We start from the raw sequence: 1,153,433 nt of genomic DNA, 5'->3' as shown, positions 1-1,153,433 counted from the left end.
CAATGCGTTCCAATGGAGAACCACGTTTTGCAAGTTGATGTTTTCTATGGACGATTTTCGCAGGATGATTTTTTTCTCATTGGAACACATTAATTAGATTTCAATGCATTCCAATGGGGGACTGCGTTTCGCAAGACGGTGTTTTCACAAGACAACGTTTTTCGCAGAATGAATTAACATCGTCTTGCAAGGCACCACTGTATACCTCACCATAATTCTTAAAGCACTCTTAGGGCAGTTTGCCAGTTAATTATGCAGGCTACACATTTCCCCACATGTGTGGAGCACTAACACAATTTCATCTCTAATCACAAGTTACTTGTAACATACAGTTTAGATTTAAGATTCTACTGCTTGCCGAGTTGACTTCTGTACACAGAGTGGGGTAAAAGCACAGAGAGCACAGTGCCTTGACTGAATCTCCTTGATATTCTGATGCATAGATTTTGAACAGAGAATAAGAGCTATGGGGACTCAGTCCCAGTGGTTGCCTCCCATTTCATGGCAACTGTGTCTAGCATAACCAAGGGATGGAAATAACCAAGCTGTTTTTGACCTATACGACCTACTCTTTAAGAACACAAAACACAAGCAAGAAAAAAAGATGAGAAGGGAGAGGAAGAGAGAGAATCAAGTCTGTTACCTCGAACTGAGATGAGGAGTGTTCTTACGAAGCTCAAAGGACAACAGAGGACAACAGTAAAACTAGAAAGTCATTTACATGGTAATGGTCTTTCCTCCCTACTGTAAACCACACAGAAGGTTACTCGCTTTAATATAAAGCAGCTGTAACTACCCTTGTGTATAATCTAGCCTTTTGGTGAAGCCCTGTGGCTGAATTCCCAAAGGTTCCAGTTAGATAGAGGCAGCACTCATTACACTTAATCTAGGCCTTTTCACACACTTTGAAATGTCCCTACTTCTCTTCCATCACCACCCTCTGTATTATTAAAGTTGGCAGCCTCCTGAAACCATAATAATGCCAGGAGAGATGCATTATGATCAGGCTCCATACATAGGAAAAGGGACTGAGGGAAAGGATGGCTCTAAGGGAGGAAGTTATGAAAATAAAAGCATAAAATATTATTTTCGGTTCAAGCTGAGCTTGTTGGTTTCAGAAGAGATGGCTTATCCCAGAAGTTATTAAAACTATTGCTCTCCTGAGGAGTGGCTGAGGTAGCACTGTAGAAGCACAGTGTAAATTGGCTCTGGCAACTTGTCATTCCAACAGTGACACTGGGAATCTTGCTTTAAAATCTGCTATCAAGGATAATCTATGCCACCTACTGCATGCAGGGCCAGAGGTACACACTTTGGGAGTAATTCATAGGCTATAAAACTGGCAAGCATTTCTGCTCTGCAGAGTCAATATTTCTTTACGCTCAGTGCTTAGTAAAATTTGCAGAATGATCAGGATGCAATTGCTGTTATATATATCTCATTGGCACTTATTTATCTCGTCATTTTGGAATACGGATTTCCGATGGGGATCTAGTTGTGTCGGTGAGAACAAACTACTAGGAATGTGCCATTCTTTTCCTTCCTTCCTTCCTTCCTTCCTTCCTTCCTTCCTTCCTTCCTTCCTTCCTTCCTTCCTTCCTTCCTTCCTTCCTTCCTTCCTTCCTTCCTTCCTTCCTTCCTTCCAATCTTAAAATGGAGAATTCCGAGATTTGCAGTCCAATAAAAGGGAAACACCTACGAAATACTTTACAAGAAACAAAAAACAGCAACTATGTTGGCTCTTTTTCAGTTCTGCGTCCCAGCTATTAGGGACTTGTGACTATTTAATTTAATTTATAGTAGTTATTTATTTTATCCATGCAGTTGTTGATATATATCCCACATTTCTTTCAAGACGCTCAAGGCAGTGCATATACCTCTCCTTCCCATTTTTTCCTCACACCAGACTTCTGTGGTATGTTAGGCTGAGATACAATGGCTATCTTAAAGTCACCCAGAACTAGGGTTGCCAGATACATGGGTACCAAAAGGAGGACATAGAAAGACAAAAAAGAGGACAGCTGAGGACATATCACATTTGAATCATTCCAGATTAAACCTGCAATCAATACAATTTTAGTACAATAGCTGCCAATAAATATCTTTTAGTGAACCGACCAAGAAACAATCATGTTAAAAAATAAAAATAAATTCAATTGAGGTTTTTTTTTCAAAATACCAAAAAAACCCACAAAACATTATTTAAATGGCCAATTGTACCCAAACCCACCCTGGCCCGGCTGTGGGATCCCCCACCCGCTTGCATTCTGCACAGGCTCGGGGTCAACCTTGCTAATCTGGATGCCCAAACAAGGCTCCGGTGCAGGCAGGGGGAAAGCAGCACTGGGCAAAGCCAAACGAGACAGCCTCCCCTCCCCCAAGGGTCATAAGGTCAAGGCTGGTGTGTGTGGGAGTTGGAGTCCCTGAAAGGGACTTTGAACACACACAGTCCGGGCACTCACCTTCCCATTGATGCGCTCGGGCGCTGCTTGCTCCTGCCTGGCTAAGAGGGCAGCGCTCTGCTTGCGCTGCCTTTCTGGGCTTCATGTGGGCTGGGCGGGCATGGCGGATCACTGAGCAGCCACTGCCACAGTGGGAGGGGCGAGGGCTGCGCTCTGGCACTGGTGGCAGCTAACGGAGGGCAGGTGGGGGCAGGGAAAGACAGGGGGGGCCTTCCACCTCTCCCCTTCCCATCAAAAATTATAACATAAAATATGCAAAAGCCTGACATTTTAAAGGTTTTTATCTTTGCCTGCCGGACGGAGGACATTAGGCTATAAAGGAGGACACGTCCTCTTTTTGCCTGACGCCTGGCAACCCCACCCAGAACTAAGTGGAGATTTGACCATGGATTCCACCAGTATTAGTCAAGCACTCTAACTGTTATAGCACACTGAGAGTGCAGTCAGCTTGTGAGAAAAGTGTATGTCTTGTCACACAAGAAGGGTCACTTTTCAGGGAGCAATCTCCCTTAAAGTGATCCTTCTGTCCCTTAGGGCAGTGGTCCCCAACCTTGGGCCTCCAGAAGTTCTTGGACTTCAACTCCCAGAAATCCTGGCCAGCAGAGGTGGTGGTGAAGGCTTCCGGGAGTTGTAGTCCAAGAACATCTGGAGGCCCAAGGTTGGGGACCCCTGCCTTAGGGAATCATTCCAGCTTGGCCCCAAAAAGCAATAGTCCTGCTGCTCAACCAAAAAGGTCCAGTTTGGGTGCTGATTGGGTTCAGGCTGGAGCACTATTCTCTGTGTGTTGTGTGATCACCAGGAAATAGCTCACATTGGATCACACCAAAAGCAGTTTAAAATGTGTGTGATGTGCCCGTGTGATCATACCCTGACCCATGCAAGTAAATTCCATGAATCCCATAAGCAGAGTTAGTGGGATGGAAGCTTATCTTATCTGCTGTTGGATGGATTACCAGCAAGACTAAAGCTAAAAACTCAGTCTTTCCTTTTTCCTCTTTTCAGGTGAGGAGGAATAAGTGAGGAAAGCCACATCAAAACATTTTGCAGACTGAGATGAAGAACAGGATGGAACCTCTCCCACTTCTATTCTGGGTAAAGAAGCTGACTGGAATGGCAGTTGAGTCTTACCTGGGGGCAGCAGATTCTTTTAGACCATGATGGGCAACCTTCAAGAGGTTGGAGGGTAGCATATGCCCTCCCCTGGACCACTGAGGGCACCCCTTCAATTACTTTTCTTTCTAAAAGCTCTTTGGTTTAACTGGAAAAGCCACTTCATACCCTGTAGAGAGGCTAGTCTCTTTCTATTGAATAGCTCAGTGGTTTAGTTCTCTGGTTGCAGAGACAGAGGTTCGGAGTTCGATTCCTCACTGTGCCTGATGGGCTGGACTCAGTGATCCATAGGGTTCCGCTCTGTTCTGAAATGGTAGTTGCTTCAGAGCAGTGTTTCTTTCCTTCTTTTGTTATGAGTGTCATATGAGCTAATTGCTTTTCCATTGAGTCTCTTAATAGTGAGCCTCTAATGAAATATGTTATGTAACTTTGGCTAAAATCCTACTAGTTACACTTGCCAGTGTAATGCATTGCTGTTGCTCTCTGAATCACATGATTGAGCATGGAACAGGAAATGCTTATTTCTTAACTTGCCCGTGAGATTTACACTAATTGTATTATGCCAGTGTAAAAAGTCAATAAGATCTTGTCACATGATATTGGTAGTCAGTCTTGTTAAATGACTTGTTAGCATGTAAGTTTTTTCATGTACATTTTTACATAAATTGTAATTAGGAGTGAATGACTACCATCCATACACATAGGGACCAACCCACCCTGAGCTGATCTGGAGGTGGCCTGAACTGGTTTGTTCTTGGATTTCTGGAAGTATTTATAGGTATGTGTATGTTTCTGGATTGAGGGGGGGGACCCAGAAACTGTGGAGATTAGAATTATAGACTCATATACAAGAGGACTACAAGACCATCAAGTCCAGCCCTCTGCTCAATGCAGGAATCCAAAACTACGTAAGTACCTCTGACAGATGGTTATCTTTTTTTTTCTTGAATGCCCCCAGAACTCACCACCTCCCAAGGTAATTGGTTCCCTTGTCATAACGTTCTAACAGGACATTTTTCCTGATATTCAGTTGAAATCTGGCTTCCTGTAATGTGAGCCGATTATGATTGGTTTTTCACTTTGGAATTAACAAAAACAGATCCTGCTCCACCTCTGTATGGCTACCTTTCAAGTATTTGAAGAGTTCTATTAGATCTCCTCTCAGCCTTTTTTTTCTCAAGGCTAAACATGCCCAGTTTTTTCAGTCTGTCGTCATAGGGCTTGGTTGCCCTCCTTGACGTTTGTTTGCATCCTTCTGCAGTGTCCAGAATTGGATACAATACTCTAGATGAAGCCTAATCAGTGCTTAATAGAGAGGAACCAGTACTTCACATGTTTTGGAGAGTATCTTCTGTTAATACAGCCTAAAATACCATTTGCACCACTCTGTTGGCCCATATTCATCTGAATAAAGGGTTGTGACATGAGATAGGATACATAGTGCCATCAACTCTGGGAATATAGTGAATCTTCAGTTTGTAGGCAAAACTCACCAGCTTGCTTGCTTGCTTTCTCCCTCTCCCCCTCCCTTACTTCTGCCATCCTCCCCCCCCCCCTTTGAGAGCTGTGTTCAGGGAAAATGTGTATTGAGGTTGCTAAAGATGTCCTTACGCTGTCGCCAGTCAGTAAAGTGACTTATCCCAGTGTACACTCTTACAAGATCAAGTCATTCTCTTCCTCATACTAATTTCAGCAACAGGAGCCATTCCAAAATCTTTGGCTACCAATTTTTAAAAATTGTGAATAACTAGTAACTTGCTTCTTGACATTCAAAATTCAGTAATGTTGTGTTTCTAAAAATCTTTGAAGTTGACAAGTATGGAATTCTGTCTGTCACCAAAACAGTCTGTGTGCTTATGAAATCTTTAGAAATCCTTTAAAAGAAGGTTTCTTCCAACCTTGGTTTTTAAGTTATAGCCTGAGAAAGCCAACACAAACCACATTCTCAGAGCTTACAAATAAATGTTAGCTATGTCATAACGAATGGAGCATCACATTTCATGTGTTTTTATTGTTGTGTTCTGTTATGGGTGTTGTGCAGTCCTACCATTGACTTCCTGATGGCACCATAGAATTTTAATAGTCCCAATTTCAGGCACAATTTGTTTTGTGTTGAAGTGTCAGCCCTATTTTAATGGCGCTAAAGCCATGCAACTAGTCAGGTGCAAAACAGCTTAGGGGGCGAAATCTAAGTGAGTGGAAATTGCTTTGACAGACAATCACTTACATGGACATATACACTAGTTCTGGTAAATACACATTTCAGAAAGAACAAAGGGAACCTTTCTCTGCTCCTTACGATGCCTACTGGCACAGGATACCTTTGTTCAATATGATGCCCATCTCTGATGCCTGATATTAGAAACAAAACATCACATCCTAACAACAAAAATCCACCAAATAGATAAATGTTACTCACTATGGGCCTAGAGGTATGAGATAAAGGTAAAGGTTCCCCTTGACAATTTTGTCCAATCGTGTCCAACTCTAGGTGGTGGTGCTCATCTCCGTTTCCAACCCATAGAGCTAGCATTTGTCTGCAGACAATCCTCTGTGGTCACGTGGCCAGTGTGACTAGACACGGAACACCGTTTACCTTCCCACCAAGGTGGTACCTATTTATCTCCTCAAATGTTTGCATTTTGCATGCTTTCGAACCGCTAGGTTGGCGGGAGCTGGGACAAGCGACGGGGGCTCACTCCGTCGTGTGGATTCGATCTTACGACTGCAGGTCTTCTGACCTTGTAGCACAGAGGCTTCAGTGGTTTAACCCGCAGCTCCACCACGTCCCTCAAATTAAAACTCAGAAGACAACCAAAATGCTAGTGTCCGAGGTCTTCCTAGCAATGCTTGTGATGTTACTCAAATTGGATGTCAGAACTCTGATTTCACTGCATTGTAAAAAACATCAAGGCGTCTGGCAAAACAGGTGTGCAGGACTCAAAGGATGGTCGAGGGGTGTGTGTGTGTGTGTGTTTGTGTGTGTGTGTGTGTGTGTGTGTGTGTGTGTGTGTGTGAGTGAGTGAGTGAGTGAGTGAGTGAGTGAGTGAGTGAGTGAGTGAGTGAGTGAATATACACATGGCCACCACTCCCAGAAATCATGCAGACCTTTGCAGGTTTGGTGGGCAGGTCTGCACAATTCTGCAAGCTCATCCAGCAGAAGCTGCTTATAGCTTTTCATGATTGGCAGCCCTGAAAAGGAGTATAGTCAGAAATAGAAGCTAAAAGGGAAAATGGAGCTAAATGTGGCAAGTTCCCTCACCTTTTATAAAGCTCTGCCCTGATTGTTTTTAATGTTTTGCATATGTGGCAACAAGAAACTATATGTCACAGGATATTATATCTCACTTTGTATGACCCACTTCATCAGTTATAACAATTGATCTAAATATTAAAGGCACTGAGAGGGTTAAAATGCTTGTATAGAAGAATTATTATTTTCCCCTTCCAGCAACAGTTGGAATGGGAGCTGTTGGTACACCTGTGAGACTAATATCATCATGCTTCAGTGCTTATACACAATAACTTCTGAATAGGTGAGCTAAACATGGGAAGGATCTAAACAATGACAACATCACCCTGCTCATAGAGTCTTCACTGGTAGTTTCAATCCATGGGACAATTTGTACACAATGACACTTGGAATCACATGTTTGGGGACCACCATTTCTGCAACTTAATTTAATTTCCTTCAGGACCAGCCTAATCTAATACAGAATAATAAATGAAGGTGGAGTTTGAAATGGAAACAATGCTGCTTGGTCACAAACTAAGCACAAGGACCTCAATGTTTTGACTGTGGTGCAAATGCATTGTTCCTCTGCCTATGGGCAGTTCAGTTGTCCCAATTCTGTCTCAAAGCCTAGGATGTGATCAGACTTATTGTGCTGGACAAGGTTACTTTGCTGAGATCAATGTCTCTTGAAGTGATTCCCCCCCCCCTGCTCATCGGGGAATCGCTCCAGCCCAGCACGAAAAAGTAGTAGCCCTACAGCTGGACCAAAAGGTTCAGCAAGGGCACAGATCAGAATCTGGCTGCAGCACAATTCCCCATATGTTGTGTGATTGGCAGAAAACAGATCATACCAGATTGCTCCACAAATAGACCAAAACATGACCATACCCTCAATTATATCCTAGAAAAGCTAATGCAATTCTCATATGTGTCAACCAAAGTTCTAATCTTCAGATCAAGAGAAGTTAGAATGCCACACTTTTCTGGTTTGGCCAGACCTCATCTGAAACAGTTTAAGAAGGGTATCAACAAGCTGGAACAACTCCAGAGAAGGACAAGCAAGACGTTAAAAAAGGAAGGGATAATCTGGAAGACTTGCAATATGTGGAATGGTTGAGACAGCTGGGTGTGTTTAGCATTGGGAAGATATAATTGAGAGGTGATAGGATAGCCATCTTCAAATATTGAAAGGATTTCCTGCCTTTCTGGCTGTCTGTGGTATCTCTAAGGCTCTCCTGCAACACCAAATTTCAAATAAGTTGATTCCCTCCCTATCTTTCTATACAGTCTTTCTTTCACATCTGTGGATGATTTTGACCTTGGTTTGCTAACTCTGAGGGGGGCCCCACTTGTCTTATTCAACATCTACTCACTAATGCCTTTGCTTCACCCCAGTCCAAAAACAGCCCTTCAAAATATTTTGGCACAGAGGCACCACAGCCACATCCCAGTTGCTCTTGCTTCTGTCCTCTCTCATCAACCATATTACAGATTATGTGTTCCTCTTCTGGAATCCTCCAGCACTGGGTAATTCCATGAGGGAAGTTTCTGTCAGAATTTGTGCTATTGTATGTATACGTAAACTTCCAATTTAAAAAGCCAAGAAATTCAATTCTTCAAAACATCTCTGGCTTATGAAAGTGGAATATTGTGATATTCTGCTTCTGTATCCACAATATCATGCCTGCATTGCCAGCAGGGAAAAGGACGCCAAGCTTTACATAGCAGCCTGAATGCTGACAAGACCAATGGCAACAGTCAAGATGATCTATAGCAGTTGTCCCCAACCTTTTCCGAACCACAGATTGGTTGGTGGGGCACCCCCTGCGCTTGGGGGTGGATGGGGTGTGTCGCAGGTGAGCGGGACGTGCTCATCGGTGGGTGGGGCATGCTCATGCGCATGAGTGGATGGGTGAGGTGCACTCACAGATGGGCGGGGTACGCTTGAGGGTGGGAGGGGTGTGCTTGCAGGTGGGCGGGGGCACTCGCACGCATGCATGGATGGGCAGGGTGCACACATGCACAAGTGCAGGTGGGCGGGGCACCTGTGCATGTGAGTGGGTGGGCCATGCGTGCGAGTGGGCATGCATTGGAGGACTGCATGTGGGGGGGGCGAGAGATCTGTCTCCGTGGCCCAGCCTTGCCAAGGCCATGGACTGGCACCGGGCCACGGACTGGGTGTTGGGGGGCCCTGATCTATAGGATATTCTCTTGTGCTCATTACCATTCACACTTGTTGAAAAACAGCCCTGACAACTGCATTATGTGAGAAGTGGTTAACTGAAGAAAAAAGACCTTCCTTTGCTTGGTGTCAGTTTGCAAAATCACATTTTGTTCATGCAGTGAAGTGAAATCAGAAAGTTTATGCCACATGTATTTCAGCTTTGAAGGTGCCACAAGGGTCTTGTTCATGGCTTCTGCTGCAACAAATTATCATGGTTGCTCTCGTGAATCATCTTGCAGGGTATCTTTCCTTGCAGTCTATGACACAAGGAGGAAATCTGAGTAAATGTTCCCAATGCCCTGTATATGTGTAACATATCACTGTATTGTGAATAAGAATGCTGCAACTATATTTTTATTCACAGTGGCTAAAGGACTTGCTTTCTGAACAATAGTGAGCTGAGACAGGTATATGTTTGCTTAGTGAAAGCATTTCAAAACGTTTCACAAATACTTAAGTACCAGCAAAGCTCAAAGTGCAAAAGATGGTCACAATAGCATTAATAATGTGTTTATGCTTTACCTTTCATCATTATAGAAGAATACTGTCTTCAGGGAATAGATGTGAATAGCCCTATTTATTATATTTTAAAGTGGCCTAAAATGATTCAAGGTAATTATCCTTGCAATTTTATGTGCTCCTCTTTTGACACTAGTGCTACATCTTCACAATAATTTTCTTTCTCAAATTTTGTTACTTATTGAACTTCCTAAAAACAAGAAATAAAGTCAGATCAGAATTCTAAGGGAAACTGAAGATATTCTTATTATTCTGTGACTCAGCACCTGTCCAGATGGGTATATAGATCACTGTTTGGATTGCTGTTGGTACAGTTTGGTGTGAACCAAATTATGGCATCTACATGTGTTTCTACTTAGATCAGTCCATCCTGCACCTTTAAAAGTTGTCCTACTCCAGAAGTGCTAGGGGCTTTTGTGGGGTTTTGTTGTTGTTGTTTGTTTGGTACAATTCAGCATGCTTCTAATTGTCCTATTGTGTAGCCTGTGTGGATAGCTAGTTTGCACCAAATGGAGCTGTGGGTGGCATTAAAAGGGAGGATAGAGGGGGAAAAACCTCCTCTCTTTTCATCCTTTTTTACATATACAGTGGTGCCCTGCAAGGCGGGCGCTCTGTTTAACGACGAAACAGCTTGACATCGATGTTTTTGCGATTGCAAAAGCGATCACAAAACGATGTTCCCTATGGGGGAATTTCCTGCTTCGGGAACCGATTCTCGCAAAGCGATGATTTTTTAACAGCTGATCGGCAGTTTCAAAATGGCCACCGGGTAAACAAAATGGCCACCCGCTGTTTCTGGGACAGATTCCTTGCTGCACAGGCAGCGAAAATGGCCGCGCTATGGAGGATCTTTGCAGGATGGTGAGTTTCCAGCCCATAGGAACGCATTAACCAGGTTTTAATGCGTTTCTATGGGCTTTTTAAAATCGCTTTACGGCGTTTTCGTTCTACAGTGATTTCGCTGGAACGAATTAACATCGTAATGCGAGGCACCACTGTATTTTCCTGACACAGTAAAATTCTAATACTATGCTAGATTGATGCATCTCTATTGCACTATGCCACTTACTTGAGAATTGAAGATCTGGCTCCTCCGCCAGGCTTTCCCAGAGCACTAGGATCCTGCCCTCCTTTTTGCCATTCTTTTTGCTATCTTCTCCATCACCCTTTAGACTACCTTACTGCCATCTGTTTTGATTTCTGATTTGTTATGTATTAACTTATTTTTATCATGTTTTTAACTAATTTTTTTCCTCCTTATATTGTTGTTAGCCGCCCAGAGTGCCCTGGTTGCCGGATGGTGTGGGATATAAATTCAAATAATAAATAAATTAATAAGTAAATAAATAAATAAATAAATAAATATTTTAAGTTGCTGCAGCCTGCTGAACAATAGCCACAGGAAAACGTAGAGAAGAGGGCTGGTCAACTCCATGGATTCCACCCCCACAAGGTTGTATAGCCCCAGCAAAGTGATGGCTGAGGAGAAAGGCAGGAAAAGAGGGCTTAATTCCCTTCCATCTCCCCAGTCTTCACCAACATTTTCCCCTCACACCACCACCGTATTCCACTGGTCTTGTGGCTGCCTTCTTACTCATGAGGAAACTGAATAAACTTAAACTGTCTAAATTTACACATAAGTAGAACAGATAAATCTGTCTCATGAGTAAACTAAGCAAACCTGCTCACAAGTAAACCAGACATCCAAAGACCTGTGTGGACCCCTCTTATGAAAAAATAAACATCTTTGGTGTGAACAGAAGGATTGCTCAAGTGAGAGATAAAATAGATCTGACTGAAGGTAAGCCTGAGCCAGACTGCTCCAAATGGAACCAGTTACCTCGGGAGCTGGTGAGTGCTCCAACACTGGAGGCATTCAAGAAAAACTTAGATAATCACCTGGCAGAGATGCTTTGATTGTATTCCTGCATTGAGCAGGGGGTTGGACTTGATGGCCTTGTACTGTAGGCCCCTTTCAACTTCACTTTTCTCTTATTCTCTGATTCTCTGAAATTCCCCTGTCTGGAGAGGCACTTAGAAATTTATTTGAAAAGGGCATAGGGAGGAACCATCAGTTCATAGTAATGGTTAAGCCAGTCTTTTCCCCTAAAATTTAATAGAGATGTTAAAGATGCTGTATATCAGAAAATAAGGTAGGCATTTCATTAAACCTCTATCATTCAAGACAATCCCAAAATATGTGGGATTGTATGACTCTTGGGGCTCTGTAGCGCCAATCCTGCTAAGCTGATGTAAAGTTATGCAGTGCAGTGATGCAATAGTGAGGGTACACCTGCATGACTGTGCTCATTTTGTGCCTGTATTTATGATATTTGTAGACACACCCTAATGTTCCCAAGGTGGCTAACCATACACAAATCTCAGAATAATTCAGCTTTAAAAAAAAAGAATTTCGAGCTGTTAATCAAAAGTAATTGAAAATGCAAGAAACAAAACTCATAGCACCAGTGAAATTAAAAATATTGCCCACTAGTATCCTACCTAGGGACATGGTGGCGCTGTGGGCTAAACCGCAGAAGCCAGTGCTGCAGGGTCAGAAGACCAGCAGTCGTAAGATCGAATCCACGCGACGGAGTGAGCTCCCGTCACTTGTCCCAGCTCCCGCCAACCTAGCGGTTCAAAAGCATGCAAATGTGAGTAGATCAATAGGGACCACCTCGGTGGGAAGGTAACAGCGTTCCGTGTCTAAGTCGCACTGGCCATGTGACCACAGAAGATTGTCTTCGGACAAAACGCTGGCTCTATGGCTTGGAAACAGGGATGAACACCGCCCCCTAGAGTTGAACAAGACTGGACAAAAAATTGTCAAGGGGAACCTTTACCTTTACGTTTAGTATCCTACCTGGAGCATAAAGCTAGTTATGTAAACATTTTCCAACACCCCCCCCCCCATGTGTCTGATGCAGCAAGCAGTGTAAGACCATGTATACAACAGGGAAACTGCTAGAACTGGGGAGGAGGGAGACACGAAGGGGAGATATTCATCATTACCCTTACATAATTTCATACTACAGCAGGATACTGGCCAAAGCTTTTAGAACTGAGAATCCCAGAGTATACTAGTTATTTAAAAGCCTTAGGGGACCGGAAGAGTTTTTAGTAGGCATCAAAAATAATGGTACCAGATGAAATTCTTTGGGACAGTTGTTCTATAATTGGATGGGTGGGGGGAGATTTTGCTCTTGGTGCTTTGGTAGTTACTTCATAAAAATCGTGGACTCATAACAATGTAGACCTGGAAGGGACCCCAAGGACCATTGAGCCCAAATGCTGTTGAAGCAGGAAATCCACAGCTAAAGCATCCTTCACACATGACTAACCAACACTTGATTAAAAACGTCCAATAAACAAAGGTCTTCTGAGCTTATCCATTTCATTGTGAGACAGCTCTTGTTTTCAGAAGGCTCTTCCTAATGTTTTGTTGAAATTGCCTAATCTTTTGCCAAAATTTATGCATTCATATCCTACCCTCTGGAATCACAGAAAACAAGTTTATCCATATTCCACCTAACAGCGATTCTGATTTTTGAAAACAGTTACCATCTCACTTCTGGGAACCAGTGCAGCACAGTGGATAGAGTGCTGGAATAAGCCTCAGAAAACCTGGGTTCAAACAGCAGCCCAAGTATGGAAACTCACCCTGAATGGCAATCAATGATAAAGCTACTCCTTAAATATCTGACAAACCTTGAAAATCTCTTAGGTTTGCTTTGGTTGGGACTTGATGGCACATAATAACAGAATCATTACTTCTCAGCCTTCTTTTTCTCCAGGCTGAACATAATTGAAAGTTGGTCCCTAGAAGTCAGTTCAACTCACTGTTAAACAAATTCTTGCTTTGACAGTATGCAACGATTACTCAGGGATGTTCTGTCAACCATGCTCAGTGCTACAAAAAATCTCATAAAAACTGGTAACACAGATCTTGTTCTCTTTATCAAATAAGTAAGTTTACTAATGTTTCACACTGAAGCAAACATTTTCTTTCTTGCCATTAGCTCTACAGCCCTGATTTATAGGCTTAGAACCAAAATCCCATTAGGATTTCGGCTGGAGATAGATGAGAGAATTGAACTTAGTTTAGCAGAATTGTTACAGAGATGATACATTCAATAGTGTAACAAGAAAACAGATCACAGGCCCCAGGAGGTCACAGTCTAAAATCTGAGACAGGTATAACAGCAGAAGGATGTGTGGGAGTAGGGACAGGGAAAAAGAGTCCAGAATGATTAAGGTCACACAGAGACATACCTCAAAAACCCTATTAGGGTCTCATATAACAACTTTAAGGTTTTTTTTTTTAAAGTAGTAAGCAGATGGTGTTTTATTCACTGTACCAGCTTTTTAACCTTGACTGCTGCTTGATTTTTCCCTCAGTCCTGGCATGGTATAAATGAAACCTCACCCTAGCCCAAGAGCTTTCCAAGTATATAACACAGGAACTGGCATTTTAAGTAACCTAGAACAACAAAGGGAAATCTAGCCAGTTTAGGGCCTTTTAGGCAGAGGGCAAAGTAATTATGATTAATGAGAGAATATTTCTAGCACCTTTAAACATCCAAAATATCCTGGCAATTGTGGTCTTGTTTAAAAGAAGAAACAAGATGAGGGAGCTAAATCAAGTGGTCAGGCAAATGTTGCCGGTATGACCTTACAGCCTTATAAGTCATATTTCTTCTCCAAACCAAAGCAGCGAAATTAATATTCTTGCTGCACTTTGGACTGCTACTTCCTGTGTGGCAAAGCACACGGAGTTTAAGAGATTTTTATATCGAGCCGGCAAGGCTACACTTCATCTTCGCAACAAGGTTCTCCAAACAGTGGTCAAGTGTAGTCTGATTAAACAACATACAGCTGAACTGTACCATGATGAAAAAAAAAAACCTACCTCTTCCTGCAAAGGGTAATTTAGACTTCCTCTGAGAGATTATTCTTTTCCTGAACATTTGATGTCTGGAAAAATGCAGTTGTGGTCTTCCTGCTTGCTCATGTGTCCAAGGTTTCATTATGCTGATATCAAAGGAGTATTAATTGGCAAGCATTAGACAGACAATTGCTATTTTGCAAAGCTTTCTAAAATAATAATTGCTAACCTTTGAATGTGTTATCTATATTTATACACATATTCATATTAAAATAACATTTTGGGCTACAGTAAGTGAACTATTATGTCAAGATGCTGGAGGTTGGGGAAAAAAATATCAAAATCTTGAGGTAAATCTACAGGATTTGTTTTTAACCTCCCACAAGCATTAGTGCACTTTACTCTTGAACATAGAACAAACAGGTCTTCATAAATATTCCACTTTAGCATATTTATTATATGTTTGCTTCTGAGCTTTTAGTCTGTGTTCCTTGATTCCTAGTTCCATTGTGAAGCACCTAGAACTACCCCTTGTATACAATTATTTTTAAATGTCCCTGTGGCCCCACCCTAAAGCTTTCAATTTAAGAGATAATGGAAAATGAAATAAGAGAAGAGAACAGAGAAGACTGATAGTAAAATCAAGTGTATGTGATTTGCAAAACACATGCAAATGAGACAGTCTTCTTTAGAAAGCTTAGAACTGAAAAACAAAGGGATCAAGGAGGAGAAGAAAGGGCAATTGAAGAAGAAAGGTACAGTGGAGTGAAGAAGCTGGCGCATTTAAAAGTTAATAAAATCTTGAATAGGTGCTGGAAGAATAAGATAACCAATGAAGAAGGAAGGGGAGAACACAAAGGATTGGATGACAGGATTGATTTTACAACCCACATGTCACCCCCCTAGGAGATATGTGAAAAAGAGCAAACTATGAGGTGAAGAAAGCAATAATCCAACTAAGATAAAATCAAAGAAAACCTTTTTTTTTTTAATGAAATGTTCATTGGAAGGAAATGCTTAATCTGAGAAAGATTTAATTCTTCAGTCCTACACTCACTTACCAAGAAGTAAACCCTCTGGAATTCAGTGGGACGTGTTTCTGATTAGTAAGGTCAGGCTCCCAAGAACAGAAAATTACAACTTTAGGAAGGGAAGAAATAGTAAAAGAAAAATAGTAAGAGAAAAATATACCAGCTCCACCAAGTTACTCAACTTTCTAGTAATAGAAAATGAGATAAAAAATACCAGGAACAGCCAATGATGGAGTTTGTGGAGGAAGTTACCAATAGTTCTGTTTTAGATAAGTTACGTAAATGTTAGATGTTTGAGTAGACAACCAAGAGGAAACAGAAACAGGTCAGTAAAAAAGATTTGGTGAAAAAAGTAAGGGGAAAAGACTTTTCACTTTTTCTTCTTTATGCTTCCCTCTCCCTAATATTCCTTATTCTCTTTCTAATAATCTTTCCTCCTTTTTTACTCTTTTGCTTGAATTTTTCTCTTTATCTACTGATCTTAAATCATTCAGGTCTCCATATTTTCCCTTTTCCTTTTCCTCCTGGTGTTCTGCCATTTATCTCATGTCTTTGTCTTTGATCCTCTTACTAGTTCTATGCTACTGAACAATACCTCTGTGCTGATAACTGAGATAAGGGGACTTAATCGGAATCAGATGTTTGATCAAAATGCAAATTAAAGCCACCAGACATGCCAGAAAAAGATCTGAATCTTCATTCAAAACTGGACAAAAAGTAGACAAAAAAGGAATAAATAATAGCTAGAAACATATTATTTCTGCCTCTTAGATACACACCTTAACATAGTTAGGGGGGTTGAGTGTGTCACAGAAGCAGAGAGCAATATTTTCAGTAGTTACACTCTGTTACAAACAGGGACCTAAGGCAAAATGGTCAAAACTGAGCTAAGTTGTGTCCATCTTCAGGAATAAACAATCACATAATAGATGTGAACTGAAATTGTGATGCAGGCAGAGAAAGTCTTGAAGGGCACTTACTAGACAGCAATACTAGTGGGATATAATGCTACAGGAGGATGTTTCACACACAACAAAAGTGGCACCCAAGCAAACACATCACAGAAGAAGAATGGTAAGCTATTCTGAATATTTTGTATTTCAAAACCCTATACTGAGAAAGTCCTAAATGAAACAAAGATAGTGCTGGAAGATGAGACCCCCAGGTAGGAAGGCACTCAGTCAGCCACTGAGGAAAAGCAAAGTAAAAAAGTGTTCCTGCAACAAAAATAAAGCCAGAAGGATACCTATTTACTGAAGGAAAAGGAGAAAAGAAAGTCTGCCACTGCATGTCATTTATAGTTGGAACATAACATGTGAGAAGTGTAAAGCTGAGCTTAAAAATAAAAAAAAAACTATAAATAGTATGTATGAACATTGCAGTATTTAATGTAAGCAAACTAAGCTGAACTGGAAGAGGGCACTTTCAAACAAATAATTATAAAAGGTTTTACTCTGAAATAACAAACTCAGAAGAATCTGTGCTTTTAATAGTGTGGAAAGATTAGTACTAGTGTCGTGATTCCCACGTGCTCCCTGTTTACCATTCTCAAACAAAGGCTCACATCACATTCTCTCTTCACTGCCACCAGTGGATTACTTCAATCCACAATATAAATAACGTATGTCTGAACACTTGTCATGTGAACAAAACAGAACTTATTTATTGAAGGGAAGCAGAATGAACAATAACAGAAGTCTTTCAGCTATTCAGTGTACACAAGCGTTTTCTCATCAGTTCCCTCAGTACATAGTTTTTCTCCGCTTACAGTCTCATTGCCACCCTCTCTAACTATCTCCCTAACCAGCCCTATCTGACTCCTTATTCTCCAGCCAAGGCTCATGTAGCTGCTGACTCTGCCTCTCCAGGCCTCTCATAAGTTCATGTAAATCAGGTCATGAATATGAGTGACATGGGTTGATCGCCACAACTAGCAATTAGGGGTTAGAATGTAAAGTCTAACCAAATAATTTCACTATGTAATATTCCTGAAAACTTTAAACAGCATGTGAAAAACATTGCATTATGAAACTCAGTTCCCTCAGTCTCTGGATCTTCTGCTTCCAATTACAATGTTTGTTTGATTTATACAGTATATTGGCCATTCAGTCATGTCCAGAGGCAAAGTCATCTGTTTGGTTGCCTGAAGCATGTATTTGCAATAACTGAATGTTCAGTTTTACAGAATTCTATAAGTTGTTCTGCTGCTTCATATATGATTAATTTATGATTCCAATGATGTTTGGTGCTGCTTTTCTATTTTTGTGTTCTAGTCACCTGCAATTATCAGCAGATCCTATTTTGGTGTGTGGCCAATTTCATCCTGCATACTTACATAAAAGTTTTCATCCCATTCATCAATACAGTATTTGTGGTGGAAACGTAGATATGAATGATAGTTATGTTGTGAGTCTTTCCACAGACTATATTGGCTACTGGCACATACAAAAGAATTTAAGAAGAACATCTATTTGTGCTTCATGGATCATAGCAAACCTTTTGACTGTGTGAATCCAGAAAAGCTATGGACATGAGGTTTCTGTTAGGACAAATGGTTTTCAAATGGCAAAGTTGTCAGACAAAGGTATATTTTATTTCCCTATCTGTTCAGACAATATCATTTGAAAAACTGGATTCAAATGAACGAGGAGTAAAAAGCAATAAATTAAGGTATGTAGACAAAACTGTATTACTGGCAGAAAATAGCAATGAGTATGGAGGAAGAAGGAAGGGTGAAAGAAGGAAGGGTGAAAGAAGGATTGCAGTTGAATATTAGGAAGACAAAAATAATGACTACAAAAGAATTACGTAACTTTAATGCTTACATGGACATCAAAATGCTTTAAACAATTCTATATTTTGGTTTAATCATCAATCCAAATGGAGCTTGCAGCTAAGAAATTAGAAGATTGCACCTTCAAAGTTGCACTTTCAAACTGCAAGAGATCTTTAAGTGTAAATATGAGCTGTTTGGAGTATTCCTGATTAGAATGTACATGTGTAAAAACTAGACAATGAAGGAACCTGCCGGGGGGGGGGATAGTTCCTTCAGGAGAAAAATTAGTTGTAGGAGAGCTTTACAGATACCATGAACTACTAGAAATACAAATAAATGTATTCTAGATAAAGTAGACTTTGAACTCTCACTTGAAGCTGCATTGACTAAACTGAGGCTATTGTACTTTGAGTACATCAGAAAATAATAATGCCGGGAGGAAAAGGAAGGAAGGAAGAAAAGAGGAAGTTCTAACATAAGACAGAGAATATGATTAATGTATCCATTTGTTGTTAAAGTCCAGAGCAGCTTGTCACTAGATGGGTGAGATAGGTAGGTAGGTAGGTAGGTAGGTAGGTAGGTAGGTAGGTAGGTAGGTAGGTAGGTAGGTAGGTGTGTGTGTGTGTGTGTGTGTGTGTGTGTGTGTGTGTGTGTGTGTGTATGTATGTATGTATGTATGTATGTATGTATGTATGTATGTATGTATGTATGTATGTATGTATGTATGTATGTATGTATGTACAGTGGTGCCCCACATAGCGACAATAATACGTTCCGGAAAAATCGTCGCTATCCGGATTTGTTGCTATGCGAAAAGAAAAAGCCCATAGGAATGCATTAAACCCCGTTTAATGCGTTCCTATGGGCTTAAAACTCACCGTTCTATGAAAATCCTCCATACGGCTGCCATTTTCGCTGCCTGGTATGCGAGGAAACGGTGCGAAAACACTGTGGGCGGCCTCCTTTTTCCTGGCGTCTATTTTGGAACCGCCGATCAGCTGTTTTTAAAACATCGTTATGCGAAAATCAGTAAGCGAAACAGCTTACCGATCATCGCAAAGCGATTTTTACCATTAAAAACATTGTTATGCGATCGCAAAAACGATCGCAAAAAATCCGTCGCTATGCGGATTCGTCATTAAACGAGGCGCTCGTTAAGCAAGGCACCACTGTATGTATGTATGTATGTGTGTGTGTGTGTGTGTGTGTGTGAGAGAGAGAGAGAGAGAGAGTGAGTGAGTGAGTGAGTGAGTGAGTGAGTAAATAGATAGAAATGAGGCAAAGGAAGCCATGGCATTGTGATTTCAAGAGGTCATTAATTTATAGTGTCACCAGGAATCAGACGTGAGTTGACAGAGACATCAATATTATATGTTGTTTGCAGGAGAAAACGTCTGAGAGTATGGAATTCAGAAGTACTACAGATGCGGCAACCCAAGTTGGAAAAATGTATGTTCTTGGGCCCAAATCTCAGTACTGACTGCTGGCTGTAACCCAGAAAATAACTTTTCCTAGCTCTGGAAAGAAACAGCAGGGGAAATTACTCCACTCCTTTGACAGACAGGAAGGGGGTGAAAAGAATAAAGAACTGGATGATAATGCAGCAGGAATAATAGTGTAAGAAGCAGAGATCCAAGTCTCGAGAAGCAAAACAAGTCAAATGAGAAGAAATACATAAATCATGAACAAGAGAAACCTTGTTCACTGCCGAGTGGAATGGCTCAGAAACACAGACAAAAAGAAGGATATAAAGTCTGTATGTGTGTGCACACGCATGCATGTATGTGTGTGTGTATTGAAAGAGGGATAAACCAAATTATATGTAGGACTAGATCACAGAAGACCAGGATTTTTTAACAATGTATCCCAATAAAAGCCAGGGAAATAAAGACCACAGCATAACAGCCAGTCCCTAAGGGCTGGTAAAAGGAGCAGAAGAGAGAGAGAGGAAAAAAGAAGTAAACACTCATAACTGAGACGGAAGATCAATTCGACCAAGTCTTCAAAAAGCAAGAGGAGAACAAAGCTCTCCTTCTCAGTATTCTAATGGTACATTTCAAAGTGCAGCTGCTCAGTCCTTATCGGCAGCCACCCAGGGAGACAGGTCGCCAAGCTGTGTTCATCCACAGTGTGATATAGGTGAAAACAGGTAGTACTGGTTGGTGTGGATTCCACACCAACTAGTACTACCTGTTTTCACCTATATCAAGGGTAGGCTTTTTGTAAAGCTAATGGACCTTCAATACCAATTGAAGACTCCCTTCTCATTCCTGTCCTGTAAGAGTTTGAGTAGAGTCATGGTTATTTTAATTTGGGAATGAGACAAATTTAAACAATGATGTTCCCTTTCTATCCAAATATTTAATTTTTGCTCAGTCAAGACTAGAGATGGGCACAAAGCACTTTGGGCTGGGTCATCCTAAGTCATGGTTGTGTTACCATAGGTGCTGTGCATTCCCTGCCCCCACCCTCTCTCCTGCACCAGCACCCACTAGCCAGCGCGTGTTGCTCGTTCTTTCCCTGTTGTGTGATCTTCCAGTCCTGGCAGAAGCACAGCCTTCCTTTCTCTGCCTGCTCCAGCAGCTAGCCACTCTGATGAGGAGGTAGGGCAGGAATTCCCGCAGTGCTGCCTGTGAGTGGGCAGCTGCTAGAGGAGGCAAACAAGGGAAGCCCGTGCTCCTGCTGGGACTGGAAGATCGTGTGACAGGGAGGGAATGAGCAATGTGTGCCAGGTGGTGAGTGGCAGTGCCAGTGAAGGGGCTCGGGGCAGAGGATGCTTGGCACCTGTGGTGACACACCAACAATTTAGGACAACCCAGCATGGAGTGCTTTGTGCCCATTTCTAGTCAAGACATTTTGCCCCTTCTTGCACATCTATTGCCATCTGTTTTTACTTTTAACAGTCAGCAGTGGGCATCTGTATTTTTTTATTTCTCAGTACATGACTGAAATAGCTTAGGTTTTTGATCATGTAGTCACAGTATTGTTTTGGTTTAGGCAAGTTTAAAACAGAGAATTGCATATGCTCCGAATTATTTACTTTTAAAAAATTATGATGCAGACTGTTTCTGATGTTTGCTTGTTTCTTTGTATGTTTTGTAGTAGCATATCAGGAATGTTGAAGGGTAGAGGTGGGAGGCAAATATGTGATAGCTGTGTGTTTCACAAGTGATGTAGCACACACGGCCATCTAATGGGGTTTCCCATAAGGCCATTATGTCCAGGGTCTAGAATTGTGGGAGAAAGACAGGTTAAAAGTAACAGCTCTGCATGGGTTAAAGAAGTATCATTTTGGAGTTGACACCTTCCCACACACAATGAAAATCCCTTTTAAAAAAAGATATACTGCGTTGTATTCCCAAAAAAGATCTGTTGGGGAGGTGATTTTGTTCTTCTTCTGGGTGTGAGTGATGATGGCCTCTGTGGCAAAAGGTAGCAGGTGGAAGAAGCATGACATATTGTAAGAAACCATTAGGATGTCCAGCGCCAGGGAATTTATGAAACAGTCAACAACTGCCGGGTGAAGAGTCTTGGGAACTCAATGCCTCATCTGTTTATGGTATCCTAATGTGCTCCCAAGTTTGGATTTTGTACACAGACTACACAAATACATTTCTTGTTTGCATTAGGGAGATGGTTAAAAGGTTTGTCTTTTCTTTCTTAAAACCTTTATTGGCATTAAAAGGGGATAAAGCAGCAGTAACAGTTTATGTCATAGTATTACAAACCAAAAAGGACGATCGTGAGGGTAAGAGCTGGGAAGGAGATGCGGGGGGAGGTTGGGGGAGGGATTTTGGCTAGTTTGTAGATAATAAACTAGTTATATAAAATCTTCTGTTTCTAAATATCTCTTTTGTACCACAAGATACGGTCCACTTCCTAAGAATCTGGAATGGTTTTCTTCTCAGGTACTTTCCCCACTGAAAAGCAGCTAATTTCTTCACATAGTACATTGCACCCCACAGGCATTGGAGGAAGTAGGGAGGCCTTTGTGGGTAGGTCATCCAGCCTTTGGGTGATTGGATGCTCTTCTAGTCTCTTTCAACTTTATGATCCTAGAGATTACTTAAATAAGACGGCAGAGATGGAGCTGCAGCATGTGTAGCCTGCTTTATTTCAGCTTAAAAGGCAAAGGAAAAAATGAAAAAAATGAAAGAGGTTTCAGGAGTGTGGAATGAGGGAAGCAAAACCCAAAGGTGTGTATTTAGATATGCACCACATTAAATCTCAGATCACTTCCAGAATTTGTGACTGACAGGACCATGTCTTCCCCTACACCTAAGTGCAGGAGACTAGCTTAGGCAGACATGAGACAGAACAGGGGGGCAGTTTTGTTTTATTTTAGTTCTTTTTTAAAAAAGAAGTTTCCAAATTCTTCATATGTGGTATGGAAAGGACTTGAGAATAAAAATAAATTAAGTATGGGAGAAACTGACTTGGATGGATCTATCTAGGCCCAAGCTTTTGAATCCTTGACTTATAAAATGCCTTGCTTTGAACCAACTATACTGCTGAGGAACTACAGTTGCCATCCTTCTGCTTGTTGTTGTTTAGTCGTTAACCATGTCCAATACTTCATGACCCCATTGACCAGAGCACACCAGGCCCTCCTGTCTTCCACTGCCTCCCGGAGTTGGGTCAAATTCATGTTGGCAGCTTCAAGAACACTGTCCAACCATCTCATCCTCTGTCGTCCCCTTCTTCTCTTGCCTTCACACTTTCCCAACATAAGGGTGTTTTCCAGGGAGTTTTCTCTTCTCATGAGATGGCCAAAGTATTGGAGCCTCAGCTTCAGGATCTGTCCTTCCAGTGACCACTCAGGGTTGATTTCCTTCAGAATGGATAGGTATTATCTCCTTGCAGTCCAGGGGACTCCTCCAGCACCACAGTTCAAAAGCATCAATTCTTCAGCGGTCAGCCTTCTTTATGGTCCAGCTCTCACTTCCATATATCACTACTGGAAAAAACCATAGCTTTGACTATGGGGACATTTGTTGGCAAGGTGATGTCTCTGCTTTTTAATATACTGCCTAGGTTTGTCATTCCTTTCCACCCAAGAAGCAGTCATCTTTTAATTTTTGTAGTTGTTGTCACCATCTGCAGTGATCATGGAGCCCAAGGAGGTAAACTATGTCACTGCCTCCATATCTTCCCCTTCTATTTCCCAGGAGGTGATGGGGCGAGTGTCCATGATCTTAATTTTTTTTTGATGTTCAGCTTCAGACCATGTTTTGCGCTCTCCCCTTTCACCCTCATTAAGAGGTTCTTTAATTCCTCCTCACTTTCTGCCATCAGAGTGGTATCATCTGCATATCTGAGGTTGTTGATATTTCTTCTGGCAATCTTAATTCCAGTTTGGGATTCCTCCAGTCCAGCCTTTCGCATGATGTATTCTGCATATAAGTTATATAATCAGGGAGACAATATACAGCTTTGTCATACTGTACTCCCATCCCAATTTTGAACCAATGAGTTGTTCCATATCCAGTTCTAACTGTTGCTTCCTGTCCCATATATAGATTTCTCAGGAGATGGATAAAGTGTTCAGGCACTCCCATTTTTTTAAGAACTTGCCATAGTTTGCTGTGATCCACACAGTCAAAGGCTTTTGCATAGTCAGTGAAGCAGGCGTAGATGTTTTTCTGGAACTCTCTGGCTTTCTCCATAATCCAGCGCATATTAGCAATTTGGTCTCTAGTTCCCCTGCCCCTTCAAAATCCAGCTTGTACTTCTGGGAGTTCTCGGTCCACATACTGCTGAAGCCTCCCTTGGAGGATTTTGAACATAACTTTGCTAGCGTGTGAAATGAGTGCAATTCTAAGGTAGTTGGAGCATTCTTTGGCACGGTCCTTCTTTGGGATTGGGATGTAGACTGATCTTTTCCAGTCCTCTGGCCACTACTGAGTTTTCCAAACTTGCTGGCATATTGAGTGTAGCACCTTAACAGCATCGTCTTTTAAGATTTCAAACAGTTCAACTTGAATGGCATCACCTCCACTGGCCTTCTTGTTAGCCATGCTCTCTAAGGCCCACTTTACTTCACTCTCCAGGATGTCTGGCTCAAGGTCAGCAACCACATTATCTGAGTTGCCCAGGACATCCAGATCTTTCTGGTATAATTCCTCTGTGTATTCTTGCCACCTCTTCTTGATGTCTTCTGCTTCTGTAGGGTTCCTACCATTTTCGTCCTTTATCATGTCCATCTTTGCATGAAATATTCCTTTAATAGATCCAAATTTTTGAACAGCTTTCTGGTTTTTCCCTTTCTAGTATTTTCCTCTATATCTTTGTATTGTTCATTTAAGAAGGCCCTCTTGTCTCTCCTCGCTATTCTTTGGAAGTCTGTGTTAAATTTTCTGTAACTTTCCCTGTCTCCCCTGCATTTTGTTTCCCTTCTCATCTCTGCTATTTGTAAAGCTTCCTTGGACAGCCACTTTGCTTTCTTGCATTTCCTTTTCTTTGGGATGGTTTTCGTTGCTGCCTCCTGTACAGTGTTATGAGCCTCCATCCTTAGTTCTTCAGGAACTCTGTCCACCAAATCTAGTTCCTTAAATTTGTTCTATACTTCTACTGTGTATTCAAAAGGGATTTGGTTTAGATTGTACCTGACTAGCCCAGTGGTTTTTCCTACTTTCTTCAGTTTGAATTTTGGTATAAGAAGCAGATGACCAGAGCCACAATCAGCTCCAGGTCTTGCTTTTGCTGACTGTATAGAGATTCTCCATCTTTGGCTGCAGAGAATATAATCAATCTGATTTCGGTACTGCCCATCTGGTGATGTCCATGTGTAGAGTTGCCTCTTGTGTTGTTGGAAAAGAGTGTTTGTGATGACCAGCTTGTTCTTTTTCACAAACCTCTATTAGCCTTTGCCCTGCTTTGGTTTGAAGTCCAAGGCCAAACGTATCTGTTGATCCTTTTATCTCTTGACTCTCTACTTTAGCATTCCAGTCCCCTATGATGACAAGAACATCTTTAGTTGGTGTCAGTTCTAGAAGGTGTTGTAAGTCTTCATAGAATTGGTCAATTTCAGCCTCTTTAGCATAGGTGGTTGGTGCATAAATTTGGATTATTGTGATGTTGAAGGGCCTGCCTTGGATTCGTATTGAAATCATTCTATCATATTTGAGACTGTATCCCAGTACAGCTTTTCCCACTCTTTTGTTGACTATGAGGGCTACTCCATTTCTTCTACAGGATTCTTGCCCACAATAGTAGATATGGTAATCGTCTGAAATGAATTTGCCCATTCCCATCCATTGTAGTTCACTGATGCCCAGGATGTCAATGTTTTTTCTTGCCATCTCCTGTTTGACCACATCCAACTTACCAAGGGGTATTCTTGGCAAAGATACTGGAGCGGCTTGCCAGTTCCCGCTCCAGGTGGATCGCGTTTATTCACTATGACCTGTCCGTCTTGGGTGTCCCTGCATGGCATAGCCCATAGCTTCTCTGAATTACTCAAGCCCCTTCACCATGACAAGGCAGTAATCCATGAAGGGGCCATCCTTCTGCACATTCCTATTAAATATAGGTATGGACAGACAGGTATAACATGATCCTCCCCATGTTTACAGTAATGGAACCTATTGAATTTGGCCAGTGCAGATGGGTGACAATTTTGTTCCAATTCATTCTTAAAGAATTTAGCAAAAAATTGTCAAATCATGTAAAGTATTCCAGCATCCCTCCAAACTCTGAAGCAAAAAAAATTTCAGTGAAAAGTGAAACCAACAGATTTCCCATCTCTAGATAGACATTTTTGTCTTCTAATACCTTGCCACTAACTATTCTTTGTCACACCCAGAGTTTGGCAGCAGTGAGTTACAAATAAAGCAGTTACCTGCAACTACCTTTTAAGAGTAGTGTGGGTGCAAGGATGCTGTATTTCAAAAGTAACATAAAGAGTATGTATGTGTAACATGTAATATTTACTTCTAAGTCACTTACAAAAGTCGTATTTACTTTTTAAAATTACTTTTGAAAGTATTTTAAGGCATTGTAGAAGCACACTGACAAGATTTTTTTTCTTCTACTTTTACGTCATTGTATGGTGGGCCCTGTGGTGCACTGGTTAAGCTACAGTAATGTAGTTATTCTGATGGATTCAGGTAACTGACTCAAGATTGACTCAGTCTGAGGTGATTAAAATGAGTACCCAACTTGAGTTTCAAGTTGTTGCTTGCATGATTATATTGTAAACTGCCCAGAGAGCACTTTAGCACTATGGGGTAGTTAGGCATCCTTCAGTCTCAAAAGACTATGGTAACGTGCTCTGTATGGAGGACTTGGAACAGCGTCTAGTGTGTTTGAGAAAGCCAATTCAAGAGTGGCAATCCCTTGCACACTGAAGACAAATACAATCTGTCCCCTGTCCAGCTTCCTGATTTTGCTGGTTTCGGGACTGCCTCTTTGCCTCGGCCTGCTGGACAAAGGAAAACAATCCCAAATTCCTCTCCAGAAGTAAGAAATAAAGAATAATAAGTAGTGGGACAAGCAATGTATCGGTTTTCCATTATTGAACAACAATCGGCACTGGTTATTTTGTAAGTTATGCAAGAAGCAACTTTCAGTCTTTGATTCCAGTCCACATCTACCATCTGAGTCAGCTGCCTAAGTATGTCGGTCTTGCTCGTGTTCTCATGAAATGGTGAATGTGGGATACCTACAGGGTACTTAGTCAGATCCTCCATGGCAAAATATTTACTTAGTTTAGATGTACCTGTTGTGGAACAAATTGTTTCATGATTTATGGGGTGTTTTGTAATGTAAGCAAAAAGCTTTTCGACAATAGACGAGTTTTGTAGAGCCAGTCACTGGAGCAGGCAGCAAGCTGTGGAGAGGAAGCCTGGAACTATTATTTCCTTTCAAAACATGTATGTGGGTACCCAGGGGCCTTCTTTCTGCCTCAGGCTATACATATAATCAAAAGTAAACGTTTATTGCTGTTAACCTCAAAAGTAGGAGGGATAAACAGAAAGTGGTGTGCTTGCTGTTCCAAATCTGGCATTTCTTGCAGAAATTAAAACAGATGCACAATGGTGGATATTGAAAATAACCTCACCATACATTTTTCACTTGGCATCCCTCATATTAGAATTATCTAATTGTTCACTAAAGAACAGTTGTTGCACAAAAGAAATACATCTTATTGTTATTATGCTTTTTCCAGGCAATTAAAGATGACTTAGTGTCACTTAGTCAATCGTGGGAACAAAGAAACCGATTGATGGATCAAGATTTCTTTTTCTCTTCCATTTTTCTCCCTTTGACATAATTTACTTTATTAGTTTAGTGAATTTTAAAATATAAGGGATTGGTAGGACTAAAGTGTAGAAATATTTTACCCAATCAGGTCATACATATACATCTCTGTTAAAACTGAGGCTAAGACATTGTCTGCCTTTGCATGTTATTTGAAGTTAAATTGTCCTTGGAAAAGACAGTTGTCTGTTTGGTCTATATTATGACAGTTGTATGAGGCAATAATGTATGAAACTCAAAGATACAGCCTCATATTCTTTGAGGGGTGTGTGAGAGGGGCAGGAAAGTATAGTCATGGTGCCTAAAAGTCACTATGGCTGTTTTAATGCCTCCCTGCTCATCTCACCCCCCAAACATTGTTTCTTCCTGAAACATACAGTTCTAGGCTGTTCTTAGAAGTAAGGTTTGAGGGCGTAAAATGCTGCTGCATCAATAACAGAACTGAGGGGCTTCAGGAAGCAGCCTAAGTCCTGACACATCAGTGAATGGGAGGTAGGCAGATAGGATGATACTTATGTCAAAAGAAGTCCCTCTGTGTGCTAGCAAAATGCTTCAATGTTCAATTCTCAATGTGAAGAATACGTCGTCGTTTAGTCATTTAGTCGTGTCCGACTCTTCGTGACCCCATGGACCAGAGCACGCCAGGCCCTCCTGTCTTCCACGGCCTCCCGGAGTTGGGTCAGATTCATGTTGGTTGCTTCGGTGACACTGTCCAACCATCTCATCCTCTGTCGTCCCCTTCTCCTCTTGCCTTCACACTTTCCCAACATTAAGGTCTTTTCCAGGGAGTCCTCTCTTCTCATGAGATGGCCAAAGTACTGGAGCCTCAGCTTCAGGATCTGTCCTTCCAGGGAGCACTCAGGGTTGATTTCCTTTAGAATTGATAGGTTTCTTCTCCTTGCAGTCCAGGGGACTCTCAAGAGCCTCCTCCAGCACCACAATTCAAAGGCATCAATTCTTCGGCGGTCTGCTTTCTTTATGGTCCAGCTCTCACTTCCATACATCACAACAAGAAAAACCATAGCTTTGACTATTCGGACTTTTGTTGGCAATGTGATGTCTCTGCTTTTTAAGATGCTGTCAAGGTTTGCCATTGCTTTCCTCCCAAGAAGAAGGCGTCTTTTAATTTCGTGGCTGCTGTCTCCATCTGCAGTGATTATGGAGCCCAAGAAGGTAAAATCTGTCACTGCCTCCATATCTTCCCCTTCTGTTTGCCAGGATGTGATGGGGCCAGTGGCCATGATCTTAGTTTTTTTGATGTTGAGTTTAAGACCGTTTTTTGCACTCTCCTCTTTCACCCTCATTACAAGGTTCTTTAGTTCCTCCTCATTTTCTGCCATCAGAGTGGTATCATCTGCATATCGGACGTTGTTGATATTTCTTCCGGCAATCTTAATTCCAGCTTGGGATTCCTCCAGTCCAGCCTTTCGCATGATGTATTCTGCATATAAGTTAAATAAGCAGGGAGACAATATACAGCCTTGTCGTACTCCTTTCCCAATTTTGAACCAATCAGTTGTTCCATATCCAGTTCTAACTGTTGCTTCCTGTCCCACATATAGGTTTCTCAGGAGATGGATAAGGTGGTCAGGCACGCCCATTTCTTTAAGGACTTGCCATAGTTTGCTGTGGTCCACACAGTCAAAGGCTTTTGCATAATCAATGAAGCAGAAGTAGATGTTTTTCTGGATCTCTGGCTTTCTCCATAATCCAGCACATGTTAGCAATTTGGTCTCGAGTTCCTCTGCCCCTTCGGAATCCTGCTTGTACTTCTGGGAGTTCTTGGTCCACATATTGCTGAAACCTTTGTTTGTTTGTTCAGTCGTTTAGTCGTGTCCGACTCTTCGTGACCCCATGGACCAGAGCACGCCAGGCCCTCCTATCCTCCACCGCCTCCTGGAGTTGTGTCAAATTCATGTTGGTTGCTTCGATGACACTGTCCAACCATCTCATCCTCGGTCGTCCCCTTCTCCTCTTGCCTTCACACTTTCCCAACATCAAAGTCTTTTCCAAGGAGTCTTCTCTTCTCACGAGATGGCCAAAGTACTGGAGCCTCAGCTTCAGGATCTGTCCTTCCAATGAGCACTCGGGTTGATTTCCTTTAGAATTGATAGGTTTGTTCTCTTTGCAGTCCAGGGGACTCTCAAGAGTCTCCTCCAGCACCACAATTCAAAGGCATCAATTCTTCGGCGGTCAGCTTTCTTTATGGTCCAGCTCTCACTTCCATACAACACTACAGGAAAAACCATAGCTTTGACTATTCGGACTTTTGTTGCCAAGGTGACGTCTCTGCTTTTTAAGATGCTGTCAAGGTTTGTCATTGCTTTCCTCCCAAGAAGCAGGCGTCTTTTAATTTCAGGGCTGCTGTCTCCATCTGCAGTGACCATGGAGCCCAAGAAAGTAAAATCTGTCACTGCTGAAACCTACCTTGTAGGATTTTGAGCATAACCTTGCTAGCGTGTGAAATAAGTGCAATTGTGCGGTAGTTGGAGCATGCTTTCGCACTTCCCTTCTTTGGGATTGGGATGTAGACTGATCTTTTCCAGTCCTCTGGCCACTGTTGAGTTTTCCAAACTTGCTGGCATGTTGAATGTAGCACCTTAACAGCATCATCTTTTAAGATTTTAAATAGTTCCGCTGGAATGCCATCACCTCCACTGGCCTTGTTGTTAGCCAGGCTTTCTAAGGCCCACTTGACTTCACTCTCCAGGATGTCTGGCTCTAGGTCAGCAACTACATTGTCTGGGTTGTCTGGGATATCCAAATCTTTCTGATATAATTCCTCTGTGTATTCTTGCCACCTCTTCTTGATGTCTTCTGCTTCTGTGTGGTCCCTTCCATTTTTGTCCTTTATCATGTCCATCCTTGCGCCAGAGGGTCCTCTGATATCTCCAATTTTCCTGAACAGATCTCTGGTTTTTCCTTTTCTGTTATTTTCCTCTATTTCTTTGCATTGTTCATTTAAGAAAGCTCTCTTCTCTCTCCTTGCTATTCTTTGAAAGTCTGCATTCAATTTTCTGTAACTTTCCCTATCTCCCCTGCATTTTGTTTCCCTTCTCCTCTCTGCTATTTGTAAGGCTTCCTTGGACAGCCACTTTGCTTTCTTGCATTTCCTTTTCTTTGGGATGGTTTTTGTTGCTGCCTCCTGGACAATGTTACGAGCCTCTGTCCAAAGTTCTTCAGGCACTCTGTCCACCAAATCGAGTTCCTTAAATCTGTTCTTCACTTCCACTGTGTATTCATAAGGGATTTGATTTAGATTTGCTCTGATCCATGTGGTCACGAAGAGTCAGACACGACTAAACGACTAAACACACACACAGCCCAGTGGTTTTTCCTACTCTCTTCAGTTTAAGCTTGAATTTTGCTAAGAGAAGCTGATGATCAGAGCCACAATCAGCTCCAGGTCTTGTTTTTGCTGACTGTATAGAGATTCTCCATCTTTGGCTGCAGAGAATATAATCAATCTGATTTCGATATTGCCCATCTGGTGATTTCCATGTGTAGAGTCATCTCTTGTGTTGCTGGAAGAGAGTGTTTATGATGACCAGCTTGTTCTCTTGGCAAAACTCTATTAGCCTTTGCCCTGCTTCATTTTGAACTCCAAGGCCAAACTTCCCTGTTGTTCCTTTTATCTCTTGACTCCCTACTTTGGCATTCCAGTCCCCTAGAATGAGAAGAACATCTTTCTTTGGGGTCAGTTCTAGAAGGTGTTGTAAACCTTCAAAAAATTGTTCAATTTCAGTCTCCTCAGCAATGGAGGTTGGTGCATAAACTTGGATTATTGTGATGTTGAAAGGTCTGCCTTGGATTCGTATTGACATCATTCTATCATTTTTGTGATTGTATCCCATTATAGCTTTACCCACTCTTTTGTTGACTATGAGGGCTACTCCATTCTTTCTACGGGATTCGTGCCCACAATAGTAGACATGGTAATCATCTGATTTGAATTCACCCATTCCTGTCCATTTTAGTTCACTGACGCCCAGGATGTCAACGTTTATTCTTGCCATCTCCTGTTTGACCACCTCCAGCTTCCCAAGGTTCATAGATCTTACATTCCAGGTTCCTATGCAGTATTTTTCTTTGCAGCATCGGACTTTCCTTTCACTTCCAGGCACGTCCACAGCTGAGCGTCCTTTCGGCTTTGGCCCAACCACTTCATTAGCTCTGGGGCTACTTGTCCTTGTCCTCCGCTCTTCCTCAGTAGTATGTTGGACGCCTTCCGACCTGAGGGGCCCATCTTCCAGCGTCATATCTTTTAGCCTTTTGTTTCTGATCATGGGGCGTTCTTGGCAAAGATACTGGAGTGGAATTGCCGGTTCCTACTCCAGGTGGATTGCGTTTAGTCGGAACACTCTACTATGACCTGTCCATCTTGGGTGGCCCTGCACGGCATAGCCCATAGCTTCTCTGAGTTGCTCAAGCCCCTTCGCCACGACAAGGCAGCAATCCATGAAGGGGGTGAAGAATACACATACAATTAAACTAGGAATTTTAAAAAACTTTTTATTACCTGTTAATAATGTTCACCAACGGCGTTGTAGACAGCATACAGTTGAAAATCTAAGCTCTGCTTTAAAAATGGAATTTGCTTTTGCAACATACATTCATAGCCCCCCCTATTCAAAAAATTTCGTTTGCCTGTGAGATAGTATTTCTCATAAGCATTTGGTTGGCAGCAGTAAGAAACAAGATGGAGGCCCAAACTGGTCTCTGGTCTCATCTAACAAAGCTTTTCTTGAGTTCCTATGGTTACAGAATATGCTGTTTCAAAGAAAGTCGTTTTTAAGCTTTAGTCTTGCACGTATTAATGAATTTGCACAACAGAATTGTGACTGCAAAGGGTGGGGAACCTCTGCCAGCCCCAGTGCTTTTTTGTGTGGCTATATTTGTAAATATGAAGAGAGATACTACCACTCAAATGCTAGTCTTGGTGGTCTCCCAAGTGTAAAACAACAATGGATTTCTTGTAATAGAGAGCCCGCCTGCTGATTTTTTAAATGTTATTTTATTTTTTAGTATTTACTGGAGTAGAGAAGGTAAAGTACAGTAAGTAATATTTAAAAGGAAGGAGGGCATTCTGTCTTCTTCCATATTAGAAAAGGAGTCAAGCTGGTAAATGGTAACATTCTGATCTGAACATATTTCAAACAGTATTAATCTCATGGGCTGCTAACAACAGCATATGTAAGCCTGGCTGCTCCTAAGCAATCATGAGAGAAAAATGTTGGTGTGGTCTTTGCATCCAAGGTACAAATGGGTCTTCTGGAAAGCCCCACTGAAATGCAGGGGAAGGGGAGTCTGTGTCTTGGTGTAAAAAGACATACTAAAGAAAATGCAGGTACATTGGAAACAAAGGCAGCTTCTGAATCCATATTAAGAAAGTGCCAAGCGCCATCTTATCCCTACAGGTCTCCTGCTGACACGCCATTTTTCAGGATCCCTTTTCTTGTCAAAGCAACAACATCACATGCAGCCCCTAAGAAAGGGCAGCATCTGCCTGGGCATTACGTTCCCACTTGCAGTTCTGTAATAATTATTCCGTTTGTATTTTATTTTATTTTATTTTGCTCCTACTTGATGTGCTTAAGGACCTTGCTTACATAAATAGTTACAGAATAAATAATGCTGAACACAGTACTGACAGTGTCTCTTAGAATGATGATAATTATAGATTACTGCACAGCAGGCAAATATATGATAGGCCCCTAAGATGATATGATTAGATAAAGCTCTTTAAAACAGTAATTCATGTTAAGACTTTTTAATATTTTACTATACTCCACAATGGTATTTCTTAGCTATGAATTTCAAGATTTGTTTCTGTTCTCTCTTTCTGTATCTGTATCTCTCTCTCTCTCTCTGTTTTTCTTTTCCTGCTGTACACAGTATTTGTGGGCGATGGCAACCAATCCCCTTGGGCTTTCTTTTGCCTTAATTTGCATAAACACAGGCATCATATGAATATTCAGTGAGTGGCTTTGCATTAAGTAAGTGCCCTTAATCAGCTTTTCAGTTCAGTTTTATTGGTTGCACCACAGTCAGTTATTTCATCCAGAAAATCTGAGGGCCCTACAAAGCTAAGCAGGTAAGGACTGTAATTCTTTTTATGCATTTAATGAAAGAGTATTATCATTTGATTATATAGGTTCTAGGGAATGCTTAAAGATTGTGGTTTGCTTTCTGGTTTTGTTTTTCCGTATGCATGAATTTGGGTCTCTTTTCCTCCCCTTCGTCTTACTGTTATTAACCCATGGTGGTCAGGTGGGCATACGCTTCTGAAATTTGCATAAACAGCAACTCTCAATGAATAATTCATCAGGGTTATTTTAAACACTAGCAAGGCTTCTACTTTGGATGGCTCTATAGCATCGCAGTTTGATTGGCTGTATGGTGTTTTCATCACCAGTAGAATTCCTATAACATAAAAGCCAGTGAAAAAAAGAAAGAAAGGAGAAAAGGGGGGAGGGAAGTGGTGTTGGATGTAGTGTATAAGGATGGGGCTGTGCACTGAGATATTTCTCTGTTTTTCACCTCAAAACAAATTGTGCAGGAGTTTCCCACTAGCAACGTATTGGTTTGAGGGTTTTTTGGGTGGTGGTGGTTTACATTAAAATGAGAAATCTTACGATTTTGGCAACGGCTTCCATTTGCAGTCTGTGTTGCTGATTTGCAATGGACACTGCTACTGTTTTTGCCTTTACCTTGCATAAACATGGGCTACATGTAAATGAGACGCTATTGATCTCATACCGCATGGATTACCAAACACTGTGCTCATATATTCCTGTATTAGAGACCACAGCTTTCCCATCAGAATTTCCAGTGTGTCTAAACAATGATGGGGGGGGGGGAGTAGTCACTCATCAAGTAGATTTTTTAAATAGTTGTTATTATGGCAGAAATTGACATTGCATTACTTTGAGGAAGAAATGGGTAAAACAAATGACAACGCATTGAGAAATTAGAGGACAACACCTTTGCGAGAAATAAATGCCATCTCTAATTTTCCTTTTCCTTCTGGTAATATAAGATTGAGGGTATGAAGCATTATCTTTTAGTAGGTGTGTGCAAGCCAAACTTAATCAGCTCTAGCAGCCAAACTCCAGTTTGCTTATATAGATGGAGCTGCTCAAGAGCTGCTCAAAAAGAAGGATGCCTGTTACAGTAACTGAGATATCAGTGTGGGGTGGGTGGGGGTTGATTGATTGGTTAAACAATTAGGAACAGCAAGGGATTTTATTTGCATATTGGAAATAGTAAATCCTACAGCTACTCTTTTGTCAGTGACACAATGTAAAATACATAGGTTTGGGTCAGTTTCGGTAAAAGGGTGGTGCTGATACTGTAGTTGGTTCAACAAACCAAATGTACAGCTTGTATTTATGTGATTAATAATCCTTGGTACAGATGTACTGCACATGCTGTTATAGCTTGGTTATCGACATAATGTCATGCAGAAGATGCAGATGTATGCAGATACAGTATGTTCCTTTATCTGGGAATCTATAATGATGTGACGCCTAATCTAAATAGAGAAAGCGCTTTTCAGGTCTGGTAACAACACTGCTCATGATCTAAGGGAAAAACAATTCCCAAGAGAGAGAAACAATTTGGGGATGATTTTAAAAATTATTATTATTATGGATTTACTTACCTCTTCCTTAATTACTCTTTCTTCACTAGAGAGAAATCAAAGACATATTTCCCAGACATCTGACTTGAGTTCCTCAACAAAGCGGATATTTTAAAACAACCATTTAATTATTCCCCCTCCCCTGCCAACGCCTCTAGTATCCATACGCCTTAGTGCATGGATCATTAAGAAGGGAGGGAAATAGATTACGATTTTAGATGTTTAAAGCAAATAATGCCAATCCTTTCTAAGAACAGAGGAAACAATAAAAATCATATTGAATGCAGAAAAATTAATATTAATTCTAAACAGATTGCTTTTGCAAAGTCTATTAAATTAGATATTTGCCAGTGTGCTTTTAATCTTCAGCCAATAGATGTTTACAGCTTTAATAAATGCCAACACGTTTATTTTAAATATGTTAAATAGAAATTAGAGTTGTGGTAGTTTACAAATCCATACAAACAAATTTAGTTGTTGTTTGGAGTAAAAGTTAAAATAAACTATATAACATTCCCAGAATAATTAGTGTTCTATGCAGCATGTTATGCATGTTTGCCTCCATTTTCATTAGAAGGCTCATTACTATTCAGATCTTATTGAAAGAAAGAAAGAAAGAAAGAAAGAAAGAAAGAAAGAAAGAAAGAAAGAAAGAAAGAAAGAAAGAAAGAAAGAAAGAAAGAAAGAAAGAAAGAAAGAAAGAAAGAAAGAAAAAGAAAGAAAGAAAGAAAAGTAATAATTTTGTGATTATTCATGTCTCAATTTCTAACTTACTACCTCCATAAAGCTTGAGGATACACACTAAATATGACCTGTAAAATATATACGAAGGGTATCAAGCTTTTTTAAAAAAAGGACTTTCAGGGTTTTCCTGCAGTTCTTAATCAATCAGAATTGGTCTAGATTTCTATGGGAATTCCACTTGACAACTGTCTCAATCCTAAAACTTGCTGCAATAGCAAATGAATGTGAAATATCTGGGCATGCATACCATGAACAGCTGGATGGTTTTGGGGGGGGGCAATGCCGGCAAGGAGACAAGGGAAAATTTGAAGTGGGAAACTTGCGTAGTGCCAGTGGTTTCACTGTACTACTTAAACAAAGGAGGATACTTCATCTTTCTTGCTCACACGGGAAAATAATTCTGTGTTAACTACAGGATTATCTTCTAAAATAAAGAGAAAATAGAGGGACAGAGTTTTTGAACAGATTTTCATACAGCCAGTTGCCAGTCTGCCGTACTGGGCCACAAGCTCTGTGGGCCACTGCAGCAGGTCCAGTTTAGAAGGCTACTATTGCACGCCATGTGTTTTATTAAAGGGAGATTTTCCACTTGTTTCCTTTCAAATGTTTGAATGTCTGGTGTATAGAGCAACATGCCATGGGATGATGATGATGATACACTTTTTGTTTCTCAGTATTGCTTATAACGGGGGCAGACACAAGGGTGAAGCCTAAAAAATTAGGACTCAAATCCTATCTTCTTCATCGTCATCTTCCTCCTTCCTAATCCAAGAATGCTTCCTGAAGTCTAGCTATAATTTAAGTCATGAGACTGGTCCTGTGCACAAATAGGTATGGCTATATCAAAGATAAAATCCTTAACTCAGCTGCTTTCAATTTTTCAGCTTAAACCGTGGCTTTCTCACGTTTGCACCCACGTGCAAGTTCTTTATGGTGTGCCACTTTGGGGATTCCGCAATGACTTTAAAATTGTAATCCTGGAAATTACTTTAAAAGCTCCTGAACACAATGGGGTTTCTGCCAATTACAGCGGCACAGGATTGCACTGTGAATTCCTAAAGTACCAAGCCACATAGAATCCATGTGTTGCATTGACCAGGCATGAGTATTCATATTTCATAGTGGGCTTATAATTTTCCTCCTTCTCATGAATCATTTGAGGTGAATGGCTACAATTTAGAGTAAATAGATGCATAAACAAAAGTACAGAGGTGTATGTCTGTAATCATTTGAGGAACCAGATGGTGTGGAGTGGGGCAATGGGGAGGCTAAAGACTTACGGTACTTGCTATTATTATTGTTCTCCCTAGATATCAGGCAAAAACAAAAGAAAAATAAAGAAGAAAAAACATTGTGGCATCTTAAAGACTGATATATTCTAATGTGACCTTTTGTGAGCAAGTCCACTTCTCCAGACATAAGAGGAAGATATGCAGATATGTATTCTGCAAACCCCTTCTGTAGAGAAGGGTCACAGAAGGATCAAACAGGTACCATAAACTGGTGTCTGTTTAGCCTGCAACAGTCGTAGCTATACAGTGGTGTTCAGGTCATTTTGGTTTATTACAGATATCTTTTAGTCTGCAATACTGGGAAACCAGTATATATTTTTCGTGCTAATACTTTCCCCTTTCCATTGAGTGGTCTTCAGCACCAATATTTTACATTCAATGCCCTGGAATCTAATTGGTAGTCCCATCTAGAGTAGACCTTTTGAATCAATGGGATCGTCATCTCTGTTAATTCACTGTCTACAGTTGATTCAATACATCTATGGTAGTCGAGCAATAGGATTTAGGCCAACAGATGTTTGTTTTCTTTTGTTTTCACAATATAATTAAAAAGGAGGAGGATAGAAGTAAAAAATAAATCACTTACCATTTTCCCCTTGCCATTAATAAAGCTACTAATTTCTGTTCAACACAATGAGAATAAAGCTGCAATTTTCAACACAAAGGTGATTTGTGCAATGCAGATTTTCTCTGTATATCTCACAGCCTAAACATGGTTTTATGTTTTGATTTCTGAGTATCTTATACTAGCACAGTTGATGATACAACCTTGAATGGCAAGCTGCTGAGTGGATATGGCCATATGTTCTAGATGAGACTAACTATCAGAAACAAACTATTTTATGTTTCTCATGCATCATTATGATGCCACTAATATTTCACATTTAGGATGACCTCACACATTTTTAACCAACATATATAACAAGACAATTGATCTCAGAGGTCAACACCCATTATTTGTAACTGCTTAGTGCATTAAGAACAAATGGGCCATGATCACCAATGGGGTGATTACTTTCATGGGATTTTCACAAATTCAGGTTATCAATAGAGAAATTAATTCATTGTGCTCATTAAGCATAACATAAAAACATCATCTATCTATCTATCTATCTATCTATCTATCTATCTATCTATCTATCTATCTATCTATCTATCTATCTATCTATCTATCTATCTATCTATCTATCTATCTATCTATCTATCTATCTATCTATCTATCTATCTATCTATCTATTTATTTATTTAATACTGCACCATTTAGTGGCCTTGCCACTACTCTGGGCAGTTTCCAGCAGTAAAATAAACATGCAAATAAAAACCAAATTCCACCCGAACCAAAAAAATAAAATAAGATATATCTATATAAGAAAACAACAGATCTAAACATTGAGATGGTGGCAGCGGACAAGATAAAGGATAGAGGGCATAACCATCAAAATAAAACTAAATGACCAACAATTGTTAATCGAGGATATCCTTTACATGACATGCCCGCATGCCTACATACATACAAAACATTCTTTGAAATAAAATAAAAACCAAACCACGGTGTTTTTTTAAAAAAATCTCACTAGTATGGTCAGCTTTGGGAATATTCAAGCACTCAATGTCCAGCATCAATTAGAAAGTTACGTTAGATTACCTACAAGATCATTCTTATGAGTTTAAGCAGACACAGCAGTTTCTCATAAATCTGAATTTCAACACAGACTGAAAGTCAGCTAAATGTTACAGACAACCTGTCACTTCTTCTTCCTCACTTGCCAAGCTTAAACATTCTAACGTGGGATGTGGCAACAATAAACAATGATGTTTGTGATGCATCCAAACCATTCTCCAGGGTTTCTTAGCCACTGAGTTCCTGTCATTCCTGCACCTAATTTCCAGTTTATTTTACCTTGAATGATCAGTTATAACAATTCATACCTTTTCTTTCTGTTTTATATGACCAAAGCATTCCAGTTTTCTGCATTTCATTTATTATATGGTTTCAAAGTCTTTAGTCACGGCCTTAGTACTTCTTCATTGGTAACCTTCTAGATCCAAGAAATTCATAGCATCCTGTGACAAATCCACATTTCAGATGTTTCTATCTTTTTATAGTACAGTAGACTGTTTTAAAGTCCACATTTTCACACCATATCAAGATCAAGAACACCAGATCACAAACACACAGTGTCCTAAAATGCACATTATTTTATTTTATTTAAGATACTTAATCTCGCCTTTCTCCTTATAAAGGACATCACTAAAAGACAGTATTTAAAACTAAAACCAGTAAGTATACAAATACTGAAAAGGATCAAACAAATATCACACTAAAAAACGGGAAGCAAAAACAACACAAAAAACATATTGAATGGAGTAAGACACAACAATTCATTTAACAATCCTACTTAGGCAGCCATTCACTGAGGGAAAGCTTACCTGAAGAGAAAGACCTTCACCTGGGTTTTGGAAGAACAGCAAAGATGGGGCCACCCTGGCCTCCTGTGGGAGGGAGTTCCAAAGTCTGGGAGCAGCAACAGAGAAGGTCCTTTCCTGTCTCCTCACCAAATATACCTGTCACTAAAAGAGGAACTTATGAGCAACTGATTTTGTGTGGTGGTCACTGCAGGAGGGTTTCCTCACCTCCCACAATTTAAAAAATTGCTTACTTTGTTTTGTGATAGGTCTTAAGACCATAAGCATGTCCTTCGTTTGTAAGGGATATTTGTCAAAAAATGAAGACTGCCTAATGTAATTTTAGTTCTAATGATGGGTTATCTGTAGCATATAGTTTGGCTCCAAGGTTCCAGCAGCCTCCTACCTCTATTATATGTGTCTTCCTGAAAGCGTCTATGGAGATATAGCTGATTTATCTCAAGAGAACCAGGTCTTACATTTTACAGTACTTCTAGTGACCCAAAGCAAATTAATTCACAGATACAAACAAGCCATGGTCTTTGAAATGCCAAACTATCACACACTATATGAAATTTGGTCAACTTTTATTCCTTTCTCCTTCCCCTCCCCCTTAGGGGGAAAAGATTACTGACATGTAGCAAGTATTTTCAAACCATTTACACCCTATTTTATTCTTCTATAATGCATTTTTCGTCATTTAATTTTCTGGTGGGAAAATTTTTTCTATTTTCTTCTGACAGCATCAAAAATTTAGCACTTTTGATGGCATTTTCTTTCAAACTGCTGATAATCAGGATTGGAAATGAAAATTTTGATGGATTATTAACAATAGAAAAATAGCTATGATGGGTTGGGGTTATTTTACCATAATGAAGAAATTGTTAGGATATCCAGATTTTCATAGCTGATCAAATTCACATAATTTCAGTTTCTTTAAATACCAACAGTTCAGATTTTTATTATAGCTTTTCTTCTAACAAGTACAGCAGGTCTTATTAAACCATGTTGTAACTTAATATTGGCACAGTTTTACAAGAACAAAAGTTATACAGAGCTGTTCCATCCTGCATATATTGTGTATGTATATATAGGGGAGGGAGAGAGAGAGAAAGAGAGAGAGAAAAGGATATACTGTAGGATAATTATAGTTTTCTGTGAGGCATTCTAAAAGGATTTATTTTTTTAAAAAAGATGCTGAAATACAGACATTCTATTAGTAAATGTATACATATATTTCACTTGTGAAATATATTTTCTGCCCATTTTTCCTTAAACATCTTCACAGATATGCCTAATTTCATTTTATGAATGGCTCCTTCATAAAGTAGGTGGAGGATAGCATACTTTGATATTTATTTCACCGTTCCCTATTCTTCAGCCATTCTTCTCTAGACAGTACTGATTCTTAGCAGCCAATGGATAAATGTTCCTATACACAGGGATAGATGACTGGGTTACCCAAGTTCTACAATTAGCCCCCATTGTGGTCCTTTAGGCATATCATTCTATTTTTGGTTCTATAATTTCTATTAGAGAAAACATGTAAAAAGCCAGAAGGATAAAGAGAAGATTAAATCTGTTGTGCTAAAATAAATCTGTTAATCTTGAAGATGTTGTTTTTAGGAATTGAACAATTTGATTATAATAATGAATAATTATTTACTGTCAAGTTGAGTCCAAGTTATGGTGACCCTTTCCAGAGTTTCCTAGGTAGTAGACTAGTGGTTAACTTGTCCATTCTTCCGGGACATTTAGTTTGCCCAAGACCGCACTGGCTGGTTCTTCTAGAAGGCACCCTGGAGAACTGAACTCCTGACCCCTACTGTGATTCAGTGAGCTATCCTTCAGATCAGGACTCATTTGACTGACTCTTGGAGCCTTGTGGCGCAGTGGTTGAACTGCTGTACTGCAGCTAAAACTGTGCTCACAACCTGGGGTTCAATCCGAGGTAGCTGGCTCAAGGTTAACTCAGCCTTCTATCCTTCTGAGGTCAGTAAAATGAGTACCCAGCTCGCTGGGGAGGGGGGACAATGTGTGACCTGCATAATTAACTTGTAAACCACCCAGAGAGTGCTTTAAGCACTATGGGGCGGTATATAAGCAGCATGTTTTTTTGCTTTGCTTTGGAAAATATAAATATGTCCCTGGTGTTCACCATGTCTCCTAATTCCACAGATATGTTGGTCACTTGCGTACTTGGCATAGGACACATCTGCCCGCACCCACACACAACAGTTACACAATCATTTTTGACATGCTCATGAGTAGCTGATGAAAGAGGTCAAGATCAAAGTGAATGCTATAAGGAAAAGTAGATGGGGTTCTCTTCCTCAGATCCCTGTTAAAAGTAGTGTAGGGGTGTGTGCAGGGGGAAACAAAGCCTCAAGAGAATGACCTGTTTTTGATTTTGGCCACTCTTGGGGATCTTCCCTGTGGTCACTCTAGAAACCCACAACTCAGCCCTGTTGAGTTAACATTTCAGCATCCAGTCAAATATGGTGAGCAGCCCCAATCTCCTCCTGTGCCACTAATGGGAGTTTGATTTGCAGAAATCAGCAGTTTATGGTATTTATAATGTCATCATTTTTAAATTTTATTTTATTTAAAATATTTTAGCCCACCTTTTTCCTTGAAAGGACCCAATAAATCTGTACCATCAACTACTTTAACTCTGTATCTACTGTCTACAGCTACTTTATCATCTGTTAATTCCTCTCTCTGACAAGAGACTATATAGTACAGAGACTAAGCACAAGCTTTACACAAATAAATTAATGTTCAATGTACATTGATTGATTGATTGATTGATTGATTGATTGATTGATTGATTGATTGATTGATTGATTGCCCCTGTAGTAGACACACTACTGTTCATGGTTTAGAAATTAAAGACTCAGATCCCCACAGAACAGTCATTATGAAAGACCTTTTACTGAGAACTTTGAAAAGCTTGCCAGCACAGAAACAATACATTTATTTGATTTTTATCCTTCCTTTCTGCCCGAGGGGAAACCCAAGATGGTGTACCAAAATTTAAAATGACCAATTAATTAAAACAAACCAATTAAATTATGAAACTATAGTAGACAAATATTTTAAAACATTATTTACAAAACTATAAATCAGCTATTAAAAGATCTCCCCATCTCCATTGCCTGCTGACTCTCCAGAAGCCTCTCTGAAGAGAGAAATCTTCAGCTGCTAGCCGAGGAACAGGAGGGAAAGGGCCAGCTGTGCTCCTAAGGAAAGGAGTTCCATAATGTAGGAGGAACCACATAAAAAGACACATATAGGTACTTGTGAAAGTGGTGGGACTGAGGGAAGCCACTCCTGGAGATTCTTAATATTCTTGGGGACTCACACAGGGAACGATGGTCTTTCAACCAGCCTGAACCTGAGCTGTAAAGGGCTTTAAAGGTCAGAACACTGAATAGGGCATGTGTCTCTGTGTGTCACATGATACTAGTCACCAGCCCTCATCAACAGTCTGTCTGCAGCATTTCACACCAGTTGGTCTCAGAAGCACCTTGACAGGCAGCTCCATGTACAGGACTTTGTAGGGATCTGAATGGGAAGTCAGCAAGGCATGAGTCACTGTAGCCAAATCAGGCTTCTTAAGGGATGGACACAGCTGACACGTGAGGTCTTCTGGCTGCTGTTGAGAACTGGGCCTCCAGGCTCAGCAAGGAACCAAGAAATACACCCAGGACACAGACATGAATTTTCAAAGAGAGCATATTCCCATCCTGCACAAGCTGAATGCATATTTCCTTGTCTGCATTTTGACTAACTGGGAGCACCTCTGTCTTGTCTGGATTAAATTTCAGTTTGTTCACCCTGATCCAGTTGCTTACCAACCTGAAGCACCAATTTAGTATAGAGACAGCTTTCTAAGATTTAAATGGAAAAGAGAGATACAGCTGAGTGTCATTAGCATACTAAACTCCAGAACTCCAGACAACCTCTCCCTGAAGTGTCATTAGGTATTAAATAGCATAAAATTAAACCCTGAGAGGCCTCAAAGGCCAAGACCCAAGATGTCAAATAGGTGTTCCTCAGCACCACTTTCTGGGTTCAGCTCTCCAAGAAGGTCCAGACCTCCTGCAACACGGTGCTTCCAAGTCCTACCCTAGACAGGCAGCCCAGAAAGATACCATGGTCTGTTAGTGGACTAGAGATGGAGACATTGATAGAATGGGTTAACAATTACCATGGAACTTGTTGCAAAATGTATGGTTGTTTTCTTTTCTCTTTTCTTCTTTCTGGATGGTAGTCAGATACAGCTGACTATACACATAAATCTTTTGCTAAATGAAAAGACTCGTAGACTTCCATGTTTCAAGCAATAGTATTCATTTTGCTGGTTTTCAACTGCATGAAAATATATTTCTAGTAATGCAAGCTTTTATATTTACTCCAGAGTCAGCCCATGTATTTGCTGAGGTTTGCCCCAGGCAGTTGTGTTTTGGATTGCAGCCTGCAAGGAATCTGTTGACTCTGGAAGAAAACAGCATAACATTTTTGACCTACATTGACTGAGCTATTTGGATTACACATCAGTGGTGTAGTGGAATCAGGGGTCCCAGAGTTAAAGCCCCATGACTTCCTACATAGTAGGGATTATTATAGTTTCCTTGTTCCCTTAAGCATAGCTACAAACATCACGATAGCTCGGAAATACACTGATTTTCCCAGAATACGGTGGTGGTATTATTATTATTGTTGTTGTTGTTGTTGTTGTTGTTGTTGTTGTTGTTGTTGTTGTTGTTGTTGTTGTTGTTGTTGTTATTCTTCCCATTGTACTGCAAAGTATTTGAGGATTGTTTGGTCCCAAATGGGCAATTAGGAGTCATTAACTTTACAGAACACCTGTCCCTCATTTCAGGATACGGGCCAATTCAGCTGTCTTTATATTTAGATCCTTGAGTATGAGGTGGGGATGGGGGTGTTGGCTATGGGGAATGTCATGGTGAACACCTGCACTTCCAGATTTATCACTATACCATGGATTACCACAGCTAGTTTATTAATATGAGAACTTTGGAGGACCACTTTCACAACATCAGTGTCTCTTTTTGTTGTTATTTCCCACTTTTAGCAGCACACATGCTCATCTTATTTATATCCAAATGTGCACACAGAAAAAGAGAAACTGTAGTCTTTTATAGTGTCAAAATGGTTTGCCTGTCAGTGGAACCTAGGTCTTATGTCTTTCTCTTATAAAACATGGCAATTATTAAACGACAATGCGTAATGTTAAGACAGCATGTGTCCACATTAGCAGAAAAACACATATCCACTAAATCACAGAAACTAAACAGAAAATGGGAAACACCGCTTGCCCCACATTTTATGCTACGTAAGCTTTAGAGACAAAATGGGTGCCATAACAGTCTTGAAAGCCTTCTGTCTTTTTTACCTTCTCTTTCTCTTTCACTCACTCCCCCCCCACTCTCTCTCTCTCTCACCAAGACACAGTTCTTCCACCTTGACTTATTTCAAATGGGAAGAACATGAAATTCCTCAAGAATGGAGAAAGGGAGGCAGTACTTCTTTGATGTGAGCTGCTTAATAGAATATGTTGGCGCTTTTCTTAAATGTTATTATTTCTGGGATTTGTGCATAAAATTATTCTGCAAGGCTTTCCAAATGTACCCTGATGTGTCTTTACATGATTACAGATGTATATGACATGATGGGGCATGAAATGAATAAATATGGACTCATTTAAATCGCATAATTAGCTATTCTCTTTGCAGCTATTTAGATCTGTCTAATTTGTTGGCAACGGCTTTTCCAGGTCCTTCCCTCACTTCTGCAAATTAGAAGGAAAAACCAGTAAGTAAGACCATTTGGGATTTTCTGTCGGCATTACCTGCATTTTCACCACTCTTTAAAGAATTGTAAAGAGATAAATCTGCTTTTTGTTCTAAACAAGACACTAAAGTGTGTTTTTTAAAATATTGAAGGGGTCCAGTTAATACATATAAAATATAACTTAGCCTAACCATAGCCATTTTTGCTTTCTGTAACTTGCTTTGCTATATGAATGTTTTGTTTAGGCAGGCAAGAATGAACAAGGGAGGAGGAGAGGGTGTCCATCAGAGGTTCTTCCAATTTACAATTAAGGTATTTCTAAACAAGAAATTTGACCTTGGGGAAGTCTGAGTGTCTTACAGGGGCGGGGGAGAAATAAATTATATAGCCTTTTGCCCAGGCACATACAGTCCCTCTTGTTTTCCTCCTTCTGCACACCCCTTTGCCTCCCTCTTTTTCGTGTTGGACTTATAAAAATGTATGCTTTGGTATGTGGGCCGCCTTCTCCCTCTCATGCTTTTCTTGTGAGTGGCGTTTGCCTTATTTTGCTTACTTTCAGCTGAAAATAAACAAATACTATACAGTGGTGCCTCGCATAGCGAGGTTAATCCGTTCCAGATTAACCTTCGCTATGCGAAAACATCGCTAAACGGGTATAAAAACGCCATAGAAACGCATTGAACTTCGTTCAATGCGTTCCTATGGCTTGAAAACTCACCGTTAAGCGATGTTTTTCCATAGTGCCGCCATTTTCGCGCCCTCGGTAAGCGAGGGCAGGGTGCGAAAATGCGGCGCGGACCTTCCGGCGGCCATTTTGGAACCGCCGATCAGCTGTTCTCCCCCGCTTCGTTCTGCGAAGATCACTAAGCGAATCGCTTAGCGATCATCGCAAAGCAAAAAATCGCCATAGGGGCCATCGCTGAGCGAACACTCCAGCGATGGCCCGGACCCCCTCGCTATGCGAATTCATCGCATAGCGAAGCACTCGCTAAGCGAGGCACCACTGTATTGGATCTCTCTGTCTCTGGTTGATTTTTTTTTTTTTAATAATTTTATTTTATTTAGAAACAAGGATAGAGGGTACAGAAAGAAAGAGGGGATAGGAAAGGAAAAATAGTTTTTGGGGGATAGGAGAGCATAAAGTATAACATCATCCAATCAATTCATATTACTAATACATATCAACTTTTTGCTTTTTCACAGTTTGATTACCCTCCTGCTTTTATCTTATCATTTAATTTTAATTTTATTCTATGTTATTCCAACATTGTCTGGTAGCTGCTGCCATTTATACAATACATCCCATCTTTCCGTTTCTTTTTGAATTGAACAGTCTTTCAGCCCATCTGACAGAATATCCATTTTTTTCACTTCCCATATTTTCACCATAAAATTATCTGGTTTCAGTATCTCTGCCTCCTTAAGATTTTTGTCATAGTGCTTTTTAATTTTGGAAGCTGCATAGGTCACTGGATAACTCTCTACTGCATTCATATTACCTGGTGTCATGTCTAATACAGACGATTCTAAAGTCTGTACAACTTCATTTAAGTTTTGTTTGGCATCTACTGTCCCCTCTTTCGTCCCTTTCATCAAATTTTCTATTTTGCTAAGACCTGCATTCACTCGCTGGAACCCTGTTAATATTAGCCTTTGTATATTAATCTGCCATTCCTTTTCTATTTCTTGCACCACTATTCCAGAACTTTGGGATTGAACAGACCAAGCCTCCATTTGTTCTTTTGAATTTTTGGGGTCCATCTCAGGCTTTGGAGTTTGTTTAAATACCACAATAATCACCCCCTAGAAATCCTTCCAGTTTCCACAATTTTATCAACAATTCAAACCCCTCATCATAAACCTCCCCTTAGATCTCCCTCCAATCTTTGTCCAAATATTGTAGTATAAAAATCAACTTTTAGCCCAGCAAATACAATATCAATTAGAACCGTGACGCAGTTATTTCTTCTTCTCCTGAGTTCAGCAAGCTTCTATTTTTAGACTCACACGTGGTCACAAACAAAACAACAGTCACAGAGTCTCAAACTGTCCAGTAGATTGTCCTTGGAGCTCGTCTTGTGATCTTCATTAACCCCTTAATGCTCCTTAGTCCAGTCAGCCACGTCAGCTCCAACCACCAGATTCTATTATTTATAGTTCACAAAGTCCAGAGAAGGCAAAGAATAGCGTATCCCAACCACGCTGCATCCACCGAAGTCTCTTAAATCCAGTCAGATGGTGTTGCTGTCTGGGATTCTTCTCCAGAAACATAAGATTTATTTTTCCATCTCAGACTCTCGGCTTTAGAATCAGCCTGGCGTTTTAATAGTTCACTTGGAGAAGCTTAGTTTCGCTTTTGAGTCAGACTGATAAGATAAACCTGCCGCTGCATTTATTCTTTCTGCCAAATAATTTCATTCTTATTTCAGCTTAATGAGGCTGTTTCATAAATCAGAGGCTTCGGCTTACTTACTTGTTATATATTTTTAGTTTATATTGATTGCTCTCCTCTCCCCCGGTAAAGGGTTCCTCGCGGCTCAGTGCCAAAAAATGGCGCCCGCTCCGGTCTGTGCACGGTGATTTCTTCAGAAGAAAAAAGTCCGGGTCTGCCTCCCTTTCTTCTCCTTCTGCTGCTCACCATCTGCTTCAGAGAGACTTCTTCTAGACTCTCCTTTGATCCCCATTTCAAAAAGAGGATCCTGGACCGGAGGGTTCCAGCTTTTCCAGAGAGAGCTCCTCTCTGGAGTTGCTGGCAGCACCGCAACAAAGCCCCGCCTCCCTCTGTCTCTGGTTGATTGATTAATGTGTTAGAGATGGGCAAAAATCCGGGAATTAGTCCTGGATCCTTCATTGATTGATCTTGGTACACTTTAATATCTACATATGCTGTTTCCACTTCACCATATATTTCATCCAGACTTAGGCCTTAGCCTGTTATTCAAGAAAGGTTAATTTGAGAAGGGACAAAGTTCTGGCCTCACTCACTGCTAGTCATCACCTCCAGTGTCTGAAGAAAGCTTTTGCTACATGTGGAGTCTCCAATTGGTGGGGACCCTGACAGTGCGGCGATCTCTCATTCAGCTGTAATGTCATGCTTTTGTTATCAAGAAATAACAGGAATTAATTACAAGTAATCTGTTATTTTTAATGAGTCACTTTTCCAGTCTCTGATGTTTGAAAACGAGTGGGCAAATCTGTCCTGATGAAATTAAACCACACTGATTTCTGGGGGCCTACACTAAGCCCAACGAAGCTTGGATCCTAGCAATTTAGTAGAGGGCTTTGTGCATTTTAACGATTGTTAGAAGATTTAAGAGTTGCTAATGTTCGTAAACTAAGCACAGCATGCAGAGCAATAGAATCGTTCATGGAAGAACTATAGTCAGTTTCCTAATAAGCAGTGTTATTCTGTCCCCATCTGTAGCTGTTCTACCATAAGCCTGGGATGGGCAATTCTGCCAGGTCCCATGATCCATCATCATTGGCTATGCTGGTGAAGGCTGATGGGCGATGCTGTTCAAGAATACTTGAGGGATCACAGCTGTCATTGGGCTTGTGCCAACATCCTGTGTAAGGAAATGTGTGCTTACTTCTATATTGCTCTATTTTAGGTTTTTGCATCATTATGCTTGTTGAATTTCTCTACTTCCTCTCACATAGCACAATTTATTCTTTCATATAGCATATTCTGTGTTAAGCAGCTGTATTCTTTTTCTCATGCAACTTTCACTTGTACAGGGTCTGTTATGAGGGCCACTATGTCTCTCAATAACTGCTTTTGGTCTTCAAAATATACAAGACCACAAAAGGATCAGGTTTCTGCTCATATATCTCTTTTGAGGGAATAGCACGCAGTTTGTATACACATGGTGTACATGGGCTGTTCACCTATTTGGGCTTCCATTCTGTTGGTTAGTGTAATGGCCCTGTTGAATCAACAGGTATTTTGTGAGTCAATTCCCCTGTAATTCCATTGATTCAAATAGGCCTATTTTAGTTATGACTTACCACACCAAGCAACAGGACTTCAACCATTGTATAGGCGAATTCATTTCATGTTGCACAATGTATAAAGGACACCTGAGTTGAACAAGGATCTCTAAGGTCCTTATACCTGTGCAAATCCTAAACTTCATTGAACAGGGCAACTATCAAAGCTATATCTGTGGCAATGAGAAGTATCCAAACAACTCTAAGAAACAGAAAGCCTTCACATAGCTGGAAACAAATGAGAAAGACTCCTGGAATAAAATTCAGTCCAGTCAGGTGACTCTGTTGGTGCATTGCTCTGTTTCAGAAAATCCACAGCCATTAAACTCTTTGTTGGATTCAAAGGCAAGAATGTATTTTACTCACTTTTTAGACCTCTAGGCTAAAGTGAAGGACAAAGGTAGGATTGCAATACACTTTTGTCTGATGTAATGAGGATTGGTAAGAAAATAAAATCCTAAAATAATGTCACAGATTATTTCCTCCTTTAATTATATAGAAAACTGCCTGTGAAGATTCTGTCTGGGTGTATGTGTAGGGACCTGTAAGGCAATGTTCATGGAAGCTGTAAAAATAAAAATGTAAATAAAATAGTAATGATAAAATACTCTTGGAATTTATAGTCAAGTTTGTTTCAAAAAAATTACCTCTCCTCCAACACCACATTTCAGATGAGTTGATTTTTGTTCCTGGCTTTCTTCACTGTCTTCCTTTCATATAGTATGGATGATTTTGACCTTGGTTTCTACTGACAATCTTTGCTAACTCCCAGATCTCGATCTCTCTCTTTTTTAAGGCAAGAGGATTTATTTTGGAAAATACACAGAAAACATTTTCGCAGAACTTTTTGTCCAATATAGCTTTTCTTCCTCAGCTTGCCTATATCACAGAAAGGGTTCGGAAATTGGAAAATAGCTTTTTAGTCTGCATTCTGTGGGGCACAGTAACATTATTTTACCTGAGAGATTAAAGGGCTTGTATGTTTGTTGTATGTGTTGTGCTCACAGTTTGGCTTCACCATTTTAAGTCTAAAATAGCCCTTCAAGATATTTTGGCACAGAGGAACCCTAGCCACATCCCAGTTGTTCTTGCTTGTGCCCTCTCCATGCAACCATAATACAGATCATGTGCTCATCTTCTGGGACCCTCTAGCACTGGGTAATTCTACATGAGGAATTTTCTGTTGAAATTTGTGTGTGCTGCATGTATACTTAAACTTCCGTTTTCAAAAGCCAGGAAATTCAATTCTTCAAAAAAACCTCTGGTTCCTGAATGTTGGATATTGTACTTGTGTATCCATGATTCAAAACACCAGGAAAGAGCCCATTATTGCTGCACAATATTGTGCCTGCATTGCCATCATACTTGTCAAAAACCAGCCTTGACAATTCCTTTTTGTTTGGTTGAGAAGTGTTTAAATGATGAAAAAAGGATTAAGCAGGAATCTTCCTTTGATATATTTGTGAAGGCTTTCACGGCCGGGATCTAATGGTTGTTCTGGGTTTTTCGGGCTCTTTGGCCATGTTCTGAAGGTGTTCTGACTTCAGAACATGGCCAAAGAGCCTGAAAAACCCAGAACAACCAATCTTCCTTTGCTTAATGTCATTTTATGAATGGTCATGAGCACATCCTGTAGGCCATCTTCGCTGCTGCCATTGGTGTTGACAACATTCAGGCTGCCATTTGCTTTGTATAGATTGATATCCCTTTTCTTGCTGGCAATGCAGGTGCAGTATTGTGCAGCAAAATCAGACCATTTCCTGGCATTTTGAATTGTGGCTACAGAAGCACAGTATCCCATATTCATAAACCAGAGGTGTTGTTTTTTTTTTTAAAGGATTGAATCTCTAAAACATTAAGATCTGGAATGTTCAAATTAATTTTTTATTAGCTGTAGGAGTTCATATTTCAGAAATTATCTTTTCTTTCTTGGAAAATTACAGTGCTTGTTCACTGAAAGCAACAAAGGTGTACTGTACTGTACAACAGGGGAATGTTCATAAATGGGAAACTGTACAGGATCATTGGGTTGGTTATCCCTGAATATTTCCATATTCTTTTTGAAGTAATATCATTGCACACCAGAGGACTTAATTGCAATATTGTGAATGGATAAACTCTGAAACACACACACACACACACACACACACACACACACACACACACACACACACACACACACACACACACACACACACACACACACACACACACACACCTTTTGAAACAGACTGGTAGCCTTGAACAGTGTAAGATTTGAAATAGAATGTCATACCTTTCTTGTGAGTTATCTCAATATCATCATAAATGTAGACACTGAGAGAGAGGGGAGCTTATTGGAAAATTGACAGCTTTGTGGATGAGCTGAAAGCAGAAGCAGGATATATATTTTTTTTAAAAAGAAAGAAAAGAAAACAGAGAGGGAGAGTGAAGCATGGAAATGCAGAGAACCCAACGATTAAGGGTGTTGTCAATAGAGTCTGACAGAAAGCAAGTGCAGAAAGCCAGCATTTTTCAAACACCGATACTATCATGCTGGAAGGGTAAACACTCATCTCTTGTGTCTCATCGGTTTTGACTTGTCTTTCTTGCCTTGGTACCTGAAGTCAATGAAGTCAGGTGCTAAATGAATAAAAGGAAAATAATTTGGCCATAGTGCTGGGAAGCTGTGATGCAGCCTACAAATGGAGGCCCTGTATTTTTGGTTATAGCTTAATAATAGTTTATTTCCTTGATCACAATGATCTGAGTGTTTTATCATTTAAACTAAGAGAAGGTTTTGAAGTAAAGGATGGTATGTAATCCCTCCACTGCTTTAAAAAAACCTTTCTACTCTAAGCTGCTCTAGTTATCACCTCAAAAAGGATGTACAAGCCACTAGGAAAAAAAATCTGTTTAAGTAACATTCAGCTTTAGATGCTAATTATTCCCTGTCTGTTAAGTCTAGAATCCTGCCCCTAGCAGCGGCCAAGTTACGTTGGTTGCCTCAAGGCATGCACAGCAACACCTTTCATAATCCATCCCACCAATTGAGTAATGACAAGGGAGGCCATTCCAGCTAACCCCTGCAGGTAATCAGCTTCTTGCCTAATGCATTTGGTCTAAACTCCCTTGTATCATTCTCTTCAGCCACATAAGAGCAAATGTTAAAAGCTTATAAAATTATATCCAGTGCTTTGAAAGGCCTGTCGAATTATTTCTCCAATGACCTCTTGCAAGCCTGACTGGAACAAATTGCAAATTCCACAGTTTGACTTTAGTGCATTGGACAGGGAAGATTTTCTCTCCCCCCCCCCCACACAATTTCTTTTCTCTCTTTCCCCCTCCCCAATTTATTCCCTTTTTCTTAGGAAAATAAAAAAGGGAGGTTTTAATCAGGGCCCTCCATTTCCTGTTCTGGTTTTAGCTGCACCTGTGATGCCCTCTTTTCCTTGTTAATAAGCTGTCTTTCATTATGAGCATAATCAGAGCCATAATTAATCTTTTTTTTTTAAGATCCACGAGCCCCTGCAATTGTGCACAGGGTCAATCTTCTTTAGACCAAATCTTACAAGGCATATGTTAAAATACCTCCCACCCCAGGATAAGTTCAGTTACTACAAGCAGTGTGCCGTTTCTTTGCCAATGGATAATTTTAATACACCAAGGGTTTTGCCTATCATTTCTTCTCTTTTACAAAGCTTTGCCTTTACAAGAGAGAGAAAGAGAGCTCTGTATTTTAGAATCAATTCTGTATGTGATATGCATGGAATTCATTTTTCCCTTTTGTGACATTCCTTTATTGACATCATTATCCTCCATTGACAGCTAATAAACCTTATACTCAAAGAAACCCTTAAATCCATAAATCCTGAATTTTTGTTTGAAAAAAAGAAGAAGAAGAAGGAATATCATGATCTTTGAGGTATTGCCTCAGTCAGTTGTTTTATGAGAAAGGCTTGTGTTGTGTGGCCTTTTCAGCTGCAATAGTCTTGGCAACTGTGAAGGTATAGCAACTTACATTTGGAAAGCTAGATGCTAAACAAGAAAGCTAGTAACTTACCGCATTTTTCACACCATAAGACACACTTTTTTTCAAAAAAAAACCATTGGGGAAAAAGTATGCGTCTTATGGAGCGAAATTCCCAGATTATTTTTCCTGTTTTCTTCGCCTAAAAATTTGGTGCGTCTTATGGAGAGGTGCATCTTATGGAGCGAAAAATACGGTTATTTTACATGTGGAAGGAGATCTGCATGTAAGGGGTGAAGAATGGGTGCTGCAAAATTCTTGAATGGTTCCAGATGATGGGATTGTGTGATGGTCCATTTCCAAGTGTCGGTTGATGCTGTTCACACCCTGAACATTCTGTCTGACTGATGTAGGGTAGCTGTATATTCTGCAGAGGTTATTTCATAACTTTTATTTCACATTTTAAACCTCATAATCATAACATTACTTCATAATGAAGTAAGTGAACTCCAAGATAAAATGTATTATATTTATTAAAATGCTAACCAAAGATAAATTCAAAACCAGATTATTTAAAATAAAATAAAATAAAACAATGGGGTGTGTGATATGTCAGTACATCAGCTAATGCCACCTGATTTATTCCACTGTATTTTTAAGGTGAACAGTTAAAAAAAACCCCAATGTGAAGCTGATATAGCAACTTGCCTGTTATATCCATTCAATGAGTGAAGTTTATTCAGTCAATACTTTTGTAAGTTTTCATTCAATCAGCAGATCTACTATATTTTGGACTACCAATTGAATTTCTCCTCCAGATTTTATCTGGTGCAAAAAATTGAGTTTTTTCCCCCACAAGTCCTATTAGTATGTGATGAATTCCAATACTACCACCATCACTATCACTGATACTACTGTTTGCTTAATTGATAAATGCTTCAATCCTATACTTTCTTACCTGGGAATAATGTTGTTTCTGTGAGATACTGAGCAAGTGCCCACTGAGAGAAATTCAGTCTATTCAATCAAATGCCAGGGAAGACCTTGAGATGTGTCTTTAGTGTAGTGCCATCAACTACTGCTGGACCGCCAGTGTACATGCAAAGCTCCCAACAGTCTCCTTCCTTCTTGCCATCCGTGGTCAGGAGGGGTGGAAACTGGATAGCTGTTAGGTCCTATTCCTAATGCTACTGTGGTCTATGTCAATAAAATCTCATGCAATGGAACAAGTTTCATATACCTTCTGCATAGGAGCACAAGAGTGCTAAATGAACGGTACCTCTGAGCATATATGTTTAGGATGGCTCTGTGAACATTTTATGGTTACTGTAGTTTGTTAGTTGAAGACAACTAAGGATCTGAAATTTTAATTTCCCTTTTTATGGGCTTTTTCTGTATCTGACAAGTATCATCATTAGCTAAAATTTATTTATAAATGTATAAATAAGGTGGTTGTAACTTATGCATACATAAACTGTTTGCACACAAACCTTGGCTGAAATCCACTAGTAAGTTGCAACTAGAATAGCCCCACTGAATCACTGGGGATTTTGGAGAGTTTACACCTATGTCAATTCCATTGATTCTACGGGCCTACTTTAGATGTGACTTAGTTATGGATTTCAGTCTTTATTAGCCAACATCACTATTGTCTATAACTAGGAAATGATTTCAAATTTATATCTGAATAAATAAATTATTAAAAATGGATAAAAAAGTAAATATGTTGACTTCAGTATCTTTCCTAGATATGTATAAAAAAGATAAGTGTTTATTTAAGAGTCAAAGTTGACTAGATTAAAAATACAGTAAAAAGTACAAGGCAACAAAAGTTATTTTACCTTTTCTAGTTAGTATATCAGTGCTTGAAACTCTCATTGTAAAATTTTAAAAAAATTCCTATGAAAAATAATAAGTATGACTTCTAGAATTGGCTGGGGTCCTACAAAATGCTAGAAAGAAAAGTACTCCTTGGCCACTTATATGGACAATTTAATACAAACTGGATTGTCTACCTCCCTAAGTCTAGGGATACTGTTGTGACCTTATTTGTGTTCAACACTCAATGAAGAACTGAGAGCTCTAGCTGTGTACCGTCCATTGGCACTTGTATCACCCTCTTATAAGTAGCCAGTGAAAAGTCTGACAAGGAAGGCACCCTGTCAGACAACTTATGTGGAGAATATATATTCTCCACATGAGTTGGGTTCCTAGAAAGCCATGGCTGCTGTTCTCATGGAGAATGTACATGGAGAGTGTGACTTTCCCTTTTCAGACTACCCATGTTGGAGGATAATGAAACATGGAGAAAGAGGGTGGGACTAGAGCACTCTGTTCTCCCTGTTGTGAGTGTGCACAAATTCTAGTGCCTGAATAGAGCTACTATCTCTTTGGTCAGCATGAGTGTTAGTGAATCTTCTTTCCTAGGAGGCGATGGTAAGTAAAGGCAAAACTATAGGAGGCAGAGTGATAAAAGTAAGCAGAAACAGTAGGAGCAATAAAATATATCCTAAAAAACCAACAACCCCACAACAATGTGTACTACAATACAACATATACACAGCACGATCTATATTCTTGCTTTTTGTTTTTTGCAGTTTTTACTTCAATCCTATATACATGTTAACCTGAAACTAAGATGCATTGAATTCAGTGAGGTGTTCTTCTAAGAAGACTTGCAAAAGATCACATTGTTAATCAGAGGCAATATGATTAATCAGTTTATACTTGATTAACTAAACCTAGTTAAATCTAGAGGTGTTTATCCTCTAAAAATGGCAATGGCCATTAGGCAGTTTAACACTATTTACCTTCCGAAATTCGAGATCCCTTCTTCTGGAAATCTAAATGCAACAATGCTCAGCATTCATGAGTGTAGGCTACTATGGACTTAATTTTTCTTCCATTTGTGCAGCTAAGTCAATAAAATTATTGAAATGGAAAGAAACCCTCATGGAATGAAATCTTGATTTTCTGCTACTCAAGATTTTCCACTGTTATGAGAAATTATTGTGCAAGCTCCAAACATATTAATGATAATATGATGTCTCCATTTATACTTCATCTTTAAAAATAATATAATTATAATCTAGAGAATAATTCCATTTGACACCACTTCACAATACTGTGTTTAAAATAGTGTCATGTCTGATCTTCAAAAAACATCCTGTTACAGTATTCTCTCCAGATAAGTCTATGCCTCTTTCTTCAATCTAAAATGTGTTGACATTTATTTAAATCTGTTCTTAAATTCCACCCAATAAACAGTTTATCCTGTTATACAAATTCAGCACAAGTCAATTTAATGTAAACTTTGTCATGACCAGTGGTGTATCCTTGAATTTTGTCTCTGGGCCTTGTGTTTTAATCAGGGGAGGGGATGACTTTTTTTTTTTTTAAAGGATGTGTATGTGGTCTCTGATTCAGTTTAAACTTTTTTTTAAAATGGATTTCACCTTCATTGAGTTTGAATTGATCTGATCTGTACCCAGGTCTGAAGTGAAATCTTTAAAGCTGAACTTTCAAGTATTCAATTGTACTGCATTTGGGAATCAAAACGTCCAGACCTTTTTCTTTTTTGCACTCTGGTTGTGTGTAGTGTGCAACTGGCACAGGCACAATAACAAAACAGAACAAACCTAAACAAAATTGGGTGTAATGGTGGTCAGGTGATAAGGTAAATGCCACTGCCTTGAAAAATTATTGCTAAAACAATATTGAAAACAAACACTCAGATCTATGCTCTTCCGGGTGGGCCATATACACCTTCACTTTCTTATTAAGCAGGGATCTTAATAATGATGACATTCCAGATGACATTCATCTTATATTGGTTGACACAATAATACATGTGAATTCCCAGACCTTTTTGTCTCTACCAAGCCTCTTGGTTTATTTTCTTCTGATTTCCACAGAGGCAGAATTTAGGCCTTCCTTTTCCAAACCAAAGCCCCCCCCCCTTTAAGGATCCAAGTCTATCTTGCTTTCATGCAAAACAGAGAGGAATTTTCACTAATCTAATCAACGAAACCAATAAACAAGAACATGAGGGAAACACGAGGAGGTGAAGGAAGAGATGATGCAGCAGTAGCTTTGATTTTAGAGACTCCTCCATGTCTAACTATGCATGTTCTATAAGGTCAAATCTTTTTCGGTCCCAAGTGGAGTAATCCACAATATCCTATGGCTGCTGGGATTTCCTCTTCAGGATTACAGCCTTAGAAGGACCTAACATGAAACAGAGTCATGTGCTTCATGACTCCTTAAATCTCTGCGTAGAACAGTTGCATAAATCAGTACATAATACTCTTGTTTTGTTGACTTTTCTGTAGAGCCAGTGAGCTTTTGATACTTTCAAGAAGTGAAGGAAAGCAGAATTCCTACAATTATGAGAGGCACTTAGGATAGTTTGCATAAAGGGATGAAAGACATTGGTATAAGGAGTGAAATAAACCTTTGGGAAATAGTTATTGCTGAACAGAAGACCAAGGGTCTGGTGGAGAAATAGTTTTGAAACTAACAAAAAGGAGTAGGACTAGCATCATGATTGGGAGATTGGCTAGCATCCACTATAAAATTGTGCTTTATCTGTATGTTTAATATAACAAGGACCTTTTTATAGAAACAAATTACAATGCATCATTGTTGCTGCTGCTGCTCTTGTTCTCTTGAAGGGTATTTAGAAAAAGGAAGTTCTAATTCAGCATAATTTTTGTTGTCCATGTAGACCAGAGGTGTCAAACTCAATTTCATCTTGGGCCGCATCGGCATTATGGTTGCCCTCAAAGGGCCGGCTGTATCTGTAAGACAACATAAATGTATCTACTCTTTATCATGTTAGATATAATCCTCCTCATTCAATTATTACTTCATTTTCTGATTCTTTGCTGCTTGGAATGCTGGGATTAGAAGTCCCGCTGGGCAGATTCCCAGGATTCTTGTGGAGTATTATGGGTGACCGAGTAAGCGCCGGCATATTGTGTACTGCACAGTAGCAGGCAACACTGCAAGGGCCACATGAAATGGCCTGGCACGCCAGATTTGGCCTACAGGCCTTGAGTTTGACACATACATACCATTATTTGCTCTCCACATCTACTATACATACCATTATTTGCTCTCCACAGATCCCCAATGCAGTGGGTCCTATAGCATTCCATCCTTGCCTTCTATTGATTATTTCACATTCTGTCCTGGGCAATTCTGAATTCTAGAAACAGCCCCTTCTTGCACTCGTAGAAGAAGCAATATTTACTTTACTTGGAACTGTACTCAGAAATAATAATGACAATAAGGTGAACAGAAAGGGAATCTGAAACAGCCTTTTCAGTTCAGGAGCAAAGATAAAAAGATTTTTCTGTATACTTTGGAGAATTATTAGCCTACAAAAGGAGGAGACTTAGGTTGGTTGTGAATCAAAGAAACTCTTTGGAAATACGTGATTATCTTTAATATATATAGTGTCACATCACATTTATCCCAATCAAGCTGAGATTTGTTTCAGAATGAATGGGTTAAATTGTGGACTTCTGGGATATTAGAGGTATTAATGCTTTTTTAAAAAAATGAAATTTATGTGGGATTGCAGAGCAATGTAGTTCTTTGAAACTTTCCCCTCTCCTTCTCTTCATCATCCACATTTTAAGAAATAGCTTTCTACTCTCAAACTTAGCTAAAATCTAGATTTATGTCATAGCTACTAATCTATGTATTAATTTACAGAGTTAAATGAAATGAATAAAGTTTGCTGTGAAAAGTGCCTATCATCTGTCTATAACCTTTTTGTCTACAATTTAATTGATTTGGGAGCAACAATATGGTATGTATGCTGTGTTATCCTTCGCTGTTCCGGGCTACCAAAGTCAGCTTACATAAAAATGAATCATACCAGTTCTGAAAGGTATAGAGGCTGAAATCCAGTAGTAAGTTGAAACTAGAATGAATCAATGGAACTTATAGAGGAGTTGATTCACCAAATCCCCCACCAAATCAGTGGATCTGCTCTAGTTGCAACTTACTACACTACAGGATTTCAGCCATTGCCTTGTACACTGAGAAGGCTCAAAGAGAAAGGTATTCTGATGTGGAGGGAGAGAGGGTCACCAACAATATTTCCATCTGCCCCATTGCAGACTTCATTTGATACATGATGGTGTATTTAATAGAGAATAAAGATGGAGAGAGACATTTAGGTATGCTAGCTAAATTCAAGCAGTTTAGGGCTTTTTGTATCTGAGGCCATGATCACACTGGCAATTTGTATAGATTTCTGTTCAGATTTTTTAAAAAAACATCAGGTTCAAATCATATGGTATTTAAACTGGTGGCTGTGTTCACATGCACTGAATGGAAATTATTTCTGGTGACTTAGGGCTTGTTTATATTTGCAATTACCTTTCAATAATCCATGTTCTAAATGGAACTGATGTATAAATCATGTGGTGTCACATGGTATTTGGGTCGTGTGTTTGTGTCTTCTTGGGAAAATGTTTAATCCGTTTTCAGTCTGAATTGTATATCAGTAGAAGGTGCTACACTGGCTTTTAGAATCCTTGCATTTGAGGCTTCATCCTGTGCCTGCCCACCCAGCCCCATGCTGGGCCCTGCCTGCCCTGTCCACCCTGCCCTATGCTGGGTGAGGGATGGAGAGAGCGAGTCTACTAGCAAAGCTGCTTGTCCCTTTAGAAGGCTTGGTTGCTTCTTCCCTTTAAGATTACTCCTGCTGTTCCCATTTGTACCCACAGAATACACCACAGAAATGAGAGATGCCTGGCTTTTCCGTGGTGCAGAAACACTGATGCAAGCATATCTCCTCATGAATCCCCATGATATTAACATGGGATCATCCCCAAGCCACTGTTCCATCTGTGGACACAGATGATTCCCATGATTGAGATTGTTTGGGAGATGATCCTATATAAAAATAATGTGGATATATGAGGAACTAAGCCTCTGATCTATGTTTTGTCCAAAGACAGCTCTTCACCCCTCCAACCCTGCACCGGAGTGGCCGCATCCTCCCCTTCCTCTCAGGTTCCCTGCACCCTTCCATCCTCCCTTCCTCCTCCCACCCCACTTCAGCACTTGTTGCTTCTGCAGCCTCTCCCACCACCTCTGCTGGTTTTCCAAAGATGCAATTTTCAGTGACAGAGGTGTTTGGATACATGGAAATGATTGAAATAAATCAGGGTTTCATATGCATGCTAAAATACATGGCGCTCTGGTGGAAGAGTATTTTACATCGCTTTCCAACTGGAATATACACCTCCCTGGCAAAGTAATCTGTGCTTTTGTTAACATCATGGAGACACCTTATATTAAACCACTTTTATGTTTTTAAAAAAATAGAACTTGGAGGTGCCACCTCGTGTCATAATAGTCACTAGAAACCATGGGGGAAACACAGGAGAGGTGACCCTCGCTGATTAATGATGAAAAATGAGGAGGGGAGGGGAAAAGCTTCCAGCTTTTTTGCAGGGTGATGCTCCTAATGGCCCATTCTCCATTACCATGAACACTTGCTATGCATCTGCTCAGGGCCTGCTCTGTGTCCAGTCGTCTTCTGCTGCCGCACAAGATCCTTCATTGGCGAAAAGGAGAGAATGTGTAGATGGTTGTAATATCTAATGCAATGATGAAGTGATGCAACAAAAAACATTTGTAGGAATTTAAAAAAAATTAAAAGGAAATCCAGTGGTACCCCTGCCACCCAAAATCCACATACTGTAGGCATAAATTAAAATCAAAGCGCCATTCACATCTAGCAAACTGCATTGAATTGAACCAAGCTTAAAAGTGAATTATTTTGAAAAGCCTCTGCCAACCAGTTGAAAAAAAACCTCACTTTGCAGCCCATATAAACCAATTTTATCCTGTGCTTCCATTAATGTCGTGGAGACACCTCCATATGTTGTGTGCACGCAAAATCGAAATCAATTTAAATGTGGTTCTTATTGCCAGTGTGACTGCAGCCTGACTTGAACTTTACTAGTTCTACAGGCAAGATGGTATAGCAACATTTGATGTGTCAGCCCTTTTCTTTGTTTCCATTTATATTATAAAACTCAGCGCTTTAAAATGGTGGCTGACTCTTCAGTGGATGGCTTTTTCTGCAATCAAGGGAAGTTTCTAAATACATGTGGACTCCTATTGCTGTTTGTGCGCATTTTGTGTAACTTTCTGCTGCTAATTGTGGCTAATCAATTAAGTGCCTGGGTGTTTCTCAGTCAGGTGTTTGGGCACATTCCCAATTGAGCAACTGGGATGCAGCCCTGCACCGCAACAATTGTGTATCAACAACTGTGTACAAGTGGCAGCTGTATATGCACATTTTATGTGAACTCTAAGAAGATTCTAGCCATAGTCAATGCAAATGAATGCAATGTCTCAATGCACTGTAATATGGCTAGAGCTGTACTGGACAATGCTTATCATATTTGTACATAAATATGTATTGTTTTTTGCATTGTCATCTGGACTTTGGTGCTAAGGTTTATGATGAAAAAATTGGAGTGAGAAATGTGATAGAGTAGGATTCAACCCAGAGTGTTAGTATGCTGAAAGAGTTTACTACAAGAAAATCATTCCTACAAATGATTTCAAATGAAACCTAAATTTATGGGTAGCAGTTTTCACAATGATTGCTCAGGGGAAGGTGTCTTATCAGGACTGCAAATGGGCATTTTCCATAACTTTGTAATAGTGCCTTTCGAAGAATGTGAAGTATCACATTGAGTGCAAAGGGCTTCTATCCCAAAACTCCCCGTCACATTTGCTGACTTCAGCCTTTAGCATCCAGGTATGGAAACTGTAGACACAACTAGCTGACTGACTGAGTGATTTAATTTTATTTTTCTCCCTAAACTGTGACTCAAGATGTCTCAAGAGGATTAAAGGGGTGGGGGCAGGTTGGCAAACTGCCCTGCCTTCAGTGTGTTACTTTCCCCTTCTCTTTTTTCCAGCCTCTGCAAGCAAAAGGGTAAAATCCTACTGTGGATAGTCTCCTCTGTTTATGGAGACTTTTCCACATCTTTTAGAACCCTGTTCATCCCATCTCTGCTGGCAATGTTTTGAACAGACAAAACATCAAAAAGCCACAGTGGGGCAGACCTAAAGCCTATCTGGTCTGTTATTCTGGAGCTAACCAGATATCTATGGGTTGTCCAAAAAAAGGACATGGATGCAAGGGTGCTGTTCTGTTCACCTTCTGCAGCAACTGATACTCAGATGCTTCTGATACTGGACATGACACATAACTATCACGACTAGTTAGCCATTGACAGCCCATCCTCCATATATTTGTCAAACCTCCTTTTCAAGTTTTTGAAGTGGTAGCCACATTACTCCCTACAAGCATATCAGACAACAAACATAGAAGAAACAAAAAGAGACAAAAACATGGCACCTGAAATAGCTATAAACTATAACTAGCTGTTATAGTTTAAGGTGAACTTTTTGTAGAACAAGTCTACTTCCTCAGTCATAAATAAGAATGAGGCTATATGACAAACATTTCTACATGGCTCCATGACCTGTTGGGGATAAAGAAGGACAATGGTTAGTGTTATAGACACAAGTTGCAAAGTGTGTGAGTCAATGAAGCATTTCACACTTGATAGTGACTTAAGAACTCTGACTGATATTCAGTTCTTTTAAGTGGGTTTCTTTCCCTTTCAAGCCTTGTTCTATACAAAGCGACAATGGTTTGTTGGTAAAAGAACATCAGGCTATGAATAACAACAGCAGAGTTCATATAATCACTGGCTAATGACTCAAGAACCCTTGACTGATATTTAACCCTTTCAAATGGGTTCCCAATATGCATATATATCCATATATCCATATATCAAATTTTACAGAATGTTACCCTCAAAATTCCTAAGAATATTGACTAAGCCATATTGGACCTTCTCTTCCCTCTGTTTGCCTCCCCCCGCGAGCCAAAAGGAGAGAGAGAGAAAGAGAGAGAGAGAGGTTATGCATTTGAATTGTCACATGGATAAACTAACATGTTTCTTAAAAAAAACCCTGCTCTTGGAAAATCTCCTATGAAGAATGAGCAGAAAGTTGAAGGTGGAGAATAAAAGTAAAAATCAGAAAGAATGTTCCTCTATTCCTGTGATACCTTAGACTAGGAAATGAAATCTTCAAACCTGAAATGCAATGCACTAGTCAAGTCAAGTCAAGTATAGTGATGAACACTAGAAGGATTTTTTTTCTTAAAAAATGTATCATTCCTTCACTTCTCTCCCCTCTCTTCTGACACGAAAACTGCAAGCAAACGTAATATGTTGCTCTCAGATATCCCTGTCTGTTGTTCAGTACCTGATGAGTAGCAATGCAACCCTCCTGGGATAAGGCAATTCTCAACACTTAGGATCATCTGGAGGAGAACTGGTCCTGGTTATTGTCATTTATTCCTGAAAACTAAAGACAAAGCCAGACCATTGATAGTATATGAATTTTGTAAAAATCACTTTAGCAACATATTTTAAAAACTGGGAAATAGCGGTAAAATAGAATTACATTTCAAAAGTAAAGTAACAAGTGAGAATATTGTTTTGAAGGGTGTTTTCAGTCAGCCTTGTTTCCAGCTTCTTAAGGTAGCTCTCCCTTTCCTAGCCATCCAGATTTTCAGGAGGCACCTTTTCAGCAGCAAACATCTACCACTGGGATTGTGCCCTTACAGCATCAGATATGTGAACCCTCTAAATCTCATTCATCTGGGTCAAAACCCTAGTCATCCCACCCTAGTTAGTGCTCTACAGCCTATAAAGCTTCTCCCTTCAACAACATTGGTGTTAGGGACCCCCATGTTGTTCAAATTCCACATATAACACTTATGCTCCCAGGAATGTAACTACAAAGTATAAAAAGTTGATTCTCTCTCTCTCTCTCTCTCTCTCTCTCTCTCTCTCTCTCTCTCACACACACACACACACACACACACACACACACACACACACACACACAGAGGGGGGGGAGGGAGGAAGAAGAGTCCTCTCTATCAGGGTTCTCTTCCATAGCATTGAAAATCGTTATCATACAGCACCATGTGTAATGAGCCTTAAAGGTCCTTATTGCCCCCTGATCTAGAGTCTGAATTAGAAATCCTGTGTTTGGGGGCAAGTAAACCACTTTGGCACCTTCTGTGTTGAACTCACGAGGTTCTGTGTGGTTAGGGGCACAGGATTGGTTGGTTGGTTGAAAAAAAAATCAGTGTATAACCAAAACCCTGCTGTTCAGACTCATGCAATTCAGGGGAGAAGTGTATATACATCAGATATGAGATTTCCCTATAACAATAAAAGGAGCATACAGTAAAGGCGTCTTTACCAGCTCTTCCTTTTCACAGAGTGAGCCATCCGATTTGCATTTCTGATGAAAGAGCAGGTTATTGCTGGTTTTTAATTTATTGTCATTGTATTTTTCTTGCCAGAGGTTAGGCCAGTGAGATCATCCAAAGATCATGGAAATGAGGTGTAGAATTCTCCAGCCAGCATGGCTGATCATTGAGCAGAATGCAGCACTGATGAGAAGAATCCATAGTTAAACAATGCAATTCACTTCCACATGTGATGGCTACTATGTTGGGTAAACTTAAAAGGGTATTGGACAAATTAATGAAGGATGTGGCTTTTAGTTATGATAGGTGTATGTACCTTGCACTACTAGGGAGAGTATGCCTCTGCATATCAGGGGCTGTGGATTCATCAAGGACCTTCTTACATTTTTATGTTCTCTGTTTTGCAGTTTAATTCTTCTTCTTCTTCTTCTTCTTCTTCTTCTTCTTCTTCTTCTTCTTCTTCTTCTTCTTCTTCTTCTTCTTCTTCTTCTTCTTCTTCTTCTTCCAGGTGAAAATATTATACCTGCCATTGCCCTGAGGTGCCTCATCTTCCGCCATTCCTCTCCTCCATCATCTAAATATTCCAAATTTGCTTCCTTAGTTCATATAATTTATTCAGAAAATACATGTTGTGTTTTCATGGTGCCAAATTCTGATACTCTTGGCACCATCCTGAAAATGATACAGTTAAGGTTTGAGTAGAATTGATTTGAAAAGAGACATCTGCTTCTATTAAATATTTTTCATCTTTCGTCAACATTTCATTAGAAGCTTTTCCAAGCAGCTGTCATAGCAAGGCCTTTAAGATTTGGTCTTTTGATACTGTCCTAGCTCAAATAGAGAAAATGTGAAGATAAGAAACTTGGGGTGATTGGATTGAATTGTGACAGCAGAGAAGCTGTTTTAGAAACTGGTGGATCACCCCCCCCCCGTTGCTATGCAATTTTCCCAGAAGAGCAGGAATATCATTTGCACTTAAGACAAATTCATTTGAAGGAAGTGAATGACACAAGATGGAGCTGCTAATGACAGAGTCTAACTTCAATTAAGCAAACAACAAAAGCCCAGATATCACTGGTGATTGAAAGACGCTTACCAAACTGAATGGATTTGTGCTGTTCCAGACAGAACGTATTTTGTTTTGTTTTCATCTTGTTCGTGTTCTCTTGTTGTCTGTTGATTTGGAATTCACAATTCTTCAGTCACCTATCCTGCATTTGACTGCAGCAGTTCATATGGAGAATTGTATCACTAGAGGAAATATTGAAAATGCAGTACTGACAAATGTGTTGGGTAAATACAGAGACTGAGCCTCACAGCCCTCTTCACGGCCCAGTGAACTATCCTGAATCCACAAGGTTTTCACGAACAGTGAGAATAGTCTCATGCTCTGAGCCAGGAGCCCGCACCACAGAGTTAATGGGAGAATTTTTGGCTGCAGTCCTAAGCATACCTACCAAAGAATTGGCCTCACTGGATGCCATGGGACACCATGTTAGATATGTATTCTATGATTGTGCTGTTGCTTTTTAACACACAAACAGAGAAACTAAAACAAATTTGGTTAATACAACATACCATGTGGAAGACAGTTATTTGCAACTAACAGGCCTTCAAATGTGGCCTGTTTAATTTGGATAACCCAGTAAGACTGTGTTTTCTTGGGACCACAAAAATACATAGTCTTAAAGATGATAACTTAAGGATGTTAACTATCAGTTACTGATTTGTTCTTTTGCTTCATCAGAAAAATAAAGAACCAAATTTCCCCCCAGTGTAGTATTTTCTGCACAAGAGAGTTATGCACCTGATATTTCTACCAGCAACCCCTCCACATACAAACCTTAACTTCAATGTAACATATCTTGCATGGGATGATATTAGACATGGGAGATTTGTATTACGAAGCCCACCAGCACAGGTGTCCTGGCAGTCCTTCCCCACCCCCCAGAACCAGCCCAGCCCACTTACTGGGCTCCTCAGCACACACGTGCCCATCGGTTGCAAAATTGTTCCAATCGCAGACGTAGTCCCGCTGGCGCTTCCCCAGCTCTCCGCTCAGCCAACCTCTCAGCAGCTGAGCAGGGAGGCATGTTTTCTCGCCTCCTCACTGGAATGTTCTGCTGCAAGGAAAGGCAGGGCAGTGCTAGCAAGACTACATCTGCGATTGGCACGATGTTGCCACCACTGGGAGCACGCATACCAAGGAGCCTGGTAAGTGGGCTGGGCCAGTTCTGCAGGGTGGGGAAGGACTGCTGGGACACCTGTGCTGTCAGGCTTCACATTAATCTCCCCTGAGAGACAAATACGAAGCTCCCATGATATGATGCAGTAAATGCAGTTGAAATTATTTTTTTCATGTATAAAATGACACTTTTTCCTAAAATAATTAAAGAAAAAAATTGAAGGTTGTTTTATACACGTAAGTAAGGAGGGGGAAGGGATCAAAGCGCTTTGATCCCTGCTTTCCCCCTCCATGTTTTACAAAGAAAATGGAAGGGGAAAGCGATTCCTGCTTTCTCCCTACATTTTTGTTGCAAATGTTTTGCACAAAGAAAAGTAGGATTCTTCAATCTACAGAAATTATAGATATAGAGCAGGGGTTCCTAAAATGTGTGCTGTGGCTCCATGGGGTAACTACGATCCGAGCCAGGGGCACCATTGTAAAATGGATAGAACACTATGAAGGCTGTAGAAAAGCTGTTCATAGCTTTGTGTAGAGGAGCGGTGTTCAAAAGGGACTAGAAGTGTGGGCAGTGGCCCTCTTCTTGCCCTTTCTCTATGGTCCCCAGTAGAGTTACTTGCTGGGTGGCCTTGTGAGTTTCATGTAGCAGGACCCGGAAGAAAATGGGAAGGAAGGAAATGGGATGGCTTGGGAGGGATGTCAAAATTGTGCCCCTGGTGGAAATGAGACCTCTGATGACCCCTCTGAACTGTGGCCAGTGGTCAGTAAATCAAGGGAATCACAAAATGTTTGGGAACCACTAATTTACATATAGATATAGATATAGATATAGATATAGATATAGATATAGATATAGATATAGATATAGATATAGATATAGACATGCAACCAGTTCTAATTATTTTTAGACTCAGTATTCTGCTTTGTTCATCATAAGGAGTTTATAAAGTTTATACAAAGATCTGAGGACTTGCTATCTTATTAGTGGGAATTCTGCTCTGTGAGTATGCATGTATGTGGACACCACTGAATTCTGCAATTTGAACAACCACTGCCCACATACTCTCATGCATGTCTTGTCAGTTTAAGGACTAGAAATATATGTCTGTTCTTTTAAAAGCAAAAAAAAAAAAAAAAAAAAAAAAAAAAAGCAGGATGCTGAATAGTATTCTTTTCCTACTGGCCTGATAGTTTTAATTTTGTTCCTTTAGCATAACTGCAGATTTCTGAAATTAACAAACTTTTGTTTTTGTTTTTGTTTTTATTATTGCTCCTTTTCAGCCAGATTTTGTACGATGCGTAAGAAGCCAACCAGCTTCTATGTTGGAAAAATAAATTGACTCAAATCAAACACTAAAATTGAAAACATTCAGGACTAGCAGAGAGAACATTTCATTCTGCCATGACAGTTTATAGCTGACCTTAGAGTCATCATACTTAAAGGAAAAGCATTCAGAGAAAACCTGGAACGTGAAGTTGCTGAGTTAGAGTTCATTAGCAAATTTGATACTCTTCTCCCTTTGGGTTGAAAAGGCATTATGAATAGTTTTCTCACTACGGTCAGTAATTGTCCCCATGTGGTGCTAATGCTATCTTCCTAGCTATGCAGATTGAACACTAATTGGCACAAGTTGCATGCACTATATGCCCTCTGGCAACAGTGGGAGTGGGGCCCACCTACATCTGAATGAATCACAAATTCATCTATCATTGCAGAGTATTATAAAACTGGAATGCCTCATTCTGATTGTCTTGTATTCATATATGGTTAATTCTTGCACTTTGTCTTTGAGCATCATGATGTTTTCTCTTACCTGAACCTCTGTTTATGTATTTTCCACCATTCTAGAATACCATAAGCCACTCTGGTGTAGCAGTTTGACTGCTGACCAAGGATTCAGGAGGCCTGGATTCAAGTCCCCACTGAGTCATGAAACTCTGTCTCTGTGATGTTGGGTCTGTCACTTTCTCTCAGTCTGGCCAACTATGCTCATTTGTATTGGGGAGGAATACAGCCATGTACCCTTGAACTCACTGGAGGAAGTGGAATATAAATGTAACAGACATATAAATAGAGAAACTGACAAAGCAGAATCCAACCTATGAATCTTGGTGTTATCAAACTTACTAAGACAGAAAGTCTCACTAAGGAAAGCAATTGGCAACAGGATTGGATATTGGACAGATACTTAGATGAGCTCATTTGTGCTTTCTCGTTGTCACCTCTTCTAGATATATGTGTAGATTAACATGGCTGACTTTCTTCCCTCCTTGTCCTCAGATGTCTCTTCTTGCTTATAGTTGTAGAGAGGCAAACTATTATGACTTCTTCATAAATATCAGACTCGTACTTTAGAAACTTCCGTAAATTTTTTTTAGTTTCTATATTATCCCTCAAATGCACTTCCAGGGATATGTGCTTGTTTCAAAACTGTTATTCCTACTTCAGTAGTTACAAACTCAGTACTAAGCCACTGCGTTCTGTCAGTAAGTACAAAATGATGAGTGAGATTTGCTTCTGAGTAAACATGTGCTGGTAGTCTCTACATCAGGGGAAGAGAATGCACAGTGAATAATAAAAGATATGGGGCGTTCCAGCCCAACAATACATGAAGGGACACCCATGACCTCATCCTTTCTTTAGAATGCAAGAGGACTCCTTCTCATTGTTTTCCATGAAATGTTAACTCAAAATAAAGCTGAAAATTCAGGCAACACAAAGGTGCAGCTGCAAATATTTATTTATTATTTTATTAGACTTATATATTGCCCATCTAGAACATGTCTACTCTAGGTAGGAATGCCAATTAAAAAATAAAAGGAGAAGTGAATCTCATTTAAGATGTTGTGAGCTGGCTTTAGGGACATTTGGAATGAAGCCCACTGAGCAGAGAAATCACAAACTACTGTGAGAGTCTGGATGTGTTAGTTATGAACGTGAATCACAGTCTTATTTATTGGAATATGGTCAGAACCTTGAAGATCTTCCACACAGGAGATAACCAATAACTTAGGCATTGTGCTTGCAGCAGTTGCTAAATTTATGCATAATGTGACTTCATGTGAAGATATTCCTAGCAATAATTTCCCAGGACCCTTGCACTGCTGCACAGTCCATCTTTGTGATTTCTCCTTCCTTGATTATATCATCTGACAAATTAACATGATCATAATGGCCATTTCCCCCTTCATTGTTAGTTAGATAAAATGTTGGTTATCTCGTTGTACCAGAAGCATACATTCATTCTTGTCTTCCAAAACCTCTCAAGGCTAATTCTGACCTTTTTTGTCATTTAGAGACCATCTTGCTTTTAAAGATCTGACCAAAGACTTGTTTGAGAGAGCAGTATCCTAGTTCCTGAGATGCTGAAGTCAAAACTGTAAACCAACTTATGATTGTCATGGGGTGGGTCCTTGCCATGTCACAAAGGAAAATTAGGCAAAAATTGGCAGCGGAAGCCACTTTCTTTCTGGGCCAGCTAATCATGGAAATGGGCACAAGGAGAATCTGTCTAAATAGACTGAGAGTCAGGTAATACTCAGGTAACTAATTATTGAGATAACTGAAAGCAACTGTTTTGTGTGTGCGTTCTTCCTGTTTTAGCTGCTAGTCAGTTGTCAAAATATGCCCGGCAGCTGCAGACCTTGCTTCCATTTTTGATAGGATTCATATCTCATGGAATCTTACCAACAGCATACATAACCAATGGGTTTTTCCCCCTCCCAGGCCCTATACTTCTACTGAGAATTGTAGAAAGCCCTTTGCCACCCCACAAGGCCTTCCTTCCTTCCTTCCTTTGCAGCCTCTGCATACTGACAAGAGGACCTGTGCCAGTGCGAGAGTGACCATATATTCTTTGAGGAGGCTAATCCATTGAAATATCTGTCCTCCTTTTTAGTGCCATGCCAGTGCCCATCCCACCCCTCCCCATGAATTTCCCTGGCCAAGCAGGGAAAACAGAGACTTTGATTAGTAAATGGATCTAATAAACCTTCTCATTTTTTAAGTAAAAGGGTTCAGGGAGGATCATTTTGGAAGAAAAGACGCAACCACATATAGTGATATAATTCTACTGATACATGGTAGGTAGGCTATGGCACAACATGTCAGTTCTGTATGAATGTCTGATATGAGGTTGGTCCCAGGAATAGCTGTTCTGAAAGCACTGTTGAGGGCATCCCTCTGAAACAACTGATTGTTGCCTAGCTAGATATTTCTACAAAACTACAGTGACCTCTTTTTATTTTCTTTCTGTACATATTCATTTTAATAAGTTGCAGAAAACACAAGGCACAGACAATTTAATAATTTCAGAGTGTTATTAAATCCTATGACTTATTTATTGGTTTTATATCCTACCTTTCTTTCAAAGCTATGTCCCAAGGCAGTTACCTAGTCAGAATCTTGTGTAATATGTTAACCACTAGTGTATTTCCACTTAAATTTTAGTTATAAGTCTAATTGTGATGATAACTGCGTATATTAGTTTAAATTAACAAACACAAATGTAATGCAAAACTTGCTTCTTCTTTGGTGTTCCTTGTCCTTCCTGTCCTCCGTTTTGGTGATGTCTGACCTCCTTTTTGGTAAAGGAGCAGTGCCATAAGAAAGCTCTTGCGTGGTAGGGTTCATGCTCTACATAGACATTTGTTCCAAGTACTATATTTTTCATTGTATAAGAGTATACTTTTGTCTAAAATCTTTAGACTAAAAATGGAGGGTCGTCTTATACACCGAAGTAAGCTGAGGAGAGAACAAAAACAAGTCGAGGGGAAAGCAGGGATCAAAGTGATCCTGCAGGGCTTTGATTGCTGCTTCCCCCTCCACTTACTAAGCCCCACTTAGGTTTCTTAATTTTGGGTTAGAAAAAAGGGGGACGTCTTATACATGGGGGCGTGTTATACATGGAAAAATACAGTGAGCCCTCTCGGCTTTTTGGTGTGCTGACAATGTTCAAGCACGTCAAATGTATAAATGTCTTCTTGCCAAGCCAGTGAGCTAGGGTGCCACCTGGGAATGGTTGGTTATGGGGGTTCAGGCTCTAAAGCTGTCTCACACTCAAAAATCAAAGTGCATTTTCTCTTTCAGTGCATCTTGTCCTGAGATTTGTCACCTGCCTGGAGACCTAGAGAGGCATAGCAATTCCCTGAGATGCCAGTCAGCACCTTGAGTCTTGGCAACCCTACTGACAGTAGTTCCTTCTCCTAGTGAAAGAGGGCAGAATCTTATTGCCCATTTGTGCATGCTTAAGGAATTTGTGTAAGTCTAGACAGTAAATTGCTGCTCATTAATAAGATGCTGGTTGCATTCCTGGGTGCCTTCCTGACTGCACATTTAGATGCATGCCGGGATAATAACACAACCAGAGTCTTGTTAATGAGTGGCCATTTGCCACCAAGAGTTACACTATTTTCCATATGGAACTGTAAAGTTGCAATAGGCTTCTGGTCATTCATTTGTTTGATGGGTGGATAAAATGAACTGTATATGTGCATTACTGTTATAATAAATGAATTTGCCTGGTATTCTGAGAGGACAAAGGAATGAAAGCAGGCCTTCTTCACCTCAGTTCCACAAGCAGTAACTCCATAACTCTCCAGTCATTTAAAGGCATGAACACTTAAGTCCATGTTACAGCCCCTGAAGTGAAATATTGTGCCTCAGCAGTGCTGTGCTCCATGGGGGCACCTTTCTCTCATTTCTCCTGTCACTAATGCCATTTCAAGCATACGCTGTCAATGTACAGATTCACCTCTTTTGGACCCTTGCAGATGTTTTCAGGATGCTTAACCCTATCTCCCACGAGCAGTTCCTGACCTAAATGAGGACTGGAGGCTATACTGGGTGGCAAGTTCCTATCCATTGCTGTCCCTACACTTTCTAATGTGTGGAATGACAGGTGTAAATGTACTATAGCCGGAATTTTATTTATGTTTCCCATGAGCGTTAACACAGTCATTGAAGTTGTGGCAGCTCATTGGGGGCAAGCTTGTGACTTGGCACCATGTGGATTAGCTTTAAATAGCCACTGTGACTTTTGAAATGTTACTACTGTATGGGGTAGGGGACCCAAAAGGATGTTGATCTATGCAAACAAACACTTTGTTGACCATTCATAGAATAATGGATCATTCACAGAATCACAGAGTTAAAGGGATAGAGACCAATCAAATCCAGTCTCTTGCTGAGCAAAAACCAAGAGCTGCAATTCCTCCAGCATACAAGGTAGCCATGTGTCCTCTTTTACGGAGGAGAGTCTTCCATTTGAAGTGTTGATAGAGGATAATGCTCTTTTCAAAAATATCCTCCTTTTGAAAGACTTCCCAGAATAAGCCTGATTTAAAGATAATGAAAATGATAATGAAAGCTGAAATGACCAATCCAACAATAAGCATCTAGACAGCAGGCTCACTAGTCACAAAGGTCACCCAGTCCCATTCTTCATGACTGAGTGAGACACACTGTAATTCTATTTAAAACTTCAAAAACACTTAATATTTCGTGTTTATCCAGTTTTTTATAGGCATCAATTTACTATAAACTAGCATAGCATATGCAATGCTATCAGCTTCCTCTTCTATTTTCCTTTTTGTTGATGGCCTCCTTCCCAACATATGGTTCTCCAGTCTTCACTTGAAAACCTCTAGCATGTGACATTTCACTATCCATCTAAATAATTGGGTGTAATGTCAAACTGCTTTTCCCTACAGTGAGTTTCTCCAAATGTTCAAATGAACTAAACTTACCTGTAACTTTATCCCATTAGGTCTCATCTTGCTGTCACAACAGAAAACAAGTCTTCACCATCTACTGTGTGAGTTCCATCAGGTATATAATGTCCCATTCGACATTTAATACTGTTATTTCTTAAAATATAAAATATGAAAATATTTGGAGCAAGGGAAAAGGACCTGAGCATTTCAGATGTACCTGTGCAATAAAAATCTGTTTAGGAACATGTGTACTTATTAAATATTGAGGTAAATGTTGATATAAAATCTCCCTGCCTTTTCTCCATCCTTCCTACTCTGCTGCATTTCCTCAAACAATTTCGACATATTATTCATGTTTTGGAAATTGTATTCTAATCTTTCAATTGTCATTGTTCAAGGTTGTTTATTAGTTAGTCATCAATACCAAACCTTCCAATTTCATTCACTACATTAGCTACAGTGAAATGCAAACCCGTTTCTGACATGTGTAGTAGGAAGTAGGAAGCTGACATAAATTGTGCCTGTTTGATGAAACAGAGCTGGGAAAGGTTTCTTGGGCTATAGTGCCTAGGAGACTGTGAAAACTATAGTCCAAAAACAGTGTCTAAACTCTGATCTGGAGGCCTTGGGAAATTGTTCGATTCGTGTCTGTGTGTTCTAAAAATGACAATTTTCCAAAAGGCTTCCAAACCTCTATGGACTAATACAGTGAACTTCCACAGATCTAGTGTACATTGGCTTGAAATTGTTAGGTTGATTGATAAAAATTCACCATGAACTGATCTGATGTACAAATCATCCTGCCTCAGTGCTCACTAAATATTTTTAATGTAAATGTCTCTTTCCTTAGATTTATGCAATCATTTATATCTTTATTCTTGAAGTAGATGGTGGATCTAGTGAAAGACCAAATAATTATCCTGCTTTCTCATTTAATAATGCCTACGTTGACCTGAAAAGTGACTTAGGTTTTCTGTGATGGACTCTTCTAGATGGCTAACCCTGAGGAGAAACTTGGCTCATATCTTCCCAGGCTTCTTTTTACATCCCACAGCCATCTCCTTCTCTAGTGTGAGGTAAATATATTCCCACTGGGGAAAGGAAAGAGAACAACAGTGGCAACAGCCATATCATCACTGTCCTCCACAATTTGTGACCATTTTCTTGGAAAGCTTTTGTCTGTATTCCAAGCCTAAACAGAACCTACCTAGATAAAACTAGAGGTGTGCAGATGTGTGTTTTAGCTGCCTCAGGAATTTTGGGAGTTGTGGTCCAAGAAATATGTCTGCACACCTCTACAGAGAGCTATTAGCATGTAGTTGTGATATCAAGCTGGCTTTCCTCTTACCCTTCCCTTCCATTTCTTTCCTTTCCTTTCATTTTTTTTAATGTGTGTGCAGAGTTATTTGACATGGTTTAAATCAAGAAGGACATCCTTAGGCAGCTGCATAGACCTTAAAGATGTCAGGCCTCAGAGTGCTGGTTGAAGTTTGCTCTGTTTCCCCAAGTCCCCAGACAAGAAATCAAATCTAAATGTTTGAGAAGAACAACGTTTGGTTTTGGTGTATAAAGGGCCATTAGAGATTGGACATGCCTTGGCCATGCTGTTCATTTGGCTACTCCTTTTTAATGTGTCATCCTGTGCACAGATAAACAAAAGGTGATGGGTTTCTATTCTCAGAAAAGTGATGTGATATTATTTCTTATGGGAGAAACAGAATAGATCCCATGTTGCACATATGAACATAACGGGAAGCAGATTTTTATCAAATAGAATCCACTGAAAATTCATACGGGGGAGGGACAATGAGTTTATCCACATGTTAAACATGGTCTCATTCCTTCTCTCCCAGTTCTTTATTTCATGATTCCATTCACGTTTGTATGTCCTGTACCCCAACTGGAGATGACCTGTATGTATGGTGCACACTCAGAGATGCACACGCACGCACGCACGCACGCACGCACACGCACACACACACACACACACACACACACACACACAGAGAGGAACAGTAATGCTGGATAGTACTGAGAATTTGGAGTGGTTAGCATCATATTGAATAAGTTAAAATTTACAGATAAAGCACAACTCAAAGGAACAACAAGTAGGATTCTTGGATTTAGCAGCACTGTATGCATTTTTAAAAGAAAAAGAAAAAAGAACCTTAATGGCTACAACACCATTTAGAATTTGAAGAATTTTCCTACTAACTTAACCCTTTCCCCAAACTAGACATGATCATATACCAGGTTTTCAGTTCTGAAAACGAATAGACTCCAGAGAACCAGTTAACTACAACTCCCATCTCTTGGCCCCAGTTTAATGTCTTTATTGCCCATTCAGGTTTTTGCTTTTTGTGTGTGTTTTCCTTTTTGCCCCCTATGCAACCAAGAGAGGTGGTGTAATGGGGCTAATTTGGGGACCGTTACTGTGTTAATATAGTCCTTACAATTACGCAGCGGACCAGGTGGCAAAGACAGCATGGCTCTCTGCCTCGCTAAGGTGCAAAACAAATTCAGCGTTCAATCAACCTGAGAGAAAAAGGACAATCCTCATTTACATAAACATGTAGCCACGGAAACTGGAGGCACAGAGGTATAAGGAAAAGAGACCTATTTTACATGATGTGCATAGAATATTTGACAGTTTAGATTGGAGGCGTCATTGATGTGCGTAGGAATGGTACGGTTGGTTGCCATGGATATGGTTTTCCCTACTGGCAGCACAAAGATTGGCAGGGATGGCGGGGAGGGGGAAGAAGACACATGTACACATACAAATGCCTCAACCAGCGCAACTCCCTGGCAGAGCCATTCTTTTGTTGAATAACTATGCATCCTTTCTATGCTAATGACAGCTCATCTAGTATGCTGTGTAATCTAGCAACACTGATATTTCTATAATAAATCATTTATGTGTAATATGTATTTATATACTGCATAAACATATATAAAGTCTAATTTTATACGTACATATTTTCATAAAGCAGGTGACACAGACAGAGACAGTAAGTGAGCTGCAGATGCATAATATATAAGGGAACATACGTATATTTAGTTTAATTTGTCTCCCTGATTTGGCATATAATAGCAACACACAGCAGTATGTTTCTTATTATTATTTAAACACATGCACAATGCACATTTTAATAAAAACAGCAACCTGCAACCAATTTACACTGGAGTAACCCTATTAAAGTCTGAACCTTTCTAGAGCACTTAGAATGTAGTGGATTGAACTAAATAGCAAGTGAATATAATCCTATACAATGCAAGTAACCCCAAAGAACTAACTTTTACTGTTTAGTTTGACACTACAGAGTAACACACATTTTGGAGGAGATTTGACTCCTTAAGTATGATAGAAAGAGTATTGTTATTTACTTTAAAATGAATAAGAGATTTCACATCTTGATATGCAGCCCTTGTTAAGCTTGCATAACTCAAATTAAGTCAAGAGAATACATATGAATGCTTCTTTTTATTGTTTGCCTGTTGGGGCTATATGTAATTTCCTAGTGTTATTCCCATTATTTTGATGCATTGGTAAGACTGGCATTGTTTATGAAGCCAAAATGGTGCCCCTCATACTGAAAAGAAGTCTCAGTGGCCCAGGAAGAACATTAAAGTTTGTAATGGGGGAAGAAGTATTTTTGAGAAAGAAAGAAAGAAAAACACAGTGATGCTGAAGTATGCTTCAGTGGGAGTGAAATGCTGCATGGCTATTGGAGGAGATAGAAAAAGAAAACCAAGGGCAAATGAAATGGAATGGAGTAGCCTGAAATGAGATAAGGCTGGCTGGTGGACTCCACGCTGTCTGCAGTGTTTTGTTGAAGGTTCTTTTGTCAAATTATAAAGCCAGCATGGAGTCATGAAGGACATAGAACATCATCTTTTGTGAATCCAGTATTCCTTTGTAATTTATTTGAAATTAATCAGTTCTATAGTTTAATTGTTTTAATGTATATTTTACTGTGTTTTTAATTCTTTCTTTTTAATACTGTGAGCTGCCTTGGGGCCCCTTAATCTAGAGAAAGGCAGCCTATAAATAAATAAATAAATAAATAAATAAATAAATAAATAAATAAATAAATAAATAAATAAATAAATAAATTGGGGGGGACACCTGCAGTCATATATTTACAAAGTGACATCTATCTTAAATCTGCGCCAACCCATAATGATGTGCCCCACCTATTTTGCTAGATCTGCCTTATTGATCTATACAGCTCATGATCACAGGAAAGGCGGTGCCCTCTCTAATCTTTTGGAGAGATCTACTTATTTGGCCTATGAACCATCAATGGCTGATGGGAGTGTACTAGATTTGTTTGAGAGTTGTAGTATGCCATTCTTGGGAGTGACCCAAATAAATAGCACTGTGATATAATACAAAGGATGAATATATATTAAATGGCAACAGATGGCAATCTTTCATAAAATCTGAGTTATACTTTTCCCAGATCCTTCTGCTTTGTTATTGCTATGTGCCATCAAGTTGCTTCCAGCTTATGGTGACCCTATAAATTAATGACCTCCAGAAATTCCTCTCAAGAACAGCACTGTTCAGGTCTTGAAAAGTAGGCCATGGCTTCCTTTATGGAGGCAATCCATCATATGTGCCATCTTCTTCTTTTCCTATTGCCTTCCATTTTTCCTAGCATTACTGCCTTTTCCATCTGATCATTGTATCTCTGAAGTGCAATCACCTCAGTTTAGTCATTTTCATTTCTAATGAGATCATCAAAGTGCTTTCTGACAATCCATGGTATCCACAAAGCTCTCCTCCAGTATTATAATTTGAATGAATCTTTCCCCCCTCCCTTTTGGGTTTCTTTATTGCCCAATTTTCACAGCACAACTAATAAGATGGAATGCCATGGCATGGAGGATCTTGGCCTTCATCTTCAACCACACATCCTTATTTATTTTTTTTAATTTTATTAACAACTTGGGATAAGGTAAGTGATACAGAAGGAAAAGGGGGATATGAGGGGAGAAAAAAAAGGGTGAGGAGAACACAAAATGTACTGACATCTAATCTATTCATGTTGCAATATCAACTCGACTTTCCGCTTTTCTACTATTTGATTGCCCTCCAGGTTTTAACTTACATTTACATCCTAGTTTTAATTTATTTTATTCAAGTACTATCTGGTGACTTGAGCCATTTATATAATAAATCCCATCGTTCCGTTGCCTTTTGTATTGGACAGTCTTTCAACACTTCTGATAAGATATCCATTTCTACCGCTTCCCATATCTTCTCAATAAGTTCCTCTTCTTTCGGTATCACCGATTTCTTCCAATTCTTGGTATAAAGAATTCTGGCTGCAGTGATTTTATATATATAACTAAGTAGTTCTTTGTCTTACCTATATTGTCTGGTATAATACTGAGTAAAAACAGTTCTGGGCTTAGTGGAACCTTACAAAGCAATATTTTTTGTAAGAGTATGTACACCTATCCAGAATTGTTTTGCTACTTTGCAAGTCCGCCACATCTGGTAAAAATTTTCCTCATGTGCTTCACACTTCCAACAAACATTTGACACATCTGTATAAATCTTTGATAATTTTTTGGGAGTCATATGCCACCTGTAACATCCTTAAGGATCTTTTCAAGTTTGTTCATGGCTAGTCTTCAACATGTTTATCTTATTGTGACTTCTTGGCTGTCAAATGGAGACAATGAATCAATTTATTCATTGTCAAAGGTAGTTAATGTGTTCTCCTATACTCAAGATTGTTGTCCTCTTCATGTTCACCTATAATCTTGCTTTTGTACTCTCTTGTTTCCTTCTCAGTAGTTATTCCAAATCACTGCTATTGTATGCCTGTAATAAGATATCATCTGGATGTTGTAGGTTATTGATGCTTCTTCTTCCAATCTTCTCATTCATCTGACTCTAACATATTCTATCTATTGTTTGAATGGTGGTAGTGATGATGTCAAATCAGTTCTGAATAAACCTAGAATGGTACTCTAGGTACAAAGTCTTCAGAAGTGATTTCCGAGCCCCTCATTCTGCTGTTTTTTCTAGGGATTTGCAGCATGCTGGAAGCTGTACAGGTGGTGAGAGCATATACTAGATCAGCCACACACACACACACACACACACACACACACACACACACACACACACACACACACACACACACACACACACACACACACACACACACACACACACACACACACACACACACACACACACACACACACACACACACACACACACACACAAGTTGATCTCAGCTTGTCCCTCTCCTCAGAAGCACAGTTGGGATATGAATTCTAAGCTCCTGGCTCTGCAACCAGGTGTTTTAACCTACCAGGCTAGGGAGATTAAATACTGTATGCCCTTATCAATCACATTTGCTATTTGGAAACACTCCCAAGCTATTTTTGTAATAATGTCACTAGTGCTTCATCCTTTTCAGAACTGAGCTTGAACATAAATTTTTGGACATTACTTGGCTTGCATGGGGATCTAATACAGTGGTTTTATAGTTATTGCAGTTTTTTGCACCTCCTTTCTTGGGGACTGGATAGCATACAGAGCATTTTCAGTCTGTGAGATTTTGCTATGTTTTCCTTATTTGCTGGCATGTTTTTCTCAGAATTTTGATCTGTATCTGTAGTTTATAATAGCTCTATTGGTGTACTACCTACTCCTAGTGATTTATTTCTTCCAATTACTTTAACAATAGCTTACACTCCACTTTCAAAAACTGCAAGCTCTTTATCAAATGAATTCTGCAATCCTTGGTTATTGTAATAGTTCTCTTTGTCCCTATGTGCATATCACTAAAAGGTTGCATTTAGGATGACCAAACTTCTATTACCTTTTATTTCTGTTTCTCATCTCATGTTAACAATTATAAGAGTTTTATCAGCCATCTCTCAAGGATCCCGCCCCCCACCCCCAATTTGGACTTCAGGAAGACTTCTGCCTGAGGTCTTTCTGTTACAAATAGATAATACTGAGGTAGATTGAGAAAGACTCTACGTTGGTGGCTATTTGTGTAAGCTCTTGAATAGCATACAGGAAGTTTTAGTTTTTATTTTAAATAATACTAAGGAATTTGAAGTTTGTTTCTTAAAAAAGTCACTGAGATAGGAAATATTCTTTTCTGTTTTCTCATTTCTATTTTGCGATACTTCGATCCATGGTTGCCTGAGGACAGTATATTTCTGTTCTGTTTTTTTTTTAACTCCACTTTGTCTTATCAGGCTCCCCCCCCCCCCAAAAAAAAGGGAACAGTAAACCACATCAGAGTACTCTCTAGCTAGAAAACCCTGTAAAGGATTGCCATAAGTCAAAATTGACTTGACAGAAAACCAGTTAATATTATGACTTTATCTGGAGTTAAATATTGGTGAGAGAAAAGGAGCATAAATTTCTCAGAAAGCCAACACACTGTAACCAAATTCTTAATTCTGCAGAAGCACAGCAAGAATGTCCTCAATGTGTTGGATAACCACCTCCTGTATTTCAAGCTGTGATCATAATTCTTAGCATTCAGAAGAGAAATTCTGCACAGATCTGCGACTTGTGGACAAGTATATGCTTGCATGAATTACAGCCAAATGTTGGCATATATTATCATGCAGAGTTCTTTGAATATTATTCATTTGGAAGCCATCATCACTATGAAGGGACTTATAAAAAGATCAGGGACTGGACTGTCATTTAAACTCAGAACAAGCCCTCCTCTTCCAGTTATACTGGTTGATTTACTCTTGAATCACTCCAAGTGTCTACTCATGTAATGCCCTCTTGTCCCAATCCAATTTACACAAAGCATTTGGTTCACATCAACAGTGGAATGAGGGAGTAAACCATAGATTTGTGTGCCTAAGTGTAGTCATGTTCTAGTCATAGTAAAACAGGATGGGCAACATAGGCATATCACCATTTCAATGGGAATAAAGTCTGGCTAATTTTGAGAGAGTGTTCTTATTCACAGTATATACAGCTTGGGACATGGTGGTGCTGCAGGTCAGAGAAGTCTCTGTGCTGCAAGGTCAGAAGACCAGCTGTCGTAAGATTGAATCCACGTGATGGAGTGAGCTCCCATTGCCTGTCCCAGCTCCTGCCAACCTAGCAGTTTGAAAGCATGTAAACATTCGAGTAGATAAATAGGTACCACCTCGGTGGGAAGGTAACGGCATTCCGTGTCTAGTCGCACTGGCCACGTGACCACGGAAACTGTCTACGGACAAATGCTGACTTTACGGCCTGGAGACAGGGATGAGCACTACGCCCTAGAATCGGACATGACTGGACTAAATGTCAAGGGGAACCTTTACCCTTACCTTACAGCTTGCACACTAGAGCCATGTGTGAATATCTGTATAATTGATAGTCTTCTGGTTACTTATGTTAACTAAAATCTTTTATTTGAGCTGAGAGTTCCGCTGCCAACACTAGAAGCTGTATTTATAACTGGACAACTCTGTAAATCTAATCTAAGATCAGTAATAAAAATCTGAGCTATCGCAACATTCTAATTAGCCAGGAACTCTTCATAGATACACAATATAGAAAGTGATCTTGAGGATACTGTACATTGTGAAGCATTAAGGCATCCTTCCAAGTTTTTGTTTACTCCAAGCAAACATGAGTAAAGCACAACAAAAATTAGTTTAAAGGGAAGAGAAAACACAGGATTAGGTGAAAATCCAATACAGCATTTGCAGGAGAGACTATACCCTCAGGCACAGTTGTACTGGCTCACATCTTTATGCAAAAAGTTGTGTGAGGAGTTGTGCAAGCAGCTGCAACTGGTTGAACAGGAGGTTGTATGTCTTCTTCCTCAATTATTCAGTTGCACAATCACTCACACAACTGCTTATGGAATTCTGTAGTGGATGTCACCCTTTTGCTCCCTCAGAAAATGTGCAGCTGCTAGCAGAGCAAATCTTAGATCACAAATGATCTCATCAGAGGGAGGCCACAATATTTAAAAAATTAAAGGAATTCCTTTATAGCAGGGGTCAACAAACCCTGGTCCACGGCCCGGTGCCGGTCTGTGGCCTTGCTGGAACTGGGCTGTGGATACGGATCTCCACCCCCCACATGCACGTGTGGTGGGCGTGTCACGCTCTCTCAGGGGGGTGTTGTGCCCACAGTGGGTGTGTCCCGCTAGTGCGCATGCACACAAGTGCGACACCCCCATGCATGACACACACACTGCGCTTGCGTGGGGGTACCCCTGCCCCCTGCACATGGAACCCGCTCCCCCCAGCTGGTCCATGGCCCCAAAAAGGGAGGGGGGCCACTGCTTTATAGTATTTGCATCTCAAAATGACAAAGCTGGATTTATTTATTGGGAGAGGATGGGAGAATGTGTGTGCATACATGTGTATATGCATACGTGCATGCGCATGCACATTTGTGTTGCCATTTTGCTGTCTTATGTTACGGATCTCAGCTTGTGTTATTGGATTCTTGACCAATGGCCATGCTGTCAGTGGGTTTTTGCAATCCAAAAACCAAAAATGTCCTATCTCTGTTCTTCAGAAAGTCCTTATGATTTATCCTTTTCAAAATTTTCCTTTTCCTAGTGAACAGATCCATCAAGAAAACGCATCTTACCTAAATAATCTGTTAATTTTGTTTATTGAAAATATTTTTTCCTGCCTTTCACCTTGAGAAGAACTCAAGGCGGCTTACAACAACGAAAGACAATATTTAATGTTGAAAACAATGAACATATAACGGTGGTTAGCATAATTAAAAAGTGATATTTATAAATTATGAACAATGAATAAGGAAGCATGTTACATCAATTTACAAGCAATATTAAGGCGAAGATCAATAAGTATAAAAACATTTTCAAAATGTGACTCTGAGAGCAAAACACAAGTAGTACTAATAATCCAGTCAAAGGAGTAATGCATCTATCTTAAAATCACACACAGGTAGCTGGTTACTGAGGGAAGCCTTGCCTGAAGAAAAAGGTCTTTGCCTGCTTGTGGAAGGACAGCAAAAAGGGGGCCTGCCCGACCTCCCATGGGAGGGAGTTCCAGAGTCTGGGAGCAGCAACAGAGAAGGCTCTCTCCTGTGTCCCCATCAGACGCACCTGTGAAGGTGGCAGGACTGAGAGGAAGGCCTCTCCTGATGATCTTAACACCTGAGCTGGCTCATAATTGGAGATACGGTTTTTGAGATAGCTTGGACCCAGGCCATTTAGGGCTTTATAATTTAGAACCAACAATTTAAATTGAGCCTGGAAACCAATCAGCAGCCAGTGGAGCTGCTATAGCAGGGGAGGTTATGTGATCCCTGTAACCGGCCCCAGTCAGCAATCTGACTGCTTCATTTTGGACCCACTGAGGTTTCCTTACACTTTCCAAAGGCTTTATTCTTTCTTGCTTTTTAACATAATCGTGCCAATCCAGCAAAAAGAAACAATACAGTGGTGCCTCGCACAGCGAGGTTAATCCGTTCCGGATTAACCCTCGCTGTGTGAAAACATCGCTGAACGGGGCAGGAAAAGCCATTGGAACGCATTAAACATCGTTTAATGCATTCCAAAAGGCTCCTTTACTCACCATTCAGCAATGTTCCAGGATGGCCGGCAGCCATTTTCGCGCCCTCCCCTCGCTTAACGAGGGCGTGAAAATGCTGCGCGTGGCCATTTTGGGGCTTCCGGCGGCCATTTTGGACCCGCCGAACAGCTGATCAGCGGGTCGCAAAGCGAAGGTCGGTAAGCGAACCACTTACCGACATTCGCTCTGCGATCTTGAGCCATAGGGGCCGTCGGTGTGCGATCACATTTGCAATCGCTAGAACGGCCCCGTTGTGCGGATTCGTCGTTCTACGGTGCACTCGTTGTGCGAGGCACCACTGTATCTGTTTTACAAATATAAATTTAAATATATAAAATACAAATTAAATTAAATTTTAAAAAATCTCACAAAAATAAGTAAATATTTGAAATCTTAGGAATTTTGGAATGCCTGTTTCATCTTGGCATAACTGGAAATTTATTTATTTTGGATTTAAAGTCATATGTGTGACTTTCTGATTGGCATTGAACTGTGCCACCCAGGATGAGTCAAGTTTCATGCCTCAATATGAACTTTCCCTTATCCGTCCATTGACACTGGATGATGCTCTTCTCCATTCAAATTAAATCTGGACTCCTTGTAAGTGCGCCGTGTGTCCATTTTTAATATTGTCTTATAATTCTACTGTGATATTTCAAATAATGTTTATCTCTGTCCTTAGTTTTCGTATAGATAATAGTAACACCTAATGATACAATTTAACGCTGAACAGAATTTTTAAAATAATAAGATAGGGAAAAATTGTTAAAGTAACTAGTCAATTTGCAAGTGAACTCAATTTTCAGCTTTTCTGTTGGCCCCGAGTAGTTTAACTGATATTATTTGAGGAAAATCTAGTCTGGTGCTTTCCTGCCCTGTTCTATTTTTAATACACATCAGTCCACAGCTTGGAAATATGTGTTGGAATTAATGTGTTAACATTAAATTTGTCATTTTTCTGGACCAACACTAGACTTTTAAAACCAAAAATTTAAAAAATACAGTTCCCAAGTACTAAACTCGTTAGTTTTGACATGTCTTCTATAAAGAACAGCAGTCTACAATCACCCTCTATCTTTCTTTCAAAATTAGATTTACATAGGTTGGCCAAACTTTTCCTGCTATAAAAGCATTTGGACTGAACACCCAGGAGACTTAGTTAACACAGAAAAGAGCCTGTTTTGTATGTGAGAGACACGCACACACACAGAGAGAAATGTTATGCCAGTTAATTACTTCATTTTCTGTTTCATTCAAGCAGGCAAATGTAAAAGACCCCAAATTACCAGGTAGTTATATTTGGAGTCTGGCAGGGGCAGAGGTAGGTGGCATGGTGGGTGCCATTTTAGGGCTGCCAGAAATCTCCTTCCCATGAGACAGTGTGGCTTTGCAGGCTTTTCCCCCCACCGTCTTGGCCAAAAATTTTTTTAAAAGCCAATCAGGGAGGGCATGGTAGGGTTTTCTTCACAGGTAAGCCAAAGTGGGCAGGTTTCCAATCTGGTCTATCTGTGGAACATGGAAGCGACTTGTTAGGCCCAGAGCAGTCATTCTCCTTTGGACCTTCTCCCACAAACGTTTTCAGTTTTAAAAACTGTTAGCAATTAGTTAATTTTCCCAATTTAATCTCTGCCAAATTAATTTTCAGATGCAAATCCCAACCTCTGCACCAATCCAGTTATTTTTCCTCACAGGATTGTTGTCTGAATGGGGAGAATCGTGTGTCCTGCTTTGACGTCTGTGGAGGAGAGGAAGAAGTAAAGCCATCCAGCTACAGATTTCGGTGGCTTTTACAGTACTACAGTACAGTATTACAGTACTACAGTCATGACGATATCTGGTTGCCTTACATAATGCAAGACATTTCTAATTAAATTGGAGTAACAAAAAGAAAGTCTATTATTGAAAGTCTCAAAATTCTATTCTTTTAAAAAAGTGTTTTGTTATGCTACTTTAGTATGCCTGAAGAGATCTAGTTGTGCTAAATTTCAGATTGATCATGACTGCCACCAGTTCCTGAGTAAAGCTCAGCTTCCCTCAGCTTCCTAAGGGGAAATAGCCTTGAGACAATGCGGGACATCTTTGCTGATCCCAGGCATCCTATCATTACTATCTACTGTAGACTTGAAAGTCTAAGGCAAGGTTTGCATTCATGGAGAGTTACATTGTAAACAGGCACAATCCGTAACACCAGTCTGAAGTCAGAACTGGCTGATGACAGCATTAGGTTTCATTGAATCCTGCCCCGGTTGGAAGGATGCCCTCAAATTCACGGGGCTCAGTGAAAGGCCTGATGGACTTGTGAATTGCCATTCCTTCAATGCTGACCACATTAGCGCATTTCATGAAGAATAATCCTAAAATTCATCTAGTTAGAGAGAATGATGGTCTTAAAAGATTCAGGCATGTTGTGTTTTACTTCTTCTCACATGCACTTTATCACACAAATAGCTCCCCAAGGGCAACTGAAATAGTAGAATTTCCCTGTGAACAAATAATCATGTCAAAAATTTATGATGAAAGCCAGGCCGTAAGTCAGGCATCAAAAGCTGTTCGACAATGGTACATGTTTTCCACAAGCCAATACAATGTTAAATACAATTAAACTCATGGAGAGAAGTAGATTTGAATGTGTTTAGCTCTGTTGGATTGTGACTGCTCGTGTTCACCAGTACACACACTTCAGGCAGAACTGAAATAGAATAAAAGACCTTAAAATAATTCCCTCTGTTTCTAGTATTCAGGCTTCTGTGCCATAACACATTTATCCAAATTTAGACGTGTAATTTTGAACAACAGCTCTCAAAATTCCTCTGACAGCATGACCACTGGACACACTGCCCAGAAAATTCTGGGAGTAGTACTCCAAAAACACAAATTTGCACTCTATAGCTAACATGGTGCCATCCTCACAAGAGGAAAAGGATGTCCGCAGGCTTGGAGAGAATCCAAACGTTGGCAGAAACACGGAAGATTAAAAGGACAGAAGCTAAAGGAGAGAATCCTCAAATCCAACAATAAGATTGGGCCCTCTCTTTATGTCTCACACAAAATGCAGTAAGAAGTACTGTTTGTATTAGAGGAGATGTATACTGTTGAGTAATACAGAACTAAGAATTCTCACTGTTGTGTCACTCATAATGAGAACTTAATTTGTTCTAAAATATGATTTCCCATGATATTTTCTGCAAAACAAACATGTGGAGGGATAGATCAAGAGATGGTAAATAGAAAGGGCATTATTAATCTAAGTGAAAGTTTGCAACAGAAGAAAACTCTATAAGTGGTTTTTCCATTCAGGAAGTCCCTCAGGAAAATTCATACAGACTACCAAGAAAGGATAAAACAGGCCACTCCGTTCTTCTGATTTTGTGCAGTTTTTATATGGTATGTAACACTTTCCCAAGCTGTGGTTTGTTACTTCTGTATGTAACCTACCCCTGACAAAGCCTGAAGTTTTCAGAAAAAGAAGTCTTAATCCACTTACATTTCTTCCGTTATCTCTTTCTACAGCTTTGCAGTTCCACTTTTTGCACCATTTCTGGAGACATTTACTTTGTTCATTTCTTGTGCATAAATTGCACACCTTAAATATTCTGTGTTTACATAGACACAAAATCGTGCCTCTATAAATGAGGGTGGTTGCACTTCATTGCAGCTCACTGCAGACTTCTATACACTGCCTGTGTGTTTGCTCAAGTTTCTGAAAGCCTGCAGAGTCCCTTGGGTAGTGGGAGAAAACCTGCTGTATAAATTCTTGCTTGTGGGATGGCAAAGGAAGAGGAACAATATTGTTAATATTCCAGAGATAGGCACGTTAATCCTGTTTACCAAACCACTGAGATTAACTTGGTACTTCATTTTCCACCACTGCTTCTTCGAAATGTGCAGTTATGGATCAAAATCTGAAAAGCCCAGTATGCACCTCTAAGGCTTTGTTTTTGTGAGGGAGAGAAAGCACAGAGTATGTTGCTATGCAGTGCTACCTTGATCTGTTTGTATTAACCTGACCTAAAAGAGCTAAGCACTGCACATAGGACAAATTGAGAGCTGGAGCTGAATGTATCTTGAATTAATTATGTTCACAGTAAGGTGGCAATGTGATTATTTCCACTCACCATTACTATTCTTCCGCTGGGAGACAGTGGTTCGGCGATAGCAGGGTAGATACAGATCAAGTTGTGGAACTACAAGGGAGGGGACACAGTCAATCCATCATGAAGAGACAAATTAACAGGGTATGCATGTAATCATTGGGAAAACCAGCTGCCTGTTTTGTACAACCAAATGGTGGGGAGGTACCCCATTTCCACAGCTGATCAGAAATGCGGGAAAATAAGGGAAGTGATAACCCTCTTGTAAGTGCTTGGCAGATGGATACTGATGTGCCAAGTGGTTGCATGCACATATACTAAATAACAACATCATAAATGTTTGTCCCTTCTATTTGCTTTGAGGAGGCAAGAAATGAGTTTGAATTCCTACTCAGTTATGAATTACAGTGGGCTCTTGTAGTTAATGGCTGAAATCCCGTTGCTTAGTATAGTAAGTTGAAACTAGAGTAGGCCCATTTAATCTTGCAGAGGAACTGACTCATAAAAACTCCATTGATTAAATCAGCCTTCTCTAGTATAACTTGCTACACTCATCAACATAAGGTAACTCATGCTTTAGTATGTGACCATGGAAAATGTTAATCACAGAATTGAAGAGATCATAAAATATAAACCAGTTTTACTTAAGTTTGATGTACCATTTTCTGAGTTCAAAACATAAACTGCTCTTTAAAGTCTAACACATTTTATTATGATACAACTAGAGATGTGCAATAAGGTGTCCTCCAGAAGTTTTGAACTGCAACTCTAATAGCCCTGGTCATTAGCCATACTAGTCAGGGTTTTTGGGAGTTGCATCAGGTTATCTCTGATGCTTTTTTGACCTCAGGACCACTTCACCATAGACGTATGGTTTTGCTCTTCAAACTACAGTCGGATTATCTGATGAAACTGATGTAGTCCATGGGAGCATATGTCACAATAAATACTTTTGTTTCTCTTTAAGGTACCACAAGGTCTCTGTCATTTGCACCCAATCCACTGTGTCATAATGATTCCTAAAGATGACTGAGACCAGCATCAGTGGCCCAGAGATCTGGACAGCTAGCAAGACGAGCACTTAACACTCTTGCTTTTCTCCAGTATTTTTAATTCGCTTTTGTTGGTCTCTGCTAAGACAAGAAGTAGCTAACGCAGAAAAATCTGATGTGAGGAGAAGGTTTTACATCCATTGAACTGTATTTATGTTAGTCTTCAGTGACTCCTCTGTGTGCAGGAAGACTTCCATTCATAAACCTAGAGGTTAGGTACATTTGTTTTCTTTATTAAGTTTTGATGAGTGGACTGCGATACTGTAGATATTGGGCAAAAACCTTATACATAAAGTTACACTGTGCGTGCAGGATTATGTCATTTACCAATGTTGGCCATTTTTATTTTAAATCAATTGAACACTTCCTGTCCATACTCTTTCATGTTCCAAGACAACCTAGGGCTCTCTTTTCCCAGGGGAAGCCTTTGGGAGCCTCAGGATGGGGAGGAGAGGTATTATTAAGGAAGAGATTGGGTCTCCTGTGTGGAGAGAGGTGACATACGAATGAATGAATGAATGAATGAATGAATGAATGAATGAATGAATGAATGAATGAATGAATGAATGAATGAATGAATGAAAAATCACCATCAGGTTCCCAGAGCAAAAAAGGCGCCTCGTCGTTGTTTAGTCATTTAGCCTCAGAACCTGAAACGAGATAGGAAGCTTTCAATTAATTTAAATTAATGATTACCAGAGCTGGATGATGATATCTTCCAGTTTCAGATCATAACTTTATACCAACAGAATTTTGCCCATTTCCTACTACTTCCACTGCTTTTGAACTTATTGATCTTTTAAAAGTTGTCTGTTGTCCATCTCCTGTCAAATGTGATGTGTTTTGATGTTGGTTTGAGTTCCGAGTACAGTTTACTAGACAAAGGGGACATGATGAAATTACTAACTAATTAAATATCTGCACTTACTGATTACAGTAGCATTCTGCACTGCCAAAGCCCAGGTCACTTTGTGATACAAGGAGATGGCCCAGGCAGTTGACACGATCACACCTAGGCACCCTCTCCCTGCCTGCAGAGCCTATATGGCTCCATGGTACACAGGGGAGACGGCTTGAGCGCAGATGGAGGAAATATAGCTCTGACTATGATCTAACACAGCTTAAAGCCCAGTATCAGGCCTACTCTGTGGAGATATGGCTGATGAAATGCCAGCATTTCTCCAGTCGTATTGCTTCCTCGGCATGTCATCCAGCAGAACTATTTTGAGTGGTCCGGGACCTTCTTCAACCTAATGGTTCAATGAAGGTCCTGGACTGCTCAGTGGTTCGCTGTAACGAATTTCTTACATACTTTACGGGAAAATTTGCTCAGATTCGTAAAGAATTGGACTCCACTGTTGATGCAGAACCTATGGTTGTGTCCAGTGCTCTGGACTTATGTCATAATTTATTGGATGAGTTTCAGTTGTTACGCCCTTAGGATGTGGACAGGGTGCTTGGATCGGTTCGTGCCACCACTACGCAACTCGACCCTTGCCCATCATAGCTAATAAAGGAATCTGCCAGGGAAGTTTGCACCTGGATCCTGGAGGTCATCAACTCGTTAAGAGAGGGAGTGGTCCCTGCCCTGTTAAAGGAGGCAGTGATTTGCCCACTTCTAAAAAAAACATAATCTGGACCAAGGTCTACTGATCAACTTCCGACCAGGAGCGAACCTCCCTTTTCTGGGCAAGGTGTTGGAACGTGTGGTAGCTGAGCAGCTCTAGGCTCTCCTGGATGAAACGGATTATCTAGATCCATTTCAATTGGGTTTCAGGCCAGGTTATAGGACGGAGACTGCCTTGGTCGCCCTGTTTGATGACCTTTGCCAGGGGAAAGACAGGGGGCATGCATCCCTGTTGATTCTCTTGGACCTCTCAGCGGCTTTGGACACCATCAACCATGGTGTCCTTCTGGACAGATTGGCTGGGATGGAAATGGGAGGCACCGTTTTACGACGGTTCCACGCCTAGCTGCCTGATTGAGTCCAGAAGGTGGTGCTGGGGGACAGTAGCTCTGATCCATGACGGTTGTGTCATGGGGTTCCTCAGGGCTCTATACTGTTCCTCATGCTATTCAATATCTACATGAAACCGCTGGGGGAGATCGTTAGGAGATCTGGGCTGAGGAGTCAGCAATATGCTGAGGACACCCAGCTCTGCCTCACATTCTCTACCAATCCAGATGTGGCAGTCGCCCTTCTGAACTCATGCCTGGACTCGATAATGGACTGGATGAGGGTCAATAAACTGAGGCTCAATCCGGACAAGTCAGAAGTGCTGCTGGTAGATGCTCTGCCAGATAGTTTAAAGGGACATTTCCCTGCCTTAGACAGGGTTACACTTCCCCTAAAGGACAGGTTCCGCAGCTTGGCGGTGCTCCTTGACCCGGGTCTGACCTTGGAAGCCCAGGTGGACTCGGTGTCTAGGGGTGTCTTCTTACAGCTGCGGAGAATATATCAACTTCGCCCTTACCTGGATGAACGTAGCCTGGCAACAGTCACACACGCACTGGTAACAACCAGACTGATCCAGCAACTACAACTGGCACAGAACCAGACTGCACGGCTGGTAAGTGGTGCCGCCACACAGACTCATATCACGCTGGTTCTGAAAAATTTACACTGGCTGCCGGTTGCTGCTCGGGTCCAATTCAAAGTGCTTACTTTGACATATAAAGCCCTAAATGGCTTAGGACCTGGTTACCTAAAGGGCTGCCTTCTTCCATACGAGCCTGCCCGTCCTCTACGATCAGGCCAGGAGGCCCTTCTGAAGGTGCCATCCCTGAAAGAGGTGAGGGGGGTGGCATTCTTAAATAGGGGCTTCTCAGCTATTGCCCCCCAACTTTGGAACACCCTCCCTATAGAGATCTACCTAGCTCCAACACTTCTGGCTTTTCAGTGCCAGGCAAAGACCTTTCTGTTTAGCCAGCATTTCAATTAAATAGTATTCTTTAGCTGGCCATATGAGCAACAGGATTTATTAATATTAATGTTTTAATGATTGCTTTTAATATAGGATATTATTATAACATTGCCTATTTTTAATGGTTTTAATGTTTTTAAAGTTTTAATATTGTTGTACGCCACTCAGAGACCACTGGTCTTGTAAAAATCTTGTAAATAAATAAAAAAAATAAATATCAGGAACAAGCATGCCATGTGTGAGGCAATCCACTGATACACATGATACTCTTCCATGTCTTTTGATCATCATGACATTTCTACTCACCCACTACACCAAGAGTTCGCATTTCTCATTACGGTTCTTCTGATTACTGTACTTCTAATCACTTCCATTTTAAGCCAATGAGGAGGAAAATGATTAGGTTCACAATGAAATCTACTCCTTCATAATTTGTAGAAAAATGAGAGCAAAACATTAAAAATTGAGTGGTGCTCAATAATTTATAATTCCTCGAAAGTGAAATCCATCACCTAAATTCAAAGGCTTTACTCTTCACGAGTTACAGCACTGATAGTGCTTGAGAAGCTCCAGGCCAAATTTACCAACAGTGGATAACAAATTATTATTTTCTCAGCTTCTACACTGCCGTAATATTGCTGAGAAAGAGTGTTCTGGGATAGATCTTTAAGAGTGCATCTATTTCCCCCACCCCCCAGGGCTTGGCTGCCCGAGAAACACATCTCCATCAGACCTCAACAACCTCCTTTAGGCTACATTGAAACTGCAACCCCAAACTGAAAGTTTAGGTTCGGGCTGGGTCATACAATTGATCATATGATTAATTGATTTAAGAACTTTTGTACATAGGAAGGAGAATCTTTGCATTCAGCTTGTTAGGTTTCTATGGGAAGAGTCTACCTTCTTCAGTGAAGCAAGTCAGAGAGCATCATGGCTCAAAGCAAGTTGGACTGGCATTTTTGCTTCAACGTTTTTGTCATGATTTCTCCTCTCTTTTAAAACAGATCCCCTCCCTTTGGCTTGTTTCTTTTTCTTTTACATGTTTTTGCCTCCAAGTTTATCCCAGCACTCCTGTTGGGATTTTTGTGATACAGTTGTCATCTCATCTTAAGAGTCCAACATACTTCAACAAAACTTGCTGTTTTCAAATATACATAGCACAGAATAATTATTTTCACGTCTTTCACATACAGATGATTCTCATTCCTTTTTAATTTGCTCTATGTCCCTATGCTTGTACATGTGCATAGATACCTGAAGCTGACTGAGAGTGAATCAAACCATATCTAGAATCTGATTCAAAAATCTCTCCCAGTTCTGTTATTTGAACCCTGGAGGTGTCAAGATTGAATTTACAAACTTTTGCACAAAAAGCCAGTGATAGGAAGTAATGTATGTAAAGCAGTTAGATTATGAGTTAAATTGGAAATTTGCTAATAGAAAGGGGTAATTTTTTAAATAAACTTGTGTGCCTTAAGGTTGCATTTTTGCATTAAACATTTCTGCAGCATTAAATTCAGTTCAGTTAAGGTGGCAATCTTTCTTAAAGTAGGGAAACTGCAGGGTATGAAGTACAGCAAGGAGTCTTCCCAGATTGTTCAGAGGAGATCAAACAGTTAGTTGGAGAAGAAGTCCATACATCATTGTTAGATCCCACCAGTGGTCCACCCAACAAGTATTGTGTTTTCAGGTTTTGGATTCAAGAGTGTAATGGAACCTAAGCTTGGCAAAATTGCAATGCAGGTAATTCTTAATTAGTGGGAATGAGACTCAATGGGGATTCAGTCTGGGAACTTGAGCTATCTAGCTCCTAATCCCCATTGAGGCATGAAACTTACTGGGTGACCTTGGACAATTCACCAGGTTCTTAGAGTAAGTGAGGAAGAGAGCCATGTACACCACCTTGATGTCATTAGGAGAAATGGTGTGAATAAGTGTGTACCCAAATTCTAAGTAAGCAACAAATGTGCTGATGCATATTTAAATTCTTAGCCTGTTCTGCAAGTTCGGTGATGACTGAAAAAGCTATGGATTGGAGTAACACCACGGATTTTCACTTTCCTTTTGCTAAGGCTTTTAGTGTATTAATATAACGTCAATGTCATCGTAAATTTTACTTAATTGTTAAAACATCCAGTTTTCAATAAAAATGTACTTTAGTTATTTTAGCTTATTAATGATTAACCCTTTCCCACCAGTTTTTCTGTCTCTGCAAAGGGCTCAACGCTAGCCTCTCCCACGTGGAATGCCCCCACAAGATGCAAGCTGAGGATGTGACCTATTTGAAGGAGAGAAGGAGAAACCAAGCTTGCATTAAATTCTAAGCTTTGGTCATGCTTAAAATTAGGGTGTGACTTTCACTTTCTGTTCTTCATAGCAAAGTTTACCCAAAAACATCTGTTATGAAAGACAAAATTGAAAGTTGCAATAAAAGCATTTATTTGTTTCCATTAGAAAAGTCTTTTGGATGGTTAGCATTGTTGTTAATGAAAGTAATGGCTGTCTTTGAAAATTAATTGTATTCTTGCCACCCTTTTTTCCCCTGAAACAACTGAGAAAAATAAAGTGATGTATTATACTATGTCATCTTGACCAAGTGCACAATTTGGAATGCTTATATTATTTCTGAATGTATAACCTCATTCTACTGCAACAGTTGGTGGGATTAAATCTTCCTTAAATGAATGCCCTTTACTTTTACATGGTAACCAATTGTCTTCTTTACAGTTCTGTTCATATTAACCCTCAGCTATAAGCAGTATTTGAAAAACATTTTAATTTTTCACTGTCCACATAATAATGTATGTATTCGTAACTGACATATTGAAACAATGTAAAAGATGAAAGACAATTTATAATTTCTCTGCTTTGCTTGAGTTCATTGTCCAGGAAGTTTATTTGTATTTTGCAATGTGCAAAAATGATGTCTGTGTTGAATTCTGGTCCTAATGATAATTTCAGATTCTCGCTTCATAAACTGTATTAATATGTAATTGAAATAAAAGAGTAGCAAATTTTCAGAATGTGCGGTAATTCTAATCAGAGAAGCTTTTTAAAAACTACCTCCTGCCTTATTTCCTAGGACAAAGAAAGAAAAAGAGAAACAACAACAACAACAACAAAGGTGCTTATCGTACAAACCAGATAGATTTGCCAATAATTTGAGCAAATACCCTTGAATATTATTTTGCCACACCAGATATCCTGGTGTTCAAGAATTTTGTGCCAGATAATCCTTGTATTGTGGATGAATCTGCATATAGACATGTGGGTGTGAAGAACAGAACCATCGTTGCCGACCATTTTCCACTCATGGTTCAACAACTGACTTTGAACATAGTTTTGTAGGGTTTTATTTTAGTAACGTTAAAATATTGTGATAGATGGCAGTTCGTCTCCATTAATTGCACTAAAAGCAAAAGGGCCCATTCGTTAGGAAAATTCACAGCTTGTATAAATATGATTCCCCCCTCCTTTTCAATATATGTACTAAGCCTCCGTTAGTCTAAAGGATAATTCTGTCTGCAGTCACAGTCCTTGGTAAGCTGCCAAGCACAATAGGGCATTAATTAACATGTGCCAGGGATTCATCAACATGCACAGTCGTAGACAGCCAAGGCAAGCTACCCCCTCCTCCACGCCCCTCTGCTTCTTTGTCCATGTAATTCATGAGAGATCCTCTCCAGTATGTAAATCACTTCTGGGTAAACACCCTGCAGTACAGCTCCCTTTTATTTTCCAGAACTATTGTTGGGTTTCTTAAACATCCATGAAAGACATTGAATCTCTCTTTCTCCTAAAGGAAAAAAAGGACACAAGGGAATTATATATACACATATATACACACAGAGAGAATATATATCTATACATCTATGTTTCATGCCCCTTCTTTTCATATGTGTGTGTGTGTGTGTCGGTGTATGTGTGTATGAGGAGGACAATGACAATGTTGATTATGATCATGTTGTTGTTGATTATGATAATGATAAATACTGCCATTTGTTTATTTGCTGTATTCTGCTACATAAATAAATCACTCAATAAACTATAAGTTTAGAAGGAAAGGAACAGTATGAGAATCATTTATACTAAGAGGAATTGTGGGATTATTCTCATTAGCTCAGGGTAAAGGTAAGCAGCGCTGCTAAAAGCGAAGACAAAGAAAATTGTAAGCCATACTGTATCGATGTGAATGAGTAAGCAAATCAAGCAAAGAGGTAAATTAAATTTCAATTAGCTGTTGGTTTGATCCCATTTCCTTTAGTGCTGAGGATTGCCTAACTCCCATCTGATCTGCTGAGGTGCCGTTAATGTTTCAATAACATTTTGTCTGCATTTAAGTGAAATGCATAGGATGATGAACTATCCATATCGCTGCTTGAATTTATTTATTTATTTATTTATTTATTTATTTATTTATTTATTTATTTATTTATTTATTTATTTATTTATTTATTTATTTATTTATTTATTTATTTATTTATTTAGCTTTACTATTATTTAAACAATGTCCACACTCCTTGTCTGAGGTATATTCCCATGACAGTCTATGTATAATGTGGGTTAACCTGTATTGTGGCTATGTGTCGTGCAGATGTGAGCTGATAACACATGAAATACCCTTCTCGAGAGTAGTGGTGGAAGGGAGTATATTATCTGTGGGTCAGCCTCCATAGGATCTCCTAAAATCTCCAGAGATCTTGTTTTTTAAAATGAAACTGTGAACTTCATGCTAAGGCAGGACAGGTGTTCTTCATTGTTCAGCTGTTCTCTTGGTCTTCAGAGATGCAAGCTGAGAATAATTCGAAACACAGAAATACTAGCAGAAATTTGGAATTCTGCTTTACATCTATTGGCTTCACTGTTATTTTATCAACAACATCTGTTAACTCAGAATACTTCTATTATTTCAGTGAACTGTTTACATGCAGAACACTTAATAATCTAAGCATATGGAAGGTGGAAAAGTACTTTTTTTAAAAAAAGGCTTAATAGCACATTTCTCCCCTGGCCATAACTTTTCACAGGTCTTTGAGAGTTATGATCTGATGTGTGGACAACCCACTACCCAACCCATAATAGTCACTTTGCAAAAGACTGGTCAGTTTGTATGTTGCCATTCAAATCTATATCTAATAGTTGCTTGCTTAAAGCCCAGTAAATCTAAATTAGCATTTACCTAGTATAAACAAAAAGCAGGAAGATACTTTTATTGATTACCATCTAGAGAGCTATTATAATGTCATGGTACTTAACCTATAAAAGAATATTTGTAACAAATGAGGACAAAGTAATTTCAAACCTTTCATTTGACCACAAAATTGTCTGGGAAATGGGGCAGGGGTGGGTGGGGAGAGGTATAGCTTTGCCAAAGTTTGAATATCCTTTCGCAACTTAATGTTCATGCCTTTGCAAAATGTTGGGTTCTTATTTTATTTTATTTTATTTGTATAGCACCCATCTAGCCAGACTACTCTGGGCGGTTCACAACATTCTCAAACAAAAAACATTATTACAAATATAAAATAAAATTCAGAATATAAAACATAAAATATAATGACAATAAACAAATACATATTGAAACATCAAATATATAAAAATATATGATGGGGGTGTGGTTGTCTTAAGGATGGTAATTTCAACAGATTTCCATTGATGGGAATGCCTGCCTAAACAATCATGTTTTAGAGATTTTTTAAAATGTTAACACTAAGGGGGCCTGCAATCTGCATCACATGCTTTCCAACTGATTCATTGGGACTTATTTTTGAGAAACATGTCTAGATTAAGCGTGCCTAGCTCTGTGTTAGATTACAGACAGTACATGGATTTTGTTTTTTTGGCAATCAGAAAAATAATATGGACAGTACAGTAATATTATTTCAAACTAAAACAGACTATTTGGTACAACAGTAGTTGCTGTTTCCTAGCTGCATTAACTCCTTTAACTAAAGTTTTTAGGAGGTAAATTGGAGACAAACCAAAAGAAGAAGAAAATATATTTGCCAAAATGGTTTACTGTGTTGTATTTAACTAGAACAAGATGCTCTCCTGTCAACACTCATTTTCTCGTACTGTTTATTTCAATTGTTGCTGTTACAAAGTCAGCGTGTGCTTTCATTTTTACGCACAGTGATATATGGAAAATAATGCCAGCATCTTTTGTTTCTACTTAGAATAGCAAATAACTGTGGTAACTATACAACAATACCTGTTTAAGGAAGCTGCCATGTGTGCTTGTGCGTGTGGAGGTGGGAATCTGCTAGCTTTAGTTAAAAAAAACCTCACAGAATTAATGATCAAGTAAACAAATTTAGGTTTCAGGTTTGTTTGTTTTTTAAGGCAGGGTACTGATGTACTCAGAGGTACACAGGAATCAAACATATTTCTGTTCCTTGTATTTCATACAGACATTTTTTATACATTTCATAAAGTATAGAAACTGATAGTGGCCCAGTGCAGTGCAGCACATTCACATATTGTCACAATAATCAACAGCCTTACAAGTGGACCCTTATATGGGGTCCTACACAAAGAAAATGCCATGAGTGTAACTAGATATTGTTCTCCTCCTAGCCAAATGTCTTAAATGTGTGTATTAGATAGAGTATTAAGATGTGTACAATTGCTTGATATACAGAGATGCAAGAATAGAAGAGCCCCAACATTGTACTCACACAACTGCCGGTCAGTTGCCTGAAGGAAGCCCACCAGCCATCCAGGGATGCAACTGCACTGACTCACCTTGCCCAGTAACTGCTATGCACTGACCATAGCAGAGCTGCTTGGCTTTAACAAGGTTACTGCTGCCAGTCTATTCCCTTTTTCTTAGCGCGTTGTCTTGTGTCCAAAAAAAGTCATATAAATACATACAGTATGTGATTGGTGGCCCTGAATAGCACTGCCAAGCTGAATGTGAATTGAAATCTTGTTGATTAGCATAGTAAGTTGCACTAGAACTGGCCCATTAAATCGGTGGAGATTTGGTGGGTTAACTCCTCCACAAATTGAATGGACTCAATTGGGCCTATTTTAGTTGCTACTTACCACACCAAAGTAAAGTGCAACTAGACTAGGCCTCTTTGAATTAAGTGAATTTATAAAAGAGCTGACACACCAAATCTCCTCAGATTTAATGGGCCAGTTCTAGTGTAACTTACTATGCTAAGCAACAAAATTTCAGTGTTCCTACTCCACTGCAATTTATGGTCCAACTATAGTGACAAATAACGCAGCAAATGCTCTGGGACTGGGAGAGCCAGAGTTGCATTCTTTTCTGTTAACTACACAATGTACAGGTCAATCAGCCCAGAATTATTCCTCTTTAATCCATTTTTTCCTCTGCCACTGGACCTTTTATCAATGCTTTTTTTTCTGTAGCAGATGTATTCACATTGGTTCAGATAGTGTGATCATTTGAGCTAACTGTAGCTGTTCTATTTTTAGCCATTCCACCCAGCAATAATGAGAGAGGCGGAGCAATGGAGAAACTGGCTGCCATTTGCATCCGTTTCTCCCCAGATTTGATGCCAGGGTCTGCTCATTTTCCTCTTCCCTTCCCATTTCATTCCATTTCTTTATTTCTTTCTCCGTAAGGATTTGCTGCCTTAGCACAAATACAGATTTAAAAAGAGAGAGCAAAGAGTCAGCTGAGAGTATGAAATTATCAGTCAACCTTTTTTTCCCAGTTTGTTAAAGTACCTCTGCTATAACTGTGCCCCCTGCAAATCTGGGTGCCCATAGAACAGCTATCTTAAGTTGCAAACAATGCTGCCAATCCCCCACTTCCACTGAGATCTCCCAGGTACTATTTAACAGCAATTCCATGTGCTTTTTCCCCACCGTGTAGTTGCACCCTTACTATGCTAAGTGATTGGACTTTCATCCAGTGAAAGGTATGTCGAGATAGCCTCATACCTTCAACCAAGTGAGCTCCCTTCACAACACAGATGCTTCACAACTCTGGTGTGTTCTCTCATATAACACTACTAGGATTTATTGGAAGGCAGGGCCAAGAAAGTTATTCATAATAGCCCCCCACACTTGCAAAGAGAGAGCACTGCATTCACACAAGGTTCTTATAATCCAGTTGTCTCCTTGTCAGCACTCCCATTACAGAGTACCTAGTACACAAGCTAATATGTTGCTGAGAAAATCCGTTGTCTACTGGGAGCATTGCAGCTAAGATCAGTGAAAACAAGGAAATTTGGAAAAGGGTGATATTTCATCATCCCTGCTAATCAAAAACTCCTAGCTCTTTGTCTATGGCTCCACATTATTACCACCCAAAACACTTGAAAGCCCAGAGAACTCACTGACATGCAGTCCCAGGAAATCACCACAAGAGGCAGTGGTACAACAGTCTGCCCAATAGATACTTTTCCATGTAACAGACAGCAGTGGAACCCAACAGAAGATGTACAGCTCTGAATTTCCAGATATCTTTGACTATCCATTGAGATGCGCTACATCCTACATTGCTTACAAGCTGAAATTTCTACCAGGGGGAAAATTACTGTTATATCAGTGACAATAATGTCAGTCACACAGCAAGGAACTGTCAGTTTGCATTATGATTTGTGGAAGAGTGCATTCAAAAGAATAAAATAAGGAGAAGACACACTGAAACACACATTCCCTAGGAGGTGAGATATTGAAGTCTCTCAAAAAGTTGCAATTACTGACCTATAGATATCCAAACTAGCTAACAAACACACCTAGAGAAGAGCTGGTGGGCATAATTCTCACTGCAAAAAGCCAAGGCACTGAAGTCAGGCATGACAGGGACTTCATGTTTGGGAAAGCTTCTGTCAAATAAAACACATCGGTTCTTTTAGATGTCATAAGACTGGTATTTCTGCTGCAACAGGCCGAGACAGCTATCCCTCTCGAAATGCTATCCTAAGGGTACTATGTTTTAGAACATCATAGTGCCGGCATTGGTGTCTGCAGGAAATACTTTCTCTCTGAATCATAAATTTCTTTATTATTTTAATGTACATTAACAGATGCAGTATCTTCTAGTGCCATAGACTACACAAGTAATTACACTAGTTTACCACTATGCAGTTCTGTCTCCCTCCCCCTGGAAAAATTATTGTGGACACCCTTGGGTGCCAGCATCACTGAAACAAGCTTACATGGACAACTTATTGTATTAAGATATAGCAGGATTAATTTGGACATTGTAGCTATGTCAAGAGAAGCCACTTTGTCAGCTGTTGCAGCCGCCCAAGCATTTAGGATCCAGACGGTGATGTATTGCAATGTCCTTTTCTAGTCATTTTTTTTCTTTTGTGGATTACGCATAGCCAGTAGCTGGCTGAAAGCAGGTTTTTAAAAAGGAGTATTGTGAGAAAGGTGAAGTAATCTTTAATAAAAGCAGATAAATTCTAGACCAAGGAAGGGCCCTAATTATAGTACCGATAGAATGGCACAGTTCTGCTGCTGGTCATAATGGCCAACATGGAAAGTGACTTTAACGTGTAGTAAGTAGAGACCATGCAGTGGTGTGGGCTGTACAGGGCATGCTGTCATAAAGAGCTGAAGTCTGTGGCATGCTTTCCTGTATAATAACAATTGAGAATTACTTGAAAGAAAAACTGCCTGCAGTCTGGAGCTGGCGAAGGAGATGGAGTGGTCAGGAAATGAATATTAGCAGAGCACAGAGGGTAGGTGGATGTGATTGCCAAGATAAGCAGGGGCTAAGAAGGTAGGATAGCCTTGAAAGTAAAGTGTAAACATGTAGAAGAAAAAGAAAAATGAAGAGGGCAAGTAAAATAAATAGCCAAAAGGAAAAGAAACCACAAAAAGATAGACACAGTCATAGTCATAATAATAACTGTTCTTCTTGTTGTTGTCTTCAGTGTGTTGAAATATTCAAAATGCTCCACATAATTTATTTTAATACCCCTTACAGCAATTTATTAAGGTGGGCCAGGATTAACATCCTCCTATTGCAGACAGAAAAATGAGAGATCAGCCCTCTGCAGAGGTTTGATCTCTTGGCGATTAAGATCAGCAGAGGAGGCCCTCCTCTTGGTCCCATTGCCAGCACAAGCACAGCTGATGGGGACACGGGAGGGGGCCTTCTCTGTGGCAGCTCCCAGGCTATGGAATGCTCTCCCTCGGGAGATCAGGACGGCCCTTTCCCTGTTATCCTTCCGGAAAAAAGCTAAAGATCCATCTCTTCAGGCAGGCGTTTAACAATTATAATTGAATCCCTGAACCCCATTTCAACAGAAATTTAAATCTTTTTTATGCTTTCATGTTTTAATCTTTTAATTGTATCTTAAATCATATATTGTTTAATTTGTCTTTTAATATTTAACTTAATGTATTTTTAAATTGTGTTAATTTTAGTGTTGTGAGCCGCTTTGGGTCCCTTATTGGGAGAAATGTGGCATATAAATAAAACTAATAAATAATAATACAGAGCCTATCTCTGGACTGCACTAAGCCTAGAGCTTCTTTGCTGTCAGTTATTTTTGGACTACAAATACCATTAGCCTTAGCCGGCAGAACCAGTGGTGAACCATGATGCAAGTAACTTCTGAAGAGTTTTATGTTCCCAATCCCTCCTTTGGATGAATAGTTAACATTTTCTCTTTCACAAACTGTTCTTCTAAGGATTCCATCTTGAAATGCCTTTACCAGTTCTAGCTATTTAAGGACTAGCTATTTAAGGAGCTACTCAAGCTACTGAGTAGTACCAGTGGGCTCTTACACATTCCCAAAATGGAGGGCACACATAACAATAAAGAGAACAGAAGGAGAAACGGATGTGTCTAAAATGGCACATGACAATTCACTGAGGTACTAGTTACTCATCAGGCTCCTCGTTGCTAAAATCCTCACAGCCATGACATGAACTCTAGGAATACCTTACCCCTCCTAACCTGCACCTGCCTTATCTCTGTGACAACAGAAGGACTTTAACATCCTCATATTGCAGGTAAGAAAGTAAAAGATCAGACCTCTGAAAACCTTTGGTTGTCCCATGTTGGAGCCCTGAGGGCTCAGGGAGTGGGATGTTGTTGATCTGGCAACTCCTAACATCTGCTCCATCTTTTGAGATTATGTCACAGATTATGAAAGAGAGGGTTGCCTCTGAAAGTGACTAAAATTCAGATAGATTAGTCTGGGACCAATCTAGTGGCTGAAATCCAATAGGAAGCCCCCACTTGAGTGAAGAGAATTCACAAAATCCTCAACCCTCTTTCTGGCTTGTGATCGGGACATGACTTCTACCAGCATTCTCCCAGTGAGAGGTAAATGGGAGCTGGTAGGTTTCCTAGTGCTTGTTCCCAATTACCCTCTGTGGATCCATTAGGATTCTGACCAGTGTGCTTAACGTCCATTATAAGTATGTTATTATTTTATAAGTTAGGTCAAATAATAATGAGTTGCAAACTTCAAAACTTGCAAACACAAGTTGCTCTGTCAATATAGTCTACATTTATTTAGGATGAGCAATATCTACTGCACAAAGAACTTTATCTTCTTGTTGGTTGCGTCAACATGACAGGAGATAACACAGAGATGGGAATCCCTGGATGGACTCAGCACTGATGCTTAGTTCAGCAGAGTCTGGTGAACTGCCCTCCTACGGAAGTTATCATACAAACTCAAAGGACAAAAAAGGATTTCAGCAAGCGGATGAATTCATGACAATTTGGACTCCTTTTATTTAATTCATTAAAAATCATGCTCCAGTATATGCACTGCCTGCTACATATTTGGATCTTTGGAGAGAGACTTTTTAAAAAACTAGATCAACAATGTAATTGAGTGGGTTTTGATAATGTGTTATGCCCCTCTTCCTTCTTTCTATTTTAAATCTGCTTGGAATGTATGTTTTTTTTTAAAAAAATAATAAATATTGAAAATAAGTAAACAAATGCTGGAGAACCTTGTTGTTTTGCTTGCAGTACTTTGTTGGTATGCATTTTCTCTGCCATACTCTCTCAGCTCACATGCAGGCACTTCATTAATAAATGCACACACAGACAGACACTTCCTAATCTCATTTGCACACATTCATATTCCTCACACTAGCCATTCACACACACAGTCACCCAATTCACACAACCTGATGAAAGACATGCCCACAGACACACAAGCGCTCTATAACTACAGTCATGAACAAAAGGGATACTTATTGTCCCGTCTCAACTTGGATCAGGCATGGATTTTGGCAGAGAGACTGCAGCCCTATGTACCCTATGCCCTTTTGGAGATACTCCAGCCCAGTCCTCGTCCACATCCATGCCAGGATTTCTGTGTTTCTTGATCACAGTGAAAAAACACCATTACTAATTTGACGTGGGGCAGGGAGTCAAACAAATCAAAATAATTTCTGGGAGAACTGTTTTCATGAACTTTGGCAATAATATCAGAAAAGCAAAAAGAAGAGCAAAACCAAAGGGAGACTGGAAGCAGGAGAGCCACAGAGTGGCTCACATCCAGAACTGCCATCCCAGAAGTCTCTTAAGGAGATGGTGGTTTGCACTGGGTGGGCATGCAGGGCCCCCGATTAGGTGGATCCAACCCAATGCCTGGCCAGGACGACTGCTGCTGTGATCAATGAAGTTGTGGCCTCTTTTTCTTCCAATTATGTTGTACAGTATGTGTCAGTTAATTCAGGCCCAGCCAGTTCAGCACTAGGCCATCAACTGTTTTTATGAACATTGGCAATGATATCAGAAAAGCAAAAAGAAGAGCAAAACCAAAAGGAGACTGGCAGAACTTAAGGTCCTAAAGTGTTCTGACTTGACCACAATAATGTAAGCATTCACCTGCTCAGGTGTTTTTGTGAGCACATATGCACACAGAGCTAGGTAGTGTAACTAAGTACAGTTGTATAAAGGAGATGGGGAATGTATATCTGGTTTCTGAAGCATATACCAGTATATATTTCAGTTGCTTTCATGGTTATGAATTTTATGGCATTACTGAATGGTGAAAGATTAATATCATCAAATGCTGCCTCATGCTGTGTTGTGGGTGTTGAAATAATGACAAGGTAGTTGGGAAGAAAGTGTGATTTGTATCCCAGGTCAGTAGTTGCTCACAGCATTATCATTTTATTTTTAAACGAATTATCTAGTTGCATCTGTGACCCGAAAGAGTTACTACAAACATTGGTAACTCTATGCAACTATATACTTTTTGGGCTCCAGAGATATAGCTGTAACTAATACAGTAGTGTGGTGCCTCGCTTGATGAGGATAATTCATTCCGTTCAAATCGATGTTAAGCGAAATCCTCGTCAAGCGAAATTAAAAAACCCATTGAAAACCGGTTCAATATGTTCCAATGGGCTAAATACCTGCTCGTTTTGCGAAGATCCTCCATAGGGCAACCATTTTCTGGTGCCTGTAAAGTGAGGAATCTGTCCTAAAGCACAGCGGGGAGCCATTTTGCACAGCGGGCGACCATTTTAGAGCAGCTGATCAGCTGTTTTAAAATCGTCGTCTAGCGAAAAATCGGTTCCCGAAGCAGGGAACCAATCATCGCTAAGTGAATTTTTTCCCCATAGGAATATCATTTTGGGATCGCTATTGCGATAGCAAAAACTTCATCGTAAAGCGGTTTTGTTTAACGAGGTAATCGTTAAGCAAGGCACCACTTTCCAAGCTCTGCACTCCACATGTTTCATTCATACATGTCACAGTTTCGGAAGGATTCAGGTTTTTCAGGTCAGATTTTTCAAAGGACCAACCCTCAAGCCACATACCCTATAATTGTCAGGCTGTAATAATTGGCACTTCAACATCTCTGGAGCACATAGTTTGCAGGGGCAATTAGATTACACTGTTGTAAGTGTTTTAAGTGTTCAGTGAACTGCTTCATAATCTTCAAATCTTCTCTTGCTTCATTGGGAGTAGGATCACAATACTGTAAGTGTTCTGTCATGTATATGTTCATTGTATTGAGCAGAATAGGCCTTTCATTCAGATTATGGCATCTAAATGCAACTGAAACACAAACAATAATCAAAAAGAATATAACTAATGAATCAAGTGTGTGCCCCCATTTAGAAATACACCGTGCATATTTTAAAAGGCAATGACATGAATGAATCAAGGTACGGACTCAGTGTCATTTCAAAGGTTTAGGTTCCAAGCATGTAAGTGACAGGATAATTGGACCCTAGGACTTTGAGGCTAAAGAAGAATCCAGCTACTAGGATGATGGGCAATAAATACAGACAGTTTACTTTGAATCTCTAATGATACCTTCTTTAGAAAAGTGCTGGCTTCCATGAATAAATAGATATCCTCACAACCATAATGGAGTGGCAGTAGCAAATAATGGAGAAGTGTATCTGCAACCAACCAGACAAAGACATACATTAGCATCAAAATGTTTAAAAAATAAAGAAATGATTGGAAATAGATGATTTCAGCAGTATAAGAAAATGAAAGAATGAGAAAGGAAAAGGCTGAGAGAGAAGGAGAGGGAGAGAGGGAAGAATATGTGGGTCTGACCTTTTACCTCAACTTAACATTCATTTACGTCCTTCCTGCATGAAAGTAATTTTTTAGCCTCTTCCCTAGATCAGGGTGTAACCAGATATTTAACGGGAGTGTAAATTAATGTAAGAGTCTTAAGTTTCATCTACTGACTTGAAACCATTTGAGGCAGGGCTGTGCTTCAGGTTTGGAAATCATTCAGAACCTGAAGTGAAGAAGGGGAATTTGTCAGCTTTCTGAACTGTTCTGAAACAAAGCAAGGGAGTCTTAGATTGAATCCGGGGTTTCCAAAGCACTGCATATTGCTTGAGTTTCAAAAGCTGAAGAATTAGAGCGAGAGCAAAAGCAAGAACTTCGGTGCCTTTGAGTTTTCCTTGGAAAATGGAAGCAATCACTTAAGAGAGACAGGAGGCTGAAAGCAAAAGGAGGAGAGCAGCCCAAGTACCAGTGAAAGGCCATGTGCTCCTGGAAACCCCAGTTATGGAACTCTTGAGAAAGGTCAGGTTGATAATATAAATTCTCTTGTCCTGTGATCAACTGCTATTTCACATCTTGATGGGGCAAGGAAATGTTTTTAACCTATTAGAGTCTGCTGTTTGAATTATTTTTATTTTCAGTAGAGTGGATGTGCATTGGGTAATTTCTTTTCTTTTCTTTTAGACAGCTGCAGATATTTTAAATTGCACATTAGAATCCAACTGACTGTCCCTCTGTGTGAAATGTTTTGAAGGTATCTTGACTCTTTTCTGCAGATTTCAATGGTATGAGTCACATTAGCATTAGAATTAGGGCATAAAATATCCCCAGCTCCTGTTCTGTACATAACTTTTTAAAATACCTGCTGCTGACTTTTATTTTTAGAGCATTTCAGCTTTTTCTTTTTTTTTTCTTTTTTGTGTTTGCGTATGTCCCATAAAGGGTGTGTGACAAATGTGACATGCAAGGCAGCAATCAAGTGTTCTGCCCACTGGGACATCACAGCTACTCACTGGGGGTGTTCCTTCCATCTTCAATAAATATTTTTGGTAAGTATGTTTGTGTAGATTTCTGGTAGAGAAGGGAGGCAGGAACAAATAAAACTGGCGAGAGCTTTTTTTGCGCAGTGGGAGTCAAACAGTAGACAATGGCACTGGCTTTCATCCCATCCCAGGTTGGACCCTTTTCTTTTCCTCATTTCTGTTTTTTCGCTACTTGGACCCATATATATGTTTCCAAATATGTGGATACAAATTGAAGTGGACAGGTTACAAATTGGCTCAAAGTGATGGTTGCCATTTGTATGATAAATAATTCAGACCAGACTGGTATTTGCATCCTCCTCCTCCTCCTCCTCCTCCTCCTCCTCCTCCTCCTCCTACTACTACTACTACTACTACTACTGCTACTATTACTACTACCACCACCACCACTACCACCTCTTCTTCTTCTTCTTCTTCTTCTTCTTCTTCTTCTTCTTCTTCTTCTTCTTCTTCTTCTTCTTCTTGATACCTGGAAGAAGGAATCAAAAGCTTAGACTTAACTTATCGATACTTTTCCATTTGTGTTTTCCATGGCCTTTTTCAGCAGCAATACCTAGTTAATGTCAAGGTCTAATGAAAATAAGGGACACAGTAAACAATATACTATTTTTATCGTCACTTATTTGTGCTCTTCCTGGATTTACTTTCTGGTGAATGAATGCAAATGACAATAAAATCAGAAACGGTCATCCGAACTATGAAGCTACCCCTGCTGTGAATAACTCATGGCAAAGGATTCCCTTTACTCTTAAAAAAGACAATCTCAATGTTATTTCCCTAACTTCCCCCCCCTTCAGTTCTTTAGACTACTTTTTGTAGAAGGAAACAAATATCAAGTTTGTCATTATCTTAGCAAAATATTAAACTATCCTGTTCAGATTCACCAATGAAAATTTGCCAGACCTTCCTTGAGTACCTAAACCCTCTGTATATCCAAAACATCAGTTTTTGCTGTAATTATTTAGAAAGAAATTGAACATCTTAGTTAAGTGCTGGTGGTGCAGCATATTTAACGCTTATTTCAGGCAAACAATGTGGTATCATCCAATGGCGGCCTCTTCATGGTCGGATGTACTGGTATCTGTAGATATGTACATACATGTTATATTGCTAAAACTTAGAACTTAAGTAGTTGACAACATGGTTGCATTTTAGGGGGTCTTCCATTTCTGAAAGACTTAACTTCAAGGATGGAAGATAAGATAAGATGTCCAACAGTCAGTAGATCTTCTCCTCTTCCTCCTTCATACCACCAACAACAATACTTTAATTATGAATGAATGTCTATTCTACCAATAGCAACTTCAACAATAAATTCAGACATTAATAGCTAGTCCAGGATTATACTCAATATATGTTTCATGGCTACTTCTCCTCTTCCCCTTCCTTCTGTTCCTGCCTTTTTCCTTTTCCATCACCTATTGTACAGTTTTTTTTTTAAAAAAATCTATTTTTAAAATAATAAAAGTTAATGTATCTATGCCTGCTCACCTCTAGACTGCTTTTCCTAAGTAGCTAAACAATATATAAATAGAAGTTACATGCTTATCTCCCATCTTGTTTGACCTTTAGGAAAAAGGAAACAACAACATGAATTTTGGTGAAAGCTCTTTTTAAAAAACATTTATATTCCACCTTTCACTAAAAGACTGTTCAAGGTGGCTTACAATGTTTTTTTTTTGGGGGGGGAGAGGAACCAGATAAACCCAACACTTAGCTAAAATCTTAATAAAATAATTTTATATCATTATTTGTTTGAATAAATAATATTGAATCATTTCAATATTTCTTGATTATTTTAATAATTACTATGCTATAATTAACATTATGGGGAAATATAAATTACTACAAATTATTAATTAATTTTATTATTAATTTGATTTTTCATCCATTCCATCAAAATTCCATTAATTAAGCTAATTAAATAACGATGGTTATGAAGTTTGCACTCAACTGTTCAATTTTTAAACTCTGGTCACACTCCAAAACACCTTCAGTGCTCTATGAGATTTATTCCCAGGAAATGTATTCACAGGATTTCAGTTGCCTATCAGTGCTAAATAATAAATCCTAATCCTAATCACCAGCATCATAATTCACATGCCATAGAAGGGTTCTGCTCCTGCTTAAAACACTGAGTTGGGTAACTCAGTTTATTTTTCAGTTTTACTGGTCTTGTTCCCTAAAAAGCATGTTTAGGATTGTGACCTTGAATCAGAGTAAGAAGTGAAGGAAAATAATCTTCATTCCTCAAGTTTCTCATAACTTCCTAAAATATACTCTAGAATGCCCTCCAACATTCCAGAGAAGATTTTTGGGAACAAGAAAGTTCAAAAGGAGGTGAGGACATCCCTGAAAAATCACCCCCTTCCTTCTTCTGCTGATGGAAGTCCTCCATTGGCCACAGTTTACGAGTGCTGAGCAGGGCAGTTGAGAACAGGACATTTGGGGATGGCTCATTCATGGGGTCACCATAACCTGGAGGTGACTTGACAACACATAACAATTATCTCACTTCTGGCTGTAATTTATATTGACTTTTTTTTGATAATGATTTCCATTGGAAACAGATGCATTGGAGCTTAAAGCACACACGAAAGGAAGGCAATTGGCCACAAGTGCTGTAAAATGCAAAAGATTGTATGAGAACTTGTAATAGCCCACACCCTGAAGCATTTACTCATGAGAAGTCACTGAACACCTTGCACAAGAAAGAGGACTTCAACAAACTGAGCTTCATTTTGTTCACCATCAATCTGGTGCAAGAAAACATGCATGAGACGAAGACATAAGGCTCTGTGTGTAGAAGGGTAGCTTTGTATCCAGGGTTTTAATAGTGCATTTTGCTCCATTTAGTCATCCATTTCTGTTACTGAGCTGATAATGGCAGAGAATTTCATATCTCAACTTTTACCAATTTGAATCAGCTAGATTTACATATTATAAAAGCCTTCAGATTCCATGATCTTAAGAATATTTTTTTTAAATGGAAGGCAATTATTTCTATATTTTCCCTACTTGAATGAAAGAATAAAGGGAAGTTAATGAAACTTGATACAAGGAAAGAACTAAGAGCCGCATAATAAAAGTTACAGATTTCTTTTTCTACAAATTGAAACCCAGTAAGGAAAGATGAAATGGTTCAGTTGTGGTAAGAGTAGTCCCACCACCTGTGGCTAAGATTAACAACAATAAGAAGAAAAAGCAGGAGTATTCTTATAGTATTCTTATTTATAGACAATAAAGAGCTAGAATGTGTAAAGCAAGGGTGAACAAAGCTTACATTAAAATGATGATGGTGATGAGAATGGATTTTCCCTCAAGTGTACTTAAATGATCAGCAAATGAACAAAGAAAATGGCAAAATTTTAAAAAATAAAAATTATTTAGATGTGGATGTTGACTTTACTCTGTTAATTAATTGCACCTGTTTTTGACCTTGTCTGTTGACTATTATTTGCTTGTGTTTAAAATGTGATATGCTGTCTGCCATGAAGTTTCAAGTAACAGAGATTACTCTTGCTAAAGTTCTAAACAGACCAAGAAATGGATATTTTCCTATGCATTGTTTCCTATTTAAACTTGGTGTTTACTCCTGCAAAATTTCTGACCCTTGCAGTAGGGACTACAACGATAAGTATAATCTGTTAAGAGTAGGATAGAGTAGGAAGTGAAATCAGTACAAGCTGTGTTTGCTGGTGCTTTTAATTTTTAAATGCCAGATTTGTTTTCATTATAATTGAAAAACGGTTGCATTAATGTTTAAGCTAAAACAGATGTTCTGTTTCCAGTGCAAGTTGGATAAATTCCCTGGCATGCCCTAGGTATCCACTTGGAAATCTCTCCTCAATGTAAGATAAAAAGATGTGATTCTGAGTTCCTGAGCTAAATCCAATTTTTGCTTGCTTATAGCTTATCCTCTATTTACCCAGACTATGCCCTAATCCATCAGGCCCAAATCTAGATAGAGACAATGGGATTTCTGGAAACAACAAAATTCCCAACCTTGTCCTAGTTCAATAGTGCCTTGCAAAGGTTCTTAGATTTACTGTACTCCCTAGAGCTGACCCCAAAACACATGTTCCAAGTATCAAAATATTAAATTGCTCCTTTTTTAAAAAATTACATTTTATCCCACTTGCTTCCTCAAGGAAACTCCCCAAGTTAATTTATGTGATACTCATCTTCTCCTTATTTATCTGCACAACAACTCTAGAACTTGTAGAAGGTGACTGAGGATACAGCAGAGTTCTGTGTATAAGCTGTGTAAATTTGTATGGAGATCAATGAACCATGCATGTAATTAACAAGACTTTCAGTGTATGGTGACCCTATGAATGAGTAACCTCCAAAGGGACCTGTTAATAGCCATATTCAGGTCCTGAAAATTCAAGGTCATGACTTTATTTACGGAGTTAATCTATTCCATATTCAGTCTTGCTCTTGTCTTACATCTTTTCCAAACATTGTTGTCTTTTCCAGTGAGTTTTGTCTTCTCCTGATATACCAAAGTATAATATCCTCAGTTCAGGATTTTTTTTTTTCTTCTTCTAAAGAGCATTCAGATACTTGAATCCAACACCTATGTAATTGTCTTTCTGGTGGCCCCGGATATCCATAAAGCTCTCCTCCCATGCTACATTTTGAATGAATTCTTTGGTATATTTGCAATTTGATTTCTAGTGCCTCTTCTTTTTCTGAATCAAGCTTGAAAATCTGGCATCTCTCTCTTCATATATGGCAACGGTCTTTTTTTCATCACGTTGACCATCGCCTTGCTTGTATAGGAGGTTAATGCCATGATTATATAATTATTACATTCTTTGGCATCTCTGTTTTTTAAGGATTCAAACATATGTTTATGAGGGGGGTGCCATTGCCATCCCTGGCAAGCTGTCTGTCTCAGCTTCACATACCCCAGATACCTTGGTAGCAATGGATCCTGAGAAAGAAATGGAGATGAGGAATAGCTGCAGCAAGGGGAGAGCACTGATGGGGTTGCAGAGCAGGGAATCAGAAGGAAAAAAGATGGTAAGGGGGAGGCATGGTTGGAGGCCTGGGGGAAAAAAACCTGTCTTCTGTGTCCTGGGGGAGACCCAGCTGCTGAGGCTAAAAGAGTTGGTGAGCTTGATCCAGGGAAGGGGACGTAGAGGCTGCAAACCCATCTTACAATCTGAGGCACCAGTGCACTGACAAGGCCAATAAGGAGAGACTCATGTGCCCCAGCCTGAGGTGCTAATGGTGATGACACCAGCTCAACTTGCTCAAGGGGAGAAGGAGGCATCCCAGCAACCATCTGAGACCACCTGCCCTCTTTGAAGGGTGCTGGAGCATTGAGGCTAGAGATGGCGACTGACCTCCCGTAACAAGCAGCAGGCGGACAAGGGCCAGTGATCACAACTGGACCCCAGATAGCAGCACCCTGAATCCGTTATCCTTGCGCCTCTTTTCTATAGTGCTTCAGCAGAGTGAAGAGTTTCATCAAGGAATAGACTTTGTGCATTCTTTCCTCTTAATATTTCTAGTTTTAATCCACAGCTCTTCAAGTTCTTGGCCAGTTAAATTTAGTAATGCAAATCTGTTCTTTACAAGGACTTATAAAGGGTATACTTTCGATCGGTCAAGAACTCCCGGGGGACCAAGGTCCAAAGGCTAAACACATGAGGGCAGCAACAGCCTGCCAGGTAGGAACTATATCTGTATCTTACGGAATGTCTCTTGTTTTTTTAAAAAAAGACAAGGGTCCAACCCCTGAATTCGCTTCTTCCTCAGGGTCACAGCAAAGACCAAATTTAGCAGCAAGCAAACAAGCAGAAGGCTTTAGCACCAGAAGCTTCCCATACTTATACATACAAAAACAAACAGCCTGTGAAAAAGGCTGTTTTTTATTTTATTTTATTTTGATAGAATAAGGAGAAAGAAACATATTACAGAAATGAGCCAGAGAATCTCCTTTTGAAAGAAATAAACAGGACAAAACAAGAAATCTAAATTGCCTAAGCTAAAAGTTACATATTAGCGTGGAGATTGGTGAAACAACAAAACCAGGATATAGGAATCAGAGCATACACCGAGCACAAGCAGAAACAAATGTGAAGACCTAGAAAAAGGAAGTCTTATAATGACACTGACATAATCCAACAACCACTCCCACACCTGAAAGTTTAGAAGTTTCAAGAACTGGAATACAAACTGGTTCTCACAGAAAAGTTAGCTGTAGTATCTTTTCCTTTTGGGGGGACTCACTAAATAGTATTGGCTAGTCAAAGGAATAGATAAGCAAGCGGGGTAGCTAGAGAACAGTCTTCAAAATGATCACAGCAGAGATTCTGTCCAGGTGCAGACACTTGATTTGTTTACTCTGGACCTGCTCAACTCAGGACTAATAATTGGATTTAGTCCTCTGTTGCTAGGTTGAACTACTCCACAAGGACAAGTTTGTATTTTTTTTTAAAAAAAAATAACTCCAGATTCTGGCCAGTGACATAAAACCCCACCTTCCAGGCAGTCTCCCATTCAATACGAATATTTCTGCAAAGAAAGAAATGTGGAAATGTAGGCATTCAAGTGAAAATTCAATCCTTCACAGTACAGAGCTTCTGCAAAGTCTTTTAAATGACCCTTTTTATCATGGTGCCATGTCTTTACTTTTCTGAATAGTGAGACCTGGTAAGAAAAATAGATGTATGTATACAAGTGGTTGAGTAATGTATTACTCATGTGCACTTTGTTCTTTTTGGCAAACTGACCTTATCAAAGGCAAGAAAGCTATACATTTTGACAAGAAGGGCCCTACTGAGAAGTCTGAATTAGAAGCCAGAGAGATTTTACTGTTATCTTGTTTCAAATTATGATGAGTGAGAAGCATTTTCCCTTGTTCGGAGAGGTGACAATGCCAATGTAATGCCCTCCCTTCTTTTTTCTTTATAAACAGTAATAATAAAAAAGCAACAGCACTGATAATAATATAGAAGGTAACTACAGCCCCACAGCCACCCCACACACCTATACATGTACAGATATAGAAAACATGTTTTCTTTTACACATTAGTTTTGATAGCAAACATAAAACAGAATTTGTCGTTAAGACCCATGCACTGCTTTTTAATAATACAAGTTGCAGTGTAGGGACGTGGTGGCGCTGTGGGCTAAACCGCAGAAGCCTGTGCTGCAGGGTCAGAAGACCAGCAGTCGTAAGATCGAATCCACGCGATGGAGTGAGCGCCCGTCGCTTGTCCCAGCTCCTGCCAACCTAGTGGTTCGAAAGCATGCAAATGCGAGTAGATAAATAGGTACCACCTCGGTGGGAAGGTAACAGCGTTCCGTGTCTAAGTCGCACTGGCCATGTGACCACGGAAGATTGTCTTTGGACAAACACTGGCTCTATGGCTTGGAAATGGGGATGAGCACCGCCCCCTAGAGTCGAACACAACTGGACAAAAATTGTCAAGGGGAACCTTTACCTTTACCTTTGCAGTGTTCATTATTATACTCAGACAGGAAAACTGTAATGTTATTGATAGTTTACTGGTCGAAAAACACACACAGTACCATAAAGGCTCAGGGTACATTCACAGGTGCTAGTAAAACTGCTGTTTTTGGTGATGCAGATTCATACTCAATTCTCACTAAAACAAAGTATATCAAGAAGAAAGCTAGGCAAAAATCACCAAGCCCTAATTCATCAGATGAAGGGAATTTTTGTTTTGGAAAATGTTCAAACATGCCATGTGAAACAGGTGCTGTCCTAGAAGGACTTTTCTTAGTTCTGTTTCTTAACACTTGATGTACTTCTAAAAATTCTTCCCATAAGACAACATCTTGATCTGACACATTATATTTCACTTGTAGACTTACTGTGTTTCAGGTCACCAGATGACGTCCCATGGAATAGTTATCTTTCTGTAGGTCTTCAAACAGAGAGACCAATCTCAGGGCAAATGGTGCAGAAGGAGACGATTTGCTTTTATAGTGTGCGGTGGTGTCAGTGTTGGTCTACTCATATCCTAATTGGTGCCAAAGCACATTGGCCTATTGCAAAGATGTTTATATGCATAGCACAGAGATAATATTTATTTAGGAGACAGTGCAGGAAATTCACATTGTCTGTCTCACTCTGTCATGCACGTACACATATAATTCTGCCATACTTACCAAATATATATTATGCACTTGCCTTGGCATCAGAAGACCTTTTGACAAACCAAGGTCCCACCTCCTGGTATCAGAATTTGCCTCTAAAATCTCAGGAAATGGGAAACTACTGGCCTGGGATGCCTGTTCAATTGGGGTCTTAGTTTAGTTGGTTTAGTGATGATTCTTGTACATTCATCACTGAGCTTTCCTTGAACAACCTCACAACTTGGAAGGAATGTGGCTTGTGTAATGTAGATATTAACAATGAGCTACTGGGCTGTTGCTTTTCAATAAGATGAGCATAATGAAGTTATATTTCAAAAATAACACAAGATGTCATAATTATTATTATCATTATCTGTGGAATAAGAAATTAACAGCAACAATTGGGAGCTGATGATATGGCTTACAACATGGGATAAACTAACCAATGTTATCATATGAGGCACCTTGAATAAGCAGAAGATTTTTACAAGACGTGACAAAAACTGATTATCTACATTGATAAACTTGGTCATTGGGTGACCTCTCTTCCTTCCCAGACCTCCATCTATGGAAGAATACTCTGTAAAGGGAATTTCATCCACAGGCTGTATTATTTTCTCAAAATCCCTTTTTGCCCCCTATGCAGTTTTCTCCTATTTGTTGAATTCATGTGGTTGTGCGTTTTGTTTATGGATATGTATTGCTGCTTTTTAAATAAAATTCTAGCATTTCTTTTTGAAAAGAAGTGGGAGTGACATTTTTCAGTGTGTGTATATATGTGTGTAAAATGTAATGTTTTCTACCACTATAATAAGATATTTTACAGTATTTTTGGTATTTTATGGCCATTAAAAGTAGAATTATTCACATTTTATTGTTATCAATGGTAAATCTTTTAAAAAGAAAAGATTTTTTTAAAAAGCAGTTCAAAATTAACAGAAAATGAAATTAGGTTTTAGATCAGTGGTAACAGATCAATTAGAGGGCTTTGTAATTAATTACAAAATGGATTACTCTGAAAAAGAATAATTCCCAAGCTCTTCTGAACAACCCAAAAAAGCAGAGGCAAGGAACAAAAAAGTGACTGATTGTCTATGCCTCCTCCTCCTGCTGCTTCAGAATGCACAAGAAAAATTAGCTATACTTGCTTTGCATTCAAACCGTTTATTTATTTTAAGATTTTCTAATAGTGCTGTGTCAATAATTTAGGAGACTTCTTGCACCTGTTTCTAAGGTGGAAAAATATATGTGCATATGTGGCGGAAAATACCTCTAAAAATAAGTGAATGGGGAAGTACAGAATAATTTGGAGAAATGCAGAAGCTTCATAGTTTAAAACTTAATCAAGTTAGAAGGTGGCCAAGAGGCTGTGTGTTTTCTTGCTTAAAACAGTTTCCTGGGTTGCTTGCACTTAATGAAAGCTCATAGCATGGCTGCTATTAAATTTGAAATTATTTCCTTTTAACTCCCCCCCACCCCCGCAAATATATAATTCACAGAAACTACACAAGCAGCCTCCTAGACTGCCCATTCTTCATAAAATTCACCAGGAAGATATTTATTTTATGATATCCTCATGATGGCTTCTGGAATGTGTGGACAGTCCAGGATGCTGTGGAACAAAGATTGTTGTAAGCTAGAAAACACAGCAACGGATCACTTCATAAAACCATTAACCTTTGTGATATACATTACGTGTGTGCACGTGAGTGCCAAATTCTAAACTAAATCACGACTGCTTGTATCAATCCTGGAACACCCAGATCTGAATTAAAGTTCCAGTGCAGACTGGAAGAATCCTAGATTATGTAAAGGGGGGGGAGAAAGAAATCAACATTTGGAAGGTTAAGAGTAAAGAAGAACTGCTTAAAAATGCAGAATGAGAATAGGAAGTTAGAAAACCATATAAGGCAGACAAAGAAGTGACGTGAGATGACGAGAAAGAGGAGGAACTGGGTTTTCCTGACTGACAACCTCACCACTACAATCACCTTCTGAAGACTTCTTTTGCACTCTCCAATCAATGAAAGTGGGGGGAGGGGAGCTGGTGTGAGCTCTTTTGGGTTTTTTTCAGTTTGTTTAGGTGGTAGCTATGTTAGGTTACATACTACGTGGGCTTGTTCAGGGCTGAGTGAATTTGTGACTGAACAGAATGTTTTTTTTCCTTGTATGAGCTTTGAGTGATTAATTATCAGGTATTGATATTGTAGCATCTCTCCCTCCACCCCTTGGAATCATAGAAAAGTGAAGTTGGAAGGGGCCTACAAGGCCATCAAGTCCAACTCCCTGTTCAATGCAGTAACACAATCAAAAGATATCTCCCAGGTGATTATCTAAGTTTTTCTCGAATGCCTCCAGTGTTGCAGCACTCACCGACTCCAGAGGTAAGTGGTTCCACTGTCTCTGAGTTGTGGGGTTTCTTTCTTTGATTTGCTACTACCCTCTTCTGGGCTTGCAACTTTGCCTAATGTTATCCAATAAACAAACAAACCTTTGAGCAGAATCTACCCCCAGTCGACATACATGATCTGACATCCAATGCAAAGTGTGTCCATTCCTGAACCAGGAGGACTGAGCAGCCAACACTGGTAGCGTTCAACAATTAAAAAGAAGGAGGAAAACAAAAAGATGCTTACTTCACGTTTGGCACAGAGAATTCTCTCTTTGTGGTCTACTGTCTTGCTGAGTTTCACAGCAATTTGTACTAATCCCTAAAATTAGTATTATTTGTGTATCCACTAGGTGTTCTGGCTATTCTGAAATCAGATAATTGCCTCAGAATTGGACCTAGATCATATTGGAGGGGAATCAAGTCAAGCCAGGTTGAATTGGATCCCAATCTGAAGTGTCAAGTTGACACCAGATTCAGTCAGGTAATCTGTGCACAGCCCTGGTACACACTCATGAAAGAGGCAGGAAAAGGAAAAGAATTGCCATAAATGGGAGAGCAGGATTTGGCACAAAGCTGACTGTTTTTCTGCTCTTCAGCAGAGAAGCTTCCAGATCAACAACCCCAAAGAAGAAACAAAGAAACAGTTCCAATAGTCCACAAAAAGCACTTTGTGTGGAAACTACACAAGCTTAACAATCAAAAGGAAAAACCTCAAAACAAAAATGTACGGAGAGGGAAGAGCAGAAAACAAACTGAAGTACCACTTCCTAATTACAGTTATTGGGATGAACACGTGGGATAACAGCAGTTCAATCAGTCTTGTGCAATTAGTGTCAGCTGATGCCAGGGAAGAGGGACGAGCCAAAACTCTTCTCTGGGCATTTCCTTTTCTCTCTCTCTGACCTAATGAAAAGGACTTACCATACATAGCAATCTTATGTATGGCTACTCAGAACTAAGGACTCTAAGCATTTGAACCCTTTCCTCATTAAGGCCTGATCTTACTGGAAGCCTCTTCATCATGATATCTGTCTCATGGGAGGAATGAGAGAGATGGGGGGAAAGGAAGTGCTGGTTGGCACAGGAAGAAGCAACACATAAGTAACTGTGTCTGGAAGTCATGATGTAAAGCTTTGTTGTTGTTTTCCAATGGTTCTGCCTTGGATTAATTTTGGGGGCAAGGTGGCATATATAAAATAAATTAAAATAAAGCAGGCTTGCAACCAGTTTATTAGACTGTCGAGAGAGACTGGGAGCTGGGTCCCCAACCCAGGACGCGAAGACTGCATGATGAAGCCTGTTGACTGACAAGAAGGACCGATGTTTGTGTTGCAGGAGCTGCCTGGCTCCCTGCCTTCATTTCATGGGGAAACTAGACATGTGCACTGACCTCAGACAAGCATGCAAAAAGGAATCAAGTGTATCTTTGCAATCTTTACAATTCCATGGTGACTACGGAGTGGAGCAACACCAATACCACCAATCCTTCATGTCCCATTCAATACTTGTTGGGGTAAAAATATGGTCAGCAATTAGAAGGGAGGAAAAAAATCAATCAAACGTTACTCAGCAGAGTGAACAGTTGGTGGCAAGGAGGACAGGTGATAGCTGAACCTGTCAACAAAGCCCCACATCTCCCTTGGATAGTCCAACCACTGAGGTGCTAGGGAGGACTTAGACTAAGGTCACTGTGAAGGGCATCTATCCCCTTGCAGCTGCTCCACCAGCCATTTCAGAGAGCGGTAGGCTGAAGAGGAAAACTTGTGTCACTTTTTTGTTACTAGAATATTCTGTTTATTGTTGCCTCACTCAGATTATCTCACTAAGCTTTAACATTATTACACTATTTGGACAGCATGTATGAGAGAGACTGCGAAAGGATGATTGTTGTATGGGTTTTCAGTGGTTTAGTCACACAATTGGGATAGTGCATGCCCCCCATCATAGTTGTTCCCCCATTGGATTTTTCATTTTGTTTTTGTGTTTCTCGTTTAATGAAGCTCTAGAAATACACAATTAATGTCACAGACTCTGGGATGTCTCCCAAAGAGTACAAGATGGACCGATCCCGATCAGTATGCTTTGATTTGAGCACAGAACAGGTTGGAGGGCTTCCACACACCTCAATGGACATGACCAGTTCACCCACCTGCAGTTTTGTTTTATTTTCTTTTTCTAGATTATGCTTAAAGCCTTAGGAAGAGCAGCTTTGATTCTACCTCTTTCCAACCATGTTACGTTGTGCTTCTTTCCATAGTATAGTGGTTTAAAAGTCTGTAGAATGGAACAACTTAATTGCCGGTAGCAAATATGATAATTAGCCTCAGACATCCAACAGGATGATACCACAGAACCTTGTGTCACAACAGTAGCAGTATGAGGGTGCATATTGAACGTACTAACTAAGTATGTCTTGCTGGATTACTTTCTAGCATAAAACCTCTTAGCATAAGGAGTTGAGATAGTGTGAGTATATGAGAAGGGGGCTGACATTATTGTTATAAACTGCTCTGGTTTCTTTTATGCAGAACAAAATGCCAATTTTTAAATGAATAAAAGAATGAAGATTTAAGAGACATTTTTCAAAAATACCATCAGCAGATTTCCCTAGCCACTTAAATGTGTTACAAGCACAAGATCAATCATATTGAAGCATTTGCATTGCATATTTAGCTTTGATCCTACAAACTGGGTATTATTTTGCACTTCTAGCTTCAGACATGTTTTCATTTAATATGACTGTTACATAACAATTAGAAGAAGCAGCACACTAACTAGGAAAAATTATGAAGGAAAAAAATATTACACCCTGTTCCCAGATTAGGATCAAGAATAGTAAGCTACAATTCACAAGGCACAAATTGAACTGAGAGGGAGATACATTTGGTTCAAAATGTAAAAATCTGCACAGGTGGAAAAAATTCCAATGATTCACAAACAATTTAGAATACCCACTAAATATGTGTTTAATCTGTTCCATTGTGAGGTCAGAAGATTTCCATTAGGCCACAGAACAGAGATATGCACCTTGTGGTCCTTCAGCTGCTATGGAAAGCAACATCCATCAGCATTGAGGGTGTGATGGAAACTTCTCAGTTCCACACCCTAAACTTACTCCACACCCTAATCATTCATACAGAAATGTTTAATTATGCTGGCAAGGTGTGTTTCAAGTCTCCACATTTCACACAACCTCTCCTCTCTTCCCTGCCATTTCACCACATGCCCCCCCTTCAGTACCCCCTTGCCATACAGGCCACTGCTGCCTACTGTTGTGGCTGAAAACACATGTTGTATGTACATACAATACATACAAAAGTCTTGTTCCTTTTGCCTATAACTAGGCATTCAAATGCCTTTCTTTTCTTTTTTAAAAATTGAAACACTACTGAACTGCCAAGCTTTTGAATCGGTACTGTAGCAGTTTAGAGCTATAGCTGTATCACTAAACTAGGAGGGAAAAAAACTACTTCAAAAATATAGTTCATAAACTGCGTGGCAGTTGTATTCCTTAAGAGTGTGCACAGAGGGTACATGAAAAGAGTAGGGTTCATTCAAACACCACATCCAATTTTGCACATCATTGGTGATGTCATCTAGATATGCCCAACAACTACCTGATAAAAGCAATCACACTGGCCAAAAGTGAGACAAAATAATGTGATGGCAAACTCTACAAGGAACACACAATAGTAATGTCAACAGATCTGCTTGCAATTAGTGCTAATGTTATATAGCTAACAGGATAAACAACAAAAAGAAGCATGAGGAACACAGCATAAGCAGTGGGGAAAATGCTTGTCTAGAGGCTCCCTAGTATTGCCGTTGAGATGGGATGATGATCACTTAGTTCAACATCTGAAGGGCCAGGCATTCATGCTTTTACCAATTTACTCTCTGGACTTAAGGTCTATTGCCCCTGCTTTTTAAAATTGTAGCTATAATTTAATTACTATAAAGAGAAGGGAGATATTTTCACATTAAATGGTCATTCCCTCCAATATAAGTTTCATAGCTGAATTACTGATGTGAAAGATGGGGGAACAGTCTTTTGAAAACAGGCCACAGTTCTAATGTCTAACCAAATTTATCATTGCCTATCTGAGAATCCCCTTGGTTTCAGTGGCTGTCCAACTGATGTTCCAATTCTAAGCCCTTTATTTTGACATTATTCCAGTAAGGTGCAGTGCATCAGGCTTTTAAATAAGCATCTTAGGTCACAACCTTAAAATCCGGCACATGGGCTTAATTGAGTTCATTATTATTTTTCTCACTGATCTTTCTAAGACTGGTAACAATAATTATGTGCCATCGAGTTAGTTCTGACATGTTTTCAGAAACTGTTTCCACAGTTTTCTAACTATAGAGCATTCAGAAGTTGTTGGAGGTGTTCTGGAAATATTTTTTAGGGTGCTCTGGGAGTGTACAGCTTGCCCAAAGCAACACAGGTCAGCTCTTCTCCTGTAGAATACAGTGGGGAATCAAACTCCTAAACTCTGGCTTCACATTCAGGTATACAACTCACTAAGCTATCAAACCAGCTAATGCTTCATATTGCACCAGACATGAAAAATGCTATAAAAGGATTTATCTGAGGATAGTAGATGCTAATTCTTGCAGTGCAAGGTTAAATTTAAGAACAATGAATATAACAACTCTTTGAAGGCATCTATACCTGAGTGGAGGTAAAATGACACTTGGGATGCAGAGCAACATCCTTCCACTGTTCAGTTGAGGATGGCTTCAGAGTGTCCTTATATTCATTATCATTCTTAATAATAATAATAATAATAATAATAATAATAATAATAATAATAATAATAATACCTTTCCAAGCTGGGTTACTATTTTTTATACATCATTGGTAAAATTCAGCAAGTATGGCTATGAAAGGGAAACCAGGCACTAACGTCAGGCTCTTACCAACTGGAGCTATGCTGCATTAGATTCCATAGACAAAAAAACTAGTAATGAATACAAATGTGACAATACAAAGAACAGTCTACTTAACAATTCTCCCACAACTCTACAGCATACAAAGTGCTTTACACAAATTGTTTCAGTCAGAGTAATTGTGCCTATCCAACAGCCCAAATTGCAACATTTTAAAGATGGTGTACATGGTTTTATACCTATTTAATACAGCTGACTACTTCGGGATGTGGTGGTGCTGTGGGCTAAACCGCAGAAGCCTGTGCTGCAGGGTCAGAAGACCAGTAGTCATAAGATCGAATCCATGCGACAGAGTGAGCTCCCCTCGCTTTGTCCCAGCTCCTCGCCAACCTAGCAGTTCAAAAGCATGTAAATGCAAGTAGATAAATAGGTACCATCTCGGTGGGAGGGTAAAACGGCGTTCCCTAGTCACGCCGGCCCGGTGGCAATGGAAACTGTCTTCGGACAAGCGCTGGCTCTACGGCTTGAAAATGGGATGAGCACCGACCCCTAGAGTCAGACATGACTGGACTAAAAATGTCAAGGGGTACCTTCACCTTTACCTAATATAGCTGACTGGATAGCTCAATGAGATGAAACAAAGGAGTTGCGAGTTCAGTTCCCTATAATACCTTCAGGCAGACATGCCAGCCTATCTTGCCTTGGGCAAGCTGCACAGTCCCAGGATGCCCCCAGAAGAAGAGAATGGTAAACTATGACTGAGTACTCACTACTTAGAAAACGCTAGAAATAGTTGCCTTACGTCAAAATTGACTTGATGGCATATGATGATGATGATGTGGTGACATTGGGTATCTAGGTCTACCTTCCAATTTAATTTACCACAAGGCTCTTGAAGTAACCTTGCTTTAAAGCATTTGGAGGAATTTAAATGGGGGTTCTCGACTGTGCTTGGGCCCACCAACAGGTGTGGGGCTCATTTGAGTCCATTTTGATCATGGCTCCCTCAAAGCTAGAGTCTGCCAGACTAGATCTTCAAGCCTCCTTGAAGGGCTTGAAGATAAGATGGTGGCTTGAGAGGTGGCCTTTTCAGATGTGATGCCCAGGTATTGAATTCTCACTGTTGGAGACTCACTTTTCCAATCTAGCCAAAGACATTTTCTAGATCTGTAAAAGTCTCTATAATGCTATTTTTTCTGTAGTGTTCATGGACTGCTGTAACAGCAATTGTGTTGTATCTTTCTTTATGAGAACCACCCTGAAAAAAATTGAAGGGAGATTTAAAAATCCATACCATAAATACCATACAGTATATAATAAAATCAACACAACAGACTCTGACTGCTTAGTGAGGATTCTGCAGCTACCCTGAGGAATGGCCTCTGATACAGAGAAAGTGATCTGTACACAGAAGTGGATGTTTACTACTGGATTTTCCCTTACTGCACATGTTACATGTTTGACACCTATGCAATGTGTATGATATATGCATGTGCAACCTGAAATTGATTATTAGTATTGTAATGCCAGTGTAGCATGAAATTGATTACTAGTATGGTCTGCAATGATAGTGCTAATTGATGTGCTCACATTGTTTCATCTGTTTTTAATTTGGCTTTTAATCTACTTTAATTATGTTTCTTAGCCACCTTGAGTGCTTTTTCTTAGTGGAAATGCAGGATATAAATGTAACAATAATAAAAATTATAATGGAAATGGAAATGATTATAGCATCAGCAGCAGTAGAACTGATAACAATAACAGTAACAATAATATCCTCTTGGTGGTGGACTCTCTACTCCAAAAGATGAGTACTTCTTGTTCAGGGTTAGGACAATGCCATCCGTAGAACAGGGTATATTTAAAATCTTTGGATCATGGTTATTTACTTATTATACTTACCCCCAATGAACTTATCTCCATGTATGTCTTTAGAATTCAGTAAGGGTTTTCCAGCATAGACTATAAAGATTTGGCCACATTTTGTAGTTTAACAAAGTCACATACCAGGTTATAAAGCAGTTTTCCTTCTAGAGTTAAAGCCAGCCATATTGTAGTCTGAGTTCAGGATGCAGTCAACAGAGGTCCACTTATGGTTTTACCATATAATCTAGTAATAATTAATCTTCTTATATTAAATGGACCCTTTTAAAGGAGAAAGGTGGGATAAAATATTATAAACAAACAAACTGTTTAAAACCAGATGATATAATAAAATTAAAATTAATTCCACACAAATATTGGTAAGCTGAACAAAAAAGTGACTCAGTAATATAGGAAGTTGTCTGTGACTTTCTAGTGACATTAAGTAGGGAGCAGATCCTTGAATACAGCTTAGAAGAAATCTTGGGTCTTTCAGAGCAGAGATCAGACTTATTTCATATTTGGGATAAGATAGAGACAAAGACTTTGATGCTTCTTGTGCCCACTGAGTGCATATTACATTTCTAGGGGGTGGAGGGGCAATTTAGCCATGTTTTGTAGGGAGCTTGTACTCCTAGGAGCTGAAACCTCTCACTTTTTATTTTTTAAAAAAATAGCCACTAGAGGGCTGAAGAGAGCTTTTAAAGTTTGAAACCAAATTTTGTTAAGAAAAAAAAAACCCAGGGTAAAGATTGCAGGTATGGCTGTTCAAGGTTTAGGGATGGCCATGTCGGGCTCCAGGACCATGGGAAGGTGCCCATGCCAACTTGAAACAATGGAAAGGAAACCCATTCTCCTTTACCACTCATCCAATTACTCTGAGGCTTCCAGCAGTGCAGAAAGAGTAGGCTGAGGGAAATATACCCTGGTGTAAGCAAACCTGTTAACCAAAAACTGTGGAAACCCTGCCTTCACCACACCACTGCTTGCATAGACTGTGCTTGTATCCTTTTCAGGCATGACAGAGTTAATGTACATTCCTTGAAATAAATGGAAATAAAAATTAGGTCAAGAAATTGCTATGTCATCTCTTGTGCTTTTGGAAGAAGGCAGACTTTAACTGTGTGAACAGAAAGGTGGGGAGAGAGAACTATAGTTTGATAGATAAATACATGTACCACAAATCTAATTGAGAAGTTAATCAGATGAAATCTGATGAGCAGCAAGTCCTCTGGTTTGTGAATCTTTTTGTCTGCAACCTCAGATTCTCTGAGGAGGGACAGGGGAAATTTTGTTTTTGATATCATACTGTATGTACTTAATTTACACTTAGGAATGCAATTCTTTTATAATAAGTGACAAACTTAGAAATTGTCATAAGGAATATTGCTGACTGAGGGAAAATACAGTACAAGGAGGAGGGTGTGCAACGCTGCACCTCAGTCCAGTATGTTCACAACTGAGCTACTGAGAAATATAAGCAGTTTTATACTATTGCCATTTCGTCTTTCTCTGCCTCCGATCCTCTCTCTCTCTTTCTCCACTCCCTTCCCTCTTTGTACACAAACACATACAAGAGAGAGCAAGAGCGGGAGCCAAGAGCTGAATGAATGATTTCGCTTGCTGCTCACAGCCAATTCAAACTACCCCAGAATGCTGACTTGGCTCCTTGCTGTGCCTGTTTTGTGAGCTTTAAGGATTTAGCAAGATTTCTTGCTTGCTTCCACTAGATGGCACGAAAGCACTGCCCCTGCGGTTTCGTAGGCGGGGAAGGAACTCTGCAAACCATTTGTGTGCACCTGCTCTCTGAACAGTGTTTAGTCATGTATGCTTCTCTGAGGGACTTCACTCCCTGTGACTGATCTCCCACACATGTACACACAAGTGTGGTAGAGAAATCATTCTAAACTTTCTATACCTTATGTTTAGCTCTATTTTCCCCAAAACATGAATAAAATAGAACAAAACCTGAATTAACAAAATTAACGTGATAGCCATTATCTTGCATAGTAAAGCATTTGAGTTTCCCTTAATATTATTCTGCATAACAAAGTGATGAGGTAGCCAGCCATATTTAACAGTGACTTATTTTACATATGATGGTGAGTAAGTATAACACACATGCATATATGCATATACACACACAAACACATATACACAGGAAAAAAGGGTGGCTTTCTTCTTAGTGCAGACCACATCTTTCCTTCATTTAGACTCAGGTTGGAAAAATAAATTAATAGGTATCAAAATAAAAGTTCAAATATACCGTTTTCATGCCAGTGCGTCTCCGGAACATTTCAGCTGCATTTTTTGGATCAAGGTGTGTATTGCCTCCCCTAGGGGCGATGTTGGTTTAAGCCCCTCTTTTTCTTCTCAGGTGGATTTGAGGGGATGGATAACTCAGTGAATTGGAGTACTTGGCTGCAGAGTCAGGAGTCAAGAGTTATATTCTCTATTATGCCTCTGAAGTGAAAAACCAACCTGTGTAGCCTTGGGTAAGATTCAGAGTGCCCCCAGAAGAAGGGAGTGTTAAAACACTTTTGAATACTTTTTATCTAGGGAACCCCAGCAAGGGCTGCCAAAAAGTCAAAACTGATATGGCATCACACAATTAAAATTAAAATAATTCAGAAAGGAATTATTTCTGTCCACAGGCCACAAGAGTCTCTGAATCTTGCATTCAGGACTGGGCACAATTTTGCTTTAGGATCTCAGTTTTCCAACAGAGAATGGGAGTAGGCAGCTCTGCAAGATCACACAGTAAATATATATGTGGGGTTTTCTTCATCCCTCCCACCCCTGATATTTCGTTTTGACTCTTTAAATTTCTTATCCTCAGTCTGAATGTCTGGATAGAAGCTGAATGTTGAGTTCTTAGCACATTTCTATATAGGTGCGTCCCAGTATGGACTGATAGGGACATCTGCGTGCTGAATGATACTATTTAGATTTCTAGAAGGATTAATTTGACCCAGTGTAGGTTTATGTTCATACCATACCTATCAGCCCTTTACCGGTACCTATCTTTTTTTCTGCTGCAGGAAAATTATCATATTCCTCCACATATTATCCTTTTCTCCATCACAAAAATGTCCATTTAAAAGCTGTTTTGATCTTTTGGATAAGTGCCTTGATTTAAAATAATAGCAAAAAAAAGTAAAATTAAGCCTCTATGCTCAGCAGTGCATGAATGACAAATCTGTTGTAGTTTGGAGTATATTTTAAGCAACTCCTTTTAAACCTCTTAAAGCAAATTTACATATGCTCAGAAAAGATATTACACCCTGGGAAAGTGAGCAGAATAATTTATTTCCCTATGCTACTGATATCGTTATGTTTATACAGAGACTGCATACTAAATTTCATAATTTTTTTTAAAACTGGTATATGATTTCTTAGAATCTGTGAGTTGTTTTTTTCTTTTTTTGCAAGTACATTTATCTTTAAGGATCTTTGATGACTGCAAAAAACTCAGTTCCTAACCCACCCAAGGAGTTGAACTAACTGGCTGTGAGACAAGTTAAGATTGTGGCTTGAATCCTAATGCAACTTTATGCAACTTGCTATGGTTTATGCAACTTACCATGGCTAATTTAGGCTAATTGCCAAGATGCCGAGGTGCAACTTCATTACATACCTGGTCACAGGCACCTTTGTGCAACGGAGATGTGCTGTAGCACCTCATCAATTAGAAGCAAATGATGATGGCAAGTTATTCAAACTTTATGTCTGTAGCAACAAGATTCTGGCCATTGATAATTCCTCCTAGGCCAGTGGTTCCCAACCTTAGGGAGCCCAGATGTTCTTAGTCTGCAACTCCCGGAAACCCCAACCAACACAGCTGGTGGTGATGGCTTCAGGGAACTGCAGTCCAAGAACACCTGGATTAGCCAAGGTTGAAAACCACTTGACTTAGATGTGGAACTAAAGCCTATAGTGTTTGCTGAAATATTTGTGGACATTCTTTCGAAGTTCTGCTAGAATGAAAATAAAACAAAACACTAAGATGATGCCATTGTGGTGCCATTTGAGATGTGGCAGTAAGACAAAAAACTATTTTTTAAAAAGCCTATTAAATTATTTTAAATGTGTTTAAAGCTTGAAAAAAATCTCATAGAATTTGTGAATATTCAGCAACATAAGTAGTTGGCCAATGCTGACCAATGAACTATGGCATTGGTAGCTCCAGGTTTGGGGTAGGAGTCCATGAACAAAGTACTTTCCTCCACCTCCCCAATTTTGCCCACTTTCTCTACTTCAACAAACAGAGGCAAGGCCGGTCCTACATTAGGCTGTGGGACAACTACATAGAGTAGCCTTTGCTTGGGGATATATAGCAGCCTCCAGGTTTTTGCTCCCCTTGCCCCATCTTGGTAGGGCAGACTTGTGTGTGCCACATAGCTGATCTTCTTCTCTCAGGTATGGTGTAGGACTCAGTCCCATTGCCAAAGCTGATGTAAACTTCAGCTGGAAATCCAGTCAGCTCCTATACAAGGAACTGCAGGAATGGGGCTCCATGCTTGTCCTTTGCCTAAGGTAGCAAACTGTCTTGTGCTGGTTTTGCCCAGAAGAAAGTGACATGGCAGTGCTGTTTCTCTTCAGCAGAAAAAGATGAGCAGGCCAGAGGGTAGCAGTGGCAAGAGAAGCAAGGCCAAGGGGGTCCACTGCACTAATGACAATCTCTAATGACAACTCAGACATGGCCTATTAGTGACACCACGTGGAATGACAGCAGCTATCCATGAGCTCAGAAAGAGACTTCAATGTAAATAAGGTGATGTGGCATTCAATGCACTGTGGATCCTTATACGTATGTTATAAAGAGAAAACAATAGGTCAAGTATGAATACTTCTACAAATGTATATTTTGTGCAAACTGCTAGAAACTATTTCTGTAAATATAGAGACATTTTAAACATATACGAATGACCTTATAAATGTATAAGCTAGCCTGCTCTGTTCCCTACCTCAGAAAGGAGGAAGCTGCGTGAGAGATACATGGTAAACGAGGGAACAGAAAGGAGGACAGTGATGGTTTAAATGTCAGCTCGGGACTGGTTTATTGGTCACATTTAACAGTACATTCCATCATATTGGCCAAAATCCTGTCACATAGTTATGCAAAAAGTGTAACTTTTAGCAGGAAATTGTAGTAAGTTAAGAAATCTCTGCAGGCATTACCTGTTGCAAATTGAGTCACTTGATTAGCATACCACAATTCTCTGCTAAAAGGATTCAGTCTTTTTCTTCTATCAAAGCTATAGTACTTTCATATAGTCAGACCTAATTAATCATATGCATATAAGGGCTTTTCACTCACGTTCACACCATATGTGTACTCTGACATGTGCATGGCATAAGGGCTCTGTCCTAAGTCCACCTTTGGCTTTCTATCCAGTCTGTGAATTTTTTTTCCTTAGCAGAACTCCGATGGAGGCAATGGCCTCAGCTCAGTGTAAAGCACAGAGGCAGGAAGTTATGGGGATGTCAGAAATGGACAGCCCTAAACATCCCCAGATTTAAAACAGATCACATGAATTGAAAACATCAATCTTGTTTATCCTACCCATTTTTTATTTGGAAAGAATCCAGGCTGCAGGTGCTGAAATATTGATCCCCAAAAAGGTGAACATTTTGCCATGTAACTTTAGTAAATATTCTCCCATGATTTCAGAGACCAAACAGTTTCCTCACAGGTTTTCATATGGGAAATCAGCTCTAATTCTGGAGCAATCTGAACTCTGAACCCTGTCAAAACCCAGTTAGCTCTTACAGTAGCTAACTTTAACCTTCTTGGCCAAATAGGCTCATCAGAATCATGCTTGCAAAGGGATTCTGTGTCTGGTTGTAAAAATGGAGACACAAAAAGAATATTAAAATCTTTTAAAAATACAGATATTGAAAATATTTTTAAAATATATATTTAAAAAAACACAGAAGATCACTCCTTTAAGGTGTAAAATTACTGGAAGGGGAATGATTTGTGACTGAGGATAGTCTTGCTTGATATTGGCAGAGCTTTGGTGCCTGTGTCCTATCATAGTCTCCCGTCATTCCAACCATTTATTTATTTATTTATTTATTTATTTATTTATTTATTTATTTATTTATTTATTTATTTATTTATTTATTTATTTATTTATTTATTTATACCCTGCCTATCTAGTCATTTCGACCACTCTAGGCAGCTTACAACATAAAGCATAACAAGTTCAAGAAAAATTTATAACAATTAATTAATTAAATGATGATCTTGTCCTTAAACAATTACTTGGTAATTAAAAACAACAATTCCAAAGATGTTTGTCGTCTAGTTACTTCTGATGTGTAGTGACGATCCGAGTTAATGACCTTGCAAATGTCCTATTATTAACAACTTTGCCAGATCTTACAAACCAATAGCATCTCATGTTAGGTTGTTCTCTCTTCTTATTGCTCCCCTCCTAGCAATATTGTCTTTTCCAGTAAGTTCTGCCCAGGTCTTGCAAACTAACAGTTGTGTATTCCTTAGTTAAGTAAATCCATTGCATGTTAGGCCTTCCTGTTCCTATTGCTCCTCCACCACCAGTTTTCCCAGCAATATGTATGTATCTATGAGAGAGAGAGAGAGAGAGAGAGAGAGAGAGAGAGAGAGAGATCTTTTATGTGCAAGGTGAGATAGCCTCAATTCACAAATTTTTGCTCCAGTGAGAGTTCAGACTTTACTTCATTGAGCTCCCACTTTTCTGTCTTTCTGGTGGTCTGTGGTATCTGCATGGCTCACCTCCAACACCACATTTCAAATGAGGCAATTTCCATAACTCTCCACATTCTTCTTCACTGTCTGTCTTCTGCATAGTATGGATGATTTTGACCTTGTTTCCAGTGAAAATCTTTGCTAACTCCCAGCTTCCTTTTTTTATTTCAAAAGATGAGGGTACATCTTTTGGAAAAGATGCAGGCAACATGTTTGTAGCTCACAGGTTTGGAAATTAGCTTTCTGGCCTGTATTCTGCTAAATAGGCATGAGAACATTGGTTTTCCTAAGAGGTTAAAGAGCATCGCACCCACATTCCAACTGTTCCTGGTTCCGCCCTTCCCCAGCAACTACTGTACTGTATATCATGTGCTCATCTTCTGGGATCCTCTAACACTGGGTAATTCTGCATGAGGGAAGTTTCCGTTGGAATTTGTATGCAATTTTCCCTTTTAAAAGGCCAGGAAATTCAATTGTTAAAAAAAATCTGGTTATGAACATCAGATATTGTGCTTCTATATCCATGATTCAAAAAGTCAGGAAATGGCTTGATATTGCTGCACAATATTGTGTCCACATTGCCAGCAGGGAAAAAGGATGTCAAACTTCACATAGCAAAGAGCAGCCAGAACACTGATGACACCCATGTCAGCAGCCAAGGGGGCCTATAGAAAACCCACTTGTGCTCACTAACATTCACAAAGAGATATCAAGCAAGGGAAAATCTCAGAACCTGACTCCTTTTTAAAAATTAGTTATCTGTTTCTCAACCAAACACAAAACAATTGTCAGGACTGTTTTTCAACAAGTCCCCTGGATATCTGTTGCTTGGAAGCACAAAGTAATCAAAATGCTTAGAAGAAATGCTACTGAGCACAAGAGGGTATCCTTTTTAAAAAAAATATTTATTTTTTAACAACTAAGAACAGGGTAGGGAATACAAAAGGCAGAAGGAAGTAGGAGGAAAGGAAAAGGGTTAGGAGGATAGGAGAATACAAAGTATGCAATCATCCAATCTATTCATATTATAATAACAAATCAACTTTCTGCTTTTTTACAATTTGATTACCCTCCAGCTTACAGTTATGTTTTAGTTTAAATCTATGTTACTCCAACACTATCTGGGAACCGAAGCCATTTGTATATTAAATCCCATCATTCAATTTCCTATTGAATTGGACAGTCATTCAGCATGTCTGAAAGGATATCCATTTCTACCGTTTCCCATATTTTCTCAATAAGTTCCTCTTGTTTCCGTGACTCTGCTTTCTTCCAACTTTTGGAAGAGAAGGGTGAATCCAGGACAACAGTCCAATTTTTAACATAACATTTTCTGACTGTAGTAGCTAAATAGATCACTGGGTAACTCTTTAGCCCATCTATGTTACCTGGTATCATACTCAATAAAAGCAGTTCTGGAGTTAGTGCAGCTTCATTTAACTGTTGTTTAACATCTGATGACCTCTCTTTCATCTGATCTATCTGGCTAAGATGTTCATTTACTTGCTGAAATCCTGCTGTTATTATCTTTTGCATGGTAGTCTGACATTCTTTGTCTGATTTTTGTGCCACTATTCCCAAATTTTGAGTTTGGGCAGACAAAGTCTCCAACATTTGATATTTAAATTTTTAAGAGGCCATTTCAATCTTTCCAATGAGTAGGTTCTGTATAAGTAATACTATATCCTTCACCAAAGTGGCCATCCCTCAAATATCTTTGTGAAGTTTCCACTATTTTATCAACAAACCAAACCCACAATCATACAGCTCCCCTAGGTTCTTCTTCCCATCCTTACACAGATGTTATAATATATATAAATCAACTTTTGCCCCAACAATTTAAAATACAACTGGCAAAAATATCCTTTTTCTCCAGAAACCTAACAAATTTCACAGTCCAGCCCCCCCCCCCAAAAAAAATCCAGACTAAACAGCAGTCACAGGGTTTGAGTCTCTCCGATAGATATCCTTATAATCCGTCTAATGTTCTTTTTATTAATCCAAAGATTCAATAAAAAACTCCAGTCCTGGTTTTCCTAGCTCCTCAGTCCAGTCAACCACGTTGTCTTGATGTTATCTCGATGTTATGATTCTCAGTCTGTTTTCTTGCTTCTAAAAGCTCATTCCTTCTTCTCCAAAAATGTAACAAAATTCTATTATCAGAGTCCCACACAGTCTAGGGAGAAAAGTCGAGGCTAAACAGCATTCACCAAATTTCAGTCTCTTAAGTCCTGTCCAGTGGTATTTCACTCTGGGATTTTTTCCAGAAACAAATTTTTTTTCCATCTCACTGTCTCTCTTTTGGCCTTGAACCAGCCTGCTGTTTAAGAGCCAGTTTCGCTTTTGAAGAAGCAGGCTGGTAACCAAAACTCACTGCTCCTTGCCCTCTTTTGGCCAAATATTTTCACTCTGATTTCTTTTTCAGCTTAGTGGGGTTGTTCATAAATCAAAAGCTTCAATTTGTTGTTATATATTTTCAACACTGTTTGCTTGTTCTCCTCTCCTCTGGGGAAATGCTCACAACTCACTGCCAAAGATGGCTCCTGCATCTGATCTGTGTTCGGGTGAATTTTTTAGAGGGAAGAAATACCAGCTTGCTCCCCAATCTTCCTCCTTCTGTTGCTCACCAAGTGCTTCAGAGAGACCTCTCCTAGTCTCTCCTTTGATCCCTCTTTTCTAAAGTGACCCCAGACTGGGCAGTTTCCAGCTTTTCCCGGGAGCTATTCCTGGAGGCTGCTGGCAGCACCACGATGAACCCCTGCCTCCTACAAGAGGGTATCCTGTAGAACATCTTGACTGCGGACACTGGGGGGATACAGAAGTGCAATACCCTACATTCAGAAACCAGAGCATTTTCCACCCCACCCTTTTAAAAAAGAATTAAAATGCTTAATAGAGGTCCATAAACCCATGAGGGATATCTATCTACTAGGACAGTCTTTGACTAGAACCTGCTTACTCAGTGGCCTGATCTGCTCAGAAATGTGTCATTGGGAATTACATAAAGCAATCCTCCCTTTTTGAGGAACAGTCATTTTGCTGCACTGTCTGAGAAGCAGCACATGCAGAAATGAAGGGTGGTGACAGAAGTACAGGGACACACAGAGAGATTTGGGAGATCCATGATCTCTCCTGAGTACATGGGTAGGTTTTAGAATCAAATCTTTATGCATTTCAGAACCTCCTCAATCTTAGGCTGAGGTGGTCATCTTGGATGGCAGATGTTGCGGTACAGGAAACAGTAGAAACGCTGTTATACCGGAGGCCTGCTACTTGCTGATTCTATGTGTTGGATGTTAAAGTTATGAGCATAAACTAGGTACTGTACTAAACAAGTCTGCCACCCTCTGGCACAACAGGAAACCCTGTCCTCTAACCAGTTGCAGGGATTTGAAGCTTGTTTACTTCATGCAACACAATGTTTTGTGGCAGCCCTGCTTCAATTACAAATATATTAGAAGGTGCTCCAGGTATGATGAATGTTGGATTTTGCCTGCAGCACTGAAATGAATGGGAAGGCCCCTCTGCCCATGAGAATGTCTGCTATTTATGCAGAGATTCCAAAAACGAGAGACTTGGGGAGATAGACAATGGTGAGTTCACACACATATTATACCATTTTATTTCACATCACTTGGTTACACCAAGGTGACATGTGCAGCCCCTGATCTGTTGTTGTTTAGTTGTTAAGTCATGTCTGACTCTTTGTGACCCCATGGACCTGAGCACGCCAGGCCCTCCTGTCTTCCACTGCCTCCCGGAGTTTGGTCAAATTCATGTTGGTCGCTTCAATAACACTGTCCAACCATCTTGTCCTCTGTCGTCCCTTCTCCTCTTGCCTTCACACTTTCCCAACATCAGAGTCTTTTCCAGGGAGTCCTCTTCTCATGAGATGGCCAAAGTATTGGGGCCTCAGCTTCAGGGTCTGTCCTTCCAGTGAGCGCTCAGAGTTGATTTCCTTCAAAATGAATAGGCTTGTTCTCCTTGCAGTCCAGGGGACTCTCAAGCGTCTCCTCCAGCACCACAATACAAAATCATCAATTCTTCAGCAGTCAGCCTTCTTTATGGTCTAGCTCTCACTTCCATACTTCATTACTGGGAAAACCATAGCTTTTACTATGCAGACCTTTGTGGGCAAGGTGATATCTCTGCTTTTTAAGATGCTGTCTAGGTTTTTCATCGCTTTCCTCCCAAGAAGCAGGCATCTTTTAATTTAATAGCTGCTGTCACCATCTGCAGTAATCATGGGGCCCAAGAAGGTAAACTCTGTCACTGCCAAAGGTAGCCCTTGATCTACCTTTGGCCAATGTGATTAAATATGTGTGAGCCTGCCCAAAGTCTCTGAACAGTATTTCAGTGCTGTTGTCAGATCTAAGCACACTTCATGCGGTTTACTCAGCAATGGATACTCAATATGGATAGAGTATGGACAGGGTTCAGATCACTACTTAGCCATGGCAACTCACTGTATGTGTGGAACTGGCAAAACCACTCAAATATTTCACTTACTTTGAAAGCCCTGTTATGGTCACTGTAAGTTGGTTCCAATTTGAAGGCACATAACAATAACAGGCCACTATATTTAAAACAAACTGGTGTTCTACTTCCCTGTCCTTACCTAAATGATATGAAATAATTCAAGCGGTCAAACAAACATGGACCAGTTGACCTTCTGTTCTGAGGCAAAATCAAGTCTTGGGTGCTGAAGCATACAGCTTAGTTGAGTGAATTTCCTGCATAAAGTCAAGGCCATGTTTCAAAGGATCTCTGTCTTTTTTGAAGTAAACAAGCCATAACAAGAAATAAACAGGTTTGCTAAAATGTGTGCATTCCTAGACTATTTTCCAAAAATCTGTGGATTAGCACCTTAAGGGCATTAACTGAAATGGGTGTTGGAAGGATGGATGTAAAACAAAGAAGTGTCCGTTTTATGGTTTTACCATCTCCCCCAATGCTTAGGGAAAAAGAGGGACATGCCAGGAGGATTTGTGTTTAGTCTCTGTGCATACCAATAGTAGTTTAAGAAGCAGTGTTACTTTCTAGAAAGACAATTGTGTCAACAAATATTCAGCACAACATGTAGGAGAGTCTATTGTTCTTTCTTCTCTTGCTTCTCTCTTTACATTGAATTAACAGTAAAAATTTGACTAACAACAGCCCTTGGTCTCATACGCCTCTGTCTGAAGCAATCTGCCAATCATTTTTTGTTGAAGAATACAAAATCTGACATAGACTCAAAGGCCTTGTTGGCATGAATGAAACTGAGACCACAGCATGACTCATCCCATCAAGACAGTGGTCTGGGGTGGAAGGCTATCCTTACAAATACAAGCACCAGTGAAGGCCACAGTCCTAAGCCTAGTAGTATTAATTGTCACTGAAGGCATGTTTCCTTGTTGTTGCTGATGCAACATGATGAAGAAAATTCTTTTGCTACACAGTATTCTCTTTACTTCTAGGGGAAAACAAATGTATCATGCTCCCCAGCATCTGCATGGTCAAGTACATGAACACACACACACACAAAGAGAGAGAGAGAGAGAGAGAGAGAGAGAGAGAGACTTTTCTATGGAATGAGCAAATTTAAATAAAATTTAAAATAAAATCTAAGGTCTTAATCCACAGATCTTTGCACAAGAGGTACCAGAGGGGGCGAGCCAGGAGGTGAGGCTGAGGAGCCTAACGCCGAGGGAGGCCCGGAAGGTAAAGACAAGAAATCAGGCCTTCTCGGCGGTGGCTCCTCGCCTTTGGAACAATCTACCTCCTGAGATTCGCGTGGCACCCTCGCTGGGTATCTTTAAAAATCAACTAAAAACATGGATGTTTCGGCAGGCCTTCCCTCCAGACAATTCCTGATGCCCTCTGCTCTCCCTCTCCTATTGTTTCCTCCCTCTCCTAAGGTTTCTTCTATCTAAAATTTTTTATACTATTTTATGCTGTTAGCCACCTAGAGTGGTCTTAACCGACCAGATAGGTGGGATATAAATTAAATAAATAAATAAATAAATACCACTTGTTATTTAAATTGTGCACATACTTTCGGAGTAAATGACAAGTGGTTCCACATTTGGTACCTCTCCCGCCTTTAGATGAAAGTAAACAGGATTAGATCTAATCCCTGCCTGTCTAAACATCGCTATTGACACTACCAGTGCTCCAACCATTTTTATTGCTTGTACGTGCAGAGGTGGCTGTGTGTCCACTCACAGAATCTTGTAAGGATGGCCATACATGTATGACTCTGGATGCTTACAGATTTTAACTGCAACCATTCAGAAACCATTTTTGTAAGAAAAACAGGCATGTAACATAACTTTAGAATCAATTAATTACATAGTTAACTTCAAAGACTGATTTGAGCAAAGTGTTGCCTGTAGACTGAGTGTATGCTCCTGGCATGCCAGTAACAGTGGCCTGGAGTGCAATGTCAGTAATGGTGACCCAGTATAACTGTGCAGTTGTCAATATTAAGGACAGGTCTCTTGTGTTTTTTGTTGTTTGCCAAAAGAGAGCCTCTAAAATATGAACAATTTGTATTTATAAAAGAGGGCTGCATGAAAGTTTTATGTTTCTTTCATGTTGTCCCTTTGCCATTTGTCTACCAGATCGCCTCAGAAATTCTTACCCAACAGCATCATGAGAGCTGTTAGCAGCCAGTTAGAATGTCCAAGGCAGGAGCTGGAATTTTATATCTGTAAAAGTGATGGGAAACCAATGAAGAGGGATCTCTGCATCAGCTGTTCCTTGTGGGTGAGATTACTATGTACTGAGCTACTGGTGCCTTCCATCCTGGATTGCTGTTTGCCTGCTTGCTGTGTGTCTATCTTGGATATTTGCCTTTTTTCCGCTTGATGTTTTGGGGAATGTTTTCCCCATTTCTTTGAATTATGTTTGCTGCTGCTAGGCAGCCTGTCTCTGGCAGTGTTCCTCCTTGGGATTTTTTAAAAATTCCCTCCCCCAATCTTATTGCTTCAGCAATTTTTTTTCACTTTATTTTGGTGTTGTTTGTTTTGCTGTTTTTCCCATTGTGTGGGAAGGAGTGCTTTCCCTGTTTGAATGATTTTTTTTAAAAAAAAGCAATTAGGTTAATTTATTGTGTACTTGTTCTGTTACAGATGTACATTTTTTGGCGGTGTCGTTGAGACTATTTTGCTTTTGTGGGAGTGTCTGGGCCAGGGTGTGTGTGGATTTTGTGACTGTGATTGTGTCTGTGTGTCACTGCCTGTGTGGTCATTTCTGTCTTGCTTTTGGTGTTGTGTTGGTGGTGGTGATTAACAACTGAGTGCCTCCTTGATTTTCTTTTCTTTGTTTTTGCCATGCTCAGACAGTCGCTGTTGTGCTGAGTGGGCAGTACTGAACTCTTATTGTTGGTAAGTTGTAAAATGAAAAGGCTAGTATTTGAAAAATACAGAAATGAAGTAAAATTAAACAGGCACCCACAAAAGAACTCAAAACAAGAGAAATATGAAAAATTTTCACTTTACACATTCCTAGATGGTATTGACCATGCTAAGAATTCTTGTCCAGCTAGTCTCATCTGAAAGCCACTGTCATCATTCAGCCCAAAGCCACAGTAGTATAATATTGCTCCCAAGTACCAAATCCATGTTTTATACTTGGAAAGAACTCTCTAATTTTCTGAAATACAAGCTAGACATCAAAGAAACTATTATATCTGTGGTCTATCATCTACTGATTTATACCCTATATTATTCAAGTGAATGGTTGACCAACATGATGAGGAGATGGGTTGAAGAAGTGTGTAAACCGGTTCTGATGCAAATGAAGTTAAAGCTGGAATATTAGCTGTGTAAATGCTATTTATTCACTTCATTTAATCTGCCAGGTTTACATACTTTGTCAACTTTATTTAACAGGTGATAAGTTATTTGAACAAAAAGATATGATTCAAATGGTTGAGCACTACTCTCAGTGTTTAGAGCTAACCAGATTATGGCATTCAAAAGCATCAATTCTTCAGCGGTCAGCTTTCTTTACGGTCCAGCTCTCACTTCCGTACATCACTACAGGAAAAACCATAGCTTTGACTATTCAGACTTTTGTTGGCAATGTGAGGTCTCTGCTTTTTAAGATGCTGTCGAGGTTTGTCATCGCTTTCCTCCTCAGAAGCAGACGTCTTTTAATTTTGTGGCTGCCGTCATCATCTGCAATGATCACGGGGCCCAAGAAGGTAAAATCTGCCACTGCCTCCATATCTTCTCCTTCTATTTGCCATTAGGTGATGGGACCAGTGGCCATGATCTTAGTTTTTTTGATGTTGAGTTTAAGACCGTTTTTTGCACTCTCCTCTTTCAACCTCATTACAAGGTTCTTTAGTTCCTCCTCACTTTCTGTCATCAGAGTGGTATCATCTGCATATCGGAGGTTGTTGATATTTCTTCTGGCAATCTTAATTCCGGTTTGGGATTCATCCAGTCCAGCCATTCTCATGATGTATTCTGCATATAAGTTAAATAAGCAGGGAGACAATATACAGCCTTGTCGTACTCCTTTCCCAATTTTGAACCAATCAGTTGATCCATATCCCGTTCTAACTGTTGCTTCCTTCCCATATATAGATTTCTCAGGAGGCAGATAAGGTGATGCTAATCTGAAAGATCAGCATCTCTTCAATGTCTCCTTTCCTTCATAGTGAATCCAGAGCTAAAGAATCTCCCAGTTAGTCAGAGCACTTACTTTTACACAGACTTGGTGGAATAGGCTTTTTGATACAAAAGTAAAATAAACAAACTGGCTGGATAGGTATCTGACTGCAGAGCCAGAGCTTGGGAGTTCAATTCCCCACCATGCTGGCTGAGAGTAGAGCCAGCTTAGGTAGCCTCAGGCCAGCTGCACAGTCTCATGGTTCATCCAGCAAAAGGGAATCGTAAACAACTTCTGGGTATTCTCTACCTAGAAAACCCTTAGAAGGGTTACCATGAATCAGATAGATAGATAGATAGATAGATAGATAGATAGATAGATAGATAGATAGATAGATAGATAGATAGATAGATAGATAGATAGATAGATAGATAGATAGATAGATAGATAGATAGATAGATAGATAGATAGATAGATAGATAGATAGATAGATAGATAATAGCGTACTTGGTGGTGAATTACATACTAGTTCTATAAGATGGAAGAATGCAAAGTCTGAAAAGGCTTTGACTGCCATCTATGAGAAACTGGGTAAAGAGTGGATTTTTTTTTTTTAAATGAACGTTTTGTTGTTTTGAACTCTTGTAGCAATCTTGTAATCTCTCTTTTGAGACCCTGGGAATTCTGAAAAGGGTGGGGAGGGACAGTGAAGGCTTGTAATGAAGGTAGCTGATGAAGGTAGCCGCCTAGAGTGGTCGAAATGACTAGATAGGCGGGGTATAAATACAATAAATAAATAAAATAAATAAAAATGAAATTGAAGCTGGAATATTACCTGTAAATGTCATTTATTAAGATACAGTTAGGGTTTTTTCCTGAAAATTAACAGAAACATTGTGTTGTGTTCATGCTTATTTTCTTTCTGCTTTTTTCCTGATGAATATTTTGGAGTATTCATATCCAAATGTTTCACTGTTGAGAGGGGGCACTTTTTGGATAAGCTGCATTTCAGAATTCACATTCCTGCATTTGCTCACAGTAATTGTAGTTCAGACATACTATAGTTTGGTGAAACCGTGTGCCCTCTGCAGCAGTATCCCATTACATCACACAGGTATTATTCTCTCCAATATTGCTGGTTGCTTCAGGTTAACTACCAAAATTATTTGCCTCAGAAGCAAGATTTAATTGTCTTACAACTACCTCTGTGAAATACAATAGGGATAACAAGTACCCATTGATTATACTATTGGATAGAATACAGGACTCTTTTGCTTCCCTTTCTCATTCATTTTGTCATTGCATTCTCTTTGAAAGAGACCAAATGGATCCCAGCAGGTGAAAGCAAAGAAATGTGAAAGGGCCCCTTTGATGAGTGACAATAACACAACTGCCTTCCCCCTCCCCTAACTCCCTTCATTTTTGAAGATTATAAAACCTTATTAAATCATGCCCTGTTAGATATTGATTGAGAGGGAGCTAAGCTAAAATCAACAATGGTAGCATGGTTCAGAGAACCCTGCTTTTTTAATGGGCACTAAATCCAACTCAGCTTCTTCCCAGTGCTTTTTGGCATGGCTACTGGGGGGGGGGAAGGGAAGCCCACGAGGTTTTCCTTTACCATATACATTTCTACCAATATTATTGGAATGGAAATTTTTTCTTCCTTGCAATTGGAGTGGTAGGAAAGTGTGGCCATAATGTTGTAATCAGAAAAGCCAAGCATTGGGCAAAAGGGCATTGAAATATTTTTAGACTGAACACCTGTTGCTGATTTCAAGACATATGACAAAGTGGCATATAAATAGTTAGAAAGACAGAGGTGCAGAATAATTCCAAGATCCTACTAGAATAATAGGCCAATTGTACTTCACGGTTATTTTTATAGCACGTCTATGAACCTTAGTGCAAATATCCCCTTTATGACAATCAATTTGGTTGAACTTGAATGTGTCAGCTTAGAGGAACATTTTATAATAACAGTGTGTGTTAATTAACTGTCAGAGATGGATTTTCTTTTTATCACCGTGCATTTCAAACTGTAGCTGGAAATAACATAACAAGACAAAAAGAATCTTCTTCTACATTGTGTCAAAGTCAATGCCAACACTCTTGGTTGCCAATAGTTTCTGGTTTATACTCAGACTATGTATGTGCTGTGAAGATCTTTGCCCCAGACCTACATTTACATGTGCTGAGTGCTTTGTTTGTGTATTTTCCCTGCTAGAGGGCTATGTTGTAGAAGTAGTTCTTGGATATGGTTCATGGTGGTGAGGGGGACTGATTAAAACAATCTATTTCAAAAAAGACACTGTACAATGCTATAGTGTACTACAGCTAGATTCAACAAACTGTGCAAAAGTGATACTTCTCAAATTAGCCATTAGTGCGGAATCAAATAATTGTCCAGATAATAATCATACTGATATTAATTCTGCTCCTAGTATGTAAAGATAAGGACTTCTTACTATTCCTTATTAATAGACTGATTTGAAGCAACAGCACACATCCAGCACATGCACACACACTAGACGAGGCCTGGGAAATAACTGCACAGCTATAAAAATTAGGAGAATAAAGCAACGTGGCCAGGAGTTCAAAGAAAAAAATGTGTGTCACCTTTCTAATAGCTAAACTCTTTTGATGTGTGATGGTTTAAAAACCCCATAAATATGCACTCATCAATGAGGTAGCTGCTTATACCCATGCAGAAAATATATTAGGGCTTTTGTTGTCGCTAACATGGTGCATGTTTAAAATATTAGTATCAAAAACCATCTGACAGATGAAAATCCTGGGAAGGATAGAAAATACAGCAGTGATAAAAGAAGTGTGATGAGACATGAAAGAGATGCATACAAAGTGTGATGCTTTTCAGAGGAAGGCATACAAAAGAAAAGAGTTAATTATCTTTTCACCATATGTTTATGCCCATATTGATATTTTTGATTGAGCTATATGCTTTTTATTCTAATAGTTGCTTTCCCTCTGTTTATTTGTCTTCCCCGTGTGACGTCTATCAGTGTTCACCTTTGATTTCATACAATGCCTTTTGCAATCCTCCCCTTGCATGATATGGTGATATACCTCTATCTCTGTGAAATGTACACAGTGAATAAATATTTTGATTATGATTTGAATAAAAAGTTTTAAATTTTTTTTAAAAAAATCTAGCAGTGCAAAAGGGATACATTACACATAGCAATAGCAATCACAGGCTTTAAACCTTATATTCCTTAAAACAGCCTTCAAGCTCTCCAACATGATTTCTGGAGCAAAAGGCATCAATACAAAGGGATTTATGGAGATGTTATTTCTTTAAATGCCACTCCAGATGAGGTGCCTCGGTTATAATACTATGTGCATTTTCATTTGGGTCAACTTTTGGAAAGAAAAGGCATATTACATTATCAGTAGCTGCTGAGGTGACAGTGTCCAGTATCATGTTCCTTATTTTTCAAAATGTATAAAAATGTGCTAATTCATCTATTACTTTACAAGGGTATACTGTGCTTAAAGAAACTGAGTAAAATATATGAAATTAAAGCTGAAAAAAAGAATCTGATTGGCTTTTTCGAGCTCCCTATCTAGAAAATAGATTCTAATACATCTTTCCTTCAAATTACATTATGTATGCTGAGAAATACAGTTGTCAACTAATTGAGGATAAGCTGTAATGAACTATTGTGCTTGCCCTTATTCCCTACCAATTATCTACAGTGATTATAATTAGACCAATATTTTTCTTTTCTTTGGAGCTTATGGGCAATCATTTCCTTATAGTTATTTTATTGTTGCACTATATTTTGACATTTTTCTCCAACTAAGGTAAAAGGTGAAGAATCCATATTCTATCAATTTCTTTATTTCTTTTCTTTTTTGTTTTAACAAAAGCAATCCCAAGACAAATGAATACATATTTCATCCATACATAAAAATTTTAATAATTTTCAGTACGTTTAAAACATAAATGTCTTACTATGTGTAAAACATTTTTTTATTTATCCAGATTTTAAGACTCCCCCCCCCCTTGATTGGAGATTGTATGTGAATTTATGTCAGCTACAATACCTACCAATGAAAATCATATATAATTAAGTTCTCTTATCTTATACAGTCTTGCACTAGTGAAACGAAAGCAGCCACCTGCATTAAACTAAAGTGTTTAACAGCTATGACTTGAAAATCAGTTCTTACCAATATTATTTTTTTAAGTGCATTTATATATTTTGCTCAAGGATAGTGTAGCCCATAATAAATCTGCCAGATAACTCTTTTAAAAATTGGATTAAGATTCCTGTTTTACATGACAAAGTTCATTGAGACATGCAAATCTTTCCTATTTTTTGTTCTCAAAGGCAGCTTTGAAAAGTTAAAAAAATTCTCCCTGCTGAGTGAAATACAGTGACAGTAATGTTTGTGCAAAGAAGGCCTGTGTTTTGTGCAGAAAATCTTGTGTTTCGCACACTCTTCTTTTTTACACAGAAAACCATATTGTTTGCACAATATAGAGGGCTTTTAATTGCACAGCATAAGGTGTTTTTTTTTTTTTAAATCAAAATGCACAAGTTTGGTTTTGGTTTTGTAAGTGCTGTTGCTGATTTTTAAAAGTGCTGGCCTTTTCACAGTTATGTAGGAGTGTAATATATATGTATATATGGCAGGGAGTGTTGATGTGTCCACAAATCCTTTTTCATAGAGGACAAGAAAGTTTGCCTTAGCAGCTTGTCCAATGCGTATCTTCACTCTCATAATATTTAGTGAAAAATCATCTCATGTTCTATACCAGTTTGCATGAACAAAATGCATTTACTGCCAAGCACATTTTTTCAGAGACTGCAATGCACATTGACAGACATGCAATACAAAATCAATTCATCAATCCATTTTTATTAGATTCACAGATCAGACAAGATATAGACAAGACAAATGCAGTTTACTGGCACAGAGAGGACTAAGAGGATACACAATAACCAGTTCATAACCTCACTACAGGCAAAGTATCTAATGTTAATAACAAAATTAATAAGGGGATTTGATCAGCTGTTTCCTGCTAAAACACAGAATACATAGTAGAGAATTGCCGGAAGCAAATAAGTTAGTGTAGGATTTGCTGTTGTGTGTTGGCTCACAATGCCTATGCTGACCTCTTCACTTCTGTCAATTGGCTACTGAGATTTAAGCTGACTGAGCTATGCCCGCATGTGTAACTGATAGGATTCTGGCCAGTAGGTATACATGTTTTTTGAATACATCTAATGACTGTATTGAGTGTAGTCAAACTCCTATTAAATGTTTATGCCAGTGTAATGCAATTGGCATACATATCATTGGTCCATTGGTATGTGATAAGCAGTTGGTGTAGGCACTTAACAAGTCATGCCACTTGGTGCGCAACAGCAAATGCCTACACGAACTTCTTAATCTGTGGCAGTACATCCACAAGATTTACACCAATTGTGTTACAATGACGAGTATAACAAACAGGTTTTTGAGCATAATATGATTTGATTTGACTGTTCACATAAAAATGATCTTTTACCTGTTTCTAGAGAATGGTCTCATATTTTGTTGTTGTGCATGGGATGAGAAGTAGTAAGGAAACAAATTTAATAAATAAGAACATAAATGATGGATAATCAATCACAAACCAGGCTGAGAGGCATCTCTCCCCCATCTCAGCCTGCTTGTGGCTTAAGATAATGAGGAGATGGTCTTCTGCAAGCACTTTGAGTACATCATGTGCCAGCAAAGGAGAGAGCCTTCTTAGATTTGGTGAGACTACAATGCAATGCTCTCCTCTGGAGTCACAACTGGTGACAGTACTAACATGGCTTCAGTGTCAGCTCAGAGTCTTTTGTTTGGCCAGGCATTTTAATTGGCTGGTTCAGTCTGTTGTACTGTAGTAGCTGCTTTCTTTTCTGATGACAATAATGATGTGTTTCTGGAGTTTTTGTTATTTTAATTACAGTGGTATGCCATTTTAGTATCTCCAAGGGTGAAGAGCACTTTAAAGACATTTTAATAACAAATAAGTAAACAGTATGATTAAATATGGCACATGACAAAAAAAAAATAGGAAACTTGATTGCACAGTGATGCAAACCACCCAACTACTTCACAATGTTCTGTGGAGGAAATAAAATGTATTTTGCATTTTGTTCAGCCCACATTTTCCAACCCAAATGGCCATACCAATTCAGCCTAAAATTCTTTCCTTGTCCCTCATAATAAGCTTTTCCAGTGTTCGAATAACAATCACAAAATGTGTGACACATCACACCTTTTCCCAGTATGCATCCAGTTTTCAGCATGAGGGAAAAACTGGGTGAAATATCACACTTCTCAGGGTTACCAGTGTAAATTACCTCATGGACAGGAAGAGGGGAAGGAGATCCCCTTGAGAATGTCTGTCCTGCTTCTTACTTTCAAGTAATATGAAGAGGAAGGTGTAAATTGTTCTAGTTCTTTCTCCTCATCAGTGTGAAAACAACATACCTACAAGTTATTTCAGCATGAAGTAATAGAAATTCAAAATGAATATAAAATATTGATTCAGTAACTGGTAGTCCACTTATAAAGTTTAGCCAAGGTTTTTAATCGAACACATTTGTCTCCACAAAAGTCCATCTGTGCTGGGAAACCTTAGTTCTGCATTTGAATCTCCATTATTTTTTTCACATCTGATTACACATCCTCTACTTGCTACCATTGTGTTTCACTCTAGATTAATTAATTTTTACTAAATGCCAATTTACACATGTGCATCAGAGGCAGATTATTCCTTATAGGCCAATTAACATTTCCTATGGAATAACTAAAAAGAGAGAGAGGTTTTGCTTAAAGGCAACATGTGAATGTGTGTGCGTGTGTCTGTCTGTATTCCTCATCATTTGGTGTATCTCTAGCTAGATGATTCCTTTATTGTAACAACCTGGATTATTCTCTTAACTTGCTTTTGGCACTTCAGCAGTCCTTCATACACAGTTATTTTTCTTGTGCTACCATAACAATTGTTCTGCTATTATAATACTTCCCCCCAAAGCTTCTTCTCTATACTGAGTGAGCTATTCCAGGAATTTCTGTCTATACTATTCTCAAGATGTCCTCAAATGACCCATAGAACCAGAAACAAACAGAGCAGTTCTTAGGTTCAGGGAAGAGATGAAAGGAAATTGTCCAGATGTACTTCTAGGAAGCACACACTGAAAGCATCTTAGGTTCTTTGTAGTTTTTCAGGATTCCATGAAAAGCAAAGTACATTGTATTCAAAATGGACTCAAAACATGCATAGTGTGCATTAATTGTCTGTGCTTCCCCTCCCCTGTGTCACACAGAAACAGGAAGTTATGAAAAGCAAATGTATGCTATGTTTACTGAGAACATTTTTCATTTGGAATTGAATGAGTTTCTTATATATGAGCTAACAAAGACAAATAACCCTGGAAAATCTTTGGGGTGATTATGTGATAACTGTAAAGAACACAAGCAACAATACTTCTACCATTATAGAATCCACAGAATAGTGGAGTTGGAAGCAGACTATAAGTCCATAAAACCAACTTCCTGCTCAATGCAGGAATCCAAATCCAAGCAGATCTGGAAAATTGTTATCCAATTTTCTCTTGAATGTTTCACTTCCACCTAAGAATCAAATTCTGTCCTTTGCACACCACAAGAAAACAGAACCTCAGTTGGGAATCCTAGCCTTGGTGCACAGAGAACACTTTTCTCTTACTTATCATCCTGTGACATCGCACTGAATTACATAGAGTAGCAGGTGTTGGACTCTGTAGCAGTCATTTTAGCAGCCAATTCGTGCTTCCATTCTAAAGCCCATGGAATATGGACCAATGCTGACATATGCTGCCAATTGTAGAAAACAATAACAAAAACATGAGGAACTATTGGCTCTCTAGTTGTTGTTGGGCTGCAATTCCCACATCCCTCACCACTGGCTATGCTGGCTAGGACTAACAGGAATTACTGTCAACATTTCCTTTTGCTTCTGGCAGATAGCAGCTTCCCTTCTTCCTCAAAAGATGCCAATACTTACATTGCAAATTCAATGGTATCCTAAAACTTAGGATAGGATGAAGTGTATTTTGAAAAGAAACAGAGAAGTAGATCCACGATTCAGAGGGACATCTAACTTAGTCCAGAACCTATTAACCATGTCACTCTGTGTGACTCTTTGAATGAAGCTATATGCTAGATTGAACCTCATAAAGAAACCACTTCACTTAATGTCGAAGTCACTGGACTTTTTGGTGTGGGTGGGTGGAGAGAAAAAACATGATTCTGCTTTTGCAACTTCTCTGTTACACTTCTGAGCTGCACCATTACATTACCACAATTTGTGCATTTAATTTTCTCTGTTAAAACTAAAATAAAGTTGATGATGCTTGTATAACACACATTTAATGTGAATGCTAAATTATACACTGTTATATTGAGTTAACATGTTTCACATTGATATATTTTTATTCACTTGCTAAAAGTCCCTCTTCCATGAATACTTCTGACGATGAAGCGTTTATCCACTACTCTTGCATGCCAAAGAGATGGTTATTCTAGTCAAGAAACCCAATTTCCATACATTACAATTATTTGGGATTGTTACTAATGTATGATAATGTAAGGAAAGTGTAGGCTTTCTTCTTCAATTTCTAGGGAGGAGTTATTTTATATCATTAAGTTACAGTACTTTCGCTTTGCACCAAATTCTCTAGATCAGTAAATTTATTGCTCGGTGATTATTCAAACAGAAAAGAACTAAAGGAAAATATATCCAACTAGCTTTTCTGTTCCTTTAGCAGGAATATTTAACTCCACACTGGCCACCGCTATAGCATTTAAATACCTCAATTCTATTTGAACTAAATTCAACAGCAAAGACATCTTCTATGAAGTTGTTCAGTATCCTGACTCCAATACAGGCCTCTGTTAAAAGGCTTTTTAGATGGTATAAGTTCAAATAAGATTAAGTGGCACAGTTAGCTACCAGCAAAAGGAAAAGCAACCAGTTCACACAAGCCATTAGGACCTCTTGAGATGCTAAAGAATTTCCCTGCTACAACCAAGGGGATGGAGGACTCTTTCTGATTGCATTTAAAAAGCAAAGTAAGTATTTAAGTCAAATGTATACCATAAGAAGAGATATAGCACACAGAACTGGCATCATTAGCTCTCTACTGGGAAGGTCAGTCATGCTGCTCAAACCACCTTCAGGACTGCATCTAACTCTCACTCTTAGAGTAACTGCTTTAGGGAAAGGTAAAGTTTCCCCTTGACATTTTAGTCAGTCATGTCCGACTCTAGGGGGCGGTGCTCATCCCCGTTTCCAAGCTGTAGAGCCAGCGTTTGTCCGAAAACAGTTTCCTTTGTCACGTGGCCAGCGCGGCTATACACAGAGTGCTGTTTACCTTCCCACCGAGATGGTACCTATTTATCTACTCACATTTACATACTTTTGAACTGCTAGGTTGGCGAGGAGCTGGGACAAAGCGATGGGAGCTCACTCCGTCACGTGGATTCGATCTTACGACTGCTGGTCTTCTGACCCTGCAGCACAGGCTTCTGCAGTTTAGCCCGCAGAGTCACCACGTCCCTGCTTTACTAATTTAGATAAATAAATAACAATGATACTCATGGCCCATCAAGTTACAGCAACATGGGTGGTTTCCCGTTCCCTTCTTCTGGGGGCATCTTGGAAGGGAGCAGCTTGTCCAAGCTCACACAGTCTGGTTCTACTTGCAGAGGCACAGAGGGGAATTGAACTCCCAACCTTTGGCTCCGTAGCCTGATACCTAAACCACTGAGCTATCCAGCCAGCTAGATGGCTAGCACTTAGTTACAGATGCCATCAAATGTTATAATCATTCTTCTTAAAAGTAACTTTGCAGTGCAAGTACAGTGGTGCCCCGCATAGCGACGTTAATCCATTCCAGGATTAACGTCGCTAATCGGATTCGTCGCTATGCGGGGGTGGGGAACCCATAGGAACGCATTAAACTCTGTTTAATGCATTCCTATGGGGCGAAAACTCACCGCTATGTGAAGATTTCCCCATCCGGCTGCCATTTTCGCTGCCCGGTAAGCAAGGGCAGGGCGCGAAAACGGAGCGGACGGCCATTTTTCTTCCGGTGGCCATTTTGGAACCGCCAATCAACTGTTTTTAGAACATCGCAATGCGAAGATCGGTAAGCGAAACGCTTACCAATCATCGCAATGCGATGTTTTGCCATTCAAAACATCACAATGCGATCTCATTAGCAATCGCAAAAAAAGGGTCACTATGCGAATTCATCGTTAAACGGTGTGCTCGTTAAGCGAGGCACTACTGTATTAGCATCTACTGTTCTCAGACAGCTACCGAGGGACCGTGTGCCTTTATGCAGAAAGATAAAAGCTGGTGAGGCATTAACAATGCTGGTAGATAGGGGTACACTATACATAGTGACTCAAATGATGAACTTCCCTAGTCTTTCAGCTACGTTTCCTTCTTTTTTAATGCAATGTGCATAAAAGTTCAGCTGATGATAGACTAAACATTATATTTTGTCTTTTGTTGCTTGTGTTCTACATTTTAACCTAAATGGGTCATGTGAGTGTATTAAATAGGCTATGCTCTTCAATGAAATCAAAATACTACTTGACCTGGCCTGGCGTTTTGGGAACTCAGTTCACAGGCTTAAGAGAAAGCATGGTCTAAAAGCAGGTTTGGCCTGACAAGGAGAGAAAGTAGTTTGCCATATGGGTTTATATTCTACCCCTCCAAAAATGACTGAATAGCTTACAGAAAATCAAATGTAAAGTATATGCCAAAACAAATCACATAAAAATGAAAAGTACTGCAGCAGCAGAAAACAAAATCCAGTTGAAATCCCCATTTTTAAAACCTCAAGTAATAAAAGTAGTAGCAGCAGCAGTAAATACAAGCCATACTAATACAAGAAATTGACGATCTAGGAAGGGGGATTATTTGCAGCCAAATAGACAGGCATGTCAGCACTAGTTATACAAAATTTGAGATAGAACTCCACAAATAGAGTGTCACCACTTAGAAGACCTCTTCACCAGCCTTCACCTGTCAAAATTTCTGCAGGAGAGAGAACTCCAGGCAGAACTTTATACAGCCAATGCTGGTGAGTCTGATTTCATGGGAGTAGTTAATCCGCTCTCAGTTTTAATCTGAACTTTACAATATCCAAGGATCTCTTAAAAATCTAACACTTTGGATATCTTCTGCATGTTCAGATTAAAACCTGGAGTAGGTTCACCATCCATGCAAAACTGAAGCACCTGCCTTCACTGATCTCCTCTGTTGATCTAAAGGAGTGGCTTCCTGTGAAAATTTCTGGACACACAATTTCCGGACTGTAGTTGTGACCAGATTGTCCCTGGCTGTTGGGAAGTTTCCCCCACCCCCACCCCCACCCCCACAAGTAATTACAATCAGGTTTTTAAAATGTTGTTTGATCTACTTAACCTCTCCCTTAATCTCTCTCTCTTTTTTCAATGCCAAATTCCTCATGAGCCAACAGCACAGAATGTAATGGAAGTACAATACCAGTATCATAGACTGCAGTAATGAAACTGACCCCAGTATTTCTACTGTCTGAAAGCTGCTCTCTCCAAAAGGTGTCCTTTGTATTGTTTAACCTGTTTTATTGTATTAATCTTAAACTATTCCTCCTAGTTTTTCCTGTTTCTAGATACCTTTTACAGAAAATGTTAGTGAGTCACAGATAAGGTTATGTTGCTAGGTTATGCTGAAGATACATATATCTTTTGTCTGTTTATGCAATTTTTGTCTGTTTTTTAAGTGCAGCATTATCTTTTTAAATTTTTGTTATATTTATATGTGTTATAACAAAAAAAGTAAAAAAGTTAATGTCACACATTTTTATAAAACTGCATATTCTAATTTATATTAGAATAATTTATTCTAATTTATATGAATCCATGTGGAGGGTTCAGACCAGGTGATCTGTATGCCTGCCCAGGCTCCTGATTAAGTGGTACCAGCCAATGAGTAATTTTGAAACTTCCGCTCTATCTTCCTATGGTTCCGTACCTAAAAACAACATTTGGAATGGATATACCTTCAAATGGAAGGTGGCTTCAGGCAGAATACACCTTATTGGAAGCCGCCCAGAGTGTTCGACCAGACCAGATGGGCGGGATATAAATTAAATAAAATAAATAAATAAATAAATAAATAAATAAATAAATAAATAAATAAATAAATAAATAAATAAATAGAAGACCACATTTTGATAGCTCTTCAAACAGAGGAGTGTCCTTTGTGAAGTAGGACACATAGCTGAACAATAGAAAAACCAATTATTTAAGGGTTTTAGCTTCCTCACCATTCAGGTTTATGCTTGCTAGCATTTTTGGTCTTAATCATAACCGTATCATATCTAAATAAATGTAATAAATGGTTTAACTGGGCAAATATGGGTATGCTAGCATATATTTTTGCCAGCCATATATTTTGCCGCCCAGAGTAGTTCTTTGGTCTAGATGGGTGGGGTAGAAGTCTATTAAATAAATAAATAAATAAATAAATAAATAAATAAATAAATAAATAAATAAATAAATAAATAAATAAATAAATAAATAAATAAATAAATAAATAAAGTAGACATGTAATAATGTTGATAGACACCCAGTGACAGCAGAGGATGTGCCAAGTCACTGATAACTGGGCTTGTCCTCAGGATTCCTTGATAATCCATCAAGCATCCTTTCTGGTTCTGGTACTGTAGTTCTACTAACATGGAAAAGAATCCTATTCGCTTCTACTATACAATCAAACATCACATTGAGTTTCCATCTTTGGGTTAGTACAGGTAGTTTAATGCAACCTATAAACAGTTGGGAAAGAAAGAATACACACTTGGGTAGGTTTGCAGGGCAAATTCTTCATCTCTGAAGCACACCATCAAGTTTGTTACAGGCAAACATTATAGATTGGAAGACCAGAAATCTCTGCAGATGTGTTTGCTTGTTTGACATGTGCTTATCTTACACTCCTCATTTAATTTAATCTCTTCTGGAACAAAACCAAGGAGAGTTCTAATCCCAACCCAAATTATAGGGGCACTCATCATCAACCACTGCTCTAATATGTTCTTAATTTACTCACAGAACCCTAAATCTGTATACGTAGGTGGAACATAGATGGTTAATGGAGAGAGCAGAAGGGCATCGTTCCCAAATTGAAGGGTGGGAACCTCCATGCTCATCCATGAAATGCTACTTTAGCCATCTTTCTACTTCTGCTGCTCTGGCAGAAATGTTCCTTTATTAAAAGAGCAGAATTGTATCTTTACTTGCTTCTCTTTTCAGGCATAGCTGTAATATTATTGCAACCCAATCTAAGTAAGGAATGGTTAGGGAGAAGGCAGGTTCTCCAGTTCTGTCTTTCCAAGCAGTTGCTGTACTTAATGGTGAAAATAAAGAAACACAAACAATGAATTAATATATTTTTCTTTCACTCATTTTTCTTGATAGAAATGATGGTTGTATTTAATTTTTATATGGATTGTGATTCTCCCCATCTATGTGGCCCTAAACCTTTCAACAACAACAATTTTCTACCAGGAGCTCAAATGGGATATGAGTTGCATCCTCCTAGGAATTTTTGGATTTTCTGACCTACAAATATGATAATTCTCCATGCTGGACTTCTGCCCACCTTACGAACACCTCGATGGGATGCATCTGGGAGAAAGGACTAAATGCTTTAAGGCCTTGATAGGCTGCATTTACCCCCAGGTGAGCACATATACACTCTATGATGTTGTAACTAGAGATGGGCACAAACCTGAAAAATGGTGGGTTGTGATGGTTCATGGCAGGACCGGACTGGGACCAAAAATCGGCCCTGGCATTTAGAGCACACAGGCCCACCTGTTGTGGGCTCCATTCACGATATTGTGGCGCGCTGAAAGGGCGTTGCTGGTATAGTGGTATTGGTACATGCTTACGAGTTCTCCCTGGTTGTATAAATAACAAGGAGCATCAGGAAATCTAAACCTATAAAATCATTACGTTTAACAAAAAGTGTAATTAAAATTTTATGTTTAAATTTGTCAATGCTAGTGCTCTCTAAACAAAAAACACCAACAGTACAATGTGAGATCTTATAGCTATTTTAATGTATTGAAACATTAGATCATTAAACATAACTGCAACAAAACGTTCAATGTGAACAAGCCATAAGTAGCAGATCCTCCTACATCAACACTTCCACCAGGAACAAAAGGCTCGGCTCAAGAACTTTCCACCTCGTTTATGATTTGAACATTTTAAATTTGAACCCTACTAATACTGGAAAGACTTAGGAATGATACGTTATCAAGGAATAAGAAGACTTTGCAGGGCTTCACTACTCTCTGCAACTCTGTTGATGATGGCATCCACATCAAGACTCATGAGGATTTCTTTTTCTGTAGCCATTAACATGAATGAATCCAAATGGTCCTGGGATACAGTATTCCTCAGTCGATTCTTGATGAACCTCAAGGTGGAGAAGCTTCTCTCACAAGTAACTTGAGTAAATGATAGAGTCAGTAGGAATTTGTAGGCTAGACCTATCACATTATAGGCATCTGTTAATAAATTGTAGCGCCGTAGAATTTGATAGCAACAAATGGCACAGTTCTTACATGTTGCACACGGCTTATTTAACGCTCCATTTCATCAAATTGTTGACTTAGATCTTCCATGGGCGTTTCTCTTGACACCCTTAGAGTGTATTCTTCTAGCGCTGATGTCTTCAATTTGTCCCAATGCAAAGCTAGACTAGTTAATTCACACCGCAAATTTTCAGCTGTGGCATTCTCATTAAATTTGATCAAGACTTTACTTAAATCTTCCATTGCAGATATATGAAGCCCTTGTTCTCTTATGTTTGAAAAGTTCTTAGGGTCTAGGCATGCATAGTTGGCATACAGTGTTTCACTAGCAAGAAAATGTCGAGTTATGCTCTCCGTGATTACATCAAGGATCACATTGTGTACTTGTATCTTATATGCCATGATGGCATCAGATATTACTTCATCTTGAGAACATTCACCAGCCATGCTTTTCTTCTTTCTTAACCTTTTATGAGGCAAGGTGGCCTGTACTTCAAGTTCACAATCTTCAAGTTCTTGTAGTTTGTCATTTGCCCATCTTATAAAATCATCTGCAGTGTTCTTGACCCCTTCAAAATCTCTGCCAAGCTTTTTGAGATTTTCCTGTGTCCCTGTGACCATGTGATGAGCTTGTAATACATCTAAGCCACTTGTTTGTAGATATTTTGACAACGGGGATGTCAGCTCAAAAATCCGAAGAAATATATGTGCTGTGAGAACGGTCTCATATTTAAGCAGTGATTCTACGTACGTTTTTGCCTTTATTCATACTTCTGGCTTAGATCTTGAGTTTTCTTCAATCTTTGCCAATGTTACAATAAGGTCAACATATAAAGCCGAATCAGGTTGGGAAAATGATCCAAATATTTTTCTAAGTGCTGCATCTTTGGACCACCAGCGTGTTTCCCCAATCACAGAGTCTTCGATGGTGTGGGTCCTGACTGACATTTAGCCATACATTCATTTATTGGTAAGACTCACGAATAAAAACTCCAACATCATTTATTAGATTAAATAACGATGCACTTGGAATTAGAACCTTTGTGGTGTCAGCCAGTACTAAATTGAGTACATGTGCATAACACCAAACATGAATTTGGCCTGGAGATTCTCTGGACAACCATGTAGAGAAGCCTCTATACTGTCCTTGCATGTTAGCTGCTCCATCGGTAGAACTACCAGTGCAATTTTTTATGTCAATTTTACATGACTGCAGAACTTGCCTTAGTAAGGTAAGAAAGTATTCACCTGATGAAGACTCACAATCGACCACTGCCAGGAGCTTCTCATGAATACAGTCTGTCACACTCCATGTGTTCCTGGTCAGTCTTAAAGCACATCCAAAAGGTATCTTGGACTTAGACTTGGGCAGAAGGTCCCTTAACCAGGATGTAAGGAAATAACAGAACTGCCAGTGTGGTGTAATGGACAGAACATTGGACTAAGATCCTGGGTTCAAATCCTTGCTTGGCCATGGAAACTCACTGTCACTGGAGGGGGACACTGGCAAAGACACTCTTTAAATATCTTGCATACCTTGAAAGCCCTGTTAGGATCACCCTAAGTCAAACATGCCTTGACAGCACACAAAAACAACATAACAGGGACAGAAAGTCACAGCAAAATCCTCAGATTATGAAATTATAGAGATGGTAGCAGGGAAGGAGTCTCACCTTATCCCAACCTTGGCCAACTTTCACCAGCCTAGTAACCCAGTCCTTGGCCATTTTGAAACAGAACACAGTATGCGCCCTTTGTTGGAGGGGCACCACAGTAGCCCATAACAGACAAACAAGATTCTCCCAGGCTTTAGAAAGAATTCCCCATCTATTTGCTGCCTTTTCCTTCCCTTTTATCTCTACTCTCCAGCTCCTATTGTTAGTTCCTTGCCTGAAAGCCTCTCACACATTACACTGGAGCACACCCAGATGCTTGCTTACCCTCGCCAGCCCTATGGAAACCTTGCCAACGGGAATTTGCTGCGTTCCCATCTCTCCCCCCCCCAATAGGTGTTAGAAATGTGGCCACGACTAACTTGTCCTGGTGGTTTCTAGGGAGTTCACTCATAACTCAAAGGCTGATGGAAAGGGGATCAAAACTGCATCCAGTGGGGGAGGTCTGTTGCAGCCCTTGTCCTTCCACAGATCTGTGCCAGACCTTGACATTTTTCCTTTTTTGGGGGGGGGGGGGGAAGGGGACTACAATGCCCAGAATTCTCTAGCCATCGTTCTTGGAAAAGGAGATTCCCAGACCGAACTTTTCCAGCTTGCCTGAATTCTATATACTTTCCCCTAGCAATTCCAAGAGATTTTTCCCCCTTCTCCACCACAAAAGAGATGCATTTGGGACCTCAGCCAGCCAGTCACTCCGTGGGCTGTCCTCTTCTCGCCCACCCCCCAGTTGAGGCGGGAATGAATAAGAAGTTTCCAGCAGTCTCGGGGAGCCCCGGGTGCCTGGGCAGGGAGACGTGTTTGCCCGCTTTCGAGTTAGGGCAGAAGAACAGGTCCCGTGCCCGAACAGGTGGATGCTCCCGCACGCGCTTCCCTCCAGGCGGTCTGCAGAGCCACCAAAGGCGAAGCTGACGGGGAGACAGGGCTCCTTACCTGCCGCCTCTGCGCTGTTCAGGAAGCGAAGCCAGCGGCGGCCGGTGCTGCTCCCGCTCCGGGTCTCCCATTGCTGAAACCCGGCGGCTCCATCTGAACTGCGGACTGAGCCCCCACCGAGGCCGGAGCGAGTCGGCCTGACCTCCTCTGCCTGAGGGACCGCTGGCGTTTGGTGTCATTGGGCACCCAGGCGTCACGTGACCCCCTTGCCGGGCACCCCCAAGAGACTCCCTAGGCCGAGGAGGGGGGAAAGGCAGGAGGCCTGCAGGGCTGAGCCTCCCGGGTCCATAAGGGGTTACCCCTCAGGACCCGAAGGAGGGGTGCGCCAGCGGAGGGCTGCAGGCACACCCACCCACCCCCCAGGTGCGCGCAGGGACCGCCGCGGTCGCTCTCCCTGCCTCTCCCCGGGGCGGCCGGGCGGCAGCTCCGAGGGGGAGCCGCCTCAGAGGGACGCCCTGACCCTCTCTCCGCCTGGGCTACAAACCCGCCCGCCCCGCCCCCGCCAGCAAGGGAGGGCCCTTGCAACTCACGGCTCCCCCCTGGCCTCCTGACCCGGGGCACCGGCGAGCGGGGAGGGGGCGGCGGAGGGCCGAGCCCTCCCCTCCCCCGGGGCGGGCCCATGGCCCCGGCGGCGTCCTGAGGGCTCCCCTAAAACGTCCGACAGCCCGAGCGCCTGCCGCTCGCGCCCCGCCCACCTACAGAGGCGCGCCGCCACAGCCACTCCCCCCCACCCGGAGCCCCGGCAGCAACAGAGGGCACCACCTGACCGGGCCAGGGCGCCCACTCCCTCCCGCGGCACCAGCCGGGCCGGGAAAGCAGCGGAAACCCCCCCGCGCGTGCGCCCCCACCTCCCGCTCGGACTGGTCAGGCCAGCGACAGCACGGAAGATTCCGCCTCGCCCGCCCCCCCCGCTCCCGCACAACAGGCGGCCGTCTCCGCTTCTCCTCCGGGAACCCCCACCGGGAATCCCGGCCAGCTCTCCCCAAAGGCCCGCCGACTGCCGAGCCGCCGCCCACCTTCCGGGCAGCGGCCGTTCTGACCATCGGCCCTTCTGGCATTTGCCAGAAGTGCCAGATGGCCAGTCCGGCCCTGGTTCATGGTTAATCATCTTCAGAGACAGCAGACCAGCTCACCTTGAAGGGAATCCGGGACAGCTCTCTCTGTGCATGCACTCACCTTACAACTGATAGGTGGACAGTCATGCAGGGACAGTAGGCCTAGCTCCTGGGAGAGATGCCAAATAAGCTTTCTCTGGTGGCAGTGGAGCAGGAGTTGACCAGACCAGGTAGGGAGGCGACAGGGGCAGTGGGAAGTGGGCTGAAGCAAAGCAAAACACTGAGCAGAAAAAAGTTTGGTTCTTCATTTCATTTTGGCAAAACAGGTTGCATCAACTAAATTATGAACCAGCCCAGTCTGTGTTTTTTTACAGTTTGTAGTTCGGTTCGTGCCCGTGTCTAGTTGTAACCTAAAAGTTCTTTCCATCTGCATTTAATATAGACGTTGGGAGAGATAACACTGTGTCTTTGCCTTGAGTGTAATTTGCTTAATAATTTTCTAGCTCTTTATGACAGTCAGGCAAAGAAGGTAAGCTGGTCACCAGTTATATGTTGTCCTATTTTATTTCCATTAACAGTGTTTGACACATTGAGATCTTCTCCCTGCTTCTATATTATTTTCTGTTGCAGAGAATCCTCAGTCTTTCAGGCTCCTGCTGTTTTCTCTGTTCTGTCAGCTAATTAAACACACAAACCTGTGAGAGAGGCCCTGTGAAATCCTCCTTGCTAACAAAGGAGATTTCTCAATAGGGCTGATGTCAAATGCATTTTGAGATGTCTGGTGAAACCTCTTCATGAAGCAAAATGTTTAGCTACTCTTCTGCCACTTGAGGTTTCTGATTGTCCAGAATTACAGGCTCCACACACATCACCAGGTGGAAAACATCACAGCTAGTCTAAAACTATGCTTCCAAAAGTACATGATTTGTGCATCAGTCTCAGCATATGAATATGAGGTTCTCAGCCCATAAAAGGCAGAAAAGCTATCCCCCAGCAGCCACATTTTATTGACTACAAGGGATGTTCACTCAGTGGACCTTCTCTCCCCTGGTTCCTTTCAGATAGTCCTTATATGGTCGCCGCTGAATGCTGTCTGTTTCAACTCACAGGGTCCAAGAATCACAGCATGACGTGCATGAATTTCTGTTATTTGTGTTGTGTAGTTGTCCTCTAGCACATGAATTCAAAGCAAGTTACAGATCAGTGAAAACCCCAAAGAAATAAAAAAAAGCAAACACATAAGATCTGAGAAAGTGAGTGGATATTTTCTGTCTACAATTTGTTCTCTGCGATTGTTTTTTGGGAAATAAAAATAAGTTGGCAGAAATATTTTTTACTTCATTTTTATTACAGGAAACAATGTTCTAGAAAAAAAATAGTCAACTACAGTAAGTGTTGCTGAAATTTAATATAAATAATTGAAAACTGGGAAATGCTAGGGAAAACGGAGTGTGAAATATATCCCATATTACTTTGTGAAGTGGGAAGAGCAGTTAGAAAACTGAATTTCAATTTTGGCATGAACAACTAGGGAAATCAGATCATTTTGGAAGGACATGTTTCTGCCTAAAGCACATACATTCTTCAAAGTCTGCCAGGCATGAGAAGCTGACCAGTCTGTCAGCTGAAGTATCTTATGTAGCATTTAAAAGAAGTTAAATAGTATCAAATGGATTTCTATATTATCGCTACCCCAAAAAATCTGTCTCTAAATCCACTTGGTTCTTCTCAGTCATTCTCTAACCATTGTCTCCCTTGTACTGAGTAAAATTTTGCTGTCCTGGGAAGAAATGTCCTATGGCTGCACTGCCACAGATGGAGCCACCACAGCCGCTGCGTGTTTGTATTCCATGCATGCTCAGATGCAACTAGGGAAGCTGAATCAGAAAAGACATCAATACATAGCCTTGCTAAAGTCCGGTATTTGTTGGAGAGGTTGCTGCACTTTGAAGCTCATGCTAGAGATGGAGAATTTATGATCCTCTAGATTTTGTTGCACTACAGTTCTCCAGCCCAGACCATTAGTTATGTTGGTGAAGTTTGATGGGATTTGTAATCCAACAACGTATGGAAAGTCCCAATCCTTCTTATCCCACCACGGACTGGGCAATTTCAGATGATTCAGGGGTCAATTTTATGCTCCCAGGATGCACCCAGACTGCCAGAAATGGGGGAAAGAAAAAAAAACTGGAAGGAATAGAGAATTCCAGTTCAAGATTCGAAAATGTATGTTTAAAATCAGAGGTGAATCACTCCTCCTGGAGACATCAGGAGGGGGCGGCTTCAAATTATTTTATTCTGGGGAAAAACATTTCTTACAGGTATGGTGTGGGAGAGTCTGATGGGGCTTGAGCTACAAAAATAGCCTTTGGGGCCATATAAAGTCACGGCTACACATGTTGCCCACCCCTGCTCTATGCCATGGAAGACGGTGCTGTCTAAATGAACATGGACATTGGTGTGATCACTTTTTGTCCTGTATTCCCGATGACAATACATGTGACCCTATCCTGAGCAAGGCTTGCACACCTAGTAAAGAGAAGAGGAATATAATATGCATTGAAAAAAGCTACCTTACCCTACTATTCAGGACTTCTGAACAATAATGTATTCTTAACAATATGACTGATAAATTACAGAAATTATTCTGTGGGATTTAACTCTGTTTTCATCCCGTCTGTGCCAAGGAATCTAAGGCCCAGCTTGAAGCGACTGCTGAAACACAGAAGTTGTGTTGCACCTTCCAGAGCTCCAGGGTATGTATAAATGATGAGCCATATGGATGGGGCTAATCACCAGACAGTCATGAAGTGGTGGTTTTAAGGCCATGTGGTTGTGTCACATGGTCATAGCAGTCAGGCCTATTATCTTAGGGTGTCCATTGTTCCATCATTAAAGGACGTTATCAAAAAGGAGGACATGGAGGACAAGGAACACCAAAAAGGAAGTTATTTTTCACAAAAAATAAACAACAAAAAACCTTTTTTATTAGATTTGCACATACTAATTTAAGCTAATATATGCAATTATCATCATAATTAGATGCCTTTACTATAATTTTTGCTACTGCTTACTATATTGCACAAGATTGTGACTAATAATAATATGCCTTGAGACACAGAACTGAGAGAAAGATGGGATATAAATTAGATAAATCAGTAAGGCATATTGTTTTATAGCTCTTCGAATTCTTCTCTGTCATGTATTTTTTGCAACTTATTGAAAATGATTATATACAGAATATCTATAGAAAGAAAATAAAAAGAGGTTGCTGTAGTTTTGTTGAAATGCCTCCCTAGGCAACAATAAGTAAATTCACAGGAATGTTCTGAACAGTGCTTTTGGAACATCCACCTCTGTAATTGACTTCACATCTGAAGTTCACACAAAACTGACATGCCATATATTTCATCAGTAGCTTTATCTGTTACCGGTCTCAGTCAGTACTTTCCTTCTTGGTCTGGGAAACTCCTGGAGAGAACAGCTGCTCTGACACATCACCAAAAAGGAGGACAGTTCTTCAAATGGATGACTCTCCCCATCCCACCCCGTGGAGGAGAACATATGGCCATTCTATTGCTCCTGCCGCCCAGTAAGGTTTTATTTATTTTATTTTATTACTGGAAAAAATTATATGCCGTCTTTCTCCCAAAGGACCCAAGATGGCTTAGGGTATTAAAGGATCATATCACAGAGAACCAGCTTCTGCATTTCTGCAGTTTCATATGAAGATGCCAAATTCCAAATGCTCTGCTGGCTGAGGTTTTTAAGTCCAACACCATCTGCAAGCTCAACTGCAGCCATTCTCAACCTCTTTTTGGCCATGGCTCTTTTAGGACCTCTTCTCTGATTCCAGCCCCCCCCCTCAGGCAAGGATACATCATAAAGAGATGGATAGAAAAACAGAATAGAAAGTTTCTCAGTTTGTGGCCCCCATCAAATGTGCCATGGCCTCCCAAGGAATCGTGGGGCCCCTGTTGAGAATGGCTGGCCTACATGTTGTCTCTTTCTATAAAATAAGGCTCCAGATTAGAAGATCCACTTGTTTCTCCTACCTATATCTATTTTTTTCCATTCGGGTGTTCATATTAACTCATTCCAAACAGGAAATAAGTGACTATTTCCTATTAATTTCTGCCCTAGAATTTTCCAAAGACAGCCACTAATTCTTCTTGGCTTACATTTTCCAATCAGTTACAGAAGCTTTGAACAATACAACATTTCAAGTATATCCGAGAGCCTAATGAATTGCAGACCTCTTGATTAATGGCACTTGTTGAGCATCACATCAATGGAGTATGAAATGTAAAAGAAGGGAGGGAGTGGTAAAGAACTGGTGCTTCTGCCTAGCATGTGTTTTTCCCCCATGAGAGAGGCAAAAGCTCATCAAAGTGGGCCTCTATTACTTTCTGTTCTATTCATCTGCTCTTGTGCATGATGACAACGACTATGATGACAATGACAGTGATGATGATGATGATGATGATGATGATGATGATGATGATGATGATGATGATGATGATGATGATGATGATGATTTTTCAGCATTGCTGATGCTTGGGGCAGACCAAAGAGTCAACCTAAACATTAGGAATAAAGTCCTAAAAATTTGTAGATGAGATGAGATGTTTTCAAAATAACTGATTTTTGCATTTCAGGAAGCAAACTAGCAGTTATTGGTAATTCTTTTAAATTGTTCAGCATGAATTTTAATGATTCCAGCTTCTGAAATCTGTATAGAGAATTGGAATGCCTGATCTTGCTTCCATATTTCTTTAATTTATTTTTAATATTTGGTACTTTGCAATTTTTACATTGCTCTTTTACACTGTTCTTTTGAGGTTGCTTGTTGATGAAACTCCAACCCACCCAATGGCACAGTGGTTAAACTGCAGTACTGCAGTCAAGCCTCTGCTCATGACCTGAGTTTGATCCTAATGGGTTCAGGGATCTGGCTCAAGATTGACTCAGCCTTCCATCCTTCCATAGTTGGTAAAATGACTAACCAGCTCACTGAAGGGCAAAGTGTTCTCTACACAGCTGGGTTGTAAACCCTCAGAGAGAGCCCCAGCACTCTGGGGCAGCATATAAGTCGAAATAATAAAGGAAACCATAGACTGCCCAGGAACAGTACACAGTAGGAGCAGTTGGGTGCAGGTTCACAAATATATGTGCCACTTTTTATTCTAATATTCTCTCTCTCCCTCAATCACACACACTTTTTAGTGGAATAACCCATGTTTATTAAACAAAAAGCTGTGCTCTTTCACAACTTTTGCTTTCTTCCACAACCATTTGCTTTTGTTTTAGGCCATCTGTAGCACATCATACAGTAGAACAAGACATTTTCATTAGGCTGATGCTGTCATCAGAGAAAGTAAAACATAAAATTAGAAAGTGGGGTTATTAGTTTTTAGGAGGAGAGAGCGAGAGCAAGAGAGAGCACAAGGTCTGTGTCTAAAATACTGTATACGGAAAGGTTTTGATTTGGGAGTTTTGTTTCTTCTTCCTTTTTTTGTCTTTGTGTATGTTTGGAGAGGGACTGTGGAAACCTGAATAAATACTGTACATCTGTTAGAACAAATAGGAAAAATTCAGCTGGGGAAAATAAGTACCGGGGGTGGAGGACACAACAACCACAAAGGCATGTTAAAGTAGCTCCCCCCCCCAACATTCCTGTTCCTTAACTCTGGTGCTCAGGTCAGCTTTGACGGTATCTTCATCACCACCAAATAACAGGATTGTAGCATGAGAAGGGACACCAAGGGTCACTGGGTCCAAGTCTCTGCCAAGGGGAGTCTCTTCTAGGCCTACAAGTCTGTGATTCCACCCTGGGGTCAAAATGTTAGACCTAAAGCATGGGTGGGGGGATATCAGGTTCTCCAGCTGTTGATAGACTTTCACATCACTGCTACTCCTGAGGGGAACTAAGAGATCATAATATGGAAGACCAAAGCTCCCCCATCCCTTATCTAAATGCACTGGAAGTTTTGGCAGATTTTGATAGCCTTTCAGTTTAGTCTATGCAGGAAAGATGCTGAGATGAAAAATAATGGAGTGTTAGTGGGGGAGGGAAAGAAAGATGCAGACAAATAGGCCTCCTCAATTCGCTGGCAATGTATAGTGCACACGCTGGAAAGGAGATTAAGGGGAAAGGGGACAGAATATATGCAGTGGTGGGATTCAGCAGGTTCCCACCAGTTCTACAGAACCGGTAGCTAATGTATTATTGGTTCTGCAGAACCGTTTGTTGGCCTGCTGAATCCCACCACTGATCCTGGCCAGTGGTGGGATTCAGCAGGTTCGCACCAGTTCTACAGAACCGGTAGCTAATGTATTATTGGTTCTGCAGAACTGTTTGTTGGCCTGCTGAATCCCACCACTGAATATATGCCATAACAACAAACCAACAAACCCAAGTACAGTACTATATAGGACTATTTCTAGAGGAAAGTTCATCAAAATATCATAATCTAGGGGTGGGCACTAGGACTGATCAAGAGCTCAGAGGCAGATGGGAAACCCCACAGGGGCAGTGGTTGCAGTTGCTACTGCTGCTGAATTTGCTGAGGTGGCCCCAAAAATGTCTTGGTGAAAGCATCCCATTTTCCAGGCACTTAGAATCTTCTGCCCTGTGTGGGAGCCAAGCCTAGACATGAGCCATCTTCTTGCTCCTTCTCCTGACTTGATTCTCTTTTGAGCCACCTTTTCCTGATGCCTCGTTATCTTCAGAATGGGTCCTCGAGAACAAAAACAAGTTGCTCCCATTGTGCACACATCTTGTTTTCAAGACTAAAGGTCTTTCTGAAAGGCTTCCAGGAACACTGGTAGTTTTGGAGAGAGAGCCATGCTCTATGTTCTGATTTTTTTAAAAAAAAAAATTAAGGCAGATTCGATGGGCTGAGGTGGGGCTGATCGGAGGGGGGACTTGTATTGTCTACCCCAATCTAGTCTGGTATATTGACTAGTAATCATCTCAAATGTGAATCTTCTAAAGCTACAGAGCTCACTAGGGGGAAGCCTCCAATCAATTCCTTTTCTTAAGAGATCTGAATAGCATTGCAGATCTCTTGCTCCAGGGTTATCTGGCGCTCTGAACAGGAAACACTTGTGTTAAAGCAGCACGCTTTTTGTTAGTCAAAACAACAAAGCATCTTGTGGCACTTTAAAGACTAGCAAGGTAAGCGTAAGCTTTTGTGCTCTGCAGCCTCAGTAGAAAGACGTTCAGCCTGGTAGGCAAACACTTCAACACCTCCATACAGAGGCTTTTCACCATGAACCTGAAGACATGGGATACAGCCGATTAACATTTATACAAAATAAGATGTGTCTGAAGTGCCACAGAGCCCATTATTTTTTCTCCAACTGAAAAGCATCATCCTTCCTCTAGAAAATTCATCTTACCGAGGCTGAAGTATGCTGCAACGTTGTGTTGGGGGGGGGTGTCTCACCCATCAAAGACCACTAGACATGATGGCAAAAAGCACAGAAAGGGAGTTGACTTTGTTTACTGCTATGGACATCTCAGAAACCTTTTCTTGGCAACTGATTGAAAAAAGGACACTGGACTAAACAGGCCTTTGGTGTGACCCAGCAGGTCTCTACTTATGTTCAACAGAAGAGCAAATTGCCAGTAGTGGCTTCTATTGCAGCAACACTATCTAACAATCCAAATGTGTGTGTGTGTTTTGGGGGGAGAGAAAAGAGAGGAGACACATTACAGTTATTGCTGTTCATAAATGCTCTCTCTCTCTCTCTCTCTCTCTCTCTCCCTCTCTCCCCCCCCCCCCATCATGCAGGTTACAGCAAGGCTGCCGATTGCATTTTTACAAGAGCAACAACAATTTGCTTTAAGAGATAACAGAATAACTGGTTTTACAGAGACTAGGCTGTGCTAAGAATAAAATGCTTCTCAAGGAAACAAGCTACAACTGCTTTCTTCTCCCTTGAACAAGTTATAACACAGTTTTATTTTGTTATATAGACAGGGCCTTGGCTGTATTGCACATACAGTCTGAAAGGTCAAGGTATCGGCTGCACAGCACAACGAGACTGTGTTGTAACCAGGTCCCCTGGCACAGCAGTATTTGTTGCAAAGCAAAGCCTTCAGTGTGCTGGATGCTATAGATCACATTGCCTTTTCTTCTCTCTCCTTTCTTTCCATACACATATGCACACACAGAGGCACACTTATGCAGTGCCCTGAGGACATCTCGAGAGAATCATGCTCCTCCGTTTGCTGTAATAGGAAGTGCTTTGATTCAATGACAAAGTCATTGTCTGTCAAAAATCTGGCGATCTGAGGAAGCAAAGTTAAGCTTTCTGCAAGAAAGAAGAAAGGAACACATTTCAGGGCTGTGGCAAAATAAGCAACACAAATAATTAAGCATATTGTGGGAAATCACGATTATGGACAAAATCATCTGGCATGTTGCTGTTTTTCCTTTTGGTTTATGTCCTCTATCTAAAAACACCATATTTACCGGTAGTACTTTGCAAAGCTTCTGGATAGAGAACTCTTAGCAGTGCTGAACAAAAGCCATTGTGTACCCATTCCACCTTTTCCTCCTTGACAGATTTTTTTTTCCTTTTCTAGTAAGAAGAAGAAAAAGAAGAGAAGGCCTAATCTTTAAAGCTCAACTCCAGTTTTTGACAGACCATTTCTACTTGTCCTCGTTTCCGACGCTTCAGGTGAACAGGGTAGAAAATTATGCCACAGGTTTTGCAAGGAAATTACACCCTTACTTGAAATATGAGATTAGAGCTTGTTGTGTTCTCTCCAAAAGGTTATCAAGCTTCTTTTTAAGAACTACTGAGGTTCTCCGCTCTCATTATTATTCCAAAGACACAAGTTCCACATTTTGTCTTTACTGGGCAACTTCGGGAACAGTTGGAAGTCTCTGTGCCATCAACTGGAGAAGCTTCGATTTTTCTTTCAGCTCTGCCTGACTGTAAATTTGGATGTGACAGAAATTCTTAAAAATGAATATTGCAGTGTCATAAATTGGATCTTCCTAATTTATTCAAATCTGCTCTGGACTTTAAAGGATTTTCTCCCTACTCCCCCAGCCCTAATCACATCATCCCTTCCAGATTTAATTCCTTTAATGCTAAATGACGTACCAGGATTGTGTGGCAAAGAACTCTCTGCCTTTCGTATTTTACCTTTAGAAATATCTTGCGGAGCGTCACAGTGTTCCGTTCTACTCAGCAGATAAATATTGCAAATAGTCCTTTTGGTCTACTGTAGACAAGGCAACCCAAAGTTACTTTAAGGTAATGACTGGATTAAGAACAATTTAAAAACTCACCAAAAAAAGTGAGCAATCTTTCAAGTTCATCAAAACTCACCAGGTAGAATATTACACATAAAAATTGTGTTATAAGTAGCCAAAGCAGCTTCCTCCAGTTTTTCCTCTACTTTAGAGAACTCCAAATTTAGCCAAAAGAACAGGGAGATCTGAGCAACATTTGTAAGAGTTGTTTGTTTGTTTGTTTGTTTGTTTGTTTTTGGACCACAGCCAGTGGCCCTGTTGGCTGATAGATTCTTGACATTCAGAGTGGTTTTGAAAACAGTAACTGGTCGAGGCTTTGAATCCTAAAACTGGGGAAAGATTATTTACTTCCACCTAGTGATGAAAATTTGTTCACCAAACTCCCTCCTAACATTTAAGCCTCACAGTCCTGTTTGTCTTCTATAGAATTAATGCCTGAGGCACTATATAAAAATTAATCACAAGTATAGTGATTAGAGGTGTCTACTAACTTCAGAAAGAACTGTCTAAACCAGGTGAAGCAGTGATACCTATTACTACTATTATTGTTGCATTATTTAAAATACTTATATCCTACCTTTCTACTGAAAAGCACCCAAGGCTTATTATTACTGTTACCAAACCAGATACAAGGCTGATAAAGAAATTCCTAATTATGCTCAGATCATTTAGGATCACTATTGTTCTGGCTATTTAGATCTTAAAACACCAAAATGTACATTAAAATATGTGGTCCCAGATGCTGTAGCTACACAAGAAAGTGCCAACCCAGTGTGGTGACTGCTTCAGGCAACAGATGCTGGTAGGTAGCAGCCACGCCATGGAGGAGGAAATCATGTGCAGTGTATCACCTCTAATCTGAATTAAAGGAAGCTTGAATTGCCAGTCTCCTCTTTGCCTGAGGTGACTAGATATCTCCATCTGGCCCAGACTCATATTACCAGTAATGGCCTCACCCTAGCAGTTTTTAGTTAGTCCAAAGGATGTGATCTTATATGATATCTATTTCAACCCCTGTTTGATACAAAAAATCCAAAACCAGAGCATCCACAGTACAACACGGGAAGAGTCCTCCATGACCAGACCAGAGGCATACAGTGTTCACCATTCTGCTCTCACAGTGGCCTCCCAGTTTTCTGTGTGAAGACCACAAGCAGGACATGAGTCGAACTGTATGCTCCCTCTCACATTCCTTAGCAACAGACATAGAGATGCATATTCTTCCAGTTATAGAGGGTTGCTTGATTTACCAGTTCTGTTTTTTTCTTCTTTTTTGCACCTTCCATTCATTTTAAGGAAGCTGAAGCTGCTCACATTCATGGTGCCTTTAAGGTGGACCTAAAGCACATTCTACAATTAAATATACTGTACCAACATGATGTAAACCCAACATGAGTGACTTTGGACCAATTCCTTCATGACCGTCATGGATACTCATACAGGTTTTAAGAAGAAAATCAAACTTTTGTGGTGTTCACAAAGAAACTTTTACAGAGCAGTAAAATTCTAGTGCTCAAAATTGGGGTGGGTTCATTTGGGGTTTCCAGTTCCATAATGAACTCCTCCTCCTAAAATTAGGTAGATCGTGCTTTGTCCTCCCTTGCCATTTAAGTAATTGAACCATCTTAAATGTTTCTAATAGAAGAAGTGGGTCATAAGGCATGTCATTAAGCTTAAGAGTAATTTGTTCAGTTTCTTCAAGGTCTCTAAAGAGTGTTCAGAGGGTACATTCTCATAGCCTCTGTATAGAACAAGAGTACCACAGAACAGTCTTTTAAGATCACAGCGTCACATCATACAAGGTAGAATATATTTATTTATTTATTTAACGGTTTTCTATGCCACTTCCCAAACAGCCAAAAAGATAAATATTAGAACATATTAAAAGAAATATGTTAGAAACATGAAATAACCATTAAAAAAAAGACCAATAAATTGCTTACACTACATGCCCTCAAGGTCAACATCATAATATTTCCAGAGGAAAAATATGTTGCAGATGACTGATAAATAGAGATGATGGGCATGAACTGCTGGTTTGGCAGTTTGTGTCAGCTCATTTTTAAACCAAACAAGTGTTTGGCGCTTCCCAGCCTTGCTTCTGGCAGGCGCCCTTTTAGAGGCGGTGCCCTGGCTTTCCTGCTCTGCCTACTCCAGGTGCCAAAAATGAACTGGCAAGAATAGCTGAACTGGCAGCTCATGTCGATCTCTAGTGGTAAACGTAAGCAAAAGCACTGCAGTTGGCCAATGCTTCTGGGAATGCTATTAGAGTAGCTTAAATCTGAGGCCCAGTTCACATGCAAAGGTAAATTCCTTCGGTCCCAATGTTATCCTTCCAGAAATACACATCTTTCAGGGCTATGTGTCTGAAATATCAGACATCTAAATAAATCTATATGGTCTCCCAATGGACTAGTTACAGAATAAAAGCAGATTAATTTGCCAAATCCTGTTAGAATAAACAGATGGTCTTTTCCTCTTACAGGACTTCTACTTCCAGTGAAGTGTTGTGTATCATCTTGGCCCTAAATTGCTTTTCTTTTCACAGCAAGAGCAGGGTGTTTTGTACTAGTGGACCATCATGTCCACTGTCCATGTTCAGTCATAAAACTTTGTGGATATATAAACACCAATATTGTATGTCATGTGAAGTAATGGTGTAGCACAATTCTGCTCCTTAATTCTAAAAGTAAAGGTTCCACTTGACATTTAGTCCAGTCATGTCCGACTCTAGGGCACGGTGCTCATCCCTGGTTCCAAGCCATAGAGCCAGCGTTTGTCTGGAGACACTTTCTGTGGTCACGTGGCCAGCATGGCTAGGCATGGAACGCTGTTACCTTCCCACCGAAGTGGTACCTATTTATCTATTCACATTTACATGCTTTCGAACTGCTAGGTTGGCAGGAGCTGGAACAAGCGATGGGAGCTCACTCCACCACATGGATTCGATCTTACGACTGCTGGTCTTCTGACCCTGCAGCACAGGGGCTTCTGCAGTTTAACCCACAGCGCCACCATGTCCCTGTATCCTTAATTCTACATTTTGCCTAAATACCTTTCCACTCAATACAGTAGATCTTGTGGGCTTAACTAATCTTCTTCCCTCCTTAGTTTTGTTCTGATTCTTTCATGGTTTCTCTAGAAATATCAAATATTGCATTTTCAAACCACAGTTCTCAGAACACTGGATGAAGGACTGAGGATAGTGACAAAACATCAGACAAATACCTTAAAAATATATTGGCCGTCGTGATTCCCACATGGCCCCTGCTTGTTTCACCAAACTAAGAGCTAAGGTTACATGCCTCTCAGCTGCTACCAGTTGATTACATCAACATTACCTATTATTAATGATAGATATCCAGGACATATGTCATTTTAAAAAAACCAAGCAAAAATTGTGTATTGTTACAGATGTTGATAGAATAAGCAATGTTGTTAACTCTTAAACATTCTCCTTTATCCCTCTCAACCACCACTCTCCTGCCCAAACTCCAAAATTTTCAATCTCTTCAACTCTAATTCCCTAACTCTCTATCTGAAACTCCCCCTCCTCCTGCTGAGTCTCTTATATCTTGTGACTCCGCCCCTCCAGCACTCTCATTGGTCTATGCAGATAGCATATGAATATTCATGACCTGGGCAGATGCTACATTCCCCCCCCCTTAATAAGTTTGTTTTAGGAGGGGAAACTTAACAGTTTGCCCTCATGAACAAACACAGGTTTATGGAAGAATATAAACACTAACCTCTTACATTATTTACATCACTAAGGATACATTACATTACTCTTAGATCAGTAAAGACATACTAACCTCTTGCATTACTTACATCAATAAAGATACATTACTTGCATTAATATGAATTACATCGCTTTTACTTAAATAACGATACTCACCATTATTTTTACTGTCACTATACACACCTCTCAGTTCATCAACATCCAAGCAAACTCTGTACTTTAAGTATATTCCACAACCATTACACAAAAAGAAAAGTTAATACAATATTACAAACTTTTATCCACCCATTAGTTATTTGGCCTTCGAGACAAGGTGTCAGCAGCCACATTCTGGGTCCCTTTTACACTGTGGATCTCAAAGTCTTGCAGAATCAGCATCCATCTTGCAAGTTTGCTGCTATTGAGGAATCAGCATCCATCTTGCAAGTTTGCTGCTATTGAGTTTCATAGTTCGTAGCCACACTAAAGGGGAATGGTCGGTGCAAAGGACGAATTTCCTTCCCCAAATGTAGGGCTTCAGCTTTTGCAGCATCCATACGATAGCTAGGCACACCCTCTCAATGGTGGACAAATGTCTCTCACCAGATTGGAGACTCCTGCTGATAAAAGTCACTGGGTGTAGACTCTGGCTGTCGTCCGCTTGGCACAGCACGGCTCCCAGCCCAACGTTTGATGCATCTATGCAGATGATGAATGCCACAATCATTATCCTACTGAAATGCTTCTGTGCACTAAGGATCACATTGCTTGATTCATTGCCATTGGACAAGTTCATTCTGCAAAGGCAACAGTTGTACAAGTGGCACAATTGTGTACTACTAGGCTGGTGGGGCTTTCCACTCAGCAGAAGTTCTGCAGTGTACTGAACATTGTTTTAAAAGAAATAGAAAAAATTCTTCCCAGAAGAAGATAAAACATGCAGGTGCAACATGCACCAACATATGGTGCATGTTGTTCTCCCAACATAATGCACCATATTTCCCAAGAATGTGTTCTGCAGCCAGAATTTAAAAGGTCTGCCTTTCATTTAAACAATATGACCCATAACAAAATATTGCTACGTAAAGTGCTGTGCTTCCATGTTCCTTCTACTTGGCCTTGCCCTCCTTCAGAATACTCTGTATGACTCCCAACGTTAGGTAATCCAGGTGTTCTTGGACTGCAATTCCTAGAAGCCTTCACCACTAGCTGTTCTGGCTGGGATTTCTGGGAGGTGCAGTTGAAGAACACCTGGATTACCCAAGGTTGGGAGCCACTGGCCTATTGTATTCTCCACTTCACCATAGTTTATGGGATTATTTGTTCCTCTTGCCTGAAGGCAGTCATCATTAATGATCTGTAATTCTATACCTAGCCCGGTGATGTAGTGGATAGAGTGACAGATTAGGACTAACCACTCCTTAAATGTGAAATCTCTATTAGTGTCACTATTAAGGTTACAACTTGATGGTACATAACATAACAAATGGTTGTATATCCAGTATTCATGAGGCTGATGTTTATGTGTTTGGTCAGTTTCCTAACGATTTTTGGTAATCCAGAGGTTTCCTCAAGCCCATTAACCCTTTTTGAATATGAACATTATTTTTCTAGCTACGTATGCAATTGGGAAAGATGGAGAAAGTTACTTTTCTGGGCTACAGCTCCCAAAACATACCCGTCAGATACTCCAATGAGAGCTGTAGTTTTGAAAAGTAAACTTTCCCCACATCTGGCCACAGCAATCACCTCTGTGCATTGAAAGAGCAAGTGTGGGCAAAAATGTGGTCCTGGCATTGTGGAGGAAACTCCAAACATAGAAAAAAAATAGTACAGTAGTTAATTGTTTACTGAAACTATGGCTGTAGGGGAAGTGGAGAGCAATGCTCAACGAGTTCCAAAGCAATGCAGAGTGTAAAACATTTTTATAGCCATTCATCTACATATGCACATTTAGCTTGTTCACCCAGAAGCAACGTGGGCCATTCTTATTTCACTTACATGCTCTTACTTGAGATAGTTCTTGCTAGCTTTATTTTTTTTTTCAATCAACTTGAATGCTACTTTCATCTTGCCTCCCCTTCTCAAGCTGCCTTTATAGCCTCATCTGCAGCTAATGGCTGCTTACCTTCATTTTAATTCCTCAGCACAGCATGCACCATTGCTAGTCTGTTTTTTGCAGTTCCTTGGCCCCTAGACAATCCCCCTCCCCCCCCAAAAAAATCCCTTAGGGGAGAAAACATGTGTTGCTGCTTCTGGAATCCTCCAGCTGCTGTGATTCATCTATTAAGCAGGCCACTAATCCTGCCTGCACCATTTAGCTCTAATAGAATACCATTTTATTTTATTTTTAAATCACAACTTCCAGCTATTTCGTATTTCATTCTTTCCTCTCCCCCTGCCACATTCTGGACAGTTTTGATGGCCCACACAATCCAACAGAGATCTGGGAACAGAACACTTGCCATTAGATTCCTTAAAGTTGCCCACACCTGAAGGAGGAGGTGTGATGATATCTCTTATTCTAGATTGTCACAGTTTGAGGAAGGATACTGACTTTAGACAGAGAAGCTGTTCATGTGGAGATCCACACAGGCCTATACAGAAGAGCTAACTCAGGTCTGCCTAAATGTTTATATTATGTTTTAGCAAAAATGGCTTGCCTGCTTAAGCAAGGAAATCAAATTTCTATCAGCATGCGCACATAAATGCAGTCCTTTTATTTCCTATTGTACATAGTTCATGAACCTAGAGCAGCGATGGTGAACCTATGGCATGTGTGCCACAGCTGGCATGCAGAGCCCTCTCTGTGGGCATGTGAGCCCATAAGTTGCTGGATCGCTACCCCCAGCAGCCAAACTTGAGGAGAAGGCTGCAGCCACTGTAGTAGTGCCCTGACAGGCGGCAGGCCAGGCTCCGGAGCAGTTGGCTGGAAGCAGCGGGCCAGCCGAGTTATAGGTAGTAGCTGGATTGGGCACGACTGGAAGCAGATTCGGAGTGCGGTCTGGAAGCAACTTCATTCCCAGAATTCCCACTTCAGCCGCCACTTCCACTTCTGCCACCACCACTGCCCTCCGGGTTGGATTTTTTTTTTCTGTTTTGTTTTGTTTTGCAGTTTGGGCACTCAGGCTCAAAACACTGACCCAGAAGATGGTGGTCCTGCATTCCAGAAGCCCTACATGATCTGTTTATCGAGACTATGAGAGAACCAGTTGGGAAGAAATATATAATAAGAACGTCAGACAACCATTACTGTCTTAGGTTTACATAAATTCTCTACATACCAATATCATCATATATCCATCCAACATATACATATATGATGAAAATGATGGCTCACCCTATCGTTGTTATTCTCCCCTAAGCAGGTGAAAACCTTTTTCTTCAGTTTTAGGAATGCTTTTCTCTAACATTTTAAACATAATGTTATTAATGCTTCTTCAAAATATTTGCATAATTTATTGTTTTTAGCTTTTCATATTGTGTTTTTAATTATGTAAGCTGCCTTGGGTCATTTTTAAGGGGAAAGCTGGGGTAAAAATACATACATACATACATACATACATACATACATACATACATACATACATACATACATACATACATACATACATACATACATACATACATACATACATACATACATACATACATACATACATACATACATACCCTATCTAGTAGAAATTCCAAGTCAAAAGATTAATATGTGAACAGATGTAGGATAACCTAATTATCCAGAGGTAAGATATCATAATGCTTCCAAATGTGAACAAGAAAGCCCTAGGTTCATATCCAACTAAAACTCTGAACTCATGAAGTAGTGTGAGTGGGGTGAAAACACTCATGCTTAACCTTCTCTCATTGTTCTGGGGATTACAAAACTGCCCTACCTTGTAGAACTGTTGTAAAGATTCCTGAAATAATCCAAGTGAAGCACTCCAAATATGTTATGCAGGTACCAAGGACAGGGATATTTTATATCCCTGTCCTCCCCCAAGAAATTGGAATAAATGCTAGGATAATTTTTGCTAGGATAATTAATCAGGTGAATCTATTAAGTTTTAATCCAATGACAGACAAATGCCAATAACATAGTTTAATTAGGCCTTAACTAGTTTAATATGAACATTATTAAACTAGTTAAGGCCTAATTACATACAGAGCACGTTACCATAGTCTCTCTAGACTGAAGGATGCCTAATCAATCAATTAGTTTAATATTTATCCTCAACTTTAATAACTGTTTAATCGTTTTCATTTAACTATTTTGTTGGGGCTCTATCCACCAGTGACAGTATAGAATGAGTCTGAGCCACAGCCTGGAGAGGGAGAAGGGGAGCAGATTGTAGCAGCTGAAACACCTTTGCTTTTTGTTCTACATTTCCTAGCCGCAGCATGGAAGTGCTGCTGTTCCAGCGAAGTAGCTAGAAACAGAATGGAGTGACACAGATCCATCTTTACATAGATTATGAGGGGGGATCAAAGGAAAGCCAGGAAAGCCTCCATTTTTTTTCAGAGGAAAAAGAGGGTAAGGACTTAGGAGATATGCAGAAAAAGAAGGATAGGAGATCTGCAGGTTACCATTCAGCTCTCTCCCTCTCTCTCTCTTTGAGTCATGACATGGGATTTTCCGTTTGAACCATGTTTCTTCATTGTACATGAGTGAGGAGACAGAGAAGGCAGTTATTTAATAGTGCAGGAAAAAATGTTTTGCATATGCTCAGAGACACGAAAAATATTTCTGACAGAATCCTCCATCCTTGATCTTTACTTGGTGATCTTTGTAGTCACCTGCTGCAGCACTTCAGTATTGCACTAGATCAGTGTTGTGTCATGGGAATAAACATAGCCTTATTTTCTTTACTCGAACTGCCCACAGCATTTGAAGGCCAAGTAAATAATATAAGTATTGCTGGCATTAGGTGAAAATAGAAGGCAGTGAGACAGACAACAAAATGCCTCTACAGAAATGGCTTATATGAGTCATTCATTTCACAATTTCCTTGTACAATTTTCTTTAAACTAGTTAATAGCTAAATGAAACTAATTAACTAGGGGGCCTTGTCTTGACTTTGGTCATACTGTATGCTAGTTGTCCAGCCAGGCTTTCACTGAGATACACAATCAGCAGCTCATTAATTAGCTTCAATTAGACCCACAACAATTGTGTTTTCACTTGCATGCACATAAAAACCCTCAGTGTTTAAATCAATGAACTATAAATATTAGCAACCAAACTTTATCTAAATTAAATAAGGTTTGGTTTATCTCTAATTCAAATCTTAACTAATTAGGCCTTTTGTACTAAGATTCCAAGCAATGCCTTTACATGCCCAAACAAACACATATTCTTCAGACAAAATAAATTTATATTAGGTCTGATGAATCATTTGTAGAACACTTATATATTAAGGCTGGTTCATAATGTATCTGTATCCTGCCATTAAAGCAAAATAAGTTTTATGGCCTATATTCAGTCCAACATTTTGATCTGAAATTTAACTATCTAGAAATGGTAGATTTGGAGTAGAAAGCTTGTCTCACTCCCATATGCTACATATACATGCCCCAAGGACTCAGTAAGGTGTCTCTCCTGTTTACACATAAGGACAACTACACATTGCAGGCATTGTGGTTGTATAATGTCATCTGTGAAGGAACTGTCAAAGTATCCCCTGTAAAATATCTAATGCAGTCCAGATCCTTTTTAAGTCGGTGATCCGGGACTGCATGTGTTAAGACAGGTCAGTGGGTGCACTGCCAAACGCGTTAGAGATGCCACCAACATGCACTGGGTCTGACCAAGAAACTACTTTGAGAGATTATAATTCTGATCACAAAAGCAAAGCGTATTTCAACTGCTATCATGGAATGTTTCATAAGCTCCAGATTCATGTCCACCCACTAATAAATTATTTACCCTTATCTAGTCATGGATTAACCTTAGGTTTCATTTCAAAAAAAAAAACTAGCTTAGTAGTTACCTCAGTGAGGTAACATTTGGAAAGTTACATCCAAGCAGAGGCACCAGCCAGCAGAATCACATTCCTTGAGATTTCTGAGCAACACCTGAGACCAGAAGAACAGTGATGTCAAAGAGGCAGGTGGGGGTTGGGGGAGGGGCAAAAACTGCCTCTTGGCTATCTAATTATGGAAAGGAAAGGGGTCTGAGGGCATCTGAGTAAATGTGCCCAGGATCTTAGTCAAACATGTCAGGGCAAGGAGGCTCCTCCATTTTTTCCTAAACAAGCAGTCAATCATCTGTAGCAGTTGCTGCCGTTCCTCCTGGGGCCTGCGTTTCCTACAGTGTTACTTACAGAACAGATGATATATAAAGAGTTCTCCCTATGTTGTTGCTAGAGCTTGGGAAAGGCCCTGTTAGCCATCTGCATCTGTACAGTATTAAGATGATGCTCCAATTCTCTGGGCATCAACCTACCAGTGTTCAATCATGGATGGCTTCAGCATGTTGTTAACAGTCATTTCTATTAAAACATTCCACACTGCTTTGTTTGCCTTTTTTTAAAAAAAAAGTTGTGTGCTACCAGCAAGACTTAGCCCATGCGGTTTTATTTCTCACGTGTGATCCAAAAGGATTGTCCACCCGAAGAATGGGTTCTCTTTCTCTAATTTTTCCAACATTCTATTTCAAATGCAAAAGCTGCATGTTTTGGAGCCAACTACAATTATTCAAGCCATAGGAGTACACAAGGAAAGGCTAAGCCTAAGGTAGACTCCATGACAGAATACCAATAGGCAATTAAAACTGCTATTCACTGCTAGGACTTATAGCATTTCTGCAAGGCATGCAGAATAAGGAAAGCTTTGGCTCTCAGAGGGCCTGCTCACATTGTATGCCAGATGGAGCCCGCTCAAAACGATTCCCCATAGCAACTGACTTTCTGAGACATGTCTCCCATGTCTTCCAACCCGCCATGAGAACAGGACACAGCCATTTTCATCTGTGTGGAGTTACCATGTTGCCCATTAGTGAGGGTTTATCTGGACTTCAGGCATGCTAACTATTATCCATTGGGGCTATTGCTGCTTCAACAGGGGATGGGACTCGGTGTAGAAAGAAGCTTTATCAGTGAGAAGTGCAAGTAAAACATGAGAGGGTTGCCCTTGCTAACACTAGCTTTGGAACATATATTTTTTTTAATGACACATTGAACCCTCTTCTAAAGTATTCAGGGGGGTAGTTGTGTTAGTCTGTTGTAGCAAAACCAGCATGGAGTCCAGTATGATTGTGAAAACTAAGAGGTTTAATTTTGTAGAAGTGTTTGTGGACTACAGCCCACTGTACCAGATGTGTGGATTATTATACACACACTTATGTGAGATGATAGGGAAGGGACTTTAGGATTTGTACGACTCCCACTCCCAGAATTCACCCAGAACACACACCCCAGCAGAATTCTGGCAGTGAGAGAGCAAAAACAAAAGGCAGTGTATGTGTTTCATTCCATGTGTTGAAGAAGGAAATGGCCTGGTGTATGCTGAGAGTCCTAGGGTTTGCCAGAAGTCACCACAATGCTCCATGGGAAAGGTAACCTCACTATCGAAGGAGCCTTTCATGGAACTATAGGATCCCTTCTCATGCTCACTAACATTCACAGACAGACACCAAGCAAGGTAAACACCCAAAACCCAAAAAGCAAGGTAAACACCCAAAACACCCAAAGCAGGGAACTTGTAGCCCTCCAGATGTTTTGGGCTCCCATATTGGATTCCCATCAGCCACAGATGTCATAACCATAGTCAGGCATAATGAGAGTTGTGGTCCAACAATCATTGGAGGGCTACAAATTCGCCAACCCTCATATGACCAACAAGGGAGTGTCCTAGAATGTCTTCATAACAACCCTGTATGGTACCTTCAATGTCCTCCCACTCCACAAACAATAAAGTACCAGAATAGACAAAATGTGGCCCTCCATATGCTACTGAGAATCAGCTCTTGCTAGTATAGCCAGTGGTGAGGAACAGTGGGAATTGTAGCAGAAGAACATGGGTTTGGGCACATTTCCCTGCCCTTGTACTTATGGCACAAGCTTATACGTTTGCTCGGTTAGGCTGAGTTCAATAGAGCTTACACTCTGATGCATACAGCTGCAAACTCAGCTAGACTATTTGACTTTGAGGAATGTTTTTGAGTGCATCCTTTTCCCTTCTATCAGTCACCCATTACCTTGGACAGAATTGTGAACACAGAGGAGAAGGTTGAGTCCTGCCCCCTCCACTGTCATTTTCCTCATGGTTTCAGGGCCTAGTCTGAAAAAGTAGGGGTGCTGCTTGCTTAAAATAAGAGCAAGACTCAGCTTCCCCAGTGAACAAAGTAACAATGGAGAACCTGTAAGCAAAGCAACAACAGAAGGGGAGGGGGACATGAGCACTCCTTTAATTGTGTTCAGAATATAGGCTAATTATAGTGGCTGAATAGGATTTACACAAGGGTTAAATGTATGTGAAGATCAGTGTGCAGATTTATAATGATGGTTTATTTCTCATTAATTGTAATAAATATAATACATATGTGGACTTGACACTTGAAACTTCATTGTAATTTTGATCAGTATCATGGTTTGAATAGCATGTTTGCACTTGTTGATTTTTAGAGAGTCGTGCTACTTGTTTGCCTTTGTTTCAAAACAAGACATTATTCTGGAATGGAGGCATTTTTTGCCCTAACTTTACAGCTTCTGGAAATGATCTCTGCTTTGTTTAACATATGCTTTCCATTAGACAAATAAAGCAATAAATTTGTTGCAGTCTTTAATTTGAATGTTATTGTCTGATCAAAAGATTTCTTCACCTGTTAGCCTCACAGCTAATTAATCACAATTTAATTTCTTTCTCGTTTTAATAAGAACAGATATTATCATGTGGCACCGTTGGTTCCTTTTTATTGAAAATATTTCATATCAGATTTTCCCCTCGTTTGAAAAGGGCTCCTTCTCTTCAGTACAGATGGATAATAACTAAAACCTGCAATGATTGCTTGGCTAGTTCAAAGAAATATGCAAAACATGGCCCACAGCTATTTGGCTCTCCTTGCTACCCATAGAATTGCTACGGTGACAGAAGGAGGGTCAAGGGCTTAGACCAAGTCTCCCCAACACAATGTGGTCCCCCCCGCCAGCACTATTGTGTATCCCAAGTTCTAGAAGGGATGGTCAGTAGTGAGGAAGCTTTTTGCTTTTGCTGTGTGGCCAGTATTTTTCTCTAAACATTGCCACTTCATCTTCTGTGAAATAGAGATTTCGTGGTTCTGTGAGAGCAAAAAAAATTTTTTTTGGCAGTGAAGTTCAGGCTCACTTCTGTCTTATGCTCAGCTTTTTGGCCAAGTTATTTACCCTGGAATCTCAGGTCACCTTCTGTAAAACGTAGCTTCAAAAAAGTGTTTTTGATCTCAGACCCACACTCCTTCCCATCTGTGCTTTGTATCCCGATTTTTGAACAAGTTGCTTTCATTTAGCCACATTAGTTTACCTTCTGGATAAGGGTTTTGTGGCTACCTACACACATTCCAATGATTGCCATTTCATTAGACTGTCTCAAAATTCTAAACATGCCTACCACCCCCAAAAAGTTGCTTTTTAAGACAATGAACTATTTGGCATCTTCTTGACTCCATTACCGGCATGCTCTCCAAATCTGTCTAGTTGACTCACTTACTTCTCTCATTGGCATCAGATCTTCTGGTTACCAACACCATCCCCACTCTTCTCAGGCCTCCTATAGGTTCAGAAAAATTGGAGGAAGTGTCTTGCCATTTGATTTGGACCTTGGAAATGCTGAGAAACCTGCTGGAGAATTATGAGAAGAGAAGAAGGATATGTTTCTCCCAGCCAACACAAATACTTCAGGTTTTTGTCTTGTCTTGAGTTCCATTCTGTCACTCTGTCCACTGCACCACTGTCATTGTCTGATTCAGGTATATTCCCTTAAAACTGAGGAGCTGATAATTTGAGACTTGCCTTAAAAATGCATGTTGGGCTATTATGAGAATGGGTAAGTACTGGGCAAAGGAACCATATATTATGAAAACTTTCTTATCTATGTTAACATTTTCAACACACTGTGATAGAAACATTATTTGCTTTATGAATCTTCTAAGGTTCATACATTACCTTTTCTTAATGTTTAAAAACAATTCCTAAAATACTCAAATTTCCTGAATATTTATATTCTGGAGCAAAATTAAATCCGGTGACCACATATATTCTGAAATGAACATTTCAAAATTATCATCCAAAATCTTAAGTCCAATGAATAATAAATTCTGTGACTTGTAGAATCTCATATTCATGCTGTAAAGATAGCACAAATGTTTTTGAGTGGTAATCCTCGATTGTTATTAGTACAGTACAGTATTTCAGATGCTTTGGGTTTCTGAATATTCACTTTATTTATGCAAAAGAAAGAACTAACTTTTTAGGGGCAACTATATTAGCCATTTACTCTGCAATTTACCTTGAATTGGGCAATGATGAATTCAAAATAAAACCTAGTGTATGTGCAACATAAAGCTCAATACTGGGATATCATTTGTGGAATTGTCTGTGTTCAGATAGTTTGAATTTGTCGCAATCTGACATTGTTTGTGTCTATTTTCTGCCCCTGCGATTCCCTGATCCAAAGTTCCCTTCAACTGAACATCCCTTGTCTCCAAATGGTATCTTAAAAATATTTGTTAAGGTTCCAATTCAGTGGAACAGAGTTTTGCTAAACAGAGTTTTGCTGGAACAGAGTTTTGCTAAAGCACTTAGGAGAATGATTAGAGAAAGAGAGAGGAGGAAATTGCCAATTAGTACTAGTTAGCACCTTGTTAAAGCAGCTTCTGCTGTTGGTGCTCAGCAGAAATAGAGCTCTCTGTCTCTGCCCCTGCTGAGTCCTGCAAATCTGGATACCTGTCACAATTTCACTGAGAAATGTGTAATGTTCAAGCTGGATTCTGAAAAGAAAGAGGCACTCAAGATCATATTGCAAATATCTACTGGATACTGGAGAGCACTAAAGAATTTCGGAAGATCAGACTGTACTTTATAGACTACAGCAAAGCCTTTGACAATGTGGACCATGAGAAATGGTGAGTTGTACTGAAAGAAATTGGTGTGCCTTAGCACTTGATTTTCTTGATGTATAATCTGTATGGCAGACAAAAGGTCACTGTTATAACAAAATATGAAGAGACAGAGTGGTTTTCTATAGGCAAAAGTGTCAGACAAGGGTGCATTTTATCCCCTTATCTGTTCAATCTATACACAGTACACATCATATGGAAAACCAGACTAGATTCAGATGAAATAATGAAAAATGGTGGAAGAAACATCAATAATTTAAGATATGCAGATTACACCATCTTACTGGCAGAAAGCAGCAATGACTTAAAATGACTTTTAATGAAAATGAAAGAAGGAAGTGCCAAAACAGCACTGCAGTTGAATACAAAGAAGACCAGAATTATGACTACAGGAAAAATACACAACTTTAATGCTGACAATGAAGACATTGAAATTGTTTAAAATTTTGTATACCTTGGTTCCATTATCTACCCAAATGGAGATTGAAGCCAAGAAATCAGAAAAAGACTGAGACTCAAAAGGGAAGCAATGGCAGAATTAAAAAAGATCGTCAAGTGTAAGGATGTGTCTCTGGAGGGTAAGATCATTCATACTCTTGTATTCCTGATCACTATGTATGGGTATGAAAGCTGGGCATTAAAGAAAACTGATAGGAAATAGATTTATTTGATATGTGGTGCTGGAAGATAGCTTCACAGATACCCAGGACTGCAAGAAAGACAAACGAGTCCCAGAACAAATCAAGTCCGAACTTTCTCTGGAGGTAAAAATGATGAAACTGAGGCTATCCTATTTTGGGCATACCATGAGAAGGCAGGATTTTCTGGAAAAGACAATAATACTGGGAAAGGTGGAAGGCAGCAGGAAAAGAGGAAGACAAAATACAAGATGGACTGAATCTCTAAAGAAAGCCACAGCTCTGAATCTACAGGAGCTGAGCAGGGCTGTTGAGGACAGGGCATTCTGGAGATCCCTCATTCATAGGGTCATTATAAGTTGGAGGTGACTTGAAGTCCCATAACAACAACTGTGATTTCACCCAGAGAAACCCAGTTTCCACATGTTTGAATCATACCTGACCCATCCATATTTTCTCTGCTGTGTAGTCACAGATATTTTCATGACCTGGAAGCAGGTATACTGCATGTAGCCAAATATATGAGAGAGCTGTCTTAATCACCTAGTCGGAAAGAGCATATTACCCGTTTGATTAGACAAGTGAATTATAAAGCTTAGTTGTATTTCATTCAACAGATGATACAGCTTACATATTTGTGAACCTACCTTTTACCACACTGCTGTGAGTGTTTGTTTTCTGGATTTGACAATGTCATGCATGGTGTATCTTTCGCACCAAAAGTTCACGGAACATTTTTATGTTTAGTATAAAATGTAATGAAATTTCTATGTGGCTGCTGTAAAGGGCAGCCTGGACTTTTTAAGTCAAGCTCACCTTCAACAGCTCCAGCAGCCATGCATCTTTTTTTACAGTCCTCTATAGGTGTTCCCTTTTTTAAGGCCACTGTGGTCCAAATCCAGCTGACAGGTGGTAAACCATAAGAAAGGAGAGCAGGGACCTTGAATTTGCCCATCAACAATTGGGCATCGGGCTACTATTTATTTATTTATTTATTTATTTATTTATTTATTTATTTATTTATTTATTTATTTATTTATTTATTTATTTATTTATTTATTTACCGTTCACCTAGAACGGGTCTACTCTGGGTGGCTTACAGATAATATAAAAATTAAGCTAAGATAAAATCCAGATTAATCCAAGATGGGAAAGGAAAAAAGAAAGAGGGGGAAAAAGAAGAGGAAAAAGAAGGAGAGAAAAGAACAGGAAGAAAAGGGGAGCTAGGCTAGGTAATGGTTGTCGGGAAGGCCTGCCTGTATAGCCATGTCTACTAGATATGAAGGTGTCCTAATCACAGTCTTTGTCTTGCTGCATTTCTGCTTAGATTAAAGCGATTATTTCTAAATGTGCATATGGACATATATATGCATACATATGTTATGTGTATTGATATTCCTTTATTTCCTCTTTTTCATATTCTGCTTCATCTTGTTGGCAATGTATGAATGGCCATCCTGTCACTAATTCAGAGCACAGATCTTACTCAAAGCACAAATTCCCTTTGGGAAAATGTCACAGAAGTTAATATTGCAGTGCCATATCAAATAAATAAATAAGAAAAGTCTTAAATGGCCTTAAATTGATCAAAAATGGGGCGTTTGCTGTTTAAGAATATACCTTTTCTTTAAAGAAAAGAAAAGACAAAAAGGGAGTGAGAGGGAGGGAGATGATAAAAATTATGAGAAGTGTAAATCCTTAAGAGATTATCTTGAACTGTAATGTAGATATTTTCATGACTCGGAGGCAGACATATATATATATAACCAAATATATGAGAGAGATACCTTAGAGATCCTGTTGGAGCTCAAATATAAGTTGCACCCTGAAGGAGCAAATTCCTCCCCCTGCATTTGCACACATCAATTTTAATTTCTTTAGCTGACTTCCAGATTGGTCGAATTAACTCCTTTCCAATTAGACTTGCCCTTAAAATAAAATGTCCTTGATCTTTGCTAATATTTGTAATGGAATCCAAATCCCCAAGGATAAAGATTTGAGAATTCAGGCACGTCTATTCTCCCTTTTTTTGCTATTTACCCTTTATTACTCTTCCATGGAATTGATTCATATATTCCTGCTTCAGCTGCAATTCATCTTGGAAGACCAATCACATCTACCTGTTACAGTTTTACACAGACACAGACACAGACACAGACACAGACACAGACACAGACACACACACACACACACGGAAAAGAATAGGCAGAGACCTCAAATTCCATGCTTCTCAGAAGAGAAGTGACTAAGAAGGTGGTCAGTTGGGAAATGTGTATGTGTGTAGAAACACTTGGCACAATTCATTGTGATTGTGGACCTATTTCACACATGACATAACATCAGCCTAGGGTGGTTGCTGAGCTTGCTGCTTTGACATGAAGCTTCACACAATCACATCTGTATGATCTGACTTGTGGATATAGGTTTATCCATTCACAATTTACACAGGCATAGTTAAATTGATCTCAAGACTTGAAAACACCTCTACTTGACCTCTGGCAAGTTGCTGCCTACTAGACCAGACAGTCCTGAGCTAGAATCTATTGCTCAATCATCTGACTCAGATTATTGCTAATTTGTAGCCAGGGATTCTGGGAGCTGTACTCTAAAAAAAGTAATTTCCCTGATGTGTATAAGCAGAGAGAGAAGATTGTATTCTAACACTACAAATATTCTTTCTGTAGTGGATTATGAAGGGAAGATATTTACTTAATAGGTTTAGGAATGCAGTGGTGCCTCGCTTAATGGCGATAATCCGTTCCAGGAAAATCGCCGTTAAGCGAAAACATTGTAAAGCGAAAATAAAAAGCCCATTGAAACACATTGAAAACCTTTCAATGCATTCCAATGGGCTTAAAACTCACCGTCCGGTGAAGATCCTCCATACGGCGGCTATTTTCACTGCCTGTATAGTGAGGAATCTGTCCCTAAACACAGCAGGAGCCATGTTATTTACCCAGCGGCCATTTTGAAACCGCCGATCAGCTGTTGAAAAATCATCGTTTTGCGAAGAATTGGTTCCCGAAGCAGGGAACCGATCATCGCAAAGCGAAATTCCCCCATTTAGACCATCGTTTTGCGATCACAATTGTGATCGCAAAAAGATCGTCGTAAAGCAGATTCGTCATAATTGCGGGGCAATCGTAAAGCGAGGCACCACTGTGGTTGGTTTACACTGTAAATGTATATACAGCATTAGAATTTAAGAAAGCTCCTTTTTTGGAGTATAACTCTCAGAAGCCCCCACGCCACAGGGAATCCTACAAATTGTAACCCAAAACATAAACTTTTCTGGTCTCCCCTCAAAACATATAGAGCTTTTGTCAAAAAACTTATTTAGCCTTAGAGCCCAGATTGGGTTGAAACAGACCTCTAGTTATGTAGGTAGAAAGGCCTCTTCCAATGATAGAAAAGAGCTTGGTCCCATGGAAGCTGCTATTTCGTTAACCAGAGTCTTCAGCTGTAAGGTGCGAAGGCCATCTTACAATTTTCAATTCCCTCTGTAGACCACCTGTACACCAGAGTAGTTTTTTAGAGTCACAGAGATCTGAAGGCATTTGGGGTGATTGGCAAAGATTGCATGACTTGAGGCAGCATCCAGTCTGTTGACTTTCAGTGAGAATGAAGATAGAAGAATAGAGTAAGACCACACCATTCCTGAGTCATGCTGCTCATCCTAGAGATTCTTAGTGTCTGCAATAAAACTGCAGCTGAAATGCTTCTGTCTTTTACAAGTGGCCTGTAATGAAGTCCACAACCACATGCCATGCAGCAGACCTCAGGATACAGAGCATTGCTCAATACTCATTCTCCAAACTGGTTTGCTTGTTTGCTTGTTTTATTCCCGATAAAGGCACTTGAGGCAGCTCAAAGTATTTTTAAAAAACAATTGAAACATAGTATGACATACCACAGGATGCCTGTTTCTAGTGGCTAGTTCTCATAACCTCATCATTGAAAAAATATATTTGGTTTTTTTCTTTAATTTTTTAAATATTTTTCAGTGAATCAGCGGATACTGATCCCATGAATAAAGGGATCCTACTGTACATTAAAAATAAACCATAAAACTGACCAAAATACATCGAATAATTAAAAGGAGCTAAACTATTAAAACGATCTTAACTTAAAGTTTATGTTCTTCACTGCTATAGGTGGTTTCTATTTGGAAAAGGCCCTTTGTCTACAAGCCGTCCCTCTTACCTCCTTAAGGGATGGCTCTTTCAAAAGGGCCCCCTGGCTAGATCTTAACTGTCAGGTAGGTTCATATGGAAGGAGGCGGTCCTTCAGGTATCCAGGGCCCAAGCCGTTTAGGGCTTTATATGTCAAAACAAGCATTTTGAATCGGGCCCAGCAGCAACTGGTAGCCAATGTAACTTATACAAAATCGACTTGATATGTTCCCTGGTGGTTGCACCACTCACCAGCTGCACAGCTCGATTTTGGACCAGTTGCAGTCGCCGGACCGTCTTCAAAGGCAGCCCCACGTAAAGCGCATTGCAGTAATCTATGCGGGATGTTACCAGTGCATGTGTAACTGTCATGAGACTCTGCTCGTCCAGGTAGGGCCATAAATTCTAAGATGCACATATTTATCAACATGCTCTATGCTTCTATTTTGATCTTTGACTGCATTTCTTGGGTTCCTTACCTTTTACTGATCACAAAGAGCTTCAGTTTCAATTTTATGACATTCAGTTTTACCCCATGCTCATTACTCTCTTCATCGACTTGTGAGGAGTCTTTGAGATCCATGTGTTACTTCACTGTGCTTTTTATTCTGACATTCAAGAAGTCCATGTTAACCCTTACCTAAGGGCATTTCCTGGACGATCAGAGGCACATTACAGACTGCTTTTGCTGACAGGGCGATGCCCTGGCAGATATACTGGGCTAAATTCAGATATGCTGACAAAAGTAGCTAAATTCTGTGCTGCTGCAATCAAAATCTGTGAAGGAAAGGTTCCACCTAAAGCGCAGCTACAGAATCTGTAAATTGATGTATACCAATTTGGAATAATGATCACATGGGCTCTATGAGCTTCAAAGTAACAATTTTGGCATTCTATGCAAGCTGCAATAGCCCACAGATAAAGCCTATGATAGGGAGGTAGGAGATATTTAGTAAGATGTATGAATGTAGTTATATATATATGTATATAGATGTTTTTAGTGCTTTGGTGTTTTTAGTGTTTTTAATGTTTTTAGATTGTTTTTATTTCTCCTAATTTAAATAATGTATCTTACTTTTGCTGGTCAATTACCGTAATAAAACATTGTTGTTGTTGTTGTTGTTGTTGTTGTTGTTGTTGTTGTTGTTGTTGTTGTTGTTGTTGTTGTTGTGAGGAGTCTCTGCAGAGTATTTAAATTATCAGCTATAAATGTGCTTCTGTCTGCATATTGGTTATTATTAACAAACTTTCTATTAGCAATGATTCCATCATTCAAATCAGCAAGTGCTTCTCTAAATAGTTTCATGAAAAAAACAAAAATATACATCCTTGCCATATGAATTTTCATATCTCTATATTCTTTGTCATTTGATTTTCATCTTTAGCTCCCGCTTTTTGTTTCCAGTATAAATTGCCAATTATACAAACATTTCTTCAATCAAGATTTTTGTTTCCCAACAACTCTATCAATGTACCATATTGGACTTTGTCCAAAAGTTTCTCATAGTCCGTAAAGCAAGCATAAATATCCATGTTCATATCATGCATATCTCCCCAGGTACGTGTAGGCAGAACAGTCCTTTCTTCATTCCAAGTCTCCTCTAGTCCAAACTGTATGTCTCTTGCTTCTTCTTTGAACTTTTTATTAATGCTGTCATACATAATGTTTAAGAAAATCCCAATTAAAAAAATTCACTAATCTTATTCTGTAGTCACTGAAAGCTCAGCCATTATCTTTTTAAGGTAATATAATCAGGGTAAATCTGAGCCCAATTTTAGAAATAATTACTAGTTTGTACATTTGCAATGATTCACAAAAACATCTAAGAAAAAGTAAGGCTTCATGGAAACAAAGCTATAAGAGAATATTTCACTAAATTGAAAGCAAAGCATGAATCTTTTTTGTTTTTTGTTTTTTAATATTATAATAACACTTCTACAGTACTACTAAATTTCTGTGAATAGGACTGTCATTATGGGTTATCTTAAGGTAACACCCGGCATGGTGCTGGACTTGGCACGGAAGTGTCGGTAGTGGCTCAGGATATCCAGGCAATGTACATCTTTGGGAAGTAATTCTGATGTAACTGCTTTTAAAATGTATATCTTCCTATATGGTGCTTAGATCCACATTCAGGATGTGGAGTTTCCTTATGTTCCAAAGGCATCCATTTGTCCTAGCTTCAGCTTTCCTCAGCTACATATCTCACAAATTAGCTTGCTTTGTTTTATGATTGGTCAATGGGTGGTAAACACTGATTTCATTTGATTCTTAGGCATGATGCTGTGGAAGACTAATGCTGAAGGACTGATTCTTCACCAGGAGAAAACCACTGAGTCACTGGGCTGTTGATAAAAGCGTGGCAGTTCGAATCCACACAACGGGGTGAGCTCCCGTTGTTTGTCCCAGCTCCTCCTGCCAGCCAGCCATTTGAAAACATGCAAAAGCAAGTGGACGAATAGGTACCACCTCATGGGAAGGTAATAGCATTCTGTGTCCAGTTATTCCAGCCACGTGGCCACAGAAAGTATCTATGGACAAACAATGGCTCTTCGGCTTACAAACAGGGATGAGCACCTAGAGTCTGAACCGACTGGACTTAATTGTCAAGTCGACCCTTTACCCTTTACCTAGCTCTCACTATCTAAATTTTACATCTACTGCATCTTTCAAAACAAGGAGAAAGCAGACATTCTCCCAGTTCCTTGCTAACCCTACAATCTACCTGTCTGAGAAAAGATATGAAAGCTAAATGTCTGTTTTCTGACAAAGGATGAAGATGAATGTCAGAATCCTATAAAGTCAGAGAAAGAACATTCTTTGGGAAGATGGCTCTGTCTGGGAAAGTGATGTGGACCAATAGCTCTGACTAATTCCCGGGATTCTTAGGTTGTACTTCCATCTATAACAGAGGTGGGCAATTAATTTCTAGGGGGGGGGCACATGAAAAATCTGAACTGTGTTTGAGGGCCGAACCAACTTTACTTAAAAATAAAATGAAACAGTGATGTTATGATCGTTTTTATTTTAAACTTGTTAATCTTCACAAATACTAAAGAGGTTATGAAACAGTGATGCTATGATTGTTTTTATTTTAAACTTGTTAATCTTCACAAATACTAAAGAGGTTTTTTGTGGTATGTTAAAGATAAGCAACTGATCAACTTTAGACAAAAAGCTATAAATGGTTTTGATGTCCGGCGGGCCACACAGGAGCAGCTCGCGGGCCGTATGTGGCCCTCAGGCCATACTTTGCCCAGGTCTGATCTATACGTAACCTGTATGTTTGTAAATAAACAAATATGTTACAAATGCTTTAGTGGCCTTCTTCTAAATTAAAAAAAACCTGGATAAGTGCCAATGATTTCTCATAACTGAGAAGTAGGACACTGTAATAGTGTGTAACACCCAGTACCCAGTATAAGACAAAAGGGATAAATTTCCAGAAAAGGTCACTGGGTTTGACAAGCACAATATTTTGATTCCTTTAAGGAACCATATTGATGAGTTTATCAAGGTACACAGTTTCCAAAACATTCAGTAACCAGAGGGTGGGACCAATTTCAGCCCTGAGTCAAGCAGTCTGTAGAATGACCGAAAGATTTTGCAGCGTGAATGTAGCATCGTATAAAAGACGTTTGCTCTGGAATAATTAAAAAGCCATGTTAAAAATCAAATTGTGTCCTCATTCTCATCATTTCAAAAATAACAAACTCTTCAGATCAATAAAGTTGCATCTGAGGGCAAGCTAAAAAAAACAACATGAATCTGTCTGTGGAGGTTAGATTTCCAGCAGCACCCTAAATATTTCATTTAGTTTAAGAAATCTTGTGGAGCATTTATGAAGTACCATTTACAAAATATAATAAGCCCCAAGAGAAAACAGCAAGGTGAACATTGTTTATTGGCAAATAAATCTGCCCCCGTATCTTATTTAAGATAAGCAAGTGAATGTGTAAAAGCCGTAGTACGCCTCTAAAACTCAAAGGGGTCTCTTTTGTGCCCTAGAATTGTATGTAATCTTACAATGCCTTCACTTGTTCTAATGGCCTTGGACAATGAGTCCAATGAAAGGGCATGGAAGATCAAGGCCTGAATTGTAGGGCAACCTGTTGCTTCACACACACTGCTGAGACCTTGTCATTAATTCTCTGCCCTTTCACCTCTAGAGCAGTGTCAAATGCACTGAGGACTCAGCTAATCAGTAGCACTTAGTGTATACACAGACTTTCTGTCATTCTTGACTGCCTAACTACATCTTTCTCTTTGCTGAGTATAAGCAGCCAATGCACAGCTTTCAATATGCTGGTTCCATTCCTAGATAGGAGAATCTGATAATTAGGGGGAGGATGTCTATGACATTTCACATTTTCTCTGCAACCTACATTTGAACCCATAAGCAAATTCAAACATGTTTATGAGTAATCTGGCTTTTCTCACCTGATTACTCATAAACAAGTTCAAACCCACCCATAAGCTCAAACATAGGTTGCAGAAAAATTATGGCATGCCATAGAAATCCTTCCCCTACTGATAATGTATGGGGGAAACAAACCTTCCAATTTAAAATGCATTTCAAATTCTCATTAACAGACCAAAGAACAATTCACGTATGTTTACAACTGCTACGCAGAAACCATTTCATCTTCCGATAGCCCTCTTTCAATGTCTGAAGAAAGTGGACAATGCAAGCTAAGTTACAATATTTTGACTGGTAATGTTTCATGTGTATTGCAAAGGTTATAATTAATAGCATCTATGGCTACTGGCCTCCTGGGGCTAATATAGGGATGATTTTTGCCAAGATATTGGCATGGAGAAACTCCCACCATCCCTTCATGGCCCTGACAACACCTGTTCCTTTTTAATTATTAATAATCTTAAAAGAACTACAGCAATCCAAGTCAGTTTCAATATCATCGCTTTTTCGGCTTTGTGATAATGCTTTTATGCAGAATACATGATGGAAGATTTTAAATCAGGAAAAACTTTTCCTTAGACCTCTGAAACACCTGAAGGGCAAGTGAAATGTTTTTTAAAAAAGATGTTTTGGAGTGGGAAACAGAACAGAACAAATTATTGACTGAGTACAAATATACTACTCAGTTAAGATTCAAGTTCCAAATACTAAGGTCATCAACGAGTATTAACATTAGGTAGCTAAATTAATTAAGCTACTGTTTGTACGACTACAGCTAAAGCAGACCCACAGGATCCAACTGCCTGACTTCAGTGGGGTTAAATCAGCTTAAATACAAATAATTCAATTGAACTGAGATGTGAATGAGGTCGTGCGATTCCTTTGACACTCCGTTGGCACACAGCAGCTGCAGAAGTTTTCAATGGAATTGAGATGAATTGACCAATGCATATTCATGAATGGAATTTTGCTATTCATGTGCCTCTGATCAAAACACAAATCCAGATTCATGCAACACTTTTTGCAAAGGCTACAAAATGAATGTGCATTTTGCAATCTAAGTACTTGATTCTCAAACATTTCTGCACTTTAGTTTACATTTCACCATTCAAAGCGGTGTTCATCATTTATTTGTAGACCAGTGAATGGCTGTATTAGATGTGCACAACAGCCCAAACATTACTAAAAAAAATGAAAATCATGATAGTGATGTTTGGAAATCTTTCATCCTCTGAACACAAGCATTCTATTTGTACATTCTCAGCAGGACTGGACTTAGAAGAGAATTGAAAATGAACTCAAGCACTCAGAATCTTCTTCCAGATTCTATTTGCAGATCCATTTAATGTTGGGTTTTATTAAGGATGTGCACCAGCTCCAGAGTCAAGCATTCAAATGAGGGTTACCTGTTCAAGTTGTCATTTTGCATCTACGCATGCATCCTCACCACAAGAATGCTGGGACCGAGAGAAGGTATTCCTCTGAGGAACTTACGACACACGGGGGCTTTGGAGTTCCAGGAACTTGTATGGGGAGAAACAGTCTTTAAGATAGCCCAGTCTTAAGCCGTATAGGGCTTTAAAGGTCATAAGCAGCACTTTGAATAAGGCCTAGAAATGTACTGGCAGCCAATGAAGCTGTTGTAACTGGGGAGGGCACAACATCACAATAACCAAACAGTCTAGCTGCTGCATTTTACACCAGTTTAAAGTTTCCCATCTGGCTTTACAGGTAGCCCCACATACAGTGATTTGCTGTAACCCAACTGGGTGGTAAGCAAGGCAGGGATCACTGTAGCCAAGTCAGGTTTCTAAAGTAATAAGCATACAACTGCTATACTATTTTTAATTGTGCAAATGTACCTCTAGCCACTGCTGATACCCAGACATTCAGGCTCAGGTTGTGCATATGAGTTTTCAGGGAGAGCGTAACGCACTCCAGCCCCCATCTAGTTCCCATTGTAGATCATTCATCAAGGTTATAACAGTAAGACACTAGGGGATATTTTCCACACCCCAGAACATGTTTTCCCTGAGTACTACTCCAAAGGGGGGAACAGAAGAAAAGAAAGAGTCTGAAAAGATTATTGCTTACACTGAAAGTCCATCATATTCCCTGAGCTAATGGTGCTGTGTTGCACCCCCAATCTAGCCACCACAGTTCATAACCCTTTAATTTCCCCATCGCAGTTTTTCCCCCTCACTCATTACTGCATGCAAATGTCTGTAGAAACCAAATGACAAATCATTTCAGGTCAACACCGAATAAACATGGAGTTGGTCAATTCCAGTTTGTCCAGCAAATGTTTGGATACAGATCAGGCTGCGTGGTACTTGCACGCTCCTTGTTCTTATATTTTCCATGGGCGTCCCTCTGTTTCAATAGGTATGGAATCATTTTATAAACATGAATAACCACAAAAGAATTAAAAGATGGCAGCATGGACAAAAGCAAACCAACGTGTTGTACAACTGTTTACATGAGTCTAAAATGAGACATGGGCACAAAATGAACCACAAATCAAAACCAAACCAAAGCAAACCACCAACAACCCATGAACTGGACTGGTTCATGGTCAGCTTTGTGGGCAGTTTGGGGAACCCCATTTTCACAAAATGAAACAAAACACTGAACTTTTTCATTATTGGCCTCCTTCTCCCTCACTCATCCATCACTGCTGCTGTCCAGCTGAGTAGGACAGTAAATTGTCTGGTGTCTACTTCCTGCCCTAGTGCTTCCTGGGGGGCTTACGATACAATGGTGAGCTGTACTCATAGTGGACCAACTGCCCACTCAACAGCATGTTGTTACATGGTACTGGCTACAAGACTCCACATGCTGACCAGAAACTGCCTGTACCTGAATATACAGCATGTTGTGGCAGGTAGCAGTTTTATTGCCACTGGCAATGGTGCGGCTAAAAAATATTGCAAATAAATAAATAAATAAATAAATAATAAAATCTTGCAAAACTCTATACCAGATGGTTCTTGTTGGTGGAAGTTAAGAAAAGTGCAACAACATTCTGCATGAAGAACTATATGCCTACAAGGGGCAGTGGTGGTGGGAGTAAATAGGACGATAGGTTTCCCCAAGTGTTTTCTCCCTTACCCATCTGTTCTGACCACTTACTTCTTATAGACTAGTATTCTCAGTAATTATGTTTAGGGCCTCGATACTTGGTGGAACACCTTCTACCACCAAGATCTACCCGTGTCACCCGCGCGAGCCAGGGGGTGAGGCAGAGGAGCCTAACGCCGAGGGAGGCCCGGAAGGAAAAGACAAGAAATCGGGCCTTCTCGGCGGTGGCTCCTCGCCTCTGGAACAACCTTCCCCCTGATATTCGCACGGCCCCCTCGCTGGGTATTTTTAAAAAGCAACTAAAAACATTGATGTTTCGGCAGGCCTTCCCCCCTAGTTAAACCTTGATTCCCCTTCTCTTTTCTTTCCTAGTGTTTAACTCAATTGTTGAAAGTTTTCCTTTATGTAATTCTGTTGTATTTATTGTTGTACCCCTTGCTGTAAGCCGCCTAGAGTGGTCTATTGACTAGATAGGTGGGATATAAATTAAATAAATAAATAAATAAATAAACAAACAAACAAACAAACAAACAAACAAACAAATAAATATGTCATTTCCTCTGTCCACACTCCATGCCAACTTTCTCCCAAATACGTACCAAGACATCTTGAGTAACTATCCTATCTCAGATGGAGTTCCTACACTGAAGTCTATTGTCTCAGTGTCTCCTAAACCAGGCTTTGTACCTTAACCATGTCTTACACACTACAATGCTCTCATTACTTATGCCTGTTTATTTTTTTTATTTTTTAATATCTAGGTGTGACTGCTATGAAAGGTTGATCTCCTTCTGGGACAGACTAAATGTATGGGTTATAAATCTGACTACGCTACATCAGAAAAAGAAATGAAATTTTAACTGTTATTTTCTTATCTGATAAAGAAGTCTGAGTTTGGTTCCCCCCCCCCCCTGAAGCTGAATGCAGTTGAGGAGCCAATGAAGAGAGGGGCTGTGTCAAAAATGAGAGAAGTTTGAACATTTGGCTGAAAATAAAACACCTAAGGATAATGAAGCTAATAGCTAATTAAATGAATGACAGCATTAAGATATACATTGAATGACTGGTCAGCTGTCTCACTGACAGAGACAGTTTAATTACATTTCATTATGATAGCATCAGCACATGCTAAGCTGTAGTTAGGAGGCTGTCAGTCCCATTTCTAAACCATGGGTTTTAGTATTTAAAATATTGGCCCGTTTCAAAATACAAGAGGCTGAAATCTAGCACATTGTCTAAATTGACAGCTAGATGCAATTTTGCCTCTCTCCCCAAGAAGGTGGAGTGGAGTGGTTTGGTGTGAGTAGGGAGGAAAACCATGCTTTGGAACAATGAAAAGAAAGAACTTTCAAGATGTCTTCATGTGCAGCGCTTCCCAGCTTTAAAAGCACTGAAGTTATTAGTCAGCTTTAGCCAGACAAAATGTTTGTGCCATTCTCTGAGAGTTTGGTTTCCTTAAAACTGCTTAGACTTAACTGCCATCTAAAGGAAAGGTGGGGTCAACTTAGAAATTGGACAGTAATCATTACTAAACTTTTCTGAAAAGCATAGAATCAATTTTTAGATACATCCATTTATCTACAAATGAAACAGAGAAATGTAATTGCTTTCATTCTTGAAGTTGCTTGCAAGCTGTGCTGCATTTTATGTTTTGTGTTTGTCTTTTCTAAGAGAGGATGGTAAGGATGGCCATAATCTTTACAGATGTTCTGTTTGTTTCTAAAATTCCCAAGTTGTCTTTCCAGCCAACAAAATGTATGTGTTGTCTTCACACTAAAATAAAAATTATTATTAAAAAACTTGTTCAAAGCTATTCAGAGAAAAACTGAGTTAGCAAAATTATTTATTTTATTTTTAAAAAAAATTATAATGCCTTTCTCCTTAAAGGAGCCCAAGGCAACTTACATCTATAAAAGATAATATTAACTCTAACAATAGTGAGTATACAAATACTAAAAAGGGTCAAACAAATACTATACAAAAACATAAACAACATCAAAACACAGTCAAAGCAGTAAGGCACAACAATCCATTAAAAAATCCCACTAAGGTAGCCAGTCACTGAGGGAACACTTGCCTGAAGATAAAGGTCTTTGCCTGTTTGCGGAAGGACAGCAAAGATGTGGCCAGTTCCTGTGGGAGGGAGTTCCAAAGTCTGGGAGCAGCAAAAGTGCCATTTGAAAACAGTACCACATTTGCAAGGGATGGGTATAGCTCAGTGGGAAAGCTCATGCTTTCTGCAGATGAGGTTCAAATCCTAATATATGAAGGCAGATGAAAGAGAGACTTCTTCCTCAACCCTTTGAAGCCACTACCGATCAGTTTAGACAATGCTGAGTTAGATGAACCAATGGTCTGAGCCAGCATAACGCAGCTTCGTATTAACTGATCCTGGGAGAGCTTTCACTACAGCATTTAGACAATAAATATGTCTTGAGGTGAGCTTCTGATAAAAAGCAAACTTAAAAGAGATTTCCTATCTTGGTATGTGCTAGATAATGGAAGAAGAATGATATCAACAAGAGAAAGGCCGGATGGAAAATAATGACTCTGTTTTGGCATGTGTGAGTGCAAGGAAGTATTTGTAGCTTAATGTCAATTTACAGTATTAATGTCTGGTACTTCAAAAACCAAAGCAATCCATTGTCAGTATTCTGCACTAAGTGCACACTCCTATAGCAAAATCAGAGTGCTGAAGACAACATTCCCTGTAAATACCAAAATAAATGTCTTAGGTCTGGGAAGAAAAGAGGAAACCTTTATTGTTGTGTGGTTCCTGTGTTGTTGTTCCATATACATTTTTAATGGCTGCATTCTTGCAATTATAGTTAAATTCAGTGATCTGAGTGTTGGGGAAGAAGATCCATTTTCAATTCTCCCCTCAGAGTGTTGCATGTTTATCAGTTTATCCTTAGATTGTGAACTGGTAAAAAATCAAGCTAAACAATTTTTCCATATTTCTAATAAAGAGCATGAGATCACCACTTGATCAAACTTTTATGGTTTTCTCATGTTAACCTGTAATATTGAAACTATGTAATTCAACTAAATGTCAAATCTGTGAATTAGCCTATTAAATTTATCACTCATGGTACAATGAAGTGTGTAATTAGTTACTGTGTTTTTTGTGGAGTTTTTTTTTCTGAATCAAGTTCAGTTAAAAGCCAAAATTCCATCTCCTCTATAATTTTCAGCCTGACTCTTCTTATATTGATTACAAGATGAAATATATTTTGCTGAAGGAAAATTTACCAAACAAGTGGTGTAAAGAACCTTGAAACCAAGATTCCACGGAGGGAAAAGTGCCCATTTTTGCTCAGTGTCAGTAGTGGAATAATTGCCACTTAATCAGAGCAGAATAATCACCATCTTTTTATCTAGGGCCAGTAGTAATATAACAGGAACACAGAAACTGACATCGTGAAAGAAAAACTCTTTTCAAGAAAATCTCTTTTACCAGCGCATCCACTGAGGAGGAAAAAAAAATGAATATGCTTAAAATGGCAGTGGTACTAAGCTTTAATGATTGCCTTCTCCCTGACCCTAAACTGGGCCTCTGAAGGTGTAGTATTTAATACGGATACCAGGGACAATGTACCTTCTCGCAATTAATAGAAAGTGCTGTTTTGTAATTAAAGGGTGAAGTGGGGCATGATGAACATATGGAAAAGGAGACCCTTAATAAGTGATAGAGCCTTCAAAAGAAATGGCTAATTAGTATGCATTTGATGTGTACTATACCAATTTTAAGACTTTGCCTTGAATAAATTGTTATGTTGGGTGTTCGAAGGAGTGGTGAGATTAGCATTTACAAAGGGGGCAATTTTCTGTCTTCTTGACTCTGTTAAATGGAGGAAATAACTTTCAAGACTGAAGCAGTAGTTAACCCATCAATCATTCTCACAGCTGGAAGCTGGGGATCCCAAATGCTGAGATGAGTTAATCCGTCAGTTAATAAGTTCATAGTGGCACCATATGGCGCTGGTCCACTCTGCATGAGGGCAGGGACCACTGTTTACAGAGGCATGCTGCTTTCTCAGGTACCTGTAGTACAAACAGCTAAATACAGGATCCATTGTTCCAAAGGATCAATTTACTTTACACAGTAAATTGACTGGATTGATCAATCCCGAGCACATAATTGTTGACTAATCCTGTGGAATCATGTCCTATCCCATATGGGACAAAAAAGATGCTGACAATGGTCAGGTTTCTGGTTTTGTCCCTAAGGCTATTTCTTCTGGACATGATAGGCACTGAATAAAGCTTCCAGTAAGTGAATACTGAGCTTGTGTTCCTAACCTAACCCATTTTTTTTTCAAGGCACCAGTAATAGAAGCTCTGGAAAGATTTTTTTTTTAGTGTCTTTAAGCTACTGGGATCATTTTGGAGTTCGCTTTTTTAAGTCAACATAGAAGAAAAGTCTGACTATTCTGTGAATAGTTTTCCTTCTGTACCTGGATCTTTCATTTCTTTAACACCAAGGGATGACTTTATGAAGAAATGTGACTTTATAGATTAACTGACAGGTCTATGGTGTTAATTATAAAATTAAATTCCCCAAGGCCTTATTGATATACAAAAATTTAATATAAAGAACAATCAGCTGGCCATTTTAGTTGAATTTTTTAAATTCAGATTAATTGAAGATAATTAAGTTACTGCTACTGAAATTACCATATTTTCCGTGCATAAAATGCCCCCATATATAAGATCCCCCCCCCCACTTTTCTAATCCAAAATTAAGAAATCTAAGCGGGGCTTAGCAAGTGTAGGGTAAAAAGGGATAAAAGTGCTGCAGAATTGCCTTGATCTCTGCTTTCTCCTCCACTTGTTTTTGTTCTCTCTTCAGCTTTCTTCTGTGTATAAGACAACCCTCAATTTTTAGTCTAAAGATTTTAGACAAAAGTATAGTCTTATACACAGAAAAAAATGGTAGTTACCTAGAGTCCTGTCCTTTATGTGATTTAGGTATCTGAGTGTAGAATTAGAGGTTGGGACTTTGATTCCCCAGTGTGCCTCCTTGACACTGGCTGGACTCAGTGATCCATAGCATCCCTCCCAGTTCAGCAGTTCTACGATTATATGACATGGGCTGTCTAAATGGCTACCTACATCCTATTATTATTTGAAATGTGTGAATATTGTGGAATATATAGAGCTCAGAATGCTACTTTTAAAAATGAACTCATTGCATGAATCACTATTTTAAACCAATGGGAGTTTATTCAGGTTGTTCAGATCAGGAACAACGCATTCCTTTTTCAAAACAAAACAGGAAATAGTGCTGTAATATGAGAGTCAGATCAGAAAGCATCCAATTAGCTACGGAGGAAGAGCTCAGGACAAGTATGAATACAGCTATTGCTAATAATGCAACTAGACTAAAGCTGAAAGGATATTTAGTGACAGATGTGCACAGAGGTGAAGAAAAGTCCAATGCTGCACAACACAATCAATTGGAACATGGGACATGAGAAGTATGAATCAAGGTAAACTGGAAATTGTAAAGCAAGAAATGGAATGTATACACATTTCAGTGCTTGGTGTCAAAGAACTAAAGTGTACTGGAATGGGGGGTTTTCAGCCAGACAACTACACAGCATTTTACTTTGGAAATGACAAACTCAGAAGAAATTGAGTGTCTCTACTACTGAGGCAAGATGAAGCTCAGGCAGTTACAGGCTATAATGCATGGTCTGACTGAATAATACCAGTCAGACTCCACGGAAATCTTATCAACATAACTGTCATTCAAGTCTATGCTCCAACCACAGATGCTGAAGAGGATGAAATCAAAAGCTTGGATGCAGTCATTCAGGAGGAAACTGATCACACATCAAAACAAGACATGCTTATAATCATAGGTGACTGGAATGCAAAAGTAGGAAACAAAGCAGAACCAAATGCTGTTGAAAAATTTGATATACAAGTAGGGTTCAGAAGTAAACCAGGAGAATGGCTCATAGAGGTCTGTAAAGGTAACTATTTGTTAAAAAATGTTTTGAGCAGCCAAACAGACAATTCATGAATTGTTAATATCCAACATTTGAGTAAAGCTGGGAGGGGAGAAAGAAGCATACTATCTGATCTGGAGAAAAGAAAGAGAAGGTGAAAACAGTATACTGAAGACCTGTGTAGAAGAGATAAGATGGCAGACTCCTTTGAAAAGGATCCTATGATGAAAAACCTCCAATTCTAGAAAGTGAAGTGAAACCTGCTCTGAAAGCACTGGGAAGAAGAAAATCACTGGGGGTACATAGAATATAAATAGAACTGTCAGGCCACAAAGACTGAATCTGTCAAAATCCTAGCAAGGATATGCCAAAAATATGGAAAACATAACAATGGTCCACAGACTGGAAATATTTCATATAGATTTCAATCCCCAAGAAAGGAGAAGCCAAGGAGTGCAGTAACTACAGGACCATTGCTTTAATTTTCCATGCAAGCAAAATGATGCTCAAGGTGTTGCAACAAAGGGTGTCACCTTATTTAGAGCAGGAAATGCCTGATGTTCAAGCTGGATTCTGAAAATGCAGAGGCATATGAGATCATATTGCAAATTATTTGCTGGCTACTGGGGCACACAAAGGAACTCCAGAAGATCAGTCGATGCTTTTTAGATTACAGCAAAGCCTTTGACTGTGGATCATAAGTAACTAGGAGTTGTTCAGAAATAAATGTGTGTGCCTCAGCACTTGATTGTCCTGATGTGTAACCTGTACAATATTGTGGACAAGAAACTACTGTTAGGACAGAATATGGAAAGACAGAATGGTTTCCTATAGGCAAAGGTCTCAGGAAAGGATGCATTTCATTCCCTTATATGTTCAGTATGTAATATGGAAATGCTGTCTAGATTCAGATGAAAGAGGAGTGAAAACTTATGCAAGAAATAGCAATAATTTAAGATGACACCCTTGTATTGGCAGAAAGCAGCAATGAATGGAAACAACTTTTAGTGAAAGTGAAAGAAGAAAGTGCCAAAGCAGAACTAAAGCTGAACATTACAAAGACCATACATCTTTACTACAGAAGAACTATAGAAATTTAATGCTGACAATGAAGAAATTTGAAAGAGTGAAAGCAGTGGTATACTTTGGTTCAAGCATAAATCCAAATGGAGACTGCAGCAAAGAAATCAGGAGAAGACTGTGAGTAGGAAGGGCAGCAATGAAGGGTTTAGAAAAGATATTCAAATCTAAGGATTTGTCATTGGAGATCAAGACCAAACTCATTCACACTATTGTATTCCTAATCACTTTATATAGATGTGAAAGCTGGACACTAAAGAAGACTGAAAGTTTTTTAAAAATACCAAATCTGAGTCATTTGAAATGTGGCACTGGAGGAGAGCTTTTCAGATACCCTGGACTGCCAGAAAGACAAATAAGTGGGTCCTAAGATCAAATCAAGCCTGAACTGAAGGCAAAAAAAGTTGAAACTGAGGCTGTCCTACTGTGGGCACGTCATGAGAAGGCAGGATTCTTTGGAAGATAATAATGCTGTGAAATTGTAGGGCAGCAGGAAAAGAGGAGGACCAAATATGAGATGGAGTGCCTCCATCAAGGAAGATCCAGGGTTAAGTTTACAAGAGCTGAGCATGGTTGCAGGATATTTGGGAGAGCATTCACTCATACTGTAGGATCACCATTAGAGATGGGCACGGACCAAAGCGTGAACCAGAAAGAGATCACAAACTTGGCTGGTTCATGGTTCAATTCGGGAATCCCACTTTATCCAAATGAAATGAAGCACTGAACTTTTTCCCCTTGGAGCTTCATTTAGCTTTGGCGAGATTGGATTCCCCCCCTCCCTCTGTCCCTATTGCCTCCCTACCTTGTCTTGAAACTGCCACTGCTCTACCTCCACTGCTTCCATCCTGAAAGACTGCAGGCTCAGCTCCTTGTACAGAAGCTGGGCCTGCCGCCTGTGCATATGCTCCCACCGGTCAGCTGACCCAGCTTCTGTTTAAGGATCCAGGCCTGCTGCCTCTCAGGATGGCGGCAGTGGCAGCTTCAAGACAAAGTAGGGAGGTGAAGGGGACAGGGAGAGGGGGAAGGGCTGGCGGTTCCACCATAGCATGCACCTGAAAAGCAAACTGTGAACTGATGGCTGTTGTGGGTTTTTCGGGCTCTTTGGCCTTTTTCTTAAGGTTGTTCTTCCTGACGTTCTGCCAGCCTCTGTGGCCAGCATCTTCAGAGGACTGGAGTAGGAACTCTATCCAAACTATGAACTGGTTTGTTTTTTTGGGGGACGGGGGAGTTGTTATAGTTCCTGGTTCATTATTCACGGGTAGCCACAAACCACAAACCATCACAAACCACTGTCTTTCCAGTTTGTGCCCACCTCTAATCATCATAAGCCAAAGGCATCTTGATGGCACATAACAATAACATTCATTCAAAAGGGAAGGTGGAAACAATGTCCAATAGACATATCATTTCCAGTGGTGGTGTTCCAACCTGGGGATGTTCTCCTTCAGGACTGTGAAACTGGAAAATAACCTGATGTTTTGTGAACTAGAACTTTCACTTTGAAATTTAGCTGCCGCTGGATAATACTAGAGGATGCAATTGTAAACATCCTTAACCTAAGAATTGAATTCTCTTAACCAGTATGCACAGGCAAAATTGCACAGAACCATGCTCTTCCGCCTGTCGTGTAGTTCTGAGAATATTTAACACACATGCAGATGGTGCATACTGCCAGTTTCTACCCAACAGTGCAGTGGGAATCGTTTTAATGAGGAGGTCTCGTGAGAACACTCAATTTCTTCAAGGGAACACAATTTATATTGAGTAAGTGTCTTACATTTTTAAGACATTTCTCACATTCTCTTTTGGTTTCCTAGCAGACACATCAAACACCAGCAACTACACAAAGCAGCTGTTTAGAATGAGAGAAAGAGAGAGAGAAATGCTAAATTTGAAAAAGTTCGCCAAAATAACGCACATTTGAATCGGTGTTTTAAGAACAAATATGTCTCTACTAGAGCCTTGTGGCACAGTGGTTAAACTGCTGTACTACAGCTAAAACTGTGCTCATGACCCAGGGTTCAATCCCAGGTAGCCCGCTCAAGGTTGACCCAACCCTCTGTCCTTCCCTGGTTAATAAAATGAGTACCCAGCTCATGGGGCTGTGTGTGTGTCAATGCGTAGCCTGCATAATTAATTTGTAAACTGCCCAGAGAGTGCTTGAAGTGCCATGGGGCAGTATATAAGCAGCACACTTTGCTTTTTGCTTTTCTTTTTACTAGTTGCACATAGTCCATTAGCAGTGTTGCCAGAGCAGGCCTAGAAGGCAGATTTCTAGGTTTCTGCTCAGCAGAATGTGCCAGAATGTCCTTCAAATACTGGGCTGGTCCATTAGAGCAAATAGGGTACTCTCCCACCTCAGGCAATTCTTGCCATCCCACTCTGGTTTGGTAGAAATATATGCTTGGGGCCTTCCCTGTATCACTTTCCTGCTGTCTACCTGTGCCACACTCCATGTGAGTATGATGGGGGGGGGGAAGAATAGGGATAGATAAGAATATTTCTAGCTTGGACCAAAAGTATTTTTCTGATCTTCAGCTGAGTTGTAGAGTGAATGAACGATGCTGGTGTAATGCTCAATCTGAGTGAATCTCATCTTACTGCCTCTGTGTGCATAAATATGTGAATGAACACAGCAAGACTATGTTGACACAATTTGAAGTAAATGAAATGATGCACATTGCATCCAGCAGTTCACACCACAAGGGGCCTTGCATATCGCATCATAAAGTCTTGCCTCTCGGTCTCAGGTTTTGGGGCCTGAAATTACAGGGAATGGAAAGTTGCTGACCCCCTGATAACCAGAGGGCTGGTGTGAGATGTAGGCTTGAACAGCTGGAGCAGAAAAGACCCGCAGTTGTGCTCTAGTGTGTACTTTTGTCATCATCACTGAAGAGTTTTAGTCTCTTTAAAAACCTTAGGGCAGTGTGAGCTCCACATGTGAGGGGAAATGCATCATGCTGTTTGTTTATTATGAAGTAAATGACAGTGAATTAAGCCCTACTGAAATACCACCAAGTTCTTCTTCTGAATTACCCTGTTTTTTCCCCTCCTTAGTGATAGTTCAGACAGCAACCCAAAGCTGGTATTTTTCAAACTGCATGCAACATTTAGAGACACTGATTAGAGATGTGACATGAGGAGGCCAATTTTAAAGTACAGTGGTGCCTCGCATAATGGGCGGCCCATTTAACGCCCCGCATAACGGGCGGCCCATATGTGATCGCATAACAATGTTTCCTATGGGGGAAAATCGCTTTGCGATGATCAGTAAGCTGTGTCACTTACCGATTTTCGCATAGCGATGATTTTTCCCCAGCTGATCGGCAGTTCCAAAATGGCCACCGGGTAAAACAGGGACGGATTACTTGCTTACCGGGCAGCTAAAATGGCCGCTGTATGGAGGATTTTCACTTAAAAGGTATGTTTTAAGCCCATAGGAACGCATCGAAGGGGTTTCAATGCATTCCTATGGGCTTTTTTATTTCACATAGCGACGAATCTGTATAGCGACGATTTTTGCTGCACCGATTATCGTTGCTATGTGGGGCACCACTGTATAGTTTTTACTTCCATCATTTGGTCAGTTCCTGATATTTTCCTCTTTTATTTCATCAGTCTTTTTTTTTTTTTTTTAAGAATGTGCTTGTTTGAACAAAACATTCCCTCTAACTGATATAAAGTTCTGAGTGGTAATGTGTGGGAAGGGAGTCTCCAATAATCTTTTATGCATACAAAAAAAAATTTCAATAGACTGAAAGAAATCTTTCCTTTGTCTGACTGACTGAACTAAAGCTTACCTCACTTTTTCATGCCTCCTGAGTCTGTTGTGTCCAAGAGACAGTAAAAGATCCATTATCATTTGTCTACAATGTAACATTGTGCTCTCGAGAGGTACATATATAGAAAATATTACAACTTTCCATGTTGCCTAATGAATGCGAAATACTGACAGTCTGAAAAGTATTGTGAGCCAAGTTATTGTTTTCTTTTCACCTGTATGTTTTATCAACATTTTAATAGTGCTGAACACAATCCCTCAGAACCCCATTTATTTCAAAGTGAGATCTGTTCAAGAAAATTGGAGATGTTAGAGGAACATTTTGTACAAAGATAGACACGATAAAGGACAAGAATAGTAGGGACCTCGCAGAAGCAGAAGACATCAAGAAGAGGTGGCAAGAATACACAGAGGAATTATAGCAGAAAGATCTGGATGTCCCGGAGAACCCATGTAGTGTGATTGCTGACCTTGAGCCAGATGTCCTGGAGCGTGAAGTCAAGTGGGCCTTAGAAAGCCTGGCTAACAACAAGGCCAGTGGAGGTGATGGCATTGCAGAGGAGGTATTTAAAATCTTAAAAGATGACACTGTTAAGGTGCTACATTCAATATATTGGCAAGTTTCGAAAACTCAGGGGTGGCCAGAGGACTGGAAAAGATAAGTCTACATCCCAATCCCAAAGAAGGGCAATGCCAAAGAATGCTCCAACTGCCATACAATTGCACCCATTTCACACACTAGCAAGGTTATACTCAAAATCCTCCAAGGTAGGCTTCAGCAGTATGTGGATCGAGAACTCCCAGAAGTACAAGCTGGATTTCAAAGGGGCAGAGGAACAAGAGACCAAATTGCTAGCATGCACTGGATTATGGAGAAAGGCAGAGTTCCAGAAGAACATCTACTTCAGCTTCATTGATTACACAAAAGCCTTTGACTGTGTGGACCACAGCAAACTATGGCAAGTTCTTAAAGAAATGGGAGTGCCTGATCATCTTATCTATCTCCGGAGAAATCGATACATGGTACAGGACGCAAGAGTTAGAACTGGGTATGGAACAACGGATTGGTTCAAAATTGGGAAAGGAGTTTGACAAGGCTGTATATTGTCTCCCTGCTTATTTAACTTATATGTAGAATACATCATGCGAGAGGCTGGACTGGAAGAATCCCAAACCAGAATTAAGATTGCTGGAAGAAATATCAACAACCTCAGATATGCAGATGATACCACTCTGATGGCCGAAAGTATGGAGGACTTAAAGAACTTCTTAATTTTATTTATTTATTTATTTATTTATTTATTTATTTATTTATTTATTTATTTACAATATTTTTTAGCCGCACCGTTGCCAGTGGTGAAATGAGGGTGAAAGAGGAGAGCGCAGAAAAAAAGCTGACCGCTGAAGAATTGATGCTTTTGAACTGTGGTGCTGGAGGAGACTCTTGAGAGTCCCTTGGACTGCAAGGAGAACAAACCTATCCATTCTGAAGGAAGTCAACCTTGAGTTGGAAGGACAGATCCTGAAGCTGAGGCTCCACTACTTTTACCATCTCATGAGAAGAGAAGACTCCCTGGAAAAGACCCTGTTGTTGGGAAAGTGTGAAATCAAGAGGAGAAGGGGATGACAGAGGATGAGATGGTTGGACAGTGTCATCGAAGCTACAAACATGAATTTGACCCAACTCCAGGAGGCAGCGGAAGACAGGAGGGCTTGGCGTGCTCTGATCCATGGGGTCACAAAGAGTCGGACACGACTTAACGACTAAACAACAATGGTGTTGCAGCTAGTACAGTGTCAGTAGCTCTGATCCATAATTTAGCAGCTAAATATTCCTTTAAAATACATCATTTGATTCTATATTCAATGTGATTAGATATTGGAACTTTATTTTTTTAGAGCAAACATATTGGCATGCTTTTTGAAAAAAACAATGTCTCAGGACTTACTTGCTGTATATTGCTTTGCAAATATACTTCTTAATTTAAATTATTGAATCCATTAATTGTTCTTATGGAAATAGTAAGAACATACGCCTGAAGCTCCCTCTCTTGCCTGCACATCGCCCTTTCTTTGTGTGCCATTTCTTTTAGATCATAAATGATTGTTTATTATTTTACAATCAAATAATTATTTTATTTTAGATTATTTTACTACTAATCTGGCAGGATAGTTCAGTAGTCTAGGTATCTGGTTGCAGAGTTAGAGGCTGGCAGTTCGATTCCCTGCTGCACCTCCGGTGAATGGAGCCAACGTGTGTGGCCTTGGACATGTTGCACAGACCCAGGATGCCCCCAGAAGAAGGGAATCCTGCACCACTTCTGCTATACTCTACCCAGAAAACCTTGAAAAAGGTTGCCATACATCAGAATTGACTTGTCGACACATGGTTATTATTTTTTTTTTGAAAACATCTTTGTAAACTGCTCTCGAAATCTTTTCAGATAAAGAGCAGAGCAAAAATGGTTCAAATCACTGGTGAACATCACGTGGACTGTGGACTGCAGTGTCTCTTGTGCCATATTTTGTGCCCTCAAGACCACCCAGAAATATTAATCATTCAAAAGGTCACCCACAATCAATTCAATTACTACATCAGTGATTTAGTGGTAAAATGTTCTTTACTATTTTTAGTTTGAGTTAAATTAGCATTCCTGTAGGAATTCCTTCTTTGAATGATTTCCTTCTAAGTTAGTTGATGATGGGGGTGGGGTGGGGTGGGGTGGGATTATTTACTGTTATCTGACTTGATGGTTAAGAACTATTTAACAATCAGAGAATCATAGTTCTGTGTTTCCTTGGGGTCTAAAAAGTCTGTAACTTTTTACTGGGTTGGAAGGGGACCCTATGGATCATCAAGCTCAGCCCTTGCTAAGGAAGCACAGTAGAGAATCAAAGCCTCAACCTCTGGCTCCGCAGCCGGATATCTAAACCACTGAGCTATTGAAAGCCAAGAAGTAAATACAGTGGTGCCTCGCTTAACAACATTAATTCGTTCCAGCGAAATCACTGTAGAGTGAAAACGTCATAAAGCGAAATTTTAAAAACCCATTGAAACACATTAAAACCCGGGTAATGTGTTCCAATGAGCTAAAAACTCACCGTCCAGCGAAGATCCTCCATACGGCGGCCATTTTCAGTGCCTGTATAGCAAGGAATCCATCCAAAAACACAGCGGGAAGCCATTTTGAGCACCCGGTGGCCATTTTGAAAACCTGATGATCAGCTGTTTTGATCGTTGTAATGCGAAGAATTGGTTCCCAAAGCAGGAAACCGATCTTCGCAAAGTGAAAAAATCCCATTTAAAGCATCATTTTGCGATCCCAATTGCGATCGCAAAAACATCGTCGTGAAGCGGATTCGTCCTTATATGGGGTAATCGTTAAGCAGGGCACGACTGTACTGAAATGGCAAACTTTTTCATCCAATTGAGGCAATACATGTACAAAATGTTAAACAAACTGAAAAGGAGTTAACAATTTCACCTAATAAGTTAAAATAAGTGTGAAATAACCACTGTAAAGCTGAGAAAGTGGCTGGGAAGCCACACTGCCAATTTGAAGAGGCCAATCACACTACTAATTTTTGGTGGATTTTTTGTGAGCCGGGGGGGGGAGAGAATGGCCCCAAGGTACTGGACCAATTGAAAATTGGCCCTCAGCTCCTCCACACCATAGTTTAAGCAAACAAAACAAACAAGTATAGTTCTTCTGCTTTTTCTTACTGCCAAATTAATGTCTGCCTATCCATATTTTGCTATTGTAAGATGCTATGGGAGAAGTTTTTGATTTCCAGTCAGATAGAAAAAAAAATTAAAACTCTTTGTACATCCAGTAATATGAATCACAATGGACAGTTAGAATGCCAATCTACATGAGCTTTAACAAGAATTAGGATGGACAGTCAAAATACCCTTCTTACTGACCTTTCACAAGTTCTGACTTTTTGACCCTCTTCAGACATTCTTTGCATGTAGCAAGGTAGCAAGGGGACTACACTATCCATGTCTAATTTCTCTTTACTTTTTACATGCCATAGGGAGACTCTGATGAGGGGGAGTCTGCTGTATCCATATAGGCTCTGTACACACGCACACACACACACATACACACACACAGAGAGAGAGAGAGAGAGAGGAGAGAGAGAGAGAGAGAGAATATCAAGGTTCTCATTCATGTGTTGGGCCTACAATAACCTCTTCCTCTTCAGACGACATGTACAAAAGACTAAGGAGTGGGTCAGGGCTAGCATGTTCTCCTCATCTTCTGTGTAGTACACTCAGAGAATGACTGATTGAAGTTTCAGTGACTTGAGAAATAAGGATTGGTCTGCGTCACAAGAGAGTGTGGTCACTGCTGAAACTTGTTTCTGAGTGGGATTTTAGTTTCTTGGGAGCTCTGTTTGGAAAGACTTGCTGTTACCTTTCCTCAGTTCTTAATGTACTGTTTCAAAATTGACTTTGCTTTCTTAGACTTCACTAGTGCAAGTAGGAACCCAAATATTTGTAGAAAAATATTGTTTAATTTGATAGCTTACGTTCTGAATGTCTCATATCAATACCCAGCATCTCATTATCTCTTGAAACTTCCTGCAGTGTGGCAATGAGAAATAATGAATTCCAGCACTGTCTGTAAGTGCAGTAAACACATGGCACAGAGTTGAGCAATCAGGAGAAAAACCTACAGTATTTGTTGACTGCTTAGCAGCGATACCAAACTTGTGAGAAATTCTTTTCTTAAGGGGTTTAATAATGAGCTGGATATGACCAAAATGTTGGTTCATACTGTAATGCATATGCAGCTCAGAACTTTGGGTAGCTGCATTTCTGGCCCATGATTTCCAGAATCTCCCATCCAGTATAACCATTAGCTATGTTGGCTCAAGGATTCTGAGGGATGTTAGTTCAGATGCACGTACACAGAGAAAGGAGATTGTGGCCTGGAAGCAAAAATACAGCAGCCTTTCTGAGACTTAACAGGATAAATTTGGATAGTTCCTGAAATGAAGATCATGGGACCTATAGATTTAAATGGTGTCTGGTTAGGCTCCATGGAGCTGTCCAGCCTGTGCAGAACATAGCAACAAGTGACCTGTTAAATGATGACAAATCCTTTGGCTTGTGGCTTTGGACCTTTGACCTTGTGACATTAGGCTGTATCCAAGGAGCAGCCTGGTGACAGGAATGCAATAAACTGCTTGTAATCTCATGTTTTCAAAAGAAATTACATCAAAGCCAGCTGTTACACCATTAGTCATTAATGGCTGACAATATGTTAGCTAAAACAGAGCCACTACATTTTAAAATGCTGTTTCCTCCCAGCTATTAAAGGCCCTTCCCTGTGCTCATCACAGGAACTTCATCAAAAGCCAATCCACCTACATTGTCCAAAGTTACATTAGAGAGCTGCTAGACAACATTTTTGTCTCGTATGATAACTGATATCGTTTTAATTGGCTTCAGGCCAGTTAAAAGACAGTTTGCTGGTTTAAGCCAAATTGGGTTCTGGGTAGCCATATGTCTTTCTTTTCAAAGAATATTCCTTTCATTGAAAGGCTGTCCGAGATCAGTTTTCTACTTAACAGCATCTACTATTTGAAGGACTGCCCATTTTAAGTCTAATTTAAAAAGCAAGAATCTAAGAGACGGGCAGGAGTACTTTGGACTTTGCCACGAAACAACACCTGGATACTCAACTGAGTATATATATACATGGGCCATGTGATTACCTTGATCTTCTCACTGGTTAGATGCATTGATTTCTATTTGAAACACAGAAATAATTTCTATATTACTGAGCGTGCTATCTTCCACCCATCCATCATCTTGGACAGGCGAGAAAGAGGGGGAAGGGACGGGCTGATTAGTTAGAGCTCTTGCTGCGGACTGTACAAACCTTCCTTGACACATGTCATATCCCACCCTGCTGGATTTGGACTTTGGAGGAACTCAGTGAGGGTAACTGAGGACCCTATGTTAGGGGAGGGCATCCAAGGACCAATGATTGTCCCGCGACCTTCTGTCCTGTTCTTCTGTGCCTAATACCTGAAACTGAGCCCAGGGATTCTTTGCCAGAGGACCCAGCTGCTGCCAACTCCTTAGGGCAGGAGGGTGGGTGGGGCACACACTTGCTGCCCAACATGGGCCACATGTATCTGACCCAGAAACATTTGCCCAGTGGTTGTCCTGGGCTATGGGGAGGCAGGAGGGGCTAATTTGCTAGTTTACAGATCAACAAATCCAGCTGATAGAGTAACTTTTCACTGGCTAAGAACAGAGCCTGACCTGGGTACTACAATGCAAGGCAGGACTGGGATAAGGGAGCTCTTCACTTTAATTGTCACAGATCTCGCTAGCACAAGGGCCTCCTCCAATCTGTGTCAACAAGATGGGGGAGAACAATGACCCAGAAGCCTTCTTAAACACTTCTGCATGCATTGCCAGGGTGGCAAGTTGGACACACATCCTAGCCCCATGCCCCACTGGTGTGGTGCTGACAGTTGTGGATGCCACGGATCCTGAGGACATTGCTGACCATGGAAAAGCTTTGTTGTTGTTTAGTCATTAAGTCGTGTCTGACTCTTCGTGACCCCATGGACCAGAGCATGGCAGGCCCTCCTGTCTTCCACTGCCTCCCGGAGTTGGATCAAATTCATGTTGGTAGCTTCGATGACGCTGTCCATCCATCTCGTTCTCTGCTGTCCCCTTCTCCTCTTGCCTTCACACTTTCCCAACATCATGGAAAAGCTAAGCTGTGTTAAATTCTCTGAATCTCTCAAAAGAGATGTATTGGAAGTGATTCAGAAGACTGTCTTAGGGGGGCCCTCCATCCTAGAGCAGTGGCCCAACTGGTATGCCAGTTACCACTCTTCTTCAACAAAGAAACCTTGGTTATAGGAATCCAGCCAAGACTAAACTCTTGCTAATACCTGAAGTGGAAAATACTACTGAAGATACATAAGCTGTCCCGATGGGCACCTTCAGGGCCCCAGGGTAAATTTCATAGGTAACGTATAACCTGCAACGTATAACCTGCATAGCTTTTACATAGTTCCAGTCACACAAGGTATAGATCTCATGAGCAAATGTTGTATCTTCCCTACCTTCTCCAATACACCTGAACAGTCACCACTGAGAATTAATTTCTTTCTCTCCAATTTGAAGAGTCAGATATGAAATCAATTATACTATAAAAGATTTGTTGTTATTACATGCCACCAAGCAGCTTTTGAATTATGGCTGCCCTATGAATTAATGATCTCCCAAAGGTTCTACCATTGATAGCCCTGCTCGGGTCTTGAAAGCTATGGCTTCTATTGTGTAGTCAACAAATCTCACATTCTGTCTTCCCCTTTTCCTACTACCTCCCACTTTTCCTAGCATTATCATCTTTTCTAGTGAGTCTTGTTTTCTCATGACTTATTCAAAGTACAATGACCTCAGTTTAGTCATCTACTGAGAGATTAGACTTGATTTGACCTAGAACACGCTTTTTTGACTTTCTGGCAGCCCATGGTATCTATGGTATACTAAGCCCATAAATGGCTTCGTTTGTTTAGTCGTTTAGTTGTGTCTGACTCTTTGTGACCCCATGGACCAGAGCACGCCAGGTGCTCCTGTCTTCCACTGCCTCCCGTAGTTGTGTCAAATTCATGTTGGTTGCTTCGATGACACTGTCCAGCCATCTCATCCTCTGTTGTCTCCTTCTCCTCTTGCCGTCACACTTTCCTAACATCAAGGTCTTTTCCAAGGAGTCTTCTCATGAGATGGCCAAAGTATTGGAGCCTCAGCTTCAGGATCTGTCCTTCCAGTGAGCACTCAGGTTTGATTTCCTTTAGAACGGATAGGTTTGTTCTTGCAGTCCAGGGGCTTACTAACCAGGAAAAGCCATTTTTGTTGTTCTTCCTATGTCAAAGATATCTGGAAATTAGATATTAGACATCTGCCATAACAGAGAGGTTATAAAAAGTGACAAATATTCCCCCATACATATTAGAGAATTATTAGGAATATTAATTCAAGAACTGTAGATATTACTTCTGCAGAGAGACATTAAATATAAAGGTACTACATCCTGTTATCCTCAGTATATGCCATTAGGACCTTTTTTTGTTTGAATGGAACAATCATCTTATTGTTGTGTTTGGTTGATGCATTCCACACTTACATGGCTACAAATCTCACATACCTATTTTAAAATGTCCTACTCCGTTTTAAAGGGACGTGGCTTCTTATTTTCTATCTTGGCACATTTACGAATTAACAATGTGTTCACTTATATTGCAATTTCAATTCCAACTCACACCACATTTTAAAAAATAAAATAAGACTTTGTATTATATGTTGTGAATATCAAGCATGACCCATGTAACTCCAGAAAAAAATTGTTCTGCAAACTGAAAAGTATATTCTAGGGACTAGTGGTGCAGAAGCTGATAGCTGTCATGGCATAGCCATCTTTGGCTGAGTCAGTTGTAAAAGCCTACAACTAAATGGCAGTTTATCAGCATGCAAAGCCATTAGAAGAGAACATCTGGCTGACTAGTGGATTTATTGAGTGACATATCTAGTTTCATTTGCTGTTGTTTTACATGGTTAAGCTTATCAATCAAAAGCTATATGCAGCAAACATTCACGGTAGAGTTATCCAGCTCAAATCAAGCTTCAGTCTTACTGTTCAATATAACATACAATAAAATGTGGATACTATCTTGAATCATAATGACCACTCATGGCACAGGACTAGGATGTATGTGTACACATATATGTGAATTTCAAATCTGTTGGTGAATAGGTGCAAACAAGACCATACCTCTTTTTAACTGCTTCTCACATGCATAGCAGTATTTCACAAAAATTAACAGCTGTATGCAGGATTATAAGGTCTGGAGTTTGATCCCTATTGCATTCTCAGATTCTCATTCTCAGGATGAAAGTGTAAAATCTCAGGGCGAAGGCCTAGAATGAACATGGGAGACTATTTGGGGCTTAGCATGAGAGGTTTTGCTATCCACAATAGCTCCTTTCAGGTCTTGTTCATCAGAAGACGCAGCACAGATGGAGCGAAAGAGATGGCTACAGCATGTCCGACAAACAACTCATCCCAAGGAACCAGGCACAGCTAGGCTCATCCAAATCATCCAGATTCCACCCTTTGCCTCAATCAGCTGCTGTTAGGCTGTGCTCCTAGTTTGAGGCCTTGGTCACATGAGGGAAACATTTTCTAGTTCTCCCAATACTTTTCATATCTTTGTTGTACTGAGTTGTGGTCATGTGGTTTATATCTTGGGACGAATGTTCCAATAACTTTTAGTGGTACTGATTTATTTCCTTCTATATGAATCTTTATGGCTGGCTACTTGGGGGTGGGGCTGGAAATTAGAAGAAAGATTGATCAGGAAGGAGGTTCTGTTTAGGAAAGTATCCTCTATTGCACTGGCTGCTCCTGCAGAAATGCATTGCACGCAATCGACTTGGGATATCTGCACAGCAGTACTGGAAATCACCCCCTCCTCCTGGTGACATTGACATACCAAAATTTCAATGTATCTTCCCATAGAATTATTAAAAATATATATTACTCACCAGTAATATAATGGTGGAGGGCCCCCTTTTGCCAATGTATTGATGTATCAGGCATAAGATCTTTTTTATTAAAAATAATGTGTGTGCAGCAGTAATGGTGGCCACCTTCCTGGCTTTGATTCTGAAAAGAAAAGGGGCAGATTGTGCACACAGGCAATCCTAGTAAGGAATGCACTGGTACAACAAAGGTACAAAATAACACAACCCTTCTGGCAATGGGGAAATGTTATACTGCTGGATGAGAAAATGTCTCAATCTTTTCTCTGCCTTGTGTGACAAGGGAAAAAAAGCAATGAACTAACCGTAGGATAACTAGAGAACATTCCCTGAATATGACAAGCATCTGAGTTTTACCTCTGCCAGATACACCCATCGTGCTTCATGCTCGAACTTCATCCAACCTAGAAACCTTGTTGCTTTTAACACATGCTGCAACGCACATGGCAAGAATCAGATTCATAATGCACAGTCTTACATAAATTTTTTTTCTCCTTGCTACTTTAATAATTATGAATGCCCAGCTAGGCTAGGTCCTCTTTTTTCCTCCTTCCTATGTACAAATTCACAGTTCTTAGAATACATCCATCAAATATTCCTTATGTGCAATACATAGAGCTTAGAGAGGTGGGCATAAACATTCTAGATTACGTATGTAGTCATTTGAACAATACAGAGTCCCTATGAGTACTTATAGGTTACTGTTTTTAAAAGAAGTAATTGTTGAGAAATCTACAGGTTCCCAACCATGTTTTGCCCTTGGTCATTCATTATGACCATGGTTTTCATAAATCATTTTGTTTGCCTGTTCATGCTCTGACAGCATTGGCATAAACAAAACAATGTATTTTCCATCATTTCACCAAAAACACATCCAAATTTCCCACACCCACCCAAAATTCTACTTTATTTTTGGGTACGTTGTAGAACTTTCACAGATGTCTTCAGACTAAAATAAAGTGTTTCGCTTGCCATAAACACTTATTTCTGGCTGTTAAGAGATGAGTAGGTGGTACAAATCCTGTTTGTTGCATTAGGCTAACAAAAAAAGGGGGGGAAGCAAAATTTTAGATACCATTTTGTCGGGAATGTGAATGCCAGTTGCATAAAACTAACCTAATGTTTTGACAGCTCTATGAAGACTCTCACAATGTCTCCGTTATGGTAATATCCCCATTAATTAATCACCGTACTCTTCTCACAGTTTTGATAGATCCACGGGAGATGTTAACACAACACATAGAGATTCATGATTGCCCAGGTACACATTGTATATATATAGGTAGTTCTTAGTTATGACAAGTTGCACAAAGAAAACAAGAAATTAATGCAGAGTTTCAGCAAGAAGAGGAATATAATTAAAGTTTTCCCCTTGAAAGATACAAATCCTGCTTATATCACATTACTGGACTGATAAAAATATTGCCATACCACATGGCTCTTGTAAAAAAATGAGTGAGCTCTTGAATCTCCTGTCTTCAACAGCCCTTTTCAGGTCTTGTAAACTCAGGATGGTGATTCCTTTAAGGAATCAATCCATCTCATTTTTGGCCTTCCTCTTTTCCTGCTGCCTTCAACTTTTCCTAGCATGATTGCTGTTGTTTTGCCCCAATAATCCAGTTATGGTTATCAAAAGCCTGCCTGAAAAGAAGGGTCTGTTTATTGTTTGGGGAGTGGTAAAAGAGAGAGCTCTCCACAACCTGGGAGCAGCTACAGAGAAGTCCCTCCCTCTTGCCCCCTTCAAATATGGCTGTGATGGCAATGGCACTGAGAGGAGGGCCTTTTCTGGAGATCTTAAAGGCTAGGAAGGGTCATATGTTGAGATACGGGCCTTCAGATAGCCTAGCCTGGACCCACACTATGTAGGGCTTTATAGGTAATAACCAGCGCCTTGAATTGGATCCAGAAACAGACTGGTAACTGGTGCAGTGATTGTGTATGCTCCCTTTAACTAGCCCTAGTCAGCATTCTGACAGCTGCATTTTGAACCAGCTGAAGTTTCCAGTCTGTCTTCAAATATAGCCCAATGCAGAGCATGTTACAATAATCCAAGCGGGGTGTAGCTACTTTATCTATCTATCTATCTATCTATCTATCTATCTATCTATCTATCTATCTATCTATCTATCTATCTATCTATCTATCTATCTATCTATCTATCTATCTATCTATCTATCTATCTATCTATCTATCTATCTATCTATCTATCTATCTATCTATCTATCTATCTATCTATCTATCTATCTATCTATTTATTTATTTAAAATATTGTTATCCCACCTTTCTCCTTAAAAAGGACCCAAGGCAGCTTACATCGTTGAAAGATAATATTTAAAGCTGAAAACAATGAGTATACAACATTGATTTACATCATTAAAATACAATATTGAAAATTAAGAACAATGAGTATTAAAAGGCAACTTACATCATTAAAATACAATATTAAGGCTAAAAACAGTAAGTATACAAATATTAAAAAGGAACAAACCTATACCACTCTGAGAAATTGTAAACACAAGTACAGTAGTACTAAAAATCTGATCCATCTAAATATCACTCAGGGAAAGCTTGCGGAAGGACAGCAAAGACGCGGCCAGCCTGGCCTTGCATGGGAGTCAGCTCCAAAATCTGGGAGCAGTGACAGAGAAGGCTCTCTTCTGTGTCCCCATCAGATACACCTGTGAAGGTGGCAGGATTGAAAGGAAGGCCTTTCCGGATCTTCACCCAATCCAGCTCATAATGAGGGATGCAGTCCTTGAGATAGCTTGGACTCAGGCCATTTAGGGCTTAATCGAACTGTGCCCCAAAACAGATTGACAGCCAGTGAAGCTGCTATAACAAGGGGTTATGTGATCCCTGTAACTAAGGCATGTTACACTTCAGCCAAATCTGAGCCACAATTTTTACAAGGAAATTTATCTAAAATAGGCACATGATATTCCTTTAACACCATTTAGTGTAAACAAAATAACTATAAAAGTAACTTAAAGGTCACAATTACCTCACAAAAGGAGCGGCATTATCCCATTATATATATTTATTGCTGGAAAAACCTAATTACAAACAAGCAATTATTCGTCACAAATTACTTCCCAGTTCTGCATAGAGGTACATAACATGACACACAGTGTGTAAAAAAGGCAGAGCTAAGACTGTTTTTCCCCTTTCTCACAATATGAAAACCTAGGATCATCCTATGTAGCTGAAGGTTTCAGGACAGATCAAAATGAGTGCTTCTTCGTACAGTGCATGATTAAACTATCCCTATCAAATTATGAAATGACAGCCTCTTGCACTCTGCTTTTCCATGGTGGAAATGAAAAAGGCCTGAGTGTAACTCCAACCCAAACCAGGCTTGAACTTTTCAAGACCCTCTACAACATGCAGCCTTAAAAAAAAAAAAAAAAAAAGCCATAGAGGAAAAAACTATCTCTCAAGAATGTGCACCAACTTCAGTTGAAGCCCAAATTACTAACCAAAGTGGCCAGATTTGGACCTATTTATATGAAACCGAGATTGAAATGGATGGGCAGGATTCAGTTTCAGGACAAAGTGAATCAAATTCATAAATTGATACAGATCAGAGACACACATCACTTTGGGCGTTCACCCTCCTTTTGAAAATCAAACTCTGCACACAGGCTCCTCAGTTTCATGGCTTAAAATTTGGCTGATTTATTCTCCGCTTTATGGTCTATCGTGTCTCCAAATCTTCTGTACCTCCATGCAAAAAGACACACTGAGAGACAAGCACTGTGTATGCAGCAAGTACTCACTCTCGCGTAAAACCAAGGTTCTGATGTCCATGGACATGGTAAGACACTGTTAGTATTGTCACCCTTTGGACACTCACTAACTGTTGGCACGGTTCGCACAGAGCCATTCCCAGCAAAAATCACAGCCACAGTTTTTTTCATGGTTCCTCTTCCACTGCAGTTAGTTGCCTTCAGTCAGTGATCACAGACAAGTGCAGCTCTGTCACGTTACCTTCTGCATCACCACTGTGTTAATCATATGTGTTACCCTGTGTTAACCACATACCTCTGCTTTAGGGGCACCTCCTGGGCTACGGTACTAGCCCATCAGCGAAGTCATCAGCACATCATTCACTGTACACCACCAGCAAAGCTTTCTTCGCTACTCCCTTCGAAACCCACGAGTTGAAAACATGACTTCGCAAGCTTAGGTGTTCATGTTACTTCAAGCAATAATTTCTTGGATTTTCTCTTTTTTAAAAAAGAGACTGTTACTCATTAATACTCTGCTACTACTGTTTTACTTTTGAGCTTTTAAAACTTATCTGTCCGACTAAAAATGAGCCAAAAATAAATAAATCTCCCCAATCACCTCCTTACAATGAGCTACTAGTAACAAGAAATGGTGCTTCTTGTTTTTGTTGCATGTCATTAAGTCACCTCTGACTTGTGGTGACCCTTGTGAATGAAGGGTCCCCCAAATGCCGTGTCCGCAGCAGCCCTGCTCAGCTCTTCTAAACTCAGGGCTGTGGCTTCCTTTAGGGAGTCAATCCATCTCATATGGCGCTCATTACGCATATGGCGCTCATTACTCAAAATGTTGGTACTGCATTCACCCCAAAAATAACAACATTGGTGGTCTTTGGGGAAACTATTAAGTAGTACTGTATAACTACTTTTTAATGGGTTACTTTGATGCCTTACAATAATTTGCTCCTTGTTCTGAGCAGGATAAATCACATGAGAAGTCTTGCTTAGGTGAGCTCTTGTCCCCATTCTGCTCATCCTTTCCATCTGGCCACCTCTATAAACTACAGACAGGAAATATTTGGGGACCTAACACTGTTGGTGGCAACATGATTCTTGGACCTGTAGTCCAAGGAACAAACATTTCTCTCCTCTGTATAGACTAAATTGATATGCTTCTGGCCATGTGGATCTTACCAGGCTGCCCCTGATTTTGACCTGTGTCCCATCTTGCTTACTTAGTGCTGCTTCTCAAACTTGACCCACACTTCCATTGGACTCTGCTAATTGTGTCTAGTCCTTTCAAATAACAACAAACATTGGGTCTAGCCTAAGCTTGAGTGAAAGGGCTAGATGATGATCCCTCCCCTCTATTCCAGACACAAAAGGTGACAGGAGTAGTAGCTTTTACATAAACACTGGTAATAGTCTCTTTCTGGGCTGGCTTAGCAGGTGTGCAGCAGGCCACCCGGCACACAAAACTCTGTTATCCAGTCCCTTGCCACTGTTTCACACCCATTGGCATCCATTTCCTAAGGAAGATGCCTCATTCTGCCTAATGGTTTGGCTAACCTCATTTAGCCAGATCACCTGGGAACCTGACCCCTTTCGATACTAATCATTTTTGGCATGTAAAGAAAACTTTCTTCAGCCTAACGCTATGGCATTAAGAGGAAAAACCACCATTAAAAATATGCATTCTCTAAAGTCTAAACCCAACCTATGTCATAGTGAAGGTGGGGCTCATAGGGTCAAAGCACAGGGACTTCATGAACAGGAGGGGCTATTATATAATCTGCCACCTCATCCTCCAAATTCCCTGTCTCCTATGAACTTAAACAAGATCCTCACAGTAGTGGTGGAGAGGGTGGCTTTTCCCAACAATATAGTTTTGTGAACTAGCCATGTTGTAATGCAAAATGTTTTGAGGTGATTTGCTCTTTTGATGGCCAATACGGTGTCATCAAAGATTTGCTCCAAGCGGAGATCAAAAGGACAAAGACTTGTCTATTGAGAAACAGAAATACAACTGAATTCCTTTTGGAACTTGGCTTGGAAGGGGGAAATTATTGGGACAGTAATAATGACAAGTTATCACTGAAACCAAAGCCTGCACACACTTGTGAGGATGAAGCCTGGAAAAATGAGTTTTTGAATGACTGACTGAGATATTGACTCAGAAGCTGCTAGAAGATTTTAGGGAAGCCGTTTGATCCCAATGAACCCAGTAAAGAGGAAAATGGTTGTGCTGTTACACCCTTTGTTGATAACTGGTGTGAAACTAGCTTTCTTTGCAAACCATCATTCCTGCAATTCTTGCTCAAATATTGAGCACACTCCAACAATTAGAAATACTTTCAACTTCAAATGAAGCTGACTTTAGAGGCTGCCTTGAGGTTCCCAGCATTTAAGTTTTTCCAATATAATTTCTCTGAAAACCAACATGAATCGATGTGCTAAAAGGAAAGGAAAATCAGTGATCTGCAAAACAGCTGAGAGAAGCAAGTGAACTGCCTGGGAGAGATAGCCATCACATTTAAATTCTGCAAAGAAAGGTCAGTAGGAAGTTTACCCAGTTCCAAAGGACCTGCAAGTAAATGGAAGTGAGAGCCTTTATTACAATTTAAAGAGAATCTGGTTAAAAGGAGACAACACTCCAAAGACAAAGCTTTGCATTTCGACTCCATGTTCATCTCTTTTTCAAAACTCCTACTGACAAATTATGCAAGCACAATCCTCTCCCCAGGCTTTTTGTCATCCAAGGGAGAAGGTCAGCCACCTTTGACATGGCATGAGCAGCTGAGTGAATGACACCACAAGAAAGAAAGAGAGGGAGCAGGGAACCTAAAGAGACAGAGGGAGATTTAGAACTATATGGACTCCCAGGACAAGATGTTGTCCAGAGGCCCTGACACTAAGGAACAATTGCCAGCACCTTGTCTAATCTTCTGTTTCTCAACAGTGCACTGAAGGCCATTGTATGGACATGATCATGTACTCATCTAGTCTTATATCCTCTTGGAGTATTGTTTTTTTAACTGACTAACCACCATTTATGTAATTTTCATTTCATTTGTGTCCTCTAGACAGAAATGCATGTTACTTCAATAATGGCAAAATGCAGTACACCAGTCATGTTACTTTTGACAGCCCTTCTGCTCATTCTAATGAATCACATCCTGGATCTCTGCCTCAAAGTCCTGCCTTAGCGGCACCACAGAAAACCTCCCTGCTTCTCATCAAACTGTTTTCTGATGATACAGTCAAGGGATTTACTCAACACCATCAAATGAATTCATGATGGAACCAAGGGGAGGTAAAAATGTAAGTCTATGTTAGTGAGGAAGTCAAAATAATGACAAAATAATGATAAAAAATAATGGTGGGTCTACCATTTTAAAAAAATCCCTTCCACGACATGACTGGAAACGATGATAACATTTTCTCAATACAGATAAATGTTTCATTAGCATCATAGTTCATATGTTCCAGTTAATAATGGCCACACTGACAAGTGAAAGTTCACTTCACAAATTCTAATCATAGGCTTAATTCCAAATCAGAAGATATTGTGCAGGTGACGATACTGCCTACATAATTAATATGTAAATTTCAAACAAACTAAAGCACATAATTAGTGAAGCATATGCAGAAACAGCTGGTGAGATGGGGTAGGAACTCTCATTGTTTCCTTATGACATGAAAACATCATGTGACTTATATTATTGGGGAAGTCACTCAGAATTTACATAGAAAAGCATCTTAACATTTTCCACAGTGCCATCATTCACCCACTGTTATTTCATTTAACATCCTTAGAAATAAAGCTTCTAAGCCAGGATGCATCTACTGTTTAAAATACACAGTTTGAAAAGATACAGTGGCATTTGTAAGAAACTCACAGGCACTGGAGAACAGCAACAAAATTTGATAGAATAATGCCAGTACTGAACTGCAAATATTGGATTTTTGTGAACATCTTGCAGTGAGATCAGGAAAGGAATTGAGTTTGCTAGCATAATCCACTGAATTCCAGATTTCAGCACTATGAGTAAAATCAGCCTATGAGGATCTGCTTTGACACTAACCCTTTCTCTTTTTTTAAAAAAAAAGTAAGAAAAATTATTCTCCTAGTTTCAATGTGATAAAGTGGTATACCACTAATGAATAACTTTCTGGTCCTATTCATCTGTCACCCACTTTTAAGTACAGATCAGAATCAGCTACTACCATGTGATTTTGGAAGTGTTGGCTTCTTGAGATCTTGGGATGTTTTTTACAAGCATCCTATAGAAGAGGTGTGGCAATTTTACACTAAATATATACATGGTTTTAGGTTTATATTGGCTTTCATGGTAAGTGAGTGGAATTAATAAATTTGAATAAATAAATAAATAAATAAATAAATAAATAGATAGATAGATAGATAGATAGATAGATAGATAGATAGATAGATAGATAGATAGATAGATAGATAGATAGATAGATAGATAGATAGATAGATAGATAAATAATTGACAGTTGTATGGAAAGTTGTGCGCCCAGAGTAGCAATTATGACACTTGAGAAGTATAAAGGAATATTTAGGAATGAAAGTGCAAGCTTTTTGTGTAACATGAAAGAGTCAATTAGAAGTTTGTGATAATTAGGGTCAGAATGAGTTAGAGCTAGTCATTTGGAACTGTGACTCAGAGTAGTTGTGAATAAAAGTGTGGTCTTGCTGGAATTCAAAATATCTACTATCTCTATCTATATATCTACATCTATATATCATCTGTATCTATAGACATAAAGAACTGAAGGCTTTTGCTTATAAAGAAGAAAACTATAGGCTAGGCGTATGATTATGTATTAAAGAATGGACAGCTTAAAACATTGTTCTTGCAATTGGCTTTATTTGTTTAACCAAATGTCTTTATTCCTTTGTGATTCTGTAAATTTTTAACGACTTACTGACCCTGCTTATGATGTTACAGCAGTCACAAGATAAGATATTCACATATACTGCTGGTCAGTGCTCTGATATAGGGTTAGTGAGATGTCACCAAAGGTAATGAAGCTGTGTATTACCAAAACAAAAACATTCCTGCTTTTTAAAAAGGGCAGCATGATGTTAGCCCTTAGCTGTGGCAGAGTTAAAGTGGCACTGTAAAAAAAAAGGGAACACTAGCTGTTTGCCTGGGTTGGTGATAAGTCCAAATGTAGGGTAGGAATTTGGGGGTGGTTGCTTTTGGAGTTTTGGCACTCAGGTTGAGGTACCTTAAAGGGGGTTATTTCATATAAAATCACCAGCTTTGTCTATTGACACAAAAGAAATTGCTATCATTTATGGCACTTACACAGGCCTTTACATGGAACACAGGAAATGTGAGGTAGAAGGGGGAAAGGGCTGCGTTTGTGCACACACACCCTTAACCACCAATCTTTGAGCCTTACACACTTGGAGGCTCAACTCCTGAGTCAAGTTGTAACCTGTAGACAACTCACAGGTTGCTTCAAGACAACAACTGATTTTGAAAAAAAAATCAAATTCTCATTAAAAGGTTCACTAAGGCCGTGATCACATGAGGGAAATGTTTTCAAGTTCTCCTGATACTTTCCATACCTTAAGGTGTGTGACCGTGCAAGCCTGCATGACTCCACCCCCTTTGCACAGCTTTCCTCCTCCATACACCCACATTGATAGTTTCTGACCACTTTTGTTGTACTTGCAATGGAACCCCACACAGAGGGGGCCAACCCATGCACAGGGGGTGGAAATTAGAAGAACTGTTGTGATGTTTACCCCATGGCCCCTACTTTATTCATCAGATACAGAGCTCACGAAGGAATCTCAACACACCCTTTTCCTCGCTGCCACCAGCTGATTTCTTTACCAACTATATTTCCCATGAAAGACTGAGGTCCATTCAGTACTGAACTTTTAAAGAGAAACAGGTTTATTGATTACAAGTTGTTTTAGGAATAGTTCTTAAGCACATTCTTAAAGTTACACAAAGCTTCAGTATTTTACTTTAACCTCTTCTATCTTAACACAGGTCACACTCTGACTAATCACTCCTTAAACTCTCTCTCAGCCTCAAACCCCAAACTCTTTCTCTCTTCTCTGTCTCTGACTGAACTCCCTAGACTCTGACTCACTCCTCCCTTCTAGTTTCTCAGGCTCTGCCTCCCGACAGCTCTAATTGGTACATGCAAATACCCTGCTGAATATTCATACCAGGGGTGATTGCTACAACTGTTGATTAGGAAGGGAGTCTGTTTAGGGAAGTGTCCTCTCTTGCATTGGATGCTCCTGCAGAAATGCAGTGGACATGGGATACCCCATATGGCAATACTGGCAATCACCTCCCCCCCTCCAGTGACATTGGCACACCAACAGTTCAACGTATCTTTCCATAGAATTTTTTTTAAAAAAATTACCCGCCAGTAATGTAATGGCGGTAGTCACCTGGTGACATATTTTTTACCTACATATCGATGTACTGGGCACATATACACACACAAAAAGTATGCCACAGTAATGGCAGCCATCTTCCTGGCTTTGATTCTGAAAAGGAGCAGGAGCAGATTGTGCACACAGGCAATCCCTGTAAGGAATGAACTGGTACAACAAATGTACAAAATAACACAAGTCTGGTGATGGGAAAATGTTCCAAAGTTTTCCTGGCCGGGAAAATATTTTTATTTTGACTGTGTGTTATGTGACCAAGAAAAAAAGCAATGAACTAACTAGAGGATAACTAGGGAACATTTCACTCATGTGACCAGGGCCTAAGATAAATATAAACATTTATGAGCAATGTATTTGGTGACATTAGCATGACATAAATGTTGTTTGTAGGATTCTACATCTTGCTCTAAACAGGAAATAGAAGGCAGCAGTTTGTAGTCTTCTTCAGTATGTTGTGTAAACATTCATCCTAGACACTTCACTAGGAAAAAATGTCTAGTTTTTTTTAAAAAAAACCTACAGTGGTTTATATTCTCTCTCTCTCTCTCTCACACACACACACACACACACACAAATATACATAATAGTCAAATATTAAATCTTTTCATGAGAATCAATGCCCATTGTTGTGAGACATTCAAGATTTTCTTAATTCTTCAGGAACAAATAAATCATGCAACAAAAAATCTCAACAAATCTTAAAAACAAGACAATGAGCAGTGTTATGGTGAGAGGAATCATTGCAATAGATTTGACATCTAAAGGCTTAAATGCAGTCTAAGTGCCAGAATCAATAAGCGTTTCTGAGCCAAAACTGAAAAACCTTGGTAACAAGAATGGTGGAAACCCTGATGATCTGTTTTCCTTAACCTTGGAATTATTCTCCAGACTGGTGACATTTCTCTTCAGGAATCGAATCTACAGTATGCCTCTAAAACAGATGGTATGGGTCTAGTGACTATTAATAATGTTAATGAAAATTGCTCTCTGTTCCCTTGGTATAATTGGAATAGATATTCACTTAGCCTTAACAGCTGACAGAGCTCACTTCTCAATAAGGCTCTTCCATAATCACAAAGCTCTCTAGTGAATCTCTTAGTGAACCTTTGGGGGGCACTTTAGTAATTCCCCAAAGACAAAGAATGCCAATATTGTTTCTTGTTTCTTACGTTGGCTCCATAGTGGAAATGGGAACAGTGCTGATCTGCTATCATCATTCATAGCTACCTGGCAATCCATACAAAAGTAGCACTAGTGGCTACCAAGAAGTAGTTCCAGCAGTGATTTCCCACAGTCAAACCCCACTCATCCATTGAACAATCCTTAGAATTAGGGTTGTGCCAGATACTAATGATTCTGTGCAGCACCTGACTTGGCAGTTAAAATTTGGGCCTGATTAAGTTTGGACTAATCGGACCCGAAACAAAATTGAAATTCAGAAATCTGAATCTTCATGATTACCATAGATTTAATTTACAAAAGTAAAATAGCTGTAATGCTTTCAACTTTTTAATGGATATGTGTGGAGTTTCATGATACGGTAGATTCTCTAAAGAGAACTATTCCTGCCAAATTCCAGACAAATAAGTGCAGAAGTTTTCCTGAAGCTGCTTTTACATGTTTTCCTTAGAAACAGCTAAAACCTCTTTGTTTTTGAAAGAAGTGCAAGAACTTTGGGTGCACAGCACTTCTGAGTTAATTATTCCTGACAAATTTCATGCAGATAGGTTGAGGATTTTTTGGCCTATCGCTAAATTTGATTTAACATCTTAAAGTTTCCTAATATGTCTGCTGCTTTTCTGCAGTATTCAAGTGTATGAGATTTATGTGTAGTGCTTCTGAACTAAGATTTTCTCAGCAGAAACAGAACAAACACACAAAGCAGCACAGATTGAAATAAAAATCTGATGGATACTACATTAAGATTCTGCCAACATACATACAATAAACAGAACAATATTTGAACAAACAAATAAAGCAAAAAAGGATTATACTAAGCTCTATTCTTATTAACAAGACATTTGCAAATGAGATGACAGAACCTCAGACTAATCAAAACAATCTACAATCACCAAAACTCCCGCTGTAGCTTGGTCAACAATTTGCTACCAACAACTGAAGAAAAGGTTGGTGAATTGCTGCCTGACTGGATACATAACTTCAGTGACAACACACAAATCTTCCCTGCAAGCAGTGTGATTGGAAAGTGCTGGTGGCAATCTTGTCCAAGACTGGAAGCTAAATCTATCAATGAACAAAGTTTCCCTCCTCTCTTCCCCCTCCCTATCACACCTGACATTTTCCATATACAGTGCTGTTTCACAATATTTTGGAGACATTTGTCCACCTCAATAGATCAGACAACATAATCAGGGACAGAAGGCAGGTTGCTCTATAATGGAAATGGGGAAAGTGTGGTGCAAGGATGGCATTTCCATTATCCTCCACTGTTGGATCTTCTGACTAGGGTTAATGGGAATTTCCATCCAGTAAAATCAGGAGTCACATGCTCCCCATGTGTATAGGCAATGCCAAAATGACAGTGAAGTATTTTCTGGAAGACAATTTTATAAAAAGAGTGAATATTTGTTAGGATCTCATTGCAGCTTTCCATAGTTAAGTAGACCTATGCATAGCTTCAGAGTAGCACGTTGATGCAGTAGCATTTACTACCTAATTATTTCAGTAGTGGGGAGGATAGTGCTGTCCTCTGAAGATGCCGGCCACAGAGGCTGGTGAAACGTTAGGAAGAACAGCCTTCAGAACAAAAAACCCACAACAACCATTAGATCCCGGCCGTGAAAGCCTTCGTGAATACACATTTTAGTAGAACTTACTCCCAGATAACTTTCTGTAGCTTGCAGATCCAGCCCTATAATATTTTTCTGACAGTAAATCTCCTATAAACTTAATTTGTGTTTTTGTATTCCATATAATTTAATGAGACTTCAATTATACAAGCATTTTATTACTTCAGTTTTCCTTTAAATTACCTGATTATCTCTTGTAAGGTGCTGAACTGGTTATTTCTTCAGTTAGTATTACCTATTTTAATATTTATGATGCATAAATTGTATCCTTCAGTATTAAGAAAGAAATTGTTAATCCATTTCAAAACACCTATTTCTTCATATTCCTCACCTACAGAGGCCAGATGTCATCATGGCTGTACTAACCTTGGACGTGGCAGCTCTATACAATGATGTTGTGTTGTATAAAAAAATCTCCAAGGTTATTTGACTGATAAGGAGAATAATCTTTCTCCTTACTGCCCTTCCTCTTCCATTTAGCTTTACTTTGAATGATTAGGTGTAACAATCTATACTTACCATTTTGCATTATGTGAACAAAGTTTTCTGGTCTTCTGCATTTTATGAGGTTCGTGATTTCTTGGGCTTTATTCATTCATCTTTGTATTTCATCATTGGTCACCCTCTTGCATCAATAAATTCTTACCATTTCTAATGAATAGCAATAACAGCAGTAATGATTAGAGTTTATATCTGCTTCAGGATATGTTTTCACTGACTTCACACTGTTTTGTAATTTGTTCCCTTATACTGGAGTTGTCAGTGCTGTCTTACAGGAATTACCCTGTATAGTGTCTCCTGGGATATAAATCAAATGTGATGTTGGAGTATGTTGGTGAACACAAGTCCAAGTCCAATAATCAAATATCAAAATATCAATGTCAAATACGAACATCTGGAATGGTTCTGTATTTAGTAGATTAAAGTCTTCTGAAAGCTTGAGGAAACAGAAATTAACTTTATAATGAACTTCATAAATTTAATTTAGCCAACTATAAATCATTTGCTTGCTTGCTTATTCGCTTGTTCACTTGCTTGTTTGCTTGCTTTTACAGTCATGTGAAAAAGAAAGTACACACTCTTTGAATTCTATGGTTTTACATATCAGGACATAATAAAAATAATCTGATCCTTAGCAGGTCTGAAAATTAAGTAAATACAGGTGAACAACAAAAAAATTACATATTGCACTATGTCATGATTTATTTTACAAAAAATGAAGATAAAATGGAGACGCCATGTGTGAAAAACTAAGTACACCTTATGATTCAAAAGCTTGTAGAACCACCTTTAGCAGCAATAACTTGAAGTAATTATTTTCTGTATGACTTTATCAATATCTCACATCATTGTGGAGGAATTTTGGCCCACTCTTCTTTACAAAGTTGCTTCAATTCATTGAGGTTTGTGCACATTTGTTCATGCACAGCCCTCTTGAGGGCTGCAGCATTTTAATTGATGCCATTAAATCTTCTTTGGGAATAGTTAGAAGACATGCAGCACCTTCTCAACTCTCAGTGTCTGCAGTGGAAAAGACTCAAGCACCCAACTCACATACTGAGTAGTCTGAGGCCACCATCTCACACAGCTGATATTTGTTGTTGTTTAGGCATTAAGTCATGTCCAACTCCTGGTGATCCCATTGACCAGAGCACGCCAGGCCCTCCTGTCTTCCACTGCCTCATGGAGTTTGGTCAAATTCGTGTTGGTAGCTTCAATGGCACTGCCCAAACATCTCATACTCTTTCGTCCCCTTCTCCTCTTGCCTTCACACTTTCCTAACATCAGCGTCTTTTCCAGGGAGTCTTCTCTTCTCATGAGATGGCCAAAGTATTGGAGGCTCATTTTCAGGATCTGTCCTTCCAGTGAGCATTCAGGGTTGATATGCTTCAGAACTGATAGGTTTGTTCTCCTTGAAATCCAGGGGACCATCAAGAGTCTCCTCCAGCACCACAAATCAAAAGCATCAATTCTTTGGTGGTCAGCCTTCTTTGTGGTCCAGCTCTCACTTCCATACATTGCTACTGGAAAAACCACAGCTTTGACTATATGGACCTTTGTTGACAAGGTGATGTTTCTGCTTTTTAAGATGCTGTCTAGGTTTGTCATCGCTTTCCTCCCAAGAAGCAGGTATCCTTTAATTTTATAGCTGCTGTCACCATCTGCAGTGATCATGGAGCCCAAGAAAGTAATATCTGTCACTGCCACCATATATTTCCATTCTATTTGCCAGGAGGTGATGGGGCCAGTGGCCATGATCTTAGGGTTTTTTTTGATGTTGAGCTTCAGACCTTTTTTGTGCTCTCCTCTTTCCCCCTCATTAAGAGGTTCTTTAATTCCTCCTCACTTTCTGCCATCAGAGTGGTATCATATGTATATCTGAGGTTGTTGACATTTCTTCCGGCAGTCTTAATTCTGGCTTAGAATTCATCCAGTCCAGCCTTTTGCATGATGTATTCTGCATATAAGTTAAATAAGCAGGGAGACAATATACAGCCTTGATGTTCTCCTTTTCCAGTTTTGAACCAATCAGTTGTTCCACTTCTGACTGTTGCTTCCTGTCCCACATATAGATTTCTCAAGAGATAGATAAGGTGGTCAGGCACTCCCATTTCTTTAAGGACTTGCCATAGTTTGCTGTGGTCCAAACAGTCAAAGGCTTTTGGGTAGTCAATGAAGCAGAAGTAGATGTTTTTCTGGAACTCTCTGGTTTTTCCATAATCCAGCGCATGTTGGCAATTTGGTCTCTAGTTCTTCTGACCCTTCGAAATCCAGCTTGTGCTTCTGGGAGTTCTCAGTCCACATACTGCTGAAACCTACCTTGGAGGATTTTGAGCATAACCTTGCTAGCGTGTGAAATGAGTGCAATTGTACCGTAGTTGGAGCATTCTTTGGCACTGCCTTTCTTTGGGACTGGGATGTAGACTGATCTTTTCCAATCCTCTGCCCACTCCTGAGTTTTCCAAACTGACGGTCACATTGAGTGGAGCACCTTAACAGCGTCATCTTTTAAGATTTTAAATAGTTCCACTGGAATGCCATCACCTCCACTGGCCTTGTTGTTAGCCATGCTTTCCAAGGCCCACTTGACTTCATTCTCCAGCATGTCTGACTCAAGGTCAGCAACCACACTATCTGGTTTCTCTGGAACATCCAGATCTTTCTGGTATAATTCCTCTGTGTATTCTTGCCACCTCTTCTTGATGTCTTCTGCTTCTGTGAGATCCCTCCCATTTTTGTACTTTATCATGTCCATCTTTGCACAAAATGTTCCTTTAATATCTCTAATTTTCTTGAACAGATCTCTGGTTTTTCCCTTTCTATTATTTTACTCTATTTCTTTGCACTGTTCATTTAAAAAGGCCTTCTTGTCTTTCCTTGCTATTCTTTGGAAGTCTGCATTCCATTTTCTGTAATCTTCCCTGTCTCCCTTGCATTTTGTTCCCCTTCTCTTCTCTGCTATTTGTAAGGCCTCGTTAGACAGCCACTTTGCTTTCTTGCATTTCCATTTGCTCCCCCAGGTCCCGAAATAAAGACGCAAGACAATAACTTTGGATTGAATATGGGCCACACTTTATTAAACCAAATTCTGATTATACCAAACAACCAATTCCAAAATTGAGGGGGCCTGCGGTAGTGCGGAGAAATAACTGCATAGCATCCAATAAATCCTTATAAGCCAATGGGCGAGTCCCAGGCCCCAGGTTCCAGCTGTCTTGATGAAACCAGGCAGGCCTCTATTAAACACCCCAGACCTTGAGCCATCTATGTTTAATGACTGTCGGTCCAAAAGTGGCCCAGCGCATCTTGCCGCCTCCGACCCTGTAATCGAACGATCCACAGAACCGGAAGGTCCTATGTGCTGTTGGCGTAGCATAATTATCAAAGGGACACACCAAGACAACCAGTTTTCCCTGCACTACCCGCCACAGCATGAGGACTTGCCTTGGCTATGTCCCATGTTCCCACCGAGCTGACCAAGCTCAGAAAGCAGGCCCCCTTTATATCTTCCAGAAAAATGTCCAAACCTGCATCAGACAGGTGACCTCCATCGGTCTCCAATATATCAAGAAATCAGTGCCTTTTCTGGCACTCTGGACCAACCATTGCCAACCAAATGAACCACCAAAATGCCCGGAGGCATATTTTCCAAAGATGTCATCCTTCCAAGCTGTAACCAATGCATGTCATTCCAAGACATAATTGCAAGGGCACCAAGCCCCAAATCATTCCCCGATGGGAAAGATGCAGCACAATGTGCCGCCCAATAGACGAAACTGTGTCAAATATTGTGATGTGTCTTCGTCACTCCAGAGTCTTGCCACCTGAAACGATATAAACTGCCTCTACCTATACGTTAGGTAAGTGGTCTGATATATTTGTGGTAGTAGCCAGACGACTAACGTCCTAACTGCTCAGATTGTTCTATGTTACCCATCATGGCTGCCGCTGTTGAGGCAGCCCCTATCCTGAAGTAACATGTCCAGATCTCATATTTTAAACCCCTGTAATTTTATATATACGGATAGGGCCTATCCATATAATATTGCCCTGGAAACTGAAAGCCCAACATTTTAATGTCTAAGAGTGAATCAGTAAAAACCCCAAGGCTGACTAAACATCAGCCCTTTCGAGTTCATCGCCGATTCCATAATACCTAATCCTTCTGACTGCCATGTCAAATGAAGTGTATAGAGTTCCCTGGGAATATAAAATTTTGGCCATAAAGGCCGGTCTAACACCTAACGCCCGTATTTAACACTAAATATCAGGTGTTCTGCTTCCTCTCTCCTTGGGTGACTCGCTAATCCCTCCTCCCAGTCTTAATTCTAATTAGCGTGGGTCCCCTTTCCCTGAGCACCCCCCTTCCAGTTTCTTGTTGGGTCCCCCTAATTTGTTTTGCTGCTGGATCCCCACTTTAATGCAGGTGATTTTAGGGTGCTTTCCCCCACATGTAAGACAGTCATGGGCAAACCTGCATGGGGACCTTGCACAGGAACCTCTGTTATTTAACTTGTAGCAAGGCAGCCGGGGCCGACCCTCACCCTGGCGGGTATCAGTGGTCTCTGTAGATTTTATATTCAGATGCCCACTGTCAAATCTATCACCTAGATTGCATTTAGCGGGCGTCATGTGTTGCAGCCAAAGCCCAGGGTGTGGCTCATCCCATCTCAACTCAGGCCTGATTGCGCTCCTCATTCTAAACGCTTTGTCGTAACGAAGCCAAGCCAGGCCTTCAAATTCTGCTTTTGCTCTACAAATTATATCAAAATACTGGAATAGGGCTGATGCCTTCCAGGGTTGGGTTTTAACCAGTACCCCTGCATATATAGTAAATCCAGTGACCCAATTAGTCCAATTCCTATCAGACCTCTTTCGCCTGTATTTCTCCTTAATTTTTTCATCGTCCTTCTCTATCTCCTTGACCTCAACCTTCCGATTAAGGAGCTGATAGAAGTCAATGTTTTCTTCCTTTCGATTCTTCTCCTTCACTGCCAGAGTCAGATGATCCCCCAAAGGCATGCTATAATCCGCATAAGGAAGTGCAGATATTGGAACTGTATTATAACCCGTATCCGACACTGAAGGGTGTTGTTTAGCTCCTGCATTCTTACCAACACTAGCTGATCCTGTTTTATCAGAATTCGCATAGGGCGTGCCCAATCCAAACCAATGCGGGCTTATTGGGAGCCAGAAACCCCCAGGCCATGTCATGGGAGGTGTTGTGTAAGGGTTGGGTGAAGCATATGGCTGTTGCATGCCTCCAACCCACGGCCAAGTGGAAGATTGACCCTGTGTGTTATGTGTGTCTCTGTACTCACCATATGCAGCCCCTGATGTTCCTGGAGCTTCCATGGCTCCTTGCGAACTCGTAGAGGGTTCATCAAAGGGCTCATGCCCATATGATGTTCCCTCAGCGTCCTCTTGGCAATCTGTTGCTTCCATCCTTCTGCGCTTCCGCCCTCCTGACCCCTTAGCTGCTGCCATTGCTCTGTCATCCATAGTCTGTCTTTCCAACTCGTGACCCTGTTCAGATTCAAGGGCATCAAAACGTCTCATTAAATCCTGTGTAAGTGCTCTCATTTCAGCCCTACGTCGTCCCTTTGTGTCCCTGGCAGAGCGACGAGGGGTAACCCTGGGGGCCTGCCTTTCTAACTTCTTAGCCTCCAAGTTTGCCACCTTGGCCTGTAAATCCATCAGCATAACCCATGATTCCTCATCAGAAGATGACTGGGGGGGCACATGGGGAACAACTTGTCTCTTCACAGGGGCTTTGCCCTTCTTATTTCTGCCTCCTTTTTTGGGTGGCATTTTAGTTACCTAAGACCCTGGTATCCTTTTATTCTAATTCCTGAATGTCCAATAGCTCTGATACAGCCCAAGGGCTAACCCACCACAGGGCCTCCCCTCCCCAAGGGGAGCCTATTGACTTTACCTTGATTTAGCGTAACTTTATAAATGTATAACTTATAAATTTTAATTACAATTCCAATAATCTATCTGGCCTTTGATTGGCCTTAATAAAATGCAATTGAAATTAATGGTTTTTTATTTTATTTATTTTAAAATTATTTTTATATATATCAAATAAATGTAAATCAATTAATTCAATAGACTTTCTACCCTTAACCTGCCCACTATACCATAGAACGTCCCTATTGTATTGTTAACTTTCTCTGTCCTTTTTTTTGTATATATATACTTTTTAAAATTCCCCCCCACGCTAGTCTATAACCCCAATTTGACTCCCCAACCCCCTAAATCCTATCCCTCCCGCTTATTCCAATCAATTATTTCCTTCCCCCTTTTTTTGGATTGTATTTAGACCTTAAAATGGCAGACGGCGCTAAATAAGGCGGGCGCATTACAAAACAAAATGGCGCCCACTTAAAACAGCCACGCCCGGTCGGCTGCACTCGTAGTGATAAAAAAACTACACTGATGAGGGAGAAAGAAATCAATAACAATGGGGGGGGGGGCTTAGAAAAACACCACCCAGGAATCGAAACTCCCCACATCCGCAGATAAACTATGCCCTTATTAGCCCAACACTACCCCCTGCTATCTCAAAAACCCAGCACCGTTCATCCAATTAGTCAGGGAGGGACGACTAGATGCTTCGCCTAATTCTCTTCCCAGCCTTAAAAATCCAATGCCACCGCACAAAGAGCGAAGCCCAGACAGAACAATCCCCTCGTTTCCCAAGGGATGAATCTCCATGTGAGGAGGAGGGGAGCCTCGGCAGATGACTCTTGGCGCGCGGTGGGGCGAACTCGCCTGCCACATGCTACCCCGCTCGCCCTCCTCTCTCCCTTACTGCCTCCCGGTCTCAGTCAAATTCCACCTCTTCCAGTCCCCCCCACGCGTCTGCAAAAAACAGCATGAGGAACAGGGAGGGAGCTCAAGGCTACCCTCCCTCAAACCGTTCTCCAAGCCTCCAAGCCAGCAAAGTCTGTCCGTCTTTCTCCTGCCAAAAGCGAAAGAGGCCAAATAGAGGGCTGGGGCCTCTTTATATGAAGCCCCAGCCCTCACCCCTGTCATGTGGCCCGCTGGCTTGCTTCTTCCGGGACTGGGTCCACAATCAACTCCAGGTCTTGTTTTTGCTAACTGTATAGAGCTTCTCCATCTTTGCCTGCAGAGAACATAATCAATCTAATTTCGGTATTGCCCATCTTGTGATGTCCATCTGTAGGGTTGCCTTACGTGTTGTTCTCTTGACAAAACTCTATTAGCCTTTGCCCTCCTTCGTTTTGAATTCTAAAGTCAAACTTTCCTGTTGTTCCTTTTATTTCTTGGCTCCCTACTTTAGCATTCCAGTCCCCTATAATGAGAAGAACGTCTTTCTTTGGTGTCAGTTCTATGAATTTCTTCATAGAAATTGTCAATTTCAGCCTCTTCAGCATCAGTGGTTGGAGCATAATCTTGATGTTGAAAGGTCTGCCTTGTATTATTATTGAAATCATACTATCATTTTTGAGATTGTATCCCAGTACAGCTTTTCTCACTCTTTTGTTGACTATGAGGGCTACTCTATTTCCTCTACAGGATTCTTGCCCACAATAGTAGATATGATAATCGTCTGAATTGAATTTGCCCTTTCCCATCTATTTTAGTTCACTGATGCCCAGGATGTCAATGTTTATTCTTGCCGTCTCCTGTTTGCCATCTCCAGCTTACCAAGGTTCATAGATCTTACATTCCAAGTTCCTACGCAATATTTTTCTTTGCAGCATCAGACTTTCCTTTCACTTCCAGGCACATCTGCAGCTGAGCATCCTTTCGGCTTTGGCCCAACCACTTCATTAGCTCTGGAGTTACTTGTACTTGTCCTCCACTCTTCCTCAGTAGCATGTTGGACTCTTTCTGACCTGAGGGGCTCATCTTCCAGCATCATATCTTTTATCCTTTTGTTTCTGTTCATGGGGTTTTCTTAGCAAAGATACTGGAGTGGTTTGCCAGTTCCTGTTCCAGGTGAATCACATTTAGTCAGAACTCTCCACTGTGACCTTTCCATCTTGGGTATACCTGCACAGCATAGCCCATAGCTTCTCTGAATTATTCAGAGTAATTCTCTGAATTACTCAATTCAGCCCATAGATTCTCTGAATTACTCAAGCCCCTTCACCACGACAAGGCAGCAATCCATGAAGGGGACAGCTGATATGGGGTTTTATAAAATAGCAACAAACTGTTAGTTGTTTAATTTCATTACTGTCATTGTAATTGTACTTTTAAGGATGTAGTGAGGTGCCTGTGGCATTTGCTGACTCAACTGCCAAAATAATTTGGGTGTTCTTTGACCCATGCACGTTGATGTATGTGGCAGAGGAGGCAGCACTGTTGGCTTGTGGGAAGGTATGACTCTTCAGGCCATAACAAAATGCCTTGGGGTGTCCCTTCATATCTTCATATTCTTCGCCTAGCATGAACTGCAAATGTTCTATCATTCTGGCATCAGTCTAGAAAAGTGAGTTATTAAATAGATTAATTTATTTTTCTATCACAAGTACTCACCCGACAGTCTTCACTTTAATGAATGGTGACAGCAAAGATAAAGTAAAAATGAATTTTAACTGTTTTTCTTTTGTTTTTTAGCTGTATAAAGATAAATCCTAATGTTATGATAATTCTTTTTAGAAGGTTTATTATTTTTTTGTAAACTGAGTACAGCAATAAATCTAACCATAAGCAACTCTTACGAACCATGAAACTAATTATATTTGTGCTGAAAATATAAATACCTGGAATAGGTAAGAAAGATCTATGAGGATCTGGAAAATGATCGATACCGTGAGCCACAGCTGGAAAGTAACCTACCGCCTTTATATAGGCTCGTTTCTACTTGCCATTCACTTGCAATGGTCAAGCACTATTCTTAGGCATCCTTCCAGTGTTATGCCTAACCTTGTTACACTCAACAAATGAAGACAATGTTGTGGCAGGGAAAACCCTTTTTAATGTAAACATTTCACCATAGCAGCAATCATATAGCAGATCATGATCAAATGTGTGGTTGTTGCGCTTCAAAAGTCCAGTAGTAGAAATGTTAAACCTGTTTTCTTTTCCTTTTTTCTGTTTCCTTCCTGGAGAACAAAAGATCCTGTACTGTCACAGCATCACAGCATGTGTTTTCCCTTTACTACATGGCACAAATAATGACAAATGAATGAAAAAAAAAAGCTGAACAACAAGGTCATGCTCATCAACTTAAATTGTTTTAAAGAGGAATTATAAACATTGTATTTTATTTATTAGTTCCACTTCTATTCCATGTTCCCTCAGTTTTTCATTCCATCATTCTTCAAACTGGAAACTATATCTCTTCCCCTCCCTACCTTATCTTCATAATAATTCTGTGGTTAGGAAGGGTGATAGGTGACTGTCTAGGTCACCAAGAGAGTTTCACAGCTCAGGAGGGCGAGTCCCAGGCTAACATGCTAGCCACTATTCTGCACTGGCTTTCTTCATGGAGAATACGGCTGTCAGTGATTATTATTTAGGCTGATACAATAGTATCTTTGGGGTTAGAGGCAGAATTGTTTTGAATCCTGGTGGCTAAGAACAATTGAATAAGAAAGCTATTGCTCTTATGTCCTGCTTGTCAGCTTCCCATGGACCAGTGGTTCCCAACCTTGGGTCCCCAGATGTTCTTAGACTACCACTCCAGAAATCATGGCCAGCACAGCTAGTGGTGAAGACTTTGGGGAGATTTAGTCCAAGAACATCTGGGGATCCAAAGTTAGGAACCACTGCCATAGACATTTGGATGGTCACTGTGCATAAATGGAAGCTGGACTAGATAAGCTGCATTACTGCACAGGTGTCTGATCAGAGCCTGTAGAACTTCTTATTTCTTCTTCAAAATGGTGATATATAAAAGAATAAACAGCTGAAATAAATACAGGGAAGGGTCAAATTACAGTGGTGCCCCGCATAACGAGCGATTTGTTTAACGACAAATCTGCTTAGCAATGTGTTTTTTGCAATCCTTTTTGCGATCGCATAGCGGTGCTTTAAATGGGAAAACATTGCTTTGCGATGATCGGTAAGTGTGTTGCTTATCGATTTTCGCATAGCGATGTTTTTGGAACAGCTGATCAGCGGTTCCAAAATGGCCGCTGGGTAATTAAGTGTTTTCGCGCCCTTTCCTTGCTTACCAGGCAGCGAAAATGGCGGCCGCATGGAGGATTTCCGCATAGCGGTGAGTTTACAGCCCATAGGAACACATTAAACATGTTTTAATGCATTCCTATGGGCTTTTTTCCCCGCATAGTGGTGAATACACATAGTGACGATTTTTTTGGAACGAATTATCGTCACTACGTGGGGCACCACTGTATTCTGTGATGTACCTCCATATTGATCAGATGAAGAAACTCCATTCTGGAATCCCTTCTTCTTCTAATAAAATCTGTAGAATTGTTTCGGGATATACCAAACTGGTCAAACTGCTGGGCCAAGGTTATAGAAAGGCCTCTTGACATGGCTTGTAGCTTACTGCTTCCCCACCACCCCAAGAAATATAACCAAACAGTGTTTTTATATTTGTTCAGTGTCCTCCAACTACTTTAGTTTATCAGTGTTAGATGGAAGAGTGTGGCCACGTGAGGCCTTCTTTCCTCCAAGGATCAGGGAGAGATGTTTCATCAAGGAAGGAGCCAGGCATACTGATTGGAGTGGAGCAGAAAATGGCATGGTTGAGTATAAATACTCAGTTTCTAAGATCAGTGAGGGAATTCTCTTGAAGAGGAGGCTCCTGAAGTGCAGGGTAATTGTACATTAGTACTCATGCAGTGCTTGCAGGAAAGCAGTTAGTACAGATTTAGAAGATCTCATGGTTTAATATTTTAAAAATTGTTTTAAACATTTATGGTCCTCTTCCAGCTATCAGCCCCATCTCAAATCAAGCTGGAAATAGACATGTATTTTTCCCCTGAAACACTGTTCCATAAATGTTATAAAGCAACAACACTTTATCCTTTAATAAGTACTCCATCTCAAAATTCCCAAAGTACTTTACACAATATGCATGGAGGAGGGTTTACAACAGTGCAGAAAGATGTTCTGTGGTTAATTTTATTCATTATATCTAGAACAGAGCTGGGAGTGGGGTTACTTTCTGGAAAATTTCCCAGAACCCACTAGCCAACACAGGAGATTGTGTGACCTGGAGTGAAAACGTAACTCCAGTCCCACCATATAAAGTCAAGTGCTTGACATTCTGACTAATATCCAACACTCCACACAGTGGAATTTCCCCACTGATCTTCATTCAGCTGCTTGAATACGGTCCTTGCATGAATTGACCCCCCCACTGCCAGGAGTTGTCTGAGTGATGTGACCGCAAGCACAAGGGTCGATGTGTGGATCTCTCCCACAAACACAAACCTCCCCTCCTAAGGAAGTGCCGCTTCCCAAAATTCTTCCAATTCAACAGATTCTTGGCTTTGTGGTCATATTATTCTAGATTTTCAGATTTATTGATGATCAACCTGTTGCTGGTTTGCAGCTGTAAAGTATGTGTGATCTCCAGAATCAAAGACAGCATGACTTTAAATACCTGGCATGATAGGGTTTGTTTGAAATTCTGGGCAGTTCCTCCTTTTTGGTGGGAAATGATGACTGAGGCTTTTCTGAAATATCGATAACTTTATTGTTAACACTTGGAGATCCTACAATCACTTCTATCGGGATGAAACAACTCAAATTGGGCGATTGTCCATAACTCGATGACGTAAACTCAGTTTGTAGATGTGGAAAACTCACTGGGGGGCTGGACCAAACCACTCCCAGTCCATAGGGTTCTTCAATGGGGCACTCCTCACCATGCATAACATCCCACAGCATGGATGCTGGGCCCAGTCCCCTTCCTTCGGTGGTTGATTGTACGTCAGGTCTGGTCTGATCACCTTCCTTCCGCGTCTTTGGCTTTCCTGCTGGACAATCATTGACTAAATCATTACACTTTTGTGGCCACAGCCCCATGAGATCCAGGGAGAAGGAAGGATGGGAAAGAATGGATAGAAGTTGTAGAAGGGCACATGTCAGTGCTGCCCTTTTAAGACAGAATCAAAGATAATTGTGCCCATTGCCATTTTTAAGGTCCCTTCTCGGTGACTGCTTTAGGAAGCCAATGGAGGCTTTTTCTTGTTGGGTGGGAGAAAATCAGGAAGAAAACAGAAAACAGGACACCCAGCTCTGTGAACTTCTGCTCACACCCTCTATCCTGCCTGCACTGTTCAACTTATGACTAGACTTGCCATTTGCATTTCTCTGCTCACTGAAATCAGGCCTCCATAGGCAACCAGAAATGCAAAACTATGGTATGGTCCCTTGACATGGAGCAGTTTTGAGTGTGGCCAAGAGGGCACAGGGCAGGGCAGCTCCAGTCTATCTCCTGCATGTTCTTACTGGAGCCCAATAGTATCAGGAGCATCACAGGTTTCTCACCCTTTCTGTAGCTCATGGAGGAATGGTGCTCAAGCCACTGGAAGATCACTGAAAGGGTCTCAAGTGTAAACAAGAAACAGAAGCCAGTACCAGGGTCTATTCAGATAAGAACAAGCATCTTTAAAGATGAGGGCCACCAAACCCAGAAAGTTTCACAACACTGTCACAAACGCATCCCTGTACTGTTTGCTGCTATGAAGAAAAGTGAAGTTCAGCACTCCAGAACACCGTTTACTTAAGTGCAACTTCTATCTCATGCTTCTGGCGTGGGTGAGTGATCCTTTGCCGACAAGTATTATATGCAAAGTAGAGGCCAACCCTGCTTCTGAAAAGGATCTCCATTGGAAGGCCTGCCAGACCTAAAGACAAAGAACCAAAGTGAGGGAGATCAAGGACCTTGACATTGCTCATCCACAATGACCACCTGGACAGCACACTCAGCAGGTGCACAAGTCACCTGGACACTGTCTTCTCTGCTTGTGAGATACACTGTTATTCTGTGTAATTTATACAAGTCATTTCTAATTTTGCATCTGGACATATACATTAGAATAAGCAGTGCTATGCAAATAGTGTCCTCTTTTCTCCTCTTTTTTTTGATGATACATAAGCAGACACCCTAACTGTACTTCCCAGGGGTCCTCACCGTCTACAAGAATGCATGAACTCTCTGTCCAACGATCTCCCCCTCCGCATGCAGACTTCTATGCTGAATCAAACTGTTAATCATATTTTGTAGTGCAAAACCCAGGATAGTGCCAGAAGTTTCCTGTAGGTATCAAAGTTCTCCCTGCCTCCAAGGGCCCCTCTTCACATTCATGGTGAAGGGAACTCCTTTCACACAGTTGTGGAAATGCATCAAGGAGCTCATGAATACAGAAAGAGCACACACAACTCTGAATCAGGATACAGATACAGTATATAAAACTACCTAACCACAGCCACTTCAATGAGATGATTTGCGATACTAATGAGCTCTCTCTTCCTTGATCATTGCTACTATGTTACAATGTGCTATGTGACAAGGAGAAGATAAATGTCTTCACCATGACATGCATTAGCCCCCTTGTGCATTAATCAATCATGAGCAGGGAGTTCACATGCTTGAAGGGACAGCGGGACCATAGCACTGGACCCTTCCTCAAGGTCTCATTTTAACCCCCCATCTCTCATATCTATGTGTTGAGCACTGACATTTGTAGGAGAAAACCCAAGGTGCATAGACTTCAGTGCACACAGAAGTGTCAAAAGACACTAGAATTCTTATCATGCAGAAGCCTTTATATGTAAACATGTGCAGCTACAGGCTTTTGTAGTGCAGACATTCAGTGCATGGACCTCAGGGGCAACAATACAGTCACACGGAGCCTTTAAAAATGTTGACAATCTTCATACAAATACTGCATGAAAAGGGGCGGGTATTGCATATAATCTGCCCAGAAAAAGCTATTATGGGTGGGTGGGGGATACAAATGTTTTGAATACTAAAATAAACACAATCATGACATTGAAAAGAGTTAAATTACCTGGAACAGTGTTTGTACTAGAACTTTGGCATCCAGGTGTTTCTTTCTTTCTTTGGAAGCATGAGAAGATTTTTTACATGTTGAGGCTGAACTGGGCAAGAGAGCCATTCCGCATTCAGAAACCACTAGCATGTCATTCTTCCAAAGCAGCTATTTCATCAGAACCCCATGATTGGTCAATTTGACTTGCAAATGAAGTCTGTGTTTACCTTCTGAGAACCGACAAAGCAAGCTAATTTGCAAACTATGAGTGAGAAAAGCTTGTGCAATATTGGCCTCTTTACTTATTTACTTATTCCCTTATTTCATTTATGTACCACCCATCTAATAGCAAGACACCATTCTGGGAAGTCACAACAGTTAAAAGCACACTTCTTTAATACTCTAATGCTTCTGGTATCTAGCTCTATGCATTAGTCAAATTATTGGTCTACCTGGAAATGGAACTACCTTTTTTTTCTGCCCCTCTTCCTCACCACAGACCTTCCTGTATACATTTTGGATTTGTGGGTCCAGTCCCTCCTTTAATCTCCCATTCAGCCACTTGTGGACACCCATCTCTATTCAAGGGAGCTCTCTTGAATAGAGATGGGATATTGGTACAGTATTCGTCTCCCTCGGAAGACTAATATGGATATTCCATCACTAACAGCATGGATTGTGTCATAGACCGCTGCCATGGGATGGGGAACTGTCCCAAAGCAGGCAGGATGTTGCAACAGCAGAACTTTGGACCCAACCATTTGATGAAAGTTCTCAAAACTCAATCAAAACCAGTTAGAAATTCAGCATCGGTGACTCTACCACTGTACCTGCAAGCCAAATAGCTATGCTGTATGCAGGCACTTTTCAGCCATTTCAGATACCATCAGCTCAGTTCTCTAGAGTGCATGCAACCTGCTAAAGAGCTGTGTAATAATCATTTTATATCAGTGTTGCCAAAGGCAAAAGAATCAGAGGCTTTAAAAAGATCTTTTTCTCTTCTTTAATAATTAAATTTCTGAAAGCAATAAAAACTTTTCTACATCAGATAAGGAACTGGCAGGCCATTAAGTGCCTTTGAGCTCCCCATCTTGCTTCCTAGCTTGAAACCAGAACTTAGACTCTGAAAAGCACTGAGGTTATCTCTTTTATCCTCCTTTTAAATGCAGGATTATTTCCCTAGATTTCTAGTGCTTTATTCCTCCACTCCACCCCTAAATCTGCCTTTGAGGCTTTTTAACTAAGCAAATTATCACACTCTGATTGTAATATCAGTGATGAATTTTTGATAAGTATTCATGCTAAATTATTTTTCACTCTTTTAAAAAACCCTCAAAATGTACAAATATATTGTTGCAATAGTTCACAAAATAGAGAAACATCTGCAGCTTGTTCATTGACCTGATCTCATGTTTCAAACATATTATTGCATATGTAGGGGGTTTGGAAGCTACAGTTCTCTTAGTGTCACCTGGAAATATAGCTAAAGCTAGAGTTTGGAATAGTTTTCTGATTTTTGAGATTTTTTTTAGTTTTGTTCTTGTTTCTGGGGTTTGTTTATATGTCTTTCTACTTCTTCTTCTTCTTTTTGGACTACATCTCCCACCAACATGCCCAGTCTTGACAGGAGAATTCTAGTCCAAACCTAACTCCTCCATGCTTTGACACAAAAGCAGTAAAACATCACTCTCACCTACACTCCTGGACTAATATGGCTTTGGGTACACATGAACTATCGCCATTACGAGAGTCTTCCTGGCATGTTTTCCCCATGACACTGATGTCTGAGTGATCATATAAATCTACTACTCACTGCCTGAAATCCAGTAGTAAGTTGCAACTAGGGCAGGCTCACTGAATCAGTGGAGATGTGGAGTCAACACCTAGGGAAGTTCCACTGATTCAGTGGGTCTTTACTAATCATTACTTACTAGTGGATTTTAGCTACTAGGATAAAAGAATGAGATCTATACCTTTGCCAGGAGGAGTAACATTGTCAAGACTTTCCTCCCCTCCTGCTACAGCCCTTTGTGAGACCTGAAACATGTTCTGCAGGATTTCCCATTACTCTGCAGCAGGTTTTTACAAGATAGGATGGGATTGCACATTTGAGTCAAAACAGCAAGGGCAATGCTAGCCAGTGGAAGATTAACTGTTCATTTGTTCCTTATGTTCTGTCAGTCATAGAATCCACTAATATGGTACAATAATTGCTTAATCCATTGCAGAGTCAGTATTATATACCTATGTTATTATTAATACATCATGAGAAAGCATGGCTAATACTAGGCAAAAGAGATCAATGTGTTAGTATTCATTATTAGTAGTACCCTGTTTCCCAGAAAACATGACATGGTCTTATATTAATTTTTGCTCCAAAAAACACATTAGCTCTTATTTTCAGGGGATGTCGTATTTTTTTCATGTACGGCAATATACATCTATTCAAATACAGTCCTGTCATCTTCTTCTGGGAGCTACACAATGATGGAGGCTGGGGTTTCACTCAACTGGGGCTTATCTTTGGGGTAGGGCTTATATTACAACCATCCTGAAAAATCATTATTGTTGTTTAGTTGTTAAGTCATGCCTGACTCTTCGTGACCCCATGGATCAGAGCATGCCAGGCCTTCCTGTCTTCCACTGCCTCCCGGCGTTGGGTCAAATTCATGTTGGTAGCTTTGATGACATTGTCCAACCATCTCGTCCTCTGTCGTCCCCTCCTTCTCTTGCCTTCACACTTTCCTAATATCAAGGTCTTTTCCAGGGAGTCTTCTTTTCTCATGAGATGGCCAAAGTATTGGAGCCTCAGCTTCAGGATCTGTCCTTCCAGTGAGCACTCAGGGTTGATTTCCTTCAAGATGGATAGGTTTGATATCTTTGCAGTCTAGGTTTGTCTAGGTTTGCTGTCTCGGTTTGTCATCGCTTTCCTCCCAAGAAGCAGACGTCTTTTAATTTCGTAGCTGCTGTCCCCATCTGCAGTGATCATGGAGCCCAGGAAAGTAAAATCTGTCACTGCCTCCATATCTCCCCCTTCTATTTGCCAGGAGGTGATGGGACCAGTGGTCATGATCTCAGTTTTTTTTTTTTTTTTTTTTGATGTTGAGCTTCAGACCATTTTTGTGCTCTCCTCTTTCACCCTCATTAAGAGGTTCTTTAATTCCTCCTCACTTTCTCCCATCAGAATGGTATCATCTGCATACCTCAGATTTGTGATACTTCTTCCGGCAGTCTTAATTCCAGTTTGGGATTCATCCAGTCCAGCCTTTTGCATGATGTATTCTGCATATATGTTAAATAAGCAGGGAGACAATATACAGCCTTGTCGAACTCCTTTCCCAGTTTTGAAGCAATCAGTTGTTCCATATCCAGTTCTAACTGTTGCTTCCTGTCCCACATATAGATTTCTCAAGAGATAGATAAGGTGGTCAGGCACTCCCATTTCTTTAAGAACTTGCCATAGTTTGCTGTGGTCCACACAGTCAAAGGCTTTTGCGTAGTCAATGAAGCAGAAGTAGATGTTTTTTCTGGAACTCTCTGGCTTTCTCCATAATCCAGCGCATGTTAGCAATTTGGTCTCTAGTTCCTCTGCCCCTTCAAAATCTAGTTTGTACTTCTGGGAGTTCTCAGTCCACATATTGCTGAAGCCTGCCTTGGAGGATTTTGAGCATAACCTTGCTAGCGTGTGAAATGAGTGCAATTGTTGGAGCATTCTTTGACACTGCAGTTCTTTGGGATTCGGATGTAGACTGATCTTTTCCAATTCTCTTGCCACCCCTGAGTTTTCCAAACTTGCTGGCATATTGGGTGTAGCACCTTAACAGCGTCATCTTTTAAGATTTTAAATAGTTCCACTGGAATGCCATCACCTCCATTGGCCTTGTTGTTAGACATGCTTTCTAAGGCCCACTTGACTTCACACTCCAGGATGTCTGGCTCAGTGTCAGCAACCACACTATCTGTGTTGTCCAGGACATCCAGATTTTTCTAGTATAAATACTCTGTGTATTCTTGCCACCTCTTCTTGATGTCTTCTGCTTCTGTGAGGTCCCTACCATTTTTGTCCCTTATCATGTACATCTTTGCACAAAGGTTTCCTTTAATATCTCCAGTTTTCTTGAACAGAGCTCTGGTTTTTCCCTTTCTATTATTTTCCTCAATTTCTTTGCACTGTTCATTTAAGAAGGCCCTTTTGTCTCTCCTTGCTATACTTTGGAAGTCTGTATTCAATTTTCTCTAACTTTCCCTATCTCCCTTGTATTTTGTTTCCCTTCTCTTCTCCGCCATCTCCTGTTTGACCACATCCAGCTTACCAAGGTTCATAGATCTTACATTCCAGGTCCCTATGTAGTATTTTTCTTTGCAGCATCAGACTTTCCTTTCACTTCCATGAGCGTCCGCAGCTGAGCGTCCTTTCAGCTTTGGCCCAACCACTTCATTAGCTCTGGAGCTACTTGTACTTGTCCTCTGCTCTTCCTCAGTAGCAAATAGTTTAGTACAAAATTCTTGCACAGCTCCTATATGGTATTGCAATTTGGATAAATGGTTTCAATCCCACAGTTGAAAGTGTTCTGTCAAACTCGTTGCGACTCCTATTCGCCATGCCAAGGTGTGCCTCTTCAGCTGCTTTGTGTTTGGAGGCTGGTCTTCAATTGGTGGAATGTCAAGCTTGGCTGTATGCATTCCGATTCTGGTTGAAGGTGGTATATGCTCCCACAACTAGTGGGTATTTATACTATTTACAAAAAGATGTCTTTGCCAGCTCATGGCATAAGGGATTTACTAACAAATTACATCTTTTAGGCTTCTCAATGGACTTCTTTCTGAATCAGCCTTATGATAGTACCAAGTCAATGATTGTACAACGCATTAAAGACACAGATCTCCAGTATTCACTAGCTTGTGCAGATAGGACCTGCTCACCAATGCACTTTGGTTTAAATTTTAACTTTCCCAAGTTAGCAAATTATCTATATCAAATCACAGTACCAAGGTATCGTTTTGTGTTCTCAAGGGCTAGGTTTAACTGCTTTCCCTCAGCTCTGTTAAAAGGGCGCTTTAATAACATTCCCTATAGAGAAAGGATATGCCCTTGTGGGGAACAAACAGTTGAGTCCTTGGCACACACCATTTTAGAATGTACTTTATATAGATCTGAACGTAACCATTATCTCTACCCAATAATGTATAAATGTACTGGTATACCTCCCAGAGACTACCTGATGTTTTTGCTGTCCGGAGAGAACCAACTAATAACCAGTCGGTGGCTAAGTTTTTATTCACAGTTTTAAGAATTCGTAAAATGTTATAATAAGACAAGTACATGACTCATGTTTTATACTGCTGATATATTTTAACAATTTACTTATTTTGTATATTTTATATAATGTGCTTATTTTTGTATTTCCGGGTCTATGACCGTATAATAATAAACTAAACTAAACTAAAGCTCTGGAGCTACTTGTACTTGTCCTCTGCTCTTCCTCAGTAGCATGTTGGACGCCTTCTGACCTGAGGGGCTCATCTTCCAGAGTCATATCTTTTAGCCTTTTATTTCTGTCCATGGAATTTTCTTGGCAAAGATACTGGAGTGGCTTGCCAGTTCCTGCTCCAGGTGGATGGTGTTTTGTCAGAACTCTCCACGATGACCTGTCCATTTTGGGTGTCCCTGCATGGTATAGCCCATAGTTTCTCTGAATTACTCAAGCCCCTTCGCCATGACAAGGCAGCAATCCGTCAAGTGGAAAAATAATATTAGAGCTTATTTTCAGGTTAGATCTTATTTTCAGGGAAACAGGGTATTCATTCTAATTTAGTACATTCTTACTTTAAAAGTATAGTTGTGAGGAGGATGGTTCTCCAATCATTTGCCAACAATGGAATTACCGCATTTTTCGCTCCATAAGACGCACCTTTCCATAAGACGCACCAATTTTTTAGGAGAAGAAAACAGGAAAATATAATCTGTTTTCTTCGCTCCATAAGACGCACAGACTTTCCACCCCCTGTTTTGTGGGGAAAAAGTGTGTCTTATGGTGCGAAAAATACGGTACGTTTTTTGTAGGTTTGCATATGCATACGTGCTTTGTTTATTGATTGAAAATGAGAGTTGACTTCAAATAATTGTCTTGGTTCATTCCTGGATCTGGAAACATTATACAGTATCTACAGTTGTATCTTCACTCTATTATAGTAAACTGAATTCAGCACTCATGGGCAACCTGAAACCAATCCTGTAGTATGAACACATTTAGTAAACCCATTAAAATTCTATCTTGTCAATAACTAAAAAGCCGAAGAGCCCATGTAACGATGGTCACTTCCAGCTGCAGCCCATTGTGCATCCTGGGTCAAGCTGTACATGACTAATAGGAGAACATTATCAACTAAAAACAAATAATTTTTCCAGAGTCATTATCTGGTCGAATTTTGTGTAAGAGCAATCACACATGAATCCAGGTACTGTATGATGTGCTGACCTCTCAAAAACCAATCAAACAACCAGTTAATCTGCAAATTGTGGGAGGTGCCTTGCTGTGGCAATCACATGTTTTGAGTACTACAAAAATTCCCTCTTACAATGATGTGCTATTTGGAATGCATCATTTGACCCTTAGATGCCAGACTTTTGTTTGCTATGAAGGGTTACAGTACCTGCAGTGAATTCAGCCTATCCATTTAATGTACAACTTACATTGATACTTAATTTATCAACATGGTACATGAAAAAGATAGAATACAAATAGAAATCTTCCACATGTCTGCCGAAGAAAGTTAAGCTCAGGATGAGTAGTCCCACTGAAATCAGTGAACTGAATTTGGCAGGCCTATGCCAAAATTATCAACGGCCCCATCTCAAGTCATTATTGCACGGTTTAAGCATATGTTGTCTACACTTCCGTGTGGGCAAAAGATGGTAAATCAAGCAAAAATTAAATGAGAAGATGAAGAAAATGATTTATTTATAGAAGTTTATATACTTCTTTCCATTTTACTTCAAGTTATTCATTTTAAACCCTGACAGATTTTCTTTTGAAGATTACAGTCTGACTAAGAAGGTTCAATTCTAATATTTATTTTAATGTAACTTTTCATATACACAGTGAATCTTTCATACATAGAGATGAAATTATCAAGCGGTTTACAATATGATTATGATGATTGCTTTGGAGGGCTAGGCTTAAGAAATCTAGTGCTGACACATTATTTTCTGAAAAAATAAAGTTCTCAATTGGCTCTTAATGCCATCTGAAGAAGGAAATGATCTGAAATTAACTGCCAGACAGAAACAATCTTAGTTGAAATTTTGAATATATTTCAGAAAGGAATGAATTGACCAATCTGAATTTTGGGTAGCACAAATCTTTTAATGTATTTTCTAACCAGAAATATACATCCAAGGGGAGGCTAAGAGAAAATACTGTTGCTCCAATTGTTATTGGAATGTAAGAAGAGACCTTATAGCAGTATAGCTAGCACATTATTAGGAGGAGAGCTGTCTTCAGAGGTAAAAGATATTCATGTATTGCACCATAGAATTTCCTGGTACTATATCTTCCACATTAGCTCACTTTGTGTGTGTGTGAGGCAAATAGAATCAATAGGAGGCAAAAATAGGTTTCATTTGCAAATCTGATTGCTCAAGCATGGGGCTCTGAAGGAACTGCACATCTTGAAGGAAAATATTATTGAGAGAAATCTACATGTTCTTCAATATGAGATCTGTCCCAGAGTTTAACTACCAGTCTAATCTAGAATTGTCTAATCTGACTGGCAGTGGCTCTCTACATTTTCAAGCAGATTTTTTTTTTACATTACTGCTAACTCTTGCAACAGAGATCCCAGTGACTGAAGCTAGGTCTTAAAACATGCAAAGCATTCAGCAGTGCAGAGATGTCAGGACTCATAGTGTTGGAGCACAGGTAGCTTTTGATCAGCTGACTGGATGATCTGATACCCTGAAGGTTTCCTTATGCCCTCTGAGCTTGGTTACAATCCTCACAGCAGCTGAAGTGGAAATGGATTTTTCAGCTACAATGCCCTTTCTCTCTTGTAATCCATAGTATTTGGGGGCGCCTTTATCTTCACTGGACAATAAATATCCATTAGGCTGTACAGGAAAAAACTGTTCCTGTTGAAGATGAAAACTAACAGAACTGATTTGTTGATAAGGAGACACTCAGTTGCCCAGAGTTTTGGGCTCTCCTTGAGGTCTGATGCTGGACCTGCCATCCTGAACCACTATGTTATGGTTCTTTCTATACCAACCTCAAAGAAACATTGAGCTATGATGCCACTCTTATGCTCAGTCAGGGTGCAACCACATGGACAAGAATGCAGAAAATCCTCCAGGATTGAGATGGGCTGATCCCCCACCTCTCTCTGTTGACCACATGATGCAGAAGCCAATACAAATCATTCTGCAGTTTTTTCCTACAATCTGTAGTTTTTGCCCTCACTGCTGAGATTTCTACTTTTTTTTACAAATTGGGTCCATTTGCACTGCTTCAGGTGGTGTGATCACTTGAGCTGATGCATATCATTCCCACATTCCACCACGTGGTTCTATATGACGAGGTATCTTTTCTATAAACTTCTATACTTCTTCAAAACTGTTAGAGCAGTATGACAATGGAACCAATTATCTTGGATGGTGGTGAGTGCTCCAATACTGGAGACATTCAAGAGAAAATTGGACAATCATCTGTCAGATCTACGTTGACTTCATTGCAGTGATTCCTGCCTTGAGCAGGGGGTTGGAGTCAATGGTCTTATAGGCCCCTTCCAACTCAATTATTTTATGATTCTATGATTCTTTTTAAGAAGTGTAAAAAGCACATTGCCCTTGCCTGTGCCACACAGGGGCAGGATTAGATCGCACATATCCACACTCACGGCCATGTATGCATGCAGACCCACATAGATGCATTTCTCCAAGAACCCCAGTATGAACTGATCGAGATGTTCTTGCCTTGTACCCTTCTGCAAGCCAAGTATGTATTTAGACTTAACAGCTTCACTCCAAGGTGCTACAGATTCTCCCAACACAAACCAACCTTTAGGGCACCAAACCTGTCAAGAGGGAGCTTTGCTTGCTCTCTTGATCACTTACCACAGGAGATTGCCCAGATGTTCCTCTTTCAGAAAGATTGCCATCCAAATGATCTAGCTCAGCAGCTTACCTATTTTCCTATTTGCCTGTATTTTTTTTTTAAAAAAATGAATTGTCTTTCAAAACGGGTCTCTTCAAAAGAAGCAAGCAAGCAACATACCAATCAAGAACAGAATAATAAAATTCCCTGGTGGATACATTTTGATTTGTTCCCATCTTCAACCTACAGCTGTGATGAAGAGAGAGGAGTTAACCAAAACAGGAAGTAATTTCTTTGCAGCTTATTAAGCAGTTCTTCTGTAGCTGCACCTCATGTAGGGCTACAAGAGAGCGAGGCTAAGGAGCGAACTGTAACTATCTGTACATTTCTTCTCTCATTATATATACAAGGTATTCAGGACCTCTGCATTTTTATGTTTTAAGAATAATTGGTTTTTATTAATTTACTTTAGCGCTATTTTCTTGGTGACTCTCTCAATCCATCCTGCAGTAAATTCACGTCTCAAATGGTTCCGTCTTCTTTATAGTCCATTATTCCATGCCATGCAGTTTTGTTGTTTAATATATATATATATTGTGTGTGTGTGTGTGTGTGTGTGTGTGTCTATATCTATATCTGTATTTATGTATGGCTTTGGATACACACACACACACACACACCCTCGGGCACTGAGGAAGTTGGCAGCAAGATAGACTGTGGCGCTGCGGGTTAAACTGTAGTGTTGCTGAGCCACTAGGTTTATTATAGGTGCTGCTGCTGTTGTTGCTGCTGCTCTTGTCCATCTTGGTACGGGGGATGCCCGGACAGGCTTTGGGGGGCAGAGCCCGGCTCCCAGGGAATCAATAGCACCAACAGGAGAAAAGGGTCCAAGCCTGGTGCTACTAAAGGTGGTTAATCCGCAGGGCCGCGGGACTGTCAGAAACAGATGCTCTGCAATCTGAAGCCGTGCGATGGGGCAATGGGGCAACACCTGGACAGGCTTTGGGTGGGTTTGAGACAGGCCAAGGAAACTCACCACCTGTCACTCTCCAGCAATGCCTAATTAGACTTGCTGACACCTTCAAACAAACAAAGATGCTCATTTAGAACTAGAAAGCTTGGGGTGTTGCAACTTGGCTGCTTAGACCACATGGATATGATAAAGATAGCCCTTGGAGGTTTTGGGGGGCTGAAACAGGCTGGCCCTCTTGGCACATTTGGGATGCCAGGACCAGCTTTGGGTGTGTCAACTGCAATGAGGCCTGGCTGGCCCTCATGCCATGTTTGGGGATGGGGACAGGCTTTGTGTCTGCCAGGAGAAGGTTGGCTGGCACTCTAGTCACATCTGGGGGTGCCGGGACAGGCTCTGGGTACACCAAGAGGGTTGTTTGGCCCTTTTGTCACATTTGGGAATGCCAGGACAGGCTCTCGGTGTGCCAAGAGAGGGTTGTCTGGCCCTCTTGTCACATTTGGGGGTGCCAGACAGGCTCTGGGTGTGCCAAGAGAGGGTTTAGGCTTGGATGCCAAGAGGGCCCTCCTGGGTCTGCACCAACCAAAGGCTTTCTGCATGTCACCCCATCACCATATCTCCTGGCTTCAGATTGCAGAGCTCATGTGGTTTAACCTATGCCAGGCAGGAGTTCTCTCCTCCCAGTCAGGGAGGCAGAAGGTGGAACAAACAGCCCGCCAGGACTATGTAACTCAGCAGGCAAGGAGGGAGGCAGAAGTTGGAACAAACAGCCTGCTGGGACTATCTAACCCAGCAGGCAGGGAGGGAGGCAGAAGGTGGAACAAACAGCCTGCTGGGTCTATGTAACTCAGCAGGCAGGCAGGCAGGAGCTCAACAGTTCTTGGCCTGCTGATCTGACTTGTGTTTCATATGCCACCTTGATGGCAAATGCCACCCAATGGGCAAAGCCTACTTTGCTGCCAATTGCCTCGGTGCCCAATGCCTATTAAGACATGCTTTCCCACCTACTTTGGAGCCAACTACCTCAGTGCCTGATGCACCAACACTATGTTGCTGCTGCCAAGTTCCTAAGTGCCCGATGGGGCAAGACACGGTACTTTGCTGCTGCCCACTACCACAGTGCCCGATGGGGCAACACACTCTGCGTTCAGTCCCATGCCAACTCAGTAGGTAGGCAGAAGTTGGAATAAACTACCCAAATGAATTAGCTCAGCTCAGCAGTGGCCCTGTGGATTAAACGCTGTAGTAGCAGCGCGGCTGGGCTCTGCCCCACCCACCCAAAGCCTGTCTTTGCATCACCCGAACGTGCGAAGAGGGCCATCTAATCCTTTTGGCTGGCACACTCAGAGCCTGTCCTGGCACCCCCGAATGAGCGAAGAGGGCCGTCCAGCTCTTGGCAGATCCAGACTGTTCAGTAAGAAAAATGAATAAACAGTTGCTCTTGTACAACTGAAGTACAGTGGTGCCTTGCATAACGATTTTAATTGGTTCCAAAAAAAACGTTATGTGAAACATTGTTATGCGAAACACCATTTTCCATAGGAATGCATTGGAAACCGGTTAATCTGTTCCAATAGGCACGGATTGACGTCCTTAAGCGAAAAAACCCATAGGAAACATCGTTAAACGATACAATGTTTCCTCCATTGGAATGTATTGAAGCTGACTCAATACATTTCAATGGCTTTGCGAAGTCAATTTTTGCAAAATTAAGTGTGTCATAAAAGGGTCAAAAATGGTTTTAAATGCTTGGATTAGCTTCTGCACCCTCTAAAACGGGTGCAAAAGTTAATTTGGCTTTGATCTGACTTTTCGTTAATTTATGGTGAATTTTTTCCCCCCAACTTTTGACAGCTGTCAAAATCTGACAGCTCCATTATTTCCTATGGGGGAAGAAGAAATTCACAATAAATTAACGAAGACTCAGCAACTGTTCTAAATGCTTGGGTTCGTTAGAGGACCCCCTAAGTCGTGTGCAAACCTGATTTGGATTTGATCTGAACTTTCGTTAATTTATGGTGAATTGTTTTTCCCCCCCATAGGAAAGCATGGAGCTGTCAGATTTTGACAGGTCCATTGGTTCCTATGGGCCAAAAAAAAAATCACCATAAATTAACGAAAAGTCAGATCAAAGCCAAATCAGGTTTGCACATGACCTAGGGGGTCCTCTAACGAATCCAAGCATTTAGAACCGCTTTTGACCCTTCTAAGACACTTTTTAAATTGAAAAACGAAACATCATTAAGTGAAGCAGGGGACCTAAAATCGCATTCGTTATGCGAAGCATGGTCCCAAACTTCGCTAAGCGAAAATCGCCCATAGGAAACATCGTTATACGGTGCATATTATTTTCTAAAAAAACACATCGTTATGCGAATTCATCGCTAAACGAGGCAATCGTTAAGCGAGGCACCACTGTATATAAGAGCAAAGTGTTGGGTGACACCCATAATGTGCCAAGACAGAGGGCTGTCTGGCCATGTTGGCACACCCAAAGCCAGGCTCAGCCCCATCCAAGCCTGTCTAGGCGTCACCCCATTGCCCCATCACCTGGCTTTAGATGGCAGAGCTGATCTGGTTTTCAACCCGAGCATCTTTCTTTCTTTGAAGGTTGTCCGCAAGTCTAGTTAGACATTCATGGACCGGTGAGTCTCCTAGGCCAGGCTCATCCCCACCCAAAGCCTGTCCATATCTGGGCATCCCCCGTGCCAAAAAGGACCTGTCTCAGCCCCACCCAAAGCCTGTCCAGGCTTTATCCCATTGCCCCATTGCCTGGCTTCAGACGGCAGAGCTCATCTGGTTTTCAACCCATGCCAAGGGGGATGGCCTGGCTCAGCCCCCCAGAACCTCCAAGGGCTATTTTTATCATATCTGGGCTGTCTCAGCAGCCAAGTTGCAATGCCCAGCTTTCTAGTTCTAAATGAGCATCTTTGTCACCCATTGCCCCATCGCCTGACTTTAGATTGCAGAGCTGATTTCCAACCGCCTGTTTTCCTGCTGCTAACTACCTCAGTGCCCAATGGGGCAATACACTCTACTTTGGTGCTGCCAACTTACTTCAGTGCCCGATGGGGCAATACACTCTACTTTGGTGCTGCCAACTTACTTCAGTGCCCAATGGGGCAATACACTCTACTTTGGTGCTGCCAACTTACCTCAGTGCCCCGGTGAGGCCATAAAAGCCTGCTTTCCTGCTGCCTTTTCCCTCTGTGCCCAATGGGGCCAAAAGAGTCTGTTTTCCTGCTGCCAACTTCCTCAGTGCCCGACGGAGCCAAAAAAGCATGCTTTGTTACCAAATACTTCTTTGCCTCCAGTCCTCCTGAGGGCAAACTCTACTTCACTGGCAAATGTAATGTGCTGAGCTGAAGACAAACTCGATGCCTCATGCATGCTTCTGCCAAAGGGACCTCTAATTCTGCTGGAGCTAAATATAACTCCCTCAATGCCATGGCCTTCTGTGCCGTAAACTCTCCTGGGGGGACCCAGTTTGTGGGTGAGTTCCGATATCCAATCTTAACCAAAGTTGGCAGGCGTGTTGGGGAAAGACATAGGAAGCTCCCTTGTGATTTGGAGTCCTGGGGTCCTCTTTGTGACTATATAACTTGGAAGTCCATGATCCAATGTTCACCAAACTTTCAGGAGTTGTAGGAAAATGTCTGAGGAAGCTTCCCTGCAAATGTGGTGTCTCTAGGCCATCGGGGGCCAGTGTTATAGCTGTTTAAAGTGCAGGCAAATCGATGAATCGATCCATCAATTCATTGAAGAATATTCGTACAGTATATTCCTCTTCATTAACCTTGACAAATAATGGATCAAAACAAATCACCATTTTTTAAATTTATCCCCATCTCTACTTATTATTCTTATTTCTTTTTCTGTATGGTGGATTCCCACCCCCCTGTCTCACACATACTTTGTGCATTTCAAAATCCTAACTTAACTGGACGTTCTAACACATCTGCTTATCTAGAGGCTACAAGGGGCTGCAGGCCTTTATATACTTCTGTTTAGTCACAGTTTTCCACTGTCTTCGACATCTCAGTACTTTACTTGATGGCAATGGCAACAAGCGTCCACAGTTTTCCACATCAAAATCCAACTAGCATCTTTCAACTTTGGTCTCTAGTAGCCCACTGACATTGCAGAAGTCTATCAGCAGGAGTTTAAAGGGAATATAGTTCTCAAAGCACTAGGGGCCTCTTGGTCAAGCTACTCCAACTGAAGCCATTGTTTTTTCAGGGTCAACTCAATTAAACATAATATAATACTTAATACCACTAAGAAACATGATAGTGCTACTAATTAAAATCAGTCCAGCTGTTGGCCCCTCTATATTCAATGACTGCAATAGCAACAACTCCTCCCTCTTCTGCTTGGTTCTAAACATGGGCCAGGAAACAAACATGTCAAGGCACATCAGAGGAAGGAAGACAGGAAGGCAATCCTGATTTAGCTCACACTTTCATCCATATGGAATTTTTCTAACTGAACTCTGTCCAACTTCAAGAAGTTACTTTTTGGAGAAATACAGCTACTGGAATTTTCCAGCCTGAGAGGCATGAGCTGGCTAGGGGATTCTAGATGGTGTAGTACAAAACAGAGATTTGTCCCAGCCCATTCTTGCATCACTGTTTAGTTTCAGGTGAACAAGATCAAGTGATGTGCTTGCTTGGACTGACTGTTTATAACCACACTTTTCATCAAGGGATTCAAGATGACAGATACGGCTATTCTCCTTCACACACAAACAAACACACACTTCATGCCAGATCAACATACTTTATCCCAGAATAAGGCAGTGGGGCAGGCTAGCTTCAGAGACATGATTGAAGAGTATACAGCAAAAAATATTCATAACCTGAGAGTATATTTGAACTTGTGTAGCCCTGATTCTTGTCTGATGGTTTACTATCACACTACCTTGGCTTTTGCAGGGAGAGTTTTCTTAACAGTTTTTAAAGAGATTCTCTCTCCTTCCAATTGTTCAGGTTTGTGAAATGTCAGTAGTGGTCACTGCTGTCTACCACATCCAAATGGCTTTAGGAAAGATAAAAGAAGAAAGCAAAAATGTAATCTGCTTGGAAGTTCTGCATAAGGCCCAGAGTCTGACTACTGTTCATGCAAAATTTTTATAACTTGGCAGAGCTAATTAGAGCTAATTGATGAGATGCCAGGTGCACCTCAGTTATGTACCTGATCATACACCTGACTGACTGCATAACTAAACTTTTCATGAACCTTACACAAACACCAATAGGATTCATTTAAAAGGAAGGCAGAATAAATGCCTGTACCTGAAATGAGTGTTTTGGGGTTAAATAAGGTTATTTAATAAGGTTGAATATCTTTATTTCACCCTTCTTTGAATACATACCATAACATGAAATGTGGTGTGATCCAACAGTTAAGCCTAAGGCAAATGGGCATTGACTCACTCAGTACAGATTAATTTTTAAGCAGTTTTAAATAGCTTTAGGGTTGCGTTCTTATATGCAGTGTGTTTCCATCATGGGCTAACTGCATCAACTGACAAAGAACTCACTCCTCTGTGCTGATAGAAACCTCTGTTGTTTTCCAACTATTACAAAGGCATTCAGATTTGATAAACTACAAATGAAGTCTATACAGTAGGTCTACTATACTTTAGGAACTAGTTGATCAATCTACTTTGGTCCGTGTCATATTTGTATGTGCTCTGTTCTGTCCCATTTTTGCTCTAAAGAGCATTTTTAAAAACAGCTGACAGAAAGATCTCTCTGTCTTTATTTAATTAGATTTTAATTGTATGTTGCACTATATGTATTTCTACAAACATTATCATAGAATATACATTTTATAATGTATACTGGTACTTTTTGGGTACATTTTTAAACTGACAACTACATTGCAAAATTCAAGATAACAAAAAATACCAAGGACAATTATGTTCCAAGCTGCAGTTTGGCACAGAAATTGTGGAACAGGTCAGTTCATATCTGTATTCACAAAGATCAAATTAAGCATATATGTACTTAGACTTCTATTTGAAAAAGCCAGGAAATTCAATTCTTGAAAAACACACTGGTATATGAATATAGGATATTGTACATCTGTATCCACAATTTTAATTGCCAGGAAATGGCCTGATATTGCTGCACAATATCGTGCCTACAATGCCAGCAGGAAAAAGAACGTCAAGTTTTACATAGCAAAGGCCAGCCTTAATTTTAATAAGACCAATGACAGCAGGCAAGATGGTTTATAGGATGCTGTCTTGTATTCACTACTTGTTAAAAAACAACCATGACAGTTGCTTTGTCTTTGGGTGAGAAGTGGCCAATTGATGAAAGAAAGAAAGAAAAGATTCAGCTTCCAGGATTTTCCCCGGCTTGGTGTCACTTTGTGAATGGTGGTGAGCACAAAAGGGTATTCCCCAGCACCACCTTTTTTTTTCTACCTAAAGGCTGGTGTAGTTTGAGCTGAAAATTTTTTACTTGACTATAATTCTCAAATCTCCTGATGTTTGTGGGGTTCTGGGAGCTGAATTCCTACAATGTACTTTTTCCAGGCTCTGGGTCAGCCCAACAAGTGGGGGGAGGTCTATAGAAAATATTGATACTAAGGATCTTCATGGAAGGCAAGTGTTCTCACTTAGCTAGGGAGCGGCCTCTGAACATGTGAGATCAGTATAGAAAGGGTTACCTCCATGACCTCTTCATCATAAGCTTTTTCTGCATTTCTATCGCTAACAATATCTGATATCTTTCAAAATACTTTTCCAAACCATGCTAATCTCTTACTCCAGTTTCTTTTGCAAGTTTCTCTTTAAGCTTAAAATACATACTCTCAAAATGTCCTTTCCAAAGGGCAATACTAAATTAATAAAAGACTGCAGAAATAACAAACAGTACTGACCAACAAACAAGAAATGGGTGGAAGACCACATTGTTTTTAGTTTCACTTAGATGCTAAAAGGCAGCCATGATGAAATCTCCTTATTTCAGGGTATTTTCTAATGATTCATAAAACTTCGACATTTATCCTTCGGGTTTTCAGAAGGAAAAGAATTGAAATGTATGTAATTGGTTACTCAAAAGTTCTTAGTGCTAGCCAATTACCATTTAAAAAGGCATGTGCTTTCACACAAAGTCTGGTTTGGGAACGGGGCGGCAGTGGTGTCGTGCCTTACATACATTCAGTCATAGATTCATTATAAGCCATACAAATTGTGGGACAAATTCTGAACAATCCTGTTTTGTTTCAGCTGGGGCTTCATATTTCAGAAACATAGCTTCTAAATTAGGAGTTGTTTAACAAATGCATGTTTTTTTTCTTTTGAAAAGAAAACAGACTTCATTAACATTTCCAAAAATATATCTATGACCCTTTTATTTTTAAAAGATTTTTTTAAGAAAAAGAGAGAAGAGAAATTAAGAGGTTATGAATATTGACACAGAAGGCAGCTTTTGTTTGCCCACGTCTTGTTTACATAAAAGTTCTCCACAGACTACGCCTCTCCCCTCCTCTCTCCCCAAGTCTACAGGTCCCTAAACCAAAGTCAGGGAGCTGTCTGGGTATTTTTTCCCACGTATTGCACCACTATTCCATGAACAATAGAGGCCCATTAACGTTTGGCCCTTCAAGTTAGGAAGGCCCACGCCTCAGTTTCAGAACGTCTGCCCAATATGTAAAATAAAGGAATGAATGGCTTCCTTGGAAACAACGATAACAAGACCTGGCTGAGCTAACTCTGACAGCATGTGGTAATTTTCCAGCCCACTGACCCTGCAAAAAGAACTCAAACACAATGCTTAGACTGCAGGGTGGGTTTGGCGGCCTGAATAGCTACAAACAAGTGCAGAATATCTGATGATGTCATATGCACACTTTGACAGATGGGACAGGATTTCTTTCTTCTTTCTTTGTTTTGTTCTTTCTCCCTCACCCCCCCTCCCCGGATTTTTTTTTTTTACAAAAAACCTCAGCTATTTTGTTTCACACTCGTTGAGTTCCATCCCATAATCATCCCGCCCATCAAACTCACACAAAAATAGCAGGATCACGTGTGAGATTGAAGCACCAAACTAATTGCGTCAATTATGGGCAGGGTGCATGACAGGAGCATGAGCCGTTGTGATCTCCTGGGAACACCACCTTTGTTTTTATTTGGCGCCTGTGCTAGGAATCTTGCTTTCCTTCTTTTGTTTTCTTTCCTTCTCCTTGCTTTTCTTATCTCCTTTTTTTTAAAATCCCACTAGACTCTTTGAAACTCCGAAGGACACACTGGCTTTGCCTATGTTCTAGTCAGTTTATCAAAATGCTGGCAGCTTCACTGCCTGGTAAATACTTAAATCCATAAATGACATATACTAATAGTGAAGGTGGCACCTCATAGCACCTTTTAGGAAGGGAAGTTCTTGATTTGAAAGCCTGCCAGATGACAATCCTCTGTCAGAAGGTGTCCCACTCCAAGCTTGATTTAAAGATGAAGAATCAAAAGGAGGTAGATCAGTGACCTTGACATTCTCCATCCACAGTTAGCAGACTGTAGAGAAGACTCAGCAGACACTCAGGTCCCTGGTTAGTGTCTTTCCCACTCTAGTGAGATGCACAGTGATTCTCCTTAGATTATAACTGCTTTGCTCATTTTGCATCTGCACTTGTAAACAGGCATGTTCAATTTTACTTGAATCAATTTTCCTGTCGTGTCCTCTTTATTGAGAGAAGGGTGTTCTTTTCAGTGATGTTTAAGTGCCATAGTGTCCTAATCAGAAGTAAGTTCCATTGAGTTCAGCAGGGCTTCTTCCCAGCTAAGTGGGTATAAGACTGCTGCCTGGTAGCCGAAAAATGAGAAGTGGTATTGGGCTTTGCATCTGTTTCTTTGCTTTAGAATTTCGAGGTGAGGATATGGAAGGAAAGGCATTGATTATTTATGCCTCTGGATTTGTAAGTATCCTCCGTACCCTCCATGCAGAGGTCAAAACAAATAGGCATAATTGTGATTCCATGGAAAAATAAAATAAGGAATGAGAATGGAGTGTCAGAAAAATATGCTCAGCAAACTGTCCCACAGGGTGACAAACTATTCAGTGGCTGTTCAAATGCTGTTGGACTCTAGCACCAATCATGTTCATCCAGCATGGCCTATGGTTAGGAATGATAGGGCTTATAGTAAGAGGGCCACCAATGTCCTCTCTCTGCTGTAGTAATCAGAGAACAGAATAGCTACTTGTGTGTTCTCAGTATCACACAGAGTGCTTAGCTATAGCACCATTTTAAAAAATAAAATTGCAAGTTGCCAAATACAAAAAAAGGGAGGGGGGAGATAGCAATAATAACCACACTGATAATCTAGAAATTTGGAATTTTTAAGGGACACTGAGACTGAAAAGCAAACATGGACAATCCCTGACACATTGAAGTCCAATTTCCACTTTGCCCAGCAACTCAAGGGCCCCACTACTAACTCCCCAAAGGGGGGGGAGAGCCCCCAAAAAAGCCATAGAAAAGAGCAATTGCATAATCCATTATCCATAAAATGGCTACCAACCACTTTCCTCCTTTTTCTAGGTATAGAGAAATCAGAAGTGATTCACCATTCCTTTCTTTTGGGACTGTGTCCCTAAATCTCTATAAGTTGGCTCATCTCCTGGAAGACACAGTGATGAATTGAATTCCCTACCTCTCACTCTTTGTACAAGTAGCCAGCTCAATAAGCTATCCAGTCAGCTAATTATTCATATATTTCTGAAGAGGATAGTGAGTTAGGTATCTGTTTGGAAATTCAATTCCCCTCTGTGAATCCCAGGTCAAGAGCAAGCTTGTACAGTCCTGGGCAAGATACACAGTTCAAGGGTGTCCTCAGAAGGGAATGGTAAAACTTTCTTTTTCTTTCTTTCTTTCCTTCTTTCTTTCTTTCTTTCTTTCTTTCTTTCTTTCTTTCTTTCTTTCTTTCTTTCTTTCTTTCTTTCTTTCTTTCTTTCTTTCTTTCTTTCTTTCTTTCTTTCTTTCTTTTTCTTTCTTTCCAGCAGCAGCAATAGTACTAGTAGCTATTTTTAAACTTATTTCACCTTGTTTAAATATAATTAGTATTTAACTATTGTTTACAGTGTTTTTAAATATAAAATTAGAGGGCTTAAACCTTTATTGGCTTGAGGAGATCTGCAATGTAGATTTCCTGATTTGAGTCCATTGATATGCAGTTGTAAACCATTAAGTATTTCATCTGAGGAAGACTTCTTCAGTCAGTTAAGTCCAATAATAGATTTTTTAAAAAATACAATTTTTCATTAAAAGAAATGTAAAGCATTCAGCTGTGCTGACTTTTTTAGGGGCGACAGATCACATGAATTATGGGGCACATTTTGGAGGTTTAGAACATTGATTTGGGGCTGCATGGTACATCCTTGCTCAAATAAAGCCTTTATGATTGGCATCTGTACATACATTAAAACACCAAAATGGTTCAACAACAAAAGTCCTGGGGTTTCCTTATCTAATACATATGTATGTGTGTAATACAGATAGGGTTACATGGTTTTTATGCAGTGGCTATTTAACAGCTGCAAAGATAAGTGAATTATTCACATCTATTCATCTCATTTTAATGCATATTCTATAATCCAGGTTAGGATGTAGCCTTTCAAATGCTGCCAAAAATTGAAATGCATCACCAAGAAAAAAGATAAAGGAGGATGGAGATAGAGATAAAATGTACATACAGTAGGGGGATCCAAATGTTTAGATACAAATTTAGAGGTCATGCTGTAATTGAAATAAAAGTGCAGTACTTGCCACTATTGTGGGACAATTGTGCTTATTTGACCTATTATATGTGTCTGCCTGTTCCATTTGCTTTCCAGGTGCTAGTTGTTGATAGTCAACTTGAAGGCTCTTGCTCACCTTTCTTAGAGTTCTTTCTCTTAAGACATGGACTGGACAACTTATAGAGTGGGAGACACCTTGAAATAATGGAACTGTCACCTGACACAGCCTTTCAAACAGCAAAGATATTATTCTGTTGAAAGGATACATGGCCTCCTTACTCCAGATTGGCTTGATTTTTATCCTTCGTAACAAAAACCTGCCTGTCCCTATTATCCATCAGTTATATCCAGCAGGCAATAGGTTAGTATAGAATGGATTTCCTCCAGCAACACATTTTATCATAGGACTAAGGGAAAGGAAGCAGAAGCAGTCACTTCAATATTCTGGATATATATTTATTATATCATATTATTGTCATCTTGCATTAGCTTGAAGAGATTTTCTAGGCAACTTCTCTGGGCAAGATGGGGAGCAGCATCTTGTAAAGTTTAGCCTTTTGCTGAGTTTTTCACCAATTTTTATTTCTATTTTTATTCTTATTTCTGTGGAAAATGAGGGTCAATGTGTCAAGTGCTAATCTAAATACTGGAGTCCATTGAACAAACTAAATTGACCATCAATCCTACAGATAAAACTATAAAGATTCTGTGAGAATTTGACAGTTTTTCTACATGAAATATGTAGCACTTTGGGGGGGGGGTATTTTTGTCAGAATTATAAGATTTTCCTGACTAGGCTGATAAAGGCCAAGGACATAACGTAACTGGTGAGAGAGGACTTTGAAATTCGACCCAATCCAGGTTATAAACTACAGTATCCAAATATTTTCCTTTCCTGCCCACTCTCACCCCAATAATCTCATCTGAATCTGAGTAACCCTCATACCTTCTATTTGGCAAGTAACTGGGGGGGGGAGTCAGGGGAAAGGATTGTGAGGGAAGTGACATCTCTGAGGAGAGAATGGCAAAAATAGATGAAATAAATACTTATTTTGTAGGTATGAAAACCATTTTGCTGGAACCCTGAGTCTTTAGAAAAGGTGTAATCATCAGAGATGGCTCACTTAAGGTTGTTAATGTATAAAAATGTCTCATGCTGTGTGTTACAGGGATATAATTTTCATCTTGGGGTTTCTCTGACTAAACAGCTCAGCTGAGCTCTTTGGTGGGTGACATCAGAGAAATCCTCGGCAAAATTATAGCCCTGGGAATACCCCGGGGCTGCTTTTATTTCAACTAAAGATTTCTGGACAACTTGCATAGCACAAAAGAGGAAGTTAACAGTAAGCAGTAAAAATACTGTAATGTTTATTTAACGTGCAAGGTTTCCAATTCTGGGATACAAAAATTAAAAGGCAACCTCAAAACCAGAGTTTTGAAAGGAACAACCCTGCATGTTTCTGTTTTGTGTGCACAGCTCGTTCGGCTTTTTCCTTAGAATAGTATTCACTTTATGCTACATAGCAGAATACCATGACCCACAAACAGGTCACAGAACTGATTGTGAGAGAACTCTCTCCTGTACCACAGCAACACATGGATAGTAGTAGGCAGTCCATTACAGGCACCGTCTGCCCCCTAAAGCCCCCTCCCCTGAGGTCTGCTGAAATAAATGGGGACTGTTCCAGTGGGTTGCTTTTCTCATTCATTCTGGAAGTTAGTTTATAATGTTTATAGCTCGGGGGGAAACCACAGTACACAGGTAGAATACATGCCTGCCATGTAGAAGGTCCCAGTTTTAGTCGAAGGTCTTTCCAATTAAAGGGTGGGAGGTCGAGGTAATAAAAAGAAGCAATGGCTCTGACCCTGGTGAGTCAGGAAACAACAACAACATGCATTGCTGAAAAGAAGAATTAAAAAGGACACTGGTTTCCCTTAAACTGCACACATTAACTGATGGGAAAACTTTGCAATTTTAGTGCATCTTATGTGAATAAAGGGTTGACAGCCCAGCAGCATCCATTCCATTCTCTTCAATTTCACAGCCCAACTCAAGGATCATTAAAAAGGGGACATATGGCTACCCTAGCCGGGGTAGAAGACTGGGCTGGGCTGGACAAATAATTTCACCTGTTATAAACCAATGTCACATGCTCTGGTGAAATGCTATGCTTATTTTTGATCAGTTGTACCAAAGTCAGAAATACTGTTAGAGACAGAAACTACACATATTTATCTTTTTTTTTTTTTTGGAAGCTTCAGAATTAATTATCATACATAAAATCCTGATGAGCAGCCTTGACTTTTACATGAATGCTGATTTATTCACTTATTTGTCAGGAATATTTTCTTGACCATACTTTTTGCCTAAAAGCCAACAGAGCAGTTCATAATAACTTTAAAACAAAGCAGTACATCAGCACAGAGCACCGCTCTCTGTGAAGGAGTCTGAGGCACTATACTGCAATTTAAAACTATTTCCACTCACATTGAGGAGAATGATTTAAAAGATGGCACCAAAGCTCAATTAAATTATCTAAAATGAATATCCAGGTTTCTCCTGCATGCTGGACAAAGTGTGGCTAGAAAAGATCAATAGCTCACCTATGGCAGGAACACCCCAAAGTGTTATTATTTGGGAGGGAAGTGGGAGGCCATATCTCAAAAATAACTAATCAAAACATTGAGTACTGTGTGGCTTTGTACATATTATCCACATATATATGTATGGTGGCGGCAGCATGCTTAGAAATAACAGCACAGTGGAGGTCACTAGAGAGACTGATGCTAGAGAATCAGTTTAACAGAATATGACAGCACTGTTAGAAAACTAACACATGCTCTTAGAATGTCAAAAGGGAAAGCCAAACCGGACACTTTCTTTGCAGCACGGAACCTTTTCATTAAATATATCACAGGATTGGCAGGAAAGTTCAAACTGAAAGGACGTTTCCCAACATTTTTCAAGGATAGAAACTCAAGAATTATACAAATTCTCCACAGAAGGTAAGTTCGACCCCAAATATATGTTGTGCTTGTGTAACCAATTGTACTACTTTATGAAATGGTTGAGATGTATATTTTTTTCATCCTGAAATGGAAATAAAAAAGTTTAAAAACCTGTTAACATAACTATTACAATTATTAAAATAATAACAGGTTGTAAGATCTTTTAAAGGCTGGGTTAAAGGGATGCATCTTAAGACTGGTTTTTGAGTTTATAGCCAATATTTGTATCAAATAATGACGTCCAAGGTGGCGAATGATGATAAAAATTATAAACTGCTATTAAATAATGCCTCAGTAGAAAATGAACAGCACAAAGCCAGTTTAAAAGAAAACAAACAACCTTCCAAAACAAACCAGGTTAATTCCCAAAGGTCTGCTTGAATTTTTATTTATTTATTTATTTATTTATTTATTTATTTATTTATTTGTTTATTTGTTTGTTTGTTTGTTTGTTTGTTTATTTATTTATTTATTTATTTATTTATTTATTTATTTATTTATTTATTTATTTATTTATTTATTTATTTATTTATTTATTTCCTGGTTGCAGAAATAAAGTCTGGGTGGGAAGTAACTTCTCTTGGAAGTGAGCTTCACACAAATATTCCATATTTGAAGAGTTATGTATTCGCTACAAAATTATTTTCAAATGCACGAAAGCACAAGAACGTAAGCATTGCCAGCAAATATCCGAGGTGCAATCAGCCCTGAACATTACAGGTATCACTGTGGATTATTCATGCTGCTATTAGCTGGAAAGGTACAATACCTGAATAATTAGATATATAATTGGATATCGAAAGAGCTCAACTTCTGTTTCACATTGGAAGACATACCAGCTTCAATAAAGCTGGCTTCTTTATCTCTCTATACCACTCTCTCTTTCTCTGGAGATATACTTGTTATCTTGTTTTTGCCCATCATGGAGTTTTTCTGCCCCCCCCCTTAAAAATTATTAATCTTTTAAAGAATGCTTCTGAGGTACTAACATATCCTCTTCCCAGTTTACACCTCTGTGTGGCGAGTTTAGCCTGAAAAACCCTGAGAGGAAATAAAATCTGAATTAAATCATATCTTGGCAATGTGAGGTGCATACTTACAAGACTACAAGCAGAAAAAAAAAGGATGGTCATCAATTTAAGCATCAGGTTTTATAAATCTGATGCAAAATGAACTAAGACTTTTGGAGAAATTTGTTTTGTGTTCCATAATATTCAGAGTAGCTTTCTGTGTGGTGACATTCAGAGGGAGGTCTAGAAAAACAAGGGCAGAGATCCTGTTTTTGGATGAAGGGATCATAACTAACAGAAAAAATTGTAAATTTGGTGCATAAACCAAGGATCCAATGGGCAGCATTTGCAGTGAAAGGAAAAGCATTTCCTAGGAAGGTGATCTACACCCACAATATACAGAGAGTCATATGAAGCAATCCCTGCACAAAATGAGGTTGAGAGTCATGGGTGTCCCACAAGGCCTGCTTCCCACCTCAGTCCTCAAGAAACAGCAAAAATATATGATTGGACATGGGAAACTTTCACTAGCAATGTAGCAGAGTGTCTTGTGCTTTTCAGCATCAATGTATCTGAAAGTCAAACCCCAGTTATGGTAATGTCATCCTGAAAAAGGTGGGAGAACACCTTAATAGGAAACCATGCATATGTCCTTCAGAAAACTGACATCTGGTTGAATAACATTTTCTAAGCAATATTCAAAGCTACTCTCTATAGCCACCTGCCCCACCTACCCACACACCACCTACCTTGCAGCCTGGCCCCTTCTAGCACCACAGGAAGTGCATGGTGGTACCACCACTCAACTCTATGTATTTTGCTTTATACTATATAATGATTCAGCCATTTCTGAAGTGAAAGTAAGCAATACTTCATTTCGTTTCTTATATATATTCAGCTTAAGAACCTAAGCACTACTAAGTATTTCAGTTTCAGAAGGAGAACTTTGATTTGCCCTCATGCTGTTTCTTTTTATTTCCAAATATACTTGAATCCCAAAGAATTCCAAGCTGACTTCATAAATGCCCATGAAGCCCTACTTTTTATGGCCTCTCATATAACTCTTTACATGACTGTTTAATTTCCTATTTAGAACAAATTAACTGTTGCATGCTCTAATAAGCACAAAAAGGAAGCCAGATCCAGTCTGGAAGTATGTGGAGGTTACTCAGAGGTTTCCCAGATTGATGGTTTCACTTGGTAGGTGACCTTAATATGAACTTTGACTAAACTTTGCTCTTTGTGTACTTGGCAGCTGGCATTTGGAAAAGTCGTCCTTGTCTACAACTAGCATGTTCAGTACGAGACCCCTGCCTTCCATAGAGAGGAGCTTCATCATTTTTCATTCAACCTAAAGATTTCATCAACAGTTTTATGTACGTTATACCCTACCCACCCACTCAAGGCAGCTCATGGCAATATAGTAGTACATACACTGGAATGGAACATTATTAACAAAACTTTAAAAGAATGCAAACATTTAAATCAGTCAGCATATTTTAAAAAAATAAAAGCCAGTTTATATAGACAGGTTCCTGAACTTTGTGAAACAGTTTTCCAAGTTATTTCTTAGAGGGAGAAGCTCAAGAATCCCCACAAACAATTCTAGAAGAATTTTGGAAATTGCAGTGTTTAAAAGTAACTTTTTCTTGCACTGTTATTCTTAATATTGGAACTGAAGGCATCAATCATCCAACCACTTGGTGGACATTCCATAAATTAGAGCCCACCGCCAAGAATCCTCTGTCCATGGTGGTGTCGGATTAATTTGAAAACTGATCTTCAAGGATGATCTTAAGGTATGGATATGTTCTAGCAACACTGTAATTATTTTTTCTGTTACTAAATTATATAGAAGAATATTAATAGTATGTAAAAGTAATTCTGTTATGGTATATCAAACAGCATTTGCAAAACCTATTTTGATATTATTTTGCCAGCATGTGTTCCATTCTTTGAGAGAATTTTAAGCTGAGCATAGCCTCACTCCCTGTGGAAATCTGTCAAGTCACACACATGATAGAATTCAAAGAATTCATCACCACATAAAACCCATATGACAGCTCACCAATCTCATTTCTAAAGCTGTAGGATCTGCATTTACTGGGGTGGTACAAAAAGTCTAAGTGACACCTGTGCCAGAAGTTTGAGTTGTACAATTTAAGATGCCCAGTACAGAACACAGTCCATTCGGTATGTGTGATAGCCTATTGGGTGCCATAGGAGCACAGGAAAGAAGTTACCAAGCAATTTTAGATTAGGCATCCTTCAGTCCCGAGAGACTATGGTAACATGCTCTGTATGGAGGACTTGGAACAGCGTCTAGTGTGGCTGAGAATGCCAATTCGAGAGTGACAATCCCTTCCACGCTGAAGACAAATACAATCTGTCCCTTGTCCAGCTCCCTGATTTTGCTGGTTTTGGGACTGCCTCTTTGCCTCAGCTTTCTGCTCTGTCAGAATATTGATCTCTCTAGCTCAGAGAGGGCAGCATGTCGGGCATGTTGAAGGCCCTGTCTTCATCCCCCATAATTTGTTAACACCAACAGATAGGTCCACCAGAAATCAGGGTCAGTCTCTCTCTCTCTCTCTCTCTCTCTCTGTGTTTAGTTTGCATCCCATTTTTCTGTTTTGCAGGAACCAAAGGAGCTTACAACCTAAACTTCAAAAAGGTAACAGCTTTTTAAAAACCACAATAAATCACAATATTTAATACTTTTCAATAAGTTAACAAGCACTGAATTAACACAGTTTTAAAGCCATGTAAGAACACAACAAAAAGAAGTATAATACTTAAGGTTTAAAAGAACAGTACTCCCATTCCTTACCAGTGGCCAAAAACCTGAGTAAATAAAAATAATTAAATGATAAATAAATATTTCATCCTGTTTAATTTTATGATTTTATAATGATATTATTTCATTTTGCTCTTTTATGTTTTCAAATATTGCCACTATGTACACTGCCCAGAATAGTGCCATGCACTAAGGAGTGGTAGATAAATGAAATAAATAAATAAATAATGCCCTTCCCTGACAACAGAAGGACAGCAGGGAGGGTGTCAGCCTGGCCTCCCTCAGAAGGGAAAATCATAATTTTTCAGCTGCTGCTGCAAAACTGTCCTCACCAAATGTGTATCTGAAGGGAAGGACACTTGACGCCCTGTATGTGGACATAGGTCTACGGATTAGAACGGCATTCTGGTGCCATTTTGCTCCAAAGAGGGCAAGTGCCACCACCACAGAATTTCAGTGGAAACTATAATGGCCAAACAGTCAGGTGCTAGAAAATTTTTGCTGCAGCGAAATCCTGGGAGATTTTGGAAAGTCCAGTGTATCTCCTGATCCTTGGAGGCTGCGCATCCTTGAATGAACCCAGTATTCTCTGTATTAGTGGTTCCCAAACTTAGATCCCCAGATGCTCTTGGACTAAAACACCCAGAAGCCTTCACAACTAGCTGTCACAGAATTGCACATGAATTTGACTTCCCTACATGAAGCCTAACTTTCAGTTCAATGCCTGTTTAGTTGTTGTATTCATTTCCAGACAGATCATATTCTGGATGAAAACTCAGAAAATTTGCAAGTGTAGGAGACACAAACTCCAAAACCTGAACTTCATCCTCACCTGAGACTGCTCATATCAAACTAGTCCTTACTAGTGGGTTGTTTCAGGATTAATCTGAGAAAATGGACACGGTTGAAATTTTTACTCAGATTAGGTATAGTGCAAATCTCTGTTTTATATAGGATGCCAAAACATACAAAATATGTTTAACCTTTTATTTTCCTGCACTAAAATAAAATGCATTTGTAATTACATTTTTGGAGTTATCCAGCAAGTTGTTTCCAACACTTGACTCACACTTGTGCTGGAGATTAGGTTTTTTCTCTAATAATGACTGGATTGTTCAGTGGTCTAAGCACTGAAACTTAATCCAGACAAGTCCATCAAAAGGCAAATCAAGGAATATGGATGCAACTGGTACTGGATGGGATTGCACTCCCATTTTAAAAACAGGTACTTTGCTTTGGGTTGCTCCTGCATTCATTCCTGAGTGTGGAAGCCCAGGTCTCAGTAGCGGCCAGGATTCCACTTGCACAATTAAAACCAGTGTGTCAGCTATGTCCATTTCTGGAGATATCTGATCTGGCCCCTATGACACATGCCCTAGTGACTTCCCAGATGGATTACCGTAAAATGTTCTATGTGGGGCTACCATTGGTCTACCAACGGAAAGTATCAGGAAATTTCAGCAGGTCTAAAATGAAGCAGCCAGATAGCTGATGGGGACTGGTTACAGGGATCACAGAATCCCTTTGTTACAAGGGCGCACTGGCTGCCAATCCATTTCCGGGCACGATTCAAAGTGCCGGTTTTAACCTATAAAGCCCTAAATAGCTTGGGTCCAAGATATCTCATAGACCATGTCTCCCACTATGAGCCAACTTGGGTGTTAAAATCATCAAGAGAGGCCTTTCTCTCATTCCTACTACCTTCACAGGTGTGTCTGATGGGGACACAGGAGAGAGCCTTGTCTGTGGCGGCTCCCAGACTTTGGAACTCCCTCCCACAGGATGCCAGGCAGGCCCCATTTTTGCTGTCCTTCTGCAAGCAAGCAAAGACCTTTCTCTTCAGGCAAGTCTTCCCTTATTAACTAGCTACCCATTGTGTGATTTTTTTTAAAAAAGAGATTATTGTAATGCATTACTACTTTGACTGGATTTTTAGAACTACTTCTGTTTTCCATTTTTTGTTTCCCATTTCTCAGTAGAATTTTTATATATTTGTATACTTATTATTCTTAGCTTTAATGATGTAAGATGCCTCTTTATGCTCATTGTTTTAAGCATTAAATATTGTCTTTTAGTGTTGTTTACCACCATTGTATAATTCTTTCCAGCTTTAAATATTTTCAAGGAGAAAGGTGGGGGGTAGAAACAAACAAACAAGCAAATAAAGGAAAGTTTATATCATGGTTCAAATGTTTTCCATTACATTTATCTAAAATTAAATGACCAAAGAATATGGGTGGTGGTGGTGGGGGTTCTTTAAAGCATTTCCTCATGTTGCTATTTAAATACTTCATTATGACTGTAGTAATACAGAACATAAGCAGAGCTTTGAAATATATACTGAGTATTTAACTTGATATTGTTGTATATGTTGCTGTTACATGCCATCAAATCACCTCTGACTTATGGCTACCGTATGAATGAGCACTCTCCAAAATGCTCTGTCCTCAATAGCCCTGCTCAGCTCTTGTAGACATACCTCTGGCTCCCTTTAGGGAGTCAATTCATCTCCTATTTAGTCTTCCTCTTTTCCTGCTGCCTTCCACCTTTCCCAGCCTTATTTCCCCCCCCCCCAGGGAATCTTGTCTTTTCATGATGTGCCCAAAATAATGCAATCTCAGTTTCATCATTTTTCAGGCTTATTTTGATCTAGGATCCACTTGTTCATCTTTCTGGAAGTCAAGGGTATCTGTAAAGGTCTCCTCCGGAACAACATTTCAAATGAATCATTTTTTTCCCTGTCAGCTTTCTTTACTGTCCAGCCTTCACACCCAATACATGGCAATTGAAAATATGATAGTATAGATGATTTTGGCTTTTGTCTCCAGTGACACATCCTCACACTTAATGTATCTAGTTCCTTCATTGCTGCCATCCCAAGTCTTTGTTTTCTTCTGAGCAGTCTCTGTTTGGATTGAATCCAAGTATACAAAATGTTTCACTGTTTCAGTTTCTTCATTGTCAACGTTAAAGTTATCTGTAGTCGTTATTTCGGTCTTCTTAATGTTCACCTGCAGTTTTGCTTTGGCACTTTATTCTTTCCCTTTTTCTAAAAGTCATTTCAAGCCATTGCTGATTTCTGCCAGTAAGACAGCATCATCGGCATATCTGAAATTATTGGTATTTCTTCCACCAATTTTCACTCCTCTTTCATCTGAAGCTAGCCTGGGTTTCCTTAAGACTGAGCAGATAAGGGGATTAAATGCACCCTTGTCTGACACCCTTGCCAATAGGAAATCATTCTGGAGTTGTATAGTTAATCTGTATAACTAGGGATATAGTCTTGAACAAACTACACAGTCCCAGGGCACCTTAGAAAAAAGAAGTAGTATCAGGGAATTGTTACTAATTAACAAGATGCTGCTCACACTTGCACAACAAGGAATTTGTTAATTAGCAACAGTTTGACAGCATGATTTATGCAACTACATATAATCTGTCATAAATTTCCAATAGGATTCCAATAGATGGTGGATGTTCATTTCTTTAGGAGCGTAGGAGTGTGGTGAAACTGGGAATAGAGAGCACAGTGGTCCCATTGCATGTGGCAAGTTTAAACAGAACAGAGGTTTAATTGTGTGCTTAGAAATGTTTGTGTAGCACACTGGTTCTTAACCTTGGGTTACTCAGGAGTTTTGGACTACAACTCCCAGAAGTCTTCACCACCAACTGTGCTGGCTGGGGTTTCTGGGAGTTGCAGTTCAAAAACATCCGAGTAACAAAGGTTAAGAACCACTGGTGTAGCACATCAATTTTTTTAAAAGTACCAGCTCAGAAGGAAAGGTGTTAACAGAAGCACCGTGTATTAAGAGATGTTTAACTCTTCCCTTCCCTTTCCTCCTGAACTGGGATCTTGGTGAAATTCCCACATGCGTATGCAGCAATTAGCAGGAGTGACTTTATTGAGTTGTTGCACTCAGAGGTTTTTCTTAACACTTATTACCATGGACAGTGGCAGCAAATTTCCCCAAGATCATAGTAGTGTAGGAAAGGTGTAAACCTCCTCCCATCCCAAGCAGCAGTTATACTAACAATGCCAGATACATAATTTTTAAAATTCACAATGCAATGATTGCTAATCATGTCATTAACATCTTGTGTAAGTAATCTGCTGCTCAAAACTGACAAAATGCTACTCTAAACTGACATAGTGAAGCAATGACAATTTGAGGTAGATTACAATAAGAAACAATCGAAGGACAATATCAATATATACTGTAATATGTTTGTCCTGGAAATTCACAAGGCATATGTATCAAATCAGATATGAAACAGAAAAAAATGTATATGTATTACATGAAAGAATTCCAGACTTCCACTGATAAAAATGTATTTCCCCAGGACAGTACACAATCCATCTTCTTGACTCAGTCCAATACTGATTTTATTTCCAGCATTGACCTCAAATATAAGCTACCAGCTACTCACATGGATTATCAGCTATCTGTTGATGAATACATAAAAGATACTACTTTATGATTAATATTTGCAACCCAGCATGGAAAATCAAATAGATATTATCACTGGTGGTCAAATAATCAACGGCTAGAATCCTGTTGCATAGTTACACCCAGGGAAGGGAATAGGCATAATTCACAGTGGCAAATTGCCACTAATTAACAAGTGAGCCCCTGGATTTCTGGTTGCAAGCCGAGTCACTCAACTGACATGCAATGAGGAATCAAAACAAGAACTCATAAATTAGCAGACATTTGCTGCTGTGAATTAGGCCATTTCCCTTCTCCAGCATAACTAGGCAACAGCATTCTGGCCAATGACTAGCAGATGGCAAATACCATTTAATAACAAATGCTCATGCTGAATAATACCCATTGAATATTTGATATATATTCAGCAACAGCATTTATGCCAGGGAATTTTGAGGAGAACATATGGGGTGAATTCATGTTAACTCTACTAATAACCCATATAAAGGTCAGTGATGACTGACATAGGCACAGGAGTTGCAAGAAAATAGGAAGGGCATAAACCGTGTAGTAAAAAGATGTGGGCCCCTAGTTAAATAACATCTAATTTTTAATGCAGGACATCTTTTGTATTGAGAAAGGTAGAAAATCAGCATCAGTGTCTTCCATCTGAACAAGTCAAGCAGTCTCAAAGAAGGTTAAAATAAGTACATGAGGAAGGGGAGCATACTAGCTCTACCCCCTTCTATGTGTAGAAGATGATGTTCTGAACAGGAGAGCCTCCTTTGTGCATGGAGGCTTTCTACTTGTTCAAGGTTCCAGGCCACACAGATAAATTCCATGAGAGCAGAGCCTTTCCTCCTCAGACTTTTAGTCTTTACATGAAGAGAGCAATGTCATTTCATGTTGACCCTATTCTCAACATCTGAAAATGGCTACAACCAAGGGATTCTTTGACCCCCTTTCCTTGGTAAGAACGGCAATAATGGCTTAGGTGACTGTCCTTCCTGTACGCAGTTGAACTGCTCACTGCCATATCTCTCTGTCCTGCCTTGCACAGAACGAAGATGCTAAAAGTGTATGGGAGAACCAGTGTGGAGTTATGGTTCAACTGGTTCAGACTTTGTTCAGAGGAACTCATGTTCAAAGCCTCACATAGCCATGAATTTCACCAGGCAGCTTTTTCATTCTGTCACCATTTCTAGCCCGGCCTGTCTCACATGTTGTTTTGTTTTGTTCCTTTTTGCAATCATGTGGCAAAATCACATTTCCTATGTTCTTGAGTCAGACTATGTCATGATTGAGACATTAAGTGACAGCTGGTTTCCTTGATGTTACTGGAACTGGGGCCGTTATAACTATCCAAATTCCAATACCCAAGTTCTTGATTGGTTACAAATCTTCTTTCCCTTTCTGGCAACAAATTATTCATATACTTTAAGCTTGACTTTAACTCCTCGCGTCTTGAGAAAATTCAGTTAAAGGTGCTGTGTTCAAAAAAGAGATAAATTATATTTAATAAGTAGAGAAATTATTCTGAATAAGTCACATGCAGCTTGGAATCCTTAAAATATGGGAATGCTTTATCAGCATACTGAAGATGGCCTGAAAGAAAATCATCCAGCATTTATTTCAGTCTGTGAAAAACAAGTCCTCCTTATCTGTAAAGATCAGTTTTCAGAAAGGCAAAGTCGGTTAATCACATAATCTTCAGGTTTTATCCAGAAACCTTGTGTGTCTCAGTAGCATTGATTAATAGTTCAAGGAGAAAAATTTGGGGAACAAATTGACAGGTGGTACATTCTGCCTGTACATAACCGTCTCCCTGTAGGGAAAACAATTCTCATAAACAACAGATGGGTGGTACAATCAAGATAGGCCCGTATCTGGGACTGCTCTGTAATCAGAAAAGGGGAGGGCTTTTTTTTTAATATAAGTGCAGTAGGATAAATGAATCAAATCCATAAGGGAAAGCTTGTGGTAGCATTGGTGGAATTACAGCATGTCATTTAATCTGAGAACCGTTGTAAACAGGACCATAGTCGGCCAGTAAAGCATACTAATTATCTGTGGGAAGGTGGAACAAATGTTCAGCAGTTAATTTGTTGAAAAAGTGGGCATATTCAGGGTTTTTTTAAATTATTTTGAAGAAGGAACAAAAGCATAAGCAGCACATGAGCCTTCAAACCAAACGAGTATATTGAAAACATAGCCAATAAACAGACAGTCAGACAGACAGATTCCACCTGAATGAAATCTATGAGAGCCAAAGGGACAAGGGTGAGTTCTGGGTTTTTGTTTTGTTTTGTTTTTGGTTGTGGGGGACAAAAACATTTCATTTAGCATTTCTCTGACTGCGTCGTCATCCACACTATGTCATGCTGCTGCCGCCACCCAGACTTCCATTCACTGGTTTGTTTAAGCTCAAAGTGGGAAAGTAACTAACACAAATACGTTCATTGTCCCATGGTCTAATAGAATTAAGATGCAGAAAACACTTGCTGCATTTCAATGAGATGTGATATACACTGTGTGTGTTGTTTAGCTGTTCTTCTCTGCTCCCCACCCTGGGCTAGCAGTTCCTGAGAATGCTAAAAGAGAATAGCCTAGAATATTTAAGCTCATAAATACAAAGTACCCTGTGTTTAAAAAACTGTTCAGATTTTGACAGAAATAGACAAATGCAAGGAAACACACAGCTGAAGCCGGCAATTCGATCTTTACTGATTCTATTGTGGAGAGAAAAAGGGGGAAGAACTAAAACATCATATCACTCGAGTTGTATACTCTACCCACCAGACTGAAGCCGCTATTGAGTCAATATTGTATAGCTTTCCCAAATGCATGCCATTCACCTAACAGACAAAGCACCGCCATTTTCCCCCCTTTACTCTAGGCAGATTACTTTAAAGGGCAATTTATAATGCTTTTGGTTTAAATGCATATTGCCTTATGACTCCCTCTGTGCAAGACTTAGAGGGACATAAAATTTGTCCTGAACAGAGGGTGTCCTGACTGGATAATGGCAGTTTAGACACAAAAAGGGGCCGTGTCAGGAGAGATGAAGTAGGTCCACCCTAAAGAAAGACAGAAAGAAGGCTGGATTCAAAAGTATGCCATGAAAAGCAATAACTTTGGACTCCATCCCCAAATGATTGGGGGTTTGCTGTCCTGGCACTAGGTAGCCGATGGTTCACAATAAGCTCCAGGCATTATTCAGGAATTATTGAAATGTCAGCTTTTGGGGAAAAACAGGAGGAGGAGGATAACAGCAATGGCAACTCAAGTGGACTGGGCCTATCTTTGCTCAGCTATTCTTATGGTCGCTCCAGACACTGCCTGGAGACCTAGGGACTGACTATGCTTCTCCAGATGTCTAGTCAGGAAACAAATCTAAGGGCAAGCAGCCACAGAAATTAAGTTTGATTTTATTTATTTTTGGGTAGATGGGGAGGGGATTTTAAAAGCTGGGCACCCATCTCCACTCATTTCCAGCTGGTGCCAGAGCATGCTTGTCCAACTGGCATGATGTGCCAAGTGAATGCAGCTAGCAGCTTTCTCCAATCCATTCCCCTTGCTCTTGGCTTGTTGGCACACTAACATTGAGCTCATTGTGCTATCTGGAGCAAGGAAGGAAGTGGGGCGCTACTGTCATGACTCATGAGCCTTTTGTTGCACAAGGCATGGCAGCAGCAGAAACACAAAACCTGAAGGGGAAAACTCACTCCTCCCGAACCTTGCCTGCCCCACCTCAGTAACATCATAGGAGTCTACCCTTTCCCGTAAACGTTTAGGTCTGAAAAAGTGCCAGGGGTGGGGTGCTGTGGACCTAGGTTAGTATGGATGTCCTTTGCTCACATTGTGACCTGTAGCAAGTCAGAGAAAGCAGAAGGAAACATTGCCCTACACTATCTAATACCATCACATCCATTGGCGCAGGACTGGCTGACAGCTTGGAACAAAGCTGCATGATCAGAAGAAACACATGGTACAAATCTTGCTGGACTGCAATCACTACACATTTCAGGAAAAGAATAGTGGTATGCCCCCATATAAGAAGGAAATTTGAATCTATGGAAATAAAGGTACCAGGCCAAAGGCTTCTGATTTATCATGTGCTAGCTTCTTAGAGTGTCATAAGTTACTATTTTAAAAGGAATGTTTAATGAGATGAAATACTAAAATATGTAATTTTCCAGCACACAGGTTGAAACAATACACTCCAGCAAAATCTACACTGGCTGCTTTTGTCATCCACCGTTTGGTTCCAAAAGCAGAAGATCTGAAAATGCTCTCACAAATAGATTGTGCAAACATCAACCAAGGATACAGAAGCTGTTGATCATGTCTGTGTGGGCTTAATAGTAACTCGCCTTTGGAACAATCTTCCCCCGGAAATTCGCCTGGCTCCCTCTCTGGGTGTTTTTAAGAGCAAACTCAATACCTGGCTTTTTAGACAGGCCTTCCCTCCTGTCAATCCCTAACTTACTTCATTGTCATCTCTTGTTGTATTCTTGTTGTTGTTCTATTTATATTGTCATTATTTGTACTGTTGTTAGCGACCCAGAGTAGACTTTGTTCTAGATGGAAATAAATAAATAAATAAATAAATAAATAAATAAATAAATAAATAAATAAATAAATAAATAAATAAATAAATAAATAAATAAATAAATAAATAAATAAATAAATAAATAAATAAAGGGCCTGTGTGCAGAGATGGCGGGCCAGCCACTGTCCCCTTGAAGCATCAAGCCTGAAAGGATGAAGGGCTCAAGGAGCAATAGGAACATGATGGGCCAGTAAGCCCCGTCTCCAACATCCCAATCCTATCCAGAAATCATATAGAACCCAGTATGTTCAAGGTGAAGGTCTGCACAGGTGTCTGCAGCTATGTTCATCTGCATACGCTTAGACATTTCCATGATGGAAATGTGTGCTCTTCCTTGTCAGGACTGGAGAACACAGAAAGGCCGTAAAGGCATTCTGTTGGACTTACAACTGCCAATGCAGATACTGTACTTGGACAATCGCAAGAGGCACACAGAGAGCTCTGCATAATTTCCGGGTGGGATGGGGATGCTGTGGTAGGTTTACATGCATCCCTGCATCACTTTGTCCATTTCCAGGATGAATGCTGAAGTAGGGTTATGGTGATAATGAAAAGAGCAAAGTTACCTATTTAGTCTTAGTCTACTACGCTAGACATTGCCTGGAGACTTAGTGGCCTCGATAGCTAAAGGTTTCTGAGAGTCAACGTCCGAAACTCTTTTTTCCAAACAATGGAAGGAATTATAAAACAAAGCTGAATTCTAGAGTTATATTGATCTTACTGCAAAAAAGAACTGAAGCTATAATGAAATTAAGGCATTTATTAAACCCACACAGGCATCACCACTCAACCAACTCTGCAAGCACAACGTATGTTCCACTGATTGAGGCATCAGCTGCGTGTTCCCATTAGATTTGGTCATTACATTCCTAAATGGCCACTGTTGATTGTTGGAATTAATTAAGTAAGGGAGAGTTTGGTTTTGATTTTTTGTTGTTGTTGTTGTTGTCCTGATATCCTGTTGCTCTGCAGATGTGTTTGACAATGTGGCAGAAGAATGTAGGAACCTACATTCCCCTTCTAAAACTTTGACGCTTCCAGGCTTATTCTGCAGTTCTGCAGAAGCACTCACAGTTAGGGAATGCTGTCTTAATTACAAAACCTGTAACTATTGCCCACTCACCTCCAAGATACACCTGTATATCATACAGAAACTCAGTAGCTTGTTTCCTATCGAACAGGCAAGAGACTGGAACCACTACTAGAGATAAATGTATAGGATGAAACAAAACTGTGATTTTAAGATTAAGGGAATTATTTACACAGTGAAATAAAATGGAATTTGCTTTTCAAATATTAGGATTAGCCTGTTTAAATGTGCCTACATTAAATACGACTGGTTACAGAACCTAATATATAGAAGATTTCCCCTCAGGTAATTAAGTTCTTCATAGCTTTTTCCACAGGCCAGATTTCCATGAACTCCATTCCAGATGGTCTGTCACAACTGGAAATGGATATTGTACAGGAACCTTTCTCACCTCAAGCTCTACCTGTTAGGGCTTTTAGGCTGATTCAGGTATTTCAAGGTATGGTTGCTGAAGTTCTCTGGTCAGATCTCTGCTTGAAACCTTGAGGTGCTGGATTCTATTCTACAGTTAATGTTTCATCATAATATCTCAGCATGGCTTCTTGTTCTCTTAAGCTACAGTCACCAGGTCTTGTTTCAGCAGAACACAGCTTTGAGATGTGTGCTCTGTTTTTCCTTCAGTTCTCTTCCAAATCATCATCAACAGAAAATTGACCTCTGAAGAATTTATTTTTTAAAAAATCCTATGAAGAACCATGTTTTTCTAACTATTAATTGAATTCCATGTTAATCTTTTAACCAATCCAAATTGTATTTTATTACCTGCTTAATGCCTATATGAATTCAATCCTCAAAAAAGTCTGATTTATGAATGTGGAATACTGCTTCTTTGTTCACAGTTCCAAACATTAGGAAGTGTTCAGACATTGCCATGCAATATCAAGCTTGGATTGCCAGCAGGAAAATGGATTCCAAGCTTTATATAGCAAAGGCCAGTCTGAATGTTGAGGATGCCAGTGTCAGCTGTCAAGATGGTCTACAAGATCCTATCTTATATCCAATATAGAGTAGCAAAGACTGAGATTATAGCACCATTCCAGTGCCTTAATCAGGAGGTCCAGTGATGTGTCCCTGGTTGCTGTTGTCAGGTGCTACGTGGAATATCAGACTCTGTAAAAAGCTGCTTCTTGTGCTTTTAAAATTCTGAACAGAGGATTCTGCCCTATTTAGTTCCATTTTGAGCTCAGTCACAAAATATCATACACTACAAAATATAATGAAATAATATTAAAGGAGAGCATTTCTTCACAGGCTGCAAGTCCTATCATACCCAAATAGTGGAGGAGAACAGAAGTTGGAAAGGCTACCCTGAAGAGTTTCTCCTACTGGATTCTGAACAGACTGAGATGCCCCAAAGGGCACAGAAAACATTAGGTCAAGAGGCATGCAATAAACATGTTTTGCTGTTGGCACCCAGAATTGTTCACTCCACATAGTTTTCACTGCAAAAATGTTTAGTGCTCTTTTTTCTTTTTTTACTGTTTGCTAATTACTATGTTTTAGTTTTTTTTAAAATGAAGACTTGGATTCATAAACGTAGTCCCTACGGTCATGATTCTAGACACAATTCACTTGCAAGTGGCAAGCCATTAAGGAATGACAATTAAACTACCACAATGTATGCATTACACTTACACCAGCATAAATCCCCAGCAGCTTTCTGGCCAACGTGTGGCATGGCTGCACAGTGGGCATCATGAATTATACCAACATACAGTACCACTACACAGGTTTGTCCCAGTCCTGAAAAAAATCCTGCATACATCCTTGTTCACTAATCATAGTTTATTGTTACCTGGACTAGGTATGGTTAAGGGAAACAAGCCATAGTCTTAAAAGAACCATTCAACTTCATAAGAAACAATCTTAAAGACGGTGGCTTAGGAATTTGGATAGTTTCTTTAAATCCCAAGTAAAATTAACCCATCTGAGGGCTTGGCATTGTAACAATGAATTGTGGTTACTTAAAAACAGAAATAAAAGATGCTAGTCTCTGGAATAACTGGGATTTTTTCCTGTGAGCATTTTAGCAATGTATAGGTAAGCTACACTGGGAAGAGAAGCAATAAGATCTCATTCCCCTCAGTCTGAATTCCTTGGGAGCATCCCTCTACCCCAGGTGTGCCTATAATTAGATGGAGAAAAAGTTGATAGTATATATAACTGTGTGATATATATCAAACAGATATCTAAGTCGGTCCTAAGGTGGAGGAGGGTCATGATACAAGCTTATTAAGTTATACATGGTATAGAGAAAGTGCAAAAAGGTATCTTTTTTATCCTTTTCTCATATTACTAGAACTCAGGGTCACCCAATTAAATTGATTGGCAGTAGATACAGGACAGACAAAAAGATGTAATTCTTCCTATTGCAACTCATTAATTAACTTATACAATTTTCTACCACAAAATTTTTGGTGTCTTACATGTCTTTTAACAGTGAACAGACAAATTCATAGGGAATAAGTTTATAAATGGCTATTAACCATTCTAACTAAAAGGACTGTCCATACTCTGAGACACTCAGCTCAGAAGCAACCAACCAGACATTGCACATGACCCACATGTGGGCTTCTGGGAATCACTTAGTTGGCCATCACTAGCTATAAGATCAGATGGACAGTTGATGCTACATACTGTAGCAGAATTCTTCCACTTTGTCTCTGTTCTCTACCAAGGGTCTTAAACATTTCCACTTGTCTGTTCGTAACTTCTCTAGACTTTCAGAAGTTACCTTTTTTTACTCCAATAATCTTCTAGTGTGCATGATTACAGCTGTAGGATAACTTCTCCAAGCTCTGGAATTTTCAGCCACCTCTTGTCCATTCCAAGTGCTGCCAAAATGTTTCTACTTATATGGTATTTTTCTTGCACCATTTGATTAAAACAGAGGTGGATAACTTCCAGAGGGGAAGGGGCTGTAGATGCCCACCTTTTCTTGGTGTGATCTCTTAAATCTTCCACATTCCACCCAATTTCTAATATAATTCTAATATAAAGATCCTTACACTCTTAGGGGGTCCAGGGACAATTTTGTTATATTTTGAGGGCCAAGGCCTGCTTTAGGTCCAGCAAAATAGGAAAGGATCAAAAGTTGCTTCTGTTTTTTAATTTTTTTAAAAGCCAGCTTAAACCAGGCCTGGAAGATCAAAACTCAGGAAATTGCCAGAAAACACAAGATATATTGTTATATTTTTAAAAGGGGGTGTGTCAGAGTTCAGTGGGATGCTGAAATACTGAGTTTGGCACTTTAGAGAACAACATACAGCCCCTAGGTTGCATTTTCACGGCTGTTCAAAAAGACCACTGCATGAATGTTTTTCTGGTTTAGTTTTTTACACTGTTCCTTTTTCTGTATTATGTTGTTTATAATGTTTATCAGGTTTTTCTCTTGTGTCTTTTCTAGATCTATATGTAGATTGGTACTCATGCTTTCTTTTGCCTCTGAAGTCCCTTTCTGCTTCTTTGCTAAAAACAGGTAAACACGTATGCAAGGAAGCCAGGTTTAGGGGCTTCTGTTACTAGGTGTAGTCATCTTTTTTTTCCTTTTAAAATACCCATAAGTTGATTTCATGATTAAAAAGTAAGTTTCCTTTTGCCTTACTGCCAGTCTCCAGAGTAATTATTTCTCTTCAGTAGTCACAAGTTCCATACAAGGTAGAGATGCATAGTGCCAGTACAATTATCAAATCATCCTAACAGAAGATGCTTTCCTCCCAAAGGCTGGAAGGGTGTAGAATCACAACTTAAAACATCAGTTATCCATCCTCAAGAACTAGATAAAAGCACTACTGCAATCATTGTACCTAACAGTTTGATCATGTTCTTCATAACTCAGTGATGACCACTAGAGATGGGGCTTTTGGCCTGCAGTTCCCAGAATTCACCAAGAATTCCCCCAGGGAGAATTTCAGGGGGTACAGCCAAAAACCTACAATTTGCAGAGCAGCTTTCATTTCCTCCATCACCGTTATCTGTCTTTCCAGAAGAAGGAAACTGTCCCAGTGTTGCCTGTGAGTGGCAAGGCTCCATGGGACATGTGGTGTTAGGTTCTATAGTGAGTACTTCTCAAAGAACTATCCAAGATGGAGGTACAATATTGATCTGACCTCCTACCTTTAAAGCAATAAAATAGAAAGGATTGGAAAGCATTTGTCATAGCTCAAAAAGCTACCAACTCAATCCAAATAAGATATTAGTTTTCTATCAATTGTTTTCTGAGATCAATAAAATTTTATAGGAACTCCTCCTCCCCTTATTTGTTGGAAAGACAGCTTTTAGGGTTCCAACATTTTGAAATCCTCAGCAGAGCTGACCCTATTAATAGGCAGGGTGAGATTACCTTTTTTGTAGCAGCAAATGCTGGGGAGAAGTAGCAGAGTTTGAGCCATCAGAGCTGTAACTAGCATTGACTTTGCAGTGCAATGGTTACAGTGCAGTACTGCAGCCAAAACTCTGCTCACATCCCAGGTTCAATCCCAGGTGGCCAGCTCGCGGTTCACTCAGCCTTCCATCCTTCTGAACTAGGTAAATTGAGTACCCATCTTGTGGAGGGGGGCAAGGAATAATGTGTAGCTTACATAATTAAATTGCAAACCACCCAGAGAGTGCCTTAAGAGCTGTGGGGCAGTATATAAGCAGTACACTTTGCTTATTTGCTTCACTTCCAGCATTACAGACAAGCAGCACAAAATGCATTCCAAATCAACTATGTAATTCAGGATGTGAAAATAATACAAGAATTATTTAAAACACCTTGCCAGCATCTCACCTCATTCATAAGGGATCCAGCAGCACAGCCAGAGCTAGAAAGACACAGCAAAAGTTTGTTCAATGTAAATAGATGTATATACATATATAGTTCAGCATACCATATATGTAAATAAGTTCCCTTTCTGTCTGATCCACCCTAATGGCTTGGTCTATTGATATCTTTTCCTATGGCAGTAGACACAGCCAGTGGACCAAACAAGGTTGGTTGGAGATGCCTTCATGATGGATGGCCAAGGAAGGGGTGTGGTCTCTAAATCTGCATGCTGGGGAAAAGCCCCAGGGAACCCACTCTAGCTTTGGCTCTAAGCACTGCTCCAAATTGCTTTTGGGAGCAATGGAAGTAATTGTTGAAGAGCTGGTAGCCCGAGAGGGGTTTTTAATGGGTTGTTATGTTATGTTGTTTTTAGCATTGGTTTTATTTACTGTTTTTAATCTAATACTTGTTTAATATTTGTATACTTACTGGTTTTAGTCTTTAATTAAATACTGTATTGTCTTTTAATTGTTGCAAGCTGCCTTGGGTCCTTTTAAGGAGAAAGGTGGGCTAAAACTATTTTAAATAAAATAAATAAGAAAAGTTAAGTTGTCCATCTAGTCTTTTTTTCATACTATCATTAAGGATGGGGTTTTAGGATTTTCTGGGTTCCAAATACCATAATTCTCCATTCTTGAAGTTCTACATAACTTGTACGCTTGATCTTGACCTAGTTAAGTCTCAAACTCTTTTAATTCTGACCTTTCTCTCAGGTGTATCACACTGAGGTATTTGTAAGGTCCTTGCAAAACAGGTAGAAGTTCCAGAATGAAGTATGGCATTTGTAATACAGAATATCCAAAGGGGGTTGGCTGTAAAAGTCACCCCTGCATAGTACAATACAGGCAGGAAGAAGGATGTAGCTGAGAAATATTTATTTTCCTTTCTTGAACAATCTGAGAAAATGTCCAGTTGTGACATGATTGAAAACAGATTTCCACTTAATGGAATTGGACAGAGCCAGTGATAGGACATGGAGTCATCCCCCTGTTTTATATGACAATAAGTTCAGGCAGTTGACAGTTCATGCCACATCCCACACAAGCTGGAACTACGGCACTATACATGAGAAAAGAAACAAAATCCTGATACTGGGACATAAATCTTGAATATGTTTTTCTCCACACATCTGAAAATTCTACTCACTTTGAGATACAACCCTGATCTTCCTTGGTCCTACAAAGTATTCATGAGTGCTGTTGAAGCAACTATGTGATAAATGTCCCTGAACTTGGGATGCTTGAAGCCTGGCTTCTGACTGATCAGGTTGGCTTTAGAGGTTATGATTACTGTAAATGAAGGGGGCTTGCAAAAAAGGTATTTGGGATTTACATGTGTCACCTGAGTCTCTGGCTACAGGATGAGAGAAATAAATGCATTTACCTTCAAATACACATTACACAGATTTTTTTTTAAATGAGACCATAGATGTCTGCAGGTGAAGCCTTGAGACCTCTTCCCTCCACCAGATCCTTAATGTATTGCTTCGTGTAATGAACACAACAAGACACACCCTGCTATGGAGGCACACAGTGTAGGTGCATTATACTAACACAACACTATGCAACTTTGTACACACTCCAAGAAAAAATCCTGCAGAGACTCTTTTAATCTGACCTTACTTAGGCTTCATGTCAAGTGTTTACCTGAACAAGGCTACACTGGGGTTTTTTTTGGGGGGGGGGATGCCCATAACAATGTCTCCCCCTTCCCAGAAAGCAGTCTGTTGTTGTTTAGTCATTTAGTCATGTCCAACTCTTCGTGACCCCATGGACCAGAGCACATCAGGCACTCCTGTCTTCCACTGCCTCCTGGAGTTGGCATCAAATTCATGTTGTCGCTTCAGTGACACTGTCCATCCATCTCATCCTCTGTCATCCCCTTCTCCTCCTGCCTTCACATTTTCCCAACATCAAGGTCTTTTCCAGGGAGTCTTCTCTTCTCATGAGATGGCCAAAGTACTGGAGCCTCAGCTTCAGGATCTGTCCTTCCAGTGAGCACTCAGGGTTGATTTCCTTCAAAATGGATAGGTTTGTTCTCTTTGCAGTCCAGGGGACTCTCAAGAGTCTCCTCCAGCACCACAATTCAAAAGCATAAATTCTTCAGCGGTCAGCCTTCTTTATGGTCCAGCTCTCACTTCCATACATCACTACTAGAAAAATCATAGCTTTGACTATGTGGACCTTTGTCGGCAAGGTGATGTCTCTGCTTTTTAAGATGCTGTCTAGGGTTGTCATCGCTTCCTCCCAAGAAGCAGGCATCTTTTAATTTTGTGGCTGTTGTCTCCATCTGCAGTGATCATGGAACCCAAGAAAGTAAAATCTGTCACTACCTCCATATCTTCCCCTTCTATTTGCCAGGAGGTGATGGGGCCAGTGGCCATGATCTTAGTTTTGTTTGTTTTTTGATGTTGAGCTTCAGACCATTTTTTGTGCTCTCCTCTTTCTCCCTCATTAAGAGGTTCTTTAATTCATCCTCACTTTCTGCCATCAGAGTGGTATCATCTGCATATCTGAGGTTGTTGATATTGCTTCTGGCAATCTTAATTCCGGTTTGGGATTCTTCCAGTCCAGCCTTTCGCATGATGTGTTCTGCATAGAAGTTAAATAAGCAGGGAGATAATATACAGCCTTGTCGAACTCCTTTCCCAATTTTGAACCAATCAGTTGTTCCAGATCCAGTCCTCACTGTTGCTTCCTGTCCCAGATATAGATTTATCAGGAGATGGATAAGGTGGTCAGGCACTCCCATAGTTTGCTGTGGTCCACACAGTCAAAGGCTTTTGTGTAGTCAATGAAGTAGAAGTAGATGTTTTTTCTGGAACTCTCTGGCTTTCTCCACAATGCAGCGCATGTTAGCAGTTAGATGTGTGCAAATTGAGTGTGGAAGTCTGCAGGAGAGTATATACTGTATGCATGTTTGGATGGAGACAGTCAAAGAGATCCTTTATAAGGTAGGCTTCTTGATCACAGGACCTCTGTCCATTTGTTCAGTCAAATGCACTTGTACTGCCATCTTTCAGATCTCTGCTCTCAATGCACCAAGGTCAAACTAATTTCAGGGAAGAGTGGTGTTGGGAGGGGTCCTTTCCTACATCCTTCCAACTCTATTGTGAATACAACTCTGTATTCAGGTGAATACATGAATTAAAAACAAGAACTCTCCTCTTTGCTGTCATTAGGGAAAATTAAACTGCAGCAGGGGAGGAGAGCTGCCTCACCTACATTAAATCTTAAGAAGTCTCTATTGTTTCTATGAGGAGCTCTCATTTCTGTCTCTCCCTGGGTGGAGTGTTTAAAATAGCTGTAAAATACATATTATACTACTTCGAAGCTGCCCAAACTCCCTTCTAAGGGAGGCAAGGTTGACTACCTTCATGTTGCCCTTACCCCAGTATATAAAAACCTTTCTGTTCAAGCATGGTTTTGATATTTGACTGATCGCTGATGAATGTGTGAGTGCTGTACTTTCTCTGTTGATGTGCTTTTAGATGATAATGTTTAAGCACAGTTGAAATGAATCTAATTTCATTAATATGTTTTCATATTCAAAACACAAAATGTTCTATCTATACCTCCTTGGTGTGAGTTGCCTTGAGTCCTAGTTTGGGAAGAAAAGTCAGATATTTATTTTTTGATTTATATCAGAAAAATATTTATTTATTTGATTTATATCAGAAAATGATCACACAGCTAAGAGGGTTTCTCCAGCTTCCCCCCCCCTTCTTTGTCCATTTGCTTTTGCTTCATATTTATCTGTCTATTGTTCAGTGCAAGAAAAAGGAGAGAAACAAAGCAAAAGACATAAAGATAAACCTTCCATTCTCCTTGAACTTTCCTACCCACGTGCCAGATGACTGGTGTCTTCCTTCCTTCCCTCCCTCCCTCCTTCTCCCTACTGCACACATGCCATCTGGCCCCACAGAAATCCAGGGGCATTAGTTCATGGCAACAAGTGATGAAGCAAGCAATCAAGATTGCAGAACAGAAGGGAGAAATAAGGGAAAGCATTGATTTTGCTGATCAATAATGTCATAGAACCTGAAAAAGCTATTATTTGGATGACAGATCCCAGAATCCCCCCAGCCATCATGATCGTGGATGGAGCATTTGGGGATGTGTACCATTTAAGCTCTTGAGTTTAATCTTCTGCATTCAACCATTCCATTGCCAGCCAGCCAGTCACACCCTCATTCACAATATGCTATTCCTCACACCCAAAATTTATTTTCTAACTGGTTTAACCAGTAGCGTAGCCATGCACAATCCTCACTGGGCTGTTAGGGAAAGTGCTCCCAAACAAAATCTAGTTTTGGAAACCTTAAGATTCATCCAAGCAGGCAGTTGTTACGTGTATTATGTGCCATCAGGTTGTACTACCCAACTTACTGTGACCATAATACAGTGGTGCCTCGCTAGACGATTGCCTCGCGGGACGAAAAACCCGCAAGATGGTTGTTTTTTGCGATCACTATGCTGCCTCGCAAGACTTTTTTTCTATGACCGTGCTTTGCAAGACTTTTTTTTAGACCGATGCTTCACAAGACTTTTTTTTAGACCGATGCATAGGGAAACTCGCAAGACTATTTTTTCACAAGACGACAATTTTCGCGGAACGAATTAAAATCGTCTTGTGAGGCACCACTGTAAGGCTTTCAGGATAAGTGAGATACAGTGGTGCCTCGCATAACGAGCGCCCCGTTTAACGACGAATCCGCATAGCGATGCAGATTTTGCGATCGCAAAAGCGATCGCATTGCGATGTTTTAAATAGGGAAAACATCGCATTTCGATGATCGGTTAGCATTTCGCTTACCGATCTTCGCATTGCGATGTTTTAAAACAGCTGATCGGCGGTTCCAAAATGGCCACCGGGTCAACAAAATGGCCACCCGCAGCGTTTTCGCGCGGTTTCCTCACTTACAAAGGCAGCAAAATGGTGGCCAGATGGAAGATCTTCACATAACGGTGAGTTTATCCTTCATAGGAACGGGGCAAAAAAACACATGGAAGATCTTCACATAACGGTGAGTTTATCCTTCATAGGAACGGGGCAAAAAAAAAACACATAGGAACGCATTGAAACCCCTTCAATGCATTCCTATGTGGTTTTTTGCCCCGTATAGCGACGTTTCCGGATAGCGATGATTTATCCGGAACGGATTATCGTTGCTATGCGGGGCACCACTGTATTTAAGGTTTTACCAATGCCATGCTCCATCCCCCATGAGTTTCCATGGCCAAGTGGGAATTTGAACCCTTGTCTCCTGAGTCCTAGTCCATCATTCTATCTACTACTATTCCTTCTTATTCCTCCGAGGTCCTCTCTTAGCTGCTTCAGCATGCTAAGGTTGAGTTTAGCTTAACCAGAGTGATGTTCTAGTTTTAGACCAAAATTAATAAACACAGCAAGCAATTAAAGGTGTTTGGTACTTCTAAGCAAATGTCTCTTTGAAGAATGATACATTTAGAATGACAGCAATCCCAGTAGGGGAGAATAATGTCATTCAATCCTTGTCTGACAAAACAGCTCTGAAGCTATGGGACTCTTGCAGCTGAAACCACAGAAACACTAGAAAGCCTAAGGATGGCATGGTATATTCACCTCTGCACATTTCTTTCTCTACATGCTGCTCCTCTAGCCAAAACGAACATGTAAACTGCAAAATAATCAACATGATTTACACCTGCAGATTATAACCACGTTGCTTCATTTTTTGGTATGTCAGACAATAAGATCACAAAGGGCCTACATGAACCATTAGAGTAGTGTTGTCTGAGTGCTTCTGGAATTCTCACAAAATACTGTTGTCGTATTTGCTCCTTTAAAATTTATAAACCAGCAATTCAAACTTTCAAACAGCTGCTGCCCCCAAATTGAACCCAAATATTGTTACCCCAAAATTGCCTCAGTCCATTTGTCTATAGATAGAACTTCCACAACCCCCCAGCCAGCATGGCCTAGTCATCCAGCCGCCAAGGGTTAGGCCTTCATCCAAGTGAGCAGAATATAGGTGTATGTATATATGGTTCTGTGGGCTTTTATTCACATACATACATACATACATACATACATACATACATACATACATACATACATACATACATACATACATACATACATACATACATACATACATACATACATACTGAGAGAGAGAGGCCATATGTTCCTAGGCCCTGGAGATCAGAGGAAGCAGGAAGTATCCAAAGCTTCTAGCAGGATGCTCAGAAAAAAAAAGTCAATGAAAAAGCTATGGCACATAGGGTCAGTAGGTGATGGCATGTCATACTTGCAGGAACTGAGGGAAAGGGGATTCTTAATAATCATTTAATGTGGCCTGCTGAGACTACTATTGCGTCTCATCATGTAGAGATTCCACATAGTCACTGGACTAGATGACCTGCAAGATTCCCTCCAACACTACAAGAGAAACAAACTGATTTGGCTACAAAATTCAGCAACCAGATGGTCATGCCATTGTGCAACCAGCATTAATCTCTATTGAACTTGTTCATGTGACTAGCAGATATAAAATAAACTTAAAACCTAGGTAGTCAGACACTTACAGAGGCCGAGGGATTTTGCACTTTGGTAGCACTTATTTAAAGGCATTTTGCTACAGATTTTGCTCCACTTTCCTTTGAATATTCATAGTTGCAGAAGTATTAGCATTATTCATCTTCAGATTCTAAAAGTATATATATACACACACACTGTAAGATTTAGTTACTGCCCCTCCAGGAAAAAAATCTTATTTTCTGTGCTGTCTTTCCTCCCCTCCCCCCCCCCCATCCCCATTTTAACCTTTTCTGGGTGTGACTTCTAGATTATGCAGGTCTTGCTGAGAAAATTCTGTATCTCGAGGTGACAATTCTGTTGTTCCTGGGAGAGGTAGCTGTTTTGTAGGTCATGATCACACATGGTGAGCCAGCCCGCCACACTAATACCCCATACAGAGTGTCTAAGATAAGGTCTAAAACCATCAATTTGATCTGTGGTTTGGCAGGAAGCCCATGTAGAAAGCATCTTGGGAGTGGTTTTTCCTGTAGTAAGGTCAAGAGCTTCATACCTAGATACTGAGAATTACAATAATCAAGATGAGGTCACAAAATACATAGATCAGCATTGCTGAACTCCGACTCAGCAGGAGAGAAACTGCCTGAAGCCAAATATCTGTAATAGTTGTGTTTCTCTCTCTCTTCCTGGCAAGCACCAGATGATGTAGAAGAGCTACTGTTCGCAATATCCAGATTGGCACAGAAAATTAAACCAGGCACTAGAGAAATGAAAGCAATCCAAACCCAGCAACAAAGGATTTTGGATGAAATCCTACTTCTCATCATGAGTGAAGGAAGACATTGATAAAAGCACAAACAATATTCCTGATGAATTTCATCACCCCATTTTATTGTTTGTTCAGAGACATGCCTTTCATTAATAGTTCTCTTTCTTTTCTCTTCTGTTCCTTCTTTTAAGAAACAATGCACTGCAAGCCAGTTGCCAGTAACTACTGATCACAAATGGGATTATGGACAAAAATTAATACGATTTATGTAATTAACAAGAGCTAAATGAGCTTTTCTATTCCATTTCTATTCCACCTGACAGCTTCCTATTATCTCACAAATTAAAGGGAAGGGGAGGAGCATGGACACCACTACCCTCTACCCACCGTAGTCATGAATGGGTTTGGAGCCCACCAACGTTCACATGCGACCTGGCTGAGACTGCCTTGTACAGGCCACCCAACTAGAGATATGACCCATCTGGGGTTTTTTATGGACAGATATCCTGACACTGCAGTTTGGCCACCTATCCATTATTTTATTTTATGTTATTTGCAGTGTGGGATTAGAAATACCAAAAGGAAGGAAGAGATCAAGAACATGAAGAGAGTTACAGAGCACAGCCACACTATGCCTTTTAGAATTCTTTGGCCGGACATTATTTTAAAGTACCTCAGCCCGGCTCACTTTTGCTGTGTGGCCAGTAATCTATGCAGTCCCCCACCATCTCCACTTGGACATGAAATGGGCACAGGAAAAAAAAAGTTTGCTTCACTCTGTCACTCACACATCACTACCACCTGCTTAATTTATTGTTCAGTACAGCAATCCTCATGACTTGGGTGTCAAGTTAATTTATCGAACCATATTAACAAAACAGACCATCAAAAGAGTCTGCAAGTGCTTTTTTAAAAAAGTAAAAGGCAATGAAAGAACATTGGCAGTTACAGTAACTATGTCCCTCTGTGCATCAGTTCTTGAGAAACAAGAGACAGAAGGCAGGTAAGGTCACAGATAAGGACATTCTTACAAAATCTGAGCTCTAGCCTAAGGTTTACATAGCCGAGCTGCTGGAGTCCCACCCAGAACACGGCTAGCTGGCAACTCTCTAGTATTAAAGAGGCATTTTCTCCTGAAGATTCTTCCCCTGCGAAGAAGCCCTTCTGCAATGGGCTTCTAGTGGAACTTGAACCTTTATCCTGCAGCATTTTCATAGGCTGGGGATTGGCTGCCCTCCCTCTTAGGCTTAGGCACAGAGGTGCCTTCTTGTGGGAAGTCAGCCTGCTGCCCCTGCCAGGCCAATCTTTGCACAGATGAAACAAAAGAATTCAAGCACCATAAATATTCAAATAGTTCCCATTTGCCATTTTTAGTCAGAATTTTGTGAAGTCAAAATTTAATTTCATTTTAGAAACATGGCAAAACATTCATACCTATTTCATATTTCTAAAGCCAGCATTTTTTTGGGAAACTATTCCATTCTTACCAGTCTTGTAAAACCCTTTATCGCATAAAATATAACTGGGATGTTAAACATTCAATAGATTATCATCTCTGTGTTAAATACCCCCAACATGACATTAACATTGAAGAATACGATCATTAGCTTCTGTCACTGATCTGATTTATAAGAAGAATTTCCTCTGGGCTGTGTGCATGTGTATCTTAGCTAGACTATGAATCTATCCATCGAAGATTCAATAAAGACTATTTTTCCCACACACAAAAGAAAGAAATATGTTTTATGAACTTCTTCCCCCAAGGATTCTTGAAAATTCAGGCTGTGATAGTCTAGTTCAAACCTACATCCCATTGCCTCAGCAACAAAAACCCTCTGGTGCATAGGTCAGTTGACTGTAGCCTTAACGAGAACGCTCTCGCCGTGGGTGGTCTTGATTTTATTCTTATTTGTACTTTTGTGTGACTTTGATACCCAAAACAACCCCCACCAAATGTTTCTTTTTCTTATCATGTGCTGCTTTCGATTATTTCAGAACTTGTCTGAAAAGAAACAGGACAAGTACAGGACCCCTGCTTTCTAAAACACTCCGATTCTTGCAAAGCCAAATGTATTCTTCTCCTTTGCCTTGCCTTTTACAGAATGGAGTTGATTTCAGAGCCAAGACAACCCTCTGGCCACTTTCTGAACAGTATATTGTATTCATGCTTTTCAGTCCTGCTGTCCTCCTAGAATCACCATGGCATGCCAAACTAAAAGTAATATTTACCAACTTTTCAAGCAGCCAGGGGCAGTAGGCTTAAAGAAAAGGGTGTTTTTTTTTGTGCTATTCAGAAAAAACTGGTTATTTAGGGATCATTCTGGGAAATATTTATTGCACATTTATTGTCTTCCTGTGAACAAGCCATTCTGACAAGATGGAGGTCTTGTGGGTAGGGAAATCATTCAGCATAAGTTAGAGTCAGGCCCCCTGTGACTGCTACAGAACCATTTTTGTAGAACCCTTAGTGTTGCCTGGTCAGTACTGTACTAAAATGATACTAAAATCATGCTGCCTGACGTTGTCCACCAAAGCCACTGAAAGTTTTTTCCAGGAAATGCCATGCTGCTTCTTATTTCCATCCACCTGCCCTCACTTCCATCTTCCCAATTCCTCCACCTCCTTTCTTTCATCTACTTGATTTATGGTGGAGATGAGCAGTCAAAATATGTTACACTGATATTGTAATAGTTACCCTGCTGGCCACTGCTCTTCTATGGCTGCTTTCGGCCTATAAAGCCTGAAAAGGTTTAGATCAAGTACCTGAAGAACCACCTGTAGCCATACAAACCTGTCTAGGCATTAATACCTACCTACCGTACCTCAGAGTCTAGCTGTAAGATTTCACAACCCCACCATTTCTGTACTCTGTGGATTCAGCTTTGGCTTGTTATCTCTCCTCCATCTGAATATATTCTTCACAGTCACAGGCTTGGTCAGCAAAAGAAAACAAAACTGACAACATTGTAAGGGTTTTACTCTTTTATTCCCCACAAAAGAGGATAAAATTTAACATGGCATGATTTCACATATGTAACAACCTGATTCGGTCATTGCTGGTGACATTTAAAATAGTGTGCACCTAGAGCCAAATAGAACACAATGTAAATTACTGAACATGATGTGTCTTTTTTAAAAAAGTGGTATTTAGGCTACGTTTCTTCTGTTTGCTCTCTCCTTTTCTATGGTCCTTAATTAATCTCTTGAGCATCTTTCCAGCATAGGAAAACTCTCTACTGATGTAAGGCAACTGAACGCAACCTTGAACCAAGGCTGAAAGCTAGTCCCAGCTTACCATGGCAATAAGAGCATTCCCTGACTGTAAGATCAGCTTTTTTCCCCCCAATGCTGTCTTTCAATGCTTCACTCAGAGCTGTTATGCCTATATTAATTTTCTTTAGCTCCCCTTTGTCAAATATCAGTTTAAAGAAATAACATTTAAAATCACGCTACATGTGGCATTAAGGAAACCATCTTCAAATTACCAAGATGGCAACCATATCTGAACATATTGATCCTAACAATTTACTTTAAAATAATACAACTGGTTTCAGTTTCAGTTGAACAGTAATGTGTTATTGTTGTTTGGAAGATACCCTAGTTTAGCAAATAATAATTATGTGCCATCAAGTAAATTCTGACTGACAGCAACCCTTTAGAGCAGTGGTCCTCAACCTTGGGCCTCCAGATGTTCTTGGACTTCAACTCCCAGAAATCCTGGCCAGCAGAGGTGGTGGTGAAGGCTTCTGGGAGTTGTAGTCCAAGAACATCTGGAGGCCCAAGGTTGGGGACCACTGCTTTAGAGGGTTTATAAAGCATAGGATATTCAGAAGAGATTTACCATTTCCTTCTTCTGGGAGTGCCCTGGGACTGTGCAGCTTCTGCAAGTCTGCACAGGCTGGCTTTTCTTTTGTGAGGCTCACTGAGGAATCAAACTCTCCACCACTAACTCTGCAGTCAGATATCTAACTCACTGAACTATCCAGCCATACACAATAGTTAAATACACAACATATCAATGGTTTTGCTGTTACTGTATTTCTTGTATTGGGCTGGTTTGGGCACTGCTATACCAGAATCTTCCAACCACCCTTGCCAATAGTCACGCTGTCTTTGGAATTCTAGGAGCTATGGTCCAAAAGTGGGAGATGTAATCCTTAAAAAGTAACTTTTCCAAGTTCTAATTAACAATGATCTCTAAAGTACATTTCTCATTCTCCTAACAATTCTGTTTCAATCTTTCCCTTTCAGATTAATACTGATTCCCTTTATATCCTCACTATTATCCTCAATATCATAACAGAGGAAACCACCATCCACTGAATCAGATTCTTGGTCCATCTACTCCAGTATTGTCAACTCTGGCTGGAAGCAGCTCTTCAGAGGTTCAAGAAGGATTGCTTCCAGATCTACCCGGAGATACCTGGCATTACCTGGTAATTTTCCATCCAAATGTTGAGATCTGGCCATGCTTAATTTACCAAACCAGACAAGGTGTATGTGTTCAGAATAGAATGGCTATACTAATCTCAAGCAGCTGGAACCCATCACAAAAAAAAGACTCTTGACCATCTCTGTTTCTATCATTAGAAAGAGTTTTTATTGCATCATCCTTCCTCAGTCTTGTTGATTTTCTATATACATGGAGTCTGGGCCCTGTCAGGGTCAGCGTATAGTTGCCTCATCTGCATCCTCTTATGTTATGCTACAAGAGGGGAGTAGCACATGATTTTTTTTCTGAGCAGGTAGATTACCGGAGACTGACTTTTGTATGTGATTATGATTTGATGCAAAGCAAAAGTCCCCTGCTGGATAAAACAGAGCCAAAACTGAAGGTTCCCTCTTTAGCTTTCCCAGCACCTCCATCTCTCCCAAAACAATGGTTTGTGTTCACTTTTTTGAACAGAGCATCAGTATCATTCAAAAGTGCCTCTCTCTTTTTTAAAAGCCAGATGGTCAAATTTACAGAGCAATATTAAATGACTGTTTATTAAATCAGGGCAAGTGGAGATACAATGGGAGAATCATGGGTGATTTGCAGTAAGAACCTAAGGGGAGCCCTGCTGTATCAGAACAAAGAAAAAAGGTCTACCTGGTCCAGAATTCTGATCATGTAGTGGTCAATCTGAGAAGCCCACATGAAGGACAAAGTGCAACAGTATCCTTCTGTTCCCTAGCAACTGATGTACAGAATCTCACTACCTCTGCAACCATCCAGTGGATGCAGCAGACTGTGTACAGTATATGCAGGATATTGGCAATTACCCTGACTCCCAACAATTTAGCAAAAGCAAGTCACACTGATTATGTTTTAAAACAAACAAAACTTCTCTCTTCCATGGCTGATTTTCTGTTACTTGCCTCTGAGCTTCAGTCTTTCCCATCTGTAGCAAAGCTTTGGAAAATCAGCTTTCTGGGTTACAGCTTCCAGGATCCTCAAAAAGATTAAGGGTGGGGCTTTGTTTTTGTTTTTTGTTTGTTTGTTGGTTGGTTGGTTGGTTGGTTTTGGACTACTGTGTTCTGAAGATGAGTCCTAATGCATTCACTTTGTCCAGGTGTTTGTGTCATCCTGCAGACTACTTTGAGAATCTGGGATTTGAATCTTTGATCTATACCAATGCAAGGTCACACTACACCCTACAGATAATATATCATTACTGAAAATATGTTAATGTTCTAAAGACTCAGTCTGGCATATTTTTATGCCTCAGCAATCTTACATGCCAATTAATCTCATGTTTACCTCCTGATGACGAGTCACAAAACAAAGTAAGCTAATTTGTAAGCTAAGGGAGCTACAAACTGCTTGTGCCATGGTTATCTGAAATCTTTCAGTGTTTAAGAAATTCCTCTTTGTAATGACATATTATCCATAAAGCATAGTTGGACATTTAGATGAAACTTTCTATTTGTCTCCATTTGTGTGTAATTCATGGAGTGCAGCAGAACATGGATTCCATCTCGCGCACACACACACACAAGAATTTTGTACCTGGCTTTCATAAGGAGACCTTGAGGTTGCAGTAAAAATGAACCAATAAAGACTCACAAGCTTGAAGGTTCACCCACCTCAGCAATAAGGCATAAGTGTCCTTTCTTATCTGCTGCTCTTTGCTTAGAAGGGCTAAAGGCCTCTACCTGCCCACTGATGAGCAAGATCTGGCCCTGGCCCAATATGTATTACTAACACTATCTACTTGAAATGCCTGACTTTGCTAATCATGATCTCTCCCTGGTTTTACAAGTACATTCTGAACTCACGCATTTGTCACTGTATGAAAATGTGTTGCTGACTGTATCTTCCCAGTTCAGCTTGCCACCTGGTGTAGGGCTGAAATCTCACATGATACAAAAATTCTAGCCTTCTCTTCTCAGCAGAGCAATAGCAACACAAAATCAAAGAAAGATCATCAGCACTGAAGTTTTGCAAAATGAAAGGTTGGTGGAAAAAGGCATGATGGGTGCAATCACCGCAAAAAATTAAGGAAGTGAGTTAGTTAGGACACATTTCACCTTCAGACATCTGCAGGGGAGAAGCCAAGCTATTGGGAGACACTGAATATATTGCATGCTACCACTCTGCTGTATGCTATGGTAAGAAGTTGCTAGGCTACCCAGAGCATCAGGAATCTAGGGAACAATGCATTTATATCCTTTCTTTTTTCTTGCCAGCCCCTTTCCATTTTGAAAAATATATAATAATAGTAATAAGAAAAATAAAATAGGTATTGACATAAAATACTGTGCAGCACCAAAGTAATTTTGCAGTGGAGAGATGAGAGGAAAGAGTCCTTTCATCTCCCTGACAAGCGGTTTACTTCATGTTGTGACTTACAGAGGCTAGTGGCGGGACAGCTCACCAGGATGTCAATCTGAAGGAGAATGTTTGCAGTGCTTGTTTGCCCTGGCAACTGCTTTCTGAGCTGGGGCTCTCCAAACGGCAGAACAACTGTGGCTCTGAGTGATATCAGCCCAGTTCCTGCCAAAGCCCTTGACAGTTCTAACGATGACTGAGCTTGGTATGGAAGAGCCTCAGCCCTTTCATGCTGCAAAATAAATCTGACAGATCAAGAGGGAGGATCGTGGCCTGCTGCCACTGTGGCTCCAGCGTTATTCTTCTTATTATCGTCATTCCGCTCACAGATAATGTTATAATTTACACTGGGGCATTGTGCGGGCCAAACGATTGATGTCACTTGGGCATGAATAACTATTTGGGTCTTCACTGGGACTCAGCATGGAGCGGGGGCGGATGCTCTCTCCGAAGAACCGCCTTTGATTCTCTACTCAGGAGGATGAACTGAAGTTCATAGAATCCAGGAACCAAGGGCTAATGGCCACAATCCATTACAAGTCCGCAGAAAGGCGTGCAGCTGCAATCTAATGGGCAGTTAACTTGAGATGAAGCTTCACTGCACTTGGTGAGATTTACTTTGGAGTAAAGGTAGAAGAGGAATAGGTTAACAAGCATAACTACCTGCACTACATAATGAATGGGATCTTTTAAACACCTTGAAGCAAGGCTTACATGATCTGGCTTCATCCATGAGAAAATATAATCAATGTTTTCTTTTTGAAAGGCGTGGAAACAAGGTTGTCTCCAGGCTTAAGCTGATGACAGTGCATAAGAACATATGAAGAGCCCTGCTGGATCAGGCCAAGGGCCCATCTAGTCCAGCTTCCTGTATCTCACAGTGCCCCCCCCCCCGGTGCCTCTGGGCACACACGAGACAACTAGATATCTATCTCCTGATACCCTTCCCCTGCGTCTGGCATTTTGAGGTACCTTCCTTTTAAGCCAGGAGATTATACATCCCCATCATGGCTTGTAACCTGCAATGGACTTTTCCTCCAGGAATCTGTCCAATCCCCTTTTGACTAACAAAAGGGTAAAGAAATGCTGGGTAAAGAAATATTTTCTTTTGTCTCTTCTCACTCTCCCAGCACTCAATCTGAGAGGATGTCCCCTGGTTCTGGTATTGTGTGAGAGGGAAAAGAGCTTCACTCTATCCACTTTATCCATCCCCTGCAATTCTGGACATATCTGTTCAGAAGTAAATCTTAAGAAATTCAACAGGGCTTATTCCCAAGAAAGTGAGCAAAGGATTGTAGCTTTAGCCTTTTATCTTCACACACTCATCCATCTGAAATAATGTTCATTCGTGGATTAGATGCAGAAAGAAGGTATGCCTACACAAACTAGTACAGAGAACAAATTGTGTAGAGTACCCCACATAGGGAGGGGAGGGGCTACTGCACAACTGGATCATGGACTTCTGGATGTTTTGAATTAAGAGGCACTTGTCAGGGAGTATGTTTCATTGATCTCAGTGGGGATTACTTCCAAGCAAATGTACAGAGAATTGCATTAGACGTCCGATAGCAAATCAGCTTGGCAATACAGATGCAAACAAATATGCTCAGAAACAACAACGAATTGTACTCATTACTTTGTGAGGTTCAATAGTGTAACAACATGGCCAAGATACAGCATCAGGGTAGGCATGCTTTAAAGCTATTTACATCCATGATCTTGTGCCGTTCAAACTGTTTTAAAACATTATCATCATCAACAAGAGTGGTCTATGTAATCTAATGTTATGTCATTTGTGATAAAGAGATTAAGCATTTTGAATTTCATCATTTAAAAAGGCATCTCAATGTGCTTCCAAGGAGTTGTAACAAAAGCAACATGACTCTTCCATCCCTTTGCAGGGAGGCAGACTGGCAGCATAAGCTAAACGTTGTTAAATTTCATAAGAGAAAGCAAGAACTGAATGTTTTAATTGGGATTGTGGCAGAATATATTATTTAGGAGACCATGCTGTAGGTGATGTTATTCACATTAAGATGATATCAGATTCAATACAGGAAATTCAAACTTTCCAGAAATGCAATTCCCTGGAGATATATGTTGACTTTCTGCAAAACAAATACCAAGTGTTCTTAAATATTAGAAATAGTCCCTCCCCTGCTTTCTTAGCAAGCACCTTTTTAAATGCCATTAAGAACAAGCCATAAGAAGGAACCTCCACGTTTGATTCCAAAGGACTGCACATATTCTATTAGCCTTATGTATAACAGCCTGATGAGATGCTGCTGAGTCAACCTAGTTCTAGAATTCATCTTATTTGCCCAAACAATGCACTTGTTTTAATACCTCTCTATTTCACTCCTACAATATGACAGAAATGTCTCTTAATTTATTATTTGTGTGTGTTTCCTAAGGTGTAGAAAAATATTAGGAAAAAAAATCCAAGTTTCAGGAAACTCACTATGTACACTGCCTTGCATTCATTGGAGAAAATGTGGGATATAAATGTAACAAATAATGACTATAAAGAAATATCTTCCAAGCATTATGACTATTTTTTTTAAAAAAGTGAATTGAGATGTTCAGTTTTATGACAAATATTTTGATCCTCATCACCAGACGTTTGGAGAACAGCTCACAAAATGGCAATAGCAGCTGTGAACACAGTAACTGTGAAGTAAACTGCATCAATGCAGAAATTATATGCACCAATGAAGCTACAGCTCTTCAAGAATACAGGTTGTAGAAAGCCTGACTCAAAGGCTATCCAATGGAGGTTCACAATGTAGTTTTTAAATTGGAGTGTAATTGTTATTTTATAGATAGTGTACTTTTATGTTTTGCTATTGAGTGTAACCATTTCCCCACATTTATGTAAGGACTGTAATCTCAGGAACAACTAGCATAGTAATCCATAAATGAAACATAAGGCAGCAGTTCAATGTGGCATGGGAAAATGTGTCCTACAGTGGGGCCAGGAAATCACCTACCCTACTTTTGTAGTGACTGAGGCCGCTTACATCATCATATACAAAACAAGAACAAGGGAAACAAATTCAGCCATTGAGATCACATTAACAAGAGATAGTTCCACAAAGCCACTAAAATCAGTTAAGTCTACAAACACATAGTTAAAACCATTACAACAGACAAAGCGATACTCCAAGCCAGTTTGAAAATGTATGTTTTCACACCCTTCCTAAAAGCAGCACAGTTGGAAACCAGCAAATCACAACTCCGGGAGGAATGTATTCCACAGCAACGGTGGTGATGTTTCAGCAGTATTGAGCATCCATTCTCACCTTCAGTCCACATTTTACAAGAGCTCTCTATGATCCTGAAACCTGGACCCAAAACAGGTTCAACACCTTGGATAACGTTTGTAAAGTACAGACTAAAACTCAGAGGGGATTGACAGCATCTCAGAAATTGCCATCATCCACCACTGTTCCCATGGCTGGGAAGAACAGAAGGCAAAGTCTTCTCCTGCAGATATACCAAGCAGGGTGACGTGGATGTTCTGATGTTTCAGCAGGCCTTTTCTGAAGATCTTAACTTCCTGGAAAAGTTCATGGCAAGACAGGTGGCCCCTTAAGGTAGCAAGGCCCCAAGCTCTTTAATTCTTTTAAGATTAAAACCTGTATCTTGAATTAGGCCTAGTAAGTAATTAGCAAACAGTGCAGGTCTTTCAGTGATGAACAGCTGAGGTAGTTGGATATATAAGCCTGGGAAAAGTAGACTGAAAGATGGTATCAGTGTCACTTTCAGAGATCTGAATGACCATCACCCAGAAGATGAATCTTGTTTTCTGCTGCTGAAGGGACCCAAACCATTTCCAAACTACTGTATAAGGGAGATTCTGATGAAATTTTCTGGGACAATTTTTTTACTGTGTTCTCTAAGGCTTTTATGGCCGGGATCCAATGGTTGTTGTAGGTTTTTCGGGCTGCTTGGCCATGTTCTGAAGGTTGTTCTTCCTAACATTTTGCCAGTCTCTGTGGCCAGCATCTTCAGAGGACAGGAGTCAGAACTCAGAGCACAGACAGAGTTCTGACTCCTGTCCTCTGAAGATGCCGGCCACAGAGACTGGCAAAACATTAGGAAGAACAACGTTCAAACACACCCGAAAAACCTACAACAACCATTTTTTTACTGTCAGTCATCTCATGCAGACAGAACACAAATTTTCTGTTTTGCTAAAAGTGTCAAAAGATTCTGCTCCTGTTTTATTACTGCTATATTATTTTGCCTGTAGCATTTTACCATACATGGTCACACTGAGGTACAATTTCATAGCTTTTTTTATAAAAAAAAAATCCTCTCTAGACAAAATATACAAGAAAAATTCTACTTTAGTCCTCTCTTTGATGAACTCAGTTTCTACATGCACATATGATCTTTTGGTTAGAAAGAAGACTTTCTCCTTATTTACAGGCAAAGGGAATTTTTGACTTTGTTTTAAAGAAAACATTTGGAAAACTTCACAATATAATGAGATATCTTGTGACACCAGCAAAGAATAACAAAGTCCATTTCTCCTGCAAGTATTTACATACAAGTGAGTTCGTAACCCTGTAACAACCTTGTTCTCTGATCAGATAATTCTGAACTTGCATACTGTTACATGTGAACACCTCACTTTGAGCAATGAGATGCTTCAGGATTCCATCATTTATCCAGGATTCAATCTCCTCAGAAGGCCAGTGTGCCCTTGCCTTTGTTGGTTTATTTACATAAGCTGAACATAAAATGAAGGTTCACACCTTTAAGACTCTCAACAGATTCCAGTTGCTCATCAGATGTCCAGGTACAGTTAGTCATTCTGGCCATCATCCTGTTACACAGCTCTGCCTCCACAACAAGAATGCCATCACCACTGACAGCAGATGACCACTAATTAAAGAGTGCCCTTTTCAGTCCTCAGCTGTGTGCGACTTGCTTCCAATAACATGAAGCTGCATATGCCCCATTTTTAAAAAAAACCCAATTCTTTAATCAGCAGTAATCTGCTCCTACTGATGAGATCACTTCCACCATGGAGGCTGAAGTACAGTATGCAGCAGGATACTGGCATTCATCAGATAGATCTAACTAGTCAAAGAAAAAGTTACACATTGGATGAATCATTACTGCAATATCCATTTTACAAATTATTTTATTTATTTTAAATATTTTACCCCACTTTTCTCTTTAAAACAACCCAACGCAGCTTACATTATTAAAAGACAATATTAAAGCTAACAACATATACTAAAAATAATCAGTCAAACACCATACTAAAAAACATCAGCGACACAAAAACATCCATTGGGCCGGTAGCTATCCCGCAATAACTAATGCACTGTGTGAAGGCAGGATTCTCATTGTGAGGCATTCACCCCCAAAATGAGATTTATTTATTTATTTATTTATTTAATTTATATCCCGCCTATCTGGTCGTGTGAGGACAACTCTAGGTCTGTACAAGCTGACCTCATAATAATAAACAGGGCATCATAAGGTCCAAATATACCTGCAAGAGCCAACCATTCTTGTATCGCTACTAGAAAATGTACCAGATAAACATCTAGATCAAGTCTACTCAGTGGTGCTGGTAAGACAAGATTTGGGGGCAAAAGTCTGGGGTCCACTCAGAGGAATGTTCTCCCCTCCAAAAAATAAAAAACATGAATTGGCCTACCACACACTGAAGAAAATGAAGGGACATTCCCCAGTGTCATGTGATTATGAGAATGCTGGAGAGATGCTAGTTCTTGTTGAGCCATGAACCTTACTGAGGGATGTCAGGCCAGCCATTCATTCTCGCCGTCCTACCTCACTGGATTGTTGTGAGACTGATGTGGGGAAGAAGAGAACAATGTACACCACCTTGTACCCATCAGAGGATGAGTTGATGTAATAAATGTAGAACCATATACTGTACAGCTGTCCATAAGGGAGAGCGAGCCGACCAGAGCATCACACCCAGTACCCGAGATGACCTGCCTGCACCAGGGACTATACTGGAAATGAATGGAAAGAGAAAAAGAGCAGGGGGCAGAGCAGCCAGGCAGATGATGCAAAGGCAGTGAGCTTGTCAGCAGGAAGATGAAAGAGGTTGCGCGTTTCTTAAATTCCTTTATTCTTTGAATGTACATATACAGCATAGGCAAGCATGCTATATATTCAGGGCGGGGCATGCGTGCACGCAAATCGCGCTGTATGATGTTTCGCTGCTAAAATCTCACAAGGTACTTTTGCCGCCGTCCTCCTCCCCCCCCCCCCCGGGAAACGGCCCGCAGATGATGGCCGTAACATCAGCAGCACCGCCACCCTTTCCCTCGATAGGCGGCCAACCCGACTCTCCGGAAGGCGTCTCCTTTTCTCACAAAGCTTGTAGCGCGTCCCTTCTTCCCGGGACTTGCCTCTCGGCGGGCGGGCGGGGGGAGGCGGCAGGTGCCCCTACCTCGCCGGGGATGAATGAGTGGCAGGCGGAGGTCCTCAAGGAACCCCCGCCCGGGAACCTATCGACCGAAGCCAAAGGCGGGTCCAGCGCGGGAGGCGGAGGGAGGGGGGGCGAGCCGTCGGGGGCAGACAAGAGCTGACGAGTCTATTTGCATCCTCTCCCGCCATTGGTTCCTGAGTAGGGGGCGCGTCCCGAAAGAGAGACACTCGTTCTCACCCCCTCCCCACGCTCCCATTTTTATGGCTTTTCAAAGGGCGTTTCTCGCCCCGCGAGGAAAAGGTGACCGAGGAAAGCGCGGCGCTCGCCGTGCCCGCTAGGGGGAGCGGTGCCCCAATTTTGTCGGCCCTTCCCACGCCTTCCCCCCCTCTCCTAATAGCTATTGGTGCAGGTTGTGTCCATATAGAGCGGTGATCCAATGAACGCCTTCGACGTCTGGCCGTCTCACGCCCGCATACAGTAGGGAGGGGGAGGGGCGCATCAGCCACGAAACGAGAAAGTGCTACGTAGATGGAACCAGCAAAGGAGGTGCGCGCGTGTGAATGAAGCCGAAAGGGCGGGGAGAAGGATCTCACGGTCACGCGAACACATACACAAAACAGCACCAGCGCCAAAAAACAACAACAAACCAAAAAAAAGAGAAAGAAACCCGTGGGCATGCGCACTGGCGGACAAAACGAGCAAGCCAAAGCAGGTTTGGGCGTAAAACATAAGCAAGCCATCCAAGTCTGGCGACCATTTCTAGATAGGGGCCGGCCCTGCCAATAGGCAATGTAAGGAAGCCGCTTTGAACAGCAAAAACTTAAGTGTGTTGGAAGCCGTACATCAATTTTGAGTGTCGGGTAGGGACAGCAAGTTGCTATTTCTTCGTTTGATGCGATTTAAAATAAAATAAAAACTATTAGACGTGGGGAGAGACGCTGGAGGGATTTTTGTCTCGCATACCAAAATAGTCTGATGGGTGTCTGGATAATAAATACCTTAAATTAATCTAGATATTATTTAAATCTGAATATTATTAAATGCCAGTATTGGGATCTGAATGCTTCCAGTGTTGGTTACCTTCTGCTTAATTGGTGACCAGTGAGAATTTATTGCATCGTCAACTATAGATCACAAATCATGCAGGGAAAAATGCACGCACGGTCTCTGCTACCCAAAAATTTAAGTGTGCGGGAATCAGAAAAATAGACATTGACATGATAAGAACCATGAATACAGGGAATATTGTATTTATGTTGTTCCTTGTTTTGCAAAAAGATACGATACCCTAACATCTCAGGCATGCCTATTGATTTCAATTGACGCGCACTGTGCTAGAACCTAATGGCAAGGAAGTAAACTTGGTTAGACTGAAGAATCATCCTATGCATGGTTGTTCAAAAGCCCAGTGATTTACTCCCGAGCAATTGGCCTCCTATGTAACTTCGTCTAGAGGTTCAAGTTCACGCAGGCTATCATCCTATGCTTCTTTGCCTGGGAGCAAGCCCCGGGGAACTCAGCGAGTGAGGCGTTCATCTTTAGTAGAAATATATTGGGGCGCCTCGGCTTGGATTGCATTGGACACGATCCCCCCCCCAACTTTAGCAATTATTAAGCCTCGCTGATTTCAGTAGGAAAACTAAGGACGTGCCTCCGGCTTGCCTCGTAGCAAGCGTGGGAACTAAAAAGCCTTTTAAGTTTAGTAGATCATACGTGATATATATTTACGTAAAAGGCAAAATATCCTATAGTAGATCTTGATTCCAGGGGAGCAGCTGTGTAGTAGCAAAAAGGCAGATGTGTTGTGGTTTTATCGTGAGATTCCGCAGACAAGAAATAGCTGGGGGGGGGGGGGTCATTTTAAAGGCGCTATCGGAGGATTTCTTACCCAAATCATTTTAACCTGTTGGAAAGGACTACAGAAAATTGGAGAGTGGTCTTATTCAAAACGGAGGGACAAAGAACCGGGATTTCAAAATCGCCGTGGCTGCCAAGTTAAAAGCACGTCCTGTGGAACCCGGTGTCAAACTTTCTTCCAGGTAAATCGGCAGAGGCACCGGAATGCACGACGCCACTCCATTCAGACTTTTTACAGCCCAGCCCAGCGGCTGAACAGGCTCATGGATCGAGCTGATTATACATTTGGATTGGGTTTTTGATGGTGGAGGAGACGCTTTGAGGATGATTGCATGTAAAAACCCCACCCCATCCAGAACTGCCTTTGTTTAAATAGCTGTGTAGAGTTCTGTGGAAACAGTGCAAGTTAGATGGTTCCTGAGCAAGAGAGGGGCAGAGAGAAGGTTTCATTCAGTGAAACACGAGGAAGCAAGACCGGATGTCTTCCGGTTATGCTGCAGGGCTCCATTCGCTCACAGCAATGGGATGGACGCGGTCAGAATGTATGATTATATGCATTTGTTTGTTAGCATATAGGCGGACGGGAAGCAGCATATACCTCTCCCAGTCGCTTGAGATTCTGCATCGCTCTCCTTCGAATGTCGCCCTCCCTTTTCTTTTGGGCTCCGGTTTCTCAGTACTCTCACGAGGTGTGTCATCGGGTGAAAAAACCCACCACGTTTATTAACGCTCCTTGCCCTTTGGAAGAGAGACGTCCTGTTGAGTCTAATGGAAGTTTCTTTAAGTCCACTTCAGACCCTAAACACCGGGATCTGAGAAGCAGTGTAATTCCCATAAGCGCGTCTTACTTCCGAGTAAGCGCGTCAGGGGCTTGGAACGTCGGTGCCCTGTTCGAGTCCTCCTGCCTGGTTGGCTGTCCTTCATCCTGACTTGGGATGAAGCTGCTTCCACTCCGCGTACCTGTCTGTTCGGCTGCGAGAGGCATAAACTCGGGGAGTGGGGGGGGCAGGGAGGTACTGTAAATGTATTAGCAATAAAAGCAGCTTCAAAGGCGGGAGCCGTCCTTCCACGGGGAATTGCTTTGAAGTCCGTTTGATGTCCGTGGGACAATCAAGAGCTGAGCTTAACGTTCTCCAAGTGAAATGAAAGCCTGGCTTTGGATAGGTCGAGCACTTTGTTTTGCATGGATTTCTTCCTTAATTTTAATAAAATGCCAAGTTAAGTCAGTTCTTAAATAATACTTGTAAAGACCTATTTAAAAACCAAAAATAAGCCATCGTCATGATTCACTTTTGTGCAAGGAAGTGGATAACGGTGTCTTTTACAATTCGGATTGGTAACTGTCAAAAACCCATCATTTCTAAACAATGCAGTTTAAAAAGAAGTAAAGCTAACCAGAGGCAGTGTTGTGTAATGAACAGGAGTCGGGCTAGGACTCGGGAGACCTGGGTTCGAATCTTTTGCTGTGCCAAACTGACTGGGGATGCGGGGTGACCCTGGTATAGCCATTCCTTAAGGATCGCACGTACCTCAGAAGCCCTATTGGTCGCCTGGAGTGGGAACAGACTACGCACACAAACATAACCGTGGGTTCTTGTGAACAAATGCGCAAACACAGTGTGTCACTCCAATAACCGACCTGGAAGTGGGATATTTAAAATGTAGCAGGCGCGCTACCGAATCCTAAACGCGTTTGTTCGGAAGGAAGTCCCATTGACTTACATGGAGCTTCTCCCCAAACATGTCGCGTTGGAATTTCTCAGCCCTTGGAGGAGAACGAGCGTCCACGGGGCGTGGAGTTTCCTATAGACAGCAAAGTGTCCTGGTACAACACATATTTATCGTGCACCTTGTACGTCCCAACAGGCCAGCCCTCTAGCCCATGGGGGTTCTCCAGATGACCCGACACGTAACCTGAACTACCTCCCTCTGGATTCAGTGAGACTTAAGCCGGAGTAAAGATGCATAGGATAAATCTCAAATATTCCCGCGGGTGGGTTGGGTGGAGGGGTAGATGTTTTGGATTTCTTGCGCCTTACTTCTGTGGAAATGTTCTTAGGACGAATATTTAAGTGACGGGCCAATCTTTAAGGTCTCTGTCTTTCTCTCTTTTTTACCTTTCCTTCCTTCGTCATCTTTTCCTGGCGAAAAGATTTATTCATCTGCCTAATCCGTATTCAGTTAAGGGCAAACCTGTGGAATTTTTACGGAAACAGAAGGATTCGTCATGAAAGCGTTCAGAAAACTTGTCTACTGAACAATACCGCTTGATGGAAATTTGATGTGCCATTCTGCAGAATATTACATCAACAATGATAATCAGACCACAATTACTAACTTGTTAGTAATGTGTTTCCCCAAGGGAGGAGTTGATTTTAGTCTTCCACACATACACACCACATTCTATTAGCCATTTCGACATTTCAACGTACACGAATTTGTGTCCTGATCCTACATATTTATGCTGAGTAAGAACCAATAATATTCTATAAATCTTATCCTGGTATAGGATTGCACTCTCAATACATTAACGGGATATTACTGCAATCCTGAACTCACCTTGTTCACTAAGGTGTTAGAGTCATTAACTAAATGGATAGATCACTAATAATACGATCCTATGCATGTCTACTCAGATGCAAGTCTCACGGGTGAGCATGGGATGGCAATATAAAATTGCGTTTAGATGTGGGCACCACGTCATAGATTGTTTTATAACAGCTGTCGTGCAGTTTGGTCTCCTTGGCTGGATGCTCGAGGGCTGCGGTGCTTTTTGGGAAAAGATCGTCGAAGGCGATGCAAAATGTTAAGCAAGGCTGCTTCCCGAATCGCCGAACTTCATGTGATCATTTGGTTTCCAGTAACCTGGTCGCCGCATCTTTTTAGGTTAGCCCTTCTCTCGCCTAAAAACCGTCTCCTTGCTAGGCACCCAATGCCAAGAGTTGTCCGTTTCGGTTGTGTGGATAAAAGAAAAGAAAGTCGCCCAAGGAGACCTGTATCTGACGGCGATAGCTCTGGCCCGAAGTCTTTCCTTATCTCGGGTTTTTCGTCCGCCCGCCCGCCCCCCCCCCCCGCCAACCGTGGTTTGCTGGGGCTCGCCCACAAGGTCGCTGTCACTCTTCGGGGGTGCTGAAGTGAGACTCGAAGTTTTCGCCCGCTTTGAGGGGAGCCGTCGCAGGCCAAGAGAAACGAGTCGCCGCCGAATTACCTCCTTGCCTTCAGGTTGCATCTTCTTCGCTGGCATTTTGCTGAAGAGGAATGTTCTGCTAAAACTATCCATTGAGTTTTGCTGGAGGTGGTGGACGGGTGCAAAGTTGGGGGGAAGTTGCTTTTTCGGACGGCAGCTCCCAGAAACTCGCACCTGGAATTTGCAGTTGAAAAAGTGACCTTTTCGAATTCTGCGCCCATTCCTCCTGCCAGCAAAACTGAAAGGATAGTTTAACAGAACGCTCTCTTTCGGCAAGGCGTGAGTGAAAGAGATTCAAAGGGTCAGGTAGGCATAGGATGGCGGCCTTAATCCTCCTCACTGGGGCTCTGGGTTTTCCTTTCACACTATGATGAGATCTCGAGGCGGGGGGCTGCAAGACTCATTCTCCCCCCGCCACTCCTTCCCATCCAGCTAGCTGGCCAGCCTGCCTTCCTTCTGCCTCCACAGGCAGCTGCCCCGCGACTTGAAACTAAGCACTGTCAATATACTCAAAGAAAGGCAACGGGGTGTAGTGGGTTGAGGGACGGACTAGGACTCATCCCTCTGAGCCCTGAAAACTCACTCTGGGGTGGAACTGGTAACACTGTACTCTAAACACCACACATACTTTGAAAACTCCTCTTAGGGTCGCCGTCGGTTGGAGGCGACGTAAAGGGATGTAACGCAGGGGTACTCAAAACCGTTGTTATATGAAAGCAGAAAAGAAGGAATTCAGGGTGGAAGGCGAGTCTTTGCAGCCTTAACCTTTGGAAAGGAACTTCATTTGCTCAGGGCGCGCTAGTTTCATTGAAAGCAGCCCAGCAGGAACCGGTTTAAAAGGCAAACCCAGCAGGCGTTTGAGCTGGAGCGGGTGGTTCTCTACGCCCAGTGGATTCAGACCGGGACCCCTGGCTGCAGCTGAATCAAGGGGGTCCCAAAGTTGCTTAGCCTTGGGTGGATCGTGACCGGCGGAGCGGCAAGATCGTTCTTTTTAAGCTTGTCCAGTTCCAAAGAGGCGAACAAAAACACAGGTTGAAGAAATTCGAATTCAAACAGACACACAAATTGTCGTTCCCTTCCACTCCGTACTGTACTCAAAGTGATTTTTAGCGAGCTTTATAACTGGCTTCGGCCGCTCCGTAGTACAGCTCACTTCCACCCAGAAGAAACAGGCGTACTCGTTGCTGTTTCTTACCGATTTTCCGCAGCCCGATGGTCAGGAGTCGAGCACTGGCTCATACCCTTTACTCCAATCTGATGTCCGTTTAAACCCAGCTCCCATCATCCCCAGCCGCGATTGCCATGGGGCGTGTTGACGCCTGTGCCGACTTGGCACCCTTTCCAGATGTGTCGGCCCTATCATTTCTCGTTACCCTTCTAGCCTGGACGATGGAATGTGTACCCCAACCTTCCTGGGAGGAGAGGGGAGGGGCGGGTTGAGGAGGGGGACCCGGGAAACCTCTGCTTTGTTGCTTTTTCTTCGGACTTCCTGAAACAGTTGCTGAGTTGGGTTTAGGGGGTGGGATGGGGGAGGCGCAGCGCCGGCCCTCAAGTCGCTTAGCTGGAAGTAAACATCGAGCCCCGAAAAATAGAGTGCCTTCTTTTCCCAATGAACAAACAATCCAGTGTGCGTCTACTCATCAGTGAGCCTGTTGCCTTCAATAGGACATTCATCGGATAAGTGGGTGTAGGATTACGCCCTTCAGAATTGGTTACCTAAGGCTGAACCTGGTCCCTCTCTGGAGAAAGCAAGGTCTTTCCCCGTAACCCCCTTGAATTAAATCTGGAGTAAAGAGCCAGGCTAAGGGTCCTTTCCAACCAGCCAAAGCAAGGACAGCGAGCTAGAGAACTTTGATGCATTTTTGGGAAGACACGACTTGACCTCTTCGCCCCTCCCTCCTCCATTCTACCATGTCCTATTTAAAAACAATGCTAGATCCTTTTCTTGCATGTTGACTCATTGGTCATGGGGAAATTATGTGTTGTAAAGTCAACCTAGAAATTATTTTTTCACATGTAAAGTGACTTTGTTAGAACAAAATAACACCAATAATGTCTGTGCAAATGTAGCAGGGTCAACTGGACAGGAATGGGGTGAAGGAGATGGTGCATAGAGGTTTATCAGGAGCACAAGATACTTAAAGTATTTATTATGGTACTCCCTTTACACACACACACACACAAAGGTCAGGGAGGGCAATTGTTGTTTGCCTATGTATTCAGTTCTGCTCTGATCAGTTGGTTCATCTTTCAGACAAGTGTATGTAGGAACACAGGCTGCATAGATGTATGTTTAATTGGGCTTTAAGAATATTTTGGTTAATGCTGCATTCAAGAAATTACATCACATTCCATAAAAGGACCAGTTGACTGATAAAACAGTCCACAATTCAAAACAGACTGTCAGATTTATGTGGCTGTCACAAATGGCGCTCAGAATGGAGTTGTGCTCTATTGATGGTATGGTAAGGTAAAGGTAAAGGTAAAGGTAAAGGTAAAGGTAAAGGTTCCCCTTGACAATTTTTGTCCAGTCGTGCCCGACTCTAGGGGGCGGCGCTCATCCCGCTCTTCAAGCCATAGAGCCAGCGTTTGTCCAAAGACAATCTTTCCGTGGTCACATGGCCAGTGTGATTTAGACACAGAACGCTGTTACCTTCCCACCGAGGTGGTCCCTATTTATCTACTCGCATTTGCATGCTTTCGAACCGCTAGGTTGGCGGGAGCTGGGACAAGCAACGGGCGCTCACTCCGTCGCGTGGATTCGATCTTCCATGTGTCTTGCTCTTGAAAGTAAGCTGTTCAAAGTGGCTAGGAGACTTCAGTTAACAAAATGCCACCTTTGTTAAAATCAGTAAAATAAATACTATATTGGGATGGCAAGCAGAAACCATGGGGTTGTTAAGATAAAAATAGCATTGAAGGCTCCGTGGATTCAAATTCATATTGAACACTCAAACACCCCAAAGCATAATGAAGCAAAATATGCCTCACTTGAATTTTGAAATTGTAGAACTTTAAAGTTCAAAATCTTTCCTTCAAAACAAGCCAGGAAACAGACAGATAATGTTTTTGCGGTATTTGTATTTCACAGTAGAGTCTGATACATGTTTGAACTGTGTCCGCTGCATTCCACACTAAAGTTTCTTTATTGTCTTCAAAACCTGCACATCTACTAGGGCACAAATAGCTAGTCCAGATCCTCTTTGATCTACAGCTATCAAAATCCCTGATCATTCGCCCTGCCAGTTGGGGATCTCAAGAACCGTAGTCCTACAGAATCTGGGGGCACAGGTCGCAGGAACCACTGAGCAAATTCTATTGCAGCTGCTCCAGAAAAATGACTAGAAGTTCTAACGTAGTCTAGTGGATGGAGTGACAGAGCAGGACTCAGGAGACTGAGTTCAAACCTCTGCTTGGGCATGAAAACAGACTGGGAGGCGGCAATGGGAAAACCACTCCTTAAATATCCCATATGCCTGTAGGTCTTACACAACTTGATAACATAGAGAAAAGCGTGCCATTGCTATATCAGCCAAAGCATTTACTCCCATCCTCTCAGGCTATGCAGGTCTGATGCAGGATTCATGTAGCACAGATGCTGAACACCTTGCAACAAATGGTGGGTATGATCCAGTCTTTACTGTCTGGTTGAAATATATGGGGCCGGATTCCTTTGATGAAATTGGTATAACATAGAGCCTGATCATAGCCATGTGTACTCAAAAGTAAATTTCACAACTTTCAAGGGAACGAAATAAATATGAATTGGATTGCGATCCAGCATACTTTGGGCTGCAGCAATTTTTATGGTCTTTATTGAGCCAACCTCAGGGGTGAGTGGAGCTATTTAGATTCTGGATTTAGCAGGTTTTTTGCCCTCTCTCACCTTTGGAATGTAATGTGCATTACTTCTCCTGAAAACGTGGTAGTTAGCTAGTCCTGCTGAACTGTGCACCTCTTGTGTTCAGTCTGCCCCCATGTCCTACCCTGACAGCCCTGCTGATACCCTTAACTCACAGTTAAGATATCACAGGAAGATATGATCCATAATTAATTTAATATTTGTCTCAGGGTCAACTTGATGTAACACTTGGTATAAAATAATATGTTTGATTAAAGTAAGAGGGAAAATCTGATGTGTGGTATCTGAGATACATAGGTCTTCTGAACTTTGTTCTCATTTTTTAAAAGAAAGTGAATTTCTATCCCACGTGTGATAATGCCCATGATTGTACATGTCAGAGCAGTAATACTGAATTATAATTATCTTTTTTATGGGTGACACCTGTGCATTTTGAAAAAAATCATTAAAGTAGCCAAATATATAGCAGTGAAAAGTTATATGAAGAAAAGTTACCTGCCACAACACTTCCAATCTCATTTATGTTGTGAAATCATTTCATTTTCTGTGGTATATAATGCATAGAATTTGCTCAGTGAGAAAAATTATCTGAGAGTGTGCTTTGCTAAGAATGATGAATATCTTATTTTGTAACAGATAAGAAGCATAAATCCTGAATTTAAATAAATAAACAAGTAAATAGATAAATACAACCTTATTTGCCTGTTATAGTATCTAAAGTTATCTGATAGCTTCAATCAATTTGTCAAGTGCAATATTATCATTCTAAATCTGGTAAAAATGTCTCCAAATCATGACCCAGGACCCATATATACACTTAGGTGTGGACAGGACTTCAATCTATTTTGAAATAGGACATCATACCCAGTAAACAGTTCATAGTATCAGCACAGAATATGTTTGTCATAATAAGGGATACAGTGGTGTGCAGCAATGTTTCCTCTGAGCCCAAGCATGTCTGTGTCCATAGGCTTCCAACTTTACTCAGTCTATTATTGGAATCTCTTCTAGATTCTGGTTTTGTTTCACAGCTTCCACTTCTTTTCTCATGCCCGCTGAATGACCTGGCAAATTATTGTCTAGGGAAGAGCATGTGTTTATCTCAGCTGCATCAGGCCAAGTCTGGTATCAAGACTGTATTTCTGTGAGGCCAAGTCCTAACTTTGAAGACCTGGAGCTGGAGAATAAGGTGATATCACCTTGCTGATTAGTCAAATGCTTTGAAGATATCTCTGCTATCATTATACCAGTTAGTAAGATATTTTCTTATCATAGTACCAATTAGTGAGTTGCTCTCTTATTATTTTGCCAATTAATGAGGAATCCATTATGTAATGGGAATGGCTGTTTCTAGCTGGTCAGATGCTGGCAACAACAATATGTTACATAAAGGTATATACGATTCCCAAAATCTTAGTTCAGGGAGACTCAAGTACAATCCCATTCCGAGGTTGGTACTGCAGATTTACTTAGAACCACCACCTTTCATTCTCTGGGGGCTTCTGAAAAGCTGAAAGGGTGCAGGTTATATCTCATTTATTTTGCCTTTATTCTGTTATGTTTTGTTGTGCTGCATTAATGCTATTCTCTGCTGAATCATTTTATATTATTGCTTTGTACTGTATTACTGCTGCTGTTGTGTCATCTTATGATTAATTATTCTATGAGATTTTTCTATTGTGGTTTGTCCCGTGTCATTGTTTCTTTATCACTTATTATCACTTTAACAACAACAACAACAACAACAACAACAACAACAACAACAACAACAACAATAACAATAACAATAACAATAATAATAATAATAATAATAATAATAATAATAATAATAATAATAATAATAATAATAATAATAATAATAATAATAATAATAATAATAATAATAATAATAATAATAATAATAATAATAATAATAATAATAATAATAATAATAGGGATGGCTTGTAGACAAAGGGCCTTCTCGGCAGCTGCCCCCAGACTATGGAATGCCCTCCCAACGACAGCAACAGCAACAGCAACAACAGCAGCAACAACAACAACAACTTGCCACCCTGTCAGGACACAGTTCAGCTCAACATAAAAATAAAAATAAATCTCAAAAGGCTGCACTAAGGTCCACGAAACAAGCATCCTATCATTAATCTATTCTCTTACATCTTACCATTTTATCTTGCCTTCCACATCCAAAGGAAGTCAATGCTCTGAATCCAGCTGCTAGTTCCAATTACAGTAGAACCACTGAACAACTGGGTCTTACATAAATGTTACTTACCAGTCAGCAAGGATCTACTCCAGCTGAGATTAGCAAATGGACCTGGGCCAATGACATAGCTGCTACTTTGCAGAATGTACTTCAGGCTAACCTACCTTTAAGGAAGCCTTAGTGAAGCCCATAGGACAAGTACAAATGCAGGAGGTATATAAGGGAAATGGAATCTGGTTATTTTAAATAACTCCAGAGCCATTTTCAAGACTCTGTGATAGTTACAAAGCATTCTTCAGAGCTCAGTGACTGGCAGTATTGTAAATTATGTCAATTTATTTTTTAGAGGCACAGATTCCAAATGTGGTTTAAATCCACTCTTTTCACAAGGCAAGAGGCATTGATCATATATATTTCTTTTCAATAGCTTTTGCTTTTAATTTATAAAATATCTCATTTTTGGCATTAAATGAAGGATCCTGGGGACGCGCAGTCACCCCTAGAGTGTCAGTCAAAACCATCAGGGTTCACTGTGTTGGTTGCCATTTGTCTCCCTTCCTTAATGGAAAAGGTTTCACAAGCAGTCATGTGAAATAGGCTATTCATAGCCACCTATTCTATCAGGTACAACTCTTGTTCCTCAGATGAAACAGGCTGGGGAGGCTATTTTGTAAGATCTACCAACACCATGGGCTTGAGTTTACACGAGCTGAGGAGGGTAGCTGAAGACAGGACCATTTTTGAGAGTGCTCATTCATAGAGCCACCATGAGTCAGAAGCAACCTGATGGCACATCATCACCACCACAACAAACCAACACCATATGAACTGAAGGAAAGCAATATAGCCTTTTGGAACTACAGTACTTTCTATTTCAGTAAATGCAAAGGTGTGTGGAATGTTATGGGAAAAGCCTGAAGTTCAGAGGAGAGGCCTGAAGTGTCAGAACTATGAGCTTTTGGATATGGCCAAGAAGTATTCAAGCCAGGTAAAGATTCCTTACAGATACAGAGCCCAAGCCTGGGCCAGTTGTGAGAAACGTTTGGCTATCAACAGAGTTCAAAACAACTTCCCTAGAGATGTAGCCTGTGTCAGCACCCATTTGCAGATTGAAGGTATGGCTCAAAAGGGATCAGAATTAGGTTTTAATGGGTAGAATCCTACTGACAGTTTATGCTTGCATAAGGAAAATCACTTATGTCTTAATGCAAATTGCCTCTCATTTACCAGGTACTGGTTGCATTCCTGCTCACACAATCTGGACACATGCCCAGGAACACAAGCAGCATCTTGTTAATGAGTGGTGATTTGCCATTAAGACTTACCAATTTCTCTCACACTAGCTCTTCAATAAGATTCTCCCCAAATCCCATCACTAGCACGGTGACTAGACTTGTTGGCTAGGGTATATGGGCAACAGTAATTCAAAAAAAGTTACTTTTCTAAGTTTCATTAAGGCAGCATATCATGGAGAGTATGAGGCTATCCAAGATGTGAATGTGTATTGAGAGTTTCTATTTTATTATATTTGGGATAATATACCGGCTGCATGATTTCATAGAGAAAGTATATGTAGGCTCAGTCATCCATACTCTAGTTGCTTTCATATTAAACTAGCATATTTCATTCTGTGTGCGACTGTCTTTGAACTTTGAGCTTTAATTGGTTCAAAATGGAACTTCCAAGATGATGACTGGAAGTTTCAGATCAAATGATTTGTTGTTGTTTAGTTATTAAGTTGTGTCTGACACTTCGTGATCCCATAGACCAAAGCACGCCAGGCCCGGAGTTGGGTCAAATTCATGTTGGTAGTTTCAATGATACTTTACATCCATTTTGTCCTCTGTCGTTCCTTCTCCTCTTGCCTTCACACTTTCCCAACATCAGGGTCTTTTCCAGGGGGTCTTCTCTTCTCATGAGATGGCCAAAGTATTGGAGCCTCAGCTTCAGGATCTGTCCTTCAAGTGAGCACTCAGGGTTGATTTCCTTCAAAATGGATAGGTTTGTTCTCCTTGCAGTCCAGAGGAGTCTCAAGAGTCTCCTCCAGCACCACAATTCAAAAGCATCAGTTCTTCAGCGGTCAGGCTTCTTTATGGTCCAGCTCTCACTTTCATACATTGCTACTGGAAAAAAACATAGCTTTGACGATGCGGACCTTTGTCGGCAAGGTGAAGTCTTTGCTTTTTAAGATGCTGTCTAGGTTTGTCGTCGCTTTCCTCCCAAGAAGCAGGTGTCTTTTAATTTCGTGGCTGCTGTCACTATCTGCAGTGATCATGGAGCCCAAGAAAGTAAAATCTGTCACTGCCTCTATATCTTCTAATTCTATTTGCCAGGAGGTGATGGGGCCAGTGGCCATGATATTAGATTTTTTGATGCTGATTTTTTGGTGTTGTTATGTCTTCATAGAATTGGTGAGTTTCAGCCTCTTCAGCATCGGTGGTTGTTGCATAAAATTGGATTACTGTTATGTTGAAAGGTCTGCCTTGGATTCCTATTGAAATCATTCTATCATTTTTAATATTGTATCCCATTGCAGCTTTTCACACTCTTTTGTTGACTATGAGGGCTACTCCATTTCTTCTATGGTATTCTTGCCCACAGTAGTAGATATGGTAATTGTCTGAATTAAATTTGCCCATTCCCGTCCATTTTAGTTCATTGACGCCCAGGATGTCAATGTTTATCCTTGCCATCTCCTGTTTGACCACATCCAGTTTACCAAGGTTCATAGATCTTACATTCCAGGTTCCTATGCAGTATTTTTCTTTGCAGCATTGGACTTTCCTCTCACTTCCAGGCACGTCTGCAGCTGAACGTCCTTTCGGCTTTGGCCCAACCCACTTCATTAGCTCTGGAACTACTTGTACTTGTCCTCTGCTCTTCCTCAGTAGCATGTTGGACGCCTTCCGACCTGAGGGTCCCATCTTCCAGCATCATATCTTTTAGCCTTTTGTTTCTGGCCATGGAGTTTTCTTGGCAAAGATACTGGAGTGGCTTGCCAGTTTCTGCTCCAGGTGGATCGCGTTTAGTCAGAACTCTCCACTATGACCTGTCCGTCTTGGGTGTCCCTGCACAGCATAGCCCATAGCTTCTCTGAATTACTCAAGCCCCTTTGCCACGACAAGGCAGCAATCCATGAAGGAGAGATCAAATGATACTGTCAGGATATTATCTCTGTTTTATGGGCCACCCAATTTGTTTCTAGTGCAAATTCCGACTTTAAAAAATATGAATGCCATAGAATGAGGATATCTTCAGTGCGAACCAATTCTTTGTCAATTGTTTTCTTCTGTGTGAACCCATTTGAGTCTTAAAGTAAACTATAGAGGTACTACTCTATTCACTTTTTCAGTCATAATTCATGAGATGAGCAAATATACAGTGCTTCCAGTTTCGTGGCACTAAGCTTATGCATTACTATCACAAAATTGCTCTAACTTGATCTCTGCTTACTTTTCAACAGCAAGCATACCTCTTCCTGTAGATTTTAAGTGCTTCAGCATTAATATCGAACTAAACCCGACACCTGTTTTAAATTTCTCTTTGACTGCTTTAAAAAAATAGTTGTGGACTAGATGAGTTATTTCTAATGCAAGAAAGATTACTTTTTGAGCTGAGTCAGAGTGGATTAATTGATACTGATTGTAAAGAATAACTTGGTATTTTCCCCTCCTGAGTACATACGCTTCATTTCAAAAGCTACGCGCCCAGGTATACAAATGATGCTAATCAAAGACTTTTAGAATCAAGTCATAAGTGGTTATAACTGAGAAAATCCCACAGATTGTGGGCTTCCCAGAGGCATCTTATAGGCAGCTATGGGAAACAGGATTGTTTACTTTTTAGGTGTTTAGTTCATTATTCATTATGCTACCTGAGAATGGGAATCTGGGGATTGGAATACAAACCAACAACATTTTCCAAGCTCTGATTCGCAATGCCTCATCAGGCCATGGCACACAATCCATGTGATATAGTAAGAGTGTACAGCCAGGGCTGGGGAGACCCAGCTTCCAATGATTGCTCAGCCATGAAACTCTGTAGGCGGGTATGGATCGGCCATAGCCTATTTGGTCTGACAGAGCTGTTATGAGACTAGTGAGGCAGAGTGCTTCTTTGACCTTGCTAAAAGAAAAGCAGGACATGAATGTATTAAATAGAGATCACCCTACCATATGCATGCACAACACACACTGAGGATTTATTTATTTATTTATTTATTTATTTATTTATTTATTTATTTATTTATTTATTTATTTATTTTATTTTATTTTATTTTATTTTATTTTATTTTATTTTATTTTATTTTATTTTATTTATATCCTGCCTATCTGGTCAAGCGACGACCACTCTAGGCGGCTAACAATCTTAAAATAATACAATAAAAATGTAAATAAACAGTTCTAAATCATAACAACACTGAATTACGATGAACAAACACAAAACATAGAACAGTAAGGGGGAAAGAAAGAGGTCATGAGTTATGTGATGGGAAGGCCTGCCGAAACATCCAAGTTTTTAATTGCTTCTTAAAGGTACCCAGCGAGGGAGCCCTGCGAATCTCAGGAGGTAAGTTGTTCCAGAGGCGAGGAGCCACCGCCGAGAAGGCCCGATTTCTTGTCTTTTCCTTCCGGGCCTCCCTTGGTGTTAGGCTCCTCAGCCTCACCTCCTGGCTCGCACGAGTGACACGGGTAGATCTTGGTGGGAGTAGGCGTTCCGCCAAGTATCGAGGCCCTAAACCGTTTAGGGCTTTATAGGTAAGCATCAACACTTTGAAGTCGATGCGGAATCAGATGGGCAGCCAGTGCAATGCGGCCAGAGTGGGTGAAATATGGTGATATTTTTTCACACCACTAAGTAATCTGGCCGCCGCATTCTGCACCACCTGTAATTTCCGCAGCAGCCTCAAAGGCAGCCCCACGTAGAGCGCATTGCAGTGGTCTAATCTCGAGATTACGAGCGCATGCACCAAGGTAGTGAGCGCCCCCACATCAAGGTAGGACCGCAGCTGGGCTATCTGCCTGAGGTGAAAAAAGGCGGTGCGGACCACCAGCGCCACCTGGGATTCCATAGTGAGTGCCGGGTCCAGATGGATCCCCAAGCTGCGGACCCTATCCTTGGTGGGAAGAGTCACCCCCCCAAAAGTGAGGGAGTTTCCCAACCCCCCCAACTGTGGGGGCGCCCACCCTCAGTACCTCCGTCTTGTCTGGTTTCAGCCTCAGCCCGTTCTCCTGCATCCATTGCAGTACAGTCCCCAGGCAGCGCTGGAGGATCGAAGTGGTTCCTTGATGACATTCATGAAGCAACCTACTGTGCCCTGTTTCCCTTCTAGGCTCTGTGATAACGTAGGGCTTTTGCTCACACAACACTTTTATTCCTAAAAATTGATAAATATATTTTCCCCTTCCAACAGCTTGTCTCCACTCTGACCTCTACTCTCTCTTCTCCTTTAACTTCGGGTCTCCTCGCCTCTCTTCTATGATCTTCATTTCCACTTGCTGTCATAAATATACACCACTGTTGCACCTGATGATCTAAATGTCTGCCTGCCCCACTGACCATCAAAGTAAGTTTTGGATACTAGTATGGGCTATGGTTAGTATAGTCCCAGACATCTGGGGTGTGTGTGCGTGCAAAATGAACCATCAAAAGTCGGGGATCCTTTGTACTGGCTCAGGACAACTCTTGGGAACACCTTATCAATTTTGTTACATTTTATTTTAGCTTTTCTTCAAATATCCCACAACAATCTACATGGTCTTCTAGGGCAGTGGTCCCCAACCTTGGGCCTCCAGATGTTCTTGGACCACAACTCCCAGAAGTCTTCACCACCACCTCTGCTGGCCAGGATATCTGGGAGTTGAAGTCCAAGAACATCTGGAGGCCCAAGGTTGGGGACCACCGTTCTAGGGTGCATAAAGTGGCCTAAATCCAGTTGCTAGTCCTAGCTAGAGTAAATGGAGAAATGATGCTCATGTAAATCATGATTAAGAAAGACTACTTAGTTGGGACCACAAACTGAATTCAGAAGGTTGGTTGTGCTGTTCAGAGGACACTGGGAGCTGTAGTCCAAATAAGTACAGTGGTGCCTCAACTTACGAATGTCCCAGCATACAACCATTTTGAGTTATGACCTGCTCCAGCCACAAAATTTTGCTTCAACTTGAGGCTGGAACAGAAAAAGGCAGGGGGAAAAGGCTTACCGTTGGTAGGCGAAGACTCTGCTTCTTTGTAGCTCTTGCACCCCAACAGTTAGAGTGAGTGTGATCGGAGGAGGCTTTGGACTGCCTGGTAAGGTAAGGTGCTGCTTTCTGATTTTTAAAAACTGTTCTGGGTGGGCTTTGCAGCGTGGTTTTGGGCTGGGTGGTGGGATTATGTTTCTAGTGCTGTGATGGGTCTTGTGGGGTTTGTTTCCTTTATGGGGTTTGCCCCCCATTTCCAATGGGTCTTGTGGGTTTGTTTGCTTTTTGCTTTGCTTTTTTTGCATTTCTGAAGGGTCTTGCACAGTTTGTTTGCTTTCTGCTTTGCTGTTTTCGCATTTCTGAAGGGTCTTGCATGGTTTGTTTCCTTTTCTCCTCCCCTTCAGCTGGAACAGATTACAGTAATTGCATTTCAATGCATTCCTGTGGGAAATGGTGCTTCGATTTATGACCATTTCAAGTTACGACCGGAGTTCCAGAACCAATTAAGTTTGTAAGTGGAGGCACCACTGTAAATATTCCAACTTCTGTGTCCCAGAACCTCAATAGGTTTGGTGACTGAATGGTGACCGGCTGATTGAGCCTGATTTAGGAGAGCACGCTGACCCCTATGCATTGCATATACTCTCCCAGAATATTTCATGAGATCCCTGTGCTACATTTTCCCGAGTCCCTTAAAAAATGGAGTAGGTTCTTCAGCTTCCATTTCAGGATGAAACTTTCTAATGGATGGCTTTTATTCTTGGGCTTTATTTAAAATGAAAGTGGATGAGAGAGAGAAAGATTTCAGCAAATAATGTGTTTTTTGGTTTTGGAATGCACTAGATTATATAAATGGCAGGCATTTTCAGTAAAAGCTTTCCCTCTCCCCTTGGTAGACAAGTCATACACATGGAACAGTAGCAAAGTGGTAAAAGCACAAATGGGAAAGTGCACTAAATATAACCTGGTTGCTTAGTGCTACTGTTTCCCTTGGCTAGGCTGGTGAACACAGTTCCAGAGACTCATGGGCTTGAGTATATGCCCATTGTGCCTGCCCCCAAGTTTCAACGTGAAAATATATTTCCTAATTATACTTCATGTATACCTTCTGCCTTTTTTTTCCTGCTCATAAGAGTCATGATTTACAGACAGTCAGTGACTGAGGCGTAAATTTCAAGGTGCTGCCCTCAAACCAAAGTGAGCACAAGAATGCAGGCCACTCATTGAATCATCTCAGTCCTGCTCTTTGTGTTATACATTTCTGTTCAGGATTTTTAATAACACCTTGAAGATCAACTAATCCCAAGAGGGGTTGCTCACAACAATATATTGCTTCTAGGAAAATCTGTCTACCTTAACTACTGTGATGTTTTGCAGCTCAGCTCAGAGGGAACAGGGAAGTTCAAGAATGGTGCCATATCCCAGCATCATCCCCGCTACTCCAAAATCCTATACATCCATTCTCAGCTTTCACTTGCCATTCAAACTTTTTACACTCAAACTCTGATGGCTTTCTCTCAAGCCAGGGGAAAACATAGTGAGGAGAGAAAGACGTGGCACTCCTTTCAGGTATTCCTCTCTCTCTCTTTTTAGTTGTTGCAGTTCATCTACCCACATGTTCTGTACACACTTCTCAGGAACATTAATACAATGTTCACTGATTGCTATTTCCATTAAAGCAAGGAGAGGGAGAGGGAATATATGGCCTTCCCACTGTTGGAATGCAATTCCCATCATCCCCCACTATTGGCTATGAAGACTAAAGCTGATGGGAGTGACAATACAACATCTGGCAGGCTACAGGGTCTGCAACCCCACCTGCCCAAATCCTGATTTTACAACTGCAGAATCATGGAGCTGGAAAGGATTTTAGGGGGTCATCAAGCCCAATTCCCAGTCCCATAGCAATATGTTCTCTGAATACAGCATTTCTGCTGACTCCATGTGGTTGCATTCCATGCTGCTTCAGCAATATATAAAATGAGAAAAAATCACAGGGGGGAAGCAAAATATGTGGCTAGTTCCTGTGGCCAGCTGTCAGGTGCTAGATGATGGTTCAGAACATCCCACAAAAAAACTTGCCCTTTCCATATGATTTCTTTCTGTTCATATGTCACACAAGGTGTGGGGTGGGAATAAGGCAAGGAGGAAAAAGTATATATTGTGCTAAAGTGGTATGAAAACTCAGTGAGAAAGAGATCCCAAGATATTAACATGATTGATGCCATATTTAGCTGCCATATATTTCCAGTTAGGAGGAGAAATGCTGATCACTTTTTTACATTTTGTGGGCATTGTTATTTCATATTGTATAAATTAACTCCAGAATATTGAATAGTTGGAGCTAGCAATAAATACTGATTGACTGATAGATATTCAACCACACTTCTCACCCTGCCTTATGCAATTTGTTTATCTTATTGGATGGAGGAGCGTGGAGGGAGAGGAGAGACGCTTGGGAAACTGGTATGCCTTAACCACTGATAGGCAGACTTTGACATGAAATGTAAATTAGAAGATGGAGTTCAGTTTTGTGCCCTTAAGCATGTGAGTGAGAAGCTTGAACTGATATCTGAACCACCTACAGAGCTTCATGGCTGACCAGTCACTGGAAGCTGGGTCTCCCCAGCCCTGGTGGGACACAGTAATCAAACTGTTTCATGCTCCAGAAAAGCATTACTCACTATTTGTGAATGGATATTGAATGCTGTTTTCTGTAAGGCCTGCCCCTTTCACATCATCTTGTTTGAAGATGGCTCTGCTCAAGCATCTCTTGTCCAACTGGAACTTGTAACTTTCCTTGGTAGTAATGGACATGTTTCTTCCTATCTTCACTCATTAGTGTCCAACCCAAGGCAGTTTTTTGTCTGAAGCAAAGGGTTAGATCTCCACCCCTGCCTCCAATTCCATACACCATCTGCTGAATGGACTGGCAGTCATGTGCAGAGCTTTAAAAGCTACTTTTTGACTGTTGTTCGCAGAATCCCTCTATCAGCATGGCCATGCCAGCCAGGGGATTTCAGTGTGATATAGTGGATAGAGTGATGGACTAGGACTCTGGAGAACAGGGTTTGAATCCCCACTTTGCCATGGAAACTCACTATGGGAATGGAACTTGTAAAACCACTCCATAAATATCTCACTTACCTTGAAAGCCCTATTAGGGTCATTGTAATTCTGTTCTGGGTTGATGGCACAGAACCCACAGTTTAGGAAACTTCTCAGTCTTTGGTTATATCTACTTCATTTTCAAAAGAGCCTGTTTCCTACTCTAGAGTTTGAGAACAGCAGGATGCCTTTAGCCAAAGACGTGTTCTGTTTCATGCTCTGCCCAGTCCTTCAGGGCAGTCCTCTCCTGGCCACCTGAGGTAGCCACCTCACACAGCTACAGATATAGACATGATTACACCAGTATGAATCCTTCTGGAATCTATTGCTTTCTAGAGGAACTGCTTAGAACAATGTGGTCACTAATCAATCATTTTCTCCCACTCTGAATTAGAGTGTGGAAATCGCTTTCTTTAGGTAAATTGTTAGCCAAAATCCTGTTGCTTGGCATAATAAGATGCATTACAACAGGCCCACTGAATCCACAGGGATCTGGTAAGTCCACTGGTCCAATAGTGCAATTGATTCAAATGGGACTACCCTAGTTGTGACTTACTTTAGTATAGCATAGTTATTTGCAACTACAGTAGGCCCATTTAAATCAATGGAACATATGGAGGAGCTGACTCACCAAATTCCCCTTGATTCAGTTGCCCCACCCTAGTGCAACTTAGTATGCTAAGCAACAGGATTTTTTTTACCGGGATGAACATGTATCTCAAGATGTCTTATGCATGCTTTACATCATATGACTCACAATTGAAAAATTCTGTAAATGGTCCCGGAGACTGTATCAAGTGGGAGGTCTAACAGCATTGAAAATAAAATAAAATGTGCAGGTGGAAATTGGTTTCAAAGAACTTTTTCACATCTGTCAACCACTAGCAGTCATTATTCTGTCACTAGAAACAAAAATGGGAACATTTCATAAAAAGGGGGGGGGGAATGTCCAGAACTTCAGAATGTTTGTTAATTAGTTAATTAGATTTTTTAAAAATAAAAAAATAAACTGATAATATCCTCGTTCAGGAGCATTTCTGCTGAAGTCATTAATGAGAAGCATTGCTGCAAAAGTGCACCTGAAGAAGGCCATTGTCCAAAATGCATTCAGCTTACAAAAAAATTGTCTCCAACCTCTGAAATTTTTTCTGTCTCTTTTCTTGCTATCTTATCACCCCAATCCAGTAGCAATCATTTTTCTTATGTGCACAGAAATCTCTCTCTCTCTCTCTCTCTCTCTCTCAATCTCCTACCTGTGTGCACACACACACACATATACATACTTTGCAACTCTCTCTGGTAAATTTGGAAGCAAACTAAAATCATGCACATGATAATCTGTCTCATCCGCAGAACAGAATGAAGAAAGCTTTAGACAAGCTTTATTTCACAATTCCTTTTCTACTCCTTTCATGAGAGGGCATTTGTCCGCATCTTTTTTTTTTTACTGTTTCAAAAATATCTGGTACCCATGGCAATTTCCAGAATGAGGAAAAGCACATTTTTACTGTAATTAATGAGTGTGTCAGTAATTCCTAGCCCACTTCCTCTGCCCTCTCTTTCAAGTACACTGTTACAAGATCTTTAAAGTATGGAGCATACTAAAATTATGCATATACAAAGCTGTTTCTGCTTGAAATGATTTTTTAAAAGTAGTGTCCTTGGTCTTTTTTTTTAAAAAAGAGTGGCATGATGTCATTAGACATTATTTTAAAAGTAACACATTAGTAACATATTATATTTTCTTCCCTTTTAATTAATATTTTCAGAATAAGCTTTAAAATACAAAAATGGCCTCCCACCCCTCCCCAGTCACCTGTCCCCAATTCTTAAAGGGTAATGAATAAATATTACTCTCTATACTACGAGGTAACAAGATTAATGGTCATCTATATTCGCAAAGGCTTTCACGGTCGGGATCTAATGGTTGTTGTGGGTTTTTCGGGCTCTTTGGCTGTGTTCTGAAGGTTGTTCTTCCTAACGTTTTGCCAGTCTGTGTGGCTGGCATCTTCAGAGGACAGCACTCTCATCATTTTCATTTGAGTAACATTATTATGTGCTTCTTACCCCCAATTGCTCTGCATTTAACAGTATTACTTGCAATGTGTTACTTCCAGGCACTGCATAAAGCTCTGACTTAGGAAACAGACATGCAAAGCATGTCAGCAATTGCAGGACGGCATTTATTGCACTTGAGCAGCTACTTTAAAAGCACATGTTGGCAAGAGAAAGAACTTCTTTCCTTCTACTTGTCAGAGAATGGTTGATAGAAATACTCTCAGCCCTGAAGCTAGTGCGTTTGTTTACATTGCTGGAAGAGCTTTAAAAGCTTGCCACTTATTAGATGACAACAAATTTGCCAACAGCCACTTAATAAGTAAGGAATTTTATCAAGAGTGACATAGCACTAAGACTGTTACAGCGTATCCAGATGACAAGATGGGAAATGATATTTACAATTGGATGGACTACATGTTTGTAGGATTAAAGCAAAAGATCTGTGAGCTGTTACAATCTTTTTAAAGTCTTATCAGTGTGACATCTTCTATCTGAAAAAAAGATATAATTTAGTGCCTTTGAGAGGATTGGAGAAAAGGTGTAGGAAAGGGCAACTGAAATGGCCAAAGGTTTGGAGCAACTATCCTATGAACAAAATTTACAGCTTGTGGAATCAAGTGGCTTAGAAAGAAAATACTGATAGAAATATGCACCCAGAATCCTATTGCTCATACCACATATGTGATGCTGCATCGTGTGTGGAGTGGAACTTGGAAATCCAGTAGATCCTTGCACAAATGTAAGCCCCATTGAAAACAAACAGGTGATCTCCAGTTACATAATGGCAAACTGGAGCGCTCAGAACTTCTAGGAGCACAGACTTCCACTCCCACGGTATACAGTGCCCTGGTGCCTCCACAGCCTCACAATCCATGGTGAATAGAAAGTTGTGGCTTTGTGCTGTCAATATGTGTCTGACTTAACACCAGCTCCAATGCCAGCTCTGAGATATATTCACATTTATCATTGGCAACCCCCAGTAGTTTCCCTGGCCAGGGGAAGATTTGAAGGGAGGGTTCCTGAGTCCTAGTTGGATACTCTATCCTCTACAGCACACTGGCTTTCAGGATACTGGCCTATCCAATTATAAGTTTCTTCACAGAGAGCAAAATTTCACTGTGGAATTCACCACCACAAGATGTAGTGTTGGCTGTCAACTTTGTAGCTTCAAAAGGTGATTAGATAAATTTATGGAAGATAAGACTGTCAATAGTTACCATTCTTGGTGGACATATATCGCCTCCAGTACTGCAGTATACCTCTGAATACCTGTTGCTGGCAAGGGAGAATTACTGGATTTTCCCCCTACTTGTTGGCTTTCCACAGGTGTCTGGTTGGCTACTTTTTCATGCATAGTGGGCAATATTGGACTAGTTTAGCATTCACTGTCTCTTCCCAGAAAAGCTAGACCCTGTTATTCTGTGGAATGGTGCTAAGAATCAACGTGCTAAGGACCAAAGGAGAGTATGGCATGTCAGAAGGTGTTAATCCAAAAGCGTGAATAGGGAGCAATACTGATGCCTCTGGCAGTCTCTGCATGAAGAAGGGCTGATTTTTCAGGATCCCAGTCACACAGTAAGACTCCACATGTAGCGGTCATCCTCTTCAGGTAGCCCATCTCCTCATGGAGACCCCAACAGCCATGTTCCTACTTTCCAATCAACCCATTTTTGAATGTCTGAATAGGGCTATAATTTCTCATGATTCTTACAGATTATGTGGCATAAATAAGAAGAGTGTAGGTGTAACCCTATGGGCCAGCTGGTTCAGCCCAGCAGGTAGGAAATTCTTTGGAGGGTTTCCTACCTGCTGACTTTGTGTGAAGTCTCAGTTTAGAAAGATACAGCTGAATTAGAAAGTAGCTTCTTTCCCCCTGAAACAGGAATTAGGTTCTTGTTGTCTTGATGTAGGATAATAATAATCTGAGAACTGTAGAGCTGGAAGGGATCCTATGAATCATTAAGTTCAGCTCCTCTCAAGGAGGCATAGTGGAGAATTTAAATCCTAACCTCTGGCTCCACAGCTAGAGACCTAAATATCTTAAAGATTTTGCCTCAGAAACAACTAGTTTGTGTCTCTCACTAAAGGATGGGAGATAGAAATGTCTTGATATTTAATTCATGACACATTTGGATTGAAGAGACTGTGGGACAAGCAACTTCTGCTCTCGCTCACTGTTGATACATGAAACTCAATGCAACTTTCCTGGAGTGCATTTCTTTAGAATGCATGAGCCGAAACTCATCCATGATTTGAAACCTTCAACCAGTATCTTGTTCAATTTATTGACTGAAATCCTGTTGTGCAGTTACAAAAAATGGTATAATTTACATTTAACTGTAATTAAAATTGCCATAAGCTCAGAAATCTCCATAAACATTATCTGTAGTATGCCAAGTTGCATTAGTCAGTAAGCAACAAATAACATCCAAGGAGATTTTGTAACTTATTGCAATGTGATTACAGAAGTTAGGCTGTTTGCACAACAGGATTTCAGCCACTGTCCATAGAAAAGCAATTCCACAGGTAAGTTTGATGGGACATGATTCTCTTCCTCCTCACTTCCTCCCTACCCCCAACAATTGAGGGCTTGGTCAGGCTGAAAGTGTGGGTTTAGTCCAAAGCCATGCAATGAGCTTCACGACTGAGTGACAATGTGAACCCCGGGCTCCTATAAATTTAAATCCAGTAGCCTCCCATCACCTAGGCACAAAGAGGATGTTTAAAAATGCAGAATAAATGCTTCTTTCTGGACTTAGCAGAAGTGCTGGGTTGATTCCAGGTTGTATACAAGAAGGAGTTACTATGTTCAAAAACCTGGCGGTGAGATTTGCAGTGAATCAAGGTATACTTTTTTTTAAAAAGTTCCTTGATATCTTACTGAGATGGAAGATCAAATTTTCTAAAGAGCACCAAAAATAGGCAGTCTCTTTACACCTGCAAAGATGTTGAATACAAGATGAGGTGATAAGTAATGTTATACTATACCTGAAATACTGCTGGTTGCAAAGACAATAGGTGGGTAACTGGAGAAAAACATATGCTTCAAATGCCCCAGTTACTTTAAAAGCATAAACCTTGTCAATAGTCATCTCCAAAATATCTTCAGAACAATTTGGAGTAAAAGCAATGTACTTTGAATTCAACATTTCAAAATCTCTTCCTCCTACATAGCAAATGACCAAGCAGCACTTCCTTAAAACTGTAGCAAGTTTCAACATTCAGATCCAAGAAACTTTAAAATATGGCTTGTTTAGCAAGCACAAAAGATTGATCTGTACTGCTCCAATTAGCAACATTGCAAACACAAGGTGCTGAAATCAGGCAGTCTGAGGAAATGTCACAATACCCAGAGCTAATGGGATGCCAGTACTTCTCTACTGATGTGGATGTGTTGAGTTCACATCCAAAAGCACCGGTGCCATCCAAGTGGACCTTTGGGGAGGACGTTTCACCAAACAGACGTCTTCCCAAGTGCAGTCAGGCTGGCATGCTGCAGTCTGATGCAAACAAAGTAAGGCTGATCCTCATCTAAAAGTGAGAGAGGGAAATGAAATCATGAAGACCACCTCTGGTTTCTAAAAACACATAGCATAGCCATTGTTTGGAAGCACTGTTTCATCGTGAACCTGACTGGGCTCTTCCTCAGCCTAAATTACCTCACAGAATTCCTCTAACAGGTATTTTAAAAGCAATTGCACACCTCCCCTGTCAGACTCCTCCTTCCCCCAACTTCCCAAAACTCAAATTCAGCTCTCCAGGGCTGAGTGTTTGCTTTAGTGCCTGTTACACTGCAGTCGATAGGGCCTGCAGGCTTTCAGTGCTGATGAAGGCAAAAGGGGTTTCTGGCCAAAAGAAAGTTGCTTTAATATGGTTTGGGCTGTCTGATTTAAGAGTGAAAGCCAATCCCTTCATAACCCTCATATAAATTGCCTTACGTGGCACTGCCTGTCATTCAGTTTTTAACACACGGATACACATAACAGTTGAAACCCTGCCTTGCATAGCATAGTAAACTGCAACTAGAGTAAGCCCACTGAATCAATGGAACTTACAAAGGAGTTGACTCACCAGCTCCCCACTGATTTGATGAGTCCACTCGGTTTGTGACTTCATACACTAAGCAACGGGATTTCAGCCAACAGGTCTAATTTTTTTTCTCTGTTTCTCTAATAGCTTATATATCAGTTTCCAACAGCACATTTTCCCCCTTTGCACGTTTTGTGTCTAACAGCAGACTTTTAAACACCTTGTGAACTATCACTCACTTCTAGGCTCTGAGGCATCGTTTGGAAAACTTTTTTGACAACACATGACAGAATTTAGAGAACCACCATGGCCAACCATGATCTTAAAAAAGGACATTTTCCAAATTATGTTTGGAACGGCACACAATTTGACTAGAACAGGGCAGATTATAGACATGTTCTACAATGGTTTCCTTTGTTTACAAACTTTAGGGTGAAAGGTTCCCCCCCCCCCCAGTTTCCCTATTCTTGGGAAAGGGGAGGAGCTCTGAACACAATATAACTGCCTAGTTTACAGCCAATAATACCTGTGGACCCGCTTCTGATTTCCTACCACTAGCAGGCCCTTCCTTCTCTATTTCTGTGCAAAGAACAGCCTGCTCACATCTTTCAGTGCTACTTGAATCAGCAGCAAAATAGAGCACTTTATAAACTGTATAGCTCTTGAATAATTTTGAGACACTCTGAGGCATTTGCTGCAGACCACCTCTTGTATATATATACATACTGCCCTATATGTATGATTGTAAAAAGCAATTCATCAAAATGAGAGTAACCAATTCCTGCCATTTCAGAATTAATTGTTCCATATTCTCTCACACAGAGATAGACAGACACAGTCTTCCTGTCGTTCAACCAGCATAAAAAGTGACCTTAAGAACAAGAGACCCACACACTCCTCCTGGCATAGCTGTATATTTCTTGCCTATATTTTCCATAACTAGGTAAGTGATCAAGAGTATAGCCTTTCTGTTGGCAAAAGTAAGATTTAAGTTCATAGAAGGTCTTAAATATGCTTTTGTGAAGTCATTATAACACATTTGCCAAAACCTTATTGCTTGGCATGGTAAATTGCACTAGAATAGACCCATTGACCCAATGCAGATTCAGTGAGCCAATTCCTCCCTAAGTTCCATTGCTTCCCATGGGCTTACTCTAACTGTAACTTAGTATCTTAAAGTAAATTGAAAGTAAAATAATTTGAAGCAATGGACCTCATGGAAGAGTTGATTATCCAATCCCCATTGATTCAATGGGCACACTCTAGTGCAATTTACTGTTTGAAATAATTGGATTTTGATCACTGACTGAAATCTGCTGCTAAGTCACAACTAGTGCTGCCCACTGAATCAGTTGGGATTTGATGAGTCAACATTTCTCAGATTCAATTGATTCAACGAGCCTTCCTTAGTTGTGACTTACTGCTGGATTTCAGTCAGTGTAATGCAACATAATGGCTGAAATCCTGGTGCTTAGTATATTAAGTCACCACTATAGTAGGCCCAATGAATCAGTGGAAATTACAAAGGGCTCCCCAAATCCACACTGATATAAGGGGCCTGGTCTAGTGACGATATACTATGCTAAGAAACAGGGTTTTAGCCCATGTGACATTGCTGAAAAGACATACAGTGGGGTCTTGACTTGAGAACTTAATCCATATTGGACGGCGGTTCTCAAGTCAAAAAGTCTGTAAGTCAAGTCTCCATTGACCTACAGTGCATTGAAAACTGATTAATCCCGTAACAGGCCGTTTTTTTGTTCCATTTTGTTTTTTTTCTGGTCTGTAAGTCAAATCTCAGTCTGCAAGTCAAACCTAAATTTTGCGGCCAGAGAAGTCTGTAACTCAAAAAGTCTGTAAGTCAAGCCGTCTGTAAGTCAAGGGTCCACTGTACCTTCCTTGTTAATAACAAGATCTTCTGAAGATGGGAGAAGTCATAGGTGCTTGCCAACCTCGGGATAATGGTTATAACTGTTTTACCCTCTGTCATGGGTCAAACACTTTTATACACTGAATATGAACAAATGCATTGGAGTGTCACATCTATTATTGGAGCTAGGGGACAGAAAACTCTTTCTCCCCTCTGTACCCCATGTGCCCCCACAGAAGGCCTTTACAGAGGTTGCTTCTTTTGATTTTAGTGACATTTGTCATCAGGATAAGCTTTCCTTTTCTGGGTTACAAAATTCTGCACAGTTCATCATGTTCATCAGTTTCTGTCCCCAAGGTGGCCCATAATACCATGGAAGGTTCCAAGTAAAAGAACTGAGCTGGAGGCTAGTGGGGGGGGGGAGAGACATAAGGCCGCTCTCCTCCCACAATGCTTTCTGTTATAGCCAGTGCAAGTAATCAGATAAACTAGGTCAGCACAAATGAACTAGGTGAGCCTGCTGCAGACGAAACGGGCAAAGCAGCAATAAGCCAGATAGCTTGGAGGGCATATGCACAAGAGTTCAAAATCTCTGGGGAACAGCTTCATGCAGCACTAATCAATTTTTAAAAATGTGCTTACTTCCCTCCCCTTCTTCTTCTTCTTCTTCTTCTTCTTCTTCTTCTTCTTCTTCTTCTTCTTCTTCTTCTTCTTCTTCTTCTTCTTCTTCTTCTTCTTCTTCTTCTTGCAACAAAGTTGAGACTAAGTATTTCACACTAATTTTGTATCCATTTTCTGCATCAAAAGACAGGCTAAACCTGTCACTTAAATTGCAAGCACTTCAATTCAAGTTTTCCTTTCCTAATTATTAAAGCTAATCAAAACTTTTCTTTCCGATTCTGGTGATTTTCCCCTCAGCATCCAAACCTGTAAAGGTTTTGCCAATTTATGGAAATCTGTTAGGACATCATGATAGAAGAGAAATCCTGAACACACTAAAAGTAATTGGCTACAAAATATACAGAGAACGTATTGCTGGATTGCAGAGGCAGGTTCAGGTCTAGGTAGAAGCAGCGATAGGGCTAACATGTTAAAATCTATTAAGCTAGAAACTGTCTGGTGAAAAGAGACATCTGAATCCAATTTCTTTTTTCAACAAAAAAATATTGACTTAAGTTAGCATTTTTGCATTAGCTTTCCCCAAGAGTTAAGTTAGCATTAGACTCATTGTAGTACAGTGGACCCTCTACTTATGGAATTAATCCGTATTGGAACGGTGGCTGCAAGTCAAAAAGTCTGTAGGTCGAATCTCCATTGACCTACAATGCATTGAAAACCAATTAATCCCATATTCTATTTTTGTTCCATTTTGGTTTTTTTCTGGTCTGTAAGTCGATTCTCCAGCTGCAAGTCGAATCTAAATTTTGCGGCCAGAGAAGTCTGTAACTCAAAAAGTCTGTAAGTCGAGCCGTCTGTAAGTCGAGGGTCCACTGTATTACAGGATATACAGTTGAGTTTTCGTGGTTGAGTAGAGATTTAGACCCAGGCCCCCTGCGTTCTAGCCCATTATTCTATCCATTACACCACATTGGGTATCCCATCACCATTTACCTTACCAATCTTTTAGAAAGTAAATCATCATATACATTGATTAATGCTTTAATATCCCCAGGAAAACTGAAACAGAACAGAATGGCTTCAGGGCAGACAAGCTAACCAAATTCTTTAAGTTACATGTGAGTAGAGGGGAATGACACAACAAACCACAAAACATCCCCAGGAACCATACTGCTATACACATTCCAGGCAGAATATCAATATTCCAGAAAGAAGTCTGGGATGGCACCTTCTAGCATCTTCTAGGCAGCCTGAGATGGCACCTTCTAGTGTCATCTAGTTCAATCAAGTTCAGTCATTGCATAAGACTATAGGTGGTCCCTGCAAAAAAAAAAAAAAAAAACAAAACAAAACAAAACAAAACAAAACAAAACAAAAAAAAAAACCAAACAAAAAAACAAAAAAACCCAAAAAACCACACATATACCTCACAAAACATCCCCAGGAACCACATTTCAGTACCCATACTAATCATAAAATTAGTATTTCAGAAAACAACTTGCAATAGCAACTTCTAAGTAGGGTGTATCAACCAAATTTGGTAGCCATCCATCGATGCAGTTTACAATTCTCATGGTCCAGAGAACTTCCATGGTTGAACAGGGGTTTGAACTTGGCTCTCCTGAACCTTAGACTGACTCTCAGTCCAACATACAAACACTGGCTCTCTAAAATATATAAAGAAACTCTGCTAATAACTTGACTGAAAAACCATATATATTTTACAAGAATACAACAGAAGCAAAAGCCATGGCTATTACAGAAATGTACCCTTGGTTATTAGAGCCAGCAAGTAAACATTATTCAGTTAAACCTGTGTCTAATATTAAACCAACTGCAATAATATTTGGCAAAATTAATACCAAGAAACCATGCTGCCATAATATGTGCTTCTGTTTGTGGAAAGTTGCTTCTGTGAAAAGTCTGTAGCTTGATGCCTTCCTCCCATTGAATCAAAACTGCCTGATGAAGTGCTTCACCAACTCAGAAGATGCCATCCATGGTCCTTCTGCAAAATACAGAAATCTGGTCCGGAACAGGCACAGGAATGGGACTCATTTGGATGCTTTGTGGCTTCTTATATTGCTGTGGTGTAACCATGTGAACAGACTTGACTAGGCTAACTTCAAAATTGCTGCTCCAGGATATTCTCTGAAATTTAGTCCACCATCAGAAACAGAAATCAGCACTTTTGGTCCACCATCAGAAACAGAAATCAGCACCTTTGGAGGTTTTGTGGCAACTATTGAACCTTATGTGACTAGTGAGTAGAGTTGGCGTCACCTACTCAGAAGTTCCCATTCCAGTCATTCTATAGGATCTCCACATTTTTGGCTCAGAACAGGAATCTATAAGTGGTTCCTATGGCAGTACGTGGCTTGTTTTGTCTCTCCCATCTAGCCCTGCCAAACTGGTGAATTTGTTTTTTGCAGACCATCCAGACTGTCACCTAGTAGACAGCATTGTCTGCATAAGATATCGATGACTTCTCCACTGACAATGATGCCATTTTTTTGAATCACTAACTGGTTCTCAAAGATGTTTTCAGAATACAAATGGAAAAAGTAGTGTGACAATATATATCCTTGTCATATTTCATGTGTCTGCTCTCTGTTACCTCATCCTCACAGACCAAGCTCTTATGGGTTGCCACACCAACAGAGGCCAAGAAGACATCCACAAGAAACCAAGCCTTCTCAGTTGTGGCAATGGACTACTTATGGAATGGACTACCGACCGGTACAGCTGTGCCAGGCCCCCTCCTTTCCAGTTTTCAAGAAGATGCTCGAAACATGGCTGTTGACAGAATATTTTAAGGGCATACTCTCTCAAACCACAATGCGTTTATGCTACTTATTCCCTCCCCCTGCATCATTAAGATTTAGATTTCGGGGTTTTTTTTTGTTAAATTATTAGATTAGATTTTAGTTATTTTCTTTTTTTCTACTACTGTGGTCTGCAATTATATTGTTTGGATTTCTTTGTTTGTAAACTGCCCAGAGTAGTGCTTGGCCTGCTGTAAATGCTGCAATAAAAAAAAATTAAGCAAAGGACTCATTAAGCTAATCATCTTTTACTCACAACAAGTCTTGACATTTCCCTTTTTGAGTTATTCAATTAAAAAAATCTCAGTGGAATTTAAGAAATAATTTTAATAACAGAAATTAGGCATACAGTATTTTATAAATCATTCTTTGAAATACAGGGTGCAGCATTAAAGGTATATTTTGGCACAATGAACAGTGCTTTGTGAGTGTGTACATTCATGCATGCATGCACACATACAGGCACACATGCATGAGAACACACTTCATGAAACTGCAGGAGTAAAATAAAGAGCCTCGTGGCGCAGTGGTTAAAACGCTGTACTGCAGCTAAAACTGTGCTCACGACCTGGGGTTCAAATCCCAGGTAGCCGGCTCAAGGTTCACTCAGCCTTCCATCCTTCCAAGGTCAGTAAAATGAGTACCCAGCTTGCTGGGGGGGCAATGTGTAGCCTGTACAATTAAAAAAAAATTGTAAACCGCCCGGAGAGTGCTTGTAGTGCTATGGGGCGGTAAGTGTGCATAATACTGTAACACTAAGTTTGGTTGACTACTATATCAAGAAAAGACAGAGGCACATGCCAAAAAAAAAATCAGTTCTGTCAAAGCTGCAATGCCAGGCATGCTTGCCTCGGATAAAGTTCTGCTGGACTCCAGAGGACTTACTTCTGGAGACAGGTGAAGCTGCCCATTGAATAATTCATAGTTTTCACCATACGATAGGACTAATCTTGTATATCTTTTGGCATCAAAATCTCTCCTTGCCTGGTGATGCATTTAGGACTTGTGGGCCCTTCTAGCTAACTGGCACTGGTTTGAATGTTCAGAACCTGTGGGTTTCTTTCTACTGATGTGTGGTGTAGCTACTGATGCACTTGCTGTCAAAATAGATCTGTTCCTTTGTTCCTCCCACTCTCCAGGACTATGGAGTTCTTTCAACAGTGGGTGTTACTCAGTAATTGGAAATGTTACCTCTTCTTTCTTTTTTCAAATACAACTGATAGAATTCATCAGTCAGCAGTGAGAAAAGCAACTTTTCCAAGTTCTGGAGAGAGCAACAATGTTTCTTCCAATGAGGAAGGAGTAAGTTCTCATACTATGCATTCACAACCTATAAGAGCAGCCAGTACCTTAAGGTACCTTGAGAGATGCAATGAAACAAAATTATAGTGGCCTTTACACTGAGACCTGTTGTACGGGAAGGTGTTTTGCATATCTTTTTTTAAATTGCAATTTTAGCCCAGTTCACAATGTTGATACACAATTTGCATGCATGATATATCACTGTGGCAATTACCCTGCTTTGGCTCATGTAGAAGATTATTTGCATGTACCAATGGGAGCTGTTGGGAGGCGGAGCCAGAAAAACCAGAAGGGAGGGGTGAGGGAGAGAAGAAGAGTTTTGGGAGTCAGTTAGTCAATTAGGGAATTTGAGTCTGAGATGAGAGTCTGAAATAGAAGAGTTATTCTATGGGAGTTAGAGAGTGTGATACAGTGAGGAGTTAAGGTAGGCAGTTAGAATGTGGAACTTATAAAGAGCTAAGAGAGTTGAGAGTGAAACAAGTTATCACTAATCTAATGAATACTTTAAAGTCTGTGAAGAACCTGTTTAAGCGAACGGTAACCAATAAACCTGTTTAGTTCAACTTTATACTCTGCTTGGACCTCAATCTTTCTAATTAAAGGGTATTCACAGAGGACAACTGGTGGCAGCATAAAGGAGAGAATGTGTCATGGGTCTCAGGCTAATGAAATAATCTGGGGACATGCAAGGGGCACGCCACAATCACTTTCATGGGATAAATTTGCACATGTGAATCCTTGACTGTAGAAATGAGAACTGATGATGAAGCCATGAGGTCTTCAGTTAAATGTGACTGAAGACCTTATGGATACAACATCTAGCCAAACATTTGAATGGTCCTCCATGCTTGTTCTTCTATCTCTCCCTCATATTTTAGAACCATGTAACCTGAGGAAGAGTGCTTCTTTGCTTGTACTGATATAATCATTTGGGCTTCTTTTGTTCTCCTCTACTACCTGTTATGTATGTATGTATGTATGTATGTATGTATGTATGTATGTATGTATGTATGTATGTATGTATGTATGTATGTATGTATGTATGTATGTACGTACGTAAGTGCGTGCGTACGTACGTACGTAAGTGCGTGCGTGCGTGCGTGCGTGCGTATTTATTTATTTATTTATTTATTTATTTATTTATTTATTTATTTATTTATTTATTTATTTGCAGTAATCCACGGCCTCTGATTCTTTGTGTTAAATATAATTTGTCCACATCACTTTTTGGAAGAAGTGTGTGATGCATGTTGATTAGTTTCCATGTTTTTTAATTCAGTTCTTCTAATTCATTTTGAGTCCACTCTATTATTCCAGCTGAGTATCTAATTACTGAAACGGCCCATGTATTTATGGCTTTGATTGTATTTCCCCCATTTAATTTTGATTTTAAGATTTTCCGTAGTCTTTTGATTTATTCCCTTTCTGTCAGTTCTTTAACTTTTTTGTGTGTGACGTTATCTGCTTCTAGTATTCCAAGGCATTTATAATTTTTATCACTTGATAGGGATTTTAAAATATTGCCATTTTTAAACTCTATTCCGTTTGGATTTTGGATCTTGCAACCATGTATGGACAGAGCTGCACATTTGTCAGTTCCAAATTTCATTTGGATATCTTCACTAAATATTTGCACTGTGTTTAGCAATGATTCTATCTCAGTGGAATGTTTTGCATGTAGTTTTAGGTCATCCATGAATAACAAATTATTGATTTTTCCTGCTTGTTCTGAAATATAATAGCCCAATCCAGTTTTATTTAAAATTATTGGCATGGGGATTAATAAAATGTTAAACAGAGCAGTGACAAAGAATCCCCTGGAAATATTCCTCTTTTGATGCAGACTTCCCAATTTCTTCACCATAGGCCATTAGGACAGTTTTCATTTTTCCATGTTTTTCTTGAGGAACTTCTGAATGTTTTTACTAATCTCAAGCATTTTTAGGCAGATGTTAATCCAGCTGTGTGGTAATGAGTCAAATGCCTTTTTATAGTCTATCCACGCCATGTTAAGGTTTGTTTTTCATCTTTTTGCATTCTTCAGTATCATTTTATCAATAAGCAGTTCATCTTTTGTGCCTCTTGACTTTTTAAAGTTCCCTTTCTGTTTGGTTGGGTATAGGGAGTTTTCAGTTAAGTAATTATATATTGATCTTGCAATTACTCCTCTGAGGAGCTTGAACATTGTTGGAGGCATGTGATTAGTCAATAATTTCTGGGTTCATTACCCTTTGGATGATCTTTTATTATCAGAAATGTGCGGCCTGTTGTCATCCAGTCTTCAGTTGTAGAATTTTGAAGTAAGTGGTTAAATTGCACTGCTGTACGTTGATGGAGACTTGTTAGATGCTTTAACCAAAATCCATGCAGCTCATCTGTACTGAGTGCACTTCAATTTTCACAGCCTTTACTTGCCTCTTAATCATTTCAGTTGTTATTACAATATCATCCATTTGTTTTCCTTGAGTTTCTTTCCAAATGTGTTTAATCCATGAGGTGTCTTTCTTATGTCCAGTTGGGCTTTCCCATATTTCTTTCCTAAATTTTAGAGCATCATCTTTACATGGGCTTAATTTCTTTTGCTCTGCATTTTCTCCTAGTGATGTGTAGAATAATCCTTGGTTATTTCAAAATTGTATGTTTTCTCTATATTGTTTCAAGCGTCCATGGTATCTTTCAATTTTCTTTGCGGTAACTGTTACCCGCTGTTTTAATTCTTCCATAGTTTTGACAATGCAAATGAACCTCATTTCCATGCTCTGATGTATAGTTACAAATATGTGAGTTTCACATTCCAGAGTATCTTATATGATGTAATAGTGTTTGTATGGGTTTGCCTTAACTTTAGAGTACAGTGTGGGGGAGAATTGCTCTCCAGCAGCTGCATGGAAGATCATTAAACAGAAAGGAGTTATCCACTGGCTTAATCATTATCCTATCTCTAAAGTGGCTTGGACGAGAAGCAAGGTGATATAAAACAGAATTTAAAATGGAAAAAAGCAGCTTCCAATGCCCTAAATTCAACCCATAAAATCTAGCATATTCTTCAACAACTCTTCTTTTAAAGATGAGTTGTTTAAGAGAAGGATTCAAGGCATTATAAGAAGGGTGGTGCCACTGCATCACCCATATAGTTTATTGCTACAAAGCCTCTTGTGCTTGGAAGTTTAGATCTTTCTAGAAGAAACATTTTGATAACAGTGACTACAATGTTTAAGGATAAATGCCTCAAGGAACTAGTAGATGATGCTTCCACATGATCAACAGACATCTTGCCATTTTCTTTTTAAATAATGTATCCTCAAGCAAGAGTCTTTTATGCTCTCCTACAATGAAAAGCCAAATGAATACTCACTGGAAGAAAAACTGCTCAGTGCTTGGATTATCACAGGTACTGAGAATCTGTTCCTATTTGGTATCTGGACATATGTGGGACACAGATTCTTTTGGAGATTTAAAATGCTTTAACCTTGGTTCCAATACCCATATTGAGGTGATATGTTTATTGGACCAACCAACAAGTCGCAAAAAAGTATGCAAGGTTTTAAAGTTACAGATTTGTTCGTCAGGCAAGATGTAACAAATATAAGAACTACAGAAAGTGTGATTTTAAGTCCTTGTAGGCTGTACCATGTCTTTAGATGTAATGGAGGAGAAAGTCTACATGGACAATAAAATGGAGCTCATCAGGAAGTGCTATCAGGTTTCACTCAGAATAGCTCATAGCCTTGTGCAAGCTGTTTACCTGCGACTGTAGTTGTTCAAGTGGTCATCTGAAAAGCCAAATATGTGGGATCTTGTGCCTATGCAGACCAATCTTCAGAATGTTCTAGAGTTGAGTAGCTTCTTTTGGGGAGGAGACCCCCCTCACTCCTATTGCACATATCTAGGTACACTCTAACAGTGTCTCCTCATTCCAGCTAGTACATGAAGGAAAGTGCAACAAGTTGAGGGAAATCGGGTAGGTTTTATGGATTCACAGATGACTACTTGAAGAATGACAGTTACAAGTAAGCAATGTGTCCTCAGGATCCTTGTGCCTTACACATACGGGTGACTTGTTACCTTACTTACTCACAGTTGGGATGTCACACCAATATAGAAAAGGGTATAGCAGGACTGAAGAAGGCATCTCTGTGTGCTCATGCATAAAGTCTGTAGTGACTCACAAAGGTGAGAAGATGAAGCCAAGTAGTGGCTGTGCAAACATATAGCATTGTGACCCTCTCAGGGATGCCACACCTTTGGTGGAATGATCTCGTGGCCACCCATATACTGATGTAAGAAGTGCTCAACTAGGAGAAAAAATATTTTTAAAATGCAATTTACAAATTGTATTGCAGTTGTAATCTTTACTAATGCAAATAGAAGGCAGGCAAAAGGAGTAGGGTTGATTCCCATATCACATCCCACTCTGCACATCCTCAATTATGTCATCTGGAGATGTGCAAAGGACTTATATAGCCAGCACACAAGCCAAAATCAAGACAAAATAATGCCTCTGAAAATGCTTCAGGAAACCACAAGCCCTGCTGGCTAAGCAAAGTATACTAAACACTCATGTCAAAAGACTGAATCTCCTTGTGATTAGTACTAATGTTGTGTTCAAATGAATAAATATTGAAAGGAACAATGAGGAACACAGTGCAAACTGTGAGACAAATACCCATCTAGTTGCTGCCTATAACACCAAATAATTCAGTTGCATGGATGAGAGATTACTCATGGTATCTTCCATCTGATGTTGTCTTGGTGGGAATCAAACTGAAGTGGAACGGTTTGTTTCAGTACACAGCCACAAACGTTACTGTTATTGCTCCTGGGCAGGACAAGGACACCATTTATAAGTGGATGTTTGTCTTCATCAAAAGACAAATAAATTATGTTTCCCTACCTTTTTTTTTTCTAATTCACTGAATATGAATCAAACTTCTCATGTTTTTGACCTTATGATGCTTTTCCAGAAACGTATGCATCACTGTAAATAACTTTCTTCCATGAAATGGCTGGTTTTCTTCAATACATGAACTTTTATCATCAGTTACCCCAGTTGAGCAAAGCTTTACTATGTGTTTTTGTAATGCTGTTGTAACACCCATAGCTTTTGTGGAGCAGTCAGCCACACATGTTGATGACTGTATTTGGAATGAGAAAATCAATTATCTACAATCTGCTGGCAAGCCATTCAGAAATCATTCTTGATTTTTCTAGGTCTATAAATCATTGATAGGCAGCCACAGCTACTTGGTGGTTAGCTGTCCAAATTCCTGAGGCTGTGGTAGAATTAAAATGCTTCCACATCTGATCTCATTTCCTTCCTTCTTTACCAAATGGAATGAAATGTAACTTGCATTGAGTTCCTTTAGCTCTTACTGAATTAGGGAGTGAATGTCAAAACAAAACTGTTGTGTCTTCTTTCTGCACCCTATAAAAACTTTCTATTCTTCTTGAAGTTCTATAGGGTTGTGCCAGAATCACTGAACCAACTTGGATAGGACCAGTAACAATGGCAGTTGTATCACTGTGGCCATAATATGCTGAACCCTACTGAATGCATAATCCCGAACTGGTGATGTTAGTGTCATTACTTGAAGCTGAAATGACATAGCCATGCACAATAATAAGGTTGAATTAAACCTCACATCCTCTGAAGGAGATAAGAGTGTGAGATCTCCTAGTGAAGGATCTGGAGATGACACCAAAGGAGAGAATGAACTCAGAAAGGATTACTGGCTCATCCTGTATTTGTCTTCCTGAACTCAAAACTGGTACTTCCACAGCAGTCAGCACAAAAGTGTAATTCAACTGTTGATGCAAAAAACAAAGTCTTCAGAAACAATGGTGTCGTTGTTGATGTAAAAAATGCTCTTGATATTGAGACAGATGATAGGATCGGTATCAATGAGCTCTGGAGTTCCCCTTCAGAGCAAGAGATCATATATGGCACATTATCAGAAGTGAGTTCTTTAAACTCACATTGAAATGTCTGTTAAATTGAATCTGAAGGAGGCAGATGATGCTGATACTGAGATAGCAGATAATGACTACTGAAGTTCTATAGAGCCTGTGTCCTGAGTATACTCCTGTACTGCAGTGAGTCCTGGACTCTTCATGCACAGCAGGAGAGAAAGCTGAACACATTCCGTATGCATTGTCTCCGATGCATTTTTGGTATTACCTGGCAGGACGAAGTTCCAAATAGAGCAGTCCTAGATCGAGCTGGAATTTTTAGCATGTATACATTACTGAAACAGCAATGTCTGCATTGGTTTGGGCATGTCGTGAGAATGGCTGATGGTCGGATTCCAAAAGATGTCCTGTATGAAGAATTAGTGCAGGGACATCGCTCCAGAGGGAGATGACAGCTGCGATACAAGGATATCTGCAAGCGGGATCTGAAAGCCTTGGAAATGGATCTCAACAGATGGGAAACCCTGACATCTGCATGTTCAGCCTGGAGGCAGGTGGTGCATCACAGCCTCTACCAATTTGAAGAGACTCTTGTCCAGCAGACCGAGGCAAAGAGGCAGTCACGAAAGCAGCAAAATCAGGGAGATGGACAGGGGACAGATTGTATTTGTCCTCAGTGTGGAAGGGATTGTCACTCTCGAATTGGCCTTCTCAGCCACACTAGACGCTGTTCCAAGTCCTCCATGCAGAGCATGACAGCATAGTCTCTCGAGACTAAAGGATGCCTAACTGAAGGCAGAATTAGTATTGTTCAATGTTTTTTCTTTTGTGTGTGGGGTTTTTTTTTTTTTTTGCAGCCTCAGAAGTTGGAAGAACTTTCTTTCCTTTAAATGTATCTCTTAGGAATGACCTTGGAATTAAAGAGACCTCTGGATCTAAAGTCACAGATGCTGTATTTTTCAGATCCAAGGGAACTACCGATTTGAAACTAGTGACTGCTGGCAAACTGATGGAGAAGTGGTATGGGGAGTAGTGATCAGCACCTTGTTGAGTACAGTTTGTACACTGACACACATGATGTGCAAATTCACCTCTTTCAGCTACTGAATCTGCTGCTTCCAATGACATCTCCCACAAAGTGCAATTTCAGCTTTAGTTCTGAAATGTCTGAAACTTCTTAGTCCCACTTTTTGTGAACCCCTAGCAAGTTCTTCAGGCTCTCTGTTTGGTGGCCAGAGTGCCTGAAGAACTTTGGATAGAGGCTCGTAACATTGTACAGGAGGCAGCAACAAAAACCATCCCAAAGAAAAGGAAATGCAAAAAAGCAAAGTGGGTGTCCAATGAGGCCTTAGAAATAGCGGACAAGGGAAATGCAAGGGAGATAGGGAAAGTTACAGAAAATTGAATGCAGACTTCCAAAGAATAGCAAGGAGAGACAAGAAGGCCTTCTTAAAGGAACAATGCAAAGAAATAGAAGAAAATAACAGAAAAGGAAAAACCTGAGATCTGTTCAGGAAAAGTGGCGATATTAGAGGAATATTCAGTGCAAAGATGGACATGATAGAGGACAAAAATGGGCGGTACCTAACAGAAGCAGAAGACATCAAGAAGAGGTGGCAAGAATACACAGAAGAATTATATCAGAAAGATTTGGATACCCCAGACAACCCAGATAATATGGTTGCTGACCTTGAGCCAGACATCTTGGAGAGTGAAGTCAAGTGGGCCTTAGAAAGCCTGGATAACAACAAGGCTAGTGGAGGTGATGGCGTTCCAGTTGACCTATTTAAAATCTTAAAAGATGATGCTGTTAAGGTACTACATTCAATATGCCAGCAAGTTTGAAAAACTCAACAGTAGCCAGAGGACTGGAAAAGATCAGTCTATATCCCAATCCCAAAGAAGGCAGTGCCAAAGAATGCACTCATTTCACACGCTAGCAAGGTTATGCTCAAAATCCTCCAAGGGAGGCTTCAGCAGGATGTGGACCGAGAACTCCCAGAAGTGCAAGCTGGATTCCGAAGGGGCAGAGGAACCCGAGACCAAATTGCTAACATGCACTGGATTATGGAGAAAGCCAGAGAGTTCCAGAAAAATATCTACTTCTGCTTCATTGACTATGCAAAAGTCTTTGACTGTGTGGACCACAGGAATGGGAGTGCCTGACCGCCTTATGTACCTCCTGAAAAACCTATACATGGGACAGGAAGCAAGTTAGAACTGGATATGGAACAAATGATTGGTTCCAAATTGGGAAAGGAGTACGCCAAGGCTGTATATTGTCCCCCTGCTTATTTTATATGCAGAATACATCATGCAAAAGACCGGACTGGAGGAATCCCAAGCTGGAATTAAGATTGCCGGAAGAAATATCAACAACGTCCGATATGCACATGATACCATGCTGATGGCAGGAAGTGAGGAGGAATTAAGGAAACTTGTAATGATTGTGAAAGAGGAGAGCGCCTAGAGTGGTCAAAATGACTAGATAGGTGGGGTATAAATACAATAAATAAATAAAAATAAATAAATAAAAAATGGTCTGAAGTTCAACATCAAAAAAACTAAGATCATGGCCACTGGTCCAATCACCTCCTGGCAAATAGAAGAAGGGGAACATATGGAGATATGGAGGCAGTGAGAGATTTGACTTTCTTGGGCTCCATGATCACTGCAGATGGAGACAGCAGCCCCGAAATTAAAAGACGCCTGCTTCTTGGGAGGAAAGCAATGACAAATCTCAACAGCATCTTAAAAAACAGAGACATCACCTTGCCAACAAAAGTCCGAATAGTCAAAGCTATGGTTTTTCCTGTAGTGATGTATGGAAGTGAGAGCTGGACCATAAAGAAAGCAGACCACTGAAGAATTGATGCTTTTGAATTGTGGTGCTGGAGGAGACTCTTGAGAGTCTCCTGGACTCCAAGAACAAACGTATCCATTCTAAAGGAAATCAACCCTCGGTGCTCACTGGAAGGACAGATCCTGAAGCTGAAGCTCCAAATCTTTGGACATCTCATGAGAAGACTCATTGGAAAAGACCCTGATGTTGGGAAAGTGTGAAGGCAGGAGGAGAAGGGGACGACAGAGGATGAGATGGTTAGACAGTGTCATCGAAGCGACCAACATGAATTTGACCCAACTCCGGGAGGCAGTGGAAGACAGGAGGACCTGGCGTGTTCTGGTCCATGGGGTCATGAAGAGTCGGACATGACTAAATGATTAAACAACAACAGTTAGAATATAGTGAAACCTTGATTATTGTGAATAAATATAAGCAAGCATATATGTAATCAAATCAAAGTTTATTGTATGAACAATAAAAGAACACCAATTTTACTTCAGTGATTTGCCTACCAAACCATAAATAAACCTTGTTATATTTGGCAGCAATAGTCTGAGATTCATAATTGGTATAGTGAGGGTAATACTCTGGTGGCAGCGAAAAAGGGTGAAAAGAACAAGTCGTATCCAAAGGTGAACCTGTGAGTGGGAAAACAAACAGGGGACACTGGGGATCTGCAACAAAAGTGGCGGCACCTTGGTGAGATTCAAAACGAATGAATTCCAGTGAGCCTAAGTGAAAAGAACTATTCTGAGTCTGAGGGACCTTATAATTAAAGGCTGTGGAGAGAAGGAGTAGGGAACCCTAGAGCTCTTAGTGAACAGCTTGGAAGGGACTCCGGCTCACAGACCTTTAAGAAAGGCTAAGGTAGTGAAAAAGGGTGAAAAGAACAAGTCATGTCCGAAGGTGAACCTGTGAGTGGGAAAACAAACACAGGGCACTGGGAGTGTGCGACATTATTTTCTTTTTCATAATAAAATACAATTTTTTAAAAAAAGAATATTGCAGAAAATGATCCTTTTTCTGATATCTCTGAAAACAGGACTCCACCCACCTAATTAAATTATAATGAGCTTCCGGTTTCTCCAGCGAGGCTATTGTCATCAGTTATGTATTTCACATATTGACTTGAAACTAATTTGATGCATAAAATATGAAATCTTGAGGGTGTCTCATGAAAACAACAGTTGTTTTCACTCTCCCAAAGCTACAGACAGCAAGTCACATTGTCAACCAAATAACCTTCAACACCCACTGACACCTTCACTTCACAATTCAGACAGTAATAACAAGAGAACAGTAGGAACTTAAGGGATAGTACATGACTCCAAAGTTATCTCTCTGTATCTCCTCCCTGGACTCCAATTGCTTTCTCCTATTCCTGTACTACCCACAATCACCTTAGTCAGATTTCATGGATAACAACAGTCCCTGGCAATGAAACCTGAACAACAGAAATTGTGCTCAAAATGTTAGTTATGTTTAGTCCATGAGCCAAAGTTGTGCTAAATAGTAATTTTATTATTTCAGCAACCAATTTGAAATATTCTTGGGAGGTGATGCAAATTTTCACAGTACTGATAAAATATTCAGTTCCTCTCTGGAACTGAATAAATCAAAAACAGCTAAAAATGATCAAATCCTGTTGGCACGAGCTTTTGAGCACTTTAGACCACTCCATCATTTGCATCTGAAGACGTGGGCTGGATTTCAAAATAAGCTTATGCCACCAAAATGTATTAGTCTTTAAGCTGCTTCAAATCTCTTCGTTCTGTTGGTGGTTTTTAGCTTGTTTTGTTGCCCTCACTAAGATGGCTACCTACCCCCAGAAAAATCAGGGCAAAGCAAGTGATGAAAGGGCTTTTATTATGTTTGCATCCTAGAAGCGGGCCACACACACATGCATAGAAAGATCATCCTGTCAACACATTTGTATTGATCTTTGCTTCAATTGCCTTCTAGGTCTCAAATCTAGGAAATTCAGTAAGAAAAACGAACAGTCCCGCACAAGGTATGAACAGGTTAAAGGATTAAATTACAGTGCACATAAGACTGCAGTGCTAAGCACTTTCTATTGCCTAGCAAATTTAACACCAGTGATATTGCTTCCTGCCAGCTGAAATGATGTTTTGCAGCGGTAAACTTATTGATGCAATTACTACTACACACAGTAGGCATTAACATTCATATAAATCCAGTGTGGCTAGTGCTTAGTGAGTGACTGATTTTAGTGAAGACTGAAGAATCTAGCCCCTTCTCAAATATTTTGATGAATTACAGAAAAAGCAAGTCTTGAGTCACAGTGTTTACCACACTGGCATCAATATAAAGATGGGGTTATAATTTCTATAGCTCTTGCAGAGTACAGGGAGGTTTACAAGCCTTATTACAACTACCTCTTATCCTTTCCCACCATTATTAGTAAAGTGCTGCCTGACATGCAAAAATATAAAATAGATTAATATATTGCTTTTATTCGCCAGTATAAAATGTAGCAATAAGCAATAGGCTTTCTTTTACACAGGGTGTAAAAATTTGTACGCTATAGAAGAGGTTGCTTGGTCCTCACCTTTTATGGATGCCTTTTCACATGCCATTAGTTGGGATGCATAGGCTACCTTGCATCAATGGTTCAGATTTGCCACTGGTGTATGTAGATAGTGGAGTACTATATAATGTTTACCAAAGACCCAAGAGCTAAACAGGCCAACGTCCAAAATATAGAAGACCAAAATTCCCACTGAATACATTTTTCCTTAAGTGCATTCTTCATTCAGTCCAAAATTCCATTTCCATTATTGTCCCTTACTCTGCAAAACCGATCCACTCTTAGAAACAGAGGGTATTTAGTTTTTTTAAGGGCTCATTTTTCTGGGAGTTCTCCAGCTGTGTTTTGAGAAGGACAAAGTTAGATAGTAAGATAAATACCCATTGCATATATTACTGCAATTTATACCACAATTACTTGCCCATAACACTGAAACAAGAAAGTTATTTCGAGTACAGTAACTAGGTTGGATCCATTGTTTCAATCTACAAATGGTAGCTTATCTTGAAAGCATTTCTGTCCAGAACACTCCTCCCAACAGAAAAATGAGAAGTGACCTCTGAAGGATTCTTTCTCTGCTAGCAGCTCTCAGTGGCACTCTTTCAGAGCAGATTTTTGGTGAGCACATGGGAACTACAGGACAGGAGAATGAACACAAGTCACCATTCAGCCAGCAGAACTGCTCCACTGAATCAGAAGCTTTGTGCAGATAGAGGCAAATGGTAGCTCCAACCTATTGTGTTTAGGATTTAAGGCTTCAATCCAAGTGACTATCCAGTACAAAATACTTATGGTTTGTGTACTTCTAGTTTACTCACGTCTGTGATATATCTTACTTCTGAAGAGGAGAACTCTCACACTTTTTTTGCAATTTGATTTACACTCAGGGCCTATACTGCAAGTCATCATCACCACATAGAAATGGCTGTGCTTACAATGGGTGGGTTAGGATGCAGTGCAAACTAGCCTACAAAGAGTAAGCAACAAAAAGGCATGACAGTTGCTAATTTCAGATCTGCAGGGCTGCTGAGGACAGGGCATCTTAGAGATCACTCATTCATAGGGTTGCAAAAAGTCGGAGGCAACTTGATGGCACTTAAGAATACACTAGTTAGCCTTATGCTAATGAAAAGAGCCACTGTGGATTTTATATGCAAGTGTGCAAGTGTCACACTAACAGGGATAAAGACAAGAAGTGAGAAATTGATCAATCCTGAATCTTTACAGTAGGTTGGCGTGGCATACCCTGTTAGCCTTCAAATCAATGCCAGGAACAGATACACAAAAACAGCTTAGGTAAACAGGACCCATACAGGTAGACTTTAGGAAATATTTAAAGCAGCAATGTTCTCATATTCTGGGAACATAAACAGGGAGAGACAAAATAGCTTGAATGGGCACATTCTGATGTTTGGGAGGTGGAAGAAAGAGGCAGAGAGTAACAGACATAGCTAATACAATGGTAGTTCTCTTCTGAGTTGCCACAATGGCAAACAAAGAAACGGCATGCACAACCTTGTGCAGAAGTACTCTGCACATGCAGCTGGTATCTCTTTACAACCAAACAATGCTCTTTGTTCTTAGTAGTTTAACTGCAGACCACCCTTAACTCACTTTCTAGTAAAGTACTTATAACACATGTGTGTTGAGTGAGGAAAATGAAAACAGTCAATATTGAGAAAGCTCCAAGACATATATTTCAGGGAGAACAATATATTTCTAATGTGTGTCTCTGTTCTGCAGAGGGGACTCCAAGAGTCAACAAGCTTGCTACAGCTAAGGCATAACCAACAGATGAACAACTCATTTGTTTTTAAAGACCACCAATGCAGTAAAATCTATGTCATTTTGCACTGTTGAAAGAGCTCTTACTGTCATGCAGTTCATGCTAATGTTTCAGTGAAATTGCATATATGCTAAGTTCAGTCCATCAGTTTGGATCCTACTTTCTGGAGCCATGTGGAAGCCTGCTCCATTTCTAACATTACAGTCCTTCAAATTATTATTATTATTTATTTATTTAATTTATATGCCGCCCACACTACCCAAAGGTCTCTGGGCGGCTTACAGCATTTAAAATACAATAAAGATATGTACAATTAAAATACAATTAAAATATATATAAAATTGCCATCAGACCCACAGTTAATATTATTTCAGTTAAAAGCCTTCTGGAACAGGAAGGTTTTGACCTGGCGCCGAAATGTCATCAGTGTCGGTGCCAGACGAATCTCAGTCGGGAGGGCATTCCATAGTCTGGGGGCAGCTGCCGAAAAGGCCCTTTGTCTGCAAGCCATCCCTCTTACCTCCTTGAGGGATGGCTCTTTCAAAAGGGCCCCCTGGCTAGATCTTAACTGCCGGGTAGGCTCATATGGAAGGAGGCGGTCCTTCAGGTATCCAGGGCCCAAGCCGTTTAGGGCTTTATATGTCAAAACAAGCACTTTGAATTGGGCCCGGGCAGCAACTGGTAGCCAATGTAACTTGTACAGAATCGGCTTGATATGTTCCCTGGCGGCCACACCACTCACCAGCCGCACCGCTCGATTCTGAACCAGTTGCAGTCGCCGGACCGTCTTCAAAGGCAGCCCCACGTAAAGCGCATTGCAGTAATCTATACGGGATGTTACCAGTGCATGTGTAACTGTCATGAGACTCCGCTCGTCCAGGTAGGGCCGTAGCTGGTATAGTTTCCGCAGCTGGAGGAAGGCGCCCGTGGCCACCGAGTCCACCTGGGCTTCCAGTGTTAGACTGGGGTCCAGGAGCACCCCCAAGCTGCGGACCCTGTCCCTTAGGGGGAGTGTAACCCCATTCAGGGCAGGGAGATGGCCCTCCAGCCTGTCCGGCGAAGCACCCACTAACAGCACTTCCGTCTTGTCTGGATTGAGTTTCAATTTATTGACCCTCATCCAGTCCATTATCAGGTCCAGACACGAGTTCAGGACAGAAACCGCCTCACCTGGATTGGTGGAAAACGAGAGGTAGAGCTGAGTGTCGTCAGCATATTGCTGACTCCTCAGCCCAAACCTCCTGATGACCTCTCCCAGTGGTTTCATGTAGATGTTAAACAGCATGGGGGACAGTATCGAGCCCTGAGGCTATCATGTTACCTCTCAAGTCTTTTCTTCTCCAGGCTAAACATATCCAAATCCCTCAGCTGTTCCTCACAGGCTATGGATTCCAGCTCTTACACCAACTTGATCATTCTCCTTTGTACAACTTCTGGCTTGTCAATCTCTTTCTTAAACTGTGCTGCACAGATCTGGAGCACGGTGTGTTAAGCAAGGGTTATCCAAAACAGAAGAGAGTGATACTATTATTTCACTTAAACTGAACACTACACTGTTGATGCAGACTACTGAAGTTCTGAGGGTGGGTGGCCCTGTGGATGGTGGCTTAGGAAAGTCCCTCATGTTTGGGGGGGTGGCCCTGGCCGCGAAGAGTGGGGTCCGCAGCCTGGGGGTACACCTGGACACGATGCTCACCATGGAAACGCAGGTGGCATCGGTAGTCCGCACCGCCTTTTTCCACCTTTGGCGGATTGCCTAGACACGGGGGCGCTCACTACCTTAGTACTTGCGCTCATAATTTCTATATTAGACTACTGTAACGCGCTCTACGTGGGGCTTCCTTTGAAGCTGATGCGGAAACTTCAGGTGGTGCAGAATGCGGCAGCCAGACTCCTTACTGGAGTGAGAAAATATCAACATATCCCTCCTACTCTGGCCATGCTGCACTGGCTGCCCATCCATTTCCGCATTGACTTCAAAGTGTTAATGCTTACATATAAAGCCCTAAATGGTTTAGGACCTCGATACTTGGCGGAATGCTTACTCCCAACTAGTTCTATCCGTGTCACCCGTGCAAGTCAGGAGGTGATGCTGAGGAGCCTGACGCTGAGGGAGGCCCGGAAAGAAAGAACTAGAAACCGGGCTTTCTTGGCGGTGGCTCCTCGTCTCTGGAATAACCTACCTCCGGAGATTCGCGCTGCACCCTCGCTGGGTACTTTTAAGAACCAACTAAAAACATGGATGTATAGGCAGGACTTCCCTTCCAGTTAATTCCTGTCCTCTTTCCTTTTTCTCTCTCTTTGATTTATTTTTATTTTTCCCATCTTATAGAATCATTTAATTAATTGTTATAATTTTTTTCAGAACTTGTTATCCTTATGTTGTAAGCCGCCTAGAGTGGTCAAAATGACTAGATAGGCGGGGCATAAATACAATAAAAATAAATAAATAAATAAATAAATAAATAAATAAATAAATAAATAAATAAATAAATACTTTTAATTTCTCTTAAAACTCAACAGCTTCTCAATGTAACTTGCAAGGACAAGTCTTCCTTCTGAGATTTGATGCACTCCTTACACCTCTAGTTGTAGGTGCATGTTGAAAACATGCCTATTTATGCTAGCCTTCCCAGTGTATTCCAACATATGGTGATGCCTCACAAGACGGAAATAATTCATTCTGCGAGTTGTTTGGTATTGCAAAAATTTCATCTTGCGAAGCGTGGTTTCCCATAGGAATGCACTGAAATGTAATTGCATTCCTATTCATCTTGCGAAGCACTGCCATAGAAAAATTTGTCTTGCAAGTCACCAAAAAAACCACAAAACAACGCAAAACGCTTTCGTCTTGTGAGTTTTTCATTGCATGAGGCATTAGTCTTGCGGGGCATCACTGTAGTATCTCATGAACCACATAACTTTTGTGTGCTATTTTAGGTATTGTGTAGCTGTGTTTTGTTGTACACCACTTTGAAATTTAAGTCTAAGCTGTTTGTGAGTACACATAAATATACAGTAATAAACAATGATGTTAGTCTTTCACTTGATTTGACATTATTTCAGCTATACCAATGTATTTTGCTTCCGTCAGACACATATTTTCGGAACTATAATACATTTAAAATGAAGGAATAATACCATCATCATGTATCATAAAGTCAATTCTGACTTATGGCAAGCTTTTTCAGGATTTTCCAAAAGGAAAATACTCAGAAGTGGTTTGCCATTCCTAACTTCTGGGGGTATCCTGGGACTGTGGCCCAAAGTCATACAGGCTGGCTCTTCTCCCTGGAGGCACAGTGTGGAATCAAACTCCCAACCTCTGACTCTGCATCCAGAGATGTAAACCACGGAACTATCTAGCTATGAAGAATATTAGTTTCAGTTTTTTACTGGAGGTCAAGCGGGGTCTATGTTGCCTGCAAACAGTTATAAGTACACAGTCTTCTAATCCAACATTTTCCCAAAGGATTATTCCACTCTAAATTTATATATTTTTTTTACAAATGCCCATATCAAATTATTTTCAGGCATGAAGACAGCTTCCCTTTACTGTTTCAAGTGTCCAGTTGTGCTCTGCTGGCGATTAGAAAACTTGACTATTGGAACTAAATTTTCCCAAATCTTAGGGGACATGCTGGGTCTCAGATTCTTGGGAATTATAGTCTAAAAAATTACTATGCTTCTGACTCATGTTTAATCAAGATGCAATCAGTTTTACTGCAAGTCAGACAAACACTCACATACAAACACATACACTTTTGAGAATGCTCTCAAGGTCAACTAACTTTCCATTTATCTACTTTTGTGCAGGATTAAAAATGACATCATGGAAACAATGGCTAATGATTCAAAAAAATCATTGCTACAAACATGCCAAGAAAAGAATTATCAAGATTTTACCATCCAATACTGAAAGATATCACGTAGCAAGGATGTAAATGATATTTAACATTTTAAGGCAGTGGTTGGGAAACAGGGGCAAATTACCCCAAATGGGGTAAAAGTGAAAATCCTGGGGGTAATGAGGAGAACGCTACCCCCCCACCCTTTGCAGCCAAACCTCAAATTGTAAGCCACCTCTCCCTGTTACTTCCTTGGTTGCAGCAGGGCACTTGTAAATCCTCCATTCTTTCAGAGATCGGAGATAAGCCTGCTTGATTGGTTACAGCTATGGAATAGCCCCGGGCAATCAATCAATCCAGGGCTTCTGAATGACTGCTTCCACCAGAGATGACTGCAAGCAAGCAGGAGGAGGGAAAAGATCAAGTTAACAAGGGAAGGTGCAAGAGACCGAGGGCTTTATCAAACTTATTTAAATGCATGTAGAAAATGTATGTATGGAGGGAGGTGTGTGGGTGGATGTTTGTGTGTGTATGTGTGTGAGTGAGAGACTGACTCAAAACTATGAAAAAGAACAGGCAAGCAAAAGAGAAGGCTTGAATTAAGGTGGGGGGAAGAGTGGCTTCTTAAGATGCTGCCTAGGTTTGTCATTGCTTTCCTCCCAAGAAGCAGGCGTCTTTGAATTTCGTGGCTGCTGTCACCATCTGCAGTGATCATGAAGCCCAAGAATGTAAAATCTGTCACTGCTTCCATATCTTCCCCTTCTGTTTGCCAGGAGGTGATGGAACCAATGGCCATGATCTTGATTTTTTTTTTTTATGTTGAGCTTCAGACCATTTTTTGAACTCTTCTCTTTCACCCTCATTAAGAGGTTCTTTAATTCATCCTCACTTTCTGCCATGATTTTGCGTAGTCAATGAAACAGAAGTAATGTTTTTCTGGAACTCTTTGGCTTTCTCCATAATCCAGTGCCTGTTAGCAATTTGGTCTCTAGTTCCTCTGCGAAATCCAGCTTGCACTTCTGGGAGTTCTCGGTCCACATCCTGCTGAAGCCTGCCTTGGAGGATTTTGAGCATAACCTTTCTAGCGTGTGAAATGAGTGCAATTGTATCATAGCTGGAACATTCTTTGGCACTGCCCTTCTTTGGGATTGGGATGTAGACTGACCTTTTCCAGCCCTCTGGCCACTGCTGAGTTTTCCGTTGATGATGATAAAAAAAGTGTGCCGGTCCTTTGATGTTGGGCTGTGACACCAGGGTGGGTGACATAACCTTTAGCCTGGTTTGTTCCTTTTTGCACATCACACATGGAATGATTAAAGTGGTAGGAAAAGCCCCCCCCCCCAATTCTGCCTTGGCTGTCATTGCTAGCACCACTCTGGGAGCCACTGATGATGATTAAATCCTCTGCAAGCTAGAAAAAATTTAATGCAACTTGCTAGGCACATTGGACACCTTACTAGTCCCTATACCACCCAATGGCTTGTGTGCAATGTGTTCCAGCAAAAATAGTGCACATCTTTATTAAATTTGTGCATCCTGCTAGTTCAGTACATAGCCTGGGAGCCATTGATACTGATGATATATCCTGCTAGTTCGGTACACAGCCTGTGTAAATTCAATAAGATTTTGGATTCAAATACTGTGATTTCCTTCATTTCAAATCAAAGGGATAATGTCGGCGTATATAAATTTTTTAGGGGGTAAAAGGTAAAAAAAGTTCCCTGACCCCTGTTTTAAGGCATCTTTTTCAATAGATTGTAATTTTACAAAAATACCTTAACGGATGCTGTTTTCTAATTATCACAGATGTCTATCACAAGATGCCTCTAAAAATTATAAGAAAAAGAACTTGACAGACTAGAACACTTAGTTACACTCAACTAGGTACTAGCATCATGAAGCAACAAGGTATAACTTTCTATACATCATTTTTCCTGGCAGAGCACTGTGCTTATACTAAACTATGTGACAAGCAGACATTCAGCAGGTGACACTGAGATACACAGATGGGGAAACAGCTGCACCTGCAATTGTTAGAAATTAGAAAGGTTGCAAGTCCTAATTTCAATCAAACTCTTACAGGTTGACAGATCTTTATAAAAAATATCACCTGCACAGAATGGGTTATATGCAGCAACACACAAAACCATAATAGCTGGAAATTCGGGCAACTGCAAAAGCTAAACTATTCAATATGGGTATTCTTCAGTTGTTTTTTTCCCAAGATAGCACTGGCTTTTGGCAACTATTGACAATGTGGTTTTTCTGCTATTTTTCTTGACACCATTGCTTCCTTCCTTTAGAATCACTATGCTTCTTGTTCTCCAGTTCATACAGACACGTCAGCAGTGATGCATGCTGTACAAAATGAAAGTGACATGACAGCATGCTCCATTCACATGTGGAAATCCTGTGCAAGAAAGTTTATCCATTCACATTAATGGAGACAGTGACCTTTGGTTAGACATTATTTAGAGTACTGTGGCCACTTCTGGGCACTTTAGTTTAAGAAGCATATTGAGAAGCTGGAATGTGTCTAGAGGAGGGCAAAATATGGCAAAAGATTTGGAAATAAAGTCCTGTGAGGAAAGGTTGAAGGAACTCAGCATGTTTAGCCTCAGTGACCCTGCTCAGCTCCTGCAAACTCAATGCCATGGCTTCTTCTATGGCTTCAATCCATCTCATATTTCTTCCTCTTTTCCTGCAGCATCCAACTCTTCCTAGCATTATTGTCTCTTCTAGGGCATCTGGCCTTCTCAGGAAGTGCCCAAAGTATGATAGTATGCCAGTTTTGTTATTTTTGCTTCCAGAGACAATTCAGGTCAGTATAAGTATTTTACTCTGACTGGCACTTTAGAAGAATGTTTGGAATGGTTGTTGTGGGTTTTTTGGGCTTCTTGGCCGTGTTCTGAAAGTGGTTCTTTCAGAAGAACCACTTTCAGAACACGCCCAAGAAGCCCGAAAAACCCACAACAGCCATTAGATCCCGGCCGTGAAAGCCTTCGCGAATACAATGTTTGGAATGTTACACTTGCAGCAAGGCATAGGAATAAGAGAATATGGTCAAGGACCAAGACATGATTTTTTTACGTCAGTCTTACCGGGGTGTGCATGGGAAGTAACTAGCCCTCTACCCTTAAAAATCTTAGACCATCACGTCCTTTTGAGATATTGGTCCCTAAGCAACTTTAGACTCTGATTTATAGCTTCAAGAAGCTATTGGGTATGACAGTGGTCCCATCAGAAGCAGTGGGGAAAGGTACAATATGAGATTATTATAGTCCAGGAATATGGAGGGTAAGAGAAAACAAGCACATTAGAGATCCCAAGAAAAGCCATCATGGCAGAAATGAATAATCAAATGGTTCTCAGTCCCTGGCAGTAAAGAGGGGTTTGATTTTTTTTTTTAAGGAATGATTAAGATTGGAACACATTACATAAGTCAGGAAAATCAATAAATATAACAAAGGAAATGGAAAGGCTATGTCTGAGAGTACTTGAAGATAGAGGCACATGGTGGTATGTGGAAAACTAAAAAGTACTGATGGTTTTATTATTATTTGTGATCAGAAGACATTAATCCATACAGGGAAGCAATAATGGTTTATAAGCAAATATGAAGGTTTGTGAAAAGTTTTATAGCAGTATCAGATAGAACAGTTATGTTAGAATTGTATGGAACATCAACAGATGTGAACATAACAAAAGTATATGCATCTGTAAAATGAAAAAGCAGGAGAAATGAATCATCAAATGAATCATTCATACACTTCATATTCTTAAATTTAAAAAAAAACACAATAATGTTCCTATTATACTATGGGACTTTAACAAGAAAGTCAGAAAAGGAAGAGTTGATACTGTGACAGGAAATATGGATCAGGAGACAGAAATGAACAAGGAGAAAAACTAATTCAATTTTGCCAAGAAACAAATATTAAGTTTACAGTCCACTTTATCACCACCAAAACTATGAACACAGGCATCCTTCCAACATGCTGATAAACATATTGTTCATAAACAAATTTACCTTATACTTATAAATCACAGATTCCAAAATAGAGTGTTAAGTGCAAAAATATAGCCTGGGGCAGATATAAAATTCAAAGCATAATGCACTTGTTAGAACACTTAGAATAAAAAGTTAAAACAGAACACACAAATACTACAGCTAGAGGAAATTAGAAGTATGAGGACTGAAGCCACTTGAGAAAGTGGAAGAACTAAATAGAGAATTAGAAGAATGATTTAAGGACAACAGAGGTATGAATACCGAAAATGTAGATGGCGTGTGGGAAAACAAAGGAGAATGTATTGTATGTAGCAGGAAAGATACTATCCCACCTGATGAGAAGAGCAATGGATGAGATAAAATATTTCCCTAATGGAAGAGAGGAGAAAGTATAAGAATAGTTTTTAAAAATCTAAAGAAATTAGAAGATCAATGAAGCTAAAGCACAGTTAATTAATATTCTATAAAATAATTCTAAAAATGGAGGCAACAAACAAACAAAAATTTAACTTTGAAAATGGACTTTTGATCAGTACCAGATCTGGCATAGATCTAGCAGACTGCCTGCTCTTGTGCTATGCCAAACTTGGAGAACTTCGGGCATAGGGTTTTGGAGTTATGATCTTTTAAAACAGTTCCCCCATGCAGAAACAAGTGACCCTGAATGTCCCAAGATTTAAAACAGCTCATATAAATTGAAAAGATCAATCCACCCTCTTATTTTTATTTGGAAGGAATCTTGGCTACAAGGGCTGAAATAATGATCCTCATAAAGATCCTTTGTTGTAAGAGTGAGCATGTGTGGAAAAGGCTTACAGTACCAGCAAAAGTGCTGAAAAGTAGATACACTTTTGCAGCATCATTGACAGAGAGATGTTTGGAGAGCAATGAAAGGACACAGAAACAGTCAAAAGACAGGTTTTCTTTGAAAAGTAAAGAAAAAGAGGCTGTTTTTTAAGAAAGAAATGGAATGACAGTCCTCAATAAAGGGAGAGGTTTTGCCATGTATCTCCAGGGAATTAGCATACAATTTTATAACGCATATTCAAAGTATTTCTGCATTACAAAAGCACAGAGCATTTGTTACTATTTTTTGCTTTGTTTGGGTTTGGTCTTACTTGATGATATGTGAGCTTTGATGTCTATATCCTGTCATAGTTTCAACCACTCCACTTGTTTTGTCAGTGTACAGTTGTCTGGTAATTAAGGGAAAAAAACTCCGAAGATGTTATATGCAATCAAGCTACTTTCAATTTATAGTGATTATATGAGTTAATGACCTCCACAATATCATATCACAAACAACTCTGCTCAGATCTTGCAAACCAACTGCATCTCATGTTTTAGATTGTTCTTACTATTGCTCCCTTCCTAGCGATACTGTCTTTTCTAGTAAGTTCTGTTCAAGTCATGTAAACTAACAGCTATGGCTTCCTTTATTGGGCCTATTTGTGTCATGTTGAGTCTTCCTACTTCCTCCTACTTTTCCCAGCAATATTCTCTTTTCTGGTCAGTTCTTTATTTTCACTATATGCTCACAGTAGGATATGCTCAATAAGGGTTGTTATAAGTCAGTTTTGACTTGACAGCAAAGAGCATACACACATATGGTCATGTTTGCACTGAGAGTTCAGACTTGACTCGATTGAGGACTTGCCATTCTGCCTGTTTGTGGTATTGGTAAAGCTCTCCTCCAATACAATTCAGATGAGTTAATTTTTGTCCCTGTCTTGTTTCCGTTTTCCTTTCACACAATATGGATGATTTTTGACCTTAGTTTCCAGTGACAGTCTTTGATAACTCCAATCTATCCCCTTCCCCACTTTTTTTTCATAAGGCAACAGGACAACTTTTGGAAAGCATACTAATGTGTTCATAGAGCTTTTGGTCCTCTATAGCTTTTCTTTCTCAGCTTGCCCCCCTCAAGGAAAGGGTTTGAAAACTGGAACAGTTTCTAGTCTGCATTATGAGGTTACGTTTCCACTGGAGTATGTGTGTAGTGTATATACATACTTAAACTTCTGTTTTTTTAAAAAAACAGGAAATTCAATTCTTCCAGAAAGAAACCCACCTCCCAGTTTATTAATGTGACCACAATTCAAATGCCAGGAAATGGCCCAATATTGTTACACAATATTGTGTCCACATTGCCAGCATAAAAAAAGGATGTTAAGCTATATATAGCAAAGGGCAGCCTGACTACCGACAATACCAAAGGCAGCAGTCAAGATGGTCTACAGGATTTCCTTTTATGATCACTCCTATTCACAAAGTGACATCATGCAAGGGGAAGTCCCAAAAGTTTATTCCTATATTCATATGTTAACCTCACCCAAACCCAAAGCAAATTTCAGGGCTGTTTTTTGACAAGCATGAATGGGAGTGGACACAAGTGTCAACGCTATGAAACATGGTTAGGACATATCACATGCTTATTTGTGGTTTAGAGTACATCACTTGATTCAGAGTTAGTCTGTTGTTTGGGATACATTCACGGGGGGGGGGGGAACTCGGTTGATAAGTGACTTACTTAGAGTATATAAGCTTATCAAGGGCAGAAGGGATAAGTATGGAGTACTGAACATTGGTGAGAATGCTTTGGATTGGCAGAGGAAGGAAAGGAGGAGAAGAAAGGAGAGAGAAGGTCTGAGAGAGTTAAACTGAAAAGAGTGAGGTTTAGGAATAAAACCATGTTGTACTGAAATTATTCCTGCAATAAAAAGTGACTTGATTTAGTTCAAGCCAAGTGGTACTGCATGTGGATTATCTATGCACTGCCTTTATGGTGGGAATGAGAAATGCTAGAGCAAGAGCAGTAAAAGCCAAAACATTCATGGCAGTGATCAATGGAGTTTGTGGAAGACTGTAGAAGAAAAGAATATTAAAATACATTTATAAACTTGTAAATTGTGGCCAAACTCAGGTTTAGTACTGGAAGTGGCAACTTAAAAAGAGAGGTGGGAAATACAGTGAGTGACATCTTGTAGTGTGACATCTGTATTTTCAAATAATAAACCACAAACTCATACGCAATGAACAAATAAGCTTAGGAGACTTTGATGAGTGTCACCAAGCCCCTCCAGCTATTGTTTTGAAGTCAAAGGACTTTGTCTAGTACCAGGAGAATAAGACATTGTTAAATTTTGTACATAAGTATTAGCACCAACACTAAACACACAAGGATTTATGTGGCCATTTTTATTTTTAAAAAGACCGTTCGGATTGAAACAATATATTTATAATATTACTTTTATAATATGAAAATTATTTAGGACTTCCTGACACATTACATTATGGGGCTCAGTGCATCAATTAAGATGATGCCCCACTATATTATACCCCAACAAATTATATCACTTTGTATAGTCCAATACATGAACATGGAGGAGTGAGGTACACATAGTAAGCTGTCACACCATTGGACTTACTTGCTACTTGACAATTACAACTGCCAAAGGATTAGTTTCAAGTATGTGAGCATTCAAAGAAGGAAATGCTTTTAAAGTCTGGAAACTGCTCACTCCTGAATATTCATACATTAAGTGACCAAGTGATATAGTATTGCAATATATACTTCTTTGTAACATGTAAACAAGTCCTTCAGCATGAATGCTTGCTGAGTCCATGCATTTTATTTACAATAAACTCTGCTCAGATAATTTCCTATACTGTAATATACAGCATTTCTTTCATCCTGTTGGTTTTATTTGCTTTTCAGTAGAAAAGTCATCCATGATTTTCCAACAGGACAACTTCTCCATCTCCCTTGTATGGCTCAGATGAAAGTTCATTTTCTAAACAGTCACCATAAATATTACCCTAGTACCTTAACACCACTAAGATCAGCCAATCAATGACTGAATACACAGTGTATTCAGAGCAGCATGGAGCACATAAAAACAAAGGTACTTGGACATATTTCAAAGTAGCCCACCAACAATCTGGTAATTACCTATAATTTAAGGTATCAAAGTTATAAACTTTCTTGTGATTTCCAACATAAACCAGCAACATTGCTCGAAAACACAGAATAACATTTGAGGAAAAACTGATACATTTTCCTCTTTGTCGTGCTATTTCTTCCCATCTTTTTTCCTGCTGTCTTGGGGCATAGGGTCTTCCTAGTGCTGAATGTCTGTCTTGTTAGATCATGCGACGGTCAAGTACTGATGATAGAAGAGCCCAAAAAGGCTTGTGGAAAAAAGACAAGCAGCAATCCACCATGTCAGAAAAGACAGGAGTCCTCTGAATAAGAGTGGAGTGAAAATGTTCTTCAAGCTAGCCAGTGCCATTGTTAGCTGTATTACAGTTACCTTCATCTTTCCATCATCAGATGAAGGTTCAGAGTTTAGTGAACTGCTCTGTGGACTGTTTTCCATTGGTAAATCTGAAGATGATTCTGGATAAATGCCCCAGGAGTAGTTACCTATAAAAAGAAAACAAATGGGACCTTAAAACCTATACAGTGGTGCCTCGCATTGTGATGTTAACTCGTTCTGCAAAAATCGCTGCAGAACGAAAATGTTGCTATGTGATATTAAAAAGCCATAGAAACGCATTGCAACCCCTTCAATGCATTCCTATGGGCTTAAAACTCACAGTTCAGCGAAGATCCTCCATAGCGCAGCCATTTTTGCTGCCTCTTAAGCGAGGAATCCGTCCCTAAACACAGCGGGCGGCCATTTTGTTTACCTGGTGGCCATTTTGAAACCGCCGATCAGCTCTTTTAAAATCATCGCTTTGCGATGCTCGGTTCCTGAAGCAGGGAACTGAGCATCACAAAGGGAAATTCCCCCATAGGGAACATTGAAAAGCGATCGCTTTTGCGATCACAAAAAAATGTGTCACAAAGCGATTTCATCACTAAACGGAGCGATCACTATGCGAGGCAGCACTTTATACAACTTTTTTTGAATCATTTTATTACCAGCTTATGAGTAGGGGTATGTTTGGTTTTCTGTAAAAACTAGAATCTATTTTTCATAACTAGAGAAAATGGAAGCCATCTAAATCTTAAGATTTAAGGTACAACATTTATTTATAATTGTTTTTAGAGTGCTTTTAAAAGAAATCAAGCCCATCCCCCACAGTATGTGAACCCTTCAAAAGCTGCTCTCTATTCTATAGTTTTACTCAAAAATCATTAACACATTAAATGCTTCCACTGTTTTTGAGCAAGAACTGGCCTAATAACTATCTCTGTATAATATGTTCCAACTAGACAGATAGAGGTACACAGGAATGCTCATTTTGCCATCTCTTTCAAGAAACCTGAACAAACAACTAATAACATTTTAACAAGCAGAGTATTAATGAGCAGGGTGGGAGGTTTGCATTTATTTGGCAGTTCTCACCTAAAGTTTTCAACAGTAGAGTCATGTGAAGCAGCATAACCAGAGGTGCCACATACTGAAGTGCAATTATACAGAGATAATAAAACACTCTGGCCACCTGAAGTCACAAAAAACAAACAAACAAACAAAGATTAGTCATGGTGTAAAGATAATATAATGATAATATATAATAAAGATATATATATATATATATATATATATATATATATATATATATATATATATATATATATATATATATATATATATATATATATATATATATATATATATAAAGCTAATATAATGATAATATATAATAAAGATATATAATATATAGTAAAGATAATATACTTCAGCAATTATACCTAGCAACACAGCAATCCACAAAGTTCTAACTATCACCACTACAGTTTCAGGAATGGTACAGGAAGAAGCTGATTTTTTAATGTGAAATGCTTTTATTCATTCACCGTGGGAAATACATAGCATAAACATCTGTATGTAAGGCAGCCTATAGAATTACAGAACAATTCTGCAATGCAATTTCATACCTAGTGGATGCTACCACCTTCATAAGAGGATGGAGGGGCATTTTTGCTTGTGGACTGGTACTTCCCATATTCTGGTGACCTTTTTCCTTAGCTGGTGAAGGCAGTCACAGAAAAAGTAAGCCTGTTTCTGCCCAAAAATAGACTTTGTTTTATTACAAAATATGTGGTTTTGATTATCATCCATTCCCTATGTCTCAGATGGAAAAAAGTAACACACACATTTAGTTAGTATGTGGGCAGCTATTTGTAGGGTATAGTCACAGGTTTGCTTGAGCACAACTAAAGCTTTTACATTTTTAAAATGTCATAAATGTGAAATAGTACTCTTTTATATGCAAAGCTTTCAACAAATTTTATATAGCTAGAACAGTAAAATAATTGTAGGTTTCATATGAAAATAGATATTGCATTTATTTCTATTCCCACCTACCCACCCATTTATTTTTCTGACCCAAGAAAAAACATGTTTTTTCCTCATAGCTTTAAAAAATCCAGAATGTTTATATCTTTCAGGGATAGAGCATAGAAATTATATAAAAGCACGTTTTGTGAGTGCCACCAGATCTTCTGCCACCTCCCCTTCCTACCAGCCCTTTACACCATAGCCCACATCACTCAACATGCTTCTCTACGTCTTCACACATTTTTAGGTAGCTTAAAAGCAAAAGATGAGAAAGGCTGCTTGTGCCTGTCACCATGCACGTGCAGATATCTAAGTCTAATCCCATGTAATGTTTTCACTGTAAAAGACAGCTGTGGATCTTGAGATGCTGGCCACAGAGACTGGTGAAACGTTAGGAAGAACCTTCAGAACACGGCCAAAGAGCCCGAAAAACCCACAACAACCATGTGGATCTTAACTTTGCTCTAAAACTTTAAAAAAGTGAATGCATCATTTCTATCAAGACTGTTTCCAATTTGTGTACTTGCTTGCTTAAATAGCAATTATGCCACAAAGGGCAAATAAATAGCAAACTATACCATCTGAAACTAGTTCTCCAAGCAGATGATGCAGAGCAACTTATTATCAACTTCAGTGGTTTCTCTGTGTTCTTTGGCTGCTAACCATTTACAGTGACGCCTATAATTTCCAACCTATCATGTAGTTAGTTGTACTGAAAGTAGGAAAGGTAAGATAAGTTTCTTAGGCTTCTCTCTCAGTTCAGCCATGGCCCTAATTTATCCAAACTGAGAGCAGTAAATCTATTGCCGCTCCAAACTGCTTTTCTGGCACAAATACATAATTACATATTACTTTATCATGGCTTGGCTGGAATCATATGGAATGACACTGGAGGAGGAAATAGAAAACAACTGTTGTGAGCTTCAGCAAAGAAAGGGTGCAACTGTTTTCCAAAGAAATATTTTATGCTCCCTGACAACACCCCTCAACATGCAGCACCAAAAATATTTCACATTCAATACTCAGTACAATCCCACCACTCCATTTTCCAAATCTCTTTGTATTCTAAGTTTCGGAAACAAAAATGAAACTATGCATAACTGTATTTAGACAAACATCTGGCAATTCAATTGTTTTGAAATATCATTGCTTTACACACACCTGCTTTGCAGAAGAGGGTAGTTTAGAAGTAGAACCATTCAGAAGAGATCTACAGGAATATTCCTAGGGGCTAGTGAAAGATGAACTAAGCAGTGATATTGCCAGAGGCTTAAAAGCAGTTGAAGTTGTAATATCAGAGTTTCTGCATAACACTTCAGATTGCACTTCAGACTATTAAAACAAGAAAGTTCATCCTTATTTTTAATGAATCAAAACAGCATCAGCTAGTTCACTTCTATACTTGTTTAATGTTTGTTAGGCTTACCATTTTCTGCAATTCAACTGTACTTATTCTGCCAACTTCTTTTTTCATTTGATCCACACACTTCTGTGCTAAATTCAGATAGGCTTGGAGATTATTACGCATCATGGCTAACCTCAAAGCACACAGGAGAATTATAACCCACAGCCTTAAAGTATCAAATGTAGCTTCTGACATTCTGTAAGTTTTGAAAAAAGGAAAAGAGTTTTCCAATGTTCATTCAAAACTATGAACCAAGTATTCTTAAACTGCTGGAGTGGTAAAAGGGACAAAAAATTCCACAGAGTAAAAGAGGCCCTTTAACAATTCTATTTGTGCACTGTTTGAACACTATGGGCATTCAAAGAAACATTAATATTGTAAACAACCTGGGGTGGAAATACAGTGAACTCCAGTTTAACATTTCTACTACCATAGTTTTCTAAGACACTGAGTGTGATAAAAAAATCAAAATATAAATGGGTCATGAGTCATTTCTCTCTATCCACTTGTCAACTGAATGCAAAAGAGATTAAGGCCAATTCTAAAATTGCATGGTATTCTGAACAGGTATTGGAGAGTTTTAAGGTTTGTATGACAATCTCATTATCTCACATACTTTAGTTTAATGAAGAATCAAAGAAATATATCTTCCAAAAATATTCTTTATGTTACTACAGTGGACCCCTGACTTACGAAGGTCCCTACTTACGAAAATTTCAAGGTGCGAAAAGCTTTGGCCGCAAAATTTTGGTTCGACTTGTGGCCGGAGCTTCGACCTATGAAAGGCAGGAGGAAAGGGCGGTATCCTCTGAAGATGCCGGCCACAGAGACTGGCGAAACGTCAGGAAGAACAACCTTCAGAACATGGCCAAAGAGCCCGAAAAACCCACAACCACCATTAGATCCCGGCCGTGAAAGCCTTCGCGAATACAAGCCAGGAGGTGTTAGTACAAAGTATGGAAGGCAGAGCAACATATATGGGCAACACAGAATGCCATTCTAGGCACTATACTCTGTGATTTGTGTCTCACTGTATGTCAGTTGCTCTCCTTACTGCCAAACGGTTTATTCTCTGGCTTGATCAAAGGTAGAGGTAATGGAGGAGACAGAATGTCAGGGACGACACAGAGAGGAATAGTAGGGAAGAACAGATGTACATGAAAGAACAGGAACATGCAAGAGAGTATGTGGATATATGTGTATCCCAGAAAGATGGTGTACAAATGTATTTAATAAATATGAGAAAGCATATTTCTTAATGAAAGAGCATGAACACAATAGGGACAGACACAGTGTAAAGAGGAGACAAAAGGATGCTTCTGTATATGTGTGTGAGAGAGTATAAACAGGTTATAGACTGATGAATGAATAAAAAGTGGGGAGAGAAGTGGTGGCCTCACCTCTATTGGCTTTGGCCCCACACAGTGTCAGTGTGCAGTCCTCATCACTTTCCCAGTTTCCAACCACTCTTTAAAAGACAAGGCTTTGCAACCTATTAATGTAGCTACAATGGCATTATGTTTTAAACACAAAGCATGGTATTATTTTACAGTGTAGATCTTCAAAAGCAGCTTACAAAGGCACATTCTCTTTTCCCAATGGTGGATTCATTATGTAGTCCTTGGTGATGGGTTTTACCCACAATAAGACCATAAGTAGGGGTGCCAGGAAGTTTATATGCAACAGCATTCTGAAAGTTGAAAATGGAAACAAAAATCAATACACAATAACTCTTACAGAATGTACGATAATTGGGTTTCCAAACTGTTTTGTACTGAAAGCAAGGAAAAAATAAACTATATAAATATAAACACCAGGGTTTTATAGAACTGTTTGAAAAGCACTTCCTCAACAGCAACATGAACACATGTTTCTTAAAGGAGCAAAATATAACTGTTTTGTATTATACTCCTTTATGAACCACACAGTCATGTTTCTGCTGGGGAAATGATTTTCATACAATTCCCCACATCGCAGGTGTTCTTTGGAACCTTGCTACAGGTTCTTCAGGGAGAAGACAAAAATGACAGACTAGCTTTCCAAACACCAGGTGTTACCAGTACCAGTCTTGTTCTACAATGTGGAACTGCAGGGAAGTATTGGATGTGTTCTAGGATTTACTGTCTGTTTGAATAGGACAACAAGGGTGAAGAGATGCAGAGAGCACTCCATGTGAGCTGAGTGTGTGTCTAAAAATATGTCATGCAATGCTCCACAACAATGCAGGATCTCTATAATATGAATGTAGCAATGCACAACCCAGGAGACACCACAAACCAACAAAATGAACCAAAGATCAAGATAACAGGGAATTCTAGTTATAAGGCAAACTGTGCCCCCTTAATTCCTTAGTCCTAGGCATTTCTAAATTACAGCTGATTCAGTGGGGAAGGAAATAACATGGTTCACTGGTAGAAGAGCTAAAACAACTCCAATCCAAGTATCTTACAGGAAGGAATTTGATATGGAATAAAATTTAAAACAGAAAAACTGTTGAAGTAGCAAACAATGCATCTATAATTTGAAAGAATGGAAATTATATAAATAGAAAGGGTACCTGATATAAGAACAGTTAACTTTCCCCTTGAATTTCTGCATGTAAATCCAGCCCATGTGAAAATGGTAAACAAAGTGCTGTTGCTGAATGTCATCTTTGACATTTCACATAAATAAACCACCTTATCCAAGGTGACCCTGCTAATGCAATCCATGCTGGGCTATCAATAGGGCTGGATGCTTGTAAGTGGTCTTACATGGATTCCAGCATATCATTTCTGAAATCTCTATCATTTCCATCTTGTTCACAATTTAGCAGAAATAATGTACGTTTAGGAAACCACTGCCTTATTACTCCCATAAAGCATACTTAAGGCTCACCCACAGAATCCACAGTTCTGAGCTCCCATCTTAAAGCAGCTCAGGCCACTCAACATTTGCTATGGTCCATCAAAGTCAAACTGTTCCATCCTTATAGTAAACTTCTTCCATGTTATCCCTTTCCACTCTGTTTATTAAAAATACTGAAGAGATTTTGAAATGAAGCTCCAGTGTATGTTTGGCATGCTGACTTTATATGGAAATACCCAGAAAACACCAACAAGCAGTTTGGCTGGAAAAGTGGCACACTGCTTACAAAACAATTACAGTGGTGTCTCTCTAGATGATTGCCTCGTGGGACGAAAAACCCGCAAGACTATTGGTTTTTGCAATCACTATGGTGCCTCGCAAGATGTTTTTTTTCTATGACCGTGCTTCGCAAGACTTTTTTTTTTGAGACCGATGCTTCGCAAGACTTTTTTTTAGACTAATGCTTCGTAAGACTTTTTTTTTTGAGACCGATGCATAGGGAACCTCGCAAGAAGATTTTTTTCACAAGGCAACGATTTTCGCGGAATGAATTAAAATCGTCTTGCGAGGCACTACTGTACTACAGATATGATACAGTTTCAGTCTAGTTATGTATTACATAGTCTAGCTTACTGAGTGATTTTTTCAGTCGTTAAACTCAAAGCATCCAGATGCATCTGAGCCAATCTCAATCCAGGGAATGTCAAAAAAGCACCAATAAATGAACAAAGGATAGCCAGAAAGAGTTTGAATGTTAATTTAGAAACAGGACCCCTGCGGAAAAAGCACAACAAAGAAAGAATGATAGTCAGCTTTCTGGACATTTTAAGGATAAGACATGTATTCTTCTCTTTTGTTTCCAACAAAGCAAGCAAGAAAGGAAAGCACACACACATGCACACACAGTGTTCATGTTCTCCTTCCTGTTGTGAGGTTTGTAGCTAGAAAACTGGGAGCAAAACCATCAGGAGGTTTGACTCTGTTACAAGTCTGGATTCCAAGCAGGGTTACCCAAGGCAGAATAGTCAAAGCTGAGAGATCAGACTAAGATGCATCTATCCTTTTGAAGAATTAATGGTTACACCTGCAGAGAACTGATAATTCCAAGTTGATGAGGGCAGATACATTCCTGAAGAGCAGTCACTGGAAATGGTAGTAATGGAAGAAGACACTGCAGAGAATCTTTCATAGACAACAATGACAAATTAAATCTTGTTAGTACTACACAGACGAAGCAACTGTAGTTCTTGAAGATAGTCCAAATGAAAATGAGGCAGTGCTGGAAGATGACACTCCCAGGTTGGAAGGCATTCAAATCAGCTTGTGGGAGAAAGCAAAGTATAAATAACACTGTTGGTAATAAAATCCAAAAGGGCATCCAGCTGCAGAAGTGTAAAGAGGCAAAAGGAATGTCAATGACATGTGTGGCATACCTGGAATATGAAAAGTATGAATCAAGGCAAGCTTAAAAATTGTAAAACAAGCAACAGAACATATACAGACTGTAATATGTGGCAAGAACAAGCTAAATTGGACTGGGATAGGACCATTTCAATGAGATAATTACAAAATGTTTCACTCTGGGAATGAATTTTTGAGGGTCAATAATGTAGACAGAATAATGTCAATTACACTTCTGGAAAGCTTATTAACATAACCATCATTCAAGTCTATGCCCCAGCTGCAGAAGCTTAAGAAAAAAAATTGAAAACTTCTATGCAAGTGTTCAGGATGAAACTGTTTGCACACCAAAAATGATATATTGTTACAGGTGACTTGAACACAAAACAAGTAAAGCAGAATCAAACACAGATGTAGAATGTGGACAAGAATTAGAAATGAAGCACACAAATTACTCAGAAATTTGTGAAGCTAACAGTTTGTTTGTTTGTTTGTTGCAAATACATATTTCAAGTGACCTGACAGAAAATATACATTTGGATGTCACTGGATAGATACAGGTAATAAACAGAATGGAATGGAACAGAACAGAATATATTCTACATATAATTGGAAGCAAAATCTCTATTCTGTCTGCATAAACAAGACCAGAACCTACAGAAGCAAGATCTAGGAAGAATATGCCAACAAATATGTAAAACAAAACAATGGCCCAAAAAAGAGAGGAGACATCAAAGATTACAATAAAACTATCATATTAATTTACCGTGGAAGCAACGTTCAAGATTTTACAGCTAAGACTTTTAGAGTATGTGGAGTAAGAGAAGCCAGATGTTGAAGCTGGATTCAGAAGAAGAAAAAGCACTAGAGAGCATATAGCAAATATACCTTGGCTACTGGAGTGCACTAACACATTTCAGAGGAGTATCAGCCCATGTGTCTTCTGCTGATGTAACCATTTGTTTTCTAAAAAGGATGGGTGCATCTTAGTCTGATCTCTCAGGTTTGACCATTCTGCTTTGGGTGACTCTGCTAGGAGTCCAGACTGCAATGAAGCGTGTCACCATGTGAGTCACAAAGAGCTATAGATCATTCTAAAAGATATGAGTTTTTCATGACCTCTGACTCGACTGACGTGTAATTCATAGATTTGCTGTTATGTTGTATATCTGCGAAATTACAATATCAATAGGAGTTTAGGAAAAAATCTTGAGGGGAAACTGCTCAATAAGGACTCAACATGCGTTTTCACCCTTGCCTACTGCATGAAAAATTGAGAACTTGGCAAGAGAATGGTAGGGACAATCTAGAAAGGGGCATGACCTGTTGATCGCAATTTTAAAGAAAAGCATGCCATATTGCCACAGACCGGAAACAATTCTTCACACAAACTACCTTACAATATTTGTTATGCGACTTACAATCTTGATACATTTCTTTCATATTGTGTTTATGGCCATGGCCAAAAACAGCAGTGTTAGGGCACTGTGATTCAGAAAAAGGAAGGATTCCTGTACTTACAGTAGCTACATCAAAATGAGAATTTCAGCAGGTATAGTATGTTACACTGGGGTCCTTTCTTCATTTGCATTTAGTCAGTCTTTCTCTACACAAAGCATGAATTTATAATCTAATTCCAAATTATGAGTATCTATTTAAAAAGCACTTGATATATTATACTTTTTAACAGCTGGCACTATTTCTTTTAAATGAAGTTTTGAAAGAGTGAAAACCAGAAAACATTGTCTTATGTTCCAGGAATCTGAGGTCCCCTAGCCAGACCTGTTAGGCACACAAAAGAGGATCTTCACTTTCTGTCAAGAACAGCTGGCCTATTGCCACTTCAGAAATGTTTTCAAAAAGCTCCAGAAACAGCTTAATATGAAACACGACTACTGTTCCACAGAAAATGTAATGGGTTATGTTCTGTTTGTCAGCTCTACCAGGTATGCCTTGGAATGAAAGTCCTTAAAAAGCACCAAAGTCCTTAAAAATAATACAGCCTGAACTACAAGGCAGCATGGATAACATTGTGATAACACAGTACTTACTGTTATACAATTGTGTTTTATACTTACTGGGATTCCAAGCCTTGTTTTTCAAAAAACTGCACAGCGCTTTCTGAAAAATTTGAGAATCCTGTAAACAGGGTGATGGGGGGAAAGGAGGAATTTCAGAAGGTGAATGAAGAATTTCAAAATGCTACCAGAGAATATTTTAGCACTGGTTGCCAGCTTCTTGATTAGGGTTGTTTCCCTTCAATCACTGCAATCAGTGATTCACTTATAAACTAGCTATACTTCTGACAGGATCCCTTTGTTAGCTATGCATGTGTGAAATAACTATCTGCATAAGCAACATATGCTGATAACCATAATCTTAGAATCGAAGAGTTGAAAGGGACCCTATGGATCATCGAGTCCAATACCTGTCAAGGAGGCACTCTCCCAACCTCTGGCTTTACAGCCAGAGACCTAAGGCAGTGAGCTTAAAGTACAGTACTCTGGGCAGTTTAGAATTTAATTATGCAGGCGACACACCCACCCACAGAGAAAGCTGGGCACTCAATTTACCAATCTCAGAAGAATGGAAGGCTGAGTGAACCTCAAGTCAACTACTGTACCTCGGATTGAGCCCAGGTCACAAGCAGAATTTAACTGTTCTGGACTACAACTTAATACTGTAAAAAATCGCCACCAACTCCATGCATCTGAAAAGGTGGGCTACAGTTCATGAAAGTCCACGCCAAAGAACAATTGCTAATATTAAGGGGTACTAAAGTCTGTTGTATTTTTTACTATCTCCTTAGAAATTCCCTAGGGAGGGTTCTATTTTACATATGCTGTTTAAATTGACATGCTACTGTTCAAATACAATGTTTTAAGATATTACCTGATTCAAGTCCAAACTCTAGATAGTTTTCTGTTATGATTAAAATTGCCATGGCTTTCACAAAGAAAAAAAACCCGAAAGTTACACAGACTGATCTTTCACCACCCTCTTCTACTTTGAAATAGTGTGTAGTTAATGAGAACAGTATTTTTCTACATAGGAAAAGTCAAGGAAAAAGTCAGTTTCATAAAATCCTGCAAAAGATATTGAATTCTATAGTCATCATCTGAATCCAAATCCATAACCCAAAATGACAGAAGTCACCTGTGAGGCAATCAGGGGGGTCAGGTGGCTTCCTGTTTTCCATACAGAATAAATCTGGATAAATACACAAGCACATGATACACTCACTGATGAAGTTGTGAAGAAAGAGACGAGCTGCTTTACATCCAGGAGGACATGAACTTGTGTTTCATGTAAAAGCAGTTTCAGTATGCCACCCAGACCACTGCTCTTTAAACAGAGGCAGCTTTGAAAAGCAGTTAGTCGGATATTAAATGGTAGACAGAGGAAAGGAATTTTATATGGGTACCCACAATGGCTCTTCAGATCCCAAGTATTACACAGAAATAAATTCCACTTAAAGAAGTCTACAACCAAAGACTCGTTCAGCAATTGCATATGAGATGATCATAACCACATTTCACTTTGCTTTCACACAATAATCATTAAGCTCTTTACATCTAATATCAAAACTTCAGTAGGAAACAAGGAAAATGAATTTTTGTCTAGTTGGTATTCAATTTCACTTATTTAAAAGAAACTGAATATTAAGCAGATCTATTAGCTAATTATGGTTTTCAGTCTTTCTTATCAGAAACTACAGAATTTAACAACTTCATTTACAGAGGCTTTACACAAAAATGTGACTTGAGACAATGATCACTGCTTTTTTTTCTTTCTATAATTAATCACACTAGCATCATTTCCAGAAGACTTTAACATACTGTAAATTATCACATAAAGGGGGTCTTCGTGTTTTTAAAATCAAGAGAACATTGTTCATCAATTAATGCAGTTGTTCTATTATTACAGAATTTTTAATCCAAAGTCATTTCTCAATAACTTTTAACAAGCACATTTATCAAATCATCAGAGTCCATAATTTAGGTCTGTTGTCATTCCACACACCTTAATTCAGATATAGAAGAAAAAAACATGCTATATGGTTTAGGGATATTCTAGTCCATGAATAGTGTGCTAGAAACCACTTTCCATATATGCATTTATACATAATCTCATCTCACAGTGTGGCATTTTATTTGTTTATCCAACCTAAGATGGATAAACTTTCACATCTTACACTGATTAAACACCTACTTTGTTTCTTTTAACTTTATCAGCTTCAGAGATTCCAACACTTTGCACTAAACTCCAATCTCACCTACTTATTCCCATTCTGCTATCTCACCCACCTCATTCCCATTCTGCTGTGCCTTATCAGGCAGATAAGTGGTTTTAATAACTGTTTAGCAAGGCAACAACAGGTATTTGTCGTTTTAATTGCAGAATTTTACAAAACCTGTCAACATACAAACTGCAAAACGACACATTATATCATAGGTTCTTAACCTCTGTTCTGTGCCCCCTGAAGGCCGCAATATCCTCACAGGGGGTCTGCAAAGGCTTGAAGAAATGTTATGATTTTTTGCAGTTAAAATAGAAAGAATAAAAGAAAGCAAGAAAGAAAATGAAATGTAGAACAAAATATCTCTTGCCATTTGTGTAAAACTTGGCTTTTCTAAGCTACCACATCCATTAAAAACAAACAAAAGTAAAAACCGGTTATAAAAATAACTGTTCAATAGTAAATCACTGTTTGATATTTTTGCAAATGGTGAGAACATGCAAGTGAATGATACTGAGTGGCTGAGAGGCAGCATATGACATTTTCTGCTACTGCGCAGACTGTCAGAAGTCACAGGAAGAGAGTCGGTGTCAGTGTATGTTTGGATGGACTTCATGATCATGTTTCTTCTTTGATTTCTGCTAATAAAAGTGTTTGGTCATTATTGGGTAAAGTGACTTTTCAATATTATCACAGTGAATTTTGTAACAATACATTCTGGCTGAGCCTCAGAATGGATAGCTGGCTGAATTTGAAATGTAGATGAGTGCATGCTATTCAAAGCAAAATGAAGTTTCTTCCAATCATCCTTAAAAGTGTCACCATTATAGCAAGGAATATCTGTTGATGAAACCCTTCATGAGAAAATTTAAATGAATATTTGATGCACTTTAGGATTTTATATCTCGAGTTTAGTCTTGGTGATCTGCATCCACAAAATATATTTAAAAGGGGTCCATGGTAAAGAAAAGTCTAAGAACTGCTGCCTTAAATCTTTAAAATAATGGATAGCAAATGTTTGGCCCTTGAGACGGTGTGGACTTCCATAATATTTTACTGCTAAGATGCTGGTTGGGCTGATGTGACTTGAAATTTAAAGCAAAAGTGTGCTGCTTATATACCACCCCATAGTGCTTAAAGCACTCTCTGAGTAGTTTACAATTTACTGTAATTATGCAAGCTATACACTGCCTCCTCTTCACAGTGAGCTGGGAACTCAATTTAGCAACCTTAGAAGGCTTGAAGGCTGAGTTAAGGCTACCTGTTGTGATCAAATACAGGTCATGAGCAGAGTCTTGACTGCAATTTTGCAGTTTAACCACTGGGACAGGAGGATCCTTAAAATTTAAAACAGTTGGAATGCCTAAGATTCCTGATTTGCAGCTTAGCGCACTGTTGACTGACTTCTCAGCATTTTTATATACAGTTCAACCATATTATCTGCTTAATAGCTTCAAATAATCATGATTATATAACTGTCATAAATATTTGTTTATTCATAAAAAATGCAGAAGCATTTATATTTTCTTCCTTTCCATAAGCTGATATTTTACCCAATATGATGTCCCAAGGTTTTTGAAACTATGTTTCTTATTGTTGTCATTTTGCTGGATTTATTAAACCTTTTAAAGAAGACTCTTGCTATTGTTAATGCATACATAATAATATACATGTGGGACGTGGTGGCACTGCGGGTTAAACCGCAGAAGCCCCTGGGCTGTACGGTCAGAAGAGCAGCAGTAGTAAGATCGAATCCACGCAACGGAGTGAACTCCCATTGCTTGTCCCAGCTCCTGCCAACCTAGCAGTTCAAAAGCATGTAAATGCGAGTAGATAAATATGTACCACCTTGGTGGGAAGGTAACGGCAGTCCGTGTCTAGTTGCGCTGGCCACGTGACCATGGAAACCGTCTATGGACAAACGCTGGCTCTATGGCATGAAAACAGGGATGAGCACCGCACCCTAGAATCGGACACGACTGGACTAAATGTCAAGGGGAACCTTTGCCTTTACCTAATAATATACATGCAAAAGGATAATTACGGTATCTCCCAATGCTATTATTCTGCATTTTGTTTGTTTTTGATCACATAGCAGGCATAAGAGTTCACAGGGTTTGTTTTGTCATTTACCTATGAAGGTTATATCTCATTAATTTCCCTGCAAGTGCACCGCATTTAACAAAACCTTTAAAATCCTAACAACTGTGACATGTCCATAAAATAAGGAATTAACCATAAAGGCTAACACGTCAATGGAGGCTGTAAGGATTTTTAACCATATACTTTTTAAACAGCCCAGTTTTTAGATACTGTCTAAAAGAGGGCAGTGTTGCAATCTGATCAATCTCTGCTGACAAAGTATTCCACAAGGAGTGTGCTATCACTGAAAAGGCTCCAGTCCTTCCCCAGTGACACATGCTCAGAAATCATCTCAATCAGCTACAGTGTGAGGCCAAAGAGAACCATTCCTGTTTTCTTATTCATTTTTGGCTTTTGAAAGGGATTGAGCATGTAAGGACAAGATGACAAACAGAATAGTTAAGATTTGAGGAAAAGAAAATGAGAACTAGTGAGAAAAAACCCTTTTATATAAGGATTTCATTGCGTATTCTATTTCAGAGTTAGCAAATGTCTTATTTTAAGCGAGTGCCTCCCCAAACCATCAAGAAAATGCCAAGTAACAGCTTAGAACAATCTATATAGCCATAAGCAAATTGACTTTTCCTTCATTTCTCTGCCTAAACTCCACAGTTAAGATTTTTCCAGGGTCTTCTCTTTGACAGCAAAGCCTACAGATACGCAGAAGTTGGCCCATGCTGAGATCTTTCTACAAAGGAGAGGAAAATTACTATATATAGATTGCTGCCAGTGGTATTCCTCTACAATAGCCACCAGCATTCAATAGCTTCTTTTAGTATATGTCATTCATAACTATGACTTCTGCTGCAGGCTGTGCCATATGGGTCACTACAGACAGAAAACCTAATTTTATTGCAACCCAATTATTTAGTGCACTTCTATTTAGATTCTACTAAAGAAACGGAATTCCAATTCTAAGTCCTATCTTAGCATGTTATGATTTGGTCTCTTAAAAACACTGCCTGTGTAAATAATTGTAACGTGTATTAAAGTTTGAAAACCATGCCCTCAATACAGAGTCTATAAACAAGGACAATTTTACAACATATTATGCCATTGTTTAGTAACCTGTTTTAACAGGTGCACTAAATGCAGATACCAGTATCCCACAGTAACTCTGAAGCAATCTTGATCCCTATGACTAAAAATATGTTTTATGCAACTTGTGCCAGCAACTATATGTTACCACAAGGAATATTTATCAGTCTTTGAGTAACAATGACTATTTGCAGAGCTAGGCAGAAGAAAATATTTCAAAACACGGACTGTTGGAGTGATAAACCATTCTGACGAGGAATGTGACACAGGGAACTCCTAAGATAAAACCTTTTGAAAAGCCAAAATTATCTAGAAGAAACCTAGGAGGGGTAGGGTTCTGATGTGTTGGCTTCATGTGTGATAGTCAATCACTTTTATCTTGAAGAGGCATAAGCAGGTAGTTGAATGACTTCAAAATTACTTCTCACTGGAGATGGGGGTATTTGTATGCAAATATACCCCCACAGGTGCAGATAACAAGGGTCCAGCCCCCTGAGGCCAGACCGACTATTCACGATTCTGCCGCGAGCTCCATGGAGCCTTCCTATCTCTCCATTGGTCGCAATGGATTAGCCACTCTACAACCCGGCAGAGAGGCTCGTCATCCTGCCTTCTGCCAGAACTGCCTAATCTATCGAAAGCAACAGAGTGATAGGAAGGCTCAGTGGAGCTCACAGCAGCGGTGAAATCATTAGTGGGCAGTCTGGCCCAAGGGGGCCAGACCCTCATTATGTGCACCTGTGGGGGGTATTCATATACAAATACCCCCATCTCTACTCCTCGCCCTCCACTTTCTTCTGGAAATGTTTGGCTTTTCAAAACGTTTTATATTTACAATCTTAGTGATCAAGATTGCTCTAGAGTTACTTGTTGTTACTTGTCTATATTATCCTTATTGTTAAAACAAGTTAACTAAACAATGGTACGGTATCTTGCAAAACTATCCCTGTTTATGAACTCTGTATCTGTCAAGGCCCCATGTGATATTACATGGGTACTGTTTAGGCAAATTTCAAAACTATCATTAGTATTATTCCACATCATCTATGGAAGTCAGCTATCCTTCGGGGGGGGAAAGGCAGAAACAAGACAGTAATCTCAGCAATATTTCAAGATTCCTCCTTTTCTTGAGGTTCCCAATGGATTCTCCACAACAAAATGAATCCCACGGGAGCCTCAGGACCTTAGCAGGGGGAATCAGAAATGTTTTATTTCCAAAACCTTGCCAATTCATCATCAGCCTTACACAGCATAAGCTTCACAATAGAATTTCCACACACATGGTATAGCAGATAGTGTCAGACTAAGACTCAGAAAAACTGGGCTTTTGGATGTTACTGGATTCCAGATCTTTTTAGCCCCAACCAGCATGACCAACGGGCAAAGATTATGGTCACTGTGATTTAACAACATCTGTACAACACAGGTTTTTCATCAATGGTTTAAAGAAATACTACTGCAATGTTTCCTGTTTCAATTTTTAAAAAGAAAATTACATCCTGAGATTCTCCCAAAACATAGGATCACCTTTTTGAGAAGATGAACCAAAAAGCCATGACACTATAAAAGGATACACTGCAAAAGCCAGAACAAGCAGACACCAGACTATGCTGATATTCATTTCCTGTGTGGGCTTCATCCAGTTGTAGTAGGCTTCAGTTACCAAATACACCACTGTAGCTGCAACAGTGAAGTCCACCAGCCACTGATACTCAGGAAAATAATGTAAGGCTGAAACATAAAATGGCCATTTGGTAACTGAAACATGCAGACTGAGAATTTTCAAAGATAACTTCTACAGCTGTGGTTTCTAAACATTCAAGCAGATGCAAGTTGTCCATACAGTCGTACCACAATTGTGGTGTGTGTTTTTTTTTAAATTATAAGCACACAACATTAGATTGCTGGGAAAACATATCACAATTTGAAACACATACAGATGCACACACAGCAGATGGGATTTCTAGAAAATAATGCTAGATTTGACATGGCAAGAGCTGAAATTCAAAAAGAAACCCTACTTGGTGTTTTTAAAAACAGTATTTCAATGAAAAAGTACCGAAGCAAAGCTAAAGCGAGAGTTAAAACACCAATGGATATTCAAATACTTTTTTAAAAAAAATCAGCTGAAGCCTTCAAATATGAACTATCTGGTTTTCAGGACTAAGCAAAGGTTTAGCTTAGGAAAAAGGCTTCTCAACCTATGGGACTTGAAAGTCAAGAAACCCTAACCCAACAAAAGATAACAGGAATAATGGCCAATTCTCATCAATTTAGAAAAAGTTAAAATTCAGCCAGGGAGAGGGTACTGAGAGCAACAGAAAAATATTTACATTTCCACGAATTACTAGTATCAGCAACCAGCATGAGGATGGGGAGATTCAGATCCAACATTTGGACCAGCCATACATACCGGCGGGCAGAAGATGTTATTTCCAGTCCCTGCCCAAGTAAACTAGGCATTGTGTGACCTGATCTTTACTCAACATGTGTTTTACTGACTGACTGACTATACCGCTCATCTGGCCAAAGGCCACTCTGGACAGTTTACAACATATAGATAACATAATTAAAATACAATTTGACAAAAATAGAAAATAAAAATAACAAAATATACATTAACAGTGTAAACAAAGCATTAAAATACATTACAAAAACATTTGTTACATTATACCAAATAGTCTGACTCCATGTTCTGTTTTACAGAGATCTAAAAAAAGTCACTGGATGTTAGGATTAATAATTGTAGTTTTGTAGGGAATCATATTCTTTAAAAGACTGTGTTTTAAAGTATGTGGTGGCGCTGCGGGTTAAACCGCAGAAGCCTCTATGCTGCAAGGTCTGTAGACCTTCAGATGTAAGATCGAATCCACGTGATGGAATGAGCGCCCATCACTTGTCCCAGCTCCTACTAACCTAGCGGTTCGAAAGCATGCAAATACGATTAGATAAATAGGGACCACCTTGGTGGGAAGGTAGCAGCGTTCCATGTCTAAGTTGCACTGGCCATATGACCATGGAAGATTGTCTTTGGACAAACGCTCTATGGCTTGGAAACAGGGATGAGCACTGCCCCCTAGAGTCAAACACGACTGGACAAAAATTGTCAAGGGGAACCTTTACCTTTACAATATCATCACACATTTAGGAGGAAGAAAACAAATGTATAACAACACATAAATTATTGGGATCACAGCCCTTACCTAACGCATCTATTTCAGTAATAGATTTTGTTTCCAGCTGCAGATCAATGTCTTTAGGAATGGTTAATGGTTTGTTTTCAATGTGACCATTGTATTTCCTGCAAAGATACGCAGAAGTTAGAAATCAGACCAAAACTCATTTAAGTTCTTTCATATCTATTAGTATCAAATGATTAGTTCAAAATAGCTTCTATGAAGTTGAGAGCAGGGATGGAAAGCTACATTACTATTTTTTGTTTTGTTTCAGTGCCAGATTGAACTGATTTTTGGCAGATTTAAGAGTGTGAGAGCCTCATGTTACCAGCCAGACTGAAAATTGGTCCTTGGCCTCCTGAAGATTATCCATTTCTTTTCTATAAGTTGAAAATTTTTATTTGTTGGCACCATCATTGTGAAGAAATTGAGAAACTGGGGGAATATGGAATTCCTCTAGAAAATGCAGGCTTCTTTGTGGGAACAGCTGGCTGAGAAAGTAAGGTCAATGTCTGCTCAGTAACAAGAAGGGAGTAACACCTTATCTCTTGTAAGGCATTCAAGGCCATGTCAGCTTCTTCCCTAGTGCTGCGCTAATTAGAAGACGATTTCAGCTATGTGAAAGGAGGGGTGCAGAAAGTGTTCTCGCCTTTGTGAATATTCGAGAGAACGCAAAACCTGATTGGCAGATCATATGGAAGGGTCTGGATGTTTACTGTATAAAAGGGGGATCAGAAGTTACTTTAGTTGGTTAAGCTTACCTTTCAGAAGATGCCATGCTCAGCTGCTGTGCTATGCCATGCCTGGAAGGATGCATTCCGTGTATGCTTTAGAACAATCCTGACCCTACACTAATGTGTATTAATTAGATTAGCTTTATTGGTTTTTGGTGTGTTCTCTTAATTGTCTTAGCTTTGTTTCAAGTTGTATTTTGCTCCAATTATTCTTTTGGTTTTTTACTGTCTTTAATATAAAAATATCTTCAACTAGCTATCTGAGTTTTTGGCTCAGGGGGCTACCAGGTCTTATCTTGATCAGCAACATAAGTTTTAGTATTTTTGTGGGTGTGGTGGCAGCTCTACTGTGCAAGGTGGGTGTGTTGGTTCTGGGTCCCTGGGCTTGTGGGTTTGTGGACTCCCTGCAAGTGTAAGTAGATTGGAGGCACTGGTGCCAGGAAATTTCCATAGTCATTACCACAACTGACTCCCCTGGGTTCACCCATTCCAGAATAAACAAGATAGTGTAGCTAAGTGGGTATAGAAGAGCTCCCTAAACTTGATAACCATCACAATCACTCTATATCCAAGTATTTTAGAAACATATGTACAAATCTGAATTATATAACTCTGGAAATGAAGGGGACACAAGATCTCAGAGGTTTAACAAAAGGAGCCCAGCACTCGAAATTAGCCTGCATTTTCTAGAGGAATTCCCTATTCCCCCAGATTGTTATATCTGTCTTCAATGGACAGATATAACAATCTTGGGGAGTTTACATCACTAAAATGTCCTCCCTTTCTTATTTCTGTGCCTTTCCTTCCTAAACTTTACTGTGTATCACATATCTGATAACTAACTAAATCTACTGGTTCCTTTTTGCAGAAAACAAATTTCTTTCCCTCACAATTTTATATAGGAAAAAACCTATAGAAGTTCATATAACCAGTGTGAGCTGTTCAGCAGCAAAAGATTAATATTTCTTCCCACAAGTTTCAGTCTCTCTATCATGCCTCCTAATCTTATTCATCCACATGTCATTTGCTACATGACTACTCAGCAGATTATTATCCCCTCCCTAAAGGATAGGCTTCAGTGGCACAAAACACTTTTCAGAAGCCGAAGCTGGTGCACCACCTGGAGCCACTACCAGACAAAGATGTAGCTTAGTCACAGTGATTTGTGCTCTGGTAATGTCTTACCTGATCAACTGCAATGCACTAATATTGAGCTGAAGACAGTTCAGAAACCAAATATTGCAGCAAGACTACTAAGTGCAAACATACACTGCTGATTTCTTTTTAACTGCATTGTCTTCTGGATTGTTTCTGGATTTAATTCAAAGTGCTGGTCATTACCTGCAATGTCCTTAACAGCTTGGGACAGATTTACCACCTTCCAAAGCCAAATGATAAAATCTTTAGTGAAAGCCAGTCTACATGCCCCCGCTGCTTGTTCCTGCTAATGTTAGGCACTTAGTGGCTTATGACGGAACACCACATCAGAGGTAGCTCCTGTCACTGGAACTTTCTTAGCAATGATATTCATTGCAAGTTGGGCAGCAATTGTGTTTTCTTATACTTATTTGCTCAAGGAAATTTTCAGTACAATTACTGGTGTTATTCTGGTTCTGCTTTTAGTTGCTGCCCTACTTGATCATTTTATTACTATTTTTTTTTACTGTTTTAATTACTTCCAGGAAACTATAAACAATATAAACATACTTATAACAAAGGAAACAAGCAGATACCAATCCCAAACCTGTTGTGCTTCCTTCCTTTTCCTCCTGACTCAAACTTTCCCTAGCTCTTTAGAGAAATAGAGGTGATGGGAAGGAAAGTATTCTTGGAGCAATTCCCTCCCTGTCCCCTTTTCTTTTGCTCCCGATAAATTCCCATAGGAACCCAGAGTTTTCTCAAGTTTCATTTGCACGTCAAGGTATTAGGGAGCAAACATTCCCTATTCATTTGTACAATTTATCAAAGGCACAATAAATATTTTCCTTTTTTTTCAAAGACCTTACAGAAAGGCAGGTAAACCACACCCACCTTACTGCTGGAAAACAGGGGCTGAAAATGAATGACGCGCTCAAATTGTTTGTTTTCTTACCTATCTTTCTTGCCTTTTCCTTTTTGTTGTTTTCCTGCAAGAATACGTAGTCCTTCTTCGGTGGGGTGTAGATACCATCGCAAACTAGACAATGTCAACAAAACAAACACCAAGAAAAATACAGATGATGCTCATCAGACTGAATTTCAAAGTAGTGGCTTTTTCACTGCTTAGAAAAATTGTTCATTTCCAGGTGATATATGACAGGACACACATTTTCTCATATAAACATTGCCTTGTACTCTATATACCAATAAATCATAAGAAAGTGTTTCCATATAGGCATTACTTTTGCATACACATCTGAAAAGAATATTGTACTTGGATACCAGGATTCATATATGGTGCTTCATAAAAACTAGTTAAAAGCCTTTAAGACTCAACAAATGAGTTTGGAAAATAGTTTTAAATACACCCAGTGACCACTTCAACCTCTAGACTGGAGGCAGACTATCCATACTCTTCTCCCCTTTTCTGGCTCCAGGTTCAGCAAGTCTGTTTTTTCCTAGTGACTCACTTTTGACATTTTTCTTCTATCAAATTACTACTGAAACCCAATTTCATATTTAATTCTTAAATTCAAAATAAAAATGGGGAAATTATGTTAAATGTCTTTACATCTATTATTTTTGACAGGTACTTTGGACAGAGGGGTCAAACAGTTACTGTCAACATACAAAATGTCTACTATGCAGTTGAGCTAATGACAACACTCCCAATATCCTATGACACTTTCTGAGGATATCCATGAGCAGCTGTCAAATCCCCAAAGGAGTCTACAATGGACCAGCAAGGATGCTGGTGCTTTAACACTTAGCTAGGCCTATGCGGCATCATTTCTTCTGCCTATATTGTGCTCCCACCTGTCCCCTACAGTGTGGTATTTGAGCAACTGTCTGGGTTGACAAGCAGCTGCTGAGGATGAGTGCCAGGCTCTCAAAAGCCTCCCCTGCATTTCTCAACCAGCCACCTGGCTCTTACAGTCCTGCCACATGTCTCAGATTCACTTATCAATTAGGGCCTACTTGAAACTGAAGTAATTTAAGGTGAATAGAAAACAACCAATTATTAGCTGGTAAATGCTACCCAGCTGAACACCTGGGCTGCCCACATTTTCGGATGATTTGACTATCACTACATGGTGTATTCTTTAATCAGCATCTATAACCTATTATCCTGGAATTGTTTTAACAGATATTAATTCTTTTATCTAGAATTTAAATCAGCAGAATAGTATCCAGCATTATGATGCTAAAACTATTTTTTTTCTGAACTGTTTAATTGTAACAGAAAACATTAGGAGCAAAACATCCAAAAAGAAATTCATGACTAATTTTAAGAATTTAGGGAGTTTATGAACAACCTAGATATATTTCTTAACAAAATAATTAAGGAATATAGACACTAATGACCTTAAATACTGCTGGAGTTTAACACAAATACTACGGCTGTCACTACTGATTATTTGCTTTCTGAATAAACTATTCTCTTATTTCCTATAATTTCAAATCTCACTTTCATCCATAGGACACACAATTACTAATTACAGACGTAGTTATGAAGGAAATGCATTTTCATTTTGTTGAAGTACTCAGATACAACATAAACTACTTTTTGCAGAAAAACATGGCATCTGTCAAGAAGTAGATGAATGAATAGAAAATATATTAGTAAAACAAGGCATACTACATTTCTCAGCTAGATCTTAAACTACAACATAATGATAATCTCTAGTCTTCTCTATAATCTAATTTAATCTTTAGAAGATTGAAAACTACTATTTTACTATGAACAAGATTTTCCAGATCTGCACATCACAACAATTTGTATCCAGCCAAACTCAAACAGCCTACAGAATAGGACAATTACAACAAAGAGACCTAGGACAGTTTACAATCTTATCAAATTTATGATGGTCTAAGCTTTCATGGGTCAGAACTCACTTTGACAAATGTTCAATTTGTTCCTCTTATCTTACCTGCCACTACAGAGGAGCCATCGGGCAAAAGAGTAGTGAGGTATGATCTTCTGTATAATACTAGCCATCACCATGGTAACCACCAGCTGCACACCTATCACACCCTGTGAAGGAATAAGCTGATGTATGTTAAAGGGCTGGAACAAACTTTTCTATTTTGAAGCTGCCTTTCACAACAACCCTAAAGTCAACTGCAGTTTTCTTGTAAATGAATGTGTGCTTACTAATCCTAACTGTTCCACAAAGGCACTGAGGAAGAATTTAAAAATGTGGTTTTCTAAGAATAAAACACACACTGGCCAAAATCCTATTGCTTAGTGGAGCAAGTCACACTAGAGTAAGCCCAATGAATTAGTGGGGATTAGGAAAGTCAACTCCTTAACTTCCACTGATTCAAGTGGGCCTACTCTAGTTGTGACTTATTATGCTAAGCAAGTCTTAACCAAAGTAGGCTCATTTGAATTGACAGAACTTACACAGAAGTTGACTTATGAGATTGCTAAAGTCAGGGGTTCCCAAACTGTGTGCTGTGGCTCCAGAGTGCACAGTGAATCCCAGGCAGGAGCGACGCAGGAAGAGATACAACATAGAGCTATGAAGCCTATAGAGAGGTTGTTCATAGCTCTATGAAAGGTCCTCTATAGCTTTCATAGTTCTATGTCTAACAGGAACAGGAAATGGAGGTTGTGTATCTGCCTCTCCTTTCCGCATCTTTATGGTCCCCAGTGGAAATGCTTACTGGGTAGCCTCAGGAATTTCCTGCATCAGGAACTGGAAGGATGCAGGCCTTTGGGGATACTGGGGAAAGGGAGGAGGAGATCTCGCTCCTGGTGGGGGAGAGAGCCCCGATGACCTCTCTGAGCAAAAGGAGCTGCAGCCAGTGTTCAGAAAATGAAGGGAGCCATGAAGCCAAAATGTTTGGGAACCACTGGCCAATGCTTTAGGCCTATTCTAGTGTGAGTTTCTATGCCATGCAACAGGATTTCAGCCATTTAGTTGTTTGTCCATTTAGCATACAGTTGCAGGACAGCAAATATTACATAAATGCCCACATTTCTTTTATTTTTGCTTTTTAAAGGGAACTGGACACAGTAATGTGCTTTACTTGCCTCCATTCTTACACCCAGCCTCCAGATTGGCTTCATTTGCAGTTCTCCACTTGTCTCCACTGGAACAAGTTGGAATGGTTTCCAAGTTTGTTTCCATTTTCATTCTGAATATATGTACCTGACAAAGCATGGCTGCACAAAACACCAGGGCACATACCCACCACACTTCGAGGCAAGTCCCTTATTTGCAGGTGGCCAATGGCAGATATGCCGACAAGAAAGATGTAATGATCTGCATATCTGAAACTCAAATACAGTATACTATATTTAAATTTTTAAAATGTGAGATCTTAGTACTACTTTGGTGTGCAAAACATCACTACATGCTGACTAAAACACTACAGTGGTGCCCCGCTTGACGACGATAATGCATTCCAGCAAAATCGCTGTACAGCAAAATCGTCATCAAGCGGAAAAAACCCCATTGGAATGCACTGAAAACCGGTCAATGCATTCCAATGGGGGAAATACCTCATCGTCCAGCAAAGAGCCTCCATAGGGCGGCCATTTTCGATCCCTGTCTTGCGAAGAATCGGTCCAGAAAATAGCGGGGAGCCATTTTGCAAACTGCCGATCAGCTGTTTTTAATCGTCATCAAGCGAAAAAAAGGTTCCCAAAGCAGGGACCACATTAAACAAAAATCGCCCATTGGAGCCAATTTGCGATTGCTATACCGATCGCAAAAAAGGCATTGTAAAGTGATTTTGTTGTCAAGTGGGGTCATCGTCAACTGTATTTACAAACAGTTAATGTTGTTTACAAACAAGTAGGTCCAAAATCAAATAAAGCATGAAATCTCTCTCTCTAAAAAAATGATAAAACTGAAGCTGTTGTACTTTGGGCACTTCATGAAAAGACAAGACTTGCTGGAAAAGACAATAATGTTAGGAAAAGCTGAAGACGGCAGGAAAAGAGGAAAACCAAATATAAGATGCACTGACCCCATAAAGGAAGCCACAGCCTTGAGTTTGTAAGAGATAAGCAGAATTATTAATGACAGAACACTTTGGATTCCACTCATTTATAGGGTCGCCATAGATTGGGGAGACTTTGATGGCATGTAACAAAATTTACAAAACAGCAGGTAATGGCAGGAATTCTACTGGTGTTTGCATAATTTGTCAAGGTACTAAACAAGGTGCTAGACTACACCTTAGTTACTTCCCTGGCCACAACATCAATTGTGTAACCAAGATGTACTCTGGCTCCTAATTAATTAGCTGCAGTTAAACAGAACAAGTTATGCAAACTTATGCAAATACCAACAGGATTCTGGTTACTGTGTTCCTACACCACACAGGTATTATGTTTATATAGTATGAACCAACCAAGTACCACCATCATTTCCTATTGTAAACAAATGCAGTGTGCCAATAAAATGCACATCCCTAAACACCTACTCCACCCCTTTCAGAACTGCATAGCATAATGAATCTAAGACTGCCCCCTTCATACATCTAGGCCTAATTTAATGTTTGCTGCCAAACTGTGCTACAAGACACACTGCTTACATTGGGCTTCACTGTTTCAGTTCATCTTGATTCACCACATAAACATCTATGCTCAGATTCCATTCCCCTAAATGTGCAGTTTACAACATACAAAATTAACTGAATAAGTCATTAAATATTATCTTGTTCAGCATCTCACAGTTTCTTAGCCAGAATTCCCAAAGTAAATGCATCTCTGTACCTATGGCATGTCCCAGTCTCTTCCCTAAACCTGGGAGTTGCAGAGAAAAACAGATCATTCCACAGCTGGCCAGCAACCTCACAGATGAAAGGCGGTAACTGTTAGTCATTACATCACAAACACACTTAGAGCAATTATTTGAGATATTTACATCCCTCCTCCCGTTATTATTTATTGTAGGACATATGTTCAATAAAACAATAATGAATTATACAAAATATAAAAGTAAGAAATGAATATACCATATTTTTCTGTATATAAAATTACTCTTTTTCCTAAAATAACTAGAGGAAAAATTGATGGTTGTTTATACATGGAAGGCAACAGCAGGAAACAGAGGCAGAGGAGCAGCTGCGCTCAGCCATCTGATCACCCCCTCCAGCGCCACTGCCGGGGCTTACCTCCAGCTCACGTTGCCGCCTTGTCCCCTGCATGAAGGAGATCATCACTGGAGGAGGTGATCGGATGACAGCGGCAGCAGTCAATGGGCAGCCACAAGACCGAGCGTGGCTGCTCCTTTGCCTCAGTCTCTGCCTCCTGCTACTGCTGCAGTCTCCTCCAGCACCACTTGCAGGCTCAGCAGCAGCATCTTGAACCAAGTAAAACTCTTCAAGAATAGTCAAAAATACAACTGAGCAGGATGGTAGCAGAATGAAAAAACAGCATTTCCAGGCTATCTCTGTCCAGGAAAGATCACAACTTAATGGCAGAACACAATCTACACCAGTGGTTCCCAACCTTGGGTCTCTAGATGTTCTTGGATTACAACTCTGAGCAATCCTGGCCAGCACAGCTAGTGGTGAAGGCTTCTGGGAATTTTAGTGCAAGAACATCTGGGGAGCCAAGGTTGGGAAACAATGATCTACACCAGTGGTGTCAAACTGTGGCCCTCCAGATGTTCTTGGCCTTCAACTCCCAGAAATCCTGGTCAGCAGAGGTGGTGGTGAAGGCTTCTGGGAATTTTAGTGCAAGAACATCTGGGGAGCCAAGGTTGGGAAACAATGATCTACACCAGTGGTGTCAAACTGTGGCCCTCCAGATGTTCTTGGCCTTCAACTCCCAGAAATCCTGGTCAGCAGAGGTGGTGGTGAAGGCTTCTGGGAGTTGAAGTCCAAGAATATCTGGAGGGCCACAGTTCGACACCACTGATCTACACTATGAAGAACATCTGTGATTCAACTGAAAAAAATAGGATAAATGAGTGTTCCTAAAATGTGACCCTCATTGTTCACAATCCCACTCAAAACAAGTTGAAATCCTTTTCCTAATCAACTAACCACCTGCTTCCATTTTAACAGGGTTGAGTTTCAGCCAAGTAACCCAATATCTAACATATTAATAAGCCCAGGCCCTTAAGATCTTCTACTGGCCCATCTGATTTACACAAGAAGCAGATGAGCTGTCAACAATGCACTGGCAGCATCTAGTTCCAAAATCTGGATTCCATCTGCGTAACAGCTTCATATAAATCCTAACTAGTACTGGAGACAAGATGAAACCCTGTGGGACCCTATGACAAGAGTTAAGAGTTTGAATAGTTTCTCATTTCTCTCCTCGCTTATTATGTCTGTCAGAGTAAAAACAGTTTCTATGCCAAACCCTAATTTCAATAAAGAAAGCCTGGAGCTATCACAGCCACCACTCCCTTGAGTGTTGCCTCCAAAGAGGGAATATTTGCACCAGACAACTAGTAACTATAATCCTTGGGGTAATGAGAGGTTCATTGAAGGAACAGTTGTATGGCTGCTTCCTTCAAGGGACACCTTGTCTACAGCAGTTTAATATAGATCACCTCTTCTTGTAACAAGGAAGTAATAAACTTTTGAACCAACCAATCAAAGCTCAGTTACTTTCAGCTCTGATTGCTTGCTTCTGATGTTTAGTACCAGGATCATGCATACTGCTATTGGCTGAGCTTTTCCAAGAACCCTGACTGCATCTTTCGGCTTCAACAACTGAAATTCATATGATGAAACCTAACTAGCTAGTGTTCTAGGTGCCTTAACTAAGTGATTTATTCCAATTGCAGTATTCAAACTGTAACTATTTGTGGGTTTTATCCTCAATGTTCTGCTGGCACATCATGTAGAATTCATTGGCAAACCCCCAGAACAAATTCCTGCTACTTTTACTAGCTCCAAACGTAAGTCCGCAAGATTGTGCCTTGACATTGCATGGAACCAAAACATGAGGTCAGGGACAAGGCGAGGCACAGGATTCTAATAATCACAGTTTTTGGCTTGGCTACCAAACCCAGCTCAATTTTTAAGATGCTTGGTTATGTACAGGTTAGGTCACTTTACATGTGGCTTTCAGAATTAATGTCCAAGTTCATCCATACAGCAGAAATGCTCAATAAAATAATTGTGCTAAAGTCCTCATAAAATGATGACTTGTCCCCAAGCCTGGCCAATATCTATCAACAGAGAATGAATGCTTCTTTCCTTTCTGAATTGAAGATACATGCTATCCAGGGTGGATTAAAATTGATTATTTAAAAAAATAGATTTTTTAAAATTTTAAATTAGATTTTTTTATTTAAATCAAATTTATTTTAATGAAATGCTTTTGAAGGGAGACTTTATCAAAAGATAGTTTTCTATTCAAGATACATTATAGTTCAAAAGTTATTCAGCATAAGATAGAACTTATGTAGAATAAAGCTGTACAGTACATGCAATATTTAGAATTTTTGGTAAACTAATTCAATTAATCCAAGTTATACAAGCTGAGATAAAATGCGCTTTTTCAGAGTAAAATGGTATAAAATGAACAAAGTTCAGGAGAAGACTTTAATCTCATTGTTGTTCTGCAGATCTGTGTACAAACAATGAACACATTGATGTTTAAACAAATACAAGAATATGTACAGTATATAATGTTATTTTTTGTTAAATAAAACAATTTAACTAGTTCTCCAAATATTAATGATTAACCTATTAAACTAACATCTGTTCTGATATAGCTGTTTTACTAATCTGGCAGGTTATTATTCTAAATATGAAATCTTCATCTGGATGCAAATATTAAAGATTATAACTACCAGCAAGAATGAGTCTTTACATTTAAAAAATCATTATTTAACTTGAGTCTCACTCACCAGTAACTTAAACCATTATTTAAATTGACTGGATTTAAATCAAATCCACCCTGATGTTATCTGACCTTGAGACTACTGTACAGCACCAAGAAAAGTCCTAACACATCCAAGTTAGCAATTCAAAGTCCTAACACATCCAAGTAAGCTTTTCAAAAATAACAGTAGGTAGCAAGGTTGACCCCTCAGTACTTCATGGCTTACTTGCACTGTTAATATTAATGAAACCTACATTAACTAATAACAGGTGATGACCAAAGGTATCATGAAATGTAATGATGACAATATAGTCAGATTACTTACTTATTCAACTTACTGAATTACAAGAATATTTACTCCATACAATTGTATCTAATATTGACTGAACTAGTAGCACTTCCTTTGAAGATAATTTACCATTTGCACTGTAAGACTATCTAGAGGTCAGCCACTCTGGGACAACATCATGCAAGGTACTGTTTCTAGATAAGCAAAAGGCAGTTGACAATACAGGTTAAATATGAAGGACACAGAGCAAGAAGAACAAGGTTGACAGTGAAAAAAATAATAAATGATTATTGAGAACATGTTGCAAGTACAAATGCTACATACTGTAAGGTCTAGGGAACACTTTTGGGTGCAAATCATCTCAGTGGGATCTGTTTCCACTCTCATTTAGTGCTGTATTCTTCTAAGAATTTTTTGTTAACTTTGTTTTAATTATTATAAAGTGAGCTTTTAATGTAATTGGTTTTAGTAGTTGCTATTGTTTTCAAACAAATCATTTTTAATTAATATAATTGTGAGCCATCTTTGGAAGAAGGGTGGGATATTAATCCCATAAATAAGACAACAATAAAATCTCTTTTGATTCTCTGAAGTAGATGCTCTTCAGCTTTGTCCTATTTATGGTAGTGATGGTTTGGCCACTGTAATCTCAATTAGCAGAGTCTGCTTCAGGAGTACAAAGTGAAGAAATTTGCAACCTGACAATTATCAGGTAACAGGTTCATGAGAAGGAGACAGCTGTGCAGGAGCTGTGCTAGGAAATGGTCCATATACTATATAATCATCAAAGGTGAGCAAGAAAATAAATATGTTAGAATGCACAATGTGGATTTGTCCTCAGAAATTTTGCAACACTGAGCAGAATAAAGCTTCTCTCAGTGAAGAGAAAAAGATCAAATCCAGAAACCAAATAAGCCAGCTAGAATTTATATGTGTGGTGATTGATGTCATCTTGCTGTTATGGTATGGAGAGAAATGGAGATAAGACACCTGCTGAGGTCCATAAACAACATCAGCTGCTTAACTTGACCAGGATGCAAAGGGCATTCCCAGTCAAGGGAAGACCTACCATCATCTCAACCCCAAGTAGTTTTGAGGTGGTACCTAGAACCAAAGTGGCCCTCACCTGAAAAGCAGTGATGATCACCATTGTTTCAAAGGAGAAAACTGGCACACCTGAGATAACTAGGCATGTTTAAGGTTCAGCTTCAAAAGCAGGTAGTGATTCAGCATCAGTAGTTACAAAACATCTCAACTCTATGCACACACCTATAACTGAGTTTGGAGCCTCAAGACTGATTTGCTTAGCTTCACTCTTCTCTTTGTATAGCTTCTATATTGGGACAAGGAGCTTTTTCCACTAAGGTATCCATTCCCTTCTAAATAAACTCTGGGGGGAGCATGTGCCAACAGCAGAGGGAGTTGTACCAAATTTGGGTGAAGCTACCTGTTTTTCTTCTCTCTCTCTTTCTGTCAACCCCTTATCTTCCTACGCTGTCCAGAGGCTGCTTAGGGAGGGATAATTTCTCTTACCAGAGCTTAAAATAACTGAGAGAGGTCTTTTAAAATTAGGCCAAGGGTAGCAAGAAATTAGACTAAGATAACAGGTTGCCCATCCCAGCTGTACATGAAGTAAAGCACAGGAACAGGTCTTAGTTTCTGCATATTTGCACTTTGTGTTGGAAGTCAAAAGAAACTAATCTCATGCAAAATCCAGTCACATTAGCAATCCACTATTTTTTCCAGACAAATGAAATATATCAGACCTAAGAAGCACATATGGAGATACAACACACATGCATGGAGACGTGTGTGCAGGGCGAGTACATACACCAAGAGGTGCAGAGAGGTGTTCTGTGTTAAGTCTAAAGAAATGGACAGCTTCTCTGACTAAAATTGCCCCTTAATTTACATAACGAAGAAGGCTGAGTTTCAAAAGAAGGTGAGAGAGAAGGGGGGAATGTTGAATACCTGGCAGCCTTTTGATGACTTGGGAGAAAGAATCCAATTAAATATGGCCACCAGAGATGGAATATGAAACCTACATATCTGATTTGCGTTTGCAGCCTCCTTTCTGTAACTCATCTTTAAGAAACAGACCTGGCATTTACATCTACCACACCTTTTAGGACTTTCATATGTTTTTTCTATTCCCCCCCACTCTATCTACAATATATTGATGCACTATCTGATTAAGACTGGTGTACACTGAAAGCTAGGAATTTTTTTAGTTGTCTAATAAAGATAGCACATGACCTTGCTTTCGTATAAGGAATGGAAGTAATAAAAAACCAAAATAGACAATTAAATCTTGACTTCACTACAAAACAATTTTAACTTAGCAATATTGAACAGCAATGCTAAGCTGGAAATTTGAGATATCTGCCTTTGCTATACAATCTAGAACTCGGCATAAGGCCAGAAACTAAACTGCTCCTCACAGGAGCTACTATACACTGAGTGTAAAAGATTGCTTCCTACAATCTAAATCTTTGGAAGAAAAAAATTACTTCAGAAAACGGCTGCTTAGTGACCTAGTTTCTCAAATATCACTGGCTAAGAGGTTCTTACTTAAAAGTATGATATGTTGTTCATGCAACATTTATGATGCCTACATTAAGAAGTTTTGCCCCTAAAAATAACATGTAATACTATAGCCCTTCCCATTTTCACAACAGCATAGGAACCTCTGCAGCTCTTCAGCAGATTCAGAAGCCCCAGCTAGGTGGGTAGTGTTCAAATCAAAGCTCCTTTCAATGTGAGTGTTCCTCCAACTGGTCAATATTAGCATGGAAAGGGCTGTGTTCAAAAAGTGTTTCCAATCATACCAAAGCAAAGGAGAAAGAAAACATTCAGGAGTGGCTCTTGTACTGTCATGTTGGTGTTAGAAAGAACCCAGCCATTAAAATAGATGTTTATAGACATATCAGTGGACATTCACCTAGAGATGATCAAACTTCTATGGCTAATATTCTGTTCCAAAGCTCTCCTGATGCAATAAAAATAGAATTGTTGGCAGAAGTAGATTTCCGCTAACAAAAAATTCCTACAGGACTTCGATTTCACATTTTGTACAACTTCTGCATAATAAAACAATGTTGCAAGCAATCTGAAATCAATACAGTAAATCTAATTAGCAACAATCAAAGCTGCTACTATTGATGTCACTTTCCTTAGGCAGGTAGAGCTACAGAACAGGTTTATGACTAGTGTTTTAGAAATACTACTGTGTTTTCCTAAAAATAATTATATTAATTTGTATTAATTATATTAATTTTTGCTCCAAAAACACATTAGGGCTTTCAATATATTCGCGAAGGCTTTCACGGCCGGGATCTAATGGTTGTTCTGGGTTTTTCGGGCTCTTTGGCCATGTTCTGAAGGTTGTTCTTCCTGACGTTTCGTTTCGCTAGTCTCTGTGGCCGGCATCTTCAGAAGACAGCAACCTGTGCTCTGGTGTAGTTGGCTTGGGAGTGCAGTATTTATGGCTGTGAGATAGGCTTTTGCCTTTTCCTGTAGATGGGTGATTAGTGTGTATTGTTGTGGGTGTATTGTTGTGCTAGGGGAAGAGATTATCTGTTCCTGCAGTTGATGGGTGTCATTAGCTGGTCTTTTGTGTGTAGTGATCCCCTGTCCTTGTGGGTGGGTAGAATCTGTTGACCTTTTGCACGTAGTATGTTTGATAGCTGGGAGCCAAGTTTTGTTGAGCTTCATACTTTTCTCTTTTTTGTTGAAACTGTGCTTGTGCTTGTGGATTTCAATGGCTTCCCTGTGCCGTCTGACGTAATGATTGCTGGTGTTGTCCAGTATTTCAGTATTTTGAAATAGAATTTCATGTCCAGTTTGTCTCAGGGCATGTTCAGCTACTGCAGATTTTTCTGGTTGTTTTAGTCTGCAGTGTCTCTCATGTTCTTTGATTCTGGTGTGGATGCTTCGTTTTGTGGTTCCAATATATATCTGGCCACAACTGCAAGGTATCCGGTATACTCCTGCGGTGGTGAGGGGGTCCCTTCTGTCCTTTGCTGACTGTAACATTTGTTGTATTTTTGTGGTGGGCTTGAATACTGTTTGTAGGTTGTGTTTTTTCAAAAGTTTCCCCATGCGGTCCATACATCAAAGGGGTCACAGACCGCAAAAGGTCAACGGACTCTACCCACCCACAAGGACAGGGGATCACTACACACAAAAGACCAGCTAATGACACCCATCAACCGCAGGAACAGATAATCTCTTCCCCTAGCACAACAATACACCCACAACAATACACACTAATCACCCATCTACAGGAAAAGACAAAAGCCTATCTCACAGCCATAAATACTGCACTCCCAAGCCAACTACACCAGAGCACAGGCTGTTGTCCTCTGAAGATACCGGCCACAGAGACTGGCGAAACGTCAGGAAGAACAACCTTCAGAACATGGCCAAAGAGACCGAAAAACCCAGAACAACCACATTAGGGCTTTTTTTCAGGGGATTTTTTTTTTCATTACAACAATCTACATTCACTCAAATACAGTCATGTCATCTTCTGGTTGCTGCACAATGGTGGATGGCGGGGTTTCACTTAACTGGGGCTTATTTGGGGGGTAGGGCTTATATTATGAGCATCCTGAAAAATCATACTAGGGCTTATTTTCAGGTTAGGTCTTATCTTCAGGGAAACAGGGTAATAGTAATGTTAGCTACTAGGAGAATCAAGTAAATGGAAAACAATTCTGCTGAAATCATAACATCTTTACAACCCATACTGAATAATGTAAGCTGCACTTTTGATATTAAAGGGTTCTTATGTACTTTCTTTTGGTTGTTAATGGCAATCTACTATATTAGATTTATAGCACGAAGCAAGGTGTGTTTTCATAAAGTTATGCAATGAGACCTGCCCTTCCTCTTCTCCACCCTGCAACCCTTCCATGCCTCCAAGTGTTCATTAGTCCTCAGCCTACACAGCACATTTTGAGCACATTGTTCTGTCAATGTGTCTTGTTCCAGTCACCAACAGATTTTATCCATTCTTTGCAACACAACAAATTAACCTGATATCAAGGTTCCTTGTAAACTGGGCGTGTGTGCACATGCCTCTGCTTCCCTCCGCACAGCTGTTCTCCCCCTCTGCACAGGGATAGCATCAGGTTACAGTCATGACAGAACCCTGCACGGTGGGGGAGGATTGCGTGCACATGCAGGAGCAAAGTCGCACATGCAAACCTAAATGTTAGAGGGTACGTTGCCCTTTGTATCAATTTGATACAAAATGGAATGTAATTTCTACAAATAAAAAAGAACTTTCTTGCTGGATTACAACCAAGACTCTAGCACCTTTCTCAAAGAACAGCTAAGCCAGTGGAAGAACACAAGTAGAATATGACAGTATTTGATGGTTTCCTGTTCATTGAGGTACTCAGTATTTAACAATATATTGCATATGAACATGGAGGATTCACTGGGCAACATCCAACAATGCACAGCTAAGAGGATTTGACAACACTGTCTGTACCATCTACACCTGTGGAAAACCAAGAATTTTACAGGAAAAATAATATGCTGGTCGCAACCTTAATCCAGAGTGTGCAAAACTGCCATAGGGCATGTAGGCTTAAAACTGAAATAGGGATTCATTTCTCACAGGAGTCTTTACAAAAGAACTTACAGGTCACTGCAGCACTCTAAGTTCTCTTGATAAAGAGATATAGACATCTCATATTTCACATGGTCAGCACTGAAGACTGGAATTTTTATTACTGTTATCGGTGCTTCAGTAAACTTTCCCAACAAGTTATAAATGAAATTAAGTACGTATCTAATTTACACTAGTATAAATGTAAGGAGAAAAGTTTGCCTCAGTGATTCAGTGATATTATTAAACACAGTGCACAAAACACATTGAGTAGAAATCTCTTCACAGGAGAACACAAGAAGTGGTCAGATCAGAGGTCCAGCTAGCCTAGCACTGTCAACACTAACTGGCAATGGCTGTCGAGGTTCAAGCACAATTCTTCTGCAGCCTAATCCTAGAGATGTGGAGGATTAGACTTGGGAACTTTTGCATGAAAAATGTGCACATTGTCTCTTAGCTAGTAATTTTCTGTTACTCTTCAGCCAGAAAAGGCCCATATAGCTTATAAAAATTGTTAAGACAGCCCCTACTCTTAGACTTAAACCTAAAAGTTATGCTATAACAGGAAAAAGGAGAATCAAAGATGAAAAGGGGGGAACAAGGCAACCTCAATTATTAATTCCTGGTAGAGCAGAAGAAAGCCTCTACAGCTGCCCCTTCACTTTCTAATAGATCATGAGGCCATTATGCTGGCACAGAAGGCAAGGGTTCCAATAGTCCTTTGTTGATGACAAAGGCAATGTGTGCTTCCATTTTGTGCTACAGGCCCATAGCATGTGCTAGATGGAACCATGTACTGAAAACCATATGTATGTCTTTCTCTTGTTTTGTCAGACTGTACATGTTTAGTTCGGCACTATTAAATGGATTACAAACAGCCTAAACAGTTCTTAACATGTACATAAACCCTACTGTTTTTGAAGCTACATCATTAGAATTACTGGAAGTGCAGGAAGAAATCTGCAGTTGTAGGTAACATGAAGCTACTGACTTTAGTGCCTATGGCATGTATATACAGTACAGGTAAACATTCCAATGTAGTTGGCTAATCAGGTCTTCCTGATCCTTTTATGAAACAAGAACGCCTACACAAAAGGCTTTTGATGTAGCAGGATCTGCTCTGGAAAATCTAATGGTTACATATAACGCATCTGTTAGGCTCTACGATGTCACAAGACACCTTGGTTCGAAACACACCTCATGGTGTGGCCGAAACTAATTTCAGTCTCACCCGAAAAGTCCAGTCAAGCTGGCTGCGCAGAAAAAGGAAAAGCTTTTCTATACATGGCTGTGTCTCGATACCCGAGAACAGGGAAGCGCTGCGCTTGCAATGTGGACTGAACCTAAGGTCCGGGATGGGTTGGTGTCCCGCCTATAAAAGGTTAACCTTTTCAGTTAGACCCACAATACAGTAGTTTACACAGGGCACGCCTAGACCTCGAAGATGATTTTGGAGAGCACTACTCCCTTCCCCGTGTCTAGGTTTTAATCTTCACCTTCAGAAAAACGAACTTCTCTTCCAAATCCCATAGGGTCTACCAGTGACAACCAGCCCCAGAGAGAGCCTGAACCTCGACATGCCCCTCGAGCACCTGACTCTTCAGACTCACCATGCTGTTCCAACGGCCACCGCCGCCTTGCCTGTTCTCCCCACACCCAGCTCATAAATCCTCCACACTGGACCCGAGGAAAGCAGGAAGCCTGCGGGGGGCGGGGAGACACCAAGACCTCTCTCCCCAGCCAGCACCGGTTTCTACTGACCGGCTCACGCCTCCGAAGCCCGCAGAGGTCACGTCAAGACCCAGTGCAGGAAGGGCCCTAGGATAGCTGTCCACACCGTTGCCTCAAAAGAATAAGAATGGCACCTCCCGGTCGAGCCTTGAAGCACGGCTGTTTTCCCGCTACGGAATATTGTAGCCGCTACATTTTAAATTGCTGAGGAGGACAGTTGGCTGCCCACCCCCCATTCATAAGTCCTTTATGAAGGATTTCTGGAACAGGCACCTCTAGGCAGCGCGTTGCCTCAAGAGTTCAGAGCGCGGGCGACTGCGAGGAGTGGCGTCACGTGACGGGGGAGGTCACGACAGCGTCGCCCTTCTCATGGTACACGAAAACAGAGTCGGGGGGAAGCGGGGACGTCTCGGGCTTTAGGATTGTCTCAATGGGCGCATGCGTGTGCACGTTCTTCAGATGGGTTGGCTAGGTACGGGACGGAGGTTGGACACTAAAAACGGCAGTACGAAGGTTGAAAAGCTGAGAAAGAGAAAGAACAAGGCGGGAGCAGCTCGCATGAGGCGCCGGTGGCTTACCAACGCCTCAGCGCATGCGCTGTCCGCGTCGCTCACTAACGGCTTGCCCGTGCAGCTGGGCGCATGCGGACTAGAAGCCGCGCGCACACGCACTATTTTTGTTATTACTATAACCAACCGTCGTCTGGTGGCGAGCTGCATGAACCCGGAAGTTGTGGCTGGCGTGTCTCGTGCCACAGAAGAAGACGGGCGGCGGGGGTGGGCATGTATTTAGGGGCCAAGAATCTCGCGCGAGCTACCGAATCAGAAGGCGGGTGGTGTGGGGGGGGCGGGGCTATGCTGTTGGTATAAGAGGGCTCTGAGGAGAAGCGTTCTTTTCGGGAGGGGAAGTGCAGGTCTTTTTGCCGTTGTTAACGGTGGTGTGGGTTTCTTCCGTTCGTGTCGGCTCGTGTTGCGAAATCACATTTTTTTTCCCGACATCAAAAAGGAAATCCCAGAGCCCCTGGAATATTGAAGTCCGTTCTACAGTCATTCCTTTGACAGTGCCATTTGGCGAATTCTTATTATTGAAAAGAATATGACGTGACGTTTCTGACCAGCATTAGTTTCCCACCTGTATATAGTACACATCCAGAGGGATCAGAATCAGAAGAGAAATGAAGACCGAGAGGAACGCAAATAAAGGCAATTTATAAGTAGCCGGCTTTCTACAGTCACATCTGTTTCAGCAGAATTAACACTGCTTAGTCTCCTCTTGAGTCTGTTTCAGCCTTCAGAGTGCCTTTGTTTTATTCAGGATAGGGTCGCCACCGCTCCATCGCCCAAACGGAGAACAGACATCAAAAAAGAAGCTACGCTTCACAATTTTGCATTTAATTGCCATTTACTAATTCAAACTAATCTGGAATGTGCACAATTAGACATTACTATCATTTGAGTGGCAATACACTATGTTACATGAGACACAACATTGATGTAAAAAGATGGGATATAACTGCTGTCAGCCAATGATAAAAGGCTGGTTACGATTTGCAAAGGTGAAAGTCCTTTCTAAGTTTAAAAGTGCTAGATACATTATTGGCTAATATTAGTGACAAGAATTAAGTTTTATTATAATAGTTAAGGAAAACTGTTATAAAGAAATATGGAGATGGTAGTTAACCTCAGCTAAGTTGAACTTAGTAAATTCTGACATTTCACCCCTATGTAAGGAGATGCAGGAAGGATCTCGGTACTTATTTCCACATGTGATGGAAACGTGAGAGGGTTCAGAAAGTTTGGGAAATTATATGCAAAGATGTTACAGGAATTATAGGTATAAATTTGTAAGTGTGTCTGACGGTTGTGTTGTTAAATAATGTTGGGAATATACAATTGGGTTGGGGAAGAGAATCATTGTTATGATAACTGCTGCAAGAGTAATTATTGCTAAAACTGGAAGACTAATTTTTATATGGAAGAATGGCATAAAGAATTGTGGACCTTAGTTGCCAATGATAAATTAATGTGCAAGTTGGAACTTAAAAAGCAATAGTAAAAGTTAACAGTTTAAAGGATATTTATTACATACTTATAGATCATGTTCTTGTGAAAGGGAAAGGCCAAACTCCAGCAAAAGATTCATTATTATTTTGGAGAGAAAAGGTGTAAGTTAATTAGAAAAGAAGGAAGAATCTTAAAAAAATTTATAATCATTGTAATCAGTAAATTAATATCCTGGAGCTGGTGGGGAGCACTGGATTTTTAAAACTTGATTTAATATAGCATAGCATAGGCATCCTTCAGTTTCGAGAGACTATGGTAACATGCTCTGAATTGAGGAGTGTCCTCTCCAGAGCATGAAGCCCGGGTAAGGTAATATGGAGGATAGGCTGTTACCCAAGCAGCAGATCCCCCCTCTCCACATTGCTGAAATGGTCCAATGGAAAGGCAAGAGCCAATACAACTGGTTCCAGCAATGTCGCAGGAGTTGGCAGAACGACACATGCTGCCTTCGGGACTCCAGCTCCGGATTTTGCCTCGAGGTTAACTCCTGAAGCCTTTTCCATGAGTGGATATAGCCACAAGGCAGTGGAGGTTTGAAATTGGAGTTTTCCTTCTCCTAGATGGGCTGCCTTCCATGGCTGACGAGCCCCACCTACCCGGCCTGCTCTTTAATAGTGCAAAAGTATGATTTAATATATGCTTATTTCATTTGATGCATATTGTATTTACATAATAATATTTAAAAAATAATTAAGAATGTTGGAGATTGAAATTGTTTCATTTAAAAAAGGTATAAACTGCTTAGAGTAGTGTCCTGCACTAAGTCAGTGATATATAAATTTATGAAATAAATAAATAATCTGTGTCCTTTGTAGGAGATAATCTCAGTACAGTGGTGCCTCGCTTAGCGATTGCTTTGTTTAACGATGTATTTGCTTAACGATGGGTTTTTTAAAAGAATTTTCTGCATCGTTTAATGATGTTTCCTATGGGCAATTTTCGCTTAGCAATTTCGGGACCATGCTTTGCATAGTGAATGCATTTTGGGTCCCCTGTTTCGCTTAACGATGTCCATTTTTGCAATTTTAAAAGTATCTTAAAATGTTCAAAAATGTTTTAAATGCTTGGAATCGTTAGTGCACCTTCTAAAACGTGTGCAAACTTAATTTGGCTTTGTTCTGAGTCTTCGTTAATTTTTGGTGAATTCCCCCCCCCCCATTGAAATGCATTGAACTGCAGGTTTGACAGCTGTCAAACGGGCACTTCAATGCATTCCAATGGGGGGGGGATTTTGCCAAAAATTAACGAAGACTCAGAGGCGGGGTTTTGTTGCGGTGCTGCCAGCAACTCCAGAGAAGAGCTCTCTGGAAAAAACTGGAACCCTCCGGTCCGGGATCCCCCTTTTGAAATGGGGATCAAAGGAGAGTCTAGAAGAAGTCTCTCTGAAGCAGATGGTGAGCAGCAGAAGGAGAAGAAAGAGAGGCAGACCCGGACTTTTTTCTTCTGAAGAAATCACCGTGCATGGACTGGAGCGGGCGCCATTTTTGGCACTGAGCCGCGAGGAACCCTTTACCGGGGGAGAGGAGAGCAATCAATATAAACTAATAATATATAACAAGTAAGTAAGCCGAAGCCTCTGATTTATGAAACAGCCTCATTAAGCTGAAATAAGAATGAAAATATTTGGCTGAAAGAATAAATGCAGCGGCGGGTTTATCTTATCAGTCTGACTCAAAAGCGAAACTAAGCTTCTCCAAGTGAACTCTTAAAACACCAGGCTGATTCTAAAGCCGAGAGTCTGAGATGGAAAAATAAATCTTATGTTTCTGGAAAAGAATCCCAGACAGCAACACCGTCTGACTGGATTTAAGAGACTTCGGTGGATGCAGTGTGGCTGGGTTACGTTACTTTTTGCCTTCTCTGGACTTTGTGAACTATAAATAATAGAATCTGGTGGTTTTCGGGAGAAGGAGCTGACGTGGCCGACTGGACTAAGGAGCATTAAGGGGTTAATGAAGATCACAAGACGAACTCCAAGGACAATCTACTGGACAGTTTGAGACTTCATGATTGTTGTTTTGTTTGTCGGACTGCAGACCACATGTGTCTAATAACAGAAGCTTGCTGAACCCAGGAGAAGAAGAAATAACTGCGTCACGGTTCTATTTGATATTGTATTTGCTGGGCTAAAAGTTGATTTTTATATTACAATATTTGGATAAAGATTGGAGGGAGATCTAAGGGGAGGTTTATGAGGAGGGGTTTGAATTGTTGATAAAATTGTGGAAACTGGAAGGATTTCTAGGGGGTGATTATTGTATTTATACAAACCCCAAAGCCTGAGATGGACCCCAAAAATTCAAAAGAACAAATGGAGACTTGGTCTGTTCAATCCCAAATTTCTGGAATAGTGGTGCAAGAAATAGAAAAGGAATGGCAGATTAATATACAAAGGCTAATATTAACAGGGTTTCAGCGAGTGAATGCAGGTCTTAGCAAAATAGAAGATTTGATGAAAGGGACGAAAGAGGGGACAGTAGATGCCAAACAAAACTTAAATCAAGTTGTACAAACTTTAGAATCGTCTGTATTAGACATGACACCAGGTAATATGAATGCAGTAGAGAGTTATCCAGTGACCCATGCAGCTTCCAAAATTAAAAAGCATTATGACAAAAATCTTAAGGAGGCAGAGATACTGAAACCAGACAATCTTATGGTGAAAATATGGGAAGTGAAAAAAATGGATATTCTGTCAGATGGGCTGAAAGACTGTTCAATTCAAAAAGAAACTGAACGATGGGATGTATTGTATAAATGGCAGCAGCTACCGGACAATGTTGGAATAACATAGAATAAAATTAAAATTAAATGATAAGATAAAAGCAGGAGGGTAATCAAACTGTGAAAAAGCAAAAAGTTGATATATATTAGTAATATGAATTGATTGGATGATGTTATACTTTATGCTCTCCTATCCCCCCAAACCATTTTTCCTTCTCTATCCCCTCTTTCGTTTTGTACCCTTTATCCCTGTTCCTAAATAAATATATAAAAAAGGAAAGAAAAAAAAAATTAACGAAGACTCAGAACAAAGCCAAATTAAGTTTGCCCACGTTTTACAAGGTGCTCTAATGAATCCAAGCATTTAAAATAGTTTCTGAGTCTTCGTTAATTTTTGGTGAATTTTTTTCTCCCCCATTGGAATGCATTGAAGTGCCCGTTTGACAGCTGTCAAACTTAGGTTCAATGCATTTCAATGGGGGGAAAAATTCACCAAAAATTAACGAAGAGTCAGAACAAAGCCAAATTAAGTTTGCACATGTTTTAGAAGGTGCACTAACGATTCCAAGCATTTAAAACAGTTTTTGAACATTTTAAGACACTTTAAAAATAGTGAAAACGGACATTGCAAAACCATTGAAATGCATTGAATAAGCTTCAGTGCATTCCAATGGGGGAAACATTGTATTGCTTAGCGATGTTTCCTATGGCGATTTTCACTTAAGGATGGCAATCCGTTCCTATTGGAACGGATTATCCAGTTTTCAATGCATCTCTATGGGAAAACGTGTTTCGCTTAGCGATGTTTTCCCATAGCGATGTTTTTTTTGAACCAATTAAAATCGTTAAGCAAGGCACCACTGTATAAAAAATATCCTTAAATGTATTCATGTTTCTTTAACAGTTGATGGGATCTTCTATACCTAAGTAATCATAACAGCACCAGAAAGTTTCCTCCTCTGCTGTCCCAACTTAAATAAATTAATGAATAATACATGCAATTTTGCTCACAGTTTTCTTTGGCCCCTCTGCATGTACTCGAGATTCTAATATAGAATACAGTTTGCCATTCTCACTGCTGTACTGATCAGTAATACAGGACAGGTCTTTAGCTTTGTTATATAGTTTATCTCTTTCTTGTTATTAGCAGTAGTATAAGTACCTATCATCCATCAAATCAAATTTTGACAGGTGCCCTGCCCCTTTGAAGTAGGACAAAGGGTCAAGAATTGACCTAGACCCCTCCCCCTAGGTGAGTGGGGCTTTAGGGGTGATGTAAGGGGTTGGTGAGGTCACCGTGGAGCTATAGAGGGGTTCATAAATGTGGGGGTCCCCCATGACCAGAGAGTGGCCTCAGGATTGGCCCCCAAAGTGACATGTCATCCCCATGGCCCTGTAGGCCAATGGGGAGCGGTTGGAGAGGGTTGGCTAGAAAATTGGTGGCCCTTCTGCACGTCCTTGCTGCTCTTTGCAGAGATTGGTCATTTTTTGTAGCTCTCCACTGGCAGCCACAAATTGTTACTATATTTCTTCTGGCACCTAGCTAGTCCCTTGGTCTGAGACACTGTTTCTCTTTTTGCCTCTAGACACTGAAATTGTTCAGAAATATTTATTTTATTCAAGCCTCTGTGAGTTCCAGTCATCTTAGCTATATTTATGACCCTGGCTTCCACTTGTCCCCTCAGTGCTCCCTTCTTAGAGCTTGGGATCTCAAGCTAGCCTACTGGTCTTTTACTTAAAGCGTGACATAGCCTTAAACCACTGAATTTTCCTCAGAGCCTTCTCCTGTCCTTAGTCTTTTCCAAAGTCTGTGATCAGGAGTCCCTTCTAAGCCTTTCACTAAGAACTCTAGAGGGTTTCCCATCCTTCTCGACAGTCCCAGACTAACAGGTCCCTTAGGCTTAGAAACATTCCTTTTACTTTGGCTTGCTGGACTTTTAATCGCATCCCGCCACTGGCCACCACTGGCTCCTAGTGTCCTTTGTTGTCCACCCTCTGGATGCATTGCCTCTTTTTACGCTGCCACCAGTGGATCAAATTCACACTATATCAAATATATGTATCTCAGACATGTGCTGGCAATACAACAGGTTTATTGACTCAGAAAAGGAAAAACGCATTTTAAACTGAGGCTTGACTATATCAGTAGAATAAGCCAACTTATCCAAATAAATTACAAATAAACATGCGTTCTAAAAGATGGAACAAAGTAGCAATGGGAGGTATCAGATCCTCTAGAGTTACCTCATGAAGAGGGGAGCCCTCTTGAAATAACTGAGCAAGATGAGACTCAGGAGGAGGATGCCTCAAGAGGAGAAACTGGATTAACCTTACAAGAATTTGAAAGTTGGAGGTTGCAACAAGAATTTAAATTAAAGAAGTTAGAAATAAGAACTAGGGCTGAGGCTGAAGCCAGACAGCTAGAAATAAGAACTAGGGCTGAGGTTGAAGCCAGAGAAAGACAAATGGCAATGGAACAAGAAAATAGACAAATGGAGTATCAATTAGAACTAAAAAAAATTAGAATTGGCATCTCTAAATAATAATAACAATAATAATGAAAATCTAAAAATAGATGTTAAGAAATTCTCTTTTGAGCGCACGTGCTGGGACTTTTAGCATAAAAGCAGAACGTATGATTGTATTAAGGTCCCAGATAAGTGGGGATTTAACAGATATTTATTCCCAAATGCCCTTAGATCAAGCCAGAGACTATGAGACTTACAGGAAATTGGTTTTCTCGAGTTTTGGGATCAATGCTGAACATCTGATGCAAAAATTTTGAGCATTGATTAAAAAGCCTGAAGAATCATATTCTCAATGGGGGGGGGAATCTAGTCAGATACTTGGAGAAATGGCTGGAGCAAGCTAATGTCAAGACCTTGGAAGATTTGAAAAATATTATAGGATTAGAACAATTTTATTTGTTTCTGCCAGGAGAATTGAGGTACTTAGTCAGAGACAAAAATCCAAGAATGTACAGGACGCAAGTGAAACTGCTGATTATATTACAGAAATAAAGTACCCTGAATTCTCTGAGGTGAAATTTGGTGGGAAAAGTTGGGATTACAGAAAGAAAGAGCCCAGGGATTACCTCAAGCACACTCAGGCAACTGGAAGCCATTTTAGAGGCAAGCCCTCACAGCAGAGCAAACAGAGATCTAAGAGCTATGAAGGGAAGGGGGATAAGTCCCCATATCTTGAACAAAGAGTCCCTAGAACCTGCTATGGGTGTGGGGGAAAGGGCATATTATTGCCCAGTGCCAGACCTCAAGAAATAGAGAGGTGGGTCAGCAAAAAGGTGGGAGAAGTCAGCCCAAGAAAGTGTACTGTGTACAACAAAAGAGAGCAACCACTGAGGCAGTGGAAATGGGTGCCATAACCCCAGTAACTGCTAGAGCAGAGAGCCAGGAACAACAACAACCACCACTTCCTTTGGCAAAAGTTCTCCAAAGTTATTTTATTGAAAGTAACCAGGAGCTTCTTTGCTGTTCTGGTGAAATTATTTACGTGAATCATACTAAATATCTGGTTCAAGGAGACTCATGCTCTAAGGTGACATTGTGCCATCCTCATATAATCCCTCAAGAAAATATTTTAAGAAATGAAAGCATCACCATAAAAGGGATTGGGACAGAGCTGATTATCAGTGGCTAAAATACAAATAAAATATTAAGGGTGGAATGGAATGTGGAAAATAGGCATTACAAATCAAATTCCTACCCCATGCTTGATAGGGACGGATCTCTCTGAGCATGTTAAGAGTGTTCTGGTAACTACTTGTTCCCATAAAGAAAAAAGGGACGCATATGAGGAAAAATATGAACTCTAATGAAATAAGAAGAAATGAAGCAGATGAGACAGCTGATTTAGTGGCTATAAAGAATCCTCATGAGAATACTTTTCGAAGGGAACAAAAAGAAGATTCAACCCTAGAACAATGCTTTAAGATGGTTAGAGAAGGATCAATAAACCCGGAAAACCCTGAAAGGTACTTGGTGGAAAAAGACCTATTATATAGAGAGGTCTTAGTAAATCCTAAAAGGGGAGGGAAAAGCCTTCATTAACAACTGATAATCCCCACTAAATGCAGAGAAAGAATAATAGAAAAGGGACATACAGACACCTTTGCTGCTCATTTGGGGATCACATGCATGAAGCAGAGAATAGCTCAGAATTTTTACTGGCCTGGGATGGGGAAGCAGATAAAATCATACTGTCAAAGCTGTGACATATATCAAAGGCAGGGTACTGGTAACAATAAAACTAAAGCCAAGTTGTGCCCTTTACCTATTATCTCAACCCCTTTTCAATGTATAGGCTTAGACATTGTGGGACCATTACCTAAAGTTACCAGATGGGGAAACAGGTTCATATTGTTAATAATAGATTATGCCACCTGATATCTGGAAGCAGTTCCCTTACGAAATATAGAAACAGAGTGTGACGGACAGCTCACACATCACTCCTGTCCGTCAGGTTAAAGCTCTGGTGTGGGAGCTTATGACAGGACAGGAGGGGCAGAACCAACAGAACTAGGGGAGAGGAAAAAGATAGTTTGACACAGGGCAGTTGGAGAGTTAGAGAGAAGAAGAGACAGAGATATATAGAGGGATTAAAAGCGTTAAGATAGACAGTTAGGATTAGGATTAGGACCAGGACTTGGAAAGTTGCTGTATTTTAGAACTGAAGGAGTTAAAAGTAATAAGAAATAAAATAAACTGTTTGAATATTGTAACACTGTGATTAAAGTGAATTTATATAAGTAAACATCTCTGAAGTCCAAAGCATGTTTAAAGAATGAATAATGCAAGACCATCCATGATTTTCCTTATGTGATTTACCTATTAACCTATAAATAAGCATCATTATATTTGACAGCATTGATCTATTATTCATATTTGGTACAGTGAGGAGAATATCCTCTAGTGGCAGCATAAAAAGGAAGAAAAGAAAAAGTTGTGCCCAAAGGCAAATTTGGGTGTTAGGGGAAACAAACAGGAGCTGGGGTATGCGACATAAAGTGGCAGCTTAGCTGATGGATTTGAAGTGAAAGAAATCCAGTAAGCCAAAGTAAAAAGAAATTTTCTGATTCTGGGAATTCGAAGTGAAAGAAATCCAGTAAGCCAAATTAAAGAGAAATTTTCTGATTCTGGGATTCAAATTGGTGAATGCCAGTGAGCCAACGGAAAAGAACTTCTCTGAGTCTGAGAAACCTGTTTATAAATAGTCAAGGTGAAGGAATGGGAACCCTAGAGCTTGGTGAATAGCTTGGAAGGGACTCCAGATCACAAACTTTTGGAAAGATTAAGGCAGGGAAAAGACTCTGAGGAGATTTCTGTGGTTAAAAAGTTTACCTCACGCTTAGAGCCTAAGGACCAAGGGGGCTAGCTTTAGATCCCAAAGCTCTGAGAAAGAGAGCCCTGTGGGGACAAAAGTGGAAGCCACAGTCTAAAGCAGTGGTTCTTAACATGGGCAATAATGCCCCCCAGGGGGCGATTTCATTTTTCAGGGGGGCGGTAGAACGAAAAGGGGCGGTGTGGGGGCAAAGGAACAAAAGGGGGCGGTAGGGGGCATTGGAGCAAGCCAAACCTGTGAAGGCAGCTGCAGCTACAGTGCTGGCAGTGGATCCGGTGCTGCCACCGCCAGACAATCCAGATTTTTTTTCTTGCCACATCTCGCCTTTCTCCCTTAGGGGAGCACCAAGTATGGATTGGGTGGAAGGAAAGGGTCTCTCGGGTCCCCATCCTCGCCCGATGAAGTGCTGCCTCGACCAGGGTGGGCAGGGAGAGACAAGACCCATTTGTCCGTCCTGCCTTTCCGCCCACCTTCCCGCCTGTTGCAAGGGAAGCGTGGAGAGAAATGGGTTGGTTTGGGGTGGCGCGGCAGGATTTCTCAAGATGGGGCTGGCTCGGGTCATCCTGGGTGGGTGGGGAGCTTTTCCGGCTTTTCTTGTTGTCCTGTTGTGGCTGGCTGGCTGTCAGGGGGGAAGAAAGTTCACCTGGCTGACTTTAAATGGCTTTGAGGGACGTCGGACTTGTAATTAAATAATTAAGTGTTACTGGGTTTTTTTGGCATTGAATTTTATTTTCAGGGATCATTGAATTTAAGTGTCTTTCTTAAATAAATAAATAAATAAATAAATAAATAAATAAATAAATAAATAAATAAATAAATAAATAAATAAATAAATAAATAAATAAATAAATAAATAAATAAATAAATAAATATCACCATGGGGAGGGGGGCAATGATAACTTCCTCAATGGCTCAAGGGGGCGTTTCTTTCAAAAAGGTTAAGAACCAGTGGTCTAAAGGAACAGCTGAGGTGAATAAAAAGAAAGAGGCTTACAAGAAAAGAAATATTTCTTGAAAAACTGGGTGTCTGGAGGCTAAACGAAACAGTATTTCAGACACAAGGAACAGCTAGGCTAGGTGCCTAACGTAACAAAGTAGCAATCCACGGCTGTGAGGGGAAAGCTACAAAGCATCAATCTCTCTAACACTGAAAAAAAGGACTGTACTTTTAAAACAGAGGCTTGCCTGTCTGCTTCTGTGAGAAAACAACCAGCCAAGAGAGGGAAAAAGCTAGCTGTGGAGATATCAGAGGTTGAAAGTTTACGTCACGAAATTTCTGACCAAGAGGGCCAGAAAGATGATGACTCCAGGAGAAGAAACTGGATTAACCTCCCTAGAGTTTCAAAAGTGGAAATTGGAATAGGATTTCCAGCTGAGGCAAAAAGAGCTAGATTTTGAAAGAGAAAAAGCCAGAGCTGAGGCTGAGGCCAGAGAAAAAGAAATGGCCATGGAACAAGAAAAGAGACAGCAGGAAATGAGGGAAAAAGCGATGTAATACCAATTAAAAATGAAACAATTAGAATTAACAGCCCTAAACAATAACAACAATAATTCAAATATTGAGGGGAATCTATCAAAAGTGGACTTGAAGAAATTCCCTCAATTTAGAAAGGGGGATAGTCCTGAGGCATTCCTCATTTCTTTTGATCGAGCATGCTGGGATTTTAAAATAAAAATAGAAGAGAAAATGATTATTTTAACATCTCAGATGAGTGGAGAATTATCTGAGATTTATTCTCAAATGACACAAGACCAAGCAAGAGACTATGAAGCATTCAGAAAACTAGTCTTTTGGAGATTTGGGATCAATACTGAGCACCTCAGAAGGAAATTTAGACAGTTAATTAAAAAGCCTGAGGAATCATTCTCAATTTGGAGCTAATCTAGTCAGATACTTGGAAAAGTGGCTAGAACAAGATAGTGTGGGAACCTTAGAGAATATGAAAAACATTATTGGGCTAGAACAATTTTATTCAGTTTTGCCTGGAGAACTAAGGTATTTAGTCAGGGACAAACAGCCCAAAACAGTTCAACAAACAAGTGAGACAGTAGATTTTATATCAGAAATTAAAACCCCCAAATTTTCTGAAGTAAAATTTGGTGGTAGAAACTGGGAAGACAGAAAGAAAGAGCCTAGAGATCACCACAAAAACAAGCAGGCAACTGGAAGCCATTTTAGGGACAAACCATCAGAGCATAATCAACAGAGGTATACACGCTTTGAAGGAAGGGAAACAAGTCCCCATACTTTAAACAAAGAGCTCCTAAAATATGCTATGGATGCGAAGGAAAAGGTCACTTCATTTCTCAGTATCAGACCACAAAGAATAAAGAGTTTGGTCAGCAGAAAATAAGAAGAAGTATGCCAAAGAATATTTACTATGTCCAACTGCAGAAAGAGAACGCTGAGGCAGTTAAAAATGGTGCAGTAACTGACAGAACAGAGAGTCAGGAAAAACTGCTGCCTCTAGCCGATGTTGTACAGTGCTACTTTATTGAAAGCAACATGGAGCTAATGCGTTGTTCTGGTGAAAATATTTATATTAATAATACCAAATATCTAGCGTTGAGAGACTCTTGTTCTCAAATAACTTTGTGTCATACTGATATTGTCCCTCAGGGAGATATCATTCAAAATGAACAAATGGCCATAAAAGGGATTGGGACATAATTAATTAATCTACCCATGGCTAAAGTACGTATGAATTATCAAGGGTGGAGTGGTGCGTGGAAGGTGGCCATTACAAATCAAATTCCTGCCCTATGTTTGATTGGGCTAGACTTATCTGAGCATGTCAAAAGTGTTTTGACCACTACTTGCTCACAGATAGAAAAGATAGAAAATCCTGATGAAAATAGTGAGATTCCTGATGAAGAATGAAGTGGAGATGAATCAAATGAAGTAGCTGAAGTAGTAGCTTTAAGGAATCATCATGAAAACAGTTTTAAACAAGAACAAAAACAGGATTCTACTTTGCAGCAAGGTTTTAATCTGGCCAGAGAAGAACCAGTAACCCCTGAATCCCCTGAAAGATTCATGGTGGACAGAGACTTATTATATTTTATTTATTTATTTATTTATTGGACTTATATACCGCCCCATAGCGCTACAAGCACTCTCCGGGCGGTTTACAATTTTTAATTATACAGGCTACACATTGCCCCCCCAGCAAGCTGGGTACTCATTTTACCGACCTCGGAAGGATGGAAGGCTGAGTCAACCTTGAGCCGGCTACCTGGGATTTGAACCCCCAGGTCGTGAGCACAATTTTAGCTGTAGTACAGTGTTTTAACCACTGCGCCACGAGAGGTTTTATATAGAGAGGTTTTGATAAACCCTAAAAGGGGAGGGGAAAGTATCCACAAACAACTGATCATCCCTGTTAAGTATAAAGAGAAGATAATAGAAAAGGGACATGCAGACTCCTCTACAAGTCATTTAGGAATAACACGCACAAAGCAAAGGATAGCGCAAAAATTTTACTGGGATGGGGAAACAGATAAGATCATATTATAAAAGTTGTGATATATGTCAGAGGCAGGGTAATAACCAAGTCAAAACTAAAACTAAATTGTGCCCTTTACCCACTATATCAACCCTATTTCAACGTATAGGCCTGGATATTGTTGGACCATTACCTAAAGTGACTAGAAGAGGAAACCGTTTCATTTTAACAATAGTAGATTATGCTACCAGATATCCTGAAGTAGTTCCATTGTGAAATATCGAGACGGAAACAGTGACAAATGCCCTGTTAAACTATATGTGTCGCATGGGCTTCACTTCAGAAATTGTCACTGACTTGGGAACATCATTCACTTCAAAATCAATGAAAAGGTTGTTGCAACTATGTGGTATAACCCATATTACATCATCCCCATATCATCCTCAGACAAATGGGCTGGTAGAGAAATTTAATGGAACATTAATGTGAATGATTAGGGCTTATACTCCTGAAAACCCCAATGATTGGGATTATAAAATGCAACCTTTCTTATATGCTTACTGGTCAGTACCCCAGGAAAGCACTGGTTTCAGTCCATTTGAATTGTTATTTGGGCAGAAAGTGCGGGGACCCCTTGATTTGATCAAACAAAATTGGGAAGAAAAAAGGAAAGAAGATCCTGAGACTGTGATCCAATACATAGATACTTTAATGAATTCATTGCAAAAATCTCTGAAATTAGCCACAGAAAACTTGTAGCAACAAGAAAGGAAGCAGAAAGTATGGTATGATAAAAAGGCTAGTAAATGCCAGCTGGGGAATTCAGTTGAAATATTTAGGCCATATTGTAGGGCAAGGCATAATCAAGCCCCTAACCTCAAAGATCGAAGTACTCAGCAACTGGCCTAGACCTACTAAAAGTGTAATTTTTTGATGAATTAATGATAAGTAGTGATAAAAATAGCAGTATTGTAGTAAAGAAATTGTAAGTAATGCAAATGTTGATTAATGTGTTTTAAATGTATAAAGTGATAAGACTAATATCTGTTAATCGTAATCAACAATAACACGCAGGGTTATACTGTGTAAAAGAGTAAGTAGAAATATGATTTAAATGTGTAACTGAAGAATGTATTGAAAATTTGCTAAGTGTTTCCTAAGTTGTTCATAAGGGTAAACTACTGTAAGTTTGACCCCATGAAACAAACTTTCAAAGGGGGGAGGTATGTGGTGGAATGCCCATGTCACTCCTGTCCATCATATGGAGCTCAAGTGCAGGAGCCTATGAGAGGACAGGAGAGACAGAGTTAGGGGGAGGCGGAGCTTGACTGCAGTGAAGCCAGCAGCTCCCTGCAATCAGCTCCTGGGAAAAGTTGGAACCGCCTGGCCTGTCGTCCCTCTAGAAAGGGGTGGACAGAAGGGGAGGCCAGGAGAGGTCGCCCTGAAGCAGATGGTGAGCCCAGAAGGTAGAAGATTTGGCAGCAACTGGGTCTTTCTTCCCTCTGAAAATTCACCCACGCATAGACCAGAGATGGGAGGCCCTTTTATGGCAGAAAGCTGCACGGAACTCCACCCCCAAATTCCCGAGGTAGGAGAACAGAAATATAGCCGAAAATACACAACAGCGAAGTAAGCCTTTCATTTATGAATAACCTCATTAAGATGTAAAAGAAACTAAAGGGAAAATACCTGACCGAAAGGAGAAAGAGGAAGCGGTGAGCCATGCCTGCCAGCTTGTTTTTTTTTTTTTTCAAAGCAAACTGTCTGATAAGCAGCAAGTTTATAATTAGCAAGCTGGCTCATGGTCATTCAGATACACTGTGAGATGGAAAAATTTTGTGTTTCTGGAAAAAAATCCCAGAGGAAATACTACTCAACAGGGACTGAAATCTTGTCAATGCTGTGTAATCTGGACTTTTCTCACTAGTTTGAGTGGGACTTTGAAAATAAAATCTTGTCTTTGGAGCAGAAGGTATAAGCTTTTGGGAATAAAAAACAGGTGATGGATCATCAGTGTGGCGACATAGATTGGAGAGTGGCAGAAGCCAGTCGAATGAGACTTTGATAATAGAAGTGTCTTTGGTTTTGGAAGGAAGAATAAATCCCTGGGAGCAACAGACAGTAAATTATCAGCTCATCAGCGAGAGGAATTTAACAGAATAGACGGAGGACCTAAGAAAATCAGGTCTGGAGTTATTAAAGGACTACGGCGGTTTTTCTTTTTAGGAGAGACTGGTTCCCTGTTTGATGCTTACTTTGGACTCTCTTCTGGCTGGACTGTGTGGATTCTGAGAATATTGCTATAATATCTGGGCAAGGAGGGGGAGGACATACCTAGTGGGAATGTTGCCAGACAAAGAATGGCTGGTTACCATGCAAATGACAATAATAACAGGATTTCAGCAGGTAAATGAGCACCTCAATCAGGTAGAAGATCTGATGAAAGGGAAACCATCAGAGGTTAAACAACAACTGAATGAAATTGTAACTCTAGAACAATTTTTATTGAGAGCGATGCCAGGTAACATAGATGGGATTAAGAGTTACCATGTGATCTACCCAGCTATAATAGTCAGAAAAGGTGATGTTAAAAATCAGACTACTGTCCTGGATTTAATTTTATCTCCCCAAAACTGGAAGAAAATAGAGGTACAGAAATGAGAGAAGGGTACTGAGAAAATATGGGAAGTGCCAGAAATGGATATCTTTCCAGACAGGCTGAATGTACGTCCAAGGCAGAAGGAAAATGAAAGAGGGGATGTATTCATTCCAGCCAATTCTTGATTTCTCTCTTACTTTTCCTTCTTTATTTTACTGCTGTTGCTGTTTGATTATTATGTATTTGTCTATGTTTTTATTATCTGATTCTATATTGGAAGCCGCCTAGAGTGGTCTGGTGGGCCAGATAGGCGGGGTATAAATCAAATAAATAAATAAATAAATAAATAAATAAATAAATAAATAAATAAATAAATAAATAAATAAATAAATAAATAAATAAATAAATAAATAAGTAAGTAAGTAAATAAATAAATAAATAAATAAATAAATAAATATTTTATAAATGGTCTCGATTTCTTGATAGAGTTGGAATAACTTAGACTTAAATTAACATATGAATATAAGCTGATATTTAGAGGATAATCAAATAGTATACAGATATATAAAAAGAATACAAAGGTTTTTTTGTATTGAAAAATGAATATATTAGAGGCATGTATACTTAATATGAAGAGATTGGATGATTGTATATCCTGTGTTCTCCTATCCTCAAAACCTTTATTCCATCCCTTACACTCCCTTTTACCTTTTGTATTCCCTACCCTATTCCTAGTAGTTTAAAAATAAAAAAAATATTTTTTTTAAAAAGGAGGGGTGGAGTTAGGGTGACAGACATTTAGAGAGAAAGGGAGAGAGATAGGGAACGGAAGTGAGAGGGTGAGGATTTTGAATTGAGAAAGAGTTAATACAGCGATTGGAAAGTTGGAATGTTATAGAAAATAGGAAAAGAGTTAAAAAGAAAGAGAGAATAGATAGATGGTCAGAGAATATTGTTAAAGTAGTTATTGTGAATAAAAGCACATACAAGCAAATATGTAATCAAATCAACCCAATGTAATGAATGATCCTCAACAACTGTGATTTACATACCAACTAAAAGATCAATAAACGTGTTGTATTGGCAGCATGTGTCTAAGATACATATATTTGATATAGTGTGGACTAGATCCACTGATGGCAGCATAGAAAGAGGTAACGCATCCAGAGGGTGGACCTGTGTTTGGGGAAAACAAGCAAGGGACACTAGGGGGATGCGACAGTTATCACTTAACCAAGCCAGTAAAAATATACAATATGGAGGAAAATTCATGATGTTTGTTAATTGCTGCTGCGTCCAGCTACTCTGCAACATGATTGTTATTGATATCCAGCATGTGTATTTCAGCATAAAGTCATCTTGTTAAGATGAGGTGGATGCCTTGTTTTTGTGTGTCTTGTCTCCACATATTTATAACACTTACCATTTTTTCTCATTCCTTCTAACTATAAACAAACCATTTCTGCAGGTCTTGTAAGTCCAAATGCTTGAAAATCCAATAAGACTTATTTCAATTGGAAATTGTATTGTTGCATATATTATAACTCTAATGGTCTGCAATTTACAATCCAGCATGCATGCTGGTGAAAATTTTTGTTTTGACTTAACAATATTTGCAGAACTTACACGATCATAGTCCTGTAGCATCAAAAATTTGAAAACCTAAATTCTAATAAGACTTGGATATTGTAATACAATGGTATTGTTTAACATTCTTACATATAAAATTTCAAATGTTGACAGAACAGTTTATCTTGGCCAGTGACTTGTTGGGGATTCCACACACTCACCTAATGTTGCACAAGCAGTTGTGCTGTTTGGCATGATACCTGTTGCACAAGCTGTTGCACAACTGGTTGCGTACAGACACCATGTTGGATAGCACAACTGCTTGCACAACATTAGTTGAAGGTGCAGAAATCTCCAACAGGATAGCAGCCGTTAGAAGTAATCCAAGAATATGTATTACCAAAGAGATACAGGCTTTCCCTCCTACACCAAACACTTCAGAATTTTGATATAAATCAACAATTATCCCACAGAAGAAGAACGATCAACAAAGATCTGAAAATGAAATTTGTGGCCCAAATATTTAATTCATTTCTGTATAACAAATATATGTTTAATCCTTAAATTTCTTTGATAAGCCCTTTTTCTTGACTGACAATAGAACATGCAGGTTTTCTGGTGAATTTTTGCTTTAGCAAGCTACTAGGGATATAGGCGAACATAATTATAGCAACCTGTATTGTTTTACCTCTTATGTCAGTGCTTAGCAACATACCTCCTGTGTGGGTTTTATCAGATTGATTTACACAATATTGTACAGCTCAAAAGGTTTGCTGCAGACATTATTAAATCAAAAGAATTATGAAATCCATTATTAATATCAAAATATGACCAGAACAATTAGAATGCATTTAGTCATGCAACATCTGTATAAGCTAATGAGTGTTTTTAATATAAGAAGTTTTGTTTTCATTGGCAAGAAGTCTAAAATAACTAAAGAGAAATAGCAAACAATATGCCAAGTTTTGTACTCTTTTTGGTATTGGAGATAATAGCAGATAATTAAAAGTAAGCTTTCCCATGCTGAGCAAGTATGGAAAAGAGCTTATGTAAGACTACAGAAACTTGAACACTGTAGGTCACACAGGTCAGAAGCAGAATTTGAAAATCAATCCATTGCTTCACAGGAACTAGTGTAATGAACAAAATAACTACAGTATGTTCAGAGGCTTGGGAGCAAGTTAACAATCTGACAGCTGTGTTCTTCAGAATCTCTCTCTCTCTCTTTTTAAATGTCATTGGCCCAGTCTAGGTCCTGAGTTCCTGAGGCAACTGCTAAGTATGTGCTAAAGTGTGTGAGCACATTAAGTATTTACCCATGCACAGGAAAGCAAGCAGTGCTGCATAGTAACATGTTATCCCTTATGCACTGACCTACAAATTTAATAGCATTATTATATATTACAAGCAGGAGAACCCTACTCTCATCGTATTTATAATGCTTTACACTCTGAATATCATTCAAATGTGTGAAGTTACCAAGAAATAAAAAAAGACCTAGGATGAAGAAATATTAGTGTGTGAGTTTCAAGGAACAGCATTTGCCTTGCTGAAAGAGTTACAGTGCCTAGGAAAAAGGCAAGAGTCAAAGTGGGGATCAAGGTCAGCTAGTGAGTTTCTTATTCTTCCAGTCCTGTCTTCTTATGTGAGAGGACCAGCTCATTAATTATAGTGCCTGATTTCCAGGGACACTCAAACATGTGGAAAGTCTAATGGGTCACTTCTTTTGCTTTCACCTACACTGGCCTCTGATTCAACAATAATGCTGGGACACCACTGCATATGTATAATGTATTAAATTATCTTTCCCCCAATCCCTTTGGAAGTGCACAGGTGGGACCCCTTTATGCTTTCAGTGCTTCAGAAATATTCAGTTGCCACTTCCAGCTGAGAACACAATTGCTACCTAATGACAGAGTTAAATAAAGTGAAGTGGTAAATCAACACGTGAATTATGAAGATCTTTCCTTGCTGATGGGAGTTGTGTGGTGTCCCATAGATGCTCATTATGTATTTTTTATACCCAATAGTAAAGTCTGCCATTGCTTCAGTAGCATTAGCTTCAAGTAATGTTGTGTGATCATAGAATAAAAGCTAGTGAGGATCTTTGTTGTTTGCACTTACTACTCACTGTGTAGCTCTGAGAGTGCTATTTATATGACTGACTATTCACTCTGTTTCAAACAGAGGAAACCTTGAAAATGTCTTCATGCAGGCTGATTATGGAGAAGTAGGGATGTTAACACCAAGAAAAAAAATTCTTTCCTAGTACAGGTTTGTGGATGTCAGCAATTACAGCAATGGTGAATCTGGGTCGGTGTTTTTCTTTTCTTTCTTTCTTTTTTCGCAGGGTGTGTACTTAAAATGTCAGGCTCAAATTAAAAAACAGAACATTGCAAGATATGTCTTGAGTGCTTTCAACTATGCCCTGGTGTGCCTTAATGTGAATCTGAAGCAGGCCTAAGGTAAAAATGTGTAGAACTGTGTTCTTTAGCATAATAAGAAGTATCACAGAAACACAGTAAACCTGAGCTTGCTGTTATGTAAAGGAAATGTGCATGGAGCTGATCCACTTCTTTGTGCTACATGTTGCTAAATGTTGTTGTTTCATCTGGAAGGGACAATGGTAAAAACAGAATACAAGGCCATTCTATTTTGGAATAATTCCTTGGTTAGAATGATAGCAACAACAACAATAGCGACAACAACAACAAAACATGACATTGTACCAAGCTTACTTAGATGAATGAGACTGTGCAAGTAGGATTTGCAGCAAATTTTTGCAGCAGGGTATGTTCTTGTTCTATGTTCCTGTTAACATTGTCCAGGAGAAACTGCTTTATTCTATTCATACCTGGTGTTTCATGCCCTCCTGCCACAACAGATGACAACCGAAAGCCTGTGTTTTTAGAGAGGCTCTTGGGTAGTCAGTATGTAAGTGTGATAAGAACATCTTCTGAAATCTGGGTTTTTATATAATATTTTAAAATATTTGAATATGACAGTCTTATATTTTAATTATTATGTTTTAATTATTTATGGATTTTGACTATTTATTTAAGCCACCTTAGGTGTCCACTGAGGTGGGCTAGAAATTAATTAAACAGTCAATCAGCATCCCACAACCACTGAGTAGCTTGGTAGTAATTGGGCTCTTCGGAGGGGGTCCTGTATTTTGGTTTTACTTTTCTGAAAAATTGTCATTGTAGTTTCCCAATGCAGCCAGTATCTTCCTTTTGTGCACAAATGTGCCATTTGGGCAACTAGGAATCTATGTCAATCTCTGAGCTGTGGAAAGAAAGGAAATTCCAAAAATTAATTCCTGCCTCCTTGGGACCCAGAGAACCTGGAGGCCACAGAGCCTCTTGAACACAGAACGTATTGTTCTGCTGCAAGTGGGTGCGATATTATATATACTATACTGTCTTCAGTTTTGACTGTGCTTTCTTACCTTTCTTGTACAGACCTGCCAGCAACTAATCAGGCTTGCATCTTTGTTACTTGTTTGGCAGGCTATCCCTGGCAGATCTTTCTGGTGTGCCACTTCAGACAGACATTTAGAAAATTTTTTAGTTCCCTACAATACTTGCAACTAGTTGGCTTTGGGAAGCCCAAAATGACTAGCCAGTCCATCTTGCATGAGGAACATGTCTAAACCCTTAGAAATTCCAAATTATTTCAAGTGTTTTTGCCCAGCGGCTTCTATTCTGTGATGCTATTCAATAATTCATTGATTTTCCTTTGATTTCTTTTATATTGTGCCTTCATTTATGGATCTTATTCAATGTTTATCTGCTATGATTTGACTAAATCTTCAAATTAATTGCATATGTGGATAGCCTCAGATCATCTCTACTTATACTTTTTACCCACTGGGGCAAATAAAGGACCTGGTTTTCAGGTTGAATATCCATTTTTCCTCACAGTCGTTGAATGTGAGGTCTAGCTATCTGGTTAGCACATGCCAAACAACGTATAGTGAAATCAGAAGTACTATCCATAGAGAATTATTTAATTTTAAGAAATGAAAATCCAATGGAAGACATGTGTGTGTGTGTATGTCTCTCTCTCTCTCTCTCTCTCTCTCTCTCTCTCTCTCTCTCTCTCTCTCTGTGTGTGTGTGTGTGTGTGTGTGTGTCAGAGAGAGAGAGAGAGAGAGAGAGAGAGAATCAACTTATAGCAACCTTAATAAGGCTTTCAAGGTAAGTGAGCTATTTCAGGAGTGGTTTTACCGGTTCCACTCATCCAGTGAGTTTCCATGGATGAGTGCAGATTTGAACCCTTTTTTTTCCAGAATCCTAGTCTGTTAGTCTATCCAGTAAACCAGTGGTCCCCAACCTTTTCTAGACAACAAAATGGCTGGGGGGCAGGGTCCGTGCGTGGGGGGCACCCCTTGCACTTGCTGGTGGGTGGGGTGCACTCACACGCATGCACAGTGGGCAGGGTGCATTCACGGGTGGGTGCGGCAGATGCTAACGCATGCACAGGTGGGCAGGGTGCTCGTACGCATGCCCAGGTGGGTGGAGGCGCTTGTGTGCATGCGCGAGTGGGCGGGCACCCATGCATGTGGGTGGGTGGGCCATGCCTGCAGATGGGCATGGGGGGGCCAGGAGATCCCTCTCCACGGCCCAGTCCTGCCAATGCCAGGGACCAGGGGGCGGGGACATCTTCACTAAACTACATGAGGAATCCCATGTATTATTGCTACATGGAAGACATAGCAATAATTAATGAACCAAGGTTTGCACAGGTTTATAGTTGAACTGAATAGCAAGATTAATAAATGATCCAGAGGACAGACTAAATTAGGAGACATAAAAACAATATAAAAGCATTAAAAACACTAAAAACACCAAAGCACTAAAAGCATCTATATACATATATACATCTTACTAGATATCTCCTACCTCCCTATCATAGGCCTTATCTATGGGCTATTACAGCTTGCACAGAATGCCAAATTTGTTATTTTAAAGCTCGTATTGCCCGTGTGATCATTAATTGGTGTACACCAATTTACAGATTCTATAGCTGCGTTTTAGGTGGAACCTTTCCTTCATGGATTTTTATTGCAGCAGCACAGAATTTAGCAACTTTTGTCAGCATATCTGAATTAAGCCCAATATATCTGCCAGGGCATCGCCCTGTCAGCAAAAGCTGTGTGTAGTGTGCCTCTGATCGTCCAGGAAAAGCCCTTATGTAAGGGTCAACATGGACTTCTCAAATGTCAGAGTAAAAGGCACAGTGAAGTAACACATGGGAGATAGATTCAATCTCACCAGAGTTACAGGGGCATAAACGCTGAGTTTAAGGGGTGTTGTTATACTTCCCATCCTGGACTGCTGACGGAAGTGCATTGAAGCGGGCCAAAGTAAGAGCTTTGCGTTGTTTAGGTGTTAAGGGTAAGTAGAGATATTTTGCCGGTTTGGGTGGAAGCAGTGTGTTGTCAAGTATAAACCTATTTCTGATAGTACCAAGGTCCTGCTGCCTTTCTGTCTCAATAATACGCTGCCTAAGATTACTCTTGGCCTTAACGTATCCCATTTGTTGGATACTTTCTACCGAATAGCCATATCTGTTGATTTTATGGTATATTGCTCTCTTCCAAGGTGACTTATGATTATCCTGTAATACCAGTGAAGTCAGTCCAATTGGCTGAAAGGTTAGTTTTAGCTAAAAGTTAAAAATAGCTAGCCAAGCTCTGGCTTCAACCTTCAGGTAACCCACTTCAAGCCTGAGGGCTGCATTGGATACCCCTCTTGGTACTTGTAATATAGCTCTCACAAATTTAGATTGAACTACTTCTAACTGGATAAACGAAGAATAGGGGCCCAATTGTGCTCCGTACAAAAGCTGACTGAGGGATTTGGCCTGATACAATCTTAGTGCTGCTGGGATGTACTGACCTCCCTTTGAATAGAAGAATTTTAGTATAGCAAGGCTAGATTTTTGTGCTGCTTGTACCACATTGTTAACATGGGCCTTGTGGTTTCCTTTATATTGGAGAACAACGCCCAAATATTTATAAGCCTTAATTTGTTCTATCTCATGCTCATCTATTAACCACTTATAGATCCTGGGCCTTTGAGCAAACACTAAAACTTTGGTCTTTGAGTAATTTATCTGTAGCATTTCCTCTTTACAGTATTGTGCAAGAGCATGTAAAGCTCTCTAGTCCTATTGGTGTCTGTGAAATTAGGACTGCATCATCTGCATATAACAGAAGTGATATATGTCTGTTGGCTAGTTTGGGGGGATGGAACTCTGGACGGCTGAGTGCCGTTACCATTGAGTTGATATAGAAATTAAATAACATTGGAGCTAATATACACCCTTGCTTCACACCATTATAGGTTGGAACTTTATCAGACAAGTGTCCTTCCCTGTTGCATCTAATTCTGAGTGTTGTATTTTCATGCAGCTTATACATAAGCAGCAGAAGACGTTGATCTATTGTGGAGGACTCTAACTTACTCCAGAGCCTATCTCGTGAAATTAAATCGAAAGCCGATCTAAGATCAATAAAAGCGCCAAATAGGGACCCTCGGGGCTTCTTAGTGTACTTATCCACTAGATGCCTTAGAATAAGGGCATGATCCTGTGTAGATCTACCAGATCTAAATCCAGCTTATTCATCTGACAAAATACTCTCAGAGTCCATCCAATCTATCAATTTCCATGATAAATGTCTGGCATAAAGCTTACTAATTATGGGTTGTAAACTGATTGGCCTATAATTAGCTGGATTGTCTTTTTTACCTTTTTTTATAAATGGGGACAATAATGGCTGTGCTCCATTCCGATGGCATGTGGGCGTTTTGGTCTATATAAGTGAAAAGGTTTGCCAGAATTGGGGCCCACCATTCACAGTTGTTCTTAATGAGTTCGGGAGGAATACCGTCACAGCCTGGGGCCTTACCAATTTTCAGTTGGTTCACAAGGTCTTTTATTTCAGAGATTGATACAGAGTGCCATTCTGGTAGATTTATATATAAGCGACTCACATGGAAAGAGGGATTGTCTCTTTTGGCATAAAGCTCATGGAAGTGGGCTTCCCACACTCAAGCATTAATATAAGAGTTCATCCTATCTGAAGGATTATCGGTAGTCAATGTTATGGATTCCCAAAATAATTTCATATCATTCCCCCTGACTGCTTTGATAAGTTTTTCCCATTGTATCTGTTGAGCTCTCCTTTTTTTCTCTTTAATTAATTTCTTATAGCCTTTCTTAAGTTGCAGCAGTTCCTCCACTTCCATTGATGATGGGTTTTTGTTTTTATTTTGTTTAAATTTTGAAATTACCAGTTTTTTTTCATCTACACACTCCTTATCAAACCAGTTATAGGACCTGCGCTTTTTAGTATGGGTTTTTGTTGCGCTGTTTGTACCAGCTAAGTCTACTAGTTTATTTATTAGTGTTTCATACAGCGCAATTATGCTGCTACTTTGGCCCACTTTGAGAAAGGTGGAATGGATCTCAGAGAACTGATTGTTATTAAGTAGATTAGTAAAATAAATTGCAACCTTTCCTGACCATTTGATCCTGGAGTTGGTTAGTATCATCTCATGATTCACAGGCAAGGCCTTCTCAATATGAGTGTGATGTTCTTGTACCTTCAGGGACAATTTTAATGGCAGGTGATCACTATCAATCCTACTGTCGATCACCAAATTGATGACAGTATTCAGTATGTTACAGCTGACAATCATATAATCTATGGTACTCATCCTCGCTCCGGACCAGAAAGAGAATTCCCCTGGTATGTCACCTGAAGTTCTTCCATTTAATATGTGTAGGTCAAGCCGATAAACTAGTTGTGCCAAATTAAGACCTGCAAAATTACTGATGGTATCTTTAAAGAGGCGCCTAGTGACTATGGGGAAGTGTAATCCATCAGGGGGGCATAAATTATAAGCAGCATAAAGAGCCAAGTCATTTGTACCCAATCTGGCATTAAAATCACCCCCAATTATCATTTGGTCATCGTTCGTTAGTAAAAGGTTTTGAATATAGGATTCAAGATCTTGGTAAATCCGTTCGATCTGGGCATTCCGTCTCTGGGGTGGTAAATATACATTGATGAACACTATTGTGCTGTGATTAAATTTGACCTTCACTGCTGCAGCATATTGATTAAGGGAGGGGAGTTTGGTCATTATAATATTGAGCTTAGTTGAAACCAATATAAGAAGGCTGCCCTTGGCTCTGCCCCCCTTTTCACTGGGAGTGGCACTTATTTGGTGGGCAGAGTAACCATTAACTTCAATTTCCCCTAGTGTCCAAGTCTCTTGCAACAGTAAGATATCAAACTTAGAAAGATACTTGATGAAGGAATTGTCATTGCTCTTTGCATTCCATCCTGCTATATTCCATGACAGAACAGAGATGGTGTCATTTATAGTTTTCTGTCAGTCCATAAGATCAGGAGATAGGGGAGGATCCTGGGTGTTAAGATTAAAAGGTGTAGCCATGTCGGTCATTCCAGAGTGATGCATGTCTGCAGATTGAATTGTGCTGTGTTGTGGTAGAGTGGGTTGAGATGCAGTTTTTAGAGGGCTAAGTTGAGTAGTCGTGTCCTTCTCCAGGGTGGCTAATGTTCGAAGTTCAGAATCAGATGATTCTTGTGAACTAGCCCCTTGCATGGGATGTCCTTTGTTGTTTTCAGACGCTGTTATCTCTGGCCTTGTTGCTCCCACTCTTCTGTTCAAGATTAATTGCAGCAAGGAGTTACTGCTACACTTGTAGCTCTGAGTTGGATTTTTGGTAGCTAATTGTTGAAAAGAGAAGACTGAGCTATATGGGGGGTAAACGAAGCAGAGCCAGCCCGGAGCAGCCGCTTGCAAGGGCGGTGAAACAACTGAAGATTGATGAGTTTGTAACAGCCAACTGTCCTGTGAGTAACCTTGCTACATTACCTATAGCTTCCAGCATTCTCACTAACAACAGATTTGCTTTGCTGAGAGAGGAAACACTCTCGTCCCCACCGGGTGCTTGTGACTTATCTGCAATTTCTACACCTTGTACTCCCCTTACCCCCCAAAAAAGTACAGTTCTCCTCTGAAAGTAACCATCCTAACTTTCTAGCTGAGCAATGTCTCTTAACAGCTCAAACAGTAATAGCCATCTTTGAAAACTTACAACGGGTCTGCAATCAAATGAACTCAGTTGAAAGTGCCCTGGGGAAACTTACTGAGACCCTTCTTCAATCAAAGGATAATACACAAACCAGGGGATTCAAAGAAAGGGCGGATGGCAGATTTAGCAGTAAAGATGGCATACAACAACCAACTTCAAAACAATTGGCTTCCCATATGAAAAGGGAGACAAAGTCCTCAAAGATCTTTCAGAGCACTCAGGTGATATTACAAATTGCTCCAATTGACATCAACAGAAAGAGATGAGAGACACACAGATCAGTGATGAACTCCTTGAGTCAACTGTTAAATATAGAAGCATGGAAGATAGACCTCAAGAATATTCGATGGCTCCCACACAAGTATGGTCATAAAAGAGTTTGTCTCACCTTTGAACATGCTGTGATCCCTCTCATTCTCCTAAAAATGAGAACTTATCTGGGCAAATTTCAAATTACTCCCACAAGAGTTTTCTCTGAACCAATGACTTTGCCCCCTCTACGGAGCAGACCTACTTCTTTGATCCCTGAAAGCAATCCTCAAAGAGTAACCAGGGAAGACTCCAACTGTAGATCTGATTCCAATGCTGGGAAATCAATAAGGGCACAGGCAAAGAACTTAACGATCTCCCCCTTATCTGATCACAGGTCTTCGTTTTGTAATAGAGAAGAAACTCAAGCTCCCTTGATTGACCTTAGCAATAAATGGGAGGAAGTCAAAGCTAGTGTTGCTTCAGTATGTAACAAGACCATATCACTGAGAAATTTCCTAATGACGGACGACTCGGGCTTACAAGCCAAAGCTGCACCCTTCAACCAATATTCAACAACAAGAAATGATAACAGCTTGATACAAAAACCTAAGCAAGATCCTAAGCAACAGATGGTACCTCATCAGAGGACAGACTTAAAAAAATCCCACACATTTTCGTAGCGATAGACTTATATTCCCACCTAAGGATACATAGCTAAAACAATGGATAGCTAAAATTGTTGATTTTTTAATTTCTAGGCTCAATCATCAATCCATAGGAAGACTGCAGCTAAAAATCAGAAGGCTGTGACTTGGAAAGACAGCTATGAAAAAAATTGGGGGAAAATCCTTGACTTTAAGGATGTGTTACTGAAGACTAAGACCTCAGTCATCCATACTATTGTATTCCTAGTTTGAAATGTGGTACTACAAGAGCACTTTATGGTACAGTTTGAAATGTGGTACTACAAGAGCATTTTAAGCATAAAGTGGGCCATCAGAAAGACAAAAAATGCATGCTAGATGAAATGAAGGCTGAATACAACTAAACTGAAGTTAATGTAATTTGAGCACTTCACGGAAAGATGGTACTCATTAGAAGAGGGAGAACTACCTGGGAAAAATTGAAAGCAGTAGAAAAAGAGGAAGACCAAATATACGTGGGTTCACTCAACAAAGGACCACAACTTTCAGTTTGCAAGATCTGAACATCATATTCATAATAGACCTTTCGGAAGTCAGTAATTCATGGGGTTGCCATAAGTTAGAAATTACTGGATGCCCTTCCAAAGCAAGGATATTTTGGACCAGGGCTGGACTGGGACCAAAAATCGGCCCTGGCATTTAGAGCACACAGGCCCAACGGCTGTGGGGACACAGGCCCACCTGTTGTGGGCTCCATTCATGATATTATGGCACGCTGAAAGGGCGTTGCTGGTATAGTGGTATTGGTACATGCTTACGAGTTCTCCCTATCCCAATCATTGCCCTGGTTGTATAAATAACAAGGAGCATCAGGAAATCTAAACCTATAAAATCATCACGTTTAACAAAAAGTGTAATTAAAATTTAATGTTTAAATTTGTCAATGCTAGTGCTCTCTAAACAAAAAACACCAACAGTACAATATGAGATCTTATAGCTATTTTAATGTATTGAAACATTAGATCATTAAACATAACTGCAACAAAACGTTCAATGTGAACAAGCCATAAGTAGCAGATCCTCCTACATCAACACTTCCACCAGGAACAAAAGGCTCGGCTCAAGAACTTTCCACCTCGTTTATGATTTGAACATTTTAAATTTGAACCCTACTAATACTGGAAAGACTTAGGAATGATACGTTATCAAGGAATAAGAAGACTCTGCAACTCTGTTGATGATGGCATCCACATCAAGACTCATGAGGATTTCTTTTTCTGTAGCCATTAACATGACTGAATCCAAATGGTCCTGGGATACAGTATTCCTCAGTCGATTCTTGATGAACCTCAAGGTGGAGAAGCTTCTCTCACAAGCAACTTGAGTAAATGATAGAGTCAGTAGGAATTTGTAGGCTAGACCTATCACATTATTGGCATCTGTTAATAAATTGTAGCGCCGTAGAATTTGATAGCAACAAATGGCACAGTTCTTACATGTTGCACATGGCTTATTTAACAGCTCCATTTCATCAAATTGTTGACTTAGATCTTCCATGGGCGTTTCTCTTGACACCCTTACAGTGTATTCTTCTAGCGCTGATGTCTTCAATTTGTCCCAATGCAAAGCTAGACTAGTTAATTCACACCGCAAATTTTCAGCTGTGGCATTCTCATTAAATTTGATCAAGACTTTACTTAAATCTTCCATTGCAGATATATGAAGCCCTTTTTCTCTTATGTTTGAAAAGTTCCTAGGGTCTAGGCATGCATAGTCGGCATACAGTGTTTCACTAGCAAGAAAATGTCGAGTTATGCTCTCCGTGATTACATCAAGGATCACATTGTGTACTTGTATCTTATATGCCATGATGGCATCAGATATTACTTCATCTTGAGAACATTCACCAGCCATGCTTTTCTTCTTTCTTAACCTTTTATGAGGCAAGGTGGCCTGTACTTCAAGTTCACAATCTTCAAGTTCTTGTAGTTTGTCATTTGCCCATCTTATAAAATCATCTGCACTGTTCTTGACCCCTTCAAAATCTCTGGCAAGTTTTTTGAGATTTTCCTGTGTCCCTGTGACCATGTGATGAGCTTGTAATACATCTAAGCCACTTGTTTGTAGATATTTTGACAACGGGGATGTCAGCTCAAAAATCCGAAGAAATATATGTGCTGTGAGAACGGCCTCATATTTAAGCAGTGATTCTACGTAAGTTTTTGCCTTTATTCGTACTTCTGGCTTAGATCTTCAGTTTTCTTCAGTCTTTGCCAATGTTACAATAAGGTCAACATATAAAGCCGAATCAGGTTGGGAAAATGATCCAAATATTTTGACTATGCAGACCTTTGTTGGCAAGGTGATGTCTCTGCTTTTTAAGATGCTGTCTAGGTTTGTCATCGCTTTCCTCCCGAGAAGCAGGCATCTTTTAATTTCATGGCTGCGGTCCCCATTTGCAGTGATCATGGAGCCCAAGAAAGTAATATCTGTCACTGCTTCCATATCTTCCCCTTCTATTTGCCAGGAGGTGATGGGACCAGTGGCCATTATCTTAGTTTTTTTGATGTTGAGTTTCAGACTGTTTTTTGCACTCCTCTTTCACTCTCATTACAAGGTTCTTTAATTCCTCCTCACTTTCTGCCATCAGAGTGATATCATCTGCATATCTGAGATTGTTGATATTTCTTCCGGCAATCTTAATTCCGGTTTGGGATTCCTCCAGTCCAGCCTTCCGCATGATGTATTCTGCATATAAGTTGAATAAGCTGAGGGACAATATACAGCCTTGTCAAACTCCTATCCCAATTTTGAACCAATCAGTTGTTCCATATCCAGTTCTAACTGTTGCTTCCTGTCCCACATTTAGATTTCTCAGGAGATAGATAAGGTGGTCGGGCACTCCCGTTTCTTTAAGGACTTGCCATAGTTTGCTGTGGTCCACACAGTCAAAGGCTTTCGCATAGTCAATGAAGCAGAAGTACAGTAGATATTTGTCTGGAACTAAGGATGAGACTAGTTTGATGGTAAATTTATAGCCAAGGACCTTTCCTCCTGGCCCTGTTAAACTACAGAACAAATCTTTTAAAAAGGCAATGGAAAGGACTCCCTTAATGCAATGTAGCAGCTCAAGAGATGGAAAGGGATATGAGGAGACCCAGGTTCAAACCCCACTCAGCCCCAAATTTCCCTTGTGAATACAGATGTCTTTGAGGATGGAGTACAAAGGGTGTTTGTTGTGAAGATAGAATGGGGAGGGGGGGAAGCTACGTATGAGCTTATGAGAGGAAGGAAGGACACAATAACAACACATCATTAAGTTGATTGCCGCTCAGGGGTGACCCTTCCCAGGCTGTGAAATCCTCCAGATACGCTGCCCCAGACCCCCTTTTTCTAGTGGCCCAACGATGGTATTATTTGTCAAGGCCGCCCCAGGAGTTTCTCTGTTCCCTCTGAATTTTACTGCAATCCTCCCAGCTGCTGGAAAGAAAAATCGGTGTGCCCCTACTAGGGTTAGGGTCACCATGCCAAGACCAGGTTGGTCCCCAAGGGGCCATCGAGAGCCGTTGGCTTTACCAAAGACCTGCCCCTGGTCCCCATGCTGCTGTTCCCGGGGTCCACTCTTTGCTTCCTGATTGTCCGGACCCTCCTTATTTGTGTGTGGGGGGGCGTATCCCCAAATGGCGGTGGGGGGTCCTCCCATTCCAGCTCTGCCCCCCCTGCCCCCACGGCTCCTCACCTGCCAGGATCCAGAGGGCATCTGGCTGAAGCGCCCGAGGCCGCCGAAGGCGTAGCAGTCCGGGAGGCGCTGCAGGGTCTCGGAGCAATGCCAGAGCAAGCCGAAGCTGACCTCCGGGCTGCCCGGCAGGCCCCCCAGGGCGGCGGTGGCACTGGCCCCGGCCCCAGTGGTCACGGCCACCCGCCGGGCTCCTCCCATGCCTCCTCCTCCTCCTCCTCGGGGCTCCTTGACGATCCAAGCGGGCGAGAGGGAGCTGAAGCTGCAGACGGCCACCAGGCAGGAGGAGAGCAGCACCCAGAAGCAGCCCACGCTGCTGAACATCCTGCAGCCAGGAGGGAGGAGGAGGAGGAACGGAAACGGGAAGGGGAACGGGAGGAACCGGAGCCGGAGCGGGAGGGCTCCTGCCGGCGTCCCTGGGCGCCAGCTGCCCAGCACGCCCTGCCCGGGGGGGTCCCGAGCCGGGGCGCACCGAGCCGGAGGGATCCGGAACCAGGCGGGCAGGGAGGGAGGGAAGATAGGTGTGACAAAACCAGACCTACTGGAGGATGCCACACTTTCACTAAGCTGCCACCAACCATTCCCTGTAAGGAGTCACACAGAGCCGGAATGGATTTTTAAACAAACAAAGGAATAAGGTTTATTTAAATAACACACAGGGAAAATAAAATGATCAAGTGAATAAGATACAGTAACGTGGCTTAGTCTCAATCATACATACACCAGTTTGGTTCACACAGAACACCTTTAAATAAAGCACAGACCCTGAACCTATCAGTTCTGGCTACCCATACAGACACCTGAACCTATCAGGTTGGTACTGACTGACACACAGTAGTACCCTGTCTGACACACAGACTCCCACACCAGCTTCTTCTCTCAGCTCTCCTTCTTCTTCTCTAACTTCTCCACACAAGCTCCACATATATATACAGTACAGCCCCTCCTCCTGATGTCCCGCCTTCCACTCCCCATAGGATGGAACTTTCCCTCCAACCCATGACAGACAGGTAACATCAGTGCTGTATGTAACACCTCCCCTCTTTATAAGTTGTTTTGTAGGGGAAAAGCTAAAGTGCTTTTCTCCAAAAAACAACCTGGATCCAAAACATACAAAAACAGTTATACCATAACATACAACACCATACTTACTTTAGGATAAACATATCATTTAGGCATTTAAACATTTACCATTTACAATACATCAAGTTACCTTTATTCATACAAACCAAGCATGTTTAATAAACAGGTACATTTAACCTTTGGTCACCAAAATATATACATAGTCCATGTTTCTTTCGCCGTCTTCATTCTTCGGGTCTTCTTGACAAGGCGTCAGCAACACAGTTCACTGACCCTCTGACCACCTTCACTTCAAAGTCATAGTCTTGCAGGTTTAAAGCCCACCTCATAAGTTTACTATTGTGGGTTTTCATTGTCTTTAACCATTGCAATGGTGAATGGTCAGTGCACAGAATAAAATGTCTTCCCCAGATGTAAGGCTTGGCCTTCTGGATCGCGTAGACTATGGCCAGGCACTCCTTTTCCACGGTTGCCAAATGTCTCTCACCTTTCTGGAGTTTCCTACTCAGGTAGGACACTGGATGCTGGTCACCATTTTCATCCTCCTGGCAAAGAACTGCTCCTACCCCGCTGTTAGACGCATCGGTGTAGATGATGAACTCCCGGTCGAAGTCTGGAGCACGCAGCACTGGATAGTTGATGAGGGCCTCCTTCAACCTCTGGAACGCCTCCTCACAGTCGCTGGTCCACGGGATGCGGTCATCAGTCTTCTTCCGCGTCAGATCGGTCAGCGGAGTCGCTATCTCGCTAAACCTCGGGATGAATTTTCTGTAGTAGCCCACCAACCCAAGAAATGATTTGACTTTTTTCTTGGTGTTGGGTCTAGGCCAATCACGAACTGCTTCTATCTTGGCCTCTAGGGGTTTTATCACTCCTCCCCCTACTATGTGACCCAAGTCTTTTATCTCTGGGCTACCCAGCTGTAGTTTGTTCTCTTTGCAGGGCCTAGGCCAAAGCACTTCCTCCCCTGGGTTAAAGTGCCCCTCCCTGGCCTTCTGGTCATCCCAAGCTTTCTTTTTGACCTTCTGAGCTTGCAGGGTCTCTGCTGCTAGCTCTAGGTTTCTCTTTAGGTCATTCCTTAAAGAGTCTATATATGTCACAACGTCTTGTGGGTCATCCTGGGTGATCTGCTCCCAATTTTGTTTGATTAAATCGAGTGGCCCTTTCACCCTTCTCCCAAACAAAAGTTCAAACGTACTGAACCCGGTACTGGCTTGTGGCACTGATCGATAAGCAAACAAAAGGGATTGCAGCTTCTGGTCCCAATTGTTTGGATTCTCTGCCAAGTAAGCCCTAATCATGCGCATCAGAGTCCCATTGAACTTCTCCGTTAACCCATTACTTTCAGGGTGATAGGCAGTGGTTTCCTTGTGCTTAATTCCACAGATTTGCCATAACCGTTTCATGAGCTTCGATGTAAACGATGCGCCCAAATCTGTGATTATTTCTGAGGCAAATCCCATCCTGGACATATACCCCACCAAGGCATCTGCCACTGTGTTGGTTTCAATGTTAGTCAAGGGTATGGCTTCAGGGTACCTCGTGGCATGGTCCACAATGGTGAGAATGAACCTGTTCCCCCTCTTTGTGGCCTTGGGCAAAGGTCCCACAATATCCACCCCTATACATTTGAACGGAGTGTCAATCACAGGCAAAGGGCACAACTTTGCTTTGGTCCTGTCACGGTTATTCCCCTGCCTCTGACACACATCACATTGCTTACAGAACTCCTTGATCTGCTTCCCTATTTCAGGCCAGTAAAAATTCTGTGTGATTCTCTGTTGTGTTTTGTTCACCCCTAAGTGCTCAGCAAACATGTCAGAGTGCCCCCTTTGTAAGATCATGGGGCGATACTTTTCAGGTACCACTAGCTGACTTCTGATCCCATCTCCCCCTTTTGAGATATTCCTCAGGGTCTCTCTATATAAAATTCCCTTTTTCTCTCGAAATCTCACTGGGGTTTCAGGTGTTAGCTGGGCGTCTGTCACCTGTTCAAAACACTTTTGGAGAGTGGCGTCTGCCTTTTGCTCTTGGCCAAATCGGCTGTCTGTGGTTAAGGTTTCCACCACAGCTTCGGAACTCCCCTCTGCTTCCGTCTCGGGCTCATCAGTACCCCCCTGAACTGCCCCCGTGGTAGCTTGTGAACGTGTAATCACTAGCACCCGTTTCACATGTTCAGCCAGGTCATTTCCCACGAGCACGGCTGCTGGCAGAGTTGATGAAATCGCTAGCCGCCAAACTCCCCTCCAGCCTTGAAAGTTCACAGGTACCTCAGCTACTGGCAGCGAGATCACCTGTCCCTCAATCCCTGCCACCTTCAGGCTCTCATTTGGGATTATATACTCCCTAGGAATAATATCTGGATGGCACAGGGTTACCTGGGAACAAGTGTCCCTTAACCCCCTATACTGATGGTCAAGTATTCCTACATCCACCCCTGCGGTTTCAAACAACTGTGAATCTGTTCTCACTAGTAAGCAGCGCTTGATCTCCACAAGAGGACCATTTTCCCCAGCCTGATCAGCTGATGTAACTGTTCCAGATTGAGTAGCCATGGCAACAGGCTCCCTCAGTGGCAAGGAGCTTTGCTCTTTCTGGACACAGAACACAGCTTTTGGCTTGGTTCCACTCAAATCATGAGGCACATTTCCTTTTAGCTGCTTTAATTTCTCACACTCTGAGATTAGATGGCCCTTTCCTTGACAGAAATAACATTTTCTGCTGTACTTGGAGTCTTTCTCATCTGGTTTTGGTTTTCCCTCCAAAATCTGAGGTCTTTGTTTCATGTCTGAGGGCTTCCCTTCACCATGGGCCCCTCCCACTTGCTGGTTTTTCCCTGGTCCCTGAGAGTACTTGCTGTAGGTTTCTTTAGGTTTACCTACAGATTTCCCCTCACCTAAGGGCTTTCTTATTTGGGAAATAAAATCTGCGATCTCGGCCGCTTCGGCCACAGATTTCGGTTTCCTCTCCCTCACCTGGAACTTCAGTTCCCCATGCAGGACTGAATAAAACTGTTCCAGCGCTATCAGGTCTTTAAGCTGCTGGTAGGTCTCTGTTCCCTCCTGAGATAGCCATTTCTCTAGCAACCTCACCAGTTGGGCCCCCACTTGGGTAAAAGTCTGCTCTGGTTTCTTGGTGAGTGACCTGAATCTTTGCCTCAGCTGTTCCGCATTTATCCCATGTCTGGCAAACACCAGTTTTTTAAACTCTGCGAAATCTTTTAGCAGTTCCTCTGGCATCTCTGCATAGACTTCTGCCAGGCTGCCACTGATTAAAGATCGCATAATGGTCATCTTCTCAGTTTCCCTTACTGAGAAGTCCACAAACGCTCTTTCCACGAGGGAAAAGAACACCTCAGGGCAATCCCCCTTGTGGTACACAGGGAATTTCTTCAGGTCAGTTTTAGACAATTGGCCCACCTCAGAATCTCTATTGTTATTATTGTTCTGGTTCATCATTTCCAATTTTCTTAACTCAAACGCCATCCTTTCTTTTTCCAGAGCGATTTTCTCTCTCTCCCATTCAAATTGTCTTTGCCTCTCTCTTTCCCTTTTCTCTTCCTTTTCCCTTTCAAACGCTATTCTTTCTCTCTCTAATCTTTCCTCCATTTCCCTCACCCTCAGTTCATGCTGTTGGGCTATGAGCATTTTCCTGAGTTCTGGGTTCTGCTCTCCCGTGCTCTCATCCTGCACTGGGCCAAATTCCTCCTCAGAACCTTGGTCTACCTGGGGTTCCCTCACTTCACCCATTTCTGCCATTTGGCTTCGAGTCAAGGGCATAATCCCCCCCCAGAACAGGCTGCTTTCAAAAGTCAAGCCTCAAAATAAAGCGACCACTTTTTTTTTCTTTTGCCTCAGAACCAGCCTTCTATAGATTGCTGCTGTTCTTCAGCACTAACTTGCAACTGTTGCCAGCCGGAGTCCACCCCCCTCTGCTAGGCCTCTCAGCAGACAGGCTAGATCACTGCTACTTCACACAGCTTTGCCTCAGCCTTTTTCCCGCCAAAACAGGTTGCCTCAGAGCTCCCTAATCTAGTCCCCAATCTGAGGTTACACGTTCTTCCACTAGCCTACCTCCCCGTGAGGTAAGCCTAGAAGATTACCTACGCGCTCTCAGATTGTCCCTGACTAGACCCCCCTTGCTCTGGGCACTCTTGCCAAGGCTTTGCTGGACCACTGGACAACTGGACCAGTCGTATCCCACACGCTGGACACCAATCAATGTGACAAACCCAGACCTACTGGAGGATGCCACACTTTCACTAAGCTGCCACCAACCATTCCCTGTAAGGAGTCACACAGAGCCGGAATGGATTTTTAAACAAACAAAGGAATAAGGTTTATTTAAATAACACACAGGGAAAATAAAATGATCAAGTGAATAAGATACAGTAACGTGGCTTAGTCTCAATCATACATACACCAGTTTGGTTCACACAGAACACCTTTAAATAAAGCACAGACCCTGAACCTATCAGTTCTGGCTACCCATACAGACACCTGAACCTATCAGGTTGGTACTGACTGACACACAGTAGTACCCTGTCTGACACACAGACTCCCACACCAGCTTCTTCTCTCAGCTCTCCTTCTTCTTCTCTAACTTCTCCACACAAGCTCCACATATATATACAGTACAGCCCCTCCTCCTGATGTCCCGCCTTCCACTCCCCATAGGATGGAACTTTCCCTCCAACCCATGACAGACAGGTAACATCAGTGCTGTATGTAACAATAGGGAGGGAGGACCCCGGCTGGATGGATGGCTGGATGGCCGGTCGCCCCACATGGCGAGGAGGAGGAGGAAAGCGGGGCGGCAGGGCGGCGGGTTCGTGCGCCCTGCCTCAGGTGAAGGAAGGGGGGTCCCTTTTCAGAGAGGGTCCCTCTCGGCTCGGCTCCGCGCCACGTGAACCGGCCGTTCTGACCATCGGCCGTTCTGGCATTTGCCAGAACGGCCAGATGGCCAGTCCGGCCCTGTTTTGGACTAGCTAATCTCTTGGGTAATAATGAAATCAATATTGAAGGAAGTCCCATTTTCTGAACAAAGAGTTTTAGGCCTTGGGGGCTGAAGCAGAAGGAAAAGCTGAAGCATGGAAAGACAGACAGACCTATGTCTTAGGAAAGGAACCTCCTGATTATTTTAGCAGTGTAGAGATCTGTCCGTTATTCTGAGGTCTATCCTGTGATGTGCAATCTGACATTGTTAGTAGCTTCTCTGCAGCTGTATGCACTTTGAACTATTCCCTCAAATAACACTGTTCATGCATCTAGTGGACTCTATTTGGTCACCTACTTGAGTATATAGGGCAGTACTGGTAGCTAGATCCACATGATTTCTTTCTTTCTTTATTTAACTTATGTGCCGCCCACACTACCCAAAGGTCATTAATGTTAATTGCTAGCAAATATATGACAGGCTAGAGATTTTAGAGATAGCATTATAACATAGACTTTGAGCAAAGACCAACAGTCATATGTACTTTTCAGCTTTTCCAGCAGACTGATGTGACTATAATTTTTCATCTGTTCAGTCTCCCTGTTTGTCAGGCAGAACAATCCTACTGGATGGAGGAAAACTGTGGTGGAGGTATTCTCATTTTCTACTTGCTCTCGCCAGTGCATAAGATGGTTTTGGGGAGCTTGTATATGTTCTGCTCAGAAAGAGCCCAAGGCTATTCACCTCCAGTGAGAAAGAACTAATTATCAGCTCTTCAGCCGGTATACCTTTTGGCTATTTGATTGATTGATTGATTGATTGATTGATTGATTGATTGATTGATTGATTGATTGATTGATTGATTGATTGATTGATTGATTGATTGATTGATTGATTGATTGATTGATTGATTGATGGGACATCTAGATATAACAAGGAAACCTTATCTGTCCTGACATACTGTATGTTCCCCCTTTTGATTTTGGCTCCCAATGCTACAAGTGCACTGTAGGCAGTTATAGCAGCAGCAGAAAGCTGCACTGTTATCCAATGACAGAAGCACCAGGAGTACCTCCAGGAATGAATCTTCCTCTTTTTGGACAGAACACTCTGCTGGCGACAGAGTTCACAGCATCCTATCATCCATTTGCCAGCATAGCTTAGTCCCTTTAGATTGGGTTTAATACACCTGCAAGGAAGTTTATATAGCCCATAGTAGTATATCCATCAATCATTACTAGTGAGGTTAGGAAGGGTTTTTTTAAGGTATTTTTTTCAGTAATTCTTTCTAGATAATTCTCTAAAATTACAATAGCACTGGGCACTGTTTTTTTATTTAGCATCCTTAAAAGGTGAAATGGGACTTAATAATTGAGTGTTAATTGTTACTGTGAGTCTAAAGACAGACTTGGGGATTTTAACAAATTCAGCCATGAGCTCTGGGAACTTAAAACTCTTGTCTCCTTAGGTGAGAGCTGTCACCCAGCTAAAGAAATCTTAGTTGATTAAATGTGTGGGAATTAATTTACAAGTTAATTAATCATTAATACATCTGCATTGAAGTGACAATAGATCTGCAGTACAAAACAGCTATTGTTTGGGGTGTTAAAGTTTGGGGTGATGCATTTTCTGGCTGTGTTTCCCATATAGAAGAAGAATGACAGAATCTCACCAGCACTTCCACCTGCCTCCACTCCTCTGCCTAATAGGTACCATTTTAGAAGAACATTCCATCTTGGTTAAAAAGAAAAAAAGAAAAGAGATGTTTCTTCTAAAGACGTGCCATCAAAATAATTTTAGGCTTACAGCTTTTTAAAAAAACCATTTTAGGGACACGTTCTTGATTAAACAAAAGAATTTGAATCAATTACTCTAACCAATTCAGTGACTGACAATGCAATCTTATATTTATTTGCTCTGACGTAAGAACGTATGCCCCCTTCACAGACTGCTGCCTTGTCATGGCGAAGGGGCTTGAGTAACTCAGGGAAGCTATGGGCTATGCCATGCAGGGACACCCAAGGTGGACAGGTCATAGTGGAGAGTTCTGATTAAACGCAATCCACCTGGAGGAGGAACTGGCAAGCCACTCCAGTATTTTTGCTGAGAATGCCCCATGATCAGAAACAAAAGGCTAAAAGATATGACGCTGGAAGATGGGACCCTCAGGTCAGAAGGCGTCCAACATACTACTGAGGAAGAATGGAGAACAAGTACAAGTAGCTCCAGAACTAATGAAGTGGTTGGGCCAAAGCTGAAAGGACGCTCAGCTGTGGACGTGCCTGGAAGTGAAAGGAAAGTCCAATTCTGCAAAGAAAAATACTACACAGGAACCTGGAATGTAAGATCTGTGAACCTTTGTAAGCTGGATGTGGTCAAACAGAAGATGGCAAGAATAAAAATTGATATCCTGGGCATCAGTGAACTAAAATGGACAGGAATGGGCGAATTCAATTCAGATGATTATCATATCTACTATTGTGGGCAAAAATCCCACAGAAGGAATGGAGTAGCCCTCATAGTCAACAAAAGAGTAGGAAAAGCTGTAATGGGATATAATCTCAAAAATGATAGAATGATGTCAATACGAATCCAAGGCAGACCTTTCAACATCACAGTAATCCAAGTTTATGCAACAACCACCAATGCTGAGGAGACTGAAACTGACCAATTTTATGAAGATTTACAACACCTTCTAGAACTGACACCAAAGAAAGATGTTCTTCTCATTCTAGGGGACTGGAATGCTAAAGTAGGGAGTCAAGAGATAAAAGGAACAACTGGGAGGTTTGGCCTTGGAGTTCAAAACAAAGCAGGGAAAGACTAATAGAGTTTTGTCAAGAGAACAAGCTGGTCATCACAAACACTTTCTTCCAGCAACACAAGAGGCAACCCTACACATGGAAATCACCAGATGGGCAATACTGAAATCAGATTGATTATATTCTCTGCAGCCAAAGATGGAGAAGCTCAATACAGTCAGCAAAAACAAGACCTGGAGCTGATTGTGGCTCTGATCATCAGCTTCTCGTAGCAAAATTCAAGCTTAAACTGAAGAAAGTAGGAAAAACCACTGGGCTAGTCAGGTATAATCTAAACCACATCCCTTATGAATACACAGTGGAAGTGAAGAACAGATTTAAGGAACTAGGTTTGGTGGACAGAGTTCCTGAAGAACTTTGGATAGAGGCTCGTAACGTTGTACAGGAGGCAGCAACAAAAACCATCCCAAAGAAAAGAAAATGCAAGAAAGCAAAGTGGTTGTCGAACAAGGCCTTAGAAATAGCAGAGAGGAGAAGGGAAACAAAAAGCAAGGGAGATAGGGAAAGTTACAGAAAATTGAATGCAGACTTCCAAAGAATAGCAAGGAGAGACAAGAGGGCCTTCTTAAATGAACAGTGCAAGGATATAGAGGAAAATAATAGAAAGGGAAAAACCAGAGATTTATTCAAGAAAATTGAAGATTTTAAAGGAAACTTTTGTGCAAAGATGGACATGATAAAGGGACAGAAATGGTAGGGATCCTACAGAAGCAGAAGACATCAAGAAGAGGTGGCAAGAATATACATGAGGAATTGCACCAGAAATATCTGGATGTCCCGCACAACCCAGATAATGTGGTTGCTGACCTTGAACCAGATATCCTGGATAGTGAAGTCAAATGGGCCTTAGAAAGCATGGCTAACAACAAGGCCAGTGGAGGTTATGGCATTCCAGTGGAACTATTTAAAATCTTAAAAGATGATGCTCTTAAGGTGCTACACTCAACATGCCAGTAAGTTTGGAAAACTCAGCAGTGGCCAGTGGATTGGAAAAGATCAGTCTATGTCCCAATCCCAAAGAAGGGGCATGCCAAAGAATGCTCCAACTACCATACAATTGCACTCATTTCACACACTAGCAAGGTTATGCTCAAAATCCCACAAAGTAGGCTTCAGCAGTATGTGGACCGAGAACTCCCTGAAGTACAAGCTGGATTTCAAAGGGGCAGAGGAACTAGAAACCAAATTGCTAACATGCACTGGATTATGGAGAAAGCCAGAGAGTTCCAGAAAAAAAAATCTACTTCTGCTTCATTGACTACGCAAAAACCTTTGACTGTGTGGACCACAGCAAACTTTGGCAAGTTCTTAAATGGGAGTGCCTGGCTGCCTTATCTGTCTCCTGAGAAATCTATATGTGGGACAGGAAGCAACAGTTAGAACTGGATATGGAACAACTGATTGGTTCAAAATTGGGAAAGGAGTACAACAAGGCTGTATATTGTCCCCCTGCTTATTTAACTTATATGCAGAATACATCATGCGAAAGGCAGGACTGGAGGAATCCCAAGCCGGAATTAAGGTTGCTGGAAGAAATATCAACAGCCACAGATATGCAGATGATACCACTCTGATGGCAGAAAGTGAGGAGGAATCAAAGAACATCTTAATGAGGGAGAAAGAGGAGAGCACAAAAATGGTTTGAAGCTCAACATCTAAAAAACTAAGATCATGGTCACTGGTCCTATAACCTCCTGTCAAATAAAAGGGGAAGATATGGAGCCAATGACAGATTTGACTTTCTTGAGCTCCATGATCACTGCAGATGGTGACAGCAGCCACAAAATTAAAAGACGCCTGTTTCTTGGGAGGAAAGCAATGACAAACAGCATCTTAAAAAGCAGAGACATCACCTTGCCAACAAAGGTCCTCATAGTCAAAGCTATGGTTTTTCCAGTAGTAATGTATGGAAGTTAGAGCTGGACCATAAAGAAGGCTGCCGACGAAAGAATTGATGCTTTTGAATTGTAATGGTGGAGGAGACTCTTGAGAACAAACCTATCAATTCTGAATGAATTAAAGCCTGAGTGCTCATTAGAAGGACAGATCCTGAAGCTGAGGCTCCAATACTTTGGCCATCTCATGAGAAGAGAAGACTCCTTGGAAAAGACCCTGATGTTAGGAAAGTGTGAGGGCAAGAGGAGAAGGGGACGACAGAGGACGAGATGGTTGGACAGTGTCATCAAAACTACCAACATGAATTTGACCAAACTCTGGGATGCAGTGGAAGATTGGAGGGCCTGGCATGCTCTGGTCCATGGGATCACGAAGAGTTGGACACTACTTAATGACTAAACAACAACAAGTCCTTGACTCTAAAATGAAGACTGGATACCCAGGTTCAAACCTCCACTCACTCAGGATGTGACCATGGGCCAATCACACACTCTCACCACTTTATGCTTATTATGCAGGATTGTCATGTGTATTAAATGAACAAAACCCTATGCATGAAAAGCTGGGAGGTAAAACTGGTGTTATATGTACAGTATACATATCGCTGACCACCATACAAAACAGCAAAAGGTTCTTAATGTACTTAAATCTTGACGATGTGTAAGCTTTGTGATTATATGTAGAAGGAACATTCATGTATAACACTTCTAAAGAAGACAATGTAAAGATGTATGATGTAATGGGTAAGTAATTTCTGGTAACACCTCAAACTGAAATGAATTTCTTTGCCCATCATTTAAATTGGTTTGAGATCTCATTCTGAGCAATGACTTCAAAAGGACGTAAACGTGATAGTGTTGTAGACCGAAAGGGAAGAGGCACTTGAAGTCAGTTTAGGTGAAAGGAAGTTTGAAGGATGGGTAAGAGAGGGCGAATGCAAAGTTGAGGAGAATGTCTAGAATTTCAGATAGTGCATGTGTTGTGTTGCATAATCTCAAGGGAAAATGTTGATATAGAGTTCAGCATAAGGTTGAATGAGATACATGTGTAATAAAAACTGAATGCTTTCAGTCAGTCACCTCAGTGTACCTCACTATTGTGTTCCAGCCGTGTAAACAAAATGTTCTATTTTCTGTTTAATTGCTATTTAAGTCTATATGTGTAGTGACTGCTAGTGGAATCTAGAAAATGTGATACTGCTTGATCCTTTGTAGTATTTGTATAAATACTATTTTTAACTTTTACCTTGCTTTTTAATGTTGTAAAATATTTTAAATAAATAAAAATAAATATATAAATATAGCCCTATATCTATGAAAGATTACCAGTGTGGTGTAGTAGATAATGTGATGGACTAGGACACTGGAGAACAGGGTTTGAATCCCCACTCAACCATGGAAACTGATCTGGGGGAGTGGAACCAGTTAAACCATTCCTTAAATATCTATCTCACTTACTTTGAAAACCCTATTAGGGCCACTGTAAATTGGTTCCGACTTGACGGCATGGAACACAAACACACACACACACACACACACACACACACACACACACACACACACACACACACACACACACACACCTATAAAGCTGAGCAGACATGATATTACACTTTGGTGTAGTTCCTTTATTATCTTTAGAAGCTTGTGGTGGTTCTGCAAGAAGAAACAAGTGGGACAATATGACTTAAAGGAAAGAGAAGATGGCTGTCAAAGGGACTGTTAGTCACAGCCATCTCTGATCTTATCCGGAAAGAACTAGCTTATTCAAAAGCCCATCAGCTTTTCAGTTGCAGCTCCAAACTAAAAAATTGCCTTCGTACATAGGAATTTTGTCTTTCTGGTTAGGTGTTCTGTCTTTATAAAAGTTTTAGTGCCAGTGTCTGTTCTGGGCATTGGGAATAAATAGGATATGGGTTCTACTGATGACCTACCTGCCTTACTGCCAAGAATGTTTATTCCTCAATGAGACAACTGGAGTGCAAATAAGTGAAATGCATAGGACTTTGCAAGCTAGAGTAGATCAATTGTATCAACTGCTGTAACATAAATCAGTACATCCCACTGATTCATTAAACCTGGGATCTACCAAATAGATTTAAGTCATAGTGAATGCAGAAAGGTATATGAGAATCCATTTGCAGGGCTACTTAATGGTGCTGCTGCTGAAGGAGTTTTATTCCTTTTCCACAATTGCATCTGCATAATGTTAGCCACAGTTACACTGCAAGTTTAAAGACTGACTTAGTGTAATTCCTATGATCCAAAATGCAGACTTTTGAAAATTCACTGAGACCACACTGAACTGTATTTTGCAAATAAAATGCTACACGGTGAGATGGATGCAGCTAGGATACCTGAGACTGTTCTTATGTTTGCTTCTTAACATGTAAGCTAAGGGGACGAACAAGTTTCTTATATAATAGAAGCTTGCCAGTCATCTTATAATTGCTTTTTATTTTTCCTAATTGAAGGCATAGTTTACCGATGGTCTAAGCATGGAGCTCACCTCAACATTTTTGGCTAAGCACCTGTCCTACACAAGAAACACAAGCTACCCCACTTTAAAGTTAGTTCCTTGTTTATTATGCATTCATTCCATTATTTTAAAAAGCCTTTTGTGCCTTAACACTTAGAGAAAGGTGTTTTTGTACTAGTTGGCACTTCAGTTCTATGTGCATTATAATGTTTTCATTTCTCAATTTAATAAATTACTGCATTCATTTAATTTATGTAAAATCCTCACCTAGCCAATTTAAAACTTACTAATTGCAATCACTGAAATCACTTTTAAAATGAAGATGAAGCAAAAACCAACATAGTTCAGTTTAATCAGTCCAGGGGCTGGTCAACATTTCTCTTTTCTTTAAAAATAATCCAGCAAAATTCTGAAGAGCAACACATGCGAGGAAAGCATTTGGGTCTTTTTGTGTGGGGATATTAATTAGGTTTGGAACAGCTGCAATTAGCATTTCAGAGAGCTCCTTAAAATTCAAGCACATTGTGATCCAGATACTAAGATATCTAGATTATATAGGTTGCTCAAAGAATCAGATTCCAGAGGGAGAGCCATTTTAGTCGATCTTTGTTAATATTAACTGGGAAATTGGAGGAGGAGACGTTGAGCAAGTTTCACACATGCCACTTTAAGTGCTTTGGGGCTTTTCTATAGATGTTAGCATGTATGTGAAACAGAACTGCAGCTTTAAATATCCTTGTATCAATTTTTAAAATGCAGTTAATAGATATTGGGAGGAGGTCATCATCATCATCATCATCATCTAATCTTCATTACCTGGCAGACTTCTTATATATTTTGTATCATTCGCACAGAAAAGGTCTGCTTTATCTGAAGCAGATTTTAAGCCAATTACTACATCACCACCACCACACATTACAAAACAGCTTTTGGACATATCATCCCTGTGTCTGAGTCTTTGGTCTCTATTAAAAGGCACAACTCTTTTACTGAGATCCTCATCTCTTTTCACAAATGTCATGAACAGAGACATAATTGATCAAGAAAGCTGAAGCTATGGGAGAAATACAGAATTTTTCTCCCGAGGTTTGTGACTGGGAAAATGGAATGGTTTTGGAAAAATTGAAAAGGTGTATTAAAAATTACACCTAAATTTATGGAACCCTATTTACAACATGAAATATATTATTATAATGTGGGATATAATATTGTATTTTGGATATATTTATTAAATTTACAGAACAATTTTATTGATATATATATTAAAAAATTAGGCCACCTTTTAGTGTATGTGTCCCCAACAGATTATACGAGTATGACAGAATCATATGCATCCTTATGTGGAGATAAGGCCCATACTGTTTAATGGAACTTTTCTTGAGTCAGTATAGTTAGGATGTAAATTTACTGTATCACTTTTATTTACACCAGTGAAAGTGCAATTATGTAAACAGAAGCAGTGAACTGCCACCAGTAAACAAGTCACTACTTACATTCCTCATTGTAGGCCTGTTATGTGAATTAATGCTCAGTAAGGAATACAAGTGCTGACTTGTTAATTACCAATTTGACATTGTGATTTATGCCATTCCATTTATGTTGTCATAAATAACAAATAGGATTCTGGCCATTATATTACATTTGAAAACTACACTGAACTCTGCAGTAGATACAATAATGATCATTTCTTAATGCTATATGTACACATAGTATCTCACGTTTAAAAAAAACTTTGATGCCAAACATTTGGAGTAAAATCTTGTCTTGAAAAGTGTTAAATCCATTTCAAAAGATAAAAATATTTAACACATTTCTCCCCAGTGTTCCCCAAAAATCCATTTTAAAAAGTGGAGTGGGGGTGGTCCTGGCAGGAAGTTTTCCCCCCTGAAATTTTCTGTTCTCAGCCACCAGCCTTCACAACTCAAGTCATCTGCATTTCACCCTGCCACCCCCCTGCTCCCTTCTCATCTTCAACCAATATAAATACTGGCAATATTCTGTCCCCTCTCTATTTGCAAAATGTGATGTCAAATCCACACACACATCTCTGAATCTAGGGAAAGCAATGCAGCTGCTTCTCAGTGGACTGGAGTAAGCCTTGCATTTTCTAAGAAATAGAGGAAACAGTCACAGATTGATGAGGAGAATTTTATAAGACAATACAATTAGAGAAGGGGTCCCAGTGGTCTTGCCTGGGTTTGTTGTAAATCCATATTCCAGGTTGGCAGGCAAGCCACCACCCATCCTCCTGGCTGTAGTGAAGCTTACCTGGTGCTTACCACTAGTATCCATTTGAATAATTGCTAGATGTCCAGATGTTTCCTTTTAATTCCTCACCGTGTCCTAATATAGCATCACTCCAAGTCATTCTTATAGCAAATCCTAGGTATAACCACCTCAAAGAGGTGCCATAGCCAGGTACCAGGACTAAGTTTGATGGTCCCCCATAACTTACTATCCAAGGATGCCATATTCTGACACTGGGTCTGCTGCAGAGCTTTGAAAATGTACTTTTGAACCAAAGGGCAGGGCTCCCAATATACTCAAAAATCTTCCATCTAGACTTCTGGGAGCTGTAGTTCCAAAATCAGTAACTTTGCTTAGACTATCATTTTCAAAAGAGAATACTGGCAGTAATACACTTCAGCTAGCTTAAGCGGTCTTGTCCTTTGTCTTTTCTGGCCTTGCTCACTGCCCAAAATTGCCTTCCAGAGCAGATTTTGGCATTATTTAGGGGTCTGTGGGAAAGAGGGGAGATCACCCCCTCTATATTCTGTTGCCAGAACTGCATCTCAGCAGAACAACAATGCTGGATCCCAGCCACTCTGTTACAAAGAATACCAAGCAAGCAGATTAAATCAAAAGCCCCACTTTGTCCCAATGAGAACAAAAGTCATATTCTCATAGGTGTCAACCTCATGCTCTTGACCTAAGTCTAAGCTACACATGCAGGAGAATGAAATTGTTGACTGAAGTGGTAGAATTCTGGGTTGTGCCACTTCAGACGGCAGATGGTGTTTAACATTTCTGAATGACTTCCATGTGGGAATATATATTCTTCCAGTTATAGAACACAACTTATTGGGGAGAAAGTTTGTAGACCCCTGATATGTCTGCAAGGGAATATTAAAAGGTTTTGGAGGGAAGGACATTGCACCTGTATTCTGTTCAGTTTGGTCATCATCTTTTCATGTTAATATGTTATACATACACATTAAGCTTTGGTTAATGCAATTAGGTTGGTTGTGGACTGGCTGTATCTTTGACACTCTCAGCAAGACTGTGGTGTAAAGCATTTATTTTATTATGATCATTTTTTAATGGCAAAGTCTACCTTGAAAAAGGCATTCCCTCATCTGGGGAGGGGGTGGAATTTAACTCTGGAAAAGTGTTGCCCCTACAGGATTTCCAAGGCTATTCCTATCAATGTACCCTAATCCTGGATGCTACAGGGTGCCAGAAGCACAAAGCAACAGCTCCAAATGTGCACAAAGCCAATAATTCAATCACATGCACTTTCAGCCGCTGACTGCATGTCAGGCTATGAAACACATAACTCAGGAAACAGGAATTCCTACCCTGTTCCTAAGATTGGAATCTATTGTTAGAGCTCTGAGTAATTTGCAGTCGATTTTCTAGGAGTTCTAATTCTGAATTGTTTGGTAACAGAAGGAACAAACAAAAGAAAAAGCCTCACGTCAGTAGTAGAAATCCTCATATACGTTTTAGGCTGGCAGCATAAAAAAACTTGGGTGGAATAAACAAGAAGTCTTGTTTTGTTTTGTTTTTCTTTTCCTTAAAAGGACTACAAAATTACAGTAGTTCCAGCACTTATTCTGGGCTATGGGTCCAGAGGCATCTTGTTCGTTCGCTGAACTGCATGTATGGCTCCGTTTTGCACATGACTTCAATGGTGCACCTTGAGGTTGTAAATTTTTTCTTTTTTATTTTGAGGCAGAGAGAATGGAACCTGGGAGTCTGAAATAAACCCACTCTCCTGTGCCAAGATAGAGCATCCTTCTGAGAACGCAGCTTTTAGAACTTTCGTTTCCACAGATGCAAATCTATTAAGATATAATCGATTAACTCATCTTCTAAAAACGCACCCAGTTTAATCAGCAAAGATTTCTTCAATCAGAGCACAGCTTGCTTACATGTTTCTATGTAAGAGAACTGACCATTTTGTTAAAAAAATAAAATAAAAATCAAAGTCTGCTTCCTGAGACGTTAATCGGAGGTACATTTACAACCGACCAAATGGGTTTTATGGATTTTAACTAATTAACCGACTGGACCCTAACCGTTTGGCAAACAGTGTTTTCAGGGGAAATAGCTTTTAAGTCTATGGCAGAGGCAAAAACCTCGGTGTGAGGGAGGGAGAAAATCGGTGGGAGCAGCGATGACAGGCGGGTTACAGGTGGATCCCATGAGGCTCTCCCTTCTGCTTTGCACTTCAAAGGCGGTGGGCGAAAGTTGGTCGAGGCTCCGAGGCCAAGCGGAAGTAGCTGCTCTGTTTTCGCACCCCGGAGGATGCGCTTGGCACGGTTGTCCCGTCCTTTCTTGTCCCAGCAGCCGCAGGAAAGGGAGAACAAAATCGGGGCTCTTCCCCTTTTCTTCCTCTGGAGCGTCGTCATTGTAAAGGATGAAGTTGGAAGACTCGTTCACCTCAGATAGAGAAACCTCGTCAGTTTCAGCTAATCTTTGTCACGAATCTCTCTCGGCGCTGGTCTCCGTTTGTTTTATTTCGCGGAGGAGATGCCCCTCGCTCTTGACAGCAGCACAGACACTAAAGCGCCTTAAAGAGGCTGCTGGGTTGTTTGGACTTCTGGACATCTCTGACAGAAGTCCTCCGACTTGAACGTCTACCTCAGAGTTTTCAAGCGAACATTCAACAAATACTCCTTTTCCTTCTGTGCCAGAGGTAGTTGCCTCTGTTGAACTACCGTCTGGTCTGAAGCTGCCAGTGACACAGGTCTAAAATCCAGTTTTTAGTCCCAACGGAAGTGGCTCCTTTGAATCAACACACATGTCAATTTAGAGACTCATTTATTCAATAGGTCTACTCCAGTCGGAACCTGCAGCTGAATTTATTCCACAGAAACTCTGCAGGGCGAAAAAAACGACAACCCTGAAACTGCTGCTCGTTTCTTCTGACGAAGAGATCTGTCTAACTGGAAAGTCTGCGTGTTTCCTAGAGGGGAACAAAAACCTGGAACCCGGCACAGGAGAGGGGCCGGTCCCTTAGCATCATCTCTCTGTGGGTTTATTGTTCTTTTTCCAGAAAGCCTGCAAGTTTAGCGTTTTGCCCGACCCCAAAGATTATGAACGTCTAGAGCTGGGGAAGGGACCTAAGAGTGGGGCTTGTGGGGGACCGTCCCCTCGTGTGCAAGAGAAGCGGCGGCGCTCCTTGGGAGTCAAGCTTGCTCGGGTCTGCGAACAAGGGAGAACTATAGATGGCCCCTTTCGCTCAGGGAGGGGGGCGCGTCCCGCCCGGTTCCTGCGAGAGAGGTGTGCCAGGACGAAAGAGGCGCAAGAGCTGGCGCCCTCGGCCTTGCCTTTCTCCGAAGAGAACCGCCCGAGGTGGGCAGCCCTCGGTCGCCAGGCGGACGGGGGGGCGGCGGCGGCGGAGGGGGCGCTTCCTTTCGGCCGGTCGAGAAGCGCACCTCGAGGCCCCCTCCCGGAAGCCTCCGGCCTGAAGGCCGTCCCAGCGGGGAAGCCAAGCGGGATCACCCCCCGCATTGCTCACCAGGGGCTTCCTTTCCCCCCCCCCACGCCCCGTGCGCGCCGCCCTGGACAGAGATGGGGCGGTGGGTAGGTGGGTGGGTGCTCGTGCGTAAATACTCAAGATGGGTCCATGGATGATCACCCTGTGCTTTGCAGAGAGTGGGCGGCTGCTTGCTGGTCGTGGGGCTGGGTGGCTGCTGAGAGGGGTTCTCCCCAGTGGCGGAATTGATTAAAGTTCAGGAGGACGCGTACACACACCAGCCCCTCCTTGCAAAGATCAAGCGCGGCATTTTCCAACGTGTGTACACAGTTGATGCACACACCGCCAGAGGCGCACACGAAGCAAACCGCCGGCGGCTTCCTTTGTTTTGGTTAATTTTCAACTGGCGGGACATTGCTGTTGTCTTGTCAGTTATCCTGATTTTGAAAGCGTCTCTGTATACATACGTCTCTCTCTCTCTCTCCCCGCCCCCCTTCCGTGTGTGTGTGTGTGTGTGTGCGTGCGCGCGCGCGCGCTTGCTTTTGCCTGCCCTCAGCAATCAGGCTTTCGACTCACGAGGCTTTGATTGTAGGAGTTGCCTTATTTGCATTGATGAGGAAGAGCCAGCTGCTGGAGCATACAGAACTGCACCTGACACAATCAGGGAGTTCAAGATTAGCACAGGGAATCAGGAATCCACCCCGCTCTATGGCAATCTCAGCCCTTCTATTAGAGTCACTCATGCAAAATGACCCAAATTTGCAACGAGCACAATTAGCAAGCCCAAATGCATGTTAATTTAGGAGCTGACATTTCCTTGCTTTTTACTTATTAAATATAATCATTATGTGCAGTTTACTAGACAAGGGACTGAGGAAGAATATGGACGCTCCTCCTCCCTCCCCCCCCCCGCGACATATGAACTAAGTTCTGTACTCAGGTTGAGCAAGGTACAAAGTTAATGCCTAGTTTCAAACTGTGAGCGGCTTGCAAAAATGGCAATGGGTCCTTCGCACAATTTGTAAGCAAGGGAAGCCCGTCTGGGGATAGTGACATCCAACCCTGATCAAACCCTCTTGAGAACGTCCCTGTGCCACGAGGGAAAGGTCAATAGCAAAAGTTAAACTGGTCGGGAGAACACTTTCCCCCGCCAGAATCATCACGCACCTATCAACTAAGGGGTGGAAACCCGAGGTGTTACCCCCTTGGTATCTTTTCTGGTTGTGCGTTTTTTCTCGAAATGTTCGCTTATGATCGGGGGGGGATATTGCGAAAATTGAATAAGAAATAATTCTGAGCCAAAAGGATGCCGTCGAAAAGCGGAAGCTCCCATTGGAGAACAGAAAATTTAATGAGCTTTTAATGGAATGCAATGCTCAGAGTAGTAAATTATTTGTTAGTTGACGATGCAATCAGCATGCTGATTAAGGTTGCTGAGAGTTTAACCCCCCCCCCCCAACTAAACATTAACTGAATGAAAACGGGTTGTAGTCTTTGTTGTTCTGCTTGGGGGGCTTTCGGGAAGCAAATGGACTTTCAGAACAGAGATTGTCAATAAAGGTGAGTGCACTTCAGGTGTCATTTGAATCTGGCGATAAAATGCTTCTGATAAATATTTAAAAGCACTTGGAATCCACAATGATATTCGTCTGGCGTGTCTTGTTAAAACCGTGGTTAGGAAAGCAGCAGGCCTAACAGTGGCCTTGCAACCAGATTTTTTTTTTCTGTCTCTTTCTTGATTTTGCGTTTTCCCTTTTTTGTTAAACTGACTCTCCAAAACGCTGGTCAAAATGTATATTTATCTCGATCATAAAATTCCAATTGGAACTCTGCAAGAGAGCGGAAACATGGCAAGGTTTTCTTTCAGGTTAGGAACAAGGGTGCTATTAAGGAATATTGAATATTGCCGAATGATACACAGACGAAAACGAATTTTAGATAGGGGAAGACTCGCCTCCGAACGCGCCCCTTCATTTAACAGCAGGATTCGATGTAGTCATATTTTCGAGGAGTGGGGGGATGGGGTACGTAGGGAATTCAGCCTGGGAAGATCTTACACTCCGAAGGTTCCCTATTCCTTCGTTTGCATGGAAAAGGCGTTCAGTTCCTTTGGATTTTAAGTAGGCTGTGTGAGTGTCTGCGTGGCTGGTGTCCTCCTGTTTAAAACAATTCCTAATGTTTTCGGCATTGATCTGCCTTCTTGAGGGTCAAGATTCATGCCTGACAGAAAGAGACTTCTCCCTCTCTTTTTCTCCCTTCCTTTCTCCCCCCCCCACTTTTTTGAAGAATGATGGGGGGGTTGACTGGTGTGTTAACGACAACTACAAAGTCCGCCTTGTGTAAATCCCCATTACTTGATTCATCCCGTTAAGCCTCTGACAATGATCAGGTACCTTCAAAATCCGATAAATAACCATCTATGTGTTTTAACTGTTCCTATTGATGACCCAAGAGGTTAAACGCCTTTGACTGGCATTTGACTTCTGACCTCGTATAAATGTTATCTTATCAGTTCCTGCTTGTTAACTTGTATTGGGTGCTTGTCCCTGATGGCTTTTAGATAAAGGGGTTTTTATTATATTTCCTATTGGAACTGAACTGTTGGCTTTGTTTTCTGCTGCAGTGTCAACTCCCAGAGTAACCTTTTCACCTCCCTGATTCATTCAATGGGTTCTTTTAAAACAAGCACACACCCTGTTTACAGTTGTTGCCCATCTTACTTTTGTTGAAACATGCAACTGGCTGGGATGTATCATAATGGGTTGAATATCTGTGCCCAGCTAAAACTGGTTTTGGAGAAAGAGTGCTAGTAAACATTTGTAGATCAGAATGGTTTTTAAAGGCGAGGGGGAGACATTTTTCATAATTGTTGGGAGAGATTAGATATGCAAATATGTATCTAAGAAAGAATCCAACATATACTATTAACTCCCCTTTCTCTTCCCCCTTAAAAAAGGAGAGGTGATGTAATCTCACTTGCTATATTGCTTTATTCAAGCTTCTTTTCCAAAGCCCTCCTCTATTACACACACACACACACACACACACACACACACACACACACACACACACACACACACACACCCCTCCTGCATTTCATTTGATTGTTTGTCACTATCAGTCCCATACAGAGGCGTGGAGAGAGACCTAACATAACGAGTGATGTGTACAGTATTACACATTTTAATATACACTTGTATAAATGTCAATAGACTGTGCATGTGTACACATAACACATATATAGACACACCTGCAGACTTTTTAGGACAGTCATTCCTACTCCTTTTTATTTCTCATTGCATTACTAAACAATGCCTTTAAATTAATTTATGTGTAGAAATTAGGCTACAGCCAGGAAGAGAAGCTGAAAAGGCAGCCATCTTGTGGATGTCATTTTATTCCCTGCATGTTTCCACTCACTCCCCCCTCTTTATGATTTTTTTTTCATCATCTTCTGTGGCCCCAAACACAGTCTACTATGGGGTGATGCCTTCCTGGCCTTTCATACTCTACAGCAAACTTGTCCCTCTCCTTTTTATACAAGTAAACTGTTGTAGGAAATTCTTCTGCTTTGTTCCTAGAAAAGCTTTAACTGTTTTCACATTTGTAATCTTGTAGCCTTTTGGCTGTGAGCTGCGATCTGTTTACTATCAGCTAATATGTAATGATAACACTGAAACCTGATGAGACATTCTGACTTTTTAATTTTCTTCTGAAGACTTCATGTACTTCATCTCCAGCTCAAGACTTAGGAATGAATTATCATCCCCCCTTCCAATTTAACTTTTGTGCTCCCTGTATCATTGAATAATTTATTTATAGTTGTTCTCCTTGTTGCCAGCAAAGAAGAAAGGGTAACTTGCTAATAATACTATTTCTAAAAAGAATATATTTGGAAATTCATGGTTACTCATTTCAAGGCCCATTGAGTTCAATGAAACATACGCCTTAATAAGGACAAGTAGGATTTTAATCTGGAACACCTCCCCTCTCACACACATGTATGCACATTTTTCTTCTATATTTGATCTGATTGTTTGTGTCACTATCAGCCCCATACAGTGGTATGGAGAGGAACCTACACCTTCCTCTTCAGACTGTCCACGACTTGGTGCTGGAAATGACTAAACAAGGACATCTGCAAAAGCAACTATCCTAAAGGCATTATTGCTTATTATTATTATTATTATTACTGAATGAATGTACAATTGTGGTATCAAGTACATGTTGTTGTCTCTACACATATGCCAAAATATCTCACTTCAAAATTTTTGAACTGGCTTAAAATGCAGTCTTTAAAATTTATACTGGAAAATATGATGAAGCCATAATTATGTTAAGGTATTTATCAGTGAAATAAACAGTCACTGTTGACAATTGCCATTGACGTCCAGTTATTGATAAGGACATCATTGACAACAACTGTTATATGAAAGTGAAAGCATATTAAATTACTCTTTCTGTCAAAATGTAGACAAAACCCAAATTTCATTTATTTCTTTTAACAATTAAAGTTCAAGATAATATATTTTTAAAAACGAACAACTGCTTTACTGCTCCGTGTCTTTCCAGCTATCACGTGCTGTACAATCTCTTATTAAGTATGAGGAAAAGGATAGTCTTTTATATTAAAACAAATTTATGTGTAGCTTGAAATATCTATGTTAAAGTGAACATGTGTTAGTGTACACTGATATATAATTGCGTGTCTCTGTGTGGAAGTGAAAGAAAACTATTTTTTTAAACCTTTTTCTTAAGTGCAGTTGAAAGGGGCTGTTTCTAGAATTTAACTATTAGTGAAAGACCATAAGGCAGCCTGGAAGGAGTGAAATGCTGAAGTAGCAGTACAAGCTTACTTCTAAAGATATGCATATAAATGTTTAACATGTGACACAGGTATGGTGGCAATTTATTTACTCTGATCAGACTTAATCCGCAGAGACTTATCTACGCAAGTGCATTTTTCTTCTTTTACATTTCAAATCCATTTAGTATATCGGAGTTAATAGATCAGATGGGGTTCCTTGGAGTCTAACAATCAAAGAGACTTGAGGCGGGAGGCGACATCCCAGTTCTTTCCCTTGTTAGGTGCATACGTTAAGTTTCCAGATATGAAGGAGAGCAGCACTTCCACCCCACAGTCCTAGACAGACACAACCTGTTTTGTCTCTCATCTGCTGTAAATGCGAGTCGAGGCTTTATTTTATTTTTTTCACTTTACAGGTCCCCTACACACCGTATGCGCCGAGGTCTGTCATTCATCCCACACGAGGCTGGTAATTCTCGAGTCAAAGCTTTCCCCTCTCTCCCATCCGTCCTGTGAGATGAGATCACACCCAAGCAAGGATTAATTTCCTTCCTTATAAAGATAATTAACTCGTTCTCGGTCTCTTTATTCCCCATTTTCCCACCAACTTGCCCACCCCTCTCCCACATAATATTGCTGTGCTCCCGTTGTCTCCCCAATCAGAGAACTAAAATGGCTGGGTCTTGGTCAAGCTTCACCTCTGCATCCCACCATTCGCATTTCAGGCCAGATTTTCCACCTCAAAATGTAACGAAAGCACTCAGACTTGTAGCTGGGCCGTTGGACAGTGATGATTAAACCTGGAGAGCTTAGAGCACGGCTCTTTGGGCACACAAGGGCCCCAAATCAGATCACAGGGGATTCTCACGTTAGGGCTGGGGAGAGTCGGACTTGAGGTGTTTTTCAGATGCTCCTAAATCTTTGCCTGGGCTTTGCTTGGGGTTGGGGATGAGGAGGTCGAAAGGCTAGATCTCAGTAAATCCAGGGTTTATTTGTTTATTTATTAATTATTTGGTTTATATGCTGTCCTAGTCCTGCAAGCATTACCCTGGGCAGTTTGCAGGTTAAAACTTAAAACCCTCAAGATCCCACGTAACAATCATACAAGCAGTTGTTAAAGGGTGCGAACCACCTCCCCTGGCCGGTAGCTTAGGGCTTGTAGGGCTACCACCACCACCCCCGTCCCATCCTGGGAATTCAATCTGATGCTAGAGGTGCGCTCGCGTGTATATAGGGGGTCAAGCGAGGGATTACGTTCCTGCCCCCCCCCCCCGGTCCTGGTCCAAAGCCAGGGTGAAGCGAAGATCTCTCGGGGCCGGAGATGGCAAACATGGAGCTCCTGACAGAGGCCTTCCCCCTCTCCTTCCTTCCTTCCCTCCTCCGTTCGCCGGCCCGTCGCCTCCGGGACGTTGTCAAAGGGGGCCGGCTTGGAAATTTACTGCCTGTCCCGGTATTTGGCGAGAGCCGGAGTGACAACTTATTGGAAGTTCTCAAGGAATCATTTATATTTCACACTCCACTAGGCAGCTGATTTGAGATTGTCTGTTAGCATAACAAAAGCTCCGAGCCTGTGAACTTCAGAACCCTTTCGACCTCTTCGCTGCTGGGATGAATAGCCCTCAGCCCTGCCTATAGAGATCTCCCCAAGCGCCCCTGTTCGTGGTTAAATTGTTAATCAGGGTAATTTAATATAGTTTTCAGTATGCCTCATCTCTTCTTGGAGAAGGTATTCACGGATTTTCTCCCCTCCCTTCTCGATTTTTCTACAAAAAGAGAGTTCTTTTTAAAAACCCCAAGTAGGAGATAGGGGCAGCTGCAGACAGGGCGACCCCCCCCCACTCCCCTCTCCAATCCCCCTTGAACTGCGCAGCGTCCAAGAGCAGTACCCAGAGTGGGGAGCCGCCAAACGCATTCACACGGCACAACAATCCTTTTTCTTGCCCTCCAACCTGAACCTGAAATTCCCGACTGTTTACTACCCCTCCTTCTCCCCCGCCCTTTCCCTCTCGGCTCCCCCGCCCCCGCTGCCGGCCGGTCCTTGCCTCCTGAGCAGACAAAACACACCACCACCCAACAAAAAGGACTCCAGCCATAACGGAGGCGACGGTATCAGATGCCACTCCCTCCCGCCACACTGAAGGAAGGCCTATGGCCGCCTCCGTCGTCACGGTTCGGGCGCGCGCGCACACGCACACACACGCACACACATCGCCTCCCTCTTTTTTCCTGTTGCACCCCATCGTGTCTATAAACCGAGAGGGGCATTTGCTAGCTGGTTTCGGGGGGGGGGGAACAGCGAGAGGGCGGGAAGGAGGGAGACTGGAAAACGCTGGATTTTCTCCAATTAGTCTCCTTCTCCTTCCCCTGTCCTTAAAATTCCAGTTTTCTCTAAGGCTCCCCCTCAGAAAGAGAACCCCCTTTTGATTTCTCAGTAAGGATAGATTTGAGTGAGCGAAAAAAATCAAGGTGTTCTCTCTCTCTCTCTCTCTCTCTCTCTCTCTCTCTCTCACACACACACACACACACACACACACACACACACACAGAGAGAGAGAGAGAGAGAGAGAGAGAGAGACTTTCCCCACCGCAAAAATCTTTCAAGAGGGTGGGGGCAGGGAAGTCAACAGCAGGCAGCTCTTTTAATTGCAATTCCAGCATCTCATTTTCATCAAGCTAATTTTGAATGGCTTCTGGGAGAGAAATACCCAGAAGGTGCTGGTTTACACTCTACCACCAGAGCAATAAGGAGAACTTTAGGGAAAGGGGCACAGTCTGTGATGGGACAATTGTTTGCCCTCAAAAGTTGTTTTATGGTTACTGTTGCTATTTAATTACTGCAGCTCGAGTAAGGACATTTTTAATTCTATTTTTCTGGATAGTTACCCATGGTTGACATCTCCTGTCTTTCTCTTCTTTCTTTCTTTTCACATGCTGGTTAGTAGATATGTCCTTGAGCAAGTGTATATGTATGTACTTGTATGCAAATATATGCGTATATACATATGTTTCTAAGATGGAATGGCTTAGACAGTTTATTATTATGCAGATTCTGTAATACCTGTCTCGAATAAAGACTGGATGATTGGCAGGAGAGAAGTACAACTGACTACATTTTCAATAAAATTTCAACACTTTTTATAAAAGTATATGTTCCAAACAAAAGATTCATTCATCCCACAGCCTAAATATTATTAATCATATACGTATTTGTTTTTGTTTTCATCAAAGAAGCTTGGGCCATTTCATTGTTGTGGAAAACCAGTGAGTTGGGATATGCTGAGAGAAAAATTTTGACAAATCTACTCACTTTTGCAACTTAGCAAGAAGATGAACCAAGGTTTCTCTTTTCCAGTAATTAATCTAGTTTATCATTCTATTTTTAGATTAAACATTTGCTTAGGATTTCTATAGTAGGATAGTCTCTGGTCCCACTATTGTTGGAACCTTGCCATCTTTACAGTACCGCCCTGTACATGTCTACACAGGAGTAAGTCACATTGAGTTCAGTGCTGCCAGCTTGTATTTAGGATTTGAGTCACATTCTCCATGACAGACAGATCAATCTGTGGCCTACAGTATCCTTAGGAGCCTCCCTGTTTCTTGAGATTCATATTAAAGAGGCTTGTCTAGGTTTCTTCTGAAAGGTGAGACATAGTGCAGTTCAGAACAGGATTCACTGCATAAAACGGTCTCATCAAGGATGCTCATGCACAGCTCTGTTGCTGAACACAACTCTCAAAGGGAAGAGGAGGAAGGGGTACTAGTCTCCCTGCACCCCCATACTTTTTGTAATAGTCCCCTTAGCCACTGTTTTAGAAGTGTACAGGTGGTTTATGAATTGGTTAAAAGGTATAAGTAGTCACAAGATGGTGGCTTGTGTTTTTTATATCCCCCCCCACATCCCCAAACAATCAAGACACTGGAAATGCTATGTGAATGTATCCTGTCTCTTGGGCCTCTTTAATCCTGTGACTGTGGATCAGACCTTTATGAGTAAGGTAAAGGTTCCCCTTGACATTTAGTCCAGTCGTGTCCAACTCTAGGGCGTGGTGCTCATCCCTGTTTCCAAGCCCTAAAGCCAGCGTTTGTCCGAAGACAGTTTCCGTGGTCACGCGGCCAGCGCGACTAGACACAGAACGCCATTACCTTCCCACTGAGGTGGTACCTATTTATCTACTTGCATTTTTACATGCTTTTGAACTGCTAGGTTGGCAGGAGTTGGGACAAGTGATGGGAGCTCACTCCGTCGCGTGGATTCGATCTTATGACTGCTGGTCTTCTGACCTTGCAGCACAGAGGCTTATGTGGTTTAACCCACAGCACCACCACAACCTTTATGAGTAGCAGTGTATTTTATGTGCTGCCCTGTTTTGATGACAGTTCTACCGTGTTTCCCCGAAAATAAGACAGGGTCTTATATTAATTTTTCCTCCAAAAAACACATTAGGGCTTATTTTCAGGGGATGTTTTGTTCTGTTTTTCATTTACAACAATCTACATTTATTCAAATACAGTCATGTCATCCTCTTCTGGTTGCTGCAAAATGCTGCACAATGGTGGAGGGCAGGATTTCACTTAACTAGGGCTTATTTTTGGGGTAGGGCTTATATTACGAGCATCCTGAAATGGGTGGATACTAGGTAATGGTAATACTAAGGCTTATTTTCAGGTTAGGTCTTATTTTCGGGGAGACAGGGTATCATGAAAGTTGCTATTTCCACACTGGCTGTTTTTGTCTATTGGTGGATGCAGTTTTTTAACAGAAGCAATACAATTATTTTAAAAATAAATAAATGCAACTATTTTAAGTTTTTAAAACATCAAAATCATTGGTCCTATTTATATCCTCCTATGTTTTCAGAATCTGAATATAGTTTGAATTATGTGAAAACAGGAGACACAGAGATGAATTGGCATCCAGATATTCTGCATATTGCTGGAACTACAACAGTTATTTGTACTTGAATTCTGCTCTCTGTGTATCTGCTTCAGATAAATCTTTCTCAGTCTTATTTTGGTTTCACTCCTTTTGGACCCCCCCCTCCATATTTGTTTCAGAAGCCAACAAGGAAAACTAGCCATGTCCATAATTTTTGCCTTATCTGAATTTCAAATCACAGAATTTATGATTCTAATCTGAATAATCGATGGATGCAGCAAATTTTCCATGCTAAAAATTGGTAAACAGAACTTTAAAAGAATCCTATTGCCTTTTACAGTTGAAAATTTTAAATGAAGCACATTGATTAGATTCTGTGCCCATGGAAATTGTCAGTAGCCATTTTGCCAACAGTGTGAAAAGGGTGTTTTTTTTTTTATTCAGTTGTCTCAGTGTGAACAGTAGATTTTTAAAAATTTCATGATTCTTTGGGCCCCATAAAATGAAACATAAGACCCCAGTTCCAAGTACACTTACTTAAATACACATTTTCTTAAATCCACAGAATGTACATTAAAGCTTTGGCCTATGGCATATGTCATATCTGTACTGTATACTGTTTTTGGAGTTCACCTTTCAGAAAAGCAACAACTGCCCATGTGTGAACAATACTGTACTGTATAGAGAAAGGGAGAGAAAAAGACTAAAATAATGTGGGAGAGGCAGGTACTACTGAATATCACGAAATAATCTAATTAATCTATGTTTTATCATTTATATGTATCAGGAACAGTGTTCAATGATCCTGATCTTTTTCTTCAAAGTTTGTATTTTTAACATTTATATAAGGCTGTGTATCTTTAAACAAATTTAGAAAAGTGAAAAGCCTAATTTTAACTCTGAAATGACATTTACATTTTTTCCATGCTTTTGCTTATTATCACTCCCCCTTTTCATTAAATTTTCCCCCTTCATTAGAATTTATGATCCATGTCCATCATTACACTTTCACATCTCTGAGTTTGTGTTAAATTTTCTTTGGAAGGTTAATAAACATAAAGTGGAGGGGCTGGGAGAAGCTCTTTCAAAAGTTATGTAGTCTAGAAGGTTCAGTTTTAGCAGTTTACATTTCCAGTAGGTCAGTTAAGCAATTTAGCTGAATGTTATTAGTTTGCATTACATTAATAAATACTGTGACATTTCTCCCAGAGAATTCCTTAGACACACATTTTATTTTATTTTTCTAGTATGAAATGCTCCTCCTAAAGTAGCATGCTGTTGTCTAAACTTCCTATCATCTGTACAGTTTGGGTCTATTGTGTATGAAAGAGAATGTATATTTATTGTTTGTGATGGTGTTTGACAAGGGAAATGGATGCAGACACCAGAACAATTATATTACAATCCCTTTGGGAATGCCAACACCAAATTTAGCCAGACTGATGGGGTACTGTCTAGACGGCCCCTTTTGTGTATCAGCTGTTCTCTCCCCCTCCCTGCTTTATTGTAATGCCTCAATGTACAGACATAAAACCTGCATATGGATTCTGAACATGGCCATCCTGGCAAGCTTGCTCTGCTTTTATAAATCTTCATTGGCACTAAGTGTGTAAAGCCCATCCGATTTTTACAGCCTGGGTTGTTCACATGCACAGAATATCTGTGAGATTATCTTTCTCTCCCCTACCCCCCTTAATTAAAATGTGGTTTGCAAGAATTACAAAGTATGTTCATATGTGATAAATGAGGAGGACTGACTGACATTAAGTTTGCTTGGGTGTTTGATGATTTCTTATAGGGGAAGAAAAGAGGAAAGGGGAAAAAGTATATTAAGGTTAAACAGGTTCTCCTTCCAATGTCCAAATTAGGATCACATCTATCAAATTAGTAAAGGGAAATATGTATCTTGTGCAAAATATAACAAAACAGGCAACAATAGCAAATGCTTTCAAAACACTTACACAACAGTTTATTTAAAAAATGTGACACAACAGTAAAGGTTTCTTCCATAGCCAATAGTTCTGCAGCCAGCAAGTGAAACATCAGAAAGAAAGAAAGAAAGAAAGAAAGAAAGAAAGAAAGAAAGAAAGAAAGAAAGAAAGAAAGAAAGAAAGAAAGAAAGAAAATGCTCTATTTTATATCTCCTTTTCCTTAAGCATTGGTGTTCTACATTCAGTGCCCTGCTCAGTCAAAGGTTCCAGTTCAGTACAGGGTCACTTTCTTTTTCAAAAAGAGAGCCCATGAAAGACTAATCATGCCTGCAATAATCTGTTCACTTAACAAAAGTATAAGCTGAACAGATATATTGCAGGGAGTGGTCCAGCACAGGCAGTACTATGTCCCCAGCCGTTATCAGTTCAGCCCTATCCCCTCCCCTATTCAATCTGTTCTTGGCTCAAGAGAAAATTTCCCTCCACCCCTGAGGGTGCCTTGAGACAGAGGCTTAATAGATAACAGCAGCAAGACGTGCAAGGCCCTAAATATTCTATTAATCTCTTTGACATTAACGTATCACATCTTTTTTATTAGTTGCAGTTATATCTCACCTTTCCTGCAGTAACCTGCAGGGGGAGAACATGGCTGTCCTATTTTTTGCTTAATGTTCTCAACAACCCTGTGAGGAACACAGCACTGAACGAGAGTTATTGGTACAAGGTCATCCTATCAGTTTGATGCCTCAATGATGAAAACTGGATTTTCCATATCCCCATCCAGTGACTGCACTACATCTGCTCAGCAACCCTGTGAGACAGATTAACTGTGGAAGAGAGTTACTGGTCCAGATTTCTCCAGTGTGCTTTACAGTAGAGTGAAGATTTGAATCCAGACTTCCTTGATCCATCTGATGTTTTATGTGCTGTATCACATGGGTGGTCATTAGCACATCTGGCAAAGGCAGCATAGTCCATATCAGTGTTATATCACTGCCCAACCACTGAGGTAGTTGGCCTGCCTTTGGCAAAGATATTGTCTTTTCCTCAGATCAGTTTTAAAAAGAAGAAATATTTATTTCTTATTCCAATGCCTTCAGGGTCTTGTTAACAGAAGAACCTATGTGACTATCTCAAACATAAGATTCTGATCTCCTTGGCATGGGAAGGCAGCAGAGCTGGCTAAAGGCAAGTTACTTCCCCTCCCCCCAAAAATTCCAGACCCAAAGGCAAGTTGGACAGCCATCAAATCTCAGTTCTACATTGACATCAGGGAACTTTCCTCCACCGAGGATAGCAGGCCAGTTCAGGGGGAAGGGTCAATCCATGTTGCTCTTACAGCATTGTTTCCCAGAAGATGAATATAGCAGAGAATTAAGATGCTATGCTTGGGACATTAGGCATTGCTTATATGTCTAAAGGTAGGGACAACCCTGGAAAGCATCTTCCAAGCTGCTGATGGGAGATGTTACTATATGAATGCCACCAGAGATCAGGAGCATAATTTCATGTCTTCTGCCATGAACTAGTCTTAATGAAACAGCCCCATATATAAAATCACTCTCAAAGATAAAATGCAGAGGGCAAACATACACATGGAGAGATGCTCCCCATGATCTGGGCAGTGGTTCACTAGGAACTGATCTGTATTGTGTTCATTCATATAGTGTATGAATGAACACAATACAGATTAGTTCCTAGTGAACCACTGCTCAGATCATGGGGAGCATCTCTCCATGTGTATGTTTGCCCTCTGCATTTTATCTTTGAGAGTGATTTTACTTCCTGCCTTCCAAGAAGTGGGAAAATGAACTCTGCTTTTCCAGTCAAAAGAGATTTGCCTGTTGCAGGTCACAGCTGAGGTTACCAGTAGGGAAGGAAATTCTGCAGTATAAAGCAACTTCCATTTTGGGCTCACTATATTATATTTGACCTGTGGGTAAATACAGGATTCAGTGTTTCAAAGTTACGATTCTTCATCCCGCCTTCTCCCTCAGGGGTTAGTATAAGCCCCCTCCCCCTGCTGTGGACAATTAGGATCTTAGATATTTTTGTGGAGTGGGAAAGAAAACCCAGTTTATTCATCTTCTTGTATTGAGTTGGAAAAGAAGGATACATGAGCTGCAAGGATGATTTACAGTGTATTCTGGCCAATCCGGCACTTAACTAGAAGTAGACTTATGGCTGTAATTTAGTGACTGAAAATAGTAGCTGAAGTACAGGAGTGGCTTGGATCGTTAAGAAGTAACAAGGAGAGTCCCGAGGAAAGCAACTATAGGAAACTCACATTTTGGTAAGCGGAGAAGAATCCCTGACTCAAAGTCTCCCAAAGTGCAGGTTCTTGATATATTTTCCCAGAAGAGAAAGTGGGCACTGATGACAAGCTTCAATTAGTGACTCCAATATTTTCATATCAAAATAACTCCTTTCTGTGGTGCAATATCATATGGCTGTAGAAAGCAGAACCGTTTGTTACCTTTATATCGTATATTTTCCTGCAAAAAGCTCAAGGACACATCCATGACTGTACTCTTCCTCACTTTATCTCACAAGAGCTCTATGTAGTACACCAGCTTGGGAGACCGACTAGCTCTTGTTCATCTAATGAATTCCATGGCTTACTGAGCACTTGAACCTGGGTCTCTCAAATCCAAGACCATAACCCTAACTGCCATATCACACTAGCTTTATACAGATCTGTTATGAGAAAGTAACTACAATTATTTCTACATTTGTATTCCATGTTTACTTCTTATCTGTTCAGTGTATTATACACATCTATAAGCTCTTTACCTCATGCAAGAATGAGGAACTTCTGGCCTATGGGCTTGTTGCCACCCACACAGAGTCATAGATCTGTAGATCTGGGAGGGACCCCAATATCATTGAGTCCAACCAATGGCTAAAACAGGAAATCCACAGGTAAAGCATCCCTGAGAGGTGGGTATATGACCTCTACATATTTAAAAACCTCCAATGAAGGAGAGTCTTTGACCCTCTGTACCAACTTATTCCATTGTTCAACAGCTCTTATTGTCAAAACAGTTAGGTCCCACCATTAGGAGCTACAGTGAACAAGTTTCTTCTCCCACATGACAGCCTTACACATTTTTGATGGTAGCTATTGTATCACCTCTGTCATCTTTCCTCCAAGCTGAACATACCTAGCTTCCTTGTCCACTCCTCACAATGCTTTGTTTCTAGAATTTTACCTCTGAACTTTTGTCCTTCTCTGGACTTGTTCTACCTTGTTGATGCTCTTCTTAAATAGTGATGCCCAGGACTGACATCATATTCCAGATGATATCTGCTATTGATAGGAGAATTTCCACATTGGCAAGAATTACTCCTGGCCCTACCCATAGTGCTTTATTCCCTTAATCTCACCCACTGCTACACCCTTCCCAAATTGCAAGATGGTCATCATGCTACCTACATCCCATTCTCCAACCCTGCTTGAAATAAAGGAGTAGGTACCAAGAGTGGCTGAAATCTTGTTTAATGTAGTAAGTCACACTAGAGTTAGGTCCATTAAATCAGTGGACATTTCTGTAAGTTCTATGGATTCAAATGGACCTACTCTGGATGTGACTTACTTTAGCATTGTTGTTGTTTAGTCATTAAGTTGTGTCCGACTCTTCGTGACCCCATGGACCAAAGCACGGCAGGCCCTCCTGTCTTCCACTACTTTAGCATAGTAATTTGCAATTAGAGTAGGTCCATTTGAACTTCTGGAGAGGTTGGCTGACCAGGTTGGCTCTCCACTGATTCAATGGCCCTACTCTGATGTCGCTTACTAAGAAATACAACAAAATTTCAGCTAGTAAATGATAAATCTGTAGCTCACAGTAGGGAACAACTGAGAGGTGTTTGGCTTGTCAGTGACTAAACAAAAAAGGGAGAAAAAGTGGATCATCTATATTTAAGAGTAGCAGGTTCTCCTTCACTTTTGTGTTGTTTCTGAGTATTCAGCTGCATAGAATGAATCACAGAATCATGAAGATGTAGAAAGTAACCTTGGAAGGAACCAAAATAACCATCTTATCCAACCCCTGCCAATGCAAGAAATCCATCCCTGACAGATGACCATGAAAGAACTGCTGGATACCTTAGTGGCTTAGGCATCTGTTTGGAAGTTTGATTCCCCACTGTGCCTTCCTGATAAAGGCTGGGCTTGATGATCCATAGGGCCCCTTCCAGCTGTGCAGCTCTAAGGTTGTTGTTGTTGTTGTTGTTGTTGTTGTTGTTGTTGTTGTTGTTGTTGTTGTTGTTGAATACCTGTTTATAAACCTCAACTAAAGGAGAATCCACTTTCACTGCACTTCCAGTTGACTAGTTGCAGCAAAATGCAGATGCCCATCCATCTGAAAGCACTACAGTTCAAAGGACCATTCTCATTTAGACAATATCAATGTATATTTGAATACATCATTATCTATAGCTCCTGCATGCAACGTGCACATGGAGGTCTTCTTCTGCACATCTCCTCATCTCCTCCTTTGCATTGTAGCAATGCTTCTTTCCTTACTTCTAAGAAGCCCACTTCTAGAGATTTCAAACTTTAAAACAACAATTGGTACGAAAATATAGCAGGGATACAAAATATTCATTTATTTCTCTGGATTTTATCTGATATTTTTCAAGGCATTTCCTCTTTATTTTTCAAATGTAGCCTAAACTCTTTATATTCGGAGTGTTTTTGGGAGGCCATTCTAACTGCAGTATAATATGTTTTAAACAATCAGTACACTTTTGAGTTTTAATATTTGGAAACACAATACATATCTTTTTTTTTAGATATGCTGCAATGTTAGCTATATTTGCATATGCAAATCAATATATATTGGCATGCAAGTCAACACTAGAAACCAAGCTGTTTGCTGTGGTATCAATGACATACCATCCCTGTGAGTAATATGCTGTGGGTACCTGGGCACAGCAGCATCTTTCCACTTCATAACTTATGTGTAAGACAGGCTTCTACTGGGAGGACCACACCATGCTGACAGCAGAGTGAATACAGGATGGTCCAGTGGTGATTAGATGAGATGTGAATGACATGTACAACCATATCACTTGCTAGGGTGGAGGAGAAAGGAGATTTATAGGATAAATAGAAAATATATTTCCTTGGTATGTAGCTTAGATGCAGTTATATTGGCAGAAACTGAATATTGTAACCTGTAATTCGTTTCTATAGGAAACGATGAGCTCCATTAGAACCTAGTATTAACACAAATGCCTTGACTGACAAGTCTTAACAAAATGAATTCAGTTGTTCCTTTTCAGAGAAGGATATAACTGCCTGATTAATTGGCCAGATCAGCAAGGTTTTTCCTAAAATTATTGAGAGAAAATCTTGTATAAATTAATGGAATTTATTTTTAGAGTAAACATGTCTAAGATTATCACCCTCTTTCAATGAATCCAGAAGGGCTCAATGAGGATTTGATTGTGCAGAAATTGTACATGGTACAGCCTTTTCTAGACTGCATTTATTCAGAATGGAGAATAATAGCTTGTAAATATTTCCTCATGTTTTACAACACACACATTCAACAAACTTCTTGCCTTTAGAAAGCTGATGGGTTGGAATGAATGCTTGGCCAATAGTTGCCCGTGACATCCTATATTACCATATGCAGGAAGGGATTATAATTTAATATGGGAGCATTCACACATGCAGTTTTCCTGGCCTGTTGCAGCCTGAAGGGTTACAGGCTTGGGATGACAGTACCATTGAAATTGCTACTTGTTTGAATGGGGTTTAAGTTGGTTTAATTCCAAGTATTTTTTTCAGAGTCCTTATGATTACATTGACATGTGCCGAAACCAGAATATTGTGACAATGCACACAAACACTACCTGCAACAAAACATTATAGTGTGAAGTGCTTCTATTTAATGTACCAGCCATGGTCCAAGCCCTCTTTAAGATTATGCCTTAGGGATGGGGGGGGCGGACCCTCAATATCTTCACCTGTGGGGGGATATTCATATACGAATACCCCAATCTCTAGATAACCTTCCCTTTCCATCTGGTTCCTGCCTCCACTCATCCTCAAAATTCCCAGAATTTTGTGATCTCTTAACCTGATTAGCCTCACAACAAATACCATTTTACTAGCATTTTCCAAGAAACTTGAATTCCTTTCAGCATGTTCATATCTTCCTCTTGTATCAAAGTGGCACAGTTTTGGCTACATATGTCAAATAATATCCATGGTGCTGGAATCTCATAACATATGGTGACAGAACAACCATTTTAAACCTGATATTTCATTTGCTTCTGTATGCCTACAGTCACCAACCTGAAAGATTGACTGCCCTTTTCCATTGAAACATAGGCCATTGCTAGTTGGTTTAATTTCCCATTAGTACAGGGAGTACTTTAACTGCTAGATGCCTCTGATTGCTTGCCGGCCTGCCTAAGTGTGGATAAATACCCAACTGTGTCTGTCACCCCTGGTTTTCCCCACCTATGTTGTGCCTTCTGGTCACCAAATGCAATGGACACCAGCTGCCACTGCACCAGATGTGTGTCTATGCAAGAAATGCCTGTACATGTGCAGCACTTGCTCCATAAAGTGTGGGCAGTTCAGACACTGCATGCAATGCTCAGCTGTCACAGATAGCATGCACACACCATTCTTGATTCTATGCAATATATTGCATACTGTTGGGGAAAAGATTATTGATGCAGCCCCACACCTTCTTCTACACACAGGCCATTCACATGAGAAATGCAAGGACAGGAATTGCCAAACACAGGGGCTTCCTCACCCCAAAATATAGATTTTCCATTGCTGTAGTCTTGACCAAGTATATGGTTTAAGGATTTTCATCAACATTTCATTTCCTACTGAGTGAGAGACCTGATACCTCTTGTTCAATTCAGTTACTAAGCTTGCTGAGGGATTCTATGAGTTGTGATCCCAAATCTAATTCCTAGTCCCAACTACAATAGACTCATTGAATTAATTGATGAATAGGAAGTCAATATCTGTATGATTCCCATTGATTTAATGGGCCTATTCTAGGCCCATTAAATCAATTGAGCTTAGGCAGAGCTCACAATGTGATATTTTTAAAATAAATTGTTAAGCTACTAATTACTTTCAGACACCCAGGATATTGTTATTCCCTGAAGAATTCAAGGAAATAGTCTCTGTCATTCCCTCTTGTGGCTAATTCTGATATTGCACTTTGGAAATATTTATTAAAAAAGAGAGAGAGAGAGAGAGAGAGAGAGAGAGAGAGAGAGAGAGAATACACAGTGACAGATAATCTCTCCACCTTATCACAACAATACACTCACAACAAGACACACTAATCACCCAACTCCTGAAAAGGACAAAAGCCTATCTCACAGCCATAAATACTCAACTCCCAAGCCAACTATACCAGAGCACAGAGTGCTGTCCTCTGAAGATGCCGGCCACAGAGACTGGCGAAACGTTAGGAAGAACAACCTTCAAAACACGGCCAAAGAGCCCAAAAAACCCACAACAACCACTAGATCCCGGCTGTGAAAGCCTTTGTGAATACAGAGAGAGCATACTTTCCATACCATTTGGGGCTAATAAAAGAACATAAAACCTAAAATATTCCTGTCAAACATCATATCAAAATGTCTTAAAATGTCATTTAAACAACAACAACAAAAAAACCCCACACATTTGTAACTACTAGTTATATTCATCAAAGCCCTGTAAATCTGATGATGTCACCAACTGCAGCCATACTACAAAGTTTCTTGTTTTCACCCCTCCCAAGGTTTTTAGGCTCTCTTAGGATCCCTTTGGTCTTGAGGAAGCCTTTAAATACTGTGAGACGGCAGGGAGAGATTTAAATGTTTGGAAATTGTTACTGCTGGTCCAACTGTGTCCAAACACTTCCCTGGGGCCAAAGAGAACTTAAGAGAGCCTAGGAACTTCACCAGGATGTATGTGTGGATAGGAAACCTTTTATTACTGAAGTACAGCCATGGCTGATGATGTCATTAGGCTTATATGACATAACTTTACTGGATTTCAGCCAATGTTGCACTGAGACCTCTTACTTAAAGTGGTAGCTGGCTTTTCTGTTGCAGCTCCTTGTCCTAACATTATAGCTTTCATTTAAATATAGAATCATAGAAAAGTGAAGTTGGAAGGGGCCTACAAGGCCATCAATACAGGAATGCTCAATACAGGAATAGAATCAAAGCATATCTGCCAGGTGATTATCCAAATTTTTCTTGAATGCCTCCAGTGTTTGAGCACTCACTAACTTCGGAGGTAAGTGCTTCCACTGTCGTACTGCTCTAACAGTTAGGGTTTTTCCTGATATTCAACTGAAATCTGGCTTCCTTTAACTTGAGCCCATTGTGTGTCCTACACTCTGGGATGATCAACAGATCTTGCCCTTCCTCTGTACGACAGCCTTTCAAACATTTGAAAAGTGCTATTCTATCACCCATCAGTCTTCTTTTCTCAAGGCTAAACATGCCCAGTTCTTTCAGCCTTTCCTCATAACGCTTGGTTTTCAAGCCCCTGATCATCCTTGTCACCCTCCTCTGAACTTGTTCCAATTTGTTAGCATCTTTCTTGAAGTCTGGTGTCCAGAACTGGACACAATACTCAAGGTAAGGCCTAACCAGTGCTGAACAGAGGAGGACTAGCACCTCACAGGATTTAGAAACTATACTTCTATTAATGCAGCCTAAAATACATTTGCCTTTTTTGTAACCACATCACACTGTTGGCTCATATTTAGCTTGTGATCTATAACAATTCCAAGATCCTTCTCACTTGTAGTTTTTGCTGAGCCAGGTATCCACCATCTTGTAACTATGCAATTGGTTTCTTTTTCCATGTACTTTGCACTTATCCCTGCTGAATTTCATTCTGTTGCTTTTGGCCTAGTGCTCCATCCTATCAAGGTCATTTTGAATTTTGTTCCTGTCTTCTAGGGTATTAGCTATTCCACCCAATTTGGTATCATCTGTGTACAGTGGTGCCTAGCTTGACAAGGATGATCCGTTCCGTTGAAATCACTGTTAAGCGAAATCCTCGTCAAGAGAAATTAAAAAACCCATTGGAATGCATTGAAAACCAGTTCAATGCATTCCAATGGGCTAAATACCTCAGCGTTTAGCGAAGATCCTCCGTAGGGCGGCCATTTTCCAGTGCCTGTAAACCGAGGAATCTGTCCTAAAGCACAGCAGGGAGCCATTTTGCACAGTGGGCGGCCATTTTAGAGCTGCTGATCAGGTGTTTTAAAATCATTGTCTAGCGAAAAATTGGTTCCAGAAGCAGGGAACTGATCATTGTTAAGCGATTTTTCCCCATAGGACCATCACTTTGCGATCACAATAGTGATCACAAAAACTTCATCGTAAAGTGGTTTCGTCATTTAATGAGGTAATCATTAAGCGAGGCACCACTGTATTTGACAAGCATTCCCTGCCTCATCAAGATCATTAATAAAAATATTGAAGAAATATTGAAGGCCCAGGGCTAAGTCTTGGGGTACCAGACTTGTCACCTCCTCCCAGTTAGAGAAGGACCCATTAATCATCACCCTCTGAATATGATTCTGTAGCCAATTGTGTATCCACCTGACACTTGATCTATCCAGTCCACACCTAGCTAGCTTGCTAATCAGGGTATCATGGGGCACTTTGTCAAAAGCTTTGCTGAAGTCAAGATATACTACGTCTACAACATTCCCTCTATCAGGGAGGTGACCTGATCAAAAAATGAGATCAAATAAGTTTGGCAGGATTTGTTCTTGACAAATCCTTGTTAGCTTCTAGTTATTACTGCATTATTTTCTAGGTGCTTGCACAATGACCGCTTTACAATCTGTTCCAGAATTTTTCCTGGGATTGATGTCAGGCTGACTGGCCTGTAGTTCCCTGTTTCCTCTATCTTGTGCTTTTTGAAGATAAGGACAACATTGGCTCTCATCAAATCCTCCTCCAGTCCTCTGGCGTCTCACCCGTTTCCCATGATTTCAAGAAAATAATGGATAGCAGTTCTCAGAGTTCTTCAGCCAGTTCCTTTAGTACTCTTGGATGCCGTTCATCTGTCCCTGGAGACTGAACTCGTTCAAGGTGGTAAGGTATTCCTTGACTATTTGTTTATCTACCTCCAGCTGCAGTCCTGTCCCCACCAGTTGCACTTCCAATTTGTTTGGCAGGTCATAGTCTGTCTTATGGGAAAAGACTGAACTAAAATATGAATTGAGCACCTCTGCCCTTTCTTTGTCCTCTGTTATCATTTTTCCATCTCTATTGCAAAGCTGTGCCACAATGTCTTTTGCTTCCCTTTTGCTACTCACATACCTGAAGAATGCTTTTTATTGCTTTTACTGTCTCTAGCTAACCTCAGCTCATTCTCAGCTTTCACCCTCCTAATGCCATCCCTGCACTTCCTTGCTATTCGTCTGTACTCATCCTTGGTGGCCTGGCCTTCTTTCCATCTTCTGTACATGGGTTTTTTTTTTTTTTTTTTTTTTTTTTTTTGGTTTTTATGTCCTCCCTGAGCTTTTTGCTCCAGGGCATTTTTTCAGCATTGCTCCAGCACATTTTTTTCATAATGTCCTGGAGCAATGCTGCATTAGGGGCTTTGTAAGGAACTAAAATGGTGTCAGTAACTTGACAACTGAAACACTGCAGCTACCTGCTAAGTGAGACGAGCCTACCAATCTAGAAGGAGGCTCAGCCGGGAGCATTCTGACCATGGCCACTTCAAATGAACCATTCCTGGCCAGGATCTCAGGAAAGCTCAATGCAAAAGAAAACAGTCCTCCACCAATTGTTTTTTATTCTAACAATTACGTAAAAATCAAAATATAATTTTTTGGCAATAATCATGAGGTCCTATGCAGTTACTTACTAGGGTGAAACTAGCTGGTAAGGACAATGTGTATTCCCTTGAAAGTAACTAGATTAACTGTTTTCCTTTCCATTTTCTCTGAGATATATGTACCTAAGCAATCTGACTTCCAAATTAAGTTAGTATTTATCTTTTAATTATTGATCCCTAAACAAAGCACACCAGATGTGAAAAACATGGACGGGGGCAGGGGAATCACAAAGCTACTATGAACAGACATCTTTCATCATTCAGAGGGAAACAACTGCAAGAGAGAGAGAGAGAGAGAGAGAGAGAGAGAGAGAGATAAACCTATCACCTTTTCTGACCACTTGCTTGTATGTTAAGAACTACACTGAACTTTGTAATTGAGGACCAAAAGCAAAAGCACTTTCTTGAATAATTCCAAGACCGATTCAGGAATTTGTTGCCCCAGGCATGAAATGTATAATTGCAGTTTATTTGCACTTCCTGTAAACTGATGCTATTGGCCTGGAGCATCTGGCTGTGGAACCACAAATTTGAAGCCCCATGGTGCCTCCCAGGAAAGGGGCCAGGTGAGATCACCCAGAGCATATATGGTTGAAGGACTTAAATGCCCTGGCACCTGTGTCGCGTTGGGCAAGTTGCTCAGTCACAGAGTGCCATCAGAGGGTGGGACTGGTTGACTATTCTTGGTGGTTAGAAAACACTGAAGATCCGCATCAGTCAGAAATAACTTGACAGCATATTGTTATTGTTCTTGCTGGTGTTATTAGCCACGGCACATGCCATCCACACGTCCTAGGTGACATGTGATTGGCATCAGTCTGAAATGTGTGCAGCTCACAGGGATGAGGACCACAATTATTTATTAAGTCCATCAAACATGGCCAGTACATTTGTCCACCTCTGGGGGACAGGGATACACCACACCTTCACTCATCAGGTACCCAGTCCTGTTTTTTTTTAACAGTCTTGTTTATTTAAGTTAGTTTTATCCTAACCAAAGCTATTCTTTAGTTGAATTCATGGACTCCTTTTTATACATAAAATGATTCACATGTTTATGAGCTATCTGCTGCAAGTGCAGCATTACTGAACTGTTTTCTTTGGGGACTACACTACCTAACCATTTAAGTTGATTTTGCTGTTGTTGGCTTTTTCTCCCCCACTTCATGTTGTGATTTCCTAAAGGAAATGACTGATTTTCCTTTTTATCTCTTTCTTTCTCTTTGAGATAAAATATACACTTTGAGGCTACATTTCTAAGAAAGTAATGTAGTTTATCAGTTTGTGTTGTTCAAGCTAAATCTGGATGTTGTTTTGAAAGGAGAGAAAGAAATTCCACTGATACACATATCCCCAATGGAAAGGTAGAGGATTTGGAGCTACTTTGGGTCCAAGCAGCAGGTGAAATGATTTCCATTTGAGTACAGGCATACCTCAGTTTACGAACACCTCAGCTAACGTAATTTTCAGTTTACGAAGGAAAATCAATTGAAAAACGCCTGTTTATGAATTTTTTTTCGCAATACGAAGCAAGTTTCCACAGGATGCATTGTGCCTGGGAGGTTTATAGCGCGCCTAGAGTGGTCCTATAGACCAGATGGGCAGGATATCAATCAATCAATCAATCAATCAATCAATCAATCAATCAATCAATCAATCAATCAATCAATCAATCAAACAAACAAACAAACAAACAAACAAACAAACAAACAAACAAACAAACAAACAAACAATGCCCCCGTGTATGCGTTCCTATAGGAAACTGCATTTCAGTTTACATATTTTTCGCAATACAAAATGTCCCAGAGAATGCATTAAATTCGTAAACCGAGGTACCATTGTATTTGGCTGGGTCAACAAAATCTTGGAAACATTCACAACTGAATATTTTCTGTTGTGGTCCATGGCACAGCTTGGAAAAATCCCTCTTTTCTTGGACAACAGCTCCCAGAATCCTTCAGCCAACCTAGCCAATGGCCATTCTATGGCAGTGATGGTGAGGCATTCTGGCAGTTGTACTCTCAAAAAGGAACTTTTCCAAGCTCATTCCCAATGGCATAACAGAGCAAGGACTTGAAGGATTGAGACAGGGACTCTTAACATCCACCTCAGGTGTCTATGCTTCTTTTGAGCTTAGCAACAATCCTCATAGTTGCTGAGGAAGAAGTTGGATATTCTCATGAACAAGTACGCTGTTTCAAGCTATCCCTGTTGTAATAGAAAGTGTTTGAGGTAGTTTACTCTTGAATGGGCAATCAGTATCATTTATGGCAGTTAAGAGCCATTCACTTTGGAAAAGATTTGCTCTTCATTTGTTGATGTGAGTGGAGTGGAATGGGCAACTCAAAGTTGTCCAGGGACCTTGGTACCCTCTGGGGGGCTACAAACACTTTAAAAATGCCCCCACTTCCAAAATGCCAAGAGGACGAGGAGTTTTAGAAAATCATTATTTTGGGATATTACATGGTGTGGGGACAGCAACCTATACAAAAGGTGAATCATTACGCTGGAGACTTCCAGCTGTTGTAATGCACTTTTTTTGCCAGAAAAAGGAGGCAGGCAGGGATAGGATAGGTTCCATGAGAAAAGCTTGGGAGGACTGCATTTTGCCCATCCATTCTTGAGCAAAGCAACCCCCTCCCATTTCCAAGAATACATTTTTGCCTTACTTCCATCATCTAGATAAAGAATATTGTTCTGCAGAATGATCTCCAAATGTTCAATGCTGTTTTGTTCTGTTGAGACCATTTCCTTTTGCTGTGTATGCAGGCATGGACATGTATGCAGACCCATCCTGGCCAAGAGCCCTTCTAGGTCCACAGCATTATGGAAGATGCAAGATCGTGATTAAGCTGCCACCATAATTGCTGCTGCTACTGCTGCTGCTACTTGCAAAGGCAGGGAGGAAGAAACACGGAGCTCTCCTAAGTGCTCATGGTGATATATCCCACCAAAAATTATGGGAGGATTTCACCTTCTCCTGAAAAATTAAAATGGTGCCTCTGCCCAGGAATACAATGAATTTCAAGAAGCCATTTGTGTATCACTGCAGATTCTGCTGCTCTATATCCTATAAGAGGTGGTAAAATGTCTTGATCTTGCTTCCCTCACTCGAGGGAAATTTAATTTTGCAGTTAAAACTTATAATAGTGACCATGGGAAAAAAAGTGCTTGGGATGTACACAGAAAGGTGGCCATTCTACACATATGCCACTGTCTATAAGTGCATGTATTCCATGTGTGTTCATGTGCCAGCAGTGACTCTGCCAGAATAGCATGCTGTCAAAGCAGAAATGGAACAACTGACATGCTTTGTTGTTTTTATATGGGACAGCACTTTGCCTGTCAATATGAAGGACCAGGTCTAGTGCTCAGATACAGGTTGATTCAGATATCATCTGATTTGTGATAGGCCATAGCATGCAATCAAATTATGACATGATAAGCAGGCCTTCTGTCTAATGGTTCTGAGAGTTTGCTGTTAAGGTGTGTGAACTTTCACCCTACTTGTTTTAAATGACTCCCCAGTTCAGATAATTTGTGGAATGAGAAGTTGCTAATGATATGCAAGGCATGAGGAAAACAGCTGCTGGTGAATTCATGATGAATGGCATATCTTTCTATATCTCTCCAATAGTGTCAGAAACACAGTGCAACCCACATAGAGCAACACTGCAATTACAAAAAGCATATACCCAAATTGATGATAGTTGTGCATTTATATCATTATGTGCATTATTGCCATAAAATATGTTTATTTCATTTCTATAATCTGATGCAAAAATAGTGGCAGTTTTGGCCTCCACAGTTTTGTGATATCTGAGCATGTTTGTGATATCTAAGCAAAGACGACAATGGCTGAGAGTTAACAGCCCACCTCTCTCTCTCTCTCTTTCTCTCTCTCTCTCTCTCTCTCTGTGTGTGTGTGTGTGTGTGTGTGTGTGTGTGTGTGTGTGTGTGTGTGTGTGTGTGTGTGTGAGAGAGAGAGAGAGAGAGAGAGAGAGAGAGAGAGAGAGATGGTTGTTGTGAGTTTTTCAGGCTCTTTGGTTGTGTTCTGAAGGTTGTTCTTCCAAATGTTTCACCCATCTCTGTGGCCGGCATCTTCAGAGGACAGGAGTAGCACTCTGTGCTCTGGAGTACTCTGTACTAGAGCACAGAGTGCTACTCCTGTCCTCTGACGATGCCAGCCACAGAGACTGGTGAAACGTTAGGAAGAACAACCTTCAGAACATGGCCAAAGAGCCCGAAAAACCCACAACAACCATTAGATCCCTGCCATGAAAGCCTTCACGAATACACAGAGAGAGATGTTTTTGGCACACCACACCCTGTCATTTCTTTGTCCCAAATCTGCAAGCTTTTAAATTTCTATTTGTTCACAGCTACCCAAAATGCCTACATTATCTACTGGCATGTTATTTATTCTAATTTACTGTTTACTAATTTTTCAGGCCTCTCAACAGGACTCTAAAACTGAGGTACAATAAAAGCTTTTTTAAAAAATCTTTAAAAACAAATGAAATCTGTTTGTAATGCCAAATTTTAAAACCAGTTTTAAAACCCAGAGTGTATATAGAGTACAATGGCTTTGTCCACTTTCCAGAAGTTTTGTAGCAACTTGTTACAAACAAAGTCAGGGAGAATACATTTGCCCTTGCTAAGCTTCTGGAAAGTGGACAAAGCCGTTGTACTCTATATAGACTCTGGGTTTTAAAACTGGTTTTAAAATTTGGCATTGCAAACAGATTTCATTTGTTTTTAAAGATTTTTTTTTAAAGCTTTTATTGTACCTCAGTTTTAGAGTCCTGTTGAGAGGCCTGAAAAAGTAATAAATAAATTAGAATAAATAACATGCCATTCTAGGGTGCTAGAATAACAATAATCTAGGGTGATCTCAAGAGCAGTAGCAAGGCATATAGTTAAATATTGTGCAGTACAGTCTTACACATACTTACTTAGAAAGAAGCTGTATTGTGTTGAACAGAATGCATTTCCAGAGAATTCCCACCTCAGTACAAACATATACAGTGGTGCCTCACTTGACGATGTTAATTCGTTCCAGCGAAATCGCTGTAGAGTGAAAACATCGTCAAACGAAAAAAACCATTGAAACGCATTGAAAACCGTTCAATGCGTTCCAATGGGCTTAAAACTCACTGTCCAGCGAAGATCCTCCATACGGTGGCCATTTTCGGTGCCTGTGCAGCGAGGAATCCATCCCTAAGCTCAGTGGGGGGCCATTTTCTGCAGCCAGCGGCCATTTTGAAACCCGATGATCAGCTGTTTTTAATCATCGTAAAGCAAAAATCGGTTCCTGAAGCAGGGAACCGATCATCGCACAGCGGAAAAACCCCATTCAAAACATTGTTTTGTGATCGCAAAAGCGATCGCAAAAACCTAACCGTCAAGCGGATTTGTCGTTAAATGGGGTAATCGTAAAGCGGGGCACAACTGTACTGGACATTTAACTTACAGAACTCTATATTGGAGTTTCTATGTTTCCCTTCCATCATCATCAGAGGCATAATTTTTCATATCTCCTCATTAACAGCTTCAATTTTATGTTGCCCACACCCAACAAATGTAGCTAAAGATACTTGGCAACATTTTTCTTTATGGTTGGTATTCCTAGGTGACGTTATATATTCCTATGAAACAAAACAAAAGCATAGAGTAAGGTGCAAAACACCAAACCAAAGTTCAGGGATCTATTATAGGTTAGTACCTGTATGCTTAGTATCCTTTCCAAAACAGAAGACTAAGAGTTTACAAAGCATGTTTATAAAAAATTAGTAAAAATCAGTTTTGTAGACTCTTCTCCTGACCTGAGTTCAACCCCAACGGCCTCAGGTAGCCAGCTTAAGGTTGACTCAGCCTTCCATCCTTCCAAGGTCAGTAAATTGAATACCAGCAAAAACCTGAGACTGAAAGCATTCTAATGTGTGACGTTTCCAAACACTTTTCAAAGGCAGACCCACATAGTGTGTGTTACAGTAATCTAGGTGAGATGTAACTAAAGCATGTGTCACCATGGACAGTTCAGAGCCCTCCAGGAAGGGATACAGCTTGTGCAATAGTTTTAACTGTGCAAAGGCACTCCTACTTACTCGTGAAACCTGAGCATCCAGGCTCAGAGATGAATCTAGAAGCACACCCAAGCTGGTGCACCTATGTTTTGAGAGGGAGTTTAACCCCATCCAGTATAGGATGGGTCCCTATTCTTTGATCTGCCTTTCGACTGGCCAAGAGCACCTCTGTTTTGTCTGAATTAAGTTTCAGTTTATTCTCCCTCATCCATTCCATTTCTGACACTAGTCTAGACACAGAACAGCTTTCTTGGATTTTGATAGAAAGGAAATATAGAGTTGGTGTCATCCGAATATTGGTGACACTGAACCCCAAACCTCTGGACAACGTCTCTTAGTTATGTTAAATAGCACAGGGAAGAAACATAATTCTGAGGGACCCCACAAGCCAATGGCCAGGAATTTCCCAGCACTGCTTTCTGAGCTCTCTCCTTCAGAAAGGACTGGAGTCACCATAAAACTGTGCCTCCAGGTCCTATCCCAGAGAGATGGCCCAGAAGAATCCCATGGTCAATCATATCAAAAGCCCTTGATAGGTCCAGCAGAACCAACAGGGATACAGACCCCCTATCTAGTTCTCGATGTAGGTCATCCACCAAGGTTATCAAAGCTGCCTTTGTCCCATAACCAGGCCTGCAGCCAGACTGAAATGGATCCAGATAATCTGTCTCATCCTGTACCTGTGAACCTTGTTGGTTGTGGGGACCAAGAAGGTAATAAGGCCCTCCACTGCCATTTAAAAGAAACAAACAAACAACATAAACAGCCTGCTTTCACCATTCTTTGGTTCACCTCAGTGCCAATTTTTTTAAGGCTACCTCTGAGCTCTAATTTTATGAGGAGTACATGTTAGCATTTTCAGAGAACGAAATATGCAGTGTGCTGTATATTGTCTCTCTCATACGAAGTGCTTCAGAATGCTGGTTGTACCTTCTCAGTAACTGGTAGTCATTGTCCAAATGACTCAGTAACTGGTAGATCTGTCTCAGGTCTCATGTAGTTGAGAAGCAGGAAAGTTTGTTTGCAGTGGAGGATGCCAGAAGGTGACACTGGGACCTAGCAGAACCATCCTCTGTTACTGAACCATCAGTATAATCCTGATCATGCAACAAACAAACATGCCATCTGCTGTAGTGCTTTCAACCAGGGATGGCCAAAATGTAAATTGGGATGTTTTGATTCTCTTACAATCATGGCTTCCTGACTTATGAGTCTATTTTAACAATAGCAACACTAAAAACAAAAGGCTTAAGCTGCTGGAATTGGAAAAAAAAACACACACGAGTGGTTGAAGCAGGAGAGTATTTTTGTACAACAAACCCAAGACTGAAAATTCATTTCTGAAACAAAATCGTTGGCTGAGAATATGCTCAGAGGTTCCCTTTATCCTTCTAATTCTTGAGTCTGCATCTGGTCTACTCAACTACAATAGAAACACTTGGTGAACCTTGGGGATCTAGTTTAAAAACATACAGAGTAGATCACCCATTCCTGAAGTCTGCCTGACCCTGGTTTAAATGATCACTTTTGGTCCTGTAATCAATGGGTGGGTAATGTTCTGTTTGTACATTGTACATAGAAGGAACTGTGATGGTCCAACCTGGCTGGCAGCAGGAATATTGCATTCTGGCATTGTTTTGATTAACTATTGAATAATTTTTCTGGATAGTTCTAGGGAGGCTCATTTCCTTGAGTTTGCTTTTTCTGGTCACTGAATGTGTTAGAAGAAGGAAGTAAAATAAAATCTTAGTGATCCCCTCTCTTGCCCTTTCCTTTAAAGAGAAAGAAGTGTGTAGGGTTTCCCCCTCCCGGTTTTTCCCCCCCTCTTTAATGTTAACAGAAATATGGAATTGGTTTGAACTTCTTGTTGCTTTGGCATGCAAAAATAAACTGTAAATGGAAGGAAAAATCAATCTCATTTGCATTTGTACTCTTGAATGTGTTTACCTGAATTATCATCTTGTAGCAGGCAACTCAGCTTTACTTTGATCTTGTGCCACCAAAGGTATTTTACGCGAAAGTCATTAAAGCACCACATACACAATTATGACAATTTCTGGAAAGCTCATCAGTTAATGCTAGCTGCCACAGTTTTTCATCTTAATGTGTAGAATTAAAATAGAATGCAGCATTGTTTGGTGTTGTTTTCTTTTTCCCTTTAAAAAAAATACCTATAAGGGGCTGGTAGAAGGATTGGTTCTCCCCCTTCTTTGCTGTAGAGCCACAGCAGAAGTGTGCTTATTGTGGAAAAATGGCAGCAAAATGGAAGAGATTTCATATCAAGCCAGGAGATGTATCATGCCGGCTGAGGAACCAGTAGAATTTAGTGTGCAACTGAGGTAACCGGGGTGTTCTGCAAGACTAGAAAGCCATCATTTCAATCCTTGCATAAATATGGTTCAGTCCATCATCACCTCTTCAAATTATACATCTGTGGACCTCCTGAACACTTCTCTCCTTGCCTTCCTCAAAAGACCATTGACTGAACCAGCAGATCATTTAGAATATAAAGAAACACTTGTTTCTATTCCTATTTAAAGCAAGTGAAATAATAACAATAATAAGTATCTTCCTGCTGTGATGCTGCTGTTGGAGGAGGTGGAAGGACTACTTTGAGATTTGCCTTATGAAGGTGCATTTTATTATTATATGAAACCCCCAACTTTTGACATTCTTGTGATTTTGGTGATAATAATAGACTCATAGCTGACACAACACATGTACATACGTGGATACCCAGAAAGGGGTGGTGGATAGAGTGAAGGACTAGGATTCTGGAAACCAGGGTTCAAATCCCCACTTGGCCATGGAAACTTGCTGGAGGTGTGGAACATGGAAACTCACTCCTTAAATATCTCACTCACCTTGAAAGCCCTATTATAAGTTGGTATCACTATAAGTCGGTTCCAACTCAACAGCATATAACATACTATGAACATATTTGGATGGATCATTCCCTTTTTAAAAACATGCTACATACACTTTGGGTTCTGCTGCCCCTTGTAAGAAGAGAAAAATCTCCTACAAATTGTACAAAATGAAGTTTCTAAAATTTATTTTTTGAGTTAACTGAAGATGGGCACTTAACATGGTTTGTCGGTTTGGCGCTGTTCAGCTGATTGGGCCCACAACTGTTGTGCAGGCACCCTGGATTCCATGCCCCACCTCATCCCAGGGGCACCCTGATAGAAGCACCACTGTGGGCTTCCCTGCCCTGTCACCTCCTCTGAGTGGGCACCCACAGGAGGAGGCAGGGTGTGGAATCTGGGGTGCCTGTGCAACACCTGTGGGTGTTTGGCCAAACTGTGCCGAACCACCAAACCATGGTAAGTGTCCATCTGATTTTGAATTATATTTCCATGTGCTATATATCTGGGCACATTTTAGAATATTGAATATTTTAGAGATAGTGATTTGTGAAAAACGTTATTTTGAACTTAATGTTAACCCTTCTGTTAATACTTCTGCAACTATCTCACTAGATGAGATGATGATTCCATATGCAGAATCATCTCCGTAAGAAGAAAAACTATCTGCCTTTGAGCTTATTTCAGTGTGCCTTTAGTCAATTAGCTTGTTTTTGTTCAGTTGGTCAAGTGGGAAGCAGCATGGCTTTGTAGGAGTGCCTAATGTCCCAGGCGAGTATCACTGGAGGATCTGTATGCCTGGAGGGATAATGTTGTAAAAGAAGGAAAGACACATCTGTCTTCATGTCTCTTCTAACCGCAGTATAGCTCCTAAAATAGGGAAGCTGGTAATACTATGGACATCATGCTGATTATTTTTTCAGCCTTTAGAGTAACATGTTAGAGGTGGCAAGAATACACAGAGGAATTATATCAGAAAGATTTAGATATCCCGGACAACCCAGACAACGTAGTTGCTGACCTTGAGCCAGACATCCTAGAGAGTGAAGTCAAGTGGGCCTTAGAAAGCCTGGCTAACAACAAGGCCAGTGGGGGTGATGACATTCCAGTTGAACTATTTAAAATTTTAAAAGATGATGCTGTTAAGGTGCTACATTCAATATGCCAGCAAGTTTGGAAAACTCAACAGTGGCCAGAGGATTGGAAAAGATCAGTCTGCATCCCAATCCCAAAGAAAGGCAGTGCCAAAGAATGCTCCAACTACCGTACAATTGCACTCATTTCACATGCTAGCAAGGTTATCCTCAAAATCCTATAAGGTAGGCTTCAGCAGTATGTGGATCGAGAACTCCCAGAAGTAAAAGATGGATTTTGAAGGGGCAGAGGAACTAGAGACCAAATTGCTAACATCCGCTGGATTATGGAAAAAGCCAGAGAGTTCCAGAAAAATATCTACTTCTGCTTCATTGACTATGCAAAAGCCTTTGACTGTATGGACCACACCAAACTATGGCAAGTCCTTAAAGAAATGGGAGTGCCTGACCACCTTGTCTATCTCCTGAGAAACCTATATGTAGGACAGGAAGCAACAGTTAGAACTGGATATGGAACAACTGATTGGTTCAAAATTGGGAAAGGAGTACGACAAGGCTGTATATTGTCCCCCAGCTTATTTAACTTATATGCAGAATACATCATGCGGAAGGCTGGACTGGAGGAATCCCAAGCCAGAATCAAGATTGCCGGAAGAAATATCTACAACCTCCGATATGCAGATGATACCACTCTGATGGCAGAAAGTGAGGAGGAATTAAAGAACCTTTTAATGAGGGTGAAAGAGGAGAGTGCAAAAACCGATCTGAAGCTCATGGCCACTGGTCCCATCACCTCCTGGGAAATTGAAGGGGAAGATATGGAGGCAGTGACAGATTTGACTTTCTTGGGCTCCATGATCACTGCAGATGGAGACAGCAGCCACGAAATTAAAAGGTGCCTGCTTCATGGGAGGAAAGCAATGACGAATCTTGACAGCATCTTAAAGAACAGAGACATCACCTTGCCAACAAAAGTCCGAATAGTCAAAGCTATGGTTTTTTCTGTCGTGACATATGGAAGTGAGAGCTGGACCATAAAGAAAGCAGACTGCCAAATAATTGATGCCTTTGAATTGTGGTGCTGGAGGAGGCTCTTGAGAGTCCCCTGGACTGCAAGGAGAACAAACCTATCAATTCTAAAGGAAATCAACCCTGAGTGCTCACTGGAAGGACAGATCCTGAAGCTGAGGCTCCAGTACTTTGGCCATCTCATGAGAAGAGAAGACTCCTTGGAAAAAACCTTGATGTTGGGAAAGTGTGATGGCAAGAGGAGAAGGGGACGACCGAGGATGAGATGGCTGGACAGTGTCATTGAAGCTACCAACATGAATTTGACACAACTCCGGGAGGCAGTGGAGGATAGGAGGGCCTGGCGTGCTCTGGTTCATGGGGTCACGAAGAGTCGGACACGACTAAACGAATAAACGACGACGATGATTAGAGTTTGTTATCTACCATCAAGTTGAAAGTAACTTATAGCAACCTTAAAAGGGCTTTCAAAGTAAGTGAGATATTTAAGGACTGCTTTTACCAGTGTCAACATGCGAGCACACACCCCAGTGAGTTTCCATTGCTAAGCAAGGATTTAAATCCAGGTCTCCCAAGTCCTGGTTCATCACTCTATTCACTACACAACACTGGAATAACATAGGAGTCCTCCCCTCCCCCCCAATCTTTTCTGAAGCAAACTTTTTAGATCAATACTTCACAGTTGTTATTTCAATAGGACAAGAATTATGACAATTCATATGGCTAGGACTCAGAATGTGCAAAACAGTTTAGTAAACACTATTCAACAACCCTACCAAGTACAGGAAAAGTTATCCTCTTGAGAGTAGAAATCCCAGAACAACACCACCACATTTATTGTACTTGGGAAGTCATAACCTCAAAAAGTAATGTTTTCAGTTTTTTCACTGCTTTAACCTTATGCAGGTTTCATTGCACAGTATAGGTGGACAGTGAAGGTCTTGGTTTGCATTTAGCATGCAATTCTGTCCACACTAACCTGGGAGTGGACCTTCATTTATTTCAGTGAAATTCATGTCTGAGGCAAGCAAAAATAAGATTGCACAGTCATATCCAGCCTTGCCTCCAAGCAGCACACAGCAGCATTTATTACAGGCTCTCCCTTTGTTTTATGCTGCAGAAACAAAACAAAACAAAACACTCAACTGTGATATCCAGTGGACAGATTGATGGACTACGACTCAGGAGACTTAGGTTCAATTCTCTGCTTGGCTATGAAAATTCCCTCAGGTGGACAGAACTGATGAAAACCACACTTTAAATATTTCACTTACCTTGAGAACCCCATTAGAATTGCTATTAGGGATATGCCATTTGGTTTTTCAAAACTCCGAATCTGAAAATTTTCCAACATTTCCCCATGGAGAATTCTGGGAATTCCAGAATTCAGGGTGCCTGCACAACAGGCCTGCGCAACAGGCCCCACAAAATGAAACATCAACAGACACTTTCATTTGACTTTCCTGGAGAAAGACTGAGCCCTCCTTCTAGGCCTAATTTCCTGCTGCAATGCCTCCTGGGTGTGGTGATCCAATTCTTCTTTCTGTTCTATAGGGGGCGTCACCCTTAGGAAGCCTTGGAGCAGGAAATAAGGCCAAGAAGGAGGCTGCAGGTGAGTGAAACAAAGGTGTCTGCAGATGTTTGCTTGTGACTGGAACTCCCAGAATTCTGCCCGGAGACTTGGAGAATTCTAGGATTTGGCATTTAAAAAAAAAATCTAATGGCACATCCATAATCTCTAGAAATTACTTCTGATTAGATGACATACGGTATATGTCAGATTATTGTAATTGTTTTTGTTGCCTCTTCCACCATAAAGCAAGTCTGAAATAACAGTAGAGGGCACCACAGAGAACTCCTGACTGCAAAGATTTGGCAGTGGCATCTGGATTCTTGTTTAAAAGTGAGTGTCGCCAAACAATGGCAGTCTTGAAGAAAAATACTAGCCTGGAAGCAACCATATAACATTGATAGAGCAAGTTGTGAGTCTCAGCTCTGGTCCATAGCCATGCTCTAATCTCAACCAAGATTGACTTTTTGCACACTTGTTTAAATTGCTATGGCTGTAGCTAAACATCCAAATTGAGAGCAGGGTCACTTCAGCAGGTGGTATTCCCACGTGAAAGGTCACCTGTGTAAAAGAACTGTGGCTACCTCTAGTTTACACAACCATACCAAACAGCTGTCGATCTTTAGAAGGCTGCAATCTTCAGCATTCTAACCAGGTGGCAAGTCCTATTTTGCTCAGTGGGATGCTCTTCAAAGCAAACATGCTTCATCATATTATCTGTACAACTTGTATGCCATGTAGCTTCACATTTAAGAAATATAAGTACTGGGCTAACTGTAATGTTAGTGCTACTTAAAGTAGACACTGAAATGAATGAGACTGATTAGTTTGAATTAACTGCTTTAGTATGTCTATTCTACATAAGACTCTTAATAGACTTATTGAAATTAATGAGATTTTTTTTAAGTTACAGTAAGGGCTGTGCACCAGCTTTGGTTGGAACAGGAATAGAATCAGCCCAATTCTCTTCTGCTGTTGGGACTAATAATTCCTGGAGAGGATGGATGCATCAAAGAGCTTGGTTACATGAGTGATTTACCACACAATATACGTCAATGCTATTGGATTCATTTTATAATCACAAGGTTATCATATGATTATAAATCAAATTAAATGACACAGATGCATATTGCGTGGAAAATCATTTGTGTAGCTGGGCTCTTTGTCTGGTATTTCAGTTCTGATCATTTTGCCTTGAGTTTAATAAGGAATATATTCCTGGGCTAATTATTGTTTAAAGACCTACTTGAAGAGGAAGGTACCAGTATTTGCCTGACGATAGACAGACAAGAGGTTGTAGGCCAACCTTTGCTTCTTGGGGAAGCACATTCCAAAGCCTTGGAGCAACTACTGAGAGTATTGGGTTAATAAAGGAGCCAGTGAGAGCCTGAATGTTAAAGTAGCTAAAGCTTGGATATGTACGGAGCCAGATCCAAGTTAGTTAAAGGAACAGACAGCTTTCAGTTTAGGGAGTTATAGTCAGGCAAGGCTGATCTCTGAATTTTCCTAAGGAAGCGTCATAGAAGGGGCTAGAAATGTTTCTGAAAGTGTTAATAAAAGCAAATAGCTTTTCTAGGAGTGACTGGCATCGTTTGTTTGCATTTTTAACCTCACTTTTCTCCTTTAAAAAGGCCGAAGGTAGCTTACATAATTAAAAGACAATGTTTAAAGCTAAAAACAATGAGCATACAAAGACTGAAAAGGATCAAAGAAATAACACACTAAGAAATGGTAAACAAAATCAATGCTAAACCACATTCAAAGCAGTAAGGTATAACAATGTATTAAAAAACTTCCACTTTTACAGCCAGTCAATTTTAATGAGATAATGATATCACTGAATCAGCTAAATTGTCGTGAACAAAACACTACTGCTTACCACAAAAAACAAGAGTTATATAAAATTTTGGACTCACTTGGCCTTAGTTGCGTTACCAACCTTCCATCTTCAATGAGGTAGTTTCTCAGGCATTCCCTAGGCATCTAACTGCCCAATATGTGAACAGAATGCTAATCTAGATAGGCCTTTGGTCTGATTCAGCATCTGCTCTTAATGGATTTATTGTGGCTATGTGCATGAACTGTTTCAAAATTTATCTCTCAAAATTTGACAAGCACATCTCTTAGGAAGCTAGGGTAAGCTGCAGCTTCCTCCTGAATGCACATGCTGCAGTAAACTTTGGTTTGCCTAGCCCAGTGGTACCCAAACTTTCCAGCATCAAACACACTTTTTGTTTTTTTGAGAACCGCTCAGTTCTGCTTTACCATCATCCAACATCTTGTTAACAAAAAAAGAAAACTACTAGAAAATGAACACAAAAGTAGTGTTTTTTCTTATCACAATGTATTTTTTAAATGACACCTTCTTTAAAAAATGGCAGAAACAAGACACATTTAATGTGAAGGATGTTACTAGATCTCACGATCTTATGCCTTCTTGGCATTTCTTCACACCTCCAGTTTGGGAACAAATAGCTTAGGTTAATTATGTGGTTGTGTGAGACCTGTGTCTACCTCTGTTTTACATGGTGAAAGTGGCATCTGAGCTCAGTCTTGACAGCAGGATTCCTATCTTATTTGGGAATGTAAAGACATAGAATACTTCTTTGTACTCCCCAATCCCAATCAAACACTGAGCATTAACCTTACAAAACTCAACTGAAATAATTGCACTGTATTTAATTGCATCAGCAAACCACGTAGGTGTGAGTATGATCTCTTGATTCCACTGTTAAATGCAAATTTTAACTGCATTTATGTCCTGTGCTCAGATGAAAGCATTTTCTATGCTTAGGATTCAATAGTCTTTGAAGGCTTTCTCTTTTAAGCCCTCCTCCAGATTCTTGAAGTAGGCCTTGATGTTTCAGAGAATACCAAAGGAACAACCTTTTTTCTTAACTGGCTCCCACCAGTCCGAATTAGTTAGAAGGGACCAACACATAGGTGATTTTATGGAGCCCACAGTTACTCATTCGCAGGTGTGAGTCATACACAGAGAAGCTCATTCAAATCAGCTGTAGGAGACAAACATTTTTTTGCGTGCAGAGAATCCCAGATGCATTCCCTGGAGTCTCCAGGTGGGACTGACTTTAAACTAGAACAAGCATATTCTTCACAATTCCCTTGCATTGTAAACCATTGTTGCCAACACACCAAAATGCTTAGTGGACAAAATTGTAGCTACTTACTTTTCTTCCCCCAAATCTTCTACATTGTACTGAAAAGCAGGATGTAGTTTGCCTTCAGGGCCCATGGTCTGGGCTCTATCAGCTCTGGGTCAACCATGAGTTAAGAGAAATTTGTCTTTCCTGCTATTCCAATATTTTTCCTCCATGCATGCAATTTCTAAAAGCACAGTCAGGCTTATAAATTAAGTCTGTGTTTTCCTCCAAATCACCAGTCACAAAACAAAAGCAAGTTAATCTGAAAAATGTGAATGGACATAATCTCATGCTAGGACAATAAATTATCCCTTATTGTTTTGGTGAAGTCTGCTTGGTTGTATTATCTACTTTGGGTTTCTCTGTAGTCATTTTTCAATGCCACCACTGGCAATTCCTGAATGTTATGTGGCAGAATATACAGTATGAAAATAGTTGGCCTTTGCTTGTTCTTGTCCAGGTCTACCATAGCTAAAAACCTTTTGAGAGTCTTTCACAAAGAGGTTTCAGATTAGCACTCATGTTTTTATATGGGATAATAATACAATGATAAGGTAAAGGTAAATATTCCCCTTGACCTTTGGTCCAGTTGTGTCCAACTCTAGGGGGCAGGGTTCATCCCCGTTTCCAAGCCTTAGAGCCAGCGTTTGTCCATAGATAGTTTCCATGGTCACGTGGCCAGCGCGACTAGACACGGAACACCATTACCTTTCCACCGTCCACTCACACTTGCATGCTTTCGAACTGCTAGGTTGGCAGGATCTGGGACAAACAACAGGAGCTCACTCGGTCGTGTGGATTCGATCTTACGACTGCTGGTCTTCTGACCTTGCAGCACAGAGGCTTCTGAGGTTTAACCCGCAGCACCACCACGTCAATGTTTCAGTACAATGGTACAGAAACATAAAAGCTGAAATGAGAGCACCAATGTAAACACTGGCTTTGTAGACTTTTAGAACTGAATGCCAGTGTCTGTGCTTGGAAATACTATTTTTGAACTACTATATCTTGATTTTTTTAAAAAGCTGATTCCCCCCCCCCCAAATTCTGATTATATTCATGATGATCAGTGGTCATTCCACATTCTCCCTTCAGAGAAACAGGGTGAATACGATACAACTGGAGCTAGATGACTTGAGCAAGCAAGCTAAGCAAGGCTTTATATGGGAGAGGGATTTTATTGATAAAATGTAATGCAGCTCTGCCCACCTATACTGTGCCCACTCCAGCACATGTGATCAACCAATCTTCAGTGGGCAACAAGAGTGTAAGGTATCACTTGATATACTTAACAGTTCACTTAAATCCAAAAGGAATGTTTTGGATAATTGAAGCAAGCTCCACCACTGGCAGCGGGAGTGTATTTTGGTTCAACTTTGAAGACAACAATGTATTGTGGGATAATGGTGTCATGAAAATGTGCCCTAAGACATTTTCACAATGCTTTTTGAATAGATGTATAATGTTCAAGCTGAATACACATGTTAATTGTATTTGAGGTTTTTTAAGCCCCAAAATGGATTCTTTCCCCAACAATTCCACTATGCCAAATACATGGCAAAATTTCTACCGCATGAGATAATTCAGCCTTGGCTATACTGTACTTATAATTCCATGTTGTTTGGCAGCCTTTCAGCAAAATGTAGCCATCAGAGACCCTGTTAGTGCTGTGTAGGTTTATTGTTTCCTGTGTACTCTAAGGCAATCAAACAATTCTGCAAATGTTCTTGAAAGGATACTGCTTGAATGTTACTTCATTAAACATCACCTTGGCACTCATTCCATTTCCCACTTTGAATTGCTGCATTTAGTTTGGAAATGACCTTTTAGAGTAGGGAGGTTTTATTAATTCTTTGATCTCCTTGCAGTGTGTCAAAAATAACAGAAAGCACCCACAGCAAATGCTTTGTAGACTGGCTCCTTCCCAGGAATGGCACAAAAAAGGAAATGAGTACAGTCATTAAACAGATTAGATATTGTTTGAAGCTTCTTAAATTCCCTTCACCCTCTTACAGAATTAAAGATCAATATTATATACAACCCAGGAGATGTTTGTTTTGCTCTGTGTGTGTTTGTGGGGGGATACATGGGTAATGGAACAACTTCAACCTTGCTTCAGCACCTAGATCTTGTGCTGAGATGTCCCATGGCTTACAGGATAGTCTTCCTATACCCCCACAAAGCATCTTATGATATGGAAAGACATATTGGGTAATATCAGCATGGCAGCTGTAGTTGGTCTGTGAGGTCCTTAATATTCTAGAAGAGGCAACTTTATCACTGAAGTTATGATGAGACCAGGTGCTAGTCTGGCCGCTAGAGATGAGCGCAAACTATCAGTTTGGTGGGGCGTGCCAGTTTATTTAGTGGCCAAATAGCTGTTTGGTGCTTCAAAGCCTTGCTGTCTCTGGTGTGTGCCCCTTTGGAAGCAGTGCTTGGGGGAGGCAGGTCAGGGAAACTGGGTCACTGCTCCAAGTGGGCACCAGCTGGAAGAGGCAGGGCTTTGAACTGCTGAACACTTGTTTGGCCACTAAATGAACTGGCAGCTTGTGCCCATCTCTACTGGCCACCAATACAAAGCTGCAAATTTGTGCATCAAACTGTACCCTTTTTTCTTTGTATGCTACAGATAATACATAATTAGAAGATGAAATCCTATTAGTGTTCCCAAGAAGTGATTCTAGAAGCTTGCAAATGAAGCCCGTGTTTACACTCTTGGTGACAAAGAAGAAAACACAGCAAGCCAATTTGCAAACTGTGGGTGATATGAAAAATTGTGTTGTGACAACCAGTCTTTCAACTGTTAAGGGATTCTCTTTTCTAATGCCATGCCATTTATAATGTATAATTTGATCCCTAGCTGCTGTTGAGGCGGATGCTGTGAATCCAGAGTTTATATACTACATATGATGACTATGGTATCATGCCATCAGAAATATTTTCAGAAATCCCCATTAGCGCTAGCTATGCCACAAGAGGCTGCAAGTACTCATTTTACTCTAATCCTAAAAAGTGTTAGGAACATTTAGTTTTGGGATTACAGCCTGCAGAATCTGCAATCCAGCATATCCACTGTCCATGTTGATTGAGGTATTCTGGGTACAGTAATCTGAAAAAGTAATTTTTCCAACTTCTGATCCAACATAGCTTTATGCATAAAACTAAGGGTCTGTTCTTGTGAATAGCATGTCAGCTGTGGCCATGCTTGCTGGGAAATGCCAGGAGCTGTAGTCCAAAAGGGTCACTTTCCCAAGGCAAGGTTTGCGTTTCAGCTTGTGGTAGAAACAGAGAACAACTCTCCATGATCTATGGGCATCTCAGTCACATCACCCCAAAAGAAGAGAGTTTTGCCTTTGCCACATGAAAGATGCAGTCCAAATTGCAGAATGTCACAAATGTTCCAGGAGGTGAATCTGAACCAACATTTACTCATGTGCATTGTTTTGTCCATGAATACATTCTTTTTTTCATCTTGTATATTGAACCCTGTAAGGTTGGAGTGTATGTTAAGCCAGAATGCTGTTTACACAACCTATAAACATGTACTTGTCAGAAATTGCTCTCTTTTTATAGTGATGGTAGTGGTGATGGGACTCAATATGGGATCCACAGTGTTTAAAAATAGTTCACTTCCAACATGTTTACAAGGAATGTCCAGCTACACTTGTGTTCTTTCCTGTGAGACTGTCACTTTCCCCATCAAGACTGTTGACTTCTGGTCCGTGGAAAACCACATATCTAGCTTGTACACCATCTAGAGCAGGAATGGAGGGTCATGGATCCTAACGGCAAATCTGAACCCCTTCAATGTCAAATGCAGTCCTTTGGGGTTCCCACAGGGTCATGCTCCCATGAACCTGCTCATGAATGTCAAGTTTTTGTACATTGTTGTTTCCCCATTCCAAAATGCTGACATGCCTGTCTCAAGGCTTTGTTATGGACAACAAGCACTTTAAACTAAAATATTAGAATGCTTTTGACCTTTCCCTGCATGGGAGTAATGATATTGGGTCTGGCCTCCAGGCTGAAACAGCTTGCCTACCTTTGGTCTGCAGGAGAGAGTAGCTCCAAAAAAAAACAGAGTTAATCTAGAGGACCTGAATGCTAGCCGCTGGCTCCATTATGTTTTGCCATGATGAACAAGAATCAATCAAATCAATGTGTAACAAGCAGCACAAATGGTGGCAATGCCTTGATCACTTGTTAATTTACTTAAACACATTTATCTGCCACTTTTCCTCTACCATGGAACTCAAGGCATTGTGTCAGTGGAAATGAAAACATCATCTCTGAGTTTGTTCATCAAAGTGATGCTGGAACTGTGTACCTCTCCCTACTACCAAGCAAATCAGCCAGGTCCTGCCATCAGCATGAGAGGGGACTTACAAAAGGACCTTTTGTTGAGGACCTCCCTCAGATCTAGACCTGGCTCTGTTTTCCAGGCAGTCTTCCATCTTAACATTGGTCAGGTCCAGAGCTTCTTAGCTATACCAAATTTGCTGTACCATGTACCTGTGCAACCATCATTTTTTGTAGATTGAGTTCCTTTTAAATAATTTAACTCTCAGTAAAGTGACATTTTATAAACAAGAATTCTTTAATTAACCACTCAGCATAATTTAATTAACCACTAAGAATAATAATAATAATAATAATAATAATAATAATTTATTGTCATTGTAAGTATATACACATACAACGAAATAATCACTTCTACAATACAAAATAATAATAATTTTCTTTAAAAAGAATGACTATGTGAAACTGACAAAAGGTCAAATAACTTTTATTTACAGGTGAAGGTAGAACTAGCTTTTTAAAAAACAAATAATTAAATTTTCAAATATATCATGGTATTTTTAATGAAAATAGTAAACAAAAATAATACAGAGATTACAGTACAAATCCTGAGCAAGAATAATAACCATAAAGCTATGATGACTGGTTGAAAAGTAAGGTTAAAAGTATATTTAACATGAACCATATGGCAACGTTTTCTATAAATATATTCTTAAAAATTAAGCAAATACACAACAGAATATGAACAGTGTTTTTTTTCTGTCAGTTGATGTCAGTTGTTACACATGTTCTGAGCAGTTCCCTATTTAAAAATATGAATACTGATACTGCAAATGACTCCCTGCTAAATTTTAATTTAATGCAAACATTACTAATGAAATAAATTCCATCTTCTTGAAACATATTTGTTCATTCCATCTAAGTCATTGATTTGAGCAGGCAGATTGGCTATGATGGACACATTTCTGAATCACAGTCTAAGGCAGGAAATGTGCACTTTTTCCATCTATGTATGCATGTGCAATGGGCAAACACTCTCTCCACCCAAATCATGTATTTTGTTTGAATATGAAAATATGTGAGATATCAGACATCAACCAGAATATCAACACTGAGGAAAGGAGAAAAGCCTGTATAATGAGGACAACTGCACTTGCCTTTAGATGTTTATACCATTTGCTAACACAAATGCAGTCTTGTATTTTGATCCTCAGTGCATTTACATGAGAATCATGCCCAATTCTCATGTGGTGTTGTTTTTATCCCAGAAAAATAAGGTGGTTTCACCCCATCTATATTGAGTGGTGGTTTCTTTGAATGTGATTATAGCTGGTATTTACCATGATGGAGGGAACCAGAACTACAGATAAAAGAAATCCACCATTCACATAGGCATAGTTGTTTAGATCCCATGAATTCTAAATAATTTAAATAGATACTTGTACAAAATTATAAAATGTCAGTTGATCAAAAAAGAGATGGATTAACTCTACTATTACACCCACACACACACCCACACCCACACACACCCACACACACACCCACACACGAGAGCAGTGCTAATGGAAGAGAGGAATTATAGGGGAAATTAGCATATATACATGAGAAAATATTGATGGCATCATATTTCAGTGACCTTTCCTAGCAGTGACAATCATGCAAACTTGCTAGAGCCGGACTCAAGACCTCATGGGAGGGCAGAATGTTGTGTGACATATGGAATTGTAAGAAGTTGCCTGATACCGAGTCAGATCTTCTTTGTTACATCTAACTCAGGGTTGTTTACCTTCACTGGTAGTGTCCTTTCAGGGTTTGAAGCCGGGGTCTTCCATAGTCCTGCCTGGAGATGCCAGTGACTGAACCAAGGATTTCTTGAACATGATGCATGTGCCCTGCCACTAAATTAATGCCTCCACCTATCGCAAAAAATGAAGTGAAATAACATATTTTGTTGTTATATGCCATGATCACAACTTGGTCATGTTGGCTAGAGGACTGTGTGAGATGTAGTTCAAAAAATTATCTTTTCCAAGCTCAGACCCTGGCACGAACTCTGAAGCTGAGGAACCAGTGGCAGCAGCAAAGGAGACATTAGACCTGCATGTGGAGGCAGAGAGCTCTGAGCCTGAAATACTGGAACTCTTGGGCCTCAGACCTCAGGGAAGCCAAGCGGAGACTCCTAAGCCTCAGACAAATGAGTACAGATCAAATCTGGCAGCCCCTGAACCTAGTTCTAACACTAGAATAGCACATCCTTCTTGGAGAGCCCCCATCATCCCTACAGCCAGAGTATCAGGACCAGTTGTATGCCCGGTTCAGGTTCTTGAAGAGATTAAGTTTTGGACTCGCAAGCTAAAAGCATTTTTTTTTCATTTTGTGGAAGGAAATAGATCCTAGGAGGAGTAATCTGGGCCACAATGAATGAAAAGCCTCTGCTGAGTGTCAGAATAAGTTGTTGACTTGGAGCTCTGCCTTGGGCCTGGGAATGCTTGTTCCTGGTTTGCATCTAGCAACAGAGGCTGTATCTGTTGTCTGAAACCCTGTGGATCTACTATCAATCACTCTTGGCAATGCTGTGACATTGTGTACAGCAGCTTTCTATGTTCCTGTACAGTTTTTATTGCTAGATGCAGTAGCCCTGGTGAGATGGTTGGGCCACTGAGTTTCGAAAGCACTGGTAATAAAGAACAAAATATATCCAGACCCTTATAAACGAGTATTTGGTGCTACCAAAAATAACAGCTGGGCACCTGGTTGTCAAATAACTAAAGACAGATGCTTACACACAACAGTGCAACTAGTGCTGTGCTGCCTAAGCATCCTTCTGGATTAGGGCCTATGTGTTGTTTAACTCTTGTCCAGTTTATTTGATTCTAGTAATATACAAATGCACATACATACTGTACTGGGCTTCGTTTCAGCATTTAGCCACAGTTAATGGGTGATGGCTTTTCATCAATTCATGTCAAACTCTGGAAGACAAAACAAAACTCAGTCTGGAAAAAAACAAAAGTTAGAACTTTGTTACTACAACAAGAACAAATATGCATGAAGCATACAGTTCTTTTCCACACAGGCCATGGAGGTATGATCCATGGGCAAGTTGTTATCTCTGGTTCTGCTTAGCTCCTTCATATATTTAAGGAAACAGAAACCTGTATCTGTTTTATTTATTTTCTCAGGTAGATGTGAAAAACACTGTGGATCCTTCAGATAACTCTATGAACAGAGCAGTTCACTGAATACCAAATTTGCTATCCTTTCTTGTTTAACCTGTCACTATGAAAGATAGCAGACTTCTGAGTTTTTCATCAGGCAAAACACCAAACCAACCAAACCAAACCAAAATAATATATATTTTTAAAAACCTTGTCCAAATTCATTCTTCAGTCAGAAACGTGGATGTATTATGCTCTTGGGTGAGCATGGAATCCTCTCTTCTCTGCTTTGGTAAAGAAAGGAGGACCCTGTTGTGGGGAAAGACAGAGCAGGAAGAATGCAACAAGTATAAACTTGCCAATACAGACCATATTAAACAAATTCTAGGATACTTATTTCCTAGAATTTACTTGTTTCCTAGCTATGAAGTTATCAAGGAGATGGCTAGAGAGCAGGTGGAGAGGAGATCAGTTGGCAGAAAATAGGGCTGCAGTTAAGATCATGGCCAATAAATATGGCCAATATATATATGGCCATATTTATTGGCCATGATCTTAACAGCAGCCCTATTTTATATATATATGACGAGCAGAATTGTTTCGGGTGTTCCATAATCTTTCCAGTTCTGACCATTCAATGCCTTGTTCTGAGTTCACTAGTGATCAGTTTGCAGCCATTTTTAGAGTGAATAGCAAGATCATTTGTGCTGAACTTGACCTCAGCACCAGCTTCGCTGATCTGGGGGTGATGGTTGCTGCTCCATCTCTCACTGCCCAGCTGGTTACGTTTGACCCTGTAGTAAAGGAGGAAGCCTCCAGGATGATAGTTAGCTGTAGGTCCACCACCTCCTTGCTTGATCCTTGCTCAGTGTGGCTGATTGGAGCCACGAAGGGGGCTATGATTGATTGGGTCATGAACATTGTTAATTCATTGCTGAGGGAGGGAATTTTTCCTCCTGTTTAAAAGAAGCCATAGTCCAACCCATCATCAAACACCTCCTGTTAGCATCAGACAACCTTAATAATTTCCATTTGATCTCTAATATACCATTCTTGGGCAAGGTGATTGAGAGGGTGGTGCAAAATCTGCTGCAGACATATCTAGAGGAACAGGATTGCCTTGAACCATTCCCGTCTGTATTCAGGCCACAACAGGATACTGAGACAACTCTGGTCATGCTACAAGATGACCTTGACAGGGGCAGACACACTCTGTTGATACTCTTAGATCTCTCAGCAGCTTTTGATACTGTTGACCATGGTATCCTCCTGGACATGCTCTCAAGGTTTGGATTGGGGGCCTAGCATTGAGCTGGCTCCAGTCCTTCCTTGAGGATGTCCGGATAGTATAGCAAGGAGAAGAGGTGTCGGCACTTTGGACCCTGAGATATGGATTCCTCAGGGATCAGCATTATTCCGAATGCTATTTAACATCTATGTAAAGCCATTAGGGGAGGTCATCAGGAGATTTGAAGTAAGGTTATCACCTCTGCAGTGGATGCCATCCAGATGCTTGAGCGTTGCCTGGCTTCAGGACTGGGACTAAAAGAATCAAACTGAAACCGGATAAGACAGAGATTTTACTCCTGGGGAGGACATCTGATAGGTTGTGGGGGGTGGTCCCTAGGGTGGATGGCATTGCCTTTCTGTTTAGGAACCAAGTGCACAACTTGGGTGTTCTCCTGGACCTGACTGGGAGTCCCAGATTGCAGCCATGTCCAGATCAGCCTTTAACCGTTTTAGGCTAATTGCACAACTCAGCTCCTGCCTAGATGAGGACTCCCTCAGGACTTTGGTGCAAGTCCTGGTCATCTCCCAGATCAATGACTGCAATGCTGTCTATGTGGAGCTTCCCTTGAGCCTGATCCAGAGACTTCAGCAGGTTCGGAATGGAGCAGCCAGACTGGTGGTGGGTGTGAGCAAAAATGTGACTGTATCATTACAGTTCTGGCTCGCCTCCACTGGTTGCCTGTCGTGTCCTGGATCAGGTTCAAGGTTTTCACACTTAACATACAAAGCCCTTCATGGTTTGAGCCCATGTTATTTTTCAGAGCATCTTTCCTTAAAGTCATCCGCCTGACCCACAAGATTATCTCAGTCAAGGCTTCTCTGGGTGGCCACCCTGAGGGAGGCCCATAAGTCTTCTACAAGAGGTTGGACCTTCTTTGTAGTGGCTCCAACTTTATGGAACCAGCTTCTGGAGGAGCTCTGCCTAGCCACCTCTCTGTTGATATTTAGGAGGCAATTAAAGACATGGCCTTTCAGGGAGGCTTTCCACACCAAGCCTGTCTGATCACCTCTTCCCCACCCCACCCTTTTCTCTGTCTGCTGTTTTTAGATGATTGTTCTGCACCATCTGCTTTTAAGGATTAATTGTAGTTGTATTTGTTGTAACTGCCCAGAGTAGTGCCTTGGCACTAATAGGAGCGATAGATAGATAGATAGATAGATAGATAGATAGATAGATAGATAGATAGATAGATAGATAGATAGATAGATAGATAGATAGATAGATAGATAGATAGATAGATAGATAGATAGATAGACGGACGGACGGACGGACGGACGGACGGACGGACGGACGGACGGACGGACGGACGGACGGACGGACGGACGGACGGACGGACGGACGGACGGACGGACGGACAGACAGACAGACAGACAGACAGACAGACAGACAGACAGACAGACAGACAGATAGATAGATAGATAGATAGATAGATAGATAGATAGATAGATAGATATTCTTCCAGTTTAGACTTTTTTGCCTTTCAAACTGATTTTTGAAGTTATATCAATTTTACTACAAAGTTATTAACCAATAGTATTAGTTTTACACATCTTCTCACACGCATATTTTCATTCCTACTCTAGCAAGACACCCTCTGCCATTCCACATTGCTTGACAGCTGTTCTAATTTCAAACTTTTTATCTAAGGTGGACTAACAGATTTGCTCAAGGATTGTTTTAAAAACAAAACAAAACAAAACATTGATTTTGTACAATGAAATAAATACTGTATATCCACCAGTTTTTAAAAAGACACCTACATATTTTAATGCACATCTTTAATACTTCTTTAATACTTAATACCTTCAGTGATCATTTGAACATCTAGAAACATGACAGGATGATTTACAATGAAGCATTAATAACTTGAAAGCCTGGCTAACAACAAGGCCAGTGGAGGTGATGGCATTCCAGTTGAACTATTTAAAATCTTGAAAGATGATGCTGTTAAGGTGCTACATTCAATATGCCAGCAAGTTTGGAAAACCCAACAGTGGCCAGAGGATTGGAAAAGATCAGTCTACATCCCAATCCCAAAGAAAGGCAGTGCCAAAGAATGCTCCAACTACCGTACAATTGCACTCATTTCACACGCTAGCAAGGTTATGCTCAAAATCCTCCAAGGTAGGCTTCAGCAGTATGTGGACCGAGAACTCCCAGAAGTACAAGCTGGATTCCGAAGAGGCAGAGGCACTCGAGACCAAATTGCTAACTTGCGCTGGATTATGGAGAAAGCCAGAGAGTTCCAGAAAAACATCTACTTCTGCTTCATTGACTATGCAAAAGCCTTTGACTGTGTGGACCACAACAAACTATGGCAAGTTCTTAAAGAAATGGGAGTGCCTGACCACCTTATCTATCTACTGAGAAACCTATATGTGGGACAGGAAGCAACAGTTAGAACTGGATATGGAACAACTGACTGGTTCAAAATTGGGAAAGGAATACGACAAGGCTGTATATTGTCTCCCAGCTTATTCAACTTATATGCAGAATACATCATGCGGAAGGCTGGACTGGAGGAATCCCAAGCCGGAATTAAGATTGCCGGAAGAAATATCAACAACCTCCGATATGCAGATGACACCACTCTGATGGCAGAAAGTGAGGAGGAATTAAAGAACCTTGTAATGAGGGTGAAAGAAGAGAGTGCAAAAAATGGTCTGAAACTCAACATCAAAAAACTAAGATCATGGCCACTGGTCCCATCACCTCCTGGGAAATAGAAGGGGAAGATATGGAGGCAGTGACAGATTTTATTTTCCTGGGCTCCATGATCACTACAGATGGAGACAGCAGCCACGAAATTAAAAGACGCTTGCTTCTTGGGAGGAAAGCAATGACAAATCTTGACAGCATGTTAAAAAGTAGAGACATCACCATGCCAACAAAAGTCCGAATAGTCAAAGCTATGGTTTTTCCTGTCGTGATGTATGGAAGTGAGAGCTGGACCATAAAGAAAGCAGACCGCCGACGAATTGATGCCTTTGAATTGTGGTGCTGGAGGAGACTCTTGAGAATCCCCTGGACTGCAAGGAGAACAAACCTATCAATTCTAAAGGAAATCAACCCTGAGTGCTCACTGGAAGGACAGATCCTGAAGCTGAGGCTCCAGTACTTTGGCCATCTAATGAGAAGAAAAGACTCCCTGGAAAAGACCCTGATGTTGGGAAAGTGTGACGGCAAGAGGAGAAGGGGACGACCAAGGATGAGATGGCTGGACAGTGTCATTGAAGCTACCAGAATGAATTTGGCACAACTCCGGGAGGCAGTAGAAGATAGGAGGGCCTGGCGTGCTCTGGTCCATGGGGTCATGAAGAGTCGGACACGACTAAACGACTAAACGAAACGAAACGAAGCAGAGATATCAATAGCTACTAACCAAAAAGAGATGGTCTTTGAGATAGTTAGCACCACAGCTATGGAACAATCTTTCCATGGGGATTTATCTGACTCCACGTTTGTATTTTGAGGGGTACCAGATGACCTTATGGTTCCCTCAGGCCTTTGCAATAATTTTGATTAGTGGTCTAGTCCAGTGGTTCTTAACTTTGGGTTATTCAGGTGTTTTTGAACTGCAACTCCCAGAAACCCCAGCCAGCACAGCTGGTGGTGAAGGCTTCTGGGAGTTGCAGTCCAAAAACACCTGAGTAACCCAAGGTTAAGAACCACTGGTCTAGTCGTCTTGTTTCAATGTATTAAGTTACACTTCTAGCTGAAATTTCCACCAATTATGCCAAAGATGTAGAAATAACTCTGCCTCTTTGTACGTGATCTTCTCAATTCTGTGAGATCAATCAGGCTGGTGAATGGTCTAAGGTTGCATGATGAGCCTCATAACTCTATGGGCACCCTTCTCTGGAAGTCCAAAGTCTCATTCCAACACTAGCCACAGCACCAAACTAATTATGCTGTTAGTGTTTAATAACTTACCATTGTTTTATCTTTCATTTTCATATCTTTACTGTATTTCCTTTCTGAGCCCTTGGAAAATATCTGTGTTTTTTATTATTTATTTATTTAAAATATGTTTACCCCACCTTCTCCTTAAAAGGACCCATAGTGGATATACAAATTCAGCAAATAAAAATAAAAAGGGAATAAAATTATCCCAAACCTATAGAATAAAAAGAATATAAAATCCGTATCTTTGCTTGGCTTCTCATCAAAATCATGATAGCCCCCACATTGTTGAAGCAAAACAAGATTGACCAGGGGGGGAAATAGTGTGATTCAGAGACCAACCATCCATAATGAATTCCAAGACATCATTATACACCAGTTATATTTCTACGCATAGCCAATTGCATTTCTCCTTTAAGCTGGGGGGCGGGGGAGTCCTAAATCTCAATATATGTTCATTTTATTATAACTTTCATGTTCAGCCTCAGCAACAAATTTATTTGGATTTTGCTTTCGCTCTGTCTCTATCCCTTGAGGGGGTTGCACTGGTTTTTGAAAGTATTGGAATCTAAAAATATACTATATCTAAAACATTCAGCGAAGGTAAAACAGAATTAAATTCAGCATCAAACATCAGTAGTACAAAGTCCACAGTAGGCACACAAACAAACAGACAAACCAGATCTTGTGGAAACTACCATTTTAGACTTCAACTCCCAGAGCACCCCACCCCCAGCCAGTATGACTATGGTCATACTGCCTGGGGCTTCTGAAGACTGTAGTGCAAAACGGTAACTTATCCATTTTGCTCTGAACAAAACTCACAGCAGCACACATAAAAAAGTGCTTTGAACATGCTGGAACTCATGAGAAAAGTCTTCTATGTCCTTCCTTTCATTACCCTAAATATAATCTCTTGTCTCCCCCTGGGTTCGAGTCTCATTGAACCATCTGAAACTGTATCTATTCCCATTCCCGTTGACTTTTCAGTCTTTGATTATAGCAGCCCATTCTCTATACAGATGGTGCCACCAGATCATTATTATTTGCTTCAACTGACCTTCATTTCATATCACAGACATTAGTCTGTGCAAAAGGTTTTGTTTATATTTGCAAGCAGTTGCTGCTTCCCTACAGGCTGTGATACTGTTTACATTACTCAACAGTCTAGTAATTAGCACTTTATCCTAGATATGGGAACCGCTGGTTGCACTGAACATCATATCCTTGTGATTTAGTAATATTTCTCACCCATATAAGAGCCAGAAATGTTTCTCAACCATACAGCCAAACTTAATCATGTTTCATTAACTTATTTTCTCTCCTTTATCAAGAACAGGGCACTAAAATAGTCTGAAAAAGTTTTTTTTGGATAGCGGCAGCAACAGCAACAAAACAGTTCCTGAGTGATGAGATGGGAATTGTATGGTCTGCTCTTGAGTGAGTAAAGCTTTGCAAGAGATAAGCAGAGTACAGGTTTGATCTACTTGCTACAGATGAGCTTGCTCTGATTTATTGGCAACTAGGTTTACACTAGTACTGCATACTAGTGAAATGTGTGTTTTCTTAAAAGACAATGAAGAATCTTGTGGCACCTTAAAAATTAACAAATTTATTGCTGTGTTGGCTCACATGGACAACAGATAGCCTTATCCCATACATCCAATGTAGTGAGCTGTATTCCATGAAAGCAAACACTTTAATATATGCACAGATGTTAATCCTCACTAAATCAGACCCATTGAATGAATGGGATTTGTTAGGTCAGTGTTTGTGCAAGTCCACTTGATGCAGTGGGTCCATTGTAGTTGTCATTGGATTTGGCCTATAGTCTTTAAGGTGTTACAAGACTCTTTGTTAGAACTTTAAAAAGTTCCTTTTTTGGCCTGCAACTTGCAGAATTCCACAGCCATCATGGCCATTGGCTGCGCTGACTGGGGGGGGGGGCACTCTGGGACCTTTAGTCTTTAAAAAAGACAAGCTTCCAGGTTTTGTTCTTTATTTTGTAACAGAGTAAGATGGCTACTTTTTTCAGAACAGAGTCGTTCAAAGAATTACTGTACACCAGCAGTTCTCTAGGTGGAATATGTAGATCCCTCCAGGTTCCAATGAACTATCAGAGGATATTGGGCAGTGGGGGACTCTGTTATGTCCCTCTACCTCTCCTTATTCATGTTTAGAAGGACAAGCATTCTTGCAACCAAGTTTATATGATGATCTCCCAAATGCTCATGTCACACTTCATCTGATAAATGTGGTTTCATTGCATGCATCAGTGTTATATTTGTGTTTCTCAAAGAATGCAAGTGAAGCATGGACAATATACGTGCTTGTACACCTATCTCTAAAGAGTCACATTATACCTACATCTAGGGAACTCTGGCCAATTTCCATTGAAAGGTATGAGATATATCATAGATTGCATGAAAACAAATCTGGTATGTGGGAAACAATGCATTTAATGTAAGGTTGTTTATTTCTAGATGCCTCATCTACACTTCTTTCCCATTTGTGCCAACAGAAACAAAAACCAATATGAACCAATGTGACATGCAAAACAGTTGCTGCAATTTAACTATTCCATATAAGTTGAAAAGGAAAAGAAAAGGCAGCCAAGTATGCTACAAAGGACAAGACAAATGGCTCATGGTTTGATAATCATTATAATTAAGATAAACCATCTGTTTCATAAACTATTGTGTGGAGCTGTTTCCATCTACTAGTTCTGTTGAAAGTTTAAAAAGCAACAAAGTTTTGGCAAGATCAGTAAATAAATCTTCCCCAACAGATTTAATAGATTTCTATATTGTTCCATAATATCTTATTGAATTATTTCTAGTTTCTCACTGTTATCATTCCCCCTGCCTTTTCCACTGCCACAAACACCTTTGAAAGGGCAAAATGACTTCCATTGGGACACCCTCTTCAATTGCAAGGGTCTCATGGGCTTTTCCTAATATGGAGGCAGTGCTCTAGCCATAGAAGCCACTAAACTCTCTCCAAAGCTTATATTTTTGGACTACAACTCCCAGAGTCCTCCAGGCAGCACAATCAGACTGGACAGTTCTAAGGGATGGAGTCCAAAAAAAAGAGGACACTTTCCAAACTCTGCAAAGAACCAGCTCTCTTGACCCATCATTTTCTTGTAGAAGTTTTCTTCATGGACATTTGAATCCTATTTCAACACTGGTGACAGTTGTTCTTCATCACATCTCAAAGCAGCAAGCTGGCTTTAGAGGCACAAGACAGATGCTAAGGGATATACAGCTCTTCCTTCCGCAGTCCCAATCCCTTACCATGTGGTCCTTGAGACATATTCCTCATTCTATATATTAAAAAGTAGGACTAACTCTAATTGGTGGCATGGGAGTCTAATTTACTCCTAAGTGAACCATGAGGGCATAGAGCTGATGGAAGGTGGCAGCTTCTGTAGTGCAAAACATGGACAGTTATAGTACATAGACTCACACACAAATTCTTTCCTCACTATCCTGATGCTGTGCTTTCCTACTTCATTCCAAGTCTTTATTGAAAAGAAATATTTGGTACAGTAATTTCTCATTTTAGCAGCATGAAATAAGTTTAAAATCATTTCGTATGTTCCACATACCTGTTTAGCTATGGCTTTAATTAACAATTTTACAATTGACTTACTATGGAGAATAAACATGTTTTTAAAAGTTCCATAAATCAGGAAATGGAGCAACTGCTGTTGCAGATTGAAAAGGAAGGTCACATACCGATGGTGGCCAGAAAAACAAATCATGGGAGTTTGCCACTGATTCTAAAGGCTTCTAGGTGTAATCTGTATATCTGCAGGAAAAAAAAATAACCATAATTAATACAATTTACCTCTAATTCATTTGATGTAATACAATATAGGGATCCTGTACTGCATGGATTCAGTACCAATATGATACTACTACTTTTCCTTAATCATGGTTATGAGATCAAGAACAAGACATAGAATTACACATTCCCTCCAACCTACTGTACCTTTGAGTAGATATGTACAAGATTATACTAAAATAGTGGTCATTAAATACTTCTCTTGAATATGAAATCCTCCTATTACTCCCTGTCTGGCTCTAGCTAGGTTTAGGATCAAATCCTGCACCAAGCTTAACCTGAATGCATGATTCTGTCAAGCCAGGTTTTACACACGAGCTTCACATGCTGGCTTCAGAACTTCCTTAAAGTAGGAGTCCTGGTTAACATTTAATCATGGTTAATGTCTAGGTAAATTTATCATATGACTTTTATTAAGACTGTCCACTGATAGTCCTATGGATGGTGTCACTTCCAGTCCTTTAACCTTAGTTAGAGATTGGGAACATGCTGTTTATATTGATCCAAGATGGAATATCATCTTTAAACCAAAATGGCAGCCAATCTAAAGGTATGCAAGGAAGAGGTATTTTACTCGACTGTAATGTAGATCTGTGAAAATAATGTACTTTTCTTAAGCTGTGTTACTAACTTTTGAAGCTTGTCACTTACCAAGGAAAGACAATGCAATTTCTATTTCATTTTAAATATATTATACACATGTAGGGTAGAAACCTATGCCTTCATATAAGTGAACTCAGGTTTTAATGTATTTCATTTAATACCAATAGCATAGCAGAGATAAATTTGTAGAGAGCACAGGGATTTATAAATACAGTATGGCAAAAACATCAGCTAATCCACTGGATCAAACAACATTTTAAATCGAAAGGTTTGGTATAAAAATTAAATAAACTTTGGCCTCTGGAAAGCCTCATGACAATGACGACAACATTGACAACAGCAGAATGCTCCCAGTTAATACTTGTTCAAACAGGTATTGTTAAAAATTCACCTTTAACATTGGGAAATCACCTTTCCCTATTGCAAAAATCCAAGCTAGGAGTTGCTAAAGTGTATCTTTGCAGGCATAGGAATCCCCCTCCCCGCCCCACTCAGGGCTGTTTACGATCAATGGACAGACCTAACTGAAGAAACGAAATGGCACAAATATATTACGATGAACAACTATCATATGCTCCCATAAACTTTATGTTTTATCTTCTGAAAAGCTTCTGCTATTTAATAAGATTTAGCCTCTTACTTTTAATCTCATATTGCAGTTGCAAGGAAAACTCTAGTATTGCACTGGCATGTTACACTGTTGTCATGGATACACAAGTAAGGTACATTACTTCCTCTAGTAAATAAAGATTCTGAAAGAGTGCCTGGTAGGATTTACTAGCCTTGTAGCATTGTTAGCTGCTGAGAGCTTTAAATAAGCAAATGGCTGTGGTTTTAAACTAATATGCAGGGGTGAGAGGAAGTGTGTGTGTGTGTGTTTGTGTTCTATAAAATGTTCATGCAGGTGTTACACTTTACAAGTATATTGTACTTGCTTATTGAATTTAATTTGCTTCTGTCTTGATTTTAAAAAACACAACACATGCATATTTGAATCTATTTAATATGTTTTGCAACTGTAAAGAGACACAGAATCGGAGGAGTAGGGAAATTAGTTTTGCTTCAGCAAGGTCACTGTTGGTAATGTTTATGCATGACAACAATATTGAATACAAGTTAAGAGAAGACAGCACAGTTCAGTAGGTATTGGACTTGAAGCTGATGGATCTGGTCCAGAAATTGCTGAGCCAAGGAACCTGCAAGTGAGAAGCCATTGGGGAAGTTCATTTGCACAAGACCCACCGAAACAAATTGGACCATAAACCTTCATTTCAATGGGGCTGATTCAGAGAATCTTCCCAATAGACTGGCACCACACCTTTGTTATTACTATAGGCATGGTAAAAAAAACATTCTTGCATCTAATACATTATCTCAGTTCGAAATAAATTATTCACAAGCTATTTCAGCTGATTTCAATTTAAAAGAAATATGCTTAGAGCCAAGCTGCTTAAGTGGAAACTCTGTTTAATAACATCAAATGTAGCATTTTTAAAGCAAAATAAAATCTTGTGTTGGTTCGAAGATTACACAAAAGCAAAATTTAGTCATTTTTGCTATGATATTTGTCAACATTTACTACAGTTCTGTCTTGTTTCTGATAAATCTGCATCTAATAATGAGGAAGAAATGGAGATGAAATTATCTGAGATGATACATGAGTCATATCAAAGCAGCCCTGCATTAAGCACAGAAAAGAATACAGACTTATTTGATTAGAAAACAGACTTAAACACATTAACTAGAAGCCAGTCACACTGAAAGTACTAGGGCTTTTTCTCAATTAATATGTTTTCGGTCAAGGTGTAGAACATCTAAAATTTGTTTGTAAAAAATTGACAATATCTTGCTCAGAACTGGCAGTCTGTTTCTTTCATGCCATTCAGAAATATAAATACAATGGCTGATTTGGCAAAATTATCTAAAGAGAATTAAATTAAATGACTAAATTCAACTCGCTCACATACACTAGATTTTATATTGCGCTGAAGAAAACAGCTCACTCTACAGTCAAGTCAAAGGAGTATTGATTAGACATGATTGGTGCAAGCAGTCATGTGATGTTTAAGGTCATGTTTCAAACATACCAAGCAATTAAGCATATAGGGCATAATCCAGCAAAATGTAATAATGGCTACAGCTGTGTTTATAAAATCCTTGAGAAAGGAAGTCGAACTGAACTGAGGAGTATATGGTGACAGCTTTCTACCTGGCCATACAGGAACAAGATGGGTATTGAAATTAGACTGCAGAGGATACAAAAGGGAAAATCATGGTCCTCCCCTTCCCCACATGTTGAATTTACAGTCTCAATGTCTTCTCGAACCCAAGCACCATCAGTAACTATTTAGTAAACAAAGCCAAGTAAACCACTATCTTCTCAGTGTCATTACCTGATTCACTGTTAAGTGGAGTTTATTTCTGAGTGAATGTATTTAGGCTTGTACTATATGGATGCAATCCTACATACACTTAGCTGAACAAAATGGAACATCTAGATCACATGTGTCAAACTCAAGGCCCTCAGACCAAATCCGGCCCACTGGGCCATTTCATGTGGCCCTCACAGTGTAGCCTGCTACTGTGCAGTATACAATATGCAGACACTCGGTCACCCATAATGCTCCACAAGGATGCTGGGAATCTGCCCAGTGGGACTTCTAATCCCAGCATTCCAAGCAGCGAAGAGTCAGAAAGAGATAATTGAATGAGGATGATTATATTTAATCTGACGAACAGTAGATACATTTATATAGTCTTACAGATACAACTGGCCCTTTGAAGGCAACCATAATGCTGATGCAGCCCAAGAAGAAATTGAGTTTGACACCTTTGATCTAGATACATATGCATACCATCCATAAAGTCAGGATCTAGTCTGTTGCTTCCAATGTGGCTTAGCAGCAACTAGGTTTGTGGGGGGGAGGGGTTGTTCTTGTTTTGTTTTTTGAAGACAGCCTATATTTTATTGAACAGTTTATGCAGCTTGGACAGGGATTGCTTGGACGCAGTGGTCCAGACACTGGCAACCCCAAGGCATTGCAGTGGGATTGCTCCAAAGGCTGACCTGGAAGCTGCAGATCGTGCAAAATGCTTTGGCTGGATTTCTGAATGTGGCCACTTATGGGCAGCATTTCTGGTGATGTTATTTGCTATGAGCCCTGATTTAAAATTTTAATCTTAGAATATATAGCCATAAGCAACTTGACACCTGGTTACTTGAGAGATTGCCTTCTCCCTTATAAACCCATTCAGTCCTCAAGGTCAGTTGAAGACCTTTTCTTTGGATATGTTTTCCCTGCAAAGTGGAGTTTTTAAAATGGATTGTTGTACCTTATTGCATTGAACATGTTTTGGTGCTGCTTAAGTTTTTTGGTGCTGTATTCATTGATCCATTTAGTATTGTATACTAATTGTTACTAATCTTAAATACTGTCTTTTAATTGTTGTATGCCACTTGGGTCCTTTTTAAGGAGAAAGGGAGGTTTAAAATATTTTAAATAAATACATTTAAATAAAGAAATAAATAAATTGCAGAGGCTCCCTTGATGGTGTCACACATTCCTGACTCCACTCTGCATTTTGGAGCACAGTATTTGGCTGTGGAGCCAGAGGCTGGAGTTCGATTCCCCCACTGTGCCTCTTTGACAGGGGCTGGACTTGATGATCTATAGGGTCCCTTCCAGCTCTGCAGTTCTAAGATGATGATGGTGGTGGATGATGATGATGGTGATGGATGATGATTATTTAACATGTTTTTGCAGTCTTCCCAGTTCAGCTTCATCATCCATTTGATGTTAATATAAGAATAAATATGGAGGCTTGCATCTATGTGCCAGTCCCAACCAGAGAAAACTCACTGACTCCATGTAATTTACATAAGTGCTGACTTATGATTCAGCAGAAGAATCAATGGGTTTATTCTAGCCAGGAGGAGCAATTGGATTTAGGCGTATGTTTTGATTTTATGTGTTGTTTATATTGTATGCTTTTATTTGGTTGTATGTACACAACTTCAACATCTATAGATCCAAGCAGTTTGTAAATATTTGTAAATACATAAGAAATAAATAATGTTGTACAGTTCAGGACATTAAACAAAAGAATACTAATAATTTTACTAGTTCGGTCTATAGGTCAGCATTTAGCTCATCTAACACTTATCTGCTGCACAGATAATCTACAGTTCAGAAATAATATTCTATTTTTTTTAAAGCCGGTACCAAGAAGTAGAGCACAGTTGAACTCAGTGGGACCTGTAGCTTAAAATGTTTCATACTGAGTTGTCAGTTAGTCATATTTTTAAAAAATTAAACTAAACTAAGAAGCTAAACTGAGCAGCATGAACACTTACAAAATATGCCTTTTAAAATCAGAATCTCTCTCTCTCTCTCTCTCTCTCTCTCTCTCTCTCTCTCTTTCTTCATAGGTGACAGCTTCCAGGCCTGATGCTGATGCTTCAAAGCCAAGCACATGAGCTCATTTGGGAAAAGAGGTTGCTACCCTAAGCCCCTTCACACCTGCATGTGTCCTTGCTTCTGAGGGTAATCCTTTATCCTTATCTACAGGAGTTCAGTCATCCTGCTGACTCACTAGGACTACTGAGGCCTCCCTCAAGTCCAAGCAGCCATACTCCTTGCCATTCCTTGCCTCACTGTGATACTTAAAATGCATGACACCCTCTTGTGTTAAACATTAAATGGAACCCTGCTACTTGACTAACAGTGTCTAATGGGTACAGTGCGACACATTGGAATGTTTAGAGCTTGAACAGAAGTGCGACATTTGAAGCACTGGAAACACTTTTTGGAACCCCAGACAGCAGAAGAGACTTGAAGAACTGGGGTCCAAACAATACATATTTCCAATCTGCATGCTTTCAAATGAATACGAAAGCCAGATACATCGAATGACTCCTTTTTGTCACAGAGTTTATGCGCTTCCTAAATTGGGAAAAAAGGGCAAGTTTTTATTTGTTTACAGTGCAATCTTCTACATCTTTGAGTACAATAGGATTTACTTCCACACATGTAAAGATGTACTGGCTTCTTTACACAAGCTACAACATTAAGAATATTTAGTTAAATGCAAATCTATCAAAATGTATGCAAGTTTTTTCTTCAGAGTTCAGAGTGTGATATGTCATTTTCCTGTAGCTGATTTCAGTAGGAACAATACATGAATCAATAAATATTTATGTGAAAAAATGGATTCTTTGTCATTACAGCCAACCATTGCTACATCCACATACTTTTAATGCATTCAGAGCTAACTACAAAGAATAAAATTAGCTTAATTATGCTTCCAAACACATAAACAGTTGAAAAAAATATTTCAATCCTAAATTTCCTTCTCGGAATGCAACAGTATTCACAATCCTGGAGCAGGCCTTTCCTCTTCTTTTCCCTGCTGCAGCCCCTCTACTCCCAGAAAATATATTCTTGGGGTTGGGGAACCCTTTAGCATTCAGGACCATTATATGATTTGTGATATATGATGTTGCAGATGGTATTGGCACATGGGGTGATCACTCATACAGATGTTCACAGCAAAAAATGTGTTTCTTGTTTCAGATTCTTTAGTGAGGGCCTCTTTGGCTTTTCTTTCATGTTTGTGTCTACACAGAGGGGAAACCTCTTTCAGGTTCTTTCATTTTAGGTTTCTCATTCATTGTTCTGACTCTCCAAAAACCCTATAGAACCCTTAAAAACTATTCTGAAATGCAGAGAGGTAAGACAACAGAAAATCAATCTATTTCAAACACAGGCAAAAGTACATGGCAAACAAAAATCATCATCAGACCTGGGGGAGAAAATACCTCACCAATCCATCAGTCAATTCAAAAAGCAATAGGCACCCTAAAAAAGTAACCAAAAACAACAACACAAAGAAAATAAATCAGTCCCACAAACCTCACAAAAATATAAATCTCTAACTTAACAAATGCACAGTACATTAATAACATGTTAAAAATCAACTAATCAACTCAAAGTAAAATTACCTCCCATCCACCAATCACACACTCGGTCCCTTCTCTTGTCCTTTGAGTCCTTCAGGCAGCAGTATGCAAACAGCATAATCCAAGATGGAGGGCACCAAGAGCTCAACAGCACTCAGTAATCCAATCCACAAAGGAGGACTGTGAAGAACTCTCCTCATGGGCTTCCAACCGATCTAAACTGTTTAACAAAATTTCTCGGGCCCCTAGAATCTCATGTTTGGCTGCTGATAGCAAACCTCCTGATGTCATTGGATTAAAAGATTCCCTAGTGATTTGACATACAAAGGTGGGAAAGAAAGATTAAAAGAAAAAACAAAACAAAACATGAAATAACATGACTTTCATGCCCCCCTTTTTCATTAACACAAATCATGTGTGATTTAAAGGTTCTCTTTGAGGAATCATCAAAACACAGAAACAAAAACAAAAACAAAGGCCTCTTTCCTGTTTCCACCTTTCATTAAAACACAAAATACCTATCCCGAGCCACTTGCACATCACTGGAAAAGAGGGCAAGAGAGGATACTGACCTGTCATGTGTGCTGTGGGGATGATATTAGTAGCAGTGGCTAAAAGGCAAATAACTACTGATTAAAACAGATTTTGGCATACACGCAAGTAATCCAAAATGCAATGAAGTCACTACACACAGAAATGGCCAAAGGAAACTCACTGCTGCTGATATAATCCCTATTGCACATGTGGAACTGTGCAACAGGATTTCAGCCATTAATTTGTATTAAACTGCAGAGTCTAATTTAGAAATACAGAAGCAATCTTAGAAATGATTTTTATAATGTAATTTTATAATTACATGACATCTCACTTATATGTGAAGGACAGTGTCATCATAACCTATGTACCAGCTGAGTCTGATGTCCATTTGTTCAACATATGCAGGCAACCTCAAGATCCCTGATCACTTGTTGTTGTTGTATGAAACACACTTCAGTGGTTCCTGTAGTCATTGGTGTTTGGGAACAATATCAAGAAATTTCACACAGTATTACAAATAGTTGCTGATCTCAGAAATAACACCATCAGAATTACAAAAAACAGAAGTATTAGAACATCATAGATACTGTGCTGATATTTAACAGATATTTAAGTTTTTGGTTCAGACTTGTATCTGTTATATAATGCCAGTCAATGTTTTTATAATTTTGACTGGGCCAGATATTTTTAATAATCATCATCACTCCTCTATGGACACAGTCCTTGTTGAGGCAGAGAGGCAGAGGGGCTGCGTTCTTAAGTGAGGTTGAGAGCTATGCTGGTGGTAGTGTTGATACCTGAAGGGTCTCAGTTGAGATGCCCGACCAACTGTGTCCACCAACCATCATTTATGATGAGAGGAAATAAACAAAAATCCGAACTGGATCAGTTGTTGTCTGTATCAACAATGACCACATCAGATGTTATAGCCTCTGGACATCTGATGACAAATGGGTTACAGGGTTCAGCAGACCCTGCTGAGGAACCAGGAGTTTCGTTTAATCGTTTAGTCATGTCCGACTCTTCGTCACCCCATGGACCAGAGCACGCCAGGCCCTCCTATCTTCCACTGCCTCCCGGAGTTGTGCCAAATTCATTCTGGTAGCTTCAATGACACTGTCCAACCATCTCATCCTCTGTCGTTTCCTTCACCTCTTGCCTTCACACTTTCCTAACATCAAGGTCTTTTCCAAGGAGTCTTCTCTTCTCATGAGATGGCCAAAGTATTGGAGCCTCAGCTTCAGGATCTGTCCTTCAAGTGAGCACACAGGGTTGATTTCCTTTAGAATTGATAGGTTTGTTCTCCTTGCAGCCCAGGGGACTCTCAAGAGCCTCCTCCAACACCACAATTCAAAAGCATCAATTCTTTGGCGGTCAGCTTTCTTTATGGTCCAGCTCTCACTTCCATACATCACGACAGGAAAAACCATAGCTTTGACTATGCGGACTTTCGTTGGCAAGGTGATGTCTCTGCTTTTTAGGATGCTGTCAAGGTTTGTCATCGCTTCCCTCCCAAGAAGCAAGCGTCTTTTAATTTCGTGGCAGCTGTTTCCATCTGCAGTGATCATGGAGCCCAAGAAAGTAAAATTTGTCACTGCCTTACATGTCTTCGCCTTCTATTTCCCTGGAGGTGATGGGACCAGTGGCCATGATCTTAGTTTTTCTGATGTTGAGCTTTTTTGCATTCTCCTCTTTCACCCTCATTACAAGGTTCCTTAATTCCTCCTCACATTCTGTCATCAGAGTGGTATCATCTGCATATCGGAGGTTGTTGATATTTCTTCCGGCAATCTTGATTCCAGCTTGGGATTCCTCCAGTCCAGCTTTATGCATGATGTATTCTGCATATAAGTTGAATAAGCAGGGGGACAATATACAGCCTTGTCGTAGTCCTTTCCCAATTTTGAACCAATCAGTTGTTCCATATCCAGTTCTAACTGTTGCTTCCTGTCCCACGTATAGGTTTCTCAGGAGACAGATAAGGTGGTCAGGCACTCCTATTTCTTTAAGGACATGCCATAGTTTGTTGTGGTCCACCCAGTCAAAGGCTTTTGCATAGTCAATGAAGCAGAAGTAGATGTTTTTCTGGAACTCTCTGGCTTTTTCTGTAATCCAGTGCATGTTAGCAATTTGGTCTCTAGTTCCTCTGCCCCTTCGGAATCCAGCTTGTACCTCTGGGAGTTCTCAGTCCACATACTGTTGAAGCCTACCTTGGAGGATTTTGAGCATAACCTTGCTAGCGTGTGAAATGAGTGCAATTGTACGGTAGTTGGAGCATTCTTTGGCACTGCCCTTCTTTGGGATTGGGATTTAGATTGATCTTTTCCAGTCTTCTGGCCACTGTTGAGTTTTCCAAACTTGCTGGCATATTGAATGTAGCACCTTAACAGAGTCATCTTTTAAGATTTTAAATAGTTCAACTGGAATACCATCGCCTCCACTGGCCTTGTTGTTAGACAAGCTTTCTAAGGCCCACTTGACTTCACTCTCCAGGATGTCTGGCTCAAGGTCTGCAACCACTTTATCTGGGTTGTCTGGGATATCCAAATCTTTCTGGTATAATTCCTTTGTGTATTCTTGCCACCTCTTCTTGATGTCTTCTGCTTCTGTAAGGTCTCTCCCATTTTTGTCCTTTATCATCTTCATCTTTGCACAAAATGTTCCTCTAATATCTCCAGTTTTCCTGAACAGATCTCTGGTTTTTCCTTTTCTATTATTTTCCTCTACTTCTTTACATTGTTCATTTAAGAAGGCCCTCTTGTCTCTCCTTGCTATTCTTTGGAAGTCTGCATTCAATTTTCTGTAACTTTCCCTATCTCCCTTGCTTTTTGTTTCCCTTCTCCTCTCTGCTATTTCTAAGGCCTTGTTGGACAGCCACTTTGCTTTCTTACATTTCCTTTTCTTTGGGATGATTTTTCTTGCTGCCTCCTGTGCAATGTTACAAGCCTCTGTCCAAAGTTCTTTAGGCACTCTGTCCACCAAATCGAGTTCCTTAAATCTGTTCTTCACTTCCACTGTGTATTCATAAGGGATGTGGTTTAGATTATACCTGGCTAGCCCAGTGGTTTTTCCTACTCTCTTCAGTTTAAGCTTGAATTTTGCTATGAGAAGCTGATGATCAGAGCCACAATCACCTCCAGGCCTTGTTTTTGCTGACTGTATTGAGCTTCTCCATCTTTGGCTGCAGAGGCTATAATCAATCTGATTTCGGTATTGCCCATCTGGTGATTCCCATGTGTAGAGTCGCCTCTTGTGTTGTTGGAAAAGAGTGTTTGTGATGACCAGCTTGTTCTCTTCACAAAACTCTATTAGCCTTTGCCCTGCTTCATTTTGAACTCCAAGGCCAAACTTAGACTATACAAAATATATGACCTAGAATGGAAAACAATTGTTGAAACTATGGAAGAATTAAAACAGTGGGTAACAGCTACAGCAAAGAAAATTGAAAGATATGATGGATGCTTGAAACAATACAGTGGTGCCTCGCTTAACGAGCGCACCGTTTAACGACGAATCCACATATTGATGCGGATTTTGCGATCATTTTTATGATCGCATTGCGATGTTTTCTATGGCCGAAAATTGCATTACCGATCTTCGCATTGCGATGTTTTTTTAAACAGCTGATCGGCGGTTCCAAAATGGCCACCGGGTGCCCAAAATGGCTGCCGCAAGTGTTTAGCAATGTTAATCCAGAACGGATTAACGTCGCTATGCGGGGCACCACTGTATAGAGAAAACAGGCAATTTCAAAATAACCAAGGATTATTCATAACTAGGAGAAAATGCAGAGCAAAAAAATTTAGGACCATATAAAGGTGATGCTCTAAAATTTTAGAAAGAAATTTGGGAAAGCCCAACTGGACATAACAAAAATGCCTCATAGATTAAAGACATTTGTAAAGAAACTCAAGGAAAACAAAAGAATGATATTGTAATAACAACTGAAATGATTAAGAGGCAAGTAAATGCGGTGAAGCTCAACATAAAAAAAAACTAAGATCATGACCACTGATCCCATCAACTCCTGGCACATAGAAGGGGAAGAGATGGAGGCAGTGACAGAGTTTACCTTCTTGGGCTCCATGATCACAGCAGATGGTGACAGCAGCCACAAAATTAAAAGACGCCTGCTTCTTGGGAGGAAAGTGATGACAAACCTAGGCAGCATCTTAAAAAGCAGAGACATCATCTTGCCAACAAAACTATGCATAGTCAAAGCTATGGTTTTTCCTGTAGTGATGTACAGAAGCGAGAGCTGGACCATAAAGAAAGCTGACTGCTGAATAATTGATGCTTTTGAATTGTTGTGCTGGAAGAGGTTCTTGAGAGTCATCTGGACTGCAAGGAGAACAAACCTATCCATTCTAAAGGAAATCAACCCTCAGTGCTCACTGGAAGGACAGATCCTGAAGCTGAGGCTTCAATACTTCGGCCATCTCATGAGAAAAGAAAACTCCCTGGAAAAGACCCTGATGCTGGGAAAGAGTAAAGACCTTGATGTTGGGAAATTTCCAGGAGATTCTTTGTAACCACTGCTGTTTAACATCTAACTAATCTCCATGTCAATAAATTTAAATAAAACTGAACTGGGCTACCATATGTCACAACAAGCTGGAAAAATCAATCATCTGTTATACATAGATGACCTAAAACTATATACAAAAAGTTCCACAGAGATAGAATCCCTCTGCTAAACAAAGTGCAAATATTTATTTAAAAAATTCAAATGAAACTTGGAATTGACAAATGTGCAGCTCTATCTATACAATGTGGCAAGATCAAAAAACTAGATGGAATAGAGTTTTAAAATGACAATATTATAATTTCACTATCAAGTGATGAAAATTATGAATATGTTGGAATACTAGAAGCAGATAACATCATGCACACAAAGTTAAAGAAGTGACAAAAAGAGAATATATCAAAAGCTCGAGGAAAATCTTAAAATCAAAATTAAATGGTGGAAATACAATCAAAGCAATAAACACATGTGCAGTTTCAGTAATTAGATACCCAGCTGGAATAATAGATTGGACCCATAATGAATTAGAAGAATTGGAATGAAAACCGCAGAAACGAATGAACATGCATCATGCACTACATCCAAAAAGTGATGTGGACAGATTATATTTATTATGAAAAATTGGGGGCTGTGGATTACTGCAAATACAGCAGGTAGTAGAGGAAGAAAAAAGAACAAGTACAAGTAGAGAAAAATTACCTAAGGCAGCGAAGATGGAGAATATTTTGAAAACAACAGAAACAAAGGCTCAATATAAGAAACAACAACTTGAAAATAAATTAAACAGCTGGAAATATAAACCTTACATGGACAACACCTGAGAATTGATGGAAAGCATGATAATAATTCAACATGCGTATTGCAAAAACTGGAAACTATTAAGAAATGAAAGGCTTGATTTTTGCTGCAAAAGAACAAGCACTGATGAAAGCTAGATTCAAGGAATTCATGCTAACAGCAAATGTCAACTTTGCCAAGAAAAAGATGAAACTGTGTCACACCTCATCTGCAAATGTCCAAAGACTGCACAGATTACAAAATTAGAAATGATAGAGTGGCAAAATTAGTGAACTGGTCGTTATGCAAAAAATATAACTTGCCAGCCTCTAAAAATCCATGGGAACATCAGGTAGAGAAGGTGTCAGAAACTGAGGCAGTCAAGATCTTGTGGGATTTCTGGATCCAGACACTTTGAACATTACACACCAGACACAGGAGTAATAGAATGAAGAAATGTCTGGATCATTGACATTGAAATTCAAAGGGATGCCAGAGTTGAAAATAAAGAATTGGAAAAAGAAATAAAGTATAGAGACTTGGCAATCAAAACATCTTGCCTCTGGAAGAAACACGCTTCAGTGGTCCTTGTAGTCATTGTGGCTTTGGGAACAATATCAAGAAATTTCACCCAGTACTATAAGCAGTTGCAGATCTCAGAAATCACACCATTAGAGCTACAAAAACTGGCAATATTAGGAACAGCATACATACTGCGCCGATATTTAACAGATACTTAGGATTTGGTTAAAACTTGTATCTGTTATATAATACCAATCAATGTTTTCATAATTTTGATTGACTGTGCCTGGTATTTTTAATAATAATAATAATAATAATAATAATAATAATAATAATAATAATAATAATAATAATAATAATAATAATAATAATAATAATAATAATAATAATAATAATAATAATAATAATAATAATAATAATTTTTTACTCTATGTGCCCGTTTAGTGCCAGTAAGTGTGTACATATAAATTAGCACATTTAATGTAAAGGGAAATCACAACATCTTGGGGTACTAAAGTTTTTGAAAGTTAAATGGATAATCATGTTATACATACTTAAAAACAGTCACTGACTCCAAAGTGGCATCAGAATCACACAAACAGAAATCAGTAGATAGAATTCAGAATACTGTACTGCATTAAATGTCCAATTATGTTGTTACACGTGGTGATGGGTGGGAGGATTATTTACTGTTCATTTTCTTTTTCTCTTGCTTTTCAAACTGCTGCTTTAAAAATCTATGGCTTCAGTGAGGAGAGAGTTAATTTAAATTTGATAACAAATGGTCCTGCTTTTGAAATGAATGTAGCCTGGCAACTTCCACTGAGAACCCGTCATTGGGCCTCAATGATGTATGCAGCGTTGCTGAGAAATAGTTTCACACATCTGACCCAAGGACCACAGTGTTGTTGCCATGATTTTTTTAAAAAGTGTATGTGTGTGGGGGGGGGCAATGTTTCATTTCTGGACAATCCACATAGGTTGGCATTGCCTCCTTAGGGCGTAGAAAAATACAAGCACATTGGCACAAATGAACATCGGTCTCTCTCTGGCTCCCATTTGCTTGTTTCCTTTTACTTTTAGTCTCTTTCTTCTTACATCATGTATAGAAATATACTGGACACAGCTTCTAAGTTAGAATTGTTTTGCCCTTTAAAAAAAAAAAAAACTAAGCTCTTTCTGTGGCTGTGTGTCCCAGCATTTCAGCGCCTGCTCCCAGACTATCCTTATCAAAGCAATAGTGTGAAACCAGATAGACAGGCAAAGGGTTAACCCCAACACCATTTCATTTTCCCCCCAAAATGGCTGCTTTGTCTGTGTGCATACACCAACAGCAAATGTCCTTCTGTTATTGTACAGCCAATTTCATGTGTCAACTATTCATATGCTAATAACAGTACAGTTTCTCACTTTCCCCCCAACAGATAAATTGTAAAGATTCTTAAAGACAGTGAGACACAGGAATAAACAGCTTTTTACTTCAGAAGTGATAAATTACTTCTCATTCAAACAACATGCAACACATGCAGCTGACCAGTATTGTTTCTATTCATCCTTAGTTTGCCTTCTGGATTCCCCACCCCCACCCAGTTTAGAGCAGTTGGAAAATATTTAGCAGATACAGTGAAAGTTTATACAAATTACGTCAGTAAATTAAATTGTTGTTGTTTGGTTTCAAGAAGTAGAAATGATATTGTCCTAGCACTCCTATAAACAAATAGAGTTAGTAACAGGATTGGTATTTTTCTCCTATGTGAAATATTTTCATTTTGTGTTTCTAAGTAAACCAGGGAGAAGGTTTTTAAAATTCTTATTACTCAAACATTTCTATTTAAAAGCCAAAATAAAGGGAGGAAGAAAAACAAACACTCAAATACCATATGTTTTTATACAGATTTAAAAGGAATACTGTAAACATTAGATAAAGTTCTCTTTTTAATACCTAAATTAGTACTATTAAACATTAGAACATTAGATAAAATAAAGTTTTAATAATACCAAAAACCTGACCTGTAGCAAATTATGACAGTTCCAACAAAATCAAGATTTTATTGCTAGTGTGCTTGTGTGTACAGTGGTACCTCGGTTTATGAATTTAATGCATTCTCTGGGAAGTTTTGTAATGTGAAAAATTCGCAAACTGAAACACGGTTTCCCATAGGAATGCATGCACGGGGTGGTGCTATAAACCTCCCAAGCACAATGCAAACTTGCTTCGTATTGCGGAAAAAATTGTAAATTGAGTCATTATTTTCAATGGATTTTTGTTTGTAAATTGAAAATTACACTAACCGAGGCATTCGTAAACTGCGGTACCACTGTATATGTGTGGGTGGGTGGGGGGAGAAAAAGACAGACAGAAACAACAGACCTCTTTGAGGTAAAATTGGGCTTCACACAATTTAGGTAGAAATCTAGACTTCTTGCCTAATATGCTAACAAAAACAATTGTAAGGATGTCAAGCTGAAAAGCTTAAACACTTCTTCTATCTTATGTTCCAAAAACTGTGTTAAAATCTTGGCCCAGATGAAAACAGTATGCCATATTGACATGTCACAGCTTTCTCTTTTAGTCTTGTATTCTGCTGAATTTATCTGTAATTTCCCCCAAAAAATGTCATATCAGAACTAAGTTCCACTGATTTCAACAAAGTATACTCTGAAATAATAGGAGTCATTCATGCATAATTCTGGAACTGAATTGTGGCCAATGAATTTGGTTACATCCGAGTTACATCAGAGAGGATTCTCCAGGAACCTAATGCAAATGCTATGGCCTCAGTCCGATCTCACATTAGCAGAGTAAAAACAGTGTGCCAGTTGAGTTCCATTGCTTTCTCTGGTGCATATGGTAGCATACATTTGCACTAGTGGAATGATGCTGTAGTAGTGCATGGACTTACGTGGGAATAAGTTGTATTTAATTCTGTGAGGCTTACTTCTTAGTAGACATGTATAAGATTTCACTGTTAATCGTATTAATTAGCTATCTAAAAACGTGATTGTATGCATTACTACTTGGCTGTAAGTCCCACAATGTTCGATGGAGCTTGATACACAGCAAGTTTAAAATCGCAGTAAAAAATAGGCTGACCTGCCAGGCCCCAATTAGAAAATAATTCTTGGAAGACACTGGATATTGATTGATTGATTGATTGATTGATTGATTGATTGATTGATTGATTGATTTAAACCCACATTTCTCCTTAAAAAGGACCCAAAGTTGCTTACAATAATTAAAAGGCAATATTTAAGATTAATAACAATGAATATATAATCTCAAATGAGCAATGAATACAATACCAAAAAACATAAGCAACACAAAAGTACATTAAATGCAGTAAGATGCAACAATCTATTTCAAAAAAACCATTTGGCAGCCATTCACTCAGGGCAAATTTGCCTGAAGAGAAAGGTCTTTGCCTGCCTACAGAAGGACAGCAAAGATGGGGCCAGCTTGGCCTCCCATGGAAGAGATTTCCAGAGTCTGGGAGCAGCAGCACAGAAGGCTTTCTCCCATGTCCCCACCAAATGCACCTGTGAAGGTGGCAGGATCGAGAGGAAGGTGTTTCTTGATATCTTAACATCCAAGCAGGCTCATAATGGGAGATAGAGTCCTTGAAATAGTTTGGACCAGGCTATCTTTAAGGCTTTATAGGTTAGAACCAGCACTTTGAATTCTGCCTGGGAATGGATTTGCAGCCCGTGGAGCTGCTGAAAAAGAGTGTTGTGCGATCCCTGTGTCCAGCCCCAGTTAACAATCCAGCTGCTACATTTTGGACCCACTAAAGTTTCCTGACACTCTTCACAAGCAGCGCTGCATAGACTGTGTTACAGTAATCCAGCCAGGATGTAAATAAGGCATGTGTCAACTTTGGCTTGGTTATTCTAATAAAATTAAAATAGGCATATTAGTATATCTGGTACTAATTAAGTCAGACTATAAGAAATAAAAGAGGAAATTTCCTCTCAGAGGGACCAAAAATGGTTTTTAGCCAAAAGGAAAAAAAAACACCAAGTGTCCATAGTATACATGGGTATAATATGAATGTGTCAGAGATAGGCAATCTCATCTTAGGAAGCTGTTTTCAAGTCCCCTTCTGGCCCATATCATTGCTATTCTATGTGCTCCTTCTGTGGTTTGGAGGAATGAACAGCCTGTAACTTAAAAGATAAAAACACCCGCTTCCACCTCAAGATGTACCAAGGGAAGGCACAAAATCGGCGGCCTACTTCAGAGCAAAGGAGGACCCATCCAACTATATCCTTCTTACAGAACAATTAGAGAGATATCATCCCTGTTCCTTCCTTCCTTCGGGGTTTCTGTCAGGAAGGGGTGATTGGCCCCATAATTATGGCAATTTAATTTTTTAAATTTCTTTTAAAGCTTTAAGGTCTATGGAGCTTACTTAGAGATTTTTAAATTTGTAGATAATCACTGTTAATGACTTTAAGAAGGTAACATCAAGAAGACAGTGTTCATTCAGTGTTAAATCATTCTCTTCTCATTTTAAAGTCTCATCACCACTGATCAATTGCAACCTGAAACGCCAGAGTCATTTATGTTTCTCACACGAATCACTTATTCACTACTTACTCTTATCCAGATAAGGAAGAGGCAGTTGCAACAAAATTATTTGCTAGATGGCCCCAGTTTAGAAATATCGGAAGCCAAAGCTGAGAATACAAGTGTCCTTGAATCCCACAAAGCCCAAACATTCTATCACCAACTGTTTCTTGTTCAAGAGCAAGTAACACATGCCACCACATAAATCAGGTCAGCTGTCTTCAGTTCATGAAAGGACTATTGCCTCAGAAGAGGTTAAAGCCTGACTTTGATCGATTAATTTAAAATGTTAATATGCTACTTCCATTTTAATAATCCCAAAGTAGTTTACAACATTTGTAAACCAGCACAATATTACAAACACAACAGTATTAGAAATAGCAGTGGGTCCAAATCTCAGCAGCCAGATTGCTAACTGAGGCTGGTCACAGGGACCCTTTATTAAAACAGCTCCACTAGCTGCTGATCCATTTCCAGGCAGAAAAAGTGTTGATTTTAACCTATGAAGCCTTAAATGGCTTGGATCCAAACTGTCTCAAGAACTGCATCACCCTTTATGAGGGAAAATTCTTGAATGTGGATGTACCACTGCAGGAATAATCATAAGTACTTATGAATACTTAAGAGAGCCAGTGGGGTGCAGTGGATAAAAGATAGTGGACTATGACTCAGGAGATATGGGTTCAAATCCCTGCTTGGCCATGGAAAATATCACATACTTTGAAAACTCAATAAGGGTTGCCATGTCAGATGGCAGCACGGAACAACAAAACATGGATGAGAGGGAGTCGTGATGCAGCCTAACGCAGCAGTTTATGTGACTTATCATTTAAAAAGCATCTATGTACAATCTTATACATGGTTTCTCGAAAGTAAGTCCTACCATAACAAATGGTGACAACTTACATGTATATGGGTACAGCATTGCAGTTTCAGTATCTTTGAATCACTGTCTTCCTTCCTCTGTGTAAAATATCTCCAAAAGTAAGCTTGTTTCTCTCTCTCTCTCTCTCTGTTTACAGAGATAAATAAGTAAATAAATAGACCTGTACATAGGAGTAAGAGCACAGAAAAGTTGTTCTGAGTAAATCCACATTATTTGCACAGCTAAGCAACTGCAGTCCTTATCAATACTTTGCTGAGAGTAGACTACACAGAACACTGAAGGATGGTGCCTTCATGCATGAGCTAAGTGAAAAACTTTAAATGAATGTTTGTGTATTTGGCAGCCTTAGTGATCTAATTAACCTTATAGTAGACAGTAAAAAGCTGGCTGGATAGCTCAGTGGTTTAGGTATCTGGTTGGGAGTTTGATTCCTCACTGTGCTTCCCAGAAGAGCCAGCCTGTGTGGCCTTGGACAAGCTGCACAGTCCCAGGATGCCCCCAGAAGGGAATGGTACACCACTTCTGAGTATATTCTACCTGGAAAACATTGAAAAGGATCACCGTAATTCAATCATTAATATTATAGCTTCATTGATTGGACCATGGTTCAGTGGCATAATCCATGTTTTGTATGCAAAAGATCACAGGTTCAAACCAGTCAGGGCAAAGAGGGAATCCCACTGAAAATCCTAGAGACCTGTTGCTAGTTGGTATGAGCTATATGGGATTAGATGAATCTGTGGTCTGACGTGGTTGCTGAAATCTTGTTTCTTAGTGTAGTAAGTCACAATTAGAATAGACTCATAGAATCAGTGGAACATATGGAGGAGTTAATTCACCAACCCCCCATTGATTCAATGGGCCTACTTTTGTTGTGCTTTACTGTGCTAAGCAGAAGGCTTTCAGCCCCGATAGGGCAGTATCCTCTGTTCTTACTGTCAGCGAACTGTTGCATAGAAGTAACTTCTACCAATGTTAACGGGAATAAACATCCAACATCCTGCTTGCCACATTCAGCTCAATGTTCTCGGCAGAAATCCCAGCAGAACAGTCCCTATTTACTCAGATATGAACCATGTCTAGAACTGGTAATATTACATTTCAGAAAAATCTGAGATCTTGAAAACGTTGCCATTGAAATAGCAACCACACTTCACAATCTGTTCTGCTGGTTAAATGATTTTATTTAAAGGGAATCTATTGTATATGTTAGTAGAGCACAATGAGGGTTGAAGTCCAAGCTTTTTTTTTAAATACAGAGATTTATATTAAACAAATAGCTAATCAGATAAAAAGGAAAAGATTTGTCTTATATTTTCATCAAAAATGAACTTACATTGTTTGGTAAATCTGAAACAAAGAGAACACACAAAACACTGCTGGAAGAATGCTTCATATTTAATTCAAAATAAAACATCTACCACAGCTTTTCTGTTACTCAAATGTATGTAATTAATTGAAATCTTTCCCAGGTAATTATGAAAGATGAAATGAAGACCTCTTTTGTATTGTCTCATTACCTATCTAAATACAATCACATGTTATTCAGGATTCTACAATTTCAACATTCTATTTGTTGTTTTTGTCTAATTCCTATTTCTTAGCACAATTAGCTAAGCATTCAAGAATGCATGAGTCAACTATTGTGTGCGTTTACCTTTGTCAGCCAGCTTATTATCATAGCTATTATTCTCAAGTACAATTTTAGTTTACTTTCATGTGTATCTCTTTTGGAAATAATGATAATAATTTTAGTTTCAGTTGCTGCATATGCATTACTTCAAGCATTCCTGAAAACAGTTTTGTAGGGTAGTTCAGCATTATGTGGCAAAGGTGTGGACAAATATTGGTTTGCTAGTGAGTTCACATTAGAAATAGATTTCAATGAGAATCTCCTGATTAATGCCGTAGGGTGAGACCACAACAACCCTTTTGTTGTGAGCTGGTATGGTCTATACAGAGTTGCTTAAGTTCAGGAGGAAGAGCAATATACTATTTGGTGTGATCCTCACATCCAAGCAGCATACTGATCGTCCTGTTTAAATGGCATACTGACTTCAGGCAACCCTAAGTGAGCCACTTCAGGATATCAGCAAACTGAACACTTCCCCTGCTCCTCTGAAGTGAAATTATCATCTTTGTCCCTGTTAGATTATCGCTGATGTGCTGAATTACTCATATTAATTTTTTAAAAATATTTTATTTGCTATGTGCGTAGTGCCAATAGAGAAACTGCCCATTTCACACAAATACAAAGAAAAATATTTTTAAATTTAATCTGATTCAGCACTTCAGCAATGATTTAGCAGAGGCAAAATGATAATTAAAATTTCACTTCCCCTGTCCCTCTGCAGAGGAGAAGGGGAAGTGTTCAGTTTCCCAATATTCTGAAGTGGCTCATTTATCAAACTACTTCACAATATTGGAAAATTGACACCTGAAGGAGCTTTGGTGGTCTTGACAGTGGCAAGACTTAATTTTGGTTCATTCCCAGTGATCACATGCACAGTGAATGGATCTGTCCACCAACCTGCACCAAAAAAGTAGAGGCCCTAACAGGGGCACAAAAAGGTGTGGGTCAAGGTGCAAAATGGACTGCTGTAGTGACTACATCATATGATCGCTTGAAAAAAGAGCCAACCAATCCTCCCCCTTCATGTACCAAACAGTGGGACAGATACTTGTCTGATCAAGCTCTTAGTTAGCCACTATGCCACAGAGTCTGTTTCTCTCTTTTTTTGAGGGATTTGAATTCCTGACTTTGTAATGGCGGAATGACCTTAGATTTAAATTCAGTAGGTTAGAGAAAGGTAAACAAAGTATGTCCCTTCCCGCGTTTATTATTCATTATGCTGACTACAACTGACGGGAGCGGTAATCCAAAAATATATGAAGGGCTGCACTTTGCCCAGCCTGATGTAAGATCATCACAATTCATTAAAGGCGACTTTGTATATGTTCAACATTTATATCACTGATATATTAATAAGAATATAGTAGGACGTTCAGTATACCGATAGTAGCAAAGAAGGTAATAACCCTCCACTCCCCTCATTTATTGCACAGGTTTAAAAGATTAATTAAAATCACTTGTTTCCTCCCTGCCCTCTGCTAACTAACAGGTACACTCTGCAGTTTGCCAGCCAATAATTTAATTCAATTCATTTTTTTTTAAAAAAAAATCCTTTGATTTATGAATGTGGGTTGTTGCATTTCTATAACCATGGTTCAAAATGCTAATAAATGGCCCATTGTTGCAAACAGGGGGAAAAAAAGATGGCAGTCTTTACACAGCAAAGGACAGCCTAAACATTGATAACACCAATGGCATCAGTCAAGATGGTCTGCAGCAGCCATTCTCAATGGGGGCCATATGGTCCCCGGGGGGCTCTTGCACATTTGAAGGGGGCTACAGATTGGAAACTATTATTCACACACCATCTTATATGGTTCATTATGCAACTTATACAATTCTGATTCAGCTTATATTGCCTTCATATTGTGTTTATGGCCGTGGCCAAAAAAAAAAAAAAGGTTGAGAAAGGCTGCTCTACAGGATACCCTCTTGTGTTCACTACCATTCACTACCATTTTCCCAAGCAGGGGAAAATCCCAAAAGCTGACTCCTTTTTTCATCAGTTATCCACTGCTCACCCATACACAGAGCAATTGTCAAGGCTGTTTTTCAACAAGTGTGAATGATAGTGAAAAGCATGTTAGTGAATGGGAATGTCTGAAATAGGATGCTTTCTCATGAGAATTCAGTTCTTTTCAGACATGATGCTTTCACCCATACTCTTTCCTGTTGTATAAACAAAACATGCTCCATGATCAAGAGCTCTGTACCAGTTGTATACTGTATATTAGTGACAACCTAAGTGATCTTGCCTGTTCAATCCAGCCCAGATCACTTCTAGTGACAGAATGTGCATCATCCTCAGCTTTCTGTTCCTCAAAAAAGATTTAGCCTATTTTCATTTATTTTCCTCTTCGGCTTGGAACTACCTCTCACAACACCTTCATGATGATGATGTCTCTCTCTCTTACTTCATATCCCTTCTGAAAACCTTCCTTTTCCACAAAGACTTTGGCACAGCATGTTTCATTAATGAAGAATGAGAAGTGGCACCATAAGATCAGAACCAGGCTTCTGTCTTTCTGCTTTTTGGCTGTCTTTTAATTTTTTTTTCCTATGAAAGAAGAAAGCAAAAGAGAGAGTTCAAATACAACACTTGGATTTTTTTTCCTATGGTACTAATATTTGAAAAAGCATTGTCTGAAACTCCTATTTTATTTATTCATGCTTTTAGAGCATGAGGTGTTTTTAACATTAAAAATCCAGCATATTTATTATTATATTTCCAATAAAAAATTCAGATTGGCTGCTGAATATCCGAAGTTCATGTTTTAACTGACAGGTGGAATTATCTGGAGAAACTGAGCACTTTGCCATCCTAACAAGTAGCAGCCTTTCAGCCTTTGGCATATGTGTGCTTTATGCAGTCTCTCTCTCTGTTTTCTGAAGAAAATAAGACACCTCTGATCTAAGCAAGGTAGCAGTTAAAATGGGCTATATATACCATGGCAGCAAATGTAGGTGATTTTTAGCAGAAGAATGTTCTTCTTTGGCATGTCTATTTATGATGACAGCAGTAGTTTTGAAAGAAGACTTGCTAATTAAAAATAAGCTATGTACATGTCTATATTTTCCAGGCTTTGCTTTGTTTTTGCTTGCTAGTTAGAATATTTCAAGGATCTAAGAACAACTATGCCTGATTGATAACACATTTAAGTGTACAGTACTGTGATTTTCTAAAGTTTCAGCAGGGCATTGGCTACTGGCCAGTGAACTGGCCATACACATGACTTTTAACACACCACATCTATCCATACAGGTATTTAGAAAGAGGACGGGGTTGCAGTGGCTTGCAAAAAGTGCCTACACACAACCAGCTCAATCTGGGTTCAGTCAAATGCTAGGCTGCTTTCATCACAATGCAAATTCAAATATTTGCAAACACAGCCCCATCACTGCATGTCAAGTCATGAAAAGAGACTGAGCCCATCATTTATATATATATATGAATTAAAGCAGTATCTTGCTCAAATTGCCACACTTTTATGAGCAATTATGGAAACAACTGCTGTGATGTAGAGATATCCATTTGCATGACTGGTTGCAGCCACCACTGCCACAGGATCTGTGAGGAGGCACTACAGGAGGGGTGACATTTCACTTCCCATCTCAGGCCATGGAAGAGTTGGGCTGTCTCTTTCTATCAGAAAGGAAAGCAGAATACATATGCAATTACATAAGTGGAGGCACATTTGCCTGTGTGCAATGATTTATTCTTTCTTTCTCACATTAGTATCACTTCTATATTTTCACAAAAATAAAGGAAGCATAACAAGTCCTCCTCTTTCTTTTCACCCTCACTGCAATTGTGTGAAGAAGGTTACAATGACAGAGTGACTCGCGCAAGCAGGGATTTGAACCCAGGTTTCCCTAGTTTTTATTCAACTCTCCAATGGTTAGAGTCTAACCATGTGCATGTGTCTATGTAACTGGCAGAGATATTGTCAAAATAAACATTGTGTGCTGACTCAGCCCCCACACTAGTTGTGTGTTGTGATCATCTTCCCACTGAACAGGATCAGATTCAGTACTTCAGAAGCAGCAAAAGTAAAAGCTTTCTATCAACAGTCACCAGTCTGCTTAAGGCCATATGCCATTGGAAAATGACCCATATTTTTCTTTTTCTTTTTGCTTTTCATGTGTTCAATCATTCATGTAAACATCCCTAAGCTATAAAGATGGAGGCAAGGAGCCATACATAGCAATAAATAAACTTGAATATTGCGCCCCTTCCTTTTTTACCAAGACATTTGTTTGCTCTTTGTTTATTTTTTAGGAATACCCAGCACTATTTCTTATTCAAAACAAGTTACAACAGTTATTCTACTAATATAAATGCCATGAAATTAAAAATACAGTAATGATTTGTGGAGTAAAACTACTTGATTGTTGTTATTGTTATGCTTCAACAAGGCACATACATGGTTGAAAGTAATAAGGTAGTCCCTTTTCTTTCTTTCTTTTTACCAAGACATTTGTTTGCTCTTTGTTTATTTTTTTAGGAATACCCAGCACTATTTCTTGTTCAAAACAAGTTACAACAGTTATTCTACTAATATAAATCCCATGAAATTAAAAATACAGTAATGATTTATAGAGTAAAACTACTTGATTGTCATTACTGTTATGCTTCAACAAGGCACATACATGGTTGAAAGTAATAAGGTAGTCTCTTTTCTTTCTTTCTTTTTACTGTAATGATTCACTTATGCTATATTAAATTGGAGGTAATCAGATCTATATCCATTTGCACAGTACTGGGCTGAGAACTGTACGGAATCTTAGATCGAGAATAAAGAAAGACCTTTAGTGAAAGCTTCAGATTTTCTTATCAGATTCAAGTAGATATACAGTACATTAAGATTGTATTTGTGTATGCTTTATTGAACACAACAACCCACAATGCCGCAGTTTGAAATATGAGACATGAGTTGGTAACTATGATCCTTCAGATGTGGCAGTATTGCACCTTCCACAATCTCCCATTAGCTAAACTGGGTAGGAATGATGGGATCTGGAGTTGTAAAAAATGAGCCATGGTTGCTCACCCCAGTGTCAACTAATCAAAACATATCAAGATTTGATGGTTGTAGCTTTCCAAGAGGTAGCTGTGTTAGTCTGTGCAAGTATATCAGGCAAAATCCAAAGAAATAAAAGAAGACAAGACAAAACATGGGCCACCTTAAAGACTATCCACAATATTTTAAGATGAGCTTTCATTTACAAGCCCACTTCATTGGACATATGGGGAAAAAATGAAACACTGGATGAAATACCAATTTCAGAAGTAAAACATTCTAAATATTCACTGACTCTGAGAGTGTTGAGTGTGTGAGCACATCTCGCATGCAAGAATTTATAGCCTATGTTTGGTGTTAGGCTCTATTGCAAATATTCCTACAGGAGACAGAAGACAGATACCAGGCTTGAACAAAAAAAAGTGGGGGAAGAAGAGGTGGAGGAGCGAAGACTGTTAAAAAGACTGCTAGCTCACTCAGGGAAAGCTTGCCTGAAGAGAAAGATCTTCATCTTCTTACAGAAGGACAGGCAAGATGGGGCTAGCCTGGCCTCTCATGGGAGGGAATTCCAGAGTCTGCAAGCAGCAACAGAGAAGGCTGTCTCTGGTGTCCTCATGATAAATGCCCGTGAAGATGGCAGGCGTGACGTCCACCCTCGTGCCCCTTTTGTTTGACCATCAAGCCTCAGAGCACACGAAGGTAAACACTCTCTTCTTTTCACTACTGCTACCAGGTGATCCCTAAATCACCATTACCTCAGAAAGATCAGGTCCACACTTCAAGTTCTTTTAAATAAAACTTTGGTTTATTGATTACAGAGATTCATAAATATCTTCAGTAGCTAATCACATCTAAATTTCCCAAACTACACACTCTATTACTCAGTCTGGCTTTTCTCTCCTGCCTGACTCTTACATTTCTCTCACTGACTCCGACTTAATCTGACTTCTGACTCTTATAGCATCTCTCTTGGCTCCGCCTCTCAGCAACATGAATATTCATAAACCATTACATAATACAACAAGAACCATAGATCTAATAAATGGAGAATGCTACAGCAGGTCCAAGAGGAAGGCCTTCCCTGACAATCTTAACACTCAAGCAGGCTCATAATGGGAGATGCAGTCCTTGAGATAGCTTGGGCCCAGCTCTCTTTAAGGGTTTATAGGTTAGAACCAGCACTTTGAATTCTGTCCGGGAACAGACTGGCAGCCAGTGGAGCTGCTGTAACAAGGGGTTGTGTGATTCCCTGTGTCCAGCTCCAGTTAGCAATCTGGATGCTGTGTTTTGGACCCACTGAAATTTCCTAATACTTTCCATAGGCAGCCCCATATAAAGCGTGTTACTGTTATCCAGTTGGGATGTAACTAAGGTACATGTCAGGCATAGCTGGCACATTAGTTTTAACTGTGCAAATGCAGTCCTGGCCACAGCCAAAACCTTAGCATTCACACTCAGAGGCGAATCCAGGACTTTCAGGGGGAGTGTAACCCCATCCAGCACAGGCTGCATTCCTGTCTCTGATCTGCCTTTCAGCTGACCAACAGCAGGAGTTCCTGTCAGTCTAAACCCCACCAGATATGATCTGTCCATGACAGTGGAACTGCAGAGAGTTCCTGCACACCCAGATCAACAGCATCAACTCTGGTTCAGGAAACCAGGTTTAAAGTGTGCCCTGCAATATAGCTGAAGGCAAACACCTTTTGGGATAGACCCATGATTGTCATGGAAGTCACAAAGTCCTGAACCACTCCTGCCGGAGCTGCCTTGGCATGAATGTCAAAGTCCTCCAGCACAGCAAGCCAAGGAGACTCCCCCAACCCCCAAGACCAGCTCAGTTAGCTCTGGAAGGAAGACTGTTGAGCCACACAGTGAGCAGTATACCAACAGAATCCCTATTCAGTCTAGTATAAATGTAAGGAGTAAATCAAATAAATAAATAGTACACTGTAGCTAATTAAAAACTCATCAAACTGGAGAAGATAATGCGGCTGCATCCCATTGCACTGAGAAGTAATCTGAAATTATATTGGAGAGTAACTAAACATTGTACCAAAGATTTAGCATAAGCACAAACACTCACCTTAAAGAGGAAAAATGCCACCAAAGCCCAACAGCAATACCTGAATTGCAGTGTTACTGTTCCATTTATATCCATTAATGTCACACTAGAAAGGGCACTCACATTTCCCTTTAATTGCTATAAATCACATTAAAGGAAGGAAAGGTAACATTTAGCATGCTGAAACTTACATAGGTTTTTACACTTAGATCAGGTATTCTTAAACATGTACCATTAGCTTACAGCATGTGCAAATGCATTAGTCAAGTGAGAAAGATAGATATGAGCTTATCCAGATTTAAGCTAAGGAATGCAATTAACTCCTTTACCAGATAAATAACTATATACATAAAGAAATTCAGCTTGAAGTTTTACTTTGCCCAGTTTTAAATTTATTATGATGCTCAAAACAAGATTTTCTAACACATACACTCAGATTGTTTTCTCTGTTAACAAACTAAAATAAAGGTTTAGCCTTGGCCTACTTTTTTTTTTAAAAAAATGAAAGTAGCTGAGGCAAAAGAAAGAGCTTTCTACTGAAAGAAAGGGGACCTAACATTTTAGCAAAGCATCTGATTACATCCTTAACAATAAAGACTATTGAAAGATTCATTGGAAAGGAAACCATATCTCTACAATTTCACAAAAGCAAAATCTAAACATTCAGTGAGAAGACCAAAAGTAGTGGAGGGAAGCTGAAATATTTATCCTGATATAGCCCTGAACTATTTAACATCTCCTATAGAAATACTTTTTTAAAAAAAAGTATCCAAAATAGTAGCAAATAGAAAAGATGTGACAAGAGTATCTATAGCATGTATTTGCATAAATGAATGCTGTAACCTGTTGTTAAGACACAAGTCTCTGTGAAAGGGAATCATCTGTGCCCAAACATTTTACGAAACAAAGAAATAGGGAAAATGTCATGTTTTTATTAATAGCAAAAGTTGTGGTCCCCCCATACAGGGGGGAAAGAAAAGGAAAAAAGGTAAAATGTTGTTGCATTTAAAAGACTAACCAGTTTATTTCAGGTGAGCTTTCATGGATCAAAGTCCTCTTCTTCAGACAAGGACTGCAAGTCCATGTCACCAATATTTATTCTATGATGGTGAGATTCATGCCCCGGTGAGGACACTGATAATAGACAAAGTGGGGCTAAATGGGACTATCAAGTGGTTAATTAGCAGATCCTGACTGAGTCTGTCAAAGTGTTTTATACTACTGTTTTATACTACAGAAAACTAGGTTATTAACAAATGTGAGTATTGCTCTAATTCAATGGATATTGGTCCATGAAAGCTCACACTGAAATAAATCTGTTAGTTTTTAAAGCAGTACTATAATGTATCCTTTTTCTTTTCATGTTTGCTAACTTATGAGAGTCCCCTGGACTGCAAAGAGAACAAACCTATCCATTTTGAAGGAAATCAACCCTGAGTGCTCACTGGAAGGACAGATCCTGAAGTTGAGGCTCCAATACTTTGGCCATCTCATGAGAAGACTCCCTGGAAAAGACCCTGATGTTGGGAAAGTGTGAAGGCAAGAGGAGAAGGGGATGACAGAGGACGAAATGGTTGGACAGTGTCATCAAAGCTACCAACATGAACTTGACCAAACTCCGGGAGGCAGTGGAAAACAGGAGGGCCTGATGTGCTCTGGTCCATGGGGTCACAAAGAATTGGACATGACTTAATGACTAAACAACAACAATAGCATATGAGACAGACTAATGCAGCTACTTCTTTAGAAAAAGGTGTGATTCACATCAGATTAATAGCTACTGCAAGGTAACATTTTCTTCAAAAGGAAAGAGAAGAAGAGTAAAATCCTGTACATGTCTACTCAGAAGTAAGTCCCATTAACTTCAGTATGACTAAAGGGGTGTAACATTGTGGCCTCATTTACTTTTTTAGGTTTTTATGCCAATAAAGGTTTGTCCGTCTGTCTACTTTTTCAGGTAGGTAAATATTGATTCTACAGCAAATGCCTCCCAGCAAAACAGGAGAATGAATTGATGGCTATAGATGCGGGATTTCAGTTGTGTTGTGTTCTAGAGCAAAAAAGAAAAGAGGAACACTGTACTTCATTGGTTGTGCAACTTGTCATAACACATGGTTAGCAGTTTTACATTAACTATGATGGGATGAGACTGTCTAAGAGAAGAGTTATCAAGAGTGGTTTCCCTGCTTGATTTTATTTTTCTTTTATCTTGAACGTGGCCATCTCAAGACTGTTTTCTGCCTACATTAGCATACAGGAGTGAAGTCCCTGCCATTCCATGTGCATAAACTGGGAGTTGAATCAGTGTCTCCTAGTTCAATGGCGGGCAACAAACTTCTTTAGGAGACTTAGAACAGGCTACAAGGCACAGACAACTTGGCCCTCCAACATTGCCCTGCCATTGCTCTCATCCTCCCAGTATCTACCACCTGAGCAGGGCACCTTATTGCAGCTAATAGATAGGCCAACTCTGATCCTGAAGCTATGAGTTGCTATACCACTAAATGCCAGAGAGATAGGTACATTTGCAAAACAGCATAGAGCCTTGTAATAGCTTACTTGGAAAAGTTTTCAAAGCAGTAGCCTTGTACGTGGCTGCAGCTAAGCCCAATGAATTGCTTAGCTTTTAACAAGCCACAGGACTCTCCTCAACTATAAACAAACTTTTTGTGACATAAGCTTTTGTGTTCTACAGCCCATGTCACAACAGGCAGGTAAGGAATCTCTTTGGCCTAAAAAAGTTTGTGACACAATACATTTGTGAGCCTCTGAGATGAACTGTGGTTGTTCATGGTTCATGTTTTATGAAATGAGTCCTTAGGATGATATGCAACATTGACTTGATGTCCTAATGAGTTGTAAAACAGTAGGTACAGAGTTTAGAAAAGTTGCTTTTTGATTGAAAACTCCCATTCTGTCCTGGAGAATTCTGCATGTTTGTTGTCCAAAAGATATTTTTTCCCAAGCTCTATTTATTTTTAACACTTTTATTTTATTAGTTACATATATACACTTCCTTTCTTCTACCCTCCAGCTTTTTTCTTCTTAGTGGTAAATACCGTATTTTTCGCTCCATAAGACGCACCGGACGTTAAGACGCACTTAATTTTTAAAAACTGAAAATTAAAATAAAATAAAAATATATAAACAGAGCAAGTCCCACACTGGGACTGCCAAAAAAAAAAATCACCAAAAAACAAAGCAACATAGAAACATACCCCCCAGCCCAAACCTACCCTCCAAAACCCACCCAGAACATTTTTAAAAAGTAAAAAGCAGCAACTAATTTTTAAATACCAAAAAATAAAGTAAAAATAAATAAACAGAGCAAGTCCCATGCTGGGACTTCAAAAAAAGTACCAAACCACAAATCAACATAGAAACATACCCCCAAGCTCAAACCTACCCTCCAAAACCCACCCAGAACATTTTTAAAAAGTAAAAAGCAGCAACTAATTTTTAAATACCAAAAAATAAAGTAAAAATAAATAAACAGAGCAAGTCCCATGCTGGGACTGCAAAAAAAGTACCAAACACAAAGCAACATAGAAACATACCCCCCAGCCCAAATCTACCCTCCAAAACCCACCCAGAACATTTTTAAAAAGTAAAAAGCAGCAACTAATTTTTAAATACCAAAAAATAAAGTAAAAATAAATAAACAGAGCAAGTCCCATGCTGGGACTGCAAAAAAAGTACCAAAACACAAAGCAACATAGAAACATACCCCCCAGCCCAAATCTACCCTCCAAAACCCACCCAGAACATTTTTAAAAAGTTAAAAGCAGCAACTAATTTTTAAATACCAAAAAATAAAGTAAAAATAAATAAACAGAGCAAGTCCCATGCTGAGACTGCAAAAAAATTTACCAAAACACAAAGCAACATAGAAACATACCCCCAGCCCAAATCTACCCTACAAAACCCACCCAGAACATTTTTTAAAAAAGTAAAAAGCAGCACCTTACCAGTGGAAAGCCTCCTGGAGGTCCTCAGAAGCCAGCGATGGTGGTGGTGGGGGACCCCCACGGGGCCTGCTGAGGCCTCCGGAGGCCACGGAAGCCAGCGATGGTGCCTGGGGGAGGCCCCCACGGGGCCTGCTGAGGCCTCCGGAGGCCTCGGAAGCCAGCGATTGTGCCTGGGCGAGGCCCCCACGGGGCCTGCTGAGGCCTCCGGAGGCCTCGGAAGCCAGCGATGGTGCCTGCGGGAGGCCCCCACGGGGCCTGCTGAGGCCTCCGGAGGCCTCGGAAGCCAGCGATGGGGCCTGCGGGAGGCCCCCACGGGGCCTGCTGAGGCCTCCGGAGGCCTCGGAAGCCAGCGATGGGGCCTGCTGAGGCCTCCGGAGGCCTCGGAAGCCAGCGATGGGGCCTGCTGAGGCCTCCGGAGGCCTCGGAAGCCAGCGATGGTGCCTGGGGGAGGCCCCCATGGGGCCTGCTGAGGCCTCCGGAGGCCTCGGAAGCCAGCGATGGTGCCGGGGGGAAGCCCCCACGGGGCCTGCTGAGGCCTCCGGAGGCCTCGGAAGCCAGCGATGGTGCCAGGGGGAGGCCCCCACGGGGCCTGCTAAGGCCTCCGGAGGCCTCGGAAGCCAGCGATGGGGCCTGCTGAGGCCTCCGGAGGCCTCGGAAGCCAGCGATGGGGCCTGGGGGAGGCCCCCATGGGGCCTGCTGAGGCCTCCGGAGGCCTCGGAAGCCAGCGATGGTGCCGGGGGGAAGCCCCCACGGGGCCTGCTGAGGCCTCCGGAGGCCTCGGAAGCCAGCGATGGGGCCTGGGGGAGGCCCCCACGGGGCCTGCTGAGGCCTCCGGAGGCCTCGGAAGCCAGCGATGGGGCCTGCTGAGGCCTCCGGAGGCCTCGGAAGCCAGCGATGGTGCCGGGGGGAGGCCGCCACGGGGCCTGCTGAGGCCTCCGGAGGCCTCGGAAGCCAGCGATGGGGCCTGCTGAGGCCTCCGGAGGCCTCGGAAGCCAGCGATGGTGCCGGGGGGAGGCCCCCACGGGGCCTGCTGAGGCCTCCGGAGGCCTCGGAAGCCAGCGATGGTGGCGTGGAGGGGACAGTATTTGCTCCATAAGACGCATACACTTCTCCCCCCACTTGTTTTGAGAGGAAAAGTGCGTCTTATGGTGCAAAAAATACGGTACCCCTTGCCTGCTGGCATTTTCTCAATTGCTAAAAGGATACAACTGGATAGTTCAAATCATTTTTGCCAAAATGTATTTTGCCAAAGTGATATCTGAGAGCTATGTTGTCTGATCTGAGCAATTTCTGTTAAACTCCATGAAGCTGCAGTTTAGGTCTGAAGGACAAATATTGAAAATATGAGATATCTAGTGATCTAGGGATAACAAACAAATATGGATTAGACATGACACAATGCAGACACATTTTAGAAATACACAACATCATGGTTATTACTTATTTGAATACAAAATGCCCCCCGCCCCGGTTTTATGTCATTTATAATGGAGGTTAATGTGAATTGGCTGCTGAGTGTGCATAAACACGAATGTGCATAGGATCAACAAAGCATTTCCCACATTATTGACTCAATCTGAATAATCAGCTACAGATGGAGCATATTAATTGAATTGATATTTTGATATTTTGCCTTGGTAATACATAACCTCCACAGCAGTGCTGTGCATTATTCACACAATAACAGAGGTAGATCAGCCAATGTACAGAATCAGAAACCGATATTGTTCATCTGTGACCACGTGGGTGTGCCGCATTTTGACCAGGCAGCATACGAACTCATCATTCCCTGTATTTTCCCCACATAATTACCAGTGTGAATCCATCACTAAACAAAATGTATCATCAACATTAGGACAGAACATAGATTTTCAAATTATGTTCTACTCACAGTTATTGCACTAAGTTTTCTTTCAGAACAGTGGTTCCCACCTTGGGTTCTCTGATGTTCTTGGACTAAAACTCCCAGAAGCCTTCACCACCAGCTGTACCGGCCAGGATTTCTGGGAGTTATAGTCCAAGAACATCTGGGGATCCAAAATTGTGAACCACTGCTTTAGAAGGGACATCAGATGACAAGAACATACTGAATACATGTGGCCTGATTCATTCCAAAATGAGTATGTTGTTCAAGATTTCCAGGCCCTTACACCCATTATTCACATGTATTTATATGAAAGCATCAAGAACACATGTATGCTATGCCTTTGCTGAAGTAAACAACCTGCATAGGCCTGCTCAGTTCGTGTTCAGTAGGGAGTTTCTGGCTACATAAGATTTTACATACTTTGCTGCTACCTCAGAGTTCTGAATGCAAAATATAGTACCCAGGGACATCATTTAGATTTGTTACTTCTGTCTGAGGAACTTTGGGTCCATAAACCAATGAACAGATTATTCTCATCTATATGCAGTTTCAGGATTTTGCTTCTGTCAAGTGGGTAATATTTTGTGTTTAATGACTAATGTAAGTATTACCAGTGGGCTTTATACAATACATATTAGGGGAAAATGTATTTAACCAATTCAGAGCAACTTAAATGAAAGAAAATGATGGACTAGTCAGTAGTGTTCATATGCACCATGAGAATGCTCACCGCAAAATATTCTGGCTTGTATTGTAGCTGCTTCTCAGTAAAAAGCCTTGACACACTCTCGTTGCAGCTAAAAAGCCAGCTTTGCAATATTATTTTCACTTCATTGAAAGTTTATATCACAAGAGAAATCCCACAGGCATATTCCCTTCATATATACACAGGATTAACCAAGAGGAGGAACTTTACTGAAGTCAGTTGAGTGATAATGTTAGAGACCTATGTGAAAAATGACAATATGTAAAGCAGTTAGGCAAATCTAATTGGAAGCAAAAAAAAAAAAATACATGGGTAGAACATGTTGCTAAATTTACACACTTCAAATGTGCCCTGAAGAGTTTACTATTATTTAATAACCATTATTTAAATATTTCAAAACTGCCTTGCATCAGATAGATTCCAAGGTAGTATACAACAGACACAATATTAATTTAAACAAAATGCAAACACATTGAGCTAAATTCAGTTGTTAGAGTAAACATATACTTTCCATCAACTATAGACTGAACAACAGCAAACAGCTGTAAGATCTGCAAATAGACAGAAGTAACACAAGCTTTTAAAATGCCAAGGTAAATAAGAAAAAAATTTACTTGGCGTGGGAAAGATTGTAATGGCAGTATTGACTGTACCTCTTTGGGTACAAAACAAGTGCACTGCTACAGAAAAGGCCTTATTTCAAGGACATGTCTCTTAAGGACCGCCACAACTGAAGTTCTTAAAGCATGGGTTGGGTAGGATGGGAAAAGTGACTTATACAGCCTCTCTGGTGTATAAGGAATAAGTACTAGAAACACCCTAAACTGGACTGAATTGGCATGTATGAAATTGTGACTGATACAGCAGATTCAATTACTTTTTTTAAAAAAAAATTCAGAGATGCTCCATTTATCACTGAGACTCAAGCATGTCTAACTATTTTTGGGTTTTACCCCATAATCTAGATGGTGCGCTGTGTATGTTCCTTGTCATTCACACTGTACGGAATACATGGTGAATACAACTGCAGCACAGTATTTTCGTGGACAGACTCCTTGTTGAATGCTAATAACCTGACAAGACAAGACACTATTCTTGTCTAGACTTGCCAGATGTCCCTAAATGGCCCACAGAGATTCATGGCTAGACAAATTACCAACATCTGAATCTCAGCAGCTAATTTTTAGATGCAATATCTCCAGTAGGAAAACAAGCGGCTATTAAAACCATACACTGGATTGTTTTTCTAGCATATAGCTCATAAACATATATAAGTAAAACATTTAACAAATCTAATTAAAAAATACACTAATAAGTACACTAACCTTGTTTTCCACCTGATGGATCAGATTTCCAGACAATGATATGCAAGCAATGTGAACTAGAGATGGCACAGATTTAAGCTAATTTACACCTAACATCATTTCTCAAAAGCAATTCCCAGTAATTTGAACAGAACTAGCTTTCAAATCATTACATATAGGTTCCCCCCCCCCCAGGTCCTGCAGACATCAGACAGAATAAACTAGTTTTAAGTATCTGATCTACCGTTAAGTCATCCAGTGATTTTTTTTAAACCAACCCAATCTACTTTCTGCCTACTGCAGTTTTTACTGAAATCATCACACGGAGTACATGGCATCACAAAGAAAGAATTTATGAAATTAGACCAGTGTCTAAAAACTGTTTACTGCTTTAACATTGATGAGACATGTGTACATTGAAATAATAACAAATACAGCAACTCTCAAGAAACTTGATTCAAAATACTTTTGTTACATGGGACAAGACATAAGACATAAGACATAAGAAATTTATTTGTCATTGCGCTCACAAGTGGGTGCAACGAAATGAGGTGCTCTTCCCCAAAGTAAAACTGGACAACACTACAAAAAAAGTTAAAATATACACAACTTTCACCATCCAAATATAGATACCCCGTTTTCTCTCAGCAATTTAAATTCCACCAAAAACCTATGGCCCCGCATTGTTCTATTAATCTATGATAGATAGATTAAAAACCACAACCTAAGCAGATTGCAATATTGTTTTCACTCAGATATGTGCAGAAAGTAACTCCCAGAAAAGAGCTATAAAAAACTAAGAAAAAGCCACATAAATGTTTCTTTTAGTTCTGTCGTGCATATTTCTATAACTGGATAGCTGTGATTCTTCAATATACCAGCACAAGTTTTTTTTTAAAAAAATGAAACTTAAATAAAACACAAAATGCTTTCAGTGTTGCTTTTACCTATATATTTCTCCTCTCCCCGCCCCCAAAAAGGTCTCTATTTTGCAGTTTCAACTGTAAGTCTGTCGTGGGAATGAGGACTTGTATAATAAATAGAAGCAGTGTATTGTTGTTGCACTCAAGTCTTTGACTTATCATTGCCAGAGTTTTAGTATGAGCTTCTCCCTCAGAGCTCTAAGGTAAACCATTTCAAAGAACCTAGAAAGCAGAAAGTGAAGAGTTATTTTCTTCAGTTTTGGATTACTCTACTTTAAAAATAATAATCTTGAACTAATTGAAAAAAAAAAACCTATTCAACTGATTTTTTTTTTTAAAAACCCACCATATTATTGCTTAAATGATTCTGCTTACCAGAAAAGTACACAGAGAAGAAAAATAGCTCAGGCTTGGTGAAAGACTAAAAATGCACATGAATCAATTATGAAAAAGAGAAGGTTTCTTTGAATGAGGAAAAGCTGATTGGAATTAAGATAGGCTTTGTTCATATCTGCAAGGTACAAGGAGAGGACTTTTCAGTGGAACAGAAAAGGGGGATTTGGGAGTGTTTGGCTGCTTAGAGCTATAGTGCTTTAGAGCCCATGTGAAAATTTGCTGCTAGCTATTAATCATCATTGTGCCCCTGCAAAGAAGCTGTTACAATGATGGCTATATGTCATTATATTCCCACTGTATGTAACGAATCAGAGAGCTGGGAAAGTTGGATAAGAGCGGCTGGCAAACTTTTTAGCAGTAGAATCTATTTAAATAAATTTACATCACATTTGCTACTTTCTCTGGTATGGGAATCATACTTTAAAATGAAACAATATGCTGTGTTCATGGGCCCTGATCTTTTATTCTCCTGTCTCTGAGCCTACTTTCCAGGTCAGCCTTTGCCAGTACTGACAGCATGCTTTTCTCATAGCCTCTCCTTCTCATAGCCTTTGGTTGCTTTCAGGTTCAATTTAGCACAATAAAGTTGTTATGCATGACAGTTTGGAGAGCAGAATAGGTGGTGTCTGAGCCTGCTGTGTCACTACAAAGTGGGTTCATTCTCTGCAGGCCAGCTCAGTTACTGAAGCCTTGCTGGTGGGACACTGCAGTGGACTTTCAGACGTTCCCATCCTGACCAAAACAATTAGCTTCAAACTGCAAGAAGCCGCAGGGTCGCCCTCTCTTTCAGTGAGACTCCACCATTTAATATGCTGCAGTAGATTTTCAGATTTGTGTTGATTTATCATGTTGTGTCCTTCTTATATGCTCTTTATAATACCAATGTGTGAAAGGAACAGGGGAAATATTTTTTTATTCCTGCACGGCTCAGAGAGTTTTATGAGAAATCTGAGCCATTGTTTTTTCACTCATTTCTTACCAAGGAATAGGCTCGAAACCTGTCAGCCTTAATTCCATTAGGCTGAGCTGGTTAAAAGGAGAGCCCTGCGGTTCTAAGAACTGGACCTCAGAGGAAGTGTCTCCTTTGGTAAACATCATCAACAAGCCAAGTAATAAACAACCTAGAAAATGTGAAAGAAGTCATGCCAGTTATCTGTTATACAAGATTCTTCCTGAGAATGCATTATGTTACCTAGAGGTGATTTTGTTTTAAACTGTGTTTAAAACATCATAAACTATCTTAATAAAGAAGAGTGCAACAAAATGGTCTGTAGCATCAGCAGCATTCTTCCAAACACTCAGCTAAGCATCAAAGTACTGTGGTGAGCTGGATTCTAAGAAGTGACAGCAGTCGCCTCCCCTTCTATAAGACTTTCATGGTGTTTCCCGTAACTCAGCAAACTTTAAGCTGTATTCTGTGTCAACCATTCATGCCAGAGGAGTCCTAGGTAAGGACATGGGATTATTATCTAGCAAGCAGGTTGTGGACTGCAATTTAACAGACCTCTCCTATGGTTATTTTTAAAAGGAGAAGATATTAGCTGATCTTCTTGTTTGCATTAGTTACCTTCAGTTGCCTTTCCATAAAGGAAAGATACAAGTTGTTTTTTTAAGTTTGCAAAAAAAGAGAAAAGATACACATTTCAAACACACACACATATACACAAAGGATCATGCTTAACAATCCAACAGCATTATGCAAAAAGAAATAGTGTGATCCAAATCAGTCTGTAACTGATCACTGGGATAGCAGCCGTAAATATGCCAGGGACAATTATTATGATTTCTTCAACTGCCTGCCTACTTTGAATGCATCCATCATGGTTGGACTCATTCTTTTAGACCTCCCCAAAAAAGAATTATGTGTCTGTCTTTATTCCAGAGAGAAGACAGGACACCAGACAATACCAAAAACCAAATAGTTCAGACATCAGATCTTAACTATAAATATTTCACCATAGCATGCTCAATCTAGAACCCTACAAGTTAATAACATTGCTGTCCATTTACTTCAGTAGAATAAAAAGAAATTATGGTTGAAATCCAGTCATGTACAGTTATGCTGTGCAAATCTGATGACATCATCAACCACAGCCATGATTTGATAAGTAAAAGTTCCTACACACACACACACACTGGATTCCTAGGCATCCTTGAAATCCTTTTTCATCCTGGAGAAGCCTTTGGGGACAGATGGGTGGAGGAGGGAGTCTTAAATGTCTGGAAATCACTGCTGCAGGTCCTGCCACAGCTGCCAGGATCAGCAGCAATGATTTTCAGACATTTAAAACTTCCCAGCCACATCCTGCCACTCCCAGCATTCTTAGGGAGCCTAGGAATCTTGGGGTGAGGTGAGGTGGGGTGGGGAAGTTGAAGAGGAAAGCTTAATTACCACAGTGCAGTCATGGATGATGACATCATCGGACTTATGAAGCATAACTTTACATTTGTGAATTTCAGCTGTTATCTATTATTTCATGTAATGTGTGGACTTTGTTATTTCATTTAAAATTTGAAAAAGACACTCCACATGAAGAAAAGCAAATCAAAATTAATACACAGCATTAGAAAGACTGAGCTGATACCAGAGGACAAGGAAATTAACAGCTGAATCATCGATGAAGTACAGGACCTCTCCTGGACACTATCTAAGCACAGTAATCTAAATTAAGGTCTCTGAGAGAGGTCATCAGGCTTTAGAACCCTCTCTCTTGTTTGGTTGAGCATGCTGCCTGGATTCTCTCTCTCTCTCTCTTCATTTTAAAAACTTTGTTAGTGCATTATTAGGACTTGTATGCATGTGCAGATGAATGTCTGAATTCGTGTGGTTGGATCAGAACTTCCGTTTAGTGAAGCTGGAGTTGGTCTTTCTCCTCCCCTTCTTCTTCGACTCTCTTTTCTTGTCAGTATGGTAATTTCACTGCCAACATTCATAATTCAGTTGTCTTGTCTTTCTGTTTACCATGAACATAGCAGTCCTAACATTGACACATTAAATTAATGAACTATTGCCGAACTCTGCAAAAATAAATTTAAAATATTTTTGTTTTCTCTGCAGTTTTTACTTAGATCACAGAAAGTGCAATAAGACAAATTGTAAATGGAGAGACGTGGTGGCGCTGCAGATTAAACCGCAGAAGCCTCTGTGCTGCGAGGTCAGAAGACCTGCAGTTGTAAGATTAAATCCTTGCGACGGAGTGAGCCCCCATTGCTTGTCACAGCTCCAGCCAACCTAGAGGTTCGAAAGCATGCAAAATGCAAAATGCAAGTAGATAAATAGGTACCACCATGGTGGGAAGGTAACGGCGTTCCGTGTCTAGTTGTGCTGACCACGTGACCACGGAATATTGTCTTCGGAAAAACGCTAGCTCTGTGGGTTCGAAACGGAGATGAGCACTGCCCCCTAAGAATTGGACACAACTGGACAAATTGTCAAGGGGAACCTTTACCTTTACCTTTAAATAGTGGGTATGAACTATACAGTGGCAGAGGTGTAGCAACTTGAACATCCAGTATTTCCCAAACAAGCACCCCTGACAAAAGCCACAGACTCTTTCAAAACTCTTTCAACATGCTTGTTCTTAGGAAAGAAAACGAACAAAAAGCACTGGATGCTGGATCAGTCATGTGACATACTACAAGAATATATCCTTCAAAGAACTGGGATGGGCAAGTAGAACCATCCCCTATGATTAGAAACTACAGCTGCTAAACACAAAGCCACACCTCTCCTGTCCCTTCTTTCCACCACTGACCTCACTGTGTTTTTATGTACAGATAGAATTCACTGAGAAATGTAACAATTTCTGGAGACAGAGGTCCAGATCTAAAAATCTACAAGCAGGCAGAGCTTTTATCAGGATCAACTACAATTCTACAGTCATAAAAACATATTTTCAGTTTCTACGTAATTCCTCATCATTGGGGGTGGGGGGTGAGGAGAAGCACAGAAATCCAAAAATTGGGCTAGATATTTTAACCACTTTCACAGATCAATTCAGTCCCAAGATTGAGAAAGTAGGCTTGATGAGTTATGTAGATATCCAGATATTTCTACCAATGCACACTGAAACAGAGAGATAACAGTGGGCCTCCGTCTCTTATAGCAAAAGTCAGGTTCCAGTTCAGTGATGTGCCTCTTGCTTTCAGTGAAAAACACAGACTTTTTAATGCCCTTCTGACTCTAAATTGCAAACCGATGATCGCAGTTCATCCAGGCCCAAGCCATACCTCTACCAGACACGCCTAGAAGTGTTGGGCTGGAGGTGTTCTGGAGCAGCTTCAAACTAGCAAGGGGTAACTGGGGTGCTTACAACAGTTTTTGCTGAACCCAGTACCAGTCTAAACATGGAGACACAAGAAAACACGAGGAACGCTTTCTCTATTCATGCCTTAACAGTCCTTATACTTGGGCTCAGTTTTAACAAGGAGCATAGCAATATCTGCACTGGGAGTACAACATTGTATTAAAATTAATGCACTTACTTTTTAACATATATGGTTAAGATCACATTGGCAAACACAAACAGACATACTTATCACTACACACCCTAAACAGGGATATGAGAATGGAAATCTGTAAAGCACAAATTGTTTCATTTGGAAGAACAGGAAGTTAACTGATTTTTATCTTTTTCATAGACAGGATAGGATCCCATCACTGAGATGTTGTTGTGGTTGTTGTTAAGGCCCACTTGACTTCACTCTCCAGGATGTCTGGCTCAAGGTCAGCAATCACACTATCTGGGTTGTCCGGGATATCCAAATCTTTCTGATATAATTCCTCTGTGCATTCTTGCCACCTCTTCTTGATGTATTCTGTTTCTGTTGGGTCCCTACCATTTTTGTCCTTTATCATGTCCATCTTTGCACAAAATGTTCCTTTAATATATCTGGTTTTCCTGAACAGATCTCTGGTTTTACCTTTTCTATTATTTTCCTCTATTTCTTTGCATTGTTTATTTAAGAAGGCCCTCTTGTCTCTCCTTGCTATTCTTTGGAAGTCTGCATTCAAATTTCAATTCAATCTCCCTTGCATTTTGTTTCCCTTCTCTTCTCTGCTATTTCTAAGGCCTTTCTCTGCTATTTCTAAGGCCTCCTTGGACAGCCACTTTGCTTTCTTGCATTTCCTTTTCTTGGGATGGTTTTTGTTGCTGCCTCCTGCATAATGTTACGAAAACTTTATCCAAAGTTCTTCAGGCACTCTGTCCACCAAATCGAGTTCTTTAAATCTGTTCTTCACTTCCATTCTGTATTCATAAGGGATTTGGTTTAGATTCTACCTGACTAGCCCAGTGGTTTTTCCTACTTTCTTCAGTTTAAGCTTGAAGTTTGTTATAAGCAGCTGATGATCAGAGCCACAATCAGCTCCAGGTCTTGTTTTTGCTGACTATATAGAGCTTCTCCATCTGGCTGCAGAGAATATAATCAATCTGATTACAGTATTGCCCATCTGGTGATTTCCATGTGTAGAGTCGTCTCTTGTGTTGTTGGCAAATAGTGTTTGTGATGACCAGCTTGTTCTCTTGACAAAACTCTATTAGCCTTTGTCCTGCTTCGTTTTGAACTCCAAGGCCAAACTTACCTGTTGTTCCTTTTATCTCTTGACTCCCTACTTTAGCATTCCAATCCCCTAGAATGAGAAGAACATCTTTCTTTGGTGTCAGTTCTAGAAGGTGTTGTAAGTCTTCATAGAATTGGTCAGTTTCAGTCTCCTCAGCATTGGTGCTTGGTGCATAAACTTGGATTACTGTATTGTTATGTTGAAAGGTCTGCCTTGGATTCATATTGAAATCATTCTATCATTTTTGAGATTATATCCCATTACAGCTTTTCCCACTCTTTTGTTGATTATGAAGGCTACTCCATTCCTTCTATGGGCATCTTGCACATAATAGTAGATATGATAATTGTCTGAGTTGAATTCGCCCATTCTTCTCCAGTTTAGTTTGCTGATGTCCAGGATGTCAATGTTTATTCTTGTCATCTCCTGTTTGAACTCATCCATCTTACCCAGGTTCATAGATCTTACATTCCAGGTTCCTATGCAGTATTTTTCTTTGCAGCATCGGACGTTCCTTTCACTCCCAGGCACGTCCATAGCTGAGCATCCTTTCGGCTTTGGCCCAACCACTTCATTAGCTCTGGAGATACTTGTACTTGTCCTCCGCTCTTCCTCAGCAGCATGCTGGACGCCTTCCAACCTGAGAGTCCCATCTTCCATTGTCATATCTTTTGCCTTTTGTTTCTGTCTATGCAGTTTTCTTGGCAAAGATACTGGAGTGGCTTGCCAATGCCTACTCCAGGTGGATTGCATTTAGTCGGAACTCTCCACTATGACCTGCCTGTCTTGGGTGTCCCTGCATGGCATAGCCCATAGCTTCTCTGAATTACTCAAGCCCCTTCACCATGACAAGGCAGCAATCGTTGAAGAGGACTGAGACATATAGCATGACAGATAGACTTCTTTGTTTTTTGTTTCACAGAAACATGGATACAGCATGCTCTGTCGTATTCCGGCAACAAGTATGTACAGATACAGATGCTGCTCACTTCAGATTATAGCACCCTTGGCATAAAAAATACTGAAGTTTCTCTATGCATAAATATGCTGCACAGGTGAAAGGAGCAATGTCTTAATGACTCATGCATCAGCAGCTACCTTTCCATCCAGTGTTGCAGTTAAGGAATTCTAGAGTCCACCTTAATGGACTTATTCTCCCTACTACTTTAGACACTGTGTTTTGAAGCACACAGCTAACATTTCTCTTTCCCGTCCCCTCATACTTTTACATTTTAAACTCACTAAGACATAGCAATACCAGATGACGAAGATAATTTAAGTCCACTTCTGCTCCCCTGATGCTAAACATATTTACTGGAGGAAAAAGCATAATTTTGTACCTGTAAAGGATAATGCATTTTAAAGTAAAAATAATAATTTGAATGTCCATAACCAACCATATATATCACTAGCCACACTTCAATGATACATTTTTAGAAGAAAGAAAGAAAGAAAGAAAGAAAGAAAGAAAGAAAGAAAGAAAGAAAGAAAGAAAGAAAGAAAGAAAGAAAGAAAGAAAGAAAGAAAGAAAGCTAGCTGCATCGTTAGCCCTGTTGGGCCCAAGCCCATGCTAGCCTGTTTTTGACTATTCCCATCACCTGCCACTCTCCATCATCATCTTCCCCCAAGACTCTGGCCCAAAGTCTAACCCTACCAGCACCACTGTTTCTACTCTTCTTTATACAGAGCTTACTAGATGCTTACAATGGTTTACTTTAATGACTCCTAAACACCATCATCATTGACATCTGCCAGTTCTATTATCAATACAAAGTTCCCAGTTAAGTGTGTCATTTTACCTAGTTTGCCATTTTTATATTCTCACATTTAATCCTCAAGCAAATAACCTGCCCTCAGCCAGATACAAGTGAAAGAGGTAAAGATGACTGTCTATGTCCAAACATTGTCTTCTCTGTACCTAGAATATCTAGATAAGTTTACCACACAGCTTTATCTAATGAAAATGAACTGGGTCACTGATAATTTTTTAATCAGCTGTTGTGATACATGTGCAAAATCCAAAAATGGGTGAGTAATACTGTTATTGAACAATTAAACAGGTGAGTGTCAACATCTGGCAGGATGATTTTTAAACTTTTCTTTTTCTTCTCACCGGTGCTCCAAACTCTGAAGTACTCAAGGTCTACTATCTTATTTTCTTTTATACACTCTTCCCCCCCCACTTGAATTTTTAACAGTATTCATCCCCCCTTCTTCTCCCCCTCCCTTTTGCTCATGCCTGTCATCTGTTTTCTGTCTCCTGGAGGCATGTTTACAACCTAAGACCAAACACAGGCCGTAAATCACTGCATGTGAGATGTAACCAAATACCCGATTCAGAAAAAAAAGGCTCTTAGAGCCAGTGGATATTTCGTATGTTTTACTTGTGTAATTGTTTCATCCAGCATTTCATTTCCCCCCATATGTCTGATGAAGTGGACTTGTCCACAAAAGCTCACATTAAAATACAACAGTTAGTCTTTAAGATGCCACCACATTTTTGTCTTTTTTGTTTTATTTTGTTTGTGTTTTGTTTCTTTAAATTTTGCCTGATATGCAAGACTCAAGTAGGTGACGAGTCCTCCCTGATTAAAAAGTTTGTCTGCTTGTGATATCTTGGTGCAAACTTCAATAGTGTCATGTGTGTGTGTTCTGTGTCATCAAGTCAAAACTGACTTATCACAACCCTAAGAGAGTGAGATATGTAAGGAGTGGGTTTACCAGTTCCACTCCCCTGCTGGATTTCCGTGGCCAGGCGGGGATTCAAACCCTTTACTCCAGAGTCCTAATCTATCACTCTATCCACTACACCACACTGGGAATCACACATAGTACCACCACATATAATACCCTTGTTTTGTCTACCATTTCTGTGATTATGAATTTGGTTAGCTTTTCTGTTTCATTAAAGAACATATTGTGAAGGATTGAACTTCTAGTTTCTTGTAGGTGATTTACACATTCGTCTCAGTGTTGATATAAATTTCTTATTTCTTCAATTTTCCAGAATGAAATCTGTAAATGTTTGCCCTTAAAAAGGGCCCTTAGCATGCTTTTAATAATTTTTTATGGTTCCTACCATTTACACAGGGATTGAAAAGTAAACAAACACGAGTCTGTAAGTGCAAGACAAGGAATACTGAGAACAATGGAATGCTAAGGCTATGGGCTACAAACTAGATTCTCATAGCCCACTATGGGGACGCCCACAATACTATTCTGGATTCTGAACTGAATGTTTGTAGGTGCACTTATGATTCACTGCTCAAATGCTGCATCAAGTGGTCAAAATGGGAGGAAGGGAAACTATTCAATGACTCCTAAACACCATCATAATTGACATTAATTGGCCGCCTTGTTGGCTCTCTGAGCAACCTTATAACCTTTGGAGAGGTGGTCTACCCATCAAAGCTAAGACTCACTGACAGAACAGTGTATGAGAAGTTTTTCTTGGCCTTGTGTCTGTTATCATGTCTTCTGTGATTATGAGAAAGAGTTTGTTTTGTGGTATTTTTGTAGTGCATCTTGTCAAAAAAATCACACACATCCAATATTGACTTTTTTCAGGTAAAATAATTAAAAGTGTGATCCCTAAGCGTATTTACTTCAAAGTTCCCAGCACGTTTGAGAGAGTTACCCTTCAGTAATAACAGGGAGAAGTGCAACCTCAGTGTTCCATTTTATGCACAAGAGAAATGGTATAAAGAGTTTTATATTTGCCTAGGGACACCAGTAAAGGTTCAGCTTGATTTTGGCAAATAAACAATACATATGAAAAAAAAGTCAAAGAAAGCTAGGTTAAACATGAATCAAATAGTGGTCTTCATTGTCAATAGAAAAGTTTATAAAACAAGCAGTTGTTTTCAGAATTTCTCATTTAAATTGATCAGCAGCTGAATTGTTGCATTGAGCTATGTTTTATATTTCCTCACAATTGCTTTAATTTGGTTCTTGGTTATATTCTTCTCTATTACAAAAATGCATTAAAACACTTGTATACAGAAGAGAAATGTTGTCTTTCAGTTCTGTGAGCAAATATTCAGTGAAAACACATGTTTAGAGTTCTGTATTAACATGCTTTACTACTATGTCTTAAAGAAGCACCATAACTTAACTTGTCTTCTACACAAAGTTCCGGCAAGCCTCAATAGATTCATTAGGGAATTTTTCTTTGGATCCAATGAAGCTCAAAGAGCTTCTAACAATGGAGCTAATCACTCCTGCCTTTTCCCTGACCCAAGCTTATGTTTTCCCTCTTTTCAACTCCAGACTCTTATTTCATTTCTGAGCAATTGGCTTTCTATGGCATTCACAGCCTAAACAAGTACACTCTTTCCTGGCATACATGTCTCTAATCTATGTATCTATTTGATGTAACGCTCTTTACCTGCATCCATTTACAATATAGTCATAAATGGTTGGGTTCTTCTATGCACATTTTTCATAGACTAACAGCAGCCTGGCATTAAAATGCAGATTATGGACTAGAAAGAAAGAAAGAAAGAAAGAAAGAAAGAAAGAAAGAAAGAAAGAAAGAAAGAAAGAAAGAAAAGAAAGAAAGAAAGAAAAGAAAGAAAGAAGAAAGAAAGAAAGAAAGAAAGAAAGAAAGAAAGAAAGAAAGAAAGAAGAAGAAAGAAAGAAAGAAAGAAAGAAAGAAAGAAAGAAAGAAAGAAAGAAGAAAGAAAGAAAGAAAGAAAGAAAGAAAGAAAGAAAGAAAGAAAGAAAGAAAGAAAGAAAGAAAGAAAGAAAGAAAGAAAGAAAGAAGAAAGAAAGAAAGAAAGAAAGAAAGAAAGAAAGAAAGAAAGAAAGAAAGAAAGAAAGAAAACTAAATGTTTATGCTAGACAAAGACATTTCTATTGTTAGAAATGAAGTTTGGCATGTTGCAAGCTCAATGGCTTGGCTAACAAATAAATGTTGGGCTGTATCAACAGCTTTGAACCGGTTTGTAGTTTATGTGCTGATGAAGTGACTTGGTATCAACTGAGTGGTTCTCTGTACTTGCTATAAAGTCACCTCCACTGATTCAATGAAGAGAATGCAGGCAAGCAATAAAGCCATAACAGCTGATTGTCAGCATTGAACCTAAACTGGTTTCATTCTCCCAGTGATTCCACACAGTAGACAGATGCGCTGTAGCTAAGCCTTCAGCATTGGCCCTCAATGCTGCTTGTCAATTTCCATGCTTCATTTTAAGTGGCAATTCTACCATGTTTTTAGCCTCTGCTAATATGTTTTCACTTATATGCAATGGTGCTATCAATATGATCAGCATTCTAAGCAAGCTAACATTGGCATTTACAAAACAGAAAGCACAAAGCAAAACAAAGCTAGTCACCACTGATCAAATAGTTAGCATCAGTATATGCAGCCAAGGAGGCATAAGCTGCTCTGTTATTTGACAGGCTTTCCACTGTCTCATGTTATACCTTCCGTTGCTCACTAGGTGCTGGTTATTTGTGTAAATAATGCATGATCTCTTAAAACATTCTGAGGAATAATAATTATATTGCCACTCAGCAGCATTTAGCTTTTTTCCTGAAAAAGCTGAAGGATTTCTCCTTAAGGACATCTATAGTGGCCAAGAGTGTCTTTAATATTAGTAGTTTGTTAATAATATTTTGAAGCAAGATTAGGAGTTGAATGATTAGCATAAGAACAGAAGCATTGCATTACCAGATCACCCTAAGTAAAACTAGTCCAGTCTTCAGATTCCAGCAGTGATCAGACAAACATTTCTGTAGCAAAAGATTATGTGACAATGTTTTCAATAGATTTCTCTCTTGCATTACTGAGCACATGTAAGAAATACAGAGAATAAGTTCCCTTTGCTAATGTAAAATTTTGATCAATGCTAGTACCTAATTCAAAGTATGCCTTGGAGGGAACAAAAAGAAAAGAGGTAGTAGTTTATTGAAGTTAATAGCAAAGCATCAGTGAGCCCATATTATGCCATAGAGTGGTCTCATTGCATAACAAAAACAAACAAACAAACAAAAACACTGTTTTCTGAACTACAATTACAGCTCTAGCTTGGTATTCTGGAAACTACTTCAAAATTCTAATAGTAAGATTTCATTGTGGTACAACATGGTTTATAATAAATTTTACATTACAGGAAAAAGGGATTACTCAGACATAAACTGGGGATTAATATAATATAATATAATATAATATAATATAATATAATATAATATAATATAATATAATATAATATAATATAATATAAAAGGGGTAGTTTACAGCTACACTGATATATCTACATTTGTGTCCTTTAATACTGATAACTGAAACTTGGACATGTAAACTGATTAGAAACACTGGTCAATATTCTATTCAATAATCACAAAGCAAAAAGATTAGCAGCTCAAAAGTCCAAATCAACTTTGTAATTCATGATGTGAAAAGAATAATTATGGCACCAAACTTTGCCAAAATCTCCTCAATTCCACAGGAGATCTGCAGCACTGTCAGAGCTACAAAAATAGAAATATACATACACAAAGATACATATTTGTGCATGCATACACAGAAATATTGCCCAAATATAAGAGTGGGTGATACCTTTCATTAAACCACTAAAATCATACAAATTGCAAGCTTTCATGAAGGAACTCCACTTCATCAGTCTGAGCAAAACTCCTTCATGAATGGTGCAGAAAAATTGTAGGCAAGATTCCAAAAACTGATGATACATATTTGTTTGAGTTGAATATTGCCTTGCATGCCATCTATTAATGAACTGATTTTCTATCCTGTCCTCTCCATCCCAAAGACCTGGTCTATCAACCTTACCATCCAACAAGAAAGACCTGATCTATCTGCAATCTGGGTAGATCAGCCCATGTGGATGTGTCTGCCCCAGCTTCTCTATTTCTGGGCCACAAGCCTGGTCTACCTAACCTCAGACAGAAATGGCCTCCAATGGAGGAGGCCTGGGCTATCTACAATCTAAATAGATCAAACCATCTGGATACTGTTGCCACCTACTTGTCTGGGAAGGGACCTGTTCCACTTAGCTCTAGGTCAACTTGTCCTCAGACAAGGAGGCCTGGTCAACCCTTGATCCAGGTAACCTCCTGTCCAGATGGATACTTTATTTGTCCTAGTCCAGACCAGTGGCCTGGTCCACAAAGCCTCAGGTAGATCTGCCCCCTGTTGATTCAGCAAAGCCTTGCCTACTGCTCATACACCTTCTGCACCCCTGATGGCTAGCCAAAAGTCTGTTCCTGGTCTACCTTGTCTTTCCCATAACATCAGGCCAATATCAAAAGTCTGGGGAAGGTGCACTCCCTCTAAATTTGGCTCCCTGAAATTATTAAGCATTTTGTCTGAATTTCGCTCAATCACCAATAAAAAAGGAGACTGCAGCAAAAAAATTGGAAGAAGACTGAGACTTAGAAAAACAGCTATGAAAGATCGATAAATGTAGGAATGTGTTGCTTGAAACCAAAGCAAAGATAATCTATATGGTGGTGTTCCAAATTACTGCATGTGGCAGGGAAAACTGGAAACTGAAGAAGGCTGACAGGGAAAAATAGGTTCATTCAAATGTTGGTGTTGAAGGACCATGAGAAAGACAAATAAGTACATTCTAGATCAACTCCCATCAGAAGCTAAAATGACTAAACTGAGGCTATCATACTTTAACCACAGCAGTGAAAATTCTGTTCCTTAACTTGCCCCTGCAGAATGGTGATATCCGTTGAAAAATGTGATTGTGCAACCCAGTACTTATATATAAGTGTATAAAAATGTTTGAGTTGTATAATTTTCTTATTAGAACTTATGTAACCAATCAGATTATCTGGTGTTAGCCAACTGGTGTTAAATGAGTTGGCTGCCAGATAGACAGATAAAACAAGTGACAGTTATTAGTCTGTTAGGAGTTGTCTGTTATGATTGTCTGTCTGCTTGTACTGTTGGTCTAATAACTTGTCTGTTACTATGTCTGTTAAATAAGAAGATAATATGAAACCATTATAAGTCTGTCAAGCACAAGTCTGTACCAAACCAGATGTTTCAAACACTGTTAGTTTATTCTACATGTTTAATATAGTGAATATTATTTAAAGTATTTACCAAAACCAAATAAATATGATTTCAAGTGCTGACACACACAAGGGAGAATACCATTCATACTCTACATGGTTTTTTTTTAGTATGCTTGAACTGCTGTGTAAAAACTCTCATATATTACAACAATATCATCACTGACAGAGATTTTCTGCAATTTAAGACTTCCTATTTTTGTCCCATGGCTTTTCTGCCTTCTATTGAATATCTGTCACCTCATGGAAGCCATAAGGGCCACTGAACTGAAGGAGGAAGTCTTTGCTGAAAATCTCCCCCTGCCGGTAATCACTTCTTTCTGTCCTGCTCCTCTGGAGGCTTCTATGCAATGAAAGGAATTACCTGGGAATTTGAAAAGCCACAGGACATAAATATGAAGTATGACTACAAAAAAAATTCCTCCTGCCAGTCATTACCCCTCCACAGGGCATGATATGTGCAACAAGATTTCATCCATTACAAGAAGACAGGAAAAGTAATGCTAAGAAAAGTGGAAGGCAGTAGAGAAAGAAGCCTTAACACAATATGGATGGTCTCAATGAAACTACCTAATTTTCCCAATTCTTCTTCAGTTTTGCAATAACATCTAGATCTGCTTGTGTTGTCTATTTCACTCAGTGGTTCTCACCCATTTTTAAAATCAAAGATTTTAATACTTTGTTGCAGTGAGTTTTTATAGGGACATCTTGCAATGTAGCTAAGAAAAATGAAGAACGGTGGGTTGTTTTCAACTTTAATTCATAGCCAGTGCCTGGAATCAAGTGGGTCTGAAGACACTACTATTATTCCTCAATGGAACTTCAGGGGAGGAGGAGTCTGCACTGAGTTTTCAGCTTGCACGTGATACACCGTGGAAAAGTGATTTATCTCTTTTTTCTTTTAAATGAAAAATAAGTGAGCATTTCCCCTTCTTTTCGAAACATTGCAAAGTTCACATGGCAAAATTATATATCAATTCAACAAATATTGATTGATTGATTGATTGATTGATTGATTGATTGATTGATTGATTTGATTTGATTTATACCCCGCCCATCTGGTCTAAAAGACCACTCTAGGCGGCTTCCAATATAGCAAAATATGATATTTAACTATCATACAGTGTTTCCCCAGAAATAAGACAGGGTCTTATATTAATTTTTGCTCCAAAAAACGCATTAGGGCTTATTTTTAGGGGATTTTTTTTTCATGTACAACAATCCACATTTATTCAAATACAGTCATGTCATCTTCTTCTGGTTGCTGCTCAATGGTGTAGGGTGGGGTTTGACTTAACTGGGGCTTATTTTTGGGGTAGGGCTTATATTATGCGCATCCTGAAAAATCATACTAGGGCTTATTTTCAGGTTAGGTCTTATTTTTGGGGAAACAGGGCAATATTAAAGAACTTCCATAGTTTAACCACATCATATTAAATATGAGTTTCTTTAAATATTGCACAGAACAAAGATTAGCAGGTGAGCAGCAGGTTTCAACCACTGTAATGTATATGGCACTTAGTATGGCTTTCTGAGTACTCTCTATCAAGAAAACCCTGGAGAGGATCACCATAAATTGGAATCAACTTGATGGTACACTATTGTTGTTGTTGTTGTTGTTGTTGTTGTTGTTGCTGCTGCTGCTGCTGCTGCTGTTGTTGTTGCTTTCGAAGAGTGAACATGGTCATAACTGAATGGGTTATTTCAGATTTCCTATAAGTTCACAACTGTGTTCATTAACTGTGCCTCTATGTTGCATATGTTTGTTGTTATTATATGTGTATTGAGTATTTATGCAGAAGCTCATAATCAAATTTAAGCGCAAATAAAGCCACTTTATACTTAATGGCTTTATAGAAATTAGCAATATGATCCACTTACTGTTTTGCCACATTTTATTCTCTGTAAGGGAGGGAGAGTTATTTCACTCTGCCCTCCAACCCAAAGAAGAAAAGACATTCACATCTAAACCATAGCTTCCTTTTGTCACTATCACTGCTCCAAGGTTGAGCTACCCTTTATTTCTTCAGTAGATGAAACACCTCTCTAGACTCGTTTGTAGATCAGTATAGGGAATGCACTTGGTACAGCTTGGTGTGAACCAAATTTTGGCATCCACACATGTTTCTACTCAGAATGATCCATCATACCCCTCTTAGAACTGTTGTGCACCATTCTGACACAGTGGTAGGGCATGTATTCTTTTTCATATGACTCGGCACAATCCTAATGAGCTCATTGTGCAGCCTGTGTAGACAGTTAGTAGCACCCAAATGGAATGGTGGGTGGCGTTATCAGAGGTGATAACTCTGTGATGTAACAGTTGAGCCATGGCATTAAATGGGAGGATGGAGAAACCCCCTCCTCAATCTTCATCTTCTTTTTAAAATATTTTCCTAGCTGATGCAACACAATTCTACTACTATGCTAGGTTGATGCATTGCTCAAATAAGTGTAATAGTGTAAACCCCTACCGTAAATTATCACTCATTAATGAGTTGCCAGTCACATTTCACATTCCTGGTCACGTACCCATGGTGTGACTCGGCAATGTGTTAATTGTTGACAATTTGCTGCTGTGGTTATGCATTTATAGGCATGCTGACATATGTTCTCCAGCAGCACTGGAATGTTTCCAAAACTAGTAACAGTATCTCTACTATTGCTACTGCTGTTGTTGCTGCTGCTTCTATTGTTATCTATGGAAGCTGCCCCGAGTAGACATTGTCTAGAGGGGTGGGGGTAACAATTTAATAAATTAATGAATAAATAAGTTATACAAATGACATTTGAAATAATATTTCAAAATAAAATGTCTCGTCATATTACTGAACTTGTATAATAATCATTATCTCCAGTTAGGAGCCTTATAGGCAAATGTTTCGGACAAGGGTACATACATATTATCCCTTTATGTGTTCAATCTGTGCACAGATACATAAGTGAAACATTTTGTATACCTTGGTTCAATCATCAGTCTAAATGGAGAGTGAAGTAAGATTCAGCTGTCACTACCAGAGATCGGAAGCATTTGCTTTTTCCACCACAGCTCCCAGAATCCTGAAGCCAACATGGTCCATGTCTTTGTTTTCAGGTGCAAAACATCAACATTTAGCCCACCCATGATGCCTCTTCATCTCCAGCTGAAGAGATTACTGTACCATCAGCAAATTTGGCATCGGTGGCATATCTTTCCAATCCATTGTCTCAAGTCCACTTGATTTGGAGCCCTTCTCTTTGTCCTCCATCCCATAAAAGTGTCCCATAACCATTTCCACAAAGATGTTGTTTCTTTCATTAAGTAGACAACAAATACATAAAGGGATACACTAAAGACAGAGGACTGAATCACATTTTTGTTTTGCTAAATATTGAAATACGTATATATATGGATTGGGTGATGACACTTGTCATTGGCAGAAGCCCTTCAAGTCATTTTTGACAAAGCGATTTATTTTCTAAAATTTATGTGGCAATGGTGGGAATCAGAAAAGAAAAAAAGAGTGAAAAACACCAGAGTGTTGATGAAAACAAGGCCTCATCAATATTGCTCATCTTTTAGAAGAAAAGCAAGGTCCAGCTCTCCCAAGGAAAAATCTTCAGTGCGGGTTTTTATAAGGACAAATGAATGCAAGTGTTAACAAGGCCTAATCTTCCCTTTTGTGTTTGTTTCTTCATTAAGCGCTAACTATGCTTTTGCCCTGTATATTGAAGATTTGATGAGAAGATGGTATGACAGGCTTGGCTTCTCCCAATGCAGCTGGCACGGCTGATGCCAAAAGCCAGAGCCTGTTGTAGTGGGATCATGAGAGATTCGTTCAGAGTACAGTTTCCCTGTCAGTTTCCCATCCGCTTCAGAGTGCTCAGCTCCATCTTTGAATCCCCTTAATGAGAAGTGGAGGACAATGCCAGCATTGTTGTTTCCATTCAGAATTTGGTAGAAAGAACAATCGCTGTTTACCCAAGCATTTGTACTACCCAAACTCTTCCGATAATTATTTCTCAAGCCCCTGATTAACTCTGCTCTCTGCTTCAGCACAAAAAGCTATTGAGCCACAAACAGGACAACATTTCTATCACTAAGAGGACACAATCCACTCAGAGCTTGTTCTGCACTAGCCCCATTGAAATTAATTGGAGCTGCACTGGTATACAGCAGTGCTCTGGGACAGCTGCCATTCAGTTGAATGGGGCTCACCCAGAACAAACTTCCTGGTGGATTGTGTCCCCAGTCTTTTGACAGTTTAGTGAATAATTAGGACAGGTTTCATATTCACCCCAGAAGCAACAGTTTATTTAATATAATTTGCCCTCAGCTGCTCTATATCATTTAAGAATTATTCTGAAAATTCTACATAGCTGATAATGTTAAGGAGAAAATATTCTTTTACCTTTTAATTCTACTGTCTAAATGTTTTTTTTTAAGTAATAAGAAACACACACAAACTCTCGATGACACTTCTTGGTATTTTATCTTTGTTACCATTCTATGACAAAACATACAGGAGACAATTTCCATTTATATAATTACAACTAGGGATTTTTCTCTGATAAACCAAACAAATTGAACTGTTGCTGTGCCTTTTCCTAGGATGCTGGTAATAATTTCAGTCTGTCAAATAATGTAGTTGTTCCCTCTTCCCTTCCCCCACCTCCCTATGTGGAGGCAGCTAGTAGTCCTATGCAAAACAGCATCATGAATATGCGTAATTATGGAGATCTATGGTAATTTTTCAGGGTTATCCAATGTGACGTTTATAGGACAGGAGCATACATCATTTTAAACAAGAGTGACAAATATCTTATCAGTTTTATTTCTATAGAGTTTCCTTTTTTTAATATTTTCTTGCTCTCTAGGAACACTGCAAACCAGGATGAATTTGATTTTAAAAAAATACTCTACCAAAGCTCTTTACTAGCATATTACTGCTTAAAACTTCATTTATAAAATAAGATTTTTTTTTATTTCACAGCCTGTCATGATTTAAGAATGATGGCTTTAAGTCTCTCTTTCTCTGAATGATTTGCTTGATGTTTCCTCAAGCTACAAAGACACAGTACAAAAATGGTCATCATAGGTAAAGCTACTCAGATTTAGTCTGATCTAGCCAATTGATATGAAATTTTCAATGAACCCACAAGCTGATTTAGAATTCATCTTGAGGCATTTTCTTTAAATGTGGTTTTAAAACACTGTAATTTCTACTTGGAACTGTATCATAATGCAACATCTCAGAACCTTTTTGAATAAGTTTGATTTCTTTTTTTGTTTTGTTCCAAAGACTAATTATGTACAATTCTTTGAGTGCAATTCCATGAACACTTACATTGCCTTCCAGTCTTCGGTCAATAAGTGTTTCTACAAATTGGCCGTAAAGAGTTTCATATTTACAACAGCAATTCAAGTGCTACTTTTTAAACTATGATTTGTTGATATGTAAAGAAAACTACTGGGAGACAACCAGTAGTTATACTTATTCCTACCTGAAATATTTATAGCACTACAGAACTTTGCTTATATCATGGAACAACTCAAAGGGTAACGATAATAGTTAAACCAATGTAAACTTCAATGTCACCATTTAAAACAGTTTATACCTCAGCCTTATGACATACAGGTTGCAAGAAATGATCAATAGAGAACCTATTCACAGCCTGCTCTCAACAATTCCTGGACTCCTGTCAGTTCACACATGTCCAGCTTTTTGTACATCTGTGCAAAAGTTCAAAAAGTTATGTTTGTTATTGTTGAAAGATAATTCATTGACATGAGAACAGGTGTGTGGGATTGGTTCATTGGCCTATGGGAGTATTTCAGCCAAAGGCTTGTGGTTATCGCCACTTACTCGGGAATATTCGTATCCATATACGAATACACCCATCTCTAGGTTGGACCAAATGCAATGGTAGATGGAACCAGATTCAAGTAATTCTGGCTTTATCTCCACTCTCCTCCCTAATTACAGTAGCAACAGCAGTACTCTTCCTAACAGCAGGACAGTGCCTCAACATTAAGAGATTGTGCCATCCAGTGGGATACATGCAATAAAAGGAAGGAAATGAGGGGGGGAAATGGTTGCATCAATAAATTAAACCTACTTAGCCCAAATATCGCTTTGGCCTTGTATCCTTGAGCAGGGAGAGATTGTACACTGTTGTCATGTTGACTGCATTATCCTTTCTCTGAACATATTGATTTCCTGTGGGAGGGTGCAAACTACTTAATTTGATATTTGCAAGTATTGCCTCTTCTTTATTTTTCATTTAACTTTGCTGACCCCCTTCTGTATACTTTGATCATCCCAATTCAACTTTTGTGGCTATGCTCTTAGAGAAAAGGTGTAGAAGAGTAAAATTCAGAGCAGTCACATCTTACCTAATCACAGCAAAACCAGCAAAGTCATTTTATGGGCCCTTAAAAACAAAACAAAACAAAAAAAGGTTTCATGAACTACAGGCAACTTTTTCAGATGCAGTAGGTTTTTTTAAAAAGAACTTTTTACACTTAATGGGTTCTCACTATTTAACTTTTTAGCTGTGTTTTCAAACCCATGCTTATTTTGTTATGTGTGAACATGTGCTTGAATCAAATTGTGATCATTTTTAATTATAATAAATTTTATTTCTAGAGTCTGAAAGGGAAAGGTAATACCAGGAATGTGCCAGGAATGCAGTTTCTCATCATCTTATACTGCTGAAACTCTTCCACTGCCTAGCAATTCTGCCTTTGGATCATTTGGAGAAATAAATGGATGTTAATGGGTCTGAATGAAAAAAGGTTTGTTCAGAGAAACACGTTATATGTTTGGGGTTTTAGACCTCTGAAAGCAAGGACTGAGAGAAATATAAATATTTGATTCAAAACAGGCACATTATGTTTTGCAAAATCACCAAGGATATCGGGAGTGTAGATAGAAAATATAACTGCCAGAATAACATTGCAAGTATTAGCCAAAAAAAGGCAACATGTCTGTGAGGAGGACAGGAAGTTGCAGACACCCCATCAGTGGTTTGTCAACCTCCAACCCTAAGCCTGCACAAAACCATCCCAAACCAATGAGACGCGAGACAGACAAAGACTTCACCCCTAGCACTAGGTCCTGGGAAAGCAGAACTCAAAAGACACATATTTGTCACTGAAAGAGGAAGGAGGGGGAGAACCAGTGAAGGTAGAGAAGCTCTCAGAAAGGAGGAAAGAAGGCTAATCTCCATCTGTAAACAGGATAGAAGAGTCTGCAGAAAACAAGGATATGTAGAGTACAAAGCTAACCCAGGGCAAAGCAAAAACCCAGGAGTGAGAGAGAAGGTCGATGAACCCTGGAGGAGCGGGGGAGGGGAGGAACTTGAGCAAACTGAGCGATGCCCAGAAAGAGTTATCTAGGGCTTGTTGGCTGGCAAATTCCCTGGAGGAAATAAACTGAGCCTTCAGGGAAGTGGGGCTATACATGTCTTCGTGTCTGTGTCTCTGTGTTTATGGAGGATTCATGGAGGGAAGTCCTGATTCAACTAAGAGTCCTGAAAGAGGAAGGGGCCAGACACAAGAAGCCATAAGTATTGCACTAGCCCTCTTATTGCGGGGAAAGAGAAGAGAAGCCGAGGAAGTGGGGTGTCTTACCAATCAGCCAATGCCACACTGTAGAGGAAGAAGAGTCTAGGAGGGGGCTGGTGAAAAGGAACAGGTTCAAAGAGGGGAAGAGTGGTGACTCAAGAGATTTCTCCATCAAAACCAACCCCACATGTCTGTTCCTGCTGTGGTCATATCAACCCTCTTTGTTAAGGAGATAGGAACTGAGTACCATAAAGACTGATATGCAAAGGACTTTCAGTCCCCTGAGTGTAAGACCAGGGGATGTATCAGGAAAGCCAATGAATCCACCTCTGGTGAGGACTACCTGAGGGATACAGCTAATCCTAAAGACTACCATCAAGTGAATGGAACTCCGGTAGGCTATGGACAATTATATAATAAAGCCAATTTTGTTTCTGCTTCTACTTGTTTAATAAAATGTTCATTGTTTCAATATAAGGATGTAAAGTTGGTGGGTCACAACATAGAGGAAGACCGACCAGTTGCGACCACAATTTTCCATCTCTGGTTTGAGAGACCCATATATAGGGAAGGTCTGACATGGGACGTCACTTGAAACACCACACCTTCTCCTAACTGCCAGAATGCCTTGGCAACTTCAATGGTTCTACGATGTGGGATGATGCCAGAGAGCCTACCTGTACTGAAGAACTTTGGAAAAGATGATGCAGTAGTGGCTTTTCCCCCCTTTGTATCGTTAAAGAAAGTTTTAGGAAGGGGAAAATATTTGCAATTTCAGCAACATGACGATATCAAATTAAACGATAATGAAGGGGGCTATGGATGACTGCAGAGAGAGAGAGAGAGAGAGAGAGAGGAATGCATGGAGGCTATGAGCTGCCTGTTGCCCACCCTTGCTTTAAATTTTGAATAAAAGCTAGAACTACAGCAGAATGAATCTTAAGTTCTAGGTGATAAGAACTTATTAGCCAGGTGCTGGGGAAGAAGTTGCAAAAATTCTTGTATCATGTTAAAGAGTAACAGATTTTATCATGGTGAAGCTTTTAGGGATCACTTTGTCAGACTTGTGAAGAGGTCACATAAGAAGGTGCACTAATATATCAGCTCCAACCCTTGTTCTATGTGGGACAGCACGGTTGATATTTGCACTGCTTTTCCCAGATTTGAGGGATAAAATGTCTTTTCACTGATCTTTATTGGTTTTGTTAGCATTTTAAATGTTTAATTTGTGTCCCTTTTGTTTGTTTCGTTTTGTTGTTCGTATTATGTGCCATCAAGCTGCCCCTGACTTATGAGGATCCCATGAACAAATGATCTCCAAAATGTCCTTTCCTCAACAGCACTGCTCAGCTATTGGAAACTCAAGCTTGTGGGTTCTTTTAGGAAGTCAATCCATCTTGTATTTGGTCTTCCTCTTTTCCTGCTGCCTTCAACCTTTCCCAGCATTATTCTTTTCCAGAGTTTAAAATAAGTCTTTAAAAGCTGTAAACAATGTTCTCTCTAATTTTCAGCACCACTGGGTGGGGCTCTGCCTCCCTCATGAGCGACTCTGGCCCCCCATGCATGACTCTGCCCCTCCCTCCATGTGGGCTTCTTCATGACCGGAACCAAAGAGGCTGGAAATGCTTGCTGTGTGTGTGTGTGTGTGTGTGTGTGTGTGTGTGTGTGTGTGTGTGTGTGTGTGTGTGTGTGTGTGTGTGTGTGTGTGTGTGTGTGTGTGTGTGTGTGTGTGTGTGGAAGAAGAGCTGTGCACAATGGGGGGGAGTGTGCGGGTGCTTGTGCATCTGTGCACCTTAGAGGGAATCTTGGTTGTAAATAAACTGTTTTATTTACAACATTTATAAACTGTTCAGTGTCAGTGTACTTTAATTAAAAACTATGAACCTCAGTCCACATACTTAGAGACTAGCCAGTCTGATACAGGTAAACTGCAGATGGCAGTATTAGATGTTGTATATATCATGTTAGAAGGGCAGGTTAATTCTTGATGTTCAGCTTGATTTTCTTTTGTTACATAATGCTCTTGTCCCAGCAGATAGAGGGTTTGTTTTGGGGTCTATAGCTTTGTTAGTCAGGCCAGTGTTGTGGGTGATTAGTTCCTTCAGATTATGGGGAAGGGATGTCTGTACAGTAATTTAGGACAGGACTACCACTCAATGGCTACAGCCTATGTGGCTGCTTGAGTTGAATTTATGCAACCTCTATATTTTGACAAATACAGCAAGTTTCCAATGAGCTATAAGGAGTCTCCAGAAGCATCTACTCCTCAGTATAATGAATATATTAAAAACCAACTATACTGATGTCTATACAGTACTTACATACAGATTGATCAAGGTGTATTTTATCAACATAGGAAACTTCTGTATATTGACTCAAACCACTAGACCAGCCAATCCCTAGTTTTTATTTTTTTATTTTTTTGGTTGTAGCCATAAACACAATATGAAAGAAATACAGACCAAATCAGGGTTGTATAAGTCATGTCATGAACCTTATAAGGTGGTGTGTGAAGAATTGTTTCCAGTCTGTAGCACCCTTCAAATGTGTCACACACACCCCAACGGGGCCATATGTCCCCCCCCCCCCAATTGAGAATGGCTGCACTAGACCATCTGTCTCCTATATACTGACTGGCAGAAACTGTCCAGATTTCTGATGGAAGCCATTTCCAGCCCTATATCAGGGATTAGACTCGGGCTTTTTTGCATGCAAAGCATGTGTTGACCACTGAGCTACATTCCTAGATCATTATGTACTAAGCACAACATAAAAACAAATTTACCTTTTAGAACAAAACTACTTAGCTCCATCTTTGTATTCTTACAATTTTACATACAAAGGAGTAACACAGTTGCTGGAATTCTATTACACAGTTGTGCCAAGATAACTCTGACAGTGTAAATTTAAGTGGCAAAATTATGCCAGTTAAGAAGTCAACCCTTGTTTTCACTAAATCACACAACTGCTGTATGACAAGAAAAACAAGCACCAACTCCTTAACTGGTGGTAATTTACTACTGAAATTTAAATTGTTAGTGGCATGCCAGTCTCTGTGATACATTCTTGGCACAGTTGAGCTAATTTGTAAGTACTTTCACTGTTCTAACTCCAAAACTGTACTTTTCCTCTGCAGAATCAACCTCTGAAAAATTTGGTTCTGTTTGTCATCAGCAGAAAAACAAGTATACACAATGCTGACTAGCTTGTGCCTATCATATCACCTCCTCTGAATTTCTGCAACATAAATAACTATTGCCATTAAACAGGCAAATAGGGCGGCTAATGGCTGGAATCATATCCACATGACCCTTTTGAAACGTTAAAAAAATGGACATGTATCAGTAGTAAACTAGATGGTAATCAGTTTACAGTTTCAGTTGTGAAGCTGGAAAGAAGCCATGCTAATAGTTCTGTGAACTCTTTTTAATATTACACCCATCTTCCCAACCCATAGTTTTCCTAAATGAACATGGTGCTAGACAAGGCCAACAGACAGAGCTCTGATCACTGAATAGAGTGAAGCAAACCTGTTGGATGATAGACACAGGGGATAGCACTGGCAGTCCCATGACTGTTCCCTCTGTTGGAGGACAGAGATGTGTATACAACATGGCCTGTCCTATTCCCTAAAACAAAACTTCTGCTCTCAGGTGTGGAGGAAGATAATTATTCTGTTGTCAGTACTGGCAGTCTGGTATTGGCAGTCCAATCAGTTGCTGAATGTGCAATGGAAAAGGGGACAGTATCTTATCTCTACCTCAAAAAGCAAAATGTCTTGGATCACTTCAGATGGTAAAGTGGTTTTATATGTGTCAAGCATTTCAACAAATACCTCCGGGCATTTCTTATCCAGATCATATTGATACCACACATTCAGATACAGAGCCACATCTAGTGATACCTGAGATAACTGAAGGTTATCAAAAAGAGTTGTGTGTCGCAGGGTTCACACATGTTTGGACCTCAGGAGCTTCATATATTTGGCAAAAACAGAAACACATTCATTTGTGCTGGAGTACCACCAGGGTATTTTATATATGACAATTAAAAGGAACCTTTCATTGAATACATATTCATTAAATGTAGTATTTTAATCACCATTCATACTTTATGCTGTGATTCTAAAGCCGTGAAGATCTTTTTCATCTAAAAGGCTTCGAACAATATACAAGAGTGCAAACCAAAAAGTCAGAGCTGCTGTTCAAAAATTACCAATTGTACAGTTATTAGGAAAACTAGCATAAATGTATAAAGGTTTTGAGAAGCACACAAAGTAGGTATAAAATGAAACATGTTTAATCTATCACTTCTGTTCAAAATCTTTTTTTAATTTGCTGTAAAAAAACATTTCCTTTGCCATTTCTATTTCTGAGAAATAAGCTCCCCATGTTAAGTGATCACGTATTACAAATGATAGAGACTGGAGTAGTAGATAGTTTTCTTTTGGATGCAAAGGAGCAAAATGTAATAATTTATTGGCAAACATCTGTCTTGTGATTATGAAAGATAAATTCCTAAGAATTGCCAAGGAGATATTTATATACTGTTACTACTAAGCCAACCTTTATTTATCTTCAAAAAAATTTTCATCTCTGAGTGGAAAACAAACTTTCCTTCAAGAGGTCTGTGAACCGAATAATAAATGTCAGATCTAAATCCTGTATGAAAATAAGTTCCATTTAATCCTGGATATTCTTGAGGATGCAAATGAAGGCTAGAGGTTTCTTTGGCCTGCTGTCAAAACGGAGGCTGCCTGCTTATAGACACTGGCACACTGTGCACTGCAGTGGGTTCTCCTCCCCCTCCCCAGCTCCATCCAAAGACTTGGTCTCAGCTGCCTGCCTTTTACAGAAAACCACAAACCAAGGAAACAGATCAGTAATAGCACCCTGTAAATTAATTTGACGTTTGATATAGGGGAAGGGGGAAAGTGCGGGGGGGGGAGGAAGAAAACCCCCTCTAAAGCTTACAAAAGACATTGAAAACAAAAGCCACTTAGGACATACAGTAAATATACTTGTGGGTTGAAGAGACCTGGGAGGTGGTTACTCTATTGTACCCAGTACACACTGCCTTCACCTTCTTTGTTAAGACAATTCGGTCATTCTTTGTTAAAAGAATGACTGTCTATACAATCAACATACTAGCAAACAAACTGAAGTCTCACCTTTCACTGCCATAGAAACACCCCATATGTTCAGGTAATATCTGTAGAGCAACATGGCAGCTAATCGCTCTATTTTCCACTCTGTGTGTCTGTGTGTGTGCGTGCACGTGCACACACATACACATGCTTGCATGTATACATACATATGTACGTATGTACACACACACATTAGGCATTTTTCTATAATGCTGAAACTATCTGTATACATTTGCTTAGTATCTGAGACTATGTGTATCTCTAAATATACATAACAAAAAGTCTGTATTTATGATTGGTGTAAATGTGGGAGACACAGAGCCATGTTTGTATTTGAGGAATAATGCGCACTCTAATCAGTACCTTTCTCACTTGAAGCTACTAATCCCCCTTTTTGTAACAGTATTTAATTCAAAAGTAAACTATTGATGAAATATTAACTGTTTCTTTGACATTACTCACAATGTGTGGATATAGTGAGGCAGAGCATATTTAAGCTATTAGACATGCAGGAATGCTATTATGCTTCATTGTGTCTGGCTGTCCCTCCCTCCCCCACTCTCCTCCCTCCCAATCTCGCTCTCTGGCAGCTCTGCATCTTGCATCTTACAAATGTCTGGCCTTATGGGTTACAAGCACAGAAGTGTAGTGGTAAAATGCATAATCTTAGCATCTCTGCTTCTTGATATTCATGGAATTATTTACAAGTCCGTGTGTTCTGTTCCTTCTCCCTTGCAAACTGTTTCTATAGTCTGTATTATCATCATGCCTATGTTTTAGGGGAAATTTCAAATAAGAATTCTTAAAATTAGCAAATATTCTACAATATTGTACATATTCTCATGCTTTACCAAGGCTTCCTTTCCCCCCTCCCCCATTTTTAGAGGAGACAATTTTAAGAGGTTTATGAACGTGCAGATATATGAAGAGTATTTTGATTGGCTTTTTTAGCACTTCAACTACTTAAGGTTCAGTTTGTATAAAATGGCTATAATAAAATGGATTTATGTACATGCATGTGCGTGGGCATATGTAAATCCATTTGGAAAGAGAAAGTTCATAAATCCTGTCAATTTTGTTGATTAAGCTCAATACTCACACACTAACAACATTTCAATATTGCACAAAAGGGTTAACATGCTAAAGAAAGACTTATTCATTTCAGTATTTCTTTTGGTATCCACTGAAGAAAGGGTTTATCAGTTCAAAAGAAACCATTCATACTCAGTTAATTTTCAGAGAGCTTTTCAGTCAACTTTACAAGCATGAAATGGATATTTGCATAGTGGCTTCACTGTCAGATTTCTGAGGGTTTCATAAATTTAACCAGTGATTTATTTGCTTAATATTTACAGGCTAAGAGCTTGATATTACAAATATGTGTGTATTCGTGACTTTGTCCATTTATACACAAACAAGTGATCTTACTATGACTTGCAATACCAAAGGTTCTGCAAAGTACATTTAGTCTTCCAATCATATTACAGCGTTAATATACATCCCACTAACTGATTTTTTTTTCCTCCTTGAAATTTATACTTGTGTATTAATGAGGCATTTTGTCAAGGCTGTGCATTAATTTATTTGACCCAGTAGCGCTAATTTGGAAAGCAGTTCAATTTATGCATACGACACATACATTCTTTTTGATGCAAGATGCCAAGCAGTCATACATTTAGAACAAATGAAATAATACCCAAGCCGATAGCAGAGGCCGTTGTTTTGCAACATACACTATACACAGACCTTGCAAAATGACATTTATAACACTTCTCGTCTTTTTAAAAATTGTTCATTTTTTAAAATGGAGTGTGTTTGGAATTAAATATATGTTAAATAGGAGGAGGAGCTAAGCAATTCAGGTTTTCATGATAGTCTCATTTGGGTGTATATTTTCTTGCTCTCTCGCTTGCTCTCTCACTCTCTTTCTCTTTTTTGTAAAACATATACCAATTACAGTGGTAGCTATTTTTAGAAGACATTCATTTCAGGGTTGTGGGAAAAGAGAGTACAGTAAGATGTGCATGTATTTTGTAATTCATATTTTTGTTCTCATTCTATTGTACTCTAAGCCTCCATCAAGACTGGGAAATGGGAAGCTGGCATTCAGTGAAATAAATAAATAAGACAGAATAAGCAGAAGTGGCAGAGACCTCTTTTTCCTGCTTTCCCAAGCTGCTAATTATCACATCTATCTCTATTCAGCTATAGAGGGAGGTGCACAATATGCATCTACATACTGAACACATGTGCGTGTGTGTGCATGCACACACACACACACAAACACACACACACACATTTGCACCCAAAGGGGAAATGTTTTTTTCCCCCTGCCCTTCCAGGAATCTCAGTATGTTCAAAGAAACAGAGGGGGAAAATGAATTTGAACGTGCAGACATTAAACATTTGAATTCTCTATGCCTTAATCATTATACTGACTATCATAGGTTACATCTTCCCCTCCCCCACTGTAATTTTCCTGATTTTGACTTGCATGTGGCCGTTATGCAGATAGTCTTTGTTCTACAGATTAGGAATACAGCATATTGGCCAATTTAGTGGTACACTGAAGGATAGAGTTTTCCTCTGCATGTCTGCCTTTGTTTTCTTTATTAACATCTTTGGTATAAGATGAACATTATTATTATTATTATTATTATTATTATTATTATTATTATTATTATTATTATTATTATTATTATTATTATTATTATTATTATTATTATTATTATTCATCGTCATCATCATCATTATCACATCATTCTTAACTAGGCCAGGAAGGTACATCCTTTTAAGATGCTTGTGGTAACAAATACACGCATAATTTAAAATGCAAGCATTTAACATTTTTTTTCTCAGGGAGCAATGACCAAGGTTAACATATGCTGGGGGCAGTCCACAGAAAATTAGGCATGTTTTAAATCCCAGTGACATCAGTGGAATTTAAATGCCCAATTAAGCACTTAAATCCCATGGATGCCAATTGGAAACAGATGCACTCATTAGAATCTGGATTGCACCCACTGTGGTTTACGTGTTGACATTTTTAAAATCCACTAAACAAATATTTCACAGTAGGTAACAAGTGAGTAATGTTGTCAGGTAAGTGAATGCGTTATACCTTTTGCAAGCTAAATGAAGTAGTAATTTATAATCTACAATGCATGCCAAGTATGCAACAATTAGAGAAAACATCTATTTTTACATCTCAATTACTTCACTTTTAAAGCATAAAGGAACCATGTCCAACAGTAGTGTAGTGGAGCCAGGGTTCACAGGGTCAAAGCGCTAGGACCCTCAAAGTAGCATGGACTATGACATCAGCTACCATCATCCTTAGAGCTCCCTTCTTCCTCTGAGATTAGCTTCTAAAAGAGAGACAGATTTTTTACAGGTACAGTGCAGTGTTGCAAGCTATGTCTGTTGTGATGCAAAGTATTTTAAAGTGGATTGGTCTTGAATGGGCAATTGAGAGCCACTGACAGTATGAAAGACCTGTTCCTCATCTGTTGACAAAGACTGATCCAGCTGCCTGCATTTCTGGACTCTCCATGCTGAGATCTGTGGTTATTGGGACTCTCATCAGAAGCACTTGCACTTTCAGATCTACAATGACACCACTGGGTTTTTGTGCTATGGTATCATAACTGCTGAATCCTGACTTGGAGATATGAATAAAGATGAAAATTAAAGATCACCTTTGAGGGCAAATGATCAATACCTTGCATCTCTAGGGTCTCAAAGGGAAAGATTTTTAAGAGGAGGGTGCCAGTCCTACCATGACTGATCCTCAACTACAATACAAGAGGACCAATATAAACCCCCATCTTCTGGTGATGAGCATTCCTATCTCAGTAAGTGGCACAGCAGTAAATTTTGAAGTGCAAGCACTCATTGCAACTTTCTCTAGAATTATGGTTCCAGCAAGCAGCATCCAACAACACTGATAGCTCTGTGGTAGCTGGCTCGAGTTTCACTCAGCCTTCTTCTCTTCCAAGGTCAGTAAACTGAGTACCTAGCTTGCTGGGGGGCAGTGTGTAGCCTGCATAATTAAATTATAAACTGCCCAAAGTGTCCTTTAAGCACTATGGGACAGTATATAAGCAGTACGGCTTAACAAACCAAGCCAATCTAGCAGTTTTTCATGTCCACCAGGAGTAAGCCTTTTGCAACTCCTTTTGTAATGTGTCTTAACTGTCCATTCAAGATCAAGACTACCCGCCAAAATACTTCAGACTATAACAGGGAAAGCTGATTGCTCAGAAAATCTGGTGCTCCACAGCTTCTTTGATGACCATAATTAAACTCAGAGGGATAAGAAAGCTGTTGCGGGAGCAGGTTCCAAAGTTCAACTCTGAGATGCCTGGTGTCACCACATCATGGGACTCATTTCAAGGACCCAGAGCATACCAAATAAGAGATGCTAAAATTGGAGCTAATCATAAGAAACAATAGAATTGTTCATGTTCCTCAGATCCAATCCTACAAACTTTTTTTTTACTTTGTATCATTTGGGCTCTGGGCTAAAAAAATTTTTTTTAACTCTAGTAAGCAGTTTTTAAAAGATGGATTTGGACAATATTTATTTAGGTCTTGCTAAATTTCACCTACAGCTGTTTGTGATTAAAAACAGCTTCTGTACAGATAGAAAAACATGAGGGTTTGTTAACCGGGTTTTTTTCTATTTAATTTTTTATTCATTTTCTGTAGTTCTAATGATGATTCTATTTATCCTAATAACAGAAAGCATAAGTAGGATATAAACATATATTTTTATGAGACTTATTTTCTAATTTCTCTTCATCCAAAAAGAGCTGATTGGCTAGGTTTCCTTTAGGCTAAGGAATTGCACAGCTAAGAGTCCTGTTTCCAGAACTCACACCAGAAGTGTGCATGTGGATCTGCATAGTGAATCAAGATCACTGGCACAGCATCTACATTTATGGTCCATATCACCAGTTCTATTTAGAACAAGGTTGGTCAAAGTTGGACTACAACTGACAGCATTCCTTATATTTGGCTATACTGATGAGAGCTGTCGTTCAATGGCATCCGGAAGGCTGCACTTTGTCCACCTCTGCTTTAGAAAGAATAGCTAGAATCCTATTCAAATCTTTGCCACAATAAAACTATTCTGGCACAGTAAGGCAGAATTCTGTACTTGCACAAGAAATGCCCTTATGCAAGCAGAGAAAGCTGTTACGAATAGCCAGCAATACCTCCTTCTGCAAACTCTGTAGAAGTCAAACTGCTCGTGCTGTGGTCGTGCCTCTCTGTAAGCAGTACCATTTCACTAAAGCTGTTGGGCTTGACCGCTCAGAAGTCCCAGCTGGCATGGCCAGCGGTGAGCTATTCTAGGAAATGTAGTCCAACAACACCTGGGAAGCTAGATTTCTTTTTGATAAATTCCTAGAAGAAAGATCTATGATTGGCTGTTAATTGTGGAAGCTAAACAAAACCTATACAGCATAACAGATACTAAGGACAAACAAGAGAGAAAGGAAGGCCATTTCACATTGTGACTTATTTGCAAGTGCCCACAAGCATCTGGTTGGCCAAATGCCGGAAACAAATTCTGGACTAGATGGCTCTAGGCAAGGTAATTATTACATTGGAAGAGTGATGAGACTGAAACTAGAACGCTAGACTTCTTGGGAGAAATGATGAACTTCAGTCTGTTTTTATCTCTTCTACTGCATACCAGGATTACATGGTCAAATATAATTCATTTCATTTGGCTATGGCTTTATGTCTCTTTATCTACTGGAAGGTTAAGCCTATACTTGGCTAATCAATCCAGATTTACATTCACCAATGATGGAAAGCTTAACTTTTTTTTTACTCACATTTTTGAAAGATAATCAATGTATGCATTATTAAAATGGTTGGTATTTAATGTTATCATTTCTCCTGATGAGAGGCGGACAGGACTGCAGTAGGTATCTTTTCCTTTCTGGTATCTCTTGTCCAGAGGAAACAATAAAGAGTTATACCATTTCTCAGGAAGTAAAAATTTCAATCATTTATTGACAAAAACCTGAAGTGTGTTTCTCTTTATAATAGGAATTTTGTATGATACTGTGGTGATGGTACATAACTGTTATTTTACATATACAAACCCCGATAAATCTGTAACCTTGACTGCTCTGAAAATGCATGCTTCAGCAAGCTTAACTACAGACTTGGAGATAATATGGGGGGGGGGGGCTACAACTGCTAGAATTCCTCATAAACATGACCAGTGCTGAATTCCAGTCAATCAAAGCGAAGCAGATTTGTGGCCTCTTTGTACCCTAGAAGGGATCCCACTTAAGAACTCCATGCATGCCACCCTATATTGCATGAAAGTAAGGTGTGACGTGCATGGGGGAGAGAGGTTCTTTTGTGCTCTTTTTCAGATATCTCACTGAGCGACAAATTAACATGAATTCTGTAGCCTGAATTTTTTTTTTTGCAAATTTACATTATTGCTCTCCTTTTTTGCATCCTTTTGTTATACACATTTTTATTTCGCATAATTTTTTCTACTTTTCTGGATATGGTAGTACAAGTCATCATGGAAGCAGACTGAGCACACATCCATCATGTGACCTGTGGACATTTTATTCAGCCATTCCAGTCATTTCTCATATTTCCCCTGGACTTTTGTGTGCAACCATAAGAACAGAAACATATCCCATCTAAATGCAGAATCAAATAATCAAAAAAGATTTCTACAGCAGCTGGATTTTTCATGTAATATAATAATTTCTAAGTTTTCAAGGAATCATATCTGCATACAAATACAGTATACATGCCGGGCTGCTGTTTAAATTCTAAATAATAGCTTCCATTTTCACTTGTAGATGCACATCTTTTTCTATATATTCATCCATGCAGGTTGAACTTCAAAACCTGGATTCACAGAGTCACAGGAATTTGACATGAAACATTCAATTCTGCTAATAGTAACTCTAGATGTTCTCAAGAATTATACTACTGAACACTTGGAAACATGTTTGTGCTTTCTGCACTGGCCCTTGTAGTGGAAATCACTAGTTACTCAATGTTCAACAGCATAATATGACTAAGCTTCCCCGGTGAACATGGCAAGATTCTTGTTCTCCTCTGTTGTAGAGTTGAAAGCTCTAGCTTCCATTTTTTCCAGACATCAGTCAAAACTAAAATGTCTAGAAGGCTAAAACTGATCCATGGTATCAGGTAAAACCACTAAGTTTAGAAACATGAATTTGATCATCAGATACAGACTTTCTGATATGGCAGTATAGGAATGACTACTTTTACACAAAAATGGAACTTGTATAAAGGTCCCGTATTTGCTTACACTGTCACACAGCTTGTATTAACTTCAATGTTGTTTGGATTTGACATCTTACCTGTGACACTTGTAGGAGAAATAGGCAAAACTAGTACCACTTTCAAATGTTCATGCTTGTGCATTTTTTTCTTCGAAGTAAATCCCACTAAGATAAATGGGACTCACTCCTAAGTAAGGCCCAAATTTCATGTATGGAAATCCGGTGCTCATGTTAACATATGCATTTATGTTCTCTCCTTTTTATGCAGCCTTCTCTAGCACTTACACAACAGGTTTAGTGGCTTACAAGAACATAAGGGTGTGTCACCAGCACCTGCAAAAGTATTTCTATGAGTGTTTTGATACATGCTGGATACTGGCCTAGATGTGCAGGGGTGCGGTTTAAGGCTATGTTTCCCCATAATATTACTTTGAAATATATTTTATGTATATTTAACATAACTTAGTAAGACTTAGATGAAGTTTGTGTATCTGAGTTCCAGTGGCTAGGGATCACAACCTAATCCCTTGCATCATGTATGACCATCATGGCAATAAAAACACAGAAGACACTTCAGTGAGAAAAGAATGTTCTTTAGCTGAGACAATTCATAAATCAAGCACAAAGTAATTGAAGTTGGGGGTGGCTATAATCAGTATGCATATATGAACAAGCCTTACATCCAAGTAAAATGTGTATGTCAGAGAATTCTCTTAAAGCTAGTGCCCTAGACAGCTGTAATAGAAAATCTACCTGAAACCCAGTACTGAAAATCTCAGTAATATCTGCATTACATTAACATTTGCTGGCACATCTCAGTTGTGTCAACACATTGCCAAAGTTTTAAAAAAATACACATGGCTGCATTTCCTCTAGGTATGTATGTCTGTCTTCACACTAGTGCTGTTTAACACAACTGAGTAGAGACTGGGACAAATAAAAAAATGGTGATGCATTTTGATTTGTGATTCATTAATTGTTAATGGATCAAGGAATATGAATATACAAATATTCTTCGACAAATCAACAGATTAATCTGTGGATTCATTTGTACTTTAAATGGCTATGACACTGGCCCCCAACCACCTAGAGGCACCAAATGTGCAGGGAAGCTTCCTCAGATGCTTTTCTACAACTCCTGACAGTTTGGTGAACATTGGATCACAGACCCCAAGGTTAATATATAGTCACAAAGAGGATCCCCCACAGGAAAGCTCTCCCCCCCCCCCAGATACTTAGAGATTCCAGAATCACAATGGAGTTTCCTATGTCTTTCCTCAACACGGCTGCCAACTTTGGTGAAGACTGGATATCGGACATCCGAGTTATTCACCCACAAATTGGGTCCCCCCCCCTGGAGAATTTGCCACACTGCACAGAAGCCCATTCTGCCTACTGGTCACCAATCAGCTGATCGGAGGCCGATAGGCAGCCATCCCCCTCCCTCAGCCAACCACCCCAACAGCCTACCCCCACACCCACCTTCCTTTCCCTACCTTAGCCCCCACCCCACCCCCATCAACACCCCCTTACCTTAATTGCTACTGCCAAGGTCTCCTGGCCTCCCAGCCACACATGTAAAAAGGGAGACTGGCTGCCCTTTGCAAAGATGGCAGCTGCAGCTTCACTTAGGGTAGGGAAGCTACAGCTGCCATCTTTGCAAAGGGCAGCCTGGATTCCCTTAAGGCAGGCTAAGTTGATCGGCGGCCAGTAGGCAGAATGGGTTTTGGATTTTTTTGCTTTTTAATATGAAGGATGAATAAAAATGGGTAAATATTCATCCTTTCATATTCATGGGGGTCTCTGGAACCCACGAATATGAAGGGATGAATATGTAATGAACTGGCTATTTTCGTTGAAGAAGCCAATCTGTTTTTATATTCCTCCCCATCTCTACAACTGAGGCATTGCTTTTCTGCAATCTGCTGGAAGTAGAACTAGAACAGAGGTTCCACCAGGATTCAGTATTGTTCATTCTTTCATTATTTTTTCATCAGCACCATAAAACGTATCAAACTGTAAACTAAAAATCAGATAACACAGAGATCACAATTAAGTTTTTTTTTAAAAAAAAATTACCGGCACTAGTCACAAAATCTGATCGCACAGAACTAAACATAACCAAAAAAGACAAAAGCATCATGGTTATCATCAAAATTACCATTAAGGCAGAAACTAAAATATAAGATCAGTATTCAAATAATATTGAGGTGCTGTTAAAATTCTTGGGAGAATAGAAAAGTTTTGCCAGCTGCCTATGTAAGAAAGGAGAAAATTAATTCCAAATGACAACCTGATTTTCTCTATAAGAACTCTGTTATGTAATTGAATGGGAGTACAGTATAAGTTTCTAGGGACGTGGTGGTGCTGCGGGCTAAACCGCAGAAGCCTGTGCTGCAGGGTCAAAAGACCGAGCAGTCGTAAGATCGAAACCACGCGACGGAGTGAGCTCCCATTGCTTGTCCCAGCTTCCGCCAACCTAGCGGTTCGAAAGCATGCAAATACAAGTAGATAAATAGGGACCACTTCGGTGGGAAGGTAACAGCGTTCTGTGTCTAAGTCACACTGGCCATGTGACCATGGAAGATTGTCTTCGGACAAACGCTGGCTCTATGGCTTGGAAACGGGGATGAGCACCGCCCCCTAGAGTCGAACACGACTGGACAAAAATTGTCAAGGGGAACCTTTACCTTTTTACAGTATAAGTTTATAGCCTTAGACTGGTACTAACTTAGATGAGCTTCACTAAAGGAACTGTTTTCCAGTTCAAGGCCCACTCCCTAGTTATCATCCTGTATATGTCATGCTAAGGGGGCACTTATATAAAGATCACAGTCAAGGACTGGGCAAAATATGAACTGCAGTGCACTTGTACCTCTTCTCCTCCATGGGGGAAAAAAATCCAGGATTGTGACTTTCAAAAATGTTGTCATCACTTTTCAACACTAGCAGCCATTAACAATGTTAAAGCTTGCTCATGTGATATAATGAAGTTGTTGCATTGTAGACGGAAGATATGAATTCAGAACTGAGATTTCTGAGAATATGGCGATCTTCATTTTCCAGTAAGGAATGAATTAATTGGCCCGTTCCGAAGGCAAAAATACTTGGGGTATACCTATGTGTATTTAATCTGAATAGAAAGCAACTTTATCCTCTACTGTCAACAGTATTTCATTGCTTTTGATGATGTGGGTGAGAGAAAAATTACCAAAGATGTAACTTCAAGCAGCATTTATGTTACGAATGCATTGTTTGAAGACTTTATTTTAGAATCTCTAGGCAATTAGACAAGAGTACAACTAGGCTGAAATAATACAGTCTCCTCCAGCTTTTCAGAAATGTAAACATCTTTAATGTGAATCTGTCAGTTAAGCAAGGGTGAGTCCTAATCCAGATGGTTCATAATCATTGGTGCCCTTTATAAGGATATATCATATACAGATTTGTTTTGTTTTTATTTTTTTGAAGGATGATGTGCCACAAATAGTAATAATGGAAATAGTCTGCCCAAGACCTTGAGCATTCTTCTCATGTGTAATGTGATTTGAAAGACGATAAAGATGCCACTTGTTACTCGAAGGAAAGCAGTCTTTGATTGTTTTTCTTTTTCTTTTATTTTGGGTCTTTCTATGTCGCTTTGGATAAGACCTGGATCAGACCAAATGAAGGAGCTTTCTGTCTTGGGGATCCAAAGCTCCAAGTGAGACATGTTAAGGCAGCTTGGTGTGCTAATTAATTCTTCGCAAGCAGCAGTATTTTCCTTTGAAGTATGATGTTGGGTTAGTACTAACTGCAGTCAGATACTTATTGTCCGTGCTAAGCGGATGAGTGACTGAAGCTTTTGTGTACTGTAGAACACTATATTACCTGGGAAGTCACCATGGCTTGAAAATAAGAGAAATATGACATTCAATGTACTTGATCACTGCACTTGCTGCATGTTTCGTGGCACGTTTGTTTTTGTTTTCTGGAAAGCAGAAAATTAATGCTGTGTTTGAAAAGCCAAGATTTTCTGGAATAGTGAGGACACTGAACTATGAGGTGAAAGTGCAGAGGTAGTAGATTTCACTGAAAAGGGACTGACTATGAGAAGGGAAATTGCAAGGACTGCAACCCAACAATATCTTTAGAAAAAATGGGTAGTAACTGTGACAAACCCAGACCTACTGGGATATGTCACACAGTTACACTAAGCTGCCACCAACCCTTCCCTTTAAGAAGTCACACAGACCAGGGATGGATTTTTAAACAATAAAAAGAATAAGGTTTATTTTAAATACAAACAGGGTAAATAAAACAATCAGGTGAATAAATAAAGTAACGTGGCTTAGTTTCACTCATACATACACACAGTTTGGTTCACCCAGAACCTTAACTTAAAGCACAGACCCTGAACCTATCAGTTCTGGCTAACCAACAGACACCTGAACCTATCAGGTTGGTACTCTGACACACAGTAGTACCCTGTCTGACACACAGACTCCCACACCAACTCCTTCTTCCCAGCTGCTGCTTCGTCTGCTTAGCTTCTCCACACACGCATCACATATTTATACAGTACAGCCCCTCCTCCTGATGTCCCGCCTTCCACTCCCCATAGGATGGAACTTTCCCTCCAAACCCATGACAGACAGGTAACATCAGTGCTGTATGTAACACCTCCCCTCTTTAAAAGTTGTTTTGTAGGGGGAAAGCTAAGGTGCTTTTCACCAAAAAACAACCTGTATAAAATACACAAAAACAGTTATACATACCATATTATACTTACTCATACTTACACTCCAAGTTAACCATAGCAAATATGCATTTAAACATTTTACCATATACAGTACATCAATTTACCTTTATTAATACAAACCAACTTCAAAACCAGGTACATTTTACTTTTTATCAGCATTATATACACATAGTCCATGTTCTTTCGCCGTCTTCATTCTTCAGGTCTTCTTGATAAGGCGTCAGCAACACAGTTCACTGACCCTCTGACCACCTTCACTTCAAAGTCATAGTCCTGTAGGTTTAAAGCCCACCTCATAAGTTTGCTATTGTGGGTTTTCATTGTCTTTAACCATTGCAATGGTGAATGGTCAGTACACAGAATAAAATGTCTTCCCCAGATGTAAGGCTTGGCCTTCTGGATCGCGTAGACTATGGCCAAACACTCCTTCTCCACGGTTGCCAAATGTCTCTCACCTTTTTGAAGTTTCCTACTCAGGTAGGACACTGGATGCTGGTCACCATTCTCATCCTCCTGGCACAGAACTGCTCCTACCCCGCTGTTAGACGCATCGGTGTAGATGATGAACTCCCGGTCGAAATCTGGAGCACGCAGGACAGGATAGTTGATTAACGCCTCCTTCAACCTCTGGAACGCCGCCTCACAGTCGCTGGTCCACGGGATGCGGTCATCAGCCGTCTTCCTCGTCAGATCGGTCAGCGGAGCCGCAATCTCGCTAAACCTCGGGATGAACTTTCTGTAGTAGCCCACCAACCCAAGAAATGATTTGACTTTTTTCTTGGTGTTGGGTCTGGGCCAATCACGAACAGCTTCTATTTTGGCCTCCAGGGGTTTTATCATTCCTCCCCCTACCACGTGACCCAAGTATTTTATTTCTGGGCTACCCAGCTGACACTTGCTGGCCTTTACTGTTAGCCCTGCTGCACTTAACCTCTGCAGCACTAACTCCAGGTGTATCAGGTGATCTTCCCAGGTATTACTGAAGATCCCTATGTCGTCAATGTAGGCCACTGTAAAGTCACTGAGCCCTGCCAAGGTCTGGTCCATCAGCCTTTGGAATGTGGCTGGTGCATTTCTGAGACCAAAGCTCAGGACTCGAAACTCATAGAGACCAAAAGGGCTGCAAAAGGCAGTCTTTTCTTGATCCCTGGGATCAATTCTTAATTGCCAATATCCCTTTACCAGGTCCAATGATGAGATGAACCGACAACCCCCTATGGTTTCAATCAGGTTGTCTAGCCTGGGCATTGGGTAGGCATCAGGAGTGGTTACACGGTTTAATTTCCTGTAATCAACACAAAACCTAATGCTCCCATCAGGCTTGTCCACAAGGACTATCGGAGAGGACCAAGGACTAGAAGAGGGGACGATTATGTTCTCCCTCAGCATCTCGTCCAGCTCCTTCCGCACCTTGTCCCTATAGGGTCCCGTTACTCGGTATGGGGATACTGCCTGCGGGGGTGCATCCCCTGTATGGATCCGATGCATCACTCCCTTCACTATCCCCGGCTTGTTGGAAAACACCTGTTGATATTTACTAAGCAGCATTTTTAGTTCTTGCTGCTGGTCTTGGGTGAGTGCAGGACTGATCTTTACCTCCTCTGGGTTGTATTTTACTTCCCCTCTACCCTCCCAGAAGGGTAATTCCGCTTCCTCACTCTCAGCTGCCTTTATCGCGAATAAAACCCTCTGTTCCCCTCTGTAGTAGGGTTTTAGGGCATTCACATGAACCACCCTCCTTGCTTGGTTCTCCTCCTGCTCTATTAGGTAGTTCAGGTCTGACATCTTGGAAATGACCCTATATGGTCCTGCCCATTTGAGCTGCAGTTTATTCTCTCTGCAGGGCCTAAGCCAAAGCACTTCCTCCCCTGGGTCAAAGTGCCTCTCTCTAGCTTTGTGGTCATACCATGTTTTCTGTCTGACCTTCTGAGCTTGCAGGTTTTCTGCTGCCAGCTCTAGATTTCTCCTTAGGTCATTCATCAAGGTGTCTATGTATGTCACAACGTCTTGTGGGTCATCCTGGGTGATCTGCTCCCAATTTTGTTTGATCAAATCAAGGGGCCCTTTCACCCTTAAGTGTGCAGCAAACATGTCAGAGTGACCCCTTTGTAAGATCATGGGGCGATACTTTTCAGGTACCACCAGCTGACTTCTGATCCCATCTCCCCCTTTTGAGATATTCCTCAGGGTTTCTCTATATAAAATCCCCTTTTTCTCCAGAAATCTCACTGGGGTTTCAGGCGTTAGCTGGGCGTCAGTCACCTGTTCAAAACACTTTTGGAGAGTGGCGTCTGCCTTTTGCTCCTGTCCAAATCTGCTGTCTGTGGTTAAGGTTTCCACCACAGCTTCTGAACTCCCCTCTGCTTCCGTCTCTGGCTCATCATTACCCCCCTGAACTGTCCCCGTGGTGGCTTGTGAGCGTGTAATCACTAGCACCCGTTTCACATGTTCAGCCAGGTCATTTCCCACGAGCACGGCTGCTGGCAGAGTAGATAAAATCGCTAGCCGCCAAACGCCCCTCCAGCCTTGAAAGTTGACAGGTACCTCTGCTACTGGCAGAGAGATTACCTGCCCCTCAATCCCTGCCACCTTCATGCTCTCATTTGGGATTATAAACTCCCCAGGAATAATATCTGGATGGCACAGGGTTACCTGGGAACAAGTGTCCCGCAGCCCCCTATACTGACGGTCAAGTATTCCTACGTCCACCCCTGCTGTCTCAAACAACTGAGAATCTGTTTTTACCAGCAAGCAGCGCTTTACCTCCACAAGAGGACCATTTTCCTCAGCCTGATCAGCAGAGGTAGCTGTTCCAGACTGAGTAGCCATGGCAACAGGCTCCCTCAGTGACACTGAGCCTTGCTCTTTCTGGACACAGAACACAGCTTTTGGCTTGGTCCCACTAGAATCCTGAGGCACCATTCCTTTTAGCTGCTTTAATTTCTGACACTCTGAGATTAGATGACCCTTTCCCTGACAGAAATAACATTTTCTGGTGTATTTTGATTCTCTCTCATCTTGTTTTGGTTTTCCCTCCAAAATCTGAGGTCTTAGTTTCATGTCTGAGGGCTTCCCTTCACCATGGGCCCCTCCCCCTTGCTGGCTTTTTCCCTGGTCCCTGAGAGTACTTGCTGTAGGCTTCTTTGGGTTTACCTACAGATTTCCCCTCACCCAAGGGCTTTCTTATTTGGGAAATAAAATCTGCGATCTCTGCGGCTTGTGCCACAGATTTTGGTTTCCTTTCCCTCACCTGGAATTTCAATTCCCCATGCAGGACTGAATAGAACTGTTCCAGGGCTATCAAGTCTTTAAGCTGTTCATAGGTCTCTGTTCCCTCCTGCGATAGCCATTTCTCAAGCAGCCTCACCAATTGGGCCCCCACTTGGGTAAAAGTCTGTTCTGGTTTTTTGGTTAGGGACCTGAATCTTTGTCTCAGCTGCTCTGCATTTATCCCATGTCTGGCAAACACCAGTTTTTTAAACTCTGCAAAATCTTTCATCAGTTCCTCAGGCATCTCGGCATAAACCTCAGCCAGGCTACCACTGATTAAAGACCGCATGATGGTCATCTTCTCAGTTTCTCTCACTGAGAAGTCCACAAACGCTCTTTCCACTAAGGAAAAGAACACCTCAGGACAATCTCCCTTGTGGTACACAGGGAATTTCTTCAGGTCAGCCTTAGACAATTGGCCTCCCTCAGAATCCCTATTGTTATTATTGTTCTGGTTCATCATTTCCAGTTTTCTTAATTCAAACGCCATCCGTTCTTTTTCCAGAGCCATTTTCTCTCTCTCCAATGCCAATTCAAATTGTCTCTGTCTCTCTCTTTCCCTTTCCTCCATTTCAAATTGCCGCTGTTTCTCTCTTTCCCTTTCTTCTCTTTCCCTTTCCCTTTCCTCCACTTCAAATTGCCTCATCCTCAGTTCATGCTGTTGGGCTATGAGCATTTTTCTAAGTTCTGGGTTCTGCTCTCCTGTGCTATCACCCTGCACTGAGCCAAATTCATCCTCAGAACCTTGGTCAATCTGGGGGTCTTTCACATCACTCATTTCTGCCATCTGGCTTCGAGTCAAGGGCATAATCCCCCCTCAGAACAGGCTGCTTTAAAAAGTCAAGCCTCAAAATAAAACGACCACTTTTTTCCTTCTTGCCTCAGAACCAGCTCTCCCTAGAGATTGCTGCTGTTCTTCAGCACTACTTGCAACAGTATCGAGTCAGAGCCTACCCCCCTCTGCTGGGCCTCTCAGCTGGCAAGCTAGATCGCTGTTGCTACGCAGTTTTGCCTCAGCTTTTTCCCGCCAAAACTAGGCTGCCTCAGAGCACCTTAATCTAAGTCTCCCCAGTTGGCACGTTCTTCTACTAGCGCACCTCCCCGTGAGGTACACCTAGAAGATTACCTACGCGCCTCAGACTGTCCCTGACTAGACCCCCCTTGCTCTGGGCACACTTGCCAAGGCTTTGCTGGACCGCTGGACAACTGGACCAGTCGTATCCCACACGCTGGACACCAATCAATGTGACAAACCCAGACCTACTGGGATATGTCACACAGTTACACTAAGCTGCCACCAACCATTCCCTTTAAGAAGTCACACAGACCAGGGATGGATTTTTAAACAATAAAAAGAATAAGGTTTATTTTAAATACAAACAGGGTAAATAAAACAATCAGGTGAATAAATAAAGTAACGTGGCTTAGTTTCACTCATACATACACACAGTTTGGTTCACCCAGAACCTTAACTTAAAGCACAGACCCTGAACCTATCAGTTCTGGCTAACCAACAGACACCTGAACCTATCAGGTTGGTACTCTGACACACAGTAGTACCCTGTCTGACACACAGACTCCCACACCAACTCCTTCTTCCCAGCTGCTGCTTCGTCTGCTTAGCTTCTCCACACACGCATCACATATTTATACAGTACAGCCCCTCCTCCTGATGTCCCGCCTTCCACTCCCCATAGGATGGAACTTTCCCTCCAAACCCATGACAGACAGGTAACATCAGTGCTGTATGTAACAGTAACATGTGTGACTGATCTGACAATCCACAGGATTTGCTGTTGATTCTGATTTCCCTTAACATAGAAACAGCTTATAAACTATTCCAGTAGTTGTAGTTTGTATATTCTACCAATCCATCAAAATGGCAAAAGTATACACTATTCTTTTCTGTTCAACTGCCAAAATAAAGTCCTAATCTTACATTTAAATATCGCAGCTGAAGTACTTCTTTGGATAGGGTATTCCAATTTAATAATATTCTAGGATAAGGGCATACAAATTCTTAAACACTCAGATGACTTAAAGATTGGGAAATAAATCTACATGGGCATTATATTGAATGCAAACAAACAAACAGTAGTGAGAAAAACACTAGAGCAGGCCCATTGAATCAGTGGGGATTTGATGAGTCAACTCCTCCAGAAGTTCCATTTTAATCAATGAAACTTATGGAGGAGTTGATTCAATAGACCTACTCTAGTGCAATTTGCTATGCTAAGCAAGAGGATTCCATACCTCGTCTTCAAAATAAATGACCTAATATTAACACTAAACAGTATGAAATGGTTTGGGACCTTGCTACCTGTTTGAACATCTTTCAAGTTCTGCTGCCCATTGTAATTGGTCCTCACAGGCCTCACAGCCATGGGGACTGACATCTAGAGAAGCCCATAAAATATCAACAAGGAACCTGGCTTTCTCAACAGTGGTGGCCTCAGTGTGGAAACCCTCCTACAGGAAATACACCAGGTGCCCTCCTTCTATACCTTTAAGAAGCTCATTAAAACCAAGCTTTTGAGAAAAGCTTTCAGAGAGGTCCTCCTTAGTTAATGGGACAGAGGAGAAAAGAAAAGAATCCTGAATTATGTAATACCATCAATACCTGATTGATATTTTTATAGCTGTCCGTCTTGTTACATGTAGTTATAGTTCATTCTAGTGTTTTGCTATAGTTGGTTGACACTGGCTGGATAGCTCAGTGGTTGAGGTATCTGGCTGTGGAGCCAAAGGTTGGGAGTTCGATTCTCCACTCTGCCTTCTGAGTGTAGAGCCTTCCTGTGGGCCCTTGGACAAGTTGGACAGTCCCAAGATGCCCCTAGAAGGCAATAGTAAACCACTTCTGAGTATACTGTACCTGGAAAACCTTGAAAAGTGTCACCATGAATGAGAATTGACTTGACCATCTTGATTATTACAGTTTGTTGACTTCATAATATATTTTGTTTTATTGAACACTGCCCAGAGTAGCTGGTTTGCTAGATGGGCAGGATAATAATAATAATAATAATAATAATAATAATAATAATAATAATAATAATAATAATAATAATAATAATAATAATAATAATAATAATAATAATTCCAAATGACCTTCAAATATCTTGTTTATCTGTGATACTCAACAGAATATAAAATTATGTATATGGATAATTACTGTGATCATAGCATTGTAACTATTGCATGGCTAAATCTCAACTACAAAACCTAGATACTAATTTTGTCTGCAACATACGTCTATATGGTATCACTTAAATTCAGCTTAAATTATTACCTGCACACCTCCTTGCAATTACAATATTATCTGTTGATAACACTTTTGTAATATCTGGACAAAGTTGGGCTCTTTCGTTGCCACAGAGATCCACCTTTCCTCTCTCAGTCCTAGTCTGAAGAACTTGGTAACTTCAGATGTTGTTCAAATTGTACTTTGTTTCATACCTGTCTTCCCTAACAGATACCACAAAGTGTATGCTGTCTGAGTGCTGTCTATGCTGGCAAAATATTTTCCAGAGATTGTGTCTTCCTTGAAAATAGACTTTGCTTTGTTTTACTGACTTTGCAGAATACAGTAGTTGTATGATACAGAAGTACTATAAATCTTTCAGACAGCCCATGGAGTTCTCTGGAATATTTGTTGGAGCTTCTGGTCACAAAAGCAGCAGTGACTTCTGGAAATACATTCTACAGTACATGTCTGCAGCTAAGTCTTTTCCTTTGCCAGCAAACAACATGGTTACATCAAAACCCGTGGCTATGAATCCCTGTGCTTCTTTGTGTTCAAAGACTTGGGCCAGACGCAGTAGTATAGCACCCACAGAAGACACTTCCCTGACAGGTCGAGGTTAGAGTCCTTATGGACCTGATTGTATATGATGTTGTTACACGCCATCAAGTGATCTCTGGCTTATGCCAACCCTAGCAGGTTGAGTGAAACCTGTTTTCAAGGTGTGTGAAATGCTCAAGGAGTGGTTTATCATTTCCATCCTCCAACAAGTTTCCAGGTGGGGATTTGAACCCAGGGCTTCTGAGTCCCAAACCAACATTCTAGTTACCAATCAAAATTGATCTCTGTTGTGTGTAGCTCACAGATAAAAAGAAAGCTGTCATTCCCAAAGTGAGACTATTGTGCTAAGGAGGACACATAAAAACTTAGTTTGATTTTTCATGAACCAATCAAGCATATATTCTTAACAATATTAAAGTAAAAAAACTGCCTCCATATAAAATAAACAGTGTATGACATATCAGTGGACTGAATCCAGAAAAGCTTCTCTGGACCAGGGCAGCAAACATTTGCCATGGTTCAGATCTGAAACCTTAAAAAAAAAAAAAAAAAACTGTAGGGATGTCCCTTTCTTTCTTTCTTTCTTTCTTTCTTTCTTTCTTTCTTTCTTTCTTTCTTTCTTTCTTTCTTTCTTTCTTTCTTTCTTTCTTTCTTTCTTTCTTTCTTTCTTTCTTTCTTTCTTTCTTTCTTTCTTTCTTTCTTTCTTTCTTTCTTTCTTTCTTTCTTTCTTTCTTTCTTTCTTTCTTTCTTTCTTTCTTTCTTTCTTTCTTTCTTTGATCCCAGCTCTCAGAATTCTCCAGAAATTCCCCCGGCCAAATCATGGGAATTCCAGCCCACAGACACCTACCTTTTGCTTTCCTCCATCAGGGCCCATCTCTGAGCCTGTGTCGCTGCCTCAAGCCTTGCTTCCTATTGTTAATGTATATAAAAAAGAAGCTGCCTGATGTTTCCTGAGGGTAAGAGGGAAACACCCTCCATAAAGCATAAAGAGCAACAAGACTGTGACTCCCAGGAAGCACCACAACAGCTTCTTCTTTGTGTGCATTAATGCCAGGGAGTAATAGCTGGTGTTAATACCCATGCAGCCTTAGAGACAGAAAAGTGAATGGCACATTCCTATAATTTGAGGACGTTTGGTTGTTGTTTTGTTGTTGTTGTTGTTGTTGTTGTTTTGCTATATAAGGTGTGGCAGTGCACTATTATTGTGAATTTCGTTGTATGGGTATACTGTGTATATACTTACAATGACAATAAATTATTATTATTATTAAAGTCTTCATGGAATCTCAACCAAAACAAAGCATACACTTTGTGGTATCTGTTAGGGAGGACAGGTATGACATCATATAGAAAAATTAAAGGAATGTAAAGCTATAACTTACAAAGAATATCATGTGGAATTGCACATGCCTAAGTAAGACTTAATCAGACACTGTAAATAATAAACCATTGGCAGACCTTTTCACAGAAATCTGAGGTCAGAGACTATTGAGGGAGGGGAGAACTGTTGTAATTAGAGTCTTGATTTCTCCTCATTTCATGTCAATGTTTTATTTTTCTATTAGGGGAGGTTTTGCATATATACACAGTGGCCCAGTCTTTCAGTTTTGTCATTGCAGACTTTCCAATAACAATGAAATAGACATATGCATAGAATTATACTAAGATTTATTGTGTGTAATGTATTATTTTGCCACCTTAGTGCAGCTGTATTTATAAATAATCTACTGACACTTCTTTATTCATTATTACTGTCTAAGTTACACTTTCCTATATCAAATAACAAAAAAAAAATCACTAAAATTTTTCTGGCTTTCTCTCTCTAAAATTGTTTCATTTTGCATCACTGACAACTTAACAGCCATTAATTATCTTTTACTTCTTCACACTATTGTCAATACAACCAATATTTTTAAATACTCAGAGGGGAGAAACAATTAGTGGAAGTTATTACCTAATAATTAATATCTTTCTGAAATGAGGACATTATATAAAGTGAAGGGAGTATACATAATTTATGTAACCCCAAGGAAGCAGCCTCAGACAGAGAAAGATAAACCTCAACCACATTGCGTTTCAGCTACTATATGGAAAAATGATTCAAAAATATGTTTAATTTGCATTTAAAGGGTGAGTAGGTTTTAATATCAGTATTGTAAGTTGTACTTTTCTGAGTGATGAGAGCAGTGGGCCAGAATGTACTATTCTATTTATTTATTATATATAGTAATTTTGAATTGTTGATCTTAATGTGATTTTACATGTTGTGAACCGCCCAGACTGTGTTCACACGAATGGGCTGGCATACAAGTTAAAGTAATAAACAAATAAACAAATACAGTATTATACAAGTGTTGATCTGTAAACTGTAATTGATATACACTCCAACATTCACATGTGCTGATCAACAGATTTTGTCTATAACAGCAAGTGAAGGTAATCAGTACTTTTCTTCATGAGCTCTTATTAACACTTTGTATGGTATTTAAAATTTACCCATCTTAAAAAAAAGAAAAGAAATGAGCAATTACATTGTCTGGGTTTTCTTCCAGATTTAAAAAGGAGACCTGCTATTTGATTATTATTTTTTCTGTTTCTATACTGGTATACTGGCCCAGTTTATTATACTAGATAAAGAGTTGGGGGGAAAACAAATGCATGTGTTGATTGCTATCCTTTGGACTTTATCAAGAGACATGATGACACTCTATATACGATATCAAGTCCCCTAACTGAAAACCGGTGGGGGAAAGTTTGCATTGACTGTGCCATGTATTGATGGAATCCGTGGGTCTATCCAGTCTTCCTGTTCTTTTTGGCTTCAGGCAGATGGAACTTTTGCCAGGCGTACCACAGTCAACATACAACCAGATGGACATACATCACTTTGGATTTCTTGCCTTTCAATAGAATTACCTTAGATTGGCAGAGAAGGCTTTATGCTGGAATTATTCTAAGAATCATTCCAAGCAGCCATTTCAGTCCTTCTTTCCCATAAAATAACTTGCTAGCCGTCTTCTGCTCTGCCATACCAAATGATTTTTAAAATGTTTTTAAAAAATTCTCTAAAGTGAAAAATAAGAATTTAAAAGAAGCTATGTCATATCTTCATTATCTCCTAGAAACAGATGTGATATCTAACAACAATCTGTTATTTCACATGAGGGAAGTTCCTATGCTTACATCCCAAACGTATCTATTTAGAAGTAAGTCCCACTGAATCCAGTGGGGCTTACTTTCAGACAGGCACAGGATTGCTGACTTACCTATACACATACTTCCCTGAGAGTAATCCTCACTTAAGTCAATAGGGTTTGCCTCTGAATAGATATATGCAGAATGTGTAGCATTTATTGCATTGCTGAGATGCCATATTTCCTCTGGATGTGTGCCTAGTATAGTTCATTCTGTTCCTTGACAATGAGCATTCCCATTGGTGCACTTGTGGCTCCCTTACGGCAATCCTAGAATTATGGCAGAACATTTGTCAGCTGCTGTAGCCACTGGAATAGTTCCTAGGAACTTGCAGCTTTGTGCACTGCAAACTCAGCTCACATGTCACAGCTCTCTATGTATTTCTGTGGCTGTCAGGGAATACTGACATGCAGTTATTTTGTATTGGGCTTTTGGGGCCTTGCCTTCACAGCTTTCAGTTTCTATCCTGAGTCTATATTTGTGCTTGTGGTATCAACAGAGCTTGGAAACTTATGTTTTGAGTTATAATTCCAAAGATTCCCAGTCAACATGGCCAGTGGCTCTTGGATTCTGGCAGCTATCCCAAAATGATTTTTCTAAACTCCAATTCTGGGGCAGATAACAATTATTGAACATACTCCTATGGGAGATTTATCATTTCATAAGGGAAATCACTTAAATCTTGGCAGAAAATTGCCGTTCATTCACAAGGTGCTGGGTGCATTGCTGGATGTGTGCCTGTGCGAGTGATGAGCACATGCCTTAGAATGCAAGCAGTGCTTCATTAACTGAGTAGCAATTTGCTGCCAAGATTAAAGTGGTTTCTTTGACACAAGCGTAGATTCCCAAGAATAGGATTGTGACCAGCATTTTTAAATGGAAGATCCATGTGGCAAAAAAACAAAAAACAAAAGTTGTCCTCCTTTATAACAGGACTATTATACCTACACATGTGCAACATAGCCTCGTCAACAATACCTTACTTGTTTCAAATATGATTGGTATCCAATCCTAAAATTGTATTCTTTATCATGTGTATTCAGAATTCAGTGAGGCTTATTTCCAGGCAGGTGTGTGTGTAGGATTGCAGCCTGAATTTAATTTATGGACTCTCACATGGCCTGTGACCCAAGATAAGATAAATCTAAGTAAATTTAAATATTCTGCAGAATGCCATGTGGTTAAAAATATTGTAATTTTAGTGTAATGGGCATGTTAATGAATATATTTCTTTTTCACCAGACGAAGTAAGGGAAAAATGGTGGTTTAACAACATGCAAAATGAAAACTAACATCTTTGTCCTGCCATAAATCCACATCACAAATTCACCTGAGATTTGGTAACAAGCTTTAAAGTCACAAAGCTTCCAAAACTACATACAATATATATTTTATATCGATTTTAAAGCAAAACATAAGCCACAAAGCACTTCTCTGATTTTTAATCTCAATTCTCTTTTCCACCCACAGGAAACAAGAACTCTTATCCAGATTCATAAAATTATAAAACTAAAAGGCACTGAGAATGTTATTAGCCCTGGTCAGGCATGACATAGTTCAGTGTCCTGAACATATTAATAGGGGAACAATTAGCCTTGCCCCTTCCATTATCACTTACTCCATGCAAGTGACAATGACAATGAGTCTAACAAGAAGTTCCAACTTGTTATATGCCATCTTCAAACCATCATCCCTTATGCAGAGAAAGAGATAACAATGGTTGGATGGGCTAGCCAATCCCCTCTAAGCATGTTTGAAAAACTGAATTCTGTAATGCCTGAATAGGCAGTTGTGCCCACAGGTGCTTCTTCTTCTTCTTCTTCTTCTTCTTCTTCTTCTTCTTCTTCTTCTTCTTCTTCTTCTTTTTCTTTTTCTTTTTCTTTTTCTTTTTCTTTTTCTTTTTCTTTTTCTTTTTCTTTTTCTTTTTCTTTTTCTTCTTTTTCTTTTTCTTTTTCTTTTTCTTTTTCTTTTTCTTTTTCTTTTTCTTTTTCTTTTTCTTCTTCTTCTTCTTCTTCTTCTTCTTCTTCTTCTTCTTCTTCTATTATTATTATTATTATTATTATTATTATTATTATTATTATTATTATTATTATTATTATTATTATTATTATTATTATTATTATTATTATTATTATTATTATTATTATTATTATTATTATTATTCCACACACCTTTCCTTGAAAAGGACCCAAAGCTCACAAACAATGAATAACAATATTTAAAGTGGAAAAGAATGAGTTTACAACAGCAGTTAACATTAAAAGACAATATTTAAATGAATAAGGAGACATCTCACATCATTAACAAGCAATATTAAGGCAAAGATCAAAAAGTATACAAAATTTTTGAAAAATGTCACTCAGATATGCAAAACACAAAAATAGAAAACATAAGTACTATTAAAAATCCAGTCTAACCAGTAATGCTTGACAATCTAAAAACCATACATAGGTAGCTGGTTACTGAAGGAAGGCTTGCCTGAGAAGTCTTTGCCTGCTTGTGGAAGGACAGCAAAAAGGGGGCCTGTGTTCTCCCTCCTGTGGGAGGGAGTTCCAGAGTCTGGGAGCAGCAACAGAGAAGGCTCTCTCCTGTGTCCCCATCAGACACACCTGTGAAGGTGGCAGGACTGAGATGAAGGCCTCTCCTGATGATCTTAACACCTGAGTTGGCTCATAATTGGAGATACGGTTTTTGAGATAGCTTGGACCCAGGCCATTCAGGGCTTTATAGGTTAGAACCAACACTTTGAATTGAGCCTGAAAACCAATCAGCAGCCAGTGGAGCTGCTGTAATGGGGCAGGGGTTATGTGATCCCTGGAACCAGCTCCAGTCAGCAGTCTGACTGCTGAGTTTTGGACTCATTGATTCTATCGCAGCCCCAAATAGAGCGCATTACTGGCCAGAATCTAGACATAGCCAGTTTTCCACCATCTTTTCAGGTTTCAGCATTTGACTTTAAAAATCACTGTGTATAGCAATTGCAAAAATATGACTCTGAACAAAATTCAGCCTTGTGGTCCTCACCTTACAAGAAGTCTAACTGATATTTCACTAGACATACCAGAATGTTCTAAATAAGAATTTATGTTATCCACCTCTGCTGTACTTTCCACAATACACGGAACACCAAGAGTATGAATAAATGTGTAGAGTTTGGGATAAAGCTTGCTATGCAAGGAGAATGTTAAAGCATGCCATGGTGGAAATATAACGCAATGAAGCCACAACACTGAGCTGTTTGATGTGCCATAATATATTGCCAACCAATGAGCCTGGTATGTCAGTACAACTTCACACATCTGATGATATTGTCACAACTTGCTATAATGGGATTAAAATCAACAGACAACACAAACCAGCTCCCTGCTGTTCCCTCAACAGGATGTTTTTGCAGCTAAGTTAACAGGAACAACTTTCTATGACTTAGCAGCTATGTTGATGTGTAGAATCAGAATGTAAAACAGAAAAATATTACCAAAGTAAGAGAGAAATATGAAACATAATGTGTATTTCCTCTGGCCATCCCTGATTTGTTTGGATTTTTTATTTGTTCAGAGATTTCAATAATCAAGATTGTTAACAATAATATACAAGTGCTAAAGTTCTGAATCACAATCCTCAGTAGATACTGCACAGATAACCCACAAGCAAGAGCAATGAACAAAGGTTGCAATTCATCTTCAGGAAATTATTTTCCCTGAACTTCACAGTTTATGAAATACTGTCCAAAGATAACTGTGAGATGTTTACCCAATCACTTATCTCATAATAAAACCTTCTTGTCCATCTTCAACATCATTGTTTATGTGGTCAATGGTTATGAGGTTAAGAGCAATGAAAGGAGACCCTTGAAAGCAACAGTTCTTACTTTACTTTTTTTTAATTTTGAAATAACTTACCATGTAAACAATAAACCTAAATGAATATACCAGGCATGCTGTACTAGAGGAACTCAGAATGTTCATGAACAATTCTGCTTTCTGCAATATTGTTTACTTGTACATTCAAGAGTCACAGATCTTGAATGTAGTTATCTTGAGGAACCATTCCTGTCTATATGAACAAGGAATTATAGTGTCCTGGAATCAACTATATCTTCTTGCCAATTTGAGATCATCATGTTTCTTTCTCAAACAGGGAGCTCCCTACTCACATCCATACCATTATTTACAAGACCAGTTATCCTACAATGGAGAAGAGCCTTAACTTGCCAATGGTTGCAAACTGTGCTTCCTTGAATATGTGATGACTGTCCTTTTATTTGTAAACAAATAAGAAGCCTAGATAAGTTCATGGGTTGTTATTCCAGAATACAGTCATGAAATACAATAATTGTTCCAGAATACGATAGTTGACAGTCAAGCAAGTTGTGAATGCCCACACAAAATAGCAATTCTGAATGAACAACCCTTAAAAACCCATGAACCCATTCATGCTTAAGTTATATTAAACATGCTTCCATCAAATTAGAACTCCTGGGGGAGGGGCAAAACAAGGTGCAGCTTCTTCTTCTTCTTCTTCTTCTTCTTCTTCTTCTTCTTCTTCTTCTTCTTCTTCTTCTTCTTCTTCTTTTCAATTAAGGGGCCATCTAGGGCAGATGGGAGGAGCCTGGTGGCTACAAAAATGTGCTCTCTAGCAGCTACATGACTTCCACCCTTGTGAGACAGCTTGTTGTGGTTGTCCACTCTATATGATTATATTATGTACTATCAATTTGGAGCTCGCTTATAACAGTTTCCAAGATATGTGAGTTATTTAAGCAGTGGTTTTAACAGTTCGACACCCACCCCATGAGTTTCCATGGCCAAGTGGGAATTTGAACTCAGGTCTTCTAAGTTCTAGTACAGCAGCTAATTTGGCAAAAGAGTCCAGCTGAAAATCCAGTGGCAGTGACATGTCTAAGAGCACTCTGAATCCCCATGCATCTGAATCTGCATCTCAAAAACAATGTATACCCAATCCGGAGAAGAGAGAGAAAGGGAGAAAAATTAATAAACGAAACAGAGTGGTCATTGTATTGTGATGGTTAGGCATGACAGGCAGTTAAAACAAGCCATGGTCTGCATAGACAAGAGAAAAATATTGCAACAGGGAATCCAGGAGTTCTCTGCATGTCTTCTCTATCCCCCAATGAGGATAATCCTTGCAGCTCTTCAGCTGGTTTACGGCTTGTCCTTTCCCAAGAGCAGCCTGAAGCCTTTACCAAGTCCTGCTTCTCTGTTCTTGTGGCTACTGTTGTTTTGCCATGGGAGCAAAAACAACTAGTGCCAAGTCAAACAAGTTATTCAAAAGGGGTCGGCATAAAATAAAATGTTTACAGCTTCTTCTTCTTCTTTTTCTTCTTTTTCTTTTTCTTCTTCTTCTTCTTCTTCTTCTTCTTCTTCTTCTTCTTCTTCTTCTTCTTCTTCTTCTTTGCAGCATCTGCTGATAATGGCACTATCCTCTTGCTCTGATTGCCACTCTTTCAGTATTTTACAAATTGATACTGCCTGAGTTTTTGGCAAGAGATGAGGGAGGCTTCAGATTGTGATGGATACTGTTGGATACCGTGATGGATACCGTGTTGGATACTGTCCTCTTTGGTTTCAAAACAGCCATTCTGAAAGAAACCTACACCAACACATCCAAACAGTAACCAGATGATGGATTGAAACCTTACACATTTAAGAGGGTGGAGTGGGGAAGGAATTTGATATCATGGGTTGGGAAGAATGTGGAGATAAAATTCATGAGACTGGAGCAGATGAGAAGCAGGTAGCTGTAGGAGACCTGGAGGCAGAGAAGGGAGAAAAAGCTTCAGTGATAAATGTAGCCTAAACAGCCACTTTCCCTGTATCTGAGCAACTGAAAAGAAACAGATTGTTGGCATGTATCCTACCTGAGGACTGTAGCCGTGCTAGAGCATGCAGAGCCCACATGGGATGAAAGGAGTGCTCTAGCTCTATACTCTGTCATCACTCTGATCCAGGAATGCAACAGTCTGAATAAGGGAAAGCTACTGAGGAGACCCTCTTGGTCCCATTTCAAGCTCACACACGGTTGATGGGGACATGAGAGGGCCTTCTCTGTGGCTGTTCCCAGGTTATCGAGTGCTCTCTCTCTCAGGAAGTTAAGTTGACTCACCTATTCAGGCAGGCTTTTCACAATCATGAATGAGTCCCTGAATGATATTTTTAATTTCAAATAGTTTTTAATGGTTTACTTGTTTTAATTCAGTGTATTTTGACTGGTTTTCTAGTTTAATTGGTTTTTTTAATGTCTATCTCACCATGTTTTAAATTCTATAGTCTTCTTGAGTCCCCATGTCAGGAGAAAGGTAAAGCTAAAGGTTCCCCTTGACATTTTTAGTCCAGTCGTGTCCGACTCTAGAAGGCGGTGTTCATCCCGTTTTTCAAGCCAAAGAGCCAGCGCTTGTCCGAAAACAGTTTCCATTGTCACGTGGCCAGCATGACTAGGGAACGCCGTTTACCTTCCCACCGAGGTGGTACCTATTTATCTCCTCGCATTTACATGCTTTTGAACTACTAGGTTAGTGAGGAACTGGCATAAAGCTACGGGAGCTCACTCCGTTGCATGGCTTTGATCTTTGGTCTTCTGACCATTCAGCACAGGCTTCTGTGGTTTAGCCCACAGCGCCACCACGTCCCTTGTCAGGGGAAAGGTGGCATATAAATAAGACAAATACTGTAACAATACTGTATCCAGGTAGCCTCTCCTGACTTCACATGAACTCTCTCTTTCTCTCTCTCTCTCTCTCTCTCTCTCTCTCTCTCTCTCTCACTCACTCACTCACTCACTCACTCACTCACTCACTCACTCACTCACTCACACAGACTGCATTTCCATGACTAAAGCAATGACAGAAGGTAGGGCAGTCCACTCCCTTCATTGTCTATGGGTCCTACACACTTTAAGCACCTCTGATTAGGGCTTAGGTATCTGTCAGGACCATTCCTATCATCACACAATGAAAAGTGGCCACCTCAGGAAACATATCATAAAAAAAAAAAAAAGAGGAACCTTGTCAACTATCTAATTATTATGTTTTCTACTGGCAGGATTGGGGAAAAGTGTTTGGGGATTTTCTGCCTCATGTGATAAAACATCTGACTGGGTTCAGGTGCTATGCACCTGAGCTTGGATGGAGGATGAGTGTCATTTGTAGCTCCATGTCACAGAGTAAAATATTTTAGGCCAGTCCTGGTGAGTAGTTGCATATATGAATATGTATGGTGTGTTTACCCTTTAATCCAGGGGTCTCCAAACGTTTCGCACAGAGGGCCATATAATATATTATCAATATTTTTGAGGGATGAAGGAACACCTCCGCATGCATGCATGCACTCCTGTCCACTCGCACCCCTGCCTTCATACACATACGTACTCCTGGCCACCTGCACGCACACACACATACACACACACACACACACACACACTCCTGCACACATTCACGCCCACACGCCCACATGCACAGGCCAGATAAAAAAGCCAGGCAGACCAGATGTGGCCCGCAGGCCATACTTTGGAGACCCCTGCTTTAATCCATATGATTTTTACTCCTATACCATGATGATCATCTGAGAAATGTTCCTTCTGTGTACACCCCTCTGTTAAATAGTAATGCAGCATACATCTCAGAGTGAAAGTACTAGAGAATGTCTTTAAAAGTCAGTAAAATAGGTAAGAAATCACTTAATCGGGTGAAAGAGTCTTAGGTCTTATCAATAAGTAGAAGGATGTGAATCCCACTGGAATTACAGGTAGCAATAAACATCAAAGGTAGTCAAGTATTGAGCTGATGAGTGGGCCATTTCTCTAGATTTTCCCCCCTAACTGGATTAGAAAATACGGGTAAATGCAAGCTTTTTCTTAAGGAAATAAATTCAAATTGAAGCTATCTACTTTGCAGATCCCTCCCTCCCTCCTGACTCAAATTTAATATAATTAACATAATTAAGGCAATAAGATAGAGACACAGAAAACACAAAAAACAATAAATTACTTGACCAGTTTTGACTCTTCCTGTACCCTAAAAGAAGAATATAAAATCCCCCATGTTCACTGGTTTGAAAACTATATAGCTATCTGTTTAGAGTATGGTGAAGGAAACATGATATTCCACTTAACTTGTAGTGAAACATCACCACAATTGTTTTCTTAACATATCATTCTGCAGGTTACAACAAATCTGAGTGTATCCAATCATGTCCACAGTTCTGGAACAAGCCAGTGTCTTCTGGTTATGCATTTTATTTACCACTTTCACTCCTGGTTGAATAACAATTGAAGTGAAGCGTTCACTGTTTACATGCATGTCGCATGGAATTCTGCTGAGAAATAAGATTATAAACAAAATGTAAGTATGAGCATTAGCTTCTTAAAAAGTACATCAGCACAAGAATGCAGAATTTTCTGCTTATGGAAAAAGATGAAATTAGTCCTGAGCCATGAGACTGTTTCAGATTTAAAAAATATTTTGAGGGTTTATAGCAGACACAAGAAAACTATTATAATTTTGCCAAGAGTCTTCTACATAAGAACATAAGAAGAGCCCTGCTGGATCAGGCCAAAGGCCCATCTAGTCCAGCTTCCTGCCTCTGAGAGCACATGAGACTACTAGATAGCTGTCTTCCCTGCATCTGGCATTTTGAGGTAACTTCCATTTAAGCCTGGAAATTATACATCCCCATCATGGCTTGTAACCTGCAATGGACTTTTCCTCCAGAAATCTGTCCAATCCCCTTTTAAAGGCATCTAGGCCAGATGCCATCACCGCATCCCATGGCAAGAAGTTCCACAGACTAACAACATGCTTGGTAAAGAAATATTTTCTTTTGTGTATTTTCACTCTCCCAAAACCCAATTTGAGTGGATGTACCCTTGTTTTGGTATTGCGTCAGAGAGAAAAGAGCTTCCTCTCTCCACTTTATACACCCCCTGCATAATTTTATACAGTACATCTCAATCATGTCCCCCCTCAGGTGCCTTTTCTCTAGACTAAAGAGCCCCAAACGCTATAGCCTTTCCTCATAAGGGAGGTGCCCCAGCCCAGTCACCATTTTAGTTGCTTTCTTCTGCACCTTTTCCAGTTCCACTATGACTTTTTTGAGGTGCGATGACCAGAACTGTATGCAATACTTCAGGTGTGGCCTTACCAGCATTTTGTACAAATCAATTACATTGTGCTTGGGTACAAGTATGGAAAAAGAAGGAGCTATATAAAGTGATACTCTTCCTAACTTATCCTTCTGCTTCTCTCTACTCTCCTGTGGACTGCTCTCTGACCCAGAGACAAATATAGCCAACCATAGCTGTTTAACAACCAGATGACAGCCTAGTTTTCATAAAATGGTAAATCTGGATCTACAGTATTTTGATGGGAATGTAGGCCTGTTTTCGACATTAAAATTGTATTGCTTGTTGGACAACTCCAGTATTAAGTGTTTCTCCTTTAACACCGGGTGTCTATGAGGCTTATACTCTATACCTACACTAAACATAGAGGTCTTTCCCCACATCTTTGAGACTGCCCCTTCCTGCCTTTTGGTAACTATCTTCCTCTCTCCTCCATATTTTGCTCTCTGAATATAGACATGAAGATATGCATCTTCATACTACATCTGTATAAATTTATAGGGCACGAACAATAAGTAAAAGTGGTTTGTTTCCTTTAACTGAGATGTATCCAGATGGATCCAATTTTTCTTTTCCAAGGGAAAGGCAAGAGTGGACAGATCTCCCCATGCTTTTCTTTGCACTGAGAAGGGAATAAGCAAATTTCAGATCTCTCCAACGTTCGCTTTGGTGACTCTCAATACTACCAATCATGGTGTCCTTCTGGAAGAACTGTCTGAACTGGGAGTAGGAAACTCCAGCCTGTGTATTAACTCTGCATCTAATGTAGCTCTGTAATGAACATATACAATGAGGGTTCTATGATCACACTGGTATCCACATCTTTTACCTCTATGTGCTCATTCTGAAGATCTCTACAGAACATGTCTGGACAGCTCTAGCCTTCCAGATGCTTTTGGATTGCAACTCCAAAGTGATATGGGATGTTGCAGTCCAACAACACAACTAATATCTACAAAGGATTTCTATGGCCATCCAAAGGAAAAGTGATGGCTCACTCTCCCCCCCCCAAACATATGTACATCACTGATGTTGCACATTTTTGTTTCAGATGTACAAGTGGCTGAGATGTTGGATTTGCTATCATTATCAGTGTGCTTATAAAGGCTCTGCTTCTCTCTGTTGGCAGCTCAGTGTCAGGATCTGGGTGGCGACAGGACTACCCCTGCACCACCACCCTGGCAGCTGCAGGATCTGAGCCAGCTTGGTCCTAGGAAGAACTGAGTGTTTGCACAATCAAACCCTGCTGGGGCAGCAGCTGCCAGAGCTTTTATGAGGTCCACCTGAGAGTCCTGAGGGAAGGCCTACTTAAGGAAGGACTCTCACTCCCAGAAACTGCTTTAGCAACATAGGTCTTTGATCTTGTATTTATTCTTATTTACTTTATTGTAAAATATTTTATAGAGATATAGACTAAAAGGAAAACTTTACATTTAGCAATCTGTTACAGAAGCTCCACTGGCTGCCAATTAGTTTCTGGGCACAATTCAAAGTGCTGATGTTAACCTATTAATCCTTAAATGGCCTGGGTCCAAGCTATCTCAAAGACTATTTCTTATTACTGAGGTGTTAATTTCATCAGGAGAGCTTTTGTCTTGGTCCTGCCACTTTCACAGTTGTGTCTGATGAGGACACAGGAGAGAGCCATCTCTGTTGTTACTCCCAGACATTGGAACCCTCTCCCACAGGAAGCCAGGCTGGCCCCATCTTTGCTGTGCTTCCAAAACCAGGTGAAGGCCTTTCTCTTCAGGCAAGCCTTCCCTCAGGACCTAGCTACCTGTTGTGTGATTTTTAGAGGGATTTTAATTATGTATTCTATTGTTGAGGTTTTCATTTCTCAGAGTGACTTCTATATTGTTCCTAGCTTAATGTTGCAAGTTGCCTTGGGTCCTTTGCAGGGAGAAATATGAGGTAAAATAAATAATTGTGTGCATGCTTACCTCTTTTATGTAGACCTGCATGATGATCCATCATCTTGATCCATTTCCTAACACTTGTTCTGACTTTTCTGCTAATGTTCTTTCACATAGCTTGATTCTGAAAGTTTTACACTGAAATAACCTCTAATGAATTCCACAGAGGTTACTTATAAACAGAAGTGGACAAGAGAAGTTCATAGGTCTCTGCTCCTTCCCATTACCATTAGGCTTCCTGTTTACCTCAGAAAAACAGAGCTTAAATATGAATTATTGGAATATTTTCAGTTTGGCAATGTACGTTCAAATCTTAAAAAAAAAAAAAATGGAAGAAGCCACAGCATCTCTGATCTGTGTTTGGATAGCTGTGGCCTTAGATAAAGAATGTCCCTTACTCTGTATGAATGGCAGGCTATAGCAATGAACTCAATATGTTCCAAACATAACTTACATGGTTTACAATATTGTGGAAATTAATGTACATTCTACAGTCAGGTATAATTGTGTGACATTTATTACTAGATGAAACTGGATTTCAGTAGTTTAATGAGAAGATTGCTCATGCTGCTCTACATTTATTAAGGTGCTGCTTTGAGGTGGAAGACGTTGGCCATTTAGAATCCCTATACAGTGGTGCCTTGACTTACAAACTTAATCCATTCCAGAAGATGGTCATAACTTGAATTGGTCATACATCAAAGAACAATTTCCCATAGGAAGCATTTAAATCCCATTGATCTATTTGGGCTGGGGGGCGGAATCACCAAAAACACCCCACAAAAAAACACAGCAAGCCTTATCAGAATGTGCTGGGACTGAAAAAAAATCACAGAAAAACAAACAAATAGAACAAGCCCCATTGGAATGTGCTGGGGCTGGGGGGGGGGGAACCCACCCCCACAAAAAACACAACACCACCGCAAGCCCCATCAGAACACGCTGGGGCTGGGGAAAAATCACCAAAAAACAAAACGCAACAGGCCCCATCGGAATGCACTGGGGCTGGAAAAAACCACATGAAAACCCCCCCAGCCCAAACCCACCCTGCAAAACCCTGTATTCAATCAGAACAGGCATTTTAAAAAGCAGAAAGCAGCACCAGGCAGTCCGAAGCCTCTTCCGACACACTCTCTCTAACCGTTGGGGTGAACGAGCTACAGAGAAGTAGGCTCTTCACCAACCAATGGTTAGTAATTTAAATTCCACACCTTTTCCCTCACTTTTTTTCTGATTGTAACTCAAAGCTCTGGTCACAAGTCGAAGCAACATTTTGCAGATGGAGCTGCTCCTAACTCAAATTGGTCATACGTTGGGACGTTCATAAGTTGAGGCACAACTGCATTGCTGAATGTGTGTGCAGATATCAGAGGGATCCTTCAGGTGATTTATAATGTTCTGGGTTGTAAACTGGGTTCACCTTTACTGCTCTGTGATGGAAAAGAATATATAAAATGTACCATAATACTAGTTTTGAGTCTTGTCAGAGTTGGAAATCCTTTAAATAATGTATCTAGCAATGTAGGTTCTTTCCCCCTGCTTACAGATAGGCTGATATGACTTTCATAGTTTCATGTCGATCTATGTTAGTTTTATTAAGTCAGCCTGGATGAGGAGGTGCAATAAGTAAATAGTCTTGGGGGACAAAAGTTGTAGACAAAGGAAGTATATTGAACTTGGTTCAAAGTAATGGAGAATGGTCAAATATGAATGGAGAAATGGGTGTTTCGTCTTCAGTAAATAGACCTGCTAATCTACTTTTGATCTAATAAATTCTTTTTAAGGAAGTACATGAACTGAGATGTGTGAAATAAACTGTTTTGACATGGAAAGGAATGATAGTGAGTTTACAAATACAGTAAGTATTTTAGAATTTCATCCCATGTTCCGCCCAACTCTAAATAAAAATGCACATCATATAGATGTTCCAAAAAATGAATAAATAAAAGTAGCTGATCTTTCCTCTTTCTCCTCTCCCTTCGTCTTTGTCCCTTTTCGACTAAGTTTTCCCCATATTTAAAATTGTCTTAATTTTATTGTAATTGCACTTGTTGTAAGCCGCCTAGAGTGGCCTTAAGTGGCTAGATAGGCGGGATATAAAATAAATAAATAAATAAATAAATAATAAATAGTTAGGCAAATTCTGTCCCCTAACAAACACACTTCCAAAAATCCTTTTTAAAGTAAAATAACTACCACAGCTTTAAATTCAGTATTGTGAAATGAGAAGATGAACATTCTAAGTACAGTATACCCATATCTATCAAGCCTACAGAGTTGAAAAGTAAGGAAATAAGTTAAGATGACAATTATTAATGATGTCAATTGTATCAAAACTAGAATCCTGTGTTGAGAAAAACCCAATGAAATCCTCATGACAGAACATTCTTAATGAAATTAACAAAGCGGAAAGCAAGCTGCACTTTTCATCCATTGTTACTAAAAAAGAGCTAGATATAGAAGGGCCATACCTTAGTGGCAGAGAACACACCTTGCCTGGCATCTTCAGATCAAGTTAGAAAAGTCCTGCATCTGTAATGTACAGCACAATGTACATTGTTAGTGTACAAAAAATAAATCAAGTCAGATCAAGGATCTGAACAGTATAAGGAGCTTCCTGAGTTACATAATATTTTATATAGTGTTTTCTTGGCTTCGTCTTTTTTTTTTTAAGAAACAAGCAAAGTGGGGAGGCCCTGTGGTTCAGATCAGGACCATGGGAGTGTGATAGGAAGTTAATGCTTTCCTCCCCCTCCCATGTCATAGTTCTAATGAAGCACATCTCTCTCCTGGGGCAAATAGCTTTGGGGATGATATTGATGGTATGGTGGTACAAGGGTAGGGTTAATTCACCATCCTTATCTTATGCTTTTACCCAGAGTGGGGGCACTGAGTCCTTCATTTCTTAAGATGCAAGGCCAAACTGTACATTTAATGTAACACCCAAGTTGACTCACCAAATCCCTATTGATTCAGTGGGGCTACTCTAGTGCAATTTACTGCACTGACCAACAAGATTTTGGCCATTAGCTCGTGTCTCAAAATTATATTTAATAATACAAAAGAAGAACAAACGTAAAGCAAGAGCAGAGGAATTGCTAGTAATAGCTTAGTGGTTTAGGCATCTGGCTGTGGAACCAGAGATTGGAGTTCAGTTCCCCACTGTACCTCCTTGACAGAGGCTGGACTCAATGATCTATAGGGTCCCTTCCAGCTCTGCAGTTCTAAGTTGATTATGTTATATGGGTGTAAGCTGAATGCTGCTTTCCGCAACATTATCTTGAAGTATATTTTGCAACTGGAACTACTTAGCCAATAAGGCAGATACCATTTCAACCAAACATTATTCAGAACTCTTTGTTTGGCAGATCTTCAAAATAACTGCATAAAATTCTCCAGATGTGGATACATATACAGATTAAAAGAGTCCTTTTGGAGTTCACAAGAAGCTTCTCCAGTCCAGCATTGCTTGCACAGTGGCCAGGTAGATGCCTCTGGAAAGCCCACAAGCAGAGGTTAGCAGGAATGTGCCCTTTTATTTGTGCTCTTCACCTCTGATACTTTAGATATACAGTACATTGGCAACATGATTAGTAGCTTTATCCTTCAGAATACTTTGGATTATCACAATGGGCTGCACTGTGATCACACAAGACTCATTCCACATCCCTGAATGTATTAATGTGGTTTTTGAGGAAACCCAGTTGTGCCTAAAACCAAAGAGGGCCTAACAGGTTTTAAAATATACGTAACTGTTTTGTATAAACTTGACCATAAGGAAATTGGTAGAGTGTGTACAGTGCAAATGCAACAGCAAGCTAATTTTTAAAACACCAGACAACACTTGTGGTTTCTCCCAAGCTTTCCAAGTAATATGGGACTACAGTATGATATATTGTTCTGAGACACTCCCAACAGTGAATCAAAATCGTTGTGTTGTTGAGGAAAAAACATACTTGGAATAAGAAAAAGCTGTTGAAAGAGAAAGAAGCAAATGCGTTAAGGTTGCTGTCCCATGGCACTCAGGAACAAACCACACTGGAGGCATGGATAAAATTGGACTATTAACTCTCGACAGTGTGTCATTCTGTTCATTTTTCAGTAAACGCTGTGTGCTAATGTGACCCCTATGAGCTAATTGGTTTAGCCCAGTAGGTGGGGAATCTTAAGGAAAGGGCCTGTGCTCTTTGGTTTTGGTTAAGAAAGAGTGTGAGAACAGTGTGGAGCTTTGTTCAGTGAGGAGAAACAGAGGCCTTAATCACCTTGAATTAGATAATGGACTTCAGTGTATGGGCATTGGGGGAATGGAAGGACCAAGAGCATTATGGACCTTTTTTTTTTATTCCAGCACTTAAAATTTGTCTGTTCCCACTGTTTAGTTTGCTGTGTAATGAACCTGAAAAGACATGGGTTTGAAGACGACAGCAATATGAATTCTGGATTCTGGAAGTACAGAGACATTGTGAGGCATTTCGGTAATCACCTCCTGCATCAGTGGCTTTTTGGTGTACGGTATGAGACTTATGAAGTATGAAGCTTATGTTTCAGTTATTATTGCTCAACAGTCACTTTAAAAAAAGTTAAAACATGGGACATTTATAGCTGTAATTGCAATATTTGCTTGAAAGTTCGCCCCACAGAGCCCTGGAGATTCGTACACTGACTTGGAATAGTACAGAAAGGCAATGAGAGACTGATACCTCCAAAAGTTATTCAGCAGTTGTCCGGTCACATTTATAAAGCAAAGTTCTTTCAAGAAAACATTTTAGAAGATGATCACCAATCATTATGCTTCCTTTGGAAAAGTACAGAGTAGACTCTAACACACATTTAGAGCAGAAGGAGAAGGAAATCTTGGACTTGCTTTACTCTAGGGAACCCAGTGACAAAATGATAGAAAACAAGCGGTTTAGTCTATTTAAACATGAAATAGAAATAGTTAGCAATCTGAAGAAAGAATCCTTTTTCTTATAACAAGTAGATGTTGTACGGAGCTGATATATCCTTCATGAACACTGAGCAGTCTCCATTCCCAGGTTTATCGTGAGTTGGTCACTGGACATTTAGAGACAGAGATAAGCAATAATTTCACACCAAAAGATTCCAAAGACTGAAGTCTCAAACTATATATTCCATTGTTTTTCTACAAGTTAGTCCGTTGCCACCTAGAACAGTGTTCCTCATATTCTCTAGAAAGAGAGAAGTAGGAACTTGTGGTTTCCAAAATAGAAATATTATAGCAGGCATGCACATAGAAATAATAACTTTCCGACCAAACATCAAAGCCTAGATCTTCAGATAGTAGTCTTTTCCATCATGGTTCCCTCTGAAATCTCATCAGCCTCAGCCAGCATAACTATTGCCCATGCTATTTCAGTGGGGCCTTACAGTGCTATGCATCTGAAGGATACTAAGCTGCAAAAGGCTATTCTGTAGGTTTCATGAACTCAGCAAGAATACAGGAAATGGCATATCCTAGCATATATTTATTGTGCATCTTTGGGAGATCAGCTGCACAATTCTTTACAATGCAACAATCCGTTTCTTAGACAAATTCCATTTGTCTTTAGAACATGTTTTTTTTTAAAGTTAATTGCCTGAAGGATCACTCTGAGTACCTCCAGAGGATAATCACATGAATGTTACATAGTATAAGAATGCATTGGTCATTTAAGATCAACTTTCATGGGCCAAGTTCCTATTCAGTTGTAAGAATACTGGAGAAAAGGTGGTGCAACCTTTCAAACTACAAACTAAGTATTATTATTTATATTGTTAACAAAACAGACAGGCCACAGGAAAGACAGGAAGGCGGGAAGACATGCTGTATACAAGAAGGGGGTTGGGGGAGAGGAACTGTTAAAGCTGTTACAATCTGAAACAGCAGTAGGCTTTCTGCCACAGATGCAGGGAAACCTTATGAGTGCATTCACAGTAGCCATGAAGAAGCAGAAGTAGTTACAATGTTTGTGCTTTTTTTTAGTTCTCTTTTCATTCCTAAAAGATGCAAAAAGACACAGCAATGTCTTATGAGGGCAAGAGGCCACCAAAGTTAAGCTTTTTAATTCTTATAAATCCAATAGGAGTTTTACAGAGATGCTCAACCCTTTCCCATTGGACTCAGTAGGGCCTAGAGATGTTCAGTGTTTGAATGTACCATGGCCATATTAACTGTGTCACTAAGATTGTCTTCTCAACATTTGTTTTAATGAATGCTGTTCCATTTGTCTGCATATCCAGCAATAAGAAACCAGATACTGTATTGTGTTGTAGGATTTCTTCCTTAATAAATATCCTTGCAAAGCCTCTCCAACAGAAATACATTTTTCTCCTGAAGGCTCTAAAAAAGGAATCATTCAAACTGCAGGTAGAATTCTTTATTTGGTAAATGTGTCAAGTGTTATACTGACTCCATGCTCCTCAGCCATTGAGGGGTGTTGCCAACTTAATCTAGAAACATTCCCATTGCTTACGACAAGGGCTTACTTCTGAGAAGCCAGCCATAGGCTTGTACTATTGGGGTTCTAAATCAAAAGTTGAACAACTTATGGCCCCCCATATGTTACATGGCAGCTGCTTTCATGCCTCACCAGTGACCATGTTGAGGAGGTCTGGTAAGAAGAGTTGCAGACCAACAACATCTGGAGGGTCACAAGTTTCTCAACCCTCCATTAAATAGAAAAGCAACTAGTTCCAGCTCTAGATGTTTGTTGTGACAGAGGCAGAACAGCAAATAATAGCCCTCTCTTAAGACATGGAACATGGGACCCAAGGCTTATTCTGATAGTTGAGACAGAAGTTCCCACAAGAATCTTCCCCTCTACTTAGCAATAAAAATATATTAACAATCTGATGTCCTTTTATGACACTTGAAATTAGTGATCTAAAGCAATTGCCTCTGGGGATACCTTTACTTCCACAACACCTACCCTGGAGTAAGTCTGGCTTCCCACATATCACAATTGACTGGGATTTCTAACTATTTACTGATGTGTTGCTTAAAACTGCATTTGTTTTCTTTTTTTTAAGAACAATCCATAATCATAAACTCCTTTGTCTCTTATCTTATACTTTTCATTCAATTTACCATTTGTTTATTGCCACGCTCAACAATAAAGTCATTATATTAGATGCAGAAGGCGTTATTTGTAATCAGTTTTCTTAATGATCAGTTATCAAAGACTTTTGTATTGCATTGGATAAAAATACTATTTAACTACTTTAACAAACAGATGTTTTGCTCTTCATATGATCCTGAACAATATCATTCATCTTTTTGGGGAAGCTAACTTATTTTCCAAGCTCATTTTAAATGAATCCATCACATTATTTTCAGAAGCTTGGGAAGGAACAGCTTCTGTGTTTAAAACTTCCGCACATTACATTCTGAATGTCACAATGTGTGAATGCCTCAGGCCATATCTGTCAATAGTAAGACCGTTTTAGCAGAACATTTTAGTATGTGTGTTACATAAGAAAGTCTGTAGTAGTAAGAAATATTCAGAACATAAATGAAATCAGCTGTAGTACCTATTGTATTGTATCCAAATCTACTGAAACTCAGAACAGTTGATATTTATAAAACAACATTTGGGAAACTGTATTTTGTAGAAACGAATGTTCACATGCACGTGCACACACATGTACATGTACACACAATTTAAATAAAACCATGGAAATGAAATATATTACATCCTACCTGCCAAGGTCAGTTTTCTTTTCCCCTTAATGTTCCAGACACTTTATATAGATGCAATTTGTGGTCATATGTATTACAAATTTTCTTGGTATTAAAGTGCAAAAAATATGACTGTAATAATGTAATGAAATTTTATCTTACCCTCAGATTCTACATACTTTCATCTGTTGTCCACAAGCTGTCAAACCAGTTCACTTCAATTAGCTGCAGTGATATTAATCTGAATAAATTGACAATAGAATTCAAACACCAAAGTCCTAAACACACAATCACTTACATCTAAGTTGATTTTGTTTAGCTTTGTCTAGATGTACATGATACTGAATTAAATAAGGTTTATATCTAGCATTGCAGCCTTATGTTGCACTTTTTTTAATTCCTCATTAATCCGTGATATGACTTCTCCAACTCACAGCCAAACCACAAAGAAGACCAACAAAGAATCTAATGACACGTTAACACGTTTTATTTGGCATACCCTTCTGTGAACTGTAGCCCACATCTGCGCTGTGTTAATCTTCATGGTACCATAAGACTCCATGTCTCTTTTGCTACAACAAACTGCTAACAAAAATTGCTACCCATCTGGAAATTCTCAGAAGGAAGGGAACTGGAATTGCTGCTTTCCTTGCACCACATGTGGCAAAGACTCGGAAAACAGTAGACTATCTAAAATATCAATCAGTGAGTATAAAAATACCAAAACTATGTAATAAAATAATAGAATTAAAGGAAATTCTATATGCTTGAATGGAAGGAAGGAAGGAAGGAAGGAAGGAAGGAAGGAAGGAAGGAAGGAAGGAAGGAAGGAAGGAAGGAAGGAAGGAAGGAAGGAAGGAATTTTGCATCTAAATGTCAGCAACCTATAGGGTGAATAACATTCCTTTGATTCCCCAATTTCAGGATCACAAGTAAAGGCACTCCATAATAGTCTCTGCCTATATTGGATGCATTTCCTCCATCATGAGACATAGTTTCTTTAAGTGACTATAGAAATCAGTGGGGACCTTTTTTTTTAATTGTTTTCAGGATAGACTCTTAGCTGTCACTGAAATCCTGTTGCACACTTATGCAACTCTAATTTCTTACACTAATTGCCATAAGAAATCTCTGTAGGCATGATCTGTTGCATGCCAAGTCAGGCAATTCAATATAAAACAGATATTGTCTATGGAGGTGTCTTAACATATCAGTTTGTTCCCAAGAGATATGCTGTTTGCATAACCATGCAGCAGGATTTCAGCCATAGTATCTCATGCTGTTTTTCTTGCTGGTTCAAATCATGTTGCCTTAATAGGTTTTAGCATATCTTCTTTATCTTCCTCTATTATCATGATTTTTCTTTCTGGACTGAGGTGCATGGTGTTGATTGGGTGTCAGTTTTGGACTCATTTTCTAAGTTCTGATAATCAGAAAAAGAACCCACATCACATGAGCTGAAATATTGATTCATAAATGCCATGATGGATTATTTTTTTCAGATTTACTGGTCAAAAGAAGAGACTATGGATGTGTCTTTGAGGACAATATTTAGAAACCATGATGAAAAGGGCCTCAGGAATGTAAAACATGAAAATGTGTTGGACTCTTGAAAGTTGTGTGAGGAATAGTGGTTCTGCCAGAGTAAAAAACAGAACTTATTAAATGTTACCCGAGAATTTTAACTTAAAATGCAGTGTAATCTGTAGCACAGCATGGTAGTTCAGTGGTTTAGACATCTGACTCTTGAGCCACAGGTTGGAAGTTCAGTTCCCCACTGTGCCTCCTTGATAGGGGCTGGACTTGATGATCTATAGAGTCCCTCCCAGCTCTGTGGTTCTAGGATTATTATTATTGTGTCTCTTCCTAAGGAGACTTATTGTGCACACCAAAAAATGCTGGGAGTCCTGATCGACTGGGCATCAGTATGTAAGTTGTAAATCAAGATACAGTGAAGTTTTTTTTAAAAAAAAACATCAAGTTAAAGGTTAAGCCTCCAACAAATAATACAGCATTCAAAAAGTTAAACCATCTTATCTTAAATAAACAAAAATGAAGCATTTTGACGGTCTCCTTGTATGTCTATTATAGACAAGTACAAAATAATAAAGAACAAGCAGAGACGAGTCAAGAAATAGTGTAACTAGGATTCACCCAGCCCACTGTTTATGCATGCCACACCTTTAAAGCCATCTGCCTGCTCCCTGGACTTGAAAACCATCCACAATCCTGCAGAAAGAAATGCAGTTCTGGGAACTGGTGGTTGCAGTATAAAAGCAGGGAAACATTACACATTCTCTCCCAAATACACTGGGTACTTTCAAATGCCAACTGAAAACATGGATGTACATCCAGGCCTGCCCTCCTGTCAACTACTGATTTCTTTGCTTTGCTATTTATTATTTATTTATTCCTGCACTATTTGTTATTGTTATATGCTAATGTTTTTATGTTTTTTTTAAAATTGTTTTTGATATTCTGTAAGCCACCCAGAGTGGTAGAATATATCAGATGGGTGGGATATAAATCGAACAAATAAAATAAAAGAAAAGAAATACCACTCCCCTGTTGAAAATGCCACTGCTGAAAGCAACTCCAAAGTTGTTTTTCTCTGTAGGAAGCAACCTTAAAGATTTAAATACATTGCATTTGTACGTAACATATAACATGGTTCTTAAAGCAGTTAAAATTTTCTTCAGTGGCTTCAGAGTTTGCTTGTTATCAGATTCTCCCAGAAGCATGCAGATCTGCTAATGAAAATCAGCAAGAGGTGAAGAATACATAGGAATGCCAAAGTCATAGGGCAGCAAGAAAGAGTATCTTCTTGCTGAGAATAACAGTGAGTGAAGGAAATTACAGATAAGAAGAAGTCCATGGAGTTGCCTGAGGCAAAGGACAAGACAGCAATCTCTTCCAGTCCCATGAACACAGACAGCTGGACACATAGTTGAACCTCACATCAACCATGGGAATGTGGTACAGATCCCCATCACACCTGTGAGCAGAAAGCTGTTAAAGGATGTGCAAACCAGACTGTGTGGCACACACAGCTCTGTCCTCCAAAAGAGAGAGTAGTGAGGAACTCAGGAGGACCTAATGTTAGTGTTTCTATGTGTGTTTGGGTCCTGGCGGAGTATCCATTGCTCAAAGCGCTTGCCTCAGTTTGCCTAATGCTGGGGTAGCCCCTGTCATCTGGGTGTGAGGGGTGGGTAGCAAGTGGCAACATCCTGCTATGAAGCACCAACAGTCCAAGGACATCTAGATATATGAAAGAAAAAAGATATAATGAGAGAGAAAGCAGTTCAAGCAATTCTATCGATACAATGAGTCACTAGGCGTGGGAATTATGGGCTGTTTCATGGGCTGGATGGAGAATTAGTGCAGGGAAAGCACCCCAGAGGGATACCACAGCTGTGATACAAGGATATCTGCAAGCAGGGTCTGAAGGCCTTAGGAATGGACCTCAAGAGATGGGAAACCCTGACATCTGAGCATTCAGCCTGGAGGCAGGCAGTGCAGCATAGCTTCTTCCAATTTAAAGAGGCCCTTATCCAGCAGGCCGAGGCAAAGAGGCAGTCCCGGAAGCAGCAAAATCAGGGAGCTGGACAGGGGACAGATTGTATTTGTCTTCAGTGTGGAAGGGATTGTCACTCTCGAATTGGCATTCTCAGCAACACTAGACGCTGTTCCAAGTCCTCTATTCAGAGCACATGACCATAGTCTCTTGAGACTGAAGGATGCCTACTACCATAGGCTGGAAGACCCACTTTTAAAAAGTAACTTGAGGCACCAAAATACGCAAGCTCAGTCTTCACAGTGAACAAAACATCTGTTGTTTTGGTTTTTGTTTGTTTGTTGTTTTGTTTGTTGTTTTGTTTTGGGAAAACATTCTACACAGGAGGAAAAGATTAGCATGGGCATATTAGTCTCCATATCAGTTTGAGGACCAGGAAGAACTCTATCTGAATGCAACCCTTAGCTTAGCTTCTCCCAGAAGAACGGGATGAACAAGGAAACAGTAATCTCCAGTCATAGGTTATGAGGACAACGAATAAATCTGTCCAAGTGAAAATTACAAGCTGATTGTGTATATTTAAAAATGACATTTTGTTCTACCAGAAAAACAAAACCCATACTTGTACAATACGTTTCTAGGACCAATAAAAATCTGCAGAAGTGTGCCTGCTTTCAAGTGTCCCAAGACTCTTTACTGGGCAAAGCAGCACAAAAATTAGGGGAACAAACAGGAATCGAAGGCACTGGCATACAGACATGGAAGACAGAGAACAGGGCGTGCCATTCTAGGGGCACAGCTGCTATCCCTACTGTTCTTGGATCATCGTTGCTATGGCAACAATTGCAACAGTAACATTTGCAATAATACAAAATGAAAGGTTTCCAAACTATTGTTCATAAATAAAAAGGTTGGAATGTATATTTCTTGTTCTAGAAAGCTTTATACAGTATGTACTATTTGCAGAGTCAGTTTTCTCTTCCCTGATAAAGACCTTAGAATAGGAGATGAAATATGCATTATAAGCTTTATTCATTTGTAAAATGACATTATTCTTTACCTTCTTAAGGAGCACCACTTGCAGAGTTTGCTTGAAAATTTGACTGTCCAGTAAATCTGCTGTCCACAAAGGTCATCTGACTCGTGTGGGTGAGTTGGTTTGGGTATTTATGTGCGTGTTTTAAGGGACATGCCGTTCTGGCCCACAGGTCTAATCGATGCATAAGAAGATAAAGAAAGGCCTACCTTGTCTTTCTTTACTTCCTTTGGATCATAACGGAGGCTTCAGCAAGTTCATAATCATATTAAAGACTGTTGTGGTGAGTTTAGTGACTTCCCAAACCTGTTTCAGACTCTTGGAATGAAACAGCAATGAAACAGCTCCCTCTGAGATTCTTGACTACAGTTATATTTTTCTTAAAATCCACATTTTAAAAATCATTTGTAACTCATCAAACAGTTAACTATTTCTCCTGTATAGCTCCCAAAGATGAACAAATCATCACCATCATCAACAACGACAACGACAACGACAACGACAACGACAACGACAACGACAACAACAACAACAACAACAACAACAACAACAACAACAACAACAACAACAACAACAGAGGCTGCATATGTAAACTATTGGGTCAGGAGGAAAGGGCAGCGTAGTCATTCTATATATGCAGATGTGCTTAAATTCTGGAACATTGGAAGGAAAAAGTATTTTCCCACTCCATCTTTCATCTGGAGGCAATGTGGCAGGCATCAGTTCACAACAAAACTGTGATCTGCAATGACTGAGTCCTGGGCTAATGTTTGGTTTGCAGTCCCATGTGCAATGCAGTTAGATATTTTGCTGTCTCAAATGGTGCCTAAATGAGTCGCATCCACACATCACTTGGGCCAACAGATGGGGAACAAACTCATTAGACTACTCATACACCAGTTCTGGCCTTCATCTGTTCCTCTTATCACCATGCACATAGCACAAGCAGAAACATGTCACTTTGTTCCATCCATGTATCATTCTCACAGAAATCAGTGGTGTTTATGCACAAGTGATTATGAACAACAACAACAACAACAACAACAACAACAACAAAAGGTTACACCCTCGCTGTTATTTACTGCATTAGGATCCTGCTCTCTCAGGGAATATGTAACAGGGATGTTTTGTTTTATATTTTTAAGAACTCTCTGAGGTAGATTAGGATTAGATTTGCCTGAACATCATAGCCGACTGGGAATTTAAACCCAAAATTGTCCTATTAAGATTGACTATACCACCCTGGCTTTCATCCTATTCACAAATTATACTAGAATTAAGAATGTTAAGTTGCTGTATCAATGCACACATATATAAAATAATCATGCCATTTCTAACCATCAAGAGGTTGCGTTTTTCATAAAAAAAATAAATAAAGGAGGTGTAAGGAAATAGTGCCTAGTCTTTCTCTTTTCTGTTTAAATGCTGTGCAGTTTTGTTGTGTTATTCATAGAAATATATGAACATTCATGGAACTGATTGCCACAGCAAACTCTATGTTATATAAATGTATTTAATTTATTAATATGGCTTCCTTATAGTATATTTGCAGCTCATGCTTTTTTTTAAAAAAAGGAAGTTCTAATGCGTAGCTTTGTGGGATCTGTTGGAAATGAGACAGACAATTCTTATCTATCTGTGTCAAAGAGAGGGGAATAATGTACCTGTGTCAAATATAATTACACCCTTGGGATGTACAGTGTAAGCCTGTGCATCTTAAACCAGCCATTTTCATTTCTGATTTTTAAATTTATACTTCAAATCTATGTTTGTATTTCCACTACTCCCATGATGGTACCTGGGTAGGAATACTGCCATGGTAGGCATTCATCAGTGCTGTTTCTCCAAACCACTATGCAAATTAGCCCTGCAGGATGCTGTTAAAACATCACGGCTTTATCAGAAAAGGTAACTCAATGTGGATTTTATTATATTTTTAAATCTAAGTCCCATTTTTAAATATTAGAAATCAAAATAAGTGATCTGCTTCCTCTTTCACCATGCAGCATTTTTTCATACACTATTTTCTGCTGGATTCTCTGGTGGTTCTAGATTTTAAAGGTACAAGGGACCATCATTTCAATAACATGCTTTGTCATAAGCAGATTTGTGGTGATAGTCTTCCTGTGTTTTCTAATGCTCAGCTATACCTCGTTCACTGCTTCAAGGTATTCCCCTTTGTACCAATCAAAATCTCACCTTTTCCCCCACTTAAGGCCAAATGCTATTTTCAAAAGCAAGCTTTGGGCATCACCTGCCATTAATGGAGGTTTTGTACTTCCCCTAGTAAGGGCACAATCAATGCCCTGAACAAACTAAGAATTAACACATTCACATCCACTCCATTTGCCACCCAGTAAAGTAAAGGCATATTCATAAGGGAGTTCTAAGAACATCTGTTATGTCTTCCACATGCCATTTCTGGGAATTGTTAAAGTGATACAGAAAGAGAAAGAAAAAATATTTAAAATACATTACACTCAGTGTAGTCCTTTCTTGAGAGGTACCAACATTGGAATAATCAAAATCACATTCTTAGCATCACCACTGAAAATATCTCATAGCTGTGATCTTGCACACATCTACGTTGAAAGAATCTCCACCTCCACCCCACCTCATATTGTATTCGCTTATAAATAATATTTACCAGGGTAGTGCTATTTTAGCATCTGAATTCTAAATGTATATATGGAAGTACATTTCATTCATCGCACTAGGACATGCTTCTAGATTAAATAAATTTAGGGCTGGATCCTTAACAAGGCATTGGACCACAGCCATATACAGTCTCAAGCATTTACATAGCACAACTGCACTTATTTGCATTGCTAGATGGAAGTCTTCAGATCATAATCTGACTCGACTATTCCCTTTAAACCTTTCTGGGCATTGCTATGTAGCACAACAATTTCTATCCAGTTACTATCAGAGGTTATTGCCATTTAAAAAAAAAAACTATAAATCCCATCCCCTGCTCCGTTATTCTTATCTATATTTACAGTTTTGTTCTGTACCCTTTACACAGCAGTGCACTTTACAGTCTTCTTGTCTATTGTCCCAAACAATGCTGTGAGATAGGTCACAGTGCTATCATTCACCTGCTATTATTTCTCATTAGTACAGACAGTAAATAACAGCTCTCAAATCCAAGCATGCCTCTCTAACTATTGAACATCACCATCTCACAGTGATGTTCGAACAGAACTGAGTCCAGTTCTGAAATCCATTATCAATATACATTGCCATATCTGAAGAACATACATATTTCTGTTTTCATAGGTAACTACTTCTGAGTACTTTTAAAACTACAAACCCTGGGAGGGACACCAGAAATAACTTGAAGGCACATAATTACAATTATTATTTTAGTGATTAGGAATGCTTCAAAAATATACTGCACAATCTTCACATATAGTACATGTGATTTCTTTCCTACGCTAGGGCATATCGATGTAATGCACCATGCATAAACAGACCCTCAAAAATTCTTGTTCTTTCAAATAAGGAACCGAATTTTTAGACCCATTTGATCTATTTTATTATGATTTAGCTAACTCAGGTCCAAAAACTCTTATTACCTATATTTAGATAATGTTTTTTTTTCATTATTATTATTTTTTCATAATATCCTCTAAAAATTCACTTTAATCTTTTTCAATGGACAGTCATGATGATAATTGTACAAAACTGTGGGTTTTTTAAAAAAAAACTTTCTATTTATTTATCATACAAATTTTATTTCATTATTTACCTCCCCTCCAAAATAGCTGGCATTTCCTTTGTAGTGTAAACTAGTGTATAAACATATTTTTGTAATTACTTAATTTTAGGCACATGCACACATTCAAAATTGTATATATTAGACTACTGTATATTAATTCTATACTCTAGCAATTTCTCATTGTTGTTATATGCCATCATGTTGCTTCTGACTTACAGCAACTCTGTGAATAATCAGTGACCTCCAAAAGACGGTGTCATTAACAAGTCCGCTCAAGTCTTGCAAAGTCAAGCCTTTGGCTTGGTTTCCTACTGCCTTAAACTAAGTAATATTTAATAGCAGAACTTGATTGTTGAAACACAAGGAATTAAGAACATGTCAGAATACTGCATTAATGGATTTTTTTTAAAAAAACTGTATATAATTAATCAATTTTGTTTGCATGACAATTCTATATATTCCAGACCCAATGGAAATAAATATTCTTGTATAAATTCTCTACTTCTTGATGAAAGGCCTCTGCAAGTACATTTATGATTAAAATTTAAGTTTAGATAAGCAAAGACCACTAATGCAAATTAATACTCTGCAGAGCTCTATTTGCACATTGTAGCACATAAAATGTTCTTTGCCTGTTTACTTTATTAGCATCCTTATAGAAAGTCATTATCTTTGTAAAACTGATTGTTTGCAGTTGCAATCCATTTTGACAGTGGCAACATGCCAGATTATATATACTAAGGCAGCTATTGTATTTACCAGCTCCTTGTTCTATTCTAGATGACATTATATTGATCTATATGCTGGTATGGGCTAGCTTCATGCAGGTTAATGGTAACTTGTCCTTTTTAACTCAGTGAAGCTGAGGAAAAACTCCAAGAGAACTCAACATTTCAGAGATTATCTGTTATTTCATGTAATATTTTTATTAGAATGGTTTTACATTGCAGCAGTATCTCCCAATAGTATTTACAATAAGAAACCTATATCTATCCACAGCAGTGTTTGCAGGACCCCCTTGTCATTAAATATGACTGTTCATCCCAGAGACTTGTAATAATAGCCTTTAATTAAACTGGTGACCATTTCAGGTTTTCCATTTCCCTTTCAAGGTCTTAATTATTAGCTCTATCTAGCCTTTTAAGGCACACAGATTGTTGAATTATATAATTAAACTGCATCTGTGATAGAAATATCAAGATTTTTGTATATTTTCAACAGATTCTTGAATGATGAGCTTTTAAAACAAATAGCGTATTGTGTGTGGTTTTACTTCCATGTGGTGGTACACTAGTATTACTAAGATATAGGGAAAATGGTAGCTTTATATAGGAATAATAGTTAAGCATGATGCATGCAAATGAGCTTTTTTATGCATGGCTGGCAAAAGTGCTAATTAAATAGTTGGTATTCAAGTCTATGCACGTTCATTGTTTAGTGACACACAAATTCAGTGATGTGTGCCAGCAGACATTTTAAGTTGAATGTTTTCTCTTCTGCGGTCTTTGTCATGAAATGGTGGCACCATGATGAGAACACTAGTGTAAGCAAAACACTGAAATATGCTTTAATAATGTTTTAACCATGTAGGAACAGCGGTCTAGTTCCATAATGAATTTTTAATTTCTTCATATAAGGATGTTCTGAGTTATTGCTGATGCATATTAAATCATATACATGAGTCATTTTCTCAACATATTTGCATAAAACGGCCAAATGCTAATGCACCAAATGGAGTTTACTATATATGGTACTGTAAATATGCCTTGCAATTTTGATGCAATCAATCTCTGGTATTTCATTAGCAGCTTACACAGGGTGGAGCAAGGGGAAAAAAGAACAGAAGAAATGAATAAACTGTTCTGTAGCTTCCTAGAATATAATTACAATGTATTGCTTTGCTTATATCAAGAAATAGAATATCTCTAGATTTTCCAAACAAAAGATGTAGAGGACGGGGTTGTTGTTTTTTAAGTACTTATACTGCTCATAAATATCAGCAAAAACTGTTTTGCGCATTTTTGCATTTGATATGGAATGCCTGATTAAATTTATATGTTACTAGTTATTTTGCTTGTGTCACGTGTGCTTTTTGTGCATGTTGGATCACTGGGGCTTTAGATCTATTAATTCCAAATTCCTGCTAGCTTCTCAATACACCCAGGTGTCATTTCATAAGTGATTATGATGAGAGAATTATAATCTCTTCTATTATCTATTAATTGTGTCTATTTCATATTCATCCATTATATACTTCATTATATATTTCAGGAATTCAAAGCTAGTATTCAGGCTGTGGCATCTCTGACAACATTAGTAGGCCAAACAACTAGGTCACATTTAATAAAGAAGGCTTCCTGTTTTCTCTGTTCCTCCCCTCCTTTTTGCCATCCAAAACATATTAACACCTGGTGGGGGTGCAGGGAGGGGCAATTTAAAAATAAATGTATGCTTTGCCCTACAGATATTTTAAATTAGTCCTGATAAATAATTAAGTAATGCATAATATATTATTTTGATGCAATGGTCTTAAGAATTTGAGTGGTATTTCAACTACAATTATAGTAATTTATTTATCAGTAAAAATTTACATAATCACAGTTCAAAATCCGACGGACTGGAGAGATATCAGAGAGGCAGCCATGAATGTGGTAATGATTTAAGCATTAGATTGACTTAATAATGCAACAACATTGTACACAAGATGCTGGAATCTCTAACATCACTTGTATTTGATGAATCATTTTAAACAATGAAGGTGGCTGTATTAGTTTCTATGTCTTAACACTATATTGTTTGGAAGCAAAATAGTAGGCAGATAGTTGGCTGAGACATATTTATGCCAGGTAACACACTGGCTGAAATCCAGCAGAAAGTCACAACTAGAGTAGGCCCAGTGGAACTTGCATAGGAGTTGACTAACCAATCCTGACTGATTCAATGGACCTACTCTAGTTGCAACTTACTTCTAGATGTCAACCTCTCTTTTTAAACTAGGTCTAAGCTGTAAAGTGTCTGAAAGCCAGCTGAGCACATGTATGAATATTGCTATCATAAGGCAAAGCAAAAACCAATCAAATCATCACCCTTGGATTAAAGCTAGTTTAGGTGCTATTCAAACATAACAGTTTCTTTTTAATGAAATGTCATACATAAAGAGTAAAATAAAGGCCTGACACACGTCCAGCAGTGTTACAGAAGGAGTTTCCCTATGTTAGCTAATCTACATAATGGATTTTCTTGAGGAAGGAATACCAATTTCTATTGCGTTTGGAGTATTTATTGTATATTACACTATTTAGAAGAACTTTCCCATGGGGAACTATATTTTTATTTTATTGCTACTGAACATGGAATGTTTGTATATGTGTTTTTAGAAGTTTTTTTTTTAATTCCTGCTGCTCAAAAACTGTTCTGGTTTACTCTCGTTCTGGCCAGGTTGATTCACTTAATCGTAAAAAATCCATCTCACACTGGACAAGATGAAGTTAAGGATTTTAAAGTCCCATTTGGTCCATGTTTACTTGTCAATAGCATCTGATGGACTTCAAAATGCATATTGCTCAAATCATCCCCATACATTGTTGTTATATGCAATCAGGTCAGCTCCGATTTAATGGCAATTCTATGGATTTGTGACTTCCAGAAGGTTCTCCTATCATCAGCAATCTTACTCATGCCCCACAACCTATCTTTCATATATCCAGTTAATTGTCCATTCCTAAGCATAAAAATATTCTTCATGTTGATATCAATGAGATTGGTTTCTACTCCAGATATGATGCTTAGATGGCATGTGAGCTGTCTGATGATTGCCAGTCTTGCATTGTAACTAAAGTTACCAAGCTAATATTACTTTTCCTCATTTCTAGTCATGTACAACATATTTTGATTAAATGGTCTTGCAGAATATACTTCTAGACACAATTTCACTGTATGCTAATACAGTAGTTTCTTACATAGAAATGTAAGAGCACTGCAGCTGCAATTCTGTGCAGACTTACTTGGGAGTAAGTACCACTGAACTTAGTAGGATTCTAAGTAAATATGCACATGGTTGCATTATCAGTAGTAGAATAACTATTATGTTCTAAAATAGTTCAAATCAAATTAATAATATTGATAATTATTGTTGGTACAAAAAAATTTTTTTTTCTAGTTTTCTGATATTTTTACTATTATTTCCAGGCCCATTTAGATTTTTGTGAAGATACCTTCCATGCTAAGTAGCTTATGAATGGTTAATATTTCTTAGTTTTGAGATAGAGCGGACCATATGGCTATTACATTCATGTTAACATAATCCACATTCTTCTTTCTTGGGAACAGGACAACATAGAATAATAAGGTGTAAGTTGCTTTCATATTCTTTGCACTAAACATGTTGTAAGCTATTTTCTCAGCCACAGTGAAATACACAGCGTAAATGCATTTAAAATGATAACAAGAGACAAATAAAACTATACTTTGTACACCAGTTTTTAAAAATTCATTAAATAAATTCTTGTCATTAAAGTTTACTTTCTTTAAGGCATATAATGTGTTCAGAGTATAAGTTTATTGTTGATTATGATGATGAGACCAACATAGTTGAGCAGAGTTTCAAAACAAAGGTGTTTTGCTAATAGATATAAGTAGGAGGGATATATGATATTGTCTCTGCAAGTCAAAGGGATCTCTCACCTTGTTTCTTTCTATTTAATACTGCAATTCAAAGCAGCACTGTTGGTCAGTTTGACAATAGTCCTATTGTCTCAACTTATCTTGCTCCCACTAAGCACATTTCTAATACCTAAATAGCACTGGTACTAGTGACATAAGGTACACACGGTACATGAGCCTGTTATATTATGTGACTCTCCAGGTAAAGTCCAATGAAATAAAAACACTTGGGATTCAATCTGCAACCATTCAAAACAATGGAAGCTTGTTACTGAAGTGCATCTGACACAGATTGCATCCTTAACATCCCATCTTTGAAATACATTTAATGGAAGCAAATTACACTACAGTATCATCTTTCTTCCTAGTAAATGTGTGTTGGTGGCTTTGGTTTTATTATTTATAAACAACTTTGCCTGCCTGCATCTTCCCATTGAGCCTGATTACTTCTGAAAAATTCAGGCCTCCCATATTATCATGTCTGTGTGCTGGCATATATGTTACTTACACAAATGATCATGCACACATACATTAGGGAAGTCTTAAAATAAGGTTCCTCTGTATCTGGGGCTCATTATGAACATGTAAGTGTAAGTAAAAAACTGTCACAAAATACAGATGGGAAGAATGAATGAGCTGTCTCACATGAATTAGAAATAACATAGAGTCCTATACTGTATATGTATTAAGTAGATGTCTCTCTCTATATTTTATGTGCCCTGTATACTGAAGGCATGGGCCTGATAATAACTGCAGGAACACCTAGGAAAAAAGAGCCTATTTATTTTGAAAACAGCATTTTCAAAAAATATTTCAGAAGCCATCCAGTACTATAATTAAGAATAGATAACATTATTCAGCAAAGCTCTGTTAACAGTTCTAGAATATGATGTTTTTTTAATGTGACAAATTCAAGTTCACAATAGCACACTGTACAAATGGTGGAGACCATCCCACACATACTCAGTAGCAGATCCTACTGATGTTAACAATGCCTGAAAGAATCATAGCACATCCATTTTCCAGGTCATGGTTAATTAAACCTATTTTCCCCAGTTCCTTATCATACACAGTTCTGACTTCCTCTTCAGCTTACTACAAACCCCATTATCTCAGATAGCCTTCTAAGTTAAATCTCCTCTGATGTACCTGAGATAAGAAATTCAGCATCAACTGGATTCTGAACAGGGTACTGAAGATTTCTGTCAACTTCAGAAAGAAGACATTGCCATGATTACCATCACATCACTTGTTTTGACAAATTTTTCTCAAGTGAAACAAAATCCATATAAGGCTGCAATCTCCCAGTCCTAGTGAAATCTGCCCATCAGTAAACCTATATTTGCCCTGTTTGGCTCCCTGACTGTTTTTCTTTTTAAATGCAAAACAAGTTCCTTCTCCCGTTCTTTTTCAGCCAGTGGGCACAGGAGAAAGCAGGCTCCATGCCACACCAAGGTGGGTGGATTTAACTTCCAGTTGAAGAGTTAAGATGGTATCATTAGTTGCGCACAGCATGATTTCTCTCTAATCCTCTCGGGAACTTACAACAAGTTTAAATGTCCATGCATGATGTTATTAACTGGCTTTAGTAAGCACTTAAGACAGCTTTTAAAAAAAATCTTTCAAGAAGTTATACTGTACCTAGCAACAAGAATATATAGCTAGCCACAGACTAATTTTACAACAGTGGGGAGAGGGGAAGAGGAAAGAGAGAGAGAGAGACTCCTGCAGATGCTCCAGCTGACAGAACTGCAACAAAATTTTAAATGTTCAGTTTACTGGGAGAGGGGTGGAATCCAGTCCAGAGGACTAGGAACTTGTTTTTAAAAGAAATTCTTATATTGCCACAATATAAGACATAAGACATAAGAAATTTATTTGTCATTGCGCTCACAAGTGGGTGCAACGAAATGAGGTGCTCTTCCCCAAGGTAAAACTGGACAACACTACAAAAAAAAGTTAAAATATACACAACTTTCACCATCCAAATATAGATACCCCGTTTTCTCTCAGCAATTAAAATTCCACCAAAAACCTATGGCCCCGCATTTAAACTCATGTCAGATACTGTTGCAGATGGAAGGACTGATAGTTTACATACCAGACAACAGAATACACAACCAAAATGCCTGTATATCCCAAGGTTTTACATTTTATATCAAATCTGAGAATGGGGTTTATTAAGGAATACCTCAATCTAATTTTAATGGGTGCTATAAGAAACTGATTTACAATTAACAGTACCCCTGCCAAGTCTCAGCAAAAGAAACCACATCACTGCTACTGAAGCCGGTTAGCAGCTTACTCACTTGGTCTGTGTGGTCACAGACAGACCCTACATTGCTCAGATTGGGAGGAGAGCCAAGGTGCCATGATGCCACCAAAAACATTGTCCTTTGAGTACCAAGATACAAAACACGCAGGTGAGAAATGTCTGTTCTCCTCTCTAGCCTCCATCTTCTTCTACAGGCTATTTTCACAGTGTCTGTGTAACCAACCGGTCAAAAGGAGTAATAACGAGGGCAGTTACTTTCCAGGAGCGATTCTCATGTTTAAAAAAAAGTACCGTTTTTGTGAACAGTTCGCTGGAGCCTTAGGTCACCCCCCCCCACCCGCCTTCTAACAGCGATAATAATAAACTATAATAATTCATCAGCAGCAAGAACTAAGAGTAGAATAATTGTATTCTGTGCCAACTGGGTGCCATTGGAAAGGAAAGTGGCTGGTGAAAAGAAGCCCAGCAGCAACCGGAGGGCATGCAGAAAGTACGGAGTGGGGGGGTTGGAGAACTTTGACATGACCAACTTGACAAGGAGGAGAGGGAAGACGCTGCCTTGCCCTAGCAAAAACAGAGCCTTCAGCAGCGGGGTGATATGAGAGCGCGCTCTCTCTCTCTCTCTCTCTCTCTCTCTCTCTCTCTGTGTGTGTGTGTGTGTGTGTGTGTGTGTGTGTGTGAGAGAGAGAGAGAGAGAGAGAGAGAGACTAGGAGCTCAGCCATCCCGTCTCCCGGGAAACACCAATCACCGCTCGCGCCTGAGAGGCAACCGGTGCTTCTCTCTCTCTCTCTCTCTCTCACACACACACACACACACACACACACAGAGTCTGGTCCTGCCCAGCGGCCCGTTCGCTCTGTCATTGCTACGCCACTCCTTAAAGCAAACGCAGAAAAGCAGCGGCGGCCTCAGCAACCTCCCTCTTTCCACGCCGAGCGCGCTTCCTGCTGAACTCGCCTGCTAAGAGTTTCCCGAGAGAAACGCGCGCACTCAAAACTAAGCTAATATCCCGAACTCACACGTTGGAAGAATCAGAGGTGCCGCCGCCGCCGCCGCCGCCAAACGACCTACTTCTTTGCCCGTTTGATCTTTTGTATTGTTTTCTAAACATCTTTGCAGGTGACTCCCTGCTCCTTTCTCGTCCCAGTAGCCCCGGGGTATTAAGCACGTCGCGGGAATTCAGCGGGGCAGCTGCCGACGCCCCTTCGCCACTTCCCTGCTCTGAATTGTCTTCCGCACGTTTCATAAAGGGCTGCACTAAGATCACATTGCACTGTGCGAGAGCACAACCAGCATGGAGTCAGGGTCAACAGCAGCTGCCGCAAGGAGCCAGTCTCTGTTCCTCAGGCCCCAGCACAGAAGGACCTTTTGGCCCTCCTCGTGGGCGAGAGGGACCCAGGGCTCTCCCTCCGGGCTTTGGTTCCCTGTTCCGAAGAAGCTCCCTGTCTTTCCTGTCCTCTGTGACTCTTCCAGTAGGAACCATGACTAAGGAAATGTGGCCTACCCTGAACACGCAGAGAAGGTTCACCTGATATAAATGTGCTGGGCAGAAAAAGAAGAAAGAATAGAGTTTTACACTCTGAAGGACAAAGCCAGCTCACCCTGACAACAATCCTGCAAATCATGGAAGCCAGTGGGACTAAGGAGGCAAATTTTAAGCCTGCTTAGTTGAGAATAAGCTACCTTCTGAAGGATCATGTGTAGGATTTGCACATCTGTTTCAACCCACCTACTTCCAGTCAGCTGGATGGAGCTATTAAAGCTCTAACCCTGGAATAACAGATGGATTGCTCCAGGAAATGACATAAAAATAATGAATTAAACACTACTCTTGACAAAATCCACTGAGACAACATGTAGGTATATTTCAAGTGAAAATTAAACCCCAAATAACTCAAGATTTGAGATTTCAAAATTCCATGTTATTACTATAACAACAAAAACAAAAACAAAAACAACAACAACACAGATAGAGATGGTACATGTGCCATAATCATGAAATGTACTCCATGATAGTTTAAATAATCTCAAGACTCAGATGACACATTTTTGAAGCGGGATTTCACCTTTTCTTCCTGCCATCATTACTCTCTGCTTTCTACCTCCACTAGAATTTCTGTCTTGACCAACCTTAATTAAATGAGAAACAAAGACATAATTCCACTAAATCAACCACTACATTGACAGAGAAGCACTGATGGAACAACACAGTAAAACGTAAAAAGTTTGTGGGATACTTGTTTAAAAGAAGCCAAAATGAACCAATACAAGTAATTGTTTGTGTATGGGCCCTATATAGCCATATCGTTTCAACACAGCCCCCTAATTTCCTCTTTCTTTACCTAAAAATAAGCCAGAGTGGAACATAATTCTGAATAAGTGCAGAGAAAAGCAGGCTTTATGTTCTGTTTTCTTGGTGTGTGTTGAACAGGAGGACCCTATGCATCTGCAGAACAATTCTCCCAGTATCATCTAGACCTGCAGAGATGTCTAAAAACATGGATGCTTTTGACATGCTATTATGAATGAAAGCATGTTTTATGCCCACAGCTAATGTACTTTACTCCACTGGATGAAGTCCTTAAGGAACCAAGGTCAATGTCACATACTCTTTGAAGTTCAATATCTGGATGTTTTGAGGGCTATTTATTTATTTATTTATTTATTTATTTATTTATTTATTTATTTATTTATTTATTTATTTATTTATTTACCTATTTACTTACTTACCTACTTACTTATTACCACTGTCATCCAAGTAGTCAAAATGTATAAAAGATTAAAATCTTGTATATAGTCCAACTGCATTCATCTAGGCTTAGTCAGAAGTAAGAGGGTATAGAGTTGCACTGAAAGGCAACCACATATTTTAGCATAAAGTTTTGGCAAGCTATTTTGACTTCCTTCTCAACAAAAAAGCTGGCAAACAAAACCAACAAGAGCATTATGCAATAGTTTTATAAAATACTCTTTTTTCCACATAACTTCTTGTTGACAGCTACAGTGTTCAGCAAAAACACTCATGATCACTAGGCTTTAATGTCATGTAAAGGAAGAAAGGAAATATAGCAACACTAACAAAGTAGCAGAGAATCAAATAAAAATTGAAAGGCACAAGAAACCACAGCTAACATTATAAAATACTAAGTTTTAAAAAACAAAGAAAGTTGTCTGGTCCTTAAAAAAAAGAAATGTGTTAGAGGTGACACCTTTATTAGTCCACTTAAAAAACAAACAACCAGCAAGCTTTCATGAGTCAAGTCTACTTCTTCAGGCCATGCACCAATATTGCAGAAAAATTAAAAATGAGAGTCCCAAAACTTTCTGGCAGAAGTCTGCCAGGTATGATTAAGATAATGTGTTGTTGTGTTTTTTTAAAAAATATATTTTTCATCTATCAGCCTTTTTAAAAATCTGTCTCTTATGCTGCCAATAGATTCTGGGAAATGATCAATCAAGCCATGAACTGTTTGGATCCATCATAAATTATGATTATCAAATTTTGAAAGGAAAATTTGTGTGATGCTGTTGACATACTTAATTCTATATGAGCAAGCCCTGCCATTCTCCCAAGTCCAATGAATAAGCTCTTTCCCACTATGTTTTTTTGTCAAGCTCACTCTAAGTAATATTCAAGAAAATACATTAAATGAAGTAAACTAAAGGGCTAACCACAGCAAACTTTCTAGAATATTACTATGATGCCAGTCAGTTGAAAGCCTTCCCCACCCCCACTCCCTAGAATATGAACTATTTATGCTATTTATTTTCTGGATCATTTAAGAAGAAGTTTTGCAACTTGAACTTCTCTACAAAGGATTATACTAGCTCTATCTCAGCAGTTCAAACTCCCAAACTGGGAGTGGGGCAGCTTGCTTGTCTGAAATAACTTTTAAATGAATACTTTTTAGTTGCTTTTTTTGTTATGTTGTGCATTGTACAGCCTAGCAATGATATTAGTTCTAGTGTGGGAAAATATTATAATTGAGATCTGGTAAGTTATTTGCAGACTTCAAGTTTTTCTTTACACTGTGCTGACATTTAGCATAGCCCCAGTGAGGAAAACAATACTGCCATTCATGGCTCTAGACGTAGGTTTCAATCGACTTAAGCGGGCACAATGAAACTTGGTCATTCACTGGTTTCCCATATTGTGTTCTCAAATTTTCTCTCAGCAAAAGTATAATGACTCAGTATTGTATGGCTGCATAGACAAGGGCTCAGAACAAGAGACACTAGTTTTGTCTGACGGTGTGAGAAAGTCGTGAAGGGATCTTTTCTTCCAGATGGTGTTAAATTCAGCTGCCTTTTTAACATTGGCCTTGCACAGCAATCTGCTGCTCCCTTTTCAAAAGGAATGAGACTTGGTTCCCACTAGTTAACATGCATACTCACGCAAGCCTGCAACTTCACTCCAACTGTTTTACAATGCAATGGTATGCTAAATAAATTTGATCTAGGCTCTTCCACTGTTAAAGCTACCCTTCAAAGGACTATTCAGATTATATTTATACTTCTTTGGACTGGGCCTTCTGTTTGCAGGCTGTTTCAAGTTCTAAAGAAATATCATCTTAGTGCTACAAAAAGTTATTTTGACTGAAATGGCAAACTTAATGAACTCTCCCCCACAATTATTAGAAGCTGGAGTATGTGAGATACAAATTTTAAAAAAATAACCCAACTTGTGTCAAATCAGTGGAAGAGAAATAAATAAATAAAATAAATAAATAATAATGAAATAACATTAAAATGTATTTTATTGATTGATACTCATGTAACATTATCATGATACAAAGCAATTCTGATATGACAATGGTAACACAGAATTATAATATCATAAAACAAAACAAAAAAAATCCTTCAGTGCTTTCCTTAAAAAATTTACAGAAAAGGCCAAAATGTGAGAGCTTATTCTGTAAAGGAAAAGTAATTTCACTTCAAGGAATGTTTTTCACTAAACAAAAGATTCCCCAGAAAACATCTTATTGCCTTAATTGAACCACTTTGAGAAAGAAAACCATGCACTTTGTAATGTAAATGTTAATAGTAGTAGACAATGGCCCTAGGTAAACAGTACCCCTGGACATGCAGTAAAGAAAAAGCAGAAAAGTGCTTAACAATGGAAAGCTATTGGCACAAACAGAACTTCTAAAGTAAATAAACAAGATTGTTCATTGGTCACTACAGTAGTAAACTGTGGCACGTGCAGAACAGCCAAAATGAGCCCTTTGTAAACAGTCTCTCTCCCTAGTTTCATCCAAAATTAAGTGCAAAGCTACTATTAAAACTCCTCAAAACTAACTCCTAACAAATCATTCATGACTTTAGTTTTAAGCCATAACCTTAATTTTATGGAATTATCAAGACAAAAATAAGGCAACCTGTATGTCAATATTGATAAATTAGTTATTTTGTGCACATGCACACACACAAATATACAAGCACACATTAAAACATACACTTTTTGTACCATTTCATTTTAGCTTCTAATTCAGAAGGGAACCCTAAACCAAGCCAAAACATCAAAATTCAAATATTGTGTGCATTTACTTAGGAAAGAACCCCATTAATTTCTGTTGCTTTTCCTTCTGAGTAATATACATGATGGGATTGTAAATATGAGTTGGCTGTCACTTTTATCAAGTGTGATGAGTCTGCTTTGTCATAGGGGCAGCATACCTGGGGCAACTCACCAAAATAAATGGATTTAAATTTTACTTCTGTCTCCCCAGCACTACAGCAAACTATGTAACTGTAATGACTCTGTGAGCCTGTGTGATGTGACATTTGCAAGGCCAAAAACTGAGTCCTTGTCAATTTGTCCTGGAGATATATAACCACTTTCCTTTCTACCGGCTCTGTTTTGCCTTTTTCTTTTGTAAGCTGAGCCCCAGAAAATTTCTACCCCAGAACCAAAGCTATATTTAATTATGAGTAGCTGAAACAGTAGTTACAGAATTAACAGAAAGAGACAGTCTGCAGCCACAGAACAGTTGGGGTTCCCACTTGGGAGCCTGCAGATGGCTGTGGGTGGGAAATGCCTCTACTTTCTTAAGGGATGGAGATGAGTCTGGTATGGTGCACTTGATGTTTTTTTCATACGGCAACCCCCAACAGGGCTGTCTGTCATAGGCTGCCGGGCCATAGCATTGCCACTTGCCCCCGAGCGTGGGAATGGGAGCGTCCAGCCGTTCACATCTCAGACATTCCGTTTAACGGAATCAATTAGGCAGGACCAAACCCTCCGATTCCCCCCTTCCACCCCCCCTTTTTGGTCAGGTCTATATACGTCCTAATTATTTCTGTTTGGGATGCCAGAACAGTTTCCTAGATAGATCTGATCATCCTTAAACAAGAAGAGAGGAGGCGCACACGTGGGTTTTGGAGTAAATGTCACTTTCATTTCCAATGCTAGCTGCCGAATAAGACACACACTACTTTCTAACATTTTGACAAGGCGGAGGGAGGCAATCTCATCTCCATCACGTATTTCTGCTTCAGTAGCTTCCTCAAGGAAACCCTCTTGGAACAGAGAAGCATCTATGCTTGCATTTTGAATAGAAGACTGTTTCCTCCCCCCTCCTTTTTTATATCAAATGTCACGTCTCCCCACCCCCACCCCGCTCCATGTTGTGGAACCATACCAGATCCTTAGCAGACAGACATTATTAACCTCTTCTTCCTGTTCAATCCACATTTTTATCCTTTTAAAGACATTTAATTTTGCGCAGTAGGCGCTTGTATACACGCTCACTTCAACTTGCGTCCCTTGACACAACATTACTCCTAACACTTCATAACTTTAAAAAGACCTCACAAGACAAAGTTAATCACATTCTGTTGTCTGAAAGACACACACTCCTTAATTTTTAAGTTAAAATCAAATTCACACAATGCCACGGTTCTGTTTTCAAACACAAACTTGTTATATCTAAAATGTTCATCAAAAACTGCAATCCTATTTGCATTAACTTAGAAGCAAGCTTCACTGAACTCAGTTGAGCGTACTTCTCAAAAGGCATGCACAGGATTGTGCACAGAACAACAATTACATCCCACCTTCCCAGAGAACAGCAAAAAAAACTTGCACATGCATTTGTTTACCATAAATACCATATCCTCTTTGCAGCGTATGGTTTATTCTTCATCATCCTGTGCCTGGCATGTTGTACATGTTTATATATGTATACATATGTACTTGACACACATATGTCTTTACATTTCCTCCTCTTTTTCCTCCTTGAGCTGCAGAAATGAGCCATTCAATTAATAAGCATTCCTGCCATGCCTGGGTTTTTAGTGTCCCCTTGCTGGAGCCTCTCACTTCTTTGTGCAGCGCGAAGATCATGAAGGAGTTTTTACTTTCGGTTATCTAGCTTTATGAAGACCAACACACTCATACAGCTAGATAACCAAAGATAACAACTCACTTCCGTCTTATGATCACTTGGGTTGGGGGAGAAGAATTTCTGCTCCCTCTTTGCTACAATCCAGATTGTTTCTGCTGACAGACTTTCCCAAGAACACCAGGCATGCTTTAAAATATTCATCCTTTTAAAGTACTGTAACAGTGAGTTGATTCAGTATGTAGAGTAGTAGTGTGTGCTTCCGAAACACATTCCAAAGTTTGTTGCCTTCAAAGTTTTATTCCGAACTTTTCTCTTCTCTTTCTCTCCCTTTCTCTTCCCCTCCCCACTCTCAACTCCTTTCAAGCCAGCAATTTCCGGCAGCGATGGAACAACTATTCATCTGTTAATATCAAAAAATAAACCCAGCTATTAAGGTGCATCAAGCTGTTCAGAGTGTGAAACATCCATCCCTCCACAGGCCTCTATTTGCATTGTAAATGGTTCATTCTCAGGCAAAAAGCCTTTAGCCTCTGTAAAGGTGTAAAGCCATCGGCAATTTCCAGCGCAGAGTACGGAAGAAGAGAGGGGAGAATCCCATTTCGGCAGAATTGACAAGACGATGGTGTTGGTGTGGTGGTGATGCGAAGATCCAGCTCTCCTTCCTGATCCTTTTTTGGATTATGCATCACAGAGCGTTTTAAGAATTCTTATTTTAACCAAATGGTGGCAGCAAATATCTTGCGGGTTTGGGGGTGGCGTGGCAGGGGAAGGAAACAACCTGGCAGATCCACGGTTTCTCAAGGTCCCCAGAGCTGGGCACGAGGAGCTGCAGGTCTCGTTGGCTGGCTTGCTGCTGCTGCTGCCCCCGGTCTGAAAGAAGGAGAAAAGGGCTATCATTGGAGGGCTCGCAGTGCCAAAATGTGGACCAGCCCGGCAAGGTCAGAGGTCCTCGACCGCGGGGGACCAAGGTAATGATGATGTAACGGGAAATCTCAAGCACACCCGGTAATAGATACGTATGAGCGATTAGCAGCCTGCCCCCTCCGCGCCATCAGCGAGAGCAGCGGCAACGGCGGCGGCGGCAGCAGCGGCAACGGCAGCGTTGGAACCATCCCTGCTCCCCAACCAGCCAGCACAGCAGTGCCCTCCCTGAGAGCTACGGGGTGGGGGTGGGGGATGGATCGCTGTCCGTTCGTCCGTCGGTCCATCTCTCTCTCTCTCTCTCTCTTTCTCTCTCTCTCTCTCTCTCAATCCGCGGCCTTTTACCTTCACTCGTTGCTAACGCAGATCGCTCTTATATCCAAAGCCTGGACGGAATCTCTCTAAGGAGAGATAAAAGCGTTCCAGGTCGGGGAGGCGGGGAGCGGTGTTGAAAACCGGGGGCGGGGGGGGGGCGAGGGAAGGGGTGGTGGAGAAGACAAGCGCCTTCGCCTGCGTTTCTCTTCCAGCGGACTCGGCATGCGCTGGGCAGGGGGCGAGATGGGAGAGAAGTGTGGTTGAACGAGGCACTCCTTGGTGCTGCTCAAGGCAGGGCCTTGCCGTTTACTGGGACTTGGAATCGGAGCTGCCCGTTATTACGCAGCGATTGGAGGTGTCATCGCATTGATAACTCGCTCTTCCCCTCGTCTCGCGCTTTTTAAATGGCTTCACTTCTCCCTCCTGCTCTGTGTCTATAAGCCGGTGCCCCGAGTCCTTGGACCATGGCGGTGGTGCAACGCAGTGGTCTGGGTGGCAAGGCTGGGAACGCTACAAGCGGCCGGCGCCTCAAGCCTCCTTGCTAGCTATGTTTCTGTTCTGACCAAACACCCCTCACCTCCTCGCACATACCCACACTTCGCTTCTTTCGCTGCCCCTCCCACTTTGGAATGCAACGCAAGTAAACATGTGGCATTCTTTGCAAAAAATAAGTATATAAATAAATAAAGACATCTTCTTTGCAACAAATAAGTATATAAATAAATAAAGACATCTACAGTATATCGTTTGTAGATGTGATCTGCGTTGTTTTTCAAACTTCCAACCCAGGCTAAAAAGCAAGGCACAAAACCCAGCAAAATGCTCAGGAAGCTAGCCAAGCTAGTGTTCAATCCTGGATGATTAAAATACTTTCTGTGGAGTCTTAAGAGTTGGCTCTTTTCCATTTCCTAACCTCCAAAAGGAAAAAAGGGAAGGGGGCAAGAGACACTACCATGTGCATTATTTAGCAATGTTTTCAGGGTGCTATTTTTTCCATTGTAAAGAGTAACATTAAGGTCCCCCTTGATTATATATGACACAGTGAATCTAATGATAGAGATACCAGAAGGTAAAATTAAGAAATGTGCCCCAATGGTTCCTCCATATCGCTGTTAGTAAAGGATGCACATATAAAAATCAGCAGAGCTATGCTGCTGTACATAGTAAAGAAAGCAGAAGCCCTGTATTGCCATTCTCTTTAGAGGTAAAATGTAACAAAATACACTGTACTGTTCAATATGGCATATGGTTCAAAATGTTAATAGGATAATGCCCAGAGTGAGAGTAAGCAGGCACATTTCCTATGCTGTCTTAAATATGCATAGGCTAACATTTTTCTCTTTCACATATTGAGCAATGGCTGCATTAGTATATATACACCTACTTCTAGCTGTGTACTATAACCAGCCATCATCACAATATTAACCTGATTATATGATGCTAATGTGCTTGCCAGTATATAAACAACTGTAAAGCAATGTCACAGAAGGCTAAAATGTGTAGGATATTTGAAGGGGGGGAGGATTGAAGGGGGCCAGTCTAATTGCTGGCTGAAGAGGAATATTATCATGTACTGTGTACAGTCAAAAGAAAAACAAAAGGAAGCAAGTACAAGACACAGCCCTGTATTAATGTATTTAAATACTATCTTAAAGTTCTTATAAATGTTCCCAGTATATCAAACAATATATTTATATGTGACAATACTATTGAGCAGCTATTTTCTGTGCTACTAATGATGGGTATAAGGAAATATATGCTCTGAGAGATACTTGGCTTATGGCACCAGTAGTATATTATGCGGAACTACATTATATGATCAGGTAAACAAAATTGTGCGAATGCCTGTGAATAGACAACATGGCACTCCTTTACTGTCTAAGGCTGCATAGGTATCATGCGGACTTAAATGAACTGGACAGTAATATTTAAGGACACATTATCATTCTGATATCATGTAGAACTCTAATGATGTTCTCTGAATTGGCAGATACATAGACCAAAGTCATCTCTTTTCCCCCTCCCTCATTTACTTTGCCATAGCTAGAGGCAGAAGTGTGAGTGATTGGGCATGTATTACATAGACCAGGCTTGTGAGGTGATGCATTAAAATTGAAGACAAGATAACATGTGGCTGTATATGTACATACAGTATCTAGGATGTTCATGTGAGGAGATCACATGTATTGACATATATGCATTTATGCACACACACCTGCATGCATTTAAATTGATTATGGTTCAAGAGACAGGTCTTGACTGGCTTATTGTGGCAGTGACTTCCTGATCCACTAAATTCAATGGATCTTCAGCTACCATTTACTTCAAGCATACTAAACATTGCTTAAATAGTTCCAATACTTTGGGGAAGGATTTTCACTTAAGAACTATATCCCAACCATTGTACAGCAAGAAATGTCTCATCTGTGCTATTCTGCAGATTGATAGTTGTGGAGCCCCATGATGTAAAAACTGTTAGTGTCATGATTATGACCTTGCTGATCATTAGCCATGGAAAGAAAAACACTTCCTCCTTCTTAGTTGACTTAAAGGGCTCTAGAAAAGCTATATATACTCACTGGCACTGTGATTCTGACCTAATCATACAGAAGATAGTCAGTTGATTTCAGCTGGATTTCTAAATAGTTTCGTGTAGAACTAGTGTGTAATCCAGGATATTAAATACTTGACCTCTCTGAATTTGAATAGAGTTTGTGCATCAGTTGCTTTTTTCCCCATATGCTTTGTAATTTTATATCTACATTTTGGTTTTGTTGCATTTAAAATTGCATTTAGGTAAAAGAAAATGTTGCTACCTTAAATGACCCTGGCCCTGTTTGTTCAGGTTGCCAAGAACAAATGTTTCTCATATCACTATTATGTTTTCTTTTTAATTATAGGTGTTACTCATGCACCTATTCTTTTTAAGCATAAATTCTTTCATCAAGAATTGTGGCATCCTTATGTAAAAATAATCTGTTAAAAAATCCTGAATCCTAACACTCGGTACTACACTTGCCTGTCCATCTTTCTAATAAATGTCCATTAATGGGCTGTAGATTTGGATGTGATTGCCTTGCTTGTTTTCAAAATCTCTTTATAGGTCTCCAGATGGTTGTGACGTAATGGCGAAGCATTCTGCAAGGATTTCTTTGGAATAAACAAGCACTGTTTACCAGAGGTTGGATTGCATCTGTTCTTTCTCCTGAGAACCAAGATTCTGTTTTTGGGCTGATTCCTCTGGCTTCATCAGCACTGCAGCACCGAGCATGAACTGTTTAAGCAGGAAGCCTCCAGCAAAAGTGTATTTACAATTATGGTTCTGAAGTGCTTTATTCCTTTTCTCCCTCCAAATCTCTGGTTCTTACGTAATTCTGTTAGACATAACATACATTCCAGTTCTAGTAGTCTAACAGTTCCTAGGTTAAAACCATAAAATGGCATGTATTTACACATCCTAAGAAGCCTCACTGTGTCTGCCTCACTGCTTTTTAATAAAATTCAGTTGCCTCTTTCTATATCTCCTTCTACAAGTGACATGCAGATTCAAATTTCTGCAGTATTAGCACACATAATAATAGCAAGGGAACCACAAAACATACAAGGGACTGAAGACATTGTACAATAGTTGTGATAACAGTTTTTTGGAAAACATTTCTAAATAGCAAATATTTTGCTCTTTTGTTATAAATTATGAAAAATATATCAAATTTCTGCATTACTATTAGATTAGTCTTTTTTAATTACCTTTTTTGTGTGATTGTCATGCCATATCATTATCTCCAGATGTCTGATTCTGAAAATAGACCAGATTGAGAAGGGAGGGAGGAAAGAAAGATTGAATGATTATTAAAAGAGCTATGACAATTTAGGTTTCCTTAAAGAAAATTCTCAATGGTGTTGCAACAATAACAACAATATCAAGCAGTTTACTGAAACCTACAGGCACATTCTCCCAGAAACTTCTCATGAGTAACTACCACAAAAATGAATGAACTGAACAAGGACATTAAGGGTTTATTTCCCATGGGTATATAAAGAAGAACTTTCTAGTGGATTGTGTCTTATGGCTCCCAACTACATAGCCAACATAATTCCCCGTATTTTCTTAAGAAATCATTGTACATGAAAAGGAACATAGATGGGAATGAATAGTATTTCACTGTCTGAAGAGTTAAATGCTTCAACTGGAGTTTAAATAGAATCCTAAGTAGTAAATCTGGGCTAGAAAGGGAATAAATTGAGTGAGGAGACCGAATTTTCCAATTGAGAATAGCCTGACTTGAGGGGTATTAATCTGGGGAAGGCCCAGCATTTACAGACTTCAGTTTGCCAAATCCTTAACAAAGAGTTTGGAGTTTCCACCTAGCCTTCACTTTTAAAACACTCAGGGGGTTTCAGTCACATGAGTTCAGATGCTTTGGGACTTTACACAAACAAAGCTTGTTACAGATACAGTGCAACAGAACTAGTGATTGTATATGTATCTATCCCCTTTCTAAATGCAATCTGCTAATCTTCAATGTGTCACCCGGTTGTGTTAATATTAAATTAGCAGCAAAGTGAAATTTTCATATAATGCAATTCCATCACAAGCAATCTGAAGATTGTGGGTTTGGGTTTTTTTAAATCTCTTCCCTGAGCAGTAGGATTCCTTTCTCAGACTCATCACTTGCTTTTCGAAAATGGTTCCTATAGCATACACGCATTGCTTTCAGTTTTGCTTCCTGCTGGAACTCATAGTCTGGGCGCCGCTTATAATGAGTAGCATTCAAGGTGGGAGGAGACAACTGTAGAGGGAAATTGCACAGGCCTTCCTGGGTCAGCCTCAATAGCAACCTGTTCAGCAGCCTTCAGTACTCGAAAGACCCTGAGACTTTGAAAGCCCCATTAAACTGAGTTCGTTTGAGATTTAGGCTGATTTAAAACCCAATAAGAAGGAGGTTAACCTAAATCCAGTGAATACATCAACTCCACTTGGCTCCAAAATCAGTGCTAAATCGGCTTAACTGAGGTCCACATAGAGCTGCTAAAAATTCTTTCGACCTGCATAACACTTGAAAAAAACCTACAGGCATAGCCTTGAACCTACAATCTGAGAAGCTTATTCAAAACTAGCAAAATCAATGTTAGCTTCAGGTGGAGGAGGAGGACTGCTGCACCTTCTATGCTGTTTATAAAAGCAAGCCTTGCGAACAATGGCAAGGTGAGCAGATCAACCTATAGGTGGTGGACAAATCTATGCTGCTACATAGTTGCTTTCTTTTCTCTCCAAGTGCTTGTGGAGGTACGAGCTTGCATCGGAGGGATGTCCAAGTAAGAAATTATATTCATATTGAGAATTAATTGGACATCAATGATTCCTATTGGATGTTACAAAAATAGCAGCTTTCTTGGGCTAAAATTGTTACCAGTGACGATGATGATGTCAACAGCAGCAGCAACAAAAAAAAGATGAACTACTCTTTTTTCTGCAGATAAATACTGTATATACACATGAAAGCAGACGTCTCACAATCTCTATTTTAAAGATGTTTTGATAAACTCCTTTGCATCCTTCTTAAACACACATAAACATACATATGCACAAACGATGGACATTCTGAGACATATTTTTTCCTAAATACTTTATCTAATGAACTTTCACTTTCACTTCTCCCATTTGCTGTCAATCTATATACTAATTAATAAGTCCATCGTTCCCACTGAAAGCTTGCAAGGTCAACAGGTTTCTCGTCACTGGCCCAAAATCCTAGGTATTAGAAGGTTTTACAAAACTCTCACTCCCGTTAATCGAATCTTCCTCCCTGTCTCCAGTGAAAGTGAATTGAAGTTCTAACAATGCAACCTGTTCAATGAAAAGCATCTCGCTCGCTCACTCACTCGCTCGCTCGCTCTGAACCTGACACAGACACTGATGGAGTTCACGTTCAGAAAGAGACATCTCTTGTGAGAGAACAGCTGTACCATGAAGCTCTAGCAAAGTCCACACTTCCTCATCTTCCCTACTCCCCGCACTGAGAATACAAAGAATGGTTATTCTAAAAAAATCATTGGCGTACTTACTTTTCCCTGTTTCATCTCATTTCAAGGGAGAAAGAGGGGCACAGATAGTGGGGGAACGGGTGAATGAGAAGAGAAAAAGAAGGGGGGAAAGGAAGGATAAAAGTGGTCTGATCCCAGATCTAGTTGGATGTAGTGAAATCTTCGGCAGAAAAACAAAAATTCCGTGGCCAAATCCTCCTCTGAAAAGCGCTTGAAAAACAATTTCAGAAAGTTTCCCAAGATTTCAGATCATTCCTTTCGTCATCTCTATGTAGAGCTGGCTGTTTTAGTTCCATGTAGGACACTTGCACGGTTGATTTTTAAAGCGAGTCTTTCTATCCAGCGAAAGAGGGAATTTAAACACACAGTTTTCACGCTAATACAGCATGCACAAAGCACCAGAGTAGAAAGTGAAGTATTGTATGTGAGGCACTCTGCAAGTTTTTTGGAGGGAGGGGGAGGGGGGGTTGGCCCAGGTCTAGCCCAGCCCTCTCTGGTAAGAAGGACGTGCTCTGAAATTCAACCAGTTTCCCCAACGCTTTTGTTGCTCTCGAACTGAAGCCCTATTGTTCGTCCATTGCCACGGTCTTTTTCAGTTGCTGCTATACGTTATGCGTTGCCAGAGATAATGAATTTGCACCAGACCCTCTCCCAGTCCTCTTCTGACAGACGGAACAAATTAGAAATGTCTAGCCTAAACGGCAGCAATGGCTAAATTTTCCAATGGCAGGAAAGATGCATTTTGCGTAGATTCTTCTCTTCATTCTCTCCTTTTCTTTTCTTTTCCTTCTTCCTTCTTCTTTTTAAAAAACGACCTTTTTGTCAAGAGCCCGCCTTCTCACGTTTTTCTTTTTAACGTTTGCTTGCGAAAAAAATTAAGCGACTCTATATCTCTCTTTTTAATTCCTTCCTTCCTTATCTTTTGAGGCAACCCAGCTCTTGTGATTTTGTGCCTTTCCTCCTTCTTGCAAAATTCACATTTAAGTTTCTTTTTAAATCTTATTTGTGTCCTGCTTTTTCCGTAAGTCAGACGGAACGCTGCCGAACACTTGCGCTGGCTCCTCTGTGCTCCCGCTTCCCTGCTTGGTTGCTTAATGCTTTTGTAAACGGGGTATCCTCGTTGCAGAAGGACTTTAGAGGACTTCAGTCCTACTGACTTAAAGAAACTGGCAAAAGAACTGGCCACGAATCAGTTTCTCCGGTAGAGAGCGCGGTGTATTTAACGCGAGAAAGCTAGCATGTGCAGTTAGCAGTGTCCATGTATGTGTGAACACATGACGCCAAATTTGAATGAGTAAAACGCATTTGCCTGTTTGTCTGTGTGCGCTTTCCAACATCAGTGCAAAAGTAAATAAGGATGTATTGTATATTATGTGAGATCAGAGTATGCAGTTTGGTATGTTCAGAGTCTATTTAGGAATATAGTCTTGCGAAAATATATCAGAGTGTATTAGGCTGTAATAAGAGTTCAGGGCCCTACAAGAAAGTCGTTTAGACTGGGCGTTCCTTTCTAAATATGTTCATGTCGGCCGTTTCCCCAGTGGGGCTGTGCTTTGGGGACCATCATATCTCGGTTATGGGTGTGTCTTAAGATGTTCGTAGCTCCTTGTTGAAGACGGATGTCTATGGGAGAGTGGGAGACTGGCGGGGGAGGAGCCATCTGAAGGGGAAAAATTCAAATGAGCATCTCGTATGGAAATATGGGCAGCCATGGGGGATGGGGAGGAAGGGTAAGCCGGTAATGAGAAACAGAAGGAGGGAGGGAAGAAAACCATCTGAAAGCACAGATTTTTCTACCCTGGCAGCAACTTTCCCGCCAAATTTAGCCTAAGGAGAGGTGGCCACTAGTATTCAACTTTGGTGGCTGCCAGCTCCTCCTCCACCAAAGAGACATTTTGATTACCAAATTTCTGCCCCGACCGTGAACAGAAGGCTGACAAAGATCGGAGAAAAAACATATTATATGCAGTAAAAATATAAAGCTCATGAGTCAGGCTTGTGTCCAACAGAAACTGAAACGAAGAGAGACACCGAGATGGGTGCTGCTGCTCTGGAGAACTAGTGTATAGACCAAACAGTTCCAAATTTTAAAGGCTGTCTCAAGGCTATATTACAGACGAATAACTGATGGGGGAAGGAGGTGCTAACTTAAGTTGATTTCCATCTAGATTACAAGGGATGAGAAAGAATTGTATGACTGTCATAGATCACATCAAAGAGATGGTTACAGGAAAGGACAGAAAGTGAGTCAGGCAACACTGAATGAAAGGTGTATTCGTTTCAAAAACACCATTAGATAGGCTTGCTTGGAGGCTCTGAAAACTCACCTATCCTGTGAAGGACCTCCGATCAGATATTACAACTGATGTGTTCACAAAATGAGGAGAGGAAGGAAAGACAAATGACGGGAAAGACAATTTCCAAGAGACCCCTTGTCGCGGACGACGCCTTCAACCTACCCCACTCCACTTCTTATTGGCTCCTTCATGTTCAAACTAAGGGTCCAATATAATTAAGTACAGAAATCCAGATTGCCCTTATACTGGCACTTGCTCCAGACCAGAACAAAGTCAAAAGATGTCTTCGAAATTGAACCCGGAGATACCTATGTGAGAAAGAACAGCTCGATCTCCGTGCATTTTCTGTCCGTTCTCTCACTTTCTCTTTTGCTTTCCTTCGTACCTATGGACTGCACCACTGGGGTCCTCTTTTGCTTCCCGAACCCTCTCTATACACGCCTGTCATCGGTATTTCCTTCATACTATCACCTAACACCATCGTTGATAGCAACCAACACGTATGCTGGCGTTGCGAGAACATACATGACCACAGTCCTGTTCTTAAGCACATTCTTCGTCATTTTTCTAACAAAACCGTTTTAGAAAGGTGGGGATGGGGAGAGAGAAAGTGGACTCTTTACCCTCCCCCACCCTACAAATGTTGCGTCTGTTTTGTTCTTGCTAAGAAAAAAAAATATTTCGGGCAGAGTGGAATAGGAAGAGAGTTGTTGAGCAAACATTAATTTTATTAGAGAAGAAACTGATCCGGCTCGTACGGTATTGTACAAGGAGGCAGAGCCTGGCGATATCAGGCTATCAAACAGCTTTCTTTCAGCCTGCAGCCGCCTTTCCAGCGCCGTTCCTTTGGTCTTCTGCAGCTCCTTTGGGTCTTTTTCCTCATGGCTATCTCCGCCAGCACTGTTTGCACCAGAAGTAGTCTCTGCTTTCGAGCTATGGTTCCCTCGTCTCTTTCCTCCCTCCCTCCCTCCCTCCCTTTCTCGCTTCTCCGCTTTCCCTCATCCCAGCTTCACGTTCAAGGTTTAGCAGCGAGGTCACGTCCATTGACGTCAGCTTGAGTCTTACTGTACGTCCGGCTACATTTACATACATCAAGGAAATTAGGGCATTAAAAAAATATGCAAATCCTGCTGCTTGAAGAAGAGACTGTAGATTCCCGGAGCGATCGCTTCCTTTCATTGAAGATTTTAATTAAAGGAACAAAAAAAAGGGGGGGAGCACAGCCCAGAAAACCAAGCCTTCCATCCTTAAGGGGAAAAAAAATCAAAAAATGAAAAAAAAAAAAACCCTGAAGACCAGCAAAAGCCCAAATGAGCACGATCTGCTAAGCGTGAGGAAAAGATTTCTGCCGATCGACTGCTGCTACTGACTGAGGGCGGCCGGCCTGCAGCGCTGCGCGGAGAAGAACAGGTTACCAGAAGGCTCCTACAGCCAGACGTCTCTCTCTCTCTCTCTCTCTCTATGCATAATCAACGCTGCGCCATTCTCCTCTCCTCCTCCTGCTACTGCTCCGGTTGGCTCCACGGTGTATTATTTTTAATACTGATGCATATGTAAAGGTATATTTGCATTTTTAAAAACATTTACTGGAAGTTACGGTCTAGATTTCCTCTCTTTTTCTGTTTCATAAAAACAAAACATTTTATTTTCTTTCTGTCTTTTTCTCTTTTTTTCCATGTCTTTATTCATTCATTCATTTACTTATTTATTTATTTGGCAAGCCTCTGTTCTGCTATGTTGCTCTATAGATATTATTTGCTCTTTGCTTCATCGGTTTTCCTAGGGTTTACAAAACATGCAGGGACATTGTTCCCAATACATTTTTAAGCATCAGGAGTCTCCTGCCTCGCCATAAAAGGAGAGGACGCATGTTTGCTTTTGATGTGTGTGTGTGCGCGCGCGTGTGTGCATTATGTTTGCGTATGTGTGTGTGTATGCGCGCGCCTGTTATGTTGATCAACTGTAATAGAGGTAACTGGAGATTCAAAAGTTTGGATATTAATCTCATCATAAGCAAAAATAAATAAACAAACATAAAATAGAATAGAATAGAGGGCGGAGCAAAATTGAAGCTAGCATAATAGAGCTCATTTTAAAAGCTATAGGCTGCTTCTAGGCACATATATTACATATATTTCTTCTTTGGCTTCTTTGACTTCCAGAATCTTTCTTTTCAAAAATATTATATTTTACGTTCCGTCCAGAGCAAGGGAAGGGAAGCTTTTTGAAAGGAAGACATTTTCAACCATGTTGTATATGTACCTTAACTGCGGTACACTATTACAGTAATGCATTACATTTCATGTTTAACTTGATTGGCTTTAAGCCAAATACTACTTACTGAGCAACAATGCATTTGAGGTGCTATTTTAAAGCGATGACTGATATAGTTTTTTTAAAAAATGTATTTATTCGAAAGCCTTGGGGCCTGGAGCTACTTTAAAATACTAGATCATTTGAGGAACGCTTTATCTGGAGTTTATTTTAGCTGTTTAAACCTGTTTAAAAATAAAACGTTCAGTCCCTCTTCTATATTCCATATATGTTTTCAAAATAATGTAGGATTGACACTCAAAAGGAACAATGCACACAGATTTACCTCACATACCTGTTTAAAGCGAAATGAGTCGAAGCACATGCATAAATAATGAGATAGACCATTAATTACTTACCTGTACACACATAGGATAAAAGTTAACTGTCCGCAAAGCCGACCACGCATATATTTTGCGAAGGGCTCAAAACAAAATTGTTCATACGTGCTATGCAGCATCTATTTCTCGAGCTGCTCACTTTAGTTCTTTGAGCAGTCTTACGGTATGTTCAGCCCTTCGTCCATCTCCAGTTTTACGTGCCCTATACTAAAGTGCTCATATGATATGTCACCCAATAAAAAGTGGTCAGATGGCTACACGTTAAGCATTAAAGCGGGGGTGGGGGGACTAGGTACTCTTTCTTCATTAGGTTACTTCTTACCTTACTATATATAGCAGTAATACGGTTAGGAAAACGATGTGTGTATTATCTGCGTAATATTTGTGTGTGTGTGTGTGTGTGTGCGTGCGTGCATGCGTGTGTGTGTGTAGGCAATATTATACAAATGATGGGGACTTCAGGACCTATTACCGCCCGACCTGGCTATTTGCATGCATTTAGATGGAACGCTGGGGACACCTCATTGATTGAGACAATCCCAGCCTCCTCCAGTGACTAATTAAACCACGTGAACCGTCTTAGCTGCCCGTAGCTCTAGTCATACACAGATCTAAAGAGGATAGACACACGAACCATACATACGTGGGAGTAAATGATGTGTCCATTCCGGAGCAGAGATGTTATCACAGCCATCCGTTTGGGCGTCTGCTCCTTCCCACCCCCACTCCATACACCTCGTCCTGGGTGTTGTATAATGTTAGGGGTCCTATGCCTCGTTTATTCTAACCAAAGCGGTCTCCCATTCCCGCTCCTTAGCTGTGCTCCTGCTGGCTCCTTCTTACCACCGGGTCGACGGCTGGGTAGATGCTGGCGATGCAAGAAAGGGGCGGAATATTGTCCGCTGCCTCCGATGCCCGTGCTCTGTCCGAGCTTGGCTGGTTGGTAGTCACGAGCCCATTCCCCCACCCGAGCATACACACATACACATACCCACACACACCTCTCCGCCTCCTGACCTGCTGAAATTACCATATGGAGGCCGAGTCCTTGCGAATCACAGCACCAGCGGGTGGCGTTTGAATGAACCCAGCAATCCGCACAGATCCCAACTCCTTCGCACGCTGCTCTCGCTGTGAAGGCCACTTGCTCGGCCTCCTGCATCTCACAGCCCCTCCCTCATCTCCTCGTCTCCCTCTTCGCCCCCACCCACCCCACCCTCAGCACCTCGAGTGTCTGTGCCACAGGGAGATCAAGGGACAGCTGCGTAGTCTCAGCCACATTCCTCTTAAATGCTAAATCTGACAGCTACGAACAATAAATAGCAAGTCACCCAGGAGTACCATTACATTACATTGCACATTGCTCACACCTAGTCTTGCACCTCACATCTTAAACACACAGCGATGCAGTATCCACGTGTAAAAATCATGTAACATCGCCCTTTTTATTATAGCTTGATTCGATTTCTTATGAATAGGAACTACTTTTTGAGAACTGGACACCGGGTAGGAAAACAAAATGGCCCAAGAGTCTTTCTTTCGGTTTGAAATGATTAATGGGTTCTTTAAACAAAAAGCAAACCCGATGCCCTTATATTTCAAGATGTTCCAAGCTCCTTTTGAATTGGTTAGTATTCCTAACCAAGACACTTTATATATCACACGACCTCTACAGATACAATTACACTAACATTCAAATATGTAAGATTTTTGCAGGTTACTTTACGCGGGGATAATACAGATCTGGAAGGATTATATTTTTAAAACCATAGCACATTCCCAGCCTCCCCTGTTGTTTGTTTTTCAGAACAACTTCCATTGAAACGAGCTATATTCCCAGTGCAACTGTACTATGACAATCTATTGGAATTTAGTTTAATATTTCTCTAGCGGTTTCTTCCCTCCCCTTTTTCAATTCATAAATTGAGATCGAGTCGTCCTTGCACGATTTAAACATCTCAGGATGAATGAGGACCCTTCGTGGAAGATTAGCAGCAATTCCAACCCAACCTCCTGTTTATTAATTATCCTTGCATGACATCTCAAGGAAGAAAGACAGAGAGGATGAAAAAGACTTGTTAGCGCTCTGGAGGTGGATCTAGATTTCAGATAATTGAGTACTAGTTAATTTTCCATAGAAATTGTGTGGAAGTGAAAAGAAGGTAGAAATGGGCAAAGGTCTTTATTGGAAATGCATTGTAGCGTCAATAAGACGTTTAAGGGCCGGCCCATATATATAAAGCAACCAATGCATTTTTGATCGCCTCCTCAGTATTGAGAGGAAAGGCTTCAGCGCACAATCCTTCTTTTTCTCTAGTGTCGCTGGGAGTCACACACATCCCCTTAGTCTCTTTTCTTCCTAATTTGTTAGTGTTTTAACGATAAAAATTGAAGCAGTCTGTTGTTCCCTTGTTTTGTAGTTAAGTTTTCTTTCTTTTTGCCCACGGATTGGTTGGCTGGAAGAAGGCCAGGGCTCTTGCAGTTCAGCTGCAATGTGGAGAAGTGTGAGGAAGCAGTGTAGGGCGATTCCTCCCCATGGGAGATCTAACTCTCTGCCCATTTGTAAAGGAAGAAGCACTCCATAAAATGTCTCTGCAAAAGGACACGACTTTCTCGCTGTGTCCTGGGAGGATGGTCAAGTGCCAAAGGTGAGGTGATGCTGTCTGTCACTAGGCGGTTATTTGCAGGGGTTAATGGATCCATGGAAGGATGGGACTAGACAGCATTCCTTGCCCCCACGGTTCACGGTTACCCTACTCTGGCCAGCGGGGGGACAGCGCCACCTACTGGCTACCCACACACATTTAAGGGTGTTGAGAAGGATGGTGGTTGTATTTGAATAAAAGATTCATTTCTACAGTTAACGTTCGGGCTAGATTCTCTAATACAACATATCCAGCAAAGGAGGATGTAAAGCGCCATTGTGCTTAATATCTTCACTTCAAGGTTTTAGCCAATGTGAAATGGATAGATGAATGGATAGATTAATGTGTGTGCGCGTGCGCGCACTGCGCGTGCACGCAGGCGCCATAAATAACACCCCAACCAGCCAGAGTCTCAGTCAATTAATCGCACAATACAGTACTAGGGTTTTTCCAAAGAAACTGAATTAATTTAAGGCAATAGGCAAAGTAACATTAAATAGGTTATGTGTTGTTAGTTTGCAATTAGAAATCCTTGACGCTCGGAGGGAAGGCCTCTCTTTTTAATAAAGGACATCTTACCTGCGCCGGGCTTGGAGTGTCATTCGCAGAGCCCCCCTGCCTCGCCCTTTTCATATAGCTAATTTGACAGTTTCTCCAGGTAGAATATTTAACCCTGCTTTACAAACTGAAGAGCCCCCATCCCCCGATTTTTTTCCTTCTTGTAAAAAGATCTTTCTCTAGGGATTTCAAAATGTATAGTGACTTCCTTGCTCACTGACGAAGGCAGCAATATTTCATCACCTCAAGAAACGTAAAACTAAGATGGAGACTATTTTCTCTTTCTCTGCTGAACAACTTTGATATTTCCTTGTTCTCTCTTTTCCCCTCACTTCTCTGGGGGCAAAAAGCCGAAGTTCGTATTTGAAAAGGACGTCCCTAATTCTTTTCCTTTTTTCCTTTTTGGTGAGATGGGAAGACCAATGAAATAATTAGCCAAACAAAAGAAGGCCTATAATAGGCGGGACTCCCAGCAGGTAGGGTAGTTGAGTATCTATGGCTGGAACCGGAGACCATTACTTTCATATCTTTATTTTAAGAGTAAATTAATCAGACGTTTTACAGCTGCGGAGAGGGAGAGGGAAAAAGTGAAACTGTGCCTTTTGCGCTCGACAACAGGTACATAACACAAATTCTTTTCTGTAAAGTCAGGAAAGGCAAATATTAAGACCCGTTGTGTCTACAGCAAGTTCTCTCTCTCTCTTTTTTTATTGTTGCCCATGTCTGTTCTTCCCTATTTCAAAGTTGCCTCCTAGACACTTTTAATAGTGAATTCTCTCTGAGATCGTACATAGGGTTGGGCTGTGTCTATTTGTCTAAAAATCTCTCCACACGTTAAATATGTCCGTAGTTTTCACAGGGAAGGTACATTTTAGTAAATGTTCCACCGCTACTTTTGGTGATGGAGCATTATTTATTTTTCCTACCTGCCCTCATCGTTTTCTAACATGCATGCCTCTAGGGAAGATATGACAATATGCAGGTAGTATCTATGGCCACTCCGAATCACCCTGACCTATAGACACACTGATTTCATTCCACCATATTTCCAAGCTAACATCGGGATTCCAAGCTACCGACATAGTTCCGAAGGTCACTAGTACTGGTGCAGGAACCATTCATTTCAATGGGATGTACACCACAGCTTTATTTTATGGGCATTTCCTCTTCAAACGGTAAACTATTCACCTTGGCATAGTCAGAAGAAAAGAACTGGAAGTACTGTATTGCTTCTTGGTTATCCTATAGGTGCCTTATCCTAAATGCCTTGGAGCAGAAGAAAGGGCCATTAATTAAAATAGTACACACTTTAGGAATGAGCACTCAACATATGTGTTATATTTTATTCAGTGGCGTAATTAATGTTATTAGGAAATGAAACGAAAAGGTATACATTTATTTGATGCATAGTGATAAAACTGTGTCAGTAGTGTAACTAACGGAAGGTGAGCGATTGATTTCATCAAAGGTATAGTTTTAATAGGGGAGATGACACCTAACCGAAACGCTTTAAATACGTGTTTTCGTTGAGCATCACATTGGCTCCGGAAAAATACTATTTTAACCAGCCCGATCCACAACACATCTATGAGTAAGTTTTTTCAATGAAGTTAGTCAAGTCCAGTGTCTCACCTATATGAAAACCAGTTTCGATTTAGCTTGTTAATGGTATGCCTGTTTTTTCCAAACAAAACACTGCAGTATTTTTAAGCGAACTTTCATAGCCTTTATTATTTTAAGAAATATATCTTAGCCTTAAATTTAGAATTCCTAACAAAATATATAAAAGTATTTATGTTTCCTAATATAAAATTCATTTAACCATTGCCAGAGTGTAGATTTTTCCTTAAAAGTCTCCAAGCAGAGAAAGTGTCTGCCAAAGAATTCTTGTATTTCTTTCCAGAATTACAGATTTAACAAGATAACCCAGGCTACAAATCGACATCACAAATCTATCTGACCTTTGCCCTAATATGTCACCTTCAAAAGCCACATTAAAAAAAAACATGGCTGTTTTCTATCTATGCTTTTTGAGTACTAATCAATGAAAAGAAACAGGAGACAATTACTCAAGGAGTGACAGTGAATAGAGCTGTGAGCTCTCTCTGCTGGGACTCGTTATATGGAGATGCGGGTCTATTGCATAACTCCATGGGAGTGGCAGGCTTGCAGCCATTTTCAAAAGGCTTCCCCTCCCCCCTCAATTTGCACAATCCACCCACAAAAATAAGTCAGTTCCCAGATTAAATTCTGCCCCAGTACAAACAAATCCATTTAACAGAATAATCCAGAATATTTGGGACTACATCCCAAACTCAAGCATACAGATTCAGAAGTGTATTCCATGGAAAAATCAGCTGAGCTTCTGCTTCATGTTTATAGCAGCATATTTGGCCAGGTACTTTACAGATGTTTTCCTACTAATTTTTCAGGAATCAATATGAGGTAATATGAAATGAATCTACATTTAAACTAAATTGAACGAAAGTCCTAGATGCAAAAGTCTTTATACTTTGTCTTTATACTCTGTTTTATGGTATTATGTTAACCGCCCAGAGTTGGGCAAGTTGCCAGATGGGTGGCATATAAATAAATAAATAAATAAATAAATAAATAAATAAATAAAAGCTGTGTTTTAGTGTAGATAACAGTGCTTTTCTGCCCAATTAAGGCTCAACGCTTAGTTTCCCTCACCCAACAACTCAAAGGATTCACTTAGGCCTAGCAACCAGTTCGAGAAACTTGAGGCAGATATAGATATAGATATAGATACAGTATAGATATACAGTACTAGATATAGATATCGATATAGTATTATAGACCAGAGAATTTCAACATTACCAAACTCTATAATCTAATCTTGTAAATCCTCACCTACTCAATATATTCATCCAGAATCTAGCTGGAGATGTCTCTGGCAAACCTTCGTGGGTCACTTTGTTAAAGCCTTCCACGATTTCACGGATCAAGTTGCCTTCCTTTTGTTTGTTTGTTTTCTTGCTCGATCCCACCCAACCACCTACTGCCAGGGCCCACAGAATGCTGGGGAGCACCTGTTCGACTTTTCACTAAGCAAAAAAGCTGTGACACAACAAATGCCAACCTTCTCCGCATCAAAGCAATCGATATTCCTAGAAGGACCCCCCCCGTGAAGGGGCAACAAACGTTTCCAATATCACTGCTACCACCTCTGCTGCTGCTACTTACTATTCGCTGCTCGATGTGGTCTCCTATCACCCCAGTCCCGCCATAGTGTGTGTGCCTCGGGAGATACGGGAAGGTGCCAGGCTGCCAGGCCACGCGTTGAGGGCGTTGGGTTTCTCTCTCTCTTCCTCCCCTCGCCCCCCCCACTTGTTTTCAGTAAATGAGGCACGTTTTGCCTCCAGACAGCAACCGACCTGCTCACGGCCCAAGAGGGCCTCGATTTGCTCGCTCGGTGTGGGTGTGAGTGTGGGTTTGTAGGTGTGCGCGTTTTAACCATGAAAGTGGGTCGTCAGCAGGAGACCAAGTTTCGTAATCCAAATATTCATTCATACTAATGCATATTGTGGTTGTTGTTACCTTCGGCCCTTTTGTAGAAGACAAGTTGCAATTAACAGCAAGCAAGCTGCAAGGAGACGAAACCTGCAGCGTGTTTTTTTTTTGGGGGGGGAGGAATCCACTGGGGGAACAGCCCCAAAGCCAAACATGACCCAGCAATAAGGGCGTGAGGGGAGGGATAAGAAAGCCCCCAGCCCTTCGTCCCCCCTCTCAACTTCTCCTCCTCGAAACCCTTCTCTCTTCCAGCCCCAAAGTTAGAGAGGGAGCGAGCGAGGGCGGGAGGAGAGCCAGCCAGGAGGGCGGCAGGAGGAGGAGAGACCCCGGTGGGCATCTGCCCCGCTCGCCTCCGGCCTCCCGTCTCGACCCCTGCCCGGCCGAGGCCAGCACGTCGTCCTCCCCCCCCCTCATGCGCCCGAGCTCCCCACAGGGGCAGCGCCCCCTCCTTGCTGCGGCTGCTCGTGCCGCCGCCGCCGCCTTCCTTCTTCCTTCCCTCCTCGGTTCCTTCCCCGCCCGCCCCCGGGGAAGACGGGAGAGCCCCCCCCCGCCCGCGCCGCTCACCCCAAGCCCCTGCTGCTGCCTGTTCCAGCAAGAGGGCGCGGGACCAGAGTGAGGGGGCTCCAGTCACTCTCCCGCCCTACTCACCTCAGCTGAGGCCCTCAGCGGTGGCTGCTCTCCCGAAGGGGCTGGCTCGGCCGGCGCCTTCCTCCTCGGCTCCAGCGCTGTCCTCGCCCTCGGCCCTCGTCCCTCGTCGCCGCCGCCTCTCCCGCGGACTCCCCGCCCCCTCCCCTCACGCTCACTTGTGGGACTGACTTTTGGCGAACCGAGAGCTGTTCATTCAGAGGGAGCCAAGAGCCCGGCGTGGACCGGCGGGCGTGTGTGAGGGAGGGAGGGAGGGAGCGAGCGAGCGAGCGAGCGAGTGAGGGTGCATCTCGGTTATGCTTAGGAGGAAAGAGAAGAAAGATGGAGCGGCGAGGGGAGGTGGCTCTGGGGCTGCCCCTCAGCGGGTTGCTTTGCCTGCGACGTGACGGGGCCCCCCGCTTAGTAGCCCCCCTCCCCCAGCATAAAATAACGCTCGTGAAAGGGGGAAGGAGGGGGGGGAAGCTCCTCAGCTTGTCCGTTTGAAAGGGGCGCGCGCTCGCTCGCTCGCTCTCTCGCGCGCCCGGAATACAGGGGAAGGCGAGAGCGGACTCGGCCGAGCTCTTCCACGCTCTTGAGGCATCCGGCCCATCCCCGAGACTGAACTCCCAAAGTGACCCCACAAGTCCCAGAGAGCGGCGTGTGGATGGGTGTGTCGTGTGGATGTGTAAAAGAATGCCCCGCGTCTTCTCCGAAAGTGACACTGGGCTCTTCTTTAATCTGAAGGCCGGCTGGCTTCGTGGGTCTGACCGAAGTGGAAGCCAAAGGATTTGGGGATGGCGGGAGGGAGGCTGCCTTCGAAAGGAAGGTCGGACCGGCTGCCGACGGCAGGCCTCCCGCCAACCGTCCTGCCCTCCCCTCCCCCCTCCCCTCCCGCCAGCCGTTGGTCGCGCGCGGAGCCCTGCGTTCGGAGGCGCTTTCCGGAGCGGGGGGGGCGGGGCCGGGGTGAAGAGAAGAGCGCGGGCAAACCCGAGAGCTACCTTCCCTCTCACCTTCTCTCAGGGCTGCTTCATCTTTGTAATTTTCTTTCTTTCTTTTTTTTTTTTTTAAAGAGAATTGAAGCCCGCAGCGCACCTATTCTTACTCTCGGTCTCTTCCCTCAGGCTAAAAAGCAGAAAAAACAACCTAGGTTAGTCTCAAGAGCCAGATTAACAAGCACCAAACCTGACTTGGAAAGGGGTGCTCAGTGTCTCTCGATCACCCCCCACTCCACTCCGCCGACGAGTTCAAAGGGCAAAGCGGCTGCTAATCGAGGGATGTTAGCCAACTAACCATCAGGCTTCATTCGCACTTCCCCCTCCCGCCCCCAAGTCGAGGCTCATCCAGACGATCACACGGCCCGCAACTGAGCTCCCTCACACCGGAGGGCTTGGTGATAAGAGATCACTAGTACAGTACTCTCAGTGGTTCGCATGTATAAAACAGACCGAGAGGGAGGCCCGAATTTACCCTTTCCTGGCGTTTTTCGGCCCAGGAATTGTACAACTCGCGATCAGGGTGAAAAGTGTGATTCCAGACCAGAGAACCGCGCGAGATTTTTGGAGCGTTTCCCACGTCTCAGCTTCGGGCCGCGTCCAGGAACAAAGGTGTAGCGTTTCTTTTGCCCGGGATGTTCCCTCTCGCCCACATTTGCTGGGCTGGGCCCGTCATAACGTGCAGGGATCTGGGCAACTGTTTTGACACACACACCCCGAACACGTCTGCAGCCATCTCTTTCGCCCCTCCTAAACCATATGAAGAACGCCACAAGGCAAGGAAGCTGTCGTGCTTGGGAACGGCCTCGGGAAAGGAGAGTTCTTGCTCAGAGTCCTCTCCCTCCGAGGCAGCCGTTTTAGCTTTGCCTGAAAGGTGGGTCTCAACAGACACGGGAACCATCGCTTGGACAGCTTGATTTGCCCTCCTAGGACGTCCGTTTAAGTGGAGTTCTTCCCCTTTCGGCGATACTTGCACCACGACCCTTAGGTGTAAATAGGTGGCAGTAAATCTCACCAGTTTGAGTCAGAGGAGCACATAATCCAGCTACAGGTTTAGGTTTAAACACAATGAGACCAGTTTTATGTGTAAAGGTCCCTGACCCTGTGCTTTTTCCACTGCATCCTCTGGTTCTGAGTAAGATTATTTAGGGTCTTGGTCCTGCATGAAATACTGTAGGGCTGCCTTCCTGAAATACCCTCTTACTCGGCCATAAACACTGCGCATTGTTCCTGGGTGTCAGTCACGTCTTTGGGAGTGGCAGTGACGTCTTTGAAATATGTACCTAGAGTATCAGCCGTTGCGCCTGAAATCAAAGGTACAGGTAGATCTTCCTGATTTTTCGAAGATTTATTTGTATATACAAATGGATCTGTCTGAATAGGATCTCTCTCTCTCTCTCTCTCACACACACACGCACACACACACACGCACACACACACACACACACACACACACAAAAGCGGGAGCGTGCACGCACCCACTCACCTTTAAAAAGCAGACACCAAACCTTTGTCTTTGTAGATATACTAATTGCCTTTTTTGATTTTTTGCACCAATTGCAAGTGAGCTGCTATGTTGCTACATAAAATTAGTCGACATTAAAACAACACATAAACAACAACGATACGGCTTACATTGGCCGACTCATCTCTCCTTGAAAATAACTCCCTTGCTACAATTGTAATTGTTACGTCTGCCACAATCTGTCCACAGTTTACACAAGATCCGATGCATCGGGATAATCCTCTCTTCTCTAATGCAAACTCTGCCCCGCTATGATTGGGCAGATAGTATTTAACTGGTGCTCGGAGTACAAGAGCGAGATTGTGGCTGGCATGAAGTTATGTAAGCGGTGGCATTATGTGCCAGAGGGGTGCGTAAATCGAGATGTGAGCACGTGGATGATGAAAGAATAAGACGACGTGTTTTACATTCAAACCCTAAACATATTTACACGTGTATGTGGGTGAGGGATGGGGATGGATTTAAATGGATTTTACTTTACAAAGCGTGCTTAGAATTGCAACCTTAAAATCTCACTCTTTTAGGGCCGAATTAATGAATCCTGCTGACTCACGCTTAAAACGTTCTGGCATCTTTAAGAATTGGCGAATCCTCCTGACTCCACTCTAGGATGGCGTTCAGTAGGTATTGCCGTTATGGGATGTTCAGTCCAGTCCTAGACATAAGACATAAGTAGGCGTTAGTGGAGTCTGCGGGACTTCTAAGTCTTGTATTCGAAGAATCCGGTTTTTAAAATCGAGCAACGTGGAAAGGAGCGAGCCTTTGACAAAATGTTTTTTTTTTCTGAAGAGGATTACAGGTACAGCATAGTTAAACAGAGACAATTTACAGTATAACAAAGGTGTGACTGGTACTTCCATTCTAAATGTAATCAATAATGCCCATTAATGTCAAGTAATAATAATTATACCTATGGAATCTGTCGTTTATATAGCAGTTTTTCCTATATTTATACTTCATAATCAAATCACGTTACATTTTGTTGATTTCCATGGGAAATATGTACATACTATCTTATGGTCAGTGATTCTTGATTGAGTTCTGTTGTCTTCACTAGGGTTTACTCCTGAATTGTTACCAAGTTAAGCAATCTTACTCACAGTTATGAAGAAGTCTCAACTAGAACTTACTTTAGAGTAATCATCCAGAAGATTGCACTGTTAAACACTAGTTGATAGAACTCCGTTCTCGCATTCTGGGACAAGGAAGGAAGGAAGGAAGGAAGGAAGGAAGAAAGGAAGGAGGTAGGTAGGTAGGTAGGTAGGTAGGTAGGTAGGTAGGTAGGTAGGTAGGTAGGTAGGTAGGTAGGTAGGTAGGTAGGTAGGTAGGTAGGTAGGTAGGTAGGTCTCATCCTACTCTTTGTTTTCTGGTAAGGCATCACCACTGGAAACAACGTTCTAGAGAAGGTTTTCATTTTACATATTTCATAATGCAGATGATAGCAGCTGGTTTTGGACCATAAAATCGATGCTCCAACCACATAACGTGCAAATTGGCACTATTGACTGTAATAACACTTCCTTCTGAACAAGCCTGTATAGGCTTTCTTTCTAAAGTGAAACCTGATCAGCAATCCTTAGTGAGCCTAGAGAAAACAAGGCTATGTTATTTTCTCTGTTGCCAGTGAGTGCTCCTGAGGCTAAAAAGTGCAGTCTCATCTTCTACATCTTTTCACTAAGGTTAACCCCAGCTGAAACTTAACTCCTAAGTAAGTGTCTAGAGGAGAGTAGCCGTATGTATAGTCGCCTAAAGCTTCCGCAAATGAGTTAAAGACTAGGGTTTGAACCAGGAATTTCCCAACAGTCTATTTTAACTGCTGAGGTCCTCAAAAGGCTAAATCTACCACGTAAGCGCGATTCAGATGATGACTAATAGAAGTGCCTAAGTAATAGCCCTTGAAGTGGGCCGTGCTTTCAGCGTGCAAAGTGCTTTTGCAAGTGCAGCTTGGAAGTACCAATTCAGGCTGTAATCGTTCCGCTGCAGAATTTAACGGCCCGCCTCATTCAGTCCGATCTACAACAATCCCCTTAAACCTAGCCCTTCCTCTTAATCCGATTAGTACCGTAATCCGAAGCGCGTATTTTCTCAGAAGAAAGTTCCACTGATTTTAATGTCACCTGCTTCCAAGTAATCAGGTTTAGGACTGCGGGGTAAACTGGAATGGGTCCCGTAATGGATTCAAGTCTAGATTTGAGAGAAGTCATGAAATTCTAGTCCTCAGTGCTTTGTTTTGAGATTAAGGTCAATAGCCTGGGTTTTCAAACCTTGCGATCAGGGTGGGAAAGATACATGTTCTCCCTCGGCCTCAAGCTTAAACATTTTTGCCGCTCGCCACTGATCAGATATGCTTAGCTTGAATTCGGGTTTGTAGATAGAAATGCCTGGTTTAAAAAGTTCCCTGCAGCCAGAGGAATTTCCTGATAAAAGACGGATTTCAGCATGGGAATACTATCCCATTCTGAAAGTCTTGGGACAATCGAAAGGTAAAAAGACTGACCTATCATACCCGCTCGCCCACCCTCCCCCGTTATCTGAATTAGCGTGTGCCGCGGATGGGGTTAATTACCTTGGATCAGACTGATATCCAGGGTGCCGATTCTTATTGCCAGTTACTGCACTTGTAAATGGTTACCGTCCTACTTTGTCCACAGGTGAGTTTTGCAGGAATATCACCAGACGATACCTCTTTAACAGCCCAGAGCCATTTTGTTCCATTTTAAAAATCTATATCTGTGATCCGTGAGCTAATGGCAGCATGTCCTGCTTACGGGCTTCCTATGTGCATCTAGTTGGTCAATGTAAGAAACAGGATTCTGCAACATATATATATATATATATATATATATATATATATATATATATATATATATATATATATATAGAGAGAGAGAGAGAGAGAGAGAGAGAGAGAGAGAGAGAGAGAGAGAGAGAGAGAGAGAGAGAGAGGTTTGTCCATGTGCACACGCGTGTTCCTGAAGGGCCGCGCCCCTACCCTCTCTTCTTTGGCGATACTTTTTCACTGGTTGATGAATCTGTGGCCTTTAGTCGACTGAACGTTTAAGCCACAGTACCTTCTTAGCAGGCTGTTTATGTATGTTATCCTAAACACAGTCATTAATTTCAGTAGGTTTCAGGAGCGGAGAAGAAAATGCCTCTGGTGAAGACTGGTCCGTTAGAGCAAGATCTATTGGGATGTTCTCTTGCACAAGCCCTCTTTATTTCAATAGGGTTTGAGCAGGAGAAATTTTTTATTTTGTCTTCCACTTCATTTGGTAGAAAATTGATATGATAGTCTTTGTGCAAAGTGTACTTAATTGTTTTCTTCTATATTATCTGCAACAACGATCACTTAAATATGTTCTCCATAATTTCAAGTTTTTATGCCAAAACCAAACTGGAAAATCGTTTAAATTATATTTTAACCTCAGGTTTTTACTAAATTAAAATAAAATCAACTTAGAGACGTTAATGCTATGAGAAACTTCTATAGAACTGTCCTCTCCATATTGTTTTATAATGTGTCATAATCTGAAGCATGTAAAATTTCACCCCATTATTATTCAAACCCCAGGAATTAGCAGAGTAATTTTTCCTTCTATTGTCCATAAAATTGCCAAATGACTAAATTAACTGACTTCATACTGTGGACCATCAACTGCATGGTATTTCATTCAGATGCACTTCACAATTGCCTTTGTTCTTTTTTTTTAAAAAAATATCCCCGTTAGGAAACATTTTTCCATTCTAAACTTGTGTGGTCAACTGTCAAAATATGATAACAAAGAACTCCACCCGTTCAACACGGAGCGTCAAGTGCTCAGGTGCGGTTCTGTTGTAAATAAACTGCTTTAAAAACACTTGAAATTATATATCTGTTAGTTGATAACTAGTGAATTGTCTCTTCCTGTAATATTTAGTAATCTAAAGTAAGTCCAAATGGAACAGCATCTACTCCAGTTATCTCTTTCCATCACATTCCTACAGACTGTATCTATTTAGAACTGTTGAGTTCAATGGAACTTATAGTATTCTTAGGTAAAGTTAATAGGATTGCAGCTTTGTAGGATTGCAGCTTTGAGCGCTTTAGGCTGTAATTTTATGACCACTTTACTGGGATTACATCTCGTGGGGTTACGTGTGAGTAAACATATCTACCATCGCACTACTGAGACTCCATTTGTGACAGCATCTGAAGAACCTTCTAACAACCTCTTAACCAACAAACCATTAAAGAAGAATATCTAGGTGGACACATGGCAGAAACATCTCATTGGTTTCTGCTTTGTGCAACCGTTCAAGTAAAGCTGCTTACATATGTATGCGCAACGACATTAACCCGATTTATCAGTTAAACGGAAGAAGAAGGATTGGCTTCGATGTGGCCTCCTTATATCCGAAGGACAACCACGGTCTTAAATGCACGCATAGTACGTTTTAGGACTGATCGTGCAGTTCCTTGCTTATCTGATTAACATGGTCTGGGACAATGATTTTAGGACCAGCTACTTAAACAGCCACTACTTAGGACTTAGACAGCAGTAAGTGAGGTAGGGCGTTAAGGTGTAGGTGATACTCCTGCCCTTAAGGCTGTCCTAAACCGGCTTACTAGGACACAAATTTTTATCAATTTCCATATTTTTCTACCTACAAACGTATGTGCTTTGGATCAGGGAGGGGAACCAATGGTTGATTCTTGGAATTCCCCCCTCTCGGCCCTCCCCCAGCAGCGATATACACAATGCATGATATTAATAATAAATAAATAAATAAATGTACACATACATACATACATACATACATACATACATACATACATACATACATACATACATACATACATACATACATACATACATACATACATACATACATACATACATACGTGTTTTAAAATGGGCTAAAAAGAAAGAAATGACGGGACACAATTCAACAAGTTCTCTTGCGCATGTCCGACTGAAATCAACGAGATCAGCAGAAATCCTATGAGGAAGAGCAAAAGATTCAGACTTTCCTTTCCCGACCATTGGATTTGCCCAACAGAACCTCGTCTTGGATTATGCTCATGGGTTAACTGATTGTTTGCCAAAGGGTTCTTTCTGCGCAAATTTATCACGTCGAAATCCGATGGTGATGGATGGAAGAATTGTTAGGCAAGTGCTCCTCTCCTATCGGAGTGATTTCATCAACATCTTCTCTGTTGTCTGTGTAAACCCCTAATTAGTACCAGTGACGAGTTTTTGAACGAAATTTATGTTTGTTCTTTTTATAAATTAAAAAATGATCATAATTAATTAATTGTTAATTTATAGTTCCTTATTCTTTTCTGATTAAGTGTAAGCTCTCACGATCATTAGTGCTTTTGGAGAAAAAATTTTCATTGCAGGACACACTCTTTTTAGGGGTGGGTCTAGGCATTCATTCAAAGATTTCCCGTAAGGAAAATTCTGCTTTGGAAATAATTAATGATTTCTTAATATATAACAAGCTATCTGTCACGGTGTTGTTTTCTTTTTAACTTTAAGGTGGCAATCCCATCCACACGCACCACTAGGTGTTGAAGTCTCACAGTTTCAAGGGAACATGTAGTTTTGAGGGAAATGCATAAGATTCGGTTGCTGGCTGGTCAGCTCCCAAAAGAAAAGACCAAAAAATGAGGTCCGGTATAACTTTAAGAGCCTCTTTCTTCCCCGCTTGGTTTGCGCAAAGTGTGCCCGGTTTGTGTTGCTTCTCCTCCCCACCACCAAGACAACTGAACTCTCTTAGGCTGTTAAAATGGTACTTTAAATTTCCTCCAAAACTGCTGCCAATTTTCAAAAGCCCCCAAACATCAAATAAAATAGTGTTTTATTGAATATACTTGGTTGTTTTAACAAAGGTTTTCTTTAAAACAAACTTTTATTAAATCATCAAACCATGGACGCTAAATATATAGCCTAAGCATAGGACAGTAAGTCTCAGAGGCTGGTGTCATTTTAGTTACACTTATCGCCACTATTATGTGTTAAAGTGTGCGTGGTGATGTTTTGGCTCCATGAACTGATCAAATAAACTCCGTACCAAGGGTTGCTACTGGCTTTAAGCGGAAGTCGTGCAGAAGTGAAGGTACAGCGGAAAAATGTGCTGGTCTCGTAGCTAACAAGTTTCTACAAGAGCTGCATGAACAAAGGGGTAGCACATATGGTTCAGAAAAAGAGCCTTTACACTCCCTTGAAGTGATTTCAGCGGCGGCTACGCTAAATGCTTTCACTTAAAAATTACTTCTGAAATCGAAGGAAATGCATTGCTGTGCAAATACTGTATGTTAGGATCGCGATTTAAAAGCCCAAGTCGCCTGGCATCATGTGGGTTTGTAGTCCACATCTACCTTGGAGTAGCTCGGATTGTGGCAGTTCTGTCAGTGTTACCGGAAAGGATCCAGTGACACCAGAAGGAACTAGGGGTCTTGTGGCACTTTAAAGGTTCACGAGTTTTATTTCGCATAAGCTATGGTGGGCCGCAGCCCGCTTCATCAGATGCCTGCCATCTGATCGCCTTGGCATGGTGCATTTAGCGAAGGCGCTTTACGTGTCCCCAAGTAACGGTAATGAACGTTCCGGGGGGGGGGGAGTGGAAAAGGTGGAACAAGCTCATAAACAAAAGCCTCTTTCCTTGTGTTTCCTTCAGTCCAGTCAAAAGAGGTTCTTTTCCCCCATGCCTGTGGAGAGAATTACCATCAGCACCGACGCGAAATACGAATTCAAAGTGATTCAATCATCATCATCATGATCATCATCAGCTGCTGGACCGCACAAACCAGACACCATTTTTTAAAAAGTCTGGGAGATAAGAGAGGTTAGAGGCGTTCCTTCTAGCGAACTGACGAGGGAACCGCTTCGGATTCCGACTTAAGTGTTCATATTGGCGACTCTTTCCAAGCGATTTAGGAGCAGAAAAAACCATCCCCATTTGACAGTAGGAAAAGACAAGGACCCATGAGCGCCACTGCAATCCTGGCATGGAGGCCAGCATCTGGTGTCCCCCGTTCTTCCCTCCCCAGCCCTTCTTTGCTCTATTCTAGGGTCTAGCATGTAGGCCAGGATTCGGTGAACTTGACAGGTGGAGGATGTGTCTGAACCCCGCCAACGTCAAAACTCCTCCCGGGCCGATTGCGTGTTTGATTGAAACCGGAGAGCAAAAGCGTGAGGTTGGCTCACAGGCCGGAGGCTCCAAGGGCGGGCGTGCCTGTGAACCGTCTCCCTCTCTTTCCCATCCGTAGCAGCGCCACTGGTACGACGCCCACCCACCCCTCGCTCCACAGCCGGCAAAGAAGCCTCTCTGTCCTTAGCCTATCACCGATCGGCTGAGATCCAGGTAACCCCCCTCCTGGGGAGAAGTCTTCTGAATCCCGATTGGTGGGAGCCAGAACGGTAAAGTCATTACATAAACCTAGGGGTGGGGTGGGGGGTCCGGCCCTTCTTCTTTTCTTCCAAAAAGAAACGACAGCAACAGGCAAAGGCAATCATAGGACGCCGCGCCCCCCCCCCCCAGAGGAGGGCCCAACCCTGCTGGTTCTGTTCAGCCCTGCCAGGGGCGCATCCAGGCGGCGCGCAGAAACTGCGCTCTTCGCGCCAAGAGTAACCTCCGCGGCTGCGGAAGGACGTTCAGTCCGGGGGGGGGGCGATCCGGCGGGTTGTCCCTCAGTAAAATAGCTTGCGGTAATGGCTTTACCGAACTCGGACACGTTCCTTTTTTGGGGGGGGGATTCTGGGAGGCACGTCCCCGAACTCGAGGAGGGCTAAGGGCTGCTTGGCAGGAAAGCCGGCTGGGAGGCGAGCGCTCGGGCAGGCGCGGCCCTCCGGGGCCAGGGGGAAGCCCCCGCGCTCGGAGGGGAGTGCCGGCTCGCCCTCTTGGCCCTGCGAGATCCTCGGAGCTAAAGGCCCGGCCCCGGGCGGGCGCTTGCAATGCGAAGCCAGGCGGACCTGACGACCTCGGCCTTGCCTTGCCCGTCCCGTCGCGTCTTTCGCTCTTCCTCGGAAAGCCAACAAAGGGCCCGCCGAGCGGGGCTGCCGTTGGGCCGTGCCGAGCCCCGCGTGCCTGCGCGCCCCTCCTGTCCCCGCGAGGGAGCCGGCTAGGGGACAGGCGCGGGGCCCGGCCACCCGCTGTCCCCCCCCCAAGGACGGGCGCCCGTCAGGCCCCTGGGGGAGGAATGACCCCGGGATCGCGGGCCGCCCCCCGCCCCCCCCGTGCTTTCCTCGCCCCCGCCACTGCCCGCCACCTCTGGGCGCGGAAGGGAATGGCTGGGCGCGCCCGCCTCCCGGGCAGGGAGAGGACGGCCTTCTTCCCCGGCTCGTGGGTCGTCTGGTCCGTTACAAAGCGAGCCAGCCAGCAGGCCCCCGAAGGCGAGCGAGGCGGATCCTGGCGCGGGAGAGCGAAGCCACCGACCGAAAGGCCGGAGGGGGAGAGACCTGGGGAGTGGCGAGGTCGACAGGCGCTCCCTCAGCCGGGGCTTTTTTGCTCTGCTGATTTGGGCCCTGACGACCAAACTATTGCTGCTGAGGCGACCGACGGAAGTTCCCCTCTCTGGCTCCACGCAAAGGGGACGTGGGGAAAAGGAGGCGCCCTTTTCCCGGTTTCAACAAAAGCCGCAGGCTCTATTCGCCACCCTCCCCCATTCGCCCCCCCCATAAAAAAAATCCTAATCAGAAGCGTGAACTTCTTTGCATGGGAAGAGAACCTTAGCACTAACAACAGGCGGGCACTCCCCTTCCCTTCCCAGGTAAAATTCTTAACAGAAGGCGAAATGCTGATACGAAACCGCCCCCCAGCTTCGCGAAAGAGGCCGGTCGAGAGCTGGCAGCGAACCAGCGGGCTGAGTTTCAGAAAGCTGCTCTCATACTGAACTCTCTCTTTAAACATAAATAAAGAAAATACTGTAACCAGGCGGGAAGCACTGCAGAGCCCCACTACTTTGAGTCCTGTTAAAGCCACGGCGGTGAGGTAGCCTTTCTTGCACAAGAGCGGGTGCAAAGACCATAGGTGTCCGACTCTTCCTCCCCCCCCCCCGTTGTCTAATGCCTGCACCGGGAGAGAAAGTTCAATGCAAGCAAATTGAGACCAACAAAGTTAAAAGACCGATGCAACTGTACCTTGGACGTCCGCCTTCCGGTTTGTGAGGGATGACGAAGGATTTGTTTGGTGGCCCTTGGAAAATAAAATGAACGTTAGTGTTTGTTGTTGTTTTCTTTGTTCTACACAAACCCTGCCTTTGCAGTGTGCCGAGGAACGCCGGTTGATAGACTACAGTGTTAATTAATACCGTGCTAATTTGAGTTAAGAGGGAAGGGAGGTGGAACTCGGCGTGGGGAGATTGTGGTGGGACAGTGACCTCTAGTGGCGGAACCAGGACATGCATGCCGTTGGTGCCTGGGCGCGGAGAACGGTGGGAGCCGCGCAACTAACTCTTTCTGGTTTCGCACAACCTCTGCCCCTCCCGGATTCAGAAGATGAGGCGCTGCTCTAGAGAGCTAGTTTAAAACAAACAAACAAACAAAAACTTCCTTTAATATGGATATGGGATTGAACTCTTCTAGAAGCTGCATTTGAATACAGGAGGCTGTTGGGCGTCGGGAGTTGGAAAAAAGACGGGGCTCCATTCGGGGCAATCTCGCAGAAACGGTTGGATTCATTCTTACCAAGCCCAGCGAGCCTTCGTGACAGAATTGTTATTTCCGTGCAGGGCCCGCTGGAGGAACCGACCTGTGACACCGAGGAAAAGGTGGATCGTGTTGATAGTCCAACAAGAATTTGTCCAACACCCTAAACACAGTCTAAACCCAGACCCTCTACAAATTATGATACCATCAGAAGCACATTAATTGCAGCCGAAAAGCAAGTCCTGGTGATATTAACAGAGTTTACTGTCAGCTTCTGAATAGGTCAGTCCTCTCGACGTCTGATCAGAAATTAAACTCCACTGAGCTCAGCCGGGACGAATTCCCAAGAAAAAAAAATTAAGGGACGCGTGTTTGAGCCCAACAGGACTTGCACGTATAGGATCGCCGTGTGAATGTGTTGTCAGGACAGGGTGCCTTCTCAGGACAAATGGCCTGAGGACACTAGGAACCGATTGGAGCGGTTCAGGTTTTCTCGCCCCCTCGGTCCCTCTTAGATTTTTTCCCTTTGTGCATTTATTTGATGGATGTACTTCAATACAGAATGGGTGGTTTTCATTTTTTAAAGCACTCGGCGGGTCCAAAGGGAATATTATATAACTGGTTTTAAAAACAAATAATATAAATACATAGGGAAGCAATCCCTCACGCAACTGCTTCAGAGGGGGGCACCACAGAGTACTACCCAGTGCGGTGCAGCGGATAGTGGTGATAGACTAGGACTCAGGAGCCCTGGGTTCGAATCTCCGCTCAGCCATGGGAACGCCTGGGGAGCTGAATCGGTAAAACCGCTCCTCGGATATCTCACTTGCTCCGAAAGTCCTATTAGGATCGTCGTAAGTCGCTTCCGACTGGATAGCACATAACACACTAAGCACCACTGAACCCTGTAAGTTTTGCTTCCGAGTAGACTCGTACAGGACCACGTGGTTAGCAATGGAAAGTCCAGGATCAGAGCGTGCTTCAGGATTTTTTGGTGACATCTATGTGACGACCGGGGCAGCCTTATTCGGCCCCCCCGGGGGCTTTAGGGTAACTAATTTTTTTTTCTAATGGCACGACCGCGAAGTACTTGTAAGTTCTTCTGTAACAGAAGTTGGACTTTACCACTTTCTCCCTCAAATCAACGGGGCTCCAGACAGCGTCGTCTACGGTCTTGGGCGCACCTGTGTTCCCCCCAGGTCAGGAATCCCTTCCTCAGCTTGGGTCGGATGCCCATGACTTCCAGATAAGGCAACACAGCTGTGGCCCAACGCCCGACCTTCCTCCCTCTGCGGGTGCGCTCAGGAGCACCCGACGAGGGCGTTTCCGGAATCAGAACAAATGCCCACCCGTCTGCACTTAATTTTTAATTCCCCAAATCTCTCTCTCTCTCCCCCCTCCAATGTATTCACCTCGCACCGCCGGGCAGTTGTGCTTTTCTGTGTCTTCTTGCCTCTCTTTGAAGCCTTTGCTTCCTTTCTGGACTCACCACCTATTTTAATAGTGGTAAAATCTCATGGTTGAATCGGGAAAGTATGATTGAAGGTAACCGTGGAGGCTGGAAAGAAAATCATCGGCCTACATCCGCGGAGTTAAGGCTTAAGCACCGGTGCTGGTCCTTAAGCGAGGGACCCTAGGTGCTTGAATTTAAACTTTTAAGCCGACGACTGCCGGCCAAAAATACTGATCATACTCCATGAATGAGGCCCTCGCAGATACCGAGTTCTCTTTCCAGCTGTTTCCATATCCTGCTATTTAACTTTTGCCATGCTAAGAACTGAGTTCTTTTTTCTCACACGCCCATCCACGCACGCAAAATAAGTCCTGCTTGATGCACAAAAATACGATTACGTCCTGAGGTTATAAGTAATACATTTGAGCGGAACAAGAACGTAAACTATCGGCGATGTAAGATTCCTAGAGACGCACTGGAAAAAAAAACTGAACTGGTATACTAACGATTTACTGTCGGGCGAAAACGAGACTATTTAGACTGGAAACAATAATTTAGAGAAAACAGCCGAATTTTTCAAAACTGGGTGAGGGAAAACGGAAACTCACGTGCGGATACAACAAGTTCGAGTTGAAAACGACCATGAGATCAGCGAACGTTTAAAGTCACGACAGCAAAACAAGTGAGTCCTCTAGGTAGATTGTTGCCGTGTTGTGCGCCTTTAAGTCAGAATTGACTTACAACGACCCTAACAGGGCTTTCACGGTAAGTGAGATATTTAAGGAGTGGTTTTTTGGTAGTGTCACCCCACCTTCGTTTCCTTGGCTGAGCGGGGATTCGAACCCAGGTCTCCAAGTCCATCACTCTCGCAGAGTATAGCAGCATAGACCTTTTGTTATTTGCCCTCCGATTGGAACCCACTTATAGAGACCCCAAAATGACTTTTCAAAATAATTGCAATATTTAAGGAGTGTCACTCCGCCAGTGAGTTTCCGTGCGAGAACGGGGAATTCGAACCTCCTGAGCCGGAGTCCGTACTTCTCTTATCCATTCAATCCCCAAAAGGAGGTTTTCAGGTGTAAACTGAAACTGAGAGAAGGCGACAGCCTCAGAGGTCGATGTACAGTGAGTCTCTTCTGTATTTGCCACCTCAGATGGAGATCTCTCTGAGCTCAGTGGCTAGTAGGGGTTCAGCTTGCAACATGAAAGGGGGTAACCGAGTAAAACGGTTCGGTTTAGATGCAGTTTGGCTGGGAAGTGGAGGGAGGCCGGGAGAGATCCTCCGCCCTAGATACTTTTTGGGGGGGGGGGCGGACGGGCGCGGGGAAGAGGCGCGAAGGCTGAGGGCGACTGACGGGAAAGCGCAGAAGGAAATCATTCCGAGCTTCCACTGGCAACTATCAAACTAACCAATCATCCTGCATCACGCGAGGAGAATCTCTCTAACTTTAAGCCCGCCCGCCCCCCGCGACAGTCTCAATCCCTTTCGATCCCCGCCGGGGCTGACCGTCGGCCAGAGATCCGCGGACCGACGATTCAGGCCGGAGCGACGAGGCGCAGATGAACCGAAGCGAAACGGGCGCCGCTCAGCAAGGACTTAATGCCCGAGCTTCGTAAAGTTCCTGGAGACCAAAGTTTGCGCAACTCATATTCCCCCCCCCCCCTCAGACTGTAACTCCCAGAATCCTTTCTGGGAGTTGAAGTCCAGAGGTGGCGCTAGGGATTTCTCCAGGATCGCGCAAAGAAAACGAGATCAGCGCCCGGAGTCGCAGGACGCCACAGCTCTTGCCCACGAAACGGCGCTTGATTCCCCCGCCTGTGCAGGCTTACTTGGGGAAAAGACTCGCTGAACACAGTGGGGCTTACTCTAGAGTAAACATCGCTAGTCTGGAGCTCTTCGAATCGGAAGGTGATGTGCGGGTGTTTGTCGGATTCAACCGCTAATCTGCGGGAAATGACGCACAGCTTCAGACTCGGCATGTTTACTCGGCAGTAAGTCTCACCATGTTTATTAGAACTTACTGGTTAGACAGTCAACGTTTTCATAATTTGGCTCCAGGGTTAGTCATAGTTACAACAGATCGCAAGAAAATCCGTGAGGCTGAAATTACTTCCCTGCATCGAATTCTGGATGCTGCCCTGCCACTGCCTCCTTCATATGCAAGTCTTGTACACTTCCCGGAGCAGGGATGGGGGGACCAGGTGGCCCTATACGGATGGCTGCAGCTCCTGCTTAGAGCTTGGGCAAGGTGTCCCAGGCTCCTTCATCCAAGGTGAGGTTGTACACCCCTCTCAAAAGAGGAACGTCTCCCACCCCTTACTGTTGACTCTACTGGCTGGGAGTGATGGCTGTTGGAATCCAATCACATTTGATGGCCACAATTTGCCCGTCTTTGTCCTGTTGTTATGTGCCATCAAATCATTTCCAGCTAATGGCAGCCCTGTCAGTTAGCAACCTCTGAAAAGTCATGGAAAAGACAATGATGCTGGGAAAAGCTGATGGCAGCTGAAAAATAGGAAGACCAAATCAGAGATGGACTGACTTACAAGAGCTGAGCAGGACTGCTAACGACAGGGCATTTTGGAGGTCACTCATTCATAGGTTTCCCATACATTAGAAGCAAATGACAAGAGCAGCAGCTAAAGGTCCCATTATTCAAAAACCTCTTCAGGTCTTGTAAACTAGAGGCCATGGTTCCCTTCACTGCTGCAATCCATTTCATGTTAGGTCTTCCTCTTCTCTATCATTGTCTTCTTTCCATCATTGCCATCATTGTCTTCTCATATGTCCAAAGCAGCCTCAGTTTGGTCATTTTAGTTTCTAATGAGGGTTCAACTTTGGTTTCATCTTGAAGTCACTCATTTGTGTATTTAGCAGTCCATGGTGTATCCTTTTGGAAGCACACTGTAGAGTTGTGAGGGTATTTGAGTATAGCAGGGAAGCTCAGGGTCACTCAAGACAAAATGGTAAAAGCTGAGAAGCCGCATGCACATGTCTTCTTTAGGAATGAACAGTCACATCATCATAAAGATATGCTGATAGTTCCAATACTGGTGACTGTGACAAACCCAGACCTACTGGGATCTATCACACAGTTACTAAGCTGCCACCAACCATTCCCTATAATAAGTCACACAGACCAGGGATGGATTTTTAAACAACAAAAGAATAAGGTTTATTTTAAATACAAACAGGGTAAATAAAACAATCAGGTGAATAAAATAAAGTAACGTGGCTTATTCTCACACACACAAGCATACAGTTTGGTTCACCTAGAACCTTTAACTTAAAGCACAGACCCTGAACCCATCAGTTCTGGCTAACCAACAGACCCCTGAACCTTTCAGGTTGGTACTCTGACACACAGTAGTACCCTGTCAGACACACAGACTCCCACAACAGCTTCTTCTTCCCCAGCTGCTGCTTCGTCCCTCCCAGTGTCTCACAGTCTGTCTCAGCATCTCATCAGTGTGTTCTAAACTCTCCACACACACTCCACACATTTATACAGTACAGCCCCTCCTCCTGATGTCCCGCCTTCCACTCCCCATAGGATGGAACTTTCCCTCCAAACCCATGACAGACAGGTAACATCAGTGCTGTATGTAACACCTCCCCTCTTTATAAGTTGTTTTGTAGGGGGAAAGCTAAGGTGCTTTTCACCAAAAAAAACAACCTGCATAAAACATACAACAACAGTTATACATACCATATAATACTTACATATACTTACACTCCAAGTTAAACATAGCAAATAGGCATTTCAAACATTTACCATATGCATTACATCAATTTTACCTTTATTAATACAAACCAATTTAAAACCAGGTACATTTTAACTTTTTGTTTTCATTATATACATATAGTCCATGTTCTTTCGCCGTCTTCAGTCTTCAGGTCTTCTTGATAAGGCGTCAGCAACACAGTTCACTGACCCTCTGACCACCTTCACTTCAAAGTCATAGTCCTGTAAGTTCAAAGCCCACCTCATAAGTTTGCTATTGTGGGTTTTCATCGTCTTTAACCATTGCAATGGTGAATGGTCAGTACACAGAATAAAATGTCTTCCCCAGATGTAAGGCTTGGCCTTCTGGATCGCGTAGACTATGGCCAAACACTCCTTCTCCACGGTTGCCAAATGTCTCTCACCTTTTTGAAGTTTCCTACTCAGGTAGGACACTGGATGCTGGTCACCATTCTCATCCTCCTGGCACAGAACTGCTCCTACGCCGCTGTTAGACGCATCGGTGTAGATGATGAACTCCCGGTCGAAGTCTGGAGCACGCAGGACAGGATAGTTGATTAACGCCTCCTTCAACCTCTGGAACGCCGCCTCACAGTCGCTGGTCCACGGGATGCGGTCATCAGCCTTCTTCCTCGTCAGATCGGTCAGCGGAGCCGCAATCTCGCTAAACCTCGGGATGAACTTTCTGTAGTAGCCCACCAACCCAAGAAATGATTTGACTTTTTTCTTGGTGTTGGGTCTGGGCCAATCACGAACTGCTTCTATTTTGGCCTCCAGGGGTTTTATCATTCCTCCCCCTACCATGTGACCTAAGTATTTTATTTCTGGGCTACCCAGCTGACACTTGCTGGCCTTTACTGTTAGCCCTGCTGCACTTAACCTCTGCAGCACTAACTCCAGGTGTATCAGGTGATCTTCCCAGGTATTACTGAAGATCCCTATGTCGTCAATGTAGGCCACTGTAAAGTCATTGAGCCCTGCCAAGGTCTGGTCCATCAGCCTTTGGAATGTGGCTGGTGCATTTCTGAGACCAAAGCTCAGGACTCGAAACTCATAGAGACCAAAAGGGCTGCAAAAGGCAGTTTTTTCTTGATCCCTGGGATCAATTCTTAATTGCCAATATCCCTTTACCAGGTCCAATGATGAGATGAACCGACAACCCCCTATGGTTTCAATCAGGTTGTCTAGCCTGGGCATTGGGTAGGCATCAGGAGTGGTTACACGGTTTAATTTCCTGTAATCAACACAAAACCTAATGCTCCCATCAGGCTTGTCCACAAGGACTATCGGAGAGGACCAAGGACTAGAAGAGGGGACGATTATGTTCTCCCTCAGCATTTCGTCCAGCTCCTTCCGCACCTTGTCCCTATAGGGTCCCGTTACTCGGTATGGGGATACTGCCTGCGGGGGTGCATCCCCTGTGTGGATCCGATGCATCACTCCCTTCACTATCCCCGGCTTGTTGGAAAACACCTGCTGATATTTACTAAGCAGCATTTTTAGTTCTTGCTGCTGGTCTTGGGTGAGTGCAGGACTGATCTTTACCTCCTCTGGGTTGTATTTTACTTCCCCTCTACCCTCCCAGAATGGTAATTCAGCTTCCTCACTCTCAGCTGCTTTTATCGCGAATAAAACCCTCTGTTCCCCTCTGTAGTAGGGTTTTAGGGCATTCACATGAACCACCCTCCTTGCTTGATTCTCCTCCTGCTCTATTAGGTAGTTCAGGTCTGACATCTTGGAAATGACCCTATATGGTCCTGCCCATTTGAGCTGCAGTTTATTCTCTCTGCAGGGCCTAAGCCAAAGCACTTCCTCCCCTGGGTCAAAGTGCCTCTCTCTAGCTTTGTGGTCATACCATGTTTTCTGTCTGACCTTCTGAGCTTGCAGGTTTTCTGCTGCCAGCTCTAGATTTCTCCTTAGGTCATTCATCAAGGTGTCTATGTATGTCACAACGTCTTGTGGGTCATCCTGGGTGATCTGCTCCCAATTTTGTTTGATCAAATCAAGGGGCCCTTTCACCCCTAAGTGTGCAGCAAATATGTCAGAGTGACCCCTTTGTAAGATCATGGGGCGATACTTTTCAGGTACCACCAGCTGACTTCTGATCCCATCTCCCCCTTTTGAGATATTCCTCAGGGTTTCTCTATATAAAATCCCCTTTTTCTCCAGAAATCTCACTGGGGTTTCAGGTGTTAGCTGGGCGTCAGTCACCTGTTCAAAACACTTTTGGAGAGTGGCGTCTGCCTTTTGCTCCTGTCCAAATCTGCTGTCTGTGGTTAAGGTTTCCACCACAGCTTCTGAACTCCCCTCTGCTTCCGTCTCTGGCTCATCATTACCCCCCTGAACTGTTCCTGTGGTGGCTTGTGAGCGTGTAATCACTAGCACCCTTTTCACATGTTCAGCCAGGTCATTTCCCACGAGCACGGCTGCTGGCAGAGTCGATGAAATCGCTATCCGCCAATCTCCCCTCCAGCCTTGAAAGTTGACAGGTACCTCTGCTACTGGCAGAGAGATTATCTGCCCCTCAATCCCTGCCACCTTCATGCTCTCATTTGGGATTATAAACTCCCTAGGAATAATATCTGGATGGCACAGGGTTACCTGGGAACAAGTGTCCCGCAGCCCCCTATACTGACGGTCAAGTATTCCTACGTCCACCCCAGCTGTCTCAAACAACTGAGAATCTGTTTTTATCAGCAAGCAGCGCTTTACCTCTATAAGAGGACCATTTTCCTCAGCCTGATCAGCAGAGGTAGCTGTTCCAGACTGAGTAGCCATGGCAACAGGCTCCCTCAGTGACACTGAGCCTTGCTCTTTCTGGACACAGAACACAGCTTTTGGCTTGGTCCCACTAGACTCCTGAGGCACCATTCCTTTTAGCTGCTTTAATATCTCACACTCTGAGATTAGATGACCCTTTCCCTGACAGAAATAACATTTTCTGGTGTATTTTGATTCCCTCTCATCTTGTTTGGGTTTTCCCTCCAAATTCTGAGGGCTTGTTTTCATGCCTGAGGGCTTCCCTTCACCATGGGCCCCTCCCCCTTGCTGGCTTTTCCCTGGTCCCTGAGAGTACTTGCTGTAGGTTTCTTTGGGTTTACCTACAGATTTCCCCTCACCCAAGGGCTTTCTTATTTGGGAGATAAAATCCGCGATCTCTGCGGCTGCTGCCACAGATTTCGGTTTCCTTTCCCTCACCTGGAATTTCAATTCCCCATGCAGGACTGAATAGAACTGTTCCAGGGCTATCAAGTCTTTAAGCTGTTCATAGGTCTCTGTTCCCTCCTGCGACAGCCATTTCTCAAGCAGCCTCACCAATTGGGCCCCCACTTGGGTAAAAGTCTGTTCTGGCTTCTTGGTAAGGGACCTGAATCTTTGTCTCAGCTGCTCTGCATTTATCCCATGTCTTGCAAACACCAGTTTTTTGAACTCTGCGAAATCTTTCATCCGTTCCTCAGGCATCTCGGCATAAACCTCAGCCAGGCTACCACTGATTAAAGACCGCATGATGGTCATCTTCTCAGTTTCCCTCACTGAGAAGTCCACAAACGCTCTTTCCACTAAGGAAAAGAACACCTCAGGACAATCTCCCTTGTGGTACACAGGGAATTTCTTCAGGTCAGCCTTAGACAGTTGGCCTCCCTCAGAATCCCTATTATTATTATTGTTCTGGTTCATCATTTCCAGTTTTCTTAATTCAAACGCCATTCTTTCTTTTTCCAGAGCAATTCTCTCTCTCTCCCTCTCCATTTCCATTCTTTCTCTCTCTCTCTCTAATTCAAATTGCCGCTGTTTCTCTCTTTCCCTTTCCTCCATTTCCCTCACCCTCAGTTCATGCTGTTGGGCTATGAGTATTTTTCTGAGTTCTGGGTCTTGCTCTCCTGTGCTGTCACCTTGCACTGAGCCAAATTCATCCTCAGAACCTTGGTCAATCTGGGGGTCTTTCACTTCACTCATGTCTGCTATCTTGCTTCGAGTCAAGGGCATAATCCCCCCTCAGAACAGGCGGCTTTAAAAAGTCAAGCCTCAAAATAAAACGACCACTTTTTTCCTTCTTGCCTCAGAACCAGCTCTCCTAGAGATTGCTGCTGTTCTTCAGCACTAAATTTGCAACAGTATCGAGTCAGAGCCTACCCCCCTCTGCTGGGCCTCTCAGCTGGCAAGCTAGCTCACTGTTGCTACGCAGTTTTGCCTCAGCGTTTTCCCGCCAAAATCAGGCTGCCTCAGAGCACCTTAATCTAAGTCTCCCCAGTTGGCACGTTCTTCTACTAGTGCACCTCCCCGTGAGGTACACCTAGAAGATTACCTACGCGCCTCAGACTGTCCCTGACTAGACCCCCCTTGCTCTGGGCACACTTGCCAAGGCTTTGCTGGACCACTGGACAACTGGACCAGTCGTATCCCACACGCTGGACACCAATCAATGTGACAAACCCAGACCTACTGGGATCTATCACACAGTTACTAAGCTGCCACCAACCATTCCCTATAATAAGTCACACAGACCAGGGATGGATTTTTAAACAACAAAAGAATAAGGTTTATTTTAAATACAAACAGGGTAAATAAAACAATCAGGTGAATAAAATAAAGTAACGTGGCTTATTCTCACACACACAAGCATACAGTTTGGTTCACCTAGAACCTTTAACTTAAAGCACAGACCCTGAACCCATCAGTTCTGGCTAACCAACAGACCCCTGAACCTTTCAGGTTGGTACTCTGACACACAGTAGTACCCTGTCAGACACACAGACTCCCACAACAGCTTCTTCTTCCCCAGCTGCTGCTTCGTCCCTCCCAGTGTCTCACAGTCTGTCTCAGCATCTCATCAGTGTGTTCTAAACTCTCCACACACACTCCACACATTTATACAGTACAGCCCCTCCTCCTGATGTCCCGCCTTCCACTCCCCATAGGATGGAACTTTCCCTCCAAACCCATGACAGACAGGTAACATCAGTGCTGTATGTAACAGTGACAGCTGAGAAACTACTAAAGAGCAGCTACTGAGCAACAGAAGTTGTGGAAGGTGACACTGGCAGAGGATTTCTCATAGAGGAAAGCAGTGACACTCAAGCCAACTTTTCTTACTATTATGCAGGAGAAGTCTATAGTAGACAACTTTTGAAGATTTATACCTGGAAAATCCTATGATGAGACAACCTTTGTCCAACAAGAAGTTGGACAAAGGTTGTCTCATCATGGATTAGTTTCAGAAGAAATGCCTCTGCATTGAGATGGTGAATGATTCTAGGTTAACAGAGTCACCAGGTGTTTGTGTCTTCAACAATAGTAACCAGGATGTCCCATGATCAGGGATGCTGGAGAATGCAGTCCAAAAATATCTGGAGACCAGTAGACTTGGGAAGTCTAGGTTAAGGATATAATCTGTGCTGCATTTACTGGTGTGTTTGTGTGTCTCTGTGCGCATGCGCACCCATGCACTCTTTCCTACAATGTGTGGGAAAATAAGGCATACTCCTGTGCCTTTAACAACTGCATTCACCTTTGTTTTAAAAAAAGCACATGGAGAAACTTTCCCTCTCCCCATTGTTTATGGGGAATTAAATTCAGGATATGTGGGATGAAGACGTGATGTTGGCAGCTCTGTTTTCAGGCTGGTGGTCTTCCCCTTTGTAGGAACATTATTTGTTCCCATAGGCTTTGTAACAAAAAGCAAACAGGTGCAAAATGCTTAATTCATCTGTCTGAAGATTCCTACCTTTGATGTTTTGGACTACAACCTACAGCATTCGTGACCATTATCTGTGCTGCCTGAGGAGGGCTGATGGGAGTTGAAATCCCAGGTATTTGGAGTGGACCAGGTCAGAGAAAGCAGGTGTGGAACATTTGCAGTTGTAAGCAGGTTGAATCTTGGCCATTCTGGAAGAGGCTTTCCAACTATCTGGTTGTGTGTATATTTTATTTTAGTTCTAGGATGCACTCAGTGCACAATGAAGTCAGCATATAAATTTCTAGCTTCTCTCCCACCTCCATTCCTTATCCTCCAGCATTGTTGTATACAGATAAAATAATCCAGGGGTAGAAATGTGTGCTCTTCCAGATCAGTGGTCCCTAACCTTGGGTAACCCAGGCATTCTTGGACTGCAAATCCCAGACATCTTCACCACTAGCTGTGCTAGTTGGGGTTTCTGGGAGTTGCAGTCCAAGAATATCTGGGTTACCCAATGTTGAGAAGCACTGTTCCAGAGGATGTGTGGAAGTGCAGCACAGCCAGTGACATGGAATGATGAGAGACACAACAATCTGTCTGAAGGATCACATCTTCCCAAGCTCTGAAACAGATACATTCTCATTCGCAGTTTATCTCTCCACAATTATTCGTCCAACCTTCTTCTTCTTCTTCTTCTTCTTCTTCTTCTTCTTCTTCTTCTTCTTCTTCTTCTTCTTCTTCTTCTTCTTCTTCTTCTTCTTCTTCTTCTTCTTCTTCTTCTTCTCCTCCTCCTCCTCCTCCTCCTCCTCCTCCTTCTCCTCCTCCTCCTCCTCCTCCAAAAAGGCAAGGCAACTCAGGGAATCCCTGAGACACAACATCATTTCTTTAATTCAACCAATGTTGTAGTGGTGAATTCAGAAGTGCAGCTGCTCATCATGACAGCCCCCATAGCTAGCCCCCACTTTAGAGAAAGTCCAAAATGCAGGTAACTGGATCAGCCCATATTTATTTAACTTATTTATTTAAAATATTTTTTTATCCTGCCTCTCTTCTTAAAAATAACCCAAGGTGGTTAACAAATAAGGAGCAGTCTCAGGTATTGTAAAGTCAATGGCCCAAATCCTATTGATTATTTAGATTGGTGTAAGTGCAATAATGTTAGATCGTAGCATGCTAGCCACTTGTACAGCTCATTGCACACCAACTCATGGGACTGACATGTGATGAGAAATACGAGCAGTGATTTGTTAACTGGTGTCAATTTGTGTTGCAATGTACATTGCTGCCGTTATTCCAGGGTAAAAAACAAATATGATTTGGGCCAGTGGCCCTTAACTGCCCACTTCAAAACCAAACTATTTTTGAATATAATAGGAATAGCTTGCAACAAAATACTGTTTTAGGGGAAATGCATTTCTCTCCCAGCTACTATGCTGCCCATCTCAGAGGAACTTCACCCCAGATGGGACGCTCCTTTTCTATCCCACGTGTTTCTGGGCAGCTCCGTCTCGCCGAACCAGAAGGCAACATCTCCATTGAATTAGTGAGAGCTGGCTGGACAGCTCCGTGAGTTAGGTATCCAGTTGCAGAGCAGAGGTTAGAAGTTCAGTTCCCCACAGTGCATCACAGAAGACCCAGCCTGTGCGGCCTTCGGCACGCTGTACGGTTCCAGAGCTGCCCCCAGAAGTAGGGAATGCTAAACCACTTCTGAATACTCTCTACCTAGAAAACACCGAAAAGGGCTGCCATAAGTCAGAACTGACTTGACTGCACACAGTTGTTGTTATGAGTGAGATACGGCAGTGGTACTCACCTGATGGTAGAAGGACTAAAGAGTGAGCCTACCCAGTACCACTGGCGAGATGCCAAAGTAGTCTAGTAGAAGTGCTCTCATAATTCATAAAGATTGTGAAGAATTATTAAAAGTATTATTACAGTTCTGCTTCATTATAAGAGTTCATTATTACTGTTGTAATGATGTAATTATTACTACTACTAATAAATAAGAGTATCATTACAGTTTAAAAAGGTAAAGGTTCCCCTTGACAATTAAGTCCAGTCATGTTTGACTCTAGAGGCCAACGCTCATTTCCATTTGTAAGCCGAAGAGGCGGCGTTTGTCCATATACACTTTCCGTGGCCACGGAACGCCGTTATCTTCCCACCAAAGTGGTACCTATTCATCTACCCACATTTGCATGCCTTCGAACTGCTAGGTTGGCAGGAGCTGAAGCTCATCCCATTGTGTGGATTTGAACTGCTGGCCTTTTGATTGACAGCTCAGTGAATGGCTCAGCAGTTTAACCCACAGTGACAGTTAAAGTAATTGCTAATTGTTTGTGTTTACTACTAATGCTTTTTTTTTGGTATTTTTATGTCTTTATAACACATCATAAGAATAAATATAGTAGTAATGGAAACAGATCTACCCGAGTCACCCGACATAGCCAGCAGGGACGGCTGAGGGGATTGACACCGAGGGAGGCCCGGAAGGAGAAAACAAGAAACCGGGCCTTCTCGGCAGTTGCCCCTCGGCTGTGGAACACACTTCCCACTGAAATTCGGCTGGCACCCTCGCTGGGTGTGTTCAAAAATCAACTAAAAACATGGTTATTCAGACAGGCCTTCCCCCCAGTCACCTAAGTTCTTTTCCCCCTTTTTTCTGGTTCTTAATGTTGCCATCTTGGATAATATTAATTATAATAATTGCATTATGTTAGTTATTGTTCTACATTGTTTTAATGTGTTTTAATTTTTGTAAGCCGCCCTGAGTAGACGTTGTCTAGGGGGGTGGGGTAAAAACTGAATAAATAAATAAATAAATAAATAAATAAATAAATAAATAAATAAATAAATAAATAAATAAATAAATAAATAAATAAATAAATAAATAAATAAATATACATATCTGTCTTGAATAAAAGTGTTCGTTTTGCAAGTGTCTGTCACAGCGGGATCCAGGTCCCTTGACAGAATGATCAGCAAAGCAGAGGATACAAAAGGTTGTGAACCAGCAAGTTATAGGATCCACATATTAAAGGTTGATAAAGTTTCTTTTCGTTTATGGCTGTCTGGACAGAGGTGTTTGGGGAGTTGTAGTCCCTCAGAAAGTAACTTTCTAGAGATATAACGACCAATTGACATAATATTATTTGGCAGGTTTATTTATCTACTAAATTAAGAGTGGTGAGCTATCACAAACATGTCCAATATATCAAAAACAATTTCTTCCTCTGAATGTGGGATCCAAGCTGAAGGACAAGGGGATGGTATCAGAAGGATTAAGGAACCATAGAGCCCAACTATACTGACTGTTCCAACTTTTGTTGTACCCGCGGTACCATACATCCTAATGTCCACATGTTGCAGGATTGAAAGAAGTGTCAACAGAGTCAAAGCAGGACAAATGACCTTGTTTTCTGAAGTTTTTTTAACACCACCACTGGGAGCAAATGATGTGTTTTTGTACTGATTTGTTCTGATTTCCTCCTGTGCATAGACTGCTTGTGAGGACCCCTGTACCATCTTGTTGCATGCTGACATGATAATACATATTTCTCTGTGGGTATATTCCACTGGTCAGTCTCCAACCCTCCACAACTTAGTGCTCCTCTCGTTTGGGATGCTGGGTTGCCATATGTTTCTTCTTTCAGAAAACTACTGCCTGCCAGGGACACTAGCAATGTGTGGATGAGCTCAGACAGAAACCTTTGGAAAAGTCCAGTGAAGGGGAAAGTGATCCATAACAACCCAGCAAAGGCTGAAGATGTTCGGTGGACACAGTGGTGGATGTTTGCTGACTCAGGAGAAACTGAGAAGATGTTACCTCCTTAATGTGTCCATGCCATCAATACATGTCAGAGATTATAAACTCACAGAGGCTGAAAGGAACTTGAAAGGGAGGTAGTCCACTCTGTGGCTCAAGGCAGGCTTTGTAAATCCAGCAAAGAATGACCCATCAGCTCCAAAGGTATTCTGTTGAAAGTGATCCCTAATATATGGTATGCTTCTCTGAAATTTCCACCCATTTGTTCTAGTCCTGCTGCATACATTTGTTCAGATACATGAAGATTCTACCGTCTCTAGCCTTCTGCATGTCATTTCCAGACTAAACGTACCCAGATCTTTCACCCTTTCCTCACAGGTTTTGGTTTCCAAACACCTCATCATTTCCAGATACGCTCTAATTAGTCAAAGTTCTTCCTAAAATCCGGCACCCTAAATTGGATACAGAACTCCAAATGTAGACTGATCAATGTAGAACAGAGCAGAACTCTTGTTTGGTATGATCTGGACACAACGCTTTTATGCTTATGTGGCCTAGGAGAGGGTTAGCTGTCTTACTTGCTACATCCCATTGCTGGCTTAGGTCCTGCTTCTGCTGCACCAACACACCTAAGGTGCATTCCATATGTACTGCTGCCAAGATGGCTTTCCTTCATTAAAACACCCTCAGGAGGCAGAAAGAAATAGATACCACCTCGAACTCCTTGGAGGACAGATGGGATATAAATGTAAATGACAACATAAATAAATCTGCCTTCTTGAAGAAAAAGGAAAGGTATGCAAACTAAATGCATTTGCTGGTCTCTAGGATACCGGCTTATGCTTGCTATCTTTCACACTTGCCCCCCAAAAACAGCCCTGACAATTGTATTTGGGTGAGAAGTGGTGAACTGATGAAAAAAGGGAGTCCATGTATGGGATTTCCCCTTGTGTAGTGTCACTCGTCAGGTGGCAAGGTATTCAATCCTACAGAAGCTGTTTTGGCACATGTGGTATAAAACCCCACAAGAACCTCTGCCTATTTAATGACTCATCAACAATATAGTTATCCCAGGTACCTGTCTGAGGTGGACATCTCACTTCACCTGATGACATTGCTGCCGTGCCCATTCACACTGAGTCAGAGAGCTATGGACCATTAGAATGAAACTTATGCTTGACATGTTCCAAAGACTCTGGCAAGACTAACCCTGTAGCATTTCTGGAGGTGGTACACATTTTAATTTGGAGATATTTGAAGAGCATGCTGTGCATGAAGGCTTCAGTGGGATATATTCAGGAGGGATTGGATGCTAGCGCTGTGGACAGTGGAGGTGCTTTTGAGAGCAGAGAAGCAAGTAGAGCTCTCAGGGAGTGCTAGAGATGAGAGAGCCCATAAGGATAATGCATGTGCTGAACAGGAGCAGATGTCAATAGAGACAGCTTGGCTGGCTGTTTGGATGCCAAATCTGTAGCATGAATCACTGGGGCACACTTGTCAGACAGTCTGTTTGTGAAGTTCGGCTGCATCTGGTTTGATTGTTTGTTAGGGAGCGGTGACATTTTGCTGCAGGCACTGTTTACTGAAAAAGAAAAAATACTGCCAAGAATAGGAGCTATGGTTCATCCCCCTCCTTCTTTTCAGTAAAACCAGGTTGCTAAGAAAAGAGGGTTTTTTTAACAATCTTCACAAAAGGAACCGAAATGACTTTCTTATGGAAGGAGAATCATGTTTTTTTAGAAGGAGATGCTGATAGCTAATGAGCAAACCAGCATACAATGCAGTGAAACCAAAATACTTGGATCAAAACTATCCTAATCCCATCCATTTCCACTGTGATTCAATTTGTGCCTTGAATCATTGTTTTGTACATTATATTGGTCTAAATTCTGTTGCCAAAAGTATAAAATCACATTAGAGTAGGCCTAACTTACGTCAGCATAGTAAGTCACAGTTAGAGTAGTCTTATTTGAATCAATGAAACATATGGAAGAGGGGACTCACTAAATCCCTGTTAATTCAATGGACCTGCTCTAGTATGATTTGTTTATTTTACTTATTTTACCCCACCTTTCTTCTTAAATAAGGACCCAAGGCAGCTTACATCACTAAAAGACAGTATGTAAAGCTAACAAGAGTGAGTATATACTGTAGTACTTAAGGATCAAACAAATGCCACAGGAAAAAAAATGGTAAACAAAGGCAATACCAAAACACATCCAAAGCAGTCAAGTACAACAATCCATAAAAACAAATTAAACAAAACAAACTAAAAAAACTCAGTAGTCAGTCATTAAGGGAAAGTTTGTCTGAAGAGAAAGGTATTTGCCTGCTAGAGGACAGCAATGATGGGGCCAGTCTGAGCCCCTGTGGGAGGGAGTTCCAGGCTATGGGAGCTGCCACAGAGAAGGTTGCTAAGCAACAGGATTTTGGCCTCTGTGTGTGGGGGGGGGCAGGGAAGGGTAGATTTCAGATTTTCAGGCTTTCAGGATAGACTTTTTCATTATACTAGACATTTGAAATCCAGAGAGTGGAAAAGTTACTTTTTTGGGTTATCGCTTTTCAGGATCCTACAGTCAGAAAATCAAGTCTGTATGCAAGCTGAGGGATTGTGGGAGTCGTAGGTCAGAAAGATAACTTTCCTAAGCTTTGCTGAGATTTACCAATCGAAGATTTATATTTAAGGCTGTTTTTTTTAAAAAAAACTGTAAGCACTGGGATTAGTTTCAACACTAGAACAATGTCATTTCGTATTCTTACAGATGTTTATACATGAAAGAATGAAGACAGATGTGTCCTTTGGTTGCTGCTGGCATTACATAGGATCATGTGACTATTGTCTAATTCTATTAATATCAAAATATTTGCAACTCCAATAAGTAGCCAGACTTGTCCAAGTGCGCCCACTCATTTCATTGTTTAGCCGTTAAGTTGTGTCCGACTCTTCATGACCCCATGGACCAAAGCATGCCAGGCCCTCCTGTCTTCCACTGCCTCTCGGAGTTGGGTCAAATTCATGCTGGTAGCTTTGACTGTCCAACCATCTCATCCTCTGTCGTCCCATTCTCCTCTTGCCTTCACACTTTCCCAACATCAGAGTCTTTTCCAGGGAGATTTCTCTTTTCATGAGATGGCCAAAGTATTGAAGCCTCAGCTTCAGTATCTGTCCTTCCAGTGAGCACTCAAGGTTGATTTCCTTCAAAATGGATAAGTTTGATCTCCTTGCAGTCTAGAGGACTCTCATGAGTCTCCTCCAGCACCACAATACAAAAGCATCAGTTCTTTGGTGGTCAGCCTTCTTTATGGTCCAGCTCTCACTTCCATACAACACTACTGGAAAAAACCATAGCTTTGACTATGTGGTCCTTTGTTGGCAAAGTGATGTCTCTGCCTTTTAAGATGCTGTCTAGGCTCACTCACCACCTATCCCAAATTAAAATGATGCACATTTGAAATCCACTGATTCTGGAGTATACATAGGCACTCACTTCAAGGCAGCAGGGATGTGGTTTTGCAAATAAAGACCAGCAGCAGTTCTTAAAACATATATAAAGAAGTAGGAAATGAGAGAGAAAAATAATGCCTACTTCTACTGTGTCCTATGTAGTCACAATCCATACAAGGGAGTCAGCTATTCATCCCATATTCACACACACACTCAGTCTTAACGGGGAATCAGTGTAGCTACGTAAAAGAAAAGGCAAGAAAAGGCAAATTCTAGAACACAGCAAAGCTAGGTGCCACCCTCCCCTTGTCACGCCTAGATTCATAACAGTTGCTGCCAGGTGGATGGGGAAGGAGTAGAGTCTGGTGAGGTTGAGATGATTCCTCCGCAGGGCTCAGCCACTGGAGTTCCCAGGACAGATTTTGCCTTTATTTGGAATTCCATTTGCCAACCTCCTTCTGCTTTGGCACTTCCTTCTTTTGTTAGAGCAAGTGGGCCAAATATTTTTGTTCGAGTGTCAGTAAATGTCAGTATTTTTAATCCCGAAAACACCGAGGAAAATTTCAGGGATTTTTAGGAGTGCCACTACCAACTTGTGTATAACTGGGATTTTCCTGAACCACCTCATATCTACTCCAGTAATATATAATAATCTCTGCTTTGATCTGCTTTGACCCCTCTTCCCTTAAGCTGGTAGGTAAAGGTAAAGGCTCCCCTTGACAATTTGTCCAGTCATGTCCGACTCTAGGGGGTGATGCTCATCCCCGTTTCCAAGCCGTAGAGCCAACATTTTGTCCATAGACAGTGGCCAGTGCGACTAGACACGGAATGCTGTTACCTTCCCACCATGGTGGTACCTATTTATCTTCTTGCATTTTACATGCTTTCAAACTGCTAGGTTGGCAGGAGCTGGGACAAGCAACGGGAGCTCACTCCGTCATGTGGGTTTGAACTGCTGATCTTTCGACCTTGCAGCCCAGAGGCTTTGCAGTTTAACCCACATGTAGTGTAAAGTCCTTGTGAGTCAGAAACCCTTGTTGAACTGCATCAGCTCACCCAGAGGTCTACCAGTCACAGCATGGGAAATGTTAGGTTTTGGGCTACAATTCCCAGAAGCTCCTAAGCAATAGGGCCCACCTCTGTGCTGCTTGGGGGATTCTGGGAGCTCCCATTCAATGCCACATTTCAAAGCTTTACATTGAAATAGTGCACGGTAGCTGTTTGATTGAAAATATTTCAACCTCTTGTCTGTGTCTGTGTTGGCCTGCATATGCGTACATACAGATACCTGCTTTAATTTTCACCTTCGTTTCCTACAGCATTTTAGTTTTTGTGGAGCCTTAAATAAAGCTGGGATAAAGGGGAACATTTTCACATTAGTTTAAAGAAGCGCATCGCTTCTAAATTAAGATGAAACAAAGTACATGAGGACAGGAAGGGCCTTACAATTTGGTATACTCAGGCAGCAGGTTTGGGAAGCAACCATTGTTACTTCTTTGCTCTGCTTTCTCTGTTGTTAATGCCAGAGGTGGGGAGGGTTCTTCTTGAGATTTTTTTGCCTAATGCTCCTAAATGGCTGTTATTTGGCTGTTATTTGCCTTGATTTGGGTCATTTGTGGGGCTATCACTGTTTTGCCACAAACTACCAAATGACTTTGGCTAGCCTGGCATGTATTAAACATTGTTTGCTCAGAGGAAGGGGGAGGCCACATTAGCAAAAAAAAAAAAAAAAAGTGGTAAATACTATGGGTTTGGGACAGGTTGATTTGCATTTTTCCAGTGATCCCACAATGCAACAAGAACGGCAAATCGGACTGGATTCCACACTTTCCAATTCATAGTTTTTCGTCTCCACCAGGGAGGCTTTTTTAAAAAGACAAATCCTTTGGCATCGCTTCAGGCATCTGGTGGTCATTTGGACTGATGCAGAAAGAGAGCATGAGCTGCAGGAAGATGAGCACATGCACACACAGGTCAGTGCCAGCACACACTCTCTCCAGCAAAGCCTCTCTCCCATGACTCTCCTCTTTTTTCAAAGTTTCTCTTCTGTAGACAAAATTCCTGTTTAGATTATGATGGTTATGCAAAAATACCAGGCACACTTGATCAAAACCAGTTAAATATTGGCACAGTGTATATGCCATTCCTAATATTGCCATTTTTTTGTAGCTCTGATGGTCTGATTTCTGAGGTCCGCTACTGCTTATAATGTACTATGTGAAATTTCTGGATATTGTTCCCAAAACCCTTATGACTATAGGATCACTGAAGTGTGTTTCATCCACAAACAAGATGTTTTGATTGTCAGATCTCTGTATTTTGTTAGTTTTTCCTGTTCTTTGCTTTCAACTCTGACATCCCCTGGAATTGCAATGTCATTTATCCAGACATTATTTGTTCTATCACTACTGCATCTTGTGTTTTACACTCAAGGTGTCTGTCCATTTGGATTGAGAAATCCCACAAGATCTTGACTTCCTCATTTTCTGACACCTTATCTACCTTATGTTCCCACGGGTTGTTAGAAGCTGGCAAGTTATATTTTTTTTGCACAACGTCCACTGCATTAATTTTGTCACCCCATCATGTCTAATTATGTCTAATCAAGTCAATCAAAATTATAAAAACATTGCTTATATAACAGACATAAGTTTTAACCAAAAAATCTAAGTACCTGTTAAATATCAGCACAGTATGTATGCTGGTCCTAGTATTACTTTTATGTAGCTCTATGATGACGACAATGATTTTAACAGCATTAAGAATGGAGAGCAAAGTTCCATGTCAGGAAATAACAATAGAGGAAAATGAAAGTGGAAGGAGCCATCACTCCTTGTTAATACGATTTTTTGAATAGCGCCACCTGCCAGGCTGTAAATAGAACTGCAGTTCTATTTCTATCTAAATTGAACAGACCCAAATTTTCCAGTGTCTTCACACTGAGTGAATGCAAGTGAATTCACATTTCTGTTGCAGTGTAGTCACACCCTAACTTTGCTTGTGTGTTCTCATTCACATTTATAGTCCTCCTTTGTAGAACAGATGTCTGAATGAGGTAATGAATATTTTTCAGCAAAGCGAAACAAGAGAAATGAACATAGAATTAAGCCATCAACTAGTGACAAAAAGAGCAGTCCTCATAAACAAGCCCATCAAAGGAAAATTAACTTTAAAATGCCCTTTAAAATAATGCAAGGAAACCTGGGCATTGAGGGAGTCAACAGAGCCCCTCTTTTCCACAGAGTTTAATGTGATTGACATTTACTCCCTAAGAAATGTGCTTAGGATCACAATCTCAGACTTCTTTGAAAACTGTGAACAAAGATAATCACCCAGTCAAACCTTGCCATTGTCTTTTGGCATTCAGTCGTGCATGCATAACCACAACGCCAAACCCTTCAACATCTCCTTATCGGTGCCACACAAATATGGAATGAGCTGCCTTCAGATACGGCAAAAGGATTATTTAAAATGGTGGAGGTGTAGCTGCAGCAGCTGTGTGAACGCCATCATTGTTCTGCCTCACGGGAGCTGAACCCGAGGGGGGAGAGGGCAGGATGGGCTTTATCGAGACGATTACCAACCTCAAATTTTCTCCAGCAAATCTATCAAAACAGAAAGGTTATTAATGTAACTGCACACTGAGAAAAGCACACGATTATATTCAAAGCTGGCATGGCATTGTGACAGTGTGAAACTTGGGAAGTGGAGATAATACAAACAGTGGAATAATGTCATAACATACATCCGAGCCTTCCCCCATACTGACAGGTAAGCTACTCCGGGAAAAGAAAAGGAGTTCTCATTGCCTCTTTCAATGCTTAGAAAGGTTGTCAGAGAAGGAACCAGTCTGAAAGAAGCTCTTGCCAAGACAATGTGTTGATGTCATTAGACATTCTTGAAATACATGACAGCCCCCATAGCCATACCTTTAAAGGGAGTCAAAAAAGGCAGGCAGCTGCACTGATTAATATCAATGGATCGCACCTTTACCAGGAACAGGCCTTTTGTATGGCTAACGAATCTTGCCTGTTTGTGACCAAATCACTCCAAAATATTTGAGATAGCTTACAGAAATACATTGTTCCTGGGAAATAACAATATTGTTCCCAGTGAACATGGAAGCCTCTCTCTGTGTATGTGTATGATAGGAGCATCTCCACTAATCAGAAAGTCCCAGTGCATGAACCCTGACATCTTGGCCACCACTGCACTGCTTTTTGAAAGTTGTGGCTAGGTAAGTGGGACTTGCAACAACGTGTTGCAATGCATCCTCACTTCCAGAGCTTGGACAGTGTTAATTTTGGAGACTATCATCGCCCAAATTTCCTGTGCTGGATGAGAGATTCTGGTAGTCCAAAACTTTAATTTTGTCCAGATTCTGCTTTTCTCCAAAAGAAAGGAGGCAAACACAAGGTGGAGGAACAACAGAGGAGGTGCACCATCTTCACTCATATTTGTTGCCTTGAGATATCTGAAGTTTCCATGTTGTACTCTGGCAAGCCTTGAAGGCAGTCACAGAGACCCAGGAGTTCCAGACTATATACGTATTTATATACTGTACAAGCAGTGGATCAGGGAATGGCTACAGTATGGACATAGTTTAATGGATCCTTCAAAATCTGTGGACTCCTGTGGATATCAAGCTTTGCCGATTGCTACCAATGACCATAGCTGGGGAAAAGAGAGAAGGTCACAGAGGATCAATAAGGGCAGACAGACAAAGAAGAGTGATAGAGCGAGCTGCATAATACAATACCACTTCTTAATTTTGCTTCTTGGCCATCAGCTGTCATGTCCTTTAATAATAATGACCTTTGAACTGAAGAGCTGGAAGGGACCCTATGGATCATCGAGTCCAGCCCCTCTCAAGAAGGCACAGTAGGGAACTGAATTTCCAATCTCTGGCTCCGCAGTCAGATGCCTAAATGACTGAGCTATCCAGCAATGTGCTATATAGCTTGATGCCGCTTCTAACCATGAGGATCACAATTCCAGAAACATTACTTTTCCAGATTATGATGCTCAGATTCGTCTACGATCGCTTTACAATGTTTTAAATGGGGTTTTTTCACTTTGCGATTCTCGCAAAACAATGATTTTTGGCCAGCTGATCTGTGGTTTCAAAATGGCCGCTGGGTAATAAAAAATGGCTCCTCGCTCTTTTCTGGGACGGATTCCTCGCTGCACGGGCAGTGAAAATGGCCACCCTATGGAGGATCTTTGCTTGACGGTGAGTTTCAAGCCCATAGGAACGCATTAATCAGGTTTTAATGCGTTTCTATGGGCTTTTTTTATTTCGCATTACAACATTTTCATTCTACAGCAATTTAATTCCTCAGAATGAATACTGTAAGTCTTTTGTGTGCTTGTGGACAAAGATGGGAAAAATAACTTTTTGGGCTCACAGTTCCTGAAACCTCACAGCCAGTATTTATGTGGTCATAGCTATAGTCCAAAAAAGTAATGTTTCCAACCTCTAGATGAGGAGGACAAGCATACTGACTGCAATTTTCTTACCTAGTTATGCTGGTATAGCACAAACAGTGCAAAATGTGCACCAAGTTAAGAAATCACTATAGACTATATTGGTTGCATATTAAGTTGTAGAACTCCATGTGCACTGTTATTACCTATAGTGACTTCTTAACTTTGGGGAATTCACTTCCATCAGTTATGCCATTTGTGTAGCTATGTTTTACTATAAATACTTTTATTGGAAGCTGCCCAGAGTGGTCGACCAGACCAGATGGGCGGGATATAAATAAATAAATAAATAAATAAATAAATAAATAAATAAATAAATAAATAAATAAACAAACAAACAAACAAACAAACAAACAAACAAACACATACATACATACATACATACATACATACATACATACATACATACATACATACATACACAAGAGGATTTTGACCACTGAGTTGTAATTCTGAAAAGTAAAATTTTCCATTTCTGGTTATGGAATAGATTTCCCAGAGGGAGTTTCTTGGTACTATCCTTGTGGCCTTTGGAACACTCTTTGCTGTTCACCAATGTTTGTCAAGTAATCCACGTAAAGGTAGCTCTGCACGAGGAGCTCTTATCTTCAATGTGATGAATAACCTATACATTGATACCTTTGTCACTGCTCTCTTAAGTGGAATCTAAAACTTAATTTTGTCTCCCTGGCTGGAATCATGGGCTTCATAACTATCACTGCGTTTGGACTTTCTGCTTTAGCTCCAAGTTTTATAGCATCTTTATCTGATGATGTTGGAAAAACAAAACACTTGTATTATTCATAACTTTTTAGTTATCCAGTAAAGGCACTGTTGAAAGCAGGATTTTATTTTGGGACCATGCATTTTGAACTGTGTGTTCTAAGTCTGGGATTCTGTAACATTTTGTTTTCTTCTCTTTTGGACCTATGGTGTCTTTCATTATATGGCATGATGTTTTCTTTCATGCTGGAATTGTTTTTAAGATTGTTTACTGTAAGCCACTGACTGTTACGGGGCAGCACACAAGAGTTGTAAACATCTATGCACATCCATACAAATAAGGAACAGCTTTTTATATATGATTCTGACTTAGCCAGCAGATTCCATGAGACAAGGCCAAGTTCAATTTTCTTACAGCCTGGGAGAAAGCAAATGCTTTTGTAATATCAGGTTGAAGGATGGGCAACAGGTAACCATAAATTTGTTGCTATCGATACCACAACCCAGTTTAGCCTCACCACTAGGTATGCCAGCAAGGGCTGTTGAGTGATGTAGCTGAACATCTGGAGGGACACATTTTCCCCACTGTTTACAGGCCTTCTTGTGCCAGTCAGTACCAATGATGTTCATATAAATACAGACCTTTCTAGTCATTTGGAAAGCAGATACTTCCAGATTGCCACAGTTTGGTGTAGGCTGGATGGGATTTTCAATAGAAGTAAATCTACACATGCCTAGAAGCCTGATTGATTCCCATACTAAAGCTTGCATATTTGAAGCATTTTTTTTAATGCCGCATCCCTGCTAATTTCTTCCTGGTTTAATTTGTGTAAATCCTTTTACACAAAAGCTCTGCTTTTTATTAATATAAGTTAATACCTATAGGTACTGAGATGAATTCATAGATAGATATTTCAGACCAAGATGATTAATTCAGAAGACTCTCTCTGGCTTCCTTCCTTCTCCCCAGCCCTCTGGTCTCTTCTACCAACCATATGCAGCCCCTAAAAAAAGATCCAGAATGAGTCAAAGATACTCGTAACATAAATCAACCTCTGCTTCCATTCTAATGTCATATGACAAATAAGATGCAAACTTTAGCCTAGCTCTCTGGCCCGAAATCAAAGGTAAGGCAAAGTGGTTGAGGAAGTGGGGGCATAATTAGGGTGAGGTAACTGGCTTTGCCCCACAGCAACACATTTAGAGAAAGAATCCTTTCCCTAAACTTCCTAAGATTAGTTAACAGCTTGGTCTACTGCCATGTGGCCAGTAAACCAAGCCACCAAGAAGAACAGAGGAAAGGTGGTCAGTATGTATCAATCTCTGAGGCAGTGGAGGACATGTCTACCCAGAGCCCAGTTAGCTAGGTCTCTGACTCAAACATTTACCAGACAGAGGTCAGGTTTACCTGGATCACGGGGGCAGATCAGGCCTCTATGATGCTCTCTCTCTCTCTCTCTCTCTCTCTCTCTCTCTCTCTGGTTCTATAGCTTGAACACTGTTGCTGATCTCCTGCAAAGGAAAGGAGATGCTAGCAAGGTGTTCAGTGCAGCTCTAGTGGATGTATCCTCCATCTTCCTCTTGTTCATTTTTCCCTAACCCAATCTCAAAGCTGGGCCAGATGGGGCAGGTGAAGGGAGGTCTCCCTTCACCCATGGAGTGCAGTCTTCATCACAGTGTCCATGATAAGGTTGAGTCTCAGATCACTGAAACAGGGAAATGTTCTTGAACAGCTCACTCATTATCAAGTGGTTCCTTGTGGGATCTTTTAATAATAACTTCCAGCATGATTTCTTCTTTTAATCAAGTTTCTGCGCATTCCAACTTACTCATTTCCATCTGGTTGTAGAACCCTCTTCTAACTGGTATTATGTTTCTCTCTAATTTTCTCCAGCGTTTCCCCTCCCTACTTAATTAGATGACACATCTTCAAACATGGTAATCAGTGAGAACCAGAAACCCAAGAAATGAGCAGCCATTGTGAAACAATGGAGGACTGATGGTCATTAACGCCCAGCTGAGCGGCTCCTCCCAGAACAGAAAACAATAGGTCATATCAGGTGCAATATAATATGATAGCAAGATTTAAATAAAAGGGGTTTGTCGAGGCCATGTGTTCCAATTATACAGAGAGAGCAGCATTCACGTTGTAAAGAACTGGACAATTCCATCAATGAACAACAGTGCAGGAAAAGTGAATATACAGAAGCAGCTGCACAGTATTGTTTCCCAACCACTGCATCTGCTACTCGTATAGAGGCAGCAGTGGCTACACCAGAACACAATGATGAGAAAATAAAAGGAATGGATCTTTCTAAATTCATGGGGCATCCTCTGCATCTTTCCTTGATGTATGTGTTGGAGTTTTATTTGCAAACTTACATGCTCCCAGTAGTTAGTTTGACCAGGAGGTTTTTTCTGAGCTGAGGTAATTATCTGTCCAGCTCAAACCAATCACTCCTTCCAGCCTTTGAATTTAAAAAGAGTACCACTTTGTTTCTTAGTGCCTTTCCCCTTTTTTTAGTCTATTGGTAATAGTTGTCAGTTTGCTGTTGATCAGTTCAGTTGGTTGTGTGCAGTAAAGAAAGCAGTAAAAACGAGTCTGTAATTTCAAGTAACTGTAAGCAAATAAATGTTTTTATTGTTTCTCTTACAAATGTCTCAGAGTGACTTATTGAGACTTTAAGTGCCAACCAATAAGAAAGTGGTGGACTTTGAGGAACTTGTAGCTATTCTCTTCTGTGGATCTCTGTACTTCTGCTGCACAGGAAAAGGAATTTTACAAAAAATTCAAAGCTCTGCAACAATGTGTCCGTCCGTCCGTCCGTCCGTCCGTCCGTCCGTCTGTCCGTGTGTGTGTGTGTGTGTGTGTGTGTGTGTGTGTGTGTGTGTGTGTGTGTGTGTGTGTGTGTGTGTGTGTGTGTGTGTAAGGGGGGAGGAATGTGATTAATGGACATGGGCACCTCCCCTTGTCCTGACCAGAGCCATCTAGTCCCCTTTTGGAAATTCTCCAACCTGATCCTTCTCTGTGCCCATGCTAGTTTTGGATTGTTTCTAGAGTTCAGTGAAATCCTCTGTTCTTGCAAATGGGGACACAGAAAAACTATGAGGTGTGATGCATTGCACACATCACCAGCATTATTTCTGGCAGAAACATTTGCCACAAATGTTTTTCTAGCCTCGGCTAGTTCTCTAGCCAAGAGAACACAAGAAAAAGCAGGAGACAGCTTTTATGACACTTGAGACAACTGCGTCAACAAAAAAGAAAGAGAGTGGTGAGAGACAGACAGTGATCAGAGACATCTCAAAATAAGGTTCTCACCCAATCACAAGAATACAGGCATTCATCTACACCCATATTCACTCCTAGTGGTGTCACAAAGTTTTTAGAAGAAAGAAAAAAGCAAAGCCACCTGCTACACTCCCCATTTAACATTTACAGCTTTAAAAATGCAGAGTGGCTGCTACAGTCAGACCTCACTTAGAGACCCTTCTGCACATCAGGCAAAAAGAAAGAAGATAAAAAACGTTGTGGCACCTTAAAGACTAACTGCTATATTTTAATATGAGTTTTCATGGACAAGTCCAGTTCCTAAGACATAAAAGTGGGACTATATGGCAGATATTTATAACTACATTTATGCATGGCCCCCCGAACAAAGAAACTTCTTGTTTCCTTGGCACAAGTTACTGACAGTGTGGCATTATTTTCTGGGTACAAGTTACTGATAATGTGGCCTCCTCAGCATTGCAGGGATTGAAGTGTGCAGGAGAGGCCTTGGGCTTCTTTAGGGGGTGAGTGATCGGATCAGCCTCCTTTTTCTTTAACACTGACCTAATGTTATCCATACTATTGACACTTCCAATTTTCTTTTCCATGCTTTTGATCATATCATTTTTAAATTCTAACCTTTGAAACCACACAAGTAACAGGTTAACATGAGAGATCTGTGGAGGGTGCTGCTCTGCCCTGTGAGCACCCGAGGCTCTTTCCTGATGCGAAATCACAGTGCGGATTGGATTAATGTTTTATTCTTTGGGTGGATGCAGTGCACAACCCTTATTAATAACTATAAAGAGACATGTGCTGATTACATCCTGCTGTCCTATGGTCACAAGGAAGAGGGAAGCAGCTTCTGCACCCCTAGCTGTGCTAAGTAGATTTGTTGGTAGGCAAAAGCACAACAATGCCCATGGACCAAAGGAAGCTTTGAGATGAAGGGCAGTGTTGGCTCAGAACAGTTTGCTTCATGAGGCATAAAACAGAATGGCACCCACTCCCATTCCACACACAAATGCGCATTGGAGTGATAGTGGAAATTGTCTCTAGCCCTGGTGGTGGGACAGAATCTTCCACTTCACCTGAAGGAAGGAGGCTAATTTAGGGAATACAGGGCAGCCCGTATGACACACCAATTTCTCCTGCAACACTTTGCTTTTGTATCGCATTACCTGCTGCCCAACACATCTTCCTCTTTTATCTCATGGGGATAGAGTTGAGTTGATAGAGATGAGATTATCTCATGGAAAGAGTTGATGGCAGGGTTGACACTTGGATGATAGGGTATGAGGTTTGATGACAATGTTGGTCCTTCATAGAGGATGAATGTTAACAGAGCTGGCGGATAGTTAGGTTATAGCTGACAACCCGAGCAAGCTACAATTGAGGGCTGCAAATTCTTACAGGTCAGAGGAGTTCAGGGATCATCATCATCATCACCACCACCACCACCACCACAACAACAACAACCACTTGCCAAGTCAATTCTGATTTATGGTGACCCTTTTCAGAATTTTCCAGGTATACTCAGAAGTGGTTTACGATTCCCTTTTCCTGCGACTGTGCAGCTCGCCCAAGGCCACACAGGCTGGATCTTTTTGCAGGAGGCACATTGGTGAATCAAACTCCCAACCTCTGGCTCCTAACATCTGGCTCTTCAGTCAGCTACCCAAACAACTGAGCCATCAGTTAATAACTGTATGGAAGATGGAATTCTGACAGATGTTGTCAAGCTAAATACTCTTGCTGAAGCATCCTGTTTTTCACAACTATTAAAATTGAAAGAGAGCTTTCCCTTTTTGCATTTGGCCACATGAGATCTTATGGAACTAAATGAAAAACCTTTACATGGCAGCTATCTCTGAATAACATGGAATGCATACTGTATTTGTCTATGTTAACCTATATATAAATGCAAATTTATATTGTTTACTCTAATTCGGTTTGTGGAGGTAAAACATAATAGCATGTTGGGAGAAAATGAAGTCTGTTTGGCTTGTGTATTTTATTAATAATGTTATTTGCAAAAAGATGTCACCTTACATGATTTCCCCCTTTAATTCCACCTTAAGATATCAAGACTGCTACCCTCCATTTACTTGGCTGACTGTGGGTCACATTGTATGAAATGCTAGCTTCACAATTAGAAGCAGAGGGTCCTGAAAAGGAAGAAGACTTTTGATTATCCTAGCATGAGATTTCCAGAGGTCCCCAACTTGCAAACTAGCTTGCTTTCGGTTGGTCATTAGAACAGCTTCACAGACTACAAACATTCCAGCTTTGAGTGAATGAGTCTCCAGAGGGATTTACTGCTTCCTGGTTGTGAAGGGGCACACCGCTGCCTAAGGCAGTTGCTTCACTCTATCTAATGGTAGAGCTACTTATCTATAATTCTCTGCCCACTGCATGTTACTTGTTTCAGTGAAATGCTGAATGTATTTCAGACAGAAGTCCTATGAAATTTAGTGCTACGTACTCCAATAATGTTTAGAACTGCTTTTCAGATTGTTGAATGAAGCATTTATGCAACCATTACTGTGAATTATTCAAAATTTAACATATTTTTAGTTATACTTTCTGTTATGAAATTGCTGTTCCAAAGTTTAACCGACCAGAACAGGAATTATGAAACTGATCACAGTACAAGTAGTCTTGTGTCTCTGTGGGAGTAGATTATTTAACTTATTCTTTTAGGTTTTTCTTGCAAACTATAATGAGATTAAACAATGAATTTGAGATGTGAAGACTTAACTAAAAGAGCAAATATTTTTTTAAAATCTTTCTTAAAATGCTTATTTTATGCTATTTTAAAATTTCAAAAATTAGAGAAAACAAACAACCTTTTTCTAATGTTCTTTTTTAAAGGCCCTATTTTAAAAATAATGGCAGCTCTCCTCCATTTCTGACTGTTCTCAATGCAGGATACCACCATTTGAGTGGTAGCCTTCTGTATCAGAATTCACCTACAGTTCAGTTAAAGAATATTTAAAATAGTACAAAATAGCACTACGGAGAGCAGAATGGTCTATAAACTGTGTTAAGTGCACACCACTACCCTACTGCATTTCTATACTGCCAAATAATTGGAACTCTCTGGTTGGGATCAAGGAAATTGGAGGTCAAACTCTGCTCTAATCTGCTACTGCCAGCCATGTAGTGATCTCTACTACTAGATTCATGAAGCTCACTGGGTGATGCTGGGCCTTCATCCTGTTTGGCCAAGCATTATCTCTCAGATTAATCTACTTTGAAGGGTTCTTGTGAAGATCAAGAGACAGAACCATGCTTGCCACATTGAATACCTTCAAGAAAAGAGAAGGTATCGAGATAAAGGAGTAATGCAACAGGGGAATGGTCTAACTGGAATTGCCCTGCAAATTTACCAGATGACAAAACTTTACGAGTTCATCCATTCAGTGGATTCAGGTGCAAAATCTCCCCTTGAATGGGCCATTTCAAACAGAGGATGAAAGGAATGACTGTCAACTGAGTCGTAATAGCTAAAAGTCCTCTGAGTTTGTGTGTGCAGGGAGTGGGGGTGTATCACAGAGGAAGTCTCACACATTACAAAACAAATCCTTGCTTATTAGGAAACAACACAGCAAGTAGGTAGCTAGATTCACACTGCCAATAAGCATCTCTGCTTCTTCTGTCCCTCTGGCTGCAGTCTAATTTGGTGCAGTTCAGGAAAGCTTTCATTTTTGCTTGTGACTACTGGAGAAGCTTAAACACACCATGGAGAAGCTGCCATGTATGAGGGGGTGCTGATACGTATTGAGCCTTACCCAGAAAAAAATTGAGCTAGGAAGCTATAAATTGCACGGTGTATTGGCCAATTTGTCTATATTGAATAGTGCAAAAATCAACTACCTATGATTTTAACTTAACTTTAATTTTCCGGTCCAAAGTGAACATGGCGGCACCTCCAGAAAAGTTCAATGTGGAAGAGCATAGGACCATAATCAAGTTCCTGTTTCTCCAAGGGAAAGGTGCAAAGCAGATCCATGACGAATTGTTACAAACTATGGGTGAAAGTGGCCCTTCATATGCAACAGTTAAACGTTGGGTTGTCAATTTTTAAACTAGCCGTTTTGGTGTTGAAAGTGAGAAACCCAGTGGAAGGCCTGTTTCTGTCTCTGTGCCTGCAAATGTGAAAGCCATCCATTACATGATCATGGAGGACCTCCGAATATCAGCCAAAAGTATTGCTATGTATCTGAGAATATCATGTGAGAGATTTGGTGCCATTATTCACAACGGCTTGGAAATGAGAAAGCTGGCAGCAAAGTGGATCCCCAAACTTTGGACAACCAAACAAAAGAGGAAACGTGTGGAGTCATCAGTAGCTGTTTTGGAACATTTTGCAAGAAATGAGTCAGATTTCCTGGGCAAACTGGTAACTGGTGATGAGACATGGATCTACTGTTATGATCCTGAGACAAAGGAACAGTCTAAGGAATGCAGGCACAGTGGTTCTCCCAGGCCAAAGAAGTTCCGAGTGCAAAGGTCCGTGCAGAAGCAAACAGCAACAGTTTTTTGGGGTAAGAAGGGAGTTCTGCTGATGGACTACCTCCAACAGGATTCTACCATCAATGCAAAATATTACCGTGCTTTATTGATGAAACTGAGGCAAAACATCAAGGAAAAACACAGAGGAAAGCTCTCCAAAGGTGTCATCCTGTTGCATGACAAGGCCTTGTCACACACTGCAGGTGAAACAATGGCAAAACTGACGTCCTTAGGCTTTCAAATGATGCCCCATCCACCCTATTCTCCTGACTTTGCTCCTTCTGACTACGATCTGTTCCCCAAACTCAAAAACACCTAAAGGGACAACGATTTGGGAGTGTTCTGGAGGCAACCAATGCTGCAAATGAGTGGTTACACCAGCAGTCGGAAGAATTTTATTTGCAGGGGCTTAAGAAGCTGCAGGACAGATGTTGCAAGTGCTTTGACTTCCTGGGGGAGTATGTAGAATAGTGTGGCAGTTACAGCTTCCTAGCTCATTTTTTTCTGGGAAAGGCTCCTCAGCATGGACTGCATCATACTGGCTTCCTGGGATTTTCCTGGCAATGCATCAGTCCAGGTTGGGTTATCAGAGCTGGGATGTGCCTTTGCTTCAGAATGAATGCTATTCATTCAGTTCTCATTCATGCAAAAGCAAAAGCAAAAAGCAAAAGCAAAGCGTGCTGCTTATATACTGCCCCATAGTGCTTCAAGCACTCTCTGGGGGGTTTACAAGTTAATTATGCAGGCTACACATTCCCCCCCCCCCCCGGTGAGCTGGGTACTCATTTTACCGACCTCGGAAGGATAGAAGGCTGAGTCAACCTTGAGCCGGCTACCTGGGATTGAACCCCAGGTCGTGAGCACAGTTTTGGCTGCAGTACAGCGGTTTAACCACTGTGCCAGTGTCACAAATGCTCTTCAGGGAGCATGGATGCTTGGGCTTTTTTTTTTTTTGCCCGTTATTTGTTAGAGTGCTTTAAAAAAAGTAACTGTATTTTGTTGTTGTTGCACTGTGCCTTGTTTTTTCATTACTTCTAGAAAACATGACATTGATGAGTACAGGATCAGAATTTCAAAAATTCGTGCCAAAGAGCCTCTAAAGTGTCTGCAATGCCCTTAGAAAGCAACATATTAAAAGTAATTAGAAAAAAACTATTTTCATCAAGTAACTTTGTTCTCACTGCTGCATTGCACTGTTGTACACTTTTTAAAAAATAATTAAAAAGGTAATTTGTACAAAGTTAGTTAGAAATTACTACTTCCACATTCTGTTTGGAACAATGCACTGCTGAACTAGCTGCTAGAATTAGTTCTTTTGCTTCTTCCACCACTGGCACTGGTAAAAAAAAAAAACCCTGTGTGGTGGGGAGGGTAGAAAGATGAAACTACTGAATGAAAGCATACATGAGAACATGAGTTTAAGGAAGGTAATTAAATCAGTGCCGTTTTAATGAGTGGGAAACAAATGAAGCCTTTCATTACAAATATTGAGCTATATATTAAAAAAATAAAAATAATATAGTTGTATATGGAGCATATGGTGTAAAAGTGATTTTTGGAGATGGTGTGGGGGGGGGGGGAGAGAGAAAGAGGAAAAGGCAAGGAAATAACTGCTTTCCTGGGGCCTTGTACAATGGAAGATGCACAGAGGAATATCATCTTCTTGCAAAAATGACGCTTTTGTGGGCTACACAGCTTGGCTTGCTTATTCAGATTTTGTCTGTTTTTCTACTTCTTGCCCATATTATTTCATGAATCCCTATCATCATTGGTTTCGAGGAGCATGATTATGAATGGAAAAGATGCAAGGAAAGTCCATATGCAAATGTAGACATGTCTCTTACATGCAGATTGGTCCCAATTTGCATCTATATCCATCCTCCTTGAAAGTATCTCTAGACGTTCTGCTGCCTACCCTGCCAAGAAAGCTGTGACGAAAAGGAGGGAAACTGAGGAAAGACTTAGAATCATGGAGCTGGAGCAGGTTTGCAGTCGTCTAGTTAAACCTCTTGTTAGAGACAGGAAACTGAGCTACGGAACCTTCACCAGGAAATGGGTTATGAAAAAAATCCACGGTAAAGCTGAGATTAATACCAGCACACCTCAACAACAGTGTCCAGTCCATTTCTGGACACAGTTTAGAGGCCTGGAGTTGACCAATAAAGGCACAACGTTCTGAGGTTTATCTTCAAATATCCCCACCAAATAATGTCCAATTATGAGTGAGCAAGCAAGCGAGAGTGCCCTTTTCAGAGAAACAACCAGGGATGTTGGCAAGTCTTTGGTCCAAGTCCTAAATCCGAGTCTTTGGCCCCAAGTCTGAGTACCTATTAAAAACAAGAAAAAAAGGGAGGGGGTGGGCAAGTCGAGTCTGAGTCATTGAAGAAACCCCAAGTTAAATCTGAGTTGAGTTACCAGTGTGACTTAAGTCCGACTTGATTGTGAGTCCCGTAACTTGAGTGTCCATCCCTGAGGACACCCCAGCTGTATGCTCTCCCCAGAAAGGCTTGCTTGCCATCTACTTTGCAGTCATCCCAGGGAAGAAAACAATTCTTTCATCTTTGGCCTTTGAAATACCTGCAGCCTGAGGTGAAGCAGGGGGATGGCTCACCCTACCAACTTTAGGTGAAGCATGTTGCACGCTAAGGTAAAGGACCACTCATAAAATCTTTTCATGTAGCTTGTGAATCTTTTTAACAAGAATTACCTATTTTAGTTCTACATTATTTAATTGCTTTATGTTTGCTCATTAATTAGAATATATTTTACCAATATGGCTCAGAAGTGGCAGTTCTGCATTATGTTTTTTTCTATTGGGTCCAAGTTATAATTAAAAATAGATATTTTCTACAGAATGGAATCAAAATCCAACAAAGGAATTGAAAGATAGCCAAGAGGCCAAGTCTTGAAGACTCCATTTGTAGTTTTAAGGTGGTTCTATGCCTTTAATGGTCCAGTCAGTTTTCCCCCCCTTTTCTTTGAGTTAAAACTGCCATGGAGACAAAGGCAGCAAATGGACTGTTCATATTTGTGTCCTGATATTCGAGACCTAAAAGTTACAAGCAGGAACTCGAGGTCTGGCAGGACAACACTGAGCATGCACTGGGATATCTGAATAGCTGCATGCAACTTCACTGACTTCAAAATAAATGCACCAGAGACACTGTTTCACTAAGAAAGCCAGTAACTTTACTTTTTTGGCTGCAAAATACAAATTATACCTTATGTCCAGCAGGAGAAACATTTGAAATTTTCTCATTTTATCTTATATTTTTGTTCACTACAGGCAGCTGAATTGTCCCTTGAGATACACAGATGTGATTTTAACTTAGCTATAATGTCTCGTCATCTAGTGGCGACAAAGTCCAGCTTATGCCGCTGTGAGCCTCTAAGTATACTATTTCTTGCAAAATGCTTGTATGCCCCCATTTACAGGATGATTTCCCAATTATTTCACTGATTTAATCAAAACAAATCCCCAGAAAAAAAAGAAGCAAATCATCTGAAGCAATCCAAGTCAAATGGTTTATGGCATAAGTCGGGCCTACATGAGTGACTCTGGAGTGGACAATGATGATGCGAGTTTCATTGTCTTTGTGCCAACCTCTTGGAATCAAATTGAGGTACCAGTCAGTCTGAGGTATGAACAGGGACAGCAACACTAAATTACCCGGTTAAGCTTATAATCAAGCAGAGAATTTGACACAGAACGTAGTTCTAGACTTGGATTGCTCCACATCTTTGGTTAAAATATATTCAGAAAAACCTATTATAAGTTTGATAGTGAAGGATTCTCAACCGACACCAATACCCCATCAGTCTTGTCATGGGACCCGTAATGGTAGGAAATTGAGGCCACAGAAGTGAGGACATCACTGCAGATGGCATAAAACGGGAGTAGATGAAAATCTGTTGTGTTTTAGGCAAGAGCCTTTATTGAGGTTTCATGTGGCTTTTTGGGAAACATAGACAAAGCATTTGCCTTCTGGGGGAAGGAGCAGAGAAAGAAAACAAAACCACATTGTTGTGTCTACCAGGAAGATGGGTATATAGGCGAAGACAAAAGGAAATAATCAAAAGGGTTTCTTGACATTCTCGAAAACAGCATAGTAGTTGTTTTATTCTTGCCTTTTGCTTTGCCTGAAAAAAAGTTCGAGAAACAGCAGCTATCTTTATATTAATCATTTAAAAATTTCAAATTCCACTTCTGGGGAAAATAGAAACAATTTGGTTACAAAAACAAGTTTGAAAAAACATCAAAATGATTTTTTTTAAAAAAAGCTTCACCGGGAAAGGCATCAATGCATACAATATACAAATTTGTGCAGATTGTGTATATCATCAGCTTTGCCCACCTGGCACCCATCAGATGCTTCAGACTACAAGTCCCATCAAGCAGAGACCACATTTTCTGGGGACAATGGAGGCTATAGTCAAAGTATCTGAAGGGCACTGCATAATTTAGGGAAGGCTGGTGTATATCATATCATTGTCACCAGCAATTAGTTTTGATAAGCTCATCAACAAGCCCTTTCCAACAAGGATCAACTTAACTTTTTAACAAGGAAGCGAGAAGACACCTTTTCCAAGGACCTCACGTTGCCTACAACTTTGTACTGCCTGGGTTGAATAAAGTCTTCATTCTTTTTGAGGCGCTGCCCCAAACTGCTTAAATATAAAAGGATCACACAATAAGCCCAAAAAGTAGCTTTGTAAATGCAACAGATGCTTAAGGTACAGATAAAAGGAACAGCTAAAGATTGACAGCTAAAGGTTCTAGAAAGCGACATCACAATTAAAAGTTGTGCTTCTTTATTAATTAATTCCATTTACAATTATGAACTAACCCTAACTTTCTCCCCCCTCTAATTCAGTAGCAGAAGGAGGAGGGAAAAATGGTGTCCATTTTTACATGCTTCAGTTCTCTGGCTCTATAAAATCCCCGAAACTGCAACTGTAAGAGTTTGCCTAGTCTAGTTACAGGAGTTTGCACCCATTGTACCAACTGTGCAAGGTACAATGTGGTAACAACCATTATAACATCACTCCCCTTGAGAAAATCAAGTGTTGTTTTTTTCTTGTGTAATTGAGGCAACGTTAAGGTAAACTAGTCATATGGCTATACTTCAAAGTCAGAAGACTGACTCCACCAGCCCCATTGACAAATTACTTTTAATAATAATGAAAAGCCAAATATTCTTTCTCTTTCTTTTTTCTTAAAAAAATGACATGGTACGTTGTGACATATTTGCATATTTAAGACACGTCAAAATTGTCTGTTCTCAAATGGAGAATGTGGATATTAGTACATGTCTAAGTGAGGGAAATAATTTGGAAACTTGACTGGTGGTTCAAAAAAATCAGTAACCGGCCCCATTCTCACTTTCTTTTAATGTGTGCGTATCTTTTATTAGCCACCTGTAGGCACTACAAAATAGGTGTGGTCATGACCTGGTTTCAGCAGGCTCCTCGAGGTTTTCTGTGTCAGCCAATGAATATTCAGGATGGATCAGAGCAACTGCTGAGGCGCCACCACAACACAAACTATGAAGCTATGGCTGGGAGAGTAGGTTGACATGCAGGCGGCATGTAGTATACATGCAAGTAAGTGTCATGGAAGAACCAAGAGGCACATGGCAAGCTTCATATATACGGTTCATGCCTGTCACTGTGATAATGAAAAGTGGACAAAACCTTATCATCATTTATAGCAGGAGGTATCAACTAAAAAAAACACAACAGTTTCTAAAGTTAACTGTTAAAATCTATCCCCAATGCCAGATGGATGTGCCACCTAAAAGTCAGAGTGTGATTCTCACTGGTGACCCTGTGAAAACATAGCTGAGCAAATCAGCAATGCAGAGGAACTATGTTTATTGACACATAATAAATAGCAGGTAACCCTCCAATGAGAGTTTGGAAATGAAAAAATTCTCAACTGCAGTTCCAAGAATCTTCCTCTCTAGGAGCTGGGGCCTTCTAGGAGTTGCAGCCTAAAACGTTAATCCAGTCAATTTTTTAAATACTAGCAATAGGCCTATTTAGGAGGGAGATGATTTGGGGAACAGCATCATCATCACCACCTGTCTTATGTTGCTGAAATACTAAAAACACCTCCTATTTCATCCACCTCACCCTTCTGACCTCTGTTTTTTCCAAGAAATAAAATGTACTGCATTTTAGAAATCTATCAGCTCATCAGAATGGGGGATTCAAGGGCTTTTCAGAACATTAAGTTCCAAGCCTCAAATGTATAAAGCCATTTTAACTCTGCACAGAGCTATATGGTACCAAGTACTGAAAAGCTACAGGCAGTATCTATCTACACATTTGGAAGTGGGGGAAAAGGGCTTCTTGATACACTTCATTCTCTCTGTCTCTTGAGACAGAAAAGTGGAAGAAAATTAACTAACCGCTAATTGCTTGTCTTTTACATTTGACATGGAGCTGGGTGGGATGCATTTAAAACAAACAGCACTAACTTTTGTGCTGTGATGTATTAGTTATAAAGAAATTGTGTGACTATTGAAGAATGTATGAAGGGCAATCCAGAGAGAAGTAATTGATTTTCCAAAAGATAAAAATAACATTAAAAGACTGCTAGGTGGACAATGGATGGAGAGGAAATTATTTACTTACTCCTCATGCTTCATCCACCAGCTCAAAAATGACCTCATGTAATGAAAAATATGGATTTGGATATAATGCACTGCACAACAGTTCTCTACAAACTATTCAGATTATTTTGTTACAGCATGTTCATGAAACCCTGAGATCTATGACAACAGTGGTGATTTTCTGCAGAAACCAACTGGAACGTAAGGACATCTTTTGTAATTAATTATGACAAAAGAAGTCATATTTGAATGGCGCATGTAATACTGGGTTTGGATTAGACCTGGATGATCCTCACCATGGCACATTAGGCCTATTCAGCTGTTAGATGGAACAGTTAATCTTAAGCTGTGAGTAAACAGAGCAAGCTAGTCCTGCCCCTTTCCCCCAGTTTTCCCACATGAAGGGCCAAGGAAAGCAGTCTCTATCCATGGTGGCTCTTGACGCAATCAGAAAACCTGAAAAAATCACGGGACTTGGGGAGAGACACTATGTATAGACACTGCTGCCTTCTTCAGATCTCTCTCTCCACACAAAAGAGACAGGACAAAAGAGGGCTGGGCTAACCTGTTCCCCCACTAAGGCTAACCCTTTCACTCAATACCTGAATAGGGCTATAGTGTCAACTCAAACACAGTGCTTTTCATGGGAAGTTATTTATCCATTCAATTTTGAGTCACTGTACACTGAAGAGCAAAGTGATGAGAGACTAAGGCTGCAATCCTGTGTTCACTTACCTCGGAGCGAGCCCCAGATAGCTCAGTGGGACTTCTTTCTGAGTAATGATATATAGGATTGCACTGAAAGGGATGCACATGTACTGTATGTGTGAATCAGCCCTCAGGAACCAGCAACCAGAAATTTATAGGCCAAGATCCAACAATCTACTTCTGTTTCCCAAATTGGCAAAGCTAGGACTTTCTCATTCCCCTGTTCCAGTTCTAGGGCTCCATGGAATGAGGGCTTCTATTCTAATGAAATAGAATAGAAACCCATAGGGTTTTTTTTTTAATGGTGCATGAGGGGCCACAAGTTCTGGCAGTAGTAGATTATGGTGGAAATACACACCTGAATTCTGGCCATAGACATCCTGAGTTTTTGAACTGGTGGTTGAGTTTTCTGTTCCCGTCAGCCATTATTTTATCTAAACTCTCAAAAACGTGAAACTAATTATATCTGGGAGTAAAAGCATTTTTGTTCTGGGCTATCCATTTTTGGACAATTTCTCACAATTTTTTTTACCATCACCTTCACTCTGAAGGCTGCTCCCCTACACTTCCATGTTTTGGGAAACATGGGATCTCTCCAAGTTGCCTATAAGAGCAAATAAGAAAAACATGTCAGTTTTGATAAATTAATGGTATGAGGACAAAGCTGAGCCAGGCTAAATGGCAAAAAGCCTCAAGATACGCAAGACATAAATGAGGTAAGAAAGGGGCCTTAAACATGGTCAACTGCATAGACCACTATGATGGAAGTAATCAGTATATACAACGGATCACAAAATTGATTACAGATGTATTAAGATTATATGGGCTGCTATAGAAAGGGAAGATTCCAATCTTTTACAGATTAGCCTTCAACAGCTGATTGATTCAGTAAAATGTATGTAGATTAGAAGAAAAAACAAAAGGAAAAATAGTTACTTAAATGTGCAACTGCACAAATATAATTCCCCCACTAACAAAAACTTCTGCTATTACCATCATTATTATATATATTAGAAAGCTATACACAAGCATGTTAATTTCACAGATTTTTTTAAAAGATTCTTAATATTTTATATAATTAGAAATACACATTTCAAAAAAACCTTTGCAAAGAGAAAACAGTTATCTTGGTTAGCAAAGCATGGAGTTCTTCATGGCTTAGGGTAGTGCTTTCTATACATAAAAAGTCCCCTTTTTGTTTCTTTTAGGGCTGTTTAAAATATGGTGAAGCAATGAAGGGAGAAAACCACATTTTGGCTTAAGTAGACTACAAAAAGCCACAATGAACTGTCTTACTTTTTAATATGAAAATAAGGAAAAATGTAATTTACATATTTTTATATTTTTATTTAATAAGTGATGCAGACCCAGATTTTATTTAAAAAAATTAAATAGGTTAATCTTCAAACTAAATTTTTTTGTTTAAAGTATGGTCCTCTTTTAAATGTTTTTGATCCGTTTAACTGAGTGCCATACTCCATTGATATGCCAACACATCTGTGAGCATTTCAGATGCATTGGGTGACCTAGATTCTTCTTTTTTTTTTCCTTTTTCTTGGTCACCCAATTTCTGGGTCTCCCAAAATTTCTATACATTTTCTATATGTTGCATAACAGCCGTTTTCTCTCTCAGTAAAGATCTGCCACACCGGGCAAATGTTTCCTTTTATTAATTTTTTTGTCTATTTACATGTAAATAACGTTGAACCTGCAACATGACACTACCTATTGTAACATACATTTTGCAAGGGAGCACAACAGTGAAAAGAAGTTAACTTTAAAACCTATTTTGTACAAGTGTTCTGTTGTACAATTCAAGTGCGAAGCTTATCTCAGCCGTTGCTGTTTATCTTTAATATGGTATCACTGAGGCAATTTAAAAGTACTTTTACAAAACAGAGTACCTGACTTCCCCCCCAACACACAGCACATAGAATGCATATCGACCCCCCCTCCCTATTTCCCATTAAGGTATAGCACACACACACACACACACACACTGCAAGGAAAAAAACCCTAATAGCTAATAATGCTATCATGTTGCCCATCCTTCAGAGAGCCGCATGCGCTTCACAGAGGGACTTTCCCGTTCGTCCGGCGACGGTCTGGTGAGTCCAATGGGAGAGTGGAATTCGTTCCGGTGATCCTCTCTGTCGCTTCCATCATATGAACTACTACAGCTGCTCAAGCTGTCAACAGGGGATCTTCCCGCCTCGTGGCGCGTGTGCTGTGGGTATCTCGATGGTGTGGTGGTACGGTCTCTAGGAGGAGAAACAGGTTCTGACTTGATGTTGAGGCTTTGAGTAGAAGGCAGGGAGAGATTTGTATTCTGAGATAAATGAGTGCTAGTGCAAGCTCTGTAGGAGGAAAGGAAACCCAGTTACAGATGGAGGAGGCAGAGCCCCCGGAAATGCACACTTACACAAAACCAATCAACCAATAGATTCAAACCAATCCCAGCATAGCATGCTAAGAAAGGGAGAGATATTCCTCATAGATGTGAGGAATAACTGAGTAGACATCTCTCCTGTGATAGCCTTTCATGATTTACTCAGAGTTAGCTTTCTGGATTATGGCTCCATGGCTGAAATCCAGCAGCAAAAACTAAAGCAAGGCCATTGAATCTATTGAACTTACATAGATGTTGAATCACAAAATCTCTACTGAGTCAATGAGTGGACTTACTACTAGATTTCAGCCCATACTAGTTTTTTGGACTAGACATTTCATACAAATCAAGTCAATTCATTTTCTTTCTTGAGCCAGGACTTGTCCTGGATATCTGACATTCAGTTCCACCCTGACCCCTTGGGAGCTGGTTGGGGAATTTTGAGAGTCATACTCCAGACAACTAACTTTTCAAGACTCTGGATTTCTTCTGTTATGTGCATAAGGATTGCAGGCAAGATTCAGCTTCTCTTTGATGTCCTGCAACAAAATAATTGTGCAGCTACATTTTGCCATTTTAAAACTTCTTTTGTAATTGATAACTGCATCTCTGCATGCATACCTTCATGCTTTTGAAACACTGCTATCCAATAGCCTAGTTTGGAACTGTTACTCCCAGATGCACATGAGGTACGTATTTAGGCCTGATTCATAGAAGACTTTTTAAAAAAGTGAATGGACCACAAGTCAAATTTCTTTCTTCAAGGCCTTGTGAATCTTTTGATAGTTGCCAGAATTGCAATTGATCAAGTCCCCTTGAAGATAGGATGAGTAAGGATGCATCAAAATTAGGGACACTTTTATAACAATGTGTCAGCCTTTCAGAATACAGTAGAAGCCCTGTATTCAATGATTGGGATTTGCAGTTTCAGTTGTCTGCGGTTTACCACAGCCCTATATACAACATACAAGGCCTTGTGGTCTTTGTCCTGCCTCCTTATATGTTGTATATAAGGCTCACTAGAACCCATGGATCCAGGCATTTGCAGTAGATTGTGAAACAGATTTCTCCATGGATATGGGGGTCCTACTGTATATGGAAATTCTCTAGACATATGTAAATAAGCCCAAACCTTGACACATTATAACCATATAGATCAGCCCTTTGAACTCTCTAGTGCCCTCAAAAGATCAGCATTAGGCAGGATGTGGGAAATTCAGTGTCAGATCCCTGGTGAGCAAAGGTAAATAAAAAAAAGGAAGCAGTAGTAGTAACTGGCCTGATTTGGACAAAATGCTAAACCACGGTTTAGTGTTACATGAATGAGCAGCAATGAGCCGGTGCCTACTGGTACAGGATCTCACCCTTGTTCGAACTCCAAAAGTGAGGGACCATTGGTGCAACAGCTTTTGCATCAGCATAAAGATTTCAAGGACAGAGGTCTCAGTATTAGTGGAAAGGGGTGATAAAGCACACCAGATGGAAGCAAATAAGGTTTCTCTGCATAAGTCATAATCTCACTGGTGCATTAACATGCTGTAGCCCTATGGACACATATCTGTAATGCAGATAGACACATCTTCTAACGAGCACTGAATGCTTGGCTTCCTGGGGATAAGGCCACCAATTCTCTCATGATCCGATTCCCACACCTCACATGCTCATTGAGGAATGAACATGGGCGAGCTTTCAATTGAACAACTCTCTAGAATGTTAACAACTGATTTACACTGGACACACATGTGAAACAAAATACAGTGGGACCTCGACTTACGAACGTCCCTACCTACGAACATTTTGACTTATGAACAGCTGTTCGCAAAAATTGGCATCGACTTGAGAATGGAGCCTTGGCCTACGAATGAAAAAAGGCAGGGGAAAAGGGTGGAAAATTCAAATTTCCCACCCCTTTCCCCTGCCTTTTTGCCTTGAGAGGTCGAGGCTCTGTTCGCAAGTCAATGCCAATTTTTGCAAACGGAGCGATCAGCGCCTTTGGAGGTCTCTAACGGCTTTCCCCCTGACATCGGATTAAGCCCTTTGGGACCTCCGAAGGCAAAAAGGCAGGGGAAAAGGGCTGGAAATTCGAATTCCACGCCCTTTCCCCCTGCCTTTTTGCCTTCAGAGGTCTTCAAGGGCTTCCTCCAATGTCGGAGGGAAAGCCCTTGGAGACCTCAGGAGGTAAAAAGGCAGGGGAAAAGGGTGGGAAATTCAAATTTACCTTAGGAGGTAAAAAGGCAGGGGAAAGGGGCAGGAAAACTCATCAATGGAGATGCTGAGGATTCAATGATCATGTTATAATAAGGGGGCATATTGCCGTAACAAGACTGCAATTTTTAAATTCTCTTTTTGTGCCTTATAGTAGTAAAATTTACACTCAATAGCATTACTACATTTTTCAAATACTAGCAGCATTGTTATTTCTGTTTGTTTGTGGTTAGTTCACAACCGTACTGCAAGTTTTAGTTATATTAACAAAATGTTTATAAACATACAAGGGTCTCCCTCAGAAAAAGTAGACTGTTTATTTGAGTGGGGCCAGATTCTTTGACAAAATCATTTATGACAATTAAGATATGGTACAGGGTCTATATCTTACCTAGCACAGCCCCATGTCTCACACATGCAGGCTCAACCACACCCTTTTCACACTTAAGACTGTGCTGTTCCATTGTAAGGAAAACTATTATGTACTGCAGAGCTTCACTAGCACATTGTACCCTGTACTGCCATTTATTAATCAGTCCCTCCACTTCAATCCTTCTCCACCACCACAGTGGGGCTCAACCCTGAGCCAAGAGTGAGGGACTGCAGCCAATATCTATCAGAATTCTGCTGTCACGCAGAAGGATGCTTTATATCATGGGGACACATTTGTACTTGGAAGGATGTGGTGGTGCTTTTATCACTAATTGTCACAATGTTTAATAATGAAGAGCTATTGTTAGGCAACAAAGAGAGACCAAACTGCTGAATCAGTAATTGCTTTCATCTGCCCTGCTTTCAGCAGATTTTGTCAAAATTGGTGCTGTTACATTCCTAAAGTAAAAAGACGACTGTGTGGCCCTACAGTTCCAACAATGAGAAAAGTAAAAGGAGTACAGAATTTCGCCTGATGGGCATTGCAAGGAGAACCTTGAGAAGAGAAACGAAAGTTACCTCTGCTCTTTTGGACTTTTGTGTGCTTTACTTCTGACTGGCCCGCACTCAGAACAAAGCACAAGGCTTTTAGAACAATTCCGGATGATGAGTAAACTGCTAAAAATTCTAATATACTTCTTCATAGTACAAATTTGTGAACTACCTTCAAATTTGTCATGAGTTTGTTTTAAAATAATAATAATAATTGTGCACTATCAAGTCATTTGTGACTTATGGAAGCCCTTCCCAGGATTTTCTAGGTACAGAATCCTCAAGTGGTTTACCAACCTCTTCTTCTGGGAGTCCTGGGACTGTGCAGCTTGCCCAAAGCTACACAGGTTGGCTCTACTTACAGGAGGCACAGTGGGGAATCAAACTCCGAATCTTTCGCTCTGCAGCCTGATACCTAGCTTACTGAGCTACAGAGGTGGGCAAAATCTGACCCTCAGATCACCTCTACTCAGCACAGACAACTATGAGGAATGCTGAGAGTGGCAGTCCAACAATACCTGGAAGGCTGCTCTTTGCCCATTCTGGTTTAGAAATATTAGAATTATTCACTTCCAACAAACATGGATGCAATATAGGAAGGTGCGAAATATACTTCAGGTAATTCTAGGTTTCCCCTTTCTTATTTAAGTGCACCTCCCACTTCTACTCATTAACAGCAACAATGTGCACTAAAATTAAATGGTTGTCCAGCTCTTCCATAATTCACTATAGCATTTATTCACTTTTTTTCTTTTTTATGAAGACTTAAATATTTCTTCTGTTATGTAATTTGGCCTGTACAGAACTGTTGTTTACCTCTTCCTCAGGCCTCATGAGGCCTGTTTACTCCAGAGAAACCTGAGTTTCTGAAAGGCATTTGCTGAGAGTCAGGACTCATACAAATGAACTGGGGACCTTTCGCATCTCTTGAACCTCTCGAGTACATGAGAAAATTAAATGGCTCGTTTGGTGATAATATTAGTGCCTAATACGTGTTAAGGACTGTGTTAAGCTAATTTTATTTTTAAAAAAGAAAAAAAAACTCATGCCAATTCTTTCTTGTGAACACATTCCTTTCTCTGATAAGCTGCTTATGACTAGAGTGTGGGAGTTTGTCCCAAAATTCTGAAGTCTTAGAAGAGGTAGCTGTGTCAGTCTGTGCTACCAGACAAAAACAAAACAAAAACAAACAACAAAGAAGACAAAAATGTTGTGGCACCTTAAAGACTGCTATATACTTCTTGACCCTGTCTGAAGAAATTGACTTGTCCATGAAAGCTCACATCAAGTTAGTCTTGAAGGTGTCACAATGTTTTCGTCTTCTTCATTTTTAAATTTTTCTTTTGTCTTTGCCTGATATGCCAACATTTTGAGATGAGGTTTCCCTTCTACTCCACTAATGAACTGATTATATTCATTTGTAAGATGTTTGGAACAGAATAACCTGGTGCAGAATTAAATGATGACCCTGGCTTCTTTAATCAGTCTTGTTATGGTATGCAACACACACAAAAAAGCTTCTTTTAATTTTGCTTAGGATGGTCATTTTCTATTCTTTGGGATTTTTTTTTCCTTAGATACTTAAGACAGATGCACAAGAATTTTATAAACACCCAGTATGGATACAGAAAATGTTTAGTAGGGCTTCAATAGTACTAGCATAATGATTACTAATATACATTTTGGGTACAAACCATTTCTCACTGAAATAAATGGTGAAATGTGAGTTTAAACCAAGCTCAGCTACAGCTGAAAAGGCAGAACACACACTCAAATTTTCATACAATGGCCTTTCCCCCTTTTGAAATAAAGCATTAATGTATACAATTTCTGGGGAAAAACTTCTTAGGCTTGGTTCACTTGTCTATGTAGAACTTCAGTTCATATGAAGAAGAAACTTCACCTCCGTTTCTCACTGTGTTTTGTGGGGCTGGTGCAAATTTAACAGTTCAAAGAGTGTACCAAAATTGTGTTATGGTACACATTATTATAGTATTTCCTTCCAATGGAGCACTCTCTCACAGTTGCCAGCAGAGGGCAGGAAAGCATGTGCTTTAAAAGGAAAAACACAAATTAAATTTATTTTCTGGCAAATTTTTGAATGTGCAGTATATGTTATCTTGTCAAGAATTTCCCAATAATACACGAGTCTGTTTTGAATGGATTATTGTCAGGCAAATACGGATCATAGTAGGTTACAGATTACTATTAGGTCAAATTCTTGATATTATTGTTGCGCACTCTCAAGGTGCTTTTGACTTGTGGATCCATGAATTAAAGTCTTCCAAAGGATCCTACCATTAACATTTGCCTGCCTAAGTCTTGGTAACTAAAGACGACAGCTTCTTTTATTAAGTCACTCCACCTCATGTTAAGCCTTTTTCTTTTCCTTGTGTCTTCTACTGTTCCTAGCATTACCGTCTTTTCCAGATCATCCTTCCTTCTTATGATATATCAGAAGTACAACAATCTACATTTAATTATTTTAATCATTTGAAGAATGTTAGCTGCTCAGCAATATTGAATAGACATATATAAGCAAACCAGTTTAGTAAAGTGTTGAAGCTGGATGGTGCCAACGTTTTGGTTAACAGTGAAGAATTTAAAATTAAATTCAGTAAAAGTAAAGAATTTACTGTTCGATCTATGATTTGTTTTGATTAAGAACACACCTACGTCTCTATCATGGACTAGATTCTTTACAGCTCAGCTTCAGAACTATTTCAGGATTGCAAGCACGGTTCTTTTATACTAGCTGCTGTCAAATTTTTAATCCTGAAGATGCCATGGACTGAACCAGAACCTTCAGTAGGCATGATAGGCACTCTAATATTGAGCTACAATCTTTCCCCTGAGCTGCACACCTCTCTTCAACTGGACATTCCTGCCCATTTGTCATAAAATCACAGAAGCTAATTATACTGCGAAATATTCCAAAATCTGCTTCGATTCTTAGGCAGGAGCATTTTCCTTTCTGCATCTCCTCCACTCTCTTGTTCCAAATGGAGAAGGAGAAAGGATGAAGGAAGGAAGCCTTCCTCAGCAGAGTAAACCACAGTGTCTACCTGTACTGGCAAAAGGCCCATGACCTGAATGATCTGAGTCCAATAGTTATGAGTAGGACAAGATTAGATTGAGTTCCTTGAGGTCAGGTGCTGCCTGTTGCTCCCACCCACAGCAATTCAGTTCAGACAGACTATTTCAAGCTCACCCCCAACAAACAAATGCCCAAGAACCAGTGGCTGTCAAACAGGCCTTCCACTGCTGGGTATCTGGACTACACAGCTCCCTCCTCCCTGACAGAAATCCATATGCATGTATGTATGCAGGTATGAATGAATGAGTACTAGAGTGGGAAACTTGGGGCCTTGAGATATGTTGGTTACAAGTTCCATGGCCCCATGTCCTTGGTGATGATTGGTGGTGCGGATGGGAACTGTAGGCCAAAACATCTGGAGTGTGCAAGGCTTCGTGATCCCAAATGTATGAGGTACCTGTCACTGACATCCTATATGCTTGCCATTTATTTCATATTAAGCCTGCCATTCAAAGAAGGGGAATATTTCCTCTGATACATGATGACCAGAATGGTTTTATTCATCACAGCTGAGATATGAAAAGGAACTGGAGATTGTCACCTCAGCTGAGCTTCTTTTGGGGACAAAGCTTCTTTTGTCCCACAATTCTCCTGTTTTGCCGAGGATGTAGTGCCTCTGTCCTCTCTTTAATACAGACTGCCAGAATTGCTGCGGCTATGTGAAAACAAGGAACTAATTTACTAATACTTGCTGGGTGACATTTTGTTATTTTCTGCAGAGTTCAGGGAAAGTTATATTTTTTCAACTGTAGTTACCAGAATTCCCCCAAGCCACAATGGCCTGGGAGGATTCTGGGAGTTGTAGTTCAAAACGCCATCTTCCACATTCTGAATTTACCATTGATGGAAGTCTGCTGTTAGATCAGTTCAGACACAGGATTGGTTTAGCAGATGGTAGTTACTGTCTCACGCAGTTTACCCACTGATGTAACAACCAATGTCATACAAAATTTAGTGGTGTTATTACTCACCCCAGCTGACTGAGGGCAGATGGTGGCATGTTATGTAGATGTTGTTGTTGCCAGCCAGTTACTGAGCCCAGGTGGAGAGCACTGGCTGTGTTAAACCCAGAGAGCGATGACAAATCGGCGCTACTTAGTGAGTATTCTGCATGCAAATACAGAAGAAACAACCACTTAAAAATTAAGGAGAAAACAGCAAACCAATTACAAATATGAACCTCCATCCAATGGTTATTCTCAGCTAGAGAAAATACATGGACCAATGGGACTTATGTATTGACTTACTAAAGAGTCATTGATTCAGTGGGTCTACTGTAGTTGGGACTAACAAATGGATTTAGGACAGCAGCCTTACTCTTTTTCTAGAGTAGCTGATAAATTGTTACATCTCTACTGCATTGGCAGTATTTATAGTGGATTCCTCCATCCCAGTTTAGTTTGTTATCTCGTGAATAAGATTCTCTGGTTCCTGAACAATATTCAGCTCATGAAACTTCTAAGTGTTCTCTGCAAAACTGTGTCATCATCACATCCAGGTATCTTTTGAAACTGGGACCCACATTCCAATCTCTTTAAAGATCTTATTGAGAATGGCTCCAAATATGCAGGGCTTTGGTGAAAATTACTATGAAGCAGGCTTCCAACTCCTGGGATTTAGAGGTTGTTTTTAAAAAAAATACTACAGCCTCCAGTTCTGCCAACCAATGACTAAATACAAAGTAATGGAGAGCTCAGACCAATAATTTGTTTTCTGTATCAGAACTGAGTTCAAACAGTTTTTGTGTAGATTTCACACAATAGTCCTGGTTTTCCACCAAACTTTTTTCAGGTCAGCAGCCAATTTAGAAGAAACTGAAGCAGAAACGTTTCTTTCTTTCTTTGGTTGATTTTATTGTTGAACTAGGAAATCTAGTGCTAATCACCTCAAAATTTCCCAGTAGATTCCAAGTTACAACAGCTGGGCCTAACCTCCCTCACTGGGTTGCTGTACAGATAAAAAGGGGAAGAGGACCATGTATGCCGCACTGTGCTACTTTGGGAGAGAGAGGCAGCATAACATGTAATACAAATAAATAAAAAAGACTGAGTGAGAATAATGGCACCGTCCAAGCTTCTGGGACTCCTGCAGTGGGAACTCTGGGTTTCAGAGTAGTATCTCAGCCCAGAGACCTTGCATACACAGGCCTGTAATGCAGAAGGGAGCTGGGCCCCCAAAATCAGCTGCTCCAGATTGGTCTGATTCAAGAGCTTAATCTTGGATTTACAGCTCCAGTTTATCCAGCACTTGAAAGCTTGGAGCAGAAGAGTGGTCTTTCGAGATCTTGATTTCAGTGCAGCCATCTGTGACTCAGCCTGTCTTTGACAGACAAGTCAACAAATGGGTCCCATTTCAAAAGTGTGACATGCCATGTATCAACACCAGTAATGTTTCCTCCTGCACTTTACCAATGGGCAAAACAATACAGTGTAGGCGTGCACAGAACAGGTATGAGGAGGAACTGGTAGCTCTGATTCACCATAGCAGCACTAGCGTTATATAGGAGTTGAGTAAAAAAAGGTTAATCTTAAACTGAACAAAGGAGGCAGGTCATATCAACTAACCAGCTGACTGACCACAACCTGCCCTCTTTCACAGATGGAGAGCAAATTCTGAAATGGAAAGCAGTCTTCACGGGCCAGTCATCTTCACAGTATCTGGAAAACTGATTTTTCAGGTTTTCTGACTGTATGGAGAGCTCCCACAGTTAGGCATTGTTCAGATTTAGCATGAAAACTAGGATAGAGACAGTGAAGCTAGCCTACCCCTTCTGCTCATGGGGTAAAATTAACTTTTTTACTGTATGTCTGAACTGGGCTACTGACTTGTCAGGAAAAAGCTTCTAACACTGGGTTTGTTACTGCAAGTGTGTAGCGTTGGGCACCAATTAATTACAAACGCTTACAAAACTAAGCACCCTGCTGAGCAAATTCTGATACTGAAAACACAAGTGGCTCCTTAAGTCTCAAGAGTGCATTTAGTGATTCTTCAGCCACTTAAAGTAATTTCTCACTACGATGCACAATGAAAACACAGTTCTTCCTATGCTTCAGATTACAAATTATGTATTCATTTATTTCTCGTGCCAAATCTGCACAGACTGCATTTTCTGCCCGAATCAGTCTCAGAAAAGTAGTAGCAGGCATAGAACAAGATATTTCAGTATCACTGAGCTATTGTTATGTGTCAATGTCTGGCTTTTTCCCCACTGCAATTTACACAGCTTATATCTTATATTGAGACTTACCGGTACCATATGTTGTTGAAATGGCTGATGGGTATCCTCCCATCCCTTGCCCTGGCAAAGTAGGAGTTGCCACGGAAACCACTGGGGTAGCCAATGACTGAGCAGATTGAGAGTTATTTATCCTCTGATTCTTTTAAAGTAAGTAAAATAAACAGATTAATGGCGAGATAGAAAGCAGTTGAAATAAAACTACATTTAGGGGTTGGGGGTTAGTTTGTATGATACATAACAATACACAAATACTAAAAAATCATCACTTATCATGTCACTGTCAGGAATTCTGGCAGTCCCATGATTTACAATCTTTCAGGAGACCAGTTGTCACCATGGTAACACGTTACATCAGAATCTCCTAGGTAACCAAACTAGTAACATATACAATTTCTTCCCCCTTTCTGCCCCCAACATACACTGCTAACAAACAGGCTATGAAGATAACTTAACAGTATTTAACTTCTATTGTTCAGTTTTCTATTTTGCTGTAAAATGCAATTAAAAAGATTTCCCCTCTGTTCTAGTTCAGTTGAACGTATGCGAATATGATCAGTTGTGCCATATTCTAATGAATGCTATGTGCCCTTCCCCACTGAAAGCAATGCAATGCATCTACACACAGGTGTGTGTCCAACTGAGGTCCACAGTTCACAATCCAAAAAGTCACACAGAAACATGCCTACACATGCAGATCTCCTTAAGATGATCAGGTGCTTATATTTAAGATAACCAAGGTGGACAATGAACATGCAAAGTTGCACATTCAAGTTCCACCAGAAGATGGTGCTGTGGTTACTTCATTTTCAAAAGTGCAATACAGTACAGTACATTACTGTATTTGAAGGATAGTTTGTGTGTGTGTGTGTGTGTGTGTGTGAGTGAGTGAGTGAGAGAAAGAGAGAGAGAGAGAGATCAAACATTTCCTACATTTTCCTGGTATTGGATTCTAACATGCAAAGACTCAGATGGGATATTAAAATGTACAAATAATTTAGTGTAAATACAAGACAGCTGAGGAAATTATAAGATGAAATCAGTACAATAATACTAAAAATAACAATATTCCTTTTAATTAAGAAAAGGATTTAGAAATATACTCTGAACATTTTCCAGTCCTCGAATGGCAGGAAGTGCTGGGAAGATGTATGGCATTTGTTTTTATTTCAGAAAACTTTTTTTTGGTGAAAAAGCTTTTGCTATTTCATCTGCTAGAGCTCAGTCAGATCAAGTCGAATGAATTGTTTGTTCATGGCTAAAAGAAGCATCATTCTCACTTACCAAAAGCAGATCAACATCCTCAGACTGACAGCATGAGAAAGGAGGATGAATGATTAGCAAAAGCAGATAACTTTGTCAAGATGTGATATTTTGTACTAAAATAATTAAGGGTGATGTAGGAAATTCAATCTTGGAAATGTAAGTTGTACTGTACTTTAAAAATGAGGTTTGAACAGTTTATTAAGAGTTGCTGCAAAACAATCAGCCAGCTCTCCAGCCAGGCCTGAGAGCGAGGTCATTATACAATAACATTGCAAAATAATTTCTTTATGGTTGACTGTTGAATGTATTTATGTTGCAGTGTGTTAATATGGCCGGATATGGCATCTTCAGCTCCTATAACTTGCACCTTCTGTAGCTACAGTATTCTGGTTTTACAATACCTTGTTGTACCAGATCCTTTATGTTATAGGCCTTTATTTATCCAGGCCCTAAAATTTTAATCACAACAATGAAATTTATCATCATAATGGCAGCCTGCCAGATTCTAAGTTACAAGCCCTCATAGTTACAGAAGATGCAGGGACAATAGAAATTCCTATTACAAAATGTCTGTTGGCACACAAAGTCTCTGGATCTGCAGGTCCAGCAAAAAGGGTTGTTAAAAACTGGTGAAGGGATGATAAAGGTATAACTAATGACCAGGGTAAGGAGTAAAGTCATAGTAAGGAGCAAAGGCTGCCAGGAAAGCACTGTTAGAGGGGAAAAGACTGCTGGGAGGAGGGGTTTTTTTTTACTACATGCTGATATGATTTTATAATTCCTTATGCTCTAATCTTTTGTTTATATTGTCTGTTAAGATATTTACAGAGATATGTCTAAACTGACAGTTAATTTTTTATAACTTAGGGAGTATGCCTTCATATTTTTTAATATTAAGTATTTGTAACACTTTATTTACAGTCTTATTATTCCATTCTTAAACACCAGATTAATTTTTATTAGACAATTTTTAGAGTAATTACTTATATTTTCCATTTAGTTCATTATGTTTTCCTAATTATATTCCTAAAACACTGTATTAAGTTCTTATAGTTTTTTTTTGGATATTCAACAAATAAGTCAAGAGATAAAACCAATATAACAGATACATATACGCTTGCATGTGCTTCTTCCATAAAAAGAAAAAAAGTAATGATTTCTCAGGCATTCAGTTTATCTGTCTTGCATGGGACAAAGAAGTTAAAGGATATTCAGAAGGAGGGAGTAAGTTGTACATGGTGCAAAATATTCCTCTCGGTCATACTGGACTTAATCCTTTTGGTTCCAGCTGTGATGAAGCAGTGCTTCTGATTTTTCCTGGAGGTTTATAAAGTTCTGTAGGACTCTCAGGGAGAGGTTCAGGCACCAGACCTTAAAGTCTGTGGCTCCCCTATACATGAAGGCATAATTTTATTTCAAATCATGGTAGGGCTGGCTGACTCTTTCTCTCAACTCTGATCATTAAAGCTCCTCTGGATAAATGGTCTGTACTTGGACAGTTGCTTGTAAGGGAAAATGGATAGAATAGCATGGTGAAACGATCCATAACTAAGCAGTGTAGGATGTGCTTGTGGGTCCCAGGGCCGCATCCTCCCACTGCTCAGTTATGGATGCTTTAGCAAGCCATTATATTCAATCTTCTTTAAAAAGAAGTTTCCAGGCTTGTTTGTTTTTGAACAAAAGTGCATATCTAACTAGTTTTCAGCCTGGATTTTTGTCTCCCCATCATGACTTCATTCTTCATGGTTACAAAGACTGTAAAGCACTGCCTGGGTTTTTCATATTCCAAAGATGGTGAACCTCTCTCTGCCCAAAGGCAGAATTCAACCTCAGATATGTTCTTGAGGTTCACAGTCCCACAACACACACAGAGAGAGAAAGGCATAAGGCTGAGACCAAAAGTTATCAGGATATTTTAGTTTAAAACTCCTATTTCAGGATATAAGCCTTAGGACAAGCATTACAACTGGGGGGGAGGGCAGTTTAGAAAAAGCAAGGAAACCACCAAATGGTGATATCATGGAGAAGTGATGCAGCCATCTGGGAATGTCCATGGAAGAACCCCAGGAAGAATGGATTTAGTTAGAATATCTTTTGCTGAGTTATTATGAATTTTTAGATTCTTTAAATGAATTGTCTCATGAAAACATAGTGTTAATCTCCTTCAATACTATTCTATCTCAACAATTATTCAGCTGCAGTGAGTTTCAAAGCCAGAGCAGTATGTTGGGCTGGCACAGCCTCTTTCTTTGGGGTAATCACAGAGGTGTGCTAGCAGAACAATCTCCCTACTCAACTGCTGCGCTGGCTAAGATCAGTCAGTAGAAGAATAAAATAATGGGTAGAGTAGGAGTGGGGATGTGGGATGAGTTAAGCCAGATCCCAACCTCCTCCATCCTAAGGAAGCAGCCATTATGCCAGCACAAATTTAGACCCATGTGAGGTATTTCTTTGTAATTTGTGCATTCTTAGTTTGTGAAGAGTCTGGATTCAGCACAGCTTCAGCTGGCCTAGAGACAGTTAAACTGGCTCTCATCTGTACGGGCTAGTTAGGATTGCACCTTTAGCTTCCTGGGGAGCAGTCACGTGCAAGCATTGTATTTATTTCATTGCTCTGGAAAGGAAATATTTCATTGATGAGGTTTCAGTCTGAGAATCTAAGTTGATTTATAATGCATCATACAAGCAGCTAACATGGAACTGTTTAAATTGCTTGCCATTTTACACAACAGAGAGAAGTAATCTCAGAGTCACTTACACTTGCCCTCAGGATCTTTTTAAATCAATTGTACTTTTAAACAGCACATTTCTTATGAAAAATTTACCTTCCATAACGCTTTCATGGGGGAAGGAGCCATGATCATGTCTCATGCACTTCTGATGGCTCGATAGTATCTTAACTCTGTTTAAGTATGTTAACATAAGCTCGTGATACCAAATTAACACTTTTTAAAAAAAGAGCTTCAATTGAGAAAAAAAATGCTGTTTCTATTGTAATGTATGATCCATGGTTCAAAAGTGGCAAATTTAAAGCTTTTCTTTTATTTCTCAGAGACTTTTGCAGTTCTATAGTGTTAAACCAAATCTCTGGGGAGAGGCTGACTTCTTCTATAAAGATAACTATCAAATCACAGAGAAGGCCTACCTTTTGGAGCTGTAAATGAAACTTAATGTAGTACACATGAAAATAAAAATATGTATTTGTGAAGGCTTTCACGGCCAGGATCTAATGGTTGTTGTGGGTTTTTCGGAATCTTTGGTCGTGTTCTGAAGGCTGTTCTTCCTAAGGTTTTGCCAGTCTCTGTGGCCGGCATCATCAGAGGACAGGAGTAGCAGAGTATAGAGTGCTTACTCCTGTCCTCTGAAGATGCCGGCCACAGAGACTGGCGAAACCTTAGGAAGAGCAACCTTCAGAACACAGCCAAAGAGCCCGAAAAACCCATAACAACCAAAATAAAAATAGCTTTTGAAAAGAGACTGCTTGAACATTGACCCTAGCTCTAAACCAATGATTTGTTTTGATATTACTAGATTATGATCCATGAGGCTGAGTTGGGAAAAATTACTTTTTTTAAAACTACAATTTCTGCAGTAATTTCACCAGCATGGTCAGTGGCTGTGCTGGCTGAAACATTCTTGGATTTATAATCCAAATACAGTAGAGACTTTCTTCATACATAGCATTATAATTTTTAAAAGGGATTTTGGGCTGATTCCCAACATAGTGACTGAAATCTTGCTGCTTAGGTAATAAGTAGAGTCGGCCCATTGAATCAGTGGGGATTTGGTGAGCCAATTTCTCTGTAAATTTCATTAATTCAATGGCATACCCAACTGCAGCTTCCTATGCCAAGCAACAGGACTTCAGCCAGTGTATATAAGATTGCAGCTCTGGCATGGAATCATGCTCACAGAGCAACACACATCTCCTTTCTCTGAGCAGCAGGCTGATATTTCATGTAACATGGAAGGGAAAGGCTGATGCTGAGAGTGGGAAGGATGGCCACTAGGAAATGAACTGATACTATCTGGACAGTTCAGATATCTGGCTGCGGAACCAGAGGTTGGGAATTCAGTCTTCCATCATGCCTCCTTGCCAGAGGCTGAACTCAATGATCCACAGGGTCCCTTTCAGTACTCCAGGTCTGAGATTATTATTATTTTATTATTAATCTTGTATGCATTGAGCAAAGGTGTTGGGAACTATTTTTGCTCAACTGTGCCCGCTTAGGGTTGTAGGATCTTGTGGATCATTGAGTAATCTGACTCCATTCATTCTGACTCATCTTGGGATGGTCACTCTGTCTCACTCTGCATATCCTACCTTACAGGGCTGTTCTGAGGATATAGAAAAGAGGAGGAAAACAAGATCACTGATGGAAAGTTCCACACAAGTGTTCTGTAATCATGTGTACTCTACAGTACATGTGAAGAGGTGAGTGCACAAGCCATGCCTTCTCCATTGTTAAAAGCTGTTGCATCTATGCTAGATTCTCTACCTAAGACAGAAACCTGGGTTGTTGTTGTTGTTTTGGTTGTCTATAGATTCTACACACTTACAACGTGCAAACATACAAAACCTACTCTTCAATCTTACTGTTGAATGTTGAACGTGAGGTGCCTTTGGACAGAAGAACAGCATATAAATAAATAAACAAAATGGATGGATGGATGGATGGAGGAGGCAGGGCTAGCTTACAGAACACCTGAATAAGGTTTAGTAAATAAAAGAACTATAGTTTGCCCTTGCCTTGCACATCTGGAGTACAGGCCAAGATCTAACAGTGGTTTGCAGCAGAAACATGGGCAGTGCTTCATTATTCTGAGCCTGGAAAAGAGTCTTCTTCCCCCTTCAGGCTTTGTCTCATCATTCCAATAGCCTGATGTTATGACTCCCAGTTAACCACATTAAGGAGACATATTTCCTTTTCTTTATTTTATCTGTGGAATGTGTGGATTTCACAATGGTACTTGATCAGCTGCTGTACAAGCAAGCACTTTGCAGTCTGGTGCCCTCCATGATAACACTTCTTACAACTGCCCTCTGACCCTACTGGCCACTGGTTAGCAGGGGCTCAAAGGAGTTACAGGAAGTTATAAAACACATGCAAGCCAATGATTTGCCTTCTCTCAGCTAAAAGTGGCCAGAAGGATAAAGAAGAAAACGGTGGGGAGAAAGAGGCTGGGGGGAAATACATACACACAAAGGAAGAGAAACAGAGCTAGCAAGCAAGTGGGATAAGGGTGGGGCACATTTTTTCAAAAGATAACCAAAGTAATTTGGAAATATCACCATGATTTAGAAGAATATTTTTTTAAAAAAACAACCCCATCCAATTTTGCACATAGAGACTCTGATTTTGCATGTGTTTAGAGACAGATAATTATTAATTGGATTATGAAACAACCTAAATCTTAAGCTGGTCCTGACTTTTTATATTGTAGTATTTACATTTTAATTAAAGACATTTTTGGCTCTGGTTCCCTATCCATTTACACATGAGGAGGCCTTGACAACTCTTCTTGAGCCAGAACAGCTCCCAATGTTAAAACTCAGCTATCCCCTGCATTCAGTCATTTATGGTCTTAGCATCTAGCAGAATATTAGTTATTTTGAAGGGAAAAGAGAAAGATGCATTACCACAGAGGGCATTGCGTTCTTGCTGCCTGGTGGAATCAGTACACGCAGATCTGGTTTACGGTTGTTCATTCCCAGGTTCATGGGAGGAGGAGATTTTGCTTGCATATTCTTGTTCAAGTTGCCAGGCGAGACCAGCAGACCTGGTGAGTTTCGGGGGTTGCCGTAGCCATTCCCTGTTGAATTTTGCCAAGAGAGTAAAACAAACATGAAGAACAGATAGGCACACAGCTGAACACCTGAATGTAATTAATCCAACACAGCTTGAATAAAAGATCTTTCTTCCTTCATTTTCACTACCCACAACGTGTACAATCCAACTGTTCTGAAGGCCCTGGAAAACAAGGCTGCTCTCCTACAAAGCAGTGTGGGTTGGGTGCATCATTTTTATCCCATTAAAGGTAGAGATGTAGGACATGAGAATGCAAGATCATAACAGAACAAAGGCCTCTCTTCTGTTCACACAGTGTTCAGTTAGTTGCTTCTGGGAAGCCCACAGAGAGGACCGGAGTGTCACCACACCCTCCACCTTCCCCAGCAACAGCACAAACAACCTATCAGACACAGCTTTATTTTCAGTGCTTTTAAAAGCTATGCCCAACATGGAATTTGTTTTTTTTTTCATAGCAACTACAGCACACTGGGTCAATATTTTCATCAAGCTGTCTGTTACAACCCCAAGATCTCTTTCTTCAGCCACTGACAGTTCTGCTCCCATTTGTGTGTATGTGAAAATGGAGGTATTTCTCTCTCTTTTTGCCTCATTATGCAACACTTTTGTCCTATGAAAACCCTTTCACATTTTAATCCCCATTCCCCAAGTCTAGAACTCTTAAGAATCCTTTAAAAAAAATTTACTTGCAGAAGCCTTAATATCTTTCTCTCTCTCTCTCCTTTGTACCAACCTTAATCTTATATCACCAACTACCTCAGTATGCATCCCTAACCCAAGTTTATTTAAGTAGTCAGATATGAGAATCTGGGTGTAACACACAAGGAGGTTTTCTTCCACCATCCATAGGGCCAATCCTTCCACTACACAAAGTAAGGTGTCTGTCTCAGTACACTGCTACCCCTGCAAGAAGGTCCTTAACCTCACTTTGGAGAACCTCCAGTCAACCAGGTTTCCAATTAATGTAGAGAGTCCCCATGGATAGGGAAGACTCTCTTGTTCAGACTCATTGCCCTCCACACACTCAATGACAGAGGTGACAACGTGTGTGTGTGTGTGTGTGTGTGTGTGTGTGTGTGTGTGTGTGTGTGTGTGTGTGTGTGTGTAAGAGTATGGTGCTCCACATGAATGCATTGTGAGTATTCCCTAAATTGAGTGTCTCAACAGGGCTTAAGTAGTCCAACTTTCAGTTCCCGTAGGAGAGAACCTGAAACCCAAAAGCAGGATCTGAGTGCAATAGCATTCCTCTGATGATGTTAGAGTAAAACTTGCGAGAACTAGGTTCAAATTTCTGCTTGTCTATGACCACTCACAGAGGGGTGGCAACAGTAAACTACTTCAATAGCTCACGTACCTTAAAAACCCTATATAAGTGAGAAGCCACTTGATGAGCATAAGAACAACACTGTCTTTGATAGTGGAGGTGTGTGTACAAGCTTTCAGTCCGATCCAGCAGGTCTCTTTATATGTTCCTTAGCAGCTCAAATGGTTTTATGTCCAGGTTTTGCCACAACAGCATTTAGCAGTTATTTATTACCCCACTGGATCAAGGAAACCTGGATTCAAATCCCTACTCAGCCATGAACCTCACTTGCCAAATTTGGGTGAGTTGCTCTCTGAGCTAAGATCTACCTCACAGGATTGTCACGAATAGGAAGGGAAAAGAGGAAATGGAGTAAGCACTGTAGAGAGCACCCTACAGAAAGGGTGAGATGCAGGTAACAACAATGTCCCTGTTTGCTGTTTAATTTTTGGTGAATCCTGCTAGTCACTTGGTTGACCTTAGGAAAAATGTTATTCACCTGAGACAAGCAGATGACTGGATTTTGCCTGCTTGTGCACAGTATTGAACAATTAACTCAACACAGGCTTCTGGTTATTCCTTAGAAGAAAGAAACTAACCTCAGACAATATTGGGGAGAGGTGGGGGTAGGGAAAAGAGGGAGAAAGAACAAAGAAAACCCTGTCGGATTGGGCGGTTTTCATGGGCAAATATAAGAGGATTCTGCCTACCCTGACTCACTTTTTTCCACTTCAGGCTTTTTTGTTTTGAAACAAAGGAAAGTGCAGCAAGGCTATAATTTCCAGAAAAGAAAGAAAGAAGGAGAAAGCAGGGTGGGGGTGGGGGAACGGGACAGGAGGAGGACGAGCAAGCCTCTTCAATGCTTCTCCCCTTCTCTCAGTCCCCTCCTCCACCTTCAGAGCCTGATCCTGAATGCTGATTTCAGCAGGAGGAGCCATCTCTTCTTGGCTGTCTTTTGCTTTTAGGAAGCTTCACGACCTGACATTCAAACATCTCCACATTGTGCTAATTTGGTGCTTTCAGAAGCAGTCCTTCTCTTGTGCAACTGCAGTAATAACAATGATAAATGCTGGCACAGCACTGCAATTAGCAGCAGACTCTCTGAGCACCAAAAGAGATGCATCCTCTTTGCCCAGGAGTGGTGCTCAGGGAAAAAGAAAAGAAAAGTGAAGGAAGGAAGGAAGGAACATGTTTACTAGAGAAGTAGCTTTCCAAATCTTTTGTTTGGGACCTACTTCACATTTCACTCTCCTCTAGAGAACTGCTATAACTAAAAGGCTCCTGCTGTGCTCCTGTCTAGGTGGTTGATAGCTGGAAGCCTCACATCTAATGGCATAATTTCAAGGCTACCCTTTAATCACTGTGTGATACAGAGAATCCTTGTGGACTTTCAGATAATGTGATACCAATAGAATTATTTACTACATGTTAGTTGAAAGACTACCATAGAATCATAGAAAAGTGAAGTTCAAAGGGGCCTACAAGGCCATCAAGTCCAACCCTCTGCTCAATGCAGGAATGCAATCAAAGTATATCTGCCAGGTGATTGAGTTTTTCTTGAATGCGTTCAGCGTTGGAGCAGTCACCAACTCCCAAGGTAACTGCATCCACTGTCGTACTGCTCTAACAGTTAGGATGTTTTTTCCTGATATTCAACTGAAATCTGGCTTCCTTTAGCTTGAGCCCATTGTTGTGTGTCCTGTACTCGGAGATGATTGACAACAGATCTTGCCCCTCCTCCGTATGACAGCCTTTCAAATATTTGAAAAGTGCTATCGTAGCACCCCTCAGTCTTCTTTTCTCAAGACTAAACATGCCCAATTCTTTCAGCTTTTACTCATAAGGCTTGGCTTTCAGCACCCTGATCATCCTTGTCACCCTCCTCTGAACTTGTTCCAATTTGTTAGCATCCTTCTTGAAGTGTGGTGTCCAGAATTGGACATAATACTCAAGGTGAGGCCTAATCAGTGCTGAACAGAGGGGGACTAACACCTCATGGGATATCAAAACTATACTTCTATTAATGCAACCTAAAATAGCATTTGCTTTTTTTGTAGCGACATCACACTTTTGGCTCATATTTAGCTTGTGATCTACGACAATTCCAAGATCCTTCTCACTCATAGTTTTGCTGAGCCAGGTATCCCCCATCTTGTAACGGTGCAATTGGTTTCTTTTTCCGAGATGCAGTACTTTGCACTTATCCCTGTTGAATTTCATTCTGTTGTTTTTGACCCAGTCCTCCATCCTATCAAGATCATTTTGAATTTTGTTTCTGTCTTCTAGGGTATCAGCCATTCCGCACAATTTGGTATCATCTGCAAATCTGACAAGCATTCCCTGCACTCCCTCATCCCAGGTCATTAATAAAAATATTGAAGAGCACCGGGCCCAGGACTGAGCTTTGGGGTACCCCACTAGTCACCTCCTCCCAGTTAGAGAAGGACCCATTAATCATCACCCTCTGAGTATGATTCTGTAGCCAATTGTGTATCCACCTGACTCTTGATAGTAGACACTTGATAGTAACATCAAATCAGCAACACATGCTGAAGGGCGCTGCGGGCTAAACCACAGAAGCCTGTGCTGCAGGGTCAGAAGACCAAGCAGTCGTACGATCGAATCCACGCGACAGAGTGAGCGCCCGTCGCTTGCTCCAGCTCCCGCCAACCTAGCGGTTCGAAAGCATGCAAATGTGAGTAGATCAATAGGGACCACATCGGTGGGAAGGTAACAGCGTTCCATGTCTAAGTCGCAGTGGCCATGTGACCACGGAAGATCGTCTTCGGACGAAACGCTGGCTCTACGGCTTGGAAACGGGGATGAGCACCGCCCCCTAGAGTCGAACACGACTGGACAAAAATTGTCAAGGGGAACCTTTACCTTTACCTTACATTCATGTACTCACAAACACAGAGGTAAGAAGAAAATATAAAGCAAAATGAAGTAGGATAGGCTTCTTTTTATTTTATTTTTTTCATAGTAAATTAATGCATATTCTAAGCCTATGATCATATGGAGCAAGCTCTCTTCAAAACTACAGTCCAAACAAGTATCTATAGGATCACACTACTAATTAATGCTCTTAGGCCTACACCATAAACCTGTAGTCCAAGAACAATGACTGTAAACTGTACCAATACTCCTTAGGAAATACTTTTTTTAAAAAAAAATAAAGGAGTATAGCGGTCCAACAATTTCTTTCACTGTATAAAACGGATTGCACATTATGGTAGGGAATTGCATTCACATGCTATTTCAGTGTAGTTTGTGACAATAAATACTCTGCTGGATTGTGTTCCCAGTTTCCCATATGTTCTTTACTGGACAAAGTCGGCAGGGAGAGCTATTCTAAATTTCTGGTCTTCGTTATTGATAAGATGGGACTAGAAACAAAAGGGAAAAAAATAAAGGAAGGAAGGAAGGAAAATATAACAAATGAATAAAAGAACAGAAGAAGCACTCTGCTAGATGAGATCTTATTGTTCTTATGGCAGCCAAATGGAAACCAAAAGGGAAGCCAATGAACAAATGGCACAAATACACCAGCACCCAAGATATGCTAAATTTCTGTAGTTCAATCAACAATAAAAAACCTACAATTATTGGTGGGACATTTTAAAGGGAAAATTAAAAGAACACTTCAGGAGTTTAGACAAATGCTATGAAGAAGAAATGAAGTAAAGCTTTATCTACTATGGATTTGCATAATGGGGTAGTTTTGTTATGGGAAATTAAAACCTCCTAACGGTACATATATAATACAACCTATCAGAGAGTTATTCAGCACACAGATATGATCAACACATGAATTCATGTAATGCATGAATATGTTCTTACATACATGTATGCAAACATGTGGACTTGTACACAATGTAAAAAAAAACCCCACAGAAGTGTATATTTGCGTCTGTCTGCAAGTCTGCCTATATCCTATAGTTAGGATACTGCGGTCTACGGGTTTCTGGTTGTTCTTTTAAAGAAGAGAAACATGTGGTGTGGAACGAGGGGGGGGGGGAAGGCAGATTCTTTTCTTTAAACGATTTACATCAACTCAAAGCAATATATTTAACACAAAAACTTAACACAGCTTCCACATTATTTAGGTGCTCTGCCACTTAAAAACACCAATCATGTAACTCTTTATGTATTTACCTACTAATGTAAAATATTTTGAAACGTGATGACATTTCCTGCATTTGTATTTTTAGAACATCAAATTATTTTAAAGAGCAACTACAATCTTCTCTTTACCAGTGGATTTCTGCTGTTCTTGGCACATTGTGCCAGCTAGTAATTTGGAGCCATATAATGACTGTTTCTCCTTCCAGCCACAAATTGTTATGCCTTTGGCAGAATACGGATCCCGGAATGTACGGCCGTGGACTCTAAAACCGATGATATACAAACCCATCATTTGAAAATCAATGATGAATACACGCATGGGGCCTGCAGCTAAGGGGAGCCTGCATTTAATCTGGATGCTCAAACCGCATCCTCCACTGAAAGCATCAGCCTCTGCTGAGGCACCTTAAGTTTAAATGCACCGACGACAGGCTGAGTTAAATTCAGAGGCAAAACAAGTCAGGAAAACCCAGCAGCAGCAACCAAATGGGTCCAGCCCTTTTAATATAGAGATTAAAACCTTTCTTTAGTTTGTACTTTAAAATTACACTTGCCTGGACAGTTATCAATTTAAACATGGCTCTGCACAGAAATGTTATGTTCCACAAGCCACTAGAAAGTGCAAAAATTATATGCCATGTACGAAATGATTTCCTGATTATAAATTAGGAGAAAATGAAAAACAGATGGAATCAAGATCTTCGTCGACGTTACATTTTTATTTGACTGCAAGCTATATATTTGCTGAAATACAGTATATTCGTGTTGTGGATATCACTCACTCTGCACAATGACAATAAAAACAGAAGTAGTACCAGTCTGGAAAGGGTAAATGTCAGAAGGTGTAAATTTATACTACCTTTTCAGCCAAGGTGCTTTAAAAGTGAGCTGTTTTTCCCCTGGACCTTTACAAGAAGTTGCTTTTGGTTTTATTGATTTTATTGAGTAAACTGTGTTTACTAATAGCTTATTTCTTTCTGAGTGCAGCACTGGAGCAAATAACCACTTTCTCCCCCAATGCCCTAGGAGCCCTTTGTAGGAACCCAAAGGCACAGCAGAAGGAGAAACAAAATGGAATGTTGTCTGACACCTTTTTTTCTTTTCCTTTTTTTTTTTTTTAGGTGAATGCTTCTGCTCTCCTCATTTGGGGGAAAAACAGGCAGGGCTTTGAAAAGGAGGTTTTGTTAAATAAGAGAGCAGTATAAATTTTAACGACAGCACACGTCGACCCAGTTTTCCAGAAAAGCTGAACTCCACTTATTTACGAAGCCTCTTGCTAGACAGGTGTTGGGCTCTCACCTTCCCCCGAACTAAAGTAATAAGGTACTGGAGGGGAAGTATTTCCCATGCACACATCTTTCTCCTGCATGCTGAATGATCATGCTGCCTGGGGGCATTCTGGGAGCTGTCATTCAAAAAAAGAGAATATTTCCAAGACATTTAGGTGCTATGACATCTATTATCCATTTGCCATCATTTACTTGTCATTTCTGTATCCTATCTTTCCTTCAGTGACCTCAAGGGGACATCCTTGGTTCTTTTCTTGACTTAATCTTCACAATGACCTTGTGGGGTAGGTCAGGCTGAAAGACTGAATGGTTGAATGAAAATCTGAAAAACAAAACAAAACCCATCTCCCAAATGCTAGGTCGATATTCTGACTCTCATAACCCTACCGGCTCCAGATATGCACATTTAAGACATGCAGATGGATCATACAACAAAATGTTGCAGTGTGGATTTCTCCCTGCTCTGGATTTCTGCCATTCCATATCATTCCTCAATTCCTTCCAGGTTTCCACCCACTGCCTTGCACCCAACACAATCAATATTCTGTGGCTATGGAGAGTATTCAGTGCTCCTTGAGCTGCATCTTGAGCAGTTTTCATTTTTTGCTATCATTTTGTAAAAAAATAAAAATAAATTATTTCTGCCACACTTAGGTGTGACTAGTGACATTTTAGTTGTGTAAGCAATAAAATTCCCAGCCGGAACATGGGAAAGAGAGGGAATGACTAGACTGTGTCACAGGGGTTTGTTACAAGGACTAGATATTGGCAAAATTATTAGTATTATTTTGAATTACTACCAGTAGGCCCCAGCCAACATGGCCAGTGCCATGGATGTAGTTCAAAAAAAATTTTTTTATACACTCTGTTGATGACAAAATGCACACTATCATGAATTTTGTGGATGAAAGGCATGGTATCCATCTTGGAAAAATCTGCTCCACTTCAATGTTCCTATTTTTAAAATTTATAAAATAAAATAAAATGAATAATGTGTTGAATTACAAAAACCAAAGCACAGAAACCATAATGCAGTTCAGTCCAGAAAATGCCACAACATCCAGAGTTATGTTGTACATTTTTCCCAAGAAGTGAACCTTTCCACTCACATATTACATCTGTTGAGCACTGCATAGTATATTACCTTGGAAGAGTGGAAATGGCAGAGGAAAACCCAAGTGGAAACATCATCATCCAGAAGAAGAAAATCTTTAATAGTAATTTCAGATCCCTGTATAATTGCACTAATGGTCTTTCTATATGGAATTTCAGAGGCCAGATCAAGTCAGATATGTAATAAAACAAAACAGATTGATGGAACAGTTCAGTCACAAGCTCTGCTTTACTAAGTAAGGCTAAAGGCTATATTTGTTGTTGTTTAGTTGTTAAGTTGTGTCCGACTCTTCGGGACCCCATGGACCAGAGCACGCCAGGCTTTCCTGTCTTCCACTGCCTTCCAGAGTTTGGTCAAATTCATGTCGGTAGCTTTGATGACACTGGATATATTATCTGTGCATTAACAGTGGCAGCCTAACATGCTTCCAAAGAGCTCAGGGAGGCATTCTAGTCTTACACTTCCTGGTGAAAGTGAAGCATAAAAAATGGATTGGATCCATATGTGTCTTTCCACTGGCAAAAAGGGTGAAAAAACACAGCAAAGTCCTTCTGTTTGTAGAAGCTCTTTTTCAAAATCTGTTTATGGCCCACTAGAGGTCAAAGCTTGGAAACATGCCTTCTTCCTCTTCTTTTTTGGAGTACAACAACACAAATCTGCAATTCTGAGGGTTGTAGTTCTAAGAGTAACTTTCTTAAGCTCTGCTGCAGGATATAAGCACTAGTCTAAACCTTCTGTAGTCATAATTTTTCTTAAACTGTAACACAATAATGCCAAGATATTGCAGTGTTGCACTGGGAGAAATCTTCTGCTAGCCATGGAGCCCTGCAAACATATCCTCTTGTTTCACTCTCTGTTCTTTGAATCCAAGCCACAACGGATTTGCCCAAGGCCATCTGGATAATCTCAACCTGAAAATTTCCACATCCAAGCCCAATGCTCTGGTCACTGCACCACACAAGAGGGCCACTTCACTTTGCACAGTCAAAGAACATCCCACATTTTCCATTACTGGTGTACCACATTTTCCCCTGAACCATTTGAAATGCATACGTGGTAAACATGCCTTCAAAAGCAGTGACTCTGGCTGACATTTTCTATCATGACTGCCATGTGTTTCTAGATATGCAAATGAAACCCTGCACAGGAGCCAGAAATAACATTTGTGACTTGATTTAGGTAAACGTAAGCATGTTTTGAGAGATCTTGGTGTGCTGGTGGACAGCTCGATGAAAGTGTCGACCCAATGTGCAGCAGCAGTGAAGAATGCCAATTCCATGCTAGGTATCATTAAAAAGGGGATTGAAAATAAAACAGCCTATAATGCCATTGTAGAAAATGCTGGAAAGGCCATACCTGGAGTATTGCATACAGTTCTGGTTGCCACATCTCAAAAAATACATTGTGGAACTGGAAAAGGTACAGAAGAGAGTGACTAAAATGGTGACTGGGCTGGAGCACCTCCCTTTTGAGGAAAGGCTACAGCGTTTGGGGCTCTTTAGTCTAGAGAAAAGGTGCCTGAGGGAGGACATGATTGAGATGTATACAATTATGTAGGGGTGGATAAAGTGATAGAGGGAAGCTCTATTTCCTCTCATGCAATACTAGAACCAGGGGACATCCACTTGAATTGAGTGTTGGGAGAGTGAGAACAGAAAAAATAAACTATTTACTCAGAGTGTTGTTAGTCTATGGAACTCCTTGCCACAGAATGTGGTGTCATCTGGCCTAAATGCCTTTAAAAGGGGATTGGACAGATTTCTGGAGGAAAAGTCCATAGCAGCTTACAAGCCATGATGGGGATGTATAATCCTCAGGCTTAAAAGGAAGGTACCTCAAATTGCCAGATGCAGGGAAGATAGCTATCTAGTTGTCTCATGTGCTCCCAGAGACATCTGGTGGGTCAACTGTAAGACACAGGAAGCTGGAGTAGATGGGCCCTTAGCCTGATCCAACAGGGCTCTTCTTATGTTCTTATGTTTGCTGAACTGGTTTGTCATCAAAAGAACACCATGCCTCAAATTTGCTGAATAATTCCAGTTAGGACCTGCAACAAAAATACTGCAGCTTGGAATATTCCTGTGCAGGGTTTGTGCCAGCCAGCCATGCTAATCTGCACAGCCAACAAGGGAGGAGAAGAATTAGTCTGTAGTGGTCAAGTAAGAGTTTTTACAGAATAGCAGAAAGTGACTAAGAGATGCTGAAAGATACAGAAAACACAATGGCATGCTACATATTGACTGAAATTATGTAACAATGATAAAAAAAACCCCAGAAAGGTTGGCAAAAGTGAACTACACTTTTTGCCATACATTAAGTGTGGAACCAGGAGTTCCCCCTTTTGGAATAGATGTTCCAGTCAAAATCATCACCAGTGCTGTGATATATTCAGAAAAGCTACAAATTCTATGGCCGATAGTTTCTTAATGGTATCTCGTTAGGAGAAATTCATAAACATATTGCTACTGCTGTATACTGGAAAAGGTGATGTTTCCTGTATCTCTAACTCTAATTGCATTGATTTATTTGTTTCCACTTCAGCAAAAACTGTTTGGTACCGTACCCATCACTATCTTTACTCTGGACTTCCAGACCTCCTTTCTGCCCCCACCAGCCAGTCAGCTCAGCAACAACAATTTATTTAATTAAACAAGCCACTTAGAAGCATTACGTGCTGATGTCCACATTTGAGCCCTCCTCCTCTTCTTAATGGCTATAATTCCTAAAGGCTTTAAACATCAAGGTCAACTTAGTAAATACTGTAGATCTTACAGTAAGCAATTGTAAGTTTTACCGCATGGTTAAGCTTTATAGTTAAGTGGAAGTTCAGCCAGAGACACTTCCAATTAGATGCTTCCAAAAAGAAGGTACTGTACGATGTACCTCTCATCACTTACTCCTTCTTTGTATGTATACTCTTGCAAAGTCTCTGTTGCTCTGTGACCAGGTAATGGGATCTATTAAGCTGGCGCTGCTTAAAGAGACTGGGTAATACTACATGAGTTTCACTGTTTGGAAAAGTTTTTTGGGGGGGTTGGGTTGGGGTGGGAGACTCTAACTCCCAGGATCTCCCAGACTGGAATTCTGAGACTCGTAAAAAGTACCTCTCCAAGTCTTGTTTTAAGATTTAACTACATATATACTATGTTAAGTAGGCTGTATAATATTTCAGTCTCAGTTTGAGGGAAATAAGTTCTTTTTAAAAAAAGAGAGAGAGAGAGAGAGACAGGGATTTTTGCATTCATACTTGCAAGGAACTGCATTGGAGGCCTGATCATGATGGATAACATGGTTATTAAGTAGGAAAGGATTTAAACAAGGACTGGGCAAAGTGCTCACTTCAAAATGCTGTTGGACTGCTGCTCCCACCATCCCTGATCATTGGCTGTGCTGAAGAGGGCTGATGGTTGTTATAGTCCATTAACAAATTGAAAATTGCACTTCAGTTTTTCTGCCGGTCTCTTGGTCTTTACAGCTACTTATGGCTATTAACTGAAATTATTTCTTGGCACTCAGCCAAAAAATTGTATACACCTGTAACATTCAAACAGAAACAACTGAAACAGAAACAAACTTTAAAAACAATTAACAGTGGCACTTGGAAACAGTTTTGGTGTTTCTTTTTTTCTTTCTTTCTTTCTGGACTACAATTCCTTGAATTGCCAAGCTACCACGGCTACTGGAAAAGGGTGCCTACTTATGCGTGATCTGCATTTGGGTCCCTGATCATGGGGAGAGCCTATTGTATGTGCACAGGCTCTCCTTTTATATACAAATTATCAGGGTGGTAGAATACATGACATCTAGAGCAGAAAAGTGGGTGCAGTCCTGACCTCCTTTCCTTGCATAGACTACGGACACCGATTCAATTCTTCCATTCCTTCACTCACTTAAATACTTCTATGCTGCTTTCTTACTGCATTCCATAACTCAAAACTGTACAGACAATAAATACATAAACCTAATTGCTAGAACAAATTTAAATCAGCAGCATTCAAACTGATTACTGCACATAAAACCCCATATTCATAATATCCTTGAAACAAGATTACGGAGGGTAACTAGACAATCCAGATAGTTCATCCTTAGAAGCTCAAAATGTATTAGTATTGCAGTGATGATTCCTGTTGAGCCAAGCCTGTGTTAACCTCTACACGACCAATCACAAAAGAGAGAAAGCTCATTTGCAGGCTACAGATGTCAGAAAAGCTTAGGTAATGACAATCAGAAATCTTTTAACACTTCAGGAATTTTCACTTCTAGTAGCGTTCTAACTGTATCATCTACTTTGACTGTGAATGGCTAGGAATATATTTAAAAGTGGCATGGCAAAAACTGTATTTGATAGAAGGATGAAAAAGAGAAAGAGAAGATGACAAATGGTTATTCTAGAGCTCTGCAGGCAAAGATTGAGCTGAAACCTCTTACTATGCTTTTTCTAGACATCTTTTTCATTTGTCTGTCTTTGCTTTGAACTGGAGCAGTTAATCCAGTGGAAACCAGAGGACCTGCTGACTATCCAGCATCTCTGTGATAGGGAGACAGACAAACCAATCACTGCAAGAGGCCTCCTCTTTAACATTTGCAAAATTCCCAGATGCATTCAAATACAAATGTTTAACCATTATTTATTTTCAAAGATCAAAAGGCTAGTGAGACCACAAGCTGATCAATATAATGAAAATGGGTTTGGAAGAAATTAGTCCACCAAGAGATCTTGGCATTGCAAAATTTGCACTTTCATTAGTAGTGGTATCCAGCAGTACTCAACAGTGCAGACAGACTTTACTGTTCGGTGGGCCTGAATCCAGAAAGGCAATTACACAGGTGATTAATCCATAACTGATCTGCTGTATGGGCAACTCTCCCCTTCAACAGTTGCAAACTGGAGGTTGCTAGCAAACTACCTGCCCTTGAGTGCTAAATCAAACAAGTGAGCAAAAATGCTTATTTGACAGGGGAAAACACCTTACTGGAAAATATAACCCTTTTTACAATTGTCAAGGGAAATGCACTGCAAAGCAGTAGATCATTGCCTTGCACATATCCCTATTTGACTGCTTGAAAGCCTTTTTGCCATAGATGACTATTCATTTATTTCAATCTGTGGCTAGAAATCAATTGCCTTTCTGAGGTAAAATATTCTTCTCCTTTTTTTGAAATATAAGCCTGGGCCAAAGTTAACATCAAATGCAGTGCAGCTAGGTTTATGGACCCTGTGCTCCCTCTTCTTCCAGGCAGTTCACTAAAAAGTGTCTGGCCATCGTTGCAGTGAGCTCATGTCCCATGAAACAAGTTATCCCAAGAGAATCTTGGCAAGGTCAAATTGGGCCCTGCACCCCCTCCCCATCCCCACAAAAAAGAAGCTTCTCACCTGTCCCTGCAATTGCATGTCTAGGGGATCAGCAAATATTCACCAGAAACAAAGCAATCTGATGGAAGATGCTAATGAAGACTTGTGACTCTTCAAAAACTCAAACTATCTCATGGTCCACAATTCAACTGCAAGAGAATACCTGTGTCAGGATAATGTTGACAGTGATCCAGAATGGCTATGGAGCCCACTTTGAACATCCGCTGATGACTCATGTTAAAATAGATTTGCAGTTATAAAATCGAATACATTCAGTCTGGAGATTAGTTAGCTAAGGGCCAAACCTGATAACAATTTTTTACAAAATTAATTCTAGATTTCATAGGATTACTCATTCTATGGTTATAATTATTGTCTGTTGTATCATTGTACAGTGGGGTCTCTACTTAAGAACGTCCCTACTTAAGAACAATCCAACTTAAGAACAGCTCCATTTGCTAAATTTTGCTTCTACTTGAGAACAGAAATCCAAGATAAGAACAGGAAAAAAAACCTTTCCTGCTCTTTTTTTAACCGTAGGTCATCTTAGGTTAAAAAAAATTCTCCCCCTAGTGGTAGAGTACGTATTAACCAGCTTTGCATTAGTTCCTATGGGAACTAATGCTTCAATGTACGAACGCACCTCTACATAACAAAAAAACAGCCAGAACGGATTAATTGGTTTTCAGGCCATTCCTATGGGAAATTTTGCTTCAACTTAAGAACGTTTCAACTTAAGAACACCATTCCAAAACGGATTAAGTTCTTAAGTAGAGGTTCCACTGTACTGTCTTAGAATGGTTTGTTGTTGTTATTGTGGGGTAGTATAACTTTTAATCTTACCACCCTGTATAGCCCTTGCATTAATGGGGCAGTACATAATTTAATTAGTAGTAAAAATTGGCTTCTCCCAACATTTGCAACTTCTCTCTGAAAATAGTGGGAGAGTTTTCACACACATCTTAAACTGGCATTTTTAAGGGAAGTTGCAAGGGAAGTTGACTTTACACATGCAGTTAATGTATCATCTAGTATAGTATAATAACTGGGTTGTTAAAAATCAAAATTGGTTAAGTGTCGTCCCAGCAAAAGCTTCCACGAGCATCAAACAGCTAATCCATTAATAAAGCATGTGAAAAACAATAAGAAAAAATGACTTAATAGTATGTGTATGTGTGGCTCGCATTAAAAGGTTAGGAAGGGAGGGACAGCTTTATAACCTTAATGCTACAATCAGAGTTTAGAACATATTTTTAAGAATAAATGTAACAACACGATAAAGCCATTTGCAACTGAGCAATGGTAATGGTACCCACTAATAGCAGGTCCTGGAGCCTCATCCTATCACCACTACTCAGTTATTGATGGCTTCAGCAGTTCATTACATTCATTCATTCTTCAAGGTCAGCCAGGAACTTTTGGAGTGAAATGCGGATTTTTCACTCCGAATTAAATGCATGGCTTGCTTTCCATTCTGGAGCAAACACACAGCTGCATTCCATGATCTAGGAGACATCAACTATCTTTTTTCAATTCTCAAGGGTATGCATGAAGTCCAGATGTTTGCTGATCTGCAATCCTCCCTTATACTTTCTCTGAATAAAGGGACAGATTGCCATGTGTTGAAGCAAAACATGCTACAGAAATTTCAACACCAGTACGTGGAGAGGACTGACTGCCGCAATTCAAAACTTATTATTTGAGTGTGGGCTTCCTATAAGAATACACTTAATTGCTTGTGATTTAAGGGGGAAGAAGTCAATCATCCTTTTCTTTAAAACCCACCTCAGAAAGACTTGCAGCTTCTATGACTCATTTTAATAGGAGGGATTCTCATTATTGGCTCAATGATTTTACTCTTTCAATCCATCATTGTACAAAGATAAATATTGAGACACTGTAAATTAGAGACAAGATAAGACTAGGAACACGTTTAACAAGAGAATGATGTGAAGGCAAACAACTCTGGGAACACATGGCAGAGGCCACATTTCAACAGAGCAAAAGCTATCAGTGCCCTCTAAATTTTGTATAGACACTGTTGCACTTACACAGAACTAATACTTACAGATTTTATTATATTAAGCACTCTATAAATATCAACAATAAAAGTAACAGCATTCACCAACTTTTAAAAGACATTTAGTAAATCACATCTTGAGCGCTCGAAACAGGTAACTGGGATAGCATAGTACTCAGAAATTAAAATACTTTCATTTAATACTTTCAGCCTCCATTTTTAAAGTATCTGTTTATAAATTATGTTTTCAGGTGTGCACCTATCTAGGAGATGCACCCCCCCATGAATGAATGAATGAATGAATGAATGAATGAATGAATGAATGAATGAACAAACGAATGAATGAAGCAGAAGTGAATTTGCAAACACAGGTAACTTATAAGCAACCCGACAGGCATGCAGAATAGACTATATGACGTGAACCAGGCCTAGAAGGAAAATTAGAAATTAATTTGAGAATGGAGAATTTGGGGTCACATGGGGTAAGGGGTAGCATGGCTCTTTCAATTATATCTGAAAGTTTACTAGCAGCTAATATGAATTTTGCACATGCTTTATTCTAGAAACATTCACCCCTAAAATGACAGAGGTATATGTTAACATAATCCACAGCCTTTAGATGTGAGTTCTGGTAAAGGCACATTAACTATAGCAAGATTTTCTATTACAAAGGCATGAAGACAGTTGTCTTCTCTTAATGAATAGTGAAGCCTTCTTTTTAGATGGTGCAGTGGCCAGAGGACTGGAAAAGATCAGTCTACATACCAATCCCAAAGAAGGGCAGTGCCAAAGAATGCTCCAACAATCATACAATTGCGCTCATTTCCCATGCTAGCAAGGTTATGCTCAAAATCCTACAAGGTAGAATTCAGCAGTACTGTATGTGGACCGAGAACTCCCAGAAGTGCAAGCTGGATTCCGAAGGGGCAGAGGAACTCGAGACCAAATTGCCAACATGCGCTGGATTATGGAGAAAGCCAGAGAGTTCCAGAAAAACATCTACTTCTGCTTCATTGACTATGCAAAAGCCTTTGACTGTGTCGACCACAACAAATTATGGCAAGTCCTTAAAGAAATGGGAGTGCCTGACCACCTTATCTATCTCCTGAGAAACCTATACGTGGGACAGGAAGCAACAGTTAGAACTGGATACGAAAACACTAATTGGTTCAAAATTGGGAAAGGAGTACGACAAGGCTGTATATTGTCCCCCTGCTTATTTAACTTATATGCAGAATACATCATGTGAAAGGCAGGACTGGAGGAATCCCAAGCCGGAATTAAGATTGCCGGAGGAAATATCAACAACCTCAGATATGCAGATGATACCACTCTGATGGCAGAAAGTGAGGAGGAATTAAGGAGCCTTGCAATGAGGGTGAAAGAGGAGAGCACAAAAAATGGTCTGAAGCTCAACATCAAAAAAACTAAGATCATGGCCACTGGTCCCATCACCTCCTGGTAAATAGAAGGGGAAGATATGGAGGTAGTGACAGATTTTACCTTCTTGAGCTCCATGATCACTGCAGATGGTGACAGCAGCCACGAAATTAAAAGACGCCTGCTTCTTGGGAGGAAAGCAATGACAAACCTTGACAGCATCTTGAAAAGCAGAGACATCACCTTGCCAACAAAAGTCTGAATAGTCAAAGCTATGGTTTTTCTGGTAGTGATGTATGGAAGTGAGAGCTGGACCATAAGGAAGGCTGACCGCTGAAGAATTGATGCTTTTGAATTGTGGTGCTGGAGGAAACTCTTGAGAGTCCCCTGGACTGCAAGGAGAACAAACCTATCCATTCTAAAGGACATCAATCCTGAGTGCTCACTGGAAGGACAGATCCTAAAGCTGAGGCTCCAGTACTTTGGCCATCTCATGAGAAGAGAAGACTCCCTGGAAAAGACCCTGATGTTAGGAAAGTGTGAGGGCAAGAGGAGAAGGGGACGATGAGATGGTTGGACATCTCGAAGTGACCAACATGAATGTGGCCCAGCTCCGGGAGGCAGTGGAAGACAGGAGGGCCTGGCGTGCTCTAGTCCATGGGGTCACGAAGAGTCGGACACGACTAAACGACTAAACAACAACAACAACAACAAGAATAGCCCTCACGGCTACCTGTAATTCCTGGTGAAAAGTGGAGCCAAGAATCTATGAGTACTAACTTGAATGATAAGTGTAAATGCTGACTTCATACTTTGGCTAGCAGTTCCCAAACACTGTGTTCCTAATGAAGCATAATTATCTTTTATTTAGTCTTCATCCTGTAGTCTTGAAAGATTGATCCAAAAGCTTTTATACACTTAGTTTATGCTCCATAAATGCCAATTTTAGTTCTCCATAAGCTAGGTTGGATACTTTTAGACCCTTGCCCTCATTTTAAAAGCTTGGCAACTACCATATTGTGGGATATATTCTTAGTAATTGGGAAACATTCAAAAGCTAAAGCACAATTAGAAATAAACAAGTAGGGGAAAAAACATTTTGTACAGCATCTAACATATTTCTGGAGTTGAAAAGTAGAAATCATGCTGGCATTTGCCAGGACACAAAAGGGAACTAGGTATGCATACCATTGATGTTTATGAGTTTGGGGTGCTTTTTGTTATTTTAGGATCAGCTCAGCATCTCAGTACTGATTGCTTCATATTCTGCCTGTTTGGTATAGAGGCATTTGGGCACACTCTATTGCCTTTTTCTTTCTTTCTTTCTTTCTTTCTTTCTTTCTTTCTTTCTTTTTTGCAAATCATTCCTTTAGTTAAGTTATTTTGAAAGCATGCCCAGAATTCTTCCGGCCTAGAGACCCATAAATTATAAATAGCTATTACCTACATTTCTGTTTAGTTTGAAATGCTAGCAGAATGTATAATACATTGATGCATAGCCAATGTGTGACCAAAAGCAGAAAAATGACTAATGTAAAGCTAACAAGATATCATCTTGCTGAAAGGTCTGGAATGCTGTGGAAAATATAGAGGCACAAGTTTCACAAGCCCCTATTGGCCAGCATCTCTAACAACAGTGATCATTAATTACTCTTCCCTATCATATATACCCATGTGTTTTGTGCAGAGCATGGAAAAGTCATAGGGAGTTGGGGAACTGTGGGTGTTGTTGTCAAATAAGCAACTTTTCCATCTATGCTTCTAATGCACTATATATTTGTTGTTTTTTCTTTCCTTCAAATACTTATTTACAGCTTATCACTTCCATTAAATAACTGGCACTGGTATTCATACAGCTCTTTAAAATATATAAAAAAATCTCTGGTATATGTCAGTCAGGCTGCCTTCTTTGCTACTCCCACCCACACTCTTCTCCTTTTTAATGTTTAGTTCTAGGTTTTACGTTCTTCATCTTTAGCATGGAAGAGAGGAGGCACATAACCTCTTTCATTTGTTTTATACTGCAATGTATTTAATTCCATCATCTTCATTCCAAAAAAGCTGGTGCCTTACATGGAGGAAGGTCCTTTGTCTATCTAGCTTAGTGTCATGTAAACTGATCACCAATAGCTATCTAAGATTTCAAGCCCAAGTCTTTCCAAGGCTTACTGGGACCTTGCAGAGACTGAACTTGACAACTTGTCTCCTACCAATGAACAACTGTGCTTTCCCATGATTTTCTGTGTTCCTTCTTGAATAACACTACCATTTCATTCCAACCACTCCATGTGTGTCAGGGCAGGAGGACAAGGCATGTCACTCTGCACTTGGCTTAGTCAACTGCCATATTTTCTACTCTCAGGAAGACTTGCAATAAGCTACGAACCCCAGACATGCCAGGTATAGATCTTTTCAATTTCATCCTGACTAAAGCAACTTAAAGGTTAAGAGCTCATGACTAATGTTTGTTTCATGGCAGTTATGTGCAGGTCTGATCCTACATTAGGTAGAGTGAGACTCATGCCTCTGGTCAGAACTCCCCTCTCCTCGCCATCATTCCACCCTCTGAGGCAAGTGCCAAACCAGTCTCTTTCAGTGTATGCTACTGGGGTGGTGGGGACCCCATCTTCTTCTTTGCTAAAGAGGAGTAATATATCTTAAGTCAGCCCTGGTGAGGGCCAGGTGTACACTACATACTGTATTACCTGTCATTGCATCTGGAATCACATTAGTGATTAGTTTAGCCTTAGCTGGGGATAAACTCAATTGAATTGCACCAGATTTACTCCCAAATATATCCCATCAGCCAGACTGGCCCTACACACTGGACAGTTGCCACCAGTCAGGGTGGATATACTGCACCAGATGGACCAAATGCCGGATTCAGTACAACACAGCTCTTCATAATCTTATAGTAAAGGACAGTTCAGGACAGGCATTATATAGTGCATACAAGTGTAACCTGGATGTGCATCTGTGTATGTATATATGTTTGTATGTATGTGTAGGGAGCCATTCTGCATATAACAAAATGGACAATTACAAATTATTTAGACAAAAATAGCATTCAACCTAAATGTCTCTTGTAAGGTAGTCCTCAAAATGTGTTGCAACTTTAGAGTTAGTGGATATTATTGCATTTCCAAATCTCTGAAGTCACTGGGACTGCGCAGATGACTTAAATTGGGACTAAGATTGCTTTTTTATACATTAAAATGTATTTGCAAACCCAAGGCCCTGAAATTTTCTTGAGACCACAGTGTTCATTAAATGTGTTGTTCATCTGATATGCTAATCTACTACGTGGGTTTGAATACTAACATTCTGTTCCTAACAATATCACAGTCCAGATTATGGTCAGAGTTCAACACATATTGCAGAACTTCGTATTTGTTTCTTGTCCTATTGTATGGATTTTAAAAGGATTATGCCCAGTTTCAGTCTGGGTGATCCTTTCAAAAGAACCAGACCAGTTGTTCACATCTTAAATGTTAAATGTGAGCTGCTCTCTGCTCTGCCTCAGTTAGCTGTGTGTTGAGATGAAGGATGTGACTAAAGATTGTTTTAAAATATATTGGCTCAAAATCAAGGCATTCTTATTCACTTCTTTCCATCACAAGCTTCTGGTTTAAGAGAAATTCGCCAAACCCATGGCTTTATTTATAGGTTAGCAATCCTACTAAATAGGAAGTGCATTCTCATATTGTTGGCAATGCTGACATTCATGTGGCATACACCACCCAATCAGAGAAGAGCCCTGAACAAATTTACTCTAGCAAACCTGAGATAACCTTGGTTTTGGTTAAAAATACCTCTACTGGCATTTTAATTGCACAGGATAATAAAAAGTAGTCAGTAGTCCCAAGTTCTATTTATGTTCTTTGGAAGACTCCCAAGGTGGAATTGTGGATGATTTTAGGATCATTATTTCAAGCAATGCAAACCAACACAACACTACAGTTTTGAAAACAGAGGCTATATCTAACCCAATAAGCTTTTTTCAATTCCTATCTTCCCATTACCATTCAATCTGTTACAAATAACTCTTGAACTGACATCTTTCTGTTAGCAATCAGAAGCAGCTTGATTTTATAATAACTGGAGGAAAACTTGGAAACAACTTCATTCTTCTTTTGTAGCAAGTTTGCTATTTTTAGATGCAACAGGAAAATGCAAAAGCATAAACTCCCAATTTGACAACGACTGTGTTCTCTGGCAAACCGAACCAAAGGATCATCGTCGTATCGGTTTTTAACATGGCGACAAGGAAACACACATGGGCCTCTGTTCCTCATTTTAAAAAATGGTAAACAAAGAACTTTTGATATTTAGGAGAGAGAGAGAGAGAATGCTCTAAAATAGAACCATTGTTGAATGATGTCACTGTGGCAGACGTTTCACCCTCACAATGACCTCTCATCTTCCTTTCTGCCCTACAGCAAATGACTCTTCTTACTGCTCCAAATTTAAGACATAAAGAATGCACATCTGCAGTAAGGTCTATATTCTAATTTTCCACAAAAGGAACCCAGCTTCTTGATACAATTACACTTTTATCTGTTCATGTAATTTCTCAATACTCCTCTTCTACAAGAAGCCATTTGGGATTTTTCTTTTACCCACTTTTCCAGTCAAACAGTTTTTAAATTTTAGAATGGCAACTTGTCTCATTTTCCAGGGATTTTGCTGAGTTTTGAGCCAACTGTGTTTCTAGTCAGCAAAATGGGTGATATTTATGCCAGATTTTTATTTAGATGAGCCATTATTTCATTTTGTGAAAGAGTTTTGCCAAAACTGTCCTCATTGTTAATTGCTGTCCTGCGCCCTCCCAGGAGTGAAGCTGGCTGGGATGTTATTGTGTGTAATGGGAAACACAGAGACTGCTATGTTTTTACAAACCAGCAGAGGACACCCATCAGCAGGTCAGTGAAAGTTCCATTTCAACCTTATTGCTCTGGTTCTTTTCAGTTTCTTTAACATAAAAAGACAAACATCCTTGCCCATGCTTTGAAAAAATAATATCAAAGCAAAACAGAATGTTGTTAAGCAGGGTTCCAGAATAAAAAAAAAACAATTATGTTCTTACTTTTACAGTGGGAGGCACTAGCAATAAAGACTGTACATTCCTATGACCTGCAATCTTTATCCATGTGTGACTGTAAATGTGTTCATTTTCATTGTAGCACAGCTATCCTCTTTGATGCACAACATTTCCTTCCTGTGAGAAGGTCTGAATGCTGTCAGATTCCATGCAACCTCACCATACCTCAGAATGATCCCTTCCAAAAGAGAGGTTACCTACCTGTAACCATGGTTCTTCTAGTGGTCCTCTGTGAATCCACACAATTGGGTTGTTCTGCGCCTGCGCAGGACCTCTTGGAAGTTTCTAGAGCTTAAAGATAATTGATTAGTGGGACCTTTCCCCATGGAGCGCATGCTCCACCCACCCAAAGTCCCCTCAGTTCCTGAAAGAGTCCGCTGCTGTCAAAGATCTATTTAAAAAGGCAATGTGATGGACAGAGGGGAGGATGGGTGGGATGTGCGGATTTACAGAGGACCACTAGAAGAACCATGGTTACAGGCAGGTAACCTCTCTTTCTTCTTCGTGGTCTCTGTGAATGTACACAGTTGGGTGACTGGCAAGCTCACTTATCGGATGGTGGGACATCACGATAGAAGAGAAGTCAAAACAGCTCTGCCAAAAGCAGCATCATTTTTCGCCTGGATATCAAGGCGATAATGTCTCATGAAGGTCAATGGATTAGACCATGTAGCTGCACGGCAGATGTGAGAAAGCTGAACTCCACAGTGAAGTGCAGTAGAGGTGGACAGCGCTCTACTGGAGTGGACCTTCGAATGTTCAGGTGGCGTTTTGCCTGTCAATTCATATGCCCGTGAGATAGTTTGAATAATCCATCAAGAGATAGTTTGAGGTGAAGCTGGAGCACCTTTATGAGGGCCATGGAAACATAGAAAAAGTCGTGGTGATTTTCTAAATGATTTGGTCTTATCAATGCAGAAGGACAGAAAACGTCTTACATCAAGCATGTGGAGTGTGCACTCGAGTAGTATAGAAGGAGTAGATAATATCAATGGTTGATTAAGATGAACTTCAGAGACAACTTTAGGTAAAAACGATACATCAAGATAGAGGATAACTTTATCTGGGTGAAATTGGAGGAAAGGTGGGTCAGATCTGAGGGCAGCAAGTTCACTAGCATGTTTAGCAGATGTTATTGCTATGAGGAACAATGTCTTCAGAGAAAGTAATTTAAAATTGGCAGTAGCCATTGGTTCAAAGGGTGTTCAAGTAAGCGTATTGAGGACAAGTTGCAAGGACCACTGTGGAAGAGGATGTTGATGTGGTGGGCGAATATTGTGGAGTCCCTTGAAGAATTTTTTCAAAGTTGGGTGGGAAAAAGGCTTAGCAGAATCGAAATGAAGCAGCTGGTGCGCCACAATAGGAGAGATATAAACCTTCAGGGTAGAATGAGATAGTCCAAGATGAAAAAAATGAAGGACAAAGGTAAGTACAGTGCTCAAAGAAACAGGGATCACAGGTAAGTTGTGAGAGCTGGCAAAGGATAGGGAAACCTATTTATTTCAATATAGAAGTTGGGTTGAAGGTTTTCAAGCTCAATCAAGTACAGTGGTGCCTCACATAACAACGCATTGCGACGATGTTTTTGCGATTGCTTTCGCAATTGCATAACAATGTTTTCTATGGGGGAAAATCACTTTGCGATGATCGGTAAGCTGTTTCGCTTACTGATTTTTGCATAATTATGTTTTTCCCCAGCTGATTGGTGGTTCCAAAATGGCTGCTGGGTAAAACAGGGATGGATTCCTCGCTTACCAGGTGCCCAAAATGGCTGCCATATGGAGGATTTTCGCTTGAAAGGTATGTTTTAAGCCCATAGGAACACACTGAAGGGGTTTCAATGCATTTCTATGGGCTTTTTAAATCTGCATAGCGACAAATCCATATAGCGACGATTTTTGCTGCATGGATTATCGTCACTATGCAGGGCACCACTGTATGTCTCTTATGGCAGGAGTATTCTCCATGCTATCAGGTTCAGAGAGTCTATGTCTGGATGGTAAACTTCTCCTGGGTGAGAAGATTGGGTAGCGAGGAGAGATGGAAGACGTCTGTCGACATCGACCTTAGATAGGTGAACCATGGTTGTCGTGGTCACCACGGGGCGAGAAGTATAGCATTCAAGTGAAATTAATGAAGCCAAAGGACGGTGCATTGAATGAGTGGTATCAGAGGGAAGAGGTAGGGGAATTCATTGTTCCAATCTATCATAAAGGCATCTCCGAGTGAGTTCTTCCTGGTACTGGCATGGCAGCAATATCAGTGACACTTGGCATTGGTCTCGGAGGTGAAGACATTGATGGATGGGACACCCCACCGGTGACAGAGGAGATCAAAAACTTTGTCATCCAATGACTACTCGTGTGTTCACGTGCTGAGGCGACAGATGGTCTGCGAGTAGATTATCATCTGTGGAAACGTGTACTGCTACTGAGAAAATGTGGTGTAGGTAACACCACTCCCAGAGCTCGACAGCCAGGTATAGTAATGAGAGGGAGTGCATGCCTCCCTGTTTGTTCACATAATAAAGGGCTGTTGTATTGTCTGTATCTAGTTGTACAGCTTGCCCTGCAATGATTGGCAAAAAGGTGTGAAAGGCCTTGATGATTGCTAAAAGTTTGAGATGGTTTATGTGTAATAACTGTTCTTGTCTTGTCCAGAGACCATGGATTCTGTGATGTCGACAATGTGTCCCCCAGCCCAACAGGCTGGCATCAGCGGTGACTTATATTGTGAGCTGAAGTGGTAGAAAAGGTCTTCTGATGAGTAGATGTGAAAGAAACATCCACCAGGCGAGCTGATGGGCAAGCTCATAAGTTACTGTGAGACGTTTGGATGGGTCTGTCATGGGATTGAAGAGTGACAGATACCATGACTGGAGGGACCTCATTTTCAGCCAAGCATGATGGATAACAGCAGTTGTGGAAGCCATGAGCCCGAGAAGGTGTTGGGTTTGATATGCTGATACCAAGGCTAGAGGTCGAAAAGGTTGTATTGCTCTTATTAGTTTGATGATCCTCTCCTGAGGGAGAAAAGCTCTGGCTTGCAGGGAATCGAAATATGCTCCGATATAAGTCGCGGTCTGTGATGGTTCGAGATGGGATTTTGCAAGTTTCACCTTGAGTCCAAGGTCTCGAAGAGTATTGAGAGTTAATTGGGTGGCTCTGATGGCTTCATGATAGGAAGTGGCAACTATTAGCCAGTCGTCGAAATAAGGAAATATGGTGATACCTTGAAGACAGAGGTAGCCAGTGACTGGTGTCATGCATTTGGAAGATCCTCGGTGCTGTAGAGAGACCGAATGGGAGGGAACAGAATTGGTATGAGACATTGTTGAATCGGAATCAGAGGAATGTGGTGATGCGGATGAATGGAGATGTGAAAGTACGCGTCATGAAGGTTGATGACAACAAACCAATCCCCCTGTGAAAGGAGAGGGATAATATTATCAAGCGTCAACATTCTGAAGCGTTTAGGTTGAATAAACTTATTGAGATTTCGAAGGTCAAGAATAGGGCGGAGTCCTCTGTCTTTTTTCGGTATTGTAAAATATCTCGAATTAAATCCTTTGTGGAGGGTAGAAGGAGGGACTATGTATATAGGTTGTTTTTGGAGGAGAAGGGAAATTTATTGTCAAAGAGCCAAGGAATACGGATGGTCCTAATGGTGCCAGAAGGTGGAGTACGTTTAAATTCAATAAAATAACCATTTTGGATAATAGAAAGAATCCAATGGTCGTTAGTAATTCAATGCCAGGAGTTGAGGAAAGGATGTAATCTAGTTTGAAAAGAAGATGAAAAGAGTCTATGAATATTGCTTACTCTTTTCTTGTGGGTATCGAAAGGGTTGCCAATGTGTCTGTTGTTGTTGAGGATGGGAGGTAGGTGTCGAGGATGTCGACGGGCCGGAGTATGATTGATCAGAGACTGGTGGCTTGTACGGTCGGTATGGATGTTGGTAGGACTGAAAGGGCTGTTGGAAGAATGGTTGTCTGGGAAACTGAGGGCGCTGTTGGGTGGAATATAGACATGCAGTTTTTCGAAGTTTATGAAGATTATCCATCACTTCATCAGTTTTTGCATTGAAGAGACCAGCTCCATTGAATGGAAGGTCTTCAATTCATGATCTGGCATTGTCAGAGTTACCCGCCGATCTCAGCCAAGCATGGCATCTCAAGGCGATGGAGGTTGACATAGCCTTAGATGTGGTGTCTGCAGTATGATGTGAAGGAATTCTCTGCTGCTTCGCTAGGGTTGTGGCCTTGGCATGGATATTTAGAGCTTCCATTTTGGAAGCGTCAGACATGGCTTAAAGAATGGGTAGAATCTTACTCCACAACTGTATCGGGACCATGGGCCTTATAATAATTCTCGATGCATCTTGAAATTTGCAATGATGAAGAGGGTTTATCCCACAATTCTATAACCAACTCGAGCATTGCGGGAATGAATGAGAGGCTAAGAGGGGTGTCTTGTCTTGATTTAGATCATCAAAGACCAAGTCCTTTTTCTGAGGTGGTGATTCTTCAACATCTAGTTCCAGGTATTTTGCCTTTCTTGTGACAAGTTGGGAGAAGGACATGAAATCCAAGCTGACTTCGAATGGTCCTTCTGACGAGGGGAAGGAGTCGTAAGGCTTGAAACTGGCTGAGGGGTTTCTTGATGTTCCGGATGTGGAGATGTTACTGGATCCATGGGAGTCAGATTAAGAGATTTTTCCCAGATGTACAAACAAAGTCTTTGTAGTTAGAGTTTAAGAGCGGGTTTAGTAAGTTTTTTACACTCAGGGCAGGAGTGTGTTTGATGTTGCTCTCCAAGGCAAAAGAGGCAACAGCAGTGACTGTCGGTGAGCGGGATCTTATTTGTGCAGAGCATGCACCACTTGAAAGGCCCTGGAGGGGCCATAAAAGGTAGGAAAAGGGGGAAGGGAGAGGTAGTTGGAGGGTGGCGGGGAGAGAAAACTGCAGGAAAAAGAAAAAATAGATTTGGATAATCTAAAGGGGAGAACATAGAATAAACAGGGGGAACGTCCAACAAAAGAGATGATTGGAGAAGAAAAATAAAGGAATGATCTCACAAAATATAATCGCTCAATCACTCTAACATTCCGAAATAGGTCCAACTGAAGCGGCAGCTAAAAGGAACTGAGGGGACTTTGGATGGGCAGAGCATGCACTCCACGGGTGAACGTCCCACTAATCAATTATCTTTATGCTCTAGAAACTTCCAAGAGGTCCTGCGCAGGTGCAGAACAACTCAATTGTGTGCATTCACAGAGACCAAAAAGAAGAAGCTCCGACATGGGAGTGACTAATGCAGTGAACACAGAAGTGTAAGTAATCCCTTGAATTCAAGTTGAGACTTGGGCCAATTTCTTTTTGTGACCCTGGAAGAATGTAACACTCTGCTCAAGCATGCTGCAATGTACAGTTTGTCACTGCACAAGCTTGTCAATGCCAACAGAGCTTATGCTTATGCCAACTTCAAAAAATCTCCACCACTTGAGCAACGGAGTGTTGCAGAATAGGGCATAACTCTGGGCTTGGTAACTTGACTAAAACCTGGCTTCTTTGGGTCCAGATTCACACAAAGCTGTTGCCGCTCAACTAAATGATTCCTACACATGTGTGATGGGAGAAAAATGGAGCAGACACAGAAATTACTTGCTAAAAAATTCTCAAGCACTTCCTACAATTCCTGATGTCCCTGTGCTAGGTACATCGCATGCTCGCCCATGAAAGTTTCTGTCAGAGTTAGAGATAGTAGAAAGTTACTTTTTGGTGCAACAATTTCCAGGCTAGTCATGATGACTGGAGTATTTCTGGGACCTGTAGTCTGAAAAATCTCCTCATCTCTGCTTTAGGGTTTGTGAAGGATATATTTTTTTGTTGTTGTGCCCAGTGAGACTCTGCAAGACTGCACATGTCTTTAAAACAAAACAAAATTAAAGAGGAGACCTTTCAGAGGTAAGAAAGTTGGGAACTTAAATATCGGAAAGGGTGCTTGTGAGCAAGAGTTTCAAAACACTTAGGGTTAACCTAACTCTACTCGCAATGATAGAACAGAGAGTTATTTTAAGACTGGCCTCATGCTAGCCCTCTGTTGTGGAGTCTGTAACCCTTTCAAAGCAGACATAAAACATTCTTCTGTTTACCTGCACTGGTGCCTGCACCCGTTGTGAGGTCCCCACCCATCAGGCCACCTAGGAGAAGACAAATAAAATAGTCAGATGGAGAGAGGAGACGAAAGAAACCACAACGGTCAAACAGAAATTATAGCCCTATTCCTCAAAGCAAGGCAAGCTGTAATGGAGACAGCACCAATGGTGTACTTATAATGATGGGGCTGTCTGAGGCACACACACTGACCCAGTTCCTTCTGCACCACCAGTTAGTGGCTTCAGTGGGCAACAGCTCAGAGCAAGCAGCATGGGCACTGAGTGCTCAGTATTTCAATCAAAGATTAAACTATTTTACTGTGACATATGCAAATCATGTAGACCTTGTTCATACTGCAAAGATTCATGACAAATAGGTACAGCCCTTCAGATGTTGTTGGGCTGTGCCTACTATAGCCCTCCTGGCCAGCACAGCCAATGGCAAAGAACGCTGAGAGTCACCGTCCAGCTATCTCAAGGGCTGCACTCTGCTCAACCCCATGTAATCCTCTTTAAAAGACTTCTTGGTATTATGCTTAAATATTCATGATAGGCTGCATCCCATGAACTCTGCAGCAAATGAATATTTCAAGCAAGGAAAATATGTGTCTTATAGCAGCAACAGGAACACAGCGCACCTGCCATTTATGTGCACTGCTTTACAGTGTCACAGCTTCCCTAAGGTTATGTCTGTATCTTTGGCTTTCTTAGCAGTCAGAAAAGCACACAGAACAGCTTGTGTTGACAAAGCTGCTGGCCAATGCAATGGCTTGCATCTCCAATTAAAACTTGAATTTAAAACCTTGAAATACAGAAGATGAGAAAGACCCTTTCTCTACGTAAGACTTTGGAGAATCGCTGTCTTCCGCAAAGATGACAGACATCATTTGCTTAAATTCCCTAGACGACAGTTTCATTTTCCCATTATTTCCCAAAGTTGAAAAAAATTATATTTTTGAACTACAATGTCCTATTTCCCCAGTTATTATGGCCAGTTACCATAATACTGGAGGATTCTGGAATCTGTAGTGCAAAAAAGTAACTCTGAACTCCTTTAAATTTTTGAAGCAGCTTTAAATGCAGTGCCAGAGCTTGATGTGATCAAAATGGAAGATAGGAGAAAAGGCTCAGCAGGTTTTTTAAAAATCCAACCCTATGTGTTCAAAATTCCAGCTGGTGCTATGATTATGCACTGTGAGACATCCACTCCAGGCAACAGTTTTTTTTTTTGGTGCGATGAAAGGGTAGCAAATTGTTAGTTATTTCATTTAATTTGCTATTATTGTATTCTGATAGTCAAGAAGGGGGAGTGGTGCCAAAAAAACTGGGTTACCTTTAGATACGGATTAGGTAGTTAAACAGGGATGGGTAAGGGGTGCTATTTGCTACTCTGTCTCAGGCAGCAATATGTCTTGGGTCAGCTCTGTCAAACTGTCTCTTGACTGCATAAACTTCCAACGCAGAACAGGCTCTAAGCATTGCAAATTGTTCTGATCACAACAAGTTGGAATTTCAAACTGCTTCAGTACCTTCAATGTGACTGAGATTGTGCAACCTGTATATCTAGCTCCCCATGGCAAATACATGTGTATCTTGAAGGAAAGTTAAGTGCTGTTTTCTGGAACACTTCTTTTGCATTGGGTCATGTGCCACAGCACCAAGAATCAAGATAAAAGCAAAGCTGTTGCTATGAATGGTGTCAGAAAAAAATAAACAAATTTAACCCAATGTTAATTGAATGCTTGAGAGGAATTGTGAAGGCCCTTCCCTTGACATCTTTGCAAGGTATTTAGATGTATTTTTGTGCAGCATTGTTGTTGTCAACAGTGAAGTCAAGGGTTTCCAATGTGCATATCTTCCTTGTGCTGGAGTCCTTGTTTGACTCTTCCAATTTCAGTGTGCTTAAGGAGAGCTCTTCAAGCAGACAGAGTGAAGGATCTTAATCCCTATTTATCCCACTTAGAGGTGATCCTGTACTTGGTGGAAGGCAGCACTTTGCTTAAAAGGTGAGACAATCCAGCCTTGAGATGGAACAATACATCACCATCAATAAAGCCTAATGACCCTACGCATTATCACAAAGGCTACGGCCAGCCACTTAACTGCAGATTCCAGTGACCTATTTTGTCAGCTAAGATAACCTCCTTCTGATTTTCAATTTCTTTCCTAGGTTTTTCTTGTATAAAAGATAATACAATGCATTTCTGAGACATGTCAAGTAGACCTAGATTCACATTCTGAAATGGTCTTGCTGAGTTTAACAGAGTAACATTGGAGCAAACACTCTGTGGACAATCTACTAGCCTTTTCTTTGCTGCTGTGGGGACAACTTACTTAAGAGTTCCCATTTAATTTAATGGTGTATATACAAAGGTTTCTAATAGTTCACACCCACTAACTCTTTTTATTTTTTAAAAAATCTGTTTGCATAGTATTCCCTTAATTTTATGCAGTGAGTGCTTGCAGACCATTCATACACATTGTGCAGGTATTCCAACCTTCTCTCCTTAATTGTGCTTTAAAATTTTTATTTTGTGGGGTTGAGTAAGAAAAAAAGAAGCAGTGGAGAACACGTAGGAAGATTACAAGGGAAGCCAACTAGTATTTGAGATGTTGCAAAGTGCCACAAATAAGGTTGGGCAACTGTATGACAAAAACACTTCATTTGGAAATCCCAGTTACGTATGGTTTTCTATAAATTATCTTTAGTTCTATTTAATTCCAGCTTTGGCTTGAAGATGTGGAAATGGGGAATGCTTACCTGTGTTACCTGCACTTGGTGGCCGGTGTGTCACTCCAGGAGACATGCTATTCCGCTGCAAGGAAGGGTGGGCCAGAGGCAAAAGGTTGGGGTTGCCCAGTGAGCTTACTGGGTTGCTGTAGACCAAACTGTTGTGGTTGGACACTGGGATCGAAACTGGCATCTCAAAGTTAGGTGGTGGAACAGCCTGTACAAGTGAAGTGGGGAGCAGGAAGGAAAACAAAAGGCAAAAATAGTATAGAGGAACAACAATCTCTATGTAGAATTGGTCTATATTTAGTTCAAATATTTTGTAACTACTGGTTAAAAAACTAAGAGAGCCAGGAACAAAAAAAGGCTGAAATTTGGTTGGTCAGTACAGTAATGGATCGTTCAGAGGGGTATTTGTCCTGCTGTTTGGTGCATTGTGAGGGCAGATTGGGTTTGCTCTTTTTTCCAGTGACCACATAATAAGTAGACTAATTTGCCCCCAGGGCACCCCAATGATACCTTTTTGGGCCCTTGTCAGGAAGTTCCACTTTTTTGGTGCAGACTGGGGCACTCTAGGCCTTTCCCGGTTCATGAAGTCGCTGGGAATGGCCTAAAGCTGAACCTGGCAGCCACCAATGCTCCTTCCAGTTGGAATTTCCAGTGTCATGAAGTGGCTTAATAAATGAGCCACTTCAGTACCATCAACGATAAACTGAATCACTTAGACGAAATTAGAAATTATTATTTTTCTTTGTGTGAAGTGCCGATTGAAACTGTGGCTGTAGGCAGTTTCTTGATCAGCAGTATACACAAGGCAAAGTTTTTTTTTAAATCTAAGCGATTTAGTGCATCAGCAGTGGCTAGCACAGGCAAAAATAATAATTTCACTTCTCCTGCCTCTTCACAGAGGAGCAGGAGAAATGTTCAATTGACAGCAGAAGGAGCCAGAGGATTGTTTGAGGTCAATATGACATTTGGACAGGATGATCACACCAAATGGCATTTTGCTCCTCCCCACTGCCCTCAAGTAACCCTGTTTAGACCACACAAGCCCACAGGAAAAGAGCTAGTGCAGATGTGCCTTAAGTGGCAATTAGAGTAGGCATTAAATCAGTGGGGATTTTACTTCTCTGTAGGTTCCACTGATTTAATGGGCCTACTCTAGTTGCAACTTACTATACTAAGCAACAGGGTGAAATCAAATATCCTCTTTACCAGGAAGACTTCTGATAGTGAAATAAAGTCTTTTTGAAATGGATAGTGACACATTATGTCTTCTCTCCTGCAACCTGTCACAATATCTACATTTCACTAGCCAGAGTGGTATTACAAACCAAAAAATAAAATAAAAAATCTAAAGGGAAGCGTGTTCTCTTGAAGAGTCTCTGCAGCTTGACTATGGCAATGAAAAATAAACAGACAATATTTTTTTGGGGGGGGATGGTGGTCAAATTTTATTCATCTCCATAGGTCTTTTGATAGAACACTGACTGACATGATGATTGTTGCATCTAAAATGACAATCATGGAGATATATATGTACAAAGAAGAAAACATTGGTTTGATTCTTAAAATCCACGAACAGAACCTAACCCACAAGATACTATTGCGTTTCAATGGCTTTTTTATTTTCGCTTTACGACATTTTCGTTCTACAGCGATTTCGCTGGAATGAATTAACGTCGTAATGCGAGGCACCACTGTACTACATTTGTCAGCCAATCAATGCAACACAATGCTGTCTTTTGCTGCAAACTGACAGAACATTTTGACTGAACTTACTTCTGGATTAACTGGGGCATTTAAACAGAACATAACAAATGCAGTGTCAGAGCTTCAGTATTTGAATACTAGCCCTGAACTATACTATAAGAATACCTTCTCTGTTGCTAATCCTAGACTTTGGAACTCACTTCCATAGGAGGTTAGGCTGGCTGTCCTTCCCACAGACAGGAAAACCTGTCTCTTCAAGAAGGTTTTCCCTGAGTGACTGCCACCTGAGTGGGTTTTTACTTTTTAATAGATTGCTGTACTTTACTGCTTTCAGTGTGTTTTGGTGTTGCTTATGTTTTCGTATAGTATTTGTCTGATCGTTTTTAGTATTTCTATATTCACCGTTGTTAACTTTAATATTGTCTTTCAACCATGTAAATAAATAAATGCAGGATTTTCTTGTGGAAAGCAGGTAGACACAGAACCAGAAACTAGGTACCTATTTACCCTCAATATGTGGGGAAAGACTGTGAATCAGAAGCTGCAGCCTATCTGGGATCAAGTCATATAGTTTCTGATTCAGAAACAGTATTTCAGAGTTGTCACTGCCACTGATATGTATGCAATTATATTTCCTGAGGTGGTCAAAACGGCACTGGAAATTTCAGTGGCATGTTAAGGAGTTTTTGAAAACACTGAATTTACTCGTCAGCCTTGTGACCAATGCTACTGGAATAAACACATGACATTTTGGAGTGACTTTTAAAAGGATCTTCTGGACATTGCCCATGACCATCTTCTTTGTGTCAGAGGCAATCCAATGGTGCTTCTGGAGTGGAAGGATCACCCAACAGAGTGCTGTTGCTGTGCAAGGATGTCCAAATCATAAATATCATGTTCTCAAGTTTTAAAGCTATTTTGTAATATTATTTCTAAAAACGTACTGAAGGGGTCTGAACTTAATTTGATCATATAGGTTTTTTATTTTATTTTAAGGACAATGAAAGAGGATTTCCCAATAATAATATGTTACTATTTTCTTTAGTTTCCTGAGATATTAAATTGAATAGAGCACAGTTTCTGCACAATTGACTGATGTGATTTGGGGAAGTGTGTGCAATTAGGTGATGGGAGAGTAAAGGAAACCTGAATGGAACAGTTAAACCCACCACCTCACCCAACATCCAGGAGTCTAATCTTCCTACTATATATTTGTACATCCATGTCATATGCAGTTATTTACTTAAAGTAGTTCATTGCCTAACTTGTTATGCAATCTAAGAAAATAATCCACTGTTGCTCACCTGGGGGCATGTTAAATACACAGCTCATTATGTCAGTTGTTATTGGGGAAACACAGGAGCATGGTATTGCTGTTCCCCTTAAATAAGGGCACTGGGGGAAATTTTCCCTTCCATTCATTAATTTAAAACAAGACTCTGACCCACAGAACCTTGTCTACTGCTGCTGCACAACTCCCAAAAGACATTAGACTGACCAAAACAAAATAATGAAACCTCATGTTGTTCTTGTTCAGTCTCAAGGCACACTAGGACATGTGGCTAGCTGCTTGTTGGACTCCTAAGTGTGGCTTGAGAGTGAGTGGTGCAGGATCAGGTTTCACCACATTGCCCCCCTCTATTCTAGGAAAGTGTAGGAGTCAGGGTCACTTGGACAGCAGCAGCAGCAGACAAGGTCCTGTGCAAAATACAGTCACTTTAAAGTAATTAGAGACAGAGGAAAACCCAGCTACCTTGTATATAATAAGCGCCAGTACACTCCGTCTCCCCAAATAATGAGCAAAGATGAGTCATTATATGATTTACAAAACCACCATTGGTATGGCCTTGTTAGCTACGGTAAGAATAGTAACACGAGAGAGGTAACATTGTTTTTGGGAATACAATATTTCCAAACTGTAGCTACATCAGGAGAAAAAGTCACCACAATGGCAATAAAGAGTTGTTGCTCCTAGTCTTCAGAAAGTACCATCTTATTTATCAGCTGATAGCAAAACCAACTTCTGGAGCTGAAACCCTTCAAGGAACATTCCCTATTTGTGGAACCTATAATGTTAAACTGAGGGAGCAGTCACTGTAAGAGGCAATGCAAAGCATCTACTGACAACACTTAGATAATCTAGGAGGCAGTTTCTGGAGGAAACCATTTTCACATGTATTTCACAGGAAGCAAACTAATTCAATTCTTTTAAAAAACCCTCCAGTTTATAAATGTGGAATATTGTGCTTCTGTACCCATGATTCAAAAAAGCAAGGAAATGGCCCAATATTGCTGCACAATAATATCATGCCCACATTGCCAGCAGGAAAAGCTTTACATAGCAAAGGGCAACCTGAATGTTGACAACACCAATGGCAGCAGCCAAGACAGTCTACAGGATAACCTTTTGTGATCACTGCCATTCACAAAGTGACAACGTTAGAGATGGGCATGAATTCGGGCCATCAGTTGATCACTTCTCACTCAAATACAAAACAATTGTCAGAGCTATTTTTCAACAAATGTGAATGATAGTGAGCCAAGGAGGGTGTCCTGTAGACTATCTTGACTGCTGCCATTGGTGTTGTCAACATTCAGACTGCCCTTTGCTATGTAAAGCTAGGCAATGCAGGCATGATATTGTGTAGGAATATTGGGCCATTTCCTGCCTTTCTGAATTGTATGTACAGAAACACAATACAGTATCCTACATGCATAAACTGTTGATTTTTTGAAGAATTGCATTTCCTGGCTTTTTAAAACTGGAGTTTAAATATACAAACACTAAATACAAATTCCAACAGAAACTTTCCTTATATATAATTAATTACCCAGTGCTAGAGGATTCTAGATGAGCGTATGATGTGTACTATGGTTACTGTGCGAAGAAAGAAGCGAGAACAGCTTGGATGTGGCTGTAGTCCCTCTGTGCCAAAAAAATTTAAAGGGCTGTTTCAGACTTAATGAAATGGTTGAAGCAAAGGTGTGAGTAGGTAAAATACATAAAATGGAGAAACGTTTAACCTTTTGGGTAAACTAATGCTGTCATGCCAGCTCTGTAGAATGCAAACTAGAAAGCTATGTTCCAGTTTCCAAATCCCTTCCTTGAGGCAAGCTGAGGAAGAAAAGATATATCAGACAAAAAGCTATATGGAGACATTGTGTGCACGTTTTCCAAAAGACATCACTTTAGATTTTGTAATTAAAAAATAAGGAAGAGGTTGGAGTTTGCAAAGAATGTCACTGGAAACCAAGGTCAACATCATCCATACTACATAAAAGAAAGACAGTGAAGAAAGACAGGGACAAAAATCAACTAATCTGAAATGTGGTATTGAGGGAGAGATGTACAGTTAGGAAAGACAGAGAGAAAAGCTGAAAAGTGTGTGTGCTCAATCAAGTCAAGTCTGAACTCTCAGTAGAGCAAAAATAAGTTAACTGAGCTTATCTTACCATGTACATATACAGAAGTGACAAGAACATACAATATTGTTGGGGAGAGTGGGGTGGAGTGGTAGGAAAAGAGGAAGACCTAACATAAGATGGGTTGACTCAACAGAACAATCGAAGCTGTTAGTTTGAAAGATCTAAGCAGAACTTATTGGAAAAAACCAATATTTCTGGGGGGGCAGTAGGAAGAGAGAACAATGTAACAGGAGATGTCAGTTTGCGAGATCTAAGAAGAGCTGTTACTGATACTACAACATTTTAGAAATCAGTAACTCTTTAATTAGTGGGGAAGTGGTGGCGCTGCGGGTTAAACCGCAGAAGCCTCTGTGCTGCAAGGTCAGAAGACTAGCAGTTGTATGATCGAATCCATGTGACGGAGTGAGCTCCCATCATTTGTCCCAGCTCCTGCCAACCTAGCAGTTCAAAAGCATGTAAATGCGAGTAGATAAATAGGTGCCACCACGGTGGGAAGGTAATGGTGTTCCGTGTCTAGTTGTGCTGACCACATGACCACGGAAACTGCTACGGACAAATGCTGGCTCTATGGCTTGGAAATGGGGATGAGCACAGTGCCCTACAGTCGGACCCGACTGGACTAAATATCAAGGGAAACCTTTTAACTTTTTAATTACCATACATCAGAAGTTATTTGATGGCACATGTCATCTTGTGAGTTTTTTCTTAATTATCAAACAGTTGTATAGTGACAAGATTGATGCAATAGGCACCAAACCTTGCTAACATTGTACATAATCATTTTCAGCCGCAAAGCAAAAAACAGTAATTTCATAGCTCAAATAAGCGAGCTTCTGAATATTTATTCTCTATTTTTATAAAAATATCTTTAAAAATATTTTTACACCAGAAAGAGAAACTCTTTTAAATGTTTCTTTCTCCGAGAATGAATTGTTTTCCTTCCCTAACAGGGCCAAATGTTAAGGTTTCCCTTCTCGTTCTCAAGTTGAAACAATGCTTATGTTCAGAATGTTTGTGCTGACAACCACTTTATAAGAAAGTCAGAGTATTTCCCCCTTTGAATTTTTTTCAGAGTCAGTTTTACAACCCTTGATGCCTGGATTCCTTCCAAATTAAAAAAAATGTATGGGACTAACCATACAATTTTAAAGCAAGCAAGTTTGGTATTTTCGATGTATTTGATGTTTTAAATCTACCAACACAGAAGTCCACTGATGTCTGTATGGGGCGGGGTGAGGTTAAACAGCTTTACTTAAAAAAAAAAAATCTTAACTCAAAAACTATTCACCCAAACATCCCTATATTTGACACAGAACAAGAGTAGTCAAAGTATGCCAAATTTGGTGCTGAATTGAGGTCCCATTTCAAAGTTTTAATTTTTTTGTTTTGTTTGGGTGCACACATTTTTAGAATTGTCTTATGCTGATTTGTTGTGTAGTACAATAGCTGGAAGACAGGAGGGCCTAGTGTGCTCTGGTACATGGGATTACGAAGAGTTGGACACGACTTAACGACTAAACAACAACAACAACACTATTGCTGCACTAATAATAATGTAATACAATATTAATATTGCTGCAATAATAAACAGCCTCTCTCTAATCAGGTGCTATCAGAATGGAAGAGGTTAACAGGAGTTATAGATAATTGACCTTAGGTTAACAGTTTCTTGTCAGCTGAAGGCACTTCAGTTTGCAACAGAGTATTGCCTAGGGATACCTTCTGGTTGTTGTTGTTTTAAAGTATTTGCTCAAACCATCCGTCTATGGGCTGGCTTACACATGGCAATTGACATGTGGACATTGAAACAGCCTGTGTTCATGCAGTAGTTGTAACATATATTCTCCATAACACCTCTGATGACACAAAAACTGTGACTGGAAAAAAAATCAGGCCCAATCTAACTACTAATGTTGAGACGCTAGTGGCAAAAATTGCTGCCTCTATGATCAGTTTTTTTAAAAAATGATCAAGAGAATTGCTGCGATCACACACTACATTCCACTGAAGTGGCAAATACCAGGGAGGCTGCTGCACAATGATCTGATCTATATGTGTGACTGGTGTTCTTGCAGTGACAAGCATTCAGTACAGTAAATCTAATGTGCCAACTGGGTTTAAGAACAGCTTTGGAAATTTGCAAAAGGTGGCAGAATTCAAATGCAAGTTTCTTTTTGGAACATACTAAGTAGTATATCCATTTTGTCTAGGTTATATTGACCGTCTATTCATTTTCAGCACCAATTCAAAATTAGCAATGCTTTAAAGCTATAGATGAATTGATACATGGTTATCTCAAGGATCGTTCATATAAGTTACCTAACATTAAGATGTTCAGTCAGAAGTTGGGAAGTTGGCTAATCTGTCTGGATGATTCTGAGTGTTGTAGTCCAAAAAGGAACATTTTCAAGCTCTGGTGTCAGAAGCCTTGCTTTCTGATCCACTAGTTGAGAACTTTCAGGCCAGAATCTGGAAATGTTACCTTTCTGAACCTAGAATCCATGGCCATATGGGCTGCAGGGTACTGAGAATTATATTCTGGAATAAGTAACTTTTCCAAGCTCTGTATCAGTCTAACTAGTACTAAGAAGGAGGCATTTTTCAGTGATGGCTGTCCATTTCTGGAAAGTCCCAAACTGACATAAACTACCTTGTTCCATTTTAAACAACCTTATCTAAAGATGTTTATTGTCTGGAATTGTTGAATTGTGCTCAGTCTAGGTTTGGTAGAATTGCACAGTGCTTGGTGGGGTGGCGGAAGGTTTAACAGCTGCTCATCTTTTTACATGTGTAGTTTACTGCTAAAATTTTGATGTCTATATTTTTTGTGTTCTAAAATCTTGCAAACTGCTCTGTGAGCAAAACTGCACTCTAATAGATTAAACACTTTACATAGATTAACATGTGACGTATGTATATACAGTGTGTACCACAAATCATGATCTCTTCATTAAGTTGCTTTCAAATTCTTGAAAAAACTATTTGCTGCCTCTAACCTCAAAAAAGGGAAGCTACAACACCTCTTGTTGTTGCTGCCCTTTTTACATACCTGCAGCCAATCTAAACATACTTACAATCAGAATCACAATTCTGTGGCAAACTTCATTTTCATTTAAAACCCTGGCACTTCTTTAGCCATTAAAAAAAGATCTCCTACTGGAACAATGAACCTATCCTGCAAAGGAGGGCATTTTTCAATGCATCTACCACAGCAAGGGAAGAAGCATGAGTTATGATGAAGGCTTAGTTTCTTAGGAAACGTATGCACCATGTAATTTAAAATATCATACAATTATGTTTCCAAGTATAGAAACACAGTTGGTGAAATTCACCCTTTACAGCTCAAAGCCCAAATGCTGGGGTTATGCAACAGGAATTCACTGGAACTTTTGAGCTGAGAATAGAATCTAGTCCCTCTGTTCCTAACAAACAAACACAGAAAAGGGTTCATGGTATGAAACTCCAAGTAGCTTCCTATCGTATGCAACAGAAGGAAGATGCCTGATTTTTCTCTGCTGATTCAGACAGAACTGCAAGACCACTTTGGATCCAACAAGTATCCAACATATAAGATGCTTTAAATAAGAATTGTGTTTATTTACAGCTTTATGCTTGGGGGAGGTTAAGATAGTAGGAGTAGGGAAGACACCATTCCCAGACATGGCAAGAGACAGTGATGGAGGAGAACAAAGGACAGTTTACAAAGCACTCAGAAAACTGGAAACCTAACCACGATGTTATAATGTGCAGTGAGGTCAGAAAACTATGGCTGTACTGTATGTTGTTGAACTACAACATCCATCATCTCTCATCATCAGACAGGTTGGTGGGGCTGATGAGAACTGGAATCCAGTGACATTTAGAAGGCCAAAAGATCTCCAGCTCTGCAGCAGAAGTACTCCACTTGAGGACTAATACTTTTCAGAATTGTGCATTGAAATAAGTTCTGAATCTTTTGTTTTCTTTCTCTTTCAGTTCATGGAGAACAAGATCTAAACAACTTGTAAAATAATAGCCAGTTACCTGAAATACACAGAGAAAACCAGCCAGATCTCCATGGGGAGAAGCTGTTCTTCATCTGTCCTAAGCTGAGGTGGCAAACAGACATTAGAGATAGACCAATGTCTGGAAGAGGAAAATCCTTAATTAAACACAAGGATCCAAGTGTCACAGCAAAAGTTTCTCTTACTATGAGAGTATGGAAATTAATTAATTTTATTTAGTGATTGATTTACAGGGGATTCCTTCCAAGTCCAATTTCAAAAACTCCAAAAGATTGCCTCTATCACCTTTCTGTGGCATTAGTGCATTTTCAGATCAGATTATGGGCAACTTCTAATGTCTGTTCTGGCTCCAATTAAGTCAATGAATTGGTGCTACATATCATAAATCTTTCAGCCAGGAACTGTAGACTGTAGTGAACATCTCTTTAATTGTTCTCACAATACAGTATTTCTTCCCTCCACTTTTTTATTTTATTTCAATAGGCCTTTTGTAAAGATGTTCCCTGTGGAATGTGTCCATTATACCATGTTGTCTTCGTCTCTGCCAAAATGCCTGTGATTGCTGTCTGGTTCAATTTACATCAGTCTCAAAATCATGCAACAGACTAAAGGTGAAAGTGGTAAGGTGGTCCACATGGTATTTTCTAATTGTTGAAATAGCAGCCATATGGGAAACACACATCTAAAATGCAGTGCAATAACTGTCTCTAGTACACTGTGCTGAAATGACCTTTCAATCTGATTTCAGTCCACTTTGACCTTAAAAATACTTTATAGTAAACAGACCTTCAGAACTGCTTATCTTCATAAGCTTATAGAATCTTTGGTAGCACAAATAAAGATCTGGTTGCTATTTGATGTTTAGACTATCCTGCACACAAAGGCCAGAATGCTACTGGTTAGTTAATGTTGGCACAAGTGCAACTGTGTAAATTGCACCAGCAAATTGCTACCAGTTAAATTTTCACTTGTATTTCTCACTACCCACCCATTGCATATGAGTAGGTGTGACAAGTAAAATAAGTAGCAACTCACTCACTAATTAATAGCAATTTGCTGCTGCAGTTTGCACTACTGTATTTATGCCACAGCCTTTCTAGACTACCAAAGTATAATTTCTTATACAGTGCCTGACTTTCTTCGATATAAATTTCTGCTCTCATTCTTTTCTCGTTACAAGAGACTAAAGTACACCTCTTTTTTCCCTACAAATGATCTCTGAGCCCTCATTCCTCTTACATTTCTTTCCTCTTTCTTCTTTTTAAATTGTGTATCACAAGCAATTAATGATGATATGTGGCTGTGCAACACGTCTGGAGGAAACAATGGAACAACAAATATAAAACGAAAAGTATCACAACACCTTTCAGACTAACAAATTTCTTCCAACACAAGCAGCGATGGGTTACAATCCAGGTCTTCAAATACATTGTGTCTCAAAGCAAACCAAAATAAAATTTTTAGACTTTAAAGGTGCCACAATACTTTTGTTTTTGTTTCTATTGTTGTTGCTAAAACAGACCAACACAGCTGCCTTTTGGAAAGGTGGGGAAAACTGAAGTCTCATGGCCACATTCTATATCATTTTTTTAATGCATGTGATTGTGTTATATGGCATTTGAAGTAATAGGAAAAATAATATAGGAATACTTATATGCACAAGTATTCATAAACAGATGCACAATATTTCTCTTTCAAATATTTGCTCTACATGCATATTCTCTGCAATGTTCCTTCTTGGAGGTAGCTGTGATGCAGGTCCATTCCAGAAAGTGAACGATTCACTGCTCATGTCCTCTAAACAGCAACAGCAATAGCAACAACAACTTTGTATGGCAACTCCAGTGCAAAACATGAACTGTGGCAGGATAGTGGCTGCCAGTTGAATGTGCAGAACACCAGAAAGATTGTCTTCATTGCAAACAGAGCTTTTGAGCTTTTGCAGTGGTCTGGCCGACTCCCAGACCATGTATCATTGTGTTCAAGCCTTAGGCAAACACATAACTGTTGCAGCTCTGGCTATCAGCAGACAGGGTTACTACCATTCCAGAGATAGTTGTGTCATTTGACTTGACCACTGTAGTGCCTCTTACGCTAAGATGTTAAAGCTAGAGTTTCATCCCCAAATGTTAATTTCACTGGGACAACTGTGAGCTGCGCAACATATGCATGGTACAACACACTCCCCTACATTTTCACATAATGACACAGTGTAGTTTATTCAAACTTTTCATTTAACTGTTTTTTTTTTCAGATGTGGGGAAATTGCTGCTCTGAAGTTCTTTTATGGTTAACAATCCTACATGTTTAAACATCTTAACAAAAATTAACATACAAGCTCTTAGATAACAAAAGGCTTAATCTTCTACAATCAAGGTTTAAGAAAGAGAAATGATGTGGGAAAGGTTAGTAATTAAAAATTTCCTTTTCAGATTAACACTGATAAAACCAGTTAGCCGTTCACTTTACCGTGACTTCTTTTCTTCCTTAGATTTCATGGTTTGCTACCAGATTTCAGTGTCAAACCAAAACATTTTTTTAATCCACATTTCTTTTGAAGCCATAAAGCAGGGTTTAGGGGCTACATAGAGCACACCGACTGCCCTTCTGGTAGCTCAGGTCTATAGCAGCAGATCTTTCTCTCATTTAGAAAACTGTTTATATATAAAATTCCTTTTGTGCAATTCCTGGCACTGTGAGTGAATAATTTTCCACTGGTAGAGGGAAAGGAGGAAAACTAGTTTCTTTGTCCTCAAATTTTCTTTTACACACTTGGACATCTCTAGTGAAGCATTATGTGAAGCTGGTCAGTATTTCATATTGAAGCAGCATTTACAAAAGAGGGACGAAAGCTGAAATAGGTAAGAGAATCAGTGGGTTTTCACCTCCTATGGATTTTTATCTTTTTTTTTTAACCACCTCTATTCTGGAAGAGGTAGTAAAATGCAACCTCTTTAAACTCTTCAGTTAAAATTATTTTAACTATATTTTAATTCTACTTTTTAAGCTATACTATACGCTGCCTTGAGTCCCATTTCTGGGAGAAATGGGGCATCATAATTAAATAAATATATAAATTAAAATGTCATTCTGTATCATTTGCAAAGGCCTTCTGCACTTTACATTACAATCATGATTTTGATAACTCCTGTAGTGTCTGAGTTCTAAAGTTGCTGAGGTGGAATATAGTCTAAGTCAACCCAGGAAAACGGTTCATAATACCATATTATGAACGCTTCATATTCTATTTTCTACATAAAAGGTAGAATATGAGCAAGGTCTGCTTCTCCCATCAGTGCACTGTAACCAATCGCTGACAATAGACTCAGAGGGGGGAAAAAGGAAATTGTTTAAATATCATGGGCTGAAGCTTTGGGACATATAAACTGACTTGATTCCATAGATTCAGTGGCTATATTCTAGTTGGAACTAATTATGGATTTTGGTGAATGTAATCAAAGAACATATTAATTAAGGCCTTCAGGGAGTAAGGTAGTATGCTGTGAGGCTTCTTTATTGTTACTGAGGTTTTAATGCATCTGTACAGTTTTAATGTTTTACATGTTTTTATATATTTTAAAGTTGAATTGGTTTTATACTGTTTTTATTGCTGTACTACACCCAGAGACTGCAAGATACTGGGTGGAATATAAATGTTCTAAATAAAATGAATACATAAGTCCTTGACAAAAAATGCAATGTTGACTACCAGTTGAGCTGGCTTTAAAATGGGATTGGAAGAGTGCTCTATAACTGAAATCTTGTTGCTTGGCATCATAGGTTGCCCTACAGTAGGCCCATTGAGTCAGTGGGGCTTTGGTGAGTCAGTTCCTCCATAAAATCCATTGGTTTAAATGAGCCTACTCTACTTGCTACTAGTAGTGACTTACTATACTAAAGTAAGTTGCAACTAGAGTAGGTCTATTTAAATCAATGAAGTTTACAAAGTAGTTGATTCACCAAATCCCCACTGATTCAGTGGGCCTACTCCAAGGCAATGTATTAGCACACACAGAGAGACACCCACTCATTTAAACCACATAACACACCCCTCTCCCTTGGTGTGTGGCTATGGGGACCGTTAGGACAAGCACACGTATTTCAAGATTTACCGCTATACCCACCGGATTACATTCTTGAGCAAGATCTCTGTCTCTGGCCTACTAAAATCACAGGAGCAACTTCAAAGGTCTCCTTCTGACATATGGAATGAGGCAAGTGAGAAGAGCGTGAGTGGAAAGGGAAATATGACTGTGTATGAATTTAATTAAAAATTGCATACACATGTTAAACATTTCAGAAAAAGGGCTCTAAAGGAACATTGGTCCAACGCCTGGTCTCCTGGGTAAATTGTTAAGTTTTCCAAATGTTTGTTAAAGCCTGACTTTCACTACAAAGGCCCGCTCGAGACAGTCACATGTTCTTTAATACACATGAAAGATCTGCTTTCCTAGGAATGAGTTGCAAACAGTTGAAATAAAATATCACATTGTGGCAGCAGTCCTTAAGAACAAAAATCTTCTATCTGGATGTCAGCTCTTACACATATTGCCAGCTGTGTATACACAAATGATTAGATGTACGTATCTATACACGGAGAGTTGCTTTGTTGCATTGTTTGTGTGTTTCTTTTTTCAAGCAGACATATGTGCCTCCCAGTGATGGGTCCCTTTTGTGTAAATGAGTGGTGGCTTCTGGAAGGGCAATCCAATGACTCTCTTCTCCTTTGCACCCACAGACCAGAGAGCTGGTTAAAATTTGATGAAACAGATCCAAAGAGATATCTAGCAGTAAGTTCCTTCTCTAGATGGAAAATTATCTTTCTTTATGACAGTTTCTTTCTGGTTCTTTAGTTAGGGTACACTGCTCTTCACTGCCTAAAGCAATTCTGAATCTGACCCATTTATTAATGTAAAAAAGAATATATGCCTTAGGGTTCTGCTCCAAGGTACACAACGTTAAGGTATTGTTCTGGTGCACAGTACAATGGTCCTGGATTACCCTGTTGTTTGTTTTAACTGGATATTTTGGAAGTAATCTCACAGAAACAAAAATGATACAACTACAGTGGTGCCTCGCTTAACGATTACCTCGTTAAACGATGAAACCGCTTGACAATGAGGTTTTTGTGATCGCTTTTGCGATTGCAAAATGATGCTCTAATAGGAAAAATTCACTTCATGATGATCGGTTCCCTGCTTTGGGAACCGATTTTTCGCTAGACGACGATTTTAAAACAGCTGATTGGCGGCTCTAAAATGGCCACCCGCTGTGCAAAATGGCTCTCCGCTGTGCTTTAGGACGGATTCCTCGCTATACAGGCACCGGAAAATGGCCACCCTATGGAGGATCTTCGCTTTACGATGATGTATTTAGCCCAATGGAATGCATTGAACCGGTTTTCAATGCATTTCAATGGGCTTTTTCGTTTCGTTTGACAAGGATTTTGCTTAACAGCAATTTGAACGGAACAAATTACCCTCATCAAGCGACGCACCACTGTACAACAAATTCCTTCTGTGGAATGTCATGTATGTATCTGGGAAGAACTAAACAGAAGGAGGGGCCACTCTATTCATCAGGCACATACATGAGAACATCCAGAAAAAAAGGCAAAGCCAACAGAAGGACAAACTAACCCAGCCTATCAGCAGCATACATGGTGCTTGAGTCAGAAGTGGACTGGTTCCTGTCTACACAGATTTGTGTGCTGCTGCACTGTCAAAAAAATGCAGTTGGAATTATGTGATTTCGGGCACCTGTTGTGTCTATACTGACTGTGCAATTATTTTAACAGGATAGGCTAGCTATGTCACTATACGTCTCTGAACACACATTAACTCCTTTGCTTTTGGAAGATAAGTAGAGGAAGGCCTGCTTGATACTCAGCTAGGAGACCACCAGAAAATACCAGAGATATCTAAGAAAAAATCCTGCTTGAAACCTTGGAGAAATGCTGCCAATCAGAGGTAACAATACCAAGCTAGAGGAACCAATGGTATAAGATAGTTGCCTGTGTTCCCTCCTTCTTATCAGCTCAGATCTATGTTAAACTAGCTGCTAACTCTCAGGAGCAATGTGCATAACCAGTAGAATTGACAGCAGAGCTTGGGAAAGTCACTTTTTTAGAGGACAATCCCAGAATCTCCAAATTAATCCATTATACTGGTGAAGGCACCTGGAATCTGTGGTAAAAAGGTAAATTTTCCATGCTCTGCATAGCCATCAAGGTCACTGCCAACAGAAATCTTTCCCTTCAAGCTTGCTTCCCATTACTTGCTCCCATGAAAGGGGCAATATCCCCATATTTTTGAGCTAACTGCAATTAACTATCTATACGGTTTTACCAGAATGAGATTCAGAGTGTAGATCTGTAAATCCTTCTCTGTCTTGTCTTTGCAGGCAAGGATGAAGAATGGCCAGATTTTTCTCCTCAATCTACAAGAACTGAATTTTTTTCTGATATTATCAATAGCAATGCTGCTGATCTCTTTCATGGATTTTTGCAAATCTGAAGCATCAGATGGACTGTTTGCCTCTTATGTTGACCACAAGCCTGTTTTCTGCTTGCTGGGCCCACACCTTGCCTTTTAAAGTTAAAGCACACTAATTTTGCAGAGGGCCCCAGAGGCATTTTGCATAAATTGCAGAAACTCTGACAGGTGATAGAAAAGCACTCACTGTCTCATCTTCATGATAAGAGATGGGCACAAATGTCGGTTCAGAGGTTTGTGCTGGTCTGTATGCATGGGACCATAGGTACCAAACATTTCCTTCGCCCACCTCCCTTGTCAATGACCCATTCACCAATCAGAGCATCCTCCTCTCCTCCTCCTCCTCCTCCTCTTTGGCTGTTCAACCAGTCCCCTGAAGGTGCATGGGTTTGCCTGTCCTGTCTCCTTGTCTGAGTGGGCAATCAGCCAAGGAACTGGGGCAGGGAAGCCCATGCTCCTGCTGGAGACTAGATGAACTTCTGAAGAGGAGGAGGAGAGGAGCCTATGCTAGCTGGTAAGTGGGGGGATCCAGCTCGGAAGGTGGGAGAAGCAAATGCACAGCAACTGTGGTGCCATGCATACAAACCAGAACAAACCTCCAAACCAAGGTTTGTGCCCATCTCTAGTCAGAAGTGAACAATCACAGGGAGCTTGCTTGAAAGTTCCTTGCCTAAGTGTTTTGTCACATTGAGGCAGCTTAAATCAAGACAATGGAGAATTTAATGGTGACTCTTCACATCCCCATAAGACTGAATTCTTTTCTCTAATACCACAATCACAGTGTTAATGAATATAAGAAAGAATTCTATGGTACCTAAAAGACTAGAACATTTATTGCAACAGAAGTTTTCATGGATCAGATTCTCATCCCTAAAATCATATGACATGATACATTTATTACAGTAAATCTTTTCGGTGCCAAAGGGCTCTTTGTTGTTTTTGTCTGTTAACACAAGTACTGCCTGCAATTTGACACCAAATACACACAAATAGTACTGATTGTACTTATGTAACACTTGTAGTAATCACATGAGGTTTCCCTCTTTATGTCTATGCAAACAAGATAGCTACATGCAGAGTTATTTCTCTTAAGTATCTGGCAAGGCATATGACTGTTAGATATTCTGTCTCGGTTAAAACAAAATTTAGCGCTCGTTAAAGCATTAAAAGGAATGCCGATGAAGTCAAAGCAAATCTTCCGATAAAGCTGTAAAAACCTTCAACACACAAACGTGACTGAATGCCACCATTAGGCTCATGCAGTCTATTTTCCTGCAACTAGCAATTAGCTACATAACCCTTCAGCATGGTAACTAAATTTGGAGTGTTGTTTTAATAACAGTGATAGCAGAACTTACATTCTTTAATTTGTAATAGGAAGACAAATTTCAACTCTGTGCCACCTTACTCTTTATCTTTTAGGTCCACAGAAGGCTGTCTGTATGTTAAGCTGTCCACAGCAAGGTTTATGAATGTTCACTAAATACATTTCGAGGTAGCTACTGTGGTAAACCAGAATTCAGAAAATCCACTTTATGTAACGTACATTTTCAAAACCTCCTTTTTGCCTCTGGTTTGTTGAGCATGTCTGATTAAGGAACTTCACACACCTCAAGAGCAAAAATATATAGTGGTGTGGTATTTTCTACATACAATTTGGTTTTAATGGAAACTGTCAAAATATGTCCCTCACTAAATATGCTTTCTTGTAAGAAACCAGAACTGAAAGGGTTAGGATGTGTTACTGCGGCGGTTATCAGCAGACAGCCATCTAACCTTTGGTACTTACAGGAATTTTATGGCTCTTGATCATATTATCAAACTCTTCATTAATTTTTTTGTATTTTTCTTCAGTGCGTGGGGTGAGGGCATAAGAGGAGTCGGGATCAGGGCTTTCACAGCCTTTGTTTTCTTTCTTGTTCAATGCCTGCCAGGTTCAGAGAAATACCAGAATGTAAAAAAAAATAAATGAAAGGGAACTCATGGTACTTACACATAATCTTTGCCTGCTGATCATTAGATCAATATCTTCATTAATTTTCCTGTACTTGTCCTCAGACTCAGGGCTATGACCTACTGAATCGTCTGCATCGGGGTCTGGACTGTCACAGCCATTAAGTCCTTTCTTTCTCAACGTCTGAAATACATAATTTGGAAAGTTCAAGCCTTGACACCGGCTGCAAGTGAGACCCAGGGCCTTTACCATTGTTCAGGCTGCCTGGTGGTTGAAGGTTGTTACATATTACATTAGGGAGAGAAAGAGAAGAAAGACGCATTAGGTCAATGAACTGCAGCTCTTGTTACCAGTGGCAAAGTGGGAGCCACTGTGACCTCCTCTGAATCTGGAGCCAGTCAATCAATGGAGAGAGAACACAATCCAATAAAATGTCTGTGCTATCAGCCAAACCTTTTGCTGCAATGGAAAACACCAGCCGGTTAGACATTTCAGCATTCTTTTTAACACAGAGAGCAAGGGTAAAGTATCCAGTCAAGCAAGGAGCTGCCAGCCATTCTTTGTGAGCAGAACGGTGAGACTACAAACAATGATCTGCTGCTTTCAAAGTAGGCAGAATCAGATTAATTTTGTCACTGTTCTTGGGATAATCAACAGATACCTCTTCTGCTGCTGCATTACACTTCACTCACAGAACAGAAACAAGGAAGTTAAGCTATGATACTCAACATTGCCCATCTTACCATTTCCTAACCAGAGTATTCTCATCTGGTATCTCAACCATTGCACCCTAAAGAATATCCCTATGGGTAATCTGATAAAGCATCAGAGGAGTCTGCATCTTGTACCATTCAGGGGCTTTTGATCTGGACAGAAAGAAGTTAGGATCATCCCTTATCTCAGCCCATCTGGCAGTTACTGTAGGAATAAAATGAATTAAAGATGCATGAGATACAAACTAAGCAAATAGACTAACTATTCTGATACTTAATTTTAAAGAGATCACAGCTATGAGAGCAGATGCAGGTGACTTGATGGTGGTCCAGACCGGGCAGTGTTTTTTCTTTGTGATGTCAACAATCCATGCTTAGAACCATTAAAACTGAGCATACTCAAGTCTGTGGAAATGAATTATTTGCTAGACAGGGACTAACAACAACGGTAGACATATATCAGAAGCACTAATTCAGAAAAACATACATATGTAGTATACAGTGCATACTGTGGCTTATTTCCCTGTTTAGAGCAAGAACAGAAACCACAACTAAAAGGTATTGATCCAGGCCCATAGCTCTAATTACAGATGCATGTTTAGATCTAGCCTTTAAAAAAGTACAACCCTATCTTGGGTCACTTGGTGGACACCAATGTGCTGTGTGAATAACTACAACCAGTTGTGTCATAGAAACAGACCTTGCAGGCTCGAAACTCCAGGACTTTTTGATTAGCAATGTTTCTAAGGAACTTTTCTATTCTGATTTCTGAAGTCTGGATAGTCAACACAACATTGTGTTGACTATCGGACCATTGGAGCAAGGAATGTAATTATTTTAAAAATCCTTCTTAGTGACACTATGCCCTGAAGGAGAAGGCATCCTTGAGTGATAGTGAGAAGCCTGTTTCCTCCAGTTGTTGCTTCTTGCTGTGGATCTGAAATGTCTTTCTCTGTCATTGAAGGCCAGCCAGGTCTTACGCTCCTTGCTCCCATTAGGAAGATTTATGTCTCAGGTAACTCAAGGAGGCAGAAATCTGTGCAGTATATTCCCAGTCCACCCATATTGCAAGTACAGAGGTTGCTGCTGTACTTGGCAATGCAGAAAGTTCAATAAAGGTGTTAGATAGCATTTCTGAGTCTTGCCTCTTACTCATTCAATATAAAGCTTAAATACTGTTGTATTTTTGATGCAATGTATATTTCCTTTTTTTTCCTTTTTAAAATGAGATGGTAAACATTTAGGACTGTATTCTTACAAACATAGAACGGACAAACCAGTGGAGTCACAGTGTTTTCTGCTAATACTTGGTATGGATGCTTAATTGTTCAATTAAAGGGAACACAACGAAATAACAGGCTGACCATCAGTATCTGCTAAGACAAATAGAGCTGCAAATTCAGTCACATAAGGAAGTTGTTTTTGTTTCTCTTCCTTGTAGATCATCTATATTCCAACAAGTTTTAAGCCAGGGTCACATAAGGAGTGGAGGGATCAAGCTTTCTTTCAAAGTGGATCATTAACAATAGTGACTACTAGTCATGACTGCCATTTTTGTAATCAGAGGCCACATGCCTCTAAATTCAGTTGCTGGGGGTAAGGAGTGGGAAGGTACTATAGGATTCATGCCCTGTTTGTGGGCATTCAATTGGATATAATACAGACAGAATGCTAGAACAGGCAGACCGCTCATCTGATTTAACATGAGCTGTTTTATATTCTTATTCCCATTTCCATGACCAACACTGTCTCCACAACTGCTCTTGTTTCTGGATGGCTACTGGATCAGATCAAGAGATCAGATTTGACTTCTGGGTGTTTTGTTGCTGATCACCAATCCACAGTTCAAACTAGATGTTGAAAGGAATACATATATCCTCCAATTAACCAATTTTCCTTTCCATGCTGTTATTTCTTCAGAGATATGTGCCCTGATAATTGGAAATTGTCTGTCTTTACCTTCCAATGACCAATCATACAAAAGGACAATAAATGCAAGATATTTACTTGAAGAAAATCCCATAATAAACAAATGTTTTTAACCTGCTGAGGGAGCATCATTTTTAAAAATATGCTAAAGGTCTTGTTTAATCCTGTACAGTGGTGCCTCGACTTACGAATGTCCCAACTTACGACCCTTTCAGGTTACAACCAGCTCTGGCCGCAAAATTTTGCTTCGACTTGTGGCTGGAGCTTCCAGTTATGAACAGAAAAGGGCAGGGAAAAAAGGTGGGAAATTCAAATTGCTAACTGTTGGTTGGCGAAGAGGCTGCTTCTTTGTAGCTCTTTTGCCCCAACGGTTAGAGTGAGTGCGATTGGAGGAGGCTTCGGACTGCCTGGTAAGGTAAGGTGCTGCTTTCTGATTTTTAAAAACTGTTCTGGGTGGGTTTTGCAGCGTGGTTTTGGGCTGGGGGGTTATGTTTCTATGCTGTGATGGGTCTTTTTTGCATTTCCAATGGGTCTTGCACGGTTTGCTTTTCTGGCATTTCTGATGGGTCTTGCATGATTCACTTGCTTTTCTCTCCCCCCCCCCCCTTTGGCCAGAACAGATTAATCGTGTTTCCAATGGGTCTTGCAGCAATTTTTTGGAGGTGAGTTTTTTCTTTGTCCGGAACATATTAATTGCATTTCAGTGCATTTAAACGGGAAATGGTGCTTCGACTTACGACCATTTCGAGTTATGACCGGAGTTCCGGAACCAATTAAGTTCGTAAGTCAAGGCACCACTGTATATGCACTTAATTATCCCCCTAAATCAGTTCCTTGTTCCTTTCAAATTCTAGGACATTCTTAAAGCACTGAAATGACACATTTCCTCAAACGTCACCCTTAGATTGTCACCAAACTGGTAAAATGCAGTTTGAAAACTGCTGAATTTACAGGACAATGGGCAAGAGATTTTGCACATGTAGAAATGGGAACATGTTTTCCAAAAGCCCCTTTGAATAAAACTGGAAATCTCTTCTGTCAAACTCAGGAGAAATGTCTGAAAACTTATGCCCACAGACACATTGATATCCTGAGGCACCAGCAGGACTTGAGTTTAGTCATCAAGGCATTCACTAAGGGCTGCTGAGGGGAGGAGAGAAGGAACGAGTACACATCAACTATCTGAAAACATGCAAGTTGGCTCCTTGTTCCATGAGAGCTCAGCAGTTTACAATTTGACATAAGGCTACATCACTAAGTATCAGCAATTTTACTCATCCTAGACATCCACACCTGTCAGCAACTCTGCACCTGTTGTCTACTTTGGCAGAGAACTAACGACAGCAGCCAATCATAGCTGCCTCTGCTCCAACATGGCCATAGATGGCTTTTCTCAGTTGTGTCTCTGCAGACTGGGGCTGCTAATCTCTGTGGATTTCAGCAGTCTGCTTTTTGTACTTGTAATGTTGTCACAATTTTCAGCTCTTCACTGTGTTAAGTGTTTAAGAATGCCACATTTGTGTTTCTTCCAGCAGCTTCCTTCCCACAATAGCTCTGAAACAGAATTTAAAATGTTTGTATTCAAATCCTGAACATGCAGCACCATATATTTTTTAATATAAAAAAGTAATTGTTTTCTTTTGTAGAAAAATGTTTTATTAATACAGACCAGCTTCTTACCAGCAAGTAAGTGGACAGAGTCACAGAAGCCCAGTCATTGTTAGAGATAATCATATAGAAAAATCAAAGAAAGTCAAAGCTATATTGGTAGTTTATATTTTAGAGTCCTATGGCACCTTGATTAACAAGTGTTGTTTGGCATAGGTTTTGTGAACTGCAACCCTTTTAATCAGATGCATTGTATTTCAGTTAATATTTTGGGGCCAGATCTAAGTATGTCCTTCTATGTGACCAAAACAAAACAAAACAACAGGGGGGAAAGGCTTCTGGCAACTTTAAGATACTAAATATTGTATTCCATGTGTTTGAGAAAGGAGACTGTAATCCACCAAAGCTCCCAGTGAATAAATTGTTAGCCTTAAGACTGCTTTTGCTACTTGTATAAGCAGAAGCATGAGATGTGCTGGTGAAGAAATTTATTGTATTACAACACCAGATTTTATATGAAGAATATGATACAATATGGATCCAGCCTTTTGTGGTTTTTATGAATGAATGCATCACAAAGAACAGTTTGAATAAGTGAACTTTTATGGGCTATTTTCATTATTTAGACATGTTAATATTGCCTAAATAGATGTAAAAAAGCCATTCAGGAGCATTTGATACATGAAACATTTTCACAAATGCAGTTTTCTAATACCTAGTGCCTGCACTGTTAAAACTGAAGATGATGGTTTGCCCTCACTGTATACTGCAGAATCTTTTTTTTAAAATCAGTTTCTGGATGATTCAGAAGTGATGCACCATCACTTGATCTCTTATTCCTATGTACTTATTCAACACTTGCCAATATTTAGCTGAATGTGTGAACTGTCTTTGTTTGAACTGACAGTGGGTGATATGGAAGTTTTATTTTCTATGACTAATCTGTGACTAATCTGTGAGTTCTATTTGACATATGCAAGGTAAGGGTGATTAACAAGCAAGTGTGAACATAGCCTTCGTCAAATGAAGACTCATATCTTGTCTTCTCATTTCTGTAGGAACACCAGTCCTTGGTGTTCTGCATCATTGGTTCCATCTCTGAGGGAGGAAGAAAGAGCTTATTGAACTTAAGACTGAATGAGGAAAAGAACAGGGGGTTTGCAGATCCAGATATATGGGATGGGGGTCATATCACCTTGGTCTGGCGGCACCAACTTTCCTTGTTTCTTCTCTCTTGCTATTCTCATACCCAGTGGTTCACAAAAATCACAATGACGATTTCTACTTCAGGGCTTAGATCTACTAACTATAGGAGCTACTGTTGCTTCTTTTTTCTTTTAATGTGATTATAAATTGCTGTCAACGTTTCTACTACCAACCAGATGGCAAGGGGATGTCTCTGCTTTTTAAAATGCTGTCAAGGTTTGTCATCGCTTTCCTCCCAAGAAGCAGGTGTCTTTTAATTTCATGGCTGCTGTCACCATCTGCAATTATCATGGAGCCCAAGAAAGTAAAATCTGTCACTGCCTCCATATCTTCTCCTTCTATTTGCCATGAGGTGATGGGGCCAGTGGCCATGATCTTTTTTTAAAAATTTTTTTGATGTTGAGCTTCAGACCATTTTTGGTGCTCTCCTCTTTCACCCTCATTAAGAGATTCTTTAATTCCTCCTCACTTTCTGCCATCAGAGTGGTATCATCTGCATATCGGAGGTTGTGAGAAGACTCCCTGGAAAAAAACCTGATGTTGGGAAAGTGTGTGGGGAAGAGGAGAAGGGGATGACAGAGGATGAGGTGGTTGGACAGTGTCATCGAAGCAACCAACATGAATTTGACCCAACTCCGGGAGGCAGTGGAAGACAGGAGGGCCTGGCATGCTCTGGTCCATGGAGTCACGAAGAGTTGGACATGACTAAATGACTAAACAACAACAAAACCCACCTGATGGCCTCTCTCTCTCCTCCTCCTCCTCCTCCTCTCCCAGTTCTGGACCAGACAGCTCATGTGATTGCACTGGTGAGCAGGTGGCTCTGCTTGGCTGGGACAGGGGCAGCAGCAGAGAGAATACGTCTCTCCTCAGTGCCCACTACCTGCCCTCAGCCCTGAAGAAGTGACAGATGACCGAGTGGAGGATGGTACAGCAAGAGGGGGCAGATGGAAAGTGGGAAAATAGGCAGGAAAATGAATGTTTTCGAGGGAACTGGATGGGACAGGATGCAAGGAAGGTTGTGGGGCTGAAAGGGGAGAGAAGCAAGGCTGGGCTTTGCTGACTGGTGGCTAGAAATCAGCTGTCTGGCATAGTACCACCTTTTTCAGCAAGTGGACTACAATGCTTTTGTTTTTTGTTTTAATTCCTGCTGTCTAGTATAACATTGTATTGGACAGCAGGAAAAAAAACACAGATAGGGGCATTCATATATGAGGAATCTATTGCAATGAATGGATTCCACATCTGCCTTAAAATAAAATATATAAATGGAACACATCTACCTTAAAATAAATGGTAGAAAAACTCACTGCCACTCAAAATAAAAAGATTCCTTGTCACATAATTCTGCATGTGAACGTACTGCACGTGCTTGCCAACATTTAAATTTTTTTAAAGCAGAGCCCAATTCAACAGCAGCTTTTACTGTCAGTAGAACGAAGCCCCAGTCGCAGCTACACAAAATAGCTAGCTTAAATGTCAGTGCAGCTGCTCTACAACCAAAGAGGATCTAATAGGATTCACTTGGGATGGCACCTTTTGGAAATTCTCCATTGCCTTTAACAGCTGTTGAAAAGTCAGGATTTCAAGTAGCATGATCTTCCATAGTTTGGAAATGCAGTGAGGGCAGAAGATTTGCCTGTAGGCAATGCATTTGCCTTCTTGTTATTAAAGGTAAAGAGGTTTTTCTACCACCACTTTGCACAAACATTCAAAATTCTAAGCACAGAAGCAAAAGGCATGCTCTGCATTGGTTATAACTCCCAGGATATGTGATTTCATGTCTATGTTGACTTCGGCATGTCATGAGAATGGCTGACAGTTGGATTCCAGAATATCTCTTGTATGGAGAATTAGTGCAGGGAAAGCACCCCAGAGGGAGAACACAGCTGAGATACAAGGATATCTGCAAGTGGGACCTCAACAGATGGGAAACCTTGAAATCTGAGCATTCAGCGTGGAGGCAGGCGATGCAGCATGGCATCTCCCAATTTGAAGAGACCCTTGTTCAGCAGGCCGAGGCAAATTTATTTATTTTATTTATTATTTGCATTTATATCCTACACCATCTGGCAACTCTTGGTGGCTAACAACAATATAAGGAGGGGATTAAAAACACGATAAAATTAATTAATTAATACATGACAGATAGGGAAACAGATGGCAGTAAAGGTGGTAAAAAGGGTGATGGAGAGGATGGCAAAAAGAATGGCAAAAAAGGAGGGCAAGGGAAAGCCTGGTGGAAGAGCCAAGTCTTCAATGCTCTTTTGAATCCATCCAGTGAGGGTGCCAGGTGGATCTCAGTAGGCAGGTTGTTCCATAGGTGGGGGGCAACCACCGAGAAGGCCCGGTTTCTTGTTCTTTCCCTGCGGGCCTCCTTCAGGGTCAAGGCCCTCAAGTGCCCTGCCTGTGAAGAATGGATATTATAGACAGATTTGGCCTGGAGCAGGAGTTCTGATAGGAACCTAGGTCCTAAACCATTTAGGGCTTTGAATGTTATCATCATAACCATGATGACAGAGGCAGTCCCAAAACCAGCAAAATCAGGGAGCTGGACAGATTGTATTTGTCTTTAGTGTGGAAGGGAATTTCACTCTTGAATTGGCCTTCTCAGCCACACTAGATGCTGTTCCAAGACCTCTATTCAGAGCACTTTGCCACAGTCTTTTGAGACTGAAGAATGCCTACAGTATGTGATTTCAGAGGCAAAGTCTGGTTAGCACCTAGATGGGCAAAACAGCAGGGAATAACAGAGATATCCAGGTAGAACTAGGAAAAAAATTTGCCTGAAACTCAGAAGAGCTGTTGCCAGCCAGAGCTGACAACCCTAGGCTAGTCAGACTAATAAGCAGCTTCCTATTATGAGTGGCAGGCAGTATAAGACCAGTAGCCAATTACAAAAAGGTTCAAGGTCTGGTCTGGTTGTTAACCACACAATAGAAGTTATGTCTGGCTTTGTCCAAATACCTAAACAAATGATTAAAAAAAGCAACAGGTGGCTCTTTTCAGCTTAATTTTTGGCCTCAAACCTCAGATTCATTTCAAGACTGTGGTCTAGTTTTACTAACAAACTCAGTTATAAATAAAAGAAGAACAGAATGCAGTATAGCAAGTTATGTATAAAATGCTAAACACAAACTTGGGACATTTTGTTGATTAAGCAAAATGCAGTACGTTACAGGGAAACAGAATGCTACAGACTGGAGAGAGCTAATGTCAGAAACGGAAGTCTCAGAAATGTCTCTGGACAGATGAAGTTCAATAGTTAGCCATTGTGAGAGATATGATGAATTCCAATCTCATGCTACTGCTTCAAGTTAGCCATTGTGAATTATATAACTCTCAATCTCATGATGCTGGAAGCAGGGCTAAATGTTTTTGCACACTGAATTACATATAGGTTACAGATTATTAGCATTTTGATACTACTTTAATTGTCACAGTCCTACCCTATGGAATGTTGGGGTTTACAGTTTGGTGATTTCAGCAGAGGTATAGTAGCTTACAGTAAAGTACCCTTTCTGCTGTAATTTGTTGGATTGCACTAGAGTTCTCTAACTGAGAATTCCAAGCAGCTCATCAAAATACAAATCCAGGGATTCCATGGCAGTTATAGAGGTATGATACTCCTATAACTGTGCAGTGAAGACACACGCTAAGCTTCCTAATAAAAAGGAATCAGCTCAAGTTATTCTAAATGAGTAAGTGGATAACACAGGGCTCTGTATCTCCCGGACTTTAAATTTACATTCAGTTTGGCGTTCAGTCAGAAATCTATGCTTGCTTCTGTATAAAATGAAGATGTGGGAAATGCCTTAAAATGGTAAACTTTTGGCCCTCTAGATGTTTTGGGCTTCAGTATCCAAAAGCCCCTTTCACGATGGCCAGTAGCAAGGCTTTTTTAGTTGGACTTCTAGGTGTTTTGTACTACAACTCCCGCACCACCTTTCCTTGGACCATGCTGGCAGGGCTCCAAGGTACTGAAGCCCTGAAACATCTGGAGTGCTAAAAAGCCATGCATGCCATAGAAGTTCAGAGAGCAGCATAGATTTCTTACTAAAGGACGAACAAGATACGGCAGGATCATAACTCACTTGTATTGTTTTCCCCATTTGTATATTAAGCACCAGAAAGTAAGTATATCAGACACACTCCTTATTTTCCTTTTGACTTCAGTACCTTAGGAAATGGTGGGGCTGAAGCAAAAGGCTGAAAGAAGGTTTGAGTCTTCCTTTCTCAAACAATCTTTCCCCCACCCTCTGCTTCGAATGTAAATGGAGGTGATGTGTAAGAAATGCCTTATCTCATTTAAGCCTGGTTGTACACTGAACAGCAGAGGAAGGGAGTCTCCAGCCCTCTGTACGCTGTAGAACTACTATTCCCATCAGCCGTACCTAGTTTGGCCAATACTTGTTCATCAGTGTCTGGAAAGCTGAAAGTTCCTCACGGCTGCCTAACAGGAGCGTACAGTGCATATAAGCTGCCAGACAGTACCTTTGCACACATCTTTCGCAGGCACCCTTTCCATTTTTAGGTGTGCTTTTGAGAAACAAATCAGACATATACATATTCAAGTACACAGTTATGTGCAGACTGAACTGTATCACAGGTTTTTCAACAGTTAACCTTTATTATTTTGTTGGTTATTTTTATCCTATTTTTATTACGTAAGAGATAAAAGTGGGTTCCAATTAAAAACCATGTGTAATATTTTGTATGAAGTTATCAAAAATGTTCTCACCAGGTTCCTGAGCTTTTCTGCTGTCCCAAACTGTGGCTACCTTGAGGGCGGAAACATCAGAATTATCCTTTGCCAGTAACTATTTTTAGGGCAGGAAATGATGTGTGATGCAGCCAGCAGAAACTGAGCGACAGAATATAATTACTGGAGGCAGACTTTTTTCCTACGACTTTGGAACCAACACAGTCATTCTTGTATAACAGGCTGTGGAATTCTACGTGACCAGTATTTTGGTTTAGCATTTCATCTAAATGGCTACAGTTCCAGAGGTGGCCCTGAAGCAGAGACTATGCAGTGCTGACTTGGCAGAAAATACGCCACCAACTGAGATGACAACCTCATTTCTGCAGCACCTGGTCCTACTTTGAAGGAACCTTTAAAAAAAACCCAAAACACCACACTGACCCACCAACAGAATATCTGGATATCAAGAGCAGATTTTCTGTTAAAAAAAAAAAAAGTTTTTCGGCAGATCACATTTCAGGTCTCTCTCTCTCTCTCTCTCAGTTTAATGTCAGTAAACATACTGTACAGAAATACTTATTTCCTTGAGATGCAATAAGAAACTTCTTATATCCAACTTCTTAACATGGGCTAAAATTTAATATTTCAGCCATTTAACACAATCTACATTTAAACAATCAAGAAATGCATTTATGCAAATAAAAGTTTGAACTGTTCCTGCATCACTTTTCTTTAACTTATTTATTGACTAGTGGGGTGTTGGGGAGACTCTCCAATTTTTAGAAATGGTAGACAGGGAAAGGGTTATGTAGCCTTCCTTTTTTCCAGTTTAAATACCGCCCCACTGATGTCTTTAAAATAAAACAGCATTAGGACCCTCTTATATTTTATTGTATGCAACATACACTTGACACCTTATGACATTAAATGGCTAGCACATATTTTTTATAAAGGTTTATAGTATATGGCTAAATGAAACTATAGAAATAATTTGTCAAATTGTGGATTATTCTTTACTGGAATGAATACCTCTAAGGTATACAAAAATCTTTGTGTAACATCGATGGCCTTGTCCTTCAGCAGCTATTAACAGTGGTAAACATTTTATCTGCTCATTTGAATGTCTTTGGTTTACTGTGCATATTCCCTTCACAGAAGCTCCTGAGAGAGGCTACACTCCAAATCCAAATATTGTAAATTGAAATTTTTATAAACCTCAATTAACTGTTGTTTTTGGAAAGGATTGGAGGGAGAGAGGAAGCTGCAATACCCCCCCCCATGTGATTTGTAATCTGTTAGCAACAATGTGATCCTATTTAAACATCATGTAGTTATACAGGAGATCCGTAGCTTACAACCAGAGGATGTGCTATAGCTATATACACAAAAGTACTCAGACTCTGTCCCCGGCATGTCTAGGTAAAAAACCCATTGGTAGGGCTACTGTTGCAGAACCCACAAACATACCATACTATTAACCTCACCAGCTTCTGATCTGTTCTTGAAGCCAATTCAAAGTTTTGTTTATTAGCTGTAAAGACTAATACATCCTAGATACTTGAAATACCTTCTCCTCTCTCAAAAAAGTATTTGCATATAGAAGTCATGGGGGAAAACTCTTCATACCTCCCTCTCTTTATACTTGAAAATTTCATTTCCCTAAACTTCGAACCTGGGCAGGATAGCTCATTGAGTTAGGTATGTGGTGGTGAAGACAGAGTTTGGAAGTGTATTCCCTACTGTACCCGCTGTGGAGAAAAGCTAGGCTTTGTAGCCAGGAGCAAGGTGCAAAGTACCAAAGAGCCTCCAGAAGAAGGGACTGGTAAACCACTTCTCAGTTCTTTCTACCTCAAAAACCATGGAAAGGGTTGTCAAAGTCAGAACTGAATTGATGACCCTCAACTATTATTGTTACAGTCTTGCTGGGATTTAATTTGTTGTCTTATAAGCTTCCTTTTCCTTCTTGACACTGTCTATTTTTTCCATTACTTCAACTATTAGCCTCTCTCTCTCTCTCTCTCTCACACACACACACACACTCTCTCTCTCTCTCTCTCTCTCTCTCTCTCTCTCTCTCTCTCTCTCTCTCTCTCTCTACCTTTAATGCTTCTATTCACAAACCGCTTTTGGTATCTCAAGAATAATATGACAAATATTTAAATAATAAGAATCCTAAGAATCACTGCTGGTCTTCCAATAACAGTGGAGCCAAAATGGCTCAACAGTGGCTCAAAATGGCTCAACAGTGGAGCCAAAATGGCCTAATTCACTTTAAGACACCTTCATACAGTATATTAATATAATAGATCTAATATTAAAAATAGAAGAAAATATTGTAAGTATAAAAAGACAGGGCAGAATTATTTGGCCAAAACTGTCCTGCTAGTAGCTAATTCCCAACATATTTTGTGTTGCAATTTTTACAAAAGCCCACCCATACAGATCAGGACTTTGGACACATTGCTATCTAATTTACGCCATCACACAGCAATCCAAGGAAATTATCTCTATGTTCATGGCTCTACCCTTCATATTTTACAAATAGTGAAGTGCTTGTGCCTCTTCTAAAAGGAATATTGCTACCATTCTCACCTTAAAATGAACTGATGAAAATGTCCCAGAAAAATGTAAAAAAAAAGAGAGGGAAAGATCTGTTCAGTGCCATGAATATGGTTTTATATATAAAATCTGGTTTTATATATAAAAATCTGGTAAATCTGGTTTTATATATAAAATCTGGTTTACTTCTACTCCTAAAATTATGTCTTAGATGAGAAAAGATAATGTCTTGAATCCAAAGTTTCTCCTCTATTCACAGAGTAGGGGAAAGGAACAATTTCTACTGCGTCTTATCATCATTAGCAGTTCTGCAAACCACACCATACTCTCCAGCTGCAAGAGATGAATTTTATGTAAGAGGCTAGAGAGGGCTAAATCCATCCTGTGAATTTGGCCTTGATTCTGTCTATGGGAGGAAAACCGGGGTCCAAGCCAACATTATGATCAGGCAACACACTGCAAGTTAAAAAAATTAAAAATTCAGAAATATGCTGATGTTTGGAACATTCCTTTATTCAACTACAATCCTGAAAATCCCCCTATTTCCCAAATGGAGCATGGCTAGGGATTTAGCAGAGTTGCCCAGAATATCCAGAAAAAGTAACTTTCTCAAGCTGTGGAAATATAACTTTAATGCTGCCTGCTATTTCCCACAGCTTTGCTGTGCTGCTGCCAAGTGAAATTAACAAGATTTTGACCAATTACACTGCTGCTATTCAAAACTCTAGAGGCAGCTGTGTAACAGTCAAGAATCAGGTCAGCTGGCATGTATTAACAGCTATTTGAGAAAGATATGAAAAGCAGCAAGAGAAAATGGCTATTAGATGTATTCACGGAGATACCACCACCACAAATGTAGTGATTATAAGATGCTGCAAATCTGAAATCCACTATTAGCATGAGTACACGAAGTCTCCACATCTCCAACAGCAACACAGTTCTGGTGATGCACATTTTGTAGATTCAGTCAGCCAATCAATGTATCAGTCATGGCTGCTGCCATATGAAGGGACTACCAAATAGAACTTACTTACTTACTTTCCTCTCCATCTTGTGGCAAGCCTCTACTCTGGGCAGCTTACATCAGAAGTATATATAAAATTAACAAAGAAACATTTCATCCTGATAATCCTTTGTATCACAAACATATACTGTAAACCTAAATCTAAAGATGACAATGATTATAAAATCACTTTAAGCAAAAATCAACTATTAAATAATTAAATAGGAAGTTTCCTTCAAGCAGGAGGGCAAATAGCTTTGCCACAAGGAGGAGTTTGTGATCTGGGTGGCCCATTCAACTTTCACCTTCCTGGTCAATTTTAAGAACTTAAACTCAAGCCTATCCAGCTTCTGTAAAGCTGTGCTTTAGAGATGGACACAAAAAAATGGTGACTTGTTTTGATTCATGATTCTTCAAGGTTGATGAATCACAAATTACAAATTTAATTTTTTTTAATGAATCAATGATTCATTAATTTAATGAATCAGGGATGCGGTGGCGCTGCGGGTGAAACCGCAGAAGCCTCTGTGCTGTAAGGTCTGTAGATCTTCAGCTGTAAGATCGAATCCACGTGACGGAGTGAGCACCCGTCGCTTGTCCCAGCTCCTGCCAACCTAGCAGTTCGAAAGAATGCAAATGCGAGTAGATAAATAGGGACCACTTGGTGGGAAGATAATAGCGTTCTGTGTCTAAGTCACACTGCCTATGTGACCACGGAAGATTGTCTTCGGACAAACGCTGGCTCTATGGCTTGGAAACGGGGATGAGCACCGCCCCCTAGAGTCGAACACAACTGGACAAAAATTGTCAAGGGGAACCTTTACCTTTACCTTTTTTAATGAATTGATTTGTCAATTCATTTTTGACTCTAAAACCCTATAAAACGGGACCCCAAGCCCAAGAGACATCAAATTTGTGGGGATGCTTCCCCTGAGTCTCTTCTACAAGCCTGGCAAGTTTGATGAAATTTGGGTTTCAGACATCTGAGTTATATATCCAGAAGGAGGGCCCCCCAGGAAAGTGCCCTTTAGCTGCTGGCATGAGATGCCTGGGATGAATTTTCTTGAGAGCGACCCACTTTGTGGGTGCATAACTTGGAAATCTGAAACCTGATATTCACATAACTTGGAAGGATTGTAGAGGAGAGTCGGAGGAAGCTTCCCAGCAATTTTGGTGTCTCTAGGTCCGCTGGGGGCTGTTTTACAGCCAAACAAAACAATGAAACAAAAATCATTAAAATTTGTTGATTTGTGATTTGTCAGGGGCATTGATTTAAATGAATATGAATTAATAAATCAGCGATTTCTGAACAAATTTGGTGATTAATTTTTTAATTCATGCCCAGCTCTACTGTGTTTGCTTAGTTTCATCTCTCATGAGAATGTAATATATGCCTGCCACTCTGCTGAACTCTGTGTATGTACTGGAATCATGCTACATTTTTGTTACCTTGTCACTACAGACCTAGCTATCTAGCTTTATTTTTTCTGTGAATCTTACCCTTAACTGCCTAAGTCTTTGAATGAATTTTGCTTTGCCTTTTTATGATGGAACCATTTCATATTATTTTGGAAGCTTTAAATCTATTTCTGAATATGTATATCTTTTTTGAAACACCTTCAATAAAAATTATAAAATTCTACAGCTGTATAATCACTCAGACAGATCAAAGGGTTGGTGGTACTAAGGGCTTGCACTTGGAAATTTTGAGCACTACATGGGTATTGCATTCCCACTTTACAGGGTTGGTTTGCAGTTACAAGCAACAGCCTGAAAGATTTTGTCCCTCCCTGGAGCACTAAAGAAGGAAGTACATAGGCTCAAGAGTGTTGTGAGAGGTTTCTCACAGGAAACTTTTTCCAATCACTAGCACAATGACATGTACCCGCACCAGGGCAAACAAGGGTTGTGTGGCTCAGTGGGCTGTGGATCCTCTCTGTGGTGGCCAGTATTGTAAGTTCTGAATCAGCCCTAAATCATTTGAGTGGATCTTCCTTTTGAGTAGATGTGTAGGATCACAGCTTTTATATACTCTGCTCCTTAGGTTATGTTATGTTGCTTAAAACCCTCATTCTCGCCATGGCAGGGTATGATTGACACAGCCAAATGTAACCTTTGAAGGGATTTATCTCTGGACAAGTGAGATAAACAAGTCACACAAAGAAGATTTAGGTCTCCTATGCTGTCTTAGCTCCCCATCCATTACAATACAGTGGACCCTTGACTTACAGACGGCTTGACTTACAGACTTTTCGAGTTACAGACTTCTCTGGCCGCAAAATTTAGGTTCAACTTGCAGCCGGAGAATCGACCTACAGACCAGAAAAAAACCAAAATGGAACAAAAATGGAACAAAAACAGCCGGTTATGGGATTAATCGGTTTATAATGCATTGTAGGTCAATGGAAACTCGACCTACAGACTTTTCGACCTGCAGCCACCGTTCCAATACGGATTAATTCCGTAAGTAGAGGGTCCACTGTATAAACTTACAAATGCAACTCCCACCAATATGGTTTTCCTGCTGAGATATGAATAGGCAGCAATGCTACTTAACTGACATGGGAGCATATAAACCAGATTCAGTCTCTCATACCAGTTCAATCTAATAATGGCAAATGCTATGGCCTCAAATGGGTGCCTAACAATTGTCCAATTTGAGAAGAAAAAATGGCTCAGCATGACATTCTTGCTGAAGATGGATGAAGACTTATTGAGGAGTGGACATAGGTGGGCAGAAATGATAAGATATGCCATTGTGAAAATGAATAAACAAAATACTGGAAAGAGATGGGCCACTAGTGTTAGATGGCTTAAAATTAGTTTATGATAGACAGAACTATGTCTGTCTCAATAGAGATTAGTCACAATAATCAGAACTTCCATGTTCAGTGGCAATATACATCTGAATACCAGATGCTGAAGACAAATAATAGGAGAAGTTTGTTATATTAGAATTTTGCATTTAGGCTTCCCAGAGGCATCTAACTGCCCCTTGTTGGAATTTAGGTACTGAATCAGATGGATCTTTGATATGATCCTGCGGGACTCTTTCTCTGTACTAATTCATTATTTCTGACTTCACCTGACCACTGTGGGCAAGCTGAGCACTCCTTTTTTCTTCATAGTTGTTTTCCACTTGGTGTGCATGAGGCAATAAACCCAAATACAGATCTATCTGCTTCAAAGACAAATCCATATACCTTTCTCTCCTCTGATCACAATGCTAACCCTAACCACCTACTTAAAGATTCTCCTTAGGACTTCCTCATCTTCCTTTAGTTCAATTAGTTCCTCTATCAGTGCCTTAAGTTATGTGTTCCTGAGTTCTAAAGCCAGCTACAAGCTACTGCAGAGCTCATACTTCACTTGAAATATTAATAGGGAAATTGCTAAAGGAAGGGTTGTTTTTCTTAAGATGGTGCATGCAGGGTTTAAGAGAGCTTGATTAGGAAACGGTAGGACGTGGCACTTTTTAAAAGAAAGACTTAACATCTCAGAAGATATGGACAGGGACATGAGTGATACAACTGTAGTATGAATCTATTGTCAATAGAGGAAGTAAAATTAAGGATCAGATTATATGAGATGTGAGAGAACTCTAGGCAGCTATTTTTACTTTAAAGTGGGCAGGCACATACAGTACTTCCGAAATCCAGGGTTAATGGCAAAGGGGCAAGAAAAGGATGTTTAGCACTTTCCACTGAACTATTTTCCTGATCATCTTTGTCTTGCAAATGGGCTGGGTAAATAGGGAATACCATTTTCCCCATGCAGGAACTTGAAGAAAGTGTATTTTTTGCTGAGAACATGTCACAAGGAAGGGGTTAAACACCACCTAACTCTGCTACAGGCAACTCACACTCCCAGCTGCTTTTCAGCTAAAAAAAAAACACAACACATCAAATCAGTAGTTCCAGCCTGGAAGTATAAGAACATAATTTGTCCTAAAGCAAAAGCCATCAACTATAGGGTTAAGGAAGCAAAATTAAACTGGAACAGAGAAAGCACACTGTTGTTTTCATCAAGGTTCTACACTCCTATTTAAGTTGCTACTGGGGAAAACATTTTTTTTGCACAGCCCTGCTAGTAAATTCTCTACAGGCACCATTATCTGCTAGTTTTACTTCATACTATGAGTTCCGGAAGTTGCTGCTCTAGTCAAACACTGTCAAATCTTGTTATCACCAGGGGGTCTGACAGTTCAAGGCCTCTGCTAATGAAGACAATTAGGTGAAACCATTTATACCTGACAACATTCAGAAGCTATAAATGGAGACATCTGGAGAGAAGGAAACTTTTAAAGACCTAAGATAATCATCAGAAAATAGTGTTTGCTTTTTCAAGAAAAGAGGATGAGTTCTCTATAGCTTGCAAGTCCACATGCTGTACAGTAAGTTGGTTGCTGTTAATGCAAACTGTTATTTGGCCAACATATTGACCAGGAAATTAGCATTTTGATGCAGAGGGGAGGTCAGAAGATTAATGCTGAAATTGTACTGAAAGCTCCGGCTATAAGCTGATGCATCCTCAGTTAGAATGCAATGTGTTTTCATTACATCTTCAAGAGGAAGTTCAGCAACTGTATTATATGATACTGTACAGAAATTAGGTTAAAAGTTAATGGCCAGTTTGGAAATCTTGAGTATTTTCTCACAAATCCAAGTCTAAATCCTGCCCTGCTCAACCTGTACTGGTTACTGGATTGCAACTCATTTTAAATAATCACCTAAGAGTTTCCCCATTCTTTACCAGCCCATCCTTCTTTCAGTGTTTTGCCTCTCTAGACAATTTCTAAAACTTCTGCTTTTTACTTATCCTCCTCTCGCACCTTCATTCTTAGCCAAGGATAACTTGGTTGCCTTCTTTTAGCCTCTCAGTGGTTTACATCAATGGCAGTACTGGATTGGAACATTGCATGACAGAATTTTTCCAGCTTTATTGGAACCAGAGGGCCTTGCATTGTTCCTTTCCCCTTCAGCTTCCTGTTCTCTAGTTTCCTGAATCCTTGGCTCTTTCCTAGCACTTAGCCCCCTTCCTAACTTTTTCCTACTAACAGCTCCTCCTTTAGCTTCTCTAGCATTCACAAAATAAAACTTGAACCCATCTCTCTCTAAAATATATACACAATTCAGGCGGGGAAAATAGAATGCAATCTATTATGATCGTTACATGCCATCAAGTTGATTCTGTCTAATGGTGACCCCATTCCAGGGTTTTCTGGGTATAAAATACTCTGAAGTGGTTTATCATTCTCTTCTACAGAGGCAGTAGTCTAGCAAAATGCAGCCTGCCCAAGGCTACCTCACAGGTGCAAATGCCATTTGAAGCAATGGGTTGGAAGCAAACGTTGCAACCTTTAAGAACAGACCTACTGATATCAAGTGGACAGTTAGGTTAGGTTAGTCCACTTGAGTTAGTCCACACAGAATAATTTCCATCCAGGAGTTTAAATTTGAAGTGGCCAAAAAGAGTTAATTCTAACTTTATGATTTATTTTTAGATTTGAGGAGGGAGACATAGGTTGCCACATAGAGCAATGAAAATCAAGTTTTAGAGATTGGAAAGGGAAATGCTACATGTAGTTAAATATGAGAAACCTTCTTTCAAATGTCACATATTATTGCGGAGATAGGGAGGTAGTTTAGCAGTGAAATGAACATCAGAAATTTTTGCCACTGTATACCAAATTATTTCTCTGCCTTGGTATAGGTTAAGAGCTGACATTTGTATTTACATGAAACGGGTGTTCTAAAAGCTTTCTTCAAGTCCACAGCCTGTGTGGGTTGCACTGTGCTCCAGGTTTGCTCTGGACTAACTCACATAACCCGAAAAGCAAATGTGAGGGATCAAAGATGTGATTAATCTAAGTCTGCATGAGGTTTACAGCTGTGGCAGTGCTGGATTAGGACATCCCATGACATGATTTTTCCTGCTTTATGGAATCAAAGGACCTTGTAATGCAACTCCCCTTCCAACTTTGTCTCGCTTTTGAGTAGAAGGAAAGGAAACCAAGGATACCACATAAAAAGAACCCACAAATGGCAATAAAAGCCCTTGCAAGGCTATATAGGATTCACCCACTAGGTGGCTTGTGGGAAATGTGCATTTTAGGAATCAATGTTATTTCCACCTATGCTTTTTTTGAAACATTATACAGCAAACATATGTACCGTATTTTTCTGTTTATAAGACAAGCCAATGTATAAAATGATTCCCCCTTTTCTAAAATGAAAATTTGCATGATTGCACCCCTTTGATCCTGAAGCCCTTTCATGGTTGCTTCAGGATCAAAGGGGTGCAATCCTGCTGCCCTTTCACAGCTGCTTGGATAACACAGCAGTGAAAGGGAGGCATGCTCACACCCCTTTGATCCTGAAGCCCTTTCATGGCTGCTTCAGGATCAAATGGGTGCAAGTGTGCCACCCTTTCATAGCTGCTTTACCCTGTGGCTTCGCAAAAGGCAGGGAACACTGCTGCCTTCCATGTATAAAACGACACTCAATTTTTTGTCCAGTTATTTAAGTAAAAAAGTGTTGTTTTATACACGGAAAAATACGGTATTTTGTGTAGTAAATGAAACTTGCCATTTTGCTGATGCCAGTTAAAAGATTACAAAAGCCATGTAATAACCAATATCAAGTCTCTCAATTACAGTATTAGAGATATACTGTACATTATCTCTTTTTAAAACTTTGGTCATGTTACACATATGGTCATAGTGTGGTACTGATATACTGTATATGGTACAGCATGCAGTCCATTAGAATTTGCTTCTCTGTCAAGATTTTGATCTCCTTTGACTCAATCTATAGCAGCTGCATGTTGTTTAAAATACTTGTATTGACTATTCTATAATTTACTTCCTTTGAATAGCCTATGTGCTGTAATGCTTGATCAAAGAAATACACTCATGCTTTAACAACCCTAAAGTAATGTGCATGCACTTTTTGATATATATAATATGGCTCTATAAAATGTAATTATAGTTGTCTATAGATTGCACAGGATGATGTAAATAAGTGGGTTTGAGACCTTTTATAATGCATGCGTATCCAATACATCAAAGATTTTTATCCTTAATGCCAGCTTCTATTGCAAAGGTATTAAATTATTCAAAGTACAGTTGGGTGGACTTCTTTTACTGGTACATTTATTTGATCAGTAATTGCTAAGCATAAAAAAGAAATCCAGGACTGATTTGCTAAGACAATAAAGCCATCTGGAAAATGCCACTTTAAATCGTTATTGTGAAGTTAAACAGCATTAAGCAGTTAATATGTATGCATTAATAATAATACAGAATTGCTTATTCTGAATGCAGTTTACAATTGGTCATTGGGGTTTATGATTATTAAGCGTCTGGGCTGAAAAATCAAATGCAATCGAGAGCTTCATATGACTAATTTGTTTAGGTTTGGTATCTAATTTCATTTTGAGCTTCAGAAAAACCTATTCATACAAATTTAGTGATCTCTCAGGAGGCAAATAGAGTTTAATCAATATCTACGTAATACATAAAGTACAGATGCCAATTATATAGAAGAAAAATAAATAATTAATATTTGTTTACAGTAACAAAGAGAAAAAAATCAGCATATTCTGAGGTTTAACCATGTTTTTACCCAAAGAATCAACATATGAAGGAAGGATTGTAAAGACGTTCAGGAGTGGATGGATCCATTTACAGTGGATGGATCCAACAGGACTGGCAGAAGTAGGAGGAGGGGTGATTCCCCCGCCCCCATGCTATCATCCCCTTCCCTCAAATCCTGCTTGGAGAGTAAGGAAAATCTTTTAGAACAGATTTTTGGGAAGCAAAGAATGTTAGGGAGGAGAGAAAAAAGGCAGAAGGACTTGTCATGTTAGCAGATGTTAGCACTATACTGGATTTAGGTCAATAAATCTGAGACAGAGACAGTGACAATGGAGGTTACCTTGGAAGAAGAGCAATGAAGCACTCTGACCCTTTCTACAGTCATGGTAGCCGGAATAGTTGCATGATTCATGTTTAAGGGCCATACCTTTTCTCTTTATATCACTAGCACCATGAGCTAAGAGCCATGTGAAAAAAGGACTATGTATATATAACAGCCTTCCTTTTTTTCAAAAATTGTTTGCATTGTTAGATAAATGTCATCTCTGAAATTGCACAGTAGCTGGATCCTGAGCAGTACAAATTGGAAAACAAAAATCTTAAGATAAACCCCACCTGTCTACAAACTCCTTTTTCACGTACACACACTCATACTTCTGATCCTGACTTCTACTAGGTTCCATGTCTTTGCCTCCACGAGCTACTCAAGGTCTACCACGTCCAAGTACAGTAATCAAATTTTCTTCCCATGCATAGTACTATTGCCTACAGTTTCATTATCAAGTGCTGGTCACAAATGCAAAAACAAAGAAGACCTGAAACTACTGAGATATGTGATGGATCCATGACGATACTGTAACCATAAGCTAAACACCATCTGATGTCTTACTAGCATAACAGCTGCCCTGTCTATTTACGTCACTTGCCCTTTGCCCACTATTTTCTAGAACCACTGCAAATTATATGATCTTTTATCTCACTTGCTACTTATTTATTTCAGTTATATCTCACCTTTCCTCCAATGAGCTCAAAGTGTATAATCTCTCTCATTTCCCCCAATTCATCCTCACAACAATTCTGCAAGGTTAGTCAGGCTCAGCATGTACATACATACATAAACCTTTATTGGCATTTGATTAAAGTAAGAAAAATAGACAATGTAACCAGGGAAGTAAAGAGGGGGAAGGTTAAAACTGAAGTTGGGAGGGATGGGGATTACGGTTTCTCATAAGAATAGTTGACAGAAATTCCGCCACGAGATGGGTAGTGGGGCTCAGCATGTGTAACTGGCCCAACATCGCCCAGTGAACTCTATGGTCAAGTGGGGAATTGAACCCAGATCTCCTGAGAATTAGGGCCACAGTCTAACCATTATACCACTGACTCTCTTGGTTAGTCACATAATGACATCCATTCGGAGGCTCTTGAGCTGTTTCAATGATTTTTTTAACTATCAAAATTAATTTTCTTTTAATTTCTTTTAATTTCAGAAAGAAGGAATACTAGTTATTATACCAGCAGCACATTTTGTTAACAACTCCAAGTGCCAGAACACTCATACTTTTGTAGTATTACACCAGAAAACTGGTTGCTAGATATCAGATTAGCTATCTACACTTTTTTCCTCAGAAATTTATCTAATATACACACCCAAGCACAATTGTATGGGTCCTTGTGGCACTTCCAGGCTTCTCATGAATAGTCCTGTGAACAAAATTCAAATAACCCCTTCGAGCCTTACATTTGGAATGGAAAACACAAACATCTTAATGGTACAAATGAAAAAAATAACATGAATTTGCTTCTAAAAACCCTCCTCTTTGTAAAGCTGCAATAAGTGGATCACTATCTAGGTTGAAAACAGTTGCAAAGGGTTCTGCGTTCTATTTTTCCATGCAAGCAGTAAAGTTACAATATGGGAATTCAGCCTTGGTAATTGCTAATACACCACACAGACACAATCACACCCTGTTTACTGCATAAAGAGGTCACTTGTGGTCTGCCACCAACACAAAAAGCAGTTGCGGGGGGGGGGGGCTGTAACAAGCAACCAGACAAAATTTCTTCGAAGAAGAAAGGCAACCAGAAGAGTTAATGTGCAAAGATACAAGGGCTCCAATTCTTCTGGGGTGATTTCAAGTCCTCTCTCATCAATTATTGTCCTTTGTCTACAAAGCCTTATCACCACCAGCATTACAGGAACTGAACATAACAATATACAGGCCAAAATAATCCCCTGAACTTTGCTGACTTTTTTTACACACCCTGTTGGGATATTTGTCAAGACTATATTTAAAAAAAGTTGAAACATAAAAGTTTCCACTGAACTCTTTGAAAGCCCCTCCTGCTTTTAAATTAATAGAAGCGATAATAGTAGTGGTAATGCTACAACTACTGTTGCTAACTGCTATAAACATCTGAAACCTGAAGATTAAACTTTCTCCTTCTCAATCCACCCTTCAAAACTTGACTTATTTATTAATTCCTGTTGCACACTCTCTGCATCAATACTACATTGATTTTATGTTATCAGAACCAAGATAAATCAACAACTATGTTTCTCAACGGAGAGCTTTTTCACACACATATTTTCCAGTGTCCTTGTTCTTTTCGGAAGTTATGAAACAAACGTGAACAGGGTCAGGAATTGTCGCAGTACGACTTACCAAACAAGGCTATATGATTGAGCTGCCTAAAGTTCCCTTAAAATTAAAGGAACACATTTTGTTCCAGAGGACAAATACAGCATACATGAAGAAAACTGCTATTCAAATCTCATGCTTGTTCCATAAATAGATTACTCAGCTCTACATTTTGAATTCGGAACGGAAAACTCTGAAACAGAGTTGAGGCAGCATGAGTGTTAATTAGGAATTTGTAGCCACCCACCAATATTAAGAATTCAAAAGAAATGTCATTTCTTACTCGAGTGAGTGTTGAAAGCAAAACCTAAATGAATTTCTAGTTGGCAAATTATTAAACTGATAGAAATGTGAAGTTGTATCTTTAACTGGAGAGTCATACATGTCCGAATGAGAGAGAGAGAAGGGTGGAAAAAACCCACATAGTTTTAAAACCTTGTAGAAAGTGGGAGAAAGGCTGGGGGTTGGGGAGAGACAGAGCATGGCGGCATTAGGAAAAGGCAGCTATTTTGGACAGCAAGTTAGCTTCTGTGAAACAAAGCCTTGTCTTTCATAAAATGTTTACGACTAGGAGGGGGGGGGAAATATATCCTTGGGCTAAAATGTTTATTGGCACCCAGGAGTCTGAAGAGAGCAAGTGAGGCCTGTGGCTCCCCCCAAATTTCTTTCTTCCCCCCCTTTTTTTCTTCCTTTCTCTCTTTTTTTTTTTTGGAGGGCACTTTATCATTGCGTTCTCAAAGGGATCTCTGAATGAATAGAGCTGGATTACTCAGCCTCCAAGTCCACGCCCATTCCACTCCATTTTCCTTGGCAAGACTGAGAGCCAAGCTATTTTTAGTTAGGTGGTTTTCTATTTTTAGGCAACTACCAGTTAGAGACATTTGTTAGGGATTTTTTTTTTAAAGAAGCAGCACAAAAGGGGGAGTGGGAGTGAAGCTTCCTTACTTACATTGTAAAGGCAAGCTTTTCAACCTGTAACTCTAGGCATCTCAGCTGCTTCCAATCTTGGAAAAATAAAAGAAAATTCAAAAGTTCAAGGATTTAAAAATAAACCTAGCCTCTGGCAAACAGACCAAAACACAACAAGCTGTTACTATGTGAAAATGTGACTACAAAAACAGAGACCGTTATCCACTGGTTAGATTAAGGAAAGAGCAGAACAAAAACAGCCAGACTGTTAGGTTCTAAGAATGTTACACGGACATGCAAGACTTTTTTTTTCCAGCTTGGGAGCCAGATATCTCATGCCTTGAAGAAGAAACACTTATCTGTGAAGCAGAATGAACAAGTACACAATGCTTAATTCAAGACCTCATTTTTATATTAAACAGGAACTGGAAACCGATTATAAAGCCCTCTCACATACACCACACACAGCTTTGGTCTTGTAAGATTTTTACAGTGATACATCTGGGGATTAAGAACTGGTTAACAAGAGTGAAAAGTGAGGAAAATTGAAAGTGGTCTTGCCACATACAGGAATCTTGCCTGCATAAATTAGCTTTCCTCCCAGCAAATTTAGGGCTGCTACTACATTCTCCTTTCACCCTGGTTATTACTTTATACTTTTTTAAAAATCAGGATCACACACTTCACCCCTTAACAGCAAGGTTCTTTGTATACCAGCAGCAGGGAACATGTAGCCCTTAAGATGCTGTCGCTCTAAAACTCACACCACCCTTCACCACCAGCTTTGCTAGGCAGAACTAAAGCAAGCTGCAGTTCAACAAAATACAGTATGAAGGCCCATACATTCCTCCTCATCCTTGCTATATACTGTTCTCAAGACCTATGTGCTTTCTCTTGCAGCAATTTTGCTAACACAGATTTGCCAGATCTTCTCATTTTCCAAGCAGATCACAACTGCTGAGAAATACTTCTGTTTTGCCTGGATATCTATTAGCAGCCTTAAAACAGATAAACAATTCAGAGAAAATTGAATTACTCAACTTTCAGCCTATGGTGGCTGCAATCCAAAAGCCATGGAACCCACAGCGTCCTTGCAAACATATGAAAGATTTCTAATGGACATCTCTATGCTCCCTCTTGAGTCACTGGTATGCAAACTGCAGTTACAGCCTAGAACAATGTCTGCTTTGGATTAATCAGGAATTAAATTCCATAAAAAATAATGCTGAGGTCCCAGATTCTTACACTAGTCCTACTGAAGTTAACCAGAACAAATGTCTGATCCTAAATAATGAAATGAACATATTAACTAAGAGCTAAACTAGCTGACATGAAAAAATATTGATTCATTTGAAATATGATACTGGAAAAACTGAAGGCAGGAAAAGAAGAATACCAAATGTGAGATAGACTGACTACCTAAAAGAACTCACAGGCTTGAATTTGCAAGAGTTGAACAGGGTTGTTTAAGACAAGACATTCTGGAGATCATTCATAGTTGGAGGTGACTTGACATAACAACAACAATCAACTAACTAACTTATCTCAACAAGTTTCTCAAGCCAACACATTTCTCAAATGAACTTAAAAGAAATCTTGGGCTAAAAGGGCACATACATGGTGGATCAGGATCAGGAAAATTTGTGAAGCCTTTTTTAGGATAGATTCTCTCTGCAAATGCTTCTCCTACTGCTGCACATTCTGCTGAAAATGGAAAACTTCTAGAATGGAGCCTGGCTCAAAGGACATCTTGAAATTAACTAGATAATATCTGGAGAATAACAATAGTGATCATTTTCCCCTGAAGATTCTGCCTATACATCTCTCTCTTACCGCTTATTTTCTGTACAAGAGGAACACGGCATCAGATGAAGAACCACATATTTTCTCTCTAATGTAGTTTTCTACTTTTGGAGTCTAGAATACATGTTAATTGAAAAGACAAAGCTAGCAGTTGTCTTTTTTCCCCCTTCTTCCTCAAAAACTCTCATAATTCCCTCAGCTAGCATGACCAGGGTCATGCTGCCTGGAGGATCCTTGGAACTGTAGTACTTTTTAAAAGCTATGTTGTAAAGTAAGGGTAGAGGAACCAACCTTGTACAGGATGCAATGATGGAGGGTGAGCTGAGGGTCCTATACCTAACATCTCCATTGTCAAAAATGAATGAAACAAACCAATCTGCTTAAAACTAAGAATTTGGCCCCATTCCACTTGATGTCTCTGGGGCTGTTAGCTAAGATTTCATAGCAAGGCATTCCTAACTCACATATCTGAAAACTGGTATTCACATTAAAAGATGACACATCACAGAAGTAGTCTCTAGGGTAGAAGCTTCTCTGTCTTCCTCGCTCCATCACTTGATAAACTGTTAACTGTGGTTTTCCCAAGTTACTAAATTTCCACCTTTTTAACTTACCATTGTCTCCCCAGAAGTGAGGACACAACAGTCAGAAAGATAAGATAGGAAAAAAAATCAGGAAAATGATCTGGAAGGCTAACAGGGGAGTGGAAGATCTGGAAACAGCCTGGTGAAATGAGCAGTAGGACTAAAATTACCCACTAGTGAGGATTAAAATAAATCTAATTGTACTTGGCTAATTTATTTGACACAAAGTTAGTTCTGAATCTGTCCCAGTAGTTTTTGTTTGAGTTCTGATTTCAGAATGCTAGAAAATTTATCAAAAAACTCTGTTGTCATTAGCTGAAATGCAACACTGTGTGAAATGACTTCTAATCTAATATTGGGACTTTCCCTTCCCATCATCTTCCCTGCTGCCCCACACCCCCAAATCTGCTCTAAAGTTTCCCCTACAACTCCTTGAGCCTTGTGTGGTAGCTCAAAATGAGGAATAATTGTTCCATCTGCTGTCTACTGATGGAAGCTATTGTATCTATGAGAAGAACTGGATAGAACTCTGTATCTCAGTGGTTCCCACCTTGGGTCCTCTAGTGTCCTTGGACTAAAACTCTCAGAAGTCTTCACCACTAGCTGTGCTGGCCAAGATTTCTGGCAGTTGCAGTCCAAGAACATCTAAGGGCCCACAGTTGGGAACCACTGCAGTGTATCCGAAATGTATAAACTATCTGCACAGACAATGTCTAAATCAATTTTGCATTCTGCATTCTACTCATGTTAATGTACAATCTATATATGTTGAAATTAGGGTCTTTCCTACAAAAGCTTAAAACCTGAAATAGTAAGAAGTGCTTATTTACTATGGATATACAGGTAAGAATTTTAATTGATATGAAAAGACTTGCAGAATCTAATTAACCTCTCAGTTAGTCATTAGCTCTGTGACCTTTAAAAGTAATTGACAGAGGTGATCTCCCCTCTTTCCTTACTCAGTACTTCCTACCAGGTATTTAAAGTTAGGTGAGTTGTAAGATGCACTGCAAGAAAGATCCAATGCAATACTATGCAGTAAGTCAATCAGCAAAAAATGGGACCATGCAATTCCACCCCCCATGAAACGCATTATTTTTCTGCCCAGACCACATGGGTAGGTGCTTTTTATGCAACCTAAATGGCAACTAGTGCCTAATATTATCTGAAAATTTCAGGACACTGAAGCCATTATATCTCTTTAATTTTCAGGACCTTGCTTTATTCTGTACAGGAGTTTTTCTTAAAAAAATCATATTCCTAACCATTATATACTATATCAGTCCTCAGTTCAACAGCACTGTTAACAATGTTTGACTGTACCCTTACTGTAATATTTTTTCACAGATGGCTTGCAGAAAAACTCCATACAAATCAATGAGAGGTGTGCCCTTGGGAGAAAACCCTTATTAGGTCCCTAAAAGGCTGTCAGAGTTAGAGTTAGAATTACAGTTAAACCTTATTCTAGACTCGTTCTCAAGGCTTTCAGGAGAACTAAAATTTCAGATTGAGACGATGGAACAAAACAAATACATATCTTTTCAGTTATATCTTTTCAGCTTTCAAGCTTGTGTTGTTAAATATATTCTCGAAGGCTTTCATGGCCAGGATCTGATGATGGTTGCAGTTTTTCGGGCTGTTTGGCCCTGTTCAGAAGAAGGCTGAAAAACCTACAACAACTATTGTGTTAACTTAATCCATTCTCATGGTGTTCCATGATGCTCGATCCTGAGTTTCTGGACATAACCAAACCATGTCCTGATTGGTGCCACCTTGTGTCCACCTCCCAACAGCCACGTGTGTGTGTGTGTTTTGCTGTTGGGAGGTGGACACAAGGTGGCACCAACCAGGACATGGTTTGGTTATGTCCATATATATATGGACATAATATATATACTGGCTGACAAATTATGGGAACTGACAGTCCCAAAAAGTAATGAGCATGCAACAGTTAATTTCTGGGAGTACTAGGCCCCAGAATTTGTCAGCCAGCATGGCAAGTTGTCTATCTGACTGGGAGATCCTGTGAGTTGTTGTCTAAACAAGTAACTTTTCCAAGTACTAGTTCTGGAAACGTTTTTAAAAAGTTACTAAATTAATGGGAAAGCTAGTTTGTAATAATGCTGGGGGGAAAACTCAAATATCCAAGCAAACAGAAACAAAATTAGAGGAAGTTCACATGGGATTGGGAGTGAAGTTCAGATCTAAGCAACGATAATGTGAGAGAACTGTAGTGCTGGAGGAGATCTCTGTGGATACTCTGGACCACCAAAAATACAAACAAGTGGATCCTAGATTAAATCAAGCCTGAACTATCTCTGGAGGCAAAAATGTTAAAGCTGAGGCCATCCTACTTTAGGTGCATCATGAGAAGTCAGCATTCTCTGCAAAAAACAATACAAAGCAGAAAAAGAGGAAAACCAAACACGAGATGGACTGTCTTCCTAAAGGAAGCCATAGGCTTGAATTTACAAGAGCTGACCAGGGCAGTTGAGGACAGAACATTTTGGAGATTGCTCATTTATAAAGTTCCATCGGTCAGAGGTGACTTGACGGCACATAACAACAAAGCATGAGAGGAGCACAGGTAAAGTGGAGAGAGTTCACAACTGAGAAATTTGGGAATAATAAGGGACAAGGCATTCTGACGACTGAACATCAGATTTATAATTGGAAAAAAGTCATAAGGCTTTCCAACAGTCATAAGGCTTTCCAAAATGTGTGTGTGTGTGTGTGTGTGTGTGTGTGTGTGTGTGTGTGTGTGTGTGTGTGTGTGTGTGTGTGTGTGTGTGTGTGTGTGTGTGTGAGAGAGAGAGAGAGAGAGAGAGAGAAGTAACAACCATGATCTTGGCTTGACAAAAGCAAATGGGATGGTGAAAATAGAAAAGGTTTGCAGCCATTGTGAGAAAAGAAGGGAAGTAGAAGATTGATGGACTGGATTTAACAAAAAGCGTGAGCAATGGTCGGGAGGGCACAGAGAAGAGGAGTGATTTATGTGAAGAAAGGAAGACAATGGGAATGCAGAATCTGAAAGACTGATGTGCAGGGGCTGGAAAAGATTTGCAATCCTCTTTGTGCAACAAGGGGTGGGAATTGAGGAGGCGGGTTCAATTAGGGAAGAAAACAAGAGCAAGATGTTAAAATGCTAAAGCTCAGTTTTACATGTGTAAGAAACATATAGCCAATGAAAACATGAGGGAGAGAGGGAAATAGAAGACTTAGACCAAGGTATCTTCACAACAGATTCAGAGTCCCAAACTGATTCTATAGTTAAATCTTCAAAACGTTGCCCATTACATTTTTGCATAATCTAATTGGGACATCCCAAAAAAAGTTCCAAATGTATATGCTGATTCATATATGTGGGTGTTATGTTTCTTGTGTTGGCAATTTCAATAGCATGTACCACTGCTTAAATGGTCAAAAACGATTTCTCCTTTATTACGCAAAATGTGCATTATATCTGCATATATAACACCACCAAGTCAAGTAAGAAAATCATACTGCAATGTGCCCCTATGCCAAGCATTTAGAATAAATAAAAAGCAAGTCACACAACTTGTAAGACACCACAGCACCTTTCTCAAGTGTTAAAGTAAATTTCAGGATGTGATTATTTTCAGCCGAATCGCATAATGAAAGATAGTATTTCAAAATAAAAAGATGCACACTGAGTTGAGGGACAGCAGCCACATTTCGATCTTGAGAATTAAAAATACACTTGCCACTACTCGGGCTTATACCCAGGACGTGCCCAAGCCATTTGGCTAGCTAAGGCAAAGGGTAAGATGGACCCCTAGTCCATTCATGACAGAAGCCAAAGGAGACTGGAATAAAATCTTCCTTTAATGCTAGCAGTGGAATTAATGTCCAATGCCACACCAAAGGAGGAAGCAAGCAACCTTAGACAGTGCTGGATACTGTTTTTCAAGACTGTGGAGTGCCTGGACAGGGGGCAATGGGTAGAATAACCTAACTTCTGGTGTCTGAGGCACTTGCCCCCTTGTGCCTTGTGGTCATGCCAGGCTTGGCTTCCACTGAGTTCCTGAGCATGTAGATCACAAGCTGAACTGCATCAAATGATCTCACTCTGGCCAATGCCGTGCTGTCAAGGAGCTCAATATAGGGTAAGCATCCTTCAGTCTTGAGAAACTATGGTAACATGCTCTGAATAGAGGTCTTGGAACAGGATCTACTATGGCTGAGGAGGCCAATTTGAGAGTGACAATCCCTTCCACACTGAAGACAAATACAATCTGTACCCTGTCCAGCTCCCTGATTTTGCTGGTTTCGGGGCTGCCTTTTTGTCTCAGCCTGCTGAACAAGTGTCTCTTCAAATTGGGAGAGACCATGCTGCATTGCCAGCTCAACATCTAGGGAGAGAGTGTCAGAGACTGTTAAGCCAAGGTACACGAAGTCATGAACAACCTCCAGTTCTTGAGTGTGGAGATGGTAATAGAGGGAGGTGAGTCCATGCCCTGGCCCATGACTTGTGTTTTCTTCAGGCTGTTAATCAAAAATCTTGGCAGGCCTTACTAAAACAGTTCATAAGTTGTTGGAGCTCTTCAGCAGAATGGACAACAGCTGCATCATTTGCGAAGAGGAAGTCCCGCATGCATTTCAGTTGGACTTTGGTCTTCACCTTCAATTTGGAGAGATTAAAGAGCTTTCCATCTGATCTAGTCCAGAGATAGACACCTTCTGTTGCAGTTCCAAAAGCATACTTCAGCATGACAGCAAAAAAGATCCTGAATAGAGCTGGTGCGAGGACACAGTCCTGTTTCATTCCACTTTGGATGTCCAAGGGATCTGATGTTGAGCCATCAAAAACTACAGTGCCCTTCATTTCCTCATGAAAGGACCTGATGAGGTTAAGGAGTTGAGGTGGACATCCAATCTTGGGAAGTATTTTTAAAAGGCCGTAGTGGCTGTCGTTGTTCCCTACATTTCTCCTGCAACTGTCTGAGGGAAAATACCATGTCAGTGGTGGATCTATGAGCTCAAAATCCACACTGTGATTCTGGATAGACTATGTCTACGAGCACTTGGAGCCTCTTCAGCACAACACGGGCAAGCAGCTTCTCTACAATGCTGACAAGAGAGATGCCATGGTGGTGATTGCAGTCGACCCTGTCACCTTTGTTCTTGTACAATGCGACAATGCTCAGTATAACCTAGCTACAAAATGAAACTTGGTTTCAGAAATAAGCAAAACAAAAATTTATAGTCTAATCAATACTGAGGAAGGTGCTAGGTCATTTGTATCCCAGGGAACTGTGGTCACAAAGAAGATTGCAGTGTGTGGAACAGATTAATAGACATAGTAAAACATTTCAAAGGTGAAAGTGGCATGATGTATAAATATTCTAAGATTAAAAAGCAACTTTCTGTTCTCTTTAACGTATAAAAACAACAAAGACAAAACAACTGTTTGAAAACATAAATATTATATTCTTGGAAACAAACTCCCAAACATGCCTTGAAATAATATGCCTTACATCTAGGCATAGTCATGCTTACAATAGACCCACTGATATCAATAGGCCATGTTAGTTGTGACTAATTTGTCCCAGCTATTTCAGTGCAGCTAATCTAAGCCATGTCTATCTCTGGATCCAAAGCTCCATTTTAAATTGGTGCTGGGTTTTATTTTTATTTTAATTTTTTTTTGGGGGGGGGGGAATCTCGGGCACAGTTAAATATGTAAAAGAAGGCTTTTAAAAAAATTCTGCACCAAGACTCAAGCTATTTTCTTTGTGCAAAGCTGCTTGCCTCTTCAGCTTTTGTTTTCTTGCTTCACTGTACTGACAACAGTGATGCTAATTATCAAGCAAAACAATATAATTACACAGAGAATTTTTTGTTTTGCTAATGTAAAGATTTGTTCCCCCTCTCTCTGCTAAAATACCACCACCACCCACTGCTGAAATTATTTCTTCTCACCCCGAAACAGTGCAGAATCTGGACTGAATTCTGCACTCAAGACTCCTGTCTGAATACAGAAAATCACATCCTTTCAAGTTAGTAATCCATAATAGTGGCTAGCAAACCATACAGAACAACCAGCATGTAAGGCATCTTGTCCCTCTTTTGTGTGATGGTTGCTTAACCATTTAAACTTCAACAATTGTCAATGTGCTCCCGTAGCTATTGTTTTTCAGATAGAACAAGTCCCCAAATTTTATTGATACATAAGCAGGCACAAATGGCAACATAAAATTCCCAATGCTTAACATCAGATCTGTTGGACTCAGATCTCCTGGATGAAAAGTAAAGCCCTCTGAGTCTCAAGTTGAAATGGAAATTTGGACATGTCTCAGTTAAGTCCCAGAGTCAAACTATGCATTGCAGGTAGCACATAACTGGAAGCTGAAATCCAAATTTGTGATTAAGAAATTTTGCCATGTTTGAGCAATCATACTTGCAAATGAAGTCTCTGTTTATCTCCCCTAATACCAAACCCAAACCACAGCAAATTGGTTTGCAGAATCATAGATGGGAAGAGTTTCTGATTTGATAATCAAGTGGTTTCAGGACTTAAAGGAATTCTCTATTTTAATGGCATGTCATCTATAATGTGTAGTCTGACCTTAGCTCTGTTCAATCCTATTGCTTCCAGTGGGAAGGACTTCGTTGTAGTTTAAACCTAAAATATGTGTCATGAATGGGGAGCAGCACTCAAAAGCTGATTTGGTGATTCCACAATATTAGCAAGAGCCTGGCAAGGCTTTGGATGAAATGAAGATCCTGGGATGGTAAAAGGCTCTTCTTGATATTATTTCTCTTACTGTTTTGGAAAATAACTCGACTTTCCCCCCCAATGCCATAAAAACATCTTTTTAAAAGTACATTTCAAAGAAGGACATGACAGTAATGCAGAGGAAGTGAACAGCAAGCTTGCACACATTTGTGAAGGACTTTTAAAAACTCTTTCTTTGCACTTGCAACAAATCATGGAGTAAAAAGTATTTGTTGCAAGTACAAAGATAGAATTTCCCCAAATTACTATGAAATTATGAAAATCAGAAACTGCATAGATTCTACTCTTTTCAAATGGTGGCATAAAGGCAAAAGGAAATGTTATCAACCCTTTTTGCATAAATGATTGCTACTTATGTTTTGCTTAAACATACTCCCACTTAGTGCAGTGGTTTGAAGCCTGTCATATTAACTTGAATTTGTACAGAACTTGGATGCAAACTTTCCACTCTTGAAATCACAAGGCACTTGGACACTCCCCTCTAACACCACCCAGCAATCCTGATGGCCAGTCGAAGTGTCAGCATGGGTGGTATGGTTATCACATGGAAGTAACACAGAAACTTTCTTCTGAAACTGCTTTGTGCACTTCTCAGTTTGCATTAAAGCACAGAGCCAGAAGTGCAGGAAGCAGTTGGGCAGACAGGCACTTAAATTCTGGCTCCACTAAAATCAGCAGCAAAAAATGTCCGAGATCATTATACTGAAATAAGTATTTGTCGAAGAATGTTAAGAGTGGCTGAGGTGACTCAACTATCTGTTTACAGCTTTGCTTAAGGTACTGTCTTAAGATTATGGGGTAAATCGATGGCAAGAACTACAAAGCATCTGGGAATCAATGATTTTCTATTATTCTGTGCAAATCAGCAGTATATTCATTTCAAAATATACTAAACAACTATACTAATGCAGACTTGGTAGATTCAACATTAATCAATAATTTTGTCCCTCCCCAGATCCCTGCACTCTCAGCTTGCTTTTTGTAAGGTCTTACCTGATAAAGAAATGCAGCATCTCCCAAATTATATCTAATGTGCTGCCTTTTTTGATTACCTGAATAACAGTATTATACTCATATAGATTTAGGAATTTAAAAAATATATATTTTTTGTACTTTTACTTTTTGCAATATATTGAAGTCCAAGCTGAATTTATAAAAGATCTGCTTGACTCTGCATAGTTAGACACCCAAATGTAGTCTAACCTAAAATGAAAATATTGGAAAATATCTTGGATGTTAAAAACAATGCCTTTGGACATAAGTCCAGGACAGCACACATCTGTGTTTGACAGAAATGAATGCCTTATGATATGAAAAAGAAGCAAAATTGACCAAGAAGTCCTAGCTACAAGTAGCTTGTAGTTGTTACTCCTCAGGTGAGCAACTGGTAAGTGGTGGAATGAACATACAAAGTAATTTTCACTTAATACATAGCTGTCACATAGTAAATGAAATCTATTTCAAACCCATACAGCAAGGTATAGAAAAAGTTTGATGGGTGGTGAATTCTTACCTCAACAATATCTGAATTCGTTCGACTCTCGTGTGGCTCATTGTACTCTGTATACTTCAGCAACACCTTATCCATGTCAGTGCTGGCATACTGGAACAGTTTGTTGGTGCTGTTGAAGATGATTAGAGCAATCTCACAGTCACACAGAACACTCAGTTCGTAAGCCTTCTTCATTAACCCAAATTTCCTCTTCGTAAATGTCACCTAAAAATACGAAAACAAAGGGAGAATCAGGTCTGCTCCTCTACAGATCTTTCACTTATCACAAAATGCTATCTTGTACTTGTCATAATTCCTTGCCCTAAACAACTTCAGGAGGGCAGTGAACCAATCACTATAAAATACATGCCAACATGGGACAAATATTTGAAGGCCAAGTAACTAAGGAAAACATATTTAGTCCCTAATTTGGGCTTAGTATTTCGGAATCTTATCTACCACTTCGAAGTGCTGGATAAGGGAATTAGAATGTCCTGTATAATAATGTGAGTCAATGTACTTACATTTGCCCAAACATAAATGGTATCATATGTATACACCTAGTATTATGTGCTCTTCTCTTATTTAAAATATTCTAATGCCAAGATTCTAGCCAAAGCCTCCCTGCAGTGGGGTTCAGAAAATAGAAAGCTAAATCAAGTTAATTAAAACAATATATTTAATTAAAACAACATGAAATATTAAAAACGGCCAATAGAGTAAAAAACCTTGAACTACCACCACAGTGTGACAGACAGACCTAAGTTTTAAAATCAGCCTGTAACAACCAGTTCGTTGTAGCAAGGCCCATGAAAAACAATCAAGGAGGTAGCCAAGATCATATTTCAAAACGGGAGTACCACAGAAAAGTTGCTGAAATATAGTAGTTAAACTGATGGCTCTCAGAACACTGTTTTGATGCATTTTCATTTGCAGAGAGCAAGCGTCTGCCCCTATTCACTTCGCATGTGGAACTGCCCCAGTCTCTAAAGTGATGTTTTTCTTCACAGAACCATGAGAGGCTACTTTTTCTGGCCTCCAGTTCCAAGAGTCCCACAGCCAGGTAGTGGATCCTAAGAAGCCATCTTTTCCACCTCTGCACCTTCATCAGTACCATTAGCTATTCTGGCCTTGCAAATTCACCACGTATATAAATAATTACACTTTCACTTCATTTCATTTCACATCATCCAGTGTCAGCATGGTATTAATTAAAAAATAAGCTAAGACAAGCATCAGCAAGCTAAACTTAAGTGCACGCATCCAAAGTGAGGCATACCATTAATGAAAGTAGACTAAGAGCTTATACTTTATATCTCTTCCAAGCCATCTCTTTCAGCTCTCCCCTTTCCATCTTGCTTCAAGAAATAATAACGGTACAAGTTTACTAGTTATGATCATGTTCAAGAAAAATAATCAGATCTAGAATCATCCTTTCTTAAATAATTTGGGAGATACTGTATTCTCTTATTGTAGCTCTATGGGGAAGCTTCCATTGATAAATAAAAGGATACAGAATATGAACCATTTCTCATACCACTTTTAGCAGCAGAGTGGGTTGACAGAAAGCCACAGCACTGGAAAAGTTTATACATACATCAGTTCATGGAATTCATGGAAGCAGTGACCAGGTAAAAAGCACAGGAAGTGTGGTTTTATCTATTTTAAATACTGGTTGTCTTTAGAGAGAACTTTACACATGTATACCTGCATATAACTGAAGAAAGAACCACATGTTACAGTTTAACTTCTATATTTTCTATGAGTGATACTTAAAAATAACACTCACTGGTAGAAAACTAGAGGCATAAACCAAAGCAAAATTAATTATCTCATTAACTTATTTATTATATGTATATCATTCCTTCTCTCTAATACACAGAAGATAGATTACACTTTTTTTCCCCACTCTGCCTTCACAACAATCTTGTGAGGGAGGCCAGACTGCACACCCAAAGCTACATAGTGAATCTCATGGCTCAGTGGCTGCTAGAACCTAGATCTTCCAATTCCTCATCCATGACATGACGCAAACTGGATCTCACTGTGCCCTTGGTTCCTTGTCTTTGTAGAACACCACTTGTTTGTGAGATAAACAACAACTATGTTTGCTAAAGCAATTAGTAGCCACATCAAAGATGAATACTGCTATGTTATACAATGTCTCAAAAATTAGCACATGGGTTATAAGGCTACTTAATTACATGCCATTATCAGGTCTTTAGTGCTACAAGCAAAAGTATATCTGCACATGCCTCTCTGCAAATCACAAAAGACTCTGATGTACATTGCTCATAAAGCTGTTGTGTTATCTTCTTATTTGTGTAATACAGGCTAACATCAAATGCCTCCCAGCCTGCCATGAAATCTCAGCTGGTCATGCTATGGAAAACGTGATGTTAAATCTGTGTAATCTCACCAGCTAGCCCATCTCAAAGAAAAGTGGCAACATGCCAATTCTCCACATATTTATTTTTCAAAACATAGGCTGAGTAATGTTACACATTCCTCATCTCAGTTGCTTTGTTTCCATTACAAAAATATTTTCTCCTCAAAGGATTACAGCATAAAATGTGCATAAATATTTTTCAAACCTGTTCATATACAACATTATTACACTGCATTCCCTCCTATCTCCCGTTCAAGGCAGCTTAATCCCATCATCCAATTATACCAGAACAGGTGGGTTTAACCCAGTTTATAAAATCAGCTAGGGAATTCCCTTTAACCAATGACCTTTGTGAACTAGTTCATATGTCAGCTATGATCCATAGGCCATTATGTATTGTTGTTGTTGTTTAGTTGTTAAGTCATGTCTGACTCTTTGTAACCCCATGGACCACAGCACGGCAGGCCCTCCTGTCTTCCACTGCCTCCCGGAGTTTGGTCAAATTCATGTTGGTAGCTTCGATGACACTGTCCAACCATCTCATACTCTGTCGTCCCCTTCTCCTTTTGCCTTCACACTTTCCCAACATCAGGGTCTTTTTCAGGGAGTCTTCTCTTCTCATGAGATGGCCAAAGTATTGGAGCCTCAGCTTCAGGATCTGTCCTTCTAGTGAGCACTCACGGTTGATTTCCTTTAGAATTGATATGTTTGTTCTCCTTGCAGTCCAGGGGACTCTCAAGAGTCTCCTCCAACACCACAATTCAAAAGCATCAATTCTTCAGCGGTTGGCCTTCTTTATGATCCACCTCTCACTTTGGTACATCGCTACTGGAAAAACCACAGCTTTGACTATGCAGACTGTTGTTGGCAAGGTGATGTCTCTGCTTTTTAAGATGCTGTCGAGGTTTATCATTGCTTTCCTCCCAAGAAGCAGGTGTCTTTTAATTTCGTGGCTGCTGTCACCATCTGCAGTGATCATGGAGCCCAAGAAGGTAAAATCTGTCACTGCCTCCATATCTTCCTCTTCTATTTGCCAGGAGGTGATGCAGCCAGTGGCCATGTTCTTAGCTTTTTTAATGTTGAGCTTCAGACCATTTTTTGCACTCTCCTCTTTCACCCTCATTAAGAGGTTCTTATGTATACACAGCAGTATTTATGTTCAGTTAGACATGATCTGAGAACACCTGATGGATGTCAGGTGGATTACAGAATACACTTAACTGTGTTGTCAAGATTTGAAATGTTGTGTATATAGACTGCTAAAAAATTAAGGGGGCACAGAAAAAATGTAATTCTAAAAATCTATATTGTGCTTTGAAAATGAGGTTTGAACAGCAGTTTACTAAAAGTCACTGAAATAATCAGCTAAGTCTCCAGCCAAATCTGGAAGCAAAGTCAGTGTACAATAACATTGCCTTGCAAAAGGATCTCTTTCATGGCTGACAATCCAACATGTAAACAAATGGTAAGAAATAGAAAAACAAATGGGGGGGGGGAACCCGCCTAGAGTCCTAAAGTGTGGATATTAGTTCAGCAGTACTTTATGCCCATGGGATTTTGCCTACCAGATAGAATATTAAGCAACTAACTATTCCTGCACGTGCTAGTGACCACTGAATCAAAATAATAGCTGTTATCTGCTATAGGGACAAGTTGCCACCGTCATAAATTATGAGAGCCATATTCTGCCACCCTGGTAAAAGCAATAGAGATTACTATTGAAAAGAAATCTGACTGTTTATAGGGATCAGGAACCTACTACACTAGCAAAATTCAATTGTTTGGCATTTAAAAGGGAAATGTAAATAAGTGAGAAAAAGATAAACACAGGGAGATAGAGATACATGCCACATCACACACATCTAATACCAACAGCACAGACACTAGGCAGCAGACACCAAAAAGCAGCAGGCATATAGTTGAGCAGCAGCAGGCTTCATTTCCATAAACCAGCGACACAAACATCATGAATTTCCCTCCACAGATGCACTATAGCAAATGGCTGGCTTAGCTGGGTGAGAACATTATTTAATAATTCTCTCTGCCTGCCCATATAATATGCTTAAAGGTTAGGAGATGTATTTTACTTTCTATACTGTATTCTTTTAAAAACTTTGATGTTTTAAGAGAGGTAGTCTTGACTTTTCAATTTGCCTTTTAGGCTATAAGCTTCTGCATTTTTTGAATGTAATTAAAACATTCCTTTTTTTGTATTTCTAGTATTTTGGACTGAAACCTGCCTGCAACTTAAGTATACTTTTCATATATTTTTAAGCATTTGTGCCTAAAGTTTTTTTTCATATCTGTAAGACTTTTGGATGTTTTCAACAAGTTTGAAGTATTTTTGTGCATATAGAACACAGAAGGAATGTAGATAAATGATGCTTGTAGAAATAAGAAAGCTGTTGTTGCCTGCAATTATAGCCAACAAAGAAGTAACGTTTATCTTTTATCCAGAATAATTTGGAAATTTTATCTGATTTCATTCTGGAATTAAGTCTTTTTCTGGGATAAACGGCAACTATGATGAACATACAGTCATGTGAAAAAGAAAGTACATGTATCAATTCTATGTATCATGACATAATAAAAATTATATGGTTTTTCACACATAGCTTCACTATTTTGGCTTTATTTTTGTAAAATAAATCATGACACGGTGTGATATATCATGTATTGTTGCTCAACTGAGGTTGTCTTTACCTATTTTTCAGACCTACTAAGGACACTGATTTTTATTATGTCCTGATACGTAAAACAATAGAATTCAAACAGAGCGTAACTTTTTCACATGACTGTAGGTTTCCAATTACCTCCCTAGAGGTCTATAAAGTTCTGCAGAGCTCTTAAGGAGATGTTCAGGCATTAGATTTTCTGACTTGACAATGTTATGGTTTTGGTTCCTTCATATCAAGAGGTCTCTTTGGAAACATTTTGGGTCCTAAGGAAACTTATACCTAGTGACTTCTACCTCTACTCTATCCAACCAGCCCACCATCTAGGACTTTCTAGTTATGGACCATTTATAAGAAGCCAGAAGCCCACACAAATTCCTTCCTGTTGGACTGCAACATTCCAAGTTGCAATGTGTCAGGCAGAAATGACTTCTGCATTTTCCTTTCTTTCCATTAGCCATTGGAATGTATTCAAACAGCCACACAGTGACATTGTCTACTGGCATGCATTATATTATTCCAAATATTATTTCATGTGTCTATATGGATGTAATGACTGGTTGCTTAAGTAGTGGCAATTTTGTGGAAAAATGCTGTCCTTCCAAGTGGACACTGAAATGCATTGGGACAGCTGTGAAAGACTGAACAACTGAATTAGCCACAAGGATCTCACACATTCCACCAGCTATCCTCTGCCACCTGCTCTGCAGGACAGAAGAGAAGCTGACATCCCTCTGCATATGACTAGCTGCAATGAAGGGAACAGCCACAGAAATCCACCCCACTGTCCTTGCATCTTCATCCAGGAACAACTATCATTCTTCTTAAACTTTACTGGGAACAGAACAGCTATCTTCAGTCTTGTCAGATTCAAGACCCAACCTTAATCCCAACTAGTGACATTGTAAAAAAAGTTCCTGTATATGTCCACAAATGTTTCTGTCTCAGTGTCTGACAAATGGAGAGAAGAGAGCCAATGGATTATTGTACTTTAGTACTTAGGTACAAGAGAAAATTGGGAATGGATCACCTCACTATGCCAGAGAAAATAATATCTCACCTGATATCATTTTTAAAAAGCCCATGAGCCTCTTAACATCTGGAAAATCCCCTTCTTTTTTTCTTTTCTTAAAAATAGGAACAACTACACGATGCTGGTAGTGTCACTGGTGCAGCCCACATAAGCAAGACCTATTTGTGGAAACTTGATGAAAACTAGTGAATATGAAGCCTCGTGTCATTGATGAACACTGAAAACATGGAAAATGCCACTCTCTTCTAATACACTTAATCACCTTGACATTGAGTACAAAAGTGTGAGTTAAGTGGTTCACTAATGTACAGAAACATCAGAGTCCTGTAACAATCTAAAGATGATCAACTATTTTTATTTGTTATGAATCTTTGAGGACTGGAGCCAATTTTTCAGGTGCATTCAGTATACTGTAGTCCCAACTGACATTTATACATGTCCAGTGGACATTTATACATGTAAAAGGAGGTCAGAAATATGAAATATAAAAGAAATGCAAAAGGTCCAGAATTCTAAGGCTATTAATAGTGTTGATGAGGATTATTTAACAGTCACTAGGAGATGACCTACACATAATTTTGTGCAAAAAAGTGAGATCTTAATGACGATTGTTAAGTTGCTCAAAGTTTATTGGTAAACTGTGTTCAACTTAACTACAGTCTACAAAACACTCTAACACAGGCAGTCAAACTGACTTCACACTTCTCGAACTGACTTTACATATTTGTAGGCTACTATGAAGCAACTAGATTATTTAAAGCAGTTTCTATTTTGTAGGAAACGGAAAGAGGTTTTTCAGGTGACATAAGTACCTTTGTGATTTATCTCCCCCTTCCTTTCTTTCAGATGAGGTTAAACAGTCCAGGACATAGAACGGGTAGGATGCACGAACCCCACACACAGGGCTGTATCGAAAGCTATTTTCAAGCAGACTTGAAGACCACACTACTGGAGGAGGAGTATCTGCACATAGTATGGTTTCTGTTGCAGAGAAACCTCAAAATTTAGCATGTTACAGCTTCTCACCATCAAAGTACACTTTGGGACAGAAATATCTTTAAGACCACTGTTTGTGTTTACAGTTAGGTACTCCTGAACATTTAAGGAGACCACATAAATGTTCTGCACAGCACATACTAATTTTCATAAGGCTTGTCACAGACCATTTCAAGTGATTTCTTTTCATTATACTGAAAATTATAATGATGACAGAATAACTAAAAGATGGATTTTAATTTTTTAACATTTAAAATCTAATCTTAATTGCTCAGAATTTGATTCATTAGTACGCTTTCCAAATATATTATATAACGATGTTACCATTGTTCACCAAGAGATAAAATCGATTTTATGCATTACTGTTTCTTAAGGGAAAGAAAAATTTTGCTATTCTTTTAAAATGTGCCATTCATTTACAGCTAAAAAGTTGAGACTTTTTGCACTTACCACAGTATCATCATAAATCATTAATATCTCATACCTTTACAATAACCTGTCATACAAATGAATCTAGTCTTTTAGAGATGGTTGAAGTTCAAGAACTTCAGAAATTATTAAGAACATTGTGAAAGGTATTTAAGAATGAATTTTCATTTGCATTATTCATACATTAAACAGAAGTACATTAACTTTTTTAATGCACATGAGTAATAAAAATAAAAACCCAATATTGGTTTAAAAGCTGCATAACTGGTCTCCAGTCTGCTCTATTAGGTATTCAGCTAATTAAAATAATAAGCATTGATTGAGATGACAGACATGTTGAGTTCAGCAAAAGTCTACAGAAAATAAATAAATATTTATTATTCAGCATTATTAATGAATTATGAAAACATGTTGTCTCTGTTTCAGTGCAACTCTTGATTCTTATGAATTATACTCATCCAAAAATGGTTTCATTGGTTGGATTAATTTGTATGCAGGAAAATGCTACAATATTGAGCAGGCCTAAGGTAATTTTCCATAGTATTCATTTGAAGCACACAGCACTACAGAACTAGACAATATATAACTACATATATATGTTGGCAGACTGATAGTGCTTAGATTAAATATTGAAATGATACCTTTTTCCAGTGTACTGGATTGTGGCATTCTCATGAATGTATCCATTCAACCAGACTCGGCTTAGCTGATGGCTAGTGCATTTCAAGTTAGTGTTTGAACATAAGCTGGAAATTTATATATATACACACACATGCAGAGACACACATATATGTGTGTGTGTGTGTGTGAATTACAATAGAACTACAGTAATTTGTTTCGAGGGAGGGGATCCATGAAGGAATGTTTACAACAATATAGGACAATCTGACTTGCAGAAAGCAATTCATCTAACAAGGCTAGCCAGGAGGGACACACCCTAGGACCACAAAGTCATTATCACAAAGAACGGCAGAGGTGAAAGGACCCTATAGGTCATCGGGTACAGCTCCTGTCAAGGAGGCACCGTTTGGGATGAAACTCCCAACTTCTGACTCTGCAGCCAGAGACCTAAGGCAGTGAGCTATCCAGCAGTTCGGCACTGGCACTCACTAAAGGATAGGGAAAAGCCTAAAAATAATAACTGAAATCCTGTTACTGAACCTACACTGCATAACGTTGATGATGTCACCAGCCAGCCCAGTAATTTTTGAGAAATCAAAATATTCCAGTCCCACTTTTGAAGGTCCTGAAGCTCCCTTGAAATCTCTTTCATTGTGGGGAAGCTGTTGGAGATTATGGAAAGGATGAGAAACCTTTAATTTCTGAAAATTTCTGCCAGGAGTCAAATCACCCAGCTAGTGGAATTGTCAGAAATTAAAGACTTCCCCAATCCCACAGCCTCCAACAGTTTCTCCAAAATGAAAGGGATCCCAAAGGAGCCTTGGGACCTCATGAGGCATTGGAGATTTTTAATTTAAAAAAAAAAACTGTGGCTGAGTACATCATCAGCCTTATGCAGCATAAGTTAACGCTGAAGGGTGTCAGCCATTATTTATAAATTCTGTCGCCACATCACTTGCTACCTTCCATAAGTGTTTTCAAAGTATGCCTATATTTATGCTACATCACCTTATCGCTTCTTCATAAAGAAACAAAGTACTGAGAGTAGACGAACATGATGAGGATCAGAGAAACTGAAGCTTTAGCATGGGACACAAAGTTCAGACTATGCAAGTTTACTTCCCCTTGCTTCCCACTTTTTATGCTGAAATTTGACTTCTTTCCCTTGAGACCCAAGAAGGAGATTAAAATGCTGAAATGTCAGGTCACACATCAGTAGGGGAGTGAGGGAACAGGGAATACAGAATCATAATTGCAGCAGCTGTCTTCATTCTCCAAGGAAAGGAAGTTTGACTGAGCTAAGATCATGACATAGAGCTGCCCTTTTTTGGGGGGGGGGAATATGGGGGACAGCTGTACAGTTGCTATATATCTGCTGAACTAGGTCTTCATTTCTCCATACTAATTAAAACAATTATGTTATCTCTCCAGGAGATGACTGAGACCAGCATAGATCAGTCACAATTCTTAGCTCTCTTGCCTGAACCACCTTATCAAAGTGGAGAGGAGGGAAATGGGGTCGATATGCATAAAGGACTGAGCTTCATATGACTACATTCTTAATTTTGCACCCTTTCTTGGAATTTAGAAAACTGCTAGAGAAATAATTTGTGTGTGTGTGTGTGTGTGTGTGTACAATAGTGTTTAAATTTTGTGCTCATTTTTCTATAGATGTTCATATTTCTTTTTTAGCTGTCTTCCAAACACACACACACACACTCTTACACACTGAGAGAGAGAGAGAGAGAGAGAGAGAGAAATGTAGACAAACAGAGATAGTTGGAGCATGAAGCAAACAATTTTACCCACCATGGAAACACTGTGAAAGAAGCTCCATTTGTAAAATGTCAATCTACTGATCTGCTGATCTTTTAAGTAAAATATACAACTTGTCTCTTAAAACGGCCAAAGTGCCAGAGGACTGGAGGATAGCACATGTCACATCAATCTTTAAAAAAGGGAGGGGGGGGACCCAGGAAACGACAGGCGGGTGAACCTAATGTCTGTTCCAAGGAAGATGGTGGAAAGCCTCATCCAAGATAAAAATCTTAAAACACATAGAAGAACAAGCTTTGTTGAGGGAAATTCAGCATGGCTTCTTTAAGGGTGTCTTGCCTCACAAACCTTTTAGAATTCTTTGAAAAGGTCAACAGGCACGTGGATGCAAGCAAACCAGTGGATATTATCTATCTAGATTTTCAGAAGGCATTTGACATGGTCCCTCCCCAAAGGCTGTTGAGAAAACTCCACAGTCAGGGGATAAGAGGGCAGGTCTGAGAATTGGTTGAGAACTAGGAAAGAGAGAATAAGTGTCAATGGGCAATTTTCACCATGGAAAGAGATGAAAAGCGGCATGTCCCAGGGATATGTCCTGGGACTGGTGCTTTTCAACCTGTTCATAAATGACCTGGAGACATTTATGTAGTGGCATGGCCAAGTTTGCAGATGACACAAAACTTTTCTGGGTGGTGAAGACCAGAAGGGATTGTGAAGAACTCCAGAAGGATCTCTCCGAACTGGAAGAATGGGCGGCAAAATAGCAAATCTGTTTCAATATAAGAAAATGTAAAGTAATGCACACTGGGGCAAAAAATCAAAACTTTATTCATCAGCTAATGGGTTCTGAGCTGTCCATGATGGATCAGGAAAGAGGTCTTGGTGTGATGGTGGACAACTCGATGAAAGTGTTAACCCAGTGTGCGGTGGCAATGAAGAAGGCCAGTTCCATGCTAGGTATCATTAAAAAGGGGATTGAAAATGTAACAGCCAACATTATGAAGACATAGTGGAAATGGAAAAGGTCCAGAAGGAAGTGACTAAAATGGTGACTGGCTGGAGCACCTCGCTTATAAGGAAAGACTACAGTGCTTGGGGCTCTTTAATCCAGAGAAAAGGCGCCTGAGGGGTGACATGATTGAGACATATAAAATTATGCAGGGGATGGATGAAGTGGATAGAGGGAAGCGCTTTTCCCTCTCACACAATACCAGAACCAGGGGACATCCACTCGAATTGATTGTTGGGAAAGTGAGAACAGACAAAAGAAACTATTTCTTTACCCAGAGTGTTGTTATTCTGTGGAACTCCTTTCCACAGGATGTGGTGATGGCATCTGGCCTAGATGCCTTTAAAAGTGGATTGGACAGATTCCTGGAGGAAAAGTCCATAGCAGGTTACAAACCATGATGGGGATGTATAATCTCCAGGCTCAAATGGAAGGTATGTCCAAATACCAGATGCAGGGGAGAGGTATCAGGAGACAGGTATCTAGTTGTCTCATGTGCTCCCAGAGGCATTTGGTGGGATCACTGTGAGATGCAGGAAGCTGGACTGGATGGGCCTTTGGCCTGATCCAGCAGGGCTCTTCTTATGCTACTTCAAAGTTTCTCAGGTATTTGATTTGCTTTTGGATATAAGCAGCCCCAAATACTGATGTACATGAAGTTCAGAACTCGTATAGAGGTCAGACATTCTTCAGTGCTCCGTCCTAGTGGAACTAGTCAGCCCAACCAAACATCCTTCTTGCTTCATCACCTCCACTGCCTGTCACTTCGCCATTTCATAACATCTGCAGAACACCACAACATTCCTGTAGGGCTCCCTAGGGTTTTTTTCATGCCTTCCAAAAATAGCATTCCTGTGAGCAGTGGCCTTGCCTGAAGATTCTCCACTTGGCCAAGAAAACCCTCCCCATCTACATGTATCCTGACTTGTCCAGAACTTTCAGGTACTCCCAAGTCACCAAAAGGGTGAAGTTGCCCCTCTGCACATAAGCCAGTAGGGGAAGATGAGGCACAAAGCAGCAGTGTTCTCGCACCTTGCAGAACAGTACTCATCCTAAGAGAAATGGGAGGCAAGAACTAGTAATTTGACAGCTCAGAATTAAAAACAGTCTATACAATGCTTAATACTCAGAGCCAGACCCTTCCCTCTACTGAGTGTCATGACAACAGTTGTTCTGTCTAGCTCAACTTACCACGTAGTTCCTCAGGACTGTGTGGAAACTCCGTACAAGCAACAGATGCTTCTAGGAACATCTGGCATGACCCTCAAAACTCTCAATTCAGTCAGGGAGGCTACAAATAACAACCTAATGTTACAGTTGGGATGAATATAATCATGTCCTGCCACAGGAATAAGGAAAGGGAACAAACTGCATACCAGGCAGCCGGCAAAGATATTTTGGCACTACTGAGTTTCAGCAAAGGCCCAGTACAGAAATTTGCTTCATTGCGCCACCAGATCCTGAGAATTGAGAAAGGCAACCAAATCCTCACAGCACAATAATGCCCGAATGCTCAGGGCAAATTCACATGGGAGTCATCCATTACAGCATTTGTGATCCTGGCTTTAGTTAGCTAAGAATTCATCTTCAGTCTGCTGGGGGGGAAAAGAGCAGTATGTGAATTAAGGAAATCTCCTAATGAAAAAGCTAACTGCATGCTATACATAAATATGTAGGTTGTTTTAAAATCTTTTATTTTTTTACTCTCAGGGAACAAAGCAGTATTCAGATGAGAGAATCAGAAGCTGGGAATCAGCAATGGGGAGAGCTATTTAATTCTCCAATTCCGTGAGCTATTTCTCTATATTAAATTGTTCCCTACTCAACACTTTTTGTCCTACAGAATTCTAAATGTATGTTGCCTCATGTAAATACATGTCTGGTACCACAAAGGAGAAGCAGAAGAGTAGCATGAAGGGAGTTTGAAGTGGAGAACTAGCAAGGAGATTTTGTTCACAGGCGATTTCTACTACTGCTTCTTGGCTCCAAATTCAACCTCACCCCAAGCTGTTTTATTGCAATATTTCTTTTCTTTTTTTTCTTTTTTTAAAAGATACATTGTTGTAATGTTGCACAAACTGGCATATCGGCTGTACTAATTCCCATACAGACAGTAACATTAGGTCCTGAAGCCTTAACCATTGAAGTTGAAATTCAAGATAATACTATTCAAAGAAACACACTTCAACATATCGTTGTCATCATCTTAGAGCTGCAGAGCTGGAAGGGACCCTATGGATCATCGAGTCCAGCCCCTATCAAGAAGGCACAGTGGGGAATCAGACTCCCAATCTTTGGCTCCGCAGCCAGATACCTAAACCACTGAGCTATCCATATTCAGATATTTTATCTTTCTATTTGATGACAAATCCACGAACTAAACCTGTTCAAATATGTATTTATGTGCACAGATATCTGCAGTGTGTGAGCCTGAAAACTAATTGCACAATGTGTTGTTTTGATTCAGATTGTTTTAGTTAATTTGTAAATCAGAACTGTGGGCTACCAGTGTGACAAGGAATGGTCCACCTGAGGGTAGAAGACCCAATGTTAAGAGACAATGTCTTGCCCAACTCCCCTCCCCTCAAAAACTTGTGGAACCAGCAGTAGTTGTTAAGATCACACCACCAGATTCTCATGGGGAAAGAAGCCATGGCCTTTTGAGCATGTGGGGCTGTCTAGCTGACTTTGGACCTTAAGCTAAAGAGAACATCAGAAAAGTATTCACTTTATTCCACCAAACAAGCAACTGAATACAGATCACTTTCACACAGGAAGGCTAACCCCAGCTTTTTAAACTATTAAGTTAGCTCAAAGGCATACAGCTTTCATGTTCCAGCCACAGTGTGAGGCCTACTGGTGAAGCATGGCCTCAAGTGGTCCTGTTAATGAGTCGTACTGAGATGATCTTAGTAAAGGTGAAAAGGGCTAGAGCTGGAGGAAACACAAACAAGAATACAAACTGCAAAATGACCCTCCTTGTATGAAAGATGGAAACAGGAGCCACCTCACATTCTAATTTGTAGTGAGTGAAGTTTGTTTTCTAGGCAGGTCCTCTCACATATAATGGGACTTTGTAAAACATGACAAAATTGACTTCTTCCACCTAAAATCCATCCCAACAATTTGTGGTAGCAAAAAAAGGAACAGTATTTGGCCATTGTTTATGTTTATCTAAAATTAAAGCTGAAAAACTGCACCACTCCTAGCTGTAAATGGCTCAGTGTAGGAGCAAAAATTACTGGTGAAAAGTTAGAGCTACAAATCTAACAAGTACGTCACCCACTCTTGTGGTGACAGAGATGATACAGGGTTTTGCTGTTGTTGTCATCCCTCCACTCCCCATTCCCCTCCCTAGACTATTCCTGTCTTCCTTTAAAAAAAAGTTTGGTAACCTCACAGAGTATATTTAACCACTCCATAATAACAGTATGGGTGTAGGCCAAAGGTATGGAGAGAGAAGGGACTTGCTATGACCTTTTAATCCTTTTCCATCATACAAAATGGAGCCACTTCATCATTCTGTTTATTCACATAACTAAACCTGCTCAAAGCATGTACAAAACATAATGGTGAAGTCCTGTTCCATAACTCATGCCACATAAGGCTGGTGATGTCATCAGCCACAGCAATTTTTTAGAAATTAAAAAAAAGCAATCCCCCCCAAAGGTCCCAAGGTTCTGGGGGGAATCTTTTCATTGTGTTGCTGGGGGCCACAGGTTGGGTGTCTTTAATTTCTGAAAATTATTTGACTTCACTAATTATTTCTATCTGAAAAGGACTGATCTCAAGCAACACTTTCTCTACTTGTTATACATTTTGCACTTTTTAAATATGTTTCAACCATTCCTCTCAATCCATAGTGCTAAAAGTTGCCACACCGAGGGAGGCCAGAAAGGAATTGGGCCTTCTTGGTAGCGGGCCCCAGGCTTTGGAGTACATTACCAGCAGTGATACGACAGACTCCTTCTCTCCTTATGATCAGGAAATTCTTGAAAACAAAACTATTCAAAGCTGCCTTCAACAACTAATGCTGTTAATATTAATATATGATGCTGTTAATATTAATATTTTAATTCTTATTTTTTATTTTCTTGTTCACTGTAGGCTTCTGGTATGATTAGGCTTCTGTAGGCTTCTGGTATGATTATTTAAATATCATATCATATTGTTATGTGGGGTCTGTGGGATATATATGTTTAAACTTGCAACCATCTACAGTAGTACGTATGTGCATTAATGGGATGGTGTATAAATCAAATCAAATCAATCAATACATTTTCATCCAGAAATTTGCTTAATAGGTCACTGAATTTCTGAGTGTCTTTTGTTGAAAAAGTATCCAATGCACTTAATTAAAAGTAGCTTTCATACGAAGCTGTATGCAGCTTGTATATAATATGTATAGACTCTCCAAGTCTGTATCTCTGCCTCTTTGTGTGTGTTTTCAAACCATGTTTCAACAAAGACTCCCTTGCATCCAACTTTATGATTGTAACCAGCACTAGAGATAGGCGGAGACATTAGTGAAGGATTCTCCCTTGACAAATCCTCCTTTGTGCAATGACTAGGCAGGAGGATCCAGCAAATGAAAGGACCTTTAAAAGAGCAGCCAGGGACACTTCATCAGCCTGCTGCTGTGCTCTTAAAATCCTTCAGCATAATTCACAGGGACAAGACAGCACTGAGCATGACTGCAAAAAGAACCATTGTCCTTGACACAAGCATGCTGACCCACAACTAGTTGAAACAAAAGTAACAGAGATGCTCTAAAGCTTGGCCATAATGTACAATATGCCCAGTTCCTCAGGCTAATGGACAAATTAAGCTAAAGCATTAAAATGTGTGCAGATTTTGCATCACTGGCTTCTGTTAAACTAAATGGGCTTAAACCTAAATGCACCGTATGCTGCAGATTAAGTTGAACAATAATTTTATTTTTGAGAACATCATGACTAAATTACTACCAAAAAGTCCATTCTTCCCTCTCTTGCCTCTTCTTTGTTGGAACAGCATCAGGCTAATAATGGAAGAAGATAGGGTAGTCTGCTGGATCGAGTGTTGAACTAGAATCCAGGACACCAGGATTGAAATCCTCATTCAGCCACTGCTAGTGACAATGGTAAAACACTAGTTGAATATCTCACATAGCTTAAAGACATACACATATTAGAACCCTATTAGGGTCAACACGAGTAGAGAGTTACCAGCACATAACAATATTGTTGTTATCATCAATGACAACAAAATCCAACAACAGTAGTAATGGAAAAGAGAGTGAACCAAACTGTCCAGTTGCTATTCTCACAGCAGAACTCTAAGAAAGAGTATTTTCTTTCTGAGTATTTGGAACATGAATGTGAATTATAACAATAGCTCTTTATTATGCTGCACTGTTCAATAAGGAGGACCCAGAATTAGTTCTGTCATGCTCTTTCATGTCACATCACTGTTTTGAGACAGCAACAAAACAGCATATACTGGCAACTCATATAACTTTGTCTGAATTAATAAAATAGTTAAGTTGAACGCTGCATTGAATATGAATTTTGAGTCCTCTGCTATATTTAAGAGTAAAGATGGATTAAAATCTTATATTTGCACAATATCAAGTTCAAAGGACAAAAATTATGTGCAATAAAGTATCTCCTATATAATATTACACGCATGTTGCAATACCAACAGTAAGTCTGACATTTTAGCTGCATAATACTAGAATATTTTGGCAAACACAAATACATGTTTGCGTAGAAAACATGTTTACCACTTAAAACAAAGCTAAAATGTTCATGGTAAAGGTCAGAGAATATTTCATTCCCTACTGAGCAAAGTGGTCAGGAAGCACATTTGTCTCCATTTCCTGTCAAAACAGGAAGAGTGCAACTTCTTCCTCCACACAATGAGTTTAGTTTTGCTTCCCACCTCCAGCTCTTAGTCCCTCAGGGCCTTCCAAACGAATCCTTAGACAGAAATGATCCTTTCTCTTAACTGCATTAGGTCTAGTTTTTGAAAACTGTGATCACCTACTTTCCACTTTCCTCTGCTTGTTCACAATGAAAATCAAAAGCTATGTGATCGAAAGAAATAAAATGAGGCTAATTCATATGGAATTCTTCTCCACCATTGTTTAGGAGTACAAGAACCACTGACGTCAAGCCCTGAAAGTTTAGAATCTGCTTTACTCTTTTTTTTCTCACAAAAATCTATACCATAAAGATAACCTTGAGATAGATTTCAGGGGAGTACAAAGCTAATCAAACTAAGATTCCAGAAAATAAAGCATACTGTATCTGGTATATTTCCGAAGCAGTTGTAAGTATAATTATTTTTACTCAAGAAAATGTGTTCAAGCTTAAGGAGCAAATATTCAATAACTTATTTGAGAACGAAACTGTTCTTCTAAATATTAAATTCCTTTCACAGAAATCAAGAAGAAACTCAATTCAATTCAAACAAGAACAAGAACACTGACTCGTAAGAATCTATAATGGTGATATATTTTTAAGACTCACAATGTGAACTGCAAATGGGAAATACTAATGAGATTTCCCCCCCTTTCTAAACCTCTGTTTTAGCTAAGAAATAATGGTGAAAATTCTCCATATTTCAATTAAAATGAGTTAACTACTGAAAACTGAGTTAACTACTGAAAAAGTTTTTTTAAAAAAGAGTGAAGGGAAACATGTATGATTTCTATTAATAAATAATGCATATTCAAAGCCCCTTTGCTGAATTAACAGCTGTAACAACAAACAGATAATGACAAGCGATGATGATGCATATTCTGTTTGTTTCCGTAGTATGTACATACATGCACATGAGTGCAGTGTTACTACACAATGTTTTTTTAAAAAAGGAATACAAATTAGAAACAAAGATAACAAGCAGTCTTTTTTTAATCACAAAGGAATAAACAGTTCATCTATGAAGACTGATTTAGGACACCCAACACTTGCAGGTTTGTACTCAATTTGCATGACACACCACATATCAGACAATTTTCATTTGTAGTTCTTAACTGATTTTGTGCATAGTGGAATAAAATGAGTTAAATCTATTAGAGAACTCTAGTTCATATATAACCTTGATAGTTTATATATAAAAAATTAATAATTTTGCAAACACTAGGTTTAATCTCATTTTAGATAACACACAAAACATATGTGTATGAACCCCTGATAATGCTATTTGTATGATCCAGTCTCTAATAAACTTTTATTTCTGGCTCAGCATCTTAGTTCACTGTCAAGAAGCTATTTCCCATGAAAGCATGTGCTACAATAAACTGCTTATTCTTTAATATCTATTGTTTTTGCAGCAACAGATAACAAGACAACTTTTCTAAAAATTTATCTACTAAATAAGCACTGATCTGTACACTAATTCACTAGATTTGTTCCTGTAGTGCTCTGGTTGAAATATTTATGCTCTCGCTCACCCCTCTTAACATACCTAAGTCAAAGATAGAAAAACATTGTTAAAAGCCAGGCAAGACGATTGTACTGTTTTGTTTCAACCATAGGCTGCCAGCTGTGTGAGATTATGATTTTATAGTTTGCACTTAGGTAGGGTGAAGTGGAAGTATTGTTCAATATTGGAAATGTTGGTGTTGCCATCATATCATCGGTGTCTCCATTGTTAAATAATAAAGCCAAAGGGAAGGGGTTGCAATTAAATTAGGCAAGCTTGGCAAAATAACTCTAGGTATTCTACATGATGTCAGTGGAGCTGGGAGAAGATTTAACTGTCAGCTGCACAACTGGAGGAGTCTTATGACTGGGGCGGCATATCTGGGGTGAAAAGAGACAAAAGATCCCCGTTTGCTGTCAGAACACCACTGGTGAGACAGTAACAACAGGCCACCAAACAGCTTTCAGCCACCACATGGGAAAAACCTCCAGCAGCAGCCATAGAATCATAGAATAACCCATCTGGGATACCTCAGTCATCTTGCCAGGAAGCACAGAACTCCTCCCTTATTCGTGCCAAAATCAATTGGGCAAATAGGTTATAATTAACTGAAGACCCATTAACTTCAATAAGACTAAAAGTGACTTAAGTAGTCTGATTTACCCTTAGTTGTTTCTCTGGCCACATAGTTCTTCTCCAATGTCTAAGGTGAATTAGTCAGAGGTATTACAAATACTAGACATTTTCCTTCAGGAAATGAAGGTGGAACTGGAAATTATTTCAGCAAGTACATGGCTCCAACCTCTAGGGTATTCTAAGGGTCAAACTAGGCAATAAGCAGATTGAACTTTGTTTCCCTTCCCGCCCAGCCCATGTGGAGCCCAAAAAGGCAGCGCGAGTGGAGCGCCGCCCGCCAAGCCAGGCAGCAGCAAGCAGCTCCTAAGCGCATTGATAGGAAGGCGAGCGCCTGGACTGTGTGTTCAAAATCCCTTTCAAGGACTTCAACTCCCACACTCCCCAGCCTTGAACTTATGACCCTCGGGGGACGGGAGGCTTCCTCATTTGGTTTTGCCCAGCACCGTTTTCCCCCTACCTGCGCTGGAGCCTTGTTTGAGCATCCAGATTAGCAAGGTTGCCTCTGAGCCTGTGCAGAGTGCGAGCAACTGGGGGATCCCACAGCTGGGCCAGGGTGCATTCAATTGGCTGTTTAAATAATGTTTGTTTGGTCTTTTGGGGAAAAAAGGCTCCACTGAATTTATTTTTATTTTTTAACATGACTGTTTCTTGGTCAGTTCATTAAGAGACATTTATTGGATGCTATTGTAATAAAATTGTATTAATTACAGGTTTAATCCGGAATGATTCAAATGAAACATTCAATACGTCCTCTTCTGTCTTTTTTTTTTTTTTGGTCTTTCTATGTCCTTCTTTTGGTACCAATGTATCTCGCAACCCTATCTAAATCACAAAATAAAGCATGCTAGTTTTCAAAATACACAGGAAAGGAAAATCACATGCTATAATAAACAGAGATCTTTCAGCACTTAAAGGAATACCTCTTCTAAAAGCATGCAAAATATACTGTCTGATTTGATCCTACAATAATGGAAGAGCTTCAGAGTTTTCTAGGATCTTCAAGAAAGTTGCTCAGTCCCTCCTTTATATGCTGCTTCTCATTTGCTAATACTGCCCTTCCTCCTTTACTACTCTTATTGTTGGTGGCAACATGCAATAAGATTATATCTGTGGCTTGTTCTCTCTTTGTGGAGTTTCGCAAAGAAGAGCCTAAGTCATTTGCCTCTTTGTTTGCGTTCCTCTAAGGTTTGGAGACTTTTTATTTTCACTACTCTGTGGAAAGGTACATAATCAATCTCACTTTGAGAACACTAAAAAAAAATTCCTAAAATTCTCATGCCTGGTTTCCAAAATTCCATATTTTATCCTTGGCAGTTAACAGGATGAAAATTGCCATGTAGCATTTTTAGGGTTTAGTGTAGACAGACAGACAGACAGACAGACAGACAGACAGACAGACAGACAGAGAGTCAATGTTTTTATCTTGCAGCCTTTATCTTACAGCTTTTGTGGTCAATTCTGCTCTACTGCAATGCCTGGGACAATTCAGAACAATTTATATGAGACAACTAGTAGTAAAGCAACACCAACAAATGCTATTTATCTCATGTCTAAAGCTGCACTGCCCAGAATATGCTCCATCCATTGCATCTGAGGGAAGTGGTTCACCAGGTTAAAAAAAGAAAATCTGTATTTTCCCCATTTCTGTAATAGGCAAATTATTAATTTTTTTCTTACCACTATCAAGGGCAATAGTTCAGCTTTAAAAAACTCCTTTACAAACTTAATGCTGAAATCCAGTTGCTAGTTACAGGTAGAGTAGACCCACTGAATCAATTGGAATCTGGAAAAGCAACACCTACTGTACATATATTTCACTGACTTCATGCATTTATTCTAGTTGAAGGACTTAACTCCTATTTAGGCCTGAATTTTTACACTTTGTTTCTCTAGTTGGAATTTTTCTTGTGACAGAACTCCCTCCCCCCCTTTTGCCCATTACAGCTATTGTTTTGAACACAACTTACTTTTGGATCATTAAAAGGATTTTATATTTTTTAATTAGGTATCAAAGAAATGGCAGTGATTCTCCTCACAGGTGCACAAAAATATAGCAACCTCAGAGGAGAAAATACAAGCCAGAGATCATTCTTTCTTCTAATAAGACAAAGCAGGTAGTATAATTAGATGATCTCTACATACCCTTCCAAATATATTTGCTTGTTTGTTTCAAGGAGGGTAGCCAGGTCAGTTTCTGTTGGCTGCTGTGCATGAGAGGTGATGTCAGGTAAAACTTCTCAGTTTTTAAGAGACCACAGCACTCCTTCGCCTAAATCCACTTGCAATGTCCAACTAGATAGACTCACTGAATCGAATTTATGTAATTATTGACCAACCATGTTCTTACTAATTCAGTTGATCCACTCTAGGAACTGAATTTAGACCTTGGTTATTAATTCATGAAACTCTGTAATTTTTTTCTTTTATCTTTATTTAGAATCACTATAAAAATAAATTGTTGCCCAAGATATTTTTTTTTCAAATACAGAGGACATTACTCAATAGAACGATGATGTGAAAGCTGCGTAATATACCTATGTCTAGAACTTATCAAGCCCCAGGTCAAGTCTAAACATACAAGCAGCTTGCTTGAGACATCAACATTGGCAACTCTGGAACTGATAGGGGCTGCAATTACTAATGGCAAGAAAAGAGGAAGGCAATGTCGTTGTGGTTAATGCACTGACAGAAAATCACAGCAACAATGTGTTTGGATATAACTGTTTTGTCTATCTTACTTAACTTGTGAAATGTGATGACTGTGCATAAGCTGGTTAGATATTCTTCCCTTGGTTGCAAGAACTGTACAATGTTGTTAGAACTCATCACCGTTTGCAATTTTATACTTCTAAAACAATTATTACTGAGTAGAGATGTGCACACGTTTTTTTAAAAAATCACCGAATTTGTTCCAGAAATTGCTAATTTGTGAATCATAAATCAAAATGAATCACCATTTTTTTAATTTGTGCCCATCTCTATTACTGACCAAGGTCCAATAGTAGAGCTGCCTCCACAAAGAAAACTAAGAGGGCAATCATGGTTCTCTCCTCTGCAGACTTCTCCTCACAGAAACGAGCTCCAGAGGGCTGGGAAACCATGAGTTATATTTTGGACAACATAGAAGGTTACAGTACATAGAAGATCCTTTCACACTAGCCACTAGCAGATGGCCACTAGCACAGTGTGGGATTATTTATATTCACCAGAGCAACAGAAGGCAGAAGCCACAAGCGTTTTCTTAAATAATTCTGTTAGTCACTTTTATAAGTGTGTGTGTACTTTATACATAGTTTTATAATAAGCAATTAGTTGCATCCCTCAAATAAATCCAGAAAAATCTTGACTCAAGCATCATTTAGTTCTCATTTGCCAAAATCCTGTTGTTTAGAGTAGATACAGTAGGTCCATTTGATGGAGTTGGCTTGATTCGATGGGCCTACTCTAGTGGGATTTACTATGTCAGGCAATAGGATTTTGCTTCTCTTCTTTGTACACCTGCCTCAGTATATCTGAGCTCTAGGTAGCTTCTAGAGTTGCGATGGGCAACTGTGGCTGTACATATATTTGGAGTTTACAACTCCTATCAGCCGTTGCCATCATAACTGACAATGGAGATTTATGAAAGCTATAGTACAAGAATATTGGGAGGGCCATGGTTGTCTATCCCTATTTTAAAGTTGAGAATATTAAATTTGTCTTTGCTTCTCATCACCCTTACTGCAGTGCTCGTATCTCAGTGACTTAGTTCTTCCTATACCTTCTACTAGAATAACATTAGAATTATAGCTAGTTTGGGCAAAAATAAGTTCAAAAGCAAGGATCTATGCTGCTCTTGCACCACCCTGCAACTTGTGTAATTTCAAAGCGACTTCAGTGAGCTCTCAAAGCTGCCTAAGATATTTTTAGCATTACTAAAAAGTCTTTCAGAAAGCACATGATTTTAGGTTCTTTAAATATATCTGAGGTCTTGAAAATCTCACATTCTATTTAAAAACCAGTCAAACAATTCCAGTGTTTGTGAGTTCTAGAGGGAAAAGATTGTGAATACAACCTTGAATGTATAATGTTAAATATTCAGAGAAGGCAAAATATTTTACAAAAATTAACTTAGATGGCTTGCAGAGTTTTGCTCACAATTTAACACATGTAAGGTTGGTTAGACAGAGATAGAATAGTGTTTTGGTACTACTGGCACCACCATTGAAAGAGACGATAATGGGCATTAGGGCAGTCCCAGGAAGGAAAAAATCCACTTTCCCCCAATCCTACACGAATATTGCTAAACTAGGTTCAGTAACGTATTACGGCTGCAATCCAGGCAAAGTTGAAAGTGTTTAACTGAAATGAATCCTTTCCTGTGTGCCTACTTCTGTACTAGGTGGAAGAGAGAACACCATGATATAGCCGCAATAGCACTATGCACTACACAGTCTTGTGCAGATAAACAGAACAAAAATGGGCAAAGGGAGCAGGGACAAAGATACAGCAGAGACTTCCCAATGGAGCAAGAGTGCTAGCTGATGATTTTACCAATTTCTCCTTCTCCCTTTGGTCCTCGTCTTCACTTTACACATTATTATGGAGGATCTCTGACTCTTCAGAATAATTTTTCAAAAGGCCCAAGGAGTGACATGGAAGAGAAGCAATCAGAGAAAACCACTTCTCCCTTTTCCAGCAATGCTGCCATTCACTTTGTGGAGTTACAGTCCTACAACTCTAGATCCACCCATTATTCAAAATGTATTAAAGGGCATTTTGTGGCACTACACATCTCCATGGGAAGAATGATGTCAGAAGCAGTGTCAGCAAACAGGGTATGAAAAATCCCATGGATTTTTTTTTTTTACGATAACCCAATTGCTTAGTTCACACATCGTATACCACACAGCATTAATAGGCTATGCTCTAAGCTCATTGGAAAACCAATTAATACAAAAGAAATGTACCTGCTAACTCTATTTTGAATTAGGACACAAAAACACCTAGCAGAAATTATGACTGAGGAAAACAGAAATATGTGACAGCAAAACAGTATTTTAAAAATATGCTAGGTGGAAAAAAAGTTCACCAATCAGAAGTGGTAATATATGGCATGATCCAGCTGAAGACACATTCTTAAATCTCATACCTCATACTTGGCTACAACAGAAAGTTAAATCGCTCCTAAATAGGTTCTGTGTAGCAATACTTTGATCATGGAAGTTAAATACCAATTAGATTGCAGTTCCCAGTTGTATGTATGTCAACATGTTCTAATGGAATATTGAAAGTTAAAAATTTTAGGGTTTTATAAGGTTTTATACTTATGTGACTGGTCTAAGGACTGTAAATAAACTATTATAGCTCCTGTTAATATCAGTATAACACAAAAATTCATAATGTTGCCCTCTGGCATTCATACTTTGGTAAACAAGAGATTGTGATTTCTGGACTAAAAAGAATTTGAAGTTAAATTATAGTTATTACTTGTAAATATTCTCTAATAAACTCTGGGTGAATACATATATTATTTTTAAATATGAATATAAGAGGTAATACTCAGAATATAAATGAAAATATCTAATTATTTTAATGAAAATATGAATTCCCTTTCTTTATGTGTATTTTTAAGCATAATTGGTATCATGCTCACACAAAAGCTGCCATTGTGCAGAGGTTTAATCTTGCTCACTATTTCATTTCCAATGTAAATTCTAGCAGTAAACAATTAAAAACCAATACAGTGCTTTGATATTGACAGAATTATAGCTTTCTAGCTTGACCCACAGCAATAAGTAATGTCAAGAGAAAATTCAGAATGTATTTATTTTAAATGTTATCATTGTCTACATTATTTGATTTTATGCCACAAAGAGGCCAAGTTATATTAGTACTGCAGTGTTTTCAAGTTCTATGCTGGAGTGTCTTGGTAAGAAGAATGGCAAATTGCATCTACATTCTGTTACTTTGGGAAAAGGTGTACACCTGATTAGGCAGATAAGTCTATGTGCAAGATCTGGTTTCTAACTGCAGTTATCCCTCTTCTACTAGGGTGCAAGAAGGCAGAACATCCTAGAAGTCTCTCCATGGATGCCTATTTCCAGCGTTTGGAACTCTACGTATGGCTTCCAATGGTGGCTGGAGAACTAGGCATACCTGACACAAAGCTGATACGGACTGGCTACATACTGTGATGTGCACAGATTCATCTCCAGCAGGGTATAGAGCAGATTTAAAGTATGTTTTCTCATCACTCTTGTTATGAAAATGGATATATGCATCTCCATATGCTACCTGGAAGTAATGCATGTAATTATTACCTATCTGCTGCTAGATTAGTAAGTGTGCTGTAGTTAGAGCAGTTAGATTGAACTAGAACACAGGAGATCTAGGTTCACATCCCAACTCATTTAGGAAAATTAGCTGGTGACCATGGACCAGTCCTACCCTCTCAATAACAGTGGGCTGTTGGGATGAGAAATTGAGCAGGAGCAGAGCCATGTACACTGCTCTGAAGTCTTTGGAGGAAAGTCAAGATGAAGCAAATAAATGCCTTGGATCTCAGTGTGGTGGAACAAGCGACTCTGAAGCCCAGGTCTGGAAGTCTGATACCCCAATGTGCCTCTCTGGAGAAAAGCTAGTCCGTCTGGTTTCGTGCAAGCTACATTGTTTTGCAACGCCCCCCAAAGGAGGTCAAAGGCACTTGTAAATCAATTCTGAGCTCTTTATATTTAGAAAATCCTGAGAAAGATACTGTAAGTCAGAACTGATTTGACAGCAAGCAATAATGAGAAAGAAAGAAAGAAAGAAAGAGAGAGAGAGAGAGAGAGAGAAAGAAAGAAAGAAAGAAAGAAAGAAAGAAATAACGAACGAACGAACGAACGAACGAACGAACGAACGAATGAGCAAACGAATGAACGAGCAAACGAATGAACGAGCAAACAAACTTATTATTCTCAGTCATTCTGGAGACTCTAAATCAGAACATTTGAATTTTGAAAAATAAGGCATGAATTGTATGGTATGTATTCTCGCAATGCAACTAAGCAAAATGTAACTGTGTAACATATTTACAATCTATCCTGCAAATCTAGGAGGGTATTTAATACACAAAAATAATTATAGTACATATAATTAAGCCACTTTTTTGATCAGGCAAAGTTATTCTGTCATTCTGTTTGCTTAATGTTTATTTCACTTGTTTCATTCTTACATCTGTTTTTAGGGTTTTATGCATATTATATCAAACAAATATATTTTCCTAATAATGCAAACTTGAATTTAAAGCAACGATAACTGAAATCTATCTCATGTTGCATAAAATACTAATTTAGGTTTATAGAGATAGGTTTAGGTGAACAGATTTATTGCTAGCATTCTGAGCTTATCCAGTATACTAAGTGCACATGTTATTACCCCCCCCCCAAAAAAAAGAGTAATGCCAGACATTGGCAAGAGGAACTACAAGAATAACATTATTTATCTGATAAATCTACAACATAGCCATTATTGCCAATTTTGGATTATAAAGGTACATATGAATACTGGCCACAAAGAAGCGATAGCCTCAGTCAAAATGAGGTTGGTTTTTAAGAAACAGTGTCCCTTATAAATGAACATGGACCCCTTTCAAACAAAAGATGTAAAATGTGAACTGTTTTGACTTTTATCAGAGTCACTGAGACAATCCCTTCTAAAATCACAATAATGTGACAGGAATAATAAAATCAGATGCTAGGCTTCTTTAATTTTGCAAAATAAAGCAAGATAAAGCATTGCATTTTGGCATTACAGTATTGTAAGGTCTATCAATAATAATCATGCACAGATAAATACACACATTATATCTATTCAGTATAAAGAATCTTTTATTATACCTAGTCTAGAGAACAAGTGGATTTACTTCCAAAAAGCAGACTTGTCCATAAATGCTCACATTAAAATATTGCACTTAGTCATTAAGGTGCCACAATATTTTTGTCTTCCTAATTTTTAAAAATTTTTATTGTGTTTTTACCTGACATGCTAGCACAGACTAACTTGGCCACCTCTTCTAAAACTACTAAGTAAATATGAATAGGACTGCACTGTAAAATGTTTACAAAACATGGAACAGTTTTTAAATGAGAAACTTTTGGAAATTTCCCAAATGATAACATTCGGATAGTAGTCTATGCATCATATATGTGATATATATGGGAAGTTTTCTAACCTTAATATAAAGAAATCAACCATACAGTGCAGAGATCAGTTATGCCATGATGTGACTATAAAACATCACAAGGATTATTTTGCAACATACCTGCCTGTTACGTTCATCCATAATCCTCGTGATCTGAATCTTTTTTCTCCCCATAGTCCCCGTTTTTCTTCTCTCGCTCGTTCCTACACTTCTGTATTTTCTTTCTCTCTTTCCTTCCTCTTTCCTGTTTCTTCAAACCAAGACTCCTTCTTCAGCACTTACACGATTCAATTTACAGACCCCTGCATCCGTTCCTGCTAAAGACACAAAACAAATGAATAGTTAGAGGAGTTTCCCAGACTAAATATCTCAACAGAACAATTTTATGCATGATAACATCCTAACTGCAATTCTTGGAATGGCGAGAAATCATTATTTCAAATAAATTTAAAGTGGTGTATCCTTTTTTTGGGAGAGAATAGCTATGGCACTCCAGTTCTAAAGCTATTCAGAAGTCATGTTTATTTCAATGCAGAATGCACATTCAAATAAGAAGTTTAGGATCTGGGAATATAAAGAATAAAAAGGAGAAACCTTTTAAGCTGTCACTAAAACAGTTAAATGGTGTAATCTCATACTTCTCAGAGATGTCCATCTTCCCAATCTATGATACTTCCTTGAAAATATGAAAAATTGTCTAAATCAAAGAGCTAATGAACCTTTCCATACCTGTGCAAGCTAAGTAATCAAGCTAAACAGATTTCAAGGAAAACAGAAGAGACTATAATTTTTCTTATTATGCAAATAGGCTAGACCATTATTAAAATATCATTTGATATATAAGAAATGTCAGCTGAAATCTAAATTCTTTAACCTTATATTCCACTCTTTTTTAAAAAAGGAACAACTACTGATAAAATACTTCAGCAGAAAAATCTCTATTCCCGTCATAGTTGATATAACTGTACAAACTCCTATCTATAATACGTTGAATAATTGGAGTAAGTTGTTAATATAGTCTGTGCACACATTGTAAAGAAACAAAACCAAAGCAACTAATCACATTGTAAGAAGGCTCAAAAACACACAATATATCTCCCAACATTCTTCCAAAAAGCAGAATCAACCCTGGCATTAATTCCAAACTTCTGCATATATAAAGAAACAAATAAAAGTAAGTAAAGTAAGAAATAAATAAATGGTAGGTGGCAACTATACATGAAAAGATGAAGGCGAGCATCTCCATGATTCATTTTAAAACTGGAAATAAAATGGACAGTGTGGAAAGCTTAACATGGACAGCAAAATCAGATCCTCTCAAGACGCAGATATAAATAAGTTATGATTTATGACAGCGCAAGTCTGAGCATGTCCACTCAGACGTTCATTTGGACTTACTTCCAGGTAAGTGAGTATATCAGAATATTGTACAATTCTTCCCACACCATTCTGTTCTGATGAAATTATTTCTTAATTTAAAATAAGGCAGAAATCTGACATGGAACCTAAGCTTTCCTTGCTAATCCTAGGCTGGTGGTTCTCTTATAGCCAAACGGATTAATTCTCCCAAAATTTACTCAACTGAAATCCTGGCCTGGGGATCCATCATTTAGATCCATCCAATGTTATTCTGGCAGAAATGTTGATACATACTATGAATGACAGTTCTGAAAATTCAGTTTCTTTGTGAAAATTCATTTAATGTTTGGAATCACACCTCTCGTTTTCTTTCTGATGAATTCCAAACTTTATAAGCCTTCAAGCCCTATGACTCCCATGGAATTCCATGGGGCTTACACATGAGTAGACATGCATAAAACTGTACTGTAAATTTAGTTTTCTCTCATAATAAATTCAATCCTGCCATTATTACTTTAGAGTATAAGAAAGCTGTTTTGTAAAACGATCAGCAACCTAAAACTACCAGTATCAACTCATACCATTAATAGCGCATTGCTTACATTTTCACCTATAGAAAAAACTAGTTTATTTTAATTCTTGCAACTAATAGTAGTTCAGTTGTAGCTGATTGCATTACCCCAAATCAGGGAACAAGAACGAACACTGAATTTAAAGCAATTTCTTTCAAACGTATTTCATACCATCTGTGCAAATTTTGGAAACATCTAAGTCTCCAGCATTTGCTGGTAAGTAGGAAAACATGTCCATTTTATAAAATGCATTTCAACTTCATTTGATTGACTATTGTCTATAGTGTCCCCCTACACACAACACCAATAGTTCAGCTTACCTCTGATATAAAAAGCCAGGTAATTCCCATGTACGTGCAGGACCCAAGGACTCTAACAGGCTTTCTCCACAACAGTAAGCCAATAGACTAATCCACAGTAAATGCATATGGAACAATTTCCTTTCCTTTCATTCACGTGGAGCCAGAGGCACTATCGGCTTACAGTCCCTACGCCTGCCTAAGCTCTTATTCTATTGAGGGTGGAAGGTCAGGGTGGACAGATTAGAGAAGTGGTGACAGGGTTAGCCAGGATGAGAGCTGCTTTACAGATCAGGATTCTGAAGCTGAATGAGAAAAGTGGGGGGGGGGGCGGTTTGGAGTGGAAATCACTGAACGCTGACAGTCTTGTCTGTTAGGACATGCATGCTGAGCCCCTGGTGAAGTAACAGCATGGCGAGTCCCTCCCACACAACTATCAGTTCCACTTTTTAGACTGAGTTTTCAGAAGAGAAAAGGGGGGACAGACTATAAACAGACGGGTGTTAGGAACGTTGAGTTTTCAGCAGCTACATTTAAGAAAATGTTCCCAAAATAGCCTCCCAAGCTCTTTTTTTTTTAACCCAACAGACATAAATCTAGGGTAAGCCCACTGGGGACATGGAGAGAACTCCAAATTTACATCATTGTAACTCAAGAGAGATGAATTTAAACCATTGTTCACATTTGGAGCAACAATCTGTTGACAAGCTAGCCAGGGTTGGGGGTAGAAAAGTCCATATGGTTTTAAAAGGAAGCATTGATCCCAATTATTATGCTGTTCTTATACATAGGAACAAGAAACTGTGTGTTAACTGTTTTTGTCAATATATACACTAACGCATAATTTGTGTTTGTGTGCACTTGCACAGAGAGAGTGCGAGAGCACATGCACATGGCAAAGATATTTTGCAGTTTTACAAACTATAAACGAAGCAGACTTGGGCAGCATTATGGTTAAAAATAAGCTTATGGGATTTTCTTTTTCTCCAGCTTATTGACAAATCCTTACAATTCTGATTTTTTTTTCATTAATATTTCCTCCTTATTTTGCAATATTTTACTAATAACAGAAAACCTAAAGAAAAACATCACAGATATAGTTTTGTATATCTGTTATAGTTTATACATACTCACTTCATATGCATTTAACAATGTATGCATATTTTATGCATGCATACTAGACTTGCAGCCATATACTAAAGCATGTAGAAAAATGCTCAGTTAAATATATTATAGAATAAATTGAAATGAATATTTGAATCCTGAGCCATGGGCCTCTCAATATCTTTAGAGATGTGGTCCAGTCAAAAGGCTGGGGTGAAGGCAATCCAGAAGTCTATCACTTCCGAAATTTTTTAAAAGAGTAACCTGAACTGTGAAACACCTTTGAGTACTATCAGGCATTTGTATGGCATTTGTTACAAAAACTATAAAAATGGTATAAACTCCAGGGCACCTCAGGAAATGCACACTACAAGAAGCTAACTACTGTACATTGTAAGGCACTTTTTCCCCCAAAAACCCTGTTGAAATAATGTCCACATTAAAGAAATCTTCCAAGATACTGACAGAGTTACATGTAAATAAATGCATCTCTTTAAAAAACGTTGCTGTTACATTCTTCAGAATTACGTTCTTCAGCATTTTTCTCTTTATGGAAACCCAAACACATCTGAAAAAAAAAATCAGACTGCTGAAAAGAGGAACTTCGCTATGGCGGGCTTCTGTTCACTTTAAGATTTAGCAAGGCCACAAAGAGTTGAGGAAAGAGTGATTTGAGCTCCAGTGGGCAGATGCAGCCTGAGGGTCACCTCTTCTCCCTTCACTCTCTCACACATTCTCCCTCCCTCCCTCCCTCCCTCTCAGTTACACAGAAAAATCTTGACAGAATGGCAGGAAACACGCACTGCGTGGTCAGGGAAGGAGATGATGTCAGCAACCACGAACAATAAAAGGTGTAAAGGTGCTTCCTTCCTTAAACTGTTCCAGAAGCGCAAAATGGGAACCAAAACTCTTTACTTCCTTCTCCACAGAGAACTTTCTGAATCTGCTCTGCTGCAACACCACAGACAGAAGGTTCTTTGAAGAAGTCACCCAAGGGGCAAGAATTATAAAAATGGAGGAATCCAAACAGTTAATTTATTAACCGGGGGCAGTCAGTGGAAAAATGAATGAATATGCATCAGTGATGTAAGGTTTCGTTACAAAGATGAACACGTGTGCCATAAAGACTTTTTTTCTTTTCTGTATGCTACAGCTGCAGTTATATTTTTAAAGTCCTTCCAACCTTTGAACAATCAGCTTTTTTTTTAAAAAAAAAATTATATCCCATTTTTAAAGGAGCCACATTTGAGCAGTACATTCAAAAGAGAGCTACGTTTACATTTGATGCTAAAGCACTGGGTGAAGGAAACAGTAACAAATTCAGGAGAGCCAAGACAATACTGTACAGTGTTATTCAAAGAAAACTTTCACAGAAAGTTTGTCTTCTGTGGCAATGGATTTGGCAGAGTGCATCCTGATCAGTAGGTAAAAACTGGATCTGCATGAGGCACAGTGCTGGAAATAAAAGAGCTGACCTCTTCTTTCTAACACATGACTTCATGGGGCAGTTAATTTACATTGTTTAATGTATCTGGATATTCTCCTCTCAAGAAGAGAACTATGCAGCCTAATTCTATTGATGTACTGTATATTTCAATGGGAATTCATCCTAAGAAAGCAGCACATACAAGACTACAACCTTAGACTCAGGGGCAGGCAGGGAAGCTGGACTTCGATGAAGTGACGCCCAAAGGCACAGCTAAGTCCTAATCAGGAATGAGGCTCAAAAGTTACAGTTCCCCAAATCCCTAAACAGTTACGCTTGCTGAGAGATTGACATTTGTAGTATCATTCATAAATAAATAAATAAGCCAATCCCTCCCACACTTTTTCCTGATTTGAATGAAGATGTCTAATCTAAACTTACCTAATGGCAGATACTACCTACTTTTGAGCGAAGACTGGGATGTTCCAGTGATTATTTGAATGCAGATACCTTATTTTGGGCTACTGTAAACATGTCCATAGGCATCCCATGTACAAGGAGATAATCAGAACCTGGACCTTTAAAAACTCTGTTTTCATTATAATGTTATACACTAGATGTCATTACCGCTGCATGAGATGTGAGATGCACAAAAAGCATGGTCTACAATACACGGAAATATAATTTGGGCAGAAAGCCATTCGAAGAAGAAGAAGAAGAAGAAGAAGAAGAGGAAGAAGAAGAAGAAGAAGAAGAAGAAGAAGAAGAAGAAGAAGAAGAAGAAGAAGAAGAAGAAGAAGAAGAAGAAGAAGAAGAAGAAAATTCTGAGTCATCTCAAGATTTTAAACATCTGTCCCAAACATTCTGATGCAGAAGTTTAACATAACCTACATTTATGTATTTTGATCTTGTGGCTAGACTGCCACATTACACAATGTGCAAGGGATTTCATTTTAATCTATTAAAATCATCTCAGGAGAGTAGGCAACTTACAAACGGAAGTCAGCACAAATACAGGAGCTATTCAAAAGTTGTAAGCTAGCCTACAAAGTATCAGCTACACTAAAGAAAACAACTTTTGATTAGCCTGTGGTAGGCAGAGACTAGTTTGATTTTAGCTATGCACAGTACCCAGTAACAATACAGAAACACTGAATGATTAATGTGATAATGACACACAGAGATGATTAAAGCATATTACTAAAACATTTTTGTATGCTATGTATTCCCTTGCCAAAAGATAGTAATGTATCAATTTACACCCAAACAAATTAGCTTATACCCAGAACAGTATTTCATACAATCAAAAACAAAAACTCATCAGTGTTGTCAGTTGCTGGCAAGACAGCCTCTGATTCTACTACAATCAAAGCGTACAGCTCTTCTAAAACTTCACAGCAGATCCTTCTTCCCACTGTGTATGCAAGCAAAATTGTAACTGAATTTTAGCTGTGTCCAAGTGGCCTGTTTGTGTGGGAATAGAAATTTGGGGATCAATCTCACCACACAATTCGAGGAGAAGGAGAAATCCTCCCACAATTTCTCAGAGGTGAGAGTCACTTTCAGCAACACTTCTGGTAGAGAGCTTCCTCCTCCCCCCCCCCTGCAAGAATTTCACCTTTTGCGGTGCCCTCAGCAACCACACTGCCGTGCTGGCAGCCCTGCCTCCACTTTAGTTCCTCCACATTTCCTTCTGTTCAGTGCCATTCCAGAACACGGTGATAGTGGCGGTGGTGAGGAGGCAATGATCCCCTCCCCCCCAAAAAAAAAACCCTGATGGCAAAAATAAGGACACAAACGTGCAAATAAAGGAATATTACAGTTAAAAAAGAAAATCTCAAAGTAGCTCTCGGGGGGGGGGGGAGACTTCTGAGACATTGCGACTTTTTATATGAAATCGTTCTTCAGAGTTCACCACCCTCCTCAGGCCTTCTAACAGTTACATTTTTGAGGGACCATCGTAGATAACATTTTTCCACCACTGTAAATGCCTAAATCTTATTTTCTGTAAGCTCTATAGCCACTATGAGGGAAAGAACTGATACAACCACCTCAAGGTGGGATCAAAAGGCATTTGTCCTGCTGTTGTTCCAATCTGGGGGTAGTCTGGTGGGGCACGTCACAGCTGGTTTGCTCCTTTTCCCAGCATGGACCATCATGAGCCTGTCTCTGAGGCATGCCCACTTTTTTGGGGTCCCTCTCAGGGGTTACATTGCTGCTGTTCTTGTTTTGGTGTGGGTAGGATCACTCCATTTTGGTTCAGTTCCAGCATGTGTGATCGCTGGGACTGAACCAAAGTGAATGGCTTAAGCTCCCCCTTTGCTCAAGATAATTCATGATACTGGGAAATTTAAAGTTTCCATGGGGGAGCAGAAGCAAGCAAATGTGTATTTTAAAAAAGCCTAGGCAGCACTGATGCTATGTTGCTTAGGAAAGAAACTGAAAGCTTCCTCACTGTTGCGCTCTGCAGAGAAGAAGGAAGTTTTCAATTTCTCACAATCATAAACCAGCTTAAGCAAAGCATGGAGGAAGAGATGGGATGGGATATGAACGGGGATTTTTTTTATCTTTTATTTTCCTTTTCTCTTTAAATGGAAACAAGGGCCAAATAGTTAATTGAGGTGTGGTGTGGTTAAATCCTTGTATATGGATGCAAGGAAAGCCAAAATGACATTCACAAAGTTATCCTGTTTAGCCCACCCAGGCTGGGGTAATTTGGCCAACTAGTTTCACCCTCTATCTAGTGATGTGCCATAATTTACCCACAAATTTCCAAAATTAAATTTCCCTATTAGGAAGAGGAGGATTGTCCCCCCCCAAAAAAAAAAACTTTGAAGGACAATAGCCCTTAGCTGGTTGCCATGGAGGAGAGAAATGGAGAGTGATGGCAACTCCATACTGGAACTTGCCTTATATCGTGTCAGACAATGCCAATACCTAGGCTGACTGGCAGCAAAAATTTAATATATAGCATAAATCTAATTGTTAGTCCCAACCAGAATAGACCCACTAAATCAATGGGAACTTGGTAAGTCAATATTTATGTAAACTTCATCGATTCAATTAATCTACTTTAAGCCAAGGTATTCCACATCAGCTGTTATTCCTTTTCTTTAACCTGGCAGTATTAGAGATGGATCCTGGGACTATCTCCATGCAAGCCATGTGTACAACCTCCCTCCTCTAGGAGGCTGGCACACAGAGTGGTCCTAAAGTCACTGAAAAACAGCTTCTTCAAAAGCAGAACACTTTAGTTGTCCAGGGGAGCTACTAAAAGATTAGAAAAACCTGAAGGTATATAGAACTACAGTGTGAAGAAATTTATGTGGATATACATAGATGTAGATATTTAGACACTGCATTTTTGGAAGGTCAATACCATGTTGACTCACTTTCACACACACCAACTACACCTCATTTGCATTGATGAAATACTGCTGTTCTGTGGATGTGTTTGTGCATTTTGCTTTTAGTAACCAAACACCCACTTTGTTAATAATCCTTGTTCCAAATGGAAACAGAATGTCTTCTTCCACGCCAGGAATTATTGTCAATATTTTTCATTTTATTATTGTCATAAGGAGTCAGCCGGAAAAAAAAACCCAAAATCAATTGAAAGATACATTAGCTAATCTTTTCTGTGGCCTTCAGTGTACATTACATTTTCTCAGAAATTGCTCTTTATAACCTTTCCGTATGCAGAGAATTGTTGACAAAATGTTCTTAAAAGGAGTTAATATGTCACAAAATGGCTAAATGTTTTCCTTCACCAGCAGCTCGAACTTCTAAGCACTGAAACAGTTACACAATGCATTAAAATTAACAGGAAACATACTGTATCAAAGTTACAACTCACTGTAATCTTAAGAAGTGTAATTTCTCCCATTATCAAGACTTTGAAAATTTGGCAAATAGATATACCCATCTACACTCTATTTCATCCTGTTCTAACAGCAGCAAAAGAGAATAAAATGGCAGAAAGGTAAAGACTAAGGCTGCAAGGTTAAATCTTCTTGGTAGGGAGTACATTCCACACATAATCCTGTTGATTACTTATACTGGTGGAAGTTCAATGGTGTGAATTGCTGAGGCAAACTGCTGCTAGTTTAACAAGTCACCACCGCTTGTGTCTCTTGCCACATGTCAAGCACACGAGTTGTGCACAGTGAGGGACACAAACAACAGCTCATTAACTAATGACTATTTGCTGCTGGGATTTGCACCATTGCACTTATACTGGCACAAATAACCAATAAGATTCTGGCTACAGAATGTGAGTGCCTAATTAAAAACCCTTCCAGATAAAACCTATGAGGCATCTAGTCTGACGGAAGACTAGAAAAATTGTTGAACAACATCTCCCAGAATCCCCATTAGTCATCCTCGCTGAGGATCCTGGGAGCTATAGTTAAAAAAAAACAAAACAACTTTCCACATTGTTTCCCAAAGTGGCCAGCTAGATGTCACCTGCAGGACTTGACAGCAATAACTCTCCTGTTCCACAGGAACTGGCATGCAAAGGAATGTTACTTCCAATTTATGATTTTGTGTGTGTGTGTGTGTGTGTGTGTGTGTGTGCGCGCGCGCGTGCGTGCGTGCGCGCGCACGCACGCACGCACGCACGCACGCACGCACGCACGCACGCACGCACGCACGCACGCACGCACGCACACACACACACACACACACACACACATATATATATAAACATTTGTTTCAGGAAAATTTGCAACTCTAGTAATGAATATATAGATAAATGCACATGAAAGCAGTGAATGAAACACTACAAAAACAAGCAAATAAACCAAAAACTTAATAAACTATCCTGGAAATTGCAGCTGATGGATGGTGTAGGAAGGAATTAAAAAATATAAATAAATAAATTGCACCATACAAATAAAGATACTTGATGGACCTGTCATATATGGCCCATATATTGTTCACAGATTCATCAATTGTCTATTTCTTTCTTCTCTCTTAGAGTAGGCTAATCAACCTAATTAAAGCTTTGTTCATCTGAAACCTTGAATGACAATTTGCTTAACTTCATCCCACTGTGGTATTTTTATAAAGAGAATTAAATCTGATCTTCTGACAGCAATTATTAAATGATCCCAACTGGCCCCAATTAAGATGCATGGCTCACAGGGTCTTGAAATCCAATAAAGCAATGAATTCTCTCACTTGTACATCTTTCTTTCCTTTGGTCTATTTTCTTAATGCCAATTAAGCTCCTCTGATCAACTGCAACCGAGAAGACCTAATTCATGATACAATGTATCAATTTGCAGTTCAGTCATACTCAAGTATTGGGCAGGGTTTCACGTTTTCTCAGTGGCAGTGAATTCCATATCATTATCTCATAAACACAATAAGTGTAGTTTGAGTGAGTGAGAAAAAAAGGGGGGAAATTCATTAATGCTGCATGTGACTTTAAAAAACGACAACATCAAAGTACTGGAAACATACCATGAGAATGGAACACAAAGCAAATTATGCTTTTTGTGCTCATACCTCTTAATCTTCCTGCCTTTTTAAAAAAATAGTGGTGAATTTCTAATTTAATTTTGCAAACAAAGGCCTAGAAATGAAATAAAAGGATACATAACACACATTTAGACATGGGGACAAATATAAAAATGAATCAGGATATTTGTTAAATATCCCTGACTTGTCAGATACTCATTATTTAGTATTCACAGGGTCCAGAGACCCCAACAAATATGAAGCAACGAATATAACCCTTTTATATTTGTCCCTTCATTCCCTATCTGCTTATGCCCCCATGCATCAGCTGTTCCTTGGGGGGGGGATGGCTTGGTTCCCCTTTCCTCCTCTTCCTGTGCCTGTGCAGCATAAGAAAAGGAGGGAAGGGATCCCTCAGCCACTGCGAGATCACTTTGAGCCCTGCTTTCTCTCTTCTTGCTAAACCCTGTGGGGCTTAGCAAAAGGAGGGGGAAAGGGATCAAAGTGCTGCAGGATCGCTTTGATCTCTGCTTTCCCTCTTCTTGCTAAGCCCTTCAGGGTTTAGCGAGAGGGGGGAAGGGATTAAAGCAATCCCACAGTCATGGCTGTATGATCGCTTTGATCCCTGCTTTCCCCTTTTCTTGCTAAGCTCTGTGGGGCTTAGGAAGAGGAGGGGAAAAGGGATCAAAGTGCTGCAGAATTGCTTTAGATCCCTGCTTTCCCCCCCCTTGCTATGCCCTGGGGGATAGCAAGAGGAGGGAAAGCAATAAAATAAAATAAAATTTAAAAACAATTTTTTTAAAAAAATGACCCGATAAATGATGAATTGATTTGCTATTCCTCAGGTCACGGGTGGGGGGGGGAATTTGTGGTCATAGAGGGTGCCATTTTGGCGCTTCATCCCCATCTCTACACATGATCCTTATATCCATTTTTGCACCCTCCCTCCACCGCCACACCACATCCACCCTCTGTGTAAGATGAAATTGGGAGTGGAGGGCTTTCCTGCTTTTGGGTGAACCGCAGGAGGGACAAAGCTGTTTTGCCCTGAAGACATAACAGAATTCTAAGTTGTGAGAGGGGACTTTGACACCCTTTCAAAGCATATCGCTTTTACTCTTATGGCTGAATTCTGGAGAAAATTGTGAGAGTGGAAGAGTAGGATCTCCAAAGCACAATCGGGTTCAACAGCATCCCCAACACCATAAAGCCATCCAGTTCTTTTTCTAACAATAGTAATTTATGTCTCAAACCATTCATGCTCATCATTTATTGTTGTTATCATTAACATCTATTACAAGAAACCATACAAATGCCAACAGATGATAGAAAATAATTTTCAAAGCCAAATATAGTATATGGGCCATATGTTTGTTGCCCACACTTTGCATGGATACTTTAAATACTTCCTCTCATTCTATTTCATATTTTAGATGTATTATAATGTTCCTTTCACATACATCTGTACTAGTTTCATGTACACTACAATACATTTATTACTGTACTCAAATTAAACTCTTGCCATGGCACAGTATATATCAACCTGAACTTCCGGAGTAGTGGTTCCCAGCCCTGGGTAACCCAGATGTTCTCAGACTACAACTGTCAGAAATTCTGGCCAGCACAGTTCCTGGTGAAGGCTTCTTGGAGTTTTAGTCCAGGAACATCTGGGGACCCAAGGTTGAGGACCGTTTTTCTGGAATACTCCAGAAATCTATGGCCCCTCTTTCACAAGGATCAGTGGCCCAGTATCTTACTTACAGCTACTGTTTATTTTGCTTGTTGTCATACACTTCTGGAAAAGGAACAAGTGCTTCAGATCAGATCCAATCTATTCATATTCTGTCCCGTGTTGCATCCCATCTTTGTCAGACATTAAACCGTTATTTCTTAATATCACATACAATTTCATATAAATATTTTGTCAGAAACAATGCCTCTGTGTAAATGCTGACAATGCTATTGTGCATGTGTGTTTTACTATTTGTAAAGCAAAATATGAGATGGTGTGAACTTTGAAGTAGCTTCAAAGTTGCCCGTACATACACATGGTTGCTCTTATTTCTACAGTGCCCTCTACGCATATCGAGCATTTTACAAATGGAGTCTCATATAGGCAAGCTGTGATCATTAGGCTTGGTAACGTCTGAATTAGTCCCTATCTGTGTGCCTTCTAACAGGTGTGTGAGCCACAGAAATTAGCAAGTGATCATAATTACCTCTGCACCCTTAAGAGCATTACATCTTTATCAAACATCTGCTAAAGGCACAAAGAACAGTCCAGGTTAGTTTTGTTTCTTGACCAGCTGACACAGTCCGTGTGTGTGACCGCCAAACCTTTCTGTACTGTTAGAACAATGACAACTGGAGCATGTGGTCATCTCCCCAGCGACATGGAGAGTTGTCCAAAAACACAGATTTCTAATTTCTGCTCTATTTTTTCCACACATATTTATTACAAAGCTTTAGGGTGATTTTTCTGTGTCTCTGCTTGAAATGCAGCTAGCCTCAGGATTTGGCACTCACTGACTGTGAAGTCTCCAGGGAACTGAATGAATGAAAACCATTCCCCTGAGACTTAAAACAGTTTCTATACACATCTGGCTCTTCTTAACTTAAACTCTAACACCTGCCTCAGAATCTGGCCTCCATCATCTTCTTTGAAGTCCAGGGCAGCCAGATTTATTTTGACTTATTTTCTTTAAGCCAAGGCACAACCGGGTGGCATTCTTGCTAAATGTAATACAGTACAACTGATACCCATTATATTCACTTAAAAGGATGCTGCTACCAAAAACTGCCTTCTTTGGTTTTAAACAATACATTATATACAGAAATTAAAATATGATACATATTGGGCCAGGACAGATTTGATTTAAATCATGATTTAAATCACAATTTAAATTTAAAAAATCAGATTTTTTTGACAAATTAAAGTTTTAAAAATTGATCTTTTAAAATTTAAATCATGGTTTAAATCAATTTAATTTTTAAAAGTCATTGATTTTTATCCACCCTTTTTTTTAGTATATCATTTATTAGACTAATTTCTACTGGCACAGATAACGTTTTAGTCCTCAGAGCTTCACATTGTTAGTGTCAGCCATCCCACCATTCTCAGAAAAAAAAGCTTTACTAGGTACTAACGGGTATTTTAATAGTCAAGCTGCATGGAAAGGGACAAAAATGGTTCCAATCATTTGGACAGAAAGAGTTAAGCTTCTACTCCTCATGCAGCCCACCTCTGTCCCCAGGACACCTCCACATGCCTATAATTGTGCAAGGAAAAAGCCAACTCATGACTTCATACTGCACATCAAGAGACTACCCACTCTCACCTTCAGTGTAGCTGCTACATCCCACAAATTCCTATAGGGAAGCAGAACTCTTCACTGGAGAACAACAGAAAAGCAGGTACCTTCTATTAATATAACAATTCTATATCTATTTAATAGAATGGAAAATCCAAATAAGTACCACTGTATTCTACGGAATTCAGGAGGGTAATAGTAACCTTTGAGGTGCAAGTGCTCATATGGATATTATCCCTAGTCACATCTCCAAAGACAGTTGAAAAATGTAGCAACTACGTTGGTTCACATAAACAAAGCATACCTAGTACTTTTCATCTGCACCAGAACCAGGTCTTTGGAAAGCTAATGGGTTTGAAGAGTAAGTCACCCCCGCATACTTAGCATTACATCTGGAACATTACACTAAATATATTGTTCTTGCTAGGAAAATTCATTTCTCGAAGCTATTGTCGGGACTACTGTGAAGGAAAACAAGAGTCTGAGGGGAATGGCAATCTCATCATCCTTTCTAACAAAAATTTAAAAAATAAAATTAAAGAAAATCCTCATGCTTTGGCTCCTTACGGTTTCACTACTCACAGCCTGGGACTTACTCTCTCTAAATCAGTGGTCAGGGAACAAATGGGGCAAAAGTGAAAATCCTGGGGGTAATGAGCAGAGCGCTACCCCCCATCCCCCATCCCCCACCCCCTGCAGCCAAACCTCAAAATGTAAGCCATCTCTCCCTGTTACTTCCTTGGTTGTGGCAGGGCACCTGTAAATCCATTCTTTCAAAGATCGGAGATAAGCCTGCTTGATTGTTTAGGGCTTTACAGCCTCAGGCAATCAATCCAGGGCTTGTGGATGACTGCTTCCAGTGCAGATGAATGCAAGCAAGCAGGAAGAGAGAAAGGATCAAGTTAACAAGGGGAAAATAGGTGCGAAAGATCTACGGCTTCATCAAGCTTCTTTAAATGTACAGTATGTAGAAAATGGAGGGAGGGTAGGGGTGTGTGTGTGTGTGTGTGTGTGTGTGTGAGCGAGAGAGAGAGAGAGAGAGAGAGAGACTCAAAACTATGAAAAAAAGGAACAGGCAAGCAAAACAGAAGGCTTGAATTAAGGCAGGAAAAAAGGGTGGCTTTTTAAGATGCTGTCAAGGTTTGTCATCGCTTTCCTTCCAAGAATTTCATGGCTGCTGTCACCATCTGCAGTGACCATTGAGCCCAAGAAAGTAAAAGCTGTCACTGCCTCCATATCTTCCCTTTCTATTTCCCAGAAGGTGATGGGACCAGCGGCCCTGATCTTAGTTATTTTGAGCTTCAGACCATTTTTTGCCTTAGCTGTCTCTAGCAAGCACATCATCGCTAGCAGCACTCTGGCAGCCATTGATGATAATTAAATCCTCTATAAGCTAGCAAAAAATTTAATGCAACTTGCCAGGCACGTTGGACACCTTACTAGTCCCTATACCACCCCATGGCTAGTGTGCAATGTGTTCCAGCAAAAAATGTGCACATCTTTATTAAATTTGGTGTATCCTACTAGTTCGGCACATCACCTGGCAGCCATTTATACTGATGATGTATCCTGCTAGTTTGGTACACACCCTGTGTAGATTCAATAAGATTTTGAATTCAAATAATGTATGATTTCTTTCCTTTCAAATCAAGGGGATAATGTTGATGTATATACATTTTTGGGAGGTAAAAGGTAAAAAAGTTCCCTGACCCCTGCCTAAATACTAATAGTATTACAGACTCAGCCACCTAGAATACAACAAAGTTTGATACAAACGCAAATTTTAATCACAACTACAGAAGAAAATTTAAGTCCAACACTTTGTTCTTTAGAGAATTTAATAGCACTAAAAAACAAAACACGGAACTGATGAAATTTGTAACTCTACATATGTTGTATCTGCTCTTGAAAGTAAGAATTCTTTCATTTCCATACACATATCCTTACTATGCCAGCCACTACAGACAGTACAGCTGTCAACAATATCACATGAAGTACATTGCCATATTTTCAGTCAATGGCTCATTAGAGATAGAAGAATCATTCACACATTCCCATCAAAATGCATTAAAAATGGCAGCCAAAAGAATACTCATTATTTCTTTATAATGATTAATACTACTATGCAGAAAAAAGTGTCTTCTATTTGATGCTTCTTCTGTTACATGAATAGTATAGTGAAGTACAATGACTTTCAGAACTCAAATAGATAACAAAGGACCAGATAGTGCAAAGCAGTCTTTCATCTCAAGTTAGAAAAAGTACAAGGTTGCAGAGGGAAATGTTTTCTTATTTTCACTATAAAAACCACACCCTCCACAAGTATATTTTGAGATGAGTGTATTTTCCCAGTGAAAAAAACAGGTCTCTTTTGCAATTTTGTAAAAAAAATGTGAGAAATATGTTTTCTTTTCTAAAGTGAGGGCACTCTCCATTATCAATAGCCCACCTAATCAAGGATTGTTAACCAGACCACAACTCTTCAAGGTCTTAGACAAAAATACAAGAACAATTACTGCATGAGATTTAAAATGGTCAAATATAAAAGGAAGTACAGCTCCTCTATCTTTAATGTTTGTAACAACACAGATGGCAGAATGTCAACAAGTGTAGCTACAAGATACTGTATTTTTTTCTTCAATGCAAGTATTAGAAGTGCAGAGCTATTCTGATTTTCAAGAATTTTTAAAGTGATGGGACAGTCTTCTAGTCACCTGCCTAAAAGAAGATGGCAAAAAGGGAATAAGATCGAAATCATACTTTGGGACGTTTGCAAACTGGGCCTCAAATGTACCTCAGAGATGTGTGGGCCAGAATCCCAGGCCATTTTTTTAGCAGAAGGCAACAGCATGCCCCATAATGAACTCTGCACTGGGAATATATGTTCATGCCTAATTCTGAAAAATCACATCCAAGTTTCAGCAGAATAAAAGAGGACCACATAGTACAATACTCAGCATGTCTATGCCAAAACAAATCCCACTCAGTTTAATAAGGCTCACCAAAAGATACATATACAACAAATCTAATCAGGCCACCAAAACGTGTGACCTAGAGAACCCAAACCAACAAAAATCTTACCATTACTCAACACAGCAGTAAAATGCAGATTTTTTTAGTGATTTCACATGGAAGCAGAGACTGGAAGCTCTGCAACTAAACCTCATCAAAGTCAGAGCCCCTAATTTATAACCAATTAACATATGCTGAGACAAAGAGAGGCTCCAGAATTAATAATACATGATTCAAGAGCCAAGGAAAATTGAACATTCTATATGTTAACAACACAACAGCATTTTACTATTTCAACCAATAACGGCTACTATGATGTAAAAAGAAAACAGAAATTAAAGTTTCTGTTTTTGGAGACAGTTCTAGAACTGGAGATACATTAAAGTGGGCTTTCCATTACGAGCTGCAATTAGGAATAGCTGTAAGACCATAGTAAAACACAACTACTAATTAGCAACTATCATATTTTAAAATACAGTATAGACCATCATGTGAGCTAGGGTACTTCAATCATTTGCTTTAAGAAATTTATCTAGAAGCACAGCCCGTATTAAAATAAAACCTACAGTATCATGTACATTGACTTGAGGAGAACATTTGAAATCCAGGTAAGAAGGTAGACTTCAAAATATATAAATCCAGATTTTCTTTACAACCATTTGATGACTGTGTCTGTATATACAGTGGTGCCCCGCAAGATGATGATAATGCATTCCGTTGAAATCGCTGTTTAGCGAAATCGTCTTGTGAAAAGTATTTATCCATTGGAATGCATTGAAACCCGTTTAATGCATTCCAAAGAGGAAAATAGTCATCGCCCAGCGAAAATCACCCATAGGCAAGCCCTTTTAAATCACTTTCTTGAGAAGCATCAGTCTGAAAATACCCTAGGGAAGCCATTTTGTGGAGCCACTGATCAGCTGTACTCGCCATTATGTGAAGATCAACCATAGGGAAGCCATTTTAATTTGCTGTCTTGAGTATTGGTCCCGAAAACACCCTAGGGAGCCATTTTGCGGAGCCGCCGATCAGCTGTTAGAATTGTCCTCGGACCGAAATGTCATATAGCAAAATTCCCCCATAGGAAACACTGTTTTGCGAAGCGCAATGGTGGTCACAAAACCTCATCGTCATGCAGATTTGTTTTTATGCGGGGTAATCGTCTTGCGAGGTACCACTGTATACGACAAATAGCCACTTGAAGCAAATTCTACTGAAAATTAACCAGATTAACTACTGAGAAAATATGTTTTTCACATAATCAATGTTGTGAATCTGAGCAGTGATTGGCATGATCCTCAACTTATCCAGCTGTGTTAACTGGAACCTTCCAAGCAATAGAATCACCAAGTCTCAGCAAGCTCCAAAAACATCAGAGTGTGAGGCAAACAGTTACGAAGAAATGACCAACAAAGCTTGTGATTGATGGTGCTTCCAGGTGGACAGCTGGTAGTGCTACTGACCATTGTGCTGCTCTTCCAAATTGTCCCTCCTTAAGGGGCTCTTTCTGTGGTAAGAAGAAATGTGGAGGAAGCAGCAGGAAAAGGCTGGGGGTTATGGATTAAAGAAGATGAATCTGAGCCCCTTCAAAAATTCCGGTTGGAGTCAAGTTTATAATCCGATAAAATCCACTTCTGTAAGGACCCTAAATACAGCAGACACAATAGGTTCTAGATAAGAAAAAGATTTAACAGGGTTCTTATCCTGATGTTAAGTGCATATACCACACAGTTATAATCAGAGTAGTACTTCAATGGTGATGGCACCATTTTATGGTCTCCTAGGATGTGTATTTGAAGTATATAGAATTCGTTGATAATGCTGTAATTTAGGAAAACACACTGAAGCTCTTCAGCAAAGAATTCTTACAATCTCAAATATCAGATCCCAAGATCCCACACAATTGAGCCATAATAGTTAACATGGTATACAACTGCTCTAACTATGTAGAGTAGCTGTATCCCTCATACATTGGCTGTTACAGATCTGTTGCTATTATCCATTCACAACATCATTAACAAAGTATCTCAGCGGCCTTTGATACCATTGACCACGGTATCCTCCTGGGAGGCTCTCTGAGCTGGGAATTGGTGGCCTGGCACTGGCCTGGCTCCGTTTCTTCTTGGAGGACCGGCCCCAGAGAGTACAGCTTGGGGAGAGTGTTTCGGCCCTGTGGAGCCTCAATTGTGGGGTTCCACAGGGGTTGATTATCTCCTCAATGCTGTTCAACATCTATATGAGGCCGCTGGGTGGGGTCATCAGGGGGTGTGGAGCATTGTGTCATCAGTACGCTGATGACACTCAGCTCTACATCTCCTTCTCACCAACCGCAGGAGATGCCGTTCTGTCCCTTCAGCGCTGCCTGGGGACTGTACAGTAATGGATGCAGGAAAACGGGCTGAGGCTGAACCCGGACAAGATGGAGGTACTGAGGGTGGGCGCCCCCTCAGTTGGGGGCCTGGGAAACTCCCTCTCTTTTGGGGGGGGTGACTCTTGCCAACAAGGATGGGGTCCACAGCTTGGGGACCCATCTGGACCTGGCGCTCACTATGGAAACACAAGTGGCGTCGGTGGTCCGCACCGTCTTTTTTCACCTTCGGCAGATAGCCCAGCTGCTATCTCGATGTTGGGGCGCTCACTACCTTGGTGCATGTGCTCATAATCTCAAGATTAGACCACTGTAATGTGCTCTACGTGGGGCTGCCTTTGAGGCTGTTGCGGAAACTCCAGGTGGTGCAGAATGCAGCGGCCAGACTACTTAGTGGAGTGAAAAAATACCAACACATCTCACCCACTCTGGCTGCACTGCATTGGCTGCCCATTCGGTTCCGCATTGACTTCAAAGTGTTGATGCTTATGTACAAAGCCCTAAACGGTTTAGGGCCTCGATACTTGGCAGAACGCTACTCCCACCAAGAACTACCCGTATCACTTGATCGAGTCAAGAGGTGAGGCTGAGGAGCCTGACGCCGAGGGAGGCTCAGAAGGAAAGGCGGTGGCTCCTCGCCTCTGGAACAACCTACCTCCGGAGATTCGTGGGGCTTCCTCGCTGGGTATCTTTAAAAATCAACTAAAACATGGATGTTTCGGCAGGCCTTCCCTCCAGGTAATCCCGGATGTTTTCCTTCCCTCTCCTTTTCTACTGTTTGTTTTCCGTCTTGTTGGATTTTGTTTATTGTTCACCACATAATAATTTTATATCCATCTGTGTATTTTATGTGTATTTTAGGCGGGATATAAATTAAATAAATAAATAAATAAATAAATAAATAAATAAATAAATAAACAAACAAACAAACAAACAAACAAACAAACAAACTGTTACTTTATCTATGAGCCATTCAGTAACCCTGGGATTTTCCAGACCTAACTGAGGGAGGAAAGGCTTGATGGCTACTGGTTATCATAAATTTTCTCTGTAAACAGAGAGCAGAAGACACAATTCCTATGAAATTAATTGTTTTTAACTTCCTATTGGTTTCAGCAAAGGTGTCTGTTGAATTAACAAACACTGGGCAGATTTTGCCCAAATGGAAAGGAAATCTGAAATATAACTATCTACTCAAAATGATGGTTTGGCTCCAAGGAACACAACATTAATTGGAAAAAAAAGGGGGGGGGAGAAAAAAGGTAAATAAATATGTTAAAGGATGACCCTCAAAGAAAATATGTTTTTCCTGTACTGAAATGCTTGAGATATATATAAACGCAAATCCAGCTGCTATTTATATCAGATGTGCATGTATGACATTCATTCCTTGAGAGATCACATCATCTTGTTTGTGCCTTCCTATTGCATCGCTCACATATCTGCTCAAGTGCAGCCCCACCCGTGTCCCTGCAAATATGCACACCCCTGCCTGACTTTCCATGAACACTGTCACTGGTCAGTAAGATTCTCTCAAGACGACACAACTAAAAAGGTGCACGAATGAGAATGCAAGGATGGCTAGGTGCTTACGCAATCAAGGCCACAATACTATGCATACTTTTTAAAAAGTGGGTAAATCCTGTTGAAAAGTCATGCTTATTTGAATGTAAACATATACAATAGGAATGGGGTACACATGACCCCTGGATTACAGCTCCCATCAGCCCTAGCTAGCAGAATCAATGAAAGAGGATCAAAGGACCTATAGTCAAAAACAATCTGAACAGCCACACTTTCCATTCTCAGTCTTCAGTTGACTTCCAGCTTAGTCATAAACTGATGGGACAATCCGGGGCATTCAATTCACACTTCGCTTAAGCCCTAGCCAGACTAGTGCCACTGCTGTTACAGATATCAGGCTACATGGTTGCTCCAGCACATGTCTTAATTAGCATACAGTTTCTGTCTGGTTGAAAATGGGTCTTCCTGCAAGGCAATTTACAAAGTGTACAGTAAACTGTGGGGAAAGGACCATAGATCAAATGGTAAAGCACATTCTTTGCATGAAAGAGGTCCTAGATTCAACCCTTCGTCATCTTTTGTTATAAATGACCAGAGAGTAAGTAACCCCGAAGACCTCTGTCAGATCCCAGGAGAGCCAATGTCATTCAAAACAGACAGCTTATTAATTTATTAAATCTATACCCTACCTTTTCCACAAACAAACAGAACTGAAGGCAGCTATATTGGGGTAAATGCCAATAATCTGGATTGGTGCATTTCCTGTGAAACTGCTAATAGTGAACCTAACCCTACATGAAGGGAAATTTTCAGTCTTGTGAACCATTTCAAATTCCCATGACACCGGATATACTTTGTAGTTAATTATCATTCACTAGGGTAGATATTAAAAATCCAAATCAGCTTCAAGTCAGTTGTGGGATATTTTCTTGTTTAATAAGTAATCCAGTGAGGGTTAGCAGTAGGATATTGTCAGTCAAACAACTACAAAGTCTTCCATTCTGGAAATAAACTCAGAAGAAATGGGGGGGGTGTTTAATACTGAGGCAAGATGAAGCACAGGCAATTTGGGGCTATAATGTGATTTTTGACAAAATAATATCAATCAGACATCATGGAAAAACATATCAACATAGCCATCATTCAAGTCTATGCTCCAGCTACAGATGCCAAAGAAGATGAAATTGAAACTTTTATGTAAGGAGGAAATGGATATACCAAAACAAGACATGCTTACAATCACAGGTTACTAGAATACAAAAATTTAAAATGAAGCAGAATCAAATGTTGTTGGAATATTTCACTTAAGGCTCAGAAGTGAAGCAGGAGAATAACTTACAGAGGTCTATGAAGTCAGCTATCTGTATATTGCAAATACATGCTTCAAGTAACCAAAGAGACGACTGTATATGTAGACATCACCAGATGGTCAATACAGAAATCAAATATATACTGTATAATTAGAACCAGGAGCTGGAGAAGCTGTATTCTCTCAGACAAAACAAGACTAGGAGCAGATTGTGGTACTGATAATGAAATCTTAATATCCAGCATCAGAGTAAAGCTAAACAATAAAAGAATCCAAATGCCAAAATATAATTTAAACAACATCCCTGATGAATTTAAAGTCCACATTAATATCAGATTTGCATTAATAAATTCAGTTGACCATGAATCAGAAGAACTGTCAGCTGAAACCATATATATAATTAAGGAAGTGTGCAAAAAGACAATTCTTGTAGGAAAGAAAGAAAGAAAGAAAGAAAGAAAGAAAGAAAGAAAGAAAGAAAGAAAGAAAGAAAGAAAGAAAGACAGACAGACAGACAGACAGACAGACAGACCTAGATGGATGACAGAAGAAACACAAAACTGTAAAGAACATGTAAGAAGCAAAAGTAAAAAGTGACAGAAATGGAGTCAGAAATCTTCTGAGTAACTGCTCTGCAGAAAGAAAGAGAATTACTGGATTGGACTTGTTAATAATGAAGTGGCAATGCTGCTTTAAGATTTCAAAACATATCAGCCTAATCCAAGTACAAGAAAATGTTAGATTTAAAAGTTTCTGTTGGATTCACTGGTAACTTTATTTATGAATATTAAAATGTATTTCCAATTGTCAGAGAAGTGATTGCCTACTTATCAATAGCTGTATATATGGCACTCTCCTCTAATCAATGATTATATAAAGAAATTAGAAAGTCTGTAACTTTTCTACTGTTGTGGGCATTTGATTTAAGGAATGGCTGTAGTAGTATTCCCTATTTGGGGATATATCTCTTATATTGTTATTTGGAGACTAGAGATGGGGTATTCATATTCGTATACAAATACCCCCGCACAGGTGGACATAAAAAGGGTCTGGCCCCCTGGGGTCGGACCGTCCACTCACACATCTGCTGCTGCTGCCATCTCAGCTCTCACTTCCAATCGCTCCGGAGCTCGCAGTCAACAAACCACTCATCAGCCTGGCAGGGGGGCTCATCTTCCCTCCTTCTGCCAGGAGTGGCTAGTCAACCGCAAGTTCTGGAATGATGGGAAAAGGGAGCCAGCAGAAGATGGGTGAGTGGACGGTTTGGACCCTCATTATGTCCATCTGTGCAGGGGTATTCGTATTTGTATAGAAATACCCCCATCTCTATTGGAGATTGATGTTGTATTCATACCTTGACATACCTTCATAACTGTATCCTTTAAATCAACAATACTTAAGAACTAGCAGGATGCTTTGCTTTTAAAGTACCAGAGGAGAAGCAACACAGCATGTTCTGTTAAAAGAGGCAGAACAAGTTACTGTAACACCTGGGAAGCAGAAAGCATGCAGAAAAGCCACTAAACATGGTTTCAATTCTTTTTAAAAAATCAAATATGCTGACTTAAAATCTCATCATTTAAAAGGGGGGTATTCTTTGGTGGCACAGATGTCACTGCATGCACACAAGCAAAGCATAACAAGAGCAGAATGTAAGAGGAATTATTAGTTCTGACAAGTCCATTCTGTGGATTTGTCCATTTAAAGACCTGTCAACCTCAATTACAAGCCCACATCTACTTCGTAAACTGTGTAGCATATGGCCAGCCCGTGTTAAGGAGAAAGAAACTTTTTCTGATGTGATCCAATCAGGTCCGGTCAGGACACTTTTTTGGGGAGGGGAGGGGTTTCTAATGTATGTTTAGACCAGCCTACCCTCCTTGTTGTGATGGACTACACCTCCTATCACCTCAGGCTAATATGAATGTGCTAGAGGTAGTTGATGTGAGTTGTAATTCAACACATTTGGAGGACAACATTTTGTGGGGAGGCTGGCTTGTAGTGTTATAGGTCAACTGGGTTTTCTGGACCTTAGAACTCTGCAAGGGATTGCTCAATTTCCTCTTTCAAATATTTATTTTTTATGGCTGAAACTATAGTGTGTGTTTATGTACGACTGAAAACAAAATATAGAACTGATTTCAGTTCTATTCCATTATGATACGATCAACAGCAGTTGTAGTTTTAAAAAAACCACACCCATATTTGTGAAGTCATATTCACTTAAAACATGAGTTTTGCTTGAGGAACAGCAAACAACCTTAAATCCATGTAGGAAGTGAATGAGAGAGAGAGAGAGAGAGAGAGAGAGAGATTGATTCCATTAACACAAGCGTGGAATGAAGAAATACTTCACTATGGAGTGCACTCTGGCACTCCGTAAACACTCATTCATATCTTCTCATTCTGAAGGAGTTGGTGAAAATAATTACTACTTTTCAGAAAATTATGGTCCTGATGGCACTTACAGACTTACAGATGGAAGTTACAAATTAGTTTCAGCTGGATTTGATAATTTAGTTTTCTGTCACAATAAAACATAATCACTCTGCACTTTACCTTATTTTTCTCTCTCCCAAACCAAGGCCAATTCACACCACCATTTGTGTGCACTAGAATACATGATTACTGTAGCCACAGTACCATTCAAGCAACCATGCAAATGTTTCAATGCACAGCCAAGTCAGCTCTCTCTTACACTAATTAGAAGAAATGCATCTGCTACCAAAAAATGGTACATGTCTCCATAGTGTCCAGTCCAACCAAGACTTAAGTTCTTTTTCTGAAATTACAAATTGCCCTCAAAGGGACAATTGCAACATAGCTATGAACACATATACCAAAGAGAGACATGAACAGACTAAGAGGAAGGAAAATTTTGCTTTACGCAGCTAGTTTCATCACCATTCACAAAACAAAGTGATAAACTTTTTGTTAACCTTGCAAGACACAACATTTGGAGAACACTAGACTATATATTAGTATTCTACCAAAATCGTTCTTCAAAGTACTACTGAAATGTTTGTAGTGTGGGTCTTTTAGAATGAATAACAAGAGAGAAAACATCTGGATTAAATGTTAGATCTGTTATGAACTCACAATGTAAGGTAAGCTACTCTTTCAGACTCAGTCTCCATATCTGCCAAATGGGGAACAATGTGTGTGAAACATTCTGGAGTGTTGAAAACACCACACAAACAATAAAAGTTATTACTTTAGGAAAAATGTGAATGAATGTCTCTCTGCTTTTTTCAGTAACAGATATGTGCTGGAGTGTGTTCTGAACTAAACTGCTGGTTGAACACAAGACCTTGAAGAGTTACTTTCTGGGATGACTCATTACACTGGCCACTGTAACTTTTCCAGGCTCCGTTAGGGCTCCACGAAGTCCCAAATGAAACCTAGATGCCTCTCTCAAATCTCTATGCTCACTCACCTATTATGTGTTATGTGCCATCAAGTCAGAACTGATTTATGGAGACCTTAACAAGGATTTCAAGATAAGTGAGACATTTTAGTAGTACTTTTATCATTTTCACTCTTCACCTGTAAGTTTCCAAGACCAACTAGGGATTTGAACCCCAGCCTCTTAAAACCTAGCTATCCACTACACCACGTCTACAGGAGTACTGAATTTGCCTAATAACTTATCTTGATATGTGCACATGACAGGGAAAGAGAAACAAGCTTTTACTGCAGCCATTTGAATGCAAAATAGGTCTATCTTGATTAGTAAAGCAATGTGTGCTGCTTATATATTGCCCCATAGAGCTTCAAGCGCTCTCTGGGCAGTTTACAAGTTTTATGCAGGCTACACATATTGTGCGCCCCCAGTGAGCTGGGTACTCATTTTACCGAACTCGGAAGGATGGAAGGCTGAGTCAACCTTGAACCGGCTACCTGGGATTGAACCCTGAGTTGTGAACACAGTGTTGGCTGCAGTACAGCAGTTGAACCACTGCACTATGAAGCTCTCAATTGTAATGAAATGTTAAGATTTCTCAGACTAGGCAGTTTTGATTGATACCCACTGTATCGATTATTGTTTCAATCTAACTGTGGCTAAATGGGTGCAAACATCCTGACGGTTCATGACTGTTGTAGCTTTTGGTATGTCATATGAAAATCATTAATTTGACACACAGGGTATAATAGCAGGGATGTAAATACTGCTTTGAGGACAAAGTCTAAGTTCCCAAAAATGCAAAATAAGAGGTGGAACCTGTATTTCTTAGGTGAAATAAAAGGTTGCTATGGCTTTTATTGCAATTGTTTCTTTTAAATATTGTGGCTGCTGTTATTATTTTCACTACATTTTATCCCATCCCACCTCCAAGGAACCACCTTCCTACTCCTTTCATCTTCATAACAACCTTGTGAAGTAAATTAATGTAAAAAATGAGATAGCAATGGGCTCTGGGTTTCCGTGTCTGCACTGTGGCTAAGCAGGGTTGAGTTACTATGGCTGAAAAATGTCAGGTTGCTGACTGCAAGCAACTTGCTCTGTCGCATAGACTCCTTTATGTGCTGTGGCACTATTGTCTACATAAAAACTAGTTTTCACCAAATTATTGTGTCTACCTGATAAATCCAGATATGATAATACTTAGAAGCAAAGATCCATTAAAATCAATGGGAGTTAGGTTGGTGATGATTAACTTTTCCACTGATTTCAATAGGTCCACTATTAGATTTGACTAGGGGTACAATCCTAACCAGCCAAGAGGGTAAAGGGCTGACTGAGCTGAAGTTAGGCCAGCTAAGACTGTGCTGATCCCAATTCCTTCACTGCCCACAGATCTTGGAAATTATTTAGAACTACTCTGACTTTGGTCTGACTTTGCATTGACTGGGTGTGTGTTTGCGATTGCTTAGAGTGTAACTCAGCTCCTCTCCCTTCCTCCCTCTTTTGGCTTTTCCATCAGCAGAGATAAACTAGCACATCTAGTTGTGCTGACAGATCCAGTTGTGCCAACATAGCTGAGCTTAAGAACATGAGGGAGGCTTCTCTGCCAATTCCAAATCCACCACAGAAAATGTATCTTTCCACTTGAACTGAACTATCTGTCTGAATCCAAGCGTGTTGAAAACAAGATGATCCATAATGTGGCAAAACAGTTAAAATGATAGTGGATAATAATAATTGCATGTCATCAAGTTGATTCCAAATTATGATGGCCCCTGTCAGGATTTCCTGGGTATAATGGATCCAGAAGTAATTTACTCGTGCCTTCTTCTGGTGGCACCCAGTGACTGTGAAGCTTGTCCAAAGAGGCACAGCAGGGAAACAAACTCCCAACCACTAGCCTCCACAGCCAGGTAGGTGGTCCAGCTCATTGAGCTTTCCAGACAGCACTAAAATGATATATATGACACATTATTTACCTGAGACCACAGAGAGACTGTAAAAGGATTTATTACTCTCAAATGGTTAAGAATTCTGCTACATGCCTGATAAAGATGTGCAATTATATAGCTGTATGCAATCTCCCTAAGGAAAGCTGGTTGGTGTTAAATGTGTACGGAGGAGGGCTTATCTATAATGTTTTTATAGTACAGGTTGAGTTGAATTGTTCTTTCCAAATGTTTTAAGTGTTGCTGGCTTTGAAACGGCTAACCTGTTTTAAATGGTTTAGCTCTTGGGATTGTTCTAACCTGACTGCTTTGATGTGCTTGATTAAATGATATATTTGATATTTTGATTCCTGTATGGAAGCACCCTCTAAAATTAGGCTTCAATATAAATGAATGCACAAATAAATGAAGACCCCTTCCCACCCACCCCCAAAAAGAAGGCAGTAAAGACAGAGACTTAATCATAAGTTCATGTTTCACACTGCTTACAACAATTTCAAGGGCAAATCCCCTTCCAAGGCTGAGATTCAAACAAATGTTGCTAACCATGGACTTCAGCTTGAACTTGATGATTTAACACATGCTGGCAGTGATAATAAGGCTTTTGTTTACTTACTTGACTCTATAAGTAGAATAAGATGAAAAGCTAAGTTGCTGGCTAGAAGAAAAATTCCAATGTTCGTATTAGAATAATATCTTTATTGGGCTAAGAGCACGTGGAAGCAGGTGTTGGGCAACCTGTTACAGAAGGTGGGTGACTTGAAGTTGCAGCCAGAGTGCCTTTACATGCAGTGAGCAAAAAAGGCAGAAAAGTTAAATTTCCAAAATATAGGCAGTGACAAGTCTTAACTAAAGTCAGCTCACTGAATCAATGTAACTTACATACTCACCAAATCCCTACTGATTGAACAGGCTTCTCTGGTTGTGACTTACTACTGGATTTCAGCATAGAAACTTTGAAAATATACTTTAAAAACCCTCAACACTTTGTGCCATGGCCTACCAGAACTATGCTATTCAGCTTTCAAAGCCCTGATACTGACAAGATTGCACATCCTAGGTGGGTAAACAAAATACATTACCAGTACACAATGCACTTGACTATGATTCAAAGGCCATGGCTCGCTCGTTCTCACTGTTACTTGAATATTTTTCAATAGAAATACTGTGACTGAATATTTTCTACCATTATATATAACCCATGAAACCTCCCCAGTATGAATAATATTTATTGAGTTGCCTTTATCCTTGGTATTACAAAGAGAAGACTGAAATACTGTATGTATTGCAGTCTTTGACTCCAGTTCTCAGATATCAAAGGAAGCTGTTGTCTATTCTGTACTCTTTCTAGTGCCAAACAAATACTACTTGAAATTTCCACATGCTTGTTAGGGGCCTACTAGGATGCTATCATTGTCATCTGATATGTCAATGATACAGTATTACTAGCTAACAATTTAGACAGGTTTCAGAGTTTACTTAGTAAAAGCAATAAAGTAACAAACTCTACCTTAAAGAGAATGTAAATAAAATCAAATTACAGTAACTGCAATCCAAAAAGCGGGAGGCCCAAAATAGCTGCAGACAGCCCCTCAAAATATGTTATGTGTGGACAAATATAAGAACCCAGGAATTTGGATGAATGAACAACAGAATCATAGCAAGGAAAAGAAAGCCAAAATAGAGGTGGCCCTTAAAACAGCTTCCTTAAAAGAAGAATGTAACATGCAATAGAAACTTAAAATTGGCTTTGAGAAGACACATTATATGGTGCAATGTATTCCGTGCTCTACTGTATGGCATAAAATAGGTTACTCTAGAAAAGAGAATAATTCGATGTTTGGCTGTGTTGCAAGAGGATGATCAATTCAGCAAGAAACAAAGAGCAAGAAATATTAAAACACATGCAATGCAGAAAGCTAGCCTACTTCCATTTGAAAAGTAACATAATGTGAAATGAAAAGTACTGATTGTTACAGCAGACCATTCAACATGAAAAAACTTGTTGGATGAACTTTTTGAGACTAGCTTGAATGCAAAACAATATCATTGTTTACAGCTGCTGTACCAAAAGCCAAAGCAGCCATGATGACAACCCATACCCAATAGAAGAGGAATGGGAAGGAGGAGCTGCAATGACATTAATGGGCTTTCTGGGTTTGGTTTTCCACACGCGGTTGCTTTTACTATTTTATCTTTGACGAGTGTGTTTTATAGTGTGATTGTGTTTTTATTGTTTTACATCAATACATTCTTTTGTACTCAAGGCACAGAACTTTAGTTTTGAAGCAGCACAAAAATACCATAAATACCAAAACTGTGTCCTAATTCTGCACTACACCTTCCTTTATAGTATACAATTCGTTGAGGGAGATATAACATTGTATTATGTTGTTTCATCCCTTCGAAGAAGAAATATATGATTCCCTTACTGCATGTGTGCATCCATTCCCATTCTGGATTCTCAATCCTCATGGTAAATACGGCACGGCATTGGCTTGATGTTTCCAAGCTGGGGGCAGGGGGCTGGAAATTAGAAAAAGGGACCCAAGCTGGGGATTGTACTTGAAATGCCTGCCCTGATTATATGTAGCAATGTTTCTTCTGACCTCTCCATCTTGGAGGAATACAGCACATCACAGTATGTTATATTCTGCATTTTCTTCTCCTTTTGAAATAGGGTGCAAGGTCCACCTAGCTTTCAAATGCAGAACAGAGAATCATGACTTGATTTACATCGAATTTCACTCCAGTGTCTCAATATACTTATTGTCCTGCAAACTGCTAAACAGACTTACAAACAAGATGCCACCCAGCATAGTTAAACAGGCATCCTGACTTCACTCAGCCAATGAGTTACAAGCAAGAGGAGAGAACACATCCTGACATTGTCCTCACCAATAAACCTAACATATGTTTTGAATATCTTCTTAAGCATAACCCTTGAGTAAATATGTTGCTAAGGGCTGGAATTCATTCCTGGTTTCAGCTGCTGATTATGAACCACTCAGTCTGAGATTACGATAGCAGTAGATCCTCTTGATTGGATTACGGCATTAAGGCTCTGTTCTGACTTTTGCATCCATGCACGTGTACTATGGTGTCTCCCTGGCCCTAAACTGTACACAGTCACATGAATGGGTTGGCTGCCAAGCACTTGACCGAAAAACAAAATGTACATAAATCACATATCATTGCTGCATCCTTGGCATTTGTAGGATCAAAGCAAATGCAGTATATTTGAAATTCATTCTCCATGTATAGTTTAAACACAGCATATTATAGCATATTATAGTGGCTGGAATAGGACTTGCAAGGCCATAAGATTCACTTGGGCAACCTTGTGTCACTTGTTCTCTCAGCCTAACCTACACTGCAGTTGAAAGAGTGATGCACACTCCCCTGCCAATGGCATCCTTCAGTCTCGAAAGACTAACATGCTCTGAATAGAGGACTTGGAACAGTGTCTAGTGTGGCTGAGAAGGCCAATTCGAGAATGACAATCCCTTCCACACTGAGGACAAATACAATCTGTCCCCTGTCCAGCTCCCTGATTTTGCTGGTTTCAGGACTGCCTCTTTGCCTCAGCCTGCTGAACAAGTGTCTCTTCAAATTGGGAGAGGCCATGCTGCACATTCTCCTGACCAATCTAAGAAACGCAAAATTAATAAATGTACTGATATTTAAGTTGACAGAAAAGAATTTAAAAATATTGCTTTCATTCTAATGTATTTAGTTCATATTTATTAATTAGATCTACACCCAGTCTGTCTCTTCCAAAATGGGACTTAAGAATAATATTAAGACTTAAGAAACCTAAATATTAAGTGCAAATTCACTCAGTTTTAAAACTCAGACAGAATTGTTTATTCACTACTTACCTTGAATTTTATTTATTTATTTAATTTATACCCCGCCCATCTGGTTTTCCGACCACTCTGGACAGCTTCCAATGCATAGATAAAAATGTACAAATATACAGAAATAAAAATTATAACATAAGATAAAAATTAATAAATTATTCAAGATGGCAAAGAAGAAAAGGTGAGAAAAAGAAAAGAAAAGTAATCAAGGGTTAACTGGAGGGAAGGCCTGCACGAACATCCATGTTTTTAGTTGGTTTTTGAAAATACCTAGCGAGGGGGCCCGCGAATTGCCGGAGGGAGATTGTTCCAGAGGTGAGGAGCCACCGCCGAGAAGGCCCGGTTCTTTCCTTGCGGGCCTCTCTCGGCATCAGGCTCCTCAGCCTCACCTCCTGACGTGCGCGGGTGGTACAGGTAGACCTTGGTGGGAGTAGGCGTTCCACCAAATATCGAGGTCCTAAACCATTTAGGGGTTTATAAGTCAGCATTAACACTTTGAAGTCGAAGCGGAACCGAATGGGCAGCCAATACAGCATGGCCAGAATAGGAGAAATCTGTTGGTGTTTTCTCGCTCCGCTAAGGAGCCTGGCCGCCACATTCTGCACCACTTGGAGTTTCCGCATCAGCCTCAAAAGCAGCCCCACGTAGAGCACGTTACAGTGATCTAATTTTGAGATTATGAGCGCATGCACCAAGGTGGTGAGCGCCCCCACATCAAGATAGGGCCGCAGCAAGGCTATCCGCCAAAGGTGGAAGAAGGCTGTGCGGACCACCGATGCCACTTGCGTTTCCATCGTGAGCGCTGGGTCCAGATGGATCCCCAAGCTGCGGACCCCATCCTTGGTGGCAAGAGTCACCCCCCCAAAAGAGAGGGAGTTTCCCAGGCCCCCAACTGAGGGGGCACCCACCCTCAGTACCCGTCTTGTTCGGGTTCAGCCTCAGCCCGTTTTCCAGTACAGTCTCCAGGCAGCGCTGTAGGGACAGGACGGCATCACCTGCAGTTGGTGAGAAGGAGATGTAGAGCTGGGTGTCATCAGTGTACTGATGACACAATGCCCCACACCCCCTGATGAGCCCACCCAGCAGCCTCATATAGATGTTAAACAGTATTGGGGAGATAATTGACCCCTGCGGAACCCCACAATTGAGGCTCCACAGGGCCGAGACGCTCTCCCCAAGCTGTACTCTCTGGGGGCGGTCCTCCAAGAAAGAACGGAGCCAGGCCAACGCCAAGCCACCGATTTCGAACTCAGAGAGCCTCCCCAGGAGGATACCATGGTCAATGGTATCAAAGGCTGCCGAGCTGTCAAGGAGGACCAACAGAGATGTTTTACCCCTGTCAGCCTCCCTCAACAGGTCATCATAGAGGGCGACCAATGCTGTTTCTGTACCGTGGCGCGGCCTGAAGCCCGACTGAAACGGTGTTTTATAGAAATTCCTTAGAAAAGAAATCAGTCCATACTTTAGATAGGGTGCACAAATGTCCAATGAGGGGAAGTCACATGTGGCCATACACAGACAATATGCCTCAGTACCTCATGGAGTATAGTGGGCAGAATGATGGACTTGATCATAACTTAGGAGACCTGAATTTGAATCCCTGCTTGGCCATGGAACCTAAGAGGTCAGTGGTGGTAGAACTGGTAAAACCACTTCTCAAGTATCTCACTTACCTTTGAAGTGCTATTATGGCTGCTATAAATCAATTCTGACTTGACAACACATGACACAATCTTCAGTACGTGGGATGGAGAAGTTCCGACCTTCTCTCCTTTCCTTTTAACAATTTAGGGATTGTTGGGCGTAGATGGAGATGAAACCACTACCATTACCCAGACACCTCCACTGAGAAAATAGAGATCTCAGAAGCAAAGGAACAGCAATGCTTCCCTACCCCTGTAGCATAAGTGACTGACAAGTGTGGGTTGTTCACTAACGATTTATAACAGTTCTATCACATATCAGCTGAGGATGGGGAGATGCAGAAGAGAACATGGCAGCTGCGCCATTAGCTGTTTTGAAGAGGGAATTTCAGCATGACATTAGTCATGACTCATTTCTCGCTACTGAAACTCCCTCTTCATGACGACTATTAAAAAGATGATGCTGACTTGTTTTCTTGTGCATTTGGCCACTCCAGTACATACAACCGAAACAACTGTGAACTAAGAGTTCTGTTAAACATTCTTAACAGAAGCTCCCCTATCCTAAAACCAAAACCAAACTTTTTATTGCCTGTTTCATACAGAACATGGGGGGAAAAACTTTTCTGTAGTACCACTCCCCCAAATGCCCCAGCCCTGCACAGTCTTTCACCATATTGACTGGAGAAACATACTGCACCCCACCCCACCCCTCAAAAAGGACTTCTCTGAATTCTGGTTTATCAATAAATTGGCCACATTACAGTAAATTAATACAATCTACACCAAACAGAGAAAAATATCTAACATGTTTAATTTATGGATAGAAGATCCATCTTTGTTACTATGAAATCAAATGGTTCCCCTCCTCACATCAATGAGATCTATGAGGGAGGGAACCATTTTATTGATCAGCAAGGGGCTTAAGGCATGGATGGCTCATTGGTTTAAGCATCTGGCTGTAGAGCCAGAGGTTGGGAGTTCAATTCTCCACTGTGCCTACTTCACAGGGGATAGACTTGATGATCCCTAGGGTCCCTTTCAGCTCTGAAGTTCTAAGAGTCTAAGATGTGCAAAATGATCTACACCATCAAGCTGCCACTGCTTGGGGGTGGTGGTGGGGGACAAACACAATCACATGGAGAGAAACAATTTGCCATGGCAGAATTGTGTTTCAAGTTCCATATTATTCTCCTGAAACATGACCTGAGGTTTTGGTGTTCTTTGAAAAAAACATACTTTGCTAACATACTTTGCTTCAGTGCACTTCTGGATTGTCAGATAAACCTAAAATAAATTTAGTCAAAATGTCCAAATTCAGAAATCATTCATAGCTCTTTGGCAACTGTGAATTAAAACAGAGGAGCACATTATCTTTATTGATTTGTATCCAAAGAAGACAGTAAAGAAAGCATTGCAGGCTGCCATCATAACAAGTATTCACATAAGCTGTTGCTATTAAAAATGCACCATGTTTTGTCTGGATGATCTATATGGAGATGAACACTATGTGATAGCAAAAAAAGAGAGAGAGAGATAAGCGGATGTGACATTATGCTAAATTAGTGCCTGAATTAACATTAAATTCAAAAAGCTTAAACTAAAGCAAGCTGTTTTTTTCCTTACAGATGTCTTCTAGCAATTTCTGTAACTGATGGCCAACTTTCTTACTCCTTGCAATCTCGCAAAACAAAACAGAATAAAATAAGAAAGCAACTAAAAAATGATTACATTGCCTAAACTGTGTGACCTGACCAACCAAAAACAATGTACTGAAACTATATTTCACAGGAGATAAATATAGTTTCATAGATATCCAGGTATTTATGTCAGCTTCCCCTGCTTCCTCCATTTTTGTTCTCTAAATAGCTCATTTGTAATTTATCTTTCACAACCAACAATGTCCTTAGCTCGCCATAGAATGCTCTACATTTTATGCAGGAGTTATATGCTAATTTAAGGGATACCAAATCTCTTACAATAATTTTATGGGAAGTAGGAATTTTCATGTGGCAAATGAGCATTATAAAGGGTTCTGCTAAGGCAAATGAAGAAGAAGAAGAAGAAGAAGAAGAAGAAGAAGAAGAAGAAGAAGAAGAAGAAGAAGAAGAAGAAGAAGAAGAAGAAGAAGAAGAAGAAGAAGAAGAAGAAGAAATACAGTGGTGCCTCGCATAACGTTTTTAATTGGTTCAAAAAAAAAAAAACCTTATGCGAAAAAAACTTTATGCGAAACACCATTTCCCATAGGAATGCATTGGAAACCGGTTAATCCGTTCCAATAGGCACGGATTGGCGTCCTTAAGCGAAAAAACCCATAGGAAACATTGTTAAACGATACAATGTTTCCTCCATGGAATGTATTGAAGCCGACTCAATACATTTCAATGGCTTTGCGAAGTCAATTTTTGCAAATTTAAGTGTGTCATAAAAGGGTCAAAAATGGTTTTAAATGCTTGGATTAGCTTCTGCACCCTCTAAAACGGATGCAAAAGTTAATTTGGCTTTGATCTGACTTTTCGTTAATTTATGGTGAATTTTTCCCCCCCAACTTTTGACAGCTGTCAAAATCTGACAGCTCCATTGTTTCCTATGGGGGAGAAAAAAATTCACAAAAAATTAACGAAAAGTCAGATCAACGCCAAATTAAGTATGCACACATTTTAGAAGGTGCACTAACGATTCCAAGCATTTAAAACCGTTTTTCAACATGTTAAGACACTTTTGTAATTGAAAAAATGAACATTGTTAAGTGAAGCAGGGGACCTAAAACCAAAAACGTTAAGCGAAGCATGGTCCCAAAATCGCTATGTGAAAATCGCCCATAGGGAAAAACGTTATACGAAGCACAATCTGACTCTGAAAAAATAAACGTTAAGCGAAAAAAATGTTAAACGAAGCAAACGTTATGCGAGGCACCACTGTAGTAGTCTACAACAGTGGTCGCCAACCTTGGGCCTCCTGATGTTCTTGAACTACAACTCCCAGAAGCCTTCACCATCACCTCTGCTGGCCAGGATTTCTGGGAGTTGAAGTCCAAGAACATCTGGAGGCCCAAGGTTGGGGACCACTGGTCTACAAGATTTGGTAAATCACCTCACAAAATCCTCCATAATTTTGATTCAGTCAGCCTACTCTATTTGTGACTCATTACATAAAGCAACAGTATTTCAGTGATAAATTTTTAAGTTCATTTCTCTATTGTCCATCAGGTCCCTGGTCCTATCCTACAGCAAAGTGATTCAGATTCTGGGGATGCCTTGAAGTGCTCTCGACTCAAGACTTTTTTTTGCCTAACTGCAGCAGTCCCGGAAGTCCTCTGGTTAGAACACTAACATGCAAAACACTTCCTCCACCCCTTCCATCAATCTGCCAACTTTGATTAGACCAAGTTATTGCTGGACGTGTACAACACTCCCCAAGTAAAATCTGCAGTATGGTACAACAAGTACTGTTTCTTTGAAAAAGAGACAACAATAAATTGGATGGAGTGGAGCATGAATAAAAGATCTGTGTCCCTTTGTAAAATCTGTGCTTGCTTTATAGAAATTAAAAAAATAAGGAAAAGAAAGGAAAAAAGAAACAAGAATTTTACTACTCTCAGAATGTGGAAAGCTAAACTTTTATGGCTACAACTCCCAGAACCTGCTAGCCAGCCTGAGAACTGGCAATCAAACCAGCTGCAATCATGGGAACTACAGGATTGTAATATTTCCTGGTCTTACTAAGCCAAAGGTACAATCACTTACTTATACAGTGGTGCCCTACTTGATGACAATAATGCATTCCAACAAAAGCGCTGTTAAGCGAAATCGTTGTCAAGCCAAAAAAACCTCATTGAAATGCATTGAAAACTGGTCAATGTGTTCCAATGGGGGAAATACCTGATCGTGCAGCAAAGATCCTCCATTGGGGGGCCATTTTCCGCTCCCTGTCTTGCGAAATGAGGTCAGCAAAACATCAGGGAGCCATTTTGAGAGCCGCCGATCAGCTGTTTTTAAATTGTCATTAAGCAAAAAATTGGTTCCTGAAGCAGGGAACCGAGCATTGTGAAGCGAAAAAACCCCATACAAACATCGCTACAACGATCGCAAAATACTCATTGTCAAACGATTTTGTCATCTAACGGGATAATCGTCAAGCGGGGGACCACTGTATTGTATACAATGTAAAAGAATGACAAAGGGAACATGGTATGCTTGAGTATAATTGACTGACAAAATGGTATCTTGAAAAGGTCCCAGACCCACATAGGTTTTGAAAGTTACAGTGGTATCTAAAATTAAGGTGCTTGATTGAAAACACATATATGGTTCATGTGTTGATGTTCACTTGCTTGCTTCTGCGAGCAATCACTGTGGCCTGAAAGTGACAGAGGAGTGCTTCTAGAGGGAATTACAATAATCCTTTCCCCACTTCTAAAAGGCCATGTGTGGCATTGTGAGGTCACAGCAGGATAAATAAGGACACAATCTACATGAACTCCCCAAACGATTAACAACACCTTTCTAACTCATTCATCTCTCTGGTTTTCACAGATTAAAACAGAGAGCACGGGGGAGAAGATTGTTTGCTTGTTTGCTTTAAACCAGAGTGGATAAAAATCAATCTTTTTTAAAAATAAAATTGGTCTCAATCATGATTTAAACCACAATTTAAATAAAAAATCATTTTTTTATTTAAATCATCAAAAATATCAGAGTTTTAAAAAATTTAAACCATGATTTAAATCAATCTGATTTAAACCAAATCCACTCTGCTTAAACCACCTCATTTTTGACAGATGAGGGTCTTGGTAGCAAGCTTGCCTGGGGTGTGGTGTGGTGAGAAAGTGTTTTCTGAATAAGCAAGCAAAATCTTACATGTGGAAGCACATTACATTATACATTAAATACAATTGATAACACTGCTATTCTAAAAAGGCACATTTGGTCATGCAAGCCCAGGTAAACACTACTTGATAATAGAACAGATAGTGGTGAACTCTTCCACATCAGATCTTTTAAACATAGACTGGATTGACACCTGTCAGGAACATTGCAGCTATGCATTTACGGCATAAGGAAAGGGTGAATTACATTCTGCTAATTGTTAGGGTTCATCCCAACTGTATGAATATAATTCTGTTACTCTACCCTCACCTGCAGAGGGACTGCTACAGCATCAGATTTAGCATCCAACATGCCTGTCTAAAAGAAGAAAACCTCTTCAACACTCTTAATTTCCTGAAGAAGACAATTGAGACTGCACTTAATTCAGAAGAAATATATTATTAGATGTTTGATTAGATTTCAATCCTACTTTTTTCCCCAGACCAGGGATTCTTGTATGACAGTAAGAATTCACCAGCAGGACAAGATCTACACCACTGTGTATCAGTTGCCAACTCTATAAAAGCTTGATCTGTTTCAAGTTCAACAACTTTAGCAGCAACCCAATCTGCAGAAATCAGCAGACATATCTTTTTAATAGCACAGAGAAATAATCATTTGTAAATGCCCATGGATCAAAGGCACAATTACAACAACCAGTTCATCTGTGTTGAGTCTGATGTGACTGGCCTAAAATGTTGCTGCTTACAGCTCCCGACACTACCCAGAGTCAGGTGATGAGACTGTTATCTGCCAAGCTAATTTCAGCAGGGCTGCAAAGCTTCAAATAGAACTGTTATTCATTTGATACTTGACACAATAAAATACAGTTGGTTAATAATTCTGGCATGAAGATTGATAACCAGGAACATATATACTGTATTGTGAGTTCCTCAGACATGTATGAGGCTGATTTTATTCTGCAATCCTGACAAAGAAAGAGACTGCAGCATGAATTTTCAGCTTTTGAAAGGCAAGCTTAGCTGGTCCAGTAATAACCGAATGTTGAACTCTGACCCGGGAGGATGGAGTTCAAACCTCAGCTCAGCAATGGGCTTGCTGTGCGACCTCCTTTGTGAGTCTTTTCACTCAGCCTCCATTTCTGCACAATGGGAAGTGTATGGTCTCTTGGAGGTAGCTGTGATGATAATGAAGAAGAGAATTGCAGCATCCTTTGCAAACTACAAAAATGGGAAACTAATAACCTGCAAACCAATGCTAGCATTAACAAACACTGTTGATCTGAATACTAAAGCTCGTATAGGACCTAAGAACAAGAGTCATAACATAAGAAGCACTCTAGTGAATTAGACCAAAGGCCTGTGTAGTCCAGCATTCTGTCCCACAATGGCTGGGCTGACCATTTGCATACCATAAGGAAGGAAGCCACCACACCATTAAGAACAAAACAAAGAGACTAGTGATTTGCATAAAACAGCACATGCCAAATTACACATACAGATGCAAAATTAGAAATGATTGTTATAATTTAGACATAAGTACATTTTCAGTCATGTGAGGGAAAGAGTGATCAAGCAACCTCTGTAGCAAGCGTGCTATCCATATGATCACTTCAAGGTTGCTGATATCCCTCTTGACAGTTCTTTAAATCAGATGCAGACTGGACTGCCTCTCAAATGGAGGATTCCTTCAGAATGAAGTTTGTCTTCTGACAGACTTTCAAATGGTGGACGTTCTCCCTAAGAGAGGTTATGTGGTCACCCCAGGAATGAGGAGATACTAATGGGAAGCCCACAAACAGGACATGAGTGCCACAGCAATCAGAATTATGTAACCCCATGTATATTAGAGACCTATTGTCCTCTAACATGCCGGGAGCCAACATGTGAAGGCCTGGGAAAACCGGACATTGGGAGACGGAGGATTTTTTTTTTTCATAATTTTCACCTCCAGCCCTAGGCACCTAATGACAAATTGATGCAAACTGATGGAAAAGAGTCAGAAAATGATTTAAAATTCAAGCAAACCTTCTACTTAACCTCAAAATGAAGCTTCTGAATCAGAAGTTTTCAATCTTTCAGACATGGATTCCAATTAGAATACTGTAATAAATTTGAGCTCTAGTGACACAGGCAATAATTATTTACCAGGATGCTATAGTATGTGAACAAACAAATGACAATGGATTTGAGGTAGCTCATTTTGTCTAAAAACGTCTCCAATATGTGTTTATTCTGAAGCATGTCCCAAAGATTCAGTGGCTCTAAATCCCAAGTTATACTCATTGCACTCAATGAGCCACTGTTGGAAAGTTCATTACTTTGGCTCTTAATATTAATAGGTACGGATACTCCTAATTATTTCACAGGGACATTTATTTACTGAATCCTTTCTCAAAAGAATATGAGTTTCTCCTGTCTTGGCATGGATGATGTCTGCATACTGGCCAGGATTCCATAAGTGACTTTAGATTGGCCAAAGACTTGGACATATCCATTGTGGGGTGTCTTGTGTTTATCCCTTCCCCCTACCCTTGAACAGCAGTCCAAACTAAAATGTCCAGACCTGCTTTTAAGATCCCTGTTACTTTCAGGAAAAAGTTTTCCATGAGGCAAGAGGGGCTATAACTAAAGAAGAAAGGAAAACCTAATATTTGTTTGCTGCGGTGTTGATGGCTTTATCTCATATTTCATTCTTATCTTACAAGCTGCAAAAAAAAAAAAAAAAAAAAAAAAACCTCAGACATATTAAGTTACTTTGGAATGTGCAGCAGAGTGTGAATAAAAAATAGGACATATACAGCACAAACTTACATGTCTGATCCGAAGCAAGCCCCACTAATTTCAATGTAATTTACTGCCCATTAAGTCTGTGTATAGCTGCAGCCTAATTCTTCTAAGGCTGAAATTCTGTTGCTTAGCATAGTAAGTCACAACTAAAGCAGAGCCAGTGAGTCAATGAAACTTATGGAAGAGTTGACTCATCAAATCCCTACTGATTTAATGGGTCTACTCTAGTTGTGACTTACTACACTAAGCAACAGGATTTCAGTCTGTACTGTATGTCATAAGTGCATTTAACAATACAAAATCTTACACTACCTAAGCTACCGTATTTTTCGCACCATAAGACGCACTTTTTCCCCACAAAATAGGGGGTGGAAAGTCTGTGTGTCTTATGGAGCGAAGAAAACAGATTATTAAGTATAGACTTGATAAGAGAAATTGACTATACTGTACTGTAATCCAAATTTCCATGAACTTTTCTGCAAGAAAATAAAATAACAGATTTCTTTCCTGTTTTTGAAAATTCTACATCCCCAGCCAGACAGAAATCAGATGTTAAAAATGATAATATAAACTAGTGGATTGTTTAATTCTTTCTGGACAGTCTCCATCTGGTTGCTTAGGCTTGCTTTACCTGAAGAAAAAGTGCAACTGACAGATAGAATGAGATGTTGCAGCACCAAAAGTCATTAACAAATTTAATAGTGTTTTTCAGAGTTAGAATAAGGACTACAGGGATTTATCTTGCTGTCCGATTATATGATGTTACAGTATACAGATATTGCAGATACTAACATGTTGAGATTAATATTTGTTAAATGTTATATACATTTACTGTAGGTAAAGTGTTCCGTTATACAGTACAGGGTTCCACTAATTAATTGTCTGTGTTCCCATTTTATTTTTTATTTTTTTAAGCTAACACTATCCATCATCTTTGGTCTTTCTCTTGCATGCAAACACAGATCAGTTGTTCAACACCAAGCTTCACATAACATGACGAAATGCAGTAGTGGATCTACATATTTGAAAATACATATAGCATGAGAGGGGGTTTGGCTGCTCACAGGAATTGTATCAATTTAATCTTTTCTCCATCACATTTTCCCAATCAACCTATATACTAAACTTTACTTGGTAAGACAACGGTCATGAGAATGATGATCTTGGGAAAGCAGTAGTTACAATTTGTGTTATCTGAGAACATTTTGTATAAAAACAAATTTTGTCAAAACAAGTGGGCAAACGCATTCTACCCCCATCCAAAATGTTCAGTTAAATTTTTTATATTCCTAGAAATATTTTATCAGCACAGCAGTGACATTATCCACCCCCTCCGCCCCCACTTGCATAATTTGAATATAGGATTGCTCTGTCAATCACATTACAAAAATGAAACTTTTGATGCCAGCAGAAAAGCAATGTTCCTCTGAAGATGCCGGCCACAGAGCCCGAAACGTCAGGAAGGACAACCTTCAGAACATGGCCAAAGAGCCCAAAAAACCCACAACAACCATCAGATCCCGGCCATGAAAGCCTTCGAGAATACACAGAAAAGCAATAGTTCCTCTTTGAAGTTGCCAGTTAAGGTAACCAAGGTTGTGTTCACGTAAGGTTTTATATTACACTATTTCCCGTCAAGCTCTATTCCTTGTATCTATACACTTATTTGCACATATAGATATAGGTATAGATAGATACACACACCAACATCCAAATGCACACAGGCTCCTCATCTTCAGAGCAACATTATAAAATGACTGAATTCAGGCAGGTATTTCCAAAAGATAAAATGGATACATATTTCTGTAACATTGAGTATATTTCATAGATTCTTTTAGTGAAGGCCATCAAGCCACCACCTGCAGTTGTGAACAGAGAAATTACAAGAGAAATGTTTTCCTCACCCAGTCAAAATGAAGTCCAGAGATGAGCGTGGTCTCATAGGTCCAACCTATCTTTACAAATGCACCAAGTCTCTTTGGTGGGTCATAGCCTGACTGCTGCACGAAACAAGCCGACCTGACCCAAGAAAGACCATGACTAAGCTAGCAAAGAGCCAGAACTGTGTTTTACCACTAAAGAGGGTGGTTCTTCCCCATTGGAAACAGAAGGTGCTGGCAAGGAACTGGAGGATATTTTTAAGCACAGAATATCTACACTTCTATATCGTGTTGGTACCAAAAGAATGTTACTTCCCCCTTAATACTGTTTCATTAATTTCCCCTGGCGTATCTGCAGGGAAGAAATTGTTTTTCATCCCTGTGAGTTTTTATAAAAGCTATCTTTGTCTAGATTAAAATTATGTGAGGCCAGTGATAAGATTGTGCTGTAACGACTTCACAGATTACAGTACATGAAGTGTTTTGCTGTTCTGAGTTACACAACAATGTTTACTGCTGCTGAAATGAGCAGGAATGTGTTAATAAAAATAACGGCCTAGCTGAAGGGGAACTCCTGCAGATGGGGTGGAAAATTTAGGTAATATTATTATTATTTTTAAAGGACAGTTTCAAGAACATGGCTCTTTGAATCCAATGTATCCCTCAAAAGGTTTGGGAAAATCATCTCTTGGACTACAATTCCATATATTCCCCAGAGAATTCTGAGGGAATACTACTCCAAAAAAGTAGCCATTCTGAGCTCTGTGGTGCTATATGACATCATAGTAGAGAAAGAATTTGGAAGCCCCTGAGAGAACAAGGTGAAAACATGAAAGAATTGTTTTTGGCAGGAGACTATAGCACACACACAAAAATTATTAACAACTTTGTTATAATTAGTTGACATGGTCAAGATTCAGTGGAAAAAACAACAATGCTGGGAAAAGTTCGAATACTGAAAGAAAAGAGGAAGACCAAATGTGAGATGGCTTCATACAACAAAGGAAACCTTGAGTTTGCAAGACCCAAGCAAGGTTGTTAAAACATGATTTTGGAGGTCACTATTTCATAGGGTTTCTGTAAGTAAGGGGAGACTTGATGGCAATAACAATAAGGTAATTCCACACCTCAGTATCTTACAGGGAAACCAGTTTCTCAAGCGGTTCTGATATAGGACAAATCTTGATAAACCATAATGAAAGATAACTTGAATCTAACAAAGGAAAATCTTGGGGGAGTGTTTCCACCCCTTTTTGCCCCCTTTATCTGAGAATTTTCAAATTCATATACATGATAGTTGGAAGAGATATAGAAATGATGAAATGACTACAAAGTTAGAGTAGAAAAGGCCCAGAGTTACGTCCTTATGATGAAAAATGTAAAAAATGTAAACATGTAATACATTGAAATTTCTACTTTGCAAATTTATGTTGCCAGCCAACCTCAGTGTGGCAAATGAGAGAAGTATATCATACATACATCACTCTTCATAGTGTCCACTGTACGGCACTATATATTATCAGTTCTCCCTTGTGGCATGGAACTGTGGATTTTGAGAGAGGCTACTGTTAGAGGTGATCATTCCAGGGGAAAAATGGGAAAAATAGTGCAGGAAGGAGAACATACTGGCTGACAAACCTTAGAAACTGGTTTGGATGAGGCACAACATTATTGCTGAGAGTTGCTGAATCGTAAGGCAGTGTAGCTAAGATGATATCCAGCCTCTGACAGGAGAGCAACAACCTGAATACTTGATAATAGACAAAAAGCCACATAGAAGCACACAACACAGCACTTTGTAAATGGAGTGCGCTGGTCACTGCTTCAGGGCTACTGAAAGAAGAAAGGAAAAACACCTCTTAACCAGAAGCCATCAGCAAGCAACTGCAACGGCAGGAAGAGAGTTCTCGGGCACTATGCAAGTGCCTGGTTGCTGACTGGCTAGCACTTTGAACACTGGCTTTTAATCATGGATGCATGTCATTTTTAAAAATAGCTTTCAGTACCTCCTTCAGCAAACATTTTCAGGATGATTTACAAATGTAATTATGTATCGCAAGCGGAACAAAGATGCATCCTGCCGGACCACACAAAACTGATGAACAGGTAACAATATACAGTGCAATTCCAAAAAAAGTCGACTCAGAAACAAATTCCCATTGAGTGAGGTAGAAGTTGTACAAGATTGAAACCTCAATCTCAATTTTAATGGCATTTACTTTAGAAACAAGCCCTCTTGAATACAGCTGGGATTCTATGACTAAGAGAGTGTCTTGAGGGCTAAAACAGGTTAACAGAAGCTCCTCGAGATGTGTCTTTTTGTTGGACTACTCCATTTTATAGACTGCAAATAAGCTATTAACTGCATGAATATTCCTCTCATAAACAAATGCTGCCTCACGGGGAAAGGATTATCCTAGAACATTTTCTTTAGCATGCTATTTTTTTAAATACACATGGAGCAATTTTTGTGGAGCATTTTGTGCGAATACTGTACATTCAACTCCATCACCTGCCCAGCAGTAGGTGCTTCTCCTCCTCCATATTAGATCTCAGTCTCCTTTTTAGTCTTCTGCTCTCCTGTATTAGAGCTCAGTCTTCCCTTTTCCAGATTTTTTGTAGGGACTCCGGAGGGTACCTATTAGTGGAGGTTCTTTTTTCTTTTAATGATACTTTAATGCACCCGTGAGAAATCCCTTCGGAACTCATTTTACACAGGCCTGGCAAACAATGCCAGCCTACAGCAGAAGAGATCTGCTAATATACCAAGGCAAGTATTGATCACCAATCTTTTAAAGCAGGCCTCTAAACAAAGAAACATATATGCCTATACCAGATATATTTCAGTCAGAGAAAGGCATAAAGTATGCAACCCGTTTCTGAAACAGAGGAAGGAAACAAAACTGATTTCTGAAGAAGGGAGAGACTCAACTATACTGTATGAACTGTACAAGCCAAAGAAGAAGTAAACTTCACTGAGCTCACTGGGGATTGTTTCCAAGGAAGCTCTGCTAGGCACATAAAAACTTACACCTGAATAAATCTGTAAAGAATTGCACTGTAAGGACTTGTGAATAAAACCCATTGAATTCAATGGGTCTCACCTTCTAGTGAGGGTGCATAAGATTGTTCTGCAGGCAAGTTTTTCTTGTATGTTCATTGTTCTTTCCAGGTAATTTATTTTGAAAGGTCATTCAGACGCCCACAAATATTGATTGAGATTTCGTATCAGGAACAAATGTTGAAAAGAATCAAGCAGACAAATGTCCAGAATTAACAGAAGCATCATTTTAATCCATTAGTGGTTGAAAACACCTCTCCCTCTGCCTCTCCCACATATCTCCACTTCCTCAACAGAGGAGGGAGTTAATTTTGTTCTGAAATGCTGAGGGAAGGCATGTCACAATTATTTTGTTGGGTGGTAAGAGACTGTTAGGCGACTCTTCTGTGGCTTTCAAGACATCAGCAGCATTATTCTTATCCTCTAAGTATGGAATCAGGCAGATGGAATGCAAAGCAAGGAAGAAGAAGAAATCCACCTCTCTGCTATCACCAGACATCCTGATAGCTTTATTTGGCACAGAAAGAAATCCTCCATTCTCTCAATAATAAGGCTGCAATCCTCCATAAAGGTAGCTTCCTTAAATTGTGCTGAATGTAGTGAGATTGACAGGACTACTGTACACTTCTCTTCTCAGGAGTAAGGCCACAGAGTTCGATAGGAATATGCCTAAGTAAAGCCGATCTAAGACTGCTGTCTTAAGCTGCAGTCCTACACATGCTTATCTGAGAATAAGCCCCTTTGAACTTCTACACATGACAGTATTGCACCACTGAAGTGCTGAATTAATGTGGAAACTGCAGTCCTGAATTGCTAAGCCAGTCTTACGGCTCATTTTTGTTGCTGATGATGACTCTTTTCATAAGAAGGAATCACTTTACAGATAATTTTATATATGAAATGGCCAGTCCCAAATATATTTTTACTTTTACCTATCAACTGGAATACTCCAATAATAACCCTTTTGATACACATGCGGAAAGAGGAAAAAAAACCTTTGTACTGACATTCAACAGCTACAAGTAGAACCCCAGCTTGCTCTGGCTCAAGACCCACTTTGTTTGAAATAATTATGTAAGGTAAACATATATCACCACTGTCTGTGGCCCTAAGTAAAGCTGATGAGCCCGTTTCAGTCTGTGGGAAAGTTAGAAACACTTTTTCAGGGGGAAAAAAATCTGAATGCGACAAGCCACTGGCCTGTGGTATAGAACAAATGCCCTTGCCATTCACCTCACTGTCACACCAACACGCTTGGCAGAACACAAAGCACAGCAGAAGTCACCATTTGACTCACGTGGCATTTCTCCTCCATCATTTAACGAGGACACTCCTGTACATACAAAAATGGCTAAAACTTGCAGTGATGCAGCAAAAGGAGTAAAGTTTTGAATCAAAATATCACCATCACAATGTAAATTCATTACTGAAAAAGAGAAATTAATTGCAATTTGTATTTATTTGTGAGTAGTTACTCTGGTTCTACCATTATCCCCATGCCATTTTCTGTGATCTAACCCCCCAACTACTCATACTCCTACAAAGTTAAAAATACAAGTACCTGTAAATGCTTCCTCCCACAGCACAGCTGCTCCAACTGAATTTCAACACCTCACCCATCACAGCTTTACTGTAAAAAGTTTAAAGTGGATCTGATTATGGGTCACTCTGTAATGTGTGGTTTGGTCTCAGGTAGTGTGGGCAGAACATTTCAGTTTGTCAGGTTACTTCCCACTTCTTTCCTACCCACATTTTTTTAATCATTTGTATTATTTAAAAAAACGCATATAATATAAACACATCCTACATTGATTTACTAATTATCTTTGCTAAAGTAGTATACAGAAAGCTACAAGGTTTTTAAAAATGCTTTCAGATCACTATTTTCATGTCATCAGAAATGGTGCAAGTTACTTTTGGGGGCTGGAACTCCTAGGATACCTCTTTCAATATAGTTGCAAGCAAGGAGCACAAACAAGCGACTTTTCCCATCTCTGCATCTCTTGTGAAACCAGATTCGATTGCTCTGCCTGTGCGTTTAGTTCACCAACACTACAGATATGATTGTCTTCATTGCATATATATATATGTGCATATACACACATACAGTATATCTCACCTGAGTTTGTTTGAAGAAACCCATTGTAGGTTTGTTGTTGGTGCTGTGATAACCGTGAATAATTCAGGTTTTAAATTCATGGCAACCAATCCTAAAGTAGATCAGTAATTTAAAAAAATCTCTAAAAATAGAGATCAAATTCTTTAAATATATTTAATTTATGTAAATGTATATTGCAGCTACTTTAAATTCAGCCAAGTCACTAAGCTCATTAAAACAGTCTTTGATTTGGGAAATTAATGGAGCTTTCCACTGTTGAAGAATTAATTTTTTAGTAATCGAAAAAGCCCAAAGAAATCAACTTCTCTGAAAAGAGGGCAATTCAGAGATAGAAGTTTTATCATTAAGAATGCGAATAATAGGATTATGAGTGACATTAACTTGTAACACAGTTTCTGTTCTTCAGTATAGATGCATTGTATCTTCACATTTTTAATGCTGAACATTTCTGTCAAAAAAACAAAAGGGTCTGCTCCTTCTAACAGTTCTCAAGAGTTGAAGACAGTACTGCATAGGTGTAAATATAGTTTCAAAAGCTCCTTCAAGTGTTAGTGGTGGTATAAACTAAGTAATCTCCATTCTGCATAACAATATACAGCAGAGAATTCCAATGCAACAAGGGGCAAATGATAAGTTAAGGTAGCAAGCTGAAATGCTATCTATGTTTCAGACATCTGATTTCCTCAGATATTTATGTCTGATCCAAAAGCTTGCAAGCAAAAGCTATGTTACTTCTTGGCAACAAACACATAAACAATGCAAACTGATTTGCAAGCTACCAAAGAAAAGAACAGTTCCAGGTATGGAAATCAGACATATCTTAGAACTTAATGTATTCCCTCTTTAGGCAATGGATATCTGTAAAGTTTTGACCTTTGCTGCCACCAAGTCAGTTCCAAGGTCTTAATACCATTAATATTTTGCAATAGCCCCTCCTAAGGACAAGCTCCGTCCCCTGATGCTCTGGAAAGAAGAAACAGAGAATCCAAGTTGCCTCCTTTCCTCTCTGTAAGTCTTTAGTTATGGAAAAATGCCTGGCCATTTATTTAACTATCAAATACATAAACAATAAATAATTTACTCACTTTTTAAAAGACCAAACAAGGAGAAAGCAAATTTTACAGCTTACATATTTCTAATTTTTTTTATTCCAGTAGATTAAAGGGGAACTCCACAGAGCCACAGTACCTGGGGGAGGATGGCTTGGGGAAGCCAAAAATTGACTCAACATCTGCATGCAGCCCACATGCTGTACTTTGCCTCCTCTTAATATAACAGATTTAATGCCATTCTCTTTAGACTTCCCCCAACTGGTGTCCTTCAGTGTTCTCAACTTTAACTTCCATCAGCCACAACCAGCATGGCCAAAGATCAGGAACTATGGAAATTGTAGTCTTAAACAACTGGAGGATGAGGATTGGAGACAGCTGCTTTAGGTTGTTTCATATTGCTGAATGGTCTGTAATAATCAAAACCGCTAGAACAACTAAACTACCTTAGCTTTGGAGTGATTTTAGGAATCCTTTCATCTATCAGTATTATTTTATAATTTCTATTAAAACAGCAGATAATTAGACCCAAAATTTATCCAAATGCCAGTTAATTTTTTAAAAAAGCTTTTACAAATAATCTGCTTTTTGGTGATTTTATATATTCTTAATTAATGAAAAACACCCAAATGCTAATCAGTTTTTAAAAAAATACTTTTAAGGTGAGTTCCAGTATGAAAGGGCCGCTACGTAAAAGCCTTTGTGTCTCAGACACCAAAATATAATAGTTCTTGCTGAAAGGTCATAGTAAGCCCTCAAAAAATGATTACAAAACTGGGTAGCATTCAAACCAACTAGTTTCTAGAACCTTCTTGAAGGCTGGCCGACAAATACAGCCTCGAGATAAACAAGGCTTGTGTTACAGAATCTGTGTCCACTATCTCCAGATAATTTGGCTGCTCCCAGTTCCTTCCATCTCTGCTGTCTTTCCATCAGCAGGCAGACCTTTCAGGATTCAGCTGGCCTTTTGACAAATGATTGGCTGCAAAAGGTAGGGCTTTTAACAAGTGTATGTTGTATTTTTAATTACTCTGATAACTTTAAGAGAAGTATTTTTAGAAAACAGATTTAAATTCAATTGTGATTTAATAATTTGATTAACTGTGTTTTAATATTATAACTTATGGTTTTATCTGTATGTGCATGTTTTTTTAAAAAATTGTGAGCTGCAGTTAATCTTTGATCTGGGAGTGAAAGGGATATTATTCAAATAAAAACATAAATCAAATTAATAAACATAGGCGATTGCTATCTTCATGTCTGGAACAATCACAATTCAGAAAGGAATGAGATATATCTTACTATTTCATCAACACCATAAAAACAAAAACAGAAAATCATACGTAACAGCAGCAGCAGCAACAGCATGCTCTAACATCTTCTTCACTAACTTAACCCTATTTGGTGACAGGAGAGCAGATTGCACGCATCTGCTGCAAATGAGACAGGTGACAACAGAAAAGACTCACATGGCTAGCTTGGCACAACTACCAAAAAAGGAACACAAATCTCCTTCTTTAAGTAAGAAAAAAAAACCCTTAGAAAAATATGTCAAAATTCAAATTAAACAAATTTAACAACATACTGTACCTAGAATCTCTTATTCCACACAAACACATACAAAAACATACACATATATTTTGAATTTTTTTTAAAAAAAAGAAAATTTATATTTTAAAAAGCCTATGTTCCTTCTGCAGAGTGTTCAATAAGAAACAAGCTAAACTAAACACCGCTGTTTGAACGGACAGTTTCACATTTAAAATGCCTGAACAAGCACTCTCTTTCTTTCTCATTCTTGTTGAGACCCAGATCTTTCATGCATAGGGATTTTTCTTTCTAGACAGCAAATAAAACAGAAGACAAAGTTTTGCAATGCATTAGCCTGCCTGAAGCAGCTGCAGCAAAAAGGGGAACATTACAACTGGTGATTAAGATCCATTTCCCTCTAATCATAACCTTGCAACAAGGTTACTGAATGGGGAGTAAAGGAAGGACAGATGGGAATAATTCCCTGAGCACATGGGCTTTTAAGAGAAGGCTACAACTCCTTTGTATGGCCTTCTTTATTTTATTCTTTTCCGAGATTAGAACTTTCAGTACAATGTCTTTAATACTGGAAGTGGTCTATAGCAGCTGAAACCATAACAATTTATTCCCTACTGTACTTTTTGTCCACTAGTTAAAAACCTCTGACATACCAAGGAGAGAAGGAATAGCTATCAGAGGTATTATTCAATGCCACGTACTACCCTGCTCATTATATACAAGGGATTCAGCAGCCACCCCACAAGTGCCACGCTGAAGAGCTTCCAGTCCTTCCAACAATATGTGTTTGTTTTCCAAGATTTTCCTCACTAGGCAGAATGAGTTAAAGTACGAATTTTGTTTTCCACCAGCACATGGAAAAATCTTTTGAAGTTTATCCTACATTTTCAAATTCTATGCAGAGAGAAAATTGCAGTCAGGATAAACACTTATTGCAGTGGTTCTAAGGGCAGAGTCTGGTTTCCATGTCCACTTAAGCAGGAAATTCAGACTACACACTTCAACAGCAGATGTACTGCCAGACACCCAAAAAGGAACCCAGAATTAAATGAGAAAACAGGAATGTTGAGCACTCCTCAAAATTAGAAAGACAGGGCTACATTTACACAGAGAGGTTGGAAACGTTTGTGTTTCGGAGAACATTTAGAAACCCCCAGCCAGTATGGAGTTCAGTCCAAAAAAAATTAACCTGTTCAAGGAGCACGACTGCCTGTCGTGCCCCGTCTTGATGCAAGCACGCATACACTATTTCTGATACATGATCCTTAGAGGTGTGCAGATTTGTTGCTCTGGACTACATTATTGGTATGCTACCTGGGGAATTAGGGGAGTTGTAATCCAAAACCACAAATCTGCACGCCTCTAGATCCCAGGGTTCTGTGGATTAATGTCACTTTTTGAACCTTGGCTTGTCTGAGACCACATGACTTGGATGCTGGATTTCAATATCAGATTATACCAAGGATGCCAATCCTGTGACTTATCAGACAATGCTGGGCAGAAACACCCAACATTACTTATCATTAGCTAAATAGGCCTGGGGTTATGGGAGTTGCAGTTCATCTGGAGGACCACAGGGTTTCAAACTCTACACCTACTGGTTAGTTTTCCTCAGAGCTGAGAAAGGAGGTCCAACACAGGAATAACCCAAGGCACACAACTTGCGAACAGCTCATTGACAACAAACCTGCAAAAGCCAGGCAAGCTAGTTCATTATGTATGTATGTAAATATGCTTCTTAAGAGATTAAAATAAATTACTTTCTCTCTCGTCCTCTTGAAAATCCACTACATTTATTTTTCTGAATCCCTACCACCAATACTCAGCTCTTGCACATTGTTCAAAGCAGATGACAAAGCATCCATATGATAGAAATTAGCATACATGGACTAGCCAAAACCTTCTCTGGAAACCACCTGGATTTCTTACATAACTACAAACAATTCTTCTTTGTCTGCTGCTGTGTTCTGTATTTTCCACATCCAGTTTAATTCTTAGTATCTTCATCTGTGCATTGCTTGGTGAAAACAAAACAATAAAAGACTTGTAATGCATCTTGCATTTGCAACCTCTGATGTTCCCAAACTCTTGCTGTTCATAACATTCTACATAGAGCAACTCTTAAAGAGATAACAGTTATAGGCACTTCTGGTCTTGCAGCCAGCAAAAAGCCCTGCTTTATCTCACTGTCACTGCATATCCTTATGATCCTCCTTCAGAATATAACAGAGTGACAGAGAGATAATGAACGCAGCAACAGGATAAGGATTTTTCTAACTTCTTAAATCAGATTGCAATGGCTGACCACCAGCAGCCATAACAGATAGACCCACTCATGCACTGGCTTCCATAAAGAAACAGTGTAGGGAAAAAAATGCATAAGGTTGGATATTAGTGACATTCTCATTGAGCTCAGAGACCTCCCTTGTCACAAAAGAGACTTTTAACTGGATGGGTGCTGCATTTCCTTATACTGTACTCATGAGCTTTTAAATTGTTTTAAATGGGTTAGTTTTTATTCATTTTTTTCTACCTGCATTGTATTTTTGTATGTTTAAGTGTTAGCCACCCTAGTCCAGTCTTGAGAGAAAGGATAAAACTCCAACAAATAAATAATTATTGAGGCTGAAACATGCTAGTAGCAAGATGGAACTGCTCCACATTCTTTAAATTTCTGAAGTTTCATAGTATGACCTGTGGTGTACTGAATACAGTAGAACGTATTTCTAAATTTATTATGTAGTAACACTACGCATAAGACTGACATTGAGTTGGGCCTCCAATGGAACTATGAAAATTCGAGAGAAATAAATTAGTGGAGGAGCTGGTTTCATCAATTCATTTTCACTTTACAAATTTTGGGGGAGGAGGGTCAGGTATATCTACATCGGTAAAAATTCTGTCTTTCTTTTTGTTTACTATGATCACCATCAACATTAAAGGTTTTATATTTATTGTTTGCTGTTTGCCACTTTTAATTGTATTATCATTTAATTCGTTTTTACTTATGTTAGCCAGCTATGAAGTATTTTTAATAAAAAAAACCCAGCAAATGTTGTTGTTTTTATTATCATTATTATTTAACAGATCAAATCAACATTTTAAATTAAGACTTTTGCTGTTTTTAAAACAAAAATTACCAATCTTCATTACCCCTCAAGAGTGTCATGTATTTAAACAAATTCATGTCAAAGATAAATGTGTGTTCTATATTCTTATCAGGTTTGTTGCTGACATTGTTTGTTTGTTTATTTGTTTGTAATGCTGCCTTTCATGAAGTATCGGATCTTTTCTCCTTGCAGACTGAGATAAATAGGTGACGGTACAGTCAGCTAAATCTTTAGCAGTAGCAATTACAATTAGGCCAAATATGGTTTTAAAATAGTACACGTTTATAGATCTACTTATCTAATTTTGGCACAGGTATAGTGTATTATCTGATGCATGTGCATTTATTATCTTGATTTTAACGTCGATTTTATATCTTTATAACTTCTAAATTCTTGCTAAGGCCTATGGCTAATGCAATTAAAATGCTAACACTATAGGAACCCAGGATACCTGACATATGGATTGAAAATATATGCAAATAAAAACACAATAAATTATGACATTTATAACATGCAAGATACTGTATATTAATGTTACAAAGGCTAATATTACAAAAACAGTTTTAAAATACTTAAAAAACCCACCATATGAATAATCATTTAGCAAAAGCCAATTAGAAAATGAAGTCCAAATTCACACCCGGAAAGGCAGAACAATAAACATCAACTATCCCAGAAATAGGCCAAGAAAACATGCCTGCTCATATGGCCTTTCCTGAAGGTCTTCATTTTACGGACCAACCCTCTGGAAGGCAAAAATAGTCCTAAGGTATTGTGGCATTTCATTCCTAGCAATTTTCGATTACCAAATGCAGGAATATTTTAAATTTCATCCTTAAGATACTACTGTGGTACTCAGTGCAGTACAGGGGATAGAGTGATGGACCAGGACTCTGAAGGTCAAGTTCGAATCCCCAGTTGGCCATGGAAACTCAGTGAGAAAGTGAAACTGGTAAAACCACTCCTTCAATATGTCACTTATCTTGAAAGCCCTATTTGTTGTTATTTAGTCGTTGTGTCCCACTCTTCATGACCCCATGGACCAGAGCACGCCAGGCCCTCCTCTCTTCCACTGCCTCCTGGAGTTTGGAAAGCCCTATTAGAGTTGATTTAAGTCAATTCCCAATTGACAGCACATAACTGTACTGCTGTAAATCCTCCATGGGTTCTTGTGAAATGCAATGTGTTTGACAACACCACTAATTAGTGACAATGGGGCTGGGGAGTCCACACCCTTAACCGGTGGATGTTATTTGGAAGTGGTTACTGGTCAGTAACCCTCAGGTATTCAACTGCTGAATGGAAGTAGTCCTATCCAGATACAGCTCATTGCTTGAATTTAAAAGCTGCATGCCAGCTTACTGCTGTCTGAACTGCGTAAACTACAGTAACGCAACATACTGCTATCAAGTGTAAGGGCACAGGACTCCTTCCCTCACAACCTCCAGTGGTGAGAGCTTGCCACCATTCCCTCCACTACTGTTATCCTTTCACCTCTGCTTTTATAGAACTGCAATGTACTCACTGTAACGTGGTGTACTGAATATAGTGACAGACCATTGTGGGTGTGGAACTGGTAAAACCACTCCTTCAATATCTCACTTACCTTGAAAGTCCTGTTAGGGTTGCTATAAGTCGGTTCCAAATTGACAGCACAGAACACACACACACACACACAATGTACTCATAGGAAATTGAAATGTGCTAGAAAGCGCAGCTTTCCACTCAGCAAAGTGCCCTGTGGTTGGGGAACGGAGGAGCATAGGTTCATAAAGAAGACTCATGATGCAGTGGTAAAACTGGAGTAATGTAGTCAAGACTCTGCTCAGAACCTGAGTTCAGTCCCAACAGGCTCAGGTAGCTGGCTCAAGGTTGACTCAGCTTTCCATCCTTCCAAGATCAATAAACTGATTACCCAGCTCACTTGGGAGGGGGGGAGGGCAATGTGTAGCCTTCATAATTATTGTAAACCACTCTGAGAGTTCTTTAAGTGCTATGGGGTGGTATATGTGGAGTAGACCTTGGGTCTAGATGGGTGGGATAGAAATCAAATAAATAAATAAATAAATAAATAAATAAATAAATAAATAAATAAATAAATCCTTCCGAGGTCGGTAAAATGAGTACCCAGCTTGCTGGGGGGGCAATGTGTAGCCTGTATAATTAAAATTGTAAACCGCCCAGAGAGTGCTTGTAGCGCTATGGGGCGGTATATAAGTCCAATAAATAAATAAATAAATAAATAAATAAATAAATAAATAAATAAATAAATAAATAAATAAATAAATAAATAAATAAATATTGCTTCACATTGCTTCTGTGAAGAAGACAGCCAGTTTTAACTCTTAAAATGCTTAGTATTACCTAATCTCAATGTTTCATACTTTCCACAACTCTTTCTTACAAAAAGGTGCTTTCATCAACACTATGGCTAGTTCCTCACCAGCACTTTCCATTTTATCTCTAGTCTATGGGTATGTCTAAAGCTCCCAAATTCTTTACCATTGCTTTTCTTCCAGAAACCTCACAGATCAGATTCTTTGGCTCTTTCACCAACCTAATCAATGTAAATCATCATCCATATCTACTTTGTCACCAACTTCAGGCTACCCTCATCACACAGTCTGACATATCCTAAAACACATCCTCCTTCTTCCACAGCTGTGATCACGGCTATCTATATACGACTGCTCATAACCAAATCCACTGAGTTCAATGGGGGCTAATTGAAAGTTGAGTGAATAAAGGATTGTGCTGTAAATTGGATAGGGGACAAGATGATGCTGAGAATATAGTAATAACTAACAAGGCATTGCTTCCTCATCCTGCAGATGGCTCCGTCATTTTGTAAGTATAATCTCAGGTATGCTATAAACTGCATTAGTGACTTCAGAGGGCCCATGACAACAAACACTGAAATGTCCAGTAGTATTTCTGCAAATAAAATTTCACAAACCATTGTTAAGACTAAGCACAGTTTAGTCTGGTTTGGACATAGGCAGTGGATACCTGTACTGTATATGAAAAGAGAAAGCTTCCAATCTCTCTTTTCAGTCACATTGTGATTAAGACAGGAAAATGATGCTCCCACTCACATGTCAGTATGGCAATACAGCACTTCTGACACTATTCGCTATACCTGATGTTGCACTGGCACTCATCCTTACACATTTTAACCAGTTAGCTATCCCATTCTTGCCATTCCCCACTCATCTCACCTAGAGGTGTCAATCATTTGTTTTTCAGGCCCTGGTCACACAAGGGAAATGTTTTCCAGTTCTTCCGATACTTTCCTTACCTCAGCTGCATTGAATTGTGGTCATGTGGTTTATATCGTGGGACGAACACCCCCAAAACATTTAGTGGTACTGATTTATTTCCTCCTATTTGAATTGTTATGGCCAGCTACACTATTGATATATCAGGAACAAGGTTTCCTCTAAGGTGTGCGACCGTGTGATTGTGCATGACCTGCTCTGTGCAGCTTTCCTCCTTCCCTATGCATCCACTGCGATAGTTTCCAGTCTCTCCAGTTCCACTCACAACTTAACCCCATGAGGGGAGGGGAGGGCAGGGCAGCAGAAATTAGAGGGAAGATTGATCGGGAAGGGACTTCTGTTTATGAAAGTGTCCTCTGTTGCACTGCAGAAATGCATTGCACATAATGGACTTGGGATATCCACATGGCAGTACTGGATACCTGCCCCCCATGACATTGGCATACCAACAGTTCAATGTACCTTCCCATAGAATTTTTGTTAAAATTGCTCGCCAGTAATGTGACAGTGGCAGCCTCCCAGTGACATACTTTTACCAACATATTGATATATCGGGCATGAAAAATAATGAAAAAATAATGATGCGTGCACCGCAGTAATGATGGCCATCTTCTTGGCTTCAATTCTGAAAAGCAGAGCAGGTTGTGCATACGGACAATCCTGGTAAGAAATGCACTGGTAGAACAAAGGTACAAAATAACACAAACCTCTTGGCAATGAGGAAATGTTCTGCAGTTACACCACTGGCTAGGAAAATGTTTTGATCTTAGTTGTGCATTGTGTAGCCAGGGGGAAAAAAGCAGCAAATAATTGGGGATAACTAGAGAACATTTCCCTCATGTGACCAGGTCCCCAGACTTCTATATCCAGAATCTCACAGCTGCCATAGCCAATTGCCTTACTGACTGGGATTCTAGAACTTGTACTCCAAAAAAGCCCAACATTTCTTACCCCTGATATATTATTTCATCCATTATATTTTTCTATAGTTTCTTTGACACAATAACACACTCCACAAAAGATGACTGCAAAGACAAAAAAAAAGCTCCTGAGAAACTAACCCTTGTGTTAATAATGGTCCAACACAACAATTTATTGCTGAAAATAGACCAATATATGTGCAGGACGCACAATACAGTATACAATATTCGAACACATACGTAGTTAGGAAACAATTTTGTTTTTAAATACTGAAGGCTAACTTTAAAAAGCACCCCTCCAAAGGAAACAGAATGTCCTTTATGAAGCCACTGTAGAGTGTTATGGAAGAAACCAAAATACAAAGACTACATGGAATCTGAAATCGAAAAAGCATATGGGTCTGCACTGTCAGCTGATGGAAGATGCAAACTGAGGCAAATCAAAATGCATTATCTGAATACTAAATTGCTTTAAAATACTTCAGATCCCTCTTCTTAAGAAATAACACAAATGTAATCTCTCCATTTTTCAAATTGTCAGACAATTTAAATTTGATCTATCTAGGCAGATAACCCAAAAGATTCAGCTTCAGGTATATGTTCATTAAGAATGCTGTTGCATATTCAGTTGCTTCATTTAAAATGTTGGGTTTTCCATTTAATTAATACATTTCCTTTAAAATACAAGATTAAATTATATTCTACTGCTGACACTGCCAGGCTTTTAATTTTAATAACAGTATTCATTAACTGATTAACTGAGGTTACAAAACTCTTTTAAAACAAAATGTTTACTCTTAAGCATTTTAATGAAACACTATTGCATTCCCTTTGGTATCTAATGAGCTATCAAGTTACAGCATCCCATTAACATTAACAGTCATATTACTGGGATGTAAATTTATACATAGGTGTATTTTAGGGTAAGTGCCATGGTTGTACAGCGGGGCAGGGCAGAAAATTCCTTTTCTAACATATTTTTAAAATGTGAATATTCACTGCCTTTTGCATCATGAAAAGAATGCACAGCAGAGCCTTTATGAAGTTAGATCAGATCTTCACTCAGTCATTCCTCCCCACCCCCTGCTATCTGGGCATAAATGTTCTGATGAAAAAGTGATTCAAAGCACTTTCCAGCAAAATGTTTTTTGAACTACATTCAAAAAGAGAGTTTACATCCTCTGTACCTTTAGATATTTCATTATAACTGTTGGTGCTACTTGTCTTAAGTAATAAATAGTCAACAGAAAAGAAATCACTCCACCAGGTTCACTTTGACTTATTTATTTTATTTATTTATTCCATTTATACCCCACCTATCTAGTCATTGCGACCACTCTAGGCGACTTTTCTCCCTCTCACTCGGCAAACAAGCCCAACCCACCACTTTACAACTTTGGCCATAGAAGTCTCCAGGACAAAAAGGATAGCACATTTTAAAGTGACATATCTTTATAAACAGCCATCTGAAGGTCTCCACAACAGATACTCTCAACCTTCCATATCTTAAAAAAAATATTGGGACTCACAATAAAAGAAACAAGAAATACTTTTTCCAGGACGTATTAAATGATTCCAAATAGTCAGTTATTTTAATTATTCTAACGTTTTATATTTAAAGGACATAACTGGACATATTGCAGTATGTTGGGTAAACACAAATGATAAAAAATAATTTCACTCGTTGAAAAATGTAAGAATACCATTATTAATTATTGATAATTGTTATAAAAATTATGTTAGATGTTACTTAAACTACTTTTGCACTGCAAGGATAGCATATGTATTCCTCTAATGATAGAATATCATTCCTCCAGCATGCACAAGAAATAGTAGAAACAATACAATCAAAGAAATGAAATATATATTTTAAGAATTCATCGCTGATTTTCTTGCGTTGATCATTTAGTCCTTTGGGATATACTCACAGAAGTGAATGAAAACAGACATATCCAAAACATGTTCCAATAGGTATAACCCCTGCTGAGTTCAACAGGATTTCCTTTACATTAAATCTACTTAGGGTTTCAGCCTTAAATCCACTATTTAGCTTTGGAACTCCGTCACCACCACAAACAAAACAATTGTCTCTCCAGCAGTCCAAAACATTAGAACGGCCATGTACACTTGGCCTCCTAAAACGTATGCAGTCTTTTAGAGAAAATGACTAAAATAAGGCTACTGTACTTCGGACATATCATGAAAAGGCAAGACTCATTGGAAAGGCAATTATGCTAGGAAAAGAAGAAGGCAGTAGGAAGTCAAGAGGAAGACTGAACATGAGATGGAATGATTCAAAAAAAGGAAAAACATGACCCTTAGTTTGCAGGACCTGAGGAGGGGTATTAATACAAGGAGCTTTTGTAGCTTGTGACTTCAAAGGGTCAATGTAAGTTGGAAGCAACTTGATTGCACAGAATAACAACATGGATTTCATGATGAGAAAATAAAACCAAGTCATGATAGGAGAACCACCAAATTTTCCCAAGTGAGGCAGTTTGATTAACTTCCTGCTGGGACTCCCCCCCCTTGATTTTTTTCTCCCCCACCCATCTTGAAACCCCATCTAATTGTGCAAGAACAACTTGCCCATTTCACTATCCAGAAAACACTACTTTTCATCAATATTGCTATGCCATCTTTCTCTACACACTATTAAATCTTTTCAGAGAAATAAAATGCACAGATCATTCACAGTAGTACATCATATTGCTAAAAAGGCCATGTTTCCTATATACTCTCTGATATACAAAGTTTATAGATGTTCTCTCTCAACAATTAGTCCTCTCAGTTCTTTGCATAAAATCTTCCCCTTCTATTCACTTTAACACATAGATTTGAACTTAAAAGCAAACACTGCCATTTAATCCAGGCATTGGTCGCATACCACAAATGACATGCATCCTGCTGTGTTTCTTAAATCAACTACAGATACAGTAATATTTAATTGAGAACATATCTCTGTCTTTAAAATATTAAAGCTAGATTATAGATTTCCCACAGCAACACATGAACTCCACATTCCCTGCCACCAATGTAAATAATGCAAATCATGAAGTCAACTAAACGGATTAACATATTACCTTCTCTCTACCCTCCTCTAGAGCAATCTTTCATACCCATTTCTTCATTTTGCCATCTTCCTAACCTGTCTCCATTTTCGAACAGCTTCATGGTGGTTGCTCGTATTGAAATTTATGATCAACTACTCTCTGGGAAATAATCTTTTTCAGAACCATTTTCAAGGCTTTTTAAACAAGTAAAACCATTACAGGAGCATGGAATTTAAAACAGAGTATCAACAAACTAGAAATAACTTTTTCCCTGCATTCCCGCCCCCCCCCTGCCCTTTTAAAGAAATTTATCCCATCTCTCTGTTCTATGTCCCGGCATGTCCCAGATCACCAGATCAGCTAAGAACTTTTTTTTCTTTTAAAGGAAGTGTTCCCTTTCAGAACAGCAGTACTGCAGCTGCTTGTCACCAGCATTTGAGGCTAATACTGGGAACTTTTGTTTCTGTGTGTGCAGCTAACCCACGTGGGGAGGCTTGGAATATCCAAAAATGTTACTTTATGGGCCTACAATTCCCACAATCCTGGCTTGGGGATTCCTGACACTGTAGTCCAAATGAGTAACCTCTCCAAGCACTGGAACTATCTTTCTGGCACAAAAGTCTTCTTGGGTGTCTTCTACTTGGTAACTGTTTCTCCTGGGCAGGAAAGGCAATACATGTTTCTTATTTTACCTGGAACCTTGCCGAACAACAAACTCTTCCTGGCTGTGGTGCATTTCTGTATTCTCTCAGCTTGGTTTCTCAACTTGGTTTTTCCACCCTAATTCCTGGCTCACTCCTACACCTGCCTATGCCTCACTCATAACCCGAGGATTGAGAAGTGTCCACTGTGTGGCCTAGAACAGTATTCTATGTTATCTCTCTGTATAGCTTTCCACTTCCGTATCTTAACTTCCATTCTTGCAATCACTCTCTGACAGCGATACAGAACGACAGCAACACTGGTTCAGAAAATCATGTTTAACCTGCTGAGATGCACTCATTCAGTAAAATACTAGCTAGTTGATTTTAGATGAGCATAGTAGCTTTGGAGATGAGGGATGGCTTACAGATTTTTAAAAAGCTCAGCATGGTATAACCATCTACCTGGAATTGTGGTGGACTGAATTCTACCCACAACCCTACTGCTCATTTATTCCACTCCAGACTAAACCTTGCCAATCCTTTACAGCACAGCAGTGCAGGAGAACGCAAAAATATCTAAAAACAACCCCAGTCCCTCCATCATATTTTGTCTCAGTTACAAAGCTACTAGCAGTTAATCTAGAATGAAAATGACTGTTTGACAACAAAGTCTTCCATCTACCCACAGAATTTACAGAAACCTCAAAGCATACATGCTGACCTGGACTGCCCAATAAAAGCTATGTTCTCTTTTAATATAAGGTGAACAACTTTGAAAGTTCCTTACTTTCCATTTTCAGGAAAGTATATGTAGGTCATGGGAATGTATTCAACCCATTATGTTTGTTTGTTTTCCTGTCTGAAGGGTGAAACCCTTTTATGTATTTTTTTCCAGCATGTACATACTTAACCAACTATTTGGAAATTGAAGCCTAAATGTGGAGTGCTTGAATGGAGTACATCATATGTTGTTTCCTATTGGACGGACCAGTGAAATTAAAAGGGTTGATCAGATTATGTTTCTCTCGTTCGTGTAATTGATGGAATGTTTCTTTGATACAGATAGGTGACAGCATTTTGCTCAACGCACAAGAGTGGGAACACCCCCTTTTCTATCTGTCCTGCAGTCTTAAACATTAGTTGAATGTTGCAGGATGGTGCGGTGAACAAAAACTGCAATCCTGTCCATTGTCAGGCTGCTTAAATACCACTGTCTTTAACAGCATTTAAACAGCCTACCTTCAGGATTGTAGCCAAAGAGACTTGTGGCATCTGATCAACTGATAAGTAGCAGTACAAGCATTTCTATCACTGTTAAAACTGTTTAACTTGGAAGTGAGGTTCTATAAGATTACAAGTGAAGTATGGTCCCATTCCAAATGGCATAAACAAACACCATATTTAAGAATTGTTCGCATTCTAATGCAAACCATATGCCAAGTATGTTCAGAGTTAAGGGTCTAGCAGTGTTCTACGTTCAAGACCATTGCTGCTCTTGATCCAAAAGCAAATTTCATCAAGTCATCACAAATTTAGAAACAGCAAGGTATTTTCTTCTTTGTTGAATGTATGAAACCAAGCATATAACACTAATGCACACAACATGGTTATGAATTGTAGAAAAACTATAAGCTTCTGGCAGACTCTTTTCATCCACATTGTAGACAGAACGAGAACACTAGTTTTCTTAACTTCTATATTCAGAACTGATGCTGTAAACCACTTTTGTGACATGAAAAGCATGAGAAAAAAATCCACTCTCAACTATATTTCTCATGTCATTCCCAGGCCATCCTGATGAAGTTTGTATCTACCTCAACCCATATTTTCACACAAAGTGGTTGTTTGTGAAAAACAAGCCCTTATTCATATATTATCAAAATGACATACCCACAGCAGCACAACTGGAGTCTCATGAACGTTCATCTCACAACATTTTCGTATAATCACAAGGACAGGTTCCTAAATGTTTCTAAGTGGGTTTTTTTCTTCCTAGTACACCGCCCCACTCCTGGAGGAAACTCCCTTCCTAAAGTTATACACTGAGGAACCCATGGGGAGCCATATAAAATACGGCTGAATTTTGCTCGGTGGCTGATTGCCTTTTGAGAAGAATGATTACCTCAGAAATTTGCAGACTGAATTCTGTAAACTTTCATATTTTCAAAATATAATCCACAAATACAGAGAGATCCATATTGCAGGAATATGTATTTTAATGTCTCGTATACATGATTCCAAGAATTACGCCAGCTTTCAAAACTCTTCTTTATAGTGCTTTACATTAAATATAATTTAATTACATTTTCAGCAGGTCTATTAAATATGTATATTTAACAATATAATAATATACATTAATATAATATATTTAATAATATAATATTTGGTCAACTAATAACATTTAATCAAATATGACATACCTTTTGATAGTTCTTTGCCATTTAAATGTTTGTTTTACATGCTATTAAAATGCTTATAATACTTTAAATGTTCCTTTAGCACTGCTTTTATTTTGTTGTTTTCTCAGTTTCAAAGGAGGTAATCTTACTAGTATTGGTTTACAATACTTAACACCCTCCAATCAAGTCAAACCATGAATACTTTGATTTATGTTGACTGGAACCCCAGTCCTAATACACCATTTAAAAACAGATCCAACTACATTTAGGGGAGCTTATTTCCAAATAAATATACTTAGGAAGGTAGGCTTCATTGAGCCCCTTCTCTACAGAGTGACTAGCATCTCAACTTTATAAGCATTTATTTTAAGCCCCAATGGTTTCAGTGGAACTTACTTCCAAGTAAATGTGCTTAGGATCACAATCTATAAGCTCCAATCAGCTTATAAACAACTTCTGCACCTTAACCAAGCTGTGAATCTTGCAAATAAGGTCATGGAGAATGAACGAAGGTGAGGGAGGAAGAGATAAAAATCTGTAGGAAACAAAATTTCCCATGAGCCCAATGACTTTTACACATTTTGAATAGTATTCTGCCTGATCTTTAAAAATATATACAATACAATAAAGGAAATTGATTATGTCAATATTAATTTTAGAGATAATCTCTACCAGAGATAATGTAATGCAATGTTTACATTTATGGCTGACTCATTAGTGCCGTGCAATGCAAGAAAACCAAGAGGCATCAGTTCATTTGGGCTTTAATTTTTTTTTGTTCTAACAGAAAGGCAAGAGAATATTACATAACCAATTAGTAAGAGAGCTCTATGCTTCCAAATTTTAGTACAAAAATGCCAGTATACTTTCTGTTGAATTTAAATATTAACCATAACTGAATTCCATTCAAAAAGAGTGTTGAGGATTCTTGTTAATAAGACAGGTTAAGGGCATCACACATTTTGATAAATTAAAAAGTGAGGTGAACTGCTTCAAATCAGGAATAATTTACTTAATCACAATCCCAAGAATTTCAACTGAAAAATCTCTGAAGTAAAGCGGTTTGAGGACTTGCTTTGCCCTTTATGATGCGATTTGTTGTATATTCAGAAAGAAACCATTGCTAGTTCTGAGAACTTCCAAACCATCTAATAGTATGTGCAGAAAACATCAAGTGACAGCTTCATATACATACAGCTTCAAGGTTTGATAGATAATTGTACAGCCACTCAGTTCTTAAAGCATTGTCACATTAAGATGTAATTTTTCAGTGTTTTCACACACACACACACACAAAAGCTTAATTTTAAAAATCTGAGTTACCCCTACTCTTACAATGACTAAGCAATCAAGCAATAGTAGCCCTTATGTAATAAATAACCAATTGAAAATGAAGTGTGCCTGGCCATGTTGCAGCAATCAGCTTTTATCTCTGTCCAATCAAGTTGACATCTGAACTGCCTAATCCTCCTTTTGTAAGGCATGTAAGACTTTGTTGTCACTGTTGGTTTTGTGAATTGTCTCTATAAGCTGCTCTGATTTCCTAAAGATGACAGATCCCAGCGAACAGCCAAGCTCTACTGCACTGCAGTCAGTGCGACAGTCGAGATTAAGGTACAAGACTGAAGACACTAGGATTTAATCACCTGTCCACATGTAACATATTGACCGCCAGCTCTCAGAAGATTAACTTAAATCTGTTCAGAGCTACTAACAAATTACTATATTCAAAAAAACAACAAAAAGTGCTAGAATATCTACATATTTCTCTTAACACCTTCTGCAATGTGTGACACGTCAACTAGGACTAAACGATGCAGGCTGTACTTTACAAATACTGTATAAATACTGCAACCTTACACAATGCAAATAGATTTAAAAGCCATCTGAAGCCAGAACTTGCACAGTTCAGAGTTAACAATTTTTTCTGCGGGTATTTTACAGGGATATACACCATTCACTGTTATCCATCTGAATTGCCAGCTGCACTAAAATACTGATTTATATTGAACTCTGGGATCTAGGTGGGTGAAAGGAAATCTGAACATACAAATGGACCATGATGTCCACAAATGCTGAATAATCCATTTTTGTTTCTAGGAATAAAACATCTCTGTGATTTTCATATAGTAACAACCAGAGAGTTTAAAACCACTCAAATCTATGTTATTCTAATTTTGGTTAAACTACATAGCTAAGAGTTGGTGCATGTCCAACAGGTTAAACTCTGTCAGTTATGAAAGTGACCATTCTTTCTGGCACCTAATATAAGATCATGACTTGCTAAAAATTCTAAAAGAGTTTTTTAAAAGGATACTTTGAAGAGGATAGGTGGATAGCAAAGTATATAGACTAGTTTGTCAAACACGTAAAAGGGAACTTACTAGAACTGTGTCATTTTAAAGGCGTCAAAACTTTGAACAAATTATTTAAAGTCTGATAGTGCACTGGCAAATGTAATCACCTGGTTTCAAGTCCCATTGCTTCTAATGGAACTGATTACCAAGATCATGTTTTGGATTATGATGTTACTTCTTTTACTCTTTGTGATAAAAGGAACATGAAGACACTAGGCTTATTTGCAACACAGACATTTGAAGTTCAGCTGCTGCAATGGGATGAAAAAGTATTTTTGCTCCCACCTCAACTGTTAAATTATACTATTAAACCAGAGGCCATCGTTTTCTACTTAAACCTTTTGTATGTTTCACATATACAACAGCAGATATTTGTGTATATGGTTGCATTATGTCATGTCAACTGTCTACCACATATTAAAAAAATATGTATCAGCAAGGAAATGCGATTTTTATTTATAACCAAAAGCAAGTAACATCTTCAAGGTCAAATTCTTACAGCTTCATTTTTACTTATATGAAATACTTCAGAGTGCACAACCCTCAGACATGTAACTTAAATGATGCATTTTCATATTATATTTCTAAAGCAAGTCAGGTACCTATTTCTGAAATGTCACCTGTTACTTGTGTGCAACTTTTGCAATTTAACATACCTCTGAGAAAAGCTGAGGGCATATATTACAATGATTTGCAATTTATAATATATTTATTTTTATATTTGGAAAGAGCCAATAAAGTACAGTATTTGCTTCTGGTATTTAGGAGCTTGTTTTCACCTATCTTCACTCATTCATTCACATGAATTCTCCACAGTCACCCAAGCAAATCAGCTAGATCTAACTCATATAAAGGTTTGCAACATCAAACCACATAAGTGAGAAACTAGTAGCATAAACAGACAATAAGTTATTCCACATGAAAAATGAAATAAAACACTCCTATTCTGAAAGTCAGAACTTTTAAAATCCTGAAGGCTTTGGACAATGAAATAGTTGTACTGACATATAAGTGGCAATGCATAATGTCACACAACAGTAAGAAAGGATGCAGCGGCCACCCAAAAATAGGTACTTGTTTATATTTTCTTAGAATATATGTGCATTCTATTAGCTGTAACTTCCTACAATATGAAAAAACATGTTAACTTTGGTATTATGATAAAAGTACCTCACAACCTTAATTTAGAACTGAATAGAGCTTCTCAATAGCTTAGGTGAACCTGAAATTACTCTGTAAAACAGAGGTATTGGTTCACTAGTAATTATATTCCTGTACCTTGCTTCTACTAAACCTTGGGGTTTAGCGTTATTATACTATGTACAAAGATCTATGCTCTGCTACCATAGTGCCCCTGCTAAGTGCTACTGAAGAAAAATAGGCTTCACAGATTTGTCTAATGTAATTGGCCAGCTGGACATTTTTATATCCTCTATTAAAAGAAATGTAAGGAAATGATATAGTTTTAAGACAATGGCTTTTATGTTTCATTTTATATATGCTACTGAAAGGTATTTCGCTGTAAGCCAGAAATCTGTAGACCACCACTGAAATACTGGCAGACTGCCTTTCTGCTGCTTAATTATCTTAAACAGTAGCAGGTATGATGTATGTGCCTTACATATTTTATTATAAATGAGGTATATGGGCCACTTAAAGATGAAACTGTACAAGATTTGACTCAAACACTGAGCCACAAAGGTCTATTGTTTGCACATCTCTTTGGACAAACAGTATTTTAAATGTGGCATTATTTCACATGATATCCCATGTCTGTCAGGAGGTCCTATGCAGAAATGTTAAGCATATTCTACTTAGGTAACAAAACAATATCCCCTACACATCCCCCTTTTCTCTTTCATACCTTACTTAATGCTGGTGAAATGTTAATAAAACAGTAAAATTAGAATGCTTGCCGAAGACATGATCCAGCTTCCCTCAACTTAAGAGCAAAAGTTTGGAAGACCGGAAAAAGAAGAATATGACTCCTTTCTACTCCTACATTCCTCATTCCTCCATCTCAAAAATGGAGCATGCAAATAAAAAAGATGTGCGGAGAGCGAGCGAGCGAGCATGAGAAAAAGAAAGAGAGATGCTGCGTCTAGAACCGAAGAATTAGAACAACAGTGACGTGCTGCACACACCGGAGTTTAAAAGGGCATAGTCTCTCATGCCAGCTAATTTCTTCACTGCACTGTTTGATAACTCACAGGGGCAAGTGCTCCAAGGTCATAAGCATTGGGCGAAACGTTAAAAGACAAACAAAACCTGAGCACACTTCACAATATCAAAAGACACCAGTGACGTGAACGAACTTCATGAAACTTTAAACACTCATGCAGCTGATGGGAGTGCAAGGGAGGGGAAAAACAAACCTCCAGCACTTTAACTGTTTTTGGGCTTGAGTGCAAAGTTAACTTAGTTTAAAGCCACTGTTTTGACATGAGTTGCTTATGCCACACATATATTTCCAGCCCACCTTTTTTTTAAAAAAATAAATATATAGATATCTAGCCACACAACCCAAACCTCTACTGCAGTGCTTCGATGGACTTCCTTAGGCATCCCAGGGCTGAGAAAGCCAAGTCTCTTCGACTTAACAGATTTCAAACTGCACGTGTACTTACATTGCAAACCTCTGGATGATCAAGCTAGTCCTTGAGGTTCCCCACCCCCTGCTCTTCTGGCGAACAAGAGGGAAAGAGACTCTGAAGAGAAGTGAGAGGAAGAGGAGGAAGGACGAGGAGAAGGAGAAAAAAAACACGCCTTTAGTTCTTCCAGCCTTGTAAGATGTTCACCACCTGGTTCCCCAGGCAGCCTCCTTTAACCGCACACACAGCCACACCACGCGCGTTCTCGCTCGCGCGCGCGCGCGCACACACACACACACAACCTTGAAAATCAATCCAATGAGCAGCCAGAGGCTGGCTGGCTGTCTGCTGGTGGTGGTGGTGGTGGTGGGTGTAATCTAAGCGTGCAGGAGGCGAAAGTGCCCGTGCTGCTGGCCGGATTAAAAGTAAGCGGACTCGTCCTGAGGGCGTCCAGGAAGGAAGTGACAGGAGGCGAATGGGAAAAGAACAGCTCACTGGCTTTGTAACATCGCGGATCGGAGGAAGCGGGTGTGTGGGAGAGAGGGGGAGAGAGAGAGAGAGAGAGGCAGGGAAAGGAGGATTCAAAACTACACGCCAGGCGAAGCTTCCCCTCTTCCTTCTTGTCCTCCCCTCCTCCTCTTCTTTTCTTTCTCCTTCTCCTCTCCCTCCCTCCTTCCCTCCCACAATCCCAAACGAATGACTCTCTCTTGCCGAGCTGGAGAAATAATCAGTTTCACTCTTGCAAAAAAAGGGGGCGGGATCACATCCCCGAAGCGTTTTAATAAAACAAACAAGAGACGGACAATCAGACAAGACAGGACGAGAGAGGAGCGTTGTTGTAAAGGCGACGCCAAACCTCGCTCTCTTCTCCCACCCCCACCCCCACCCCCACCCCACCATCGCCGCCGCCACCCCGCTTTCTCCGCCCAGCCCCTATCTAGGCTGAACGAGATTGATAAATTACTCCACTACCCTACTTTAATTATGTATATGGTATGCAGAATAAATCACCCAACATCAGGCACCTCAATCAAGCACTTTTTAAATGATAATTGCATCTTGGCTGAATCAATCTTGCTATGCCTGACATTTTGCTAATTTTAGTTTTTTGCAGTGGTGGGGGTTGGGGGTGGGGGTGAAGCACGAGGGCGGGGTCGGCTCCGGGAGTTGGAATGGGTGACATCTGCCCCGGAGTAACCCGTCAGGAACAATCCTGTATCCTTATTCCATGGCTCGCCGCCGCAGCAATCGCGGCCATAAGGCAGAGCGCATAACGCATCTCTCTCTCTCTCTCCCTCTCCTCCCACCCCGGAGGAGATGATGATCGACGCGTGGAGAAGGGGGGGTGGGGGAACAAAGTGGAGAAGGGAAGCGGAATGAGAACGGGGCGCAACATCGCCGGTGGACCCATCCGGACTGAAAAGCGCCTTGGCTCAAAACTGCCATCCTAAACCCCGAAAGCGTGCTGGGACAGGGGCTTCAAACTTCCACGCCTCGCCCACCCCCCACCCCGGGGATGGGGTGGGAATCCGAAACTCGGGAGGCGATTTGGCCAAGCAGCGGGGGCGGAGGGGGGTGCGCGCGCGCGCGAAATGGGCTTCGAGGGGGGGAACCGGAGGCTGGGCGAGACGGGGCGCGGGCATCGCTCCTTCTGCCGGAGCCCAGGCAGAGGGGTGGGGGTGGGGGGGCGCGCGTGAGGGGCTTTGGGGAAGCCGCGGTTGGCGAGGGGGCTCGGCGTCGCCTCGCCTCGCGCTCGGACGGGCTTCGGCGGAGAACCGGGAACGGCGAAGAGCAGGCGAGGGGGGGGGGGCAGCGCGCGGGAGGCAGGAGCACAGACAGGCTGCCGGCTTGGACGCTCGAGGCCGCCGCGCTCGCCCCGCTTCTCGCTGTCAGGCCAAGCCAACTTTCCCGACAGTTCGGGTACCTTTCTCTCCCCCTCAGCCGCCCGCCCTCCCCACCAAGGCCTTTGGCCGGGACGGGATGCCATGCCAGGCATGAGGCGGGTATATTTTTATCACGGCCCCTGACATTTCCTCTCGCTCTCCCTCCCCCTCACCCCCCTCGCTGGCTTCCTCGGGTTTGCACCTTTCTTGGGCTTCTCGGGGCTTCGCTCTGGATGGAAGTCGGCCCGACTTCTCTCCAAACTCGTGAGGCTCCAAGCGCGGGCGGGCGTGGGGGGGGGGGGACGAAGAGAGAGACTTGCCTGACCCACCCGGGCTCCCCAGCGAGCGGCACAGGAAACAGGCGACGCGGGCTCCGGTGATGCTAAAGTTTGAGGGAACGGCGGAGAAACACACTCCCGCCCGCCCGAGCTCTGTCCGGAGAAAGGGGCGGCTAGATAAAATAACCGTCGGCTTCTTCCTGCCGGCTCTCAGCCGTGCCCTTGCGAGACGGCGCGCCCGCCCGCGCCCTTCACAGCAGCCCGCGCTTCCCGGGGTCCCGTCGAAACGGAGACTCGGGCTCGCCTGCCAAAACTCTCTCCGGTGCCAACTCGCCACCTCAGCATCGCGCGGGAACAACTCAACGGCAGTGGGGCTCCCCCTCCCCCCCTCGATGCCCTTTTCCTTTACAGCCACAGATGGTACTCCTATACCTCGGTAGCGCGACCCACCGAGTCCCAAGCGGAGCTCTCTAGGATTGTCCTGCAAAGCTTGACAGGAGCCTCTCTCTCTCTCTCTGCCCGAGTTGGTCCCCGATGCGACCGCAGGAGAAAAGAAACCATCCACAGAGCTATATTTCTGACCTCACGCTCCTTATCTGCAATGCTGAACACTTATTTAATTCCATTATTCTGTTTAACATATCTTGAGTTTCGCACCGGAGGAGGGGGACGGAGGCAGTAAAGATGTTTAGCACCAAAGAAGCGGTCAACTTTTAGAAAAGTCACCTATTATAAGGAATGCACTTTCTAATAGTATTATTTTTCCGCGAACATTCCCACTAGCAATTAGATTACTCCCACAAAAAAAGAAAAACAACTAAGCAGCAAACTAATAGCTTCACGAAGAGCCAAAAGAACAACTAAAATGTCACTAAATAGCGAAGATGCTTTGAAGTTGCCAGAACTTGTCAAATTGCCTGTAAAGCGAATAAATAAATAAAAATGGGGTGCGGTGAAGCAGGAGGAGGAGATCTTTATGAAAAGCCCCAAATCTATACTTTGCAAAATGCACAGGGACATTTATTTTCTTCCTCAGTCCTGCTTTCTTTTTTAAATGCACAGACTCCAGAAAAGTTCAGCGGAACTTCAAAGCTTGCTACTCACTATGATGAGGCATTTCATTTGACTCTATTGCTGGCCACATAAATCTACTGTTATGTTGAGAGTTCCTGTTCTAATGGATCATTACAGTCACCTACATTTTAAAATATGACAATAAATATAAACTATGTCAAGTGAGATATTACTGCTGAAGTAAGTCTTTGAGGGCTTTAGAATTCCACAGACATCTTTCGTTTAAGAAGGGAAAGGTAGGTGGAAACAGGGAAAATGGTGTATTGTGACAGACATGGATACACCACATCTTAATCATCATCATCATCATCATCATCATCGTGTGCCCACAAGTCAGTTCTGGCTTATGGTGACCCTTTTCAGGGTTTTCCAGGTAGAGAATACTCAGAGTTAGTTTGCCGTTCACTTCTGGGGGTGCCCTGGGAATATGCCACTTGTCCATGACCACACAGGCGGGCTCTTCTCATGGGAAGCACAGTGGGGGACTGAACTCCCAAACTCTGGTTCCACTGAGCTATCCAGCCAACTAAACCACATCTTAAGCGCTCTTGTTTCTTTGGCGTGCATCAGAAATAGTCACAACGAGATGCCACTCTCAGTTCTTTTCTGCTTCTGTCAGTGGAAGGGGGGGGTAACAACAGCAAAACAACAGATGCCTCTCCCCGCCTTCCGCTTGGCTCACAACATAAAAAGCACAACAAGGAATAGGTGCCACAAATGGATTTTCCAATAGCTTTGTTATTAGTAAAAGATAGGATCCAGCCTCCTTCCGAGTCAGAATAACAGGCCATCCCTAAATAATTCTTTCCCACTTAGGAGATCATCGGAAGGGTGAAGCACCCAATGTTATCTGTGGTTTCTGTTGGTTCCTTATATTAGATTGCATACCTCTTTGAAGGAGTGTCTTGGTTAGGTAAGTTCTCAACCAAACTTTTGTAAACACCTGGAGTGTGTATCATGTGATTCCGGTGTTGTCAAAGCATCTATAGAGTCTCTAAATCCTCTCTAGACCAGGCAGTATCACTTTCAATGTTTTGTACAACACCTGGCACACAGATGGCTCTACAGACAGTAGCATATGAAAGAGGCAGAATATGCCTCCTAGATGATCAGAAGATAGGAAGAAGGGACTTTTGAAAGTGAGCCTTTCATTGGAGATGTACGTATAACAAACAAACCCTTCCTAATACCTACATGGTCTTGTACAGTGTTTGGAGAAGGGTTTATTTGTTTTTTTTAACTACAATTCCCAAAAATCCTCAGCCAGTATGGGTTCTCTGAGCCCTAGTCAGTTCCATATATGTTTGGAAGCAAAACATGGTTTTAAAACCAAACAAAGCACCCTGAGAAGAACCTGTGTACTTCCAGGGGTGAAAGACAGAGATTATGATGATGATAGTGATGATGATTAACAATAACTTTTTTAATACTTAGGCTTGGGGAAAAAAGAACTTCAAGGTATACACTGACTCTTAAGGACAAGAATTTCTGCACTCACTTTTAACATGCATCTTTGCTCCAATAAAATCACACAAAATCATTTAATTAAGAGCAAAGTGACATTTTATTAATTTGCTATACTGCATTTTTTCTTCAAAGAGCTTACCATTCCAGTGATTCCACAGGCATTAGAAATGGCACAACACCTGGCCAATAGGAGCACAAGAGTCTTTCTACTTTAATTATATATTTTAAGGGTTTATTTGCACATTACACTTGGGATTTTGAAACAGCAGTGAAATCCTGCAAGATCCAACCTGCAGCATCACACAGAGTCATATCTGATTTGGTTACAATGGTAATTTCTACAGCCTTACAAAATATCACACATCACTGGCCTTCTGTTCCCCAATCTTCTTTGTATATACTTTGGAAAAAGATATTGGTGAGGAAAGTAAGGGCATGTTTTAACTCTGTGAACATTGCAGACAGCTTGCTATGAATGAAACTTGCTGATGAAACTCTAGTTAAAATGAGACTTCAAGCTTCACTGCATCCCTTCTTAGAATCAAAGTCTAGGGTTGCCTCCACCAACAGGATAGTGTCCAAATGTCTTATACAACAAATCCTACCATCCTCATCCAGGATGGGAAAAGATTGTGTTAGAGTTAGGGAACTGTGGTTCAATACATTTGGCAGTTGTAAGATGGTGGAGCTAGTGTACATTTCATGTATCCAGCTGAGCCCAGCATTTCAAAGACATGAACCATTCACATATATGCATCCCCATCACATAAGGACTCTCAGAGGGACATGGGGAGCTGTCTCATTTGGAAAGTACTATACTCAACATGATATATCATCCGTGATAGCTGTTTTACATACAAAAGTAACAGAATTCAGAGCAATTGCTTTTTTGGACTAAACACCCCTCCCCTCCAAGCCCCAGCAAACCATTCCCATTTGGGTCAGTGTAGGACCTGTCCTCCAAAGAAACTAACTTTTCCAAACTCTGGAAAGTAATTGCTTACAGCTGTAGCCATTGAATGATGCACATGCACATACAGACTTTCCCACTGATTTTTATGTAGGAGATTTAAGCAATTTCTTAAATCTCTCCTGTTGAAACCAATGGGACTTAGGACTGCTTACATTTTGCTGGTTTATGCAAGTTATTTTGGTAGTCCATTCTATCTATCAATAGGCCTTAGGTGGCTTCCATCTCTTAATATTGTATTGCAATAACATAAGGAATTCCTTTTGAGATTGTTTAGGCAGAAGAGGTAAAACTATGTGATGTAATGTCACAGCTCCAAATATATTCTTCTACAGTGAGACTGAAGGTCCTATTCATGGTACATCTACTTTGCAAATACCTTGTTATCATTTTGCCTGTTAAGATGTAGGTCTTAAAATACTCTGTAATAGATATTGCATATAAAAATTGAGAAATGAAAGGTGACCCTAACATTGTAATTATGGCTGAAATCCTGTTGCTTAGCACAGAAGAGTTGAAACTACAGTAATCCCATTGAATCAATGGGAGTTTGGTGAGAACTCTTCCATATGTTCCATTGATTCGAATGGGCCTATTCAAGTTGTGCCTCACTTTAGCATAGTAAGTGGTAATTAAAGATGGCCTATTTGAATTAATGAAACCTATGGAGGGGTTGACTCATCAAATCCTTACTTTTTCCATGGGCTTACTCTAGTGCAATTTGCTACACTGAGCAAAAGGATTTCAGTCTGAAACTCAGGAAATCTAGCCAATATGTGTTATCTAAAGCCCACCTTACATTCACATACTTAATTGGTATCTTTTATTCCTCTTGGACATGCAACCCCCCCAAAAAATCTTCAGTAAGGGTCAGTGGACTCCTGCTCTAATGATTGGAAACATTCTTGAAATCTGCTGAATCCTCCAGCCAGCATGCCAAGAGCATACCTGTGGATTCACTGATTTTCTTTTTTTAAAAAATCAATCCTTAGTTTAAAAAACAAAAACCAATTAGTCACAGAGAAATTCATCAGGTCCCAAACTTCTACATTATCAGCAAATCTGGATATTCCAGGTGTCCAAATAAAGAAAAATGCACTTGTATGCTACAGCCAATACTTCTATGAACATTGCACTTCAGTTTGTAATAAACATCAGTATAATTATGTGTATATTGAGAGAATGTGAACATAAATTACACGTTAGACCAAAGGTGAAAAACGTTGTTCAGACTGAAGGCCAAACTCAGAAAAGTTCTACAACACAACAAATCCACATATATTTGCGGATCTGTGTGTGATATGTGTGTGCACAGGTCAGTGGCTGCAATGGTAGGATGAACTGGGCAAAAGCGTGCAAACAAAAAATTAGTCTATATTAGCTTAAAGCTCTTATTGGAAGCATCGAAGCCTGATAAGTGTAACTTTTTAGAATGGGGCAAAATCCATTGCACCCAGAGAGTGCCAAATTCAGGCCCACAGATTGAGGTTTCCCATCCTTGTTTTACAGTAAAGTATGCATAAAATTGATTTAAACTAAGGAAAAATGTTTGAAAAAAGCCTGCACACAAAAAAGGTGCATACCAAACTCTATATTACTGAAAATATGCATTTGCTTTTAATAAATGCCATAAGATGCACATAGATATTTTTACAAAGGGTTCTTTTTAGTACACTTGGTTTGTTTGAAAACTGAAGTGAACAGTAAGAAAATTGGGGAATGTGGCAAATCTGAAATGCACAGATTCACCCATTCCTACCTGAGATAGTCACAGAAGTAAAATGTCAATGAGCCCTTTAGATTTTGTGGCACACTTGCCTCCTGGCCCCTGTGAAAAGAAAAGTGCACATTCCTATGGATGTATGTTCATCTGAAGCAAAGACCACTTGCTGCCAGGTGTCTTTGGACTACATTGGGAAAAGATACTACTTCCTTCAACTTCATACAGCACTCTCTCCTTTCACATTCTCCTTGTCTCCAGGGAGACAAACTAGATACACAGGAAAACAGAGGTCAGCTCATGCCAGAGAAGGAAAACCTGTCTTCTCCTCTACAACTCACCCATTTGTAGAAGTTTTCCACCCAAGAAGTAAACTACACACAAGGAGAAGCAAAGACTTGGTTTATTGTGACTTCATTTTAAAAAGAATTAAAACATCAAATACCCAGAGACACACTTTCTCCATCACTGGTTGATTAGTTTTGGATTCCAGTATCTGTGTATCCCCTTCAAAACAAATAATTTAGTACTCAGTGAGACCACAATCTTTGTGGGGAAAAAATCATTCTACATTCTCAAGGAGCAGAGGACTACTCTTGAATCTTTTACAGGCACTTAATTTTGGCTCACAATATACAGATAATTAGTTATAAATAGTTATATCCGAAGGTTATAAGCCAAGGTCTTGATACAGCAAAAATACATGGTCAAGTCTTTATTTAACTCAGATTACTGAGGAAGACAGGACCATAGAAAGTTGCCTTACATTGAGCATTCTCTCAACTAGCTTGGGATTTCTAACTCTGACTATCACTCCAAGGTTTCAGGCAGAGTTCTTTTATAGCACCTAGAAATCGCTAATATTCCATTCAAGAACTAACCAGTTCTGTTCTGCTTAGGTGTGGAAATCAGTTGATACGGTATGCACTGGGTGATATGGAGATAGATGGCCAAGCCCCAGTGGTGTAATTCCACATCCAATGCCAACATAATCAGGACTTACAGTACTTCTCCTCCTTCCTCCATTGTAATTCTCCTGACACCAAAAACCTGCTCCAGAAGGTTTCCCAGGCCTCCATAACAGATTTTAAGAATGTACATGGGAGCTGCGGATGTGAGGGTGATTACCAATTCCAGTGGAAATGGAAGTGGAAGGATCCAATGGAAGTCTATCCTTTGATCTTGGCTTGTATCTTCATGATCCAAGAACATTCAAACCAAGGGACTCTCTGAGGGCTAATTTCAGACCATCTTTAGTGAATTATGTAGCTAATGAGGGCAACAAGAAAATGGCAGTCTTCTTGTGAAAGGGCAGCAACATTCACTTCCTTCTACAGTATCTATCCCCTTGGTATGTTTCCAAAGAGAAAACACAAAATAGCTTAGGGGGGAAATCATGTGAAAATTACCCAAAGTATCCGGATGTAAGGAGAGCAAAATCCATTGCTAGAGAAAATGCTGAAACTCCCAAACTGACCTGCTCAATTTGACTGAGCAAAGTTCAGCAGTGCTTTGACTCAACAGACTAAAATCAGAGTATGAGGATTCCAAAAGAAATATATTCAGTGGCTTCGTATGTCCCTTGCATCATCTACATATTTAGATTACTAGGACCTGATCTTTAAATAGACATGACCTTGCGCTGAGGACTGATACTCAGTGGTTTGTGCCAATAATATTTTTCAGAACAAAGATCCTTTAAAGCAACAAATACAGCACCTCCACCTATTTATTTAAAAAGGTCTTTCATTCCTTCACAGACAAATTCTGTAGCATCTAAACTGCTGCCTTCATTCTCAAAACTCAGTAGGTAACGTTTTAGTAGACAAATAAAAATAGCTCTTTATAACACCTGTAGAATCTTCCTGTGTCATTTAGATTTCAGTATAATTTATACTGAAACACCATCACCTCCAGACCATATTTTAAAAACATGTGTTATAAACAGCCAATAATTGGCAGCAAATCCCCTTTGGATTTCTTCCAGAAAGGTAATATTAAGGGTTCCTGTTAGACACAGGCCTGCTGGCAACAGGAAACAGAAAATCTTGCACCATTTCTCAGCCTTCCACCTGAAACCTACATCGGAATTAAGCAAAAACAAAAAAAGCACAACAGGAGGTGTAATTATTGGAATAATCAACCCTTCCATAACCTTACCAAGGGATGAGGTGCAGCCAAGTGTTTTTTCCCTTACAAGTACAATTATTTCATAGCGAGCTCAGTTAACATCCCCTTTCAGTAATTATCCAAGTTATTTTTTTTCTTCCACCAATTTTGAATGATAGTCAAATGTTTATTAGAGGGGGAAACCAAATGAGCTTGCCAATTAACTTTGTAGAAGTGACATTTAAATTACAGAGAGCCGGGGTTATATAGAAAATAACCCCACCACTTCTGCATCCTAACCCTATGATAACATGGTTTCCATTTCCCATTCAGAATCCAACCCCGCCCTTCTCCTCTCCTTGGTCTTCTCTACCAAAGTCCTATCTTAAAAGAGTCGTTCACTAAAGCACTTCTTCCGATATCTGTCTGCTTTTAAGCTTGGCCCATGCTGGGTATAGCTCTTGAAGTAAGCTTTAGGGGGAAAAATTATTTTAAAGTGAGCGGGGCGGTTGCCACAGCAACCCACCCTGAGAGATACCAAGGCTATAGATTGATCTACCCCACAAGATGATTCAACAATACTGTATTTGTTCTTTAGCCATTCAAAATATTCTTTCCATCCATATTGCTTTTATAATTCCACATAACATATAAATTCCCAATATCTCACTATAATACGATTGAGATTCCAGGAGGGTAATTTAAATATTTCATAATCCACAGGGGAGAATGAAAATGTATATAATTTTTTGTGAAATGAATTAATTATAAAATATATTTTCAAAGGCAGGTGATGACAGGTGACACATGAATATTAAATACAGTGGCATGCCATTACTAAAATGTTATAATGTACAATACATAGTGATTAGAGTAGTGATTTTGTCACTGGTATACCTTTTAGTACACACAACTGTAGCATTTATCTTCAGCCCTAAATCAAAAAAAGAAAGAGAGCAATAAATAGAGCTTTTTGTAGGACTAAATGATAGACTTTTTTTAAAAAAGTAACACTCACCACATACACCTTCTTTATTTTGAAAATCATCCGCCTTTGGTGCTTTACCTAATCTGTTCCATAGTAGTTTCTTCACAGTTTACAACTCTTAGTCGGCACCTTGAATGTTTAAAAGCACAACAGTAAGACAGAATTAAAATGTTAGAGAAGCAAATAATATGAAAGCCCTTGAAAATAGCATACCCTCCAAAGCTTTAGGCAAATAACTGATATTACTTAGGAGCTATATATTTGGAAGCACCATTTAAAAACAATCAAGCCTTTTAAGTGAATCCCATTTGAATTCTGTCTTGGAGATGTAGATTTATCGTAATAATGAGCCACACCAAGTCTGGAATGCCAGACTGCAATAAATGTAAACATATGAGATACTTTATACTTGCTGTAATTGTTAAACAGATTATTTCAGGCTCAGTAAATATACATATAATTTTTAACTGCCATTTTGTGCTCAGCGCACACTTTACAGATACTTCGTGGTTAATACAATATGCCAGAAGGACCAAAGTGTCACTGTAGGTAGCAAATAGGACATTAAAAAGATGCCCTCAGTCTGTGTGGTACTCTTGGACCAGTGCAACTTGTTGCTAAATTGTTGAATTAGCAGCAAAACAAGTTGGCCAATCCCCTGCAGCATGGATGGACCAAAGGTGCATTTGCCAGCAGTCAACTTGGTGCTTTGCAGTAGATCTGCAAAGCACCAAGTAGATCACCAAGGATGACATACTTCCAATTTTTTGAACAATAATATAATTTTCCATTCCCTTGCCCTAAATTATATCCCTGAAACAAAAGAAAGCATGGAGTAACCACCAATGGTATGTGTGCACAAGCAAGGACTGTGAATTCTGTCTGGTCTTGATATTAAAAATCAATTTATGGGCTCAGAATATTTCACATTTCTTTTGCCACTGTCTTTCGCTGAATCCCAGACTTCAAATTAAAAGAAGACAAAACAAACCCAAAGTGGATCCCGCAAGCCAGACCTCTGCCTATCTCTACTCTGCAATGCCTCACTAGACAGACTCCATGTATGTTGAGGCCGCACTTTGCTCATTTTATCTTAGTAAGGGATAACTGTGATTCAGGATGGTTCCTGATTGTTGAAATACATGCACAGAAGTCACTCAGTATTAACCAGACTTAGAGTGGTTGTGGGTCTAAAACAACAACAACAAAACCCCACAAAACCAGGCGTTCATCATCATAACTTTACTTTCACTATCTTAGTTCCCACTCCTGTTATATGTTTTGCGTAAATATGCTTCTTGATCAAGCAAAATTGTATCTCCCGCATCCTGGGCTTATCTAAGCATACTAGTGTCTATGACACTGGATGGTGAAAAAGTGGAAACAGGATCTTACACATTACTTTGATGGGCTTTGATAACCAATCACTAGAGTTTATCACGTCCAACCTAATCAAGGTAGAAGCTGAGAAAAACAGTTAACACTATGACTCTAACTGGAAGTTGTGTCACAGCAACTGGACTTCTTTCTTGTTAGATTGAAATATTTCACTGCTCATCCAAGTAGCTTCTTCAGTCTGAGGAGAGTTGGTGGAAGACCCCTGATATATCCTCCATGTTGGTTTCATGGTCTGAACAGTGTGTAAGAAGGACAAAGGACTGGGGGTGAGGAATAATCCCACTTGATAAATGGGAGACAGGTTGTATCTAAAGACATACATATGCATACAGAATATCCCTCACTCAACAGGGGTGGAGGTCTTAAATACAATCTATCTCCTATTTCTCATGCTGCCCTTTCATCGATTCCCAGAAAGACTAGGACAACACACACCAGAAAGATCACTGTTAACATCTGCTAACCACCCATCATGGGTAGAGAAGGACTGCAGAAGTGGGATTATCCCTCACCCCCAGTCCTTTTTCCTTCTAAAAAGCCTATTCAGACCAGGGGGAAGTGAAACCAATGTGGAGGATGTATCAGGGATCTCCTGCCAACTCTCCCCAGACTGAAGAAGCTACTTGGATGAGCAGCATAACATTTCAACCTAACAAGAAAGAAGTCCAGTTGCCATTACTCAACTCCCAGATAACCTCACCTGGATGACTGAGAATCTTCACAGATACTATGAGCCGAAGCACAAGAGTGGGCGGACAACCATTTCAGGCTGGAGCATTCTACAAAAGGCTGCTAAGAGGTTTGAAGCTGATAAGCAAAGGCTAGTGGAGAAATTGCTTAGTGTTGCTTAGTGACTACTCCTGCTTGGTGTGTACTTAATTCCCATCTGCTATACCTCTGCCTTTGCAAGCAGCTTAGTAGAAGCATCGCAGCAAGCCTCCAAAGAGGTAAATACATATATTACCCTGTTGTGAAAGCAACAAAGAGTTATGTGGCACCTAAAAGACAAACAATTTTGTTATAGCTCATAGCAAAACAAAGTTAGGTCTTCAAACTGCTATGGAACTTTTGGAGTGTGGCTGCACTACCCAGTTACGGTAAAATATTGCAGCACCACTTTAACAATAATGACTCCATCTCACAATATTCTGGGACCTGTAGTTTGCTGAGGCTCTTAGAATTCTCTACTAGGGTGTTCAAGTGAACTCCCCTGAACTACAGTTACCTTACCTCAGCTAAGTACCTCACAAAACACAGATCCCAGTGTTCCATAGGATGGAAACACAGCAAATGGCATCAAATTCATACAACTATGTCATGCTGAGACACTTTTTAAGAGTAAGCAGTGACATTACTCTACCTGCTCCAAGCATGGGCTGTCACTGCTTACACTGAAGCTGGGAAGACAATTTGATCAAGCACACACCATACTGATTTTCTTACATGTGTTCAAGGGAATACTCTATGGCCCATGACGGTTGTAGTGCAGCAGAAACAGCACACAATGTGCTCACGTAAGACTCCAGGTAAGTCCCTGCCATGTCCAGCTAGGGTTAGGAAAGACTGCGGACTGAGATCTTGGACAGCCATTGCCGGTCACTCTGGGCAATTCTGAGCATGGCTTTAATGATATAGCCGGTTATGAAGCATCTTCCTCTGTTCATAGGTCACAATAGGTACGGCCAGGTCAGGCATAATAATAACCATGCCACCTGTTATAAAAATGTTGTCAGGCAACCAAACCATGCAAAAACAATACTGGTGTACAGAGAACAAAAACCAATATAAAATATTGTGTCACATTTAAGATTAAAACATTTATTCCAAATTCCGATATGTGGTGTTGTGGATTATAATCTATTTCTTCAAGCATTAACAAATTTATTACTTTTAAAGGTACTCCAATACTTTTACCTAACACAGATATCCCTCTCAAAATCATATTACTGAATTTATGACAGCCCACAATTCACTTAGAATAAATCCTTGTATGTCCTCTTGCCTGTACTAGCCAGTGAATATGCCAGCTGCTGCAACCACAACACTAGCTCTTTATTTTCATTACTGTTGTATTGCAGATGTGTGCTCTCTGCTTTCTTTTCATACTTTACCTCCTCTGCATGGCAGGTTATCTGAAACAGTTGTAAATTAATTGACCCTTCCTACATTTTGTGCAGGTGTAAAGGTACCAATTGTGCTCAAAATCAGCTTTAGGTGGTGGAGTAAGGCATCTTCACAGGGTGTTGCTTTTTTGAATGTTCTAAGACACAGAAACCTCTGAAATACCAACAGGGTCATTTGCTGGCTCCCAAAGACATTATGCCCATAATAACAATGATGTGTTTTATGCCATGGAGAAGATTTTGGGATAATTATCAAAGGGATCATTTCCACTTCAAGTTTAGCGGGAGATGAATCTTGGTTGCCTTCCCTTTAAAAAAAAAATCCTCATATACAAAGAAATAAGACCCAATAATAAACATTTCTTTCAGAACAGGGGTGGCCAACTTGTGACATTTCAGATGTTGTTGGATTAGAACTCTCAGCATAGCCCTTGGTGGGGGAACATAGGGATTGCAGACCAGCAACACCTGGCAGAACACAAGTTGCCCACTCAGTTCAGACTGATTTGGAAGTGGGCATTTTATAGGGTGTGAGAAGCAGGGAAGAAACTGCAACTTCTCCCATCTAAAATAATCAAGAGGACAACAGCATCAACAATAATGATAGGCAGGTTACATCTCTTATTACAGCTACAATCCTTTGTATTTTTTTCTTTTTCCTAGGAGTAAGCCCAATGAAAATTGTGGCTTACTTTCTGAATACTGATGCATAAGATTAAACTCCACCAGGAAAGAAGAGGAGCTACATTTTCCCTGCAGGAAGGAGGATCTGTGTGTATTATATTCCCTTCTGGAAGGAGGCATTTAAGAACATATGAAAGGTACATTGCTCTGAGTCTGGCACACAGGAGGGAAGCAGGAAATGGTGTCTAGGCTAGAAATGAAGCTCTAATACAACACTGGGTGTGCATGTACATATGTGTGTTTGTGTTCTTTGGGAATGAGGGAAGAATGTGACGTGTGTGCACTGGGGGGAGGCAGAGTGCTGTTAGTGCTGTCATTGGGTGTTGAAGGAACTGAACTGCATGTACCCTGGAAAAGACAAAATGGATTCCTAGTGCGCAAGAATGCGCACAGGTACAACATATGTGTCCCCACATGGTAAGTGGAATTACGCATCCTTGTATACTTTATAGGTGTTTGTGTGCTAATAGGATTACCACCTCCCCCCCCCCCCGATTTCTCATGCTGTGAAAAGGATAACAGGCAGGGATTCAACAGGTGACACATTCCTCCAGACATGGACAAGTATTGATGGGGAAAGCTGCAATTCTAACTGCATAGCAGCTGTCAGTCACAAAAGCCCTGCCTGAATGGAGGAAAACAATCCGTGGCAACTCTGCCTATTTTTTTTTCTTCATTGTGCCCCATTTGCCCAAGTCCGCCTACTGTTCGCCCTTAGAGGCAGGCTACCGTTTCTCATGAACCCAGATTTAGAAACAGCGACGTTCTAGTCCAAATGCAACAGAGGGACCGTCTGCTTCCTTAAAAAACACTAGACGAGGCGGAGGTTCCTCTGGTCTTGCTTCTTCCCTCGCTGGGTTCCAGGGTGGGATGGTCAGGGGAGGGGGAGAGGCACCTGTCGGATGATGCCCTGCTTCAAAGGAATCGATGACCAGAGCAAGGCGCGCGAGCGGGGTGTGTGTGTGTGTGTGTGTGTGTGTGTGTGTGTGTGTGTGTGTGTGTGTGTGTGTGTGTGTGTGTGTGTGTGTGTGTGTGTGTGTGTGTGTGTGTGTGTGTGTGTGTGTGTGTGTGTGTGTGTGTGTGTGTGTGTGTGTGTGTGTTCCTACACGTATCCTCTGGCATTCGCTGATCGTGCGCATTCTAGGCCAGCGAGAAAACAGCGCAACCGAAGACGCTAGACTGCGCAACAACCCTGCGATCCACAGCCGGGTTACGGCGCAGCACTTGTTTAAGCCGGTCTCCTGCCGTAGAACGACGGGTCGCTTCTTTTGGGCAGTAGCCGAAGCAAGAAAGGGCCCCTGAACGCGCGAACGACGGTCCGGGATGCCCGGAAGCCACACCGCGTCGCGTGTCACCGATCCATCGGCCGATCGCCAGCCCGGCTCCGGTCCGGCGGCATGCTTGCCCTCGCTGTGGCCCAAGCCATGGGACTGGTGGGGGTGGGGGTGCACGCAGGGGCTATGAAGGCCGGGGAGAAGGCGGCCGGAGGAGGGGCGGGGGCGATCTGTCTTCTTCGCCCCTTTGAGGAGCGCGCGATTTGCGGAATTCACGGGGGAAAAAGTTACAAGTTCAGAGCTCCGAGAGGAGCGGCGCGGCTTGAAAGCACGTGGCTAGGAAGCGATTGATCTTTCTCTCTCTCTCTCCCTCTCCCCCCCTCCCCTAATCCGCGCCCCCGCGCGCGTTGCAAAGCTCATCCTCCCCAGCGCTTAGATTAGATCGCCGCTCACTCTTCTCGCCTCCCACGCGGGGGGGGGGGGCAGAGGAGCTCGCCTTGGGTCGGCTGACTGAGCAGCTGCAGGCAGCTTTTAAGGCGAGCGAAACGAGCGGGATTGGGGGGAGGGGGCAGGAAAGATGGGCACACGCCCTGTCGGAGGAGTTGGGGGGCGGCGGGAGGGGCACCAATTAGCTCTGCCTAGCGGTGGGTGCCCCTGGAGCCAGCCTGCCTGCCTGGGGGGTGGGGGTGGGAGATTTTCGTTGTATTCTTAAAAACCGGAGGCATCGCCTTGCGGGACATCCCATGGTGTGCCGCTGTGTAAGAAGGGATGGACGTTGTGACCGTTCTGCTCTCCCGATGCTTTAGTGCCCCCCCCTTTACATAAAGTCATTATCATGCTTTAGAAATGCCTCTTCGTCTGGGACATTGGAAGCTGGAGAATTCCCACGGCTTTAATGCTGGCAGCTGAAGGTGCCAGCAGGATTCGAACATGTCCCTTTGTCGTCCTGTGAGCGCGCGCGCTCGGGGGTGTGGGGGGTATGCTGGTTTTTCGGGTCTCCACTTCATCAGACTTTCTTTTTCTTGGCACCTTAAAGACTGACTGTTATATTTTAATCTGAACTTTCGTGGAGAAGCCCACTGGCTCAGTTGAAAAGTGGAGTCCCTTCTCCAGCGGAGGCTTCTTCAAAGCAGAATGTTTTGAGGACTCCTATGCTTCATGACGACTGCCGGATTCTGGGAGTTATGAAAAGCTACATTTCCCTCCCAACCTCTGTTTTTTTAGTCAGAATTAATTCCCTACTCTGCTTTTTGCAAACAGGTCTGCTCACTTCATCTGGGCTCAGACTCGACTTGTACCCATTCATAGCTATGGCTAGAAGAAGACTGCTCTGCCCGTTTCCAGCAATATGGGTCCAATGGAAGGTCACTGGCAATTTGTATAGCTCTTCTCATGGCTTCTGGCATGGCTTGTTTTTGCAAGCCACAGATGCTATTTCAAGCACCAGGGTTTTTTTTTGGACAACAGCAGAAAATTAACGTTGGCACCCTGGTGCTCCCATGCCGTTCAACTCTGTGTCGTGTTCCTTGCTGGTGACAATCAGCTTTGCGAACTTCCTCTTTTGCATAGCGTTCCGAGCATAACTCTGGAAAATTCTGGGTGTCAGAACAGAAAAATATTTTCTGAGCTCTGATAAAAAATATATTGGGGGGGGGGCAGCTCCTGGGAATTGGATGTTGTAAAAAAAAAGGTCTCATGTAACATTATGGATATGGGGCAGTCAGTAAGGGACAGGGAAAAAAAATATTCATGCTGGCTACAACCATCTGAAGGCCAAAGGTAACCCATCAGCGAGCAGGTCTACTTGCTGACTGAAGGATTCTGGGAATTGTAACCCAAAAGTACTTTCTCCAAGTTCTGCTTTAATCCCTAGATAAATCAGAACCAACTTGACAACACATAACAAATACTAAGGCATTCAATCAGTAGTTACTAGGAATGAGAATACATTTTGTGGCTACACAAGGGCATGTTAATTTATTTTCACGTGCCCCCACAATCCAGAGCCTGGGAAAGGTAGCTGAGCTGAGAGTGAGAACAGACTGCAGCTATATTGATACCCAACTTGCAGTACGTATGGCATTAAAAAGGCAGGGCTTTGATGTTGTAGTACTCAGACTACATGCTAAGTAGCCCACTGCCCTCATGGATCAGTCAGTAAAACCCAGGGAAGGAAAATAATGTAACACAGGAGACAATGTGAGTCATTTCAGGGCTTAGAGAAGTCGTTTTGGGGGATTGTAACATGCAGTATTCCCAGTTGCTGACTATGCTGACTGAAAGTTTTTAGAACATGTGCTCCCCCCCAAAAAAAGGTAACTTTTCCAAGGTCTCTCATTGTTCTTGTTGTCTTTAAGTTTTGGCCTAGAATTATAACTAATCACAGGATCAACATGGAGCCCAAAGCTCTTAATATGGCTCGATGAGTAAAGGGTTCACTGTTTCCTACAATTACATACTTCCTCTGTGCCAAAGCACCTGTTGGAACACCATATCCAGATTTGTTAGGATGGAGGGCCATCCGAAGACCCTTCTGATTCCTCCTGACCAGGTACATCTCTGTCTTTTAATCTCTCTCTCTCTCTCATTCTTTCTGTTCTTCAATGTATGTGGAGAAACACAGAGAGGGGGTGGGAAGGATAGGCACACAACCATATTAGGGCATTTTTGGAAAGCCCTCTCCTCTTTTTGAAGCCTGGTGAATAGCAGTGGTTTTCCAGGTCTGTTCTCAGCCACATTCCTTCCTAGGCTGTGCTGCATGACAATCTTCTTTCCCCATCTAGATCTCTCCTTCTAGATGCATTGGACTACATCACCCCTGCCAGCATGCATTTGGATGGCTGAACCCTGGCACGGTGAAACCCTGTAGGTACCCACCTTGTGCCTTATTACAGTGGTTCCCAGCCATGTGTAACCCAGGTGTTCCTGGACTGCATCTCCCAGAACCCTAGGCAGTAGGTGAAAGCTTCTGGGAACTGCAATCCAAGAACACCTAGATTACCCAGGGTTGGAAACCACTGTCCTATTAGTTCTACATTATATAAGAGAGTCCAGAAAATTATGGAAACTCCCATAATGCCCCAGAAAGCATGTGTTTCCCACATCCTTAAGGGCTTTAGGCTACAAACTGGCTTGCTGGCGAGGGGATCTGCAATCTTAAAAAGCGAGTTTTCCCAAGTTCTGCTGGATATTGCACATTATTTTGCTTCTCATACTTGGCAGCCTCTCGCTATATATATATCTGGGAACATGAGGTCACTCTTGGAAGATGATGAATCACACAGCTGCCATGTTGGGAGCTGAGGAGGAACCAAAAGGAGCCCAGCACATCAAGATGGCGTGCCCATCACTGTGAAGGATTCTCAGAGCATTGTATTGCAGCAGAACCTGACAATGTCTGGGGTCTGTTCAGTACTTTCTTTAGCCAGATGGTTAACCCAGCCTAGAAGACAGGTGCCTGTTGTGGTGGTAGGAGCTGGAAAACAAAATGCTCACCATAGCAAAGTTTCATGACTTTGCCAGCCACAAAACTTTCAGTATCGGTATATTGTTACGAAGTCTCCACAATAACAAAACAAATCAGCATTTGAACCTCAGTGCAGGAATTGGAAATATTATTTTTGGGGACTGCAACTCCCAGAATCCGTGCGGGTTGCTGGATTCAAGGAATTGTAAAACAAAACAAGCAAAAACTCATCTTCCTTTCCAGACCAGTCTCTGCATCAAACACTGAATTGGGGTTATTAAAAAAAATAAATAAGACAGTCAAGCTGTGTGTACTGAAGGTACAAAGGTATACAGTATTATTGCAGTGTATCCCAGGATATGGAATTTAAAATGTAAATAAACTGAGGGGGATATGTATTAAAGAGTACTGTGTAGCCTTCTAGGGGGTGTAAGAATTGTGGCGGTACAAGATAGTATGCTACCTTGAGGGCAAAGTGAAGGAGTGAGAAGGGGACATCCTGCCAGGTGGAATACAGCAAGTTCTTTTTCTCATTCCTAGGAGAAACAAGAGCACTTCAGCTGTATCACCACAAATCCCAATATCAGGCCAATAAGAAACTCCTATCTTAATTCTTTTCTTTGACAATAGATTTCTTACAGAACAGGAACCTTCTAATACACAAAATTAACCTTGATTGACTTTAAAAATCAGGCTTGTCATTTATAATAGAAATCTTTTCCATTGGAATCACAATATCCACAATTATTCCTTTTCATGTCAAAAATATATTTCAAAATCTTATTTTGTCAATTTGCATGTGAATTACCTTTGTTGTTGATATCAATTTCCTGATTGGTTCTCTGCCTCCCTCTCCCAAACAATGTTGTATATGAGGCAAAGCAGGACAGACCTACGCATGTCTACTCAGAGGTGAGTCCTACTGAGCTGAATGGGCCTTACTGCCAGGTAAATAGGTATAAAATGCAGCAGTCCTCTTATTTTGGAGCATTAATCCATAGACATGCCTAGGATTGTACTGTAAAATGCTTTTTAAAAACAGCAGAAAATGTCTCAGGAATTACATCGATTAAATTTTCTAAATTGTCAATCATTTTTATGAGTTCTGGAAGCCATCCAAATTAGTAAACAGCAGTTAGTCAAAGAACACAGTACAATGATTATTTAACAGTTTTTAAAAAACATATATGATAGGTTTTAAATTTTTTTTAATGTAATCCTATAAATGCCTGCTCAAAAGTAAGTCCTAGAGAGTTGAATGGATATTGATCCTAACCAGCAGTACACACACGTTTTCAGACTTGTTCTTCCAAATAAATATTACTTTCTATAAATAGATAGAAATCAACCACAACCAATGACATAATTCAGTTATTATGAATTCAGAAAATGCTGTGAATGTGATTCACAATGATAAATTTCAGATTTGTCAGTACAAATTTGGCTGCATCCCAATATCCCCATTTCCCCAACTGCCTGGGATTCTGCCTTTACTTGATTTTCTGCCTCCCCCACCCCTGTATTTGCAGACATTGGTTGAAATCTAATAGTAAATTGCAACTAGAGTAGATCCATTGAATTAATGGAACTCATACAGGTGTTGTTTCATGAAATTCTCCAGATTTCACTTACTCTAATTCTGATTAGTTTTTTTTCAGCCTCTGTCTTTAATTCTATTATGAGGAATATTAAAAGGCCATGTCTGCGTTTTGCTGTGTGGCTTCTGCATGACCTACACTAAGGAAAATGGCTGAAGAATACCAGAAAAGGAAACCAGCTATTTCAAAACAGAAAATCCCATAGTTTGCCTAACAAACATTTGCTTTCAGGTCCATTTAAAATAATTTATGTCGAAGCAGAATATTTTGAGATGATTATGTTGTTTTTTAAAATTTATGTGCTCAATCATTCTACTCCAAAGAAGGCTCTTAACTCCATTGATACTTTGTAAATTTTGTGCTACAGTTTTCAGTTACATAAACTGGTGGGATATCCATGACCAATACAAAATGAGTAATCTACTGTAATGTTCAGAGCAGAATTAAAATGTAACTTTTGACTACCATTAAAAGCAAAAAATTACATTATTCAGTGGCCGAAATCTTATTGGTTTCACCCACCAGCATAACACCATCAAAATAACTTTCAGCAATGAATTACCATAAGTTAAGAAGTCAATGTAGGTATTTCCTATCATACACCAAGTCATGTGATTGGTGTGTGATAGGAAATGGCTACTCCAAGTTGTTAAATCATGGCTATTTGCTGTGCTGCTGAAAGCTATGCTGATAGTGTTTACACTGTTGGATGTATGTGATGAAATTTAGGCTGATGATGGGGGTGGGGGGAAGGAAGCCCATTAATTTGGATTATGACTGTGTCAGGGAAGTCCTTAATTCCAGGAATTAGCAGGGAGACTGAATCAGCATGGCTGCAAAAGAGCTGTATTTGGAAATTAAAAAAAACACATGGTATTGCAGCTTTGTGTATATTGACTGGCTTTCAAATGCCAAGGGAGGAAAAAAATGAAGAAAGAGTACTGTCTTATAAAAACTGTAATTTTCTGCAGTTTTCTGGTCACCAACCACTCCATGGTAAGTAACAGTTCTTCCCATACTCAATAACTTACTAGACCTTCCATTCAACAGTCTTCCAGTATTTGAGCAATTCTGGTAAATAATCTATACATAGATGGTATTTTGTACTTTGCAATACAGTAGTTCCATCTCAATCCCCCTTAAATTAGCAGGAGTAGTATCTTTCAATGGAAACTGGAGTTCTGTACTGCTTTCTTCAGTAAGTTCTGTACTTACTGAAAAAGGAAAAACAGGCTTTCACACCTGACTTTCTGATGTACCATTGACATTTTGAAAAAAATATTTTGAAAGGAAATGAAGCAAAATATTCAAATTGAATTAAGTGTCTGTTTTTCCGAATTCTATTGAACTAAATAAAACTATCCTGCTTTTTCTCCAGTGCAAGGAAAAGAAAGAAAAAGTATATAGTAATTTGCTTTGAGATGATGTGATACATCTCTGGCTTGCTAGAGAATAGCAGGGAGAATAGAACAGCCATTTCCACTGCATTTCAGTCTTTGCCGAAAGGTAGCAGTTTGGGCCATAGACACACTTTAGAATAACCAACATTAAGAGTTCCCATTCAATTGTTGTTATTTATTGGTAATGGCAGACACAGAATGGGAGACTAAATGAGACCATCACTTGAATATTTGTACAAAACCCAAAGAAGTGGATACCAAAAATTATCAGGCTAATCATATCTGCAACTTTAGAAGGTTTGGAGCACACACAATCTCACAAAACAATTTTATGGGGCTCATAGTTTTTAAACATCCAAATGGATGTAAATGAAGAAGAGGAAGAGCAGCTGGTCATTATGGACACAGTATTCCAGGATGTTGTGTGGTACGAGTCCCATTGATATGAATGGCAGCCTCACAAGGACGTCCATTAATAAGGCTTGCCAAGAAGAACTCCCCAATGCATCAGACCCCAAATCTTCCACATATAGTATGCCATACATCAGCTTTACATTATGCAAACAAAGACTGAAGATTAGGAATAGGAAGAAGTGTGTAATCATAAACCACCCAGAGATTTTCTGGCACATCCTTCCTTGCACAGTTTGATATAAATCCTGGACAAGTGCTTAAGACTAGCATGTCTGAGAGAATGGAACAGGACTCAATTTCCTTTGGGACAACTCTCCACAACCAAGATTTCCTCATCATAGATAGATACAGATATTGCAATCATTATGTTTCATGTTCAACTGAGCATATATTTAAGGAAAGAGTCAATGTTGATCACATTTTAACACTGAAGTTACTTATGTGTACAGAATGATATGAAGGCTATTAATGCTAGGCTAATCATTAGGAACATAACTTTTTAAAAATGAAGAAGATATTATTCAATTACATTTAAAAATATAGCGACAATGGCTAAAGCTGATGACAAGGGTTAGTAAAGGTGAAAATAAGTAACTTTTGCAATTATTTTTATAGGGAATTCATGCTTACTTATACTGAATAATAAATATTTGCTACTTCAGATACAACAAAGCAGGCTTCTTTGAAAAAAAGAGAAGGAACTGAAGATAAAACCTTTCTCTACAAAGATTTAATTGAATGAGCTGTATTAACAGATGGCCAGGTGCCTAGACTGCATAAAACCAAAATGAAATAACTTGGGGGGGGGGGGGGCGCACGCGGCAGAATGTTGTTTCAAAGTCCAACTTTTTTTTTGCTAAAGCACTGCAATTCTGCAGTGTCTTATGGGAACCTCTAAAACTTTTTAATAATTATTTATATTTCCAAAGAATGAGCTAGAATATCTGAGACCAATGTGCCCTCCTATTCAGGTTGGTTCAGAAGTAAATCAATTAAAGTTTAATTCAGTGAAATTTGCTTTTCCATGAGCCTCTATGGGAAGATGCAGCCTAAATCTATTTAGGATCATAGCCTAGGGTTCACCCATTTAACACACAATTTAGACTGCTACATATTTAGTTTTTATCAATCTCTGGGGATACAGATCATTAGGACTGCAGCAAAATTTTATGCACATTTATTCACAAGTAAGTCCCACTGTCTTCAATGGGACTGATTGCCAAATTAGGATGTACGTAACTGTAGCCTGAGGTCCTTATCAGAGGAATGATATCAGAAGTTTAGTTTCCTGGAATGAGTTACTGAGTTACAAATAATGCTATCTGCCTCCCCCTCCTCTACCTCCCTGGACAGAATTTGCAGCATTGTGTAGAATTAGTGACCTTCATTGATAGTTCACAAATTGTAAATGCTTCTTGCAAATGCCTGCTCCTTTGCTTGGTATTCAGCCTGGGCAGCTGCATGGTTTAAGACAGTTATAAAGACAAATCAGCTGTTCTCTCCGTTTTGCTTTTAGGCAGAAAGAATAAGGCAGAAGAACAGGCAGACTAACACTATAATTCAGAACAGTACTTTCTTGGATGAAATAACATCCATGGAAATTGTTTGTCTCTGCTTTTAAGGAAATCTGTTAAGTCTGAGAGTCTAACTAGCCAAGACGCTGATCCCATGTCCAGAAGAAGTGCACTCTTAAGCAGAAAAGACTGTTGATACTAATACATACTTGGCTTAATTCATATTAGGCAAATTGCCTTGCTTTTGTTTCACAGTTGCTCAACTGAGAGATAGCATGGCTTTGGTTACATGTTCAGTGTCCAGATACACAGGCATGAAAGATTTGTGAGTCTGAAGGGGTAACATTGAAAGGAGATAAAATATGCATTTGCCTTGTCATGCAATCTGACCTAGAGATGGTTAAACCCTGAATTTGTTTCCCTTGAGATTAATATCTCATGACCTTTCTGTGTCAGACAGAGGAGAACATACCAATGCACTTTGCATACATGCTTGATACATGAAACTTCTTTAAAATAGTTGAACAATACTGGCTAAAAAACCTCCTGGGCTTTGTGAAAAATTATTCTTATTTTTTCCAACCAGAATAACCTCCAGTGCCAAATTAATGTCATAAATTATCTATCTGTTGTTCTGTGCTCTTTCAACTTGCGTGCCAGAAAGAATGTCAGTATGAATCTGGTTGCTAAAAGCAGTTTCATATGTTCATTTTGTACACAGATTTAATCTTGGGTTTTAAAAAAAACCACAGAAAAAATGATTGCTTGTTTACAGGAACGATTTCCATTTGTTTGACAGTTTGTAAGATTTGCTGTGAAGCTCAGTTAAAAGCACAAGTGTGTGGAAAGAGAAATTAATCATTAAAATATTCTGCTCCACCCTAAAAACACCTTAGTATTTGTATTCCGCCACATCTTTGCTGTAATTAAAATAAGATTGTCCCAAAACATTTGTCCTATTTTCTTTACCAGAAAACCTCAGCGATGTTACAGAAGTAACAATTGTGAACACCACTGAATATACATTGCACTTAAAAGTGACGACAGTGTGTGTGTGTGTGTGTGTGTGTGTGTGTGTGTGTGTGTGTGTGTGTGTGTCACAGTTATCTTCCTACATGATTGTTGTCCCAGGTTAATGTGTTAGTGAAAGTAGCAGCAGTTTCACATGGCTATCTCATAATCAGTAACTAAACATTTTTAAAATTTAAAGTTTTCCATATTTGTGTTCCTTTAATTGAAAACCTATCCCTAATATGGATTTCAACAGGACATTCTAAAGCATGTACAGATCAGGGGGACTCCCCTCAAAAAAACAATATAGGTAGAATGTGACCAGGAAAAGTAATTTATCATTTTCAACTGCTTATTTCAAAATAAAAATGGAAGCAATTTTCAGATGGGTAGGCAAACCACAATATTGTCATTCCCATTGAATTCATCTGCATAAGGTCTTCAAAGGTCTTTTTTCAATAGCAAAAGATTTTGAAACTTTCTTGCTTCCGAAATAAATTATTTGGAACAGATATCTTACCAAATGGGCATTCTTTACAATATAAACTATTAGAAAACTTACCTGTGCTTCTTGGACCCAGGCATTATTCTATAGAGAGATTAGCAGTTCCATTTCAAACACATTTATAGATACAGATTTTTTTTAAAAAAAGAACAAACAATTTCTTTTTAATTCTTAAAACTCACCAGTGCCCTTCTTCTCCAGGAAGATGTACCCGTCAGCACCTGCTGAGGGCTTCGTTGATTAAACTGACAGGTAAAAAATTCCTGTAGAATAAAGCCAGACCAGCTGGCTTTGAAGAGAAACCCCCCAGTTTGGGTTCTGCTTGCCTCACTCACCCTCTGGAAGGAAGGCAGGGGCTTTTTCCCCTTTGCTGTTGACCTGTTAGTTGCGTGATTTCCATGCACAAGTGTCTGGCAGGCCTTGGACCACCTGCTCCTGTCAGTCTAGGGTAAATTTAGCTGTAAAAGGTATCACTGACAACCAGACCTTTGTCAGCTCTGGCAAAGGAACATAGAATTACAATCTCCACAAAGCACACTGTAAGTTCATTTAGCAAAGAGCAAAACAGTAGCTTAATCCAAAAATCACTCCTTTAGAGGAAACAAAGTGAAATGACTTTCAGATGGTCAAAATTTTAAAGAAGTGTGGAAAAATCTTCCTTTACAGCAAGGTTAAAAAATTACATTTCCAATAATAATTTTAGAACAAGGCAACTTTTTGTCTTTTTAATGGAGGTTGGAAGGAAACTTTTTTTCCAAAATGTGGCAACAGAGCACATATCATTCAGGTTATTAAACTGTGCTAAGTATTTAAAGTGGATTGCTTTCTCTTTCACTCTTTTAGCCTGAGAAATATTAGAAACATAAAACTTCTCACAATCGATTCACTCATCTTACTCCCCAGATTAGAAAGTATGCCTTGTTAAGGAATGGCATGGCAGAATTACAAATTTCCGCCACAGAGGCTTTTGAAATGAAGGGAATCAGACAGATTCCAGATCCCAGTGTTGCTAATGTTCAGGGAAACACATTTCTCCTTGGCGCTCAGTCTGGACATTCTTTTTCTCCTGAATAGATTCATGAAGGTAAGGACATTACTATCTCCCCTATTATTGTGTATTCCCTCCCTCTCTCCTGCATGCCCCTCACATCTTAAGAGAAGAGGTCTACTTGGAATAAAAAGAAAACCAATAATTTTCCACCATATCTTATCCATATATATATGCAAGGTCATATCAGGGACAAAATGCCAGGCAACTGAGCTGCTGTTCGACTAACCAAGTCTTGATCTTCATGAATTTGGCAGGAAACTGTGCAAACTATTTGATGCCATGCCCCTGTGTTATTATGTTAAAGAGGGCTTGGAGAGAAAAAGAGAATGGGGGTATGGTGGGGGGAGTCTGGGTCACAGACCTTTTGTCAAATAAACAAGCTTCCTATTTATTCCTATTTACTTACCGCACATAAACAGCTACTCACCAAACTCTATTTCTCTGCAGGGTACCACTTTCAGATAAAAACATGGACCTGATTGGCATCATCCAGTATCCATGGAAACGTGGTAAGTACCTCTTTCAGAGTGAACGTCTCTTATTCAAGATTTAAAAGCTGAGTACTGGGTAAGTGAGTGTTTTCATTTAATAATTATATGGAGGATACTTTCTAGAAGCTTGCTAAGGGGAAACAGTTTCTTGGCTGTTGTATGCACCATAACAAAACCCTTATGTTTTCATCATATGTTTTAAAAAAATCATGTGTTTTGGGTTCAAACCCTCCATCTATCCTTTCTTTTTCTAAAATGCAGCCTTAAAATCCTAATGATCGGGAGTTCAAAACTTTTTGAAGTTCCATTAGTGTTGGAAAGTGGTGATCACTGTTCTTTGTTTTCTTAGTGCTGAAGCAATGCTTTCATTACACTACATTAGATTCTCCTCCCTCACCCACATACTGAATATAATAGACCATTAGGAAGATTTTTTTTAAAGCTTTCCTAAACTTTAGTATTAGGTCATAAAATAAGCCACATGAAGTTCTCATACAGAATGAGAGGACAGAATTGCACACACTGTGTTTAAAATTAACCACATAAAAATCAAGGCTAAAAGGGAGAGGATTTTATTTTTAAAGGACAAGCTAGGTATAGAGCTTGGGAAAGCTATTTTTTCACTACAACTCCCAGAATTCCCCAGTACTGTGTATGGTGACTAGGAACTCCTGGGAAATGAAGTAAAAAAAGGCAATATTTCCAAGTTATGGGTGAGTATGTATGTAACACTACAGTCTTGGCTATAGTTAGTAGTGAGACCCATGCAAATTTACTCATAAGAATGCACCTTTAAGGAGATATTGAATGTTTACATATCCCTGTCACCGGTGATCCCATTTCTGGATGGAAATTTATGAAAACAGAATTTATGAAAACAGAAAAATTGCAGGTGAATCCAGATAAAAGCGGAGGTGATATTTGCAGGTGACCTGTATTTTCAAGAAAAGAAGGAACTTCCTTGTTTACACAACACGGCATGAATTGAAGAGTTTCTGGATCCTATGTTAGTTCTGGATGTCTGTATTTTACCCATTTCTCCAAATGCTTTTTATTAATTGATAGCCATTTTTGCCCCTTTCTTGAGAGCAAGGATCTAGTAATTGATGTTCATCCTTTTGCAAGCTTATGAACATCAGGAAAGGCCCACAAAACCAGGAGAAGAGATCTAGCTATGAAATGACCAGGTTCTTCTCAGTTAAAGTATTTCTGTTGTACAATAGCTAAAAGGACTTGATCTCAAAGAAAGTCTTCCTAAATCCAATATTTAGGAAGAAAGTATATATTCTTGTACCAGAAGTATATATTTTTATTCCAACATATGTTTGGGGAAATAAGCAACTAATTTTATGCCTTTTTAAAGCTAACGTAAATTTGATTTTTAATTTTCTTCAGGATGATTTTTTTAAAATGTTGTATATGGTCTTCAGAATAAAGTTAGGAAATGAAAAACAGCGCACTTTTAAAAATAATGATAAGATAAATAAGAAACGGGTTGCTGAAAAGTTTCTCATTATATGTTCTAATATAAAGATCTCACAAGGCTGTATACCTCCCATTACATTATGTATAATTTAATAGTGTGAGATTTTGCAAAGCTACAAAAAGTTGAACTGCTTCTTCCAGAGTTTCCAGTTTACTGACAATTATCTATTACCTTTGCAAATGAAATCTGTATTGGAAAACTACCATCACATTGCACAAACCCCACAGAACTAAATACGACTACTCCCGATTAAGTGGTTTGTGAATTGCAGCCTCCATCAAGCAAATAGCATCCCCTCACCTGGGCCAGGTTCTTACAATCACATTTCATTAAATATAACCATAGCAAAGACACATTTCTATGTGGAAAGAAACAGTGGAGGCAACTGAAATCCAACTGGTTTAGAGTTCTGGCTTCCCTATTTTTATCACTCTGCATATTATTTTCATTTACTTTCTTTATTGTTTTTATTTGCTAACTTTTCTCAGCAACCCGTCCCTGCTGAGTGCAGATGGTATGAACGATCCCACAGATTCTCCACTCAATAAGCCAGAATGGTATTGCAGACATTCTATATTAAACTCCTCTTACTGCAATAAAATTTTTGCTTTACCACATGCCTGCTTCAGCTTCTGTACCATTCTGTAGGTCTCAGTGTGTGTATCACTTCTTTACAGAAGTCTCAGAAGTTTCCTCAAGTATTGGGATTGTAAATACTTGCCCAAAATTGCTCAGTCTATTACCAGATCTTGGACAAGTCAACTGTTTGAGCGTTTGCCTGGGAGCGTGTGGTGCTTGCTTTCACAAGATACTGACTGTGGGAGACATTTTAGAGAAGACACAAAAATGCAGATGATATTTTTTGCTTTATTTAAAGAGGGGTTGGTCAAAAAACAAAATTCTCCTATATTCACAGAACTGTTATCTTCCCAGAGACACATGCGCACACACTCTTGCTATATAAAGTGCAAAAAGAAACCTTTAATTAAAAAAAAGGGGGGGGGAAGAGAAAGGTCCAAAGTACCATTTGGTACAATATTAAAGTTATTGATGCCAGTGCAACTTCCCTGAGCTAGGCTCATAAAAGAACCTTGGGGGCTGTTAGACACATCACAAAATTAGAGGTGAGTTTATAACTCCACAATTTTTTTTACCTGATTAAGAAAAGTAGCTTTTCCTCCTATTCCTTTTTTTCCATTTCTCCATATTGCTGGCTAACTGCATGTGGAGGCATAGGGAACCATGAGAAGAAGAACGATGTCTCCTGTAATCCCCTGTTTCTTGTCCTAACGTTAGGCAGTACAATGGGACAAGAGAAAGAAAACAGGTAAAAGTCCCCCCACATCTCTTTTCTTCATGTCCTTCCATTATTATTCTCATGTGAACCTGTTTCTAGGGAAACAAACAGGTGGAGAAATCGGTTTTGAAGCGCCTGGCAGAGTGAGGTGGGCTGATGAAGGGTGGGGTTAACATTTTTCTAAGACCTTAGATAGCTCACCCTCTTTCCTCTGGAAAATTCAGAAAACAAACTTGTGTCAGTTTGAGGAAAGTTTCAGAGATCTCATCTGCCTCTAAATGACATTGCCCAGTGGTTGGAAAAAGACTGCGAAATCCTTCTTTCAGGGGTAGAAGATAACGTTTCTCTAGTGATAGAGTCTGCTCTGAATGGTTGTATGTGTTTCTTTCCAAAGCCCCAAAATAGCTTTGTTGATCCACAGGGGAGGTGAGGTTCAAAATCCATATTTGGACAATACTTTTATTTCCTCAACTGCAAAGCCATGAAAGTGTGCAAGTTCCAGGTTCCCATGAACTCTTCCTTAGGCTCAATAGGGGACAAAAAGGGGATGAAGAATGAAACAGAAAAGCTGAAACATTTGGTCACATGTTATGCCATGAAACTGGTTATTTAGGTGTGGTTTCAAAAGGGAGACAAGCAGAGTGAATTTCTGTTACCTATAACAGATATTTGCTGATTCCTGAATGATGTGATCAGATGGACTGAAAGATGCATACCTGATTGCACCAGAAAGGCTTACTTTGCAGGGAGTGATTTCCCTTTAAGTAACCTTTCTGTTGGTCCAGGATTTGTTCCATTCTGCTCCAGCCCTGCAGCTGGACCAAAATGACTCAGCTTGGGATCAGGCTGGAGCACATTTCCTGTACATTGTGTGATTGGTGGGAAATAGATCACATCAAGTGGCCCAACTACAATCTATTTGCCCATGTGATCACATCCATTTAAGAGAAAGGAGCAATGACTTCTCTCTGTTTCATAAAGTCACCTGCAGCTGAAATTTGTCTCTTGCTATAGAAAAAGTGCAGAAGTTCTTGAGCTGGCTGGCTAGTCAAGAGCCTGAACACAAGTGTTCTGTACTGTAATTTTATTTGTCACAGCTTGCACTATCCATTGTTGTCTTTGTCATCATGTTCTATAAAACTTTTACAAAAACTAGTAATCATCCATAGATTACTAGTTGTGCAGAGTGGTCATTTATGGCCAGTGTTACTCTTAATTTGTTGACCTTCCTTTTGCAAATGTTTTCTGAAGCGTGATTAGCACAGAAACTGTGTGTTTTTCTCTTCTCACCAGAGATAGGCATCTAAGGGAAAGAGGCTAGCAAGATGTAAAGGCTACTGAATGCAAAAGCCAAGAGGAAGATGTAGTCAAAAGATCTAGCTGAGTTTGTGTAATGCAGCCATATCTTGGCAGAAATGAGATGATGAATGGATAAACTTCTAGGCTATGATATTTGGGGTAACATCTCAGCTAGGTGTGATTTGTGTCCTGGAGATGAAGAACCTTGCATTTTGTTGGGCAACCTTTGTGCTTTGTTTAGAATTAGTGCTTGACCAGATTGTAAGAATGAACAGATTCTCAAGGTAAATTGAGTCATTGCTGGTAATTTCTGGATGTCACTTCTCAAGGGAAACCACTGTTAGCTTGGCCAGTCAAGGTAAACCTCTTAGATCCCTTTTCATCTTAAAATGGAACTTATTAAACCATGTGATGCCTCCATGTTATCTGCATTACCATCCATAACTATTTATAAACAGATAGACCCAAATGGTTAAGGAATGGTAATGCAACAAACATGGAGGCATTGAGTGGTTTAGCAGGTTCCAATGTAAACAGGTTCTAGTTTAAATAAAAAGGGATATATCTGTGAACTCATTTCCCAAGTCAATCCTTCTGTAGGCAAAGTGGCACTCTTCACACACAACAGGGAAGTCTATCAATGGCATAAGTAGGAAATAGGAACTTGTTATCCTTTATGTTGTAAGCTGCCTAGAGTGGTCGAAATGACTAGATAGGCGGGGTATAAATAAATAAATAAATAAATAAATAAATAAATAAATAAATAAATAAATAAATAAATAAATAAATAAATAAAATAGCTATACTAGCACTGGGATTCTGAGAGTACTGGTCCTGAGAAGAAATATTTCCCACTTCTGATCAATATGCTTGGGGGAATTTCAAGTTTTGCAGAATCACAAAACATCTCTAAGGGTGGAAGCCTTATTAAGAAGGGCTCAAAACAGTCCAATGAAGTTTGAGTATGCAAAACTTTAACTGCATGGTAACTGACATTTGGGAGGCAGAACAAGACACTTGTGTGTGGGGAATAGAGAATCCTCCATAATTTCCTGGGCCGAGTTGTGCTTAGGTTCATAGTGTACTGCAATTTTTTATTGTTGCACACCTGATGTATCTATTGCTGTTTTAAAGAATTATTTTGAATGTGATAGAAAATTGCTTTAATTGCCCAGTTTAAATGCTTAAATTGTACAGTAAAGGCTTCTTTTACCGCAGATTGATCATTTCAGTAACTGAATATTTAGAACTTAGGAAAAGAAACAGAATAATGAAAGGCTGGATTTCATTATCAGGACTTTGAGAAGATTTTAAATTTTTGCCTCTTTCTATCCCTGTCCCCAAGACAGCAAATTTGTGTTGTTCTCAAATTTTCTGCAACATATTCCGTAGGAGGAACTCTCAGCTTTTGTAAAGGACGATTGTATATTAAATTTAGGCAGCAAGCCTGTACAATATATTTGGGACTAAGCCAAAATGAATTTAGTATGACATGTAGACATATCATTGCTGTGATCATGGGTTTTGAAATTTAATCCAAAATGATTAAATTAAAACCTATAATAATTAGAAACCTTATTATTTACACATGTTAGTTTTATTTGTTGTGAGTGCTGATGGGCAGAGCTTATCATGAAGCTTCAGTACTATTTATTATTTCATAGAGTTTTCATTTCAGTATCTCATTGCCTATTTTATCTGCTTAGCTTGCCAAGAGTTATGTTATAAAATTGAATATTTTTAGGTTAAAGAAGAACTAAGTGAAAAAAAAAATAATTAGCAACTTCAGACAAAGTTTTGTAAATTGAAGCCAAAAACTTAGTTTATTGGCAAATCTGTATCACTATCCAACAAATTCAGTATTAAAAATAGGAATGTTGAGAACTAAGAGGGATGACTTTGATTTAGAAATATCCTAGGTAAAGAAAAAGCTGGGGCCTTTTTCTCAATAATATGGCCATATGTTACATTTCATCCCCAGAAATAAATTCTGAAATGCAAAACCTTTATTTATTAAGTTGTACAGAAGGGCAACAAACCAGGAATGGTATGCAGCTCCCACATGAGTGTAATTTAAAAGCAAAAGGTACAATGGTTTAGAACCAGAGTTCCTGTGACTGCAATTTTAGATCCTTCTGCTGGAGGAAAAGGAGGAGGTGATTTTGTAATTTAGATTTTTCCACCCATGCCCCCTGTAGTCTACTATGCCCCCTGAAAAGCTACTTTGAAACGACTGGTGGACTTCTGGAGCAGCTGTAGGAGGAGGTACTGGAGATGACACTCTAGAACTTGCCTTCCCCCCCCCCCCCGGGAACATTCAGTGGATCTTGTTTCTGTCCAGGGTCAAAAAAAATTTTTAAAAACTGATGGAATGGATAACTAGGATCCAATAAATGGATGACAGACATAAATGACTGCACATTGCATATGTACTGTATGTTTTTCATGTAAAGATTTACAGTGCAACAAATATAAGGGACAGTACAAAATGCTTGACAGTCTCAAACCCAAAAGACAGCTTGTTCACACCAGTCGGGGTTAGAACGATGTGCTGGAGGATGGGCTTCCTCCCCAACAACCCACATGATATTGTATTTAATTCAGTCTCCTTCCAAAAGGTTCTGAAAGGGCAAAATTATGTGCACTTCAAGCTGGAGTAAAATAGGGCTCTGATCCTAGGGGCTCCCTGGTGAATGAAGTGGCTTTGGATCCAACAAACTCATGATTCCCTCCATCCCATCTCTGCCTTGCTACCTTCCACCAGCGGCTGTGCTGCTGGCAGTAGATGTGTGGCCATCGAACTTTGTGTGGATATAACAATGGCCTCTGGGGTGGACATAACTCTCTTCCAAACCCTGGAGTTTTATCTGAGCAGTGAGAGGGAGTTCAATTTCACCCTAATCCCTCTTGGACAACCATCTAAGGAAGTCAAGATTCTCCTGCTCATCCAGAACATACAATTTCATTTGTGGACAGGCAGGAGTCTGAGAACTGCTTCTACGGAAACATCAGATGGGTTGTTGTGGTGTAGTGCCAGGCCAGTAGTTTGAGATTGCTGCTTCAGAGTACTTATCAGGGCCATTTTCTCATGGGAATTTTGATGGCAGGTCAAGTAAATTTTTGATGACACATAACTGTCACATATCTTTCTAGCATTCATTGATTTCTTCTAATTAGCTGTTCAGAGTGCACCACACAACTCGGTCTGTGCAATATTATTTTGTAACACGAGCAATGTTTTTTTCCACCAGCTCAGCATTTGTTTGGTGGATTGCTGCATTTTTCCTTTCTACCTAAATTGACCCTTGTCCTTCAGAAGTATATTAAAACGTAAATACACAGGAACATACTATGAATACTCTGAGCAGTCAACATTTATTGCAAGAATATTTCTTCATTGAAAAGAGAGAGAGAGAAGGCCATACATTGTTTTCCTCAGCAGCGCAGCTCACCCTGACTGTATATCACATTCCTCATGAGGGAATCTTGCTAAATAACTGTATTTAGAAGGTTGATATGAAACATGGGATATTTTTCTCTCACATGCACTAAATATCCCAAGAAGGCCTGTGACTACATGATATAAGTGAACCAGAATTCTGAAAAAAATCCTTTAAAAAAATAAAATAAAATCCCAGAACCCAAGCAAATGGGCATGCTAGCAAATGTAGTTTTTATAATCTCCAGTGACATGAGGAGGAGGAGGCAGAGACCCTGGACTGGAAGGAAAGATTCTGCTCACATCTCCAAATTCTAACCAAAGTCTCCAGCTGACCACATTCCTAAATACACACATTGAGGTCATGGTACTGCATCCCCCAAAGGCCTGCACTAGCTTTCTAGGCCCAATTAAGGTTTTGGCTTTAACACTTGAAACAGACTATGAACTTCCAAACAAACTGGAAGCGCAAGTGGGGGGGGGGGACAGGATTGCAGCTGGAGATAAATAAAGAAATAGTCAAGGAATACCTTACTACCTTAAACGAGTTCAAATCTCCAGGGCCAGATGAACTGCATCCGAGAGTACTGAAGGAATTGGCTGAAGAACTCTCAGAACTGCTATCCATTATTTTCTTGAAATCATGGGAAACGGGGGAGGTGCCAGAGGACTGGAAGAGGGCCAATATTGTCCCTATCTTCAAAAAGGGCAAAATAGAGGAAACTGTGAACTACAGGCCAGTCAGCCTGACATCAATCTCAGGCAAAACTCTGGAACAGATCGTAAAGTGGTCATTGTGCAAGCACCTAGAAAACAATGCAGTAATAATTAGAAGCCAACACAGATTTGTCAAGAATAAATCCTGCCAAACTAATTCAATCTCATGTTTTGATCAGGTCACCTCCCTGACAGAGGGAATGCTGTAGACATAGTATATCTTGACTTCAGCAAAACTTTTGACAAAGTGTCCCATGATATCATGATTAGCAAGCTAACTTGGTGTGGACTGGATAGATCAAGTGTCAGGTGAATACAATACACAATTGGCTACAGAATCATATTCAGAGAGTGATTATTAATGGGTCCTTCTCTAACTGGGAGGTGGTCACAAGTGGGGTATCCCAAGACTCAGTTCTGGGCCCAGTGCTCTTCAATATTTTTATTAATGACTTGGATGAGGGAGTGCAGGGAATGCTTGTGAAATTTGCAGATGATACCAAATTGTGCGGAATAGCTAATACCCTAGAAGATAGAAATAAAATTCAAAATGACTTGATAGGATGGAGCACTGGGTTGAAAGCTATAGAATGAAATTCAACAGGGATAAATGCAAAGTACTGCACCTCAGAAAAAGAAACCAATTGCACAGTTACAAGATGGGGGATACCTGGCTCAGTAAACTACAAGCGATAAGGATCATAGATCACAAGCTAAGTATGAGCCAACAGTGTGATGTGGCTACAAAAAAGGCAAATGCTATTTTAGGCTGCATTAATAGAAGTATAGTTTCCAAATCCCGTGAGGTGGTAGTCTCCCTCTGTTCAGCATTGGTTAGGCCTCACCTTGAGTATTGTGTCCAGTCCTGGACACCACATTTCAAGAAGGATGCTAACAAATTGGAAAAAGTTCAGATGAGAGCGACAAAGATGATCAGGGGGCTGAAAACCAAGCGTTATGAGGAAAGGCTGAAAGAATTGGGCATGTTTAGCCTTAAGAAAAGAAGAATGATGCGTGATAGGATAGCACTTTTCAAATTTTCGAAAGGCTGTCATACAGAGGAGGAGCAAGATCTGTTCTTGATCGTCTCAGAGTGCAGGACATGCAACAATGGGCTCAAGTTAAAGGAAGCCAGATTTCGGTTGAATATCAGGAAAAACTTCCTAACTGTTAGAGCAGTATGATAGTGGAAGCAGTTACCTCGGGAGTTGGTGAGTGCTGGAACACTGGAGGCATTCAAGAAAGATAATCACCTGGCAGATATGCTTTTATTGTATTCCTGCATTGAGCAGAGGGTTGGACTTGATGGCCTTGTAGGCCCCTTCCAACTTCACTTTTCTATTATTCTTTCTATGATTCTATGATTATTTTATTTTATTCATTTATAATATTTTTACCCTTCCTTTCTCCTTAAAAAAATCTTTCCAAGGCTGCTTACATCCTTAAAAGACAGTGTTCAAAGCTAACAACAGTGAGCATACAAATATTTAAAAAGATCAAATAAATACCACACTAAAAAAAGCCAAAATAATCAAAGCAGTAGGGCAGAAAGATGCATTTAAAAACTCCACTCAGGCAGCCAGTCACTGTTGCCTGAAGAGAAAGGTCTTTGCCTGCTTGTGAAATGCATGGAGGAGGCGACTCACAAAATCTCTGTTAATTCAATGGGTCTACTCTAGTATGATTTATTTTAAATATTTTACCCCACCTTTCTTCTTAAATAAGGAGCTAAGGCAGCCTAAATCACAAAACAACAACAACAACAAAACAGTATGTAAAGCAAACAGTGAGTATATAGTACTTAAGAATCAAACAAATGCCACAGAAAACAATGGTAAACAAAAGCAATACCAAAACATGTCCAAAGTGTCAAAGCAGCCAAGTACAACAATCCATTAAAACAAAAAAACAAAGCAAACTAAAAAAAAACTCAGTACTCAGTCTTTAAGGGAAAGTTTGTCTGAAGAGAAAGGTATTTGCCTGCAAGCAGGACAGCAAAGATGGGGTCAGTCTAACCTGTGGGAAGGAATTCCTGAGTCTGGGAGCAGCACCAGAGAAGGCCTTCTCCTCTCTCTCAATAAAATACAGCTGTGAAGATGGTGGCACCAAGAGAAAGGCCTCTCCTGATGATCTTATCATCCTGGCAGGCTTATAAAGGGAGATGCAGTCCTTGAGATAGCTTGGACCCAAGCTTTATATGTTAGAACCATCACTCTTAATTGTACCTGGAAACAGATCAGTAGCTAGTAGAGCTGCTGTAACAGGAGGTTCATGTCAATCCTGTGACCAGCCCCAGTTAACAATCTGGCTGCTGTATTTTTGGACCTGCTGAAGTTATCTAAGCCAGTGGTTCTCAAACTGGGGTCACCAGATGTTCCTGGACTTCAATTCCCTTGCTGCGCTGGCCAGGATTCCTGGGAGTTGCATTCAAAGAACATCCGGGGACCCCAATGTGAGAACCAATAATCTAAGCTATTTAAGCAGCCACCTATCATCTTATGATCTCATCTGGATATTTAAGAACTTTAGAAGTGGTCCTCTTAAGTATTCCATCACCTTCACAGGTCCAGTTGGCTGCTTCTTGGAAGGGGGTGATGATATATCTGTACAGACTGGCCTTGTTGACATGTTTTGATGTGTTACATCATGTAGCCATTGGTACTAAAGCTTTGATGATCAGTATTTTTTAAAGTGAGTGCTCAAGTGGCAGTAAAAACACTCTCATTTTAAGATATTTTGGTTTGGGGACCAAAAAAAGAAGATGGCAGACCCTTTTCCATTCTACATATGCAAACTGACTTGATTGGGTATTGGCAATGCAATAGTACCTTTTTCCTCAACTGAGGACAACAGACTAATCTGAAGAATGGTACAACCTGTGCAGTGCACAAAGGGTAGTTCCTCAACATAGGGGAATGACAAAGGATCTCAAGAACCTAAGGTTCAGACATGAGGGGATGCTTCACCCTACCTAATGGGAGGCCAAAAAAAAAAAAGTTGGAATGAAATATGTAGCATTCATCTACAAAAGCTCCTCACTGTGTTCATTGGTAGAACTAGCAGGTCTGGATGATGCATCATTCCTGAATTCAGTGGAAGTGGTTAACACTGCCCACTGCTTCTTGTGGAAGTTAAAATTGTGTCATAACAATGGGCAGAGTGATCTCTGTTTCCTGCTACATACCACCCTTCATTCTCTACACCCTGGTCATACCCATGTTCACCCTTTGCATCAGAAGTGTTATGCCAATGTTGCTGTTGACTCCACTATGACTTTTTGCCATTCCAGTCATGATGCAGCAGCAACACAGAGCCATGGCGCCTGACATATCTTACTGCACAAGTAAAAGCAACAGCAATCCTGCTCTCGTCCAGATGCCCAAAATCTAGGATAGGATTGTGCTGTCTTTATGATAGGTCACATACTGTAAGCAGCATATTCCAGTTCTGATGTGGAACAGGTAGGAAAACAGGAGTGATAGTTCCCTCAGACACTGTTGTCACTTGGTTATGCTTAAATTCAGACATATCAGAAAACCCACAAAGTTTTACAACCACATCTGTCCTCTGTGTGCTGCATACCAGCTTAGTGAGTTACAGTATTCATTTAATTTGCTTCACAACAAACTTTCAGAGATGCACATGCTAAGAAATGGCATGTCAGATGTTGATCCTCTGGCACAGTGGTTCCCAGCCTTGGGTAACTCAGGTGTTCTTGGGCTACAATTTCCAAAAGCATTCACCACATGCTGTGCTCTCCAGAGAACCACTGCCCTGGCAAAACTACACATCACCAGAATGTCCCTTTAGTTCACTTGTGTTGACCTGACTGCTTTACATTACGTTGTTTAATCTGCTATAATGTAGGAAGCAGAGCAGCTTGAATTTCAAGCTATAATTCAGTTCATGTTGTTCCCTTTTCACATGTGCAGGAAAAATAAATCTTGGATAAAAGGAGGAGGAGGAGGAGACCTACATTTCTGCAACTAAATACTTCTGGAAGCATAAAAAGAAAAAGAAAAAAGAGAGGAAATAGGGTGCCATGCTCCTGACCATGAAGAATCTATTTTAAGATAATATTTACTGATGCAGACTACACTTGCAATGTACGTATGTGTACTTGAATAACAGCAAAGCAATAGAATAGCTTGCTGTATAAGAAGATGAGGATTCATAGGAACACAAGAAGCTGTTTTTACTTAATTGGATCTATCGATCCTAGTATTGCAAGCACTGACTGGCAGATCCTGTCCAGGGTTCCATGCAGGACTTTTTCTTAGCCCTACATGGAGATGCTCAGGATTGACATCAGGGCCTTATGTATACAAAATAGGAACTATGACACTAAGCTGCAGCGCGCGCGCACACACACACACGCACACCATTCCATGATAATCTCCCATCTGAACAGTAACCAGGCCAAATCCTGCTTAGCTTCTAGGCACAAGACATGTCCAGTATAACTATGCACAAATGGCCTTTGGAAATTCTCAATTCTCTTTGTGGGAAGAGAGATAGGGGTGAGACCATTTCAGATAATTTCTCCTAGAGAAAGAGGACATCTCCAACATTTTTGCAGGTCAGTTTCACTTTTAGCAGTGCTTATAACATACCTTTATTCAGCCCACTTCACCCCATGGATTCATTTCATTTCATTTTACTAACATTGACTCTGGAAACGGGACCAACAGCCATTGTGGACAACATTTTGCTTCTTCCTCTATGACTGTTGGGAGTTTTTGCAACCTTGCATGCTGCCTCTAGTGGGTTTGGTTGGGAGGGACATTTCTGGGCTGGGGTGACTTCAATCTATCCAGCACTAACCAGTTGTTCTCTCCTGCCTCTGAATTAAAGGAGAAACCGGTCTCTCTGCTCAGTATTTTTCCCATCTGTTGAAGTCTGTTGCAGAAAGCAGTAGTCATCTTTGTCAGTTTGCTGTCTGATCTGTTCAACTGTAAGTAAAGAAATCTCTCTTTTAATTCATCTACCAATGTCTCAGAGTGAGTTGTTGAGACTGTAAATGCCAGCTTAATAATAATAATAATAAAAGAGGTGGATTACTCTGGGAATTTGAAGCTATTCTGTTCTGTAAATCCCTGCACTTCTGCTAGTCAGCTGGAGGAATTTAACCAGAAATTCAAAACTCTGCAACAATGCCTCCTACCAATAGTAGGGCATTGTGGTGACGATTATGGGCTAGCAGCAGCCATAAAAACAGTGGGGATATTTTGGAAATTATTCTGTGAAGTGAGCTACCCTTGAGATAAAACAAAAAAGAAAGTTATTAGAACCGTGTCTTCTGAGAAATCTTGGTGAGTACTTGGCTCAACTCAAGGTTTACTACTTTCTTCACGGCTCTCAAATGTTGTGTTTTGGAGGTGCCATTGTAGATGCATTTTATGTCTACTGTAAATAGTTATAGTATAGTTCCTTCGCTATATGATCTCATAACTCAGAGCTGGACGGGACCCCATGGATCATTGAGTCTAACCCCTCTTACGGAGAATCAAACCTCCTACCTCAGGTTCCACAGCCAGAAACTCAAACCAGTGAGTTATGTGTCCTATACTAGGTGTGAGGAAGGGCAGTGTTGTGTTTTCTTCAGGAAAAGAGAAAGCTCTTACTGTCCCATAATCTGTCCTTTGGCTCTATTTTTGAGTTTACTCTAGTACTGCAGAAGTGGTGAAGGGTGTTCCATTTGTTTTTTTCTTTCAATCACTCATCTCTTCATCACTCTGCAGCTCCTCTGGCTGGCCACAGTTCCTGACTGGAAAAGGACCTGCAGAAGTTGAAGGTGTTACCTTTTGACTTCCCCATTGGGGTTTAACAGAAATGTGAGAATTGTAGAGTGGGGGAGGGGGAGAACTGCTAATTGTCATAGAGATGGTTGTGCTGTGAAAGGCAGGACACGTACATATGCTGCTCACCTGCCTCATATCTAAGATAAGCACAAGAATCTGGAACCTTGCCAATGAAAATGTTTCTGAAGTTTCTCTTCCTTTGAAACTCTTTTTGAAAAGAATGTCTGTTCTGTCGTATTAAATGAGAGTGGTAAAATTCTCAAGGGGGATTTTTTTTGACATAGCACTAATTTCCAATGCCATGGGGGATCGAGAGTGTGATCTGAACTGAGGTAAACTGAAGTCTTTTGTGCAATTTTTTCCTTATTCATTTCTAAATTGTTCACTTCTGCCCTTACACAAAAACTCCTTGCATGTTACATTCATTCTGTTCCTGCTGAGTAATTCTGCCATCTGAAAGACATTCTGTTTTACAAATATATGTCTAAAATCCGGAAATCAGTTTGTGGCTGCTTAACCAGAGGCTCCGTCAGTCTCCAGTGAAGCAAAACCTGTTACAAATGTTCGAGAGTTATATGTCTCTTTAAAAAAACCCCAAAAAACATCACCCACCAACAGAGTGACAGCAATTGGCTTGCTGAGTTGCCCATTTCAACATCCTTGATCAGGTCTTTGAGATCAATAGGGCAGCCACATTTGAAAACTGGCAAGATTCTGAATTTACTACCAAAGGATAGAGCTATGATCTTTAATTAATTTAATTTGCTTTAAGTAGATGTTTAGTCTTAGAGCCAAGTTTTGCAGGAGCAGATGGATGATTTGGCATCTTCAGCAGCCACAGAATAACATTTGGACATTCCTCCGAATGCATTGGACATCTTAAACAAAAGCAGAAGCTTGCATTATTGAAACATGTCCTTTGTTGAGGACCACAGAGGGCCAGATATGGATATTGAAAAGTAAAATCAGATTGCTGTTTCAAAAAATTGCTGAATTGCTTTACAACTCAATATAATTAGCATCATCCTAGTTATGTTGATAGCTAATAACTGCATCTATCATATTTAGTCCATGTGTAGGTTTCAACTCCATATGTACTTGCTGCTCCTAACAATGGCTTCTTAAGGAGCCCTTTGTTTTATATGTCATGGTCATATTTCCCTGCCTCTGCCCACTGCCTGCTTTACTGAGTTACACTCAGGAACTACCACAAGAACCTAGGAAGCTACCCAATTACTGACTCAGATCTTCATCTGTCTCACACAGTGCAGTCAACTCTGACTGGCAACAGCTTTCTCAGTTTTAGTCAAGATTCTTTCCTAGCCCTCTTTGAAGATTAAGTATTTAGTTCTGAACACATCAATTCAAACAAAGAAAAAACCAGTTCAACAATTTTTTTTAAAAAAATACAGTAGTTGAAAGCAACAATTGCAAGTATCATAGAAATATTTAAAAAATGCCAATTTTGACTGATTTGTAATGTTTTAGTGACCTATTAAGGTATTGCCCGAACTTGGACTTTGCAAGTATTACAGAAAAATTAAGGTCCTCTCATAAAGATCTCTTCACGGTGAGACTGTAAGCAGAATCTCATTGGTGTTCATGTAACTTGATGTGGCTAATTTCAGCTAATTGAGAAGGTGTCAGAGCTAGCCTTCCATCATGTGCCTGGATACATGCCTAATTGTTCAACCTACATGTATCGCTAAGATGAACATGATAAAGGACAAAAATGGGAGAGACCTCAGAGAAGCAGAAGACATCAAGAAGAGGTGGCAAGAATACACAGAGGAATTATACCAGAAAGATCTGGATATCCCAGACAACCCAGATAATGTGGTTGCTGACCTTGAGCCAGACATCCTGGAGAGTGAAGTCAAGTGGGCGTTAGAAAGCTTGTCTAACAACAAGGCCAGTGGAGGTGATGGCATTCCAGTTGAACTATTTAAAATCTTAAAAGATGACGCTGTTAAGGTGCTACATTCAATATGCCAGCAAGTTTGGAAAACTCAACAGTGGCCAGAAGACTGGAAAAGAACAATCTACATCCCAATCCCAAAGAAGGGCAGTGCCAAAGAATGCTCCAACTACCGTACAATTGCACTCATTTCACACGCTAGCAAGGTTATGCTCAAAATCCTCCAAGGTAGGCTTCAACAGTATGTGGACCGAGAACTCCCAGAGGTACAAGCTGGATTCTGAAGGGGCAGAGGAACTAGAGACCAAATTGATAACATGCGCTGGATTATAGAGAAAGCCAGAGAGTTCCAGAAAAATATCTACTTCTGCTTCATTGACTAGGCAAAAGCCTTTGACTATGTGGACCACAGCAAACTATGGCAGGTCCTTAAAGAAATGGGAGTGCCTGACCACCTTGTCTATATCCTGAGAAACCTATATGTGGGACAGGAAGCAACAGTTAGAACTGGATACAGAACAATTGATCGGTTCAAAATTGGGAAAAGAGTACGACAAGGCTGTATATTGTCCCCTGCTTATTCAACTTATATGCAGAATACATTATGCGAAAGGCTGGACTGGAGGAATCCCAAGCCGGAATTAAGATTGCCGGAAGAAATATCATCAACCTCCGATTTGCAGATGATACCACTCTGATGGCAGAAACTGAGGAGGAATTAAGGAACCTTGTAATGAGGGTGAAAAAGGAGAGTGCAAAAAACGGTCTGAAGCTCAACATCAAAAAAGTTAAGATCATGGCCACTGGTTGCATCACCTCCTGGCAAATAGAAGAAGGGAAAGATATGGAGGCAGTGACAGATTTTACTTTCTTGGGCTCCATGATCACTGCACATGGAGACAGCAGCCACGAAATTAAAAGACGCTTGCTTCTTGAGAGGAAAGCGATGACAAACCTTGACAGCATCCTAAAAAGCAGAGACATCACCTTGCCAGTCCGCATAATCAAAGCTATGGTTTTTCCTGTAGTGATGTATGGAAGTGAGAGCTGGACCATAAAGAAAGCTGATCGCCGAAGAATTGATGCTTTTGAATTGTGGTGTTGGAGGAGGCTCTTGAGAGTCCCCTGGACTGCAAGGAGAACTAACCTATCCATTCTAAAGGAAATCAACCTTGAGTGCTCACTGGAAGGACAGATCCTGAAGCTGAGGCTCCAATACTTTGGCCATCTCATGAGAAGAGAAGACTCCTTGGAAAAGACGTTGATGTTAGGAAAGTGTGAAGGCAAGAGGAGAAGGGGATGACAGAGGATGAGATGGTTGGACAATGTCATCAAAGCTACCAGAATGAATTTGACCCAACTCCGGGAGGCAGTGGAAGATAGGAGGGCTTGGCGTGCTCTGGTCCATGGGGTCACGAAGAGTCGGACATGACTAAACGGCTAACGACGACGACATGTACCGCTACACCTCACTAATAAGCTGCAGTTAGCTGCAGAATGTTACACACACCATGGAGAATTCTGAGAGACCATTTGCACATAGCTATGGTTGTTACATAGTTGGGTCATTTTTTTCAATGTTCTTAAAAATCCTGATTGGCTTTGCCCTTAGACTACAGTGCTAGGTAGAAGGAACAAAGCACAAAGGGATTCAATTTGTTTGGACGCAAAAGCAAATGTCTTCCATCTCTCAAATCTTACTTTTCAGCAGGCTGCCACAAAATGTCTTCCTGTGTGAGGCAAACATGGCTTGCCCCCTCACAACAATGTCATGTAGATATACCAAATGGTTTGGCAGCGGACTCTTACTTCAGCACTGGCTGCCTCTGCTGCATGGGTGGGCAGCAGACCGACATGTTGGGAAGTGAGGGAGGCTCTGTGATCCACCATCAGTTGTGTTTTCCAACATTTTACCACTTTGCCTCCCAAAGTGTGCTGTCTGAGATAGCTGCTTCATTCTGCTTAGTACCTGAGTCTGAGCCTGCTTTTCTGGATGTTTTCTGCTCCAAAATGGCTTTTCATTGGTTCCAGTAATTGTCACATCATCTTAAGAGATCAAAATATCTCTTATGCAAGCTACAGAGAAACAGTGAGCATTGGGACTCAATACTAGAGTGGAAAATTTATCCCTTTCTTAGTTTAGTCTGGTCATGGGAAGACCATTGTTTTAAAATGGGTATTAAGATGGGATGAACCCTTGCTTGATGCCATTGAGAGATTTCTGTTGGAGTTTTTGTTTGCAACCTCACATGCTATCTGTAGTTTATGTTTCTGGGGGAGACTTTTCTGGGATGAGACAATAATTTTGGAAGTCACTCAGTATTAGGGTTGCCATATATGAGTACCTAAAGCGCTGGGCCTAATGGATAAACCTACCAATTTTGGATTCTCCCACACTGAACTCTTGAGTCCTTTCCATTCTGCATATAAAGAAATCTGAGGAACTTGGGAAAATTCTTATGTAAAATGGACAGAATTGAATTTCCCCCCCATCACTGGGGGGGGGACATAAGGATGGAGAAGGCAGGGATAACGGTTCATTGTATATGTGTGAGGTGGTGAGGAAAGGAAGAGACCATGCAAATCTGGAGTCTGGGGCTTGAAACACCATCTTGTCACTGCTCTCAGCATATTATATTCCGTGTTCTTATAAGTAACTTTACAAGCTCTTACTAGAACCAGCTCTTCTCACATTTCCTGGCACATATGCAGCATGTTGGCACAGTTAGAGATATGATCCATGATCATCAAAGAATTGAAAATGAGACAAATATTGGATGAAATACTGAAGCTAAATTCTGCCCCTCTCTTTTGCAGAGTCTTCCTGTTGGAATTGACTGAATTCCCCATGAATTAGCATCAGGATCTTTTCCGTTAACTTCAGCCTGTTCCTCGCCTCCCCCGCCCCTCTCCTTCTTTCTAAGCGCTTTGCAAGATTGGCATTATCCCGTAGTAGTGTCACAGCCTGCAGTCATTTAATGCCTCTTCTTGTGGGGTCAGGATTCCACGCCCAAGTGCATTTAGCAGGTCAGTACAGTAATTTTAAATGTCTTTCTTTCAATCTTTTGCCATCTTCAATTATACCTTTCCACCCTACTATTTGTGTAATTTTCTTCTGTCTGAAGTCTCTTTACTGTTGTTCTCTATTGCACAGCATGACAAATTACCCATCAAGCTATATCTTTTCAGCCCAGAAATGTGCAGCAACACAGAGTCATGGCATTATCACATGTTGTGCACTTTATTTCCTTACGGTTCATTCAAGTGTGTCACATTATTTCCCTGCTTCCTTTTTGTCATCACACAGATTAACCATTTTATCGGCGATAAACTTTGGAAACAATTAGAAACTCATTACAGGGGGAGCCATGAACAAATGCCTCCTCCAGCCTGTGCGGTGTATACTTTCCCTTATCATTGTGGCCCAAAACAATACAAAACAAAAGGAACACATACGTACAAAGTGAGGGCCATGTATCCCTAGCCTTTTGAGAAGGACTTTAGAAAAGTAAATGCTTTAGTCCTGATTACAAACCCGAGTAACCTTGGCAGTGGGCAAGACAAATGTGTTGTGCCCAGCCACTCAACAAATTAACTTCAAGATACTATTCCATCTGACAGGGAGCACAAAACTCTTGTGGGAAAAAAACTTTCAGGACCAGATGTGTTCTTGACATGTGGTTCCTTTTCTGTCCTTTCCTTCAGCCACAACTCAGTACTAAGAATTCTGCAGTGTTTACCAAGAGAGTTGAGAAACGTAGCTAGCTTTTGACCAAAGAGATATAGTGAGATGAACAGGGGAGAATCAGCTGGATTACAGGTAGACATTTTAGAAAGAGCAGTTAATGCCACAAGCCCGCACATCTCTACTAAGAACTATGTCTTATCTAGTTCAAGTGCACTTAGCCCAAGTAAGTAGGTAAATAGGTGATCTCATGTTTTCCAGAGGGCATCATGTATGCACCTGAAATTGACTTTGGGAAAGTTGTATGTTGTCAGCCAACACTTCCAGAATCTTCCAGCTAATGTTCTGGGTGATGGAATTTTTTAAAAACCCAAGAAACTAATGTTTCCAGGCTCTGATCTTGCAACATCATGAAAAATAACAAGCGTGCTGACTCCTTATGTTTTCATGCTCAAACGGTCCATTTCATTACCTGCATGAGGTGTTATGTTGAGCTACATGTATAGGTAAATCTCATGGAAGGAATTGTGAAGCATAAGGTTGAAAAGAAGAGGAATGCCTAAAGTCCAGATAGTGATGATTGTCTTCTTACTAGCACCCATCATGAAACAGTATTTCTCTCTTGTACACCTCTTCCATTTTGCAGAATCTTTATATTCCAGAAATGGGATTTTTGATGAGATTTTATGAGGCTATGAAAATATCAATAGCCATTACTCAAGATGGATAATTATTCTGTCCTCCATATGTCTGTTCCTGGCGTACATGACTAGAAAGGTGCTCTTCTATTGTCTTGCCCAGGGCCATCTGGTTTATCTCTGTGTAAACAGAATGATGGGCTAGATAGGTCTTTGAACTGATGCAGCCAGACTCTTGATATAATGACCCAGAATTTATGGACAGAATCAATGGACAGAATCAATTTATAGACAGAATTATGGACAGGATGTTAGCAAGCAAGGGATCCAATCAACTATAAGTAGCTTTGTTGTGGATATGGTGGGGACTGATAGGTCTTGTACCCTGGTTGCTGAAAGATGGGGAAAGCAGAATCACTCCTCTCAAGAGTTCTCACTACGTATCCTGAGTAGATCTGCTACACCACAAGTTCACTTCACATAATGAAAAGCAAGCAGTAACCTCAATCCATGCAGATATACATGACACCAACTGTAGGTCTTGAATAGGAACAAGTCATCAGCCAATAGTATGTCAATGAAGCTTCAGTTTGTGACACTTAGGGGCCAGATAAAAGTAGCTCAAAAAAGGAACACTGCATTCAACCTGAAAGACAACACAGTAGTGCTACTTTTTGGTGGGTGGGTCTGTTAAAGCATCTGCATCATAAGAACTACCTAGTCCATTCCAACCTTTTGTACTCACCATAATGTTACCCAGATCTTATTAGATGTATATATGGTGATATAAAATATGGTGAACAATACCAGCTGTTTAATAGAATTGTATCTTGAGTCTGTGTTCCAAAATTCTTGAGATAACTGATTTGTGATGAACAGAATGGAGAGTGATTGATTAAAAGCATCAGCCTAAATCTTATAAATATTTTCAAAAGTGAGTTTGTGATGTTTATCCCAAATGTTTTCTGAATAAAAAGTGCTGAAAACATGAAATGTTTGCATGGATACCATTGTTTTCCTAGGTTAATAGGAGATCAGTAATTCCAATCAATAATTGGAAATTCAATAATTTCAGTAACTGAGTTAGTTATATCCCAGAATTGGTTTGTCAAGATCCCTGTTAGACCAGCTGGTAATTAGGTGTTAGTAATGCCTGATTATTAGAGGGACATGGCGGCACTGCGGGTTAAACACAGAAGCCTCTGTGCTGCAAGGTCAGAAGACCTGCAGTTGTAAGATTGAATCCACACGATGGAGTGAGCCCCCGTTGCTTGTCCCAGCTCCTGCCAACCTAGCAGTTCAAAAGCATGCAAAATGCACAATGCGAGTAGATAAATAGGTATCAGATAAATAGGTATCACCTCGGTGGAAAGGTAACAGCATTCCGTGCCTAATCGCGCTGGCCACATGACCACAGAAGATTGTCCTCGGACAAATGCTAGCTCTATGGGTTGGAAACGGAAATGAGACTGCCCCCTAGAGTTGGACACGACTGGACAAATTGTCAAGGGGAACCTTTACCTTTACCTTAATGCCTGATCATACACACTTGGTTAACTTTTCTGTGTAGTATATAAACTACAATTATTTTAACTTAATTTATTTTAGTGCCTCCACGTAGGGGGCTCAAGGTATCTCACTGAATTAAAAATATAGTAAACATAATTAAGAAACCCATAAATATAATATTAAAAACAATCAAACAGATAACATTATTAAAAACTGCAATTTAAAATAACCTTTAAACCATATTCCACTGAATTCAGAAAACAGAGCATTCCATAATGAACCCCCCCCCCATTTCCCAGTCAATTAAAAGCTTGCATAAAAGGGAAGCTCTTTGTTTGTCAGTAGAAGGGACAGAGGTAGGGGGCCAACTGAACTTCCAGGAGGACTACATTCCACAGTCTAGGCACAGCCACTGAAAAGGCCTTCTCTCATGTCATTGCCAAATGAAGCTGTGAAGGTGATGGGACAGAGAAAAGTGACTTTGCAGAAGATCTTAAAAGCCAAGGAACCTGGACCCCAGCATATAGGACATTGCAGTAATCCAAGCAGGATATAACTAAGACATATATCTCTGTAGCCAGATCAGACATCTTAAGGAATGGGAATGCAAACTGGAATGTAAGACCCTAACTTATCCGAGTGGTTTCATATAATTATTCAATAGCATGGGGAAAAGAACTGAACTCTGGCCAAGATGTTAAATAGGGTTCCCCCACCTCACCTTTGCATCACTTTCTGAGCTCAGCCATTCAAGGAAGGAGTGCAAATACCATGAAATGGTGCTTCTAAGATGCATCTGAGAGAGATGGCCCAAAATATCATCCTTGGTGGTATTAAAAGCTGCTTAGAGATCGAGCACAAGCAGCAAGATCATACTAATCTCTGGCATAAATCATCCACCAGGGTGATCAAAGACATCTCTATCCTATAACCTGGCCTGAAGCCAGGTTGAAATGGGTCTTAATAATCCACTTCAGCCAGCAACACACTCTAGTACCTTGCCCCAAAATGGGGCAAGCATGGTCTGATGGTGACTGACTTGGTGTTAGTCCCCTTGTCATGGGGCACTCCCCCCTCTCAGGGAGCATGGACCTATTTCTATGGTCCGCCCTCGAAGGTTATATTGAGATTCCACGATACCATGAGAGGGATTCCAGCTGAACTGTCTGGCGCTCCTGTTGAAGCTCTGGTGGATGGCTGGCTTGCCGCTGCCACTAGGGCTGTAGACACGATCGTTCCTAAATGCCCTCTCAGGCACAGAGCTCGGCCAGAGTCCTGGTATAATTGGGATCTATGAGCAATGAAGCGAATCAGGAGAAGGCTAGAGTGCATTTGGAGGGATGAACCGACGGATTATAATATGATAGCTGTCAGGATCGCAACTAACCGTTACCTGGCTAAGGTAAGGGCTGCTAAATGATCACACTTCGCTGACCGGATAAGCAAAGCTTCCAATCAGCAGGCAGAACTTTTCCGTATGGTTCGCGATCTATCTGGAATTGGTCTGGGTGATGGGCCTCTCACTAATATCTCACCTGACCAATTTGCAGCATTTTAAAAATCAAAAGTGGAGAACATTCACCGTGATCTCTCTCCTTTTAAAAATACAATGGATCGAGCAGAGATATCCAGCGCTCCGCCTTGCCCGGTGATTCTTGATTTCTTTCAGCCGATGATACCAGACTTGGTGGACAAAGCGCTTGATCGCTGTTGGGCCACCACCTCCTTCCTTGTCCCTTGCTCGGCCTGGCTAATCAAAGCAGCCAGGCCTGCAACAACGGAATGGGCCACAGCAATAATTAATGGGTTTCTCCAAGAGGGCAAGATTCCTCTTGCCCTCAAGGAGACACTCATTAGGCCCATTAGGAAGAAACCAAATTTGGCGGCGGATGATATTGGAAATTATAGGCCCATTGCCAATTTTTTTTTTTTTCTTGAGCAAAGTGGTGGAGAGGGTGGTGGCAGACCAACTTCAGATGCTTTTGGATGAAACCAATGCCCTGGATCCATTTCAGCTGGGCTTCAGGCCACACTATGGCACAGAGACGGCACTGGTCGCAATGTTGGATGACCTGCTGAGGGAGATTGAAAGGAGCAATATGTCCTTGTTGGTCCTCCTCGATAGCTCAGCTGCCTTCGATACAGTTGACCGAGTTGGGAATTGGTGGCCTAGCGCTTGCCTGGCTCCGATCCTTCTTGGAGGACCGTCCTCAGAGAGTGCAGCTTGGGGAGAGTGTTTCGGCCCCATGGAGTCTCAACTGTGGGGTTCCGCAGGGGTCGATCATCTCCCCAATGCTGTTTAACATATATATGAGGCCGCTGGGTGGGGTCATCAGGGGGTGTGGGGCTTCGTGCCACCAGTATGCTGATGACACACAGCTTTACATCTCCGTTTCACCTACTTCAGTGGATGCCGTTCTGTCCCTTCAGCGCTGCCTGGAGACCGTACTGCAATGGATGCGGCTGAATGGGTTGATGCTGAACCCGGACAAGACGGAGGTCTTGAGGGTGGGTGGTTCCTCCATTAGCGGTTTGGGTGATTCCCTCTCTTTTGGGGGGATGACCCTTGCCGCAAAGAGCGAAGATCGCAGCTTGGGTACACTTCTGGACCCAGCGCTTACCATGGAAACCCAGGTGGCGTCAGTGGCCCTTCCGCCTACTTCATCTATGGCGGATCGCCCAGCTGCGACCGTATCTTTATGGGGGGGGGGCTCACCACTCTAGTCCATGCTCTCGCAATCTCGAGATCAGACCATTGTAATGCACTCTACATGGGGCTGCCTTTGAGGTTGATGCAGAAACTTCAAATGGTTCAGACTGTGGCAGCCAGGCTCCTTAGTGGGGTGAGGAAATATCAGCATATCTCCCCCACTCTGGCTGCTCTGCATTGGCTGCCCATTCGTTTCTGCGTCGACTTCAACGTGCTACTGATGACGTATAAAGCCCTAAACGGTTTGGAACCTTGATACCTGGCAGAGCGTCTTCTCCCACCTAGTTCTACCCAAATCATCTGACATAGCCAGCAGGGATGGCTGAGGGGCCTTACGCCAAGAGAGGCCCGGAAAGAAAGAACAAGAAACCGGGCCTTCTCAGCAGTGGCCCCTCGGCTCTGGAACAGCCTCCCAACAGAAATTCGTCTGGCTCCCTCGCTGGGCATTTTCAAAAGCCATTTAAAAACCTGGCTTTTCAGGCAGGCCTTCCCCTCCAGTCAATTAAACTGACCTTTACTTATTATTTTAATCACTCCATCTTGGCAAGGATTTATATAATTGTCAAAAATTTAATGTTTTAGATGTTTTTAGGATGCTGTTTGCTATGTTTTATGTTTGTAATGCCACTCCGAGTAGACTTTGTCTAGGGGGGCGGGGTACAAATCCAATAAAAGTAAAGAATATTGAGGACTGGTCAATAATTATACAATACAATGCAATGGGATTCAAGGAGGGCTTTCTTTAAGCATTGGTCTCATTACTGCCTCCTTTAGGCATGCTGCAAAATGGCATTCATCACTGCCTTTACCCCCCCCCTATATATATATATATATCACACATCACACATCACACATACATATGTTGGCAATGGCACTGGTCCAGTGTATGGGTGATGGCTCTCACACTCCAAAGAACCTGTCCACTCCCTCCGAATACATAACCTGAAACATGTCCATCTTCACAGGACAAACAGGAGACAAGCTTATATCTGCAGGACTTGTGTCAGCTGCAGCTTCTAAGTCAGAGTAGATCCCAGCAACTTTGTCTGCAGAATGCCTTGCCAAATCTTCCTAGTAGGCTTTCCCTTCGGCATCCATTCCAACAGACTACAAACTGTGCAGTTCATTTGTGGTCCACTAGGCTTCTGCCTATTTTTTCTTTTCTTTTACCACCCAACAATGGGTATTATAATCAGTATTTTAAAAAGAAGAAATAAAGCTTGGGTGATGTAAACCTTGTTAAGCTACAAATCTTCCAAAGAGTATAGGCTGAAAATAGTGTTTTGTTTTGTTTTTAAATGGCAATAGGTAGAAATAAATATCCAACACGTAGGGTGTTCAATTTCTGCCTGAGTGAAAGTGAGTACTGAATGGGCTGAGTGAGCCCTGGGGTAATGGGAGAAAAAAAGAAAAGCATGTAAATAATTTGGGTTGGGGGAAAAATAACACACTGGATTTGAGTGTGAGTGAAACTAATGGATTTCCAAGCCACATGATGCTTAGTAAATAAGCTGCTAGTCCTCATGATCAACATGTAGTAGTTAATTGATTCCCCACCCCACCCCTGCAGGCATATTGGAAGACTGGCCAGAGAAGAAGCAAAGGAAATTTTGTCTCAGGGAAAAGGTTATTAGGTACAAAGCAGCTGAAGGGCTTGGCTAAGAATATGAAAAGCACACTTGCATTAAATTACCCATTCTGCAATCTATGCAACTTATTCATTTTTCATCCTGTTGTCAGTCAGGTGAACTAGGTAGCTGCCAACATAGCTCCAGTACCTTCTCCCCATTGCTGTGCTTCATAAAGGAAGCATATAGTACAGCTGATTAACACAGTGATACAAGCTTTGCCACATAGATTGCATTATAAAAGGTTCCAAAAACTTGAAAATGTTGACAGTTGTTTTCAGCAAATGGTGGCTTGACTATAGCACTGTCAGTGTTGATGTCTTGTGCAAATGTAAAAGAGCAATATGACTAAGGCAAGCTTGTCCATGCTAGTTCTCAGCCAAGTTTTCAATCTCCCTGTGGCACTGAAAAGATTGCTCAGCTGTTGCAGATAATGCAAGAGTAGTGAGCAGATTTCTGCCACTTTAAAATAAAACAAAACAAATGCCTCCCCGCTGGGCGCACAGTCTATAGGAATTCGCCAACATCTGCTGCTGACCCAAATTCGTGAGCAAGATGAAATTCCATTTGTATGGAGGTGCTGGCACTCAGATGGCGTGATTTCTTAAGGTAGGTTAGAAGACTTTTATGAGCAGCTGATCTGCGAAAGGAAATAAAATGTTCATAATTTTCTTTTTGTTTCCAAGCAGCAATGTGATCTGTGAAAATATGCAGTTCCTACACACTGATGTTATTCAGAGTGAAGAGGTACCAGTTACCAAGCAAGTCAAAAGTAGCTGCACATAAATCAGTATGACTACTCTAGCATCAGTAGAAGGCAGGATTCTCTGGAAAAGACAATGATGCTGGAAAAGGTGGAAGGCAGCAGAAAAAGAGGAAGACCCAATACAAGACCAACTGACACCCTAAAGGAAGCCACAGAGCTGAGTACAGAGCATTTTGGAGATTGCTCATTCATAGGGCTGCCCTAAGTTGGAAGTAACTTGATGGCACATAACAGAAGCAACAGTAGTGTATATGGAACTGTTTGGTTGCTTTAATCGATGTACTAGGACTCTATTCTACAAACTGATATGTGAGCTAATTTTTTTGAATTATACAGTACAGAGGAAACATGAGTGTCTAATGCTCTAGGGTAATGCAGTAGTTCTTACTCCTTGAGAAGCTGAACACCTAATACAAGTGTTGTCACTCAGTCTAAAAACTGTAAGCCACATTCTTCAGAACAGTTGTTCCATGTTTGTCAAATTTCTCTACGAGACTTTTTCCCATTTGGAAACGACATCAGCCACCAGGTCTCATACATAGTTTCCAAGGATTTTAAGTTTCCAAGGAATCCCAAATATTTCTTAAGGATCCAACAGGGTATATTCTGATAGCCTTTGGAATGAAAAGCAGCTTAGATTCCATTTCAGAACACAAGCGGTGACATCATTCTATTGTAATGAGATTTCTTTATCTTAAAGTTACTTTCATTGTTACTTAGGGGGAATTCATAAGATCTTAAAGAGTGTAAGATACTTTGTTGATATTAATAGACTAATAGACACTGATATTGCATAATTATCAATTTAAAAGGGAGGAATGTTCTTATAAATTTAAAAGATGAACAATTGGGGGGGAAACTCACAAAAGGTTTGTTTTTTTTCCAAATTATTCTTATTAGTTGGCCTAAACCTGTTTTTCCCTTCAACAAGCACCTTTCGATTATGCACTAAAAATACAACCATTCAAAGTTCAAAATTTAAGACCAAAATTACTGCCTTTCAGTTCTTGCATTATTCTTCTAGGCATTGAAAAATATAGGTCAGAGCAACACTGCATGATTCAGAAAGTTAACAAAATGCTGTTAATGAAAAGAAATGGAAGTAAATATAATTATAATAACCTTTAATGCTTTGTCTCCTTTCTGTTGTCAATTAAATAAATAAAAATGATGATGGCCTACCCAACACACACACACACACACACACACACACACAGAGAGAGAGAGAGAGAGAGAGAGAGAGAGAGAGTTTTATTTTCCAGAGGTGGTCTGTACTCAGGAAGGCAGAAACAGAGGTAGTATTTTTTTTTCTACATAGCCGAGATAAAACTCATTTCAGAACATTCTGTAACAGTATGGGGAATCTGCAGCTTTCCAGATTTTTCTAGACTACAACACCCATTACCCCTTGTTATTAGTTATAATGTGTGGATCTGATTCAATTTGTAGTTCACCATCATCTTTACAGCCACGTGGCCCCACCCAAATTTAATATTTGATATTCCAGTGTCCCAAACAAATTTTATTGGTAACCATTCTGAATTTCATTTCTGACCCACATTCCAAATCATTTGGGGCTAGGGAGTCCCTACAATTGGTGCAGCTTGCCATCTTTCAAACTCTAACATGCCTTATATTTGCCTTGGCCTTTGAATTTAAATTACTCTATGTGAAGTTTATTCCCATGGAGGCAAAATATATTGTTTAGGCATTCAGTACAAATCCAGAGCGGGATCTGAAGGCCTTAGGAATGGACCTCAACAGATGGGAAACTTTCACCTCTGAGCATTCAGCCTGGAGGCAGGCGGTGCAGCATGGCCTCTCCCAATTTGAAGAGACACTTGTCCAGCAGGCAAGGGCCAGGGATCATTGCACAGAAAAGACCAGCTAACGACACCCATCAACCACAGTGACGGTTGTTGTGGGTTTTTCTGGCTCTTTGGCTGTGTTCTGAAGGTTGTTCTTCCTGACGTTTCGCCAGTCTCTGTGGCCGGCATCTTCAGAGGACTGGGGAAACTTTTGAAAAAACAAAACCTACAAACAGTATTCAGACCCACCACAAAAATACAACAAATGTTATGGTCAGCAAAGGACAAAAGGGACCCCCTCAACACTGCAGGAGTATACCGGATACCTTGCAGTTGTGGACAGGTATATATCAGGACCACAAAATGCAGCATTCACACCAGAATCAAAGAACATGAGAGACACTACAGATTAAAACAACCGGAAAAATCAGCAGTAGCTGAACATGCCCTTAAACAAGCTGGACATGAAATCCGATTTCAAAATACTGAAGTACTGGACAACGGCAGCAATCTGTATGTTAGACTGCACAGAGAAGCCATTGAAATCCATAAACATAAACAAAACTTCAACAGGAAAGAAGAAGGCCTGAAACTAAACACGGCCTGGCACCCCATTCTGAAAAATACCACCTGTAAAAGGTCAACAAACTCTTACACAGTCACAAGGACTAGAGATCATTGCACAAAAAAGACCAGCTAATGACACCCATCAATCACAGTGACAGATAATCTCTCCCTCTCCCCCCCATCACAACAAAAACATGCTGATCACCCTATCTCCTGAAAAAAGACAAAAGCCGTTCCCAAATACTATCCAACAACCAGCAACAGAGCATGGACAAAGTTCCTACTCCAGTCCTCTGAAGATGCCGGCCACAGAGACTGGCGAAACGTCAGAAAGAACAACCTTCAGAACACGGCCCGAAAAACCCACAACAACCATCAGATCCTGGCTGTGAAAGCCTTTGAGTATAAACTCAAAAATAGTTTAGCATTTCTTTCACATTTCTGGAAACGAATCTGTTGGTTTGGTGTTAGGCAAGTAGACATGCATAAATGTATGTTTACAAGCATGTGTGATTGAGGACATGCAGTAATATCAGTGGATGCAATTCTGTTTCCTGCTCTATTCATGGATTATCTTCTAATTTTTAAGATGGATCTGTATGCATGCATCTAGGTTTCAAATACTGAAAGTTGTTCTGAAATGAACGTAACTTGCCCATGCATAACCTGCATGTAGTCTGTCTGTTATTAATAATTTGAGGGAGGAGGCTTAATACTATTATTGAATAGGGGGGAATATCCCAGAACACAGAAGACATGAGCCACTATATGTAGTTGACTGTAGAAAAAAGCTGCAATATGCTGGGGAAATGCCAAGTAAGGGGAACTCCATGTAGCTCTTGAAACTTAGAGTTCTGCAAAATATATATTTCATGACTACAAAGCATAAGAAAGCATGACTGTGGAAAAGATAACAGAGATATCTTAATATAAAATATACCAGATTCGAGTAACATAGCTCATCTCAAGAAAACCTTTGAGTAGACTTCTTCTGTAATACATTCCTGCACAATATGTAACATTCTCAAAACCTCCTTAGCTTTAATAATTTCTGAACTGGCTTTCAGTTTCAAGTGTTCAAGGGCACCATGTAACCAACAGACACAATATTGATAAGGATTCCCAGAAAGAAACAAAAGAAGTAGCAGCAATTCATCTTCTCAATATTTTTACTTGAATGAGAGACAAAACATTCAGTAGAGTGTATCCACAGATTATAATTCAAAGACTGAATTATTGTTTATTGTCAGTAAAACTGCATTCATCCCACACCCAGTGTGATTATTCTGTGGAGAAGTGGTCTTCTGAAATGCCTAAAGGACAAAGGCAATATGGAGGAGAATGCACCTATGTTATTCCATTATCCCAGAATTAGCAGTTGCTGGTGCTTTAAAGATGATTTCTGTCTTTTTCATATTAGAGATAAACATGTTGATCTCCAGTGTCTCCAATTTCTCAATATTGTGGTTCAATCTCTGTTACTTACTCCTACCAGGTGAAGTAAATTTCAGTACTGAATCACCACCAGTTAGAGTTCCTGCTTGTTTTTCTTGTTATGTAGCAGTCATGTGACTTGTGGGTGACAAGAAAAACAAGCACTGACTTCTTCGCTGTGAAAATTTGTCACTGAAATTTATGCCAGCATCTGTATGTAATAGGATTCTTGCCTATAAGTGTTAAAACCATGGCAGCTTCTGATAAGAAGAGTTTGTCCTGTTGGATCAGTTGCTGTAACAGCCACCTTATACCTCACAAAGGGGCCGTTACGTCACACTCAATCACTCTTCGTTTCCAACCATTCCCTCAAATAAAGCTTCAGGCCAAAGTATGCTTTCAAAATAAAAACTTAGGTTTATTGTGTACAAACAAAAGGAATGGTAAATCACTTGAATATAAATAATAAAGCAATCACTATAATAATATAACAATCACACACACACTCTCACAGACTCTCACTATATAGCACAGTTCTTATCTCTCAGTATCTCCAAGTTCCAAGATAGGAACTTCCTATCTCAACCCTATCTCCAAGCCCTATCTGGCCCTATCTGAATCTCTCACACCATTCACTCCCCTTATATACAACAGCTCCACCCCTTATGTCCCACCCTCCATCACGCCATTGGTAGATGACACACAGCTTCAGCAGTGACGGGCAGGTGATGTCAAAGCTGTATGTAACAGTTGCAGTCTTGGGTCACTTTACTCTAGCCTTCTTCAAACCAATGTCCCCCAGGTATTTTGGACTACAGATGTCATCATTTCTTCCCATTGGCTATAATGGCTGAGGCTAATAGAATCGTTAGAGACACTCATTATCTGCACCTGTGGGGGGATATTCGTATCTGTATACAAATATGGATACCCCCACCTCTAACTGTAATCCAAAATGTTTGCAAGCACTGAACTGAAGAACCAAGATGATCTTGTCTAACATTCTGCTTCTCACTATGGCCAACCAGATGCCTCTAGGAAGCCCACAATGCAATATGAAGGCAACAACTGTCTCCCATTTATGCTTCCTAGTAGCTGATATAAGGGCCAAACTAGATAAGATGCTAGCTGCCTTGTCATGGTGAAGGGGCTTGAGTAATTCAGAGAAGCTATGGGCTATGCCATGCAGGGACACCCAAGACGGACAGATCATAGTGGAGAGTTTTACTAAACATAATCCACCTGAAGCAGGATTTGGCAATGCCACTCCAGTGTCTTTGCCAAGAATACCTCATGAACAGAAGCAAAAGTCTAAAAGATATGATGCTGGAAGATGGGCCCCTCAGATTGGAATGTGTCCAAAATGTTACTGAGGAAGAGCGGAGGACAAGTACAAGTAGCTCCAGAGCTAATGAAGTGGTTGGGCCAAAGCCGAAAGGACACTCAGCTGTGGATGTGCCTGGAATGAAAGGAAAGTCCGATGCTGCAAAGTAAAATACTGCATAGAAACCTGAAATGTAAGATCTATGAAGCTTGGTAAGCTGGATGTAGTCAAACAGGAGATGGCAAGAATAAACAGGGCATCATTGAACTAAAATGGACAGGACCGGACAAATTCAATTCAGATGATTATCATATCTACTATTGTGGGCAAGAAGCCCATAAAAGGAATGGAGTAGCCCTCATAGTCAACAAAAGAATGCAAAAAGCTGTAATGGGATATAATCTCAAAAATGATAGAATGATTTCTATACGAATCCAAGGTAGACCTTTCAACATCACAATAATCTAGGTTTATGCGCCAACCACCAATGCTTAGGAGACTGAAATTGAACAATTCTATGAAGACTTACAACACCTTCTAGAACTGACACCAAAGAAAGATGTTCTTCTCATTATAGGGAATTGGAATGCTAAAGTAGGGAGTCAAGAGATAAAAGAAACAACAGGTAAGTGTGGCCTTGGAGTTCAAAACGAAGCAGGGCAAAGGATAATAGAATTTTGTCAAGAGAACAAGTTGGTCATCACAAACACTCTTTTCCAACAACACAGGAGGCAACTCTACACATGGACATCACCAGATGAGCAATACCGAAATCAGATTGATTATATTCTCTGCAGCCAAAGATGGAGAAGCTCTATACAGTCAGCAAAAACAAGACCTGGAGCTGATTGTGGCTCTGATCTTCAGCTTCTCATAGCAAAACTCAAAATTAAACTGAAGAAAGTAGGAAAAACCACTGGGCTAGTCAGGTATAATCTAAACCAAATCCCTTATGAATAAACAGTGGAAGTGAAGAACAGATTTAAGGAACTCGATTTGGTGGACGGAGTGCCTGAAGAACTTTGGATAGAGGCTCGTAACATTGTACAGGAGGCCGCAACATAAACCATCCCAAAGAAAAGGAAATGCAAGAAAGCAAAGTGGCTGTCCAACGAGGCCTTACAAATAGCAGAGTAGAGAAAGGAAACATAATGCAAGGGAAATAGGGAAAGTTACAGAAAATGGAATGCAAACTTCCAAAGAATAGCAAAGAGAGACAAAAGGGCCTTCTTAAATGAACAATGCAAAGAAATAGAGGAAAATAATAGGAAAGGAAAAACCAGAGATCTGTTCAGGAAAACTGGAGATATTAAAGGAACATTTTGTGCAAAGATGAACATGATAAAGGACAAAATGAGAGGGACCTAACCGAAGTAGAAGATATCAAGAAAAGGTGGCAAGAATACACAGAGGAATTATACCAGAAAGATTTGGATATCCTGGACAACCCAGATAGTGTGGTTGCTGACCTTGAGCCAGACATCCTGGAGAGTGAAGTTGTGGGCCTTAGAAGGCATGGCTAACAACAAGGCCAGTGGAGGTGATGACATTTCAGTTAAACTATTTAAAATCTTAAAAGTTGACGCTGTTAAGGTGCTACATTCAATGTGCCAGCAAGTTTGGAGAACTCTTAGGAAAATGTGAAGGCAGGAGGAGGAGGGGACAACAGAGGATGAGATGGTTGGACAGTCTCATCAAAGCTACCAACATGAATTTGACCCAACTCCGGGAGGCAGTGGAGGATGGGGGGCCTGCCGTGCTCTGGTCCATGGGGTCATGAAGAGTCGGACACGACTAAATGAGTAAACAACAACAACAACAACAAAATATTTTCACTCCAAACATGCAATCCTTTATGCTGTGTCTACATAATTAAATTGTGAAAGCCCACAGATATCTCCTGATGATCAACTACTAAAGAAAATCAAGCTAATGTGCAATTAGAGGATCTGAAAAATCCCCATCTAGGATAAACAAATAACTTTAAACTCTTATGGGAATCCTTTTCTGATGACAACTGCTATGTAACATCTGTTTTGACTGCCAATAAGTAATGTAGAAGACCTCTGAACCTGGGCATTGCATCACGATTAGATAGATGCATAGATAGATAGAATTAACTTCCATGAAAATGCCAAATTCCATTTCTCTAGGAATGATAACTATAATTCCACAAAAGGAATTATTCTCATGCTGCGCTGAATTGTCAAGTGGAAGAGATCTCACAGCACTATGAAAGACAACAATGAAAAGTATTATTTAAGTATTTATAGGTTCTTAGCAACCATTGCTTATTTAGATTGTTTATAGATCCAGTTCTAATTTGATAGAAGAGGTGTTTTGCTTGTGCTCCTTTTGCTGGCACATTTGGATCAGCAATGATCACATGGAGGAACACTGGAACCTTCAACATCTCAGAACCTTGCAGAAGCACCTGGTTGCTCATGAAAGCAACAGACAGGAAGAATAATGCAAGTTGGCTCATGGAATTAAAGTACTATATGTAGGTTTATCTTTTCTTATTCCCAGCTTAATTGTGACCCAACAGTCCCTACCACATACTGCTTGGAAGCTACCAAAAAAGTGGGGGAGGGGCAATGAGGTGTAATACAGCTACTGTACATTACTTGGAAAGACACTGGAGGCACTCTGCTGCTATCAACAAGTGCAGGCACCCAGCCGCACAGGTAGTGCTTTTAAGCCAAAAATGGCTGCAGAGCACACATCTCTGAAACACAACAGAAGCCCAGCATATTGGCTTTCTATTACCTATTCAACTAGCCAGTTTGGGATCTTCAGGTCATTCATGTTATTTTTGGCTTCTAACCAGGAACATTCACTAGATAGTCTTTGGTAAATTAATCTCTCTCCTTAACCTATCTCAGGGCTCTTATGAGGATAAAATGGGACACACCCCATGCAAAATACACAGAATCCCTTTCAGGCAGGGCAAGATTTGTGTTTCTCCTGAAATGTAAATTTTTTAAAGAGAAAGCCACCAAGCAAGTGTTCATTTTGTTTTCTGTCTCATGGACTAGAAAGGTAACACTACCTGATGTTCTCCAGATCTTTCAGACTGCAACTAGCACAGAAAAGTTATCATTAAAAATATCTGGAGGGCACCTAGCTGTCTAAACTTGGACTACTTAATTTTGCTTGTCCTTTCAAATATTTTTTTTTCCTAATTCTCACAGCTCTTGCTTTTTTAAAGTGTGTTGCTATTTCTTTCTCGGTACCATGTCCTTCATTGACACAGCAGGGTTCTGGCTAAAATTAAAACATATAGCTTCATGAATTTGTTTCTTATTGTAAGGAATACCAGATGTGCAGAAAATTAAAAGTTGATCATAATAGTGAAGTTATTGTAACTCACTTGATCTTTAAAAAGCATGGTTTATTAATTATTCTTTCCACTATACTGCCCAGTCCTTGTTATACTGAGGTGATTACATTTGGCTGGTGAGATTAGCCAAACATTGTGACCTCCCTAAATATTTTAGTGTGGTATAATGGATAAAATGATGGACAAGGACTCACAAGACCTGGGTTTGAATCTCCATGCAGTCATGGGAACTCATTTACCAGTGTGGAAATGGTAAAACCTTAAATACCTCACTTACCTCGAAAACCCTATTAGGGTCCTTATAAATCAGTTCCAACTTGACAGCACATAACAACAAATTAATACTTTAATCAGGGTTAAAATGATTCCAACATCTCATGTTACTCAGGCAATAAACTGAAGCCCTGTGCTAGTTTTGGATTGCTTTCTGGGAGTTGCTTTTAGTATTTTATTTCATTAAAACACACCTGATTAACTAGCAAAAGTTAGCAAAGGTTACACTTTGAAGTTCAGAATCAAAGTTAGGACATTATGTAAAAAACACTGTTGTAATATTAATTCTCTTCTGTGAAATGGAAGGTGCAGTCCAACAACAGCACTGAATGGAGTTTGGAGCACACATCGGCCAACTTGATCTGGTAAGGATGTTATTCCCATCTCCATCGAACACATATACATTTGAAGTGGGGCCAGCATGTTTTATAGGAGGGTGATGGCCTGTATACTCCTGTCTCAATGGAACATAGATTTCTTAAAACATTTACTCTTTCTATCTTGACACAATTGTTTTTGTAATTAACATGTTTCCAATTGTTCCCGTGTACCATTGGACCATGAAGCAAGTCTATCAAGTATTGAAGTCTTTGTCATCACATGGTTCTGCAAGAGGGCGGGCCCTACAAGTAGGCAGAGAGAGGCAGCCACCTCAGGGAGCACACAGTGGGAATTTTGAAAAGTTGACAAATTGTTAATTGTTAATGTATTTTAACCATCAGGGAGATAGAGATACTTGTTTGATTTTTTTGCCCTAAGGATTAAAAATAACATGGCCTGAAGAATATGGCCTGAGTAACACGACTTTGGGGGAATAAGATACTATTTTATGTTCCACTTCAGCCAGCGAAATGTATTATTTTACAAATGTATTATTTTACAAACACACTGATTAGAAAATCCATAGATTTGTAGGACTTCTAAAACCTTATGTCTCCAAAGTCTTTTCCTTTGAAACATTACCACATTTGCAACAATACTGGGTGTTAACCTAGACTTAAAGTGGAATGAATGTTCCCTACAACCAGCCGACTTTTATATCTGAGAAAATCACACTGTGAGAAGAAAAGTCTAGGCAATCAGATTCTCAAATGAAGCCCATGTTTCCTTCTAGTGACCAGTCACAAAACAAAACAAGCTAAAATGCAAGATGCTGGGGCAAGGAAAAGTACATACACGTGTCTTCTAAAAATGAACTAAGCATATAATAAGGTGTGGTGAGGTGAGCTGCCTTGATGTGGCTTTGTTCTCCACGAGTTCTCTGTGTAGAGAATTGATTTTTGGGAGAGGCAGAGAGGCAAAGGCAGAGGCCATGAGGAATTCTGGGAGCTGTAATCCAAAAATCAAACCTTTCCATATTATGAAGCAGAGATTCTGACTGAAAGCAAGCTCTTGGAGGCATACCTATTTTAGGTTAGAAACCAACCAACCAGCCTTGGGCTAGTTTGTGTGCTGGCTCTGCCCCATGTGATGAATTTCACCTTGGGCAAACTTGTTCTTTCAGAAATGTCTAAAGTCCACTGAGGTTTCAGGAAAGACAAACTTGGATGAAATCATTTGGGGGCACCACAGGCAGCTGAGGGAGCATTCCTGAGTTTACAGGCCCATGATGATCAGGGAGTTCTTGTTTCCCTCCTTTTAACCTGTCACGTGGAGTCAAGCCACTAGGTAAACAAGAGTGATTTCAGCCTCACAGTGTCCTGCTTTCTAGAGCAAGTGGTCATTTGTTCCAGTTTCCCATGATTGCATGACTGCTTACCTTTTGCTTTTCTTCTCGAAAGAAACATACTGAGTTTAAACATAAACCTTCAGCAGAACTGGAGAAGGAGAGTAAAATGTATTTTCTGTTTGAACCATCTTTCACTGAAACTCTAGTAACAATGGTAACATCTTAATGTTTCACATAGTTTATCATTATTTTTTAAAAGTATTTTGGCTTTCAAAATATATTCAGCCACTCTCCAACATGGAACATGCTTTCTTTGCCCATGAGAATGATGATGGGAAGCCTAATTCCTATTGTGTTGTTGCTTTCTACAACTCTAATGGCAGCGCAGCAAGCAATAGAAATGCTACTGAGTGGTTCATGCTACTCTACATTTCATTTCAGTCTAGTTTAACCTTGGAATCCTGGATGAAAACATAAAGACAACAGCCTTTAAAAGGACTGGGGAAAATATCCTAATATGGGAGCAGGTGAAGCAAAGTCCAAGCACTCTCCTTCCAAAACACTGGCAATGGCCAATGACTCCAGTTTCCCTAAATTTAAAGAGAGAGAGCGAGAAAAAGAGAAAACATGTTCACATTTTCATGCCTGAGAGAGAAGATGACCTCTCATGTCAGTGGCATAAACAATACTTGTAGACAGAACAATACTTGTAGACAGTCTCATTTTCTCTCTCTGCATCTGAGGGCACAGAGACATGACTGATTAGTGATATTCCTATCCTACCTTATCTCCAGGTAGCTCAAAGCAGAGTGGGTAGTTGTCCCTTTCCATTTTATTCTCAGAACAGCTTTGTGAGGAAGAGAAGGTGTGGCTGGATGAAGGTGCTGAAACCCATGGCTATACAGATGTTTGAACCTTGGTCTTCCCAGTTCTAAGCTAACACTTTCACTTTTTGCTTACAACATTTCTAGGAGTGACTCGGGTTGTGACTATTTGACTGGGGGAAAGTGTGATGGTGCTTATTCCAATATTCCCTCTGCTTGTTTCCTCAGTAACACACACAAACCCCTTGCTACCCACATAGGGAAGCCTTGTATCTGTTAGCTTTCCCTAAGGACACTATGTAAACTAGGAGTATAAAGATCTACAGTGCTGCCATTCCAATTCTTGAACTAAACACATTGCTAATATGAGCTGTATTGTAACTGCAAGGCACTGTTGACCATTTCTTCTTCTTCATTTAAATCATGGGCTGGGGTGGGATGGATTATTTTGTTCTTTTCGGGGGGATTGCACCAACATTTGAGGATTCTTGCAACCATACTCCCTATAGAAACCAAAGATCATTGGAGAGCAGGCCTAGGCATAAACTGTTCTCTTCAGCCCAATGAGCTGCCTGGATTTGAGAAAGTTCACCCTTCTTACTCAGAAACTGCTATTCTGAGCAAAATATCAAGCTCATCTTTGATAGCAGGAACAGTCCTAGCATCTCAAGCAAATGTGTGACCACAGACCTATCCATGTGGAACAAGTAGAACATGCTGTTGTTATTCACTTGGGTATTTTGCATCTAAAAGGTTCCAGCTTTTAGTATCAGTTCCACACACTTTTCCCCTTCTTCTTCTGAGATCAGAGTTTGCCAAGCAAAGGTCTGACACAGCAAAACTAGCAGACAAGGACAATGCAATTTTGGTGCTCCTATCCTATTGTTACTTGGAGAACTCCAGCCCACAATAGATTGGAGCATCTTATTTAGGGTTTTGCTAGACATTCCAAGAATAGCATGAAAGTGATATGTGTGCCATAGAGCTTGAGGACAGATAGACAGAGATCTAACACAACAACAAATGTTCATAACATGTTAGAAAGGAAAAACATTCTTTTTAAGGGGGAAAAATCCACCTATCTCATCAATAATGGATAGCAATAGTAATCAGAGTCCAACATAGGATGCATTTCTGTTCTTCAGCCATTATTTCACAGTGCAAGTATTCTTGTTAAGCATTGCTCTCTCTTTTGTAAGATTTGTGGTTTTGTTATTCAAAGCCAAAAAACTGGATATTTTTTTAAAAAAATAATATCACATTTTAATCAAAGACAGAAGTCAGAAGAAGAAGAAGAAGAAGAAGAAGAAGAAGAGATTGGGGCTACTATCTATACTGATCTCATAGTCATTTCTGTACAACTGTACTGTATGTTGTTTCATAGTACTGAGAAAAAAAAAGAATACAACAGGACACAGATTAATACGTAAAGGTCAAGAAACTGGAAAATGTGGCATCATCATTTTGGTTGCCCTTTTGAAAAATAGGCTTGTTAGTTTATGTCTGGGGCAAGCAGGCCAGAAGAGGAAGAAAATGCCAATTAACTGGGATGCCATACCATCTTTGCCTTATTGGTATGAAAAAGGACTCTCACTCTTTGTTACGGAACTAATTAGTAAAGAATGGTTTCAGCTAAAAAGAAGAAAGGTGGAAGGAAGTTACTCAGAAGAAGTTACTTTCTTCTTCAAGAAAGTTGAGAATGATCCAATTCCTGATTGGAGCATCCCCTCAAAGAGTCTAGACAACTAAATGATGGGTACAAACGTGAGAGGGAAGTTACTCAATTGTAGCCTAATATCTCTAAGGAGACTACTATGCTCATCAGTTGCCTTGCTGCTTAACTTATATATTCTGTGTATGCTAAAACTATACTGAATATCTGTTAAAATTAAGTATTAGCTTTCTTATGGGAACGGTTCTAGAAGTATTCTTGTCTAAAACTTTTTGAATGTTTATTTGGTTCCATAGCTTTCTTTTGACTATTTTGAGATTTTTGAAACTGTTTGGAAACTTTACCTCTTTGTCTTTTTTCCTTCAACATCTTTATTTTAAAAAATTACATCAGTTGGCTATTTTAGGAAAAGAGGGTTATTGGTACTAAAGGAAGGCCTTCTCTTGAATGGATGTCTTTACATTTTGTGAGTATTTTGATATTTCTACTTTTTGAGAGGTAGAAAGGTAAAAAGCACTTAACGTTGCTGAGTTTTGGTTATTCTCTGGAACACTGAGCAGCCAGAGTGATGCAAGGAGTTGGGAGCGATCCTGGGCAGGAAGATTTTTCCACAACCATTAGAATATCTGGCTGCCCTGGAAATTACCCACATCTGAAAAGTCTGGCCAGTGTGGCTCAATGGTTAGTGTGGGCCTCTCTGACCCCGCCCAATCTTAATTGTCAAATAAACCAATATATAAACTCTGCATCTTAAAATTCTGGCATCCTTAGGTTATATGTGGAGGGAGGAATAAGATGTGGGTCACTGTATAGATACGATATGGGGATGTGCTCTTTGCTCATCTGTTCTCCCTGTTCTTGGTGTCCACACATTCAGCCTACACATATATAATTTGCAAATGTGTTCAGGCTCTCCATGTGGCTGCAAATCATGCACAAGTGTGTATCCACTTACAACTGCTTATAAGAATATCAGCTGAATGCATGGAGATCCAGAGTAAGTATTATGGGTGTCAATCTGATTTATAGCTTGGAAATGTTACTTTTTTCTCCTGATGATCTCTAGCCACTTAGCTGCCTCAACCTCCCAGCATTTCTGAACTAGGTTTATTCTTGGATAGTGGAGGAAGGGGGCCTTGTTGGATTGGTGGGCTAGCTGTAATCTTAAATGCTTGTTTTTTCATCACAGCCTTGTTGGACAATCTGTGATATAAATGCTGATCAGGGTTGGGCCGGTGGGTGGAAGGGACCTATGTGCCTATATTCCTTTTGAGGGTCACCTCCATGGATCTTGGGATGCAGCTTACAGGGACATCCACATTTTGGAGTTGTTATATCTGCCTCACTCCCAGATGACCCAGGATCTATGTAGTGACTGTACACTCAGGTGGCTCTGCTTCCTGTCATTCCACAGTTCCCCAGCAGTTGGGCTAGGGCAGTGGTTGCCAACCTTGGGTCCCCAGACATTCTTGAACTGCATCTCCCAGAAGACCTTGCCAGCACAGGTAGTGGTTAAGGCTTCTGGGAGTTGCAGTCCAGGAACATCCAGAGAGCACCGGGCTAGGGGAATTTCATTGGACTGGAAGCTGGTTGTCAAGTAGATCCATTGTCTTATGCTGTAATGGGTCTCTTCAGGTGTGTGACCAAGAAATCTGTGGTCTTTCACTCCCAGAAGGACTCTGTGGGCTTCATTCTTCTATCATGTCCTTCTCTTGCTTTCATGATGTTTACAAACAGTTGATCTCTAACCCATTCCTTCTTCTGATAAAGGACATTTGCCTCTTCCGGTGAAGGCGCCCTATGCTGCTTATTCCAAATTATGGTACTAGAATAGGAAGGTAGTCCATGAATTTATCTGAAGAAGGTACACAGCTCCTAATTATTCTAAACATGTGTCAAGAGTACAATGCCCCTCTTTAGCAGCATTTAGGTATATGCTGTCAAGTGTGATGTGCATGCACACCCTGTCCATGGCACTGACTGTGCTGTGCACCTCACAATAATAATAAACTTCAATTAATTCTTTGATTTCAGAAATGGCATTTTCCGGCTTTAGAAAGACTCATGACAGAGATGAGAATTAAGCCAAACATTTATTTGGCTTTGCTGCAGCCGGCTCCAGGAATGTAAACTTGTTCTTTTCAAGGATTTTAGTTCCTGAGTTTGAAAAGCTAGACATTTGGGACTGAGCAAGAGAGCTATATTTGGCCAAAAATACCACTGACTCTTAGTTAGTTGGCATATTTCAACTGATATTCCTTTATCAACCAGACTTTCAGTTTTATTTACAGCACTGAGAAATGGGGCCATCCAACAGATCCTGCTTTCTTTACCTTTAATTTGTCAGTGACCAGTAAATGTTTTGCAGCGGTTTCTGGGCTTCATTGCCAGCCAATGATGTTCTTCTATCTCAGGAATTGTGGTCTGCCTGTGGCAGAAGTCCTAGGCTGGGCTTGTATTTATTTCTTCGATCTGGTGCAGGCTAGCCACATGGGTACGTGCTGTTGCACCACACACACACACGCACATGCACATGCACACGCACATGCACACGCACACGCACACACACACAAAAAGAGGGAGGGAAGGAGGCAGAGAGAAACAGCAAACATCTCTGTAATGACTCCTCCAAGTAGCCAGCTACTCCAGAAAAGCAGATCCTGTTTTAATTTACTTTCTGTTTACAGTGTTCTCTTTCAAACTGTGCTGTTGGCACGGCCCAATATTTATACAACTTTTCTTTCAAACTATTTATTTGCATCTGAGACTTTAGTGGAATTCACAGTGAGGACAATTGTATGCTTGAAAGCACGATTCTTATATATAACAGAAAGAATGAAGTAGACAGCCCTACCTACCCTTCAACTACCATCGTACAGTTTAGGTATACACACAGTGCCAACAAGGAGACAAGATGTTCTCTCACTGATTTGTGGGATATTCATCCCTTCGTATTCATCGGGTCTGAAGATACCAATAAATATAAAGGGGTGAATATTTATCAATTTTTATTTGTTCCCTCATGCAGTCTGGTTGTGGGAATGGCACCAGGGTTTGCCTTCCCACAGCCAACCTACTTGTCAATGTCCCAATGATTAGCTGATGGCTGCAGGAACTGAAACCAGGTTTTGTCTTACTGTTGCCAGCCTGCTTGTCAATGTCCTGACTCATGACCATCAGCTGATTGTCAGGACATTGACAAGCAGGCTGGCTGCCAGAAGGCAAACACCGGATTCAGTTCCTGCGGCCAGCCTGCTTGTCAGTGTCCCAACAATTAGTTGTTTGGCGGGACATTGTGTTTTATTGATGGATCAACAAACATTTGTCAATTTGTCACCAAAATTTTGAGCTTCATCAATTCATCTATTTGTCAACTTTGATGAATGATGAATCGCAATGAAGCACCATTTTTTCCAATTAGTCCCCATCTCTATTCCTGGCAAATTTTCACTTATGTGTCTGATCATGCATTGTGTGTTCTTGCATCATGTATTCTGTTCTTGATGGTATTCTTTGTAATGCCATCATCAAAACTACCATTCTTAATGAGGTCATGGTGAAGCTAGCCACTAAACTTTGTGTCTTTGTACTCCCATGCAACTAATTCATCTTTCATAATAACATTTATCTCAAGATCAATAGCACAACAGTGGCTACATATATGTGCCACAGTACAAAAACATTTTCTGGACTTTACTGAAGCTACAACTTTCTCAGCTCTTGCGTCTTATAGCCTTCCTTCTATATCAGATATACTGAAGATACTTCTATCATCTGAATGCTTGGAAAATAATTAATTGACAAATTCCACCAGAACTTTGGCAATAATTTCCACCCTCCTGTTAATATGAACCTAGAACAGTCTACGTAACAGGTACTTTCTAGACACCACTGTACAGCTAGATAGTGGACATATAAATTGCATGTTGTAGAAAAAAAGCCACTGACCATTGACCATGTATCCATGTCCCCATCCTCCATCTGGAATACACAATAAAATCCATTATCTACAACCAAGCTCTCCCATATAACTTTGTCTGTTTTGATCCACAACACAAAGACTCACACCTCAGAGATTTATAGCAGGCATTTCTTAAACTACAGTGTCCATGCAAGAAGGTGAAAAAATAAATTTACAGGGCAAGACAGTTACTAAGAAATAAATCACAACAAGACAGACTCAAAACAGAAATATACAGAACACCCGTTTGTAGTCACATACAACTCCCATGTGAGACCACTCAAGTGTATACACAACAATGTATAATCCATTGTGGACAGTAATGTTCCCTTCTCCCATGCTTTAGGGGCTGGCATATATTCACAGACCCAGAATCTTAAGCAACTGCTGCTTTACAACTGGCCAGATAATGCAGACATAGAGATGGGGACAAAACTCTCTGCAAACCCATATGCCATTGGTGTCCCCACATGTCCTCTGGAAATACATCATAGGCTTGGCAATATGACCCACAACATCAGGGGCTCATTTGCATGTTCATCTGCTGACATGACCTATTCCATCCTTTGCCAACAGTGCCCTTCTGCCTTTTAAACAAGGCAAAAAGGACACTCTCTGCACCAGAACATCAATGACACAAATCTGACAACAGAAATGGCCACCCATAAATGCCATTCACAGCTGTAGTTTTTAAAGAAATGGCTGCATTAGTGTATGGAGGCATATCCAAGTAAAAATAAAAACAAGAAACACAAAATAGAAAATAGGAGTGGTGTGGCACCTTCAAGACTAACTCTTATATTTCACGGATACAGCCACTTCTTCAGACATAGTTGTTGTTTAGTCATTAAGTCATGTCTGACTCTTTGTGACCCCATGGACCAAAGGACGCCAGGCCCTCCTATCATCCACTGCCTCCTGGAGGTGTGTCAAATTCATGTTGGTAGCTTTGATGACACTGTCCAACCATCTCGTCCTCTGTCATCCCCTTCTCCTCTTCCCTTCACACTTTCCTAACATGGGGGGCTTTTCCAGGGAGTCTTCTCTTCCCATCAGATGGCCAAAGTATTGAAGCCTCAGCTTCAAGATCTGTCCTTCCAGTGAGCACTCAGGATTGATTTCCTTCAGAATGGATATGTTTTATCTCCTTGCAGTCCAGGGGACTCTCAAGAGTCTCTTCCAGCACCACAATTCAAAGCATCAATTCTTCAGCGGTCTGCCTTCTTTATGGCCCAGCTCTCACTTCCATACATCATTACTGGAAAAACCATAGCTTTGACTATGCGGACCTTTGCTGGCAAGGTGATATCTCTGCTTTTTAAGATGCTGTCAAGGTTTGTCATTGTTTTCCTCCCAAGAAGCAAGTGCATTTTAATTTCGTGGCTGCTGTCACCATCTGCAGTAATCATGGAGCCCAAGAAAGTAAGATCTGTCACTGCCTTAATATATTCCCCTTCTATTTGTCATGAGGTGATGGGACCAGTGGCCATGATCTTAGTTTTTTTGATGTTGCACTTCAGACCATTTTGGTGCTCTCCTCTTTCACCTTCATTAAAAGGTTCTTTAATTCCTCCTCACTTTCTGCCATCAGAGTGGTATCATCTGCATATCTGAAGTTGTTGATATTTCTTCCAGAAATCTTGATTTCGGTTTTGGATTCATCCAGTCCGGCCTTTTGCTTGATGTATTCCACATATAAGTCAAATAATCATGGGGACAATATATAGCCTTGTCGTACTCCTTTCCCAGTCAGGCACTTCCATTTCTTTAAGAACTTGCCATAGTTTGCTGTGGTCCATGCAGTCAAAGGCTTTTGCATAGTCAATGAAGCAGAAGCAGATGTTTTTCTGGAACTCTCTGGCTTTCTCCATAATCCAGCACATGTTACAATTTGGTCTCTAGTTCCTCTGCCCCTTCGAAATCCAGCTTGTAATTCTGGGACTTCTCAGGAATTGAATTAGCAGGTTGACATTAGCATTATTGTCACAAAGAATGAACCTCAACTCCTTAACACCATCAGATCCTTACATGAGGAAATGAAGGGCACTATAGTTTTTGATGGCTCAACATCAGATCCCTTTCACATCTGAAGTGGGGTGAAACAGGGCTGTGTCCTCGTGCTGACTCTGTTTGGGATCTTTTTTGCTATCATGCTGAAGTATGCTTATGAAACTGCAACAGAAGGTGTCTATCTCCTGACTAAATCAGATGGAAAGCTCTTTAATCTCTAGATTCATTTTCGCCCTCAAAGTCCAGCTGAAATGCATGTGGGAATTCCTCTTTGCAGATGATGCAGCTGTTGTTGTGCATTCTGCTGAAGAGCTCCAACAGTTTATGAATCGTTTTAGTAAAGCCTGCCAGGATTTTGGATTAACAATCAGCCTGAAGAAAACACAAGTCATGGGCAAGGGCGTGGACCCACCTCCATCTATTACCATCTCTACACAAGAATTGGAGGTTGTTCATGATTTTGTGTACCTTGGCTCAACAATCTCTGACAAGCTCTCTCTAGATGTCAAGCTGGATAAACGCATTGGCAAAGCAGCTACCATGTTCGCTAGACTCACAAAGAGAGTATGGCTTAATAAGAAGCTGACAGCATATACCAAGATCTAGGTGTACAGAGCTTGTGTCCTGAGTACACTCCTGTACTACAGTGAGTCCTGGACCCTTTGTGCATGGCAGGAGAGGAAGTTGAACAAGTTCCATATGCGTTATCTCCAACACATTTTTCGTATCACCTGGCTGGACAAATTTCCAAATAGAGTAGTCCTAGAATGAGCTGGAATTTTTTAGCATGTATACATTACTGAAACATCGACGTCTACATTGCCTTGGGCATGTCGTGAGAATGGCTGATGATCAAATTCCAAAATATCTCCTGTATGGAGAATTAGTGCAGGGAAAGTGCCCCAGAGGGAGACCACAGTTGTGATACAAGGATATCTGCAAGCGGGATATGAAGGCCTTAGGAATGGACCTCAACAGATGGGAAATGTTGACATCTGAGCTTTCAGCCTGGAGGCAGGCAGTGCAGTATGGCCTCTTCCAATTTGAAGACACACTTGTTCAGCAGGCAAAGAGCCAGTCCCGAAACCAGGAAAATCAGGGAGCTGGACAGGGGACAGATTGTATTTGTCTTCAGTGTGGAAGGGATTGTCCCTCTTGAATTGGCCTTCTCAGACACACTAGACGCTGTTCCAAGTCCTCTATTCAGAGCATGTTACCATAGTCTCTCGAGACTGAAGGATGCCTATTAATCTTTCTATAAGCTTTTGTAATTCTTTCTGGTATTTGCCAATAGGGTCTGTGGTTAGGGACATGTACAATTTGGAGTGGGATAATTGTTTCTCAGGTTCTTGTGTGTAATTCAGTTTGGACTTGACAACAACCACTCCTCCCTTATCTGCCTCTTTGATAATAACGTTGGGGTTGTTTTTGAGGCTGTGTATAGCATTGCACTCCATCTGGATGAGACTGTGTGTTAATCTATGCCCTTTCTTGGTGATCCCAGCCTGGGAGCAATGATAGAAGCACTCAATAAAGAAGTCTAATTCTTTGTTCCAAAATTCAGGAAGATTCCAGGTGGAGTTCTTCTTTCTGAAGTGTTAGGAGGAAGGTCATGGTTGTTCCTCTCTATGTTGTGGAGATAGTTCCTCTTCACAATGTGGAGAATGAGGCATAGTTTGTTGTCATAGTTGCAAAAGTATTCTTTGAGCTGTAGTCTCTATGTTACTACAGTGCTGTATCATCTGTGTAGGACAAAAGGATGGGCTGTGTGAGAGGACTGACGCTTCTGCTTGGCTAAATACATGGCTGGATAGATTTTAATGTTATTGTGTAAATCCATGTTTTTCTTCTTGTTGGCTAAGGGGCCTTGCAGTAGATCAAAGAATTTGTTTTCTTTCAGGACTCTTCAGGAAACCAAGCTCCACATTGTATGTGGATGTTTCTTTCTTGTGGTGGGGAATTTTTGTGTAGTGTTCAGTGTCAGGGCTGATTCTGTAGTTGTGGTTCAAGATCTGTGATTTCTTTCTGAACATTTCCTTCTTTGTTGTATAGATTGCTAATTAGATGGTTGAGTAATTTCATGGACAGAGTGTTAAATAATTGTTCACTATAGTTGGTACGGTATGTAGACTGTAAAGAGTTTTTAACTTTTAGTCCCCTTGGGGATTACGCCTTGTTATTCCCATTTGGTAAGGAAGATAATGTCTGTTTCTACCTGGGCAAGTTTCCTCATGAGGTTGACAGATCTCTGCCCCATTCAGCTGAACCCATAGTTGTAGTGTTGAAAGGAGTAGCCATGTCAGTTTGCACAGGTATATCTAAATTAAAAACCAAATAGAAACAAAAGCAAAAATATTGCCATGCCTTCAATCCTAACCTGTTATATTTCAATGTAAGCTTTCATTGATATGTTAGTGAGAGGGCTGAAGTGGACTAGAGTCACAGATTCCAATATACATCAAAAGGATTAAATAAGGACCAATCATTTGTAGCATATATTGCATATTCATACTCTGGATTGATCCAGTCCTGGGTATAGTTAAAGGTAAAGGTTCCCCTTGACAATTTTTGTCCAGTCGTGTTCGACTCTAGGGGGCGGTGCTCATCCCCGTTTCCAAGCCATAAAGCCAGCGTTTTTGTCCGAAGACAATCTTCCGCGGTCACATGGCCAGTGCGACTTAGACACGGAACGCTGTTACCTTCCCACCGAGGTGGTCCCTATTAATCTACTCACATTTGCATGCTTTCGAACCGCTAGGTTGGCGGGAGCTGGGACAAGTGACGGGCGCTCACTCCGTCGCGTAGATTCGATCTTACGACTGCTGGTCTTCTGACCCTGCAGCACAGGCTTCTGCAGTTTAGCCCGCAGCGCCACCAAGTCCTGGGTATAGCTGTAATTAAAAAGTTCTTTTCCATGACATAACTCTAATCTCAGCATACACCCTGAAAACCACATGATTGCTGATAAAGGGTTGTCTATATAATCAGCACTTTGACTAATCTTTACAGGTGTTAACAATGTTATTGTCATTTTGAAAAGGCCCTTATCAGTGTAATTATCATCCTCTTTTTCTACCTCACTTGGTTCCCACTCCTTTACCGTCTTCTGTGTATATAAATGTGGCCTAATTACTGTGATCCATGTGTCTGAGAAAGTAGATTGTAATCCATAAAAACTCACATTGGAATAAATCTCTTGATCTTCAGAATACCATAATTTCTGCTATTATTTTTGTTATATGTATGCTCAAATGGGCTAACATAGCCATCTCTTTAAAATAAAACATATAGTGACATAAAGAAAAAAAACACATTGGAGAATGTTAGAAGAAAGCAATGAAAGAACAAACCTCACTAAAGTGAAATAGGCTTTGACTTCCACAAAAAGAAATCCTGTCTTATTAAATTCTTAGAATTTATCAGCAGTGTCCATGGACAAGTAGTGAAAAATGATCTGGTAGTTATTACATCCTTTGACTTCCCAGAGGTTTTTGATAAGGTTGCTCATCAAAAGCTCTTGTGTAAGCTTAGCAGACATGGGATAAAAGGACAGGACATCCTACCCATTGATGATCCACTAAAGAACAGAAAATTGCAGGCAGTATGGAAGATAGCCTGCAATTATAATGGTTAAAAAAATAACACAGCCAGAAACTACAGATTTAGAAACTGGATCGGATCTATTGCCTCAGTGACGACTATAAGCATATTTAAACAACAGAAGCAACAATAACCCATCTTTTAACAATAGTAGCCAAGCCAAAAACAGAATTCTGCACTGTTGGCCAGCAAATAACTGCCTGCCTGTATTCTTTTTTTCCATATTATTTCCAGTTATACCCTTTTGTGGGACCTGGACTCCTCCCCTCTGCAGCTGCTACTTTCAGAAAGGAAGTAGGACCACAGCTATTTCCTAAACCGCATCAAACTATGATTCAGCAGCCAGCCCATTCTTCACTAGGCCCTCTTGTCTGCTACATAGAGTACTCAGGATAGTCCTACATTGCCATAAGTAAAAATAAATGGGCAGTTTTCAAAATGGGGATAAGCAAATAGTGGTGTTTCCCAGTGATCTGTATTTGGAGGGGGATTTATCTCCAGTCAAGAGTGAAGAATGAAATAGCTCAGATTATGGGTGACACAAAAACATGGAGGTTGGTAAAAATCCAGATGGGAAGCAAAAAGAATCTTTCCAAATTGGTGAAGGAGTGAAAAACAGCAAATAAATGTCAACAGAAACCAACATAAATAGCTGTACATTGATCTACATATAGTATAATGTCAACATATATAGGAGACATAGACAGGCTCTCCTCAAAGAATGGAAAGTGTTGCAAAGTACACTTGGGTGTCCCATAGCATGCAGGTGGTCAATTCCTCACTTCCAGAAGCGTTGCACTGCAAACTTACTGATGAGCAAAATGACCCAATGGTCTTTTTAGGACCACAAAAGACAATAATTTCTAACGTTTGAATTTATTTTTAATTTTTACCTATATTTCATATGCATCGATGATTTTACAGTGGGGTCTCTACTTAAGAACTTGATCCGTATTGGAAGGTGGTTCTCAAGTTGAAAAGTTCTTATGTTGAATCTGCATTTCCCATAGGAATGCATTGAAAACCATTTAATCCGTATCTGCTCTTTTCCGTCCATAGAAACTACAGTGGAACCTCTACTTAAGAACTTAATCGGTTTTGGAATGGTGTTCTTAAGTTGAAATGTTCTTAAGTTGAAGCAAAATTTCCCATAGGAATGGACTAAAAACCAATTAATCCATTTTGGCTGTTTTTTTTGTTATGTAGAGGTGCGTTCGTACATTGAAGCATTAGTTCCCATAGGAACTAATGCAAAGCTGGTTAACACGTACTCTACCACTAGGGGGAGAATTTTTTTAAACCTAAGATGACCTAAGGTTAAAAAAAGAGCAGGAAAGGTTTATTTTCCTGTTCTTATCTTGGATTTCTGTTCTCAAGTAGAAGCAAAATTTAGCAAATGGAGCTGTTCTTAGGTTGGATTGTTCTGAAGTAGGGACGTTCTTAAGTAGAGACCCCACTGTAAATTGTGCAACGCTCTGATATGAATATTGAAATAATATAGTTAACAAGCCTTGGCCTTGTGATGGGCAGCTCAATGAAAGCATCAGTTTGTATACAATGTTGGTGGGGGGGGGGGGAAGGCAAATTCAGCATTTGGGATTGTTAGGAAAGAGATTGAAAATACACTGACCCTCCACCAAACTACTGGTATGCAAAGTGTTAATATTGCTATAACATAATTAAAGATGGGATAATGTACATTTTTGGATGATGGCTCCCAGAATATCACTGGCCATATTCTCTGGGGAAATCTCAGAGTTATAGTCATTAAGCTGTAGCTCACTGCCTTTGGGTAGTTTCAGTTGGAAGCTATAGATGACAACAAGCAATGCTCTGTCATTTTCTTCTTGGCCTGCCCTATAGTAAATTACTCCTAGGTACTCATTAGAATCTCAATAAATCCCATAAAATTCTTATTCTTGTTGAGAAAACTGACTTGATAGGTTCAAAAGAGAGAGAGAAGTCTGACCGTTGTTCATTAACCTCTATTGCTTATAGCTTGAGAGTGAGAAAAGGAGTACTTCCCCTATATCTCACTGAAATTTGCACTAGACATGGGGGTATTGGTAAATGAATATGAATACCCCCCCCACAGGTGGACGTATTGAGGGTCCGCCCCCTGGGGTGGACTGTCCACTCACTGTCTGCTGCTGCTGGCTCCGCACTCCCTTCCTATCCCTCTGGAGCTCATGGTCGATTAGCAACTCCTGGCAGGAGGTGGGACAAGGAGCCTCTCTGCCAGGTTGAAGAGTGGCTGGCTGAATGGGTGTCCCAAATCGATAGGAAGGAAGCGCAGAGTCAGTGGCAGCAGCGGACAGTGAGCGGAAAGTCTGGCCCCAGGGGGCAGGACCCTCGTTATGTCCACCCATCTCTAGTTTGCACCATTCTTTCAACATGTCTCTGTGCAAAACTAGTGTCTTTTCTCTGTAAAGCAAGGAACACAGAGGAGAGTGTGAGAGTTCAAGAGATGGAGCTACTGGCTGTGGGATCAAAAAGACCCAACCCACTTTATGCCTCTAATATTTAGAGGTTCATAGCAGCCAAGCAGCCACTGCAATAGATTTCTGTTATGGCACAAAAATCATTCTTGCAAACAAAAGACTCTTTGAAAATCTCTCTACATGATGCAGGTGTGGAGAACATTTTTTAGAGCTTCATATTCCCAAACATTCGAATGAGAAAAAGGAGGATTTGCATTCCTAGTTATCTGGCTTTTGTTGATTTTCTCCCTGTTTCATGTGGTTGGGTCGGTTTTACAGTTTGAGGGATCTCTGCTGTAAATGTAGAGGATGTAGAAGATCCACCCAGTGTAATAAAAGAAACAATCAAATGTCCACCCTTGATCTCTAAGACAAATATGCTTCCCATACTGATAGACAGATGCACTGGCTATTTTACCCAGGCCTTGAGAAAAACTTGCAAAATGTTGAAACAAGTATTGGTATGTAGATATGCAAAATATTACTATTTTTACTAGCCCATTTCCCCCTCCCCTGCTTCTTCAGTTGCACTGTCAAACATAGTGCTATGCATAGTATTTATGTTAAAGTTTTGTTTTGTTTTCTCAATGGGTTCAGTCTGGTCACCAGTCATTACAATGTTTTTTCTCTCTCTCTCTTTCCATTTCCTCCAAGAACAGGCAGACAATTTCTGTGGCTAAATGCTGGCCAGTATGCGTTGAGTCTTCAGGAAACATCTGTACGATGGAATTTGATTGTCAGCACAGTGAGCGGAGTTTTGAATGGCAAGCTGGCAACAGCAGGTGAAAAACACAACCAATAGAATGAAGTGTCACCCCAAATTTGCTTCGTATAAACAGACATATGTGCAGATGTTGGTAATGCAGCTGATATCCTTACAAGCTATAACTGAAATCAGCAAAATTGAACAAGCTAATGACAATAGTTTAAAGAACTATATTTGCATGATCAAGAAGATAACTTTACAGATCCTTTGTTACTAGTCATGAATTATAATCTCCAGTTTCTCATAACACCTTGATTTCTTTATAACCTTAATTTTTTTTTGTAAAAACCTGTTTCATATAACATTGTAAAGAAGGGTTAAATATTAGAAACAATTATTTGTCATTAACATAATCAGACAATTCATCTATAGGTTTAGGAGCCATTATAGTTTGCTATCACCCTGTCTCCTCTTCCCCTTCCTATTTTCACTCTTTGTTCTGTTCATGTGAAATATAATAATGCATCCGGAAAAAAGCACTACATATTTTGGGCTGTATGAATATAGGAAAATATATAGAGTTGAAGGCTTGACTTTCCTGCAAAATTTTAAAAACTGTCGGCTGCCTTTCAAAGCTAATAGAACACTAAATATATCTTTTTGGTTTGTTTGTTTCTTCTGCTCTGCATGATGTGGTACATAATTTAGAAAACTTGACACCCCAAAAATAGACCTGGGCTTTTTGACCAAATGAGCCAAAAAGCAACAGCCTTGTTAAAATGCCATTCTTGAATATAAGGTGAAAAGGAAACACTCAAGTAGGCTTAACTTTACAGAATGTTTTCTAGTGTCATCTGAGAGACTTCATCCTTATGAACGGAGGGCTTTATTCAGGCCTGGATGACTGCTGGGTCAAATACCTGCAACCCACCCACCGCAAGGCACACCATTCCCAATGCACCTGAAACAACCTGCTCTGGAGGAGTAGACAACAGTCCTGAGCATGTTTTCAGTGCTGAAGAGGCTTGTGAGGTTGCAAATGCTGATGGTGCTGTAAGTGTCAGATTGGATTTAGCAGCTGGAAATGGTCTTATATCAGGTCAACCTCTTGGTATTCGTAACCCAACATTGTCTGCTTTCCACAGCCTTGGCTAGAGGTCTCTCCAGGACTCAGCCTCTATGCAAAGCTGTGTACTGTTTTGCTAAGCTATACTTTCTCCCTCTTCTGTGTCAACATTTTGTATTGTTCTCTGTATTAATATTTTATGAGTTTTGTAAGCAAGCTTTAGCAAATATTAATGTTTATTAGGGAAATTTATTAAACAAATACATCAACCGCCTTTTTTTGGCATTCCAGACATCACCCCAATATAAATATCCCAATCGCCTACCCCAATATCAGAGAGGTACATCTGGAAAATGCCACACTTCTATATATAGTTTGGTTGAGGATGGAATTCCACAAAGACTCTGGATTGAGAAGCAAGAATACCAACTGTCCTGTAAACAGATGCTTCCTTACAGGTATTCACTGACAGCTTCACCAAAGGGATTCCTTCTGGGATTACTGAGGTGAAAAATCAATTCTGATAACATTAGAACAAAGTTAAAGAGCAAAAAGGCTCCAAAAGTAGGCAATTAAACACCCCCCCCCCCCAAAATCTTGGATCTCTCTGAAATTTTTGAAATACATTGGAATGTTAACACTTTCTTGTTTTGCTCACACAAATATTCCTATTATTCACTGATCTGAATAACTGAAATAATGATTTCTCATGATGAGTAAGTCTGGGTATATAGCTCTAGCTGAGGTAGAAATTACTACCAACTTAATAATTATGTGCCATCAAGTCGATTCTGAGTTATGGTAACCCTTTCCAGGGTTTTCTAGGCATAGAGTACTCAAAACTGCTTTATCATTTCTTTCTTCTGGGGGTGCTCTCAGGCCACGTACCTTGCCCAGGGTGACATAGGCTACCTCCTCTTAAACAAGGCGCAGTGTGAAATCAAATTCTTTACCCCTAGCTCTGCAGCAGGGTGCTCCAGCTCACTGAGTTGAAACAGAGAAGACTTAGATTCCATTAAAAAGAAATTAATTCATGGAAGATAAATCATCCGGTAGGAACTTGGAATGTAAGATCTATTAACCTTGGTAAGTTGGATGTGGTCAAACATGAGATGGCAAGAATAAACATTGACATCCTGGATGTCAGTGAACTAAAATGGATGGGAATGGGTGAATTCAATTCAGATGATTATCATATCTACTACTGTGGGCAAGAATCCCGTAGATGAAATGGAGTAGCCCTCAAAGTCAACAAAAGAGCTGGAAAAGCTGTACTGAGATACAATCTCAAAAATGATAGAATGATTTCAATATGAATCCAAGGCAGACCTAGCAACATGACAGTAATTCAGATTTATGTACCAATCACCAATGCTGAAGAGGATGAAATTGACCAATTCTATGAAGCCTTACAACACCTTCTGAAACTGACACCAAAGAAATATGTTCTTGTCATTATAGAGAACTGGAATGCTAAAGTAGAGAGTCAAGAGATAAAAGAAACAGGTAAATTTGGCCTTGGAGTTCAAAATGAAGTGGGGCAAAGCTAATAGAGTTTTGTCAAGAGAACAAGCTGGTCACAACACACACTCTTTGTCAACAACACAAGAGGTGACTCTATACATGGACATCACCAGATGGGCAATATCAAAAATCAGATTGATTATGTGCTCTGCAGCCAAAGATGGAGAAGCTCTATATAGTCAGCAAAAGCAAGACCTAAAGCTGATTGTGGCTCTGACCATCAGCTTCTCATAGCAAAATTCAAGCTTAAACTGAAGAAAGTAGGAAAAACCACTGGGCTAGTCAGGTTTAATTTAAACCAAATCCCTTATGAATACACAGTGGAAGTGAAAAACAGTTTTAAGGAACTAGATTTGGTGGACAGAGTGTCTGAAGAACTATGGATGGAGGCTCATAACATTGTACAGGAGGCAGCATAAAAAACCATCCCAAAGAAAAGGAAATGCAAGAAAGCAAACTGGCTGTCCAATGAGGCCTTACAAATAGCAGAGAAAAGAAAGGAAAAAAATGCAAGGGAGATAGGGAAAGTTACAGAAAATGGAATGCAGACTTCCAAAGAATAACAAGGAGAGACAAGAGGGCCTTCTTAAATGAACAGTGCAAAGAAATAGAGGAAAATAATAGAAAGGGAAAAACTAGAGATCTGTTCAAGAAAACTGGAGATATTAAAGGAACATTTTGTGCAAAGATGGACATGATAAAGGACAAAAATGGTAGGGACCTCACAGAAGCAGAAGACATCAAGAAGAGGTGGCAAGAATACACAGAGGAATTATACCAGAAAGATTTGGATGTCCCAGACAACCCAGTTAATGTGGTTGCTGACCTTGAGCCAAACATCCTGGAGAGTGAAGTCAAGTGGGCCTTAGAAAGCTTGTCTAACAACAAGGCCAGTGGAGGTGATGGCATTTCAGTTAAACTATTTAAAATCTTAAATGATGACCCTGTTAAGGTGCTACATTCAATATGCCAGCAAGTTTGGAAAACTCAACAGTGGCCAGAAGACTGGAAAAGATCAGTCTACATCCCAATCCCAAAGAAGGGCAGCGCCAAAGAATGCTCCAACTACTGTACAATTGCACTCATTTCATACGCTAGCAAGGTTATGCTCAAAATCCTCCAAGGTAGGCTTCAGCAGTATGTGGACTGAGAATTCCCAGAAGTACAAGCTGGATTTCGAAGGGGCAGAGTAACTAGAGACCAAGTTGCTAACATGCGCTGGATTATGGAGAAAGCCAGAGAGTTCCAGAAAAAAAATCTGCTTCATTGACTACACAAAAGCCTTTGACTGTTTGGACCACAGCAAACTATGGCAAGTCCTTAAAGAAATGGGAGTGCCTGACCACCTTATCTATCACCTGGAAATCGAGTTGTAGGACAGAAAGTAACAGTTAGAACTGGATATGGAACAACTGATTGGTTCAAAATTGGGAACAGAGTACGACAAGGCTGTATATTGTCTCCCTGCTTATTTAACTTATATGCAGAATACATAATACAAAAGGCTGCACTGAATGACTCCCAAGCCGAAATTAAGATTGCTGGAAGAAATATCAACAACCTCAGATATGCAGATGATACCACTCTGATGGCAGAAAGTGAGCAGCAATTAAAGAACCTCTTCGTGAGGGTGAAAGAGGAGAGCACAAAAAATGGTCTGAAGATCAACATAAAAAAACCTAATATTATGGCTACTGGTCCCATCACCTCCTGGAAAATAGAAGGGGAAGATATGGAGGCAGTGACAGATTTTACTTTCTTGGGCTCCATGATTACTGCAGGTGGTGACAGCAGCCACAAAAAAAAAAAACATCCTGCTTCTTGGGAGGAAAGCGATGACAAAGCTAAACAGCATCTTAAAAAGCAGAGACGTCACCTTGCTGACAAAGGTCCGCATAGTCCAAGTTATGGTTTTTCTAGTATTGATGTATGGAAGTGAGAGCTGGACCATAAAGAAGGCAGACCGCCGAAGAATTGATGCTTTTGATTTCTGGTGCTGGAGGAGACTCTTGAGAATTCCCTGGACTGCAAGGAGATCAAACTTATCCATTTTGAAGGAAATCAACCCTGAGTGCTCACTGGAAGGGCAGATCCTGAAGCTGAGGCTTCAATTCTTTGGCCATCTCATGAGAAGAGAAGCCTCCCTCAAAAAACCCTAATGTTGGGAAAGTGTGAAGGCAAGAGAAGAAGGGGATGACAGAGAACGAGATGGTTGGACAGTGTCATCAAGGCTACCAACATGAATGTGACTGAACTCCGGGAGGCAGTGGAAGACAGGGCCTGGCGTGCTCCGGTCCATGTGGTCACAAAAAGTTGGACACGAATTAACAACTAAAGAACAACAACAAAGGTGAGTGGATTTGCAGTTTTTGCTTTGCTAAATTTCTCTTGGGCAACTTGCCCAAGGCCACATGGACTGGCTCTTCTGTAGGGAAACCCAGAGGGAAACAAAACTTCCAACATCTGGCTCCTCAGCCGAGTACCCAACTCACTGAGCTGTCCTTAATATAACAATTCTTGTATCTGTATACATATACAAATAGCTATACTTTATTAAACCTCCTTATCACAGATTTCAGTGCACCTGAGCACGTTTAATTCATTCCAGCTGCAGTTGTTGAGATTTTAAGTGCTTACCTGTGACCCACTCAAGTCTCATATCAGTAATAATGGCGCATAACTGTTAGGACCAAATAACTTTGTCATGCAGTCTTTTCTCTGGACACCCATTCTGAACCAAGTTAGCATTGCATTACATTGTCTTTACTCCCAGGTAAGTGTCCCTAGGATTTCAGCCTAAGTCTTTGCAAATCAGTAGAGAATATTTAGCTGAAGTATGAGATAATCGTTTTCTTTGCATGCCAGAAATTTCCATGAGAGCTTTGACTCTTTAACATCCTTAAGGAGGAAAAATTTTATTTTAGGCACTGTGTCCCCTTCAGACCAGCTGACGTTTATTCAACATGCAACATTTACTGTGGTTTAGGGTGTCAGCCATAATTCTAGGTTGATAGTTTGCGAAGAGAAGATGCTATTTTGTCCTGTTTATAAAATGTTATTCTGCCGAGTCACACTCCAAGACTAACAAAGTCTGTCCAAGTATAGTAAAGCCTGTAAGTTTAACTTACTGCCTTCATTAAACTTAGCTTACACTGTCCTAATTATATGTTATCAACAATTAAGAAATGTATCACATGCCACAGGCCGGCTAAAACATTCTGTGTTCTTGGGCGAGTGCCAGGAGAGGTGTCAAGTTCCATACTACCTTGTCATCAGTTGCAGCTCTCGTTTTGCAGTATAAGCAGCAGCTGTGCTAGACAAAATAATCTAAATTCTCACATGTACTTTTCCTTTAGGAAACAGCTCACACTGAATTGCATTTCTGGTGGGAGAAAAGTGCTACACCTAAGCGAGTTTGTGCTGAAAACATTCTTTATGCTAATCAAACTTTAACTCATAGTCTTTCCTAACTTTCTGATGTTCACATTCATCCTGTCAGGAGAAAGTAGCAGCAGCAGGAGCATCAATAACAACAGCAGCAACAACAATCCACAGCCATGACACATACCATGTGAGTAAGCATCTACTCAATGGAAAATATATATGTATTTGTCACCAGCAAGCCTTGATCCTACCATTAGACAGAGCAAGATAACTACCTTTGGCAAGGGTTGCAGGGAATTGAGGAACTGTGGTGACATGTTGTGGGATAGAGTTGTGTGTGAACCACATGGAGTATCTTGTAAGCCCTTAGTTAGCCTGCTGCCAGAATTGATGAAGATTCAACTGTCAGCTTCTGAACTTGGATTTAGGGTGGGGACACCATCTTTTTCTTGTGCTCTTCAGCAAAATGTCTTGGGCTGGCCTTGTTGAGTGATGCTGGAGTATGAGATCCCAGCATAGTTCAACTCACTCAAGATGAAATGATCAGAGAACACCAATAAGACGGCATGGTGGCAGTGAAATCCCTCTACCTCTCAGCTCCAGTTAGTCGGTGTGAGCAGTATACGTCAGAGCCATAATCACTTGTGAAATCAAAGCTTGGTGAATTTACGTTTTTGGACTGCAACTATCAGAATCTTCCAGTTAGTGTGACCGTTGCCCGTACTAGGGGTAGTGGTGGCCTGGAGTAGCAGATCAAAGCTAGTAACATATCCATTCTTTGTGTGGGAGCTCCACCGGAAACTCTGCGTTGGAATTTATTTCACAAAAGAGGGAAGGTGACCTCTGGGAAGTGGCACATGTTTCCATGACTAGTGAGGGCTTTTTTTTTTTTGAGAAAGCCAGTCATTAGTGTATAATCTAAACGAAATCTGAGTACTTGTCTTCGAGTTTCCAGATCAGAGGAAGGGCAAAGAGAGAGAAATGGAAAGAAATGGCTTCTGTGCACACCAGACCCACTGAGGAATGGCATCCTTATTTTATTTTTCACTGTCTTGTCCTTTTCTTAGGACAGACCCAGAATTTAGAGAAAAACTGAATGAGCAGAGGTGGTCATGGTAGGGCTTCTGGGAGTCATCCCTCAAAAATCTTAAACTTTGGGTAGAATGTATAGCCCCTTCCTCCTATATATCTTCTCAGAGGTTTTGTGAGGCAGATTATGAGTGGCCCATTCAAGTTTCCACAGTAATCATAGATTAGTGGGTATCTGAACAACAGACAAAGCTCCGCCACCGCCTCTCATTGCTGCGGAGAGCCGCTTCCTGTTATGTGCCTAACCCAGGCCACACTACTCCTGAATTCCTTGGCATTCATTGCCTGCTCTGTCATTCTGTTTTCTTTCTACCACCCACACAGCAGTGGAGACCTGGGTGGATGATTTAGGAGACTCAGCTGCTCAGACTGGTGCCATGAAGAGAAGTGTCTCCTTCACTGTACTTGCATGGAGAGGAGACTGCCGGGCGATTTAGTGTCTGAGTAGGAGAGCTTTCCCCAGCCAGATGCCGCCTACCTAAACACACCTCACTGTGATCAGCCACATATATTTATATGTACAGACACAATTAAATAAACCAAAGACAATTCTATGTTCCAACTGCCACATTAGGACCTTTATACTGATTTTGTGTTTCCACCAGCTTTTCTCCAGGGCAATCCTTATCATGTTTTACTTTCTAGTTCATTGTTCCTTTTTGACCCCATTTCATCCTGCTTTAAGGCATTTGGGAATTACTTCACCATCCATTTGTGCCTCTGCTTCTTACGATTATTGGATTATAATTTACAGTATTATCTTAGTAACTTTCAGGGATATTTCTCCGCCATCTGCACCTGACTGTGTACCACATACAGTATACAGACAAGTAAAAGTGCAAGTGATTCAGAGAATAATTGAGAGGGAGCAAATAGAGGCTTTATACTATTTTATCAAAAGGGAGGATAAACACCTTGGAAGAAATCAATGGAGCATTGTCAGATAATGTGGGCCTGCACAGCACTAACACCCAGCAAAAGCAGCTGAAGAGTAACCAACTCTGTCTTGCACAGGAGGGAGCCAACTGTATCACCAGCTAATAGTGAGACTCCATGCAATCCTAGCCCACCTGTTTCTTCTGTTCCTGCCTGGTGTGAGCCTGCATGTAATAAAAATATCACTTCTCCTCACAGTTTATAAGTAACTGGTTGCCAATAATTCACCACTTGTACCTCATCCCCCTTTTAAACACTGAAGGTATAGCAAAGTTACAACATCCAGAATCCTGCTGCCAATTTATGCTTGCACAAGGACATTTTCTAAATCCTTGTGGACAAATTCCCACTCGGACTTGTATGGTTTCTCTTAGATGAGTTTAAATTGATAAAAGGATTCTGTACATTATGATTGTAACATGATGAAAGATAAACTCACTCCAGCATAACTGTACTTTTTAAGCAGAGCATAGAAATGTAATTTTTTTTTTTTGTAATTGGAGGATTCTAGAAGTTGCAATCCAGAAAGTAACATTTGAAAGTTCTGTTTCAAAGCTTCTTTAACCATCAGTTAAATCCAATAAACTTCACAGGGACTTACTGTGTGCGTAAGATTGTTGCCTTAATCAATAGCAATGGGCATATGTAGTCTTTTCTTGCTACCTTAATTCTCAAATTGGCCAAGGATAGTCTACAAAATATGTTTCTAAAAAAAGCAAATTCAATTTAAAACCTCTAATGATGCTTGTAGGAAAAGAGTGCTTACTTGTTAGTAGCTGGTTCTTCTGAGGCACAGCTGGGCTCTAAAAAGCAGTATTCTAGTGCCCCCCCCTCAATTTTTTCGAGCATCTTCGGTGGTGGGTCTAGATATATTAATCTCCTATTAATTCCACGGACTTCCAATATACATATTCTTTATGTGTGTTTATTTTTAATGCGGTGGCTTACAGTGCCCAAGTGTGTTCTGTGCCTCACATTAGTGGTTTTTAGCATGTAGATTTTCTCAAGCAACTGAAAAGGAGTTATTCTTGTTAGCTTTGAGAAATAGGAAATAGTTTTTCAAAAGATTTGTAACAGTAACTAATTACCTTTTGAGGCTTTGAAACTCTACATACTCTTTAAAAGTCACATCCCAAACTCTGGCCCTGCTGAGCCCACTGTGGTTAGTTGTGGCTAACTGACAAGGTGCCAGGGTCTTGGACATGTCCCTCTGCTCGCATGAACAATTATGGAAATGGGATGTGCCCCAGCTCCCTATCAATTAACTGTGGTTAGGTGTGGCTAGTTATTAGTCAACACCAATAGGATTCTGGCCACTGCAACTAACAGATACATGAGTGGGGAGATGGGAATGAACTGAGAGCAGTGGAGGCTGGGTGCACACTTAAATTCTGGAACTGATTTTAGAAATTGTGTTTGATCAAATAAGGCACCAACAGCCAAAAGGAACTGTGAAGTTATTCTGTCTTTTCCAGCTTTTAAAATTATTATTGTGGAAAGAAAAGAAATGGAAGCAGCAACAAAAGAATACAGGACATTACAAGTAGAAACTGGCACCATCCGATGCTACCACGATGTTCCAGAAAACAGGCAGGACCATTTCACAATAAAATCCTCATTTGGAAGCACCCAGAGGAGTATTGCTGAAGGCCAAATGAATCTACAGAATGATAAAGGCATGCCATGAAAAAGCTTGTTTCCCCCTAGACTATAAATATACAAGGCAATTTCTCTCCTTGTACAACCTGGCAGTCTTTCATATTCTTGTCTCTGCCCCATGTTGTTCTGCCCAACCAAGCACTATTTGAGAACTTTTGCTGGGCCAAACTGAGAAGACTGTGGCATTTGAAGCCACAGCTGAGGGGCAGTACTTACCTGGCTCCAGACCAGATTCATGACCTTCTGAAAGGCCTCAGTTCTCCAGATAGTTCTCTACACTTCTTGCTTGATTACAGCTTCAACACATTTTGTCTGAGTCAAAGGTCAAGGTGGCTCTCAACCTCTGTCCCAGGCACATGAGCTGACAATATTAACAACTGACCTGCGTCAAGTATGAAAAAAGCACCTACGAGTGGAAAAATAGCTGAAGAGGCATAGGGAAGGCCATAAGGAACACACTGCCATGTCTTTCAACAATTTTCCACAATTCTTATTTTCTTACTGTTTCCTCCTTTGCTCATGACATGGAGCTGGCAGCTCATGAATGGAGCAGGGTGAATCACTTCAGTATTAGGATACAGTGCCTTTCTGCTCAGGCCAGCAGCAGCCTATGCTATGTCTGGGCCTATATCCTCATTCCTTCTCTTTGCCATGTTTAGACTGTCACCTATAACCCTATGCAAGTGTTAAACCCGTATCCATGTGGGGCTCAATGGGTAGTAGTGGCGCATATATACCCCATTCCCCATTTACAAAGTGTCTCAAAGCTTTATGTGTTGAAACGTGCCAAGATCTGAGAGACATCTGAGTGGAGTGGGGATATAAGGGTGTCTACCAGTGCCTCAACACCCATTGTGCCATTCACAGATTCAGGCTTAAGGCCTGAATATGGCTACGCAATAAACCCTGTTTAGGAGGCAATGTCTCTGCTTACAGTGGAGATGTGCCACAGAGCAACATTGCAAATAAATAAATAAAATAAATAAAACACTTGTCCTTTTAAAATAAAACACACCAACCTTTCCCTATTGTCATGTGTGTTACATAGTGCATTTTATATCTACCCAAGTGTCCTTAAAGGATGCCAGTGTGAAGTTGCAATTCTTCTAATATTTTAAAAGGGCAATAAAAGGTATTTTCTTTTCCACAGCCTTACTTTCTCTCTGCCTTTCCATTTCAGTCTCAGAATAATTAGAATGCTATTATCATTTATACAGTAGTGAGAAAAGAATCTTTTCCCTGTTTTCATTGAAGTTCTTCACTCTCATATTATGTGGCAACATCGAGAAAATCAAGCCATTCCATAGAGAGAATAAAATATGGCTGAAACATGGGCTAAGAGGGTTAGAGGAAAATTACCCCCTTTCCGGTGAAAAGAAGTGTGGTATCCACAGTAATCTAATAATGGAAATTCTGAAAGAAGCTCTATATCCAGATAAGTGGTGAATCTCAAGAAAGGATATAAATGCATTTCCCCCCTTCATGTGTTCTATCACAGCACTTGTTAGGTAGCATCATATTGTTTTCAAGTGCTGCTGCTCTATGTCTATAATTTGAAATGGTCAGAAAATGTATCATGCTGTCATGTAATTTCATGCAATTTATTGACAAGTAGGGGACCTGTTTTCTAATAGCATGAACTGTTGTGAAACAGCCCTGCACTGGTTAATGAGGTCACCAGATACCACAGATCTCCCCATTTGATTTTTTGACCAATTTACTTGTCATCTCAAGAAGACTGTAGTTCTAAGGAAGAGAGGGAAAAGTTACCAAGAATGCAGACAAACTTCTTAATACTGTATATGGAACCATCTGAGCATCATGTCCCCTGGCCCTGAACTGTCAAAAGACTACCATGAAATTCTTAGCTTCCAACAAAAGTACGTGTATGGCCAAGAGGCCATTGAAGTTGACTAGATGCACCTCTAGTCCAGGAGTAGGCAATTAATTTCTATAGGGGGGCCACATGAAAAATCTGAACTGTGTTTGGGGGCCGAACCAACTTTACTTAAAAATAAAATGAAACAGTGATGCTATTATTGTTTTTATTTTAAACTTGGTAATCTTCACAAATACTAAAGAAGTTTTTTGCGATATGTTAACTGATCAACTTTAGACAAAAAGCTATAAATGGTTTTGATGTTCAAAACTGTCCGCAGGCTGGACAGGAGCAGCTTGCAGGCCGTATGTGGCCCTCGGGCAACACTTTGGCCAGGTCTGCTCTAGTCCTTGGTGCTATGTGGATAATATAGCACCAAGGGTCCCCTACTGCTATAGCATTTGCCACCAAAAAGTGGAGGTATCCAGACCCAAGGACATTCTCCATTGCCTTGTATAACCTGTATAACTTGTTCTCACATCTCTTCTGCAAGAGATAGAATTGCCAATTGGCTAAAGGAAGAGTGCAAACAGCATAGTATTTGCTATGGCTAGGCAGAGATGCAGGGAAATGCAATACTGTACTTCTTGGGAAAACACAAAACTTTCCATTTCAGCAACTACTAATGCATACCAAAGTCCACACTTTAATTGCTCAGAAGTTTTCTTCCCTGGCAAAAGGGGCTTCTGCTTGTCTGCCTCAGGATGTTTTTAGAGTTTCTTTAGAAATTCTTATCATTCTGTTTTTGAACTTATAATTTTGTTTCAAGAGGGACAGGAGTAGGGTGTGTATCTTTCCCCTCTTTCTGTTACATATTTTCTCATAGCTCTGCGGTATCGGAGGGTGCATGTGCTTCCTGATCTGAAAAAGTCCCATAGGAGGAAGTAGCTCATTCACCTCAGCTGCCTCCTAGCTCTAAGGGGCCTCACGAGACAAGATGCTGGTTCCGTATATAGAAGTAGTGCACCCATAAGAGGAAAACATTGTCTCTTTGTTCCAACTTGAATTTGCCTCAGTCTACATTTTATAAATTAGCTTTTGTTTTGCAACTGTCATTTGGGAGACTGCACAGTTTTTGTTTTGTGTATCTGATATCTCAGGTACTGAAAGATTTGAAGGGATAGCAATGTAAAGCAACATGTGCTGCTTATATACCGCCCCATAGTGCTTAAAACACTTTCTGGGTGGTTTACAATTTAATTATGCTAGTTACACATTCTCTCTTCTCCCCTCCCCCCAAGTGAGCTGGGTACTCAGTTTACCTTGAAAGGATGGAAGGCCGAGTAATCCTTGAAATGACTACTTGAGATTGAACTCAGGTCATCAGCAGAGCCTTAACTGCAGTTTAACTACTATGCCACAAGGCAGAAACACACTTTTGCCATAATGGGTGATTCAAGACTCTTTCATCTTGCCTGAGAAATGTTCAACTGTTCTGAGGTAATTTCTGAAAGAACTTTGTTTTAGATCAAAATGCATGAGAATGATTGGGGTCACATAATGCATGGCGCCAGATCCAATTCCTTGTATCTGACATTTTCTTTCCCAAAACATTTGGCAGCAAGTGATATAAATATACTGGTCCTTTTGCAAAGGACTAGGATATTTTACATGTTATTAACCATTTTCCAGCCCTTACAGAAAATGGTAGATTTACACCATCAATCTTGCTAGTTCAAGCAAGAGCTTTATTTTTCTGGTCTACAGTACCATTCCTAGAATGTTCTGGCCATCCTAATTAGCAATTGTGATGATTGTCATGTTGTGGGAGTTGTAGATCAAAAAAGTAACTTTTCCAAACTCTGTTTTTACTTGCTACAATGAAAATCCAGATTCTGACATTCATATCATAAAAGTATATAGATTAAGTGCTGAATGGGAAAAAATATGGATGGGAGAAATGAACAATTACACCTCAGGTTTCACTCAAAAACCTCAAAGTATGCAGTACTCCTAGCTGGGCTGAAAAACATACTTGGGCTATATAGGTACACAACACTCTCAGCTGGCTGATGGCAACTGTATATTAGTGATATGGTAATATCCGAAGGGAAGGATTTAATATTGCTATGCATATCCCAATTAAAATTTTGCTTGTCACCTCACATTGGATCATTTCTTCTTTTATTTTATAGATCTGATCAACCTGTTGTTGATGACTAAAATCAATGGCTAGAATCCTATTGATGTTCACATATGGTTTGCACCATCACTTGCTATGGCTAATTGCAGCTAAATGATGGAGTATTGTCATCTAGGTTGTGCAGTCAGGGTCAGGACTGCCTACGTTTGTCTTGTTTTTGTTTTCCAACAGCAATATCCCACATTCTATACTACAAATAGCTACAATGTCCTCTGCCAAGTCAGTTATGGCCCAAACCTGTACCGGTTGCAGTGTTGTAGGAGTTCAAGTCCAAAAAACCTATTACTGTTTTTATCTCTGCTCAGGCCGCATTGACTATATAGCCGGCACAGCAGACAATCTTTGGCCAAACATGAGGAATTTCTTTTCTAGCTCTTGTATTATTGTCCTATTTATATTGCAGGTGCTACTCATCTCAAAACCAGTTTCTAGAAAGTTTTAAAAGAAACTGTCCTTCAAGTTTTAATTAAAAATATCTTAATGCAAATACTAATCCATGTATGTGGAGTGTGTGGGGAAATGAGCAAGACATGTGAAAAATTGGCATAGCTTTTATTTGTATTGGCTATTTAGACATCTTTCTCACTACATACATCACGTAACAATCTCTCAGCAGCAGAAACTTCATTAGCACATCTAATTCTAGTTATGCGGCACATTAAACTTTTGAACAGTTAGCAACCCTGGCTTCTTCTCTTTTTTTCCAATTTAGCTTCACCATTTATGAGCACACAAGGCAGAGAAAAGAATGATAATTCTGAACACTGAGATTTTAAAAACTAGAGAACCAACTTGTATTCATGGCAGACGGAGTTAATTTACTCCCTTGGGTGGACAGTCCGCAGCATGCAGACTGCATCTGGCAATGGTGAATATGTCACAGTGGAATAAGTCATCAACTTCTCATCTCCTCTAACATTCTGCATTGTTAATAAAATGGTGGTTTGAGAATCTTTTTAAACTTGTTTCGGACCAGCGGTAAAACTTTCACATTCCTTAGCACAAAGATTTCAACATAGCAAAGGTAAGTAAACTTTTTTTTTTAACTATCTCACAATCATTTGAAAAGAGTCATGGGCAAAACTATATGTTACAACTAACCTTCATTATATCCAGTGTGGTGTAGTAGAGAGATGGATTAGGAGGACTCATGAAGCTTGGGTTCAAATCTCTGCTGAGGAGGGTGGGGCACTGGTAAAACCACTCCTTAAATATTTCACTTACCTTGAAAACCCCATTAGGATCACTATAAGTCAATTGGCATCACATAACAACAAACTGTTATAACATAAATCACATTGAGCCCTCTTTAGGTGTTCAAAAGCAGGGACATGGTGGCGCTGCGGGCTAAACCACAGAAGCCTGTGCTGCAGGGCCAGAAGACCAAGCAGTCGTAAGATTGAATCCACGCGACAGAGTGAGCGCCCTTCGCTTGTCCCAGCTCCCGCCAACCTAGTGGTTCGAAAGCATGCAAATGTGAGTAGATTAATAGGGACCACCTTGGTGGGAAGGTAACAGCGTTCCATGTCTAAGTCGCACTGGTCGTGTGACCACGGAAGATCGTCTTCGGACAAAAATGCTGGCTGTATGGCTTGGAAACAGGGATGAGCATCACCCCCTAGAGTCGAACACGACTGGACAAAAATTGTCAAGGGGAACCTTTACCTTTACTAGGTGTTCAAAAAGGTTAATTTGAAAAGCACAAACAAGGAGAAAGCACTATTTTATGTCCCTCCTCTAGTTACTGTCTCCAGCCTCCACAGGGAGAGTAGTCTGAAGAGGAAAGCTTCTGCTCCATGTGGACTCTTTCCATGTGACTGGGACTTCTGAAAAAAATCAGGACTCCTGATTGTGTGGAAAGGTTTCATGTGGAACAGACTGTTTCCTCTCCAGCCTCTCCTCCTTCAAATGGAGACAGTAAAGAGGATGGGCCTAAAACTCTTCCTTTGGTCATACTTTCAGATTAACCCTTTTTAGGAACACCTGAGTAGGCATTTTATGGTCAAAAGATGTGACTGAGACCATCTTTCGTATCTGAGAAATCAAACTGGCAAAGCATCCCGTGTTTAAGCCTGAAGTGTCAGGGTTCAATAGAAGAGGCACCAGGACTCAGTCCAGAGCAAGACCACAGAAACAAGGTAGAATCAACCCCATAGCCCAAGCAGAGACCAACCAGCTGGGATTTTGAGTCTGAACAGCAGCCAGATGGAAGGATGATGCAAATCATAGTCAGACAGTCCCAGGGGTTAAAGCCAGCAAGAACCATCTCAAGGCAGAAGGGTCTAGGGATGCAGAAGAGGCAAGGCAGGAATAAGCACAGCCAGACACCTCTATTGCTGAGACAAAAGTAGGCAGGGATTCTTATATAACCCAGTCCTCAGCTTCCACAGGTGGCTCTCCTGAGGAGCTGGGCAACAGCTGCAGGGAAAGGTCCCAGTCCTGCAATCCTTAGAGCAATTCTCCCCAGAGAGATGGGGAGGAACCTGCCTGTACTAAAGCCCCAGTCCTGACATGAAGAAACCAGTCACAAAACAAGGCAAGCTAATTTGTAAATTAAGGGAATTGAGAAAAGCTCCAGCTGTGACAATTGCACGCAATCAGCATTAAAGGAAATCTCTCTCATAGTGTGATGGAATGTATAGTTTGGCCAACATACATAGTCTAAACTCGGAGTATCTAATCTGCCGCCCACTCAGTGTTTTTAACAACACCTCCCAGAATCCCTGGCCATTGGTTTTGGCTTGTGGGAGTTACCTCTTCGTACTTGCAGGGCTCTAGGTAGCCCATTCAACATTTATTTTTGTTCTTTTCTTATTCACTTGGACAGTTCTTGGTAAGAGAAGAGCACCCTCAAACCTCAGCATTTCTAATTATACCAAGCTCTTGTAGGCTAAGCCAGTGGTTCTTAACCTTTGTTACTCAGGTGTTTTTGAACTGCAACTCCCAGAAACCCCAGCCAGCAGAGCTGGTGGTGAAGGCTTCTGGGAGTTGTAGTCCAAAAACATCTGAGTAACAAAGGTTAAGAACCAGTGGGCTAAGCCATCCTGCTACTATGAATCTCAATGTGAGGAAAGAATCTACCCTGAGTACTTACAACCAGTTAAACTGACCAAGAGTTTAGCATAAGTTTGTAAATTATTTGTTGTCCCTCAAAATACTACTGTGTGACATGTGTCATTCAGGGCTTTCATAGAGCAAAACTGCCTGGAGCAGAAAGAAGACAAGGCTATGGTAAAATTAATAAAAACTGTTGTAACTCACAAATAATTTAAATTGGATTCACTTGGAAGAAGTTGAAACATCACATCTGCGTAGGTGTGCATACTGCTACTTCCAAGTTAAATGTAGAGAAATCATTGGGACTACTTCAAGGAAAATTTGATGGTGGATAGATTATTCCTAGACCCTTGAAGGTAGTGCAAATGAGCCAAACGAGACTAACATTCAAAGGACAGGTTGAGATTTAACAGAGATGGGGTGTAGCCTGATATCATGAATGTGGCATTTCTGATAGCCTTATTCCTTGTTGGCCAGTGAGTTGCCAGTTTGATCCTCTTGTCCATGACTGTTTGTTAATAGAGACAAAAGGAGTACTTACAGGCTTAAGGTGGATATAGTTCTGATAGTGGCAGGACATTATCTGTGATTCTGAACCATCCCAATGATGGGATCCATGACATGAAAAAGATTTGTAATCAGATGCTTGTCACTTTGAATAATGACTCTCTTCCATGTAGTTTGTGGAAAAGGACCACACAGGAGTTAATTGCAGACATTAATGTCTTGATAACTCTGTTATCCCTCTTGGAAGACTGAGAGCAAACTGTATTATGTGAAAACTGGAGAGCCTCTGAAAACCTACTGTGAGACTGTGGTGCCATTCAAAATATACTAAAGTGGCATTTGCTTATTTGTGGTTTTCAAAAGAGAAAAGTATTTCACAAATTCCTTTTAACAGCTAGCAAGAGATCTCACCCTTGAGTTGTCTGCACATGATGTGATTTATTTTTTAATACATTGTTTGCAGTTGCTGGATTTTTGGAGTACACATTTTTCCCTTGTGTATTTTATTTTCAGTTTTTTAAAAATGTGTTTAGAGTTTTGCATCATCCCAAAATCCTGGGCAGGGAAGTTCCCCAGAGCTTCCAAAAAAGACAAATTGCACACAAGAATTTAATTCTCTAAATTTCATAGTGGTATTCATAAATGATTGATGAATCGAACTTAAGTGATGTTCAAAACAACAACAAGAATGTGCTGTCAAGTTGACTCCAGACCTCTGGCAATCTTTGTCCGGGTTTTCAAGGTACAGAGTACTCAGAAGTGGTTTATCATTCTCTTCTTCTATGGGCTCCCAACATTGCACAGGCTAGCTCTTCTGCCAGGAGGCGCAATGGAAATCGAGGGTACCTTGGGCTACTAGGTAGTGAACTTAATACCCACTGATTTAGACAATAACTTCCGAAAGCCGACAGCTAGCATGGACACCGAAACAGAATACTATCTCTGCTGGGCAGGATGCATATTGGAAAACTTTTTACCCACTTGGGAACTTACTTATTTTAGATGTTATTAAACAGCTGGTGGTCTGGCTGAACAGCTCAGTGGTTTAGGTATCTGGCTGTGGAGCCAGAGGCTGGGAGGCCATTTCCCTATTGTGCATCCCAGACGAGCTAGCTTGTGTAGCCTTGGGTACACACACACACACACACACACACACACACACACACACACACACACACACACACACACACACACACACACACACACACACAGTCTCTTCATGCTCTGCCTAGAAACCTACGAAAAGTCAAAATTGACGATCCACAATTATTATTATTAATATTAATAATAGGTAATTCACTATATCCTCCCTCTCAGGCTGCAGTACCCAACTAACAGATTTTCCAGTCAGAGATGAAGGGCATGATGGTCTCCACTTCCATGTGTAAAAGCCAGATTGACTAGTGGTTCAACCTTATTTCAATGTTCACACAGGAATTGTGTCGTATACGCACTTCTGAGACAGTGGTCTAGTTTGGGAAAAACTCAGACTGTGTGATGTATCCTCCACTTTCATGAAACAGTGAAGGTCACTGGGGTTTCTTAGAAGAGCTGTGCAGACGTTATCTGTGTTTCTATTGTTAAAATTTCTTACTCAAGCCAGTGTCCTCACTCTGCCTAATGGCAGGGCCGGTCCTGTCAGGGTGCAACTAAGAAGGAGTGGAAAACTCTCCATTGGCTTTACAAGTTAAAATTGAAGTCACAGCTCTGTGAAGTTAAAAGTCAGACTTGAATTTTCTTCTTCTGATTTTATTGATTTTCATTATGTCCAGTCCTATTGCACATGCCTTAAGCAAGCCAAAGTTCTTCAAGCCATGTGCAACTGAAATAATTCAATGAAATGCAAGATTTTCTTCTTAACAATAAGACAATAGCAATTTCCCTCCCAAAATTGCTGTCTTTCTGTGGCAGTCTCCAGGACTCCAATTTATGGTAAATGATCCCAGCTTCTTTGAATCCCTACTCTTCCTCTTGCCTTCTTCCCTCCCACGCTGAGTCCAATTCAATAGCCAAAAGCAGCAGGATGTATTTATTTGGTTTGAAACTGGTTGATTTTTTTAATTTTTTATTTTTGTCTGTGTGGGTTTGCTTCTTCGGCAGGACTTGCTTATTCAAGATAATCTTGGTGACTGCAGCAGTCCTACCATGTAACCCTTTCTGGTCCTGTGAGAAGGGTTAGGCTTTAGCAGAAGGGTTGCTCTAGTGTTTTTCTATTTCACTTTTCATTTTTATTTCACTTTAAAAAACAGAAAGCTGTTGACATTATATTAATCACAAAATCATGTCAACAAGGTCTAGAAGTATTCCTTATCCATGCAAGACAGCTTCTTATATTATCCAGTACTTTTATACATGCACAGGTTATTTATAAATATCCTATATCTCACAGCAAATTGTTTGGTTTCAGAACAGTCTGGCAATTCTGAAATGGAAAGCTTACAAACATGCAAGTAAAACATATTCCTCTCAACGTATATAAGCAAGTCTTATCAGGGCATGAGTATTACTGTGATTATGGTCTATATCTTATAGCTGCTGGTGTCTTTAAGTCTTGGGTGGTAACGATTCTACAGGTCTGATACATTTGGATACTTCTGAGTTTTATAACCCAAGGTTGTGGTCAATGGATCCTTGGAGAGATGAGGTGGGTTAATGAGGCTTTTGAGATGGCTTGTGTGCTGAATCAGGTTTCAACTTTTCTTTTTTATTTCTGTACCCTTAATTGAACTGTTTTGAATGGTTTATTTATTTATTTATTTATTTATTTATTTATTTATTTATTTATTTATTTATTTATTTATTTATTTATTTATTTATTTATTTATATACCGCCCCTCAAGTGGACACACTGCTTTGGGAGGTTTACAAATTAAAAATTCAGAACCCCACATGACCCACACAGTTGTGTTTTTTATGGTTTAATTATAATTTGATAACTCACCTGTAATTTTATTGTTGCTAGCCATACTGACCCCTGTTTTTAGTGGAAAGATAGGATAACAATTCAATAAATGAATACAGTACATACTATTGACAATAATGTGGAAATGTCTCTTTTTCCAAGAACAGGACCAGTCATGCTAGACTAAGACCATGAGTCTTGTTTGATGTGTGAGGCTGCAGGGAAAGACACACGACTCAATGTGTGTGACTGTGTGCGCCATCATATGCCATACAGTAGGAAATCATGACCATCATATGCAGTACAGTAGTTCACATTGGACTTGTTTTTTAATGTGTCTCCACAGAGGCCTTCAGTGCTGCACAAGTGGCACCACTGCTGTTACAGAACATTATTAGAATTGATTCATTTTGAGGAAATTAAAGGATCAATTAGCACAAACATGTTGCCCTTCAAAGTTAGCGTATATCATGCCACGTCCTTCTACAAATCAGTAATTTAAAACTGTTGGTGATCTCACAAAGGATAATGACAAGAAGCATTAACCAAGTGTAAACATGTTTACCGGCTTGAATATGGCATTATATTCATGCCTAGAATGTGAGCTAGTCAGAGTCTAGTTTGTTCAGTGTCTGACTCAGTAGAAGGCATCTTTCTATAATCCTAATATACAGGAGATTTGCTGGGGTAGGTGGAAGAGTCCCTGTTATGACACGAGGCTTTTCTTACTCTCCAAAACACAATACTTCTTGTTGGTGAATGCTGCATTCAGCAGCTTGCGTCTCTATGCTGGCCTCAAAATTTTTAAAGAGTTTTGAATTTTTGGTAAAATTCCCTTTTTGCTACACAGCAGAAGTTCAGAGATCCAAGGGGAGAACAGCCACAAACTCCCCAGCATCCACCTCTTTCTCATTAACTGGCACTTAAAGTATCAATAATTTCTCTGAGAAATTTGTGGGAAAAAGAATAAAAACGTTTCTTTACTTATAATTGCTTGAGATTGCAGACTTGTGCATACTGCTTTTTTTACTGCACACATACCAGCAACCAACAGAACAGATCAATAGCAAAAAAACCTGAAATGAATGATTGGTTGGTGTATGATAGATGGACAATCTCCCCAGCCCAGAAAAGTCCCTCCCAGTCACTCAAATTACAGACAGCATGTGAAGTTGTAAATAAAACTACAACAAAAACAATCTTGCATTTATATATATGAAAAGTGCAGTGTCCAAAACATAAAAGTGCTTTAGGTAGGATGCCAACAAACTAGAGTAAGTTCAGAGGAGCACAACTGGAAACCAAGCCCTATGAAGAAAGACTGAAAGAACTGGTCACAGGAAAGGAAGACTGAAGGAAGATATGATAGCACTTTTCAAATATTTGAAAGGTAGTAATGCAGAGGAGGGCAAGATCTGCTCTTGATTATCCCAGAGTGCAGGACACGTAATAATGGGCTCAAACTACAGGAAGCCAAATTTAGGCTGAATTTGAAGACACACTTCTTAACTGTTGGAGCAGTACAACAGTGGAACCATTAACCTCAGGAGGTGATGAGCACTCCAATGCTGGATGCATTCAAGAGAAAATTGGACAATCATCTTTCAGATCTGCTTTGATTTCAATTCCTGCGTTAAACAGGGGGTTGGACTTGATAGCCTTATAGGCCCTTTCCAACTCAATGATTCTATGATTCTATATGAATACTATTTTGGAAAAGCTATGTTTGGACTACAGGGATCAGTATCCCTGGGCAGAATGGCCTGTGGTCCATGTTGTGGTCCTAGAAGCTGGAGGGTTAATACTTTGTAGTCCAAAAATGAATTTTTCAATCTCTGCCCAGCTAGACACAGTCTCGGCTTACTCTGAGCCTAGGTTTATAGGAACCTAGCTTGTACTGAATCAGAACATTGCTCTATATTGTTGCCACTGACTAGCAGCAGTGGTTTTAGCTGGACATCCCAAGGACTTATTCTAAGATATTCTACAGGCAAAGTAGGTGCTTTTATCAATGATCCCCTTCTGTTTCTTCCTACAGTGATACAGATATATTGTTTTTGCTGCATTCATAAAGAATATTGGTATGAGTCAATTGAGAAACAGCTGCCTTGCATCACATGTTGAACTCAGCTTTACACAGATGGTTCCCACATGGAGACTGTTAGAAAGTTTAGCATGTGGAACTTCTACTTTGAAAGAAACTGCTTTGTGTTTACTGCGGCTCCACATATATCAGCCCACGCTGTGTGGTTTGTCTCACAACATTGGAAGCCAACACTACTAATATTTGCTGATGGCATGGAGATGTGGTAATGGCAGTGTGGATATGCAGGGGGTGGGGAGATGGAGGTGGAAAAGTGAGAAGCAAAGTGGTCTTCTATGCACAGGTAATTTTAAGCAACCACCACATGGCAGCCATATTGTGTGAAGTGCTTCACACAATATTGATCACTGTCAGTTGATTTTCCATTGCCCCCTTACCCCAGAATAACAACGCGAGACAAGTATTGTAGTATAAACACGGGCCACACTTTATTGAACAATCAATATTGCCCACCATAAAAGGGGGCTCCTGCTGTAGTGTAGAATCAGGTTTTGCACAGAGGTCTCAACAGACCCCTTACCAAACAAATGGGCGAGTCCCCAGCCCCAGGTTCTTGCAGTCGTGAAGACAGTGAGAACCCAGCTGGCCCAAACTGGACTGCCCCCAGACCTCAAGCCACCTTCCCTGAGTTGACTGTTGGTCCGGGTGTAGCCCCAGTGCATTCCCCACCCCCAGCACTGTAATCACATGATCCACAGTGCTGGGAGGTTAGATGAGCTATACATTACCTGTGATTGTGATGGGACTCACCAAAACCTGTTCTATCCGCACTACCTGCCACAGCATAGGGACTAGCATTGCTTAGCTGCATGCTTGTCAACCAGCTTCTCAAGTTCCAAAAGCAGGCCCCCCTGGATATCCTTAAGGAAGATATCCAAACCTCTTTCTGAGAGGTGCACACCATCATGACGAAAAAGCTCAGGCCTATCACCACAGATCTCCTGGTGACCAATCACCGATCAAAGGCCATGGCACACTGCTCTGTACACTTCTCTACTAACACTCCTCCGCACAGTGTTAACATGCTGAGCATGGCGTTCTACCCTCCACATGAGCTGAGGGATGATTGTGGACCATAAAATGCTCATAGCAGGGTACGTCACCCTCAGCCATCTGAGGTCGCATATTACATCCAAAATCAAGGCCTTTCCACCATACCTGGCCATATTATTACCTCCCAAGTGTATTAACAACACGTCTGGGGGTTGCAAGACAAATGTAGCCACTTTGCAAAATTGGTCCCATTGCGTTCCTCACATCCCTTTCCATTTGATCTGGGCTCTAGTTCCGAGCCCCAAATTGCTCCCCCAGGCTGACTTGGCTGCATAACGTGCTGCCTAAAAAACGTAACTGTGACCGACTTTGATCATCTTCCTGATACGGACGTCAGAAGTATAATCCTGACACTCTTGGACTCTGGCATGAAAAGCCAGTGCTGACATCCTACCATATATAGATCCTCGTGACAGGCCTTTCCTATATAAATACATTATAAATTGTTGAAGGTGTTCCACTGGAGCAGGTCATATTAGCTCCAAACCCACTAGATTTCTGAACTCCTGGAATTCTATACTCAGTGCCGAGTACCCTTTTTGCATCCTAGGGGCCAGGGCCAAACCTATTGCTCGCTCCACATCATCATGCCAGTTTGCAAAAACTCTGCGGGAAGAATCTCTTGGAATTCGTTGGCTCTTGGAGATAACTCCCTGAACCAATTGATCTGTTGGTGTGATAATGCATCAGCTACACTGTTGTCAAGGCCAAGAATGTGCTTTGCTTGAACCAAAATGTTATATTGTAAAGAATGCAATGTTTGCATTCCCACCCATATGTGGTGGGGATGCAAACTGGTTAAGAAATTTTGGAAATTGATTTTTAAGGAAACATGTGATATATTTGGTAATTTTAATGCTAAAATTGCTCTATTGTCATTTTTTGATAACATAGATTTGGATTATTACTCAAAAGAATTGATCACCAATTTTATGACAAGTGCTGGAATATTAATAGCTAGGTTTTGGAAAGAGAAAAATGATATTAAATTAGAAGATTTGTATAGTGAGGTATGGGACATTGCATTAAACAATAAACTGACTATTGAACTCAAAATAAAAAGAGGGGAAATAAGTTCTAACAATTTTTATGATATTTGGAGTAAATTCGTGGAATTTGTGTTAGTGAAAGGAAGGGGGAAAGCCTCTAAGGAATATTCTATACAATTTTGGAAAGGTAGTCCATAAAAAAAATATTATTAAATGGGATCCCGTGGATATGGGGCACACATTAGAATTTAGTCTGTAATAAGCACTATTATTTGAATTTTCTGTATTTTTGTTGTTGCATTTGTTTTTTCTTAAAAAATAAAAAAATAAAGTGTGCAATGTAAATGCATGCACCAGCACCATAACACGTTCAGAGTGTGAGGTGAGGTTGCTTATTATGTAAACAGCCTGGTTGTCACTCCAGAAGCATACTACTGAATTTGTCAGTTTGTGAGTCCACAACCACGAAGCGCCTACTATCGGAAAAAATTCCAGGAAAATAAGATCTCTAGTGATCCCTAATTGGTGCCACGCCTCAGGCCACCACTCAGTGCACCATCTGTCTCTAAAATAGATCCCCAAACCTAAGGAGCCAGCTGCATCAGTCTGAACCTGGAATTCAGCCCTAAGGTTTGTCTTGGACCTCCAAAAAGAGACCCCGTTAAACTCAACTAAAAATTGACTCCAGACCTGTAAATCCTATCTCATACCTATTGTAACTCTCATTCTGTGGAAAGGGCAGCATAGACCTTTCATTGCATAATCTACGCAGGAACGCATGACCTGGCGCAACCACCCTACATGACCTACAATCTCCTGCAGTTCTTTCAGCAACACATTTCTTTTCTGTAGTAATAAACTGATCTGAAATTTAAGGTTAGTTAATTTGCTGGCTGGTAATCTGGAAGCCTGCCTTTGCATGTCCAGCTCTAATCCTGTGGGTGAAATGGTAGAAAACGAAATGCTTATTTAAATTTGCATTTCACAAACTCCGCCCCTACTCCACATCTACAGACCATCTGCACTGCCTCATCAAATGAGGTGTAGTGCACCGTGCATAATTCCGGAGGAATGCCACCATTAACTGATTCCTCCTCTGGATATGACAAATGATGGATGAGCCTAAATGCTCCCTGGCTCTTTTTGGGTACAATGCCTAGTGGTAACACCTGAGGGTTGTCCAGTGGGGGGGTTAGGAAAAGGACCCAACACTCTACATTCCTTCACTTCCTTTACATTTTTTACTATGACTGTGCCTTCCATCCCATTCACTAATTTCAAATTTTTTCACAAAAAATGTCTTGTGTTCCCCTAACGTAGGTACCCTACAGCCATTCTTAAAACCCTCCAAAAGGTAAGCCACATCTGACCCCTTGGGGTAGCCCTGCAACTATGCCTCTAAGACTGGAATCTTAATTGGGCTTAATTCCCTTTGTTAAGGGAACTCCTTCCACCATTCCCTTTTTTGCTGCCTCCAGGGTCTTTACTGTTGTTTCTCTGTGTTCTGGCCCTAAAACATGAGGCACCGGGTTGTTGAACACTGAACACTTGTGTCGAAAATGGTATGCTTTACATGCACATGTCCCCTTTGCATTGTAGTCCCAACACAGCAAGTGAAGTTGAACCACCTGCCTCATGCCTACATGGGGATTCAAATTTTGTCCAGCTCTGCAGATGAGATGCTCATTATCAAACCTGTCACCTGAGCTTGGCCTGGCTGGCATCATATATGTCAACCAGAGGCCTGGCAGAGGCTTATCCCAATTCACATGAATTGTGCTTCTCATATGGAACGATTCATCGTAACGCAACCAAGCCTGCCCTGCAAAGTCTACGTATGCCCTGTAGATCAGGTCAAGGTACTGAAACATGGACGGAGCTCTCCAAGGCTGTGGCTTCACCACCACCCCAGCGTAAACTAGGAAGCCGTGGAGCCAGTTTGCCCATGTCAGCTCTGGCCTACGCCTCCTACGTTTAGCTTTTTATATATAAAATGGAAATTCGAAGAAATTAAAATTCTTCTGTCGAGAAGGACTCCTAAATGAGGAGCTGGGAACCAGCAATCAAACCGTGTGTGTGTGTGTGTGTGTGTGTGTGTGCGCGCGCGCACGCGCCGATGCAACCCCCCTTCCAAGCTGCAATAACGGAGCTACACAGTTAAAAATAGCACCATCAGCAGAGCTCTGTCTTCATCTGCTACCAGGAAGGAAGAAGATGGAGGGAGGGGAGACCGCCACTTAAATAGCTCACTCCTTCCCCCCTCCCTTCTCAGGTCACTCTCGCGAGACTCCCAGAATCTCATGATATCCAGGGAAGGAAGCAATGGTGACCCACGCTGATGAAGTGTGGCTCGCCAGCGAATTGAGCATTGATGGATCCTGATTCCAGTACTTCCATGGTGTATCATATGCAGAAAGGATGAGTTGTAATCATTCTGTCGTGTTGATCTGTAAACTTGGAACAGACTAGAATTATGTCTTGTGCAATACTCTCTTCCTTTAAGTGCATCACAGAAATATCTATATCTATATCTACCTATCTCTGTTTCTGCAGCAATGTTTCTTATAGGCCAAAAATCATTAGGGGTCTTTGCCTGCCCTGATGTTTTCAAAGTTTCCTCTGTCCTGCTGAGTTTTTTCCCCCCTAAAGCATTTATACTTCTTCTTTTTCTTTCTTCTTTTTTCCTTTTGCTGTGGATCAATTTACACAAGCCAGGCAAAGGGTAAAAGCTTTCCCCTTTCTACCTGAACTTTATTTGCTCTTTATACCACCACACACAGCTCCGGAGAATGAAGCTACTTCACAAGCTGTAGATATCAATGTGATAGGATCAGAGTGGGGGAAAAAATTCAAACCGTTAAGTTCAAAACCACAAGGGCAGGAAAACACCTGAAAAACTGGAAGGCTCAGTTCTAAAACAAGATGGGTGGTCACCCTAAGCCTAGAGATCCCATCAATAGTTTAAGCAGAGGCCAAGCCACAAGCCAGAGGGAACTTTGATGTTGCTCTATTACAATGTTGACCCCAAAGCTATGATTTTCTAGTAAGGGAATTTGCACACATATGAGAAAGGAATTGAAATACTGAAGGGGGAAGGGGTATTGCTGCAAGGAGGAATATCTGTCCGGCCTTTTTATAAATGCGCAGCTGCCTCCAGCTACACTTTGCATCCCAAACTACAGTATGTTGTGCACCAACCTTTCCTGAATGTGTAAGGAGTACAAAATGAGCTGTTTCACCACTAAATTCCCAAGGGTTGTTAGGTCTACATGATCCTATCCTTACAGATTTCTGGGCCAAACTCAAAAGCCTTGGGATAGGCCCTTATTCTTTCACAGGAAGAGGACCTATAGCAATTATCTGAGACTCCAGCTGGTGCCCTGAGGCCTGGCACCTCTGTCTGTGGAGCCTGGTCCATCAGGGCAATGGGGGCAGTGGTGTCCCAAGGCAGACTCTTCCTGACTAGCCCACTCTTCCCTGCCTCCTCACATATACTGGCATGGATTGGCATTGGCTGTTAACTTCTTCCTTAGTTAATCTCTCCATCTTGTCTTGGTAGAATTCTACAGGCAAGTCCTGCCCCATAGACCAACAACGTTTCCCCTCCTTAATGGAGTACTGTCTTCATGGGAAGACTCTCCACCTGTCAAGAATTGTTAGAGAAGGAGGAGCAACAGGGAGTGGTTAGGCATAAAACCAGAATTAATGACTTCACCTACTGTTGACTTTGCCTAAAATGCTTATTATCCATTCTGTCCTACCAGTCCCACTGAGTTCCTGCCCTTGCTGCCTCAAACACCATAATTCTCACAGATGATCACCTGAGAGGCTTGGATTATTGATTCTTGGATTTTCCAGAAGGTGGTATCTGATAGCTGGTATCAAGTGAAAATGCTATCTTATTGATTTTATGCTCTCATTGGTACCTTTAGTGGATTATACTATAGATCAAAGGCATTATTATTTTCTCTCCAGTTTTGTGTAAAGTTTCTCTTGGATATATTGACGCACAGAGGTTTAGTGCAACATATCACAATCAAAAATAGATTACAGCACTGTTTTGTTGTCACGATGACAATTATATAGGGATACAATTACATTACATAAAACCATGTGGTTCCTTCATCTGTATGTATGCATATATACTGTTAGGTATTCATTTTATTTCTTCTCCTCGGGAGGCACAGTGGAGAATGAAAGCACTGAACTCCTGTAGGCAGGTGCTCTAGTCTAATTCACTGATACTGAAATTACAAAACATGAAGATGGTGGGCAGAGGGAATGGAAGATTAGAATGAATGCTGAGTGACCAAAGCCACTACTAGCATACAATCAAAATACTACTAGGTGCAATCAAAACTCATGGGTGGATACTCTATGGCAAATGGGGTATGTCAAAGATGGCACATCAAATCTGCAAGAGGACATAGAAACTAAGGAAGAGCAAATTCTTAATCATTGTCTTGAAAACCCTGTGTTCCATCCCACATTAGTTCTACGTTCCAGCATTAAAAGATTTATAACTGGCTGAGAACCACTGTTCTACATAACTAATTCCTTAACTATATCTTGAATAATGTGATCATCAGCAGTCTGTATCGAAGTTGGCTCATTTTACTGAGTGATTGGTGTTGCATGTGTTTTGAACTCTCTGCTATGCAGGCTGGGGTAAGGTTCCCTTTCTTGATTTATGTGTTTTGTTGCTGCTGTGAAAAAGGCAAATCCCATGTTGTGCATAATTAGAAAAGGAACAGAAAGAAAAACAGTGAATTGACTGAGCAGCTTATGCTAAAATGTGCACAGATTTCACTGAGGGAAGAGGGAGTTAAAAAGAGGTATTTTAACCTGAAAGGATACAAGGATGAGAAGAAAGTGCAGGTAGCATTCAGAGAAATTCAACAAAATCAAGGCTTAATGATTTTCACATCCCTAACCACAAGGAGTGTTCATATAGATAGGATGAGAGAAGTCTCAAAAGATTACACTCTATCCAACTCTATACGATCTAGCTTCTTCCTACCTTTACGAGTTAAATGACAGATACAGATGCTAACAATCTAAGGCCGCTCATGTTGCCTTTCCCTGTGTTTCAGGCAAGACTCTTTCCTTGCAAGAACTGTTACGTCATTTTACATTGTTTCAGTGTCGTTCACCTTTTTAATGAAGCAGTTCACACACACACACACACACACACACACACACACACACACACACACACACACACACACACACACACACACACACACACACACACACACACACACACACACAGAGAGAGAGAGAGAGAGAGAGAGAGAGAGAGGGGCGGGCGGGCTCCAGAGATGGGTGGGTGGTTGAGCATTCTTTTCTAGAATGCTTTTTTGTAGGCTACTCTAATACTTTCTACAATTGTCATTCAACAAGAAAAATAAAACTGGGAATGAAATTAAAAGGAGAAGGAAGAGGGAGGTGAAGGCTTCTCATCAGAACTGTGGACAATCCCAGCATTGTCTACAACACTGTGCCATTCCCGGTCTACACCAATACCACTTGAAGATGTTGGCGCTGTCTCTTCCTCTCTTTATCTGGGCTGGCTTCCGGTGATGTTTTGAGCTTTAAGAATTATTCTGAGGGGGCGGGAGATAATTGCACAATATACCGTACTCTGAGTCTGCAGTTCATGTCAATGATTTAGGCCATGAATTCTCAGTGATTAAGTTCAAGCATCCTCTGTTTCCAGTATTTTAAAAATGCCAGATCTGAGAGAGATTAAGGTTCAAACAGAAGTTTCTTTCTTTAAAAAATGAAATAACAAAAAGTGTTTCTCAACTTTTACGTTGCCAAGTAAACAACAAATTGGATTGTGCAAAGGAGAGGAATCTCTTTGTACAGGCAAACTGTCTGGAAGCAATGTGGAAATATAAATAATGTAGTCAAAACTGTGAGGATGATGGCAAGGGTGTGAGTCTAGCATACTTTGATGAGAAGAAAAGGGCATGTGTTTGTGTAATTAGTTCTCTGCTCTGCTCTCTAATAGATCTTTGATTTATGTGCACTTGTAGCTTTTCCATTCAGACAAGCTATGTGCTAAACAACCATGAAGTGACTTTGAATCTTAGTGACTAGAACAGAAGAGACAAAACTTTTTGTTAAGAACAAAGTAAATTGCCATATAAACTTCAACTTTTGCTTCCTGTTTCCCTCATTTAATTGAAAGCACAAAGGATTTGTTGTATAGCAAGTGAACATATTTTAGGATATGTCATTTTTCTTTTTCTTTTTCTTTTTCTTTTTGCCAGCAATGTCATGAATACTGTGGCTCTGGTTCAAACCAGCCACAATTTGGAAAATGGAATATATCATCTAAAAATACTGAGCAGAGAAGTGGGACTTTGAACTGTGTGCTGGTCTTTTCCGAAGTTGTCTTCCAACCATCTGAGGCTCTGAGGTGAAAGTCAAGCTGAAGACCAAAGCTTTGGAGGCACCTGCATTTTTATTCTTTTAACAGCTCATCATCTTGGGGTCCCCCCACCCAGTCGATGGATAGCTCTCGCTCAGTACCTGCCAAGGAGAGGACATAAAGTGCAGGGACACTCCGCCCCTTTTTTTTTGGTCAGCCCAACTGGCACTGCCAAAAGTGCATGCCACCTAAGCTTGATCCAAGATGTAAAAGAGGATATGTTTGGTAGGCACTGAAAGAAACAGATGGGTGAAAGGAAGAAAGAAATAAACTAAATAATGAAAACCATGTGCTCATAAGTACCAAGATGCCATGTTCCATTGTCAAAAACACACTTGCAGCCCAATGAAAGGAGACATTTGGGATAGGAACCCTGGGCCATCTTGAGGAAAAAACTGCACCCTGGCTGAAGAGCACCTTGAAAGTGCCCCATCTCCCAGCTTATAGCTTTCTCTCTCTGTGTGTGTCTCTTTTTATATGTAATTATTTAAAGACGTGGGACGTGGTGGCGCTGTGGGCTAAACCGCAGAAGCCTGTGCTGCAGGGTCAGAAGACCAAGCAGTCGTAAGATCGAATCCACGTGACAGAGTGAGCACCCGCCGCTTGTCCCAGCTCCCACCAACCTAGCAGTTTGAAAGCATGCAAATGCGAGTAGATAAATAGGGACCACCACGGTGGGAAGGTAACAGCCTTCCGTGTCTAAGTCGCACTGGCCATGTGACCACGGAAGATTGTCTTCGGACAAAACGCTGGCTCTATGGCTTGGAAACGGGGATGAGCACCGCCCCCTAGAGTCGAACACGACTGGACAAAAATTGTCAAGGGGAACCTTTACCTTTACCTTTACCTATTTAAAGAGAGTCCTTGAGGTGAAGGTCTAGCACAGGAAATCCGTCTGTGGCCTACACCACTTCTGACTGGAGGGCAGGACAGCATGGAAAAGGTATCTATTTGGACCAGAATGTGTAGAAAGATGATAATTTTATTTCCCATTTTAGTAATCATTTGTTAAAATTACACTTTTTGTAGTATCTGCAGTGCTTCTAGTACCTGGTAAACTCATCTTGGGGTAAAGTACAGTTCTGCTGATTTTTATCTGGAATACATATCAACACTAGACTGGAAACTAAAAAAGCAACACACTTGGAAGCCAGTTAGTGGAAATTCAATTTTGTCATCAGAACCAAATAAACTAAAACATTGTAGGGCGCAGGAAGGTAAAAAGACACTTAGTGTTGGTTTTTATTCTATGTTAACTGCAGAGGGTTTGCTCAAACTGCACTCAGCACTCTCATTAGCTTAGTGCCCTGGATGAGTGCCCAGCTGGCCCAGCCATAGATTATTAATAGATTCATGGATTATCTTCCATGTTCTGGATAAGATTCTGGATAAAATCTCAGGATATATATTATTCACAGTAGGGAACTGGCACAATTCAGTAGCAGAGCACATGGTTTTACATACAAGCCCCCAGGTGTAGTCCTTGATGAGAAGAGTGATGGTGTACACTCTACAAGAACAAATTATAATTCAAACATGTGGGGTCAGTGCAATTACATCCTCCCAGGTTTGTAGTGCAATTGTCCTTGTAAAATAAGCATAAAATGCCACCATTAGGGAATATTGTTTCTGTGTAATGAACAACTGTACAAAAATCTCATTATTGTGTGTGTTTGTGTGAAAACTCTGTAGACGTACAGTTCTTCATGCAAATGTTTTGAAAACATGTCAAAACAGAATGAAATGGTCTTGTGCTTGGAAGAAAAAATGGATATGTGAAACAATGCTTAATATCTCTTCATCTCCTGGGCGTGGAAGACTCCAGACTAATCCACTTATGGTGAAGGATGGAGCCCTTTTCAGAGATTCCTTTAAGCTCCTTAACAGTTAGTTTAGTGTGTTTCTACTGGGTGATCCAGCATGTACATGAAATCAACTCCTAGACTAGGGTTGTGCGTTATGTGCTGTCAAGTCAGAAGCAGTTTGGTATGACCCTAACAGGCAACTGAGATATATAAGAAATAGTTTGATCAGTGCTATCCATGGCCAGATTTATTTATTTATTTATTTATTTATTTATTTATTTATTTATTTATTTATTTATTTATTTATTTATTTATATCCCGCCCATCTGGTCTGGTCGACCACTCTGAGCGGTTTCCAATAAAGGTGCATACAATAAAAACATAAGGATTTTGCAAACAATCCGTAACACATACAGTAATAAAAACAAAAAATAAATGAGAGGAAAAGAAAAAAAGAGAAAGAATTAAGTATTGACAGGAGGGAAGGCCTGAATGTACAACCATGTTTGTAGTTGACTCTTAAAAGTGCCCAGCATAGGGGCTGCACAAATCGCTGGAGGAAGGTTTTCCCAGAGGCGAGGAGCCACCGCCAAGAAGGCCCGATTTCGAGTCCTTTCCTTCCGGGCCTCCCTCGGCGTTAGGCTCCTCAGCCTCACCTCCTGGCTTGTGCAGGTGATCCGAGTAGATCTAGGTGGGAGCAGGTGTTCCACCAAGTATCGAGGTCTTAAACCGTTTAGGGCCTTATGCGTAAGCATTAATACTTTGAAGTCAAATGCGGAAACGGATGGACAGCCAGTGCAGCATGGCCAGAGTAGGAGAAATATGTTGGTATTTTCTCACTCCAGTAAGGAGTCTAGTCGCTGTATTCTGTACCACCTGAAGTTTCCACATCAGCCTCAAAGGGACCCCCACATAGAGCACGTTACAGTGGCCTAATCTAGAGATTACGAGTGCATGTACTAAGGTGGTGAGCATCTCCGTGTCTAGGTAAGGTCGCAGTCGGGCAATCCGCCAAAGGTGGAAAAAGGCGGTGTGGACTACCAACGCCACCTGCGTTTCCATGGGGAGTGTTGGGTCCAGGTGTACCCCCAGGCTGCAGACCCCACTCTTCATGGCCAGGGCAACCCCCCAAACATGAGGGAGCTGCCCAAGCTACCATCCACAGGGCCACCCACCCTCAGAACTTGTCCGGGTTCAGCCTGAGCCCATTTTCCCACATCCATCACAGTACGCCCTCCAGGCAGAGCTGGAGGGACAGGATGGCATCATCTGCAGTTGGAGAAAAGGAGATGTAGAGCTGGGTGTCATCAGCATATTGATGACATGATGCTCCACACCCCCTGATGACCCCACCCAGTGGCCTCATATAGATGTTAAACAGCATTGGGGAGATAGTCGACCCCTGCGAAACCCCACATTTGAGACTCCACAGGGCTGAAATACTCTCCCCAAGCTGCACTCTCTGGGGGCAGTCCTCCAAGAAGGAACGGAACCAGGCAAGAGCCAAGCCACCGATACCCAACTCGGAGAGCCTCCCAAGGAGGATACCATGGTCGATGGTATCGAAGGCCACCGAGGTGTTGAGGAGGACCAACAAAGATATTTTACCCCTGTCGGCCTCCCTCAACAGGTCATCGTACAGGGTGACCAATGGCATCTCTGTACCGTGGTGTGGCCTGAAGCCCGACTGAAATGGATCCAGGACATCTGTTTCATCCAAATGTGCCTGAAGCTGGTCAGCCACCACCCTCTCAACCACTTTGCTCATGAAAGAAACATTGGCGATGGGCCTGTAATTGCCAATTTCGTCCGCCGCCAAATTAGGTTTCTTTCTTATGGGCCTAATGAGTGTCTCCTTGAGGGCAGAGGGAAACCTGCCCTCAAGGAAAGACCCATTTATTATTGCAGTGGCCCATTCTGTTGTTATCGGCCTGGCTGCTTTGATTAGCCAGGCCGGGCAAGGGTCCAAGGAGGAAGTGGTGGCTCGACAGTGGTCAAGCACCTTGGCCACAGAATCAGGCATCACAGGCTGAAAGGAGTCAAGGGTTACTGGGCAAGACGGAGTGCTGGACATCTCTGCTCAACTCACTGTGTTCAAGAAAGGAGAGAGGTCCCGGCAGATGGCCTCCACTTTAGATTTTAAAAAAAGGCTGCAAACTGGTCAGGTGAAAAACTAGGGGGAGGCCTATCACCCAGACCAGTTCCGGATAGGTCACGCACTGCTGGTTGGACACTTATCCGGTTAGCGAAGTAAGTTTGACAAGCAGAGTTTACCTTAGACAGGTAAAAGTTAGTTGCGACCCTGACAGCTATCCAATTATAAGCCGTCAGGTCCTTCCTCCACCTACGCTCTAGCCTTCTCCTATGTCTCTTCAGCGCTTGGAGTTCCTGGTTAAACCAGGGCGCTGGCCGAGCTCTACGAAGGAAAGGGCATTTAGGCGCGATCGTGTCTATAGCCCTGGTTGCAAAGGTGGACCAGCTATCAACCAGAGCCTTGACAGGAGTGCTAGCCAGGTCCGCCGTGACCCCTCTCATGACATCCTGGAATCCAGCAGGATCCAGTAGCCTTCGAGGGCGGACCATAGAAATAGGTCCATGCTCCCTGAGAGGGGGGAGTGCCACTGTGAGGTTACATTTTATCAGGTGGTGATCTGACCATGACAAAGGGACTGACACAAGGTCAGTCACCATCAGACCACACTCGCTCCAACTGGTGGAAAAAAACAGGTCCAATGTGTAGCCACCCACGTGGGTGGGACCTTTGAAATGTTGGGACATGTTCAAGGAAGCCATGGTTTCCAAGAACTCAAGAGCTGGCCCAGTAGCCTCTGTCCCCACATGCACGTTGAAATCACCCAAGACCAGAAGCCTCGGGGATCCCAACAATGCTGCGGAGACAAAGTCGGCCAGCTCCGGAATGGAAGTGGCTGGGTCGCGGACAGCGTGGTAACACAGCAAAATCCCAATACCATCCCTGGCCCCAATCGACACGTGGAGTGCCTCTAGACCCGGCTTTATCACCGAGGAGCACCTAGTAACCTTAAGCTGGATTTATAAATAATGGCTACTCCCCCCACCCCTCCAGTCTACCCTGGTGCTGGACGGCATAACCGGGCAGACAGACAAGTGCCAAGGGAGGACCCCCCTCCCCGCTAATCCACGTCTTGGTTATGCATGCCAGGTCTGCATCCTCCTCCAGGATAAGGTCGTGAATTACCTGGGACTTATTGGACACAGACCTGGCATTCAACAGCAGCAGGGATAGAGTGGAAGGCTGGCTGGGCTGGCTACCTTGATACTGGGGGTTGGACACAGTTTCAGAACAATGAACAGCAGTGAAACATCTGTTCATCGTTCTTCTCACACGAGTAGGGACTATGCCAACGCCATATCTCCCTCTACCCGTGATCACCGGGATGTTCAGGGGCCCCTCGCTGGGCAGACAGGCCTTCCACACCATGTCAAATTAAAGAGAAAAAAAGAAAAGAAGAAAATACACTAAATAATATCACAACTTCTGAACAAAAAATACATACACAAAATACCATATTATAAAAAGAAAAGAATCCCAATTACAATATCCCCATCCAAAAATTAAATTAAAAATAGATAAATAAAATTAATAATAATAAAAAGAATATGAAACACCCAAGTGCTAACCCCCACATAAAGTCCACATCTGTCCTCCTCCGCCTCGTAACCTTGTCCTTCCAGCTTTTGCTGATCTTGATGTTGCTTTTAGACTTAATAAAACTGGTGTTAACATCAATAAAATTGTCGGAGTGAGGATGTTACTCACAGGGTATAGCATGAGGATCTTAATAATATGTATAGGGACCGTCCAGAAAAATAAGGTCCGGGTTGAGACTCAGTCCCTGGCATTTCCCCTTCCCTTCCTTGGAGGGGAGGTAAGGCGACTCTGTAGTTAGTCCAGGAAGAGCAGGCTAAACAGTATGATCCTAGGAGGGGGGCGCTGTTAGGAAAACCACCTCCACCTTCTTACTTCCAAGCCTGAGTTGGTCCAGTCTGCCTTGCCCAAGACCCAAGGCTTGCAGGGTTCCTGGACCTCGCAGCCACCAACTCCAGCCACAGGAAACCAGGCAGTCGGAGCCCCAGGCTCCAGGATCAGACACTCAGCCAGGCCTTGCTCTCCAGGGAGGCGGACATCAAGACACTGGTCTACAAGTCTTCTCCCTTCCTGATGGCCACCTCCAATTCAGGACTGGGTCCCGGACCCGCCCCCCTCCAACTCACCCACACACGGTCAGTATTCGCACTCCAGGGATGGGGGCATCAAGCTGGTCTGCGGATCTTCTCCCCTCCCGACCGCCACCACCAGCTCTGGACTGGGTCCCGGACCCACTCCCCTCAGCGCTCACCCACACGTGGTTGGGACTTGCGGTCGGGACTCACTCTCCAGGGAGAGGGGCGTCAAGCATCGGTCTGCAGATCTTCTCCCCTCAGATGGCCACCTCCGCTCCCCTCCAGCACTCACCCACCTCCTCCAATGACAGGGGAAAGGTTCCCAAGCCTCCGAGCTCTGCCAGAAAGCCGGATGAGCTCCACGTATGAACTCCTACTCCAGCCCCCGCTTACGAGCTCCAGCTCCAGTCCAGGCCCATGGCTCCAGTTTCACTCTGGCAACCAGGTATCAAAGGAACGAGGAGGGGAGGCAGATGTGGAGAAACAAGAGAAAAAAAATAAAGAAAAGGAAAAAAATAAATAAAAACCAAGAGGCGAACCGAGGCGGTGGGGAGACGCGCTAACCACCCGCCATCAGCGCCATCTTAGAAAAAAAAAAGATTCAAATCAAGGTCTCCTGAGTTCTAGTCTGTCACTGTATCCACTATCACACACTGGGTAGGAAGAGATAACCAACTCCAGCTGCCAATTCAGTATATTTATATAAGAACTAAATAGAGGGAGCTCTGGAGGTAGTCCAATGCTTTAGCATAGAATGAACATAAACACTGATCTGAATCCTAGTATAACTCACCAAATCTCTCTCTCTCTCTCTCTCTCTCTCTCTCTCTCTCTCTCTCTCTCTCTCTGTGTGTGTGTGTGTGTGTGTGTGCCTGTGTGTCTGTGTGTCTGTGTGTAGTGTGTTTGGAAATAAGGTCTTCATAGCCTGGACTTACTGGCATAATTAGTCCTACTGTACCTCTTTGCTAGTCACTGAAAGGTGAAGAAAGTTTCTTTGAGAACAAATATATTCCTCTGCTAGGCAATGGAGAGCTTTGACCTACATCCTCCAGGACACTGGGTAGCAACTCTTTCATGCTCCAAATTTTTTGGACTACTATTCCCACAGACTTTTATCATAAGCAATACAGGCTGGGGATTCTGGGAGTTGAAGTCCAAATAAATCTGGTGCGAAAGGTTTACCATCCCTGCTCCAGGTGATCACTGGGATGCTGACTCCTCCAGGAATATACAAAAATTATAATGTTGGAGTCTCCAGCAGAGACCGGGAGCCTATTAATACCTATATTGAAAATAATAGGAAGTGCGACACCTGTAGTCAAAACATATGGACCCAGTATGCATTGTCCACAGGATTCATAAGGTTTTCAAGAAGGTCACACTGGCTCATGCTGCCACTGAAATGTAGAACTTCTCAGGGACACTGAGTGAGTTATAGACTTCTTTTTTGGGTAATACCTCAGTGGTTGGCTACTGTCCTTCTCTCCCACAGCCAGACAGGAGGATGACTTATAGCCTAGATAGGTTCCCCACTTTCCAAGACAAATGGATGTAGGAGTGATCTATCTATGACTAGTAACCATTATGCAAAGCACACCAGGTCTACATAAGTGTGCTTAAAAGTGTGAATTCACAATTGAGCAGATTGCCAGAATTATTTGTGTATGTAACAAGATGAAATGCTCTTTGACTTACATGCCTCGTTACAGGTGAACCTGAAAAGCAGGCATAGTGTCTTTTATGCTAATATGCTATTATAAGACACTTTAGTGAAAGAAATGGGCTTTGATGCAGCAATGTTTATTTTTACTGATATGATTTAGAATAGCTCTCTGTGACAGACCTTTGTGTTGTGTTTACAAAATAATCGGTACTAGAATAGAAGAGGATGAATAATACGTTACCATGTAAAGTTGCTTGAGCAGCAGAAGGCTATTAATATGGGGAGGCAGAGCAAAACATGAAGCTTTATATAGCTTTTCATATAGAGTATTTGTAAGAACTTCTATATGAACTCTCTTTACTCGATTTGAGAGAAGTGGGAGCGTATTGAAGGGGAAGCTGCTTGGCAGAGAGTTTTCCTGTCATTGAATGATGGTGCTGCTGTTCCAAGCAAAACCAGGTGGGAACATTTTCAAGAAAATGTCAAATACTGCTTCTCTTTGCCTTAAAATGGCGCTGCTATTTATAGGGATTTTTCCATTGGGTTGCAGTAGCTCAGATTCAATACCAGGGAGCTTAATATTGTATGCTAAGTTGGGTTGGGACAATATAATGTCTCTATATACCATCAGCATTTGCAAGGTGAAGAGCTATGAACACTGCCAATGGTTACACTCTTGCCAGCTTAGTCATAGCTGGTAGAACACAAAACATTTTACAGGAAAAGCTATGGACATCTCTGTAACTCTTAACATCTGCATCTCTAGTGTCCTATAACTGGTTGGTGCATAGGAAACATCAGGCAATAATCCATATTGAGCAATAGGCAATCAAGGCAATATTTAAAGAACTGCATAAACAGATACTGCAAAATAAGATTAATAAGGAAAAATGGCTAAATGTTGTGTGGAATGTGCTCTATATGCCCTGCCGCTAGACAAGGTAAGGCAGCTGCGTCAGGGAGGAAATTTGGGGTAAACAAGAAAGGCACCCCATTGTTACTTATGAATGTATTATTCTTGTACTACAACAACAACAACAACAACAACAACAACAACAACATTCACTGCTCTTTTTCAAGCTTCATAATGTCTTGGACCAGCCTTGTCTGTTTAATAAAACTGCCAGTCTAGACTAGTGGTAGAGAAACCACATCTGTTGTCTTTTGGGAACATTCTGTGTAAGTAGTGATAGAGATATTAGAAACAGTTAGAATTAGAAACATATTAGAATTAAGATATTAGAAACAGTCTGAGGAGCTGGAACAATTTCTGATATATTTGAAGAAATAATTGTATGACATAATTATGTTAGAAATGCTTAATTTTTGGCTACTTCTAATTTTGTGGAAGAAAACAATATACAAAGAGAATGAAAATGTCTGTGAATGCCGAAAATGAAATGTTTGCAAAATGATTATGGAAAAGTTGCCTTTGCAGACATTAATAAAAGCTAAAGAAAATTTAAAGAAAAGCTATCAAGGGCCCAGCTTCTCCTTCTGTTATCCCATTATCCCTCTTTCCCCACCTTGGAATATTCTGTTGGAATGACAGCATGCTGGAATAATTTAGTCATATGCTTGTTATAACATCAAATGGTTCATAGATTTATTCTAGGACTGCACTTGTGGAGAGTTAAGCCTCTGTGGATCTATGATACTTAAGCAAACTGCAGAAACGTACTTTTGTGCAGAATGAATACAATGATATGCTGAAGCTATCCATATCTTAGATGTGATAGGAGGATACCCTGGATTCCACTATCAATGGGTTCGACTATCAGCATTTAGTTATGGACTACAATTACAGATGGCTTCATCATGTCTTTGCATTTATTTTTCTCATGAATAACTCTGGATGTAAACTTATGATTATCTGGATAAACTGTATTCCTTCAATGGAATCAGGCTGACAGTTGATTGGAAAAGAATAACAGAGCCAGAAAGGTATGCATGGCTAGTTTCAACCATAGCATGACAAATTGCTGTCAAATTGACTTGGAAGTGCTTTGGGGATCTTTTCCTAGCTCAGTTCTTCCTTGTAGGTTCTTCTCCTCCCCCCTGCCCCACTTAATGGCTGCCAGTCTAGACTACTGGTAGAGAAACCACATCTGTTGTCTTTTGGGGACATTGCGTGTAAATAGTGATAGAGATTGCATAAGTGGATGTGCTTTGCGTTCCCTTCTACTTGAGCTTCATAGTGAAGGGGAAGATGCACATATCCTTTGTGGGAAATGTGAGATCTGATCCTGCACTGAGAAAATGCATATCTCCAGGATGTATGGAGTTCCTTCACACAGTTCCAGAAAAGAAGAAACCGATCATTTCATATAGGCTTAATTACAGGCTGAGTTACAGCAGTGCAAGAACTGTAGCTTCAGAGAGACTACTCTAGTTTCTTGTTAGGAAAAATCTCCTCAAACACACTTAAAATTTTAAAGCTTTTTAAAAATGCCCCAGGTAACTGCAAGCATCCAAAACTTTCAAAAAAAAAATTCTTGTAACACAAATCCCAAAGTTATAATAAGAAAACATACAGTAGAAAGCAGAGAAGACAATCGATTTTTTAAAAGACAACACCTACATTTTTATTTCTTTACAGAGGCTTTCCCAGTTCAGTTTTCTTGATCAAATAGACCATATATTGATAATTGAAAAGGGATGATGGTTAGAGATGGACACAAATTGGGGAAAAAATGGCAATTCATCACAATTTATAATTTGTCAAAGTTGACGAATCATGAATTTATGAATTTTTCTAATGAATTGACAAATCAATCTGTTGATTTTTCTTGACTATGAAACCCTATAAAATGCCCCCCAGCACCTAGAGAAACCACAATCGCAGATAATCTTCCCCTGACTCTCCCGTACAGGACCTGCTAGTTTGATGAAATTTGAGTTTCAGATGTCCAGGTTATACACCCACAAAGAGCGCTCCCGCAGGAAAGTTCCCACCAGGCATCTAGAGACACCAAAATTGCAGAGAAGCTTCTCTTTGTGTAACCTCTGAGTACTACTAGAAGGATAGACTGGTAAGCCACTGCTGAACATTCCATGCCTAGTCTTAAGAGATTAGGAAAACAACGGATCATGGTTTCTGTTGCACTTTTAGAAAATTAATTTGTGCCTAGGATGAGCTGATCAAGAGAAGACAAAAAAAGGACCCATTGGTAATTGGAAGACAGCAAACACTTGCACCGTAACGCTGTGAGGAAAGAAGGTTTTCTGGAAGAGTCTGGAAGCTGGAATTTTGGGTATAAAAATGGGGAGATAAGTTATTTAGTTTAGCCTATATCTCCTTGAACAATGCTTTGTACATGTTCTGGAGCTATGCTAAATCTGTGCCAGGATGAAAACATTAGTACAGGTTAGCTACTGTATTTTTCTTATTTTCTTGTAGGATTGTTCTGGAATTGTTCTTGCGTCAAACCTTTCGATTGCTTATTTTGCTCCACAAGCATTCTGACTGTTCTGTAACTGTTGAATCTGTTCTGAAGTTTTGCTCTTCTTGATTGTTCACCACCTTTAATAAAATATACAATTTCACAACTGATTCATTCTTTTGGGGCTGAGAGGGTTGGTGGAACTCAAAGTGGGCTTGCCTCAACCATCAAGCATGTGTGTGCTTTTGTGTAGTTTTGGCATTCCTACCTTCCCGGGTTGGTGTAAGAGTCAAAGTGCTTAACCTTGTTGATTTTTTGGTTATTCCTTGGAAGCACTGCTTAGTCAAAGTGGACTGAAGAGTTGGGATTAGAGATGGGGGTATTCGTATACGAATACAAGTACCCCCACAAAGGTGGACATAATGAGGGTCCAGCCCCCTCAGGCCAGACCGTCCACTCACTTTCTACTGTTGCTGTGGGCTCCCTTCCTATCGCTCTGGTCTGTGAGCAGCAAGGCCTGGCAGCAAGGCTCATCCTGCTAGGAGTGGCTTACAGAGTGATAGGAAGGGAGTGTGGAGCCCACAGCAACAGTGGAAGATGAGTGGACTGTCCGGCCCCAGGGGGCTGGACCCTCATTATGTCCAACTGTGCGAGGGTATTCGTATACGAATATGAATACCCCCATCTCTAGTTGAGATGGTCCCAGGTGGGAAGCTTTTCCCCAGCCATCAGCACATGTGGCCCTCCTGGATTTTACCCACACCAGGACAATTAGGACAATGTGGCTAAGTGGTTAGCATAGGCCTCTTTGACTCGTGGTAACCTTGACACCTAGAAAACTGAGAGGATCAGCATAAGTAAGAATTAAACTGATGACATGTAATTGTCATTATTATATTTGTTTAGAATTGAAGGGAGACCCAGTGTGGTGTAACAGCAAGTGTTCGACTAGGTCTCAAGAGACCTGGGTTCAAATCTCTGCTTGACCATTGACATTTTCTGGGGGGGGGGGACAGGGAGGCACTAGTATAAATATTCCTTAAATGTCTCTCATATCTTGGAAACCCTATTAGGTTGCTATAAGTCGAATGTCACTTGGGGGCACATAACAGAACAGAACTGAAGTAGACAAGATAAAAAAAAGTCCCAAAGGCCCAGGCTTTAAGGATTCTCCTCAGTATTGGAAAGAACTGGCATTTTGCTGGCTGAGACCAAAACATGGCCTCTCCCTATTCTATGACCAAATGCCAGCTAGACCGGCTTTCCAGTATCCCTTCAATTTAAGCAATGAAATGGTGCCATCCATTTTACCTGAGGCAGCAGGATAATTTAATAGGGCCAGAACAGTTTGTGTGGCACAAACAGCTCTATTCACAGAATAACAGAGGGCTTCTGCTGCCGCCTCCCACCAACTGCCAACTGAGGCAACAGCTTTAGCCTGCTGAAGGTAGAATTGGCACTTGCATTGCACCCAGTACAAGACAGACCTTCAATTTTTTTTATTCCACACACCATGTATGTATCCTTAAAGGAATTCAGGAAGCATGTGGGTAGAGTCTTAAAAGGCCTGGTCCCACTGTTAAGAAACTGGAAAAATAAATATAAATCTGAAAATAGAGGGCAAAGTTACCTAATTTAAAGTAACAGCAATTTTGATTGTGCCGTCATGTGTAAGAAGCTGGTTTGGAAAGAAGGTACAGCAATAGGCGGCTGCTTGGAAACCCCTGCCAAGTGCCAAACTTTAACATCCCTTGTTGTAGCAGCCCTCATTACCCCATCCTAAGCAGTTATGTGCCAGCTCAGCAAGTCTTAGGATTGGCTGGCTAGCTCTCTGCTTTCGCTGATGAATGTAAATGTATAATCCATAGCAGCATGCAGAAGAAACCTGATTTTTGGACAGCTTCTGTGACTCTCACCCCCACCCAAGTATATAGAAAGAATGGTTAGAAATACAGAATTTGTCATGCTTAAGGGAATTTGTTTCTTAGAGAGAGGGAGGAGGTCCTTCACTCACAATCATCTGTCTGACTCAGTCAGCAGGAAGTTTGCATTTTAAGCTGACATGGGCACTGCATCGCTGTTCAGACATAAAGATTATTATTGGGAGGGTAACGTAAGGACTCTAAGCTTCAGTGTCGCTGCCTGGAGTGCACCTCGCCTTAGGATAAAGAGGATTTTCTTTGGCAAGACTGTCAGTATTTCAACCTTTAGAGGCACACGTCTTCATGCCTTCTTCCAACTGATGCATGTCTTTTAATTGCCAAGCTCAGCACTAATGAAGAAGAAAAAAACCTTCTGATTTAAAGGAAAAACATATATGAGCCTATAATGATCTCTGTCAAGCCATGCAGCATTCTGAAGTCACTTTTGATTTAGTAACTTTGGAAGACTTCTATGTCCTCTTCACCTCCCAACCAACATTGGGCAGTGGCCTTTTGTGATTCTGGTGTTCAATTTGAAATGCACTTGTTTGTGTCTGTGAATAATTGGATAAATCTTAAATAAGTGATATATACTTTGATATAATATCTACAAGGATTAGGGCCAATCAGCCAAAATTAATTCAGTGATTTTTATAAATTTTCTGAGAAACACCTTCATTATGTTTTGTTGCAGAGTTTTGAATTTCTGGTGAAATTTCTCTAGCTATGCAGCAGACATTCAGGGAATCTCAGATAGCTTCAGGTTCCCCATGTAGTTGACCCTTTTTCCTATTAAGCTGGCACTTATAGTCTCAAAAACTAACTCTGAGACATTAGTAAGAGAAAGAATAAAAAGTTTCATTACTTACAGTCAAACAGATCAAACAGCAAAATGATAAACATGACTGCTTTCAGTGACAGACCCAAATAGACTCTAGGGAGAGAAAAAGAGTAGTGAGCAGACAGGCAGGGCTCTCTTTGAATTCAGAGGCAGGAGAGAACAATGAGTGCTGGATAGCTTGACATCCACCCCACTCAGAAAGGACCCTTGCAGTCACACCTTCTCCAGACAGAATGCAAGGTTGTAAAAACTCTGTGTTTTGTGTTAAGAGGGCAACCCATATAAGTCATAGGTCTAAACCAAATAACTAATATTAATATGACTAGCTACAGGAATATACTTCTGGATGAGACCAGAATGTTGGACTCAGACTCAGGAGGCCCGAGTTCAAGTTCAGCATCTCATTCTCCATAGCGGCCAAGCACCTACCCACAAATGGAGTATGAATATCCCAAATTTAGAAGAAACATTCTGTCTCTGATCCTGAAGATTTCATATAGCTGTTCTATCTAGCATCTATTTATGGGCATATCATCCATGGATTTGCCTATTTTTAGGACTGTAATGGCAGTGGGACTGTGGAGACACATGGAAGCCCTGCCCCCACATTCCACTGATCTGGAAGTCTGTCAGTCACAGAAAGATCTCAAGATGAGCTTGTAATTGTGTGAAGCTGAAGATGTTTACAGAGCTTCTGTGATCAATTGCCCTGATAATGCATGACAGCTGATCATGGAAACGCTGGCTTGTAAATGCAACCAGCTGAACATGCTTAGAAGCTTCTCTTCAGACCTCTGTGCTCAGAAGCCTAAGTGACACCCGAGGAGGTGACGGGAGGGCAGTCCTTATTTGTGTGTCCCGTCCCTATACCTATTAGTGCCCTGTTCGCACATGCAGGCAATGGTGGCTTGCCACCTAGATTGTGGCAGTGAATTTCAAGGTTTAATTACACAGGGCAAAGAAGTAGCCACAAAGTGACAAGAGAGACTTTGTAAGGGCAGTATTTGTACTGCAGTGGGAGGTGAAAGAACACGTGAGCTTAATGCTGGGAGGTCTCACTTGCAGGAGACCATACAAATAGAACAATAAGGTATCTGCTAAAGAACTGATTCTCAAACAAAGTTTTATGAATAAGCTGCATACATTGTCTGTTCAGATAAACTTTGCCACATGCATACGGACAGGGATTTTACAGGGACCAGCCTGTGAAAATCATGGAACAGGATGCTTATACCTAACCTGCAAGTTGAGGAAAGGTTTTTTGTACGTTAAAAACATGCTTCTTACCAACCAACCAACCCTCAACTTAAAGTTAATTAAAATCAAGAAGTTAGACTACTAACCCAGAAAATGACATTGTGACTTCAAATTTAAAAGGTTCCAATACGATATAGTGATTATACTGTTTCTGTTAATATATTCCTTTGTTTTATAAAGTACAAGGAAATAGTTCCCTGCCCCAAGATGCTTGCAATCAAAACTGTAGCACGTGGAAAAAACAGAAAGGAGGGGAGGAGAAACTGGGGTAGGAATAAATAGGGACACAATATGAACTGATGATAGCTCAGTGATTTAGGTATCTGGCTGCTGCTGCTATTACTGTTGTCCATGATCAGAGATGGGAAAAGCTATTTTTTAAAACTACCTTTCCCAGAATTCCTCTAGCCAGCAAGCTTATTCAGCTTAGTTACAGGCTAAATTACAACATGGCGTGGGTATATGCAAAGTTTGTGAGTTTTAAACGGAGAAGCTGTAAGGGCCTCATATGTAAGTCTTCAGTGCTGTCTGCAAAGAAAACAGCTGAAGCATGTAGCGGCAAGTTTGTTTGCAATCTAATATCCTTGATTGAACTTCCTTTTTTGAATGAATGACATTTGAGCAGCTTTGGAGCCCTGTAGCATGGCAAGTCCATTGAAATGACGACACCAATCTTTGAAGAAAGCAAGTTATTTTGTTTTTTTAATCCATTTACCAGATTCAGAGCTTGAGGCCTGGAAATATTTGCAGATGTTGTCATCCTTTCCTAATGAAGCACTTTTGAAACAAGAGGAAGAAGTTCTAGCCCGGTTGTTGCTTGTGTACGCCACCGGCTTTTGTGTTCAGTGTGGAACATTAGGCTTGTGGAAGACCTCCAGGCCTGAGAACGGCCTTGAGAACACCTCAAGAACAGGCACTAAACAAACATGTTTTTGGAAAAGTGGATCGACAATGTGGGGAAAACCTGAATAAACATTTCTAAAGCAAAATGCACTGACTGATTTTTCCAACTGGTTTTCCAAGGTGTATGTTTGGCTCTCTTTTCTTTGCTGTTTACGGAAGAACTTGGAAAAATCTTTTATGGCAAGACTGCCTTTTCTCTGAGAAAGTAAGAACTTCTCATCTGTTTCTGGAGCGCCATAGTCTGGGGTTCTTCATTATGCAGTGATGAGGCCACATGTATGTTTTCCATGAAAGAAAGAACAGGCTCTCACTTTTAACACACACCATATTGGGTAATGAGGAGCACACACAACTTTACAGATGTATGTCAGATCCTCAGGGAAACAGATGTTGTCCAAGCAATGTTTCCTGCAAGCTTGTGAAACCTTGCAATTGTTATTTCCATCTACGTCTGAGAAAAAGGAAATGGGACAGCAAGACTTTTGAAACAGGACAACGATGTTGACTACCAGTGAACAGTCAGATTCTGTGCTGCATATTAAGGCCTTCTTCTCCAATTATTGTGGATGTGTGACCTGCTGATCTATCTATGAAGAAAATAAAACAATGTTAAAACAGAGGCACATGCGTTTTGGGAAAAATTCAAGTTTCTCTAACGTTAATGGAAGGGAGCAGGCAGATGGTTGCATAGCAGTCTCCAGTGATTCCCTCCATTAAAAACTGAGTTGCCAGACTCAGCACCCTCATTCAGGGCTGGCCCTACCATTAGGGAAAGTGGGAAGATTGCTCAGGCAGCCGAATGTGGTTTGCCATTTTAAAAAGGGTCAAACTGTCATTTACTAATATATTACTGTGTTTTTTATAAGGGTTAAGGAGAGGTGCTTGCAGATGCCAAAAATTAATTGGCCAGGCCTGGAAATGATGTAACTTGATGCACCTTTTGGGGGTTGGCAGGTACCATTTTCTGGATTGGGCTGGACCTTCCTATAGTAGTTTCTAAGATCATCCCGGTTCACTGGAGTTTTGAGAAACAGCAGATGGCTTTCAGAACAAGTACAGGCTGTGGGGTTATGCATGAATGCAACCAGAACCCATCTCAGAAAGCCACCTGCCCTCATTGCACAATAGAAGACCCACCGCCTGGAAAAACAAAAACTTCCTTGGGCTGGATGTAACTCCAAGCATCTCCTTGTTGGTACAGGCACTCCAAAATCTGTACTCTTTGAAAGCTATTTTCACAAGCTCTGATGAAGACTTGAGAAGGATTAATCGGCAATTTCTCAGTTGTAGAGACTCAGCTATTTAAGAACAATCCTGGTTGATTAAATCAAAGGTCCATTGATTCCAGCATCTTCATTATGCTGAACCAGATGCCTCTGAAAAGCCTGAGGTATTTCCCAAGTTTACTCACCATTCTAAAACCATGATACTCCTTTGATGTCTGAAATTTGACAGTAGTATGTTGTTGTTGTTGTTGTTGTTGTTGTTGTTGTTGTTGTTGAAAAATACCTGGCACAGTCAATCAAAATTATAAAAACATTGACTGGTATTATACAATAGATATAAGTTTTAACCAAAAACCTAAGTATCTGTTAAATATCAATGTAGTATACTGTATATGCTGTTCCTAATATTACTGGCTTTTACACCTCTGTTGATGTTACTTCTGAAATCTGCAACCAAACCCGATTATAATGGGGACAGTGGGGTATGTTTCATCCACAAGTGAAATGTTTTGATTGCCAGATCTTTGTATTTTGTAATTTTTCCATTTCTTTAGCTCTAACTCTGACATCTCCTGGAACTGTCATGTCAATGATCCAGACAATTGGTTGTTGCAGGTTTTCCGGGCTCTTCATTCTATCTTCCGGACAACTTTTCATTCTATCACTGCTATGTCTGGTGTGTTATGTTCAAGGTGTCTTTCAGTTCGGATCCAGAAATATCACAAGATCTTGTCATTTTCTGACACTTTCTCTACCTGATGTTCCCATAGGTTTCTGGAGGCTGGCAAGTTATGTTTTTTGCATAATGACGAGTGCACTAATTTTGCCACTCTATCATGTCTAGTTGTTTCATTCCCCAAAAGGACAAAAGCCATGGACTGGTATTCTAGTGACATATATTAAACTGGGCACCTGTGTTGGACAGTGGAGATACCCACCCCTGACATCTTTCCCTTAGTTGCCCTGAAGTCATCAGGAAGTTGGGTCATGGCAACTGGACTTCTGTCTTATTAGGTTGAACCTAATAAGAAAGAAGTCTAGTTGCCATGACTCAACTTTACCTGAATAACTGAGAATCTTCACAGATATATTGCCTTGAAATATTTTGTTTATTTTTAAAACATACCAAGTTTTGCAATACAGTGGGGTCTTGACTTGAGAACTTAATCCATATTGGAAGGCGGTTCTCAAGTCAAAAAGTTCTCAGGTCAAATCTGCATTTCCCATAGGAATGCATTGAAAACCATTTGATCCGTATCTGCTCTTTTCCGTCCATAGAAACTAATGGGAAGCTGCTATTCTGCCTTCGACCACTAGAGGGGGATATTTTGTTTCTTTTTTTTCTTAGGTCAAGAAAGGTTCAGGGAAGGCAGGGAAAATACAGTCCAGGCAGTACAGTACCAGGCAGTCTCCCAATCCACTCTCTAAACGCTGGGAGGAGTGAGGAAGCAGACAGGCACCCTTTTCACTGGCCAACAGTTAACTGAAAGTTCAAATTTTGCACTTTCCCTGCCTCCCACGTGTTTTTTTTCCAGTTTTTAACTCAAATCTAAGTATGTAAGTCAAATCAATATTTTCCTATGAGAGTGGTTCTTAAGTCAAAATGTTCTTAACTCAAGCCGTTCTTAAGTCAAGACCCCACTGTATATCACCTTATCACTACATTGATGTACTAGTTTAGTGCTAGATCACCTCTGCACAGAAAAAAAAGATAAAATTGATATGTAATTGCAACAACAACAAACTGTAGCAAACTACTGTGTTTCTGCAGGATGTGTTTTGGACAACTGTCCCTTTTCCCTAATGCCATACAACACTTTCAACAGGGCACCAGTTTCATAATGAACTATAAAATGAGAGCCTGGGTATCAACAGTAGCAGGATCACAGGAGCGGGGCCCGTGGTGAGGTTCAAACCCCATCAGATTGAAGCACAAGTATGGACACTAGGACCTCAACAATCCACTGGCTCTCATCTAATCTGAACAAAATAGGCTGCAAACCAAGCCACAGCCAAGCCAATTCACTCTGATTCAGCTGTCAGTGTAGACACAGCCTTTGACTCTGTTAGCATAAGTTTGAGCCGTGTGTTGTATGGACATTGAGATGCAGTACCAATATCATGGACACAAGGCAAGCTGAACAAAGTTCAAAGTGGTTGGACTGTAAATCCCTTCAGCTCTTCTAGGAAATCTTTAAAATCTTTAAAAATCTTCAAGTTTTAACTAAAAATTGTCCGTATGGTAAATTAGATCTCTGTGATCTAGGATAACTGCTGCAAAACCTGACTTATGACAAACTGCTGGCTTCTTATAAAGGGGAGTATATAGCTTATATTCTTCTTTTTTCATAATTAATTAAAAATAATAATTTGTCTCTGATTAGCAACTGATGGTGATGAGTGTCATGCTGGTTTTTACTGTTTACAGAGTTCATTTCCCAAGTGCTTTCACCTCCTCTCCAGATTAAAAACAAATAATCTATGAATCCATACTAGTTTCTCGTTTTTCAAAAAAAAGTGGTTAGCAGAAGAAAACACTACTTTCTCTAGGGTGTATGTACAGAGATTAGCTATCTCTGGGGACATGGGTCGTCCCACATTCCCTCCCACCTTGGTCTGCCAAAAAACATTGTTATGGAATTTCTAATGATAATTTTGTAAAGCCAACTCTGCCAATAGATAGAAAAGGAAGGGTGCATGTATGCTTGTGTGCATGCATTTTTCTTTTCTTAGGTTTTCCTTTTGACAAGTACAGCCTGATCTTGGGACAGTATGAGCCTGAGAACACCCACTGACCAGAGGGCAAAAGCAGAAAAGATCAGATAATTTTTTTTAAAAAAATAAATTCTCCTCAATACATTGCCACTTCCCACTAAGTGAAGTGAAATTTAGAAACAGGTGATCTGAGATTTCTCCAGATGCTGATGCTTTACTGTCATGCATAAGATACTTTGAGGACGGTTCCCATTGGGGGAAAAATATCATTTTTATATTTTATGGATGTAAAATAGTTCTATTGTGTCTTTCTTTCTTCTTTTGTCAAATGGAATAAAGCCATAGAAAAATCTGTTGGCTGAAATGTGTTTGGCTGTTTCAATAAATGCAAACAAACAACAATTTAAGACGTCGTCCTTGTGCACTGGATTTAACTGCATGTTTCCAGAGTTCTCTCTCTTACCCCCTGCTGCAGTTCATGTGTTACGAAAATTTCTGATTGATTTTGGGTGATGCACAAGGTTAAAAAATGTCTTGGAAGCCCCGCTAGAAGTATTTGCTGGCAGTTAGGGGTGTAGAGATAATTCTCAAACAGTAAAGCCTACCTTCAGATGGAAAAACCTCTCTGCCTGATAAAAAATAAGAGGTTATGCACAGTGCTGTGTGCAGTCCCTTTAAAAAAAAAAACAAATTTAGGAGGCCAAGAAAACAGCAAGAAGCTGGTTGTCTCACCCACTCCTCCAACCAGGAGTGAAATAACAAGCAGAGAAAATTTCAAGACTCCATAGTACTCTAATTAAAAGAGTGCAGCTCTTAACAAGTTTTCATTATTTTCTCTCTCTGGGTAAGTCAGGTGTTATGTAATTCAGAGCACTTAGACCTGCATGTGTCTCATGTGGACAGAGTCTAATTACATAACTAATTATTTTTCATCATTAACCTGCTTACACTGTAGCAAGCTCATTCGTAAAGGTGTTAATAATGCTCTCCAGTACTGATTCATCTTTGCCATTCTAGGTAGCCAATGGTCATTGGAGTCTACAAGAAAAATCTGTCATCATGAGCACAGCTTGGCTTTAGTTTAGAAAAAGATGCAAAGGAATGTGCAAAACAGTTCTCGGGCTTTCTAGCAAAATGTAAGGATTTGGGCCCTCCTCCTGCTTTACAGTTCAAGAAAGGTAACAAATGAAAATGCCACAGTATGAAAAGGTGGACTTTGCTTTGTTCTTCATCCAGAATGGAATGAGGAACAGAAGTTGTTGGATGGCAGTTCCCAATGAGCCTTATCTTTAACCATTCTGTCTGATGGCAAGCATATCCTGTGTTTTACTCTAGGGATGTATTATTCTGTCAGTTTTGTTTTCCTCTATATTAATTATTTTTTTTAAAAAATCCAGTTATTTCCGTCTTGTTTATCAAGACATTTGCCCATTTGGGCAAGTTCTTATATAGAGTGATGCAAATGAGCTCCTTCCTCCACGGCACAGGCTATATTCCTTCCGCCTCTTCTTCTTCAATTTACTTACTGCCGGTGGTGTAGTGGAGCTGGGCTTGTAAGGTCAAAGCTCTGAGACTTTCTGAATATGTCATCCTGTGTCACCCTCCTCAGGCTTCCCCGTTCTTCCCAGTATAGCCGCAGTCATCACAGGAGCTAGGAGAGAAATTGATTTTCCCAGGAGTACTGTATTCTTGCAAGGTATCTCTGCTGTAATTCAAAGTATTTGGGTCTGGTTCCATTTTGAACGGATAATTTAGAGTTCTTAACTTGGCGAAAGACCTGCACCAGTTAGTTCCATTTTGTTTATCAAGAGATTTGCTCATTTTGGTATGTTTTTTTAAGGAGTGATGTAAACTGAACTCCTCCTTCCGCTGCGCTGGGCATATTTCCATATCCCCCACTCCCAAGAATCCTGGGTGTTTAGGCTCTCCTTATAGAGCTAGGTGTCTATGGGGATGATCACAATGGACCAGCTGCAGTCACAATTTTACCACTGCAAAACTGCTGACAGCCTTTATATCCAAAATCCCTTGGATTTTGTTTTAATATTGTGAAAAAATATTTGTATCACACATAGGAAAAAAAAAACAATTATACAAACAATATACAAACAATTGAGATTTGGGCTTTAGAGACAGAAGCAAAGTATAGATGCGTGGAGGGCAGACTTGCATCATAGATAATTCCCAATCATCTATTAAGACATTACAATCATCCTTTCTGATCACATAGCAAGTCTGTTACAGCATCAGGTATAGCTTCCTGTTTCATGGCTTTGTGCTATTGCATTAGATGCACATTTTAATGTTAGGTGCATAGAAATCTGACCATTTCTAACAAGAACCAGAAATAAATTTAATACATAGGTAATTTAAACTTGTCCTTTTCTTCCCTGCATTTAGAAATTTGCTCTGCAAGCCAAATACGAGTTAACAGGCAACTTCAGAAATTCTATGCATTGTCTCTCAGCATTCTTCTGATATATTATGTATGTTGAAATGACAAGCAGAAAATTTTATTGGATGGCAAATACTGAGGAGTTGTGGTTATGAGATTTGACAGTTGTTTGTAAACAAGTGTTCTATTAGTTTTATTAAAAGACAATCCAGGTACTGCTTCGGTTTCTTCTCCATCTCATGGAACAAGTCTCAAGGCAACAATTTTATTGTGCCAGGCATATATGATTTACAATGAATAGTAGGTATTTTGTGGAAACTCCATAGGCAAGCACACAATTGAAAGGTAGAACATATTGGCCAGAATCACATTTGAGCTTTATTTTACTCTAAGTGTAATTGTATAAATTGCATATGGTACATTTCTGGTCATGTTCCAGTCATGTGACTTGGAGCATGAGCAGGAATGAAAGCGGTAATTTGTTAGTTGTGATGATACACTAGTGTGATTTATGCAGTTACCCCAGCATAAATCTCCAGTTGGATTCTGCTCATTAAAATAATTGTTTTGTCTCAATTTCAGCTACTTAATACAGAAAGTGTCTCTTTTTTAGTTTTTTAATGGCAGTGTTACAATTACAAGGAAGCAATATTATATGAGTTTATACATTCATATATCCCATCCTTGTGAGGTCTACTATTGAGCAGTGTGGCTCCTTAACAGGTCCGATTCTGAAGGCTAACAGCAGGAGTCCATTAAACATGTCTCCTTGTATCCTCTGAACACTCCCTTCTACTAGAGGACAGATCTGTGTAAACTTGTGGTGTCTGGTGAAATAAGTGTATGGTGTGGCCGTTGGCTTGAATCCAGAGCTGAATTACAAGTTACAAATCCCAGAATCCCCCATCAAACACGGCCAGTGGCCATAGTGGATGAAAGATATGGGGATCTGTTGTTACAAAATAGATTTTTTGCATGCTCTGCTTCGGCTCTAAGTCACATCAGACAAATGCCATCTATTTCACTACCCACAACCTAATGTGTTACAAATTCACCACATCTCTTGCATCAAAGTCCTGCTCTTTATGGTTTTGTACATAGAAGACAACGAGGAAAGAAGGAATTTTCAAGTTCCTGGGGATTTCGTAATCTGCCTTTGGAAGGTCAAAGTCACTTACTTTTGTCATATTGATGGCTGAACGTGTACACACATTTCCCTGCCATATCAATCACTGTGATCTAGCATAGGTCCCTTTGGACATCATCAGTTAAAATGCGTTTTGCTTTGCCATGCTTTCCAAACCAAAGACCTCTTTTTAATGCATCATAGGGAAAAATTGATTCAATTGCTTCTCTAAAAAAGAATAACCAACATAAGGTGGCCCAAAGTGCTCAGTCCAAACAGGATGAGTGAAGTAAGGTGAAAATGATGGAAACTATAGAATAAACAATGTGATCTTGTAAGAATGCCTAATTACTTCCCTGATGGATATCTAATTGTGTTCCTCTTCATGAAATTAACAAGTATTTAATTCTTTTTAAAAAAACCTCTGTTCTTTTTAATGTGGGATATTATGCTTCTGTCTGGCGTACTCTGATCCATGGAGTCACGAACAGTCGGACATGACTTAAGAACCAAACAACAACAAAAATTATGCTTCTGTATCCATAATTCAAAATACCAGGAAATGGCCCGATATTGCTGCACAATATTGGACGTGTGTTGCTAGCAGAAAAAGGATGTCAAACTTTACATAGGAAAGGGCATCTTGAATGTTTATGACACCAGCACTAGCAGTCAAGATGGTCTACAGGACACCCTCTTGTGTTCACTACCACTCACAAAGAAACACTGAGCAGGGCAAAATCCCAGAAACTCTTTTCATCAGTAATCCATATCTTACCAAAACATAAAAGGAATTGTAAAGGCTGTTTTTCAAAAAGTTCTCTAGGCATTTATTGTTTGGAGCCACTAACTAATCAAAAGAAATGGTAGTGAGCACAAGAGGATATCCATGGGTACGAAAATGTGCTTTTTAAAATTGGAGCTTAATTATACATAAACTACCACAAATTCCAAAAGCAATTTCCCTCATGTAGAATTAACCAGTGCTAGAGAATCCTGGAATAAGGTAGCTGGGCAAGGACAATTGTAATGTTGCTGTAGTCCCTTTGTGCCAAAATGTTTTGAAGGGCTGTTTTGGACTTGAGGAAATGGTGGAGCAAAAGTGTCAGGAGTGCAACTTATATAACAGGGAAACTGTAAGGAAATGGAAGGAAACTGGGAATTGTAGTCATGCAAAAATGGAGTCTGTTAGGTTCTGTGTAGGATGAATTTAAAAGAGATGTTTTTCAGGAGCTCGTTGGGCAGAGTTGTTTATCAAAGTCACAAGGTCGGACAGTCCAGGAAAAAGAAGGTGAAACAAAAGACCGAGATAAGACACCTGGAGCCTCGAGCATGAGAACGTTGGGTGGTGAACAGAGTGATCTGAGTTACACCCACTTGGACTTAATTGGGTGTCAGCTTGAAAGTGTAATAAGAAGGAGGTCCTAAAGAGTTGTCAAATGAGAGAGTTTTATATGTGAAGAACAGTCTGTGAATGCTGTGGACTGTGAGACAGAGAGGCTTGTTTTTCTTAGAAGAAGAAGGTGGGGGGAATAGCCTAGCTTCTAGATGCCAACATGTAGGACATGGAGCAAAGATGATTATCTAGCTGGTTTTTTATTTTAATTAGAAATTGTAAGTTTATTTAAACATTGTAATAGTCTGGAGATGCTCAATGCTTATGTTTTAAAGTTACAACTGTATACTAATAAATCTATTTTCTTAATAAAACAAATATAATTCTTCAACAAGAATCTAGTCTCTTGATACAGCAGGAGTCTCTAAATCCAGTGTGGATGAAAGAAAGTTAAGAGTTGCTACTATAAGTTAAAAGGTCCTACTGTCCTACTTGGTAAGGCTGTTGTCCATTCTAAGGGAACTTAAAACCTATGTCTTATTGCTTTGGAAGCAAATCAAATGTAACTTTTAAGGTTCAGGCTTGTCTATGGGGCTTACGGTGCACTTCTGAGGCCTAGAGGACCTACCTCAGGAAATAAAGGTGATAGTATTGCACTCAGAGGGACTCCCTGACCACAATCTTTGTCTCTTTAAGGAGACAGGGTTGTAACAGAAACATCCACACACTTTAACCTCTCAGGTAAACTACTGTTGTTATGCCCACTCCACAGAATGCCGACTAAAAAGTAACTTTTTGTAAGACCTGCGCCTTCCAGATAAAACAGTTTTCTGTCTCTATGCTCATGTGCAAAAGGAACGAAGTCCCATTTGGTACCTGGGCATCAACAGTCAACAGAAGTGAGGAGGACATAATTTTTGAGTTAAACTGACTAGTTGAGGGGATAAAGCCCTATATTACAGTTAGATCGACGTGGGTAGCTTGAAATGTTTTGCTTCTTGATGCAAAATACAAGATAATTCAGCAATGCCTTGTGGGCCAATGGCCCACTATTAGGTAGTACCTATTATATAGTATCTATATGCGTGTGTGTCTGTCTGTGTGTGTGTGTGTGTGTGTGTGTGTGTTTGTGTGCCTTGAAGGAGCAGAGCCAGCCTGTGTCATCTTGGGCAAAGCTACATGGTCTCAAGAGTACCCAATTTTCCAGACCTGTGTATTTTACAGAGTAGATGGCTTTTTCAGGCGTATAGAGGGGAGAATACTCTGAAGCAAGCGTATGTCAAAATATGAGACAGTATGAACCATGGAGATTCATTTTCTTTTTCTGCTAGGGGAGATTCATTTTCTGTTTTAAAACTCATATTCCAAACCTATATCAATTGACAGATTGTCCTACTATATTTATAGGAAAAGTTTGTATGACTAGGCAAACACAAGTAAACAAACCGCAAAACACAAAGTGAAAAAGAAAGCATTTCTTTTATCCCATTTTTACAGTCCATCCTTTAACAGAACTTTAAAACAGCATTATTTCCTATGCTATCTGTTGCTTCAATTATATCAATATACTGAACTTACATTAATAATAGTGTGCTAATAATAGCAATAATTATACTGCACTGTTACCTTTACAGCTTCAAAGAATTTTCAGAGCCATTAACCAATTAGTATAGGAGTGTATTATTATCACTCCTATTTTGCAAAATGGAAAAACTGAGGCAACTAGAGGACCCTGGAAGACACCATCAAAAGTTGGAGTTAAATGGTTTGTACTGCTTCCCTGCAGATATTGCTATTGATTCTAGTTATGTGCTATTTTCAGATCCCTTTTGTCAAGTAAATAGCTCTGAATAATCTAATTTTTGTAACATTTCTTCTGTCCTGTAGGGATTCCGTGGATCAATTTTTCATAAGATCACTGTCTATCCCAGCTGATTTTCAGCTCGAAGTATTAAATTAGACAATGTCTAAAATGATGCTTTTACCAACCAATGCTTTGTTGATATTGTCAGCTTAGAGGATTGATGGGATGAGGGAGTGTAATACAAACTACTAATATCAAAGCAAACAATCACATCAGTGCTTTGTACGAATGGCATAATTCTTAGCAACTGTGTTTATTTTCCCATTGTCATAGCACTCCTTTTGTTGGGACTTCAGAGGAATAAAATACCAATACAAATTGTGTGGAACATCTGTGCTCATTTTTCACACAGTAGCGCCTGGACTAAGATCTAGAAGGGAAAAGTCTTAGAAGTTATATTTCAACGGTAGTCTCCCCACCCTCACCCTGGCTTATTACAAAGCTTATGTGCACAAGATCAGTGCTCTGCCAATATATCCTTTGTATGAATCAAAGCCAGTGTGCCTCTTTTTAATCCTTCTCCACTGCCTATGCTGCTTACATCTAAATGGAATTGTTTTCTCAAAATGCCAGGGAAGTCACCATTGGCCACCATTGGCAAAAATGGTACATGCTTGTCAAGAATCAGCTTGCCAGGTCTCAGGGGATGGTGGCAGCTGAAGTCTTGGGGGAGTGCTTCTCTGGGTCTCCAGGCCATAGTGAGTGGTACTACAGACAGATATGGCTTGATTTTTTAAAAAATGTGGTGGGAACACTTCTCCACCCATTCACAGCTAACACCATGGCTCAATGGCTCAATGTGAAGGTGTTTTATATGTGTTGTGCTTCTGCAACGCTGGAGGGGGGAGGCAGGAGTGAGAGGAAGTAACTGGGGACAGAGACAGAGGATCCATGTTTGAACACATCATGCCATTTGGACCTAGAAGGCAGCACAGCACCAAAGTCACAACTGGTGGACATTCATGCCACACAAGTCCTGGGCTGACAGTGGAATTTCCAAAAGCTGTGTAGAGTGTGAAACAATTCCATCATGAGTGCTGTAGGTACGGCAGCACAGGATATAAACCCTAATGGGATGACAGCAGTCCGGTGCATTTTGCCATGTGGTTAGCTGTTGAAAAATATTTCTCTCCCCTCCTCTGCCACCTACTCAATGCTGGGTTGTCAAATTATCTAGATAGTTAGCTTTACCTAGATCCCTTTCTTCCTTCTGAGCACATCTACAATCAACTGGCCAAGAAGCAATTCTATTCCACTTCCCAATCATCGTTTGTTTCGTCCCTGTGACATCACAGCGTCCCATCCTATGACATCGCCAGGAGTCACTCTTTGATGTCCCCAAAGCCTGCCCCCTGGTTTGAGGTTTTGGCTCTGAAATCTCTGGGAAAGTCAGCCCATGCTGATTCATCTCTCTCAATCTCAATCTCACCCCCTGCAACGAATCCCCACCCCATCCAAGCTCAAGATTTTCCAGAGGTTTCTTTTCCCTGGACACTTTCAAAGTCCAACTGTTTCACCTCGAGCTGTTGTAAGGACTGCAACTAAGTTCAGAGGGAATCGGGAAGCTTCAGCAGTGTGGCAGGCGGCGTCATTGTCAAAAGGTGATAGCAATTCAATGTTGTGAGCCCTAGTTCCACTGCACTGCTGAGAGTGGAACTGGGCTCCTCACCTTTACTCTCCACTGTTTCTGCCACAACATATAGCTTATTGTGATTTGTGAGTCAACCAGAGCTCTTTGCTCTGTAAGCATGTCTTCCTGCCATCCATCTGCCCTCTTCTTGAAGCACGTTGATCAAATAGATCGATGTGCATGTTGGATCGATCCTGTTCTGTGACATGGACCTTTTCTAGCAACTCAGTGAGTCTAAGGTTAATATATTCAGTTTGTGCTCCTAAGAATAGGTCTATCTGATCCCAAAGAATTAGCCTGCATTAACAATCCTACCCCTTCTGCTTTAACATTAACCCCTTCCCTTGCTTTTTGACTTCTCTGGCTTTTCTTCCATTATTTCTTCACAAACTTGCAATCTCATTTCTACCTTCTCATTCCCAGTAGAAATGCTAACATTTGAATCTGCTCTCTTGCACAATATAGATCTCATCATATAGATGGAATTCAGGTGCACCTGATGTTTGCATTCATATTCCATTGTTAAAAAATTCCCCAGACACCTTTTGGAGGTTTAGATTTAATCAGTCAGCACCTTTAAGAAATGTATAGCAGGAGGATTTTTCTCCCCCAGAATGGGGGAAAGAATACAATGGAGAACTCTTCAGCAATTGTGACTGCAGGGGATCCCAATTGTCAGGGTCTGAAAATGAGTCAGGCTATGTGAATTTTCCCAGGGGATGTAGTTAAGAAGCCTGTCTGACAGAGGCTAGAGGCAAAAAGAAATCAGATGTGTAATTGATGATTTGCATATGCAGAAAAAAAATCCAATCTAGTATATTGAGCAATTACAAATAGTTTCGAGATACATTGTATTTTTATATGTGCTGGTGGAGAGTGGGATACACTCTCCATTTGTCTTGAATTTGTATTGCTTGGGGTTTTGCCATTAAGTCACCATGTCAGCGTGCAAACTTGTGCAAACTATACTTTTGTACAGCAGTTCAAGCCATGTGAGATCATACATTACCTACTTTTAGTTCAATACCTGTATGCATGTTTAGCCCTCTGGAGTACTCTTTGCTACTCCTCATCAACGGAGGGCAACTATGTGGGTTCTGCAGTCTTCTGCAGAAGACTTGGCTTTTACCATTGAAGCTGGTAAAAGCCAATGGGGTGCATACGAAAGGTCTTTTCTGCCTGTACCCTTTTATGTTCTGTATGTATCGAGTATCCTAGCATTAGTTACCGAATTGGCAGCAGCCCGTTCCTCAAGATTTCAGGACTGAAATGTGAGGCCTAAGTTCATGCCCTGATATCACAGGGAGTGGTTGATCCTCATGATGTCACTGTGAGCAGGTCAGCTACATCTGGTAGTCTGCGAACTGCATTAGTTACCCTGGAGCCTCCCAGAGCCCACATTTTGCCAGTGCTGGAATTTGATTGTGTGTACATATTTTGCTACCACCATATATCAGCAGAACCTGTACCATAGAGTCCTGCTGGTATGCGGGCAGATCATCATCCCTACTTTTTCCCTTCAGTAACACTACTGCTGATATTGGGTAGTGTGCTTTGTCAGAACAGCAGATGGGGGCAGCAGGGGCTGCAAAAAAGACTTTGAAGAAAGCTCATGGTTAGGTATCACTCCTGTGTAGGATGGAATGATATCACTGGGGTGTTTCCCCTTGAAGTGTGTATACCGAGGCCTCCCATCTTTGGCCAATGAGGGTGGAGTTCACAACAGCTTGCCATTCCATGATTGGTGTATCTTGGTGGGGTTGCCATGACTGATGGAAGAAAAGTCTGTGGAGTGGCCATGGTTTATTTTCTCCCAGTTTTACAGATTGCTATTTTATTATTATTTTTTATTTTTAGATATGCTGCTGGGAATATATAAGATTCAGATCACACTATGCTGCTGTTTCATGGTTGAAATTAGCTACCAATGTGACAGGCCCACTGAACTTTTCTGCCCTTTTCCTTTCTAGGGTTCAACTGCTCTTATCTGAGATTCACCCTTGAAGATCACAAATGTGATCTTTAAACTTAATTTAAGCACTAGCACCCACCATTCCCTTTTAAAACTCAGATGCCTTCCAGGTGTTATTTCTTCCTACCAATGTTTTGTCCCCATGGGTTATACTAATAGGCATAACAATCAATAGCTCATTTTCACACTTCAGATATTTCTTATGATATCTTGGCTTGTTTGATGGAATATTAGTCATATTGAAAAACATGTCTAAAATGGAGAGAAGAAAAGGCTTTAATTTAAACTACACATGAAGGATGAGCCCTTTTCCTCCTTTTAAACATTCATTCTGCAGTCAGGGCTTTCGCTGTTTATCCAGGATTTCAGTTACAGTATATGATCAAAACAGCATTTGGATGGCAACATATAGGATCAATCAGCATCACTTTGGCTGGAGCTATATGGTATGGCTGAAGAACCATTATTGTTTCAAAGAGCTTGGTGTCTTCTCCTTTGCCATGATTTTATTAAGGGAAATATTTTGTGCCTTTGCTTGCAAGGCCGCTGTCTCATTCAGCCATAGTGCCTAATGTGTGCAATGCTAAGAAAATTCTCAGTATGAGAGTTTCTTATGGCATAAACCATGGTGTGTCTGATGAAGTGACATGATGTGACTTTCATGGGTGTCTGATGAAGTGGATTGTAACTTTTGTTAGCCACCCAGGGTAGTGCTTAGGCACTAGATGGGCAGGATATAATTCTAATGAATAAAATAAATAAATTGATGGGCATGAACTGCAGGTTCAGTGGCTTGTGCCAGTTCATCCTTTGGATGAACAGTTATTCTGGGGTTCCCAGCCCCACCTCCTCTGGTTGGCACCCACTCAGAGGCTTCCCTGCCCCACTCCCTCCAGGTGCTGCCTCTGAGTGGGCACCCACCTGAGCGGACGGGGCTCTGAACTAATGAACACCTGACCTGTTCATCCAAAAGACGAACTGGCAGGGACCACCGAACTGGCAGTGCCCATCTTTTGTTGTAGCCCCTGAAGATGTATGCCATAATACATCTGGTACTTTAAAAGTGTATCAGGATTCTTTGTTGTTTTTACTATGACATACTAACAGAATTACCTCTCTGGAAATCTCAGTATAATAATGTTAGAGAAAAGACAAAAGTAGTAGGAAGTAAGTAAGTAAAAAGTTTATTGCAGTCAAAGACCAATAAAACTAAACAAAGTATATAGAAATACGATACACATTTTAAAAGGGAATACTCCAATGAGTTGGGAACATTTACAATAAAACTTAATTAATCCTTGCTGTGTGAACATTGATTGACTCATCACCCTTAGAATCACTTTTCAAGACTTAAAAGGGCTTTGCATATTTTACAGGCTGCTGCCAGAAAACTGGCACACTGCTTTGTTGCTTGTGGGTTGGATCATATAAGCAGCAGCTTGGCCCTTTCTGCATCCATAGGGCCCAACATTTTCCTGGTTAGGGGTAAGATATATCTTTCCCGTATGCCCTGATAGTATGGGTACTGGAGCAGAATGTGCTCTGAGAAGGGAGATGCCACTGAGAAGAGAGATGCCACTGTAGTTATTGTAGTCACCCCTGTCTCATTTGTTCTTATACAATGTGATGGTTTGCATCCTTCATGTCCTGTGGCACTCCACCTTCCCTCCAGTGAAGACAAAAGATTTCATACAACTCAGTGGTGATGGTCCTTTTACAGCACTTCAGCAGGGATGTTGTCCTTCCCAGGTGCTTTGCCGGAGGCAAGGGAATCCAAGCTGCTTTTATTTCTGCTCAAGTTGGTTCGCTGTCCAACTCTTCCAAGAAAAGCAGGTACTCAATCTTATTTAATGCATCTTCAGCTACTACATTCTTTCTAGAATATAACTCAGAGTAATGCTGCACCCAGCATTCCATGTGCTGTGCTCATTCCTGGATGATCACACCTGTAGCAGTCTTCAAAGGATCAGATTTCTTTTGTATTGGACCTAAAGCCTGCTTGATACCATCATACATTCCCTTGATGTTACCTGCACCCGCTCATATCTGTTTCTGAGAGCAGAGCTGAAAGCCAATAATTGTTAGAACATCTCCTGGCAATCTGTTGGATTTTGCTATGAGCAACTCGAAGAAGTTGCAAGTTGTACTCACTAGGACAGGTTTTCTATGCTGCTAGAGTTCTCCTCTTTTCCTCGATGCCTGGTATCAACTCCTCCGAAGGGGCTTCAAACCAGTCTGCCGTCTTTTTGGTCTTCTTGCCAAATGTGGACAAGGCAGAGTTAAATGACCATGATTTTGCAGTTGCAAATCAGATGAATGAAACAAAGGAAAGAGACTAAGGAGGAAAGAGAGTTATGTGCACATACAATAATCCACATGCATTGTGAAAGCTATTTTTCCTCACATATATTTTTTGTTAAAAAAAGCATTTTCAGGAAAATATACACTAGAAATAGAGGTGGTGCCAATATTCTGAGACCACCCTGTTCCATCCTTCTTCCTTTTTTTGGTCTACCATATAGATGGCATATATTGATTGTAAAAGTTATTGACTAAGTGGTAGGAAGTTGCCAAGGCAAATTCAGGAAAACTGATTCTTCCGTGTAAGGGTCCCACCAAATGTTAGGAAGTAAATGATGCAGAAGCAGCCACCTGACTAACAACGGGATGAGGTCTGATCCTCAGCCTCTCTGAGAGCCATGATTCTTTTCATAAACATGGGAGCCATTTCCTCATCAGCTTCCTGTGAAATGTTTGAAACATATTGCTCTATGACTGAATGTTGTGGGGGAAAACAACAGAAAACACACAGGAATAATGGCATCTATACCCCTTTCTCCCATTCAGTTCTGGTATTTTGTTGTCAAACCTCTATGAGCTGTCAAAAGCCACAGAGCCAATACAGAGCAAACAAAGAAGTGAAGAATTAGTACCAGATGGGGCTTCCTGTCTCCATCTTTCTCCAGCCCAAACAATCTGCTTCATAGTTCTCAGAAGTAGAATGGGAATCACAGAACGCCATACAGTTGCAAAGAGTGAACAGAGGGTCTGGCTCAAGAACTACCAGCCTGTTATGGAGGAGGATATCATCATCATAATTATTATTATTTATTATTATTTGTGTCAAAGGATAGGGCCATTTCTCTCTCTGTGTTTCTCTCTCAGTACAAACATTTGGCTACTGTTAGCCAGCTGGCAACTAGAAAGGAAGCAGCACACAGCACTGGAAGTGCCAGGCAGTGCTGTACAATTTGTATAGTAGGGGAGTGCCAAAGTACAATGCAGCACAATTTTTTTTCACATTTTCTACTTAGTTTCAAACTGGGGAGGGAAAATGAGACTTCTTAACCCTTAATAGAAACAGTGAACTATGCTGTTCCAGGATTTCAGTGTGCACATTTTCCTGCTAACCTCCCCACTACTTTAATTGTTTGTTTGTTTGTTTGTTTATTTATTTAAATCTCTTGTTCTTATCTAGATTTCCCCCAGTGAAAAGTTCCTTTCCCTACAGAAAGTATTTCAATCCTCTGTAGGGGATTGAACTGTTACCCTGGTGAGACCTGTATGCTTTTTAGACACACCATTTCCCCATAATTATTTCCCTTCCTTTTTCTAATTATTTATAAAATATGGTGATCCACTGTCTCTGGTGTGTATGTGTACATTTAGTATAAAAGAATCAGAACTCTTATGCATTGGAGGCTTTTAATCTCATATTTCTTGCCTGTGACATGGGGGGGGGGGAGGAAAGCCCTGGGACATTTCAAGTATTTTCTAGTTTGTATGGATATCCCAACACCAAGAGTAGATTGGTTCCTACCATCATTGGCTCACATGGTTGGTGGGAGTGGGTAATATCGCTGCGGATGCTGAGGCTATTGCTGGGACTGACAGAGTCACTCTTCTGCCTGGGGCTCAGCTGTTGGTGCAGTAGTGCTCCAGTTTTGGACACACTCGTTCAAAAATAATTTCCATACAGTACAAAGGCAGTATGGCAGTATCACACCAGCATGAGAGTCCCATAAATCTACTTGGGCCATATACTCCAATAGGGACAGGTTGTTCTAGTACACATAACTGAATGACTGACTGCTACCAAGGGCATATGAGGCATCAGCAGGTATGCTAAAATTTATCCACCTAGTCTCACCCACTGTTGCCACTCTGATTATCTGCTTCACACTGTAAACTCCTTAGACCACACTCATGCTACAAGCATATTCAATGCTGGCTGAGGAAAACAAACAACTGAATCAAAATGGTAGCAAAGTTTGATGTTTCTGAGTATGTGTATCATACTTTTGCTTATAGCTAAATTTGCTCAAAACTGAGGTGTTAAACACATAATTTTATTTGTAGGTGAAAGGGCCAGACATGTAGTTACAACTCTATTTTGATGATTATCTGACAACTTGGATATTAGAATACAGGTAACCTCATAAATTCTATGAAGCCTTACAACACCTTCTAGAACACACCAAAGAAAGATGTTCTTCTCATTATAGGGGACTGGAGAAAGGCTAATAGAGTCTTGTCAAGAGAACAAGCTGGCCATCACAAACACTCTTTTCCAACAACACAAGAAGGGCAGTGCCAAAGAATGCTCCAACTACGGAACAATTGCACTATCACACGCTAGCAAGGTTATGCTCAAAATCATACAAGGTAGGCTTCAGCAGTATGTGAAACAGGAAATCCCAGAAGTACAAGCTGGATTTCGAAGGAGGAGCTAGAGACCAAATTGCTAACATGCGTTGTATTATGGAGAAAGCCAGAGAATTCTAGAAAAACATCTACTTCTGCTTCATTGACTACACAAAAGCCTTTGACTGTTTGGACCACAACAAACTATGGCAAGTCCTTAAGAAATGGGCGTGCCTGACCACCTTATCCATCTCCTGAGAAACCTATACGTGAGACAGGAAGCAACAGTTATAACTGGATATGGAACAACTGATTGATCCAAAATTGGGAAAGGAGTACAACAAGGCTGTATATTGTCCCCCCTGCTTATTTAACTTATATGCAGAATACATCAAGCGAAAGGCGGGACTGGATGAATCCCAAGCCAGAATTAAGATTGCCGGAAGAAATATGAACAATCTCATGTATGCAGATGATAGCACTCTGATGGCAGAAAGTGAGAAAGAATGAAGGAACCTCTTAATGGGGGGTGAAATAGGAGAACACAAAAAATAGTCTGAAGCTCAACATAAAAAAACCCAACTAAGATCATTGTCACTGGTCCCACCAACTCCTGGCAAAAAGAAGGGGAAGATATGGAGGCAATTACAGATTTTACTTTCTTGGGCTCCATGATCACTGCAGATGGTGAGAGCAGTCATGAAATTAAAATGCACCTGCTTCTTGGGAGGAAAGTGATGACAAACCTAGAGAGCATCTTAAAAAGGAGAGACATCACCTTGCCAATAAAGGTCCACATAATCAAAGCTATAGTTTTTTCAGTAGCAATGTATGGAAGTGAGAGCTGGACCATAATGAGGGTTGACCTCCGAAGAACTGATGCTTTTGAATTGTGGTGCTGGACGAGACTCTTGAGAGTTCCCTGGACTGCAAAGAGAACAAACCTATCCATTTTGAAGGAAATCAACCCTGAGTGCTCACTGGAAGGACAGATTCTGAAACTGAGCCTCCAATACTTTGGCCATCTGATGAGAAGAGAAGACTCCCTGGAAAAGATCCTGATGTTGGGAAAGTGTGAATGGAAGAGGAGAAGGGGGTGACAGAGGACGAGATGGTTGGACAGTGTCATCGAAGCTACCAACATGAATTTGACCCAACTCCTGGAGGCAGTGGAAGACAAGAGGGCCTGGCGTGCTCTGGTTGATGGAGTCACGAAGAGTCGCACACAACTTAACAGCTAAAGAACAACAAAAACCTCATAAGATGGGAATTACAATACAGAATCTAATAGTTTCTTCTTAGAATACATACTTCTGTTTCCTTATACTTATTTCCAGAACAAACCATTCCAAGGATATCATAGTATTATTTCCAGGGAATTTACAGCAAAAAGTGAAGTAGCTATTTACTTTAAATATGCCAATTAAGCATTACTAATGTACAGCACATTTCTGGGTTAAGTATGATTGATAGTACCATGCAGTGAAATGTTCTTTAACTGCAGTCAGAAAATGTAAATGCACAAAGTTGAGAGGGGGAAAACTACCACCAACTGACAGCACTATTTACATGTTTCAAAACAACACTTACAAGTTGTTCTTTTTATTGTTCTCTCAGGTTTCCTTTGTGGCATACTCTGCCTGAGTGATAACCAGTGCGGTGCTGTCAAAAAGTTGGTATTGCTTAAATGGCCAAGCTGGCACAGTTCCTACTCTTAACTCCTAGACAGTTCAGTGTAAATAAGAAGTTGAAATTTCTACTTTTTCTACATCTATTCTACATCATTTGATATATAGAAGTGGATCAAGGAAGGGCTGAACAATTCTTCTTGTTGATCCTCTCCTCCTGGAAGTCTGATGGCATCCTGACTTTTTTGTGGCTATTTTGGATACAGCAGCTCTGAACAACAATAACATGTTGCCTTCAAAGAGGTCTCCAAGGTTTTTCAGTCAACTATTTTTTCTCCTTCCTGTGCTTGTTTTTGAATGATCAGCTATGGCAACTTTCACTTTGTGTTTCCTGATACATGGTCAGCAATAGAGTTGGGCATGAACCGGAAAACTGGTGATTCACAATGTTTCATGGTTTGTGGCTATTATGAACCATGAACTACGAACCATCACGAACCCCTGAAAAATGAAATGGTTCAGTTTGTTTTCTGGGTTCATGCCAGGGCGGGTGGGCTGCCCACCCACCCCCTTCCTTGGGACCCATTGCCTCTCTACCTGGTCTTGCAACTGCCGCAGCAGTCACCGCCACCATCAGAGCATCATCAGAGCATTGTCAAAGAGGACAGAAGCTTGGCACTTTGTCTTGCTTCAACTAAACAGGATCTCCAAACTGGATCCTGAACTGAATGCAATTTAGTGACTTTTGAATGATTTTGATGATTCATTTTTAAATTCATGCCTCTGCTTTCCCTGTATCCAAGGTTGCCTGGTGCACTTTGTAGTTCAGCATAGAATTAGTTCTTGAGTTAATATTCAGTTGCACCCAAGTCTATAAGGTACAGGACTTTGCATTTGCAAATGTCTCTGCATTCACATCTTCAGCACAACCCACAATATGTCCCATTTTACTGATTCTCAATGCACAGACAAAACAATGTACAGTACGGACAAGACAAGATGTCCAAAGCAGAAGGCAGGGCTTTCCTTTTGCACGGAGTTCCATGCTGGCCATCTAGGGTATGTATAGAAAGGTCAAATAAGGTAGTTAGTATGTATTTAGAAGCAGTCTTCCTTGAAGTGGTAGAAAGCATTTGTTTATCATTGCATGTACTTTTCTTTACCTCTGTAGTTTTCATGTAGCTGTTACTTGATTTGTGCCTTTTCATTGAAGAGTAAACTTTGACTAAGGATGCAATTGGAAGGATGCACAGACACGCACCTGAATGCCCCAGAAAAAGCTGCTTTAATAGGGGTGATCTTTAATGAGAGTGCTGAGACTAGCCCTAAAAGTAGAAGCCCCACAGCTGGACCAAAATATCCCCATGCATTGTGGGATCATGAGGGAAAAGATGGCCCTGGACTACTCGACAAGCTGTCCAGATTACAATCTATTTTCCCCAAGTGATCACACCCTTATTTAACAAGACTGATTGCTAAGGCCTGAAGGTGGGAAATCCCATCTAGGAAGGGAGGGATTATGCCAAGCACAAGAAATATACATTTGCCTTAAAATCTAGTTTGACCCTAGGAGAACAGCGATTTTTTAAAATTGTTGGTCTGTCTCCTAGTTCATACCTCCTTCTGAAGGAGTTTGTTCAAGTATGACATTAATACAATACTCTCCTCCTCCCAGAGCAGTAAAGCTGCACTAGCTGCTGTTAAACTGGATTATTTTTTCAGAGAACTCATATCCAATTTAAGAAAGAAAAGAAACTCCTTCCCCAAACACACACACAAGCATGCATGCACACACCTGCCCAACACACACACCACCTGATTTTGTAACAAGGCAACAGGCCCACCCTTTTCATTTGCATTCTCTAGGGACCTTGTAAATCCTGCAAAATAATGTCTGTAGAAGGGATATACTAATTTCTTTATTAGTATTTGGTGACTCTGTTGGATAATTGAATTTTGACAGTGAAGCTGAAAAGCAGACATTACCATTTAAAATATTAATGAAATTGCATGATTATGTCTTCTTCAATATTACAATAACTCAAGTCCTGGCAATAGGACATGTTGTACCCATAGGGCCATGACATATAATAGTACAGAACTAAACCCATAAGTTATTCTTTCACTTTCAAAGAATGTTAGAGCATATGGGGGAAAAAATAACAAAAGCAATCAGCATAAGTCATAAAAGCACAGATTTTCCTTAGCGGGATGCCCACTTTACCTGACAAATTTGTACAGGGTAATTTGACAGCCATAGAATATATAGTCATAAGCTACCAATATACACTGCTATTGCATACTAGCAACACATTGTGTCTTTGCACGACAGTGTTAATAAGCACATTTCAATTTCTAGGCATCACCTACATTAATCATTTAAATTTCTGCAGCAAGTAGAAATAGAAAATTGCAAAGAAGACTTCTTAATTACTTGCTAGAAAATTCAGTTGGTTGTAAATATTTTGCATTTAGATCACTGAGATAAGAAATTTAGTTCAAGCACTATTTAGGGCCAGAGAAATAGTGAGAAATAGTGAGGTAGATGTGTAAGGTTTCTGCCCTGCCCCAACCCATGGCTTAATGAACGATCCATTGTTCAAATCCCATTTTGAATTCTTACAGTGATGAACGCTAGTATCCTAGGATCACCCTGGGCAGAATACAGCCAATAAATAACAGACATAAAGTTGTTATGAGCATCTGTTGTCCTACCTTGGGATTGAAGCAGTGGTAGCTGGTGACTCCAATTTTGGAGTTGCTGTGAATCCACTCCAGAGTTTAGACTGCACTTTGTAGGAGTTATTGAATTCTATGTCCAAAATCCAGCTGGCTGGATAGCTCAGTGGTTTAGGTATCTGGCTGAGGAGTCAGAGGTTGGGAGTTTGATCCCCCACTGTGCAACCTGCAAGTAGAGCCAGCATGAATGGCCTTGAGCAAGCCATTCAATCAAAAGGATTGATTTGATGGCACATAATGATGGTGATCTCCAAGTCGAGATGGGGGGGGGGTTGTATTCAGGATGTTCATCAAGCCTGCTGGTGCAGGTCACTGGCTTGATGAACACCCACCCCCAGACCCCACTGGACCATTTACTGAGTGGTGCATGGCATGTGTGGCCAGCATAATCTGCGCCCCAAACATGGCAGTAGCTTGGCTGTCACAGTCCCACCTCCCTGCTTGCCCAGTCACTCTGACAAGGGGATGAGAGGACGAGTCTCCCTGCTCAGCCACAGAGGGGCTGGGTGAGCAGTGAGGTGGGGCTGCAGTAACCAAGCTGCTGCCACAATTGGGGCAAAGAAGATGACACTGACATACTCAACATTTCCATGTTACTATTAAATACTACCTTCTAAAATAATTGTGATTTACAGTATCCTTCATTTCCCATTCATATTAGACTGTTTTACAGCTTGCCAACATTTTGCCAGATGTCAGAAGAATACAATACCTGAATCTCCTCTCCAGATTTTCCTCTTTTCTCATGCCTGAGTACTACGATGGAAAAACGTCCTGAAAAGTCAGTAGTCATCTGATAGTTTGTTCAACCACTGCAAAGCAGGATACAGCTACAACAGTAAATAACCATGTTACTTCAGTACTTGTAGTCCAGGGCCTTGCTTTTGTACATACATTCACCAGAAATGCTTCTGAGTAGAAAATTTGATGTTGTACTATACATGCATTCAGAAGAAATACTGCTAAACAGAGGCTAGAATTGTGGTACTTATACTCGCTGGCATAACTCCAACAGCATTTATTTATTTATTTATTTATTTATTTATTTATTTATTTATTTATTTATTTATTTATTTGTTTGTTTGTTTGTTTGTTTGTTTGTTTGTTTGTTTGTTTGTTTGTTTGTTTGTTTGTTTGTTTGTTTGTTTGTTTGTTTGTTCGTTCGTTCGTTCGTTCGTTCGTTCGTTCGTTCGTTCGTCATTTATTTATTTATTTATTTATTTATTTATTTATTTATTTATTTATTTATTTATTTATTTATTTATTTATTTATTTATTTATATCCAATGGCATAACTTTCAGCAGTGAACTTTCATCAGTTAAGAAGTCAGCAGTTGTTTTTCCTGTCACACAATAGTTGCATGACTTGGTGAGCAACAATTAAAGCAAGTGTCACTTTCTTAACTGGTGGCAATTTGCCACTGAAATTAATGCATTGGGAGTTACCCCAGAGTTAAAAAAAGAGCATCTTGGAAAGAGTACGCAAGATTCACTAGCATGAACTTAACACATATCCCTCAACTACCCTTTGTTGTACTCATAATCAAGCAGATGTAGCAGATATTTAAACCCAACCAATAGCTGCTATTCCAGATAAACACTTTTATCGAGAAGGAAATCCAGCTATGTTTTATGAGGTTTCCTCCTGGTAAGGATCCTTAGCCTTGCAATGTATGGCTGTTAATATAGGTCTTTCTTTTTTTAAAAAAATCCTCCATCCCTTACTTTTTCTATCAGGAAAGAGCAGAGTTGAAATGAGTGGGTGCGTTTGAACCTGGAGCTTGACAACTCTTCACCCCTCCCCCCATATATATATATGTCAAATGACGTTTCCAAGGCTGTGCTGCATGGGTGCTTCCTGATACCATAGTTAGTGAATATTAATTTAGTGTCTTAAATAAATTTCCAGAAAGCCTGTGGTTGGACTGAGAGCCCCTTTGGAGCTGTTTATGAAGTCTATAAAGCAGCCACTTCTTAAAAATTACTGTGCTAATTAACCAATACAATGGTATCTGCTTGGGTTAATAAACAAGGAGTGCTTCCTTTAACATGGCTTTCAGTATGGAACACACCAGGATCCGGAGATCAGATTCTGCAGTAAAAGTCTTTTCTTCTTGATGCTCCTTTGTTCTTAGTTCCAAGATTTCCTCTGTAGTTCAGAACCCTGCAACTTCTGAATCTTCAAGACAACTTTAAAAAGCTAAGCAAATAGATTCCAGATTGTCTGCTAGTAATGCCATATCCTGTGCTCAACATGATGATAGAGGACCATGGAAACAGGTAAATCTGAAGGAACATCTGGCCAACATATCATTTATGGGTAGAGATTTGAGCATTCTTAATACATAATAATCTGGTGTTTTACATCTCTGGTCGTTTTTGGGGATTCATCATCCTTCTTACCAGGATCTAGCTTCCTCCTTTGTCCATTGGGTGACCCACTGGGCTGCTGGAGGTGACAGCTGGGCCCTTAAAAAGGGCTGGCTATACTATCAATGCCGTTATATAGCAGGGGACTGGACCATCTTCGGCAGCGACCTTATTGGGAGGACTGAGGACTCAGTGGATATGATGTGTGTGTGTGTGTGTGTTACCTGAGTGTGATGTGTTCTGTTTTTTAATTTTTTGTTGTTGTTATTTAGTCATTTAGTTGTGTCCAACTCTTCGTGACCCCATGAACCAGAACACGCCAGGCCCTCCTGTCTTCCACTGCCTCCTGGAGTTGGGTTAAATTCATGTTGGTCGCTTTTTAATTTTATTTTCCTTTAAAGTCTTAATTTATTATTATTATTTTAAATTGTTTAAATTAATTATTGTTTAACTTTAACTTAATGTTTATTTTTATGTCATCGTTTGACTATTTTGTTAATTTGATTACTGTATGCCTCCTTATTTAAATTGTATTTTTTTTCCTCTTTTTCTTTTTCCTTGTCTGACATGGAGTGGATTTATTTATTTATTTATTTATTCAATTTTTACCGCGCCCGTCTAGACAATGTCTATTCTACTGGATGGACTGCCCTCCCAGCAGGGGTCCTCAGAACCTCCGAGTTATTACAGGTAAGGGGAGATATGGCGATGGCACAATGCCTACTTGTTGCAAAAGAGCAGTGGACAGATGTTTGAAGGCTGTTCACTGTTCTGGCACTGTGACCAACCGTCAGAATCGAGGTAGTCAGATCAGCCATTCCTCCACTCTAAATCTGGTGTTGATGAACACCAGGTCTGTATCCAACAAATCTCAGATCATTCAAGAGTTTATTCTGGAAGAGGATGCAGATCTGGCATGCATAACCGAGACTTGGACGAGTGGGTAAGGGGGTGTTCTCTTGACGCTTGCCTGACTTCCAGGTTATGCAGTTCAACACCAGGGTAGACTGGATGGGGGGGGAGTAACCATTGTCTATAAAAACAATGTAGAGGTTGTTAGGCACTCCACATTGGTGATGACAGGTCTTGAGGCCCTTCATGTGTTGATTGGGGCCAGGATGTTATTTGGATCTTGCTGGGTTACTGTGCTCCCCATGACCCAGCCATTTTCTTACCAGAGCTGGTGGACTTTGTCTCCGCAGCACTGTTGAAATCTCCAAGGCTTCTGGTTTTGGGTGTGTTACAGTCAGCCATAGCATAACCTGTCCGTCACAGCTGCGAGGGAAAATCTCAGCCAATGAGAGGGCGGAGGGTGGTGCAGAGGCGGGAGGAGTTGTGATATATAAGGTGTGTGTGAGGTGTGAGTGGGTCAGATAGGAGATAGGAGATAGCAGATAGATGAAAGATGAGTGTCTGAGCTGCGAGTTAAAGTAATCTTAGTGTCAGTGTGAAAGAGTCTGTGAGAGCTAGTGCCTGAGAAACAGTAACTGATTATTTCTTTAACAGTGATTTACCATTCCTTTCTTTTTGTATTCAATAAACCAAGTTTTTATTTTTCAAATTTATACTGGCCTGCTGTATGATTCTTTAAGGAATGGTTGGTGGCAGTAAAAAAGAGTGAAGGGTTTTAAAGTGACGTGATGACCTCCCTTTGTGAGTAGTGAGGAAGGCCGTCACAGGGTGATTTCAACATCCATGTGGAGGTGGAGGTTTCTGGTCCGCCTCTTGAGTTCTTGGAAACCATGGCTTCCTTGGACATGTCCCAAAATGTCAGCAGCCCCACTCACGTGGGAGGTCATACACTAGGCCTGGTGTTTTTCACCAAGTGGAGTGACTGTGGTCTGATGGTAAGTGACCTTGTGCCAGTCCCCTTGTCATGGTTGGATCATTGCCTAATAAAATGCAACCTCTCGGTGGCTTTTCCTCTCCACAGGGAGAAAGGACCTAATTTAATGGTCTGCCCTTGAAGGCTACTGGATCCTATAGGATTTCAGGATTCCATGAGAGGGATTCCAGATGATCTCACTGGTGCTCCTGTCGATGCCCTGTTTGAAGACTGGTTCGCTGCTGCCACCAGGGCTGTTGACATGATCGCTCCTAAACGCCCTCTCTGCTGTAGAGCTCGTTCAGTGCCCTGTTTTAACCAGCAGCTGTGAGCAATGAAGCAGAATAGGAGAAGGCTAGAGTGCAACTGGAGATGAAACCCAATGGAATACAATCAGAAAGCTGTCAGGATTGCGACTAACCATTACCTGACCAGGATGAGGGCTGCTAGTCAAGCTTACTTTGCTGTAAAGATAACCAAAGCTTCAAATCAGCAGGCGGAACCTTTCCGTATAGTACGCAATCTGTCCAAAATTGATCACAGTGATAGGCCTCCCACTAACATTTCACATGACCAATTTGCAGCATTTAAAAAAATCTAAAGTGAAGGCCATCCGCCGGGATCTATCTCCTTTTTTGAATACAGTAGATCAAGCAGAGACATCCAGCACTCCATCTTGCCTGATGAGATATTGATCAAGCACTTTGTCCACCATATCTGGCGACACAGACTGAAAGAAACCTGTATTACTCGTTCTAGCCAGAAAGGGCTGCTGAGGGGCCCGATGCCGAGAGAGGCCCAGAGAGAAAGAACAAGAAAATGTGCCTTCTCATCTACCCTCGGGAACTTATGTGGCTCCCTCGTTGTGGGTTTTTAAGAGCAAGTTCAAGACCTGGCTCTTTAGGCAGGCTTTCCTTCCTGTCACTGCTTAGTTTACTTTGACATCGTGTACCATATTATGTTGCTGTTGTTATTTTATATTTCTATTGTTTTTATGAATTTGTTGTAACTTCTTGTTAGCCGCCCAGAGTAGACTTTTGTCTAGATGGGCAGGATATAAATAAATAAATACTCCCTTCTTAAACCTACTGAATGTATGTCCACCATGGCAAATGGACACCGGCCAAGATGGAAGCATTGGGATAAGGAGTCTGTTATCCCCACTCATAGACACTCAAAACTTGATTTGGAAGGTTTGGAAATTCTCTGGACCAGATTTTCATTCAGGCTGATGAAGAGGGACAAAAGCACACCTCTTTGTGCTAGCACTTGACCACTAATTCAAATTTGAATTGGATTTAAACTACACTAAGTGTCTAAGGCTAAAATCTCACTGATAAGAACTGTGATGTAAGAGCAGCTAATGAGGCATTTCCCTTTGTTTGCTTATTCATTAGATAAATGCAGGGGAGTATCTGGGCTGCTGGCCAGGTAGGACCACTTGCATGATTCCCTTAATGCTGTTGGTTATTCACATAAGGCAATGTGATTCTGCCCTTATTTGTTTCTTTGCATGTTTTGTTTCTATGCAGAATGCCACCAAGGAAGGAAAGTTTTAGCACTTTTCAGGGGGGGATGGCAGTATTCAACCAGCCTGCCTCAGAATCTATGGACAACCTGGTCCTCTCAATGGTGGACAGCAATTCCCAGCATTCCTCACCACTGGCAGTGTTGACTGGGGCTGATGGGAATTGTAGTACAAAAGTATCCAGAGGGCCAGTTGTTCATCTGTCTCTCTCCTCCAATGCAGAGAAACAATCACCTTTGATTGAAGGTCCCATTTGTTTCTCTCTCTATGTCTCCTAGAAACATATATAACACTGCGGCACAGAAATAATAGAAGTTATGGGGAAGCTAACTTTTTCTTCCTACCCAAATTTCTGCCAGCCAGTTCACACTTTGCAAGCAACTGGCTCTACAATAAATTTATCTCAGGTAAAATTTGAAAATCACTTGAGGTTTTCTTTCCAAGAAAGCCATCACATTAAGTTCTCTGCCAAAGCAATATTTATTTAAACAAGTATTACAGATGAGTAAACTGTTGCTGTCATGTTTTGAACCAGTGTTTTAGTAAGCAATGAATGTGTCGATGAAAGAGCATAGAAGTTGTTTCATATGAATTCATCTGACAAAGTCTACCCTTTCATTTGCCACATAACACGGGAAAGAGACAATTATTTTTTCCATCTTTTATATATACATTTTGCTTTTTTTCCCAAAGGAACTATTAAATGATGTAAAGCTTTGACAGAGTGGAACATGTTAAAATTTTGAATTATTGTATTTGATTTTTATTACTGCTTGGCCTTTTGGCCACAGCCAACATTATTTCCTTCCAATTTTCTGCCAAACATTGCTTAGATGTATTTCTACAGATTTTGTACACATTTGCATATGCTGAATTTTAAGTGTTTGTTTTCTATCTTGCCATAATACATTACTAAATTCCATCAACAGAATGTACAAAATTAAAAAATATTTATAACAGCAATCACTAGAAAATACAGTAAAAGAGCAAAAAACAGCATTGAAAACTATGACCAGAATCTTGCATGAAACAGTAATCATACAAGGAATTCCCCCCTTTAGCAGGCTGTCCATCACATGACTGACAGGATCCTGTCCTATACTGTAAAACATTTCAAAGGCTAACGAGGATGTGTATTTGCTTTTTGCATGACTGAAGAGAGAGCCGGGACCTATTGCCACTCCAGAGGAAAGACATGCCAGTGGTTGGGAGTGACACGGCAGAAATCTCTTTCCTAACAAGTTGATCTCTGCAGATGGGGTTGTTTTCCAGATGGTCTTTTGTACTGCTCTTAATAACTGAGCAAGTTCATTCATACATAGATAGGGAATCCCTTAGATAGCCGGTGCTTAAGCTGTCAGAGTTCTAAAAGTTAGAATCAGACATGCTCAGAAGGCCCTAATCCACTTTCCACCTGAATATTGAACATACAGATCAGGACCAACCCACTAGGTGCCCTTTAAGAGTCCACAGTGTTATCCATCTCCAGTTTTTGAACAAGCAAACAAATGCAGGAACACGGATGGCTGTGACACTTGGGTCACACAGCACTATCCAATTCAGGAAATCTGCAGACCTCAACTTTGTGGTCATAACTGGCAGTAGCTGGAAATTGCACCATCACACTAAAACAGTGAAAAAGGACTACCAGGAAAGAAATAGCGAGGGGAGGAAAGAAAGATCCTAGTGCCTTAAATGTGCAACTGTGACAATTACTCCTGTATGGACAAAGCGCATACAGCAATCATCCTTCTATGATTACTCGCACACACATTCCTAGTAGTATGATAATATTTCAGTAAAGTTTATTAAACTGAGCTGAGTGAGACAGAAAATAAAAGACTGCTCCAGAAGGCAAACCACAGCAAAAGTCTTTCACTTTGCCCTACAGCTCCAGAAAATGGCTAGCTCAGTAGCTGCAAGAGAATAATATTTAAGTCAATTTTAGTGAACCAAGGAGAGTAAGAGGAGACAGAAGAAGATAGTTCCACAATGCAAAAAGGCTACCTGAGCAGTGATGCCAGAAGTTCTGTGAAGGGGTGGGCCTAGTAGCTAAGAAAGAATATTAGGGCACAGTGATCTCATCTAAGGCCTAACTGAAAGGCCCTGGGAAATTCTTGGACTCCATGGGGGGGTTTCTGCTTTCACTTCCCTTCCTCTTTGGTGCTAGAAAGTCTTTGGTAGCAATATGAATTTCCTCTTTCCGCATTTCAAATAGCAGACCATCTTTTAAATCCGATGAATGCAGAATATAATAAGAATGACCTGCTTGGGTGTTGCTGCATCGCAGGGGTGAACAGAGATTCTTTGCTCTCTTTTGTGGATGCCCCCAAACTATGTATGCCCGATTCAGTTCATTTTTGCACATTGTTTGAGGACAGTGCGAATGCTGCTCTTCGAATTGAAAACAATTGACAGCAAGTGCAGAATCTTCACAGTTGAACCAAGTAATTAAATCACAAAAGAAGAACGAAGCAAGCAGTTTCAGAGAAAGTGAAATCCAGCACCCACCCACCTACCACTGCCTTTCTGGAATGTTGGCAAAAGGCTTATGCGGTTCTTATTGGATGAATTAACTCAAAGGGGTTTTGATGGTTGGTAGTCACAGTAATTGATCTTCTCTCATTTCTTTATTTATATATATGAAATCTGGAGGACTTCAGAAAGTTGTAAAAACACCTGAAATCAATGCGAATAAAAGAATACTGTGCTTACCATGAACTTAGAAAGAAACATGATTTGGGGAAACTTTTTCCTGTATTTCAGAATATACCTTTTCTCTCAAAAACACATTCATCTAACCACCCCAACTTTATCATTTTACAAATGCAAGAATATTTTTTTAAGATTTACTAAAGTGAGATGAATATTAACTGAGGCATGTTTTGTTGTTGTTTTTTAGTTTTTAAGTCATGTCTGACTCTTTGTGACCCATGGACCAGAGCATGCCAGGCCCTCCTGTCTTCCACTGCCTCCCGGAGTTGGGTCAAATTCATGTTGGCAGCTTCGATGACACTGTCCAACCATCCCATCCTCTGTCGTCCCCTTCTCCTCTTGCCCTCACACTTCCCCAACATCAGGGTCTTTTCCAGGGAGATTTCTCTTCTCATGAGATGGTCAAAGTACTGAAGCCTCAGCTTCAGGATCTGTCCTTCCAGTGAGCACTCAGGGTTGATTTCCTTCAGAATGGATAGGTTTGATCTCCTTGCAGTCCAGGGGACTCTCAAGAGTCTCCTCCAACACCAAAGACATCAATTCTTTGGTGGTCCACCTTCTTTATGGTCCAGCTCTCACTTCCATACATCACTACAGGAAAAACCATAGCTTTGACTATGCAGACGTTTGTCGGCAAAGTGATGTCTCTGATTTTTAAGATGCTGTCTAGGTTTGTCATCACTTTCCTCCCAAGAAGCAGGTGCATTTTAATTTCGTGGCTGCTGTCACCATCTGCAGTAATCATGGAGCCCAGGAAAGTAAAATCTGTCACTGCCTCCATATCTTCCCCTTTTATTTGGTGATGGGATTAGTCACCATGATTTTAGGGTTTTTTTATGTTGAGCTTCAGACCATTTTTGTGCTCTCCTCTTTCACCCTCATTAAGAGGTTCCTTAATTCCTCCTCACTTTCTGCCATCAGAGTGGTATCATCTGCATATCTGAGGTTGTTGATATTTCTCCCGGCAATCGTAATTCCAGCTTGGGATTCATCCAGTCCTGCCTTTCGCTTGATGTATTCTGCATATAAGTTAAATAAGCAGGGGGACAATATACAGCCTTGTCGTACTTTCCCAATTCTGAACCAATCAGTTGTTCCATATGCAGCTATAACTGTTGCTTCCAGCCCCACATATAGATTTCTCAGGAGGTAGATAAGGTGGTCAGGCACTCCCATTTCTTTAAGGACTTGCCATAGTTTGCTGTGGTCTACACCAGTGGTTCTTAACCTTTTTGAAAGAAACGCCCCCTTGAGCCATTGAGGAAGTTATCATCGCCGCCCTCCCTGAGGTGATGATATCTTACCCACCCACCCACCCACCTACCTACCTACCTAGTCTCCCTCCCCACCCGGGTGCGAGGCAGCACTTCACGGGGCGAGGATGAGGACCCAAGAGACCCTTTCCTTCCACCCGATCCACACAGTGCTCCCCTAAAGAAGAAAGGCGAGACGTGGCAGGTAGAAAGAGCTGGATCATCTGGCGGCAGCAGCAGCACCGGATCTACTGCCAGCACTACGGCTGAGGTCGCCTTCATAGGTTTGGCTCACTCCAGCGCCCCCCTACCGCCCCCCTTCTGTTCTTTTGCCCCCACACAGCCCCTTTTTGTTCTACCGCCCCCCTGAAAAATGAAATCGCCCCCTGGGGGGCATTATTGCCCACGTTAAGGACCACTGGTCTACACAGTCAAAGTCTTTTGTGTAGTCAATGAAGCAGAAGTAGATGTTTTTCTGGAATTCTCTGGCTTTCTCCATAATTCAGTGCATGTTAGCAATTTGGTCTCTAGTTCCTCTGCCCCTTCGTAATCCAGCTTGTACTTCTGGGATGTTTGCTATGGACTTACTAATGTCCACCTGGTGCATTTAACCATAAGACAGATGGTCATATACTGAGAAACCAAAATATGTTACAAAGTTAATTTTGAAATGTGTTTATTGGATGCAAAATTGAAAATGTACTTAGAATGGTAGATTGTAGACCGGGACTTAGGAGATCCACATTCAAATACCCACAGACTGTAAAACTCAATAGGCAACCTTGAATTAGTCCCTACTGCTCAGTCCTCACATGGTTGTTGTAGCTGAAAGGATAAGGTATGGATTAGAAGAATCACGTATGCAGCCTTGAGCTCATGGGGGGGGGCAGGGTGGAATGTAAATGTAAACATTAAAATTAATTGTATTATTGTTTATGTTTGTGTAATTCATTTTTGGAACTGTATTGTATTTGGGACCAGAAGTGGGGGGTTAATAATTACAAAGGAGGTTTGCAAGTGAAACAGCTGAAATAGATTACGTGGTTAATTCAGAAGTGTATCTAGAGAATTAAGCAGAGACTGTTTTTTTAAGTATATGGTATCGATATATTGATAAACTGGGTTTCTCTGCTATCTTGTATGTAACAAAACAGTGGTTTATAACAAACCCTGACCTCAACACAAACTATTCTTGGTCAAAACTCAAATCTTAAAACTCAAGTCCTTGGAACTCAGGTTATCTACATTACAGAAAGGGATTGCCATCTTGTGTGAAGGAACAAAAACCCACTGAAAAAAAGGAGAGTGAGCCATCCCCTCAAACATCCACCACAGAGGGTTATGAAATGGTCTATATGTAATTGGCAGCAGTTGAGCAGTTAGAGACACAAGAGAGATAGAGTGGGAAAGGGGTGTGTGGTGTCCACCCTCGTGAAGGCAAACAAACCCCACTCTTTTCACTTGCTGCCACCAGGTGATCTCTAAATCACTATTACTTCAGAAAGATTAAGGTCCACACTCCAAGGTCTTTTAAATGGAACAATTGTTTATTGATTACAGTAATTTAAATTGATTCATGAATATCTTCAGTATCTAATCACCTCTCAGAATCCCCAAACTCCACACTGTTACTGACTCAATCTCACTTAATCTCGCCCTCTGACTCTCTGACCCCGCCTCTTATAGCATCTCTCTTGACTCCACCTCTCAGCAATATGAATATTTATAAACCATTACATAATACAGCAAGAACCATAGATCTAATAAAAGGAGAACACTACTGGGGGAGGCGGAGGCACCTTAGAATAGGCTTTTCTAGTGACAGAAGGGGAGGAAGATATAAAAGGAAGGATAGATTTGGGGGAGGAGGTAGAATAAGAAGAGGAGAGGAAAAAGAATCAGGCAGAGAAGGAGGAGGAGATATTGGTAGGTTGGGGGTGGATAGAAATGGAGGATCCATGGACCAAAGAGAAAGTTAAGATGAAATTACTGTACCTCTGGAGAAGGTAGAGAGAAGGCAACAGTATTGTAAAGTAAATCTGTTAGAAAGCAAAAGGGAGAGAAGAGGAGGAGATATTTACAAGATAGAGCAAAAGGGAATTACAGTCCAGTTAGAAGAGACTGAATGAATAGAATGGACCATTTATGTATACCTGAAGGAGGGAGATTGCTGGAAGGAGGGAGATGGAATGAACCCCCCCCCCAAGTGATACCCACTGAAGAGAAATGGGCTTGGCACCCATGGTGTGGAACCATATGTCCCAGTTTGAGGATCCCCACCAGGAGACCGACGGATTGGGAGTGTTTTGGGGTGAACCCTTGCTGGTGAAGCTGTTCTTTACGCCCAAGCTCAAGGGCAGTTTGGACTATGAACAGTTCCTAGAGGGACCCGTTGGCCCTACTGAAGTAGTTATTCACAATAGCCAGTTGGAAGTTAATAAAAGGTTTAAGCAAGCAGAAGAAGTGTCACCCTTTACTGGGGCATTGAAAGGAAAGAAAGGAGTGCCCAAACTTGAACCCACTCACACATCCATGAAAGCTTGCATTGAAATCAATTTGTTTATCTTGAAGGTGCCACAATGCTTTTGCTTTTGGTGTTAATATAATTATGAGGCATAATGACCCTGACAGCTGAGCCACTCGCAACTTCTGTAAGAAGGAAATGGTCAGTAATTCTGGAAAGGAGAATTCTGGAAAGCTTGGGCTGTCCCACCACTTGAGACAGGAAGCAAAGGGCATTCCATCTGACGTGTGACAACAGCACCCTAGTCCTTTCTAAAGGAGCAAATGGAAGAAGTGACAGCAGCAGGGAAGGCTGAAGAAGATTAGTGAGGAGTAGAATTCTATGAGTATCTACAGAAGAATTAGGTATGACTACTAAACCTTTTTGGGGATATAATATAAATATAAACAGAGACCTTACTGAAAGGTGGATAAAAATGGAACAACACACTTTTTTGTTTTTGTTTTTGGCATGGCCATTTGGCTCGTTTGTTATTTTGTTCTGTTGAGCTTTTGTTTTCATTACAAGAGCTCTGAAACCTGACGTTATTAAGTCTTCTAATTAATTCAGTGGAACATAATGACATTCTGAGTGAGACTTATAACAACATTTATGTCACATTTATTATTTGTCTTTTCCACAGTCCAGTTAGGAAGGGCTGAAGGTGGACGAAGCAGATAAGAGTGGAAGCAAACCTCAGATAGGTCTCTGACTTGTCTCATACATGAGGTTTATTCCTTCTGTCATAACTTCCTCATGGCCAGACTGAGATTACGACTTACACTCCAATGTCCTGACTCATGTGCTGCTTGATAAGGACTTGCTGGGACCTAGGGGATAGCTTTAACTTTTCTGAAACTTAGTTTGATGTTGTAGGATGTTGAAAACTTCTATGGATATATTTTCACAACATCCAACTTCTGACACAGGACAACTTCTCAATTAAGCTCACAAGAAGAGATGTGGTCTATAGGGGCAAGTTTTTCCAGGGATGTGTGAATGTGTCAAAATAACTGGTAGTATTGTAAGAGTAACAATAATCCTGCCTGCTTTATAATCATCCCTGAAAAACTTTCCCTTAGAGAATGAAAGTGGAATTTGGAAAGAGCAGTTGGGTAGCAACATCAACAAAACATTGGCTGCAATCCTGTTGCTTTGTGCAGTAAATCACACAACAGTAGGCCTATTGAATCAGACAGAATTTGGTAATTTGCTTCTTCTGTAAGTCCGATTGATTCAAATGGACCTACTCTAGTTCTGACTTACTACACTAGGCAACAGGATTTTAACCATTCATTTTCTATTGGGAAGGGGCATGAAAGAAATCTTTGTTCCTATTACAGTCACTGTGCTCCCTTTATTTCAATGTTTCAGAGTTTATTCCTCTTTATTTCAAAGCTGCTGTGCTCAAAGGATCTGAGAAGAGAGTCGAAAGCTGAGCAGCAGCTCAGAGGACTTCTTTAGGCATTGTCCCTGCATCCCATGATTTTAAGGCCATGGGATTTTTACTGCAGGCCAATGTGCTATCTCTTACCGAAATTGTTTTACGTGGTATTGCAAAAAGACTTCTCTTGCAGCTACTAAATGATTCATTCGAGGGGAAAATCTTCAAATCCAATTTTGAATATCTGTCTGTCTGTCTAATACTCAAATGTCATACATTAGCAGAGTGGTAGCATAATTCTGGGACATCCATTCCTTCCTAGCATGGCTTTGCAAGACACTAAGCAGACAGCAGGTGAGCAAAAGCTCTCCTTAAAGGCAAACTAAGCTATCTAACTAGTTTTTCCAATCCCTTATATACAATAAATGAAGCATTCCACAGCCATTGTAATCAACACCTTAATTCTCTTTCATGTTCCTGCCAAAAGAAAAGTGTCTTCCTCTCCTCTTTCTTTCTCACAAATCTGATTTGCATGGTACCAAAAGGGATGGCTGTGTGTATGTGTGTGTCTGATTCTCTTTCTCCTTCCTCCTTCAGGGGTTCCATAGTTACACTTTAGGGGCAATTATGGTATAAATCCTGTTCCATCACCTGTTCTGTCTCAAGGCTCCCCCAACCTCCAGAACTTAGGTAACATGTATAAACATATTTGGGATGTGTAAATGGATGCCACAGTGGAAATCCAGTGTTTATCATTTTTTAAAGCACATAATCTGGGAGAAAAATGCTCCCACCCCTGATGCTAGCTAGCTAAACACTTTTCCTCCCCAGGATGTGAGGGATAACAGTGAAATAAAATGTGACAAGAGTGCTGGTCTTGATACAACCTAAGCACATAAAGCCTGACTCATTGCTTGAGGAACAGTATAAGAACCTCTCATACTGGCAGTCTCATATTCTCTTTAGCTTATAGTGCACTCAAAGTAATACAGAGGACTGTGCAAGCAGGGTGTTTGCTTTCAAGAGGCTTTCATTAGAGATGGGATGTGCAGACTTCAGGTTTGCAAGATCTACTTCATTTTTATCTTCAACCCAGAGACCTACCAAAATGAACCTGATACTAAAGAGAGGCACTGAGAAATGTAGACATCTGAACATGAGAGTTTGTTTCTGAGTTTGAGAACTGAATAGATCTCACAGTTCAACACAAAAATGCACCTCTGGTTGCTCCAAACATTAATCACGTTCAGAAGTATAATTTAGGGCCCCAAACATTCATCATGTTCAGAAGTATAATTTAGGAAGTGGGATGAGCCATTTTGTGGTTGCAGTTATTCACCAACTGGGAGCTAGAAATCCTTGCTGATTTATTTACACCTGCATGATGTCCCTGTAGGTCCAGATCCATTTCCTGCCTTCCCTTACATTGGAGCACAAGGCAGTGACTTTGCAACATTCCCCCATACAACAAAGGTGAATTATTTATTTTCCTCCAAAAGCAAATAAAAATAAACTTTCGTGGAAGGATATAAAGTCAATGTTATTTACCCCAGAGACCCTTCCAATCACTTGGGTAAACACAGAACATAGACTTGTGTAAATACATATTTGGGACTGGCTAAATAGTAAGGAATTTAAAGACATATTTACCAAGTTAAACATACATTTTTGGTACCAATATCATATGTATTTAAGTCTGCTTCTTTATAGTTCTTATAGTCTTACCAGTAAACACAACTTGCAGATGTGAAAATGCACACATACAAAATATTAACCATGAACAAACACCAGCACTGTCTATAAAGTGAGGAATCTTTATATCTTTGTATTGCTTCTTAGCTCAATGAAATAGTCTCGGCCAAATAATTTCGCACATCATTCTTGTGTGCTGGCCAATCTGTGGCAGGACTGGCTTTCCCAGTTTGGTTCCAGTTGATAGAAAATTTATTAGTCATATTGAATACATGCCAATGCATATAAGTGTCATATTGGTTGGATTGCTGAAATCCAACAGTTTTGCTTTCCCCATAGTTCAATTTCTTAAATGTCAAATGCTTTCCATCTTAAATATGGATGTGCGTGCAATGTCGGACAAGTTCTTCCAGAAAGAACGGAAACAAATCATGCCCAATCAAATTCGCTGGCTACAGGTGTTTCCAGCATGAAGGGTGTTTCCAGTCATGGTGTACCTGACTACTATAAACCTGGTAAAGATGAAGAAAAAAGTAGCAGAAAAGTATAAGCTAAACATTAAAGACAAAAGAAAAAAGAAGTGGCAAAGTAGGTTGAAACCGTGACAGCTGAAATCGAGACTTCAGAGAATTAAGCATTCCAAGTGGTGTGCCTGATTTGAAGTACAGCATTTGTCAGTTTTGCCCACAATTTAATTTTTACAAATCTGAATTTTTTGCACCCATGTATGAAGATGATTGCAAATGCTGGTCAATCCTTATCAAAAGCAAACTGAAATGAAATTCTGACCCATCTCCATACAAGGGGAAGGGCACACCAGAGACACACTGCTGGTCCTGCCCTTGACACCCTGTATTGCCACAGGTATTTGTGCAGGGAAAACCACAGCAGCCGATTGATAGAATCATAGAATCATTACATTGGAAGGGGCTTATAAGGCCATCGAGTCCAACACCCTGCTCAGTGCAGGAATACAAATCACGGCAGATATGAGGTTGTCTGCTTTTCTCTTGAATGCCTCCAGTGTTGGAGCGCTCACCACCTCTCTAGGTAATTGGTTGCATTGTCGGAGCAGCTTTTCAAAACAGTAGCTTTCCCAAGCTCTGAAAGTGGCTTCTAAAAAGAAGCACCCTACAATTGAAAGATGGCTCCTTTTCCCTAAGGGTTGTTAAAGACACTTCCCATTATTTTGTCCAAGGAAAGTTATTTGTCTTTCATTATAAGCCCTAATGAGACTCAGAGTAAGACCCAACCTTCAGTCTTGAAGACAATTCTTTTCTGCTTAAGTATAATGGGACAATCACTCATGGCAGAATCTCAGCATAGTCGAACTGTAATAGGTTGTTTTTAGTTCTCTTCTCCCACATAATAGGAACTTTAAGGAAGTTTTTATGGGGTCTGTATCATTTGGTGATACTTAAATAATCTATGCCGTTAGAAATGTAAAAGCTGAGAAGATATTAATGAGGGTGCAGGTTGGCAGCATGTGTCCAGTGCTATTTCCACTTGGTTCGGAGTTCATTTATTGAGTTATCTATTTACTCACAATAATACTGCGCCTCCTCCAAGTAGAGACAGCCTGTGTGGCTTTGGCAAGCTGCACAGTCCCAGGGTGCCCCAAGAAGAAGGGAATCCTGAGTAGTCTCCATCTGAAAAACCCTGGAAAGGGTTGCTACATGTCAGAACTGGCTTGATGACATGTGATGATAGTAATGATTTACTTGTATCTTGCCAGCTTGCTGAGACCATAATGTACTTCAAATCCCCACCAGCCCTAACTACAAAAGTGTAGCTCCTTTTTCTACAAAAATTAGCTACCATCAATTAAGATGATGCTTCTTGTTACGCCTCTAGGCCTAGAATCAACTATCTCAAAACTCCTGCCATTTGTCCAAGGAGGATACTCTCTAGAAAATATCAGATGGGATACATTACAGTGTGTTACATTACACTTTACTTTGCTATCAACCATTTTTACAAGAAGCAACACCTTGTGACCCTTCATGCCACAAAAGCTAAAATCACATGTTGAACTGATAAATTGCTTTAAATATATATATTTAAAATATCCAAACAATATTACAATTACTTAGCAAAAGCCAACACAATGAAGTATACAATCAAATATAGCCAGACACAAAGCTGATTTAAATTTCAGTGGATGGAATTGCACTTCTGTTATCTGTTCATGTCAGCAGTTCTTTTCATATCAAGTCTTAACCTTGATACATTTTTATTTAAAACAGGGAGAAATAATATGGAAACAATAGTCCAGACACTCTTCCAAACGCATGAACAGCATTGCCACCAACGCTGCTAAAATAAATATGTAATATGGAAAATTTGACAAATAGACTGGCAAGAAAACAAACACTACATTTTATTTGTTGTTTAGCAGTAGATAGCTGCTAATACTTCTTAATTACAATTTGTATTACTTTTATCCCATCTTTCTTTTATTCTGCAGCTAAGCTCCTGCCTTCTTGTAAACTTCCTCTGGGAATGCAAACTGCTGACTTTACATCTACTGACAGAAATGCCACAATATAAATTAAGTCAGGGAGACGCTGGTTTTTTGGGGGGTGCCAACGTAGATAAAAAGCCACTATGCAGCTGCAGAGTATAACATTGCCCAGCTGAGCACTGATAAAATTTATCACAAGTGTGCATATGAGGAGGCAGCTTAGAAAACAATTCTGTGGTAAAATGTATAACAGCCAAATAGCTAATGGGACATCATTACTTAATTGTAAATGCCTCACTAGCTTTGGGGTCTGATATTAGACTCTGGAGTAGAAGCCTCTTTGCCATGCTTACTCTAAAAGTAAACAACCATGAACAGCTGTCAGAGCCATAAATAATGTCAAAAGTGTCACTTTTAGGAACCTGTTATTTCAGACACACATCGGTTGCTGTTCAAATGGAGTTCAAACATGAGATGATACAGAATTGATAGGTGTACAGGGGTCACCCTTCCCCGCTTTGTTTTGAACACTGAGGTGGCCAAGGTTACAAGCATTTACTGGCAGCCATGAAAGTTACATATTGGGGGTGGGGGTGGGGTCGCAAACCAATGCATGCATTTTAGCTAAAACTGTGGAAGTACAATAGGACTGGTGGCTGTTTAAAAATGTAATTCAAATGACAATTGTCAAAGGGAAATGTTCTGTTCTGGCTGCTGCTGGGATCTTCCAGCTTCTTCTCCATCCTACTGTGGTTCTGGCAGCCAACCACAGCAAGTAGTCCTCAGGCAGAAACCCAAGATACGTCTGCTTCAGATCTATTTTGGACCTGGCATAGGCCAGGCAGTTATGCTGCCAAAGATACAAATCTGAAAGTTTAAGCAAATGTTACCATCCATCAAGTAACATCCTATTTATGTATGGGAAGGTGTGGTTTTTTTGTTGGTGGTGGTGCTGACACTATGAAGCAGCACGGCTGGTCTGCTCAACTTGTTTGCGACCTATCAAAGAACAGCCATCCGATCTTTGTAGTTCCAGGCAGGCATTGTTGGTCCTGGCATAGCTCAGGAGCTAGAGGGTTGCAGAGTCAGGGACTAGGAGCTCAACTTGCCACAATGCCTCTTGGGGAAAAGGGCCAGCTGAGACCATCCAGAGTGTACAGGGCTCCTTGCCCTGCCATCTGTGCAGTCTTGAGCAAGCGGCACAGTCCCAGAATGCCACCAGAAAGAAAGAAGGACTGTGGAACCATTTCTGAGTACTTCAGGCTTAGGAAACCCATGAAGGTCATGGAAGCAACTTGACCGCACATAATTATAAAGGCAAGGAAAACAGGAGATTTGTTGTGTTCCCAAGAAGTACTATATATGATTGGTATGTGAATTTTAGGCTGTATTCTGCTTGTGGTGCTGGGTGGGCAGCATTTATGCAGGTCTGCCATTCATTTTCAGTTCTTGATATCTCTGAGGGAAGACATTAGCAGCTAGCTGGATAATTCGTGCAAGCAGACAGGACATGAAGCTTTCTCATAACATAGATATGTGTGTGTGTGTGTGTGTGTGTGTGTGTGTGTGTGTGTGTGTGTGTGTGTGTGTGTGTGTGTGTGTGTGCATATATATAGGGCGTGTGGGTAGTTACCAGGATTATTGTAGTCTAAAGTCTCCTCAGTGTGTCCCAGTGGTTTCTGTTCTTCTTAGAAGCACCATAAAGGAATACCAAAAATAACAAGGCCATTTCTAAACAGTAATTTTAAATTGGCTTAAGAATGGTAGCCTCACCTCAAAGAGGTGGACAGAATGCCTGAAGAACTATGGATGGAGGTTCATAACATTGTACAGAAGGCAACAACAAAAACCATCCCAAAGAAAAGGAAATGCAAGAAAGCAAAATGGCTGTCCAATGAGGCTTTACTAATAGTACAGAAGAGAAACAAAATGCAAGGGAGATAGGGAAAGTTACAGAAAATGGAATGCAGACTTCCAAAGAATAGCAAGGAGAGACAAGAGGGCCTTCTTAGATGAACAGTACAAAGAAATAGAGGAAAACAATAGAAAGGATAAAACCAGAGATCTGTTCAAGAAAACTGTAGATATTAAAGGAACATTTTGTGGAAAAAAATTATTTATTTATTTATTTATTTATTTATTTTATTTCTATCCCGCCTATCTGGTCATACTAGACCACTCTAGGCGGCTTACAATTGGAGCAACAATAAAATTATTAAAAACATTACAAATAGACAAAAATGGAAATCAAAGAATATAAAAGAAAAATCATCAGGGATTATCTGTTGGGAAAGCCTGCCTATACATCAGTGTTTTCAATTGTTTCTTAAAAATGCCCAGCGAGGGAGCCGCGCGAATCTCAGGAGGTAAGTTGTTCCAGAGGCGAGGAGCCACCGCCGAGAAGGCCCGATTTCTGGTCTTTTCCTTCCGGGCCTCTCTCGGCGTCAGGCTCCTCAGCCTCACCTCCTGGCTTGCACGGGTGACACGGGTAGATCTAGGTGGGAGAAGGCGTTCCACCAAATATTGAGGTCCTAAACCGTTTAGGGCTTTGTAAGTAAGCATCAACACTTTGAAGTCGATGTGGAATCGGATGGGCAGCCAATGCAATGCGGCCAAAGTGGGCGAGATATGTTGGTATCTTCTCACTCCACTGAGTAATCTGGCCGCAGCATTCTGCACCACCTGTAGTTTCCGCAGCAGCCTCAAAGGTAGCCCCACGTAGAGCGCATTGCAGTGGTCTAATCTTGAGATTACAAGCGCACGTACCAAAGTGTTGAGAGCCCCCACATCAAGGTAGGGTCGCAGCTGGGCTATCCGCCGAAGATGGAAAAATGCGGTGCGGACCACGGACGCCACCTGGGTTTCCATAGTGAGTGCCGGGTCCAGATGAATCCCCAAGCTGCGAACCCCATTGCTGGCAGGCAGGGTCACTCCCCCAAAAATGAGGGAGTTTCCCAAATCCCCAACTGTGGGAGCGCCCACCCTCAGTACCTCCGTCTTGTCCGGGTTCAGCCTCAGCCCATTCTCCTGCATCCATTCCCGAACGGTCTCCAGGCAGCGCTGAAGGGACAGAACGGCATCTCCTGTAGTTGGAGAAAAGGAGATGTAGAGCTGTGTGTCATCCGCATATTGATGGCACAGGGCTCCACACCCCCTGATGACCCCCCCAGCGGCCTCATATAGATGTTAAACAGCATTGGGGAGATGATCGACCCCTGTGGAACCCCACAATTGAGGCTCCACGGGGCCGAGACATTCTCCCCAAGCTGTACTCTCTGGGGACGGTCCTCCAAGAAGGAACGGAGCCAGGCAAATGCCCGGCCACCTATTCCCAACTCGGTGAGCCTCCCCAGGAGGATACCGTGGTCAATGGTATCGAAGGCCGCTGAGATATCGAGGAGGACCAGCAGAGACATTTTGCCTCTGTCGGCCTCCCTCAACAGGTCATCACACAGGGCGACCAATGCCGTCTCTGTTCCATGGCGCGGCCTGAAGCCCGATTGGAATGGATCCAGGGCATCTGTGTCATCCAGGAACGCCTGAAGCTGATCGGCCACCACCCTCTCGACTACCTTGCTTAAGAAAGAAACATTGGCGACGGGCCTATAATTGCCAATTTCGTCCGCCGCCAAACTAGGTTTCTTTCTTATGGGCCTAATGAGTGTATCCTTGAGGGCAGAGGGAAATCTGCCCTCAAGGAAAGACCCATTAATTATTACAGTAGCCCATTCCGTTGTTGAAGGCCTGGCTGCCTTGATTAGCCAGGCCGGGCAAGGGTCCAAAGAGGAGGTGGAGGCACGGCAGCAATCAAGCGTCCTGGCCACAGTGTCGGATGAAACAGGCTGAAAGGAGTGAAAAATCACCGGACAAGACGGAGCGCTGGACATCTCAGCTCGACTCACTGTATTCAAAAAAGGGGAGAGGTCCCGGCGGATGGCCTCCACTTTAGATTTAAAAAATGCTGCAAATTGGTCCGGTGTAAAACTAGGGGGAGGCCTATCACCCAGGCCAATTCCGGATAGGTCACGTACTATACGGAATAATTCCGCCTGCTGATTAGACGCCTCGCTTATCCGGTTAGCGAGGTATGTTCGACTGGCAGCCTTTACCTTGGCCTGGTAAAGGTTAGTAGCGACCTTAACAGCTATGCGATTAAAAACCGTCGGGTCCTTTCTCCATTTGCGCTCTAGCCGTCTCCTGACCCGCTTCGACGTCCGGAGATCCTGGTTAAACCAGGGTGCCGGGCAATCTCTGCGGCTGAGAGGGCGTTTAGGCGCGATCGTGTCTACGGCACTAGCCGCGGCTGTGAACCAGGCGTCGACCAGAGCCTCGACAGGAGCACCAGCCAGGTCAGCCGTAACCCCTCTCATGACATCCTGGAATCCAATCGGATCCAGTAGCCTTCGAGGGTGGACCATAACAATAGGTCCCTGCTCCCTGCGAGGGGGGAGAGCCATCTTGATGGTACATTTTATTAGGTGGTGATCCGACCATGAGAAGGGGACCGACTTGAGGTCAGTCACCATCGGACCACTCTCACTCCCATTGGACATGATAAAAAAGGACATGATAAAGCACAAAAATGGGAGGAACCTAACAGAAGCAGAAGACATCAAGAAGAGGTGTCAAGAATACACAGAGGAATTATACCAGAAAGATCTGGATGTCCCAGACAACCCAGATAGTGTGGTTGCTGCACCTGAGTCAGACATCCTGAAGAGTGAAGTCAAGTGGGCCTTAGAAAGCACGGCTAACAACAAGGCCAGTGGATGGCATTCAAGTCGAACTATTTAAAATCTTAAAAGATGACGCTGTTAAGGTGCTACACTCAATATGCCAGCAAGTTTGGAAAAACTCAACAGTGGCCAGAAGATTGGAAAAGATCAGTCAACATTCCAATGCCAAAGAAGGCCAGTGCCAAACAATGCTCCAACTACCATACAATTGCACTCATTTCACAAGCTAGCAAAGTTATGCTCAAAATAATCCAAGGGAGGCTTCAGCAGTATGTGGACCGAGAACTCCCAGAAATACAAGCTGGATTTCGAAGGGGCAGAGGAACTAGAGACCAAATTGCCAACATGCACTGGATTATGGAGAAAGCCAGAAAATTCCAGAAAAACATCTACTTCTGCTTCATTGACTACGCAAAAGCCTTTGACTGTGTGGACCACAACAAACTATGGCTTATTTTACTTATATGCTGAATACATCATGTGAAAGGCTGGACTGGAGGAATCCCAAACTGGAATTAAGATTGCCGGAAGAAATATCAACAACCTCAGATATGCAGATGATACCACTTTAATGGCAGAATGTGAGGAGGACTTAAAGACCCTCTTAATGAGGGTGAAAGAGGAGAGTGCAAAAAATGGTCTGAAGCTCAACATAAAAAAAACTAAGACCATGGCCACTGGCCCCATCACCTCCTGGCAAATACAGTAGGAGGGGAAGATATGGAGGCAGTGACAGATTTTGTTTACCTGGGCTCCATGATCACTGCAGATGGTGACAGCAGCCATGAAATTAAAATGCACCTGCTTCTTGGGAGGAAAGCAATGACAAACCTAGACAGCATCTTAAAAAGCAGAGACATCACCTTGCTGACAAAAGTCCGCATAGTCAAAATTATGGTTTTTCCAGTAGCAATGTATGAAAGTAAGAGCTGGACCATAAAGAAGGCTGACCACTGAAGAATTGATGCTTTTGAGTTGTGGTGCTGGAGGAGACTCTTGAGAGTCCCCTGGACTGCAAGGAGAACAAACCTATCCATTCTGAAGCATATCAACCCTGAATGCTCACTGGAAGGACAAATCCTGAAGCTAAGGCTCCAATACTTTGGCCATCTCATGAGAAGAGAAGACTCCCTGGAAAAGACCCTGATGTTGGAAAAGTGTGAAGGCCAAGAAGATAAGGGGACGACAGAGGATGAGATGGTTGGTCAGTGTCACCGATGCTACCAACATGAATTTGACCCAGGAGGGCCTGGTGTGCTCTGGTCCAGGGGGTCACAAAGAGTTGGACATGACTAAATGACTAAACAACAACAACAACATCTCAAAGAACCTTGGGTACTATCATTTTCTGATGTGAGGCTGAAAATATTATTTTCAACATCCTTCAAAGATGTAAATTTCAGACTTCTTCAAGGAAAGGCATCACAGTCAGCATGAGATAAAAGCAATACAGCTATGTAGGTATGTCCCAAGTTAAATTGCACTGTCACAGTTTCACGTGGAATGTGCCTGCAGTAATGTTGACATCAGCCAATGCTTCTTTGATTACCTGGTGGGTAAGGATACCTTGATAACCACAAAGGCTCAGGAGACATATGATCCCAGTTAACAAGAACCTTTTTCTGTATACATTTCCAAACCTCAGCTTTTCACTCCCCTCTAGGATATTAAATTTAGCATCCACACAGCTCATTGGAAGCTTGCCATATCTTGATATGTTGAAAAATAAGACTAAAAAGTGTTTGGGTGAATTATTTCTTCATGTTTTAATTTGAGCCTCCAAAATGTAGATTTCCACAGCCATAGCTAACAGTGTACACTAACAGATGTTTGGGAGGATTTAGGCAGAATGTCAGAGCTTGACAAAGTTTCATTTTTGGACTACAACTTCCATAAACTGGATTCAGACTCTGCAGATTCTAACCAGATGCATTTGCTAAGCATCCAAAAGGGATGATAGATGGTTTATATGTTGTGTGTGGCCATTCAGACGTCTACAAAGATCTTATGAATAATCAAGACTAACTTCTGTTTCTTCGAAGAGCTACAAAAGCTGGAATCCTGCTACCACAGCTCTGCATGTGCAGTGGGGATGGTGTCATCATCAGTGGCAAATGGCTGTTGATTAAAAGCAATTTGGGCATGTAAGTGCCCTGTGTACAATGCAATGGATTTTCCAAAATAAGTCTTTAATCACTTGTGATTTGCTGCTGATGATGACGTCCTCATCGTTTTTCACACAGAGCTGTGCATATGTGGTCAGAACATTCCCCCAGACCATCAGTGGTCAACGATTTTTCTCACACCTTCCAACATGATGTCCCAGGTGAAAAGGTTCCAATACTCCTGGAACGCTGCTACTATCACATCAAAAATAACAGCTATCTTCCCATGCTTGTATCATAAAAGACTCCTCACTATCCGATGATCACTGAACAAACACCTCTAGCAACAGCAACTGCTTGTAGCTATGGGGACTGGGCACAGAAGGAAAGCAGCAGGCTGGCATACGACTTGCATGTATATTATAGGGTGGCCACACATCCTCTTTTAGGGAAGCTAGTCCTCCATTTGAAGAGCTGCCAGAGGACAATCCTCCCTTTGAAAGCATTATTCATTTGAAGGACCGTCCTGTGCATAACACTTAAAGAGTAAGGACCAATCATCATCATCATCACCATCAACTGTGATTGTGAGGTTACCCTTCCACAGTAAACAGCTGGACATGAGACTCAGTAGGCACACAGGTCAGTGGGGCCTGTCTTCCCCAGAATATTTTATTCTGCTGAATTTTTAAAAAGTAATTTTTAACCTTATGTTTGTAGACAGCATACACACATGCAATTTTATGGAAATCAATGTCCTCTGTTGTTCTCCTTTCTGACAATGGATGTCCTCTTTTTTGGTTGTAAGTGCCCCACAAAGAGTCAGACAGCCATGCATTCAACTCCCACTTCCAAAAGTCAAAGGTTGGGTTGGGGAAGATGAAATCTAAAAAGATTGCAGTGTCTACCAATCTGTTATATCTTCTCACAACCCTCTTTAACAAAAAGAGAGGGGCATTTTAATGGTAAAATGCATTAACAGAAAAGAGTCCCTGTCCTTTGGTTAATGGTCACTTCTGATCTCAGTGTAGAGAAGGAAAATGATTGCAAAATACGCACCTCTTTATTATGATACAACCTTTCTCCTTTCTTGGTAGTCACCCCACACACTTTTGAATGGCCTTCCATTAGTGATCTGGCAGGCCTCCTCCCTCCAGAATTTTAAAAGGCAGTTAACAACTTTACTATTTAGGGAAGCCTTTAACAGGGATGGGGACTTGAGTCATGGAACTTGCCATTAAGTCAGACTTGACTCAACTCAGATCCAACTCGGATTTTTATTAATGACTTGGACTTGACTTGGAACCCACCCTTCCCTTTTTTTTTTTTACAGAGAAAAAAATGCTTGTTTTTAATAGGGACTTGAATTGGAATTTGAGACTTGGGACTTGGTCCCAAGGACTCAGGCTCGGATTGAGGGCTTGGTACCAAAGGCTTGGACTTGAGCTTGAGACTCGGACCCAAAGATTTGCCAATATCCTTGGCATTTAAAGATATTCTCTCTTCAAGATGTATACCTGCCCCCCCCCCAACTTTATGAGTTTGGGCATACTCTCTACTTATTATGTAGAGGAATGTTGGGGGATGTTAGTGTTTACATTAGAGTATAGGGACCACCCAGAGTAGTGGTCCCATTAAGTCAGGCAGGATATAATTGTAAATAAATAAATAAATAAATAAATAAATAAATAAATAAATAAATAAATAAATAAATAAATAAATAAATAAATAAATAAATAAATAAATAAATAAATAAATAAATAAATAAATAATAAAAAAAAGCCCTGGAGACAAAATGCTAAATAGCAACAAACTGTGGGATGTGGCGCATTCTGTGGCACCTGCTTACACCTTTTCTGCAACAGATCATATGAAAAAGCCAAGGCCTCCTCAAAGTCACTATTTCAAATTACTGACAGCTCAGAACACACTGAACTATATTGACTAAGGCTTACATTTTTTTTTTTTTAAAGGTAGAACAGAGTACTTCATGCACAAGCAATTTGTGATTCAGGACAGCTACGTGGTATGTCAGTAAGCCAACTCTGCGTGACACATTGTCCTTGCTTTTTAAAGTAGGCCTCATCTCACTTTGAATGTGTGAAAGGAGAGATTATTCCACACTGTGGTAGACACATTTCTGTTCTCAAGAACACTGTGATATCATTAATCTTCTGGCAAGTCTGCAAAGGCAGGTTATGTGAATGCAAGTATTTTGCAAGGCTATAAATAAAGTTTAAAGAGAGACGGAGACAGAAGAAAGGCTACTTTCTTACTTCTGGAACACAGGTCGTATTAATAGGGCTATGCTTTATAACATTTTCAAAAACTTTTTTTTGTTGTTGCTCTTAGAAACCTCTTTATTTGTCTGGAAAGTGTTACTGTGCTAAAAAGTTATTATCCCATACTAGAAGTGCCTTAACACACTCTAAGAAAGCTATAGATTAAGCAAAGACTATTTCCCTGAGAGCAAGCTCCACTGAATAGACTTACTTCTGTGCACGTACACGGCTGGACCAGCAACATGAGAAATGGCAGGCAGCAAGACAAGTTTATTTCTGCAAAGCCGAATTCCAGATGATCTGCAAACATTAAGTATCAAACTGGCTCATATTTTGGAAGCCACCATGGTGTAGTGATTAGGGATGTGAATGGAGACTTGGAAGACCCACATTCTATCCCTCACTGTTCCATGAAGCGCACAAAGTGACCTTGAAATACTCTTTTCCAGCCCAAGCCACCTCATAAGAGTGTTGTAAAGAATGGGGTGGCAAAGAGCTGTGTATGCCCATTTAAGCTCATTGAAGAGAAGGTGGAATATAAACGCAAGTGAGAGCCAGTGTGGCGTCAGTGGATCAGGAGAGGACTCAGGCAACAGGCATGGGGATGCAGTGGAGGGTGGAAATGGTGAAACTATTCAGCTACAAGGGGGTGCTGATAAGTACTGAGCCTTTCCCAGAAAAAAATGAGCTAGGAAGCTGCAACTGCCACACTATTCTACATACTCCCCCAGGAAGTCAATGCACTTGCGACATCTGTCCTGCAGCTTCTTAAGCCCCTGCAAATAAAATTCTTCTGACTGCTGGTGTAACCACTCATTTGCAGCATTAGTTGCCTCCAGAACACTCCCAAATCATTGTCCCTTTAGGTGTTTTTTGAGTTTGGGGAACAGATAATAGTCAGGAGGAGCCAGGTCAGGAGAATAGGGTGGATGAGGTATCACCTGAAAGCATAAGGAGGTCACTTTTGTCATTGTTTCACCTGCAGTGTGTGATGAGGTGTTGTCATGCAACAGGATGACACCTTTGGAGAGCTTTCCTCGACGTTTTTCCTTGATGTTTTGACTCAACTTCATCAATAAAGCATAGTAATATTTTGCATTGATGATAGAACCCTGTTGGAGGTTCTTATCCCCAAAAAACTGTTGCCATTTGCTTCTGCACCAACCTTTGCACTTGGAAGGTCTTTGGCCTGGGGGAACCACTGTGCCTCCATTCCTTAGGCTGTTCCTTTGTCTCAGGATCATAACAGGTGATTCATGTCTCATCACCAGTGACGAGTTTGTCCAGGAAATCTGACTCATTTCTTGCAAATGTTCCAAAACAGCCACCGATGACTCCACACATTTCCTCTCTTGTTCAGTTGTCAAAAGTTTGGGGATCCACTTTGCTGCTAGCTTTTTCATTTCCAAGCCATTTTGGATAATGGCACTAACTCTCTCGCGATATATTCTCAGATATATAGCAATACCTTTGGCTGATATTCGACGATCCTCCAAGATCATGTCATGGACGGCTTTCACATTTGCAGGCACAGAAACAGAAATAGGCCTTCCACTGGATTTCTCACTTTCAACACTGAAATGGCCAGTTTAAAAATTGACAACCCAACATTTAGCTGTTGCATATGAAGGGCCACTATCACCCATAGTTTGTGACATTGCATCATGAATCTGCTTTGCACCTTTCCCTTGCAGAAACAGGAACTTGATTATGGTCCTATGCTCTTCCACACTGAACTTTTCTGGAGGTGCTGCCATGTTCACTTTGGACCTGAACATGAAAGATAAGTTAAAATTATAGGTAGCTGATTTTTGCACCATTGAATACAGACAAATTGGCCAACACACCCTGCAATTTATAGCTTCCTAGCTCAATTTTCTTCTGGAAAAGGCTCAATACTTATCAGCACCCCCTGGTATCTCACTTCCAGTGGTGCCTCGCTTGACAAGGATAATCCGTTCCAGCGAAATCACTGTAGAGCGAAATCCTCATCAAGCGAAATTTAAAAAGCCCATTGAAATGCATTGAAAACCACTCAATGCATTCCAATCGGCTAAATACCTCAGCATCCAGCAAAGATCCTCCATAGGGCGGCCATTTTCTGATGCCTGTGCAGCAAAAAATCCGTCCTAAAGCACAGCAGGGAGCCATTTTACACAGTGGGTGGCCATTTTGAATCCCGAACATCAGCTGTTTTGATCATCGTAATGCAAAGAATCGGTTACCAAAGCAAAGAACCGATCGTCGGGAAGCAAATTTTGCCCATTAAAACATCATTTTGTGATCGCAAAAGCGATCGCAAAAACCTCATCATCAGTCGGATTTGTCATTTAACAAGGTAATCATTAAGCGAGGCACCACCTTGAAAACTCTATTAGGGTTGCTGTATGTCAAAAGTGAATTCACAGCATATAACAAAATAAATGAATAAATGTGTCTAAATGTTTTGCATTCCAGAGTTGTTCCACATTAGGAAGTGGCTTTAGCAATGGCTTCAGAATTATTGACATATTGCTCTTCTTCCAGCTGGTTTAATAAAAGTTCTACACAATATTTGTTTGTTTGTTTGTTTGTTTGTTTGTTTGTCCCACCTTTCTTCATAAAAAGACCTAGGGTGTGGCATACATAATTAAAAGACAATGTTTAAAAGCTAAAAACTGTAAGTAAACGAATATGAAACAAGAGTCATACAAATACCACACCCAAAATAGTAAGCAAAATCAACACCAAAAACATATTCAAAGCAATAACATTTTGTTATTACAGTGATGCCCTGCATGACGATGATAATCCATTCCATGACAATTGTTGTTTAGCGAAATCATCACCATGCGAAAACCATTTTCCCATTGGAATACATCGAAACCCGTTTAATCCGTTCCAGTGGGGGAAATACCTCGTCGTTTTGCGAAGATTGCCCATAGGGCAGCCATTCTGCGAGCACCGATCAGCTGTTTTAAGTCATTGTCTTGTGGAAAAATGGACCCCAAAACACCCATTTTGTGAAGATCAAGCCGCTGATCAGCTGTTTTAAATTGTCGTCTTGCGAATAAACGGTCCGCGAAGCACAGACCAAATAGTCATCCAGCGAAATTCCACCATAGAAGCCACTGTTTTGCGAAGCAAAATGGCGTTCACAAAATGTTGTCGTCATGCAGATTCGTCGTTTTGAGGGGTAATCATCTTGCAAGGTACCACTGTATTTGTCATTATTTACTTCCATGACCAAGGTTCTTCTGCATATTCACAAATAAGTTCCATTCAGCAAAAGGACTGCCACTAACTGCCACTCCCCCCCCCTTGACTCTGCTGTGCCTCACTGTGCTACCCACTGTGCATTACTGCTACCATTAGAAAGAATCTCCACAACTTCATAAGATTAAGGGGCTTCTCATGAGACTAATCTGGACAAGACTTGAAAGAGTCTATTCACCCTAGCTGAATGTTATCCTCCATGGAGGCTCCAGGCAGGTGGCTGCTGTTAATTTCTTCATTGCACTTCTATGGCCTTCTCTAGGGGGGAAAGTTCTCCTTTCTGCTATATGTTATTTAAAACCAGGTTTCATCAAACAGTGGGTATGAAAACATTTTGAAATGAACAAATCAACTGTTAGGGTTGTCTTTCTGATCTGATAAACTTTGTACTTGGAAAAGATTTTTTGTTGTTTAGTCGTTAAGTCATGTCCGACTCTTAGTGACCCCATGGACCAGAGCTTCCACTGCCTCCCAGAGTTGGGTCAAATTCATGTTGGTAGTTTCGGTGACATGGAAAAGATTTACTGACTTTCATTTTCTTCTGCATATCATGAGCCTACTGGTAAAGGGTCACATTAGCACAGCCTGTCCCAACCTGATGCTGCTTAGATGCACTGCTTAGATCCCATCTGATCCATAGGCCAAGATAAAACTGGGGCACCAATTTAAAGCAAGGTTATTACAGTACAAAGTATTAAAGTCTGACAACTTCTGAAGAAGATGCAGCATTGATCATCCTTCAGTTCCAACTTAACGAAACAATGATAGGGAAAGCAGTTTTACTATGGAAAATTTGAAAGGAATGAAATATGGTTGTTAGACTCTGCTCAGAAATTTAGAATGATAGAAGAATCCAGTCCTACTTAAGGAGAACCGATTATTGCTCAGTTTGCTAGAATGAGGAGAAATCTTCTTAGATGTGTGTTAAGCTGAGCAATGCTTATGATACATTGTCTTTGTAATTTGTCACACAGATGTCACAACCACTCATGTGAGTCAGTGACATTTCTTTGGGGATCTGATCATATTTGTCTTTTGTTTCATATGTCACGGCACCGATCAAGCTCTCGTTTCTTAGTAAGGTTCATTCCTTACTTAATAGAATAGCTTTCCCTAAGGAATTGCATGGGCTGTAACAAAACAGTTAACAAGTAGTGTTTAAAGCTATTTTTATTCATAGTGCTATAGGAGAAAGTTAGCCCTGCTGGAAATATGAGGAGAGCTAAGGTGATGCAGCATAGATTCAGTCGACTTCAAGAGAGCAGGCAGACATTAAAATCTACACCTTTCCCTCAAGTATGCAGATTAAGCTGAAGGAATTGCTGATTAATCTTTCTGTAGATTAGTCCAAAGGAGAATGAGCAATGTTTTGTATTGAAAATTTGTATTGAAAAACTACCACCCACAAATAAAGTATTTCTGCCATACATCAAAGGGGGCACGGACCGCATGGGGAAACTTTTGAAAAAACACAACCTACAAACAGTATTCAGGCCCACCACAAAAATACAACAAATGTTATGGCCAGTAAAGGACAAAAGAGACCCCCCTCACCACTGCAGGAGCATACCGGATACCTTGCAGTTGTGGCCAGGTATATATTGGGACCACAAAACACAGCATCCACGCCAGAATCAAAGAACATGAAAGACACTGCAGACTAAAACAACTGGAAAAATTGTCAGTAGCTGAACATGCTCAGAAACAAGTTGGACAAGAAATCCTATTTCAAAACACAGAAGTACTGGACAAAACCAGCAATCATTATGTTAGACTACACAGGGAAGCCATTGAAATCCACAAACATCAGCAAAACTTCAACAAAAAAGAAGTCAAAAACTCAACAAAGCCTGGCTCCCAGCACTGAAAAATACAGCCTGCAAAAAGGTCAACAAACTCTACCCAGCCACAAAAGACTAGCTAACACCACTCATCAGTCACAGTGACAGATCATCTCCCCCCCCCTTATAACAACAAAAAATACCCTTATCACCATAATCACCCAATCTCCTGAAAAGGACAAAAACTGATCCCATAGCTACAAATACCCAACTATCCCACACACTACACCAGAACACAAAGAGAGTTCTAACTCCTGTCCTCTGAAGATGCTGGCCACAGAGACTGGCAAAATGTTAGGAAGAAAAACCTCAAGAACATGGCCAAACAGCCTGAAAAAGCTACAACAACCATCATTATTTTTATTACTATTGTAGAGAAACGGTCACCAGGTGGCCTGTGTAACTCAGGCTGTGGTCACACCAATGAAATATTTTCTAGTCCTCCCCTCTTTATTTTTTTAATTTACATTTGTGGTCACATGACACACGGCCATCAGTGAATCATTTATCTGGCAAGAGTTTTGTTTTACTTTTTAAATGTTGCATTGCTGCATGTGTGAATGATCTTGTTGCAACTTTTTGGAACTATTGTCACTGTGCATGTCCTTTAAACTTTTTTTATTTTTAAAAATATTTCTGTGCTGTTTCTTGAGTTGCATTTCAGGACTACAGATGGCTGGGCTTGTAAATTTCACTTTCATTCACGTCCATTAAAGTGGTATTCCTCACATCCATGTAAATAGTATTCCTTTCAGTATCCAACTTACAAAGAAATTTGCATATGTTCTATTTTTTAAGGACTTTGTGTTTAAAAATAATGAGTCAAAGAAAGTTAGCATTGGTCAAATTAAACAATGAGCCAGTGTACTGTATTGGATAGAGTGACCGACTGAGACTCAGGAGACTTTGCTTCAAATGTGCACTTCGGCTATGGAAACTCACTGGGGGAAGCAAAGGCAAAACCACTCATTAAATATCTCACATATCTTGGAAAACCTACTATAATCATTGTAAGTCAGCTGCAACTAGAGCATGCATTGCACACAAATTAAACAGGCAGAATGCAACTGTTCCTAGAGTGGAATATACTGTGGTTGGTTTATGGACATGAAGGGTGGGGAATTTTAGTAGTCCTCTACCACAGACCATATTGTAATTGCTGTTGAAGTTATTTCAGCCTTACATGCTGCCTCTAGTAGGTATGGCTGGGAAGGAGCTTTCTTAGCTGGGGTGATTGTCAATGTATTCAGCACTGACCAATAATTCTCTCCTGTCTCTGAAGTCAAAGAGAGCTCCACCTCTCTGCTCTGAGTCCTTTTCCCCTCAGTTGTCTGTTGGAAGCAGGGAGTCTGTTGAGACCTGTTGTTGGAGTCAGTCATGTTTTTAGCTTGCTGTTATCTGTTCACTGTAAGTAAATGAAACCTTTTTTTATTTTTACCTCTAACGTCTCAGAATGAATTATTGAGCCTGTAAGTGCCAGTTAATGAGCAAAAGGGGTGGACTAATCTGGGGAATTTAAAGCTAATTCTGCTCCATAAATCCCTGCATTTCAGCTGTGCAGTAAAAGGAATTTAACCAAACATTCAAAACTCTGCAACAATTGCCTGCTCTGTAGCTTTTTTAAAAATGAGGAACCTGCCTGAAAAAGAAGACACAACACTAATTCTACATCAGAAACCTGATTGTACAGTCCATTCCATCCCATTTTTTCACTAATCTACTTTTTAAATAGCCCACATCAAATCTCCATTTAAATATGAAAAAATACTTTTTTGATCGAAATACACACTTCTAAACATATTTTGTCTCATATTATACATTGCAAAACACATTTCAATACATTTTTATCAACTGAGAACTGTGTCAGAATATCTGGGATGTGTTAAAGCTGGGAGCCTTGTGGAGATGTTATGTATATAAATAAGGTTAATGTTCAAGGGTCAGCAGTACTGTTCCCCCCCCCCCTATAAAGCCAGTGTACTACAGTTTAGGACCTCAAATTATGTGCCACCTCTAAATATTTGTGTGTGTTTTTAGTGCATTTCAAGTTTTTAGAGACAGGGTTAAACATTTATGAGGGAAAAGATTCTAAAACAGACACAGTTTTATTTATAAAATACAAGTTTGAGTTAAATTTACAGCTTCATCTTTCCCTGTGAACCAATAAGCCCATAGCTTCGGCAGTGGTATAGCAGCAATGTAAAAGGAAACACTGGTTGTTTGCCTAGTTTAATGACAGGGATAATCCAAGAAAAGGAGTCCCTGTTCACAAGTTTAAATGGCATCCCCAGATTTAGTATAGGGAATAGGGGGTGGTTGTCATTTGTGTGGTGGCACACACAGGTAGTGAAAGCGTGAGAGCTTTATCCCTAAAAATAAACAGCATGACACCTCTATCCCTATTAATATGCTGCATGCTTCTGAGGGAAAAAGCAGGGCGTGCTATGTCTTACAGGTGATGCCACATGATGTAATTTGTGTCACCTCATGTAATTTTCCATAGCAGGTCATGACTATCAGCTACCACTGTAAAGCAGCCAATGGTCCTTACCTATATGCAAGTTTTTGTGACTGACTTACAGCACCTCTAACAGGGCCTTCAATGTGAGATATTTAAGGAGTAGCCTTACTAGTTCCGCACAGCCCCATCCCCAATGAGTTTCCATGGCTGAGTGGGGATTCACAACCAGGCCTCCTGCATCCCAGTCCATTGCTTTATCCACTACACCAGTTGGTGCCAACCTTGGGTCACCTGGTTATTTTTGGACTCCAGTTCCCAGAAATCCCAACCAGCACTGCTGGTGGTGAAGGCTTCAGGGAGTTGCAATCCAGGAGCAACATCTGAGTTACCCAAGGTTGGGAATGGCTGCCCTACCCCACACTGGGCAAGTTCAGTCAGATACAAATCCAACTGACCTTGATGGGCTCCCTCCCAGATAATGAGTGTAGGAGGGTGACAGCCTTAGTTAGCATTTCTGCTCTGAAACAAAAAGTGTACAGTTTAGTTCAAAGAAGAGATAGTAGACTTTTGAAAAATAGTCTTCAGCCTAATTTCCAGCTTTTAATTTATTTCATCCTTTAGGAGAGTGGGTAATAAAGAATGCCTAGGATTCCTTCTCTGGGAGTGGGTAATAAAGGATGCCTAAGATTGTGGCTTGGCTTTGAACTATAACTTTATTAAGGAAACTTCCAAAGTATGGGGAAATAATTCCCTTTTACAAAGAGTACTTTTAGGATTGATTTAATTTTCATTTGACAAGCTACTCTCACTATTCATCTCAACCAAAGTGTTTTACAGCCTGTTTCTGCAGCTGTGCTTGCTTTTGTTGCCTGAACAGTCATTCAGATCTACTCATGTGCTGTCTTAACCTGCTGTTAGCCCATTACTTGAAATCTGTGGGAGGAGAAAGAGACAAATTGTGTCACTGTTCCTTATCAGAGGACCACACAGTTGCTCGCCACTTTGACTCCATGATGGACAGTTATCTTGAGGTATGACAGGTGTGAAGCTAGGATTTTCGAAGAAAACAATGCTGGAGCCCATTCGCATTTTGTTATTGACACTGAGCTGATAACCACATAGGGTTAATCTATCTCTTATGTTATCCCAAACCACCTATTTCTTTGTCTGTCAGACTCTGCTATTTTCTCATCAGATCAACACTGCAAGAAACGAGTCGAAAGAGATAACAGAAGATATCTCCCCCACTTCTCACATTTTCAATTTGCTATATCATGTCACAAAGAGACTTTACAGACTATATCAGTGTAAAGGGCCAAGGAAAAGCAAGTTCTTTTTGAAACCCATACTTCCAGGGCATTGGAAGGATAAGGGACCTTGTCACAGGGACTATTGGCCTCATTCAGGAATTTATGGCCATTTTGCTGTAATATTCAGGTTTTCCTTAATTCTGACAACAACATGTCAGATGGTGACCTGCATCAAAGAGACCCACCAGCTATCTTCCAGCACGGCAATTGACACAGCAGAAGAATGGCCAGACTAATTTTTCTAGAATGGTCACCAATTTGACTTGTGCAATGTAGATGTTGGTTGGCATGACCTATTTGCAACATGGTATTAGATAGGCAGAAGGCTGGTACAGTTCCCTAGAGAAGCCCCCAGGACAAAACATCATGCCCTGAAAGAATAATTCCTCCTCAGACTGAAATATGGCATTTTGAGTTGACAGTAGAGGCCATCTATGCCACAGGGGCTAAGGAGGTCCACTTGGTCATCCCACCTGAGCCATAGTGTCTTGGTTTGATTAGAAAAAAAAACCCCTCAAACTAAGATGGTGAAGAATAAGTGATGGCCACAGAATCTGACATTCAGGGCCACCAATGCCTTGGCATCATTTGGTTTCTCACTCTCATGTTTATATCATTTCAGACAGAGATCAGACAGAAGACCTTTAGAAGACTGTTTGTATGATTTCCCCCCTACATCCCAAGATCTGTTCTCACCTTTAGCATTTCATGTTGTTTGTGTCATTTATGGTAGTGATTGAATGATGTATCTGGGTTTTCTCCCCCATTTTGTCACATTTACTTGAGCAGAAAAGTGACCTGCTTCATTTATTGCTGCTGTTTGGTTGATATTGCTAATCCATAAACTTACACCCTCTTTTTAAAAAATTCATGCCCCTTAAACTTGCATGCTCCTGTCTTTCTGATTGTAGCAGCTGAACTGCACAAATGTCAATGAGCAGAAGAATCCTCCACACAGCAGTAGTAATGTAGAAACATACCGATTTGAAGTAAGCGTTTGCTTGGCTGACAAAGTGAAAAGGCAGGTTTGAGTAAATATCATTTGTTGGACAAAGTGGATGGTTTCCAGTCTTTCAGTTTAAGTTCAGTTAAACTGACAAGGTGAGATTGAAGAGCAGAGTGGTTTAACAGAAGGAAGTGCTGATATAATGCACCTGAAGCAGTCAGCAGTGACAATGTGAATTTGTTCAGTAAAACTGGAGTATGAATAACGATGGACTCCTGGACAAGATGGTTCTAAGATGTGGTGAGATAAAGCACCCTGGGCATGTAGGACAATCACTATTACAATGCTGAGCTCCAATACTGGTGTTGTGATTAGGTTTCTGAGAAAATTGTGGCACCATAGAAAGAATATAGTGCTAAATGGAGATGTGAACAGGCTCCTCCACCCTGGTCTGTGCCCAAAGAAGTGCACACAAATTTGTGCCAACCCCACCATGTGCCCTTCTGGAGGCACTCCAATCCAGTCTTTGTCAATGTCTGTGTTAGTTTTTGTGTTTCTCTAGATCTCTGGAGGTAAAAAGCCACTCCTATGAATGGGGAAACATATATGCTGATGCCAGGTCATAACAACATGCAGCTGTACCAGGCCTCAGAGTTTGAAGGGGCCCTGAGATGCAGGCAGAACAGTTTTTTTTCCTGATGAGGGCAGTGGTAGTCTACAGCACTGAGTGTTCTCTTTTACATATCCCCCTTTCCCCATTTGCCAGCAGAAAATCACAATCACCCCAAAGAGCAGAGGTGCTCCCTAGAGGCAGCCTCAGAGAAGGGAGTGACTGGGGACTTTAAAAGAGCAATGGACATGGGCCTCTTAGATTCTTTCTTAAAAGGGAAATGCAGGTAACCTGGTCTTCCTTCATCCTGCCTGGAATTTCATCTTATTCTCATCCATCAACTCAGCAAGGAGATTTATTTTAAGAAAAAAAAGTTGGCCAGAATGTTATGGCCAGTTTACCCCTGTGTAAGGGGGGAAAATCACAGAAGTCTGCTGCTTATAAAACAAGGTGCTGGCTGTATTCCTAGGCACACACTTGATCCGGATTCCACAGATTTCAAGTGATTTACCCTACATGGGTGTAAATTGGCAATAGGATCACAGTATTTCTGTTGAGAGAGAAATGTGAAAAAAGCTCCTAGTTGTATCTCGACACTGAGTGTTCTTTTAAAGTTCTCACCTTTTCTCCTCTCTCTACCACAAGAAAGCCCCAGTATCACCAATTAGCAAAGCAATTTCCTAAGGTAGCCACAGAAAAGAGAGTCGCTTTACAAGAGCAATGGACATAGTTTTATTTGTTTCCATTTTACAAGGACAATTCAGAAGCCTGCTTTTCCTTGACATCACCAGAAATGTCACCCCATTCTCTTTCTTTCTTGATCTTCCCTTCTTTCATTGAGCAATACAGCAAGTTAATTTATTCAGGGGAAAAAGCAGCACAATTTATTCTTATAAGAAAGAAGGGTGGAACCAATCTTTTAGACATATCTCTTCAGTTCCAATCCTTTTTCTCTTCCCCACTTCTTTTTTACCTTGTTGCTTAATGGTGTTACAGCTGTCTTCTGTTGTAGCTCTCTGACTACTGGGATGCAGACTAGAGATGGGCGCGAATCAGAAAAATGGTGATTTGTTTCAATTTGTGCTTCATCGAGGTCGACAAACCATGAATAATGATTTTTTTGATGAATCAAACAATCAATTTGTCAATTCATTTTGCCTTTAAAACCCTAGAGACACCAAAATAGCAGAGAAGCTTCCCCTGATGCTCCTCTACAAGCCCTTCAGGTTTGGTGATGTTTGGGTTTTGGATGTCTGAGTTACACACCCACAAAAAGGGACCCCCTAGTATAGTGCCCCCCAGGCACCTAGAGACACCAAAATCACAGAGAAAAAACTTCCCCTGATTCTCCTCTATGAGCCATCCAAGTTTGGTGAAGATTGTGTTGTGGGCATCTGCCAGGTACTCCCTCACCATGGACTCTGCACAGCCCTCCTCTGCCACCACCTTGACCTCTCCTGTGGTGACAGCCACCCAGGTCACCACTGAGCTCCAATCCTGTCTTCTCATGATATGCCCACAGTAGGACAGCCTCAGCTTTGTCTTTTTTGCATTCAGAGATTGTTCAGGCTTGATTTCAACTAAATCAGCACTCCTTTTAAATACTGTAATACTTTTCTCTGACGTCGTAAGTTAACAGTGTTTTAATTTGCACACATTTTTTAATTATTTGTGAGATGCCTCAGGTCACTATATCTAGAGAAAGGCAGTGTAGAAATAAAGTAAATAAATGCATGAGAGCTAGAGATTTGCCTTTTTTTTTTAAAGAAAAAGAAAAGTGTGGAACCTGGACCAGTTAACGGGCTAAGTGGGCATCAACCTAAGTAGAATGCAACCAAACAGGCAATGTGGCAACTTTATCCTCAGTTTCTGTCTTTTCCCATCCCTACGGAAATCGTTTCCTTGGTACCAACTACATCCTTCCTCTCTGCCAGCTTGCTGTATTCTTCTTGCTTGGTGTCACACTGAAGGCAATCACACTTGCAAATGAAGACAGGGTTTAAATTTAAGCAACTATTACAAAACATAGGTGAAAATCCCATTCATTATGCCCACTAGCACAATACGATCAGCATAACTTTCAGTGGTTAATTGCTGCAAGTTAAGAAGATTGCTCCCCTGGTTCTGAAAACTGTGAGTGTGGTAGGCCTAACAGGCTGAACTGGAAGTACTTCTAACATGTCCTGCAGGACAGTGGTCCCCAGCCTCGGGCCTCCAGATGTTCTTGGACTTCAACACCCAGAACTCCTGGCCAGCAGAGGTGGTGGTGAAGGCTTCTGGGAGTTGTAGTTCAAGAACATCTGGAGGCCCAAGGTTGGGGACCACTGCTGCAGGACATCGATAGCTGGTGTCTGTTTAGAAGTCATCAGACGCTGAAGACAAACTAACGTGGTCATTCATTTGCCCAGTCTGCTGTAATTATGCGGGTAGAAGATGTTACTAGGAGCTGTGTGGCAGGAGCCACAGGGTTGCTAGCAAACACACACTCTTGGTAATGTATACATGAGAACTCTTGTTCTAATAAAGCTATAGTTCACGCAAAAATCCCATTTGTCCTATATGCGTGGGCACTTAACTGACAGAATTATCTGGGAAACAAACAATAGATGGCTATCTGGAGGTTTTTTTTTTTTTTTTTTTTTTTTTTTGACAATTTGGTTTCAGTTAACATGAATTTCTCTCCTTTTATTCCCTTTCTCCCACTCTTTGTCTTTCTTGTGTGCTTATGCTCTCCAGGGAAGGGCTGTCGCTTAATATGGGTATGAACAGGATTTCCGACAGTAAGATCCAGTTCTTAGAATGGCACCTGCAGGCACTCTGTATTATAAAATAATAGTTTAAGACTTTCCAAGATGACAAAACTCAACATTCCTTTTCAAATTTATAAAATGACACTCTCTATTGATCTAGGCTTAGGACAGGGATAGTGTCAAAACAGCAGCAGTAGCTGAAGCACAACCGTACAATGTTATTGTTCAGAGTGAGAAAAGTATAAAGTCGAGTAGGCTTTGATTTCTCGCTAATAGTGCTTTACATTTTGCTTGAAAAATACAAAAGAAGGGGAAAAAACAATAGCCTCTGTTCATACAAGTTAGGTTTTGCTTTAGCTAAAGCAGAGAGTCAGGTTGTATTCTAACACCCCTTAAGAAAGTGAGGACAAGCAAGAGAAACTACATATTGAATAAAAGAACTGGCACAATGGGACTTACAATGCTTCATTCTGAGCATTTTTACCACATAATGCCATGTATCTTTTGTTTCTTATTCCATTGGAGGAAGATGCGTCTAAAATCGAAGATGAAGTTGGCAGAATTTCTATGATACTGCTATGTTTCGTCTTCCAGTAATACAGATTTTCATTCTGTCCAAGTATCTTCATTACATAAACAGACTTTTAATATTTTGATTCAGTGCTATCACAGAAGTTGTCTACACCATGGGAGGTAGAAGTGACACCAAGTATGTGCCAAAGCACCATAGTAAGAGTCAGACAGAGGGATTAACCACTTCATTGGAGTGGAGATTCCCCCCCCCCTTTTTGTCCTATTGTCTTTTTCATCCTTCAGCAACTCAACTAGAATATGAAAAAGAATAGAAAATGGGCCTCAAATCACTGGATACATAACTTATTTGGAAATAAAATGTTTCTGGAGGTGACAGATGAATGATGCTGGATTATTAGGAGACAGACATTTGTAGGTAGCCATCATTCATTTAGTGCTTTGTTTCATTTTCATTTGGACTATGTTTCAAGGGCTCTCAGGGTTTTTTTTCCTGATGTAAGTGTCAGCTGGTAGTTGAACTGGAAATACCCTGATCTATATTCTATTGCTTGTTGTGGGGAGAGCCATTCAAGGTTGTAAAGAGGAAGAAGAAAGCAACAGTAATGGCCTTCCAATAAAGTTGTCACATTGTCAGTTTGGATCCTACTTGGAGCCCTCAAAAGACTCGGTTTTAGTTCAGCTGTCTAGTAAGGGCAAAATCCAAATTTCTCCTCATCTGACACCCCATCTTTCTCACCTTGTAACAGCTCTACAAGCCACCACCTTAAAAGTGCCTTGGATGATCTTGTCAGCCACAGAGATATTCCCAAATGCTGGCCACAGAGACTGGCAAAATGTTAAGAAGAACAACCTTCAGAACACGGCCAAAGAGCCCAAAAAACCCACAACAACCAACAGTCCCAAGTATTTTGCTATCTGAGGTGTTACAGCAAATAATCCTCTTCTACCCTTACCAAATTATTTTGGCAACCAGACTATAATTTTTTAACAAAGCTCTCCTTGACAATAAGCTAAAATTCATTACAATATGTTGCCCTTGCATGGCTGCTTTCTCACAGCTCCAGTCCTATCCCACTTCTCCACAAACACCTGGCAGACTCTTTGACTTATGCTGTTTCTTGAAATTTGCCAGCCATTCTAACAACGGTACTCCCCTTAGTGGCATTAAAGATAACATTGGATCAACCAGCTGGAATGTATATAGTGTTGCACTTGTGGTAATGCAAGCTCTGACATCATTTGTCAGAGGTGGTGGATTGATATGAAGAGCACATAAAGTTGTGAGACTCTCTGTAATGCAATCCTTGAAACAGAAGAGAAAATGTTTTGTGTCAGTAGGATTAAAACTTTGCAAAACTCCTCAGTAGGGAGAAGAGCAGCTTTGTTGGCCAAACTAAGGATTGGAAAGAGAACCCAGAAGCTGAGGGGCAGAGGGCCCACATGGAATATAGATGGGGGTTCGGAATAAGAAATAGACTTGGAAGCAGTCATATGATTCAAAAAGGTAGAAGAGTCAGGGAGCTGGCCCAAGAAGGCACACAGGAGAAACTGTGTTTTGAAATTTGCATTTTGATACAAACCCACCAGTCATTTGTGAGACTTCCAAAATAGTAGACCGCCTCACATATATGATTATCACAATTTTTGCTGTGGTTATACCCACTTACGTCTTGAAGTGAGATGATAAAAGTGTATGTGAGCCTCCCCAAGTAGACGTTGTCAAGAGGGGCAGGGTAGAAATCAAATAAATAAATAAATAAATAAATAAATAAATAAATAAATAAATAAATAAATAAATAAATAAATAAATAAATAAATAAATAAATAAATAAATAAATAAATAAATAAATAAATAAATAAATATGTTTGGCACTGATCTGCAACATGGTTTGTAACCTGTGGCCACAGCCTTGCCCAATTTTTCTTCAGAGAAATGAACACATGAAGAGGAAGTAAGGGCAAGACCAGCATGTATACCATTGAATTCAACTCTCTTTGCTTCCACATTCTCCCTTAGTTTGCATATGGAGTGAAAACCCTTAGGAATGTTTTAAAAGGGGCAGTGAAAGTGGTAACTGTGGTTTAGATGCCATCAAATGAGATAACCCATGTGAAATTCAGCTGTAGATCTTCCAGGCCTGCATCTACTAGGAGATAATAAGAGGCAACCCAGGTGCCATTAAAGTTCAGGAAACTGACTGTTACATGGTTAATTGCTTATTTCTTTAACCTCAGGGGGCCAGGTTGTTTGGATATTTCTGTCTCTAAAGAAGTGGCATCTCCTCTGGAGAATAAGTGGTCTGTGTTCTGTAGAACGTTCTGTGACATCAAATGCAGAGGCAATGGGATGCAAAACATTCTTACTTCCACATATAAACTTGAAATAACAAGAGCCCATGGCCTAGTATTAATTCATATTGCAGTGCTGACAATCCTGTGAATTCCTTTGGCTTCTGTCACAAAATTTGTACTGGACAGAAAGCGTTTTTGGATGAAGTCATTTTTCTGTAATGCTCCAGTCCAGGCATCACTTGAGCTGTTCAGATGATTACTTTCGAAGACAGCTTTGCCATTTTTCCTTGTTTATTAATACAGCTTCCTTGTGCTCTTCCAAGTGCTTTTTAATTACACGGGAAACAGATGCTTTTAATATTCAACTGGAGTATTTTATAAGCTATACAAATATTTTGTTTGTGGTATTTTCTGGGGCTTCCAGCCAACATGTGCTAGTCAGTCCTTCAGAAGACCATTTTATTACCCTGGAACCTGGAGCAGTTTAGCTTCTGAAAGGCTTTCTCTTTTCCCCTGTAAAATTAACATGGTGTTATATATACATGGCTGTCTCCATTGACCATATATTTCACTGGCAGAGTTTGATAGTGACAAGGTTTTATGCTCCAATGAGAGCACGAAACAATTAAAGCAAACCTCTCAACAGAACGGTAGAGGACTCCTTGGGGTAGATAAGAGTTCTACTTTTTAAAAAAATCATAATGTCAAAATCAGCAAGTGTTGGAATGAAAAGAACTTGAGATTTAACAGAATCTGAATATAGGAAGGGGAAAAAACCCATCAAGCTTCTCCATTGCTAAGGATTTCACCTCCCATTCATATCTATCTTTGCTGTTACTGCAGCCTTATAAATAAGACCACAAATGTCTGCTGTGTTTTTTTTTTCTCTTGAGCCAAATATGTCTTGTGTTTCCAAGCTGGTTGCAAGGCAGGAAAAGCCCTTTCCACTGTTAGGGAGGGACTGCACAATACTGTACTACCTTCTTGGTTTACTAGTTCATTGTCTTCTCGCAGGTGGCTTAGCAGGCAAAGGACTTACCTTCTGCATGGTGAGCACAGCCAGAAGATGGATGGAGACAGTCCTGCACTGGCACTCTCTGAAATGAGGATGTGAAGAAATGTCATGTACTTAATGCTTGTTAACAAGAAAGGCTATCTTCATGCGCTGAGGCAACCCGTCCAGAGATCAGTGAGGTCCACAAAATCTCTTTCCTCTAGTAAGAGAATCTGAGAATGAGACAAAGAGGCTCTTTTGTTGAGGTTTCTGCAGTTTGCACAAAATATCTGTGTGCAAAACTATTATTTCTCTTAGGGAAACTAAGCATACATACAGACCCATACACAGAGATCAGAAGATTCCTTGATTCATCAAAAACAAGCAAACAACCCATCTGATGCTTCAAGTTTTTAATTGTCCCTAGAACAAAGTTTCTCTTTTCCCCTGTAAAATTAATATGGTGTTATAGACACATGGCTGTCTCCATTGATCATATATTTAGTGCATAATTTTGTCCAATTTCTGCAAAAATGTTCTTGCAAGTTTGAAAACTCTCATCGGAACTGGCAGAAAGTTTTTATGTAGGTTTTTTAAAAAATAAGCCAGAACTAGAATAACCAGGTTGCCTAGCAGGGACCTAGCCACGTTGAAATATATTCAAACAAATTCTAGGAAATTTGTTCCCAATGAAGTCTGCACAAGAACGCAGCCTAAGTTCTATTTGTCTGGACAGTACTCATTACCCACAAGTGTCCATACAATTCAAGCAGTATTTGCCTATCTTCTGTCAGAGGCTGAGCTACAAACTGGTGAAGTCTGTCAAAATGCAACCCCCTCTCTTACAATGATACACAGCTGAAGGCCGCTTCAATATTAGTTTTTATGACATAGCGATTAATGTGACACACTTGGAGAGCTATCTTTGTGACAGCTCTGCGCACTGATATTTCATGTCAAAAAAGGTGTATTTTCCTCCTAGAAATGGTTGCACCCATATTATTTGATGCTGTGAACTCATAGTTTGAAAAGTGGATACATGCAGTAATTTCCACTCCAGTACTGATGTAACACTTTGTTATGTATAGTTACTTTAGTACATGCTTCATAGAAATGAACAGCACCCACACTGCATGCTCATTGCACCTATTCATTTCAGTCTGTCATGTGAAAAAGAAACATCTTGCAAATTTTGACCATTGCTTCCAAATGTCTCCTGCAGTTTCTAGAATGAAAAAAGGAAGACAGTGAATCCAGAATAACATTGTTTTGAATTAATGAAATTCATGTTGAGATGGATTTATGAAAACCAGAGAAGATGCAATGGAACCACTTTCTTCTAGATAATTTTATTTATCGTCAGCTAATAAAGATGGAATTGAAAGCTATTGGAGAAGTAGCAAGATAGCTAGAATAAGAGGTGTGTGTGTGTGTGTGTGTGTGTGTGTGTGTGTGTGTGTGTGTGTACACTGACAAGTCACATACAACTTATAATGACCCTAACATTGTTTTTAAGGTACCCGTATTTTTCGCTCCATAAGACGCACCTTTCCATAAGACGCACCAATTTTTTAGGAGAAGAAAACAGGCAAATATCTGTTTTCTTCGCTCCATAAGACGCACAGACTTTCCACCCCCCTGTTTTGTGGGAAAAAAGTGCGTCTTATGGTGCGAAAAATACGGTAAGTGAGCTATTTAAGGAGTAGTTTTACTGGTGTCAGTCATTTCCATGCTTGGGCAGGGATTTAAACCCAGGTCTCCTTAGTCTTGGTCTGTCATTTTATCCACACCACTCTGAGTATCTAAAAATAAGATATGTAAACTCAACGAACTCCATCTAATGGATTTCATTCAGGATAACAGGTTGCAAAGAAAACTAACAGTGCAAGTCTACACACGTTACTAAATCCCATGGACCTAAATGGAATATAATATTAGCAGTGGAAAACAGTGCACTACAGGATGATTTTGCTGTTACTGTGTTCAGTTATACAGGCAGTACTATACTCGTTTCTATGGCCCATAGACATGTTGGTCTTCCATTTTTAAGTAAACATCTTGGGTATGAAACAAGCAACTGGTTAGAGAACTGTTTGCTCTGATCCAAGAAGTATTTTCTGAACAATAATCAGGAAGAGAGAAAGGTGAGGCATTCCAAGGATAGGATGATAACTGTGTGAAGCAGTGATTAAGTCAGAACAGTTTTATGATTTTCTGATGACCAGGGGTGTCCTTGTTTTAGCTTTCACCTTTCAGAGCATCTCTAAATAGACTGTTTTGATCATGAGTTTTACTGGTAGAGATCAGTTGATTCCAACTACGCTGTGATTTAATGGCAGCAAGCTCCTCTGAAGCCTCAGTTTACAAAACATGATCCATTAGAAAGGGAGGAATAAAAGATGCAATATTTCTATATGGTACTTCGCCCTCCCTTGGATTCTTACTGTAACAAACTGATTTTTTTAAAGCTGAAAATGTAGCAGAAGACTCATTAAAAACTTAAACAATTTAAAAATAAGGTTACAAACATTTGTACATGTTTACAATCCTTGTAAAATAGACACTTGTGTAACTACTTCACTCTGTTTCGAATATAAGGAACAGACTTTTATGGTTCTGTGAAGAATACACTCTTGTTTGAGCATACTTTTTGGTCAGCACATTTGCTTTTCATTTAGAGTTTGAAAAGCTTTGTATGTAGCCACTTTACAGTGGTTTTGCACGGTTGCAGATCCCTCCTATGCCCGGCTGCTGTAATCGCTCATCATGCTCACCGTCAGCATTAAGGGCTGCTTTCAGAAGAATTGCAACACGTAAGGTTTCATTCCCTTCCTGCCTGCTTGGTATGAAAGAATGGCAGTCCTTAGAAGCTCACTTGTTAAACTCAGATATATCCCATAGCTACTGTCCTGCTTCTTCTTCTAGGGATTTGAAGCCAAAATGATTGGTTCTTTAATCATGTTTGCTCCTAAGTGTACTTTTTTCTCAATTTTGTTTTCGTTATTTACCTATGTAAGCTCATCTTTTCTTGTAGATTTGCTAAAGTCCTCAAGAATTTGTAATTAAAAAGGGTGCCATTGAGTGCATTTAATCCAGCAGTTTAGTTGTCTGAAAAGAAATGGGTACATTTACAACAGTACATAAAGGACAGCATATCTATCTATCTATCTATCTATCTATCTATCTATCTATCTATCTATCTATCTATCTATCTATCTATCTATCTATCTATCTATCTATCTATCTATCTATCTATCTATCTATCTATCTATCTATCTGTCTGTCTGTCTGTCTGTCTGTCTGTCTGTCTGTCTGTCTATCTATCTATCTATCTATCTAAAAACAAGTAACAATAAGGCTGTGTGAAAAGTAAGTAAACCTAATTGACAAGATAGGGATGGAGAAGAATTTAATTTTGTTTTGTTTCTAATAGGAATTTTCCCTAATCCACCAATTTCTCCACATTCAGGGTGGAAAGGATCTAAGATTAAGAGCACTGAAATGTGAGACTGGTAAAAGTAAGAATCACACCCATTTAAGTCCAGGATTCTCAGTCCTTAACCTTTAGAAGTATGGATTTGAAGACTTTTCTATTCAAGTATGATAGTAGTGATTTAGAGATATCATCATCTCTTTTCTGAGAGGCTCTTCATATTTTGTGTCTGTTTGTTAAGAAAGAGCAACAAAAGATGGGGAATATTACTTTTTCGAATGAAACTCCCAGAACACCCCTTTGAATCACGGTAATTTATAGTAACATTTCCCATTTCTGGGAACATATGGCCCTCTCCATCCTGGGAATAATTGCACCATGTTCTTTTGGTTGGTGCAAATAGCGGAAAGTTTTTGCTTCAGGTCATTTTTGAGGAATTTATCAAAATGTGCAAATCACATACTTGGGACACCTTTGGCTCAAAACTGAACAAAAATGCCCAAGTGCGCTAGAGCCAGAGAGCCAGCAACATTGTCACTCTCCCTTAACTCATCCTCATGCTCAGGTCTAAGATGCTGGAGAAGAGAGCTTATTAAACCCCTCATTCCTAGCATCAAGTACAGCAGCTGCTCTGGAAGCATTCTTGTCTTAAGCACCTCAGCTGCTGCCTCCCACGTAGGAGCCAAGATTCAGGCAAATGGGAAGGAGCAGCTGAAGTCCACGGTGGAAGAATGAAGTCTGCCAAAAGGTCGGCAGTTCTTCGCCCTGCAAGGGAAAGAAGATTAAGGCATCCATTGCCTGGGTCCTGAGGTGACTGGCTAAGGTGCATAACAAAGGACAAATACTACCCAAGCCTCTCTAGCTGCATGAATCTGGGAAGAAGGGATCAACAGACCCTTTGGCATTCAGCTCTTGTGGAGAAAATGGCCAAGGGACAGAATAAGGAATCTTGAGCTGAATATTGGACTGGGCCATCACAGTAGCCTTATTTAACAATGTGTTCTTTTCTGTTCTACCCTTGTCACTTTTCTGTATCTGCTCACCTTTCATTAAACCTGACTTAACTGGGGGGGGGTGAGGATGGGAAGAAGGTTTGCTAGCCACCACAAGTTCTTTACTGGGTTCAGAAATTATGTCAAGTAGGCCAATTCCCCCCAAGTTTATTTTGAGTGCCCTGGTGGCAAATTAAAGCCATTTTTGTGAATGAACTGAATACTATTTTCCTTTCCGTTTGTTTCCTTCCACTATGTCCCATGAAATGGACAGAAATGTTACAAGCCAGTAGCTACTGATGCCCATGATGACTGGTGAGGTGGAAGACACAGAATCCAGTAATGAGTGCAGCCAGGGGTGGCAGGCCAAACCAAGAACAGAAGTCAGATTTCATACAAACATGCACACGGAGGCTTTCAGGCTCAGACAGAGCCTCACTCCCACACGGACAGATACATAAGCTAGCCAGACAGGCAAACAAGGAGTAGACTGGCACATGATATTCTGAGCTTATGACAGGGTAGTGCTCCTTTTATCCTCATACACTGTTCTTCATTGAGACAAGAGCCTTGTGGTGCAGTGGTTAAACTGCTGTACTGCAGCCAAAACTGTGCTCAGGACCCGGGGTTCAATCCCAGGTAAGCCGGCTCAAGATTGATTCAGCCTTCTATCCTTCTGAAGTCAATGAAATGAAATGCCCAGCTCGCTGGGGTGGGCAAACAATCTTTAGCCTGCATAATTAACTTGTAAACTGCCCAGAGAGTGCTTTAAGCTCTATGGGACAGTATATAAGCAGCACACTTTGTTTTTTGATTTTTCATTGTTTATCAGTAAAACATTTGGCCCTATAAAAGTCTTTTCTGCTATCATTTGCCCAGTCAGCCATCCTTTACCTTTGCCACTCCATCCGGAATAATGACGCGAGACAAGATAGTTGGGTTAAACCAGGGCCACGCATTATTGAACTATAACAAAGAAGAGGGGGCTGCTGTAGTGTGGAAAGGAATAGCTGGGTCTCCCGGGACCCTTTGCCAATGCGGGTGAGTCCTCTGCCCTGAGGCTGCATGGTTGCCAAGACAGCGCAACCCCAGCTGACCTCACCTGGGCCTCAAGCCCCCACATGTTTGGTGGCTCTTGGTCAGTGCGAGGCACCAGTGCACCCTCCCCCCCCCCGCATGCTGTAATCTCACAATCTGCAGTGCTGGGAGATCGGGTGATCTATAACCTTCCTGTGCTCTTACTAGGACTCACCAATCTAACTTCCTACTGCACTACCCGCCACGGCAAAGGGACTAGCATGACTAAGTCCCTTGCCCGCCCAAACTATTAATAACTGAAAGCAGGCCCCTCTGAATATTGTGAATGAATAACTCCATTTCCTGGTGTGAGAGATGCACCCCATCATGCCTGTAAAGCTCCGGCTTATTCAAACTAATGTTGTGGTGTCCAATAACTGTACCTTTCGACAGCCCGGCAAACTTCCCAGTTGACTCATCTGCAGGCTGTATTGATGCACTGTGATGGGCAATCTGTGTGCCACTGTGCTCTAGGTATTATTGTGGACCACAGAATGATCATTGAAGGGTGCTCAGTTTTCAACAGATGCAAATTGTGTATAATATCTAACAACTTTCCGCTATGCTTAGCTAAGTCATTACCACCAAGATGAACAACTAACACATCGGGGGGACAGCTATGAGGACCGTGAGGCACTGCATGTAGGAACACATCCCACTACATACCCCTCTTCCCAAACCACTCCAGTTGGGCTGAGGCCCCAAGGCCTAAGTTGCTCCCCCACGGTGATTTCGCAGCATGGCTCGCTGCCCAGAAGATAAAGCTGTGCCCAACTATCAAGATGCGGAGCCTCTTCTTCAAAACCTCTGCACCTGCAACAAAAGAAACAAGGCCAGCGACAAACCTAAACAAAAGGGAGAACACAAATGTAACACCTGTAACAGCTGGAATTCCAGTGTCATAACCGTTTAATATCTTCCAAGCCATTGCCAAGAGCAGCAGCTGTCGAGGCTGCTCCTATCCTAAATGAATGAGTGCCAAAGCATAACCCCACTATGCCAGACTGCTGTAGCGCCTTGTCCGTTAATTTCCAAAATTGGAATTTGGTCAACGGTGATCCATTGTTGTGCATGAAGAGATAGCCTGGATGTTGATTCCTAGAGGTCAAATATGCCTCCATTGGCAAAACGGGGCATATGCTATTTATTGAACATCTGCCTAACACAATATGCACTCCTTTCCCTCTCTAATCAGCCTTTGACTGTTGTATATGTATCAATAGGATCTCATTCTCAATGAGGATGTCCTGTCTCTGCAAGGCCGTTAGTGATGTGTCCGACTTGCTCATTGCTACTGCCTTGCTTATTCTAAGGGCTCCAAAGAATATTACTAAAAGCAAAAAGCAAAGTGTGCTGCTTATATACTGCCCCATAGCGCTTCAAGCACTCTCTGGGAGGTTTACAAGTTTGTTATGCAGGCTACACATTGCCCCCCCCAGTGAGCCCTATATATTAGGTCCAAATATTGAGCCAAAGATAAAGCCCTCCAAGGCTGGGCCCTTATTATTACAGCCTGGTAAATCAGAAAACCTGGTAGCCAATTAGCTCAACTGCACTCAGGTTTGCACCTCCGGAGTCTTTCTTTTTCTTTTTCATACCCTTTTTCCAATTCCTTATTGTCCACTTTTCTGTTTAAAACCTCGAAAACATCAATATAGTTGTCCCTTCAAATTTTTTCATTAGTTGCTGGGGTCAGGTGATTCCCTAATGGCATGGAATAATCTCCAAATCGGTAAAGCCTTGAGAGGCACAGAATTGTAACCTGTACCTGGGACAGAAGGGTATGGCCATACACCAACCCCTGGTATAACCCCTAAAGGCGTAGGATGAGACACCTGTGGATAAGGCGGAATCCATCCAATTGGGGGACCTGGTGGTGCTTGAGGTGACTGCATTCCAAGGCCATGTATGAATTGGTGTGAAGTGAACAGTGACATACCCATCTGCTCTGCACCCAGCCAAGGCCAGGTTACAGCATCCCTAAAGGTGTCTGTTGCTAGTGTCAACTCACCTGGAATTCCAGAGGTTGCTGGCTTCTGTTCAGCTGCTACAGCTAATTCTGGGTCAAGACTACCACCTGTAGCTTCAGACTGCGCATGCTGGGGTACCCAATGTGGTGCCTTGGCTCCAGTGGATAGCCTCTGGACTGCAGATCATTCGGTGTCTAATGTATTAAGACGACACAAGAGATTATCAGCCAAAGTGTTCAGTTTGGCCTTTCTGTGACCTTTGGAATCTCTGTAACCAGGCCCGGCTCCGAGCACAGAAAGGGACCTCACCAGCAAAACCAACATTCTGAACAGGTGAAATGTGAGGGGGTTAGAAGAGGGTTATATCGTAGTTTTTAATGGATCCTTCATTGTTTGGTCCTTATTATTCATGTTTTGAAATGCAATTTTATAGGAACACAGTGCCCTGATGAATTAGGATGTGGGTGGAAAAGAAGCCATGTGTACAGATTTCTAGAGCCATAACCTTTTGGCTGTGTGAAGCTTGGCCTTGGTGAACTCTGTTAGGATTTTAGAAGATGAGCAGGTAGAAGAAATTTCATGGCAACATGCTATAACACAAACTTTGAAAATCCAAGGTCCAGTCCCTGGGATTCTTGGACAGTTGCACCATTCTGAAATCCTGGCAACTGCTGCCAGTCATTTTAGACAAAACGACAGACCAATAATCAGTAAAAGGTGGCTTCCCATGTACCATATACAGTGGTGCCTCGCTTTACGATTGCCCCGCATTACGATGAAACTGCATTATGATGATCTTTTTGCAATTGCAATTGCGATCACAAAACGATGGTCCAAATGGGGTTTTTTTCGCTTTGCGATGATCGGTTCCCTGCTTCGGGAACCAATTCTTTGCAAAACAACGTTTTTTAAACAGCTGATTGGCGATTTCAAAATGGCCACCGGGTAAAGAAAATGGCTCCCCGCTGTTTTCTGGGACGGATTCCTCGCAAGACAGGCAGCAAAAATGGCTGCCCTATGGAGGATCTTCGCTGGACAATGAGTTTTGATCCCATTGTAACGGACTGAAGGGGTTTCAATGCATTTCAATGGTTTTTTCGCATTACAATGTTTTCACTTAACAGCGATTTTCCTGGAAGAGATTATCGCCGTTAAGTGAGGCACCACTATAATCACTACAGCCAAACCCTGAGTGAAACATAAGAATATAGGCCCAACAAGACATTATGTGAGGAGAGATCAGTGTATAACAAACCAGTTTGAACCCTATTATGAAAAGAGTTGGAATTGTTGGAATACAGCACCAATGAATGCATCGAGTACAAAAAACCAAAAATACGTTGGTGTGGAGAAACAGCAGTGCTCCACTACAACTACTGCTAATGACGAGCTCTACTTCTGAGATATTTCTTGGCAAATCTGGAGATATTCTGGAGAATTTCAAAGGAGCTCTTGTGCACACCTATATTTTGAACCCAGTCTTTTTTGCATTATCATAAAGGAGGAGTGAGAAGAGAAAGATAACTTGATAATTATAGTGCATGAATCTTGCTAATAGTAAGAGATGTACATGTGCCCTCTAACTGGTTCTGTGCCCAAATAAAAGGCTTTGTATTAAAAAACAAAACAAAATAATACAGCATTCTGCCTACCGGCTGCCAATCAGCTGATCAGCGGCAGAAAGGCAGCCACCACCCCACATAGCCACCCAATGCCACAGCCTACCCAACCCCCTTCCTTTCCCTACCTTAGGCCCCACGCCACCCCACTCCCACCAACACCCTCTTACCTTAATCACTGCTGCTGGGGGTCTTCTGGGCTTGGACACATGCATGTAAAAATGGAAACTGGCTGCCCTTTGCAAAGATGGCAGCTGTAGCTTCATTTAGGGTAGGGAAGCTGCAGCTGCCATCTTTGCAAAGGGCAGCCTGGATTCCCTTAGCCCAGGGGTCTCAAGCTTAATTTACCTGGAGGCCGCTGGAGGCAGAGTCTGGGTGAGGCTAGGCTGCATCAAATTTTCTGCCAAGCGGAGCAAGAGCCTGAGGAAGCCGCCCAGGAGTTTCCTTAGGCCTTCTGGGGCTCCGAGGAGGAGGAGGAGGAGGAGGAGGAGGAGGAGGAGGAGGAGGGGCGCACGAGCCCTCATTGCCAGCCACAACCCCCCTCCGGCTCCTTCTTCACTACCACCACCACCACCAGAAGTAGGATGAAGAAGCGGAGAAGGGAGGGAGCGCCAGCGACTGCCTAGTGCCTAGGGCATGACATAATTTTTTTTAAAAAAAACCTCACAGAATCGCCTTGCCAAAGGAGAAAAGCCCCTAGCAGCTCCTGTGAAATTAAACAGAATGGGGCAGGGGGCTCCACAGGTGCACACACGCGCATACACACACGCACACAAACACATACACATATGGAGGTCTGGCATCCTTCCTCTGAAGGCCTCCTTCAAAAAAAGGCACACTCACTAGCAGCAGCTACTCCCACCATGACAGAGGAGCAAACTTTGCGAGGCGAGCCCAGGCAGCCTCCAGAGCTGAGGCAGCTGAAGCAGGATGGAGGAGGAGGAAGCACCACCAGGCACTGAGGCAGCCACTGGCTGGGCTGGTGCTGGGGGTGCTGAGAGAGAAAGAGAGCCAGAGAGCTGCTTGTCTGGAAGAGGTGGTGGCGGTGGCAACTGCTGTTGGTGGCTTGAAGGCACTCTTTGAGGAGGGGCCGGGAGTGAACTCTGCTCTCAGGTATTGCTCGGCGGCGGCTTGGGTGCTCAGGGAAAAGGGCTGGCAGCACACCTTGCTCACTGGCTCTCTCCCAAGACAGCGCCTCTTGCACCCTCCATCCGGAACTTCAGCCTGCAGTTGGGAGAGAGCTAGCGAGCGAGACAAGGGTTTTTTTGACTCTTGATAGCAGAGGATGCGTGGGCACTTCAGGGGGGGCCGGCAAGGTGGGGGCCACAAACTATCATCTGGTGGGCCACAAATGCCCCCAAGGCCACATGTTTGAGACCCCTGCCTTAGCCTGTCTTAAGGGAATACAGGCTGCCCTTTGCAAAGATGGCAGCTGCAGTTTCCTTACCCTAAATGAAGCCACCACCGCCATCTTTGCAAAGGGCAGCCAGTCTCCCATTTTACACGCTGTGGCTGCGAAGGCCTGATGGAAGGCCTCAGCAGCAGCTATTAAGGTAAGGGGGTGTTGGTGGGAGTGGGGTGGGGGTTAAGGTAGGGAAAGGAGGAGTGTGTGGAAGTAGGCTATTGGGGTGGCTGGCTATGTGTGTGTGTGTGTGTCTGCCTATCTGCTTCTGACTGTAGGCAGAATGAGTTTCTGTGCCATGTGGTAAACTCTCCTGGGGGGACCCAATTTGTGGGTGAATAACTCGAATGTTAGAATCTTCACCAAAGTTGGCAGGTGTGCTGGGGAAAGACATAGGAAGCTCCGTTGTGATTTCAGATTCTCTAAGTACCTGGGGGGAGCTTTCCTGAGGGGTGTCCTCTTTGTGACTATATAACAATGATCCAATGTTCACCAAATATTCAAGAGTAGAAAACTGTCTGAGGATACTTCCCTGCAAATTTGGTGTCCTGTTCGGCTGCTACAGCTATCTCTGGATCAAAACTACCACCTGCAGCATCAGACTGCGCATGCCTGGGTACCCAATGTGGCGTCTTGGCTCCAGTCTCTGGGGGGGGGGCAGTGTTATAGCTTTTTAGAATGCAGGCAAATCAATGGATTGATTCGTCAACTCGTTGAAGAATATTCATATATTTGTATTCATTGATCTGTTATCCTTGACGAATAATGGATCAAAACGAATCACCTTTTTTTAATTTGTCCCCATCTCTAGTCATGATGCAAAAAAGAATAGTTGCCTCCATCAAGAAGGATGCCCACTGTAGAAACATGAATCTTCTTTCCTCTCAGTGTGGCATTAATTAATCCACAACATTATCTTTCTGCATTGCCTTTGCTCAGTTAAAACAGCAAATTTTAAAAAGTGTGTGTACGTGTGTGTGTGCATGCGTGCACACACTAGTTCAAACACCCTGTTCATGAATTATTTATTGGCTGTGGTTAACGTTCTTGCTTTCATAGTGATCTTTTGTGCAAAGGATTGCACACTTTACAGAGGCATTTCAGTGGCAATTGAAGATCCATGGTATCTCTTCATGTGGCAGAGAGAAAAATGGCACTTTAATTGTAGAGCTGCTATACATTTTGCTCTTGAAGTGTGGCAAAGCAAAACAGGATTACGTATAATTTGAAGTTATTTTTAAGTGACTGCTTGAAAGCAGAGACAGAGTACATTAGCACTGGATGCTCAAAATTAATCAGAAAGGGTGATGAAGCTTAAAAGAAAGAAACCACTTAAGATCATATGCCTTGTAGAAGCAGAGAAGTGATAACCATTCTGATGTGTGTTATTCCCTGTTATCAGCAATGCCTGCTTCTCAGTTCTTCCCACACAGATATAATGTCAGTATGATGGCATGAAGCCTCTATGAGGGAATATCCTGCTTTGATCCAGCCATAGTTGTAGGCAGCCTGTGATCTCAGGTACACATTCCCTTTCAGATTAAAGGATGCAGCTAGAAAGGTTGACCCTACCATTTAGATGTATTGAAAGGCCTCAGACAGTAGATGCTGGGAAGCAACAGCAGAGTGTTGGAGGAGATGACTGGTGTGCTATGCAGCTTGCCCTGACTCATCACTGACACTGAAAAATGCTTTGACTGCCAGTCCATTTGGCTTTTATAAATGGGACAAAAAGCACCAAAACATCTTGGATCAGTCCTGGCAGATTGTTAATTCAACATGGCTTTTATTTATTGGAATTACCTCCTGCCCATCTAGCGGCGAACTACTACTCTGGGCAACTTACAGAAGCACAAATAAGACAGCATTAAGCACAAAATAATGCTTAAGATAAAAATAATAACAAAAGAACAAGTCAAGCATCATAAACATAAACTGATCACACATAATGAACCCCCCCCAAGAGGGTGAAACAAATCAATTGAAATTTAAACAAAATGGGTTAAATGTCTCTCACGAGGGGAAAATGTACCCAAATGCCTGTTTAAATAGCACTGCTTTCATTTCCTTCCTGAAGGACAGCACGGAGAGAGCGTGGTGCACATCTGCATGCAGTGAATTCCATAATGTTGTGGCCACCACCGAAAAGGTTCAGTACCTGGTGGATCTTTTCTGGGCCTGCCTCAGGGTGGCCACCTGAAACAACACTGCCTGAGATGATTGAATTGCCCAGGTAGTAGATCTTAGAGAGAGATGTCCCCACATGTACCAAGGTCCACACCATTTATGGTTTTATAAGTTAATTCTAGCACTTTGAATTGGGTATGGAAGCAGATAGGAAGCCATTGCAGATGTGCCAGGATCAAGGAGATATGGTTGAATCTAGAAAGTCCTATGATCAATCTGGCAGCTATATTTCGTACCTGCTGTAATTTCCATGGTCACCTTTTGCATGGGAATGAGTGTTGGCTGTGGATGCACATGTGCAGTGTTCATGGAAGGCTGTTTATATGCACAAGTGACTGCCTCCCTGCATGGGCTTCAGAGTCATAAATCTCCATCAGTGATACATATAACGAATCCTAGAAGAATCACATGATCTTATACAAATAAGAACTAATATGGAATCAGTAAGTCAAAATAGCCCAGTCTAGGGATGTAAATCTCCACTTACTTTGTTCTTGAATTTAAGAATGAAACATTGAAGAAGAAGAAGAAGAAGAAGAAGAAGAAGAAGAAGAAGAAGAAGAAGAAGAAGAAGAAGAAGAAGAATCCTTCCATCTGGGTGAGTTTTTGTGCATTTTGTATAGTCTGGGACTTTTTTGTCAAAAAGTCACAAAAGTGGTTTTTGTGCCAAAAACATTTTGTGCAGGTTTGCTTGGTTTTTTTTTTTTGGGGGGGGGAGGGTTGCAGAAAAAAAAACACAGATTTTTTTTCTAATACTGCTGGTGATTGTAAAGAGTTGGCCTTGTCACTCTCTTGTGAAAATGAAAAACATCTCTCAACAATTGAAAATTGTTTAAACATAGTGTTCTTGATATGCTGATATGGCCCTTTGAACCCAGGATGAGAACATTTGGGGGCATTTGTTATAACATTGTTCCATCTTAATACTTCTCGTGGTGATGGATCCCATCCTATGGGATGCTGTCAGATGGTCTCATGTTAGGTGACCATGACTTAATTAAGTACAAGTTAAAATAGCATAATCAAGTGGTAATGCTGGCCTTTAAAAAGTATTTGAAAACATTATTTGAAGTAATTTTTTCACCATCTATTTAATCATTTTGGAATTGTTTTAGATGGGTTTTTTTTAAAAAAAAAAATCACAGGCCATCCCTGGGCATTCTTTTCCAACCATACCCTTTCATAGTCCTGCCTTTGTGTTTTATGGCAATTAATTTGAATGCTTTTGTCAGGAAAAAAATGCTATCTCTGTATGGGAACTGATTGAACAATGTGCGTAATCTGATATTTAATTCAGACCTTTGTAAATGAAGGAGGCAGTTTGCCTTTAGCTTCCAGCAGGACAAAGTGGTGCCCGTTAATATTTGATGAGAATGATTATTTTAAACAGTTTGAGAAGACAAAAAAGGAGGAAAAAAATAAAAAGGAAAAGAAAAAAAAAGAGAAAAAAAACACTTGCCAGAGACTGTGTGAACATCACTGCACATCTGAACCATGGATTTCCTGTCAAAAGAGAATGGAGCAGCAGTTTTTCTTCACAACCACACAGCCCAGTCTTAAAGCCAAATTGTTCAGGTTGCTAATAGAATTGGCTTTATCAGTCTACTTTTCATAAATCGATACAGAGACATTCTAGGTTCTTTTCCTCACAAAATCCATATGGAACCATAGAGTAGGAAGAGGGTGAGAAAGGCTATTTTGTTCCACTCTTGCCACAAAACAACCTTGCCTGACATGCCAATTTTGTAAAGGAGGCACACCAGACACTGAGATTTCCAGGGAGGGGAGAGTTGAGTAAAACATAAGTAAGGTGTTTTTTTGTTTGTTTGTTTGTTTTTTGGTAGGCATCCTTCAGTCTCAAGAGACTATGGTAATGTGCTCTGAATAGAGTCTTGGAACAGTATCTAGTGTGGCTGAGAACGCCAATTCAAGAGTGACATTCCCTTCCACACTGAAGACAAATACAATCTGTCCCGTCCAGCTCCCTGATTTTGCTGGTTTTGGGACAGCCTCTTTGCCTTGGCCTGCTGGACAAGTGTCTCTTCAAATTGGGAGAGGCCGTGATGCAATGCCTGCTTCCGGGCTGAACGCTCAGATGTCAAGGTTTCCCATCTGTTGAAATCCATTCCTAAGGCTTTCAGATCCCGCTTGCAGATATCCCTGTAATGTAGCTGTGGTCCCCCTCTGGGGCACTTTCGCTGCACTAGTTTTCAATACAAGAGATCTTTTGGAATCCAATCATCAGCCATTCTCACGGCATGCCTAAGCCAATGTAGACGTTGCTGTTCCAGTAATGTATACATGCTAAAAATTCCAGCTCGTTCTAGGACTACTCTATTTGGAACTTTGTCCTGCCAGGTGATACCAAAAATGCATTGGAAACAATGTATATGGAACATGTTCAGCTTCCTATCTTGCCATGCACAAAGGGTCCAGGACTCGCTGCAGTACAGGAGTGTGCTCAAGAAACGGGCTCTATAGACTTGGATCTTGGCATATGCCATCAGCTTTTTATTAAGTTATACTCTCTTTGTGAGTCTAGAGAACGTGGTAGCTGCTTTGCCAATGCGTTTATCCAGCTCAACATCTACAGAGAGTGTCAGAGATCATTGAGCCAAGGTACACGAAATCATGAACAGCCTTTAATTCTTGTGTAGAAATGGTAATAGAGGGAGCTCTGGCCCATGACTTGTGTTTTCTTCAGGCTGATTGTTAATCCAAAATCTTGACAGGCCTGCCAAGATTTTGCAAGATGTTTGTATGTATCCCATAATGTTCCAAGGGCTGAACCAAGATATTATACTGAGGCAGAGCAGGAATAGGCACACTCATCCAGCAAATTTAAGGAGGAGAGTGCCCAGTGTTGGCCAGGTTCTTTGGACACATAGCACAAAACTCACAAGTCCTTCCTTCTGCATGTAATGGAAAAATACAATAACAAAAATCTAAAACGTCCTAAAAATCTGATCTCTTTCTCTCTTTTTTTTAGTGATACACCTAATCTACTTGCTGAAACTACTGCCTGATTTTACCTAATAGTAAGGCCAGCTATGAGGACATACACCTTAAAGCAATCAATTCCAGACATTTTGATGGACTTCCTTCCTATTTAAATAGCTTTCCTTTCCTTCCTTCCTGTGAAGTAGGGGGTGGGAGTCCCCCCTAGTAGGGCTCTACTAGGGTGGGTGTTAGGGGGAAGGCCTTTGTCTACCCAAAATCTATGACTGGTCATACCTTTGTTAGTGGCAGCAAATGTCAGGCTCTGGAATAGGGCTCCCTGCAGGCAAGACAGCAGTTTCTTTGGATCTGCTGTACTCAGTGCCACACTCTTCTCTGAGGGGAAATCAAACCTCTTGCCAACAGTTAGAGCTTAGAAGTAACTAGTTACAAAGACCTAGCTACTTGTAAGTAACTTTTCCCCCAATAGCAAGTGATATTGTTCCTCTGGTCTAACTGTAACTTGTATATTACTTTTACAAGTATGTGAACATGATCTTGCTAAAAGATGAAGAAGGAATATTACATTGTTCAAATGCTGGTTTGCACAATGTCTCATACTGCTATCACGTGGCTTGCTGGAAGTGTTGAGGCAACAAGGCGGAAAAGAAAAAGTGCATTTTTTACCATTTGCAAGCTGTGTGTAGTATTCAATTTTTTTAAAAAGTCTGATTAGCTAAGTTGCTTTTGAGAAATGGTAAGATATACTTTTAATTAAAACTACAGTGGTGATGAATTATTTTTAGGAGTATTCCAATGGCATTGACTTACCTTTTAAAAGTAAATTTCCACCCTCTGGGTATGCCAGTCTGGATTGGCAGAACTAATTGCTTTTCTATAGTTTCTGACATGGATGTATTTGGAATAAAGTATGGCCGGCTGAAAAGCCTGGTGAAACTATTGCTTGGGGGACTTCCTTGCACCAGAAAATGCAAAGCAGCCGGCCCTTAGAGGGGACCATATAGGTATTGCTGTGCTCATTTCCAGCCCCATACAGAATGTGAATGCAGCTACTTTGATCCCAAGTTAGAGAATTCCCGGTGTCCTTAAAGCAACTCTTCTTCCTTTCCGCCTCTGGCCCATTCCACCTGTTCCGTTACATCTCTGTATTGCACAATCCTCACGCCCACAGCCCCACCTTTATTTGATATTTTTAGAAATCCTTCACTGAAATCACCAAGACAGAATTATTAACAATTGCTTATACTGTATTTCAGTTCAGACTTGCTAGCAGCCAGAAGTATGCCACTGAAATAAAGTCCGCCTGTGCAATTCTAGATAACATTCAGATCTCTCAGAGTTTTGCTGTTGATTTCAATGGTGTTTGCATTGCACCCTAAATTTTAAAGCTCCTGATTACAGCTGGCAAAGCAAAGCTTATGTGAAAATATGCCATACATTTGTGGCATTATATTTTACTCAGAGTAGGCTGGCCCATATCAGTGCGGTTGCTTTGTCTGGCAAGGAACAGTATGAGTAACCATGTGTTTGTGGGCAATTTTGTTTGTCTTTTCATCTGGCATTTGTACTGACATATTTCCAGCAAACCACACCAGCTTCTGAGACTTGAATAACCCTGTATCATTATATGCCATTCAGCATTTGCCCACATCATAGCCTTTGGATAGGAGAATTGTATCTTACTGGTAAACGTTAAGAGGTCCATGGCTGGCAATCCTTTCCACCATTGTATTTAAACCCAGCTGCAGATTGTGTATGTGTGTGTGTGTGTGTTCTCCTATGGAGCCTTCCCAAGTCACTATCCTTATACGATCTTAGCCAGTAGATAGCAAGCACTCTGCTATTAACATTGGTTCTGCTTATAGCAGTGTAAGGCATATCTGAGGCAAACAGACATTTTTCCTAACTGAATTTCTAAAAATATGTGATATTGAAATCTTTCTTTACACAAAGATGCAAATGAGAGAAGCTAAGTACATTGCTTTTCCTGACACTCGGAGATTAATCTGTAATGTGTGAAGGGCAGCATGACCGCTCACTCTTTCTCTCTTGCACTCTTTCACTGCCTTTCTCTGCATATGTGTGTGTGTGTGTGTGTGTGTGTGTGTGTGTGTACTGGCTGCAGAGCTGGTATTTCCATGATTTCGATATTCTGAAGGAAAGAGAGCCCCAGCAAAAATAATACAGGCTATACGGATTTTCCAATGCAGAATAAAATATCCGTTTCAGAGATGAAGGGGGGGTTCACACGTGAAACATCCCTTAGAAAGTAAACATAGAATTCAAGTAACTTAATAGTGGAACATTAAAATAGAAATCTTTTCTCCTGATTTTCATATGGAAGACAACAACTCCCACTCTGTAAATCATGGTAGTGTTAATTTTAAAAGGCAGGTGGCTTAGCAAATGTGTTCTCCATGATGAACTGGGAATGAAATATTGTGAATTGACAAATATTGAAATATCTTTCCAAGAGAGAGGAGTTTAGAAATCCATTCATTTTACATTGGTTTTATTTTTAAAAAATCTGCATGTTTTGGGATGTCCACTGAAGTTAAAACATATTTCAGAAAATCAGCTCAACAGCAACCCCACCCCAGCAAAATTGCCCTCATTTGTCTCCCTGTCACAAATTGAAGACTTAAATGTGTGCCTTCCCAACCCACCCTTCAGGTACTCATTTCTCACCTTTGAATTCTCTGAGATAGCCTGAGATAGAAAACTATCAGAACAAGTAAATCCAATGGAATCCAAAATTTATGTCATACCCATGGGGGGCATTCTTGACAACAGGAATACAAGGGGAGCTATATTGTATCAGAAAAAGGCCCATGTAATCCAGCATTCCATTTCCATGCTGGAAATGGAAGAAGCCTGCAAGCAGAACATGAGTAAAATGCCATTGCCATTCTCTTCTTTGGGGTGGGGGAATGCATCCTGGGACTGTGCAGGTTGCCCAAGGATACACAGGCTGGCTCTACTCATAAGAGACAGTGGAGAATCAAATTCCCAAACTCTGGTTCTACAGGGAGATAATCTATTGAGCTGTCCAGTCAGCTACATGTAAAAAAGATAGGGAGTTAATTCTGACTAGTAAAATCAAGCAAGTCTACCTAGTATCTCAAAGAATTTCATGACTGCACAATAGATGTCTTAAATCTTTCAAATGTCCCTGCACTGTGGGATTTCCCCCCCCCCTCCTATAACACATTAACTGGGCTACTCCATCCTGTAGCAGCAGTAGCAAAGGTGAAAATATTATCAGTGGTTGCACTATTGCTACCAAAATATTAGCATTTATGCTTTTAGGAGTAGCACAAAACATAATAATAGAGACATGCATGTATTTCTCATATGTATTTCTCAAACAAGTGCCCCAAATCCTGCTTCCTTCTTCTGTTAACAGATGCTCTGTTGTTTACAATTGAAAGGGCATTTTTGAAAAATTGTTAGGTAGCAGTGTGCTCCTTGAAATATTCTTCCATTGTAGGCATGAAGACCTGCAATACATTGACAGTAAGTCCGTGTGCTCTGGAGAAGTACTACTTTTCTTTTCATATCTGGAAATCCCCGGATAACATATACATTCTCCCCACGGGTATCATCTCCACTGATTCATTGTAGTCCTCTTACACAATGTCTTCTGGAGATTTGCCTGGCCATTTTCTATGATGCAGTGCATGAAATCATAGTAATCATTTAGACTCACACTGAAGATCAATATGAACATTATTCATTGACAAGTTGAAACTACTGGTAAAACTAACTCTTCTTGACATGTGCAGGGAAAGAATGCTCACACAATGCAAGTTTGTTTATGTCTACATACAAGTGATGCATACGATCTCTAACTACATCAGTCAACATTTCTGGCATTTTAAGGAGAGCTTTGGGACGTGGTGGCGCTGCAGGTTAAACCACAGAAGCCTCTGTGCTGCAAAGTCAGAAGACCAGCAGTCATAAGATCGAATCCACGCGACGGAGTGAGCTCCCGTCGCTTGTCCCAGCTCCTGCCAACCTACCAGTTCGAAAGCATGAAAATGTGAGTAGATAAATAGGTACTACCTCGGTGGGAAGGTAGTGGCTTTCCATGTCTAATCACGCTGGCCACGTGACCACAGAAACTGTCTACAGACAAAATGCTGGCTCAACGACTTGGAGACAGGGATGAGCACCGTGTCCTAGAATCGGACACGCCTGGACCAAATGTCAAGGGGAACCTTTACCTTGTTCCTATTGCTGGACTGAAGAAGTCCGACCATAGGATAACAACGATATAATGGCTAAAATCCTTTTACTTAGTGTATTAAGGGACAACAGAGTAGGCCCATTGAATCGGGGGGAGCCAACTCCTCCATAAGCTCCATTGAGTCAATGAGCCTACTCTAGGCATGAATTATTACACCAAACAACAAGATTTTAATAAACAAGTTTCTACACTGTTGTACTTTGTTATCAAATCATCACCAGTTCCCTTTCAATCAATTGTCCCTTTAATGGTTGGTATAGTATACACTGTTGAATGTTTTAACTTGTAGTTCTGCCTTCTCAAGCAGGAGACACATTGAATATAGGTAACATACATATATATCATCCTTTCCTTTCTATTGTTGATCTTTGCAGTAATGATGGCTGTAGCTTACATGGTTGTTATGGGTTTCTTGGGCTATTTGGCTGTGTTCTGAAAGTTGTTCTTCCTAACATTTCACCAGTCTCTGTGGCTGGCATCTTCAGAGGACTGGAGTCAGAACTTTGTCTGTACTCTGGTGCAGTTGCACCAGATCACAGACAGAGTCCTGACTCCTGTCCTCTGAAGATGCCGGCCACAGAGACTGATTAGGAAGAAAAACCTCAAGGTCATGGCCAGACAGCCCAAAAAACCTGCAACCACCACTGGATCCCGCCCGTAAAAGCCTTGGAGAATATACTGTAGCTTACACTTGGCCAAAGGTGTTGTCAGTGTTGAAACCTCAGAGTTGTTTCTCTTCTTGCAAGGCTTCTTCCCAGACAGAGTAGAATATCTGACATTGTGGAAGTAGTTGCAGCAATTGGAGGGAGTGGTTATTCTACTTTGGTATTAAGCCAGATACATGTCTGAAGCCCTCAGAGATCCAAATAGGAGGTATCTTCTTTCCATCGTAAGTTAACAAACAGGAACCAATCCTGAAAGTCTACAAACTCTGTTGCCGTATAAAACAGTTCTGTTTAAGTCACCAGCAGAGGTGGGATAAACAGAAAATGCTAGTAAAAACTGTACAAGTTGGAAGCAAAAGATGTAAATATGCTTAACAGTCACCAGAGTAACCACTGATTCTAGAACATTCACTTCTTGAACTTTCTGGAAACTTTCCTAAACTCTGATGTTCTAAATCTCACTGAATTTCTGGAGAGGGAGAGTCCAGTTTCATTTTATCTTCCCCAGGCATCTGGGAACTTCAGTAGACACTAGTCTGAAGAAAGGGCAAGCTGGGAAAGAAAAAGGGAGAGGAAGGATAGAAACTTATTGAGATTATGCTTGCTGCGAATCTTAACTTTCTGGAAAGAGGGCTCAGATAATATCAAGAAAATAAAAGAAAATAACAACCTTCTACTTTTACTTATCTCGGGAGTTATGATATAGCTCTCTGAACTGCTCACCCAGATGTCCATGTCATATAACTTATACCCAAGGAAATGTGTACAGGAGATTGATATAGTTGCATTTATTGCAAATCAGTAATTGGGAAAGTTACTTTCTTGGACTACAGTTCCCAGAATTTCACACAGCTATGCTGTCTATGGGGTTTGGCAGTTATATTCCTCCAAAAAGTAACTTTTCCAAGCACTCTTGGGCATCTTATCCAGTACTGTAGCCCACAGCAGTGAAACAAAACAACAATTGTATTGGTTGGGGTTTTAGAAATGATTAAAAGTATTTATATATTCTTATACGTATTTAGTAGAAAGGATTTTACTGAGAAAAAACAAAGCAAAATATTGGTGCGTATTCCTTGTAACGAGACATAAAGAAACCTATTTTAGAGGGTTTTTTTGGGGGTTGGGGGGAATAGCTCTGTTCGCCTTTTGAAGCAAAAACAGCAAAGAATATGATGGCGCCTTAAAGACTGGCGAGTGTTATTTGTCGTACACTGTCCTAGGCTGCAGCCCATTTCCATCGGATGTGCAGGGCATTGCCTCATTTATTATATACTGTACAAGTTTGGTTGGGAAGGAGTAGCCAGTGGGGAGATAGGGCATAGAGAGGCGGAAAGTACAAACATCAGTTGTATGTATTCGCCTTCGTGAATACATACAAACATCAATCATTATCTCAAATTTAATCATTAGCAAATTGTAGTTGGTTGGTAGCAGAGATACCCTAGCATACAAGAGCATCCTTGTCTTGAGATGGGGAAACTCATGGAAACGATAAAGGGAGAGGGTCTATTAAGTCTAATGGAGACCGCTTTCTACTCCCAACACTCTACTCTGACAGGCTCTCCAGGGAGTTTAACTCAAAAACACACTGCCACCACCCCATTAATTATTTACTCTAAGCCCAGTAGTTTGGCAATGCAAAGCACTTAATTTAGTACCTCGAAGTCCTCTGTGATTCAAGAACACTGTGACAAACGGACTAACTGGACAAAGAAAGGTAAACTGGACTATTTACTAATAATACTAATAAAATCACTTAACGATTTTAATTGGTGCCAAAAAATTCATCGCTATGGGAAAACATCACTAAGCGAAACCCATTTTCCCATAGAGATGCATTGAAAACCGGATAATCCATTCCAATGGGAACGGATTGCCGTCCTTAAGCGAAAATCGCCATAGGAAACATCGCTAAGCGAAACGCAGTTCCCCCATTGGAATGCATTGAAACCTTTTCAATGCATTTCAATGGGGGAGAAAAAAAATCACCAAAAATTCAAAAAGAGTCAGAACGAAGCCAAATTTGGTTAACAAAGGGTTTATTAAGTGCACTAACGATTTCAAGCACTCCAAACCCTTTTAAAACAATTTAACACCTTTTAAAAATAGCGAAAATGGAGCTGTCAAAAACATCGCTAAGCGAAACAGGGGGACCTAAACTGTCATCATTAAGCGAAGCAAGGTCCCAAACATCGCTATATGAAATTCCCCCATTGGAAACATTGCTAAACGGAGCACATGATCGCTCCAAAAACCTCATCGCTAAGCGAATACATCGTTAAACAAAGCAATCGCTAAGCGAGCCACCACTGTACTAAAATATTTAATCTGTAACTCTGGAATCATGCCTTATATTTTTCCTCACAATTCCTACCATTTGACATTACTTTCCCTTATGCTTTTGCTTGCAAATCAGATGGGGGCTAGAGGGCTTTTTTTTTTTTTTTTTGGTCATTAGAACTGATGGCAAAGAGTGACCAATTTGATGAGAATGTCATCAGAAACCTCTTTGCACAACAAAACTTCATTGTTTATTTTATCTATTTATTTATATGTAAATCTACAGGTGGCAGATTTACATCCTTCTGCACATTTATCCCTACAACAGCTCTGGAAGGTAATTTTGGCTGGAAAGATACTAAATGGCATAAAGGAGACCAAAGAAGTTTTGTGAACCTGGATCTTTTTATTCAAAGACCAGAACTATGATGTTTCCATTGTACTGGGTTTCTCAGCTTAGGGCTATATAAATGGTGCCAAAGTAGAAGCACTTTGGTAGGAGAAACCTCAGCCACTAATTCACCTATATTGCACAAAATTCAGATGAAATTGCCTCGATTTGGATCACCAGAAAATAGCAACTCTGGTGATGGGGCATTTGTCCAGTTGGAAAAATCTGCCGTAGAAACACCATATTAGAGTCTCAGCAAACCTGAAACTGCCCTTGCTAAATATTCGGGGTCAAAGATAAGACAGGAAAAAGAGGCCCGCTGATAGATTTCAAGAGGAGAAACAAAATCAATTGAGTGAGGCATACTTACTAGTTGATGCTCTTAGCTGGTGTCCAGTGTTGATTCATCTTTTATTATATGGCCGATATCAATGCAGAGATGCTCACAAGTCATCTGAATGCCTCCCATGAACTTTGCAATCCATTTTGGGTGCAATGGGAAATCAGATAAGTTAATTAGAATAATGTTACATATATCTATTACTTTCAGAGAAATTGTAATAGAATAGATTACTTGGAGGGAAATTTGTTCCATTTTCTTGATGAGTTCATCTACATAAATTTCCATTTTGGAATAATTTCTTTTTCTAGCATAATTTTTTGCCCTTGGCCATTCTCACTCAGTTTTGAAGACTGTATAGGTTATGGCTGATTTTTAAAAGCTTTTTTCCCCACAGAGATTCTTCCAATAGGAGGGAAGGGCAGAATGTAAATGATATTATCTCACATTTCCCAAGAGGATACATCAGTTGGTCACTGGGGAAAAATGGCTTGGGGAGTAAAAATGTCAAATCAATCAGGTACTAAATAAAAACATTTAGCTTGCAACTAAGCCAGATATACAGAAGCATCAAACTATATGAAGACTGTGGGTGCTTTAAATTTAGAACAGCATGGGGAAGTTCAGTGTCATCATAACAGACTGATGCTTCATTGAAGTCCTATTCAGTTGTTATCTACCTGGTTGTCATCACCATGCTTACAGAGGTGCAATTAACCTCTCCTCTTGCCTTCATGAGTGCATTAAGAGTGACAGTTCTGAAGAAGTGGAACTTTTATGTGTAAGCAAGGACCCTCATTTTCTAGAATTCTTGTTTAAACGTAGAGTCCACACTTAGTCAAGACCCTTGAGACATATTGATTTCCATGTAGAGAAAATGACAATAGGGAAAGAAGGGGTTAGTCATGCCTCTCTCCAAGTGTATCAATAACAACTGGGTAGGTAATAACTAGAGATAGAAGCTTCATGCTCTGTATGAATCATAAAGCATGGCACCATAGGTGGTGCTGAATTCCTTCTCCCTCCCCCCCCCCCCCCCAGCTGCCTGGTCCACTTACCAGGCTTCGTAGCAGTGCACTCCAGGCAGGAGCTTCACTCCAGGCAGGAGGCCTTTCCCCCCCTCCCCAGGCAGCCAACCATTCATCAGCTGTTCAGGGAGACTCCCCATCCCACTTCCTTGCCAGAGTGATTGGCTGCCTAAGGAGGCAGGGAAAGGCCAGCAGGGCTCCTGCCAAAGAGTGACCCCAGCAGCACGCAGAGCCCTGTAAGTGGACCAGGAAGCCTGGGGGGAGGGAGATGAAATTTGCAGCACAGCACAACACAACAATATAGAAAATGTTGCCAAATATTTGAACCCATTTCCTGACATTAATCATGTTATTAGAACTGAATCAAGAGGGCATAAATGATGGAGAATCAAAGTATATGTGATGCCAATTTGCATTAGTATCCTAAGCTGTCCTATCAGAGGTGAGAATAGTACAACCCCATAAGTAACATCAACGCACATATCACCAATGCTAGCATATGCCACCTATTTCCCCATCACCCACATGATATCTCATTCTGATACCTAGAGTGAGCAGGAGGGTCTCTGGAAGAAGAGGCAGATTTTAAGGATATCTCAATGCCTTGCTCTGAAGAACAGCCAATTAAAACTGAGGCATTGGCATTCATGCTGGCCATATTCTGCAACCGACTCAGGTCTCCACAAAGCCCCCCATTCTATTTCTCACTATGACAAGATGCTCAGATTGAAGTTCTGGTCAGGTGGCTGCTCAGGGGGGCTTACCTGATGCCTCAGTCTTAAGAATGCTACAGATAACCAGCCTGTTATATGTATATATGTATATATGTATATATGTATGTATGTATCTCGATCTATGGGAGAAAGATCCTTAGCAAAGTGTAAATATTTACAGGAGAGATGGCTGTTAGTCTGTAACCTGTGGCAGCACAGCCCACAAAGAATCTTGTGATGCCTTCAAGATTAATACATTTTAGTTGGCAGAAGTTCTAGACTCTAGCAGCTCACTTCTTAGATGCATAAAAGATGCAAAGAATTGTGCAGCACTTTTCAATCAAATCTCCGGATGGCTTACAACAAATTAAAACAAAACATGAAACATTTATCTAGATGGAATGCGGCTCCTAGTTAGTCTCCCAGTAGTGATGGGACTATGAAGTTGTGACTTTAAAACAAATGTCGAGAAGGAGGAAAATGATGCTCTTGTAGCTCAGTATGTCTTCTGGACTGTCCTCATGAGACCCCACGTTTTAATTTTATTGAAAATATAGGCTAGTTGAAATTCCATCAGGGAAACTTTACCTTCAAATGAACAAAATGTTCAACTATATGAGTTTGTGCTTTCTGCATAGATCTCCCAAGTCAAAATCAGGGAACAAGTAAACATGATAAATCACAGTCCTATTACGTCTAGTATTATTCCATCACAAATTATGAGTCAAATGAGAAGAATGTATTCTTCAATTTATAGCTTCCTGTGAGAATAGGAAAGGATCCCATAAGGTCAAGTATTTTACGGGTGGTGGAGTGTGGGAATAACCCTGGTTTGTAACTGGCATTATACGAAGGACATAAGTTTGATCCCTACCAGTGACCGGTGAGAAGCTGATTCTTTGCAAATAATTTTAGAGCTAACTCATGCAGGTGCTTCTTTTTATTACTATTATTGTTAAACTCATGATCAACAGAGTTTGAATCTGGTGATTAAAACCGATACCTCTCCTGCCACAAGATAAATGCCTGTGTTGCACTTACTTTAATTAATTTAAACACACTTAAAATGGCCAATAGTGCAACACTATGTCTATCCCAAATAAGCTCCATTGTGTTCATTGTTACTTATTCCAAAATAGAAATCAGTGATTAAGAAATCAGTGGTTAAGAATAACGAGGAATCAGCTATGCATTAAACTTCTTTTTCTGTATTGTGATTTCTAACACAGAATCATAGAACTGTAGAGTTGGAATTAATCCCAAGAGTTGTCTGGAAGTTGAGTTATCAACCAAGAGTTATCTACTCTTAACTCCTAACCCCCCCAATGGAGGAATCGACAGATGAATCACCTCTGGTAGATGACTACCTAAACTCCCTCTTAAATCATCCAGTGAAAATGAGTCTACAATTACAATCAGGAAGTTGTTAATGTTTAGTAGGAATCTCTCTCTCTCTCTCTCTCTCGTAATTTTTGCCCATTGATTTAGATCCTATATTCTGGAGCAACAGCAAACAATCTGCTCCATCTTCAGTCTGACTGCCATTCAGATATCTGATGATCTTCCCATATCACTGCTCAATAGGGGCGTTCACACAGCCATTTTCTCTTACCGATAATCTCTTTGGGAACCAGTATGATAAAGCATTACAGGTCATGCATGTCACAGAATGTGTTCACTTAGACTTGTGACTATTCCTGGAGATGTACAGGACCCTTTAGCACAGTTCAACTGTGACTACTACTCTTGTGCTTTCCACTAGTAGAAGAGTCAGTTCTCGGGTTCTGGCTTTGGTGTGCATGAGCACATCAGAACTATTGTATCTTTAGGAAGGGAATCTTTTTTATTTAACATTTTTGATCCTTTGGATTTGCATATCAGAACAATTGGGTAAAGGGTTGTCACACCAGACCTCTTGTATCTTTAGGGAATCTTGTCCCCTCCCCCTTTTTTTTAATCCCTTGGATTCAGGTATCAGAATACAAGGGCAAAGGACCAGCCTGCTAGTCTCTCTGCCCTCTTGATGTTTTGTCTTCACTCCCTTTCATCAGTCAGAAATATGGGAGAAAGAAGCCACGCTCCAAGCATTGCAAAAGCCAAAGTAGGCCCTTTAGAAGTTCAGACAGGTGGTCCTGAATGGTTTTAAAATATTGTTCCAAACATAGCAAGGACATGTAAAATGCAGCAACTTGCACGGCAGCATCAATTGTCCTTCTGAAAACTCCAGTGAATGCAAGTTACAGTTGCTAGAATTCTAGTGTGAAGCAATGTTTGTCATTATTAATTGCATCAGGTAAACATTTCGAAATGCCATTCAAAAAAAATCTACAAGATCAAATAAGGCTGCTGTCTTGTAATGCAATGAATGTAAACCACATAAAACATGGCCAAAGATACACAAAAAAGAAACAGTTCTTCAAAGAGAAAAAGAAGAAATTGGCTGGTTTCTGTGTAAGCTACTTTGTGTCCTTTGCAAAAATAGAGGAGAATGACTAAGTGTTTAAACTCCAGGGTCAGATGACTGATAACGTGCATTGTCTGGAGACTTTCACAGTTCAGGTTAATGCTATCAGACCTTTTAATTACACCAATATATAGCTGATAAGAAACCCTAATGGCCCTTTTCATATCTGTATCGTAACTAGGACATACACCATGTATGGGTGTAAGATTGATTCCTATACGGCTTCATTCTGATAGCCTGACTTCCTGTCAAATGATACATTGCAGAAACAGCTTCCAACCCTTCTCCTGTTAGATGATGTTAGGAAAGTTTGGTGCTTTAGGGATAGGCTAGTTAAGTATACAAGTATGGTTCATAAATCTAAGCTGACTAGATATAGCTGTATTGTTATTTCAGGTGTAGAAGTTAACATCTAGACATTTGTATTTAATAAATTGTATACGGCATCTGTTTTATTCATATTCATTGTTACTTTTGCTTGGGTCTAAGCTTGCTTGTGAAAGTAGCAATAGCCATAGCTTTATAAAAGTTCCTGTTATAGGAAACCAGTACAATAGGGTGAATGAGAAATTCCTTAGGTTTCCATTCCCACAGAAAAATTACTCCTCCTTAATAAATGTTAACCCAAATGTAGTTCATGATCCAGCATCTGTACATTGCTGAGCTTCCATGTGATGATATGCAAAAAAGAAAAAATGCATTCAGAAATGAACTCATTTGAAAAACATGTATCTGAGAGAATGCATACACTTGAAAAATGTATGCAAGTGAGCTTTAGTCAATGGGAAACTGATTATAAAATGCATCTAATGGAAAAAAATGCACACAAAAATACATCTAATGGAAAAAATGCACACAAAAATATATGTAGTGGAAAAAATGCACACAAAAATACATTGTTTTGAAAAATGAACATTAATTCAAGCATGTATATGGACAAAATTACATACACATTTCCATGCAGGGAAAACAAGGCCTGCAAACTTATGCAGATCAAAGTCAGAACATGCTCGATGCTTTAAAACAAATGATGAGATTTTGTTTGACAGATGCACACATTCTTAATGCTGCAATATTGGCCTGGTTTGAAAAATCTAAAGGATGTTCCAAGCATTAAAATGAACAGTTGAATTACAGCCCAAGGTCAGACTTTAGAAGACTATGTCTGTAGTTGCCACTAACGTTCACTATTTATTTCAAATATCTCTATACGCCTTTCTTCCTAAGGGACCAACGTGGTGACTTACATTAACTAAATATAGAATTCTCTTAAAACTAATTCCAGGCAGATCGTCATGGAACATGTAATAGTATGCTTTAAAACAAAATGCAGTGATAAAACAATAAAACAACAGCAGCAACAACAACAAAACAATGCATTTACCTCAAAGTACAGAAGTAAAGATGTTGGGCATGTTGTGAACAGAGATGGGCACAAACCTTGGTTTGGAGGTTGATGCTGATTCATGCGTGCAGCACCACAGGTTCCCTTCCGCCACCTTCCTCAGAAGGATCTCCCCACTCACCTGCTGGCACATGCTCCTTTCCTCCTTCTCCTCCTCTTTGGCTGTTTGACCAGTCTTCTGCAGGAGCATGGGCTTCCCTGCCCTGCCTCCTTGGCTGATTGCCCACTCAAATAAGGAGGCAGGCCAGGCAACCCATATGGCAACAACTCCAAGACAAGATTACTGCCCTTGAAGCCACCAGGTCATCCAGGGCACCCCTTCAATCTAGCAAGGCACAGCTGCACCGGTCAGCTAGGGAATCCAAAGGTCACTGTAGAGCTACGTTTAGGACTCTAGCAGACAACTTAAAGACTAGGTTTGCCATTTTAGAAGCTGAACAGCATAATGAAGGCACATCGGGATGGGAAGCTGAGGGACGATGGTCCAGGCTTCACATCAGGACAAAGATGAAGATAGGTCCACTCCAATTATGGTAGTGTCCAGCACACCGGCCTTGAGCGGACAGGAGACAACCGGGGAAGCTGGTTGGGATGGTACAGGGAGCAGGGATGAGCCTGTCATGACGCCTTTGTCAGATGGGTCCACTATTGAATATGACACTTCACCACAGTTCCCAGCATGACCCGGGCCAAGCACGGGGCAAGCACCTACACCTGACATGTCCATACCATTTCTGTTCAAAAGCTGCACAGGAAATGGAGCAGCCTAAAGGCAGTGCTCTATCTATATAGAAAAAACCATGAAAATAGAATCCTAACAGGTCAAAATCCCAAGGAAGAACTGGCAAAATCCAAAATGCAGATTTTGTCACATTTTGCCATTTCTACCCCCATACCACACCTAGGAACCAACCGCCTCGTCATTGTGGGCCATGGCTATATTTTTTGGGCAGCACGGTACGCTGCCGCATCCCCATGGGGGAGCAATTTTGGCCTTGATGCACGGGTCCATATCGAATGGAGAGGGAGCTGTGGAATCTATGGGGCCAGCTTTGTCAAGTGGCCGCTTTTCGGCATCACCCACCAGAGGTGTCGGTGGTACACGTGGGTGGCAATGATTTGATGCGGCACACTGGAAAGGCCCTGATCATCGATGTGATTCATGACCTCATGTGGTTGAGGGTCACATATCCTGCCATGTGCATTGTTTGGTTGACAATCATCCCTCAGCTCTCATGGAGGGATGCGAGAAATTTTTTACCCGTAAACACTGCCTGACGGAGTGTTAAGAGGTCAGTCTGCAGAGCTGCTTGCAGAGGCCTAGGATCAGTGATTGGTCACCAGAGGATCTGCTTGGATAGGCCAGAATTTTTCCAGTCAGGTGGTGTACATCTTTCTGAATGAGGTTTGGATGTCTTCCTTGAAGACATCAATGAGGGGGCTGCCTCTGGAGCTGGATCAGTTGGATGGGGGGCATGGGACTTAACATGGCTAGTCCCGATGCTGTGGACACACTAACCTGGTACTTGTCTGGGTCTGTGTTGATGTTCGTTTATTTCTGTATACTTAAAGACAATCAGTTGCTGTGGAAATGCAAGGAAATGCAGACAGCAAGGTCATGGTGCTCATTGGGCAACTGCACTAGGCCTGAGATATTAGGGGCCTTCAAGTGTGGTCAGGACCAAGGGCTTCCAACCAGGGCAATGGCAACCTTCAGACCTGGGTGCTCTGTTTTATTCTCTGTTCTCTTTTATGAGAAAGAATCTACAGTGGTGCCTCGCTTAATGACGTTAATTCGCTCCAGCGAAATCACTGTAGAGCAAAAACATAAAGCAAAATAAAAAAGCCCATTTAAATGCATTGAAAACCATTCAGTGCGTTCCAGTGGGCTGAAAACTCACCGTCATGTGAATATCCTCCATAGGAATGGCCATTTTCAGTGCCTGTAGAGCGAGGAATCTGTCCAAAAACACAGCGGGGAGCCATTTTGAGCACCCGCCGGCCATTTTGAAAACCCGACGATCAGCTGTTTTGATCATCGTAATGCAAAGAATCAGTTCCTGAAGCAGGGAACCAATCTTCGCAAAGCGAAAAAAACCCATTAAAAACCCATTTAAAACCCATTTAAAACATCGTCGTGAAGCAGATATGTCGTTATATGGGGCAATCGTTAAGCGGGGCACGGCTGTATTATAAATTAAAGAGCATACTTTCCTTCTCCATTGCTACCGACTCATCATCACCCTTACTTCCTCCTTTCCTTTCTCTGCTTGTAAGCACATTGTGTCTTTTATATTTCAGTATTTTTAGCCCCAAAATGCAGGATTTGCCACAAGGGCTCTATATGCTGCTCTGTCCCATGAGTATGCTTGGGTCTTTTGCTGCCTCGCCCCATGAGAAGGGGCCTCATTTAGTGGAACACCTTGCATGGCGTGAGCTCTGGAAGGCAGGATGCTGTAGAGATACCCGCTGATAGGGTGTCAGAGGCACAAGAAAGTTACAAAGATGTTGCCAAATTTATACTTTTGGAAAGGCTTTCCGGCAGATGGTGAATACAAATTTCAAAGTGCTTTTTGAAAAGGGACTTGTGAAAAACCACTTTTGGTGTAAGGAAGTCAGGACAGCACTCACTGCCTGGAGTCTCTCGATATGCAGATCTACTCAGCTGTACTAGTATAGGCAACTCAGTTAATTGCCTAGAGCAGAAGCCCCTATTGAAGTGTCATTTGGCCAGGAAATCCCAGGAATCCACCAAGGGCTGAAAAGTACTGTAGCCAGAGACAAAGAAAGAGTTAATTGGTCATCTTCTATCTTCCAGGAGACTCGGAGAAATGGAGCCTCAACAGATGGCGAATCCACATTCTATGCAAGTAGGCTGTCTGGCTTAGCCAACCGGAGGCAGATAGGACACTTAGTTAGGTTAAAGAAAGATGCATCTGTAGATTGCCTTTTAACCAAGCTTGTCTCTGGCCTAAGAGATGGGGAAGCAGTCTGTGCAATTTTTACTGCTTAGTTTCTTAGACAATGCATTTCCTGTTTTGTTTTAATAAAGTCAACTCCTTTTAAACTATCAAATTGTGGTGTGGCATGCAGAGGTACCTTTGGTTCAAATCTTAGTCCAAAGTGTCTCACCACTCTTGGCCCAGACTACCAAGGTGTTGTGTCTTTGGAGCATGTACAGAGTGCTCCGTTACTGTGAATAACAGAGGGGTGTTGGCAGTGTTTCTACTGACAAAGTTCAAAGAGAAAATATCTTTGGGGTTGGTGTTAAAACGGGCCACTGGGTTTTCCCAGCTTCATTTAGCCCAGAATTCAGCCCCCAAATCTTGACAGATGCAGCTACAGTTTCTCTGAAGAATGGGCATCCTGCTAGCTCACGGGCTGCCAGCAAAGGGCAATCCATCACTTTGGTCCATTCCTCTCTTTGTTGCAGCAATATGTATAGAAACCTTCCCAGGAATTCAGATGGTTTAACTCATAGCCTATGTAGCAAAATTAGCCCTATCAATTTCTCAGATAAAGCCAGTCAGGGAAAATGCCAACAAAAGACAAAAGATTTCAGTACTCACAGAATGGCTGTAAGTTTCTCTGCTCATTAGGGAAGTAGTATTAAAAAAAAAAAGGAGCCTGCTGGCATGCACATGTAAAACAAATTAATTTTGTATTAAAAACTTTTCCCCTGAAACATTTGTTTTTCATCTGGCATCAACTGAAATTTAATTTCAAGTTGTTTTATGTCATTTTCAAAAAGATGCACAGGAGGTTCCTAAACTTATGTATACACATCTCATTATTTCTCAGTAGGATCTGTGTTTTTACCACCTGCTCACAATTGGGAACACTTACCCTAATGCCACTATAGCAAACTTTACCACTGGGACTCTTTTTCATGATACAGTTTTAATCTTTTTTTGCATTGTTGCATCTAACATTAAAAAAGGAGATGGCATTACGTATGGGATCAAGAAGAAAAAGAAAAAAACAGCCACTTTCCTTGATTTGTGAACACAAAGCAGCAATTTAAAAAATCATAGAAAGTTATCAAAGCTTAACTGATCATATTTAAATCAGATGTATGGGCGGCTAAGTGATTCATGCAGCTGAAATACAGGTGAAAGAAAAACACAGGAATGTGGTATGGATGGCATCTTAGGGGCTATACCTGTGCACATTTACCTGTGAGTAAATTGCACCAAACTTGTTTCAAGTAAACATGAACAATGACAATATGTACCTACTCATAGATGTATTTATATATGAAGGAAGTTCCATTGAATTTAATTAGACTTCTGCAATTGCATACAAAAAGAATGAGATTTTAGGGGTGCGGCCTTAAGGATACTTTATAAGGAGCTCATAGGGCTTTACTATGGGGGTGATATAGAAATGTTATCAGTAATAAATCGGGATGCATTTCAGAGTAAACTTGCATAGATTTTCATTGCAAAGGTATAATCTAGAGATGGGGACAAATTTCAAAAATGGCAATTTGTTTTGATCCGTTATTCATCAAGGTTAACGGATCAACGAATACGAATATATGAATATTCTTTGACAAATTGATGAATCAATCTGTTGATTCGTCTCCATTTTAAATGGCTATAACACTGTCCCCCTAGAGACCTAGGGACACCAAATTTGCAGGGAAGCTTCCTAAGATGCTTTTCTACATCTGAAAGTTCGATGAACATTGGATCATGGACCCCTGAGTTATATAGTCACAAAGAGGACCCACCCAGGAAAGCTCCCCCCAGGTACATAGAGACTCCAGAATCACAATGTAGCTTCCTATGTCTTTCCCCAACATGCCTGCCAACTTTGGTGAAGACTGGATATCGGACATCCGAGTTATTCACCCACAAATTGGGTCCCCCCAGGAGAGTTTACCACATGGCACAGAAGCCCTTTCTGCCTACCAGTCGCGAATCAGCTGTTCAGAAGCCAATAGGCAGCCACCCCCAACACAGCCAGCCACCTACCCCCACACCCCCTTCCTTCCCCCCCACACCACTCACCAACAACCCCTTACCTTAACAGCTGCTGCCACGTCTCTATCAGGCCTTCACAGCCACGGTGTGTAAAAAGGAAAACTGGCTGCCCTTTGCAAAGATGGCAGCTGTGGCTTCATTTAGGGTAGGGAAGCTGCAGCTGCCATCTTTGCAAAGGGCAGCCAAATCTCCATTTTTACATGCATGGCTCCGAGGCCAGGAGACCTCAGCAGCAGCGACTAAGGTAAGAGGGTGTTGGTGGGGGTGATGTGGGATGGTGTGGGGCCTAAGGTAGGGAAAGAAAGGGGGTGGAGGGCAGGCTGTGATAACAAAGAAAGCCAGGAACGTTGCCCTGGAAGAGAACCTTTGAAAAAATAAAGAGGATTATTTTTGAGGAAAGCTCAACCTCCTTTTTTGTATTGGTTCAAGCAATCATACACTTGCACTGATGTGAAAGGGTTCTCATCAGTGAGAAAAAAGCAGAAGGCTCCTTGGAATCACATGATCAACAGAAAAATATGAATCAGCCTGCCCCATATCCACAGACCTGGGACTCAGAGAATGGAGAGGAATCCCGCCAGTAGAAAGGAGGGGACCTCTGCTAATTTTCCCCCTTCTGCAGCAGCCATGGCTCAGGGGCTGAAGTTCTCTCATCTGTAAGAACAAAGTCTAGATTCAGGCCATTGCCTGCTTCATTTTTATTTTGTGAGTCGGTTTCAGTATTTTTGCATGGTTAATGCTCTTGGGTAGCACCTAGCCACCGCAAAAGGAGAACTGTAGCATTTGCCTCTTGGGGACAGGGCCCCAGAGATGGAAACATTTGTTTTTAAGACTACAACTCCCCAAGCCTCATAGCCAGTAGAATATGCTGCAGCTCTGTTAGCCAGCGCCTTCTGAACAATGAAGCACACTCCTGTCCCATCATGACCATTCTCATAGTCACATCCACAGGGAGAGCCTAAAAATGCTGGCAACTGTCATGATGCATATCAACAAACAAGCCCCAGCAGTATTAATTTCTACCTAGGGCAGGCCTTTTAAAAAGATATTAGGTCTTAATTTTCCATTCAAGACCAAGATACCCAAACTGACTCATGGAATGCTAGAACAAAAGCACCGAAAATGCCCCATATGACTCTGGAATCTCTTTTCCTCACCAGGTCTCCTGATTTCTCTTCCATTCTCTGCACATCTCCATAAACAGGCCCAAAATATTCCCAAGAAATGTCAGACCCAGCTCTGCCTCTTCCTCTCCCAGAAGGAATAGGCAAAGTGGAGACACAACAGCAAGTAGAGAATGACTGACTGATTATTTTGGAAGACACAAACAACCCTTCCAGAGCTTCAGATCCTTAAAAGTCAATGCAACAAAGCAACAAGTAACATGTTACATTATTTGTGTTAAAGCATATTTTCATTATGTTGGTCTATTTTGCTTAATTTGCACACACCCCAAAATCCTTTTCCTTCCCCTTCTCTTTTTGAGGGTATAAGAAAATATGTCATACTGTCACGAGGCAAAGAGAAAAATTTTGCATTTCATCATCTTCACTTTGAGGAAAATACAGATGAAAATGTACATCCCTAGTGTAGCATCTACTCTAATATTCAAAGTCGGCCGAGGATTTTTCTGTTGCCACCTCTTGATCACAATGCTGAAGGTTGGACTAAGTGACCTTTGAGGTCATTCCCAACCCAGTGAATCCTATGCCATGTCAGTTTCACACACATCACTATGTAAAGACCACTAAGCTGTACTCATCTTGCTGCAGAAAATTACAGAGGAAAATTATTATCTATGAAAAAGAAATGTACATGATTTTATCTGCACATTGGTTTGCTGATGCAAGCATCGAAGTACTGGGCTTTCCTCTCTCTGTAAACAGTATCTGTGTAGCTGATATATTTCCATGGCTGTTTCCTTTCCTCTTCACCTTTGCATTTGATAGTATGGTTGTTACCTTACTTGATGGCAAAGAGCAGGAGAACAGTGAAGCTGGGTCTTCTCCCACCCCCCATCCTCCTGCTCCAGATCTCAAGGGAAAAACCAATCAGGCATTTTCATCACCATGGTACTGGATTGATTTAAAGCTATACACCCATTACTATGTGTGAAGAATCATTGTGACATGAAAAACAATTGACACCTTAATTGCAGCTTACAACAAACACCTGTCAGTCAGATCAGCCTTCAGACAAATGGAGCTCAGCACTAAACTTTATCTCAAAGAGCCCTCGCCCCAGGCAGTGAGAAAAGCTTATGCTTGGATAAATCTTAGCATGTAACTATATCCCAGCTTTAAAGGGGAGAAAATCCATAAGCAACTACAGCAAGGGACTGCTTATTAAACTTATGACTGTTTCTTTTCTTTTCTTTTTGTACAGAAGAAATATAGATCAGTTTTACTGAGAACTAGGAGGGGGTGAATTTTTTCTTTTTGTTAATATTTGATAGGAATTTGCTAAAGCGAGCCATTTTTCTTTGTGTTTGTGTTGTGAAGAGCTTGAAATTAAGAAAACCGGATACTGGGAGAGAGTGAAATGGACAGAATAATCCTTCTAGGACCAGGGCATTGTGCCTGGAAAAATGTGAGGCGTAAACATTTGACTGCTAAAGAAAGCAAAACAGAGATTTTCCTACTCAAAGCATTGCCTCTGTTGCCTTATAGTCTGATCAAGAGAGCCCGGCAATAACATCCGCTTTCTCTGAGGTCTTTAAAAATTCCAGAAGAAAGCCTCTGTTTATCCTTACCAAAAACAAAAGAAAGCAAAATTTTAAGATTTTGAGCAAAATTTTAAGCAAATTTTTAAGACAGCAATTTTGACTGCCACTTGTTGTAGCTCCTTTATTCACTAAAGGTTTTATCAATCATCTTGAAAGGTACTACTTAATCAGAAAAGAAACACTAACTCTGTGACACAAGCCCCCTTTTTTGTATTCAACCAATAATACTTCCTAAGCAGAGAAATTTGGAGCCTGTACAGAGAAGCTTCTGTTTAAGCATTGCTGCATGCGTGAAATCAGCAGAGGGCCTCACAGAATCTCTCTGATCCTTCTTTCCCTTTTTCTGAATGGCACTTAGCCCCACAGATGCCATTGTCAACACAATGAAGATTGTGCGAGCCTCATGGATGCCCACTGCATCGTCTGCCACTGTCTCTCTGTCCCTAGTCCTCCAGTTTTCAACTTTAAATGATTCAAGTATGGAGGGAAGGAAAAGAGGTCTCTTAATGAAGACCTATGCTGATCTGCATCTTTCCATATCTTAAGTGTGCAAAGGGGAAAGAATGGATTGTGCCATTTGTGTTTACTAAGCACATCAGTGACTACAAATGCACATTTAGCTCTATAAATGTTGCGAACATATGATTAATACTGGTACTTTGGGGGGGGAATTATGGCTGAAATACATTTAATTGGTTAGTCAATTAAAAGCCACATGGCTAATTGGCTAAAACAGATCTTTAATCAATTGGCAATTCTAGATAAGCTGCTAGTGCATCTCTCGCTCAATGTTTTCCTAATGAAGTCTGCTGTATTTCAAAACAATTGATGCAATGTGGTATTTGGCATAGCAGCTGATGCAGAGGAACGTTGGATATTAAGAGGAAGAGGAAGAGAAGGTCACCAGGCACTCCTCTGGAAGGTGAGACATGAATTTCTCAGTACTCTGTTATCCATGTGGGGCAACACCCAGAAGGCTCATTCTGGTTCTGCAACACTTTCGGCAGAGACAGTAGCATACATATTAACTCTGGATTCACCTAATCATATCCTTTTGAATTAATACCTACATTGAAACACAGGTACCTTTGAAATCTACACTTCTCCAAAATTTGCAGAGTTGTCCAGTCAAAAAAAAATGTGTCCAACAACACATTTCTTCTCTCTCTCTCCTTTTCTTTGTCTGCAGGTGATTCCATGCAAGTTCTTGAGCACCGCCTGGCCTTACTAATGGACTGGACAAAGGCCAACAACCTGAAACTGAATAAGACAGAGATCCTAACATCAGATGGGTTGTTGGACCAGTTAAAGGGAAATTTACCCAGTTGCTCTCTGAAAGCTTGTGGGTGCTTTTGGATCCAGCAGTCTCTATAGTTGCAGGTTAATATTTATTTATTTATTTATTTATTTATTTATTTATTTATTTATTTATTTATTTATTTATTTATTTATTTATTTATTTGATTTATTTATTTGATTTATATCCCGCCCATCTGATAAATCTATACCACTCTGAGCGGCTAACAACAACATAAATACAATTATAGCAACATAAATTCAAAATATCAATTAACAAACATAACATAAATCATAAATAATAGATAGATAAAAAAGAAAGATAAATTAAATTAAATTAAATGCTGGCAGGAGGGAAGGCCTTAACATAGAGCCATGTTTTTAGCTGAGTTTTAAATGTACTCAGGGTAGGGGCTGCACGAATCTCAGGAGGGAGATTGTTCCAAAGGTGAGGAGACACCGCCGAGAAGGCCCGGTTTCGTGTCTTCTCCCTCCGGGCCTCCCTCGGCGTCAGGCTCCTCAGCCTCACCTCCTGGCTCGTGCGGGTGATCCGGGTAGAACTTGGTGGGTGAAGGCGTTCCGCCAAATATCGAGGTCCCAAACCGTATAGGGCCTTATATGTAAGCATTAAAACTTTGAAGTCGATACGGAAACGGATGGACAGCCAATGCAGTCTAGCCAGGATAGGAGAAATGTGATGGTATTTTCTCCCTCCAGTGAGGAGTTTGGCTGCTGCATTCTGCACCATCTGAAGTTTCCGTATCAGCCTCAAAGGTAGCCCCACGTAGAGCGCGTTGCAGTGATCTAATCTTGAGATTACAAGCGCATGCACTAAGGTGGTGAGCGCCCCCGTGTCGAGATAGGGCCGCAGCCTGACAATCCGCCAAAGATGGAAAAAGGCGGAACGGACCACCGATGCCACCTGTGTTTCCATGGTAAGCGTCGGGTCCAGGTGTATGCCCAAGCTGCGGACCCCACTCTCCGGAGCCAGGGTCGCCCCTCCAAACGAGAGAGAGCCGACCAAGTCACCAACCACGGGGGCCCCCACCCTCAGGACTTCCGTCTTGTCCGGGTTCAGCCTCAGGCCATTCTCCTGCATCCATTCCAGTACGGTCCCCAGGCAGCGCTGGAGGGACAGGACGGCATCACCTGCAGTTGGTAAAAAGGAGATGTAGAGCTGGGTGTCATCAGCATACTGGTGACACGACGCTCCACACCCCCTGATGACCCCAGCTAGCGGCCTCATGTAGATGTTAAATAGCATTGGGGAGATAATCGACCCCTATGTATGAATTAGAGAAATGTGCAGACAAATATGAAAAAATTTCCATGAAAAAATGTGTTTTGAATCAACATTCTGGATAAACTGAATTTAAGATTAGAACTATTCTCAAAGTTCAGGACAAACTGTAATTAGGATTGAGAAATAGGGAAACTGAGAGGAATTGAAAATGACAAATTCACCTACCCACCCTTTTCTACATGCCTGAATTCCCTTATTAGGAGGAAAGTCTTTGAGGGATACCAATTTAGAAGAAATATCTTATTATCTGGAAAACAACTATGTTGTGAAGAGTTTAGTTGTCTCCCATATCAATTCTGGAATCCTAATGAGGTAGAGTGTTCCAGATAAGATAAGAGTGGGTAAGATAAAGCTGTGTTACCTACGGCATGAAAAACATTAGATATCAGGTAAATAGATCATCAGCCAAAGTGAGAACTGAAGCTGTCCTTTTAGTCTTGGTAGTTCATCATCAGCGTTAGGTTCTGGGCAGAGCACAATGGGCAGCAAGTATTCTCCAACAAACTCCATTGTTTGCAACGTTTTTGGCATAGTCCCAAGGATCATTAATGGTTTTGAAATCCCCCTCCAGTGTTTGATGCCAGGTTTTTCGAGGCCGGACTCGTTTTGTCTTTCCTCCAGGAGGCACCCACCATAGTGCAGTTTTCAGATGCCAGTCTTTGGATATGTGTAAATCTTGATAGATACTTTTCCCTTTTAAATTTCTTTTGCCCTTCAAATTCCCTTCTAACCAAGCAGGAAAAAAATACCACACACTGTTATTATGCAGAGGAAGTGTGTGTGTGTGTGCGTGCATTCATGCATGTGCATGCATGCGTGTGTATTTGTGTGTGCCTGTGCACCTCTTTACTCTCTTTGAGCATCATCCCATAGAATTCCTCTCCTTGAACAATGGTAGTGACTTCTGTAGAATGATTATCTTGTATAGAGTAATATACAGTAACATAGAGCCAATTCTCCTATTCTTTCTTCATATTATATTCATCAAAATATATCTTTGTTCAAGATATCACTATTTGTGAGATAATGCTTTCCAGCTCCATGTAAGAAAATAATTTCTTACTATCAAGGAAGTGGGTGGTGTGTATTAGAAGGCTAATATACAAGAAGGCTAATATACAGTTAGTACCAGGTCCCTGTCAATAGGCTGTTGCATCTCTCTATGAGGACACCAGAATTTGACATTTCAAGCTTACACATTGACTTGGGGGAAACTATGATGTGCCCAGATGAAGCTGAGAGCAAAAGAGAAACAGGGAATAAACATGGACTACTGGGAAGAGAAAGTGTGGGAAAGGAGGGACAACTTCTAGGGGTGGAGATGGAGGTAGGAAAAGGGAATATAAGGGAGGAGGAAAAGATGGGAGAGACACAAGGGAAGGAAGAAAAGAAAGATGAGAAGTGGAAGGACACTGTGGAGGAGTTAGAGGCAGGAACTCAGTTGATCCAGTTAGGAAACACAGAGGACAACCAACTAAATAAAGAATGGGAGGTTATAGTTAAAGAAGATCCCTTGACAGGGGAGCTGGTGACTTTCTGTATCTCTAAATTGAAGGCCAAGAGGATCCACAATACTCCACACACACCCCTGAAAACTTATACTGAGAAGAGAGAGATGCTGTAAATCTCAGGAGTTGAGTCTGTCAGGAGAAGCTGACAAGATGGTCCAAAACCAAAGAACAGAGCTGCCAGACCCAGGTGTCTTGTCTAGTGGACCAGTGAATTAGCCGCCCAATCCCTGTGGGGTTGTACTGCTCATCTTTGCTGCAGAATCCTTTGCCTAGCTTACATGATACTATTCTTGCATCTTGAGAGGATTTGAAGGTAACAATGATAAATCTCCTGAGAGGAAGGGAGAGGAAGGAGTTCCCCTTTTATCCAGAATTTGGGGTTAACCTATTGACTGTTGAATAAAAGTTGGAAGAGAACCTGTTAATAAAGGCTGTTGTTTTGCATGCACTTTGTCCAAGTTATCATGGAGATAAATATGGGAGAGGTAACTGGGAGCTATTGACCTTGCCTCTAATCCATTACCAAACACCATCATTGTCATAATCCACCTGCTTTGTTGTGTGGGGCTATTAATTATAGGACCTCTTGATGATCCTTAATTCATTGTGTTCCTGTAAGTCAGAAGGAGGTTAACAGTACATGACAACAAGAGGAACAATAACAACCCTGATGCTTTCGAGTACACACCAAAGTCAGCACCACGGCCAGAGGTGGGGAAAGCTGCTGAACAGTACACAGAGGGGCTCCAAGCTACTGCAGAACCCACTCACCTCATCTACATTCGCTGCAGATGCAACCCATTGCCCAGAAATGAGGTAACACCACTTGCTAGGGGACAGGGGTATGGAAAAGGATGTATAAAAGCACCTGGGGAGAGTGGAGTGGAAAGGGGGGAAGCCAAGATGTGAGAAAATTTGGGAAAAATACCAAAATGATTGCCAAAAAGAAAAAAGGGGAACACAGATGGAGGAGGGAAGAGTGAAAAACAAAGGGACATAACTGGAAGGGTGGAGAGGTAAAGACACTGAAGCTATAAAGACAAAAGCAGAGGCAGGTTGAGAGGTGGCAGTACTGATGATGCCCAGAGGTGTAAGGCCAGGAGACCATTGCTGAGTGAGAAGCAACTGTTCAAAACCAACCCAGGCAGAAAGGAGCATGGGGCAGTGTAGGCTGCCCTGCCCTGCTTCCTTCTGGACCACTCCATCAGGGGAAAAGACAATGAAATACACGGAAGGTAGTACCAGCAAATGTACTTTAATAATAAAACAGATTTTAAAAGCCATGGGAAGAAGAACTAGTAGAGTGAGACTAATGGGGCAGTGAAGGGTGACATGCTAAGAATACCCAGCCACAAGGACCAGGGATCACTACACACAAAAGACCAACTAAAGACACGCATGAACCACAGTGACAGATAATCTCCTGATCACAACAATATACCCACAACCAGACACACTTATCACCCATCTCCTGAAAAGGACACTAGCCTAGGGAGATGTTAGACAGAGTGCTGTCCTCTGAAGATGCCAGCCACAGAGACTGGCGAAATGTTAGGAAGAACAACCTTTAGAATACAGCCAAAGAACCCGAAAAACCCACAACAACCATGCTGAGAATACTTGTACAGATTGGGAAAGTCCTTGTTTAGACCTACAGTTTCCAGAATTTGGTTTTGGGAATTCCAGTTGTTGTACTACTGTACCAAACCAGATGGCCAACTGACCAACCGACCGACCGACCGACTGACTGACAGACCAACCAACCAACCAACCAACCTTTTCCAAGTATGGGATGTCAGTTCCCTGTTCAAGATGCAAACTTCCCATTGGCAATTTTTCGCCTTCTCCAGTTGAAAGTCAATGTTTTAATCTTGAAGTGTTCAGAATTATAACAAAATGATCAAAATAAATTATCATGGTCTGAGAAAACATAGCAACCAAAAATTACAGAGACATATTAACCAAAGAAGTATAGCTTGATCTTGCAGTGAAAAACCAACCAGATTCTTAAGTTTCTGAATAAACTAAGGAATCTATTTTATGTACATATTTTTCCTGTTAGCTCCTTTAAAAGATCCCTTGCAGTATCTCACAGAGATATGATACCTGGAATTCAGTTTTCTTTTTGTCTTAAAAAATGAAATAGAATAATAAGAAGCATGTTATTTTCAAAATTCACTTTTGGAATCACTCCTCGTTTTGGGAAGCAAATTATTAAAACTGAGCATATGGAGGTCTTAAAGTAGAACCTTATGGGGGAACAAAAACACGCACATCCTCCAGTTGATTCTGTTTCACAGCATCTTAAAATAAAAAGAAATGATTACAAACTTTTTGGAAAATAAGATGTTTTTTGGAATATTTTCTTTTCATAGGGCAGTTTCCAGTTTTTTTTCTCAGTGGAAGGTGGATGTCACACTGAAGATCACCTTTTACATAAAGCAAAAAGTATCTCCACTTGTTTGTTATTTACCCTCCTTGTGACTCAAATAGAAACTAAGAAAAATAGATAATTTATCTGAGGAAAGACAGCAGCAAAATTTTTGCATCAATGCAGTAATTCCCTTTCTTTACCAATTGATCCTAAGAGAAGATAGAGTGACTTGAGTAATAATGGAAAAGCTCTCAATTTGTTTAATGGGCATCGGACAATTATGGACTTCTTGGAAGTATGGGAGTACCTGTTGTAAAGAACAGAAGCCCTATAGTAAATTGTCCTCTCTTTTAATTTGTACTGAAGTCAGAACCTGAAAAAGTTTCTTTGTTGGACTTCAGTCCTCACGGTCCCCCTAAGCACCAAACACAGCAGCCCCAATAGCTGGAATTTTCTGGAACCCACAGTCCAAAAAAGTAACATTTCCGGTTTGGAGTGAAAGGTGAATCTTGTCATCATACCTTAGCATTTCTCACCTAACATTTTTCCAGTGTTTAGGTATTGGGAATTTGCTGTTATTGTTACTGTAATCTAAAACAGAGTGGCTAGCAATATAAACAGGCTTACATACACATCCTTTCCTGTGACTGGGAATTTATTTATTTATTTATTTCCTTGTGGGAAAAGACCTTTACTAAATTAAATTCCTCAATTTTCCAAGCAGAAGACTGTCAAAGCTAATAGTACTGACATGATGGGCGGGCTCTGACAGATGCACGTTATTGGTAACACATGGAAAACTTACTCCTGCCCACACACAACTTTGGATTTGGGTCTAGAATATAAGAACAACTGATCCAAGTAATTATGCATTGATATTTCTACTTCTTTCCTCACATGTGAAAATGACACACCTCCCCCAGAAGCAGATCTTTCAGAAAGATTTGCTGACAAGGGTGGCTTCTTTTCACTGGGCTCTTAAAAGAAAAGTTACAGTTAAGAACAAGTTGTACATTCATTAATTTCAGGGCAATATGAAAGGAGTGTGATCCCCTGAAATGACAATTTTCTGTAACTGTTGTCTCTTCTGTTACTTCTTCTGCAAAGTCTTGTCCATTAACTTTGCTGGGAAGCATTGGGGAGGGAAATGATGAATTATTAAGCTGGCATCAAGAGAAAAGCTGGCAGCAGATGAGAAACAAGAGCCAAACAGAGAGGGAGACAAACTTACAGGAAGTCAGAGCATAGAAAACTTACAACATAAATGTTGAACAAAGGGCGTATAAAAGGAAAATGGTGGGGAATCTGAAGCAATGTTGAAACCAATTTGATTTCATTTTCTTCTTCCTTTAAAGATAGAAACAATTTCATTACACAATCTCAGTGAAAGTAGCATCTTTCTAGCTCCCCAAAATTGTAGATAGTTCATTCTTTGCTTAATCACACTGAAAGGATTATTTCTCAGAATATGATTGGTTAGAACATTGACCTTATATTTCACCTTATATCTCTGAAAACTTGCAATCTAGACCAGTTGCTGGACTGGTCTAAATGGACACTAGACAGCATGTCTAAAATCCAGGTGAAATTCAGCCAATTGTGTAGTATAGCACCCCTACTTTCACATGCAGTTAGTCGGTAGTAAAGAGGATGAGGGATGTTTTCAGGAGTGGACGTTTCATGGATTTGTTTGTGCCATTATGCAGTACGTACTATAAACAAACAAACAAAAAGTGCTTGTCTTTCATGTTATAGAGTAGCATCAGCCCAGAAAGAGTTAATGCAATTAAATAAATGTCAGTGATGTCAGTGATGCTGATGACAGGTATTAGCAAATCAGACTCATTCATGGAGCTTTAGGCTGGAAACCCAGGAAATGTCATTTTCTTTTTCTAATGGTCTTGGAGGTGAGGCCTGAACACAGCTGGTTGAGTGCCAGAACGATGGCACCAGGCAAGGGACCAAGAGAGGTGATGAAAAGTCTTGGAACTCTCTGAACAGACACATGAAAGATATCTGTTTGTTTCATGACTGTGCTGGTTACTTAAAAATGTCTGCACATGTTTTATTTAATTAAATTGTACCTAGGGAAATGGTCCTTTGATACTATTCTGCCATTGCATTGTTCTTTGGACTAGACTCCTTTTTCTTCAACACGTAGTAAAGCTTAGTCTGCCTAGTGCCCATATGGTCTTGCACATGTACTCTAGATTTTCTGCAGTTATGGAAGGGAAAGGAAAGCTCTTAGACTTGGGTTGTCATTTCTTGAGTTTCCTGGTCATAGGAAAGCAACATTTACCCACAATAGGACTCTACAGAGCACATTTGAAAAAATAATTTGTGACGGTGGCTGTACCATTTTATTGATGAGGTTCCTCTACCTGGAGAACCTCCAAGTAGCTGCTAGCTAGTGGCCACCATTCTCTACTGAGATTATTGTCGGACAATACTGTGTCTGAGAATTCTGATGGTAGGGTAATGGTGGCCAGTCATCACTAAGAACACCTTGCTGTTGCTGCTACTGGTGGTGGTGTTGCTACTATGAGAGTGAAAAACAGAACAAAACCCTGCCTTTATTCCACCTGCAATATGAAGCCTTTCATCCTTCTAAAAGGTAAAGGTAAAGATTCCCCTTGACAATTTTTGTCCAGTCGTGTTCGACTCTAGGGGGCGGTGCTCATCCCCGTTTCCAAGCCATAGAGCCAGCGTTTGTCCGAAGACAATCTTATGTGGTCACGTGGCCAGTGCGACTTAGACACGGAACGCTGTTACCTTCCCACCGAGGTGGTCCCTATTTATCTACTTGCATTTTGCATGCTTTAGAACTGCTAGGTTGGCGGGAGCTGGGACAAGCGGCGGGAGCTCACTCTGTCGCGTGGATTCAATCTTATGACTGCTTGGTCTTCTGACCCTGCAGCACAGGCTTCTGTGGTTTAGCCTGCAGCGTCACCACGAACCCTTTAAATCCCTCCAGGTTGGGTGGCTACATGTCCTGTTTTAGAAAGGACTATCCTGCTTTTAGAAAGGACTATCCTGCTTTTAGAAAGGACTATCCAGCTTCCAGCTGTCATTGACATGGAACTGAGTAGACTGCAGATGGACATTGTTGCCCTGCAAGAGACAAGATTGCCAGACTCGGGATCTGTCAAGGAAAAAAACTTCTCATTCTTCTGGCAGGGAAAACCATCGAATGAGACCAGGGAATATGGTGTTGGCTTTGCAGTCAGAAATACTCTCCTGAGATGCATTGTTCCACCTACTGTGGGGAGTGAAAGAATCCTGTCTCTGCAGCTCCACTCATCAGCAGGACCAGTAACCCTCATTAGTGCATATGCACCAACACTGTCATCCACTCCAGAAGTGAAAGACAAATTCTATGACGATCTGGCAGCTGCTATCAAAAAAGTCCCTGAAAGAGAGGCACTGTTCATTCTTGGAGACTTTAACGCTAGAGTTGGTGCTGATCCTAATTCTTGGCCCACTTGTCTAGGCCGTTTTGGCATTGGAAAGATGAATGAAAATGGCCAGCGCTTGCTGGAGCTTTGCTGCCATTATGGTCTTTGCGTCAGCAACACATTCTTTAACACGAAGCTGCAACACAGAGTTTCCTGGAGACATCCAAGATCCAAGCATTGGCATCAGCTCGATCTAATCCTCACTAGACGTTCCAGCCTTCCTAGTATTACGATCACACGCAGTTACCAGAGTGCTGATTGTGATACTGATCACTCCCTGGTGTGTAGTAGAGTCAAACTGCGAACAAAGAGAGTATATCACACGAAAAAGGAAGGAAGACCACGTATTGACATCAGCAAGACTCGCGATCAAAGAAAAGTGAAAGAATTTGCCCAAGCACTTGAGGAAGCCCTTCCAGGTCCGGCTACTGCAAATGCACCTGAACGATGGGAACACTTCAAGAACACTGTCTATAACACCGCCTTGTCCACCTTTGGCAAGAAGACCCAAAAGGTGGCTGACTGGTTCGAAGCCCATTCAGAGGAGTTAATGCCAGCCATCGAGGTTAAGAGAAGAGCACTAGCAGCATACAAAGCCTGTCCTAGCGAGTACAACTTGCAAGCCCTTCGAGCTGCTCGCAGCCAAGTCCAACAGGCTGCCAGGAGATGCTCCAACGACTATTGGCTCCAGCTCAGCTCTCATATACAGTTAGCAGCGGACACAGGTAACATCAAAGGAATGTATGACGGTATCAAGCAGGCCTTAGGTCCAATACAGAAGAAATCTGCTCCCTTGAAGTCTGCTACAGGTGTGCTCATCCAGGACCGAGCACAGCAGATGGAACGCTGGGTACAGCACTACTCTGAGCTATATTCCAGAGAGAATGTAGTAACCGAAGAAGCATTAAATAACATTGAGTGCCTACCTGTCTTGGAAGAGCTGGACAGCGAACCAACCCTAGCAGAAATAAAAGCGGCCTTGGACTCCCTCGCCTCCGGCAAGGCACCTGGAAAGGATAACATCCCTGCTGAAGTGCTGAAATGCTGTAAGGAGATCATCACCACTGAACTGTACGAAATCTTTTGTCTCTGCTGGAGGGAAGGTGGAGTACCACAGGACATGAAGGATGCAAACATTGTCACATTGTACAAGAACAAAGGAGACAGGGGTGACTGCAATAACTACCGTGGCATCTCTCTTCTTAGCGTTGTAGGGAAGCTGCTTGCCCGTGTTGTTCTGAAGAGGCTCCAGGTGCTTGCAGACAGAGTCTATCCAGAATCACAGTGCGGATTTCGAGCTAATAGATCCACCACTGACATGGTATTCTCCCTCCGACAGCTGCAGGAGAAATGCAGGGAACAACAACAGCTGCTCTTAGTGGCCTTCATAGACCTTACAAAAGCATTTGATCTGGTTAGCAGGGATGGCCTTTTTAAAATATTACTTCCCAAGGCTGGATGTCCACCATGACTCCTTAACATCATCAGATCTTTCCATGAGGGAATGAAAGGCACTGTAGTTTTTGACGGCTCAACATCAGACCCCTTTGACATCCGAAGCGGAGTGAAACAGGGCTGTGTCCTCGCACCAACACTTTTTGGGATCTTTTTTGCTGTCATGCTGAAGCATGCCTTTGGAACTGCAACCGAGGGTGTCTATCTCCGGACTAGATCAGACGGAAAGCTCTTTAATCTCTCCAGATTGAGAGCGAAGACCAAAGTCCAACTGAAATGCATGCGGGACTTCCTCTTCGCAGATGATGCAGCCATCGTTGCCCACTCTGCTGAAGACCTCCAACAACTCATGAATCGTTTCAGCAAGGCCTGCCAAGACTTTGGACTAACAATCAGCCTGAAGAAAACACAAGTCATGGGCCAGGGCGTGGACTCACCTCCTTCCATTACCATCTCTACACAAGAATTGGAGGTTGTTCATGACTTTGTGTACCTTGGCTCAACCATCTCTGACACCCTCTCTCTGGATGTCGAGCTGGATAAACGCATTGGCAAAGCAGCCACCATGTTCTCTAGACTCACAAAGAGAGTATGGCTCAATAAGAAGCTGACGACACATACAAAGATCCAAGTCTATAGAGCCTGTGTCCTAAGCACACTCCTGTACTGCAGCGAGTCCTGGACCCTTTGTGCACGGCAGGAGAGGAAGCTGAACACGTTCCATATGCGTTGCCTCCGACGGATTTTTGGCATCACCTGGCAGGACAAAGTCCCAAACAGAGTAGTCCTAGAACGAGCTGGAATTTTCAGCATGAATACATTGCTGAAACAGCGACGTCTACGTTGGCTTGGGCACGTCGTGAGAATGGCTGATGGTCGGATTCCAAAGGACCTCCTGTATGGAGAATTAGTGCAGGGAAATCGCCCCAGAGGGAGACCACAGCTGCGATACAAGGACGTCTGCAAGCGAGATCTGAAGGCCTTAGGAATAGACCTCAACAGATGGGAAACCCTGACATCTGAGCGTTCAGCCTGGAGGCAGGCACTGCATCGTGGCCTCTCCCAATTTGAAGCGACCCTTGCCCAGCAGGCCGAGGCAAAGAGGAAATCACAAAAGCAGCAAAACCAGGGAGCTGGACAGGGGACAGATTGGATTTGTCTTCAGTGTGGAAGGGATTGTCACTCTCGAATTGGCCTCCTCAGCCACACTAGACGCTGTTCCAAGTCCTCCATACAGAGCACGCTACCATAGTCTTTCGAGACTGAAGGATGCCTAACTAACTAACTAAATCCTGCTTTTGAATGGGCCGTGAAAGGACTATCCATTTTTCAAAGGTTTCCTCAGTTTGAAGACTTGTCCAATCCATGTGTGGTTTAAAAATAAAGAACCATAAGCAAAGTGTTCAGGGAATTTGACATTGCCTGTCTACATTAGGCATCTGAACTTAGCAGGGACACAGGCCATCATTTCCCCCGCTTGGATGAAATGTACTGTAATCCTGCTTAAGTTATAAAAATCAGATTCATTTTTGCACCTCTAGATATAAATCAGCACATGCCATTTTATGCAAGGCCATTTCATAGAATCACAGAATAACTGAGTTGGAAGGAGCTTATATTTCAAACCCCTGCAAATTTCAATACAGAAATCCAAATCAAAGCAGATCTGACAGATGGTTGTCCAATTTTCTCTTGAATGCCTCTAAGCACTGGAGTACTTGCTTCCTCCTGAGGTAATTGGTTTCATTGTTGTACTGTTCTAATAGTTGAGAAGTTTTGCCTGATCTTCAGCCTAAATCGGACTTCCTGTAGCTTGAGCCCCTCATTACATGTCTTGCACTCTGGGGTGATCAAGAACAGATCATACCTCCTCTTTAGTAATGTTTAAGTGGTCACCCTACTTCTAAATCACCCCAAATTCTAGGGGCCAACATTTTCACCTTGCATATCAATATATGACCTTGTGTTTCAAGAAGCAAGGCTTAAATTTCTAGAACATGGAGTTTTTCATTCCTAGTCATAGACGAACTACAGTGGGGTCTTGACTTGAGAACTTAATCCGTATTGGAAGGCGGTTCTCAAGTCAAAAAGTCTGTAAGTCAAGTCTCCATTGACCTACAGTGCATTGAAAACCGATTAATCCCGTAACAGGCCATTTTTGTTCCATTTTGGTTTTTTTCTGGTCTGTAAGTCAAATCTCAGTCTGCAAGTCAAACCTAAATTTTGCGGCCAGAGAAGTCTGTAACTCAAAAAGTCTGTAAGTCAAGCCGTCTGTAAATCAAGGGTCCACTGTATGAGATGCTGTATTTTCCCAACTATGGATAGTTCCTTGGCTTTTGAGGCATCTTTATCAGAGTGGTGCCAAACCCATCACCTGTTACCCTCCTCAATTTTAGAGGCACAAAACACATTTTGACTATGTGAAAAGAGATATGCTAAATAAAATCAGTTCTTTTCTGTATGCAGCCAAACACACTACAGTATTACTTCTCACTGTCTCAGCCTCATGGCTACGTTACCAGCATTGTTTCCCTGTTGTCACTTTCTTCCCGTCATTCTATTTATGCTGCTAATGGAAATTACTGTGTTCACAAAACTCTATTTTTTTCCAGATTAACATTATTTTCATGTATATTTCATATGTTTTGTGATATGATCCATTGTTTCCTGATGTAGTATTTTGGGACTTCAGAAAATGATGAAAATAGTTCTCAGTTCCAGCCACTTTCTCAGCACATCACAGAGCCGTAAAGTTGCCTGGTTCATTTCAGCCTGATTGGCTGTATTTGCACGATACTGGAATAGCAAGGGCATTGTGTAGGGCAGGGCAGGGTTTCAGTCACAGCACAGCTCTGCTTTGGAGATGCTTGGAAGAGAAACCAGCTCTGATTTAAGGCTGCAGACCTGGGTTTTGTGCCCACTAGAACTCTTTCTCACTTGCACATTTCTCAAGCAAATTTAAACCCTTTTAAATGGGGAAGGAGGAAAAATCTGAAATAGACCATTAGTCGTATTTAAAACTGATTCCACTACAATCCAGAAGTGCTTTGTATACATAGGTGTTATGAGGCACTTAAACATGCAAGGGCTTTCTCTTTCAATTCTATTTTAAATAAATAAACCAGTATCCTATGCTAGTGTTGTGAAGCGGTTAGTGTGTCAGGCTGGGTTCAAATCCCAACTTAGCCATGGAAATTTAGTGGAGAGCAGAGGTGGGATCCAGCAGGTTCGCACCGGTTCCATCGATCCGTTTCCTAAATCTGATAATAGTTCGCCGAACCGTTTCCTAAAGGCCAGGTGACCAGCGAGGAGCGGGGGGGAGGGGGGCTATGTTTTTTTTCCCAACTTAAACGTAACTAAGGCTGTTGCTCTGACAATTTGTGGAGACAAATGGCACACATTGATCGTTCACTCAAAAACAGGAAGACAGCTATCAGCTTTTTAACACTAGTAAGATTTACCACCAGGCCAGGGTTAAAGCAGAGCAGATCAACATATCAAAGGGAAACTATCCAGACCTTCAGGCTGGGGGTGGGGGTGGGGGCTGGAGGGACTGAGAGGAAGAGGAGGAGGAAAGGGCACACAGAGCATGTTAATTCAAGCATGCATGCTGCATTTGTCTCTGTGACCAGCATCTTCAGTGGACTGTTCAAACTGGCTTTCACAAGCTTTCATTTTTAAGATTATTCAAGTAAGTAGGTAAGTATAATACATAAAGCAGACTATGTCTGAGCAAAAAGCCGCTTTTTATTAAATATTTCCCTGCCTTAGCTGTTTGCCATGCAGTCTTGAGAAATGGAAGGAGGAAAATGAAATGATATTTTATCATGTAAAATATATTTTGAAAATTATTTCAACAGGATTCCCTTTAGGACCTTTTAGCATTTATGTAATTGTTATTGTGTTTGAGTTTAGAAAATTTGATACTTCTATTTTTTGAAATAAATAAATACCTGAACTTTGGAGAAAAAAGGTCAGAAGCCTGTTGGTGATTAATTAGTTATGCAAAATTAACTTACAGCAACTAGGTTTTCAAAGAAAGTATATGTTTTTAAAGAGTGATTTTACAATTTCCACTCCTAGTGAATTTCCATGGCTGAGTGAGGATTTGAACCCTGGTCTCCAGAGTCCTAATATGCCAGACTATTCCTGTATTTGTGATTAACACATGCTTAAGTTTAATTGTGTTCATCAGGTGCCCCAAGAAACATAACCACATTTTGCCACCATGAGTTAATGCTTTTTAACATGAAGTTAATTTGCCTCCCTCCAGTGATGTCCTTTCAAGGGAAAATGAACATTTATGATATAGGCCACTATGTTTAGATTTTCAGGGAGGGAGGGCATAACATGCCAATTTTTTCATTGGTATACAGAAATCTAGTATTTAGGATCTATGGAAAAACTAATGGGGAACCAGGCTTGGTCAGGAGGAGGGGATGGTATTATATTTTATTATGATGATGATTAAAAAATTTAAAAGCTGGTAAGGGCATTTATTTGCAAAGGCTTTCATGGCCGGGATCTGATGGTTGTTGTGGGTTTTTCGGGAAGAGCAACCTTCAGAACATGGCCAAAGAGCCCGAAAAACTCACAACAACCAATTAAGGGAATAACCTTTCAACTTTTTTGGAATTGGCAGTTAGATGCAGGGAATCCATACAAAGCCTGTGGTTTCTACTTAGGGTGACCCCAGGAATGAGCAATCTCCAACATGGCCTGGCCTCAACAGCCCTGCCCATCTGTTGCAAACTCAAGCTTGTGGTTTCCTTAGGGAGTAGGTCTATCTTGCATTTAGCCTTCCTCTTTTCCTGCTGCCTTCCACCTTTCCAAATATTATGGTCTTTTTCAATCTATGCCTGCCTTCTCATGATGTGCCCGAAGTAGGACAGCCTCAGGTTTGTTTGTTTGTGTGTTTTTTTCTTTTTGCCTCTGGAGATAATTTAGGCTTAATTGGATCGAGAACCCACTTACTCATCTTTTTTGGCAGTCCAGAGTATCTGCCATACGATCTGATCAGGCCAAGGGTGTCTGCAAAGATGATCATAATTTTGTTAATTGGGACAGTCCTCTGTGTGTCAGCAAGCTGTTTTAAGCTTCTGTTGTTGTTACATGCTATCAACATTGCCCCTTTGTGCTGTCCTCAACAGCCCTGCACAGCTACTGCAAACTCAACCCTGTGGGTTCTCTGATGGTGTCAATCCATCTCACATTTGGTTTTCCTCTTTTCCTGTTGCCTCCAGCTTTTCTGCAGAACCTGGAATGGGGAGGGATTAAATGATTGTGATGTTGTTCAGAGACCAGTTCCAAATCCCAGGGTGGCAGCCCTCTCTTGCTTGTGCTACAGAAAAAGCTTTGTTACTGTTGCTTTGTGGTAAGAACTTTTTCTTCAGAAGGGGTCAGAGAATTTGAGAGTTATTCTCAAGTTCATCTTTGCTTTACATGTGTGTTATGTGCCATTCAAGATGACCCTAATGGGCCTTTCAAGGCAAGTGAGATATTTAAAGATATTTGAGATATCTAAGGAGTGGCTTTACGTTTTACCAGTTCCACGCCCTCAGTGAGTTTCCACGCCTGAATGGGAATTCGAATGCAGGACTCTGGAGTCCCAGTCTGTCCCTCTCTGAATTGCATTACTTAATGTTAAGGGTTGTTGTGAAAGGCAGGATGTTATTATTTGCAAGCATATAAGCATGTCCTATTTTGTCTCTGTGAAAAATTTGATTTCTCTTGAAAAATTTCTCTGGAGAGAATTCTACTTCACTGTCATCATTAATACTACCAGCCTACAATTTCGTTACAAATGTGGTAGCTTTGGGGCATGAAATAGGAGCAGTCTAGAGGTAGCTTCCAGTAAACATTTATGGAAACAAGTCATTGATAATGTTAAACTGCAGTTAAGAGAACAAAAGCCAGAGGAACTTCGACAACCACATTGTTGGTGAATTGGGGGGTGGGGGGAGGAAGTGTCTGGCAGCCTACTGCTGAGTCAACATGTTTTTACATCCCTGTCTTGTTCCTTGTTCAATCTGTATATTTCCATAACTAGATAGTGCTGTAGTAGATAATAATGTACTGATGAAGGTATGTGAAATCATTCAGGGCCACCCAAAGACAATTCGTGAAGTAGTGTGAAGCAGAAAATCCTGCAAGCACCTCTCCCCAATTCTGTCAGTAAAAATACAACAAGTAACCCTAAGTTACTAATAATTTCCTGCCATTTCATGACATGAGGTAGTTGTCACACTCTGCATAACTACAGGCTTGACCCTGAGGCAGTGGTTGCTGAGGTCTCCAGGCTTAAAAGGAAGGTCCCTTCAAATTCCAGATGCAGGGAAGGGGGATCAGGAGACAGGCGTCTAGTTGTCTCTTTGCTCCCAGAGGCATCTGATGGGGCCACTGAGAGATCCAGGATGCTGGACTGAGATGGGCCCTTGGCCTAATCCAGCAGGGCTCCTCTTAGGTTCTTATGCGGTTTTACTATTTTCCCATGTGTGCAGATATGGGGAGAAAAATGTGTCTAATTTTCTATATTTTAGACACAGACTGGGTTTTAGCAAATTAAAGTTTTGTGTAGCACAACAGCAGTTTAAGGAAACTTATGAGAAGCATAATTCTCTTGAATAATTTAAATATAATATCTATGTACAGCAGGGGTGAGCAACGTCTGTTGCCCCTGGTCTCAATTTTTGCCGCAAAGTCTGTAAGTTGCAAAGTCCACCTCCTTCTTCTTCCCAAAGCGGCTAGAATTCTAATTCTGGTTTTCAAAAAGAGTTATTTTGTGTGTGTGTGTGTGCGCGCGCGCATGCTCAGTAATGCCAAAGGGCCCTGTAGATATTTTGTAAGGTAATGTTTGTAAGCCGCCCCGAGTAGACGTTGTCTAGAGGGGCGGGGTAGAAATTGAATAAATAAATAAATAAATAAATAAATAAAATAAAAGTAAATCCCTACACCTGGAAGAGCAGTTGTTCACATTCTTTTCACCAGGAATCTTCTGAAGTTTTAAATTTCTGGTCAAATTTCTTTGTGTGTTGCAGTAGAAGTACAGAGATCCACAGAGCAGATGTGACAGGGTTCGTCACTAGGGTATGACAGTTCCTTGATTTTTGATATGGGGAGAAATGGAGAGGTCGAGTTCTTTGGAATAGAAATTTGATTAACAGCTTTAATGGATTTGTCAGCAACAACTTCTGCAGGTGTGCAAAGGTGGCCTCCAGTTAACAACAAACTGAGCTATCAGTCATTTCAGGAGCAGGAAAGGGGAGGGAAGCAATTTTTACTGGTGAGCTATAGGGCGAAATTGGAGGTAAAGGAAAGATGTGTCAGTTCTCTGTCAAACGTGGTCATAAGCACTCACTGTGAGGTGTGTGTGTGTTTGTGTGTGCGTTTTTGGCACAAGCCCATGGTGAGGGTAACAGCAGTGGTATGCCCAAAGAGATACAGTACAGTTATCCAGATGTCTTAATCATGTGAGAGGTAGTTGTGATAATAGGCAGTAGGGAGACCACTATGGAAGAAACCCTCATCAGATCCCACTGTCCTGGGCATTTATTTATTTATTTATTTATTTATTTATTTATTTATTTATTTATTTATTTATTTATTTATCAATCAATCATTAGGACATAGAACCGGTTGTTAATTTATTTGAATCCCACCACTGGTGGAGAGTTGTAATGGTAAACCACTCCTTGTTTCACATAATTCAAAACCTAGTAAGGATCACCATAAACCATAGGTGACTTGAAAGGACCTTACAACAAGTATCATATTCTTTATATTCAGAGCACAAAGGCTATTGTATAAATGTCCCTGCCCTCTTCTAACAGGCTCCTGTCAGGTGCCCATTCAAAAGTAGGAAGCCTGATGGAATGGAGAAGAATCCTTATGGAACTGCTCTTCTGCTCTGTGTATAAACAATTAAATACCGGCCACAGACTCCTGAATCTTTGGGACAGAATGGCAAACAGCTCATTCTACACAACATATCTGATTGGGCTGACCCAAGATATTTTGCTGTATAAGAAGAAAAACACGATGGCAGTTGTCCCCATTCCATGTACAGAAGTCACCGGGACTAATAATGGAGTCAATGTATATGCTAGGATAGTGTCCCCAGAACACATGAAGCAGCAGGCTAGTTTAGAATGTGCCAAGACAGGTTGAATGGTCATACAGGATTCATTTCCTGCAACAAAGGCAAAAAGCTGGCAGCTACGTAGAACCAACTCCCCGGTACCTATTTTCTGAAGCAATAGCTTCACTCTAACTAATGGTAGGTCTGCCCCTATTTGGTAACAATGCATTTATGATTTCTTTAAATTGTGCATAAGAGAAGGGTAATTGTGTACCTGTTTTCACACTGGTTGCAAAACTGATATCCATTAATTAATCTGTTTCTAACCTCCCCTACAGCAATAGGTCATGGGCAGGCTATGGTGAATAAGTCACTTTAAAATAAACTAATACAGCTTCAATATTTTGAAACAACTGACACATTTTAAAATTCTTTTTAAAAATATGAGAACAGACTGGTGAGTAGCTTACCATAATCTCTCTAACCACAAATGTTCAGGTGAACACCCAGATCGGAACTTAATACTATAAGGTCTGGTGCCAGATGGACTTCCATGGGCAGGCCACTCCATGGCCATAGTGCTACACCAAAGAAAATCCTCTCTGCATTGTGTACCATTCTCAATGGTGGGACCTAGAAGAAAATTTCTCCAGCAGATCTTAATGACTGGGAAGAGAGAGAGAGAGAGAGATGGGTACACTGTGATTGGCTGCATCCTGGATGTCACTTCTGGGAAGTACAGTATGATTTTATTTGAGGTGTCAATTTATTTTTACTTATTTATTTAAATTTTCACCTCATTCATCTATTGGTCAGGCCACTACTCTGGGCAGCTTACAATATATCAATAAGAACATAGAATAAAAATTCCGTAATAAACAGATTAAAATATCAGACAAAGAAAAACAAATCTATACTAAAAATAAATAAAAAAATAGTTCATACAAAAGATACAAGATGGCAACAGAACAGAGACAATTGTTCCAAACATAACAGGAGATCAATAACCAAAAACAAAATTAGTTCAGGGTAATATTGTGGAAGGACTGTGTGAACACTTGTTTTCCAAAGCCAAGAAATGAAGTGGCCTGTCACACTTCTGTCGGGAGAGAATTCCACAATGAGGTGGTCACCACAGAGAAGGCCCAGTTCTCAGTGGTTGATTTCCAGGCCTCTCTTGGGATGGCCACCCATAACATCCCAGATTGTGAGATGTGTGAGGAATAGGAGGTTGTTCTGAGGGAGAGACACTCTGACAAGTAGCAAGGTCTAAATCATTTCGGGCTTTGAATGTCAACATAAGCACTTTGAACTTATTTTGTTGTTCCTGACACCAACCTGCCTGCTATGTTTTGTACTTGTTGTAGATTCTGAACCACCTTCAAGGGCAGTCCCACGTAGACAGCATTGCAATAGTCTATTCTTGAGATTACCAGTGCAGTCAATTTTACTTTTACAATCAACTTCTACATTAAAAGTAAAATAATGGCAGGCAACTTCTCTAGAACATCACTGATCACCACTGTAATTTTACTACAAGGGGATTCATGTATCGGGGCAAAGGAGCTCACCTAAATAACCAATAGCTATCTATGAAGGTCTTTCTCTTTCTTCTATAGCATACATGGTCAGAGGTACCATCTCTCCAGTTTTCTTGGTATAATAGCTGTGGCTTTTCCTGGACCAGTGATTCCCAGCCTGGAGTACTTAAGGATGCACTAGGACATTTAGGGGTATATGAAAACAATAATGCAGGAAAAGGCACATACTTCAACAGTGTAAGACAAGCTGCAAATCAAAAATCTGTGAAATTATGATGAGTGGTGAAAAACTTGAGAAAACTGATTCTTTGTTTTATTATTTTGGTGAATGACAGGGAGTCACTGC

General features: G+C 40.4%; 3 protein-coding genes and 10 long non-coding RNA genes across 52 annotated transcripts; 7 read left to right on the top strand and 6 right to left on the bottom strand.

Moving 5' to 3' along the window:
* Positions 1-153,646: 153,646 nt before the first annotated feature.
* On the top strand, positions 153,647-180,411 carry LOC144587046 (uncharacterized). Its single transcript, XR_013542210.1, has 3 exons — positions 153,647-154,112; positions 161,321-161,389; positions 166,433-180,411. It is a non-coding gene; the product is annotated as an uncharacterized LOC144587046 (long non-coding RNA).
* On the bottom strand, positions 166,589-202,864 carry LOC144587047 (uncharacterized). Its single transcript, XR_013542211.1, has 2 exons — positions 173,758-202,864; positions 166,589-166,955 (listed from the first exon to the last, which is right to left on the bottom strand). It is a non-coding gene; the product is annotated as an uncharacterized LOC144587047 (long non-coding RNA).
* A 63,596-nt stretch (positions 202,865-266,460) lies between these two features.
* LOC110073979 (uncharacterized) lies at positions 266,461-272,677 on the top strand. The gene is made up of 5 exons (XR_002299681.3): positions 266,461-266,689; positions 268,958-269,078; positions 269,384-269,501; positions 270,339-270,373; positions 272,206-272,677. It is a non-coding gene; the product is annotated as an uncharacterized LOC110073979 (long non-coding RNA).
* A 90,514-nt stretch (positions 272,678-363,191) lies between these two features.
* TMEM161B (transmembrane protein 161B) lies at positions 363,192-400,996 on the bottom strand. Of its 6 annotated transcripts, none has more exons than XR_013542209.1 (13): positions 400,747-400,932; positions 387,352-387,455; positions 385,374-385,457; positions 382,575-382,672; positions 380,946-381,102; positions 374,844-374,995; positions 374,030-374,090; positions 371,184-371,324; positions 369,280-369,393; positions 367,725-367,899; positions 367,460-367,630; positions 365,363-365,459; positions 363,192-364,434 (listed from the first exon to the last, which is right to left on the bottom strand). XR_013542209.1 is itself a non-coding variant. In XM_020783753.3 (12 exons), exons 1-12 carry the CDS (start codon positions 400,747-400,749, stop codon positions 364,157-364,159), a joined length of 1,464 nt encoding a protein of 487 aa, XP_020639412.1. In that variant the 5' UTR covers positions 400,750-400,932; the 3' UTR covers positions 363,192-364,156. The 6 variants fall into 6 exon arrangements, 4 of the variants coding, with proteins under 4 accessions (XP_020639412.1, XP_020639417.1, XP_020639415.1 ...); XR_012084484.2 differs by lacking the exon at positions 367,460-367,630 and adding an exon at positions 365,896-366,022; XM_020783753.3 differs by lacking the exon at positions 367,460-367,630.
* A 50,889-nt stretch (positions 400,997-451,885) lies between these two features.
* LOC140704947 (uncharacterized) lies at positions 451,886-456,695 on the top strand. The gene is made up of 2 exons (XR_012084483.2): positions 451,886-452,874; positions 456,538-456,695. It is a non-coding gene; the product is annotated as an uncharacterized LOC140704947 (long non-coding RNA).
* Positions 456,696-494,360: 37,665 nt separating this feature from the next.
* Positions 494,361-645,092, bottom strand: LOC110073986 (uncharacterized). Of its 4 annotated transcripts, XR_013542202.1 has the most exons (8): positions 639,546-640,353; positions 637,227-637,275; positions 625,914-633,113; positions 604,479-604,539; positions 524,487-528,656; positions 497,258-506,054; positions 496,791-496,861; positions 494,361-495,805 (listed from the first exon to the last, which is right to left on the bottom strand). It is a non-coding gene; the product is annotated as an uncharacterized LOC110073986 (long non-coding RNA). The 4 variants fall into 4 exon arrangements; XR_013542204.1 differs by lacking the exon at positions 524,487-528,656 and having other exon boundaries at positions 494,361-506,054; positions 639,546-645,092; XR_013542203.1 differs by lacking the exons at positions 494,361-495,805; positions 496,791-496,861; positions 497,258-506,054; positions 524,487-528,656 and adding an exon at positions 595,529-596,728 and having other exon boundaries at positions 639,546-645,092.
* Positions 643,290-702,655, top strand: LOC144587045 (uncharacterized). Its single transcript, XR_013542207.1, has 2 exons — positions 643,290-643,380; positions 690,177-702,655. It is a non-coding gene; the product is annotated as an uncharacterized LOC144587045 (long non-coding RNA).
* LOC140704946 (uncharacterized) lies at positions 654,338-663,706 on the bottom strand. Its single transcript, XR_012084481.2, has 2 exons — positions 663,479-663,706; positions 654,338-655,008 (listed from the first exon to the last, which is right to left on the bottom strand). It is a non-coding gene; the product is annotated as an uncharacterized LOC140704946 (long non-coding RNA).
* Positions 699,238-928,657, bottom strand: MEF2C (myocyte enhancer factor 2C). Of its 31 annotated transcripts, XM_072992555.2 has the most exons (13): positions 927,430-928,657; positions 911,891-911,989; positions 911,770-911,806; positions 833,254-833,450; positions 806,017-806,220; positions 770,525-770,668; positions 752,925-753,111; positions 750,161-750,208; positions 722,154-722,326; positions 716,531-716,554; positions 715,259-715,388; positions 712,983-713,118; positions 699,238-705,753 (listed from the first exon to the last, which is right to left on the bottom strand). In XM_072992555.2, exons 4-13 carry the CDS (start codon positions 833,305-833,307, stop codon positions 705,432-705,434), a joined length of 1,422 nt encoding a protein of 473 aa, XP_072848656.1. In that variant the 5' UTR covers positions 833,308-833,450; positions 911,770-911,806; positions 911,891-911,989; positions 927,430-928,657; the 3' UTR covers positions 699,238-705,431. The 31 variants fall into 31 exon arrangements, with proteins under 31 accessions (XP_072848656.1, XP_020639420.1, XP_072848655.1 ...); XM_020783761.3 differs by lacking the exon at positions 911,770-911,806; XM_072992554.2 differs by lacking the exon at positions 911,770-911,806 and having other exon boundaries at positions 833,254-833,447.
* Positions 722,326-726,784, top strand: LOC140704944 (uncharacterized). Its single transcript, XR_012084474.2, has 2 exons — positions 722,326-726,543; positions 726,581-726,784. It is a non-coding gene; the product is annotated as an uncharacterized LOC140704944 (long non-coding RNA).
* On the top strand, positions 788,519-801,405 carry LOC140704943 (uncharacterized). Its single transcript, XR_013542208.1, has 2 exons — positions 788,519-788,601; positions 791,840-801,405. It is a non-coding gene; the product is annotated as an uncharacterized LOC140704943 (long non-coding RNA).
* Positions 901,723-987,508, top strand: LOC110073991 (uncharacterized). The gene is made up of 8 exons (XR_013542206.1): positions 901,723-901,796; positions 916,045-916,202; positions 928,746-928,807; positions 940,960-941,133; positions 941,882-941,981; positions 947,564-947,773; positions 955,606-982,877; positions 987,443-987,508. It is a non-coding gene; the product is annotated as an uncharacterized LOC110073991 (long non-coding RNA).
* A 99,032-nt stretch (positions 987,509-1,086,540) lies between these two features.
* Positions 1,086,541-1,141,517, bottom strand: LOC140704941 (uncharacterized). 2 transcript variants are annotated; one of them, XM_078386371.1, is made up of 5 exons: positions 1,118,783-1,141,517; positions 1,102,700-1,102,852; positions 1,101,355-1,101,533; positions 1,095,232-1,095,419; positions 1,086,541-1,094,705 (listed from the first exon to the last, which is right to left on the bottom strand). In XM_078386371.1, exon 1 carries the CDS (start codon positions 1,134,633-1,134,635, stop codon positions 1,133,709-1,133,711), a length of 927 nt encoding a protein of 308 aa, XP_078242497.1. In that variant the 5' UTR covers positions 1,134,636-1,141,517; the 3' UTR covers positions 1,086,541-1,094,705; positions 1,095,232-1,095,419; positions 1,101,355-1,101,533; positions 1,102,700-1,102,852; positions 1,118,783-1,133,708. The 2 variants fall into 2 exon arrangements, with proteins under 2 accessions (XP_078242497.1, XP_078242498.1); XM_078386372.1 differs by lacking the exons at positions 1,086,541-1,094,705; positions 1,095,232-1,095,419; positions 1,101,355-1,101,533; positions 1,102,700-1,102,852 and adding an exon at positions 1,107,485-1,116,290.
* Positions 1,141,518-1,153,433: the final 11,916 nt, after the last annotated feature.

This window comes from Pogona vitticeps, chromosome 2 (genome assembly GCF_051106095.1).
Source record: "Pogona vitticeps strain Pit_001003342236 chromosome 2, PviZW2.1, whole genome shotgun sequence".
NCBI classification, from domain to species: domain Eukaryota; kingdom Metazoa; phylum Chordata; class Lepidosauria; order Squamata; family Agamidae; genus Pogona; species Pogona vitticeps.
This window is presented reverse-complemented; position numbering and strand designations above follow the sequence as displayed.

Bases quoted from the DNA above. Each gene is read 5' to 3' on its own strand.
- LOC140704941 (XM_078386371.1), bottom strand. From the start codon at position 1,134,635: ATGCTATTTAACATCTACATGAGGCCGCTAGCTGGGGTCATCAGGGGG.
- TMEM161B (XM_020783753.3), bottom strand. The intron at 382,673-385,373 runs GTAAGAAAACAA...GTATCTTTGCAG, and splicing joins GGAAAAGGCAAGAAAGATAG to GAAATACAATGGTCACATTG. The intron at 374,091-374,843 runs GTAATATCTTAA...CCCTGTTTACAG, and splicing joins AGAGTTTGGACTTGAATCAG to GATTCTCAAATTTTTCAGAA.
- MEF2C (XM_072992572.2), bottom strand. From the start codon at position 833,307: ATGGGGAGAAAAAAGATTCAGATCACGAGGATTATGGATGAACGTAAC. The intron at 715,389-722,153 runs GTAATGCATCTT...TTACTTTAAAAG, and splicing joins AGAACGCAATGCCCTCTGTG to AATCAGAGGATAAATAACTC. The intron at 713,119-715,258 runs GTAAGTCTCAAT...ATTTGCATGCAG, and splicing joins TTCAACAACATATGGTACCG to AATACTCACTAAGTAGCGCC.